This window comes from Nycticebus coucang, chromosome 23 (genome assembly GCF_027406575.1).
Source record: "Nycticebus coucang isolate mNycCou1 chromosome 23, mNycCou1.pri, whole genome shotgun sequence".
NCBI classification, from domain to species: domain Eukaryota; kingdom Metazoa; phylum Chordata; class Mammalia; order Primates; family Lorisidae; genus Nycticebus; species Nycticebus coucang.
The window spans coordinates 36,520,208-37,390,790 of NC_069802.1; the positions used below are offsets into that span (position 1 = coordinate 36,520,208).

Consider the following 870,583-nt stretch of genomic DNA (forward strand, 5'->3'; position numbering starts at 1 on the left):
GAGCCATTGTTCTAGAACAAAGGTAGAAAAACTTCCTCTTAACAGGCCAGCTGTAAATATTTTAGCCTTACTTCTGGTCTCTGCTCTCTAGAACAAAAGCAACCACAGACAGTACCTAAAGGAATGATCATAGTATGTTCCAACAAAACTTTATTTACAAAAAGGCAGCTGGCCCAGGGGTCAGGCTTGCTGACCCTGCACTAGAACCAGGAGCCAGACCACCTGCAGCTGCAGTTAATGTTCTCCAAACTGCTTTTGTGGTCTGGGCATCACTCAGAACTGGCAGCCTCTGGAGTCAACCCAGTGAGGGGGTTAGAGTGGTGTTCGCAAGCATGATTTATGCTCTTTTCAAATCCAAAAATCTTACCTAATCTGGTCTTTATGATTCATGGTGGAAAGTGGATGCAAGCCACCATAACCATTGTTCCCCTGAACCTTTGCCCCTATGGCAGGCTGCTGAAACGTGCAGGAATTTTTCCGCCCACAGGTACCGCATACCTTATTAAGCTTCCACAATTCTGACTTGTCCTCCTTTCTAGGTCGGCCTACTGCAAAGCCATCGATACAATGGATCAGCATGATATTCCACGTAACAACCAGATGATACAGCAGCCGTGGAACCACATTGGTAAGGACAGCATTGTTAGAAAGAACGTGATTCCTGGGGACGAGACCCTGACTACATGCGACTGTCTGCCCCAGGAGAACGCAGCCAGCTTTTGAATCTCTTTTTGGATGGGATTGAAAAGAATAAGTTCACCAGACCAATAGCCATATACCAAGTGGAAGAGGCTATGTCATAATTACCTGCTATAATTATGAAACCACGGTATGTAATAGTTATGATGAGGCTACCAGTTGGTGGAGTTTGCAGGAGCCTGATGGGTATAGGAAATGAGGATAGAGTGGGGACCACCGACCCTATACCCTTAAAACCTTTGAGGGTGGCACTCCAGTGGCACTTACACCAACCACCGCACACAATGTACGGTTATGTACTTACTGTCTTGGTCTGGAGGTTGAGTAATCAAAGGCTTCCCCTTAGCCGTTCTTACTACATAGCTTCTAGTCCACAGTTCAAGGACCCAGGGTGAGAATTCTGCCAGTTACTAGGTGTATCCGTCCTGATTAGCCACAAAGGCAGCAGGAAAATCAACACAGGTGGGTCCGAGAACACAGCAAGGCCCCACGAGACAGCTTTCAGCCAGCACTCTCTTTACCTCTTGGCCTTTCTGTACTCTTTTCGTTGAAAAGCACGTGTGAAGGCTGTTTGACCCCTCCCTCCCCATAGTGTCCTATACACAAATATCTTGAAAAATACGGGTACCTCCCTTTCCCCAGCAAACAGGTGTCTTAATAAGAAGCCATGGGTTCCTATGAGAAAGGGTTAGAAAATAGTGAGTATAGATGCTGGAGAATTGCAGGTTCCTTCTGTTTAACCAATGGTGTGATTCCGGAAATTAGAAAGGAATTCTGGTGTTCCACCAAGACTCCAGGTATCATTCTTAGCAATCCTCTTGATTACACATAAACCTATCAGGGCTTCTATTGGCCGCCCACTACCTCACACCCTGGAACCCTGTCTCTGTCAGCCGTCACCATGGTGAGGCCCCTGGCTATGAACAGGTGGCACAGCCTATTGCCTTTGTCCACGTTGCTGCGTCCACCTCACCTGGGACAGCTGATGCTGCCACCAGGCTCTGCTATTCCTCAAACCCCCCTCCTCTGTGACACTAATCTGCCCAGTTAGTGGGGCAGCCTCCTGTATGGTCAATACTGGCCAGCAGAGGACACTGCTGAGCTCCCTCAAAATGACTAACTGCTTCTCAAAACAAGGATGGCAACCCAGTCAGGCCCAGGGTGAGGGCTCTCCCCGAGTGTTGTCATGCTTTACAAAATGACTTCTTTTCCTTCAGGGAGATACCCAGCAGGGGGGTTGCTGGATTGAGTGATAGGTCTACATTTATTTATTTCAGGAATCTCCAAACTGTTTTGCATGGAGGTTGCACTCAGTTTATCCCCACGTCTCTCTGAAAAGCCTGGAATTGTCCCCACAGCTGACTGTAATTCTGCTCTGCCTCAAGCAACTGAGACATTCCAGACTGACCTTAACTCTTCTGGTCCCCTCTTGACCCTGGTTGCCTTGTCTGTGTCTGTGGAGAAGCAGGGCAGTGGCTTCCTTCAGTCAAATTCACGTCGTCACCTCGTCAAAGCCGCTAGTGGTGTCCCACACCCCCCTGCTGTGCCTCCTAGGGGTAGTCAAGGTCAGGCTGCAGCCAAAGTTCATCTGCAGACAAAATTCCAGATGAACCATGGAAAAAGCCCAAGTGCCCATCGATCCACGAATGGATTAATAAATTGTGGTACATGTACACCATGGAATATTATGCAGCCTTAAAGAAAGATGGAGACTTTACCTCTTTCATGTTTACACGGATGGAACTGGAACATGTTCTTCTTAGTAAAGTATCTCAAGAATGGAAGAAAATGTATCCAATGTACTCAGCCCTACTATGAAACTAATTTATAGATTTCATATGAAAGCTATAACCTATTATAACCTAAGAATATTGGGAAGAGGGAGAGGAAGGAGAGGGGAGGGGAAGGATGGGTGGAGGGAGGGTGATTGGTGGAATCACACCAACAGCGCATTTTACAAGGGTACATGTGAAACTTACTAAATGTAGAATATAAATGTCTTAACACAATAACTAAGAAAATGCCAGGAAGGCTATGTTAACCAGGGTGACAAAAATATGTCAAATGGTCTATAAAACCAGTGTATGGTGCCCCGTGATTGCATTAATGTACACAGCTATGATTTAATAATAAATAAAAAAAATTCCAGATGAACAACACTTTTTTAGAATAAGTAGGCTCTAGATATTAGATGGACACGTTAAACTTAAGAGAAATTGTGCTATTTGTCCAAAAATCAAAGTTAACTGGGCATCTGTATTTTTATTTGCTAAATCTGAAATCTCTATGGAGAGGGCCTTTCACACACAGCTTTGAGGCAAGCAAACCAAAGGTAACAGGTTGCAGTGTGTTGGCTATGATTCCTCCAGATTTGGCATGGAGTTTAACCAGGAAAATACTGCAATAACGACAGCTGCACACACACATACACAGACAGGGAAGTTTAGTTCCCTGTGGCCATAAGAGCTATGAACTTGGAATCGGGGGCAAGAGCCCAGGTATTTATATCCTGATCATATCAGGGTGATCCAGAGAAACAGCCAATAGAATATAGACATTACACATTCATGCTTAGACAGAGATAGGTAAAGAGACTTCTCACAAGAGATTGGCTCTCACAGTTACTGAGGGTAGAAGTTCCTCAGTCTGCTCTCTGCAATCTGGGGTCCCAGGGAAGTCGGTGGTGTGATTCATTCTGAGTTCAAAAGCCTGAGAAGCAGGGGACCCAGTGAGAATAGGAAAGGGCGGAGACCCTCTGCAGGAAGAGAGCAAATTTGCCCTTCCCTTGCCTTTGTGGTCTGTCCCAGGCCCTCCTCAGATTGGTCAATGACTTACTCAGTCTCTTGATCCAGAAATTCCTTCTGAGACCCAGAAATAACACTTTATGTCAAGTTCACATTAAATTAGGCATCACGCTAGTTCTACAACTTGTTGGACACATGACATTGTATACCCTTGCCACCCTGCACCTGTTTCTTCAGCTATAAAGTGAGAATATTAGAAGTTCCCACTTCGTGAACTTGATATAAAGATTAAATGAGTTAATTCACATAACACTTATTGATCAATACCTGGCAGAGTAAAGTCTTAATAAGTAGCAGCTAGTTACTGGTGTTGTTGATGTTCTGCTAGATCTGGAAGCATCTCACCACCTAACTTCTTTTTTTTTTTGAGACAGAGTCTCACTGTGTTGCCCTTGGTAGAGTGCTGTGGTGTCACTGCTCACAGCAACCTCAATCTCTTGGCTTAAGCAATTCTTTTGCCTCAGCGTCTCAAGTAGCTGGGACTACAGGGGCCTGCCACAGTGCCTGGCTATTTTTTGTTGTGGTTGTCATTGTTTAGCTGGTCCGGGCTGGGTTTGAACCCGCCAGCCTCGGTGTATGTGGCTGGCATCAAAACCACTGTGCTACGGGCACTGTGCCTCACCACCTAACTTCTTTCATTTCCTTGCCTCAAATCTCTGTGGGAGAATGGGGCTAATACAGAGTTTATTTCAAAAGTGCTAGTAAATTTTTAATTAACTTCTTTTATTTCTCCCCCATCTGAACTGCAACAAGTAATAGCTAAGATTTGTTATATGCTTAGTGTGACAGGTGCTGTGCTGAAAACCTAACATAGATTGTTACATTAATTCTCACAAAACCTCAGAGGTGACCACCAATATTGTCTCAATGTTACATGCTCCGGGACCAAGCCGCGCACACAGCTGAGACGCATCCAAGCTCCGGCTGGTTCCAGCCCGGTGTTTCTCCATGAGGTTGGGCTCTAGCCAAGACACTATTGGTTGTGCTTACACCATGGCTCGGTCTATTCAAAACCTACCTGACCTCTAAAGTTAAGCTCTACTATTTCAAATAAGCCAGAATGGCCTAAGCGAGGCTATTTCGACCTCTTTGATGTCCTGAGTGGGTTTTTTTTTTTTTTTTTTTCAGCTTAAAATCCTGGGAGATGCTTTTTTTTTTTTTTGAGACAGAGCCTTAAGATGTCACCCTGGTTAGAGTGCTATGGCATCATAGCTCACAGCAGCCTCAAACTCCTGGGCTCAAGCGAGTCTCCTGTCTCTGCCTCCCAAGTAGCTGGGACTACAGGCACCCGCCACAATGCCCGGCTATTTTTTGGTTGCAGCCATCATTGTTGTTTGGCGGGCCGGGCTGGATTCGAACCCGCCAGCTCAGGTGTATGTGGCTGGCGCCTTAGCCGCTTGAGCCACAGGCGCCGAGCCCCTTGGAGATGTTTTTATTTATTAAATGCCATTATTAAAAACACCACTTTCCATTTCTTATGACTTCAAATCCATTTCTCCTGCATCCAAGGTGATTAGCAGAAGGGTCGTGAATTCAGGTAACCTTGCAGAACTCTGAATCCCGAAGAGTGGGAAGTCAGCTTTTCTTCCAGTTATCTTTCCTCTCAACATATCGTTTATTTCTGGAAACATATCTGCCAGAGAAATACAGAGAAACATGCCTCCAGCAAGTGCAAATATAAATTCTGGAGCAAAATTGTTGCCCGTGGAAATACCAAGAGCAAGCCTGACACAGCAGGAACACGCAGAGAGGAAGGCGAGTAACAGGCTTGTGGGGGGCTCCTCCCTGCACACAGTAGGGTCACAAAGTCCCCAACTCTAAGGAGACTCCTCACACAGAGTATCCCGAGCCTTTTCATTTGGAGAATGAAGTTAAAGGGACAAGAAATCAAGGAAGCAAACTGCTTTGTCTCAAAGGAATTTCCTTCCTCCGGGGAATCCAACCCCTGCCATTTCCCACACGTACACACCAGAGGGCAGTGTTCAACGAGCCAAAATAAAGGTCCAGGGCTGCCCTCGCTGGGGGTTCACACAGCCCGCTGGCTCTGAATTGCGCACTGGGCCCTGAGAGCTTCTTGGGGTGCTCTGTAAACTTTGACTATCTTCAGAGGTGCCACCACATTACGGAAGCTGTCCCGAGAACCAGGGGAGACGTGGGTTAACTTTATTTATTTTGTTTGTTTGTTTGTTTTTAGAAATTAGGATTTTTTTTTTATTAAGACGTCAGTTAACTTTATATGAGTAACAGGAAAAGCATCAAATTGGAAAGTCACAACACCAGTAAACTGTGGGCCCACGACCAGAACCCCTATGGCTTAGTGTCACCACATTATACCTCTGTGGACTGAAGGAATTTATTTATTTATTTTTTATTTATTATTTTTTTTTTTGCAGTTTTTGACCAGGGCTGGGTTTGAACCCACCACCTCCAGTATATGGGGCCAGCGCTCTATTCCTTTGAGCCACAGGTGCCGCCCTGAAAGAATTTTAAAGAATATGGGGGTCTTCTTTCAATCTTCCTGTTAGATGAGAAACTCTTGCCCACTGGCCCACTTCTCTGCCCTCCGCTGTGTGATCTGTGTTGATACGATTACCAAAATAACTTGTTCAGAAGGTATATGTGATTTTAAGTTTCAAATCATGTTTGCGTTAGAGTAAAGCAGGCTCTGGTGAGAATTTTATTTAAAAAATCACAGAATTAGGTGTGCTTTCAGGTTGTAACCACTGGGGTGTAAGAAAGTGTACTGCCAAATAGCCTCAAAAATGGGGTTGAGGAAATTGAGGGCAATTAAAGTGAGCGGTGAAATGTACAATGTGTTGGATGAAATACCCACTGATGACGAGTTGTATGTATCCTAAAGTGACAATGAAGGTGAATTTGAAAATCCAGAAGGACATTTATGTTGCGATTTGGCTGATGAAACAGAAGATTTAGAAGGAGCTGCCAAGCACTGTGACAACCAAGTGACAGCATGTGAAAATGATGAATTTGCAGGAAACGCAGAAACTGCTGGGTGTACACCTGTACACCTCACCGGGTGTACAACACAGCTTTTGAATTTTCAGAAGTTGGGGCAAAACATTCATGGAGGAATAACATTACCAGTAGAGGTTTTTGACTGTTTATATCCCTCAGATATTACTGAATATCACAGTGGTAAATGCCAGCATTATCTTCAAGGAGCCAAATTCAGAGGAGGGCATGAATCTCAGAGACTTTCCATGAGCTGTAATTGCAGGACTTGTAGGCTCACGGTTAGGTAAATACAATATCACTCCAAACAGCATGTTCCTCGAGAGAAATGATCAGACAAAGCTGCACATGTGTCTGCTCGGGGGCATCTGGAAGTCGAGCACAGTGCAGGACAGCTAAAACCCACACCACACAAAACCAGTGAGTCAGATGCAGAACTGGACTCTACGAGCAAGAACAAGAACCGTTTTGCTGACTGTCACAAAAAGTGACAACACCAGGCTTCCCAGTGGTTTTGATGTTGAACCACATGCAGAATTAATTAGGTAAAACTATTTTTGCTAAAAAGCTCTGTAAACATATTCCTTAACTATAAATTTAACATTATTAAAATTAAAATGTATAGCATATATAGTGCTTCTATTTTTGGTAATCAAAGTGTTAATCTTTCCCGGCCTCTCACAGGATGAGGACAGTGAAGGGGAAGGCAGCAGGAAGGAGGGGTTTAGTTCACTCAGAAGACATAGCCCACGTAATTTCCCGCGGGAGACGCTCTGTGGCCCGTTCATTCACACTTTGAGATCCAGAAACCATTTGCTGTGAAGCCAGACGGCTGTGGTACGGAATTCCATACACCTTTTCCAGGAATTTTTAAGATGAATATTTCCTTTCCTTAGGATACAGCTGGGACTAAGGTAGTATTGAATTCCCACTTTTGGAGACAGGCACTTTTTTTATTGTTAAATATCACATCTGCAAAAGAGTGGAAGAAGCATTTGTATCATTTAAAAATAGTGACATCATCACAAGCTCAGCAGTGAATGAGTGTGCGGCTATAGGGGACATAGAAGCTTTCTGGAAGCCAGGCCCACAGTCTGAGATTCTGAGAGGCTTGTTCCTGTCAGATAAACCAGGGATGAGAGAGCGTAGAACACTTACCACTTCCAAATTCTAGCCTGAGCTTTGAACCTGGGAGATTCTAACTATGCACTTACTTGCTTCTTCCCGCTGGAGGATGTCTTGGAGAGTCTTCTGTGAACTTCAGTCTTCACTTCTGTGAAGTGAATTGTTTCGGGAAGCCTTTGCTGCCCATGAGGGCCTGCACACACCTTGACAGCACTGTGAGGTAAGGACTTCACCAGCCTAGTTCCATAGGGACTAGGGGTTGCTCTGATGCAGCTGGAAGAGCCAGCTTCCCTGCCCACTGCCCCCAACACCTTCCACCCACCTGCCTGCCCAAGCCCACGAAGCACCTCACTCACTGCAGGCAGGACCCACACTATCTGTTTACTTACTGTGCTGTGGGATTGCAAGATAACTTAACTTACAAAAATTCTATACAGAATTAGTCTTTTCAGTAAAAAACAATAATAGCATCTTTTCATTTTGGGTTTCTCCTTAATTATTTCAAAATGAGTCTAAGTACAAACATAAACAATTTATATTTGCCTATAAGTGTGTATGCCTTCAAGTGACAAAAGGAAATGCCTATTTGAACAGAAAAACAAGAGGCTTGGTGTCACCTGAGGTAGGTTCTCTGATCCCTTTATGTGAAATTGCTACATTAGCATCATGCATTCAGATGAAAGATTAGGAAGAAAAAGAGAAGAGGTCACGTGTGGATTCAAGTACCTCATGCTTTGGATAAGAAAATCCTATGACAAAGATGTGAACAGGATGGTCAAAAGAGCCTGCCATAGTGCTGGAGCACAGGCCTCTGAGTGACACTCCTCCACCCTGGGCTCCAGGCGACTCTACCCAGAATCACTCTGCATGGTATCAACAGCTGTGAACACCCAGGTTCAGGCCAGGCTAGGAAAGACTCAAGCTGCATAACAAGTTACCAGAAACTTAGTGGCTTTAAACAAAGCCTATTTATTGTCTTGTATAAATCAGAAGTCTGGGCAGGGATTAACTGGATATTTTCCTTGGGGTCCCACAAGGTCACAAAGGAAGGTATTGGCTGGGCTGCATTCTCATCTGGAAAATCGACTAGGAAGGGATCCACTTCCACGATCCCCCAAGATTTTGGCAAAATTTATTTCCTTGTGATTGATTAATAAAATCCAAAAAGAATCTCTGCAGATTCTAAGTCCTCAGGGATACCCACAGGACATCTTTTGAAGACCTTCTGACTGGTTATGTCCATCTCGTCCAGGGTCTGCTCCCTTTTAATTAACATAAAGCCAACTGGTTTGTGGCCTTGATAAGCAGAGTTCCTTGCCACATGATGTGTCCTTTCAATGACCCTCATCCCTCATGCATCTCAGAATGTCTCACTCAGGCCATCTTCAATGACTGCTCTTCCTCTTTGTTGTTGTTTTTCTACAGATTGATTTTCTTTAATATATTTCTAGTTCAACTTTATCACTCTGCTACTGAAAATGTAACATTTGCATATATATCAAGGATTTCCTTCAATTACAATTCTAAATTCTCTTCTACAAAACACTTTACAATAACATTCTTTAATGAATATTACAAAGAAAGCATTAAGTAAATATTACAAGGGAAACTAACACAGGCAAAACACAGGTTTTGATGCATCATGAGACATAATTTTATTTATCTATATTTTCACTAATCAACTATACAGCGATACTTTTAAAAATCCATTTACTTTTTACAAAAGAAATACCCTAACACAGTAGAGTCTCATAATGCCTTCGCAAACACCAATTTGATGCCTTAGGGTTGTAATGTGCTTAAAAAGGTTTTGAAGTCAGGCTAGTTTAGAAATGTCTTTGAACATTTGTTTGCATCCTTTGAAAGGGCCAGTTTCAATGACTATAGTAGCTGAAAAAGTCTTCCCATTGATGGCCTCCAGGGTACCTTCGTTGCCTCTGTAACCTCCTTTTAGAACGAGAATTCTTTTTCCTGGTACTGGAATTACTGTCTCCAAATGAGTCTGGTCAAGTTTCATCTTGCCTGAGGAATCAATCATCCTGACAACAGCGGTATACTGATCAATCACTTACTTAACCAGACCCTTTTTCTTATGATATTTCTCAGCAGCGTGTGTGCTTATAATTCTTACAATGATTCCGGGCTGTAGCCAATAATCCCTTTGGGCAGATCTTTTCTTCCCCTCTTCCACCTCCATGATCTCATCCAGGGACGATTTCTTCCTCTTCTTTCCTCTGGGCTGAGCTGAGCTCTGGGAAGCTTATTTTTGCTTCAGTGTTGCCGCCCTCCCTGTCGTTTTCTGTGCGCTTGGTCCCAAAGCACTGGACTTGAAAGACCCAGCTCCAACTGGGCTACCTGCTCCTTTATTCAAATTAAATGAAATTTTTTCTTTGTCATTGGCTCTGCTCAACGCTGTGAAACTCGGGGCCCACTCTTCCTTCCCTTCCACACCTCTTCTCACTTGCTCTTCAATAAATTGGGCTGTTTTCTCTTCGTCATCAAGACCTTCTTCCTCTTTTTTCCCACTCGCAGTTGCTGGCACATGGTTCCTGGGTCCCTATGTACTGAATATATCAGCCTGTGGGTGTCTGGTCCACTCTGCACAAGTCTTCTCTGCCCAGCCACTTGGTGAAATCCGTCAGTTTCCCACCGAGTACCATTCATGTGGATGTGCTCCCACTGGCTGATGAACTCGTTGTAGACAATGTTGTGGACCCATTTGGTGCCGAACCGCCTCACAAGAAGGTCTACGAAGTCGTTTCAGAATTCCTCTGAAAAATAATCCATCAACTGCTGAGGATTTTCCGAAGCCAGCAAGAGCTGTCTCTGAAGAGACTTGGTCGTACAGTGACACTTTTTTTTTTTTTTTTTTTTTTTTTTTTTGTGGTTTTTGGCCGGGGCTGGATTTGAACCCGCCACCTCCGGCATATGGGACCGGCGCCCTACTCCTTGAGCCACAGGCGCCGCCCCGTACAGTGACACTTTTAAAGCCATTCTCGTCGCGGCACTGCTTCTGGCACATCTGGCAATACCCACGCAGCTTCTGAAGCCCCTTGGATTTCATCCTGTTGGCAGCAACCTTCAGGGTGAGAGAATCCACCTTCCCCATGGCGAGCACGGTACCGAACGACCGCCCTCCGCAGCCCGGCGTCCACCAAATCAAGTAGAAGCGTAAAAGGAACCGGGCTGCTGTGGGTGGGCGGGACAAGTAGCGGCTGAGAGGGGGCAGGAGGAGGGGCCTGGTGAGACTGGGCTCCAACCCTCGCGAGACTTCCCTGGGTTAGGCGCCAGGAGGCCAGACCCGGGGAGAAAGCCGGAAGCGGGCGGGGCGCGGAGCGGAGGCTTCTGGGCATGCGCCGTAAGGCCTGTCCCACCGCCCTTCGGCAGGTCGTGTGTCCCCGGGTTCTGGGCCTTTGCCTGGGCCTTGCAGTCGCAGGGAACGAAATCGTGTTTAGATGAAGGCAGTGCTGTCTGATGGATGTTCATAGGGAACTTCCACACGACGGCCCCACCTCAAGACTATCGGCAGAAGTCTGGTGTGGTGCTCAGTGGACGTCCCCGAGCTACGGGAGTGGGCACCTCTTGAACTGACCATCAGAGGACAGACACACTTGGAACTGATGGGCTTATTACAGGTTCCGTTGTTGAATAGGCTGTCATCCTGGCCCTGGAGTAACCTGGGCCGTGTTTGCTGTCTTGTGAGCCAACCCTGGGTGACTCGGGAAAGGAAGCCAACTTTTCTACACACCTTCACTCCCCTGCCAAACTTTGCTGGCGCCTAACCTGAGGGGTCAAGGGAAAGGCAGGCCTTGCACAGCGTCGCTAATGTCATGGAGGGTGCAGCTTCACACCTACGGCTTTGTACTGTAGAATTGAACAGGTGTCTCACTACTCGAGACAGAAGGACTGGCTGGGTGGCTGACTGACTCCCCACCCCACCCCCAGTCTCTGGAGTGTTACCCTCTATTGACCTGGTCCAGGGGAGGGCTTTCAAGGGGTGCGGGATGTTACTAAATGATTAACAGGGGTTCTGTAGATTGTATCTGCATGTGGGAGTTCCCTCCCTGAATGGGCAGGGCTGTCAACCCCTGTGATGAGACATTTTACCGTCCTTCGTATTGGAACAAGTTTATGTGAAGAATGACGTAACTGATTTTGTTGAGATTTTTGGAGTGTGCTGAACCACAAGAGTTCTCACGGCCAGAATCAACATTCACTAGTCCAACAGCACAGGCACAATAGGACACTGTGAGAGGGCTCTGGTCTGTTCAGACTCTAGGCTGACCACATAGAATTATAACAATCCTAGCGGCGGCACGTGTCAATGCCCAGGAACACAGCCTGATGAATCAACTGTGACATCTATGGAGCCACTCACAGCTGGCCCACATCCTCAGGGGTGGGGAAGTGCCCAGGGAATGGGCTTCATTGGGTGCAACTATGAGTGAACTGGGAGGAGGCTAGAGTGAGACCAGAGAATCTTCACCAGTTAAAATATTCATGGGAGAAGAACACTTGCAAAGTAATTCCCAATTTACAAACATCTGGCTTATGCACACCTCACACAACTGGAGGCCTTTACAGTACTGTACAGCAAGGGGTCCCCAACCCCTAGGCAGCAGCCTAAAGCTAAGTAAGGAAATGGGGGAAACTTCTCAAATCTGGCCCCCAAGAACTGGGAAGACAGAGTTTTTAAAGACAGTTTGGTAGGCAGAGGGTTAGGCTATCAGGGTCTGCTAATTGGCTGTTTCTAAGATAGACCCATCAGTCCTTGGGTGTGGGCACTGTGTGGGGATCAGCCAATCCACTAGAATGCAGCTTCTTGGGTGGGGGTCCAAGACCAGTTGAGTCAGTTTCTTGGTCTGAGTGGGTCAGTTGATCCCCTGGAATGCAGGACCTGGAAGGTATCTCAAAAACTACCCCTAGATTCCAAACAGGTTATGTTACTTAATGGAGAAATTATCTAACCCCAGCCCTGCAGTCTGCCTGTGTGTGAGATTGGGAAAATGAAACCCAGAAGGTTCCAGGTTCAGTGGGAAAGCAAAACTTACTGCCTAGGAATAAAAGCCAGGGGTGGCTCCAAGTGCCTAGCACCTTGTGCAGGTTCAGGGTCCCCTTTCCCAGTCCGCCCTGCACGGGGCAGGCAGGAAAGCCTCTCTTTGGACAGAGAAGGCCAGTGCCCCTGCGAGTTGAGGGTGTCCCCAGGGAAGCGCCTGCACCTGCAAGGACGGAGGGGAGGTGGCCCCCGCAGGCTGGTGAAGGGCAGGAGAGGTCTGACACCTTCTGGGGATCGGGAGAGGGGATTGAAGAGGAGCTAAGAGGAGTCAAAACAAGCACAGACCAGGACCTGGGCAGTGACAGCAGCAGGCAGCTCCTCCCTCCATCTTGGAATAGACTCACAGTAGAAGTCGGGTTTTATCTTTTCCCTGGAAAGTTCTTACATTCTCCCTTATCGCTTCTCTTTTGTTTACAAAGTTGCATATGTAAGTTCATAACTAATTTTCTAAGATTTTCCATAATCACCAAAGCTGACACCATCTGTGACAGGGCCTTGAGAATGGGGGGAGTTCTGAGGACCTCTAGAAGGAGCAGGAAAAGGAGAATGCCCGGGCAAGAGCAGTAACAGGGCCAAAGGATAACTTCCCCCTGACACCATCTATGATTTCCAGTCTTCTTCCTGAGAGCAGTGACCTGTGGTTCAGTGAACCTGATTTGTAGTTTGCAGGTTAGTGGGAGAGCACAGGCGCTGAGGGTTGAGTGCCAAAATAGTTGCAGGTGGGTTTCATTCTTTTCTTCTTCCCTACCCTTCCCCTTATATCAAAAGATACTGGTCATTGTTTGGTGTGTGTCCTTCCCAATAGTCTACTCAGAGACAAGTTTGTGTGTATACCTCCCATCCATCCATGCGTGTTGTATCACTTGTCATCTCTTTAGAAACATATCTGACTGTCATACTGGTGTGCTTTTTCTCAGCTCGCATCAGTCTAATTTAGCGATTGCTAGCCCCAGTGATTGCTGTGTGGTATCACATTGTTTGCTGGGTCATAACTGATGAGTTTTACTTGAAGCAAAAGAGGGACATAAAACAAAAATTAAATTTTCTTCTCTGCTAATTTCCTCCTCATACTCAGTCTCACTGTTTTAGCTCTCCTGAGGGATAGCACTACAAAAATAAACATGCAAGTCCATTTCTTGGCTACTTATAAATTATATACCTTCAACTCTATTTCTTGGTTTATCAACTTTAGAAAGACTCTACTGACTCCATGCTGGGAAAGAAACAACCACTCACTCTGTCTTCCCATATGAGTTATGTATTCTTTAAAATTCTTCTCATGGTTAGATTTATGATGTTTAATAATATATCTATATTGGTTATCATCCATGGCTTACCTGGTGTGGGTTGAAGTCTCTGCCTTCATCCCTGCTGGCTCATTTGCTGCTTCTATAAGTATGAAGACCTGATGAATGTTTATTGACATAGCCCTTTTTAGACCAGCTCTGAGTTTATTCGGAAATACAATACTCTAGAAAAGATATCCAGCTTCTGATGGTCTAGTTAACTCCCTATGTCAGTAATTACACCCAGAGATCTTATATTTTCATCCTTTATTCCGACGCACTTCTTACAAATTAATGAAATCTTTTAGTTGATTTGAAATGACAGTCTTGCCTGGCAGGGTATTACCTTCACCTGATCCCTGCAGCAAGGCTAAGTCCCTCTATTTAACTGAGAACCCTTTAGAGTCTATGTTGAGCAAGGCTTTTTTTTTAATTTAATCTTATCATTTTTATTTGTAGTACAGAAGCCAGTGCCTTGTGAGATACAAATTTCTTGACTTTCTTTCTTTTTAAACAATATTTCAAAGTTTAATTATTATGGGTACATAATAGCTGTGTATCTTTAGAGGGCACAGTGATGTTTTGATATAGGCATAAAAAATGAATTAATTAAACCAGGCTAATTGGGCACCTCAGGCATTTAACATTTCTTTGTGTTAGAAACATTCCACTTCCACTCTTTTATAATAATTATTTTAAAGTATACCCTAACTTATTGTTGATTATAGTCACTTGGCTCTGCTGTCAAACATTGTTCATTCTATTACCTATACTTTTGCACTCATTAGCCCTCCCTACTTTATCCTCCTTTCTCTGCTACCCTTCCTATTCTCCAGTAACTGTCATCCTACTCTCTGTCTCCATGAGATCAATTGTTTTTAATATTTAGCTTCCACACATGCCAGGGGTGTCTTTCTGTGCTTGGCTTATTTCACTTAACATAATGTTGTCCAGTTCCATCCATGTTGCAAATGGCTGGATTTCATTCTTTTCTGTGGCTATATAATATTCTATGTATATGTGTACCACAATTTCTTTCTTTCTTTCTTTCTTTTTTTTGAGGGAAAGGAAAGGGAGGTTTATTAATTTGCCAGCAAATGAGGAGGCCATCAGACTCTCATCCTGAAGAACCATTGTCCTCCTTTCAGGCAGAAATACAAAGCTTTTAAAGGGGATTTTCAGTTTCAGGCTGTTGCAGTTTAATCATAGTTGGTGGTTCCTGTGGACCTTATTTCCTGTGAAGATGATCTAATGACCTTTCTCTGGATAATTCTATTGAGCCATCTCCTGTAGTTTAAATACTAGAAAACAAAGAATAAAGAACATATTTCTGCCCCTTCAAATACTGACCTTGGGCAAGGATGCAGGTTTTAATTCCTCAAAAATAGTAAGGGGTTTTAAAGAGACAACTTGCAAAGCATTGTTCCCTCTTTCAGATCCTTACTTCTGTTACATATTCTCACATGAACTTACCTAAAACAGTTTTCTGTGAGACTTACTTCCTCTCAATGATGCATAACCTGAAGACTTAGCATTATCCAAATGTGCTTTATTTTAAAATTACTTCTTCCCAATAATAAACATCAATCAGAGAGGATGAGTTACAGAGCTGTTAAATCTACTGGCCTCATAACACATTTTTCATTAATGCTGCTCTATATTTTGTTAATAGTATCTTTAATATTTTGCAAAGTACCCTCTATTAAATTAATAGCATTGTATAGCCTCATTTATTTGCCTTACTGGCTTTTTAATCACATCAAACTCATGTTTCAAAGATACTGTATTTCAGGCACATTTTTTAGCATTTATATCACTACTACCAAATATTTAATAGAAATATTTGGTGGATGTTAAAATAAAGATTTACAACTATAGTAAAACCAAACATTAGAATAATAAAATAACAATTATCAAAAAAACTCATCAAAATTTTGCTGCACTTGAAAAAAGTGTGCTTTACACAGTATTGGTCAAAGGTGATGGGTATTTCTCTTCAATGAGGCAGTCATATTGCAATGTTGTAAACAAGGTCCACAATACACTTGCTTTAAGAATATGCAATCTTTCTGCTAATTTTTAAAATGTAGGAAGTTCAAATTATTTCAAATTTTGTATATAAAGTGAGAATTTATTGCTATTTTAATATCTCACCATTGAAAATTTGCATGATCCAAAATCTCATAAAATGTAACTATCTTGTTTTTTTTTCCTTTTTTTTACTGTTGGGGATTCATTGAGGGTACAATAAGCCAGGTTACACTGATTGCATTTGTTAGGTAAAGTCCCTCTTGCCATCGCGCCTTGCCCCCAAAAGGTGTGGCACACACCAAGGCCCCAAACTCCTCCCTCCTTCCCTCTCTCTGCTCTCCCTTTCCCCATCCCCACCATGACCTTAATTGTCATTAATTGTCCTTATATCGAAATTCAGTATATAGGATTCATACTTCTCCATTCTTGTGATGCTTTCCTAAGAATAATGTCTTCCACTTCCATCCAGGTTAATATGAAGAATGTAAAGTCTCCATTTTTTTTAATGGCTGAGTAGTATTCCATGGTATACACATACCACAGCTTGTTAATCCATGCCTGGGTTAGTGGGCATTTAGGCTGTTTCCACATTTTGGCGATTGTAAATTGAGCTGCAATAAATAGTCTAGTACAAGTGTCCTTATGATAAAAGGATTTTTTCCCTTCTGGGTAGATGCCCAGTAATGGGATTGCAGGATCAAATGGGAGGTCTAGCTTGAGTGCTTTGAGGTTTCTCCATACTTCCTTCCAGAAAGGTTGTACTAGTTTGCAGTCCCACCAGCAGTGTAAAAGTGTTCCCTTCTCTCCACATCCACGCCAGCATCTGCAATTTTGAGATTTTGTAATGTGGGCCATTCTCGCTGGGGTTAGATGGTATCTCAGGGTGGTTTTGATTTTCATTTCTCTAATAGATAGAGATGATGAACATTTTCTCATATATTTGTTAGCCATTCATCTGTCATCTTTAGAAAAGGTTCTATTCATGTCTCTTGCCCATTGATATATGGGATTGTTGGCTTTTTTCATGTGGATTAATTTGAGTTCTCTATAGATCCTAGTTATCAAGCTTGTGTCTGATTCAAAATATGCAAATATCCTTTCCCATTGTGTAGGTTGTCTATTTGCATTGGTTGTTGTCTCCTTAGCTGTACAGAAGCTTTTCAGTTTAATGAAGTCCCATTTGTTTATTTTTGTTGTTGTTGCAATTGCCATGGCAGTCTTCTTCATGAAGTCTTTCCCCAGACCAATATCTTCCAGTGTTTTTCCTATGCTTTCTTTGAGGATTTTTATTGTTTCATGCCTTAAATTTAAGTCCTTTATCCATCTTGAATTAATTTTTGTGAGTAGGGAAAGGTATGGGTACAGTTTCAGTCTTTTACATGTGGATACCCAGTTCTCCCAACACCATTTATTGAATAGGGAGTCTTTCCCCCAAGGTATGTTCTTGTTTGGTTTATCAAAGATTAGGTTGTTGTAAGATGTTAGTTTCATTTCCTGATTTTCTATTTAATTCCAAGTGTCTATGTCTTTATTTTTGTGCCAGTACCATACTGTCTTGACCACTATGGCTTTGAAGTACAGCCTAAAATCTGGTATGGTGATGCCCCCAGCTTTATTTTTATTACTAAGAACTGCCTTAGCTATACGGGGTTTTTTCCGGTTTCATACAAAACGCAGAATCATTTTTTCCAAATCTTGAAAGTATGATGTTGGTATTTTAATAGGAATGGCATTAAATAGGTAGATTGCTTTGGGAAGTATAGACATTTTAACAATGTTGATTCTTCTTATCCATGAGCATGGTATGTTTTTCCATTTTTTAATATCCTCTGCTATTTCCTTTCTGAGGATTTCATAATTTTCTTTATAGAGGTCCTTCATCTCCTTTGTTAGGTATATTTCTAGGTATTTCATTTTCTTTGAAACTATGGTGAAGGGAGTTGTGTCCTTAATTAGCTTCTCATCTTGACTGTTATTGGTGTACACAAAGGCTACTGACTTGTGGACATTGATTTTATATCCTGAAACATTACTGTATTTTTGGATGACTTCCAGGAGTCTTGCGGTTGAGTGTTTGGGATTCTCTAAGTATAAGATCATGTCGTCAGCAAAGAGGGAGAGTTTGACCTCCTCTGCTCCCATTTGGATTCCCTTTATTTCCTTGTCTTGCCTAATTGTATTGGCTAGAACTTCCAGCACTATGTTGAATAGTAAAGGTGACAGAGGTCAACCTTGTATGGTTCCAGTTCTAAGAAGAAAAGCTTTCAGTTTTACTCCATTCAGTAAAATATTAGTTGTGGGTTTGTCATAGATAGCTTCAATCAGTTTTAGAAATGTGCCATCTATGCCAATCTCTTCAGTGTTCTAATTAGAAAAGGACGCTGGATTTTATCAAATGCTTTTTCTGCATCTATTGAGAGGATCATGTGATCTTTATTTTTGCCTCTGTTAATACGGTGGACAACGTTTATGGACTTGCGTATGTTAAACCAGCCTTGCATCCCTGGGATGAAACCTATTTGATCATGATGTATGACATTTTTTATGATAAGCTGTAATCTATTGGCTAGGATTTTGTTGAGAATATTTGCATCTATAATCATGAGTGAAATTAGTCTGAAATTCTTTTTGGTTGGGTCTTGTCCTGGTTTTGGTATCAGGGTGATATTTGCTTCATAGAACGTGTTGGGGAAGATTCCTTCCTCCTCAATTTTTTGTAATAATTTCTGCAGTGCAAGAATAAGCTCTTCCTTGAAGGTTTGATAGAATTCTGGTGTGAAGCCATGTGGACCAGGGCATTTTTTGGTTGGAAGATTTTTTATTGTTTCTTTAATCTCAGTGATTGAAATTGGTCTGTTCAGGAGCTCTATTTCTTCCTGGCTAAGTCTAGGGAGAGGGTGTGATTCCAAATATTGATCCATTTCCTTCACATTGTCAAATTTCTGGGCATAGAGTTTCTGGTAGTATTCAGAGATGATCTCTTATATCTCTGTGGGATCAGTTGTTATTTCCCCTTTATCATTTCTGATTGAGGTTACTAGAGATTTTACTTTTCTATTTCTAGTTAGTCTGGCCAATGGTTTATCAATTTTTTTTATTTTTTAAAAAAACCAACTCCTTGTTTCATTAATTTTCTGAATGATTCTTTTGTTTTCAATTTCATTGATCTTTGATTTGATTTTGGATATTTCTTTTCTTCTACTGGGTTTAGGCTTAGATTGTTCTTCTTTTTACAATTCCATAAGATGGCTCGTGAGATTGTTGATGCGCTCTCTTTCTGTTTTTTGAATGTAGGCATCTAAAGCGATAAATTTTCCTCTCAAAACTGCTTTTGCAGTATCCCACAGGTTTTGGTAGCTTGTGTCTTCATTGTTGTTATGCTCAAGGAAGTTAATGATTTCCTGTTTTATTTCTTCCTGCACCCATCTGTTATTCAACAGAAGATTGTTTAATTTCCATGCCTTTGTGTGGGGTCAAATGTTTTTGTTAGAGTTGAGTTCCACCTTTAGAGCCTTATGGTCTTAAGAAGATACAAGGTAAAATTTCAATTCTTTTTATTCTGTTGATATTTGTTTTATGTCCCAGGATATGATCAATTTTGGAGAATGTTCCATGGGGTGAAGAGAAGAATGTATATTCTTTATCTTTGGGATGGGGTGTTCTACATGCATCTAACAAGCACAGTTGTTCTAGGTTCTCATTTAAATCTCTTATATCTTTGTTTAATTTCTGTTTAGAGGATCTGTCCAGCTCTGTAAGAGGAGTGTTAAAGTCCCCTGTTATTATGGTATTAGAGGATATCATATTGCTCAGACTGAGTAAGGTCTGTTTCAAGAATCTGGGAGCATTTAAATTGGGTGCATAAATATTTAGAATTGAAACGTCTTCTTCTTGTATTTTTCCCTTGATCAATATAAAGTGACCATCTTTGTCCTTTTTGACTTTAGTTGCTTTAAATACACATGTATCTGAAAATAAGATCGCAACTCCTCTTTTCTTCTGAATTCCATTTGCCTGAAAAATTATCTTCCAACCCTTGACTCAGAGTTTTAATTTGTCTTTTGAAGCCAGGTGTGTTTCCTGCAGACAGAAGATGGATGGCTTGTGTTTTTTAATCCAGTCAGCCAATCTATGTCTCCTCAGTGGGGAATTCAAGCCATTAACATTTATTGAGATAATTGATAAGTGTGGTAGTATTCTATTCATCTTACTTTCTGAGAGTCCATTGCTGAGTTTTATCTTTTGCAACAATGTGGAAGTTAGATTCTGTCCTTTAATTTCTGAGTTCTTAACTTTGCTGCTGATCCATTGTGATGTTCAGTGTGTAGAACAGGTTGAAGTATTTCCCATAGAGCTGGTCTCGTTGTGGCAAATTTCCTCAATGTTTGTATATCTATAAATGATTTGATTTCTCCATCAATTTTAAAGCTTAGCTTAGCAGGGTATAGAATTCTGGGCTGAAAATTGTTCTGTTTAAGTAGATTAAAGGTAGATCACCACTGTCTTCTTGCTTGGAAAGTTTCATTAGAGAAGTCTGCAATCACTCTGATGGATTTGCCCCTATAGGTCAACTGGCGCTTACTCCTGGCAGCTTGCAGAATCTTTTCTTTGGTCTTGACTTTAGACAGGTTCATTCTCCTGTCTTGGAGAGGCTCGGTTAGACTTGAGGTGACCTGGGGTCTGATATCCCTCTGAAAGCAGTGTGTCAGAATCTTTGGTGATATTTGGGAAATTTTCTTTTATAATATTCTCTAGTATGGCTTCCATTCCTCTGGGTAATTCTTCTTCCCCTTTTGGGATTCATATAACTTGTATGTTGGAATGCTTCATAAAGTCCCATAATTCTGACAGTGAATGTTCTGCTTTCTCTCTCTTCTTTTCTGCCTCTTTTACTATCTGAGTTATCTCAAGAACTTTGTCCTCTACCTCTGAAATTCTTTCTTCTGCATGGTCTAACCTGTTGCTGATACTTTCCATTGCGTCTTTAAGTTCCCTAATTGACTGCTTCAGTTTCTTCAGGTCTGCTATATCCTTTCTATATTCTTCATATCGTTCATCTCTGATTTGATTCTGTTTTTGGATTTCCTTTTGGTTATTTTCCACTTTATTAGCAGTTTCCTTCATTGTTTCCATCTTTTCTTTCATTGTTTTCAACATGTGTATTCTAAATTCCCTTTCTGTCATTCCTAACATTTCTTTATAGGTGGAATCCTCTGCAATAGCTACCTCATGGTCCCTTGGAGGGATTGCTCTGGACTGGTTCTTCATGTTGCCAGGAGTTTTCTGCTGATTCTTCTTCATGAGTGATTTCTTTTATCTGTTTCCTTGCCCTAATTTTCCTTTCACTTCCCCTGGCTCTTTAAGTTCCCGTGCCTCTGGACTAAGGTTTTGATGAGTGCTTTTGGTACAGGACCAGAAGGATGAGAAGGTTGAAGAGCAAGAAGGGAGAAAAGAAAGAGAAAGAAAGAAAAGAAAATAGAGAAAGGAGAGGGGGTGGGTAAAAGGGAACACTGACAAAAAGAAGAGAGGCACAGAAAGAGGGAGACAGAGCAGTATAGGTGCATAGTAGGGTACTTTGACACAACCTTTAAAAAACCCCAACCTCTGGGGGTGCCCAATTGGGTGGTTCCCTTGAGGTCAGCAGCTCTTTGCCAACCTGATCGTACACAGTACCCCACCTCCACCAAGTAGAGAGGAAAGACAAAAATGCAAAAATCAACCCCAAACAAGCAAACAGAAAACTTTACGGGATAAAATTGGATGAAAAACCAAATAATAGGGGTAGAAACACTAGCAAAAATGAAGTTCTAATTATTGAAAAAGACAGCAATGGGAAATTGTATTTAAACTAGAAAAATGGAGAAAGAAAAGAAAGACAAAGGAAAAAAATGTGTGCAGAAAAGATTGATACTAAACAAAACAACAACAAGATAAACAACAAACAAACAAACAACAACAACAAAACAACCAAAAACAAAGCAGTATATATATCTTGTTGAATATTGTCTGGGCAACAGGTGGTCTTCTGGGATATGAGATGTTAATCACAATGCTGATACAACTGGAGGCCTCCGCTGATTTCTCAAACCCCACGGGGTGGAGACCCTAAATCTCTCTTCAATCTTCTTAAAAAGGCACTTTAAACTTCTAAACTTGGCTAAGCAGAAGCTTTCCCAGGAAAGTGCTAGTCACTGGGATCACTGCTGAAGTGGCTATCCACTTACCCAGTGTGCCAAGACCGGTCTCACTCTGCCCCTGAGGGTTAAGGCTGTAAGGAGGCACAGTCCCCACCTTTAGGCTGCTCAGTCACTAGGTTACTAGCTCCCGCCCAATCCTTGCTCTGCAATCCTGAGGGCAGAGTTTGCTGGGGCAGTTCTCTCACAATGGCTCCCTGCAGCCCTCAACTGAACACTATTAGCTTCGTCTGGCTCAGCGGCTCAGTGTGGGGCCCTAGACAACACCCAAAGTTCTCCACACTCCTGCTCAAGCTCTACCCAAGGCAGTTCAACTGAGTGCCAAGTCCAAAAACACCAAAACACTTCACAGGTAAGGCTTTTTCGGTTTGCAGTCTCACTGCTGCTATACTTACAGCTGCTGGTGGGATTAGACCGTTCAAACACATGCAACCACTTGCCAGTTTTCCACTGTTTTTGTCCTCCTCTTGGGGTCCAGAAGTCTCTTGCTGACTCCCTGCATCCTCAAAGGGATGATTATAGGCAGATCCCACCAACCAGAGATGCCTGGAGTCTTATCTCCCCAGACTCATGGTGCACAGTTGCAGGGAAGCTGTTACTCGGCCGCCAACTTGCTCTCACTCTGTACCACAATTTCTTTATCCATTGATGGACACTTAGGTTGATTCCATATCTTGGCTATTGTGAGTAGTGCTGCAGTGAACATGATGGTGCAGAGATCATTTTGATATAGTCAATCCCCCAGGATATATGCTGTGTCATAGGGTAGGTCTACTTTTAGTTTTTTGAGGAATCTCCATACTGTTCTCCATTGTCATTACACTAATTTACTTCCCACCAACAGTGTAAGAGGGCTCCCTTTTCTCCAATCCTCACCAGCATATGTTATTGCCTGTCCTGTTGATAAAAAAAACATTTTAACTGTGGTGAAATGATATGTCATTGTAGTTTGATTTGCATTTCTCTGATGACTAATGATGTTGAGCATTTTTTCATGTACCTGTTGGGCCCCAAGAAACAGCAAAGAAGGACAAGGTCCCAGAAACATTTTTAAAGTCCAGGACACATCAGTGCTCAAACCAAACGGGCCGTAGCCAGCAGAGAGCTGGACAACAGCCTCCTTCTCTCTCCCCAGAGTCAGAGGTACCACAGAGAGCCCTCCACCAGCAGCCACATAGGACGTTGCCCATGGAGAAGCACCAGGGAGCTCACCTCTCCTAATGAAGAGAAGTACACAGCCACCTAGCTCCCTTGAAGGTGACAACTGAGGAAAAGGAAAGTAGTGTCCCATGTCACTTTGACCCCCTCATGAGCTGCACTGGATCCAGGTGCCCCCGTAATATGGCATTTGCCAAAACCTGTCCCAGCTCAGAGCCTGACCAGACCCACTAGGTGCCCAAAGTTCTCAGGGAGGAAGAAGAAGAGGCTGGTGAGACCAGACAGGTCCCTATTTGTAGTCATCAGTGAGGCGGCTGCTTGCTGCTTACTTGTTTACTAGCCTGTTCCTCCAGCTGCAAGGCCTCCATGACACTTCACAGGGCTAAAGAGGGCTTGGCTTGCTGGCCCAGAGCAGGTCCTAATTTGTTCACAAAGATCTCTTGGTCATAGCCCAGGTGCTTGGGCATCTCAGGGAGCTCAAGCCAGGCTGGTCCTTGCTGTTTAACCACCTTGAGTTCTCCACAGCCTTCTCTTCCAGGTCCCTGGTCTGAATCATGTCTCCATTAAAGCTGACATCTGGGAAGACAGTTCCTCCTCTTCCTTGGTAAGTTGCCTGTCGTCAGTGTCCCATTAGAACTGGTTTCCATCTCTTCTGTTTCTATTTGAGCCCACTGTGGGGACTCAGCTGCTGGACTGTGTCTGCGTATTTCAGTGTGTTTAAAGTATACTCACAGGAGCTTTTGCCTGGTGACATCATGGCAGTCTTCAGTGCCGGGAGACTCTTGTTTGTCTCTGCACCCTCCATGCAGTTCTGCCGGTCAGCAATGAAAGTGTCTGCACCACGCACATTCCCTGCCAGATCCACCAAAGAGAGCTTGCCATGCATCCTCCCTTTGGCTTGAAGAACAATCTGGAAGCAGGCATAGGAGGAGGAGTTGGAGTTGGAAACATCTGCCCAGAGTTTCTGTAGACACTGTCCATGTTGATCACCTTGGGCGGCGCCTGTGGCTCAAGGAGTAGGGCGCTGGTCCCATATGCCGGAGGTGGTAGGTTCAAACCTACCCTGGCCAAAAACCAAACAAACAAAAAAAAACATTTCCATGTTGATCACCTTGACAGCATCATCAACAGGGTTCACCAGGTGCTCCCACGGCCCCACCGCCTGCACCTGCTGCTTGCCACAAACAGCTTCCCCTTGTAGATCTTAAAAGAATGTCAGCTAGACTTCCAGGCCCAGCTTCTAGTAGCAGGGCTGATTCTTCAACAGTAAGATGCCCCTGGAGGCCATGGTATAGACGTCTTCATATGTGTTCTGAGCTTTCCCAGAAAGGTCTCTGCCCATAGCCTGTGTCTGGCCACTTTCTGTCTGGCCATATGCAAAACAAATTTCTTTTCCACCTTCAAATATTTTCTATACCAGTGGCCTTGCTGTGAACCTGTAGATGACTTTGTTCGAGGCCGTTTCATCAAATGCAAAGTCAATGCAGAACTCTTGGTTCCTCAGATACTTTGTGAGCTTCAGCTACCAAGAGGAGACACTGCTAGGAATGGAAACCACATCAATTTCCTTCTTGGCCAATGCTTGCTTGTTCCACAGGCATTTCCTAAATCCTGAAGATAAGTTCACTATGATGTGTGGATTTATTTCTGGGTTTTCTATTCTGTTTGTGAACTAAAATAAAATCTTGAGGCTTCCCCTATACAGTGACTGACTGGATCCCCTCTTGGCCAAGGGAATACCCTAAAACTGAGTTGCTAAACTGTGATCCTTTTATATAAAAAGTGTTCTATGACAATTTAGGCATTTTGTTTCTTAAGTTTTCACTAAAATTTACAGTTACTTAAAATAAGAATTATAGTTAATACACGTGACCCTATATATAAAGTGTACCAAAGAAGATATGTTTTTAATTAAAAAATTATAAAAGAAGCATAAAATGTGTGTGATACATATTTTTATTTTTATTTATTTATTTAATTTTTTTTTGGTTTTTGGCCAGGGCTGGGTTTGAACCCACCACCTCCAGCATATGGGACCGGCGCCCTACCCCTTGAGCCACAGGCGCTGCCCTATTTTTTTTTTTTTGTAGAGACAGAGTCTCACTGTACCGCCCTCGGGTAGAGTGCCTGGCGTCACACGGCTCACAGCAACCTCTAACTCTTGGGCTTCCACAATTCTCTTGCCTCAGCCTCCCGAGCAGCTGGGACTACAGGCGCCGGCCACAACGCCCGGCTATTTTTCTGTTGCAGTTTGGCAGGGGCTGGGTTTGAACCCGCCACCCTCGGCATATGGGGCCGGCACCCTACTCACTGAGCCACAGGCTCTGCTGTGATACATATTTTTAGATAGTTTTATGTCTGTGCATATTCATTTTTATACTGAGTTATTTCAATCTAGCCAGTTGCAAGCATATTTCTTGGTGTAAATATCTACTATTTTAATGAAATATGTTGGAATATAGAGGACGTTTGGATGGAAAAAATAATCCCTAGTAGTGAACATGAAGATTTGGAGAACTGATCCCTTTGACATGAGGATTTTATTTCTATGCATATTCTGTCTCCTTTCTGTCACAAATATAATCCCTATTTCCTCGGGAACATGATATTTTAATGTTTCCTCCTCTTTCACAACAGAAAGTTATTATTAGTAAACTTGTATTAGTATGACAATACTACGTACAGTGGGTAGCTAAAGTAAAGGGAGATTTTTTTTCTTTTTTTTTTTTGAGAGAGGGTCTCACTTTGTCACCCTCAGTAGAGTGCTATGGCGTCATAGCTCACAGCAACCTCACACTCTTGGGCTCAAGCCATTCTCTTGCCTCAGCCTCCCAAGTAGCTGGGACTACAGACCCTGGCCACAACACCTGGCTATTTTTCATAGAAGGGTTTCTCACTCTTGCTCAGGCTGGTCTCAAACTCAGTGAGCTCAAGCAATCCATCCGCCCTGGCCTCCCAGAGTGCTGGGATTACAGACATGAGCCAAAAGAGATTTTTCTCCAGCACCATTGCAGCAGGGAAGAGGGCTTCAGTAAAAGTGAGCTCAACTCTCAGTTCTCCAGACAGCCAGACAGGTGGGGATTTAAAGCCCAAGCAGAGCGAAGGGGTCCGTGGCTGGACAGTTACTGAGAGGGGAATCAGGGGTAGGAGAATCCTTGCTAAAGGCGGCCAAACGCTTAAGGCATTAAGGTGGTGAGTGGGAAACTTGATCAGTTATCAAGAGTGGGAAACTTGGAGTTCTGGGTGAAACTGGTCGGGGACTAGGGCTAGCCAGAGGGCTACAGGAGCCCCTGGAGTGTTTGGGTTTGTAGAGTGTCTTTGACACCGCAAAAGGAAAAGGCAGAGGAAATTGTTATTTTTAGAAAATCAAATATTACAATCCAAGCTTCCATACTGATGTGTACTTCAAGTTGTAAAGTGCCCGTCCGATCCATAGTATCTGCTTGGCACACTGTCTGAAGCTCGCAGGGCTCCGCCTGACGCTGGACTGGGGGACAGAGTGCAGGGACTCCTAGCCGGGGCCCCCTTCCCCTCCGCCCTGTCCCTTCGCTGGGAGCCCCCTGGGCTCCCGGTATTCCGGAGGAGGAAAGCGGTACTCGGCCTCTCCCGGGCCTCTCCCCGCGCGGCGGGCGAACTCCTCCGGTGGCAGGAGGCAGCCCGGGGCCCGCGGCCCGCGCCCCGCCCGGCGTCTCAGAAGCTCAGCGGCCGCGTGGGAGCGCGCTCCAGGCCCGGCCACCCCGCGCCTGCGCGGCCCCGGCTGCAGGCGCCCCGCGCTGCCGCGGCGGAGACGGTGAGTGCGGCGCCCGCCGCAGGAGGAGCCGGGGTGCGGGGCGGGCCTTGCAGCTTGTGGAGGGTCGCCGAGCTCCGGGTGCGCCCTTGCCCCCAAGAGCCAGGCCGCGGCGAGAGCGCCCCGCGTTGCGACCGTCCTCACGCGGTCCTCCCGCTGTCCTGGTGACACCCGGGGATGGCGAGGGCCCGGGGTTCCTGCTCGCGGCCTTGCCGGCCCCCGCGCATCCCGGCCTGGCACTCACCGACCGCGTGGAGGGACCTGCCCGCGGAGGTCTCGGGACGCGGGTCACCCTGCTCGGTGGCGGCCGCAACGCGGCCCGGCCCTCTGGCTCCTGGGTCTGCGGGGCGCGGCCCTCCGGGAAAAGGGGGGACATAGAGCTGCTTAGGGAAACCTTTTTTTTTTTTCTTTTAAATTTCAGTATAGGAGAACTCAGAAACTCAAGCAAAAGCATTCAAAATCTGCATGTCGGTGTGTATGTTTGTATAAACCTAGAAGCACTTCGTTTGAAACAGAAATACGAATATTACCATCTTTTTCTCCATTTACTTTCAGACTGGTAAGGTGTTGGAATTGCACAGGGCTTAAGCTCCATACATTTTTATGATGTAACCACGCCCTCCCTAGTGAAAAAATAAAATTAATATGTTGAAACCATTTACTTATACAAAGTCATAAAATCAGCTATGTCATTTTAATGGGTGTGAGAGATAATGTGGCTAAGCAGTATTCAGTCGTCTTCTGTGCTCTCTGGGGGTTTTCCCCAATACTATAAACATCGTAGGCTGTTTGGCTCTGTACATGTTAGCATTGTGTCATTCTATGAATCTCTTAAGTAAAATTTCTAGGATAAGGTAAGGGTTTTGATACCTTCTGTCTTATTGCTCCCAGAAAAGCAGCTGTCTAAGTTGACACCTGCAGTGCGAAAGTGCTCCATGTGCCCACATCCCCCAGGGACTCTGGACCTTTAGTGTTGGCTTGAATTCTCTGAAAGGTGCACATGATAGGGTTGTTTACATCTGCATTTTGAACACTAATGGGTTTTCTTCTGCAGTTTGTATTTTGTTTTTTAATTTTGTATTTGGTACACAAACATATGTCTCCTGATCATGCAGAAATGTTATGTGTTCATGTGGTCGGATGTGAGAACCTTCTCTTCATGTTTGGGTCTTTGACAGCTTTTTTAGGAGCCCTTCTGTTCCATGAGATCATAAAAGTGTCCATCTGTAGTTTCTCCTCGTACTTTCATTTTATATTTGAATTTTTATTCTTTTCCAAATGGTAAGCCTTTCTTACAAGTTACGAATAATTAATCCTTTTCTCACTGATGTGAAATGTTTTTTTTTTCCCCTGAATTCTTATGTGTAAATTTTCTTTTGAACCATTGATGTTGGTAGAATTTTGTTCCATGTATCCTTTTTCCTGTCAGGTTATAACATCCATGAGGGCAGTTATCTGTTTTATTTACACCTATGTTTACCCTCACCCCTTGGAATGGTGCCTTATACACCTTGTAGTAAATAATACATCTTGTGAATATCTGCCTATTCAGTAATATTGTGCTCTAATGCAGCTTTATGAATTCTCGTGGGCAAGTTCTCTCTCATCAGTATCCTTTTTAAAAAATCCCTGGCTACTATAGGACACAATTTTAATAATTTTTTCCATAACTAACTTTAAAATATTGTTTCTTGGGTATAACTTGGTTAGCAGTGTGTTAAGGTTTAAAATTAATTTTAAGGAAGTGACTGGTCAAGTGTGGTGGCTGTAATCCTAGCACTCTGGGAGGCCATGGCAGAAGGGTTGCTTGAGGCCAGGTGTCCAAGACCAGCCTGGACAAGACTGCATCTCTAAAAAAATTTTTTTAAACTTAGCCAGGTGTGCTAGTGTGCTCCTATAGTCCCAGCTACTCAGGAAACTGAAACAAAAGATCACTTGAGCCCAGGAATTCCTGGCTGTCGTGAGCCTTGATCTTGCCACAGACCTCACTCCAGCCTGGGCAACAGAGAAGGAACACATTTCTTAAAAAATAAAAAAAATTAAAAAGTGGTATCTTAGAGTATTGAGACATCTAATCCAAGAATACAGCACAACTCTCTGCTCATTGTTATATATTTAAATAACCTTAATAAAACAAATGTAATAAGGAAAAATTGTAGTTTTATTTATATGCCATGCATGTCTCCGTAGTTTATCTGTAGGCATTTTATACTATATCTGTTGCAGGAGTCTTGCTTCTCATGGCCTCTTTCCTTCCCTCAGCTCTGCCTCTGAGCTCTGCCCCTTCCCTAGGGAGGGCCCTGCAGGAAGGAAGAAGACGACAATGGCTGCTGGGCCTCTGCCTGTGGGAGCTCAGGTGAGCTCACTTTCCTCTCTCCAGCCTCTGCCTTACCTCTGTGCTGTGTGGGCTTCACTGCACAGGACAGGCTGCTGAGGTATTAGATATTCGTCACAATGCCTTCCTCGGTGTCCCCCCCACTATCCTCAGCTATTGCTTACTCATTCAGCTCCGTCCCCTGACCTAGTGAGTCCTCAGGGCTCCTCCAGGGTCAGAAAATGAGCACAAATTGTATGAGAGCCGGTCCTAATGCTTGTAGGGCCTATGGACTCTTAGGGATCATAAAAGAGGACATGTCTGTACAGACACAGGGATAATGATTACATGTGAAGGTAGTGAGAACTAGTGTGGGTGGGCTCCTAGATTATCAGTGTTCCAAGGCTGGGGGAAGAGGGCAATCAGGGTGGCAGTCACAGTGGGGAGTGTCACACATCTCAGGGGTGGGAAGGGATAACTGGAAGGGATTTACTGTAATGGAGCCAGAGTGTACACAGTTTAAACCCTGATTCCACCATTTAATAGCTGCTTTGTCTTGGGCAAGTGGCTTGACTTCCCTGAGCATCATCAGTTCTTCATGACCATGACAGAACTTGCAGTATTGTCTTCTGTACACTTAGCGTTATTAAGGGCTGGACATGGTGGCTCATGCATGTAAACCCAGGTACTTGGGAGGCTGAGAAGAGGATCACTTGAGCCCAAGAGGTCAAGACCAGCCTGGGCAACATAGTAAGATTCCATCTCAAAAAAAAAAAAAAATTGCATATGCTCATTTCATTTAATTAATACCTACTTCATAGGTTTTTTTGAAAGCTCAAATAAAATACCTCAAAATCACCCAGCATGGTTCTTGCAGCAGTGAAGTGTTCAGTAATTGGCAGGCATTCCTAGTATCATCCCAGCCCAGAGCTTGGCATTTAGAGTTTTAGAGGTGTGGTAAATGTAGCAGTAACTGGTAGTGAGATGTGCTTGGCTGGAGTAGAGGGAATCAGATACAAAAGTTGGGGCCAAGTTCCAGGAAGGAGAAGTCTGTGTGTCTGATGGGATGGTGGCTGTGGGGGTGGAAGAGGAAGGGATGGTCTGAGGAATTTTGATAAGGGAGTTGGCAGGATCAAAGTTTTTCTAGGAAAAAGCATTGTGCTGATTGAGGACAGCAGGGAGCTGGGGTAGAAGTGGGGATTCCAGGCCTCTGTGAAAAAGAAAATAAGGAATTGGAGGAATTGGCCCTACATCCTTTTTTTTTAAGGTTGAGCACACTTAACCTTGTCTGCAATGCTGAAGGACTTGGTGTTTTCTGTTTTTATAATATCTGTTTGTTTGTTTTTTGAGACAGAGTCTCAGTTTGTCGCCCTCAGTAGAGTGCTGTAGCGTCACAGCTCACAGCAACCTCCAACTCTTGGGCTTAAGCAATTCTCTTGCCTCAGCCTCCCCAGTAGCTGGGACTACAGGCGCCTGCCACAATGTCCCCAGCTATTTTTCGCTGCAGTTTAGCCGGGGCCGGGTTCAACCCTGACACCCTCTGTATATGGGGCCGGTGCTCTACCCACTGAGCCACAGGCGCCGCCCTATAATATCTTTCATTAGGGTTTTCTTGTTTATTAGAATCACTTGTTTATTAAAGAAACAAGTTTAAAGAAAGCTTCATGGAGACAATTACAAACTTGCTGCAATTTCCATCTGTACTACTTTTCATAGTATCATCAAGCCCAGTGATGAAAAGGCAAAATAAATTTTAAAAAATGGTTATGACAGACAGGGAGTTTGTGCAAAGGCCATGCGTTCATGTGGTGGCAGGAATAAGATGTGTGCAGAGGCCAGCTGACCTCTGAAGGAGGGTGGGCAGGGCCTGGGATGCACTGAAGTATATTTGGTCTGATACCATCTTTTTGATATTTATGAGTCTTTGATTTGCTTGTTTGCATTTATGTGGTTTATTTTTGCTTCTCTTTCAACTTCAAACTTTTCTGAGGCCTGTTTTAAGAGTATCCATTATTGATGATCTATAATTAGGTTCAGTTTTTTGACCCAATTTAACAGATATTTATTGAGTTAATTTCAAGGTTTACTTTTTCTTTGTTTCTGACTTTAGTGAGACTTTGAGACTTTTATGTGATTTTTTTTTATTCCCTTTGCCTTTCATGTTAATTTGGAGACACATATTTAGTTTCACCCCACGAATTATTGCTCTTTTAGTTTCAAATAATAGTCTAAATACTGTGTTTCTTAGTTTATATCAGAAATAAAATTCTTTTAATTCCTCTTAAGAAAAAAGAATTAGTGTACTTGTGTTGTATGTGCTATTTCTAGTTCTTATTTCTTTTTGGAAACATTTTCCAGTCTGTTACCATCACATTATTATTTTTTATTACATTAGCTTTTTCTTAATAAATTACATCAGTTTTCATCACTTTATTTTATTACTGATAGTTTACTTTATTCTTAAGTGGATTCAGTGTTTCACTACCTTCTTTTCACACCCACAGCAACTTCTCCATTCAAGTTTATTTTTGTTCAAATTGAATAAATAGTTCAGGAAGGGGCAGCGCCTGTGGCTCAGTGAGTAGGGCACCGGCCCCATATACCAAGGGTGGTGAGTTCAAACCCATCCCTGGCCAAACTGCAATAAAAAATAGCCAGGTGTTCTGGCGGGCGCCTGTAGTCCCAGCTACTTGGGAGGCTGACGCAAGAGAATCACCTAAGCCCAAGAGTTGGAAGTTGCTGTGAGCTGTGATGCCATGGCATTCTACCAATGGTGACAAAGTAAGACTGTGTCTCTAAAAATAATAATTCTGGAATGATTTGGGAGCGTTGTAAGTATTGAACCTTTTGTGCTTACAATGTGTTTTGGTTTTCTCAACACACATATAAAGTGCTGGCCAGGTGGAATGACTCACATCATCTTTCCTCGGTCCTTGCAGACATGGCTTCATTGCCTTTTGGCATCCTGTGTTCCTGGGGAAAATGTCTTTGGATATTTTTTTACATATGTGTCAGTAATCTGTTTTTCTTCTTAATGATAAAGTCTTCAGAACTAAATTTTAAATTAGGTCTAAACTCCATAAAGATATAGTGAATACCTGCTATTAAGTTTTCTGTAGCACAAAAGGATGTTTGAACTTAGAATGGTTAATATTTTCCAGAATACCAAATGCTTTCCTATTCTTCTTCTCATTTGATTTTTGAAATATATATACTAAAGAAGATTTAAAATATATGTACTATTTAACAAAAACCTATGTATCCCTGGCCTTTATAAATATTGACTACTTTTTGTTCTTGTATCGACACTATAACATACGTATCATTTAACAGAGGAGGAAACCGGAGCACAGAGAGGTTACGAAACCTGACAAGGTCACACACCAGTAATGGTGGAGCTCAAATTTGAACCAGGTTACCTACCTTCAGAGTTGTCTTCTTAACCACCAGACCATACTGGTTCTCTTTATAATCCACAGGGACAAAGACAGATAAAGAGTAAAGGAAACAGACACCCAGGCATCAGAACTGAGTAGGAAATGGAGTGTTGCTGGTGTCGTGGGAATCCCTGTGGGTGTCTCCTCTCACCTCTACCCAAGATGTATCCACTATTCTGACTGTGTCATAATTTCTTCCCTTTATAGTTTTGTCATGTCTCAAGGAATTGCTAAACAATGTATTTAGCATTAGTCTAAAACTTTGAGAACTTTAAATAGAATTTTACTATTTTTTGTGCCTTTGCTTAAGTTATTCATAATGATTAATGTTCACTGTTGTCAGTCATTCCATTGTATAAATACTTCACAATTTAGTTATCCATTCTCTCATTGATAGACATGTGGGTTATTTTCAGTGTTTTGCTGTTGTGCACACTGATACTTAAAAATTTTGAGTCCTGATGTAATAAGTCTGCTGCAAGGCAGACTTATCTCTGTACCTAAGAGTGGATTTGCTAAATCGTAATCTATATGCCTACATTTCCAGGTTGTACTAAAACATTTTTCTAATACTTGAACCAACTGGCACACTCATAGTATGTGAAAGTCCCGGTTACCACACACATCTTTCCAAAGTGTAAAGCTATCATCTGCATTTTTACATTTTGTTCCTCTGGTGGACATGGAAATGATAAGGCATTGCTGCCTTCCCCAGGTTACCATGGAGATCAGGCAGCTTTGCTACCGTTTATAGGCCGTTTGTGTTTCCCTTCTCAAGTGCTTGTTCCAAGCTTTGCACATTTTTCTAGTGGGCTTAGTGTTTCAGACATTGTTTTCCATATCTAGGTTCTAGTACTGTGTGGGCCTCGTGTGGTAAACATCTTCTCCAAATTGGTAGCTGGTACTTTTTTTTTTTTTTTTTTTGGTGTTTTTTTTGGCCGGGGCTGGGTTCGAACCCGCCACCTCCGGCATATGGGGCCAGTGCAGCTACTTTTTTAGCTGTATATCTTTTAATGAATGGCTCCACTTCATTATTCTACCTTTTGATTTTTATGCTTTTTTTCTTCTCATTCTCCTGTTTTTATTGTTTTTAAAATGTATCTCCTGAACCTCTACATAATTTCCAAACTTAGTATTTTCTGGGTATCACTTACCTTTGCATAATGGCAGTTCTGTCTGGCCTTTTACTTGTCTACTAGTGTGAAGGATCCTTCTTGGCTTTTAAGCCATCTTGGAACCTTCCCAGTGAGCTTGAGTTGGACAGTGGGTGTGACCACAGTGAGGTGGGACAAGGGACAGCCTCCAACCCTGTGCTGCTGGCTAGTATTTTCACACTGAATTGAGTACTCTCTCTTCGGGGCTCCTTGGTGCTGTGTTTGGATGTGCAGCCTGCTTGACTTGCTGCGTTTTCTTTCCTTTTACGTAGCAGGTGAGGCTGGAGGGAAGCATGGACTCTGGCTTCACAGTAAAGCCTGTGCTCACAGGCTGTGGACTGCTAGTTCACTGTCTGTCTCTACTCTGTTGATTTTGAGCCATAGTCATAAAGCTGATTCTCAGGTTGTAGTTCCTCTCTTCTACGCTTCAGTTGTCTGGGATAAGAAATGGGGCCTGGGAAAATAAAGTCTGAGTGCTACAAAGTCTTCCTTTCAGCCCTTCTCAGGCCGTTCACCAGATGACCCCCTGCCTGTCCCTGCCACCAGCTCTCAGCTCTAAAGAAAGGATGTAGGATAAGGTGGAGCCCTTTAGAACTCTTACCCTGTGAGAAAACTACAGCCTGTTCAAAGTTTAAGAAGAAAAATACTTTTATGTTGTGTCATCCTCCCTCAAGCATTTAAGTTTCAAGTATTTTGTGGTACTTTATGTTCCGGGTAAATATGTTCTCAAAGTGTAGTTGACATACATTATTTTACTTACTCCTGATCAGATTATTGTTATCCTCATTTTGTATGTGAAGGCTCAGGCTGAGAGAGACAAGTACCTAGACAAGATGGTATTGAGAGCCAGGGTTTGAATCCAAGTTTGATGCCAGGTCAGCAGTCTTTTCACTGTGTCATACTGTGATGTTTTATGAATATGAACTTGGTGCAGAATCCTAGGCAGCCTTGCTAGAGGGAGGAAACTGCTGACAAGGCCCTCCAACCTGCCCCTGCCAGTTCCTGCCCTTCTGTCTAGTTTCCCTTAGTGCCACCTTCATTATTTGGCTTGCCCACTGCTGACAGAGCTCACTCTTCTCTGCTTCCCCAGTGGATCTGCCATCCTGTTAACTGTGGGCCAGCTCAATGTTCTTTCCCTCCTTTCCACCTTCTCCAGTTGTAGGGACAACTTTGAAAACTCAGATGTACCCAGTAGTTATTCTAGCTCTGTTCTTATTCCCACCTGATACAGTTTTGTTTCCAGACACAGGAGCAAATGCGTATTTGAATTTTTTTATTTTTTCCAGACTGGGAGACAAGACTTGAAACCAAAGAGTCAACTCCAAAGCCCAACATTACTGAAGATTTGCCTGATGGGGTGATGGAAAGGGAAGGTCTCTGGCATTCTACTTTAAGGAAAAGCTGGAATTCTGATCATTGGTTAGAGAAGCAACAAAAAATCCAAGACAGACATCAGAGCCAGGTGGCACCTACCCATAAGGAAGTCTGCCTTGAGAGGAGGGTATGTGGAGGTAATGAATTTGAAAGGCTTTTCAGTCAGCATTCAATCCATGATATGCAACCACACATTTGTGTGGCAAAAAGGCCCCATCATTGGAATTCACATGAAAAAGATGCCAAAAGAAATTCCGAGTTAACTAAAACTCAAAGAATGTTTGTAGGAAAGAAAGTCTATGAATGTAATGAGTGCAGGAAAACCTTCAGCCAGAGCTCCTCCCTTCTTAAGCACCAGAGGATTCATACTGGAGAGAAACCCTATAAGTGTAATGTGTGTGGGAAGCACTTCATTGAACGCTCCTCCCTTACTGTACATCACAGGATTCACACTGGAGAGAAACCCTACAAATGTAATGAGTGTGGGAAAGCCTTCAGTCAGAGTATGAATCTTACTGTTCATCAAAGAACGCATACTGGAGAGAAACCCTATCAGTGTAAAGAGTGTGGAAAAGCCTTCCGTAAGAATTCATCTCTTATTCAACATGAAAGGATTCATACTGGAGAAAAACCCTACAAATGTAATGAATGTGGGAAAGCTTTTACCCAAAGCATGAATTTGACAGTGCACCAGAGAACTCATACAGGAGAAAAACCCTATGAATGTAACGAATGTGGAAAAGCTTTCAGTCAAAGCATGCACCTTATTGTACATCAGAGAAGTCACACTGGAGAGAAACCCTATGAATGTAGTGAATGTGGAAAAGCCTTTAGTAAGAGCTCAACTCTGACCCTACATCAGCGAAATCACACTGGAGAAAAACCCTACAAATGCAACAAATGTGGGAAATCCTTTAGCCAAAGCACATACCTTATAGAACATCAGAGACTTCATTCTGGAGTAAAACCTTTTGAATGTAATCAGTGTGGAAAAGCTTTCAGTAAGAATTCATCTCTTACTCAGCATCGGAGAATTCACACTGGAGAGAAACCTTATGAGTGCATGGTATGTGGAAAACACTTCACTGGGCGATCATCCCTTACTGTACATCAGGTTATTCACACTGGAGAGAAACCGTATGAATGCAATGAATGTGGAAAGACCTTCAGCCAGAGTGCATACCTCATTGAGCATCAAAGAATTCATACTGGTGAGAAACCATACGAATGTGATCAGTGTGGAAAAGCCTTCATTAAGAATTCATCCCTTACAGTGCATCAGAGAACTCATACAGGAGAGAAGCCCTATCAGTGTAATGTCTGTGGAAAAGCCTTCAGCCGGAGCACAAACCTTACACGTCATCAAAGAACGCACACGTGAGGAAAGACCCCTTCAACACGATTGACTTTCATTAGTAACCAGTTATGTCATTAATACAGAAACCTAATAAATGTAACAATTGTGGGAATCTTTTGGTTGAAATATAGCATACTGTGCCAGACGTATACCACACAGACCACTGCAGAGAAACCATAGAAAAGTGGAAAAGTCTTAATTCAGAAAGGAAAACTTACTTTACATCAGAAGATGGAAGTAGCTAACAGTAAAAACAATGACAATTCATGCCGAAAGGTAAGTTCTGTTATATCCTACTACAGATTCTGCCTTGAATATATTCCAGAGACTTGACCCTGGAGAGAAAATGTGAAGGTGCTTAATGGACAGCTCAAAGACCTGGTATATAGTTCTGGATAAGGCACCTACTTTCACCATATCACAGCTTCTTTATCTGGTAAGACTGACTTGGGATTTAAATGTTTTCAGGATCCGTTTTAGCTCTAAAGTGCTACAAACCTGTAAATATACTGAATGCTAAGAAATGCTTGAACTTTTACTATGTTATATATGTTGTCTAGATGCTTCTGTTCCACAGTCTGGTTTCCTTGAATGTTCTGAGTCAAAATTCTCTACCTCTACCAACTCCTCTATTTCTTTTTTTTCTTTCCTTTTTTTTGAGACAGTGTCATATTTTGTCATTCTTGGTAGAGTGCTGTGGTGTCACAGCTCACAGCAACCTCAAACTTCTGGGCTCAAATGATCCTCTTGCCTCACCCTCCCAAGTAGCTGGGACTACAGGTGCCTGCCACAATGCCTGGCTAGTTTTTAGAGACAGGGTTTCACTCTTGCTCAGGCTGGTCTCAAACTCCTGACCTCAAGCAATCTCGGCCTCTCAGAATGCTAGGATTACATGCCCAGCCCTGCATGTACCAACTCCTATTTCCCTTCCCCTCCTATAGAATAACTGTACAGATCTTAATGTAAGAGCATGCTCTTTTGAGATCTCAATTAATAGTCATTAAACTGTTGTTAAATAAGCTGATTATTTAGAAATATAACAAATATACTCTTAGTACATAGGAATCAAATAAATACATATCTTTGTGTCACATTCTGGCTATTGAAGGAAGAAGAAGAAAGAGTAGGGCTTAACACTAATAGACATGGAAATCTGACATACTCACAAAACACTGCAATTCAAAACATTCAAAACAATCATAGGGAGATTTTATGGATCTATGGTTGTTACAGTATTTGTTTCATTTATTTCACACACATTTACCAAGTCCTAAATATAGTGCTAGACATGATTAGAAAATCAAAATGAATAAAATATTTTTGTTTTCTAGGGCTAAACTAATAAAGTGGCAGTGTGGTGGGAGAGGAAAAGAATTCAAGCAATAATGAGGAAAAAATCTAGGAAACTAGCTAAATAAATATGGCTACTTGAATAAGGAGTCATGGGGGGTGACTTGAATTTCTAATTTGGGTGGATGGGGTGGCAGAACTAAAAACATAAAGTTCATTGATTTTGTGGGCCAATGATGAGTTCAGTTTGGGGGCATTTCAGTGGGGAACAAGAAAGATAATGTGGAAGAAGACTGTGAGTTACAAAGATTGTTAGACACCTGTGTTTCTGAGGATGGTCTCAGTTCAGTATCCTGTTTCCCCTTCTTTTCTCTGTTCTAACTCCAACAGTGTGTGTTTCTGTATAGCCAGGGAGAACCAGGGCCTGCAGGGGTGTCACAAGAGCAGGGGTGTGCATCAGAAGAGTGGGAAGCTCCATGTCACCGATCTGCCCCATCCTCCTCAAGCCTCCAATCTTGGAATAAGAGAAGGGTTGCTGTTTATTTGGGAAACACCTGGGTAGAGTACACAGAGCAAAAGGGTTTGTAAGAAAAGACAAGTGGTGTTATATCCTCTTACTAAGCCCAAGCCCTCACCTCTATGTCCATTCCCAGGTAGAACTGAAGTTTTGGTAGTATTTGAGGAAAGAAGTTTTTTTTGTAATTCGAAATACAATACAGCCAGACCTCAAGGCAAGTGGGGGCCACCAGCAGCCAAGGACGCATGGTGCTGTTCTGCCCCTCTCTCCATCCCTGCTCTCCCCCCTGTTGCTCTCATCCCACCCCTCCCTATGGTGGTATCCTTGCTTACCATTAATGTTGCACCCAAAACATCAGCATCTGCTCTCATATCTGAGAAAGGTCCTATCTAGTGACCTTTCAGCTTCCTTCTGAACTAATTCTGAAGTACCATGAAAGAAACTCAAGTTGGTGCAGATCACCCTTTAAAGGTCTGCTGCAATTGCCTTGTAAGTGGTTTCCTTGTTTCCCTCTAGTCCCACCATAGTCTGCTCTCCCCCCTGCTGACCAGTGATTCCACCGAAATGTGCTCAGTGGCTAGAGTGCCGGCCACATATCCCGAGGCTGGGGGGTTCCAACCCGGCCAGGGCCAGCTATAACAACAATGACAACTGCAACAAAAAAAATAGCCAGGCTTTGTGGTGGGCCCCTGTAGTCCCAGCTGAGGCTGAGGCATGAGAATCGCTTAAGCCCAGGAGTTTGAGGTTGCTATGAGCTGTGACACCACAGCATTCTAACCCCGGGTGACAGCTTGAGACTCTGTCTCAAAAAAAAAAAAAAAAATGTGCTTAGCCATGTGACTCTGGCTTAGACCCTGCCAATGGTTTTGAGAGAAACAGACTGACGCCATTTTGAAGCTCAGCCATTTTGCATTCTGTTGGCCATTTTGTTCAAAGCTGATGAGTCACCATGTGTGGCTGGTTTTCCAACTTGAGTCATCAGCCTCCAATCAGAAACTGCTTTCTGGAGTGGGCCATGTGGCAGGTCCAGTGGCAGCCAATCCAGAAGCAGTCCCTTTGCTTAACGTGTATACGGCCCACTTTACTGTGTTATACTATAAAATAACCCTGTGACAGAGCTCGGGGCTCCTGGCTTGGATCCATTGTAGCAGAAACCCTGGGAGCCCAAGCTCGAGCTTGCAATAAAATGGCCCTTTTGGAATTGGCTCCCTGGTGGTCTTTGGGGACTTCTGATCTGGGCCTAAGTTTCCCATCACAGAGTAAATCCGAAATTTCCATGATGGCCTTCATGGCCCAGTTCGCCCTGCAGCCTCATCTCATGCTCTACCCTGTTCACGATACCCTTCCAGCAATACTGGCCTTGCCACGCTCCTAACTCCTCAAGCCTACTTGCCTCTCTGGACGGCATTTCTGTTCCTTCTCCTTAGAAGACTCTTCCCCAGAGACACCCTTGATTTCCTCACTTCCTGTTTTCAGATCTCTAAGGAGATGTTACCTGCTCAAAAAGAATTTCCCAAAACGCTACTTAAACTAATGCAGCCCCACCCTGACCCTCACACAGCTTCTCTGTGTCAACCCGACCTGATAACCTCCATGAAGGCCGAGTTGTCACAGTGCCTGACACATCTGTGCTCCCTAAGTGGCTACAGAATGAAATCAATGAAACCACAAACGGGATGCTGTAAAGTCGCTGACACTGCTCCCCAAAAGGCGGCCAATAATCCTCTAAGTGACAAACCTCAGGTCACATTCTTCACCAACAACAAAGTTAAAACCCTCTTATTTTTCCTTCCTGATCTCCATGAAAAGCACGTATTCAAAGGCTAGTTAACTATTGCCATCTCATCCTCACCGTCCACTGAAATAAACACCTCTAAATAAACACCACCCGGCTGTCCAACACGGAGGCTGCTTGGCGTCCAGCCCTAGTCCCCACGCCGTCCCCTCGCCGCCGCGCTGGCTCCAGCCCCGGCAGTTCTGTCCCGAGTCGCCGCAGAGGGATGTCCGGGTCCAAATTCCCTACATGACAATAAGCGGAATTACTGTCATGTCTCCGCCGAATCCTGCTCCGGCCCCACAGCCGGCCCTGCCAGAAGCGTCGGTTGCTTCCCGGGGCCACGGGAGCGACCCTGCGCCTTCCCAAGACTTTTCCGCGCGCTTCTCTGTCGAGAAGGCGCCTGGTCAGCTGGTCCCCGATCCGCTCTCGGCAGGAACCAGGCGCCGCTCCCCCGGACTAACCACCTCGCCCCACCGTAAACTTTCTGCCGGTCTTTAACTTCTCAGGCGATAGGGGTGGCGCCTGTGGCTCAGTGAGTAGGGCGCCGGCCCCATATGCCGAGGGTGACGGGTTCAAACCCGGCCCCGGCCAAACTGCAACCAAAAAATAGCCGGGCGTTGTGGCGGGCGCCTGTAGTCCCAGCTGCTCCGGAGGCTGAGGCAAGAGAATCGCGTAAGCCCAAAAGCTTGGAGGTTGCTGTGAGCTGTGTGACGTCATGGCACTCTACCGAGGGCGGTAAAGTGAGACTGTCTCTACAAAAAAAAAAAAAACTTCTCAGGCGATTCAAGGTAGAGGCCGAGTCCGAATATGAACAGCGGAACCGAAACCGCACGAACTGTGAGCGCGCCCGGGGCTACGGAAGTGGAGGGACTGGCGCCCCTGGAAAATGTAGTTCCGACGTCCGCAGCCGCTCTGCGGGAGGGACCGGGGTGCGCAGGCGCACGGCCACAACCCTGTCTGTCCGCCGAGGAGCCCTCTGGGAAGTGGAGTCTGGCAAGTAGAAGCGCGCTGCTCTGAGGCCTGTGGGAGGCCGGCTCTGCGGCGCCCAGGGTAACGCGCACGCGCAGTTCCAGTCCCGGCTGCGGACTCCGCTCATTGTGTCCGGACTGACATGTGGAGGCCGCGTTCTCTCGCTGCCGGCAGGGGCTCCTCCGAGGGCAGCCCAGGGGCGACCAGGCCTAGTGGCCACGCCGCAGGGCGACAGCGGGCGCGGTCGTGGGGCGGCCGGGCCTGGGGAGAAGGGTGGAGGGAAGGCTAGGAGGGCCGGGTCCTGCTGCCTTCTGAAGGACGCTGGTCTGATTTCCCAAACTTCCCGAAATGTGTGTCCAAGGTTCGATTCCAAGCAGAGAGGGGAGGACAGCCGGTGTGGGCATCTCGGGTTTGGGGCGCAGGCCTGTGAGTGCACGTGGAGGAGGAGGGGGTCGGCGCCTCCCGGTGTCTTGGAGCAGATCCGAGAACCCGGTTCACGCTCAGGGGTGGCTCCAAGTCCTGAGTGGGGATCTCGCCGGGGCGGGGGCACCGGCCGTGCAGCCTGCGGCCGCTCAGACTTCTCACCTCCTCGCCCCGACACACAAGTGCGCGCTCCTGGCACACCTCTGACTCCAGGTCACCCACCCTGGGCCCAGGGAACGAGAAGCCTGAGGCCAGAGAAGGGGCTTGCCTGAAAGACTCGGACAGTGAAGATCCTCCTTGTTAGCCCCCTCCCTCCCTCTTCCTCCCCTCGCCGCCTTAGGCAGCGGTTCCAGGAGGAGACACAGTTCTCTTGAGACCTCACAGAGGCCAAGAGTGGGTAGAAAGCGTGAAAATTGGGGCTGGAAAGGGAGGACGTGGAGAATCTAACAGGAAAAAGCAGTCGTGTGGTGAGTTGTCACTCTCCAGTGAAGGCAAGCAGAAGTCCCTCGGCAGCTGGAGAAAGAACTGGGAGCAAAAAGGACCAAAGAATTGCCTGCTAGGGGTACAGGAAACTTCGAGTGTGAATGCCGGCAGTGGCTCAGGACTGCTGCCTGATCTTCTGACCCAGTCCTCTCTCGCAGGTGTGTGGACGCTGCCGGCCTGAGGCATCCTGCAGGTGCTGAGCCCCACACCTCCCTGGCTGCCGGTCCTTCGCCTGTCTGTAAGAGGCGCCTCAGTAGAGAATGGCCGTCAGCCACCTGCCAACCACAGTGCAGGTGAGTGGGGGTTTCTTCCCCCTAAATTTGAAGGGAGGGGGTTTCCCAGAACCAGCAGCTTTCTTCCCAGTCCAGGCTCACCCAGGCACCTGAGCTCAGTTGCCATCCTCCTTCCCTCACCCCTCTGTGTATGGGGCTCATCCTGGTGGTATGGGAGCTCACCAACTTGCGAAAGTAACTTGTTGAAGATCAGGTAAGTGACACAGCTGGGACTGGATCTCAGGTTTGTGTGAAATGAACATCTGCACTCCTTGCGCCAGCAAGTAGATTAGGGGTTTAAAGTGGTTAGGGCATTACTTCTCTTTCCAGTAAATTAGGGGATTTACTGGACTTTTTTTATTATTATTACATTTTGGCTTTTTACCATAGAATATTGGGTACTGGTGTAATTATTCAAAAGACTGCTTGCAAGAAGTTAAGGGTATTCCTAAAGAGCTTTGAACGGTCCTAGCCTCTTTAGAATTAAGTGTGAACTCCACTCTGAAGGGGCAGCATTTGAGTGTATAAATTCTGGTGCATTTGGTAAAATTGTTCTAGTTTCTACACATTTAAACCCTCCCAGGACAGGAGTGCATGGCAGGAATCTTTAGAAGGGATGAGCAGCCAGGTGAGGGGCTAAGTTCAGCACAGCCACCACTCCTCCTAGTCCCCCTCCATGTCTGGGTTTCTAACTTGACCTATCTCAGGCACCCCCACTTGTGTGAAACCTGTCTCCACCCATGATGCCAGTCTACTGTGAGATTTCCCCTCCCTAATCTTTTTCTTCATGGGGGAAGAAATCCTCAGGACCATAACAAAAGTACAGGTGTTTGGGAGACAGGTAGAGAAAGAAAGCAGGCCAGAAACCAAGTTGCATGATTACAGCAACCCCCTTCTCGCGCTCCTGTAAATCCTCATTACCCTGACAAGAGTACAGCCATCCTCGAGGACAGTAATGATAGAAAGCAGGTCAGAGACCAAATGGGATGGTCACAGAAGCTCTCTTCCCACCCTCCTGAAAATGCTTTAAGGCTGGTAGCATCAGAATCTCCTACCCTGGTCCTGGCCCAGCATCCCTCAAAAAAAGAAAAGAAGAATGCCTGCCCTGAGGTCCAGTGGGTAGCTGAATTTAAGGGGGGCAAATATAACAAAAGAATGAGGATAGTGAAATTCACAAGGTATTGTGAATGGGAATGCTGAGTCAGTTTTTTCCTCAGGCAAGTTCGAAGACTGACATTTTTCCAGGTGTTTACCAGTCCTTCGGCCTGATTGTTCATCCTTCCAGGACACAGGAATCACTTAAGTCTTAAAGGAACATTCTAAAAGATAAAGGAGCTGCAGAAATGTAAAGAGAAAGAATTTACATTTTCTTTGGTCTGTTGGGTTCCTCACTGGGTTATGAAAACACATCCACAAGGGTGGCTGGCTGTTGGCCAGAGAAAGAAAGCAGGCGGAGACATTATTGAAAACCCGTGAGGCAACCACTGTTCTATTTTCACTATAAATATGACCATCTTTACACCTGCCATGTATCAGGGCTTGGTGCAGGTAATGGCAACCTGATTCACACTTAGGCAAGAGCAGACGTTTACTGGAAAGACACTGAGGTATTTCCAAGTATAAATGCAAAAGTACAAGTACAACTGGACTTTGGCTACTGGAGTTTGGTTTAGAATAATCCAAAAGTCCATTCCCTCAGGCCTACCAGGTTCTCCTCAGGGCTCCTACATGCCTCTTCCTCAGTGTACACCAGTTCCCATGGCCTCTTGGCCAGCCAGGAAGACCTGTGCTGTAAGAGCTACAGAGTTTTACATGTCAGAGTTCAAGTACTCTGATGGAGATTTTTCTCTCTGTCCCTATCTCAGAGTTTCCAAGGAAGGACCAATCATAGGGAACAAGATTCTGTTGTATGGAACGACCATTTCCATGGAGAGTGTGTGTGTGTGTGTGCACATATGTGTGATACTGGGGTGGGCAGGTGAGCAGCTGAAGAAAAGGGGGGGTCCAAACAACAAACTGTAGGTCTGAGTACATGGGCCCCATTGTAGATGGGAAGATGGGTAGAGAAATGGTCTGCACCTTCTTGGAGTTACCAGTCCAGTGCAGGAGACTGAAAGTAAACCCAAAACCACAAATAAAATGGACAGTACTTTCATGGGCCCCTATAGGTGACTCCAGGAGCCATTAGGGAAGGCTGTGCCAAGGGAGTCATGTCTAAGCTGAGATGGGAGTAGGATTTGGTCCTGGAGGCTAGGGGTAGGGTGGAGGTAGAGCAGCTGGGCAATTAGAGGGAGATGGGAAAGAGTGTTCTGGACAAAATGAACAGTGGTGTGATGTCCCAGTCCTGAGGAACCAGGTCTTCACTACGATATGTGTTTGTTTGTTTTTTCAAAGTGGGAAGCAAAGTCTGGTACAATGCTGGGCCCTCAGGAGACCCCCAAGGAAGTGCTTAACTTGTCAGGGAGCATTAGCTCCCTCTGTGCATCCGGAGTCTCCACGAGCTCCCGGGGGCAGCCGGTCTCAGCCTGCCTCGGGGAACCACGTGCAGGGGCAGGCCCCGCTCAGTGGGAATGGTAACTGTTGCAGGAATCCGTGACCTTCAAGGATGTGGCTGTGCTCTTCACCCGTGAGGAGTGGGGGCACCTGAGCCCCGCCCAGAGGACCCTCTACCGGGATGTGATGCTGGAGAACTACAGCCACTTGGTCTCACTGGGTAAAGTGGGGGCCTCAGAAGCTTCCTCTTCCTTAGGGGGATCTCTTTGGGACCCTTAAACTGATGCCATGTAGAAGATTGGGTTGGAAACAGGCCAGTTGAGGAAGTTATCTTCAAGGCAACGACTTACCTACCCTTAGCATCTGGGGCCCAGCCTTCTAGGAGTCCAAGTACAGATGCCTCAAAAGGGATTAGGGTACAGATCTTACCTGTCTGGCATGGAGAGGAACAGGGAGATAGATTGTGTGAGGGCCAAGCCTTCTTTTCCTCCTGCTGGGAACATATCACCACCCCAAACCTCCTATCAAGTCACCTTTTCTAGGAAGTTCAGAGAACCAGGCCTTATCCATACCTGTGATTTTTATCCCTGGTATGAACACATGTGGTTCATTTTTTTAACTCTCAAAAACAGGACTCTTAGGACCCAAACCAGACATGTTTTCTCAGATGGGAAAAGGAGAAGAATGGATGCCAGAGGATGCCTTGGGAGGCTTCTGTCTTGGTAAGAGTCAGGTGCGTGGGCAGTGCTGGGAGGAGTCACCTGGGGGCAGGCACAGAGGCTCAGCAGATGTGCTGGCCTGTGGCTGGAGAAATGAGTCTTTTTCCCCTTTTGTTCACCTCAGCACCTGTGGCCACATCTGTCAAAGGGCACGCTGCCAAAATGTGGTGCCCCTTTCTTGGAGCGGGTGGTGCCTCCCCTGAGACTCTCCTCTATGACTTTCTCCTCTCACTGTTCCGCATCCATTAATAGTCTTTGGTTTAGAAAAGACCTTACATGCCATCTGGGCGGTTCTGTCCCTCTCCCAAGCATGAGCATCCTGTTGGCATCTGGCAGTGTCATCTCCGCCCTCACCTGTCTTGTGAGGAGCGGTCACTCCGATGACACAGCAGGGCATATTAAAAATGCCTTAGTTTGGTTGTAATACAAGGTATAATTTCAAAGGCTATTCAGAATGCTACTGGAAGTAGTTGAAAGATGTTTTTTCTTAACAGTCCAGCCACCGTGCCAGACTACAGGTGCCATGAGGACCAGGTTTATTGCACATTTTGCTGTAATGTTCATACCTATTACAGTGCTTGCCACCTAGTAAATGGAATAGATGTTGCCTGGGAGTACAGAGACCTTGACAGTTTTGGTCTGTTACTCACCTTTAGATGCCCGGCATGTCTGGTAGCTTAAGGTTAAGGGGTGTGTCTTTTCCCTTTAACCCCCAATATTCAAGAGAGCTTAGTGCCCTCTCCAAGATACTACAGTGTTTCACTCTCAGACAGCATTTGCAGGCTGCAAAATATTTTTACATACCTTTTGTTATTCATTTTTCCAGTAAAGTAGTCAGAAATTTATATATTACGTAAATAACTATATACCTAGAATGTCTAGAATTCAATCTGTTGTAGAATTTAAATATCCTAGGAGCCAGGTGTGAGTTCAGCTACTCAGAAGGCTGAAGCAGGAAAATTACTTAGTTCAGGAGTTCAAGACTAGCCTGGGGCGGCACCTGTAGCTCACTGGGTAGGGCGCCGGCCACATACACTGAGGCTGGCAGGGCTAAACCCAGCCCAGACCAGCTAAACAACAAGGACAACTGCAACAACAACCATAACAAAAAAAAAAAAAATAGCTGGGCCTTGTGGCAAGTGCCTATGGTCCCACCTACTTGGGAGGCAGAAGCAAGAGAATTGCTTAACCCCAAGAGTTTGAGGTTGCTATGAGCTATGACACCATGGTATTCACCCAGGGTGTCTCAAAAAAAAGACCAGGCTGGGGGTGGATCATTTGTGCCCCAATTGTTCAAGGCCAGTCTGGGCAATACAGTAAGACCCCAACTCAAAAAAACCCAAAAAATCTTAATCCCAAAACTGTTAACAAAAACAATCTTTCAACTTATTCCAGTAGCACTCTGAATAGTCTTTGAAATTATATGTGGTATTACAGCCAAACTAAGGCATTTTTTAATATACTATGTTATACACACAGGGTTATAACAAACAAAAAGGAGGGGAAATAAAAGAAATTCATCCATAAAGAAATTTATGCCACTCTGGCAAACAAACTCTTCATATGCGAGTTATTCAGTCATCCGTTCATTCACCATTAACACTAATTCTTCACTGCACTTGTGTTTGAGGAATAGGAAGATGAAGAAGGACTTTTATGCTTAGAGGGATTTTGCAGTCAGGTGTGAGTGATGACCTTGAAGACGCAACTGGCTGTAGTTCAATACCCCAGGTCCCTCCCAGCCTTCTGTTCCAGCGTAGTTAGCCACTCAGACCTAGGAAGAAGTCCTATTTTGTATCTCCCAATAAAATTTTATTCTTTGCCCACATTTCCCATTAAAGTTGTATTTTTTTTTTTTTTAATTTTTTTTGCAGTTTTTGGCTGGGGCTGGGTTTGAACCCGCCACCTCCGGCATACGGGGCTGGCGCCCTACTCCTTTGAGCCACAGGCACTGCCCCTAAAGTTGTATTTTTTTAATAGAACTATCTCTTTTTGATTTTTAATTGGAAATTACTGCTGTAAAGAAATGCATTCCAAATGTTTATTCCCCTCTCATCACTTCCTAATTCATATTCATTCTTAAAATACTTAATGGATTCCTTTTTATTAATAGTTTTTGGTTTTTCTGTTTCATTTCTTTTAATGACTGGCAAAGACTTCAAAGGCTGTATAAAGCAATGATTAGTAGAGGTGGGGGGTTGGTTTTTTGTTTTTTGAGATAGTGTCACTTTGTCACCCTTGGTAGAGTGCCCTGGCCTCATAGCTCACAAAACCCTCAATCTCATGAGCTCAAGAGATCCTCCTGCCTCAGCCTCCCAAGTAGGTGGGACCACATACGCCCACCACCACATCTGGCTAGTTTTTTTGGTTTTGTTTTTTGAAAGAGGAGAAGAGGCATACAAATTTATTAAAGTACAGGAGCAGAAATCACTGAGTGATTACCCCAACTCCCCCAATGGGGTATAAAAGCTCATATAACCTTTTTCACAGGGAAAGGAGGAGATGGGTAATGTAGACAATTATTTGAGGAGCAGTACATGATTATTAGGAACAACCAATAGATCCAGGAGATAGAAATTAACTTGCCAAGAGGCAAGCAGGCAGGCATATCTAGTAGAAAAATCCATCCAGGTGTGGTTGCATTCTTCAGTCTTCTTTGCTGTAGACCTTGAGGTAACAGGGAGCAGAATGAAGGCAACTATGAGTTTTTCGGTAAGAAGCATTCTTGTTCAGACTAGGAAATTCCAGAGAAAGTCCCTCCCTACTTGGTCAGTTTACTTGGCCCTGGTGTACTTTGTGACATCCTTGGTGCCCTCGGACACAGCATGCTTGGCCAGCTCTCCAGGAAGCAGCAGGTGCACGGCTGTCTGAATCACTCTGGAGGTAATAGTCGAGCGTTTGTTGTCATGGGCACCCGCGATGCACTCAAAGTTGTTGTTGACGAAGGAATTCATGATGCCCATGGCTTTAGAGAAGATGCCGGTATCTGGGTGGACCTGCTTCAGCACCTTGTACACACACTGAGTAACTCTCCTTACGGCTGCCCTTGGCTCTTCTTGCCATCCTTATTCTGGGCCTTGGTCACATCTTTCTTGGAGCCCTTCTTCAGAGCAGGAGCAGACACTGCCAGCTCAGGCATGATGAAGAGAAAAAGACAGCCAACGCAGAAACAGCGAGAAGAAAATAACGTCCATCTGGCTAGTTTTTCTGTTTTAGTTGAGATGGGGTCTCTTGCTCAGGCTGGTTTTAAACTCCTGAGCTCAGTCAGTCCACCCACCTCAGCCTCCCAGAGTGCTGGGATCTCAGGCTGAGCCCTCATGCTGAACCCCCATGCCTGGCCTATCTTGTGGTTTTAATTTGCCTGTCCTTCATTATTAGTGAAGTCTTTTCATGTACGTATTGGTAATTTTTGTCCTATGACATATATTTCTATTCTTTGCCCATTTTTTATTCCAGTTTTCTATTCATTCATAGAAGTTCAGTGTATGTTCAGGAATCTGTACTTCAGTACAGATAGAATCTTGTCTCTTTATGAATGAAAATTCTTTTTTTTTTTTTTTTTTGTAGAGACAGAGTCTCACTTTATGACCCTCGGTAGAGTGCCGTGGCCTCACACAGCTCACAGCAACCTCCAACTCCTGGGCTTAAGTGATTCTCTTGCCTCAGCCTCCCAAGTAGCTGGGACTACAGGCGCCCACCACAACGCCCGGCTATTTTTTGGTTTTGCAGTTTAGCCGGGGCCAGGTTTGAACCTGCCACCCTTGGTATATGGGGCCGGCGCCTTACCCACTGAGCCACAGGCGCCGCCCATGAATGAAAATTCTTAAGTAAAACATACCAGCCTTTATCTTCTTTATTCTTAGTGCTTTTTGTGTTCTATCTAAATAATCCTTTCTACCCTTAGACCCATGAGGGAAGGACTTTGTCTTGTTTGCTGTTACAACTCAGCACACAAGATCTCTGTGTGTATTTGTTGAATGACAGAATGAATTTCTGATATTTACTTTTGTCTTTTTCTGTGTGAGTCTTGTCAAAGGTGTGTCTTTTGTGTGTGTTAGACTTTTAAATAAATATTTGACTTTGCTGATCCTTTCTATTTGTTCTTAATTTCCTTTTTATTTACTGTTTCTTTCCTTCAATTTTTTTGAAGTTCATTTTATTTTTTTTCTTTTCAGTATTTATTTTTTATCAAAGTAACACACACATTTAGTTTAACGAAACTGCAAGGTTTCCTATTTCCCCCTTTCCAGAAGTAACCACTATCACTTCTTTCAGCTGATTACTGGGTATATCTGCGTCCGCGTCTCTAATACGTTTGTTGCTACCTCTTGACTTTTCAGTTCTAGACAGTATTTATTGAATTCTTTCTAAACACAGCCACACCACCCCTCCTTATTAACCTTTATCCCCTCTGTAGTGTCCCTTTGATTAGATGAATAATCCATGTTTGCATTCTCACTGCTAGTCGTAACTGAGCCGCGTGCTGCATCACGACAGCTGCTGCTTTCCTGTTCCCAGAGTGCATTGGCTCTTGGCTTATGCACATTGCTCATTTGGTCTTGGCTCTGACTTGTGCGTTATGGAAGGGCAGCCTTCTGTGTCTGATGTCCAGCTGGCATCCTGCAGATCCCCTCCGTCCTGGACTGGGCTCACTGTGTCCTTCCAGCCTTCTCAGTCTGCTCTCTTCTTCTGGGGACACACATCTTCCAGTAGTTTCCTAAGAGAGGGTGCACAGCACTGTAAACTGGCATGTCTGTAAACATCCTTTGTTCTCCCTAACACTTTATGAATCATTTAACTGAATACAATTCAGCATTGAAATCATTTTCTTTCCGAATTTTGACATGTCTCCATTGTTTTCTGGACCTCAGGGTGCTGTTAAGAAATCCAGTTACTCTGATTGTTAAACCATTTGTGACTTTTTTTCCCTCTCTGAAAACTTGCTGGCTTTTCCCATTGACTGTGGTCACCTTAAGTTTCTCAGTGACATACCTTAGTGTGGCTCCATTTTTATCCATCAAGCATTTAGTGAGCATTTCCACCTAAATTCCTGCCCTTTGAATCTAGAACATTTTCTTCTGTTACTGTTTGATTTCCACCTTCAGTTTGCTCTTTCCTCTTTGTGGAATAGATGACAATAATGTTGGACATCCTGGACAGGTCTTCCAATTTTCTTTTTATTAAAACTCCTATCTTGTAGAATATAAATGTCTTAACACAATAACTAAGAAAATGCCATGAAGGCAATGTTAACCAGTTTGATGAAAATATTTCAAATTGTATATAAAACCAGCACATTGTACCCCATGATTGCATTAATGTACACAGCTATGATTTAATTTTAAAAAAAACTCCCATCAGGGTGGCACCTGTGGCTCAAGGAGTATGGTGTCGGTCCCACATGCCAGAGGTGGCGGGTTCAAACCTAGCCCTGGCCAAAAATCACAAAAAAAAAAAAAAAAAAAACCATCATTTATGCTTTTTTGTCATTGTTCTACATTCTGACAGACTCTGTCAATTTTGCCTTCCAACTCATATTGAAGTGTTTTAAGTAATTTTTAATCATCTTCATTTGCAGTATAAATTATATGCAGTAAAAATTGACCAGTTTTAAGTATAAAATTTGATTCGTTTTGACAAATTTATACAATTATGTAACCATTGCCCAATCAAGAAAAATAAATTTTTGTTATCTTCTCTGCAGTTAATTCGCCCCCAGCCCTCACTGATCTACATTCTGTCACCAGGAGCTCACCCTTTCCGGGACTTCATGTGACTGGAATTACAGTATGTGCTCTGGTATCTGAACTCTCCCACTTATCATACATCTTTGAAACTCATCCTGCTGTGTCGCATATCCGCAGCTCCCCACTCCCGCCATTAGCATCCCGCTGTGTGGAGACCCCAATTTCTTCATCCAGCCATCACTAGTGAGCTCTTGAGTTGTTTTCAGTTTGGGGCCCAAGCACCACCATGAACTTTCTCTCAAACAAGTGTTTACATGGATATATTTTCAGTTCATGTTTTTGGCAGGTATGTTTTCATTGGGAGTAGGATTACTGGTTGAATGCTAAGTGTGTGTTTAACTTTATAATAAACTGAGAAATTTTTTTCAAAGTGAACACTCTGTTTTGTATTCTGAGTGCACTGGGCAGGGCCTCTCTAGCACAGTGGTAAATAGCTGGTGTGGGGGCCGTCTTTGCCATGTGCCCTGACTTGGGAGGAGCATTCAGTCTTTCTCCTTTGAGTATGATGCCCTTTATCAGGTTGACGAAGTTTATACCCATTCCTGGTTTGAGGAGTTTTATCATAAATGGATACTAAATTTTGCCAGATGTTTTTCTGAATCCTTAAGATAATGCTATAATTGATATAGTGAATTACATTGATTGGGGAGGTTGGGAGTCTTTTTGAAGACATGTTGCCCAGTCTGGTCTTGAATTCCTGGGCTCAAACGATCCTCCCACCTCAGCCTCCTGAATAGCTGGAGCTATAGGCCTGCTCCCCCATTTGGTTTCAAATGTCAAACCAAATTTGTATTTCTGGGGTAAATCAAATTTAGTCTTGATTTATTATCTTTTATAAATGTTACTGGATTTAATTTGCCAATTATTTGTTAAGGATTTTACATTGGTTTTCATGAGGTGTATTAGTCTGTAGTTTCCTTTCCTTCTAATATCTTTGGAAAGCCTCACAAAATAAATTGGGATGTGTCCCCTATTGTTTTCTGGGGAAATTTGTGTAGTAATGGTGTTATTGCTTCACTTACTTTGGAAAACTAATGAAATCTTCTGGACCAGGAGTAAAAGACTTGTGGGTCAGCTTGTTTCGTTTTATTTTTTTCCTGAGCCCATTCTTCTGCAGAAATGTGGGGCAATTTTAAACTGCAGGTTCAGTGTGTGCAGCTGTCTTATCTTTGTGGCTCATAGACTGTAGCTACCTCTGCCTTCCCAGTGCTGATCTCTGCCCTTGATTCCCTGAGATTACCAGGCTTGTTTTGGTCCTGTGACCTAGAATCTAGGTCTGGGGACTAAGCTGGGGCATCCATCAGTCTCACCTTGTTCTTGTTTGTTTTCTCTCAAGGGTCACCTTCCTTTGTTGCCATTTGTCCATTGCCTAAAAACAGTTGTTCTGCATTTTCTCATTCTTTGAAAGCCTTTGTTCTTATTTTACAGTTATCTTATCTCTAAAGATACCGATTTTCAAAAACAGTTTCTTCTCCCACCATAGGCTCTGTTTTCTCTAATTTTTTGTTTGATTCTTTTGTTCTAATTCTGTTGTAATTCTTATTCTTAACTGTTTTCTAAAGCATTAATCACAGTTTGTTGGGTTTGTTTGTTTGTTTTTAAGAGACAGATTCTCACTTTGTCACCCTCGGTAGAGTGCTGTGGTATCACAGCTCACAATAACCTCCAGCTCTTGGGCTTAGGTGATTCTCTTGCCTCAGCCTCCAAGTAGCTGGGACTACAGGTGCCTGCTACAACGCCTGACTATTTTTGTTGTTGTTGTTGCAGTTTGGCCAGGGAGGGGTTCAAACCTGCCACTTTCCATATATGGGGCCAGTGCCCTACCTACTGAGCCATAGGCGCCACCCAATCACAGTTATTTTAAAATCTATATATGCTAACTCTCTTATCTGGGTCTGTGGTTCTTTCTCTATTGTCTCCTTTTTCTGTTCATACAATGTCTTAGCATTCCTGGTATATTTTGACGATTGCCTGACTTTATTTATGGAGGAGTGCAGAAGCTCTGGGTGTTATTTTCCTCCAGAGAAGATTTGCCTTCTCCTTTGGTAGGTAGCCAGAGTGCAAGCAAACCATCTTCAGCCAGTCAGGGACTGCACCAGGTGGAGGCTGGGTACAGTGTTTGTAAAGCTCTGTCAGCTTTTGTTCACCCTCACAGCCAGGTGGTAGCCCCAGGTGAGAGCTTCACATGTTTGCTATGACCCCTTGGAAAGTCCTGAACTTTCTGGTTCCATGGTAACAAAACACAGTAGACAATTCTGGATTGCAGCGTAACTTTAGTCTTTTGCTCTGCAGAGCTTAAAAATTCAGTAAATTGTTTGAGAGACAAAACACTAAGTGTTGGGATCACCTCTGTATATTTCCCTTTGCTCCCAAATGTTAGATTATTAACTCTGTCTCTGGTAACGTCTCATATCTTCAGATAGATATCCTTTTTTTCCGATTCAGATTTTGTAGTTGTTCTGCAGAAATACTGGTCGGCCACAAGCTACTCTATTTTGGCCAGAAGTCAAAGTTCTTTATGTTTTGAGTTTTGGCAGTACTGGTGTTTAACTTTGATCATCTTTTGTTTTGAGCATGGATGTATTATTCTGAGCTCAACAGGATTTCAGCTTTAAAATATACTTGCTTATCTTTCTTTTCTGTAAGTAATTTAATTATAGTTTTTTGTATAAGATTTTCTAAAGTGAGTGGGAAAGGGAACTGATGAGGAAGGCTTGTTCTTGATAAGATTTCCTACGAACTTCTTTATCATCTTTGTTTAGAATCTAGTCTTCAGTACATGTAGTCCCCAAGGTACAAACATCTGACTTACATACAACTCACACTTACAAGTGGAGGCTATTACAGGTAATAGGTAACCAAACCTGTTCCAATTTTCCTCATGTAGCTCCCACATTATTCGTGTGGGTTTGGAAAAATTGCTTTCTCAGCACAATAGAGGTCCTTATTTTATCACATTAGTAGATTCGAGCATATCACACAGCCTGTCCATCTGAATGCTCACATGAACACATGAAAATGCTGGCTTTAGTAGTTAAAAGTTGAGGGTTTTTCCTATCAAGTGTTGACCTCTGGTTTCTTGATTTCTTAAGGCCACATCTGGGTTGTCTTCAGACCACATGCTTTTTCTCATCTATTAGCAGAGTGTAGTCTGTGTCAGGTTTTTTTATTTGGGGTTTGGAAAGGCAAGTAACATTTCTTATCATACAGCAAATAAGTGTTGTACTCAAGATCCAGCTCCCTGCACTCCACTGCTGCTGAGGGCCTATTTTCACTTCTCTTCCCCCTTCCTTCCTTATTTTCTGCCTTCACTTTAAGACATCTTCGATTGCAAGTACAAGTTGGATCTATCAGGTATAGACCACAAATGTCTTAACACTAATTGGGTAAATGAGGTGAAGGCTATTTTAATTAGTAGGATATAAGCACTCCAATTTGTACAAATAATCAACACATTTAATCACATGATCTATGTACAAATGACTTAATAAAAAATAAATAAAAGAAATCTTCGAAACTGCAACCTCTTTGTTGGGGCCCATCTTGATGTTTCACTTGTATAAACAGACATCTGTATTTTTAATGTCTTTCAGACTGGATGGCTGTGCCTGTGAGTAGGAAATCTTTCAAGGCAGGTATCCCTGAAGAACTGGATCAATGGACACTGAAGGAGAGATTCAGTAGAGGCAGTGACTGGAAATGTGCTGTCCTGCTGGAATGCCAGTGTGGGGACCAGGACACCAGTTTACAACAAGTGTCTCCTACTCTCCAGAGCACCCCATCTGGGCTGAGTAGTCAGAAGTGTGGTGCATCTGGGAAGGGCTGCACCGTGAGCTCCTCTCTCATACAAAGTCAGGGGTTTCAGCCTCACGAAAAAGCCTTTGAGTGTAGTGAGTGTGGAAAAGTCTTCTCTAAGAGTTCAACTCTTGAAAAACATCAGAAAATTCATACTGAACAAAATACAAGTCAGAAAACTCATATTAAAGAGAAACGATATGAGTGTCGAGAATGTGGGAAAGCCTTTCACCAGAGTACACACCTCATTCATCACCAAAGAATTCACACTGGTGAGAAACCCTATGAATGTAAGGAATGTGGGAAGGCCTTTTCGGTGAGCTCCTCACTCACGTACCACCAGAAGATTCATACTGGAGAGAAACCTTTCGAATGCAACTTATGTGGAAAAGCTTTTATCCGAAACATACACCTTGCACATCATCATAGAATACATACTGGAGAAAAACCTTTCAAATGTAATATATGTGAAAAAGCCTTCGTGTGCAGGGCACATCTTACCAAACATCAGAATATTCATAGTGGAGAGAAACCCTATAAATGTAATGAATGTGGGAAAGCCTTTAATCAGAGTACCAGTTTTCTGCAGCATCAGAGAATTCACACTGGAGAGAAACCCTTTGAATGTAATGAATGTGGAAAGGCCTTCAGGGTGAACTCTTCCCTTACTGAACATCAGAGAATTCATACTGGAGAGAAGCCTTACAAATGTAATGAATGTGGGAAAGCCTTCAGGGATAATTCCTCCTTTGCACGACATCGGAAAATTCACACTGGAGAGAAACCTTACAGATGTGGGTTGTGTGAGAAAGCCTTCAGGGACCAATCAGCCCTTGCCCAGCATCAGAGAATTCATACCGGGGAAAAACCTTATATATGTAATATATGTGAAAAAGCCTTCAGCGACCATTCAGCCCTTACCCAACATAAGAGAATTCATACTAGAGAAAAACCTTACAATTGTAAGATCTGTGGGAAAGCCTTTATCCGAAGCACACACCTCACTCAACACCAGAGGATTCACACAGGAGAGAAACCCTATAAATGTAATAAATGTGGGAAGGCTTTTAACCAGACCGCAAACCTCATTCAGCATCAGAGACATCATATTGGAGAGAAGTAATACAAACACAGTTTGGCAGAGCTTCGAGACTGAACATAAGAGAATCCAGGTTAGAGAATGACTGAAAGCTTACACCAAGATAGTCACTTTATTTGATAAGAGTCACATTTCACAGTATTGTGAGTTTGAAAATTTAAGAATGGCAAACACTCAGTCTTTAGTGCTTCCTCCAGTGAATAGCAGTTAAGAGAAACTATAAAATTGTAAAAATTAAGGTTGAATCGTATGCAGAAGAACAAAAAACTAAAAAGGTCAACAAGCATTCCACTGTCCTGGATTCTCACATAAGAGGGTTGCCGCCTTTCATGGAAACCACAGTTCTCACCCACCTCCTGATACGCACTGTAAAAAGAAATGCAGCCACTATGCAGCAGCCAGGAGTTACCTACTGGGCTTCTCACCTTCTACTTCAAACCAGCTTTTGTCAGATCTCTGACCTGTGTGTCCCCTACATACTACCTATATTGTCCTGGGACACTCTTCTGACTCAGCAACTCCTTACTGTTCACACTGGGTCACTTGTGCCGCATTTGCCCTGGAGAGTGTGATGACCTTATCTTAGCATCAACCACCATTCTGGACAGTGTACCCAAACCTAGCTTTCAGGACTTAGGATTTCTGTCTGGGAGACAAAATTGAATGACAATTTTCAAGTTACTCAGTTCCTTTAGGCCTCAGCTTGAGTCTAACCCTGGGATGGCCCCTACCCTGCTGTGGTCTTGCACTGTAATTGGTTCCTCAGTGCACGTCTGTCAGGCTTATCCTGTTGTGTGAGGATCCCACCTGCCTGGTGGGAATTCCAGGACACTTACACCTCTGACTTTTCCTTCTGTGCAGTTGACATGAGGTGAGATCCCCAAGGCCAGCTCTCAAAATGCTTGACCTACTGTTTCCCATTGGCTGTATGGTGCTGCGCTGTGTCCCCTATATGCGAGTTTATATAGTGTGCTTGCTACTCCCAGAACACAGCTACTCCTGCCTGGTCCTTCCCCACTTTAGTCTGGATTTCTTAAGGTATTGATGCTGTGTGCACAGGAGAGCAGTGAGCTTTGGATTTCTGCTTCTGCATTTGAAAGTGGTCATTTCCTCCATCTGGGTATGCTACTACTTACAAGGCTGCTGTTCTGACAGTGGTAAACAACATGTTGAGCAATTCCATGGGTCAAGAAGTGGTTGGTGGGCCGGGCATGGTAGCTCACACCTGTAATCTAGCACTCTGGGAGGCCAGGGGTAGTGGATCACTGAGCTCCAGAGTTCAAGACCACCCTGAGCAAAATAGACCCTATCTCTACTAAAAATAGAAAAATTAGCCCCATGTTGTGCCAGATACCTGTAGTCTCAGCTACTCAAGAGCCTGAGGAAAGAGGATTGCTTGAGCCCAGGAGTCTGAGGTTCCTGTGAGCTACAATGATGCCACAGCACTCAACTGAGGGCAACAGAGTTAGGGGACAGAAACTAGATTTAGGTCACTTTGGCTTCAAAGCTGCTGGAAGCTTCTAACCTAGAGTCCATTGAGTTTAAAGCCCAAGTGACCCAAATCTAGCTTTCATCTTTACTAGATGCCACCAGCATCTCCTGTTAGGTATTAGTAACTCATAGTTATCCCTTATCTCTAAATTAAGAAAAAAAAAAGTGGTCAGTGGCACCATTGACATCTGGCACAGACTGGCCCCTGCCTAAAAGTGTGAGTGATACGCAGGTCCTCAGTGCAGTGTGCTCCCCATCTCTAATCTGCTGTGCCTCAGTGGACACCACAGAAATAAAAGCATCCATGGGCCTGGGCACGCAGCCTGTGGGGGCACTTCCTTCCCCACAGGGATGGCAAGAGTCTGCACCACTGCAACCTGGGACACCACACAGTGAAATTAAGTAAATCACCATTCTTGAAAGCAAAGTAGTGGGTTCCTGGCTTGTGGAAGTGCTGTCCATCAAGTTGGGCAGCCTGCTGGCCTTCAGGGTGCTGCACAAGAAGAGGATATTTCTGTCATGGTAGAACTCAATGGACTCTAGGTTGGCAGCTTCCAGCAGCTTCGAAGCCCAAGTGACCTAAATCTAACTTCCATCTTTACTAGATACTACCAGGATCTCCTGTTAGGTTATTAGTAACTCATACTTTACCCCCCTGTTAACGCTGCTCGTGAACCAGCCTTTGAAGACATTACTTGGGACCATCTGTGCCCAATGTCCACACCCAGTCTCACATGCCTAACAACACCACATTCCACAATAAACTTGAAAAACCATGAAAACCTAGGCTCGCTCTGGTAGACATCTGCCTTCCCCACTATCCATGTAACCTGAAAAGTCCTAATGACTCTCCTTACCATGAATTCCTGAGAAACACTTCAAGGCTGAGTTGGTGGGGGTTTGGGTTGATTTTTGATGAACGTGTAAGAGTTAACACGATTTGGTATGTGGCTGCAGTTGAGCCAAGGCTGCAGGGCCAAGACCTGACATCTTTTGTAGAGTCTCATTCACAGTGACATCTTGAGGCACTGGCCTCCAGAAGAACGACAGCTGTTTGAGGTCAAGCTTTCTGTGCAAGATTATAGCCCCCCTCCTGAGCTCGTGGAACTAGTCCTCTGGGTATCTATTCACTCATCCCTGTCACTGGCTGCTATATATGCCGAGGCCACCTTGAATCCTACTGTGGCCCTCTGCTAGGACAGCCACCTTGCCTGGGAGCTATTCATACTTTCCTGAAGTAGTATGGCTTTGCCCGGCATCACCTATGGATTAACCCCTCAAAAAGAATTTTTGAGAATCCTGAAATTCTCTACTAAAAATGAAAAACTGAGGGAAGAGGATCACTTGAGCCCAAGAATTTGAGGTTGCTGTGAGCTATGATGCCATAGCACTCTATTGAGGGTGAAAAAGTGAGACTGTTTCAAAAAAAAAAAATTCAAATTTCCAAGCTGCAGATAATTTCTATGATATGAATTTTACTAGAACAGAAAAAATGAAAATGTTTCCAATTTCTTTCCTGATTAATTTTCTTTGCTTATTTTTCTTTTTTGATTAATTTTGGGCTTGAGTTTTTTGTTTTTTTGTTTTGGGGGGGTTTTTTGAGACAGAGCCCCAAGCTGTCACCCTTGGTGGAGTGCCGTGGCATCACAGCTCACAGCAACCTCCAACTCCCGGGCTTAAGTGATTCTCTTGCCTCAGCCTCCCAAGTAGCTGGGACTACAGGCGCCCGGCTATTTTTTTCTTTCTTTGGTTGTAGTTGTCATTGTTGTTTGGCAGACCCCGGATGGATTCAAACCGGCCAGCTCTGGTGTATGTGGCTGGCGCCTTAGCCGCTTGAGCTACAGGTGTGGAGCCAGGTTTGAGTTTTTTGTTTTTGTTGTGTTTTATTTGAAAATATAGGCAGTACAAGTGTTTTTTGTAACATGAATAAATTGTATCATGCTGATGTCAGCGCTTTCAGTGTGCCTGTCACCAGGAAATAGTGTACATTTTATTACCCAGCAGGCACTCTTTTGTCCCCCTTTCCCCCTTCTTAGTCTTCAGTGACCATCACATCACTTCATGACCATATACTCCATATGCCTTGTTTAGCTCCACCTTATCAGTGACAACCTGTGGTGTTTGTTTTTCCACTCCTGAGATACATCACTTAGGACAATGGTCTCCAGTCCATCCAAGTCACTGCAAAAGGCATTATTTTGTTCCTTATGATGGTTGAGTAGTACTCCATGCTATATATACACCTCATTTTCTTTATCCACTCATCAGTTTGTGGGCACTTAGGTTGGTTTCTTATCTCTGTAATTGTGAATTGTGCTGCGATGAACTTATGAGTGTAGGTGTCATTTTAATATAATGACTTATTTTCCTTTGGGTAGGTACCTGGTAGTGGGATTGCTGGATTGAAGGGTAGGCCTACTGATAAATGTGAAATAAGCCTCCCACCTAGAATTCCATTTCACTGGAACATATAAAAAAAATTCATCCTGGAAGAGAAATAATTCAAGGACAATAAATGTAAGGAGGCCTTAGGTATAGCTTGGCTCTTATTCAACCATGGTGGCAAAATGCCTTATAAATTCTACAAATCTGAAAAGAACCAAAATCTTTATTCAAGGGCTGAAACTGATGGATTGAACATCAAAGAATTAAAAAATAAGCAAACAAAAAAATGGTAAAACCTTTAGGGAGATGTCTCCACTGAACCAAAGAAATGACCAAAGGAAGACCATATCCCATAGCCACTGAATGTGGAAAAACCCTCCTCTAGAAGTCAGACCTTCAGGGCGGTGCCTGTGGCTCAGTTGGTAAGGCGCCGGCCCCATATACCGAGGGTGGCGGGTTCAAACCCGGCCCCGGCCAAACTGCAAAACCAAAAAATAGCTGGGTGCTGTGGCAGGCGCCTGTAATCCCAGCTACTCGGGAGGCTGAGGCAAGAGAATCGCTTAAGCCCAGGAGTTGGAGGTTGCTGTGAGCTATGTGAGGCCACGGCACTCTACCAAGGGCCATAAAGTGAGACTCTGTCTCTATCAAAAAAAAAAAAAGTCAGACCTTCATATTCATCAGAGAACTCAGACAGGATGGAAACCTCACGATTGCATTAAATATGATAACACCTTTAGTAACAAGCTGTCTCATTGTGCACAAGATGGTTCATGTTGCAGAGAAAACCTACAACTGAACTGAAATATGAGAAATCTCACAGGAGGACAAGAAAAGTTGCCAGGCATCTGAGAATTCCTAGCAGATAGGTAGGAACAAATGTGGGAAGTGTGTGGAAGTCTTCCACAGGAAGCCGGAAAACTCATGCTCCAGAGAAATCCTCTAAATCCAGTCATTGTGGAAATGCCTTTACTAAAAAATCATTCTAACAAGTAGAGAAAACCACAAAAATGTTAAAAATGTGGAAACGCTTTCAACTAGAAGTCAAATGTCATTGTACATCAGAGAATTCATACTAGGAGAAACGCTAAGAAAACAGTAAATGCAGAGAAACCTTCAGAGTTCACTGACTCAAAGGTCCCCCATAAAGAACCCTACAAAAGCACTAATGTGGGGAAGCTTTCAGCAAGAAAACACACCTCATTACACATCAAAGACCCCCCAGAGGAGAGAAGCCCTATGAAATGATGAACTTTGGAAGGCGTTCGGCCGTATGTGAAATTTCATAACTCACACTGTGGAGAAGGCTAGGATTGCAACATATGAGGAGGACCTGTGGTGCAACAGTGGTTCCTAAGAAGCAGCCCTGTTAACTTAAAAACATGGAAACACTTAGTCCCGAGGTCAAAGTTCATTTTGCACCAAAGACTCTGTCTAGGGAAGAGTCTCTGCGTTGTGTAAAGCGTCCTGCACCCTCAAAATTAGCTTCAGACATTACACACTAGAGAATTTATACTGATTTTAAAAACTATCAATTTGACAAATTAAAATTCCACCCCCAGGGGAACAAAACTCCAAGATGAAAGCCACACTTTTTATAAAAAAGATGAATGAGAAAGAACATCCATGATGGTCCAGAATCTCCCTCCCCAGGCCTCATGCTCATCTTTCAAAGTAAACACAACAGATAGTTCTTACAGTCACCCTAAGTTACCCACTTGGAAGTGATCCTCACTGTGCTGCCTCCCCCACATCTGCTCCCAACCTTGGGCTCCTGAACACAACCCCCTACAGGCATCAGAGGGTGGCAAATGCCACCATGCCCCTTTATTCTTACACCACTCACCCGCACAGTTTTATATGAGTGTCTGACTTGTGGAGAGTAAGTTCATGGTGTGTACATGGGGGAGGAAAACAGTTATTTTCCCCCAAGTTCAACCTTCCTCAATCCCAGGGGAAAAGACCTCGGTGTGAGGAGCCTCACAGGGTGCACCCAGGTCCTCGGCTCATGGTCCTGCCTGCTGCTCATGGGGGTCTCACCCAGGGTCTGTCCCTCTGTCAGCACCACACTCTCCCAGCCTGTGTCCGTCCCTAGCAAACCCATAAGTCTCCACTTGTTAACACAAAGGGGGCCTCCTCCAAGCCTTCCTTTCACTCTGGGGTCTGGAGGTTCCGGCACACTGCACAACCCCTGAGTGTGATGGTTGGTCAGGGGGCAGCTCTCACCCGAGCCGGCCGAGGCCGGGCCTGCATCTTAATCACCAAGCTTCAGACCAGAGAGGGTAACCAGTCCTCTCCAGCAGAGGAAGAGGCCTGCAATGGCTGTTTCCCGCCATGGACAGCAAGTTCGGTCTACAGCCAGGAAGGATGATGATGCTAACACGCATAGAAAAGAGGGGTCGGTGCCCCGAAGGCCAGCCCTGTCAGTGCCAGGCACAGTCTTCACAGACACCTGCCTTGACAGCTCTCAGTGGACCTGGCCTCCTCACAGCTCTCGCCGCAAAATGAGAGGGAGAAAAGAAACGAGGAGAAGGGGGCAGCTAGGCCCATCCCTGCCCCACCTGCTACTTGGGGTCTTCTGCGCCCTCGCCCTTGGGGGAAGCTGCCACTGTGGAGGTTGTCTTGAGGCTCCGCTTCCGCTTCTGCACATTCTGCTCCGGATGGAACAGGATGACGTAGGTTTTGGGTATGTACAGCATGCCGAGGGACACCGATGCACTCAGGCTCAAGGACACAGTCAAGGTCATCGTTTGGATGTAGATCTAAGTCGTGGAGAAGGGCAGGGTAGACTCAGCCCTGTTCTCTCCCTCCCCCAGCTCCACAGGGTCCTAGCAACAGAGACTGGAGGGGAAGGGGAACAAACACTTTGAAAAGTTCACTAATGTGAGCAAAGGCCTGGAGACACAAGGAGCTGGGATGAGGAGCCAGAGGGCACCATGTGGCGAGTACAAGTCAGCAATGATGGGGCCATTAACAGTGGCACCTGGGGAGACAGTCCCTACTGTCTGAAGGGGCTAGAGCACATCAATGAGTGAACAAGCACGTTTTCAGATATGCAAATGATGAATGAACGGAATGGAGGGGGCAGTGGACAAGCAAGTGGGTGGCACACATGCACAGACAATTGTCCTGCTGCACACACAGCCCAGTAAGTGGACTGGCAGGCTCACGTCAACTGGTACAAAGCATATGATGAAATCAGAGTCACAAAATGAGAAGGGTGGGAGTTGGGAAGAGTGATTAGAACAGAGGAGGCCCAGGCAGGGGCACAGCAAGTAACAAAGGTGTGGGCGAGCGTTTACGCGCACAAATCAATCAGCCAGCCAAGCCACTATGCCAATAATCACGTGTGCAAATGGGCAGCCGGCCCCAGGAAGAGTGGAGCCCTCCAGGGGACAGCAGGAAACAAGCTGTTACCTTCTCAGCCGACTGGGCAGTGCCAAAGAAGATTGGCACGAAGGCCAGCCAGATGATGCAGGTGGTGTACATGGTGAAGCCGATGGGCTTGGCCTCGTTGAAGGTCTCGGGAACACCACGGGCTTTGATGGCATACACCGTGCACGTGACCATGAGCAGGAGGCTGTAGCCCAGGCAGCCGATCAGGGACAGATCCGACATGTCGCACTTGAGCACCCCGCGGGCCTGCTCTGGGTCCACTGTGCGCTGCTCCTCATAGTCGATCACGCTGTGTGGGGGCTGGGCCCCCAGCCACGCTATCACCCCCACCACCTGCAGGAGCCAGCACCTCCTCAGACACAGAGCCCTGACCCAGGGTGAGCCTCTCCTGCCCCCCAGGTCGCTGGCAGGTTAGGGTCCCTGTGTGAATGCATCACAGATCACAGGCAAGAGAAACAAAGGAGGCGCTCAATGGAAAGTGGAAAAATGTGAGCTGATGCCAGATGGCCTGAGACATCAGAGTCAGAACAGGTCTCTATAGGGAGGAGACAGGGTCTCAATTCCCTCAGAGGGACAGGAGATAAGACCTGGAGCCAGGAGAAGCTGGGAAAGCAGGAACTAAGACACTTGCATAAAGTGGTGGAAGAGCTGCCCCATACTTTCCTACAGCGCCTGATCAGAGGAGAGGGGACTAAAATCTGGCCAGCACTCAGCACCAGGCTGTGCACCTGAAGCAGGGCTGTGTGGTCCCATAGGAGAGGATGCTGGGATCGTCTGTCCATCCAGGAGAAGCACCTCTGTGACTCTCCCACAGGCAGCAGGTCTGCGAAGTGGGAACTAAAAAAGTGAACTCCGTGCACTGTCCAGGAAAGCAGCATGGAAATTCATGTTGGAACATGGCTCTGGATGGGGTGAGTCACTAAAACCCAGGCCATGATGCCCAGCAGCATCCAAAATATGTCCCCACTGAGTCTGCAAGACTGATAAGGAATTCGCCTGCCAAACACCTAATGAACTCCAGCCACACAACAGAAAGTGAACAAGGGACAGGGACAGGCGGGTCCCAGAAGAGGCAGCCCCTCGGGCCAAATGCACCAGTATTAAGTATAGCAGACATTTCATGTCCATAATGCCTTTCTGTAAGATCCATTCCATATGGGGGAAGGCGCAATGTGAGAGCGGGCCAGGTGAAGGATGAATGTAGTCTGAACACCTCCCCAAGTGTGGGGGGGGGCATGGGAGTCTCTTGGGGGGGAAGTGGGAGCACCTTAGGATGCGCTGTGCCCTCGGGATTCTGGCCCTGGGTGGGGAACTCAGGCCCTGTCTCTAGAGGAGGTGGGAGTGCCCTTCAGTCCAAGTCCTTGGGGGCCGGGTGGAGAGAAGAGCTCTCTCAGAGATTGTGCCACCTCCACCTGGTCCTGAGAATATGGCTGGTCTGCAACGTCACACCAAGTCCCGCTGCCTGTGTCCTTGTCCCTTAGAAGCCTTTGCACAGAAGACCTGCAGGCCTCCCAGCCTCAGGAGTCGCCTGTGGTGCTGTAATGTTGCTGTCTCAGGGTAAACCCCAAGCAACCCTGTTTCTGGCGTGCACACAGCACACTGTACTGGCATTTAGTGAAGCAGACACTCTGTTCTACAGTACACTACAGGGCCTGTGCCTCTCACTCACACTACACAATGACCCGGGCAGTGGCCACTCCCTTGTGTAAACGGAGCTCTCTGTCCTCTCCACGAGCCAGGTTGTGCGAAAGCATGTCTGGTTTATGAAAATAATGCCCCATCTTTGTCCCATCTCCCTTCAGGACCTGAACAGGGAAACACCTGCTCCTAGGTGACCTGTCACATGGGACAGAGCCAGGCGTGACCTCCCAGGGCTTTTTTTTTTTTTTTAACACAGGAGCCAAAATAGAAAAGAGAGACTCTCAAAACAGCACTTCTCTGAAAGAGAAGGATGGTACCCCTGACTGCTCTGGCTCCTTGGGAGCCTCCGGACCCACCTGCAGGGAGGTGAGGCTGAAGGTGATGACCAGTTGCGACGTGGGGCTGATGAAGGGTGGGGGTGTGATGGAGCGCTTGCCCTGCTCGAAGATGCGGTAGATGCGGTTGGTCTTGGTGAGCAGGGCAGAGTAGCTGAGGGTGGTACCCAGGCCCAGGAAAAGTCTGCGGGCAGCGCAGACGGTGGCCCCAGGCTCGGCCACCATGAGGAAGGTGATGGCGTAGATGAGGAAGATGCCGGTGAGGAGCACATAGCTGAGCTCACGGCCCGAGGCCCGGACGATGGGCGTGTTGTTGTGCCGCACAAAGGTGGCCACCACAGTGGTGGTGGCCATGATGCCCAGCACGGCCAGGAGGAGGGGCGGGGCCGCCCAGGGGGAGGACCAGGTGAGGCGCACCACGGGTGTGGGGCGGCAGCCGGTGTGGTTGGGCGTGGGCCGCATGTGTCCAGGGCAGGCCTCGCATGTGAACTCGTCCACCTGGAAGCGGTACCCGTCGCAGGCCTCGCAGTGCCAACAGCAGGGCACGCCCTTCACCATCTTCTTGCGCTCCCCTGGCCCACAGGGCAGGCTGCACTGAGAGGAGGGCACCTCATGGGGGCCGCCTGCCCACTGCAGGGCCTCCACCTGGGGAAAGAGAGGAACTCACGCCAGCGACCTCGGCCTCCAGGGCCCCGCCACCCCACACGGGGCACCGTCTGCGCACTCACGTCCAGCCTGAGGGCCTCTGCCCACTGGCCCACTGCCTGGTACCCGCCACTGCTGGCGCTGCCATTGGTGGCCTGGTACTGGAAGATGTCGTAGCGCCCGGGCGCATCTCCATCCTCATTGAACATCACGGGGGTTCCCGCGCTGCCTGCAGGGAGAGCGTGTCACCCAGCTGGTTCTCTGACCCATCAGACCTAGCCTCCTGGGACCTCTGAGGACCAGCTGGAAGAAAGGAACAGCTTAGCAAGCTCGTGAGAAGCTGAGCATCACTAAGTCACCCACACAGTGCTGGTACACCTGCTAGGAAACCAAGATAACCAAGCCATGGGATGTGGAGCGGTGGAACCCTGGCTTACTGCGGAGAGAGTGTGCAAAGGCGTGGCTGCTGTGAACACAGCGTGGCCACACCTTGGAAAATGAACACAGGATCACCATTTGATTAGCCTCTCTCCCTCCTCACCAGGTACACACCGAGAACTGGAAGCGGGTCTCAGAGAGAAGCCCGCACCCATTCAGAGCTGTACTGTGTGCGTCCACCACAAGAGGAAGGAGCCCAAGTGCCCCTCGACAGCTGAGTGGACATTCTGTGGCGTATCCACATATCCACATAGCAGAACATTATTCAACCTCCGGAGGAGGAAATCCCAACACGTGCCACATGCACACGACCCAGAGGACGCTGTGCTGAGTGAAATAAGCCAGTCACAAAAGAACAGGCGCTGTGGGACTCCACTCAGCTGCACCTGGAGTGGACGAACTCAGAGACAGAAAGGAGAAGGTGGGTGAGGGCTGCAGGAGGGGAGTAAGGCGTTCCATGGGTGTGGACTTTGGGTTTTGCAGAATGAAGAGAGTTCTGGAGATGGATGGTGGTGATGGCCACACATTATCAGTGTATTCAATCCAACTGGCTGTACCCCTAAAAATGGCTAAAATGGTTAAAAGGGTACATGTCATGTTATGTGAAAGAAAATGTCACTGTCCAGGCTAGGGGGTAAGTGCACATAGGACAAGGGTCTGAGCAAACAGCTCTGTCTCTTTTAGAAGCCTGTTCTCCTGCCCTACAGAGCTGGTCTGGAGGAATATCGAGCAGAAAGCGTAACAGGGAGAAAGCAATCCGTGAGCATTTGGTGGAAGAAGAGGGTTTTAATTTTATGAAGGATATTAATTGAACGGAAGCATCTCTCTCCCACAAACCAAGGGCACAGCTTGAATCCCTCTGCTCTTTTCTTTTTTTTTTTTTTTTTTTGGAGACAGAGTCTCACTGTCATCCTCGGTAGAGTACCGTGATGTCACAGCTCACAGCAACCTCAAAGTCTTGGGCTTAAGAGATTCTCTTGACTCAGCCTCCCAAGTAGCTGGGACTACAGGCACCCGCCACAATGCCCAGCTATTTTTTTATTGCAGTTGTCATTGTTTAGCTAGCCCAGGTCGGGTTCACATCTGCCAGCCTCAGTGCATGTGCCTGGCGCCATAACCACTGCTCTGCCAGTGCCGGCCCCCTCTGGGTCTTTTCAGAAGACATGATTTTTAGCTCTGACCATGTGCCAGGCCCTCTGCTGGTCCACAGGGACACATCAGACCCCATGCCGTATGCCTAGTGCATGAAAGAGGGGCGGTGTGTCCCTAAGCAGACCCTTTGTGCTGTTGGCACTGTGCCCCACGTGCCCCCAAAGTCCAGGCATCTCTCAGCACTGTGAAGTGGGGAGAGTTGTGTGACCCACTCAGGGTTCCAGGCAGTAGGTCACAGAGAAGATTCCTGAGAGCTAAAATTTGCAAATTGAGACAGGATGCTGACCCCAGGGAGGGGAGTGCTAAAAAGAGAGGACCAGAACTTGGTTCCTGTCTCCACCAAGCCTCTGGTACCCCACGAGACTATCTGCCTCTCTCATCCCTCCCATCCCAAGTCTAGAACCCCCTGCCATCCTGCTGGCTTTCCATCACGGCTATCGGTGCAGACATCACTCACCATTGAAGCGCACAGCTCGAATGTACTGCAGCAGCGTCCGCCCATCAGTGGGCTCCATGGCGGGGCACAGGCCTGTGTGCCCCGGGCACAGCGCCTGGTGCATGCTGTGCAGGGCGTGGGCAATGGCGTACACGGCGTCAATGACAAACTGCACCTTGCCCTCCTGCTCGTAGGTGGAGTCCTGGCCGATGCGTTCCTCTCCTGTCCTAGGGATGCCCAGAGGAAGTGTGCCTGGCCCTCTGCACCCAACCTGGCCTCCCGACTTCTCCCTCAACACCCTGGCCACCCTGGGAAGCTCTCACCTGTGCACTTGCGGGTGGCATCGTCTGACTGGGCACCCGAACTGGTCAGTTTGCAGTTAAAATTCTCTTCCCAGAACTCAGCAAACCAGATGTTCCTGCGGTTGTTCTCCAGGGAGCGAGTCATGAAGTACTGGTCAAACCCTAAAAGGAGGCAAGGAGGGAGGGCAGTGACCAGCTGAGCCAGCCATGGTTCCCATGAGGCCCTTTGCCACTAGCCAGCTTTGCAGCTAGCAGCAGCCATGTGACCAAGTTCTGGCTGGTGAATTCAAAGCCAATGGGAGGTCCTGGGTAGAATTCTCATCCCAATGCAAACTCCAAGCCCCACCACTTGAAAGACTTTTATCCCTGCTTCTTCTTTTCTGGTTAGGATGCTGCTGTGAGGATGTGACGTGTGGGGCTTCAACAGCCATCTTGTGACTAAGAGGCCACAAGCACAAAGACAGGAAGCAACCACAGAGAATGTGGGACAGAAGGATGGACAGAGCCCAAGGCTTCGAGAACATTGTTGCCTGCTGTCTCACCCCTGAAGTCCACTTCTTTCAGACCTCTTCTCTTGTGATAAAATGCCATTATTGCTAAAACCACCTCAGTCCAGTTTGTCACTTGCAACTAAATGCATTTTAACTGAAAAGGTGTGACAGTGTCTACCCCCGACAGGCTGGAAGTCTCTAAGAATCAGGGATCAGACTTTACAAGGGTCTGGGCTTCATGAAATAACTCTGCAAGCACATCATCAAGGCATCTGCAGCTTCAATCCTCCTGCAGAGCGCACCCTCCCTGCTGGAGCCCGCCAGACGCTCACAGGCGGCACTGTGAGGGGGGACTCTGCCAGACGCTCACAGGCGGCATCAGGAGGGGGGCCTCTCCACCTTCATCAACACACGGTGTGTCCCAGTGCTGGGCTCCTCTTCCTCCCAGCCTCACACGAGAGCCTCTTTGGTACAAGCAGAGATGCAGACAGGACATTACAGAACAAGGTCTAGCGATCCTTCTCACTGTGCTGTGAGTGCCTTCCCTCACACTCCGCCTCATTCAAATGCAAAGATGTGTCCACGGCACCAGAGCCACAGACTCGAGGAACTGTGGAAGGGCAGTCACACACACACATGCGCACCCAGGAGGCAGGGGCTGGGGACGCACCGTCGATGGACGCTCTCTTGGGCAGGATGGTGATGGCCCCCACAGCCACGTCCTCCAAGCTCAGGATGGGTGAGGTCTTGGCTCCCCAGCTGTCTGAGCCCACCCATAGGAAGTGTCCTGTCAGGTTGGCCTGGCCTGCGGCCTCCAGGACCCGCCTGGTGGGGGTGGGACAGGGTGAGTGAGGGCCTAGGAGCCTCCTGAAGCTCAGCCCTGGGCTCCATCCACACTCTGCCTGCCCCACTGCACGTCAGGGTACTGAGGACGCCTTCCCTGAGCTTCCCCCTGACCCTGAGCCTGCCACTTGTCCTGCCTACAATGACCTGCTCCACAGGGCTCCTTAGGGTAAACCCAGGCCAGCCAGAAGCCACCCACCCCCACCCCCCACCACACACACACACACACACATACACACACGCCTCCATAGTGTCACACTCAACACCCAGGCTGGAGGGAGCACCCCGCAGCTCCAGGCTGGGGGCCCAGCCAGGTGCAGCCTCTGTACCACCCTTAGGGCACCTTCCGCAAGGGCTCATTTACACACCCAGCTTTGCCCAGGAGTCACTCCCCAACTGTGAACTGCAAAAACAGACTAGTTCTGGGAGTTCCCAGGCTAGGAATCAAGCATCCCTACCCAGACCAGGCCTGATTCATCCTGGGGTCACCAGACCCAGAGGTCGGCAGGAAGAGAGGGTGTGAATGGCTGTGTAGGACCCTCCAGCAGAGCCTCCAAAGAACACGAGACTGAATGAGCCACTACCTACCTGATGTCATCCTCGTTGGCAAAGATAATGATGCCCCTGGCATTGGGTGTCTCCATGAGTCTCCTGATCACCTTGTTGAACTCTCCTGGCCTTGGTTCCCTGGGAATCTTGATGGACTGGGCAATACAGACCCCCCCTGGGTGTCGGGGATGCCAAGGTCAGCTCTTGTCTCACCACCCTCCCCCACCGGGCTGCCACTGCACATGTCTATGTAGCATTACTGAGAGGTCCACAGGCGTGAAATCTGACCTGGTGCCCCTTCCAGGCCACAAGGTGGGCGCTGAGTTCTCCAAGAGAAAGGGGCACCCACCCCACATCCAGGCCCACCAGACCCTGAGGCCTGCCCTGGACCCAAGCCCCCACAGATGGCCCCTGGCCCCTGCCTCTGTAGGCTCCCCAGTGCCCGGAGCCCCCAGCCCCAGCTCACCAGCCTCACGAGAGATTTGCACAAATGCCTCAACCCCGCTCTCGCCATAGTTGCCCTCTGAGGCCAGCGTGGACACGTAGTTCCAGCCCAGTGCTCGCACAATGTCCACCATGGCCTGGGCCTGGTAGGAGTCCGGTGGCACCACCCGGGAGAAGAAGTCATAGCGTGTGGAGTCGCTGAGCTCTGGGGCTGTGGAGGCGTAGCTGATCTGGGGGATCTGCAGGCAGGAGGGACACCTGGGCTGTGGCTGGAGGGTCAGCCACTTGAGGGAGGGAGGGGCAATGGGGGACCAAGACAAAGGGGTAGGGTGCTGGGGACCAGAGCTGAGAGAAAGATGGGGCGTGAAAGGTTTCAGAGGCAACTGGGCACCAGCTGGGGCCATCACATGGAGAAAAGGTCTGCATTTTGTGACGGTCTGGGTGTTCTGTGCATGGTGAGTGTGAGGGCAGCCAGCAGGGCCACCACACACAGCTGTGCCAGCTATGTCTGAAGCCAGGTGCGTGCGGCTGGGAAAGGGACATCCTCATCAGCCCAGAGGAAAACAGTTTTCCTAATTAACAGCAGCGGGCAGTAGGGGTACCCTGGGAGGCGTCAGAGCAGACTGGTGGGCTGAGGGGTCTGACCCAGGCTGTGGAGAAGTGAGGTCTTATGTGTGTGCATCAGATAAGTCCCCACAAGAGAGTGGGGGTGGCCCTTTCTCTTGGAGAACTCAGCGCCCACCTTGTGGCCCTGCGGTCAACAGAGATTGCTGTGCTGGCAGGGGAGGGCAAGGGGCAGGAGCAGGGCGCTGAGCAAGGGCCGAGAACACACAGGAGAAGAGCAGTGGGAGAACACACACCCGATGAAGAGCAGTGGGAGCAGGTGTGAGGCCAGAGAAGGTAATGAAGGAGGGCTGGGCTAAGCGAGAGTTGTTTGAAGCAGGGCAGAAAGAGAACATGGAGCCTGAGTGAGCATCAGAGGGACAGGGGTTTGGGCCCCTGAGTGAGGAACAGAGGGACCGGGGTTTGGACCTCCTGAGTGAGGGACAGGAGGATAGGAGTTTGGACCCCCTGAGTGAGGGACAGAGGGACCAGGGTTTGAATCCCCTGAGTGAGGGACAGAGGAACAGGGGTTCGGATCCCCTGCACTGGAACTAGATGAGAGGCTGGGAGCAGGGTCCAGGCAGGGCCGGGCACACACAGGGTGAAAGGCCACCAGGCAGCCACACAACCTCTCCGGGCATCACACCACTGCCAGCCAGAGGAGGCGGGGTGGGGACCTTAGGCATGCAGATAGCAGAGAGGTCTGGGAGCAGGAGAAACTAGGGGAAAGAAATCCCTTCTGGGTGCAGGTGGGAGCAAGCCTGCCTCCCTCACAGAGGGAACCCCCTCTGTCCCACTGCCCATAGGGAGTGACCACTACAGAAACCCCCAAATAGTGATGCCCAAGGCCGCCTTATCCCTGATCCCCGCCCCTCTCAGAGGACAGTTCCCTGGGAGAGCACAGCTCAGGGCCAGGCCAGCCGGGAACAGGAGACAAGGGCTAGAAGGAAAGGACCCAACCCAGGGGAGCTTCACATAGACATTTTAAAACAAATTTATGATGGATGTGTTACTTAGTTCAATGTAAGCATTTCACATTGTATATCGAAGCCGTACCCTGAACCCTATAAATGCATCAATGTACAAAGTTAAGATTTAATAAAAAATAATAAATAAATAAATAAAACGAATTTAAATGATGATCAGAGGAGACAAGAGCTAGAACTTTCAGGCCTGCCCACCCTCCGGCGCGGCTCGGAGCCCCCTACAAGGCTGTGCAGGGTCCCAGAACAAGGACGGCCGGGCAGGCGGGGGCTGGAGTCCAGGCCGCCCTCCTCCGGCCAGCGCGGTCCAGAGGCGCCCGGTCAGCCTGGACTCGCACCCAGGGCGGTCCCGGGTGGGAACCGATGTGACCCAGGCATCCGTCCGGCCCCGCGGGCAGGGTTTTCTGGACGCCGCGTGAGTTAGAGCGACAAAGTGGGGCTTTCTGGAAAGGGGTAACGGCAGAAGCCATGGGCCACCCCAAAGGCGAGGACAGGAGGGACGAGCTGGGACCCGAGGACACCCCGTGGCCCTCACCGCAAACAGGCGCAGCACGTTGGCGACCATGATGGAGACGGAGCTGGCCGAGGCGCCCACCACGGCCACCACCCGCTCGGGGGGCGCGGCGCGCAGCGGGGGGACGCCCCCAGGGCAGCTTGCGCCCACCTCGTCGCCGTCGCCGCGGCCGCGGATCAGCGCCTGCACGAAGGTCAGCGCCTGCTCCAGCGCGTACGTGTCCCGCGAGCAGGTGTCCAGTAGCCGCGCGCCCAGGCGCACGCCAGGCAGTAGCGCGGGGTCGGCGTTGACGCGGTCCAGGGCGTACAGCATGGCCTCGAGCCGGTGCACGCCCTGCTCCTTCTTCAGCGCCCCGCACGCCCGGCCCGCAGCGCCGCGCGCGTGCACCGGGAACAGGCCGCCCAGCGTGAGGCCGCCGGCCAGGCGCACGGAGCCCGCGGCGCGCGCCAGCCCTGCCTGCGCCAGCCAGGCCAGCAGCGGCGCCAGGAGCAGCGCCATCGGCGGCGGAGGGGCGGCCGACGCCAGGAGCTCCGGCTCGCACGCTGTGGCCCGCGGGGCAGGGGACGCGGGAGCCTTGGGCGAGGGTGGGGACCCCGCGCAGCTGGCCTGACGTCCCGCCGCGCCCTCACACCCTCGGGGGCTGGCCCCGGCACGTCTCCACACCGGCCCTGCGCCCACTTCCCCGGGGGCCGCCCCCTAAATACCCAGGTTCCCTCCGTGGCCACTGTCACCTGCCAGCTGCTGTCGGGCCAAACAGATGCCGGACTGTGACAGATGCCGCTGGAGAGGATTTAAGGATTCTGGGGAGGGGTGAGAGGCTGCCCGAGGGTGGAGACCTCTCTGCATTCCTCCTTCCCCGCCCTCTCAAGGGATGTCCTGCCGTCTGTCTGCCTCGGCCCTTCTCTGTCTCTAGGTCTCCTGTCTCTGGCTTTCTCTCTCTTCTAGGAACTCTCTTCTGCCTGTCCCCGCCCCGCCCCCCCCACTTGGCCGTCCTCTCTTTCCTGGCCACCAGCCCTCCTGACTCCAGCAGCCTAAGATACCCCTAACCTTCTCCTTGCAGCACCCTACCATGTGTGGAGGGGACAGGAGCAGAGGCTGGGTGACCCCTGTGTCCCAGAGCATGAGGCAGGGGAGCTGGGTGGGCAGGAAGGAACCAGGCGGGCAGACCTTCAATATTAGCAAATTGACAACCATCCCACAGATGCAGATAGAGAGATGAAGCCTCAGGGAGCCTGCCCAGGGCACACGCTGGCATGTGTCAGCACCAGGACTCACTCCCAGAGTGCTGTGAAGTCACCAGCCCACACTGCCTTGAGGAGGGAGGGGACAGGGCCAGTCCTCCATAGCTCCAACCCCACGTCCTGCAAGTGGGGCTGGAGCCCTAAGGAGCTGAGTCCACACAGCCTACCCCCACCCTGGGGGCCAAAGTGAGGGGACTTGGCCAAAAGACTCTTTACCAACACACCCATCCGAGGCCCCAGATTTGGCCCTGATGCTTGAGAGAGCAAAGGCATCAGGGAGACAGGTGGTAAGCTCCCAGCCTCAGGGATTAGCAGGCTCCTCGTAAGAAGGCTGAGCCGGCTTGAGCTCCATTAGACTGGTGGATTAGGGTGGCCACAGGGATTTGGGCAAGGCCAGCAGAGGGAGCAAGCCGGAAACATGCCTCCATCCTCTCCCTACCGCTGCCCAGGGCCCCAGTGGTCTCCACTCCTACAGCCTCCTCTCCCTGGGGGAGGCCAGAAGCCGGGAGGCCAGACCAGCTCTGCTTCACCCACTGCACAGTGGGAAGGGCAGGGCCACTCAGCAGGCACCAGGCCCAAGCCTGCCATTGCACAAACAACTTTGGAGGCAGAGGGGCCATGCCACCACCTCAAAGCCCTTCCTCTCAGGATGGGTCCAAAGCTGCCATGACAGAGGCTCCTGAATCACACATCCAGAGCAGCCACTGGCTCTTGACTAGAGGAGGGACCCTCAGGGAGCAGGGACAGAAGCTGGGAGACCTGTGGGAAGCCCTCCCAGGGTGCAGGCAGGGGCGGAGCTCACCTGTGTCTATTCCTCGTTTCTGTAACAGGCCATGGGTGGCAGCTGGTGTTACAGCTGCCTTCTCCTCTCTCCCATTCCATGTTCTGTTTGCCCTCAGCAAACACCTCAGCTTCGTGTGGCTCTTTACCCAGAGGGACACCCAAACCTCCATTCCTGGGGCCTTGGCCGTTATCAGTCCCACCTAGACTGGTTGCTGTGGTTCCCACTGTCACCGTGGGAGTCACAGTGGTGGGCAACCACCACCTGTATGTTTCTGTTAAATCACAGTGAAGTCCAGCTGTGATGAGAAAGCAAGTACTTTATACACACATGCTCTGTCCTTAAGTACAAGCTGTAACTTCCCTTAGGAGGGAGGCAAACTGGAGTCCTGAATTAAGAGCTAGAACGACAGGTGCATCTTGCTCCCCAGTCTCAGCACCAGACTCCGCACACTCACCAGCCGGCCATGGATGCCCAGCTGTACCCAGCTGGCTATTTCTGAACATCAATTCCATTTTCTGTATGTCATTTTCCTTTTTCTGTCCATACATTTTCTCCAAACATGCAGCAGTGACGGGGTCTCTCTGAATTTGCTGTGATTCTGAGGGTTGCTGAATTCATAAATCATTTTTTTTTCCTTGCCCAATTAAACTGTTAACTTTGTCTAAAGTTTTTCTTCTAAAACTTCCAAAACATTTTCCTGACCCCAAGAGAGAACTCCGTATGTACCTGTGAAGCGGTCACTCTCTCGTCCGTCCCCCATCCGGTCCCTGGCAACCGCAGCTCTGCTTTTGTCTCTGGATTTACCTATTTTGAAATTTCATATAAATGAAATCTTACAATATGTTACCTTTGCGTCTGGACTCTTTCACTTAGCATAATGTTTGGAGGTTTTTCCACATTATAATAATCAGTACTTCGCTCCTTTTATAACTGGGTAGTATTCCATTGTGTGTCTACAGCACAATTTGCCGGTCCAGTGTGCACAGCTGGATATTGGGTGGTGTCCAGCTTTTGTCTATTTGAGCATTTGGTTGAGTCCCTGTTTTAAATTATCTTGCATATACACCTAGTTTGGGGGGTCAGAACACACCATTCTGTAATATGGTTATAGGATAGCAGACTATACCACCCCTTTGGAGTATTTTGAGCTGGTTATTCTGAGAAACTGTAGAGGCAGGAGTAGCTCTAAAAAGCTGCTCTTCTGTAAAAGAAATTTACGTCTGTAAAGGAAATCGACACTAGTAAAGCATCCTATCAGGAAGAGAGCTGCTCCAGAAAGTCTTTATGATCTGAGAGACTCTGTCTTTGCACAGACAACCTTCTTCCCCAGGACTTCCTCCCTCCCTCTGGCATAAATTTCCTCCAGGACAACCCCAAGCCCCTCCTCCTTCCCCGTAGCTTAGGTTGCTTATGAGCCTCAGTTGTCCGGCCCTTCCTCTGGCCTCATACTCCATGGGCCTCCATGCATATATTACTAATCAAATAAGGCTTTTCTCTTGTTATCTATCCAATGTCAGTTTAACTTGTAGCCCAGCCGAAGACCCTTGGGAGAATGGAGGAAGCCATTTCCCCTCCCACACACTAGGGATGCTGGTAATTCTCATTTAACTTCTTTTTTTTTTTTTTTTTTTTTTTTTTGGCCGGGGCTGGGTTTGAACCCGCCACCTCCGGCATATGGGACCGGCGCCCTACCCTCTGAGCCACAGGTGCCGCCCCTCATTTAACTTCTTAAGGAACTGTATTCCAAACAATAGTACAGCTGCACAATTGTACATTCCCACAGCAGTGCACAAGAGCTGTGATCTGTCCACATTCTCCCCAGTGCGAAGCAGGTTCACTGGCACTGATTCCAGCTTGTCTGTGTCTGGTGAGATGGAACACCCACACTCAAGGTGACATTAGCAAATTTGTTACTTACAGGGGGGCAGCAAAGGACAAGCTGGTCCTCTAAGGTTCAGAAAGACTGCCCAGGGTGGGCGGAGCTTCCCACTTACAGGGTAGCTGAGGGACCCCAGAAAGCAGCCTACCCTGGAAAGGGGCACGAGGTTTGCAGCGCCAAACGTTGAGAGTGCCCTGTTTCTGTACTGTAGCACAGGAACAAGCCCAGGCTCTTCTGCCAGTCCCTCTTCCCGTGGACGTTGCAGTCCCAGCACATTCTGCAGTTATTTTTGAGAACTACCAAAGAGAAAGTGAGGGAAACTGGGTCAGTCCAACGCCATTCTGAGAACTGGCCTGTAACTAACATTTATTTTCCACGTGTTTGATGATTGCCTTTTTAGTGAATCTTTTAGACCTCACTGCCCCTCTCACGGACACTTCCCTGATGACGGATGACGGTGAGCATCTTTTCAGGTGCTTTGGGCCACCTGTTATGTCTTCTTGGAAGAAATGGCTATTCAAGTTCTTAGACCCTGTTTAAATTGGGTTGTTTGTCTTCTTGTTGAGTTTTAAGACTCTTTAATATATTCTGGATACTATATCCTTATCATTAATAGGTATGTGATTTGGAAATATTTTATCCCATTCGGTGAGTTGTTGTTTCACTCTCTTGAGAATGTGTTTTGATGGACAAAAGTTTTTAAGTCTGAGAAAGTCCAAATCATATATTTTTCTTCTACTGATTGCACTTTTGGTATCATATCTAAGAATCTATTGCCAAACCCAAGGCCATGAATATTTATACCTATGTCTTATTCCAAGATTTCTATAGTTTTAGCTCTCACATGTAGGTCTTTGATCCACACTGAGTTAATTAGTGTGTATGATGTTATCCACCGTGGATGTGCAAATGGACACAGAAGTCCTCTACAGTAGGTAATATTTGGGCAGAGACCTGGGCGAAAAGTGTTGGAAAGCAATGATGATGCCTACTAGGAAGAGGGGACAGCAATTGGGGATCCCAAGTCACAAATGCCACAAAATAGTATTCCTGAAAATGCTCATGTTGCATCCAAAAGCAGATAAAAAATAACTGAGGTATTGAAATAACAGGAATCAAACAGACCACTCAAATCTTAAGAAGGTTTGGAACCGGAACACTAATGAAAACTACAATTCTGGCCACACAGTGCCTGGGCCATGTAATCCCAGCACTCTGGGAGGCCAAGGCGGGTAGATCCCTTGAACTCAGGAGTTCAAGACCAGTCTGAGCAAGAGTGAGACCTGTCCCTACAAAAAACAGAAAAACTAGCCAGGCATTGTGGTAGGCACCTGTAGTCCCAGTTACTCAGGAGGCTGAGGCAGGAGAATGGCTTGAGCCCAAGAGTTTGAGGTTGCTGTGAGCTATGATGACTCAACGGCACTCTACCCAGAGTGAGACTTGGTCTAGAAAGAAAGGAAGTAAGGAAGGAAAGAACAATTCTAACAAAAGATAACAGTAGGGCGGAGCCTGTGGCTCAGTGAATAGGGCGCCTGCCCCACATACCGAGGGTGGCAGGTTCAAACCCGGCCCCAGCCAAACTGCAACAAAAAAATAGCTGGGCGTTGTGATGGGCGCCTGTAGTCCCAGCTGCTCGGGAGGCTGAGGCAAGAGAATCGCCTAAGCCCAGGAGTTGGAGGTTGCTGTAAGCTGTGACACCACGGCACTCTACCGAGGGCAATAAATAAAATGAGACTCTGTCTCTACAAAAAAAAAAAAAAAAAAAAAGATAACAGCAAAGTTAAAGGGGCATGGAAAAATGTCAAATACTAGAGTAAATTGAGAACTTCATCTTCTAAGAAAGACGAAAGCACCTTAGCAAAAAGGACTGAGCTGTGAGGACCACGCAGGGAGTAGGTGGCCACTGATCTGGGAGAGACCCTGGGAGTGGAAGTAGGGCCAGGCGCTGCCTCTGTTCCCCCGTTGTTCTGCTCTGAGCTCGCTGGTTTCTCGTGTTCAGATGCTCTTACTCTGAGAATAAAACGAAGGTGCTGGGGAACCCCATGTGAACCCCGAAACCCCCAGACACCACAAACTAAGCCACGAAACAGAGATGTGTGCTGCAATGAAATATGTTTCTTCACAGAAATTTTCCAAATAGACAGAAATGAGATGATGCATTCCTTGTGTGAGGGTCTTCCTAGTCCGTACAGAAATAAAATTTGCAGGCGGAACTAAGAAGCACAGATACAAGACCACGAGTCCAACATTTCTAAGCTGAAATCCACAAAAATGTCATAACCGAGTCTGGTTTGTCCCAGAAATGGACTTTAGCAGATTAACGATTTAGGATATCTATTAATATAATTCACTGCATTAACGGATTAAAGGAAAAAACATGATTACCTAATGGATGCAGAAAAGACATTTGATAACATCCAATATTCGTTCATGATTTTGAGTTTTGCAATCTAAGGATCTTCTTTTTTTTTTTTTTTTTTTTTTGTAGAGACAGAGTCTCACTTTATGGCCCTCGGTAGAGTGCCGTGGCATCACACAGCTCACAGCAACCTCCAACTCCTGGGCTTAAGCCATTCTCTTGCCTCAGCCTCCTGAGTAGCTGGGACTACAGGCGCCCGCCACAATGCCTGGCTATTTTTTGGTTGCAGTTTGGCCGGGGCCGGGTTTGAACCCACCACCCTTGGTATATGGGGCTGGCGCCCTACCGACTGAGCCACAGGCGCCGCCTCTAAGGATCTTCTTTAAACTGATAAAGTTGTCTACTAAAATGGTTACAGAAAATACTGCACTCAGTGATGCGTTATTTGAAAAATTTATTTCCTTTAAAATCAGAACAAGATGATAATTCCAATTATTACTCCCTCTAGGGGGCATCAGTGAATGCAAGGAAAAAAGAAGCATAATGGGTGGTTTGCAAAACACACAGCTTCCAGCATCTGGAGACGGTATGATTTGCCTACTGTGTTAGCCGGAGGTCTCCAGAGAGAGGGAAATATGTATACACATACAGCCACAAACTCACAAGACCAGGAAAATGCCTAACCCTATCCCCAGCATTACACTACTAACACCTCCGCCCTGGAGGGGGTTATCCACCGTTTCTTTGACGGAGTGATGTATGTGCCCATGTGATTAACAGCACTGCCAGTAGCTCCAGGCTCACCTTGTACAAAGGATTTCCTGTCTCAGTTTTAGAACCTATTTCTCCCGGGAACTGTGGCTCTGTTTATTGGAGAATAGTACAAGACGTGAGCTCCAGGCTCCCTCATTGCTACTGGGTCTTCTTTGCTCTTAGAATGTCTCGCCGACAGAGAAAGCGAATGCATCGACTTGATACATACGCTTTATCTGTAAGTATTTCCACACAGTGATCAGTGCCTACAGTACGCTACACAGGGGTTTATGCTGATGTCTCCAACTGTGATCCATTCCCACATCCACTCCCCATTTCAAGACTCTTAACTGTCACCTCTGCAGAGTCTCTTCTGCCACATAAACTGATGTTCACAGGTCTTGGGATTAGGATGTGAACCTGTTCCAGGGGAATGAACCAGTCTATTACAGCACAAAGTTTGAATTTACATTTCTCTAATGACTCATGATGTTGTGTGAACTTTATGAGCTTATTTGCCGTTATTACTTTTTTTTTTTTTTTTGGACAGTTTTACTGGGTCGCCCTGGGTAGAGTGCTGTGGCCTCACAGCTCACAACAACCTCAAACTCCTGGGCCCAAGTAATCCTCTTGACTCAGCCTCCCAAGGAGCTAGGACTACAGGCACCTGCCATGACACCCAGCTAGTTTTTCTATTTTTAATAGAGATGTGATCTTGCTCTTGTTCAGGCTGGTCTTAAACTCTTGAGCTCAGGCGATCCACCTGCCTCAGCCTCCCAAAGTGCTGGGATTACAGTTGTAAGCCACCATGCCCACCTACGATTATTACATTTTCTTTGGTGAGGTGTCTGATCAAATCTTTTGCCCATATTTAAAATTTGGGACTCATACTTTCTAACTCAGATGCTTTATCTTGTCTTATCCCAATGGCTAGAACTTTCACCAGACTGATGAATAAAAGTGGTGAGAACAGATTTTCCTGCCCTGTTACTGATCTTAGGGCAAAAGCAGAGTTCTTTAACCATTAAGAATACTGTTGTCGGTGGCGCCGGCCCCATATACCAAGGGTGGCAGGTTCAAACCCAGCCGTAGCCAAACTGCAACAAAAAAATAGCCGGGCGTTGTGGCAGGCGCCTGTAGTCCCAGCTACTTGGGAGGCTGAGGCAAGAGAATTGTCTAAGCTCAGGAGTTGGAGGTTGCTGTGAGCTGTGACGCCTCTCAACACTCTACCAAGAGAGATAAAGTGAAACTGTGTTTCTAAAAAAAATACTGTTAGGGCCAGGTGTGGTGGCTCACTCCTGTAATCCTAGCACTCTGGAAGGTTGAGACGGGTGGATTGCCTGAACTCACAGGTTTGGGACCTGCCTGAGTAAGAGCAAGACTCTGTCTCTAAAAATAGCTGGGCATGTGGCAGGCTCCTGTAGTCTCAGCTACTTGGGAGGCTGAGGCAAGAGGACTGTTTGAGCCCAAGAGTTGAGGTTGCTGTGAGCTGTGATGCCATAGCACTCTACCGAGGGCAACATAGTGAGACTGTCTCAAAAAAAAAGAAAAGAAAAGAAAAGAACAGTGCTAGCTGTGAGTTTTCATAGACAAGGTCCTTCTTATTTTTTGTTTAGTGAGAGATTTTTATCAGGAATGTATATTAGGTTTTGCAAATTCCTTTTCTGAGTTTGTAATCCCAGCACTCTGGAAACTGACATGGGTGATTCCCTTGAGCTCAGGTGTTCGAGACCAGCCTGAGCAAGAGCTAGACACCCGTCGCTACTAAAAATAGAAAAATTAGGGCAGCGCTTGTGGCTCAAAGGGTTGGGTGCTGACCCCATATGCTGGAGGTAGTGGGTTCAAGCCCAGCCCTGGCCAAAAACTGAAAAAAAAAAAAAATAGAAAAATTAGCTGGGTGTTGTGGTGGGCATCTATAGTCCCAGCTACTCAGGAAGCTGAGGCAGGAGAATTGTTGGAGCCCAAGAGTTTGAGGTTGCTGTGAGCTAGGACAGCCTGGCACTCTACCCAGGGCGGCAGAGGGAGACTCTGTCACACACACACACACACACACACACACACAAGACAGTAGTGATGAGGAAAGAGAAAATATGATAGATAACATGCTAAGGTTCTCGTCTTATTCAGGTTATAACATAGATAACTTCAGATGTACATTTTTAATGTCTAAAATGTATGTTAAATATTTATAAGACACCCTGGGAAAATAGAAATATGATTGATGATTCTGTAACCAGGCACAGAGTAATATGAAGCTACATTCAATATTCTTACTAATAGTAAAAATATGAAATTAATAAATTCAAACTGATAATACATATTGTCAGCTTTATTTTTTTTGTATTTATTTATTTTTTTTTTTTTTTGAGACAGAGCCTCAAGCTGTTGCCCTGGGTAGAGTGCTGTTGCATCACAGCTCACAGCAACCTCCAACTCCTGGGCTTAAGCAATTCTCTTGCCTCAGCCTCCCAAATAGCTGGGACCACAGGTGCCCGCCACAACGCCCAGCTATTTTTTTGGTTGCAGCCATCATTGTTGTTTGGCAGGCCCGGGCTGGATTTGAACCCGCCAGCTCAGGTGTACGTGGCTGGTGCCTTAGTCACTTGAGCCATAGGCACTGAGCCCTGATATACGTATTGTAGGATAAAGCAAATAAACAGGGGCGGCACCTGTGGCTCAAAGGGGTAGGACGCCAGCCCCATATGCATGCTGGAGGTGGCAGGTTCAAACCCAGCCCCAGCCAAAAACTGCAAAAAAAAAAAGCAAATAAACAATGTCAACAGCAGCTCAGATTTTCAGAATAAGCTAAAAGAAACAGAAATTAAATTTCACAAGTTAAAAGTCTTCTGGGACTACAGGTGTCTCTATTTTTAGTAGAGACAGGGTCTCCATCTTGCTCCTGCTGGTCTCCAACTTCCGAGCTCAGGAGATCCACCCACCTCATCACTTTCTTTGTAATCAATTGGGTTTTTAATCTTCTTATTAATTTTCTTTCATAATATGCTTCAAGAATCATTTTGTCTCTGATAAGTCTTACTTGTTAATTTACTTGGTACTGATTCTTGTAATCCATGGGAGTTTTGCTTTCTTGAGTTCTTTTTTTAATAAATTACATTCATTACTAATTCTCTCAGGGATATCATAGGGCTTAGAATCTATGTAAATACATTCATCCTCCAAATGCCTTTGCTTCACTTACAATTCATGGTGAGACTGGAGGTTACAATATTCTAAATTAGAAATAGTTTCACTTTGAAGTCTGAGGACTGTTCCACACCGTTTTCTAGAAGCCAGGGTTGCTGAGAAGTCTGATGTCAGCTGCATCTTCTTTGGTTTGGCTGGAGTAGTGAACATTCATGGTTACCCCATATCCTCTCCCCTTCCTATGTTCCAAAAATACTTGATTTATTATTACTTTTTTTTACATACCCACATTACCCCCACCTCCTGGAGTGTGGAGTGAAGGAAGAAATCTGGTGTTGATCACATCACAGGACCACTGATGGTGTCACAGCTGCCATCTGCCACCGGGAGTTCTTGGCAGGTCTATTATTTCAGCCAACTTGAGCAGTTTGCTATTTCTTGAAGAAAAAAAAGGCCACTGGTAACCTTTTGTTTCTTTCTTCTTTTCTAGCTGCTTTTAGGGGGATTTCTGTTTATCTTCAGAGTACCAATATTTTATCCAGGATGTATCTTGGGTTTTTTTATAGGCTGTCCCCACCCCACCCTGTCCATTATGCTCTACGCCTTATGTTCCATTTAATCTGAAAACTCACACCTTCCTTAGCTTGAGTTATGTTTTCTGCTATATCTCTATCAATATCTCTTTAGCTAATCTATTTATTTCCTCTCTGCCATTTTCTTTGCTTTCTTCTTCAGAATCTATTAGATGCATTTTGGATTTCAAAGCACATATCTGCTGCTTGTCTTCCAAGACTTTTGCTCAGTTTCTGGTGTTCTGACGGTATTTGTCCATGGGATTTACTCCTTTGAAGATTATATATGTCTGTTTTTGTTGTTCTTTTAAGAAAGATTAAGTGAAAAGGGTAGGTAATCACAGGGACTCAGTCACCACCTTATTCTTACTTTGTAAATCTTGTTGTGTTGTTTTGCCAATAAAGGTCCGTAACTGTCATGTCTGTATTCTTCATTATTTTAAAACAATAATTAAATGTACAATTAACATATAGTCCAAAAGTGGAATTACTGAACCATACATTAGTTTTGTGGTATTTTTTTTTTTATGGCCAGGGCTGGGTTTGAACCCGCAACCTCCGGCATATGGGGCTGGCGCCCTACCCTCTGAGCCACAGGCACTGCCCTGAACCATACATTAGTTTTATATTTAATTTTTTTTGAGAGACTGCCATACTGTTCTCCACGGCAACTGCACCATTGCATCTCCACCATCAACACACAGGGTGTTTTTATAGGTGTTTTTATCTCCAAATCCTCATCAATATTTGTTTCCTGTTATTGTTTTTTTATAGTTCTATAATAGCTGAGTATGACATGATATGTCAATGTAGTTTTGATCCACGTTTCCCTAATCATTAGTGATGTGCATTGTTATTTTTTTATCAACATAAAAAATTTGTCCAATTTAATTAATGGACAAAATTTACTCTTCAAAGGAGGAAATCCCATAGAAATACTGCCCATTTTGTCCAATTTAAGTATTTTTATTTGTAAATGATCTTTGTCTCATTGTAACACAATGATCCCAGATATCTTTTGGGGTTTTTTTGTTTGTTTTTTATTTTCTTTTTTGAGATAGAGTCTCAAGCTGTTGCCCTGGGTAGAGTGCAGTGGCATCATAGCTTACAGCAACCTCAAACTCTTAAGCTCAAGCGATTCTCTTGCCTCAGCCTCCCAAGTAGCTGGGACTACAGGCACCTGCCAACACCCAGATTTTTATTTTTTTTATATTTCTTTATTAAATCATAACTGTGTACATTAACTGGCTACTTTTTTAGAGATGGGGTCTCGCTCTGGCTCAGGCTGGTCTCCAACCTGTGAGCTAAGGTGATCCACCTGCCTGAGCCTCCCAAGTGCTGGGCTTACAGGTGTGAGCCACCGCGCCCAGCATGATCCCAGAATTCTTTTTCATATTTTTTACCTGGCATCTATAGTCTCTTTATTTTCTACCTTCAAGCTGCCTTTGGTTTTAGATTTTGGCTTTAGGTCTATCTTTGTAGATTATGGTGTTTGGTATTTTATTTTATTTTTTTACAACAGAGTCTCAACCTGTCACCTTGTGGAGTCATAGCTCACAGCAGCCTCCAACTCTTGGGCTCAAGAGATCCTCTTGCCTCGGGTTTTTCTATTTTTAGCACAGACAAGTCTCGCTCTTGCTCAGGCTGGTCTCGAACTTGTGAGCTCAGGCGATCCACCGTCTCGGCCCCCCAAGTGCTGGGATGACAGGCTCGAGCCACCGCGCCCGGCCTGGGGTTTGGTATTTTAAACATCAACCCATGCTGAGCACATATTAGGTGGTGTGTCCCGTGCTAGTCGTGAAGACAGTCGATGCTGGACCACAGGCTTTACTTTGATTCAAAGGAGACGTTTCAAAGGAAGTAACGAGTATCAAGAAAAGGGAAATCCTAGATTTGCAATTTCCTTTTTACCAATGTGCCATTCATACATATTTTTTATAGGTTACAACATTTAGATAATTTTTTAAATATACAAAATATGGTAAAAATAGACTAACATTTCTCTCACCACACACGAATAGTCAGCAGCCTCCGCATATTCATACTCAATTTCCCCTATTATTGTTATTGTCATTACCAATAAAGGGCGCACGAAAAGAAGTCGAGAAACCGGCTTCAGAATTCCCGGACTCCAGTCCGCCCGCTTGCCCGGGTCGAGGAGCTCTTGTTCCTTCTCGGATACCGTAGGCGGCGGTGCCGCGGCGACGCCTGGGAAATGTAGTCCGAAGGGCCGAGCGCGACGTTCTGCCGGTGGCCGTGGGCTCTCCCGTGCGCAGGCGCAGTCGCGCCCGGAGGCGTGGCGACGAGAAAGGGTCCCTGAACTGAGTGATTCGCTCGCCTCCTGAGCCGTGCGCGGTTCCGAGCGCCGCCGCGGCGGGCCCGGGCTCAGGTGCGGGTGAGGGCCGGCCCGGGGCGTGCGGCTGCCGTGGCGAGGTCAGAGCGAGGGCTGGCCGCCGCGCCAGTGTCTGTCGAGCCCGGGGAGCCGTGCGGCCTCGGCAGGTGACCTCGGCCGCGGAGGGGGCGTTGCCGGGAAGGCCGCGCCGCAGCCGCGACCCCGGAGAATCGGCCCGGGAGAGTCTGCGAGAGACCGCGAGCCCCGGGGCGATGTTCGACTTTAGTGGCTGTTGGTTTAACCCTCCCTCCTGCACCATTCCCATAAGTTTAAACTTTTAAAAATACTCGGTTTTTTGCCAGCCCTCCTTGTTTAGCATTGTTTTCCTGCAGGCAATCCTACATTGATTTAACCATTTCTTTTTTTTGTTTAGCGTAATTTTGGCCGCTTGCTAAGTTACTTCCCTTTTCTCTAAATGTTAAATTCATTCAGTGATGCTATTCCTCTGGAGCTCTTTTTGGGGCGTGTGTGGGGAGGATGGGTAACAACATTTCCTTGAAAACAACTCTCTGATAAAGGAAGTAGAACTTCTGTGAGTCTTTGGTTGGCTATTCCAGAAAAAGGCATCAATTCTTCAAATGCTGTTTTCCACCTCGAATAATATGAAATCCAGATGTGCGGAACATTTATATTGTTTCTCATTAATCTAACATCTCTGCGGACTTCCCCTGATTGTGCCCTTTACTCTGTTAATGCACATCAGATGGTTTAATCCTTTTGTTTGATTCGTCTTTATTCATAAACCCAGGTTTGGGTCGCCGGTTTGGGCACCGTGCTCCCGTCCCTCTGGCCTGCGCCCTGCCAGCCTCCCTCAGCAGGTGCTCAGCTGTGCAGGTGTCTTACCTGGTGTGGCCGAAGGAGGGCAGGGCGGGAATGCAGCAGGATGAGGAGGCCTCACAGCTTCCTTCTGTGTTCCAGGAGGCCTCTGGGAGAGGGGCAGCAGGAGGGGAGACATAGCCATGGCCAGGAGCTGGCTACCAGCCCAGGCGGAGGTGAGTGAAAGCTGCCATGTTCTAGAGCTGCCTTCAGGGTTCAGAGGCGGTGACCTTGTTTCATCAGTTGTTGAGCTCTTCTTGGCCTTGAAGCCCAAGGAAGGCCCAGAGCACCTGGCAGGTGAGGAGCTCAGGAGAAGGTATCTCTCACCTCAGGGCCAGTCTAGTTGTGAATTCACCAGTGGACGGTTAAGTGTTTGATGACTAGGAATTGAGGGGGGCCCCAATCCACGCCTCTGCACTCCTGGAGCTTTGTGAGGGGTCCTGGTATGTTTTTGCCCTGTGGAGGTCAGCATAATTCCTTCAGAGCACTGGGATTTTAAAGACAAGAGGCACAGTCTTTGCCCTCAGAAACTAAGAAGCAAACAACACATGGGAGAAGTCGTTCTGGGGAGGGACCTCCTATAGGAGGGTGGTCCCACTGGATTATAACAGCTGAAAAATTGCTGTCACCTAGTGATTCATAGCTGTCATAGCACAATTACTTTTAAAAAATGAATTTAGGGGCAGCGCCTGTGGCTCAGTCGGTGGGGCACCGGCCCCATATACCGAGGGTGGCGGGTTCAAGCCACCCTTTTGGTTGCTGAACTGCAACCAAAAAATAGCCGGGCATTGTGGCAGGCGCCTGTAGTCCCAGCTACTCAGGAGGCTGAGGCAGGAGAATCGCTTGAGCCCAGGAGTTGGAGGTTGCTGTGAGCTGTGTGATACCATGGCACTCTACCAAGGGCCGTAAAGTGAGACTCTGTCTCTACAAAAAAAAAAACAAAAACATGAATTTAGTGTAGTCTAAGTGTATGGTGTTTGTAGAGTCTGCAGAAGTCACAGTAATATCCTAGGCCTTCACGTTCACTCACCAGAGCAACTTCCGGTCATGTGCTCTCCATTCACAGTGAGCACCCCATCTGGGTGTACCTTTTTTGTCTTTTTTTTTTTAATCTTTTACATCATGTCTTTACTGTCCCTTTTCTGTGTTCAGATATATATGCCTACACTACTCAGGACAGTAGCATGAGGGACAGGTTTGCAGCCCAGGAACAATAGGCTCCTGGCACCAGGTAGCCCAGGTGTGTAGGCTATTCTGTGTGGGTTTGTGTTAGTACAGCCTGTGATGTTCACACAACAATGAAGTCGCCTGATAGAGCATTTTAAAGGGCACATCTTAATACATGGCTGTATTTCATGGTAAGAGTTGGGGTGATTTTCTAGAAAGATTGAAGAAAGAAACCAGTGAGCAGGTGTGGTCAGGGAAGCACTCTAGCACTATAAGGTTTGGGTTCACGGAGAGGGACCAGGCTTGTGTACCTGGTGAGTGGAAGGCATCCAGAAGAAGTTGAAGCATGGGCAGTAGTTCGGGGGCAGATTTTGGGTAAAGAGCCTTCCCTAAGATGAGAAGTGTCCTAGTCCAAGTGATTTCTTCCTTCTCCAGCCTTTCGTGGCGTGTAACTCTATGTCATTGATGGGTTGTCGGGGAAATATAATTAAAAACATAATCTCCCTAGCCGGGCGTTGTGGCGGGCGCCTGTAGTCCCAGCTACTCGGGAGGATGAGGCAAGAGAATCGCTTAAGCCCAGGAGTTGGAGGTTGCTGTGAGCTGTGTGAGGCCACGGCACTCTACTAAAGGCCATAAAGTGAGACTCTGTCTCTACAAAAAAAAAAAAAACATAATCTCCCAACCTAGAAAACCTCGCTGCTCAGGTAGAGAAAGAAAATAATATTTTTGAGTAAAGATTTAGCCAGGGGTGGTGCGCATCAGAGGCAGTCCACGAGAGAGGGATCAGAGGCTGCTCTTCTGTACAGCTAAGTGGATACAAGCAGTGTATTTAGGTCGGTTTTGCAGTTTGGAGTCAGCGACATGTTAGGCCCATCTTCTCCCAAGAGACTGGACAATTGGCCGTTATCTTTGGGGTTTTTTGTTTGTTATTGTTTTTTTGACAATGTTGCTATGTTAACTATGTTGCCCGGTAGAGTGCCCTGGCGTCACAGCTCACAGCAACCTCAAACTCTTGGGCTTAAGCGATTCTCTTGCCTCAGTCTCCCAAGTAGCTAGGACTTAACAGGCACCTGCAACAACACCCAGCTATTTTTTGGTTGTAGTTGTCTTTGTTGTTTGGCAGGCCCAGGCTGGGTTCGAACCCACCAGCTCCGGTATATATGGCTGGCGCCCTAGCTGCTGAGCTACAGGCACCGAGCTGGCTATTATCTTTGTTAAAAGATAAACTTGGGGACTGGGCGTCGTGGCCCATGCCTATAATCCTAGCACTCTCGGAGACTGAGGCGTGTGGATCCCTTGAGCTCAGAAGTTCGAGACCAACCTGAGCCAGAGCAAGAGCAAGACCCTTTCTCTAAAAATAGCTGGGCACTGTGCTGCGCATCTGTAGTCCCAGCTACTCGGGAGGCTGGGGCAGGAGGATCACTTGAGCCTAGGAGTTTGAGGTCACTATGAGCTGTGGTGCCACAGCACTCTATCAAGGATGACTAACACAAAGAAGCGGGAACAACCTAAATGTCCACAGGTAGTTACTCAAATGAACAAGTTCATCCATGCAGTGAAATGCTGGGCAGCAATAAAGATGTTGAGTAGGACACAGTTATCTGTATAATACAATTTTATCTTTTTTAAATGTGGAACTTGACAAGACACATAGCAAAAAGATAACAAAACTGTCTTTGGTGGTAGAAAGTGAGATCAACATTTCTTATTCTTTCGTATATTCTGCTTTTCTAATTCTCTTCTTTATTCATTTTTTTCTTTTTCCAGTTTTTGGCCATGGCTGGGTTTGAACCCGCCACCTCTGGCATATGGAGCTGGCGCCCTACTCCTTTGAGCCACAGGCGCCACCCTCTAATTCTCTTTTTTAAGGAACTAATTATTTTTTCTTTTTTTTTTTTGGCCGGGGCTGTGTTTGAACCCACCATCTCCGGCATATGGGGTCAGCACCCTACTCCTACAGGTGCCGCCCCAGGAAATAATTCTTAGTAAGAAAAGAAAGGGGGCTTCTAGTTCAGAGTGGTGACTTGTGGTCCAGGGAAACTGGAGAAAAACAAAAGAACAGAGACTTCTGGGGTGGAGAGGCAGAATCCCAACCACAGCCTCTCGTCCAGCCCTTGTTGAAATGTCGTGCGGCCACCACCTGGGCCTCTCCTAGCAGAGTTGCACCTGGGACGTTCTCCGAGCCTTCCCAGCTGTGAATGTCAGGGTTCTCTACCCTAAGACACAGAGGGGGGCTGTGGTGCTGACAGAACGAGGACCCAGTGATTGCCCTTCCAGGCAAGCCAGGTGGTCTCCCGCTACTCCCCCCTAAGTGAGTGTGCCGGAGCCGCCTTCTAAAACTTGACTTTCGTGTCCTCCGTAAGATGAGAGTTTGGTGCCAGTGCAGAGCTCCGTATTTCTCTCCTCACATTGTTTCATGATCACAGCACTATCTTGTCTGGCTGCTGTGTTGAGATCTTCTGAGGGTGACTTGCTCACAGTAGACGCGTGATGAGTGCATGGCCGTGACCGAGAGGCTGTCCAAAAGTACTTGACTTGGGGTGGCGCCTGTGGCTCAAGGAGTAGGGCGCCAGTCCCATATGCCGGAGGTGGTGGGTTCAAACCCAGCCCCGGCCAAAAACCACACAAACAAACAAAAAAAAAAAAACAGCAAAAGTACTTGACTTGCAATACTCAGAACCCTGAGTGGTGACAGGGTTGCTTCTCGGTCATCCCAGGGTGAGGATGGTCCTGGGTGAACAGGAATGGGTTTGCCATTCCAGGAGTCTGTGACATTCAGGGATGTGGCCGTGTTCTTCAGCCAGGATGAGTGGTCGCACCTGGACTCTGCTGAGAGGACCTTGTACCGGGAGGTGATGCTGGACAACTACAGAACCCTGGCCTCCCTGGGTGAGCAGCTTCCCAGGATGCAGAATCTGCCTCGAGACCATTGTGTTTCTCCAGGGAGGACACTGCCAGGGCTCGGGCAGGTTCGGCTTACAGATGGGCTCAGGGAGTGGAGTTTCTCCAAGGAGAACACTGCCAGGGCCCAGGCAGGTTCGGCTTACAGATGGGCTCAGGGAGTGGAGTTTCTCCAAGGAGAACACTGCCAGGGCCCAGGCAGGCTCAGCTTGCAGATGGGCTCAGGGAGTGGCTCTTGCTGTTCCCCTTGGCTCTGCAGAGAGCTCAAGGATTGATAGAGCCAGCGGAGGCATCTTGTCTGTGCTTTTCCTGTCTTCTGCTCCCTGAGCTCTGTCCCCAGGGTCCCACAGGACGTTTCCACTGAGAGGAGTGCATACACAGCCTAACTCCTTTCCCAAAGCCACCCCTGGCCATCCCCCACGAGCCCAGCTTCAAGCCCGCTCAGAGCAAGCCTCCTCCTCACTTGCACTGTCCCTCTGCCCAGGGACTCTTGAGCTGGATCTGTGTGCCAGAATGGCCACTCACATCTTTTTCTTTGTGCACAAACAGGGATTGTGTTTTCCAAGCCAAAAGTCATCTCCCAGTTGGAGCTAGGGGAGGACCCCTGGATGGTGGAAAATGGGATTCCTCCAAGTCCACTTCTGGGTGAGTGCAGAGGGACTGGGAAGTGGACACGAGAGGAGGCTGCCCGTAGGAGACACTGGCCAGGGTCTCCTGGTGCACCAGGCCAGGTGGGGAGTGTAGGGGGCATGTCCTTTCTCTCCGGTTGTTTACTTGATCCTTTGGGTTCTTAGGAGGGTTGAATTCTCCAGTGACGTGTTTGTGAGATGTCTCTTGTAACGTGTAGTGTACGTAATGCAGTGTGTAATGTGTAAAGGTTTGTGATTCTTGTATCTCCCACTTTTTTCCTTGCTTTTACTGGATTATTTTCCTAAATTATATCCCCTTCGTGATTTAGACATACCTTTAGACATACAGTTCATCCCTCATAGCTCCATTTTTGGTTTTTTGGGGGTTTTGCTGTTTTTGGCCAGGGCTGGGTTTGAACCCGCCACCTCTGGCATACGGGGCTAGCGCCCTACTCCTTTGAGCCACAGGCGCTGCCCATAGCTCCATTTTTGGACATTCTTCTGCTTTGACTTTTTTGTCTACAAGTTATTAAACATGGCTCAGTGAAAACAGTATCAGCAAAAACCCAGACAAATGTGTATGTCTGTGTACCCGTGAGACAGGGAACTGGGCACAGCAGTCCGGGGCTCAGCAAATGGTAACAGTTGTGGAATTTAAGCAGAAGGTTCGCAGGTTTTCACCATGCCATTCTTCTAACCCTTCTCTGTGAAAATTTTCAAAATAAAATGTTCCAGGTCCTGGCTTCCAGCCCTGTGGGCTGCTGCGCCCTAAGCTCCTAGGTTCTGTTCCACTAGGAGTGTCTTTCCTCCTGGCTCCACAGGGGGCTCCCTTGAGCTTTGTCACTGTCTGGGTCTGTCGTCCTCTTTGGCTGGACACGGGCTTCTGTGTCAGCTCAAGTCGGTGCTTCCATTCAGGAACTCTGCCATCAGATCCTCATCCTTGGTTTGACTAGAATGTTTTCTTGAGTACGTTTTTCCAGAAAGATTCATACAATATTTCTGTGTGTCTGAAATCAGTTCTTCTGGATCTAGATTTCTGGTGTTGGTTGTGCAGACTTTACCTCCCGCCTTTGAACACTGAGCACTGTTGGTCTGAGTCTGTTTCCTGCAAGGTGACCTGGTTTTTCTTCTCTGACTTCTACCTGGGGTTTTTTGGTTTTGTTTTGTTTTGTTTTGTTTTTTGCTGGTGCTGACCCACCACCTCTGGCATATGGGGCCGGCGCCCCACCCCTTTGAGCCACAGGCGCCGCGCACTCTACCTCGGATCTTATATGTTATCCTCTTTATCTTTGGAATTTAGAAAATTCTCTGCATTGTATCAAGGATTGTTTTTGTTTGAAGGTTCCTTATTTGGCATTCACTGGGCCCTTAGCTTTGAAGACTCAATCCTTCTTGATTTCAGGGATCTTTTGTTTTTACTGCATACTTAAATATATCCTGCCACTTGCTACCAACAATTTGAGGCAAGTGACTGGAAGAATAATGATAGAATAGAAATTCAATCAGAAACCTAGAAAATAAATACATCTGTTGTAGCACCAGAATGGTAGCTATGTATAAGTTTCAAATTTGAGTCTGAGCTTTTTGGTTGGCAAAGAAACCATTAATATCAAATTGTTCTTTTACAAGTATTTTACAAGTTAAGTTTTTTTTTTTTTTTGTAGAGACAGAGTTTCACTTTATTGCCCTCGGTAGAGTGCTGTGGTGTCACACAGCTCACAGCAACCTCCAACTCCTAGGCTTAGGCGATTCTCCTGCCTCAGCCTCCCGAGTAGCTAGGACTATAGGCGCCACAACACTATTGGCTATTTTTTTTGTTGCAGTTTGGCCGGGGCTGGGTTTAAACCCGCCACCCTCGGTATATGGGGCCAGCGCCCTGCTCACTGAGCCACAGGCGCCGCCCACAAGTTAATTATTTTTAATTGGTACAAGTTATACATGCTATTGTGTAAATAAAGAGAAGGTGGAGGAAAAAAAGGAGAGTCCCCTGAAATTTCCCCAGACTGTGGTCACTACTATTGTTAGTGTGCTGTTGACGTGTTCAGACCAAGTGAATATTTGTATGAGTGTGTTTGTGAATCAGAGACAGGCACAGAAAGACACAGAAGGATTGATTCTACTGTACATGTTGTTCCAGACAGAGCCTGGTTTTACTTGACGATGTCCCTCAGTTATTCAGCCTTCAGGAAATAGAGGCTGAATAGCATCTCATTGACAGGGCTTTAGTCACAGCAGTCTACCAAGGGCAACAAAGTGAGCCCTGCTTCATTAGTCTTCCTGTAGGAAATTTAATTTCTAAGTTTCCTATTATTACTATTGCTAACATGGTTATGGAAATACAAAGGTATAACAAAAAGAAAAAAAGCCTTGCTGTGGTGTCCAGCCTGCATCCCATGGGCCACACGCAGATTATTTGAGGATTTATTTTGCTTGTGTGTGGTGCCAGATACGGCAAAGGGTGTGCACGGGCCTTTTCTTTTGCTCATTAGCTTTCATTAGTGTCTATTTTTTTTTTTTTTTGAGACAGAGTCTCACTTTGTTGCCCTTGGTACACTGCTGTGGCGTCACAGCTCACAGCAACCTCAAACTCTTGGGCTTAAGTAATTTTCTTTTCTCAGCCCCCCAAGTAGCTGGGACTACAGGCGCCCACCACAACGCACAGCTATTTTTTTGTTTAAGTTGTCATTGTTGTTTAGCTGGTCTGGGCCGGGTTCCAACCTGCCACCCTCAGTGTATGTGGCTGGCGCCATAACTGCTGTGCTACGGGCGCCAAGCCTGTGTCTGTGTATTTAATGTGTGGCCCAAGACAACTCTTCTTCCAATGTGCAGCTGAGAAGAGTTAATCACTGCAGTATAAAGCCTCGAGTATTATGGTTGAAAAGGCAAGGAAGGAATGTGAATTCAAAATCCACAGAGGATTTTTTGAAACACTGTTCAGCTGAATTAATATCAGTGAAGTTGAAAGCCGTGCGATATCATTCTCTTCTTATTAAATTACCAAGGATAGAGAAGTAAGCACTCAGTGTCATGCTGCTGTCCTGAGCGACAGGCACTATCTGAGTGGGGGTTTTGAGTGGACAGTCCTTCCAGAGGATGACCGTCTTTATTAACAGTTTAGGAATTCCTCAAGAAAATAATTTTCTAAGTGTGAAAAGCTAAAAAATACTGTCAGGCTCGGCGCCTGTGGCTCAAGCAGCTAAGGTGCCAGCCACATACACCTGAGCTGGTGGGTTTAAATCCAGCCCAGGCCTGGCAAACAACAATGACGGCTGCAGCCAAAAAATAGCCGGGTGTTGTGGCAGGCACCTGTAGTCCCAGCTACCTGGGAGGCAGAAGCAGGAGAATTGCTGGAGCCCAAGAGTTGGAGGTTGCTGTGAGCTGTGATGCCACAGCCCTCTAACCAGGGTGACAGCTTGAATCTCTTGTCTCAAAAAATATATATATATATATTCGTTTCTGGCTAAGTGCCCATAGCTCAGTGGTTGTGCCGCCAGCCACATACACCTGGGGTGGTGGTTTCGAACCCAGCCCAGGGCCTGCTAAACAATGACAACTACAACAAAAAAATAGCTGGGCGTTGTGGTGGGCGCTAGTAGTCCCAGCTACTTGGGAGGCTGAGGCAAGAGAATCACTTAAGCCCAAGAGTTTGAGGTTGCTGTGAGCCAGGTGTCCTCAAACTTTTTAAACAGGGGGCCAATTCACTGTCCCTCAGACCGTTGGAGGGCCAGACTATAGTTTAAACAAAGAAACTGTGAACAAATTTCTGTGCACACTGCACATATCTTATTTTGAAGTAAAAAAACAAAACAGGAACAAATACAGTTCACACCACTTCATGTGACCCGCGGGCCGCAGTTTGAGGACGCCTGCTGTGAGCTATGACGTCATGGCACTCTACCGAGGGCAACATAATGAGACTCTGTCTCGTCTCAAAAAAAAAGAATTTATATATATATATTCATTTCTTTTGAAACAGTGATTTCATTTCTTGCATTGTATCCTGAATAAACAAAAAGATGGACAAAAGACTGTCTCCGAGAATATGAGACTGCTCTTCTCCCCGACTCCCAACACTGTGAGGGTGCATAGGGTCCGTTGAGCTTCCGAGCCACCAGCCGGCAGTCACCCTTGAATCCTCTCTGTCACTTTCTCCAAGTGCTCTATTTAGAGGTGAAGATACTTGCCAGCTTTACCTCCCAAAGTTGGTGGTCCATTGTTATACAACAAACAAAAACCCAAGAATCTGTCCTGTGGCCCACAAGGCTCTAAGTAACATGTCCCAGCCACCTCTTTTCCCTGTCTCCCTGTTCACCCTGCTTTAGGCACACTAGACATCTTTATGTTCTGGACACAGAAAAACTTAGGGCCTTGGTATCTGCTGTTCTTTCTTCCTTATTTTTTATTCATTTATTTTTTAAATTTTTATTTATTATTTTTTTTTTTAGAGACAGATGCTCACTTTGACACCCTCAGTAAAGTACTGTGGTGTCACAGCTCACAGCAACCCAACCTCCAGCTCTTGGGCTTAGGTGATTCTCTTGCCTCAGCCTCCTGAGTAGCTGGGACAAGTACCTGCCACAACGCCCAGCTATTTTTTGTCACAGTTTGGCCAGGGCCGGATTTGAACCCGTCACCCTCCGTATATGGGGCCTGCGCCTTACTGAGCCACAGGCACTGCCCTTTTTTATTTTTATTTTTTTTAAATGCCAGGAAGGCTATGTTAACCAGTGTGATGAAAATATTTCAAATTGTGTATAAAACCAGCGCTTGGGGGCGGCGCCTGTGGCTCAGTGAGTGGAGTGCCGGCCCCATATGCCGAGGGTGGCGGGTTCAAACCCAGCCCCGGCCAAAATTGCAACAAAAAAATAGCCGGGCGTTGTGGCAGGCGCCTGTAGTCCCAGCTGCTCGGGAGGCTGAGGCAAGAGAATCGCGTAAGCTCAAGTTAGAGGTTGCTGTGAGCTGTGTGATGCCACGGCACTCTACCTGAGGGCGGTATGTGAGACTCTGTCTCTACAAAAAAAAAAAAAAAAAACCAGCGCTTGGTACCCTATGATTGCATTAATGTACACAGCTATGATTTAATTAAAAATATTTTTTTAGGGCGGTGCCTGTGGCTCAAGGAGTAGGGCGCTGGTCCCATATGCCAGAGGTGGCGGGTTCAAACCCAGCCCTGGCCAAAAACCAAAAAAAATAATATTTTTAATTATATATTTTAATATATAATAATATATATTATATATATTATATATAATATATAATTAATATATAATTAATTAAATATTAATATAATTAATATTTTAATTATATATAAAAATATATTTTTAAAAATATATTTAATTTTTTTTTTTTTTTTTTTAGACAGAGTCTCACGCTGTCACCCTGGGTAGAGTGCTGTGGTGTCATAGTTCACAGCAACCTCCAACTCAGGCTCAAGTGATTCTCTTGCCTCAGTTTTTTCTATTTTTAGTAGAGACGGGGCCTCACTTTTGCTCAGGCTGATCTTGAACTCATGAGCTGAAGCAATCCACCCACCTCAGCCTCCCGGAGTGCTGGGATTACAGGCGTGAGCCACCACGCCCAGCTCAGCAGTTCTTTCTGACTTGAGTCCTCCCTATACATACATTTTTGCCTGACCAGCTCTTATTACTTAGTCCTCATCTCTAATTTCACCTCCTCATGGCCCAGTTTAAAATGCAGCTTATTTGCTTCTGTTTCTGTGTTTCCTTACTTTCATCCTAATCATTCCTGGTACTTCTGTGATGTTGGTCACTTGGCCATTGTCAGCAGCCCACAGCAGGACGTAATCCTTGGCCCTTTTCTGGCTTGTTCCCCAGAAGCCCCAGAGTCTTGACCTTTGCACAAGACTTGTGGGCACTGAGTCTACCGCACTCTTATGAGTGCCAGACCCTGTGTTTCCTGGAGCTCTGCAGAGCCAGTGGTTCTTGTGCGTCCCATTTTTAGCCTCTCTGCAGCTTTCCCTGGTGCGCTTGTAGCAACCTGGCAGGTGAAGCTGAGCCTGACGCAACCATGCTCAGAACTGTCCCTGCCCCAGGGAACTGCGCGTTGTTACCAGGTCAGGCCTGGCTTCTGCTGCTGGAAGAACTTCCCTGTGGGTGTTCAGCCCAGCACACAGGTTTTCTCAGGCCTCCTCCCCAGACACGGCCACCATCCTACTTCCCCCTCTTCCTCCTCCTCTTCTTTTTCTTTTCTTTCCTAAGATTTTATGCCTGCATTTATTAGTCATCTTCATATATTTTGATGTCACTTTTCTTTATTTCTGGTACAGGAGAGGCTGATACACTTTGTTTATTTTAGGATGGGAGAGCTTGTTTGAAACCACAGTCTCTGAAGAAGAAAATCAGGAAGTCATGAAAAAACTCATAGTTGATGGTGCTTTTGACTTCAAGTTGGGAAAAACCTACATAAATGAGCACAAGTCAGAGAAGCAACAAGGCAAAAAGAAACTCTTCAGGAAAGTGTTAGTTACCATCAAAAAAGTCTACATCAAGGAGAGGAGCTTGAAAGGTATTGAGCTTGGGAAAAATCTTGGTCTGAAACCATCACTTATTAGAAAGCCCAGAATTGTTTCTGGAGGAAGAAAACCCCGTTCCCAGCAGTACCCAATTCTCTTTAAACAACTGGGAGTCAACACTGTGCGTAAATGCTACAAGTGTAGTGTCTGTGGAAAGATCTTCCTTCACAGCTCTTCCCTGAGTAAGCACCAGAGGATCCATACGGGAGAAAAGCTCTATAAATGCAGGGAATGCAGGAAAGCCTTCAGCCAAAGCTCCTCCCTCACTCAGCACCTGCGCGTCCACACTGGAGAGAAGCCCTACATATGTCATGAGTGTGGGAAAGCCTTCAGTTTCACCACGTCTCTCATTGGACACCAGAGAATGCACACTGGAGAGAGACCCTATAAGTGCAAAGAATGTGGGAAAACGTTTAAAGGGAGCTCGTCCCTTAATAACCACCAGCGAATCCACACTGGAGAGAAGCCATACAAGTGTACTGAGTGTGGGAGGGCCTTCAGCCAGTGCTCCTCCCTCATCCAGCACCACCGAATTCATACCGGGGAGAAGCCGTATGAGTGCAGTCAGTGTGGAAAGGCCTTCACTTCCATCTCACGGCTGAGCAGACACCACCGGATTCACACTGGAGAGAAGCCTTTTCACTGTAATGAGTGTGGGAAAGTTTTCAGTTACCATTCAGCCCTCATCATCCATCAGAGAATTCACACCGGTGAGAAGCCGTATGCTTGTAAAGAATGTGGTAAAGCCTTTAGCCAAAGCTCAGCTCTTCTCCAGCATCAGCGGATTCACACTGGAGAGAAACCCTACAAGTGCAATGAATGTGGGAAAGCCTTCTCCTGGGTTTCACGGCTTAATATACATCACAGGATCCACACTGGAGAGAAACCTTATCATTGTAAGGAATGTGGAAAAGCCTTCAGTTCCCACTCAGGAGTTAATACTCACCGAAAAATTCACACTGGAGAGAAACCTTATAAATGTAATGATTGTGAAAAAGCCTTCAACCAAAGCTCAGCACTAATTCAGCACCAGAGAATCCACACTGGAGAGAAACCCTATAGCTGTAAGGTCTGTGGGAAAGCCTTCCGACAGAGCTCATCCCTCGTGACCCACACGAGGGTCCACACAGGAGAAAAGCCTTACAAGTGCAGGGCATGTGGGAAATCCTTCAGCCAGAGCTCCTCCCTGACCAACCACCAGAGGACCCACAACTCAGAGGCTCGGGTCAGGAACCCTCAGCTAGGAACCTCCCACAGGGACCACCAAAGAGCTGACCCCAGGGGGAGTGTGAGGAGAGGAGAAATCAGATCTTGTCCCCCGTCGGACACTCAGGATGCAGGGGAACTGGAATATTAGGAAAGCTTCTGGAAAATGTTCACTCGTATGTCCTTAACTTATTACTCTAAGTGTGTTCAGTTATGGGGTTGATAATTATTTTATTTCTAGGATGTGCGATAACAGCCATCAGCTTTCATGAGCGTCACTGGAAACCCTGCTGGTTTATGTGAAAATGCAGCCAAAAAATCCAGACTTCAGATAAATCTAGCAATCTATTTTTTTTGAAACTACATTTAAATGTTACGCAAGCCAGTTGTCCTAGGAAGAACATTTTGGGAAAGAGATACATATAGGTGACCTGTAGCTACCTCACTGTCACTGAAATTTGTTTGTTTGTTTTATGATCCTAAGGCAAATTCTGTTACAGCTTTGAGTTTGTTTGCTTTCTATGCCATTCAGGAGAATGGGGGGTGTGAGGTTTGGGCTAGTGCTGGGAGGCCTGGGGGAGGTGTGGAACGAACCTCACACCCCAAACCTCACATCCCTCTTTAATTATGCAGTTACATTGTCTTTTGGGTTTTCTTTGTGAGGACTTGTTCTAAACTCTGACCTAGATCTGAAGTCACTTTAAGTCATAAAATGCATGGTGTTTCATCTGTTTTCCTCATAAAGTGATTACCTTTGCTGTATTGAATCAAGAAGTAAAGGTCATTCAGACATTTGCTGCTATTACAGATTAATTTACTAATCAGCATTGTTAGAAATTATTTCACGATGTCCCCATGGAGGGCTCAGCTCTTGTCTCCTGAGCTGTGCCTGGTTCTGTGATCTCTGTTACCAGCACCAGGAACAATGTGGAACTCCAGTTGTCACCCTGGGGGTGAGGTGAGCCTCTGGGCCTTCACCCTAAACATCCCGCTTTTTTCATCCTCATCAGTGTAATTCCCTCCCCACACTCTGAGGGGCGCTGGAAGAATATTCAGGCTCCAGACAGTGGACCTAACAGCCTTCAGCAAGTTATTTAGCCCACGGCAGCGTTTCTAAAATGTGAACCATAATATTAGGAAGCTGGAAACGATTACCTCACTAGTGAGACTGGGACTGGTGAGCTCTGTTGAGGCTACCATCACCCAGGTGTCCTGGCTACACAGGAGGCCCATGCACTTGGGTCTGAGATCTGATTTCATGAAGTGCTAGTTTTCTTTCTCTGCCAAGAAGTTTAAAAAATTAAAAACACAAAAATTACAGCTGTAATGTGACATTTGTTTGTGTCTATCATCTGCCCTAGACCCACCCCCGTCCAAGTGGACACATGAGGTGCAGCCAGTGTCTAGCAGGACCCCTGGCTCGGCCCAGCAGAACAGCACTGACCAGGACTGGCCACGTGCCCACCTTTCCACATCTCCCCCAGGCCTCCCAGCACTAGTCCAAACCTCACACCCCCCAGCAGGACCTGGCCACCAGAGCCTACCCATTTACACCCCACCCATGATGAAAAGGTCATTGTGGCGGAGATAGAGAAGGGAGCTGGATAATGCCAGTATCAGAACAGCAGACAATTCTGGGGGCCTGAGAGCTCAGGGAGGGCCCTGAGGGAAGCTACTGCCGTGTGAACTGGTGAGTGCCTGTCCCGGGAATGTGCAAGGCACGCAGCCACCAAGCAGAGGCCAGAGCCCCAAGGCTCACAGGTTCTCACCCAGCTCAGAGGTCCTGTGACTCAGACACTCCCCAGGCTTCTAGGATTTTCTCGTGGGGAATTGGAGAGAGACAGCTGCTGCTTTGTCAAGGGCTGGGGACACCAGGGAGGAGGTGACCTTACGACACCTGAAGAGTGAAGGGAGCTAGACAAGGAAGGAGGGGAGATAAGCATCGCAGGAGAGGGGACAGGCAGGCAGTAACTTCAGGAAAGCAGGCTGGAGCCCGGCAAACAGAGGGGCAGCTGCTAGAGAGACGCCAAGTAAGAGCCTGAGCCATCAGCATCGCTGGCCACTTTCTAGCAGGTGAGAGGGTCCTGGGCAGGCCTCAGGGTGGCTGCTGGGGAGTGCAGACAGACCAAGCCAATGCAGCAACACCTCTGCTGCCAGCCCCGGGGACCCCCAGCCTCTTGCTCGCATTCTGTCCCCTCTGACTGTGAATTTGGGGAAGGGTTCTGAGCCTGCCCATGTTCCATTTCTGACCTGACAGCCCTAGGGAGGTGATCTCTGGCCACTCACCAGCACCTGCCTAGCTGAGCAGGGGGCTTTGTGTGACCAGGCTGGGTGAGTGGAACTTTGGAACATGGGGAGGTGCCTCATGTCAAAGCCAAGTCCTCCAGCCCCAAACAGTTCAGAGGGCCTCTGGGGCTGTGCAGAGTCCCCAGGCTACCCAACAGGGCTTGTCCAAGCCCACCTGGGAAGCTGGGTGGGCCCATGTTAGAGGACATGGTGTCACCTTTGCCTGCACAGCAAGGGCAGGGCCCCTGAGGGAGCAGCTGGGGTGTGGGTGGGAGCAATAAGCTGCTACCTAACCTCTCCTCCCTCAGGCAGCTCTGCCTGGGCAGCAAAACATCTGCCATTCTCTGGGCCTGGAATGGCCTGGGGTGTTCCTGGTTAGTGTGCTGGGGACCCAGGCAGGCTCTGAATAGCCCACCCCTCCAGCCCTGCAGCTGAATCCAGAGAGCTGTAGGAGGACACTGCTGCCGCCCAGCCCTCAGGCTCCCCTCTCAGGCTGCCTGTCCTTGGAGTCTCGCCCTGCTGGTCTGCTCTTCCGGTGGCAGGTGAGCCCAGGTGAGCCTCTGGCTCAGCAATCCCAGTGCCCAGAGGGAAGATTCAACATGGGTGGGCTAGACTGGCTGGGCACATTCAAGACTATTTTGTTCTTACCTATCTGTTGCCTGTATCTTATTTCTCCATCAGTCCAAACAGGTGAGAGAAGGTCCTCCCATACTCACCAGCCTGGCTCCAGGGCAATGGTGTGTCTCCCATGTACTGCCACCCCTCCAGCTGCCTTTGGTGGCTTGGAGTAGCTGTCATAGCTTGGCCACTGTGACTCAGGGAAGCACCAGGTGGCCCCCAGCCAGGTGCCCTGAGAAATGTCATGGCAGGAATCTGTGCCAGGCAGCTCTGGGTCTCACTCCCCCTTTCCAGCTGTGTGACTTGAGCACGTACCTTACCCTCTCTGCGCCTCTGTTTTCCCCTGATAAAGAGTAGTCGCAGAATCTCTGGCAGGGTTGATGAGTATCACCAACACCCATCCCAGTGGCCTGGTTTGACTGCACACAGCAGAGCAGTCCCAACAGAAGGGACAGGCAAGACAGGAGCTCTTTTCTCTCCTAAGTAATAAATCTGGAGGTGACTGATCCAGGGAGGTGTGGCAGCTCCACCACGTCCTCAGGGCCCAGACACCTGCTGCCCAGCTCCTCCTCATCCTCAGTGCACATATATGTACATACTGCTGAGGGTTGGAACTTTTTGACTGTGGATAAAAAAGGGAAGACCAAGCCAGTTGGGCAGCATGGCCATTTGGAATTCTTCTATACTGTAAGCTCCTGGTTGGCAAATAAAGCCCTTCGTGTTATAAACATGGTGTTTGGGTGCTCTTACATACATGTGCACACATGTACATACAGCCGTCTCAGCAGTCTCCAGCCTCAAAGCCCCTCTGGGCCCAAGGGGGCTTCTGGGGTTCCAGCCCTCGAAACCACAGTGTTACAGGAAGACGAGGCCCAGTGGAGATAAAGAGCACCCAAACACCATGTTTATAAGAGGAAGGGCTTTATTTGCCAGCTGGGAGTTTACAGCACAGAATTCCAAATGGCCACGCTCCCCAACTGGCTTGGTCTTTCTCTTTTTATCGACAGTCAAAAAGTTCCAACCCACAGGTACCTTCTCATTGGCCAGTTTGAATCACGTAGGAGATGCTATTCCAACCCCTACAGAACTACAGGATTTCACGTTTACAAATTCCCAAGAGCTGAGTCACCGTGGAGAGGTATCCTCTTGGTACACCTCTTGCATCCTGTGGTCTCCTTGAGAAGACCTGTTCTAGACCTCACCCTTCTCAGGTGTCCTCTCTCAATGGGACCAAGGAGAAAGTAGGAAAAGTGCACCACAGGATCCTCCTGGGCCAAGTTGGCTCTGTGTGTGTGTGTGTGTGTGTGTGTGTGTGTGTGTGTGTGTGTAAAGGCACCGCAGGGTCCTCCTGGGCCGAGTTGGCTGTGTGTGTGTGTGCGCGCGTGTGTGTGTGTGTGTGTGTAAGGGCACCGCAGGGTCCTCCTGGGCCGAGTTGGCTGTGTGTGTGTGTGTGTAAGGGCACCGCAGGGTCCTCCTGGGCCGAGTTGGCTGTGTGTGTGTGCGTGTGTGTGTGTGCGCGTGTGTGTGTGTGTGTGTGTGAGGGCACCGCAGGGTCCTCCTGGGCCGAGTTGGCTCTGTGTGTGTGTGTGTGTGTGGTTTTTGGCCAGGGCTGGGTTTGAACCCACCACCTCCAGCATATGGCACCGGCACCCTACTTCTTGAGCCACAGGCGCTGCCCCCCAGGTTGGCTCTTTTAAGCAGTTTTCCTGGAAGCCTGCTGCAAAACCCCTCCTTTTAACTCATTAGCCAAAACTGCTTTTGGCTTCGCTCAGCTGTTCCAGAGGGAAGCTGGAGACACAGTTTGTTACTCTGACGGGATTTCTCCCCAGCTAGAAGTCTAGGTTCTGTTCCCCAGAGGTTGGGAAGAATGTTGTGCTTGTCCGAGGTGAACCCACAATAAGCAGCCCAGAACCCCCATCACAGCTTCAGTGATGCCAGCGTGCCCAGAGCAGTTGCCACACAGCCTCCTCCAAAGTCTCACCTCACACTTACCTCCCATGGGTGTCCAGCTGGGTGGGGTCCTCAGGTGTGACGGGACAAAGAACACATCCAGAGAGAGAGAACTGGAGGGCCAGGGCTGACCTGAGCAGCCCAGGACAGCACAGGTTGAGTGGCAGGTATCAGTTCCGTACATGAGCATCTCCGGGGTTCCTAGTACCCTGAGAGGTACAGGTGGCAGAGGTGGGGCCAAGTTGTTCCCTCCCTAAGGAGACCCTGACAGGGTTGGCGAAGGCAGTGGAGCCTGCCTCTCCTCCCTCCAAGAAACAGACTGGCCACACCCAGCAGAAGACCCTGAACTTGGATTTCTCCAGAATCCCACCCTTTCCTGACGCCAAAGTGGAAGCAGACCCAGAGCAGGGGCACGGGGCCGGAGGTCTTCCTCCTGCCTCTTCTACTCCCAGGACCTGCCTCCTGCTCATGTCAGCACCTGCGATGTGTCCTATGGGCACCGCAGCAGTGATAGGAGGAGAGCCCTGTCCTAACGGTTGTCCTGTCGCTCGGCCATTCAGACCCTCCTGGAATGTCTGCTTAAACATCAAGCTTTTTCAACATTTTATACTTAAAATTTTGAAGCATACAGAAGTATAGAAAGAATCACTCTGTGAACACCCGCATGCCCTCCACACAGACTGTGGACGCTGGTTTAAACTTGCTTCATCCATCTCTGTCCACTTGCCCACCACTGCACCATCTGTCCACCCATCTTAACTGAGGGCGAGTTTCAGAGTAGGTTGTAGACATCGGGGCACTCAGCATCAGATCATCAGCTGTGTTGACTAGAGCTCCACGTTCCCTCACAGTGGAAATGAAACTCCCCAACAATGACTGTGAGTGCCCAGAGCTGCCACAGCAGGCACCTTAACCACAGCACAGAGGCCTCACAGTTCTGGAGGTGGGAAACCCCAGGTCAAGGTGGGGTCCCTCCTAGGGAGAAGCCCTCGTGGGGGACTGTCCCGGCCTCTCTCCGGCTTCCTTCCATCTCCGGACATCCTTGGCCTCTTTGTCTCCACCTTCCTCTGTGCCTGGCGTTCTCCCTGTCTGTGACCAGATGTCCCCTTTTTATAAAGGCACCAGTCATACTGGCTTAAGGACCATCCTGATGACAACATTTCAATCTGATTCCCTCTGTGAAGTTCTGAGGTACTGGGAGTCAGGACTTCAACACATGAACTTGGGGAGACTCAACATAACCTGCAAATCTCAACTGGGTCACTCAAAGAGCTGACAAACCCATCAGATTAAGACACTGATCCTGAAAGTCCTGAAAGTCGGGCATCCCGACTTTTCTCCCTGTACATCTAAAACTTCACGCAAAGTCAGGCTGTGCTGGCTATGTCTGCTCTCCTGGGCCAGCTGTCGCTGCAGCCCCACATCAGGCCCCAGGCGAAGCATGTTCAGCTACAGACAGGAGCATTAAGTTTCCAGCATGGGCTGCCGGGGGATGCTTTCAAACCATGGCTTTCCCCTCCATTTTAATCCGTGGCTCTGCCCGGCTCCAGTTCTGCCCCTGTACACGAAACAAAGTGCAACTTGTCTCATGTCCAGGGGACCCAGACACACAGCCTTGGGGCCTGTGAGGATTGTCTGTCATGTAGAACCTCAAAACCCCTCCCACACTCCGGGACCCCCAGCATGGAAAGACCCTACCAAACTCAGGGCCCTCTGCCCCAAACCAGGACGGGGCCAGGGGCTATCCTGCCCCCAGACCGGCCTCCCTGGGCAGGTGAGGATTTGATGCCCTCAGGCAGCCGAGCCGCCCCCCGGCCCTGGCATGTGGCTGAGCAGGGATGGTAAAGGGTCTGGGGACAGGTTAGTCACAGTGGCTCTGGGTGAGGGCCCTGCACAGGTGAGAAGCTGGGCCCACAGCCTCAGAGCCCAGAGGGTAGACTCCTCCTGGTCAGGGCTAGGGAAGTCCTTGGCAACAGAGCTGGACGCCCGGTACACCAGGGGGGACTCCAGACCTTGGGATTTGAAACACTTGGATATTTGGAGCAGGAAACTCTCTGGGGGGGCCATCCTGTGCACCCCGTGCCCCACCCACTAGATGTTGGCAGCACTAGTTGTGACAACTAGTTTGTATCCAGATATTCCCAAACCTCCTCTGGCTGAGACCTGATGTTCGGGAGACTAGAATGTCCTCGTCACCATCTCTGACTCCTTCCCTAGTTGGGGACATCTCTTCCACAAGTCCCTGTCTAGTCAACTCTTTATATCCCCAGCATCTGGCATGGGGCTGACCTTGGTGGGGACTCAGCAAAGTTGCCTGTATGAGTTAATGGAGCAATGGACCCCTGGGTGTGAGCATGGGCCATTCATTTCATAGTGGCAGGTGGGAATCCAAGGCCGGCTGCATGCCTGGTGCTGAGTGAGCGCTGCCATGGGTGACTCAGGTGGCCACTGCTAGGAGCTCTGCCAGCCGTCACACAAGTCCTCATCCCAGGAGAACTCGGAGACAGGCTGTCCTGAGGCCTCCTGGGCTCACAGTTACAATCACTTCTCAGGTCTCCCAGCCCTCCCTCCCCTCCACAGCCCCTTTGCTGCCACCAGCTGCTCACACCCCTGGGGCCAGGAGGGCCTGACAAGGGGAGGCAGGTGCAGGGCATCTGGCAAGTGGGACGCAGGTGTTGTGGGGCCTCCCTTTAAAGAAAAGAATATAAACTTACAAAAGCAAAATTAGGTGTGACAGCAAGTATTTATTTAGAATTAGAAAAAATTAAGACAAAAGTTTTTAAAAGCTGACAAATACCACAAACATACGAGATCCAGAAAAGCAACATAATATTAGCAGCCTGATCCGCCTCCAAAACACTTTCGCTTGAATTTTTGGGGGGTTCAAACTGTTCAGTCATGTCATTGCATGATAACTTTATATCATCTTCTATAGAAGGAATACAAATACTTCTCCTCCAGCATCCAGCATGGCTAATTGAAATTTGCTGCTTCTTGGGCGACGCCTCAGTGAGTAGGGCGCCAGCCCCATACACCGAGGATGATGGGTTCCAACCTGGCCCCGGCCAAACTGCAACAAAAAATAGCCGGGCATTATGGCAGGCGCCTGTAGTCCCAGCTACTCTGGAGACTGAGGCAAGAGAATCGCCTAAGCCCAAGAGCTGGAGGTTGCTGTGAGCTGTGATGCCACAGCACTCTACTAAGGATGATAGAGTGAGACCCTGTTTCTAAAAAAAAAAAAGAAAGAAAGAAAGAAAAAGAAATTTGCTGCTTCTTATTTATAGCTGGAACTCATGCCACACTGGCTTCACACGCGACGTACACAGTTTGCAATACGGGTAAAGGTTTCTGCACTCCTGGTAATATGCGTTCTGATCAATTCTATCTGAAAGATTTCCATTTAAAAGAGAAAGCAGGGCCTGGTGCACGTGGATAGGTGTGCACTACTCGTTGCCAGCCTAAGATCGCTTCCTCTGCTTGCAACCATGCCTGGAGGCTGCCAGTGTCCCGACAGCTCCTAGCCCTGTGTGCCCCACTCCTCATCTCCCATCCCCCACCCACAGGAGTGCGGGGCCTGGCAATGCCGGGCTCGTTCACCTCCGAGTAGGTTCTTGCCCATGCCTGCAGGTCCTGATGCCAAAGGGACGACGTGTGCCCAGGCTCAGTCTACAAAGGTGACTGAAAAAAGCACCATTGAAAGGGAGGTTTCCCGAGTGAGGGCCCTGACATGCCCCAGGGCCACAGGGAGGCAAGAGGGAGGAGGGGAGGCCCAGGCCAGACAAAGGGGTTTCCGTGGCAAGGCAAGCCAAGGACAAAATGGTTTAGGGTTGGCTCTTTTGAATAATCACAGTCAGCACAGAGCTGTCCCTAGCTGTCGGGTCCCTGGCCTGGGCTGATTTAGGGCAGGAGGAATACAGGCTTGTCACAGGAGGGTTAGAGAAAGGAAGTGCTTTGCAGGATGGTCTCGGACTCAGGAGTGTACACAACTGGCTGTCAGTTAGTGGATACCTAGCAGGTCAATGTTGAACCTAAGGAACCCCCATGGCCCAAGGAAGGTGTCCTGAGGAGGCCGGTGGAGCTGGGCCCTGGGATGTTTCTTCCTCTGTCTCTTGCCCTCCTGTTCTTCTACCAAAAACCACAGGCATCCTCAGACACCCAGTGAGATTCACACATTACCCAGGTAAGGGTACAAACCGTGTGATGCTGCTCGGTGCCCGTAGCACAGTGGTTATGGTGCCAGCCACATACACTGAGGCTGGTGGGTCTGAACCCGGCCGGGGCCTGCTAAACAACAATGACGACTGCAACAACAACAAAAAAATAGCCGGGCATTGTAGGGGCGCCTGTAGACCCAGCTACTTGGGAGGCTGAAGCAAGAGAATCGCTTAAGCACAACAGAAGTTACTGTGAGCTGTGATGCCACAGCACTCTACCGCGGGTGACATAATGAGACTGTCTCAAAAAAAAACACAAAACACATACACACACACACACACAAATCCACGTGATGCTATCAGAATGCAGAAAAGTGTTTGATACAACTGAATTTCTGCCAGGCTGAGTGGCTCACATCTGTAATCCCAGCACTCTGGAGGCTGAGGCAGATGGATTGCTTGAGCTCAGGAGTTTGAGACCAGCCTGAGCAAGAGGGAGACCTCCCCATCTTTACTAAAAATAGAAAAAGTAGGGTGGCACCTGTGGCTCATTCGGTAAGGCGCCAGCCCCATATACCGAGGGTGGCGGTTCAAACCCGGCCCCGGCTGAACTGCAACCAAAAAATAGCCGGGCGTTGTGGTGGGCGCATGTAGTCCCAGCTACTCGGGAGGCTGAGGCAAGAGAATCGCTTCAGCCCAGGAGTTGGAGGTTGCTGTGAGCTGTGTGATGCCACGGCACTCTACCGAGGGCCATAAAGTGAGACCCTGTCTCTACGAAAAAAAAAAAAAAATAGAAAAAGTAGCAGGGCATTGTGGCGGGTACCTCTAGTACCAGCTACTCAGGCAGCTGAGGCAAGAGGATAACTTGAGCCCAAGAGTTTGAGGTTGCTGTGAGCTATGATACCACAGCACACTACTCAGGGCACAGAGTGAGACTCTGTCTCAAAAAAAACTGAATTTCTGTTCTTAAAAATAACCTTAGCTGTCTAGGCAGAGAGGGCACATTGGTAATCTGATAAGGATCAAATACCAAACACTGCAGAGCCGTGATCACAGTTAATTAGAACACACTGACAGCTCCTGTCTGCGCTTGGCATGGAGACAAAGGTACCCCTTAGTGCCACAGCTATGCAGCGACAGCCTGGCTGTGGCAGGCCATACAGTTGGATAAAGTTTGTACAGAAGGAAACAAAACCATCTTTATTCACAGATAGTATAGTTGTCTGTGCAAGAGTCTAAGAATCCACAGAGAAATTATGAGAATTCATAAGGAGTTCAACAAAATTATTAGATTCAAAGTCCATAAGCAAGATTCAATTTTTTTTTTTTTTTGGCCGGGGCTGGGTTTGAACCCACCACCTCCGGCATATGGGACCGGCACCCTACTCCTTGAGCCACAGGTGCCGCCCACAAGATTCAATTTTATTTCTATGTATTAGCAATAAAGTTTCCCAACAAATATGACAAAAGGACATTCTTTATTATAGCACTAAAATATCAAGAATCTAGGAATAACGTTTAAGACCACTCTGGTGGGTCCAGTGGCTTCCACCTCTAACCCTAGCATCCAGGAAACCAAGGCTCAAGCTCGGGAGTTCCAGACAAGCCTGAGCAAGAGTAAGACCCTGTCTCTACTAAAAATAGAAAAACTAGCCACGGGCAGTGCCTGTGGCCTGTGGGTAGGGCGATGGCCCCATATACTGAGGGTGACAGGTTGGAACCTGGCCCTGGCCAGCAAAACAGCAGTGGCAACTGCAACAAAAATAGCCGGGCACTGTGGTGGGCGCCTGTAGTCCCAGCAACTCGGGAGACTGAGGCAAGAGAATTGCCCTAGCCCAAGAGCTGAGGTTGCTATGAGCTGTGACGCCACGACACTCTACCAAGGGCGACAAAGTGAGACTCTGTCTCAAAAAAAAAAAAAGAAAGAAAGAAAGAAAAGAAAAGAAAAAAGAAAAACTAGCCCAGCACTGTGTTGGGCACCTGTAGTTCCAGCTACTTGGGAGGTCAAAGTGGTGAATTGCCTGAGGTCAGGAGTTTGAGGTTGTGAGCTGTGATGCCACAGTACTCTACCCAGGCAACACGTTGAGATTCTGTCACACAAAAAAAAAAAGAAAAGAAAAAAAAATTAGCCAGACATGGTGGCATGGACCAGCACCCTCCTAGCTACCCTGGAGGGTGAGGCTAAGAATTGCTTGAGCCCAGGAGTTTGAGGTTGCAGTGAGCTATGATGATGCCACTGCACTCTAGCCTGGACAACAGACAGGACTCTAAGGAAAATTATAAAATATTATTAATAGACATGAAAGACGGTCTAAATAGAGATACTACATTTATAGATTAAAAGACATAACATAGATTCTCCCCAAAGTAATTAATTTTTTCAAGTCAATTTATAGAACCAAACAAATTTCTACTGAAATCCCAACCAAGTGTTTGTGGAACTTAAATACTTACTTGAAAATTTATACAGAACTACAAAGTCATTTCTACAAATATTTATTGAACACTTGAGTACTGCTTCTGGTATTTGGAGTGCCTGAGAGAATAACACCCAGAAAGACCCTGCCTGGGGAAGGAACATTCTAGTAGGAGAGACACACACAAGCAATAAACAGTAAACCAGCAAGTCACGGGGGCAGCAGGATGTGATAAATGCTTGACAACAATGCAAACTGCAACAAGGGCAGCAGAGAGGCTGGGGGGCAGGGCGGGGCAGTTTTCCAGAATTAAGAGGATGGTCAGGGTATACTTTGTAGACAGTGACACCTGCATGACACAAGAACGGCTGAGACAACGAAAGGCCCAGGACAGCGCGATCAGGTGTCAGGGCATTAACTTGACCAGGAACTTCACACCTGGCTGGTACAGATGACAAAGTGCCCAGCTGCCTCCACAGCATCTGGAAATCACTGATAGGTAATTAGACTGACAGTGCGATGCTGTGACAGGCAGGCAACATGGAGGGCATCCGAGACTGAGAAGACCATGAGTTGCTCCCACACTCTGCCGGTGGGCACACAGATGGCCTCAGTCGCTTTGGAGAACAGTAGTGAACTATCCATCAAAGCTGAGAAATGCAAACCACAGACCCAGCTGCACCATCACTAGTGCCACAGACAAAACCAGGTCCACTCCCCCAGCGCAGTAGGGCCCAGCGCGAAGCCCAGAGTTGCAACAGGAGAAAGGCACTGTCACTCCAGGGTTCAGGCAAGGAATACCACAGCTGACACAGAGACTGGACTGCACAGTGGCCTGCACCCTGGAGCTGTTACAGGCTGGGGCATGTGTCAGGCAGGTGAGATTGTCAGTCAACACATTGGAGGTTATGCATTGGCCTGGCCCCCGAGGCGAGCTGTCCGAAGTGGGGCCTGCCAGTCAAGGTGGATTCGTCACATAACCATCCCCGTATACAGTCTTCTCCCTAGACTATTAGATCCTTTGGGTTGTTTCTCAGAAATGGTGGAATCTTTGCAGGATGAGGAGGCTGAGATTCTGAAGGCCCTGTGCAGACCTCCCGATGCCGAGACACACCACCCCCCAAAACCTGCCCCCCACACAATCCCAAGGCACTGGCCTCTCCTTCAGAAGCTTACCATATCCCTCAGTTGAAAAGCCAGATTTGGGTGCGGCCCCTGTAGCTCAAGCGGCTAAGGTGCCAGCCACATACACCAGAGCTGGTGGGTTCGAATCCAGCCCGAGCCTGCCAAACAACAATGACAACTACAACCAAAAAAAAAGAAAAGCCAGGGCGGCGCCTGTGGCTCAGTGAGTAGGGCGCCGGCCCCATATGCTGAGGGTGGCGGGTTCAAACCCAGCCCCAGCCAAACTGCAACAAAAAAATAGCCAGGCATTATGGCAGGCGCCTGTAGTCCCAGCTGCTCTGGAGGCTGAGGCAAGAGAATCGCGTAAGCCCAAGAGTAAGAGGTTGCTGTGGGCCGTGTGACGCCACGGCACTCTACCCGAGGGCGGTACAGTGAGACTCTGTCTCTACAAAAAAAAAAAAAAAGAAAAGCCAGATTTGAGGCAGTTTCTCCAACCTTCCACACAGGCCAACTGTGACCCAACTACACCCAGATGTACAAAAAGCGTTTCTGCAGCTCAGAGTCAAGGTGCCAGGCCCTCTGTAACCCCCCCAAAGCTGGAGTTCCCAGAGTATCCACGAACACCCCTCTAGAAACCGCAGCCTCCTGCAAGGTCCCCTCAGGTCAAATCTGTTGGCAGAGTTTCTTCCTTCACCCATTGTGAGAGTCCAGCCACCGGACATCTGTCTGCCCAGTGCCAGAGCCAGATAGTCCACCACTTCTTGCCTCTGGGCTTTTGTTATGCAGGACAATCCCAGCACCAGGGAACACCAGCCAAGGGGTTGTGACAGTAAGGGCTCCTTGCCTGGGGGGCAGCAGTCAATACCCAGGTCAGTGAGGGGATGGGAGGAAACCACCTCAAATCCGCCAGGGGAAGAGTCTGGCTAGGGCTGGGGAGTCTAAGGAGCTTGGAGTGGGTCTGCGTGTAAGTGCAGGATGAAGTCATGGGATGGGGAGACGGGGAAACTGCATTCTCAGGGTGACTGGGTTCCTGGGGGGGGGGTCTTTACACTGGCTAGCGCCAGCTATTCCACTGGAATTTAGGATCTGAAGACATCTTAAGCAAATCTTAAACAAAAGCCACCCTCAAAAAAAGAAAAAAAAAAGAATAAACAAAATCCACCCTAATGCCAGAGATCCCATCTATTAGAACAGCAGGATGCAAGTTAATTCTTGAACAGAAGCCTTCCGACTCTAATGTCAGAGGTCCTGCCTATGGGGACAGTGAGAATGCAACTTTTGGTGACTGAAAGGGGTTCAGTGGTGTACCCAGAGATGGTACCGGAAGAGGTTTAGGCCAAATTTAATGAAAGGGGCCAGAGACCTGCCTAGGCAGAGATAGCATCTGTGCCAAGGGTGGCTGGAGGCCTCTTTTGATCCTGGGTGCAGGGGGAGGAAGATTCCACAGCTTGCTAAAAGGTTCTGGTGGGTTCTGGTTCTTGCTGAAGGTTCTGGGGAACTCTTGGGGAAAGCTAGGTAGGCCTTTTGTTCTAGGAGAGGAGTAAGGGGAGGAGGAAAAAGGATTTAGGACCCCAACAGTGACAAGGAGCAGGGCCAAAGTGCAGCCTGATTAATGCTTAATTATATTTTTGTCCAGAATTCATGTTGACTCTGTGAGGATGAGGACATCAGGGGCCTTGCTAAAGATGTTGTACTCCACTGCACCTCAGCATTTTTAGTTCTTTAATTCTTGCCCCAAACTGTGAATCAACCTTCAAAATATACTCTATCTTCCATCTTGCTATCTTTTGTCCTCTGGTGTATCACAGAATTATATCTACTATTAGGGAGAAGTGCCCCAATGCTGTTCATGATGGTAACCCTGGCTCTCCCTAGATGGCCTGTAGCCATTTATACATTTTACATGCACCCTATTAGACAACAGGGATGACCTTGGAGCAATCCTGGGAGGCAGCCAACTCCCTCTGAGAGAGCAGGAAAGAAGTTAGAAGACTCTGGACTCAGGCAGCACCTGTGGCTCAGTGAGTAGGGCGCCGGCCCCATATGCTGAGGGTGGTGGGTTCAAACCCAGCCCTGGCCAAACTGCAACAAAAAAATAGCCGGGCGTTGTGGCGGGCGCCTGTAGTCCCAGCTGCTCTGGAGACTGAGGCAAGAGAATCGTGTAAGCCCAAGAGTTAGAGGTTGCTGTGAGCCGTGTGACGCCACGGCTCTCTACCGGAGGGCGGTACAGTGAGACTCTGTCTCTACGAAAAAAAAAAAAAGAAGACTCTGGACTCGAGATGACAGAGCTGTACACTGCGTGAGTGGGAAACCCCCTCTTCTTAAGCCTGGTCCAGGATTCACGTCATGTGATGACAGAATCGTTCCTACCAAATGATGACACTTATCAGAATCATTTGCATTTCCTCCTTGGCACATGAGCCCCTGACACCACAGGCTCGGTTAGGTTGTTTTACAACAAATCAATGCACCTGTGACTCTGTGGCAACTACCACAGAAACCACTTAGAAATAAGGTGAGGATGGGCGGCACCTGTGGGTCAAAGGAGTAGGGCGCCAGCCCCATATACCAGAGGTGGCGGTTTCAAACACAGCCCCAGCCAAAAACTGCAAAAAAAAAAGGAAAGAAATTGGGTGAGGAGGTGGTGGGATGAGATGAGTGAGAATTGTTACAGTTGTTCAGACTCCAGTCCCCTGGCTCTGCCACATTCCAGCCTCTGACCTTGGACAAGTGACCCCATCCCTCTGAACCTGAATTTCTTCATCTGTAAAACAGATGTGCCTTCCTTATGGGACACTTCCCAACAGAGTGCCAGATGTCCACCACACTCATTGTACCTGCCCTTCTGACGCCCACCCTTGAGAACAGGAGGCCTCTGTGCTCTGACAGCTGTTAAGCCCAGGAGACTGTGTGACCTTCCTCGAGCCACAAAATGTCACTTTCACTAAAACTAAAACAAAATCTTAAGCCCCACCCCTAGCCAATGGAATGGACCCTGTCTTGGCCAAGGGACCCCCCCCCCCGCCCCCAAAAGACCTTGAAGCTGAGAGCCAGCCACAAGAAGAAGTCCAACATGCCCGGATACACCCGATCTCTTCTGGAGTTATTTTCTGTGACACAAAATCATTAACAAGCTTGAGGCCATGTAAGGCAAAGGTTAAACCCCACCTGCAGGTCATCCCTTTGCCTAACAGAGCACTTGAGTCTGGGTACACGCCCAGTGAGTGTCAGTGGCTTGTGGCTGATTAATAGACTCCTTAACTTAAAACATTCCAAGGCTTTAGCAAAGCTTCATTCTTTAACCAATTGCAAACCAAAGAATCTTTAACATGAGCATCTCTTCTCCTACTCTGAAGGTTGTCTTTCAGCTTCACAGAAGCAGCAGCTTCTAAGCTTGATCAGTTTCCCTTTATTTATTTGTTTGTTTATTTATTTATTTTTGAGACACAGTTTCGGTTTGTTGCTCTCGGTAGACTGCTATGGCCTCACAGCTCACAGCAACCTCAGACTCCTGGGTTCAAGCAATTCTCTTGCCTCAGCCTCTCAAGTAGCTGGGACTACAGGTGCCCGTCACAACACCTGGCTATTTTTAGAGGCGAGGTCTCACTCTAGCTCAAGCAGTTCTGGACTTGGTGAGCTCAGGCAATCTGCCCACCTCAGCTCCCAGAGTGCTGGGATTACAGACGTGAGCCATGGCGCCTGGCCCCTTTACTGATTTTTTTTTTTTTTTTTTGTAGAGACAGAGTCTCACTTTACCACCCTCGGTAGAGTGCCATGACGTCACACAGCTCACAGCAACCTCTAGCTCTTGGGCTTACGCAATTCTCTTGCCTCCGCCTCCCCTTGCTGGGACTACAGGCACCCGCCACAACGCCTGGCTATTTTTTGGTTGCAGTTTGGCCGGGGCTGGGTTTGAACCCACCACCCTCGGTATATGGGCCGGCGCCCTACTCACTGAGCCACAGGCGCTGCCCTACTGATTTTTGTTGATGCTGCCACTGCCAATGGGGTCTTCTTAATAAAATCTTTCCTCAGGCCGATATTGTTTTTTTTTTTTTTTTTTTTTTATTTATTTTTTTGTAGAGACAGAGTTTCACTTTATGGTCCTTGGTAGAGTGCCGTGGCATCATACAGCTCACAGCAACCTCCAACTCCTGGGCTTAAGCGATTCTCTTGCCTCAGCCTCCCAAGTAGCTGGGACTACAGGCGCCCGCCACAATGCCCAGCTATTTTTTGGTTGCAGTTCAGCTGGGGCCAGGTTTGAACCTGCCACCCTTGGTATATGGGGCCGGCGCCTTACCGACTGAGCCACAGGTGCTGCCCTCAGGCCGATATTGTTAAGAGTTTTAAATCTTTTATCTAACATGAGTTAATTTTTTATAAATAGTGAGAGATGAGGGTCTAGTTTCAGCCTCTTACATGTGGCTGGCTAACCAGTTCTCTCAACACTATTTATTAAATAGAATTCTTTTCCCCAGTGTGTATGCACTTTTGCTTGGTTTATTGAAGATCAGATGAGAATATGAGGTTGGTTTTATCTCTAGGTTCTCTATTCCATTGATCTATGTCTCTCTTTTTATGCCAATACCATGCTGTTTTGCTCACTATAGTCTAGTAACATGATTCCTCCAGATTTTTTTTTTTGAGACAGAGTCTTGCTTTGTAGAGTGCCATGGTGTCACAGCTCACAGCAACCTCAAACTCTTGGGCTTATGCAATTCTCATGCCTCAGCCTCCCAAGTAACTGGGATGACAGGCGCCTGCCACAACACCTGGCTATTTATTTTATTATTTTTTATTTATTTTATTTATTATTAAATCATAGCTGTGTACATTAATGCAATCATGGGGCACCATACACTGGTTTTATAGACCATTTGACATATTTTCATCACACTGGTTAACATAGCCTTCCTGGCATTTTCTTAGCTATTGTGTTAAGACATTTATATTCTACATTTAGAGAGTTTCACATGCTGGCTATTTTTAGAGATGGGGTTTCACTCTAGCTCAGGCTGGTCTCAAACCTGTGAGTTCAGGCAATCCACCTAGCTTGGCCTCCCAAGTGCTGGGTTTATAGGCATGAGCCACCGTGCCTGGCCAGATTTGTTTTTATTTCTTAGAATTGTGTTGGCTCGGGTGGTGCCTGTGGCTCAAAGGGGTAGGACACCAGCCCCATATGCCAGAGGTGATGGGTTCAAACCCAGCCCCGGCCAAAAACCACAAAAAAAAAGAATCGTGTTGGCCCTTCAGTTGTTTTTTTTTATTCCATATGAAAAGAAAAACTATTTTTTCAAGTTCTTTAAAATATGACATTTTAATGGGGATTGCGTTAAAACTGTAGATCATTGTGGGCAGTGTACACATTTTAACAATGTTGATTTTTCCTAGCCATGAACATGGTATATTCTTGCATTGGTTAACGTCTTCTGCTATTTCTTTTCTCAGGGTTTCATTGTTCTCTTTGCAGAGCTCCTTGTTAGGTATACTCCAAGGTATTTCATTTTCTCTGACGCTATCATGAAGCTACTGACTGTTGTTGGCACATATGAAGGCTACTGATTTGTGGACTTTGATTTTATATCCCTGCAGCCAGGTGAGGTGAAGAGAGCACCTGAGGAGAAGTACCAGGGGCCAGGGGCCCTAGCAGTGATGGGCATCCCCATTACAGGTGCACACTACATGGCTAGGCTCCAGGCCAGGCTCCTGCCCTGGTGCCCCAACCTCTGCCCCACCTCCTACAGCAGCTACAAATCCCACCTGAGTCTCTCCAAGGCCTGTTCTGGGTCTGAGTATGTAGGAGACATTCACCATCTATGTATTCCTGGGTCCCACTATCAGCAGGGACTTTTTGGCAATTTATTTTTGTGAAGAGACAGCATATTCTAGAACAAGGGAGGAATTCATCATGCATTCATCCATTTATCCACCCACCCATCCATCCATCCTACAGACCTACATTAAGTCCCAGCTCTTTGCCCAACCCTGTGCTGGGTAATAGGAGACAGAGATGTAGGACACCTACATCCACATTCTCAGAGAACACACTTTCCAGGGGAAAGAAGACGTGAACGGAGGAGCAGATGAGAGTGCAAAGAAACGGCCAGTCTGTGGTCCACATCCTATAGGGACAACTGAAGGCCCCAGGACATTGGCCTGACAAAGGTAAGACTGTAACAGCTGGGAGACGAGTGGGAGGACAGAGGGCAGAGAGGCATCACAGTGAGATGGTGGTAGCGGCACTGGAGGAGGCACCTGGAAAGTCAGGAGGTGGTGACTGCTAAGTGGCTGCATGGAGAGGGTCACAGGTATGGTTACCAGCCACAGAGTTGAAGGTGTGGCAGTGAGGGGGAGGGGGGACGCTGGAGTTTGTTACAGTAGTTAGCTTATCCTAATCAATAGGATAAGTGAGTTAAATATTAACAACCAAACAGCTGAGAATGGTTGTACTTCTGGCCAAGATGGAGTAACTGGGACTGAATTTAACCTCTTTCCTGATGCATCTAAACTGGACAACATAAATGAAACAATTGCTCTCAAAATACTAGACACTTGGCTCGGTCTCCATGGCTCAGGGGTTAGGGCGCTGGCCACATACACTGGGGCTGGCGGGCTTGAACCTGGCCCGGGCCCTAGTATATATATATATATATATATATATACTAGACACTAACCAGTGAAGGACAGGAGATCACCTTGACTCCAGGCACTTCAAACTCTTGCTGGACTAATACAGGCTGAAACTTAAAAGTAAGTATAATCCCAGCACTCTGGGAGCCTGAGGCAGGAGGATCAATTGAGGCCGGGAGTTCAGAACCAGCCTGGGCAACATAACAAGATCCTGTCTCTTAAAAAAAAAAAACTTTTCAAGAATTAGTTGTGGTGGTACTACTCTGGGGGCTGAAGTAGGAGGTCCCTTGAGCCCAGGAGTTCCAAGTTGCAGTAAGCTACCCTCCCTTGGAGGACTTTTCAGGGTCATTCTTCAGAAGGTCTCATTCCGTCCCTTCTCGGAGCCCCGAAGCACACTGTTGGTGCCTCCACTCACCCATCTGGGGCGCACTCCTTCCCGTACTCTGCCTACAGGGCACTGCTCCACTCACTGGCCAAGCCCCCAGCAGCAGACTATGCTATATTTTGCTCAACGGATTTACTAAAACATAGCGTGGCAGGGAGACACGACACAGACACACAAGCACCTCTAATACAGAAAGAGCAGGGAGAGGGAGCGTCTGGGACGCAGTGTTGGGTGCAGGTGCTCCCCGGGTTGCCAGCGGCCCTGCGCACCTGGGACCACTGGTGGGGGGCGCCTTCCTCCGTCCCGGGAAGGAGCGGGCTAGGTGGTGCTGAGGTTGCGACAGCACTGACATCTGCACCTCTGAGGGCCACCCACCGCAAGCCGGTAATGAATGACACGCAAGATCCGCCGTCAATGTGAATGAAATAGGAATATTCTCGGGTTCAGCCAGACTGGGCCCTGATTTCTGATCTTTTGCACTTTTCCTGGGAGCGGAGGGGAAAGAGGCCTTCGGTTGCTGTGACTCGGGGTTTGGGTCGTGGCTGCCTCCCTCCTTCCGCACCGCCGCCCGCATCGGTCTAGCTAGCCGGGCGCTAACCCTACACTAACCCTGCCCCGCAGTCGCACCTCCTGGAGGCCGCGGCGCGGTTGCCTAGGTAACGCCACGCGTCTCCACAGGGCTTCCTGGGCCCTGTAGTCCTCCGGCGGGTTCGCCTAGGCCAACCGCGCCCGGCGAGACTACCACTCCCAAGAGCCCGCGCGGCGCTGTGGGGCGGGGCCTGAAGGGCCAGCCCAGCGGTGGGCGGGGCCTCCTCGAGCTACCGCGCGCTGGGCCTCGGGGGCGCAGAGAAAGATGGCGTCGCGGAAGATGCTGGTCGGTGTAGGGGGGCTCCCCGCGCTGCTGCTGTTGTTGCTGCTCGGGCCCTGGCCCGCGGCGAGCCACGGTGGCAAGTACTCGCGGGAGAAGAACCAGCCCGAGCCGCCCTTGAAGCGCGAGACCGGGGAGGAGTTCCGCATGGAGAAGTTGAACCAGCTGTGGGAGAAGGCCCGGCGGGTGAGCGGGGGCGGCCGAGCGGGGGTGGCCGAGAGGAGGCCCAAGGGGCGGGATCCCGCACTGACCGGTGGTGCCAGTCACGGCCCTTCGCTGGGGCTCGGGTCCTCGAGCCCTGCTTGTCCTTGGCACAGCCTCCCCAAGTTTCAGGTGGCGCTCTGACACCACCTGCAGCTGGGACAGGGACTCAGTCGCAAAGGTGATTTGCCCATAGCCGCGGAGACCTCGATGCTAGCGCCCAGAGAGCTGTCGCGCGGCTCAGTGCCCCCGAAGGCAGAGATCCCCAAAGGTTAAGCGTTGCCACTGCCGCGTCTGAGCTAGATCTGAGGTCTCCTGCCTCCCGGGAACAAGAAGAACATGGTGATGGGCGCAAAAGCTCAAGCAGGGACAGCAGAAAGCCTAGAAGCAGACTATTCTTGTTAATTTGGGTGAGGGGCATGTAATCGGTTTAGAACACAAGACTTAGGGTAAGTCCAAGGTCAGGCTTAGAAGAGTATCTAATCTGACCTTTTTAGAGATGTAGATACTGAAGCCCTGAGGGGGAAGGGCATCTCCAAGGTGAACTGGGACTGCAACTTCCTAATTGGAATGTGACCTAGGCTCTCTTCATTAACATGATGAAGGCAAAAGTTTTTGTTTGGTGAACTGTGTATTTGCAAACTATGACCTGCCCCCTCTGGGCCTTAGCATCAACTTCTCTAAAATGACAGGGTCAGATTAGGTTCTGAGTGAAGTGTTCCACTTTTAAATGTCTGAGTCTTTGAGAAGGTGAGTAAATAATTTGTAAAATAAGAACTACACTTTGGAACAAAAAAGAGGAAATACTTTGGGGAGAAAGAAGGGGAGGGAGGGACGGTTGGGAGGAAGAATCTGCAGGGGCAGTGGGGATGGATGGCAGCTCAGCTAGTCCCCTTTATTTCCAAACCTTTATCCTTGGGGACTCTGGGGAGGGCACAGCCTTTGAGCCCCATTGTATGGAGTTTGGCCTGCAGAGGTGGGAGAGAGCCCTGGGGCCTGGAGAGGCAGGGCTGCTTCCTGTAGGAAGAGGCTCTGGAGGGGATAGGGGTTGCTTTGGCAAGTGAGAGCCTCTGAGCAGCAGGAAACAGATATGATTTGGGGCTGGTGTGGTGGGTGTGCCATGCATCTGCTGACTGGGGGTTAAGTCCCCAGCTGGATGAGGAGTTGGGACCAGGAAGAGACAGGTCTGTTTTGGAGGCTGTGTCGAGGAAACACTCTCGGGCACAAGAGCCTGAAACTTCCTTTGCTTTTGGGAACTGGCCCCAAGTCTTCCACCTGCCCTGCTGAGCTGCCCTAATCAGCCTGGCTTTGCCTGTTCAGATGCTGCTTTTCTGGCTGCCTCCTGGGAATGGCCCTCTGTACCTGTCAGCCTCACAGCTTCCTCAGCGCCACTCTGGGGCTCACCTGCCCTCCTCTTACACCTGACCTGATGTCCCTGCTAAATGAATCTCCACTGTCTGTTTGCGGGTAACTCTGCTGGGGTGAGTTGTTCACCTCAAATTTGGGTCAAGGCTTTCCTGGTCCCTTCTAGCTCTGAAGTTCTACGATTTTGTAGTGCAAGTTTGTTTTGCTGAACGTAATGTGAAGTTCTTCCAAAGTGGGGTTATGTTTCAGCATATTTTGTATATCTTCACCACTTTCACAGCACCTTGTACTCTGGTAGGCAGACCAGTGAAGTACTACTGCCTTTCCTTCTAGAATCTAGATAATAGAAGCTTAAAGGGGGTGGTAGGAGCAGGGGTCCAGAGTGACCTGGAGTGTTCGTTGTGAAGATTGTTCATGGTGTTATTATTCTTCTGTGATGGGCTTCATGCTTCTCCTCTTGCTACTGAAGGGGCAGGGTCCTGGGCTGGGCAGGAGGAGGTAGGGGTCATAGACAATCCACAGAGGAGGAGAATTGTTTGTACGGCTTCTTATCTGGCCCCACCAAGGACGGCCTTAAAGTCCCAAGATGGGGTCTCATTGCACAGACCTGAGGGGCAGGTCACAGCCTCTGGTGAATACAGAGTGGCTTTTACAGAGCAGCTTTCATAATGCCACTTGTCACCAGTGCCCTCAGCCTTTTGTAACTTTCTTTCACCAGCTAGGAGGATTTTCTCCTTTTTGTAATTTGCTTGATAGAAACATTAAGCATTTCTTTGTTTTTGAAATACAAAATTGCATTCCTTAGGGATATGTCAGGTTTGGGTAAAAGAGAGTCTGCCTAAGTCTTGGCTGAATCTTTTCCTTCTAGCATGCCTTTGTGGGCCCAGGGACTCAGGTGCCATGGTGGACCTCCGAGAAGACATTGAAACCCTTTCGTTGTGTGAGACAGGACCAGGGAATTATTGCTTCATCTGTGAGGCGTCTAAGTCTTGACTTCTGTTTCATAGGCGTGCTTAGGTGGTGGGGCCTGGGGTTGCTCTGCCCAGTCTGGCAGTGCTGACACATTTCCTCTGTGTGGCAAGGCCTTGAGCAGCGGCAGGAGTCGAGGACTGTCCTTAGAGCTTTGGGCTGGGGGAGCTAAGCAAAGGCTTCTCTTGGGGAGCTTCATGGGCAGCCTCTGTGATCCTTAGGTCTGAGACTTTCTCCCTTTTAGATTTGCTGTGTGTTCTGGTGATACTGAGCAGTCTTTTTTTTTTAGAGACAAGAGTCTCACTCTGTCGCCCTCGGTAGAGTGCTGTGGTGTCACAGCTCACAGCAACCTCCAGCTCCTGGGCTTAGGCGATTCTCTTGCCTCAGCCTCCCGAGTAGCTGGGACTACAGGCGCCTACTACAACACCCGGCTATTTTTTGTTGCAGTTGTCATTGTTTAGCTGGCCTGGGCCCGGCTTGAACCCGCCACCCTTGGTGCATGTGGCTGGCACCGAGCTAAGAGAAGAGCAGTCTTGAGGAGGTCATTGTGGCATGAGCAGGAGGGTGCTTCACCCTTGCCTGGGGCTGTACTGTTCTGTGAGTTCAGAGGGTTTTTTGTTGGTATTTTTTGGTTTTTGGTTTTTTTTTTTTTGAGACAGAGTCTCTCTTGGTCACCCTCGGTAGAGTGCCGGGGTGTCACAGCTCATAGCAACCTCAGACCCTTGGGCTGAGGCGACTCTCTGGCTTCAACCCCCAAGTAGCTGGGATTGTCAGCACCCGCCATAACGACCGGCCATGTGTTGTTGTTGTTGTTGTTGTTGTTGCAGTTGGCATTGTTTTAGCAGTCCCAAACCCTCCAGCCTCGGTGCATGTGGCTGGCACCTTACCCACTGAGCTACAGGCACCACCCTCCGAATTCTTGATGTCCTGAGTGGCACAGGGTCCTCAGGTCCGTGGTTAGCCAGCAGCTAGCACTAGCGCCATTGCTGAGCTCTGGGGCGGGTTGTTTGTTCTGGACAAGCCAGCTTTCTTCCTGTATATTTGAATGCCTCGCTATTTAATGTTTGACAGATTCTTTTCTGCACGTGGTTTCCGTTAAGTAGTTCTGCTAACTTAATGCATTAACATTTAACTTTAAAGAGGTGAAAAAGTCCAGCAATGGGGGCCGATGTTTGCGTGTGGCCTGCTTGTCCTTGTCCTTCAGAGGGGATCTGATGGCTGCTCTGAGTGGCACCTGTCAGCCTTAAGCTTGCAGCAGCTGCATTTTGGAGGAAAGTGAGCAGCAGCTGGAGAGAGAAATAGGATTGCATTTAAACCCCAGAGGCCTGAGACCTTAGAGTTAGTGATTCATAAAGAGGGGAGCATTGACACTTGCCTGGGGGTTCCAGATTGTACCTTTCACAGAGCACCTTCGGCATCACTTGCTTGATTCTCCCAGACCTGGGGGATAGGGGATGGACAGGAGGAAACAACAGGTCAGGTGGCCAAGGGGACAAGGGAAGACCACAGGGCTCTGTCTACAGCCTGAGGTCTTCGGATCTGCTCCCTAGGGGAGCAACATGTGCAGTCAGAGGACACCTGACCAGCACTGACCCTGGAGAAGGAGCCAGAGCACCTGCCTCACAGGTGCTGCCCCTGCTGTGGTGCAGGGCTTGTGCCTAGACAGCAGGCACACCTGGGGCCTCCCTTTCTCTGAGCAGCACAGTGAGAAGATACCCAGTAGGAATCTCCGCAGTAGCAGCAGTCCCGTATGCAGGGGAGTAGGAACAATTTCAGACAAATCTGAAATTGCAGTGGTTTTTTTAAAAAGGACTAGCTGGGCGTTGTGGCGGGCATCTGTATTCCCAGCTACTTGGGAGGCTGAGGCAAGAGAATCACCTAAGCCCAGGAGTTGGAGGTTGCTGTGAGCTGTGTGATGCCATGGCACTCTACCGAGGGCCATCAAGTGAGACTCTGTCTCTACAAAAAAAAAAAAGGACTTTTAGGAATCTGTGCTATTTGCCCTTTGTCTAGGACCATGAGCTGAAGTGTGTGGTGGGTGAGGACAGTGCATCCACATTGACCTGGAGGGTAGGGTGTCCACACCAGCCTTCTGGAGGGCAGGGGGTCCATGCCAGCCTTCTAGAGGGCAGGGCGTCCACGCCAGCCTTCTGGAGGGCAGGGGATCCACGCCAGCCTTCTGGAGGGCAGGGGATCCACGCCAGCCTTCTGGAGGGCAGGGGGTCCACGCGAACCTTCTGGAGGACAGGGGGTCCACGCCAGCCTTCTGGAGGGCAGGGGGTCCACTCCAACCTTCTGGAGGGCAGGGCGTCCACACCAACCTTCTGGAGGGCAGGGGGTCCACACCAGCCTTCTGGAGGGCAGGGGGTCCATGCCAACCTTCTGGAGGGCAGGGGGTCCACGCCAGCCTTCTGGAGGGCAGGGCGTCCATGCCAACCTTCTGGAGGGCAGGGGGTCCACGCCAGCCTTCTGGAGGGCAGGGCGTCCACGCCAGCCTTTTGGAGGGCAGGGGGTCCATGCCAACCTTCTGGAGGGCAGGGTGTCTGGGTCTGTGCTATCTGTGGTTCTGGCCGCCTCAGCAACAGCCACTGTCCTGGGGGCATTGGTTGTGGCTGTGCTTGGTTTTGTTTTTTATTAGATAAAATGAAGAAAACTTATTCGGAAGTTTTCTGTAAATTCAGCCTTCTACCCTCTGGTGGCTTTAGTTTCTCTTCTGTGGTAGTCGAGTCATAGGTGGACAGTGTATCTGGACATATTCGCCCAGCCCCTCGTCTGGGCCCCTGTGTCCTTCCTACCCTGCTTGCCCGAGAGCCAGGTGAATGTCACCAGGGTCAGAGTGGGAAGGGCAAGGTGTCGGGAGTCAGCCCCAGGCAGCTGCCAGGAGGGAAGTGGTACCCTTATGCACCTGGGATTCCAGGTTGTGGCTTTAGATAGGACTGGGAGGTGGCCTTGGTGTGAATTGCCATTTTGGTGTTCTGGGCCGTGAGCATATGAGATTTTTTTAATCCTGTTGTCAGCCTTCCTATTTCTGTTTCCTCCTGGTCTCCTGCGGTCTCCTGGTCATCACTGCCTCAGGTCAGTTTCCCGTGCTGTGTACGGGGCCTGTTCTGCAGCTGGTGGTCACAGACTGTCTCTTCTCACCCGGCAGCTCCATCTTGCTCCTGTGAAGCTGGCTGAGCTCCACGCTGATCTGAAGATGCAGGAAAGGGATGAATTGATCTGGAAGAAACTGAAGGTGGAGGGCTTAGACGAAGACGGGGAAAAGGAGGCGAGACTCCGTCGAAACCTCAATGGTACCCTGTTCCTTACCACAGGCTGAACATCCCTTATCGGAAAAGCCGAGGCCAGAGTGTTTCTGATCGTGGATTTTTTTCAGATTTTGGAATATTTGCATTGTTACACATACTGGTTCAGTGTCCCTAATCCAGAAATCCTAAATGCTTGAGCATTTCCCTCAGGGATAGTGTCAGTGCCCAGAAAATTTTCAGATTAGAGATGCTCGGCCCATGTGCAGGGAAACAGCTGCCTGGCCTCTGTGGTGCTTTTCAGTTCTTGGCAGGATGAGGTGGGGGCCGCAGGGGGTGCCTGTTTGGTGGCATGGCTCCGAGGACAGAGGCACCCTTGTCATTGGCCTCATCTCCTATGTGGTTTCCTGAGTGTTGTTGGCAAACCAGAGGGAGGGCCAGGGCAGCAGAGTGCTCAGCTGCCGGGAGAAGGGGGCAGGCAGGAGCCTGCAGGTTTTGATGTGAAAATAGGTTTCTGATGTCAGAGTAGACTGTGTCGTCATGCAGTGAGAGAACTGCTGGGTCCCGTGGGAATTCAAAAAAGAGGCAGAGCTGCCGTCCGCCAGGTCCCTGGTATGTAGAAGATACATGTGTTCTCAGGCCAAGAGGTTTTTTGTTTGTTTGTTTGGTTGGTTGGTTTTTTCGGGACAGTTTTACTTTGTCACCCTTGGTAGAGTGCTGTGGTGTCATAGCAACCTCAAACTCCTAAGCTCCAGTGATCCTTTTGCCTCAGTTTCTTTCTTTTTTTTGAGACAGAGTCTTACTTTGTCACGCTCTGTAGAGTGCGGTAGTGTCATAGCTCACAGCAACCTCTAACTCTTGGGCTCAAGCAATTCTCTTGCCTCAGCTTCCCAAGTAGCTGGGACTACAGGCGCCTGCCACAATGCCCAGCTATTTTTAGAGATGGGGTCTTGCTCTGGCTCAGGCTGGTCTTGATCCTGTGAGCTCAGACAATCTACCCACCTAGGTTTCCCAGAGTGTTGGGATTTCAGGCATGAGCCACCGTGCCTGGCCCTCAGTTTTTTCTGTTTTTAGTAGAGACAAGGTCTCTCCTTGCTCAGGTTGGTCTCAAACTCCTGAGCTTAGGCAATCTGCCTGCTTCGGCCTTGGAGTGCTAGGATTACAGGCGGAAGCAACAGTGCCTGGCTGGCCAAGAGGTCTTTTAAAGACAAAGTTGTGGCTCAGTGCCCGTAGCACAGTGGTTACGGCACCAGCCACATACACTGAAGGTGGCGAGTTCAAACATGGCCCCAGCCAGCTAAAACAACTGCAACAAAAAAACAGAGGACAGGCGTTGTGGCGGGCGCCTATAGTCCCAGCTACTTGAGAGACTGAGGCAAGAGAATCACTTAAGCCCAAGAGTTTGAGGTTGCTGTGAGCTATGATGCCATGGCACTCTACCAAGGGTAACATACTGTGATTCTGTCTCACAAAAAAAAGACAAAGTTGTGACTTCTTTTCCAGCCCCTCGTCTGCCGTCCTCCCCTGACTCTCAGCCGTCAGGTGGGAGCTGTGTGCACTGCCCTGTGGGGCCTGGGTCAGTGGGACTTTGGGAGCCATCCTCTTGGCTGACGGCCTTCCTCCCATCCGGGTGCTGGAGCACAGAGGAGGCACTGTCAGGTTCTGTCTCAACCCCGTGCCTCCCTGTGGCCCAACCATGGCATCCCTTCATCCCTTGCCCCTTTTGTGACCTGGGTGCACTGTGGGGCCCGTGCCCCATCCCTCCTCCTGGCTTGTGAGACCACGGTTACCGCTGGGGGCTTGTGGTTGTTATTGCTTGAAAGTGGCCATGAAGCCCCCGCCATGCTTGGAGCCTGCTGTGGCCTGACGCTTCCCACACGGTGCCGCAGGCGTCAGCCACCACACCAGGTGATGTAAGTCTAGCACAGTGACACAGGTTGCTGTTTTCAGAGTCCAGGAAGCTAGGTCTGACGACAGGACAGCTATTGCTTAAAACTGAGATGCTGTGATCCCCATTTGAAAGGCTCAGAGAGGCCAAGTAGCTATTTCCACCATCCACCAAATCTTGGGTGGTCATCCATAGAACTGGGTGAAAGGAAACTTCTAGAAAGTGAGAAGCAAGCCTGTCTCAGCCCCTCTAGGAGTGGAGATGTGTTAGCCCCTGTTTCTCAGAGGAAACCGTGTTAATAGCCTCCCTTCTCTCCTAGTCATCTTGGCCAAGTATGGTCTGGACGGAAAGAAAGACACTCTGCACGTGGAAAGCAACTCCCTCACAGACAGCAGCCAGGAAGACATGCTGGATGACCCCAGGCTGGAGAAGCTGTGGCACAAGGTACCTTGGAGTTTCTCCGTAACCTCCAGCAGCTCAGTCTCTGCTGCTGCAGGTCCACCGACCTCTGCTCTATATGGCATCCCAATATTGAGGGCAAGTCTCATAAAAACAGTATTTTTCTGTGATCATTTTCCCTTTCCTGTAAATGTTTTCAGCTTTCCTGTTAAGAATATTCCTTGCTCTTTTTTTTTTTTTTTTCTTTTCTTCCTTTAGCAATTCTCTTGCCCTTTGCCTCCCAAGTCGCTGGGACTGCAGGTGCCTGCCACAACACCTGGCTTTTTTTTTTTTTTTTTTTTTTTTTTGGTAGAGACAGGGTCTCACTCTGGCTCACTCCAACTCATCCTGGTCTCAAACCTCTGAACTCAGGCAGTCCACCTGCCTTGGCCTCCCACAGCACTAGGACTCTAGGCGTGAGCCACCACGTCTGGCCTTTTTTCTTTTTGAGACAGAATCTCACTTTGTTATCCTTGGTAGAGTGCCATGATGTCATAGCTCACAGCAGCCTCCAACTCTTGAGCTCAAGCAATTCTCTTCCCTCAGCCTCCCAAGTAGCTGGCAGTATAGGTGCCCGCCACAATGCCCGGCTAGTTTATAGAGAAGGAGTCTCACTCTTGCTCAGGCTGGTCTTGAACTCCTGAGTTCAGGCAATCCACTTGCCTCAGCTTCCTAGAGTGATAGGATTACACGCGTGAGCCACCACGCCCAGCATTCCTTACTCTTTCAACAAAGAAATTGTATTTGGCTTATGGCTGTTACACCTTCACATATTATGAGTTGTAGAGCAGCCTGGGTGGAGTCTGTTACTTGGTGTCTGCCCCTTAACTGCAGGCGTTTGGCCTTGGACTTGGTTCTGAAATTAGGAGATTTGTCCTTGCCAGGCAGTGTGCCTTGGGGGGCTTTCAGTGGGTGTCTGGGAAGCGATAGTGTAGGGCTTGTCCCAGCCTTTTCTGTGGAGTACAAGCCTCGGGTAGGGCAGGGCTGGGCATTGGGGTGTGGCAAAGGCCTGGTTGACCTGTGGCAAGGATTTGCTCCTTTCAGCCCCCTTTTCTACCAGTTGGTGGTTTAGAAGTTTGTCTGACAGTTACTTGGGAGGCTGAGGCAAGAGAATCGCCTAAGCCCACGAGCTAGAGATTGCTGTGAGCTGTAATGCCATGTCACTCTACCTAGGGTGACAAAGTAAGACTCTGTCTCTTTAAAAAAAAAAAGAAAGAAAGAAAAGAAGTTTGTCTGAATCCCCTTGATGTGGGTCAGAAACTGAATTCTTATGCCAGCCCAATACCAGTTCCCTGTCCTTTGTCAGGAGGGATGTAGCTGGGAAGAGGGGTGAGGAGGTAGGGAGGGGCCTGCAGTGTCCACCTTGTCACTGCATGGTCTGGGAGTCAGGTGGGGTGATGGTGATGTGACTGGCCCAAGGTCTCCCGAGGAAGATAGCCTTGCTGAGCAGGCCTGGGGGACAGCAGGCCACTGCTCCGTTCCTCTCTGGGGTCCTGGGGCTCCCCATATCTGGTGGCCGTATCCCACTGAGCCTGGGCCTGTCCAGGAGGGACTCTGCCCACTGGCCGCTCTCCTCCGTGGTTTGTTTTTTGTTTTCCTGCCACACACAGCCTAGTAGAGGGTCGTAAGTGTCATGTTTGGCCCAGCCAGGCCCAACCCATTATACTGCAAGGGTCCTGCCTGACCATAGGGAATGTTCAGCTGAGGGCCCCTCGGGGCACTGACTCAAGGCCTCCTTTCCTTCCTAGGCGAAGACCTCCGGGAAGTTCTCCAGGGAAGAGCTGGACAGGCTCTGGCGGGAGTTTATGCACCACAAAGAGAAGGTCCAGGAGTACAACCTTCTGCTGGAGACGCTGAGGAGAGCGGAAGGTGCCCTACTGCAAGTGGGGGGAGGGCGGGGGAGCATCGGCCTGTCCTCGGGTTTCCACCCAGTTTGTGGGTGGGTTTCCACGCAGTTGTGCTCACACCCCCACCCCCTGCTCAGGAGAGGCTGTTTGTCATAATGTATTTGGTCAGATGAACCATTTCTTGATTTGGGCAACCTCTGTTGTCACTGGCCCCTGTGTTCCCCGTCACAAATGAGCAGCTGCCACCTTTTGTTTGTTTGAAACAGGTCCTCCCTCTTGCCCAGGCTGGAGTGCAGTGGCCTCATCCCACCTCATCCTCCTTTACCCAGCACTGTGCCCAGCTAATTTTCCTATTTGCAGAGACGAGGTCTCCCCATGTCACACAGACTGGTCTCATACTCCCAGTTTCAAGTGATCCTCTTGCCTTGGCCTCCCGAAGTGATAGGATCACCGGCATGCACCGCTGCGCCCGGCCCGGCTGCTGCCTTTGATTGTCATGGCTTTCTCTGATGGGTCTCTTGTTTTCAACTCGAGGTCCTCCCCAAATATGTGACTTTTGCAGCCTGAGATAGTCAGGGCACACTGGAGGCTGATGACCTGGCAGGGGAAGGCAGTGCCCTGCTGGCGCTCAAGAGTGAGTGTGCTGGCGGCCGACTCTGCCAAGTGTAGCCCTAGGGTGCGTGTGATCCCATGTCTCACCTTTGAAAGGAAAGGACACCAGGGTCACCCCTGTCCAGAGCTACTGGGGCCCAGCGAAGGAGGAAATGCTTTCAGAAAGGAGAGCAAGGTTTTGTCCTCTTTCAGCTATGTGAATTTGAGAGGCGGCCAGGTGGGCTGGGCAGCGCTGGACACCGTAGAGGGGGTGCTCACCTTCACGTTTCTTCCTCTGCAGATGTCCATGAGAACGTGGTCAGCCCCTCAGACCTGAGTGCCATCAAGGGTGAGGTCCTGCACAGCAGGCACGCGGAGCTGAAGGAGCGGATGCGTAGCATCAACCAGGGCCTGGGCCGCCTGCGCCAAGTCAGCCACCAGGGCTACGATGCCCAGGCTGGTGAGCCCATGCCCCAGCTGCCCCAGCCGCCCTGGCCTGGTGCTCCCCAGCTGTCTCTGCTTGTGCTCTGGGCGGGTGTTGGGAGCGACCCCCCCCCCAGCCACACCCACCTGCCTGTCCTCCCCTCTGGGTCCTTGGCATAGCTGTCATTGCCCTCACACCACCTGTCCCATTAGTCAGTCTCCCTTGGCCCTGCACGGTCAGGACCGTCTCTTGCACAAAAATGGGTGGCTGCACCAGCTCGGCACCTAGGGCCACGGTGTCCTCACTTGTGCCACAAGCCCTTGCTGGGCGAGCTGCTTGCCCAGGACCCAGGCCAGGAGACCTGTGCAGTGTTTCCACAGAGTCTGTCAGGTGTCACTTGGCATGGCTCTTAATTGTGTGTATTTGTTCATCTGACAATATGACGGTGCTAGCTGCGTGCCGGGCCCTGCTCTAGACTCAGATGCAGCAGTGGGTGAGGCATGGCCGTGAGGGCAGCTCCTGTGCATGGCACTGGGCAGGTCCACCTCTCTGCAGCACAGCCGCTGCCAACTCCCTTTGGCTACTCTGAGCCCTGCTGTGCTAGTGACCATACCTCCATGTAGGGTTTGCTGGTTACTCCACTGAGGGGATCCAGTGAGCCTGGCCATGGTCAGTGCAATAAATAGCACTCTGACACCCCACCCCACCCCTTGCCCCTGTCTTCTACAGGGCAGCTGCACCAGCCTGCTCCTGGGGTTCCTCCTGCTGGAATGCCAGACAGAACTACCCTGTTTCCCCAAAAATAAGACAGTGTCGTATTTTAAGGTGTGCTCCCAAAGATGCCCTAGGTCTTATTTTCAGGGGACATCTTATCTTTCCTGTAAGTAGGTCTTATTTTCGGGAAAACAGGGTAGATAGGAAGGGGCCAGCGCAGAGGAGGGGACAGACTGCTGTGGGCAGGCCATTTGCTTCCAGTTTCCTCCCAGATGGGGACAGGAGCATGCAAGGCACCTTTCATACGTCCTCTCAGCACCAGTAGAGGCTAAGGAGCAATCTGGGTTTGGTTTGCGTAGGCGCTAGAAGGGAAGCGGCCTGAGGCTCACTCTGGACCTGTCGTTCAGCAGACAGTCCCTCCTCCATAGGTTGCCCCTCCTCCCTTGCCGGTAGCACCAGTCCAGCACACTCTGTGGGCCTCTTGGGCTTAGCTGCGGGCTTCTGTATGTCTGGACACAAAGGACAGGGGGGCCACCCTGCAGCCAGGTCATGTGAGCCGTGGGCTGCCCCACAGCACCCCAGGACAGGTCTCTGGGCACACGCAGCTCACGCGCATTGTGCTCACACCCGCACACGCAGCTCGCTGTTCTCTTGGTGGGGTCGGCCATGTGGTCTTGGTGTGTGCCATGTAGACCACCGAGGCCACTCTGCATCTTCCACAGAGTTCGAGGAGCCCAGAGTGATTGACCTGTGGGACCTGGCCAAGTCAGCCAACTTCACGGAGAAGGAGCTGGAGTCCTTTCGGGTAAGGAAGGTGCAGTTGATACTGTCCCAGCAAAATTATTTGGCAGCTATCCCTTCTGTCAACCCTGGTGATGACAAGAATTCTGCTGTGTTTTCTTAGCTGCACAGTGGGCAAATGCGTGTTGTCCAGACCCTTTGGCCTCTTGCCCTTTGTGTCCCCCTGGTGTCCTGGAGTGGCCTGTGTGGGAGACTGTGTAGCACGCCCCTCCCCAAGCAGGGCTATGGTCTCTTATCTGTAGGGACAGTGGCGCTCGTTGGATGGTCTCGCATGCAGCCTTGGGTGGGTGTGCTGCATGTGTGGGGGGAGAAGGTCAGGAGTTGTCCGCTGGGGGCAACAGGTACTCTGAGGTATTTCTGGGGAGGAGGCGCTGAGACTGTGCTCTGGGGCTATGGCCTGAGGGAAAGGATGCCATGTCTGGGCAGCACCCCCCTGCACATACTCAGTGGGTCCAGGGTCAGGGAAGGGATGGGTCATGCTGGTGGGGATGGAAGGGGGCCTACAGCGTGTGGAGCTCTGGATTGTTCCAACAGCTGAGTGTGGAGCAAGCAGTGGGGCAGGATGGTCTGTGAGCAGCAGGGTGGCTGGAGTTGGAGGAAGCTGGGGGAGTGGGATGCTCTGTGAGCAGCAGGGTGGCTGGAGTTGGAAGTGCAGTGGGGTTGCCGTGTGTCTGCGAGCTCTGGAAGCCTCTGTGCTAGGCGTGTCTTGGGCTGGACCTGCCCTTGGGGAGCCCCAGGAAGGGCCCTCAGCCACCAGGAGGGGTTGAGGCTTCCACTAGGGGCTGGGGACGGGCACTGTGGGGGCTCGGCAGGTGCAATGGGGAGGGTGGGGTTGAGGCCAGCTGTGGGACTGAGGCGGGACACACTCACTCGCTGGCTGGGTGTCCTTGTACCTGCTGTGTGGCCTGCTTGCCACCCTTGTGGGGTGACAGTTTATTGAGGACCCCAGAGTGGCATTGAGAGCAGATGGATGGAAAATCAGATTATTTAAACTTTGTTCCAGGAGGAGCTCAAGCATTTTGAGGCCAAGATTGAGAAGCACAACCACTACCAGAAGCAGCTGGAGATCTCCCACGAGAAGCTGAGGCATGCGGAGAGCACAGGCGACGGGGAGCGCCTCAGCCGCAGCCGCGAGAAGCACGCGCTGCTGGAGGGCAGGACCAAGGAGCTGGGCTACACGGTGGGTCCCACCCTGCACTGCTGGCTCGATGTGCAGGGTGCAGCCCTCCACGCGGTCCTCCCTGTAGAGGCTGAGTCCTGGGTGGTCACAGTTGTGCTGACACCAAAGTTGACGTGTATGGCATGCAGTCTCCCAACCCTCATGGGGAACACGGGTCCTCAGTGGCTGAGGTGGGGCATCACCTGGGGGCCTTGCAGTGGACACTGTGGGGATAGCTTGTGGGGACCCTTCCTGCTGGCACAGGGCAGGGCGAGATGGTGTCGGGAGAGGCAGGACCACAGCCACATGTGTGTGTTGAGAAGAAGCCAGTGGCACAGAAAGCTCTGGAAACTGTGATGCCAGTTGCTTGTGGAGCAGACATGCCTTTTAAATTTCGAGTTGTGGGAATAGATTGTAGATGTAAAAATGAGCAGAATTTAAGAAACAAACTGAGGCAGGATGCTTGAGGAGAGGGTGGGGCAGGTCTGCACCTCTGCCAGGGAATGAGGGAGAGAGGCAGGAAATTGGGTCTAAAACCAACGAGGCAGCCGGAGGGTTTGGGGAGAACTCACCTGTGAGGGCAGAGATACAACGGGAACCTAGTTGGGCTTCACCTGACTGCAGGAGAGATTCAGCATTGGCCAGGAAATCCCTGATAGGGCAAAGTTGGGGGCAGTGGGAGGGCCCTTCAGCAAGCTGCCTGCAGGGGTGGGAGGCAGTGCCAACCAAGTGGGGTTTTGTGAGAATTTGGGACCCAGGTCTGTCTAACGTGGTACCTGCCACGGCAGTGGGACTCTTTCCTCCCATACACCCTCCTGGGATGGGCGGGGAGGGTGCCTTTTCCCAGGGCTCTGTCCTAGTCGTTACGTGAGCTGATAACAGAAAACACCCGTTTCTAGCTGTTTTTAATACTGTTTGGTGGGTAATTAATTGCAGGGTGCCATAAGAGAGCTCCTCAGTGTTCCTTTTTAGATGGAGCATCTCATGATTCCATCTCATGATTGTGAGTCATGATCTCATAGAATGGGATTTGTTCATGTGCTTCCGTCTGCAGGTGAAGAAGCATTTACAAGATCTGTCCAGCAGAATCTCCAGGGCTCGGCACAACGAACTCTGATGCAATGGGGAGTCGGCCTGGCAGGGGGAGGATGCTGTGACTTCTACAGATTCTCCCGAAGGCAGTCCAGGGGGCTTGGGCGGGGGCTGGTCACAGGTGTGACAGGAAGGACTGTTTCAAATGACTGTTCAGCAGCTGCTGACTCCACGTCTTGAATCAGCGTCTGTTCCCGCTGGTTCATGGGCTCCGGTTTTTCTTACGCAAGTGTGGCAAGCACACTCTGGTGAGGACCTTGCTGTCCAGGTCTCTGTCAGTCCTCTGCTACAACAGCAGAGTTTTCATCAAAACCCTTACAGATCTGCCACTGGGAATAGTGTGTACACAGTCCTTAAAAATACATGGCAGTATATCTACGCCGTCCAATACTGAGTGGTCACTCAGTGTCACAGCAGCTCTGGCCGGAGCCACCAGCCCAGTGGAGCAAAGGGCTGAGTGATGCCTCCGTGGCCCTGTGCTGGCTGGGGAGCCCTTCCCTCACTTGTCCTTTTCTGTCCCCCCCTGCCCAGGGCTTTGGCATTAACCTGGTTCAAGGCTGAAAGCTCCCGGGAGTTGAGGTCACGTGGTAAAGACAGCAGGGCAGAGGGTGTGTGGGCTGTAGGGCACAAGGTGGCGTCTGTCTCCTCTCTGCAGCTCCAGGGGCTCAAGAAGACCCTGAGAGCCTGCCAGGCTTCTGTGTCCAGCATAAACAGTCTTAGGAGGAGGCCTGCTTGGCGCCACGGCGACAGCACTACCCAAGTCAGGACCATGAGAGAGCCCTGACTCAGTCAACAGCTGCATCTCAGCCCAGATGAGGCAATCTGCCAAATATGAATATCCACTTAGCCACCAATTTATAAGAAAGCTAAGGTTGAGGGATACATGCTGGTAGTTTGAGTGTCAGGGGTATGGATGTAGCAGGGCTGATGGCGTGGCACACTGCAGGTCACTTTGCAGGTTCCTGTTCTGCATGGACTCCGGGGAAGAGGTAGCTTCTGCTTGGCCCACTGACGTCAGCCTCCTGGCCCAGGAGCCTCACCAAGGCCTCACGTGGTGTCTGCCACTGGGACAGTTGGGATGTGGGTTCACTCAGGCACAGCCCCTGGGCCCAGAGAAGTGCTGGTCTGCTGCACGTTGATCCTGGCAGGGCAAAGAGCTCCAGGGTGGGAACACCAGGACCCTTTGTGCAGAGCAGAGCTCTCAGGGTCTCACAGGTCAGGAAGGGGTGTGAAGCCTGGGATGGGGCTGCCCAGCACAGAGGCAAACATCACCCACTTAGGAGTCAGCAGCAGTGGAGGCTGAGCTTTCAGATGTGGGCGAGAGAAACAGACGACAGATGCTGTGTTACTGTCCTGCCCTCAGGTGGGGGTGGGTCACCTGAACAATCGCATTGGGTGAAGCAGTCTTCCCAGAAAGTGCTGAGATCACTTATGGCTCAGTGGATTGTCCCACAGTAGTGGGTGGAAGCCTCAGCTCTGGTGTTCTAGCCGGACCCGCCCACCCCGTCGTCCCCAGAAGTGCTGGCACACTCGACTCCAGCAGTGTGGCTGCCCTGTGAACGTGGTGGAAAGTTCACAAGTCACATGGGATTGTCTGTGGTGTCTGGCCTCTTGTAATCAGCAGATTGCTGGGATTCAGCCGTGCCGTCTAGCAGAAGTCTGCTTTTTGTTGCTGTGTCACCCTAGACTTTTTTTTTTTTTTTTTTGTAGAGACAGAGTCTCACTTTATGGCCCTCGGTAGAGTGCCGTGGCGTCACACAGCTCACAGCAACGTCCAACTCCTGGGCTTAAGTGATTCTCTTGCCTCAGCCTCCCGAGCAGCTGGGACTACAGGCGCCCGCCACAACGCCCGGCCATTTTTTGGTTGCAGTTCAGCCAGGGCTGGGTTTGAACCCGTCACCCTCGGTATATGGGGCCGGCGCCCGTCACCCTAGACTTTTAATTCCACTTTATTGTGGCGGGTACGTGATAGTGTAACAGTGGTGCAGCTGCAGGAAGCGCACACGTATGCAGTCACATGTTTATAGTGTGCGTGTACATGTGTGCATATATATGACATGTTTGCTGGGTGAGTGCAGCGTGCATATATGTGACGTGTTTGCTGTGTGCATGTATGACGTGCACATATATGTGATGTGTTTGCTGTGTGCACATATATGTGATGTTTGCTGGGTGTGCAGTGTGCATATATATGATGTGTTTGCTGTGTGCGTGCAGTGTGCATGTATGACGTGTGCACATATATGTGACGTGTTTGCTGTGTGCGTGCAGTGCGTGTGTATGTGTGACGTGCATGTTTGCTACATGTCTGCAGTGTGCATGTTTGCTGTTTGCCGTTTGAGTGCACACACCTTGTCCGGCTCCCAGGAGTAACTGGTGGGTCCTGCAGGATTTGCTCAGACACAGCGCAGGCCCACATGGCCTGTTTCTGCAGGGAGGAGGGCAGAGAACATGGGAGATGGCGAGACTTGGTGCTCAGTCTCTAATATGGGCATGCCGGCTTGTTGGTGGCATCAACCACGGAGTCGTTCATTTCTGTCCTTTGTCAGGTTCTTAAGGTGTTGGGGTTTAGGGATGGTGAACATACAAAAGTCCAGACCCCAGGGCTCAGTTCAGAGAGTGTGGGTGTCAAATGCTGTCATGGCGCCACCACCCAAAACAAGATAATTTCCTAAACTCTGTTAAAGCCAGGCCCCACCCACAGGTGCCCCTTTGACTGCTGTTGCCATAGCGTTTGACGAGTGTTGTGCTAGAACATGGCTGTCATCCATGTGGTCATGTCCTCTGGGGGGTGAGAGGGCATCCCAGGCCATGGAAAGGGTCCTCCCAGACACCCTGGGCAGCCTCAGCCTGAGACGCACATCGGGTAGTGGCTGCTGCCTGGGAGCAGGGCACTCTGGTTCAGCTGAGGGAGGGGTCAGCGCTGGGCACCAGCAAGGTGGGGCTGGGCCAGGAGAGGGGACCCCATGGCAAGGTTCTCAGCACCAGAGTGAGCCGTTTGGGCCCTGGGGCCTCAACCTGCACCCCCTCCACTGGAGTCCCTCGGAGCGCCAGCTGTGGGCAGTCCAGCCAGCAGGTGTCACTGTGGGGCCCCCTTACTCCTCTGCTCCAGCTCAGACAGCCGCTCCTCCCGGGCCTGTGCATGCTGGGCCCCCACCCTATGCGCTGTCTGGGTGGCCGTGATGTTGATCCGGGCGTATCGGGAGGTGCTGGCCCCTGAAAGCAGTCCAGGGTGAGCCCCACCTGTCCACTCCCAGCCACACCCTGCTGCACCGCCCTGCACCCAGCCAGTACCTGCTCCTGCAGCCCTCAGAGGGCCCAGGTAGGGACAGTGTGGGGTGACACCCTCAGGGCACATGGCCTGGCCAGGGACAAGTTTGGAAACTTCACCTGCTTGGTACAAGGAAGGACTCCTCTCGAGGGCTGGTGTGCCAGGCTCAGGCCCCAGGGCTATGGGCCCCAGCCCTCCTGTTGCGTCCCAGGTTGGACCCACCTCGGACCCCCAGACTGGTCTCCTGGAGCCCCAGACCTAGGTACTGCAGCTGCTGTCTGGAGTAGGGGCTGATGGGGATGTTCATGTAGGTGGCCAGCTCTCTGCTTGGCCTTTCCAGCCCTGGGCTGCCCATATTCCCCGGCCTGGGGGATCCTGTGGGGAGAGAGGCTGTGAGTGCCCAGGCAGAGGCTGAGAACTTCCCTGAGCCAACTCTTCTCCGCCAGCCCCCTCTTTCCAGCTTCTGCTTCACTCCTCCATTTTCCTGGACTGTCCATCCTTGGCCCAGCACTGCCCCATCCTGAGATCCCATCCACTGTCACCTCTCAGACTGTACCCACCAGACTTCTGGAAAGAGTTGTGCCCCACCCGCTGCACACATCTCTCCTGGAGAGGGGCAGGGCAGAGGAGCGGCCCCTTCTCTTGGGCTGAACTGATGGAAGGCGGTCATTGGGCTCCCAGGAGTGGTTCCAAGTGCCCAGACACCCACAGCCCAGTCCTCAACTCCAGATCTTGTGTCTCTCAGTACAGGTGGGTCTGGGATCTCCAACAAAGAGGCCCTGGGTGCCCAGCACCCCCACCACACCCTGCTGTGGCTCTGCGCCAGACAGAAGGACCCGCAGGAAAGAGAGTCTCACAGTGGGGAGGCAGAGCAGACCCACCGTGCCCTGTTGAGCCTTCCAGTCCCCAGAAAATCTCTGCTCCAAGGCAAGGGGTTCCTGTAAATCCGCGGCATTTGTAACACAGAATCCATCACAGAAAAGACACCTCCCATAAGGTTTCAGCATTGGGTGGAGGGAGAGCAGGGCGCCAGTCTGTGCACACGGTGGGGAAGAGGACGCGGTTGAGGGCAGACAGGAGGCAATGCTGGCGAAGCCAGTGGGTGGAGGTGGGGAGAGGGCCAGGGCCCTGGAGGCTGGATGTGCCTCCTGCGGCTTGGCACTTTGCTTTAGGGTCGGGTCTGTATTTTCCAACATTCTCCGGATGCGTGGGTTGGAGGGGTGAGGGTGGAAGCAGGAAGGACCCTAAGTCCAGAGCACAGGCAGAAGGGATAGAAGGCTTGGGACCACCCAGTACCACCAAGGGTCTCTCGGGTGATAAACGGCACTGGAGGGCAAGAGGGGGTTCTGACGCACATTTCTCCCTCTCTGGCTGAGACCTTCTCTGTCCTGCCCCGGGTTCTCCCTCCAACCACCTGGCCACCTGCCCCTGAGCCCCTCACTGCCCTCTCAGGGCCCTCCTCCTCCCTTAAGTTTTAGCTTATCTTCTTATGAGCATTGCTTTATGCCACCTCAAGTACTTTCTGGAACAAAGCAGAGAACAAGGGAATGCTTCCTCCTGGCCTTTCTGTGTCCTCTCTTCTGGGAGCTCCACCCTGGGCTGAGCTGGATACCACTGGACCCAACAAGGTGAGACCCATCTCTGTCGCCAGCTTGCCCCCAGGTGACCCAGGGCCCCACATCCCAAACAGGTGACACTTGCCTCAGAAGAGGGACTCGGGTTCTGGGGCTCAGCCTGAGGCAGCTCTGAGGTGCAGAGCTGGCCCCTGACCTCACTGCCCTGCCCCAGGCCCACCTCCATGCCTGCAGCCTCTCCCAGCCTTGGTCCACCAGCCTCCACACTGTCAGCTCAGTTTCTCTGAGGAACCCCTGGAGGGACCCCAAGCCTTCTGCTCCCTGCCTGGGCCTTCCTCCCCTCCCGAAACAGAAGATGCCCTAGGTCTATGGCCACTGATGCCCCCGTCCCCACTGAGTGAGTCCCCAGGCCATCCCTCCTGCCACCACAGGCCTCCACTCAGCCTACCCCTGCACTATGGCTCTCTCTGAGCACATCCTCCTCCTCCCAGGTGGGTCCCAGACTTTACCTTGCCCACAAGGTGTGCAGCTCTCCCATGCACAGGTCCAGGCTCTGCTCTTGTGGCCCCACTGCCCCAAGACTGTGTCTCCTGACCCCCTGACCAGTGTCCAGTGGCCCACTGCCACTCCAGCAGGTGCTCCTGACACAGGCCAAACTCAAGTCACTCACTACCCCACTGTACTCACCTCAGCTGGGACTCAGTCCTGCCACCCACTGTTACCTGCCACCCACCTCCACCCCATCCACTGGCTCGTACCACTCACTGCCACCTGCCACCCACCATCCACCGCCACCCCACCATGCAGTCAGCCCGCTGTCCACTGCCACCCGCCATCCACTGCCACCCCACCACCCAGTCACCCCGCTGACTCCCTGGTCAGACCTGGCTGGGACCTCCCAACCTGACTCCCACTCCTCTGTCCTGCAAGGGGACACTGGGCCCCAAAGCCAAGTCCTACCTGAATATGTCATCTTGAGTCCCAGCAGTGAGGCAGCCACTCCCTAGACCAAAGAGACCCCATGTCAGTGCAGCCTTCAGACTTCCTCCTCATCCTGTGCCAGGGGCCCCCAAGAATCAGGGTGCTCAACTCAAGAGTGCCAGGAGAATGAGCCATCCCGGGGAGAGCCCAGCCTGCAGTCCTGGGCTCCTCCTCTGGGCCTTGCCCCCCTGTGCCCCGGTCTCTGGGCTGCCCTCAAGCCCTGACCCCCGACCCTGGCAGTGGTTGCCTGTGACAGTCCAGCCTCAGGAGTCAGGAGGGCATGTTTTGATCAAACCAGGCCGGGTTGGCCCAGAGGAGGGTCTGCAGAGAGGGGAGAGAACAGGGGCAGCCCAGAGGCTGGGGTACATGGGGGCAAGGGCCTGGAGGAGGAGGAGGAGCCGGGGACTGCAGGCTGGACTCCCCCATGGACAGGGCCCACAACCCCACCTGGGAAGACATGGAGGCTGAGCCAGCCTAGGGCTGTAGACACACCAGACTCCTCAGAAAGGGCCCTGGAGCAGGTACCGACAGCCACCCCACCACCCCCGCTAGGTCCAGCCTGGTGCTGGGGCTACCGGGGTGGGGATACTGGGGGAAGGATTGGGAGGCTGGGCATGGGGATCACACTGGACGCTGGTCCAGGCCAGAGTTGAGGGCAGATGGTCACAGGACAGGACAGGGCCCCTCAGGGAAGCTCTCTGCAAGCCCACATCACTTTTTGTAAAAGAGCCCCAGGGGAGCTTGGGGGCTTGGAGCAGGGTGGGGGTCAGCCCCAGGACAAGAAGCTTACACCCCCTGAGCCCATCACACGTACACGCCTCCCAGGGTCTCTCTGGGGCAGACATCAGCCACCTTTCCTGGGAACCCCTCACCCAGCTGCTTCCAGCTGCCCACAGATGGTGCCTGCTGGGATCAGTCCTACCATGTGGGTCAAGGGCGTGGCAGAGCAGAGGGCAGTGAGGTGAGCCAACACAGCCTCCTTGTTCCCCAAACCCAGGCGGGGACAGGGGGGGCTCTTGGAAGTTGGGGGCAAAGAGGGAGCCAGCATCTGCCACTCTGGGTGCCCCAGCCCTGAGCCCCATTGGCTACCCACCCCAGAGGTGGCCCAGGCTGGAGACCCTGGGCTGCTATAGCAGGCAATGGGCAGAGCCAGAGGCCAGACCCCAAAATGGGCACAGCAGGAAAGGAATGAACAGAGGCCAACACCCCTGCTGCATCCCCACAGGGAAGGTCTGTCAGCCCCACTGGGCAAGAAGCCCATGACCCCACTCCATCCGTGGGCCATCATGGGGTCCCACAGGAGATGCCTTGGCCCACAGCAGCCCTCCCCTGCAGACTCCACTCTCTAGTGTAGCCTTCATGTCCCCAGTCCAGCCCCCACCTGCCCCGGTCCTGGCCTCGACCCCAAGGCCCTGGCCACCTGGCTCCAACCTTGTCCTCCTGCCCTGCCTGGGCAGCCACCCTCCAGGCAGCCCTTCCCCTGACGTCCCCACCATCGCTGCAGCAGGAGGCCTGAGACCACAGCTGGGACACTTGCACAGGATGGTGACAGGCAGCACGCCCCTCAGGCCTCCCTGCCTCCATGGGGGGTCACTTCCGAGGTCAGTCTGCTCTTGTGGAAGGGATGCACCCCAACCAGCTGCAGGCAGGGGACTGGGGGAGCAGGGCAGGCTCCCCTGCCCAAGGAGCCACAGCCTCCTCTATTTTGCAACAGACTGACCCTCCCACCTTTGCTGGGGGTGACAGCAGCAGGAAGAACACCGGCACTTGTCTATTGGGCCTGGTACAGATGATGCACCCTCCCAGCATAGCCAGGGAGGCAGGGGCTGTGGTCCCATCTGCAGAAGACGAAACTGAGGCTCAGAGGTCAGAGACCTGCTGAGGCCACCTAGCCAGCGGGTGGTAGACGTGGGCCCCAAAGCCTCCCCGCCATGTGGTGTAGTCTGGAGCCTAACCTGAACTCCCCTAGCAGTCGGGCCCTCAAGGGTGCCCCAGATGTGCAGGAGTGACTGAGGGGGGTTCCTGGGAATGGGCCCTGCACAAGGCACTTGGGCAGGAGGAAACTGCGGCTCAGACTGGCCCTGCGCTGACCTGGAGTGAGTCCACCTGTACCTGGAGGGAGCCTTGTGCCCAAGCCAGAGGGACCACGAGGACATCACTGTGGTCTCCAGGGAACACTCACCAGGCACATGCTCACACAGGTGCAGTGTCACAGGCACACCCCACTCCCTGGGCTGTCCCACCTCCACTGCATTCGGGTGAAAGGCTGACGAGACCAAGGCCTCTCACCACTGTGACCCAAAAGCTGAGGGTCAGGCCCTGGGACTCAACATCCAGCCACAGCCTGGTGGGAGGGCTGGCCAAACGGAAGAGGACACGGCCGTAAGAAAAGACGTTTTATTTCCAGTCTGAGAACGTATCACAAACAGCGTCAAGTCTTAGAATGAAAAAGAACGACGTCGTCAGTCAACAGTAAAGTACGAAGACAGTTACAGAGAGACTGTGGGACCCAGAAAGCAGGACTCAGAGCCGAGCAGTGGGTCCAGCATGGGTGGACATAGGCCAGTGCAGGAGCAGGGGCCGCACACAGACCAAGCTCCAGGCTGGTGACCACGGGCAGGGCCTGGAGCCTCTCCCAAGGCCAGTGCAGTCCTTGGAGCCCGGATGTCTCCCCTCAGTCCTGCCCTCCAGGAGAGTGCCAGGCAGGACCCTCTGGCCACTGACCTGTACGAGCCTGGGTCAGATTGCAGAAGGTGGGTTGCTCTGAGGACACTAAACCCCCAGAGCCCTGCAGGGGCTGCGAGGGGGACCGCCTCCGCCAGTCACAAGCCTCCTGAGCTTTGGTTTCCTCTCCATGGATGGGGACGCTGCACCCTCGTGGGGGCTGGGGCAGGGCAAGTGCACACACAGCCTGGGGTGCTGTGGTGGGGGGTGCGGGTATCCGCAGCTGCCACGGCTGGTTTAGTAATGGATGGGGACGCTTCACCCTCGTGGGGGCTGGCCCAGGGCAAGTGCACACACAGCCTGGGGTGCTGTGGGGTGGGAGGGTGCGGGTGTCTGCAGCTGCCACGGCTGGTTTATTTATGGATGGGGACGCTGCACCCTCGTGGGGGCTGGGCCAGGGCAAATGCACACACAGCCTGGGGTTCTGTGGTGGGTGGGGGCAGGTGTCCGTAGCTGCCACGGCTGGTTTAGTTTTTAGCATGTGGTACAACCATGAACTATGGAGGGGACAGGGAGGGATATGAGAATCAGTTGCCCCCCAAGGGGCTGGGCAGCAGGGCTCCACACATGGCCTGAGCTGGCACTTGATGGTGGGGGGGCTGGGCAGCAGGGCTCCACACATGGCCTGAGCTGGCACTTGATGGTGGGGCACCAGGGGCCCTGCAAGCTGGCTTCGGCCCAGCCCGTGCCTTCCAGAACTCGCTCTCCAAGTTAGCTCCCTACTGGTATCCACAGGTCCACCCCAAGGCTCCCCTCCCAGGGGAGGATGACCCTGGTTGGTCACTCCCAGCCTCAGGCCTGGCCCAGCACATGGAGCACCCTCTGTGAGGAGGCCAGCGCTGCCTCCTCTTCCCTCTGGAGGGACACAGTCCAGCCCCTCACAGCCGCAAGGCCTGGTCTCCGGCTCTCAGGGAGGGGGTTTTACCTTGAGTCCTCCACAAACTGGACATGTCGAAAAGAAAGCTGGAGATGGCCCAGCATGGGGGTCGCTGGCACTCCAGGGATCGCCAGAGGCTGGGCTGGGCAGCACGGCCTCACTGCCTGGGGGGGCCTCTGTCGCCTGTCCCTGCCATCTTGCACCCAGCCAGCCTGAAGGACACCCAGTGGATGTCTGGCTGCCCGAGTCCCTGGCCACAGTGTCGTCGGGGCTGCCCTGGGAGGCCGGACTCTGGTCCCTGGGAGACTGGCGCAGGCTGCGGGGCGTGTCATAGTGAGGCCGCAGTCCCACAGGCACCTGGTACTCGGCTGCCCCAGGTGGGCAGGCACAAAGGCTGGGCTCCAGTACCCCGGCAGCTGGTGGCAAGCTGAGCAGCGAACCGAACTCGTCGCCAGCCCGCCACATGTCCAGGCTGCTGCCTGCGTAGGAGGAGAAGCTGCCAGAGTAGGAGGAGTGGCTGCCTGTAGCGATGCCGCTGTCTGATGAGCTCTGGCGGCCAACCTCCTGCAGTTGCCGTGGCCGGAGCGGTTTGGGGGGTGGCCTAGAGGCGCCCAGCGCAGCTTCTCCTGGCGCCTGGGCAGCCGTCAGCCCCGGCCCCTCCTGCGACGTGCAGGCAGAGGATGAGGACTGCTCCGGCCACGTGGTGAGCCGACTGCTGGCGCTGACGTCTGAGTGGCTGGCCTCTGAGGAAGAACTGGACAGGCTGCGGTCGTCCCCTGGGACAGAGCAGAGAGCTGACGCTATGCAGTGATCAGGGGAAGGCTGACCCCACGGTCCAGCGACAGCTCAGCCCACCCCAGCCCAGCCAGCTCCCCCTTCTCCCCTCCCTCGGAAAAGCCCAGGCCCTGCCCCTGCTCTCTGCCTGGCCATCCCTGCCCCTTCCCCTGCAGCAGGGGTCTTCCTGAAGACTGATGGGACCCTTTTCTTTGCTTTCAGTCCCTCTGTCCACAGGCCTCCAGACCTGGCTCCTGGGCTCCCCTCTTCCCTACACCACTCTGTGTCCCCCTTTCTCAGCAAGGGCCTGGGGCAGCCCACTCTCTGCCCTATCATAGCCCCACACCCAGCTGGAATGATGTCCCTTCCTTGGGGACTTTCTAGGCTCTTTCGTCAGCACCTCAGGCCAATGTTTAGTAAAAATGTGTGGAATTGGAGGCGGAGCAAGATGGCAGCCGAGTAACAGCTTCCTTGCATCTGGGCACCGTGAGTCTGGGGATATAGGACTCCAGGCATCTCTGGCTGGTGGGATCTGCCTATCATCACCCCTGAGAGGATACAGGGAGTCAGTGAGAGACTTCTGGACCCCAAGAGGAGAACTAAAACAGTGGAAAACCAGCAAGTGGTCGCATGTGTTCAATCCGTCTAAACCCGCCCGCAACTTCCACAGGCACGAGAACTTAAAGAGCAAGAGGAAGTGAAAGGAAAATTAGGGCAAGGAAACAGATAAAAGAAATCACCCATGGGGAAGAATCAGCAGAAAACTCCAGGCAACATGAAAAACCAGTCCAGAACAACCCCGCCAAGGGACCATGAGGTAGCTACTGCAGAGGATTCCACCTATACAGAAATGTTAGGAATGACAGAAAGGGAATTTAGAATACACATGTTGAAAACAATGAAAGAAATGATGGAAACGATGAAGGAAACTGCTAATAAAGTGGAAAATAACCAAAAGGAAATCCAAAAACAGAATCAAATCAGAGATGAACGATATGAAGAATATAAAAAGGATATAGCAGAGCTGAAGGAAATGAAACAGTCAATCAGGGAACTTAAAGATGCAATGGAAAGTATCAGCAACAGGTTAGACCATGCAGAAGAAAGAATTTCAGAGGTAGAAGACAAAGTTCTTGAGATAACTCAGATAGTAAAAGAGGCAGAAAAGAAGAGAGAGAAAGCAGAACGTTCACTGTCAGAATTTTGGGACTTTATGAAGCGTTCCAACATATGAGTTATAGGAATTCCAGAAGGGGAAGAAGAATGCCCCAGAGGAATGGAAGCCATACTAGAGAATATTATAAAAGAAAATTTCCCAAATATCACCAAAGATTCTGACACACTGCTTTCAGAGGGCTATCGGACCCCAGGTCGCCTCAACTCTAACCGAGCTTCTCCAAGACACATTGTGATGAACCTGTCCAAAGTCAAGACAAAAGAAAAGATTCTGCAAGCTGCCAGGAGTAAGCGCCAGTTGACCTACAGGGGCAAATCCATCCGAGTGACCGCAGACTTCTCTAATGAAACTTTCCAAGCAAGAAGACAATGGTCATCTACCTTTAATCTACTTAAACAGAACAATTTCCAGCCCAGAATTCTGTACCCTGCTAAGCTAAGCTTCAAAATTGATGGAGAAATCAAATCATTTACGGATATACAAACATTGAGGAAATTCGCCACAACAAGACCAGCTCTACAGGAAATACTTCAACCTGTTCTGCACACTGACCACCACAATGGATCAGCAGCAAAGTAAGAACTCAGAAATTAAAGGACAGAACCAAACCTCCACACTGATGCAAAAGATAAAACTAAGCAATGGACTCTCACCAAATAAGACGAATAGAATACTACCACACTTATCAATTACCTCAATAAATGTTAATGGCTTGAATTCCCCACTGAAGAGACATAGATTGGCTGACTGGATTAAAAAACACAAGCCATCCATTTGCTGTCTGCAAGAAACACACCTGGCTTCAAAAGACAAATTAAAGCTCCGAGTCAAGGGTTGGAAGACAATTTTTCAGGCAAATGGAATTCAGAAGAAAAGAGGAGTCGCAATCTTATTTTCAGATACATGTGGATTTAAAGCAACTAAAGTCAAAAAAGACAAAGATGGTCACTTTATATTAGTCAAGGGAAAAATACAACAAGAAGACATTTCAATTCTAAATATCTATGCACCCAATTTAAATGCTCCCAGATTCTTGAAACAGACCTTACTCAGTCTGAGCAATATGATATCTGATAATACCATAATAACAGGGGACCTTAACACTCCTCTTACAGAGCTAGACAGATCCTCTAAACAGAAATTAAACAAGGATATAAGAGACTTAAATGAGACCCTAGAACAACTGTGCTTGATAGACGCATATAGAACACTCCATCCCAAAGATAAAGAATATACATTCTTCTCATCACCCCATGGAACATTCTCCAAAATTGATCACATCCTGGGACACAAAACAAATATCAACAGAATCAAAAGAATTGAAATTTTACCTTTTATCTTCTCAGACCATAAGGCACTAAAGGTGGAACTCAACTCTAACAAAAATGCTCGACCCCACCCAAAGGCATGGAAACTAAACAATCTTCTGTTGAATAACAGATGGGTGAAGGAAGAAATAAAACAGGAAATCATTAACTTCCTTGAGCATAACAACAATGAAGACACAAGCTACCAAAACCTGTGGGATACTGCAAAAGCAGTTTTGAGAGGAAAATTCATCGCTTTAGATGCCTACATTCGAAAAACAGAAAGAGAGCACATCAACAATCTCACAAGAGATCTTATGGAATTGGAAAAAGAAGAACAATCTAAGCCTAAACTCAGTAGAAGAAAAGAAATATCCAAAATCAAATCAGAGATCAATGAAATTGAAAACAAAAGAATCATTCAGAAAATTAATGAAACAAGGAGTTGGTTTTTTGAAAAAATAAATAAAATAGATAAACCATTGGCCAGACTAACGAGAAATAGAAAAGTAAAATCTCTAGTAACCTCAATCAGAAATGATAAAGGGGAAATAACAACTGATCCCACAGAGATAGAAGAGATCATCTCTGAATACTACCAGAAACTCTATGCCCAGAAATTTGACAATGTGAAAGAAATGGATCAATATTTGGAATCACACCCTCTCCCTAGACTCAGCCAGGAAGAAATAGAGCTCCTGAACAGACCAATTTCAAGCACTGAGATCAAAGAAACAATAAAAAAGCTTCCAACCAAAAAATGCCCTGGTCCAGATGGCTTCACTCCAGAATTCTATCAAACCTTCAAGGAAGAGCTTATTCCTGTACTGCAGAAATTATTCCAAAAAATTGAGGAAGAAGGAATCTTCCCCAACACATTCTATGAAGCAAACATCACCCTGATACCAAAACCAGGAAAAGACCCAAACAAAAAGGAGAATTTCAGACCAATCTCACTCATGAACATAGATGCAAAAATTCTCAACAAAATCCTAGCCAATAGATTACAGCTTATCATCAAAAAAGTCATTCATCATGATCAAGTAGGCTTCATCCCAGGGATGCAAGGCTGGTTTAACATACGCAAGTCTATAAACGTTATCCACCATATTAACAGAGGCAAAAATAAAGATCACATGATCCTCTCAATAGATGCAGAAAAAGCATTTGATAAAATCCAGCATCTTTTCTAATTAGAACACTGAAGAGTATAGGCATAGGTGGCACATTTCTAAAACTGATTGAAGCTATCTATGACAAACCCACAGCCAATATTTTACTGAATGGAGTAAAACTGAAAGCTTTTCCTCTTAGAACTGGAACCAGACAAGGTTGTCCTCTGTCACCTTTACTATTCAACGTAGTGCTGGAAGTTCTAGCCAATACAATTAGGCAAGACAAGGAAATAAAGGGAATCCAAATGGGAGCAGAGGAGGTCAAACTCTCCCTCTTTGCTGACGACATGATCTTATACTTAGAGAACCCCAAAGACTCAACCACAAGACTCCTAGAAGTCATCAAAAAATACAGTAATGTTTCAGGATATAAAATCAATGTCCACAAGTCAGTAGCCTTTGTGTACACCAATAACAGTCAAGATGAGAAGCTAATTAAGGACACAACTCCCTTCACCATTGTCTCAAAGAAAATGAAATACCTAGCAATATACCTAACGAAGGAGGGGAAGGACCTCTATAAAGAAAACTATGAAATCCTCAGAAAGGAAATAGCAGAGGATATTAACAAATGGAAGAACATACCATGCTCATGGATGGGAATAATCAACATTGTTAAAATGTCTATACTTCCCAAAGCAATCTACCTATTCAATGCCATTCCTATCAAAACACCAACATCGTACTTTCAAGATTTGGAAAAAATGATTCTGCGTTTTGTATGGAACCGGAAAAAACCCCATATAGCTAAGGCAGTTCTCCGTAACAAAAATAAAGCTGGGGGCATCAGCATACCAGATTTTAGTCTGTACTACAAAGCCATAGTGCTCAAGACAGCATGGTACTGGCACAAAAACAGAGACATAGACACTTGGAATCGAATTGAAAACCAAGAAATGAAACTAACATTTTACAACCACCTAATCTTTGATAAACCAAACAAGAACATACCTTGGGGGAAAGACTCCCTATTCAATAAATGGTGTTGGGAGAACTGGATGTCTACATGTAAAAGACTGAAACTGGACCCACACCTTTCCCCACTCACAAAAATTGATTCAAGATGGATAAAGGACTTAAACTTAAGGCATGAAACAATAAAAATCCTCCAAGAAAGCATAGGAAAAACACTGGAAGATATTGGCCTGGGGAAAGACTTCATGAAGAAGACTGCCATGGCAATTGCAACAACAACAAAAATAAACAAATGGGACTTCATTAAACTGAAAAGCTTCCGTACAGCTAAGGAGACAATAACCAAAGCAAAGAGACAACCTACACAATGGGAAAGGATATTTGCATATTTTCAATCAGACAAAAGCTTGATAACTAGGATCTATAGAGAACTCAAATTAATCCACATGAAAAAAGCCAACAATCCCTTATATCAATGGGCAAGAGACATGAATAGAACTTTCTCTAAAGAGGACAGACGAATGGCTAACAAACACATGAAAAAATGTTCATCATCTCTATATATTAGAGAAATGCAAATCAAAACAACCCTGAGATATCATCTAACCCCAGTGAGAATGGCCCACATCACAAAATCTCAAAACTGCAGATGCTGGCGTGGATGTGGAGAGAAGGGAACACTTTCACACTGCTGGTGGGACTGCAAACTAGTACAACCTTTCTGGAAGGAAGTATGGAGAAACCTCAAAGCACTCAAGCTAGACCTCCCATTTGATCCTGCAATCCCATTACTGGGCATCTACCCAGAAGGAAAGAAATCCTTTTATCATAAGGACACTTGTACTAGACTGTTTATTGCAGCTCAATTTACAATCGCCAAAATGTGGAAACAGCCTAAATGCCCACCAACCCAGGAATGGATTAACAAGCTGTGGTATATGTATACCATGGAATACTATTCAGCCATTAAAAAAAATGGAGACTTTACATCCTTCGTATTTACCTGGATGGACGTGGAAGACATTATTCTTAGTAAAGCATCACAAGAGTGGAGAAGCATGAATCCTATGTACTCAATTTTGATATGAGGACAATTAATGACAATTATGGTTATGGGGGGGAACAGAAAGAGGGAAGGAGGGAGGTGGGTGGGGCCTTGGTGTGTGTCACACTTTATGGGGGCAAGACATGATTGCAAGAGGGACTTTACCTAACAATTGCAATCAGTGTAACCTGGCTTATTGTACCCTCAATGAATCCCCAACAATAAAAAAAAAAAAAAAATGTGTGGAATCATGAGTGAGAGAGGAAACAATGAATGAACAGGCAGTAAATGGAGTGAATGAATGAATGGGATGAAGAACAAATGAATGAACAGGGAGAAGGAATAAAAAAATAGGAGGGGCAATGAACAAATGAATGAGCAGTAGGGGAAGGAATGAATGACTGGGAGGGGCTGTCCAGGGAGATCGCGGCTATGCCAGGCAGCTGTGGCCCTACCTGCACTGCCTGGCCGGGCTGAGGGCGCCAGCAGACTGAGCCGCTTCTCCAGCTGCAGAGCCTCCAGGGCTTCCTGGGTCACACGTTCCTCCAAGGCTAAGGGCCCCCCAGGGCTTGGGTCTGCGGCAGAGAGAAGGGTCAGCAGAGGTGACCCATGCCCCAGCCCCTGGCTCCTGCTGGCCGGCCAAGACACCATAGAGGGTCCAGTGCTGTGGGGGCCACATGCACCTCAACCCAGCCCTAGCCTGGTGGTCAGGCTCCTCCCCACGCCTCAGCCCCAGCTGCTGGACATCACCCACCTCCAGGCAGGCACCCACCAGCCCAGACTGAGTCCTCATGCCCAGGGACAGCCAGGACACCAGGCTATCCAGACCCTCACCCCCCAGGAAGCTCCCTTGAGACTCCATGCCCATGCTGGCCTGTCCCAGGCACTCGCTGGTGTTGACATTGGGCCAAGGCTGCCTGGCTCCAAACAATAGGACTCTGCTCCCTGGTCCTGCCATGTCCTCTGCACACCCAAAGAGGTTTCCCTGCAGGGAACCACAGGGCACCCCAAAAAAGCAAGCAATGCCTCCCACTCGGAGGCTTCCTCTGGGCCTCCAGGCAATGCCTCAGGGCGGGAGGCTTCCCTGGTTGGCCTGGCTTCCCTGGGCTCCCTGACCAGCTCCTGCTACCATCCGCCCAGGGGCTCCTGCCAGGGTGTGGCCAAAAGCAGGCAGCCCAACCCACTGTCCCCCAAATCTAGGAGAAGTGACAGCATGGAAAGTTCCCACTGAGGGCGGCGCCTGTGGCTCAAAGGAGTAGAGCGCCGGTCCCATGAGGTGGCGGGTTCAAACCCAGCCACAGCCAAAAACCACAAAAAAAAAAAAGAAAAGAAAAGTTCTCACTGAGTCCTGTGGCACACAGGACAGCCCATGGGTTGGGGCACACAAATGGGAGGCTGCAGCCCGCCGGTGTGGGCTGCGGAGAGAAAGCATGAGCTCCTCCCTGCCTCCTAGGGCAACCTGTATCTGGTGAGTCCTCAGCCTGATGGGTCATCATCGGTTGACCCTCATGTCTGCTGGGGCCATCACATCAGCGTCTCACACCAGGAGTACCCTTCCCAGGGTAGGCAAGGTTTCACAGCACTGGGGCCCAGGAGCGTGCCAGAAGGGCCTTGAGCCACCCCCACCTCCATTCTGGCCACCTCAAGGGCACTGCCCAGGACACTGGCCCTGCAGCACAGGGTCTAAAGGACTGCCAGGGACAGGGATCCGGGTGGCACAAGCCTCTTCTGTTGGTTCCTGTGCCTGGGAAAGATGAAAGGCTGTGGTGGCCACGGCCCAGAGCTCCCAGCTCCTCCTGACCAGCAGTCCCACATCCCTGGACACCATCACAGACACACCCTGCTGTGTGACAGGACAACAGGTGCCACTCACTGCACCTCAGCAGCTGAGGGTCCATGCTGCAGGCAGCAAACGCACCTGTGACCCACATCCCTGTGGATGCCCACCCCAGGGTGGGTGCTCTGCAGTTGGTATGGACAGTGGGCCCTGGGTGGCACCAGGGCCAGGACACAGGACATACTCTCCTGGCCATGTCCTGTCCACTGACTGGTGGGTCAATAACATGTGGAGGGACTCCCAGCTCTGCCATACACCCTGGCCTCTCATCCTCCCTGCACACTTTGGGCCAAGGAGGTGACCTTAGAGCAGGGCAGATGTGGGACCTCTGAGCCCTCCCCTCCCATCCTGCCTCTGGGCCTCAGCGTCCACACCTGAAGGCTGAGGGGCTGGACTTGAGTTTCCTGGGCCCCTCCTGAGCCTGAGCACCGTGGAGTTGGAAACAGCAGGCAGCAGAGGCCTGAGGGTGAGGTACCGCCAGCCGAGACATGTAGCCATGGCCCCAGTGGGGTGCCAGCCACGGAGCCTCACTCACCCCAACACTGCTCCAGACCCCGCCCCGTGGGCTGGGACCTCTCGTTCCTCTGGCAGAATGCTGGCCAGCTCAGTGCCCTGCTTGGCTGTCACACCTGGGTGACCTGGGGCCTCACACCTGGGGAGACACTGGGGAGGCAGCACTGCAAACTGAGGCCCTGCAGCTTTTTAAGAGCTCCTAGCTGATGGGGATGGTCTGTGGAGTAGGGTCTGGGGTCTCTGGTCGGCCCACACGCCCCAACCTCAGCAGTGGCTCTAGGCATGAGCAGTTCCCTGCCTGCCGTGGAGCCCATTGAACGTCTGGATGGCCCTGTCCCCAGAATGAGGCTCCCCTAGCAAACCCTGCCCAGTGCTGTGTCCCGGGCACACCTCCGCCTCGCTCAGGAGACAGTGAGGTGCCCTCCCGAGACCCCCTCGCAAAGGTCAGGCCCTGGGGCTGGCTCTACACAGAGAACCAGGACAGGGCTACGCTGCCCTGTGGCCTCTGGGAGCCCCACCCTGCTCCTCCTGGGCCACAGCATTCCTATACACTGGGGCCGCCAGGCAGGAAGATGCCAGCAGGGGGCGTGGCTGCACTATCCAGCAGAGCCTGATGGCAGTGGGGCCCCGACATTGCCTCTGCCTCCCTGAGCCTGTGCAGAGGGTGGGCAGCAAGAGCCAGGAGCTGCAGCCAGAAGGGCGGTCTTGGTGCCTGCTGGGCAGATACTACCTGTCCCTTCAGGTCAGTCCCGCCCACCAGGCCCTGGGTGGGGGGGTTATACAAAGAGCTGCCAGGTGTGAGGTCACTGACTGGTCTCCTGCCTGGACATGAAGACAACTGCTGTCATCAATGGCAAGAGGAGCCAGCAATGGTCCATTGGAGGGGCCCAGACAGGGCCTACTAGAACTGGGGGAGCCCAGCCCTGCCCAGGGTAATGTCCTCCCATCCTGGTCCAGCACCATCCCTTGACCTGGACTCCTGGAGAATGGTGCCCAGGCCACAGCAGGGCAGGGATGGTGCCCATATCCCAGGCCCCATCCACACTAATGCCCATGACTGCTGTCCCCTGCTCCACAAGGCCCTGGGCTTCTCAGCTGTGGGTGAGAAAGGGCAGCCCCTTACTGGGCTGACGAATCAGGAAACTGTGTGGCCCAATGAGGGCACCCTCCCTGCTGCCCGGCCCAGCTGGCCACACTCCTGCACCCACCTGGAAGAACTGGCCGCAGCCCAAAGGGGCCCTTGGTGGGTGAGATGCCTCGGACGATGCAGTCGAACAGAAAGCTAATCTGCTCCCCCTCGGCAGAGGACAAGAAGAAGACTCCGGCCCCTACAGGGGGAGGACAGATGCAGAGGTCAGCCTGGCCTGAGCATGGGCTGGGCACGTAAGAGACATGGGCAAAGTCCAGCCAAGACCTACACAGCCCGTCTGGCCTGGCCCTGTGACACTGAACCCCCAGAGGGCCTGACCCAATCTCTCCTCCCCCACATATCCTGCCATGTCCTTCAAACACACACAGCTTGTCAGGGTGGCTTGGGGTGCGGGCCATGGACCACGCCGAGCCTGTGGGAGCCGCCTTCCCACCTGCCTCCTCCACCCTTGGCAATCTGAGGTGCCATATTGAGTGGCCCCTCGTGTGTTGCCCGGGGAATGGGCAGGAATGCCAGCCAGGCACCCGTCCTCAGCCATGCCACACTGCAGGGACACCATGGTACTGTGTCCGGAGGGGCATTCCATCTGAAGCTGAGCTCAGAGCTCTTCTGGCCACAGCCAGAAGGTGCCCAGCTGCAGGCGCCCCATCCTGGGGCTGGCCTGAGGGCTGCTGGGGGGACATGCAGGCTCTGCTCTGCCACTGGGAAGCTGCGGGGTCAGTCCCTGCCCTCTGAGCCTCAGTTTCCTCATCTCCACTAGGGGACCAGCAGCCCCATTCCATATGGCTATCCTGAGGGTAAGTGAAGCTGCAGATGCCCCAGGAAGCCCAAGGTGGCCCACAGGGGAACAAGAGCTAGGTGGGGTCACGTCCCAGGACAGCTCCTGCATGACCTCAGTCACACTAGATGACCCTCAGCCTCGTTTCTTACCCAGTGCTATGGTGAGGTTTACATTTGCACATCTGTAAATGCATGGTGCAGTGCTCACCCCGCAAATGACCCAACTGTCACTCTTGTGGCCAGAGGCATGTCCTCCCCAACCTGACAGTAACCAGCTCTTCCCCTGATGCAACTCTTGAGGAACTGTGTCAAGCGGCTCCCAGATACTGCTCCCCACCTAGGAGGCAGGACCCACGTGGAGTTGACCACCCCACAAAGCCAGAGTCGGCCTGGGAGCCAGCCCCGCAGCAAGGGCGAATGAAACCCTCTAGGCTGTGTGAATGGGGAGGCCGCTGGCAGCACCCCCCCGACACTGGCCCATGTGGGCCAACACTCGGCCTGGCATCAGCACACAGGAATCCCTCCTGCCCCGGAGTCTCTGCCTGTTGCCCAAAGAAAGGCACACTCACAGGGCAAGCCGGCAGGGGACAGGAAATCTCTACATTGCAGCCTCTGCGCCTGGTCACGCTCCACCCTCACAGAACACAAGGCCATGCATTCCTGGGACTCGGGCCAGCCCTGACAAGTGGTGGTACTGCTGTGGCCCTTGGCGCCACTCTGGGCACGTGAGGGAGTGAGCACCCTGTGGCTGCCAGAGCTTCCTCTACGTAATTTCCCCAAACCAGGCTACATGATGGTGTCATTCCAGCTTTGGAGACAAGGAAACTGAGGCCCAGAGAGGGCAGCCAAGAGGCAGTTTAAGCCCAGTCACTGGGCCACCTGGGCCCTTCCTGGCACCCTGAGCTTCTGGGCCCCCTCTGGCCTCGGGGCTGCTGCTGAGCAGGAGCAGAGATGGATTGATGGGCGCCCCTCGATGCACACAGCAGGTGGGGTGGGTGGCAAGAGGCTCACTGGCCCAGAATGGCCCTAATGGGGTAGGGCCTGCCAGCCGGCTGGGCTGAAGGGGCCTTGTGCCAGGCCTGGGCAGGCAGGCAGGCTCAGGGAGGGCCCGTCATGCCGGCCTTGGTCTGCTGGCACTCTCTGCCCTCACTGCCTCATGTGGAGGAAGGCTCAGCAAGTCCGTCCCCCAACTCTCACAAAGGCCAGGCCTCTAATCCTGAACGTGCAGCAGCTGGCAGAGGCTGTGGGACAGTCAGTCCCCCGACTATAAAAAACACGTTGTGGAAAGGAGCAGAGGCGCCTGCATTCCTCTGGGGCGTCTGCCCAGCATCACAGCCTGGAGGTGTGGTCAGCCACGCCAGACCTGGGAGCACAACCCCCTTCCGCCAGCCCCAGGCTCCCAGTGGCACCACACTGGTCATCCTCATCCACACCAGCAGAGCTGATTCAGGGGCCCTGGAGGAGGATGGACATCTCAGAGGGCTGATCTGCCTGGGCCTCAGGGCGCAGCCTTCCTGCACACAGCATGGCCAGCTGCCTTCTTGCTGCCGCCCCCCCCCCCCCCACAAGGGTCTTGGGAACACCCAGAGCTCCCTGGACATGCAGGGTCCACCTAATATACCTCCACCAGCAGGCCACCACCCCACCCCTTGATACCCCTTGTACCTAGAATTCCTGTTGATGGTTCAAGACTCAGACACCTTTCCTGACCCCTGACCTTCTCAAGAAGCCAAAAGTTCACTCTGCGATGCTCTCATGACTGCATTCTCTGGGCAGCTCCTGTGACAGTAGGCTAGGCAGGCAGGGACCACATCTGACTCCTCTGTGGCCCCCAAAGTCCGACCAAGCACCTGATAACTAGGACACCCCAGAGCTCAGCCACAGGTGGAAAGACCCATGTTCAGAGGCTGCCCAGGTGTTCCATGTTGGGCAGGGGGCGCCTGCAAAATCAGGCACTGGGTTTCCTCCCAGCCCATGAAGGCCGCCCCTCCTTGAGAGGCCAGGTCCGCACCCCTGTCCTGGAATCTGCACCAGCTTGTGACTTGCTCGGGCTAATATACAGTGGCAGAAGGGACACTTCCAATTCCGGGCTGAGGCCATGAGGGGCCCAGAAGCTTCTACTCCCCTGTGGAAGCCATACGCCACCACATTGATCACTCTGGGCTGTCCCCTGAGGAGTGAGGCTTCTCAAGAGAAACTGAGGCATCCCAGCCAGCAGCCAGCACCACGGACATCCTGGGCCTTCTAGCCCAGCCACAGCCATGCCACTGCCCAAGTGACCCCAGTCAACACCTCGTGGAGCAGACACAAGCCATCGCTGCTGAGCTCTCCCAGATCCCAGACTCACAGATGAACACAAAACAGCCACCCCACGTGGGAACATCTGCTACACAGCAAGAAATAACACAGGGACATGCAGAGGAGGGGAAGAGAGAGCTCTGCAGGACACACACAGAAGGCCAGCTGCTGCCTGGGCTCACAGACAACTTTTCTATGGACAGAGGCTATAGGTTGCTGGGGGGGATAAGAACAGCCTCATCCACAGTAAAAATGCAGTTATTTCCTAGGAAAAATGACTCCAGGAAAATGCTGTTGCACTCAACTCAAAGATTTACCATCTGTAAGAAACAAAATACTCTTCCATCCAAATATCCAACCAGCCGTGAGATCTGAGATGACCTCTGTCTGAAATTCAGCCCTAAACGGCCTGGCACTCCCTGAAAGCTGCTTTTGTTGACAAAGCTCACACATTGGAACAGGGACAGAGTCTGGAGGGGTCTGGAGGACTTTCATGCTGAGAAGGTTCTAGAAAGCCTCTGTACAGACAGCACTGACTTGCCTTGCATACACTTTCAATCAGAAAGTTGGCCCTGCTAACCAAGCCCCTGGGTATATTATTTCACACAAGGTTTCCTAACAGTAAAACGTATACTAATTAAAATTTCATTTTAGGCTCGGTGCCTGTGGCTCAAGCAGCTAAAGCGCCAGCCACATACACCTGAGCTGGCGGGTGCAGATCCAGCCTGGGGCCCACCAAACAACGACGGCTGCAACCAAAAAATAGCCAGGTGTTGTGGCGGGCACCTGTAGTCCCAGCTACTTGGGAGGCGGAGGCAGGAGAATCGCTTGAGCCCAGGAATTGGAGGTTGCTGTGAGCTGTGATGCCACGGCACTGTACCCAGGGCGACAGCTTGAGGCTCTGTCTCAAAAATAAAATAAAATAAAGTTTCATTTTCTCTGTGCCCTCATTTTGTTAGAAAGAAGCTAAGTTTATATTTGAAATTAAGTTTTAAATTTCTCGTTTTTTTTTTTTTTTTTGGGGACAGAGTGTCACTTTGTTGTCCTCAGCAGAGTGCTGTGGTGTCACAGCTCACAGCAACCTCAAACTCTTGGGCTTAAACAATTCTCTAGCCTCAGCCTCCCAAGTAGCTGGGACTACAGGCGCCCACCATAACACCCGGCTATTTTCTGGTTGTAGTTGTCATTATTGTTTGGCAGGCCCAGGCTAGATTCGAACCCGCCAGCTCCAGTGTATGTGGCTGGCGCCCTAGCCGCTGAGCTACAGGTGCTGAGCCTAAGTTTTAAATTTCATTAGTACCATGCGCTAACCGATTGCGCCCCTGGAGCACTCTAAGTTTTAAATTTCATCTACCATTTTACATCTACCAAAACAAAGCAAAAACAAAACAAAGGGGTGGTGCCTGTACTCAGTGGGTAGGGCACCATATGCCTCGGCCCTATATGCCGAGGGTGGCGTGTTCAAACCTGGCCCCGGCCAAACTGCAACAAAAAATAGCTGGGCGTTGTGGTGGGCACCTGTAGTCCCAGCTACTGGGAGGCCAAGGCAAAAGAATCACCTAAGCCCAAGAGCTGGAGGTTGCTGTGAGCTGTGACGCCACAGCACTCTATGAAGGGCAACGGAGTGAAACACTGTCTCTAAAAAAAAAAGACAAAAACCAAAAAATAATGGGTGCTAAGGAGAATGTGGATAAACTGGAGCCCTTGTGCCCTGCTGGTGGGAATGTCACATGGGGTAGCTGCTGTGGAGAGCAGTGTGCTGGTTCCTCAAAAAATTAAACCTAAGGCTGGGAATGGTGGCTCACACCTGTAATCCTTCCATTCTGAGAGGCTGAGGGTGGAGGATCACTTAAGCTCAGGAGTTCGAGCTCCAAGATCAGACTGAGCAACCTCAAGACCCTGTTTCTGCTAAAAATCAAAAAACTAGCTAGTCTTTGTGGCAGACGCCTGTAGTCCCAGCTACTCAGGAGGCTGAGGCATGAGGATGGCTTGAGCCCAGGAGTTGGAGGTTGCTATGAATTAGGTTGATGCCATGGCTCAACTCCTAGGCTCAAGAGTGAGACTCTGTCTCAATAAAAGAAAAATTAAACCTAGAACTTTCATTTTTTTCTTTCTTTCTTTTTTTTTATTTTGAGACAGAGTCTTACTTTGTCACCCTCGGTAGAGTGCCATGGTGTCACAGCTCACAACTTAAGCTTGGGCTTAAGTGATTCTCTTGCCTCAGCCTCCCAAGTAGCTGGGACTACCGGCACCTACCACGATGCCCAGATTTTTTTTTTTTTGTAGTTGTCATTGTTATTTGGCAGGCCTGGGCCGGGCTCAAACCCGCCAGCCCCGGTGTATGTGGCCAATGCCCTAACCGCTGAGCTATAGGCACCAAGCCCAGAATTTACATATGATCTGACAAGTCCCCACAGGAACTGGACACTGTGTGCAGATGTTTGCATGCCACACTCGCAGCAACGCCGTGACACGGGCCAGGAAGTGAAGGCTGCCCCTGTCCACTGCCAGCGGCATGGATAAAATGTGGTCTACCTGTACATGGAAGGTTATTCACTTCTGACACGCAAATCCTGTGCAGCTTTACTTTCTGAGGTCAGCGGAGGAGCTGATCCCACAGAGCCAAAAGGTAGGGCAGCGGGTGCCGGGGAGGGGCTGGGACGTCAGTGTCTACTGGGGACGGCAGGTTTGGGAAGACAGAAGAGGTTCGGGACGGCAGGTTTGGGAAGACAGAAGAGGTTCGGACGGCAGGTTTGGGAAGACAGAAGAGGTTCTGCAGATGACAGCGGTGATGGCCACATGGCACTGTGAGCATACTTCATGGCCAGGCCGCCCTTACCAGCTCCAGCCTGGCCTCTCCTACGGCCACCACCATGGGGCAGGACCTATGTGTGACATGGCACCAGTTCTTATGGCCACTCCCCTCTAAATCCCAGGCACATCCCACAATGACTGTGACAAGACTGTACACACATGCACCTCAGTGCTTCCTGAGCAGAGGGTTGCAGTGTTGGCCACACACCAGGCCAGCCACACCGCTGGGCTCTGTCCTCAGACAGGGACAGGGCTCCCCACAGGCAGGCCTGGGCCTTACTTGCTCTGCAGCAGCCATGAAGCACGCGGGCCCTGCTCCAGCCCATCCCCTGCAGTGGAGGAGTGAGCAGCAGGCACAGGCCTGGCGGGAGGTACCCTCTGTGTGCCTGGCTGGGAAGCAGAGCCACCCACAGCAGCCACAGAGGCCTGAGGGTCTGGTCGTTGAGACTTCAGTCCTGCCTGGGGAAGCTGGGACCAGGCGGTGGGAATACGCAAATTCAGGGCCCTTCGAGGGCAGGACCCAGACGCTGTGGCCAGGGGCCCAGCATCCCATAATAGAGACACAAGATCCCCCTGGCACAGATGAGGAAACTGAGACTTAGAGGATGATCAAGGGAGGGAAGCTGGGCCACCCCCCATGCCCAGCCACGGTCACCCCCGATTGCCCTGCTGCTACCACATCTCTGGCCTTCTAAGGAATATGGGGGCCCGTCCCACAGACAGGACCAGGGTCCCCAACAGGTGCCCCCAGTTGGCCCAGGCAATGTCTGCGTTCATCATGCACACACCCTCTCACAGACCTTGGGGGCTACCAGGACCCTTTGGACTCTGGCTATAGCCACCTGCCAGCTCCCAGGGCTGCACCTTCAAACCACAAGCCCAGAAACCACCTGCACCTGGGCTGGGCCTCGCCTCCTGTTTCTCCCTGGCTATGGTCTCTGGGCTTAACATCTGGCCTTCCCATCTGCTACCACAAGGCCCGCTGGGTTTGCTTACAGTGCCTGACACAGAGGATGGGACCCACAGCCCAAACAACCTGTGCTACCCCCACCAGCCATTTGCATGAAGGATGAGGGCCAGGCAGCCAGCATCTGGCAGAACCCGGGCTTTCACCTGCACCTGCGCAGTCCAGACAGCCAGAAGCACTCTCAGAGCCCTGCAGTGTGCTGGGTGGGAGGGGCAGGGCACAGTGCCCCAGTCACTGTGGCCTGACGTGACCCCACCAGGAGCCCAGGGCAGCCAGCACTGACGAGCCACACTCCAGGACACTCGGTCTAGTTTCCATGGTTTCCACACTCGCCTTGGCTGAGATGGGTCACGCGGCCTTTGCACACCTGAAGGACCCAACCCACCTTCCCCCCTGCTCAGCCACCTCACTGGTGACATTAGGGCAGCTCTGGGTGCTCGAGGGGCTGAGGCTGGTATGTTCATGAGGAATTCTTGGCCCACAAAGGCGTTTCTCTCTACAGTTGTCCAGAGCAGGAGCTCATGTTTTTGTTAAATCACCTATTTTTTAGTTTTTCTTTTCACTACATCTCACTGGGAGTGTCTCTGATGCTTGTGGCCTCGGACACAAGGCCATGACCTGTGACATGAGCAGGGCAAACCCAGACACAGCCCAGGGTCCAGATTCTACGCTGAGCCCTGGGTTTTCCCACCAGCAGGTGTGGAGGGGCACAACCCACACTTCAGTGCCAATCAGAGACACCTGCCACCAGTAGCACCAGTGGGGCTGCTGCGAGCCCCCAGCGCCTGAGTACTTACAGTACCCACACCTGGTCCCGCCCTCGAAGATGAATCCGTTGGGCACAGCCCCGTAGCGCCGGAGATCAGACAGCTTCCACTGCCCCGTGACGGTCGGGGGGATGTCCCTGGCCAAGACGAGGACGTCATTGCAGAGGTGCAGGGTGGCTGGGCCGCTCTCCAGCTTGGTGCCTGGCGCCACTGTCACATGAAACCTGTGCACTGAGGGGCCGGGTGGGAGCCAGTGGGCATCGCAGAAGGCAGCAGCTGGGGGGGACCCTGGGGAGCAGCTGGGGGCAGTGGCTGGGAGGACCCTGGTGGGAAGCTGGGGGGACACTGGGGGAAGCTGGAGGCAGCAGTGGGCAGCAGCTGGGTTGGTGGGGGTGGCTGCGGGGCAGCTGGCGGGCAGCTGTGGGGTGGTTGGAGGTGGCAGTAGAGGTCGGCTGGGGGGCAGCTAAGGTGCTAGGGGGTGGCTGGGGTTGGGGGGCAGTTGGGGGGGTAGCTGTGACACAAGAGAAGATGATGCTCCCCACAGCATCCCTGTGGACCACAGCCTAGGTGTGGTGATCTTGCCCAGTGAGGGCCACAGTTACCTCCTCTCTATCCTTCCAGGAACCACCTTTGAACAGGGCCAAGCACATCCCAGAGGGGCCTGACGTTGGCTATGCACCCCCACCCCCACCCCAGCTTGCTAGCAAGGACAGAGGGGAGGCCCTGCACCCTGGGTGGCATTTCACAGATAAGAAAAGTGAGGCTCAGGGAGGCCCAGCCTCCAGCCTGTTTGTATCACAGCCCCAGCCTGGCCACGGGGCACTCACCAAACCCTGGGCCCTCTCTTGCCCATTCACTGTTCTCCCTGACTCCAAGACCACCCAGGGTAGCTGGGTACTGTCTGGGATCCCTGGCCCTGACACAACGTGGCCCTTTGCCCTTGAAGGCCCCTGAAAGGGTGGACCATGCCCTCCTCTCCCTTCTCTCTCCCTAGTTTGCCTCCAATCTCAGGAGGAGGTGTACACCCAGGGAGCCCAGCCTGTGAGCAGAGGGTGACACTACCTGCTTTACCTCCAGCCACAGAGCCAGAGGGATGCTGGTCTCAATCCTGTTCCCAGCAGCAGCCTGGGACACGTCCCTGGGGCAACAGGGATTGGTCAGACCACACCATGATTTCTAGCAAGATAAAGATGCCAGGGCAGTGCCCGGCTGGCTCTGTGTGGTGCACCTGCTCCAGCTGGATTATAAAAAGGGATCCGTGAGCCAGGCTGGGCCAACAGGAATCTCAGCTGCAGAACTTTCTGGAAAGGCATGACTCTCTGTTCTGAAGGTACTTTCCCCTGTGCCTTCTGGCAACACAGTTCATACCACCCCTGGACCAAGCACCAGCTTCTGTCTCAAGGCTAGGGATACGTATTTTGTAATTCAAAGTCCATGAGGAGCAAAATATCAAGTCTTTAAAGATGGGGGGTGGGCTTCTGGTCAGGTGAGGGGAAGTGAAGTGCAGGGCCAGAGCCTGACTCTATTTAAAATTGATATTTCAGGCTCAGCACCTATAGTTCAGTGGCTAGGGCACCAGCCACATACACTGGAGCTGGTGGGTTCGAACCCAGCCCGGGCCTGCCAAACAACAATGACAACTACAACCAAAAAATAGCCGGGCATTGGTGGTGTCTGTGGCTCAGAGGAGTAGGACACCGGCCCCATATGCTGGAGGTGGCAGGTTCAAACCCAGCCCCGGCCAAAGACTGCAAAAAAAATAGCTGGGCATTGTGGTCAGCGCCTCTAGTCCCAGCTACTTGGGAGGCTGAGGCAAAAGAATCGCTTAAGCCAAGAGTTTGAGGTTGCTGTGAGCTGTGATGCTACGGTACTCTACCAAGGGCGACAGCTTGAGACCCTGTCTCAAAAAAAAAAAAAGATATTTCACTAATCATGGGTTTTCTGCATTGATTTTGATGTTTTAGAAAATGTGGCAATGGCAGCACCTGTGGCTCAAAGGGGTAGGGCGCTGGCCCAAAATGCCACTGGTGGCAGATTCAAACCCAGCCCTGGCCAAAAACTGCAAAAAAAAAAAAAAAAAAAAGAAAGAAAGAAAGAAAGAAAAGAAAAGAAAGGGAAAAAAAAGAAAAGGAAAATGTGGCATTATGGTCTTTCTGATGCTGACCCTGGCGGATGGGGTAGGGGGGCGGGACTGCTTCCCTACTCCCTGCTGTCCACTGCTAGGCAGTTGTGCAGCTCTCCCCTCTCAGCACCCTGGCTCTGGGCTCAGCGTCCAGTGTGGGAGGCAAAGGACAGGGCTTAGAAAGGCACCCCCATTAGAAGGCACCACCTTGGGCCTGAGGCTAACTCTGGAGGTCCTAGGGGCTCCCTGGCCCTAAACTTCTTCTGAGCACCCCTCACCCAACCTGAGTTTGGAGCTCAGTAAATGTTTGAAGACCCACTAATGTCCCTCCACATTCCTGGGAGGCCCCTTTGGCCCTGTGGGAGGGAGACCCTTCAACCTGAGACCCCTGCCCCGGTCACTTACCCTCGCCAAGTGCATAGCGGATCCGGGCGTCCCAGGCGCACATGGCCTCTCGGCTGTCAAAGCCCAGCATGACGGCTTGGGACAGGCAGATGATGGCCAGTGTGTGGGGCAGGCCCTCGTAGGGCAGGCCTGGCTCTAGGCCACAGATGTCCTCCAGGGTCAGGCTGCTGCGTTCCCGGAGGCCCTTGGCGCGCTCCGACTTGTCTTTGTAGGCCAGCATGAGCAGGCAGTCTGCAGGGGCAAGGCTACGTCAGGGCGCAGGGCAGCCCTCCCACCAGTTTGAGGCCTTGACCCCCAGCCCTGTCCCAAGGCTGTGGCATGGCTAAAAAGAGACCGAGGCTGGAGGCATGACCCCGAGCCAGCCACTCAAGCCCCCATGTCTTCCTTTCCTCCCATACAAGGTGGCTCCATGTCCTACCCTGCAAGGCCACAGGCCAGGAGAGCAGAAGTGGCCCAGGATGCTCCACGCTGTGCCCACCTGACTCTGACCCACCTGCCCCAGGCCTGGAGCCCAGGCGGCCACACTAGGGGATGTGCATGGACACACATCTCCAAATGGTGCAGGGCAGCTCACCTCTCCAAGAGGACAGGCAGGGTGACACACCGAGAGTCCTGGCCCTCCCATGTGGGTCCAGGACTAACAAACAGGTGTCCTCTCTTCCTGAGGCCCCACAGCAGGGCCAGGATGACCAGTCTTTGGTGAGAGCGCAGGTTTGGGGACTAACACAGACAGGTACACGTGTTCACGTGTGAGTCAGCCCCAGATCCTGCAGGAAGCTCCTGAAACCAAGTCCCTTGAGCCATGCAGGGGAGGACAGAGGAGAGTGCCTGGGGAGGGCTACAGGACATGCTGCTCCTCAGACCACCCAGCAAGCCCAAGTGAGGACCCAATCTCAAACGAACTTGACTCAGACACTGATTTTCCTTGTGGGATCCTGAACAGAGTCAGGCCAGCCCACCACACGGGACCACGGAGTCACAGCCCATGGGAACCAGGGGGCCTGCATGCCATCGGGTCAGCCTGTGGCAGCTTCCTTTCTGAGGGAACAGCAGACAGTTTTAGGCCACAGGTCTCTGTCTGGACTATTTTGTGCTGCTGCCCTCATGAACCCATGGGCGCATTTAGTGCTAATAAAGCTTTATTCACACAGAGGGCCTGTGGGTGGGGCTCTGGGGCTGTCACTGCCTGTTTGAGAATCTCTAGTGTCTGAAAGGTTTATAACTAGAAAAAAGCTAGGGCTTTCAACTTGAGAGAAGAAAAACCCAGAACCCACAGAAATGCATCTGCCCATTTAAGGGTTTCCAGCACAATCTCTCCCAAGAACAGCTGGGAAGAGGCTGTCAGCATAGACGGCTCTTTCCGGAAGCTCCAAAGCAGGAAGCGAGAGGCCTGGCCCAGAGAGGTCAAACACGTCAGCATAACCAGAATTCATTGTAATGAAAAGGTCTCCCCTAAAATGTCACCCGAGCAGCCAAGAAGTGAAAACTTGAGACTGGCCTGAGAATGGGAAGTTTCCGCAGGGCGGGCAGCCTCGCCTGAGAACAGCCCTCTGCCACCCAGACTCTGCCTTGCACCTAGGTCCTCAGCCCTCTGTGGCTGAGACGTGCCACAGGATGGCTGCAGGGGCAGGCCTGGGCCACCTCTGCCTCTGGGGACCACATCCATATGGAAAGCAGCAGGAATACCCACTGAGGATGATTGCATGCCATGTGGCCCCAGCCACACTGAGGGTCCTCCCACGGGGTGAGGCCTGGAGGGAAGCTCTGCCCGGCCCTGCCAGCTGGAGGGGCCCCTGTAGCTCTTGGCTTCAGTTTCCTCGTCTGTGCCATGGGGACAGTCGAAACACCACCTGTGGTGAAGCTGTGAACACCAGGCAAGGCACGTGGAAGGCCCTACACATCACACATCTGCCATGCACCTGCTGGTGCTACTGCCTTGGCTCCCCTGGATCCCACCGCGCAGAGGGGACGGGGCTCCGCAGGACCCGCCCATGGTGCTCTGCAAGGGGCACAAACCTCCCAACCTTTCCCCGCTCGGGCTTCAGCTTTTGTGCTCCCTGGTGGGCTGATCACCCAGGACCCCGACACAGGGACCTTCCCTTCCTGTGGACTGGCTCCCTGGTGTGGTGCCTCAGCCACGCCACACAGATGGCTCCTGCCTCTGCCACCAACCATCCCCAGCTGCTTCCCCTGAAGCTGATCGTGTGGGCCTCAGTTCTGCCCTGGGCACCATTGTCTCTCCCCAAGTGTCACCATAGGGCCAGGTAACCCCATCTCTCTCCTGACTCACAAAAGGCCTTCAGACACATCCACTCCTCCCCTAGACCAGATGCTGGCTCCTGGTCCTTCCCCCTGCTGAGATGCTCTCCAGTCTTCCAGAAAGGGCCCCCACCCCCTTCTTGGGGGCAGTTTCTATGCAGCTGTCTGTCCCTGAGAGAACTCGGGAAGAGCACAGCTGTGCTAACCCCTCGACCTCAGGCCTCTGACTTCCAGAACTGAAGGGATAGATTTCTGTTGTTCGAAGTCCCCAGTGTGGGTGCTCATTCCCACCTCCCGCCTGGCAGCCTCCCTGCCCCTTTGCCCTTCTCCTTCTCCGCGACACCCTGGTGATACCTCGGCCCTGTGTTGCACTTTATATTTTATTTTATATTTTAATTTAATTTTATTTTAATTTTTGAGACAGAGTCTCACTCTGCCACCCTGGGTAGAGTGCAGTGGCATCATCATGGCTCATAGTAACCTCAAACTCCTAGACTCAAGCCATACTCCTGCCTCAGCCTCCCGAGTAGCTGGGACTACAGGCTCCCATTACGCCTGGCTAATTTTTGTATTTTTAGTAGAGACAGGGTCTTGCTCTTGCTCAGGTTAGTCTCTGAACTCCTGAGCTTAAGTGATCCACCTGCCTCGGCCTCCCAGAGTGTAGAATTACAAGTATGAGTCACCTCGCCTGGCATTAGCCCTATTTTTAAAGCCCTTTGGGCCAAGCAGAGCTATCTTGGAAACAGGCAGAGGGGCGAGACCTCCAAGTGGGGCCTGAGATCCTGCAGAGTTAGGAGCAGTGGCACAGAGCCTGGGGACCCAGAGAGAAGACTGCAGGAGCCAGCACCCACTAGCTGGCTGCCCCTTGCCAGGGTCCTAGTCACTTGAGATGGTCTCCTGCCCAGCAACTGAGGAGGCACCGTACATGCTGGGTCACCTCCATGAACGGGAGACTGCTGGGAGACCTTGCTTCCACAGGTGGGAGATGGAGTCACTACAGGGATCTGGGGGGCGGGGTCCTTGCAGGCAGAAAGTGCCGTGAGATGCAATCCAGGCAGGGAGGTCGATATGTGCACGCCAGCTCTCGAGGACACTCGCACTCACAGTCACTGCTAGGGCTGAGTGCGTACCCCAGATTCACAGGGGGAAGCCCTCACCCTCAAAGTGATGGTGTTAGGAGGTGGGGCCTCTGGGAGTCATGGGGGTGGTGTCTCACACATGGGCATCCTGCCTTTATAAAAGAGGCCCCAGAGGGCCCCCTGCCTGGCCACTAGGTGAGGACACAGCATGAGGCACCAACTGTGAACCAAGGAGTGGGGGCCCGGCAGGCCTGGGTCACCTGTCTCAGGCTCACAGCTCTAGAACCGAGAGAGAAATGTCTGCGGTTTAAACGCCCAGGCTGTGGGCTGTTAGAGATAGCCATGGACATGCACACATCCACTCATCCACTCACACCCACACACCACACAGTCATCACACGTGTGTGCCCATTCTTACATGCACACACTTGTACATGAGTGCACACACATGCCCTTGCACTCACTGCCACAGCTGTCTGCAGGGGGTGCCCCGGTGAGGACAGGCTAATCTTGGCTCAAGTCCCACATCTACCCAGCAGATCCATGTCTGGGGATCCATCCTCTCTGAGCTCAGCCTCTCTGAGCTTCTGCTCTCCACCCAAGGATAGACAAGGATGCCCAGCATACAGAGCCCAGCCTGGGCATGCGTCCAGCCCCAGTGAGCACAGCGTGCTGGGTGCAGGGCCCACAGCCCAGCCCTGGGGTGTCGGTGTGGGCCTTGTCGAGTGCCATCTTTAAATACTCAGAGGGATGCAGAGCCAGACAGCAAGCCGCCAGTCCTGCAGCCAGAGGTAGGTGGGGCTGGTGGACCTCAGCGCCAGGCATGGGGATGTGCCCTGAGACAGGGAAAGAAAGGCAAAGACCAGACAGGCAGAGGCCACCACATCAAAGCAAATCCTGCCAGCCCTTTAAGGGCATTAAAAGACCTTCCTGGGCCCCTTAGAGCCTCCTTACCTTCTCTGTTCCAGCTGAACCTGGTGTCCCCCAGTGATGAGCACAAGCTTGTTCTAAAATGCCTACTATGTGTGGACTCTGAGCAGCCTGGGGACAAAGCCAGGCCCCTGTGGAGCTGATCCCAAGAACAGGGATGGTCTGACACAGAGAGAAGCCCACAGACGAGGACAGTGCCCTACAGAAGACCAGAACAAGTGACCTGGTGACAGTGGCTGGGCAGGGACTGCCCATGTGTGGGGGTCGCACTCTCCCAGGAGGGAACTGACCCCTGCCCAGCAGCCCCACAGGGAACAGCATTATGTCAGAGAGAACAGCCAGTGCAAAATCCTAGAGGCAGGGCCACAAGGAGGAGGGAGAATGACCCGAGGTGGAGGCAGCTGGGTCTGGTGGGCCTGGAGAGCAAGGCAGAGAGCTCTGCTCCAAGGCACCAGGGAACCCAGAAGGGCTATAAGCAGAGAGGGCTGGCCAGGCTTTGTTCAGAGCCCACTTTGGCCGCTGTGTGAAGTATGGACCCGGGCAGCAGTCTCAGAGATGCTGCAGCTGTCCCAGGGGGGCGCATGATGCCTGAGGCTGGCTGGATTGAGGAAAGCCTATGGCTGTGGTCTCCAGACTTTCTGCCTGGGTGACCTAGCCCAGATGGCACTAGACACCTGCCCTGGGCCAGCCCTCCCTGCGGGGGCCACGGGACTGCTTCGTGGGTGAGATGTGGGCTGGGGGAAGCAGAGAATCAGACCCCTCAGATTCGTGTGGGAGGTGGGATGGCTGGGGAGGAGACTCTGAGGTGGGGGCTGAGATGGGGTGTCTCTGGGACACATGAGGCTGAGAAGCCCATTAGACTGGGCACGACGATGCACACAGGCAGCTGGACACAGACGCCTGGAGATGTAAAAATAACTGTGGAGTCATGAGCACACGGGAGGCCTTAGAGCCAGGGCACAGCACGCCAGGGCTACAGGAGGGAGAGGCAGTGCCCTGGGCCTCCTTGGGGATGAGGAGGAGGGGATGCTGTGAAAGATGGAACAGAGGCCCAGGGAAGCTGGGGAGGCGGAGGGAGAGTCCACATCCAAAGGAGGCCAGAGCAGTGGCCTTGGGCTTAGTCCTTGGAGTGGCAGTGACCTTGAGGCCATGCTCTCAGCACAGCAGCACGGCCAGAGCCTGAAGAGATCCTGCTTAAGGCGTAGCAGCCTGGGGACCGGCCCAAGCAGCCAGCAGGGCCACTGGTGCCTCCTCAGCCAGGACCAAGTGCACAGCCCAGAAAGGAGACGCGTTTAGAGTGCACCACCTGCCCGACACAGACGGTGGGTGGGGGAGACAGATGATCCTGCCTGCACACACCAACACCACATACTGACACCAAAGGGAGGGCAAAGCTTGGGGTGTGTAGGGCTGGGGTCTGGCTCCCTGCCCACCTCCCTGTCCACCTTTCTGAGGGTCCTGAGAGCAGGCCAGGCAGGGGCCGCTACCAGAGTCCAGCTGAGAATGAGGATGCTTCAAGAGAAGCAATAATCTCAGGCCCACAGCTCACAGGAACAGAGCAGAGTTGGCCCCAGGTGCTCAGATTCCATGTCCTGACAGAGGCTGCGGGAAGCTTGGCCCTATTCTGTGACATTTCCACTGAAGAGGACTGCCTGCCATTGGCACCTTGACTGAAACCAGAGTGGAGACAGCAGCCCCATTCCCAGCTCCAATACCCCACAGCCAGGAGATGCCAACTCAGCAAGGGGCTGGTCTGGCCACCACCTCCTGTAACCCACATCTCCAGCAATTCATCCCATGTTAGCAGGGCTGTTGACTGTGCAGGTCAGTGGCCCCTGGGCACAGCACAGGCTACGAGAGCAGCTCCAGGGCTGACTCACAGGCATGAGGTTCCCCGTGTCTGTGTGTGTGGGTGCAAAGTCTATGCCGTTGCTGTGAGCATGTGACCGGGCACCCCCACAGTCAGGGCTCAATGCCCCCAGGATCTCAGCAGAGGAAGCAAGAGCAGAAGTTGGGGTGGGCACTAAGCTGCTTGTCCCATCAGCCTGAGCAGGCACTGACCCTCCAGTGGCCACAGAGGGCAGGAGACCTGGGCTCTGACCCAACCATTTCATGTCTTTGGGCCAGACCCATCGAGTGTCTGGGCCTCCCCTTCCCTGTTGGCTCTGACACCCCAGCACTTCCTCCAGCCAGCCATTCCTGCAGCTCTGGCTGCTCCCTGACAGTCTCTGAGAACCCAGAGAGTGGGCCACACCCTCTTCAGGGGTCCAAAACGATCCACTCCCACTGACTGGAGCCTTGGCACCCAGGAGGGAGAGAGGGGCTAACACCAGGGCGGGCTTGTCTGGTCACCAGCAAGGAACCCAGGCTGGGACAGGGCCCAGACTGTCCTCTGGCAAGAGGACTCAGACACGAATTCTCCAGTCAGGACAGAGGTTGAAACCCCGAGGAACACAATCTCACTAAAATCCCACACCGAGACAGAGGACCCAGACTTTACTGGCCAGGCTGGGCACTGTGACCCAGTAGGCTTCGCTCTTCACTCCAAGCTTTCCCATCTTCTTCAGGAGCACGATCACCTGTCAGGGAGGTCCAGCGCTCTTCACGTGCGCTGCATGGAAGATGTCCTTCCCCTGCTCACTGAACTCTGCTGAGCGGAGTTAAATGCTAGGGCCTGGGGGCGGCACACGGGGGCAAGCTCACCCTCGCTCCCCCACTCCAACCTCGCACTGTAAAGAGTAAAGATCCTGGATTTCTCACCACAAGAAAACAGGGGCAGCCCTTCCTCCCTCCTGCACACCAGGCTGGAAGGCCCTAAAGAGCCTTCTAAAATCCCCTTCACTCAGGAAGGCAGGACCTGTGCCCACCCCTGGCCCATCCACAGGGAAGGTGATCCCAGGCACTGGGCGAGCTGCAGCCGGGGTGAAGGAGCCTCCACGGGGTTGGCTCAGAAGGGGGTCTGGAGGGTGGGAGAAGCCAGTCAGGGCCTTTGGTCAGGACAGAGTAGGAGCGTGGGGTTGGGATAATACTCCGGCCCAACCTGCTCATCTGACTGGCCTCTGAGCAACCCCACAAGATGTCAGATTCAGTCAGTGGGCTGCTAAAGTGACCAGGACAAAACATGGGTGTCCAAAGCATTGGGTCCCAGGACGGTGGCTACAGGGTTCAGAATGGATGCAGGGACACCTCCCACCCAGACCTCAAACCCACCCTAGAGTCCCCTTTAGGAGAAGGTTCTGTCTCCCCAGACCTCTCCGGTCCCGATTCTGCTGCAAACCCAACCACTCTGCCCCCAGGGCCCTTTGCCTTCTCAGGTGCCCGGTATACACAACGGACACAGGAGATGCCAGGTGGCCACCTGCTTCCCTCACAGACTCACAGTTTCCCTGGTGTGGAAGGCCCATGACAAGTCCCACATAGCAGGGACCATGGGCCCCGCTGCCTTTCAGGAACCACTCTCTGGTGACAAGGGACATGACCACAGCCCCCATGCCGCTGCCCCAGTGCCTGGCCAGGACCTGAGCCCTGGGCCTCTGCACCCCCACGGAGCAGCACAACCACCACCACCTGCCTCCAGCTGCTCTGACCCAAGCCTCTGCCCTCTCCCCTCCCTCAGCCCCCACCCATCTCCTGTATTGGGACCCTGCTGGCTCTGGACAGCACTGCCAGTGCCAGGCACAGGGTCTGGACATGAGCAACTGACTGAGTGGAGAGACGCCCAGGCCCTGGGGGCATTGAGTCCCAGGAGGAAGTGACTTTGTCCAAATGGCACAGCAGAGGTGACAGGGAAAGTGCCCCCTGCCCCCTACAACCCCCATGAGAGCAGACACAGCACCAGCGTCCTGGAGGACACCCAGCCAGTCCTGCAGCCTGAGGCAGTGGCGCCATCAGACACATCCCCACAGGCCCTGCCACCCCAGGCACCTGTTCTCAAGCAGCTGCAGGCAGGGCCCTCCCACCGCCCCAGCGGCCCAGGCTGCCCAACTCCAGCCTCCTCCGCTGGCCGGTCTAGGGGGGCTATCTCCCCCAGTGTGGCTGTCCCCTCTCCCCTCTGCAGAAGCCGACCTCCGCTTCTGCCTGGCAGCCCAGCCTCCACCCTGCCTTGGTGGGGATGGGGCTGGAGAGAGGAGGAGGCCGTCCGCCAATGGAGCACAGTGCTGGGCCCCTGGTCGCCCTGGTCGCTACCTCTCCAGCCCCAAACCGCGCTCTCGGGTTTCGGGCTATGGGCTATTTCAGGCGCTGGCGGCGCTCGCCCGCCGTGTGGCCCAGGGTCGCGCAGGGTCCGCCCGCTCGTGCCCCCATCGCCGCCCGCTCACCTGCCACCGGCGACGGCTTGCGCAGCACCAGCCACCTACTCTTCCACTGCGGGGACAGAGGACAGCCGTGAGCCGCCGCCCGCGCCCGCGCCCGCCCCGCGCCCGCGCCGCGCCCCGACCTTCTTGCCGTCCCGCAGCTTGACCTGGCCCTCCACCAGCGCCGCCTCGGTCATCTTCTGTCATGGTTCCCGCCGCCCCGGGCGCCCGAGCCCAGGGTCACTTTCAAAATAGCTCCGGAGGCTTGGGCCAGCCAGGAGGGCGGGCCGGGGCGGGGCGGGGCGCCAGGGCTCTCCGGCCTCTGCGGCCTGGTGGGGCATCACGTGGCCGCTCCCCTCCCCTGGGGCCGCCGTGGCCACCTGAGACGTCCCACCCTCCGGAGCCCGGCGTAGACGGGGCCTGTGTGCGTTGGACTGGGGCCCCTTCACTCTCAGATGTCTAGAGCCATCCCCCTTCCTGCACACAGGGTCCCCAACTTTAAAGTTGATCTTCAGCCAATTGGATTTATCCTCCCACCACCCCCAGGGTGTCACCAGACACCCATGACAACATGCTGACCCCTGGCAGCTCTGGCCCAGGACACCGTGAGTCATCAGGCCTCCTTGTGGTACACCTGGGGGACCTGCAGGGTCTGCACTGGTGACCTGCCCGCTCATGTTTTTATTAACCCCTGGAGCTCCTGGCTCCATGGATCCAGTACAGTTGGCTCCCTTGTGGGTGACTCGGTGCCCTGGTCTTTCCACCCCCAGCCAGCACAGTTGGATGCAGAGGGCAGTGCTGCCCTATAGAGGTCCCACCAGGCAGCCCATCCCAGGGGCTGGGCTCTGTGAGTTTGACCCTGTGGCTCCAGTCCAGCTGCCTCCACCGTCTGGCCTGGGCTTGAGATGCCAGCCCCAAGTCTATCTGAAGACCTTTCATTCAGGGGCCCTGGCTGGTCTATGCTTTGGGTATCAGCACCTCCCCAGTAAGAGGCTTCCAACACCCAGGACTTCGTGAGCCACTCTGGAGATGAGGGACCAATAAAACAGGCTCCCAGGCAAGCTGTGAGCTCCTCCCACATGCCCTGGCCAAGGCCCATCCCATGGTGGTGGGGGGCAAGGTGAGGCTTATGGGTCAGAATTGAGTGAGTCTTCATTTCATTCCATGCAGTCCCCTAGGTTAGGTACCACCTGCCTTCTTCAGAGGGTACAGAAGCCCAGAGGAGCATGAGGCCCAGTGGCCAGGACTGAACCACATTGCTGTCCCCTCCTGGGCAGGGCTCAGACAGTGAGAGCTCCAGATGTCCCTCCCCATTGCCCTGGGGATCTGCGAGGCCTCAGATGGACCTGAGGGTTGATTTTGATGCTGCAGTGACATCTTGCTGAGGCCTAACTCAAGGAGCCGGACACCAGCCCCAGGAAGCAGCTCTGTGTGTGTCCCTGCCATCCCACTGTCACCTGTGCAGCCACTGGCCTCCTCCCGCAGAACAGTTGCTGGGCCACAGAGCCCCATTCATGCTGCCCAAGCCCCCAAGGGGCTGGCCCAGGACAGCCGGTGTGGAGGCAGTGGCAGTCAGGAGCTGTATCCACCACCCCAGGCGCCTGGCACTTGTTCATCCGGCAGGGAGGGGCAGAGCCCGGCTGCATTCCTGAGTGCTGGCCCTGACCCAGGCTCCTGCACGCCTGCCTGCTGCACCTGCTCCCACCAAGAAAATGCGGCAGCTGCTAGAACAGACAGCTCCTCCCCCCACTCCACAGTGGCTCCAGAGGGCCCCTCTGCAGGTGCCAGGGCTGCTGAAAGGTGGGGACAGCTTCCTGCCGGGAGCAGGAGGTAACCTGGCTCCTACTCCCAGACTGGCCAAAAACCCTATGACCCTGAGGTGGTGCCTACTCCCATGAGTGCCTCAGTTTCCTCAGCTGTTACAGCCCCGTGGAGCATTAGAACCACTAGACAGAGGGAGGCTGGACCCCTGAGTCCCCGTGGGGAGGGACCAGCAACACCCACCCTGCACAAGACTGTGAAGCACACGGGACATCAAACAGAATGAAATCGGAGAAGAAACCCACGTTTGCATGAAGTGCAGCAACAGCCCAGCACAGCCGAGTCAGAAACATTGTAAGGCCGCCTGAGAAAAAATTAATTGCAAAAGAACACTTAGGTGTTAGGCAGATTTCCCAACAGTAGCAATGCAAGCCAGAGACCACTCTTACAGAAAACAACTACCGAGACACAGGAGACTGAATGATAAGAGAACAAATGCCATGAGCAGCTTCCTGGGAATAAATGTAAGAAACCAGGCCAACTAATTCATAAATGTATAACTTCCTATACTCAAGGAAGGCCAGCTCAAGAAGAAATAAAATTCCAAACTAGAATTCAGGACATTGAACCAATACTTACATACTATCCTATCAGTATAGTAAACACCAGGATAGGGAATTTTATTGGCGAATTCCATCAAACTTCATAGCTGTGGAGGCCCCACGTTCATGAGGACGGCTGCCCTTCTGTTCATGGCTTTGGGGCACTGGCACCAGCATCTGCCCCAGTTGCTGCCTGGGGCTATGACCACCTAGTGTCAGGGGCGTGGGTCTTCAGCGGTGGGGGCACTGTTGAGTCTTAGGGCTCTGAGGCCCACACAGCCATTGGGACAGTGGGGAGAAGGGCCTCCCAGTGCCTGTCTCGTCCTCCTTTGCTCAGAACTCGGCTCTGCCTCGGGCTGTGGACTCCCAGCCCCACTGCGACAATCCTGTTCCCTGCATTTCAGCCTCCTTTGCAGCCAGGTGTGGCCCTGTGACCTCTGTCAGGGAGCTGAGACCCACAGGTCCATGTCAGCCAGCAGCCGAACTCCCTGCCACAAGTTTACGCAGCACAAGTCAGGTTTCCCAACCCTGTCCTGAGCAGCAGTGACTGAGGGCGAGGTGTCTGCATGCAGAGCTTATATGCATGCCTGACCATAGAACACTGCCAGGAGGGGATCCCACGGGGCCAGGCCTCCAGGAAAGCCTTCTGGTCACAGAGCATGGAGGGGAGGAGGGGCAGCACAAGAGGGGAACCTGTAGTCCTCAAGATGCCAGCCCTGAGCCCTGACTGCCCAATCCAGTCACTGGCCCTACCTTCTCCCATCCATTCAAAAGAACCAGGGCGGGGGGATAGTCAGCACCAGCAGCAACTCACTAACTGCCTGTGGACACCCCTTCCCTGGCTTAGGCAGCCTCCAGTCCCCTTTTTCTGGAAGGCACAGTGCAGGAGAACTGCTGGTCACAGGCTACCATCTTGAAAGCCAAATATAGCCGCAGGCCATATGGCCTGTCTTTATTGAGCTGTGATATTCTGTACACCCCTTGGCTCGGACCACTGTCCAGGACCTGGTGGCCTATACTTGGGTTCCATTTCCTGCCGTGGGACAACCCAGGTGCCTGGACTCTCGCCACATACCTGCTGGGGGCAGGCCTAGGAGGGGATGTGGGTTGGACACTGCTTGGGCCCTGGGGACTCCCTGGGCTATGGGTGTGGATCCAGGCCCTCCCTGTGGGGTGACAGGTTACCATCTCCACAGAGGAGCTATGCTGGGTCCAGGTCCCCGCCAAGGCCCTGGCCTGGAAGGAAGGCCAGGCAGAGGCAGGGCCTGGACACGTGGGCTGGGTCCTCCAAAACATCTTTATTGTCAGCGGGGCCAGGATGGGGAGCAGAGAAGGTGCCCCTCTGGGCTCTCAGGAGGGAGTCGTAGGCCGCCGGGGAGGCCGCATCCGGTCGTTGAGCCAGTCCACATAGTTGGCCACTCGGGTGTAGACGCCAGGCTTGTTGAGCCGCCCACAGCCATCACCCCAGCTGATGATGCCGTACAGGTAAGCCACACCATCCTTCTCGCAGGCCAGGGGCCCCCCAGAGTCCCCCTGGGGCAGAGACACTGGTTAGAGCCACCTGCCAGCAGCCAGGGGCCTGGCTCAGGGACACCCCAAAGCAGCTCCACTGCCAGCTCCCACCCCAGACTCCTCTCCCCCACCCTAGAAGTAATCCCTATGGGGCGAAGAGCTCTGTAGAGTCTCAGATGCTCCCTGGAAAATACAGAGCCCTCAAGGTGGATTGTCTGATAGGTTGGGGGACAGATGCAAAGGTGTCCTGAGTAAGGGAGCTGGCCCACTTTCCCAAACTTTTTTTTTTCTTGTGACAGAGCCTCAAGCTGTCGCCCTTGGTAGAGTGCTGTGGCGTCATAGCTCACAGCAACCTCCAACTCCTGGGCTCAAGCAATTCTCTTGCCTTCGCCTCCCAAGTAGCTGGGACTATAGGCATTTGCCACAACGCCTGGCTATTTTTTGGTTGCAGCAGTCGTTGTTTTGGTGGGCGCTGGATTTGAACCCGCCAGCTCAGGTGTATGTGGCTGGCACCTTAGCTACTCGAACCACAGGCACCGAGCCCACTTTCCCAAACTTAGACAAAGACATCTCATTTCTGGGGTGCAAGCCTATCTGACCACGTCGCTCCCCTTTCTGAAGCCCTTAGGGCTCCCAGCATGCCCCATGACCACCAGCACCCTCCTGTCCCCCAGAACGCAACTCAGAAATGCTTTCCTTGCCACCCAGAAATCTCCTATGCCACCCTCAGGACAAGCACAAAAACCCCTCCTCCATGAAGCCCCTATGAGGTCCCCCACAGCTCCTTGTTCTGTTGAGCTGTGTGGCCTTGGAAGAGTGAGTTGACCTGTCTGGGGCTCACTTTCCCCACCTGTTAAATGGGGCAAGAAATAGCTACGGTCAGCAGCTGAAACAGGATCAGGCAAGCGGGGCCCTTGATGACCATTACTTGGGGTTGATCAACTGACTGAGAGAACTCTGGGAAAGAGGTTTGGCCTTTGGTGCCTGGGGTCACATGGACATCCATCCCTGACCCCTGGCTGGACAGTTGGGATCTATCTGGGTTCTGTGTGGCCCTGGGCCTCAGTCTCCCTACCTATGTAAGGAGGAGCTTTCTCTGCCCTGCTATGAGGAGCAGGGCACTGGATGGCCTCCAGAAGTAGTGAGCACCTGTCCTGGGGTGCTGGCCACTGAATCGGCAGGCAAGCTCTCTGACCAGGGAGAGAGCAGGGTGGCCTGGCTGGTCACTGCCATGTTGAGGCCTAGTCCGGCTCTGGGCTAGAATTTCTGAGACTCAGTCCAACTGAGCCCCACCTGGTCCTGGGCAGGGCTGGTCTGAGACTCAGTCCGGCTGAGCCCCCCACCCCCACCCCCTGCCCTGGTCCTAGGCAGGGCTGGGCCTGCTAACCTCCAGCTGAGCCCCACCTGGCCCTGCTCACCTGGCAGGCATCGGACTTGCAGTCAAAATAGCCGGCACAGAGCATGTTGGGGCTGAAGTCCGCACCGTACACTTCGGGGCTGCTGCACTTGTGGTCAGCAACGAGGGGGACCAGTGCCTCCCGCAGGGAGCTGGAATAGCTGCTCACATCTGGGGACAAGGCCCAGTCAGGGTAGGCACAGCCTGGGCTGGCTACTTTTCTCCTGGGCATGGCACCAGCCAGCCCCACTCACTCTCATCCATGTGGCCCCAGCCTGCAATCTGGCACTTGTGTCCAGTGGGGAAGGTGCTGCCGGGCTCAGGCAGGCAGATGGGCTGGATGAATTGGGAGCGGACAGCACAGCGGTCCCCCTTCTTCTTCAGCCGGATCAGGACTGCACAAGAGCGAGGTTAGAGGTTAGCCTGGGGCATGAGGGCTGAGAGAGAAGGCTGTCAGGGGCCCATGACAGACAGAGAAGGACCAATGAGTCCCACAGGTGCAGCCTACTGGGCAGAGGGGTGGATGGCCAGGGAGACCAGGAGGGGTGGGCCCCTTGCTGTCCTGCTCTGAAGCCTGGGCACACCTCCAGCCCTGGCCCTGCTGTGTCCTTGTGCTCACCGAGGTCGTGGTCACTGGGGTTGAACACTGAGTACAGGGGGTACGGGATGTACTTCTCAATGCCAAATGTCTGCGTCACGTCCATTGTGCGGTTGAAGAAATGCTGGCCCAGCACCACCAGGACTCTTTCCTTAGGGGGGCTGTGCAAGGGAGGCTGGTGGCCACACGGACTCGGCTCTCCTTTGGCCACTGAGGTCATCTCTCCCCCACCCCTGGCCCAGGTACCCACTGGCCTGCGGCCGAGCGTTGCAGAGGTGGCCCTAGAAGGCCTGAACAGGTAGCCTCGTGGGCTGCGGTTGACAGCAGGAAGCTGGACATCAGGAGGAGTAAGGGCCATGGCTACCCATAATCCCCAGCACATGCGGGTGCTAACGCGTCTGCTATCTCTACCTACATCGATACCTCGTGGGGGGCCTCATGCCAGGCCAGGCAAGGGTCTGCCTTGAGACTGCCCCTGAGTGTGTGGAGACCCAGCCCTGCCTCCTGGGCCAACCCCCAGCTCCTGTCTGGCCCCTGGAGTCCTCAGGTACAGCCTCTCTGTCTCTAATCTGGGTTGCAGTCTCTCCACCTGGTGAGTGGAGGGTCACCCCTACCTACCTCAGCCCTCCTGCCTGTGCCCCATGCTAGCCTCATAGCCCTCACCCTGCTCATTCCATGCTGAGGAGGACCCAGGGTCCCATTTCAGGGGCCCAGGAAGAGCCTGCGGCAGGTCCCCAGTGAACAGTGCAGGGCAGGCTGTGGCCTTGCACGCTGTAGCCTTTGGGGGCGGGGAGTGATTGATAGGGGCACTGGCTGTCCCTGCCCTCCCCTTCCCTAATCCCTAGGGTGCCCTCATCTGGCCAGAGCCCTCCAGGCAGGGAACAGACCCCACCCTCTCACTATGGAAAGGCGAGAAAGGATTGCCCTGGAATTAATGTCAGTCTTAATGTCACTGAGCTGCCCACCTCCCTGGGCATGGGCGTGGGTGGGGTTCACACCTCAAGCTGCCAACCCCAAGGCTGCCCCTTATGCTGGGTGCCAGCTGAGGGGCTGGGCCTAGGTTTCCCTGGCTGTGCTGAGACTCCAGGACTCCAACGCGTTGTCACTGTGCCCCCTGGATCCCTGCCAGGATGGACAATCATGGGACACCAGGGCAGGATAGGCAATGGGACCCTAGCCAGGTCCTGCAAACATCCACTGTCCTGTACCCCACACGCCCTGGCAACTGAGCCAGGCCCTGGGAAGGGAGGAGTCTGTGTGGAGGGCAGGCCCACACCCACTGCCCCTTCTCCCCACGCGTGCCCAGTCCCTCCGCAGGCCTCATAGAAACAGGGGCTCCCTAGACCGCGCCCAGTAAAGGAGGGCTCAGGGACACAGCATCCACCCTCAGAAGGGCTGAGGGGGGGCTTAAGTGGGCACCCGGCCAAGGCAGGTGGGCGAGGATAGACAGGTCGAGGGAAAGACTGACGGTGGGTCCTGGACGCTCTGGTGGCCGGGCTGGCGGGAGCGCACCTGCTAGAGAAGCAGTGGGCGGCGGATACCACCCAGCAGGTGTGGATGAGACTCCCAGCGCAGAAGCTGTCGCCGATGTAGATGGCGGCCAGCCAGGGGTGGGAGCCAGGCAGGGAGGACGAGCCGCCGATGATGCGTGGCCGCAGGAAAGTCCTCTTCTTGTGCCTCTTGCCGCAGGTCCGGCGTCCAGCTGGAGCCGGCTCAGGCAGGGCCACCAAGACCTCGGGGAGCCTCGGCTGGATTCTGGCCAGGGATTCTGGGAGCAGAGGCTCTGTCACACCCCCGAGCTCGGAGGCAGCCCCATGGCACACCCCAGCCCTCAGAGAGGGTGCTAGCTGGGCCCACTGTCCATCCTCCTCAGGATCTCAGGGCTTTGGCCGCCTTCCCCCTGTCCTAGGCAGCTCTTCAGAAGAGGGTGCAGGATCAGGCCCCAGCTCTGCCCCTGGGGGCACATGGCCCACTCTCTGAGCCTCTGTTTTGTCATATGTAGGATTTGGGAACTCTACCCAATCATGGCTTTGTGAGAGCCAGCGTGGCCAGAGTGTTCCTGTCCCTGCAGCAGCTGGGAACTCTGCCAGCCAAGTGCAGGGTGGTCAGAGACCCCTGTAAGAGAGCCTTGGGACATGAGGGCCACAGCACAGGCCGCTTTCTAGGGAGCTGCCACCCCAGGGGTCAGCGGGGCATCTGCATGTCATCAACCCTCCACCCAACCTCCCCTCTCTGGGAGCCTTTGGGCACCACTGGCCAGGGAGGAAGGCACAGCGCAGGCTGTCTCCTGGTGACTGGCCCACTGCAGCAAGCGATTTGCCCCAGGCCCTGGGCACTAACCCGCCATGTGACTCTGGCCCAGCTTGGTCCTGTGAGCCTCAGTTGCCCCATCTCTCAGGTGGGGTAGTGCCCAGGTGTGGGGTGTGGAAGGAGGACTACAAGGAACCTGCTATGACCTCTGTGGGGCCCGAACCAGAGCTCCCCACTGACAGGAGTGCGCACCACAGGCCGCCAGGCGGCAGTACTCCCAGGACAGCGCATTGTCCTTCACCACGTAGCACCAGGGCTTCTCGTCCTTGTCCGGGTTCCTGGAGAGTACGAGAGGGGTGGGAGAGTAGGGGAGTCACACTGCCCCTCAGAGAGGGGTGGGGGTCACACTGCCCCTGCGGGACCACACGGTCCTTAAGAGAGGGGTGGGGGGGTCACACTGCCCCTGGGGGACTACACGGCCCTTAAGAGAGGGGTGGGGGGTCATACTTCCCCGGGGGGGCCACAGGGCCCTTAAGAGAAGGGTGGGGGGGTCACACTGCCCCTGGGGGGAATGAGTGTCATGTTGCCCCTCGAAGAGAACAGTGGGGCAGTGGAGATGGGGGCCACCAGGACACCAAGTAGGGGCTCACTGCACCCTTGTCCATCTGTAATCACCACCCTCCAGCTGGGCAGCCTCCCAGGGCTGGCCCCTGCAGTGTCCTGCGGCTTCAGGGAAAGCCCCACAGAGGGACAGCCCCTGCTGCCCTGCATGAGGTGGCCCAGAGTGACTTCAGGTGCTGACCGGCAAAAGGCGTGGGGGCCCAGGCCGAGCAGGGCCGCAGTGCCCACTGAGTCCACGTGCAGCTCCTGGTAGAGCAGGTCGGAGTTCCAGGCCAGGCAGCCGAGGCCTGAGGCTGAGGTGGCAGCCACGCCACGGTACTCGGTGCCATTTCCCAAGAAGCAGCGCTCAGTGGGCACTGCGGGTGCACAGAGGGCAGTGAGGCCAGCCCTAGGCGGAGTTCACCCGACACACCAGGGCACTCGGCTGCTACCACCGCACTCACCAATGTTGCAGAGCCGCCCGGCAAAGCCTGGTGGGCAGGCACAGACCATGGTCCCGGTGGCCACGATGAGGTGGCAGGTACCCCCGTTTAGGCAGGGGCTGCTCAGGCAAGCTAGGGGAGGGTCAGAGCTGGGCTGGGGCCTCCAGCAACCCCGGGCGGGGAGCGGGGGGGTCAGGGCCATTGCTGCTGGGTGACTTAGGCAGATCCCTTCTATGCAGGTGAGGATGGGGACACCCACTGGGGTTCAGTGACATGCGCCCCCAACCGTGGCGCACCTGTGTGGCGGGTGCCTTCGCACTGGGCCTGGCCCCCTGAGCACTCGCACTGCTCCACGCGGCCCTGGTGCACGCGGGCCCAGCGGTCGCCCACCTCCAGGTATTCGTAACGTGTCTCGTCAAAGCACTTCTCTGAGGGTACACAGTGAGTCCCTGTGCCCTGTCCACTCACTACCCCGTGCAGACCCCGGCAGGCATCTGCTGTCCCATCCTCCCAGGCCTTGCTCCAGTCCGCGACCCCACAGCCCCTCACCTGTTCCGCAGTCCTTGCCCATGAAAGCCCCAAGGCAGCTGCAATGGTAGGACACGGGAGCCTGGGTGTTGGAGCAGGAGCCCCCATTGAGGCAGGGGCTGGAGGCACAGGGGTCAAGGGCAGCTGGGGACATGCAGGAGGGGCTGTGAGTCTGTGACAGCCCCTGCTTGCCTCCATCCGGCCTCCACCTTCAAGCTGCCCCTCAGGGCTCCTCGGGGTCCAAGTCTCTGGGGTTGGGGGGTGGGGTGTACAGGACTCCCCAACCTCCTAGTGTACCCTGCTTGGTACCTGGGCAGGTGGCCCTGGCTCGGCACTTGGCACCCAGAAACCCACACCCACACACTGTCAGGCAGTGGGCCCCTGCCATGTGCCCCTCAAGTACTCCTGTGCCCCTGTCCAGTGCTGTCCTGGCATCTACAAGGGTCCAGCCTCACTACCAGGAGGCACTATCGCCCCAGCAATGGCCACATGGCCAGGTTGACTCCCAAAGGGGCAGAATTCTTCCTGGGAGAGGCTCCTTGGCCCTGCAGTCCCCAGGCTGTTGGCTCTTCTGGCTCCACCCACCCCTGGATACAGTGAGATAAACCCCAGAGTCCCTCCTCCACATACTCTGGGCAGACCCTGCAGGTTAGCTGTCTGTCTTTGGCCCCAGCCAGGCTCTGCACCTTGCCCTGTGCCCCAGCTCCCTCCTGGCCTGGACCTCCCACTGGCCCCACACAGGCCTGCACACACCCCCAGCCCACCTGCAGGGTCTTCTGCAAGTGGGGCAGCCTCTGCGCAGTAGCCCCAGGCTCTGTCCCGGTCATAGTTGTGAGTCGTGGCACACCTGGGGGGGCCATACCTGCTGTGGGCGGGGGGGTCCCAGCCCTGCCACCCCAGAGCTCCTTAGCACCCCTGCCATGCGCTGAACCCCTCCCACATCCCAGGCTCAGAATAGGCTGGAGTAGGGCAGGCAGCAAACCAGACCCCCACTGGGGCCCAACCCTGCCCCCAGGACCCACCACTTCCTGTGGGCACTGCCCTCCAAAGTGCAGGAGTGGAACATGCGTCCCCCATAGCGGAAGGGGAGCCTGCAGGGCTGGCCATCCTCGGTGAGCACTGCTGGGAAGATGGCAGGGTTATCCCTGGTGGCCGCATGCTCCCCCAGCCCACTTGCAGGGCAGTGGGATACTCCCGAGCCCGCCTGACCCACCTTGGCCCTGGAGACTGCTGTTCAAGGGAGCTGCCCTGTGTGGGAACGGGAGCCTGCCACCTTGGGGTCCCTCTGCCTCTGGAGCACTTGGTGCTGGGGTCTCAGAACTCATGGAAGTCACTGGGATCATGGGGATACCGGGGGTCACTGAGGCATTAGGTTCTGGGGGGTCCGTGTGGTTCTAGGAGGAGTCAGCAGAGTGTTGGTGTGGAACAGCCCCTAGGCACTCAGGCTAGACTGGGCTGCTCAGGTCTAGGAACAGGTGGGGGACACCGGACCTTTCTGAGCCTCAGCTGAGCCCACCTCTCCCACCCAGCCCAGGCAGGTGTTTGGTACTTCCTCAGGGCCGCAGCCCAGGCTGAGCACCACTGCTCCTCTAGGGTCCTTTCTAGGGTGGCCTGAGCAGCTGGGAGCCCTCAGAGGCCCCGAACTCCACTTCATCATTCGGACCCAACAGAGGCCCAGAGAGAGGGGGTAGGCCATATCCCCGAAAGCCCAGGCAAGGTCACACGGAGATGAATAGTCCCCTCCCAGGCCCCTCAGAAGGCACCTCTCACTACCTGAGTCCCCCCACATTGGTCTAATCCATGCCCTTGCCTGGGGACCCCCCTCTGACTTCATCCCAGGGACCCCTGGGCACCCTGCAATCGGGGTCAGTGCTCACCCCGCTGGCCTGGGGATGGACCCCATGAGGCAGCAGCAGCATCAGCAGGAGGAGGGGACACAGCTTGGGCGAAGGGCAGGGGCTGGGGACCCAGGCCCAGCGCCCCATGGCTCCTCCTGGGCTGGCGTAAGGGCAGCGGTAACAGTGCGGCCGGGCAGGCGAGGTCAGGGCCTTGTGGGAATGATTAACTCTGGTTGTCTCCTGTGCTGAGCCCACACTGGAACTCCCCAAAGTCTCCAACCCCCACACCTGCTGCCCAGCGTACCTTGCTCCTTCCCCAACGGCTCAGCCTTCCTGCTGGCCTCAGCCTACACCAGTCCTGGTCCTTGACCTGACATTGTGCTCAGGCCTCAGCTTGCAAGACTCCTCCAGGAAGTCTTCCAGGATAACACAGGTTGGGGCCTGGACTCCCTGGCCTGGGCTCTTCTCCCTGCCTGTCACAGAATGGCCACTGTCCATTTATGAACTGTTCATGTGCTAAGCCTGACACAGAGGCCCACTGAATCAAGGTGGGGTGGCATTGCCCGTTACACAAGGGCTCCTGGACGGTGGCCCCACAGTGAGAGGTCGTGCACGAGGCTGTGTCTCCAGTGATGACCCCAGGATGGGGACCCTCATGGCCTGCCCTTTCCACCTGTCCTAACTTTGCGGGTAGTGAGGGCCCCAGCAGCTGCTTGTGATGTTCCCAGTGTCCCCTCCCCCAGGAAGCCCTCCCAAGCCCTGGACTCCACTGCATCCTGGATGTGCTGAGCTGAGCCTGGGTCTGGCTTCATCCCAGGGACCCTTAGTCACCCTGCTAACATGTGGTGCTAGGGGATCTGTGGTGCTGGAGGTCTCTGGGTATCTCTGAGCCCCAGCACAGCCCTGGGCCAGGCACCAAGGAGCCTGGAATGGGGACACCCCTTCTAGGCAGAACTAGATTGTCACCCCATGTGTCCCATGGAATGTGTGACCTTGGGCTGTGGCAGAGCTGCCTTAGAAACCTCTTCTCAATTTCCGAGCAGCCACTATGCCACCTCTGGTGAGCCAGCAGCTCTGCCCTGTGAGCACTGGGGGACAGGGGAGGGGCCCCCAACCTGAGGCCTGGTGATTGGCTTCAGCTGAAGCTGCCTTGCTGTGTACTCCAAACCCTACTATCTGGGCCCCTGTTTTCTCATCTGTGCAGAGGGAAGGAGGGTGGACACTGAGTAACCACCCAGCTTGTAGCAGTGGGGGTGGGGCCTGTGGGTGCTGGGCCCATGGGTGTGGGTGCCTGTGGGTGGTGGGGAGCCTACATGTGCTGGCCGGTCTGTGGGTGTGAGGGCCTGTAGGTGCTGGGAGAGCTGATAGGTGCTGGAGGGGCTGTCGCTGTTGGCAGGCCCCATGGTGGGTGCTGGGCCTGTAGGTGTGCAGCCTCACTCTGGCCTCAGGGCCTCTGCACATGCCTGACACTGTTTCTTAGCCCTTGGCAGTCAGGTTTCAGCTCAGATGCTCCTTCCCAAGAGGTCTTCCCTGGGCGGCTCCTATGGCTCAGTGAGTAGGGCGCCGGCCCCATATACCAAGGGTGACAGGTTCAAACCTGGCCCCGGCCAAATTGCAACCAAGAGGCCTTCCCTGACCATCCCACTAAATGAGGCAGGCATTCGGCTGAGAGCTGCCATCAGCCGTGACCACTGAGCGTGTCTCCCAGGGGAGCCTGCCCCTTCCTACACAGGAGCCTGGGAAGAGGGGGCAGATGCCAAACATCCCTGCGGCAACCTGTAGGGGACGATGCCAAGTAGACCAGATCCAGACACAGGGCCAGGCCCTCTCCTTAGAGTCCCTCGGCCTCCCTACCAAGCCCTGTCCTCTTCCTAGCCCTCTCTGCCTCTTGGAGTGGTCTCTGTGTGCTCAGGGAGACCCACAGGAGTGCGGGCTCCCCAGGGCAACTATGCATCCCCAGCGCCCAGCAAGACGCCTGGTGGGTCCCCAGCAATGTTTTATTGGATGGAGGCTGAGCACCAAGGGGCAGCATGGCTGGGTCTGAGGACCTGAGGCCATCGTGGGAGTGTCTGAGGGCAGTCCATCCAATGTGGTCATCCCCCCCCTCCTGGTTTGGCTCCTGAGGGAGTGGCTGCCAAAGTGGCCCCTCCGAGGGAATGCTCAGGTCACACACACACATGTCCGCATGAGAGTTGGCCAGGCCGGGAAACTTCAAACGAAGGTGGTGTGGAATGTGCTGGCCTTGGACTTGGGAGGCTCCCTTGGGCCAGGTGTGTCTGGTGCCGGGGGCCCACTGGCCCCTAACTGCCTGGGGCCTGCCTGTAGCCCCAGGCCACTGCCACCCGGCCCGAGTGTGGAGTCAGCAACCAGATCCACGTCGATGATTGTGTTGACCAGGAGGCCTCGACTACCACGGGCCCCATCTCCTGTCAAAGGGAAAAGTAAGGAGCTGTCAAGGGCCTGACCCAGCCCTGTGCTCCTGGAGCCCGCCCCACCCAGCCTTGTGCTCCTGGAACGGCCCCCACACCCTGGCCTTGCACAGACCATAGACACTGGCTGGGGGTGCCTTGAAACACCCTGAATCCATCCCACTGGCAGGTCATCCAACCTGTGGCCAGGCCCGTTCCCAGCTTAGTCTGTAGACCCCGCAGCCCACGTGGCAGAGCCCTGGGCAGGCAGCACCAGACACCGTGGGGAGAGTCCAGAGGCCAAGGCAGCTGGGCCAGGAACATCAAGAGGCTGGTCCAGCAGAGTGATGAGGGAGCTCAGGGTGCTGGTGGCTCTGTGCGGGCTGGGAGACCCCAGATGTCCTTTTGGCCCTTGGGTCCCTCCTCTGTCCCAGGATCACCTGGGAGGTGATTAATGTCCATCCTCTGCCTGTACCCCTAACCCAGTCTGTGGAAGGCCCACTCGAGGGGCACTTGAGCCCGGACAGCCTCACTCACCTGGGCACTCCTGACCCCTCTTAGTCCAGCCTCTAGCATTCAGTCACCTTAGCCTAAAGACACGGTTCCCGAACCTGCCTCCACCTCCTCAAGCTTCCAGGTGACACCAAAAGCCTTCCCCATGGGACCCATAGCCCCAGTGACACTGGACTGTTCCGCAGGTCTGGGCAGTGTGCCTAGGGTGGGGTTTGTGACACAGGGACAAGGACAGCAGTGTCCTGCCCAAGGCCCCTGTTTGTCCTAGGTGGGAGCTGGGATGGCAGAGAAACTGGCTGGGTAGGCAGGGTCCAGGACCAGGCCCAGCAATGCAGAGGAATGGAGGGGTTCCTGGCACCCAGACAACCTCCAGGAGAGCAGAGTGGGGGAACTGGCTCTATGAGACCCCTGCACCCTGGCCGCCACTGACTCAGATACCCCCTTGCAGCTCAGCAGGGACAAGGCTGGGCCCCCTATGGGGGTCCCCAGTCAGTGGGTGGCCCAACTTTCCTATATCACCTTAGGGTGGCCCCAACTCTTCCTGAGGGGCCAAGCACTGGGGTGGGGGTAATTCCCAATAACCAAGCCGATCTACCAACAGCCAGGCGGAGCAGGGCTCTGACCCCCTACCCCTACCCCAACCACACCCTCTATCCTGGCCACCTGGCTGTGCACTTGCACGGTCACCTAGGATCCTCACTTTACTCTCACACACCTTGCTCTGGATCTGGGGGCCTCTGTCCCTCTGTACCACTACCTCCAGCCTTTCACAGGCCCTTTGCCCCATCACTCCCCTGCCGCTTCCACCCTGATCCCCCATGGCATCTAGCCCCACCGACAGAGCCCCCTCTTCTGGGATGACCACCTGTCTCTGCCCCCAGCAGTCCTCAGATGTCTGAAATGGCTTTAGAAACTTCTAAAGCCCTCATTGGGCCAGCCCCATCCCCCTGCCATGCCCCCAGACTATTGCTGGCCTAACAGGCAAAGTGTCCATCCTGGGATGGAGTCCCCAGGAACCAACACAGGATGGGCACAGCAGGGACCTGGAGGTGCTCATGGAGTGAGATTCAGTGTAGGATCAGCTCTGGGCCTGCTGATCCCCACTGATGTGGCTCTAGGATGTGGGCAGGATAGTGGGTCAGGGCCCCAGAAGATCTTCTCACTGGAATAGCTCAGACCAGCCCTACCTCCTCAGCAGCTGTTTGAGTCACATAACAGAGAGGGGATTGAGGGCAGGTTCCTGCAGGTTCCTCCCCGGGGTAGGGGTCTAGCCAGTCTCCTCAGTGGGCCTGGACAGAAGACAGCTCCAAGCTTGGCGCCTGTGGCTCAAGTGGCTAAGGCGCCAGCCACATACACCTGAGCTGGCGGGTTCGAATCCAGCCCAGGCCTGCCAAACAACAATGACGGCTGCAACCAAAAAATAGCCGGGCATTGTGGTGGATGCCTGTAGTCCCAGCTACTTGGGAGGTGGAGGCAGGAAAATCGCTTGAGCCCAGAGTTTGAGGTTGCTGTGAGCTGTGATGTCACGGCACTCTACCTAAGGCGACAGCTTGAGGGTCTGTCCCAAAAAAAAAGACAGCTCCACCCATCCCTTGAGTTGCCCTGGGTCCATGAGAACCTGACAGCAACTGCCTCTCCCTGGTCCTCAGTTTCCCCAACTGTAATGGGAAGGCCTCCACAGTCCAGCCCCACCATACCTCCAACCTCACCCCCACACCCAGGCTTCTGGAAGCAGCCTAAGACATCTCTGAGCAAGTCCTGGCTTGTGGGAGAGGTGTGGTGTCCTCTCTCCAACAAGTCAAGGCAGCAAAAGTCCCTTGTCCTGGCCTCCACGACGTCAGCATGGGAAGACCCGTGGTGAAGCCTCCAAGTTGGCCCTCTGGCAGCCCTGGGGTCCACGTGGAGCTCTCCCAGTCAGACCTCTGTCACTACAAATTTTCTGCTGGGGCTAGGGTCTCCAGCTCTAAGCCCCAGGAAAGAAGACAGCTCTACCCATCCCCTTCCTGTCACCAGTCCCCATAGCTCTGAATGCCAGGCTGCCTGGCCTGGAGGTGTGGAAAGAGGCCTAGGTTTGCCCTAGTCTTTGGTTACCGAGGACATTTGCCTAGCATGCCTGTCAGGCTCTGAACATGCCTATGAGACATCCTTGGCTGCAGAGCTGCCCTCTCAGGGACCCTGCCTGTCCCCTGCCAGCACCACATGGGCACGTAGCTCAGGGTCCCTGAGAGAGGAGCTGTGCAGCCAAGGAGACTGCAGCACGAGGGGACTGCGGTGCGGGCCTTCCCTGCCTCGCTCTCCTGCGTATGTAGCAGCTCCAGGCTGTGGCTCAACCCAAGCAGCGGGTGGCCTCATGGCCCAGGTGCTGGGGCTGCCCCGGGAGCATGTCCTGCCAAGGTGACAGGGGGCATCAGTAGGGCTGGAGGCCACCAGCAGGGCCTCCGCCATCTCCAGTGCAGCCTGGCCTCCTGGCCTTGTCTCTATGCAGCTTTGCCTGGGTGCTACCTCACACCTCCAAGGCCCCAGCAAGGGCCCCATTATGAACCTGCCCTCTGCAGCCAGCAAAGTGCCCTGGCTGGCTGAGCCTGGGGTTCCTACTCTCTGAGATCTGGGAGTCCCCCTTTCCCATCAGTGTCACCCACTGCCCCAGATTCATCCACAAATGTTCTCTGCACTGGCTGCTGCTATTGGCTCTGGGCAGGGCCTGGGACAGCAGAGCTCTATTCTCCCGACCACCCATCCTCAAGGCTCCACGTCTAGTGGAGGTCACAGCCAAGTCAGTCCCCTGGCAGGCCAGGGCAGGCCAGGGGCACAGCTTAGCCCCTCAACTTCCCCCGAGGTCTCCTTCAAGACCCAGCCCCCACCCCACCCATCCCACTGTAGCCCCCTCCATAGTGCCCAGGGGCCTGTAAGCACCTAGTGATGGGTCCCCGTGAGGCAAAGCCCACCAGAGTCCTGGTTCTGGCCTGTGCCCCACAAGGTCAGCCCCTCTACAAGAATGCCCAGCTGGGACTGTGACTGTCTGCAGTGGGGGTGTGGCTGGATTAAAGTTCCTCTTTCTGCAAATATTTACTGGGTGCTATTGAGGGGGAGGACACAGCTTGGCAGGATGCATAACATAGAGTGCGGGGAGTGGGCAGTCAAGAGGTGATCCTGGCACAGGCTTGCCCTTGGGCAGATCCCGGTGGGGGGCCACAGGCAGGAGCCCTAGCAGTGTTAGCCCAAGGTGAACATACACAGCCTGTCCCAAGAGATTATGTGTGGGGAATGGGCCAGGTTGTGGTTACTTGCAGGCCTGGGGCTACAATCCCAGGAGGCCTGGCTGGGTCAGGAGGTGGAGTGAGGGCAGCTTATGATGCAAGTTGGGAGGACCAGGAGTTGCAGCCCAGACTGGGTCTGCAGAGGAGGGGCTGGGCCATCTGGTCAGCTCTGGGAAGCCATGGCAAGGAGTGGACTGGGTAGGTGGGGTCTGCAGGCACCAGCAGGAGGTGGGTGCTCAGGTCCCAGATCCACTCAGCAAGCCCCAAGCCCCAAGGTGTGCTGTGCAGAGGGGGCTCTGGAGAGGCCCCTAGCAGATGGTAGAGTGCATCCCCAGCAACTTTGGCCTAAGACCAATGGCTGCTGTGTCCCCGAGAAAGCCAGGCCCCCCAGTCTGCATCAGGATGAGATGTCTGGGCTGCATTTGTGTCTAGGGAGGGCTGGGCCCCTTAATCCCAGAAGGTCCCCCTGTGGGTGCCTGACACACCTCCTCACAGACCTGAGAGGGCCCCAGGCCCCCAGGGACTCTGACTGGACAGACCTGCCGAGGGAGCTCTCTCACAGGTGTCCCTCTGGACAGTGCAGGAAAGGCAGGGCCAGGCTTCCCTGAGCTTCTACAGGAGTGACATTGGCTAGGGTTGGTGGGGGAGCCTGGTGCAGATGGGCTCCCAGGACATCGCACGAGGGTAGTGGTCTGGCCACCTTGGTCCCCAAGGGCACTCGGTCCCCTGAAGCCTCACCTCTGGGCTTGCTCTGGCTGCACTGTGCAGGACTGCAGAACCAAGTGCCCCTGGCTGGAGCCATACTCCAACTCCCTGAGAGGAGCCCTGTGCCCAGACACACCCCTTGGGGACCTTGGCAATTGTGACACTGGGCTAGGAGGCCTCTAGTGAGCTGCCTTGGGGGACCCCAGCCCAGAGGCAGCTGTGGGAGGCCCCCTTTTGAGGGATGCCTGGCACCACCCTGCTGCCTGCCAGTCTGTGGTCTGCTGGGCTCCTCCCACCACTGGGCACTTCTGTCATGGAGGGAGAGGCAGGTAAAGAGTAAAGGCCCCATGTGCCCTCTGGGGTGCCTGCTGGCCCAGCGCTCACTCCAAGGAGCCAAGTGGTTCCCAGTGCAGGGGCTGTCAAAGCTGCAGATCACGGAGAAGGCAGCTCCTCTGTGGCTCTGGACTGAGATCTGCTCACCAGATTCAGTTCCATGAAGGTGTTTTCCTCAAGTGGAAAACATGTCCTCAGGGCCTGGTCCCCAGACCATCCCTGAGCACCAGTACAAGTTCCCGAGGGCGGGAATCTCAGAGCCAGACACACCCACTCCCTGTCCAGCTGGGGTTTTGTTGGAAACTGGGTGGCTCAGGAGTGGAATTCCGTCTGAGCCATCACCAAACCAGGCAAGTCCGGCTTTAGAGCTGGCCCTCCGTGGGCCTGAGCCTTCCTCAGCACCTCTCCTCGCATGCACAGGGATGCAGCGTCTGCTTCACCAGAGACCAAGGCCACACTACAGGCCCTGTGCCAGGGTGTAGGGAACCTGTCTGAACTCCCTACATGTGCCACTTATGTGTTCTGGAGAGTTCCCTCTTCAAGACACAAACACATACAAAATATGCCAGAGACACAAGACACACAGACGAACACCAGGCACATACAATGCCATGTGGACACACACCACACACACGCCACATGGACACACTCCACACACAGGCCAGGTGGACACACACCACACACAGGCCATATGGACACACATACTACACACACGCCACGTGGACACACTCCACACACAGGCCAGGTGGAAACACAACACACACAGGCCACGTGGACACACACTCCACACACAGGCCAGGTGGACACATACCACACACGTGGACACACATACTACACACACGCCACGTGGACACACTCCACACACAGGCCAGGTGGACACACACCACACACAGGCCACGTGGACACACACTCCACACACAGGCCAGGTGGACACACACCACACACAGGCCACGTGGACACACACTCCACACACAGGCCACTCCACACACAGGCCACATGGACACACACTCCACACACAGGTCACGTGGACACACTCCACACACAGGCCACGTGGACACACTCCACACACATGCCACGTGGACACACACCACACACATGCCACGTGGACACACTCCATACACAGGCCACGTGGACACACTCACTCCATACAAAGGCCACGTGGACCCACGTACTACACACACGCCACGTGGACACACATACTACACACATGCCACGAGAACACACACCACACACAGGCCACATGAACACACATACTACACACAGGCCACGTGGACACACACCACACACAGGCCACGTGGACACACATTCTACACACATGCCACGAGGACACATACCACACACAGGCCACGTGGACACACATACTACACACAGGCCACGTGGACACACACCACACACAGGCCATGTGGACACACTCACTCCACACACAGGCCACGTGGACACACATACTACACACAGGCCATGTGGACACACACTCCACCCACAGGCCACGTGGACACACACTCCACACACAGGCCACGTGGACACACACCACACACCGGCCACGTGGACACACTCATTCCACACATAGGCCACGTGGACACACTCATTCCACACACAGGCCACGTGGACACACATACTACACACAGGCCACGTGGACACACACTCCACCCACAGGCCACGTGGACACACACTCCACACACAGGCCACGTGGACACACTCATTCCACACACAGGCCACGTGGACACACTCATTCCACACACAGGCCACATGGACACACAATGCCACGTGGATGTACTACACATGCCACACACAATGCCACGTGGACATACACAATGTCATGTGGACACACACAATATGCCACATGGACACACCACACACAATGCCACGTGGACACACACGCCACATGGACACACTCCAGGGGTGCAGAGACAAATGCCATATACACACACTCCGCCTCCCCCCCCACCTCAGAGTGCCCTGCAGCCTGGAGAAGGGCTTTGCCAAACTTTTCTTTTGATGTCTCCATTTATTTGATATCTCCATTTACACGTGGGTCACGAAGCCACAGAAGGAGAAGGATTAGTACACGGCCTGGGTGGCCCCTCCCAGGGGACAATAGCCACATCCCCATTTGTGCCCCTCCAGAGCGGGGTGGGGTGGGGTGGGGTGGGTGTGTGCTGCAAGGGACTGGCTTCACGAGGTACTTCTTGGGCTGGACAGGGAGGCCATGGCAGCCCAAACTGCTAAGGGGCACTTCACAGCAATCTTTAGAATTTCTGAGGGCGGCTCTGGATGAAACCTAAAGTTTACTCTAAGAAATGTGAGCTGGCTCTTGTTCCAGGCTCCTGGCTGCCTGGGCTGGAAAAGATGCCCAGGACCCTTGGAGGTAGCTCCCCCCCACCTCCTCGCACTGATGCTGCAAGAAAGGCTCCCTCTGGAAGATGCAGTGTGGGTGAGGTTTAATAAAGTGAGGAGCACAAGGGAGTCTCAGTCCCCAGGCCTCCCAGGGAGCAGCCAGACAGGCCCAGAGGTGAGGCTTCAGGAGACCAAGACCTGTGACCTTGGCCAGGTGCTTCTCCTGCTGTGGTCTCCTCCCAGGGCAGGGCCCAAGAGCCAAGGGCTGGGGGCTAGCAGGCCCGTGGAACTGGTCCCGCACAGCCGGCAATACCCTGCCCTCCTGCCGTGAGCTTGTCAGGGAGTCGGCAGAGGCCTCTCAGCATGGCCATGTTGCTGCTAACAGCCCTGCTGGATGGGAGAACTGGGCCCCATGCAGGCACACACAGGGGGGTCTTCTTGGGACAGTCCTACACAGAGCCAGCCCCAGCATCCTGGAGCCAGTGAGGCTGGGGTGGGAGCTGGTGGGTCACAGAGCATAGCAAGTCCAGCCAGCTGCAGCCCCAGTCTACAAGCACAGGGATACAGAAGCACCAGAAGCAGGAGAGCCAGAGGCAGGCACAGGCCAGAGCCTGGATGGCACTGAGGCCCCGCAGGGCGTGTGCCCACCCTCTCCCCACTTGCTATTCTTGCCATGATTGCCGGCTGCCACCCGGCTGTTTAACTGCACGTGGTGGGCACACAGGAAGTGTTCAGTTTTGCTGAGTGAGTGGTATAGTTTTAAAAATTAATACAGCTAAGTAAATTCATTTGATTTCCTAAAAACATGTATTTCCCTTAGGTTAAAGTACTTGTATAGTTTTCTAAAGTGAAAAGAAATTTTGAAATGAAAAAGAAGAGTTTTAAAACAGTCCAGTGATGAGGTCTAGAGTTTATTACTCTCAGAAAAACAGACAGAAAACACAGGTGGGAGTGACGCATGGGCATCTACAGAGGGGAGCAGGCGGGGGACAGGTGAGGGACAGCCGGGGGGCAGAGGCACAGGGCGGCATCCACAACTGGGTCTTGCATCCCAGCGCTGCTCACTGGGAAAGGACCCGGGGCCCCCCACCCAGTAGAAATGTACAGATATACAGGCTGTACACTGAAACATGCCTTCCCTGTCCCCTGTCAAGGTCTGGGCGATAAGTCCGGCAAGAGCTGACCCTGTGGCAGGACAGACTGCACGGGAAGAGCAGGATGATTTTGCACCCCCAATGGCAGATCATAACGTAACGTCCACAGCTGCGAGCGTCTATGACCCATGCCCTGAACACCTGGCTATCACTTGAGAGACAGCCACACAGGCCATAGCACTCGGGGTCCTGGAACCACCTTGCCCTGCTGGCCGCCATTAGTATGTTGGTACTCTCATCTCCATCCCTAGTATCTGCGGGTCATGGGAATATCTCTGCTTCCAGACCACACTTCACCTTCACACACGCTCAATTTCATGCTTCCATTGGGAGACATGCCTGTGACACGTGGAGGTCAGGGCACACCACTGACGTAGCTGGGACTCCCTAATCCACACATCGCCTGGCTCGGGTCCACAAGACATGGTGTCCCTGCACACGGGCCCTACTCCAGAGCCACCTGCTCAGGAGAAATACCACTGTTTTCCGTCTTGGACTTAAGCACTAAAAATTCTGGCTACCCAGGCTTTCAAAGTAACCCCTACAGCTTCTTGCCCACGGGTGTCACTAAACCTGATGCAGGCATTGCCCACGCATCACCCCCATCAGCCCCACGAGGGCGCCAGGGATGTGGCTGTAGCCACCTGAGCCTCTCTGGCTGAGCCTGGTGACTGGCCCTAACATCCTCGGACCCTGCTGCCCCTGAGCAGGCCAAGGAGGCTCTCAATAAATACGGTACGTGAGGAGGGGTGTACGCTGAGGAAGTGCCTTGATGAACGGAAGTGGCGGCTAGAAGGCCACTGAGCACAGCCAACCTGAGTCTTCCTGCTGAAAACTGAGGGGGCCACACTGTGACAGTGGCCGGGGAAGGGCTGGGTACAGGGTCAGAACCCAGAGGTACCTGGTTGTGAAGGTCCGGACGAGTCCTGGGGGGCAGGGGGTGGTGGCAGGAGCGCAGTGTTGGGGCTGCTGATGGGGGCCTCCCCCATCAGGGTCAGGTCAGCTCCCTGCCCATCCTCCACCGTCTGGATGTCCCCGGCCTCCACTTCCCATGGCTGCCCCTTCCAGATCTGTGTGGCACCCTCCTGTGTGAGTGAGTGAGGGGGCTGGCGGGTACAGGGGGGCCCGCTGGGAGGCTTAGGCCCTGATGGGATCGTCCCAGGGGGTTCAGGCGGACTGTGGGCGGAGCCTGGGCTGGTTGAGGGGCTGTCGCTGCTGTCTTGGGAGGACACCCGTCCCTCACTGGGCTGGGACAAGGTCTCCCTGCCGCTGCTCCAGGCGATTCTCCTGCTAATGCCCTGGGCCACGGCTGGGGTGGAGAGGGGGATTTCTGTGGAACCAGGAGGCAAGCGAAGAAACTCCGGCAACACCAGGTCCTCCTTCCTCAGCAGCCCACGTTGGTCATCTGCTCTGTTGCTCTGAGCTTTGGAAATGAGCTCAAAAAACTCTATTGGAAGAAAACCCATATTGACCATGTTTTAGAGTTTCACACTAATGTGTGTCACAGCTGAAAATTCATTCTCTGGTAAGTTCTCACAGTGGTCTGTCCCACGCCCCAAACTATGCTGCCTTCATCCCAGAACTGAAGCAAGAGCTCCCAGGGTCTAAAGCTGCTGTACTTCCCTGAAAATTAAACTGTGTGAAGCTCCGGCTCGAACACACAGCGCCTGGACTCACCCGGCACACTGATGTTAGCAGGTGCAGCTGGGCTTCTTATACAACACGTGGCCCCTTTACACCTGTGTACTGCCCCCTTCTTAGGTTGGGGTAAAAGTGATCGTGAGACTGAGGCCCAGCACAGCCAGAGCCAGCTGCAGGGGACCTCTGAGGGGTGGGGTGTGTGTCGGCAGGAGCACTGCCTCTGGGCAGAGGGTGGTCTTCTGGGACCTGGGTAGAGGAGTTTGCTTGGGCTTCCTACCCACAGGCTGTAGCCCCTCAGGGTCAGGACAGGACCTGCGCTCCTGCTGTCCAGCGTCTGAGGATCCTGTGACAACCTCCAGCCTCTCTGCTGGCCCTGCACAGCTCTTCTCCTCCTCACCTGGCTGGATGTCTTATTGTATCTTAAGTTCACCATTCAAAGTTGATGGTGTCTAAACTGAGCTTTTGTTAGCATTTAAATTGTATTCTTCAAGTTTTTAAATCACTACATAGAGTGTAAAAATCTCAAATTGTGATAGTTCTCAGAAATGCACAAGCTTCAAAAAGGGTGTGTGTTTTACTCCTGCCTGTGGCCAGCAAAAACTGCAGGAGGCGTGTTCTCTGGACCCTACAGCAGGCGTGACAAGTTGGCTGACTGGCCGGGGCGCCTGGGTGGAGGCTCCGGCCTGCCAGCTGCAGTGACTTCTCTCAGCGCTGCTCCTGGTGACAGCTCTCAGAGAGGGAGGGGGAAGCACTTTCAGGAAAGGACTCGTATCTCCTCTCAGTTTCCAGGCTCAACCACCTGCTGTCCCACATAGGGACACACACTTCCCTCGGTGCCTCTAGTGACCAGCAGAGGCCGGCACAAGCTCTGCCCACTGAGGACCCGGACCCTGACTGGGCCTCCTCATTCACGCTGGGCCCAGCTCCATCAGGGCTCAGCTGGGAGGGGCCAGGTGGCACCTTCAGCACCTCCTTGGTGCTCAGAAGGCCTGGCAGTCAATCTGAAGTTGACAAGGCCATAGACTGACCGGGAGAAGCACATCTTGTGTGACAGGGACTGCAGCCGCCCACATGTGGACACGTCAGGGTAGGTTTTAACCACTACACTGGAAACTAAAAGTGCATTTACTGAGAAATGTGGAAGTTTTAAAAGGTGCACATACCCTCTGCTTCGTCCAAATTAATTTTCTGATATTTTTTTTTCCCAATCTTTGCAATAGATTCTTCTCTCTTTGAAAGCCGGGGATCCCTAGCATTTTTTCCATTTTCTCCTTTTATTTTAATAGAATTAGACTTGCCTAGAGTCCTCTCCTCGCCCTGCATTAGAAGGAAAGTCAAGGTTCCACTTACGTGTCAGCATGCGACCACACACAATTCATCAGTCACAGACTAAAAGCTCTGCAAGTACAGACGGCAGCCAGAGGGAAGTCACATGCATTGCGGGCAAACCAGCTGCCATGACAAAGGTCACACAAAAGGAGGGCACCTGGGGCTCAGACCCCACCACAGGAGAAAGGGAAGCCAGAGCTGTGTGATCCCTGGAAGGAGGGAGCTGGCCTGGTGAGGACACAAGAGGATCCCTGGGAGCAGATGGGGCCTGTGGTAGGGCAGGTGGGAGATGGGGAGGGGTCACAGCCAGCCAGGGCAGGAGGGGAGGAGAATTACCGTAGCCGTGTGATTTCTGGAACTGGAATTCACAGCTGTGCTGTGCTGTTTGCCAGGCGTACCTTTCTGCTTATCTGTAGACACCGAGCACAATGGGTGAGCTTTACAGGTGCAGCACTGCCAGACACCTGCGAGGCTCAGCGGAACCCGTTTCTACAGCCTTGGAGGGCAGAGCCACGGAGCAGCTGGGCACGGGCCGCCCTCCCCACAGGCATGGCCCACAGGGCTGAAGGCCTCACCTGCGGCACTAGGGGGACGTCCTGTGGGTGGTGTAGGGGGCAAAGCGGTTTCTCTGGAAACCCAACTGGAGGCTTTTGGAGGAGTAATGTTGGAAAGCTCATTCTGTACACTATTTGGCATGAACATACTTTAGAAAGCATAAGACTCTTACATTGTGACACGTTTTCAAATTGGCCTGTGTCCTGTGTCAAGGCTACAGGCTGACCTCTGCAGTACCTTGGGTCCAAAGCAAACTCTTCTGGCCCAGGTGTGGCCAGAGAGTCCTCAGTCCTGCCCCCATGGCTCTGCAAAATGCTGTGCACCCACCCAGCTTCACCCAGGGACTCGCCTGTGCATAAACACGCCATGGGCCCCACATCCTCAGACCTGGGGTGGGGAAGAGGATCCACCAGTGCAAAGCTGGTGCTGCCCAGACAGCATGATGGGCTCACCCACTTGCCCGGGTGCCAGGCCTGGGGCGACAGGCTCAGGGTTCTCTAGAGCAGAGCAGAGCGGGGGTGGGGAGCTGGGGAGGGGTCTCCCTGTGACAAAGTGGGAGTAAGAACAAGGATTCTGCTTGGAATCCACACTCAGGTGCCAGGTCACCCTTGCCATAGACAGGTAACCGCACCATGCCCTGTAAGACTCTGTAGATGGAGCCTCAGAAACCACCTGGGCCAGGGCCTCACTGGGCTGGTGTCCTGACAGGGAAGGGGCAGCCAAAGGCACCCAAGTGGCTCCATACAAAGTGACCTTCTCTGCCAGAGCCTGTGGGTGGCCTTCCAATAAAACCCCTGCAGGATGGACAATGCCCACTGCCTTCCCTGGGATTGCTCTGAGGAGCAAGCCTCGGCCCTGACCACAGGCCGCCAGCCCCGCATGGCTCCAAGCTGTGTGGGACCAGCGCCCCCAGGGCAGCAGTGTTGTGGTGGGGCGACATGTGGGAGAGAGCTGGGAAACCATCTGACTGGCCACAGTCGAGGAGGAGGAGCCCAGACTCCTGGGGCTGTGGCCTCGGCTCCTGCAGGACACAGAGCCTGCCGTCCTCGCTGCCTGCGTCATGGCCAGAGAGAAGGGCGCCAGCACAGGGGGCACAGTGGTCAGGACCCCCAGGACCCCCTTTGGTGTGGGGGCTCTGAGGCCTCCGGGAAAATGACATCTTCCAGCACTTGCTGGTTAATGTGTGGGGGTGTGTGGGCAGGACCGTGCCCACTTTCACAGCACAGAAGACGCACTCAGAGGGGTCGGGCTCCTCCTGGTCTCAGCCCCTCTGACTCCAGCTTCAAAAATGCACTGAGCATCAAACCCTGTGTCTCTGTTGGCGTCACAGGGTCCTGGTCTGCAGTGGCGGTGGTCAGAGACAGCAGTTAGGGGCCAACAGCCGCTTAGCAGCCCTGGGTGGCCATGCCGGTCACACTCACCTTTCCCCCTAGAAGTGTCCTTCTCCTCCAAGATGACTCGCTGTCCATCCAGACTCGATATGGGGGCACCAAGGTCCAGGGGCTCCTTCTCTCCACTCTGGGGCAAAAAAGGGACACTGAATCCTTTACCCAGACTGGGATTTTTGGCAACAGCTGCATGTGCTCTGGCCACGGACAGCAAATCTCACGTGCTGGCGCCCAAGGAGTCCACGGGGTGGCTCTTCCTGCCACTCCCTCAGGGACAGCTGCAGCCCATACCCAGCCCAAGCGAGGACCCAGGGCAGGGCACACATGGTGAATACTGAAGACACCTTAATCCACAAATTTGTTGTTCTTAAATACGTGAAAAACACTCAAACACTACTTGGAGTCTCAGTGCTGCTCAGAATGGGGTGTTGGTTCACCTGAGCAGCATCTCTGCCCCGCCGGCACTGCCATGAGGCCAGCACAGGAAGCTGCCTGCTCCCACTTGAAAACAAGGAAGCAGAGGCTGCAGCACCAGGCCTAGAAAACCCAAAGGCAGCGCGTATCATAGCCATCTGAGCTCGCTTCTTGGGTGCCACTAGTGTTTAAAAAAAGAAGTGTGAGCTTGTGTGGCCTTTCAGATCTCCTGTCAGGAGAACAACCTAGGTGCAGGGGTGGGGTGTGGCTTCAAGCTGCCAAGAGGGCCAGGTCCAGGCTATGCATGTGGCCCCAGAGAGGAGGAGGAGGGCCCAGGTCCTGCCTCACTCCCGATGGTCCTGGGCCCAGTAGGGCGTGTCCGAGCAAAGGCTCTATCACACGGATGCTCCATAGCCCCGTGTCATGCCCCTGCCTGGTGGGAGCCTTCAGGCAGCTGAGCAAGTGACAGAGCTGGGAACAAGTCCTGACCCAGGCCAGGCCCACCCTGGCAGCCCAAGTGCATGCTACCACGACAACCCCATTCTACAGATGGGGAAATTGACGCCCAGAGGGGTTCTGCCAGTGTATAGGCTCTGGACAGAGGAAGGGGGAGGGGGAGGGCATGCCAGAGGCAGATTTCTGGACTCCAGGATGGAGCCCACATCGGAGCTGTGGCTTTAGGTTACCCTTGGAGCTGGTGCCTGTTAATAACTCAGTAAGTTCCTTTGTTCACTTCAAAGTTCTTGAACAATGTCGAGGCCAGTTTCAGAAAAATTAATATCCCCAAAATATCTGAAATCACAGCCTTGATAAAGCTGACGAGAGAGAAGGCAAGGTGAGTGCTGTTCGAGGCCACAGCATGGCAGCCAGAATCCAGAGTCCACTGTTGGTCCAGAACTACCCTCAGGGGACTAGGACACTCCCAAGGCCTGTTTTCCACCCCAAACAGCCTTGTCTTGTTTTCTCCCTAACCCTACTTCACATGAGGAAGGGGCAGCCCGGAAATGGCTGCAAATGCCAGCTCTGAGCTTCAAGTGCCAAGCGTGGATGAGAGTCAGGAGATGTGCCTGCCCAAAGGTGCCCACAGCCGTTGGCACTCTGTCACCTGACCCGATTTGCAGGTGGTGGGTCCACTTCAGGGGTATGGGTTGGTTGGTTTCTCATTTTGGTTTCCCAGGCCCAAAACCACACCAGGTATGGTATATCAATTGTTTTTAGAATGACCAAGGTACAAAAACTGATGAGGGAGTTTCTACTGCACAGAATAAGAAGTGGCTCAGAGGCCAAGTCCTCCAACCCAGGGGGCCCCCACCAGGCCCTGCTCTGAGCGGTGTGGTTGCCTCCTGCCCAACACTGCTCTGCTCAGGAGACACTCACCAGCCTCACGAGCAAGCTGCTGAGGTCCAGGCCGTACTTGGCCACCACGGGCCGTAGCACCTCTGTGACGGGCTTGGTGGGCTTGGCCTTGAGTCCCACTGAGCGGTTAATAGGAACGAGGTCCAGCCTGGGGGGTGGACATGAAAATATTCACTATAAATACAAGCCCACCCACAGGAAGCTGCCCAGGAGCCCCATGAGCCCATCTGCGCAGCCTCGGACGTGAGGCACTGTCCTTCTTGGGAAGGAACCTGCAGGGCCCCTCTTGAGCTTGAGCAGGGCATGTGGCCGCCCTCCCACAGGGCAGGGCCTGCAGTGCAGCCCTTCCCCACAGTGGTCTCAGGCGGTGTGCCCACGACGGGAAGGAAGGGTCCTTTCTTGCCCCACCCCACCCCCGACGTCCTGTATAGTCCAACAGGGAGCAGCCGAGTCTGCCCTCCCAGCAAAGGCGCAGCTCCCCTATAAGGCCCCCACCTCCCCAGAGCCCACCGTGCCTCTCACCGAAACAGGGTGCGCGTCTCCAAACGCAGGTCCCTCGACTCCAAGATGCTGCTGTCCTGGTGTAGCACCAGAGGCTGTAGAGAAAGAAGCCAAAGTCAGAGCGGGGCCAGAGCCCCTGACATGCAGAACCACACTTGGTGAGCGCAGTGGAAACCCTGCCCACAGGGAGAGTGGCTGGACGCTCCCTGACAGTAGAGAGCAGTGGGAACCCTGCCCAGAGAGAGAGTGGCTGGACACCCCTGACAGCATGGCTGAATCCTGTAACCTGGCCCCCAGTGCAGGACACACACTCATCCCGCAGTCAGACAAAGCCGAGGGGAGAGACAGCAGGCAGGCTGCTGCCAACAAGACCAGCCCTACACCCCGGCCTGCCTGGGAGCCTGGTACCTTGTCCCCGCCCACAAGGAAGAGGTCCACAGCGGCCCCGTTGATGCCATGCCGCTCACAGAGTCCCAACAGGATCTCCTTGATGGAGAAGCCTGCCTTGACGGCCACTACGCAGGATGTCCCGTCTGGGAGGAGGATGCAGCAGTGCTTAGAAGCCTTGTCCTTCTCGGGTGCCAGGGTCCTACAGGCCTCTGACTGGAGCAGGGAGACAAGTGGCCGTGCGTCATGGGAGGCTGGCGCCGTGAGGAGGTCCAGCCAACCCTGGGCCGTGTGTCTTGGGAGGCCAGGAAGCCTGCCTCTGTCCCACCTGTAGTGGCTCGTGTGCAGAATGTCACAGTCAGTCCACGCAGGAGCTTTGCACACAGCCCACTAAACTACCGGGAGAGTGTTTATCTTCCCCCTAACTCTGGGCTCTGCACAGACTTTCAACCTCTTGACCTGAGCATAACCATGCTGCTCAGAAGAGCACGAGCCCTCGACTCTGCTGTGCTCAGGAGGCACATCTGAGCGTCTCCACCTGGAAGCTGAATCCTTCTGTGGGACCCCCTGATGCTGCCTGAGGACGAGCCCTCCTGGGTTCTCTGACTCACATCCTAGCCCCTTCCTTAGCAAACAGCTTCTTTGTTTCATTGTCCTATCTCATTCTGATGGTCTGAAAATCTCTTTCCCCTAATCTTTATTTCAGAAACTAGTCTCCACAACTGTCCCCTTCCTTGTGCCCAAGCTGCCAGTACCCAGCCCTCCTAGGAAGTGGAGCCGCTTGAGCCCCGAGCCTGGCTGACAGGAGCTGGAGCAGCAGCGTGTGTGGCTCCAGGCCTGGGCCCCACAGAGGGCTCTGCATGAAAAAAGCCAAAAGACGGGGGCGGGGTGGTGGTGAGTGGGGTCCCCTAGGACTGCTGGCCCGGCTGCACCAGGCAGGCAGAGAGACACTGGGACAAGGCCAGCCGAGGTCACAGGACCACCCAGCTGACCCCAGATGGACACAATCACAAATGTTTTCTGTCTTAAGCCACTAAGTTTGGGAGGACTGGTAAGGAGACAGTGACAGTCACCTGACTCCTGGCAAACCCTCACAGCCCTAAGTGCCTCTGGGGTAGCTGAAGAAGAATGATGCTCTCCATGAGCTGTGCCTGACACTTCCAATGCCTGGATGCCTGGGTGCTGCAAACAGGACGGCTTTCCAGAATCCAAATCCAACCACAGCTGACAGAGCAGCAAACCCCCCATGCCCGCCCGCCCATATGCCCTCACCCTGCTGGACCTGGGGCCAGACAAGCAGCAAGACAGAGGCTGGGCACTTGAGAGCAGGGAGTTGGGCAGAGGGAGGCCTGGCCTGCGCCTGCTATGCACCCTACAGCTGTGTGGAGCCAGTGCTCGCTCTAAGTGAGGCCAAGCTGCACAGCGTGTGCTTTTCCTGACAGTCCCCTGTGGCCCTTGGGACAGGGGAGGTGGTGACTCACCAGGTCCAGGCTCCCTGAAGAGGATACAGAGCCCTGGGACTCTCGGCGGCATGGGCCTCCATTGGCATTGTGGGAGTCTTGACAGGGGAGACACAGTGACTCAGATGAACTGGAAGTGGAAGCTTCACTTGTCCTCACTTGAAACAGAATCCCATCTGTTGGGTCCCACCTCCTAGCCCTGCCCCCGTCAGGCCGTGCAGATAGACCATGAGCCCCATGGAGATGTGATGCGCCCTCCCAACCTCAGGCTGGCAGGTGCCTCTAGACTAGCACACACACAGGCACATGCCAACCAGGCCTGACCTTCCTCATCCAACCTGGAATTTCTACTGCAAACTGCAGGTTCTGGGACTAAATGAGAACTGACCCCTATGGACAGCAGCAGATGAGCCCAGTGACTGCTGTGCCTTTATCAATGACCCATTCAGGGCCCTTTCCTTCAAAGGTCTCAAATGAGCTAACAATTGCCAACTCTCACTAACATTAACTCTATAATCCTCTTGACCTAATCTAAAAATCATGACAATTCTTACAGAAAGGACTTTTGAAAACAGAACCTACTCTCAAATCATGAATCTGTGAGCAGTCTCTGGGGGCTGTCGGGCCATGGTGGGACTTAACCAGAGGCTCCAGGCACTGCCAGCCTCCTCAACCACCATCCACCTCCTAAAATATTTCCAGGCTCCACCCTAAACCAAAATCAGAACTTTTTGAATTCTGGGGCACCCCCTGCACTCGGGGTTCCAAAAGCCCTCCAGAGGGCTCCCTGAAGCTCTGTGGCCTGTAACAAAGCTTGGTTCTCAGGAGAGACACTCTCAGCCAGCACTCCCACCTCCCGGTGCTCAGCAGGCCCAGCCACACCCTGCAGCAATGCCTGCCCGGGCGGCCCCTCGCCCGCCTCCCACAGGTGCACCTCCTATGCTCACTCGGTCATGGTCACTGCTGACTTCAACCTGGGCACCACAGCTTAGTACCAGCCCCTTGCCTTTAAGTGGGATACTCATTACTGAAAATAATACCTTTCTTGAGAGTCTCTAGAGAAGAAGTCCTTCCCAGCTCTCTCTCATGTGCTCCCCTGTACCCACATAGAATGGCCTCCTCTTCCTCTGTCCTAAGGGTGGGGTGAGCCACTCCCCCTGCCCCGCACCCTCTGCCAGCAGCTGGCCAGGGTCCTGAGGCCTGTCCTCAGCACCACAGGAGCCTTTCTGTCTCACAATATCCATGACACAGAGAATTTCAGTCACATACAATAAAAACAGCATGGGAGAAATATCTTGATTAGGAACCTTTTTTTTGAGACAGCCTCACTCTGTCACCTTGAATAGAATGCCGTGGCATCATGGCTCACAGCAACCTCAAACTCTTGAGCTTGAGCAATCCTCCTACCTCAGCCTTCCCAGCAGCTGTGACTACAGGTGTCCACCACCATACCTGGCTTTTTTTTTTTTTTCTTCCAAAGAAACGGGGTTTTGATCTTGCTCAGGCTGATCTCCAACTCCTACGCTCAAGGGACCCACCTGCTTTGGCCTCTCAGAGTGCTGGGATTACAGGGGTGAGCTACTGGGCCCAGCCTTAAATGGGAAAACTTTAAGATTTACAATAATTAAGAACAGTTTAGGAAATGCTTGGTACCCAAACTCTGGTGTTATTTAAAAAAAAAAAAAATGCCTAAAGCATAAGAACATCCTGAGAAGACAAGAAAAAGCCCAGGCAGGAAAGCCTGGTGCCTCTGGGTGGACAAGAAAATAGCACATTTATACTTTCTCTCTGTGTTTGATTGTTATTTTCTACATTTTCTGCCCCAAACACCTACTACTTTATGGCAAGATGACAGCCAGTGAGTGCCACTGTCATTGGGCCCCCTGCTCTGGGTTGGGGTCTGGTTCTCTCAGAAGCTCCGTCTCCTGCACATGGGGCACAACCCCCCCAAGGACAGCAGCCTGTGACCAGGGGGTAGGGGGGACGTGGCTGACCCAGCCTGGACAGCACGGCCCACGTCGGCCAACACCACAGACCGTTTGCAAGGTCACCGTGCTCCTTCTTCTTCTGGGACCTCCCGGTGCTCCGAGTCCTCGACCAGGAGAAGAAGGCGCCTCTCCGCCTCCTCTCGCTGTCCTCCTCCCCCAGCTCCTCGTTCAAGGACCTTCCTGACTTCGACTTTCCACTTAGCTGCAGCAAATGGAAACCTTGGTTAGAATAAGTTATGACGATGGTGTATCCAGGGAACTGAGCAGCGACCTGTCCTGGAGCACTCTGTGGACAACATCCAGCTAGCAGAAACGTCCTGCACCGCGTCCCAGCCCGAGGCCAGCCTGGATGTCCCTGTCTCTCACCTGGTGCTGGTGAAAGGACATGTGGGCACTGGCCTCTGTCCCCCTCCCTCAGAGCTCTCCACTGATGCAATGCGCCCCACAGTGGCCTGAGGCCAGGCCCAGGGAAGGGCACCTTTTTTGGCGTGGACACGCTGGAGTGGTCCGAGCTGAGGCTGTGCTTGGACGCGGGGCTGCTGGGGGCCTGCTGAGACTCTGGGAGGGCACGGCCTTCCACCTCTGCCAGGATGCATTCCTGGTAAAGCGGGGACTTCAGGAAGCGCGTGTAGCTGTCGAACTTCATCAGGTTGAAAATCTGGGGAATGGGGCAACAGGACACGAGGGCACGGCCTGAAGGGACAAGGCTGTCGGGGACCCACAGCCCGTCCTGGAAGGACCTCACAGCAGCCCATTTCCGCCCGCTGCCTGGAGCTCGTCTGAGTTACTTTTCAGCATCCCGTCACCAGACCAGCACAAACCAGCCTTTAACTGATCACTTTCAAAGTCAGCAAAGTGCAACAACTTCTACACAGACGGTCTTGGAGAACATTAAGAACGAAACCAAAACCAATTGGAAATCTGACAGGGTGAGAGCTGCCCTGAAAATGCCGTCCTCCACGTCTTCTAAGTACACTGCTCTCATGACTCAGCAAGAGTTAGCTCTGAGGCCAGCAAACAGGGCTCTGTGGAGCATTGGGTTATTATTTCCCACCACAGTGACATCCTAACTTTTATTTACTTATTTATTTATTTATTCATTACTTTTTTGGCAGTTTTGGCCAGGGCCAGGATTGAACTCGCCACCTCTGGTATATGGGGCTGGCGCCCTATTCCTTGAGCCACAGATGCCGCACCCATTTTTATTTATTTTTTGAGACAGAGTCTCACTACATCGCCCTTGGTAGAGTGCTGTGGCGTCACAGCTCACAGCAACCTCCAGCTCTTAGGCTTAGATGATTCTCTTGCCTCAGCTTCCCAAGTAACTGGGACCACAGGCACCTGCCACAACACCTGGTTATTTTTTTGTTGCAGTTGTTTAGCTGGCCGGGGCCGGGTTCGAACCCACCACCCTCAGTGGGTAGAGCTGGCATCATAACCACTGTGGTGTCACCAGTGCATGACCTTGTGCACACACACTAAGAAAGTGCAAAGAGCAGGTCACCTGCAGAGTGGCGGGAGCAGGGGAGCACCTCTGGCCTCCAGCCCTGCAGACCCCTGACACTCCGTCTGCTCCCCTGAGATAAGCCCACTGCTGTCTCGGGAGCATGGTCTGGAACGGTGGGTCCTGCTGCTCGGCTCTGCCTAGAGCCCCTCAGACATCAAGACATGGGGATACCTGCAGCTGCTGCTCCTTGAACATGTCCGGATGAGGTGCATTGAGAATGTCGTCCGCCAGCTGCGCCTGGCTGTCAATGTTGACAGGGGTGGTGGCTTTGCTGCACAGAAACTTACTGAAAATCTCCCGGGCCCTGTAGGAAAGCTGACAGGGGAGCACAGCTGAGCAGGCATGGGCAGCAGGCCTCCCCACATGTGTGTTTCTGTGTGTTTTGCTGCTGAATCGCAAGGGCCTGAGCCAGCTCTGGGCAGGGGAGGTGCAATTCCACAGTAATTAACACTACTTGGAATAGATAGGCTGAGACCCCATGGGCCCTTCAAAAGCCAGGGTAAAGCCCGCAGGCGGGCCACCCCTGTACTCCTAACTGAGAAGAAAGGAGTCTGAAGGTGCCCAGTCAGGGGAATGTCCACGTGACTATCCCTGCGTGGAGAAATCAGCAGTGCAGCAGCTGAGACCAGCAACTAGGAGCTCAGGCCAGAGAAGCCGAGGTGTCTGTCTGAGGAGATGAGACTTGCTCCCCCCTTCTCGTTGCACTGTTATCTGGCCTCTTCAGATGTCGCACTATTCTTATGTCCCCGTTTATCCTTTACCCAACCTTCTATAACACAATCTCCCCTCGCTTTCTTAACCTTGACTTCTGACTGCTGTGTGTCCTTGCATGTATAATAAAAAGACTCCAGGAAACAGGACGGAGAGCTGCCACCAGGCACACAGAACACCAGATGCCCTCACAGGCTTCAGTTTGGTGTATAAATCCCATCCTTTCCTTAGCATTATCTCCCTTTCTGGCCACTATCCCAGGCTGCGGTCCACGAGACACCCAACAATTTCTTGCTTGAATAAATAAATGTAAGTACAAGGAAGTAAGCAACTTTACTGAACTGGGTCCTCTATAGTTTTTTAATTGGATACTTTAACCAAAGACTGGGCAACACTACCCCCAGGAGCGCCAGGACGCACCATGGAATTTCTGCATGGTGGTCCCCACCCCGTAAAGCAGGAGTGCATGAGGGCAAAGCCCAAGGGTGCCTAGAGGCCTCAGCTGTGAGTGTGGCCGTTCAGTGGGGAGTAGGGAACAAGGGCCACCGGCTGTGTCCCTCCAGGCTCACCCATCTGGCCCGCATGGCGTGTGAGGAGGCCGTGAGTGTCCTCAGGACACTCTCTGCTCGGTGTTATTTAAGTTCCCCTTTAACACACACTCCTCCCGCTTAATTCCACACACGGATGGGCAGAACACTGCTGGTGAGCACTGCGCGGCTGAAGGCATTTACACCACCACTATGTTTAGGCAAAATTAAATATCATGTATATTTAAAAATTTATTCTGAAAAAGAAATGACATTTTCAAACCACGTGAAAATATTTTTACACCAACTTTTCAAACTGGGCTAGATGTTAATCATATGCTAAACTGACCTATGATGGAACCATCTGCTCTTTAATAATCTAGGCACGAAGAAATTTACCTCTTTTTTGTCATGTGCAGGAACATGATTGAAATATTCACAGGCCTGCCAGAATAAAATGTTTTCTTCACTGAATTCTTTCCTTAGAAAATCCTAAGAAAAACACCATCAATTAACACTGACACACAGCTCAATAAAGTGGGCACTGACTCTAGACGGCCTGTCCTCTGGGTGAGCTCTGATTATTTCTTCATTCCTACTTGTTTCTTATTTTTACCTTCTACACGAGCTTACAAGCTCCTCTCGGTGAGTTACCCAAAGGCTTTCAAAGATAACCCTAAAAGCTGCCCACACTGTGGGGACCACCACCTTGGTGTTCACAGCCATTTCCTCAAAGCTGCACCTTTCTCTCTAACACCCGCAGAGAGATCTCCAGCAAACACAGAGAAGGGCCAAGGGGATTTTCCCCTGGGGGATGGGTGAGCCCAAGCTCCCTGCACCCACTCTCCCTGAGCCCTGTGGGGTGGAAGAGACACTTGACAGGCTGCTCTGGAACTGTGGGGGACCTGCAGGTGGTGCTGTCTTTGGGGCAGGCAACCCATCCCGCTCAGGCGGCCCCAGAGTGCCGACCACCCCGCCGGCCTCAGGGCTCTCCCCACTCACGGAGAAGTAGTGGACACCCAGGGGGTCCTGTAGCAGACGCTCAAACGACACAGCCCAGCTGGCGACCCTTCTCTCACGCAGGCGTCGGCAGCTCTGCACGCTGGGGAGGCTGGCATTGCTGCTCAGGCTGTTGCTGCTCACGCAGTCCTTCAGGTCTGCACCCGTCAGCTCTGTGGGACCAGCACAGATGGCACCTGCACCCCCATGCTCCGGCCACCATCCAACTTTGTGCTCTGGTGCACTGGCCGCACACACGCAGCAGATCTACAGCGGCCAATGCCTTCGTGACATAGAGCCGGCAGCAAACACCACGCATACCCCACACGTGTTCACTTACATGCTCACACAACACCCAAGGCTCACAAAGGCGCACACTTACTTGAGAGTAACAAGCAACGGCCATGGGATCCACAGGAAAGGAATCAACCTTACACAAACACTCGCACACACAATGGTGAGGACCAGCCACCCACTGTAACCACACTCAGTGGTTTTTTTTACATCAAGCAGCACAGCAAAAGCCACTGGACATGGGCCTCTGTGTGACTCCCCTCGCTGCAAGTCCCAGGAGGTGGCCCCGGGAACTAGTGTGCAGAGCCGTGGGGCAGGTGGCTTCTTCTCAAGGGGGGCCCATGGCCTCATGACTTGTGCCCTTCTCTCCACTTCTCAACAGAGTGGCCAGGGCTCGGCGCCCATAGCTCAGTGGTTAAGGCACTGGCCACATACACCGGGACTGGTGGGTTCAAATCAGCCCGGGCCTGCTAAAATACAACAATGACAACTACAACAACAAAAAATAGCCAGGTGTTGTGGTGGGCACCTGTAGTCCCGGGTACTTGGGAGGCTGAGGCAAGAGAATCACTTGAGCCCAAGAGTTAGTAGTTGCTTTGAGCTGTGACACCAGGGCACTCTACTGAGGGAGACATAGTGAGACTCTGTCTCAAAAAAATAAAAATAAAAAAAATAGAGTGTCCAGGCATGATGTCCATACTTGAGCTTTTAGCCACAGTGTCAACGCAACAACTCCTGGGTGGTCCCAATGGAAGGCCAGCTCCTGAGCTGCCCACTAATGAGCCTCTGCTTCCCAGTATCTGCTAAAGAAGCTCCCAAGTAAAGGAGAGGCACCTGGGAAACCCCATTTGTCATCCTTGTCCCGATGTGACCAGTGTTGTGGGACCCCTGCACCCAGGCGGGCGGCCTGGCCACTGAGCCTCAGGGGAAGCACAGCACGTTCATACAGATGCAGCTCTCCGCTGTGGCCCGGTGTCCCACAATGGGCTGTCCCAGAATGAAGGCCACCGGGTGTCCTGCTGACCACAGGTGGTCACTAACAGTGCCATCAGGAGGCCGTGTCTCCAGGTAGCAAAGCCGACTGACAGCATGGCACTGCAGGTTTCCACCAGTCTAACATTGTATCCACCTGCCCCAGTACCAAGCATGGACCCCGCTGCCCCGTGTGGGGCTGAGCCACCCAGCTGGTGACGCTGAGAGGTCAAGGCCACAGGTAACCGCTGTAGGCCAGGACGATCACTCAGACACATTTCCTTATCATGGAGCAGAGATGGAGCAAGATCAGCTCAGGGGCTGGGGAGGCAGCATTGACCCCTGCCCCAGGCCGGAGGCCATGCCACGCTTAGCAGCGAGAGCTGGTCCACAGTCTTGTGGCCTCGATGGGCAGAGGTCTTCCAAGGAGGCCACGAGGCAAAGCTGGGATCTGACCCCAGAGCCTGGGTCACCGGCAGTATGGCAGCCGGAGGCTCTACAGTGGCATGGACCAAAGTTCAGAAGCATTTAGATCAAAAAAAAAAAAAAGAAAGAAAGAAAAAGAGTAATCAAATCATTTAAACTGCTATAGAAAAAAATTAAGACTCAAAAGGAATTATGATAGGACTGGAAAAGCATAATTTTAATGCTTCTTCTTTGAAACCATCAAGCTGTGTATATGCTCTTTTTGAGATGAAATACTCGGGTCACGTTGGCACCAGCACCTACTGGGGTCTGGGGAAGGCTGACAGCTGCTGAGGATGCACATGGAAGGTCTGACTCAGAGCCACTGAGGAAGAGACAGCGCTCGCCACACACCCCAGGCCACACACCACAGCAGGACAGCCAGGGTCTGAGGGCCGCTCAGAACCAAGGATGGCACGGCAGGGGATGGCACGGCAGGGGACAGCACTCATCACACGCCTCAGGCCACACACCACAGCAGGACAGCCATGGTCCGAGGGCCGCTCAGAACCAAGGACGGCACAGCAGGGACAAGGCAAGGCTTCCTCCGAACTTGGCAGCTCTGCCATCAGGTCAACAGAATAGTTTAGAAATGCCTTGCTTAAAGAATGCCACATACGGGTCCCCCTCGTAGGAAGTGCTCCCTTTTGCTCGTATGTGAGCAGAGAGGCACGCTGACATGCACACCCCCACCCCACACTCGCGCAGGCCCCCAGCATCACACCCCCACCCCACACACCCATCCTCCTCCACTCTCCAGGGCAGGGGCCCTTATGCTTAATTTGCATCCAGTAACCAGACTCCAAGGGGCAATCATAGGCAGCTCTCCCCAGATGAGTTCGCCCAGGATCTTTCCCAACAGGTTTTATTAGAACTGGACAAGCTGAGTGTGAGAGTTCACATGGAAAATGATGATGAAAAACTTCATGTGGAAAATGTTGGAAAAACAAAACAAAAAGAGCCACAGGGTGGGCCCCCAGCAGAGCACACCTCACAGAACCCACGGGGGCCCCCAAACAGACACATGGCATCACTGGGACTGAACACAGCGCCCAGAAATGGGCCCCAAATGGTGAATTCATGAGTAAGATGGGGGCAGACTGCATCCAAAGTGACCAGGTCGGCCTTCCTTCCAGCATACACTAACACAAACCCAGAATAGACAGGAGATTGAAATGTAAAACGAAATTAGAGAAATACCCAAGGAAAACGTGGGATATGTTTTTAAAGTATCTGAGTGAGGAAAAGCTTCTAGAAGGAGACACAGGCCCAGAGTCAGGAGGACGGCACGTCTTAAGTGACACATAGAGAGACCTGGGACCATGCCCGTAAATTTCACCAAGGGCAAGAGACCGTGGGAAACACACGTCCCACACCCCAGAGGTGAAGGGCCGGCTCTCCTGCTGTGCAAGAGTACCTATGCGTGGGTGGGAAGGTCCACGAGCAGAGGGAGATGGCAGGGTGGGGACAGCCGCTGCGCAGGGGAGGGCACTGAGAGTCTAAGCTCCAGGCTGCTCAGCAGCCACCTCCCTGGCGAAGGTCACAGCACTGCGAAGGTCTGAGCAGAGGCACCTCAGTGCTGCTGGGAGAGTGAAACTGATCAACCTTCATGGTAACATTCATCGAAATGCAAAATATAAATGCCTGGTGCTCTGGCAGCTCAACTCCAGCTCTTCCCGCTGGAAGGCACTTGCGTAGAAGCCAGAGGGGTGGGCACAAGAGCCCCCACGGTGCTGGGGTAAAGACAAGCCAGTGTGGATGCCGCCAGCAGGGACCTGTATGAAGGGGCGCTGGCACCAGAAGCAGGGCTCAGCAACATCTGGTTCGTCTGAACTCCAGCCCTTATTTACAAACAAAGTCATGTGAAAACCACGTGGCCAGGCTCAGGTGGCATCCAGGCTGGGAGCACGTGACTGGAAGGGGTGTGGCTGGCTCAGGTTGCCTACGTGTAGTGAGGGTAACCAGGTCACCATCCTCACCACATTCTATGCTGATAAACAAGGTTACTATCATAAAATGGAATATCTGTGCCTGAGAACCATAAAGTTTTTCCTCCAGCTTTTTCCCCTGAGGCGATAAAGGCCTTAAACAAAACTGAGGGATAAAGAGAAGTTAACCAACCTTCGGAGGACTTCCACGAAGGCACAGGCACGTGCAAAGGGCATGTGCAAAGACCCCGTGGAGGAGAAACACAGCACATGCTGGTCTTTCTGGCCGGGCTGTGTGGACCTGACCCCAGGAGCAGGGATAGAAGGGCCTGCCTGGCTGCTGGGGGAGAGTGGCCTGGGGCCGCACAGGAGGAGGCCCAGGTGAGGGTGCTGGCAGCTGGACAGAGGCAGGGCAGGCAGAGAGGGAGGCTGACACACCTCAGTCCTAGCTCAGCCCTGCAAAGGGTGCAGAAACTCCTGTTTCTCTAATAAAATGTGTTGGAGCCCAACAACACAAGCACAGTGCTGAGAAGCCTCCACCTGCCTCACCACCAGAGCACGCAGGCTGCTGGGCCTCCTGTGGGACGCACAGACCACCCTGTGCCCAGCAGCTCCCTGGGCTCCCGCCTCCTTCCACTCCCAGGCCAGCTGCCCATGGCGGTATCGCCTTGCTCCCCCAGCACTGGCTGTGGGAGGTGCCATGTATTTTTGGAATGAACGTAGACTGCACATAAATGCGAATTAAAGAGGACCAGTATATTGACTAATCTGGCTATTAACAAGGCTTGGTGAGTACTAATTATTTTCTAAGACTCACACATTAACAAGTGACGTTTTAACATTTTAGAAAAAGCAAGCAGTGACCCACCTGCTGAGTGTCCTCCTCCAGCCCTGGGGTCCTACAGATGTGGAGGCCGAGTGCAGAGAGATGCACGCCAGTGCCGGCGGCAAGGGATGCAGCGGAGGATGCAGCAGGCCTGGGGCTGGGGCTGTGCACAGCCGGCCGGCTCGTGGGTTCTGCCCAGGCTCAGGGACCCACTCAGGCAAGATGCCCAGGAAACGGAAAGGGTCACTTCAGCTGGGTCCCAAGACAGCCAGAGGTCCTGGGTCCCTCACTCTCTTTGGAGCCAGTGGCTGGGGAAGAACGGTCCCCAGGGGCTCCAGCTTCCTTCAGAGGACACACTTGAGACAGACCCCCGTCTATGCGGCTTTGTTTCTGACGTGAAGGACCCGAGTAGCTGCCCCAACCACTGCTCTCTGATGGTGTCAGGCCACGAGGATGGGGCCCAACTGCACCACAAGCCACAGGGGGTGGAGGAAGAGGACAGCCTGGAGGAGAAGCAGAGATGCTGCTCCTGCCCACAGGTCAGGCAGAAAACTCGGCTCCTCAATTTCCCGAGGGCACAGATGGGACGTGGCTGGCACAAGTGCCTTCTGGAGTCCACATCCTCAACCCATTTCGTGCTGAGACAGTCACATCTCCAGGAAACCATGCGCTCTTCAGAGTGGGAAAATGAGGGACAACTGTCGGCTACATAAGAAATGTCACTACAGGATGATTTTAATTACAGGCTCTCTAGGAAAATTTTTATGATTCTATTTGGACAAAGTATGTGCACACGACTTGCAGAAGAGTAAAGAAAGCAGAGGCCCCACCAGGCGGCTGGGCCAGGAGGGCCCAGGGTTCCCATGCCTCAGCGCAGCTCAGCCCTCCTTGGGTACCTCTCCGGTTGAGAATCATGATCACACCTAACATGCTCTGGACGGGCCTTACCACAGGGAACAGAGTGAGCGTTTATGGCAGCTTGCCCCCGCCTGAGATGAAGTTCCTCACAACAGCCCAACGCTGACCACAACCTCAGGGCCAAGGCATGAGATGGACAGAGCAGCATGTCCAAGCTGTCGTCCTGCTCAGAATGACCTGCCTGCCAGGGAAGCTCAGACGATGGGACGCACCACAGGCCACAGAGTGGCTGCTGGTTCCTGTCATCATCCTGCCGTTCTCCCAACTGAGTGGGCAGTCTGCTAGAGAACAGTGCCAGGCCAGGACATTTTAAAGTCTGTTTCGGATTTGCTGAAAACTGGAAAAGCCGGCACATTTGCATTGGTTGGTCAAACATGTAAGCTACATATTACAAATTTCAGTCATACCACAAGATCACAAGCTTGCAGTTAATTCTACAACGCGTGGCCTTAGCACATTTCATCTCTCCAGGACACTGCACCACACCTTCATCTCAGGCCCTCTGAGTCTGGGCCACCCCTCCAAGTCAGGATCCAGTGCAGGGCACCTCACAGGCATGTCTACAGCCCCCCCCCCCCCAGCTGACAGAGACCCTTGAGCAGACATACCTGACCACCATTCACGTCAGACTGCCCGACAACCACCACAAGGTGCACAGACGGGGCGGAGGGGGGCTTTACCTGGGCAGAGCTGATAAGAGCCACTGTGGTGCCACTTAACCAAATACTTCCAACCATTCACCGCAAACCACCCCTCCGAGTCCATACCAGGGTCAGCCCAGGTGGCCCCGGGCAAAGGCTGGGGACCCACACGGGGACATTGTTCCTTAGTGAGCGCTTCCTGGCAGGGCAAATTACTGCAGTCTCCTCAGTGTCCCAGCACACAGTGTGACAAAGGCGGCTCTGCCTGCTGGGGCTGGCAGAGAGGGATCAGCACAGAACATGCATAATTCACCCTGGCCCTGCAGCCTGTTGCCCGCATGTCAATTATTCATACCAGGCAGAGCGCGGCCTCGGTAACCGCACACCGGGAGAGCCTGCAGATGCCATTTGTTCTTCAGTAATCTAGCAGTGGTGAAGAAAAAACAGATACTTTACTGGTGGCGTGTTACAAAATAAGTAGGAGGTTTTTAAACTCATTTCCACACATATCTTAATTTTTTTTAATCTCATAAACACAAAACCTATCTTTTTAATGAGAAAATGATTACCAAAAACTCCATGCTACCGAGAATTTGTACTTAGTTAGGTGATAGCAATCATGCCAAACTGAGCCATGAGGAATGTTTTTACTTCAAAATGAAAGCCAGCTCGCAGGCATTCTGAAAAGCCCTGGGCGTCGGGGACATGGAGCCTCACCCGCCTGGCCGCTGTTCTCACCTGTCTGGGACAATCCTTTCAAGGGTTAGGAAATGTCCCACAAACTCAGGTCAGGGCTTGGCAACCCTCTTCTGCAAAGGGTCAGACGGTACTCCAGGCCACCGCAGCCTGTGGAGGCGACTGTGCCCAGCAACACTGTCATCACTAGAACCACAGTGGGCTGCAGCTGGCTGTGGGTGTCATCTCCTGACTTCTGCTTTTGATTCTGGGAAGGACACTGCTACACAACAATCTTAACTGCATGGCCATTCTAGAAGAAAGGTACTAAATCAATCTCAACATTTTCTTTTTTTTTTTGGCCGGGGCTGGGTTTGAACCCGCCACCTCCGGCATATGGGACCGGCGCCCTACCTGCTGAGCCACAGGTGCCACCCAATCTCAACATTTTCTAAGAAAAAAAAAGAATTCCTGCAAACGCTTTAAAGATGAAACTGAGCCTGGACTGGGCCCACCTTTCTGTCCGAGCTCTCCCACCTCCCACTGCCGCAGCAGTGTCCCCGCAGCAATGCCCAGCCGGCAGCAGAGGGGTAGGGACAGCCAAGCTCCACTCCTTCCTGGGCACACGTCACCTCAGGTAGGCCCCAGTCCCCTCACTGGGCACGCAGGAGCTTGCCGTGCTGCTGTGTGAGCTGCGTGAGTGAAGACGGTGAGTCACTGCGCCCAGCTCCGTCACAGACTGGGGAGACCAAGGCAGGACTGTGCCCGGAAAACCACCCGCGGCTGCACCAACCTCATCCCTTCTCAGGCAACTTGTGCCGTCCTTCTGGGTGGCAACTTTCTATTTTGACATCATTTCAAACTAGCAGAAAAGGCCTAGAGTAGTAAGAGTAACTCCCACACCCGTGTGCCTGGATCCCACAGGTGCAGGCGCCAAGTCCTGCTTGTGCCTCCCCAGCCTGTTGCTTTCTGAACCAGGAAGGCTGACAGTCCAGACTCCAGGTTCAACAACGGCCTCTCAGTCTCCTCTCATCTGGAGCGCCCCCAGCCTTTGTGTCTCCAGATGGTTACAGAGGCCCTGAATTTGGGGCTGCCCCTCAGTCTGGGCTGCCTGATGTCTCCTTGTGATGCTATGTTTGTCACCAGCCTCTTCTTAAGAGGGAGGTGGCGTCACAGCTGATGATGCTGGTGATGTTCGCTCTGACAACGTGGGTCAGGTACTGGGTTTTTCTGCTATAGAATTTCTCGTTTTCCCTGTAACAGTCAGGTTTGTGGGGACGACTCTGCCTTGTCCCTCACCAAGCTGCAGCTGCGGCCTGAGGCACCTGCTGGCGTCCCTCTGCCACCACTGCTCCTCCATGCTCAGCCTCCCCTCTGCTCTGAAGCATTCCCTTGCCCCGTCTCGGGGGCTTTTATTTTAGTCGTTTGTGCCCTACCAATACCTTTTGTCTGGATGCTCAGCCCTTCCCTTTGGCTGGCACCTGTGTCCTGCTGAGTGTCCTCCCTGCCTTCTCTTCTGGTATTAAAAAAACAAAAAGCCCCAGCCTCCTATTCTCCTATTGTGACCTTGTCTTTCCCTGCTGTAGCCTAGGAGTTAGTCGTTCTGCTAAAAGGCATCGGACCCGAGGGCTGCTTGTGCTGCCAGCACTCCCAGCGCACAGAGGTGCCCCCACCCTCACTCTGCATCTCCACAGGGCCTGCTGGCACCTCCACTTCCAGCCCAGCACCCCAACTACATTATCATCTTTCCCTTTTCCATACTGTAGCTCTTTCCCCCACAGTGGGGCACAGGCTCCCATGATTCTTTTGGGGGGGGGGGCAGGATCCCTTTGTCACCCAGGCTGGACTGCAGCAGTACCGTCATAGCTCACTGCAGCCCCCAATCCCTGGCCTCGGCCTCCCAGGCATGGTAGGATTACAGATGTGAGCCACCGCCCTGGGCCCCGTGGCCTTGGATGGGGGTGCTCTTTTACTCAAGGCCAGCAGACACAGAGCAGAGCAAGAACTTCCAGCCCACACTGAGGCTAACACACACCTGTGACTCACTGGGCTCTACTGCTGTGCACCCTAGTCTGTGAAGCCTGCACTTGTTCACCAGAGGGAACATGTTTGCCCTCCACCTCAGCCAGGCCTGTGGACACCGATAAGCTCAGTCCAGCACAAAGTCCAGCTCCAGGGGAAAGCTCAGGTGGAGACTTATGCCTAGGAAGACCCGTCTGTCTCTGGGCAGCAAAAGGTGATGAGACACACAGTCTTGATGGGAGGGGCGGGGCCCCAAAAGGTGGGACAGGCCCAGGTCCCATCTTGGCTTCAGACCTGGGGAGGCCACCAGTGCCTTGCTTCAGCAAGAGCCACCTACTAAGTGCAGAGCCCACTGGAGTCTGGAGCCCTGAAGCCTCAGAACAGACTTCAGAAACCATTAATCTAAGTCAGCCCAATTTATACACAAAGCTGCCCAGGTCTAAAGATGTTGGGACCTGCCCGTGCTGACCCTGGGGACCGAGCTGGGCCCATACTCCCTTTCGGCTCTGCCCATGCTTTCGGGAAGTCTGCCCCCCAGCCTCCAGAGCCCTGGAGAGGGGTGACCACACCTGATAACTCTCACAGAACCCTCAAGGTGTGGTGCCCTTCTAAGAAATGTGGGCCCAAACAGAAAAAATCTAAATTCTGGGTCTTTCCTGGAGTTACTAGGAGACTGACTTATAACCATCCTGGTGGAGCACAGCAAGACACACTTCCCACGTGTGAGCGGATTTGGACTCTGTCTGGAGAGTGAAACGCCAGCAGATGGGTGCGCGCCACAGAGCCCACGGGTGGGCAGGGACAGCGTGGGGGGTGAGGCGGCCAGCAGATGCATGAATCCTGCTACTCGTACCCCAGGATGCTGGGCTAAGTGCTGTCAACCATGTGAGTGACTGGTGGACGAGGGGGCACAGCTGACCACAGAGAGCCCCAGGACTCACCAATAAAAGACACAGGACATTCTTCAAAGATCAGCCCTAACTGAATTGTTTATTATGCCGACTTGAACTGAAAAAAACTTATGTTACTGGGTAATTCCTTTAAGAAAGTCATTTATTTCAACTAACAAAATATTTATAGTCGGGCGGCGCCTGTGGCTCAAGGAGTAGGGCGCTGGTCCCATATGCCGGAGGTGGAGGTTCAAACCCAGCCCTGGCAAAAAACCAAAAAAAAAAAAAAATTTATAGTCTATGATGACATTCCCCTTCTGTTCTCACGTCAATGGCCACACATGATGTTCAGACCTCCCCACGCGGCCCCAGCCCGGGAATGCTGCCCAGTGCAGAAGCTCAAGGACACCAAGTACTGACCTCATGACAAAGACTCAGAAATGGTCTTAGGCTGGGCACGGTGGCTCACGCCTGTGATCCCAGCACTCTGGGAGGCCGAGGCGGGTGGATCCCTTGAGCTCAGGAGTTGGAGACCAGCCTGAGCAAGAGTGAGACACCGTCTCTACTAAAAATAGAAAAACTAGCTGGGTGTTGTGGTGGGCACCTGTAGTCCCAGCTACCTGGGAGGCTGAGGCGAGAGCATCACGTGAACCCTGGAGTCTCAGGTTGCTGTGAGCTATGATGCCACAGTACTCTAGCAAGTGTGACAAAGTGAGACTCTGTCTCAAAAAAAAGAAAAGAAGGTCCCAAACCCTCCCTCAAAGCCAAGGTGGGGCCACCTAGATAGGAAACTAAAGATACAGTCCCTCCCTGACCAGGATCAGGCAGGGTTCCGGGGGTAGGGTGGGGTGGGGGACCTCCTTCAGCAGGGATGGCACTTAATGGGCCAGGTATTCAAGTTGAAAAGAGACCACATGAGACCAAAAAAAGAAGACCTACCTTGTCAGGTGTGAAGTGAGGACATTATTAACTCCAGCAACCATACAGCCTGGCTTTTCTAGAATGGCTATGATTTCACTAATAAAGGTGATGGTCGATGAGAAGGTAAATACAGTGTAGTTCCTGCAGTTTTTATGTGACTGCTGATATAAAACGATTGAACTTAAAACGGCATTTGTCCTAAACTGAGGTTCCCAAACCCTGGTCCCCACACTGGTCCCATGTCCCTGATCCAGAGCCGGCTGCCTTTGACCTGGCTCCCCCTTGTCGTAAGGATCAGCAAGGCCCTGGCTCTTCTATGGAGAGGAGGGGTGGTTTCACTCCACGGCCGGCCCACTGCCTCCATCCTTCTCCTGAAACTGGCAGGGGAAGGCTGTGGTGGGTAAGCAGGACATGGCCAGCACCTGGTTCTCATTAATTCACAGATGCCCAGTGAACGTCCCTCCTTGCCAAGCTCTGTTCTTGGAGCTGCATTCTCCAGCCCAGTCTCAGCTGGGACTCAGTGGGGTTCTCCAGCCCTCAGTGGGGTTCTCGAGCCCCAGCACCCACCTCCTGTGGGGCAGGGTGCTATCTTTCAGTAAGAGCAAGGTAACAGCCGCGTACCAACTCAGCAGGGCTTCTGTGACGTGTCTGCTGGAGTCACAGGGATGTTGTGAGCACTCCCTTACTTACTGAGGAACTTCCCATAAGACCGTGATGAGGAACACTCACCAACATCTGCAGGACAGTACTAGGCACAGAACAGCAGCACCAGCCGAGTGTGAGGGTTGTTTGTCTCAAATACGAGCTGACGAGACAGTACAGCTGAAAGGTATCATCATGTCACGTTTCAATGTGTGCACAATTCTAAAACATTCTCCTTTAGCAAATGTAAACATGAATCTAAAACCCCTGTTGATCTTATTACCTAAAACTCAAGTCCTTTCACCCCTCCCTGAAGATAACCTATCTTATTAATCAGGTGTTGGTTTTTCCAGATGTTTTTTAAACCTCACCAGCACATATGCGCTCCCATAGAAACTGCACGTTGTTTCAAGAAAGCCCCTGGGTGGCGCCTGTGGCTCAGTGAGTAGGGCGCCGGCCCCATATACTGAGGGTGGTGGGTTCAAACCCAGCCCCGGCTGAACTGCAACCAAAAAAATAGCCGGGCGTTGTGGCGGGCGCCTGTAGTCCCAGCTGCTCAGGAGGCTGGGCAGGAGAATCGCGTAAGCCCAAGAGCTGGAGGTTGCTGTTGAGTCCTGTGACACCATGGCACTCTACCGAGGGCAGTAAGGTGAGACTCTGTCTCTACAAAAAAAAAAAAAAAAGAAAAGCCCCTAATGTTTGTCTTGCTGAAATCCATTAGTTCCGAAGGTTATATCTGCCGTTTGCTTTGGGTTTTATAGTTAGATGATAACATCGTTTGTGAATAATGACTATTTGATTTTTTTCTTTCCAAATTTTAAAATGTACTTATTTTCTTGTCTTTCAGTGTTGGCCAGAATCGCAACACAGTGTTAAAGAGCTGCTGAGACAGGGTACATCCTGGTCTCCTTCCTGGCTCTAATAGGGACACTTCAAATATTGGGCTATTAGGCATAATTTGGAAAACACTGAGTATTTTTTATCAGTAGTTTTATCAAATGCTCTTTTGGCCTCTGTTGTGATAATCACATGGATTTGCTCCTTTATTTATTTATTTTTTGAGACAGAGTCTCACTATGTCTCCCTTGGTAGAGTGCTGTGGCGTCACAGCTCACAGCAACCTCAAACTCCTGGGCTTAAGCGATTCTCTTGCCTCAGCCTCCTGAGTAGCTGGGACTATAGGTGCCGGCCACAATGCCCGGCTATTTTTGTTGTTGTTGTTGCAGTTCAGCCAGGGCCGGGTTTGAACCTGCCACCCTTGGTATACGGGGCCGGCACCCTACTCACTGAGCCACAGGTGCCGTCCACGTCTAATATATATTTTAATGCTACAAATCTTTCTCTGAGAACTACTTTGGCTATATTCTACTGGTATTGATAAGTCCATAATTGCAAATAGTTCTAAACTGTTTCTATCTTAATTTTCTCCTTGACTCATGGATTATTTAGAAGTATGATTTTAAACTTTCAAATGTATGGATTCATTTTTGTCATCTTTCTTCTTCTCCTTTTTGTTTCAGAGACAGAGTCTTGCTCTGATGCCCAGGCTAGAGAGCAGTGGCACAATCGTAGCTCACGATAGCCTCAAATTCCTGGGGATTAGAGGTGTGAGTCATGCACCTGGCTCTTTTCTGTTATCTTTTTGGGATTGACTTCAATTTAATTACAATGCTGCTATCAGCAGATATGATCTGTATAGTGTAAACATTGTTTTTAATTTGCAGCAACTGCATTTATGGCAGAGAGTAAGTCATAACTTCAGTAAATGTTCAATGCCCGTTTGAAAAAAGTGTATCGTCTACTGGGTGTAAAGTTCTCCATGTTTCTGTTAGATTTAACTTCTTTATTTTGTCACTCAAATACTTTGTAATCTTTTTTTTTTTTTGTAGAGACAGAGTCTCACTGTACCGCCCTTGGGTAGAGTGCCGTGGCGTCACACGGCTCACAGCAACCTCTAACTCTTGGGCTTACGCGATTCTCTTGCCTCAGCCTCCCAAACAGCTGGGACTACAGGCGCCCGCCACAACGCCCGGCTAAAATACTTTGTAATCTTAATAATTTTTGTAATCAGCTTGATCTCTCTGTTTCTGAAGATGATGTCACACTCTTCCCCAGAGCAGCTGTCCACTGCTGTTGCACGGCTGTGTCGGATTCTGATGGGGCTTCTCTGTAGCTCGCCATCCTCTCTGCTGCACGGCTGCATCGGATTCTGATGAGGCTGTTCTGCGGCTTTCAATTTGTTTTTTCAATTTGTCCTATATTAATCCTTTTTTCTTAACATTGCCTGTTGCATCTTTCTCATTTAATTATTTGTACTTGTCACTTGGCTTGTTTTTCTTTTTTTTTTTTTTACAGACAGGGTCTTGCTGTATTGCTCAAGCTGGCCTCAAACTCCTGGATCCTCCCACGTCAGCCTCTAGAGTAGCTGTGACTATAGGCACCTGCCACCATGCCCAGCTTACAGTCACTTGTTTAAAATCAGATTATTAACAATCTAAATGGAGACTTTTTCTCCTTTGATGCTGTTTCTGTTCTGCTGATATTGTAACCTCCTTCAGGACTCGTCTTGGGCTTTTTTCTCTACCCAGTCCCTTTAGATAATTTTATTCACTTCCAGTGGTTAGTTATACTGGGAATGCAATTAACACATTAGTAACACAGGGGAGGGAAGGCAGCTCCTACTTGTAGCTCCTATGCTGTGCCAGGCATTGCTCTCAGCACCTCTGCTGCCCCTCACAGACAGCGGGACTGAGGCACAGGGTCAGTCACAGCAAGACTGAAAGGCTGGGTCCACAGTCCATCCCTGCCACGTCTTAAAATAGACAGTGTCTCTGGCTGTCTGCAGGTTCCTACTCGTCTCAGAGGTTTGGGCCTACCTTTTCTGCACACTTTAAATGCCCCTGATAGGGTGGCGCCCGTAGCTCAGTGAGTACACCCAGGCTGGCGGGTTCAAACGTAGCCCAGGCCAGCTAAAACAACAACGAGACCTGCAAAAAAAAAAAGGTTGGGTGTTGTGGCGGGCGCCTTTAGTCCCAGCTACTTGGGAGGCTGAGGCAAGAGAATCACTTATGCCCAGGAGTTGGAGGTAGCTGTGAGCTGTGACACGACACTCAAGCAGGGGTGACATAATGAGACTCTGTCTCAAAAAATAAATAAATAAATTTCCCATACATTGATAACAATTTCCCAAATGTATACTTCCAGGCCCAACTACTTTTCTGCATTCCATATTCACTTGGTCCAACTCTCTACATAAGATCTCCACTTGGATTTTGACTAAAAAGCTCAAAAATCACATATTTGAACCAGAACCCTTGGTTATTGCCCCATTATCTGTTTCTCCTGCCGGGCATTCTCATCTCTGCAGACACCGTCATCATCCCCATCAGCTCTGAGGCCTGTCTCACCTCACTCTCCTGCTGTCCCCACACACACACACAGAGACACACACACAGACACACAGACACAGAGAGACACAGACACACACACAGACACACAGACAGAGAGAGACATACTTACACACACACAGAGACACACAGACACACAGACACACAGACAGAGAGAGACATACTTACACACACAGACACACAGACACACACACTCTCCTGGTCCTTCCCAGGCCCCCTGGGGCCATCTCAGCTTCTTTCCAGTCTCCCTATGTTCACAGTGAGGTTCACCTCAACTCACTTTCCAGGTCTCAGCTCCGCTCCGCCCTCCTGATGGGGCTGGACTGGGCCCCACCACCCACACACTCACATGGTCCTCTCTCTCCTGACACAGCATCACCGGTCCATGGCCTGTTTCAGGGACCAGCCCTTCATGCCCAAGACCCCTCAGAGTCTGTGTTATAGCTTCTCCACTCCCACCTCCCCCCCCCCACTTGTGTTTTTCAACAAAAGAATCTCTCAGCTGGGCACCGTAGCTCAGTGGTTAGAGTGCCAGCCCTGCATACCAGGGACGGCAAGTTCAAACCTCACCTGGGCCTGAGTAAGAAAAAAAAAAGGAAAGAAAAAAAAAAAAGAATCTGACAGTGACTTGTTAGCCTGAAATAATCCAAATTAACACTGGGATTTAGACACTTACAGAGGTTGTTTATTTAAAAGAGATAGTTTTTAGTATTTTTATTATTTTTTTTTTTTAGACAGTCTCACTGTGTCACTCTCAGTTGAGTGCTGTAGTATCACAGCTCACAGCAACCTCAAACTCTTGGGCTTAAGCAATTCTCTTGCCTCAGCCTCCCAAGTAGCTGGGACTACAGGCGCCCACCACAACACTCAGCTATTTTTTTGTTGCAGTTGTCATTGTTGTTTAGCTGGCCTGGGCCGGGTTCAAACCTGCCAGCTTAGGTGTATGTGACTTGCACCATAACCACTGTGCTACAGGTGCCAAGCCAAGTAATAGTTTTTTAAAAGGCAAACCAGCACAGATTTAATATCTACCCCCGGGGAGCAGCCTCACGCCTTTGAGTGGGACACAATGAGTGACCACACAGTGGTGATCACAGAAGAACAACAACAGTGAGTCAACAGTCCCAACTGCCTGGACGCAATGACTGGCTGTGGTTTGTGATGACATTCCCAATAAAAGCATCACACACAGACTCTAAAAGCGTAAACCTCAAACAGCTTAGACAGGAGCAAAGGCGACCCTGGAAACCTGTCAGTGACTTAAAAATTGGATCCAAAGCGTATAAGGAAATGCAAGGTCTCACAATGACCAAGGCAGTCTTGAAGACAGAGCGTGGACTAGACCATCTGACAGCCACACACTTACAAAGGGACCGTGATTTCAGCAGGGAGTGCTAATCCAGCGACAGACACAGAGGCCCGAGACAGACACCACACATATGCGATTACCTGATAAAGGTGTGGCTTCGAGTTAGTGCGGAAGGATCGTCCTTCCATTCAGGGAAGCTGGGACACTATTTACCACAAGGCAAAAACTGAATCTTGCCCCTACCTCACACTATACACACAAAAAAAGGTCCACATGGACCAGGAATGTAAATGGAAAAGATAAATCAGTAACGGTTCTACCTTCATGGTTTTGGGAAGGGCAAATCCTGTTCTAAAGGCCACAGGAAGCATCTCCTGGGCCTCGGGGGGGTGGGGGTGGGCACTGGATCATACAGGCATAGCAGAGCTCACCACGTCACATTGGACTGGGGGCCTGTCCACAGAAGCCCCCACCTGCAGGTCCTGCATTCAGATTCAACCACCTCTGCATTGCACGTAGTGTTTACATCATGTTAGGTATTATGAGCAACCTGGAGGTGACTGACTATGCCGGAGGCCAGACACAGGTACCATGCCACCTTACATCAAGGACTCAAGCATCCACAGATTTGGGGGCCTCAGTGGTTCCCAGAACTGATCCCCAATGGATACGAGGTAAGACTGTGCATAAATCCAACACAAAATTATTCCCAGAATATATTTTTAGAATTTGCTACAAAACAATAAGGAAAAGCAAACTAATGGGAAAATAAACAAAAGTCTTGAACGGTTTCTTCAAAAAATAGGATATTCAAAGGGCAAAAAATACTTGAAAAGGTGGTCAATTAACTAGTCATCGGGGGACTGTAAACTGAACTACAACCTGGTGCCCCAGAGAGTGCAGGGTTGGGAGGAGGCGGGACACCCAGCGGCCTCGCACGAGGCAGGGTGTGCAGGCACAATCCCCAGCAGCAATGCACACTGTCGTCCACCTGGAAGACCTGCATGAGCAGGCCGTGCACGCATTAATAGCCAAAGCCAAAACCAACTCTGATGCCATCGAGAGCGGCGCAGACAGACAGCACCGTGTTTATGCGACAGGGCAGACGAGCGGGGAGCACAGACAGCCGCCAAAGCCTGTCCGGGCACAAAACTCACAGCCCAACTAACACAAAAGAGCCAGGCACTAAAGCGTATACTCTGCGTGCATTTTTTAGTAAGTTTAAGAACAGGCGAAACTAACCATGTTGTGGTCGGGTGAGTGTCCCTCTGAGGGGCCCTGGGGCTTCTGGGGTGCTGGTCAGGTTCTGCTTCTTAGTCTGGGTGCTGCCTTCACAGGCGTGTTCATTTTGTGACAATTACTCAACGTGCTCACTGAGAGTGTATGCACTTTGCAGTGTAAGCTATTCTTCAATAGAAAGTTTTCGTTACTTGAAAAACAGTTATAACCAAAATGCATCTGAAATGTTCAAATTAAACAGTATCATGAAATGTGAGCACAACTGCCTTTTTAATTAAACGAGTATCATTTAACATAGATACGTGAAATAAATTTTCTATAGAAATTTGTTATCTACAGTACTTCCTAAATTTGCTGTTAGCATTTCATATATTCAGACTGGTCAACATCCCATTTGGGGGACTTATCACTGGGAAAAAATAAGGACAGCCATGGGAGCATCTGTTCTGTGCTGACGCAGGTGGCACCTGCATGCGCAGGCCAAGCTGATGGAGTGGATGGAGGGGTGGGGTCGTGCACTTCTGCTTCTGTTCTGCCCTCACACCTGGGAAAGTGAGCAAAAAAAGATGTGCGGGACGAGTACCGGACAGGAGGCTGGGAACGGGTGGGCATCTGAGGATGGAGAGGCCAAGTTCAGAGCAAAGCTGGCAGGAGGGGCCACAGGTGCCCTGGGGACCAGGCAGAGGCTGTCTATGCTCCTGCTGCTTCCCAGCCACCAGCAGGACACACACAGAGTTGGCCAGGTCCAGCCTGGGACAGGCACCTTCTGCCCCAAGCCCCACCGTCCCCCGGTGCTTTCTTGAAGAGAAGCCTCGTCTGGCATCAGTGACTTGATTCACGTGGACTATCTCAAAAGGAGGGCTTTCTAAAGCCGGAAACAATAAGTGATGTCAGCACTCTCAGGTTTGGCTGTTCTTGACAAAAGCTTTTGTCACCACAGAACCGCCACAAACGGTAACAGGGCTTTGCTGCTGGGTCTCCAGCTGACCCCCAGAGGCTACCCTCACGCTCATCCTTGGAGCTTTAGAAAGCTCACCAAGCACCGCAGAAGCACAAAGGCAGTCAGAGCTCACAGGAGCAGAGTGAGGCCTCTGTCCCTCACCGTCTGCTGAGCCAGCCTGTGGATGTGCCAGGGATGGGGCCCGCGCATCTCCCTGGGGGTGACAGTAGTCCTTATCCTCCTGCTAACGGGAAATCTTGGCAGCTCATTATTCAAGGAACCGTCACAACCTGAGTGTGGTTCTGCATTTTGTAGACCATCTCCCAATGGAACTGTGCCTGGCCTCAATGGAGTATATGGGACTGTACTACCCCTCCCGCCACAGACAAGGTCAGACAATTAAGTTAGAGAACTCACTGTGGAGTATCTTTACAGTCACATTGGGAAGCTGTGCACGGATGCCAGCACCTAAAGGAATTTCGGAACTCTCTTTCTGGAATGGCCATCAGAGCAGTAGGTGTATGAGGTGGGACAATTAAGGTTGTGAATTTGCCTCTGTGTGTTCACGCTGGTAGCACGGTCCAGACAGTTCATAAGGTTTCATGACCCTGGTGTGTCAGTCCTCACTGCTGTGTCTGTGTCTTACTGAGTAACATTCATTACTGTTGTGTGTTTTTGTGTGCCGTACGACAACTCTGATGGCCATTCTCCGACAGTTCCTTGAATAATGAGCTGCCAAGATTTCCCGAAATTGCATTGCAGGGTGGCACCAGTGCACAGCTTCCCAAGGGGAGCCCTGTGAAGGTGACCGTGATGGCATCAGCAGTGAGGGTATGCAGCAGTTTTCCTAGGATGAGTTCATGAACTTAATTGTCAGACCCTGCAGTACCAGAAAACTAGACAAAATATGGCAAGCAACATTTCTCAAGCATTGGGCCTTAGTCACCAGAAGGCTGAAACTGCTGCTGGAGAAGAAATCGGTGAGGGCCCCGTGATGGCCCCCCATCTGCCAGGAGGCAATTTGGGAGCCACAGTGTGGTGGGGGTGGGTGGATTTACTGAGCTCGGAGACGCATTAGAACCAGGGAGGCCCAGGGGGTCAGGGTGGGGCATCGCTGAGTGGCAGGGGTCTCTGGGAGCCAGAAGAGAGCCAGTGGAGAGAGGGCTGCAGGGAACCCATGGGAGCCTGGAGTCTTGGCTGAATTCTAAGCGGTGTCTACAGCAGGGCCAGGCCCTGTGCAGCTGGCGAGGTGCAGTCAGGGACTCGCAGGCCGGACAACTGCCAGAGCAGGAGGGGTTGGCGGGGGGCTCTAGCCCATCACTGTGGGACACTCAGCCTGCAGATGGGCCCCCGTGTACGAGGTTCACTAGCCCGGGAGCAAGAGCTACTTTAGATTTGCTGTAAAAAGCTACAAAGGGATCAAGCCAGCCCAAAGGCAGCTTCGTGGCCCTACCAAAACTGACCTCTATACTCCTCAAAGGAAGAAAACCAGCATCCAGTCAAAAATCACTGGACAAGTGAAGAGGCAGAAAAAGTGACCCACAACTGGAAGAAAATAAAGGGATCCAGAGTAAGAGATGATGCCAGCGGCATTCAAGGGTTCCCGGGCCTTGTAGTGGAAGGAACGTGCTCTGGGTTTAAGGAAAGCATGAAGAAGTCAGCAGAGAGAAAGAGAAGAGCAAAGGGGACTGCTGAGGTAAGAACAGTCTGTGGAAACAGAGAGTTCCCAAGGTGGAATCAACAATGTGCTTGAGCCCCCAAAATGAACTCCCAGACCAGCAAACACCGCGGAACACAGAGAAAACAGCCCTGCCCACGAGCGGCTCTGCCCGACTGTCACTAGCACCTGAGTGGCAGGAGGCAACAGATGGGTACCTGCAGCTTGGCAAATCCCAAACAGAACACACGGACAGTACCCGAGACTCAGCCAGTTGCTGAAAACCAATAGAGAGAAAAATCTAAAAAGCTCCATCCAGCTGGGTGTGGGGCATTTCCTAAGCGCACACAAGCTACTCAGGTAGACCCTTGAAAGAAGCCGCTGAGCCCTCACCGACCTCTAGACCCTTTTCTTAAATTATTTTGGCCAATTGGATTTTTTCACCCCAACCTACAAACACTTTGTCAGCAACTTTACTATTAGTGTTCAGAACATTTTGAAAGCCCTTAGGTAAAATTCCACAAGTTTAAAACAGTATTATTATTGTAGTAAACTACAAAGGCCTAACACACCCAGGGATGTGCACAAATCAGAAGAGGCCTACCAGCTCCACGATGCTCACATGTGGACGCGCCCATGCAGCCAGCTCCAGATTGAGAAGCAGGAACACGGGTGTCTCCAGGCTCCCTGGAGGTCCCACTCCCTCACCGTGTCCCTGAACAGCACTGGCATCGTTTCTCATTTTCGTGGTTTCGTGAGAGAGGTTGTTGTTTTTTCTTTTCCCCAGGAATCAAACTAATAAACTCCCTTTGAGTGGAAGGGGTCACAGCTGCTCCAGGTGCAGCCACTGGGGAGGGAAGAGTGGATACCAGGGAGCCACGAGCCTTCAGTGTCACTCCGATGCTCCAGAACAGATTCCCAAGCAGACACACCCAAATACCAGCACACCTTAATCCTGTGCAGCCACTGGTTTTATGACTTTTGAACTTCTATCTGCTTGAAAAAAATTTTGACAATATGAATTATTACTCATAAAAACTCTCTCCAAATATCTTGTAGAACTGGAAAGAAAAAAGAACACCAGAAAGCATCTTGGCAGAAATCAAGTCTTCACGCTTCCCAAACCCAAAATCTACAGCCTGACTCATGTTTACAAATACTAATGCAGTATTCCATGCCCCGTAAATACACTGTTATTCTGGGTATAATTTGCAAGTCCAAAAGCAAACCATTAAGAATATGATACATTAAAGTAAAGGGTTCTGGCTAAAAGACTTCTCTCACACAGCTCATTACAAATTAACATTCTGTCTGTGCTATTCAGCAAACATTTTGGAAAAATGTGCAATTAGGCTACATTGTTTTCTGATGAGGAAAATATGAATTTATCAAATAACTCTACATAAATACCTATGCTACCACTCTCGTGCTTTTTACATTTCCCTGTCTCTTTCATAATTTTATAGAACACAAATTCATTTGCCAAAAATATTCACATTATAATATTTTGTATTTTAAAGATGAATGTAGTTTGAGTCCCCCTAGGTTACTGCAGCTGTAGGGCCCCCTCCCCCTTGGGCCCCCTCTGTGAGCGCTCACTCCCTAGGAAGATCCCGTGAGGCCTAGAGCAAAGATGAGGACGCCAGACTAAGGAGGAGAAAACACTTGCCCAGAGTCGGCCTCTGAGCCCTGGAGTCATGAGGAAGACCCGACCCTTCACTGTGGCCAGAGCCGGGGATAGAGGCAGCCAGGCAACTCTGGCCAGTGCATGGGACAGCACAGGAGGGAGCAGAGCCGGTCATCCCCTCCACAGACTCCACCAACCATGTCTGTTTCTGTGTTTTCCACAGTAGGGTCTCACTAAGTCTCTTTGCTTGCTTTTTGATGTTTCCCTATTAAACAGAAAAACGCTGAAAAACACTGTCCTAACCCAAGTCTCACTCCGAGGCTCTGGCTCCTGCCTGCTGACTATCCAGGTGCTGCAACTTGACAGCTCACTCAGCAAACCATCCTCCTGCCAGCCCCTTCGCCCAGCGCTATGGACAGCCCTGCAACACCATGTGGAGGTCACTTTTGGAGGCAGACAGCAACAATACAGATCAATAATTAAAATGTACTCCAACTGATGACTGGATAAAGAAAATATGGGTATAACATGCATATATACCATAGAATACTATTTAGTCATAAAGAGAATAAAATGTCTTTTGAAGCAACTTGGATGGGAGTGGAGGCCACTATCCTAGGCGAGGTAACTCAGGAACAGAAACACACACACGTGCCCTCACTTCTAGCCGCCACTGCTGTGGGTGTGCACAGCAGAGACTCCAAAGGCAGGAGGCGGGGAAGGGAAGGGAAATCACCTACTGGGTGCTGGGAACACTGAAGCCCAGACCTCACCACTATACAAATACCCCTGTCACACATCTGCACTTGTATCCCCAATCCATGAAAATAAAAAAACTAAAATGACAGAACGGTGTCTGCAGAACTGCCAGGAAATTGACAGTGGCCACTAAGAACGAGGACAGTGGTCGGGATGGAAGGGCAGGAACAGCACTGGGCGAACTGCTGCTAGACCTCATGTGCCACGGGACTGCCAGAGGCAGGCATGGTGCAGGCTGAGGATAGTGATGGTGGAGGGGCCTGGCCTGGTGTCCATCAGATGGCTGCAGCTGCCATAGGGCAGGGGTTTAGGTGAAGGGAGTGGGAGAGGCAGGCAGCCACAGGGATGGCACCAAGACAGAGGTCTGCGTGGAGGGACGGGTGAATGGGCCAGCTGAGTGGGCCAGAGCAGGACATAGGGGGGACCTGAGACCTGAGCCCCGAGGGAGACTGGTACAGCTGAAGTGTTCATGGAGTGGCCACCGCGAGGTGGCACATAGACAGACCACGGCCCCCCAAGCCAGAGCCACTTCCTACTGACGTCCCTGTGACCACAGACCCAGATGTGCACAGCTACCCCAAGACAGCCTTTAGTCCTCAACCTCAAAGCACAGTCAGGCACGGCAGAAAACACCCTACCCTTCCGAGGACCCATGAGCACTCACAAAGCTGCTTGGTCAGAGCTTCCAATGTGAGTGAATCATGAGAACGAGCTTTTACTACAAGCCAGCCACACTGTACAAACCCCAGAATCAGAAAACTGGAAGGCTGTTCTTCCTCTAATAATTGGAAGGTCTTACTTTTATTTGTTTCTTAACAATTACACTCTCCCTCCAGACCTCACGTTTGTGTCTGCACTTAGGTCTGACGGTTTCCCGAAGCGACAAGCTGCCGTGTTGGTGCTCTCGTCTCTGACACCAGATCTGCCCTGTCCTCACCCTGGGTCCGCTGCCCCCACACAGACAATGGCTACTCCCTCTTTCACAGACATTACAGGTCCCTTTCCTCCCAAGAAAGTGAAAAAACACCCTCCAAGTTGATAAAGATTACAAAAATAGCATTGTCCAACTTCCTTAAAATAAAGCCACAAAACTATACAGTAAAAACAATGACAGTATAATACATGACATGGAATAAAACATTTAAGTGAGAGCAAATTATCTCACTGGCATGGTTAACTGAACACAAAGTGTTTCTAAGTGAGCATTTATTAATCACCAAAACTAGACTGGATGGCTAAGTGGACATAGCCACCAACCTGCACACAGGGCGCCATCCCGCTGTTCACAAGACTCCTAAGTCCCCAGTAGGACCCGGGCGCATCCCTCCCATTGGAACCGCATGGTGCCAGCGTTCCCAGGCCCCCTCAGTGAGCCTGAACCCACCACTGGCCACAGGCTATAGGAATGTCTCTGTGAAGAAACGCATCTGAGTTTTATGCCAGGACCTTTTCAGCAAGCTCAAGTCACTGATGCAGAGGCTGGGCAGGGACGACCCCTCTTTCCACCTGACGCAGGGGCAAGTGCAACCCCAGAAGCCAGCATCGGAAGTGATGGTGGAAGGCTGGGGAGAAGCAGGGTCCAGGGATGGGGCTGGGGCTCTGCAGAAGAGGGCAGGGAGGACGGATGGACCCCCAGGCCTGAGCCCAGGTGCTCCATCTGTGCCCACGTGACCTTGATCAGTTTCTCCCACACTGCCTCAGTGCCCCTACCTGCAACAATGGCAGAATATAGCACAGACCTAGACTTGCAGTGCACATTAAATGAGGTAACTTTTTGTTTATACTCTTATAAACAGAAAAGAAACTGATGATGGAAAAATAACCTAAAACACACATCTCAGCACACCTGTGCTGCCTGGCACAGGTCCTGAGATTCAAGGTGTCTTGGGAGGCGGCACCTTCTCTCTCCCCCTCCTGCTGTCCTGGGGCTCTCCACAGCGGGAGAGGGCCTGGCCCTAGCGCTCAGGTCTGAACTGGAGGACAAAAGGGGACCAGACAGAGGGAAGTCCCCACAGCTAGGGGAATCCCCACCGCCCAGCCAGGACACCACTTCCTCAGAGGGGTACACGGAGCTGGTGGAACTGGGAGCAGGGACTTCCCACACCTGGGAACTGTAGGTTTTTAAAAACTTATAAAATGGACTACACAGTAAGTCCCCTTGGGGTTCTTTCATCTATTGCTGACAGAAGAAAACCTTTAGAGGTAAACAGGGGTTATTACAGATGATTAAATAAACATATCAAGTAAACCTCTCACACGATACATTCCTGCAGAAATGAATGTCTTCCGTTAGAAAAGAGAAGTCAGAACACAGTAGAAAGGGAGGGTGAGCACGAACAGGATATCAGACAAACCACTCACTTTATCCTGGATTTGGTTACAGGTCCTATTTCTTTTCAGTAAGGAAGGTTTTCCCACTCCCAGCTTAAGACTGATTAAATGACACGATTACCATTGTACACAAACTAGGCAATATGATTCCTTTTACTTAAAAAAATACATCCCAAACATACAAGGATTCCTCCACTCAGCGTCTCAGTCTCAGGTATGAACATGTCTGTCATTCAACGTTTCCTTCTCACACTTCCCACGGGTGACCCGGGCAGCCCCTGGCAGGACAGCTTCCCGCCCCGACTTCCCACCAGGCCCAAGCAGCCCTTTTTCAGGAGAAGGACGGACGCTGGCAGCTGAGGGACAACAGAAGTTTTGAGAAGACTGCACTTGGTCTCTCAGCCCTGACAATCCAGGAGGGCCATATGGGGCCACTGTCCACAGCATGGACCATCACAGAATGTAACGAAAATAAAGTGCAGACGCCTCGTGAGGCGCGTGTAACCCAGATCTCAAAGACAGAGAACGGGACAGAAAGAGGTAAGACAGCAACACCACTGTGACGCCGGACTTCGCAAGCTCTGTGAGGGTGTGGAATGTTTGGAAGAGCCTCTCCAAATCATTCTGGAGAGTTCTTGGTAAGGGTTACATCAGAGAAATCTTACGTGAAATAAGACATTTCTGGTGATTTCCTTTTTGAGTCAGTCTCATGAAAAGAATTTCTGTGCATAAAATTATTCAAAGACAAGAAGTTTTGATTGCTCCTTAGCCCACACTAATTGATCTACCATTCTTCTCCTGAGAAAAGGGAATTCAGTAACCCAGAGTCTCACCCAAATTTCCAGAATTGCTCAAATTCAGCAAGCATTTTGAAGTTTTAACTTGCTGGTTTAAAAGCTGGTTACACAACAAGGCACTAGTACACACACGTTGTAACTTGTCAAACTCAGGATGTGACGGAGGACAGCACCCCAAGCACGTGTCCCCACCCCCAACCCCCGCACGGCCACAGGCACTCTGCATACTCCAGCTCAGGCACAGAGCACTCCATGACGAGCAACTCCCAAACTCAGGCCGGAGCCACCTGGACGTCAACCCCAACTAAAACTCTCTCACAAAGGGACAGGGAAAGGCAAAGAAAACATCTTTTTGAGCAAGTTGATTGGCAAGTACACTTTTACAATTTGAAAACTTTGTTAAAAATAACAAAAATATACATCAGAAATTGTGACTTACCACCATCAGACACAGTTGCAGACTGAAAGAAAAGAGAGAGAGACATGAGTTAATTAAGCCTCATGACAAAACTCAGGAAATACTATGTCCATCTCAGAATGAAAACTGGAAGCTTCTCTGGGAGGCTCCTAGAGAAGCTGTCCAGGTGCAGCCGTCTGAGGAAGCCAGACAGCTCACTGACTCAAGAGTTACAGCTCCCACCTCCAAGCCAACTCCGCCCAAACTGGGTGACACCCAACAGGAGGAAGTCATCGTCATTTTCATCTGGAAAGAACAAATCCCAGCATAAAATCTTAGCAAATTTCAGTAGAGCAGCCTGTGGGTGAAACAGTATCAAGCCCCAGTGCACACCTGATTTAATGTCCCCCAGCATGGAGAAGGCGTGTCTAGTGCCAGAGCTGTCCCGAGGTCACACACACCCCGCCATCACCTCCACCAGACAGGCCCAGGGAGGTGCCATGACCCAGAGGGGCAGCAGAGAAGGCGTCAAGCCCGAGCTGTGCCCAGCCACTTGCCCAAGCGGTGCAAGAATGGCCCCAAGCAGGCAAGTTGGGTAGAAGCTTCCAAGGAGGGGCCTGGGAGAGTGGCAGCGGCTGGCAGGGCAGAGGGTGGCTGGCTTAGAGGCTCTAGGGACAAGAACAGACATGTCACACGGGAGAGCTGCGATCGGCTGAGGCCAGGTGTGACAGACTCTCAGGACGGCAAAAAGCACCTGGTTCTTTGACAGGAAAAGACACACACGGAGAATTTGGAAGAGCTCCTGGGGTGCCCCTGCAGGATGAGCGCCAGGGTCACCAGCTCTGCGAGGGAGGAGAATCAGGGCAGGAGGGGCTGAGGTGGAGAGTGCACCAGGGGCTGACACCTGGAGCCAGAGCAGCTGGGCGCAGAGTGCAGGGCCCTAGCAGAACAGGACAGGCTATGCTGCGAGGGACCCAGAGGCTGCCACGCTGGGCCTGGGCAGGACACTGATGCCCTCGGCCTGGCGGGACATTCCCAGCCCCCAAGGTGAGAGCTAACCTGCGGCTCCTGGTTGGCCACAGATGAGTCTTGGCCTCACCTTCCCAGGCCCCTCCCTGGGCTCTGGCATAGCCAGAAAACAGCACCCTCAGGACTGGACCTGGGAGGGATTTATGCTTCTGTCCTATCTCTTTGCCAAAGGCGCAGGTGGCCACAGGGGCGCTGACCAGAAGGGTGCCATCTCTAGCCAGTCTGCTCACAATGTGAGTAAGGCCTCCCACCAATATCTCTCCCTAAATCCTGGGATGTCCCCAGGAAATGGGGGTAATAGGGGGTTAAGACCCTAAGATCGAAATCCAACTGAGGCCTGAGAGGAAGCCTGTGGCCAGGAGGCGCTGCTGGACCCCCACCTCTGGGGGGACAGTGCATGGGCAGTTCACACTCTGAAACGCATCCCTCAGGGCCAGGCTGAGCTCTGCCTCCAGCCTGCCCGGGAACAGCCCCTCTGCGGATCATGCAGACGTGGTGTGGAAGGGCTCCCCTCCCCGCCCCCACCGGGGTGACCCGCACCTACGGAACGGGGAGAGCCCACCCTCATCCTCCCACAGGGCAGGTCCCCTGACAGTCAAAGGAAGCCTCAGTTGCTGCTTCAAACCATTGTGAATACAAGGTTCAGAAATACAAAACCAGTGTGGGCGTGTCCTGCCACCTCCACACGCTTTCCAATGGTAGAAACACTGCAGTGTGTGCCCAGTTTTTAGCTTGTCTTGTCAGACAGGAAGGTGAAAGACCAGACACCTGGCAAGCAGCTGCGCGACCCTCCCCTGTCTCAGGGGCTGAGGGCAGGACCACCGCCCAGCGACACACTGCACACGGCCTCCACTCTTCCCACGCCCATCTCATCATGGTCTAAATAATGTAAAAAGTAAATTACTCTCTTGAGATTATGACAACAAAATTTGCAAGCCCATACACGGAATCAGAAACATTGTCAATAATGATACCTGAAAAATGAATCATGAAAGGTAAATGTCCTAACACGAAGGCAGTGAGGCATTTCACACCACACACGCGATCAGAACTATATCCTCGAAATTTGGCAGCCTGAAAAAAGTGCAGTTGTAAAATCTCACCACACAACATCTACACAACCCAAATCAGCTGGCTCGAGGACCAGGAGAGAGGAGTCCCCCACAAGCCACAGAGAGACCGGAGGAGGGGGTGGCAGTGGAGCGTGGGGCTAGTGGGCCGGGGACAGGCTGTGCTCTGTGCCTTGGGCAGGCTGCTGGGCCAGAGCTTCTGGGAGGACTCGGAGGCAGGTACACAAGTTACACAAACATGATTTTTCTAAGTACAATTTATCTTTTTGAACAGTTTAAAATTTATTAGAAAAATGTATTTTAGGCTTGGCACTCGTAGCTCAATGGTTAGGGCACTGGCCACATACCCTGGGGCTGGTAGGTTCTAAACCCATTCCTGGGCCTCCTAAAAACAACAACAACAACAAAAATAGCTGGGTATTATGGCAGGCGCCTGTAGTCCCAGCTGCTTGGGAGGCTGAGGCAAGAGAATCGCTAAAACCCAAGAGTTTGAGGTTGCTGTGAGCTGTGAGGCCATGGCACTCTACTAAGGGCAACACAGTGAGACTCAAAAAAAAAATTTTTTTTAAAGACAGCACAGAGACAAACCCGCTATTTAACCCACTGCTGCTCCAGAAAAGTAAAGGGGACTCTCTGAGAGAGACGAGAACAGGACAGGATTATGAGCGGTTCACAATGCCAGCACCACCAGGGCAGGTGCGCCCTCCACAGCACAGTCGTCCACTCCCTCTAAGACTCTCGATTTGGCCACGGCCCTCTGAGGGCAGAGCTGTCCAGGCAGAGAGGCACGGCAAGCAGCACAAATCCTTCTGGGAAGAGAGCAGCCCGACCAAAGCCGAAGCCCCGGAGTTCCAAAAAGTGAACCCACCCAAATATGAGCTCACAATCCAAAATGCAAGGAAAAGGCCCACCATGGGTAGGGGTCAGTAGAAACAACAATTAACAGAATCCCAGACACTAAAAAAATCTAATATAGAATGTTAGGTAACTATGAAATTGCAAAGAAATAAAGGTAGCAATAAAAAAAGAGGACAGTGGCAGGTCTGAAAACCAGCCACACAGAGCGTCTGACAATGAAAAACACAACTGTGAGGTTAAAGAGCACCAGAGAAGCTGAACAGGGTGCAGATTATTGAGGAGAGAATTTGGAAATTAGAACACAGAACTGAAGAAAATCCCCTGACTGCAGCACAGAGAGTAAGCAGGTGCCTGGCAGAGCCCCAGGGGACACGGGGAGCGCAGGGCGCTGGGAGAGGAGCCTCGTTTCCTTTTCCAGAGTGAGAGCAGATGTGAAGACAGCTCATCAGACACAGGCCATCCCTTGAAAAACTTCCCAAGGCTGTCCACCAGGAAGAGGCAGAGGACCCCAGACTTTGAGCTAAGAGGCTTCCTGGTTGTTCCATTTGAGTCTCAATTGCTCAGCAGTTTCCAGGAGGGACTTAAGATCTACAGCTGTGGCTTCATCTGATGCGTGTCCTTCCTGTCCCCAGTTTCAGCAGCCGTTCCCAGAGTACGTTCAAACCCACAACTCTGCAGAAGTTGTAGACATTTGGGAGCTCCAGGCCGGTGCGCTCTGTGCTGACGATTCCTGGAGGCCCAGCAGGGACATGGAGGTCACAGATAACGCCCCATGTCTTCTCAGGGCCCCCAAACTAAATGCAGACTGAGATTGCTCCTAACACACAGAAATGTGAAGCACAGCCATGCCACCTGTTTCCCTCCTAGTTTCCATCACCTCTGCTTGCCACTTTTTTCCTGGCGACTGTTTACATCCCAACTAAACGTTCTAAGAAAGATCAGTGGCAGCGGCAGCTTTAAAGTTGCTGGAATGTGAAGTCATTGTCCTCCTCCAAGTCTGTACGCTTCCAGAGAGATAGTGCTGGCCTCTCCCACTGAGGTTACTTCATTACAAGGAAGTCATTTATACTCACCATTAATACATCTGCTTTTGTTTACTGCCTGACATTTATTCTGCTTATGAGGATGTAGGTGAACATGACAGAGCCCCCTTGAGGCCCCGTCCCCTTCTGATGGGGATTCACTGCAGGCTGAGGACAGTCTCCAGGAGCTGTGGTTCAACAGATGCAGACAGGTGGACCATTAAGTGCCACTGTAGGGGACAGGTGTGGGTAGCAGAGGGGCAGGGTGGAGGCCAAGTTCGAAGAAGGGGAAGGTGGGGGGGAGCCAGGGGTTCAGGGCCAATATGTTGACTGGGCAAGCGCTGGGTGCAGGGCAGGGGCTGAGGGCATCAGGGAGGCAAGCAGCAGAGCTTCTTGCCTGTGTGGTCCAGAGGCTCCCAGGAGCTCCCCAGAGCCGGGAGGAGTGGAGCAGATGCCGGCGAGTAGCGCAAACTCAGGGCGGCGCTGCCACAGGCCTCGCTTGCCCAGTGGAGTAACGGAGGGTGTGGGCCTGAACACAGGCCAGGGCTGTCCTTTCCTGTGGTGCAGGGGACCACACAGGAGTCCAGGTGAGGTGGGGACTCCCGAGCCTGACAGGAGAGAGGGCCCTGATGACATGGATATATGGCTAAGCCTTGGCAGGGACGGCACTGTGCTGGGAAGTCAGGAAGAAGGGACAGGAGAAAGGCAGAGGGGGGGAAAGAGGAAAGTGGGAGAGGGAGGGGGAAGCAGGAAAGAAGGGAGGATGGGAAGGGGACAAGGAGGAAGAGAGACAGGCAGGAAGGGAGAAGGGGAGGGAAGGGTAGGGGATGGCGGTCGGGGGAAAGGGGCTTGGCGGAGGGGGAGGGGTGGTGTGCACCCCCATGAAGGCCTGGAGGGCGGAGAAACTAAGGGCTCATCTGGAGGGGGCTGAGGAAACCGGGCAGGGCTAGCAAGAGGCCCCTGCAGATGCCACCTGCCCTGGGTTCACAGCTGTCTGGGGGTGGGGGGGAGGCACTGGGATGGGGCCGGCAAGAGTAGACGCGAAAGCCTTTTAAAAACTGAGACCACGGCAGGGGAGAGAGGTGCCAGCACTCAGGACAAATTTAATGACAGGAAGATGTGAGAATAGAAATTGGGTAATAGTGTCCCTCAGGCACGCCAGGAGGTCTTCCTACACAGACAAGGCCCCAGCACACGGATCCCACATCAGCCTCAAGGCCCCGCCGGCTAATAGTCTCGGAGAGAGATGAGCTGATGGACAGGGCAGTGTAGGGTGACACCGCCGCCCACATCCACGCAGAGGACAGAAGGCGTCCTCAGCCACACTCCCCGTCCTCCAACTCAGCAGGCCGGGACTGTCACTGCAGGGCCACAAAGGGCTGTGAGCACAGGACAGACATGTGGGAGAAGTGGGAGAGGAAGAGAACTGGGCAGAAAAACCGAAACTCGTCAATGCATACAGTGTCCCAGACACTGGCAAGCTCATCCCAAAGGGTCAGATCCCACCTGGCCATCTCACACATCAGGTCCAGAAGGGCACGGCAGCCCCGCTCCTCTCACCTGCCCACTGCCCCTGCCCCAGCCCCTAACATAACATGGTCTATTCCTCACACAGGAGCCGGGACCCTGCTGGGGCTGGGGTGCTAGCCACCCTGCACAGTCTATGAGAGAAGGATGGAGGGTTCCAGGGCAATGACGTAGGGGCCTGGACACTGGAGCCAGGGTCACCCTCACATGTCTCCAATGGCCCCGACTTCCGGCCACTCTCCCACCTCCCATGCTAGTCTCCCGCCCTGGCTCCTGCAGGCCCTGCCCCTCTCACCCACAAGTGCCCTCTGCAGGCCACCCAGGAAACCTGCCTGCCGTCCTCTCAGGGGACTCGGGCTCAGCACTGCCTATGAAAGAGTGTTTGACAGTTTTTGCTTTTGTTTTTACGGTGCCACCTTGTTTTGTTTTCAGGTATTAAACAGAGCACTGAGGCAAGGAGAAGGGAAGTTCCTTCCCTCATACTCAGTAGCCCAAAGACACCGCCCTGTGCTGACAGACATCAAAACACATCTCCCTTATGCCCAATGCGGTTCTGTGCCTTTCCAGAGGAACCTTCTGCCCAGCATCCAGCTTGGCGGAATTTGTGTTTCATGAACAAGGAAGGACCATTAGAGACGTGGACAGACCGTGCCAGACGGCCCCTCCCATGCAGGCCTGGATGCAACACCATGACCCTGGGCCGCCACAGCAGCGATGCGCCTGGTGTGCTGCCACTGAGGACTCCAGGGTCACATCCCAAGCAAGGACACCACAGGGAAGCCGGTGGCTTGGGCAGCTCCAGCCAACTGTCATGACAGGAACCAGGCACCTAGTCACCTGGCATGGGGACGTACTCCCACAGCTCAGAGGGAGGAAAAACAAAACTGCTGCATAAAATCCTGCCCGAGACTCTGTAGCCGTGACCTACACCCCTACCAGCACCTCAGCACAGTGCTGGGGCTGCCACAGCAGGGAGACCACTGCAGGGGGTGGGGGTGGGGAAGCATGGCCTGCACAGTGGGGAGACCGCTGTGTGGGGGGGAAGCATGGTCTGCACAGCAGGGCACTCTGGAAGAGGGCCCCATCCTGGCAGACTGAGAAGCCACCCCCCACACCCCCCACCATTCCTACTTCTTTAGGGATGTGGGTTTTAATCTGTCCTCACTGAACATGGCTAGTGTCTGGGACTGTGGCACCCCATTTTGATTTGGTTATTGAAATTGCTTTGTTTTGGCAAAGGGGCAAACACATTTTCCAAGTTGACTTAAGACAGGGAGACTGTCGTCAGCTCACCTGGCCAGTGAGAGCCTCTGCTCCCTCCCGGCAGCTGGCCTAAGACAATGGTGCTTTCTGGAAATGTGTTCCTGAGGCAGAGCTTCTGGGGAGCATTGCTGCTGCAGGTGCCCCCACCCCCTCATTTCAGAGATGGACCACCCGAGGCTAAGCAGGCGATGGCCATGCGGCCTCCCTGCACCCTTGCCTGCCCCTGGCAGCTAACCAGCCTCTTCCAGCAGCACCTGCCAGCCTCCCCTGCCAAGCAGGCTCAACACACATCATCCAGAATTCCAACACACTTGTGGGAACAACTTATCTGCCAATTTAGGCATCTTCAAAAGTTTGGGAAGGAATCCACAGCATTCATACAGTGAAGTACAAAGGCACAGTTTTTTTTTTCTTAAAATGGTATTTTTGTAAAGTAAGTGTACGTATTAATTCACTGCCAAGTGCCCTTGATTAAACACTGCTTACAGAGAACACTGAGACCATACTATGCCCAAAACAATGTCTAGTCCATGCAGAAAAGATGAAAATGGTTATTTCATCTCAATTTACAATGGCCCACTATTATTTTATCCCATGCGACAAAGGCACATTTTTAACAGCTTCTTTTACTCAGAATAAACATGAAACTTTTCTAAAACTTGCCTTCATGAGCCAGTGAAGTGAAAGTGTGACCTTCCCATGTGAAACAGCTAACAGATCAGTCGGTTCAGGACATCACAGCTCCAAAATTCATCTTTCCACATGCGTTAGGAAACAGCTCACAAGAGCATCCCTCCAGCACCGGGGCAGCCAGGGCAGCCGCACAGCAGCCAGGACGAAGCTGCTCCCACAGCCCAGACAGGGCTCTCAGAGTGCAGGGACCCAGCCCTTCTGTGAGGCCGGCTCCCTTCCCACCCAGCACACCCACCTTCATTGTCTACTCAACAGGGGTGCAGCTCATTTTCCTGTAATGGATTTTTCTAACATCAATACCAGCCATTTCTGAACTACTAGCTTCTCCTCAGGTCTCTACAGAAGATCCGAATTACACATTAGGAAAAAATGTTAAGATTAAACAAGTCCCATAAAGGAATGGATTTAAAATTGATGTTCAGCAATTAGTGACAGTCTTCTGTACATAATATATTTTTACATTTCCATCAACATGGCATAACCACAAGAGGAAAATAAAAATTATTCTATTGAATCTCAAACCTTTTAAAAACCATTTTACATGTAAGTCCAACTTCGTAAGCTTTACTGTCATCACCAGTAACTATATAAATGTACATGGAGCAAAATAAAATCTGTAATTTTAAAAGGCAAGCTAGAAAGTAATAATTTAAAGAATATGATAATTTTCATATATTTACCTAGTTGAAATTTAATATTTCAACAAACTCTATTCACTCATCCTTAAAATCTATTGGAATTGCTATGGGAAGGAAAAAAAAATAGCATTTGGTGCTTCCTCTAAGTTCCAACTTGAAACCTGGTGGCCTGGGTGTTGGAGGGTTGAGGCTGGCTGAACCACCCCATGCCCAGCCTGGCTGTGGACATGGTGCTACGTCCAAGAGCCTCAGCACTCCCCATAGTCCTCACTTCAGACTCCACACTGCAAACACAAGAAAAGCGCTGTGATGAGCACTCACTGTTCACTGAGCAGCCTGAACATCAGGCAGAAACTGGACATCAACAACTGTTAAATAAGAAACAGCGCAGTAACCTACCTGCTGGCCATTAAGCATGTGCGTTTCATTTGACAGCTCTTTTCCCAGATTCATCTTTAGTCAAGAAAACTTCTGCATCACAACAGGCACCCAAATCTGAAACGTGCCATTTATCGCTGTAGCGCCTGTACACGTCAGGAAACCCTAAGACATTTCAGACAAAGTTCCCTGCCTTCCCTTCCCAGCCCGGAGCCACAGAATACTGCAGGAAGCCCAGCTTTGCCAGGGATTCAGACTCCATCTCAATTGTCTCATACAAAGGGAAAAAATCCATTTACATAAATCATTCTGTGAGATCATTTTCAAAGTATTTCCTCTGCCGAATCAGAAGAAGAATAAACTTTAGATCAGACGATAGGGGTAATTTCTCAGTCAGTACAACAGCTGCGGAGAATTTGGGGTTTTTTTTTTAGCATTGTGGTGCAGTTCGAAACCTTAATTACAGTTGCTGATGGTTCTATTATAAGCCTCCATATGCGCGAGTTTACGTGGTGCCAGCCAGTGGAATCTGGCATATTCCTGAAAGCCCTGTGTATGCTCCGTGCTCCCCTCTGCCTTTCACATATCTGAAACAACCTGAGGGGAGCGAACAATGATGGATCTCAGCTTTAAAAAGGAAGAAGGAAAGAAAAATGAAACTCATTCTAGGATCTGGGTATCACTGTAAAATCACTGGCGATGCAGGGGGAAACTGCTAACCTCCCCCCAAAGTGCTTCCTGTGTCACAAGTCATCCAGGCTTTCATCATCACCCTGAAATGTCAGACAGGGGAGGACCTGGAGAAGCTTCTGGTCCAGCAACTGCAAATTCAACACCCACGGGACCAATAGACTGGGAGCACAGCCCTGGGCCTGGGGTCAGGCAGCCGGGAAGGCGCTAAGCCAGCCTCATTTTTACTTTTCTGTGGGAGCAACAGATGAGCATTCCCATCATGAGTGTGCAGGGACAGAACCTGCAGCTATAGGCACACCTGTGTTTCACACAGAAATGCACGATAGCTGCCTGCACCAGTGAACTTACAGACCCAAATGGGGCTTCAGCTCAGGCATCTTTAGACAGCTTTTCTCAGGGAGATGTAAACTGTAAAGAATGACATGAGTTTGTGAGCAGGAGTGGAGCAGAGGCTCACCTTTGCCACCTCAGCAGCACGACCACTGAGTGCAGGGGGTCTGGGACTGTCTGAGGACACAGGCCCAGAAGGTGCCAAGGCCCAGGTTGGGGACAGCAAGGGGGCTTAGAGAGGAAGGGCAGGGCAGGGGAGTATTACGGACCAGGCACATTCCTGAGACTACACTTCTTCTGTCGGACAAAGCCAGCATCATCCCACCTCCCCTGATACACACTGCCAAACCCTCAAGAGTTGGCCCAAGGCTGAGACGTGGGACCTGGTTGCGCCCCACAGATGAAAGCCATGGCTGGGATGGCCCAACAGACTCCAGATGGGACATAGGGCCAGCTCCCCCATCAGAAATCTTCCCTTCCATTTCCGACTCCCCCCACCCCCAACACGCACACACATGTGCACGAGCACCACACACTAACACAAACACTTTCAGGGGAAACAAACGGGAGGGCTCTGGAAAGGAGCCATCAGTGCTCACAGGTGGCCAGTACAGCCCCAAGACGCCATAGCCTGGGTGCTTCCCTTGCTGATTTCTCTGGGGCCTGCACTAATTTGTAGAGTTTTGCAGGAGTCAATGGCCTCCAGACCAGAGCAGAGGGCACCAGAAGCTGGAGACAGCCACAGAGACCGAGAAGAAACTGTTGTCCCGTCACCAGTGACCAGTCCTTCTGGGTCCTTCTGTCTCTTTGGAGGCTTCCCTCATCTCCTCTTCTGCCATCAGCCTGTCCTTTGGAGCAGGCGAGCTCAGTCTCATAAAGCGGCCCTCCTCTCCAGCCTTGGGTAAAGAGTCCTGGAAGAGATGGGATGGGGGCCGGGGGACACCTGGACAGAACCCTCAGGCCTGTGGCACCTGAGGGCCTGGGCCCTGCAGCTTTGCCCTTCCTGGTGCCCAGCAGCATGTGCACTGGGTAAGGAGACATTAGCTGCCTGCCAGATTCTCGAAGAGCTGCAGGGGCCACTAGCAATGACTGCTCAGAAAGTCCCAGGCATCTGCCTGCCAGCACCATGCCTAGTCTTGCCTCCTTGTCCCCAGCTTGGAGCACTCACTTGACTCAGGGCCAGGGGACGAGGCAGGACCAGACCCTGGGCCTTGGAAGCCCAATGCGACCCCCAAATGCACACCAGGAGCCAGCTCGGGCACATGAAGTAAAACAGGGCTGGCAGCAGGGGAGCCGGCAGTCACAGGCCCAGCCCACCACAGCTATGAGATGCCAGGTTGAGTGGGAAGAGTGCGAGCTCAGAAAGGGCAAATCATCCACAGCCTCCAATTCTAGGCTGCCTGGCTGCCCACACGAGCTACCTGGGGTCCCAGGCAGGAGGAAAAGCTGCCATATGGCCAACTCGGCAAGCAAGCATGTGGGCCTGAAAGCAGCTGCAGCGTGGGGTGCTCAGGCCCTGAATAGCTGATAGCCCCTCGCCACCCCAGGGGTCTGTCCTGAGCTGGGAAATGCAGAGTGGGCACTTGGGAGTACCAGGGATGTGGCCTCAAGGGTCCAGCCAAGGCAGCAGGGCTGGGGGAGGTGAGGTCATCATTAGTGGGAGTTAGGGGCCCTGGGGCAGTGGTACGACCCCATGGGAGGTATGTCCCAAAGACAGCTGGAAAGTTTCAGGGAAGGCAAAGGTGGCTCAATAGGTTGGGATCTCCAGGGCCACCAAGGAGCTGCTCCCTGACCTTCTTGCAGCGTCACCTACCTCCCCAGGCATTTCTCCCTAGTTACACCCGCACCCCACTCCAGCATCGCACAGAGGATACCTCCCTTGATGCCCTGACCTGACCAGGACTCCCTGAGTCTTCCTCCCGCTCCTGGGCACAGCCAGGCCAGAGGAATGGGAACACACACCCAACTAAGGGAGATGTGCACGGAAAGCAGCAGAGACGATAAGCATGGCTACAAGCCCCGCCACGTCCTCCACGAGGACAAGCAGGCAGAACTCAGAGCACTGGTGCCCTCAGCCCAGCCGGGATGTGGGGAGTGGAGGAGACAGGAATTAGAGGAGGACGGCTCTGCTGATGACCCCAGAGAGGGCTGGGAAACATGGCCTCAGATTCAAGAGCAAGCCCTGGGTTCTCCCCCTGCTCTCAACTTCAGGAGGCCTCTGGTGGCCAGGCCAGAGGCCTGGGTTGTAACCCTTCTGTGAAGCCCCCAAGAGAGAACGTGGCGTCCAAACCCTGTGACGGCCCTCAAACCTTCCCCAACTGGGCTTTTCTCCTCCCACCCTCACCCTAAGCAAAGAGACAAGTGGCACAAGGCACCCCTGTGCTACCTGCCTGGCCCAAGCCCCAAACCCTGGCCTGATCCTTGGGGAGCCTAGCCACCTCCTTTCCTTCTCCAGCACTCCCATGGTTCACTCTCCGTACGTCATGAGGCCCTGGCCAGCACCCAAAAGAGGTGACCTCCTCACCAGGCCATGAGTATCACACGTCCACCCCTCACCGTCTGTAACCTGATGGGAATGAGAAAATACTTAAGGCACTGAGGTCTCGTGACCTGCCCAGACTTGATGGGTCTTAGAGAAATTAGCTGACTTCCCACCTGAAGGGTATAAGGAGCAGACTGGTATGTGAAAGACCAAAACAACCAAGTTTCCGAGGTAAATTCCCATGGAAGGGGCAGCAGAGCAAAGGGAAGAAATAAGGTAAAAGAGCTAATTTTGAAATACCCATGCAGGTTTCATTCCCAGGTAAGGTGATGTGCTGGGGATGGTTCCAGAAGAGAGGAGGAGGCTGGAGGAGGCTGGACAGGAATGAGCGCGACCAGCCCCACAGCCACTCTGCGTCCTGTGAAGCCTGAGGTCTAGTTCAGGGCTTCGTCTGCTTTTATCAGGGACTGTAGTTCTGTGACGAGACTCCAGATGGCATTACTGCGACTCACAGGATAAGTGAGGAAGCCGGGTCCTCCCACACCAGGAGCAAACAGGTGGCCTGCGTGCTCCCTGTCACCCAGTGCCTGCCACTGCCGGTCCCTGTGCATCCCGGTGCCTACAGCTGCTGCCCAGCCACAGCCACTCAGGGACACAGGGGTGAAAGATTGGGCTGATACTTCAGATTTTATTCTGAGTGTGACAGAATCTTTGGGTAAATTGACAGGAGGGAGCCAAGAGAGCGATGTCCCAGTATTTGGGATACAGCGTGGAGACCGTGGGGGCTGTTCCCTGTGACCCACTGGAGCCTGCCAGGGTGCTGCAGGAGGAGGCAGGGCATGGGGGCTGGGCAGGGGCCTTGGGCACAGGAGGGTGGACCTTGCACAAGGCCACTGGAATGTAGGTGGCCACTGTCCCAAGCTGCCACATCTCCAGATGACCAGGAGGGATTGGAGGGACTCAAGGATGAGGGATGGTGGCTGCACATTCCCTGGGAGCCGGGCCGGGGCTCAGCAGAGAAGAGTGGGTAGGGGCATGGTCAGGGCTAGCCCGCCGCCTGGGGTGCAGCTGCCTGCAGAAATGCGCCATCTGCTCTGCTGCTCACACTATGGTGGACAATGGTAGCCTGGAGCTGTTGGGATGGCAGGCTGCATGGCCAGCACAGCTGAAAGTACCTTGTCCTGGCCCTTCACAGAGAGAGTTTGTACGTCCTGGTGAGGGCCAACGAGCCACAGTGCAGGGTTTGGTCTTCTGGGAGGCAGGGCCTGCAGGAGGACCCCTGAGAGGCCCAGCACTTGCCCCAAATACTCCAGACTGTTCTAGACCCACCGGCCCACTTGCTCTGCCGGTGCTGTGCTGGTCCTTTTGTTTGAGACAGTGAGGGCCAGCTTCCACCTCCCACAGCGCCCAGCCCCTGACTCAGTCTAGATCTCCCTGGGTATTGCCAGAGGAGTTTACACCCATTTTTGTCCCTGGTCCCAAGAGGGTACCAGGGAGAAGCTGGCTTGGAGTCTCCAGCCCTAGCTGGGTTGTGGGCCTAGCATGGGCAGCCCAGACCCCTCAGAGACCCTCAGACCCACCACACTTGGCAAAACCCCACAGAGAAGGCAGGTTCGGCTGTGACTCCACCTCTGGTCAGGACCACCAATGCCCCAAAGGTCCTCAGCGCCAGGCCAGGCCCTGCCTGGAGATGCAGCCTTTTGTCTCTTCACCATCAGCGTGCACAGGCACCTCGTAGCTGGTGCTGACGATTGCCTGGCTGGATGCAATTTTACCAGGCCCAACATGCCCTCGAGTTGCCAGGAGCCCAAGCTGGCAGGGCCCCCATGTGTCATGACCCCAGCACACCTCTTCTCCTTAAAGAGGGAGAGTCAGGGCAGTCACTGGACAGTGTCTGGCCACACCCTCACCGAGACCCTTCACTGTCAGGAACACTGGCAAAGCTTCATGTGTATCGAGGAGGCAGGTGAGGAAGCTCGAGGTGCTCCCTGCACAGCAGACCACTGAGCAGAGATAGTAGCAGAATGGACCAAAAGCTGTCACATGTTCACAGAGCAAGCCGCTCCTAACGGACCCAGCCAAATGCCTGAACAGACACTACGTGAGTAACCGCGATGCAATGTTTTACGAGTGACAGAATAAGACACACCGTACAGCTGCACCCACACAGCATTTTAAAACACACAAAATGAGACAGTGAAAAGATCAGGGGAGGGAAGCAGGGCTGCAAGGTGGGGCTCAGAGGGGCCCAGGCAGTGACAGGCCTCTGCATGTGCTAAACCAGAGGGACAGAGAGGCGGGAACTGTGTGTGTGCCGTGTGCCTGTGACAATGTGTCTCCACACTGGCACACCATCCGGAACAAGTGTACTGCACAAGAACAGTGGGATGACAGTGTCCAGCTACCAACAGGTGGGTGAGGGCAGAGGGCAGGAGAATGCGCTGTACTTCTTGCTCAAGTTTTCTGCAAACCTAAAACTGCTCTAAAAATAAAATCTACCCTGGGCGGCTCCTGTGGCTCAAACGAGTGGGGCGCCAGCCCCATATGCTGGAGGTGGCAGGTTCAGAACCACCTAAAACTGCAAAAAAAAAATCTACTCATTTTCCTTTCAAAAAAGGACTGTGAATAAAAGAAAAGAGCCACAAAGCAACACTCTACCTATACCTACAACCAATATCACATCTATGATGACAGGACAGTGCCTGATAGAGTGTGTGGGGAATATACAGACTCGTTTCAAATACAGCGTCCGGCACAGAGACACCAACCCTGAAAATACCCCGATGATCACGAACAAGTCGAGGTGGGAAAGGTGCAGAAATACTCGGGAAGGCTGCCCGGGGAAAGCAACACTACCACTCTGGTTGGTGGGGGGGGGGGCGGTGATAAGAAGAAACTAAACTTAAATCACCTCAAGGTCATCCAGGGAGCGAGTGATGCTGAACCTCTTGGACCTTCCGAATGATCTCCGGGTAGAGGGGCGCTGAGACGTTTGAGTGAGTCCGATTCCTCGTCCAAATTTGGACCCCTAAACACGAAGAAACAAAATGGGTCATGTCAGTCTCTCTGGAAGAGGTGTTTAGCGAAGCTGGCCCAGGGTAACGTTTACAGTAAGTACATTTTATATAATAAAACAATTGCAAAATAAAGAAAAAAAAAGTCATCTCTGGGCCTTCAGATATCTGCTTTGCTAACTGTGTGCCCAGCCAAAGCTTCAGTCTCTGTAGTCATCAAACAGGATGGTAAAAAGCCTCCCTCAAAAGGCTGTTACCAAGACAAAGTGACACATGTGAATGCTTTGTAAGCATACAGGATGTATTAACAGTAATAATTATTAACATAAAGGCTGGTTTTCAGCCAAGTTGTGCTTTTACATAATTTTACAAGCATTTAGGAAATGAAAGAACCCCCTAAACATTCAGATGATATCTGAAGACCAGACCAACTCTGATGTATGAAATAACCCGCTATTAAAATACCCCGTACTTCTTTCAGGAAATGACCAGAATTAATTCCATTCACCAAATATCTATTTTGTGCCTATCATTATGCCAGATACTTCCCCAAATGTGATGTTGGTTCCAGCAAATAAGTCACCATATCTTCAAATAAAAGGCATCACAGCTGGCAAGTTCTGATTTCCTGAATACTTGAAACCCTAAGTGACCAACTTCAGACATAAAGGAAGTTTAATGTGTCCATCTAAGATCTCCAGGCAATCTGGACTCTCCTTTCTCTACACCTGTGTGAGAATATTGTACATCTTGTAGCAAAGGATGCCAAACTTCAGCGAGTCCCTGTCCCTCCCTCTGGAACTGTAAGGTGTCATGATACCCTGCCCTCCCCGTTGCCCACACGTCCATATCTGGTCTGACTCTCCACCAGGACCTGCAGTCCCCAGCATCACCTGCCAGCCCCCTGCCCTCACCGCTGGCCCTTGGGCCTTAATGGACCCCCATGCATACCGTGCCCATGGCTGCCTGCCGGCCCCCAACCCCCACCAGCAAACCTGCCTGCTGCATTCCTGACCCCTGTTTACTCTGCTCCTCATCCACCCTGCACCTCCACCCAGCCCTTTCTGACACTAACTGCAGCACAGTGACCGCCATCCCCTCACCCCCCATCTCTCCTCTCCTAACCACCACATCTCTGACGCACCCTCCTCCAGTTAATAACTTGTTTATTTCATTGATGAATGGACATTATCAGGAAAGCACCATGCAACCCACCAGCCAAGCTGTAATGGAGAATGCTCCTCTCACCTGCTCCAGGGCAACAGCCACCTGGGGTCTTTCCACATTGCCCTTAACTGGAGGAGAGAGAACCCTGGCTTTCCCACACCTTTCTCAGGGCCCCCTGTTCCAGCCAGCCTTGACCCTGCCCTTCTATAGTCCTGCTCAGAAGGGCCCCCGTGAGGAGCACCCCTAATCTGAGATGCACTGAAATCTGGAACTTTCTGAGCACTGACACAATGTTCAAAGGAAACGTTCACTGGAGCGTCTGGATTTCAGATCCCTGCTCGAGCGATGGATGACCTGCCAGTAAGTATGATGTGAATATCCAAAATCTGAAAAAGCTCTGAAATAGTCCTAAGCATTTTCAGATAAGGGATACTCAGCCTGGATCACCAAAAGAAATGGGGTCCTCAGGGACAGTAATAAAGCATCCCACGTTTGCTCTCAAATCCTCATATCCCAGCAAGAGTCCAAATAAGAAGCTTTCCACACAGCACCACTGTGAAAGCATTTCTACCTTGTCCTGCACCCACTGACCACAGAGCCGCAGGGGCAGGAGCCAGTCTGTGTGCTAGTGCTCCCCCAGCCAGCGGGAAGGGCAAAAGCATGACACCAAGCATGCTAGGAACACAGACAAGGGGCCAGCCTCTGACTCAGGCAGGGCTTCCAAACCTCGCCTTGCCACATGCCTCTGGCACAGGCAGGGCACCCGGGGGCCAGCACCACAGAGGCAGTGCCCACCTAGGAACCCAGAGGCCTCAGCCAAAGAGGCTGGCATGGAGCTGGACCCTGGGGAAGAGATGACAGAGATGACCCCTCAAGGGAAATCAGGAGGCAGTGGCACCTCTTCCCAGCAGGCAAGAGGCCTGGCGCCCTGTGGATGCAGGCCACCAGGAACATAAGGAGGACGCATGGGGATGAATGCCATAGCTGGGCCTTGGCCAGACCCACAGGAGGGTCTAACACTGTCATCCTGAGAGTTGACAATGGACTACAGAGGGTGTCCACCAATGGAGTGATGGAGAGGCCAGATTAGGAGGTGCTAGGAGTTGGGGGGAGGCCTGGTGCACAGCCACAGCTAGCTCAAGGCCACTCCTCCAAGACTCTGGGGGTGGCCTGCACCTGCCCACTGTTCCTGCCAGGCACTCAGAGGCCAGCCATTGGCCTGCAGTGACAATGTCCAGCTGTCTGTAAATCAACCTGTGAGATAGTCCTGAGGGTTCCAATTCAGACAAAGACACGTCCTCCTCATGTGACTCTGCTCTTGATGACCGAGCCACCTGCCACAGGGGGCATTTCTGTGATAACTGATCAATCATTGCTCACATTATGTTAGGATCTGGCCAAAAGGAATCACATTCTTTCCTGCTTAGGTGGCAGTCTGTGCCCACAGCCTGTGACCCTCTCACCCTCCTCAAGCCCTCTCTATGGTGGCTTGTTTGGTCACCTTATTGGGTTCCTTACCAGCAAACTGATGAATTTGATAGATTCTCAAGAAAAACTTGTCTAAGAAATTTCTTTTTCAAAAAACATGCCCAAGCTGACTCTAGCTAGAGAAAGTATCGGAAACCCAGCAGATCAATTGCTGGCCCCACCAGCCACCAGCCTCCTCATGTTGACCCACCCAGCCTGCCCGTGCCAGCCCTGCTTGGGCTGGGAGGCTTCCATGGGCCCTCTGTGCTGCTAGCCAGGCCTTTGGGGGTTGCTCCTGCACCTGGACTGCCCTGGCTGCCCACCTCATGGCCTTGTGCAGGTTCTTCCCCCATTTTCATAAGATGCCTGTCAGACCCTGTCTGGGTGAGACTACCAGCATCCTCTCTGCTGGCCTTTGGTCTTTTCCTTCCCACACTGCACAGACCAGACTGAGGTCACGGTCAAGTGCTGTCTGCTATGCCCACATCTCCCCCAAGAACTGAGGAAAGCAAGGGACCTGTCTCGCCCACCTGAAAGCTGCTGCCAGTGCAGGCCTGGCACCTGCCACACGCACACATGCTGACTGACTGCGAGAAGGTGCTCAGCAGGCCCACCAGGAACACACTCATCTGTGCAGGTGTCTGGTGCAGGGTCAGTCTGCCACAGGAATGTTTGGCTCTTCCGCCAAAGCGAAGGGCTGAAGCACATATCCAAGATGACCTCGCCATGCACTGACTCTGAATTTGCTACATTTGGGAGGTGGCTCTGCACATCAAGACTTTGTGATGTGAAAGTTGTCAGAATCAAAATAGTCACCAGTGTTAAAAAAATTAACCCTAACAAATAGCGGCAGGGAAGTCCATGCCAGAAGGACCTCATGTCAGCGTGCTGGGGAACAGGAGCCACCACAGAGGACTGTGGAGCCCACAGCTGTGCACAAAAAATGCTCGTGTGAGGATGTCTGTACAGCAACTGCCTGCCCAGCCTCAGCCCCAGACAGCGTCACCCTCATTATCCATCTTTGTAGCCAAGGGTAATTACGTCACAACAATTCCGTGATCCTCAGCTGTCCTGGCCGTCCCCAACACGGTCACAGGGCACCATGACCACGCACTCCCCTTCCAAGGGCCACCTGTAACTCAGTGATAAAAAAGTGTGGCTTGTGGGTGGTGCCCATAGCTCAGTGGTTAGGGCGCTGGCCACATACACCAAGGCTGGAGGGTTCGAACCCGCCGGGCCAGCTAAACAACAATGACAACTGCAACAACAACAAAAAGCCGGGCGTTGTGGGGGGCGCCTGTAGTCCCAGCTACTTGGGAGGCTGGGGCAAGAGAATCACTTAAGCCCAAGAGTTTGAGGTTGCTGTGAGCTGTGATGCCACAGCACCTACCGGGGGTGACATAGTGAGACTCTCTCTCAAAAAAAAAAAAAAAAAGAAAGAAAATTAAAGAGAAAAGAAAGTTTGGCTTGTAAACCTGGGCTGCCTGCCGAGGGCCCGCGCCGGTCTGAACGGCTCCGGGAGCTGGGTCGCGCCGTGACAGCGGGAGTGGCCAAGTCGGACGCCACCACGCGCGACACAGCCACGCGGGACGCACCCGAGCCCGGGAGTCTGAAGAAGGAGAAAGAGCGGGCGGGCGGAAACACTCCCCCCAAGGTCTAAACTCAGGGAATGACCGCAAGTCACTGACGTGACGCCTCCCACCGAGGAGGAACTCGCATCTCCCTCTCGCATTTCTCAAACTGTCGTGCGCTGCCCCCTGGCGAGTCCGGAGAAACCGCTATCCTGCCCCGTAAGGATCCAGGAAACCCCTGGCGAGCGACCCCTGGCGGCCGAAGCAGCCTCCTCCCCGCAGCGAGGGAAAGTAGGCGGGGCCTCGCCTTTCCGCCCGCCCTGCGCCCCGCCCCTTCCGCGCCCCGTCCCGCCCGCCCCGCCCCCCGCGCCCCCACACACAGCCGATGCCTAGCTGCCCAGGGTCCCACGTTTACTGAACAAATAAACTGTAAGCGAGAGACTGTCAGCTTAGAATAGAGACTTGGTCACCTGCAGGTTTAATACAGAGACTTGGGAGAAGCGTAGTCAAGATGCACTCGGGAGAGAGACCACCAGTCGTGTTCGCAGAGGGAGTTCAGTGTAAGAAGCTCGGGAGTCGAAACCAGCCTGAGCCAGAGCGAGACCCCGTCTCTAGAAAAATAGCCGGGCGTGGTGGCGGGCGACTGTAGTCCCAGCTACTGGGGAGGATGAGGTGGCTGTGAGCTGTGACACGACAGCACTCTAGCCTGGCTGACAGAGGGAGACTTGGTGATGACCGAGAGACTTGGTCAGAGAGACTTACATCATGGGGCCATAGCTGTGGTCTTTTTTGTAATCCTCCAGATACTGTTTTCTAATCTCTTTTGAAACTTCCACTAACTGCACTAGAAAAACTGCATAAAATCTGTTTATTAAATCCGGTACACCCCTGACTCCACAGCTGATGAGCCTGTAATTAGCTGTGAACATAAATACACCTATGGTTTCCAATGCCATGTCTCATTTACTTGTTTCCTATTAAAAGAATCAAAAGAAAAATGATTATCTTTTTCTACAAAGGAATTTTTCTTAGTAAATATGTTCATATTCCCATCATTAAAAAACTGAAACAACACAAGATAAAAATTTCCCGGACCCTTCCCACTTTTCATTTACCACCTGAGATTACTGTTACCAGTTTGGAATATTTCCTTTGTATTTTTCCATATATTTACATATATACAGCTGGAAATGTATAGGTTTCTTTAAGGCAGCAGTTCTCAACCTGTGGCTTGTGACCCACGGGAACTCTTAAAAGGGCTGCAGCATTAGGAAGGTCGACTACAGCCTCCTGAGTAGCTGGGACTACAGATGCTTATGCAAAAACAGGACATTTAATATGTGTATTTTTGTCCTGCTTTTCCCGCTTGATATGCCTTGGGGAGCTTTCCACATGAGAAATATACTGACCCACCTTATCGGGCAGACATTGCTCATCATTCCTGCAAAAACCATGCTCCCCTTCCTAAACCCTAAGAGGAATTTTAGGAGGCACGGGGTACATTTTCTAGCCTCCCTCTCACTAAATGCAGCTAGATGACCAGCCCATCCAGTGAGACACAAACAGAGGGATGTGTGTGACTTCCTGGCTATGCCTCCACCTCCCTTGTCCTCTCCCTGCTGGCTAGAGCAAGGAAGGGAAGCTTGGGCTCCTCTCTCAACATCCAGGGTGGTGGCCACACCCAGAGACCACAGCACCACAACAGAAGGCACCAGGGTCCTGAGGTGGGTGGAGCCCCCAAGCCAGCCTCAATGGCTTACCCAAACTTTCCCTCCAGGGAGAACCAGCCCCCTATATTGTCTAAACACTATTATGATAGTTTTCATTGCTGCAGCATTGAAACTCATGTTACTTTTAAATGACTGCATGTATCCGACAGTAAGAAAATACCACGATTTTCTTTACTCCAATATCAATAATCATTTATTTTTTATTTTTTTTGAGAAAGAGTCTTTTATGTCACCCTCGGTAGAGTACTGTGGCGTCACAGCTCACAGCAACCTCCAACTCTTGGGCTTAAGCGATTCTCTTGCCTCAGCCTCCCAAGTAGCAGGGACTACAGGCGCCCGCTGCAACACCCAGCTATTTTTTGGTTGCAGTTGTCATTGCTGTTTAGCAGGCCGGGCAGGGCTTGAACCCACCAGCCTTGGGATATGTGGATGACGCCCTACTCACTGAGCTATGGGCGCTGAGCCAATAATCAGTTTTTAATACAAAAAAATGTATTAAGTGCCTACTAACTGCCAGGCACTATTCTAGGTGCTGTTATTGCTAGTGATGCTATAGGAAGGACCCCGACCATGACTGCCTCTTCATGCCTCTGGAGGATAGAGCTCTGGAGGTGGGATAGGAGGTGGGGGGCGGAAAGAAGGAGGAGCCTGTGCTTCATTCTCTGCCTCTATGTAGGGTTGCCACAGAGAAGAAAGGTGACCCAATCAAATCTCCTGTGAACTCCCTAGCAAAAGACCTCCCGGGAAACACAATCATGGTATTTGCCAGCGGGAGAATCCTTATCTATGGAATGCTTTCAGAAGGATATAACTGGTATGTCTAGGACTGCTCACTGTAAACAGACTTGGAATCCTAGGAGTGTGGGTTATGGCTCCCTGAAAAATGTCACATACGCTAATAGCCCTCAGAGTATAAAATGAGAGATGTTTCACACTCCTGGGCTCAAGTGATCCTCCTACCTCAGCCTCCTGAGTAGCTGAGACTACAGATGCTCACCACCACACCCAGATAGTTTTTTTTTATTTTTAGTAGAGAAGGGGTCTAACTCTTGCTCAGGCTGGTCTCCAACTCCTGAGCTCAAGCGATCCACCTACCTTGAACTCCCAGAGTACTACGGTTATAATTAATATTCATTTTAGAAATCAATTTCCAGGGCGGCACCTATGGCTCAAAGGAATAGGGCACCGGGCCCATTTGCCGGAGGTGGTGGGTTCAAACCCAGCTCCAGCCAAAAACTGCAAAAAAAAAAAAAAAAGAAAGAAAGAAAAAGGAATTGTTTTCCAAGGGCACAGAATTAAATATACTTCAAATTAATTAACATTTTTAATGATATAGATGGCCTTTTTTAGATCCTGGATTCTCTCTTTCACATTAACCCACTTTGTTAGTCATAGATTTCTTTTTTTTTTTTTTGAGACAGAGCCTGGGTAGAGTGCTGTGGCATCACAGCTCACAGCAACCTCCAACTCCTGGGCTCAAGCGATTCTCCTGCCTCTGCCTCCCAAGTAGCTGGGACTACAGGCACCCTCCACAACGCCTGGCTATTTTTTTTTGGTTGCAGCCATCACTGTTGTTTGGCGGGCCCAGGCTGGATTTGAACCCGCCAGCTGAGGCGTATGTGGCTGCTGCCTTAGCTACTTGAGCTACAGGCGTCGAACCTAGTCATAGATTTCAAAAGTCATCTCCATCAGTACCTGCTTCTACTGGTTACAGGCATTAAGCAGAAACAAAAGTAAATTAAACAAAATGGAAAATCACCCATTTATAAACATGATCTAATTCATTTCAAGAATTTCACATACTCAGCTAAGTCCAAGAGTACTCAGCTACCAGGTCTTCCTCCCTCCTCAAAGGGTGAAGAATGCTGAAAACACTGAGTCTGCTCCAGAGCAGCACCTAGCATATTCCAGTGTATTGGGGCAAAGCTTTTGATATTACCAGGAAGAGGTCAAAATGTGGGCGAGGTGGGAGGCTGAGGCAGGTGGATTGCTTTTCAGGAGTTTGAGACCAGCCTGAGCAAGAGCAAGACCCTGTCTCTACTAAAAATAGAAAAATAGTCCAGGTACTGTGATGGTTGCCTGTAGTCCTAGCTACTTGGAAGACTGAGGTAAGAGGACTGCTTGAGCTGAGGAGTTTGAGGTTGCTGTCAGCTATGACACCATGGCACTCTACCTAGGGGACAGAGTGAGACTCTGTCAAAAACAAAACAAAATCAAAACAAAACAAAATGCAACAGGGCTTGGTGGCCCCCACAGCACCGCCAGCCAGCAGGCTGCCAGAGAGCAACCTCGTCCCCCTGGGCTTGCCACCTGCCTCTCGACCCGCAAGGAGCTGGGGTTGCAGGAAGCCGGCTGGGCACAGAGAATGACAGGATTAAGCAGGCAGCGACAAAAGCACTGGTGAAGGAAAGCAGAGGTGATTTTAGTGACAGTTGGGATACAGAACTTGGAGACCAACAGGTGACTACACAATAATCTATTTCTTCTAGTAGTTGGCTTTCTTTTTTGCATACAGAATTAAGAAAGGCTGGTTCCAGTGATTTAAAGGGAATGTTTACTGTAGAGGTGTTAAGTGTTACCGGGAAGCAAAGATAAACCTGTGCAATTATCCTCAGGCAAGGAATGAAGAACACCCTGGTGGAGGTCACAGCGCCTGAGGTCAAGGAACACAGTGAGGCCACCAAGCCAGGTAAGTAGGAGAAAGAGGAGGGAAGGAGATGCCCTCAGGAGGTTCTGGAAAGTTCCAACCTTATCCCTGGAACTTAAGATGGCCCAGAAGGGCCCCATTTGCTCAGGAAAGCCCAGAGGCCCCAACCTCTCATTCCCACCTGTCCTGGAGAGGAAGAGAAAGCTAAGGCAATGTGGCCAGCTGCCGCGCCCCCGCTGAGTGCCACACGCATGTCCCAGAGCATGCAGAGCCTAGGCCAGGGCTGGGAGACTGTTCTGAGCATCTAAGGAAATCTCTGTGTAGTCATTAGCTGACCACTAAGGTAAAGAGATTCTGTGGTCATGTAACAAACAAAGCTTGTTACAGCATCAGATAAGAAGTCACTAAATGAGGAACAGCAATGACAACTCCTGGGACTGTGCTGGAGGGAGAGCGTCCCACTATAGAGGACGCTTGCCCTGGAGTCCCACTTGTCTATTCTACTGTGTACAGAAGAGAGGGCACGTGGATGCCAGTGGCACCCAGGGGTGCTGTGCCAGTCGCCAGGGTATTTCCTCTTAGCGCCCCACTGGCCTCCCTCGCTAGCTTCCAGTCCCAGCACTGGGCCTCACATATTGCTGCTCCCCTGCCTGGTGGCTCCAGAGTGTGCTGGAGGGAGGCATCCAGGTGGGACAGGCGCTGCTCTCGAGGTGGTCAGGTGGACTGGTGTATGATGGTTCCCACATTGCTTCTCCTGGGGACAGCCACTGCAGTCAGCTGCTGCTACCCGCCAGCAAGCTTCTCCACTGCCCCACAGTCCCACCACTGGGGCAGCACCCACCCTCGCCCTGGAGTCCCAGGCTCAGCCTTGCAGGGCCTTCCCTTTGAGGTCCTGCCAAGCACTTTCCATAGTGACCACCTTGGTGCTATCTTTCAGCAGCAAACCATCTTTCCCCCAGTTGATGGTTCTTTTTACTAAATTCTGCCTGTTGGAATTATTGCTGTGCTTCTGTCTCCTGGTCAGGGCCTGACTGAGCCAGCCTGAGTCCACGCCCAGCAAAGAACATGTCACCACTGCGGAGAGCCTGGAGCAACGTGGAGCTGACTCGTGGCCATGCTGCAGCCGCTGGCCCCCTTCTGCCCACTGCCAGCTCCTCTTCCTCCATCCCGCCATGGTAGCCCTGATTGCTGTAGGATGGTCACTGCTACTTTCAAGGCCCAGCAAACCTGCCGGTAGGGATGGTCAAGCCTCATCCTGCTCCACAAAGCTCTGGAAGTTTCTGCTGCTCCAATGGGGAGGCTGCAGGATCAGGCTGAGCTAATATACAGGGACACCCACTCGGCAAACTTAGCAGCCACAGTGAAACCCATGTTACTGCTCATTTCTAGATGAATGGTGTGTCCCATCCCCCAGTAGTCACCCACAGCAGTCCCCCTGTGGGAGGACATGTGGAGCGCGCGGTCTGACTTGCTCTCAGCACTAACTTTCCCCAGACTGTGAGAAAGTCACTTACTCTCCATAAACATGAATCTTGTCAGTAAAATTAGAATAAAGCCACCTGGCCTGGACGACACTGAATTCCTTGACAAAGCTACAACCAACACTGGGGACTGCGGCAGGGTTGGGGGCAAGGGCTCCTACGGTCTGCAGCACAGCAGACATCCTGTGACAATGGACAGTGGCCACAAGGTCAGCCAGAGGAAACTGGCTGGTGAATTTGGCAATAAATGTGTCATTGCATTAGCCCTGGCTAAGTTATAAAGTCAAGCTTATTTGTGCTCAGCAACTGCTAACAGGCTTACCTTTTTGTCTTCTTTAGTCTTTCGAACATTTCGATGGGGACCAAAAATGTTTTGCATTCCAAACGCTTTCCTGGACCAGTCCCTCTTCTGGGAGCCCAGTGGGGGTTGTGCAAAGCTGCCCTCCACTCTGTACCGGTCCGCTGGGATCTTGCTCATAGGAGGGGGCAGCGTGCCACAGTTGACACTGGACCACCCATCCGTGGAATCTGTGTAAGACTCTTGGTCACTGGCATGGCCACACTGCCACTCCTGGAGCACATGGACTGGGAGCCACCGCTGGTTGAAACCTCCGCCAACACCCGCAGCAGCCCTCTTGGAAGGAGGGACGGAGCTCCGCAAGGAGGCTGGGGGGACCTCCACGTGAGAGGCTGGTCCTAAGTGCTTGTTTGAGTCCCAGAATCTGTCAGTCTGGGGAGTGACCTCAAGTGGGGAGCTCCCCTCAGGGTCGTGGCAGAAGGTCCCATTCCAAGGGGCACCCCAGGGCTGGGAGGCCCTCCCACCGGCACCCTCCCACACAGTGATACTACCAGGGCCATGCCTGCTGGAGCTCCCACCCAGGTCAACCACCAGCACCCGACTGCTCTTCTCCTCCTGGTTGAAGTTCCCGATGCCGCTGTCACTGTTGCTGCTGGTGCTGTTGTTCTGGTGGGCGTCAGCGTCCCCATCCAGAAAGGCACGGGCCCGCACACCTTCAATCAGCTCACCCATGTCTCGGTAGAGGACGGAGATGAACTGCAGGACAGGGAGAGAGGATGCAGGGAACTCCAAACAGCCATTGGTGTCAGGGTCGGCTGTGCACTCAAACCCAAACCGCCGAGCGATGCCTTGGTGGATCTTGTGATTAAATAAGTCCGGGTCCACCATAAACACATGGCAGGACGTCCGCAAGGCACCTTCCTCCTCCTGGGCCAGGCTCCCATCATCGCTGGTCTGCATGGTCACCAGCCCAAAAAACCGCCTGTCGTCTGGGCACACGGCACTGAAGGCCAGCTTGTCGGCCGGGTACTCGGCCACCACCCCGGCCTTGTCGGCACACAGCTGTACACAGTCCTGCACGATCTTCATGGTCACCAGGGAATGGATCTTCTGCTCTGCCCGCAGGCGCCGCATGCAGCCACGGATGGCCTGCAGACTGTCGGACTCCAGGCTGGAGCACGTGGAAGGAAGTTCTATAGAACCTAGGTAGCCCACCACCATGGCCACGTTTAAGATACTGGCGTCTAACCCAAAATCGTCATGATTATCTAGTCCAATACTGAAAACGGAATCATCATGAATAACTTGGGGTACTTCCGCCTTAGAGAGCACGTGGGGATTTGGGTTATTTACACTTTCACGTCCAACATCCCATCGACCGGCAGCCGACTCTGAAAGGGATCTCTGTTTCAATTTCAAGGGCTCTGAGCTGCCCTTACAAAGGCTTGGATTTTCAAAAATCATACTGAAAATTCCACCAGACTGCATTTCCTCCACAACTCTCTCTGCTCGATTTATACCTAATGTTTTAGAATCGAGTCTGGGCTTCAACCAGCCCCTGCCTTCATGGAGCGCGCCCTCCTCGTCACTGGAGGACTCCAGGTGGCCCGCGCCCTCGCCGACCACCATGTGCAGGACCCCGGAGCACTTGCCGATCAACTTCACCACGTCCTCGTGAGACGCTTTTCTCACGTTAATGTCATTGACAGCCAGGATCTGGTCTCCAGCACGCAGGCCGACGAGGTCGGCGGGGCTCCCGCGCAGGACGCCGCTGAGTGCGCAGGGCGCCTGGCCGGACAGCGAGAAGCCGTAGCCCGCGCGGCCCCGCGCCAGCTCCACACTGCGCACGCGCGGGGGCCGCCGCTCGCCAGCCCGCTGCATCGCCAGGCGCCGCCCGCGCAGGGCGCATGGTCCAGCCCGCCGCTCCTGGAACGCGGGTGCGGTCCGATTGTGTCTTGAAACGACGCCCTAAAGGAGAAAAGAAAAGACCCTATTAAGGACCCCGTGTTTCTCTGCCCATTCATCATAGAAGCCAGCCCCGAAGTCCTGGGTTCCCCAGGATGGCCAGGCGCAGGGGACACCGAGTCTGCTGAGAAAGCTTCCAAAGCAGAGCGTCTCAGCGACTGCATGGTCGTCAGACTGGGGAGGGTGCGGCGCTCCTGCAGCGAGAGCCCCTTCCTGCCTGAGCTGGGGGCTACACGGGAGCCGGTGGGAGACGCAGACAAGGGCAGCCAAGTGCCATGTACAGGACAGCAGAGTCCGAGCTGGGCAGCAAGGCCTGCGCCTCTGCTGGCACAGGCTGAAACTCCAGATCCGTGCTGCTGGAGACCCCCAAGGCCAACCCTTCTTGAGTCACAGATCCCCTCTACAAAACGTTTTCTGTCAGAAGAGGGGGGTCACCTTATATTCATAGACGTCTCACGTCCCTTTATAATGAATTTATTTTGCACAAAGTACCATGTGGGGAAAATGGATTAGTCTGAAACAATCTCAACCAATACTGCAGTGGTGGACTCAGTAGAAGAGATAAAAACAACCAAAAAAGCAAAGAAATGCAACACTTAATATTACATTATTACAGAGGTATGATTTCAAAATTAAAAATAGTGGCTGGCATTGAAAACAAAGCTGCCCAAGACCACTGCCGGGCCAGTGATTGCAGGGAGGACTCCCAGGACTCAGCACAGGGCAGACCAAGGCTGCTGCAGGGAAAGGATGGGCACACAGACAGCAAAAGGGAAAGGCTCCAAGGCAGGTCCAAAGGAAACCAGGCTCCAGCTTCTGGAATACTCTCCCAATTAAGTGCAGTCCCCAGGGAAGCCCATTGGAGACTCAGCACAGGGTGGCACAGGCACTCTGCCTGGCACATGCCGAAACTTCAGACCCACAGGGGGCCAGCAGGGGATCCTGTAACCTACTGCCCACAAAGGCAGCCGGGCACAGGGGCTGACCCATCAGTGGGGCAGTGGGCCCCTCCCCACACCCCAGGTCTGGACAGAAGCAGGGCCAGCTGCACACGCAGGTCTCTTCAGCACAGTGTGGGCCAGTCCCAGGCCACACATCTCCTCTGCCTGGGACCCTTTACAGCAACACAGTGCGTGATTATGTTGTGAAGGCCCAAAATATACGAGAGCATGTTTCTTTAAAGGGCATATATTTTTTAAGTAATAGTTTTAAAGTTGTTAGGAGAGATTCCTATGTCTGGGACAGTTTTCAATGACAGAATCATAAACAAATTCAAAATAATTTACACACACACAAAAAGCAAAGCACTAAACAAAGTCTATTATTGTATTAGGTGACTCCAAAAGTGGAATCACTTCATCATAACATTGACATACACATAGAGGATGCATATTTAAATAAAAATGTTTCATATGTAAGTGAAAAATGGAGTTTATTTACAAATTACTGTATTATTCACTGACTGGTGCTATATTAATAATTTCAATATTAGTACTGGGTGTTGAACTATTTAATAGTCATCATTAAAAATGTATATGCTGGCCGGGTGTGGAGGCTCATGCCTGTAATACGTGAGGGAGGCTGAGGCGGGTGCATCCCTTGAGCTTAGCAGTTGGAGACCAGCCTGAGCAAGAATGATACCCCATCTCTATTAAAAATAGAAAAACAAGCCGAGCATTGTGGTGGGCACCTGTAGTCCCAACTACTTGGGAGGCTGAGGCAAGAGGACCTCTTGAGTTCAAGAGTTTGAGGTTGCTGTGACCCACAGCACTCTTACCCAGGGTGACAGAGTAAGACTGTCTCAAAGAAAAAAGTATACATTAAAGTTACCCAAGAAACATGTTTAGAATCTTCTTACAGGGTATGATGGGCAAGCTGACAGCCCTTAACACACCCATGTCCTAATCTCCAAACCTGTGGATGTCACCTCCCAGGGCCAAAGAGGCCAACATGGCAGAGGTGGGGAGACTTCCAGCAGGCCTCTGAATGCACAGGGTCAAGTCAGGGGAGAGGGAGGCCTTCAGGCCCAGACCCAGGCCCAGGCCTGTGCACAAGTAAAGGAAACAGATCCTCCCCAGAAGGCCCCTGGAGGGGCCCAGCCCTGCCGACAGCCCGGTCAGGCTCGTCTTGGACATGAGACCTCCCAGACTGCAGGGGAATAAATCTGAGTTGTTTTCGGCCACTTGGCTTGTGGGAACTTGTTTCAGCAGCCACAGAGAACAAGTACTTTATTGGAGATAAAGGAAAAGGCAAGCAGGACACTTCCACGGAACAGCCTCTGGCTTGCAGTAGGTCATTTGCTTGGCTCCCATGGAGCCCTCAAGCTGTGTAGCTTAACACTGACCAGCAGCCATCTGTGAGGTCCCAGTGTCTCTAGTAGACTCCCACTACTGTGCTCCTCTGCTTCTAAAAATTCAATTGTTTCTAATTCATAAAAATACCTATAGTCAGCTCGGCACCTGTGGCTCAAGTGGCTAGGGCACCAGCCACGTACACCTGAGGTGGCAGGTTCGAATCCAGCCTGGGCCCGCCAAACAACAATGATGGCTGCAACCAAAAAAAATAAAAATAAAAAAATACCTATAGTCACATTTTATAAGTCCAGGCTATAGTTTATTTTTTTCTTAAACCATATCAACTAATAGTAAAACTAGAACAGGCAGTGCTATCCAAAAGAGGCTGTGGGGGGCTGGACCCCAACACCAACCTACACTCCTGCCATCAGGGCTGCTGGGGACATGTGGGTCCCGGGCCCTCTCCACCTCCCAGGGACTTGGCTTCCGTAGGTCGCTACACTACAGCCCTGCTTACTTCAGGAGTCACCAGCCCAGTGCTTAGGACCTGAAGTGTTTCAGACTTGGGGTTTTTTTTTCTAATTTTGGAACATCTGCGTATTCATAATGATATGTCTTGGGAACAGGACCCAGGTGTAAGCATGAATTCATTTTTGTTTCATAAATGCCTTATATACATAGCCTGAAGGTAATTTTATACAGTATTTTTAATAGTTTGGTACATGAAACAAATTTTGTGTACAGCTACCTTCTCAGCCACCCGTGTGGTGCCTTGTCGCTGCCCAAAAGGCCTGGCATTTGGAGCATCTGGAATGTGGGCTGTGGAATCCACACTGTCTCCCATCTCTCAGCCGTGGTTCAGAACTAGCCATGACCCCAGAAACAGATCCCGCTGCTCGACACTTTCCTACGCCTTTCCAAAGTTTAAATCTGGTATAAAATCTGATGACTTCCTCCACTCCCACCGAATGGACACCTACCTGTGCCTGCAGCGTTCAGACCTGGGGACACAGGGAAGGGCGAGGCCCTGCCCAGTGCTGGGGAGAAGCCGAGCCCTGCAGCAGAGAGTGTCTCCCATGCCAAGGGGAAGAGGAATGGTCAGTAACAAGGACAAGGCAGTCAGACACTCACAGCCAGGTGTGTGCTCTCCAGGCTTCGTGTGGGCCGCTCAGGACCTGAAACCTCCCTCTGAGGTCGGTGCTATCCTATCACCCCACATTGCAGATGAAGGAAGAGAGGCACAGAGACGTTAAGTAAATGGTCTTCTGTCACATAGCTAACGTAATAGCAGAGGAGGTCGGAACCCCTCTGTTCTTGGCCACGGGCAGCCTGACCCTTCCGGGTGGGACCCACCTACTAGCAGACCCTGCCCGCCCACACCCTGCATCCTCCTTAGACATCAGGTCCAGAAGCCTCCTCCTGACACTGCCCACTGCCCTGCATCTGCCCAGCCCCAGCTCCCCCACACCCACATTGGGCACACACCCTGGAGACCTGCCCTCACCCCACTCAGATGCATCCTCCCCATGTCCTGCCACCTGTAAGACCCTGCTGAGTCTGCCACTCTCCCTTCCCAGTCCCTAGCCCGACTGACCTGGTCCTGCCCTTCCCAACATGACAGTACACACACCACAGGGTAAGGGTAAGCTGGCAGGTTCCCAACTCCCCGGCCACTCCCAGCCACTTCTCTGGACCAACCACTAGTGCCTTCTCCACCTTTCACCCCACTCCAGGGGCAACATCTGTCGGAACAGCCCTTGTCCAAACCTCAGGTCTCGGCTCCTTTACCCACGGCTCCCGCTGGTGGACGCTTCGCCTGCCAATCAGAGGTGTCACCGTGCGCCTACAGTGGGGACGCCACAGGGGTGGGAGGGCCCTACCCACCAGCACAGCAGACGACTCTTCAGCCAGCACCAGACAGGTGCCTAGTATGTGCAACCCCTGCGGCACTCACAGCCACCCCTATATCGGACTACCTGGCCCTGCGGCAGTGCAGTAGGGGCACAATGGCAAGAATGCAGGGCGTGCCCTCGATGCTGCAGCCCCCGCCACTCTCTGCCCAGGAGCCCCCAGATGCCCTACGGGGCCTGGGCTAGAGCACAAACCCATCCAGGAGGGAGGACATCCCTGCTCTCTCAGAATGACTTTTTGGAACTTTGGAAATAAAGAGGACTTTATAAAAGGACTTCTTGTCAAGTATTAGGCTCTGAGTGAAGAATTTAACAGCCCCTCCACTTAAAGAGTTCTGCTAATACAAAGATGGTCTGTCTGCACCATCCCACAGTCCCGAGCGCCCTCCCTATGCCAGGCACTGCCTGGGCATGAGGCCTGGCCTGGGGGAGCCTCCCCAAGGGAGCTCACCTCTAACCACTGAGAGGGAACCCTTGGACTGCAGGCCAGAAGCTGGAGGCCAGCCTGGCCACGTGTCTGACCTTGGCCAAGTTTCTTCACATGGGCTCAGAGGAAACCCAGGACCCATTCCCTGAAGCTGGGGGGATGGGGGGGGTAAACGGTACAACAGGTCAGGCACGCCCCACACTTTAACTGTTGCTGCCATCACTGGTCACACACGACCCATGCCTCTGAGCCATAGGGCCTGTGTGGATGGTGGAGTAACCAAAGCAACCAGCTGAGGGCAAGGAGGTGGCCATTTGCCCGAGGCCCTCACTGCAGCCTCTCTTTGGGGACCTTCTCCACGAACCACCTACTCACAGGAGCTCTGCTATAGGCCCCAGGTGTGGGCACACGGAAAGGGGTGACCACAGGAGGCTTCTGTGTGTCCCACTGCAGGGCACACTCCCCGAGGGAGGACAGACACCCCCATGGGCAGGGCACACTCCCCGAGGGAGGACAGACCCTCCCACGGGCAGGGCATACTCCCTGAGGGAGGACAGACCCCCCACTGCAGGGCACACTCCCCGAGGGAGGACAGACACCCCCACGGGCAGGGCACAGTCCCTGAGGGAGGACAGACCCCCCCACTGCAGGGCACACTCCCTGAGGGAGGACGGATCCCTCCATGGGCAGGGCACACTCCCTGAGGGAGGACGGAACCCCCCCCCACTGCAGGGCACACTCCCTGAGGGAGGACAGAACCCCCACTGCAGGGCACACTCCCCAAGGGAGGACAGACCCCCCCACGGGCAGGGCACACTCCCGAGGGAGGACGGACCCCCCACGGGCACATGCCTGCACAGTGAGTGAAGGGAGAGAGGCCAGCCCAAAGGCTCTTCACTTTCTCTAGGGCTCCCAACTTAAATTATTTCTGCCCATATTTTCTAAATTTTCTGAAAACAATAAACATTACTTTTATAATAAGGAAAACATGTTAATATAGGAGGGTTGGTAAGTTTTTACACATGAGCCACCATAATCATAAATAAAATACCTACTTCCCACTTACAGGAGTCAGTGCGGCCTTCCTCCCAGTCGAGCCAGTCCGCGGGTATCACACACCTGCTGCCCTGTACAGCGGCTCCCCCAGGACAGCTCACCTGCATGTCTCCTCCCCACACCCTCCTCTACACCATCATTGTCAACACACCTCCTGCCAGCCACTGTCCTCTGAGCAACCACCACCTCCCCAGGACTCCAAGCTTCCCAGTGGCTGGCCACTCAAGCACCCCCCCCCACCCCCACCGCTGACAGGCTTGTGACAGCAAGTGAAGACGGGGGTAACTGAAGGTGGAGACAAGAGCCCTTTACAGAAGGTCAGGCTGTGCCTCGCAGCCCCTCTGAAGCCCTCATTCCTGGCCCTTCAGGAGCCCGAGTGGAGGAAGGCTCATCCCAAAGCGAGTTCTGACAGAGGGAACACGCATGAGAGTCACAGGAGGCCCATGACGCTTCTAAGAAAACTGTATCAGCAAAAACACTGCCAGCTTGAACTAAAAGATCAGAGGCTGTACAGAAGGCAAAGTGGGCACTGTACTCCAAAAATCACATCAGCAGGAAGCAGGCTGATAAAATGGCCCAACTGCAAACAGGTGCTAGGGGTGCAGCTCAGACCTCGGGACGGGTGCACAGGTGCCTCAAGAGCTGTCGCTCCCAAATCTTGAAACCTAATCAAGGAAGTGCCAGCGTTTGCCAGGCCAGATTTCAGAACCACTGCACCTGTGACCTCCACCCCGTGGACAGGAAGTCCGCTCACAGTGGTTCTTCCGACTGTTCCACGGCCGTGTCCTGGGGCTGCAGGGTAGGCTGATCATTTGTCTCTTTCCGTTTCATATCAAGACAGATGTCCCCAGGAGCTGTACTCAGGGGCTATAACCGGCGCCTCAGCCAGAGCTGGAGCCCGCACACTGGGAGTGTGAGACCCTGGGCTGGTGCCGGCAGGGAAGACCTGGGAGGGACGTGAATCACGAGAACCAGTGGTGTCCATAAGAAACACCCCCGAGACTGCTCCCCAACACCATCGTGGGTCACCCAGCCCTTGTACGTCCCTCCCCTGGGGGCAGGCTGGACCTAGAGATTTGCTTCCAACACACAATATGGCAAAAGTGATGAGCTGTCACTTGCAAGATTAGTTCACAAAGACCACGGTCTGTGTCCTGCTCAGCCTCTCCCTCCCTCGCTCCGAGATAAGTAGGCTGCCAGGTTGTGAGCAGCCCCCAGCCTCCACCCATGCAGCAAGAACCGGATGTCTCTGGCCCACAGCCAGCGGGACGTGCAGTCTGCCAGCAGCAGTGTCAGTGACTTGTAAGTAGATGGAGGCCACCAACCACCACATGCATGCGTGTGGAAGCAGATTCACCACTGCAGGTGGAAGCCCCAAGACACGGGACCCAACCCAGCCTCACCACGACTCCTGGCCACAGAGGCCCAGATGGCAGCGCCTGCCGTCTGTGCAGCAGGTAACCAGCGCAGTCTATTGGCGATGCACTAGTATTTTAAAAAATGTTTCCTAAAATCTAATCTGTGCTGAGGACATTAAGGAAATCCTGGTGCACACACCAGAGATAAACTGACAGCAGAATGGAAAAATCTGGCTAAAAACAACCACCTACAGATCATCGCCTCACAAGCTAAGCACAATTACCTCACTTTTCAAATGAGGAAAGGGGGACATAGGCACCAGGACTGGGGCTCCCGACACAGCCCAGCCACCTCCCTTTCCCCAGCAACCGCCCTGGCAGTACACGCTTCCCCTCACAAAAAGTACTTACCAATTCTCAAATGGTTTGTCTAAATTCCATGGCAGCTGCAGCTCTCAAATTCAAACATAAATAGCCTAAGTTTTAGGAAGCGGGTCAGTAGCCACCAGAATTATTATATTAGGCAGAATTGTGAATAACTCACTAGGCTAAACTAAAGAGGGCTGTACACACGCTCCAGGGCAGAGCTCTGTCAGCATGCAGAGCTAGTGAGGGCGCTTTTAAAATGTCAATTCTTGCAGTTTTAACATTTCAGGTCCCCCAAAATAAGAGGCCAAGCAAGGGACCCATATGTGAGATGCCTCAGTTCTGGTCAGGAGCAAGGCCCCTTCCCGCTTCTGAGAGCGTCGACTCTGCTAAGCAGCAGCGCATGATCAGGTAGAGAAGAGAATTTACTCCAAAGTACATACAACAGTCCTTAGAATGAGGAGGGACGGCAAATACGAGTAATTAGAAGGTGGAAACAAGGGATGTAAAGAAGAAATTAAAGACGGGCCACTTTAAAGATGCCTCATTTCTTTGACACATGAGAAAATGAATACAAGGGGAATGGGGGAGAGGGAGGAAGGAGGGTGGGCTCACAGGTACGGCCACCTTTTGGGGGCGAGACACACATTCAAGAGGGACATTACCTAACAAATGCAATCAGTGTAACCCTAATTCTTTGTACCCTCAATGAATCCCAAACAATTTTAAAAAGGTAAAAAAAAAATGAATACACACCCAGCAATAGCAAGGAAACAGAATACAGAAAACAAAATAAAGGCGCTAACATCACACTTATCACATAAAGTTAAAACACAGGCACAAGCTTCTCCAGCTCCTTCTTCCTTTTAAGGGGACATATCAGGCGGGTGAGGGGCCCAGGCACGAATTAGCTCAGCTCTTCTTCCCTCCCTCCCTCCTGTGGGACAAGGTCAGGCTGCAGGATGAGAGGGGCTGCGCCCCAGGACAGAAGACCCGGCAGTGTCTTCCGTGCCCAGAGCCCACAGAGCCACGGGCTCCCAGGGACCAGGGTGTGCACACAGGCCGGGGTAACTCAAGGCCACTCCTGGTGCCCTGACCCCAGGCCTCCCAGCAGCATCCGTAACCAGACGCTTTTTCTTTTCATTAATCCACGGGGAAGAAAGTCCAGATTTAGCAGGAAAGATATTACTTTAAATTACAAAGATTTGTTTTGCTGGTTCAAAAACATGAATTTATTACAATCTCTGAGTGATTCTAATCTTTTATAATGTGAAATTACATCACACAAAACCCACAGGCTGACCAACTGAGAGAACAGATGTGTACACGTTCCCCACTCTAGGAGACAGAGAAACGTAAGACCACCAATGATTATAAATGTAGGAAAGGCCCGAAATGTACAACTTCACACTCACGGGGCCACACCACACCAAGCAGGAACAGACGCCTCATGGTGTGGGAAGACAAAGGTCACACGTGCTGCCCTGCGACTTCTGCATCCAGGGAACACCTGCAATCCGGCAGTCCCTGGCCTGAGCCAATGCTCCCTGATGTCACTCCGCATTACTCCCATGTGTTCCACCGGCTGACCTGCGAGCCCTCCTACACATGAAGGAATCCGGCAGACCTGAGACAAACAGAGCCAGGGAAGCTGGGCGGAACTGCTGGCGCTGTAGCCCAGCACTCAGCCCCTGACCCCAGGTCATCGGGCCACCGCCCACCCCACATGGGGGCCACGTCTCCTGCTGGACACCCTGCTGCCTCTCGCTGGCCCTCCCACTCTGCCCTTACATTGCTCTGGCAAACCACAGCCACTAGTAGTTTGCCATCCCTCGCCTCTGCCCAGCTGCATCCCACGGGGTCCAGTCTTCTCCACAGCCCACCTCTCAAGGCCTCCCTCACCAGGTCCCCTCAGTCACCCTTAGTCTCGGGACCCGTGCAGTCAGGATCCACCCGGGGGTTTCTGCAGCAGCACCAAGTAGACAATTAAGAACAGGCCACCAGGACAGCGCCTATGGCTCAGTGAGTAGGGCGCTGGTCCCATATGCCAAGGGTGGCGAGTTCAAACCCAGCCCCGGCCAAACTGCAACAACAACAAAAAAAAAGAACAGGCCACCAGTGATGCCCCAGGGACGCAGTCAGGCCAGTGCACAGCACGCCAGGGTAGGGGCACACGGGAGGTGTCACTTGTGAAGGGAGCCCTCTTCCCGCCAGGCTGCAGCTTGGCTCACATCCCACACCCTCCCTGGGCCCCAGCCCCCACTCTGCCCGATCTGCTGCTGTCCACTCTTGATATAGGGGCGTCTTCTGTGGCCTAGAATGTGGTGCCCCACCTAGATCACAGCCAAAACAGAGCCTGAGGGGTCGCGCTCAGCCCTGGACACCAACCCGACCCCCGGCCTGCCTGGGGACAGCCCAGTGACCACTGACCGTCTCATCTAGGGACCAGTGAGCAGGACGCTCCCCACTCCCAGGAGATGCAACTGTGAAGAGACTCTCAGTTCCAGCATCCCGGGAACACCTGGGGCAAATCAGCTCAGCTATCACTCCCTTCTTCCAGTTTCCCTTTTTATCTCTACTTGGCATTTTCTTCTGTTTGTGGTTTTTAAACCCATACAACATGAGACTGTAAACAGTTGCCACAGGTAGGAAACAAAGGCAGAGCATGCTGGTTAAATCCGAACCTCAGATAGATAGCAGAGAATGTTTAGTGTGAGTGTGTCCCAGATACCGCAGGGCAGCATTTTACCAACCAGCCCAATGATGGAGGCCGCGGCCACGTCCACTGCCCAGCTACACACCAATGCCTATCACAGCCTCCGCATTGGCACCTCAGAAGTCTCCAGCTCCTCTGCCTGGAAACGCCACCTCCATGCCCCCAGCTCCCACCCCACAGGGGTGGGCAAAGTCTGCCCTCTGTCCACCCCAGCCCAGCTTGCCTCTTCTCCTCAGCCCGAAAAACACAGAAAAGGCTGAAGTGCACTTTTTCTCATCCACACTCAGGCCTCCTGTGTGAGCTTCTCCCACCCACCTACACTCGGTCACCCCAGCCCCCAAGTGTCACATCACTGCTTCATGTCCTCACTGAGGCCGAAGGGACCCTTTACTCCCCCACCTGATTCACTCTCCCAAAGACAATGATCTCTGCAAACTACAAAGTCCTGCTCACAGGGCAGCCAGGACACAGCAAGAGAGGGTGGTGGCTAGAGCAGGGTCCTCAGCAAACATTGGCAGGACGCCCCATCCCTGTCATGACCCCAGGGGCACCTCCCCGCGGGTGCGGTGGGATGAACACTAGCCACATGGGCCTCAGGGCCCAGTCCCCAGAATCTGTGAATGTCTTTGTTTCAAAAAACGGGTCTTGATAGATGGGATTCAGTTAAGACTGTGAGATGAGGCAGTGATGCTGGACCACCCAGGAGGGCCCTGAATGCCATCACAACTATCCTTAAAGGAGGGAGGCGGGACACAGACAGAGGCAGGGCTCTCCCTAAAGCCTCGGAGATAGCATGGCCCTGCCGGCCCCTGCGCCCAGAGTTGGGGCTCCAGGGCTGGGAGGACACATTGCTGCTGCAGCAGCACCAAGAACTGACCCCAGTGTGGGCCCGGGGACTCCTCCTCCCTGCCCACCCACGGTGAGTTTGGCAGCTCCAGGGACCCCAGTGCCAGTCGAGGGGGGCTAGGACCCCAGGAGGAGCACGTCTGCCTTACCAGAGCTCCCACACCCAGCCCTACTGAGAGTTCATGGCGACCTTATTCTTAATTAATTAATTCCTTGAATAATGGGTCACAGTTCTATGGCTAGTGGATATACGATTGTGCATCTTGTAATTTAAATTTTACAGTTTTAATTTCTAATAAAGCAAGCATCAATAGATAAAACCCACTTTTAAAAAAAAGCAAAAAGGGCGGCGCCTGTCACTCAAGGAGTAGGGCGCTGGTCTCATATGCCAGAGGTGGTGGGTTCAAACCCAGCCCCGGCCAAAAAAAAAGAAAAGAATTAATTCTCAAACAGAAACCAGACGGGAAAGTCGGTGCACGATGTCAGAATGGACAATAGGGACTGGTGAAGGATAGGACAGGGCGTGACAAGGCAGGAATGGACCTAATGCCTGGTGCTCCTGGGCTAGGCCTGGGATCCAGGGCTCCTCTGCCTCTGCAAAATCAGAGACCAACCCACTGTCCCCATCCGTAAGGTGCCCATGGATGCCCAGGCTCTGCTGTCACAACACCGGTCAGGTGGGTTAACCTATCTGGGAAGTGCGTCTACTTCAGGCTAACACTTAGGATCTGACAGTCAAGTCCCGTGAGGGGAAGAGTTTTCTTTTAGCTGGAGCAGCTCAGTCCCTGACCATCTGACTCCCCAGGTGAGAAACAAGCAAACTGCAAAAGCCCACGGCCTGACTGGTGGTCACAGTGCCAGTGCCAAACCAACTCCCAAGCACAAAACACAACAACCAGTGCTGGAAGGTGCCGGAGAGCTACAGAAAGCAAGCAGGCACTGGAGGGCACAGGTAGCAAGCCATATCCTTTCAGCTTGAAGAGTTGGAACAGAGCTTGGGATGGCAGGGTTGCAGGGTGGCTGGACAGTGAGAGGGACATCTCAGAAATGAGGTAGCTGGGGAGGGAGAAGCCTTGAATTCTGTTCGTAAACTCTGCCAGGGCCCTGGTCAGCCCTCAATTGGGCACAGGGAGACTCCAAGGAGTCCAGCAGAAAGGGGCAGCTGGAAGGTCTGTGGCGCTGAGGAAAGGATGCTGCAGAGATTTTAGTCTGAATACAAATTACCTTTCAGAACAAAACCAATGCTCTTCAGAATCACAACAGCATTCAATGATCCATGATGTCTAGTACACAATCAAGTATCATCAAAGAAACAGGAAGAAGTGACTCGTAGTCAAAAGAAGCTGATAGAAATCCATCCTGGGAGACCCAGGTGTTGAAATCAGAAGCTAAGAATTTTAATATGTATGTTCAAAGATGTAATGAACAGGCTGAGCATCTGTAGCTCAGTGGCTAGGGTGCCAGCCCCATACACCAGAGCCGGCAGGTTCAAATCCAGCCTAGGCCCGCAAAACAACAATGAAACTACAACCTAAAAATAGCTGGACATTGTGTTGGGCGTCTGTAGTCCCAGATACTTGGGAGGCTGAGGCAAGAGAATCACTTAAGCCCAAGAGTTTGAGGTTGCTGTGAGCTATGACGCCACTACACTCTACCCAGGGTGACACCTTGAGACTCTGTCTCAAAAAAATAAATAAATAAATAAAATAAGATGGAATGGACAATATGATCACAATAACAGATAACATATCTTAGTAAAGAAATGAAAACTAAAAAAAAAAAAAAAAAAAAAAAAAAAAAGAAATGAAAACTATAAAAAAGTGGAAATTCTAGGCTTGGAACCTGTTGGAACCTATAGCTCAGCAGCACCAGCCACGTACACAAATTACCTTTCAGAACAAAATCAATGCTCTTCAACTGGTGGGTTCAAACCCAGCCTGGGTCTGCCAAACAGCAATGACAATTACAAAAAAAATAGCCAGGAGTTGTGGTGGGCACCTATAGCCCCAGTTACTTGGGAGGCTGAGGCTAGAGAATCGCTTAAGCCCGAGAGTTTGAGGTTGCTGTGAGCTGTGACGCCAGAACACTCTACCAAGGGGGACATAGTGAGACTCGGTCTCAAAAAAAAAGGTGCAAATTCTAGAAATAAAAACTACTGTAACTGAAATTTTAAAATATACTTAATTTAGCAGACTATAAATAATGAAAGATTATATCTCCAAAGTGTTCAACAAATGTTGAGCAGAATAAATACAAAGAAAACCCTCCTACCCACATCACAGTCAAACAGCTGAAAGCCAAAAATAATGAGAAGAGTTTTGAAAGAGTATCACCCCCCCGCCCCACACACAGTGGCTAATTTGTTAAAAACAGCAAGGGCCAGAAGATACCGGAACAATATAGTCAGAGGGCTGGAGAAAAGGGACTGTCACCAGGCGGGAGGACAGCTTCAGTCACTGCTCACCACAGCCTCAGACTCTCGGGCTCAGGCAATCCTCCTGCCTCAGCCTCCCGATGTGCAGGCGTTACAGGTGTGAGCCACCACACCTGTCTCAAGATTCTATATCCAGCAAAAATATACCTTCAAGGCAAAATAAAAACATTTCAGATTAACAAAAAATGGGAGGATGTGTCATTAACAGGAAAGAAAGGCTGAAGTTTTCAAGCTGAGAAATGATACAAGGAACTCAAATCTCCAGGAAGAAATGACGCACATTAGAAATGACAGACATTGGGTAAACACCGAAAATACAGTTTTTCTTGATTTAGTTAAAATATATAGGAATCTTTAAACCAAAAAATAAAAAATGTACTGTTATGTGATTCGTAACATATGTAGATGTAACATATATGACAACTTGGTACAAAGCAAGAATAAATAAAACTTCCTGGTGTAAAATTCTTATATTTCATGCAGTGTTACAAAATTAACTCTAAACAGACTGTGATAAAGAACATACATCAGATAAGTAAAAGTAGCACAAAGAGGAAAAAGCTAACAGAATTCAGAAAGAATATGAAAAAATCTGTTACGTGTTATACTTCACACACACATACTACCTATACACACTAATTGTTTTGAATATATACATTCAATTAACCCAAACAAGACAGGAAAGAAAAAACGAGCACAGCAACAAAAAAGAACAAACAGAAAACAAAGTGGTAAACATAAATCAGCCATATTAATATTCACATTAAATATAAATAAAGGGCTAAACAATAAGAGGTGAGGAGTGAGAAGTGTGGAAGCAGGACCCCGGGAGCTGTTCAAGCTGAGTGTGAGCTACACACGCCTCCGTGTGGTCTTCTGTTTACTGTGTACACATCCAAATTCTCCACAATGAGCAACTTTTTAAAAATCAAATCTGAGAACATTTCAAATTTTATCTACTTTCCACCCTTCAAACTGCTTTGGCAGAATTGTTTATTGGTGATTTACTGGCTAATAAAAAAGACTTTAATTTGCAGGCTAAACACTAAAAAAAAGTAAATGGCCAAAACATTCACATTAAAAAGCAAAAATTATCAGCCTGAATAAAAGTAAGACCCAAATGCCTCTGTCTATAAGAAGTTCACGTCAAACATAAGGATATAAACAGACTGAGGTCGAAGGATGGGAAAGCCAAAGGCTGGGTCAGTGTCAGATGAAACAGACAAGAAGAAAGCAGCCGAGTGTGACTCTGGGGCTGGTGAAGCCCAAGGTCAATGTCACTCAGGGGACTCAGGCAGAAACAGGCAACCCACAACCACAGGTGCAGATTTCAACTCTTCTCTCTTAACTGTTAAAACAACTGTCTCCCCATCCAAAGTCAGTGATGATATAAATGTAAACACTATATAGCATTCCTTCATGCCAGGCACTATTTTTAAGTGTTTGAATTCAACCTTGAATAATAATGAGGGGGAAAGCTCTGCTCTCTCAGAGGGTACAATCTAGTGAAAAATAGAAAAGAGGAAAATTAAAGAACAGAATCAAATCTAAAATATCCTCACTGATTACCTTCCGAGAGATAAGATCTTGCATTTCTACAAGAAGAATAAGACATTTTGTTAAAGTTGAAAAAAATCAAGAGAAAAAGGAATCCTGGAAAATTAAAAAAGAAAGATAATTAAAACAAAACAATTAATAGAAGGGTTGTAAGACAGTGCAGCTCTCCCGGAGTAGCACAGACATCAGAAATTAGCAAGCAGAGAAAAAGGCTCAGAGTCAGAGGATCAGCCCAGAAGGTCCAACCTCCAAATAAAAGTTCTACAAAAAGAAAACAGCAAAAGTAAAACAAAGAAAATTATTTTAGAAACAATACAAAACCCTTGGTCCTCAGACTGAAGAGCCCCCCAGTGCCAAGCACAGTGAATGGAAAGAGAAGCCATCATCAGATGCCCCAACACTGGAAAAGTAGCCGCCTCAGGCCAGTCAGGGAGATCCCAGGCAAACAAAGGCAAGCAAACTGAAAATAATGCAGTGAAGCAGCATCAACTGGCCCTGAAAAAATCACTGTCTGGAATTCTATACCCAGCTAAACTAAAAGGTAACTGGAGAGTAGAACAAAGCTGTTTTCAAAATCAAGGACAAAAAATGTATGTAATGTCTTTTAGGTGTCAAAAGAGCAAACTCCAGGAAAGAGTGAGCCAAGACAGACACAGGACACAATCGGACCACGCAGAGCACAGGCAGGCATGGTGACGGTGTATAGCAGCTCTCACGGAGACAGGAAAACGGGAGAAGTCTCCCAGCAGTGGCCACAAAAGGGCAGGGGTAGGACGGGCACCAGGAATGAAATGAGGTGGTTTTGACAGAGGCAGAGGCAGAGGCAGCCACAGGCTGGGTGACGAAGGCCTGTGTTCAGGGTCACACAAAGGTGAGCACCGCTGCTGACTTCACTAAAAAAGATGACATTAAGACTGGTCCAAGGGCAGGGAGGTCAGAGGAGCATTGAAGCCTTCCCTATAAGAGCAATCAAACCATCCTCTCTAAAATAAATTTCAAAAGAGCAGCCTCAACAGAACGAGAACTTACTGTCTGATTTTTTTTTTTTTCCTTTTTTTTTTTTTTTTTTTTTTTATTGTTGGGGATTACTGTCTGATTTTCTAATCCTGAGCTCAGCTCTTCCTCTGGCATCCTGCTGGGATGGAATCACTGCTGAGGGACACAAAGAGGATAGGGAGAAACATGTAAGGATACAGGGGCAGTGTCTTAAGTGACCCTATCAACAAGGGAAAGCTGGGGAGGGGACACATCGGGCATTGTCATGATCACAGGGTTGGGGACACAAGTCCAGACCTTAAGAGATATAGGGGAAGGGGACACGAGCTCTTGCCTAAAGCCCATGGCTGGGGGCTCCTTCATGGATGGCCTTGGAGAACTTCTGAGGCGGTGGCTTCCCTGAAAAGTACAGGTACAACTGCAGGAGCATGTCTGCAGGGGGCCACAGCTGGCAGGTTGCCAGCACAGAGGCTGTAACTGCCCCTCCAGAAAAGCAGAGTGAGCTCTCAGTTCCCACCTGCATGCTGAGCAACTCTTGGCTCCTCCCTGGACACCTGTTCCCAGGATAGCTCCAGCCTCTCCCCAAGGGCAGTGAACCCACAAGGTCCTTGCAGAGACAGTGCAGCACGAGCCCCTTTGATGGACCCCACCAAGCAGCCCCTCCTCAGCACATAATGGGAAAAACTGAAGGAATTAAAAAATGAAGCAGAGAGAGGGAAGGAGGGAGGGGGGGTAGGGCCTTGGTGTGTGCCACACCTTCTAGGGGCAAGACATGATTGCAAGAGGGACTTTACCTAACAAATGCAATCAGTGTAACCTGGCTTATTGCACCCTCAATGAATCCCCAACAATAAAAAAAAGAAAAAAGAAAAAAAAAATGAAGCCAGGACATTGTGTAGGGTAAAAAGTGGTCCCCAAAGATATCCGGGCCCTAATCCCTGGGACTGGGAAAGCAGTCATAGATGACAACAGGTGTTCTGTAGATGTGAATTAATTAAGGATCCTGAGATGAGATTACGCCAGATACTTAAATACAAGAGGACAATGATGTGATGCTGAAAGCAGGGTGGTACAGGGCCACTTGGGGCCCTGAGCAAAGGCGCGAGGCCAGACTCCAGGGGGCACAGGGGAGGCAGACGGTTCTGCCCGGAGCCTCTGGAGGAAGCATGGCCAGGCAACACCTTGGTTTCAGCCTACTGATACTGATGACAAGACTTTTGGCCTCCAGAACTGTGAGAAAATAAATTTGTTGTCTTCAGCCACTAAATTTGTGGTACTTTGTTATAGCAGCAGTAGGAACCTCATACAAGTGTAATCAGGAAGCAAATGTTCATAGGAATTCCACCAAATTCAAACTCAAAGTAAAATGCGCAGGGCTTCCCTGCATCTGCCTTGTGGCCCTGTCCACACTGAGTCACGACTAATTCATTGTTTTCTTCCTTCAGCCTATTTTGCTTGGCTTGTTTCAAACAAAAATAGATGTCAAAACAACGGAATCAAAAAACTAACCAGCAGGTCAGAAGCAGAGGCTCACACCTGTAATCCCAGCACTCTGCAAGGCAGAGGTGGGAGGATTCCTCGAGCTCAGGAGTTGGAGACCAGCCTAATAAGAATAAGACCCTGTCTCTAAAAGTAGCTGGGTGCTGTGGAGGACACCTGTAGTCCCAGCTACAAGGGAGGAGGCTGAGACGAGAGGCTCACTTGAACCTAGGAGTTTGAAGTTGCTCTGAACTATGATGATGCCACAGCACTCTAGCCCCGAGCAACACAGACTCTGTCTCAAAACAACAACAACAACAACAACAACAACAAAACAGCCCAGTGCTGGCGGGCAAGGCTGGATCAGAGCCTCCACTTCTCAAAACCTGAGAGCTGGGCCAGGACCACTGCTCAGTCACCCCCACCTACACGCCCTGCCCACCTCATTCTAAGCAGAGGCCCTTGGTCCCCTCCTCTCTGCCTTCCTCCTCACCCACTGGCCCTCCCACGACACTGCCCTTAGGGTAGCCCTACCCTGTCACAGGGCAGAGAAATCTAGCCTGCCTGAGGGCAAGTTCCAGCCTCCAGAGATTTCCAAAATTTGCAGTTTTAAAGAAAAGCCTGCTACTGGCCCCCAGGGATGCAGGCTGACACTCACAGCCCGTGGCTGGACCACAGTCCTCAGCCAATGTGGCCTTCCCCACTTGAACAGCAACTCTGGCACCAACATCCCACATCAGGCCTAGGTATCTGTCACCTCGAAGTCCCCAAAATTATTGGGCAAGGTGGGCATTTTTATACCAAGTTTTCAGGGGAAGAAACTTCACACTATGAAAACTACATTTCTAAAGTACAATTTAAACATATTCCTTCTCACTCAAAATCATTTTTGCCTTCCCCACAGGACCTAGTCTAGGCTCAGGTCTCAAATCCTCCGGGGGGTTGAAGGACTCTTCTGACGGTGGCCTTCCTGTCCTCAGGCATGCTCACCCACTTCTCCTGGACCACCCAGTAGATTCCTGGCTGTGAACTGGAGGGGCGACTGCCTTGCATGTGAAGGCCCCCCAAGGGCCCCGCCTGAGGACTGAGAAGGGCCCCTGACAGCACAGAATGGTGCAGTCACAATACCCGTGTGGACTGCACAGAGGGCTTCTGAGACAGCCACTCATAAGCCTTGCAGCCCCAAAAGCTGGTCCAGTAAGGAAACTGAGGCACAGAGGAGGTGACTGCCTGCCGAGGGCACGTTCCCAGCAAGTGACCAGGCAGTGAGAGGCCAGGTAGTCCACTGTGGGGCTGGCTCCCTTTCTACACACCACAACTCTGAGGCCGGCTCTGTCTACACCCACTTCTCCGTTTACACTCCACAATTCTGGGGCTGGCTCGGTCTACACTCCACAACTCTGGAATCCCCTCTCTTGTCCACACTCCCTTCTCTGTCTTCACAACCTGGAGTCCCCTCTCTGTCTACACTCCATTCTCTGTCTAAACTCCACGACTCCGGCCTGTCTTCCAACCATTCTCGGGGTACACTCCCAGCTCTGGCCCGCTCTCTGTCGCCACCTCGCAATCACCCACACGGTGGCCCCGGATAGTTTGCAGAGTTCCGCCCCCAGAGACAGGCTCAGCTTGAACAATGCGGCAGCCGCTAAGTCCGAAAGGAAGTCCAGGCCCCGCCGCAGCCCGCCCGGCCGCCTTCCCCCAGACCCCGCCGGGCCCCGCGCCCGGCCTGGACGAGCTCGCGGAAAGCGCGGCGAACAAAAGAAAGGCAGGAAGAAAGGAAAGAAGGAGGGACGGGAGGAAGGAAGGGCGGCGGGGCGGCAGCCAGCCCGAGGGGACCGGCCGCGCTGGACCGGGTGGAGACCTGGGGCGGGGGTCGGGGTCCCGCCGGGTGGCCCAGCTGGGGGGCCGCGAGCGCGCCCTGAAGAGAGAGAGAGAGACGGCGCGCCCGGCCCCCCGCGCACCTACCGGGCCGCGCCGCTGGCTCCCGCGCCGGGCGCCCCCGCCCGCACCGGCCCGCTCAGCCCCGCGCCAACCGTCGCCTCGGCAGCCACCGCCACCCCGGCCCGGGGGGCGGGGCCCGATGCGCGGGGCGGGGTTTGGCCGGGGCAGTAGGGAGGGTCAAACCGTGGGGCGGGGGCGGGGCGGCAGGAGATGGGCGTGGCCTGGAGCGAAGCGGAGGGATCCTGGAGGAGTGGGGTGGGAGCTCCGGGAGGGGCGGGGCGCGAGCGTGCGGGCCCGGCCCGGCCCGGCCCGGACCAGGAACTTCAGGAGAGCCGAGTCTGGCAGAAGGGGGGAGGGGCTTCGAGAGGCGGGGCCTGCGGTGGGGCGGGACTTTCGTGCGGTCCCGGCGCTCGCCCCCTGCTGACCGGCGGGTCCGCGGTCCCGGGACTGCTTTCTACCACCCGGTGCTTGTCCCCGGACCCCTGAGGGAGCCGTTCGAGGTCTGGATTCCCTGAGATCCCGGAGGCCCCTTCCAGCGAAAGCCTCCCGTAGATGCGAGAGGCACCTGCAGTCCAGGAGATCCCGCCCTAGGACTGGACCACGCGGGCCGTGCGATGTCTGGAGGGCGCTACCGGGCCCCGGCCCAGACCCCTGCGCCCGCCCGCTCCGCCCTTGCCTCGCGTCCGCCTCCGCCACCTCTGCGACCTCTTTAGACTCCGCTCTCTTCCTGGCCCTTCCCTGTGCCCAGCCGCGCTTTCTACCCTTGCGGGCCGCTGCACACCCTGCCCTAGAGTCTCAGCCCCCTCCACCTGTTTTCTGCCTTTTTGAGGGTTACTTGTCTTGTTTGACTTCAAAATTCCCTCTCCTCCCCTCGCTATGGTTTTTGGCATCTCTGCATCACTGGGTCTTGTATGGTCGCTTTGATCCCTGGAGGAAACAGATGGCATCTCCAATGGAGTGATGTGAGAAGAGTTCAGTAAAGCTCCTATTTACAAGCGGGTCAGGAGTAGGGCAGCCACCAGGGGTGGCACAGGACTGGAACAGGTGACAGTGGGGCAACTGTTGCCACCTCCAAGACAGAGTGGTTAAAGAACCCAGATGGGGAGAAGGAGAGGAGCCACTTAATAGGAACTGGGGCCTGTGGCCAAGGAAGAAGCCCCAGACAGGCTCCACCCTCCTGTCTCTGCCTGTGTCCTGCTGGTGGAACCTTCTGGAGCAGAGTCAACCCAGAAGGAACCAGACCACAGAGCTCAGGGCAAGGGTGAGAGGCACAGACCGTGGCCCTTAAGAGACGGGTGATGCCATGTGCCTCCAGGTACCTCCTGGAGTTGGGTGGTGGGGGAGTAAGGGCAGCCCATCTAGGGGTCCCAGGGCCCATGAAAGGGCACTGACCCCACAGGGCTGGTCTTAGAAGCTGCCCCATGGGAAACATCACACCTGTCTGTCCCTGTGGAAGTCAGGCCTATGGACAGGAACTGTGCCAGACAGAACGTGCCAGATACTGTACTGGGAAGACAAGATGGGGAAACTGAGTTCTGGCTTGAAAAGATAGGTCTTACCCCTCAAGCAGAACTCATCCTGCCCATCAGGAGGGCTGGGCTCCCTCACTCACTCGTGGCAGCACTATTCACAGCAACCCTGATGTGGGATCAGTGCAAGGCCCAGCAGCAGGAGGACAGGCAACAGCAGGCGGTGCCTGCACACAGTGGAACGTTGTTCACCTGCAACCAAGAAAATCCTGTCATCTGTGACAAGGTGGGAGAACCTAGAGGACCTTGAGTCACGTGAAATAAGCCAGGTACAGACAGATAGATACTGCACGATCTCACTCAAATGTGCAATCAAAAGCATGTCCAACTCCTAAAGCACAGGGGCACATGGTGGTCACCAGTGGCTGATGTAGGCGCTGGGGAGATACTGGCCAGAGGGCACGCAAGTTCAGTTCACAGGACCAATAGTCTGGTGCCCTACTGCACAGCATGGTGACTAGCCTTAATCGTGTGTGTACTCGAAAATTATTGCCCAAGCATGGTGGTTCACACCTGTAATCCAGCACTCTGGGAAGCCAAGGCAGGTGGATTGCTTGAGTTCAGAAGTTCAAGATCACTGTGAGCCAGAGGGAGACCCCCTCTCTGCTAAAAATAGAAAAGCCCGGCACTGTGGCAGGTGCCTGTATTCCCAGTTACTTGGGAGGCTGAGACAAGAGGATTGCCTGAGCCCAGGAATTTATGGTTGCTGCGAGCTATGACACCATGGCACTCTACCCAGGGTAGCAGAGTGAGACTCTGGCTCATAAATTAAGAAAAAAAAAAGAATATTGCTAAGAAACATTTTTGTTAACTTTTAAAAGTAAAATAAATTTTAAAATGGTTTACTTGGTAAATTTTATGTTATATGTATTTTACCACAATCAAATTAATTTTTTGTGATTACAAAAATAAATATGTGAAGTGATGGATATGTTAATTAGTTTAATTTAATCATTCCAAAATGAATACATCTATCAAATCATCACATTATACAATTTTTGTTTATTGTTTTTTTTGTTGTTAATATTTTTATCTTTTCTTTTTTTGAGATAGAGTCTCACTTTATTGTCCTGGGTAGAGTGCCGTGATAGCTTACAGCAACCTCAAACTCTTGGGTTCAAGTGATCCTCTTGCCTCAGCCTTCCCAGTAGCTGGGACTATAGGTGCCCACCACAACACCCAGCTATTTTTAGAGACAGGGTCTTCCTCTTGCTTAGGCTGGTCTCGAACCCATGCACTCAGGGAATCCACTCGTCTTGGCCTCCCAGAGTGCTGGGATTACAGGCATGAGCCACCACACTGGCTTTGTTGTTAATATCTTTAAAAAAGATAAATTTTAAAATGGTTTCACTGGTAAATTTTATGTTATGTGTATTTTACCACAATAAAAATAATTTTTTAAACAACACTCTCCGAGGGGAGGGCCATCTTATTTGGAAACTGAGGCTGACCATAGGAGGTGGGGCCTCAGCCATGTGCAGACAAGGAGACCCAGGGGAGAAGTGGACAGGGAAGCAGCCCAGGGCCTTAGCCAGCTCTGTAGTGACGGCAGGGGTGCCCATGGGCCAGCAGAGGCTGCTCTCAGCTCTCAGCTGCTGGGGTAAGAAGCCAGATGGAAGCTGGTGCAAAGGGCCCCTGAGAGCGGGGGTGGGAGGGTGGGGTGGAAGGTCTGAGTCCTTTGCAGGGGGACCTGGAATGCCACAGTAAATCTCCGCAGCAAATATTTTTCTGACCTCTCCCCAGGCCTTGTGGCAAGTTGCCAAGAAGGAAGACTTAGCAAGTTGCCACATTTCTCAGGAGATTTCCCTCTGTGGTGTAAGTGGAGACCACCACTGTCCTGGCTCCAGAGGGCCTCAGGTGACTGACCCAGCCAGATAGGGAAGGAAGAGCATCTTTAAAGAATAGGGCATCTCAACAAACTAGAAATAGAAGGAACATCCCTCAAAACAACAACAACAACAAAAAAAACTATGTAAGACAAACCCACAGCCAACATTGCACTGAATGGGAAAAAGTTAAAAGTATTCCACCTAAGAACTGAAACCAGATAAGGTTGCCTACTGTTACCACTTCTTTTCAACACAGTGCTGGGAGTCCTAGCCAGAGCAAATCAGGCAAGAGAGAGAAACAGCATCCACGTTGGAAAAGAGAGGCCCAAACTATCTCTGTTTGCCATTAATATGATTTTTTTTTTTTTGAGACAGAGTCTCACTATGTCGCCCTCAGTAGAGTGAGTGCTGTGGCGTCATAGCTCACAGCAACCTCAAACTCTTGGGCTTAAGTGATTCTCTTGCCTCAGTGTCCCAAGTAGCTGGTACTAGAGGCACCCACCACAACGCCAGGCTATTTTTTTGTTGTTGTTGTAATTGTCATTGCTGTTTGGCAGGTCCAGCCATGGTGTACATGGCCGGCACCCTAACCGCTGAGCTACAGGTGCTGAGTCCACTGATATGATCTTATACCTAGAAAACCCTAAAAACTCCTAGAATTAATAAATAAATTCAGCAAAGTCTTAGTGTACAAAATCAATGTACAAAAATCAGAAGTATCTCTATATAGTAATAGCGATTAAACTGAGAGTCAAATCAAGAACATAATACCATTTACAATAGCTACAAAGAAAAGAAAATACCTAGAAATGTAACTGACCAAGAAGATGAAAGATCTCTACAAGGAGAAGTACAAGACATAGATGAAAAAATCATAGATGACTCACACCGTAATCCCAGCACTCTCAGAGACCAATTGCCTGAGCTCACCAGTTGAAGACCAGCCTGAGCTAGAGCCAGACCTCATCTTTAAAAATAGCCAGGCGTTGTGGCAGGCACCTGTCGTCCCAGATACTTGAGGCTGAGGCAAGAGAATCACTTGAGCCCAAGAATTTGAGGTGGCTGTGAGCTGTGATGCCATGGCACTCTATCAGGGGCAACAAAGTGAGACTCTTTCTCAAAAAAAAAAAAAAAAATCAGAGATGACACAAACAAATGAAAAAAAAAATCTTATCTTCATGGCCTGGAAGAATCAATATTGTTAAAATGTCCACATTGCCCAAAGAGATTTACAGACGTAACACAATCCCATCAAAATACCAACATAATTTTTCACAGATCTAGAAAAAATAATTCTAAACTACATATGGAACTAAAAAAGAGCCCAAGTAACCTTAAGCGAAAAGAACAAATCTGGAGACATCATATTACCTAACTTCAAATTATACTATAAGGCTATTGTGACCAAAACAACCTGGTACTGGTATAAAGGGAAACAGACCAAAGGAAAAGAATGGACAACACAGAAATAAAGCCAGATAGCTACAACCAACTGATTTTTGACAAAGTGGACAAAAAACACATACAGGGGAAAGGATGCCCTATCAATAAATTGTGCTGGGAAAATCAGAGCCACATACAAGAGAATAAAGCAGGACGGCTCTCGCCCTAACAAAAATCAACTCAGGATTGGCGGCGCCCGTGGCTCAGTGAGCAGGGCGCCGGCCCCATATGCCGAGGGTGGCGGGTTCAAACCCAGCCTCGGCCAAACTGCAACAAAAAAAATAGCCAGGTGTTGTGGTGGACGCCTGTAGTCCCAGCTACTCGGGAGGCTGAGGCAAGAGAATCACGTAAACCCAAGAGCTGGAGGTTGCTGTGAGCCGTGTGACACCACGGCACTCTACTGAGGGCGGTACAGTGAGACTTTGTCTCTATAAAAAAAAAAAAAATCAACTCAGGATTAAACGTTGCTGTCCACTGGGCTTCTAGTTGATGACGCAGAGGCAGCACCACAGACAAAATGAATGATTTTAAAAGGGAAGGCTGGTGCTTGCTCAGGCACATCAGCCATCACGTGTCTTTATTCACTTTCTTATATACCCAAACTCATCAGATAAAAATAATCCAAGAATAAAGAAGACAAAAGGTAATAAAACTGTCATCAAGATTTCTTATCAGCATTAATATAGCAAAGTACGTACACACCTTTCTTTTTTTTTTTTTTTTTTGTAGAGACAGTTTCACTTTATGGCCCTCAGTAGAGTGTTGTGGCATCACACAGCTCACAGCAACCTCCAACTCCTGGGCTTAGGCGATTCTCCTGCCTCAGCCTCCCGAGTAGCTGGGACTGCAGGCGCCCGCCACAACGCCCGGTTTTATTTATTTATTTATTTTTATTTTTATTTTTTTTTCGTACACACCTTTCTTTTTTTTTTTTTGTAGAGACAGTCTCACTTCACTGCCCTCAGTAGAGTGCTGTGACGTCACAGCTCACAGCAACCTCCAGCTCTTGGGCTTACGCGATTCTCTTGCCTCAGCCTCCCGAGCGGCTGCGTACACACCTTTCTAAACTAAGAATGTCTTGTTTGGAGATAAACCACAAAGGTGCTGGGTTGTCTGTTCTGTTTGTCCACTTCCTTATATGACTAACTGAAAGTTATTGTGTAAATAGAGGTAGAGAATTAAGTGCAATTAAGATCATCACCCAGGCAGATGATCTGTCTCCAGCTACGACTTGGTGAGGGCCTTCCGGCACATTCTTTCCTTTAAGGCGTGACTGCCTGCATTTTTCAGTAAAGCCGCTTATGTGAGCTGGGGGAGACTATCCCCCAAAACTCACATCTAGCCCAAGTACCGGAAATGTTCCTTCTCAGAGCCTTGTACCTCAAGGAGCACAAATGAGACTAATTCACCTCACAAGGGTGCAGGGGACTGTGCCCCTTCAATTAAACTCAGGACTAAAGACCTAAATGTAAGACCTGAAACCATAAAAATTTGGAAGAAATAGCCGGGTGTGTGGCAGGCGCCTGTAGTCCCAGCTACTCGGGAGGCTGAGGCAAGAGAATCGCTAAAGCCCAGGAGGGCTTTAGAGGTTGCTGTGAGCTGTATGATGCCATGGCACTCTACCAAGGGCCATAAAGTGAGACTCTGTCTCTACAAAAAAAAAAAAAAATTTTTGGAAGAAATAATAAGAAAAACTCTTTCAGACATTGGCCTAGACAAAGAACTTCTAACTAAGATCTCAAAGGCAAATAGGAAAATCAAAATAAATGAATAAGACTTACTTAAAAAGTTTCTACACAGCAAGGGAAATAATCAGCAGAGTAAATAAACAGCTGAATAGAAGGAAATATTCACAAACTATATGTCTAAAAAAGGCTGATGTCCAAAATGGACAAAGAACTCACATAAATTAGCAAGAAAAAAACAAGTAACCTCATTAAAAAGTTGGGAAAAGATACGAACAGAATTTTTTCAAAAGAAATATACAAATGACAAAAATATTAAAAAATAGAGTGAGAGTCTTTTTTTGTTGTTGTTGTTTTTTGACGCAGAGTCTCACTCGGTCACCCTGGGGTGGAGTGCCGTAGTGTCAATCTAGCTCACAGCAACCTCAAATTCTTGAGCTCAAGCAATCCTCTTGCCTCAGCCTCCCAAGTAGCTGGGGCTATAGGTGCCAGCGACAATTCCTGGCTCTTCTTTAGAGATGGGGTCTTGCTCTTGCTCAGACTGGTTGTGAACTCCTGAGCTCAAATAATTCACCCACCTTGCCCTCCCAGAGTGTTAGGATCATAGGTGTGAGTCCCCCCAAATGGTCATTAAAAAAATAAAAATAGGCTCGATGCCTGTGGCTCAAGTGGCTAAGGCGCCAGCTACATACACCTGAGCTGGTGGGTTCAAATCCAACCCGGGCCCGCCAAACAACAATGATGGCTACAACTAAAAAAAAAAAAAAAAAAAATAGCCAGGCGTTGTGGCGGGTGCCTATAGTCCCAGCTACTTGAGAGGCGGAGATAGGAGACTTGCTTGAGCCCAGGAGTTGGAGGTTGCTATGAGCTGTGATGCCACAGCCCTCTACCCAGGGCGATAGCTTGAGGCTCTGTCTCAAAAAAATAAAATAAAATAAATAAAAATAGGGCGTGCCTATGGCTCAAAGGAGTAGGGTGCCGGCCCCATATGCCAGAGGTAGTGAGTTCAAGCTCAGCCCTGGCCAAAACAAAAAACTGCAAAAAAGACAAAAAATAAAAATAAATAGATGTTGATGTGGATATAGTGAGAAAGAAACACTTATACATTGTTAGTGGGACTGTAAATTACTACAACCTCCATGGAAAACAGTATGGAAATTCCTCAAAGAACTAAAAATAGACCTACCATTCAATTCACGGCAATTCAATTTAGCAGTTCCATTACTGGGTCTCAAACCAAAGGAAAAGAAATCATTTTATAAAAAAGACACCCGCACCTGAATATTAATCACAGTAGCAGAGGTGCGGAATCAACCTAAGAGCCTACCACTGATGAGTGGATAAAGAACATGTCACACACAGACACACACGCACACACTGTGCCAAAAATGCATACACATTTTAAGAAAGGAAAAACTGTATTAGGCGCCTGTGGCTCAAAGGGATAGGGCGCCAGTCCCATATGCTGGAGGTGGCGGGTTCAAACCCAGCCCTGGCCAAAACCCACAAATAAATAAAAATTTAAAAAAAAATTATAATACTGAGGCACAACTGATTTCTGCAATTACAAGAGATACAAGGTACAATATACAAGGTAACAAAAAATTATGAGTGTATATTGAGTATTACAATTTTAAACATTTTTTTTTTTTTTAGAGACAGAGTCTCACTACAGGCGCCCGCCACAACGCCCAGCTATTTTTTTGTTGCAGTTTGGCTGGGGCTGGTTTTGAACCCACCACCCTCGGTTTATGGAGCCGGCACTCTACTCACTGAGCCACAGGCACCGCCCGAGTATTACACTTTTAATAGTTTTTTTCTTTCTTAAAATGTGTATACAGTTTTGGCACCTTCTGTATATACACATATAAACACACACATATACACACACAAATACATTCATTTGTACACACACCATGGCGTACTGCTCAGCCATAGAAAGGAATGAAATAATGTCATTTGCAGCAACTTAGATGGAACCATTATCTTTTTTTTTTTTTTTTTTTTTTTGTAGAGACAGAGTCTCACTGTACCGCCCTCGGTAGAGTGCCGTGGCATCACACAGCTCACAGCAACCTCTAACTCTTGGGCTTACACGATTCTCTTGCCTCAGCCTCCCGAGCAGCTGGGACTACAGGTGCCCGCCACAATGCCTGGCTATTTTTTTGTTGCAGTTTGGCCAGGGCTGGGTTTGAACCACCCTCGACATATGGGGCCGGCACCCTACTCACTGAGCCACAGGTGCCACCTGGAACCATTATCTTAAGTGAAATATCTCAGGAATGGAAAAATAAACACCATGTGTTCTCACTAATAAGTGGGAGCTAAGCAGTGGGTACACATGGTCATAAAATGATGTAAAAGGTATTGGTAACAAAGGCGGGGAGGTCAGGAGGGAGGAGGGGAAGGAGGGGTTACCACTATTCTGGTGACAGGCACACTAAAAGTCTTGCTTTCAACATTATACAATTCATCTGTGTAACAAGAACACAGGTATTGCCTAGTATTTTGAAATTTAAAAAAAAAATTTTTTTTTTTTTTTTTTTGCAGTTTTTGGCCAGGGCCAGCACCCTACTCATTTGAGCTACAGGCACTGCCCTAAAAATTATTTTTTTTAAAAAACTGATTCCTGTAGCTCAAATGGCTAAGGTGACATGCACCAGAGCTGGCAGGTTTGCATCCAGCCCAGGCCTCCCAAACAACAATGACAACTACAACCAAAATATAGCCAGGCATTGTGGTGGACGCCTATGGTCCCAGCTATTTGGGAGGCTGAACAGGAGAATCGCTTGAGCCCAGGAGTTGGAGGTTGCTGTGAGCTGTGATGCCACAGCACTCTACCCAGGACGAAAGCTCAAGGCTCTGTCTAAAAAAAAAAAAAAAAAAAAAAAAACTGATTCAGGAAGAAGACAAAGAAAATTATTCTGTAAAATAAAAGAGACTTTTTTAAAAAAAGGATGGTGAAGGGACTGTCAAATGAGAATTCTATATCTAGTGAACATAACCTTTAAAAAAAAATGAAAGCAAAATAGAGGCATTTTCAGATAAACAAAAGCTGAATGAATCTATTGCCAGCATATTCGCACTATAAGAAATGTTAAAAGAAATTCTTTTTTTTTTTTATTTTGTGGTTTTTGGCCGGGGCTGGGTTTGAACCCGCCACCTCCGGCATATGGGACTGGCCCCTTACTCCTTGAGCTATAGGCGCCGCCCCAAGAAATTCTTTAAGTTGAAGGGAAAATAATGCCAGACGGAATCTCTTTTTTTTTTTTTTTTTTTTTTTTACTTTTTTTGCAGTTTTTGGCTGGGGCTGGGTTTGAACCTACCACCTCCAGCATATGGGGCTGGCGCCCTACTCCTTTGAGCCACAGGTGCTACCCAGATGGAATCTTTTAACAAAAGGAAATAATAAAAATAAGAGTAGAAATCATTGAAATGGAAATCAGCCAAGCCATAGAATAAAACAAGACAGCCAAAAAATAGATTTTTCAAAATGATTAATAAAATGTATCCACCCTTAAAAAACAGGGGGAAAACACAAATTACCAACATCAGGAATATTACCACGAAGCCTGACGATATAAAAAGATGGTAAGAGAGGCTGGGTGCAAGAGGCCAATGCAGGAGGATTGATCACTTGAGCTAGGCAGTTTGAAGTCAGCCTGAGCAAGAGTGAGACCCCGTCTCTACTAGAAATAGAAAAACTAGGGCGGCACCTGTGACTCAGAGGGTTAGGGTGCCGGCCCCATATGCCAGAGGTGGTGGGTTCAAACCCAGCCCTGGCCAAAAACTGCAAAAAATAAAAAAAAATAAAGAAAAACTAACCAAAGGTTGTGCACCTATAGTCCCAGCTACCTGGGAGGCTGAGGCAAGAGGATCACTTGAGCCTAGGAGTTTGAGGTTGCTGTGAGCTACGCTGAGGCCATGGCGCTCTAAGACAGCAAAGTGAGACTCTGTCTCAAAAATAAAGATGTTAACCAGTTTGACGAAAACATTTCAAATTGTATATAAAACCAGCACATTGTACCCCATGATTGCATTAGTGTACACAGCTATGATTTAATAAAATAAATAAATAAATGAATACATTTTGGCTCAGCTATGCAAAAAATAAATAAATAAATAGAGCTTGGCACCTGTAGCTCAAGCGACTAAGGCACCAACCACATACACCAGAGGTGGTGGGTTCGAATCCAGCCTGGGCCTGCCAAACAACGACAACCAAAAAATAGCCAGGTGTTGTGGTGGGCGCCTGTAGTCCCAGCTACTTGGGAGGTTGAGGCAAGAGAATCACTTAAGCCCAGGAGTTGGAGGTTGCTGTGAGCTGTGATGTCGCGGCACTCTACCCAGGGTGATAGCTTGAGGCTATGTCTCAAAAAAAAAAATTTTTTCTTTTTTTTAGGGAAAAGCTAGCATTTTCCACAAAGAAATTTATCCAGATATAAAACTCCAGGACCATGCAATGTTGGAGGATGAAATAACCATTCTCACACAAACTTTTTCAGAAAACAGAGAAAGATAGAACATTCTTGAACTTGTTTTATGACATAACTCTTCCTTTTATTTTATTTCCTTGCTTATTTTTTATTTCTTTGCTTTTTGTTGTTGTTGAGACTGAGTCCCACCCTATGTCCCTGAGCAGAGTGCCATGGCATTGTAAGCTCACTGCAACCTCAGACTTGGGCTGTGGGCATCCCACTGCCTCAGCCTCTGGAAGCCGCTAGGATTGCAGGCACTCACCACGGTGGCTGGCTGGGCCTTTTTGTATTTTCATGAGTTGGGGTCTTACTCTTGCTCAGCCAAGTCACGAATCCTGGGCTCAAGTAATTCTCCTTCCTCAGCCTCCCACAGTTCTGGGATTACAGGTGTGAGCCACTGTGCCCAGCTTTATGACATAACTCATACTAAAATCTGACAAGGACATCATGAGAAAAATAAATTACAGACCAATGTTCTTTGTGAACACAGACACAAAAGTCCTTATCCAGAATATTACTAAATTGAATAACATACATGTACAAGTGCAGCTTATCCCAGGCATGCAAGGTTGGTTTAACATTTGAAAAATAATTCTTTCTTTTTAAATTTATTTAATATTAAATCATAGCTGTGTACATTAATGAAGTCATGGGGCACCATTTTTTTTTTTTGAGACAGAGTCTCACTATGTCACCCACGGTAGAGGGCTGTGGCATCACAGCTCATAGCAACCTCAAACTCTTGGGCTTAAGTGATTCTCTTGCCTCAGCCTCCCAAGTAGCTAGGACTATAGGCGCCCACCACAAGGTCTGGCTATTTTTTGGTTGCAGTTGTCATTGTTTAGCTGGTCAAGGCCAGGCGAACCCACCAGCCTCGGTATATGTGGTTGTGCCATAACCACTGTGCTATGACACCAAACCTAAAAAAGAATTCTTATTATATAAATTACCACATTAACAAAATAACAAAAATCTTGTGGTCTTCTTTAAATGCAGAATTAGCATTTGTAAAACCTCAGCATCTGTTTATGACAAAAATTCCAAACAAACTAAAGTTAGAGGAGAATTTTCTCATTTGATAAAAGGCATCTATAAAAAACCTAAAGCTGACATCATACTCCTTAGTGAATGACTGAGCACTTTCCCCCAAGATCAGAAGTAAGACGGTGCTGCTGCTCTCATAACTTCTTTTCAGTATTTAATGGAGGTTTTGGCCAGAAAAATAAGGCAAGCAAGAGAAATAAAAGGTGCAGGAAGACCAAAGACCCCATTCTTGGCAAGGGAAAGCACCCCCAGAAAAAGAGGAAAATTAAAAAGTAAGCTGTGAGTGAGTTGGAACAAAGAAAATTCAGCTAGTTTACATTTAAGCCGGCCATTGCTAGCCAAGCTTTCTGCCTTTTCTGAAATTCTAGCCTGTTGGGGATACAGCTTACAAACACCCCTGCTGGGTCTGTGAGCACTCTGAGGAAAAATGGCCATAGAAGAGACTATGGTAAGACCTAGAAAGAAACATCAACTGGGTCATCTCCTGCCTAGTAAACAAGCAAAGCAGATACCCACTGTGGAGATTTGCATTTGCCTGGGGCAGAGATCAAGGGAGCAGCTCGAGCCCTCAGATATGGGCAGAAGAGCTTATATCCCTTATCGCAGAGGAAGATCCTCTGTGGTGGTAATGGAAGGAAAATTCCTCCCTCTCACGAATTCCTCAAAGGAGATTAATGCCAGTGGCGTTTTACTCCACAGGAAACTAGTGGAGTTTAACTCCTCCCTAGAAATCCGTCTGTGTGATCTCAAGTGGGAGGCTCTCCCAATACAAGGCTCAGATTTCAGATTTTTCAAGGCTACTCGAACCCTTAAAAATAACAATAGGAGCTGATATGCTCACTCAGAGAAACTGCTGGCCTCTTTGTTCCCTTCCTCATCTACCCTCTGGGCAAATGGACTCCAAGAAAGCAGAGTGGAGCAAACACTCGGTGCCATTGCTGGAATCCCACAAACGGGCAGTGGACCCCCGAGCTCCCGCCTTTAATTCTATTTGTGTCTCATGTCTCGGTCTTTGCCGTTGTTTCTAACTCTGTATTTCTTTAGTCAGTGGTGCCAGTTCCACAGGTCTTAGCGGACCCTGCCCCTGGGACACAGAGACACACGGACAAGAAACTGGCCCTTACTCACAGAAGATGTGATTGTGAACACAGAAAATCTTAAGGAATTCTTTTCTAGAAAAAAAAAAAAAAAGAAAAGGCTCTTTGGACGAATAAGTGAGTTTAGCAGGGTGCAGGTTATAGATACAAAAAGTAATTGTATGTCTCTGTACCAGCAACAATCGGAAAACTAATAAACTGATGAATAAACCTAATAATAAAGGATGCACTAAGTTTCTCCAAATGGACTTATGTTCATAAATTATAAGACTGAATATTTTCATCCTATCAGTTCTCTTCAGGTGGGTCTGTGGATTCTATACCATCTCAACCAAAACTGCAGCAGTTTCTTTGGAGTAGAAGTTGATAAGCTAATCTAAAATTTATATAAAAACACAAAAGACATGAAATAGTTGAAATAACTTTAGAAAAGAAGCACAAGTTTAGAAGACTTAATCCACGTGACCTCAAGACTTTCCATAGTGGCCAAGATGCTGTAGATGTGTAGACCCGTGTACCAAACAGTGTCAGAAACAGACCCGCTCTTGTTCCATGTATTTACTTTTTTTTTTTTGTAGTTTTTTTTTTTTTTTGCCGGGGCTGGGTTTGAACCCGCCACCTCCGGCATATGGGGCCGGTGCCCTACCCCTTTGAGCCACAGGCACCGCCCACCATGGATTTATTTTTGACAAAGCACCAGAAAAATTCCATGGGGAAAGTAAAGACTTCCTAACAAATGGCTCTGGAGCCACAGGAATATCACATGGAAAAAACGGGCCCTGATATGCAGCCATCAGCTGAGATGGATCAGAGCCCTGCAGGTAATCACAGCTTCTAGAATACTCCATGGGAGAGTACTTAATATCCAGAAGCTTTAGCCATAAAAGAAAAATATTTAAAATAGATAGTTTTGATTTAATCAAAAGCAAAATCTTCTGTCCATCAAAGACTGTCAACTTCTACTGTCCCTAGGATGTAGTCACCTCCTCCTCCATTTGCCTTTAAACAACTGGAAAACTGGACTCAATGTAAGAAACAATTGTTTTCAGACCTTGCGCTGTAATCCTTGCAGCAGGAGGAATCCCTTCTGAGCACCCAGACCCCTGCATACCTCAGGACTGCAGCCTTCCTCAGGGCTGCCGAGGCCTGGTGTGGGGTGTGTCCTGGAAAGCCATGGTCAGGAGCCACAGCTCAGTGCCACGAACTGAGGCTGTGGGGCCAGGTGGATCTGGGGCAGATTTGCATTTTTAGGGGGATTTGCTAAACTTGAGGCCCTAAGTATGGGAAGTAGGTGCCCTGCACCTGACTGGGCCAGTACCGGTGCTGAGTGTTGCTTTTCCCCTTAATGGGTAGACACAGAGTGGTGGTCTGGCCAGTGTCCTGCAGCCACCCCCAGGTGCCCCTGCTCCCTGGCATGACTCCCACATGGAGGCCAGCACCCACGCAGAGCCCCTGGCTCCAGACGCTCAGTGGAGCTGCTATTCTTAGCTGTAACCTAAGCAGCTGCCCATTAAAATTCCATTAGTTTTGAAGGCTCAAGCAGCAGTTGATATTTCTAATTATTGTGAAATTAAAATTGTCCCTGTAATTTAATGATAATTGCAGAGATGCCAGCTGGCACCCTGGGGTGCCACACTGTTCCCAGCACAACATGGAAAGTCTCTTGAAAGTTCTTTGAACAGGAAAAGACAAAGGCGTTTTGGAAAGTGAGGGAGGTGGGGGGTCAGGCACAGAGCTGAATCCCAATTTCGCATGTTCGTGGGGTCTGAACTTGAGCCTGTGTGCAGGACAGCCAGGGGCAGGGGATGCACGTGGGCTGCCAGGGTGTGTGGGGCTACAGACCTTCCAGCCCTGAGCTGCAGATAAGGAAAAGAGGGAGGGTCAAAAAATGGGGATTAACGAACTCAGCTGTAACACTGTGAGGAAAGTTCTAGAAGCTGGCAGAAGCCCTTTGTGAGGGGATTCTGGAAGCTGATGGGAGAGGTGCCTGGAGGCCTCCCCCTCCCAGGCAGAGCAAGGCGCCTGGGCTGTCCAGGCTCCCCGGCACCAGCCACCACCGCTGGCCTCCCTTCTCCTGACTTGGGGACCCTCGGCAAGCACAGAGGCTGGGGGTGCGTGGGCTGCTGCAGGTATCCTGTGCATGCCGATGTGACATCCACTGGGCCCTGGGGGTCACCCTCAGTCACTTCTGCCAGTGACAAGCCCTGCAAACTGTTAAGTCCTGGGGCTCTGCAGCAGTGGAGCGTCCTGTGTGCTTGGCACCACTGAAGTGCTACCACCTGGTGACAAGCCCAGGGTTGCTCTCTCTCTTTCTTACTCTTTTGTTTTTCTTTCCTAAGAAGCTTAGAACCAATTTGTTCCACTTTTCAAGCACACGAGTCTGTACTTACAACTCTTCACTTTAGGAATCATGTGGGGGCTCAGCCTCCCCTCACCGGCCCTGACCGCACGTCCTCCACTGTTCTTCACCATCACTGTGGTAGTAGCCTCTCCACTTCCACTTATTCATAAGGATTTTACAGCTTTTCTCACTATTATGAATGGGGTTTTGTCTATTTCAAACTGGTCATTACTAATTTAGAAAAAAAGGAATTTCATGTATTTATTTATGTATTTGCCTCTTAATTCTAGAACATTTAAAAAATACTTTTCTTCTGGGTATTCTGGTTTTATAACATCACTGGGAAATAGAGATCACTGTTGCATGTCTTTTTCTAATACTTACACCAGTCACTGAGTTCCTGTGTGGCTGGACCGAGTGTGGCAATGTGGATGAACAGGACTCCTGTCTCCATCCGTTTCCTGGATGTGCCTGTCTCACTCCACTGCCACGCACAACACCTGCTGAGGGGTGAGTGAATAACCTGTCACATGGCCCCTTCTATCCCTATCACGCCAGAAGCTTTTTCCTACACACATGACCCTGTGGCCCCTTCCCCATTAGTGAATCATGTGTGCCGCTCTCTGACGGTGAGGACCTCGCTCTTCTGGAGAACCCCTCTGTGGTCATGGTGCATTATATTTGCTACTGTTTTATTTAGAATTTTCAATTTTTTTTTTCATTTTTGTACTTTTAAAAAATCAGGTTTGGGTATTAAAGTTTTGGTTCATAACATAACATTTGAGGTAGGTTAGCATCTTGGGAAAGCATTTCAATAATATCTATTAAAATTCTGAATACATCTTCCTTCCTTTTGATCCAGAAATTCTTTTCTTTCTTTTTTTTTTTTTTAGAGACACTCACTTTGTCGCCCTTGGTAGAGTGCTGTGGCATCGCAGCTCACAGCAACCTCCAGCTCTTGGGCTTAGGCGATTCTCTTGCCTCAGCCTCCCAAGTAGCTGGGACTACAGGTGCCTGCCACAATGCCCGGCTATTTTTTTGTTGCAGTTTGGCTGAGGCCAGGTTCGAACCCATCACCCTTGGTATATGGGCTGGTGCCCTAGTCACTGAGCCACAGGCACTGCCCTTGATCCAGAAATTCAACATGCAGGAATTCATACCCCCCCCCAATTTTTTCCTATTAATTCCTTAAAAAATTAATTAGATTTACCACATGATCCAGCAATTCCACTTCTGAGTATACCAAAAAGAATTGAAAGCAGGCCAGGCACAGTGGCTTAATGCCTCTAAATTGCACTCTTAAAAATGGTAAAATTAGCCAGGTGCAGTGGCTTATGCCTATAATCCCAGAGCTCTTGGAGGCCAAGGCAGGTGGATTGCCTGAGCTCAGGAGTTCGAGACCAGCCTGAGCCAGAGCGAGACAAGGAGTTTGAGGTTGCTGTGAGCTACGATGCCACACTGTATCTGGGCAACAGAGTGAGACTCTATCTCAAAAAAAAGGTAAAATTTATATTATGTTTACCATAATTAAAAAAATTATGAGGAAACGCTAAGGACTTAGAATATTCAATTTCTAAAATGAATCATACAGTTCAAAGATTTATTATGTTGGACTGCAAGATGGGTGATGATGAAGACAGTGGGAGAGACATGATCATCAAAGGACAGAGACTCACACATTCACATTCAAGGACTCCAAAGCCCCTGGGTCGTGAAGAGATGTCCTTTTCTGCAGGTGGTGCTGTGACAACAGGTTATCTGCATGAAAAAATCCTGGGCCCTGACCTTATGTGAGCACCACTGTGGCAGGATTTAACTTTTCCTTTTTTGTTCAATGTTCTGTTCCCCTGGAGTTAAGAACTATTTGATGACACAGGAGGGTGTCCACAGCATGGCTATTTATTGAAGAGAAAGCCTGGAACAATACCCATGGTAAGAACCCTGTGAAACTGTGGTGCTGCACACACTGAGTGTGTGTCTGCTACTAACAAAGAGGGGTCTGTCCTCACGCACTGTCCACACGCAGTGACTGCGTGTGCACAGAGCCAACGAAAAGGCTTACGCCTCCCCAGAGCAGCAAGGTCCTGTCTCTGCAGCACAGTGGTGTGGACTAACAGGCCGGTAGGCCAGACACGGGTACCGGACCAGCCCCATTCCTGGCTGCAGGGCACGAGCGGCCTGACGCAAGATGGGCCACGGGACAGCACTAGCTCAGGTCTCCGACAGGATCAGGGCTCAGGCATAGGGGCTCCCAAAGAACTTGCCAAAGGAGCCGTGATTAGCTGCAAAGCTGCTGGGCTGCCTTTGTGGTCTCCGGGTGGGCTGTCCAACATGCAGATGCCACCCCTCCACCCAGCAATGCGAATGCACCAGCGACAGCTGTGAAGTCCTCTAACCCCAAGGAAGCCCCCAAATGTCACGTCTTTTCCTTAGAGCGTGCAGAGAGTGGCCACTCAGCCTCACGGGGAGGGCAGATCATCGTGTGCCCAAACCGAATGCCAGAGCTGCTGGCTCCTCAGTTTCTGGGGTCTCTCTCCTCCCTCCTCTGCCCAGCATGCGTGTGGCTATACTGAGCCCTGCAGTGTACCTGCTCCATTCTGTTCTCCAGGTCTGCTGTGGGGGATAAATATGACACTTACAGATGGTGCAGGGCAGGGGGACAGATGGAACCGGGCCGGCAGCAGCAGGGCTCACAAATGGCAGGGTTGGGACATGTGCTGATGGCCGCTGCATGCAGGGCAGGGGCTTGCCCCAGCACATCAGGCTCACCTGGGGTAGTGGTCACAAAGGGGTCGTGCTTGGTTGGCTAGGAACCCATGTCTGGGGTGTCTTCCCCACATGTGGCAGGTTTGGGTTTCTGTTCTGGAAGATCGGGCAGTCCCAGGACCTTCCAATTAGTTTTTCCTGCTGTGAGATCTTCACCTCCTAGGCCAGGGAGCCAAGTCCCCCAAGGGCCCCACTGAAATGGACCTGGGCAGAAAGAATCCTCCTTCCCCAGGAGCCCCACTCAGCATGACTCTGCGTGGGGACAGGTTGTTGTTGGCACAGAGCTGGCACCCAGAGAGCTGGGCGTTTGTCCAGCCACAGCCCACACTAGAGGCCTATGCCAGTTGGACCGTCCCTGTCCTCGCCCAGACAGGACACGTTTTAAGGACACCTCCCCCCCACCTTGGGGTGCCATGGCTCTGGGAGTTCCTGCCCAGGGCTTCCCAGGCGGTGCTTAGCATTAAGCTGCCACTCTTCCCTTCAGTTTTATTTCCCTCTAAAACGCTTATCTTCTAACAACCTAAATAATTTACTCATTTTGTTTATTGTTGTCTAACCCCACCCCCTCTGGAAACCCTTCAGGACCATAATTTCAGTCTGCTTTACCCCACTGTCCCTCGCATCTAGAATGCAGAAGAGAATCAGTAAACCGGCTGTTGCATGAAGGAAGAAGGGGGCACTTCTGGGCCCTTGGGGGGCACGGTGCACTCGTTGTCCACGCATCGACACCCAGGGCAGTGAGGAAGAACCCCCACGTGGTGGCCCTCCGCGGTCCTCACCGACGGACAGAGGCTGCCAGTATATTCTCTTCCAGTTGCTGTGCACACCCGCTGGAGTTTCTCTACCATAGTGCTTCTCAAATCAGGCCCACAGGCCCTGTTGAGCAGCTTTCACAGTATTCTGAACAACACCATTCAGACCCACTCCCTGACCTTCAACACTGACGGCACAGAAGCAGTGGGGGTCCCAGGGCACGCGTCTAGGGAGCACCAAATTCTGGCCGCCATCCCCATGCTTTGCAGCACACAACTGACCACAGGACAGAAGTGCAGCTGAACTGTGTCCTTGACAAGTACTGACACTAAGAATGATCAACTGTGGGGCGGTGCCTGTGGCTCAAGGAGTAGGGTGCTGGTTCCATATGCTGGAGGTGGTGGGTTCAAACCCAGCCCCGGCCAAAAAAAAAAGAATGATCAACTGTGCGAGATTCTTACACTTGAGTCCATGTCTTTTTTCTTTTTGCAGTTTCTGGCTGGGGCTGGGTTTGAACCCATCACCTCCGGCATATGGGGCTGGCACCCTACCCCTTTGAGCCACAGGCACCACCCGAGTCCATGTCTTTTTAAAACTCTGTGTGAGCACATGGAAAGGTGTGCAGAGCTTCTGTCCTATGCCGAGCTAAGGAGCACGCACAGCAGTTGAGAAGATGCAGTTACCGTTGTAAATAGGTTTTCCTGAAAGAGGAAACCTTGGACTGGACAGAAACCCTGGTTATTCAGCCTCAGGTACCCTTGCCCACATTTTCTTGAAAAAGAACAAAGTGAGCTTGTCCCTTCAGGGGGGCTCACAACCGAACGATAAAATTCAAGCTCTCATGCAAACACCAGAATTTTGAAAAGCTTGTGTCCCTCACCAGGATAGACAATTTCCCAACTTAAAGACTTTTTGGCTAAGATTTATGGTGCTATCACACCATGAATAAAGTGATTTTTAAATAAGGATCAACGAAAGCTGGGTACAAGGGCTTATGCTGTAATCCTAGATACTCAGGAGGCCCAGGCAGGTGCATCACGTGAGCTCAGCAGTTCAAGATCAGGCTGAGCAACAGTGAGACCCCGTGTCTACTAAAAATAGAAAAACTAGCCAGGTGCTCGCTTCGGCAGCACATATACTAAAATTGGAACGATACAGAGAAGATTAGCATGGCCCCTGCGCAAGGATGACACGCAAATTCGTGAAGCGTTCCATATTTTTAAAAAAAAAAAAAAAAAGAAAGAAAAACTAGCCAGGCACGGTGGCAGGCATCTGTAGTCCCAGCTACTTGGGTGGCTGAGGCAGGAGGATCACTTGAGCCCAAGAGCTCAAGGTTGCTGCAAGCTATGATGAGGCTACTACACTCTACCCCGGGTGATAGAGTGAGACTCTGTCTCAAAAAAAAAAAAAAAAGTTTAATGAAGTGTGTCAACATTTGGAAAATCTGCATAACTTGGTGAGTTGAGCCAAGATTTTCTAAGTCCTCAGTGAGCGACATCACAAAAGGATGGAGAAAGAGCAGTTAAAAATGCAAGGTGGGCCAGGGAGACAGTAGGCAAAGCTCACTGACGTGGTTCCAGATTCCATGTCACAGCTAACCCGAAAAAACCACCACTCCCCTGTCAAGTGTCGGTATAAAATCAAGGAGTAACATCCATATGATAATATTTGCAAAAGTTATTAAAATGTTCCTTCCTTTTCCAAACCCGCATCTGTGGGAGCCAGATTGCCCACACCCACTCCTCATGTTACGGTGGAAACACGGCCCACAGTGGCGCACAGGAGCCCCTGTGATCCAGCGGGCTTCTCCTAAGCCAGAGATTTGCACAAGTGTAAAACAACATCGCTTTTATAGCCAAAAAATATATATATATTTTTTTTGTAGTGACAGAGTCTCACTTTATGGCCCTCGGTAGAGTGCCATGGCCTCACACAGCTCACAGCAACCTCCAACTCCTGGGCTTAAGTGATTCTCTTGCCTCAGCCTCCCGAGTAGCTGGGACTACAGGCGCCCGCCACAACGCCCAGCTATTTTTTGGTTGCAGTTCAGCCCGGGCCGGGTTTGAACCCGCCACCCTCGGTATATGGGGCCGGCGCCTTACCAACTGAGCCACAGGCGCCGCCCATAGCCAAAATATTTTTGATTTGGAGAATATTTTTCACACAATTGTTATTTATGTTAACATGATGGGTTTATTACCTTGCAACAAATAGACAGTTTTCAAGTATTGCACGCTCCATGTCTAATAAAGCATTCTGACAGGTATTGGCAACCCTGGAGGCGGAGCCCAGCATCTCTCTGGCTTTGGGAGCTAAGGCCAAATCTCTGTGTGGGTGCCCCTGGCAATTCACACTCTTGCTGGATGCAGGAGTTCCTACTTCTTTCTAGTTTCTATTTTTGGAAATAGTGTACCTTTATTTATGGCATATAAACAAAAACAAAACCTTTCCCCAAAAGGCTACATAAATACGTGACTTCAGGCATCATAAGAAACGTGTTATTATATCTTTTCCTTGATATTAGTTAATTCCAATAAATACTTTGTTGGAATAATTTTCTCCCCACCAGTAATAGTGATGTGATTATAAAAACTGGGAACCCAGGAATGGGAAGGCAGCTCCTGGCTCCATGTGGCCAGACTCTAGTGACCAGCCAGAGTGGTCCCGACCCCTGGCGAGGCGGAGCAGTATCCTCACAGCAACTGGCCTTGGCCCTCACCTGTTGGCCCCATTCTTTTTTCAATGAATTTAAACATAATCTCACCCATTTTGAAACTAAAAATGCAGAGCTATTGAGAGTGTAGTTGGAATTACACGGAAAGAGGGAGGACGTCTCATTGGGGGCTTTCTCTAAGATGCTGTTTTTTGGTGCAAAGCCTGTTCTAGATTTCTCAGTGGGGCTACAGATTTTCATCATGTAGATCCTACGCCTTTCAGGCTAAATTCATTCCTGATATTCCACTGTTTTTAATCACCACTCTGAATGCTGTATTTATTTCTTCATTCTCATTTTTAACATGTTTAGGCTGATTTAAAGGCTCTTGATCTTTTATTTGGTTTTCTGGGAAAAAATACTATCTGAAAACAAAAGCAATTCTCCTTTCTGCATTTCTTCTCTTACTCTGCTTATTTTGTTTATTTATTTTATGCATTAGCTATAAATGTCAAAACAACATTAAATAACTAGTGAAAAGCAGCTATCTTTGCCTGATTCTTGGTTTGAGTTTTCAGTGTTAAAATGTTGTTTTACTGAATCTTATCAAATTTTCTTTACTTTTTTTTTTTGAGACAGAGTCTCAAAGTGTCACCCTCCATAGAGTGCCCTGGCATCACAGCTGACAGCAACCTCAGACTCTTGGGCTTAAGTAATTCTCCTGCCTCAGCCTCCCAAGTAGCTGGGACTACAGGCACCTGCCACAACACCTGGCCATTTTTTGGTTGTAGTTGTCATTGTTGTTTGGCAGGCCCGGGCTGGATTCCAACCTGCCAGCTCTGGTGTATGTGGCCGGCGCCCTAGCCACTGAGCTACAGGCGCACATTTACTTATATAGTCTTCTTTTTCTCCTTAATGGACTAACAACTAAAGAAGAAATCAGAGTTGTTAAGGATACACTGTTTAGGAGAAACCTGCCCCAGTGGACGAGGAGGGCCATGCCCTAGCCCAAGAGGATCGGCAACAGCTGGAAGCTTCGACTTTCAGTCAAAGAGAACCAGGGACCGGAGAGAGACAGAACCAGTCCTAAATGCAACTGTGAAAGCCACACGTGGGGTGTTGTGAGTGACACCCAGCAGTCCCTGATTCTAGGAACACAGAGGTTTAAAGGTGCAGAAATCAGCTACATCGTTAAGAGTTGCAATTGTGTTACCTCTCACTGGGGCTCTGGGCTTAACCATCTTGCTGGGGTCACAATCCAGGTTGGGGCTCAGGCACCAACCAGAGGTGCAACCCTCACGGCTGCTCCATTGGAGACATTGGGCAGCCTCAGTGGTCAGCAGCTGGGAGCAGGTGCATGTGGGCCAGTCACTTGTGTCCACACTGGGTTCCCACCAGGTGGGGTGGCACAGGAGCCCAGCAGGAGTACATGTGTTTGTTAGACAAATGACTCCTGGGTGGTGTCTCTTCTAAAAGGCAGACGGGTACCTAAGCTGGGGATCAGCCAGAACAAGCTCCCAAAAGTCAGGCCCATGACATGGGATACCACATCCTGTCTCTTAGAGCTGCCCACTGCTGCTCAGCAGGGTCTGCAGCTTGCTGGCTTGTAAGAACCAGCTGTGAGCTTGTCTGAGGAGGGACGACACTGCTGGACGTCCCAACCTGGCAGCTGGACACACTTCAGTGGACAACTTGCACCACTGGCACTGGCCAGGGCTCTGTCCCGCCACTGGAGCTGCTTGTTAAGTCACCAGACACTGCCTTGCACCTAAAGCAAGATGGATCGAGTCCACAGCTCACAGACTAGGGAGATCTCTGAGGGGGCTAAGGAGGGGCATGGGAGCAGGGAGAGTTCTGTGTACCCACCTCTGCCTGCTGGGCCGCACAGAACCACCAGCCTCTCCCTCTCACAGGCTGGGCCAGGGCCCCGTTACTCCCCTGCCTGGCTGACTTCAATGTCCCCTGGGGAGTCAGGTGAGCTGGTGCCATCTGGCCAGACCCCAGGCTCCACACCTCTCCTGGCAGCCAGAGGGAGCATTTCTAACCCACGAGTCAAACTGTGCCACCTGCTTGCTGAACACCTGCCACAAAACCTTTTTTGGGGGGGAAGTAACTTGCCTCATCCCAGGGAATAAATCAAACACACCTGGTCCCAGTATCCTTTGCAGCCAGGGCAACCAGTGAGACCCAGGGGGAATTCAGCTGAGTGACTCCTGGAAAGAATTTTCCAGCTGGTGAAAGGACAGGGTGGTGTGGTGAGCTTGTGGCTGCAGCCCTCCCGCAGCAGCTCTGCCCTGTGGATGTCAGACCAGAGCTGTAGCGGTTGAAACGTTCCCAACATGCCGGGCAACAACCACAGCTCCTTGCTGGGCTCTGCACAGCCTTCCGTGGCTGGGCTGCTGGTGGCAGGCCCTCCTTGCTGCCCTTGGGCTTGCTCTGGCAGCCTCCTCCTCTAGGCCTTGCCCTGGCGGTTCTAAGGCTGACCCATTCCTTCCGGCACTTATCACCATCTGTAGTTATTTTCCACTAACTGGCTTGTCTTCCCTGCACGGGAGCAGATGCTCCCTGAAGCCAGGGCCTTTCTCTCATTTACCAGGAATCGCAGAGTCTGGGAAGTTAAACAGGGCAGTGCCTGAGCAGGATTAGCACTTTGATTGGTGTTGTCACTAAGGAGGCAGCGGAAATACCTGAGGTTCCAGATGCAGGTGAGTAACAAGGGTGCTGAAGTGTCTGGGGTTTGCCGGGGATGTGAGAGGTTATTTTAGGGCAGACGCAGAAGCCCTGGGGAAGGAAGACACCGCATCCCCTCAGGAGAGAGCCTCCCATGGCACCATGCCACTCGGCCCTCTTCCACGAGCCTCGTTTTTGGGGTACATCAACCGGTGTCCCCCCACCCTACCCAGCGAAAGCAAACCCTGCTTCCAGGCAATAATGAGAAAAGTACACATTTAATATCAAAAGGCGTTTCAAGTATCACTGATGGTGGCCTTGCTTGAGGCAGATTCGAGGACATCCTGCCAGGAGTACCCTGGAGGCCAGGGCTTGTGTCTGAGGAAGGACTTGAAGGCCAGAGACTTAGGTCTCCTGGTCCAGGGCCTGGGGGCTCCCCACTAGGCCCCTTGAAGGAATGTCTGGCCGGGAGCAGCCCACCGAAGGCCAGGTGGAGGGCGTCCCCTCTTTCCAGGCCCTGCCCTGGAGGATGGGCTGCAGCAGCCCCAGCCGCCGCCCTGCAGGCCTACACACCTGACTTGGCAATCACCCTCTCGAGCAGGCTCATCATACGCTCCTGGAGCTGCAGGCCCTGCAGCTGCAGCACGTGCTGCTGGTCCAGCGCGCGGCGCACCTCGCGGCAGGCCTCCTCCACTGCGCGGCTCAGACGCCGCTGCTCCTCCAGCATGGCCTCCAGCAGACGCAGCTTCTTCTTGTGAAGGTGGCCACTCTGCACCTTGCGCTTCTTCACGGGCCGCTCCTCTGACCTGGAAGGACAGTGCGCTGTGGATGTGCTGGCCACAGAGCTAGGCAGTGGGGCCCCACCTCATGCCCCCCCACCTCATGGGGCAAAGGGGAAGCTGAGGCCCCCGGAGGCAGGTCATGCACTCTGGGTCGCATTGTCCACGTGTGGAGGAGCACCAGAGCCCACTTGCCCATGGCAGTGAGAGAGTAACAGGCCAGGCTCAAGGATGACCTCCACCCGTGGTCTGGAGAGGGCAGATGTTCTGGGCTACAGAGGGCACACCCTGCCATGGAAGCATGCCCAGACCCCCGAGCTGGGCGATTGAGGGGCCACCTCCAGGGAAGAGTGAGGGCTGGGTAGTCTATGCTCATAGGGCCCCTGCCCAGAAGCCAGAGGCCACCAGGCCCAGCCAGCCTAAGGCAGCTGGAGAAACTGAGGTCCCAGAAGGGAAGGCCTGGGACTCCAGCCCCTTTACTTCCCCGCAGCCTAGAGATGGGTCAGCACACTTCGGGGTGGGGAGGCAGGACAGGCACCTGGAGGTGTGGGGCCTGGAGGAGGCCTGGGCTTCTTCCCGGGCCCTGGAGCCAGCCCAACCCTGCACTATCCCTGGGGAACTCTACTGTCAGGTGGTGGCCATCCCCAGTCTAACCAGCCCCCACTGAAGGGCAGGGAGCTGCCACTTTGGTGCCTGCCTACCCCAGCCCATACTCTGTGCTCTGAACACAGCAGGTGACCAGCCAACCTCAGGGGTGCGAGACCGCAGCTTTGGGTTCGAGCAGGGCTGTGGTCCCCTGGTCCCAACACTGCAATGCCTGGGGGAGTACAGTCTGGGAATAGGGCTCAGACCACAAAACATCTGGCCATGACCCTCAGGCCTCACTGCTAACTGGGCCTTGCCTTTCAGCAAAAGTACTCTGTCTGGGGTCTTTATGAGAAATCCACTCCAGGAAGGGGGACCGGGTGACTCAAGCAGCAGCCCCTGGTGTGGTGGATGACAGCTTGGAGGGACCCTCCTCAAAGATGCCTTCATGACCCCCCCCACAATTGGACAGACTTGAACACTGGGACAGGAGAGAAGCTGTGACTCAATTCCACATTCTTCCTGTTCTGTTCTCCAACTAGCCAACTTTTACCTTCAAAGCCCACCCAAAAGTTCCCTCCTCCAAAGCACCTTCTTTAAGCTCCCTGGCCCCCAACCCAGGTGTCTCTCCTGCACGGCACGTGGCCTGGGTCCCAGCTGTTCTGTGAGCATCTTGCTGGCACAGTCATGGCCAATGTATGAAGGCCTGATGTAAAGTGTGGGATGGCTAGCAGAGCAAACGGGACACGCCCCCTGCAAAGGCGATGAGGGCCTCTAGAGGCTCAGCCCAACACCCTCCCCAGTGCTGGGGGCCAGCAGTGCATGTAGGGGCAGGGAGGAGTGGCACTCCTTTGGGTCCAGAGATATGGATGCCCTCTGTGGGGGCCTTCTTCCCTGTGATGTTCCCACCCACCCTCTCAGATCCCACTTTATCGGAAAGAGACTGAGGCCAGAGAGGTCAAGGAACTTTCCACGCAGCTAAGAAGTGATGGAGTTGGAGACAAACCTGGTCTGTCTGTGGACACTCCAGCCCTCGCTGGGCTGGGGCTGGCCTGTCCTTAGAGGCACCTGCATACCACCTCGGCCTCTGCAGCTGCTTCCTCTAGCCATTCCTGGTCACTTTCTCTGGACCCCCATCGGGGGTGGGGAAAGGCAAGTCCCCGGGGTCGGGAGCAGGAAGAGTGATGCACACTACCTGAACTTAAGGGACAGGAAGCTGGAGGAGCTGTCGGAGCGATCGTCCTCAAAGCGGCCTTCGTAGGAGCACTGGTTATACGGGAAGTACAGAGGGGTGGACTTAGCGGGCGGCGACAGGGACGCCTCGGTCTGGGACGTGGAGGGGCCCGGCTGCTGGCCATCCGGCAGTTTGCCATCACAGGACTCAGGGACCTTGGCCAGAATCCTATCAATGGCTAGGTAATAGGGCCAGTCAGGAGGAACAGACTCGCTATCTGTCATGCATTTTAATTTCCTGAAACGAGAGACACAAGAGCCATGGGTGAGAAGCAGAGCTGGCCCTGGCCTGGCCCGCCCGGCCACAGCAGAGGGGCACACAGGGCTCTGGGACCCCAGGGAGAGCCACATGGCGTGGGCAGGAGCCACTCTGGGCCACATGGGCCTCCCCAGGAAAACTGACCAGGCTCCAGGGTCAGGATGATGTGGGACTTAGAAAGAAATTAAGCTTTAGGATCTGCACATGCCCCAAATATTAATGAGGATTGTTTGTAAGTGCTGGGACCTTAGGCTGAGTTCTGTTGTTTTCTCTTTTTCTATAATTTCTAAACTGTCTGCAATGAGCACATATTGCTTTTAAAATAGGTTAACCAGCAATATTAAGGCATTGTGATAAGATATACAAATATAGTCAACGAGATAGTGCAATATAATAACTGTTTCTAGAGAGCACCTCAGGAAGAGGGAGTGTGGGAGAACACGGATCAGTGTCCACAGCTCCGAGTCTGCATTTCACCTCCACCACTTTGCTGTATGACCTTGGGCGGGTTCCTTAACCTCTCTGAGCCTCTATTTTCATGTCAGTAAAAGACAATGATTAAAGTAAGCCCCTCTCACAGCTGTTGGGAGGATTCACTAAAATAGCAAGCTGGGCCCCAAATGTCATTCTTGCCTGAACCTAGAAGGACTCTAACCCTGCACTGTTGCCGTCACTCCTGTTAGCCCGGACAGGAGCCTGGGTCCAGCACAAGAACCCACAGCCTGCCAGAGGCATTGAGGCCGGGCCAGATGGGCCCCTTCTCACACTGCCGGACATCACACCACCAGGCCCCGGGCCAAGCATCCACGCAGTGTAGCTCTGCCCACAGTGGGCCCGAGCTCCTCCCAGGTCTCCTCACAGACAGGTCCTGCTTCCTAGAGAGGGTGGGCATATCCCTGGGCCTGCCCTGGTGCTTCCATCCTCTGGGAGTTGGGGCCGCAAAGACAGCACCTGGCAGCTGCGGCTGCTTCTTGCCACCCCAAGCAGTAGCCCCTTCTCACTGTCTGGCTATGCCTGTTTGTAGGGTGACTCATTCAGGCTCCCAGCACATTCCCAGTTCCCAGTGACCAGCAGCCACACCCAGGCAGGTAGTGCCATGCAGGAGGCAGGAGAGATCCAGCTCTGAGGGTTGGGCCTGGTACTGAGGCCTTAGCCTGGGGGTTCTCTGCAGCTTCAAGGCCTCCCCACATCCTGGGAACACTGCTGGGAGTGTGAGGGAAGCTCTGGGCCTCAGGACACACTAGGCCTGATAAGGCAGAGACCTCCTCCATGTGGCCCCTTGACCAGAGCTGTTGACCAGAGCCTCTCAGACAGAGGCACAGAGGGTGGGGACAGCGCCAGATGCACATCCCAGCCTCCACCTCCCTTAAAGGCCCCTTCCCTGCACTCTCTCCACCCCAGTCAAGCCAGCCCACTCCTGCGACAAATCAGCAAAAGCCTGTCCCTAACACAGGAGGCTCCCAAATTAAAGTCAAACCAGGCTTCAAGTAACCCAGCTACCCACTTGGACACCCTTAACCTGTCAGCCTTGATATATAAAGAGCTCTAACCAGGCTTCATGGAACCCAGTTACCCACTTGGACACCCTTAGCCTGTAGCCTTGATATATAAAGAGCTCTTGTGAAAAAACAAGAAAAGCCTCTGCAGTGTGGGTGCTGGGGGCATAGATAAAAACTAGTCACCCAGTCAGACTAGTTTTATGTGGCCTTGGGCAAGATCCTTTCCCTGTATGGGCCTCAGTTTCCCCCTTGGTGAACAGGCTGATAATGGCAGCTGTGAGGAGCCATGGTGTGCAGCCCTCACCTCGGCCAGGCTGCGGTGCCTGCAGTGGAGGCCCCCCTCTGCTGCACCCTTGACTCCTGGGCCTCCAGGAATGGAGACAGAATCCCTCCCTGGAGACTCTGGAGGAGGCTTTTAGGATAAATAATGAATAACCCAGACAGATGCCAACCAGGGCCGGCTAGGGGGCTGTTGCCCATGAATTCCTGAGTCAGAGGTAGATGGCCATTGCTGCTTCCCACCACCCTCTGAACCCCTTCCTTGGTGCTCCAGGTGCTTGAGTGGGAGCTGGGAAGGCCATGGGGGCCGCAGGGGCCACAGGCAGACGTTTGTCACCACCTGTGCTTCTGCAGATACCCAGACTCACTCTCACCCTTAGGGCCAAGAGCTGGTGGCTCAAATTTATCATCATTACACTAAGCAACGATGATGGCAGCAGACCCCAAGCAGCTGCCTCGGTACTGGCTCCAAGCCTGACAGGGACAAGGCTGGGGGGGTCAAAATGCAGAAACAGGCCATTGGGTAGGCCAGGCTCTGGACCCGCTCCTTCAAGTATCACAGAAAGTCAAATCACCGTATCCCAAAGCAAAGCCTCCATGGCCTGTGGGCTGTCCAGGTCCCTGCTTGAGCCTGGGGGACCAGAGACGTGGGGGCTGGGGCTCCCACTTTGCTGGAGGCCATCTCTCCTATTAGGAGAGTGGGGTCCTCTACCACAATGCATGACTCAGGATCTCACAGGCAAACCTGTAGGGCCATCTGCACCAGCCTCCCTCATTCTCCCCGCCTGAGGGGACCAGGCACCTGAGCTCCCAGCTCCTGCTGCCACCCTCACTCCACGCAAGCCCCTCCCCACCTGAAACCTTTGCCACACCATGACCCAGGCCCACCTGTGTCTCTGTCCAGATGGGCCAGGGCTCCACCTGCTCCCTCCTGGAAGCCAGAACAGCCCCAGACCTGCAGGCGTTTCTCTCGGGCTGCAAGGCAGGGCGGGCAACCCAGGATACTGACGGGCCACAAGATGCCCAGCCTAGGAGTCCCTGGGGCCAAGGTCAGGCTCCACCTCTTCCTCCCACAAGCAAGCCTCCACCTCCATCTGGACACTGTTCCCTCCGGTATGTTTTTTAGACAGGTCTTACTCCATTGCCCAGGCTCAAGTGCAGTGGCAAACATCAGCCCTAAATGCCCCTTTCCCTGACCCTGAGGCTAGCCCGACAGGGGTTCTCAGCAGGGCTCAGCTGATGTTGGAAGTCACAGAACATGAGGACCAGGCAGGCCTGGGAGCCAAGTCTCCTTCTTGCCTCTGGTCTCAGTTTCCCACCTGTATAGCAGGACCCAACGCTCCTACTGAGTGTGGGGCTTGATGGCAGGGAGGGCAGTGGCAGTCTCCCGTCTGGGAGTTGTGCAGGTCAAGGGGTGCACCTCTCTGAGGTGTCTTGGGGCAGTGTCCAGGCCTTGCACTCTTTTTTTTTTTTTTTTTGTAGAGACAGAGTCTCAGTTTATGGCCCTCAGTAGAGTGCCATGGCATCACACAGCTCACAGCAACCTCCAACTCCTGGGCTTAAGCGATTCTCTTGCTTCAGCCTCCCAAGTAGCTGGGACTACAGGCGCCCGCCACAACGCCCAGCTATTTTTTTTTTTTTTTTTTGGTTGCAGTTCAGCCAGGGCCGGGTTTGAACCCGCCACCCTCGGTATATGGGGCCGGCGCCTTACGGACTGAGCCCCAGGCGCCGCCCCAGGCCTTGCACTCTTGCAGCTGTCCGGGCCTTGAGCCTCATAAGCAGCCCCGGGCCCAAAGAATCGCTATCAGCCCAGTCTGCCACCTTCTGCTCTAAACACCTTCCCGTCCTCCTAGGCCGGGCCTGGGTCTCCCACCACTCCCCACCCCCAGAGAAGGCTGCACATGGTCTCAGCCTGTGGGACTCTGTCCACACAAGGGCAAGGGAGCCGGACATGTTGGCCACCGCCCTGGGACCCATGCGCCCTCCCACATGCTTCAGCGCCAGGCCCCGCCCACCTGTACTGGAAGGTCATGTTGGTGATCTTGATCTTGATCTCCTCGCCCAGCCTGCGCTCACCCGTCATCTCGAAAAGCTTGCTGGCCATCTTCTCGTACACTTTGGCGTTCCGCTTGGTTTGCTTGAGCTCATCAAAGAACTCCTCCCAGACGAGCATGAGGCCGCGCATCTCAGCATCCGTCCAGTTGCGGGCCCTCCGATGCTTCTCCGTCTGAGGGGACACCAGGTAGCCGGGCATCTCGGCAGCTGCCATGCTGGGGGTGCCTGGGGGTGAGAGATCGCGCTCAGGCGAGGCCTCGGGCTGGCCCCGCGGACCATGGGCAGGGGGCGCACGGGCTCGCTGGCTCGCTCGAAGGCAGCTCCACGCTCAAAATGGGGCCTAGATCTGACAGGCAGGAATTTAGTTAAAAGCTTTTAAACGGGAAAACGTCATTTTGATGTCACGTTTCCATAGCAACAGAGCAACTGCATAAGCTACAACAACAGAAACCTTTTAACTGAAAGCCCAGGAATCAGGGCTGCACTGACGGGCCATCAATATTGCAGTGAGTGGACCGGTCCAAACCTGGCAGCCCGGTGGATTCTAGGTGTTGCCCCCACCTCCACCTGACCAGGCCTTACAGGCCAATCCAGGAGGTGCGGGAGGTGGATGAGGAGAAAGGAGCAAAGGGGGATGGGGAAGAGGGACAGTGATGGGAACAGGGAGGTGGGGAGGAGGCCTGGGCAAGGTGGTCGCTGGCACTAGCAGGGTTCCCTGGCTGTGTGACTCCCTTCCTCCCTCAGAAGGCTCCTGCCGGGCTTCACTGAGGCTGGCCCTGGGGTTGTGGGGTCTCAGGGTCCCATGGTCCTGCTGGCTCTTTCTTCTCATGTTCTTTTGCCCTAGACGCCCTGGGCAATGCGTGGACACTGGGAGCCCTGCCCGGTGGTGCACGAAGGGGAGAGGGACACAGATCTCTAGCACCTGTCCAGCAGGCAAAGGCACGTCTGTTCAAGAGACAAGGAGAAGTTGGCCTGGTAAACCAGGGGCAGGTAGAAGGTACTTCCTGGAAGCACCAGCTGGCAAGGGCAGCGTGCAGGGCACAGGCTGGAGCCAGTGCAGAGCCGATGGCGTCAGACACACATGATATGCACGGGTGGCAGGGCAGAAAGGGGGGTCAAGGGCCAGGACGGGGAGGACCTCTGCCTCTGCGGGGCTTTGGGACAGAATGTCAGGGAACCCCAGCCTGGCGAGAGCTGAGGACCCTACAGGGAGAAAGTGCTGCCTAAGGATAGTGGTACCCAAAATTAAAAATCTAAAAATCAAGTAAGATTCCACAGGGCCCAAGTCATCTGTGCTGGATGGGCCATGCTGGACACACTGCCCAGCCTGAACCTGGCGTCTGTGAGTCAGTGGTCCTGCCTGGCCCACCAGTGCCCAGGCTCTGGGCCTGCCTAACCTCCTTGGGCCTGACCAAACACAGGAGCCTCAGGTCTGAGCTGCCCCAGGATAGGGGGGCAGGGCCTGCAGGGGGAAGGTGTCTCTGAGCCTCGGCCCACAGCCCCATAAACTCTGAGAAGAGCACCAAGTGTGACCTACAGGAGGAGGACAAAGGCCCAATGGGCTGAGGCTCTCAGGGAAGAAAGAGCAGGGCAGGGCCTCCCTGGGTGCACAGCCCATGATGAGTGCATGGCCTAGGGAGGGCTGGCCTGGGGCTCCCTGGGCCCTGTAGTCAGACTGGGGATGATGCCAGGAGGCCAGCCCCCAAGGTCTGCTGGGAACCCAACGGGGGAAGGGACCCCTCTTCCCCAGGTCCCTTGGTCATGGCCTGGCTGTGCCATCAACTCTAGGCTGAGTCCTCTCCTCTCTAGGCCTCAGGAGACACCGTCCCTCCTGCCTGAGGCTGAGGCATGGGAGGGGGTCCCAGATCTTCCCCACTCACTGCCAGGTCATTCCTTTGTCCCCCTGGCTGGACTGTGGCTCACTGCTGCTCCCTAGTGTCCAGCATAGACACTCAGAGAGCTCTCAGTGTATTTGCAGAATGAATGAGTGACCAGAAGCCCCCCACTTCTCAAGCACAGGGTTTGGCCCTCATAAGTGACATTAGGGACCCCTCCTAGTGCCTTTCCCCCAGCCATGGCTCCTGGTACACAGGCATAGGCGAGGGCTTTGCTGGAACAGCAGGCAGAGTGCAGCTTGTGAACTGAGTCACATCCATCCGCACAGCCTGTTTCCTCATTGTCACTGGGGAACAGCAGGACAGCCTCTCCCAGACCCTTGGGAAGTCACAGGAATGCTATCTGCCAACCCTAGATAAACTGCCTGGGAGCCTAGGGAAAGAGCAAGGCCTGGCCTGCCATGTGGGCTGGAGGGGGTTCTGCTGGTCAGTGGGCATCACTGCTGTGTTCAGGTCCCTATAGCCACATGGCCCTGAACAAGGCACATCTACCCCCATCTGACTGAGCGTCAGGGTCACTGAGAGGCAGAGCCCACCATGCAGGGGTTTCTGAACAGTGGGCTAATGGCTCGAGTCTAACCTTCTCAGCCTGGCATGCCTTGGAAACCCCCAAACTGGGAGCTAAAGCCTTTCACTCACTCTGGGCCTCCCAGGACAAAAAAGAACTAGGTAGGTAGGCAGAGGGCAGGGCCAGCACCCAGCTGCACCACCAGGGGAGCCCCAGGCCTGCCCTTTGTGGGGGGGCTCCATACCTTGGCATAGCTGCATGGCCTGCTGGGACCCCCAGTCACTGTGGTATCAGGAGGTGGAGGCCCAGGGTGGGGCCCAGCAGCACCTGCAGGGAGAAGGTAAGTCCTCAGCAGCAGCCACTGGGAGGCCAGGGGCATGGCCAGGGTCCAGCCTGGCTTTGTGTGACCAGTAAAGCCTATGTTCTCTAGGTCTTGTGTCCCCTCCACATAATAAAGGTGGCCCAAGTGGATACTTCCATTCCACTCAGCTGACAGGCTGGCAGGACACCAGGACTAACCCTGGGTCAGGGTGGCAGGGCCCCCTCCCTGGAAACTGAGTGGAGCCGGACACCCACAACAGGCTGCAGGACCCCCTCCCTGGAAACTGAGTGGAGCCGGGCACCCACAGCAGGCTACAGGCCCCCCTCCCTGGAAACTGAGTGGAGCCAGGCACCCACAGCAGGCTGCAGGGCCCCCTCCCTGGAAACTGAGTGGAGCCGGGCACCCACAGCAGGCTGCAGGGCCCCCTCCCTGGAAACTGAGTGGAGCTGGGCACTCACAGCAGGCTCAGTGGTAACCCCCGGGTTTCGTGGTGGAAGAACTTGGGGTGTGGGCCAAGGCAGGTATGCAGGGAGTGGGGGGTACGGATGCAGCTCCAGCTAGGAGGCTGCAGGGCCCAGGCAGAGGGGCCTGACAACCAGAAGGACTTCCCTAAAACCAGTGGGGACTGTGAGGAGGGGTGCAGGCAGTGCTGGAGCCAGCTGCAGCAGGGTCAGCAGGGTGTGGGCCCCCTGTGGCTGGGCGTTGCCACCTACCTCCTGTGTCAGGCACTATGCAGCCCCTTCCCTCTCAGCCCTTTGCCTCAGTGGGCAGCCCTAACCTGATTCGGCGGCTCCCCAGGGCCCACTGGAGTGAGGGCCTGGCTCAAGGCCTCTTCCCACCCTCTGTGTGGGATGGTAAAAGCCCTGCCCCCACCTGCAGGGCCGCAGAACCCCAAGGCCCCAGAGGACACCCCCACAATGGAGAGGGCCATCTGTGTGGGGACATACTATTGCCCAGACTGGGAGCCAGGCTGCTTGGAACTTACGGATGGCGTTCTGGTGACCCACAGAATTGGGACCCACAGAATTGGGTCCACCTCTGCACTTGTGATTCTGAGACAATGCCCACGGTGGGCCCTGCCGCCAGGCTGTCCTGGGGACACACCCACCCCTGGGAACAGGCCTCCACCTCAGTCCCTCTTGGGATGGCTCCCAAGAAACCTGCAGCCCAGCCGTGGCTACCTGGTACCCACCTCGCCCTGGCTGCTTCCTGCATCTGACGGAGAGTGTTAGCAAGCACCACACACCATGCTTGGGAAGCTACTGCAAAATCCTTATTGGAACAAAGCTGGTTACAGCTAAAAACAAATGCCACCAAAAACACAGAGCACAACCCCCAGTGACGCAGGGATGCAGGGCACCTGCTCTGGTGACGGGAGGCCGGTCTGCTGGGCTCTGGTCCTCTGCCATGGGGCGGCAGGGCAACGGTGGAGACTTGCCACAGACAAGCCACACACGAGGGGGGGGCCACTTCCTCTACTGCATCTTCCTGGAAGGATCAGCCATGCCAGGTGTGCCAAGGATTTGCTGTCCACACCTGGCCCAGGGAGGAAGGAGGCACTCCATTTCCTTGAAGAGAACAGAACTTGGGCAGCTCTGAAGGGCGAATCACTGATGCAAAGACAGATTCTGCTCCCAGCCATTGGGGGAGAAGGGAAGGCGTGCTCTGCTCTGGCTGGGCCTGTCACCAGGTCCGTCTGACCAAGTACTCACTATCCCTGTCCAAAGAGGACCCTGTTCCTTAGGAGACTTGGTGGCACAAGCCGCCACTGAATCTCAGAAGGCCCCACATGCAGACTGGCCCATCTCTCCTGGCACCAACCGCAGAGCCTGCTCCACTGAGGAATGGCAGGAGACTCCCACCAATTAGCTGGAACCAGATGGGACTACAGCAAACATTTACTAAATACCCTGCACAGAGAAATCCAGTCTGGGGTTTTTGTTTCTGTAGGTTGGTGGATAAAATATCTATACCCTAAGATTACTATAACACTGAGCACCAAGGCCACTGGGAGAGGCACCCCCAGAGCGTAGAGTACCCCGTTGAGCTAAATGGACTTCCTAGAGAACATGGCATTTCAGATAAGGAAGAACTTACAAGCCAACATGGACAGAGCCAGGCTCTGCAGACAGCAGCAGCCCAGGCCAGAGCACAGGTGGGAAATAGTCACAGCCTTAGGAGTGGCAGGTGCCGGTGGCCAAGGGGGTGGAAGGGGTTGGTAGGCCCCTGAGGAGACTCAAAAACCAGCTCATGCCCCATGTGGGAATACAGCTCTAGTCCTTGTGTAGGAATTACCACCCCCTGCCTTTGGGCCAAATGTGGAAGCAGAAAGTAAGGGCTCAAAACCTGAGGTTTCCATATAATTAGCTTATAACCATTGCTGAACCAGGAAAGCTTTGGCAGTCCGTGTCTGAAGGGCAGGAGACCACTGTGTTGTGGTTTGTGCTGCCCTTTTGGGAAGCTCCCAGCCAGGCAGGCTGGCTCCAGACGCAGGCCGTGTACCTGCCTGCAGCGGCTTGGCGAGACCCGAATGGTGCCAGACGTCCGCTGGTGGGACAACGCGTGCCCTTCAGAGGAGCGCTCAGGAGACTGTCTCAAGTACCAGCTCAACAGGGTCTAGGTCTCAATAAACAAAGCAAGTTTTGTATAGCAGCAATTCATAGTTTAATTTTTTTCCTTAAATTTGGATGTACAATATTTGCAGCAGTTAAAAAAATTTAAATATACATCTCATGTCAGTCCTTCCCTTTCCTGTTGGAAGCCAATGGCTGGGTCTGAGCAGGGCTCCGGGGCTTGCCCATCACAGCCCTACTGGCTCCCACATGGCCTTCAGCTGTAACACAGGTCTCTGAGCGGGTCCCTCTTTCCCAGCAGTGCCAGGCTCCAGCAAGCGAGTGGCTCCTCCCTGCCCCAGCCATCCCCAGCTCTCCACTGAGCCTGTTCCTCTCCACGTCTTCCTTCTCCTTGGTCCCATACCCAGCCGCACCAGAGAACAACTCCAAGTCCACTCTGGCCCGCAGCCACCACAGAGGGTGCCGAGTGAGGACATTCACTAGGGAGGCTGCTCACAAGTGGCATGAGGAGGCTAATTTCACACCCCTAAACACACAGATTCAAGTTCAGCCTAGCCCCTGAAGCAGTTATTGCTGTGTTTAGGGCTGTGCCCCCGAGCTGAATGGGTGGCGGCAGGGCCTGGGCCAGCTCCATGAGAAGCTGCTTATTCCACTCTGAAATGAGCGGTCAGGGAGGGTGGCCAAGGGCGTCCTTTAGGGCATAGGGCTTCTCTGATGCTATGCTCTGGGTCTTAGGTGTTTCCGCTTCACGCTTTCCTCCTGAAAGGATACATGTGCTGGCAAAAATGAGAGAGAATAGTAATAAAGGGCACTTGGCAGTTGGAAACGTCCCTCATGTACACTGACCCGGACCAGCAGGGGAAGGGAGGCGTGTTTGCTTAAGTGCACTGCCAAACAATTCTACCCTGGTTTCATTAAAATCTTTCTTGATAGTACCAACAGGAAAATAAAAACAACCCCCAAAATCGCCTCAAAAAATCTTAACAACCAAATTAATGACCTTTTCAACAGTTTGGATTGGCAATATGATTGGTACTTGTCATGGATTTCTTGGAACTTGATCAGGGCTTAATCCCTCCTGCAGAGGGGTGCTAAGGTAGACTGCTTTCTCCAGAGGGATTTCAACGAGCAATGAACAACCCTACTTTCAGTGAGTCCCATTCTTAGTCGTGAGGCCTGCATCTGACTTCACGCGGCAGGTCTAGAAAAGGCAACCTCAAAGAAAAGCCGACATGGGCATTCGTAGAGGCCTTGCATATTTGTCTTGAGATGTGTGTGTGTGTGGATATGAATTACAGGTATGTGGGTATGCACACGTGTGAATACTTATGCAGGAGCAGAGTCATGTTGCTCAGAAACTCACGCTCCTCTGGCGCACACAGGCATCTGCTGAACACTGACTACTGAGGTCACATCGTGAACAAAGGTGGCCAGTTAAACTCTGTGCTGAGCCAGCAATATGAACTCTACAGGGAATGACTCCAAATTTTACATTCACAGTGTTACTTCTTACAAATGTAAACAACTAGCCAGGAACATCTGGCCCTACGACACTCCCCTCTCAGAGCTGCTGCAATAACTTGGGTTGGGGCAGCAACAAGTCCTGAGGACTTTTCCACCATCCACAAATATTCTAGCAGGCTTTCAACAGAGAAGCTGGGATGAGAAATGGGAGTCCCACACCAGTAACAGAGAATGGTGACTTTCTTCTCATTACAATTCAGTAGCTTTCCTTACGGTCCTCCTCAAAACTGGGATCCATTTTTACTGTTCTGCAGCAGTGTTCCCCAGCACTAGGGTGAGCTGGTCCTGGCTGTGGGAGGCCTCTGCTGGAGGCTGGCAGGAAAGCCTCACGGGCCTGGCAGAGGGTTCTCTGAGGAAGGGCCCATAGGCTCCCCTCGACTGCTCAGCAGCAGACAGCCTTGCATCCTGGCTGCCTTCTAATTGAAGGGACAGACGGAAGCTCAGGGTTGTCAAAGCAGCACTTACACAGACTTTGGAAAATAGCTCCCAAATTATCTCCATTTAGCACGTTAAATGCCCCAAACATCAATGGCCACAACTGAACCAACCAGCATGATAGTCACCAACCCACCTAGGGCTGCCTCTAGAGGCTGGGGAAGCAGAACACCAGCCCTGTCTTAGGCCAATGGTAAGCAGGACTCCCTGATCCAGCTCCCATGTCAAGGGCCACCTGCTGTCCAGGTCTCACTTCCATTTTAGTGACTTGACTACTTCGGGCCTGGAAACAGGACAGGAAGTGGCTCTGCCAGGCCATGGTGCTGATGCCAGGCTGAGCTGACCAGTCCTCCCTCCCCATGCCATTCTGCCCTCAGAGTGGGCATAGAGCTGCACTTTCCTGACCAGGCAGAAGCCTGGGTGTAGTGTGGGCTGGAAAGGGGCAGGGCTGCTGGGCTCTGGCACTAACAGTGGCCAAGACACCAAGCTTTGCTCTCTTGACTAAGAGGGGCTGGATAAAATGCAATTTAGTGACCCCTGGGGCTGCCAAGGCCAGGCATACCACTCCCAAACCAGCTAGCTAGCTGCTGGGGCAGACCCACCAGCATCTTTGGGCATAACAGAGGCTGCTCCTAGCTGTGAGATAGGGAAGCCCCATCCTTACTAGTGGGTGGAGAATGTGGAGTTTGTGCCTGAGGAGGGGTGGTGGGGGCCATGACTCGAAACACGAGGTGGTGGTGGTGGGCACCCCAGTCCTCCCTCACAGGGGCCCTCAGGAAGACCCTGCTACAGTCACCTGAACACCAACACCTCCCTACCCTCAGGTGCACGCGAATGCATGCATAGAACAGGAACATGTGCTGCAGGAGCTTCAACGGGGATGTGCAGGGCTGTGCGAGTGGCTGCGAGAGGGGCCGTGGCCAGAGGGGCCTGTCCACTTCCACAGACATTATGGCATGCAGCACGGGGCTTGCAATTCACATACTTTACACGGGCATAGAAAGAGTTACATTAAAATTAATCTCTTTACTGATATAATTAAATTTTATATCCTGAGAAGAAAACAGAGACAGGGAGAATGGGGCCGGGTGTGTGATGCTCCAGGCCACTGGCCCAGCATGGACTGCAGCTTCCATGCATTCAGACACGGGGTGTGGCCCACACCCCCTGCCGCGGAGATGCATGGCAATGCTCCCCAAGCCTGCTGATGGAGCCTTCTGCCTGCAGGACAGCAGAGGGGAATCGCGGCCAGCCTGTAGGAGGACTTTTATCCCACAAAGTTAGCTGCAACCTGGTTCCAACCAAAAGGTGAGCATTAGAAGAGGCCAGCACCTGGCACACGGGCACTGCTACCACCGCAGCCTAGGGCTGGCAGCCGGTGGCTCCTGCTCTGTCAGAGGCCTCAGGCTCAACCCACTGCCCAGCTACCTCATCGCCAAGGGCACTTTTGCCATAAGACAAGGACTGGCGCACTGCCTGGCCACCTGTGGCATGAGCGGAAGCCTGTGCTGACCACGCCAGCCCAGTGGAGGCAGGGCACTTGGCACAGGCTCCTGGAGGCTTTGACACCAGGTACCTCTACCTCGCAGCCTCTCCAGCCCTGGCGCTTAGCAGGTGGTGACTTTGTGGACATTTTGCAAACAAGTCAGCAGCCGGTGGTATGGGGTTCCTGGAGCTGCAACCACCTCAAACACAGACTGGAAGGCTCTGCGGTCGAGCTCCTCTTCTATCTGGTGTCTGTAAAAGTCTGTGGCAACCAGGCAGAAAAGGTTCACATCCACCTGCTCCAGTTTGCCCATCCTGCTGATGACGTGAGGAAGGCTGGTGAGGGAGTTAAGGCAGAAGGCCAGAAAGCAAGGAGAAAATAGCCTCCCTTCCTAACTGGGAGCTCCTCTCCTGACACAACAGACAAGTGGGCCCAGGGAGGCTCAAGAGCCACCAGACAGCCCTGGCAGCTCTCCTGCAACCTCACCCATGGATGCCTGCTGAAAGCCGGCAGGCAGAGCTGGCTGAGGATATGGGAGCCCACGGGCAGGGTGCTCGCTTGGCAGCACTTACCCAGCCTGGTTCCCACGTGGCGCTGGCCGGGCTTGTGCTACCCCTGTGAGCCTGCTCCGGCAGCCAGAGCAGAGCTGCAGCCCTGCCTGTCCAGACCCTGCCAGGCACCCTTGGCGGGGCTGCGCTGTCAGCACCAGGACAACTGTGCTGCTTGGAGGCTCTGTGGTGTGCTTGGGGAGGCTGCCAAAAGGGGAAGTCCTGGCAGCCAGCATTTTGGGGGTGGGAACTGGATCTTTACTTACGGCTTTCCCCAGGAGGGTGACTGAGGCACAATGACAAACCTAATGAGAAGCAGTGCCAGGTGAAACCCGGCTGCTCACTGCAGGAGTGGGCGGGGCGTCTGCAGAGACCACGCCTACCTGCACTGCCCCACCTTGTGACCCTCCTGCCACACACCAGCCCCCCTGGTCAGCAAATGGCTGGACATTCATTTTCTGTGTCCCTGTCAACATTTTATTCCCCTGGGCCTGAGGTCTATGTCACTGCGACATCTATGGGGTTTTCTGCAAAGGTTAGGTTTCAAAAACTTTAATGTTAAATATAACAGAAGAATGTGCAAGGGCTAGCGTAAGCAGGGCCCGGCCAGTGCCAGGAACCCAGGGAGGATACATTGCCGCGACCCAGGGGCTGGTGGTTGCGCTGACAAAGAAGCAGGAGAGACTCCATGTGGCCATGGCGACCGGGGTCCTCTGTGTAAAGTTGGAGAGGGACAGCATGACCCAGTCGCGAACCATGGATGACTGTCCGGTGCTGTGCAGTGTCTGAAACACCTGAGAAAAAGCAAGTGCCCAGTCAGGGCTAGAGGGAGGTGGCACGCTGCACTCTTCCTCCTGGGGAGGCTGGGGGTCGGCCCCTATGGACTTCCCTCTCCACCCACCCCACATGCAAACAAACTCACCTTGGACACCACAGTGGCCATGAACTGTGGATAAGGCTGCTGGTTGGACAGAAACTCTCCGATGACCTTGTTCATGACGTCCTGGGCTGGGAAGAAGTCAGCTAGAAACTGAGGCAGGATCCTGGCCACCACTCTGGCTTCACAGGGAGACCCCTTCCTGACCCTAGGAGAAGGGGACATGGGTAGAGCCTCAGCCTGACTCCCCCAGTCTACCCAGGCCTAACCCAGGAGGGCTGAGCCAGGGCTGGAAGTACCCCTGACCTTTAGAGACTGTCCAAGTGGGCTAACTAGAATATAAGTAAACATTTTGAAAATAAAAAGGCACAGTCCTGGCTCCCCCTCTGTCCACCTCACTGATGGCTGGCCGGCTGGGATGGGCCCAGGGCTTCCCATGCTATGTGGAGCTGACAACCAAAAGAGGGCTTGAAAATCAGGCAAAGGAATAAACAGAAATGGTTTATATGGGGACATTATGGGCAGTCCCTGAGTTACAAACATCCAACCGATGTACCATTTGCACTTTTTGAATGGAGGCTATCATGGATAACAGGTAAATGTACCTATTCCAACTTACATACAAATTCAACTTAAGAACAAATGTACAGAACCTAGCTTGTACATAACCTAGGGGTTGCCTGTATATAAGATTTTTAAAGGTCATAACAAAAAACCTTATCATGTTTTTGTTCTTATCCACATTGAAATGCTCCACAAACTTCACCGTAACATGTTCTAACATCCTGTAGCCTTCTGCTCTACCAGAATGCTGTTCTCAAACGTGGACCCCAAGTGTGCTGGCACTGATCCTGCTCCCAGTAGACCCTGGCACGTATCCCTTGAGCAGTACTCTTTTCCATGTCCCACTACCCTGCTGCAAGTGCACGCACGACAGCTCCGTATACCTGAGAGGCATGCACCCCAGAGACAAGCTGGCTCCCTGGCAGGTGTGCCTGGCTCTACCTGCTCCCAGGAAGACACTCAGCTGCACACGCTAGAGCACGGCTTCCCTCCACACTAGACCTTAAGCCCAGGACGGCAGGGACATAGGAGTGGAGCCTCCATGTGCCCCACCACCCGAGCACCCAGCTGCGGTCGTGCTCAGTGAATACATGTGAACTGAAGAATGACACAGAGGCTCATTTTACAATTCTCACTGCTCAGCTGTTCAGAACACCTCATCTGGCCAAATAGCAACACAGGCATGCTCTTTGGGAAAGGCCAAATCGCTTTCCATTGGCTAGCCTGACTGGAAATCACAGGCCAGTGGCGCAAGAAGGCCACAGATTGTCACGTCGCTCAGCCTGAGAGCTAAACACAGGGCCCTGTCGTTGAGAAAAAGCCCACAGAGCCCCTAACCCATTTTCCAGAACAGGCAAACAAAGCCAATTCTGAACAAACACACACACAAGGTAAGGAGGCTGGGAGGCCAACCTGCCAACCACGTGGTCTCTCAAAGATGCATCTGTGTTTTAACCTTTATTCTTCTTGACGCTATTCCCAACACTGCTCACAGATGCCACGTGTTCTCTCCCAAGATCCTTGAAGGAGAGAACAGTCCCCTGCTTAGACTGCAGTCTCCTCTCCTACAGAAGGCCCTTCACCTGGCTCTCCTAGAGCCAAATCTTTCCTGCACCTGTGACAAACTGCCCAAGTACTGGGCACTGTCCCTAAAGCCTTTAGGACAGACAGGCAGGCACTGGGACAGCCTTAGAGTTGTTGAACAAAGACCCATGCAGGCTGCTCTTCTGACCCAAGTTCCAGGACGGTTCCTGACTACAGGGGTGGGCTTCGCATCTTACCTATCAAAAAGGACAGACACTCGCTCCATAGCCACAATCACCGACTCGCTGTCTGGAGCTGTAGGGTTAGGATCTGAGGTTCTACCCGGACTGATTTTTTCCTTTCCTGAAACAGAAGTGTGTGGCGTGAACATCACATAATCGCCCCAAGCGCCTGTGGCACAACGGAGTAGGGTGCCAGCCCCATATGCCGGAGGTGGCAGGTTCACATAATTGCCCCAACAGGCCCTGCAGACAGTGCCATGATCCCTGGAACTGTCCGAAAGCAGGTGATGTGGTCTCTAACTAGCCCAGGACCCAGCCCAGCTCCCCAGTGCTCGCCCACACGGGACAAGTGGCCAGAGGTGCGGCTCTGACACCCATGCACAGTGACACGACTCTGGACAGGCACCTCTGACCTAGCTCTTACATCTCTCTCGCAGGGTGACAGAACTGATAAAAGGCAACACCACAAGGCTGAATCAGAGGGGACCTGGTTGTATGTCCCTCAAGAAAGTGTGCTCCTGTCTCCCCAGGGAAGGAGGAGGGCACCACAGACCATCTTGTCTGCTCACCTGTGTACATGCAGGTGAGCATCAGGCCCAGGGCCGCCATGGCCCGGTGTGGGCTATGCACGTTCACTCTGTCCACGCTCAGCTTGGCCAGGGACTCTGCGTCCAGCCGTGAGAGCTGCTCAGAGAGCAGGAGACGCTCCAGGCCCCTGAGGGCGCAGTGGTAGATTACGGAGGGGGTACACTCCTCGCTTCCAGACAACATTGCCCCACACATCTGGATAAGAAGAAAGGCCTCCGAGTCTCACTCAGTAACACCTTTTCCCCCAAACCAAAACTGACCTACTGGCATAATCCCACAGGGAAGAAGGCCCAGAAGCCCACTCCTGTAACCAGCGCAAGACCAAACAGGGCCCACTCACCTGTATTACTGATGCCGAAAATTCTGGCCCCACATCCAAAGGGTAGTTCTCAACCAAATAGAAGGCAGTGGCACACATCACCAGCACATGCTGCTGACTGTGACTGTTCACGCAGCTGGAAATGGGGACGACAGTCCAGATTAGCCATGTCCAGCAGCCGCTTCCATCCACAGTGGAGACCGGGGCTAGCGTACCTGGACCCACTGAGAGGGCAGAGCTGGGCCTCACCCCACCTGCATGGCTCTTCCAGGCCTACGAGACCTGGCCTGAAGCTTCAGTCTCTACTTGACCCTGACCGCCTCCAGATCGGCCATTACACCTGCTGTGCCCCTCAGGGAGGCTGTGCCCTCCACTCCCTCATGTCTTTGTGACACTGCGTACCACATCAACTGGGGTGAGCCCCTCAGCCCCTGCACACAGTGCCAGATGTCTGTGACCTGGCTAACCTGTGATGGAACAAATAGCCACCCTGGGTAAAAGAGCCACAGACAACCCTTCACCTACATGACACGTACATCAGCCCCTCTGCCCCTGGCCTGGGCCAGCTCCACTTGCCCTCTCTACCCAGACACCAAACGCAATTACTGCTCCAGCCCCCCAGCGTGTCAGCACAGCCAGGCCTTGCCCTGGTCTGACACCCACCCTAGGGCTGCCCTCAGAACTCCATGGCTATATACATACATGTGCCCAATGTGTAGGCCCGTGGCCCCTGTGTGACTCAGCTCTGTGCCAGGCTCTAGCCTGTCTACCCGTCCTGCTAGCATGACACCCAATATCCAGTGAGGACAACAGACAGGAACAACTCAAGCTCCCCAGCGTGGACCCCACCTCCCCCGCCAGAGGAGCCTAGAAGTCAGAAAAGCTGCCTATCGCTGTTCCAAGCCTCTGCAGCCTCAGGAGAGTGGAGGTGGGACCAGCACATCATAGAAGCCCTGTGCTTGCAAGTCAGTGTGGTGAGCCTGCCTTGCTTTCGAGGGACTTCTGCCACCAGTTGTGTTTTATCGGGGCCATATCTGTGCAGACTTACATGTTCAGCTGCTTTTAGCTAAGGTGAAGCTGGGGTCAGAGTGGAAATAAGGGAGGCATGTGCTGGGGGCACCCAGGAGCAGGTGAGGCTAACTTGTAGGAGGTGGCAGAGCTGGACAATCAGAATAGGTTCCAAGGGCTGAGAGTGAGGGTGGCCAGCCCAAGAGGGATCAGGAATGAATGCGCAGAGGAGCATGCAAGGCACACGGGAGTAGTGCAGAGGCGGGAGCTGCTGTCCTGTCACAGGGTACCTGAGGGCTTCCAGAAGGCTCTGTGTCCCTGCACCTCACTGACCTCAGCCACGGCCCTGTGAGAAAGATGCCTATCTGGGTTCCCACTGACACCCCCCAGTCATGCCTGGACAGGGGCCTGGCATGCATTTCGAAGGGTGTGACATTGCTCTCTACTCCAAGCCACCTGGCCAGGCCCCCACTCACTGGGCTGCTCCCTTGAGGTTGGAGAGGAGATAGTCACTGACGACTGGGATCAGCTGCTTTGCCGTGTCATCCAGCAGGTCGCACTCCAGCACGTAGAGGACACCGTGCAGGGCTCCGATCCTGCTGGGCAGGTGGCTGCTCCTGAGCGTGCTTTCTAGCAGGCGACTGACCGGCTCTGCCACAGCCTTGTCCTGGGCACGTGCACACAGACAAAGGCTGCGTGATGAAGACAGTATGTCCCAGTGCCTCACCTCCCGCGCAGCCCAGAGGGCAGACTCATACCCAGGCAGAAGGCCCATGTGCAGAGGAGATGTGTGGCAGGTTCACACTGTGCTGAGGGGGCCTGCGTGCCAGGGGACCTGTAGTATGGGGAGGGCTCTTGCCCCCTGGCTGCCCATGTGGGCAGCAGATTATGGGAGCCCGTGTGTGTCTGCAGTTTTAGCATGTGCCAGGCAGGAGGTACCCATGCCACCCTGGTGCTGCGTCTCCAATGGGCTTCCCTGGGACAGGACTCCAGAAGCTGGAGCCTGGTTTCCTCTGGACCTGTCCCAGTGCCTTTCCCTTTGCTAACTGTCCTTTGTGTACTTGCACTGTGCTAAGGCTCAGTGCGTGTCAGACTACGCTATCTTGGACCACGATGACACAATCTCAGTGCTCTAAACACAACAGGTTTAATTACAGAACCACACACTTCACCCATGCTCTTCACTTAAGTTCACTCCTTAATAGCGAAGAGAAGACCTTCAGAGAAAATAGCCCTCATCCTCCTTCAACCTAAGACCACGGAGACATGGAATTCCCGTGTGGAGGTAGCCTCTTATTTTTGTAGGGCGCTCAACTTGCAGAGGCCCTTCCGTAGGGAAAACGTCCAGGCTCCTGAAGCTGTAGCCACAGGAGAACCCCTCACCCTTCCTTTCCATCTCCACCTCCCCTGGTGCTGCCCCACCCACTCCCACAGGGCTGGATGGCTCCCCGCTGAGCCTCCAGGTCTCACTTCCAAAAGCACAACCAGGATGCTCTGTGGAAAGGATGTAGATTTCACAACAGTAGGCAAATCTCTCAAAAGAAACTCACATGCTTTGGAATGATAGCATCTGCACCAATGCAGTTTTCTTCACAGAAAATGTCATCTTTGAGGAAAAACACTGATGTGCACAGAATGGGGAATCAGTGTCCATGTACCATCCTGCCTTCAGGTCTAAGCTTAAAAATCATTCTCACTCATTTGATTTACTGACAGCACAACTTCTGCCTAGGGGCATCTGGTCCTGAGCACAAAAACACAATTCCTCCCCACAGAGAAAAAAGGACCCCTTAGGAGAGAGCTGCTTTGACACTGCCTGGCAGTACCCAGAGGGTGTCCCTTTGAAGAGCCGTGCTCACACAGGGAAGCCACGGCACTCATTGTTTCTACTCCCTGGGCGGCTTCTAAACCATCAACAGGGCACTGGGCTAAAGGCCACCCACGAGGGGCGGTACCTATTCTAGCACTCCGGATGGGTGAGGACAGACGCTACGGGGAAGCAGTCAGGAGGGGAGAGTCAGACTTGGTCACAGGCCTGGGCTTACCCACCTCTGCCTCTACGTCAGCCTCCCCCGGCTGCCCTGTCAGTCTGTGGACAGAGTCAGCAGGATGCAGGGGGAGGGGACTAGCAAATGCCAGTGCTGCAGCAGCAGCGGCACACGTCATCACTGTCACAACAGCATGGCTGTTCCTGACGATGGCACTGCATGTGAAACAGGGTGACACCACCGTATCACCCTCACCAGTGGTCCCAGTTGCTTGGCACACGGCAGTCTAGAGCAGGTTGTAGAAGAATGTTCCTAATACTATCATAAAAATGAATCCCAGGGGCCATCTGAGTAAGAAACGTCACAATTACTGGATAATGCTACATGACAAAGAGAATCAATGCCAGTTCTGACAGTTTGGGGTCCTTTTTCTATAAAAGCAGTCCTGACATCCTGTTGGGGCCTCGAGGGAACTGTTTTCACTATAGATCTGATGCACGTTTAGCGTAGGCCATGTGGAGGCACCAAGGGCCATGGCGCTGCGCAGCACTGCTGACTCCAATAAACTAGAAGCAGATAAGAAGGAATTCAAGACTGAATGTTGTATCCCCCAAATTCATATGACACCTAATCCCCAATAAGATGGTATTTGGAGTAATTAGGTCAAGAGGGTGGAGCCCTCATGAATGAGATCAGACCCTTATAAAAGAGGGCCTTGTGCCATGTGAGGACACAGCGAGAAGGTGCCACCAATCACGTTGAGAGCAGCCCTGACCAGACATGGAATCTGCTGGTGCACTACTCTTGGACTTTAGCCTCCAGAACTGTGAGAAATAAATTTCGGGTGTTTATCAGAAATTTATCCATCTCAGGTGGCTTGTTATACCAGCCCAGACCCACTAATACAGCCTTCATGCTAAGAATAAACTATAGTGTGCAGGCTCTGGGAGCAGAAATGCAGGGCCACTGTGACAAAACAGTTCCCAGGAGGGAGGCCGTGTAACTGAGAAGCACAGGGGGACAAGGGGGGCAGAAGAATGAGCCATGTCCGCATATCCAGGGAGCCCCAGCACTGTCACACACCTGTGTCCTATGTGGACAGACTACTGTCATGACATAACAAACCAAGGGGTACAACATGCACCAGTGGCCTATGGAGTGGCACTGACAGTAACTGAAACCCTCTCCAGCTGACAATGCTGTGGCTCACGTGTGCTACAGGAAGGACATGGTTGTGTCCAGTACATTTCACCAACACCAGGTTCCAAGGCATAGGGGGCCCAGACAGGGTGGGCACAGGCAGCCTCCATGCCAGCCATCACTTACCATTCCAAGGACAGCAGCCGCCTTACAGGTGGCCGGCACCAAATATTGAACGAGAATCTCGTCCTCTGAAGGATGTACCCGCCGTAGCTCTGTCAGCGTTGAATACATCATCTCAAACTGATTGCGTTCGGTGAACAAGTCTGAGACCACTAGAAGCTAGAGACACGAAGCATTAGGTTAGGAAGGGGAGGATTATGCTGTCGATGCTGGTAACAAGGCATGCTCTAATACTCAGGTGAGAACAGCATACGGAAATTCACAGGAGCCCTGACTGGGAAATCAACAAGAACCTGGCACCTAAATTAAAGGAAAACCATGAAACATGATGAAGGAAAGGCACTCACTGAGTGTTTGTTAAAAAAGTCTCTTCACATACACCTTGCAGATGGGGGGCAAAGTGGGGTCTCAGCTCCCACCTGCCTGGGGACACTTAGCCATACCAGGTACCATAGGGAAGAACTGCATTTATTTGTTTATTTATTTATTTAGACAGAGCCTCACTTTGTTACCCTTGGTAGAGGGCTGTGGTATTACATACAGCTCATAGCAACCTCAAACTCTTGGGCGTAAGCGATTCTCTTGCCTCAGCCTCCCAAGTAGCTGGGACCACAGGTGCCTACTACAATGCCTGGCTATTTTTTGGTTGTAGTTGTCATTGTTGTTTGGCAGGCCCGGGCTGGGTTCGAACCACCAGCTCCAGTGTATGTGGCTGGCCCCCTAGCCTCTGTGGTATAGGCACCGAGCCTATTTATTTATTTAATATATTTTTTATTTATATATATATCTATATATATTTTAATTAATTAATTATTATTATTATTTTTGAGACAGAGCCTCAAGCTGTTGCCCTGGGTACAGCGCTGTGGCATCACAGCTCACAACAACCTCTGACTCCTGGCTCAAGCAATTCTCTTGCCTCAGCCTTCCAAGTAGCTGGGATTACAGGTGCCTGCCACAACGCCCGGCTATTATTGTTATTTTTTTGGTTGTAGTTGTCGTTATTTGGCAGGCCGGGCTGGATTCGAACCCACCAGCTCTAGTGTATGTGGCTGGCACCTTAGCCGCTGGAACTACAGGTGCTGAACCCTACTTATTTATTTTTAAATAGCAATCCCTTCTACAGTGCTTGGGGACAGACCCTCAAAAGCCCTGGCAAGGGCTACATGAAAAAGATGCACAAAAATGTAAAAATAAAGCTGTTCTCACCAGTCTTAAAAAAAAAAATCATCAAGTGGCTCAGTGCCTGTAGCTCAAGCAGCTACAGCGCCAGGTTCGAATCCAGCCCGGGCCTGCCAAACAACAATAACTACAACCTAAAAAAAAAAAAAAAAAAAAAAAGGAAAAAAAAAAAAATAGCCGGGCGCTGTGGCGGGCACCTGTAGGGCCCAGCTACTTGGGAGGCTGAGGCAAGAGAATTGTTTAAGCCCAAGAGTTTGAGGTTGCTGTGAGCTGTGACACAACAGCACTCTACCAAGGGCGATAGCTTGAGACTCTGTCTAAAAAAAAAAGAAAAGAAAGAAAGAAATCATCGTTATTTTCAAATGGATTAATTAGCAACGATTTTTAGAATTTTGTTTTTATTTCTATTCCTATGGAACCTGACAGATAACAACCCATAGAAACAGATGCCTCTGGGGTCCTCAGTGAAGAGTGGCAGGACCCTGGCCCAACAGTCCGGAATGGCTGCTTCTCAGAAGTGGGGCCTGCTTCACCAGGCACAGTAGCTCACATCTGTAACCCGAGCACTCTGGGGGCCTGCGGTAGGAGGATCACTTGAGGTCAGGAACTCAGTTCCAGCCTGAGCAAGAGTGAGACCCTGTCTCCACCAAAAATAGAAAAACATTAGCCAGTGTGATGGCATGTACCTGTATTCCAGTTACTCAGGCAGCAAGAAGATAGCTAGCGCTAAGAGTTCAAGGCTGCAGGGAGCTATGATCACTCCACTGCACTTCAGCCTGGGTAACAGAGCAAGACCCTATCTCAAAAAAACAAACAAACAACAACAACAACAAAACAAACAAGCAAAAAAACCCAGGTGGGGCCCAAGGCTGGAGACCATGCGCTGCAGGCCCTAGGGGACAGAAGAGGACAGGGCCTTCAGAGCTGGCAGCTACGTAGCACACCCAGAATACGTAACCTGCCTTGGACTGGAAGCAGAGGAAACTGTGTCTTTGCTAATTTGGGAAAATCTCATTTATTATCTGGTGCCTGTGGCTTGTAAGAACTGCTCTTACATAAGTCCCAAGAGACTATCAGCTATGTGTGTGGGTGTGGGGCACACAGGAGCATGTGCACGCGTGAGGGAGGACGGGGACGGCAAGGGTTAGGGGGTGGCAAGCCTACCGATCGAACCACTTCACTGATCAGGATGATGGGTGTCCTTCTGGCTGAGCTCGATGGTAGGATCCAGCGACTGTACAACTCAAGTAGGAACTGGGAGCAGGAGTGGATGTCAACTCCAGCCCGGTGCTTCCTGCAAACATGTGAGACAGGAGAGATGAAGGGCACGTTTTAAACAGTGCCCAGCGAACTACATGACTAAGAGGCCAATGGAAAACCTGGAGTTGACTGGAGATGTAGGTGGCGATGACGGTGCAGGGACATCAGCCTCCTCCTCCTCTTCCTCATCCCACTCCTCTTCCCTCAGGGGTGTGATGTTGTTCCCCAGCCACACAGAGTGTATGGACACCTGCCATAGGAACAGGATGCTTGTGTCAGTGCTCAAGGTGAAGGTGGCAAGTCCTTGTGGGCAAGTGCGACCTGGGTCCCCTGGACTGAGCACATCCCCTGCCATGTGAACGGCTCATCCCTCAGCATGGTGCTGTTCAGCCCCAGCAGGTTAGGCACAGAGGTGCCCACAGAGCAGGTGGGGCAGGGGCTGCATTGCTGCCAAACACTCCAGCCTCACAAAGTAGACAGAAGTGGTCAACTTCAGAGAAGGTGAAGAGGCTCTAAGGGACACTCAGCTCCTGTGTGACATCTGAATGAAGTCCTGGCAAAACATGAAATCAGCACAGGGGGTTCTTTTCAACTCTGGTCCCTAACTGGCAGTAGTTTAGTAAACCCCCTTTGCCTGAATTCCTTGCTTTAAAAAGGCTCTAACAAACAGGGCCAGGGGCCGTGGCTCAGGCCTGTAATCCCAGTACTCTGAGAGGCTGGGGCTGGTAGATTGTCTGAGCTCATAGGTTGGAGACCAGTCTGAGCCAGAGTGAGACCTCATCTCTAAAAATAGACGGGCGTTGTGGCGGGCACCTGTAGTCTCAGTACTTGGGAGGCTAAGGCAAGAGAATCACTTGAGCCCAAGAGTTTGATGTTACTGTGAGCTTTGATGACAAGGCACTCACTCTACTGAGGGTGATAGTCAGGCTCTGTCTCAAAAAATAAATAAAGAAAATACAATACGATACAATAAAAAATAAATTAAAAAAATTTTAAAAAGTCTAAATTTTTTTAAAAAGTAAAAAGCCCCCAATGGTTGGGCAGTGGCTCATGCCTGCAATCCTAGCATTCTGGGAGGCTAGGGTGGGAGGACTGCTTGAGCTCAGGAGCTTAAGAGATTGCAATGAGCTGGAACAATACCACTGCACCCTATCTGGAGTGACAGAGATTGTGTCTAAAAATAAAAATAACCCTAGAATGCAAAACACAGGAGGAAGCCCTCAGAACTAACAAGTGTCTCTAAACATTGTCCCGACAGGTATCTTCTGAAACAAAACCAACCATGCACTGCTGACTTCTAAGCAAACAGGTGACACCGTGAGAGAGAGGCAGCACGGGGCAGGGCCAGCCAGCAGGGCCAGCCCTCCCGGGAGTGCTCCTCACACCCTCCACACATGTGCCACCGTGTGCTCCAACACCTCAAGTACAGATCAATGCAACCTGCCAGGAAGGGCCATGCATCCATCTGCCACAGTGCTCCCCTCAAAGCCAGCATAATCTGGCCCAATCTGTGGTCCATCACAGCAGGGTCCATGTGGGGTCCACATCCACACCAGCACCTCAGCTGACACCACCCTGTGTCCTCTCCCTCATGTAGCTCATACCATTTCACTGTCTTTTAGATATCTCTATACATACAGAGGGTACCAGAAAAATGTACACACATTTTATGTAAGGAAAAAACTGAATTATTATACTCAATATATACCAGTAACAAGAGATGAATACAAGTCATGTTAAGCACCTCTTGTAATTAATTGCAGCAGTCAAATGTGACTTGAACATAACAAATTAATAGAGTTTTTTCCTTGCTTAAAATGTGTATACATTTTTTAGGCATCCTCCGTGTATATGAAACATCTTAAGAAACATTTCTGGAATAAAGAATATAAATGAAAACAAAAGTAAAACTTGTTCTACATTTAAGTTTTCTCCCAGATGTGTTAAATGGCCATCTGACAACTAAGGCAGAGGCCAGGACGTGGGGCTGGAGAGACTGACCTGGCCAAGCTTGTAGCTCATGTTCCCCAGCTCCCGCTCAGGGTTGATCTGCAGCAGCAGCTTGTCGTGGCTGATGAGGGCACCTGGGAAGGACAGCACTGTGAGCGCCCCCCGCACAAGGCAGGCCAAGGCCATGTTGAGCCCTGGGGATCTGGGGATTCCGCAAGTCACCGTATAACCCATCAAGTGGCAGGGCTGGTAGGCAAGCGGTACTGTCACTTTCTCTTTGCATTCCTCAGTTCCTGAGGGAACCAGTGGTGGGCTGAGTGGAAAAAGCTTAATAGAGTCAGCACAGCAGATGAGGCAACAGTCCAAGCAGAAAAGCTCTCCGTGAGTCCTGGACAACCATTTTGGTGAACGGTGCCTTTTGGAACCCTGCTTTCGTGCCCAGGTTGTCCAGGCCCAACTGGAAGGGGCAGCATGTGGAGTGATGTCCCCATACCCTCTGTGCCCCAGGCCAAATAACCTCCTTACTTCCTTCTGCTGGCACCCCCAATTCTGGGCCCCCAGCTGAATGTCCTGAGCTAATACTCTCCCAATGGGCCTCTCTGTCTTCCCCCTCCCTGCAGCACCCGCCCCAGGAGCTGTCTGCCTGTGCTCCCCAGAGTCCCTCCTTTTGCCTCCTATGACAGGCAGTTTCTCATTGGTCCTACTGTTCCCTAAGTTCTTTGAGGGCTGGGTCCATGGCCACCCAAGTTCACAGTGCTCAGTTTAAGTCAATACCCCAATAAATGTTTGGGAGCATGTAACACACTGCACTTCCACATAGCTCTTGCAAGTAAAGCATTCAGGTGCTCAAACTCCTAAAAATGAGGGACTCGCAGAAACTGTCCTAAAATACTGTTTGCTTAACAAAAAATGCACAAAAATAAACAAACAGAAGATTCTCTTCTTTTAACCCAGGGCAGACACACTAGCTGGGAGGCCTGGGCAGAGTCCCGCACTTCTCCAGCATGGGGCACGAAGTCCAGGGAAAAGGGAGAGAGATGGGGCATGGGAGCTGACCCAGGAGCACCCCAGTGCCACAGGCTGCCAGCGAGCATAGGCTTGTTCCTGCCTTGCAAGGCTTCTTATGAGAAGCTGGAGACTCAGACTGTTTAGACAAACTGCTCATTTTGTAATGTGAGTGTCTAATTCAGCATTTAAACCTTGTACAGACTGCCAGTCTTAGAGACAGTCTTCTGCTTCTTCCCACCACTAGACTGGTAAGAGACAATGCTTCTAGACATTTCTAGATGTTATTTCAGCAAGACCGAGATTTTCCCAAGCCTGAAAGAGATTCCTGCTTATGCACTGGGCATCACACTCAGCACCAGGCTTGACCTCAAGCCGCCCTCAGGCAGTTCTGCTTGATGGGTGTGGAGGGCCAGTCACACTTGTTCCAGTCTCACCCACAGCCCTTACCCCAGGTACCTGTAGTGGCCGGAGACAGAGAAGGGACAGGATCCCATGCCTGGTACAAATGATGAGTGGCAATGTTCTCTCGCTTTGAAACCATTGCTTGAATCTCCTGCTCAACAATCCCACGGATAATGCTCAGCTTCCTCCCAAACCTAACGTTCAGAACAAAGGTGAAGAGTATCTTGCTTTCTTCAAAATCATACAAGTGACAAACACTGAATTTTCCCTCTGCTTTGTCAAAAGGCACCTGGCACAATGTGAAATGAAACTCGCTTTGTAAGTGATTTTTCTGCCTGTGAATCCCCTGTGGGCATCCTATGGGAGCCTGCCCGGAACACTCAATGACACTAACCCAAGCCCTACGAAGTTCACGTTGCATTTTCAACCTGAGTGGCCATAAACTTACTTTTGGATCAGCACCGCTTGCAGTAAGGCCACCTGCACAGTGCTTTTGTTTTTAATTCTGGCAATAAAGGAGAGGGCCATGTTGAATCTGCTAGTCACTTGAGGGGGACCCTCCCTGTCCCCAGCACTAGCTACACCTTGGAGACACAGGGGACTTAGCAAACCTGGTGTCCAGAGCTTTCAGGGGCTTGTTCCGTGGCTGCTGCTCCAAGCAGCTCACGGCTGGATTGCCGGCCACAGGCACAGTCATCGCACTGAGCACCAGGGAGGTGATGGCTTGCACAGCCAGGACATTAATCTGGGTCCTTTCTGTGTCTTCCTAGAAGGACACCCACATGCGAACAACATGAGCAGCAAGGCCCCAACCACCAACTCTTCCCCTACTTATGTGCAGAACCCTCAGGCCACATGGCCTCGCAAGGAGAAGAGCCCCAAGTGGTCATTTCTCAAGTTCATCCCGCACCTCTGTCAGAGTCCGGGGCTCACGTTCCATGATACCCAGTGGCGCGGGCTTTGCTTTACCACAGCATGGCTGTTATCAACATCACATTTTATTTACGTACATTAACACTTCAATAGGCCTAATAAAATCTCTGGAGAACAATTAAAAAAATAAAACTAGGTACTATGCAAAGTCTTTATAAAGTGCCCTTTCATTTTAATTCAGCCCACACTTTTCTGAATATTGAAAAATAGAACCAAAGAAAAAGGCCCGGTCTTCCTGACCCTAACATCTAATATACCATAACAAAACGCACTCCAGCCCTGGGCAGGCTCAGACCCCAGCCCCCAGGGAGATTTGTCTCTGTTGTACAACATCAGTCAAAGCACAATCTGGCTGTTCTTTGACAATCATAGGCAAGACAGAGGTCGTCAGCCTGTTGCCTCCCTCTGCCTGCCAGCGCAGGCTCAGTTCCCGCCTGCTTGCAGTGAAGACAGGGCTGTGAGGCTCACCTCTGGTGGGCTCTCCTCCTGCTCCATCACAAGGGGCTGGGTCACCAGGACACCAAGGAGGGTGGCCCATGTTTCTTCAAACTGGGTACGACTGGTCCATCCTACAAATACAAATGTTACATCAGACAGAATTTGATGTCTCGGAGTGTCCAGGGAGCATCGATAGCTATGCTGACAGGATATTACCTCTGGAACTGGCACGGCACCAAGGCCACCACAGACGATAAATACTTTAATCCTCATAGCAGTTCTTGGATATAGAGGACAATTCTCCCCATTTTAGTAACAAGAAAACAGAAGCACAATGAAGGGAGCTGTGGGGTTTCAGCCACACAACATGTGGGCAATGCAGAAGAGTCCAACCTGGGCAGCCTGGTCAGCCTAGCTGTGTAGACTCAAAGACAGTGCAGGGACTGCCACACAGGCTACGCTTGAGTAGGGCCAGAGCACACACCAGAGGGACTAACAGTCTTTCTTACACCCAGCCCTGAGATTATATGCACAACCCCCTACTCTGGAGACCACTCTGAGGGTGAACTGTGTGGTATGAGGACTCCCTTCGGAAAGCTGTTAGAATTGAAAAGTCAAAGCAATGGTTTCTCTGACCCTGCCTGGAAGAACAGATCAAAAAAGAATGTGTCAGATAAAAAACAAACATTCGATGTAAGCAGGTCTGACAGACCCTTCTCAAGAACTGTCATCAATGACCTACATTCAAAGTGGTGTTTCATGAATGGTTGTTTCTGAGGGCTGTGCTGAAGGTCCCCACCATAACCCAGGGGGTGGTCGCTGTGTCACTCACGGCAAGCCCAGAGTGACAGGCTGTGGTGCTGAGGATGGGAGGATTAGTGCACTGAACGACAGGGTCTCCTTGGTAAACTGGACACAGAAGGGGGTGGGAGGAGACAGATTTAGATATGAACAGATATACACACTGACAAACAGGTATAATAATTTACATAAAGAAAAATGGGCAAGAGCAAAGGTGAATATCAGGAAAGGACTGTGGACTTGTCTTGGGTTATACGTGTCTGACTGGCAATTCAAACATGAGGATACTGAAGTAAGAAAAGGGGGGAGACCAGAACGCTACCTGGTAATACCTTTAAGGACAGGAAACAAGAGAAGCTCCTGAGGTATGTGGCTTTAAGAGACCTGCTCCGCTAGAACCATCTAGAATCAAAATAAACACAGAATCTGCAAAAGCCTGAGGGATTGGGGTGGACCCAACAGTGGAGTCAGTGCCACGAACACGAACTTTCCAGGCAACACCATGGCAGGGCACAGCCATCGAAGATTTACTGATTCCAATCCCACCACCAGATCGTACCTTTAGTTGTAAAAAGGAGACAAAAAGGGACGACCTGTACTGTTCCTCAGAAAGAAGAATCCTCATGAGAACACTACTAATGCCATTATTTTTTGAGATGCTACGTGCATCTCTTTTTAATTTCTAAATCTGCAACAACTCCAGCTTGGGCACTGGTCACATACACTGATGCTGGGAGGTTCAAACCCAGCCCGGGCCTGCTAAACAATGACAACTGCAACAACAACAACAACAAAATAGCCGGGCGTTATAGCAGGCGCCTGTAGTCCCAACTACTCGGGAGGCAAAAGAATCGCTTAAGCCCAAGAGTTTGAGGTTGCCGTGAGCAGTGGCACTACGGCACTCTACCAAGAGTGACATAGTGAGACTCTGTCTCAAAAAAACAAACAAACAAAAAAACCCCAACAAACTAAATCTGTAACAATTCTATGAAACAGGCATGGCTCCCATTTTATAGACAACAAAACTAAGGTCCTATAGATTCAATGATCTCATTGTTCAGCTAAAGGTTTGCAACAGAGCCAGGGCTATCTGTGCCCCTAGCCGACCTCTGAATTCTACCCTCTGGCTCCCAAGGAAGGTGAGTAACCAGAGACTCGAACTAACATCTGTCCCCATCTGCTCATTCTACATTTTGAGAAGATGGCATCAGGCTGGGAACACAGGAAACATTCCAAGACAATCGCTGCCACTGTTAGCTTAAGTGCCTAACAAGAAGGCAGAAACTGGCTTCCTGTTATCAATTACATGCACACATCCTGACTTCAAACAAGCTCGGCAGAAAAAAAATCCCTGAGATTAAACTCACACAAATTGGAATTTGAACCTAACTTCTGAGTATAATGGGGAGTTTTGGTTTGCTATACACTGCAAAATGGATTCATGTGGGTTTTTATCATTCTCATGCCCCCAAATCATTTTTGGAATCAAAGGAGAAAAGTTCAGCACTGGAGCTCTGGGTTTCTTCAGGGTAGATAAACGAGAAGTCTGGTGTCCCCGCAGGAGAGATTGCAAGAGTACCTAGTGTGTTGATTCGGTAGATGAACTCCTTAAAGACTTCCTTTTCCTGGAGAAACTCCACGGGGATCTCTGGGTATGCTGTGCCAAAATCCCCTCCTGGTTTGGGTGACCACCCAAGCTTCCACACCTGAAAAGATGAAAAAGAAAGAACATTGTGCCAGTTGAGCCAAGACAGCCACACCATGAGGAAACCAAGACAGGCCACTGCTACCTTCCTACCAGGCAGAATCTGCCTCCATGTGACTCCCCAGACATTCCAAGGGACCATGCACCTACCTTCTCCAGAACATGGCTCTGACTCCCTGGCCTGAGTCTGCCCCCTGTCCTTGTGCTGCTCCCTGAGCCACCTGTCTCCAGGTGCTGCCACACAGCCCACTGAGGCAGGCTGCTTGCTGAGGGTGCTAGAGAGGTTGTGGGTAGGAGTTATAGGCAGCACCATGCACCCACAACTGACCGATAGTGTGTGGGGACAAAGGCAAGCCTGAGTCAAGTTTAGCCTTACACATAAGTATTTACTGGCAGCAGGCACAAGAGATCCATGTGTCCCTTTCTGTGAACTCCATGAAGCCCAGTTCCCTGTACATGAGGTGCTCACATAAGCACTGTGCACAGAAGGGTCCCCTGTTCCAGCTGTAGGCTCAGCTGACATCCCTTCCATGAGGTGACAGAGGACCCAAATGGTGCATACAATCCGTCTGTGGGCCAAGGGGCTCTCTCTACATTAATAGTCAGCTGGCCCTCACCTCGCCACAGGAAAGCCTCTCTATCTATCTGTTAATGCTCCCCTGAGCCTCAAAACCCATGGGTGCACGTCCAGAGGGAGGCCTGGCAGTGCCCATCGCAGAGGCCTTTCCCTTTAGGGTACAACTCAGTGATGTGGCTGCAGAGCTCACGGGAGGAATTCTACCTCCAGCACGCGCCTGTGCCAGTGTGTCCTTAGGACGTTCCAGATAGTGTGACCTCTATCTAGACTGTGCCTTACTGCAGGAACTCCCTAAACCCCTCTAGAGAACCAGCGGCTATCTCAGAACCTGCAGTGACCCCTGGCGCTCAGAGAGAAGGGCAGAAAGTGCGGCCCATGCAGCAATGACAACTGCTTCCCCAGTAGCTCCTCGTGCTCCCTTCCCAAAGCTCTGGCTCAGCAACTGATCAAGATAGCCAGCCACTGGGATTTTCCTTGGAACAAGCCCCCATCTGGAATACCTTCATGCCCCATGGCAAAACCTGTCTTATCCCTTAGAGTCAAGCAAACACAACTTCCTGGCTGCAGGCTCCCCAGAGTCTTGCATACGTGCTAGGCACGTTGACAGGCAGAAACAAGCACTTTCCCTGGGGAGTAGGCTTTGTGTTCTGCCAAATTTTCCTACTGATTCAAGCCTTCTGTCCTGCTGGAGGAGGACTCTGGCCAGTAAGGAATACATCCCTCCTCTTAACTTCCACAGGCTGGGGACTAATGTAATTTCATGGGATAGAGGGCAGTCCACCCCCACCAACCTGTACCTTCCTTAAGCTAAGCTCTTTATGCTATCTGAAAACAAGAATCCTGGTAAACACTGCCTATTTTTAATTGATTCTGAACACATTTCAAAAAAGGAATTATAAAAGTGGTTATAGCAAAATGCATGAATAATCTCCAAAGGTGACCACCGTTAGAGGAAGACATGTGAGGGGGTATAACTACTTGTCTGCCATTAAACAAATTGGTCTAGGGGTGGCGCCTGTGGCTCAAAGGAGTAGGGTGCTGGTCCCATATGCCAGAGGTGGCGGGTTCAAACCCAGCCCCGGCCAAAAAAAAAAAAAAATAATAATAATAATAAACAAACTGGTCTAATTACTTTAGAATCTACAGGTGGTAGAGAAAATCTTAGTGATGTAAGACACCTGCCTGAGGGAATCAGACAGGTGTCAAAACCACAGGCCAGGAGACGTCTGGCCACAGCAAGGCAGCATCTGAGTGGAGGAGACTTCCCTCACCACTGCAGCAGGCCCAGCCTGGCCTGGGCGGCCTGTGTACTTCGCTCTGCTTTGGTCTTCTGCAAGGGGACAACAGACTCACCAGGGGAGGCACACGCGTATAGCTGTTGACGAGGGGCAAGCGGGCCAGGCTGATGATGATGTTCTTGAGCACAGGTGTGAGAAACGCTGGCACGCTGCTATTCCTCTTGTGACCCAAGGCTAATACTGACTGCAGAGACTCCACCATTTCTGCTATCATCTCGCAGGCTGAGGTGATGTACTGGGGATCTGAACAAGCACCCGCAGTCAAGAGAGGACTTTCTGTCAGAACATACCCCAAACAGTACAGAAGGTATCACCTCCCCCATTGCTCAAGCCAGTATGTGGATTCTACTTGTCCAAAAGCCTGCGCATCTCACCTCCTGCCTATCGCCCAAAGCATGCGATCCTCTCCATTTCTGCTAGGATTGCTACAATGGTCTTGAACCTTAGCGCTGCCTTAGTCCCCAGCCCTCTTGCCCAGCATCCATGACGCAGCCAGCAGTAGCTTGCTAACACACGAACGCAGCCTGGTGGCCCTCAACTTCAAACACTTCCCTTAGGACACCTAGCCAGCTTCCTCAGGGTCTCCCAGGACTCTGCTTGTCCCTATGGTAATATGCAAAGAAACCACATTGTAACCCCTGTTCACTCTCTCCCCTGGATTGGGGTGATTGATGTGCTGGGGGTTCTGATGGAACTCCTGAGGCAGAATGTTGAGGAAAACTCCATACCCTTAGAAAGAACCAGAGCACTGGCCTGTCAGTGTCTTGAAGGCAGGGACTGTCCTTATTCACTCTGAGTCCCATATTGTATGTTCTAAAAAATTATTTGTTGAGCTGATAAATGTATAGTAGATGGACCATATCCATAGTCCATGAGATTCAACAGTTTAGGCGACTTCCTAATACAGAGAAAGATTCTTATTGGACTTAAGGAATCAAGCCCCAAGCTAAGAGAAATGAGGCTGGCTTTAATAATATTTATTGGCCAACCATTAAAAAGTATCATCCTATTGAGATGATTAAAAAAAACCCCACCAAACTTCTTCCTCAGGCCAGGACTAAATTAAGTGGCCTAAAGACAACCACGAGGAACAAACACAGTCCCATTAGCCCAAATTGGGGGCACTCTGGCTGGCTGGGCTGCCACTGCGACCCAAACGCTGGAAAGGTCTCAGTATTTTAGAGCAAAAAAATTCAAATTGTAACTACAATTCTGGTAACATCTCCTGTGCACTTGTAACAAGACTGGACCTCCCAGGTACTCTAGGTGCTTAATGTCCTGGGTCCTCAAACCAGCCTGTGAGGATGGGGCTGCTCCTGCGCTCATTGCAGGAGCCCAGGAGAAACACCTGGAGCTACCACTCCGCTAGAAAAGGCCATGCGCGTGGGTGCTGTCATGGTCCTCAGGTAGCAACAGAAATCATGAACTCACAAACTAAAGGCTGAGAGAACCTCAAAGGGGCTGCATAAAAACCTGCTGTGTATTGAAAATGCTGATGCTTTTGGGTGACTCTGCAACTACAAAACCTTGAATAGGGAACTGGAAGAAAAAAATATATGCCTAAGACTGAAGACAGGAAAACCCCATCCAAAGTAGGACTGCTCGAAAGCTAGCAAGAAAAGCATTCAGACATTTATGAATAAAAGGCATGCTGAGTATTCCAAGTAAGAACGTTCTATGAAAAGGACAGGGCCACTGGTGAGGTGTCTCCTCATCTTTGTGGGACAGGCTGCAGGTGGCATTCTCAACCAGCAGCCAGAATAAAGGAGTTGAAATGGCCCTAGCAGCCTGGAGGCCCCTGGGAGGATAAGGAGTCATTTGGGCAAAAAAATTTTCCTTCCAACCAGCATACTGACACCATTTCCCTATTTAAATGTCTACTCTAGGGCGGCGCCTGTGGCTCAGTGAGTAGGGCACCGGCCCCATATACCGAGGGTGGCAGGTTCAAACCTGGCCCAGGCCAAACTGCAACAAAAAAACAGGCGGGCATTGTGGCAGATGCCTATAGTCCCAGCTACTTGGGAAGCTGAGGCAAGAGAATCGCCTAAGCCCAAGACCTGGAGGTTGCTGTGAGCTGTGACATCACAGTACTCTACCGAGGGCGACAAAGTGAGACTGTCTCTAAAAATAAAAATAAATAAATAAATAAAATGTCTACTCCTAGAATCAGGAGGAAAGTACAGAAAAAGCTGTAGTACATATGTAGGTCTAAAATTGGTTTAAACAGTTAGGATTTAGGTTTGGCTTTTTTTTTTTTTTTGGAGACAGAATCTCTGTTACCCAAGCTACAGTGCCATGGTGTCATCATAGCTCACAGCAACCTCTGACTCCAGGTTCAAGTGATCCTTCTGCCTCAGCCTCCCAAGTACCTGGGACTACAGGTGCCTGCCACTAACTGGCTAATTTTCCTATTTTTTTGTAGAGATGGAGCTAGATTTTTTTCTGTAAGCAGGAATTTCTTTTAAAAAATCCAATGGCTGGGCACGGAGGCTCACGCCTATAATCATTTCAGGAGTCTAAGACAGGAGGATTGCTTGAGGCCAGGACCAGCCTGGGCAACACAGGGAGACCCCATGTCTACGAAAACATTTAAAAACTAGCTAGGTGTGGTGGAATGCACCTGTTGTCCTAGCTACTCTAGGGCTGAGGCAAGAGGATCTTCTGAGTTTAGCAGCTCCAGGTTGCAATGAGCTATGACTACACTAAGGCCTGGGGAACAGAGTGGGACTCTGTGCCTTTAAAAATAAATTCACTCCCACTTACCGGGCATAATGTAAGTGTATATGGCACACTTTTTAGGTGCAGGACATAAATACAAGAGGGACTCTACCTAACAAATGCAAATATTGTAACCTAGTTGTTTGCACCCTCACATTAATCTGAAATTAAAGAAATCCACCAAAGAGACAGCTGAAACAGACACTCTGTGTACCAACTATTCACGTGAACATTCCTACCAGCTTCAAGTCCCTTAGTGTTTCTATGTATTGATTTATCACTTGATAAACATTTGTTTATCACTTATACAGGCCAAGCATTAACTTCTTTCCCCCACCCCCAAGCATTAATTTCTGAGAACACAAAGAAGAGAAATGCATTCCCGGCCCTCAGGAACTCAGAGTAACCGCCATCATGTGGAAAGTGGCCTTCCAGAAGAAGGGGGCAGACCCTGTCTGAGGGATGAAGCACATCTAGTGGGATTCCCCAGTTGCTTGACACCCCAGCTACCTGCTGGGTCAAGACAGACTCATGGGGACTTCAGCTAAGGGAAGACAGGGACTAAATCCCACTCGGGTTCAGAGAGAAGCAGCAGGATGCAGCTGAGTAGAGCACATTTTCTTGAGCCCACAGTTACCACTTACAAGTTTTTTTTGTGGTGATTTTTAAGACCCCAAAGAAACATAAGTGGGAAAAATGGGTCCTGAGACTCACTCTGTGTGTTGGGATCCACTTCGCCTTCCCCTCTGGCAGCCTTCGGTGCGCTGGGCCTTCTTTCTGGACTAAGAAGCTGCTCTCCAGGCTGCACGGCAACTGTGAGCACAGCAGAACAAACACAAGACCTTCCAACACCCTTATCAGTCCTACTTATTCAAAATTTCACATTTGTGTAGCCTCCCAAATTTCAAAGGGATAGATTATGTTAAATGAGGTCTCCATTTCCTAGAATTGATTTTAGACAAATAGGCAACACCAGACTCAGGTACCAATCTCTGGGGTCATTGTGAATGTATGAGGATTTGTGTGTCTACATTCAGATTCTAATCTTACCACTGGCTACTGTTTGCCCTCTCTTGCCCTGAAGGCTTTTATCAGACTACTCACAATTCATTATTGCTAAAAGCATCATTATAACCCCCAAGAAGTTTGGCTTTTAAAACTTAATCCTTGGATCTTCATTTTCAAGTTGCCTACAAATGCACAGATGGAAACAGTGATAAACATCCAGACACCACACCCTCTAACACATAACTGTAATATCCAGCTTTTTAAAAGTTTTGGCTAATGACCCTTGTTGAGGATCCTGCCCTTGGAAAGAATTAGCCACTTTCGCTTTATAGCATATTACTGTTATGATGCAGTACAGGAAACAGTACATTTCGATGCTAACAGAAAACAAGTCATCTTTTGAATGTGCACTCAACTAAGACCAAGGATCAAAGGGACATAAAATTTGGTAGTATTTTTTATGAAAGATGGAATGCCAAGATCTGTACAACATGACTGGAAAAGCAAATTCAAGTTAAATTCTTGCAGACTCTAAGACACACTTTACTCCCAGTTCCTAACTCAGTACCTTGCAAATAAATGCCACAAAATAAAAATGTTTGAGAACTACATTTGTTGCTGATTACTGGTTCACTTGACCAAGGATAAAATCCACTCATGAACTTGCACTCACTGGCTCCCAGGATGAAGTGCACGCAGTGGATGAGGGAGCAGGCGTGGGTCACGGACTCTGCGGAGGCGACCACACTCCAGAGGCTGGGCAGCTGCAGGGCCAGGCAGCAGCAGTCCAGCCCTGCCTGGAGGTCCAGACTCAGTGGGATCTGCTCGTGGATCAGATGCCACGACAGGGCCTAAAGGGGAAGAGCTGTGTTCAGGAACGCCTCCACACTTACCCTCTGTCATGGGGCCTACAGGGAAGCAGGGGGACTGTCCAGAGCACCTAGAGGCCCTTCCAGCAGGCACACTTTGACCTAGCTGTCCCCACTGCCATCCCAGGCTCCCTTACACTCACTCCTGACCCAGTGATTTCCTAGAGTTCCAGCCCCCTCTCTGCTGGAATGCCCCTCCTGACTCTGGCCCTTCCTTTATCCTTCAGTGTCAGGGGCACTTCTGTTCTAGAAATTGCTCCTGGGCCACATCGCTACCAGGCAAGAGGCTCGTCCTTAGGGCTCTCACAGAACCAGGGTAGCTGCTATCATAAACATGGAGAATGAATTTCAGAGCGTGAGTTCTGGTAACAACAGAACTTAGGTGTTCAAATGCCAGACTGCCGCTTCCCCGCTGAGTGAATTAGGGCAGGTCACTGAACCTCCCTAAACCTTGCTTTCCTCATCTGTAGGATGAGAACAACACATCCCATCTTTCGAGATGATGTGCTTTAGGGGCATCACCCCACACACAGCGGCATAGAGCACAATGGCAGCAATCACCCTGCTCTGTCATCTCACAGCTGCATTCCCGTCCCCTCCTCAAGCTGAAACCTGAATGAAGACAGGGAGGACAGACCGCCTGACTCAACCTGGGCCAGAGCACGTGTTTAATCATTGCCCTATCAACGACCAATGACCTCCCTCCCTCTGGTGTGAAGTGGCAGACAGAGCCCTGCTGGGTCAGCCATGGGGCTGTGCTGAGGGTGAGCGGCACAGCCTGGCTCTTTAGAGATTCAGGCCAGACTCAGGGAATGGCAAGGCACTCCCACCTGTACATGTTTGGGGAGCTAATTGTTAAGTGCTCACACACACAAAAACAAGTGTTCATTTCTCCCATGGCCGAAACATCCAGGTCAATTTAAAACATACAACACTTGCCAGATTATTTTTCAACTCTTTATAAAGAATTAGGATTTGGCTCGGCGCCTGTAGCTCAAGCAAGGCGCCAGCACATACACCAGAGCTGGTGGGTTTGAATCCAGCCCAGGCCTACCAAACAACGATGACAACTACAACCAAAAAAAAAAAAAAAAATAGCTGGGCGTTGTGGTGGGCGCCTGTAGTCCCAGCTACTTGGGAGGCTGAGGCAAAAGAATCGCTTAAGCCAGAGTTGGAAATTTATGTGAGCTGTGATGCCAGGGAACTCTACCCACGGCAACAGCTTGAGGCTCTGTCTAAAAAATTAATTAATTAAAAAAAAAAAGAATGAGGATCCACATGACATTTATAGATAGGGATGAGAAGGGTGTCCTGCAGATCTCCAAAGGTTACTGGGAGCAGCTGTTGGAGGAAGAATGCACATACCCACAAAGGGCACCTTTACAATGACGGGCACTTATTGTCAGGAAGACGAGAGAGGGAACTTGACTGGTCAGAGCTCTTGGTTTTCAAATAAAACTGCTTTATTCTTTCTAGAGCTGGTCACATGTCCCACCCCACAGAGACTGAATTCCTCACTCGCTTTTCTTACCTCAAGGGTCATCACCACAAACTTCACTGTGTCCCTCTCCTTCTCCAGAGGAAGGTGCAGATGACTCGGCAGCTTGGAAACCACCATCAGGTACTGGGCCAGGGCCCGGGCCAGTGTGGTCAGGGACCGATACCACGTGGCATCCCCTGAAACAGAAGGTCTTTGTGGGTGGGTACAGCAATTGGCATGGACCTTTACCTCCAAGAGGTAGGTGAGCAGTCCTTGAGAGTCTGATGGGAGCTCAAGGCATCACTCTTCAGCAGGGCACCCACACACCCACACCACTGTCCAAGTCTATCCTGGCCTTCTGTAAGGGCTCAGAACCCTGCCTATGTCAATGAATAGCAAAGAGGCAAACACACAAGAAGAAATTCAGAGCTTAAGAAGCCTTAGCACTGCGCGGCGCCTGTGGCTCAGTGAGCAGGGCGCCGGCCCCATATGCCGAGGGTGGCAGGTTTAAACCCAGCCCCGGCCAAACTGCAACAAAAAAATAGCCGGGCGTTGTGTCGGGCGCCTGTAGTCCCAGCTACTCGGGAGGCTGAGGCAGGAGAATCGCCTAAGCCCAGGAGTTGGAGGTTGCTGTGAGCTGTGTGATGCCACGGCACTCTACCGAGGGCAATAAAGTGAAACTCTGTCTCTACAAAAAAAAAAAAAGCCTTAGCACTGATTCTTGGTTATCTTCATAAATGCCTTCACTATACCAGATCAACAGCATTTACTATGTATTTCCTTGGTACAAAGTGATGTATTGACCCTGCAACACTTTTTAAAAATAAAAGAAGGTTTTTTTTAAATTACCAAATAGATCACTCAGCTTGCTCCAGTAAGCTGTGGGCCCTGAAGGTAGGCAGGGCTGGAAGACGTGGTGGACAGCAGGAAGCTGCTGAACAAGGCTGGCCACTCGACCCAGAGTCACTTCGCAGGCTGCTTCAAAAAGGGGACTCTCCTGGCCAGCAGAAATCTCACTCATGCCTAGGCTTAAGCATGGAGCTAATAGGCTTAGGTTGAACTCCTGAAATTAGAACATTAAAGGTTAAGCAAATGATGACCGAGATTATAAGTTTTTAAAGGCAATAAAAGAAATACAACAAATAATAATGAAAATGTTTATGAGATAATACAGATTAGTACATCATAAAGAATATCTTTTAAGAATATTCTATTCGGGGCTCGGCACCTGTGGCTCAAGCGGCTAAGGCGCCAGCCACATACACCTGAGCTGGCAGGTCTGAATCCAGCCTGGGCCTGCCAAACAATTACGGCTACAACCAAAAAATAGCTGGGCATTGTGGCAGGCGCCTGTAGTCCCAGCTACTTGAGAGGTGGAGGCAGGAGACTCACTTAAGCCCAGGAGTTGGATGCCACAGCACTCTAACCAGGGCGACATCTTGAGGCTCTGTCTCAAAAAAGAAAGAAAGAAAGAATATTCTATTTGGGTGGTGCCTGTGGCTCAGTGGTAGGGCGCCGGCCCCATATACCAAGGGTGGCGGGTTCAAACCCGGCCCCGGCCAAACTGTAACAACAACAACAAAAAAAGAATATTCTATTCTACATCTGTTATAAATTTTAAGCAATTCTCTTTAACATATGCTCGGAAAAATATATTTCTAGTCTATTTCGGTACTTTAATTTTAAACTAACATTGTCTTATGTTCTTGAATTTGTTTGAAATAGAAACATTAGCATGACAAACTTTTAATCGATGGGAAATCAAAGCTAATATGCCATCCAAGAACTCAGTGACACATCAGACGTTCCTAGAGTTTGAAAAAGATGTTCAAAGCAGCTGAAATAAGTCAAAATAGCCATATAAATGCCAAAATTGGGGTTGGAAAAACAGCATTTCATATAACAATTTCTATTGTGTTTTGCCAACTTTTTTTAAAAGCCATTTAAAGACTTGGGAGGACCAATTTTTCAGGCAGAACATCAATCTTAGTTTAATATTCAGAAAAGCATCATCAGTGCCCCAAATTGAACTTTCTTATTACAGCTAGAACCTTTCAAGCTGTTAAAACCCAGTTAGCAAATTTGAAAAAAATCCAATAAATTGGTTACCAAGCAAATTTATCATTCAGTAAAACAGCTTTCAGTATATAAATCTTAAGACAAACCGAATTTTAACAAATTGAGTTTGGGCAAATTTTCCAGTATAGGTCTTATTTTCAAGCCAATCAACACCACAACTCCAGACCACAGTGCTGCTGCCTTCCCTGTGCTCCTGTGAGTGCCTGGAGTCCAGTCCTTGAGCCACATCATTCCCACGTGGGGCCTACTGAGGCAGAGTCAATACCCCAAGAGGTCCTGTCCGCTCCCTGCCCTAGGAGGTCTGAGAAGGAACCTGGGGCTATGGCTGCACCACCTCTGAGGGAGACCCACCAGAGGGGCAATGACAGAGATGTCGACACTCCGCAAGGCCTCTTTGGCCAGCTCTTCCCAGCATGTCCCCTGATACCTCCTGGGGGTGAGGTAGGGGAAGAGCCTCAGTATTCTAGTGGGGGGTAGAAGGAACCTTGCTACATGCAGGCGTCTACTTTCCTATTGAAGATCAATTTCCAAACACCATGAACAAGTTCTTTACATCACAAAGACCCTGTGTCGAAGCCCATAGCACAAATGCTGCCTCGCTGTCCATCCGTTGTCTGACCTGCTAGTTCAGATGGTCAGTTCCTGTGTCTATTCCTTTGGTTGAGGCCAGAGAGCTCTCACCCAAAACCACAGGGGTTTCCATCTATGTTTTCAAAACTCATGCAGCTTCCTCTCCCCTGCTTCCCTGAGCTTACAACATTTTCCAGCCCAGGCCTCGCTAGAGTGCCCCAGGCCCGCATTTGATCCCTCTGGGGCCTTTTGGTGTGTGGTCTCTGCTGTGTCACGTGTCCCCAGCATCTTATGTGACAACATCTCTAAGTCCATCTTGACCTCCCTAATTATTGAAGGGTGCTCTCCATCTTAAAGGCTCTAAATTAGACACTAATCCAACACCTTTCCTCATTACCATGAAAACAAAAGTGAAAACTGGCTGTAATCTAAGACTACCCACAATTTCTTTAAATACATAAAAGGCTGAGTTAAAAACAACTGTCACTTTTTGGATTGTAAAATGGCTTAAATAACATGTTTTCCCAATTTGGATTAGAGTCACCCCACCTGAGTGAAGAGTCACCCTGTCTTGTTCCCATCTGGGTTAGAGCTCCCCAGGTCTGGCCTGGGCTCCTCCTATGTTAGATCCCCCCACATCCTGGCTGTCCCTGTCTAGAGCTGAGTCTTCCACACATGCTGTTAATAAGAGGGTCACATGATGCTGGAGTGAATCCTCCTGGGAAATAGTAAGTGAAAGCCAGAGACTCCCTGGGCTCCTGCTGACCCCACGCACCGGGTTCATCATGAAGGCACTCATCTCCTGGGAAGGAATCTGATTCACCAGCTCTGCACCTTCCAGCAGCGCAGAATCTGACCTAGTCCAACATTGGGATTTGACAAGATGCATGTACCAGTCCTGGGGAGAAGAAAAAGGTAGATGAGAGGAATGCACTGGGCGACATTCAAGGAGCTTCCCCTGCATGGGACCAGGACTGTGGCTTAGCTGCTCCCGGCTGTGGCTTATCACACCACAGGTCCTTCCTTTCCTCTCAACTGCTGCTACCTGCTTGGATGACCTCCTCTCTGAGCTCCCTTCTCCCCTTTCAGCTGGTGAACTCTAGGAGTCCTTCCAAAATCAGCTGAAGTGCTGCAGGCTAGTGCCCCTTCTCTCTGCCTTTCCCCATCTGATGCTGCACCTGCCACACTCTGCTGGGCCACCTGCTTTGCTCACCTCCCCCAGCATTGAAGGCAGAGGAGATGCTTCACGCACAGAGCCTGAGAAGTCAGGAAAGAACCTTCGCTTTCCTATTCCTGGGCTATTGGTTTTTGAAACCTAAGTTCATATTTAAACATAATTCTATCAGGAAGGTAGAGTACCAAGCTCTACCCTGGCCTCACAGGGTCCATATCCCTGAGTTGTGAGTGTGGAAGTTGAGGACAATATGCTAAGGTCAGTGGCAGTAGAAGCATCAATTCACAGGAAGTCAGAAAGCCAGAAGAATGCAAGGAAAGGGAAGCAGGCCAAACGTGCCATGAGCCTGCAGGCCTCAGCTGCCCATCTCCTGATTCACCCATCGACTACCCACTCCTGCTACCAGGGTCCCACAGCAGCTCTGCCTTTCTCACTAGGACCCTCCATCTCCTTCTCCTCAACTCTGTCTTTCTCACTAGGATCCTCTCCCTCCCACCCTGAACATCTCCACCCCACACCTCAACCAGAGCTGCTAACAACATGGGCCAAGGCCAGAATGTCCTGGGTCTATTGAGCCGGCCCCCACCCCACGAGTCACACACAGTGACACTGCACACTCACCTTGTCTGGACTCACTGTTTCTAGGGACACATGCCCGTCCCCATCCAGCGGGTGGGAAGAGACTGGAGGAGAGGGACTGGGTGAGTCCTGTATGGTGGAAAGACGAAACCTGTCCAGCAGGGAATAGAGCCTTTGGTGTCTGAAAGACACACATACATGAAATTAAGTGCCATTTAGTTGTGTGTGTGGCTTTTTTTTTTTTTTTTTTGGAGACAGAGCCTCAAGCTGTCACCCTGGGTAGAATGCCATTGGCACCACAGTTCACAGCAACCTCCAACTCCTGGGCCCAAGCGATTCTCTTGCCTCAGCCTCCCAAGTAGCTGGGACTTCAGGTGCCTGCCACAATGCCCGCCTATTTTTTGTTGCAGTTGTCATTATTGTCTAGCTGGCCGGGCTGGGTTCGAACCCACCAGCCTCAGTGTATGTGTCTGGTGCTGTAAACACTATGCTATGCATGCCGAGCCAGCACAATTTAGTTTTTAAATATTAGTTTCAACTTTGCAAACCAGGATTCTAGAAATACACAACATAAGGAAGGAATAGTAGTGGTTTCTTAAGGCAAAATGCAAATTATGTAAAATATTTTCTCCAGAGCTATTTTCTCACTAATACTCAAACAGGTCCTCACTTACTTTGAATTAATACAATTTATGCTCCATTGATATTTTTCATAAATTTCACTTATATTCAAATATTTCAATACACAAAACATGGTATATTAGGTAACAAAGGCATTCATAGTAAATGCAAAACAAATAATCTAAGATCCAATTTCATATACCTCTTATCTAATCTTCCAGTAAGGTACAATTTATACAAATTTATGATCCTTTCAAAAAAGAATCCCCTCATTCAGCAAGACAATTACAATCTTTTAATCTTCCTTATCTGGACTAAAGATTAAATCTACAGTCAAAAGTAATAATAATAATGATAGTTTGATTTCCCACCATCTGCTATAAAAGCGACTACTTCAAAATGCAAATTACAACCTAACTGGCCCTACAGACTAAAAAACTGTAACAAATTGCAGGCTGCCCACCAAATTGTGTCCTGTCCAATTTAAAAATACCACCAACAAAGTACTCTTAAGAAATAAAATCAGGGTTCAGCACCCATAGCTCAGTGGTTAGGATGCCGGCCACATGCACCGAGGTTGGCAGGTTTGAACCCGGCCCGGGCCTGCTAAACAACAATGACAACTGCAACAAAAAAATAGCCGGGCATTGTGGCGGGTGCCTATTGTCCGAGCTACTTGGGAGGCTGAGGCAAGAGAATCACTGAAGCACAAGTTTGAAGTTGCTATGAGCTGTGACACCACCTACAGAGGCGACATAGTAAGACTCCGTCGCAATTAAAAAAAAAAGAAAGAAAGAAATGAAATCAGGCCTATAATCGAAGCACTCTGGGAGACCGAGACCCTGTCTCTAAAAAAAATAAAAATAAATAAAAAAAAAAAAAAAAAAAAAAGGAAAGGAAAAGAAAAAAATAGCTGGGTATTGAAGAGGATCTGTTGAGCCCAAGAATTTGAGGTCGCTGTGAGCTATGACATTATAGCACTCTACCAAAGGCAACAGAGGTTAAGACTGTCTCAAAAAACAAATAAAAGACTGAAATCACAAAGACTATATTCATTCTCTCTCTCTCTCACACACACACACACACTTTCCCCTCACAGAATAAAAAAAAAGCTTCTCTTAATCTATTTTGCATTCATGGAAATATACTCACATAAGAAACGTAAGGATTTCTTTTTTTGTTTGTTTATTTTTTTGTCTCCTACTTTGAGAAACTTAGTCCCTGAAGGAAGATATAAGGATTTCTGATAAAGACTTCTAAAAGATTTTTCAAACAAAAGTAAATGACTAAATAGCTATAGAGAGATAAAATTTTGATAAGATGTAATTCCTCCATGCTAAGAATTGGGTAATGTATAATTGGGTTTACCTGCTCTTACTTAGAAATTAGATCACATGCTTTGATTTTGCTGGGGTAGAGCTGATAACCTACATTCTCACTTGTCACACTCCACTCATCCGAGAAGAGAGGTCACATAAATGTCTACTACCCCTCAACTGGCTGATAGGAACAGAAGCAGCCTTCACACACATCACAGACATGGTGTGACAGTCGTTCCCTACTTGTTACACAGTGAGATTCCATTCTTGTGAGTACATGAAGATTTCCTATCATGTCTCTTCTGCAGCAAACCCATCTACAGGGCACATCAACTTCTTGTCCTGTGAATTTATCCCCATACAAATCTATATCCTTTATATCCTAGATGATCTGAAAATGAGGACGGTCTAGCGTTCCCAGAATTACCTCTGGGCCAGCCCACTGCGCTGAAGGTACTCCTGGATTCTGTTGAGTTCTTCCCCTGGCAACTGGGCCATGCTGCTCTATAGTGGACAAGAACATACCAGTGAGTTTAATAATGAACAAACATAACCTCACACTCACTTAAAAAAGGACAAACTGATGTATATGAATTATTCTAGAAACAAGTACAAGCAGCAGACCAGACACACCAGGAATGATATGTGCTTCTGCACACAATAGCTATTCCCACCAGTGGCCACAAGAAAACCAGGCCTCTGGAAAAAAATAGAGAGCGAACTGTTTTGCTTACCCTACTAAGTTTTCAATATAAATCACTATCAAAGTGTATTCCTAGTACCTGTAAATTTGCAGCCAAAAGCATTTCTACCCGGCGACACGCAAGGATGTCCACCATGCGAGCCAGCACACGGAAGTGGGTACACAGTAGCCTGTCTACATACAGTGTGAGCACAGCGCCTGACTGGCTGAGATGGATCCCTTCCAGGCACTGCAGAGTTTTCTTCAGAGTGGTTGGCTGAAGTTGGAGGAAGGAAAGGAACACGAGATGATTACTATGCCAACTGGAAATCAACACTTTAAAAATTCTAATAATCCATTTTTAAGGCAGAGGAAACTGTGACTGCTGACAGCTGGCAGGGTGCAGACTCACAGATGAGAGGTCCTCACACCGTGACTGGATGGCCTGGATGAACAGGCCGCTAGCAGCAGAGTTCCGATGAACAGCGCTAATGAAGTCTTGCACTGGAGGCTCCTGGGACAGGCTAATCAGATCTTGAATGTGATTCACAATGAGCCATGTTAAGTGCTCTGAGTCATGGAGGTTCTGACACTGAGGAAAAATATGGAAAAAGCTTTATTTTCAAGCACACAAGAAGAGAACAGATATTAATGCCACAGAAAGCAACAGAAAGGATAGGAAGGAAAAAACAAATTCTAAATATAAACCTCCCTGAAAAGATGAGCACTTTCTCCCTGAGCACAAGTAACTGAAGAGGCAGGAGACTCAGTTCACAGAGTCCATCACCTCCAGCCCTGCACTGCAGCAGAGGCCTGTGAAGTCAGATCCTGCTGGGGAAGTAGGCTGGCACAGGCCAGTGCACACAGACAAATCTGGCAAACAGCCAAATGTCAGAGGCGGGAGGTGAGCCCAGTGTGATCCTCAGGCAGCAGGGTGGCTTGAGTGGGCAGGGGCCTCCCTCATAGGCTCCTGTCCATGGCCTCCCACCCTCCTGGGGGCTTGCCAGACTCTTCAGCAGTGTCCTCCAGTTACTCTTTCTCCAATTTTGTAACAGTTCAGTGAAAAAAAAAAAAAAAAAAAAAATTCACTATCATTGACATAGTTTCGAAAGAATTCCTGAATCCAAACTGTACGTGGGGCTTGGTGCCCGTAGCTCAGTGAGTAGGGTGTCAGCCACATACACCAAGGCTGGTGGGTTCTAGCCTGGCCCCGGCCTGCTAAACAACAAAGAGACAACTGCAACCAAAAAATAGCCGGGTGTTGTGGTGGGTGCCTGTAGTCTCAGCTACTCAGGAGGCTGAGGCAAGAGAATCACTTAAGCCCAAGAGTTTGAGGTTGCTGTGAGCTGTGACGCCATGGCACTCTACTGAGGAGACATAGTGAGACTCTGTCTCAAAAAAACAAACAAACAAACAAAAAAAAGCAGATTGGCTGCTGCTTAGGCTGGCTGTGTTGGGGAAAGCCATGTTGTTGAAAGAGTGGGATTCGCTCCCGGCGTGCTAGACCGACTTCCAGGTTCTTGCTTCATCTCAGAATTAAAAAAATGGAAGCCCTGCCTGATGTTACTTCTTTTGCAACAAAACTTAAAAACACTCTCATACAGTACCATAGTACTGAAGATGATAAGTGGCGAGTTGCCAAGAAAACAAAACATGTAACAGTTTGGAGAAAACCCTCAGAATTATTTAATGGCTATCTCTACAAAGCTCATGGTGTCATACATGACATTTTCAGTAGTACCATAGACCATACACACCCAGGGCCTTGTCGTTTGGATTGGGACAGCCTAATGACTTCATTGCATATTTTGGAGCACTTTGAAGAGAATTGCGGTGTGATGTGTTATACTACTGCTGGTCAGCTTTGGAATATAATTTCCCCAAGAGAGTTTGTTGATTTCTCCTATACTGTGGGCTATCAAGAAGGGCTTTTATCCTGTGGGATAAGTCTTGACTGGAGTGAAAAAGAGACCAGAATTTGTTAGAGGACATAACCATCCCTGTGGTTGGTTTTGTGTTCCACTCAAAGACAATCCAAGCTAGAGTCTTTTGACCGGCTACATTCAGACAGACCTGCAGGGGATGATTCCTCAGTCTGCGGTAGATACAGCCATGGCAAGCCCTTTAACCAGCTTCTATGGCGACTTACAAAAAGCTTTACAGAAGACATAATATCTTCAAACTTTTAGTACTATGACCCTCTGGATCAGCTCTCTCCTGTGCATAGCCTGTAAAAATCATCGATTCTACTTTCCTGCATAGCCTGTAGAAAAATTTGATATGTTTTTGGTTTAATGACACAATGTTTTATTTTATTCCTATAGTAAATAGCTATCTAAGAGAGAGCATTTCAGTTCTCTTAAACGGTAATTTGCACATTGTTTGGTATGGCAGCGAGGACTATGACAGTAACCCACAAAGAAGTAGGCACAGTTCTTTGACCCAGACCCTTAAGAAATTAAATATTGTTTCAAAATGAATATTTTGGCTGCATGGAGATTAGCAAAATCACAAGCTTTATGCTGTTAGATTAAAATCACTATTTTAGAGCCTTATGAACATTTTATAAAATTTTAATGTTTTTGAAGTTAAATATTAGCATTTTACTTTTGTTATTCTCTGTGAGTTTGGCAATATCTTAAACAAAAGAAAAAGTGCTTCCATCTCTGGAAGTGTGTAGAGAGAAACTTCATTGTCAATTGACTCGCATTCCTGTAAGTTTTGAAAAGACTAGAAATGAGAAGAGAATTGATTATATATAGTTTTATTAAGTTAATTGAAAAAGTCAATCATAGTAACTACGAATACAAGTAACAATTTAGTTTTGATATCTAGGTAGTATATCTAGTATTTTTTTGTATCTTTGAAAACACATTTGTAGATTTATTTTGAGAGTCTTTTTTTTTTTGTGTAGAGACAGTTTCACTTTATTGCCCTCGGTAGAGTGCCGTGGCATCACACAGCTCACAGCAACCTCCAACTCCTGGGCTTAGGCGATTCTCCTGCCTCAGCCTCCCGAGTAGCTGGGACTACAGGTGCCCGCCACAACGCCTGGCTATTTTTTTGTTGCAGTTTGGCCGGGGCTGGGTTTGAACCCACCACCCTTGGCATGTGGGGCCGGCACCCTGCTCACTGAGCCACAGGCACCGCCCTATTTTGAGAGTCTTAAAAACATTTATGCATGAATATGATACTAAAAACTTCTGCCGAATATGCACTGGGAATACCCATTTGTTGAGGAATACTCTGGGTTGTATGAAATGGCTGGTGGTATCCTGTAATCACCAACAGAAAGTCTTCTCTCTAAAAAGTCACACTGAATGTTCTGTATATACCAATTCTATAAGTGTCACTCAACTTACAAAGCATTATAAACTTCATCATGAATGTTTGCGTTTGTGATGTGACTTCAGTCTGGAACTAGAACAAATGCATTCTTACATTCATCCAAATGCCTATTAGATATCAAATGCCTATTAGATGTCATTTTATAACGACTAGAATGACTATAGCAGGTCCCTTGATTCTGTGGCTGCCCTAAGTGAACATTTGTAAGTGATTTTAAGATTCCAAATGATTCTTTGGCTTTTGAACTATCATCTAGTTTACTTCTAAAATGAGAACTTGAGGCAACTCAGTGTGTCCGGGCACGTCTTTGTATGTCTATAAATACATGTACACATCTTGAAACCCGGGGGGTGGGGAACTATGTGGATCCCAAATAATGAATAAACATTAAATGAAAAAAATCAAGTTAAAATTTATAAGGAAATAAAAATATCCATTCTTAAACATGAAGTCTTTCATTTTAATTTAAAATCTTTCTAAATCAACTCCTTGACATCTGATTAATGATAAGTATTTGACAATACAGACTGAGTAACCTATATCCAAAATACTTAGGAGCAGAAACATTCTGAGTTTCAGATTTTGGGATATTTGTGAAGAACTTACTGCTTGAGCATCTCAAGTCCAAAAAAAACCTCCAATGAGTGTTTCCTTTGAGCAACATGTCCATGCTCAAAAAATTTTGGATTTTGGAGCACTGCAGATTTCAAACTTTCAAATTTGGGATGCTTAACCTGCACTCACTGAAATTAGTATCTCTTTTTCTTCCACTTCTGTGAAAACCAGCATTATGTAACTAAATAATTTCTCAAAAATAGAACAAGATAAAAAAAACTGTTTCAAAATCAAGGCTGAAAAGCAAAAAGTGAATATTAATAAATAGCTATCATCGGGCGGCACCTGTGGCTCAAGGAGTAGGGCGCCGGTCCCATATGCCGGAGGTGGCGGGTTCAAACCCAGCCCTGGCCAAAAATCACAAAAAAATAAATAAATAAATAGCTATCATCACAAAAAATCTCTATGATAACAGCTAGCACAGCTGAAGACATCTACTTCCTTTCTGATTCAGAATATTTAATGCCGTCTCACTATGTGACAGCAATATAAAATGCCATGTCTGTAACAAACAAATTTTGTTAGATAGGTATGAAAAAAGTATAAATGCAGACCAAATTGTATTATCAAGTCATCTTTGAGTAATATAATTACAAGAATTTTTTCTTCCGTTTATTTATTTGGTTTTTATAAATTCTCCACAGTAAACATGTAATACTAGTTTTTTGGTTACAAACGCCATGAAAGTTATTTTTTATTTTTATTTTTTTTGTAGAGACAGAGTCTCACTTTATGGCCCTCGGTAGAGTGCCGTGGCCTCACACAGCTCACAGCAACCTCTAACTCATGGGCTTAAGCGATTCTCTTGCCTCAGCCCCCCGAGTAGCTGGGACTACAGGCGCCCACCACAACGCCTGGCTATTTTTTTTGGTTTTTTTGCAGTTTGGCCGGGGCCGGGTTTGAACCCGCCACCCTTGGTATATGCGGCCGGCGCCCTACCGACTGACCCACAGGCGCCGCCCATGAAAGTTATTTTTTAAAAAGGATGCCACTTGGGGCGGCACCTGTTGCTCAGTGAGTAGGGCGCCGGCCCCATATGCTGAGGGTGGCGGGTTCAAACCCAGCCCCGGCCAAACTGCAACAAAAAAAATAGCCGGGTGTTGTGGCGGGCGCCTGTAGTCCCAGCTGTTCGGGAGGCTGAGGCAAGAGAATCACGTAAGCCCAAGAGTTAGAGGTTGCTGTGAGCCCTGTGATGCGACGGCACTCTACCGAGGGCAGTAAAGTGAGACTCTGTCTCTACAAAAAAAAAAAAAAAAAGATGCCACTCAAACAGGTTGAATATTGAATTTTTTTAGTTTGTTTCAGTGAGAAGGTCTCATTATTCTGTCCAGGCTGTAGTGCAGTGACTAGTCACAGGTGCAATCATGACTCACTCTAGTCTCAAAACTCCTGGGTTCAAGTGATCCTCCCACCTCAGACTCCCTGTAGCTGGAAGTGCAGAGCATACCACTGCACCCGACAGAAGTTTCTTTTAAAATGCAGCACTGGGGTGGCACCTGTGGCTCAGTGAGTAGGGCGCCAGCCCCATATACCAAGTATGGTGGGTTCAAGCCTGGCCCCAGCCAAACTGCAACAAAAAATAGCCGGGCGTTGTGGCAGATGCCTATAGTCCCACCTACTTGGAAGGCTGAGGCAAGAGAATCACCTGGGCCCAAGAGCAGGAGGTTGCTGTGAGCTGTGATGTCACAGCACTCTATTGAGGGCAACAGAGTCAGACTGTCTCTAAGGAAAAAAAAATGCAGCACTGAACATCTCACACATTTTCTACAGATTCATTTTTAAAAATCAAAATCCTACTATAGTCAATACACTTAACTTGCTTTTTAAAATTGTTTATTTTTAATTATTACAGGTATATAATATTTACACGTGTATAGGGTACCTCTGATGTTCTGCTACAGAGATACAACGTAAATTGAACAAATCAGGGTTAACTGGAGTATCTATTACCTCAGGCATTTATCATTTCTTTGTGTTACGAATTAGCTTATTTTTAAAATTATTATTCCTTTGTTTCCCTTGAATTAACAGAGATGCCCAGCATTACATATGATACTGAGTAGTTGCTAGTATTTGCTGAATGAGTGACACCTGGATGAACCCTTCACAGAATACAGTCAAGGGTTGGAGGGCCATGTCTGGTTTTGAATTATATCACAGCAAGATCAAACATTAATTAGTATTTGATAATCCCCCCTTTTTTTTTTTTGAGACAGAGTCTCACTTCATCGCCCTGAGGTTGACTACCATGGCGTCATCACAGCTCACAGCAACCCCAAACTCCTGGGCTTGAGCGACCCTTCTGCCTCACCCTCTGGAGTAGCTGGGGCTACAGGAACCCACCAGGACGCCTGGCTAGTTTTTCTATTTTATTTTTATTTTTCAGACGGTCTCACTTTGTCACCCTCAGTAGAGTGCTATGGTGTCATAGCTCACAGCAACCTCCAAATCTTGGGCTGAAGGGATTCTCTTGCCTCAGCCTCCAAGTAGCTGGGACATTAGGTGCCCGCCACATTGCTTAGCTATTTTTAGAGACAGGGTCTCACTCTTGCTCAGACTGGTCTCAAGCTCAGATGATTCACCTGCCTCGGTCTCCCAGATCAGTAGGATTACAGGCATGCACCATTGTGCCCCGCCCGTAGTTTTTCTATTTTAGTAGAGACAGGGTCTTGCTCTTGCTCAGGCTGGTCTCAAATTCCTGAACTGGAACAATCCACCTGCCTCAGCCTCCCACAGTGCTAGGATTACAGGCATGAGCCACCATGCCCGGTTTAATTCAGCATTTTGATTTTGATGATATTGGCAGGGTGCTAGGCAGTCTCGTTCCAGAGTGTCCACACCATGCCCTCTCCACAGGGGGTTCTCTGCCCACACCTCCCATTTCCAGGTACTTCCACACTTACCACATAATCGCAGAAGAGAATAAGAGCCCCTCTTCGCACTATCTCTCTATTGCACACTCCAAGTTTGTCTGCCAAGTCAGAATGCTCCTCTTCTCCAGATATCTGGGGACTAAGTAACTTCGTGCTGGACAGACTGTGTCTTCTAGAAGGAGCAATAGATGCACTGACAACATTTCTGGATGGTACAATGTGTTTATTTGCAAAATACTAAAGATGGTTATGTTTAATTCTAGTTCTGAAACAAATTATTTTAAATATTGCCACATTAAAATAATGCATGCGTAATAGATACTCTCAATTATCTTTTTCTGAGCTACAATAAACCAAAGCTGAAAAATTAAAGAAACTAGAGGATTTAATAGGCAGAAAACAATAATAAATGCTGGACTGAAAGGCAAAATCTACCATAAAGCTGAACATTCAACAAGTACTTTTATTTCACAATTCACACTAGCTGTGTTTGATAACCAAGCAACCGTCTTTGCAAGTCCCCATTTGCCAGAAAGAAACCCTTCATCTTTTGTGTCTCACTGTACATCCCCGCTGCAACATCACTCTGACACGTGCAGTGCATGTACTGTGGAAACTGTGTTGAAAGCGCTTCTTCCCCACTGATGATGGATATTTTACTTCATATTTACCTCCACTCACTTGGTCTTTTTTCTTTTTTAATAGATGGGAATTATAACCTTTGAGAGCCTGACTCCAGTCCACATACCCAAACCAACCCTCTGACTTCTGGGTCTGATCTCAAACAATATCCTTCCGTGGTGGCAAAGAGCCTTAATGGGGAAAGACAGAGGTAATATCAGGGCAAGAATATTCTGAAATATGTCAATTTTTCCTGTAAATTCCTTAGGATTTAGAAGTGGGAGAAGGACATGATTGCAAGAGGGACTTTACCTAACAATTGCAATCAGTGTAACTGGCTTATTGTACCCTCAATGAATCCCCAACAATAAAAAAAAAAAGAAGTGGGAGAAGGGAGTGGAAAAAAAATTCCTACAGATTTATTAAACTACCATTCCTGTTTTTCCACTGGTGACTGGATAGCAACCGTGAGACCCAAACAACAGGATGCCACTCAGCAAGCACAAGGAACAAGCCACTCTTACACATTCATGCAATACATGAATGAATTTTAAATATATTGTGTTCAGTGGCAGAAGCCAAACTCAAAAGGCCATGTACTTTATGATTCCCTCACTACAGCCTTCTGCAATGGGCTAACAGAGAGGCAGGCAGGGCAGGATGGCTCTACTTTATCTACGCTGTGATGTGTGGGGGCTGCCTGACTACACTTACACTGAGCACAAAAGAGTGCACCTCACTATGCTATAGACCATAACGCCAGTTAAAACTAACAAACAGAGCCTGCCCTTTCTCAGTCAGCTGTCCTGCCACCAGCTGCACTATGACTTACATTCAAGCTGTAATTTTACATTTTGTAATAGTACAGCTATAGGGTAAAGAGCTTTGAAATAGAAGAGACATCATTTGTAATTCAAATATTAGCAGTAGACACAGAGACGGTCCAATGCCAATCTGAATTTAGGCCTACTCTATTGTAGCACATACCCCCCCCAAAACCTCAGGCCAGATGCTGGTGGCAAATGAACATCCCCAAATCCAGCTGACTGCACACATCAGCGCTCAGAACATAACTAGCATGTCCTGTGTGGCCACACCATACCCACAAGTGCCATACCCAACAGTCCACCAAAGTAAGACAGACTGAAAGCAAATCATAAATTTGTGGTGACAGGGTCCAGAAAAGGAAGACCAAAGGAGAGCAGAGTCTACACAAGGCCTTCTCCAGCACCCACCTGGCAGAGGCCTGGGTGAGACAAGCATGGGGGCCGAGGAGGGTGGCAGGAGTGTCTGCAACACTGGAGAGAGCAGTCCCCCACTGCTGCGCCCACAAACAAGGTGCTCTATTTTGTATCTCGTACTTCTAGTGGTTCACTCTTACGGAAATAAAACACTCTCAGCCCCTGCCACACACAGCTGAAGAAACAAGATCCTAAGAATAAGGTTTGAACAGGAGCAGTTCTGCTCCCTACGGGGTATTTTGGACATTTCTGAGGGTTTTTTCCTTCTAACACAGGAAGACTTAAAGCACTTATATGTGGCAATACTCAGAATATATTATCTTCTTTATATTACCATTAAGAGGCTATATTCTTATGAAATTTAAGTATAAATAGGTTAAAACCCTATCAATTCTTTATATCAGATAACAGTGGAGGCTTAGAGTAAAGCAAACCGAGTTAGACAGGGTAATCAGCTCCAACGGGGCAAAACCCCTGCATTCACGATGAACTGGAGTTTGTCCCTGACAGCTAAAGGAACACCTGCCAAATTCTAGGCTGTTTTTGCTCCTGGCTTATTTCTTTAAATAATGCCTGTCTAGTTAAGCATTTCTGTTACTCCAATTCAGAGGGCATAACTCACAGATTCAGAGCATTCTGATACAATACCAGAAAGGAGAGATTTGCTGAATCTGAACCTTATGTACCAATGTGATTTATATGCCCATGTAATAGCACTGAGCAGGAGACGCAGATTTCCTGCTCCCTGACTCTCATAGTACGCGGTAGCTGGGAGCATTCTGAATGTGGTCTCAGTCTGTCTCCCCAGCTAAATGGCTGTGGCCCCACTACACAGAGCACAAGGCAGACGCTGATGATGCCCCTGACAGGGTCTTCCCAGTTGAACTTGTGCCTGACACAATCAGGACCCCAGACTCACCTGGCCCCATCTCCTGCTCTGAGCAGAGGCCCTGACAACACCCGCACTTTTCTTTCTGCAACTTGTCTTCCCAGAGTGGGCTCTGAGCCTTCTAAAAGCACTGCACTGAGGACTTAGCTGGGGGCAGAGGGCCATCACAGCTTTTATTTTTACATATGTACAAATGTCTGAATGAGTGACCGGGTAGAAATTGAACTTAAATATGAAAACATTTTGTAAATGGAGGGCCACCCACAACCAGAAACTCAGTAAGTCTTCTGAATGATTAAAAAAAATTATTTCTGGCTCGGAGCCTGTAGCATAGTGGTTATGGCGCCAGCCACATACACCAAGACAGGCGGGTTTGAACCTGGCCCGGGTCTGCTGAACAACAATGACAACTGCAACCAAAAAGAAAATAGCCGGGCATTGTGGTGGGCGCCTATAGACCCAGCTACTCGGGAGGCTGAAGAAGAGAATCACTTAAGCCCAAGAGTTTGAGGTTGCTGTGAACTTTAACACCATGGCACTCTACCCAGGGCAACAAAGTGAGACTCTGTCTCTTAAAAAAAAAACAAAAAAAGAAAGAAAGGTATTTCTAAGCAGTTTTGAAATTTGTAAATAATGACTTCATTATCTGACTATAACCAGAACCACATTTAACTTATAATGAAGTTAAAACACTGCAACATGGCTGGCTACAGAACCAATTTAAAGACTCCAACTTGGCAGGAGGCATACAGCATGACAGGAATGTCCCACAAGATGGAACAGTGTCAAAGGACTTGTCAAAAAAAAAAAATCACATTTAAAAAGCAATTGCTATTCTTCAGAGTTTCCCCCTACGATATAGTGTACGTGAAAGTAAGACTAAAGTGCAACAGAATCCCACAAGCCCCCACGGAAGTGGAAAATGAAGATGCCTTGATAGCGGCCCAGCTTCAGGCTAGCGGGAGCCTCAGAACAGAAGGGGGCAGCCTGGGCGGAGGGCCCCATGGACCTACCTCGGGGTCTGCTGCACCTCTGCCCACCAACGGTGGTCAGTGTGATTGACGAGCAGCAGGATCTGACACCACAGCAGCACCAGGGCCGGGTGTGTGGGGACCATAGTGCGCACCCGCAGGTTTAGGCTCTCCAGGCTATAGAAAGTGCCGTCACAGCCGTCACTAGTGAACAGTCTAGTGGCAGCTGCTGTGATTCTCCGGAACATTCCTAGAACCAAACAAAGTCAGATTGATTAAAGGGAAAAGCCTCTGCTGTTCATCTCAGTCCGAGATGGCACTTAGAAGCTCTCAATTCTGTGAGTGGAAGCAGACAGCTTGTCCACTGGTGTTACAACTCACCCACTGTCCGCCCTGCCACTGGGCGGCACTGTCAAGTCCTCCAGAATCACTAAGCCAAGAGACCTCACTTTGCGCTGCCGAAGTCTGGACACAGCTGCTCAAGAAGGAGGCAGCTGCCACTCAGCACCTCCTGTCACCTCGTATGTTTATCATGACATACGACTCCTTGGCTTGTTAAGAACTGAGGGATGGCAATGCTACAAGAGGCCATGTGGTCCGAGAGAAGACAACAGTACTCAAGCCAGTCCTGGGCTCCCAGGTGTTCTACAGGCTACAGACAGTCCAGAGCCAAGTGGCCTCTGCTTCCGGGGCCATGGATGGAGTACCCTGCAACTGCGCAGACCCCACGTAGGGGGGGGGTCAACCCAATGCCCCAATGCCCATAAGCCAACCACACCCAATGCCCCAATCAGACTCCACCCACAGGCTCCTCCACAGTGTCCTTCCCAAGCTTTGAAAGCTCCCTGCAGGAATTAGGAGTTCATTCTACCCTCATGCCTGCTTCTAGATGAGCGTGAAGTCAGCAGCATGCTTCCCTTGACTCTTGCCCAAGGTCATGGACACATGCATCCCGTGCAGCACAGCGGGGAGGGGGAGAGACACGCAGCACCGAAAGCCTGGCACACCAGTGACTCCTCCTCCACCATTTCTAGTTCTCCTGATATCACTGCTGGAGTCAAAATCTTTTATCTCATCTACGTTTCAACAGATCCCAAATATGAAAGGGTCCCCAGACAAGCCAAAACAAACAGACCACACAGTACGACCTCACAATCCATTGGATGTATATAACCTAGGACAAGGGAAGAGAGTGAGTGAGAGCATGGTGCTGAGAGAACAAAGTCCCAGGGCGGATGAAGAGTTCCAGCACCTACTCTGGCTCCTCTGGCTTCCTGGGCTTCTCTACCCTTGTCCTGTGTTCAGCAATGTCCATGCCAGCCCAGCCAGCACTGGCCTTGTCCTTCCCTCCGCCCTCTATTGCATGGGTTGCCTGTGGGGTCAGCGAGCACATGTGAAGTGGCATGTGCTGCCTGGAAGGAATTCTGGAACCCAGCCATAGAGCAAGTGGAGGGACAAACCAAAGATGTGGCAGTTTGGGGACAGGTACTAGAAAACCACAGTCAGAGTTGTGTTCTAAATGATTGTCACACAGATCCTGAAATCAGAATGCCTGGTTCAGGTCACGTGTTTACCACTCACTACCTGGGTGACCCTAGATGTCCCTTGCCTGATGCCTCAGCTTCCTCATCTGTATAGTGGAACTGAGCATAGCACCTGCTCACAGGGCCTTGCACCAAGGAAATACCACCGCTTGCTGTTGGAACATCAGCAACAACTGAGACGAAAGATGAGAGGACTGGGGGATGGCGCCCCAATAAACAGAGAGGAGGAGGGCAGGCCAGGCTCACTGAGGCAGAGAGAGGAGTGGACCATGAGGCTGGGATTCTGAATATCCCTAAGATAAATGTCAACCCTGGAGAACAACACCTCCTCTTGGGGGCAAGTTCAATTTTAAGCAGAAGTCTGAGGTACTGGCAAGATAGCAAGTCCAAGTCACATGTCCAGAAGCTAATGGAAATGGGAGCCTGTGACGGGAGGCTGAGCAGGTCTACTCATGACTACACAGCTGGAGAACCATCCACACAAGCAATAGCCGAGGGCACAGAGGCAACGTGTCATAAGGAACGGGAGGGACAGAGAGAAACTGAGAGCATGGGTACACCGGCATTGTCTCCGGCATTGTCACACAGGAGAGACGGACACACAGGAGCACACACCACCAGGAGGGCTGCTGGAGCAGACGAGGAAAGTGGCCCAGTGACAAGAGGGCAGTCCCACTGCATCCCGCTGGAGGGCCCCAGAAGAGAAGGACTCCAAAGGGAACACAACTGGCTCTAGGAAGACATTTTGGAGACAGGGAGCAGGAGGCAGATTGCCCTGGAGAGAAGCAAGAGGGAAAACAAACCACTAGCAGGAACAAGAATAAACCTCTCGGGCGGCGCCTGTGGCTCAGTCGGTAAAGGTGCCGGCCCCATATACCGAGGGTGGCGGGTTCAAACCTGGCCCCGGCGGAACTGCAACCAAAAAATAGCTGGGCGTTGTGGCAGGTGCCTGTAGTCCCAGCTACTCGGGAGGCTGAGGCAAGAGAATCACTAAAGCCCAGGAGTTGGAGGTTGCTGTGAGCTGTGTGAGGCCACGGCACTCTACCGAGGGCCATAAAGTGAGACTCTGTCTCTACAAAAAAAAAAAAAAAAAAGAATAAACCTCTCAGACAGTAGGAAAGAGAGGAACAGAGAAAGTGAGCATTTTTAGTTTTAGGCTGAGTTATTAGTATGGTTATTAGCAAAAGAGCAGCTACTGGCTGGGCACAGTGCCTCACCCCTGTACTCCCGGCACTGTGGGAGGTGGAGCTCAGAGACTTGCCTGAGCAAAAAAACAAGATACCCCCTTCCCCCACCCCCAGCAAGAAGGGCAACAGAAAACTGAAAGTGAAGGCTATGGTTCAGTCTGCCCCCAGTGTCTCTAAGAGAAAAACTGCCAAACTAAACAAGGAGCCAGAAGCAGATCTTTGTAACTGTGCCCACATGTATTTGCAAACGGTGGACCAATTAAACAACTTCCAAAGACGCTGGCAGCAGAACCCACGTGCCTTCTCCCTCAGCAGACTGTCTGGCTCCTGCATGCACCTATACCAACACGGAGCACTAGCGACATGAAACTGTTTAATCCCAAGTTAATTTAAATAAAATTAAAAATTTAAGTTGACACTAGTCACACATCAGATACACAATAACCCAGATTGCCACAGGCAACTAAACAGGATGGTGCAGCACAGAAATTCCCCATCTTTGCTGAAAAGTCTATTGGACAACACTTTAAAACAGTAAAAAACATTTTCCTTGTGTTTGAGAGAAGAGGAAGTCAGTACAATGGGACAATGACCACCCTGAGCCGCACAAAGGGGACAACATAGCATGCTCATTCATTAACCCACGGAAGCAGGAGTCATCTCTGGGGATGAAGCCATCTCTTGCTCCTGGATGATACCAGGTCCAAACCAATGGCAAAATAATGAAATGACTGACATACTAAAAATGACCTGTTACTCATAAACAAGGCCTATGTTCTCAAGTTTAAACTTATTATCATGGTCTGTGAAGCATAATCAAAAGATGTTTAAAAAAAAAAAGAAGAAAAGGAAGGCGGCCATCCTAGCACTCTGGGAGGTCGAGCGGGTGGATTGCCTGAGCTAAGGAGTTGGAGACCAGCCTGAGCAAGATTGAGACCATGTCTCTAAAAAACAGCCGGGTGCTGTGGTGGGTACCTATAGTCCCAGCTATGGGGGAGGCTGAGGCAAGAGTCTGAGGTTGCTGTGAGCTGTGTCACCACAGCACTTTATTATGGGTGACAAATGAAACTCTGCTTCAAAAAAAAAAAATCCTTTCAATATTATTAATAGTAAATAAGGTGTTTTAAAACTAGGGCCTATTACCAAAATCAAATTTTAGCCATGTCCTGTGCTGAGAGCAACAGCCACTGAAGAAAGCAGAGACAAAGCAGGCTCTCCAGGGCATCCTGCAGGGTGGCTGCTCTCCCCAGAGGAAGGCAGCTCTCTGCCCTTTGGGCGCAAGCTCAGCAGGGGCCTCAGACATCCTGCTCATGCTGTCACAGCACTGTTTCCTTCATAAGAAACAGCAAGACTTGTGATGGTGGATTTGTGTATCATCCTCCTCACACCTTTTTAAGACTGTTCACACTCTGCTTCGTGTATGTGCCGGGTTTTGCTTGTCTATTCATCCATCGACTGGCACTCCAACTGTCCCCACATTTTAGATGTGAATGATGCTGCTGCGAATGCTGGCAGACAAGTGTATTCCCACCGCTCTGCTTCCCACTCTTTTGGGTCTGTGTCCCGAGTGGCACTGCTGGTCACAGGGTAGAAGGTTTACTCTTATTAACAACAAACATATTCAGCTGGCACACTGAGCAACACAGAGCTTCTATGGGGTGCACTCTGAGCATCTACCACAGGACAGGAAAGGTTGGGACACTCTACAAAGACTGATCTGATTCACCTACCGGACTTGAAGATGTGGATCAGACACATCAGCAGTGTGCCTAGTTCTTGGCAGTAGAAAGTATGTTGCTGCTCACTCATTTCCACCTTGGGCTGTTTTGTAACAATGTCCTCTAAAAGAATACCAACCAGCTGTAACAGAAACCTTCCAAGAAAGGGAAAAAGATGGCAGTGAATCAGGGGACTGCTATGAATTAGGGGACTACAATAAGCACTTATGGCAGGTAAATTGTAAAATACACACAGTAAAGTTAGGTAACATATAAACATAGGTAAGTACAGTAAAGTTAAAGAGAGACGTTTAATTCCAGCATTTTGCACTATCACTTCACCTGTTTGCACATAGCCCTCTCACTTACGCAATGGCAGTACTTGTTCCACCTTGAAAGGACTCATAGGATAAAACAACACGGAGTTTTTTAAGCTTTGTGAACTACAAAGCATTACACAAACACAAGCAGACAACCACAGAAAGGCAAAGCATCGCTAATTTTAGCCACCTGCTTCAGTGTGACAAAGGAGGGCCATAGGGTGCCTGTAACCCTGTTAACCCTGCAAATGGGAAGACGCCCTGCAGGTTCCTGGGTTCTTGTTCACTAATAGCACAGAGGATCTCCACTGACAACAAACTAAGGGACAGGTACCTGGACAGGAGCATCACGCTGAACCCAGCAGAGGCGCACAGACGCTAGTCTATGTACCTAGAATTTGTGAGTGCCCAGACTGTGATCACTGTCCTCAGGGAGTTTCCAAACAATTAATGGGAAAGACAGAGTTTGATAAGTCAGGTATACAGTAGAGGCTGCTCACCATAGCAAGAAGTATTTTATTATTCACAGTATGCAGCACTGCCAGCATATGATAATAATAAATTTAAGACTGACTTTTAGTGGCTTTTCTTAGGTTTTTAAAATTCTGCAGACAATATATCCCCTATTACCAGTCCCCAGGGCAGCTGCCCCCTGCCCTGTCTACAGTGAGTCACTCTTGACTATTTTTAACAAGGACAGGAGACAAAATGTCACAGAACCTTAAGAGAAGTATGAACCCAGGGCCACAGGTAAGGTGACTACATTTAAACAGCACACCAGCACAGGCCACTCTCCCAACTTAGAGCTGAAGCAATACCAGGATTTAATCGCCAATCATGAAACACCATGTGACCTCCCACAAGGCACGGATGTGTCGCAACCTCAGATGGGAAGCATACCTAGAGAATGTTTCTTCTGGCAAGTTCTTCACTTGTGTCCCTTCACTGTGCTCTTCCAGCGCTGAGTTATTCCCGCCGTCTCTTAACCTACTGATCACTGGGCAGGACACTACATGTGGAGAGAAGGAAAGCTCCTGAATTCGAGAGAGGACAATGTCTTCAGTCGACTGAGAAATCAGAACCCGCAAAATGGCTAGGATCCCTGATATCCACAGCTGAACAGTGCTCACAGATGCCTAAAAGGAAGAAAATACATGTGTTATTGCTAAAAATAGAGATTAAAATTTTTTCCTGATTGCCAATTACATGAAAGAAAATCACCTCTACTTTCCCATTCTACCAATAAACATAGCTCTGATTCTTAAAAAGTGTGGTCCCTGAGAAGCAGCGTCAGTATGGCCTGGGAAGTTACTAAAAATGCAAATTCTCAAGCTCCATCCAGAGTGACTGTGTCACTTAGAAGTTACTGGGGTGGTCCCAGCAATCTGGGCTGAACAGAGACACTCACCATTGTGTCTGGGGTTACGAACATACTCCGTAATAGCATGTCCACCGGCCGGAGTGAGGAAGGGGCCAAAATCTCAAATAAAGTATTTAACACGCCAAGGGCTTCATGGGAGTCAATGTGCATCTGTGGAGTTAGCACAAACACCTGCGGGTAAGCCAACAAGCACACAGCTAGACACTCGTCATGCTATGCAGCTCCACAGCAAATGAGGGTAAACATCTTATTACCATCCCCTTGTTTAAAAGCATTTTCAGTTTAGTAGTGAATAAGCAAACATTTCTTAGAACAACACTGTATTAGCTACATTTTTTCCACAATGGCAATTTTTGCATTTAGATTTTCATAAGTAACAACATGCTTTCTAGAAAAGATTCAAATATACAGAGATATGAAACAATACCTAGGACTGCACCACCCTGACCTGACACACCATCTACACGTTGGGGCCAGCCTTCCCACAACTCTCAGGACCAAGCACCCCACTGAGTGGCAGCAGGTGCTAACCGACTGGTCACTCCCTTTCTCAGCCTTGTCTGTGCACGTGCAGAGGTTTTGTTTTAGTTCTTTTGAAAAACAGTATTATAAATGTCTCTGCTTTTCTCACACAACAATACACTGGAGAACACCCAAGGTTAACTAGTTTTAAAATCTAACATTATTTATTTATTTATTTTTTGAGACAGAGCCTCAAGCTGTCGCCCTGGGTAGAGTGCCATAGCATCACAGCTCACAGTAACCACCAACTCCTGGGCTCAAGCGAGTTTCCTGTCTCCATCTCCCAAGTAGCTGGGACTACAGGCACCTGCCACAATGCCCGGCTATTTTTGGGGTGCAGCTGTCATTGTTGTTTGGCAGGCCTGGGCTGGATTCAAACCCGCCAGCTCAGGTGTATGTGGCTGGCACCTTAGCTGCTTGAGCCACAGGTGCCAAGCCAAAATCTAACATTATTTTTAATGATACAAATATCCAACCTAATTTCTATCCCAACATATTCAAGCACTCCCTATAGACAGCCCTGACACAGTGTCCAGCACCAGTCACTCCTGAACAGTATGCAGACCTGGACCTCCACCTTAACAGCAAGGAAATAGCAAGGGCTTCTGTGCCAGGACCCCCCGACTGGGCTGGGCCCAGCTCTGCCCTTTCCAGTTGCTCTGAAGCAGCACAAGCTTGCAGCCAAGACTGCCCGTCATTCCGTCAGCCGATCCTGACCCCACATCTGCTCAGACACCACCACAGAAACTCTGTCTCTCCTGTGCCGTGAACTCTGCCCCCTCCCTATTCACTTTGCCCTGGTGTACACCAGGCCCTGGTGCTGCTGGGTGAACCCCACGGGCCCCTCCTCCTCTGCCTGCTGCTCCGCTTCTCCATACCTTCTCTGAGTACATCTTTAAGTCCTCTCCTCTGTCCTTTCAGGAATATGCTCCCCTGGGGATCTGACACTGTCTACCTCCTAGCTGCTCAGCTGTGCCCTCAGGGAAGCCATACCTGCCCTGGGTTCCCAGAGCTCCTGGCTGACTGCTCCCTCCTCAATGCCAGCTTTTACCTTGGCTTTAGGGACCTACACCTGCCTGCTCCCCTGGCCCAGCACCAGCTATCCCTCCCTTTCTCCTTACGCCCTTGACCTCTGAGCTGGAACTCAGTAGGCCCTGTGCTTGAGCCCCTCCTCGCCAGCTCTGCTGGGTCCATTGCACATGGGCCAGTCTCAGACACAGAGTCTGCCCAGGGTGTCTGGACAACTCCAAGCATGAATATCCCTAAGCCGGCCTCACCTGCAGGGTCTCAACTGCCCATGTCCAGGCCAGCCATCTGTCTTCACCCTGAAATCACCCTTGGGGTCTCTCTCTCCCTCCACATCCCATGTCTAATCCACTAGCAGATGCTGCTGGTTCTGCATCCACACTGTGTCAACCAATGTCCACTTCTGTCTCTACTCCACCATTGGGCCTGGTACAGGTTTCTCTGCTCTGTCCTCACCTCACCGCAGAGTCCATTCTCATCTCAGGAGTAAAAATGATCCATAAAAAAAACAGGTCCCATTGTGTCATTCCTCATACCAGCCCCTCCTGAGGCTTCCCAAGACTTGCAGTCTTGCCCAGGCCTCCCTCCCACAGCTCGGGCACCATGGCAGGCCTTTCCCACTCCTACTTCTGGCTCTGCTCTGCCGGGAGTGCTCTTTCCCTGGGACCTGCCAGGCTCTCACCTTTCCTTCCTTCAAGTCTACTCAGACAAGCCATTTTTTGGTCACCAACTCAACAGCACAGCCCCAGCCTTGATGCCCACTTCTCTTAGATTCTTAAGTTTTCTGCATAGGACTTATTACCACTGACATTTTATAAACTTTAATAATTCATTTTTCTATTGTCTCCTCACCCCCATACCAACAAAACTCTCACTCCAAGAGGGCAGAGTAGTTTTTGTAAACTGTTTTGCTCATGATCTATATGCCGCCAGTACTTAGCACAGCACCTTGAACGTTTCTGAGCATAACATACACCTGTGCTACGCTAGCTGGCAGGCGCTGTGCTAAGCATTTCATAAATATTTTATCATGCAACATCATACCAACAGAAATGGAGTCAGGCATTCAGGCCTTCGATCTCCACCTCCCTCAGATTGTGCATATGAAAAGCAAGAGATTGGGAAGAGTTTCCAAAGCATCACTATATAACTACTTGCCTATAGGTCCAGAGTCCCTGACCACACTGAAATTGCTATCTGTCCATCCCACCAGAAGCCAAAACCACTCCCCCACTGTTTAAATTTGATTTGGAGTAACAATTCCATTATGGAATTAGGATGGGAGTGAAGAGAAGAAGGTCCTAACTATCAAATATGTGTCTTTAAGGTTCTACCAAGTGCCAAGCACCACAAACCACAGCAGTCACAGTAAACAAACATATCTGCTGACACCATTCAGACAAGACAAAAACCATGCCAGGAAGTTCATGGGATTTCCTGCTGGAATTGTCCAGGAGGTCCCTGCCGCCCTTCCCCTTGGGCCCCTCATCCTGGTTACAAATGTGTTGCTGTTAAGGGGTGCACAGCTTCTTGTGACACCTTGACAGCCCAGCGGCACATGTGGCTCAGAAGCCATGGCACAGTCTGCCTCTACCCGATACTTCCTTCTGCTTTTATGGAGGGCTAGTCATATCACTTGATCATTCACATTCTGATTAAATGACGGATAACTGCTAAATGACTTTAGCAGTTATAAATAAACAAAAACCAAACCTAATGATCAAATACAGTGCTTGATTGACCAGCATTAAGGGAAGAATGTAAACTTTGGAGTCTTCGTACTTTAAAGCTGTTAGCCACTGGATAACCTTGACAACCTCTCTGAGCCTTGGTTACCAACCTGAGAGGGTCACTGTGAGAAGAAACGAAAAGTCACTGGCCCTATGACCAGCACTGAGAGTACATCAGTCTTTCACAATCGGAAAAAGAGCCGATCCCAGGCACCCCCTTTCAAAAGGGTCCTAGCCCACTTCCACACTAGTTACAACTACTGCACTACAACGAGCCCACACTGTGCTGACAGACCTGCTGTCTGGCTAACATGGGGAGGATGATGTCTGCTATCTGTCGAGACAGCCGCTTCCACTTGTCTTCGTTCTCCTTGTGACACTGCTGCAAGACGAGAATGAACATCTCCAACACCTGCAAGAACGTTTGTGCACAATTAGAGTCTCCCCCAAGAGGCACCGGTGCATGACTAAGTGGAAGATTCTAGGATCCAAGCAAATGGGATTCCCAGTGAAGATTGAAGAAACTGGCACACACCTCCATGTCACTGTCTGACATGTGAGACGCAGGGAAACCAGAAGAAAGCATGGGGTTCACAGAGCATGTTCTTCCAGGGCACACAAAGGCTGCACACTTGCTCAGGCTAACTTCTTGTCATTATTACTCTACAGAATTTACAACATTGAAAATTAAATGCATATTAATCTTTGGCAAAACTCAATGCAATCTTAACTATTCTGTAGAAGGCTTTTACTTTTGTGAACATTAACTTTAATTCTGTGTTCTTTGCAAAGGTAAACTCCTGCTGAATAGTGGTTACTTTTAAGAGTTATACATGGCTGAGCACAACATTATCAGTGATCATTTCTAAATAGAGGTATTTATAAATTGGCAAAGACCTGTAACAGGGGCAGCTTACCACCTGTTTTTGTAAATTTAAAAGTTTTATTGGAACACAGCCACACCTTCTGTGTACATACTGACTATACTATTACAGTAGAGATGAAGAGTGGGAACTCAATTCTGCCCTTTATTTAATAAACCTTGCAGATCAGCCCACCATTTCCACTCTCTGAAATGCATGTCCAGATCACACTGAATGGGGAGGCCAAAAGCTCCTGCCCAGATAGCCACACTCTCAGCTCTGTTTGCCAGATGCTTATTCCCAAAACACTTTGGGTACACCAAAGTGTACCAAAACACTTTAGAGTACACTTTGTACTCTAAAGTTGTGATTATCTGATTTAATTAGGCATCAAGAATTAACATGGATTAATCAAAACATGAATGCACAAAGGAAGTGTTGCTTTCATGAGAAAAACTTATGCCTTTATAAAGATTCAAAGACAAATAGCTAAAAATAACTGACTAAGTGAGGGCTGGACAACTGTACTAGTTAAAAAAGGTAAGTTATTTTAAAAAGAAGCAATTTCTGCACTTAGACTGCCTCAAAGTATCTTTAAATTCTTTTTTTTTAAATTAAATCATATCGGTGTACATTAATGCAATCATGGGGTACAATGTGCTGGTTTTATATACCATTTGAAATATTTTCATCAAACTGGTTAACATTAGCCTTCACCGCATTTTCTTATTGTGTTAAGACATTTATACTCTACACTTAGTAAATTTAACATGTACCCTTATAAAATGCACCGTAGGTGTGTTCCCACCAATTACCCTCCCTCCATCCATCCTCCCCACTAGTTTCTTTAAATTCTTACTCAACCTTAAGGAAAACACAACCAGAAATCAACTCAAAGAAAAAGGGCTTGACCTGACATCAAAACAAAGCAGAAATATACATGTAGAGTCTTTATATTACTCCAGATTTGAGATTTCGATCACTTTTTAGAATTCTACTATTTTGATTGTTATCAATTAATCAATATCCAGTCTTTTTTTGGCAAAGAAGGCTTCTACTTATTTCCTGTCTCCACTGGCAGGCAGCCTCCAAGGTGGTATGTACTTCAAAGACACATACCCAGCAAATTGCTGATATCACTGGACCTGGGACCCAGCAGCCCAAAGCTGGTACAAAGTAGCACCTGTGACTAACAGACAGTAGGGCCATGTGGTATCTCCTCCCATCTCTGCAAGGATAGTAAAGTGCCCACAACCGTCACCACATGCCCCTCTTACCTGATGGTACTGGATGAGTCTCAGTAACATTGAGACCACTACTTCTTTCTGAGTTTCAAGCTCTTTTCCTGCATCAGCTTTATTTGTCCCTCTTAATACAAAGAGGTCGTGGACAATGGGCTGCAGGGCCGGTATGGCTGTGGATACACAAAAGAACCCTCATAAGGCATTTCGTAAAAAGTACTTTGGAAAGACAGCCCTTAACACCTCCAAAATGTTCTTAAGAAATAAAGAAAACCCTAACCTGCACTCGTTTTATGATAAAGGATGAATTAAGGTTATCAATGAATGTAATGAAATTATCATTATATCATTGTAGAAGGCCAAGGCCTCTGAAGACTGATAATTTTGTGAAGCCTTCTAAAAAAGGAAAATAGGCCAAGCATGGTGGCTCACACCTGTAATCCTAGCACTTCGGGAGGTGGGAGGCCAAGGAGGGTGAGCTGCTTGAGCTCAGGAGTTCCAGACTGAGCAAGAGGGAGACCCCATCTGCACTAAAAATAGAAAAATGAGACAGGTGTGATGGCACCTGTAGTCCCAGCTACCCGGGAGGGAGGCTGAGGCAAGAGGATTGCTTGAGCCCAGGAGTTTGTGGTTGCTGTGAGCTATGACACCACAGCACTCTACCCAAGGTGACAAAGTAAGACTCTGCCTCAAAAAAATAAAAAACAAATACACAAAAATCTAAAAAGCTAGTATATCTGTAATGTAACATCACTTCTGATAAAAAGTGACTCAAATCCAAAATTGAAAATAATATTCCTAATCTCATCCATTATGTACTTGATTTACCCGAAAAGATAAAAACCTCTGCTATTGAATACATTTTGTCATAGTACTAGATTATTATGCTATTTTAAGTAAACTCACTCTTCTTATTAGATAAGGGATTTTCCTTCAGGTTTGTCTGAGTCTAAAATAAAAGTCAAAATAAATTAATTTGCAACTTTCGTATTTACCTGGATGGATCTGAAAAACATTCTCTTAAGTATCTTAAGAATGAGAAAGCAAGTATCCCCTGTACTCAGTACTATGTTGAAACTAGTAGATCAACAATTACAGACCCACACAAAAGAAAAACACAATCGAATTCAAGAAGGGGGGAGGCAATAGGTGAGGGGCTTGGTAAGCTCCCACCTAACACGCACAGCGCCGGGTTTGTGCACACTGCTTGGGCAAAGACACAGGGAAACTCAGACTTCACTTTATCAACAAAAACAGCATAAACTAAACGATTGCATGTGCCCTCATATAAATCCAAAAAAAATTTTAAAAAAAGGAAAGAAAAGAATTAATGGCTCTAACATGGAAAAATTACAAAATAAATGGCACACAGGTACACTCTCAGTGACATGCCTGTGCACACTCGTGCATGTACACACAGACTCTTTGACCCTTAAAGACAGAGACACACACATTCTCTCTGATGTGCACACACATAGGCACACTCTCTCCGGCCCTCAGTGACACACACCCAGACACACTCTCTCCGGCCCTCGTGACACACACACAGACACACTCTCTCTGGCGCTCAGTGACACACACACACACACACACACACACACACACTCTCTCCGGCCCTCAGTGACACACGCACAGACACACTCTCTCCAGCCCTCAGTGACACACAGACACACTCTCTCCGGCCCTCAGTGACACACACACACAGACACACTCTCTGGCGCTCAGTGACACACACGCACAGGCACACTCTCTCTGTCCCTCAGTGACACACACAGAGACATACTCTGTCTGTCCTTCAGTGACACACACACACAGACACTCTCTGGCGCTCAATGACACACACACAGACACACTCTCTCCGTCCCTCAGTGACACACACACACAGACACACTCTCTGGCACTCAGTGACACACACGCACAGGCACACTCTGTCCCTCAGTGACACACACACAGACATACTCTCTGTCCCTCAGTGACACACACACAGACACACTCTCTCTGTCCCTCAGTGACACACACACAGACATACTCTCTGTCCCTCAGTGACACACACACAGACACACTCTCTCTGTCCCTCAGTGACACACACACACAGACATACTCTCTCTGTCCCTCAGTGACACACACACACATACTCTCTCTGTCCCTCAGTGACACACACACACAGACATACTCTCTCTGGCCCTCAGTGACACACACACAGACACTCTCTCTGGCCCTCAGTGACACACATGCACAGGCACACTCTCTGGCGCTCAGTGACACACACGCACAGGCACACTCTCTCTGTCCCTCAGTGACACACAGACAGACACTGTCTCTGGCCCTCAGTGACACACACACAGACACACTCTCTCTGGCCCTCAGTGACACACACACAGACACTCTCTCTCTGGCGCTCAGTGACACACACACATAGACAGACACACTCTCTCCGGCCCTCAATGACACACACACAGACACATTCTCTCCAGCCCTCAGTGACACACACCCAGACACACTCTCTCCGGCCCTCAGTGACACACACCCAGACACACTCTCTCCGGCCCTCAGTGACACACACCCAGACACTCTCTCTCCAGCCCTCAGTGACACACACGCAGACACACTCTCTCTGTCCCTCAGTGACACACACACAGACACACTCTCTCTGGCTCTCAGTGACATACTCACAGACACTCTCTCTGGCCCTGAGTGACACACATACAGACACACACTCTTTGGCCCTCAGTGACAGACACACAGACACACTCTCTCTGGCCCTCAGGGACACACACACACAGGCACACTCTCTCTGGTCCTCAGTGACACACACGAGCATACTCACAGATCCTCTCACAGACCCCTGAACTTGCTAGGAGAAAGAAATGTTTACTTTTCCACTGGTTCTCTACCTAGGTCCTAAGACCCTCCAAGTACAGGAACCCTTAGCCCCTTGTATTTAACATTTAGACTTTCAACTAAATCCAGTGAACAAACATCTCTGCTTTTAATAATCTGTACCTTATTTGTGGCACAAGTCTGTGCGTCTTTGCATGTGAGACCATGACAAGGAATGATGTTCAAGAGCCTATAGATCCTGACAAAGAACCAGAGAGGGGCCAACAGGAACATACTAGCAGATCAGTTTGAAAGATTTACGACTCATTCTTAAGCCACACCACCCACCCCCTACGTGCAAGGGGGCTACTTGAATAGCTTACTATTTTCTGTAGTCCTTATCTAAGCTCTGGTAAAATAATCAGTAAAACAGAAAGCCCTAGATCAAAGTTAAACTATATTTCTAACATCATTGGATGAGAAATCAAAATTTAATTTATGGCAAGTTAAGAGTCAAAAAATTTTTGTTTCATAGAAACAGCAACGTTTATATTCAGAACCTACCTTAGGATATCATACTGGTTTCTATATTTTTACCCTCAGTAGATTATAAGCTCCTGAGAGTAAAGAATGTGCTTTCTACTATTTTTAAACATCTCTAACTGATACATTCATTTACCCACACTTGCACACACACACAGAGGCCGAGCCTAGGTGGCTCAGAGCGGCAGCTCAGAGCTGACTGCCAGGTGTGAGAAGATCACAGTGCCAGTGTGCGACGGCACTGAAGACGACAGTGAAGGCAGCCTCATTACCGTGTGTCACTGCCTTCCTCCCACTGGCCATGATGCCATCGCAGAGCTGAATGATTTTAGGAATTCCAATGATCTGTTTTGAATGATAGCGCTCATAAGACAGTAATACCAGGAAGAAAAAGATGTTAGGAATAATTGCCTCTGATTCCCTGGAAACAAAAACATTCATTTAGACATTTCTTATTAAGAATTAAGATACATAATCAATATAAGCAATATAAAATAACTAATGATTCAACCCTAACAGAGAGCTGCATTGAATTAAGCTGTAGGGGCCTAGGTGATCTAATTTAATCCTATCCTGTCTCTGTGTGCCCATCTGTGTCCATGGGAAGAACCAGACAGGTGGCAGGGCTTAGTGAGAGCAAGGAGAAGGGACTGACAGCACAGGTGCCAGCAGGTGTGAGCCCCTCAGCTCTTTTCTGTCCCTTTTGTCTTGGGGAATTGAGACTCAAAGGAGAAAAAGTGACTGCCCAATATCCCACAAAACACCGAGTAATGAGAATGAATAAATACTGGGTCTCTCAATCCCATGTACTCTCAGACAACTTTCCTTCTGCACTAAGTTTCCCTAACTACAGCATTCACTAAGTACTTCAGAAACTAAAGAATTTTAATTTTCAACCATTATATACTTGTGATGGGCACAGCAATAAGTATTAAAACCTAACGACCAAGGGAAAAAAGCTATAGTTAATGTAAGTAAAGGACATAACAATTACCTTTATTAAAGACAACTTTATCTTAAAAATGCTTTCCCTAAGAAGATTTAAAAAATTAGCACTTCACCGGATAAGATTTCATTTAGCAATTTACTATCATAATTAAATGCTTTGAAATGTGAAATAAAACTGACAACATATGGAATTACCGCATGCAAAAGTACTTCAAAACAAGTCTTGACATATTCATTCATTTTTGAGAAAGGAAAATGCAAGCATGTTGATCAGATTTCCATTTAAAGAAAACAGCAAAAATGCCTAACAGTACTTTAAAGCAAATGTTCATCTTAATAACCTAAAATTATATATAAGTGCACCATAAAGAGAAGAAATCTAACATAACAAAACACTATTACCTGAACTGGCCCACTTCAATGTATTCAAACTGTTTCAAAACAAAGCCAATAAACACCTACAGGAAGGAAAATAGAATTTCCACATCAATAACAGTATTAAAATGTGAAGCCAGATCTCTTTTCTTTTCACTTATCTGTATACATTTTTAACAAGTTTCTTTTCTTTTTTGGGGGGGGTGTGTGGATGGACTGAGTCTGTCACTATGTCGCCCTCGATACAGTGCTATGGCATCACAGCTCACAGCAATCTCAAACTCTCAGGCTCAATCTATCCTCTTGCCTCAGTTTTTTATTTTTAGTAGATACGGAGTCTCACGCTTGCTCAGGCTGGTCAGCTCCTGAGCTCAAGTGAGCCACCTGCCTCAGCCTCCCAGAGTGCCAGGATTACAGGCATGAGCCACTGCATCCAGCCCTTAACAGTTTCTTGACAGCAAATATATTCTGAAGTCAGACTTGATAATCACAGAATACTTCTAGAAATCTCTTTAAAAATAAGTTTATTAAAGACTGAGGTAAAACCATATTGGGAAACAAATAATAAATTCCAGGAGACATGAAGCACCACCCCAAATACATATTGGAGACTCATTTATTCCAGGTAACGGGAGACTAAGGGCCACAGAGTCCCTGGCTCTGGTCTAGAGATCAGATGCCCAGTAAGTCAGCCCCCCACCTCCCCACTCAAAGGTGTCCAGTGTTGGCATCAGTGCCAAGAGGTGCAAAATGGCCCTGAGGAGCAGTGGCAGCATGTTAGGATTGCCCAAGAGCTGGTTTTGTGTGTCACTGGCATACTGTGCAGCTCTCAGCGCCCCCAACCTGGGACTTAGATCCCCACTGTTCTCTCATGGTCCCTGGACCTAATGCACACTCACAGGAGCTGCTGAACACTTCACTGTCTGAATCGAGCTGGATGATTTATTTGTTCTATAATAGTTTTCTATTCTGGTTTGTAAAACTGTCACTGTGTTAAAGCCTAAGAACTCGGAAAAAGGGGACCAACTGATGAAAATCAGTCAGAAAAAGATGAGTCCAGAGCACTCACACAAGCAATGCCTCATACCATACCAGGGTGGCTGGTAATCAGCTTCACTATGGGAAGCAGAGAGTGTGGGGCCCAGAGCAAACACACGCTGAAGGAGGACCTTCAAGCTGTCTCAATGTGTAAGTATTAAGCTGAGATTTTAGGAAAATAAAACCCAGAAACAAAAATTATTCTGTATTTGAGAAAAATCTCTACACAGAATGACTAGAGAAAGAGGGTTTGTTTTGTTTTTTGAGACAGGGTCTTGCTGCTCTGTCCCAGGCTGGAGAGCAGGGGCCTGATCATAGCTCACTGTAGCTTCCAACTCCTGGGCTCAAGTGAGTCTCCTGCCTTGGCCTCCCAGAGTGCTGGGAAATAGATGTGAGCCACCACACCTGGCTTAAGAAAGAATTTGAAAAAACATTCAAGTCTACTTAACAATTCTATGTTAGAGTGGGGGGTTGCTTTTTTTCTTTCATCTACTAAAGACAGTCTCAGAAGAGACCACACTCTGTAACTCCAATATGAGAAAGTCATATGGGTCAGAACTGGGAATCTTTGGAGAAAAGGCAGATTGTAGTCTTCGATGTGTTCTTACTAGAACAGACCAACCTCTCTGCCCTTGCCACAAAGGGCTACAGGCCAGGGCTTCGCCCTACACAGCCTCCTTGTGTCAAAGGAAAGAGAATGAAGTCTCCCAACCAGCACATTCCCCAAAGAGGGAAATGACTCAGTTAGACTGATTTTCTTCTGACAGATTCTGTGAAAGAAGGAAAAGTAAAAGCTTCAGGCCCAGGTGAAGCCCTGCCCCTCGGCTCCTTCATTAGAAGTTGACTCCTCCAACAGTCCCCGCTTCTGCATTTCTCCTAGCAGTTCTCAACGGGAACCCACAGGAACTGTATTAAAGGGCTACGGCATTAGGAAAGTTAGAACCACTGTCCTAGAGGAACAGACCATTTAACTTAAAGTGAATAAAACGGCTGACAGAATCTGGAGGTAAATTTGTATGTCTGGGAGGAAACAGAGAATTGTGGTATTTCTATACCAGAAAGATTCTGTCTCACTTAGGAAAGTAGCCTAAGACAAGACAGTTAAGTTTTGATGACCTACAGGCAGTTTTATCTGTAATGAATTTAATTGGCATGGATCTTGCTAGAAGAGAATCTGTGTCCTGAAGGGACACGATTAGCCCACGACCAGAGCACAAGGCGCCGGGTGGCTGAGGAGACCATAAGAAGACCTATACGAGCTCATACTCCCTCACACAGGAATCCAGCTGGCCTCAGCTGCTTTCCTGTGAGACTACATTTCTTTTTAAAAAGGCAAGATAAGTTTTTAGACTACTTGAAAATATAGACCATAACTGGTATCTGTTTAAGTCTAGGGATTTTTCAGAAATATGCCTCAAAATAATGTATCTTACTTATATCTTAGAATTTAAATTCTAACTTATTTTAGGGGGCTTAGGAGGGTGGGTGAGAAAAACCTTGGTCAAACTTTTTTTTTTAAATTAACAGTAATTCTTTTTTTTTTGTCATTAATATTCTAGTTGTATTTCAATGGCCGTATAATATTGCAATGTTAAATATTCCATAATTTAATCAAACTCTATTTTTCCAATTTTGCTATATTATGAATAAAACTATAAGGAACATACAACTAGAGCTTTTTGCATATCGATGACTTTTTAAATTATTTTATTTATTTTTTTTTTTATTAAATCATAACTGTATACATTGATATGATCATGGGGCATCATACACTCACTTCATAGACCATTTGACACATTTTCATCACAATGGTTAACATAGCCTTCCTGGCATTATCTCAGTTACTGTGCCAAAACATTTACATTCTACATTAAATATTCAGCCATTCTTTTATTTTTTTTTGAGACAGTCTCACTTCGTTACCCTCGGTAGAGTGCTGTGGCATCACAGCTCACAGCAACCTCCAGCTCTTGGGCTTAGGTGATTCTCTTGCCTCAGCCTACCGAGTAGCTTGGGATTACAGGTGCCCGCCACAACACTCGGCTAAGGCCTGCTGTGTTCAGGCCTTTTGCATCAGATAGTCACATGAAATAGTTAAGTATTTTTCCCACTGATGGGGGAAAAATGTCACATTTCTGTAAGGTAGATTTCGGTGTCTTTTTAGGATGATTTTTATTAAATTAGCAACTGTTATTGTGGATAAAAAATAAAAGTGACAAACCTGATCTGAATCCAGAAGACAGTAATTAACCCGTAACTGAACAAGTTGCGCCAGCAAATCTAAAACCTGCTTCTGTAATTGCACGGATGTTGTTGTTGTGTACTGTTTTAAAGCTTTTATAACAAGAGGCTCAAATAAACGAATGTGATTATGAATAGCATTCTATAAAACAGAAAAAAAAAGAGAAAGAATTCATGAGTCTTCAAGCCACCAGCCTGGAAAGTCTCAAACTACATTTTCATATCTAGCATTGAAGGACCCCAAATTCACATGCCATCTCAAGCTGCAGTGCCATTTACCTTATCTGCCCGGTTCTTTGTGACACTCGTGAGATTTGTTTTCAATTGGGTAGATGCTTTCTGGAGTACATCAAACCATCTGCCAAATGGGGGCAAAAGGAAGCAAAAAATATCCTTAATCTCCTCTGCACTCTGCTATAAACCAGTTCAAATTTCTTTCTTTCTTTTTTTTAAGAAACAGTCTCACTTTGTCACCCTTGGTAGAGTGCCATAGCGTCACAGCTCACAGCAACCTCCAGCTCTTGGGCTCAGGCGATTCTCTTGCCTCAGCCTCCTGAGTAGCCGGGACTACAGGTGCCTGCCACAATGCCTGGCTTTTTTTTTGTTGCAGTTTGGCCGAGGCTGGGTTCAAACCCACCACCCTTGGTATATGGGGCCGGCACACTAGTCACTCAGCCACAGATGCTGCCCATAGTTCAAACTGATCTCACGTTCACAAGATCAGAACACGTTAAAGGGAGAAGAACTTGAAAGTCCACTCAATTTAGTAGTATGATGCTCTCGAGATAATAATATTCAATTTAGAGTTGGCAGTTGCCTAATAGCCATCAAATCTTATCACCATCATCTGAGCTTTTTTTCTGTTAAAGAAACTCACTACTCAGCCCAGTCACTAGGAGTACTTGAAAGAAAGGTGAAAGTCATTTGAAAGATTCAGTAATTCAGAAGGCATCAATTTTCTTGGAGGAAAAAAAAAACAACTTTAAGATATATATATACACACACACACACACTTTTTTTTTTGGTAGAGACAGAGTTTTACTTTATGACCCACAATAGAGTGCCGTGGTGTCACACAGCTCACAGCAACAGGATTACAGCAACCTCCAACTCCTGGGCTTAGGCGATTCCCTTGCCTCCACCTCCCGAGTACCTGGGACTACAGGCACCTGCCACAACACCCGGCTATTTCTTTTGTTCCATTTTGGCTGGGGCCGGGTTTGAACCCGTCACCCTCAGTATATGGGGCCGGCGCCCTGCCCACTGAGCCACAGGCGCTGCCCAACTTTAAGATATTTTAAATCAATTATATTCTTTCTTTTTAAGAAACATACATGAAATTAATACACACATATGAATGCATGCACACACACTGGCTTGCTTATTTATACCTCAAATGAAAGTATTTAAACAGACTTACTTCTGAAACTTGGATATACAGTCAGCACATTACCAACATAAAGCCTGAAACATGGGTATTTTTCTTGACTCCTAAGTCTAGAATTTTATTTGTAGCTATGTGATCACTACATTTATAAAAGCAAAAGTTTGGAATTCTATTACTGCTACTACACAGAGTAGAAACTCAAACAATTATGGCCACTTAAAAAGCACCTACTATATTCCAGGCATCAAAGTCACAAACTTAAATTTAAGTGAAAAGAGACTTCTAGCCACAAAGTTCAGAAGATACAAGGTAAGGCAGGTATCCCAGACTCTTTTGTGCCCTTCATGTGCCAGTACTGTGCTGAAGCTGTTCTTTCACCTCAGCTACAGGTGTTGCCTATAAACTAAAAGTGCTACCTACGCCAGTCATATTATTATAAAGGAAAGTGTTGTTTATGAGCATGTGCTGTAAATATATGAGGATATCCATATCGCAGCTCTGGTTTGTTGATACAACATGGAAATCGAAGCTGGCTGCTTCATAGTAGCCCACTCGGTGTTCCCCTCCCTCTATCCCAACCAGCTCCGAGATGGACTAGTCCCCCAGGGCCCCCTCACTCCCTGAACCACACACTTCTTTTATGGCTGGGGCCATCCCTTCATCACCTTTGCATCAGCCTTCTCCCCAGAGTTCTTTGGACAAAGGGCATTATTAGAAGACACTGGTTAACTCATTCTTTTTCATTCATTTATAAAGTATTCCCCACTGCTCTTTTGTGTTTCCACCAACAACAGCATTCTTGCCACAACTGTTACCCCGATGTGTCGTGTTCCTGCTCCGCCTGCACCATGTTCCTCAGGCTGGCATCAGCAAGGGCCTGGGTGAAGTGGGTGTACGGAGCCATGAAGCAGTAGTGGTACAAGCCTGGCCTTGCACTGGAAGAGCCAAGCCGTTGTGCTCGGCCTTGAGACTTGCTGGGGTTGGAAGATGAGCCATCAAACTGGGAGGCCAAGTTTGTCCCAAAGAGAGTCTTCAACAACTAGAGTGAAAAAATTGAAGCCATCAAGAGTTTACTCAATGTGGCATGAGCAACACTTTAAGTATTTCCCATGCAAATATCAAATCCATCTATAAATAACTGAATATGTTAGTGAAAATTCAGGACATGAAATTCTTGCTGTGAATGGCTATTAAAGCATGTGAGTGCTGTTATGAAGTGCTATTTGTACCTGAAATAAGAGTTTCAGGCTTCTCTATGATTCTGAATAAGCCTGGACATAAATAAAAACCCAGAGGGATACAAAGCCAGTGGTTAAAGAGGAAGGGCCAGTGGAGCCTCTGATATCCCTTGCCTTGCACAGTGACAGACCCTGTCTTCAAGGGGGGAGGAGGAGCCCCTCTTGGCCCACTCAAGGAGTGAGCAGAGAGTGACAGGCTGGACTTGGACCTCACAACCCTTTACTCATCAGCCACCAGCCCAACTTTTAAGCAAGTGGCTCTTTGTCCTTGTCCTAGAGGTTTAACAGAAAAGGACAGGAAACAATGCTCTTACCTGTTGGACACAGACAGTTGCCATCATTGGCTCTCGACTAAAGCAGGACTTCAGATACCCCAGGATCTCTTCAACACACTGCAGGGAGAGTGGGGAGATAGTAAGTGACTCAGACGGCCCGTTACCGCTGTGAAGCCTAGACAGAATCAGAGATCCAATATAGCTGCCATTGAACTTGTGCAAAAGCATCAAGAAAATCAGAGGAAGGGCGGCGCCTGTGGTTCAGTGAGTAGGGCGCCGGCCCCATATGCCGAGGGTGGCGGGTTCAGGCCCAGCCCCGGCCAAACTGCAACAACAAAAAAAATAGCCGGGCGTTGTGGCGGGCGCCTGTAGTCCCAGCTACTCGGGAGGCTGAGGCAAGAGAATCGCGTAAGCCCAGGAGTTGGAGGTTGCTGTGAGCTGTGTGAGGCCACGGCACTCTACCGAGGGCCATAAAGTGAGACTCTGTCTCTACAAAAAAATAAAATAAATAAAATAAAATAAAAAAAAAGAAAATCAGAGGAAGGTTTTCAAATTATCATCATGAACAAGAATCAGTAAGCAGCCTAAATCGATTCCTTTGTGCATTTTGATATCGCTTCATACACTCATTCGTAAACACAAAATTTTACAAAGAGGTGGCCAACATGTAGAAGCAGGGGTCCTCAAACTGCGGCCCACGGGCCACATGAGGCGGTGTGATTGTATCTGTTCCCGTTTTGTTTTTTTACTTCAAAATAAGATATGTGCAGTGTGCATAGGAATTTGCTCATAGTTTTTTTTTTAAACTATAGTCCAGCCCTCCAACGGTCTGAGGGACAGTGAACTGGTCCCCTGTTTAAAAAGTTTGAGGACCCCTGATTGTAAAGAATACCTTGTAAAATTCTGTAATGAATATTTTGTACATAAAGGTATATTTAGCTACAATTTCCTGTCTTCCTTATGTATGGCAACTTTAGGGGCTTCCTGTATTTATCGAGTGTCTACTTTCATATATCTCGAGGTGATCAGATACTCCAAATACCCTGACTTGACCCTTACATACTCTATGCACTTAAAAAGCACTCACAGATACCCCATACGTATGTAAAAAGCCTTTCATCATAGAGGAAAACAGGTAGCTCTTGCCTACTATGCATCCAGTACTGTTTTTAAGGCAGGAATACAGAAGTCTGCAAAGGAGTCAAAAGCCCCTGCAGTGAGAAGCCCTGAATATTTTCAATTGAACACAACACATAAAACATTAATGTTTGATTCTTTACACATTAGTCCTAAAAGTGTCTTATAGCAATCTGAAAAAAAAAACGACTAAAATAACTGCCTTAATGTTGCTGTTCTCACAAGGTATTTTTACCACCATCAACAATGAAGTCTCAGGTACATGGTCTCCTTCTGAAGAATCAAGAAGAACGTGGGTCAGGCATGGGGGCTCATGGCTGTAGTCCCAGCATTTTGTGAGGTTGAGACAAGAGGATCACTTTAAGCCCAGGAGATTGAGGTTACAACGAGCTGGGATCCTGCCACACTGCCATGGCATTCTCAGCCTCAGTAATAGAGCAAGACACTATCTCAAAAAACAAAACAACAACAACAAAAAGCCCACAAAATATTCTAAATTCTCAAGACTGTGGACACCAGGCAATGAAGGACAGTGAGAAGAAAGTAAGGTGGGCCCCACAGCCGCCCAAGCTCACTACCTAGAATTTCCAGGTCATGGCACAGGAGGAGGGACAGCAGCAGAGCCGGGGACCCTGGGGCTCTAAAGAGACAGGTAAGTGCAGGTCACAGGACAGAAGGAGCACAAAGAGGACCCTGAGACCGGGAGGGCTCCCCTGATTATGCAGTAGAGAAATGACTAGCACATACGTGAGGAAGACTCCCAGAGGCCAGAGACAGAACACCAGAGAAAATTACAGCTAGGAACAGTGACCAGCCCAATGGGAAAATCTACACTTCACAGGACATCACGAGGCACTCTTGGGAAGGTCTCGCTTCAGTAGCCCCAGACCAAGTACTGCTCCTGTCTATGTGATAAATTATAAAGCAAGACCCCAAAGAGTAAACTGTTTCCATGTAACTTAACTATCTCCCAGAACACAGCTCAAGATGATTTATGGGAATACAAAACTACCCGGTACCCAGTTAAGTAAAATTCACAGCCTTGGGCATCCAATCTAAGCCCAGCAGGCAGTGAGAGGTAGGAAAAAAAACAACCCAAAATGAGTAGCACAGATCAATCAAAACGAGACTGACTAGACTTGGGAAGTAACAGATAAGGACATAAAAACAGTTATCAAAATGGTCTTCAAAAAGTAAAATAGCCAGATGTTGCTGCAGGCACTTGTAGTCCCAGCTACTCGCAAAGCTGAGGCAAGAGAATCGCTTAAGCCCAGGAGTCTGAGGTTGCTGTGAGCTGTGATGCCACTGCACTCTACCCAGGGCGACAGCTTGAGGCTCTGACTCAAAAAAAAAAAAAAAAGCCCCAAATCAAACTTCTAGAGATTGACAACCACAGTGATGAAGAATCCAGTGGCTGGGCTTAACAGATTAGACATTACGGGAGAATCACTAGAGAAGATTAGAAAATTATCAGAAGGTTAGAGAACTTGAAGAACACACAGAATTTTCCTAACTTGCCTACAAGTTTAAGCATTTTCATTATCAAATGAGGGTGGAGAGTGGGAGATTACTGGATACAGAACCAAAGAACATGATTTTTTTTTTTTTTTTTTTGGGAGACAGAGTCTCAAGCTATCGCCCTGGGTAGAGTCCTGTGACGTCACAGCTCACAGCAACCTCAAACTCTTGGGCTTAAATGATTCTCTTGCCTCAGCCTCCCAAGTAGCTGGGACAATAGGTGTCCACCACAATGCCTGGCTATTTTGATGTTGTTGTTGTCATCATTGTTTTAGCTGCCCCACGCCGGGTTGGAACTGCCAGCCTCAGTGTATGTGGCCAGCACCCTACCCACTGAGCTACAGGTGCTGCCAAAGAGCATGCTTTTCCATCCCAGCTCTTTCCATGAGCCATGGAAAGAGCAAGTCACACACCCTGGCAGACTGTTTGGTTTTGCCCCTTTCCACTTGAAAAAGTCAAAATTAAAAAAATAAAGGGCTTTGTAAACATTTTTTTAAACCACCAATTTTCTAAATAAACTGCGTCTAAGCTAATATATGGTAACGAACTGCACATAGGGCACAAACTGAACCCCCCCACAAACTTCCTGTGAAGACATGGGAGGCTATGCTGTCACTTCCTGTGCTGCTGCTGCTTTCTGGACACACGTGGAGAACCAGGCTCCAGCCCAGGTACACTCAGCCCAGGGGTGCACAGCAAGTGTGCCAGCCAGAGCTCAAAGAGGAGTGAGGAGACACAAACCTTCCCAATGTCATGCAGCGTTGCCAGCTCCAGAATCTGAGAGAGAACGTCCAACGCAGAACGCAAGAATCCCCCAAACTTTTCAGTGCTGTTCTGAAGATCCAAGGTAACCTTGGGAAGGTGAGGAGAGAGCACAGCGTTATTGGCACTCTTGTTCAGGCTATGCGCAACAGAGACACAAACGTCTGCCATGACGTGGCGAGAAGCTTCCACTGTGTAGCCTGCATATTCACTGTCCAGGGTGAGTATGTGTTTTAGGCACTAGGAAAATAACTCAAAAAGGAAATTCCAGATAGCTATATAAAAACTTAAATTTCAAAGGCACCCTCCAAGTTATTCATACAACACTACAGAAAGAAATAATTCCGCTCAGTGAGTGGGGTGCCGGCCCCATATGCCGAGGGTGGTGGGTTCGAACCCAGCCCCGGCCAAACTGCAACAAAAAAAAAAATAGCCGGGCGTTGTGGTGGGCGCCTGTAGTCCCAGCTGCTGCGGGAGGCTGAGGCAAGAGAATCACGTAGGCCCAGGAGTGGAGGTTGCTGTGAGCCGTGTGACACCATGGCGCTCTACCCAAGGGCAGTACAGTGAGACTCTGTCTCTACAAAAAAAAAAAAAAAAAGAAATAAATAATTCCTAACCTACTGTCATAATGAGAAAAAATTGTCAAATGTCCATCATAACCAGTATGTATACATGACATGTCAAAAAATATAAAATATAAAGTCCTATTCCATATATATCAAGATCCCTGGGAGAAATCACTATCAAATTCACACACCGTTGTTCAATCTGGGTACAATAAAATATTACATCAGGGTTTTTTTTCTGTTTTTTTGGAAACAGAGTTTCACTATGTCACCCCGGGTAGAGTGCCATGGCATCACAGCTCATAGCAACCTCAAACTCTTGGGCTTAAGCGATTCTCCTGCCTTAGCCTCCCAAGTAGCTGGGACTACAGGCACCCACCACAATGCCTGGCTATTTTGTGGTTGTAGTTGTTATTGTTGTTTCGCAGGCCCGGGGTGGGTTCAAACCCACCAGTTCCAGTGTATATGGCTGGTGCCCTAGCCACTGAGTACAGGTACGGAGCCTATTAAAGCAGTTTTAAAATGCACAAAGAAGGATTCCACGTGGCAGCACATGTAATTCAGTGGGTAGGGTGCCAGCCACATACACAGAGGCTGGCGGGTTCAAATACGGCCTGAGCCAGCTAAAATCAACAATGCCAACTACAAAAAAAAAAAAAAAACAGCCAGGCATTGTGGTCGGCACCTGTAGTTCCAGCCTACCAAGAGCAATATAGGAGGAGGAGGAAGAGGAAGACTAGGAGATGAAGAAGAGGAAAAGGGGGAGGAAGAAGAAGAGGAAGAGGAAGAGGAAGAAGTCCACTTAATTAACTTACACAGCAGTTCTCCTACTTTCCAGCCTCAGAGAATGATCAGGCTCACAGACATAATGTATGAGGACCAAGCTGAGGAGAGACTGATTTATGAAAATAAATGTTGGCAAAAAGTCATGATAGAAAAGAAGGTGCTTGGTGAACTTAATCTTAAGCATCCATGAGGAAGAGAAAAAAACTCTCTAGGCAAAGTCAGGAAGCAGGCAAGAGACAGGCAGGAAATGAAAATGGGAGTGGATCTAAATGCTGTGACCACACTAGGGTCCACCTGTGTGTGCTTTCAACAGACCAGGCAAAGGAAGACAAAGTCCAACATTCAGACCACTGAGGAACCAAGTGACAGAGTAACATGACAGTGTCATGTAGGAACAGGAGTCCGGGGGAAGGGGTCCCCTCTACTGGCACAATAGCCTTTCCTCTCCCAGACAACAGGGGACAGGAGGAGAAAGGAGGCATGGAAAGCTAGTGGGGGGGAGCAGGGGGTAGCTCCTAAATTAAAAGCAGGAGGTCCTGGGGTGAGAAAAAGATTGCCCCAGACTTTTTCGAAGAGCTGCACAAGTTCTATACAGACTAGAAAACTAAAGCAAGAAACCAGGGAAGAGACAAGGGTCATAGAGGGGCGGGAAGGGCTGCACAGAAGTGGGGAGCGTGGAGGCTGAGCAGCTCGGAAGGCTCCAAAGCACTAACAGGTCTAGCAAGACACACCAGCCGCTCCACACACATAGGGAGAACTCTGTGCGGCAGGAGCTGATGAGGGGAGCAAGGTAGCAGGGAAGCAGGAGTCCAAGATATTGGGAAGGCAGAGCTTTAGAACATCCTTGGAGACCAGGATGTTCCAGAAGGAAGGTGACAGAGAGCAGCAGACACCGGGAGCACGCACAGGGCTCCGAATTACAGGTGACCTGAGCTGAAACAGTGGAAATGAGAAGCCTTCTCCATGTGGCATTTTCAACACATGCTCCTCTACTCTGGGAGTTGACATGAGGATCCTGTAGCTAAACAGAAGCTCCAAATCATTTGTAAAATGTGGTTGGAGACTTATCTTTCAGTATCAGTATCAATATCCTTCAGAAAAGAAGCCACATAATGTTTATGAATGGTTTTCCAAAAATGAAAAGTATTTTTAGTAATACGAAAAGATGAACACCTGGGGATGTTTGTCAAGAAATATGTTAATTACAATAAATTATTTTGTAGTGGAAAAAAAAGAAATATGTTAAGATTTTTGTGAAATAACCTTTAAAGTGAAAAATCCTTTAAAGTTTATGTTGTTGTTGTTTTTTCCAGAGACACAGTCTCACTTTGTAGCCCTTGGTAGAGTGCTGTGGCGTCACAGCTCACACCAACCTCCAGCTTTTGGGCTTAGGCGATTCTCTTGCCTCAGCCTCCCGAGTAGCTGGGACTATGAGTGCCCGCCACAATGCCCAGCTACTTTTTTGTTGCAATTTGGCCGGGGCCGGTGCCCTACTCACTGAGCCACAGGTGCTGCCCATAAATTTTATGTTTTTGAAAAACATTTTGAACAAGGAGAAAAGCATTTCACATTCTGGAGAGGCCAACTGAAATTACCTAATTATCTGTGACACCCGTTTTCCCTAAGTTAATCTTCAAATAAGTTTGCTCACATCTAAAAATTAGTAATAAGAATATTCAGAAAATTCTAAAGAAAAATGGAGGATATGATCCCTTCAAAAATATGTCATGACATGGGCGGCGCCTGTGGCTCAGTGGATAGGGCACTTGCCCCATATACAGGGTGGCGGGTTCAAACCCAGCCCCGGCCAAACTGCAACAACAACAAAAAATAGCCGGGCGTTGTGGCGGGCACCTGTAGTCCTAGCTACTCGGGAGGCTGAGGCAAGAGAATCGCCTAAGCTCCAGGAGTTGGAGGTTGCTGTGAGCTGTGACGCCACGCCACTCTACCGAAGGCAATAAAGTGAAACTGTCTCTACAAAAAAGAAAAAAAAATATGTCATGACACTACAGTAATTGGTAAGTCTCGTTCTAATTGATGAACAGACAGATGTGACAAAACAGTAACTGAAGCCACAGCACCATGAAAAAATAGTGTTAGAGAAAGGGAGTAATTCAAACCAATCAGTGCAGAAAAATGAATCATTCAGTAAACAGAGTTGGGTACAATGATTAGGCAACTGAAAAAAAATTGAGACCTACATTTCATATCTAACGAGTTGCAGATATGTAGAAAATTTTAAGTAAAAACAAAGAATAAAAGAACTGAAATACAACTACATAGCAAAGAGTCAACAGAGCAGACTGCTCTCCTTAAGGGGGTGTCTGGTAAACAGTCCCCTACATTGACAGAAACTCCCCCTAACTGAGAAGGGGACTCCCTCTACTAAGAAGGGGGCTCACTGTACCCAGACTATTGGAGACACATGGGATATGCTACCTCATTTCTTCTGCAGGTCTAGACTTTTGTCTCCTTTTGGGCAGAAGGTTTCTGCATGCCTAGACATTGCTGCATTTTCCTGTGCATCCAGTGAGAGGGAGAAGGCAAAGGAAGCCTGTACCCGCATCCTTCCAGAATCCATGGAGACCACTTCCCCGCTAACCTGGCTGTACGTCCTCGCTTCTCACTGTAATGTAGCTTAGCTGGGAGCGCAACTAGTGTCCAGTCCCTCAGGTCCCTCTAGTGAGTCTCTGAACTCAAGCTGTTCTTGGGAAGTCTAGATACAATATCCACAAACCCCCAGAAATTATTTCTGTAATATGAAAATCCAAAATATTTGTATGACAGAAGTTACCATACACAAAACTCAAAGACATACTTGACAAACTAATTATAACTTACGTCTCAAAAGGCTAACTTATATGTGTATACACATGTGAATATGTATGCACATGCCCTAATAAATCCTAAGAAAAACCCCAACAATCTCTTAGGAGTACATGTGCATACATATCTGCAGAAGAGGCAGAGGCCCGTACCTTGTAGTTGGCGTGAGTAGCTTTGAGGACGTCATGCAATTTGAGGTATGAAGGGAGATGGTAGAAACTCCCCAGTGATGAGGATTTGCTTGTTGTCACAGGCCCTGAAGGATCAGATTGTCTGGAGGCTTCAAAAATACACACACAAAAGATAAACTTTTAGGTCAAAAGTAAAACCTTGCCAAGTTTAAAGGAGATTGTTGGAAATAACGATTTATTTTTTTAACGAGCATTCTAGCAGAAAAAATTCAAATCTTTCCTGTGACTTTTTGAACTAGAAGTGATGAGAAGATGACTGACAAACACTAAGTAGGACCTGAGTCCTAAAAACAACAACCTCAGAGCAGCAGCAGCAGCAGCAGCGCGGTGACGCTGTCAGCTTCTGCGGCTGCTTTGTGAGGCAGCAGCCTGACACTCCAGGGAGCAGCTAACTCAAAGACCACTCGCCAATCCCAGGTCCTCTCTGAGTCTAAGGTTCCCTGGGAGAGGCACCAAGGGACTGGCCCCCCTGCCAACTGACTTCAGGAAGTGTTAGGCAATCAGACAGGGATGACAGGAACATGTGTTGAAAGTTGTAACAAATGTTATCATTAAACTGACACTAAGCACTGAAGTGCCAACCAAGATACACAACTATTGTCCAGTTTTAAGCACTTCTGACTCCGAGCCCTTCCATTATTTTTAATTCATCAGAAAGATGACTGCTTACATACTAATAATTTTGCATGTGTAAAGTCCAAAACTTTTAAAACTGATTAATACTCCTGCTGTATTATATCTAATTCTTAGAAAAGAGCATCTTTAAAAAATCTTTAATTAAAAGAAGTAAATAAAAAATAAAAAACCTTAATGTGTTGGTCAAGGATAAAAAATTTCATTTATAGGCAGGAGGAAAGAGTTCAAGGGGATCTACTAAACATGGTGACTACAGTTAATAACAATGTATTATATGCTTGAAAATCACCAAGAGATGTTACGTGTTCTCACAACAAAGAAATGTAAGTATGTGAGGTAATGCACATGCTAATTAGCATTCCACACCGTATACATATTCCAAAACATCACGCTGCATGTATCATAGATACATGTATTATTTAAATTTCTGAATTAAAAATAAATAAGTAAATATCCTTGATATAAACACTATACAAACAGAACGAATGGGAGGAACCATGAAAGTGGGTCGGGGGTATGCACACAAAGGTGTCCAGAACACAAGCAGCAGTGGTCACTACATGCCTGGCTGGGCTCCCTTTTGCCCTCCAGTGTTCGCCAAGAACAATGTGGACGGGTGTCAGTAAACTGCAGCCACCTTGATCCTGGCCCTGTCTGCCCTGGCATGTTCCTACGTGTAAAAGTCCCTCCAGACTCCAGAGTGCAGCAGGCTCCCCCAACTTGGATGACTCATCCCCACCTGCTCTTCCCTTTAGCTCTTCCAAATAAAATATAAACATTCCACTTCCAACATATCAGTCTACTCCTAGCCCCCCAACCCTACCCTAAGAGAGGAGAGCCAGGCCCTTGCTGTGGCTAGGCCTGCAGACTATGGGGACTCCATCTCAGCAATGACACTTGTAGATGTTTAAGAGCACAAGGTGGTCCATGTACATTCAGTAGTAGTCTTTAACACCTCATACCCTACCTGGGGAAACCTTTCCTGATGTCACTGTTATGTTATTTTAGTTCCATAAAATACCAAGTTACCACTCAAACCCTAGGTTACTATGTGATAGATGGTGCGGTCCCGGCTTCCTCCCTGGTGCTGCCTCCTACCTGTGCTGGTCTCGCTGCCTTTCTTGGGACTCAGTGGGACAGATGCCTGTTCTCCCGGTTCTTTCTCCTTTCCCTTTCGCCGGATAGGACTTAGAGAAGGGGGGTTTGTTAGAGAAGGTAAGGCTGCCTAAAACAGAGAATAAAGCATGTGATGGAAGTACACAATTGATACAGAACTGAGAACTAAGAGGTACAGTCTTACCCAAGCAGTTCGTTTCACCCCCGTCACCCACACTTACAGAGCTCGGGTACTCTACACACACTGACTGCTTCACTCCCACAAGTAGGACTCAGGGAGTCGGTCACTGCCCAAGGCCACTGGAGTCTTCCGACCCAACTCCTCCAGGGCATTCTATGTTAGCCATGACACACAAAAGGATAAAAAGCAGCATTTTTTTTTTTTTTTGTAGAGACAGAGTCTCACTTTACCGCCCTTGGTAGAGTGCCATGACGTCACACGGCTCACAGCAACCTCCGGCTTTTGGGCTTACGCGATTCTCTTGCCTCAGCCTCCCGAGCAGCTGGGAATACAGGTGCCCGCCACAATGCCCGGCTATTAAAAAGCAGCATTTTAAAGTCCTTTTTTCAAGTGAGGAAACAGGCTCAGAAACAAAGTGACTTATTTAAGGCCCCAACTAATTAGTAGCAGAGCTAAAACTCAGCAAGCCCAGATGTATCCATAAACCGCAGACTCTCTCCCATACACAACACGTAGAGAACACAGAATGCTCAGCTCCCACTAAGAGGAGGCAGTGGAAAGGGCAGAGTGAGGACAGGGTGAAGAGACGATGACTGAGATGTGGACTTCAAGTCTTAGGTCTGTGAATCACTCACTTCCTGATCTCAGAAAAGTGCTAGCTGAGGTCTCAATGTCTGTCCCTCCCACAGCCACCACCAAATTCATGTGTTGAACCCTAATCCCTAAGGTGCTGGTATTAGGAAGGAGGGTCTTTGGAAAATAACTAAGTCATGAAGTGCAGCCCTTGTGAATGGATTTGTGTTCTTATGAAAGGGAGCCCAAAAGCTCCACTGCCCCTTCCAACACAGGAGGGCACAGCTGCCTTCCAGCTATCCATAAGGAAGCAGCCCCTCACCAGAGACTGAATCTGCTGGCACCCTGACTTAGACTGTCAACCTCCAGAACTGTAAGAAATGATTTCTTTGGAGGAAGGAGCAAGATGGCGGCTGAGTAACAGCTTCCTTGCAACTGGGCACAGTGAGACTGGGGAGAGAAGACTCCAGTTATCTCTTGCTGGAGGGATCTGTCCAGAAACATCCCCTTGGGGACACAGGGAGTCAGCGAGAGACTTCTGGACCCCATGAGGAGGACAAAAGCAGTGGAAAACTGGACTCATCAAAACCCTAGTCCAGGGCGGCGCCTGTGGCTCAGTGAGTAGGGCACCGGCCCCATATGCCGAGGGTGGCGGGTTCAAACCCAGCCCCGGCCAAACTGCAACAAGAAAAAAATAGCCGGGCGTTGTGGCAGGCGCCTGTAGTCCCAGTTACTTGGGAGGCTGAGGCAAGAGAATCACATAAGCCTAAGAGCTGGAGGTTGCTGTGAGCCGTGTGATGCCACGGCACTCTACGGAGGGCAGTAAAGTGAGACTCTGTCTCTACGAAAAAAAAAAAAAACAACCCTAGTCCAGAGGCACGGTAACTTACAGAGCAAGAGGAAGTGAAAGGAAAATTAGGGCAAGGAAACAAATAAAAGAACACTCATGAGGAAGAATCAGCAGAAAAATCCTGGCAATATAAAAAACCAGTCCAGAGCAACACCACCACCACCCCCAAGGGTCTGTAGCTACTGCAGAAGTTCCCACCTATAAAGAAAAGTTAGAAATGACAGAAAGGAAATTTAGAATACAGATGATGAAAACAATGAAGGAAACTGCTGATAAAGTAGAAAATAACCAAAAGGAAATCTAAAAACAGAATCAAATAAGAGATGAACGATATGAAGAATATAGAAAGGATATAGCAGAGCTGAAGGGACTGAAGCAGTCAATTAGGGAAATTAAAGATGCAATAGAAAGTATCAACAACAGATTAGACCACACAGAAAAAATAATTTCAGAGATAGAAGACAAAGTTCTTGAGATATCTCAAATAGTTAAAGAGGCAGAAATGAAGAGAAAGAAAGCAGAACGTTCACTGACAGAATTATGGGACTTTATGAAGCATTCGAACATATGAGTTATAGGCATCCCAGAAGGAGAAGAAGAATGCCCCAGTGGAATGGAAGCCATACTAGAGAATATTATAAATTAAAATTTCCCAAATATCACCAAAGATTCTGACACAGTTCTTTTTTTTTTGGTTTTTGGCCGGGGCTAGGTTTGAACCCCCCACCTCCGGCATATGGGACCGGTGCCCTACTCCTTGAGCCACAGGCACCACCCCTGACACAGTTCTTTCAGAGGGATATCAGACCCCAGGTCGCCTCAACTCTAACCGAGCTTCTCCAAGACACATAGTAATGAACCTGTCCAAAGTCAAGACAAAAGAAAAGATTCTTCAAGCTGCCAGGAGTAAGCGCCAGTTGACCTACAGGGGCAAATCCATCAGGGTGACTGCAGACTTCTCTAATGTAACTTTTCAAGCAAGAAGACAATGGTCATCGACCTTTAATCTACTTAAACAGAACAACTTCCAGTCCAGAATTCTATAGCCTGCTAAGCTAAGCTTTAAAATTGACAGAGAAATCAAATCATTTACTGATATATAAACATTGAGGAAATTCGCCATAACAAGACCAGCTCCACAGGAAATACCTCAACCTGTTCTGCACACTGACCTCCACAAAGGATCAACAGCAAAGTAAGAACTCAGAAATTAAAGGACAGAACCTAACCTCCACAATGATGTGAAAAGATAAAACTAAGCAATGGACTCTCACAAAATAAGATGAATAGAACACTACCACACTTATCAATTACCTCAATAAATGTTAATGGCTTGAATTTCCCACTGAAGAGGCATAGATTGGCTGGCTGGATTAAAAAACACAAGCCATCCATTTGCTGTCTGCAAGAAACACACCTGGCTTCAAAAGACAAATTAAAACACCGAGTTAAGGGTTGGAAGACAATTTTTCAGGCAAACGGAATTCAGAAGAAAAGAGGAGTTGCAATCTTATTTCAGATACATTACAGATACAGTAGTTTTAAAGCAACTAAAGTCAAAAAAGGCAATGATTGTCACTTCATATTGGTCAAGGGAAAAATACAACAAGAAGACATTTCAATTCTAAATATTTACGCACCCAACTTAAATGCTCTTGAAATAGATTCTTGAAACAGCCCTTACTCAATCTGAGCAATATGATATCCTATAACACCTTATAATAGGGGACTTTAACACTCCTCTTACAGAGCTGGACAGATCCTCTAAACAGAAATTAAACAAAGTTATAAGGGACTTAAGTGAGATCCTAGAACAACAGTGCTTGATAGATGCATATAGAACACTCCACCTCAAAGATGAATATACATTTTTCTCCTCACCGCAAGGAACATTCTCCAAAATTGATCAGATCCTGGGACACAAAACAAATATCAACAGAATCAAAAGAATTGAAATTTTACCTTGTATTTTCTCAGACCACAAGGCACTAAAGGTGGAACTCAACTCCCACAAAAACGTTCAACTCCACACAAAGGATTGGAAATTAAACAACCTTCTGTTGAATGACAGTTGGGTGCAGGAAGAAATAAAAGAGGAAATCATTATCTTCCTTGAGCATAACAACAATGAAGACACAAGCTACCAAAACCTGTGGGATACTGCAAAAGCAGTTCTGAGAGGAAAATTTATCACTTTAGATGCCTACATTAGAAACATGGAAAGAGAGCGCATGAACAAACTTATAAGCCATCTTATGGAACTGGAAAAATTCCAAGCCTAAATTCCTAAGCCTAAACCCAGCAGAAGAAAAGAAATCTCCAAAATTAAATCAGAGATCAATGAAATTGAAAACAAAAGAATCATTCAGAAAATTAATGAAACAAAGAGTTGGTTTTTTTGTTTTTTTTTTTGTGGTTTTTGGCCGGGGCTAGGTTTGAACCCGCCACCTCTGGCATATGGGACCGGCGCCCTACTCCTTGAGCCACAGGCACCGCCCAAAGAGTTGGTTTTTTGAAAAAATAAATAAAATAGATAAACCATTGGCCAGACTAACGAGAAATAGAAAAGTAAAATCTCTAGTAACCTCAATCAGAAATGATAAAGGGGAAATAACAACTGATGCCACAGAGGTACAAGAGATCATCTCTGAATACTACCAGAAACTCTATGCCCAGAAATTTGACAATGTGAAGGAAATGGACCAATATTTGGAATCACACCCTCTCCCTAGACTTAGCCAGAAAGAAACAGAGCTCCTGAACAGACCGATTTCAAGATTAAAGAAACAATAAAAAATCTTCCAACAAAAAAATGCCCTGGTCCGGATGGCTTCACACCAGAATCCTATCAAACCTTCAGGGAAGAGCTTATTCCCGTACTGCAGAAATTATTCCAAAAAATTGAGGAAGAAGGAATCTTCCCCAACACATTCTACGAAGCAAACATCACCCTGATACAAAAACCAGGAAAAGACCCAAACAAAAAGGAGAATTTCAGACCAATTTCACTAATGAATATAGATGCAAAAATTCTCAACAAAATCCTAGCCAATAGATTACAGCTTATCATCAAAAAAGTCATTCATCATGATCAAGTAAGTTTCATCCCAGGGATACAAGGCTGGTTTAACATACACAAGTCCATAAATGTTATCAACTGTGTCAACAGAAGCAAAAACAAAAATCATAGGATCCTCTCAATGGATGCAGAAAAAGCATTCAATAAGATCCAGCATCCTTTTCTAATTAGAACACTGAAGAGTACAGGCATAGGTGGTACATTTCTAAAACTGATTGAAGCTATCTATGACAAACCCACAGCTAATATTTTACTGAATGGAGTAAAACTGAAAGCTTTTCCTCTTAGAACTGGAACCAGACAAGGTTGTCCTCTGTGACCATTACTATTCAACATAGTGCTGAAAGTTCTAGCCAATACAATTAAGTAAGACAAGGAAATAAAGGGAATCCAAATGGGAGCAGAGGAGGTCAAACTCTCCCTCTTTGCTGACGATATGATCTTATACTTAGAAAACTCAACCACAAGACTCCTCGAAGTCATCAAAAAATACAGTAGTGTCAAAAAAAAAAATTCCAGTGCATTTATGGGCAGCACCTGTGGCTCAAAGGACTATGGCACCAGCCCCACAGGTCAAGAGGAGGTGGGTTCAAACCCAGCCCCGGCCAAAAAACTGCAAAAAAAAAAAAAAAATATATATATATATATATATATATACACACACACACACATACACACATATATATGTACACACACATATAGTAATGCCTCAGGATATAAAATCAATGTCCACAAGTCAGTAGCCTTTGTATACGGCAATAACAGTCAAGATGAGAGGCTAATTAAGGACACAACTCCCTTCACCATAGCTTCAAAGAAAATGAAATACCTAGGAATATAACTAACAAAAGAGGTGAAGGACCTCTATAAAGAAAATTATGAAATCCTAAGAAAGGAAATAGCAGAGGACTTTAACAAATGGAAGAACAGGGTGGTGCCTGTGGCTCAGTCGGTAAGGCGCCAGCCCCATATACCGAGGGTGGCGGGTTCAAACCCGGCCCCCGCCAAATTGCAACCAAAAAATAGCCGGGCGTGTGGCAGGCGCCTGTAGTCCCAGCTACTCGGGAGGGAGAGTAATAGCTTAAACCCAGGAGTTGGAGGTTGCTGTGAGCTGTGTGATGCCACGGCACTCTACCGAGGGCCATAAAGTGAGACTCTGTCTCTACAAAAAAAAACAAATGGAAGAACATACTATCCTCATGGCTGGGAAGAATCAACATCATTAAAGTGTCTATACTTCCCAAAGCAATCTACCAATACAATGCCATCCCTATTAAAATGCCAACATCATGCTTTCAAGACTTGGAAAAAAAGATGCTGCATTTTTTTTTTTTTTTGTAGTTTTTGGCCGGAGCTGGGTTTGAACCTGCCATCTCCGGCATACGGGGCTGGTGCCTACTCTTCTGAGCCACAGGCGCCACCCATGGATTCTGCATTTTGTATGGAACCAGAAAAAAAACAATATAGCTAAGGTAGTTCTTAGTAATAAAAACAAAGCCGGAGACATCGGCCTACCAGATTTTAGGCTGTACTACAAAGCCATAGTGTTCAAGACAGCATGGTACTGGCACAAAAATAGAGACATAGACATTTGGAATGAATAGAAAACCAGGAAATGAAACTAACATCTTATAACCACCTAATCTTCAATAAACCAAACAAGAACCTACCTTGGGGGAAAGACTCCCTATTCAATAAATGATGCTGGGAGAACTGGATATCCACATGTAAAAGACTGAAACTGGACCCACACCTTTCTCCACTCACAAATAATTGATTCAAGATAGATAAAGGACTTAAATTTAAGGCATGAAACAATAAAATCCTCAAGGAAAGCATAGGAAAAACACTGGAGATATCGGCCTGGGGAAAGACTTTATGAAGAAGACTGCCATGGCAATTGCAATAACAAAAATAAACAAATGGGACTTAACTAAACTGAAAAGCTTCTGTACAGCTAAGGTGACAACCAAAGCACACAGACAACCTACACAAGGGGAAAGGATATTTGCATATTTCGAATCAGACAAAAGCTTAATAACTAGGATCTATAGAGAACTCAAGTTAATCCACATGAAAAAAGTCAACAATCCTATATGTCAATGGGCAAGAGACATAAATAGAACCTTTTCTAAAGAAGACAGATGAATGGCTAACAAACACATGAAAAATATGCTCATCATCCCTAATTATTAATCAAAACCATCCTGAGATACCATCTAACCCCAGCGAGAATGGCCCACATCACAAAATCCCAAAACTGCAGATGCTGGCATGGATGTGGAGAGAAGGGAACACTTGCACACTGCTGGTGGGACTGCAAACTAATACAACATTTTTGGAAGGAAGTATGGAGAACCCTCAAAGAACTCAAGCTTGACCTCCCATTTAATCCTGCAATCAATCCCATTACTGGGCATCTACACAGAAGGAAAAAAATCCTTTTATCATAAGGACACTTGCACTAGACTATTTATTGCAGCTCAATTTACAATCACCAAAATGTGAAAACAGCCTAAATGTCGTCCAACCCAGGAATGGATTAAGCTGTGGTATATGTACGCCGTGGAATACTATTCAGCCATTAAAAAAAGTGGAGACTTTACAGCTTCTGTATTAACCTAGATGGAAGTGGAACACATTATTCTTAGTAAAGCATCACAAGAATGAAGGAGCATGAATCCTATGTACTCAATTTTGATATGAGAATAATTAATGACACAGTGGGGGTGGGAGAAGGGAAGAACAGAGAGAGGGAAAGAGGGATGGGGTGGGGTCTTGGTGTGTGCCACACCTTTTGGGGGCAAACACGATTGTAAGAGGGACTTTACGTAACAAATGCAACCAGTGTAATCTGTTTTCTTATAACCTCAATTAATCCCCAACAATAAAAAAAAATTTAAAAAATTTAAAAAAGAAATTATGTCTTTGATTTAAGCCACACAGGCCATCGTTTTATTTGTTTGTTTGTTTTTGGAGACAAAATCTCACTCTGTTGCCACCGGTTAGAATGCTGTGGCCTCGGCCTTGCTCACAGCAATCTTAAATTCCTGTGCTCAAGCAATTTTCCTATCTCTGCCTCCCATGTAGCTAGACTACAGACACCTACTACTATGATGTCCAGCTAATATTACTATGCTTAGTGGAGATGGGAGTCTCACTCTAAAGCATTCCTCCTGCCTTGGCCTCCTAGAGGGCTGGGATTACAGGTGTGAGCCACCACACCTGGCCATGGTATTTTGCTGTGGTAGCTCAAACTGACTCAAGATGGTTACCTTATACCTCTGAGCCTTGTCTGTAAAATGGCACGAACAGCTACTGGGATAATGGACAGGAAGGCGACAGGTGAGGATGCAGAGAGCATTCTAGAGGCTGCTGCACTGGAGCCTGCTTGGGGAAAGGAGCAAGCTCCCCTCAGGAAACAGGCACAATGGAGGGACACCCATAGAGGCAGGAAGTCGGGCAGTAGCTCCTGTAGCTGGGAGCATGGCAGGTGTGGGGTAAAGGGTACAGGGTTCCTGTTTGGGCCCTGAAATTGATTTTAGTGATGGCTGCACGACTCAGTGGGCATACTACACTCATTGTACACTTTAAATGGGTGGACTGTATAGTAAGGGAATTGCCTCAATAATGCTGTTTCAAAAAAAAAGGCTAATGCAATAAATCGATCTGGACCAGAATGGCAGAGAACACAGAAAAGTATGTGTGTGAGTATGAACTTGTAGCCTAAGGGAGAGTCTGTCTTTTTTTTGAGACAGAGTCTCACTATGTCCCTCTCAGTAGAGTGCTATGGCATCACAGCTCACAGCAACCTCAAACTCTTGAGTTCAAGCGATTCTCTTGCCTTAGCCTCCCAAGTAGCTGGGAGTACAGGCGTTCTCCACAACGGTTGGCTTTTTTTCTGTTGCAGTTAGCTGGCCCGGGCCGGGTTCGAATGGGCCACCTTGGTGTATGTGGCTGGCGCCGTAACCACTGTGCTATAGGTGCAAAGCCAAGAGTCTGTCTTAAAAAAAAAAAAAGAAAAAAATTCCTTGGCTTGGTTGCTGTCAGCTGTGACACCATAGCACTCTAGCAAGGTTGACATAATAAGACTCTGCACCCCCCCCCCCAAAAAAAAAGTACCAACAGATCCAGATGCTCTCATTTCTTTTCATTTCATCTTACACAAGCAAAATCTCTGTGCCGAGGCTATTTAAAGTGACACCTTGAAACAGGTTATAAGTATTGTTAACTACATTCCTATGAATGTGACATGGCATGGCCAGTTTTGTAACCTGCTTTAGTTGAGATGAGGGATTCAGTGTGGATTTGCAGTACCATTCTAACATGTGTCGACTATCATAGAGCAGGTGTTAGCCAAAATTTTATTCCTGCAAGTACAGATAGTTACATTTTATGAAAAAGAGACTAAGCAATGTGAATTATTAAAGGAGGATTTCCTTCAGAATGCAGGATTCCTGTGTGAAACTGTGTCAAATCAAATCAACTTGAATATTTTTTGCAACATAAAACTAAATCTGTGTATGATATACAGCAAAAAAATCCAGGCATTTCAGAAAAGCTTTTTTGTTTTGAACCCAAGACTGAGTCTCAAACTCTGTCGCCCTGGGTAGAGTGCCATGGTGTCATCACAGCTCACAGTAGCCTCAATCTCTTCCGCTCAAGTGATCCTCTTGCCTCAGCTTCCCAAGTAGCTGGGACTATTGCCATGTGCTACTGCACCAGCTAATTTTTCTATTTTCCGTAAAGACAGAGTCTCGTTCTTGTTCAGGCTGGTCTAAAACACCTAAGCTTCTGAAGGGACCCTCCTGCCTCAGCCTCCTACAGTATTAGAATTACAGACATGAGCCATCTCATCTGGCCTAAACTGTCTTTTTTCAAAACACTTCTTCAGCAGAAAATTTCAGTTAGCAATCATTTGAAGAATACGTAAGTATTCTAGACCTATTAATTGGACAAATACAATGAAAGGTTCACTAACTTTGAGAATTGTGACATTAAATCAGCGTTTCAGCCTCACCTAGTTGATATCACCCAGGCACCTGAAGAATTCATTGAACTTTCAGTAGATGATGTTTTAAAGTTATTTTTTTGATGTTTAAGAAAGATTCAATTGAAATATGGAAAAATGCAGTAGAACACCCAGACCTTCAACTACATGCCTGAAAAAAGCTTTCTTGCTTTTCAACCTCTTATTGCTATTAATCTACATTCTCCTACCTAATCCAAATCAAGATATCTTAAGGTCACAAATGATTGTTACCCACTGAGAGGATCCACTGAAACTGCGGACCTCCATGCTGCAACCAAATATTCACACGCTCTCCAACTAAAACTAGACACAACAAGTTTTTAAAAAGCTAGTTAACTTTAAAATTAACATAGTTTTCATTTTCCTTAATTATTAAGTGTGTAGAAGTTTGATTTTTACAAAACAATATATATTTTTAAGTATATCTAGTTGAAGTTTCTTGAATGTGGCCTTATTTGATTACACCTTTTTTTGTGTGTGCTGGGAGAATGAAGGGACATTTTATTGAGCTGTTTTTCTCACTTTTAGTTTGCCAATCTTACTCTCTCTGAGATTCAATTATCACCCAAGACATCAAAAGGCCTGCCCACTCCTCACGGGACGTGGAAGAGACAAATGGGCTATTGCTGTCTTTTACATTTTCCACCTGGAAAAGGAATAAATGTTCTAAGCACTACCTGTGTTCCTGTTAGATGCTACTATCTTTCCTAAGTGCCTTGGCCACAAAAGTGAACGATTACAGCTAAATTAATGCAGCTTCCAGCATGAACAGGTTCCCCAGCCCTGGCCCAAGAGCAGCAGGAGACTACAGGGTGAAGCTGGAGGTACAACTCTCCAGAGACAACTGCACAGAAGGGAGGGACTAAAGCAGAATGGGAAGAGAGAGAGGGGTTTTGTTTGTTTTTTCACTTTTGGTGTTTTTGGTATCTTTTGAGACAGAGTCTCACTCTGTCACCCTGGCTAAGTGTGTAGCGACATCACAGCTCACAGCAATCTCAACCTCCTGGGCTCAAGGGATCCTGCGGCCTCAGCCTCCTCAGTAGGTGAGACTACAGGTGCTCTCTACAACACATGGCTTATTTTTTTATTTTTAACAGAGATGAGGTTTCACTCTTGCTCAGGCTGGTCTCAAACTCCTGACCTCAAGTGATCCTCCTGCCTCACCCTCCCAGAGTGCTGAGATCACAGGTATGAGCCACCGAACTCAGCCAAGAGAAGTTTTTAAAGTAGAAGACACAGCAAAGAGCAATCAGATATAATAACAAGTGAACAGATCTATCTTAAATTCATCATGCAAGTAGTTTAACATTTGTTTCGATGTTGATTTTATTGCTTCATAGAAAAAGCAAAACTGTCAAGATTTAAGGAGAGAGCAGCTGAGGTGCTCAGCCAGGAACTTCAATTTTGAGCTTTCGTGGCTGATGCGGAAAGCCTAAAAATAAACCTAGGTATTTCCCCTTCAGAGGTAACAGGAATAGATAAATAAAGAGCTACAAAACAGATGGTCACATTTTGATGTTAAATTAGTGTCAGAATATGAGCAATTTTGTTCATTTAAAGCAAAAGGGAATCAAAAAGGGATAGATTACTAAACAAAGGTATTAAAACAGCTGCCCCCAAAAAGTAGTTACCTTTATTGCTGGTCCAGGAGCCACATCATCCAAGACATGAGCACAGATATTAATCACCTTCAGCAGGTGGGAGAAGAGCTGCTCCACCATGGGCACCAGGGTCCGGTCACCCAGGGCTGGCCAGACCTCCTCTTGCTTATTGGCTGTTGGGATGACTTCTTCTTCAGAGGTCCATGAACTTCTCAGAGATTTGGGGGCACTGGCTATAATATGGACACACCCCCACAGTGTGGATAAAAGTAAATTTAGAACCATCTGTGTTTAGAGTCTACTGGACCTCCATCCCTGATCAACTAATACCCCAAATGTCAACATGACATTTCCCCCCAAAATCTGTGTTCTCAATTTCCATGAAGGTCACTACCATATTACCCACCCAGGATGTGACATCATCGTGGGCGCTTTCTTGGTCTTCACAATCGAAGTCCAGTTGGTGATCAAGGCCTGCCATTCTGCCTCCTTCATTCTTTTCCATCAGCCTCTTACTTAAAACCCCTAGCCAACATCGTTCAGACTCTCTATCCCTTGCCTTAACTTCAAAACTTGGGCTTCCCTACCTCCTCCTCGAACCCACATTCAAGTCAGCTGAGTGATTTTCCTAAAATACTCATTTGTCAGTTCCTTTCATAAAACTCTCCAGTAGCTTCCCAGAGCAAACAGCACAGGTCCTGGCAATCCCTCCCCTCATGGATCACAATGGACTCTGCCTTTCCTACTGGCCATGTTCTCCGTTCTTATCACTGTCTTCACAGGACAACCAAAATTATTTGCAGTGCTCCAAACATCGCACATTTGCTTGTGCGGCACCCTCTGTCTGTACCCTTTCCTGTTAGCCACTAAATCTGCCCATGGGAAAGTGATTATGGCTACTGTATACTGCCACTACACTTTTGTTTACATATATCCCCCACTAATCTAAAAGCAACTTGAGAACAGAGCCCATATATTATACTTCCTTATAGTCCCAGTGCTTGAGACAGTAACGTGATACTTGGTACCCAGTAAAATGAAATTCAAAACAAGTTAACTCACAATTATCTGAGGGGCTAGACTGGGAAAAGGCTACCTTAGAATACTCAGCACAGAGGAGATGCATGCAAGTAACACCTGAAATTTTGACTATCACTTGGAATGACCTCGAATATTTTTCCTCATATGCTCACCATCTCTCATACCTCACAAAGAAAACAAAAGATAACGTCCCTGTCTCAACTCAGCACCAGTACCTGCAATCAAATTTCCAGCCAAAATCAAAGCATCTTGATGGGCTGAGAGATCCAACGGGAACCAAGCTGATGAAAGCAGGGTAAGAATCACTGTGGCCATCCCAACCGTACAGCTCTTTCTAGAATCATCTGAAGTGTTCAGGGGGGGTACTCTGGAAACAGACATTTGCAAGGTCAAATTACAGAAATTTTCAAGTAAACCAAAGAGGTTGCTTTCTCTTACAAATCCATGAGGAAGGCGTGTCGTGATACATTTTATACCAGCTTAGAAATTGAAATTACTATTGTTAATCAACTAACATCTCTCCTGCAAATCTCCATAAAAATAATTTGAGAAATGAAATAAGACAGTAGATATGGTTAAAATGTTTTTTTTTTGTTGTTGTTGTTTTTGTTTTGAGACACGTCTCATTATGTCGCCCTCAGTAGAGTGCTGTGCTGTCATAGCTCAAAGCAACCTCAAACTCTTGGGCTTAAGAGATTCTCTTGCCTTAGCCTCCCAACTAGCTGGGACAACACCCAGCTATTTTTTTGTTGTTGTTGCCATTGATTAGCAGGCCCAGGCCAGGTTCAAACCCTTCAGCCCCAGTGAGTGTGGCTGGCACCCTAACCACTGAGCACTACAGGCGCTGAGCCCAGAACTGTATGTTTTAATGACCTCTTAACTTTCCTTAAATTTTGACTTATAGCACATCTTACTCCAATGGCAAAGGCGAGTCTAGTGCTGGACCTATGCCTAGAGAGTGCAGTTGCTCAGTATTTGTGGAAAGAAGAAAAATAATCATTCTAGACCAGAGAATGCAATCCACCTCATGCAAATTTCTTGTGCTGATAGACACAAGAAATCCATAGATTTACTTCCAAATGTGATGGGAATCACCAAAATCTCTCTCAATAATTAATACACATAATGAAAGCTTTTTCTTTAATGCTGTAGAAGACTCAAAATCATCTCCTAGATGCTGGTAGTGCCATCTACTGGAGGAAAATCATTTCAAAATGAAAACTGTTAATACAAGTGCAACAGTCCCTAAATCACACCCTTGTAGTGCATCACCACTTTGTACACTAGGTCACACTTGACATCAAGCAAATAAGTGTTTCTAAACTTTTATTTTATTTTTTTATTTTTTTATTTTTTGTAGAGACAGAGTCTCACTTTATGGCCCTCGGTAGAGTGCCATGGCATCACACAGCTCACGGCAACCTCCAACTCCTGGGCTTAAGCGATTCTCTTGCCTCAGCCTCCCAAGTAGCTAGGACTACAGGCGCCTGCCACAACACCCAGCTATTTTTTGGTTGCAGTTCAGCCGGGGCCGGGTTTGAACCCGCCACCCTCGGTATATGGGGCCGGCGCCTTACTGACTGAGCCACAGGTGCCGCCCAGTGTTTCTAAACTTTTAATGTGTAGTGAATAATTGTGGAAAGAAGTCAATTAGAAAAGTCTTTTGCCAGCATATGAAAATTCCCTTAAATGAACCTACAGATCACACCCTCAAGTCTCCAAAAATGCTTACGGATTTGTGACATTTACTGAAGTATAACTACTCCAGTATTTCCTCACCTTCTGAAACTGGTTTTCACACAACTAATAGGGCAAAGGCAAGTATTCTATCAGATACTTTTCCAAAAAGCCAAACTAATAAAAGACTTAGAAAGAAAGGGAAAAAGGCATCCTGGTAACTGTGTTTGTGCCATGCAGTTGCAGACAGTTGTCTACTGAGGAAGATACATACCCACAATGCCAGCCTAAACTCCAAATGCAAACTGGGAAGGCAGTTGAAAGAAGACACAAGGCTTCACAGCATCCAAACTATAGAAGAAAGGAATAATTAAATCACATCCAAACACCACAAAGGATGACGGAGTTAAATCTCCTTTTACCCATTCTAAACGGTACAAAAAACAAAAAAGAAATTGAGATCTATAAATGATAACGTTAGGTATCTGTCCCACCATGGTACAAATTCGTATTCTTTTTTTTTTTTTTTTTGAGACAGAGTCTCACTCTGTCTCACTAAGTCCTCGGTAGAGTGCTGTGACATTACAGCTCACAGCAACCTCCAACTCCTGGGCTTAAGTGATTCTCTTCCCTCAGCCTCCAGAGCAGCTGGGACTACAGGCACCCACCACAATGCCCGGCTATTTCTTATTGCAGTTGCCACTGTTTTAGCTGACTAGGGCTGGGTTTGAACCCAACCCTCAGTATAAGGGGCCTGTACCCTGCCCACTGAGCCACAGGAGCCGCCCCCCCCAAATCTGTACTTTAAAAGATACAGCTGGACAAATGGAATTCATGTTTGGAGAAAAGTTTGATTATATCCCAAGGAAGAGAGGCCCATGGTAGTGAAGCTCCTCATCCCTGGATTGGGGATCACCCCACAACTGTTACTGTCCTGTGTTAACCACTGCCCTGCATTGTTTTTCCTCCCCTACAGTCCAGACCCCTCCCCATTTGCCCCTGGGCATCCTCAAGGTCTCAGCCCCAGGAGATTCCTGTCTCCCTGATCAGAGTGCAGGAGCTGTAAGGGCAGGAAGCCTGCCCGTTTTCACACCTCAAGTCCACAACGTGTGGGCCACAAGAGAAATAAATAAGCAAAGTTCATGATACCTTGAACAAATTAAGGAGAGACCATTCTACAGACATCCCAAACAATGTTTAGATTTGAAAGATATTTATTGCTCAAGACTTAGCCTAAACTTAATTGTGTGAGTTTCTACAATATACAAGTTTTTCTTCTATCACATAAAATAAATGGAAAGGTTTAACTCAGCAATCAGTAAAGTAACACTAATTTTGTATACTCTTTTTTCTGATTATAAAAGTTGTACTTGTTCATTTTAGAAAATTTGGGAATATCTGAAAAATATAAAAAAGAATACAGAAATCATCCAAAATCCTAAAGTTCATGTTGGCGATTTTCTACCAGTCATTTTTCTGAGTATATAAGAAATGTACAGCTGGGCAAGGCGGCTCACGCCTGTAGTCCCAGCGCTGTGGGAGGCCGAGGCGGGTGGATTGCCTGAGCTCAGAGGTTCGAGACCAGTATGAGCAGCAGTGAGCCAGAGTAAGACCCTGTCGCTACTAACATCAAAAACAGCAGGACGTTGTGGTGGGCGTCTGTAATCCCAGCTACTGGGGAGGCAACGGGAAAGAGCATCGCCAGAGGAAGAAGAAAATGAACAAATAGAGAGTACTTCAAACGAAGAATGAACAAGCAAGCTGAAATTAAAAAAATTTAAAAAAAGCTGTTTACATAAGTAAATATTTTTCTTGAGATGCAATTTTACACACTTCCATACAATTTTCATATTCTACTTTTTTTCACTCAATATTATAGCCTAGATTTTATTATATATCTACATATCATTAAAAACTCATAGAAGTATCATATTAACCATATGTTATCATATGTAATCAGCTTAATCATCTTTGGCTTCTTAGACATTAGAGTTCTTATGTAATTTTAGCATCATTAAACAATGATAAAGGTAATTATTCACAAAAATCTCTGCTAGCATTTCTCATTTTTTCCTTTAGTGTGTATCACAAAGTCACTAAGGTCAATTACACATGGATTAAGGGCGGTTTAAACTTCTGATACATTACCGATTCATATTATGGTTATTTTATTTTCTTCTTATGGTAATTTTTATTTCTTCTTAAATTGCCTGGACTTTTTTACAAGCATGTATTACTCCAATAATAAGAAAAAAATATTTTTTTACATTACTGTTGAAATAAGACAAGACTCTGTTCCCAGAAGCACAAGTGCTCAGCAAGTCCCATAAGTAAGAGCTCCAACACAAACACCTCACCACTAACGTGACCAGACAAATAAGGGATCCCACTAACTACCGAAAATTCATCTCCTTGAGATCAACTAAGACACTTACTGTGAGTGCTCTTGTGGTTGATGTGATTAGTTCCTGAGAAACTGCTGCAATAATTCTTGAGAGATTATTTTCCATCGTGACATCTGTTATGCTTGGTAGTAAGTTATAGCCTCTGTATATTCTAGTAAGAAAAATACAGAGACTTAAAAACTATAAGTAAAGCATATGATAATTAAAAACAAATAACATTTAAAAGTTTAAGTTTAAAGGCTAAAAGAAGTTAAACAGTTTTGACTTTTCTGTTAAAGAGAGACTGGACATAAATGTGGTCATTATTCCATACAAAGGCCTGCGTACGTCCCTCCCTTCCTCACTGTCTGCCCAAAACACTTTCCTGCAGCACTGGCTGCGTCCCCTCACAGCCTTCACTGCAGTCTCCACATGGTGAAAGCTATATGGCTTTAAATGCATCTCAAAGCTACTTCCAATTCTAACGAATTCCAAGATCAAATAAATCTATTCCTGCACTACAGAGTTCCCAGCATAATTTTTCTGTCTTCCATTCATGGCATATGTCAATTTCTGCCCCGTCAAGAGTGAGACGCAAATTCTGACTTCCCAGCTGTTCAGTTAAAACCAATGTGGGGTGCAGGGTCGTGTTTGATTCACATTTATTTTCCTCACAGTGTCTAGTCCCCAGAGACATTTAACAATGAGAGTAACGAGAGGATGATTTTATCTTCTCATATAAATGCTAACAGTCTGTAGCTAAGCAGCAAAATGTAGCTGCATAAATTGGCAATTGTGTTTATCATCCAAGAACCAAGTTAAGACAGCTGAATGTCAGTCGAAAGGCTAGCTCAAGTTTGGAACCGGGAAACTTTCTGAAGTAGTAGTTAGTAACCAGTTCTAATGAAATATACTCATCTCCGGCCGGGCACAGTGGCCCACGCCTGTCATCCCAGCACTCTGGGAGGCCAAGATGGGTAGACTGCCTGAGCTTATGAGTTTGAGACCAGCCTGATCTCTAAAAATAGCCAGGTGTTATGGTGGGTGTCTGAAGTCACAGCTACTTGGGAAGCTGAGGCAAGAGAATCACTCGAGCCTAAGAGTTTGAAGTTGCTGTGAGCTATGACGCCACAGCACTCTACTAGGGCAACAAGGTCTGAAGAAGAAAAAAAAAAAATAACAAATACACTCATCTCAGTTGGCATCCAAATATTCATCATAATGGCATTCAGAAACAGCAATTTATTCTAAGACTGTCAAATCCCTGAGAATGAAGCACTTTCACACTGCTTCTACTTATCTTAAGGGAATATTTATCCTGAATCTTTTTGGAGAGGAAAAAAATGCCAGTTCTAAGGTTAAACAAAGGAAATTCTCTGAGAGGAAAATATTAAGGTGGCCAAGAAATTACCTCCACGTGTTTTTAAGCAGTCTTTACATGAGAAAAGATGACATTTAGGAATGATGATTTCAAAATTATTGATAAGCTGAGTTCCAAATTCAGGAAAAAAAGCAACAAGTCATCATTTAAGCTTAAAAGTCATTTAGAACAATTGTTTTTAAAATATTTTCAGGCAGCAGAAAGGAGAGTATCTCATAAAGTAACATTTAAAAGCCAGTTTAAAAGCCCAATAGTCTTAGCACTTCTGGAATCTTCTTTACAAAGAACATCGTAACGTCATGAGAGCACCCCTGCTCTACTCACAGGTGAGTATGGGATACGAGCAGCCACTTGACACTATATTCAAAAGCTCTCAATACAAATGGGAACAATAATCATTGGAAATTGCTGAACTGACGGATGGATTCCTTAACTAGCACTGATTTTAAATAGCCCCCTCACTTAAAAACCAATGGGCATGATACAAAACCATTGTCTTTGGAGATAATATAAATAAAGTGAAAATTTTTACTGGATCAGTTTTCAGGTAATATGTAAGCACCACACACAAAGACACAATGGTCAGCATGTGGAATGCTGTGACCTCATTAAAGAACGTACAACGTAACCGCCGTGTGGCCGCAGTAAGGCTCAAAGACAGAGGTGGTACAGCAACACTAAAAACCACAAATCTCCTCTCAGGAAGATGACCTCCTCAAACATCCTGAGCTAAAGCTTTTTTTCTAGAAAATAAGCGATTTAAGACCTAAAGAAAAACATGAGGAAAGGGCAAATTTTCCAACAACGTCGAGGACGCTGAGTCAGCGTACCTGGTTACCGTGCTGACAGAGAAGTGAGATGGAGGCTGTGTCTCGTGCATGAGAAGTTTCAGGTGAACACTGCTTTGATCTCTTGCCACGGCCACTACTGGATCAGCTTGTCCTTGGTCACCTTTATAAAATAGCTTTGGGACAAGCCTGACACAAAAAGAAGGTTGGCTTACCTAACAAAGTATATGAAGTTCACACCCTTCTCCCCGCAGCTGGCTAGGACTGAGCCCGTTTACCATGAGACGCCACTTCCCTCACCGCTTCTCAGAGGTGGTGTTCTTCAAGCACACGAGAACTCGTGCCCACCCACCCCCTCTGAAATAACATGGTGTTGTGCTTTTTATCTGTCACTGAATTAAAGTACCTTTCTTTTTTTTGTAGAGACAGAGTCTCACTTTACTGCCCTCGGAAGAGTGCCATGATGTCACAGGATTCACAGCAATCTCCAGCTCCTGGGCTTCTGCGATTCTCCTGCCTCAACCTCAGTGCTTTTATTAAAAATCAACCTTAACCATCTCAACAAAAAAATAGAAAAATTAGCCAGGAATGGTGATGGGATTCTCTAGTCCCAGCTACTTGGGAAGCTGAGGCAGGAGGATTGTTTGAGCCCAGGTGTTTGAGTTTCCTGTAAGCTACGATGACATCACTGTCTAGCCAAGGCAACGGGACGACCTTCTCTCAAATAATAAAACTAACCCAAGAAAGTGCTCTTTTAAAACTTTGGCACAGCATCAGCAGACAATACTGAGCAAAAAGCAGAAAGCCAGCTTTATGCCTTAAGCATTTTTGCAATTTTTGTCTGCAAAATCATCTCACACTCCCGCAAAGAAAAGCTCCAACTGAGATTCCTAAAAAATCTAAACTGAACTCAAATGCAGAGCACAGGGAACATTTCCCTGAAGGAAAAGAAGGGCTTCATATCTGCAGTCAGTACACTCACTGTATGTTTTAACTCTGGGTACACGTGCTGTTGGAAACAATGCACTATTCTTTCACATGTGTTTGCAAATCCCAGTATCTATGAAGTCTCTTTCCTCTATGGAGACTTGGTCATGAGTACAATTCCTTCTACGGTATAAGCAGCTGCTATCATTTGCATAAAATAGTAAAGCTATAAAATCTCCAATTGGGCAAGTCATGCAAACCCCTTAAGTAAAGGAAAAAGCATATCTCCCAAGTAATCAAAGAAACGCAAATTACAACGATGAAAACTAAAAGGGCTTGGCTGCTGTAGCACATTGGTTCCGGCGCCAGCCACATACACTGAGGCTGGCAGGTTTGAACCTGGCCGGTGTCTGCTACACAACAATGACAAGCACAGCAAAACATAGCCGGGCACTGTGGTAGGCACTTGTAGCCCCAGCTGCTTGGGACGCTCAGGCAAGAGAATCACTTAAGCCCAAGAGTTTGAGGCTGCCGTGAGCTATGATGCCACAGAACTCTACCAAGGGCAACATAGTGAGACTGTGTCTCAAGAGAAAAATGTTGTATTTTTATTTTTATATATACATGTGTTAATTAGGTTTCCATTTTTTTTTTGCCTTCACAAAATTAAAAAGACTTAAAATTTAACAACAATAACAATGTTTAAGAAAAGGATTAGAAACAAAAACCTTGTAAAGAACGAACAAACATAAATACATTCAGAAAAGGAATCAGACAATTGCTACATTGAAATATTAAGCAATAATAATAATAACGCAAAGAAAGTAACATTCACATTGTCAAATAAGAGTATGTCTATCACAGAATGCTTTGACTCTGAGATTCAGTACGGAGTCATCAGTTAACTTCTTATTATTTTTTAAGTATCAATAGACAACTAATATTTATAAAAAAAAGCAAAAGATAATTTAAAAAAACAGATCATGCTAAATCTTATAGACAATAGAAAAAGAAGAAATACATCAAAATCATTCTACTTGATCTGGGTACCTCTATATTTCAAAATTTTGATAATGAAAGTACATTATTTTTATAATGGAAGGTATTTTGTTGTTTTTTACATTATTATTTTAGGAAAAATATTTTTAAATAAATTATCATTTCAGATTCATGAAATATTAATTTGAAATAAAAAATAAATAAGTACATAATGTTAACAGTGATTATTGCCAGTCGGTAGATTGAAGGTGATTTTCATTTTCTTCTTAGTGCTATTCTCTATATTTCAAAATTTTGATAATGAAAGTACATTATTTTATATGGAAGATTAGTATTTTGTTGTTTTTTACATTATTATTTTATTTTAAATAAATTTCATTTCAGATTCATGATAACAGACAATGGCTAAAATAAGCTCAAAAGATTCGGGGACACTGCCCTATATCGTCTGCATTCTTTATGCTCTTCCTATCCTCACACCTTTTAGTACTTCAACCAAAAAGTGAAAAAGGGATAAAGTATTGGTGTACCTCATTAATGAGGCTGCAGCCACGTGTCGCACTCTGGGGTCTTCATCCCCCAGCAAATCGAGGACGACATTATTGAGCACTCGTTCTTGCAGTTTTAAAAGCTTGAAAGAGAAGTATAATAAAAACGAGTATTAACCTTTGTATCTGACCAAACTTTTGGGAAGCTAGTGAAGAAGAACTCAAGATGACTAGCCTTAAATTCATACCACATAATCACAACTTTCATGACATAAACACACTCGTCTGAGACACCGTGAATGTGTTCAGAGAAGCTCTGCGCTGCAAGGAAAGCCCTGCTTCATGCAGAGATGCTTACCCCTGTGTAATGATGAGCCCCTCTGTGCAAGTTTTCTGCTTTTGCCTCCAAAAAGCTCACCAGCCTAACAAAAAAACATATTTAACGATGAAATCTCATAGTTACCAGCACACATTCACCATAACCTGATCATCTGAGAGCTGGAAACCTGAAGAAGGCTGGCTCCGGAGCGGCTCACCCAAGCACGCAAGAAGGCTCTCAGGCAGCACTTACAAGGCAAAAGAGACTAATGGCTTCAAATAAATAAAATTTATATTCCTCTCACAATTCCAGATGCAGTAAGATAGTACTCAGTAAATTGCTGTTCTCCAAAATAAACACCTACTCTTTTGAAAGACTCTAGTGTCCTCACAGGAGGGTTAGGGAAGCCGCATCCAGGGCTCGGTGCTCAGGCACCTACCCAGTGGCCCCATTTGTGAATGGAGGTGAGGACAGACCCTAAGTCACACAGATGTTCTGAGAATGAAATAAGAGTTCAAGGGTCTCTATAAATGGTAACCTAAAAAAACCTGAATAGGGCAGCACCTGTACCTGAGCAGGTAAGGCACCAGCTACATACACGGAGGCTGGCGGGTTCGAACCCAGCCCAGGCCAGCTAAAACAACAATGACAACTGCAACAACAACCAAAAAAATAGCCAGGCGGATGCTATTGTGGTGGACACCTGTGGTGTACTTGGGAGGCTGAGGCAAGAGAATCACTTAACGCACAAGAGTTGGAGGTTGCTGTGAGCTGTGACACCATGGCACCTATAGAGGGCGACATAGTGAGACTCTGTCTCAACAAAAGAAAAAAAAAGTAGTATTGAAAGAAAATATCGGGTGGCGCCTGTGGCTCAAGGAGTAGGGCGCCTAGGGCGCCGGTCCCATATGCTGGAGGTGGCAGGTTCAAACCTAGCCCGGGCCAAAAACCAAAAAAAAAAAAAAAAAAAGAAAGAAAATATCTCCAATCAAAACTTAGTCTTAGAAAATGAAAGCTATGACACATCGAAAAGTTTAACTGAACAAAATACAAACCAGCTGTCTTACCTAAATTTAGTATATTGATGAGTATATTATTTTTAAAATAAGCAGAATATAAGCTACATTCTTTGTTACAAAGTTCAAGAAAAAGGTTAAAAAAAAAAAAAAAAACGCTAAGCATTTTTATTCCCACCTTCCAGGACGCTTAAGTGACTAAGACGACCAAAAAAATCCACTCCTAGATTTCAAAATTCCAAGCATATGGTGAAATTCAGCTAACGGCCACTGGGAAGGAGAAAATCATTACCATTTACCTAACCAGCAGTCCCCAACCTTTTTGGTACCAGGGACCAGTTTCCTGGAAGACAATTTTTCCATGACTTGGGGCTTGGGGGGTGGGGGGGACATTAGATTCTCATGAGGAACATACAACCCAGATCCCTCGCACACCCAGTTTATAGTAGGGCTCACACTCCTAGAGAATCTAATGCTGCTCACTGATCTAACAGGAGGCCTATCTCAGGCAAGGATGTCAGTGATGGGGAGTAACTGTAAATACAGATGAAGGCTCACCTCCTGTACCTCAGCTGGTTCCTAACAGGTCACAGACTGGTTATTGGTCTGAAGCCCAGGAGTTGATGGCCACAGACCTAAACCACTTAGATTCTGAAGGACAGGATACCTGACATCATCATTAACTGCAAAAAGTTGCTCTGGGACTTCCAATTCTTAGTTCAAACTTCTGAGCTTTATTTCATTGAACCAAATGAACTTAATTCACTTACCTAAAGTCAATCTCTGCAAGAGTTTCCAAAAGCTCTGTCCTCACCAGCCAGTAGGAGCTATTCCTCAGGGCCAGCAAATCGATGATCAGCTGTAACCCTAATTCGCTGTAGCTACTACTACACAGACTCATAACACAATGCTGAAAAACAGGGGCAGGAGGCAGCAAATTTAACCTCACTTAGCAGCTGTGTCTTAATAGTTTTGTTTGTTTGTTTGTTTGTTTTGAGACAGAGGCTCACTATGTAGCCCTGGGTGGAGTGCCGTGGAGTCACAGCTCACAGCAACCTCAAACTCTTGGGCTTAAGTGATTCTCTTGCCTCAGCCTCCCAAGTAGCTGGGACCACAAGCGCCCGCAACAATGCCAAGCCATATTTTGGTTGCAGTTGTTGTTTGGCAGGCCCGGGCTGGATTTGAACCTGCCAGCTCCGGTGTATGTGGCTGGTGCACTGGCTGCTGAGCTACTGGCTCTGAGCCCGTGTCTTGATAGTTTTAAGACATCACTCCTACACACACACTTGTTTTGTGTTTTTAAGATGGTAACAGGGATACTACACTTTTTCCACATCTCTCAGAAATTTTAATGTATGGGGGGATTAAAGGAATAAATTGAAAATCCTGGCCGAGAGCAGTGGCTCATGCCTGTAATTCTAGCATTCTGGGAGGCAAAGGCAGGTAGATTGCCCTGAGCTCACAGGTTCAAGACCAGCCTAAGCCAGAGCGAGACCATGTCTCTAAAAATAGCTGAGTATTGTGGGGGTGGGGGGCGCCTGTAGTCCCAGCTACTTGGGAGGCCGAGGCAAGAGAACACTTGAGCCCAAGAGTTTGAGGTTCCTGTGAGCTACGATGCCACAGCACTCTACTGAGGGTGACGAAGTGAGACTCTATCTCAAAAAAAAAAAAGAAAAAAGAAATTTTGATGTATGCTGTTTCTCAGTACACACAAGTTTAAAGGTAAATGTGTCCCTTTAACATAACTTAGTTTCTTTCTTACTCCTATTTCTTTCTGCCTACCTCACGACCAACTGCATGACCATTGTTCGGTGGTAAGGAGAGAAACCTGCAACTCATTCCTACCACCATGTCCAAAACAAAGCTCAGACCCAGGGGAAGAAAAGGAACCCAGACCACGGACCAGCCATGGATGCTACTGTCCACTTCAATGCAGAGAGGAACAAGACTAGTGTCTACTGCCGCACCCCTTCCCTGCAGCCACAGGCCACGGGTGACACCCTCACACACGCGGCTCGGCCTGCAGCATCACTGTCTGTTAGCACATTTTCTTTTGCTCAAGACAAGACTGACTGAAATTTGTAAAACTCCAGAACTAAAGAAAAATTACTCCTAAGCCATGAAATTTTAAAAAGTAAGGTATCCCACAAATTTGACAATTGTAGGGGGGTTTTGTTGTTTTCATTTTTACTGTTGTTGACTGGCCAATTGTGATTTTATGAGCCAGCTGATAAATAAGGTTCAACATGCTCTCACTAAAAACAACCGAGATTGTTTTTGTTACCAGTTATTCCACTTGGTACAAAAACAGAAGTTGATTAAATATCCTTCAGGCTCACTTGAACTCTTAATAAATTCTATGAGGGTTAATACAGTATTTTTCTTCCAACCACTATTTTACGTAATGATAGTAAAGTATATTTCTAGATAAACACTTCAGGAAAAGGTATATTTCAAAAAAAAAAAATTGGAAGAATTAAAGCCTAAAAGTTTACTAAGCTTTATCTTAGAATAACATTTTTTTTCTAAAGTTAAGTGATGGATATATAGATGTTTATTATTGCTTAAAACTTTAGAACACGGGGAAACATTGCATATTAAGCTCCAATTTTAATTGTAACAGTGGTAAAATGTCCACTAATTGAAGGAACAGTTTCAACAAAAGATTATGCTCACCCTCACAGCTGTACAAGCCAACTTGCAAGTAACAGAAGACTCATCCTTCAAAGTTTTCTGCAACAAAGGAATGCAGTCCACCAGAGAAAATGTATTTCCTAGCCAGAAGATAAGCAACAGACATCTTCATGTAAACTTAGTAATTTGAAATGATATCTAGAAAAGACATTACTGATAAACTGGTCATTACCTGTTAGAGTTCTAATGGTGCCCATCCAGTCTCCCACGTGGAAGCGGGATCTGCCGAGGATGGAGCAGATGAGGGTCCCACAGAGGATGGCAGTGGCTCCTCGGACCTGTGGGTCTCCATGATCAATGTAGGTCAGGATGTCTGAGACATACTGCTCCTCTGTGGGGACAAGTTGCCCAGCCACTGTACAATTCCCTACCATCAACTTTCCAGTTTAAAAGCAATTTTAATTCTCAAGAAACAGAAAAAGAGGTAGAGAGAACTCAAATCTACAAAGGACTTGGCTATAATAATACTAAGTAGTAAAAAAAAGTCTGGGGTTTAAGGATTCTAATTCATCATATTGCTAGTATCTCCTCAATATAACATATTTTTCTGGACTGTAATTCTAGGTTAGCAGATAATAATCAAAATTCTAAGATTTCATTTCTAAAAAACATAAAAAGGCTAGAAAAACTCAAACTACTATACACTTACATAAAGTAAACTCAAAAGGACAAGTTTGCCCTCTCACCCAAAGAAAGATTAAGCAGGAGGATTAATTCTCACTGCATTATGAAGCAGGGCACAAGGAGGAGGGTCCGCTCCTTCAGCCTGGCCTGACCAAGTGCCATGCCCATCAATTCTGTGCATGATCTATTCCTTAGGTATAAATCCAGTATGTATGGAAACTGGCTCTTACCTTCCCAGATTTCTATTTATCCTTTGTGTGTTTCATCTAAGAGGAATCTATTTACATGTTTTATGGAGAGTTACAATGCAGGGTCAAATCTCACAAACGTACTCTAACACTTATGGTTCTAAAACTCAAATAGTCAAGACTGAAATTATTCTTATTAATATAATAATGAATGAAACTAAGGAAAAAGATGTGCTCCTTTAACATACCAGGGTATTCCATGGTGTCAAGAGGTACTTTATACAGTTTGCTGAAGAAAGATTCTGGATGAAGGGCTACGGCTGCCCCGATACAGCTGAGGGCCAGGGCCTTGACACTGACCCTCACATCCCTGTCCGGAACAAGCACTGCAAAAAAAACTACCCAGTCACTTTCAGCCTTAAAGTAGCAGGCATTTATTTTTCAGATGAACAAAACTAGACCCAATAAATTACCACCTCATCATGTTCTCCCTTGCCCCCTCAGGCAATGACTCTAAACTCACCCCTCTATTCTCCCTCTGCAATAACATGAGGAAAATCCAGTCACTAAGTTGAACTCTAAAACCTACAGCCACTTCCTTCAACTCTATACCCACCTTCTGTACTTACCATTCTTTTCTCCCATTAGCAAAAATGAAGCAGATAAAAGGCGGACACAATAGATAAGAGGCGCAGAATCATTATCAGCAGGCTGTCCTATGTCACCTTTGATGCGGCAAGGCTAGAACAAAGAAACTGACATTTATCAAAGAACCAATACATTCAACAAATATTTGGAGGGAAGCAATTACGGTGCATGCTGGGGATACAGATGCATGTCTGCCCATTTGTATGCCTGACCTCAGAGACCATGGCTGAGCAGAAACAGACAAGTCAGAGGCAGCATGACACAGAGTCACAGGACTATCAGGGGACAGGCTCAGCACACAAAGAGGACTTGTTAGATATGAAGGCAGTCGAGACCAGGTATTCAGAAAAGGCCACTCTGGGAATCAAAGTGTGAGCTATATTGTCTAGGACAAGCAAAAACTATTCAGGTAAAGGAAAGAGCCTGGGGAAGCTCAAAGGTAGGAGGAAGTAGGAGATCTGGAACGAACTGCTGAAGGCTGCAATTCTGATTGACGGAACTAACCGTGAAATGCTATTCTTATCATAGAGTAATTTTAAATGAACTAGGAAGACAGCACATTTTCATGTAAAAGAGTAAATAATACAGGCTCGGCACAGTGGTTACGGCGCCAGCCATATGCACCACTTGAATCCAAGGCTGGCAGGTTTAAGTCTGGCCTAGGCCAGCTAAACAACAATGACAACTGCAACAAGAAAACAGCCAGGCTTTGTGGCAGGCGCCTATAGTCCCAGCTACTTGGGAGGCTGAGCAAGAGAAGTGCTTAAGCCCAAGAGTTTGAGGTTGCTGTGAACTGTGACACCACAGCACTCTACCAAGGGCTACATAGTGAGACTCTGCCTCAAAAAAAAAAAAAAAAGTAAATAATATAAAGAGAGACTTTTAAACAGTTCAATAGAACAAAAATTAGAAAAGTCGCAAGGCCAAGTACAACCAACAAATGTGAATGGTCCAAGAAATCAAGCAGGGCAGCATTTGGCACAGAACAGATCTGTAAGGGGCTCTCAAAGGAGATGGGATTCAGGGAATTCTTAGGGATATGGATTAGGGTGAGGACCCAGAGAGGCAGAAAAGGGGAATCCTGGGAAGAGGTCAATATTCAAAGAGGAAATAAAAAAACTCAGAGATGGGAAAGGAGTGCAAAGCAGCAAGGGTGATTTTAAAACCTGTCATGAGCTCAGAGATGCTGAGGTATCTCAGGACTACATCCCTCACCTTGTTTTCTTGATCACCTGGTTCAGCAGCTTCATCTCTTGACACAAATTTTTCTATACTGCTGTCAGAAGGCTGCCTGCTGTGACCCATGTTTTTCAATAAATGTGCTTGTTGAAGGGCTTCAAAAATAAAGAAATCAAGATTATGTGACAAGTTTCCAATTAAAACATAAATACACATATTTACACAGTGATAACTCAGGAGCACAGAATTTAGATTGTTTTAAAAAGTATGATTGGCCAGGCAAGGTGGCTCCTGACCTTGACCACTTGAGGCCAGAAGTATGAGGTTGCAGTAGACTATGATAACACTGTACTCTAGCCCAGGCAATAGAGCAAGGCTCTGTCTCCAAAAAAGAAAAAGTATAATCATCCCCCCAGTTGGTCATTTTCATCTGCTATTTGTAACTCAGAAGATGAAGATATAAAAAGGTATCTTCTGGAAGCAAAAATAAAATTAAGATGACCAGAATTAAAAATGAGACCATTTTGTGGTGCATCACCTGACTTTAACATACCCATCGAAGAGTTTCTGAAAGCATCCGAGGCTTCAGCAGGAAGAACACTGCCAGCTTCCTCATCTTCCTCCGGGGGCTGTCCGATCTGCATGCCCAAATATTGGCTGTCAGCACCATCTAACACCTGAGTGATTCAAGGGTGCGTGTGAGAATTCTTAAATGTGGCCACAAAAAGACAAACTCTCCAACATGGAATGGCAAAGGCAAAAGCCACCAATACCATGGAACATATTCCACATACAACCCATAGGTCATTTTCTCAAATGCACAGAAATGCAGGCACAGAAATTGCAAAGAGCTTACATATCACATACCATTACCACACGATGAAGAGTTTTACAGCTCTAGAAGTCCCAAAGCAATTCCGATTTAGAAATCTTTTTGATATAAAAAAGAAAAAACTCAAACAAAAATCTTTGCCTTTATAAATGAGGACAATACTTTTAGACAAAGACAAAAAAAAAAAACAATAGTTTATCTCCTAAACTTCTAGGACTGTGTCCAGTAAAATCTGGGAATAGGGCTTGCTATGTTTAGCCATAAACTTGGGTCAAATTCCACGTCACAAATGTTTCACTAACCTGCTTCAATCTACTTTCTAGCATAATTTACCTGAAAAACTGAGTGATGGACTCTCAAATCACTAATAAATTATTATTGAAATACTTTTTATTGGCGGCACCCATAGCTCAGTGGGTAGGGCACCAGCCAAACACACTGCTGGCGGGTTGGAACCCAGCCCGAGCCAACTAAAACAACAATGACAACTGCAACAACAACGAAACAAATAGCTAGGTGTTGTGGCAGGCTAGGTGTTGTGGATGGCTTACACCCTTGAATCACTCAGGTGTAAGCCATCTACTTAGGAGGCTAAGGCAAGAGAATCGCTTAAGCCCAAGAGTTTGAGGTTGCTGTGAGCTGTGATAGCACAGCACTCTACCCAGGGCGACAGCTTGAGACTCTGTTTCAAAAAATAAAAAAAAGGCTCAGCGCCTATGGCTCAAGCAGCTAAGGCGCCAGCCACATACACCTGAGCTGGCACGTTCAAATCCAGCCCAGGCCTGCCAAACAACAATGACAGCTGCAACCAAAAAATAGCTGGGCATTGTGACAGGTGCCTGTAGTCCCAGCTACTTGGGAGGTGGAGGCAGAATCGCTTAAGCCAAGGAGTTGGAGGTAGCTGTGAGGGGCAACAGCTACCTCCAACAGCTACCCAGGGCAACAGCTTGAGGCTCTGTCTCAAAAAAAAAAAATAATAATTTTTATTAAGTTGGTTAACTACTATACTATTAAGCAAAACACTAGTAGTATAAATTGCTTCAATTAAAATTGGAATATAAAAGCAATTCCACTTCTGGGTACACAGTCAAAAAAAATCAAAAGCAGAGTCTCCAAGAGATATTTATATACCCATGCTTGTACTGTGGATAGCATTATTCACAACAGCTAAAATGTGGAAGAAACCCACATCTATTTACAGATGAATGGATAAGCAAAGGTAGTATATATCCATACAACAGAATATTATTTGAACCTAAAAAATTAGAAAATCTTGATACATGCTACAACATAGATGAACCTTGGGGACCTTATGCTAAGTGACATCAGCCGATCACAAAAAGGAAATACTGTAATGATTCCACCTAGAAGACCTACTAGACTGGCTCCCTAAGGATTTTTAAAAATAATTATTTATTATTATTTATTACTTAGCCAAGACCTAATAATAAGGCCTTAAAGAATGTAAAATGCACTCAATTTTAGCAGAGTTCATAATGAACTGATTTTTGACCTCCATATTCAACATAAAAGACTGTTTCCTTTACTGAAGGTACCAAATAATTTGTCCTGGGGACCTCTGCACTATCATCAGTGGGTTAGAAAGGAAGAGAAGCAGTGGCAGGTCTGGGCTCCAGGGAAGAGCTCAGAAAGATGGCACAGCCCTCTGCAGAAGACTGGGGTGGCCCTCAACCCACTTACAATTTCAGAACTATCTGAAGGGGTCACAGCTGAATCGGGCCCTTCAGTGGTGGTCTGGGAGCTATCGCTGATGGGTGAAGAGGCCTGGGTTCCATCGTTGAGATCCATGGCAGGGTCAGATGGGACAGCGCTGACCTGGCTGGAGCTGTGGCTCAGGATGTCCTCCTCATCCCCATCAGTGGCAGCACTCGTCAAGTCACAGCTGGCCAGATCTACCGAGTCTGCCTGCAGCGTGTGCTGTGACCGTGGCTGTTCAGTGATGATGTCATAGCCAGTTGACCCCGGAGTGGAGACCCCTGAAGAAGCTGCCAGCTCTCCACCGATCTCATCCTTCACAGAGGCTAAAAATACAGAAAACTCATTCATGAAATGGCTGGGGAAAACATTCAATAGGGAATAAAAGGCTTGCAAAGTAACAAAAAGTTTACTGCCATCAAATGTTTTAGACAAAATATCCTGAAATAGTGAAAATATAAACGAGTAAGGGCGCAACAACAATGCATCCGTCTAACATTATTCAAACTGCCTTTTACTACAGTACTCACTAAAATAAGGATAATCAACAGGTATTTTTAAAATACTATGAAAATCTTCAAATTGTGTGTTTCACCATAAAAACTGAAGTTCAAGTTATCAATATTAACCAATGTCTTCAGCCTTAACAGGAGAAACACATTAACAATGCTTGTAATTAAGAGGCAGCCTAGTCAGGGCCTGAGGCCAAGTGGCCCCGTATGCCTGGCTCCGCCAAGCAAACAACAGTCAAAAACCACTGTAAATCCATCCTTTGTGGGAGGGCTTGCCTTTTCCCCTATTCAAAATATCTCATTCAATCCTATTCTCCTGTAGGATAAATTTATGCCCTATTTTCCTAGTTTAGTTTTTTTTTTTTTTTCTGAGACAGAGTCTCATTATATGAGTCACCCTCGGTAGAATGCTGTGGCATCATAGCTCACAGCAACCTCCAACTCTTGGGCTTAAGCCGTTCTCTTGTCTCAGCCTCGAAGTAGCTGGGACTCCAGACGTCCGCCACAATGCCCGGCTATTTTTTTGTTGTTTTTGCAGTTGTCATTGTTGTTGAGCAGGCCCGGGCTGGGTTCAAACCCGCCAGCCTCGATGTATGTGGCTGGCGCCGTAACCACTGTGCGAACGGCACCAAGCCCCTAGTTCAGTTTTTAAAGTCCCATTTAAAAACAAAAAACACTACAGAAAAACCACAACAGAAAGATTCACACCAAGATGAGAGCAATGGCCACTCTTGGCAGGGGTGGGGGGCTATGTCAGTATCTGAGATTTGCTGCTATTCCAGATAGCTGTAATTTATTGTGTATTAACTTCTCAATTTTTGTAAACAGGAACAAACTCCCATGTTTAGTTTATAAACTAAATGTATAAATAAATATCACTGGAATCATTCAGTGATATTTTGAGATTTTCATTTCTCAAATATTTGAGATTTTCATTTCATTTGAGATTTTCCTTCTCAAATATTTAAACTTTATTTTTGCTTACCTAAAAATATTCTTTTGGATAGAATCATACAACAAAACTGTCTTTCTTTAATCTAATAATTGTGCCTTAAATTAATTGTATTTTATAAAGTACATGAAGAATTTATTAGAAAACCCATCTGTCAGCTGGGTGCAGTGGCTCACACACCTGTAATCCTAGCACTCTAGGAGGCCAAGGGTGGGTAGACTGCTTGAGCTCAGGAGTCTGAGACCAGCCTGAGCAAGAGTGGACCCTGTCTCTACTAAAAATAGAAAAAGAGGGAGGGGGAAGGGGGAGGGGGGCAGAGGGAGGAGGATTGGTGGGATTACACCTGCGGTGCATCTTACAAGGGTATATGTGAAACTTAGTAGATGTGGAATGTAAATGTCTTAGCACAATAACTAAGAAAATGCCAGGAAGGCTATGTTAACCAGTGTGATGAAAATGTGTCAAATGGTCTATGAAACTAGTATATGGTGCCCCATGATCACATTAATGTACATAGCTATGATTTAATAAAAAAAATAAAAAATAAAAATAGAAAAAGACCAGCCTAAGCAAGAATGGACCCTATCTCTACTAAAAATAGAAAAACTAGGCCGGGCGCAGTGGCTAATTCCTGTAATCCCAGCACTTTAGGAGGCTGAGGTAACTAGATCGCTTGAGCTCAAGAGTTCAAGACCAGCCTGAGCAACAGTAAGACTCCATGTCTAAAGAATAGCTGCACATTGTGGTAGGTGTCTGTAGCCCCAGCTACTTGGAAGGCTGAGGCAAAAGGATTGCTTGAGTTTGAGGTTGCTGTGAGCTATGATGCCTTGGCACACTACCGTGGGCAACCAAGTTAAGACTCTGTCTCAAAAATAAAGAAAAACTATCCAGGCATAGTTGCTAATGCCTATTGTCCCAGCTACTCGAGAGGATGAAGCAAGATGATTGCTCAAGCCCAAAAGTTTGAGGTTGCTGTGAGCTGTGGCATCACCACTCTACCCAGGGTGACAGACCGAGACTATCGCCAAAAAAAAAAAAAAAAAAGAAAGAAAGAAAGCAAATGTAGATCCTTTCAAGTTAATTATCCAAAGGCAAATTTTCACTCCAATTTCCCAGGCAGGGAACCATTAGATCCAGAAGACATCTCTACGAGCCCCCTCCCAAAGCCTTACAGTCAGGGGGAACAAATCCAACTTTACAACAGCCCGGACCAAGGGCAGCAGCAGCTCATGATGCAAACACACAGACATACACCCTCAAAGTCACCATTGCAAAAGAAGCCCCAGTTATCCACCACTTGAGCTAGCTGGCTCCACAGCTACCCTAGGAGGGTTCTCGGCACAGTGAGGGTGCTGGAAGAGGGTCAGTACATAAAAGGTCTGCATAAGCACCCACCAACTGAAACTACCTGCAAAGGCGGAGCTGCTGGTATCTGACCTCGATTCAGAGTCGTCTTCCAAGGCTGCTTCTTCATTTAAGAGCGCTCTGCCTAGTAAATAATGCAGCAAAATTCTTTTAAAGTCTGCTAAAAATAAGTACTTTAAAAATTAAATAAATGCATAGTCTGAACCAAAAATCATAAGCATATTTAATTTACTCTCATATAGTTTCATCATACATAAGAATTTTTATACCTCAAGAGTGTTAAACTCAAAGAATGCAGAGATATTAAGTTTAGAATACTATAAAAACCAGTTAACCCAGTAAGAAGAAAAACTGAAGGCACTGATTCTCAAACTACATCACAAAGTATTTTAATAATAAATACTGATTTGAATTGTTAAACAATTTACAGTATTATTTAATCTTAAAAATGTTAAGTTATGACCCAAAAGATTCAATTCTATTGGTCCTTGGAACAGTTATTTCACATCTTTAATGGCACATCAGAATTAATATATAAAACCCTAATATCTATTAATAAAAGTCACTTTCATCTTATCATTTAGTAATTTCCTCAACTCTGGGTAACAATCAGAACTCAAACACTATATGATCTGAAGGATGAAGTAATTATTACTTTTGTAAAGTTCTAATAAATTATATTTATTGGGAAAAAAAGTCTTTTTTTTTTTTTTAGAGTCTCAATCAACTGTAGTTTTTATTTTTCTGGGGGGTTGTAGTTGTTATTGTTGTTTGGCAGGCCCAGGCTGGATTCAAACCCACCAGCTCTGGTGTATATGGCTGGCGCCCTAGCAGCTGAGCTACAAGTGCAGAGGCCAAACAAAGTCTTAATATGATTTAACTGATTATGATTTAATATATATAATTATATATTACATAATATGTAATTAATTTAATAATACATAATATAACTAAATTAATTTAATACTACATAACTTAATATGATTTAGCTCATTAAATCATTAGGACTATGTTACAAACAAACGACATTAAATGATGCTATCTATAAATAATTATTGTAAATTTTTATTTTACTGTTCTCCAATGAATAGGTCAGAAGTGTGGTAAGTTAAACAACAATGACAACTATAACAAAAAAATAGCTGGGTATTGTAGCGGGTGCCTATAGTCCCAGCTACTTGGGAGGCTGGAGCAAGAGAATCACTTAACCCCAAGAGTTTGAGGTTGTTTTGAGCTGTGATGCCATAGCACTCTACTGAGGGAGACATAGTTGAGACTCTGTCTCAAAAAAAAAAAAAAAAAAATTGAGCAAAGGAAATCCAAAATCCAGACGAAATTAACATAGCAACTTGAAAAATTAAACAAAATGCCAAAATGATGAATTCAGATGTTAATGAAAGGAATCTCTATCCTTCAAATAAGGAATTTGCATGTTCCACAGAGCCCTGTGCAAGGTAACTTCCTCGAAGGCATAAGATCAGGGCTACTACCAGAAGACAGGCTTCAGGACACCCCACAACCCTCACCCTAACCCTACATCCAATACAGATCAATTTTTAACTAGCTTATATATTGGCAGACTTCACTTAGAAAAAGATTCTGTAACTACAACAAAAACATTTGAAAACCACTACTTGAAATGCGGGGGGGGGCCTGTGGCTCAGTGAGCAGGGCGCTGGCTCCATATATCAAGGGTGGTGGGTTCAAACCCGGCCCCGGCCAAACTGCAACAACAACAACAACAAAAATAGCCCAGTGTTGTGGCAGGTGCCTGTACTCTCAGCTACTCAGGAGGCTGAGGCAAGAGAATCGCCTAAGCCCAGGAGTTGGAGGATGCTGTGAGCTGTGACACCACAGCATTCTACCTTTGTAGGGTGACAAAGTAAGACTCTGTCTCTAAAAAAAAATGAAAGAAAGAAAGAAATTGGGGGTAAGGGGACACTGAAAAAATTAAAGAGGCAGGATATATCCCACATCCCAGCCCAATGAGGACAAAAACAATCCATCTCCACAATGTGAGGCAGTCACCTTCACTGTCACTGGAAAAAGTGACTGAGAAACAAGTATCAGAGTAACTTAGTTGCATGTCCAAAATGTCTCCTAATTCAAGAATGTAAAGATTAACTTTTCCTAGAATCTTTTCAGCTTTTAAACAATATCAATTTTTCACGAATACCTCCAACCTGATTAAGTATCCAACACTACAATGGCCCAAATATTGATTCCAAATTATAGGAAATGGTTAATTTAATGAAGGCTAGAATATAATTCCTGTTAAGATCCCATTCAAAACTGCCAATAATATAGGGGTTAGGCTCTTAATTAAACACTCAAATCGTGACACAAAAAAAGGATTCGTCTTTTTAAAGATTTCAAAATAGAAAATAATAGCAATTCTGTCCTATGCAAATCCACACTGAAAAGGAAAATAATTGGTGCTGCAAAGTGATAATGTGTACCAAAACTAGATTCTATCAAAAACTTTGACCTAGTAGAAATAAATTACATCAGATTATTTTGATATGTACAAAGTTCAATATGGATGAAAAATGATAACCAGGTCCAGATAAAAACAACTGACCAAACGAAAGGCGCTATTTAATAATATTCCTAACACTAGACAAAATTCACTGGAAAGGTAAGCTGCCTTTATAAAATACAGTCATACATCCCTTAAAGCAGGCATCTGCTTCTGTAAGTAAGATGTTATTGGAAAAAAGCCAGCCTGTGGCTCTATACACTCTACTGTGATTTTCCTGTCACAAAGCAGAGGTAAATGGCCGCAACACGGACCCTAAGGCCCATAAGGCTAAAATGCCTACTCACTGACCCCTTATCTAATGCATTCAAAATTTATGACAAAGCAATTCTAATAAAAAAGCAATTTATAAAAGCTGCACTACAGAACTACTAAGGACTGTTTTTCAGATTCCAGCAACATATGTATATACAGTCACTCTACCGAGAAGACATACAAACACAGACTCCAATGCATTATGGAAATACAGAGAAAGCAGTGAGACAGTAAGATCCAACATAAGATTCCAATTTCTGAAACAATCACCTTTTTGTTTTCTTGAAAGGACAGGGCTGCATGAGGAACCCCCTCCAGCTGCAGAAAATAACAGATAAAGTAAGGTAACAATCTGCAATCATCTAGAAGACACTTGAAAATCTTCAAAAAGCTTGATTCAACTTTAAAACTAGGGAAGATGTAAACATAATTCCAGAGGAAGTGCTGAAACAATACAGTTCAACACTTCAATTCCAATATGAAAATTATATTAACATTCCAATATGTAATTCTAAAGAATATAACCTAAAAAATGAAAAGAACTAAAATAAATTGCACCTAAAAAGCCCAATTAAAAAAATTAAAAATCTTGTATAAATTTTATTAGAAATGAATATTACAAATAATATTTTCACTAATTATTTGTAAGGCATGCATTCCATAGAGAAAGATTCTTCAATGCAAAGGACAGTGAATGAGTTATGTTAACATTTCCTATTCATGGTTCAAGGAGATATTTATAGTCACATGAGTTAGCGATTAGACTTCGGCCAAATTCTCTTAGTTTGTGGAAGCTGTGAAGCCTTGCTCCACACACACTGCACTAAGGTTGACCACATATGCAGTGGCCTAAAAGAAAATACAGTCAGCAAAAGATTTTAAGTCTGTGCGTGTGGGCGGCGCCTGTGGCTCAGTGAGTAGGGTGCCAGCACCACATACGGAGGGTGGCGGGTTCAAACCTGGCCCCAGCTAAACTGCAACAAAAAATAGCGAGGCGTTGTGGTGGGGGCCTGTAGTCCCAGCTACTTGGGAGGCTGAGGCAAGAGAATCACCAAAGCCCAGGAGTTGGAGTTTGCTGTGAGCTGTGACACAATGGCACTCTACCAAAGATGACAAAGTGAGACTCTCTTAAAAAAAAAGCCGGCATGTGCCAGGCCTAGATATAAAGGCTGGGACTCGGAGATTCCCATCTATTCCGACTCCTAAGGGCAATTCTCTCCTCAGAAGGGCCCAATGAACTCACTGCTTGCTCCAGGGCAGCCACCAATGGTAGCCCAATCCGCCCAGAGCATGAAAAAGAAGAGCTGGCTGGGAAGTGGTGGTGGATGCAGATCCCTCCTGACCTGGAGATGCTATCTGGCAAATGAACACAAGGACCCTGGAACTGCTTTCCCCAGTGTGTTTATCTCATGGCACTGGAAATGATACAGAAGGCTGCCGAGTTGGAGAGCCAGGAGGCTGGGCCTTACATGTGTGGTCACGTAGCCTTTTTAAACTTTAGTTCTACCTGTCAAATAAAGATACTACCTAAATTAGGGGTTCTGGCAAGGAATTCACTGCAGGGTCCATAATGCAAAAGAGGGTGCTGAGAATCACTGCACAGTTAATTACAAGAGGACCTTGCTACTAACTTACTTATAAGCTCCACAATACTCCCACTACGACTTCGCCCACTAGACTCCTCTTTGGCCACAGTGAGCTGCCCCAGGCCGCCTGGCGTAGTCAGAGCCTGCAGGAGCTCAGGTGGGGGAGTTCTGAAGAGCTGCTGCAGGAGTTCCAGGGCTCCAGTCACGACATTGTGGTCTTGGTGCTGCGTGTGGTGCAAGGTCAGTTCATACACCTAGAAACAGAGAAGCAGAGGTGTTTTGTTCAGTTTTTAAACTTTGTCCTAGGTTTCCTGTTTTGTTTTTTAACAGTACTTTGTTGACAAAGTTTATACCTTAATTTCTCTCTCTTCTACCAGTGTGATCATTAGCTTCCATGTTACTTTCCAAATTCCCATGTTTTTTTCATGATTATATTAATTCCTTAAAAATAAAGAAAGCGGCAAGGGCATGGTGGCTCACACCTATGATCCCAGAACTCTGGAAGGCTGAGGCAGATGGACTGCTGGAACACAGAAGTTCAAGACCAACCTGAGCAAGAGCAAGACCCCATCTTTAAAAAATAGCTAGGGGGCGGCACCTGTGGCTCAGTGAGTAGGGCGTCAGTCCCATATACCGAGGGTGGTGGGTTCAAACCTGGCCCTGGCCAAAATGCAACAACAACAAAAAATAAATAATTAAATTAAATTAAAAATAGCTGGGCACTGGCTTGGTGCCTGTAGCATAGTGGTTATGGCACCAGCCACGTACACTGAGGGTGGTGGGTTCGAACCTGGCCCAGGCCAGCTAAACAACTGCAACAAAAAAATAGTTGGGTGTTGTAGCAGGGCCTGTAGTCCCAGCTACTTGGGAGACTAAAGCAAGAGAATCGCTTAAGCGAAAGAGTTGGAGGTTGCTGTAAGCTGTAACTCCATGGCACTCTACCCAGGGTGACTAGTTGAGACTCTGTCTCAAAAAAAAAAAAAAAAAAAAAATAGCCGGGCATTGTGGCATGTACTACAGTAGCTAGCCTGTAGTCCTAGCTACTACGGTGTCTGAAGCAAGATGATTGCTTGAGCCCAGAAGTTTGAGGTTGCTGTGAGCCATGAAAATGCTACAGCACTCTTCTGAGGGCAACAAAGTGAGACTCTGTCTCAAAAAAACATTAAATAAGGGTGGCGCCTGTGGCTCAAGGAGTAGGGCGCCGGTTCCATATGCCGGAGGTGGCGGGTTCAAACCCAGCCCCGGCCAAAAAAAAAACAAAACATTAAATAAATAAAGGTTGTCCACTAGAGCAGTGGCATGCTGAGAGCTTCATTTCATGAAACTAGTGACCAGTTAAGGGAAAGGACAGCTCAACATACACTGAGTGATGAATCAGCAAGACACACATTTAAAAATCAAAAAACTCAACTCAGCGGCTAGGGCACCAGCCACACACACAGGAACTGGTGGGTTCAAATCCAGCCAGAGCATGCCAAACAACAATGACAACTATAACCAAAAAATAGCCAGGCATTGTGGCAGGCGCCTGTAGTCCCAGCTACTTGGGAGGCTGAGGTAAGAGAATCACTTAAGCCCAAGAGTTTGGGGTTGCTATGAGCTGTAACGCCACAGCACTCTATCCAGGGTAACAGCTTGAGACTCTGTCTCTTTCATGAGCACCACTGAGGAAGAACTGCCAAAAAACTGTAAAGGTATTATGTTAAATTTTATTAGTGTTTTTGATACAGTATCACTTTATGTGAACATAATGAAATTATTCTTTTACTCCAGAGTTGCCAGGTAAAACATCAGGCACTGAGTTAAATTTGCATTTCAGACAAACAAATAACTTGGTAGTATAAGTATGTCCATGCAGTATGGAATATATCCTTATATTATAAAATTATTCATTATTTACCTGAAATTTAAATTTCACTAGCATCTTATATCTTTATTTGCTGAATTTGCCAACCCTACCTTTAATAATATAAAATACATGTTTCTTCTATAAAAAATCAACAGTGTGTAGAAGAATATAAAACAGAAAGTCTCACTTTCAGTTCTTCTAATGGTAATCTCCATAACTCTAAATCATAGTCATCAGATCACAGTCCGCAGGTCATCAGGCCTGCATCTGCTTCTGTACATGCTGTTTCATCAGGGGCAGGCATGGCCAGGCCTGCAATCCCAGCACTTTGGAGCCCAAGGCAGGAGGAGTGGGTTAGGCCAGCAGTTAAGAGAGCAGCCTGGGCACATAGTGAGACCCCATCTCTACAGAAAGTAAGAAAACTTAGCCAGGTATGGTAGAATGAGCCTGCAGTCCCAGCTAGTTAGGAGGCTGAAGTAGGTTATATTGATTGAGCTCAGGAGTCTAAGGCTACAGTGAACTATGATAACACCACTGCACTCCAGCCCGACAAACAGAGCAAGACTCTGCCTCAAAAAAAGTTTCATAAGAACATTGCCACATATGTGGACTGTCTGTGACTGCTTTCAGGCTACAATTGGCAGTGTTGAGAAGTTGCAACAGAAATGGTGGGGCCTGTGAATCTTAAAATATTTATTATCTAGGCTTCTATAGAAAATATTTGTGGACCCCTGCTCTAGGTAATCTACTTATACCTAGATTTCTTTAGCCATCCATTTTGAAAAAAGAATCTCATTCCTCACGACACAATGAGGAAACCAACACTCACATTTCCTTTATCCCATTTGGCCCCTACTAAATTCTGTTTGCAACAGCACTACTTTTACATTGTTAAGATTTACATTTACATGTTACTGTGTAAACTATTCAAATCTCCTGCTGTCTGCCTAGAAGCTTAATTAAAAACAAACAGTATATATCTTATCGTGTGTACATATTATTTACTACAAAGACTATTAATGTGACTACCACTCAAGGCTTGGCACCTGTGGCTCAAGCAGCTAAGGCGCCAGTCACATACACCTGAGCTGGTGGGTTCGAATCCAGCCCAGGCCCGCCAAACAACAATGACTGCTGCAACCAAAAAAATAGCCGGGCGTTGTGGCGGGTGCCTGTAGTCCCAGCTACTTGGGAGGTGGAGACAGGAGACTCGCCTGAGTCCAGGAGTTGGAGGTTGCTGTGAGCTGTGATGCCACAGCACTCTACCCAGGGCAACAGCTTGAGGCTCTGTCTCAAAAAAATGTGACTACACTCAAAAGAAATATTTAGTTATTATCATGTGTTGCTTGAGAGGGAATGTCCCAAGTTTAATGGTCAAATGAGTTATATTTCATTATAATCTATTACTTGCTTAAAACTATTCTACATGCTATTTTGCTTCATGATTTGGTCCCACATTTCTTTCACAAGTTTCCAAGCAATCCAGCACCAGAGTCCACACTCTTGACCCATGGTTCTGCCATTTCTCTTCCAAATTAACTGCTTTTCTGAATGCCAATGCTCATGTGTAGGCCCACAGGAAACCCTGCAGTCATACCTGGACCAGCTGCTCTGCAGAGGGAGAGACTTCCATCTCTTTCTGTGTTACCCCGAAGCTGCCTTTGAGGCTTGTGTCTTTGACCTGCTGCTGCAGCAAGGGCACCAAATACCTCAGTGTGAGCAGCACACCCAGAATCAGGAGGGTGGAATGTTCATCTTCAACAGGAACTAGCAAACCTATAAAGGCAGAAATAAAATCCCTTGACATCTAACTTGCTGCTTGGAGCCTCATGGCTTAGTTAAGAGACCCTAAGGGACAGAGGGTGATGGCACAAGCGTTACTGAAAGAATACACCACACAGCCCAAATCCACACCCTAGGCTCAGCAAGGCCCTTTGCAGTGGGTTCTACCAAATGTGAAAGGCAGGCAGTCACTTCATGCCACACATCCACACACTCACTCTAACACCTGTTATAGCCCTGATTTCCTCAGTTAACCAGACTACAGGAAAAATCGTAAACTGACCTAAGGGGACCTGTGGGGACCTGAGGCACAGTCTCAAGCCTTGTGGACTCACTGTAGTCAAGAGGCAGCACAGACAGAGGGCCAGGGCCAAGAAGGCAGCTATATGACCCTGGGCACAGCTGCATCTGCACTGTCACGGGACCCATGCAGGCTCACAGCCACTCCAACGCAGTTGACATTCACCAGTCAGCCAGTGACAATGGCCTGGTCCAAAAGCCAGGAGAACCATCTGATCTCAAAGATCTTCAAAGGTCTATCTTGAGTAAATGCTGGAGGCTCCACCCCCTACCCCCCCACCTTACCTAAGAGCACATTCAGTAGCCAGCTATAAAAGTATTGTGTTCTTCGTGAGTGCTGACAGATGCTCACGGCTGACCCAGCTGCTGTCCGCCGGATGGTAGGAGAACTGGATTTCAGATTCGCTATGAAAGCCTTTAACAGAACCTAAGGAAGCAAAATTCCAAGAGATAAAGACGAAGTTCCTGTGAAGCTTATCATGTATTTTATAAAACTTAATTTGAATCAGAAGTTCCAAATCCATGTTTATAATTCCAAATTATAAACAGTTTGGGGCTCTACTACAGATGCATGTAAGTATCCCAAGTATGGGACATTTGACAGCTACTTATAAATACACAGTCCATTTACGTTTTCATAACCTTCACTGGAGGACCTGCTCAGCATCCATCTCCTCTGTGAGGGCAGAGTCTCAACTTCTAGATACAGCGTACCCACAGTGTTTGGGGACAGTTAGTAATATTATACTATATAAAATAAACACAGTAAAGAAAAAAAATGACAAATAACTAAGTTAAGGAGAAAAGAATACTACCCAACTATAGTAATATAGCCTACGTCTAAGAAACAACATGTAGAAGTGCTGCTAATGTCACTAAGCTTGTCAGGAGTGAAATATCTACCATTGGCAACATTTGCAACTTAAGAGGATATGACAGCAAACCACTCAGAGTTCTCAAGAAATGAGAGAGTAAAAAAAAAGAGAGAAAGAAAGAAAGAAAGAAAAGAAAATGAAATGAAAGAGTGAGATTTTCTCACTGGACATCAGAATAATCCAAAGAGGAAAGTGATATAATTCTAATGATGGCAAGTAAAGTCTTAACAAAAATGTCCAAAGAAGGAAAAGGGTGACCATCTAGTGGCATCAGTTTGTGACTATGTCACCTAGGACCATTGTGACTATGTTACCTAGGACCATCTATTTCCCATTATTTAACTGTGCTCTGAGCCATGATTTGATCCCTACCATTGCCGAATGTCCACTGAGCAATTGCTATGCAGCAGGGACTCTGCTCTGGCTATGCTTAGACAAAGGAGCATATGGTTTATAAATAAGTTTCTCCTCCAGAGTGTGGTTAGCATAAACTGGTTCTTAGAGGCTTTTCAACTTTCAGTGAGTGTACAGACTAGACCTCTAGACATTGTGAGGCAGAGGAGCAGACCAGGCAACAGGATTCCCCTGGTGACAAGTTGCCTCCAGCTTCATGTTGAGACACTACCTGGAAAACCCAGTCAACTTATATGTGACAAACATTTTTAGCTACAAGAAAAAATATTAGCATCTTAAAGAACTCCTTTGATTGGCCTAGGGTGGTGGCCCACATTTGTAATCCCAGCGCTTTGGGAGGCCAAGGCAGGAGTCACCAGGAGTTTGAGGTTATAGTAAACTATCATCCTGCCATTGCACTTGGGCCTGGGCAACAGAGCAAAACCCTGTCTTTAAAAGAATAAAACAAAACCAAAAAAACCCTACGTTGATTTAAAATACACACAAATTACCATTGAAAAAGTACATTAAGAATCATTCTATAGGGTGGTGCCTGTGGCTCAAGGAATAGGGTGCCAGCCCCGTATACCAGAGATGGTGTGGTTTTTTGCATTACTTCTTTCTATATTAGTACAAACTTATAAGCTCAATGAAAGTTAAGCATCATTATGAAGAATCAGCCCATGATGAAGTTAAATACAGGTGGTCTCCCAGTTACAGATATGTTCCTAAGAATGTCTTTAGGTCATACTTGTGTGTAACTCAGATTCCTAACGGACAGTGCTTATATTGTACTAATAATAACAATACTATAATGGCTCATATATGGTAATAATACCACATAATAATATACTGATAATAATAAAAATACCCCTGTGCTAGTAAGTAGTAGAAACTATTGTGCTTTTTCTTCCTTTTTTTTTTTTTTCAAGACAGTCTCACTATGTCACCCTCAATAGAGGGCCATGGAGTCACAGCTCACAGGAACCTCAAACTCTTGGGCTGCAGCCTCCCAAGTAGCTGAACTACAGGCGCCTGCCACAAACACCCCGCTATTTTGCTGTTGTTGTTGTCACTGTTGCTTAGCAGGCCTGGGCTGGGTTCAAACTCACTGAGACACGGGTGCCAAGCCAATCGTGCTATTTCTCATAATTCCAAAATGCCTCTAAAAAGCAGGCTGACCACCCATCACTTTAGGAAGTCCACCAGAGGACAAGCCCTGCCTGACGTGTACTTCCAATAAGCTTCTCAGTGTCTCACTCAGATCAACATGGCCATCCTCATAAAAAGGAAAGACCAGGAAGGGAAAATCTACAATAGTAGGACCATAGCTATTAGGAGCTTGTGATCTATTGCACAAGCAGATGCTGAGAGATGAAAATCTGTGTGGTATCTCAGTTTATTTTCTGTTATCATAACAGAATACCAGAGACAAGGTAATTTATAAAGAAAATAAGTTTATTTTGGCTTATGGTTCTGGAGGCCGGGAAGTCCAAGGACATGGCTGTAACCTCTGACAAGGGCTTTCATTATTAGTTATAACATGACTCAGAAGCAGAAGGGAAAGGGGGTATGTTTTGAAGGAACAAAATATGAGAGGTAGCCTTGCTTTACAACAACCTGCTCTTGGGTAAGGAATCCAGTTTCTGGAGTTTGGGAATTTACTCACTACTGCCAGAATTAACCCAATCTCAAGAGACCAGCATAAATCCCTCTTAATGACCTAATCCCCCTTTTTTTTTTTTTTTTTGCAATTTTTGGCCAAGGCTGGGTTTGAACCCGCCACCTCCGGCACATCGGGCCAGTGCCCCACCCCTTTGAGCCACAGGTGCCGCTCCCAACCTAATCCCCTCTTAAAGCCCTTTCCCTGCTAACACGATCATGCCAGGGAACACCTTTTCAACACAAGAAACCTGATGGACACACTCAAATCATGGAAGCTGGTTAAAGGAAATGCACAGTCCATGTCTTTATAATCTAAGGAAATAGCATAAGACTCATGAAGGTACCTGGTGAAGTAATAAACTTTAATCAATAAATGCAATCAATAAATTAAACTCTTTGTGAATTCCTTAAAAAAAAAAAAAAGAGAAAGACCAGAATAAACAGAATGGAGGAATTCAGAGCAAACAGAGGTTAAAAAAAGGTATCAGGAAAACTACAATGAACATCCTGAGAAAGATAAGATAGTAGAGCAAGTGTTGGGGCTCACACCTGTAATCCTAGTATTTTGGAAGTCCAAGCTGGAAAATCACTTGAGACCAGGAGTTCATGATATACCTGAGCAACAGAGCAACACCCCTTCTTGACAAAAAAAAAGAAAAATTAGCTGGGTGTGGTGGGACACAGGCCTGCAATCTGCAATTCAAGAGGCTGACACAGGAGGATCACTTGAGCCTGAAGCAACTTATGATGACACCATTGCACTCCAGCTCAGGCAACAGAGCTAGACCCTCTGCCAAAATAAACAAGTAACAGCAGCATCTGTTGCTGTGTACTGAGGACAGTGACTTATCTATTACACTACATTCTTTAGATTCATTATCTCCCTTCACCATTCCAAAACTCCATGAAATTGGTTTCATTATCTCCTTAGTATTTACTATAAAACTTTGAAACTCAGATTCCCCAGGTCACACAGCTGACATAAGTAGCAGCTCACGTGTATGTGTACCCCGGGGCCACGCCACACTGCTCAGACGCATTCACTGACTCTCAGAACAGCCCTACATGATGTCATTAATATCCCATTTTTTAGAATCGAAAGGAAACAAGCTATTGGGTAAAGAGGACAGAATTCTACTCCACGTCCATCTGATTCAAAACAGAGTGCTCTAACCACAGTGCCACACACCCCCGGCTACTCGGACAGCTACTCAGGCTGAAACCCAGGCCTGACCCATAAGAAAGGAGAAGACCAAGACCCTATAATCTGCAGAATAGGAGGCACAGTCACAATTTCTGGACATTGTAAATAAAACACTAAAGTAAGTCTGAAGGTAGCAGACCAGGAAGCCATGTGGTTCTGGGACAGTGAGACATTCATACCCACAAGGCCACATCAGTGAGCTTCCTCCCATCAGCAGTCCTGGTACAGTCAGCTCATCTAGCACACCAATGCCAGTCTGCTCTGGAAAGGTGCCTTTTGGATTTGCATCTATAAACCACCTCCCTATTCAACTCTTTACCCCACAATAAGAAAGCAAAAGTGGAGAGAAGCTCTTGGGGTACCTCAAAATAACATAGATGATGGTAGTCCAAATTATGACACACACCATAACCCAAGAAGTACTCTCGGATGACTGCCCGTCCAAAAGTCCTAACTCTGAATAAGACTCATTCACAGTATCATTCAAATGTCTGTGATCTGAGGTAACAATCATACCTTAATTTCGTTGTCATTTGCAAAATTGCCAAAAGAAGCCATAATTTTGGGCACAGCTGCAGCCAAAGTCTCCTGGACTGATTCCTCAGGTCTCTTGCTTGTTCGAGTCAGGCATGGCAGAAGGTTCACCAGGTAAGGCCTGTGTGTACAAAAGGAACATTGTCACTCTTCCACATCTCAAGGAGAAATACAAGCAATTCATTCGGTGTTAGACAGTTTTATATGCAGAATAGTCCTTAATGGATACTAGACAATGCTCAACTAAAAGAACAGGACAAAAAATGCGAATGAAGTTCAAATGTTGGAAGACATGTCCTTCATTTCTCTTATGATTGCAGAGGGCTCTATAAAAACTGTGTACAGCAAATTATAAAACAGGTGTCCCAAAAGTTGCCATACATAGGGAACTGGGAAACTGTAGCCAAATGTACCATTTTTTTTAACAAAATATTCATTACAAAATTTTACAAAGAGGTGATGAACATGTAGAGAATATTTTGTAAAATTTTGTAATGAATCAATGAATCTCCAACAATAAAAAAAAAAAGAGAAAAAAAATTTTGTAATGAATATTTTATAAATAAAAGTTCATTTAGGTATAATTTCCCATTTCCCTATTTTGGCAACTTTTGAGACAGCCTGCAGTTACTAAAATGCTTATTTTTAATTGGAAAATAATATTTAATATAAGATAACACCATTTGAAAGACAAAAATTAAGAAATGAAAATAAAGCTTTCTTGAAAAAGGAACATTATAAAACAAGGGGGAGAGGGGGAGGGCATGCAAACTAAATTGAGGCCTTAGAGATAGGACTGGGTCCCCTAAAGAGAAAAAGCAGAATGTGTAGGACATGACAGAGAAGAGTCGCAGGACAGACAGGCTGAGACCACGCGCGTTCACTGCACAAATCTCTGGTGCCTGAGGCAGCACGGCCTCTGCCCTTCTCTGGCAGAGACAGGTAACTCGCAGGGCCACAAGGATGAACCCACATAGGAACCTAGGGCAGACTAGGTAAGGAGCCTCAGGGGCTTCTCCAAGGTGACTTTTTTGCAGCCATCTGGAGGAAGAAAAACCTGGCTTGCTTAAAGAACTAAAATCAGGCCAATGAGTCAATAGACGGTGTCTGACATGACAGAGGCAGCAGGGGTCATGGCGTAGGCCTCAGTAAGCAGTCTGGATTCTATCTGGACAACACCGGAGAGTAAAAGTTTAAGTAAGGGAATGAGAGGACCCAAGTTATATTCTTTAAGGTCATTTTGGCTGCTATATGGAGAATGTGGGATGTATTGCTTCAGAAATGTAACAAATTTTTCCAAACAAGGATGGTAAAAGAAAAATGTTATATAAAAAAGAAATTTGCTTAAATTGTAGCTGTGCAGCCATATAAGATTCTTACTGAAACTCAACCTCAGTGGAATAAATCATTGTTTCATACTAACAGTGAAGGTTTAGGCCATTCTACCACTTCCTCAGGGATGGAGCCAAGGGTCCAGGGGACATCAGCACGTTTTGCTGGTTAAGGAAAGAAGGAAGGAACTGATGAAAAGTGGTCCTGCTTTTGTCTACTTTTGTTTCTCAATCCATTAAGATAGAACTGTTTCAACTAGTCAAAACCTTAGTCAGAATTCAACACTAATTTTTTTAATCCATGCAGTAGACCCACTGTTTTCTATAACTCCTTTTGTCCGTAATCCTCAACAATTTTACAGGTATCTTTTTAGCAAATACTAGGTGCAGACACTGTCACTGGTTCTGGCCAGCAGAGAATAAGATAGCAAGATCACACCTCATAAGTCTCCTGAGGCAAACGGGATAGAACATGAACAAGCAGTCTAGGAAAGCATACAAGGTGGTTTCTGACAGGGATTAGTGCTACAAGAGAAATACTAACAGAGCAAGGCCCACTGCAATTTAGAGTGGATGAAGTGAATTTTTTTTTTTGAGACAAGAGTCTCACTATATTGTCCTCAGTAGAGTGCCGTGGTGTCACAGCTCACAGCAACCTCAAACTTTCGGGCTTAAGCGATTCTCTTGCCTCAGCCTCCCAAGTAGATGGGACGACAGGCACCCAGCTATTTTTTTTGTTGCAACTGTCCTTGTTGTTTAGCTGGCCCGGGCTGGGTTCGAACCTGCCAGCCTCACTGTATGTGGCTGGTGCCGTAACCACTGTGCTATGGGCACCGAGCCGTGAATTTTATTTTTTGAAGGGACATTTAAGCTCAGACACAAAGGATCAATATAGTTGGCCCACCAAAAATCATCATCATCCAGAGTGTACAACTCACCTGCATTTCTGAGGCCGAACCAAGTGAGCCAGCTCGGCAAACCTCCACAGGGCAGCTCGCAAACTTCGAGGGGCACCGTTCTGAGTGGTAAAATGAGTGACATGTCACATTTAAGGGTCACATGACATGCACTAGTGATGAAAAAAGATGTATACAAACAAAAGCACTTTCTTTCTTGGTTCATTTCTATTGAAGATTAAAGATGGCGGCCGAGTAACAGCTTCCCTGCAACTGGGAACAGCGAGTCTGGGGAGACAAGACTCCAGGCAACTCTGGCCAGTGGGATCTGCCTATCATCCCTTTGAGGATACAGGGAGCCAGCAAGGGACTTCTGGACCCCAAGAGGAGGACAAAAACAGTGGAAAACTGACAAGTGGTTGCGTGTGTTCGATCGACCTAATCACGCCGGCAACCATAAGTACAAGCAGCAGTGAGACTGCAAACCAGAAAGGCCTTACCTGTCAACTGTTTCGGTGTTTTTGGACTTGGCACTCAGTTGAACTGCCTTGGGGAGAGCTTGAGCAGGAGTGTGGAGAACTTTGGGCATTGCCTGGGGCCCCTGACTGAGCCACTGAGCTGGGCACAGGAAGCCATTGTGAAAGAACTGTCCCAGCAAGCTCTGCCCTCAGGGTCTCAGAGCAAGGATTGGGCGGGTCAAAGTAACCTACTGACTGAGTAGCCTAAAGGCGAGGACTGAGCTGCCTTATAGCCTTAATCCTTAGGGGCAGAGTGAGACAGTTTTGGCACACTGGAGCCTTGGGCTGTTGCCCTGGGTAGAGTGCCGTGACGTCACAGCTCATAGCAACCTCAAACTCCAGGGCTTGGCGCCACTCAGACCTCCACAAGACCTGTGCAGCGACCCCAGACAGGTGACCCGCACCCAGCGGGCCTCCACATTCCCTGACCAGGAACTGCGGGAGCCACACAACCCTGCGTCCTGCCTCCTGTGTCCTCCCAGCTTCCATACTAGCCCGTTCATCTGGACAGGGACTCTGGTAGCTGCGTGACCTTTGGAGCCCTCCCTGCCTCTGCGCAGAGCTCTTCTCCTGGCCAGAGACTGCTGGAGCCTTGGGCTCTCTGTGCCAAAGTCACTGGGCGCCTGACACTCCCAGAACCGTGCGCACCACCCCCAGCCCTGTTGCTGAATCCGAGTGTGTCACAGACCGGAGCTGCTTCCACAACCAGAACTCCCTAGCTAGAGCAGCCCCAGAGGAACTACACAGGGTCACTCCCTACAAAGATCCAGCAACAATAGTGATCCTGCAGGGGTCTAATCTTGGAGAGACACCTCCCCAACTCTGAGGACAGCCAGAGGCAACGGTGAAAAACAATCATGAGGGGAAATCAACAGAAAAACTCTGGCAATATGAATAATTAGAATAGATCACCTCAATAATCAGAGTAGAAACAGCACAAGACACCATGCACAAACAAATAGCTGAGATGTCAAAAATTGAATTCAGGATCTGGATAATAGCAAATAAGATGGAATTAGAATTCCAAAAGTTATCTCAAGAATTCAACGGATTCAAAGACCAAATGACCAAAGATTTCGACACATTGAGACAAGAAGCTGCATCCCACAAAGATCTGAGAAACACAGTAGAATCCCTCAGTAACAGAATGGAGCAAGCAGAAGAAAGGATTTCTGACATTGAAGACAAAGCTTTCGAACGCTCCCAAACCCTCAAAGAAGAAGAGAAATGGAGAACAAAAACAGACCACTCTCTCAGAGAGCTCTCAGATAATTTGAAGAAAAGCAATATTCGTCTTATAGGGATCCCCGAAAGTGACAAAGTGGTTTCACATGGCACAGAGTCTCTTCTCCATGAGATTATGAAGGAGAACTTTCCAGACATGCCAAGAGATTCCGAAATTCAGATAGCAGACAGTTTCAGAACTCCAGCACGACTCAACCCAAATAAGACATCCCCCAGACACATCATAATCAATTTCACTAAAGTTAATATGAAGGAGAAAATTCTGAAAGCTGCCAGACGAAAGAAAACCACAAGGGGAAGAATATCAGAATAACTGCAGATCTCTCTGCCGAAACCTTTCAAGCTAGAAGAGGATGGTCATCGACATTTAATCTCCTAAAACAAAATAACTTTCAACCCAGGGTCCTGTACCCAGCTAAACTGAGCATCATTTATGACGGAGAAATTAAATACTTCAACGACATTCACATGTTGAAGAAATTTGCGATAAGTAAACCAGCTCTCCAGGATACTCTCAGACCTATCCTCCATAAAGACCAGCATAATCCTCCACCACAAAAGTAAACTCACCCAGAAAATTTTGATCAAATTCCAACTTCCACAGTTGCAAAAGGATTAAAAATGTCCACCGGACTCTCCAAAGGCTTATCAATACTCTCAATTAATGTGAATGGTTTAAACTGTCCTCTAAAGAGGCACAGGTTGGCCGACTGGATACAAAAACTCAAACCAGATATCTGTTGCCTACAAAAATCGCATCTTACATTAAAAGACAAATATAGACTCAAGGTGAAGGGATGGTCATCTATATTCCAGGCAAATGGAAAGCAGAAAAAAGCAGGCATTGCAATCCTGCAATCGCAGACACAATAGGCTTTAAACCAACCGAAATAATTAAGGATAAGGATGGACACTTCATATTTGCTAAAGGTAATACTCAATATGACGAGATCTCTATTATTAATATTTATGCACCCAACCACAATGCACCTCAATTTATAAGAGAAACTCTAACAGACATGAGCAACTCAATTTCCTCCACTTCCATAGTAGTTGGAGATTTTAACACCCCTTTAGCAGTCCTGGATAGATCCTCGAAAAAGAAGCTAAGCAAAGAAATTTTAGATTTAAACTCAACCATTCAACATCTGGACTTAACGGACATCTACAGAACATTTCATCCCAACAAAACTGAATACACATTCTTCTCATCAGCCCACGGAACATACTCCAAAATCGACCACATCCTAGGCCACAAATCTAACCTCAGCAAATTTTAAAAAATAGAAATTATTCCTTGCATCTTCTCAGACCATGATGGAATAAAAGTTGAACTCAATAACAACAGGAATCTGCATACCCATACAAGAACATGGAAGCTAAACAACCTTATGCTGAAGGATAGATGGGTTATAGACGAGATTAAGAAGGAAATCACCAAACTTTTGGACTAAACAACAATCAAGACACAAATTACCAGAACCTCTGGGATACTGCAAAGGCAGTACTAAGAGGTAAATTTATAGCACTGCAAGCCTTCCTCAAGAAAACAGAAAGAGAGGAAGTTCATAACTTAATGGGACATCTCAAGCAACTGGAGAAGGAAGAACACTCCAACCCCAAACCCAGCAGAAATAAACAAAATCAGAGCAGAACTACAGTAAATTGAAAACAAAAGAACTATACAACAGATCAACAAATCCAAAAGTTGGTTTTTTGAAAAGATCAATAAAATAGATAAACCTTTGGCCAACCTAACCAGGAAAAAAAAAGAGTAAAATCTCTAACATCATCAATCAGAAATGGTAACGATGAAATAACAACAGACCATTCAGAAATTCAAAAAAATCCTTAATGAATACTACAAGAAACTCTACTCTCAGAAATATGAAAATCTGAAAGAAATCGACCAATACCTGGAAGCACGCCACCTACCAAGACTTAGCCAGAACGAAGTGGAAATGTTGGACAGGCCTATATCAAGTTCTGAAATAGCATGAACTATACAAAAATCTCCCTAAAAAGAAAAGCCCAGGACCAGATGGCTTTACGTCAGAATTCTACCAAACATTTAAAGAAGAACTAGTACCTATATTACTAAACCTCTTCCAAAATATAGAAAAAGAAGGAATATTACCCAGCACATTCTACAAAGCAAACATCACCTTGATCCCCAAACCAGGGAAAGACCCAACAAGAAAAGAAAACTATAAACCAATATCACTAATGAATATAGATGCTAAAATACTCAATAAGATCCTAACAAACAGAATCCAACAACACATCAAAAAAATTATACACCATGACCAAGTCTGATTTATCCCAGGGTCTCAAGGCTGGTTCAATATACGTAAATCTATAAATGTAATTCAACACATAAACAAACTTAAAAATACAGACCATATGATTCTTTCAATTGATGCAGAAAAAGCTTTTGATAATATCCAGCATCCCTTCATGATCAAAACACTTAAGAAAATTGGTATAGAAGGGACATTTCTTAAACTAACAGAGGCCATCTACAGCAAACCCACAGCCAATATCGTATTGCATGGAGTGAAACTGAAATCATTTCCACTTCGATCAGGAACCAGGCAAGGTTGCCCATTGTCTCCATTGCTCTTTAACACTATAATGGAAGTTTTAGCCATTGCAATTAGGGAAGAAAAGGCGATCAAGGGTATCCACATAGGGTCAGAAGAGACCAAACTTTCACTCTTTGCAGATGATATGATCGTATATCTGGAAAACACTAGGGATTCTACTACAAAACTTTTAGAAGTGATCAAGGAATATAGCAATGTCTCAGGCTACAAATTCAACACCCATAAATCTGTAGCCTTTATATATACCAATAATAACCAAGCCGAACAAACAGTCAAGGACTCTATTCCTTTCACAGTAGTGCCAAAGAAGATGAAATATTTGGGAGTATACCTAACAAAGGACGTGAAAGATCTCTACAAAGAGAACCATGAAACTCTAAGAAAAGAAATAGCCGAAGATGTTAACAGATGGAAAAACATACCATGCTCATGGCTGGGAAGAATCAACATTGTTAAAATGTCCACACTGCCCAAAGCAATATATCATTTTAATGCAATACCTATTAAAGCTCCATTGTCATACTTTAAAGATCTTGAAAAAATAATACTTCGTTTTATATGGAATCAGAAAAAACCTCGAATAGCCAAAACATTACTGAGCAATAAAAACAAAGCAGAAGGAATCACGCTACCAGACCTGAGACTGTACTATAAATCAATAGTGATCAAAACAGCATGGTACTGGCACAAAAGCAGAGAAGTAGATGTCTGGAACAGAATAGAGAACCAAGAGATGGATCCAGCTACTTACCGTTATTTGATCTTTGACAAGCCAATTAAAAACATTCAGTGAGGCAGCGCCTGTGGCTCAGTGAGTAGGGCGCCGGCCCCATATGCCACAGGTGGCGGGTTCAAACCCAGCCCCGGCCAAACTGCAACAACAACAACAAAATAACCGGGCGTTGTGGCGGGCGCCTGTAGTCCCAGCTGCTCAGGAGGCTGAGGCAAGAGAATCGCGTAAGCCCAAGAGTTAGAGGTTGCTGTGAGCCGTGTGACGCCACGGCACTCTACCGGAGGGCGGTACAGTGAGACTCTGTCTCTACAAAAAAAAAAAAAAAAACATTCAGTGGGGAAAAGATTCCCTATTTAACAAATGGTGCTGGGTAAACTGGCTGGCAACCTGTAGAAGATTGAAACTGGACCCACACCTTTCACCATTAACTAAGATACACTCTCACTGGATTAAAGATTTAAACTTAAGACATGAAACTATAAAAATACTTGAAGAAAGTGCAGGGAAAACTCTTGAAGGAAACGGCCTGGGTGAATATTTTATGAGGAGGACCCCCCCAGGCAATTGAAGCAGTATCAAAAATACACTACTGGGACCTGATCAAACTAAAAAGCTTCTGCACAGCCAAGAACATAGTAAGTAAAGCAAGCAGACAGCCCTCAGAATGGGAGAAAATATTTGCAGGTTATACCTCCGATAAAGGTCTAATAACCAGAATCCACAGAGAACTCAAACGTATTAACAAGAAAAGAACACGTGACCCATCTCAGGGTGGGCAAGGGACTTGAAGAGAAACTTCTCTAAAGAAGACCGACGCAAGATCTACAAACACATGAAAAAAAGCTCATCATCCTTAATCATCAGAGAAATGCAAATCAAAACTACTCTGAGATATCACCTAACCCCAGTAAGAGTAGGCCACATAACAAAATCCCAAAACCAGAAATGTTGGCGTGGATGTGGAGGAAAGGGCACACTTCTACACTGTTGGTGGGAATGCCCACTAATATGTTCCTTCTGGAAGGATGTTTGGAGAACACCTAGAGACCTAAAAATAGACCTGCCATTCGATCCTATAATTCCTTTACTAGGTTTATACCCAGAAGACCAAAAGTCACAATATAACAAAGACATCTGTACCAGAATGTTTATAGCAGCCCAATTCATAATTGCTAAGTCATGGAAGAAGCCCAAGTGCCCATCGACCCACGAATGGACTAGCAAATTGTGGTACATGTATACCATGGAACACTATGCAGCCTTAAAGAAAGATGGAGACTTTACCTCTTTCATGTTTACATGGATGAAGCTGGAACATATTCTTCTTCGCAAAGTATCTCAGGAATGGAAGAAAAAGTATCCAATGTACTCAGCCCTACTATGAAGCTAAATTATAGCTTTCACATGAAGACTATAACCCAAGTATAGCAGAAGACTATGGGGAAAGGGCCAAGGAAGGGGAAGGGAGGGGGGAGGTTTTGGTGGAGGGAGGGTAATGGGTGGGGCCGCATCTGTGGTGCATCTTAGAATGGGTACAGGCAATTGCACTAATGTACACAGCTATGATTTAACAATAAAAAAGAAAAGAAAAAAAATAAAATTGAAAAAAAAAATTGTAAAAAATAAATAAATAAATAAAAATTTTCTATTTTCAGAGAAAAGGATAACTAAATGAGGAAAACATCCATTAACTACTTTAGAAATTTTTAAAATCTAGTAGGTTTCAATTATAAATTTAAGTGACCATGTTAAATTCCCATCTCAACTAACAAAAACACAAGAGTAACCTTTTGAATAAAAGTTAAAAAATAGTCTATTTTTAACAACTTAATGGGACATCTCAAGCAACTGGAAAAGGAAGGACATTCCAACCCCAAACCCAGTAGAAGAAAAGAAATAACCAAAATTAGAGCAGAATTAAATGAAATTGAAAACAAAAGAATACAACAACAGATCAATAAATCAAAAAGCTGGTTTTTCAAAAAGGTCAATAAAATAGATAAACCTTTGGCCAACCGAATCAGGAAAAAAAAAGAGTAAAATCTCTAATCTCATCCATCAGAAACAACAAAGACGAAATAACAACAGACTCCTCAGAAATCCAAAAAATCCTTAATGAATATTACAAGAAACTTTATTCTCAGAAATATGAAAATCTGAAGGAAATTGACCAATACTTGGAAGCACGTCACCTTCCAAGACTTAGCCAGAATCAAGTGGAAATGTTGAACAGGCCCATATCAAGTTCGGAAATAGCATCAACCATACAAAACCTCCCTAAAAAGAAAAGCCCAGGACCAGATGGTTTCACGTCAGAATTCTACCAATCTAAAAATTCCTTTAAAGAGGAACTAGTACCTATATTACTCAACCTGTTCCAAAAGGTAGAAAAAGAAGGAAGACTACCCAACACGTTCTATGAAGCAAACATCACCCTGACCCCCAAACCAGGAAAAGACCCAACAAGAAAAGAAAATTATAGACTGATATCACTGATGAATATAGATGAAAAAATATTCAACAAGGTCCTAACAAACAGAATCCAGCAACACATCAAACACATTATACATCATGACAAAGTTGGTTTTATCCCAGGGTCTCAAGGCTGGTTCAATATACGTAAATCTATAAATGTAATCCAGCACATAAACAAATTAAAAAACAAAGACCATATGATTCTCTCAATAGATGCAGAAAAAGCTTTTGTTGTTTTTTTTTTTTTTGTTGTTGTTGTTCTTTTTGTAGAGGCAGAGTCTTACTTTATCACCCTCGGTAGAGTGCCGTGGCATCACACAGCTCACAGCAACCTCCAACTCCTGGGCCCAGGCAATTCTCCTGCCTCAGCCTCCCGAGTAGCTGGGACTACAGGCGTCCACCACAACACCCGGCTATTTTTTTGTTGCAGTTTGGCCGGGGCTGGGCTTGAACCCACCACCCTCAGTATATGGGGCCAGCGCCCTATCCACTGAGCCACAGGCGCCGCCCGCAGAAAAAGCTTTTGATAATATCCAGCATCCCTTCATGATCAGAACACTTAAGAAAATCGGTATAGAAGGGACATTTCTTAAACTGATAGAGACCATCTACAGCAAACCCACAGCCAATATCGTATTGAATGGAGTTAAATTGGAATCATTTCCACTCAGATCAGGAACCAGACAAGGCTGCCCATTGTCTCCATTGCTTTTTAACATTGTAATGGAAGTTTTAGCCACCGCAATTAGGGAAGAAAAGGCGATCAAGGGTATCCATATAGGGTCAGAAGAGATCAAACTTTCGCTCTTCGCAGATGATATGATAGTATATCTGGAAAACACTAGGGACTCTACTACAAAACTCTTAGAAGTGATCAAGGAATACAGCAGCGTCTCAGGTTACAAAATCAGCATTCATAAATCGGTAGCCTTTATATATACCAACAATAGTCAAGTTGAAAAAACAGTTAAGGACTCTATCCCATTCACAGTAGTGCCAAAGAAGATGGAATATTTGGGAATTTATCTAACAAAGGACGTGAAAGATCTCTATAAAGAGAACTATGAAACTTTAAGAAAAGAAATAGCTGAAAATATTAACAAATGGAAAAACATACCATGCTCATGGCTGGGAAGAATCAACATGGTTAAAATGTCCATACTACCGAAAGCAATATATAATTTCAATGCAATCCCTATTAAAGCTCCACTGTCATACTTTAAAGATTTTGAAAAAACAATACTTCGTTTTATATGGAATCAGAAAAAACCTCGAATAGCCAAGACATTACTCAGAAATAAAAACAAAGCAGGAGGAATTACACTACCAGACCTCAGACTATACTACAAATAGATAGTGATCAAAACAGCATGGTATTGGCACAAGAACAGAGAAGTAGATGTCTGGAACAGAATAGAGAACCAAGAGATGAACCCAGCTACTTACCGTTATTTAATCTTTGACAAGCCAATTAAAAACATTCAGTGGGGAAAAGATTCCCTATTTAATAAATGGTGCTGAGTGAACTGGCTGGCAACCTGCAGAAGACTGAAACTGGACCCACACCTTTCACCATTAACTAAGATAATCTCTCACTGGATTAAAGATTTAAACTTAAGACATGAAACTATAAAAATACTAGAAGAGAGTGCAGGGAAAACCCTTGAAGAAATTGGTCTGGGTGAGTATTTTATGAGGAGGACCCCCCGGGCAATTGAAGCAGCTGCAAAAATACACTACTGGGACTTGATCAAACTAAAAAGCTTCTGCACAGCCAAGAACACAGTAAGTAAAGCAAGCAAACGGCCCTCAGAATGGGAGAAAATATTTGCAGGTTATGTCTCCAACAAAGGTTTAATAACCAGAATCCACAGAGAACTCAAACGCATTAGCAAGAATAGAACAAGGGATCCCATTGCAGGCTGGGCAAGGGACTTGAAGAGAAACTTGTCTGAAGAAGACAGGCGCACGGCCTACAGACATATGAAAAAATGCTCATCATCTTTAATCATCAGAGAAATGCAAATCAAAACTACTTTGAGATACCATCTAACTCCAGTGAGACTAGCCTATATCACAAAATCCCAAGACCAGAGATGTTGGCACGGATATAGAGAAAAGGGAACACTTTTGCACTGCTGGTGGGAATGCAAATTAATACATTCCTCTTGGAAAGAGATATGGAGAACACTTAGAGATCTAAAAATAGATCTGCCATTCAATCCTGTAATCCCTCTACGGGGCATATACCCAGAAGACCAAAAATCACATCATAACAAAGATATTTGTACCAGAATGTTTATTGCAGCCCAATTCATAATTGCTAAGTCATGGAAAAAGCCCAAGTGCCCATTGATCCACGAATGGATTAATAAATAGTGGTATATGTACACCATGGAATATTATGCAGCCTTAAAAAAGATGGAGACTTTACCTCTTTCATGTTTACATGGATGGAGCTGGAACATATTCTTCTTAGTAAAGTATCTCAAGAATGGAAGAAAAAGTATCCAATGTACTCAGCCCTACTATGAAGCTAAGAATAGGGAGAAGGGGGAAAGGGAGGCAAGGGAGGAGGAAGGTGGGTAGAGGGAAGGGGATTGGTGGGATTACACCAGCTGTGCATCTTACAAGGGTATATGTGAAACTTGGTAAATGTGGAATGTAAGTGTCTTGGCACAGTAACTGAGAGAATGCCAGGAAGGCTATGTTAACCAGTGTGATGAAAGTGTGTCAAACGGTCTGTAAAGCTAGTGAATGATGCCCCATGATCATATCAATGTACATAGCTATGATTTAATAAAAAAAATAAAAATAAATAAAAAATAGTCTATTTTACCAAGTCTATTTTACCAGCATTTCCTTCTAACTTTCTCACTCAATGACGAAAAGATAAAAATCTACACATACTATTCAATATAGTGAAACATTTTCAACAAAGGAAAACAAAGGCCTACCTTTTTAATTTCCTTATAGAGCTCAAGCTGTAATCTTGGAAGATTGGAATCCATCAAAGCCTACAAGAAAATAGAACAAATTTGTTTATGGAAGACACATTCCCCGGGGCTTCTAAAGAAAGTTAAAGGCAACTAAATTTCAATTTTGGAACAAAGCAAAATATACTAAGAATTAAATTCATTACTTATTCATTAAAAAAGAAAGCAAATACATGAAGAAGTTACTGAATAAATTAGATACAAGTCATTTAGTTGAACAAAAAAATGGAAAGAAAAAGAATTTAATTTTTGTTATAACCAAATACTATGTAGTATCAAAATCCGAGTAGCTAGTTCAAATAAATTCCAAAGCCCCTATAGTAAACTTTTCCCTTCCTCAAGCAAGAGGTTCAGCTGGATGATGCTGGCTCACATCATGCTCTGGAAGCCTGCTGGCGCCAGGAACTCTAACTGTGCTTGCAAGATCAAAGCCCTCATTCTGGCTGGGAGCACTTCTTAAAGCAGAGTCCCACGTCCTTTCTACAAGTCTGGTCCCTCCTCACTGGCAGGGTACCCAGAGCCCCACATCTGTGACCCAGAGCCCACTGCCAGTTAGAAGCCCCACCTTCCTCAGAGCACATGTCCGGGCCCACCCTATCCACTTGGCAGAGCTAAACCAGGAATAACATCCACATGACCAACTTCAACCTGGTAACAGTGGCTAATGATAGAAAGTCCACATTGGAGAAGGGCTTCTCAACTTGGAAAAAAGGGAGAGGAAAAACTTTGGTGCCACTCTCGCCCCTGAGAACCTTCTCTTCCAAAATGGTATTGCAAATGCCTACCTGCCCAGCAGAAGGAAACTGGCCCAAGACTCAGTCAAAAAGCCCCTTTCACCATATGGCAATTGATACCCATGAACTGAGCTGGTCGTAGTAAAACTCATGTGGGCTCACCTACCAGGTCAGCAAGCTTGAAACTTAAAAGCTCGGTCACATTTCGGGAGATTCTTGAAGTACAGTAATGTCTCAGAAATTTGTAAATTCTGATTTTGCTACTGCAGGCTGTATTTTGTAGGTCCTTAAATGAGTAAACCAAACGGGATAAATATATATTAAAACACTACTTTTTAAATTAAGACCCAAAGCATTATCAATATTTGATTCAGCTTTATAAATGTGTTGTAAACAAATAACTTATTTTAGGCTCGACGCGTATAGCTCAGCAGCTAGGGCGCCAGCCACATGTATGGGTGCTGGTGGGTTCGAACCCAGCCCAGGCCGCCAAACAACAAATAGCCAGGTGTCATGGCGGGCGCCTGAGATCCCAGCTTCTTGGGAGGCTGAGGCAAGAGAATCGCTTAAGCCCAGGAGTTTGAGGTTGTTGTGAGCTGTGACGCCACAGCACTCTACCCAGGGCAACAGCTTGAGACTCTGTCTCAAAACAAACAAACAAACAAATAATAACTTATTTTATAAAAAGAGGAAACTAAAACAACCTCTCAGAAGAACAAGTAATCGCTCTTATAATAAGCCAGTTGCTCAGTGATGGCAGTATGCCAAATGCCTACTCCAGAGACACGCACACTCCAAACCCACCATATGGCCCACCACTGCCCCTCACTCACAGCCAATGCCACTGTCCTGGTTCGAGACCCCACTCTCTCTTTTGAGATTCTCTACCACAGGTCCTTCTCCACTCCAAGTCAGCTATGTTTCCTTGCCAGGTCATTCTTCTAACCAGTCACAAAGCTCCAAGAGCTCCTTATTCTCCACCAAATAAAGTACAAACCTCTCGAGCTGACCCTCAAGGCACCCAATCCTCCAGAAACCTAAGATGGTCCTGGGCTCCTCTCTGAGTCTCTACTGACTTCCTGGTGGCCCTCAAGGCAGAAGGCTGTGGTGGTTACATGCTCTCTAATCTCTGTCTTCACTTACGGCTATCACCTCCAGGACCTTGCAGAACTCACACTTCACATCGCATATTGAGTTACTTCTACACATACATATTTCATCACCTAAGGCTAATTACTTAACAGGCAGGAGCATGCTGCTAGGCTGTGTCAGATCCCCAGTGCATATTTCTACATAAATAGCAAACAAAATGTGCCCTGCTGTCTTGCGAACTGTCCTCATTATATTCACATTGCCATACTCAAGAGAAGACAAAAGTGCAGGCCTGACTGCTAAATGACTATCCCTTACACCTAGCCTGGGCACCCCTATCCTCCCAAGCCTGCCCCTCTCTGCCACGATAAGGGCAAATCTAGCCAGACCTGGGCCACTCACAGCCTGCTGAACCTGATGACACCACCATCCAAAGAAGCAGGTACCTAAGAGCAGCCAAACACCATCATCCCCAACTTCAGATAGAAAAGAGTGTGGAAGAATGACTTCATCTTCTGTACAGGGACATGACAAGAGAATTGAGAATCACCACACTTAGAGACTGGAAACAAAGAGGAAATAGGAAAGAAGAATGGAGATAGCCAGGAAGAGAACTTGGAACTTAAAGCTACAACCTAGGGCACATGGCCCACAACTTTCAAAATACACACCCAGCTACTGGGTCCAGCAATTCTTAGAAAGAGGACTCTAAAGAAGACAGGATTAAAACCAGAACGATACTCTCATGTAAAATGACCAATAGCAAACCACTCTACCCTTCTTAATCCTCAGCTTGCCATGAAACAAACCACCCTGTGGTGGCCCTTTTTTATAGGTTCTCTGACAGTGAAGATCAAAGATCAAGAATTAAAATATCAGGCCAGGTGTGGTGGCTCACGCCTATAATCTTAGCACTCTGGGAGGCCGAGGCAGATAGACTGTCTGAACTCAGGAATTTGAGACCAGCCTGAGCAACAGCAAGACCCCGTCTCTAAAAACTAGCCAGGCACTGTGGCAGGCACCTATAGTCCAAGCTAGTCAGGAGGCTGAGGCAAGAGGATCACTTGAGCCCAAGAGTTTGAGGTTGCTGTGAGCTGCAACTCCACGGCACTGTACCTAGGGTGACAAAGTGAGATTCTGTCTGTCTCAAAAAAAAAAAAAAAAAAAAAAATCAGAGAAAGCCCAGCCTGTGCCTGCAGTAGAAGAAAAAAAGGAAGCAAAGATATTGCGGAAGCAAGCTTACCTGAAAGCAGGCCCTTTGCAAACACACTGGGGATGACATCCACACGCAAGTGTCACCACTGACCACCCAGCACAAAGAACAAGGGGAAACTGACACTGCCGTAACATCATCACGGGAGGTGAGATACAAACATAAGCGTGAGGCGCAGGCAGAGGGAGAACAGAGGGATTCCCAGAGGCTGCTCGCAACAGAGAGCTAGAATCTGTGGCTCCCAAGAAGCCAGCATCCCGATCACAGAAAGCAAGGCTGGCCAAGAAACAATGCACTAGCCAAATGGGAAAGATTCCCCGGGCAACAGAATTCCAACACTCTCATGTGCCATGTCCATAAATCTTGCCAGGTAAGAATTTTATTGTTAATAAGAATACGGGCTCTTTTCACCATCTTGGGGCCTGTGGAGGTCTGCTGGGACTTCTAAAAGGCGAATATGTCTGGAAGACTATGGTCCAAGGCCATTTTTGCTGGCTTTAAGAGAGGTCTCTGGAACCAAAGAGAGCACACAGCCCTTCTTAAAATTGAAGGTGTTTATGCCCGAGATGAAACTGAATTTTATTTGGGCAAGAGATGTGCTTATGTATACAAAGCAAAGAACAACACAGTGACTCCTGGCGGCAAACCAAACAAAACCAGAGTAATCTGGGGAAAGATAACTCGAGCCCATGGAAACAGTGGAATGGTTCATGCCAAATTCTGAAGCCACCTTCCTGCTAAGACCATTGGACACAGAATCCGTGTGATGCTGTACCTCTCAAGGATTTAAAGTCCTTCCTGCTAAGGCCATTGGACACAGAATAAATGTGATGCTGTACCCCTCAAGGATTTAAAGTGATGAAAAGTAAATAAAAGTGGATTTGTGCTGTTGTAAAAAAAAAAAAAAATACGGGGCAGGTGTAGTGGCTCATGCCTGTAATCTCAGTACTTTGGGAGGCAGACAGAAGTTTCACTTAAGATCAGAGTCCTAGACCAGCCTGGGCAACCTAGTGAGACACTGTCTGTACAAAAAAATTTTTTCAAATTTAAAAGCCAGCCATGGTGATTTTTTTAGCTAGCTGAGTAGTCCTAGCTACTTGGGAGGCTGAAGGAGGAGGATCACTTGAGCCCCTTAGTTGAAAGATACAGATAAGCTATGATCACTTCCCCCCAGGGAGAACAAGGGGGGAGGATGGTTTAAAGCCGGGAGTTTGAGACTACAGTGAGCTATGACTGTGCCACTGCACTCAGACAGATAGAGCAAGACAAAAAACAACAAAAAACAAAAAACATTGTTTTTTGGAGAAAGCATCAAGAACTGTATCAGAGAAACTTCTTTGATCTGGTCACCCTGCAGTGGGAGAATGTCAACTTTGAATACCCAATTCAAAAGGCCCACTCACAAACCAGGCTGAGTTGGGGAGTCACACTAGGAGAAGAGCACAATGATTAAAATGAGGATAGTTTTACAATGTATTATGAATTAGTGAATGGAAGCAGGACTTTTCTGTGGCAGCAGCAGAATAAAGTGCTATGGTGATCTTGGCACAACTGCATCAAGAAGCAAGAACAGAACAAGGCTGGTGTCCCTGGCTCTCTCCTCACCTCATCTGTCACTGCTACCCAAATTCTGTGACTTCTGGCCCCACTATCCTTGTCTGGGATCTCCTTTCTCAGCATTCATGTTGCACAAGCTCAAACTAACCAACTAACTGTAATAGTCACATCTTTACCTGTAAACAGCACTATCCGACCCAGGCCTGGGGAAGAGGCAGGTAAGAAGCCAAAGACAGCATAAGATACCACAGCCAGATTTTGTTTACCCATCCCCCTTTCCAAGGGCTTCCATATTTCTCTGCATGATACCCAAAAAAAACTGGCACCCTGACATTTTTCCCAGGAGCACCCAGCAGCCATCCTTGTGCCCTGCACTGACCTATGCACTACACAGGTACAAGGGTAAGCACAGCTCCTCCTGCAGCAGGTGTGGCAAGCACAAGGCAGATGCCAGAGCACCTCCAAACCACACACCAAAAATGAACACTGCAGACATCCTCAGAAACTCTGCTGCTTAAAACAGAAGGCCACTAAACAATGGCTTCATCTCTTAGCCTGTAATGATTACAGGTCTGAGAAGAACATTGTCCACATAGCTCTTACTTTTATAACTTTGTTGAGGCACTCATCAGCCACCATCCTGACATCTGACTCCGCATCATCACTGCACAGCAGAAAAAGTTCCATAGCGATGCCCAGAAGTTTCTGAAATTCTGGAGAATTTCTAAGTGAAAAAAGAAGAAAAACTGTCAAAAGGAGCCTAAGGTGACATGACAACAAAATATAATAAGGTATCGGGTATCCTGGATGGATTCTAGAACCAAAAAAAAGCACTTATATATAAATTAAGAAAACCTGAGTGAAGTCTAGACTTTAGTTAACAGTATATCAGTATGGATTCATTAACTGGAAAGGTACCACACTAACGTAAGGTACACACAATCGGGGCAACTGGATGGGAGAATACGGGAGTTCCCTATACTATCTGTGCACATATTGTATAAACCTAAAACTATTCCAAAACAAAGTTTATTATCAAAAAAAGAAGAGACTGAACTTGCAAGAGAAATATCATTTTCTCAAGTTTTAGTTTAGAAACTAAGAAAAACACTGCTTTGGATACTTCAATCCCAGACAGCTAACTGCTTTCTACCTAAAAAGTTACTTTTACTTAACAATGTTTTTGGACCTTGAAAATTAGTATAACAACCTATCTTTTATTCCTTTTTAATCTTGTTTTCAATATGTCCCAAAGTATAACCATATTTTACCTTAAGATGCCACATTGCTTTTGTTGCCCTCGACAGACTATCACAGTGTCACAAAAACTGGAGTTTGTGTACTGTTTATGAACTATTTAAAATGTTTAATAAGTGAGCCTGTTTAGGCTACTATGATCCGACTGGCTAAACATAGCCGAGTATAAGAGAAGCTGATGGGCCACGTATATGAAACTGATTTCACAGCATTCTACGTGTCATCAACCAGTAATACAAGGGATGTTCTTGAGGTAATCCCAAGAATAGCAAATCCCAATAATACAGGGGATGTGCTATTTTTGAAACATCAAAATCAGATTGCTGTTTCATGATCTCAATCTAAAACACTCTGAAACGGAATCCCCATTCCTCTTTGTCTCTAGGTAACAATTCCTATCAATAGAAAATAGCCACGCACCTAAGAGAAAGCAAAAGATCACATCAGTAATGACCAGCAAGCTTACAAGAGACCTCCTCTATATGGAAGACCACCATGAACAAAGGGCCAAGGAGGAAAGGCTCCTAAACATGGGATGTAGGGCAGCATTCAAACACTGCTCCAAAGCAGTACTAGTCAACAGAAAGATCATGTGAGCTACATGTGGAATTTTGCATTTCCTTGTCAACACATAAAAATTAAAAAGAAACAGTCAAGACTTAACAATATTTCATTTAAACCAATATATCAAAAATAGTATTTCAACATATAATTAACTTGAAGAAATCACTGAAATATATAACAATATTTTTTACAGCACATCTCAATTCACATACAAAACTCTGGTCAGAAACAGTTTACCTCTTAGACTTCATAAAATTCACAGTTGAAAAGTAAGCTTATATACCATTTCCAGCTATACTTAAAAGTTCCCCAGTTGCTAAACGAAATATTGACTTTTAGATTTATATTTAATAGACAAAGGGCTAATCCGGTCATATATTTCTTCTTGAGAGAGCTCTGGGAGTTTGTGTCAGGGAACGTACCCTCATCTATGTTGTCAAATGTACTGGCATAAAGCTGTTCATAAAAAAAAAAAACAAAAAAAAAGCTGTTCATACTACTCCCATATAATCCTCTAATATTTATAGAATCTACACCAATGCCATCTCCTTCATTCCGATATTGATAATCTGTGACTTCATTCCTTTTTTCTAATCAGTCGTACCAATTTATTGATGTTCTCAAAAAAAATATTTTGGGCTCGGTGCCTGTAACTCAAGTGGCTAAGGCGCAAGCCACACACACCAGAGGTGGCGGGTTCGAATCCAGCCTGGGCCAGCCAAATAACAATGACAACTACAACCAAAAAACAGCCAGCTACTTGGGAGGCTGAGGCAAGAGAATCACTTAAACCCAGGAGTTGGAGGTTGCTGTGATCTGTGATGCCACGGCACTCTACCCAGGGCGATAGCTTGAGGCTCTGTTGCTCTGTCTCAAAAAAAAAAAACAAAAAACATATTTTGGTTTTATTGATTTTCTATATATTTTTTCCTATTTTATTGACTTTTTTTTTTTTTTTTTGCAGAGACAGAGTCCAACCTCCAGCTCTTGGGCTTAAATGATTCTCTTGCCTCAGCCTCCGAGCAGCTGGGACTATAGGCGCCTGCCACAATGCCCGGCTATTTTTTTGTTGCAGTTTGGCCGGGGCTGGGTTTGAACCCACCACCCTCGGTATATGGGGCCGGCACCCTACTCATTGAGCCACAGGCACCACCCTATGCCCATTCTTCTGACAACTTTGGATTGCATTTTCACATTTCCTCAGGTAGAAGCTAAGGTCACTTATTCGAGATCTTTCTATTCAAAAATAAGCATTTCATGTATATGTTCCATTAACGTGCTACAGCAGCACCCACACATTTAGAAAAGTATTGTTTTTATCCTCAATTTAAAAAATTTTCAAATTTCCCTTCTGATTTCTATGACCCACAGGCCATGTGGAAATGTATTTTTCCATATATTCAGAGATCTTCCAGATAATCTTCCTGTAACAGATTCCAATTTAGCAATACTAAGGTCAGAAAACACTCTGGATGATCTGAATCCTTTAAATTTAGACTTGTGCTACGGCCCAGCATTTGATCCACCTTGCCAGACATTCTCTGAGCAATTGAGAACAGTGTATCTTCTGAGAGTGTTGGATGGAATGTCCTATTAATGTCAATCAGATCAGGGCGGTGCCTGTGGCTCAAAGGGTTAGGGCGCCGGCTCCATATGCTGGAGGTGGCGGGTTCAAACCCACCCCGGCCAAAAACTGCAAAAAAAAAAAAAAAAAAAAATGTCAATCAGATCGCACTGCAGACAGAGCTGTTCAAGATCAGATATACACACTGTAGATCACCGAGAGAGGCTGCTGAAATTTCAGACCTTTCCACTTGTAGTTCTCTTAGGTTTTGCTTTGTGTATTTGCAGTCAGGTACATAAATATTTAGGGCTATTATGCCACCTGAGGAGCTGATTCCCTTCATCATTATGAAATGACCTCCTTATCCCTGGTAACAGACTTTAAAATCCACCTTGTCTGGTATTTATACAGCCACTCCAGCTTTACATTTGACTTGTTAGTATGATGAACCCCCTGCATTCTTTCTCTTTTAACCTATTTTTTCCATTATATTTAAAATGACTTTCTTATTATGCAGCCTTAAAGAAAGATGGAGATTTTACCTCTTTCATGTTTACATGGATGGAGCTGGAACATATTCTTCTTAGTAAAGTATTTCAAGAATAGAAGAAAAAGTATCCAATGTACTCAGCCCTACTATGAAACTAATTTATAGCTTTCATATGAAAGCTATAACCCAACTATAACCTAAGAATATGGGGAAGAGGAAGAGGGAGAGGAGGGGAGGGGGGAGGATGGGCGGAAGGAGGGTGATTGGTGGGACCACACCTACCGTGCATCTTACAAGGGTACATGTGAAACTTACTAAATGTAGAATATAAATGTCTTAACACAATAACTAAGAAAAAGCCAGGAAGGCTATGTTAACCAGGGTGATGAAAATTTGTCAAATGGTATATAAAACCAGTGTATGGTGAAAAAAAAAAAAAAGTTTCTTGTGGGCAGAAAGAGTGTGTTTGAGAAGAAGGGTAGTAAGGTATCTTCATTACTTTTATTTTTAACAAATTTCCTGTTGATTTTGATGCTCATCCATGTTTAGGGACCAATAGCTTAGACCACCCAGTTGACAGCTGCAGTAAATACATACTCACAATATATATGAAGTTTTAAATGACTTTCCACATTAAAAATTTCAGAAGGAACCATTTAAATCTCATTAGAGACAAAATCAATATACCACAGAAGCTATTAAAAAGTTCCAAAGTTCTAGCAGAGATAACAGGAAATATCAAACATCACTAAGTTTCCATTAAAAGTATTTTTATAAAATATCCACTTCAGCTATATACTTCAAAATCCTGGCAAAGTATATGGAGATTATCCAAAAACAAACTTGTTCTTGATCTAGTAAGACCAAGGACAACCTCTCTGGCTCTATTAATATGTTCCTTTGTAGAACAAGAAGTACGATGAACACCTAGCATTATTTCACAAAAACACAAGAGACAAATGTAAAAACTATTAACAGCCATTATTACAATTAAATACAGCAAACAGAACCAAAAATAAACCAAGTATCTCCACCTACTTTACTAATAGTGAATCTGAGGCAATACTCCATAAATTACCTTGAGAATTCTGGGGGAAAAAAAATTATAAGAATAAAGCATGAAGCATTAGATTGAAAGCCACCTGGTTTTCTGGGTTAATAAGCTTTCAGAGAGACCTGGATGGCGGAGATCAGATGAGCAAAGCTGTGCTATAGCCATAGTACATCAAATGTCTGCCAAGTATTTAAAATCATTTCACATAAAAATAATGATAATGTCTGACTTTAGATGACATGCATCACAATGGAATGTACTTCCTAATCTAAGATAACTAATGAGCACATCTATGTAGCTACAGCTTCACAATGTCTTAAACATGTCATCTGATCTCCACCCAGAACTCTGTAAATACAGGTTATACATTGTAAGTTAGGCAACAGAGGCTCAAAGACATTAAAACTTATCTAAAGTCAAGCCAAGGTAGGAGGATTGCTCAACCTCAGGACTTTGAGACCAGCCTGAGCAAGAGCAAGATCCCCATCCCTACTAAAGGTAGTAAATATTAACGAGCATGGTGGCACGTGTCTGTAATTCTAGCCACTTAGGAGGCTGAGGCAGGAGAATCATTTGAGCCCAAGAGTTTGATGTTGCAGTGAGCTAAGCTGACAGCCCTGTACTCTAGTCCTGGCAATAGAGGGAGATTCTGTCTCAAAAAAAGAAAACAAAAACTTACTTAAAGCCACCCACCCAGCTTATATAGGCAGTAGAAATTGAATAGAATTCAAACTCTTTTCTTCTACTATCATGTTGCTCTCTACAATAGCACACTACTGTAAAATTTTTATATTTTTATTTTCAAGACATATTCTCATTTATTATTTCATTTTCTTCACACATATTTTTCTTTCTTACTTTTTTTTTGGATACAGGGTTTTACTCTGTTGCCCTGACTATGGTGCTGTGGCCTCATCATAGCTCACTGTAACCTCAAACTACTAGGCTCAAGCAATCCTCCTGCCTCAGCCTCCTAAGTAACTGGAACTATAGACATGAGCCACCATTCAAGGTGGCATTAAATATAAGCAGATCACGGCTCGACACCTGTACCTCGAGCGGCTAAGGCACCAGCCACATACACCAGAGCTGGTGGGTTCGAATCCAGTCCAGGCCTGCCAGACAATAATGACAACTACAACCAAAAAATAGCCGGGCGTTCTGGCAGGCACCTGTAGTCCCAGCTACTTGGGAGGCCGAGGCAAGAGAATCACTTAAGCCCAGGAGTTGAAGGTTGCTGTGAGCTGTGATGCCATGGCACTCTACTCAGGGTGACAGCTTGAGGCTCCGTCTAAAAAATATATGTGTGTGTGTGTGTGTGTGTGTGTGTGTGTCCTACAAGTGTAGACTCCACTTATTGAGGGCTCTGGAGCAGTCAAACTCACAGACAGAAGGTAGAATGGTAGGTGCTAAGGCTGGGGAGACATGGGAAGGGGGGAGTTATTGTTTAATGGGAACAGTTTCAATTTTGACAGATAATCAGAGTTCTGAGGATGGATGGCAGTGACAGTTGCAAAACATTATGAATGTACTGAACTGAACACTTAAGATTATTTTTCTCAAAGTTTTCTCTAACAGATTATAGAGAACTCTTTCCAGTTTTCAGCAGGAAAACGACATGAATTATTTATTCCAAGGGAAAAAAGCAAGGAGAGTATTTCACACATGCCCATCTGGTAACAGAATGCAGAAATCATAGAATGCATATGTCTCCTACTCAGCCATTGGGAACAGGTCTAAAATATTTACAATCTATGGTTACTAGTCAGAAAGATAGACTGTCAAATGCAAAGAGAAAAAGGAGAATTTGCAAAGAAGCTACAAAAGAAGGTGCTGACCCAGTGCAGTGGCTCAGGCCTATAATCCCAGTACTTTGGGAGGCTAAGGTGGGAAGACAGCTTGAACCCAGGAGTTTTAGACCAGCCTAGGCAACATAGTGAGACCCTAGCGCTACAAAAAAATATTGTATTTTAAGTTAGCCAGGCATAGTGGTGTGTGCCTATAGTCCCAGCTACTTGGGAGGCAATAACAGGAGGATTGTTTGAATCCAGTAGTTTAAGGCTACAATGAGCTATGATCACACCACTGCATTCTACCCTGGGTGACAGAGCAAAATCCTATCTCTAAAAAAAGGTGCTGGGTGACGCCTGTGCCTCAAAGTAGGGTGCCAGCCCCATATACCAGAGGTGGTAGTTCAAACCCAGCCCCAGCCAAAAAAATAATAATAAAAATAAAATAAATAAATAAAAATACAAACAAAGTGCTATTAGTTTACCCCAATAAGAAAGATGAGGCCAGGGGCGGCACCTGTGGCTCAGTGGGTAGGGAGCTGGCCCCATATACCGAGGGTGGCGGGTTCAAACACGGCCCCGGGCAAACTGCAACCAAAAAATAGCCAGGTGTTGTGGTGGGCACCTGTAGTCCCAGCTACTCTGGAGGCTGAGGCAAGAGAATCGCTTAAGCCCAGGAGTTGGAGGTTGCTGTGAGCTGTGTGATGCCACGGCACTCAACCGAGGGCCATAAAGTGAGACTCTGTCTCTACAAAAAAAAAAAAAAAAAGATGAGGCCAAGCATGGTGGCTCACACCTATAATCCTAGCACTCTGTATGGCCGAGGCAGGTGGACTGCCCTGGTTCGAGAGCAGCCTGAGCAAGAGGGAGACCCCCATCACTAAAAAAATAGCTGGACGTTGCGGTGGGCGCCTGGAGTCCCAGCTACTCAGGAGGCTGAGGCAAGAGAATCTCTTGAGCCCAAGAGTTTGAGATGGCTGTGAGCACCACAACACTCTACTGAGGGTACAAAGTAAGACTCTATCTCAACATAAATAAATAAATAAGAACGATGAAGCAAGGGAAGCCGACCTACGGTCAACTGCCCATAACCCCAGTAATCCCAAAGCACAGAAAAGCAGGTAACAGCCACTGCTCAGAGCTCAGGCCCCACCACAGGGACAAAACAACAGCAGCAAACTGTCAAAGAAAAGCAGATAAAAGAGATGACAAATTGGACAGTCTCAAGCTGTTCCAACTACAATAACTACAAACATATCAAACCAAAGATGATTTTTAAAATAATTATAGTTACCAAGGATGCTAATTAAATATAAACATGCTGTTCAATTATCCTAATGGTTACAATTATTGTATAAAAGATTATAAAAAAGAAACATTAATCATTATAGTGTCCAGATAGCCAAGGTCCCAGAAATATAGGAAAAGGATTATTTCAAATGAATTTCTTTTTTTTTTTTTTAAGACAGAGTCTCATTTTGTCGTCCCGGGTAGAGTACTGTGGCATCACAACTCACAGCATCCTTAAACTCTTGGGCTCATGCAATTCTCTTGCCTCAGCCTCCCGAGTAGCTGAGAGTACAGGTACCCACAATGCCCAGCTACTTTTTCAGGGTCTCATTTTTGCTCAGGCTGGTCTCGAACTCCTGAGCTCAAGCGATCCACCTGCCTCGAACTCACAGAGTACTGGGATTATAGGCATGAACCACCGCACCCGGCCTTCAAATGGATTTCTTTCTTTTTCTTTTTCTTTTTTTTTTTTTGTAGAGACAGAGTCTCACTTTATTGCCCTCAGTAGAATGCCGTGGCATCACAGCTCACAGCAACTTCCAGCTCTTGGGCTCAGGTGATTCTCTTGCCTCAGCCTCCAAGTAGCTGGGACTACAGGCGCCTGCCACAACACCGGGCTATTTTTTGGTTACAGTTCAGCGGGGGCCGGGTTTGAACCCACCACCCTCGGTATATGCGGCCGGCGCCCTACTCACTGAGCTACAGATGCCGCCCTCAAATGGATTCTTAAAGGTTTTCAGTCAACCAGGACACAAAGAATACTCCAGCTCATTAAGACTGAAAACAAATAAAGTTTATTTTTTTCTAGAAAAGTTTAAAATGCAATTACCTGAGAGATTGTGCCACTATGTTTTCACATATTGTCAGACAATGATTCACTCGGTCTTTCTTGGTGGCTGAAAGTTCTTTCTTTCTAAAAATAAAAAAAGGAAGAGAAAAGAAAATAAACACAGTTGAATTATCCACTCTACCCATTTCTACACATCATTTGTTTCATTCACCTAGTCTTTTTTTTTCTTTTTTGAGATAGATTCTCACTTTCTTGCCCTGATAGAGGGCCGTGACATCATAGCTCACAGCAACCTCAAACTCTTGGGCTCAAGTGATCTCCTTGCCCGCTTGCTCAGCCTTCCAAGTAGCTGGGACTACAGGTGCCTACCACAACACTCGGCTAATTTTTAGAGACAGAGTCTCACACTTGCTTAGGCTGGTCTCAAACTCATGAGCTCAAGAAATCCCACCACCTAGTACTTCTCGGAGTAAACCACTGTACTCCAGCTGGTGGCAGGGTGGAATCAGGACAGTGAGGCAGGAAAGAGCTCAACAAACAGCCAGCTTCCTGACTACTCTGCTCCACATAAGAGTCGGGTGATGTCACTAAAATGGCTTATTTTTCCCCTTTAGAAAGAAGAAACTAAAGTGCCAACAGTGACTTACCCAAGATCTCACAGACAAACAGCCAGCCTTTAAACTCAGGTCCTCTGGCTTTAAATCTACCTGTATATCAACAATTTACATACAATTTCACATTTTTTTCACATTTTAACATCACTGAAACTGAAATGCATCTTACAACCAATGGCATGTTATAGTTTAATCAGCAACTTTTTTTCTTTCTCAACAGTACAGAAAGAGACAGTACGGATTACAACAATGGGAGAAATACAACATGATAATATAATATCTACTCTGTATACCAAGCTGCCACCGTTTCTCAAAATCACATTGTTAACTGACTGCAGTCAACATACCACATGGACCTCAATATGGTATAAACAATGGCTAAGGCTGCCTTTGTCTCCAAACCATTGGGAATAAACGTCCTACTGAGATTTTTCAGCCAGGGGCAGCGCCTCACACCTTTAACCTTTTGATACAAACAACTAGGCTTCAAGTAAGATGTTCTTTGGTACAAACATTCAATAAAAGATGTTCCATTTGGTGTTTATGATGCCTGTAGGCGTTGTTCATTTTGCAAACAAAAACTTGAGGACGCATGTTTCTGTTATACTACCTGACTTGAGTCTGTAAGCATCATACACTTTGGTCTCAATATTTTTCACAGTTGTGCCTGAAATAATGTGTACAAATGGTGGATTCTTGTGGGAGTATATATAAATATGGAGTATGACAAATTCTAAGAGTGGTCAAGTTTGTTGGATTATGCATCCAACCATATTGAGTTGTACCATACAAAGAAGAATTATCAAATTTTTATTGATATGGAAAAGCTTTATCATTTCAGATTAAATTTTTCTGTTTGCATATTACTTTTTTTTATAAATATAAGACATTGACACTGAAACCAACTTGGGTGAATTACTTGGATCAGTAAGAAACCAAAGAACATGCAGTGGTGCCATGTGTCCTAACAGTTGTCATTGCTGCAAGAGGTTTGGTTTCTGAGCACTCTGCAAAGGGTCAATCCCAGCACATCGGGAGGCCAAGATAGGAGTATCGCTTGAGAGCAAGTATTCAAGACCAGCCTGGCCAACACAGCAAGATTCCCTCTCTACAAAAAATTTAAAAAACTTGCTGGTAATCCTACCACACACCAGTAGTCCTAGCTACTCAAGAGGCTAAGGTGAGAAGATTGCTTGAGCCCAGATGTGCAAGGCTGCAGTGAGCTACAATCACACCGATGCACTCCAGCCTAAGCAACAGAGTGAAACCCTAGAGGAGGGAAGGAGGAGGAGAGGGAGGAGAAGGAGATTTCTCAGCCAAGCAGAAGGAGATAAACAGACTGGTGGAGAAAATAAGACTAAAGGTGCCTCCTTCCCATCCACACCTGTGGCTTCAGATGTCTTCAACCATAAGGTAGAGAGAGATGATCCAAACATGCTACCAACCAGAAACAACTAAACCAAAAGGCTTAAGTTTTTGAGTCTATTCAGTAAGAAAGACTGTGGCTAGAAGGATTCCATAGAATTAAAAAAAAAAAAAAAAGGGAGGAGGAGGAAGAAAGGAAGGAAGAAGAAGAAAAAAACATATATACAGATATAAAGACTGCCCTGCTACATGACTAGGGAAGGCGGTCTCCTAAACAAGATAATTCCCAAGATCCTCCAGGTTATTATAAATTTATCGGCAAGGCATAGGGTTCACACCTGTATCTCAGCTCTCAGAAGGCCGAGGAAGGAAGATCACTTAAGGACAGGAGTTCAAGGCCAGCCTGAGCAACACAGCAAGATCTCTTTCTCTACAAAAGAATTAAAACTAAAAAAAAAACTAACTAGGCATTGTGGCACACACCTGTAGTTGTCCTACCTACTGAAGAGGCTATGGCAGGAAGACCACTTAAACCCAAGAGTTCGAGTCTGCAGTGGGCCATGACTGCACCACTACTTCAGCCTGGGTGACAGAACAAAACCAAATCTCTTAAAATAAAAAAAGAAAAAGTGGGCTGGGCACAGTGGCTCAAGCCTATAACCCTAGTACTCTGGGAGGTTCAGGCAGGTGAACTGCTTGAGCTCAGGAGTCCGAGACTAGCATGAGCAAGAATGAGACCTCGTCGCTACAAAAAAACAGAAAAATTAGCTGGGTATTGCAGCTAAAAATTAGCTGGCATCGCAGCAGGCACCTTTAATCCCAGCTACCTAGGATGCTAAGGCAGAAGAATCACCTGAACCCAGGAGGGAGGGAGGGTCGGAAGGAAGGAAAGGAAAAGGAGGAAGGGGAGGAAGGAAGGGAAGGAAGGAAAGAAAGGCGAGCTACTTGGAAGGGCTGAGGCAAGAGAATCACTTAAACCCAAGAGTTTGAGGTTGCTGTGAGCTGTAATGCCACAGCACTCTATGAAGGGCAACATACCAAGACTCTGTTGAGGGAGGGAGGGAAGGAGGAAGGAAGGAAAAAGTTTATGAAGCACAAAATGCTCCCTGGATAACAAGATAGCCTCAATTGCCTCTTGCATTGACAAAAGTAGCACATCAATATACCAATTATCTGTGATTAAAAATTAAAATGTAGGGCGGCGCCTGTGGCTCAGCGGGTAGGGCGCCGGCCCCACATGCCGAGGGTGGTGGGTTCAAACCCAGCCCCGGCCAAACTGCAACAAAAAAATAGCCGGGCGTTGTGGCCGGCGCCTGTAATCCCAGCTACTTGGGAGGCTGAGGCAAGAGAATCGCCTAAGCCTAGGAGTTGGAGGTTGCTGTGAGCTGTGTGACGCCACGGCACTCTACCAAGGGTGATAAAGTGAGACTCTGTCTCTACAAAAAAAAAAAAAATTAAAATGTAGAATTACGATGGGCATATCAATAAGTAGAGCCAGCAAAGGTAAAAGGAAAAAAAAAAAAAAATCAACAGCTTCACACTAATTACCCACATGCCTTACAAAGAACCGGCCAGGCCAATGAAAACATTCATCTATCTACTCATAAGTGCAGAAGAGAAAGATACAAATAAGCTTTTAAAATCTTTGTCTGGTCCAAGCGGTAACCCAAACTGGATGAACTGTCAGAACTGTGTTATGGGTTTACTCTTAATGTGAATGTACAGGAAAGCCTGAAGGAACATGCATATATAATAACACCCAGTATCAGATGTGTGTGCCCTAAGTGGGCCTGCTGCTGGCTACAATCCTTCTGAACCCCCCACCCCCAGCAGACTGATTTTGCTATGGGGTACACTGATTTTCCTAGAAAGACAATAACATGAATTATAACAAAAGGAATACCTAAGCGAGTATTGTTAACTTTTGATGCATGACAAGTTTTTAATAATGTAACATTTGAGGGAGCATGCAAGAATCCATCTTGGGAAAGATAATAAAGAGATAAGTAGATATGCCATAGGTTAGGCACCTGTGCAGGATGTATGTACTGGCCTTGTATAGTTTGGGCCACATGGATTAATCCCAATGACAGAAATCCATTACATCTAATAAAAGGGAAAGCTCCTTCACCTGTAAAAAATAAAAATAATAAAATAAAATAAAATGTTTGTCTGGGCTGGATGCAGTGGCTCACATCTGTGATCTTAACAATCCAGGAGTCCAAGACAGGACTGCTAAGCTCAGGAGTTTGAGACCAGCCTGAGCAAGAGCAACACCTCATCTCTACTAAAATTAGAAAAACTAGCCAGGCATTGTGGTGGGCACCTCTAGTCCCAACCACTCAGGAGGTTGAGGTAGGAGGATCACTTGAGCCCAGAAGTGTGAGGTTGCTGTGCTCTAGCCTGGGCAAAAGAGACTTTGGGCCTGAGACTCTGTCTCTAAAAAAAAAAAATAATAAATAAATAAATAAAAGTTTGTCTCCTCATATATGAGATAAAGGAATACAGTTAGCAATAAAAATACAGCATCAGCTCCAGAGTGCTCTAGCCTGGGCAAAAGAGACTTTGGGCCTGAGACTCTGTCTCAAAAATAAATAAACAAATAAATAAAAGTTTGTCTCCTCATATATGAGATAAAGGAATACAGTTAGCAATAAAAATACAGCATCAGCTCCAGAGCCTACCTCCCTGGACTTATTTCACAAGACTTACTTAGTAAAAGCTGATCAAACTACAACTGATAAAGACAGAATATATTGCTCTTACCCAACAAAATAAAATTACATTATTATGTTGTCTAGCCTTTCCTCTGAGCACCGTGAGGGAACTCTGCCTTATTTACCAACAGCCCCTCCAGCGCCTGGCAATATCTTCACTGCACACTCTTTATCAACAGCTGCTTCAACTCCCTTCCGAGGGATGACAGGCAGCCCAGAGCAAGAACCACATCCCATCTCTAGCACCAGTGACTAGCACAACACCTACACTTCCCAGCATGCCATAAAGAGGCTCATATGCCATCAAACTGACTCAATCATTAAGTCAGTCTTATAGAATTCAGAAGATTAACACCAAAGACTCCTTACTTCAAACTTGAGATTCTAAAACCAAAAGATGAAAGAAAAATAAAAACAGTAAAGCTTACAAAAGAAAACAACTGTGGAGCAACTCAAATGAACTCAGAATCTATGTACTGAGGAATCACTCTGTGATTCAGACCATCAGTTCCTGGTCCTAAATTTCAAACCTTCAGTGACTCTTACTATGAAGAATGCACTTATCAAAAGAGGACAGCACAAGTTCTATAGTGGTCAGCTACAAAGAAAGCACAGATTTTAAGGTCTTCCTCTTACCTCAAGCAGAATCATTTTCCAACAATCCAAACTGTTTTGAGGAAAAAAAAATTCTGGCATAATATATTGAAATTTAATCTTTCTGACACTCAATTGATGGTCCTACAATCATAGAATTCTGCCAGTAAAGTTACCAATGGTTGCTAGTCTTACTATTAAAATTCAAACAATTAAGTACATACGCATGAGAATCATAAAAACAACACACCTACTTGCTACCAAAATACTTTGATTTTGTTCCATTTTTCTGAAATCCACTGGTATTGCTAACATGGCTAAACATGTGTATACAATTTTCCTCTGTTAGAGTCAAACTCTCAAAATACCAGCTTAAAAAATGCAAGCAAGTACAACCAAAATCTCTAAAAAACATCTCTTTTATCACACTCAAGAATACCCTCATTTTGGCTTGGCACCTATGGCTCAAGCGGCTAAGGGGCCAGCCACATACACCTGAGCTGGCGGGTTTGAATCCAGCCTGGGCCCGCCAAACAGATGGCTGCAACCAAAAAATAGCTGGGCATTGTGGCAGGCGGCTGTAGTTCCAGCTACTTAGGAGGCAGAGGCAGGAGAATCGCTTGAGCCCAGGAGTTGGAGGTTGCTGTGAGCTGTGATGCCATAGCACTCTACCCAGGGCAACAGCTTGAGGCTCTGTCTCAAAAAATAAAATAAAATAAAAAGAATACCCTCATTTTAAAGTGTGAGGTTCAGACTTTATTCTCAAACACCCCAATGAAGAGAACATTAACCAAAAATATCAAAAAATGAAAAACAAAACAGTTTGATACTACCCACTGAAAGATACACCATATATGGGTCATTATGAAAGTTTTTTTTTTGTAGTTGAGATTTTATTGGTTGTGTTGATCATCAGTATAGACATGTCAATTTGTACATAATTCTTAACATACATACCCAAAGTCTAAAAAGCCATTTATTATAATTCTTTTTTAAACAGTTATATCAGTGACTTTCCAGATTACAATTTGTAGATAAATTTTCCTTAAAAGGACATCAACTACTAGTATCTTCAAATGTTGATAAGCTGGTAGGTAAGTCCCACCAATTCACATTTTATTACCATGTATGCTACATACTCAAATTTTCAGTCCTTTACAGCACAGTAACAAAATTATTAGGAAAACAGGAGCACCACAACCAAAGATGTTACAGAGCCCACACAATTCTGACAGGGAGAGCCATGATCACAAGAGTGGTTTTCTTTTTTTTTTTTGTAGAAACAGAGTCTCGCCTTATCACCCTCGGTAGAGTGCCGTGGCGTCACACAGCTCACAGCAACCTCCAAATCCTTGGGCTTAGGCGATTGTCTTGACTCAGCCTCCCGAGTAGCTGGGACTACAGGCGCCCACCACAACGCCCGGCTATTTTTTTGTTGCAGTTTGGCTGGGGCTGGGTTTGAACCCGCCACCCTTGGCATGTGGGGCCGGCACCCTACTGGCTGAGCCACAGGCACCGCCCAGGAGTGGTTTTTCTTTAGGAAACAATTCTGCTCAAAGGGATAGGGCACCGGCCCCATGGGAGGTGGTGGGTTCAAACCCAGCCCAGGCCAAAAACTGCAAAAAAAAAAGGAAACAATTCTACTAAAACACAACATGGAAATATAAGTAATTTAAAATGTTCAAGACATGAAATGCAGGACTGGGACTCCATATTGCCATTTAGTAAGCTTTATATTACAGTAAATAATAACAATAATAAAAACTAGCCCCTCATCTATGAAATGTTAAGCTGACACCCAAGACAGTCACAGCCTCCCATAAATCAACATCCCACACTATTTTCTGATTGTATCAATAAAATAAACAACCAGCGAATGCTTTCACCCTTAAAAAAAAGCATTTACACTTTAACAAAATAGCTGATAAAAATACTCGTCTAGATTGTGCAAGATGGGAGACAGGGACCACTGACAGACTTGGTACATACTATTAATCAGACTTGGCTTCTTTCTCTCCTGCTTCATCAGTGGCTGGACCAGTGGTTTGCACCCTTCCTAATGCCGTGACCCTTTAATACAGTTCCTTTGGGTCGTGACCCACAGGCTGAGAACCGCTGGGCTAGTCTCTCCTCAGTTTTCGGTTTCTCATTTTCTGCGGGTAAATCTTTAGTTTCTTGGTTAGCCACTTAGGCCTGCTTTCGCTTTGCTCCTCTTCTCTCCCTTTCGGTTGCACTTTTTTGCCTGAAGATTTATCCTTTGCTGCTGCCTTTTTTGACTTCATTTCCACTGTTGCAGGAGCAGGTTCAGCTGACAAACGTGCCATCTCTTCTTAGGCTCTCCCTTCCCTTTGCCTTCGGCACGGCTGACCTTCTCTTGGGCATCTTGGCGGTGGGCAGGGTACGTGGCCACCTCGGGTGCCTATGGGCCTCTGCCACTCCTCCCACCGCCTGAGCTGCTGAGACCCAAGGCGGGGGCAATGGGAGAACCGGATGGTACCAGATTCCCAAAGTTTTGAGATAAATAAAAATCAAGAACCACAAAATCCATGTGGACAAAGACAAATGAAGCCCTGCCAGCAACACTGAGATGAAACTTGCACAGGAGAATCAGAAAGGACTGTTGACTGTGTTTCTTGGAAGTGAAGTAATGAACCCTAATATCTGTCTCAAAACTTTGCTCATGACCTACATACAAGGGCGGAAAGGCAATGAGTAAATACAATAAGCCACTACACACAGCCCAAACTTCCCAATTTAACAGGACCTATGACAATTTGGCCCCAGGCTACCTTTCCAACCTCAGTCCTCATTCCATAATCTGCAACTTTCAGAGAACTCTGGCCACTCAGAAACTCTCAGATGTTTTGGTCACACATCCTCATATACTCAGTTCTCATGCATTCTGTGGTCCCCATCAGAAATACCACCTACTATCTCATTATGTCCAACGAACAAACTTGGTAGTTTAAGAAAACAGTAACTAGGGCGGCGCCTGTGGCTCAGTGAGTAGGGCGCCAGCCCCATATGCCGAGGGTGGTGAGTTCAAACCCAGCCCCGGCCAAACTGCAACAAAAAAATAGCCGGGCGTTGTGGCGGGCGCCTGTAGTCCCAGCTGCTCGGGAGGCTGAGGCAAGAGAATCGCGTAAGCCCAAGAGTTAGAGGTTGCTGTGAGCCATGTGACGCCAGGGCACTCTACCCGAGGGCGGTACAGTGAGACTCTGTCTCTACAAAAAAAAAAAAAAAAAAGAAAAAAGAAGACAGTAACTATTTCTCTCTCCCACGGAATTTAATTAGATGAAAAGTAAGTATGGAAATTAAAGTGAAAAAAGAAGCGCCTTGCCCTGGGCAACAAGTGGATAAACAGGATAAGAACAATTCTAGCTCTTCAACTATTTCTGGTGAATGTAGTCATAATAACTTCACTTTCAAATTTAATACAAACACCAGTCAGCCTCCTCTAACTGTGTAATGAGGCCATGTGCACAAGCACACAACTGTGAAGAGAGACATATAAAAAGCAAAGACTTCATGGGATATTATAATCACATTTCATAAATTCTTAAAGAACTAATTCTAAAAATGTGAATTCAAGTCCTCTCATCCAAATTCTCATCCTTAGATTAATTTTAAGATTAGGCCAAGCATGGTAGCTCACATCTGTAATCTCAGCACTCTGGGAGGAACAGGTGGTTGGATTGCTTGAGCTCAGGAGTTTGAGCCCAGCCTGAACAAGAGTGAGACCCCATGTCTTTACTAAAAATAGAAAAACTAGCCAGGCATTGCAGGGGGTACCTATAGTCCCAGCTACTGGGGAAGCTGAGGCAAGAGGATCACTCAAACCCAAGATTTTGAGGTTGCTGTGAACTATGATGCCATAGCACTCTACACAGGGGTAACAGAGTGAGACTGTCAAAAAAACAAAAAGGGTCTCGGTGCCTGTAGCTCAGTGACTAGGGCACCAGCCACATACACTGGAGCTGGCGGGTTCGAATTCAGCCCAGGCCTGCCAAACAACGACAACTACAACCAAAAAATAGCTGGGCATTATGGCAGGCACCTGTAGTCCCAGCTACTTGGGAGGCTGAGGCAAAAAGAATCCCTTAAGCCCAAAAATTGGAGGTTGCTGTGAGCTGTGACGCCACAGCACTCTACCCAGGGTGACATAGTGAGACTCTGTCTCCAAAAAAAAAAAAAAAAGGAGGGGGGGGCTCGGCACCTGTAGCGCAGTGGTTACAGAGTCAGCTACATACACTGAGGCTGGCGGGTTTAAATACCAACCCAGGCCAGCTAAACAACAATGACAACTGCAACAAAAAATAGCCGGGCATTGTGGCGGGTGCCTGTAGTCCCAGCTGCTTGGGAGGCAGATGTAAGAGAATCACTTAAGCCCAAGGGTTGAAGGTTGCTGTGACCTGTGACGCCACAGCACTCTAGCAAGGGCAACATAGTGAGACTCTGTCTCAAAAAAAAAAAAAAAGTTATATTATTATTATTATTTTAATATTATGCATCAAAAATGCCATTCCAGATTGGGGAATGACCCAGGAATCTGAAAACACACTCTCGTGTTGGTCTTGGTCACACCCCTGGCATGGATACCTACACATCCAAAACGTGCACAGCACCAGGGATATGAAGAATGCTCTACTGGCAGGCACAGGGCTGTGGGGGCAAGGCAGGGTCCAGAGCACCAACTCAGCAGCAGCTCTCTACCTCTTGCCAAGTACTGTACTCACACAAGAGCATTCCTAGACAATTAGGACTTTTTTAGAAAAATTGTATTAAGAAGGAATGACCCACCAATTCGTCAATGTACTAAAAATAAAAACCCTTACATTGTAGACTTACATTACTTCACTTGATGGTATGTGAATTATAATCTCAATTTTTTTTAATTATTTTGTTTTTTGAGACAGAGTCTTACTTTGTCACCCTCAGTAGAGTGCCGTGATATCATAGCTCAAACTCTTGGGCTCAAGTGATCCTTTTGCTTCAGCCTTTCAAGTAGCTAAGACTACAGGCGCCCGCCAAAACACCCGGCTACTTTTAGAGACAGGGTCTCGCTCGTGAGCTCAAGCCATCTGGCAGCCTCAGCCTTTCAGAGTGCTGGGATTATAGGTGTGAGCCACCTCGCCCAGCCTTATAATCTCAATTTTTTTTTTTTTTTTTTTTGTAGAGACAGAGTCTCTCTTTACTGCCCTCAGTAGAGTGCCGTGGCGTCACACGGCTCACAGCAACCTCCAGCTCTTGGGCTTATGTGATTCTCTTGCCTCAGCCTCCCGAGCAGCTGGGACTATAGGCGCCCGCCACAACGCCCAGCTATTTTTTGTTGCAGTTTGGCCGGGGCCGGGTTTGAACCCATTACCCTCAGCATATGGGGCCGGCACCCTACTCACTGAGCCACAGGCGCCGCCCTATAATCTCAATTTTTAAAACACCTGTCTGCAAATTCTGTCAACTCTTTCTGTGAGAGATCCAGAATCTGACTACTTCTCACCACCAATGCTGCTGCTACCAGCCACAGGGTACCAGCATCTCCATCTCTTATTCCATGAACACCTCCCAGTGGTCTCCCTCCCTGTAGAGAAGGGGATTCACATGCAATTGCAACAAATAATAGAAAGCCAGTGTACACTTTACCCAAGTTCCCAATGGTGACATTTTGCAAAATTATATCACAACCAGAATACTGACAATGAAACAATCAACTGATTTTAAGAGTTCCAAACTCTACTCGGGAGGCTGAGGCAAGAGAATCCCTTAAGCCCAGGAGTTGGAGGTTGCTGTGAGCTGTGTGAAGCCACAGCACTCTATTGAGGGCCATAAAGTGAGACTCTGTCTCTACAAAAAAAAAAAAGAGTTCCAAACTTACTTTTGATCATTGTGTATTTAGTTCTTTTTTTTTTTTTTTTTTTTTTAAGAGTTGGGGTCTTGGGCGGCGCCTGTGGCTCAGTTGGTAAGGCGCCGGCCCCATATACCGAGGGTGGCGGGTTCAAACCCGGCCCTGGCTGAACTGCAACCAAAAAATAGCTGGGTGTTGTGGCGGGCGCCTGTCGTCCCAGCTACTCGGGAGGCTGAGGCAAGAGAATCGCTTAAGCCCAGGAGTTGGAGGTTGCTGTGAGCTGTGTGATGCCACGGCACTCTACCGAGGGCCATAAAGTGAGACTCTGTCTCTACAAAAAAAAAAAAAAAAAAAAAAGAGTTGGGGTCTTGCTCTGTCACCCAGGAGAATTGCTTGAGCTCAGGAGTTTGAGACTTGTCTGAGAGAGAATGAGACCCTGACTCATTAAAAAAATGAATAATCCAGCCAGGTGCCGCAAGAGTGCCTATAATCCCGGCGGCTTCCAGAGGCTAAGGCAGCAGGATGCCCACATCCCAAGTCTGAGGTTGCAGTGAGCTATGACGCCATTGCACTCTGCTCAGGGCATAGGGTGGGGCTCCGTCTCAACAACAACAAAACAAAAAAAAAGAAAAGAAAGAAAGAAAAGAAAAGGAAATATAAAGAAAATAAAATTAAGAATAAATAAAATATAGCTGGGCGTTGTGGCGGGTGCCTGTAGTCCCAGCTACTCGGGAGGCTGAGGCAAGAGAATCGCTTAAGCCCAGGAGTTGGAGGCTGCTGTGAGCTGTGTGAGGCCACAGCACTCTACCGAGGGCCATAAAGTGAAACTCTGTCTCTACAAAAAAAAAGAATAAAATAAAGGCATAAAAGAAACCACTGGTTTTACTGAACAAACTGGTGCACAAGGCCCTATAGATGAATGACCCTTACTCTAACTTCCTGCCTCTCCAATATCACTTCCAATTTCTGCCCCTCATTTTCCTTTAGCCACTGGCCTTCTTCCTTCTATCCCCTCTCAGTCCACATCCATATGGCTTGCACCTTCCTTCCACTCAAGTGTTACCTTCTCAGTGCAGCTTTCCCTCCTACCCTAAATAAGATGAAGTAAGACTGTGCACCCCCACCCCCTTCATTTCTCCATCACTGATGGAGTTCACTCCTATAACCAACCACAGGGCCCAGGACCCTGCCTGGCACACAGTAGGCATTTGAGTAAAAGGGATCCTTCCAGTTTACCTCAGATCACCTGTCGCAGCTACCAAATGCCCAATGTCCATGGCAAGTTACATCGTCTCAGCTACACCCAGACAACAACAAGCAACACAGGTCTTCCCGCCCAAGTGGTTCCATTATTACAGCACCAAGCAACAGCAAGGATAAGGCCTGTGCACCCATTGTAGAGCGTCTCAGGCTAGAATGTTCATGTAAATCACTGGCTGAATATGTTCAAATGTAGACTTCAATATGGTAGGTCTTAGTAGGGCAGGGACTATACTTCTCCAAGCTCCCAAATGATACCGAACTGCTAGCCCTGAGACAACACTGTGACGGAAAGGACCTCCATCTACAGGTCTCCAGCATTTACTCTAACACACAAGCTAATCCAATCCAACACAGTATTAAATAGTGCCTTAAAGGTGTTTTATTTTTTCTTCTTGTCTGAATAACAACGTTTTGAATATGAACCCATTCAAAGGTAGTTTACCAAGTAGCTGGCTCACCTGGAGGGAATGGAGGTGAAAGAACAGTCACTAGCACATCCCAAAGGCAGGCCTATGTCAGACCTCTGCCTTTGGATCTCCAAAAGTCCTCTTTTAAAAAGATATGCTACAGGCTCAGCGCCTGAAGCTCAGCAGCCAGCCACATACATGGGAGCTGGCAGGTTCAAACTCAGCCGGGGGCCTGCCAAACAATGACAACTACAACCAAAAAATAACCGGGTGTTGTGGCAGGTGCCTATAGTCCCAGCTGCTTGGGAGGCTGAGACAAGAGAATTGCTTAAGCCCAGGGTTTTGAGGTTGCTTTGAGCTGTGGTGCCATGGCACTCAACCAAGGGTGACATGATGAGACTCTGTCTCAAAATATATATATTATATAGCAATTAATAGAAAGTAAAAGTATAGTGCTGCTATGGAACAATGTCTATGACATGTTGCTAAGGGAAAAAATATATATGTGGTGTGATCTCAGTTATGCAAACAAGAAGGACACATTTAAATTCTTGGACATGCATTTAATAATCCAGGAAGACGACACAGAAATAACTTTGTATTTAGGGAGTGAGACTAAGAGATTAAACTGAGAAAAGGGTTTTGTTTCCCATCATCTGTGCTAACTGAAGATGTTTTTATGATGTATATGTTTAACTTTCATAATTTTTTATTTTTTACTTTTTTTTTTTGAGACAGAGCCTCAAGCTGTTGCCCTGGTAGAGTGCTGTAGCGTCATAGCTCACAGCAACCTCAAACTCCTGGGCTCAAGCAATTCTTTTTTTTTTTTTTGTAGAGACAGAGTTTCACTTTATGGCCCTCGGTAGAGTGCCATGGCATCACACAGCTCACAGCAACCTCCAACTCCTGGGCTTAAGCGATTCTCTTGCCTCTCTCAGCCTCCCGAGTAGCTGGGACTACAGGCGCCCGCCACAACGCCCGGCTATTTCTTTGCTGCAGTTGGTTAGCTGGCCCAGGCCGGGTTCAAACCTGCCACCCTCAGTGTATGTGGCTGGTGCTGTAACCACTGTGCTACGAGCGCCAAGCCAACTTCCATAATTTTTTAATACAGCTAATAAAAGAGCTGCCAAAAAAGAAATGCTTCCCAAAGGTGGCCCTATTGTATTTTAATTTATATTAAAATAGCCTGCCTGTTTTTGCTCAGTTTACAAGAAGTATGTTTGTTTTTTTTTTAATTTCAGTTTGCTTGTTCATTCTTGTTTGTTTGAAGTACTCCTTCTTTTTTGTTCATTTTCTTCTTCCTCTGGCGGTGCTGGCTGTTTTTGATGTTGTTAGTAGAGACGGGGCCTTACTCTGGCTCACTGCTGCTCATACTGGTCTTGAACCTCTGAGCTCAGACAATCCACCTGCCTCGGCCTCCCACAGTGCTGGGACTACAGGCATGAGCCACCACGCCCGGCCAAGAAGTATGTTTTTAAATGGTTGATCAAAAAGAAAATCAAAGAATATTTCATGACATATGAAAATTTCATTCTCTTTAATAAAATTTTATTTGAACACAGCCACACTTCTTCATTTACATATTGTTTATGGCTGCCTCTGTGCCACAATGGCAGGGCTGAATAGCTGCACCAGAGACTTTGTGCCTACAAAGCCTGAACTCTTTACTATCTGACCACTTACATAAAAAGTCTGTCAATGTTCATGGATGAAAGACTTGATATTGTTAAGATGGCAATACTCTCTAAGTTGATTCACAGCTTCATCAAGGTCCCTATTAGAATTCAATCTGACTTCTCTGTAGAAATTGACAAGTTGATCCTACAATTCATATAGAAATGCAAGGAACCAAAAAGACATGCACAGCCAAATCAATCTTGAAAAAGAACAAAGTTGGAGAATTCACATTTCATGAAATGAAACTGGGATACAAACTTCAATAATCAAGACCGTATAGTACTGGCATAGAATAGACATGCAGACCAATGGGACAGAATTCAGAGTTCAGAAATAAATCTAAACTTTTATGAAAAATTCATTCTCAACAAGAGTACAAGACAATACAATGGGGAAAAAAATAGTCTCTTCAACACATAATGCTGGGACAACTGTATATCCAAATGTAAAAGAATGAAGTTGGACCTCTATCTCAACCATATACAAAAATTAACTCCAGATGGATCAGGCTTAAATGCAAGTAAAATTCTAAAATTCTTAGAAGGAAACATAGGAGTAAATCTTTGTAACTTTGGATTAAGTAATGGTTTCTTAGATATGACACCTAAAGCACAGCAGCCAAAGACAAAACAGATAATCATCAAAATCAAAATTTAAAACTTTTGTGCTGGGCGGTGCCTGTGGCTCAGTGGGTAGGGCACTGGCCCCATATACTGAGGGCAGGTTTGAACCCAGCCCCAGCCAAACTGCGACAAAAAAATACCCAGGCGTTGTGGCAGGTGCCTGTAGTCCCAGCTACTTGGGAGGCTGAGGCAAGAGAATCGCCTAAGCCCAGGAGTTGGAGGTTGCTGTGAGCTGTGACGCCACGGCACTATACCGAAGGCAATAAAGTGAGACTCTGTCTCTAAAAAAAAAAAAATAATAATAATAAAAACTTTTGTGTTTCAGGGTGGCGCCCGTAGCTCAGTGGGTAGGGAACCAGCTACATACACGGAAGCTGGCAGGTTCAAACCCAGCCCAGGCCAGCTAAACAACGACGACAACTGCAACAAAAAAAATAGCTGGACATCGTGGCGGGCACCTGGTAGTCCCAGCTACTTGGGAGGCTGAGACAAGAGAATCACTTGAGCCCAAGAGTTTGAGGTTGCTGTGAGCTGTGACACCACAGCACTCTACCCAGGGCGACAGGCTGAGAGTCTGTCTCAGAAAAAAAAAAAAAAAAAGAAAGAAAAAGAAAAATTCTGTGCTTCAAAGGACACACTATCAAGAAAGTGAAAAAATTATCCACATAAAGGGAGAAAGTTTCTGCAAATCATCTGATAATAATCTAGTATCCAGAATACACAAAGAAGTGTTACAATTCAACAATAAAAATACAAGTAACTAAAAACTGGTAAAGAATGAGGACAATGGAGCAGCGCCTGTGGCTCAGTGAGTAGGGTGCCGGCACCGTATGCTGAGGGTGGCGGGTTCAAACCTAGCCCCGGCCAAACTGCAACAAAAAAATAGCCGGGCGTTGTGCAGGGCGCCCGTAGTCCCAGCTACTTGGGAGGATGAGGCAAGAGAATCGCGTAAGCCCAAGAGTTAGAGGTTGCTGTGAGCCGTGTGACACCACGGCACTCTACCGGAGGGTGGTACAGTGAGACTCTGTCTCTACAAAAAAAAAAAAAAAAAAAAAAGAATGAGGACAATGGGTGTCTTGTGCTGATACCCGTAACCCTACAACTCTAGGATGCCCAGGTAGGAGGATTTCTTGAGGTGAGGAATGGGAGACCAGCCTGAGCAAAAAAAGTGAGACCCCAGTCAACACAAAAAATAGAAAAATTAGCCAGGCATAGTGGTCCAATGCATGCAGTTCTGCTACTGGGAGGCTGAGGCAGGAGGATCGCTTGAGCCCAGGAGTTTCAGGTTCCAGTGAGCTATGATGATGCCACAGCATTCTAGCCAGAGCAGGAGAGTAAGACTCTGCCTCAAAAAAAAAAAAAAAAAAGAGGACAAGAGCTTATAAGCTAAGTGTAAGAAAGATCCTGGGTCTCTCATCTTATTGCTGAACTTCTTCAGACTCATTTTTGTCTTCTAATAAACTCTTAAACTGTTTAAGCTATTCTAACAGGATTTTCTGTTATTTGCAGCTGAATACAATCCTAACTAATAACACCAACTACTGCTAAATTACACTATGCTCAGCAGAGATCAACAAAGACTGTCGGTTCTACCTTAAAAATCCAATCATCCCTTACCTTGCCCACTGCCAACACTCTAACAGAATCTATCATCCTCTCATCTAAGCAGTGCAACAGCTTCCTAACAGGTTTCCTGGCTCTGCCATGTACCACTTCACTATTTTCAAAGTTATTTTTAGATTTTTTTTTTTTTTTAATGAGGTCTTGCTCTGTCATCCAGCCCGGAGTACACTGATGGGATCACAGCTCATGACAGCTTTGAACACTGGGCTCAGGCAATCCTCCTACGTCATCCTCCCAAATAGGTGAGATTACAGGCATGTATCATGACACCTAGCCAAAGTTCATTTTAAAATGGAATTTGCTAATGCTACTTCTCTGCTTTAACCCTCCAATGACATTCCATCTCCCTCAAATAAATGCCAGTGTCTTTATGCTACCTTCAAGGCAAGCAGTGTTGATCTGACTTGGCATTCCCTTGACCTGTCTGACCCTCTCTCTTACTACAAGTCTTCCCCTCAATTCACACATCCAAAATGATATCCTTGCAAACAGGGGGACTTTGTACCTGTTCTCTCTGCCTGAACACCCCTTCTCTATACACCTCATACTAGACCCTTAACTTTCTTCAGGTTTTATCAAAAGAGATGATTTCAGGAACCCTTCCCTGGACACCTATCTAAAATGTCAACAATTATTAACCCTGACATATTCTAGTACCCTTATCTGCTTAGCTGTTCCTCCTTCACCTATTTTAAAGTTTACACACACAGCACTGACCTCCTTTACTTAATAACATACTGTAGGGCGGTGCCTGTGGCTCAGTCGGTAAAGCGCCGGCCCCATATACCGAGGGTGGCGGGTTCAAACCCGGCCCCGGCTGAACTGCAACCAAAAAATAGCCGGGCGTTGTGGTGGGCGCCTGTAGTTCCAGCTACTCGGGAGGCTGAGGCAAGAGAATCGCTTAAGCCCAGGAGTTGGAGGTTGCTGTGAGCTGTGTGATGCCATAGCACTCTACCGAGGGCCATAAAGTAAGACTCTGTCTCTACAAAAAAAAAAATAATAAATAACATACTGTATATCTTACTTATCTTGCTTAGTGTTTGTGTCCCTCATTAGGATAAAAGCTTCATGAGGGTATAACTTTGTTCACTGATGAGCCTTGAACCTGGAACAGTGCCAGGCACAAAGTAGATGTTCAGTAAATATTCACTGATAAATAGTTAAAAGTTAGACAATAACACCAGTGCACTCTAACCCCAGGTTGACAGAAAAACCCTGTTTCCAAAAAAAAAAATCAAGAAAAACTAGGTAGGAATCTGAAGGCAAACATCAACTGCCTCACAGCAACTGTTGGACCCTTCCAGGCATGCCAGTCTCACTGAGACTGCAGCCAACCCCACACAGAACAACAGTTGACATCCTGAACAGAATGCAGTCACTCATGCCTAAAGTGAACCCTGTAGACACCACCATTGCACACAAGAACCATAAAAACAGAACAGATAACTTTCTAAACTGTCTTGGCCAATCTTACTTTGGGAAAAGCACTTTTCAGTTGAAGCATATGAAGAATAACACCAAGATTCAAACTTGTTAGCAGTGAGTTACTCAAAATTAATGAATACCTGCTTTCTCAACAGCAAAATACACAGACATGTATGTATGAATTTTATTTAAAATAACTAGAATTGAGGCCGGGCACCTATAGCTCAGTGAACAGGGCACCAGACACATAGACCCAGGCTGGCGGGTTTTGGGCCTGGATGCCGGTAGTTCCAGCTACTTGGGAGGCTGAAGCAAGAGAATCGCTTAAGCCCAAGAGTTGGAGGTTGCTGTAAGCTGAGACGCCATAGCACTCTACCAAGGGGAACATAGTGAAACTCTTATCTCAAAAAAATAAAATAAAATAACTACAATTGAGCGGCACCTGTGGCTCAACTAGGGTGCCGGCACCTGTGGCTCAATTAGGGTGCCGGCCCCCTATACTGAGGGTGGCGGGTTCAAACTTGGCCACGGCCAAACTGCAACAAAAAAATAGCCAGGCATTGTGGTGGGCGCCTGTGGTCCCAGCTACTCAGGAGGCTTGAGGCAAGAGAATCTCCTAAGCCCAGGAGTTGGAGGTTGTTGTGAGCTGTGTGATGCCACGGCACTCTACAAAGGGTGATAAAGTGAGACTCTGTCTCTACAAAGAAATAAAAGTAAAAATAACTACAATTAAGCCTAATGCAGTTGATTTTAGAGCATGCCAAGAATCTTTAAAAGTTACTAAACTGTTACTGTTTTAAAATAATCTTAAATCTATCTTAATATAGGCATAGATTCTATCTGAAAGGACACACGAGGAAGTAGAACAGTGCTGCTTCAGGAGACAAAGTTAGGTACTCAGAAGGGAGGGGTGAGAGGGAGATATTTTAGTTATTATTAGGCTTTTGAAATTTTGGAATTGTGTCCTGTTAATATATTTCTTAAGCAAAAATAACACATTAAAATTTTTAATAAGGTACTCATGCATTACCTTCAAGTAATGAAACAAAACCTATTTACTTTGTCAAGACTGCAAAGGAAATTTTGATACTCATATTCCAAAGATTAGCAAATTCAAATGTTTAGAACGATTAAGTGTCTCAAGCTGCCCAACAGTAACATCCTCCTTCTCACTTAGAGCCCTGCTTAGTGTTTTTACAGGAAACAAGCAATGTGTGAACTTCTATGACACCCACCTCCTGCAGAGACACTATAACAAAACTCTGGAATGATTAGAATGTACCTGCTGCAGAGATATGTCAAATTGTTTAAAAACTCCTGTCAGTATCCAACAGGTTTTTCACCTTTTAGAAGAAAATTTTATTCTAAGTTGTTTTTTTTTTTGTAGAGACAGAGTCTCACTTTATGGCCCTCGGTAGAGTGCTGTGGCCTCACACAGCTCACAGCAACCTCCAACTCCTGGGCTTAAGAGATTCTCTTGCCTCAGCCTCCCGAGCAGCTGGGACTACAGGCGCCCACCACAACGCCCGGCTATTTTTTGGTTGCAGTTTGGCCGGGGCCGGGTTTGAACCCGCCACCCTCGGTATATGGGGCCAGCGCCTTACCGACTGAGCCACAGGTGCCGCCCTTATTCTAAGTTTTATTCTAACAAAGAAGCCATTAATTCCCCCCAAATCCTCATTTCCTAATAAAACTCTAAGGACAGAGCAAGGATCATAACCGAAACAAAGAACAAGAAACATGACTAAAAATGAATCAGTCTTAACCCACTAAGATTCTTTGAGGGGCTGTTTCCTGAAAACTGTCCTTATCAAAGGCCATGCATACACACCCAGACCATCGGTGAGAGAAAGGTGAGAGAAGGGCCCCCCCAACAGCACAGCACTCCTGACCTCCACCTAGCACTCGGCATACAAAGATTTACCGGGAAAGCCCTGGGGCCTGCTAGAAGATGTTATTAGCATCTCTTTCCTGTTCAAAAACTCTCCCAAGCACAAGGCAGCAGAGACCCCAGCTTCCAAAAAGTAACCGATGCCTGCAAGGAAGCAAACAGAAGCGCTTGTACACACCTGAGATGTCGCTTGTACACACCTGAGATGTCGCTTGTACACAACTGAGATGTCCGTGGAGCCTGCGGACATCCCAAGTTCCAGCAATCTTCACGTCAGTACTGGCAAAAGTACAGCTCATTTATCCCCATGCCCTCAATAAACTCTGGTCACCTCTTACTAATATTCAAGTCAACGTAATTACTTCTTCCTTGTCAATACTCTCCATCTAAGCAGCTCACCGCTTACTTGGCAACCAACCACAACTCATTCAAATTCCTGCAGACCGACTTCAGCTCACCAGTCGCAGGGGATGCTTCAAATTTGGTTACTACCACTTCCATCTTTAACTACATGACATGCCCTGAGAATAAAGAAAAAAGTGCCACTTGGCGAAAGAACTCTCCCATTGGCCGCGTCCTCGCTCCCGCCGCGGCGTCCTAAACGCATTATGTCATCCCTATCCCGCATCTCCCCGCTCCCGTCCCGCCTCCTCCCCCTCGGGCACAGCCCCGGGACGCGCCTCGGCTCCAAGTTCTCCGACAGTTAAGAGCCCCTCCCGCCTCGGCGTCTCCCTAACTCTTCGCACCCCGGGACGAAAGGGCTAGGGCTGTGCCTCCCGCGCTGAGCTCGGGACAGGCCCGAACCAGGCTCGGCGGAAGGACCGCGACCCAGGCGACAGGGCTGCCGTTAGTAGGGGGAGGGCGCCGCAGGCAGGCACGAGTGTCTCCTCCCGGGCTCGGGGTGCGGCGTCACCCGGAGGCCGCGGGACCCGGGACTAGCATCGCCCCCGCCCCCGCCAGCGCTGGAGTCCCCCCCAGGCGAGGAGCTGCAGCGAGCCCGGACTCACGGTCGGTGCAGCGGCTCCTCAGACACCGCCGGGCCCGGCGGCAGCGGGGGCGGCTGGGGCGGCGGCGGTTGTGCCTGCGGCGGCGGCTGAGGAAGCTGAGGTGGCGGCGGTGGCGGTGGCGGCTGCTGCTGCTGCTGCTGCTGCTGCTGTTGCTGTTGCTGAAAAGACTTAAGAGACTCAAAGGCCTTCATCAGCTTCTCCAGGGTCGCCATGGCTGCCTCCTGCCCCGCAGGGCGTCCCCAAAGTCCTCGAGCCGGCTGGCGGCGCCGCTCAACAGAGCGGCAATGAATGGGGCTCGCGGCCGCAGACAGCAGCGGAACCGAGGCGCCCGGCCATCTTAGACAGGCCCGGCAGCCCCCGCGGCGCCGTGCGTCCTGCGTCGCTGCGCGGTAGAGGCGGGGCCAAGTCGGGTCGGCGGGATTGACAGGCCGACGTAACGGCTCTGCCAGTGGCCAACCTAGCAGTCGGCCCGCCCGTCGTTATTTAATCCCACAGAGCCCCCGCAGCGGCTGTGATCGCCGTGCCCGTCTCTGGTGTAGGGGCGGGGCTCCGCAGGAGGGGCGGGGCTCCATGGTTAAGGGCGGGGAAGGGGCGGGCAGGGAGAGGAGGGTGCGGGAGCCCGGGAGGGGTGCAGGAACTGGACAGAGACGGGAACGAGTGGGACAGGGAGGGGTGCAGGAGAGGGCAGTGGGGAGGGGCTGGTCAGAGAGGGACAGTGACCAGGAAGGCTGGGGCAGACCGGAGCCCCGACACGAAGTCGAAAGTCGAAGGGGAGCAACAGCCGTAGGCAGGGGCTTGCATCTGGAGATGCTGCTTGTTTGCTCACTAGCTTGGCGGGGGCCTAGGTGGGGATCTCATACACACAGCCCTACAGGGAGCATATGGGAGGGCGCCGGAGGAGAGGGGACGTGAATGAGCTTCTGCAAAGAGGTCCCTGTAGGGCGACCCTCTAGGAAGGAGGCAGGAGGATCTGGGGCAGGCTCGGTGGTCAATGCCTGCCTCCTTGGGCCGTGGTTAGTGCTGTGAAAAGAGCTTTGCACAGACACATCTCCCTCATAGGGGCATGGACACCAAGGGAGAGCGCCCTGCTCTGTCCTTTGGGGGCACACCTACATGACGCCCTCAGCAAAGGTCTGTGGGGGCCTCCTCATGGCCAGGGACTACAGGCTGGCGCTGGCATGAGCAGCAAAGAGGGACAGGGACTGTGGGGGCACCAGCTGCCCCATCAGCTCCAGTCTGCAGGAAGTGGGGTGATACCAGTGGTGACAAACCTACAAAAGCCAACTCAAGGCCAGCCACACCTGCCACTCAGTCTCCTGCACTGAAGAGGTCAGGTAAAGAGAGGCCCAGTGTTGTCCCCAAGGGGGACTGGCAGAACTCTTCCTTTCTTAGGAGGACAGCAGAGGAACACCCTCTAATTCCCACTCCCTGTTAATAAAGGCCCTGGCAAGGCAAGTGCAGGCTCCCACACAGGCAGGCATGAAAGTGAGCTCAAGGCTAGACCACTTGTAAGATGGCCCCAGTGATCCCTTTCCCCTGGCATCTAGGCCTTGGTGTGACCCCCACACTTGAGTGTACGCTGCATCTAGTGGGAGTGGGGAACCTGTGGTCTTCCTGGTCCTTAAGTGCAGTCTTTTGACTAAATCCAAATTGTACAGAATACATCCTTTCATTAAAAGGGGTGCAGCAGATGAAGCTTTTCTTTCCTCCTTTGATGCTTAAAAAAGAACAATCTTGAAATGAGAAGGCCCCAGATTCCCTACTTTTGGATTCGGCAAATGTGATGGAATGTCACTCCATGATCAGGTCACAAAAGAGTCTGACTTCAGTCTTGCTGGCACACTATCGCCTTCTTGGTTTGCACACTTTGATGAAGCAGGCTACCATGCTAGAGAGACACACATGTTGAGGAAGTAAGGGTACCTCTGGGCAACAGTCAGTGAGAACTGAGGTTCTTAATCCCACAGCCGACAAAGAACTGAATTCTGCCAAACCAGGTGAGTGTGAGTGTGGGTGTGGACCCTTCCCCAGTGGAGCTTTCAGGTGAGACATAGCTGGGATCTGAGTGCACCTAGTCAGAGGCAGGGAGCAGCGGACCCAGATTCCTGACCCGCAGACACTGTGCGGGTCATGTGTGTTGTGGTGATTTCTAACACATCAACAGGTAAGTGTGTTAGTTTGCTTGGGCTGGCTGCTCTAAGTACTATAGACTGTGTGGCTTAAACAATTGTATGGTCCTGGACTAAGTGGTTGCAGGGTTGGTGTCTTGGAAGGCCTCTCTCCTTGGGTTGCAGGTGGCGTCTTCTCCCTGTGTCTTCCCTCTTTGTGTCTGTCCTAATCTCTTCTTTTTACAAGGACAGGACACCACTCATATCGGACAGAGGTCCACCTGAGTGGCGTCATTTTACCTTACTTACCTCTTTAAAGAAATTGTCTCCAAATATAGTCACATTCTGAGGTTCTGGGGGTTAAAGCTCAATATGAATCTTAAGAGGATGCAACTCATCCTGTACAATAAGTAATACAGTTGCATCCTGACAGCCGTGCTGACCTTTTGTTTTCTTTTTTCTCACTCTGTCACCCACACTGGAGTGCAATAATGTTATCGTAGCTCACTACAGCCTCAAACTTGTAGTTCCAACCCATTCTCCCTCCTCAGGCTCTCAAGTAGCTGGGACTACAAGCACACTCCACCATGCCTAGATAATGTTTCTATTTTTTATAGAGAGACAAGAGTCTCACTATGTTGCCTAGGCTGGTCTCAAACTCCTGTCCTCAAGTGATCCTCTGCCTCAGCCTCCGAAGTGCTCGGATTACAAGAGTGCACCATCACACCAGCCTGACCTTCCTCTTTAGTAATAATACTTTGATTTTTGTTTTTGTTTTTCAGGAGTCATAACAGTAGAAAGATCTTAATTTTTATATGAGCAATTTGCCACTTATTTAGAAGACTACATTTTCTGTCTTTCCTTTAAGTTAGCTATGGCGATGTGACTAAATAAGTTCTGGCCAATGAGATGCCAGCAGAGGTAATGAATGTTATCTCTAGAAAGTCTGTTGGTTCAGAGTTAGATAACTCCTCATTGTAAACAAACTGTAACTGCCCAGAGCAGCTCCTATAAATCAGCCTAACATTAAAAAAAAAAAAAAAGTCTGTTTAAAAGAAAGGGGCACTGGCTCAGCGCCTATAGCTCAGTGGCTAGGGCACCAGCCACATACACCAGAGCTGGCGGGTTCAAACCCAGCCCAGGCCTGCCCAACAACAATGACAACTACAACCAAAAAAAAAGGGGGGAGGGGGGCCGGCACCTGTGGCTCAGTGGGCAGGGTGACTGGCCCCAAATACCGAGGGTGGTGGGTTTAAACCCGGCCCCAGCCAAACTACAACAAAAAAATAGCCAGGCATTGTAGCGGGTGCCTGTTAGTCCCAGCTGCTTGGGAGGCTGAGGCTAGGGAATCACCTAAGCCCAGGAATTGGAGGTTGCTATGAGCTGTGTGACACCATGGCATCTATCCTGGGCGATAAAGTGAAACTCTGTCTCTACAAAAAAAAAAAAAATAGCCGGGCATTATGGCAGGCGCCCATAGTCCCAGCTACTTGGGAGACTGAGGCAAGAGAATCTCTTAAGCCCAAGAGTTTGAGGTTGCTGCGAGCTGTTATAACAGGGCACTCTACCAAGGGTGACATAGTGAAACTGTCTCAAAAAGGGGGGTGAGGCACCTTCTACCTGCTACTTGGAATGGGATGTGTTGGTTGATGCTTGAGCAGCCATTTTGGGTCATGAGAATAAAAGCAACATCCCCAGGGGAAGGAGCCAGGAGGAAGAGGGGCCCACATGACTGTGTAGAACTGTCATTTCAGCCTAGCCTGACCATCTGTGGACTTCTTTCATCTGTAATAGAGTAATACGCTTCTTTTTTTTTTCTTTTCTGTCTGAACCATGGTGATTTGGGGTTTTCTATGCTCCTAAACCAAATTCTAACCAGCCCAAGGTGGTTATGGGGGTGGTGCCTATGGCTCAAGGAGTAGGGCGCTGGTCCCATATACCGAGGGTGGCAGGTTCGAATGTAACCCTGGTCAAAACTGCAAAAAAAATACAAGGTGGTTATGGGTCACTGGGACCACATATGGCCACAACAGATCATAACTGCCTTGGCCATACTTAGAAGAAACTATAATCCTGGCAAGAAAACTAATAAGAAAGACTTTTAGAGTTCAGGGGAAAGTTTGGCATAGTCCCAAGATGAACACAGTGGGTAATTGGGCATCATGTCTCCAAAGCCTTAAAAATGGGTACAGTTGGGCAGCACCTGTGGCTCAGTAGTGGGGTGCTGGCCCCGTATACCAAGGGCAGGTTCGAGCCTGGCCCCGGCCAAACTGCAACAAAGGAATGGCTGGGCGTTGTGGCAGGCACCTGTAGTCCCAGCTACTCGGGAGGCTGAGGCAAGAGAATCACCTAAGACCAGTGAGCTGTGATGCCACGGCACTCTACCGAGGCGATGAAGTGAGACTCAGTCTCAAAAAAAAAAAAAGAAATTCTATCTACGAGGACAGAGGAAGGGATAGAAGGGCTCAATGTGAACACATAGTGGGATAAAGGTGACTTTTTTCTTCTTCTTTTTGGAGACAGTTTTGCTCTGTCCCCCAGGCTAAAAGTGCCTTGGTGTCACCCTAGCTCACAGCAACCACAAACTCAAGGGATCCGCCTGCCTCAGCCTCTTGAGCAGCTGTGACTATAGACGCCTGCCCTGCCCTGATACTCAGCTAATTTTTCTATTTTTAGTAGAGAGGGGGTTTAGTAGAGACAGGGTCTCACTCTTGCTTAAGCTGGTCTCAAACTCCTGAGCTCAAAGGGATCCTCCTGCCTCGGCCTCCCAGAGTGCTGGGACTACAGGTGTGAGCCACCACACCTGACCTGCTTTTTATTTATACTTTCCTGTAATTTTTACCATGAGCATGTATTTCTCAACAATTATTAACATCCACAAAGACAACAACCTCAGAAAAGTAGGAATCCTGGTGAGGCACGAGGCGCATATTCTAGCCACCAGGAGACACAGCCAGAAGGTCAATGGGCTCAGCCTTTCTGATACCCAAAGCCCAGGGTGAAGGTGGGCGCAGCCTCCTTCTCTTCCGGGAACCTGGGGCATGGGGCAGGACACTGCACCACTCGTCCCCAAGCCTCCCCCTCCTCTCTCTGGGACTTCATGCCCCAGCACACCAGATATCTGCACTTGGAAGTTTCTGGGTACCACAGTGGTACTCTCAGGGCTTTTCCTTCCATCCAGCTTTGGTGGAAAAGCAACCCGGGTGTTAATGTGGAAGAATCTGTAAACTCCTGTGGCACGTTTTAAACTGTGATGTTTATTACAATTCAGGGCCAGGTGGTACACCATGGGAGCTCCCTCCTGGTGCCAGGTCTGCAGCTGCGGTGGGGTACTGGTACTGCGTGGGCTCCAGGTCCTGCTCACTGCGGCCAGGGGTCAGGCAGCCCTGCAAGACAGAGCTGCCTCAGGTGCATTGCCAGCACAGGCTGTCTCTCCCTTCCTTAAATGTAGACAGAAGCTAAAAAGCTGCTGGGGCGATGCTAATTAAGGCATGCAAAGACCTTACATATTTTCTCCTTATCCAAGATATGAAGTCAGCTTAACCCACATACATAAAATATGCTCCAGGAAGTCTTGTTCCTGGCATTGACTGCTGCAAACTTAAACAATTCACACTGTCTGTGGCTGAGTACATGAAAGCTCCCACCGGCCCCTCCACTAGGAAAGGCTGCGTCACCACACAACTCTGTCCTGTCACCAACAAGTTTGCCTGCACAGTAGGAACGCTTCCAAGAGGGACTCACAGCACACAGAGGCAGGGAGGATAATTTGGTTAGTTCTCAGAGAAATGTGGTCACCACCAAGTGCCACTTTGAGAAGTTCTAACCACCTGAGGCTTGCTTTTTATACTGAGAAAAAGATGGATTAGGATGTTAGTAAATAGACAACCTCTGAACAAACTCCTCAAGAATCTGCAAGGCACAAGGAAAGGATAATCTACTAATCCAAGTGGAAAAACTCTGCTTGAGAAACATTTTTCTAAATTTAATGCTACTACAGAAAGTCTCTCCAAACTATGCCATGTCCAGAAAGGAATCGGCTTTCACTGTGCAGGTGGACTATGACAGCAGCTTTAAGAATCAGAAGGTGTCACCAGGCAGAATTGTTTAAAAAACCAGAACATGTACAGATTTAAATGATGTGTGTTGTTTGATCATTTACAAGATGCCAATTTCTGAGCCTCGCTTAAAACATTCCCCTTAGCGCAGGACCCTGTTGTGAATGCTGCTTGGCCACTTTGCTTGGGCTTAGAACAGACTTCATGCAGGCTGGGCTCTACACAGCTCCACATGCTCTGGAGCAATGGGAAGTCCTTATATGAAACATTGCAAAAGAAAAGAAAGTACTATGTTTCACCTTAGCAAAACATTTTTTCTGACACATGACAGGGTTTTTTAGGGTTTTTTACCCCACGCCTGAAGAGTCGATAGAAGAAGCCTCTCTTTGGTTTGGGGACCTGGACAAGCTGCTTCTCTTCTAGATCTGACTGCAAATTTTCATCACTTCCACTTTCACTGATGTCCTTGAAACATCCAGACTCGATCATCTGCACATACAGATCAGCAGGATAGGGAAGGCATGGAGGGACATCGCAGGGTCAGTCAGTGTCTTCCAACATCATCACTCCAATTCGGGCCCCAGGCTCCAGCTGGTGCCTTGGAGTGCCCAGGCCCTGCTGACCTTGGCTCTCCCTTCCTGCATGCCTACGTCTCTGGCCCTGACCGTGTCCTAGGGTAAGTGGTATGGTCTCCTCTGCCCCATCTCTAAGCATAGCCCCAGAGCAGTGAACTATGTGGGAACTGTGGCTGCCACCAGCCCTGCTTAGGGACCAGGACTCAGGGGTAGCTGGCAGGCCCCCACAGGCCCAGGGGTCCACCTCCTGTCCACTTCCAGTCTGGGACCAGCGGCAGCCAGACTTCTGCCCAGTTGTGGACCTGGCCCTTGGCTTGGCCTAGTTCCATGGTCGAACTCTTGCGTAATTTTACCTCCTCCTCCACACAGAGTCTTTCCCTCCTCATTGTTGGAACAGAAACCTGCTATGCTGGGAAGGCTAATACCTCATTCTGCCAGGGGATGGAGACACACCCCGTAACAAACTGAGCATAGAAGTTCTTGTCTGTGGTGTCCAGGTAGACTCCTCTGACCGTGGAGAAATGCCCAATGTCCAAGACATCCTTACAGTACACTGCTTTGGGCTGCCAACAAGAACAGAGAGATGACCACCTGTGAGCTGACAAATCTGGGGTCCCACAGTTATGAAGAGCAAAATGCCGGTGACATCAGTGCACACTTTGTTTCTCTGCTGAGCCCCTCATTTGAATGGTGTCCTAATTCACAGAGCACATCCTCTAACAAGGCAGCTTTCAGCTCTTCCTCTGCCCCCTAAGACCCTGTGTGCCCCGGCTTCTGCTGCACACACACTCCCTTCTCTGTCTCACACACACCCTTGCCCCTCTGAGGACCACACCCTTCTCTCTTCTATAGTGGCAAAAGGATTACAAACAAGGAGGGTGGGGTGAGCCACTCTTATCAGAAGATGCAGCACAGACTGAAGAGCAGTGCTGGGGGGAAGGCCACTGCTGTGCGACTTCTGGTAACCCCTGCCTCCCACCCCGGCGTCTGAGTGGCAGCTGCTCATCCACTCCCTGCTGGCTCATCTTATGAGGCAGGGCCAAACCCTGGGCTCCAGGCCCACAGTCCCCAGTTGGGACAGGAGCCCAGGTCCATGTTCCTCAGGCCAAGGGTAAGGCTAGTGGCCAGGGAGAGCTGAGGGGTCACCAAGGCTGGGCCGCCACCCCTGCCGGTGCAGCTGCTTGCACTTCGGGGGTGAAGGAACAAAAAGCACAGAGCTCCAGGGCTCATCTGCTCCTGCGAGAGGCGGCCTGCATTTCTGGGAAAGCATCTTACCCATGGCCAGAGCCTGCACACCACAGTAAGTGCTGTAATCAAGGCAGTGAGGCCCTGTGGGTCCCCAGTTGGCTCTGAGAGTGGCTGCTAGCCATTCATACAGCTTTGAAAGGCAAGGAGTAGAAGTGAGCTGGCAGAGGACAGTCCAGGGGAAGGAATCCCAATATTTCACTCCAGGTCAAAGGCCCAAACTCCATGCTGTCCCACAACCAAGATACTTAATTCTACAAAGGAATCCCACTGTGTTGCTGAGAGCCCCCTGAGGACTGGCTCTAGGGCTCATGAGATCTCTCAAAGGAGGACATGCACAAGTGTCTGAGGTGGCCTGCCCCAGAGCCCCTGCCCCTTAGCAGGGTCTGCTACGTGGAGCTCAGCTCAGGGACTGCCAGGGCCTACCTTCCCTGTTCCTGACCCAGCAGCGCCAGGCCTGGTCCTGCACTCCCTGCGCCCTGTCAGTCAGTCTTACTGCACATCCCCGAAGACTGGGACAGCTGCCCCAGCAGGGACTTTGTTCGTCTTTTCTCCCTGTGGCCTTAACGCCTAGAGTTATGTTTGGCAGGTAGAAGGCACTCAGAAAATACCCAAAAAAAATTTTTTTTTCAAGAAGTAGAAGAAAATACCCAAATTTTGAGAGGCAGCAGTTACTGCTATAATATAAAACAAGCCTAACAAGTCCTGAACAAGACACACATCTGAAAACGTTTTGATTGTACATCCATCTTAATTCCATCCTGTTCTTCAAAATGACCTCGCTCTCCTGTATGTAGGGCGCACCTGAAGCCAACTGTGGAAGACGAGCCCAGAGCACGGTTTGCACTCACACACCCTTACCAGCTGAGGGTCGACCGTCCACAGGCACCCCAGGCCCTGACAGTGCCAGGCCTGGTGTAAGCACTTTGGAGACATAACCTTGTTTGATCCCCACAGCACACTCTGGAGGAGGCACAGTGACCACTCCACAGTCCTTAGTGTGGGCCAGACACAGTCTCAGGAGCTCATAACAAGCAAAGCCAGACAAGCATTCCACACAGACTGGACAGGTGTGTCCAGGGTTGAAAGGTGAGCACCAGGAGAGAGGAGAAGCCAGCCCGAAGACCAAAAGAGGGAAACTGGACATGCAGGGCCCTGGGAATGGCGGCCGAGGCCCCAGGGCAGTGCTGGGGCTCCTGAGGAGGGCAGTGGTTCCAGCACTAAGGGCAGACAGTGACTCCAGCCCCAGGAGCCAGAGCATTGCCGGGAAGGTCTGTGCTGGTTCTGCAGTGGCTGTGGGCAGCTGGGGGTGATGAGAGAGGGAGAAAGAACCAGCTATGATAAGACAGTACAGGCCCCAGGTGATTCTGTACCTGCTTTAAAGCAACTGTGTTGCAAGGACACTATTCCTGGGGACCCTGCTACTCTGGCAGCACACTCACGTCAGGACAGAAGGGAGGGTCCAGCATGTTTGCTTCCAGCCTCCTGAAGTTGATGTCCTTGAACACAGGATGCTGCTTCACTCCAGCTGCTCCGTCACCCTTGCAGCCCAGCCGTTCGTGTGGGTTCTTGGTGAGTAACTATGCAAGAGGCGGGCATGGGATAAAGTTTAGCTCCTGGGACAAAAATGAAGCTCAAACCCCCTCCAAAATAATAACCAGGATTAGGGATGGCAGAGAACATACACATCTAAACAAACACTAAGACCTCAAAGTGTCAACCATGCCATGTTAATTCAGATTTTATGACTTACCTGGTACTTCACAATAAATAAGGGGCTGGCTACGTTAATCTTTAAGTAAAATGATTTTTAATCATGTAAAAATCAAGGAATTCTTTTTTCTGAGACAGAGTCTCACTTTGTCACCCTTGGTAGAATGCTATAGCCTCATAGCTCATAGCAACCTCAAACTCTTGGACTCAAGAGATCCTCCTGTTTCAGCTTCCTGACTAGCTCAAACTACAGGTGCTTGCCACAATGCCCATCTAGTTTTTCTGTTTTTAGTAGCGACAGGGTCTTACTCTCTTGTTCAGGTTGGTCTCAAACTCCTGAACTCAGGCAATCTACTGCCTTGGCCTCCCAGAGTGCTAGAACTATAGGTGTGAGCCACTGTGCCTGGCCAAAATTAGGAAATTTTTTTTTTTTTTTTTTTTTTTTTTTTAATTTGGCCGGGGCTGGGTTTGAACCCGCCACCTCCGGCATATGGGACCGGCGCCCTACCCGCTGAGCCACAGGCGCCGCCCCAAAATTAGGAAATTTTTAAAGGAACTATAAACTGTTGAGAATTTCAGAAATACTATTTTGATATGAAAGTATATTTATAACCAGAAACGATTTTATTTTATTATTTATTTATTTAATTTTATTTTTGAGGTAGAGTCTCAAGCTATCGCCCTGGGTAGAGTGCCGTGGCATCATAGCTCATAGCAACCTACAACTCTTGGACTCAAGCAATCCTCTTGCCTCAGTTTTTCTATTTTTAGTAGAGAAGGGGTCTTGCTTTTGCTCAGACTGGTCTCGAACGCATGAGCTCAGCCAATCCACCTGCCTTGGCTTCCCAGAGTGCTAGGATTACAGGAGTGAGCCACTTCGCCCAGCCCAGAAACCATTTTAACCTGTTCATTCAGTTGCTTACCAATGGAGAAGTCAGGGAATGACCCCACTGTGTATATTTGTCTGTGCAGGGAGTTGTGGTTTCACTGTTTATGACTTTTATTGTTAAGACTCTTACCCACCTGTCCATGACACTTTTGCATGTCAGCAAGCACTCTCAAATCATTATTTCCTCTTCTTCTTCTTTTTTTTTTTTTTTTGAGACAGTCTCACTCTGTCACCCTGGGTAGAGTGCTGTGGCATCCCAGCTCAACCTCAAATTCCTGGGCTCAAGAGATCCTCCTGCGTCAGCCTCTGGAGTACCTGGGACTACAGGTATGCTTTATAAGGCCTAGCTAGTTTTTCAATTTTTAGTAGAGATGGGGTCTCACTCTTGCTCAGGCTGGTCTCATACTCCCGTGCTTAGGTGATACATCTGCCTAAGCCTCCCACAGTGTTGGGATTACAAGCATGAGTCATCATGTCCAGCCACATCAGTAGTTCTTGACGGTTTTCTTTTCTTTTTTTTTTTTGAAGACAGAGTTTCACTATGTCACCCTTGGTAGAGTGCCATGGCGTCAGAGCAACCTCAAACTCTTCAGCTCAAGTGATTCTCTTGTCTCTACTTCCCAAGTAGCTGGGACTACAGGCGCCTGCCACAACACCCGGCTATTTTTTTTGGTTGCAGTTGTCATTGTTGTTCAGCAGGCCCTGGGCTAGGCTCAAACCCACCAGACTCGGTGTATGTGGCCGGGGCCCTACTCACTGAGCTATGGGTGCAAAGCCACTTGACAGTTTTCTTACCATTGGTGACAAATTTCAGTCTTTTTTCCAGGAAAGGCCATATTCTCTTTTTTTCTAAGTGTTTTCATATTGAAGTTAGTAAGCAATGTATTTATGTTTGGTGACAATTAAGGTATGTATGATTGCAAATATAGAATATCTGATAATTGTGTAAATCCATTTATGTCAAGCAATGACTTGTTTCCCCATGATACAGACACACATATGGTGAAGATGCAATGTAATTTGTCAGTAGCTGAGATAGAGGAAGAACTGAGAGTATCTGATTTTGAAGGAAATGAGGATATTTTCACTAGTTCAGTGAACAAGAATTTGTAGAGGTGAAACGTGAAATTTTTCACTCTGAGTGAAGAGGAAGAAGATGAGGATGATGCAGAAAAAGAAATGAAAATATGGAGCCCAAGAGAAGACCAGGCCCAGCTCAGGTGGTGGTGGAATGCCAACAATCAGCTGGTATTATGAAGACTCGAGCAAGAGTACGATCAAGAATAGAACCCAAAACGCCATTGGATGCTTTCCAACAATCTATTGATAATGAAACTGTGGGTGTAATTATCAAGTTCACAAACCAAACTACATGTAGTCAAAGAGTTACATAAGGACGTATTCATTCAAAATTCTGTCAATTTCGTAAAAGAAGAAATATTCACCTGTCCCTGCAGATGCTCCCCAGCCCCACCCCTGCATCCGCATTTATATCAGCTCTGCCATTCAGCAGCCTCTTTGCCCATCCCTGTTGGTGGGATTGAGCCCACTCTTTAAGAGTTAATTGCTTCTCCTCTTAGTAGTTAAGGACTACGTGTTACTAAACACTTCCCATGAATTAGTTCATTTTATCTTCCCACCAATCCTATACAGCAGAAGTTAATTCTGACCCACATTTCATAAATGGGAAACTGGGGCTTAGAGGAGTCAGCTGAGACCCCCTGTGCCCTGACAGCAAAACCAGGGCCTCTGCTCACATGCCGCCCTCTTCCCTGTCGTCTCCAATGCCCAAGGATTTCTTCATCCTCAAAACCCTCAGGCCCTTGTTTCTGTCCATTTGTGACACCCTTCACATTTTGCTTTTTTTATTGGTCATTTTTATGTTTGAGACCTTAGATCAAGCTGTGAGCTGCTTAGAGCAGGCACCATTACTAATAAACATCTCTTACATTCCTGCAGTCCTGTCACAGAGTCCTATGTGGCAACTCTCAGTCGATGGCCTCAGAATGAGTGTGGCTAGCAGTTAGGCCCAAATGCTATTAAACACTGCCCATTCCAAGCAGAATGACCCAGCTAGGAGAAAAGCCAGGCTGATGCCCTAGCTCAGTGACAAGCTCCAACACTCGCTGCTTCATTTATGAAAACACAAGAAAGGGAATGCAGGTGGGGTGTGGTGGCTCACAACTGTAATCCCAGCACTCTGGAGGCAGAAATTGAGCCTCCCAACTTCCACAACCCAACCTACCATTCTGCAGATGGATCTGGTAGCTTCTGAGAACTTCTCAGAGTATTCCTCAGTGTCCTTCCTGACTCTCCGATCGACCTCCTCTCGCCGGACTTTCTCCTTCAATTTTCTGAATGGTGTATGCCCCTGAATCATTTCATATATAAGACAGCCAAGTCCCCACCAGTCAGGACTAAATGTGTAGTGTTCATTGTTGATAACTTCAGGGGCTATATTGATAAATAAATTTAAATTAAATTATATTTTGGTTTTAAATTTTCTTGGAATTAATTCCAAATAATACATTATAAATTCAGTATTTGTTACAACACAGATGAACCTTAAAAACATCATGTTAACTGAAAGAAGCCAGACACAAAGAATCGAATATTGTGATTTTGTTGACAAGAAATAGAATAGACCAGTCCACAGTGCCAGGATGTCAGTTACGGGCCATCAGGGCTGTGGGCTGAGGGTAAGGGATGGGCGATGGCTAATAGGTCTAGGCTTTCTTTTCTCAGGTGATAAAAATGCTATGAAAAGCCGGGCGTTGTGGCGGGCGCCTGTAATCCCAGCTGCTTGGGAGGCTGAGGCAGGAGAATCGCGGAAGCCCAAGAGCTAGAGGTTGCTGTGAGTCCTGTGTACATCATGGCACTCTACTGAAGGCGGTAAGGTGAGACTCTGTCTCTACAAAAAAAAAATTTAAAAAAAAATAAAAAAAAAATAAAAAAAAAAATGCTATGAAATTAGACAGTGGTAATGGTCGTGCAAACTCTGTAAACATACAAAAATCCACTGAATTAAACACTTTAAACTGGTGGCCTTTATGGTATGTAAATTATATTTATTACATTAAAAATAAAAGTGTTTTTTTTTTAATGTTTATATTCTTCATATAGGATGAACTGGATATCCACAGGGTGACATTAACATGGGAGATAGTAGTCCAGGGAAGACTCCACCTCCAGGAAGTGCTCCCTCTAAATGCAGAGCCATGCCCACGGTGCCTCCAGTGCATTGCCATATTTTCCTATGTCAGTCAAGACCCCCAGAAGCTGGGGAGAGCAGAAATGGCCAGGCATGGGGTCTTCCTACAGGACTCCTTCTAGCCTTCCCTCAGAGGCCGCTCATGGGGCTCAACCTGGCACTGCCCTCGGACCTTTGGAACAATCCCCTTTGGAACATACTGAGAGGATGGTTTCTCAAGGAGTCTGCAAGGCTGCTGTGCACAGGACAGACATTGGCAATGTGGGCGACCTGTGGCCTCATCCTGATTCTGCCCTCCCCTAGCTGAGTGACCTCAGAACTTAGAGCTTCACTCTTCATCTTTAAAAAAAAAAAAGAGCAGACTAGCAGGCAGACTTCCAAACCTCACTCTACCATCAACCAATATGGTCAAACAGAGCTTTAGGTCCATTGGTGTTGAGATTTCCCTATGTTCTGAGGCCCTTGGGCATCCAGACAGAAAGGACAAGGACCACCCAAATGCTCCCCCGCATACCCATGTAGCCAATTGTTCCAACACGTCCTCGAATCGTCTGCCCTTCTGGGATCTCCACAGCTAAGCCAAGGTCTGAAATCCGGATGTGTCCTGCATGTGTTTAAACACATCACACAAGTCATAGGACATACAATGACATTTTAACAACAGTGAAAACTGGGAAAAAATAATCTTAACTACTGTGGATAGAAAAATAGCATTTCAGGCTTGGTGCCTGCAGCTCAAGCGGCTAGGGCACCAACCACATATACCAGAGCTGGCGAGTTTGAATCCAGTCCAGGCCTGCCAAACAACAATGACAACTACAACCAAAAAATAGCATTGTGGTGGGCTCCTGTAGTCCCGGCTACTTGGGATGCTGAGGCAACAGAATTGTTTAAGCCCAAGAGTTTGAGGTTGCTGTGAGCTGTGATGCGACGGCACTCTACCCAGGGCGACATAGTAGCTACAACAGCGCTACAACACCTGGCTATTTTCTTGTTGCAGTTGTCATTGTTATTTAGCAGGCCTGGGCCAGGTTCAAACCCGCCAGCCTCAGTGCATGTGGCCAGCGCTCTACCCCTTGAACTACAGGCACCACTCACTGAAGTCACTTTAAAACAGCCTCCATTATGCTTCCAACAGAAGAATCAACCTGTGGCCCAGCTGGCTGCCAGAGAGGCCCACTCGGGGAAGCAGGCCGTGGCGTTGAAATACTACCGTTTCCCCGAAAATAAGACAGTGTCTTATTTTAAGGTGTGCTCCCAAAGATGCGCTAGGTCTTATTTTCAGGGAACGTCTTATCTTTCCTGTAAGTAGGTCTTATTTTCGGAGTATGTCTTATTTTCGGGAAACCGGGGTAATTCCCACCTAGCAAACTGACAAAACTCCTAAAAGCTGAGAATGTGGTCTCTGGCAAAGCTGTAGGGCAACAGGCAGAAATTCAGACTAGGACCACAGCCCAGTGGGGTTTGGCAACCCTGCATGCGGACATCCCCCTCCAGGAATCTGTTGGAAGATCACTAGAAGAAACAGGAGATGGCGCCAGCTGAAGTAGTAAAGGAGTGAAACCACCCAAGGCTCAGCGAGGACTGGGCGCACACAGCAGGCTCACCTGCAGGCAGCTGCAGCAGAGGTAAGGGAGAACTCCACTGAGTGTGGTAGCAAAATCTCTGTTATATACTAAGTGGAAAAGCAAATCAGAGGCTGGGCATGGTGGTTCATGCCTGTAATCCCAGCACTTCGGGAGGCTACAGTGGGAAGACTGTTTGAGCCTAGGAGTTTGAAAATAGCCTGGCAACATGATGAGACCCCATCTCTACAAAAATCTATAAACAGCTAGTCAGGCATGGTGATTCACTTCTGCAGTCTCAGCTACTTGGATTGAGGTGGGAAGATTGCTTGACCCCAGGAGTTGAAGGCCAACCTGGGCAACATAGTAAGAACCACATATCAAAAAAGAAAAGAAAGGAATGAGGAATGGCTATTACAACAACACATATGTTGTTTGTAAGTGAAAGAATTTTTTTAAATGAGCTAAAATGATTAGTTGGGGGTCGACAGGGAATCTAGGCATCTCTGAACATGCTCACTTCTTTCAGTCTTCTCTTTGGAACCACATAAATGTTTCACATAATCATAAAATTTTAAAAATTAGATCACTAAAAATTAAAAATAGGCTCAGCACCCATAGCACAGAGGTTACGGCACCAGCCACACACACCCAGGCTGGCAGGTTCAAACCCAGCCTGGGCCAGCTAAAAAACAATGACAACTGCAACAAAAAAAATAGCCAGGCATTGTGGTGGGTGCCTGTAGTCCCAGCTACTTGGGAGGCTGAGACAAGAGAATCGCTTAAGCTCAAGATTGAGGTTGCTGTGAGCTGTGATGCCACAATACTCTACCGAGGGCGACATAATGAAACTCTGTCTCAAAGAAAAAAAAAAAAATTAAGGACATAAACCTAATGATTGTACCCTCTTTTACCATCTGTAACAGGTGCATTTTGCCCAAAGTTTTGAGGAAAAAATAAGGAAAAATAAGCATTATTCATGGGTAGTACTAATTCCATACCTATCTAGATTTTTTTTTTTTTTGAGACAGCACTCTCAAAGTCTATGACTCAAGCAATCCTCTTGCCTCAGCCTCCAAAGTAGCTGAGACTACAGGTGCCCGCCACAACGCCCGGCTATTTTTAGAGACGAGGTCTCGCTCTGGCTCAAGCTGGTCTTGAACCTGTGAGCTCAGGTGATCCATCTGCCTCAGCCTCCCAGACTGCTAGGATTACGGGCATGAGCCACCACACCCAGCCCTCTATATAGATGTTTTTAATTATTTTATTTATGCTTATGAATTAAAAATGTAACTCTAGAAAACAATATCTGCATGCAAAATAATACAGTGACACAGAGGACTCGGCTTTCTATGGACTTGTAAACACCATAAATTTTGTTACTGGTACATAAACCATTTTGGTACATACTGAGCATTACAATTTTGATACAGGTTTCTGCTTTCCTCTAATGGGTATACATTTTTTCAGCACTGTCTGAATATAAGCAAACATAAACGTACATTACTAATTCTCTCCTTTTGCACAGCAGGTAGTGTACTACACACACTACAGCTTTTTCCCAATTCACAGCATACCTTGGAGACTGCTCTGCTCCCATTCAGAGCACGTCCTTCCCTTTTTAAGCCACTTCAATGCCACTTCTGTTGGCAGCAAGGCACCACACGTGAATCACAGGCTGAGAGCCAAAAGCTGTGACATAGCTTGGGGGCAAGTTGACTTCCCAAATCTTGGTAACACCTTCCATAAGATGAGAATTCCAGTACTTTCCTCCCATACAGGGTGGGAGTTCCAGGCACAAGTTAAATTAAAAAGTGCACGTTGGGCAGAGGTGCACAGGGAGCCGGGCATTCAGAGTGCTCCGTGCCTGCCCTCAGGACTCGGCCTTGGACACCTGTTCTCTTCTCCCTCTCAGAAGCCCCTGTGGCCACATCTCAGCCTCTCCACGGTGCTAAGACCCTTCCCAACCCAGAAGAATCACTGAGAGAAGCCCCCTCCCAAACCGCTGTGGGTTCTGGGAGAGCATAGCCAGCCATCCCACAGTGGCACCCTTGACTGCGTTTCAGGCAGGACTGTCACCCTGGGACACCAGGGCTGAGTGGGCACCCATGCTGTTGGCCCACAGCCACAGGGTCCCTAAGCAGACATCTGGAGCCCTGCTCTGTGACACATGCTCTGTGACAAGCAGGCAGTACGAAGGGCAGCATGACAATGTTTAGGGGGCACGGAGATAAAACCAAAGGAATAAAGCCAGACGATGGTCAACTGCCAGAAAGAGGAGAGGGGAAAGTTCTCACTTTGAGTTTACTCTAATACGCTTCTACAACTCAACCTTAACTGAAGATTAGACCATGTCTGCTTCTTGCCTACATGTGGGGGAATGACATTGTCTCTATTTTACTTTTTTAAAGAACACATACTGAAGAGTTTCTCTTTTTTGTTGTTGTTTCTATTCTGTATTAACTGGCTAAGTCCACGTAAACTTTCTGTCTCCAAGTCCCTCTAACAGTCTATGCGTTAGACGTCAAAGGCTTGCACTTACCACGATCATCGAGGAGAATATTCTCAGGCTTTAAGTCTCTACAAGGAAAGAAACAGCAACAAAAAGTGCAATTATTCAGAGGCTGACACCATGATTCCTGAGTACTCAGCAGAAATAACTGCAGCTGTCTCTGTGGTGATGAGCCACAGCCAGAACGACAGGAAACAAGACCACCTTTGTGGGCAGCACCTGTGGCTCAAAGGAGTAGGGCACAGGCCCCATATATCGGAGGTGGCAGGTTCAAACCCGGCCCCAGCCCAAAACTGCAAAAAAAGACCACCCTCGTGAGCCCTGCGCAGGCACAGTCCTTAGCTGTCAAAGGGCAGGACCAGACTTCTACAAAATTCATCTCAACAGACAACGTTTATATGACAGTGTAACATGAACTGCTTTGCATAGCTACACAGATCTGAAAACATTGCAGTGACTGCAGACCATGACAAGAAAAGTCTTTAAATAAACTAAGGGTTTGTGAACCTTTAATGAACTTGGCTCGATTTCTCTTATCACTAATATATTATTAAGAATTTCAACAACTGGGCTGAGCACCTGTAGCTCAGTGGCTAGGGCGCCAGCCACATACACGGAAGCTGGTGGGTTGGAACCCAGCCCGGGCCTGCCAAACAACGACAACTGCAACCAAAAATAGCAGGGTGTTGTGGTGGGCACCTGTGGTCCCAGCTACTTGGGAGCCTGAAGCAAGAGAATCGCTTAAGCCCAAGAGTTAGAGGTTGCTGTGAGCTGTGATGCCATAGCACTCTACCAAAGGTGACATAGTAAAACTCTGTCTCAAAAAAAAAAAGAAAGAAAAGAATTTCAACAACTGAAAATTTCCCTTATTAGGAGGCCTCAGTTTGGGGATCTGACAGACGTGGATTCCAGCCTTGGCTCTGCCACTTAGCCAGCTAGTCTCAACCTCTGGAGCCTGTGTCCTCACCTGTGAAATGAGCGGTCACCACCCAGCTGCCTGCAGGGGGCATTGCAGGGCAGGATGAGACCACGTCCTACAGCAGGAAGTATGAGATACAGAGCAGTTACCACTATTCCTAGTTCATTGTAGGTAGAGGATACTGCAAACTGCTAATAGATATAAATCACAAAAACTAAGATTTTTTTTTTTTTTTGCAGATTTTGGTCAGGGCTGGGTTTGAACCCACCACCTCTGGCATATGGAGCCTGTGCCCTACCCCTTTGAGCCACAGGCACCACCCAAAACTAAGATATCTTAAAGTAATATCTCAAATGATCGATTCATTTTTCCCCTTTGAGAGAAAAAAAGTTATTTTCAAAGAATTTGTATTTATTTTTATTTATTTGTTTATTTTGAGACAGAGTCTCAAGCTATTGCCCTGGGTAGAGTGCTGTGGCATCACATCTCACAGCAAACCTCAAACTCTTGGGCTTAAGTGATTCTCTTGCCTTAGCCTCCCAAGTAGCAGGGACTACAGGCACCTGTCACAATGCCTGGCTATTTTTGTTTTGTTGCAGTTGTCATTGTTGTTTTTTAGCTGGCCCAGGCCAGGTTGGAACCCGCCAGCCTTTGTGTATGTGGCTGGCACCTTACCCACTGAGCTATGAGCGCCGCCCAAAGAATTTGTATTTAACTCGATTTCACATTTGCCCTATCACAACCCAGCTTCCCTGAGTGTCCCCTGTGGATTCATTGCTAGAACCCAAGAGGAGGGTCTGAAACGAATAGAGTGGAACAAGAATGCTGGAAGTGATTTAAGAGCAATGGGGGATGGGGATAGAGGACTATCCAGGGAAAGGTCCAGCAGAACAAAAGTGGGCCCTGCCAGCATTGAGACTCAGTCAGAAACCACATCCCCAGGACAACAGGAGGAATCGTCCTAAGACCTGAGGGCTCGCACCACTGAGTCGTCTAGGAAGAAGCCCATGGGCGAGGGACCCCCGAGGGATGGCTGGGGCCCTGGCAGAGGCACCTGCCTTCTGTGCTGTGCTCATGCTGTGCATGATCTGGGGGGGTGGGAAGATGAACATTTTCATATTTTCCTTTATTCTTTTGTGTACTAAAACAAGTCCTAATAAATGTTGTTAAAGAATAAGCAACCCTCCTTAGTTATGCAGGCTTACACACAACATCAGCAGGACACACAGACTCCCATCTTATTATAAACATCTCATAGACGATCTGAATCCTCTGCGCTCTGAGTGTGGTCTGGCATTGGTTACAACACAAACCCCAGGACCACACAAGGCCTCCAGGCTCCACGCCTGCACTGCCCATCAGCGTGAGACCCTGCTGTCAGCACCAACTTCAAGTACCCTTGCTCTGAAAAGAAGCATGTCATGGGCGACGCCTGTGGCTCAGTGAATAGGGCGCCGGCCCCATATACCGAGGGTGGTGGGTTCAAACCCAGCCCTTGCCAAATTGCAACAAAAAAAATAGCCAGGCATTGTGGCGGGCGCCTATAGTCCCAGCTACTTGGGAGGCTGAGGCAAGAGAAGCATGTAAGCCCAAGAGCTGGAGGTTGCTGTGAGCTGTGTGACACCATGGCACTCTACTGAGGGCGGTAAAGTGAGACTCTGTCTCTACAAAAAAAAAAAAAAAAAAGAAGCATGTCATATATATTTCAAAAAATAACAATAGTAGCGGTAACATCAGCTGACTCTTACTGAGTATGCACTATACACCAAGACTCGTGGATTTTATATACCCCATTGCCTCTGATTCTCACAAAGATGCTGCAGAGTAGGTACAGGCAATGTCCTTGAGTTGTAGTGAAGCTAACTGGGTCCCACAGACGTCAAATGACAAGCTAGGACAAACCCCAAGGCTCATACCTACAACCACTCGTGCTGTAGACTGCACCGTTAGTGCAAGAGCAGCACAGCTTTGGGCTGCAGAATGTCATTTCTTGAACTTTCCCTCAAAAACCTTATTTCTCCACCAGTTACAGATTCTTTTGCTCTTTCTCCACTCCCATTGCTTCACTTGACTAGCCTAAAATAAATAAATAAATAAATAAACCTTATTTCTCCAGGTTTTTAAAAATTTGTTAGATGCAGGGTCTCACTCTGTTGCCCAGGCTGGAGTGCAGTAATCTGGGCTCAATGTTCCTCAGCCCCCTGAGTAGCTGGGACTACAAGTGCATGCCACCATACCCCGCTAGTTTTTGTACTTCTTGCAGAGCTGGGGTCTTGCGCTTACCCAGGCTGGTCTCAAATAGCTTTTGCTCTAATCAAAAGGCATCAAGAGCACTGGGGAAGTGGGGAGAGGGAAGCAGATAGTAAGAGGCAAAAATTCCTAGTCTGGAAGAATGCGGTTCATGTACTGATTACCAGTCCTTATAAACACTGAAACCTTCCATTCTTTGTTTAATTTTAAAGGTTTCAGAAAAGGGAGAAAACAAAAGAGCCCACCCTTCCAAGCACATTCCATACTGTCACTGCACTCTTGTTTCCATGTTCCCTGCACACCCTGCTTCTCCTCTAGGTTCTAAGCCTCCTCAGGGCAGGAAGGCTGCTCAGTTCCATAGGGTGTGTCTCCAGTTCACAGCTCCGGACCGGGTATTCATCTCCGTGAATCTTTCAGTTTTGATAACCCAACCATGGCAGCAGCCATCCAGAGTGTCTAACTGCCCATAGAACCCAGGTCGCTACAGAAAAACAGACAGGCCCAAATGGTTCCCCTTGCTCCTTTTTTTTTTTTTTGAGACAGTCTCTCTCTGTTACCCAGGCTAGAGTGCCGTGGCCTCAGCCTTGCTCACAGCAACCTCAAACTCCTGGGCCCAAATGACCCTTCCTGCCTCAGCCTCCCGAATAGTTGGACTACAGGCTCCTACCACAACATCCAGCTAGTTTTTTCTTTTTTTCTTTTAGTAGAGATGGGGTCTTTCTCGTGCTCAGGCTGGTCTCAAGCTCCTGAGCTCAAGCGACCCTCCTACCCAGGCCTCCCAGAGTGCTGGATTACAGGTGGGAGCTGCCACGCCCAGCCCTCTTCTCCATATTACTCTGTCTTACACCAAAGTCCCTTCTTGCAGTGGGGAGATGTCATTTGTTTTTCAAGCCACAATTCACTCACTAGAAAAAGCAATCAAGTGCACAGCTAAACATCCATGTCCCTTTGTTAGATTTCTAATATTTTCTCCTAGTAATCTCCAATTGTAGCATTCCAGATGAGTGAAAATTTCATGAGTCAAGTTTTTTTGGAAAGAAAACACTGCAATGAAACTGGCAATGAGGGCAGCGCCTGTGGCTCAGTGGGTAGGGAGCCGGCCTCATATACCAAGGGTGGCAGGTTCACACCCGGCCCCGGCCAAACTGCAAAAAAAACAAAACAAACAAACAAACAAAAAAACTGGCAATGAAGAGCTGAGGCACCTGTTTGCCCAGACGACAACAGAACACAGACTTCTTTGTGCACTGTACACACCCCTGTCTCTCTGGTCTGTACAATGACATGATCCTTACTTCACAAGACTGTTGGGAAGATAAAATGACAGTGCATTTGAAAGCACGCTGAAAATGTCACAAGTTCTACAAATGAATTTCAACAATTGTTTTGACCGTCTCTGGCAGCATTTTTGCTACTAACATCACAGTGGTACCTGGAGACAAAGCAGAAGGCTGCTCTCTCCATAAAGTCACTCTCACAGGACTATTTCTACATAATAGCAATGAACCATCCAAAAATGAAATTACGAAACAACTGCATTTGAAATCATATGAAAAGAATAAAACACTTGGGGATACATTTAGCCAAAACAGTGCCAGACTTACTCAGAAAACTCTAAGACGATGCTGAGAGAAACAAAAGAAGATCTAAATCAGTGTTTTGGGGAACTTTTTTTATCTCATGGCACACTTAAATTATGTTGATAAATAAAAAAGAGTGAAAAAAGAATATATTTGCTGAGCTTTGAACTTCTCTTGAAAATTAATTAACAACCTCTAAAAATTTTCAAGGCACACCTAAGATCCTGTCACGGCGTACCAGTGTGCCAGGGCACACAGGTTGAAAATCACTGCTCCTAGAAAAACAAAAAAAGAAAAGAAAAGAAAATCACTGCTCTAAATAAATGGAGGCCCTGTGTTGACAGGTCAAAAGAGTCACCATCACCTAGACAGATCTATACATTCAAAGCAATGCTTAGAAGGCATTTTTTTCAGAAACTGACAAGCTGATTCTAGCATTTGTTGAAAACACAAAGATGAAATATCCAAGATTGGGCAGCGCCTATGGCTCAGTGGGTGGGGCACCAGCCCCATATACCGAGGGTTGTGGGTTCAAACCCAGCCCTGGCCAAATTGCAACTACAACAAAAAATAGCCGGGCGTTGTGGGGGGCGCCTGTGGTCCCAGCTACCGGGGAGGCTGAGGCAAGAGAATCGCCTAAGCCCAGGAGTTGGAGGTTGCTGCGAGCTGTGACACCACAGCACTCTGCCAAGGGCAATAAAGTGAGACTCTGTCTCTACAAAAAAAAAAAAAGAAAAGAAATATCCAAGATGATCTTGGAAAAAGAAGAACAAACTTGGAGGGCTCACACTTCCCGATTTCAAAACTTACTACAAAGCCACAGTAATCAACTCAGTATGGTACTGGCATAAGAATAGACATAAGAGGGCCGTGCCTGTGGCTCAAGGGAGTAGGGCGCTGGCCCCATATGCCGGAGGTAGTGGGTTCAAGCCTACCCCCGGCCAAAAACTGCAAAAAAAAATAAATAAATAAAAGAATAGACATAGAGGCTTGGCGTCTGTGCTCAGTGGTTAGGGCGCTGGTCACATACACCAAGGTTGCTGGGTTTGAACCTGCCTCAAGCCAGCTGAACAACAATGACAACTACAAAAAAAAAAAAAAAAAAAAGAAAAAAATAGCTGGACGTTGTGGTGGGCGCCTGTAGTCCCAGCTACTCAAGAGGCTGAAGCATGAGAATCACCTAAGCCCAAGAGCTGGAGGTTGCTGTGAGCCGTGATGCCAAGGCACTCTACCAAGGGCAACATAATGAGACTCTGTCTCAAAAAGAAAAGAAAAAAAAGAAAAACTAGCCAATTGTTTTTTTTTTTTTTTTGGCTGGGGCTGGGTTTGAACCCACCACCTCCAGCATATAGGGCCGGCGCCCTACTCCTTTGAGCCACAACGCCACCCCCCAAACTAGCCAAGTGTTGTGGTGGTGGCCACCTGTAATCCCAGCTAGTTGGGAGACGGATGCCACGGCACTCCACCCAGGGCAATCAAATAAAACTCTGTCTCAAAAAAAAAAAAACAAAGGTAAACATAAATTTTCTGTACAACCAATAAGTTCTACTTTCAGGTATTCATCTAAGAGAATTGGAATCACATGTTCAGGTAAAGACTTATACACAAATGTTGATAGCAGCATTATCTTTAATAGCTAAAAAATGGAAATTATCCAGCTGTCCACCAAGAGTCACACACATATGGCGCTGACATAATCATCCAGTGCTATTTAATAAGGAATCGGTTCTTCCTGCATAATATTCAGACAGTGTTACGGCACTCACAGGTCTCTTCCTAGTTAAAGTAAAGTACCTTCATTAATTTGATTTTACAGAAACTATGTTCCTAAGGTAATTAAAAAATTTTTTGAAATCCCATGAACAACAGTTTCTTTTTAGACTTTTGAATAATAAACATGTAAGAGAAATGTCACATAAGAGTTTGAAACAAAAGTTTATTTACCTGGACTTAACCCCTCCATACACACACATACTTTGTTTTGTTTCAAATGCAAGGTTGACTTCTTAGATCAAGAAATAGTTTTACCCTCATATTAATATGAAATTTTAAAAACGGTTATGCTCTGAGAAGTACAACACTTCTCTTTTCTCAAGACTCTTCCCCCTCTTCCCAAGCCGCAGGTAAGACCTAGCTCCTCCAGGAAGTCTTCTGCGGTCAGCCTGGGCCTGTTCCAGCACGAATCCTAGAGAGACTCTGGAACTGCCTCCAGGCCCCACCTGGGTACCACACCCCAGTGCAGCTGAGCCTCTGGGGGAGGATGCCCCTGAGGATCCCAATTCTGACATTTGGTTCCCTTGAATTCTTGCCCAAGTGCCTCAAACAGAAGTTGTTCTTCTTTTTTCTTTCTTTCTTTCTTTTTTTTTTTTTGAGGCAGAGTCTCACTATGTTGCCCTTAGTAGAGTGCCGTGGCATCACAGCTCACAGCAACCTCCAACTCTTGGCTTAAGCAATTCTCTTGACTCAGCCTCCCAAGTAGCTTGGACTACAAGCACCCACCACAATGCCCGGCTATTTTTTTTTTTTTTTTGTAGTTTTCATTGTAGTTTAGCAGGCTGGGGCCAGGTTCAAACCCACCAGGCCCAGTGCATGTAGCCATACCCCAACCACTGAGCTACGGGCGCCAAGCCAGAAGTTGCTCTTCTTTTCTGACTTTTAGATTGCTGAAAAATTAACATACTTTTATGTGGACCGTTTCTTTGTGGAGGAGGGCATCTTTCTGGCACCTAGTTTGATAAAAAGGGTCAAGTGGCAATACTGAAAACAGGAAAAAACAGGAATGGCAAACTGGAGTGGAGAAGAGAATCTTCTGGCCCACCCAGAGGTGCATTCTGAGACTGGAGACAAACACGGCTGCTCGCGGCATCACCTGCAAAGCATGACTTCCTCTGGGAATGACCTAAGAACCAAGCCCCCTGCAGGTGTGCTGTACCTTCCAGTGCCACCACACTTCACATTGAAATGATGTCACAAGGCACCCTTGGTTCAGATGACTAGTTGTGAACCTAGAGAAGTCACTGCCAGGGCAGTCTTCCACCCCTAACACGATGTGCAAGGTGAGCCTCAGTCTTGGGTTAGCCCCACCGTCAGGCCTGGCCTCTGGTCCTGAAGAGGTACTGAACTTGGCTGTGGAGTATGTAAGATGGAGAGAAGCTGAAGGGCCATCAGAGGAGGCAGGAGCAGGACTCCTAAGTAGCTCTGTCTGGTGCCACCATGGGGCACTGAGGGTGCAGGGAGGGGGCACACTTTGTGCTTCAGGAAGGATGGATGTCCTTGGGCCAACTCTGGACAGGTGAGCGAGAGCTTCTCAGAGGAGAAAGCTGCAGTGGGGAGAGGTGCCAGCACAGGAGCAGCACACACCAAGGCAGAAGGGCCTGAGGCAGAGGGGCCCTGAGTGGTTATGTGCTGGTGTGAGGGAGCAGAGGGCACTCATCAGGAGCAGCAGGCCCTGAGGCTGGAGGAGTCATGGGGACCCCCCCCCAGGGAAGCACCATCCTAAGTGTCAGCCTGGCTTATGAAGTCAGAAGGAAGGTGCCATGGGATCCCATGCCAGGGGACACATCATGGAGCAGGGACTGGGCAGGGCTGGTATGGGGGAGACCAGCACACCTACTTCCAGGTGACCTAAGGAGGACACACTGAGCCAGTCACCCTAGAACATAAAGTGATGCGGAAGGTACTCAGGAGTCATTCCACCTGGTGACCACCTGGGTGGAAAACAGGAGCACAAGAGATGTACAGGCCCTTCCAGAATTTAGGAAAAAGAACAAGTCTAGAAAACCTATGGGAAGGGATTTGCACATGCTGCTGTCCCTCAGAATTCACAGGGGATTGTCTTCAGGTCTTTCCCTCATGGATACAAAAATCCAAGGATGCTCAAGTCCCTGGACTAAAATGGCAGTGTCGGGCAGCACCTGTGGCTCAGTGGATAGGGTGCCAGCCCCATATACCAAGGGTGGTGGGTTCAAATCTGGCCCCAGCCAAACTGCAATAAAAAAATAGCTGGGCGTTGTGGCAGGCACCCATAGTCCCAGCTACTCGGGAGGCTGAGGCATGAGAATCACCTAAGCCCAAAGAGCTGGAGGTAGCTGTGAGCTATGATGCCACGGCACTCTACCGAGGGCATTAAAGTGAGACTCTGTCTCTATAAAAAAAAAAAAAAAGGCAGTGTCTGCATATAACCTACGCAATCCTCCTGGGTACTAAAGACACCCCCAGATTACTTATAATGCCTAACACAACATAAATGCAAGTAAATAGTCATCATACTGTATTGTGAATAGTGACAAGGGAAAACAGTCTGTACCTGGTCAGTACAGACACAACCATCTTTTTCTTACCCTAAATATTTTGAATCCATGGTTGGTCAAACCCATGATGTGGAACCCACAGGGACAAGGTCCACTGTGAGTGGTGAGTGACCACAGAAGGGAGCATGTAGGGACAAGTAGAAGGACTGTTAGGACTGTGTTTTCTAAAACTAAATAGACTGACCATATTAAAGTTAACCATTGGGTCTAATTTTCTTTTTCTCACTGAATTATAAGATGCAAAATAAATAAAATATTATTTTAAGACATTTAATTATATTCTTCTGGTGGGACATAATCTTTATTGTTATCAGAACTGTCAAAATATCTAAGAATCTTGGAAATGGACTCTCTCATGCGCATGTGACTAGCACTACCTTTATTTTATCATCCTAACAAGTAAAAAGCAGGCTGGGCATGGTAGCTCAAACCTGTAGTTCTAGCACTCTGAGAGGCCAAGGTGGGAGGGTTACTTGAGCTCAGGAGTTCAAGACCAGCTTGAGCAAGAGCAAGACCCTGTCTCTACTAAGAAAAAAAATAGAAAAAAAAACTAGCTTGACATTGTGGCAAGAACCTGTAATCCCAGCTAAGGCAGGAGTATCACTTGAGTCCAGGAGTTTGAGGTTGCTGTGAGCTATGACACCACAGCACTCCACCTAGGGCAACAGAGTGAGACTGTGTCTCAAAAAAAAAATGAAAAAGAAAATTTCTGGAAACAGCCTAAATGCCCACCAACCCAGGAATGGATTAACAAGCTGTGGTATATGTATACCATGGAATACTATTCAGCCATTAAAAAAATGGAGACTTTACATCCTTCGTATTAACCTGGATGGAAGTGGAAGACATTATTCTTAGTAAAGCATCACAAAAATGGAGAAGCATGAATCCTATGTACTCAATCTTGATATGAGGACATTTAATGACAATTAAGGTTATGGGGGGGGGAGCAGAAAGAGGGATGGAGGGAGGAGGGTGGGGCCTTAGTGTGTGTCACACTTTATGGGGGCAAGACATGATTGCAAGAGGGACTTTACCTAACAATTGCAATCAGTGTAACTGGCTTATTGTACCCTCAATGAATCCCCAACAATAAAAAAAAAAAAAAAAAAGAAAATTTCTGCTTCAAATTTAGAGAAATCAAAAAGCAAACCAGGGCCCACTTCTGATTGCTCATATTCCCAGTAGTGTGAGGGACACCCTTAGAAGTCACCATCCAGGGGCCCCAGCTGTTCCCCTGCCCCTGCAGGCAGCTGGTGGGGGCAGGAAGAGCCTGGGCTGGGGAAAGGCGGGCGTAAGGCTCGTGAGTTCCAGCAGGTGGTACCATTCTTACCTGTATGCAATTCTCTCCTTCTGCAAATCTTCCAAGCCACAGCAAACCTCTGCAGCATAGAAAACAGCTCTCTGCTCATCAAATCCAGGATTGCCCAGGTTGTAAATGTGAAACTTCAAATCCCCTCCATTCATGATGGTGAGTACCAAGCACAAGGTATCTTTGGTTTCATAAGTGTAGGCTAAACTAACCTAAAGATAGTGACATCATAAGAACAAAATAAAAAACTCATTCATTGGTGATTTATTCTATTTTGCTACCAGTATTCAAATAATCCATGTTAGATTTAGAATTAGACCACCTGAATAGTATAAGCTTCAGAGAAAAGTATACCAAGCATCTCATGCCTCCTGGTTCTCTACCTGCTGAAGGCGTGACTAAGCTCCAAGCAAAAAGAGAGGGCCTTTTGCTTTTAGATGGAGTCTCCTTCCGTCACCCCGGGTGGAGTGCAGCGGTATCATCATAGCTCATTGCAACTCAAACTCCTGGGCTCAAGTGATCCTCCTTAAACAGCTGGGACTACAGGCACCCACAACTACACCTGGCTAGTTTTTCTATTTTTAGTGGAGACAGGGTCTTGCTCTTGCTCAGGATGGTCTGGAACTCCTGAGCTCAAGTAATCTACCCACTTTAGCCTCCCAAAGTGCTGGGATTACAGGCGTGAGCCATGTGGTCTCATATTGTGGTTTTAATTTGCATTTCTCTATATACAAAAATATTGGGGACACTTCTCATACCTTTTCATAAACTTACTTGTCATTTGGATCTTCTTTTGTGAAATGCCTATTCAAGGTTTTTGCCCACTTTTCTGTTGGTTTGTATGTCAACTCACACACATACTCTACTAGGATTTTTTTTTTTTTTTTTTTGTAGAGACAGAGTCTCGCTTTATGGCCCTCGGTAGAGTGCCGTGGACTCTACTAGGATTTTGACTGGGACTGCATTTAATTCATTAACTATAAGGATTGATTGAGGAGAACTGGCATCTTCATGAAACCAATGCTTTCAATCCAGGAACAGTCTGTCCCCATTTATTTAGGCCTTTTTTAATTTCTTATAATAGCATTTTATAGTTTCCAGTGCAGAAATTTTGCACATTTTTGTCAGACCCTTGCCTAGATTTTTTTTTTTAAGAGATGGGGTCTCCTAGACTAAGCAAGAGTGAAATCCTATATCTACCAAAACAGAACAAATTAGCCAAGTGTGACTGAGGATGCCTGTAGTCCCAGCTATTCAGGATGCTGAGGCAGGAGGATCGCTTGAACCCAGGAGTTTGCGGTTCTAGTGAGCTACGATGACACCACTACACTCTAGCCTGGGTGACAGAGTGAAACTCCACCCAAAAAAAAAAAGGCAATGGGGGTCTTGCTATGTTGCTCAAGCTGACTTCTTTTTTTTTTTTTTTTTTTTGTAGCAACAGAGTCTCACTTTATGGCCCTCGGTAGAGTGCCGTGGCCTCACACAGCTCACAGCAACCTCCAGCTCCTGGGCTTAAGTGATTCTCTTGCCTCAGCCTCCCGAGTAGCTGGGACTACAGGCGCCCGCCACAACACCCGGCTATTTTTTGGTTGCAGTTTGGCCGGGGCCGGGTTTGAACCCGCCACCGACTGAGCCACAGGCGCCGCCCTCAAGCTGACTTCTAACTCTTAAGCTCAAGCCATTCTCTCACCTTGGCCTCTGAGTAGCTGGGACTACACGTATATACCACCTCACCTGGCTTTTGCTTAGATTTTGATGTTTCTTGATGTTATTACAAATGGTATCAATAAAATTTTCATTTTCCAATTGTTTGTGGCTGGTTCACATCTAATCACTTGGCTAAATTCTTATAGGTTATCTAGAAAGCCTGTGACTGCCTCCATATATAATGATGTTTAAAAATAATGAATTCTTTTTTTTTTTTTTGTAGAGACAGAGTCTCACTTTATGGCCCTCGGTAGAGTGCTGTGGCCTCACACAGCTCACAGCAACCTTCAACTCCTGGGCTTAAGCGATTCTCTTGCCTCAGCCTCCCGAGCAGCTGGGACTACAGGCGCCTGCCACAATGCCCGGCTATTTTTTGGCTGCAGTTTGGCCGGGGCCGGGTTTGAACCCGCCACCCTCGGCATATGGGGCTGGCGCCCTACCGACTGAGCCACAGGTGCCGCCTAAAATAATGAATTCTTTACCTCTTTCTTTCCTTTTCTCTGACCTTAATCCCTTTCACCTTTCCTCATATTTTATGGCACTGGCTGGAAGCTCCGATATTAGAGATGGTCAGCAGGTACCCTAGTCGCATCCAGATCTCATGGGGAGCTTTCCATATTCGCATAGTAAGTATTATGTTCTAGAGAGCTTCTCAAAGAAGCTCCTTTCTATACCTAATTTGCTTGGAGTTTTTAATCATTATTGGATATTGAATTTTACCAAAAACTTTCTTGCAGCTATTGAGATGACCATATGTTTTTTTCCTTTTATTCTAGTAATATGATAAATTATATAAATTCATTCCTGGAATAAATCCAACTTGGTCTTGATGTATTAAAGTAGCAAAGAGAAAGTGCCATTTGCTGGTAGAGGGGAGACAATGCTGAGAGTGGAGGACAGAAGGGGATGGTGTCCACGGAGGTCTCACACTGCCCACTGTGGTCACTAGCTGGCATGCAACAGACCCAGAATTAAACCACAAGAACTCTCACTATCCTTCCCTTGGGTTAACAAGGATCCCTGACTTTCTCTCCTCTTGTAAACATTCATTCAATATTCACTCAATACATATGAAAATAATATCGAGAACTTCTATCCCGGCAGGTTTGTTCTAGTGTAGTGTGGGGGAGGCTTCGGCAGGTACAAAATGACAAATGAAGGAGAGGCAGGTGACTGACACAGAAATGCCCAAAGGACATGAGTTCCAAGGGCAAGAGGGCGAGGCAGCAGTGCTCTGAGCTGATGGTGGCCAGGGCCTGGGCCTGACGCAGTAGAGCTTGGGATAAGACAGGGTGACTGAACCTGCAGGAGCCAGGTCCCTCAGTTCCTGAAAGACCAGAGCTGAGGAGAACTTTATTCTTAGTATGACAGGTGCCATAGGAGTGTTTTAATCAGAAAGTGTGCAAATACTTGAACTCTTCCACAGACAGCCCAGAAGGCTCCACGGAGAGCAGACCAGGGGGGAGGGTGCAGGCTGAGGCAGGGAGCTCAAGAGGGAGGAGCTGAGAAGGCAGTGGGGACAGATGTGACACAAGGACAAGTCAGGACCTGCAATCAACTGGAACAGGGAGAAAAGACAGTCATAGATGAAGGAAATATTTCCAGGTTCCTTGGAAGAGGCCAGCAATGTAGAAACCAAAGTACATAAGTAGAATGTAGAACTACCTCTGTCTCTCTCAGAAAGAGAGCCTGTGGGTGTCTGTCTCAGGGTTGCTGTGCTAACATGCTCCCTGCAGCTCCAAGACAAGCCCATTTGATGAGAGAAATCCTGCGACTACATGTGAGACTAACAAGGTCACATATACAAACTGGGGAACATTTGTCCTCCAGCACATACCAGTTGACCTCAGTGGTAAGAAATAAATGGGTTTGGCTGGGTGCCTATCTCTCAGTGGTTAAGGCGCTAGTCACATGCACAAGGGTTGGTGGGTTCAAACCCAGCCCAGGCCTGTTAAAACAAACAAAAAAATAGCCAGGCATTGTGGCAGGCGCCCATAGTCCCAGCTACTAGAGAGGCTGAGGTAAGAGAATCACTTCAGCCCAAGAGTTTGAGGTTGCTGTGAGCTATGACGCCATGGCATTCTACCCAGGTTAACAAAGTGAGAACCTGTCTCAATTAAAAAAGGAAAGAAAGGGGCCGCGCCTGTGGCTCAGTGAGTAGGGCGCCGGCCCCATATGCCAAGGATGGCGGGTTCAGACCCAGCCCCAGCCAAACTGCAACAGAAAAATAGCCAGGCGTTGTGGCGCGCACCTATAGTCCCAGCTGCTCGGGAGGCTGAGGCAAGAGAATCGTGTAAGCCCAAGAGTTAGAGGTTGCTGTGAGCCGTGTGACGCCACGGCACTCTACCCGAGGGCGGTACAGTGAGACTCTGTCTCTACAAAAAAAAAAGGAAAGAAAGAAAGAAATAACCCCAACGTGGCAACCAGCCAGCCCTGTGCTACTTGGCTGTCACGGAAGACCTGGGTGTGGGCAGAACAGGCCTGGAAATGAGACATCACTGAGGCCGGCCCGCAGCTCCTCCCAACTCCCTCAGGCCTTCTCACATGGTCTGCCCTGCAATGAGTTCAAGGCTTCACAGAAGTGCTGTATACAAGGTGAGGCGCTGGCAGGAAACTTTTTAGGTGTTGGAAAAAAGAGAAAAGATGGAAAACAGGTTGAGGCCAAGAAGAAGAATGCCCATATGAGAAGAGGCCTAGAGAAAGTTTCCTCAAACACATCCAGGTCACAGAGTAGCTGACTGAAGGCGACAGCACACTGAGATGAGCTCAGACACTGCTAGGGAAAGGAGAGGGTACTTACCCAGGGAGCAGAACAGGACAAGGCTTTGTGAGCTGGAAGGAGGTGTCAAAAGTAATGGACAGAATGGGAGATGATGACAGCAGATGACAGCAAACAGGCAAAAAATCTTATGCCTCTAAGATGTGAATAAAGAGGAGTCCTGGCACTGCCCACTGTTAGTGGCCAGAGCAGCCAGACAGCAGGTAAACTAAGCTGAGGGACACATCAGCGCTCCCCTGCTGCTGGCCTGGCTGCCAGCCAGGAAGGTGAAGTCAAAGGAAGCACTTACCACAAATCTGCTGTGCACTTTCTCTAGGATTCTCTTCTCATTTAGAGCCATAGCTTCGCCTTTCCTCTTCTTTATCCGTTTTTTCTCCAGCTTTTTACAGGCATACATTTTTCCTGTGGCTCGTACTTGACAGGCACACACCTATAAATAAAAGAGGCGTCTGGTCTGTACACCTGACGTTTCTTAGGCCACACAAAGAAAACTGCCTTTTCTCTAAGAACCTGTGGTAGAAACCAGCAGCTGCCTGAAAAGGGCCAAGGCCACTGGGGTTGTAGATGTGCATCTGTGAGCACAGCATGCTGACAGGTATGCAAGCGGAGCTGCTGCCTATGTGATCAGGGCATATCTGCTTAACTGAAATAGGTCCCCAAGTTAAAAAGGTCTATGGCCATACCGCCCTGAAAGCACCCAATCTCGTCTGAAATAGTTCCCCATACGTTTATTTTTCACAAAAGAGCAAAAGTTTTAAAATCTGACATTAAAAAGATTCTTGATTTTATAATTAAAAAGTTCAACAATATAAGAGAATATATTTCATAGTATTCACAGATTTCATAACCTTTATTCCATTTAGTTCATTCTTAAATTAATACTTATACATTACGTGATGATAATTTTCAAACATACAAAAGTGTCCAGCACAGTACAGTGAGACCTTGGGTACCAGTCCCCAGTTTCTGGGCAGTCAAAGTATGGCCCCCGTGACTCCCACCCACTGCTGACCACAGACACCCCACACACACCCCCAGAGATACCCTCCATATCCCACACAGAGGGTTACTTTAAAAGCAAAATATGATAATTTTATCTACCAATAAAATAATTTTGATGGTAACAGTCATATAAAATTCATTGTAGAAAATAAAGGAGTAGGGCGGCGCCTGTGGCTCAAAAGGAATAGGACTCTGGCCCCATATGCTAGAGGTGGCTGGTTCAAACCCAGCCCCGGCCAAAAAAAAAACAAGAAAAGAAAAGAAAGGAGTAAAGACAATAATAAAAGCTCACCTGTAATCCCAGAATAACTCAGCTAACATTGTGCCCTATGGGCTCTAAGTCCACCTTTGTGCATATTCATGCAGGGGCAGGGGCAGGGGCAGGTCCACTGGGCAAGCTGCTGCCAGCCAAGCAAGACACAGTGAAGACACCAGCACAGGACTACACATCTGTGTACTGTGAAATTTTTCTAGGACTCTTTGTTCCTTCTTTTCTAAATACATTCCAGAGACAGGAATGGATCAGTCTCCATGAGTAGAGAAAGACCTTTCTTTTTTTATTTAGAATGAAAATGCTCCTCCTACCCTGGCGTTTTAGGGCAAAATTGGGCTCATCTTATAGAATAGGTGATATTTCATAACCTCCCTTTAAAAATCTTACAATGTGAGCCCAGGCATGGTGGCTCACGCCTATAATCCCAGCACTCTGGGAGGCTGAGGCAGGTGGATCGCCTGAGCTCACAAGTTCAAAACCAGTCTGAGCCAAAGCAAGACTCCATCTCTAAAAATAGCTGGGCATTGGGGCTGGTGCCTGTAGTCCTCGCTATCTGGAGGCTGAGACAAGAGAATTGCTTGAGCCCAAGAGTCTGAGGTTGGTGAGAGCTGTGACGCCATGGCACTCTACCAGGGGCGACAAAGTGAGACTCTGTCTCCAAAAAAAAATAAAAATCTTACAGTGTGACTATATTCCCATCCTTAAACCTTCTCTTAAGGCTTGACGCCTGTAGCTTAGTGGCTAGGGTGCCAGCCACATACACCAGAGCTGGCAGGTTCGAATCCAGCCCGGGCCCACCAAACAACAATGATAACTACAACCAAAAAATTGCCAGGTGTTGTGGCAGGTGCCTGTAGTCCTAGCTATTTGGGAGGCTGAGGCAAGAGAATCACTGAAGCCCAAGGAGTTTGAGGTTGCTGTGAGCTGTGATGCCACAGCACTCTACCCAGGGCAACAGCTTTAGGCTCTGTCTCAAAAAAAAAAGAATAAATAATAAAAATAAACATTCTCCTAAAATGACTACTTCAAAATTTGTTCATTTTCCTTCCATTAAGTCTTCCTTTCTCTTTATCATTAATTTAAAATAAATACTTTTAAGTAGAATTGCCAAATCAGAGAAAGGGAAGCGAAAGCAGCTAAGTGGTGGACAGGGATATAGGAAAGCTCCTTTGCCCCTAACCACCCACCGAGCAGGGATTACTCTTCCCCTGCTGAGGGTGAAGTCAGGTGATAAACACAAGGCCACACAGCTGGAAGTGATGGACAGGAACCTGACTCAGGTCTGCCCAATTCTGATACTCTCTGCTGCCTCCAAAACCACAAAAGCAGCCATGTCTGCCCAATGCCCTTCCATTGTGCTTGCCTCAGGACCCTAAAAGTTGATTTTGGAGGACTTCAAGTACAGCACTTCCAGAACTACTGTTGACAAAATAAGACCAATTATGCTTGCCCCTTCAATTTGAAGTTGTTAGCATTTGGAAAAAGAAAGTGCGCAATTAGAATCTGACTGGAAAGGGCACAGAGGCTGTCCCTGTACTAGAGGTCAATGGGGCCCCCTCTGACAGTAGAAACAGTAGAAATGGACCGATGTTCACTGCTCCCTGGGCCTGACTCAGAGTATAACACAACCCAGAACAAGCCTATTGAAAACCACTATAGTATTTATCTAATCATTTGTTTGGAAACCCAAGGAAATGTGTTCCAAAGTAATCTATAAAATCATAAATATGCTGAGTCTTTCACAAAAGCTAACACATCCCTACTGAGTCCTGGTAGGACTGACAAATTTTTAAAACATATACGTGGCTATAATTAGAATTTCATTTTGTAAAGACAGGACCTATGTTCCAGAAATGTCTTTTCCTTCTTTCTTTGACAAAATCTGACTCTTTATACTTGGAGATGACAAAAGGCAGAACAGCAAGCACTGAAGAGAGAAAATGTCCCATTCTAGAACATATATATATATATTTTTTTTTTTTGAGACTATGTTGCCCTCCGTAGAGTTCCGTGGTATCACAGCTCACAGCAACCTCAAACTCCTGGGCTTAAGCGAATCTCTTGCGTCAGCCTCCCAAGTAGCTGGGACTACAGGCACCTGCCACAACGCCCAGCTATTTTTGTTGTTATTGTAGTTGTCATTGTTGTTTGGCAGGCCAGGGCTGGGTTCAAACCCACCAGCCCTGGTGCATGTGGCTGGCACCCTAGCTGCTGAGCTACAGGCTGCGAATTATTAGGACATATTTGAATACAGGATGGAATTCTTATAGAAATACCCATCATGAAGGGGTTATAAAACAAGCATTCAGTTAAATTAGATAAAGTGTTCTTAGAGATCTTTAGAATTTTATCAGTAGAACAATACTGTAATTCTCTAAAGTAATGACTATGTCAATCAATTCTTTACCCTGTTGGCCTGCAAATATATGACAGATCTTACTTGCAATGTGATGCCTCTTGGGTCAGCTTTCTAATTAACTTTAAAGCAATGCTTGAGGCTTTGGCTTTTAATTGTAATATGGGAACGGGCATGATTTAAATCACTTCCAGGCAGTCTAAGCTGCTTCTGAGTTTTAAATATACAGTGTTAGTTGCCCAACAGCTCTCCTGGTTCTTGGAGATGATTTTTTAAATCTCCAGACCAGGACAGCATGTTAATCTCCCTCCAGCTACACAGTGGTCTCTATCAAAGAGGCCATCATCTTCAAAGGGCATCTCCCAAAGTCTGTAAGTAGTTTACTTAGGATTTTGGCAAACTCAGGTAAGTGTGAGATACATATGTAGGTCACTATGATAGTTTTGAGACAGACTGTGTTATGGTCCATTATTTCACTTCCAAGAAATCCAGTCAATAATGGATTGGGACCATCATATTTGGTGTAGGTCCGAGGTATATATGTGTTCAAACAGAGTTGGGTTTAAAAAGCGTATTTAATAATGTGCTCTGCTTCACATGAATTTCAGAGCTGGTCTTAAATCATGGAAATGGAATAATGGAAGTGCCACAGGATGGAAATGGAGTAACCTTTCAATCTGGACAAAGAGACTGAGCCTGAGCATTAGCATGGGGAATCAGCTTCTATCAGAACTGCCAAGAGGAAAGTGAAGGATTTTTTTTGAAAAACTTGTAGCCAAGTACTTTTACTCTCAAAATTCCATCTTAATGCTCACAGTCAGCTAAAATTATTCCCAAAATGCATAGTAAGAAAATTAATACACCAGCTAAGTTGATACATTACCTGAAGCCCATTTCTTTCAATGACCTTGCTGCCTCCCTAGCTAGAAGTACCTCTCTTAACCGTGGCACATTACTCACCTCTCCAAATCCGCCTTTTCCTAGAACTCTGTAATGCCTAAACGTGTTCTTTGTGACTGGTTGCCTAATCAATTAAAAAAAAAAGTTTCAGGTTTCACATTGCATTATTATTTTAAAACAGAAAAGCTTGCCCATCATCTTAGCCCTCTTTATTGAACCCTTGCTCAAAAGGAATGCCCAGGACACAGGGTGTCCAGTGCTCAGGGCCTGTGGCTCCCTCTACTACACTAAGAACGATTAATTAACCTTCAGATTTATGGAAAACACCCGAAGTAAGAGGCAGTAACTAAAGACAGGTCTGCAAACAGCCCATACCAGGAAATATTTATGTTTATAAATCATTGCATAGTCGGGGGTATACCTCTTTGAGCCTGTCAGAAAGCTGTTGTGGGAAATGATATATATAATACAGAGTCCTTCGAAGTTCTACAGAACCTCAAAGATGTCTATATAGCTTTAATATCACAAAAGAAACATTTACAGGTTAGAACAGGAAATTAATCCATCAGCAATGATGGTAATAACAGTAATGGTAACAACACTATCAGTAGCTGACACTTTTGACCACTTATTTCATAGATGTCCCAGGTGACCCCATAAAGTAGATTCCATGTATATATAGACTATTGTGGTCACCATTGTGAAAAAAAAGGAAAAAAAGGAAGATTCTATAATTACCTTGAATTTACAAAACAAGGACCTAGGGCCTGTGCAGGCTGAGTTACTTGCCTGAGGCTTCACGGCCAGCAAGAGACTGAGCAGGGACTTAGATGTAAACTCTCACCTACAGCATCACATTGTATTACAGAAAACCTAAGACAGGTTGTATCTCTTTTATTTTCTTTCTTTTTTTTTGAGACAGAGTCTCACTTTGTCACCCTTGGTAGAGTGCGATGGTGTCATAGCTCACAGCAACCTCAAAAGCCTGGGCTCAAGTGATCCTCTTCCCTCAGCCTCCTCAGTAGCTGGGACTACAGGCGCCCAACACAGTGCCCAGCTATTTTTAGAGAAGGGGTCTTGCTCTTGCTAAGGCTGGTCTTGAACTCCTGAGCTCAGGCAATCCACCTGCCTTGGCCTCCCAGAGTGCTAGGATTACAGGCGTGAGCCACTGCACCCAGCCTTACAGGTTGTATTTCTAACCATTGCACCAACAAGGTAACTGCCTTTTGTCATCTCCAAGTATAACAGAGACAATTACATCAGAAGAAATTGTACAATGCCTACTAATAATTTCTGTGCAAAAACACCTTATTTAAGTTAAGATTTCTAATAGTATCTGACAGATGAAAAAGTGCACCTCAAAGAGTCTACATTATGAGAAGCTACTACTTGTTTTATTGAAGTTGTTTTTTTTAAAGATGAAGTCTCGCTATGCTGCCCAGGCTAAAGTGCAGTGGATATTCACAGCTCACTGCAGCCTCAAACTTCCAGCCTCAAGTGATTCTCCTGCCTCAGCCTTGAGAGAAGCTGGATCTACAGGTACGAGCCACTGCTCCCAGCTTTCAGTGAGTTTTGAAACAGAACATACCTTTCCAGCAGTTTCCACTGTAAAAAGTGAGAAAAATATGAGCTTTCTTGGTATTCTTCAAATGGTTTCCCACTTAAATAGTTACGGACAACTCTAGAAAAAGATTTTATGGAATTACATACATTTGTTGTATTACAATGTGTAAACAACTGTGTTTTAGTGTATTAATAAGCACTGAATATGGGAAAGTCAATCTTTACATACAATTCAATACATTTGCAATTATATAATAGAAGTCTGCACTAGGTTTTAATGATATTGGTGAAAACAATCCTGGAATAGCAGTGATATATGATGAATGAAAATGTGAAAATAAGGCTGGGTGCAGTGGCTCACGCCTGTAATCCTAGCACTCTGGGAGGCCGAGGCAGGTTGATTGCCTGAGCTCACAGGTTCCAGACCAGCCTGAGCAAGAGCAAGACCCTATCTCTAAGAATAGCCAAGCGTGTGGCAGGCGCCTGTAGTCCCAGCTACTTGGGAGGCTGAGGCAAGAGAATTGCTTGACCCCAAGAGTTTAAGGTTGCTGTGAGCTATGACGCCATGCACTGGGTGACAAAGTGAGACTCTGTCTCCAAAAAAAAAAAAAAAAAGAAAGAAAGAAAAAGTGAAAATAGCGCTGGTCCCCTTCTTGTGATGTGAGGGTGCCAGTGCTCTGTCATCAATGTGCCTCCCACGTGCAAGCTGGAGCACAGGGTCACTGGAAGGGAGCAGAGAGGTCAAGGGCACTCACTGGCTGAGGTACCTGAGGTAAGGTACCCAACCTCTATGGCCTCTGTTTCTCCTGTAAAACGGGGACAATAACCACACCTGCCTCCTGGGGTTACTTTACATACATGATTGTTATGTACAGATTGAGCAGCAAGTGATTAACTCTTTCACACATGCATTACTGTCAAGTTTCATTCAGCACAGGCAAGAAAGTTTGGGGCACACCCAGGTCAGGGATTGTGAAACAAAGATCTGGGCTGAAAGACTGGCCACACGGGAGCCCCTCCTGGATTCTCCGACGTCCCAGATGAAGGAAGGAGGAATTGTGATTCTTAACACAATTCCCCAAAACTAGTAACCAGAGATCCAAGGCCATGCCTGTCTTGTTTCCCACACCAGAGAAGCTATCAAATAGAGCTAGCATCTTTCTGCACAGGAAGTTAAAATCACAAACACTAGAATTCCATTAATGAATATCCAATAAGAACAAACAAAACATGACTGGAAATTGAAAACATTTTCTCTAATCCGTTTTCAGAGAGGGAGGCTGGGGGCACAGGGAAGGATTCTCGTCCAGGGCTACACACCTGACTAGGAGAAAGCTGAGGCGCAGACCATTTATCTGCGGGATGTAGCTGCTCATTGAATGTCCCACTGAAGGGAGCAGGCATCTAAGCCCCTCAGCTCCTAGGGTGCGGGGTCCTATTCCTCAAGAGGAAGCCATGGAGAGAAAGAAAGCCTTGGTTTGTATTTTAAATGTAGCCAAGTTATTAAAGTATCACAAGTCCCAGCCCCAGCACCACCACACTCCAGCTGCAGAGTCCTGGGCAAGCTACACGCACACTGCGTGAAGATGGGAAATGTTCATTATACTCGCTGATGTATCCAAGTGCCCAGGACAGTGCCCAGCACATAAGGACCCTTAATAAATTATTAATATTTTGAACTCCCTATTATCTGGACTCCCACTGAAAATATCAAGATAAATCTAAGATGAGGTTATACATTTATTTATTTATTAGAAAGGTGGGGGGGGGGCTTGCTATGTTGGCCAGGCTGATCTCAAACTCCTGACCTCAAGTTATCCTTTTGCCTCAGCCTCCCAAAGGGCTGGGATTATAGTATGAGCCCCCACACCTGGCCTTATTCATTTATTTACTTATTATTCTTTTTTAGAGACAGAGTCTCTCTCTCTGCCACACCTGGCTAATTAAAAAAATTTTTTTGTAGAGACAGACCCTCGCTATGTTGCACAGGCTGGTCTTGAACTCCTAGGCTCATGTGATCCTCTCTCCTTGGCCTCTTGAAGTGGTGAGAGCCCCCTAAAACAAGGTTGTAAAATCTTTTTTTTTTTTTTGTGATTTTTGGCCGGGCTGGTTTTGAACCCACCACCTCCGGCATATGGGACTGGCACCCTACTCCTTGAGCCACAGGTGCCGCCCAAATCTTTTTTTTTTTTTTTTTTTTGAGACAGAGTCTCACTTTGTCACCCTCAGTAGAGTACTGTGACGTCACAGCTCACAGCAACCTCCAACTCTTGGGCTTAAGCAATTCTCTTGCCTCAGCCTCCCAAGTAGCTGGGACTACAGGCGCCCGGCACAACGCCCAGCTTTTGTTGTTGTTGTTGCAGTTGTCATTCATTGCTGTTTTAGCTGACCAGAGCCAGGTTCGAACCTACCCCCCTTGGTATATGGGGCTGGTGTCCTACCCACTGAGACACAGGCACCACCCCCAAGAAAGAGCTTTAAACGTGTTAGCACATGAGTCAAAAATGCAATTCTGGGTGGGCCTAGTGGGTCACACCTGTAATCCCAACCCTTTGAGAAGTCAAAGCCAGAGGATTCCTGAAGCCCAGGAGTTTAAGACCAGCTTGGGCAACATAGTGAGACACCATATCTACCAAAAAAAAAATGTGTCAGGCATGCTGGTAGCATCTGTAGTCCCAGCTGCTGAGGAGGCTGAGGCAGGAGGACTGCTTGAGCCCAGGAGTTCAAGGCTGTGGTGAGCTATAATGACACCACTGCACTCTAGCCCAGGTGACAGAGTGAGACTCTGCCTCTAAACCCCTGCCCCCCCCACACACAATAAGTATGTCCCTTTAATTGCTCTCAGAGTAAAGGACAAACTTGTCCTTGGGTCTCAGTTTCCTCATCTGTGAAGTCTGTGAGTGACTATATAAATACACAGAACATGACATATGTGGAGCACCCTTCCTTGTGGTGTACACAGGAGTCTTCATTCAAAGTGCTTTGCCTTAAAACAGCCGTTCTCCACCTGTGGGTCACGACCAATGAAAATACATCCTGCATATCAGATATTTACATTACAATTCATAACAGTATATTCATTACAGCTATGAAGTAGCAACGAAAATAATTTTATGGTTGGGGGTCATCACAACATAAGAGGAACTATATTAAAGGGTCACGGCATTAGGAAAGTTGAGAACGCTACCTAAAATTTTCCTCCACACTGCAAAGGTACAAAGAAAAGATATTTTCAGTGAGTGCCTAGGTCTAAAAAAAATTGGGGGAGGCTTGGCGCCTGTGGTTCAAGCGGCTAAGGCTCCACCCACATACACCTGAGCTGGCAGGTTCGAATCCAGCTCTGGCTGCCAAACAACAATGATGGCTGCAACAACAACAACAAAGCCAGGTGTTGTGGTGGTGCCTGTAGTCCTAGCTACTTGGGAGGCAGAGGCAGGAGAATCGTTTAAGCCCAGGAGCTTGAGGTTGCTGTGAGCTATTATGCCACAGCACTCTACCCAGGGTGACAGCTTGAGGCTCTGTCTCAAAAAAAAAAAAAAAAAAAAAGGGGGGAATCCTTTCAACCTAGACAAGCATTTTAGAAGCTGAGTAGAGAAGGCCTGGGACTATCACAGGGACACTGCATACTGGGGCCCAATAGTGTGGCCTGTCTCAGATGCCGTTTACACAGAAGTAGTATTCTTCATTCATCTCTTCCTAGAGAACACAATAGTTTTAATGTGAAAAGTATAGTTGACCTTTAAAAAATATGAATTTGAGCTGTGTGAGTTCACTATTAGAGGGGTTTTCTTCCACCACTGAGATGGCAAAACCAAGCCCTTCCTTTTCCTCCTCCTCAGTCTATTCAACATGAAAATGATGAGGATAAAGACCTTTATAATGATCTGCTTCCATTTAATGAATAGTGAATATATTGTCTTCCTTGTGAGTTTCTTAATAATTTTTTATTGTCTCTTATCATAAGAATACAGTATATAATACATATGTGTTAATCAACACAGTAATAATTACAGTATATAATCATGTGTGTTTATGCTGTTGATAAGGCTTCTGGTCAATTGTAGACTATTAGTAATTAAATTTGGGGAGAGTCAAAAATTATAAAGTCATACACAGATTTTTCATTCCCGAGTAGCAAAGACTACAGATGCCCTGACTCTCACATTGTTCAAGGGTCAATGGTACCCGGGTTAGAACCTCTCTCATGCAGAGAAACTTCTATAAGGCCCATCTTGGGGTTAGCTCTGGATAACACATGCAGGGCTGGGCCTGAGCCCCTTACCTGGTGAGTTCCTCAAAAACTGTCTTGGAAGGGTCCTTCAGCAGCTGCGCCCTGCACTCTCTCACCACGTGGGGAGTTACCTCTGGTAAGAGGACTGCATTCTTTTAATACAGTACAAACCGAATAGCCACAATCAGTTATTTCATAATCTGCTAATCACAAACAGAACCTAATGCTTAATGTAAAAAAATAAAAACATCCAGTTTATAAAAGAAAAATCAAAGTGCCACCTGCACCTCTAGCCCAGCCCCATCCTCAGAGTTCAGCACTGCTCCTGTAGGTGTCAGAACAGACACAGAATGGGAAGCAGGGCCTCCAAAAGTATGTGTATGCCTGTGTCCACTGCAGAGGTGTCCATGGGTGGGTGAATGAAGAAAATGCAGCACCTGTACAGCGGGATATGATTCAGCCTCAGGAAGGAAGGAAGCCCTGCCACACTCTCTAGCACAGAGGAGCCGGCAGACGCTGCACTGAGCAGACAAGCTGGTCACAGGGCCCAGACCCTGCAAGATTCCACTCACAAGGCCCCTGGAGGAGTCACATTCACAGAGACAGAGAGTGGAATGGTGTCCCGGGGGTTGGAGAAAGGGAGCTGAGGAGCTGCTGTTTAATGGGCATAGGGTTTCAGTTTTGTGAGATGAAAAAGTTCTAGAAATCAGCTGTATGATGATGTCAACAACCTTCATAGCACTGAGCTCAGAGATGGTGAGGGTGATACATTTTTACTATATATATATACATACATATATATATTTTCATTTTATTATTATTTTTGAGACAGTGTCTCATTTGGTTGCCCTGGGTAGAGTGCCATGGTGTCATAGCTCACAGCAACCTCAAACTCTTGAGCTCAAGTGATCCTCTGGCCTCAGCCTCCAGAGTAGCTGGGACTACAGGCACCAACCGCAACACCTGGTTGCTTTTTCTATTTTTAGTAGAGACAGGGTCTCACTGTTGCTCAAGCTGGTCTCAAACTGTTCTCAACCTCCTGAGCTCAAGTAATTCACCTGCCTTGGCCTCCCAGAGTGCTGGGCCTAGAGGCATGAGCCACCATGCCCAGCCTACCATATGCGGTTTTAAAATCACAATTAAAAATTAAAAATCACACACTTATACACACACATATACCCCTCTCCCAGGAACACACTTTCTTTTCCCCCATGAGTGGGAAAAAGTACATGTATGGTTTTGTAATCATGTGCTAACACTTAAGGAGAAGCCACATTGCTAATGGCTGCCTGGATTTCCAGAATTTGGGTTTACCTGCCCCAGTGAACATTCTGGTAGCCAATCTTCCCACAGCAAACAACCTGCTGTGGACACCTTGGTATACTGTCTTCCTAAATGGTAGATTCCTAAAAATATAATTACTAGCTCAAAGGATATGTGCATTTTTAGTGTTAATATTCATTGTGAAACTGCCCTCCAAAGAGGTTCTGCCACTTTGCATTCCCACTCACAGTGCCCTGATACCTGCTCCCACTCTCTTTAACCCTGATCCAGAGGATTCTGGAAAAAGAAAATGCATGACAAAACCCATTGTCCAGATTCAAGGAAAAAAATAAAGACCTAGAATATATTCCGCTATTCACTTAACTTGTAATTAGAAACAAGAAATGCATTGCAGAATGATTTTTTTTTTTTTTTGAGACAGAGTCTCACTATGTCGCTCTGGGTAGAGTGCTGTGGCATCACAGCTCACAGCAACCTCAACTCTTGGTTGTAAGCGATTCTCTTGCCTCAGCCGCCCATATAGCTGGGACTAGAGGCACCCTCCACAACATTCAGTTATTTTTTTGTTGCCATTGTCTAGTTGGCTGGGGCCAAGTTCAAACCCACAACCCTTGGTGTATATGGTTGGCACCGTAACCACTGCACTACTGGCGCTGAGCCGGTGCCTTCTTTTTAGACACAGGATAGTCCAGTAGTGATGAGGGAGTGAAGGGTAGCTCTTCAAGAAATTTGCTTATTTAAAAAAATGCATTTACTTTCCTATTTTAAAAAAGGGGGGGGTCTGTCTTTTTATTGTAGAGTTATAAGAGCTTTTTATACATTCTGGTTAGACCTTTACCAGGTATTTCACTTGCAAATATTTTTTCCCATTCTGTACATTATCTTTTCACTTTTTTTTTTTTTTTCTTATACAGTGTCTCACTATGTTGCCCTCAGCCGAGTGCTATGGTGTCACAGCTCTCAGCAACCTCCAACTCCTGTGCTTAAGCAATTCTCTTGCCTCAGCCTCCTAAGCAGCTGGGACCACAACACCCGGCTATTTTTTTTTTTTTTTTTGGTTGCAGTTGTTATTGTTGTTTAGCAGGCCTAGGCCAGCTCGAACTCACCAGCTTTGGTGTATGTGGCCAGCGCCCTACTCACTGACCTACAGGCTCCGAGCCCCCCCCCTTTTTTCTTTCTCTCTTTTTTTTGAGACAGAGTGTCACTCAGTCGCCCTGGGGTTGAGTGCCATGGCATTGTAGCTCAGAGCAACCTCAAACTCTTGGGCTTAAATGATCTTCTTGCTCAGCCTCCTGAGTAGCTGGGACTATAGGTGCCTAACACAACACTTGGCTATTATTTATTTATCTATTTATTTATTTTTGGAGACGGAGTCTTACTTTAATCACCCTCGGTAGAGTGCTGTGGCGTCACAGCTCACAACAACCTCCAACTTCTGGGCTTAGGCAATTCTCCTGCCTCAGCCTCCTGAGTAGCTGGGACTACAGGCGCCTGCCACAATGCCCGGCTATTTTTTTGTTGCAGTTTGGTCGGGCCCAGCCAGGTTTGAACCCGCCACCCTAAGTATATGGGGCCAGCACCCTACCCACTGAGCCATAGGCGCCACCCAAAGCTTGGCTATTTTTTTAGAGAAGGGGTCTCATTCTTGCTCAGGCTGGTCTTGAACTCCAGAGCTCAAGCAATATGCCTGCGTCAGCCTCTCAGAGTGCTAGGATTGTAGGCATGAGCCACCATACCCGGCCTCTTTTCACTTTCTTGATGGTGGTGTTTGAAGCACAGTTTTTTGTTTTTTTTTTTTTGTAGAGACAGAGTCTCACTTTATGGCCCTCGGTAGAGTGCCATGGCATCACACAGCTCACAGCAACTTCCAACTCCTGGGCTTAAGCGATTCTCTTACCTCAGCCTCCCAAGTAGCTGGGACTACAGGCACCCACCACAACGCCCAGCTATTTTTTGGTTGCAGTTCAGCAGGGGCCGGGTTTGAACCCGCCACCCTCGGTATATGGGGCCGGCGCCCTACCGACTGAGCCATAGGCACCGCCCTTGAAGCACAGTTTTAAGTTTTGAAGTCCGGAATGGCGCCGTGGCTCACATCTGTAATCCTAGTACTGCACTGGAGCTCAGAAATTTGAGACTAGCCTGAGCAAGAGCGGGACCCTGTCTTTACTAAAAATAGAAAAAATCTAGGGCGGCGCCTGTGACTCAAAGGAGAAAGGCGCTGGTCCCATATGCCGGAGGTGGCGGGTTCAAACCCAGACCTGGCCAAAAACTGCAAAAAAAAAAAAAAAAAAAAAAGAAAAGAAAAGAAAAAACCTAGCTGGGTATTAGCACAGCGTTGTGAGGGGTGCCTATCATCCCAGTTACTCCGGAGGCTTTAGCAGTAAGGATCACTTGAGCCCAAGAGTTTGAGGTTGCTGTGAGCTATGACTCCACAGCATTCTACCAAGGGTGACAAAGTGAGACTGTCTCAAAAAAAAAGTTTTGGGCGCAGCGCCCATAGCACAGTGGTTACAGCGCCAGCCAAAAACACCGAGGCTGACGGGTTTGAAACTGGCCCAGGGCCAGCTAAACAATGACAACTGCAACAAAAAATAGCCAGGGGCAGCGCCTGTGGCTCAGTGAGTAGGTTGTGGACCCCATATACCAAGGGTGGCGGGTTTGAACCTGGCCCCAGCCAAACTGCAACAAAAAAAACAGCAGGGTGTTGTGACGGGCACCTGTAGTCCCAACTACTTGGGAGGCTGAGGCAAAAGAATCGCCTAAGCCCAAGAGCTGGAGGTTGCTGTGAGCTATGACACTATAGCACTCTACAGACGGCAGCAAAGTGAGATTCTGTCTCTAAAAAAAAAAGCCATTATGGCAGGTGCCTGTAGTCCCAGCTATTGAGAGGCTAAGGAAAGACAATCACTTAAGCCCAAGAGTTGGAGGTTGCTGTGAGCTGTAACACTCAGTGAGGCACTCTACTGAGGGCAACATAGTAAGACTCTGTCTCAAAAAAAAAGTTTTGAAGTCAAATTTATCTATTTTTTCCTTTTGCTGCTTGTGCCTCAGGTGTCATATCTAAGAAATCACTGCCTAATTTCAAGGTATTGAGGAGTTACACCTGTGCTTTCCTGTAAACTAGTTTTGGCTGCTACATGTAGATCTCCATATGTTTGGCATTTTTTGTTCATGGTGTGAGGCGGGTGTTTGATTCTTTGCATGTGGATATACAGCTATTCCAGCATCTTTTGTTGAAAAGACTATTCTTTCACCTATCAAAAATCAATTGACAGTAAGCATGCTATGGTCTTGATACTGTAGCTTTGCAGTAAATTTTGATATTGAGAAGTGTTGAGGGAAATGATCTTAGCAATAGTTAAGTCTTTTTATCCATGAATAAGGGATGTCTTCCCTTTCATTTAGGTCTTCTTTAATTTTTTAAATACTTTCTAGTTTTCAGAGTATAAGTGTTGCCTTTCTTTTATCACATTTATTCTTAAGTATTTCAAAAGTATGTAAATAGAGTTGCTTTCTTGATTTCTTTTTTTGAAGTTTAATTGCTAGTACATAGGAATACAACTGAATTTTGTATAGTGATTTAGAATTGAAACTTTGCTGAACTTGTTCTAACAGTTTTTTCTTTGTGTGTATTCCTTAGGATTTTCTATATAGAAGATGTCATCTGCAAATAGAGTTTTACTTATTGCTTTCCAATCTGAACAACTTTTATTTCTTTTTCTTGCCTAGATGCTCTATCTAGAACTTCCGGTCAAACCTCCAGTTGACAGAAGCGGTGAGAGCAGACAACCTCATCTTATTCTTTTTTTCATTGAGACAGAATCTTACTATGTTGCCCTTGGTAGAGTGCCGTGGAGTCACAGCTCAGAGTGCCGTGGAGTCACAGCTCACAGCAACCTCCAACTCTTAGGCTAAGCAATTCTTTGCCTCAGCCTCCCAAGTAGCTGGTACTACAGGCACCCGCCACAATGTCCAGCTATTTTTTTGTTGCAGGCATCACTGTTTAGCAGGCCCGGGCCGGGTTTGAACCCATTGGCACCCTACCCACTGAGCTATGGGCACAGCCCCTTGTCTTTTTCTTAATCTTGGAGGAAAGCATCCAGTATTTAAAGCATCTTTAAATTTAAGAATGATCTTAGCTGTGGGTATTTCACAGATAACCTTTATCAGGCTGAACAAGTTTCTTTCCACCCCAGTTTGTTAGTGCCTTTACTATGAAGGAGTATAAATTTTGTCAAATGCTTTTTGTCTATAATCATGTGGTTTTGTGTCCTTTATTTTATTGATATGATATCTTATATTAATTGATTTTCAGCTATAGAACCAATTTTGCATTTCTGGGAAAACTGCCACTTGGTTTTGGTTATGGTTATTTTATTTATTTTTGAACAGGGTTTTGCTGTCACCAGGAATAGAGTGCAGTGGTGCAAGCATAGCTCACTGTAACCCCAAACTCCTGGGTTCAAGTGATCCTCCTGCCTGAGCCTCCCAAGTAGTGGGAACTACAGGCACACACCACTACACCCCCCTAATTTTTAAATTTTTTTAAAGAGATGGGGTTTTGCTATTTCTCAGGCTGGTCTGCAACTCCTGGACTCAAGCAATCCTCCTGCCTTGGCCTCCCAAAGTGCTAGATTATAGGCAAGAACCACTGTGATTGTCAATACAAATTTGACTATATTTTATTTTATTTTATTTATTTATATATATATATATTTTTTGTGGTTTTTGGCCGGGGCTGGGTTTGAACCCGCCACCTCCGGCATATGGGACCGGTGCCCTACTCCTTGAGCCACAGGCGCCACCCTATTTTTATTTATTTTTGAGAGTCTCACTCTGTCACCCTCGGTAGAGTGCTGTGGCGTCATAACTCACAGCAACCTCAGACTCTTGGGCTTAAGTGATTCTCTTGCCTCAGCCTCCCAACTAGCTGGGATTATAGGTCCCTGCCACAATGCCCAGCTGTTTTTTTGTTGTTGTTGCCATTGTTGTTTAGCAGGCCCAGGCCAAGCTCGAATCTGCCAGCCCTGGTGGATGTGGCTGGCACCCTAACCATTGTGCTATGGGTGCCAAGCCCTGGCTATATTTTAATATTTGGGAATCCTGAGAGGAAAACTAAGAAGGTCTGAGTGACAGGATCAAGAAGTCCAAGAGTGAACACACACAGTCTTGCCTCACTTTTAGCTACTTTGGACATTCTGGGTTGTTGAAATCTGAGTAAGTGTCTTTGAGGAGTTCTCTTAAGTGCTATGAAAAAGAAAGAGTTTTGTTGCTGCTTTTAAGGAAAAGATAATAAGAAAAACTACAATGATGATGTGAATCTTTATTTTATTTATTTATTTTTTTTACAGACAGTCTCACTTTGTCACCCTCAGTAGAGTGCCGTGCTGTCACAGCTCACAGCAACCTCCAGTTCTTGGGCTTAGGTGATTCTCTTGCCTCAGCCTCCCGAGTAGCTGGGACTACAGGCACCTGCTGCAAAGCCCAGCTATTTTTTTGTTGCCATTTGGCCGGGCTTGAACCCCCCCACCCTCAGTATATGGGGCCGGTGCCCTACTCAGAGCCACAGGCGCCACCTTCTTTCTTTATTTATTTATTTTAGGAATGCACAAGGACAGGGCAATCAGGTAGAGAAAAGTGGCACACAGCTGACAATAAGAAAAAAAACAAGCTTTCCAGATACACCTCCAGCTAGCCCACAAATACCTCTATTATCAAGGGCTCTGGTGTGATATCTATCCTCTCCAAAGCTCATGTTGAAATTTAATTGCCATTGTGAGAATACTAGAAACACCTTTGAAAGGTATTTAGGAGGCTCTGTCCTGTGAAGGGACTAATGCCTGTATCCTGTTGTCTTGGGAGTGGGCTCACCCCCTCGGCAGGCAGGGGCATGCACACACGCACTCTCTTCTCTCTCTCCACCCTTCCACAGCATGATGATACAGCAAGAAGGCTTTGCCAGAAACTGGCACTGGGAAAGAAGAGCTTTTCATATCAGGAATGTGAACCCAGAAAGGTGTACAACAGCATGGCTCGGCACCCGTAGCTCAGCTGGCTACATACACCAGGGCTGGCAGTTTGAACTCATCCTGGGCCTGCTCAACAATAATGACAATAACAACAACAACAACAACAAATAGCTGGGCATGTGGCAGGCACCTGTAGTCCCAACTACTTGGGAGGCTAAGGCAAGACAATTGCTTAAACCCAAGAGTTTGAGGTTGGGGCAGCGCCTGTGGCTCAGTGAGCAGGGCGCCGGCCCCATATACCGAGGGTGGCGGGTTCAAACCCAGCCCCGGCCAAACTGCAACAACAAAAAAAATAGCCGGGCATTGTGGCGGGCGCCTGTAATCCCAGCTACTCGGGAGGCTGAGGCAGGAGAATCGCCTAAGCCCAGGAGTTGGAGGTTGCTGTGAGCTGTGTGACGCCACGGCACTCTACCGAGGGCAATAAAGTGAAACTCTGTCTCTACAAAAAAAAAAAAAAAAAAAAAAAAAAAAAAGAGTTTGAGGTTGCTGTGAGAGGTGAGTCCATGGCACTCTACCGAGGGTGACATAGTGAGACTCTGCCGCAAAATAAATAAATAAATAAATAAAAACAATAGCAGAGCCGGGAAAGGTGGCTCACGCCTGTAATCCTAGCACTCTGGGAGGTTGAGGCCGGTGGATTGCTCTGAGCTTACAGATTCGAGACCAGCCTGAGCAAGAGCGAGACCCAGTCTCTAAAAAAAAAAATAGCTGGGCATTGTGGAGGGCGCTTATAGACCCAGCTACTCAGGAGGCTAAGTCAAGAGAATTGCTTGAGCTCAAGAGTTTGAGGATGCTGTGAGCTATGATGCCACAGCACTCTACCATGGATGACAAAGTATGACTCTGTCTCAAAAAAATAAATAAATAGAGTGGTGCCTGTGGCTCAATGGAGTAGGGCGCCAGCCCCATATGCCAGAGGTGGCGGGTTCAAACCCAGCTCCGGCCAAAAATAAATAAATAAATAAATAAATAAAATAAATACAACAGCAGTCACGTCTCACTCCCCCTTGAACTAAATAATTACCTCCTGAAGCCACTTTCTGTGTGAACTGTAGACTAAGGCCAATAGCCACAAAATGCCACATGCTGGACACCATACCTCATACCCTATAGTTCAACAATGAATAGCCAATCACCAATGTTATCTCCCCATGAACGACTTTGTGTTAGCCTATTGCTTGTTCCCTTTGCCTTTAAAAAACTCTGTGGCCAGGCATGGTGGCTCACACCTCTAATCCCAGCACTCTGGGAGGCCAAGGTGGGAGGATTACTTGAAGCCAGGAGTTTGAGATCAGCCTGGGCCTCACAGCAAGACCCCATCTCTACAAAAAACTTAAAAATTAGCTGGGCATGGTGACATGCACCAAATAAAAAAAAACCTGCTTGCAATGAAGGCTGGTGGAGCAAAGCACTCTCCAAGAAACTTAAAAGCGTATCCCCAGCTTAACTCTGATTACATAAACTGTTTATATTTGATTTTGTGCCTTGGAGTCTTCCTGTTAGGTGGACAGCACCTTGAGCTGGACTTCCTCGTCTGCCGCACTGTGAGCCCATGAGCTCTTGTTCACTGGGAGTTAGCCGGCCTGTAACACTGTGCTCTGGCAACACAAAGCAGAGCTTGACGCCAGCCACAGACGCACCCTGCATCCCTCCCTCCACTGTATCTGCTGTACCCACCATCATCAATTTTTAAATTATGTCTTTCTTTCTTTGTTTTTTTCTTTAAAAGACAGAGTTTCACTCTGTCACCCTTGGTAGAGTGCCATGGCCTCACAGCTCACAGCAACCTCCAGCTTTTGGGCTTAAGGTGATTCTCTTGCCTCAGTCTCCCGAGTAACAGGCGCCTGCCACAACACCCAGCTATTTTTTTTTTTTCCAGTTTTGGTCAGGGCCAGGTTCGAACCCACCCTCAGTATATGGGGCTGGCACCCTACACACTGAGCCACAGGCGCCACCCCTATATCTTTCTTTTTAATGACCTCCCTTGCTATGTACATATTTCTTTAGGAGAGGTAAAGAAAAAAGGAAGAGAGGGCGGCGCCTGTGGCTCCGTGGGTAGGGTGCCGGCCCCATATATTGAGGGTAGCAGGTTTAAGCCTGGCCCCAGCCAAACTGCAACAAAAAATAGCCAGGTGTTGTGGTGGGTGCCTGTAGTTCCAGCTACTCGGGAGGCTTAGGCAAGAGAATTGCCTAAGCCCGGGAGTTGGAGGTTGCTGTGAGCTGAGACGCACAGCACTCTATTGAGGGCGATAAAGTGAGACTCTGTCTCTACAAAAAAAAAAGACAAGAGAACTTGATAAATGAAACTTCTCTTCTACTCATCCCAAATAGTGTCCCCGAGTGACTGAGAAGAATGATCTGTGAGACTGGGAAGGATGTAGCTTTAGAGTCAAAATCCATGTGGGTCTGAGTCCCACCTCTGCCAGCCACTGCTGGACAGCCCCATTCCATTTGCACAAGGAGCTGCCCCTAACTTGACAGTTTAAAATCTGACTGTTGGGTGGCGCCTGTGGCTCAAACAAGTAGGGCGCCGGCCCCAAATACCAGAGGTGGTGGGTTCAAACCCAGCCCCAGCCAAAATAAATAAATAAATGAAATCTGACTGTTCTGGACTCATTCTCAGAATACTATTCTCTAATTCTATTCCTTTTGGATTTCTGGGTCAGACAGGTACTAGCTGTGTAACTTTGCGTGAGTCACTTAATCACTGAGAACAGACATAGTAATCCTAGTAATCACAGGTTTGTTGTGAAAATTAAATAATTTATTACAGGCAGGGCATAGTAGCTCAAGCTTATAATCCTAGCACTTTGGGAGTCCAAGGTGGGAAGACTGCTTGAGGCTAGGAATCTGAGACCAATCTGAGCCATATAGAGACAAAAAATAAAAAAATTATTTGGGGGTGGTGGCACATGCCTATAATCCCAACTACTAAGGAGGCTGAGGCAAAAGGATCACTTGAACCCAGGAGTTTGAGGTTGCTGTGAGCTAGACCAATGCCAGCATCCTTGTGCCCAGGCAACAGAGAGACACCTTGTCTCCAAATAAGTACTGCATGTTAGAACAGAATTCATAAATGTGAGTTCTCATCCTGGTTATTGTTCTTCCCTCATCCCTATAGGGGCCTACTCAAAATTTAGGACTTTTTCTTTTTTGAGACAGAGTCTCAAGCTGTCATCCTGGCTGGAGTGCTGTGGTGTCATAGCTCACAGCAACCTCGAACTCCTGGGTTTAAGCAATTATCTTGCCTTAGCCTCCCAAGTAACTGGGACTACAGGCGTCTACCATAATGCCCAGCTATTTTTTTGTTGTTGTTGCAGCTGTCATTGTTGTTTTAGCTGGCCCTAGCCGGGTTCAAACCCGCCAGCCTCAGTATACGTGGCCAGTGCCCCACCCACTGAACTATGGACACCACCACAATTTAGGACTTCTAATGGCCTGCTAAACAAGGCACATGAAAGGAAGCTGGTCACAACTATAATTTCAGACATAACTAAACTGCAAGAACCCAGTGAGTCCAAAAGCATAAAAAGGGCAGCACCTATGGCTCAGTGAGTAGGGCGCTGGCCACATATACTGAAGGTGGTGGGTTTGAACCCAGCTCTGGCGAAACTGCAACAAAAAATAGCCAGGCATTGTAGCGGGCATCTATAGTCCCAGCTATTCAGAGGCAGAGACAAGAGAATCACCTAAGCCCAAGAGTGGAGGCTGCTGTGAGCTGTGAGGCCACGGCACTCTACCGAGGGCAACAAAGTGAGACTTTGTCTCTAAAATAAATAAATAAATAAATAAATAAAAAGATCCACTAAAGCTTTTAGGGAAAAATGTTATTTTAGTCCAAGAGACAAATAAAATTCTCTTCTATATTCTGCTTGAGGAAACAAAGAAAGTTTAAAATTATTTGAGACAATTTTTTAAGAGATTTAACTGTTAATTTCCTCACAGAATTAAAGAAAAAGGCAGCAACAGAACATTTATGATAAATTAAAGCGTTTAATGTGTTGTATCTTATCCAACAAAGTAAAATGGTTGTGCACTCTAATTATTTGAGTAAGTTATTTACAAATCTTTATTCTAAAGAAGAAAACATACCTCTTTGCTGAAGAATTTATTTAAGACTGACAGTCCACAATCACTTTGGTCCTCCTCCTCAGCAACTTCATATTCTGCCTGATTGGAAAGGTGGGAGAAAAGAAAAATGTAGTTAAGTCAGGTGTGGTGGTACACACCCACTATCCCAGCTGCTCAGGAGGCGGAAGTAGGAGGGTCACTTGAGCCCAGGAATTTAGGGGTGCAGTAAGCTACAATCTTGCCACTGCACTCCAGCCTGGGCATCAGAGTGAGACTATGTCTTTATAAAAAGAAAAAATGTTGGGCGGCGCCTGGCTCAGTGAGTAAGGCACTGGCCCCATATACTGAAGGTGGCAGATTTGAACCTGGCCCTGGCCAAACTGCAACAAAAAAATAGCCAGGCGTTGTGGCAGGTGCCCATAGTCCCACTAGTCGGGAGGCTGAGGCAAGAGAATTGCCTAAGCCCAGGAGTTGGAGGTTGCTGTGAGCTGTATGATTGTCATTGCACTCTACTGAGGGCAACAAAGTTGGGAGGGGAGGGGAGGAGAGGGGAGGGAAGGGGAGGGGAGGGGAGGGAAGGGGACAGGAGAGGAGAGAAGAGAAAGAAAAGAAAAGAAAGAAAAGAGAAAGAAAGAAAGAAAGAAAGAAAGAAAGAAAGAAAGAAAGAAAGAAAGAAAGAAAGAAAGAAAGAAAGAAAGAAAGAAAGAAAGCTAAGTTTCTTCATCAATAATGTTTCATAATGTTAAATCTCTAGACTTATGGAATTGACTCTTTACCATCAAAACCACAGTCCTTGGTCTATTCATCAAATATCCATAGCTCTTGTTTGGGATACTAAGGGCTATGAGAGGGTAAAAAGGCAGTTTGTAAAAGGAAGTGGATAGATAGTAAGGCGTGCCACCCTGTAGACTCTCTACATCATATTATATGTTTGGCCATTAAATATGGCCAAATAAAATAGAATAAAATAAGTAGGTGAGCCTGTTCCAGGCAACGGCAATTTAGAAATGTCCAAGAGGTCCTTGAAACTTAGTCCAGAGCTCCCAAGGGGGAAGAGAGGGTTGGTGATACTGAAGCAGGGTACCACAGGAGTCAGGGGATTGGCCTTAGGAGTGGAGACCTTAACCTGGCCAGAAAACAGAGGGTCCAGAGCACAACTTGACTGACACCTGAACATCTGCAGGGGACAGGTCAGGAAGAAGAGCTGGAAAAGGAATAAGAGAAAAAGAAAACCTAAGGAGAAATCACAAAAGCCTAGATAAGAGAATTTCAAGAAACTAAATATATATATATATATACACACACATACATATATATAATATATAAAATATATATATGGTATATGATATAAATATATTTTATATTTAAAATATAAATAAATGTATTTTTAAATATTTTAGAAAGCTATGTCAGAGAACGAAGTGAATATAGATCGGATGATTCACAACATGAATCATGACGTGCATGATGTCCTTGCACATCATAAGTGCTCAGAAAATACCTACTGACAGAGCTAGACAGGCCAAAGCAGAGATAGGAAGGATGGTGTCCTTGTTATGATAACACAAATAAGTAAGAGAGCTTTCATGCTAAATTCCAATTTCCTACAGTTCACTTGCTTCTGAATTTCAGTTTTGGAATTCCAGGCTTGCCAGTGGTATCCACAAAAATTTAGAAACACAAAACTTCTTTACTTATAGGGAAAACATAGTAAATCTCACACAGGATACAAAGAATGTCAGAAACTTCATGGAGCAAAGTAAATTCCACCCAATGTGGCCATTCTTCTCACACTAACCTTACCCCTTCCGGGAATAAAGTTTATGATTCTAGAATGAAAGTGTTTTACGTCCCTAGCATCTGCCAGCTGAGAGCAGGAAGGATACTTTTCAGGTGGTTGAACAAGTGCATCGTTTTAATTAACCCGTCTATGTTCATACAATCGAAGCAGCATGTTTCAAGGTCATCTAATAACTGCATGTGCTTCTCCAACACATGAGGTATAATTCTATTTATTTATTTGTTTGTTTGTTTGTTTGAGTCAGAGTCTTACTTTGTTGCCCTGCATAGAGTGTCATGGCATCACAGCTCACAGCAACCTCAAACTCTTGGACTCAAGCAATTCTCTTATCTCAGCCTCCTGAGTAGCTGGGACTACAGAAATTCCACTTTTACACTAAAGAGATTTCTGAACTAAGAAGAGAATATGACCCCAAGACAACTAGTCTACCTACTCATATGCCAGTGCCCAGGTCTAGTTTTTAATTTTGAAAAGCCCAAGACTGTGTGTGCAGTTCACCACTGAGATGGATCACTCACCACTGCGTCTAAGAATTCAATGCACTTCTTTAGCTTAGGCTTTGTGTCACAGAATTGTCTGAAGAGAAGTCTTCCTATGGGCTGCTTGTCACAAAGACTGCAGTAATCCTTTTCTGGGTGGAGAAAGGGGATAAGAAGTAAACAAATATAATCTTTACGATCCACCAAATGCTGTTCTGAACCTTATTTGCTGTTTTCACTTGATACAAAAGCAGTAAACAGGATTATTTTTTAAACTACTGTTTTGTTTACTAATTTAGACTGGGTTTATTATAAACAATTAATGTATACAGGCAGAAGCAAAAATAGTTGGAAGAACTCATAAGGACATGTGAAACTTTACTTGAAATGGCCTGCTGGTCTCCAAAAGGGAACATACAGGGGCTGTGATTCTGGAAGGAGCTGCACAGGTGAGGCCACAGCCGAGGGAGGACAGACAGCACAGAGCTCTGAGCCTGTCTTTCCAGTACCCTACCCCCATGTAAGCACAAATTGCATATATGGGCAGTATACTGCAGAAATGCACTAAATTAGGCTTTAAAAGTCTTCCGTTTTGCTACCTTTCTTTTCTTTTCTTTTCTTTTTTTTTGAGACACAGACTTACTACGTCACCCTCGGTAGAGTGCTATGGCGTCACAGCTTACAGCAACCTCAAACTCTTGGGCTCAAGCGATTCTCTTGCCTCAGCCTCCCAAGTAACTGGAACTATAGGTGCCCACCACAACACCTGGGTATTTTTTTTTTTTTTTTTTTTGTAGAGACAGAGTCTCACTTTATGGCCCTCCGGTAGAGTGCTGTGGCCTCACATGGCTCACAGCAACCTCCAACTCCTGGGTTTAAGCGATTCTCTTGCCTCAGCCTCCCGAGCAGCTGGGACTACAGGCGCCCGCCACAACGCCCGGCTATTTTTTTGTTGCAGTTTGGCCGGGGCTGGGTTTGAACCCGCCACCCTCGGTATATGGGGCCGGCGCCCTACTCACTGAGCCACAGGCGCCGCCGTACCTGGGTATTTTTTAAAGACTAGGTCTCACTCTGGCTCAGGCTGGTCTCAAACCCTTGAGCTTAGGGCAACCTACCCATCTTGGCCTCTCAGCATGCTAGTATTACAGGGGTGAGCCACCAGGCCTGGCCTGTTATTTTTAAAATTTAATGAGGTTAGAACACCAGGGTAGCTCTTTGAGGGAAAATACTGACCTCCCTCTTTACATCATCTGAAACTAATTTTGATAATTAAAATATTTAAACTTTAAAAAAAGAAACTATAATAGTACTAAAGAAAAGATGCATTGGTTTGTAAAAATAATCTTAATATAAAGGTGTCCTTCCTAAGAAGGACAGAGCTCTAAAGTTATGAAGAAAAAGACTGATAACCATAATTTTACAAAAAATTAGAACCACTGTATGGCAAAAATTCCATAAGGCAAAAAGCAAAAAGCAGAATTATATGACATGTTCACAATGAATATATTATGAAATCTAACACTTTTCAGATATAAAGAGCTTTTACAAACGAATTTGAAAAAAGCAAAATTGAAAAAATCCAATGGAAATGTTCAACCCATCCATAATTAAAAGAAGAAATCATTTTTCACGTTAAAGTTTAGCAAAGATTGGCTCAGTGTCTGTAGTACAGTGGTTACGGCGCCAGCCACATACATGGAGGCTGGTGGGTTCGAACCTGGTTTGGACCAGCTAAACAACAATGACAACTGACGGCTGGGCGCCTGTGGCTCAAGCGGTTAAGGCGCCAGCCACATACACCTGAGCTGGTGGGTTCAAATCCAGCCCGGGCCCGCCAAACAACAATGATGGCTGCAACCAAAAAACAGCCAGGCATTGTGGCAGGTGCCTGTAGTCCCAGCTACTTGGGAGGATGAGACAGGAACATCACTTGAGTGCAGGAGTTGGAGGTTGCTGTGAGTTGTGAAGCCACGGCATACTACTCAGGGCGATAGCTTGAGGCTCTGTCTCAAAAAAAAAACAATGACACTGAAACAGAAAATAGCTGGGTATTTGGGCAGCGCCTGTGTCTCAGTGAGTAGGGCACCGGCTCCATATACTGAGGGTGTATATAGAGTTGGCCAGCCAAACTGCAACAACAACAAAAAAATAGCTGGGCATTGTGGCGGGTGCCTGTAGTCCCAGCTACTTAGGAGGCTGAGGCAAGAGAATTGCCTAAGCCCAAGAGCTGGAGGTTGCTGTGAGTTGTGATGCCATGGTACTCAACCAAGGGTGATAGAGTGAGACTCTGTCTCTAAAAAAAAAAAAGAGAGCGAAAGAAAATAGCTGGGTGTTGTGGTGGGCTCCTATAGTCCTAGATACTTGGGAGGCGGAGGCAAGAGAATTGCTTAAGCCCAAGAGTTGGAGGTTGCTGTGAGCTATATTGCCATAGCACTCAACAAAGGGCAACATAGTGAGACTCTGTCTCAAAAAAAAAGAAAAAAAGTTTAGCAAAGATTAAAAATACCTACAACATCCAATATTAGCAATGCCACAGATGAAGAAAATTTGTCATATATTGCTGGCAAGATAGCAATTCAAACAACCTTTTTGGGCAGTGAATTGTCAACAGTAAAAAGATTTTTTTTTTTTTTTTTTAGACAGTTGCCCTCGGGAGAGTGCTGAGGCATCACAAATCACAACAACCTTAAACTCTTGAGCTTAAGTGATTCTCTTGCCTCAGCCTCCCAAGTAGCTGGGACTATAGGCACCTGCCATAATGCCCAGGTATTTTTAGAGTAGGGTGTCTCACGCTTGTTCAAGTTAGTCTCGAACTGGTGAGCTTAGGCAATCCACCCACTTCGGCCTCCCAAGTGTTGGGATTACAGGCATGAGCCACCAGCCTGGCCCTCAACATTAAAATTTTTAATGCAGGCTGGGTGTGGTGGCTCCCACCTGTAATCCCAGCACTTGGGGAGCCTGTGGCTCAAAGGTGGATTGCTTGAGCTGAATAGTTTGAGACCAGCCTGACCAAGAGTGAAACCCATCTTTACTAAAAATAGGGAAACTAGCCAGGCGTGGTGGTGGGTGCCTATAATCCCAGCTACTGGGGAGGCTAAGGCAAGAGGATCACTTGAGCCCAGGAGTTTGAGCTTTGCTCCATGTTTTTTTGTTTTGAGACAGTCTTATGATGTTGCCCTCGGTAGAGTGCTGTGACGTCACAGTTCACAGCAACCTCAAAGTCTTGGGCTTATGAGATTCTCTTGCCTCAGCCTCCCAAGTAGCTGGGCCTACAGGCGCCTGCCACAATGCCCAGCCATTTTTTGTTGCAGTTATCATCATTGTTTAGCTGGCCCGGGGCCAGGTTCAAACCTGTCAGCCTCAGTGTATGTGGCCAGCGCCATAACCTGTGCTACAGGTGCTGAGCCTCATAAAATTTTTTAAACAAGGAATAATAACATCTAACCAATGGTACAAGGCTGAACATAAACTCCAGGCGCGAGCAGGAGTTTGAGTCTACTCACCGATAGAGTATCGGAGCTCCTTGCACTGGCTGACGAGAGGCAGCTTCAGCATTTCCCTCCATTTCTTACTACGACCATTTTTTTCCCCATATCCTCCTAAAGTTGAAAGAAAAAAAAATATTTGCTTAGCAGTCAGAAATATCCAATTATAGCAACTATTTCTACTACTGTATCTTCCATTTCTGTCTGAGAAGTTTGAGTACGTATAATGAGTAAATATCCATGCTCACAGTATTCTGTCTTGTCTGGAGGTGGCTGGATGAAGCATAAACTGCTGACATGATCTGGTCAGTGACTGGCTCTGTCATTCAAAGACCGTGCTGAGCCTCAATTTCCAAATTTGTGAGCCAGACATAAAGTGATGTATTATTTAGGGCTGCTTATAGACTTCTGGTCAACAAATGTTTATTGGACACCCACTACATACCAAATACCTTCAAATCACTGGGAATACAACTGTAAAAAGACCAAGTCCTTCTCCTGCATTTAAATGAGGGAGAGATATTAAGAAATAAGATAATGATAAGTGATTAGAAAAAAATTAGCCATTCACATAGCGATAGATGGTATGAATGTAAATCAAGCAGGGTAAGGGTGTAAGTTGTATTTGGCTAAGGTAGGATCAGAGAAGATCTTCCTGCAAGGGCACATTTAGCCAAAGATTTGAAGTAAGGGAAAGAGTTGTGGGAAGATCTGGGAGGAAAGCATCTCATGGTACACACAAAGATGGAAAAGGCTATGCTATAATATTTCATGAAGATCTTTTTATTTGTTTATTATAATTATTATTTTGTAGAGACAGGATCTCACTATGTTGCCCAAGCTGGTTTTGAATTGTTGGCCTCAAGTGATCTTCCTGCCTCAGCTTCCTGAATGGCTGTGATTAGCTGGGTGCAGTGGCTCACACCTGTAATCCCAGCACTCTGGGAGGCCAAGGCAAGTGGATCGCTTGAGCTCAGAAGTTCAAGACCAGCTTGAGCAAAAGCGAGACCCCCATCTCTACAAAACAGAAAACTTAGCCAGGCATAGTCATGCCTGACTAGTCCCAGCTACTCAGGAGGCTGAGGCAGGAGGACTGCTTGAGCCCAGGACTTTGAGGTTGCTGTGAGCTATCATGACAACGCAGCACTCTAGCCTGTCTCAAAGAAAAAAAAAGTGTTGGTATTCCAGGTGTGAGCCATTGTGCCCAGCCAGATTTTAAATAAGCACCTTTTTTCCTCCTTTAATTTAACTGAGAGAAATCAGAAACTTCAGCCTCAAACATTCTGGGCAGCTAAAATTTTACTGAATTTTATCCAAGAGAACAAAATGGCTTAGGCTGATGACTAAGACTCCAAGACTCTTTGGAAGCATAGGGCAACTAGGAGGAAAGACCCATTTTCTTGGGAGATAATAAGCTGCTGTCTTCACCATGGTGAGTGCGAAGAACCTTAAGAGGCAGATGTCTAGAGATGAGTAGAGTGGGACAAGCTGAGACAAGGCTCAGTTAGAGATGCTGATTTGCAGGTCATCTGCCGGAAAGGTATCGGTCAAAGTTCCGAGAGCTTCTTCCCCAGCCCTTGTTGTACTCCTGTACTCCCTCCACACCCCATTTCTCAACTGAGATCGTGCACTCTGGACCTAGTTCCCACTGTCAGATGTTCAGAGCACCTCACAGTCAGTACTTTGCAATTAGACTCACTATCCTCCCTCCAAATCCTGTCACTGGCTTTTTTTTTCTTTCTTTTTGAGATAAGGTCTCATTCTGTTGCCTATCCCAATTATTTACTACCTGAATAACTAACAAGAAAATGGCAGTATGGCTGCTGTGACCCTCCCTTCCTCAGCTGGACACTGTGGCAGACCTGAAAAACAGTGCTTATGCTCTTGCAGATGCTGGAGTGGTGAGACGGGTGGGGCCTCAAGGAGGGTCAGGTTCCCTAACTGCACTGAGTTTGCATTCACAGGGATGGGGCACTGACAGTGGGGCAGGGTAGGAATAAGAAATGGCTGAATGCGTCACCCAGGACTAGCATGTCAGGAAGAGGTGAGTCTGGGCTCACCCTCACAGGCCCACCCAAGGAAGATGAGGCTGCCAGTGTGTCTCTGTATCTGCTCTCGGTGGTGGTTTGGATGATGGCACCTTCCTTGAGCTCTCAGCACCTCACGGACTGTTGTGGAGATTAAGTGAGATAACTTGTGTAGAAAGGTACCAGGCCTGTGAGAAGGGTTCAATATTCCTTCTTTTCCCCACCAGTGTGTGGTTTCCCACATCTGTGGCAGAGTGTCACCAAATGTCAGGTCCCAGGTTCACTGCCTGGATGAGTGTCATGAGTTAAGGTGCCAGGCTTTTCTATGAATTCTGGCTCCTGCCACTCCCAGTTAGCACTAGGCAGTGAGAGCTCTGAGGAGGCCGAGTGACTGTGGTGTCCCTGTCCTTTCTCCATAGCATGAGTCCTGGCTAACAAACCTTTAAGTGCCTCCATGTCCTATGTGCCACATACTGTCCAAGCTTAGGACACTCGCTGCGGGTTCAAGGCAGCTGGTCCCTGCCGTTGAAGGACTTACATCCCTTCTCCTTCCTTCCTTCCACCACTTTCAATCACTGCTCTTCTCAGCCTCTTCCTCACTGGCCTTCCTCCCTCCCGTCTTCCCTCCACCCTGTCTTCCAGACACCTTCCTAAAATGCAAACAGCTTCACAAACCCCCTTCTCTGCACTTACAGTTCCTGAAAGGCCCCCAGCCTGGGGATGAGGGGACAATGGAGTGCAGCCCACCCGACCTTGCCAAACAGGCACCTGACGCTGAAGACACACTGTTTACAAAACTCACAAGCATGGAGACCGGCACTCCGCTCAGTAACCCAGGCAAGGCCCCACTCGGCCCCAACAGAAAGCCTTCTGTCAGCCTTGTCTTGCTTTCCTGGGCAGACACCAGCCCTCCTATCTCTTTAAGCCCTCTTCATCTTGAAAAAGTGGTCCCCACCTAAACTACTGCTCAAAAGGAAACCAATACATGGGGACCGCACAGTATCACAGGACACAAGTGAGAAGAGGGGAGAAATTTCTCAAATACGTCCCCCCAAGTATTTTGGGGGCCTCCTGGCAGAAGGGCTGGCCCACCCGATGCTTTCATGTTGATAAAAGGTGAGTTCTTACCAGCTTGTCCATCTGTCACCACGTGTGCTACAGTGCACTTTACCTGCCACAGACCTCCCCTCAAACCTCAAAACCCAGCAGCTACGTTAGGCTAACAGAGTCTGGGCCACTGGGAGAAGGCTCTCACTCGACAGTTTCCAGGCTACTCCCGTAAAAGCACCTTCTTTTCTTGGCGTCCTCCCTGACGGACAGGTGGGTTACCCAACACCAACAAGACACTGCCCCCTGTGGAATCGACACTGCGACCGAGGTCACACGTAGAGGCAGGAATAGGAAACAGGGTCGCACCAGGAGCAGAGCGCAATCAGCCTCCGCCTGGCCTGGGAGGCCCCGGCGCAGCTCCGCGGGAGGAGCTGGAGGCGGCCCAAGCTGACCACTCGCTGACCGATCTCAGAGCCGGGCTGCAGTGTCAGCGGGCTGCCCGGGGCGGTGGAATCCCCGAGGGGTCGGGGGGCTCCGCGCACTCACGGAGGCGCGCTTTCAGCAGCATCGCGTTGGCCATGACGTTCTCCATCTCCATGGTCCGGCGCCGGCGCCGCCGCCGGCGGCGGGTTCTGCGTGCTCGGAGAGGCGGGGGCGGCGGGACAGTAGCCGCCGCCGCCACCGCCTCACAGCATTGCACGCCGGGCTCCACCGGCTCGTCGGGCCCGAGATCGGGCCCCCAGAGGCTGCGCTGCCACGGCCGCCGCCGCCGCCGTCGCCTCCGCCGCTGTCGGCGAAGCCACCACCGCCACCAGGGGCCCCGCCGCCGCCGCGGCCGCCGGGATCGGCCTGGGGGGGCCTCGCCGTGGTCCCCAGCGGGGGAGCGGTGGGGGCGATGTGGGCGATGGGGACGAGAGGGACGGGCAGCCCTGCCGCCGCGAGTCTCGGCTGTCACCTCCGCCGAGAGGTGTCTCGGGCTCCTCTTCGCCCCATCGCTCTCGCCCAGCGCGGCAACCACCTCCTCAGGGCCGGGACCCGGGGCAGCTGAGTCACCGCCGAGCCACACCCCAGGGAGGGACTCACTGGTAGGGGCCCCGACCCCGGCGGCGACGGCTGCTGCAGCCGCCGCCGCCGCCGCCGCCGCCGCCGCAGCCCGCCACGCGCGCTTGGGCCGGTTCCGCGCTAACGGCTTTCCAGAAGAGGGCGCACAAGCGCTCCTCTCGCCGCCGCGTCTAAGATGGCTGCGGCGCTTCGCTGACACTGCAGTTCCCAGAAGGCCCCGCGCCGGGAGGGCGCGTCAGGATTCTGCGGCGTGGCCTGCTGGGAGTTGTAGTCGATCAGCCCGCTCTTGAGCGGGAGCTTGTCGGTACTGCAATTCCCGGACCTGTCTATTCTCGCGATCTCCGGGGGCGGGGGCAGCTGGAGCAGTTATCGCGAGATGACGATGGGAGGCGGGACACGTGTTTCCAAGGTGACGAGCTCTGCCACGGTGGTCCTCCTCCGCGGTGATCGGCCGGCTCACGTGTCTGCTCTGCTTCTGGGAGGTCTGAGGGCGCCAGCGCCTAGAGCTGCGGCGGAGTGTGCGCCATGGGGAAGGTCAAGGCAGCCGGGGCGCGAAGGACGGCCTCGAGGGCGCGAGGAGGCCAGGCGACGGCCTGCCCCAATCCGTTCGAAGTGAAAGTCAACAGGCAGAAGTTCCAGATCCTGGGCAGGAAGACGCGCCACGACGTGGGGCTGCCCGGCGTGTCCCGCGCGCGGGCCATCAGGAAGGTAGGCGGGCCGCCTCCCCACGTTTTGAACTTAAGGTAGCGCCCGCTGCCGGGATCGGTGCCGCGCTGGCTGCCTGCCGGCCTTGGGCCAGCGGCGTGCTTCCCTGTGCCTCGGTTTCCTCGTCTGCAAAATGGAGACCATGGTAGTTAGATAGCACCGACTTTTAGAATTTCATGCCTCTCCTTTTCTATGAGCTGGAATGACTTTATCCTGGAAAACGATTGTCCCTCCTTGACACCCTGCACACGCGATTTGGAGACCTCCAGCTGAGCTGCCATGATGTCCCGTACTTATTCTTACCCTTCCTCATTTAGATTTTGAGCCAGTACTGCCTATCAAGGAACCATGGACAGGGTTTACCTGGGGTACTTCAGAGATACTTGGAGAATGTGTGTCTCCCCCGAGACACATCACCTTGTCCCTTGAGGGGTAACTGAAGTGGCATCTCTGTGGAAAGTTTCAGTGCTTCCTTTGGTCTTTTGTTTATGGTCCAGTCCCGGAATATTATTTACCTGCTTTTCAAATTCAGTTCATTAAATGGCATCCTATATGCAACTTAGGAGACAATGGTCATTTTTTTAAAAAGTATATTTATCATTACTAGGGGAGATAGAGTAGAAGGATGGTGGAGAAGTAAAGACCCAGAAAGGACAAGTAGATTCCCTAAAGTCACACAACTGAGAAAGCTGGGGCATTCCTTCAGATCTCAGTGTCTGCAAAGCCTTTGTGCTACACGAAGTGCTTGCTTTTAAGCAGTGTTTTAGCTAATGGGACATAAATAAAACCTGGCTTATGCCTTCAGGAGGTCATATTGTCACATAGTGTGCAATACAGATGACCTTGGACTCAAATCATCTATCATCCTTATTTCTAGGAGATGACGGCATGTACAATGGGCAACTTAAAACTGACTTTATTCCTCACCCTAGACCAGAGTGAAGAGTAGTCTGGTCTCTAGAGCAGACACATTTGCCTTCACTTAAACTTCTGTTTTCTTTCTTTCTTCGTCTTTTTTTTTTTTTGTATAAAACCGCATCTTTTTTTTTTTGAGACAGAGTCTCGCTATGTCACCTTCAGTAGAGTGCCATCACAGCTCACAGCAACCTCTAACTCTTGGGCTTAAGCATTTCTCTTGCCTCAGCTTCCCAAGTAGCTGGGACTATAGGTGCCTGTCAAAACGCCCGGCTATTTTTTTGTTGCAGTTGTCATTGTTGTTCAGCTGGCCCTGGCTGGGTTCGAACCCACCAGCCTCATTGTACATGGCTGACGCCTTAACCACTGTACTACAGGTGTAAACCATGCATCTTCTTTATTTTGCATTTCTATTTAATTTTTTTTTTTTTTTTTTTTTTGTAGTTTTTGGCTGAGGCTGGGTTTGAACCTGGCACCTCCGGCATAAGGGGCCAGTGCCCTACCCCTTTGAGCCACAGGCGCCTTATTTTGCATTTCTAAAGAGGAAATAATATACATCTAACTCTGATGGTAGTTTATGAGAATTAAATGCTATTATCTGTTGACGGGCTGAAAACTAGACAGTGCTGTGTGAGTTGGTGCAAGAGCCATGAGTTATTGGCCAAGATTTTCAGTTAAGATTTTTCTTTTTTGAAGGCAGTTAGCTAATTCCAGGGGGTGGAGTAAGGAGAATGAGGGAGAGGGGAGGAGGGATGGGATGTGGCACACTTTTGGGGGCAGGACACAATTATAAGAGGGACTTTATTATTTTTTTTTTTTTACTATTTTGTTTTTGAGACAGTTTCACTATGACGCCCTTGGTAGAGTGCTGTGGCGTACAGCTCACAGCAACCTCAACCTCTTAGGCTTAAGCGATTCTCTTGTCTCAGCCTCCGAAGTAGCTGGGACTACAGGTGCCTGCCACAATGCTCGGCTGTTTTTGTTGTTGTTGTTGTAGTTGTTTAGCAGGCCTGGGCTGGGCTCAAACCCGCCACCCTCGGTGTATGTGGTTGGCACCGCAACCACTGTGCTACAGATGCTGAGCCTATAAGAGGGACTTCATCTAACAAATGCAATCAGTGTAATCCAATTTTTTGTACCCTCAGTGAATCCCAAGCAATCAAAAAAGTTTTTTCTTCACCTGTGGCTCAGTCGGTAAGGCGCTGGCCCCATATACCGAGGGTGGTGGGTTCAAACCCGGCCCCGGCCAAATTGCAACCAAAAAATAGCCGGGCGTTGTGGCAGGCGCCTGTAGTCCTGGCTACTCGGGAGGCTGAGGCAAGAGAATCGCTTAAGCCCAGGAGTTGGAGGTTGCTGTGAGCTGTGTGAGGCCACGGCACTCTACCGAGGGCCATAAAGTGAGACTCTGTCTCTACAAAAAAAAAAAAGTTTTTTCTTTTTCTTTATCAATGTTTACTTGTTCTACTATGCCTCACGTAGTCACCCAATGCTTTGACACATAATTTGATGGACTTTTGCAATGTTTTCCTCAGTTCTACTCGTTACTGGCCACTCTGACTTCTCTTCATCAGTGACACTTTCTCCTTAGAAAAATGTTTAATCCATTTGTACACTGTGGTTTTCCTCATGGCATTATCCCCATCAACTTGGACTAACAGGTCTCTAATTTCACTTCCACTCTTCCCAAGTTTAACAATAAATTTAATGTTCGTTCATTGCTGTAATTTTTTTTTATGCTGCAATAGCTCCATTTTATTTTCCTTTTTTTTATTAAGTCATCTACACATAGATCATGAATACATTTATGCATACGTGGGGTACAATGTGTTGTTTTTTAATACAATCTTGACGTGCTTACATCAAACCAACATAGTTTTTGCCTCATTTACTTGATTATTGTGTTAAGACATTTATGTTCTGCACTTGACAGTATGACTTGTACCCTTGCAATATGCTCCATTGGTGTGGTCCCATTGCTGTAATTTAAGCACCAGCATTCTCAGGATGGCACACAAAAACACAACAATAATGAATGCCACTCAGCAAAACACTGCCATAGTTCAACAAGAACACAGCTGTGAGACAATGATGCACCACAGTTATGAATCCTTACCAAGCTGTCTGTACAGTGCCACAAACAGAAGCTCATATGGGGCAAGTTCGAGAACTGAATTGTCAGACCTCATATTCCACTTTTCCAAATAAGTCCAGCCTAAAGTACTCGCTTGATTAAAATAAGGCAGCTACCACAGCTAGAAGAACAGTTCGCGTCTTTAGCTTTACTAGTATGCTTTTTGCTCATCCTTTCTTTCAGCACTGACAAACTCTAAGTAGAGGAAAATAAAGTGCTTACCCCGTTATCGTTGAGAGTAAATTGGTTTTCTCTCAAAATTCTATCCCTAATAGGGAATATTTGTCATAGGTTAAAGCAGATTCTGTGTGAACTTTGACATCACAGTGTATAGCTCTTGAACTTAAAATGTGCACTATTCAGCGCGCTGGCTGAGGCCTGTAATTCCAGCACTTTGGGAGGCCAAGGTGGGAGGATCCCTTGAGGACAAGAATTTGAGACCAGCCTGAGTAAGAGCAAGACACCTCTCTACAAAATATAGAAAGTTTAGCTGGGTGTAGTGGCACATGACTGTAGTCCCAGCTATTCACTTAAGCCCAGGAATTTGGGGTTGTAGTGAATTGTGATGACAGCATGGTTCTCTAGCCTGAGCAGCAGAGTGAGACCCTGCCTCTCAAACACAAAAAAACAAAAAACCACACACCATTCTGATGTCCCCTTTGGAGGAAATTGCAAGAATTTTTTGTGAGATTGTTTTATGATCTGTTTTTCAGCGTACACAGACGTTACTAAAGGAGTACAAAGAAAGGGATAAGTCCAATGTATTTAAAGATAAACGCTTTGGGGAGTACAATAGCAACATAAGTCCAGAGGAAAAGATGATGAAGAGGTTTGCTCTGGAGCAACAGGTATGAAACAAAATTGGAGGAGGGTGTTTGCTATACGTTGTCCACAGAAGTCGAGCCCAAAGTGAGGCTGCTTCTCCCCTTTGTTTACTTCCGTGCCCATGGGCACTTGCCCCCCAGGTGCAGTATATATCCCTGGAATCCTCTACCTTCCTGTACTTTTTCATGCTAGGCCAAAGGGGAAGCAACATTCTGAAACTATGAGTTGTCTGGATGAATATCTCAGCCAGGGCATACTGGGGTTCTTACCTGTTGCCTCCCGCTCTGTTGAGTGGAGAGCCTCTGGGCTAAGGGGCACCGCTGGGGGGTAACACTGTGCGACTTACAGTAGCCTACCTGGTCAGTTGACATGTTTAAGAATTTTCTTCTGTGAGCTCTGTTCATGTCTCAGTGATTGCTCAGATGACTTAGAACACTCTTTAAGCCTGCGTAGGCCACATTGTCACCTTCACATATGACTGAATAATAATCGTTTTGGCTATGAAATGAATATGGTAATTAGGGAAACTGGGTTTCTTTTTCCCTCTCTGTCAGCGACATCACGAGAAAAAAAGTATCTACAACCTAAACGAAGATGAAGAACTGACTCATTATGGCCAATCCCTCGCAGACATTGAGAAACATAACGACATTGTGGACAGTGACAGCGATGCCGAGGAGCGAGGGACGCTGTCTGGTGAGGCTGGGCTCCCTCACACGGGCCAGGCTGCAGCCAGGACAGTCTGCTTACTGTCAGACTTGCCCCTCTGCAAAAAGTTGTTACATGAAAGTTTCACTGAGCATTAACTTCTTGATAAATTCCACACGTGATAGGTTTTGGCTTTTTAAAAATTTCAGAACTTGTAGATGCTTTTACAAGCTGAAAAAGCACATTAATATCCATTTTCTTATTTGAACCTCACAATAGCTTCTGTTACCCCATGAGCACAGAGAAAGATGTTTGTCCAATCTAAGAGCCAGATAAAACCAACCACATCACCACCCCTAAGCAGCTCTTCTACACTGACCTGCTTTGTTATGGATTCTGACCTGTGTGGTTTCAGCAGGGTTTATGTCGTTCTGTCTTTACTAGGAAACCACTTGTGGCAGTTTTGTGAGGCAGATAATAATGAGCCTCATATCAGTAGGTAATGACATGAAACATGGAATTTTGGCTTTAGTGCATAAGGCCATCTTTGGCCTTATGTATAGAGTTCATTGTGTCATTAGTTTACATTCCTTTAGAGTAGGTCCTATTTTCCAGAAATAAGCTACACAAAACAAAAATTGATCTTCAAAGCTTTTGTCTTAGTGTGTGCAGAGCTAAAGTATTCAAGCCCAGGACTAGCTTTTGGTATCTGGATGATCCAGAATGGGGACAGAAGTTTAGGTCCAAGGCAGCTTGTGGTGTAGAGCCCACTGTTGGGTGACAGCACCAGGCCTGTGGCTGCTGGGACTTTGTGCTTGTCAACAGGTAGCCAGTAATTTATCCTCTGTGCCTTTGTCTTTGCACTTTTCATTGCTGCATCGTTCTCGTCACCAATAGGACCGTGGTATTAGATGACCAGAAGGAACGAGGGTTCTGTTTCTTCCAGGTAACAGAATCCTGGGAATTCAGTGATTTATTTGAAATTTCCTATCCTTTGATTTTGATTATGAGCTCATCAAAACCTAGGTAATTTATAAAACAAAAGCCTCTTACTTTTTTTTTGTTTTTTTGGAGACAGAGTCTCACTATGTCGCCCTTGGTAGAGTGCTGTAGCGTCACAGCTCACAGCAACCTCAAACTCTTGGGCTTAAGGGATTATCTTGCCTCAGCCTCCCAAGTAGCTGTGACTACAGGCGCCGGCCACAATACCTGGCTAGTTTTGTTGTTGTAGTTGTCATTGTTGTTTTTACGAGGCCCAGGCTGGGTTTGAACCCACCAGCTCTGGTGTATGTGGCTGGTGCCCTAGCCACTGAGCTATAGGCACTGAGCCAGGTTTTTTTTTCTTAGATGTGGAATTCTCCAGACTGCTTTTGGGGAAATGTTGGCAGAGTACTAAAAAGAATGCTTCCCAGTACAGGCCTGGGCTTCACAGTGGCGTCTTTTGTGTTTTTTTCTGCAGCTCAGCTGACCGCTGCACACTTTGGAGGTGGCAGCAGGCTCCATGTGAAGACCTCTGAAGAGGCGGGCGAGGAGAGGGGAAAACCAAAGTCACGGAAAGAACTCATTGAAGAGCTCATTGCAAAGTCAAAACAGGAGAAGGTGGGTTAGTTAGTATTCTCTGTCATAGATGTGGTCACCAAAGTATGTTTGAGCTTTCTTCCTTATATATTTTTGGCTTGTATTTAATATTTTATATTAGTTCAACAAAAGAATTCATTTTGAACAGGAACATTTTAAATCTCTTCAAGAGCATGCCTCTTACGAGTTTTTGTTGTTCTGGTGGGTTCTAGTACTTGACGTATATCAGGGTTTACAACATACGCTGTTTCTCACGGACTTGTGATGGACTGCTGAGAGGGTCTGAGAGAACCGTTTATAAGCAGGAAATTACTTCTGTCTAATAAGATTTTGTAACTTTGCCTTTGAAGTCCTCATTTCTCTTGGTCTCTTTTCTGTTGAAACGTGTGGTGCTGACCACGGGTGGTTACTGTGCGTGTCCTGGGCAGTGAGCAGTGACGTGTGTGGTGTGTCTCATGTCTGTCCAGAGGGAGAGACAGGCTCAGCGGGAAGACGCCCTGGAGCTCACCGAGAAGCTCGACCAGGACTGGAAGGAAATCCAGACTCTGCTGTCACACAGACCCCCCAAGTCAGAGAACAGAGACAAAAAAGAGAAGCCCAAGGTAGGAGTGGGGTGACTGAGACCCTGAACTTCATTCAGACTCTTCTGTGGAGAAAAGGCTGCAGCTGGGAATCTCTTCTGGCCTTTTCCTGTTAGCACAGGGTTTCTCTTGGGTGTTGATGTGGAATTGCCTGAGGAGGTACAATGTCGGGGTGGGAGTGGGTCCAAAATTACTTCAAAGTAGTATATCCAGGGATAGGTGGACTTCAGGGTGGAGACTTTAGGTGTTTGAACTTTCCTGTAATACGTTTGCATATTGATGTATGTATATTTAATATACATTTATTTATTTTTCCTTTATACTATATTTTATTCCTGCATCATTTTTTTTTTTTTAATTTAAATTGTTGAGAAATGCTGCATTTGCTTAAGTTAGCTAGATTTTGGGGGGAAATCTAGGATTTCACCAGATGACACCGTCATATGGCCGTCTGGGCATCTCTGTGAGTCCCCTTTACTGCTGCTTTTGCAGCTTAGGGTTTAATGCTTAGATGACCAGTGCTTATATTTGTTAAAGCAGATATATTCTGGGGAGAATTTTCTAGGAGTAAAAAGTTCTGTGTGATGAAGTGTCCACTGAGTTCCCAGTCCGTTTTCTCTAAAAGAAAAGATGTAGGTGTGGCCTAGCTTCTTCCTTAGCAGTGTCCAGCTTTATCAGAGTGGAAAATTTCCCCTTACCACTTTAGCCCGATGCATATGACTTGATGGTTCGTGAGCTTGGCTTTGAAATGAAGGCACAACCCTCTAACAGGATGAGAACAGAAGAGGAGCTGGCACGTGAGGAGCAAGAGCGGCTCCAGAGGCTGGAGGTAGGGGGGCCGGTGCCTGCCCAGGAAGACAGCTGGGGGGCTGTTTGAACCCAAGCACATCATGGGCCTCTTCCTGCCCGCTGTGTGTTTGCAGATGGCGGGGATGGTGGGGGGCTTGCTCAGGGCGTCTTTATTCTCATTTATCATCAGGTGATAAATGATGGTCAGGTTGGCCAGCAGAATTTCGCTACAAAGACTAAGAGTAACAGATTTTCCTTCCTTGTGAATGGAGAGTATTTCTGCCACAAAGTTTGTTGCAGTATGTTTTGTTAAGTAAGAAAGTCTTCCTGGTAATGTTCACCAAGTGTTTTCAATTGAGGACCACAGCAGAAGCAAGCCAGGCACCAGCGTCAGAGCTGAGAGGACGGTGGACTGGGGTGTGGGCCCACTGGCTGCCCAGGAGAGGGACAGAGTGCCAAAGTGCCTCCTTGTTGTTGTGTGTCCAGGGAACACAGATGTGACTTCTCTTTCCTTCCTATTCAGGCTGAAAGACTGCGGAGGATGCTAGGAAAAGATGAGGATGAAAATACCAGGAAACCAAAACATATTTCAGCGGATGATTTAAATGATGGCTTTGTACTAGATAAAGATGATAGACGTTTGCTTTCTTACAAAGTAAGATGTTTGGCTTTGTTTTCTTTCTTTCTTTTTTTTTTACTTTAAAAGCGTATTTTCTGGTATTCAGGGGTTTAACCAGTTTCTGTAAAGTCGTATCTCCAGGTGTTTACAGTATTTCAGATAACAACCTTCACAGAGCAGACTGTAGTGGTGGTGCTGCCTCCTCAGCAGAAGGCCCAGGTAACAGAATTAGACTCGGTGTGCTGCTTACCCAGCTGTCAGCATCAGCTGCTTTTGTTTTTGTCTGCAAGATTACATCTGCACAACCTCTGCACAGTAGTGAGGGTGTTAAGGTTAAAGTTCTGAGTATTTCTGAGTGACACGATTGAGTTTCCAAGACTGGTTGTCTTGTTTCTGAACAGTGCAGTGGCATAATCACAGCTCGCGGCAACCTTCAGCGCCTGGGCTGGTCTTCCTGACTCAGCCTCCCGAAGCAGTACAGGCATGCGCCACCACATCTGGCTAATTTTAAAAAAATGCTATTTTTGTTAGACATGAGGTCCTGTTGTGTTGTCCGGGCTGGTCTTGCGTTCCTGACCTCAAGCAGTCCTCTCACCTCAGCCTCCCATGGATTGTAGATGTGAGCCACTGCACCCGGCTCTGGTACATTTTTAAATTGTGAATCTTACAAGGTCTGTACCTTCACCTGGTAAAGTGTATCATTGGGGTTCAAGGAAGGAAGGCAGGCCAGGGTTTGAGCAGAAAGCTAGATACAGCAAAAACACTGGGTTATCTGCCTCCTGGTGTGGCCCCCAAACCTGTGGTGGGTGCTGCGGATAGTGCTGCTGTGACCCCTGTGCTGCCTGCTGGGTGAAGCTTCTCCCGAGCCCCGTATCCTGGCAGCAGGGCTGTCTGTGAGCCTCTGGCACCTGTGGCTCTGGGGATGCCCTGGAAGGAGCAGAACATCTAGCAGGTGGGAGCACCAGCATTGTGGGTACAGGATCCTGGCACAGGTGCGGGACCTCTGTGGTGACGTTCTAGGGCTATCACACTTTTTTTTTTTTTTAATTAAATCATAACTTTGCGCATTGATGTATTTCTGGGGTTCAGTGTACTGCTTTGATATGCAATGTGAAATGTTTACATTGAACTAAGTAACATATCCATCACAATTATAGTCATTTCTTCATAGTTTTGAAATGTACCACTGCATCATGCACATTAGGTGAGATCTCCCCAAATACCTTCCCTCCTCCCGTATCCCCCCGCCCGTCCCCTCTCTCTCCTCTTCCTTTCTACTTTCTGGACTATAGTTTTGTTTTGCCATTCATATGAGTATGTAGGTGATGATATAATGATTTCATAGTAGTGTTGAGTACATTGAATACTTTTTTTTTCCATTCTTGAGATACTTTAGTAAGAAGAATATGTTCCAGCTCCATTCAGGTAAATGTAAAAGATGTGAAGTCTCCATCTTTTTTATGGCTGCATAGTATTCCATGGTGTACATATACTACAATTTGTTAATCCATTCATGTGTTGATGGGCACTTGGGCTGTTTCCATGTCTTGGCTATTAAGAATTGGGCTACAGTAAACATTCTGGTGCAAATGTCTTTGTTGTAAAATAATTATTGATCATCTGGGTATATACCTAGTAGAGGAATTGCAGGATTGAACAGTAGGTCTACTTTTAGTTCCTTGAGTGTTCTCCAGACTTCTTTCCAAAAAGGTCGTATTAGCTTGCCTTCCCACCAGCAGTGTAGAAGCGTTCCCTTCTCTCCACATCCACACCAACATCTGTAGTTTGGGGATTTTGTGATGTGGGCTAATCTTACTGGAGTTAGATGAAATCTCAAAATGGTTTTGATTTGCATTTCTCTGATGATTAAGGAAGATGAGCACTTTTTCATGTGTTTATAGGCCATACCATACACCTGTCTTCATCAGAGAAGTTTCTGTTCAAGTTTCTTGCCCACTAGAAATGGGGTTATTTGTTCTTTTCTTATTGATTAGTTTGAGTTCTCTGCAGATTCTAGTTACCAGGCCTTTGTCAGAAGCATAACCTGCAAAAATCTTCTCCCATTCTGAAGGTTGTCTGTTTGCTTTACTTACTGTGCTCTTGGCTGTACAAAAGCTTTTTAGTTTGATCTATCATGCTCTTTTCCCAGGATGGAAAGATGAATGTGGAGGAAGATGTCCAAGACGAGCAAAGCCAGGAAGCCAGTGGGGATGAGGGTGAGGAGGATGCGGGCGAAGGCTGCAGTGGGGAGGACCTGGAGGAGAGCGATGGCCCAGAGAGCCACTCGGACCTGGAATCTGATGTAGAGAGTGAGGAAGAAAGTGAGACTCTGAAGAAAGAGACTCAGAGTCCTGGGGAAGGAGTGAGAACCGGTGGCCAAAGGGCTGGAAAAGCTGCCAGAACTCAGCTGCCCTTCACGTTTGCAGGTATAGGAACAGCCAGGTTTTCTTTGGTTTCTCGATGACCTTTGTACATGTTTGTCTCCCTCCCTAGGGCTGCATTTGTAGAGTAGGGACCACGCGTGCCCCTCGAGTGTGTGGGCACAGTCCTGTGTGTGCCCCTTGTCGTGTGGGCAGGTTCTGTCCTCCTCCTCAGTGTCGGCTCACTCAGGTCTTAGTGTGTGACTGTGGGGACGGTCCTGTGGGTCAGCACCCAGATGAGCCACCTGTGCTTTGCCTTGGCAGTGACTTCACACTCCTGTGTGCAGTGTCAGCCTGTGTGTTGGCCAGCAGGGCCAGAGAGACATGATACTTATGGGAGGGCTCCCTACGTTTGTCCCAGGCGCTCTAGCCACATAACCCCTTAGGGTGTACACAGAGAAAGTCACCCTGAAGTGTCCTGTGATGGAAGGTTGTATCTAGGTAGGATAAAGCCTGCCTCTGGGGGTGTGCCTCCTGTGGGTGAGAGTCTCAGAAGGTGGTGGTGCTCAGTCCTGTGGTCCCCAACCCCTGGGCCGTGGACTGGTATCAGCAGGAGGTGAGCAGGGGGCAGTGAAGCTCCATCTGTGTTTACAGCTGCCCTTTGTTGGCACCTCCTGTCAGATCGGTGGCAACACAGGAGTCTCCCTGAGAATCTGTTGTAAACTGCGCATGCAGGGATCAACCTCAGGGCTCCCACTGGGCTCAGAGTGAGTTGTGTAATTATTTCATTATAGGTAAAAAGGTGATAATAACAAAGTGCACAATAAACGAAATGCGCTTGAATCGTCCCCAAACCATCCCCTTCTCCTCCTAGTCTATAGAAAAATTGTTTTCTGTAAAACTGGTCCCTGGTGCCAAAAAGGTTGGGAATCCCTGGATTAGCTCATTCTAAACAGTCTGGGCATGAAAACCAGCAGCTGTTCAAGTGGATGCCTGACAGAGGGAAGGTGGGAACCCCACAGCTCCCTGGGGCTGTTCTGGGCACTGTCCTCTTGGACAGCCCTGTTCAGGCCAATCGCAGTCTCCTCGGCCCATTGGGATGCAGTTGTGGTGACTAGGAGATACACATCTATGTAAAATGTGTGTTAAGGTCTCTATCTTGTTAAAGTAAAAGAACTGACTTACTGACGTTGTGTTTAGTTTTTAACCTATGTGAGCAGAAACATAATTCTCAGTGCCGGTATTAAATGCATGTACTTTGTGTTTTTTTACAGCTCCTGAGTCCTGTGAGGAACTGAGGTCTTTACTGTCGGGAAGATCGATGGAAGAGCAGCTTTTGGTGGTGGAGAGAATTCAGAAGTGCAACCATCCAAGTCTCGCAGCAGGAAACAAAGCAAAGCTAGAAGTATGCGGTGAACATGCATGTTGAGTACTGGGAGTGTGAGCAGGACCCCTGGTCCCTGTGAACATGGCCTTGCCTAGAGTGACAAAGTGGGCCTCAGCCTGTCACTTGGTGTTGTCTGGGTGGTGACTCAGTGCAAGCAGGCAGAGCCACCCTTGGTGTTTTACCCCTCCTTGGCCTGTAGCGGGTACCGGGGCCTTTGTTTCACTGAGGCCTGCGGAGTGGGCCGGACTTTAGGGAAACAGGTAGCTGTGAATGTGCCTTGTTCTCTGTTAGTGAATGTTATGTTTTTTACTGTAGATAAGCTAGTCTGGGTGTGTTCCTGGTTCTGTTTCCATAACATGTAGTGCCTGTCATTCTATACAAGGCACACCTAATCCTTAGCTTCCTTTTCTGTTCTGTTTTTTTTTTTTTTTTGGAGACAGACTCTCACTCTGTCACCCTGAGTAGTGTGTCATGGCCTTATAGTTCACAGCAACCTCAAACTCTTGGGTCCAAGCCATTCTCTTGCCTCACCGTCCCAAGTCACTGGGGCTACAGGCATCTGTCACAACGCCTGGATAATTTTTCTATTTTTAGTAGAGATGAGGTTTCATTCTTGCTCAGCCTGGTGTCAAACTCCTGAGCTCAAGTGTTCTACCCGCCTCTGCTTCCCAGAGTGCTGGGATCACAGGTGTGAGCCTCCACGCGGGGCCCTTACCTTTCTTTCCTGTGCGTCGCCCGCTGTTGGACGGGCTGGAGCAATGTCTTTGGTTGTGCTGTGGAATTCTCATGCCAGGGCCCCTGGTTGTCCGCCCACCCGCTTGTCCCAGAGTGTAGTGACATAGAGTTAGATGCTGTGGTTTTGCTCTTGGTGCTAAGCACTGAGCTTTCTCCACCTCATGTCCCTGCAGAAACTATTTGGCTTTCTTTTGGAATATGTCGGCGATTTGGCTACAAATGATCCTCCAGACCTCAGAGTAATCGACAAGCTGGTTGTGTAAGTGAAAGTAGCATGTTGTCTAGTAGGGGAAGCCGAACAATTTTTGTCCTGTTTAGAATTATAAACATGCTTTCTACAGTCATTACTAAGGTAGACAAAATGGGGCATCAGCAGGCCAGACCCATGGACTCCCCTCAGGGCTGTGGAGAGGCCTCACGGGTAGGCCTCTGGCCGGAGTTTGATGACAACATCTTGCTTTACCATTTACTGCTCTGGTCACTTTTAACCACAAACGAGTTGATGTTAAGACAGTTGAACCCCTTCACACTTACACTATGCTATGGCTTATTTTTTGATTCATGCACCAACAAAGTATGAGGCCCTAGATGGGTTGAGGAGTATTTGGAATTTGTGCTGGATGTGCCCCCTTGTCACACTGGGGACCTGCTCCTTCAAGTCCACACCTCAGTAGCACCTGCTGGCTGTGTTTAAGTCTGAGAGCTCTGCTAAGGGAGCACGTGACTCGAGTGGTGGCTGCTGGCCTGGAGGAGCATGGGAGGGAGACGTGTGCTGGATGGAGTCTGGCATTGGTGAGGAGGTTGCCTAGAGGTGCCCTGTGGGGCTGGCCTGCCAGTGCCTCACAACCAGCCTGGGTCTCAGCTTGTGTGTGCACTAGCGACATTGCTTCGGCAGGACCTGTGAGGAGTAAATGAGCTAATATGGAAAGTACCTTAGAGCTGTCAGCCAGCACTGGCACTCAGAATGTTCTCAAAGGGAGCTACTTCTACTACCACCCGGGGAGGGCCAGGTGTTTAGGGTATGGCGGGAATGAGTGTAAACTGTTACAGATACTATGAGAAAAATTATCTGAATCCCAGGGAGGCCAGCCAGGTTGTAAGAGGAAAAGTGGGTTTGTCCAGGGGCTACCAGTTCTAATTTGCTCAGACACAGGTGACGTCATGGGAAAGTGGTTACTGGCGTTTTTTCTTGTATTTTTGTTACATGGAATCATGCTGTCCTCACTTACATTTTTGCTTAACAGGCAGTTATATAATCTTTGCCAGATGTTTCCTGAATCTGCAAGTGACTCTATGAAATTTGTCCTCCGAGATGCTATGCATGAGATGGAAGAAATGATTGAGACCAAGGGCCGGGCAGCGTTGCCAGGGCTGGACCTGGTAAGCAGAGGTGGCTTCAGTCAAGTCTCTCCCATGGCCAGCACAGGTCAGGCTCTGTTCAGAACAGAGGGCTGATGGGGACAGTGCATGTGGCTGGGAGAGCCTGCAGCGATCTGGACAGAGGACTGCAGCGTCCAACCCTACCAGCAGTGCATGTGTTGCTATGGGATTCTGGCTGGATTCACACAATGGTGTGGTGTTTGGTCAGATGCCGCAGAAGCACTGGCTTGTCCCTCAGGCCCAGGGCTGGGGCTGGCTTCTCTGTTAATTCTTGGTTTTTCTGTTTATTCAAAGGTTGAGAGGCATATGGACTGCTCTGAGATTTTTTTTTTTTTTTTTTGAGCTAGAATCTCACTATGTTGCCCTCAGTAGAGTGCTATGGCATCACAGCCCACAGCAACCTCAGACTCTTGGGCTTAAGCGATTCTCTTGCCTCAGCCTCCCAAGTAGCTGGGGCTACAGGTGCCCACAACAATGCTGGGCTGCTTTTTGTTGCAGTTGTTATTGTTGTCTGGCAGGCCCGGGTCGGGTTCGTACCTGCCAACCCAGATGTATGTGGCTGGCACTCTAGCCACTAAGCTATAGGTGCCCAGCCTACTCTGAGACTTTTAATGTATTTTTTCCACCCCAAGAAAATTCTACTTTTTTTCTACACTCTCATGTTTTCATTTTTGTCACTTAGGCCTGATGCTAGCTCTGAAATTAGGAAGCTAAACTGAATAGGGTGGGGGAAGCCCTCTGGTAGCCACGGTAACAGTGGTGACAAAAACTCCATGAAGGCGTGTAGCATCCCCAAGCCACCTGCCCAGCCCCTTCATCTGTTTTACAGCAGCCTCCTAGAGAAGTGTAAAAATACAGGGTTTTTAGTGGTGAGAGTCCCTGTCCTGCAGGGAGTGGATCGGGGTCACTGTGAAGACTGGTGTCCACGGCTGCCCCACCATCTGTCCCCAGGACCTTTACTACCGGTTTCACTTCTGAGCCTTTTTTATAGGTATTATTTCAAATTTTATTTTATTTTATTTAATCTTTATATTACTTTCTTTCTAGCTCATTTATTTCAAAATTGTAGGGCTGCTGTTTCCAACGTCAGACTTCTGGCACCCAGTCGTCACCCCTGCCCTGGTGTGCATGAGCCAGCTGCTTACTAAGGTGAGTCCTCCTTGAGACTGCCCACCCGCAGGCCACATCTCCTCAGGGCTATGGCACTTAAGAGTGTCTCACATTAAGGGTCAGGGAGATAGACTCCTGAGGTCAAGCATAAGAAAGCTTATCCCCAGGCCCTGTGGAGGAGTCTGGGTCAGAAAGCCTGGCCACCAGCCAGAGTGCCCAGCTTGAACAGCCCCAGGCAGGGTGAGGGGGACTGATTGAAGAGAGTGACCCCACAAAACAGCCTTTAAGTTAGTGGTGGAGGTGTCAAGTGTGATGCGGGCTTTAGTTTCCCTTTTGGCTTAATAAAGTTTACAAGTTTCTTTTCCTTTTGTGGGCATGTGATGGGTGTGCTCATGCGGAGTCTCGTCTGAGGGAGAAAGTCACAGTCATTGCAGCTGGGAGGCCCTTTATCTTGCCGAGCTCACTTGATCCCTCAGCATCGCTGTGAGGTCCAGGTGAAGCTCAGTGGGTGCCCTGTTGGGAACATTCTAGAACGTCACTCCAGAGCAGAGACCGAGCCCATGTGCCTTTGCAGTGCCCTGTCCTGTCCCTCCCAGACGTGGTGAAAGGCCTGTTTGTGTGCTGCTTGTTCCTGGAGTTCGTGTCCTTGTCTCAGAGGTTTATACCTGAGCTCATGAATTATCTTCTTGGGATCCTTTACATAGGAATTCCAAACAAACAAAGCCCAGGTGAGTCGATATGAGTAGCTGGTTTCAAGTATTTTGTACTTTAGAATTTTTTAAAAGTGATTTGTATTCGTTGTAGGGAGTTTAGAACAGGGAAAAGTAGAGAAGTGGCAAGAACCCCTTGGGTCCTGCCATCCAGAGCACCACCCTCTTTATCCCCTGGGCGCACATCTGAGTGTTGATGCCTCAGCAGGGTCACTTACCACATGCACCAGGTCCAAACTGAGACGGGCCCTGAATGTGAAATGCACTCAGACAGCCAAGACCCCATGCCACGTAGGCACGTGTATATGTGTATGAAAAGATACCTTGGATTAGATAAAGGTTTTCTTAAAATTAATCTTACTTTTTCCTTCTTACTTATGTGACAATAGGAAAATTTTATATCAGCCAGGCACAGTGGCTTACACTTGTAATCCCAGCACTCTGGGAGGCTCAGACAAGAGGATCACTTGAGCTCAGGAGTTAAGAGACCAGCCTGAGCAAAAGCAAGACCCTGTCTCTACTAAAAATAGAAAAATTGGCTGGGCACTGTGGCAGGTGTCTGTAGTCCCAGCTACTCAGGAGTCTGAGGCAGGAGGTTTGCTTGAGGGAACCCAGTAGTTTGAGGTTGCTGTGAGCAAAGTTAGGCTATGGCGCTCTAGCCAGGGTAACAGATTCTGGTAACAGATTTCTGATTCTGGCTCAGAAAAAAAAAATTTTTTTTTTTTTTGGAAACACTTGTGTGGCTCACATGGACAGCTCTGCTCTGCATAGCTTCTGTAATGCTACGAATGTAGGAAGGGGAGACAAAAGCCATGTTTTTTTTTTTTTTTTTGAGATAGTCTCACTATGTCACCCTTGGTAGAGTACTACGACATCATAGCTCACGGCAACCTCAAACTCCAGGGCTCAAGTGATCCTCTTGCCTCAGCCTCCCCAGTTGCTTGGACTACAGGCACCCACTACAACACCTGGCTAGTTTCTCTATGTTTAGTAGAGACGAGGTCTCCCTTTTGCTCACTCAGGCTGCTCTCAAACTTGTGAGCTCATGCAAACCACCCACCTCAGCCTCCCGGAGTACCAGGATTGCAGCCTGGCTACTTCCCTCTTAAGACTGCTGAGAGGCATGGTCTTTTTCCCAAACTCCCACATCTGTGGGCCCCTTTCCAGCCCTGATCCCCTGTTTGCAGCGCTGGGCTAGGTGTCCCTTCACACTGTCAGCGGTGTCCTCTGAAGAGGTATCTAGGGTCCCTGGGCCAGTTCTCACAGGCTGCTGCCTGTCTCTTTGGCTCCTCCTCCTGCTGTGAATTTCCTGCCTGGCTGTCCCCATTGCTGACTACATTGACTCCTGGGACACAGCTTGCCCCTCTGTCACCCATTCCTCCACCTGGCCCCTGCCCAGGATCCATCCTTGTTCAGGTCATTGCCATGTAGCAGGCACACACCACAGGGGAAAGCACTGGCCATCTCAGCCTGCTTGGAGGGGTGGGACAGGCAGACCCTCCTCATCCCCTCCTGCTCAGGCCGCTCCCTTGGCCTCAAGTGCTGTCATCAGCCATGCTGGTTTTAACTCCTGCATGTCATCTGGATCACTGCTGATGTCCACCCTCAGAGAGGCTGTCTCTGACCAGCTCAAGCCCTGTCCTCTGCCTGCCTCCGTCACCCATCCGCTTTCTTGTGCTTTGTTGGGTTTGTTTCCATGAGTGCAAATCACTGCCTTGACCTCTCCAAGGGCCTGAACTTCAGTTTGTTCTTGGATGGGGCCTACGCACCCATGGCCACATGTAGTATTCAGTCAGCCCACAGGAAGTTGTGTGGCAAGCCTGCCTCCCGGGCGGGTCAGGTGCTGGGCTATGACCACCCCTGCGGGAGCTTCCACCCCACTCTGTCCCTTTCAAAACCCTCTGTGTCTGGTGACTGTCAGCATGTGTCTGTGAGGATGAGCACCAGTGACATGGTGCTGCAGTACTGCCTGCCAGCCAGTAAGGTTCAGGCCTCTGTCCCATCGCACTTGGCATTCAGGTTGTGCTCTGGTGCGCCCCTTCAGAGAACGTGGGAAGAACTCCCAGTTGCTCCTGGTCTCTAAGAGAGAGGATGCAGCCACATGGCAGAGGAGCAGCCTTTCCCTCTGCTGGGCGAGTGGACTGAGAGCCCAGACAGCCACTGAGGCCAATCACATCAGGTATGTGCGGGGTGGACTCCCAGGGCAGGTGGGGCCCACTTTCCTTCTTCTTGCAGAAGAAACCACGGAGGCTTTTTGATTGGCCAGAATTTCCTTTTTTCCCCTGACCAGTTGATTTTACACTAGGTAAAGCCTTTCTGAGGCATGCTGCCCTGATAGCTGTTTCTTCCCCCATCCTAAACTATTTTCAAAATAGATTTGCTTGATTTCCCAAATAGTGATTTGGAAACTAAAATGAAGCTGCCTATTTCAAGTTGTTACTGCATCTCCCATAGCCCTCCTTCCTGTTCAGGGAAGTGTGGTGACACTTCTGTCCAGTGCCCTGTAGGCCTAGGTGCTGAGCCCTGGCCTGAGGTGGCTCCAAGTTGATTATTTAACCTGATGGGGGAGGGGTCATTTTCGCCAGGGTCATTGGTTTGTCAGTGACTGACGCAGCATGAGCTTGCCCCTCCCTGCCTCCTGCCCTCATAGGCTTTCCTGCCTGGCCGTGGGTCTGTCCCTCCTGCAGCGCTGTGTGCGGCTGTATGGCACCCTGCCATCCTTCCACGCCATAGCCAGTCCTCTCCACGCCCTCCTGACGGAGCACCTGGCTGACTGCAGCCACCCCTATGAGCTCCAGGTGAGGCTCCCTATACACTAAGATGCTCTGCCCAGCTCGGATGTGTCCCTGAGCTAGGACCAGACTAGTTGGCCTTTTTGTTACTGAGGTGGTAGCTCTAAATGTCAGTGACACCATCTGTGCAAAATCCTTGGCATGAATGGGAAATAAAATTGTAACAGTGTGTGGTGACTTGCACCTGCTGCAGGCTGCTGCAGCAGAGCCTAGGTCCTGCCTCACCTGGGAGCCACAACATTGTTAGGCACCACCTCTGGGGACTGAGCGGAAAGTCCACCAGGGCCTGGACATTTGGCTGTGGGCCACATGGGCACTTGAGCTCTGCAGTTGCCTGATGAGATTTCCCAAGGAGAGACCTCTTCAGCTGGACCCAGACTCCCTGTGTATGTAAAAAACAAGTTCTGCCCTCCGGGCATGTCCCGAAGGTGCCTTCAGCCATTCTGAGCTGCCTGCTTCCCACCTGCCCTCATGTCACCACACAGCTCCCAGTGTCCTTAGAGCAGGAGGTGCCGGTGCTGCCTCTCTGACCCTCACCCCCAGTGGCACCCCGGATTTTTCAGAAAGTCCAGACCACTGTCTCTGCTCTACTGGGATGAGAGCCCCGGGAGGACAGCAGCTCAGCTGTCCTGCTCCTGGTACATACACAGACCAGTCCACTGCCCAGTGGAGTCACCATGCCTGGTCTAGGGATGCAGATGAGACAGCAGCTCCTGCATCCACTCCCCCACATGAGGCTATGGCTTGTCTTTCGTTTAAGGGACAGAGTGGCTCTCTGGTCCTAAAGAGTTTGGACTGGCTGAAGGAGAACAACAGGTTCATGGATTGGGGCTAGTTGGGTTGGCCTCGCCCTTGCACTGAGTCCCCATGGAGAAGAGGCATGGAGGTACTTGAAGCTAACAGCTCACCCCAACAAGCTGAGCAGTGGCTGTGCCCAAGAGTACAGGGGGCCAGGTGGCCTGAGTTCTGGGATACCTGTGCATAGGGAAAGGGGTAGGACCAATATTAGTGGGCTAATTTCTGAAAGATTCCTCAGAAGCCAACTCTTCCAGAATCTAGGCATTAAGTGAATGTATGCCTTACCCATCTGGCTCTGGAAGAGAGGAAAATAAGATCACATCACCCAGACTGGTAAGAGACCCCCTTCTGGCCCTGGCTTCTTGCTCCGCACACCCAGACTCTGCGTGTCCATGTCACCATCACAGGGAGTTGGTTCTCCAGGTGCCTCCACAGAGAGTGGGTCCCTGCACCTGTCTTGCCAAGGTCCTCTACAGGAGAGGGCTTCTGTTTGTTTTCTGGATGCAAGAAGCACAGACTACTATGACTTCTCACTACCTGCATGGACCCTGATTTCTGAGGGTCACAGTGCTCAGAAGGATACGCACTGTCCTATCCAGAAGATGGCCGCATCCAAGCCCCTGTAGCCCTTTACTTAACCTCTGGGATGGGGAGCAGGGGGGCCGTGGCTGCGAGAGGTCTGAGGGGACACTGTCCTGCTGTCCTCACCATCTCATATAAGCTTGTCTTGTATTCTAGGAGCTGTGTCGGAGTATTCTGACGGAAATGGGCAGCCAGAAGCAGCTCTACCGGCCACTGACCTGTGAGAAGAGCAAGCCTATCCCGCTGAAGCTATTCACCCCCCGTCTGGTCAAAGTGTGGGTGTCAGCAGCATCTCTTGGGGACGAGGCCTGGGCTTGTCCTGCCTATTGTGCAGTTGAATCTGCCCATTGTGCAGCGAATGAAAGGAGCAGGGTCGGGCACACCCTTGCCAGGCCCTGGCTGACTCTTGCCTCTTCAACTTGCCTTCCTGGTTTAGCCTTGAGTTTGGACGGAAACTGGGCAGCAGTAAGGAAGAACAAGAAAGGAAGAGGCTGATCCACAAACACAAGCGGGAATTTAAAGGTGCTGTCCGGGAAATCCGAAAGGACAATCAGTTCCTGGCGAGGATGCAGCTCTCAGAGATCATGGAACGGTGAGTAGGACACACTTGGGGACAGCCGTGGTGTGATTGCAGCACTAGCAGTCCACGCCCAGCGTCGGCCCCAGCACGCTCAGCCTTGGCAGGGGCTGCAGGCTGGGGCTGGGCGGACTTTTCTCCCTTCGCTTCCCTCCCTTTGTCCTGGGTGTGGTAGCTGCCAGCCATCCTGGTTCTGTGAAAGGGAGGAGACTTCCTCCAAAAGCTAACCCAAGATGGTGTTTGCTTTTTTTGTTTTTAGGGATGCGGAAAGAAAGCGAAAAGTGAAACAGCTTTTTAACAGCCTGGCTACTCAGGAAGGTGAATGGAAGGCTCTGAAGAGGAAAAAGTTCAAAAAATAAAATTGTTTGGCAAGGAACTTTTGTACATTAAAAGTAATATTAAAATATAAAAAGGCTAGGCGCAGTGGCTCATGCCTGTAATCCTAGCACTCTGAGAGGCAAAGAGGGTGGATTGCCTGAGCTCACGGTTTAGGACCAGCCTAAGCAAGAGCTAGTCCCCGTCTCTAAAAATAGCCGGGTGTTGTGGCAGGTGCCTAAGTGCCAGCTACTTGGGAGGCTGAGGCAAGAGAATCACTTGAGCCCAGAAGTTTGAGGTTGCTGTGAGCTACGACTCCATAGCACTCTACCGAGGGCAACAAAGTAAGACTGTCTCAAAAAAAAAAGTATTATTAAAATATAAACAAACAGGCTAGAAGCCTGTGGCACTTTGTGAGTATGGGAGGCTGGTTTGAGGCCAGGAGTTTGAGACCACCTTGGGTATATAGTAAGACCCCTGTCTCTCCAAAACGTAAAAGCATTTGGTGGCACATGGTTGTAGTCCTGGCAGTTCAGAAGGTGGAGGCAGGCGGGTCTGCTGAGCCCATGGTTTATAACACCTCATGTACTTCAGATGTCTAAACTAAGTCCAGTATCTGTGTGGTGACAGCCCTGGAGTGGGGACCACTGGGTTGCCTAAGAAGGGGTGAACTGGAGCAAGGTGGAAACACCAGGTAAAAATTTCTGTGCCCATTGGTAGTGGGGTCACGCCTGTGGACAGCTACTGCACTCCATCCTGGGCAACATGGTGAGACCCATCTTCAGAAAAAATGAAAATGAAAAACAATTTTTGGGGGGGGGGGACAGGGCTGGGTTTGAATCCATCACTTCTGGCATATGGGGCCAACGCCTTATTCCTTTGAGCCACAGGCGCCGCCTGAAAAGCAATTTTTTAAAGTAAAAGTAACAGGATGCTATAATGTCAGTGTAATTTTTTTCCCCCTGTGCTTTAGGGTTTTTTTTGTTGTTGTTTTTTTAGAGACAGAGTCTCACTTTATCGCCCTCAGTAGAGTGCTGTGGTGTCTCAGCTCACAGAAACCTCCAACTCCAGGGCTTAGGCGATTCTTTTGCCTCAGCCTCCCGAGTAGCTGGGACTACAGGAACCTGCCACAGCGCCCGGCTATTTTTTTTTTGTTGCAGCTTGGCCAGGGCTGGGTTTGAACCCGCCACCCTCGGTATATGGGGCCAGCGCCCTACCCACTGAGCCACAGGTACCACCCTGTGCTTTAGTTTTAACATCTCTTGGTGAAATAGAGAGTGAATTCTCAAGTACAGTTTTGGAACTAGAATGAGCACATAGTAATAAGTACGAATACCTGGTTCATTTTGTCCAGGGAAGCCTTCATTGATCACACCAGTTTGGAACTCAGATTCTGGCCCAAGTGGGTGTTTTGTCAGGCAGACATTTGCCTTCACATACAGAATTTAGTGTTACATAATAACATTACTCAAGAGGATCTGTCCGTTCTGTTGGTTCCTTTACATGTGCCTGGTTGTGCCCGCACCCTAGCTCCAGTTCCCCCTGGAGGGGAGACTTGGGCGTGGGGTGAGGAGAGTGCACTTGTGCATCTGCAGGTGGCCAGGGTCTGGGGAGGGGGGTCACAGCAGCTGAGAGCTGCAGGCCTCTAAGCCAAGGCTGCAGCACTGGCTGGTCACTCAAGTTGCCTGATCTCTCAGTTTTCTGGAGATGCCTTCCTATGGATAGTATGTTACATACATGTATCTTCAATCATAAATGAAACAAGGTTGCAGATAGTTTGGAAATTAAAGAAAAAAAGTCCTAATTCAATCTGTTGATGTGTCTGGCCACAGTATTATGAGATTGGGCTGCCTCTCCACTGACCTGGATTGCAGTCTAAGATTTGGGTCAGAATAAGTTGGAAGATGTGGAAATGACGGATAAGGCAAGAAGGGGGTGGCACCTGTGGCTCAAAGGGGTAGGGTGCTGGCCCCATATGCTGGAGATGCCAGGTTCAAACCCAGCGCCGGCCAAAAACTGCAAAATAAATAAATATAAAAAATCAAAGGGGATAAGGCAATAAGCATGTTAAACAGCAGTGTTACTGGTCTGCCTCTCTACAGGGTGTGAACCCTGCCGCGCCCAGCGCCTCCTGAGGGAGGTTCTGAAGTGGAAAGTCCATGTGCTCCCTGGTGACTGCCCTGCAGCTCCACATGCCAGGGCAAGTGCCAAGCCTGTCCTCAGCCAGCAGCTCCCGGGAGGTGCCCAACATAAGTGTAGTTCACACCACATGGGATCACACTGTGACCAGGAGCTCCTCCAGCCCGGGCTGGGACAAGCTCCCCAAGCGACAGCACCAGTTCCTCCGCTGACCAGGCCCGGCCGCAGGAGAGGGGCCAGGCCCCAACCTGACCCCTGCAGCTTGACCCCTACTCCACTCAAGTCTCTTGTCCTCCCCAGCCCTGACCCGGGGCGCCTGAAAGCAGCGTGCCCAGAAACGTACTGAACCGAGGCCGCGCGGTCCAGCCAGGGGCTGTCCCCACGGGTGACCGCCGGGGCAGGAGGCGCCCACGTGTCGTGTTGGGACTGGGGGCAAGCAGGGTCCACCAGGGGTGGCGCACGCAGGCTGCAGGAGAAGAGGCCGTGGCTTGTCGCTCACCCAGGGCCCCAGCCGCCCAGCCCAAGGCCGGAAGAGGCGGTGCCGTGATGTCACTTTCGGGGCGGTCGTGCCGGTCCCTAGCGTAGCACGCCCGGGTGTGTCCCACGTCCGTCTGCGGTCTGTCTGGAGCGCGCGGCCGCGGCAGGTGCGGGATAGGGCGGGCCCCGACGGGGGCGCGCGGCGTGGAGGTCGCTCTCGCGTCCGGCGCACGCCCCACGATCCCTCCGGGCGGGGTCTGGTCCCCTGCCTCAGTTTCCCTGCATGCCCTGTTGCGGGGACGTGGGCCGCCATGCCCTCCCCGGGCCCTCGGCGGGCAGCCTCGCGGTGCGGGTTCTGGTGCAGCGCCGGACCCGGGGCGTCCTGCAGGCTGGGGCGGGCGCCCAGCTCCGGGCAGGGCTGGGCTCGCCAGCTGTGGGGCGGGCGCGTGGCGGGAGCTGGGCTGGGGCATCCTGAGGTGTCCTTACCGGCCCGCCACTCCCCTAGCCAGGCCGGGTTGGAGCGGCCCACCATGGGATGGGGAGGCGGTGGCGGCTGCACTCCGCGCCCACCCATCCGCCAGCAGCCGGCGCCAGAGCGCCGCGTGGTCACCGTGGTCTTCCTGGGCCTCCTGCTGGACCTTCTGGCCTTCACTCTGCTGCTGCCCCTGCTGCCTGGGCTGTTGGAGAGCCACGGCCATGCCCACGTGAGAGCCTCCTCTGCCCAAGGGCCCCTCTCCCCAAACCTGGTGCCAACCTCCCCAGCACCCCTCTTGCCTCTTTGCCCCCCAGGATCCACTCTACAGCTCATGGCAGCGTGGGGTGGACTGGTTTGCCACAGCCATTGGGATGCCAGTGGAGAAGAGGTACAACAGCGTCCTGTTCGGAGGTACCGTCCAGCCCCAGGCTGGGGCTCTCTAGGGTCCCTCCCCCTCAATCCCTGCCTCCCATCCGTCTGCATACCTTGCCCACACTTGTGCTCCGGGGCATCATCTGCCAAGTCTGGTGCCTCTTCTTGCCTCTGGTTGGGTCCAATGTGGCTCAAGGTCCGTGGCCTGTGAAGGTAGGACCCAGTGTGATTGGACCTTCAGGGACCGCTGGCCCTGTGGACCCTCAGACCACAGCTCGGGGCCCAAGGCAGTCCCCTCCCCTGAAGGTGATTTCTTGTCTCCCAGGTCTCATTGGTTCAGCCTTCTCCATTCTGCAGTTTCTCTCGGCACCAATCACTGGGGCCATCTCTGACCACCTGGGGCGGCGCCCAGCGATGCTGCTGTCCCTGGTACCTCTGCACCTGGGAGCCCAGGGGGCAGAAACATGTAGCCTCCCCGGACCAGCAGCCCAGTGGGGTTGGGCTGGGCACTGGGGAGAGTGAATGACTGGGTTGCTCATGGCCACGGGTTGGCCCTTGTCACTTCCCCAGCGGGTTGGGGTATCTGAGTGACCAGTGGCTCCTGCTGCAGTGCAGCTGCTTCTGGCCACCCAGGGGTTGGTGGAAGTGGGAACACAAGTGGCCCTTGGATGCTTCAGAATAAGGCAGGGTCCAAGGGTGTTGCCTGAGTTTGCCAAGCGCCACTCTGAGCCCTTTTTGGCCTTAAGTGACCTGCCTTTTGTCCCCTGCCCCTGGGCAGACGGGTCTGGCTGCCTCGTATGCCGTGTGGGCCACGTCTCGGAGCTTCATGGCCTTCCTGGTCTCCAGGATGATTGGGGGCATCAGCAAGGGTAACGTGAGCCTCTCTACAGCCATCGTTGCTGACCTGGGCTCCCCTCCAGCCCGCAGCCAAGGCATGGTGAGTGCATGGCTGGAAGATGTGAGGTCCAGGTGGGGACTTCTGGGCCTGGTCTGCCGGCCCCGCTCAGACAGCCTTTTCCCTAGGCGGTTATCGGGGTAGCCTTCTCTCTGGGCTTCACACTGGGCCCCATGCTTGGTGCCTCACTGCCTGTGGAGGCGGCACCCTGGCTCGCCCTGCTCTTTGCAGTGTGTGACCTGCTATTCATCTTCTGCTTCCTGCCAGAGACGCTGCCCCCGGATAAGCGGGTAGGCTTGGGGCATGGGGAATGGTTCCATGGGACTGTAGGATGTCCCATGCACTGGACCCAGATGCTGGACAGGGCAGGCTGTCCTTTCTTGGGCCACAGTGTTTGAAGCCCTGTCGGCTGCCAGGCCAGCAGCTCCCCCTGCCTCCTGGCAGCCTCAACAGTCCATCCCCACAGGCACCCTCTATTGCCCTGGGATTCCGAGATGCCACTGATCTGCTCAGCCCCCTGGCTCTGCTGCGCTTCTCAGCTATAGCCCGTGGCCAGGACCCACCCACTGGAGACAGTAAGGAGCTGGCACTCAGCAGCCACAGCCTGGCCAGGCTCCCTGTGGCCCGGGCCCTCACCGCCCCCCTTGCTCCCCAGGGCTCAGCAGCCTGCGCCGCCTGGGCCTGGTTTACTTCCTCTACCTCTTCCTGTTCTCGGGCCTAGAGTACTCGCTGAGCTTCCTGGCACACCAGCGCTTCCAGTTCAGCAGGTGGGTCCCAACCCCTCCCCAAGAAGCCCTGGGCTGCGCCACCCTCAAGGCTGGGTACTGACATCCCCCCAACCCCACTCTTGGCAGCCTGCAACAGGGGAAGATGTTTTTCTTCATCGGCCTCACCATGGCCACCATCCAGGGTGCCTACACCCGGCGGATCAGCCCTGGCAGGGAAGTCAAGGCTGTGAAACAGGTAGGGAGACTCCCCCTTATGTGGGTGGCTCAGAAACAGAGGTGGTCCTGAGGCCGCCATGCCCCGCCCCACAGGCCATCCTGCTGCTGGTGCCCGCCTTCCTCCTTGTTGGCTGGGGACACACACTGCCCATGCTGGGCCTAGGACTGCTGCTCTACTCCTTTGGTGAGTGGGAGAACCCAGTGGGGGCTGGTGCTGGGTTACACCCCTCTTCTAGGCTGACAGGTGCCTCTCCAATGCCCCCCTCCAGCTGCTGCTGTTGTGGTGCCTTGCCTGTCCTCTGTGGTCGCTGGCTATGGTGAGAGCCTTTCCCTTGACTGGGACAACCAGGGTGGAAGGGGCCGACAAGCATCTGACCTGGCCGCTCCCCACAGGCTCACCAGGGCAGAAGGGCACGGTCATGGGTACACTGAGGAGCCTAGGTGCTCTGGCCAGGGCTGCAGGGCCCATGGTAGCTGCCTCAGGTAAGGGTGTGGGACATCACACAGGGGTGCACTGTGTACCCATGGGCCCAGCTCCCTGCATTTCCCCTCCCAGGCCCAGACCCTTAAGGCCATTGCTCAGTGCTGCCATTTGGGGGCCACCTGCTGTCTCTCCACAGTGTACTGGCTGGCCGGGGCCCAGGTCTGCTTTTCCGTGTGCTCTGGGCTCTTCCTGCTCCCCTTCTTCCTTCTGAGGACACTGGGGCATCTGGAGGGTCCAGCGCATATGCTCAAGGCCGAGTAGCTGAGTACCTTCACCCCATGGGGCCCAAGGAGGCCAGGTGGCTCGCTGCAACCTGGCCTCTTCTCACTCCTCTAATGACTCCAAGGCTTTCAAGATTTCTGTCCACTTGTTTTTAAATCAGTGGCACAGGCCATCCAGGTTTCTGAGTGACAAAATAAAGCAGCTATTTTGTACCAAGTGCCTTGCTCACTTGTGCCTCACCACCCCCCAGGAGGCAGGGGCAGCTTAGCAGCTTCTGCTCACTGGCCGGAAGAACACGAGGCTCGCACAAGGCCCCCCATGTCCCTTGTCCACAGTGGTGTGGTGGGGATCAGATGCGGGGCCCTCCCAGGCTGGGGTTCTTCTTTTCCAATTGAGGTTTGGCCTGGGCCCTTCTAGACATGGGCACCCTGTTGTCTGCTGAGCAGCTTAAGGAGAACACTCAGGGGTCTGCTAGACTGGTGGGTGACAAGGAGTGTCAGGACACCTTTCTGTGCTTTACGACCCAGCCCAGCAGCTCCTGGACGCCCTCAGGAGGACAACAGGGGTGCTGGGCTAGAACATCCTGCTCAGCCCACAGACTGGGATCTTCTCCTGAAACATGAGAAAAAATAGAAATCCTATGAAAAGTTAACAAAAAAAAAACCTGTTTCCCAGATTTAGACAAGGAAATTGCTTAAAGAATTTTATTTGTGAGTAAAACATGTTACAATGAAGAAAGGACATTCAGGACCTGCCCTCCCAAGTCTGTCCATATATGCAACTTTAGTTCATGTAATACAAAGAGTTAAACTACAAAAGTGAAAATTAAAAGCCATTGCATATGTGGGATAGAGGGAAGGATGAGAGGAGGGGACAGACAAAGAGCCCACAGAGAAAGCACATCAACGCCACCTTGGCAGCAACAGCACACAGGAAAGCAGCTCAGGTGCCAGAGCAGCAAGCCCTGCAGGGTCACGGAAGCTTAAGGTGCTATCAGCACCATGCAGCTAGCCCCAGGTACTGCTTGGGGGCCAAGTCAGTGGGATCCCAAGTGGCTCAACCCAGAACCTGAGCCGACATCTGGGACTGTGTCCGCCAAGGGCTTGGTGGGGCCTGTCTGGGCCCCAGCACGTTGGCCTGCGCCCAGTCAGGCTGGCACCGGGCAGCTCCTGGGATGGGTCACCCTTGGGGACTCCATCTGGCCAGTCCCCACCAACCAGCTTCAGGCCCTTTTCTAGGGAGTTAAGTGAAAACTGACAACAGTCTTGATGGAGGAGAGCGAGTTACAGGCTTTATAACTGATGCATAGTCATCTGCCTCAAGTCACTTTCCACCAGACCAGGGCATCTCTCAGGCTGAGTTAAGGTGAGGAAATATCTCCTGAAACCTCTCCCAACCAGGTGAGCAGTGCTCTGCTACAGTCTGCTACAGGCTCTAGAAAACAAATGAAAGAAGTGGCTTGTTCGTGTTCACAGTCAAAAATGTAGGCTGAATTGTAAACATGCTAAAAGACAATTCTAAAAAGGACTCTTCCCCCTCCTGATACACCTTCCAACTATGACAGGAATACAGAGACCCGAGTGAATAGGAAACCGTGAGCTCCTGAACCTGTTTCTGGCTGAGGGGACAAGAGAGGCCACACATAGTGAGCCGCTGGGGTCTCTGCCCAGTGCCAGCCCAGACCCACCTCTTCAAGGCAGCGTGGTGCCCTGGACTGCTAGTGAGCACACAAGTGTTTTCACAGGACTGAGGCTTTGTGTACAGAAAGAGAGACCACTGAGCAGACGATGCCAGCAGGAAGCCTAGAGTCTGATTCAGTCACCTGAGACACTGCGGGGGGCAAGAAGCTGAGTGGAGGCAGAATATGCCCCTATAGGGCAGAGGGTGAGAGGAGGTTGGGGCTCAAGCGGGTGATACGCACAGCCGGAGCTGGCAGAAGCCTCTACTACCTCCCGGCCAGGACTGTGGTTTAGTGACCCATCCCTACTGTGGGGAGGGCATGTCCCAGAGGAGCAGGTAGAGCCCAAGCCGCCCCCAGAACCTGAGTCCCACGGGCCGGGCAGGGGCTGCAGGGCACAGTCACTAGCACCGGGCTGCATGGGCTGTCGAGTGAGGGGAGCTCTAGCTACACGGAGGGCTTGGCTTTTTGCATTCCATTACACAAAAAGACAGGGTGCAGACATAATCAGGGACTCTGGAGGAGCCAGGGTCACTTCAGACACGACAGTGTGGGTACAGGGCAGGCCTTCAGGAGTCACTCTTCTTCTTGCTCTTCTTCAGAAAGGAAGGGGTGCGGAACTTTTTCTTCTTTTTGGATGGGGACTTGCCTGGAGACCCATCGCTGCCAGGGTCTACGGCAGCCCCCTCCTCGGCAGCTGGAGAGGCAGCTTCTTCAGCCACGGGGGCTGGGGGGGCCACGGTGTGGAGCTTGGTGGGGCCTGGGAGTCCACAGGCTTCCCCCTCTTCCTCTAATGTTGGGAAGCCAAGCGCTTCTGAAGGCTCATCAGGGGACAAGTCAGGGAGGGTTGGCTTGAAGGTGGCAGCATCACTGTCGTCTCCAGAAGTCAGCTCCTGTGGAAGGTCTGGCGGGGGTGGAGTGAGAGGGAAGGGGTTAAGGCCTCCCACCCGGACCACAAGGGACAGTATGGGATAGGAGAGCCCAGCATGGGGAGCTGCCATTTTATCTTATGCTCCTTATGTTACGGGTTTTTTAACCATGTTCTGCTCTACTTTAAGGCTGCATGGAGCCAACATCATAGGACACAGTGCAGTCTCAAGCAGTTTTAGCCCCTTCTCATGGACGGCATGCTGACAGACCAGACTTTCACAGGGCTTCACCCCAGCCCTAAAGGCAGATGACATCAAGGCCAGTGGTGCTGGGTGGTTCAGCTTTCTGTGCTCAACACCTGAGAAGGTGGATGGACACTTGCTCTACACCCCTAAGGGCGTATTAGTAGTCCTGAAATTAAACCTAAATTTGAGTCCACAACACCTGGTCTCCCCCAAAACAGCCAGTAGAAAACTTTGAGTTTTCTACTCATGTGTGACATCAACATCCAACAGAATAAAGCCATGTAGGCAGGGCGGTTATTTAAGAGAAAAGAGACAGACTACGCGACAAGGAGTAGGGCATAAAATCAATTCATCTTAACTCCGGAACAGCAAAGGGGTCAAAACATCACTCCTGCAGAATCCTCCTGGGGTCTGATTCTGGTCTACTTGCCGTGGGGGCTTTGAACACTGCCCCGGGGGAAACCAGTTTTGTGGAGCCCTTAAGAGCCTACGGAGTTACAAGCAACTGGCATGTTAGGAGGCAACAAACCATTTAGTACTTGCACATCAAGCTGCACACAGGACGTGTGAGGAGCCTGGCTGAGCACAGGGCAGGAGCACAGAGAAGGCTCTGAGGCCTGACACCTGGGAGGCTGGAAGCACCCCAGCCCCCACCCACCAGCTGCCTTCTGCTGCAGAACTCAAGGCCACACTTCAGGGGCGGGAGTGGGGCTGGTGCTGAGACAGAGGCTGCCTGGATGTGTTCAGGAGAACTGTCATCATTTGACCATATGTCACATTTTTTAAAAGTGATCAATACTGCTTCTCTGGCTGCCTCAAATTACCAGTCCCAGTTTAAGCAAAGGTCCAAACAGCCTGACTCCACGCACCAGCTGGCAGAGTGCCACTCTGCCTGAACCTAGTCTGGATTTGTCTAATTCAACAAAACAAAACCTTCCCACTGACCAATCAAAAGAGATTCTCAAAGTCTCTGACTGGCAGGGTGCAAAAGCCCCCAGGGAGGCTATTCTTGTCCTGGGCAGGCTGCCCACCGCACAGTGACAAGGTGACCAAGCAACTTCCAGGAAGGCTACTAAGGGACTAGGTACAAAAAAGGGGCCTCCTGTTTTTATTATGAATGAACTGAAAACAGAATTCAATAAACAACAAAGAAGCAAGAGAATGAGGCAAAGCAGAGGGATCCTGGTGGCGAGCAAGGGCCAGGCACGGTACTTACTACGGCAACAGGTACTCTCTAGCACATCCGTCTCCTGTGTGCAGGGCAGCCACAAGAAGAGAAAAGCACAAGTAGAGAATCTCTGCATTCAGTCACAGCCACCAGGTTATACAAGAAAGGCCGAGCCATTCTTACAGAACACAGGACAGGGGTGGGGGAGCCACAGGCTTTACGGGAGACATGAGTGTACGAGACTGAGGGATGGATTGTCCAGGGTCACACACCACAGACAAGCAGTGGCCTGAGGCATGTAGAGTGGAGCTTTTGGCAGACAGACCGCAACCAGCAGGAGCGCTGCAGCTCAGACACGTGGAGGCGCCTCCGCGGCGTGACCGCAGAGCAGCGCAGGGAGAAGGTGCAAGCGATGGGTAGGCTGACATCAGAGAGGACTGTGGGCTTCACACCTGCACTCTGCCTTCCTACCTGGTCACACAGCTCACTGAGAAACCAGTTTTGCCTCAAGTTACTCAGGAGAAGAGGCCAGGAGCTCTCAGTGTGGTGTCAGGCACTAGTTTCAGTGCAAATGCACTTTCTCATGAGTGTGCACAGAACTACTGCCACACACGGTCACACTCCTCCAGGGCACCCAGGCAGGCACCTGCCTCCACCCCAGAGCTCACCTTCTTCAAGCTTGATGGGAGTGCTGGGGGGAGTGTGGGGAGCAGCAGGCTGGTCTGGAGGGCTCTGCTCTTTCTGTTCTCTCGTCTCGTCCAGATTCTCTGCAGAGGCACACAACACATGGAGAGAGCAGTTCAAAGTGCTGATGCTGTGAGCCTCCCTCATCAACAGAAGCCTGCTCACCCTCCTGGGCCTTCCAGGGCACACTCCAAGAAAGCAGGAGTGTGCTTTCGTCAAACAGGACGATGGGAGGTGACTATGACTGGGCTGATCACAGCCCCAAGGGTTAACGTGTTTGAATCCGAATTTCAGAATAATTTAACCAATTCTAGATGTAAATGTAATTTCTTTTTATATTCCAAGGACAATGTGCCAAAGCTGACCCCACAGCGGACTGTGACTGGTGACCTCAGTGACCCGTGGCCTGCCCTGTCCCCTGTGAGGGAGGAGTGGCTCCCTCTCTGCCCAGCCACTCCTTGATAAGCACCCCAAAGGACCCAAGACCCTCACCCTACTCAACCCCCTCAGTGGCCATAACCTTACCATCATGTTTGTTTTAATCTCTGAGGTGGGGAGCTTCCTACCAATAATTTAAACTTGGCAAGCTGACATTTATTTTTATTTTCTAGAGTGAAAAATGCTGCTATGAACCAGAGGAAAAAATGCAAGCACCAGCCAGGCATGGTGGCTCATGCCTATAGTCCCGGCTACTTGAGAAGTTGAGGCAGGAGGATCACCTGAGCCCCAAAGTTTGAGGCTGCTGCTGATGACACCCCAGCACTCTACCAAGGGCACAAAGTGAGACTCTTACCTCAAAAAAAAAAAAAAAAGGCAGAATTAGGACCTTAGATCCAGAAAATTCCAAATTTACTTCTCATTTAGGGAAAAATACGGATCAGTATTATACCAATTCCTTAAATATCCTTCTTTCATTTAAAATTTTCCTAACAGGCCAAGTGTGGTGGCTCACGCCTGTAATCCTAACACTCTGGGAGGCCGAGTTCAAGACCCACGAGTTCAAGACCCACCTGATCAAAATCGAGACTCCTGTCTCTACTAAAAACAGAAAAACTGAGGCAAGAAGATCACTTGACCCCGAGTTGGAGGTTACTGTGAGCTATGATGCCACAGCACTCTATCCAGGGCAACAGCTTAAGACTCTGTCTCAAAAAAATAAAAATAAAAATAAAATTTTCCTAATAGCTTACCATCATTCATCCCATATTCTAGAAAAACAGCTATAATTACCCTTCTAAACTCACCAGGCTGAGTTTAGAAGTTTAGAAGATTCCACTCTAATGGGCGACCTGCCTTCCTAGCAGCCCTGAGTTGGCCGCTACCTGCCTGAAACCAAGTGTCTATGGAAAACCACTGTCATGTCTACCTGTGTGAACAAATGGCCTTAGCTAGGAAAAGGAGCTGACCTTGAACAAGACAGCCTGACTTTTACCTACCAGAGCAGCTGCCTGCTGACTCCAAGGCTGACACTCCATGGTGAAGGTGACATACTCCTGACCAAGCCAGGACTTGGTCAGGAGCCCGTTACCTTCTGAGCGTGTTACACAAAATCTTGTGCCTGGGGAGCTGCTCAGTCTGGGAGCCCTGCTCCACCTAGTGGGCACAGGCATGCCCACTGTGTGCATGCACAGCCCCCCCCATACAATGTCACAGCTTGGCAATGATGAGTGTTGATGAACCACCCAAATCTCTTCTCAAGGACACTTTCACAGAAATACTGAATATGTAAGAGAGATACATTCCTGTTAAAAATAACAGACCCAGGTACAGTAGCACATGCCTATAATGGTAGCTCTCTCAGAGGCCAAAGTGGGAGGATTGCTTGAGGCCAGAAGTTAGAGACCAGCCTGAGCAAAAGCGAGACACCCCCACCCCACCCCAATCTCTACAAAAAATAGAAAAATTAGCCAGGCATCATGGCAGGTGCCTGTAGGCTCAGCTACTCAGGAGGCTGAAGCAGGAGGATTGCCTGAGCCCAGGAATTTGAGGTTGCTCTGAGTTATGATGATACCACTGCACTCTAGCCAGGGCGACATGACAAAAGACTGTCTTTTTTTAAAAAGAATTCAGGCTGACTTTCCCAGTAACTAATCCAAATTCGTGAATCCTTCTGTGAATGTTCTAATCACTCCATGTGGACAGAAAGCTGCTGACAGGAGGACCAGTGTCCGTCCCTACAACCCAAGCCCTGTGGGTGCCATGAAAGCCCCTCCCTCTGTCCATTCAGCAGCCTTCACTGCAGCAGCTGGGAAGCGTCCCTGACTGAGCACATGTTCCTGTCCCCCCAAGTCTTACTACAGTACACAGATGCCTGGGAGCCCTGTTGTCACCTACTACACACGTCCCTCTGGCTCTTGCCCGAATGACTAAGTTGAGGATGTGCACTAACATGCTGGTCTTAAGTAAATATGAGGTTTGTCTTTGACACACATGGGCTAGCGCCTAGACCACAGAGAAGTCCCTGACCATTTTTTCTTGCCTTGTGGAGTTGCCCCGTGCCCAGGACTCTGGAGCACTGACCTTCAGAGCCCTTCTGCTTCCGCTCCACCTCCTTGCGGTACTCCTCTAGCTCACGGTCTGTGAGCGTGTTGAAGGGATTGGGACCCGCAGTGCTCACGATGGCATGGGGCTGGTACTCCTTCTCAATGATGGCCTTGGAGGCTGTCACCAGCTCCCCCTGTGGGGAAAGAGATGCATGGTCAGCAGGAGCTCGGCCAGAGGGTACTCTCCCTCCTCGTGGGCAGGCTTCGGGAAGGGGGTTGGAGGCTTCCCAGGAGCATACAGACACCCTGAGACTGCACCAGGGGCCGAGGGCATGGGCCGAGCAGCCCCCAGTGGTGGAAGATGTGGAAACACTGACAGATGCTACAAATCAGATGTAACAAAATGAATCCTACAAAGTCCTTCAGGGTTCAGAAACAAAGGCCCCCAAGCGCAGACTCTGAAGCACAGAGCACATAGGGGCTTGCCGTTCTCACTGCCAGACAGGGATGGAAGAGGCCCTTCCTGCTAGTGTTCAAAAGTCACTTTCTACACCAGGCACCGTGACTCATGCCTATAATCCTAGCACTGTGGGAGGCCTAGGCAAGTGAATCACCTGAGCTCAGGAGTTCAAGACCAGCTTGAACAAGAGCAAGACCCCACCTCTAAAAAAAAATAGCTGGGTATTGTGCTGGGCACCTGTAGTCTCAGCTACTTGGGAGGCTGAGACAAGAGGATCACTTGAGCTCAAGTTTGAGGTTGCTATGAACTATGATACCACACAGTACTCTAGCCAAAGTAACAAAGTGAGACTCTATCTCAAAAATAATAATAATATTAATTAATTTTAAAAGTCACTTTTTCTATAGAACCAATGTATGGTGCCCCATGATTGCCTTAATGTACACAGGTATGATTTAATAAAAAAAAAGAAAGAAATGTGGTACTCACACTAGTGTATTAGTTCAGATTATTATTATTTTTGGTTCCAATATTTGAAAATGTACACTGTAATAAAAATACTTCATACTTAAAAAAATAATAATAATTAAAAAATAAAAAGTCACTTTCCCTCATGACGTGGGGAAAACATCACACATTGCATTTAGAGTAAGGCATGCTTGGAGGTTTGTTCACATTCTAAGCACATAGGTATGTTCTGTTCTTTTGACTATGCATTTAATTTATATATGTGTAGCTCCTAGAAGTTATCCCAAACCCCCCCAAGAAAACCACTATGTCCTGAGACACCAGTATGTGCCTGAGGAATTTGAAAAACTGTGAGAATTTGCATTGCAGAAAAAACAGGAAAGAAAGCAAAGCAAAAGCACAAAGGCGGCTCCCAGTCTCATGGGAAGAGTCAGAACAGGGCGGGGGCCGTGGGGGGGCAGGGAGGGCACTCCGGTGGGCAGCACAGTGGGCTGGGCAGACCTCGGAGGAGCCAGGTGAGCAGCCCTGGGGTGCAGCTCACCCATACCCACCTACCCCAACATAGCTCTGTGCCCCATGGCTCAGCCAGGTTGGGGTTGGGGTAGGAAAAGTCCTCAAAAAGCTCTTAGGTCCACTTTCAGGAAAGTTAACCAGAACTCATGCACACTACTTAATGACAGCTTCCAAAAACACATGAAAGCTGGAGAACCCAAATCCCTGATGCCAGGTCTGGTCCTTCGGTGCTCACTGAAGTGACACCAGAGGCAGAGAGTGACCTGGGGAAATCAGTTCACATGGGCCAACTTGTTCCTTAGGCAGAGGTGGGAAACTGAGCTGAGCAACTGCCCAGCACAGTGGATTCAGGGTGCCAAGAGCACTCCACAACTCCCAGTGACACAGAACCCCAGATAGAAAATAAGCAGCTATTCTTCCCTCAATGGCGAGAGGAGTTCTAAGGATACAGACCTCTCTACTTGGTCAAAGGAGAAATTCCACTTCCCCACAAGCGGCCCGGTGTCCCGGAGGGAGCCCTGCTGTCTGCTCTCTGAGGCCCACACCACAGGAAGTAGACCGGCAGCCCCAGGGCAGCCATCAAGCCAAGCACATTCACATGTGGGACATGCGAGTTGGGGTGGAGTGAAGAGGCAGAGTGCAAATGTGAACTTGAGAAATAAGGAGATGGAGAAAAAGAAAAGGCCAGAACAAGAATTTATGTGCAGGGGTCAACATCTCTCCATCTGGGGTGAAGTACAGCAGCTGCTCAGCTTTCTACACATGACACCAGGGAGCAGGGTGTTGACTGTGGGGTCATGAAGCACCCACATGTGACACCTGCATGTGAATACCCCTGGGACAGAGGAGGGAAAGTTGTAGTTGGATGATTGAACACAGCTCAGCAGGTTACATTCTGGATGGTCCTTTAAAAAATGCAAATGAAATCCTTTGACTCCACCAGAACCCCAGAGACATGGCACAGCAGTGACTCGGCCTTGTGACGCTGGAGGGCTGTGCCCGCACACCAGCTCCCCTGGCCAGCCACCTGGGCTCACAGCCTGCATGTGCCCGCACACATCTGAGATGCAGAATGATTGACTAACAGGGTGGCAATGGCTTATGGCCCTAAGCACCAAAACATGAAAAACAAGCTGACGGGGACAGTCTATCTTTCTTTTTTGCTCTGAGAAGTTCCTCCATGAATGGTAGCCGGAAATGAATTTTAAATACATAGAAAATGAGGCCTGTAGGATTAATACATAAATATGCAAAATAATATTATTGGCTGGCATTCCAGACAGGAATATAGACTCTTTGGTAAAAATCTGCTTCTCTCTGTCAACTGGGACATATCTGAAGTGACACTTGCATCTCACCGAGGGTATGTTAACTGAAGGAGACAGTCCTGGAAACTTCCTCTGCACAGGGGCAGACATTACGGCTAAGACTCTACATGCAGCCTACCACTTTCTGTCCTGGGCAACAAGTTCTGTGCACTGGTAGCCTACATCCTCAGGAAGGATCCTTCTGTGTGATAGGTACATGGCCCAGAGAGGAAGTCTCTTCAACGTAACATTAAAAAAAATTATCTAGGTTCTTTAAGGTAAATATAAATGTATTTATCAACCAGGTCTCACAAAGACTGTCTTACTTCCCCTTCCTCTGAAATGACATCTTTCAGTGACGTGACCTCCCACGCTATAGTCACTACATTTATGGTCAGAGCTGAATGAGTAGAGGTAGAGGGCACCTGATTGAGGGGGTGGGGGAAGCAGCCCTGCAGGCTGCATTGCATTTGCTGAAACCCAAAACATGCACCAGTCGGAGCCACATGCCGGAGTACAGAAATGCAGCCTCCATTTAGACTGGTCCTTCCTCATCAACTAAGAGTGCTAGAAATTATTAAAATACACACCGAATTTTTAATTATAGAATACAGGAAGCAGAATAGAACCTTCTGTAGAATCTTACAAATAATTTAAAGATTGAGGCTGGACACAGTAGCTCACACTTGTAATCCCAGCACTTGAGAGGCTGAGGCAGGTGAGTTGCCTAAGCTCACAAGTTCGAGATCAGACTGAGCAAGAGTAAGACCCCGTCTCTAAAAACAGCCGGGCAATGTAGTGGGTGCCTACATTCCTAGCTATTGGAAAGGCTGAGGCAAGAGAATCACTTGAGCCCAAGAGTTTGAGGTTGCCCTGAGCTGTGACGCCACAGCACTCTACCGAGGGTGATCAAGTAAGACTGTCTCAAAAAAAAAAACTATAGATCGATTTCAAGCTACTTCCTGAAGAGAGAAAATGGGAGGGCGGGAGGGGCAGTTCGGACTGACAGGGGTCAGGGACAGGGCAGTGAGTACCTTTCTAACAGAGAGAGATCTAGCAGGACTAAAGGTCTGCTCTGTGAGCTCGAGCCCTTCGATAGTCTCCGTACAGTCAGAGAGGGGCGCATCCTGCAACAGCAAACCCAGTCACCAGAGCGACCAGCCCCGCCTGCGCCATGTCCACCAAGAACACAGGAGGGAGCCAGCTAATCACATGCAGCATGGACACTGTTGACTGTAGTGATGAGTGGTACATGCAGACGCTGAGCACAAAGCAGAACCGTAGCTGGCCAGTCAGAAAATGCAGTGACTGCCTCTGCCCTGCAGAGTTGGGCTGCAGCCTCCAGAGGTAGCTCCTTACACCACTATCTCCACGTGCCGCTGGGCACTAAGTTCATAGGCACGTTTACAGCACCCGCCCTCCGCAACCCAAGAGGCACTTTGCAGCAAGACAGCAACCAAAGTACCAACACAGAAGTCCCTTAAGCCCACCCTCTTCCAGCACCTTACAAAGGACACTGCCAAACCAGGTGAACCCAGGGCCCCAGGTTGATGGCATGTGTGCCACCCTCACGTATACATGCACTACACGGAGCAGGGATCCAAGGGGTGGGTGCAGCTTTTGGCATGCTTACGTTCGTTTAGAACTCAAGGAAAAGCACCTAGATTGTTTCTTATCATGAAGATTTTTAACAAACTAGTTCCTCGAATACGTACCTCATCAAAGTCATTCTCTCTCCATTTAAGAACAACTTGGGAGCAGACAGCCATACCGCCACCACCCACTGTGTCAGACTCTTGGAGCTCTCACCTGGACAAGGCTCCTGTCCATCACTACACCACACAGAACCTGGGACTGAGGGCCAGCCGTCTTGATGTCCTGTAAGTTCTGCTCTCGGATCTGAGGACAGGAAGGAGAAACACACATCAACTTCCTGAGAAGCCACACTGTGACTGGAGTGGTGCCATCTACGCACCTGGCCAGCCACACTGCAGCTCTGCCCCACCACGTGCAGGCAGGATGGCCCAGCCCACCGTGAGCGACCATAGGTCTGTTTGATGGCCCTGTGCAATCTGCTCAGGAGGGCTTGGTCTGAGGGATAGAGGGACTATTCCTTTCTCTGGCAGAGCAGAGACCTCTCCCTCCACTCACTAATGTGGGAGGTTTCCTGTGGGCCTATCTTCTGGTGACACTGTGAGCATCCATGACCTCCCATTCTGATATACCAAACTCTTTGGATGAACCCTGAAAGGCAGGGACAGCTGTCTATTCTTGCTAGGAATAGGCTTTGCAGCTTCCAGTTCTGACCTGTAAGCCAACAACAGTTCAAGAATTAACGGGGCCCAAAAACTTGTCTGCTGCTCACAAGCCACACTATTAGTGCAATTGCAGCACTGTAAAGCAATTACTTCAGCTGCAAAAGTGGTGACAGCACATGTCTTCTGCTAGGAACAAGCACACCCACTGTCCCTGAAGTAGACAGCATCCCTTCCAACCCTATTCCCAGGCTCCCACAGAGTGCTGATGGCAAGACCCACCTTGTTCCTCATCTCCTGGACCTCTTTGGGGTTAGTGTTCAATGGAACAAACAGGTTAGGGACAGCAGAGGTGGAGGTTCTATGTCCATCCTCTTTAGTCCACTGTAATATCAAGAACAGTTGAAAAGTCAGGATTATGACAATAAGTGACACCACAGCATCCAATCTGTCCAATTGATCTCACATCTCGCATGCACTGAACATCAGAGAGGGCTGAACCAAGGCTGTACCTCCCACCACTCAACAGAGTCGCCAGGGGAGTAGGACGAGGCCACATGAAAACCAGTTAATGGTGGAAGTCAAATCATGACTGGTGGAAAAGGACCATCTAGAAAGCCCAGCTGGACTCTGGACCACAGTGTGGGCTGACGACAGAGCTAAGCCCATAACCCCCTCGGACCAGCCGGGAGGTCCTCAGAGACCATTGGTTCACCGCTCTGAGAGTCGTCCAACACCAAAGCCAACTGGAAGCATGAGATGACAGGGTCATGAGAAGCAATGTGATGCTGCTATACCCAGGGTGGGACAGAGTCTGTACTGTGAGGCAAGAGTGGGCATTACCAAAGTTCTGCATTAAAATAAACGACAGCATCGGAATGCACCATTTGCGTGACTATTTCCACTCACAGAAATATGAACACATACGCAGTAGCCACCTGGAAGAAGAGTTTGGTGATGTCGAATATTTTATATAACTTAATATTTTTGAATGTTACAAAAATATCTAGAACAAACTTGAAGCGCTTCATGAGTCCTTGGTTAAGGGCTGTTTTAGGTATCAGTGCATGTCGCCAACACACTGTGCCTTCCACTTAACGCAAATTTTTTTGGTCCCCAATCGAATGTGAAATTTTTAACCAAATTCTAATTCTTAGGCATAAGTAGGCACTGACCATTAAAACAAGTCCATCTTTGAGAGCAAATGTTAAGCTTTTCAGAGTGTTTTGAGAGGCGGTGAGGGAGCATAAATCGTACAACGCTACGGAAGCAGCGAGGGCGGCAGGGGCCTCACAATGGAGGCTGTGGGATGGGCGTGGGCTGTGCGTACTCACTGAGGGCCTCTTCTCAGCTAAAACAATGCAGCGTCTCATTGAAAATAATTATTAGTCAACACAGTTCAACAATAACCTCCCAAGCTTTAACATTTGAAAATTTAACAACAATCATTATAAATTAAAATATACCAACCTGGAACACCGCATGGAATTTGTATTACTCCAGAACGATACAGAATAAACTTAAGTGTTGAACAAGGTCTCTCCTTCAATGTTCACATGATCTAAAATGCCTAAAGTGATTTAAATTGCTTTCAAGCCAATAGTAAATAAAGCTCAAAGTGGCTGCTGCACAGGCATTTTGGAGAAATTCATCACAGCAGTTAAGCACTATGTATTCCCATCAGCAGCAGAAATCTTTTTTTTTTTTAAGGCCAACTCCCTTTAACAAGTAAAGCAAATAAAAATAAACTAGTGGAATTTTTTAAAAAGGGAGACAGGGAGAGAAGGTGAAAAGGAGTCAGAGAGACAGAAGGAAGGAGAGCCGTGCTCCAACCCAGCCCCACAGCCAGGTCCCTGCACATAGGACACAGCTGCTCAGGAACTTGGAGGCATCCCACCAACTGTGCCTCAGGAAAACAGCAGAACCACCGGGGGAAGACAAAACTTAAAAAAAATCTATAAAGTAAAAGCACTGTCATGGGGGAAAAAAAGCTGTGCTTTGCTTATGTGCTGCCCATGGTTTCAGGAACATCTAACCTAACATCAAATGGATCTGTACAGAACTGGTCACAACACAGGTGAGTCTGCCCCACCAGTCTCCTCACAAAAGACTCCAATTCAGGAGCTTTTGAAAACAGACTTCTCCTATATTCTACAACAGGATCTGGGCAGACGGTCAAAAGTTACAGAAGCAGTAAAGACTCATCTTCAGAGGAATGTTTCAGCACCAGGATCCCGGAGCATCTTTCAGGAAAATGGTAACTTTGAGCAGTGTTAATGCTGAAACGAAGCACCCCTTGCAGCGTCTGTCGCTGGTGCCTGCAGACGGCCTGCGCTGCACTTGGGTCATGCCGCACCCAGCAGGAGTCGAAGACTCCCCACTATGTTGTCTGCTCACATGCAACGGTACATGCAAAGGGCAGCTGGCTGCGTGCATTCGGAGGCTTTGGGATAGAAGCAGGATAACAACGCTAAGAAGAAGGGACAAGGGTCAGCAGAGAACACATTAGTAAAAGCCAAGAGAGAAAACTGCTTAAGAAAACACTATAGACCTAAGGAAAAGACTTCAGGGACTCGATGGAACCACTGGGAGTTCACAACACTAAATATCAGGTTCATGACAGAACTATCTTTGTGCATCAAGTATTGAGAGTCCCTGAATCCAATTTGAATTAGAGATCCCCTACTTTTAGGTTAAAGCATGTAAACTGTTTAGTATTTGGCTATGTATGGTGTCAGGTTACCCTGGGTTACTGAGGAGTATACTTTATCTTAAGCAGTTTCAAGCAGACGGTGTTACTGGAATCTTAGCTAGTATGTGAAGCAGATTTTGGTCTCGACTGAGAGAAAGTGAATGAGGAAGGCTGGCTTTATATCCAGGATAGAAGGGATGGATTCCCAAAGCCTCCGAAGCCCCAGCTGCCCATTACTTGCTCTACGTCATCTAACTATGAACAGTAAGGTAGGCACAGACCAAGCAGTTGGTAATACAGCTTGGCACGCAGACACCGGACGAGAGAGACTGCAGCAAGGGTTTCACGTGATCGTGTGTAATGCTCGTCCACACCTTAGTCTTCGACTTGGGACTGCTCCCATCCTGCCCCTCCTCGGAAGCTTCATCGCCCCGGCCAGAGTTCAGCCATCTTGTCTTCTCTCGCTGCTGCTTCTGAAAACTGTGTCTGAGAGGGGAGCAAGTGCCCGAATCACCGTCACTAGCAAAGGAGTAACCTGTGACACTAGCAGGAACCTCCACATCGCTGTATTTTTTAGATTTCTCTCTCAGAGCAGGGTATCGATAAGGGTAGCCAGTTCTGTAGCCCTAGGGTCCAAAGAGAGTGAAAAGCAGTCAATATTTCAGACCTCAAAACAGGGTTTCATTTTGGAAATATCTACAAGAGCTGAATATATATCCATGCCCACAATCCAGTAATTCAACTCCTTTATGCCCAAGAGAAACACACATGTTCAGCAAAATACAGGGAATAAATTTGTTGACAGCAGCACTAGTCCCGACAGACCAAAACTGCCTACACCTAGAGGTCCTTCGATAGCAGCAGGAATAATCTGCGAGCCTGTAAGGCCTGGGGTACAACAACGAGAATAAATACTCCCTTTACAAAATGCAACAATGTGGGTGACTGTCACCAGTATTATGCTAAGTGAAATCAGTTGCTAGAAAAGAACACACACTATACAATACCACTTCTAAAAGGGGCAGAAGCGGGCTGGGTGAGGAGGCTCACACCTGTAATTTTAGCACTCTGGGAAGCCGAGGAGGGTGGATGGCCCAGAGCTCATAGTTCTGAGACCAGCCTGAGCCACAGAGAGACCTTGTCTCTAAAAATACCTAGGCACTGTGGCAGTCACCTATAGTCCCAGCTACTTGGGAGGCAGAGGCGAGAGAATCTCTTGAGCCCAAGAGTTTGAGGTTGCAGGGAGCTATGATGCCATGGCACTCTACCAAAGGTGACAAAGTGAGAATAAAATAGGGAGGGGAGGGAGGGGAGAGGGAGGTGGAGGGAGGGGGATTAATGGGATTACACCTGCGGTGCATCTTACAAGGGTATATGTGAATCCTAGTAAATGTGGAATGTAAAGGTCTTAGCAAAATAACTAAGAAAATGCTACAAAAGCTATGTTAACTAGTGTGATGAAAATGTGTCAAATGATCTATGAACCAAGTGTATGGTGCCCCATGATCATACTAACGTACACAGCTATGATTTAATAAAAATAAATAAATAAATAAATAAAATAACATAAAATAAAATAAAATAAAATGTGCAGAAGAGGCAAAGCCAGTCTGCTGTTAGAGACAGGACAGTGGTCACTACTGGGATGGAGCATGGGACCCTGGGGTGCTGGGGCATTCGGAGGTGCTGCTATTGTCATCATCAGAGTGTTGCTTACATAGAGGGTTCAGTTTTTTAAAAATTCAGCAAGCTGGACACCCACAGTATGTGCACTCTCCCATTCAGGGATTGGATTTCAACAAAAGTAAAAACTGAAAACACAAACAGGGTGACTACGTGGCCAGCTACTGTGCAGTTCGTATTCAGCAACCTACTTGATGTTTTCTTGCCTTTTAAACCAGCTTAAATACTGTGACAATCTTCAGGTAAGGTAAACAGTGTACCTCCTGACAACCAGTTCTTAGCAAAATCACTACATTTGAATATAACATTTACTTTCAAGCTTGGCGCTGCCTCCTGATCATCTGCTATGCTTTAAACGATGGGCTCTCCACCTGATTCACACTTCTGCTGGACCAACGTCTCCCAGAGACAGTATCTCCAAGGGCAAGGACAGCATCTTTCTGGTCACTTTATCTAGTGCTTGTCATTTGGTAGATGTGACAGACTTTATGGGGTTCCCACTTCCTGTAAGCTCCCCTTTGAATGGGGGTAGACCTTAGACTTACTTCTAGCCAGTAGAATTCAGAAGAGGTGATAGCTGTAGTATATAAGTGCAGTCTCTCCCCCCACAGCTGGCTCTGAAGAAGCGAGCTTGGATACCACAGCCATAAAACACCCTGCCCCCAGCCTGAGGGGACTGGGAAGTAGGCCCTCCCAAGTGGAGCTTTCAGATAAGACCTAACACACCCTGAGGCAGCCACAGTGACACCCTAAGGCTGACCTGAGTTCAGCTGTGACTCAACTCCTGACCCACAGACACCATGGAACAAGAAACAAATGTTGTTTTAAGTCTAATACAGCTCTGGGAATTGAGTCTTTAATGAGCCTGGCACAGCACAAGGACCCGAAAGCTGTACCTTACAGACAGTGTTCTCATCTCCCCGTGCTGTGCTGGCTGTGGCACTGTCCACCGCAGCTGCCCTTCTCTCAGCTCACTGTGTGATCCTACCTACTCTCTGAAGTCATTCCCAAGGGCCATCTTGTACACAAAGTTTTCTCTCCAATCCTTGCAAAGGATGAATTCCCTTACTGAAAAGCCCAACACAGAACACATCTAAGTGCAGTCATATCACTGTATAGCCGCACTTCATTACCCTGGACCATGGTGGACTCTGTCCCTGCAGTAAGCAGCTCAGGGTCTCCCCGCATGGACAGGCAGCAGACATCCATGGAACACAGTAACCAGGCCTCAAACAGCTGGAACTGACTAGTCTAGACACAGGACTTATTGATCTAGAAAGTCCCACCCTTTCCATGCCTGTGAGAGGAGGCACTGAGCTGCTTCTCTAGTCATTATTCTTTGCACCCCTTCCCCAACTTCAAACACAAAATAATACAAGAAACCTCCATAAACAAAATAATACAAGAAACCTCCATATTTTCTCATAATTTAGCTCAGAAGTTAAATAATAACTCTACTGCTTCCTTGTGATTTTTGAAGGTAAAAGCATTTACATAGCAATTTCATTTTCTTTTTTTTGTTTGTAGAGACAGAGTCTCACTTTATCGCCCTTGGTAGAGTGCTGTGGTGTCACACAACTCACAGCAACCTCCAACTCCTGGGCTTAAGCGATTCTCTTGTCTCAGCCTCCCAAGTAGCTGGGACTACAGGCACCCGCCACAACACCCGGCTATTGTTTTTGTTGCAGTTTGGCTGGAGCTGGGTTTGAACCTGCCACTCTCGGCATATGGGGTCAGAGCCCTACTCACTGAGCCACAGGCGCTGCCCAGCAATTTCATTTTCTAAAACATTAGTGCCTTCAGAACAAAAGCTTTACCACCGAGTGATGTCACAGTCCTTACCAGGTTATCAAGCATCCTCATGAGGGCTTCAAATTCCTGCTCACCAATCTGCCACTTAGGAGGCGACCCAGTGCCTTCCCCTTTCGGAGACCCAGGGGAACGGGATCTGGCTTTGTACTTCTCAGGATCTAGCAGGACTAAGTTGTCGGGTCCTCCAGCACTGGCCAGAGTCCGAACCTTTTCAAAACAAGCACACACCAAGGCGTGAGTCCCTTACTGAGAGAGATTACTTGAAAAAGAATGCAGGTTTCAACAGAAAACAAATCACTAAGAGTTCAAGAATAAAAGACAGATGGACAATGATAAGTTGATCACAAGATTATTTTCAGAAGTTTTCTTTAGCATGACAAAAATGTTGGGCACTGACAGTTGTCAGAGAAATGAGAAAACAGGACACTTCTTAGGGTCCTATGAAAGACTTGGGCTCTCACTACCCATAGCCATAAGTTAGAAAGCAGTGGGGAAAATATGAACTTGGGGCTAAACAGACCTGACACAGGGGCACCCACCTGCCACAAGGAGCACTGATGAGGGCCACACGACATGATGTGCAGGACGACAAATGCCAGGCACCGATGCCAGACCTAGCCCAACTAGCTCTCCAGAAATGGCAGGGACTCATGTATTTGAAAAACTACATGTTAGTTATGAAAAGCCTAGTAATCTTTTGCCAAGTTAAATCAGAATGGCATTTATCAATCTGATCAATTTCCAAATCCATGAGCTCATCTTTGGGAAAGAAATGCTCTAGGAGGCCAAGGTGGGTGGAATGCTTGACCTCAGGATCTTGAGACCAGCCTGAGCAAGACCAAGACCACATCGCCACTAAAAACAGAAAAACTAGCTGGGCATTGTGGCAGGCGCCTGTAGTCCCAGATACTCGTGAGGCTGAGGCAAGAGAGTCATTTGAGCCCAAGAGTTTGAGGTTGAGCTCTGATGCCACGGCACTCTACCCAGGGGACAGAGTGAGACATTGTCTCAAAAAAAAAAAAAAAAAAAAAAATGGGGAAGTGACAGTCTCATCAAGGGTAAAAACTGAGCCCGAGAACCAAGAAGTCCATCCTCAGAGAGCAAGTGGGTCTCTTCTCCAGTTGCTGAGGAGCCAGCTAGAGGTCCAGCATACTCCCACCTCACCCCCAATGTCATGTGATGGTCCCCAGCACCCCACTGGCCTCACTACCCCTCTTGAATTAAAGAAGATTGGCGACCAGCTCTTTTTTTGAGGAATGACTTTTCTCCTTGTGTTGGCCAAGGAAGTGGGGACAGTGTGGTATTTCTCAGTGATTTCCCTCCTTAAGGTTGGGAGGCAATAACAACCAACCCAGGAATTCTCAATGAACTTTTATTACTTAAAAAATATAAATATCCATGTGGATCCCAGAAACATTTAAATACGCTGACAGACTGGAATTGCCCCTGCCTACCTGGATCTCACAGGCAACCACGAGGTTATGGATGTAATAGAAGGCCTCCTCAACACTCTCTCCCACTGACACGAGCCCATGATTCCGGAGAATAAGGACCTAGGGGGAAGCAGGAAGGCACTAAGGAGTGGGACAAGATGGACACTTTCCCTTTTTTCTTCTCCCCGCTATAATTTAAACATCAGATTAGATGCCTACTGACCTTGCATTTAGGCCCTAAATTTTTCTGAATCAAAACTTTTTCCTCTTCATCAACCAGAATGCCATGATAGTCATGATAAGCCACTTCTCCAAGGGAAAGCGCCTCTGGGGAGATTGGTAAGAGGCCACATTTCATCGCAGAGACCTGGAGACCAAGTGGTCACCATGAGGGAAGGAAAAGCCAGAGTTACATAGCAACCGATGACAGGGAAAATGCTTTCCTCTGAGAAATAGAAACGGGGGTGGGGAGCATGTTTTGTTCTACACTTGAAAATAAACGAACTCATGAAGTTAAGATAAATTCAACTTCTGCAGCTCATTAGTAATTCGCTATTAAAAATAAAAACTGTCACTACTAAGCTGGGATAGACTCAAAGAAAATCCACATCTTTCTGGATTTTTTCTCTGCTAATTATAAATGCTATGTAAACTTGGATTTAATGACACAATGAGCACTGGTCCAGTGCAAGAAGGGGACAGCAGACTCCTCTGAGGAGTCTATGCATTTCAAAAGGGTTTCCAGCCAGGCACAGGGCCTCTACCAGTAGTGCCAGCTAATCAGGAGGCTGAGACGGGAGGATCACTTGAGCCAAGGACTTTGAGGTTACAGTGAGCCATGGTAATGCCAGTGCTCTAGCCTCAGAACAGAATGAGACTCTGTCTCAAAAAGTAAAAAAAAGGAGAGAAAAGGGCGGCGCCTGTGGCTCAAGGAGTAGGGCGCCAGTCCCATATGCCAGAGGTGGCGGGTTCAAACCTAGCCCTGGCCAAAATCCAAAATAAAAAAAAAGAGAGAGAGAAAAAATTTATAAAAGCTTACAACAATTATACTATACAATTTCTCTATATTTAAGTAAAATTGAGTCCCAATATAAAAAAAACTAAGTGTTCATATAGACCTTAAATTTCCTGAAATTCCTCAAAGTGGCCTTACAATATGCTAATTTTGAAGGTCATCTATAGATAGCAGCATTATGACCCCAGATGAACAGGCTCCAAAGAATCAAATACCATCTACAGCATGCACCACAGTTTCACAGAAAAAAGGTCCATCAAGAAAGACAATCCCAAATTAACTCCTTTTATAGTCTCAGCGCTCACATAAGAAATTTTCTTACCAAGAAAAGTTATTCTGATGATTTTTAAAACATACATTGTGATACCTGCTCATAACCATCTTCTCAAAGGGGAGTCTAACGGTTCCTAGAGACCTAGGGTCATTTCAGTGGCTGGAATGGCATGCATTCTTTTCAGGAAAAAATTACATCATTCAGAGGATGATACATCTAATAAAACTCTGTTGACATCAAGAACCATATGTTCAAAGTGAGACAAAGCAGAGCTAATATTCATCCAAATGACCCAACATGCGTGACATGAGAGATTATATACAGCACCACCATATCAATGAGGTCACTTGTCACATGTAAGCCCAAAAAGCCCTTAATGTAAAATTGGTGATAAAAAAGCTAGTTCTAGAGTATTTATTTCACTTTCACATGACTTTACACTGACAGTCAGAACGTGCACTTTCATACTGGGGGATCTGGGGCTTTGTTTGGCTGGGCCCCTCACCCCAGAAGGGACCGAACTTGGTGAGAGGCCAGCACAAGTTCCTGGAAAGCTGTGAGCAGGGAGGCCAGGCCTCCTGTCTGCGCCTCTCCTCCCCCATCACAACCCAGCCTGAGTCCTGCTGGCTGCAGGAAGCACATTGTCGGAGCTGGGCCGATGGTTTCCAAGCTGCTCCCTCTCCCCCAACTCCTTCCCCAGTCTATAAACATGCTCAAGTCTCAGGTCCAAGTGCCTTTCCTTCAGCCCACAGTGCCCTCTGACCCCCACACCGACTTGCCCACCACATTTTTCCATTCTTCTTCTCAAAATGAGGCATCTACTTCCTGCTGTCCTCACAGTCTTCAACACACTAAATCCTGACTCCCCCATGATGTTCTAATTGTTAGATCTGATAGATATTTCCAGAATTATTATAGGTTTTACAAATTAGATCATATATGATACCTTAAGAGGAAAAAAAATTCTTTCAAGACAGTCAAACTTAGCTGTAAAAATTTTTTTTAATCTAATAAGATTAGGTTTACTGACTTGTTACAGTAATGGGGGGCAACTAAACAATTCAGAGGAAATGTTTAGTTCCTCTGAGGGAAAAGCTTTAAAACTTCAGGCGCTGCTGGGACAGCACACTCACCGCGGCCCCCGCTGGTGTGTGAATGTGCACGATACACTTCACGTCTGGTCGGGCAGCGTAAATGGCAGAGTGTAACGTGAAGCCCGCTTGGTTTACTCCTAGATTAGTGCTTCCGCGATCTACTATGTCTCCTTGTAGATTGATTTTAACCTGAAAATAAAGAAACCAAAATTGAAAATGTCAAGAAGACTTCAGTTACCCCCAATAGAAACTATTTAAACCCAAGTATCAAGTGTTTATAACTTATTTCTACTGTTTTTCTCAAACTGAACTCATCATATAAAACATTGACTCTTTGCTATTTCTGTTTTGTAAGTGTGACTGGATTTGAGAGTGTTTAATGGTCTGACATGACCCACATACAGGCTACCAAATAACAGGGCAGGGCATTCTTACCAAACTAGACGCGGTCACTTCACTGTAGAGCAGCCCAAAAGGTACAATAAGAAAATGTTCCAGCTCGGAGCTCACTCTGGACTGTGGGGAGAATGGCTGAGTTAACACAAAAACCCAGTGCAAACACCTACACCTCTTCTAGGCCACAAATGTGTGTGACTGGTGAGAGCAGCAGGTGAGCTCTGCAGGGAAGCACATCAGCAGGGCCTGCCGCACACGGGACACTTTCTATTACCACACAGTAATAACTACATTAATCAAGTGCATCAAGTGCTGCTTGGTCACACTCATGGTAAGCGACTTTACAAAGGGAAAATGGTTCCGCACTAGCTGTCTAGCAAGTTAGTAACTTACGCTGCGTTACTTTATTGCACTTTCCAGTGGCTACCAAATAAGCACAAAAAGGGGTCACTCTTCTGGGACAAAATAATAAAACCAAAACTTATTTTTAAGATGTGAATTGGAATTCTCTGAATACTAAAAACCTGTAGGATGATGGAGAATCCTAAGAACCACACATGAGAGCAGTCTCTTCCTGCTGCATGGCCAGCCTTTGAAGTCTCCATTCCCCACGACACACCATTCTCTCCACACAAGTTCACTCAGTGCAGACTGGCCCACACTGCACACCAAAGACATGCAGCTGCCAGGAACAGAGCAGTGAGAAGGAAGAGCAGGGACCCCCAAAAGTTCAATCCATTTTTTATGATCATCTTGGGGTAGACTCAGCTGAACACACTAACTACTGGGTTAAGAAATCCAGAATCCTACGTTGGGTCAGACAGGTGGATTCAGTATTTGTTGGGAAGGACTTAAAGTATCTAGGGCAACGCCCTGAGGAGTGCAATAACTTCTGTGGTGTCCCAAACAGAAATACATCTGGACCTGCAGGGTATAATTCTGCAGACAGGGCTTTATTTCTTCACTAAGCAGAAGAGTGCTGAGAACCCATCATGTCCCCCATACTGCCGTGCTGTGAATAATGAACAGAAGCTGGACACCTAACAGTGAACACTCACTTTCTCACATTAGCAGGAGTCTGCCTTCCTGTGTCGTTACCACACAGAACAAGTTCTACCTCCCTGCTGCCATTTAAAATTCTCAGATATCTGAAACAATCCTAATCTCCCCTTATGTCACCTTTCTGCTAAATTCACCTGATTGCTCCAGTATTGTATAACAGGGTTAAGAGAATAACACCCAAAGTCAGATAAGACTCAAGTTCAAATCCTAACTCTGCAAGAATTAATTTGCTAAGCTGCTTTTGGCACCCTGAGCTCCTGTGCTACTTATCCATTAAGTGATGACAAGGGCTTGTCCTATAAAACTCCCAGTAAGTGGCATCTCCCATTATTACTACCTTTAATGTCAGTAGGAGAAGTAACGGTAAATTACCATTAATGAATTTATCTTCTGTACATTCATCCCTATTATATCCAGCCTCTATAAATCCCTATCACCCACTTCTCTGCTCTCTTTCAGGTATTTCAAAAATATGCACTTTCTACCTTCTCCCAAAACATCTTCCCATCACTGCCGACTTAGCTTTGCTTTTTATTCCCTGAACTCAGCTCTTTTATCTTAAAAAGCATGCTGAACTCTTTTCTTTTTTTTGAGACAGAGTCTCACTTTCTTGCCCCCCATCCAGTGCCGTAGCATCATAACTCACAGCAACAACAAACTCATAAGCTCAAGCAATCCTCTTGCCTCAGCTTCCCAAGTAGCTGGGACTACAAACACCCACCACAACGCCTAGCCATTTTTTAGAGACAGGGTCTCGCTCTTGCTCAGGCTGGTCTTCAACTCGTGAATTCAAGTGATCAACCCACCTCAGCCTCCCAAAGTGCTAGGATTACAGGCGTAAACCACCTTATGCTGCCCTTTTAACTATCTAATGCAAAACCAGGCAACTGCTCTAAATCCCCAAGTTGGGGTCAAAAAAACATAAAAAACATAGAATTTGTGTATATATTGTCTGGAATGAAGAAACAGAGGAAATAAGAAAAACTAAATGGCAGATTTGGGGGCTTATTTTATAAGGCTTTTTTTTTTTTTTTTTTTGCAGCTTTTGGCCAGGGTCAGGTTTGAACCCACCACCTCTGGTACATGAGGCCTGCGCCCTACTCCTTTGAGCTACAGGAACCGCCCTATTTTACAAGTTTTTATTTTGAAAACATACACACAAAACAGTACTTAGAATGTGGCCCTAGGCTAAACATCTAGTTCATAGTCAGAGATTACTGAATGTTTAAAAACTTTTACCTTGGGTGGTGCCTGTGGCTCAAAGGGGTAGGGCGCTGGCCCCGTACCCCAGAGGTGGTGGGTTCAAACCCAGCCCTGGCCAAAAACTAAATAAAATAAAAAAAATAAATAAAATAAATAAATAAAAAATAAAAACTTTCACCTTGCCGGCTTGACGCCCATAGCACAGTGGTTGCAGTGCCAGCCATATATACATGGAAGTTGGTGGGTTCGAACCTGGCCTGGGCCTGCTAAGCAACAATGACAACTGCAACAAAAAAAATAGACAGGCATTGTGGCGGGCGCCTGGAGTCCCAGCTAAAGCAAGAGAATTGCTTGAGTCCAAGAGTTTGAGGTTGCTATGAGCTATGACGTCATGGCACTCTACCTAGGGTGACAAAGTGAAACTATTTAAAAAAAAAAAAAAAAGAGTACTTAAAAGATATATGACAATAAATTCTAATATCCCACCAGCTCTATCCCAAAAGTAACCACTATCCTGAATTATGTATTAAGCACTCCCTTTCTCTCTTTTTTTTTTTTTTTTGTTTTTTTTGAGACAGAGTCTCAATTTGTTGCCCTCAGTTAACAAAGGACATCTTTGGACTACAGGCACCTGCCACCACACTTGGATAGTTTTTCTATTTTTAGTAGAGACAGGGTCTCAACTATGGTCTCAAACTCCTGAGCTCAAGCTGTCTACCTCCCTGGGCCTCCCAGAGTGCTGCAATCACAGGCATGAGCTACGGCGCCCACCCAAAGTGTGATTTTTCAGTCTTAGTGTTCCAGCACCAACTGCTGCCTAGTCTGTCCCTCTCTGCTGATGGTCAAGGCCCACTCTCTGTGTGTCTAATTTTGATGCATGCAGACCTGGTCTGGGGCTTCATCTTCTGTCCCACTGGTCTATCTGTCTCTTCCTTTGCCCAAAGCATATTATGTTAATTACCATCACTTTATATTAAATTTCATATTTGAGAGGAAAAATCTCCTTGCCTAGCTCTTCAGGAGTGTCTCCTCTATTCTTGGCCTTTTGCTCCTCACCATAGATTTTAGATGCATGCTGTTGGATTCCATATTTAAAAAAAAAAATTATATAGCCATGTTTATTTAATCACTTCTTTTTTCATTATACAATATGTTTCATATAGCTACAAATATTACATATTTCAGGCCAGGCTTGGTTCACACCTATAATCCCAGTGCCTTGGAAGGCCTAGGTGGAAGGGACTGCTTGAGGCCAGAAGATCGAGATCAGCCTGGGTAACATAGTGAGACAGCATCTCTTTAAAAATAAAACATTTAAAAATTAGGTGGGCCTGTACACTAACAGTCCCAGCTGCTTGGGAGGCTGAGGAAGGAGGATCACTTGAGCCCAGGAGTTTGGAGCTACAGTGAGCTGTACTCCAGTCTGACAGTAGTGAGACTCTGTCTCCTTCAAAAAAAAAAAAAAAAAAGTATACATTTCATATTTTCTCATTTCTAATAATGAGTTTATTTTAAGTAGTATTTTTATTTAGTTATTTTCTCTTTTTTGAGATAGAATCTCAAGCTGTCACCCTGGGTAGAGTGCCGTGATGTCACAGCTCACAGCAACCTCCAACTCTTGGGTTCAAGTGATTCTCTTGCCTCAGTTTTTCTATTTGTAATAGAGACAGGGTCTCACACTGGCTTAGGCTGGTCTCAAACTCATAAGCACAGGTAGCCCCCCAAAGTGCTAGGATTATAGGCATGAGCCACCATGACCTGCCTATTTAGTTATTTTCATTAGTATTTTCTTTTTGTTTTTTTTGTCCCTTTAAAAATCTCTTTTCTTTTTTAGTATTTATTTATTTTTATTTTTATTTAGACAGAGTCTATGTTGCCCTCAGTAGAGTGCCGTGGCATCACAGCTGATAGGAACATCAAACTCTTGAGCTTAAGCAATTCTCTTGCCTCAGCCTCCCAAATAGCTAGGACTACAGGCACCCGCCACAATGCCTGGCTATTTTTTTGGTTGCAGCCGTCATTATTGTTTGCTGGGCCCAGGCTGGATTCGCCAGCTCAGGTGTATGTGGCAGGCACCTTAGCCGATTGAGCCACAGGCGCTTAGCCTATTTTTTTTTTTTTTAATTGCAGTTTGGCTGGGGCCAGGTTCGAACCTGCCACCCTCGGTATATGGGGCTGGCGCCCTACTCACTGAGCCACAAAGCCACCGCCCATGTTTTCTTCTTTGACTTATTTCCTTAAGAGATATTTTAACTATGAACTTAACAGATCTACATATTTTAATTTAAAAAGCTTAAAATATTAAAATTCTCTGAATCTGAAGCAAAAGGGAGAACATTCAAAAGTGTAGACATCAAGCAAAAAGGCAGGAGGACATTTCAGAGGGGTTCCCTCAGCAGTGGGCCTCTCCACAGCCCGCACTGTTCTCCTGGAGTCTCTTCCCACACAACCCTGTTATAGATCTTCAGGTCACTCGTTGAGACCTCTAGCAGGTATCATTATCAAGTCCCTGAATACAGCACCTGGGTCACAAGTGCAACCTCCAGGGGGTCTGCAGGTGTTGGGCATTAACAGTGGTCCACTGACATCAGGATGGAAAAGCCCAGCAATCAGCCACACACCACCAGGAGAGGAGGCCCTGCCCATTGTGCTAACTGGGCCACCCAGTCTGTGCCCATCTCCCTACAAAGACTTCTCTAAATCCAAAGCAATCTTAAAGATCTAATTCAGACAATCATCTTCAATATTCTAATACCTGTTAGCACTTTAAAATCCCTTTAGCAGAAAATCTCTATGACCCTCTTTCAAAGAAAGGACAGAATGACCTGTTAGCACTTTTTTACTGCATGGAGACTATTAATATTTACTTTTCTGTTAAATGTCTACAGATAACACCTGAACTGTAAACAAAAAATTGATGCCATAGTATTAAATAAACAAGTAAACAGAACCTTCCTTCATCACAGAGTCTCTAGTTCCAGTTTATAAGATGGAAAAAATATTTTTGGTAACCTGCATTTCTTTTTACCCAATATTAAGCATTTACAGAAGACTAAACTAATTTTAATCCTGCCAATTCCTAAATAATTAGAGGTAAGACAACCAATTCAAACATATTTAAATAGCATTCATAAGAAGACTAGTGGCAAATAGCATTTTAAAACCTGCGAAGAATGTGAAGCTGTTATCAAAGCCAGGGGTTTCATTTCCTATGACAGCTGCAACAATGTCATGGAACTAATTTCTAGATAGTCATTTAGCATTAAATCTCCACTTCTACATATGTCAAGCAGAATTAGTTGAGAGGACAGCAATTTTCCTGCAAGCACCAGGAACAGAGCTGGCACTTGTGCTAGGCTAAATGAACCCACTGATCAAATATCCAAAGGAGGGTGGGCATGGTGGGCAACACCTGCAACCCCAGCACTTTGGGAGGTTGAAGGCAATGGATCACTTGAGGCCAGGAGCTTAAGACCAGCCTGGGCAGCATAGTGAGATCTCACCTTTACAAATATTTTTAAATGCTGGATGTGGAAGAGGGCTCCTGTACTCCCAGCTACTTGGGATACTGAGACAAGAGGATCACTTGAGCCCAGGAGTTAGAGGCTGCTGTGAGCTATGATCACTCCACTGCACTCTAGCCTGGGTGAAAGAGTAACAGTTTCCCTGCTTGAAACAAAACAAAACAAAACAAAACCCCAAAATACCCAATGGCCCCAGTGAGCTCTTGCTCACAATTTTACTGGTAAAATTGTGGTGATTTCAGGTTTTTTGTGGTAATTAAGGTAATTTCAGCTCAGCCATCTACTAGACATGAGTTTATCACATGCCCACTATATGCCAGGCACAGCTCCTGGTCCCAGAGCCACAGCAGGGACTACAACTGAGATTCTCCTTATGGAGCTTATATTCCTGTGTGCAGAGATGGAGTGAACGTACGGAATGGGTGATCCTACCTGCCACGGGGAAACCAAGCAGGGTAACATTCTACACAGCAAGAGAGCGCTGAGCACACACAAGCATGTCACGTTCAGGCTCAAACATGAAAAGTTCCTGGAAGTGGACCCATGGCAAACAAGTGGTCAAAGTTGGAAAACATCTTCATTCTTAGGTTTTAAGCATAAAAAGAATTTTAGGAAACTGCCTATAATGAACACTCATTTATTAGCTTAGCATGCAAGAAAAACGAAGTTTTAAAGAACTAATGTTTTTATAACTTTTAAGCCAGATTGGCTAATTCTCAGATTATTATGCTCTGCAGTCAGGAACCACAAGAGGTTTTCTAAGATTTACTGAAGCTCAGCTTGATAAATGGAAAGAGGCAGAGCTAGACACATGACATTTCATGTCATTCAGTTACCATTTAATACTCACTGTGATGTGATTGTAGATAAGCTGAGACCACCCAAAGAGATCCGCCAGTCTATAAAATGCTGCCAATTTACACCGCAATAACTTCTCCCCTTTGTCATACGCAATTGAATCAGATCCTCTAAGGTCATTCACAGGAGTCACCATACCAAGACCTAAAAGAAAGAAAAACAAAATTCAGCTGGGTACACTAGCATGTGCCTATAGCCCCACCTACTCAGGATGCCAAGGTGGGAGGATCACTTGGGGCCAGGAATTCAAGGCTGTGGTGCACCATGATTGTACCCATGAATGGACAACATAGCAAAACCCCATTCTCTGTCTTTTTTAAAAAAGCCTCAGGCTGGGTGTAATGCCTCATGCCTAAAATTCCAGTACTTTGGGAGGCCGAGCTGGGAGAATCACTTGAAGCCAGGAGTTTAACACCAGCCTAGACAACATAGTGAGACCCTGTTTCTACTAAACTTTTTTTTTTTAATTATCTGGGAGTGGAGGCACATGCCTGTAGTCCCAGCCACTTGGGAGGCTGAGGTGGAGGAATGTGTGTGCCCAGGAGTTTAATACAACAGAGAGCTGTGATGGTGCCACTCCAGCCTAGGCAACAGAGCAAGACCCTGTCTCTAAAAAAAAATAATAATAATAATGATAGCCTCCATATTTCTTATCAAATGTAAATCAAATTATATTGGTCCTGAAATAGTCATCTTCTACATTCTACATCTTCTCCAACCTTAATATAATTAATTTAGAAATCAACAACTAAAATGTAACCAACTACTTGAGAGACTGAGGCAAGAAAATCACTTATGCCCAAGAGTTTGAGGTTGCTGTGAGCTGTGACACCACTGCACTCTACTGGGGATGACATATTGAGACTCTGTCTCAAAAAAAAAAAAGTAGCCAAATTTGTGGAATGCAGCACAGCATGCATAGGAGGAAATTTACAACATTAAACGCATATATTAGAAAAGGAGAAAGATTTTATAAGGTTTTTGAATTTTTTCTTTTTCTTGAGACAGAGCCTTAAGCTGTCGCCATAACATTACAGCTCACAGCAACCTCCAACTCCTGGACTTAAGCAATTCTCTTGCCTCTACCTCCCAAGTAGCTGGGACTACAGGCAACTGCCCCAACGCCCGGCTATTTTTTGGTTGTAGTCGTCTTGTTGTTTGGCAGGTCTGGGATGGATTCAAGCCCGAAAGCTCTGGTGTATGTGGCTGGCGCCTAAGCCACTTGAGCTACAGGTGCCGAGCTGGTTTTTTTATTTTTTAAATGAAAGGTGGTTCTTTAAGATTAATAATAAAGTTAAAAATAAATTTAAATAATAAAATAAAATAATCCTTTATCTAGACTAATCAGCAAAAGAGAGGAGATAGAAATAATTCATATGAAGAAGTGAAGAGAGGATGTCGCTACATGCTCTACAGACAGTGTAAGAATAATAAAGGGTTGACACCAAGACCCAGGCTAGGAGGAGACAGGCCATAAGATAGGGGCCTGGGCTGGGTGCTGCAGGGGACATGGAGATGGGACATATCCCTGCCCTCATGGAGCCCACATTCTAGACTGGGAAACACACACAGAAACAGATAACCCTAACCCAGAATGGGATGGAACTTCAGCCAGAGACACAAAGAACGACAGTCACCACTGATTGCTGAGCCCCTGCTGTGTGAGAGAGGCACTGCACTGCTGTCTATGTGAAGCAGCTTAGTTTAGCCTAACAACCTCGGAGGCAGGGGTTATTATTCCCATTTCATTGATGACAAATGGCTTAGAGAAGCTACGTGACTTCCAAAAGATCAGACTGCCTTTGAATAATAAAACTGAGATTTGAATTAGGATCTATCTGACTTTTTGTAAAAAATAAAGGGCTGACACCAACAACTATGCCAACCAACTCTTCAGCACAGAAGAAAAAAATTCTTTGAAAGATACTAAGATACTGGGCGGCGCCTGTGGTTCAGTGAGTAGGCCGCCGGCCCCATATGCTGAGGGTGGCGGGTTCAAACGCAGCCCCGGCCAAACTGCAACAAAAAAATAGCCGGGCATTGTGGCAGGCGCCTGTAGTCCCAGCTGCTTGGGAGGCTGAGGCAAGAGAATCGTGTAAGCCCAAGAGAGGTTGCTGTGAGCCGTGTGACGCCACGGCACTCTACCCGAGGGCGGTACAGTGAGACTCTGTCTCTACAAAAAAAAAAAAGATACTAAGATACCAAAGTTCACTCCAGAAGAACAGATCCTGAACAGCCCTATTTCTATTAAGCTAAATTTATAGATAACAAAACTCCCACAAAGAACATTCTAGGCCCAAATAACTTCACTGTTAATTCTGCCAAATATTTAAGAAAGAAATAATACCAACTTTATATAAATTCTTCCAGAAAATTATATGTAGTCTTTCAGAACACTTTCTCTTTCTATAAGTCCAGGATTACCTTGATATTAAAACCACACAAAGATATTCCATCACAAGACATTACAAGAAGAAGCTGGGCATGGTGGCTCACACCTGTAATCCTAGCATTCTGGGAGGCGAAGGCAGGTAGACTGCTTGAGCTCAAGACTTTTAGACCATCCTAAGAAAGACCAAGACCACATCACTACTAAAAAATAGAACAATTAGCTGGGCATTGTGGTGGGTATCTGTAGTCCCAGCTATATGAGGCAAGAGAATCACTTGAGCCCAGGAGTTTGAAGTTGCTATGAGCTATGATGCCACAGCACTCTAATCTGGGGCAACAAAGTGAGACTCTAGCTCAAAAAAAACAGAACAGGGCGGCGCCTGTGGCTCAGAAGAGTAGGGCACCAGCCCTATATGCTGGAGGTGGCGGGTTCAAGCCCAGCCCCGGCCAAAAACAAAAAAAAAACAACAGAACAAAAGACATTACAAGAAAAAACAGACTGTATCTCCCATGAACATAGTCTAAAAATTAATGAAATTTTAACAAATAGCCCAGCAATATATGTATTAAAAAGTAACATACCATGACAACAGGAAGTATCTCAAGAATGCAAGGTTAGTTCAGCATTCACACTTGGTCTTGGCCAAAAGGCCAAGAAGCAATATAGTTCAGCATTCAAAAACCAATCAACATAACTCATCATATCAAATGAAAGAAAAAAAAACTCATGGGATCATTTTAATAGATGAAGAAGCATTTCATTAAATTCAGTATCCATTCAGGAAGAAAGCTCTAAATAGATTAGGAATAGATGGGAACATCTCAACTTGATAAACAATATTTCAAAAAATCTACCACTAACATCAAGCATAATGATGAAAAACCAAATGTTTTCCTCTAAGACTAAGAACAATGCAAGGATGCATACTCTTGTACCCTTACTGAATATTGCACTGAGGTAATTCTAGCCAATGCAATAAGGCAAGAAAAAATAACACAGGAAAAGGAAGAAAAAGTGTTTAAGACGATGACCTCAGGGCGGCACCTGTGGCTCAGTCGGTAGGGTGCCGGCCCCATATACCGAGGGTGGCAGGCTCAAACTGGGCCCCAGCAGAACTGCAACAACAAAAAATTAGCCGGGTGTTGTGGCGGGTGCCTGTAGTCCCAGCTACTCGGGAGGCTGAGGCAAGAGAATCACTTAAGCCCAGGGGTTGGAGGTTGCTGTGAGCTGTGTGATGCCACGGCACTCTACCGAGGGCCATAAAGTGAAACTCTGTCTCTACCAAAAAAAAAAAAGAGGATGACCTCAATGGGGTCTTTATGTATTGCTACATTTGATTCTTTCTTTCTTTCTTCATTTTGGAGGCAGAGTCTCTCTCTGCTGCCCAGTTGGAATGCAGTGACATGATCACAGCTCACTGCAACCTGAACTCCTGGGCTCACATGATCCTCCTGCCTCAGCCTCCTGAGTAGGTAGGACTACAAATGTGGGCCATCGCACTCAGCTAACTTAAATTTGTAGAGATAGAGTCTCACTATATATATATATATATTTTTTTTTTTTTTGTAGAGACAGAGTCTCACTTTATGGCCCTCGACAGAGTGCCGTGGCCTCACACAGCTCACAGCAACCTCCAACTCCTGGGCTTAAGCGATTCTCCTGCCTCAGCCTCCCGAGCAGCTGGGACCACAGGCGCCCGCCACAACGCCGGCTATTTTTTGGTTTTGCAGTTTGGCCGGGACCGGGCTTGAACCCGCCACCCTCAGCATATGGGGCCGGCGCCCTACCAACTGAGCCACAGGCGCCACCCAGAGTCTCACTATATTGAGTCTGGTCTCCAACTCCTGGCCTCAAGTGATCTTTTCACTTCAGCCTTCAAAGTGCTAGGATTATAAGAGTCAGCCACCATGGCTTGCCCATATTTTTAAACTGCAAAAATTGTTTTTTAGAAAATTATCAGAAGATGGTAGTAGTGACAGCATAGTTTTTACTTCTTCCTAAATCCCTCTCCCAACCTTAATAAAAAAATAACTAGAAGCCAGGTGCAGTAATTTGTTTCTGTAATCCCAGCTATTTGGAAGGCGCAGGTAGACAGCTTGCTGGAGTCCAGGAGTTCAACGGTACAGGGTGCTACAACCAGCCTATAGTCAGTACACTGCAGCCTGAGGGACGTGGCAAGAATCAATCTCTAAAAAAAAAAGTAGGGGGCATTTTAAGAAATCAAAATGTTGTGGTTTTAACTAAACCAAAAACCCAAGGATGATACCTATAATACACTAAGTATCCAGGTAGACCCACAAAACTGAGAACATAGTGGGTAGAGGTAACAATGACTAAGCACCATTACCATCCGTGTAGCGGACACTGAGAAAGGCCAGACTCGAGAGTCTCCAGAGAACCAACAAGAACTCAATGGAAAGCTGAGAGGGTCAACCTGAGAACAGGAGCTGAAACCAAGAAGAGGTCTGTACACTTTCTTTCTTTCTTTCTTTTTTTTTTGAGACAGTCTCACTTTATCACCCTCTGTAGAGTGCTAGGGCATCACAGCTCACAGCAACCTCCAACTCCTCGGCTTAGGTGATTCCTTGCCTCAGCCTCCCGAGTAGTTGGGACTAGAGGAGCCCGCCACAACATCCAGCTATTTTTTGTTGCAGTTTGGTCAGGGCCGGGTTTGAACCCGCCACCTTCGGTATATGGGGCCGGCGTCCTACCCACTGTGCCACAGACACCGCCTAGTTCTGTATACTTTAATCCTTACAAATTCTCCACACTAGCCAGAACTCCCTTCAGTGCAGTCCCACACAGAGAACTTGTGGAAATTAGAACCTAAACCGAGTAGCACAAGAATACCAAGAAAAGGAAAGAAGAGGTCCAGATAAAAGCCGAAGAACAGAAACAGATTTCTAATAAGATGCCATATTTTTTTTATCACTTCAAAAAAACAACAGACAAGGGTACTCTAGAAAAGCTAGAATATTAGAAAAGCTTATATTTCTAAATATTAGAAAAGCTTTCCTGAACAAGCCTCCTTCAGGGAAACTAGTTTCATGTAAAAAAGAACAGAAAAGATCATGACCAAATAGCATCCAAATTTATTATAAGAAAAAAAGAAAATGAGCAGAATAACATCTCTACAGATAACAAAAGCAGCAAAGAAAGACAAATCCACAAAACAGATGAAAACTATAACCTATTATTTCATGACAACTTTTTCTTTTTTCAAAGTAGCTAAGTGTATCAGTCATATTTCACGACAACCTAAAGGCATTAACAAAATAAGATATGAAAAAACATTATATATTAGCAAAATTCAGAAATGATGTGCTAGAACATGAAAGTAAATTAGATGCTTAAGGTGGCATATGCCTATATTCCCAGTATTTTGGGAAGCTGAGGCAGGGGGATCCCTTGAAGCCAGGAATCCAAGGCTACAGTTAGCTGAGATAGAACCACTGCACCCCCAGGCTAGGTGGCAAAAGTGATACCCTGTCTCAAAAAATAAAAATAAAAAATAGAAAACTAGAAGCTATATGTGTAACAAGATAAAAACACACAGATAATATCTAAAAGAAAGTAAAATATGGCTCGGCACCCGTAGCATAGTGGTTATGGTGCCAGCCAATGCAACGAGGCTGGTGGGTTCGAACTCGGCCCAAGCCAGCTGAAAAAAAAAAAAAAAAAAACAAAGACAATTGCAACAAAAAACAGCCAAGCGTTGTGGCAGGTGCCTATAGTCCCAGCTACTTGGGAGGCTGAGGCAAGAGAATCGCTTAAGCCCAAGCATTAGAGGTTGCTGTGAGCTGTGACGCCACGACATTCCACCGAGGGCAACATAGTGAGACTCTGTCTTGAAAAAATAAAATAAATAAAACAAAATAAAGTGCAAAGGAAGAAAAAAAAATTTTTTTTAGACAGAGTCTGACTTTGTTGCCCTTGGTAGAGTGCCATGGCATCACAGTGCACAACAACCTCAAACTCGTGGGCTCCAGTGGATTTTCCTGCCTCAGCCTCCCACGTAGCTGGGACTATAGGTGCCCGCCACAACACCCGGCTATTTTTAGAGACAAGGTCTCCTACTTGTTCAGGCTGGTCTCGAACCCATGACCTCAGGCAATCCACCTGCCTTGGCCTCCCAGAGTGCTAAGATTACAGGCATCATTACGCCCAGCCAGAAGAAAAATTTTTTTAAATCATAAAGAAATAGGCAGGCCATAGTAGCTCACATCTGTAACCCTAGCACTCTGGGAGGCCAAGATGGGCGGACTGCTTGAGCTCAGGCTAGTTGGTCTTGAACTCCTCCTTGAGGGTGCCGTAAGCTATGGTACCACAGCACTCTACCAAGGGTGACAAAGTGAGACTCTGTCTAAAACAACAACAACAAAAAGAAAGACCTTCCTTTATCTCTGATTAGAAGACAAGGTACCAGTGAAACACATTCTTTTATTATCTACCTCATATCAAATGGCACTGAAATCCATTAAGAATCCATGTGAACACTTGAAAACCTTACTGGCAGCCATTTGATTTCAGGATAATGGTTTGAGCTAGTAAATTAAATGTGACTCTTAATACTCTGGAGACATTAATTACATATCACGTCTGATGAATGTCAGTCAGCTTTTAAGGAAAAGAAAGGAAAACAGAAAATGTCAGGTGACCTAACAGAAGCCAGTACCTTATATTGGTCAGTCAGCTCTGACTATTCAACAAGACCCTGAGAGAGTGACAAGGACACGAGCAACAGGGCAGACCAGATGATGTTCCAGTCTCTCTAGGCTCAGGGAGACACTTACGAGCTTGACAGCCATGGCAAACCTCCAAGCTCACCATTCTTGGTACATTTCAAAACTATTAAGAAATGAGTATAATTATGATGGATGTGTTACTTACTTCAATGTAAGCATTTCACATTGTATATTGAAGCATTACCCTGAACCCCATAAATTCATCAATGTACAAAGTTATGATTTAATAAAAAACAATTAAAAAAAAAAAGCTCACCATTCCTTTCTCACGTTCACCTACCCAATATTTTCCCTCTGGCTTTTCTTTGGGAATTTTTCTGTTTCTCACTGGTTTCCAGGCAGCAATGAAGAATGGTAGGTAAGAAATGTTGGTGGATATGAAATGTTGGCCCAGCTGAAATGAATTCAGGCAAAATTGCCGTGCTACTCCACAAGCATTATTTCTGATTAGTTTATTTAATTCGCAACAGGTCTAAGAAGCCACATAAAGTTATCTGCCCTGAAAATGATGGTGTCACACTGGCTTATAAAAACAGACACGACAGGGCGACGCCTGTGGCTCAGTGAGTAGGGCGCCGGCCCCATATGCCGAGGGTGGCGGGTTCAAAACCAGCCCCGGCAAAACTGCAACAAAAAAATAGCCGGGCGTTGTGGCAGGCACCTGTAGTCCCAGCTGCTCGGGAGGCTGAGGCAAGAGAATCACATAAGCCCAAGAGTTAGAGGTTGCTGTGAGCCGTGTGACGCCACGGCACTCTACCCGAGGGCAGTACAGTGAGACTCTGTCTCTACACAAAAAAAAAAAAAACAAAAAAAAACCAGACACGACAGTTTTAGGTATACAGACTATCTTTTACTATAACTAACTAAAACATTCGCCTCCAAAACACTCAACTCTATGTAATACATAGCTGCATGCCCATCTATTAGATATGAGCAAGCTTTAGGAAATGTTATCTGGACCATTTCAGAACATATATAAAAAGTCAGGAGCTACTCACTCATGTTTAAGGCAGCCATCCCTCCTTGTGGGGCTGCTGGATAGACGTTTGGGACATTCGTAGTCATGAAATCTGCAATCTGCTGTAATGCCAACAGGCCTGTGGGATTCTTCCCCTTCTTAAATTGTTCCTGTATCATTGACTCCAACTCTTCACAGAAAGCCTAACAAAAGGCATAAGACAGCTAGATATCATTTCTTTTCTGTTCCTTGGGATGTTAGGGGACAGAGGAAGCTATTACAAAGACCAAGTTTTTGTTTTCAGCCAGTGTTGAACAGGCAAGTGGATATTCTCATGCATTACTACCAGAAGTATAAACTGGTACATCCTTTCCTGGAAAGTAATTTAACAATGTAAGTGCTGTAAAATATTAACAAGTATTCTATTCCTAGGAATTTATTTTAAGGAGATAACCAGAATATGCTAAAAGATTATTCATTAGGATGTGTGTTCTAGCATTACTGATAAAATGAAAAAGCATCCTATATTTCATACAATAGAGGATTAATTAAATACACTAGTAATTCTATGCACATTCAACATGAAAAACCAAAAAAGAAAAACCAAGAGCACACAATTGCTCTTGATATGTTTTTTAATAAAAACTGTTATAAAGCAATATAGCCAGTTTTTTCTAAGAGTGAATACATACCTAAACATAAAAAAAAATACTAAAAGTAAATACATCAAGATACTAATTGTAATTTTCAGCGACTGAAATATTAGTAACTTTCATATTTTAATTTGTGCTTTTCAGTATTTTCTTCTCTCTCCTCCAACCTCCTACACGACTCCCTTTCTCAGCAGATGACTCCACTTGCCATTTCACTGTGAACAGAGAACTGATCAAAAAAAACTTTCCCAAGTTCAGGAGTCTCTCACACTCTCCCTTCTAACATGAGCTAATCAAGTTCCACAAGGCCCTCTCTGCTCTCTGTGGGGCAAAGAGGAACGCAGCCCTGAGCAGGGCTTTCCACCAGGTTCTGTCAGAGTCAGACAGGGCCCTCAACAGAGAGGGGAGGACTCCACTCCGTCACACTGCCTTGTTTTCTATCATTCGGCCTTGTCACACTGTTCTCTAAAGAGTGAGAGATGAAACTCAGAGGCCTGCAGAACTTAACCTTTTAGTCTGAAACACATTTCAAGCACCTGGCCAGTGCTAGGTCCTGAGCTGAGTGCAAGGGACACTGACAGACGACACGCCAGCTAGCATGGAGGGTCTGCTCACACCAGGTTTACGTGGACCTAATGAACCTTAAAGTTCAGGGACCCTCAGTTCAAGAGGCTCCTGGAAAAGCAGGGAATTGTTGAGAATCACAGAGTGCTCCAGATGGAAAAAAGATACCAGCTTAAGATCAGCAAACAATTCTGTGTAAGCATTTTTAACAAATAGCCAAAAAAACAAAAAGGACAGCAATAACTTTCCCAAGTTCCCTCTCCCTCTCCAGAGTCTGCCTTCCCTGCAGTGGAAGCATCCGTGCTCCTACCCCCTGATCAATCCCTCCACCTGTGCACTGGATCCTACCCCCCTCCCACCTACACAGGGACTTGATGCCAACTATCTTCCCTCATTCTGGGCCATCTGATTTTCTCTCTATTGGATATTTCCCTTAGCATGCAAAGATAAACTATCATTTCACTTATCTTACAAGAAAAATAATATTTTTAATCCTACATCTCCCTCCAGCTACTGCCTCACTTGCACAAAAGGGAATCCTCTCTTCATATTCTCTTCTGAACCCACTGAATCTGCCTTTTCCCCCATTTGTCATGATTCAAAATCACCAAAGCTCCACACGCTGTTAAATCCAACAACTAGTCTTCACTTTCTGGGCCTCTCAGTACCACTTGACACAGCCGGCTTCTTCCTCCTTTGGAAAGACTTTCTTCACTTGGCTTCTCTGGACTATCTTCCCCCGTCGGCTGCTCCTTCTCAGGCTTCGCTAGTTCCTGCTCCTCTCTGGAAGTTTAAATGTCTCACTGTCCCAGAGCAGAGTCCTCTTCTCTAACAACACTCCTTTGGCGACTCATCTCCACACATGGATGTGCTCAAGATTCCCAAGCTGAGATCTTTACCTAGATAGATCTCTCAGTAAATTCTAAACAAAGAAATCCACCTTTTATGAAACATCTCCAATTGGAGAATGCTAAAACTGGACATGCTGAGGTTCCCTCCCCCAAACCTGCTCCTCCCTGCTCTCCCACATTTCCTCATAAATGCTAACTTGTTTCCACTTGCTCAGGACCAAAGACTCAAGAGTGTTCTCTAAGGCCCCTCCCCCTCTCCCTCCACTCTACCCAACCTAAAGTGAAAAGAATTAAAATTAACATATTGGACTCGCTATGCTCCAGAGGCTATTCTGCTATTCTTTCTTTCTTTCCTTCTTTTTTTGTACAGAGTCTCACTCTGTCACCCAGTGCCACTCACTTGATCCTCATAACAACACTAAGAGGTAGGAAGTACTATTACCACCCCTATGTTTTGAAACTGAGGCATGGAGAAGTTTGGAAACTTGACCAAAGTCACAGAGCTGTTGAAGCCCAAGCAGCCCGCTTGTAGGCACTAAAAACCATGCCATCTTTCTTTCTCCTAATCTAGCAACAAAATTGATGGCAGAAAACCCTAATGCCAGTGTTTTAAAAATGTTTCTCTGTCTTCTGTAATACTTTATCTGTAGTGTTCAGAACAGTGCTTGGTATCAATGCTTGGTATTAACACAAGGATCTTAACTATTTGATGAGTGAGTAAGATAAAGAAGCTGCACCTTCTTTATCTGTAAAGCAGTGTCATATCACCTATGCTTAGAGAGGAATAAGATAAAGAAGGCTAATAAATGACTTAGCAAGTGTTTGGGACAGAAAATGAGCCTGTTACGTACAAGTGACATCAACAGGGCACAGAAGGAAGTGATTACTTCCATTTAGGGACAACTTCACAGGAAATGTTGAAGGGCTCTGAGGAATCAAAAAGAACATACCCAGGAATGGGGACAGGACGGGGGTTAGTGAGACAGAGGCAGAGGAAGGGCATGGTGAGGGGAAGAGATGCAAATGCAGACGTTACAAACCACAGGGCAAGCAGTGAGCTAGAAGCCCAGTGGTGTTATTAGTAGAGAACTGCTCCAAAGAAATAGTAAGAAAAGGGATTGTAAAGGCAAACAAAACACGTGTTTGCTGCCAATTTTATGTTGTTAAAGTGATGTTCAAAACCAGCCTCTAGTAAGCATAAAATATTTTTGCATGTATGAATGTATGTATCTAAAGAGATAAGGTCTTATTCTGTCACCCAAGCAGGTTACAGTAAGCAGCATGCTCATAGCTCACAAGCCTGAACTCTCAGGCTCAAGCAATCCTCCTGCCTCAGCCTCCCAAGTAGTTGGGACTAGAGGCACACACAACCTCATTCTATTTTTAGTTTTCAAAACAGTATTACTTTTAATTTTTTTCTTTTTTTACACAGACAGCAGGAATAAAAAGTAAAAATAATCTGCCCAGGTTTCAGTGTAACAAAGAGAAATTTTATTTAAGAAGAACAAAGAGAAAGGGTACATGTGAAATTTGCTAAATGTAGAATACAAATGTCTTAACACAATAACTAAGAAAATGCCGTGAAAGCTATGTTAATCTTTGATGAAAATATTTCAAGTTGTATATAAAACCAGCACATTGCACCCCACAATTGCATTAATGTACACAGCTATGATTTAATTTAAAAAAAAAAAAAAGAAGAAGAACAAAGAGAAAGTTTAGAGCACTTCCAAAAAGAGCTGGAAGGGGCCCCTCTCCTGATGAGAGAAGAGGTTAGAGAGACCCAGAATGACCTCCGAGGCAAAACTTCAATGACTAAGGACGGTAATGGAAGTAGTGGCCCTGACATTCAGTAGCTGGGTTATTTACTCTGAGTACCAGGTTCCTCATTTGAAAGGTAAGTAACAGTCCTAACTCCTGTCAAGATTGCCCAGGCAACACCTGCTCCACGATGCTGCTATGGAACCATTCTGGGCCCTCATGTACCAAAAGAACCAACCCACGTGAAGCTGGTATGCACTTCCCTTGCAGTACCAGCAACTGTTTTTTCAAATAAACTTTTTATTTTGGAATAGTTCTAGATGTACAGAAAAGTGGCATATATGAACCCAGAATGCCAGTTTCCTTTCCTGTTAACACCCCATGTTACCATGGTACATCCATCAAAACTAAAAACCAACACTGGTATGTTACTACTACTACCGACATTCCAGACGTTACTTGGATTGTGCCAGTCTTTCCAACAACATCCTTCTCTATCCCAGGATCCCAAGCTGCACTTCGGCTGGTAACCTTCAGGTGCCTACTGCTTACTGTGTTCTAAATGACTGGGGAGCAGAGGCTTCTCTCTCTTGGCATCCTCAGGGCCCAGCACAGCATCTGTCTGGTACACACTTGGTACTGGAAGTTTAATTTCCTAACGCTGTCTCCAGTCATTTTATTTAGTTTCTTGTTGCTTTTCTGTAGGAAAATGGCTCCAGCCAGAAGTCTGGATGTCCACCTGATTTTTTTCTCTCTCTTCTTCCACCCTGTGCATCAGCAAGTCCTATTCATGTGACCGACAAAATGAAAGTCAAGGGAGCACCTCTCCCCACTCGACCCCCACACCTGGCCAAGATGCCAATTTCCTCGTGTTTGGAAGACAGCTCTATATCAAACCAAAGCGATTCTCTTAAAGCTCTATGAAGTCCTTCAGTGTCTGCAAAATGTAGTATGACTCCTGATCTCTGCCTACGCAGCCTTCAGGACCTACTGCCTCCTCTTTCTCCCTCTGTCACCTCCCAGGCTCAACCACACTGGCTGCCTCCTTTTGACTCCTTGGGCTCATCAAGCTCATCTCTATTCTTGGAATTTCGTGTTAGCTGGTCCGTCAACCTGAAATGCTTCTCTTCCTGATTGCTGCATGGCCAGCTCCTTCCTGTCATTCAGAGTTCAGATTAATCTTCCCTCCTAGGAGAGGTCTTTTCTGAGTAGTTACATTCGATCATCCCACTGCTTTATGTACTGCACCTCTACCAGCTGTTTACTTTTATCTCCTTCAACTAGAACGTAATGAGACTTGATCTGGGTTGTTACAGAGGTGTCAAAATTCCCCAAACTAGACACTTAAGATGTGCATACTTTATTTCAGTAAGTTAGATCTCAATAAATAACAACCAAACAACATCTATTACAGTTAGGGCCTTATAGATACTGTTCACTGCTAAATCCACAGTTCCTTGAAGAGCTCATAAGAGCCAGCCAGCATTTCTTTAAAAAAAAATAAATAGCTGGGCAGCGCCTGTGTCTCAAAGGAGTAGGGCACTGGCCCCATATGCTGGAGGTGGAGGGTTCAAACCCAGCCCCAGCCAAAAACTGCAAAAAATAAAAAAATAAATAGCTAAACATCTGCCAAATGACAATCAAAAAAAAAAACATGGCAGGGAAAAAAAAAAAAAGAGTAAAGCTCACCCAAGGGCAGCAGCATCCACGAGAGAACATGCACAGAGGGGCGATTCTACCTAAAGACGCCACTCAGAAGACTCTCAGCTAGACACAACCACAGCTCAAAATGCTGACCGTAACTCAAAGCAGCCATCATCGGTCAGGTCCTGTAAGGCCCACTACATGTCCGGCACTGACGGAAGGGTTTCAGAGCAAACAGTAATTGCTAAAGGGTCTCAGGAACTCAGAAAAGCGGCCTACAAGATGAAATCTGAGAAGCTAAGCTGGTCTGCCCAGCCCACATTCTGTCCCCACACACCTTCCATGATTATCTGCTTAGGGTTTCACCTTGATTGTGAGGATGTTTATCTCCAAAGACACCAGAGGACACAGTAACATTCAGACAAGAAGCATTGTTACATTGTTAGAGTAAAGGGTACTTTTCTGTTGTTTTCTTTGATGATTCTTTTAGATAAAGTTAAAATTTTCTAGGTCTGTTTCCTTGTATCCCATTATAAAAATTATTAGAATTGTAACTGTGGCAGAACACTCTTAGAGAGGCTACTCTTGACTGTTCTCCAGAATTGTTGGCCTTCTGATAATAAAGCTTGGTGGACCTGTCTCTGTGTATTGGCTCCTGATTGGACAGTGACAGGCAGCCAGACCTCTTTATCCACTAAGACCAGTATATAAATACCCTCTGGAGAAGTAATAAGAGTTAAAAGTTAAAATAAATGTCTTCTATCCTTTATGACATTGAGGATTTTCCATGTATTAGGCCTGATGTCTATAACATGACATAAACTTAATTCTGTCAACCACACACATATACACAAAGCATCGATTTTTCTGTGCAAACATAAACTGACCATGCCACTCACACAACAGGAAGTAAGACCTGAAGTATCAAAACAATTGTAGACTACAACATGGGGTCAGGAAAAAGGCATCTATTCTTACAGGGCTCTGCAGAATCATGGACACCCTCTTCTTTTGCTCCATCATATTGAAGTCCTGGCGAAGGTCTGGTGCCATGTTCCTCTCCCGCAAGTATTCCGGATTATTCTCATCCACCCTGTCGAAGTATCTCTCCTTGTGAGGGGCTGTGGTCGGGGGTGGTGAGGTCACCACTGCAGCCCGAGTATCACCATTCATTGTACAATCTTTCTAAGCTCCTACAGAAACAAATAAAAGAAATTATTGTTTTTAAATCAGTGTCAAATAGTGTTTCATAATGAGCACATCTCCTGATAAATACCATCTTCACCAGGAGGACACTCTGACAGACCGACAGGAGGAGCCAGGACCTGTGGCCTCAGAAGCACACGACCAATCAGCCATCTCCTGCCCTTCCACTAACCAACAGCACATTTTGTCCTGGCACTGTTCTTCAGAAGACAACAACAGAACGATCTAATAAAGCAATCAACCCTCTGCCAACTTCAAGAATTATCAGCACTTGATAGTTGAAAGCCATGATATGTTCTACACAGGATCTGCTAACAGCAGCACACTTTGTTTTGGAAGAAATTTGATGTCCGATATTTTTCCCCAAAAGTATCAGTAGTGGTTTTACAAAGGATTCCCCAAACAGATCAACAGAAGAACAACTACTGACATTATTGTACTCATAGAAATGAGAAAGGCAGCTCAGCACACGTAGCTCAGTGGTTACAGTGCCAGCCACATACACGGGGGATGGCAGATTTGAATCCAGCCTGGGCCTGCTAAGCAACAATGACAACTATAACAACAAAAAAATAGCCGGGCATTGCGGAGGGCACCTGTAGTCCCAGGTACTTGGGAGGGTGAGGCAAGAGAATCACTTAAGCCCAACAGTTTGAGGTTGCTGTGAGCTGTGAGGCCACGGCACTCTACCAAGGGCAACATAGTGAGACTCTGTCACAAAAAAAAAAGAGAGAGAGAGAGAAATGCTCTCTAGTAACATTATCTTTTTGGTTCAAAGACCAACAGGAGATACCAGATGTTAGTACGCACCAGCTTATGAATAATAGAAAAAAGATGCCAAGATGGCTCAAATTTAAGTCTGCTAATATGGCAGTTGACTTTACCTTCTTTTTTTTTTAGAGACAGAGTCTCACTTTATTGCCCTCCGTAGAGTACTGTGGCATGACAGATCACAGCAACCTCCAGCTCTTAGGCTAGGTGATTCTCTTGCCTCAGCCTCCCAAATAGCTGGAACTACAAGTGCCCGCCACAACACCTGCTATTTTTTTGTTGCAGTTTGGCTGGGGCAGGGTTTGAACCCACCATCCTCGGTATATGGGGCTGGCGCCCTAGCACTGAGCCCTAGGTGCCACCTGACTTTACCTTCTTTTTAATCTCAATCTTCTTTTGCAAGAAACAATGTTCAAATGCACTAAATTATGTTCATCTTTAACTACTAAATCTCTAGGCAGTACCTTTACTAATCATACGAAGTGTAAGAATGGTCATGTTTACAGTGAAATAATAGAAAAATCATTCACTCATAGTTTTTCTTTTTTGTTTTTAAAGTCATAGCTTTAATCAGGACTAAAATCTCTCTTCTGCTTTCTTTCTCTTGACAGCCCCCCCCCCCCCCCGTTAATTTGTTTTCTCTACCTGCTTTCACATGAGCATATTTCGGCATGTTTTTTCAGACTGATACTACTGATGTCGTAGTGAAACACTATTTAAAGATTAACGTACAGGTTGGGCTGGGAGCTCACATCAGTAATCCCAGCACTTTGGGAGGCCAGGATAATTGCTTGAGGCCAGAAGTTGGAAATCAGCCTGAACAACATAGTGAGACCTCATCTCTACAAAAAAAAAAATGGCAGGCGCTTGTAGTCACCAGCCCCTGAGGAAGGTGAGGCAGGGGGATCACCTGAGGCCAGCAGTCTGAAGATGCTATGAGCTATCATGATGCCACTGCACTCTAACCTGGGCAACAGAGCAAGACTTTGTTACTAAAAAAGATTAACATACCTTTTCTAGTGTTCCAGAGCATACCATTCTGACTAGTACACTGTTTATTGACCCAGCAATAATAAAGGTTGCACTAGAATATTTCTTCTTAAGAAAGGTAAGCCAGTCCCAGGAAGATCCATCCTCATTAACCAAACCTCAAATCAGAAACCAGACAAATCTGCAATTCTCTCTCTCTCTCTTAATGAGCTAATTCTAAAGCTTTTGGACACATTCAATTATTTCTTGGCATCTCCCTTTTGGCACAGACATTTCTGCTAATGAGTAACTACTATTCCTGGTATTCACATAACTTACTTTTGGGTTTTTTGTTGTCATTGTTGTTCTTTTTGGACAGTCTTGCTCTGCTGCCCTGGCTAGAATTCAGTGGTGTCAGCCTAGATTACAGCAACCTCAAACTCTTGGACCCAAGAAATCCTCCTGCCTCAGCCTCCTCAGTAGCTGGGACCACAGGCGCCTGCCACAATGCCTGGCTTTTTTGTTGTAGTTTGGCTGGGGCCAGGTTTGAACCCGCCACCCTCGGTATACGGGCCGGCACACTGCCCACTGAGCCACAGGCACCGCCCGGTCTTGTCAATTTTTAAATGTTCTTAAATACTCCTCAGAAAGCATGACGAATATCAAGCAACAATGAATTATTGCCCAATGGAAGAAAAGTCAGGAGGGTATCAAGTATGCTCTTGTGATAATAAAAATGGTATCCATCACTGGCCTTTGGAGTTGTCAACCGGAAAACAAGAGAGGTGATCTCTGCAGTATCTTCCCCTATTTCTATTCATTCTTGGAGCTTAAATATCTCCACTAGAGATACTTTCCATGTTATGTGCAAGGTACTAGAGATACGAAGATACAGATGACTAGGAGATGATAAATGAAACATTCCTGCTATGACAGAAATCCCACAGTAGTACATTCAGCAGGGGAAAGCCCCAGTGATGAGAGGTAGAAAGAACAGAGGGAGTTATGGGTTGTACCGTGTCCTGCCAGAGTGCATGTTGACGTCCTAACCCCCAGTGCCCCAGAATGTGACCTTATTTGGATAAAGGGCCATACCAGATGTAATTAGCTATGGGGTCACACTGGAGTAAGGGGGCCCCTGGTCCAACATGACTGGTGTCCTCATAAAAGGGGAAATCTGGACACAGAGGTGCAGAGGAAGAACACCACATGGAGAAGGAAGCAGAGGCCAGAGTGAGGCTTCTGTAGGCCACAGACACCAAGGGTTCCCAGCAAACACGAGCGTCTGGAAGAGAAACTGGAATAGACTCTCCCAAAGGGCCTCAGAGGGGCACAGCCTGCTCACACCCCAATTTCAGATTTCTGGCCTCCCAAACTGTGGAACAATACATTCCTGTTTGTGGTACTTCATTATGGTAGCCCTATGAAACTAACAGGTATGTAAGGAAGGCAGTCAGGGAAGTCTCAAAGAAGAGATGCTTTTACAGTTAAATAGGTATTTGCCAGGTATCTTCTGCCTTAAAGAAAGCAATGGCAGACAGTAAATGAACATCCACTAAGTTTTAAAGGAGAGCAGCACAGTACTCCGATTTTATACTAATGCCTGGCACCCAGCAGATGCTCAAGGAGTTTAATGACCTCACTGAACTAGTCTCTCTCTTTCAAACCTTTCAGCCTCCACTCATCCTAAAGCCCCAACTCAAACATTTCCTGCTCTGTGAAGGTTCCCCCAAGCCCCCAAGCCTGGCAATTTGCCTCCTGTATGCCAAGACACTTCATTCTCCCCTCATTTACAGCCTTTTTCCAATAGAACCCAATTATTTGTGTATGTTTGCTCCCTCACCAGCCTGTCCCTGTCCATGAAGCACAGGGATGATTCAATTCTGAGGCATTTCTGTAAATGAACCCTGGGAGAGCATTTCGTACACAGCAGGAATTCAGTTGGGACTCTGTCCTTAAAGGAGGACATGTGCTAGGAGTACCCTAACTTTAGATGAAGAGCTCCCTGAGGTCTGGATCCAAGATGAAATGGGCCTCTGCTGGGCAGAGCAACAAAATTTTAAACACACTTAGGAGACCCAATATTGCTGGCTAAGCCTAGACAAAGGGCTGGGAGGAGCGCAGTACAGTCAGCACATACCCTGGCTGGCACCTTAAATGGAAGAGAACATGGAAGCCGGACCAGAAGTTACTTATAATTCTCAGAAAGCTGCAATTTGGCAAAGGTGCTGCGGCAGCCAATGAAAAGGGGCTCCCTAGTATCCACTGACAGGAGGGAGCAGACACCTAGCATCCTCTCCCAAATAAAACAGCACAGCACAGAAGTCATCATCCCTCACTGTTTCCCAGCCTCACAATGAGGTTCTCCACTTCCCCTCAAAGAGAAACACCCACCTTACCTTGAAGGTCCTTTTTCACAGCCCCAGGCTGCACCCAGGAGGGCCCGCGTGTGCCCTGTTTGGGACCTCAGAGCTCAGTAAAAGCCTTTAATTACTCTGATCGGATCATGTCTATTCCTGTGTCTCCAGATGTTCTCTTGCAGATGAAACTATTCAAAAGACACCTTTAAAATAATCACAGCTAAAATGATCACAGCTTACCATACACCAAGTCCTGATTTAAAACTCATTTTTATGTGTATTAACTCAGATTTCTGTTTTTTCTGTGGGTAAGGCACAGAGCAGCTAGGAAGTCAGCAGTGGGACTGCTGAGTGTAAACTCAGGCTGCTGGGCTCCACCGCCACTCTCCACTCCACTGCACGTTACCTCTCATCACAGCATCTCTGCACAGTGCCAATCAGAGTGGAAAACAAGCATTAAAGAATGAAAACGAATCACAGCAACACCCCAGCCTTGCCTTCCATGCTGACCGCCTCTGAAGTAAGACATGACTGTCTAAGTGTGTCCTCCTGCTTTCTCTTTCCTTCATGACAGGCAGTTAACAGCTTCCCAACCTAAATCTTCCACATTTTAAGTTTTTGCATACAGTTACATAGCTGGTATTGTTCTTCTTTTAACTACAGCATTAGTCAAACCTATGGCATATTATTAGAAATATCTCAATTGCTTGCTTAAGGTTGAATCAGCAGTAAGTGGAGAAGAATTTCAAATTAAGAAAATGATTTGGAAACTGCTGTTCATTAAACTGTCTCCTTGGGCAGTGCCTATGGCTCAGTGAGTAGGGTGCTGGCCCCACATACCAAGGGGGTGGGTTCAAACCCCGCCCCGGCCAAACTGCAACAAAAAATAGCCCGGCGTTGTGGTGAGTACCTACAGTCCCAACTACTCAAGAGACTGAGGCAAGAGAATCGCCTAAGCCCCAGAGCTGGAGGTTGCTATGAGCTGTGATGCCATGGCACTCTACCAAGGGCGACAAAGTGAGATTCTGTCCCTTAAAAAAAAAAAATTGTCTCCTGTTGCCCATGACAGGACTATCCAGTCCAAGGGTCAGCACAAGGCCAGCAGTCAGTGGTTACTCCTGCTCATACAACCACAAAACTCCAACATGTATAAAGTTTCCCACCTATAAAGTAAAAATATCTCCCCAACTAATGATTAAATAAGACAATGCAGCTGAGAATACCCTGGGGAAAAAAATCATAAAATAGGATAGAGGCATAATCATCATCTTCATGACTCCCAAACTATAGACCTAAATTTTTCCAAACGTAGTCAAGGAAATGCAACTAGCAAAGAGTTAAGGCCGGACGCAGTGGCTCACGCCTGTAATCCCAGCACTCTGGGAGGCCGAGGCAGGTGATAGCTTGAGCTCACAGGTTCGAGACCAGCCTGAGCGAGAGCAAGACCCTGTCTCTAAAAATAGCTGGGATTTGTGGCAGGTACCAGCAGTCCCAGCTACTCGGGAGGCTAAGGCAAGAGAATCACTTGAGCCCAAGAGTTTGAGGTTGCTGTGAGCTGTGACATCACAGCACTCTACCAAGGGCGACAAAGTGAGACTCTGTCTCAAAAAAAAAAAGAAAGAAAAAGAAAAAAAGAGGGACCTAAACTTGTACGGTGGAAGAACAGGGTAAAGAGACTAAAGAGAATAACCGGAGAGAATAACGTTTCCACACGCTAGTTCACTCAAACAACACAGCAAGAACCCTCCCTTTGCAACAACAAATGGCTGTTTCAGAACCCAAACCAGAGACCCCTCACAGGGAAAGGACAGTAGGTATCCTGAAGCTCTTCTGTCCCCTTCCATGGATCTGTTAAAAAAATGAATGATAGGGCAGCGCCTGTGGCTCAAAGGAGTAGAGCACCAGCCCAATATACCAGAGGTGGTGGATTCAAACCCGGCCCCGGCCAAAAACTGAAAAAAAAAAAAAAAAAAAAAAAAATTGAAATGAATGATAAAGGAACACAAAATCATTCTGCATTACTGATTTTCATAAAACTGCTTTCAACCAACAAAAAACCCTATTTGAAGTGACATCCAGCACCTTCAGATGGCTGAGAATACAAGTACTAATCAGTATACTCTTAAACAAGTGCTTTCAAGAAAGAATTCCACAGTAAGCATTTCACATTGCATATCAAATCAGTACAATGAACCCCATAAATGCATCAGTGTACAGAGTTATGATTTAATAAAAACAAAGATCTAAACCAAAAAAAAATAAAATAAAATAATTCCACAAAGCAGACCATAATTATGATTTCAGGAGAGGAATCTAGGAGAAGTAATGTCATATATGATTATAATTAACACAGCCCAAGAGGGTCTTGTAATCTTTTAAACTATATTTTTGATGAAGTTATGCAGCCTTTTAAAATTTACTATTTACTGAAACAGAATTTTCCCTGAATTTCATTCCATGAGGGTGGTTTGCTAAGTAATGGTCTGAGGTGCATTTTTATTTATTTTCCTGGGGGTAGGCAGGGAGCTGGACAAGGCTGGCCGGATTGCAGGTAAGGAAGATTAAAATACTGACCATAAAAAACAAACAGGCAGTTTTTATAGAATTTAATGGCCAGCAACTAAATGTCCTAGTTGTGAAGTAATTGGTTCCTGTATAAAGCAAACAATAAAAAGAAGCTTTGAAAATAATAGTCAGTGAGGGCTAATACGCTAAAAACACAACAGCTGAGGTTGCTGAGAATATGCGTGTATTCTGTACACGCAAACGATGAAACATGAGCTACTTTATTAACTTGAAACATTTGAAGACGGTGCCAGGATTTCCTTTTTAGAGCTAGGCAGGAAGCATTTAAAATCACAAAAACAAGTCAAAGAAAGACTCCGCCAAAGGTAGGCTTACTGAAAAGTTAATTATGCCGGCTGATGGAAGTTTAAAAGTCTTTTTTTTTTTTTTTTTTGTAGAGACAGAGTCTCACCTTACCGCCTTCAGTAGAGTGCCATGATGTACACAGGACTCACAGCAACCTTTAGCTCTTGGGCTTCCGCGATTCTCCTGCCTCAGCCTCCCATGCAGCTGGGATTACAGGCGCTCGCCACAACGCCCGGCTATTTTTTGGTTGCAGTTCAGCCAGGGCTGGGTTTGAACCCGCCACCCTCGGTATATGGGGCTGGCGCCCTACTCACTGAGCCACAGGCACCACCCGGAAGTTTAAAAGTCTTTATGCTACCAAGCATACCAAAAATTCTAGATGGTCTGGTTTTCATAAAAACAAGGAGACACTGTCAAATAAAAACACGACAGCAGTGTACATATGGTATCTTTTGGGGGAGGGGAAGGAGAGGATTAAGAAAAATATTCTTATTTACTTACATTTACATAAAGAAATGCAGAAATATATAAGAAATTTAAAATGCAGATGATCTAATACACAGCCACATAAGAGAAAAACTCAATTCACAGTGGGGAGGAGAGTAAGTGGGGGGGGAGGGGAGGGAATGGGCACAGTTTTAAGGTACATAGCACACTTCTTGGGGGAAGGACACAATTATTAGAAAGACTACCTAACAAATGCAAACACTGTAACCTAATTCTTTGTACCCTTTAACCCGTAACAGAAGAGAAGAGAAGAAAAGGGTAAAGAAAAGAAAAATATAAAATGGTGGTTTAGAGACTGAAGGGAGGCTCACATCTGTAATCCCAACACTCTGGGAGGATGAGGTGGGTGGACTGTTCCAGCTCAGGCTTTTGAGACCAGACTGAGCAACTAGCTGGGTGTTGTGGTGGGAGCCGGTAGCCCCAGCTACTTGGGAGGCTCAGGCAGCAGGATTTCTTGAGCCCAAGAGTTTGAGGTTACTGTGAGCCATGACGCCATAGCACTCTACCCAGGGCACAAACTGAGATTCTGTCATTCATAAATAAGTAAGTAAAAAGGTAGTTTACTTCTAGGAAGTTAAGAGGAAGCTAAGTAGACAAAGGAAAAAGAAGACCAGGAGATATACTTTTCAAAGTTTGACTTTTTAAAAGTAAATTTCTTTTTTTTTTTTTTTTTTTGAGACAGAGTCTCACTATGTTGCCCTTGGTAGAGTGCTGTGGCGTCACAGTTCACAGCAACCTCCAACTCTTGGGCTTAAGTGATTCTCTCGCATCAGCCTCCCAAGTAACTGAGACTACAGGTGCCTGCCACAACGCCCAGCTATTTTTTGTTGCAGTTGTCACTGCTGTTTAGCTGGCCTGAACTGGATTTGAACCCACCAGCCCCGGTGTATGTAGCTGGTGCCATAACCACTGTGCTACGGGCACCAAGCCTAAAAAGTAAATTTCTAAGAAAATAAAATTTAAAAAACACCATTAAGAACATAATAAAACAAGATTAGGTGGTTGTAAGATGTTAGTTTCATTTCTTGGTTTTCTATTCGATTCCAAGTGTCTATGTCTCTATTTTTGGGCCAGTACCATGCTATCTTGACCACTATGGCTTTGTAGTACAGACTAAAATCTGGTATGCTGATGCCCCCAGCTTTATTTTTATTACTAAGAACTGCCTTAGCTATACAGAGTTTTTTCTGGTTCCATACAAAACACAGAATCATTTTTTCCAAATCTTGAAAGTACGATGTTGGTGTTTTGATAGGAATGGCATTCAATAGGTAGATTGCTTTGGGAAGTACAGACATTTTAACAATGTTGATTCTGCCCATCCATGAGCATGGTGTGTTCCTCCATTTGTTAAAATCCTCTGCTATTTCCTTTCTGAGGATTTCATAATTTTCTTTATAGAGGTCCTTCACCTCCTTCGTTAGGTATATTCCTAGGTATTTCATTTTCTTTGAAACTATGGAGAAGGGAGTTGTGTCCTTAATTAGTTTCTCATCTTGGCTGTTACTGGCATATACAAAGGCTACTGACTTGTGGACATTGATTTTATATCCTGAAACATTACTGTATTTTTTTTTTTTTTTTTTGTAGAGACAGAGTCTCACTTTATCGCCCTCGGTAGAGTGCCATGGCATCACACAGCTCACAGCAACCTCCAACTCCTGGGCTGAAGCGATTCTCTTGCCTCAGCCTCCCGAGTACCTGGGACTACAGGCGTCCGCCACAACACCCGGCTATTTTTTTGGTTGCAGTTCAGCCGGGGCCGGGCTTGAACCCACCACCCTCGGTATATGGGGCCGGCACCCTACCAACTGAGCCACAGGCGCCGCCCCACATTACTGTATTTTTTGATGACTTCTAGGAGTCTTGTGGTTGAGTCTTTGGGATTCTTTAAGTATAAGATCATGTCATCAGCAAACAGGGAGAGTTTGACCTCCTCTGCTCCCATTTGGATTCCCTTTATTTCCCTGTCTTGCCTAATTGTATTGGCTAGAACTTCCAGCACTACGTTGAATAGTAAAGGTGACAGAGGACAACCTTGTCTGGTCCCAGTTTTAAGAGGAAAAGCTTTCAGTTTTACTCCATTCAGAAAAATATTAGCTGTGGGTTTGTCATAGATATCTTCAATCAGTTTTAGAAATGTGCCACCTATGCCTATACTCTTCAGTGCTCTAATTAGAAAAGGATGCTGGATTTTATCAAATGCTTTTTCTGCATCTATTGAGAGTATCATATGATCTTTATTTTTGCCTCTGTTAATATGGTGGATAACGTTTATGGACTTGAGTATGTTAAACCAGCCTTGCATCCCTGGGATGAAACCTACTTGATCATGATGTGTGACTTTTTTGATGATAAGCTGTAATCTATTGGCTAGGATTTTGTTGAGAATTTTTGCATCTATATTCATGAGATTGGTCTGAAATTCTCCTTTTTGGTTGGGTCTTTTCCTGGTTTTGGTATCAGGGTGATGTTTGCTTCATAGAATGTGTTGGGGAAGATTCCTTCTTCCTCAATTTTTTGGAATAATTTCTGCAGTACAGAATAAGCTCTTCCTTGAAGGTTTGATAGAATTCTGTTGTGAAGCGATCTGGACCAGGGCATTTTTTGGTTGGAGATTTTTTTATTGTTTAACATACCTGGGGGAAAGACTCCCTATTCAATAAATGGTGTTGGGAGAACTGGATGTCTACATGTAAAAGACTGAAACTGGACCCGCATCTTTCCCCACTCACAAAAATTGATTCAAGATGGATAAAGGTCTTACATTTAAGGCATGAAACAATAAAAATCCTCAAAGAAAGCATAGGAAAAACACTGGAAGATATTGGGCTGGGGAAAGACTTCATGAAGAAGACTGTCAGGGCAATTGCAACAACAACAAAAATAAACAAATGGGACTTCATTAAACTGAAAAGCTTCTGTACAGCCAAGGAGACAATAACCAAAGCAAAGAGACAACCTACACAATGGGAAAAGATATTTGCATATTTTGAATCAGATAAAAGTTTGATAACTAGGATCTATAGAGAACTCAAATTAATCCACATGAAAAAAGCCAACAATCCCATATATCAATGGGCAAGAGACATGAATAGAACCTTCTCCAAAGAAGACAGATGAATGGCTAACAAACATATGAAAAAATGTTCATCATTCCTACATATTAGAGAAATGCAAATCAAAACCATCCTGATTTACCATCTAACCCCAGTGAGAATGGCCCACATCACAAAATCTCAAAACTGCAGATGCTGGTATGGATGTGGAGAGAAGGGAACACTTTAACATTGCTGGTGGGACTGCAAACTAGTACAACCTTTCTGGAAGGAAGTATGGAGAAACCTCAAAGCAGTCAAGCTAGACCTCCCATTTGATCCTACAATCTCATTACTGGGCATCTACCCAGAAGGAAAAAAAGCCTTTTATCATAAAGACACTTGTACTAGACTGTTTACTGCAGCTCAATTTATAATCGCCAAAATGTGGAAACAGCCTAAATGCCCACCAACCCAGGAATGGATTAACAAGCTGTGGTATATGTATACCATGGAATACTATTCAGCTATTTAAAAAAATGGAGACTTTACATCCTTCGTATTAACCTGGATGGAAGTGGAAGACATTATTCTTAGTAAAGCATCACAAGAATGGAGAAGCATGAATCCTATGTACTCAATTTTGATACGAGGACAATTAATGACAATTAAGGTCATGGGGGGGGAGGAAAAGCAGAGAGAGGGAAGGAGGGAGAAGGGTGGGGCCTTGGTGTGTGCCACACCTTCTGGGGTCAAGACATGATTGCAAGAGGGACTTTACCTAACAAATGTAATCAGCGTAACCTGGCTTATTGTGCCCTCAATGAATCCCCAACAATAAAAAAAAAAAAAAAAAAGACCATAATAAAACAATAAGCATCTCTGGCTCGGTGCCTATAGCTCAGCGGAGGGCGCCAACCACATACACTGGAGCTGGCAGGTTCAAACCCAGCCTGGGACTGCCAAACAACAATGACAACTACAACCAAAAAATACCCAGGCATTATGGTGGGCGCCTATAGTCCTAGCTACTTGGGAGGCTGAGGCAAGAGAATCGCTTAAGCCCAGGAGTTTGAGGTTGCTGTGAGCTGTGACACCACAGCACTGTACCGATGGTGTCAATCAAACATTGACACAAACACATCTGTGAGAAACCAATATACCATGGTTATAACCTTACTGGGTTGCCAATGGAAGTGCACAATGGCAAGTTCACAAACTTAAATTATCAGACCTTATATGTCCCTTCAAAAAGCATGGATTGGAAACTTAACGCCCAATGCAACAGCACCAAATTGCTTCTTGCTAACATGACTTTCATTATCAATGACAAATAACTGAGAAGTTCGGATCCCTGTCAAAACTACAACTGATTTAGAAAACGGGGTCTAATGAGAGGTGATCAGGCCCTGAGCAATATGCCCTCTTGAATGGATTACTGCCATTACAGGGGAGTGTGCACCTTACAGTAGATTTGAGTTCAGCTCTCCCTGTCTCTCTCTCTCCTCCTCTCCCCCTCTCTCCTCCCCTTCTCACCTTCCCACCATGGGATGACTGAACTAGGAGGCCATCAACAGATGCCAGTGCCTTGATCTTGAACTTGTCGCAGCTTCCAGAACCATGAGCCAAACTTCTGTTCACTATAAATTATGCAGTCTCACCTTTTTGTTACAACAAAGGGCCTGCTCATTGTCTGTGGTGAACATAACTTGCTCTGTAAACCAGTATCTTGCTCTTGCTCTACAAACCTATCTTTCTCTTCCTCAATAAACTTCGTGTCACACGTGAAATACGTTAACAAACAAATGAACAAATCATGCAGTCTCACGCACAAGCCACCGCACCAGGCCTCAGTAATGGCAATATTGAGAGACAGAAGAATCAAAAATGCCATTTGGAAAACATTTAGCAGAGTGTTTGGCTGACAGTAGACGCTAAGGATGGCTAAAATTACAGGACAAACCTAGGTCTCAGGTATCCCGGCTTCCAAGCCTATGGACTTTCCACAGCACCAAACTGCTCTTGCTAACATGACTTTTATTGTCAGTGGCAAATAACTGACAATTTCTCATCCCTGTCAAAACTACAATTGGTTTCAAAAATATATGAGGACTGTCCAGAAAGTATCCAAGCACACGTGTCCCTATTTTTCATATTACATGGCTGAATACCGTCCAGACCACTCTCATAATTTGTTTCTGTCACCACCACTTCCCCACATTAATATACAAATAATTTCTTAAAAAGTTCTAAATGATATTTGAAAGGAAAAATCATAAAAATCTTAAAAGCCACAAAGGGGGGAGGGGAAATGGCCAAAAAGAAGCTGAGTGTTTTTTGGAGGCCCAGCAGGAGGCTGAGGCAGGAGGATTACTTGAGCCTAGGAGTTCAAAGCTGCAGTGAGCTATGATCATGTCACTGCACTCCAGTCTGAACAGCAAAGCAAGACCCCATTTCTTTGAAGAAAAAAACGGCCAAAGGCCAGGTGCAGCGGCTCACACCTATAATCCTAGCACCCTGGGAGGCTGAGGCGAGTGGATTGCCTGAGCTTATGGGTTCAAGACCAGACTGAGCAAGAGCAAGACCCCATCCCTAAAAATAGCCAGATATTGTGGCAGACACCTGTAGTCCCAGCCACTTGGGAGGCTGAGGCAAGAGAATCACTTGAGCCCAAGAGTTTGAGGTTGCTGTGAGTTATGACACCACAGCACTCTACCCAGGTGACAAAGTGAGACTCTGTCTCAAAAACAAAATAAAATAATAGCTAGGTGCTGTGTTGGGCACCTGTAGTCCCAGTTAATTGGGAGGCTGAGGAAAGAGGATTACTTAAGCACAAGAGTTTGAGGTTGCTGTGAGCTGTGATGCCATGGCACTCTACCAAGGGCAAGAAGTGAGATTCTGTCTCAAAAAAAAAAAAAGAAAGAAAGAAAGAAAGTGGGGCAGCGCCTATGGCTCAAAGGAGTAAGGTGCCAGCCCCATATACTGGAGGTGGTGGGTTCAAACATGGCCCTGGCTAAAAAACTGCAAAAAATTTTAAAAAATTAAGAAAGTGGCCAAAACTGAATTTAGACAAAGGAAAACTATGACTGAAACTGTATATATTTTTAGTTTTCCCTTATATGGCACCAAAATGGTACTCTTTCAATAGACATGCCTCTACTAAGGTAGAGAGGAGAATCAAACTCTAGATGTCTCCAGAGCTAGGCCATGGAGAGAACGGACAGATCCCACGCAACTTCTGAATCCAACTAATATATCCCCAAAAGACAATTATCTATTGTCAGGTATTTTCACTGAATCAACATTCCTGTCATCAAGTATTTATTGAGCACCTAACTATGAGGCTACTACAGGCCAGGCACTGTTCAGCAATCCAGATGCTTAGAAGACATCATTGAACAAAACTAAGATTTCTGGTATTTTAGCAGAGGGGCCACTCAGTAAACACGATAAACAAGCCAATCCCACAGCACTCTAGAAGGTGACAGGACACGGGGAGGAAAGTCACATCACTAAGTAGGAAGGGCAGAGGTAGGTTCCCAGGGAAGGTGACAGCTGAAGAACAACTCACAGATGCACAGGTGGCGGGGGTGTCAGGCCAGATGGACATATATCCTGAAAGATTCCAGGCAGAGAAACAGTTACAGCCACGGAGTGAGAACTGGCTGTTTGGGAGTGGGGGAGGGGAATTAAGCTAAGTCTGTTCATCATCTTCTTTAAACATTGAAATATTTCATTTACATTTGATAAAAATACAAAGAGGCTAAGAAAAGGTACAAGCATCTTGTTTAATTTTACACAGAAAACTAATGCCAAAAGTAGGATTAAAAGCCACAGCCCCTAAAACTCTGATCTGACCCTCTCAGACTCACTGCCTCTGTCAAAGCCAGTGTCCAACCCTCCAGCCATGTCCACTGTGCCGCTCTCAGCAGCGCCTGGCACTGCTACCCCCTCCTCGAGGGCACTACCCTCTTCAGGTTTTCAGATACCAGTTTCTGGTTTTCCCCCTACCTCTCTAGCAAATCCTGTGAATCTTCCTCCCAGGACTCTGAGCTGTCTCTCAGGGAAGATTTCTTAACTTCTCTGGCCAGTTTCCACATTTGAAACGGGGATAACAATGGTATTGACCTAATAAATTAATGGAGTGCCTGACTCACGGGAAGCACTTGAGGGTTAGCAATTAGGATTACTATCAGAAATTCCCTGCCTCCCCTTCTAGAATGTAACCCCCAAAGGGGAAAAAATTGGTCTCTTTCATTTACCAGTGTATTCTCAGGGCTATCACATAATGGGTCCTCAATTAATATATAATATTAATATGTTAGAGAACAAATACACTTCCAGGTCTACCACTTGAGACTCACAATGCTAATCTATGTTTGGATTCCAGAGGCTTCTGACTGTAGAAAAAGCCCTCACTTAGCCGGGCGTTGTGGCGGGCGCCTGTAGTCCCAGCTACTCGGGAGGCTGAGGCAGGAGAATCGCCTAAGCCCAGGAGTTGGAGGTTGCTGTGAGCCGTGTGACGCCACGGCACTCTGCCCAGGGCAATAAAGTGAAACTCTGTCTCTACAAAAAAAAAAAAAAAAAAAAAAGAAAGAAAAAGCCATCACTTTGCTACATTTAGTCACAACGTCAGTGACTAGGGATGAATTTAGGTTTGCCACTCACAAGGAAATTCCAGACTACAAATGGACAATCTGTATATCAAATTGGGTTGTCTCTGAGTTAACCACGTTTTATGTTTCAAGAATTAACGTCAATTCCCAAAGTTGATACACAAAGTGAAAGAGGTTTATCTGCTTCTAGCTGACCAGATTGGAGACTCAAACACATGTAACTCCCAGAGGTAGGACAATAAAAAAAATTAGAAGGATTGTTCTAGACCTCTGTGAAGAGGTCTAAGCATGCAAGGCACTACAGAGAAGACAGTGAAGACTAAAGGAAGACCCAGCTAAGCCAGGAAGCACAGGTTAAACAGGCACATAAAGACAAAAAAATTCTATGTAGATTTATTAAGGAAGAAAAAACCCACTATCCTTTACAATCTAATTAAACACATTAGGAGAGACTAACAGCACTAGGCTAAGATTAGAATGTTTCCCTGAAAAAAATATGGAGCAGTATCAGGATAATTCGTTTAATAATACAAAATAGTAAGATGGGGCCATGTGCAGTGGCTCACACCTGTACTCCCACACTTTCGGAGTATCACTTGAGCCCAGGAGTTCAAGACCAGAGCAACACAGCAAGACCCTGTTTCTACAAAAAAATAATTTTATTTAAATTAGCTGGGTGTGGTGGAGTGCCCCTATAGTCACAGCTACTCAAGAGGCTGAGGTGGGAAAATTGCTTGAGCCCAGGAGTTTAACGTCACAGTGAGCTATGATTGTGTCACCACACTCTAGCCTAGGTGACAGAGGAAGACCCCATCTCTAAAACAACCAAAACAGTTAAGACAGGAAAGTATTTCATCATAAAAATGATCATAAAGGCAGTAGCACCTGTAGCTCAGTCAGCAAGGGCGCCGGCCACATACACCTAGGGTGGTGGGTTCGAACCCAGCCCAGGTTTGCTGAACAATGACAACTCCAACAAAAAAACAGCCGGACGTTGTGGCGGGCGCCTATAGTCCCAGCTACTTGGGAGGCTGAGGCAAGAGAATCGCTTAAGCCTGAGAGCTGGAGGTTGCTGTGAGCTGTGACGCCATGGCACTTTACCCAGGGTGACAGCTTGAGACTCTGTCTCAAAAAAAAAAAATAATAAATCACAAAAATGAATATGTAGGATATGGTCAATAATTTAAGTTGTTAAAATAGCATATATAAAATTGCATTGCAGCCATATTACAAGGCCAACAGTGACAGAGGCCCACATGTGCTGAGCAGCAGCTTTTGTCAACTGCCCCTGCTACTCCAGGATCTGTTTATCTGCCTCTGAAATAAGAATATGCTGCCTGCTTGGCTCACATACTCTAAAATGAAAGCAGAGGGTATCACTGAATTTCCCTGCTTTGATAGATGGGAAATGTCTGCTTCGCTTGCCATTTCTCTGATTAGTGAGTGAGGCTGAATTTCTTTCACGTTTTTATTTAGATTTGAAATTTCCCATACAGTCTATTTCCTTTCTCTACCCATCTTTTGAGATCTTGATGTATTTATTTCTAGAAACCTGAAAAATGATAAAAACTACTGATTATTATCCTCTACCATCTAATAAATTATAAATAAATTTTTAATGAGCATATATTAACATTTTGCTCTGCAAACCTTTGCCTTTGTGATTTCTTCTGCTTTTGAAAAGAAAGTTATAGAACTACCCTATGACCCAGTAATCCCACTATAGGGAATATACATCTGTCAAACATCTGTTTAACTTAAGTGAACTTTAATGCATACTGTCAAGTTTATATTTCCAAAATCTGTCTGGTATCATTGGTACAGAAAAGAATCTTCTCCCCAAGAAGGGGAACTTAGTATATGGAAAAGATCTCTGCATATTCCTGTTCACTGCAGCACTATTCACAATAGCCAAGAATTGGAATCAACCTAAATGTCCGTTGAGCACTATTCACAATAGCCAAGAATTGGAATCAATCTAAATCTCCAACAACGGCTGAACAGATAAAGAAATCGTGGTACATATACACAATGGATTATATAGTCATAAAAAAGAATAAAATCCTGTCATCTGCAACAAGTACTGGAGAACAGTAAGGAAATAAGCCAAGCACAGATAGCTCTTGCAGGCTCTCACTCACATGGGGGAGCTAAATACTACAACAATGGATCTAAAGACATGGAATGATGGTTACCAGAGACTGGGAAGGATATTGGGCAAGAGTGGATAAAGTAGGGATGGCTAATGGGTGCAAAAGTATAATTAGGTAAGAATGAACAATATTTGATTGCACAGCGAAGTGACTATAATCAACAGTAAGTTAGAATATACTAAAAAGAGCAGAACTGGAATGTTCCTAACACAAAAAAGACTAATGCTTGAGGTGATGGATACCCCAATTACCTTGACTTCATTAATACACATTGTATGTCTGTACCAACACATCACATGTACCCTATAAATACATATAACTATTATGTACCCATAATAATCAAAAATAAACATTTTTTTTAAGTTATCATTCCTTCACAGGCACATGTCTAATAAAAACTGCCAAAGAGTATTAAGGTGTTGTCTCTGATAAACATTTTATTTTTCAGGTGATGCCTGTGGCTCAAAGGAGTAGGACCCATATACCAGAGGTGGTGGGTCCCAGCTAAAAACTGCAAAAAAAAAAAAAAAAAATTTTTTTTATTTTGCCTTTTCTCCACAGCATCTCTATAATTTTAAACACTTCTCTTTAATCACCTGGAATTTATTCCGATGAATGTTTCCAGTTATCTCATCACCAACAAGTCCTTCTCCCCACAGAGACATGTTTCTTCACTCCCACCAGGACACCCTGACACGAATTTCAATTCTGCGCCAGGCATTCCACCTCAGAATCTATTCTCTGGCCTTGGAAGCTGCATCATCTGTTTTCTCATTTGTGATAAAATACACTTAATCATATGTTTTACATAACAAATGTGAAATATCTAACACAGTATCTGACACTTAGTACATGACCTATCAAGACTAAATATTTTAATCATTCTAGTATCTAACTAAAATGTAACATGCTAAAAAATTCATTTTAAAAACTTCGAGAACATTAGTTTAACAAATTAAAGTTAAAATCCATAATTTTAATTAAAAATGATATCTACTATAAACTCATCTTATTTCACCTTTTCTTTTTTTTTTTGTAGAGACAGAGTCTCACTTTACTGCCCTCGGTAGAGTGCCATGGCGTCACACGGCTCACAGCAACCTCCAGCTCTTAGGCTTATGTGATTCTCTTGCCTCAGCCTCCCGAGCAGCTAGGACTACAGGCGCCCGCCATAACGCCCGGCTATTTTTTTGTTGTTGCAATTTGGCCGGGGCTGGGTTTGAACCCACCACCCTTGGCATGTGGGGCAGGCGCCCTACTCACTGAGCCACAGGCGCTGCCCCATTCACCTTTTCATATTTTAACTAAGACTTGCTGTGTCCTACCTCAACACATGCACCAATAATTATTTAGTGAGATTTCTCACTTTAATTGAATCTGTAAACCAATATTCTTGAAAAAGACTTACGTGTGGTTTTTAAAAACAACTCCGGGTAAGGCAACTAAAGATAAGACAAACATTTATTTAACTTAAGTGAACTTTAATGCGTCCTATCCTATTTCTATTTCCAAAATCTGTCTGGTATCATTGGTGCAGAAAAGAATCTTCCGTGGGTCTTCGTTGAAATTTCATTAGCTTCTCACTGATTTATAAATGTGCTTGATTTACATGTACAGTTTAGACACAGGCCAGACCACCTGACTTCTGACCCCAGTTCACCATTTACTAGCTGTGGAACCTAAGGCACATTTCTTCATCTCTCTCTCTCTCTGCTTCAGTTTCTTCATCTGTAAAATAAGAATGTTAGCACTATATACTTCCTTGGTTTAAGAATAAATGAGTTAATTTATGTCAAATGCATCACACAGTGCACATAGTAAACATTCAGTGTTATCTTTAAAGACTGACAGAATCTCTTTAAAAAGGACACCGCCGGGAGGCGCCTGTGCCCAGTCGGTAAGGCGCCGGCCCCATATACCAAGGGTGGCGGATTCAAACCTGGCCCCAACTGCAACCAAAAAATAGCTGGGCGTTGTGGCGGGCACCTGTAGTCCCAGCTACTTGGGAGGCTGAGGCAAGAGAATCGCTTAAGCCCAGGAGTTGGAGGTTGCTGTGAGCTGTGTGATGCTACAGCACTCTACAGAGGGCCATAAAGTGAGACTCTGTCTCTACAAAAAAAAAAAAAAAAAAGACACCGCCTATGGCTCAAAGGAGTAAGGTGCCGGGCCCGATATGCCAGAGGTGGCAGGTTCAAACCCAGCCCAGCCAAAAAAAAAAAAATGCAAAAATAAATAAATAAATAAATAATAAAAAATAAAAAGGACAACGGAAGAAGATTCTATAATAGATACTAATTAACTGTCCGTCTTGGTACATGCACAGGGACACATCACTACCACTTTAATGATTAGAGTTCCCTCTTGCAGATTGTATCACTGTTATGTATCATCAATTTTCTTTTTCTTTTTTGAGACAGAGTCTCTGTTGCCCCTGGTAGAGTGCTATGGCGTCACAGCTCACAGTGACCTCAAACTCTTGGGCTCAAGAGATTCTCTTGCCTCAGTCTCCCAAGGAACTGGGACTACAGACGCCCGCCACAACGCCCGGATATTTTTAGAGACAAGGTCTCACTCTGGCTCAGGCTGGTCTCAAACTTGTGAGATCAGGCAACCCATCTGCCTCAGGCTCCCAAGTGCTTGTATTACAGACATGAGCCACCTTTATCATCAATTTTTTTAAGAGACAAGGTCTTGCTCTATTGCCCAGGTTGAAGTACAGTGGCATGATCACAGCTCACTGCAGCCTTGAACTCTTGTGCCCAAATGATCCTCATGTTTCCGCCTCCTAAGTAGCTGGGACTTTAGGCACGTGCCACCAAGTCCAGGTAATTTTTCTTATCTTTTTTTAGAGACAGGGTCTCAACCATGTTGCTCAGGCTGGTATCCAACTCCAATCAAATCACTGTAACATAAGTATTTGCCTTGCATGGAAAATGCTACAATTCTGTTAAATTTCTCCAACTCTTCCTATATAAATAAAACCTTAACTTCCCCACTTTGGAGCACTGACTCCATTCTTATGGAGGGTCTGTTTACCTGGGTGGCCATCCCCTAGATGTGTGCTAAGATAAACTCTATACTTAATCCTATTTTCTGAAACTCATTATTTAGGGTTGAAAAATTCAACAGGAAGATGACAATTATACTGTTATATATAAAACAGTGAGGTCAGATGTGGTGGCTCACACTTGTAATCCTAGCACTCTGGGAGGCCAAGGCAGATGGATAACCTGAGCTCAGGAGTCAGAGACCAGCCTGAGCAAGAGCAAGACTCTGTCTCTACCAAAAATAGAAAAACTAACCAGGCACTGTGGTGGGGACCTGCAGTCCCAGTTACCTGGGAGGCTGAGACAGGAGGATTGCTTGACCCCAAGAGTTTGAGGTTGCTGTGAGCTACGACATCATAGCACTCTACCCAGGGTGAACAAGTGAGACTCTGTCTCAAAAAAGTAAATAAATAAAAATAAAATAAAATAAAGTACTAACATATATGAAGCAAAAATTGCTAGAACTTGCAGAGAAACTGAAAAATTTACCCTAATAATGGGAGATTACCATAGTGTTCATTTATGGCCAAGGCAGTTAAAAAATCAGTAGACAATAAACAGAAAATAAGAACAATGCAATCAATAATTTAGATCATTAGATGTATACAGAATCTTGCACTTCCCTGCTTTCTAAAACAAAGAATAATATTTTTTAGAACACAGAAGTGTTTATGAACATTCACTTACTATCTGGCAGTAAAGATCTCAATCCCAGGAAAGCAGCACAGAAGTCACATACAAGCCATTCCTCTGTTCACAATGCAATTAAAACATAAGCCAGTAACAGATTAAAAACAAGTTTAAAACCATATATTTGGAAATTTAAAAGCATGCTTTTACATAATTTATGGGCCAAAGAAGGAATCACAATGAAAATTCAAACATACTAATACGAATATTACATTTGAAAACTCTCAGCTTCACTAAAAAGATACTTGTAGTGAACAAGGGTACACGTGAAACTTACTAAATGTAGAATACAAATGTTTTAACACAGTAACTAAGAAAAAGCCAGAAAGGCTATGTTAACCAGTGTGATGAAAATTTCAAATTGTATATAAAACCAGTGCATGGTACCCCATGATTGCATTAATGTACACAGCTATGATTTATTTAAAAAAAAAAAGATACTTGTAGTGAAATATATAGCCTTAAACACTTACATTAAGAAAAGAGTAAGTGACCAACTTCTAAGAATTTAGAAAAAGAATAAACCTGAAACCATTTAGCAATACTCATTATGCTTTATATACTATAAATAATTTCTAAACCTTAAAACAACTCTTAAACAATCTATCTGAAGGATAGATTACAATTGTTTCCTGGTTACCTGAGTTTCAAAGCCCCTTTTGGGGGGTAGGAGGTAAAGTGGGGAGTGTCTATCGAACAAGATGTTACTCTTGTATCTGCCCTTGCAAATACCATGAAACCTCAATTTTTACTGAGGATAATTTTTTTTTTAATAGCACAGTGAAATCTGGGGTCAATGGGTTCAAGGGATGACATAATGTACAAATAAGTCATTTTATGAAAAAGGTACTGGCAACCTTCTATAGTTGTAGTCAGCAAAATCTGCACCATCTTCAGGAAGATTCTACTTCACCAGAGTGGCATTCAAAACAGAGATTACCCACCAAGATATATTTTAAGAGTATCACTAGCTTGGTTTTTATAAAATAGAAATAATAAAAATAGCTATGAATGACTAATATTCAACATCTCAATGACCTCATCTTACAGGGATCCTCTGCCCTCAGGGATTCCTGAAACCTAACCAGTCAGGAGCCCTTTGATGCAGCATCTCCATTTTTGCTAATTTTTTTTTTTTTTTTGTAGAGACAGAGTCTCACTGTACCACCCTCAGTAGAGTGCCGTGGCATCACACGGCTCACAGCAACCTCTAACTCTTGGGCTTACACGATTCTCTTGCCTCAGCCTCCCTCAGCTGGGAGGCGCCCGCCACAAAGCCCGGCTATTTTCTTTGTTGTTGCAGTTTGGCCAGGGCTGGGTTTGAATCTGCCACCCTCGGCATATGGGGCCGGCACCCTACTCACTGAGCCACAGGTGCCGTCCCATTTTTGCTATTTTTGATTCTTCAACACCCAGTACAGTGCCTGGTACATATTAGGCTTTTTAAAAAGTTAAATGAATCAATATGTCTCCTAAATGCCACTATTTCCACTTAGAAACTAGAGATAAAAATAATTTATGCCCTCATTACTTGACTAAAAGGTGGAAAAGAAATGTTTACCCAAAGATGTTTTCTGCTTTATGAAACAATCTGTAGAAAACAGAACACATTCAGTGCTGCAGATACCCTCGGTGAGTGACATTGCTGATGCTTCTGCTTTCCTTCCTGGTGGTATTCTGTGCTTCAGCCCCGTGATGATGCTCAAAACTGGCATAAAAGTCCCTGGACGGTGACAGTCATCTAGTTGCTCTAAAGATGGGGAGATTAGCATCGCATCCCTTCCTACTGAAGTAAATGCTCAGTCCAAAAGGAACTTATTCCACGAGAGTCAAAAACCATCCCTAATGCTCCTTCTTGCCTAAAGCCCTATACAGGGTCTTGATTAACATTATCATCTGGGGCGCGCCTGTGGCTCAGTGAGTAGGGCGCCAGCCCCATATGCCGAGGGTGGCGGGTTCAAACCCAGCCCCGGCCAAACTGCAACCAAAAAATAAGCCGGGCGTTGTGGCGGGCGCCTGTAGTCCCAGCTGCTCGGGAGGCTGAGGCAAGAGAATCACGTAAGCCCAAGAGTTAAGAGGTTGCTGTGAGCCGTGTGATGCCACGGCACTCTACCCGAGGGCGGTACAGTGAGACTCTGTCTCTACAAAAAAAAAAAAAAAAAAAATTATCATCTGGAAAAGCACATCCTAACCCCAAAGTTCCTGCTACATGCCAACATGTGTAGCTCTATCAAACAAAACACCTCTGCGAGGGAAAAGAGACACAGAGAGAAGTTAGTAAACAGGGCTCTCTGCTGCCTTTCCTCTGCCTTTCCCTCTCTGTGTCCGCTTCTCTCTCCACTAAATACTGGAAAAGCAACAAAGGACAGGAAACACTGACAGCACCCTATGTACTACACACATTTCAAAGTCCACTCAGCCCCACAACGCTTCCAGTTTGACACAGTTGTTAATACATCTTTCCACAGATGAGAAAATCAGTACCGAGAATTCCACCCACTTGATCAAAGGCTACATATTTTGAGTGACAATGCTGTTACATGCACCCTAACGCTGTATCCCTAACACCAGCACTATACCAATGACAACTGACTGACTTCAGTAAGAACAAAACTCCTAATCTAGCCTTTCTTTCTTTTCTGAGACAATCTTACTCTGTCATCTAGGCTAGAGTGCAGTGGCATCGGCCTAGCTCACAGAAACCTCAACTCCTGGATTTAAGCAATCCTCTTGCCTCAGCCTCCTAAGCAGCTGGGACTACAGGCACCCCCCATAAAACCTAATTTTTCTATTTTTAGTAGGGATGGGGTCTTCTTCTTGCTCAGGTTAGTCTCAAACTCCTGAGCTCAAGCGATAAGCGATCCTCCTGCCTCTCAGTGTGCTGGCATTATAGGCAGGAGCAACCACGCCTGAACCCCAAACCTCTGCTCTTCTCTGCTCTTCAGGTATACCAGGTATACCATCCTGTCTGCACGTATGCCCCGATTTATAGTACTTTCTTCCCAAATAAAATATTTTAATTTCTGAAATTCATTTCTATATTTTATTTCACATTGATAATTCACATACCATAAAATTCACCCATTTGAAGGATATAGTTTAGTGGGTTTTAGTATATTCAGAATTGTGCAACCATCATCACAATCTAATTTTATAATATTTTCAACACCCAAAAAAGAAACCCTGTACACATTAGCAGTCACTCCTCATTTCTACTGTGCCGGCTACAGCCCTCAGCAACTGCTAATCTACTTTCTGTCTCTGTCGATTTGCCTGTCCAGGGCCCTTCACATAAGTAAAATCACACAACACATGACCTTTTGTGACTAGCTTCTTTCTTTTAGCATATTTTCATACCTCACCCATGTTGTAGCATGTGCCAGGGCTTCAGTCCTTTTCATTGCTAACTGTTATGCCACTGTTTAGGCAGACAACATTTTATTTACTCACTCATCAGCTAAGGGCAATTTGGGGTGTTTCCACTTTTTGGCTATTAAAAATAATACTGTTTGGGCGGCGCCTGTGGCTCAGTCGGTAAGGCGCGGGCCCCATATACGGAGGGTGGCGGGTTCAAACCCAGCCCCAGCTGAACTGCAACCAAAAAATAGCTGGGCGTTGTGGTGGGCGCCTGTAGTCCCAGCTACTCAGGAGGCTGAGTCAAGAGAATTGCTTAAGCCCAGGAGTTGGAGGTTGCTGTGAGCTGTGTGATGCCACGGCACTCTACCGAGGGCCATAAAGTGAGACTCTGTCTCTACAAAAAAATAAAAAATAAATACTGCTGCCAGGTGTGGTGGCTCACGCCCATAATCCCAGCATTGTGGGAGGCTGAGGAGGGAGACTTGCTTGAGTTCAGGAGTTCGAGACTTGCCTGAGCGAGAGTAAGACCCCGACTCCTAAAAAAATGATAAAACCAGCCAGGCCGTGGCCGAGCTCCTGTAATCCCAAAGGCTTCCAGAGGCTGAGGCAATGAGTCTGAGGTTGCAGTTAGCTATGATGCCACTGCACTCTGCTCAGGGCACAGGGTGGAACTCTGCCTCAACAACAACAAAGCAAAGAAATAAAAATAAAAAATATGCAAGGAAATAAAAAAATACTGCTATGAATATTCACATGCAAATTTATGTGTGAATGTATGCTTTCATTATGCACTTGCATTTTCAAAGTGTTTTTACAATACACCCTCCTTTGCATCTTATATAACTACTCAATTTTACATAGGAGCAAACTGAGGCTTGCAGCAGTTTAGTGACTGTATCACCCACTGCTAGCTCTTACTGCTTGACTTTATAAAAGCTGAAAAAAGAATGTGTCCCTGTAGGTATTTCCTGCTTTACAAAACCCATTCCATAATACCACATTGCTTATGGTTATAGCTTTTTTCCTCTAAAACAACTATCAAGCACCAGTGTGCAGATGAGGAAAATTGTTCTTCAGGTAAGGAGTTCCCTAAGCATTCTCAATAAGTTGGTTGGTCCATGAGGCAAATTTAAATTAACCCTTTTATAGTAATCAAAGGGGAGAAGGAAAAGTATGGGACAGGATATTCTCAAGGTCCCTCCCAAATGATGACGTTCTCCACCCACTAGAAACAGCCAAAACTACTATTCAGGGCGCAGAGGCACACATTACATCCACTGTGCCCTAAGAGCAACCCTTCCTATCTTAAGTCAAGATAGGAAGGGCTGTGGGTTCTGTCCTCTAACCTCAGCCCCAGCTGAAAGACTCCTCTGGCCCCCAAGGCCTCCAGGCAGAGCTCATTTGTTCTGATACAGGTAACAGTATTTTGGAGGCACACATTGCTATTGTCAACTATATAAACTCCCTTTCCCAACATCCTGAAGCTCTGCCGGCTCTTATATTTCTAGTAATAAAGTTCAGAGGAAATGATTAATTATCAGTAATATATAAAAGTAATTTACTGTCAGCTCATTAGCTATCTTTTTGCATTGACTTCATTTAATCTTCCCAATAAAGATATGTGTTATCATTGCCTTAGCACAGTGGTTCCCAACCTTCCTAACGCTGCAGCCCTTTAATACAGTTCCTGTGGGTCACGACCCACAGGTTAAGAAACACTGCCATGTAAGTACTTTATTATATGAGAAAAATATACAGATGCTGGGAGAATAAATTGACAGCACTTTCTGCAAGGGTTTTGAAAATATCTATGGAAACTAAAAGTGGGGCGGCACCTGTGGCTCAAGGAGTAGGGCGCCGGTCCCATATGCCGGAGGTGGCGGGTTCAAACCTAGCCCCGGCCAAAAACCAAAAAAAAAGGAAACTAAAAGTGCAAATATTCTTTGACATGGCAATTTCACTTCTGAGTCCGCATCTACATAGATACTTTGTAAGTGCCCAAAAATGGAGACATAAGAACAGTAACTGGAGCACTATTTATGACAGTGAAACCTGGAAACAAAGGTTTTTATCGCCAACACCCCAATAATTTCCCTGTTTTTAAGTAGAAAAAGAAACTATCCCACAGTTTGAATATGGGCTAGAATTTAGATTCACATCACCCCGTGAGTCTCTGTAAGACTAAAACCTGCACACACCACAAGCAGTAAACTAACATCACTGTAAACCACATCAAAACTCTAAAACACAGGCTAGGTGGCGGCTCATACCTGTAATCCCAACACTCTGGGAGGCAGAGGTAGGAAGATCCCTTGAGCTCAGGAGTTGGAGACCAGAGTGAACAAGAGTGAGACCCCATCTCTACTAAACACAGAAAAATTGGGCACTGTGCTGTGCGCCTTGTAGTCCCAGCTACTTGGGAGGCTGAGACAAGAGGATCACTTGAGCCAAGGAGTTTGAAGTTGTAGTGAGCTATGATGACTGGGCACCAGAGTAAGATGGTCTCAAAAAAAAAAAAAAAAACTAAACGTCTTAAAAAAAAAAACAAAAAACTTCTGGGCACCAGAGTAAGATTGTCTCAAAAAAAAAACTAAACGTTTTTAAAAAAAAAAAAAAAAACTTCTGGGTACCAGAGTAAGATTGTCTCAAAAAAAGACTTAACATCTTAAAAAAAAAAACTTCTAAAATACAGTTCTGACTGCTAAACTGTCCACTTCCTTAAATAACTACTTTTCTAACCTCCCCCACAGCCAGAATCAAAAGAGTACTTTATAATCTACATAGCCCAGGTATTTATCCATTAAAGACTCCAGTTTTTACAATCTCACACTCATACCCTCTGCCTCTCCTCTCTAATGCCCGTTGAACTCCTACTCATCCAGTCCCAGCTTGTTTTCATTGAGGGCCTCAACTCATGTTGTGCAGAAGAGAAAGAGCAAACCTTTCAGCGTTCTATTTCTTACGCTCCTTAAAATTCAATCATTTTCACCCATAAAAAAAATCTTTCTGTAACTTACCAGCAAATGTATACAGCTGGCAGCTATGCTTTTGGTCTTTGGAGATATGACAAATGCTTTTAGTCATTTTAAGTATAAAATCATACTGTCAAACAGCAGTTTGAGGTGAAACTAAATATTTATTTCAAGGTAGATATCATAAAGTGGATACAAATCACTTACCAAATATTTTGAACCAAGAATTACAAAAGCAAGAATAAAAGTAACCGTTATTGGTTACTTTTATTACAGGGTTACGGCCTGTAATCCCGGGGGCTGGTGGACGGCCTGAGCTCGCGGCTTCGAAACCAGACTGAACCAGAGACCTGTCTCTAAAAATAGCTGGGCGTTGTGGGGGGCGCCTGTAGTCCCGGCTACTTGGGAGGCTGAGGCAAGAGAATCGCTTGAGCCCAAGAGTTTGAGGTTGCTGTGAGCTGTGATGGTACAGCACTCTACTGAGGGCAACAAAGTGAGACTCTGTCTCAAAAAAAAAAAAAAAAAAAAAAGAACCGTTAATGGGAGAGGGCCTCTGACGGATCCCAAAAAATAATAAACTAAAATAAAGAGAGGGAGGACACAGATAACCAAACTCCCGTCTGTAATGAAGTTCCAGGACATGAGGCCCATTCGGCTTCTCTCTTTCGACAGAAGACGTCGTTTTTAAAAATAAGAGCCGACAAGGAAGATCCAGACGCGTCTGTACACAAACCCCGCACCGCGAGCTCCGGAACACAGGCACGACGGCGACCCGAGGTCCGGCCGGGAAAGTCCGCACAGAAGCCCACGTCCCGGACCCGGCGCTGGCAGGGGACCCTCCCGGACGCCCTCGGCGCCGCCGCGGCCTCCCCGCGCCGCCCCCGCCCTCCGCGCCTTCGGGGCGCGCCGCAGGCCCCGAGGCCGACGCCCGCCCGCAGCCTCGACCCAGCCCCCCGCGCCGCTCGCCCCGCGGCCCGCCCGCCGCGACCCCAGCCCGGCTCGGAGGCCCCGGCCGCTGCACTAGACCCCCGCGCCCCTGCCGCCGCCCGCGCCCTCCGGCCTCACCTTGCAAGCCGGTCGTGCGCAGCGCGGGGTTCCAGGGTCCGAGCGCGGCCGCCGCCCGTCCGCTCCGGCTAGGACTCCAGCTCCAGCTCCGCCCCCTGTCCGCGGAGCACACCCGGCCCGCAGTCCCCGCCCGCCCGGCCTCTCCGCCCCCTCAACGCTCCGCTCTCTCCTCAGCCGCCTGAGCTGGGTGCGGCCTGAGGCACCGCAGCCCAACAACGCGCCGCCCCATAGGCCTGGCGCGCGCAAAGGCTGAGCAACGGGCCCTGCGATTGGCCGGATCTCGGGGGCGGGACTTCCGGCAGGGGCGGGGCCTCCTGCCTTCCGGGCTGCGGGACCGGCCTCAGGGCGCCAGTGACCGCGACAGCAAGAGGGCGGGGTATGATGGGCCCGCTGGGTCGCAGTCCCAGCGCGGTGGGTCGTGGGCATTTAGGCCTCGTCACTGGCGGAACCGCTCGATACTCTTTGGTTGTGGCTGGTGGCGCTGCTGTCGAAGCGCCGGGATGAGCAGGAAGGCGTACCGGACGGCCGGTTCTAGGCCAGTTCTCGGCCAGAAAGGGCAGGCCGAGTCGGGGTCAGTAAGAGGCAAGAGCACACAGGTCTACAGCCCAGAGGCCGAACTCGCATTGTCCGCCTTGCCCATTCCTCGAGAGGATACCCCGACCCCGTGTGGGTTACAGGTCCCCAGGCGGAGCTGAGGTCCGGGCCGGGTGGGGTAAGAACAGCCGGGCCTGTGGGGCCAGATAAGGCTGTGCAGACAAATGACTGCCTGGCACCTGGGGCCCGCCCTCTGATGCTGAATGAACCAGCACCAGCCAGACCCCCAGACACGGGCTGAAAACTACTTCTCTGATCCAAACCCCCTGCCCCCTGCCCTTTAAGATTTTACAGGAAAGGAAACCAGCCATGGTGGGGAGCAGATGCCTCCCAGAGGGTCTCCAAGCAAGTTCAAGTTAGGCCAAAGAATTCTGATTGCAGGAAGGAGAAGTAGCTGGTTCTCCAGAGGTAGTTCAAAACACCAGAAGCTCTCTGTGTTGGGCGGCATCTGTAACTCAAAGGAGTAGGACGCTGGCCCCATATACCGGAGGTGGACAGGTTCAAACCTGGCCCCGGCCAAAACTGCAAAAAAAAAAATAAAAGCTCTCCCAAGCTCGCCCTAGTGCACTGACCCCTTCCCTGGGCAGGCTGAAAAGGAAACCCCTACAGTGATGGTCTTGGACACCTGGTTCCTGGAAGCAGATGGCTACTGTCCTCTGAAAGGTGTACAGTCCCACATCCTACAGCCAGCCACACCCACTGACTCGCCTCCTCATCCCCCTTCCTCCTGTAAGCCACAGATTCCCAGACTGCACCCTTGGGGAGAGGCTGATGGGCTCAAGTACTGTCCTCAGTTAGGGTTTCCCCAACATAAAATGTAGTGAAAAGCACAACAATCCTGGTATTCCCCCTACCCCCAGCTGAGTCTATTTTCATTAAAAATCCAGCCTGGACTGCTGTGCTAGGGAGAGGGACCTGTAATTTCCCGGCAAAAACTAAAGGGTCCATTCAGGCCTGGGCCTAAGCTGGGTAGCTGGGTATTGCTTGAAGGACTTGGACGTCTAGGTTCCACTGACCCTACCCGCCCTTGGCCTACTCAGGGCCCATTCTTCCTGCCACCACTACAGCTGTGACTTCCTCCAAGAAGTCTTCCTGGAGCCCCCGGCTAGGTCCAGCTCCTCACCCCTGCATACTCAACTATCCTCACGCTAGGCTGTGAGCTCCAGCAGGCCAACAGCCTGCTCACCGCACATGCCTAGCCCTGGCACCAGTCCAGGCACACAGGAAGTGCTCAATAACCCTTTATTAATGCAATGAATGAACCAATTGTGGACACAGGGTGTTAGCTCTGCAGCCCCATTGGCCTGGGCCTGCCCTGTGGCAGCAGAATGGGAGCTTGGAGCATGGGCTCAGAGCCCAGACTGCCCAGGTTTAGGTCCTTATCTGCAACTCACTGTGCAAGTAGGTCAGCTGCCCATGCCCTGGAAGATAGGGCAGCCACCTGTAGGGTCCCTGTGAGCTGCTGCAGTCAGTATCTGAGCATCAGCATGGGCGCTCAGTGAAGCTGGTCCCCCTCCTTCCTAATCAAGGTTGGACACCCAGGCAGAGATCATCTCTGCTTTATTAGGAAGCAACAGCCCCAACTGGAGCCTGCATCTCAGTACTCCCACCCAGCATAGCTGGTCCTTGGCCAGCCCCTGCCCCACCCGACCGCCTTAGCCCAGGGCATGGTAGGTGTGCCAGAGGGACCAGACTCTTGTCCTGAAAGTCCAGGTTGGGTCCTGGGTTCCTGGAGGATGAGGCCAGGTGATGCAAAAGTCCACTGGCCCTCTGGAACCTGGGGCCTGGTCCAGCTGTGGGGACTTAGCCTGCTACATGAGGCCCAGTACATTCCATAAACTGTCCGTTGGAGAGGCCTTGGGGCAAGCCCTCACTCCTACTAATCCTTCCATGCAGACCCATTGCCATCTGCATGGCCTGATGTCATAGCCCCCGTGACTGTCTCTGCCTGGCAGCCACATGGGGCAGGCGTCACCTGGGCCCAGTGTAGCCATAGGGGCGCCTCAGCAGCAGGCTCTGGTGGCTGGGCAGCACGTGGGTGTGGTAGTGCTCCACCAGACTGCCCACACTAACAAACAGGACCTCACCCTCCAGGTAGAACTTCGAGTCCTGTTGGGGGAGAGGGGGTGTGGGTCAGTGGAGCCAGGCCAGTCTATTGCAACTAGCCTCAGTCTCCCTGCACTATAAAATGGATGGTCAGCAATAATGGTGATACAGTCAGACCTGCCTCTGGCTGCCCTGTCCCGCCCCTGTTCGCCTCCACACCATGCCTGTGCTCCCCGTGTTCCCACCTCACATTCCTCCCTACTGAGTGGCACACGGCCTGCACCCAGGGAACTATAGGCAAGGTCTAGACATAAGCCCAGGGTCTAAGGCTGACCCATCATCCTCTCCAGGGTCAGCTGAAGACAAAGCTAGCAGAGAAGGAGGGGGAAGGTAGGAACAAGTGAGGGAGAACAAGGGGAAGGTAGGATTATGGCCCACCTGCTACCTACATCCTATCAACGCTATGCTACCAAACCCCAGGGCCAGGGTCTCCGTCCCACCCCAAGCTCCCAGACCAAGCCCAGCCCTCTCACCTTCTCAAAGATGCGATAATTCCTCACTTTGTTGGAGGTCTCGTCCCACACAACCAGAACCTACCAGGAAGGAAGGAGAAGCCAATGGCTCAGCTGAGAGGACAGACCACCAGGAAGACCAACCCTGGGAGGGACCAAGGGAGGCAGGTGGCAGCACTGAGGCTGTGTTCTGTGCCCCTGAGAGCAAGGTAGTAGGTTCTCCAAGCCACCTACATGGCAACAGCAGGGACCACCCCTCACCCCTAGGGCTCCTTCTGCCTCTGAAGGGCCTTGAGCAACAGCAACAGGTGCCTGTTCCCCTGGAACTATGTCTGCTCCACATGGGGAAACATGGCTCAAGGAGGTGACACACTTCACACTTACAGGGACACTGCAGACCTCCCACCATTGCCAGTGTCCACATGTCCCCCCCCCCCCGCATGGACCCCCACCCCTACCCGAGAGTCCCAGGGGCCCCAGCCCTTTCCTCCCTTCTTGTGCCTTGCTGGGAAGTGACTGTCCTTGACGGGCAGGAGGATGGAACACAACGGACATGCCAAGTAAGACACTGCATGAACCAACATCCTGAGCCCACAGGTGGCCTATTGTGGGAACATGCAGAGAACCCACTATGACACAGCAGCCGCCAGCACATCTTCCAGGCTACCTACCTTCCCCGACTTGGTGGAGGAGTTCCGAATGCAGTAGAGTCCATCCGGCGGTTCTCCCCGGGGGCTTGTGGTTTTGAATAGCCTAAAACAAGCCAGTTGTGCTGAGCCAGCTCTCACGGGCCCCTCTGCCCACTCCAAAGTCTTGACCACATGGGAGTGACTTGGGAGCAGGACGGAGCTGACAGGTCCACCCTTGCCCAGTTTCCCTACACTCAAGGCCAAGTATTTGTGCCAACGACCACCCAACACTGTAGTAAGGGGACACAGAAGGAGGAAGGTGGGGCGCAGCAGAGGACCCAGCCCTTCAAGGGCTCAGAGCTGACCTTTCCACTTCGCAGGATTCTGTGGTGTTGATGAAGACTGAGCTAGGCAGTGGCACCTGTAAGAAGCTGACATGGTCAGTGTCAGGGTCCCAGTGACCCACTCAAACCACCACCCCCAATGGCCACCCCTGCACCAGGATCCAGGGCTGCATGGTTTTCTGTGCCCCTCCAGTTCTTGTTCTGGGCTTCTTGCTTAGGATGGGCCACCATGGCCTATGGCCCCCACCACCTGCCCACCCAGGCCAGGGCTCACCACCAGCCTTGCCTTCTCATAGTCTGGGTCCAAGTCCTCCTCGCCCAGGTCAGCCTGTGAGGGTTGCCGGGGCTTTTCAAAGGAGAAGTTTCTGAAACTCTGCCCATCAGGGGGCGATCGCCTGGGTGGGAAGCAAGGAAGGTGAGACCACACACTGTCAGACACCGTCACCCTTCATGTACCCTACTCCACCGTGTCTCCCTGCTGCTGTCCCTGTGACCATCAAGGCCAGGACAACAGGACTCTGAGTGCCTGAGCTGACTACCGTGGGCTAGGAGAATGGGCCTGAGGCCTGGAAGTCCAAGTCAGGGGTCAGAGCTGCCCTGGATGCTGGCAAGGCGGGGTCCACGCCCAGGGGCCATCACACAGTAGACCAATCCACTCGATGCTCTCTGGGAAGAGGGCCTCAGCCTAGGCTCTGCTGCTGACTGGCCTTGTCTTTGACTTTGGCCAAGTCACACCCCTCTCAGAGCCATGGGGTGGGGGGAGGAAGAATGTGAATGGGATGGACAATGTGATCTGACCCCAAGGGACACCCACAAGGACAGCTCTGTGTGCCTCACGTGCGTGGTCAGGTGGCCCTGCTCAGCCAAACCTTCAGAGCATTGGGAGGATGATGGAGGCTCACACAGCAGGAGGCCATGCTGGGACAGGCGCTAGCCTGTGGGTAAGGCTAGGCCTGCACCGCACCTCCCTGCACACATGGTTCCCCGTACACATGGCCCCCTGCACACACAGCTCTGTGGCTGGCAGATTCAGACCCCACGCAGGGGAAAATGATCGACTCCCAACCATCTGCACTTTGGGGACCCTTGTGAACTGGAATTGCCAGTGTGGCCAAGGCTCTCCTTGTCACGTCCCTGTAGGCAGCAGAGGTCTCAGAGCCTTAATGGTGGTCTTACTGGAGCCCCAGGGGGAAGGATGCCACAGTCAAGGGCATTTGGGGAAACATGCCTCTTTGAGGGAACCATACCTCTTTGAGCAATCCAACCCAACACTCCCAGAGCCTTCAACCTGCCAAGCAAGGCACAAAGCCCACCTCCTGTCCCAGACACCTTTGACCACAGGCCATTGATGTGGGCAAACGTGGGGGTAGGGGATATACTTGTTTCCCTGCACTTCCCAGCAATAAAGCAGAAAGTATCTCAAGCCAGTCCTGGACATGCTCCATGTCCCCAGTCAGGGAGGCATACAGGTCGCGTTGGTGGCTTCAAAGCAGGAATCACCTAGAGCCCCAGGCAGCACTGGCCCTGGCTCCTTTGTCAGGAGGACTGGCCGAGGCACACAGGCACAGGGTGGCCCACAGCCTGAGGCCCTCACCTGACCCTGGAGCGCCTTCACACTGCCCAATGACCCTGAGTTGGCTGGCCAATGGCTCCAGGCCCACTTCCCTCAGGCTAGACATTTCTCCAGGACAGGGTTGGACACTACCCGCACCCCTGGGAGAGGCTTCCTGACCACTCTCCCAACCAGATGAGCTGCTCCCCTAGGCCAGCTGGAGTGATCAGGAAACCTCCCTACTCCTGCACCCATGGACAAGGGGGGTCCTGTGGCTGGGAGGCAGGGCACAGCTAAGACACAGACTCACTGGAGATGGGGGAGGGGTGGCTTCTCGGGCCTGGGCAGGACTGAGGGCCGAGCTATGGTCTCAGGCATGGGCAGCTTCAAAGCAGGAAGCCTGGGGGCAACAGGGGGCACAAAGAGTCCAGGCCTTGCTATGTCCCGTAGGGGGTCTTCTTCAGTTGTCTTCAGAAACTTGGGCTTGTTGGCTGGCACAGGTGGGGGCTCAGATGTGGGTAGCCCCCGGGGAGACAGGTGGAAACACTTGAGTTTGTCACAGTTCCTAGAGGTGGCAACAGCCATGGTGGCAGAACTGGAGGCAGAGTTAACCCCGTGGCCAGGGTTCCAGGGCTCCAGGCTGGGGCTGACATTCTCTCGGACGCAAGGGGGCTTCCGAAAGCCAGGAGTAGCTGGCACACTGCCCAGTGGGGGGTCGCTCATCCTTCGGGAGGTCACAGGCACCCTGAGTGCAGGCTCAGCCCGCCTCAGGCCCAGCGGGTCCCTCTTGGAGTCCTCAGGGGCCAGGCTGGCATCTGGGAGGCCGTGCTTAGGGGGTACAGGTGGCAGCAAGGGGCTGGGGCCCTTAGAGGTGAAGGAGTGGGCACGTGGCATGTCAGAGAAGGCCGGCTTCCTTGGCACAGGCACGGGGGGTGGTGGGTAGGCTGGTGGGTGGGTCAGGGCATCTGCAAACAGAGAGACTGGTGTTGAAACCACCTGCTATATGTTGGACCAACTCCACCTTTTGTCAGAGCTCGGCCAAGCAGGTATGTGGACTGTCACAGCCCCCACGGCCTACCCACTCCCCACCCAGCCTTCCCTGGGTCCACCACCTGGCCCTCCCCTCCATCCTCCACACAACAGCCTGAGAAAGGTTCCTGAAACCTAGATGTCACACAAGGAGCCATGGGGTTGCCAGCAGTGGAAGTGGAAGAGGCAGCAGAGTCAAGGGTGCCCAAGGGAGGAGACAGGCAGTCAGGAGGAAGATGAAGGTCTACACTTGTTCACAGCAAGTTTAAAGTGCTGTGAGATACCCAGGGGATGTCCCATGGACCGTCAGGGTTCAAAGGTCCTGACTGGACATGTGAGTCAGTCAGCAGCCCACAGATGACCCTAAAGGTCACCCAGAGAGTGTGGCAGAGGAGGCCTGAGCCCCAGGGTGTCCCTGGTCCTTTGGCGGGTGTCCCTCAAGGGATCAGCACAAGGGTAGAAGCAGTGAGGTGCCTGGAGCTGGGCAGGTGAGGGCCACGCCAGGGACCCCTCAGGTGCTACTCATAGGATTTGGGAGAGGGGAGGCCACTGGGACCCTGGGTGAGGGATGTTTAGGGACAGGATGGGAAGAAGGCCAGACTAGAAGGCTCTGGAGAGAGGGTGGTGGACAGTATCGCAGGTAGGGCTGGAGCGTGGGCAGTGCTCCCCAGGGCCAGGTGAGAGGTGGAAGCCCATGCAGGCCAGGAGCAGATGTGGCAGGCACTGGCAAGATGGTGGTGAGGGGCGGGGGGGGGGGTTCTGCAAGGGAAGGAAACTGAGGCAAATGGCCCACAGGTCCTGGTGGGCTAAAGGGCTATTGGCACTGGGGCTCCAGAGTGAGGGAGCAGCAAGAGAAGAGGGGCTGGACATAGGCCTTGCAACTGGGAGGGGATAGGCAGTGGAGAATAGGACGTGGGGAGTGGGCTAAGGTAGGCAGAGGCAGGTCAGTGATGACAGGAAGCTGAGGATCGGGGGCCAGGGAGAGGAGGAAGGGAAGACAAACTGGGGATCATCCCAGACATGGTGAAATGGACAAGATGAGAAGGCCAAAGATACCCAGGAGGGAGGGGACAGATGGGGACAGTGTCATACCTACATCACGTCGCCCTGCACTTTCCTATCACCTGCGTGTGACTGCCATGCTGCCATGGGCAGATGCCAGGGCCTCAAGGGCAGGTGGGCTGCCGCTGTCTCCACAGAGAGGTGGCACACAGGGACGTGGCCTAGCCTGGCCACACCCACTCCTCAGTGCTCCTGCTCTCCACCTCCACTCGCACCCCCAAGTACCCTGGCTTCACCCACCGGCATCTTCCCACGCCTCCCCTCTACCTGGGAGTTGGGGGAGCACACGAGCAGAGCTGGCCAGTGCCTGCCTCTTTTTGGATCCGCCAAATACCCAGGCTGCAGCAGGAAAACTGAGGCCACCCAAACCAGTGACCAGGTAGGCGCCCCCCAGCCAGGGAGGGGCTGCCCACCTACCAAGAGCTTCCAGGTCTCCTGGGTCCCCACCACTTACCCTCAGGCTCTGGGGGCTCTGGAGAGTCAGGTTCCATGTAGGAGTCGTCCTCATCATCATGCTCATAGTCTGTCTCAGAGGAACAAATGGAGAGACTCAAGGAGGCCCAGGCCCAGCTGCACACAGGGCAGGACAGAGGGGCCTCGGAACAATGAGCCAGTCACAGGGCTGAGAGTCCAGGAGGGATGGCGCCAAGGACAAGGCCACCAGGATGTGAACCCTGAACCAGGCTCCCAGAGGCCAGAGCCTGGGGAAGCCATCATCACTCTGCCAAAGCGACTGAGCAAGAGCACAGCTGAGCGAAACTCCTCTCCCTGCCACAGCCCCCAAGAACTGGGCCTGTCACTCAGCAGCCAGGAAAGGAGCAGCGGAGGGGCAGCAGGTGTGGAGAAAGGCCTCACCTTCATTGTCTGTTGGGTATGGAGAGAGGCTGATGTCCACAGGCCGCTCAACTGCACCATAGAAGCTATCTGTGTCAGAGCTGGAGTCGCTGCAACGCAGGGGCAGGCACTGAGCACCAGGCCTGGGAGACCCCTTGACACGCACACACACGGCTACTCTGACACACAGAGAGACAGACACAAGGACGCACATGGTAAAAATGGAGACACACGCACACACAAGCACAGACACACACAGAACAGCACACGGACACACCACACGGTGTGAGGACAGACTGGTGCCTCCTTCCTTCCCCACTATGGTTCTGGCCACAAGTGTGGTCCTGGACTGGCCAGAAGCCTCAGAGTAGGGCCCAGGTCGCCACCTGCTCCTGTCCGAAGGGGCTCAGTTAGCTCTGTGCTGGTGTCAGGACAGCAGCTGGATGGAGGGCCAGGAGCTCTGGGGCTCAGGTGGGGACCTGCAGGCAGACTTGGGTGTGCCCAGCCCTCTCTGAGCCTCAGGTTCCTCATCTATAAAAGGACAGAACAGTGTGTCCCGTCCCAGGGACAGTCAGCTCCACCCCAGGGAGCCCTCACGCATGAGGACACTAAGACACAGACCAACTGAGACAGAGACCCAGGGGTCCTGGCCTCATCCCAGAGCGAGCCAGGCGGACAGAAGGGCCTGGGAAGCCAAAGCTCTGAGCTGCTGTGTATGCTGGGCCTCCTGGGTGGCGGAGGTAAAGACACTGGGACACCCCCTAAGACAGGAACTACCAATCCCCATGACACAGAACACATGTGCTGGAGAGGACAGACACCAACAGAGAGACGGTGCACACACATCTCGCACATGCAGTCTTGCACGTCTCACACATGTAGTTACACACGCACATATCACACGCACGTCTCACACATCTCACACGTGTCTCACACATGTAGTTACGCACGCACGTCTCACACACACGTCTCACACACACGTCTCACACACACGTCTCACACATCTCACACGCGTCTCACACATGCAGTCCCACACGTACATTTCAGTCTCACACATGCACGTCCCATACACGCAGTCTTGCACGTCTCACACACGTCTCTACATGTAGTCTCACACACGTCACACACGCATGTCTCACACATGCAGCATGCCTGGCACTAGAAAAACCTTTTGAGGGTGGATCTGGACCAAGCCCTGGAGCTGGGAGGCACACACCTGTGTCCAGCCCAGGAGCCCTAGGGGCCACGCCCAGCCGCCACACCCCTGGGCCCACCTGGTGTCCAGGAGCACCTCTTTCTTCTCATGGAAGTGGCCAATCTCCCTGCGCAGCATGGCCATCCAGCTCTGTGGGCCAGCAGGGCGGCAGTGGGCATGGTGCTGCCAGGGCAGCCCCTTCATGCCTCATCCCTCACTGCCTGCGTGCTCTGCAGTGACCAGCAAAGCTGGGGGATGATGACCCTCTGGGTCCCGCTCAGGCAGTGTGGCTCAGTGTGGCCTGGCCCTACTGGGGCTACAGCTCTCCCTCAGCCATCGGGGCCTCTGAGCACATTCTGTGTGGCCTTAGTGTGAGAAGGGGCTAAGGGCTAGCACTGCCCAGCTGCCCACGGCCAGCTACATCCCCTGTGCCCCTCCACCTTGCGCTCATCCTCAGAGGAGGCTGAGAAGAACCACGTGCGGTGCTTCTTGCTGATGTGGATGATCTTGAAGGGGAAAACATTGTTGGACGTTGTCTCCTCAGCTGCCCGCATCACCCTGAAGGCACAGCACCGCCAGTCACTGCCTGATCCACAGCCACAGGGACGGCCTCACCCGGTCCCTCCCTGGACAGCTCTAGGCACCCAGCACCACACCCCTAGGGATGTGGGAACATATGGACAGGCCGTGGGAGTACAGCCTCATGCCCAAGCAGACAGGAGAATCTGGGTGCAGAAGGAGCAGACCGAGCAGACTGAGGGGAGCTGGGCTCTGAGAGGGGTTCCTGGGAACAGCAGTGTGTTAGGAGACGAGGACACGTGACCCTCAATGCCCACCAGTGCCTCTTGACATGGACAATGCCCTCCCACCTCCAGCTCCACCTGGCCCCTAGCTTGGCTGTTGGGGGCCCTCCCAGGGGTCTGAGCCCTCTGTGCAGCGGCAGCCCCGCACACATACTGCGTCTGCTCTGTGGCCTGCTCGTCCTTCTAGGATGTGGGGTTTGCATAGAGACCACCAAGTTTACCATGGGGACAATGCCACCTGCCAGGTGCCCTGGCATGCCCATGACAGGCCCAGCAGCTCTCACAAGCCAATTACTTGGGGCACAGCTGCATCTGCCAGGGGGCCTGCCCAATGTCCCCAGTATAGCTGGCACATGCTAGAGGCTGGCTGACAGGGAGTGTGTCTGGGGAAATGGAATGACCCTCCCAAGGGACCCCAGAGCTTTAATGGACCAGTGCCTGCCTGCCACCCACAGGGCTCTCAGGACTCCTCCCTGCTATATGCCAGTGCCCTGGGCCAGCCTGGGGGCCTGGCACTAGGCTGGGTGATTTGGCAAGGCTGCCCTACCAAGGCTGTGGCCAGGGAGCAAGTCAGGTCCTAGAGTATCTGCAAAGGTGCCAGTCCCACTGCTAATACCGTGTGCCCCTTGGTTCCTCACAGACAGAAGAGGCTGGGCCCTGAAGCGTGCATAAGAGGCAGACTAACGCTGCAGGGGGCAGGGCCCAGGGACAAGACCTAGAACCACAGCCCAGGAGCCAGCACTTAACTCTGCTCTACCCCCACAGGCCCACCTGCACCAGCATGCCATATCCCACCCAGAAGGCTCAGGCCATGGCTCACCTGCCCCTTAGTCCCAAAGACCCTCAAGGGCAGGCTCATGCCCCTCAGCAGATGGAGGGGGGCCCACAGTATATGTGAAGCAGGGAAGGTGCCCAGCCTGGGAGGGCCCTGGAGCCAAAGGGTAGGGCCAAGTTTAGGACAGGGCTAGGTTGGCTGGGCTCTTGCCTCCCTGGAAGGAGGCCATGGTGAGTGAAGGGACTGGGCAGAGAAAGAGGAGGGGCGCAGAAGTCACCCGTCTGTAGCTGAGTGGAGACTGAAGACCAGGCCCTGGGGACCTGTCCATGAAGCCACAGGAAGCCCCCAGGCCCACCTCCAGGTCCTTAGCAAAAGCTTGAGTGCAGAAAGTGAGGAGAGGGTGATGCCTCATGGAGGTCAGGCCAGTGGCGTGGCAGAGGCAGCAGAGCCAGGAGTCGGCAACCAAGACCATCTTGGAAAGCCTCAACTGTCCTTAGGTGGGAACGGGGGTAGACCCAGCCAGAGCTGTCAGGCAAGATGGCTGGATGACTATGAGGCCAGGTCAGCAGGTCAAATGGGCACTTACCGGTTATAGCCGCTCAGTGAGAAGGCGCCCTGCGGGGAGGCAGACGTGCTGCTCTTGAAGTAATAGACGCACCGCTTGTGGATGATGACAAAGCGCAGGGGCCCTGTGCAAGGGAAGCAGGGTGGGGCTGAGCTGCCAGGGCCAGCAGGCAGATCCCGCTCCAAGGATCCACCCCCAAAGGCCCTGGCAACTTAAAGCCAGGCCTCCTACCTCTGAGCCCTGTGGACACAAAAACAGAGCTGGGCTGGTTGCCCCTCTATAGGAGTCCACTTTGGGGCCAAATACAGACAAATTCACAGGTCTGCTGGCCAAACAGAACACACCCCAGGGCAGGCCTGGCTACCCTCAGGTTTGGGGGGATGTGTGGAAGAAGGACAGAGCCAGACCCTGGGCCAGACCTGGGCCCAGGGATGCCACAGCTGCCTTACTGAGTTCTATGGGGCACCAGGACATCCCTGGCAGAGGGCATGGCTGTTGGCCAGGCGTGGTGCTCTTTGGCCATCAGTGTCTCCACACTTGGCATCTCCAGGGAGCACCCTCTCTCTTCCAGCCTGCTGCCCAGGGGGCCAGAGCCTGGGTCTCACACAGCCCCAGAGACCCATGGCTGACCACCTAACTCACTGAACACTCATAGACAAGGCAAGGGCAGCACCAGGGGCCAGATCCAGTAGGCCACCCAAGGTCCCCTAGTCCTGGTGCAGGCTAAAGATCCTGTGGCCAGCTGGCAGCACCGTGTACCAAATGCCCATCCTATTTCATTGCCAATTTGTACCACTCTGGACCTTGCTAGTCCTGGAGGCTGGAGAGGCCAACCTCAAATCCCCTAAGTGGGGAAAAGAAGCCCGGAGCCCCCTGTGTGAGGAAGAGGGGATCAGAGGGATGCTCACTGCCCAAGGAAGCCCAGCAGGGAAGTAAGGAGGCAAGAAAGGGGCAGCTCTACCCCTATGTCCTCCCACTGTGTCCCCCACCACACAAGGGACTTACATTTAAGCAGCTGCAGCTGGGTACCACCCTTCTTATGCAGGTAGCCAGCCTTGGCCACACCCCCAGGCATGGTGAGCAGGTTCTGGGCACCAATGGCCTTCATGGGAACAGGCCAGTGCATCTCCTCAGCCGCCATAAAGCTGTGATGAAAGAGGAAGGGACATGGCTCAGCCAGAGGCAGGGAATAGGAAATGGCTTAGTTGGGATGCTTGGGGGAACACTGCCAGAATCCAAGAGACGGCATAGAGGTAAGGCAACCAGGGATGAGAAAACTCCTTTTCTGAAGGCCTGAGGCTTCCAGGTGGAGCCTAGGAGAGAGGCCCACCTGGTCCACTCAGCCAGACCCTGGTTCATGCAGCCACACACCCGACCTCCACGGAGCTCAAGTGCCTAATCCTCTGCCCCTCAGTGTGTCCTTTATCATCACTGGTTCATATTCAGCATATACCTACTTGACCACAAGGCCCTGTAGGGGCTACCCTGAGCCCCAGGATCAGGTGAGCCTGCCCTGGACAGGGAGCCGGAAAGCAATAGCCAAGAGCCCCCAGCTCCCACCTGGCTTGGCTCTGTGGAAGGCCTTGGCAGCTGGAGGACAGGTGGACATAGCCCAGCTCATAGCACACTCTCCTCAGCAGAGGCTGGGGTGACTGTTTGGTTGGGTGGTCTGGTATCCACCTCATTAGCCTGGGGCATTACTCACTTATCCAGCCCAAGCCCCAGCAGGGACGACGCGCCCACAGTCACTGATGACCGCCTCAGGGTTGACCCAGACCCACAGGACTCAACATCCCAGGTCCTGGCATAGGGCCCTGCCCTCTACTCATGTTCAGCTGTTCTCCTCAAAAATCCCCCAGGCTGTTCCATATTTCTACCTCTGCTTTGCGGGAGAGGCTGGGGTACAATGATGACCTCTACCCCTCCCCAGGCAGAAGACCCTTACTCACCCTTCAAGACCCAGATGAAGAGTCCCCTCTTCTGTAAACACCCCCAAGTGCTCAGTTACAGTGTCCCCCTACCCATGGTCTTGCTGGGCAGTACCCCCACCCTGCCCTGTTCTGACAGAACAGGACGGGGGGATGGGGGGGTACCCTGGGCAAGTCCTGAAACTGCCCTTACAAACTGGTAAAGGGGTACATGGCAAAAACTAGAGTAAGGGCCCTAAAACTCTGTAAAGGATCAGGCTTAGCTAAAAATTATGACATTAATTAGCCACTATACCCCTATCTGCTATCTGGAGTCACATACTTGGTGCCATAAAGGTTCTTAACTTTGTCCACAAACAGTATCACCCTTTTGAAACTTAAGGCTAGTTTTGTTTTTGTTTTTGAGACAGAGTCTCACTCTGTCACCCTGAGTTGAATGCTATGGTGTCACAGCAACTTCAAACTTCCAGTCTCAAGAGATCCTCCTGCCTCAGCCTTCCGAGTAGCTGGGACTACAGGTGCCCAGTACAACACTCCACTAGTCTTTCTACTATTTTAACACCTTTTTTTTTTTTTTTTTGCAGTTTTTGGCCAGGGCCGGGTTTGAACCTGCAGTCTCCGGCATATGGGGCCGGCGCCCTACTCCTTGAGTCACAAGTGCCGCCCCCTAGTCTTCCCATTTTTAGTAGAGATGGGGTCTTGCTCTTCCTCAGGCTGGCCTCAAACCCCTGAGCTCTGGCAATTCACCGATCTCGGCCCCCAAAGTGCTAGGACTAGAGGACTGTGAGCCACCACACACAGCCCTACTAAGGCTAGTTTTTGAGATATTTTCCAGGTTTTGCATTCAGATAGGTGGATAGATTGGCTTACCCATCCCGGCAGGGGGAGAGCCCAGACAATTAACAAACACTGAGTGCCTAATCCTCTGCCCTTCAAACTGTCCTTAATGTTCAGGGAGGTGGATTTGAGAAATTCCTCCCATCTGCCCACTTGGTGCTATGCAGAATACTCTGCTGTGAACCCTGTCTCTGGGCACGGGCGTCCTCATGGGCAGCCAGCATAAGAACCTGGGTGGGTGACAACAGCCCACCTGGGGCCCAGTTGGAAGTGGGCAGGGAGCAGGTAGGGTCAGACCCGGAGGGCCAGTCCGTTTGGTACTGTCCCACTGCAGCTCCAGCCCCAAACACATAAAGAAATACTGCTCTCTGCTCTGAGCAAACGGGCGTCTTCCACCAAATATCCAAGAGGCGAGTCACCGCCGGGGAGGACGCAGGCTGCCTTCTGCCCAGCCCTACCTGCCTCAACCCCCAGCGACCCATCTGCCTGAGCACAAAGCCACTTCTCCCTGGAGAGGAGGAAAACCACGTCCCAGTGCAGGGTCCCCAACAATAGGCCTGGGCTTGGAACAAAGGCGCGGACACACCCCCGCGCCTGCCCTACCCGGCCCAGCCCGACAGAGCCCCGCGCTGTAGGGAGCGGGTGCCCGGCGCCCACGCCCAGCCGCAGGAGGTGCTGGCAGAGGGACAGGCCCTACACCCGGCCCGCAGCTCCCAGAAGCGCCCGCCTTTGTTCCCGCAGGAAGCGCGAAGGCGCGCGAAGAGCTCCCAGGGCTCACGGTCGGGTCCCGGGTCGCAGTCCAGCGGCTTACGACCCGGTCTCCCCCCGGGGCCGGGGCCCGGGGTCTGGGCGGTACTCACGGCGTCCACGCGGCAGGCACCGCCGGCTTCCCGGGGGCTGCCCGCGCCCGCCTCCCCTGCGCGCACCGACACAGTCCCGGGCCGCCGCCTCCGGCCGCCGCCTCATCCTCTGCGCCCGCGTCCGGATGGCCCCAGCCGCGCGCCCGAGACCCGGGGCCCGCCATGCCCGCCTCGCCCCGCGCCCCGCGCCCCGGTCCCCGCGGCCGCCGGCTCCGCCCCTCGCGGGCGAAGGCGGGCAGGTGAGGACCCTGGGCCCGCCCCCCGTTGCGTCACCCCGCGCCGCGCACCCCTTCCAGGCCTCAGTGTCCCCAGCCGCAGCACGGTCTATCAGCGCAACCCAGAATCAAGGAGGGTCTTGGCATCACCCAAACATCTGAGTCCAGGTCCCAACGCCCCCAGGCACCCTGCGAAGGCTCCCTGGAGAGGTGGGTTTCCCTCTCTGAGCCTCCGGGGATATGGCATCCTGCCTCTGACGGCTGTGTCGTGTGGAAGGGCTCTGGATGGCCCAATGCCGGCGCCTCGGCTCCCCCATAAACTCCCGCTCCGCTTTGCCTGTGTGACTCGTAGACCTCCAACACCGGATTCTCCAAGTAGCCAAGGGTCTGGTCCTTGCCAGCTTCCACTTGCTTGCCCATGCGCAGGCACCTCTCCCAAAAGAGTCCGCCAGGCTGGCCCTAAGCTGGTGGAGGCTCCCTGACCTCCAGGCACCTGCCTCCTCCATCTCCCCACCTGCATAGGGCTGCTACTGAGAGGAGCCACCTGGGGCAGGGGGCAGCAAGAGGCCCCCGTAGTCCTTTAAGTGGTAGCGCTGACAGTGCCCAACCAGCTGTCCATACTGGGTGCCTCAGGCCAGCTCTCTGGGCCTCCTCCAGCATTGAGCTTTCAAGTCTCTTTGCAGCCTCCCCTCACCAAGGCTCCATCCCACCTCTCCTCTGTGCTCTTATTCCCACTACACTTGCCAATCCCTCCCCTGTATCTACCCCACCCTCCAACTTCCAGCCAGGCTACCCATCCTCCTACCCACCATTTCCCCTCCTCTGGCCCCCCTGCCTCCAGGGTCTCTCCTCCAGCAGACCCGCAACATGCACCCCAGTCCCATCACTGCTCTGCAAGGAGCCTCCAGGACCATCTCATGCCTCCCTGACCCTTCCTGATGCCGTGGACTCTTCTCACAGCCTCTCCCCCTGCCCTCCACCTTCTGTGCACCTTGCCAGCCAGACCTCATGGCTCCATGACCCAAATCCACCACACACCCACCTCCAGGCTGCAGTCCCTGCTGTGTCCGCAGCCTGCAACTTAACTAACTCAGCCTTTAAGAGTTGGTTTGAGGCTGGGCACAGTGGCTCATGCCTGTAATCCCAGCACCTGGGAGGCCAAGGCAGGTGGACTGCTTGAGCTCACAAGTATGAGACCAGCCTGAACAAAAAAAGCAAGACTCTTGGGTGGCGCCTGTAGCTCAGTGAGTAGGACGCCGGCCCCATATACCGAGGGTGGCGGGTTCAAACCCAGCCCCAGCTGAACTGCAACCAAAAAATAGCCGGGCGTTGTGGCGGGCGCCTGTAGTCCCAGCTGCTCGGGAGGCTGAGGCAGGAGAATCGCTGAAGCCCAAGAGCTAGAGGTTGCTGTGAGTCCTGTGACATCATGGCACTCTACTGAAGGCAGTAAAGTGAGACTCTGTCTCTACAAAAAAAAAAAAAAAGCAAGACCCCTGTCTCTACTAAAAATAGAAAAACTGAGGCAAAAGGATCACTTGAACCCAAGTGTTGGAGGTTGCTGTGTATACCATGGCATTCTACCCAGGGCGACAGCTTGAGACTCTGTCTCAAAAAAAAAAAAAAAAAAAAAAAAGAGTTGGTAGCCAGGCATTGTGGTGGGCACCTGTAGTCCAAACTACTTGGGAGGCTGAGGAAAGAGAATCGCTTAAGTCCAAGAGTTGGAGGTTGCTGTGAGTTATGATGCCACGGCACTCTACTGAGGGCAACATAGTAAGGCTCTTGTCTAAAAAAAAAAAAAAGTTGGTTTGAAAGAACACAAATCCTGGGCGGCACCTGTGGCTCAAAGGAGTAGGGCACTGGCCCCATATGCTGGAGGTGGCAGGTTCATACCCAGCCGGGGCTAAAAACTTCAAAAAAAAAGACCAATCCTTCACAAACTCTTCAAGAAAATAAAAGAGGAGGGAACTCATTTTGTAAGGTCAGCGTTATCCCAATACCAAAACCAAAGACATCACAAGAAAAGAAAAATACCAATATCCCTTATTGATATAGATATAAACATCCTCAACAAACTACTAGTAAACTGAATCCAGCGACATGTAAAAAGGATTCTATACCAATACCAAATGGGATTTATCCAGGAATGCAAGGCTGGTTTAATATTCAAAACTCTATTATTGTAAAACACCAAATCAGGCCAGGCACAGTGGCTCACGCCTGTAATCCTAGTACTCTGGGAGGCTAAAGCGGGTGGATCACCTAACTTCAGGAGTTTAAAACTAGACTGAGCAAGATCGAGACCCTGTCTCTAATAAAAATAGAATAACTAGGGTGGCGCCTGTGGCTCAAAGGAGTAGGGCACCGGCCCCATATGTGGGAGGTGGTGGGTTCAAACCCAGCCCAAGCCAAAAACTACAAAAAAAAAAAGAAAAAATAGAATAACTAGCCAGACATTTTGGTGGGTGCCTATAGTCTCAGCTACTCGGCAGGCTGAGCAGAAGGATCACTTGAGCCCAGGGGTCTGAGGTTGCTGTGAACTATCGTGACGCCACCGCACTCCAGCCTGGGCAACAGAGCAAGACCCTGTCTCACAAGACACAAAACACCATTATCAATAGAATAAAGGACAAAGCTATGTGGTCATCTTAATAAATGAAGAAAAAGCATTTGACAAAATTCAACAATGCCTCATGGTAAGAACAACACTGGACAAACCAAGCATAGAAGGGAACTTTCAACCTGATTGATAAACAGCACCTATGAAAACCCCACAGTTAACATCACCTCATAAAAGACTGAAAGCCTCTTGCCCAAGAACAGGAACAAGGCAAGGATGTTGCTCTTGCCATGCCTGTTCATTATGCTGGAGATGCTGGCCAGGGTAATTAGGCAATAAAAGAAATAAGAGGTATCCAGATAGAAAAGAAAGAAGTAAACTATTCACTGATTAGATGACAATTCTCACTGTACCGCCCGCCACAACGCCCGGCTATTTTTTTTGTTGCAGTTTGGCCGGGGCTGGGTTTGAACCCGCCACCCTCGGCATATGGGGCCGGCACCCTACTCACTGAGCCACAGGCGCCACCCGATGATTTTTTTTTTTTTGACAGTCCCACTCTGTTGCCCAGACTAGAATGCAGTGGTGTCAGCCCAGCTCACAACAACCTCAAATTCCTGGGCTCAAGCCATCCTCTTGCCTCAGCCTCCCAAGTAGCTGGACTACAGGCGCCCACTATAACACCTGCTAATTTTTTCTAATATATTTTTTTAATTTTTTATTTTTTTTTTGAGACAGAGTCTTATTTTGTCGCCCTCAGTAGAGTGCCATAGCGTCATAGCTCACAGCAACCTCAAACTCTTGGGCTTAAAGTAGTCCTCTTGCCTTAGCCTCCTGAGTAGCTGGGACTACAGGCACCCACCACAAGGCCTGGCCCAGCTGTGTTTCAAGATGGGGTCTCACTCTTGCTCAGGCTGGTCTTGAACTGGAACCTGTAAGCTCAAGCAATCCACCCACCTTGGCCTCCCAGAGTGTTTTTCTAGTTTTAGTAGACTTGGGATCTTGCTCTTGCTCAAGTGATCCTCTGGTCTCAGTCTCCCAGAGTGCTAGGATTACAGGTGTAAGTCTCCATGCCCAACCTAGATAATGATTTTATATACAGAAAATTCCATAGAATCCACTTAAAAAGTATTAGAACTAATAGAAAGTTCAGCAAGGTGGGAGGGTACAAGATCAACATATGAAAACTGATTATATTTCTAGGGACAATCCAAAAGTGAGGGGAAGAGTCAGTTCAAGTGTCCCTTCTTCCAGGCCGTCTCCCATGGCCTCTGGAAGGGAGGACCTGTGTCTCTCCACCTCACACTAGCCATACTAGGTTGTCATTGTCCCCCATCCTCTCCAGCTCAGGCCCAGCCCAGAAGTGGTACCCACGGAACCCCTAAAAAGGATGGAGCATTCACCCCACTTGGTGTTGGGGATGGTGAGTTGCCTGGAAGGCACAGGAAGCTGAAATGGTCCCCCCACCCTGGTGTACTAAATCTCTCTCCCAGCTGTGGGGAGACCTGGTGTGTGTGTCCAGGTGGGAGGGGTTTGTGTGAGAATAGATGGAGCCGGCACTTCCTCCTGGCTCTACCTCTGGGCAAGGCTCAGCAGGTTACAGCCCTACCTTGTTTCAGCCACAGCACCAGGTACCCGATGGTCCGATTCTATCCATCCCAGGGCTCCACAAGCCTTCCTGCCAGCTCTCTAGGAGGCCTCAGTCCTCTCCTCTGCAAAGGCAGGCACCCCTGTGGGGACCTGTCACCAGGTAGCTGTTCAAATCCTGTTCAGGCCCCTTCCTCTGCTGAACTCCCACTTCCTCTAGCATAAAGTGAGTATGAAGGGTCCACTCCTCAGAAGCCCCCCAAACCCCAGCACTGCTGGGGCAGCTGCCATCTGGGAGGACTCTGGAGACACAGGTCAATGTGTGTGGGAGGTGGAACTGGTGTTGGCTGCTGAGCTTTGTGAGCCCTTCCAGAAGGTGTGTGATCTTTGTGTGTGTGCACATGCGTGAACATGCAGTTGAGCCTGCATGCTTGTGTGGGTGTTCATGTGTGTGCATGCGAGGGGCAGCAGGCAGCCGGGCTCCATCTCTGTGCTCTCCTCCTCACCTTCTCTCAAAAGTGGCCTAGGCTGGGCAGCGCCTGTGGCTCAAAGGAGTAGGGCACCGGCCTCATATGCTGGAGGTGGCGGGTTCAAACACAGCCTTGGCCAAAAAAAAAAGTGGCCTAGGCTGAGGCTGCTGGGGTGGGGGCAGGGCAAGCAGGTGAAAACCACTGTCCCACAGAGACAGCCCTGAAGAGCTCAACTAGGTGCAGGCTGTGTGGCTCCTACCACCCTGGGCCTGTGAGCTATGAGGGCTGCACAGTCGTCGCCTGTAGCCCACACGTGCCCTGTGACTTCACTTACCCAGTTAATGTCACTGACGGTGCACTCACACAGGACGTGCACCTGAGCTGCATGGCTCTTGTGTGGGAGGTTATGTGTGCACGTGTGTGCACAGGCATGACCCTTGCATAAGAGGCAGTGGGGACCCAAGATGACTGAGCTCCCACAGGCTCTGGCCTGGCACCCACAGACATGGCTGAGGTGAGAAGCCAGCACCCCATGTGACCACAGTGCAGGGACTTAGTGTGAACAGGCCAGCTCTGTTTGTGGGAGCTGGAGGGCGAGGTAGGGTGAGGTAGGGCTGAGACAGAGAAAATGCCAGATCCCCCAACACATTCACTCACCCACTCAAACATATGCACACTCTCACTACACACAGGTGTGTGCAGGCACGCACACCTACACAGAACTCAGACATGTACTTGTCACTCTCACGTGTTCTCATATGCACATCCATGCACTCAGACTCATTCACACAGTCACACACACACACATACAGCCTCCATGGGCCCATGAGACATGTTGTGGGTGGGCCCTGGTGCTCTGGGCAGGCACCTTGGGCACAGCCAGAACACACATCACCACCCCAGCCCTGCCTGGGCTCAGTGCCAGGCTCTGCCTGACAGCTCACCAGGTCTCATGGGCACACACGAGCTTGGCACTTTCCTCACAGTTTACAGATGAGGACATGGAGGCTGGAAGAGGCCAGGACTAGTGCTAAGTGCTCTGTGCTTCTCCATTAGCATCCCATGCCAACACCCTAACAACAGCCTGGGGTTCAGACCAGTCATTCCCACATCACTGATGAAGACACCAAGGGTCAAAGAGGCTGAGCAACCTGCCACAAGACAGACAAACGCCCACCCCACAACAGCCACTTCCCCAGCCTGGCCCACGGTGGTGACTGATGACGGCGGCGGCATGAACAGGCAGGGCGGCTCCCAGAGCCCTCCCTGCCCTGCCTCGAAAAACACGTCTGTTCTCCCCTTTCAGTTTCCCCTCCTCTTCTTCCTCTTCCTAAAATCTTTCTCTGTGAGAGAATCAAAATCAAAATGCTCGGGCGGCGCCTGTGGCTCAGTGAGTAGGGTCCGGCCCCATATACGAGGGTGGTGGGTTCAAACCCAGCCCCGGCCAAACTGCAACAACAAAATAGCCGGGCGTTGTGGCGGGCACCTGTAGTCCCAGCTGAGGGAGGCTGAGGCAAGAGAATCGCATAAGCCCAAGAGCTGGAGGTTGCTGTGAGCTGTGTGACGTCATGGCACTCTACCGAGGGCGGTAAAGTGAGACTCTGTCTCTACAAAAATAAAAATAAAAAATTTCAAAAAAAACCCAAAATGCTCCTACAAAGGCCCCACCACTGGCCCCGCTAGAGAACCTGCTGCCGGCCAGGGGCAGGGCTTCGCGAGGAGAGCCCCCCACCTCGCAGGTCTGTGATGCACTTGCCAGGTGGGCGGCAGAGACCTCACACAGCTCTCTGGCCCCAGCACATGGACACACACTCAGGCACAAGGTGTGTGCACACAGGACTCGAACACCAGGCCACCCCCGGCAGGAGATATAATGGGGAGGCTCACCAGCTCCCCTGCCCAGGCAGGACATAGAATGGGAGGCTCACCAGCTCCCCTGCCAGGGCAGGACATAGAATGGGAGTCTCACCCAGCTCCCCTGCCAGGGCAGGGGTGTCTCTCGCAGCAACAGGGGCCTCCTGGGCATGCTGTGCTTGTCCAGTTCTGAGAGCTCTCAAGCCAGACAAGGTTACTCTACTCTCTCAGAGCCTCTTGCATCTCACAAACCATGGCCCAGTTCCTGCAGGCCCCTACTGCTGGCCTTGAAGAGGCCATGGCTCTCATGTGGGCCCCCCAGCAGTGCTAGGACAGTGCTGCCTCCTGACTCCCAATCCCAGGACCACCCCACTGACCTGATGGCATTGACCCAGCACATGGCTCTCCTCCTCCCTGGTGGCCAGCTGGGCACAGGTGTCCTGGGTCCCAGAGAGGCCATGCAGCTCAGGGGCCATGGGCCAGGGCCTCAACCTTCATCTTCCAGACAGGGGAGGCTCCCTGTACTGCCCGGCTCGATATGCCCACAGCTCACTCCTGCTTCATCTGGGGCCTGTCACTGCCAGGGCTTCCTCCCTCCTGGACTTCCTGTTGCTGGCTCCCTGGGAGGTCTCAAAAGCTGCTCCCATCCGGGCTACTCAGGCCGCTGGGTTTTGGCCCCACCCACCCCCACTGCGGTCAGACCATGGTTCTCTGGGCTACAGAGCAGGGCTAGCTGTGCCCCTTGGGAGGAAGCTCCCCGCTGCCCCACCTCTCACCCCCACCCCACTGCATACTTGGCTGCTTCCTAGCAAACCACGAAGCCCCCCTCACACCCTAGGGTGTTGTCAATCCCAGATGAAACCAGCACTCACACACCACACGGGGAGCTCACAGACTCCCCAGCATGTCTCTGCCACCAAGAGAGACAGAAGGTCACTTCTGTGGCCTGTGAAACCAAGGCACTGATGTACCAGGCCTGAACCCAGCTCAGATATTTCTCAATCACTCTCCCCACAGGCCTTTTTGTCCCCCCTCCCGACCCACCCCCACCAGCTCTGCTAACATCCTGCTTGCTAAAGCACACTGTGGCCTGAGTAGGCACCTGTCACTTGCAGCCCCTCAGATTCCTACTCCTCCCAGGCCTGCTCTACCCCCACCAAGTCCAGCTACTTCCCTGTCAGGTGGGGAGTAGAGATTCCAACCCAAGCTGTGGGGTACTCAGCCTCCTGCACTCTTCCCCTAAACTCAAGACTTGAGGTCAGAACTCCTCTGGGGACAGGACCCTTGGGAGGAGGCAAATGCAGAAAGGAACTTTCTGGGGCCAGGGGTCACCCTCATGGAAGGATTTGTGGGTGACAGAGGCCACAGACCACAGGGCCACAGGGCCCCTGGGAGCTGAAGTAGCCTCATCTTTCACACCAGATCTCCACTCCACGCTCCCCCCTCTACCTATGGCTCTGAGCCAATAGGCCCTGGACACCAGGCCCTGAGGCCTGGCCATGCAGGCACCTAGCCAGCCCCCAGGCCCAGGGTTAGGGAACCTGAAGAGGGCACTCACAGGCTGAGGGGGCCTCTGCCTCTCAGCTGTGTCTGCTGCCCCACACCTGCTGCCAGGTCCCCATGCCACCTAGAGGCCTGTTTAGGCTGTGGAGCAGGAGCACCCACTATCTCCTAGAGGGTGGGGAGCTTGAGCTTTTGTGTCTGGGGACACCTTAGGGTGGGCACAGCCACCCTGGCCTCCCCCAGGCTATGCCAGCTGAGGGCAAGCCATGTCTTCAGCAGAAAGCTGGCCCCAACAGACAGACAGACAGCTGGAGGGGAAGGATCAGAGTGGGCCTCTTTGCAGTCTCACAGTAGGGTTAACATAAAAATAGCAAGTGAGGGACCCCTGGGCCACAGAGCAGCCATGACAAGAAGGGCAGGCCATAAGGACCTATGGGGTCCAGAGGATGTGCCAGGCCCAGAGGGTGCAGGGTCAGGGAGACTCCCAGAGGAGGAACCCAGCTTTGACGAAGAAGAAGAGTCTGCTGGAACGGCAGCAGGGTGTGGGCTGGATCCCACAGGCAGTGAGGTGGCCAAGGCCTGGAGAGGTTAGGAGGGCAGATCTAGGGACAAGAACATACCAGGGTAAAAGCTGAGACCTGTCATCCCTCACTGGACAGACAAATGAGACCTGGGTAGACACTGAATCCAGACTCGCCCCTGCCCCTACCCTACCAAGGGAGTGTCCGTGCAGCAGAGGGGGAAGAGCAGAGGCTCAGGCCCAGACTCCTAGGCCTCACTCAGGCCCAGGCCCAGGCCCGCCCTCACAACCGCAGGCCCAGGGCCCCCAGCCATAGCCCCAGGCCCAGGCCCACCCCCACTCCAACCTCAGGCCCAGGTCCAGGTCTGAGAGGCTCCAGCCCAGGGGAGAGAAACAGGCTGCACAGGGCCCCAGTGGAGCAGACACACACTGCCTCTCAATCCCGGCTTCCCAGAAGGCCCCTGCCCTCTGGGCCTTGGCTTCCCCAAGGGCACTGGCATCTCCTGGTCAGCATTCCTGCCTCAAATAACACTGCCATTCACACTACTGAGACAGAGGATATTCAGGCCTCCTCACTCGGTAATGGCAACAACCCCAAGACCTTCTTCCTGCTGGCAACCATAGAGATGACCCTACTCAGGTACCGCACAGGGAGACGCATTTGGCCAGGGTGTGGCTGGAGTCGCCTCAGGGAGATGCACTTGGCCAGGGTGTGGCCGGAGTGGTCTCAGGGAGATGCACTTGGCCAGGGTGTGGCCGGAGTGGTCTCAGGGAGATGCACTTGGCCAGGGTGTGGCCGGAGTGGTCTCAGGGAGATGCACTTGGCCAGGGTGTGGCCGGAGTGGTCTCAGGGAGATGCACTTGGCCAGGGTGTGGCTGGAGTGGTCTCAGGAGATGCACTTGGCCAGGGTGTGGCTGGAGTCTCTCAGGGAGATGCACTTGGCTAGGGTGTGGCTGGAGTCTCTCAGGGAGATGCACTTGGCTAGGGTGTGGCTGGAGTGATCTCAGGGAGATGCACTTGGCCAGGGTGTGGCTGGAGTGGTCTCCTACTCCATCCTCCTCTGTCCAGGGCCTTTGCCTCTCTACCTGCCAAGCCTGGGACCTCCCACCATCCAGACACGGGACACTTACCCGGGTGGGTGGAGCCAGCCAGTGGGGCTGGGCAGGGGGGCCAGGAGTCAGTCTGAAAAAGAAAAGGGAGAGAGAGCTTTCACTGGGTTCTGCTCAGGAACAAGGCAAGGCCCAGCACAGTAGCTGATATCTGCAGCCAGCTGCCCCCACCCTGGCACTTGACACCTCACAGCCTCATCTCAATGCTCACAGCCCAAGAGGCTGGTCCTGCCCTCATCTGCACTTGACCGGCAAGGAGACTGAAGTTCAGAGGGGAGGGATCAGTGGATGGGGACTACAACCTGCTTCCCTGACACCCTGGACCCCCATGCCCAGCCTGGTGCTTGCTTGCCACCTTCAGGGGCCAAGGAGTGTTGGCCAGGTGCTGAACCAAGGCACAGGTGGGCGGGCACACCCACTGGGGAAGATCTCCAGTTGTTAAAATAAGGTGCTTTGTATCAGCCCTTCCCATAGGGCCTGGGTCCATCCCCCAGCCAGCCCTGGGACCCACCCTCCTGGTTCTCCCTGACCAGGATCCCCCAGCCCCACTGGTCTTATATAGGTCTCTGTATGATGAAGTGAGCTGCAAGGATTCCCAGGGGCTCAGTACTGGGCACTGTTTAGTCGGGCACAAGGAGTGGGTGGCCTAGAAGGCAGGACCTTGCTCAGTGTCACATGATATACGTCCACATCCAAATCCCTTGAAAACATGAATATGACCTTATTTTAAAAAAGGGTCTAAGGATATTATTAACTTCAGGGGTTCATCCTGCATTAGCCAGGAGGGCCCTCAATCCAGTGACAAATATCCTCCTAAGAGATAGAAAAGAGAAGACACACCCTGGAAAACGCCACATAAAGATGAAGAAGAGGCTGGTGCAGTGGCTCAAGCCTGTAATCCCAGCACTTCGGAGTTCAAGGCAGGTGGATGGCTTAGCCTAGGAGTTCAAGACCAACCCGAGCAAGAGCAAGACCCCATCACTATTAAAAATAGAATAACTAGCCAGGCGTTGTAGTGGGCTCTTGTAGTCCCAGCTACTTGAGAGGCTGAGGCAGGAGGATCCCCAAAGAGTTTGAGGTTGCTGTGAGCTATGATGGCATAGCCCTCTACCCAGAGGAAAACTCCATCTCAAAAAAAAAAAAAAAAAAAAGATGGAGCAGAGATTGGAGTGATATGTGCACAAGGAGAGGGGGCCAGAGACTGCCCAGCCACCCAGAAGCTGCAAAAGGCAAGGGAGGACCTCCCTAGAGCCTCTGGAGTCAGGGACACCTGGACTTTGGACTTCTGGCCTCCAAAACTGTGTGAAAGTACATTTTGGCTGTTTTTAGTCCCCCAGTGCATGAAACTTTGCTAGGGAAGCCCCAGGAAAGAATCCACAAGGGACTCATCCAAGTGCTTGGGAGGAGCCATGCTTTAGTCTGATCACAAGGGCTGGCCATTCCCCACTGGAGAGCAGCCAGCTCTGCGAGGCCACATCCAGCTGGACAGGGCGTCCCTGAGCTGGCTGCCCAGTGTGTCCACAGCCTCTTGCAAGCCTGGCTCACCACCTCCCGCCCTCCCACTCACAGGACCCACCAGTCTGGTATGCCAACCTGGCCCATGCCCACCAGGCTTGCTGGCTTCTCATTCTTGCTTCTTGTTCACCCCACTTGCCTGCCCTTCCCCAGCCCTGTCAGGCCACTTCCATCATGGCGCAGAGGCCAATCTGGTTCCTCAGCTGAGTGGATAGGTTGTGGCCCCTGCTTGCCTTTCTGGACCTGTCACACAGGACCATTGTGCCCCATCCCAGGACCTCCAATTTCCCCCCACCCCACAGAATCTAAATGCTCCCTCATGCTTTTCTGTTTGGGGCTTGTTTTTTTCACCCTAGACAGACTCTTGCTGTCATCTGGCTGTAGTGCAGTGGTGCTATCATAGCTCACTGCAGCCTTGAACTCCTAGGCTCAGATGATCCTTCTGTTTCAACCTCCCATGTAGCTGGGACTACAGGCACATACCCATGTCCAGCTACTTTTTTTTTTTTTTTTTGAAACAGAGTCTCACTTCACCCCCTGGGTAGAGTGCCATGGCATCACAGCTCACAGCAATCTCAAACTCTTGGGCTCAAGTAATTCTCTTGCCTCAGCCTCCCAAGTAGCTGGGACAACAGACACCTGCTATTAACACCTGGCTATGTTTTGAGACGGGGTCTCACTCTGACTCAGGCTGGTCTCAAACCTGTGAGCTCAGGCAGTCCACCTGCCTTGACCTCCTAGAGGGCCAGGATTACAGAGCCACCGCACCCGGCCTACATCCAACTACTTTTTAAAATTTTTTTTTATTTATTTTTTATTGTTGGGGATTCATTGAGGGTACAATAAGCCAGGTTACACTGATTGCAATTGTTAGGTAAAGTCCCTCTTGCAGTCATGTCTTGCCCCCATAAAGTGTGACACACACCAAGGCCCCACCCCCCTCCCTCCGTCTCTCTTTACTTTTTAAATTTTTTATAGAGAGGGGGTCTCATTATGCTGTTCACACTGGTCTGAAACTCCTCACCTCAAGTGATCCTCTGTGTGTGTGTGTGTGTGTGTGACAGAGCCAATTTATTTCAGCAAGAGAGTGTTAGGATATAGGTATCAGCCACTTCACTCAGCCTCCCTCATATTTTGAGGATGGAACCACCTGGAACCTTGTCTCCTTCTCTGAAATCACTAAGTCAATGGCATAGCTCTGCCTACCAGTGTCACCACAAGTGCCCACTACAACACCTGTGGCCCATTCTGAGCTTCAGTGTCCCCTGCACTGCTCACAGGCCCCTATCCCGCTGAATCCTCAGAGTCCAGGTAGGTGCCCAGACCAAGTCAGGGCCTGAGAGATGAACAGACAAACAAGGGTTCAGTGTCACATCCACACCCAAGGCCAGACCCCCGACATGGCTGTAACCAGCACGTCCCTTGGAGCTCAGTGAAGAATTCCTAACTTAGAGCTAACCTGACCCTCAACAAAGAGGTGATCAAAGAATTGATATACAGCATGGTGGACCTCTGCCTAGTGAAACCAGCTACCAGTCAGCACTGGGTGTGCATGCAAGGCTGCTCACTGCAAAGTGAAGAAAGGCCAGGGCATTGGGGTCAGCCAGTGTCCCCAGAAGACATGATATGATAGAGGGGCTGTCCAGGGTAGAGGGAAAAGGCAGTCTGTGTCCAAAGGGCAAAGACAATTAAGGGATGTGCAGAAAGAGGCCATACATGTGACTGCCCACGTGGGGCCTGGATTTCCAAAGGCAAGGCCACACTGGGCCAGGGTGGGTTTTCTGCTCTCAGATCCACACGCCACTGCACATCCCTGGGGCCGTCCTCTCCCAGGCCTGATGTCTCTGTCCCAGGAAGCATTCCCCAGCGTCAAGGTTGCTGGTGGTCCCCACACCTGGTGCAAAGCCTGGCCTGACCAGGAAGGGGCAACCTGTCGACTAAAGGGAGGAGGGCAGGGCAGGGGTTCCTGGAAGGGTAGGGACACTCAGCTGTGGTGAGGTGGGTAGGGCTGGGGGCAGTGACGCAGCTGAGTTGTAGAGGAGCTCAACTGGAGCCAGCAGAGGCGTTCAGGATTCACACTTCAGTTCACTATAAACACTGACAAGTTTCCACCTTTTAATCCTGCCCCAGCTCCTGGCACCCCACCCAAGGCTGTAGCCCCTCACCTCCCACCTAGCCTGGGCACCGGAGGCCCCAGGTCTTGCCAGAGGGGCTCAGGCCTGCCTGATCAGTGGCTCCTGTGGAGAGGGTCGCCCAAGGGTCACCGCCAGGGGCACTCAGCAGGCATAATTATGTACTAGTTAGAGCATAGGCTTGGGGGTGACCAGCCTGGCTCAATCCCCTCTTCCTAGCCTGTGGTTCATTCTGAGCTTCAGTTTCCTCACCTAAGGAGGGCTGACAGGACCCCCTGACATGGCAGGTGGGGCTCCTGGTCACTGGGGTTCCACTGGCCACACTGAGATCACAGTCACATGGGGAGGATGAGAAACACCCAAGGACAGTGAGCTCAAAAGTCCTGGGCACAGTCCGGTGCTGCACCCCATGCACCAGAGTCCTGGCCCCACGTGCTCCACTCTCCTTGCCCTCAGCCCCTCTCCTGCCCTCAGTCCCTCACCCCCCGGCCTCCAGACTGGACCCCCACCTGCAGAGCCTGGGCATGTATTCCACTCCTCAGAGGCAGCCCGCCCGCCCATCGTGCCCCCCCCACCTCATGGTGTCGCCGTCTTCCAGCCACCTGCCCCTCTCCTGGCATCAGCTCTGGGAGCAGAGACTCCAAGTGTCCATCCTGCGCGTCCCTAGAGCCTGTGCAGTGCCCACATGATGCGGGTTCCACACATGTTCTGTTCCTGTAGCGTGAACAGATTTTATCCACACTCCCACGAGCTGGATTCCCCTATTCTTCATTTGTCGAATGAAACCACCATCCAGCCCCAAGCACCCCCACTTCTTCATTCCAGGGGGCCCCAGCCATGTGAGGGATTGCCTCACAGGGGCTCTGCACCATGCAGCAGGACATGCCCCCGGGTGGCTGCTACAGCCTCAGTGTCCTTGCCACAAAGGGTGGAGCAAGCCCTCCCCCCACCTGGCATAACCTTGCTGCTGACCTCCAAGGACCAAAGGGACATGGCCAGGTGGGAAATCTTCTGGGCACCTGTGCTAGGATGGTTAGGAGGGGACGGGCAGTCTCATCTGAGGTCAGAGTCAAGCAGGCTCCCTGCTGGACAGGAGACTACAGAGGGCAGCACTTCCCCAAGTCCAGTCTGCTCCACCTCCCCCTTCCCAGTGGCCACTGCACTAACGGCTGTGATCACACCATGTTTGCTCCTTCAGCACACACACACACTCACACACACACAGACACACACACTCGCACACACACACACGCGCGTGTGCGCTGTGCATCCACCCTGCTGGGCCTGAGAAGGCTCTGGGCAGCGTGCTGGGGGCCCTCTGGCATTTGGTGCTGGGCGCCAGGCCTGCCTCTCAGCCAGACACGACCTACTCCCTGTCACCAGCCCCAGGCCGGCCCCTCAGGAGCAGACAATTGCCACCAGCCAGACCTTCCTGGGACACCTCGTTACAAGCACACCCTGGGGCACAGACTCCCCACTTGCTTAGGCCAAGGCACAAGGATCATAAAGGTTAGGGGTGCTTTCCTGCCTGCAATCACCTCTTATAATAGAAGGGCTAGGCCACTGGGCCAGGTGAAGGGCAGGGAACCCAGCAGGGAATAGCCACCAAGCATCAAATGCTTTAGCTTCCCAACCCACTGTCCAGGTGAACATCTGCTCTCCCTGTGGGGACACTGAGGATGAGTGGGCTGTAACCCACAGCCACCCACCCAACATGGCCAATGTCACCCTGAGCCTGGGGCTACCTTGCCCACAGCACACAGCTTGGGCACCCCCAAAAACCTGATGGCCTTCTACCATGTATGTCCTGCCAAGCCTGGCTCTGCAGGGGGGAAGAAGAAAGGGCCCACTCTCAAAGGATCCTGGATCCCACCTGGACAGAAAATCTACCAACACACAGGACAGTGCAGGTGTGCCCAGCCTCTGCAGAGGGGACGGGCTCTGACATGGGTGGGACATACCACGTGGAGGTGTGGGGAGGATCCCACTACAGGGCTTGGCCTCCAGCCTGCACTTGAGAATTTAGGGCATGCCTCTGTTTCCAACTGACCTCAACTGAGCCCAAGGGGAGGCTGGTCAGGAAGCCCTGCCAACCACACCTGCACCCTGGGTCCCACTCACCAGGGAAGCTTCCTTGCAGGGGTCTGGTGCTTATCACCAAAAAAGCCCTAGCAGAGAAGCAGAACCCCAGTCCTCAGTCTCCCCATCAGTAACTGGGCCTGTCCCAGGAACTGTCAGCCTTGGTGCTGAGGCCTCGTAGGCAGAGGATCCCCACCTCCACTGCACCTTCCACAAGGGCCCCTGACAAAGGGGCACCCTGCAGGGCTATTTTCGAACCCCACTGGGCAGCTGAGAAACCTGTGAGCAGGAAAGTCCAGAGAATGGTGGAAGATAGCCCACCCCCATGGCTGGGCTCAGCTAGTGTCACAGTGGGGGGTGGCCAGACAAACCTCCTGAATGGTATCACCCAACCCAGAGACAGAGGAGGCAGTTAGGGTTCTGCTGCCAGCAGGCAGATACCACATCCTGCACCCTGAGATCCACGCCACTGTCACTCTCCATCTGGGGCTCCCAATCTGCTGGAGAGGCCACTGGCTCTGACTCACACCCTTGTGACATTGTTCCGCCCAGACTTGTTGACATGTTAGCCAGCGTCCTGGGGGCAATCCTCTCCATGTGTCAGCCAAGCAGGAGCCTCCATGAAGAGCGGCTCAGCCAGGGAAGAGCTTGGGCACAGGTCCTGCATCGGGACAAGAGAAGTCACACACCTCAGACACAGGGATGGAGGTGGGTCCCCGTTAGGACCACTTGCCCAGCTGAGGCAGACAGTATGTCAGATCTCCCCTGGGCGGAGCTCACGGGTCCAGCCAGGCACCACTCACTCCAGAGCTCTCATCCCAGCTCCGTGCCCTGGCACTGGGGATTGGGCACCTGCCACTTCACTCTTTTTTTTTTGTAGAGACAGAGTCTAACTTTACGGTAGAGTGCCGTGGCCTCACACAGCTCACAGCAACCTCCAACTCCTGGGCTTAAGCCATTCTCTTGCCTGAGCCTCCCGAGTAGCTGGGACTACAGGAGCCCGCCACAACACCCTGCCATTTTTTGGCTGCAGTTTAGCCGAGGCCGGGCTTGAACCCGCCACCCTCGGTATATGAGGCCGGCGCCCCACCGACTGAGCCACAGGCGCTGCCCCTTTTTTTCACTTTTCATTCCTTAGTAAATTTTGGGTTGGGTTCAAGAGGTATCATGGTAATTACCCTTAGTAAATTTTGGGTTGGGTTCAAGGGCAGTCTAGGCGAGGACTGCCCACGGGCTAGCAGAGGTGGGCCCGAGGGGCAGCCAGCCCCTCTGCCCGGGGCCAGGGTAAGCAAGGGAGCCAGGGGAGCTGGCCGCTCCCAGGCCAGGTCTCTGGCTGGACAGAGGCAGGGACAGGCCCAGAAGGGAGGGAGCCGGGGGAGACACGAAAAGAGGCCCTGACAAAGGGGCGAAAAGGAAAAAGCAAGCCAGACCTCAGCTGGGGGAACTGAGAGCAGCCTGTTCCTCTTTGCCCTGGGAACCCTGGGGCCTCCAGGCTGGGCTGGTGGACAGGGTAACACGGCCACTGGCTCCTGTCCTCACCCCTCACCACATGCCCAGACGTGGCCTGGCTAACTGAATGTTCCTGGGTCCTTACACTGTTCCACTGTTCAGAAGCCCAGTGAAGACAAAGGTCTGGCGGTGGGCCCGGGCTAGCAGGAAGGGCCGCAGCCCCAGGCTCCCTGCCCACTCCCAGTGCAGTCTGGCCCCAGTTCCTAGCAGTCAGGACAGGAGGAACAAGGGGCAGGGGTCTCCATCCCACCCTTCCCAAGACCAGGCCTCTATGCCTAGACTCTCGGTGCTCTGAGCAGCCTATTGCAGCCTGGCAGAGAGGTGGCACTCAAAGACAGTTGTGCTGAGCTGGGGGTTCAAGGCCCTTGCCTGCCACTTTCACACAGGACTCATCTCAGGCCATCACCGGCCCTCCTCATGCCTTTCCCCACCCATGGGCACCTTCTGCCCCAGCTCAGGTCACCCCAAGACATCTCCTGAAGCCCAGTCCTACTAAGACCCCAAAGGACAGAATTCCAGAGATTCCCACCTCTGTGGCCCCACCCTGGAGCAGTTCCCCTTATACAGGAAGGAGTTGGCACTGGGGGTCCCTGCCCTAGCACACTCCAGGCAGCAAAGTGTCAGGGTGAGGACCCCTGAGCAGTGTACCCTCCCCGCTAGGAAGTGGAGGAACCAGGAATAGATGGTGGTGGGAGGATTCATGGGGAGGGGTGGCCAGTCACAGTGGGCGTGGGGTGGCAAGCGGCAGTAACTCCTGCTGGAGGCCAGCTCTGGAGGCTCTGTGTCCAGCTCCTGGTGAGTCACTACCAGCAGCCAGGTGGGCACCCCCCTACCCTCATAGACCCATGAGGCTAGACTTCCTGTCCCCATCCTCCCCATGTCACACAGCCTGGCCTGGTGGAGTCATCTGAGCCCACACAGCACCAGACCCTGGGCTCCAAAAGGTTTCACGCCACAGAGGCCACAGAAAGGGATGGTAATAGGAAGTTGCTTCCTGTCCCAGGTCAAGAGGCAGGGGACACAGCCACTCATTCTCCACTCGCAAGTTCAAACCCACCTCGCTGACTGTTGACCTGCCTGCCAGGACCACGCCCCCAGCACTGTCTGCCCAGCCACTTACCACTAGGGACAGCAACTGGCCTTTCTGGCCTTAAGTAGGAGGAAGTGGCTGGGGTCAGGGAGGGACATTTTTCAAGTGACACGATGAATGCTGAGTTCCTGGTCTGCTTCCTCGGGCTCCGAGCTGGTCCTAGCTCAGGCCTGTATTCACCTGTCCACTCAGGGCTCCCAGGCCAGAGATCCTGGCTCTTTCTCCATCACCCCTAACAGCTGCAAATCTGACTTTTTGTGGGATCTGGTTTGGGTATTGGCTCTTTGGGACCCCAAGCCCAGGAGGACCCCTCTGGGGCAGGAAGCTCAGGGCAAGCCAAACTGACTCCAATCTTAGCCCAACATATCTTTAGACAGGAATGGCCATGGAGAGAGAAAATGGTTCAGTTTCAGGTGAGGACATACAGATACCTCAGTGCTTTGGCAGTTGTTTTTGCCCAGTCTCCCCATCTGTACCATTGCTGGGGCCACTGAGACCAGGCCCATGAGTGGCTAAGCTACTGTGGCCCATGGTGACTGTTCAGGTGGAGCCACAGCATGACAACTTGCCATTATCTGATTGGAAACTCTGCCAACCATGCAACAGCTTCCAGGATGATAGACACATCCGCCTCCCATGCTCAGTGGAGAATTTCTTTTCTTTTTCTATTTTTCTTTTTTTTTTTTTTTGTAGAGACAGAGTCTCACTGTACCGCCCTCGGGTAGAGTGCCCTGGCGTCACACGGCTCACAGCAACCTCTAACTCTTGGGCTTACGCGATTCTCTTGCCTCAGCCTCCTGAAGAGCTGGGACTACAGGCGCCCGCCACAACGCCCAGCTATTTTTTTTGTTGTTGCAGTTTGGCCAGGGTTGGGTTTGAACCCGCCACCCTCGGCATATGGGGCCGGCGCCCTACTCACTGAGCCACAGGCACTGCCCATCTTTTTCTATTTTTCTTTTCTTTCTTTTTTTTTTTTTTTTTTTTTTTTTGAGACAGAGCCTCAAGCTGTTGCCCTGGGTAGAGTGCTCTGGTATCACAGCTCACAGCAACCTCCAACTCCTGAGCTTAAGCTATTCTCTTGCCTCAGCCTCCCAAGTAGCTGGGACTACAGGCACCTGCCACAACGCCTGGCTATTTTTTGGTTGTAGTTGTCATTGTTGTTTGACAGGCCTGGGCTGGATTAGAACCTGCCAGCTCTAGTGTATGTGGCTGGTTGCCCTAGCCGCTGAGCTACAGGCACCAGAGTCTGCTCAGTGGAGAATTAAACACAGGCGGGGAGAGCAACAAGCCAACCTCAAAGAGCCCACCAGAGCCCACCCACCTCCCCTTCACTTCCTGGCCTGGGAATGAGGGGCTGGAGAGTGCAACTCCCTTCACTCCCAGGGCCAAGTGCACGCGGGCACTGCCAGGCAGGGCACTCACGTGTTGCCTGTGCTTTGGGAGTTCCAGGCAGCAGGGGCAGGGCAGACGGGTCAACATACAGGGTGGCCATGAACCAGAGAAGGCACTAAGCTCGGGGTGGAGGGAGGGTGGCCAGAGAGGATACTCAGATCCGAGTGGGACCAACACTTACGTTTTTAAGAAAAATTGCTTCTGGTGGCACCCATAGTTCAGTGGGTGGGGTGCCGGACATATACACCTAGGCTGGCAGGTTCAAACCCGGCCCGGGCCAGCTGAACAGCAATGATAACTGCAACAACAACAAAAAATAGCCATGCGTTGTGGCGGCATGGTGGGCGCCTGCAGTCCCAGCTACTCGGGAGGCTGAGGCAAAAGAATCCCCTAAGCCCAAGAGTTTGAGTTCGCTGTGAGCTGTGATGCCACAGCCACTCTACTGAGGGCAACATAGTGAAACTCTGTCTCCAAAAAAAAAAAAAAATTGCTTCTGAGGGAGCGTGGCAAGGGGGCAAGACAGGCTGAGCTGCTGCCTGTGAGCACTGGCAGCAGGTCCCATCCTCCACCCTGCAGCTTGCCAACTCTTGTGGCCCAAGTCTGGCCAGGGCCTGGTATACAGGCACCCAGCATGTATGGACGGACACAGGCCTGGGGGCAGAGCTTTCTGAAAAGGACCCATCACTGCCCCAGAGACAGGGGGGAGGTGGGGAGGCAAAATCCTGGCCCCTCAGCCAGGGTCCAAGTGGACAGTGGGTGCTACTCTGAACTCTCAAGGCTTCAGCACAAAAATGAAGAACCACCCCAGCATTCCAGGCCTCCAAACTGGCCCCTGACCTCTTCCTACCCTGGGTAGGAGGGGCCAGCAATGCAGGCTGAGGACCAAGAAGATTCCTTTGCCTGGCTCAGGACAGTGGCAGGGCTGCAGGGACAGTCCAGGGTATGAGGACACATGGCCTTCTAATGTCACACAACAGTGTCACTAGATTGTAACAGCCCTCTGCTGAGGATGAAGGGGCTCCCCAAACTAGAGCTGCCCACCCATGAGGGTTCAAGGGCAGAGAGGCCCTAGCTCAGGTCTGGGGATACAGCCCCTATAGCCCTGGTGCCCACAGTGAGGTCCTGGGCAGTGAGAGCTCATTTCACAGCGGGGAACTTAAGCCCCGAGACAGGCTGCTCCGGCTGGAGCTCATCCTTTGGGTCCCTGTGCTCTCCATGGTGCCGCCTCTGAGAAGCCCCTGGGACGCCAGCTTGGGTGGCCTCAGCCCATTCTATTGTGGCCCGCATTTGCCATCTCAGGGTTACTGCCTGCCAGCCTGGCAGATCCTGGGACAGGGACCTGGCCTCTGTCTGCAGGCCTGCGCAGGCAGGCCTGCCACACCCCACCAGCCGCCTGGAGCAGGCCCAGTAAACATCTGATTCACAAGGAAGCAAAGGGCACTTCTCGGAATCAGAGCCTGGCTGCAGGGGATGGGGCGTGGATAACACAAGGGTGCCCTGCCAACCTCTCAGGACGCCTCTGACCTCCCCAGGCCATTGCCCAGCTCAGACCCCTCAGATGCCAGTTGGTAAAGATCAGTCAGATATGCCTGGAACCTGCTGTAGCCAGCCCATGTGGACTAAGGGTCAGTCACCTCAGGATCCTGCGGCCAGCAGCTCCAGCCTGGTCTGTGACCTGCAGGGAGGCAAGCAGGGTTGACCACTCTGACACTCTGACAACCTGGGAAGTTACAGTGCCCGGGGGGAAGGAAAGAGGTGGGGAGGTGGGGTAGGACAACTGGGGCACTTCTGTCCCCACCTGGGAGCTCATGCCAACTCTCATGAGCACCGTGAGACCCCCTGCCCTGAATTCCTGCCTAAAACCCATGTCCCAACCTGCCCTTGAGCCTGGGCTTACACTTCACTCACATTGACCCTGGAGTTTGGGTGTAGTCAGGAGCCTGGCACTAAACCTGAACCCAGCAGTGCGGCCCATGGCCAGGGGCTGACTTCACATCACCCTGTTTTATAGACCAGGGTGCTAAGGGTCAGGACGGATGACCTAGGTTGGATCTACCAACCCAAGGCTTGGAGGCATTTGTCTTACTCTGGCACCATCCTCTCTGGCCCTTCCAGCACAGGCCGAGGGGGAGTGAGGAAGGGCCGGTGTCCCAGAAGGGGGCGGGGCAGTGAGCTGGAAATACTTCCCATCACCACCTCTGGGATGTAGGCAGCCCACACATGGGACTGTGCCCAACCCTTAGGGTGCCTTAGGGTCACTCACTAGAGAGATCCAGAGATTCTCTGGGGAGAGGTCATCTAACCTGGGAGGATTTCCAGGGTCCAATGGGCCACCTGCTCCTGCCTCCTAGGCCCCTCCATACCCCACTCCGCCCAATCCCCTCACCGTAGCTGGTGCACACCACCCAGGATCCTCTGGTCAAACTGGTCCCTTGGCCAGCATTTGGCTCTGTCTGTCCTTGTCCTCACAGTCACCAACCACAGCCCACATGCAACCCACCTCCCTCAGCCAGCCCACCTTGGTCCTCAGCTGCCCAGGCTGGCCAGTGCTGGCCAAGCCACCTGGGGTTCTTAAAGAAGCATATGTATGTGCCCAGGGTTTGTCAAGGCCACCCACCAGCCAGCCAGTGAGAGAAGGGCAGGGCCACCATAGTCACCAACCTTTGGTGACCCCATGGGGAACTTTGAGGAACCAGGTGATTCCCAAAACTGGCTGCTCCTTAGCCCAGAGGAGCAAGGCTAAGGGTCAGTCACCTCTGGATCAAAGGTAGGCAGGAACCTAGGAGGCTGCCCTTTGCCCCGGGCCTCTTCAGGCCTGGCCCTGCCCCCACCCCAACCTAAGCAGAGGTGGCCCTTTGTCCCTGCTGTCCCACCAGGACACACGGCATCCCTGAGGGCCAGTGAATACGTCAGTCTCTGAATACCAACCATGTCCCCTCACTATACCTAGGCCCTTCAACCACCCTCTAGCTAGAAAGGAGCTCCCACCCCTCCCTCTATGGATGAGGACATGGAGACTCGCCACATGAAGCCTCCCAGCCACAATGACACAGTTGGCAAATGGTGGCATCTGAATTCAAACCTGGGACCCCAGACGGAAAGGATGCCTTCCTCTCAGCCCCTGTGCAACCAGGGCTGGCCACCGCATCTCTTAGGCCCCCTCAGGCTTCCCGTCTGCAGGCTCACAAGTGTGCGTGCATCCCTGTGGCTGTGGCTGGGGGGGCTGACTCAGCAGGCCGCTTCCTCTGTCCATGTGAACAGGAAGGGCTAGGCAGGCCTAGAGCCTGCCCTTCTTCCCTCTGTCTCTCCCAGGCCAGCCTCCTTGGTGGGTTCCTCTGCAACCCTGCAGGCCTCAGGGGACTCCCCAAAAAGGCCCTTGCCAGTGCCACTCTTGCCAGATAGCCCCAGCTCTTGCCACATGGCTCCTGGACTGTGCCTACCTGTCCTACCTGCCCCCTCTGCCAGGGTGTGCCCCAACAAGAGGCCCAGAGCCAAGTAACAGTGAGGCAGGTGGAGGGCAGGTAAAGGCAGTCCTCACTCTCCAGAGTCCTCATCTCAGGCCCCTCACCCCATCCTGCCATGAGTGGAGCACTAGATGTGGGGGTCTACGGCTGGGATCCCAGGGGGGGCCCCCCTCCAAGTGTGTCTGGGCAAAGGCCACACTGGGAAGAGGTAGGAGGGGTGAGGCCCAGCCCTTCCTCTGCTCTGTGGGGCTTAACCCAGGGAGGGCAGTGGCTCCCACAGGCTCACCCAGGTCACACAGAGTCAATGCTGGGCTGACCTGAGGCCAGGGTCCTGCTCCCAGTCCAGGAAGACGGCCTTGGCCCTGCCTTTAAGACTGTTGTGAAAAAAATTCTACATACTTCATCATCATCATCACCGCAGGTGACATTTCCTGGGTCCTTCATGCTGAGGTCTGCTCTGTACACTGCCTGCAAGACCCAGGTATGTCGCTCATGTGGCAACAGCAGGGGGTCCACTTGTCCCAGGCATGGACACCCGACTGGAAGGTACCACTGTCACCAGTGTGGACTATGAGCAAACCGAGGCTCACACCAGCCCCAGGCCCTCTCAACACCCCCAGAAGGAGAGGCCCAGAGCCCCACAGTAGAGTTGGGCTGTCAGGGCCCGGACCCACGTGTGAAAGGGCCACCCCCCAATCCCACTTCCCCCATCCCCTCTGCCATCTATTATGAGACTCATTGCCCCCCATATAAGTCGCGGACTCCACAGAGCCATATGGCTCAGTCTGTCACACTTGAGTATGAATCAGACCAACCAGCAAGTAAAGTTTGGATTCCCGGGATGAGGAGGGAGCAAATGGCCCAGCCCGTGAAGGCCTGGCTGGGTCGGATGTGTACTGGGATCCAGCCGTGTTGCCACTGGGGCTGGAGGGACGCAGGACCGGCGCTTCGCACCGCCCCCAGCCCTAGGCCTCCAGCACCAAACGCTCCCCCTCCACCCCCAACTCGCGCTTCCTCCAGGAGCGCCCCTGGCCCGCGGCGGCGACACTGAGGCCGGGGGACCCGCGCGCCCACCCCGCCCGTCCACGCCCATCCACACCCGGCCTGGACTTACTCGCGGAGCTCCGCTGCGCTCCCAGCTGCCCGGGTGCGGGCGCGGCTCAGGTTGAAGCCAAGCACCCCGCTCCGCGCGGCCCCACCCACAGCCCTAGGCCCCGCCCACAGCCCGCCAGTCCGGGCCACGTCCCCGCCCACGGCGCCCAGTCCTGCCTCCTGGCCCCACCGCAGCCCCGCCCCGAGAGCCCAGCTCTCCGCTACCCAGTCAAGGGACTGCAGGGCGAGGACGTCTCTGTAATACCTGGGCGCCTGGGAGGAGCAGGCGGGCATTGGCTGCGGACTTGGACGCAGGGTCCGCGCCCACAACCACTAGGTACTCAGTAGATGTGGGTAAGCGAGCAACCGAGCAGCGTGACTGTGTCCTGGTGGAAAGGCGCGCCAGCCCCCCAACCCCGTCATCTCGATCCTGGGTGTGGAGGCGCGTCCCTCGCCGACCCCCTCCCCAACCCCCGGCCCACTGGGTTTGATTCGGGCCGGAGAGCAAGTCAGAGGCACGAGGTTATCCGGGCTGGCAAAGGAAGCCTGCTGGACCGCCAGGACCTGGTCGGGGTCTCCAGACAGCCTCCAGGGCACTTTTCAAACACCTCCAAAGGAGCGTGGCCCCTTGGACCAGGTCTGCATCCCCACGACACAGGGGTGGAGCTCCAAAGCTGCGAGGTCCAGAAAACAGGGTACCTTTTACCTTGCCTGCTTTGCTGCTGGTGATCCACCACAGCCAAGCCCTCTTCGTACAGCCACCTGGTTGGAACCGGGGCCACAAACGCAGCTTTGAGCTCAGACTACTCTGTTTAAGGGGCAGGCAGGGAAAGAGGCTTTCTGGGAGAGCCCTTAGGGCCAAGTAGGCATGTAAGTTAGGAAGAGTGGATGTTCTAGCGGGGCAGACCCAGGCCACACTGAGTGCAGCCTTCCAACTGCTTGAGGCATGGCAGGGGGACTCCTGCCCCTGAGGGGTGGGGTGGGCAGGACACTGAGCAGAGGAAGGATCTCACTGGGGGTGGAGGTAGCTGGGGGTAGCTGGGGGTGGCTGGGGAGGCTGTGCCCTGTCCTGGTGGAAGGCCAAGGTCTGCCCTTCCATGTTGTGCTGGGCAAGAAGGGCCAGAGGCCAGCAAAGGAGCAATGACAGAGTCTGGACTGGCTGTTCCAAACCAGGCAGAGGCAAGGGCAGCGGCATCCAGGACTGACCCTGGCAACAGGAGGACTGGGTTTGAGTCAGTCAGGCAAGACTCTAGAGGGCCTCCGGGGAACAGCCACCCTGAGAAAGTCCCTAGAGTTGCTGCTGAGCCAAGCATGGGCCACGTCACTGTCCACTGTCCCAGAGCTGCTCAGGAGCAAGACCCATCACCCAGAAAGGGGGGTCTTCATCTGCGGTAGCACCCTCCCTGCTGGTGAGACAGGGAGGCTAATAGAGCTGGGGGCGGGACCAGAAAACTAGATGGCCCTTGAGCCCAGGCATGGGGGGCCCTATGCCTACCATGAAGAGCCTAGGACCAAGGCAGATCACTGGAGAGGAAGGGACAGAGCCAGGGTGCTGGCAGGGGTAGGTGAGGATATGGGAGAGCCTTCAGCCCATAAGGCCTCCATTTCCCCATCTGCTGGGAAAATGACAGAAGTCTGGGGGAGGATGAGAGTGAGCAGGATCACCTGGCCCAGGGCTATCTCCAGGGCTCACAGCCCACTCACCCATAGCCCAGCTCTCAGGGCTGAACTTGGACCCCAGAGATGGAGGAGGTGGGTGTTGGCTGGCTAGGGTGCTCACCCTCTGGGGTGCCTGCCTGCATCCCCACCCATAGGTCTCCTGGGCTTGGCTGCCCAGGTCTCAACTCTGTTCACCCCAGGCTTGGGTCACCTGTGACACTTCTGCACACCTCCCACCCTGGCCATTCGCCTTCTCCAAGTGGGGGGAGAAAGGTAGGACCCACAGCAGGACTTCCCCACGTGCCGGGCGCTGGGTCCTGGGTTGTCTTGCCAGGAAGCCTCCCAGCCCATTGAAGCCACTGTGGAAGTGGAAGGCTCAGCCCCCTCCTGTGCCCAATGTTGCCACTTGTGCCCCCTATAGGGTTCCATGTGGAGGCTCAGTGCTGCTTGGTGGGGGCTCCTGACCACTCACAGCCTCAGGCTGAACACTGTGAAGTCTCTGATATCCAGTTCAGCTAAATAAGTGCCCAGCCCCCTCATCAGGCCCTGGGGGCCCCAAGATGATACAGGGACTCCCCACCCTTGTAGCTCCCAATAGAGGGCAGATGCGCCCATGAATAGACACCCTCGGGTCACAGTGAGTGTCCAGTTCTCCACAGGGTAGCTGGGGAGGGAGACAGAGACCCAGAGGGGAGAGAAGCAAAGCCAGACATCAGTGCCACCCGCCAGAGCATGATTCCAAGGGGTAGGGGGGCAAGGGCTGGCTTCAGATACCAAGCTTGGAGGTGAGAGACACCGGAGTAAGGTCACTGCACTGTGTGGACAGACCTGTTGTCCAGAGAATGATCAGCCAGAAACCCCAGAAACACAAATCCACCTTAAGGTGCAGGGTGCCTCCCACATGACTCCCCTCCTCCCCGGCATTCTGACCCTGAGCCCTGTGGGGGTTGGAGCCTGGGGCAGCTCCCCCTAGCTGGTCCAAGCAAGGAGCAGCATGAGGCTGAGGCATCCAGGGGTGGCATGTGGAGGAAGAAAACCTCCCTTGTGGGAGAGCACGTGAAGGGCTGCAGGAGAGAAGGGGTACAGCAAAGACCACTGACTGGCCAGGGAGCAGGCCTCTGCAGGGCAGGTCCATGGCAAAGACACACAAGTGATGCCCAAACCACACCCACAGGATGATGGCCAAAGAGCAGGGGCAGAGCCTAGCATGTCACTGGTGTGCTGCTGATTTGGTGGCTGCACCAGGACCCAGAATGTGCAGAGGCAGCTGCAGTGGGGCAGGGGGGACCCTGCTGAGGGCCAGGCTGGTGGTCAGGCTGGGGAGGGCAAGGTCTCCTGCCAGCCCTGGGTCCCAGCCCCGGGCCTTGTGTGCTGACCACCAAGGAACTCTGCTGGTCTCTCCCTGGGTGTCATTCCCCAGACTTCCACTCAGGCCGGGCAGCTTTTACCTCCTAGAACAGTGGTTCTCAACCTTCCTAACGTTAGCCTCTAATGCCCCTACCCTTCAATACAGTTCCTCATGTTGTGGTGACCCCAACCATAAAATTATTTTCATTGCTACTTCATAACTGTAATTTTGCTACTGTTATGAATCGTAATGTAAATATCTGATATGCAGGATGTATTTTCATTCTTATAAAGGGGTCGCGACCCATAGGTTGAGAACCGCTGTCCTAGAGTTCCAGCCCGCAGCCCCAGGACCATCTGACGCCTGTCCTCTCACCTGTCCCCCTGAAAGTCTCTAGGTTCTTCCTGTAAAGTCTCTCTGGAACCCTCCCTTTCAGCACCACCCCCCCAATTTTCTCTCACCTGGTCTCTCCTCCCGCCCTCACCTGGCAGTGTCCATTGTCACACCAGAGGGATCTGCTCACAACAAGGTGGTCAGGTCACGTCACTTCTCCACTTGTACCCTCCCAGAGCTCCCGTCTTCCCCAGACCAAATGCCTAGTAGCTTGTATGGGCATAGCCCGTGCCATCCAGTGGTTCCCACCCTGCTGTCTGCCACACTGGCCTCCCTGCCCCAGCATTACGTAGCCCCCAGTTCTCTCCATCTAGGTCTTGCTTTACTCTCACCTGATTAGAAACTTCTTCCTGGGCTGGGCGTGGTGGCACCTGTTGACCCAGCTACTGGGACTGGAGGCGGGCAGGAGGATCACTTGAGCCTGGGAGTTGAGCCTGAAGTGAGCTACAATCACACCACTGTGCTCACTCTAGCCTGGGGATGGAGAGAGAGATCTGTCTCTAAGGGAGAAAAAGGAAATTTCTTTCCTCACCTTTCTCTTCAAAGCTACCTGTTTGCCTCACGTTCCCTCTCCTCTGTCCTCCTCTAAACCCTTGTCTATTTGTGTTTGTGTGGTCAGGTCCCTCCAGAACATTGTCTCACAGGGGCAGAGCCCTGGCTGCCTGGGTCAGTGCTGTACCCCCAGGGTCTTGGCACCTTTCTGGGACATATCAAGTGCTCAATAAGTGGTTGGTGCATAGAAAGAAGCCTCTGTGGGCAGCCCCAGCCCCAGGAGCGGCCTGTGGACACAGGATCCCACCTGGGCAGAGCTATTCTTGGTAGGACCAAGACTATAGGCTGCTTGCCCCTGCTTACTTGGGGATAGTAGAGGACAGGACACCCTACCACCCCACCCCCTATCTCCTAGGGGAGGCTGGTAGGAGCTGTCCTGGGTAGTCCCCCAGTCACACAACCCAGCAGGAAGGGGAGGTGCTGTGAGGCTGAGAGGGTCTTTGAGGAGGACAAGGCTCAGAGGCCAATTCCAGCTATGAAGAGGGGTCTGGGAAGGTGGGCAAGGCCTTTCTATGCAAGCCTCAGGCGGGTGAGGCCGGGGTCTAGGCTGGGAGAGACTGGATGACAGCACCGCCTTTACCAGGGAGAGCAGGGTGTGTGGGAGCTGCCCTCGGGGCTCCAGGCCCTCTGTGGACCCCAAGCCTGGCCTCGGGGGCTCTCTCGCAGCGACCTTGGCTTGGGCGGGAGGTGGGTGTTTTCTGCTTTGCTAGAACGAGGGAGGGACCAGGGGCTCTAGGGTGAGCAATGAGGTGGACCACGAGATGCTCGTATGCCAGGCTGGGGTAGGAGCAGTGAGAGACAGCACAGGGCTCGGCCAGACTCCAGGCCAGAGTTCCTGCGGGCCGGGTCCCCTCTGCCTGCCCAGCCCTCCTGCACGGCCCCGGGGAAAGCCAACTCCTTATCACTCTGCAGGAGGCTTCCCTGGACCCCTTAGTCAAGCCCAGATGCCCACCTTTGCCCCAGGCCTCACCCATTGCATAGAACTTGAGGGGCTTCCTTGCCACCCCCAGGCTGGGGCTCCTTGAGGACAGGACTTGTGTCTGGCTTGCCAGTGCCCCGCGTGACTAGGACAGGCCTGGCTCCTGAGGGCAGTGCACGTGGATGAAGTAGGAGAAAGCAGGTAGCACCTGTGGCTCAAATGAGTAGGGCTCCGGCCCCATATGCCGGAGGTGGTGGGTTCAAACCCAGCCCCGGCCAAAAACTGCAAAAAAAAAAATGAAGTAGGAGAAAGCTGGGCCCCAGTGACCTGGGAGGGCACTCCTGGCAGAGGTCATCGCCTTGGACCCAGCATAGCCCTGGAGGACAGAGGAGGACAAATTGAGTCAGAGCTCATGCCAGACCCTCCCCCATGTCCACAAGTCACACTCCCAGCCCAGGTCAGCTGCTGGCTTTGCCCTCTGAGAGGTTAGTCTGGGCCAATTTTCTACATAAACTAACAGTGTCAAGCAGGCCCCACAAGAAATTCTGGTTTGTCACATCAGCCTGTGGGTGGAGGACCCACAGGCCATGCACTCGCTAGCTTTTCTATTTTTACATCCAAATGCTCCAGCTCTCAGCCCCCAGAGCCCGATTTAGAACTAGAAAGCCACACATTCTATTCTGGGTCCTGTTACTGGTCCTGGTGGTGTAAGAGGTGGGTGGGTGTTTGTACACACGGAGATTCTGCCACCCTCCACCCTCCAAACCCCTTATCCCCTGGCGCCTCCTCTCCCCTGCCAGTCATGTGACCTCCAGGAAAGTGCTGGGGTCTGGAAGGGGAAGCCCGTGTGGAACTCAGCAAGAGGAAGCTGTGGCCTTCAACAGTGGTGAGGTCCCCATATTACCCCAGGGGGCCCCACTATCACCCCAGCTCAGGGTCAGGAGGGGCAGCCGTCCTTCTCCAGCCAGCACTGGACACTGAGAAAAGACTCCTGAGACATAAGGGTACAAGGTGGCCCCTCCATGACCAGAGCTAGGAGGAATGGGGAAGGAGGCAAGCCTGGGTGGGCTCCCAGAATGGGGACCTCAGGAGACCCTTGAGGGCTGCTCCCGCCTTGACCCCCCAGGCCACCCTCAGGCTGCTGGCAGGATCAGGCTGCCTTGGCAAGAGTGAATGACTGAGTCACCCCAGCAGGCTCCCAGACCTCCCCAGCTCACCTGGCCACATGTGGGCTCTGGGTAGGTCCTGCCAGACTTACAGTGACCTGTCCGGCTCAGGGCCCCAGAGAACTACTCCCTTACCCCTTCCACTTTTCTGCCAAACAATGCTGGCCAGCCCTAAGCACACCACTTCAAATTGTGCCACCTCTGGCCAATCAAATGGACTCTTGTGATTGAACCACAGTACCAGCTGCCCCGCCAGGCCCATCCACACCCAGGCTGAGTGGGAGCCCTGTGCCTGCCTGGCATCCAACATGGTTACTCAAAACAGCTTAGTCCTGCCCTGCCTATCCTCCCAACCTCCAACAGTGGATGGGGCTGGAAAAGATGAACCCACTCCCCAGTCCAGAGCTGGTATGAGGATAGGAGGGACCCAGGACCCAAAGGGTAAAGGCTTTCCTGCCCACAAGTAAGCTGGGACTCATGTACGGAAGGGCAGCAGCAGAGTAAAAAGGGGCTTGATGGAGGTGGAGCTAATCCAGGCCTGGCCTGTGATCGTGTGGGGCCCGATGGCATACACACACACACACACACACAGAGTCTTCCCTGGGTGCCTGCTGCACCAGGTACATGGCCAGGTGCTTTTCCTATCCCTTACTCCATCTCATTCCTAAAGCCACTATTATAAGAAAAACTTAAGACAAATTAAATTTAGGCTGGGGTCAGTGGCTCACACCTATAATCCTAGCAATTTGGGAGGCCAATGCAGGAGGATTGCTTGAGCCCAGGAGTTTGAGGCTGCAGTGAGCTGTGATAGCACCACTACTCCAGCCTGGGAGACAGAGAAACCCATCTCTATAAATAAATGAATATGTAAATAAATTTAAAAAAAAGCAGAGCTCATTTGAACAACAAAAAAAAATGATTACTGAAACAGACAGCTCTCTGAATTGGTAAAGGTTCAGAGAGCTCTACACAGCAACTTGAGCAAGCAGTATTATAGCCAGAAGAAGGAAGTGCTGCTGTACAGAAATGGCCCAAATGGCCCAAGAATCTGCCATATAAAGACTTTTCTGGGCAGTTTGTAGCCTGCAATTGGCTGAAAGTTCGGCTGCTAATGATTGGCTCAGATGCATTACTTCTTAGAAGAATACACTGTCAAGTTAAATCCCGCATCAAGTTGTGGTGGAGTTCGCTGCCTGTGGAGGCAGTGTGAGGCAATCCAATTTCATTTAACATTCCTCACTTTTGGTCTTTCGATTTTTATTTATTTATTTATTTATTTTAAGGATTTGATTTTAATTTTTTTTTTTTTGGCCGGGGCTGGGTTTGAACTCTCCCAGAGTGCTAGGATTATGGCCTTAGCATTTGGTTTGGTTTAGCACCGTACACAAGTCTCCAACGTGGGCAAAGGGGAGATGAAAAGCTGCAAGGCTGGCTGGGTGTGGTGGCTCATGCACTCTGGGAGGCCGAGGCAGGTGGATTGCTTGGGCTCAGGATTTTGAGGTTGCTGTGAGCTATGACACCACAGGTACTCTAGCCTGGGGCAGCAGAGTGAGACTCTGTCTCAAACAAAAAAGAAAAAAAAAAAAAGCCATTCATCCCTTTGACCTGCCAGAAGACTAAGAGTAATAGGGACCAGGGGAATGCCATCATGTTTGTAACCCCTTAATTAACTACTTTGCAATTTGTCCAGTAAAATGAGTGCCTCTATCACTGGAGATTTCTCTGGTAAGTAATGTTCCTTAAGGGAAACACATTTTCTTTTTTTCCTTTTTCTTTTTTTTTATACTAATAAGCCAAGAGCTTTATCGATGCAGCAGGCACTTTACAACGAGCCCAAGAGTGCCCGCCTTCTCTGAGAAGTCGGGATATCTGTACAAACTCTTGGGATTTTATCCACTTCAAAAAAGAAAACAAAACAAAAAAGAAAAAACAAGCTCTCCCCTTTACCACAGCCCTTGGATCTGCACCTGCCCAAATCATCCCTCCCCCAGGGCACACAGGTACACCTGACCACTGCTGGCCAGCCACTCTGGTAAACAGTCACAATGTCAGTTCTGCATTACTCGTAGACAAAGGCATAGACTATCAGATCCTGCAAAGGATTTAGGAAACAGTAAAATGATTTCTCCCTCCACCCTGAAAATAAAATACATTTCAGGGATAGACGTCCTAAAATAGTTTAGTTGGGAGTTCCCAGGAAGATGGTCCATTGTTAGTCCCTTCTTCACTAGCCTGGGCATCCCAATTTATTCTCAAGGTAACATGAGTCTTTCTTTTTTTTTTTTAAACAGTCTTTCTTGCTGTAAGAACTCTTATAATGGAGCCTAGTCCTCCTACTGCTAAGGCCTTTTCGTGCCACTGGAGTAACACTGCGTTGCTATTTTCTGTGGGCTTCTCAAACCCTTTATAAATGTACTTCATTAACAAGTCAACACCATTTCTGTTCAGTGACTGTACAGCCTGCTCAATTTCACTGCTCTTGAAGTTTGTGAGTACTTTTAGCACCACATTCTGGGCTCGCTCCTTCACGGCTTGATTCTTGGTGTTGACAGGGGAGTTTTGCGAGGCTGCATGAAATGTCCGAAGCATGTCCCCTTGCTGCAGGAGCCCGTCCACCTCACTAGGATCTGGACCTGGCTCTTCCGCTGTCGCCGCCGCCTCCTCCTGCTAGTCCACAAATTTGTTCTCATCAACTAGTTGATGTCCACCTGACGGAAGCGCGAGGACAGTGTGTTCTGGGCCATGGCTGGAGCTCAGCACCCACCCAGCCGGCTCTGCTCCAGGCCCGACCTCGGCTCTGCTCCACTAAGCACCGGCTCCAGCTCCAATTTATTATTTTCACTTGAACCATTTTGAGATATCTGGCATATCTTGGATCCTTGGCTACAGTTCAGATATTTTCTGCTGAAACTTCACTTTCCTGTGGTCCAGAGTCTTGTGTACTGTTCTGCTGTGATTGCTCTGAAAGTGGCTTCAGAGTGTGGTCCATTTGTGACACTAGTGACCCTTATAGGAGATACTTCAACTGTGACATCATCTAGGCCTGGGATAGATAACAACTTTGCATCTAAAATATTGAGAGTTGTTTCAATTTGTTGGATACGAAGAGAAAGGCCTGCTAGTTTCTCCTCACAAACTGTAGAAAAGCGGTTGAGGAACTGCACAGTGTGCACCACAAATTGGTTTAGAAAAGCCACCGTTTTTTTCTGTTGAATAGCCGGTACCTTGGTCAGGTCTATGCCTGACCCCATGAGAGGCAGCCTGTCCTCATCCATCTCCTCGGCAGGGGGGGGATGCAGGACTCCCCCATAAACTCCTCCCCGATGGGACCCGCCCAACCCAGTAAGCCTGTTTTCATCACTTCCCCACAGGCCCGCCCCCCCCCCCGTGCCCTTTTTTTTTCCTTTTTCTTGAGACAGAGTCTCACTCTGTCACCCAGGCTAGAGTGCTGAGGCATTGCCTCATAGCTCACAGCAACCTCAAACTCCTGGGTTCAAGCAGTCCTCCTGCTGCAAACTCCTGAGTAGCTTGGACTACAGGGGCCTGCCACAACACTGATAATTTTTGTATTTTTAGTAGAGACAGTGTCTCGGTCTTGCTCGGGCTGGTCTCGAACTTCTGAGTTCAAGTGATCCTCTGGCCTGGGCCTCCCAGGGGACTGGGACTATAGGCTGGAGCCACCATGCCTGTCCAGTGTGTATGTTGTGGAAAACCACAAGTTATTATCTAACATCCTAATGGGGCATAGAAGCTTAAACACCATCATGAAGTTATAGAAAGAGCAGGAGCTCAAAGAGTTGGCCAAAACAGGTTATAGTGATAATTTAGGTTATAGGACAAGACAGGTTATGGGAGGGAGAGAAAGATATTCCTATTAGGCAATGAAACTGCACAAGTGGGCAGCGCCTGTGGCTCAGTGAGTAGGGCGCTGGCCCCATATACTGGGGGTGGTGGGTTCAAACCCAGCCCCTGCCAAACTGCAACAACAAAAAAAAAAATAGCCAGGCGTTGTAGTGGGCGCCTGTAGTCCCAGCTGCTCGGGAGGCTGAGGCAGGAGAATCACGTAAGCCCAAGAGCTGGAGGTTGCTATGAGTCCTGTGACGTCATGGCACTCTACCCGAGGGTGGTAAAGTGAGACTCTGTCTCTACAAAAAAAAAAAGAAAGAAAGAAACTGCACAAGTAGTAGCCCTCAAGGAGAACAGACCTGTTTTGTAGACATTTAAAGGTGTCATGGGCGGTGCCTGTGGCTAAAAGGGGTAGGGCGCTGGCCCCATATGCCGGAGGTGGTGGGTTCAAACCCAGCCCTGGCCAAAAACTGCAAAAAATAAAAAAATAAAGGTGTCATTCTCTCAGTTAATCTTTCCTAGATCCACAAGGCCTGGCTGCAGCAACACGGATTCTCTGGAGATGGAATGTCCCCTATGAAAGGCAGCTTTGCGGGGCTACATATGTTTGTTGGCTCTCTGCACAGCCATCTCAAAACATGTCAAAGAAATACATTTTGGGATAAAATGTTTTTATTTCCTCCTCTTCCTTAGAGCCGTGGAAGCTCCTGGACGGGGCACGCCCACTCCCTAACCTGGTGGACGAAGCAGGTCGGGTCTCTCCAGCTCAGAGGCACTGAGGGTCTGTGCCCAGGAACAGCCAGACCTTGGAGTGTGGGGCACCAGGCATTAGGCAAGAGGGGACTGGGTGCCCGACACCACAGGTTCACACACACTCCAGCTGTCACTAGAGCTCTTGTCCCCAAGCTGGGGTCCACATCGCCCTCTTGTGGAACTTTCAGGAAGGGCCTATTCCTGAGGGCGGAGGTCCAGCTGGTGACACCACCTGCTTCAAGAATGGCCCAAGGCACCTACCCAACCCAACCGCACCCCACCAAGTCTCCTCTGCTCTGCCTGGGCCTTGGTGTCAGACGACCTGAGCTTTGCCCAGTGCCAAGACACTTGAAGGGCCCACAATCACCCACAACTGAATACATGTCCTACAGAATGAGAATTTTGGCCATTCAGTCAACAATGATTCTGGACGCATGTCAGGGGTCTTCCTCCAGAGAGCTAAGGGTGGGCACAGGGAGGCTACTTTGGCAGTGTTGCCAAAAGGCCTTTCCAGGGCCAGCCCCACCCTGAGGGTTCTGTACCTGTCGCTCCTCAGGGTTCTGGCCCTCTACTTGGGGGAAGAGCAGGTGTTCTGCCCTGGGAGGGGAAGAAGTGTGGATCTAGGGGAAGGTTCCCCCCAAAAGAACAGCAGGGTTGCCCAGGCTGGGGCTGTATTGCCTGAATACTACCTCAAAGAGCCTGGGCCTGCCTGGAGCCCACCTTGAGCTCAAGTCTCAGACTCTTAAATGAGAAATAAGTTCCAGGATTTATTTTCTCTCTCTCTCTCTTTCTCTCTCTCTCTCTCTCTCTCCATGGCATCATCACAGCTCACAGCATCCTTAAACTCCTGGATTCAAGTGGTCCTCCCACCTCAGCCACCTGAGTAGCTGGGACTAGAGGAACTTGCCACAATACCCAGCTAGTTTTTCTATTTTTAGTAGAGACAGGGTCTCACTCTTGCTTGGGTTGGTCTCCTAAGCTTAAGTGATCCACCTGCCTCAGCCTCCCAGAGTGCTAAGATTACAGGCATGAGCCACTGCGCCCAGCCGGGTTCCAGGATTTTCTCTGCCTTGTCTGTCTTTCAGGAGCAAATGTGATGGTGGTAGCTGCAAACTGCCCAAACACCCCATTGGGACCATCTCCATTTTCTTCCCACACTTGTCTATTTCCCAAGGGTCCTACAAGGCAAGTAGGTTAGCTGCATAACCAGGACCAGGAGCAGAGTGGTTCCTTAGCTCCACTGCACCAGAGGGAGGACAGTGGGCAGTGCCTGAGCCATGCCCCTGTGTGCGCGGGAGCCAGGCCTGGTCTTGTAGGTCCCTTCTGTGTCCCTGGGATGGTCCTGGCAATAGGGACCGCTTGGTTCAATATGTCCTGTCCCTCTCGTGGCCTCCATGGCTTGCTCCACTCTGGTGGCCCTGACTCCTCAAAGCTTCTCTATCTGGCCGTCACATGCTCCCTGGGGCTCTGTCTTTGCTAGTCCTCCACCTTGAAGGCTCTTTACCCAGATACCTGTATGGCTTCCTCTGGTGTCCACATGCAGGTGCCTGTCTTTCTTGACGTCCCTGGATGAAAGCCAGGAAGAGGGGCATGGTCTGAGCTGGCGATTCCTGAGGGTCAGAGAAGGCAATGGGAGGGAGAGAAGATGAGAAAGGGTGAGTCAGGTGGGGGGCTCTTCCCTTTCCTCACCTCACACCCCCTGCCTGCTTCCTGCTGAGTTAGAGCTTAGGGAGCTGGAAGGTAAGGGTGTTCCAGGTAGGAGCCCCTCGGAGGCTGTGGGGACACACACAGGTGATGGTGGGGTAAACAGTTTGGCAGCCCTGCATTTGAGACACCAGTTCTGGGAGGGACCTGCTGGGCAGCTCAGGGCCTCTGTTTGGTAACTGACCCAGTGGTCTGCTCTGTGACCACCTTGGCACCCATGTCCAGTTCCTTTTTTTATTTTTTTTTATTTTTTTTTTGTAGAGACAGAGTCTCACTTTATAGCCCTCGGTAGAGTGCTGTGGCATCACACAGCTCACAGCAACCTCCAACTCCTGGGCTTAAGCGATTCTCTTGCCTCAGCCTCCTGAGTAGCTGGGACTACAGGCGCCTGCCACAACGCCCAGCTATTTCTTGGTTGCAGTTCAGCTGAGGCCGGGTTTGAACCCGCCACCCTTGGTATATGGGGCCGGCGCCTTACCGACTGAGCCACAGGCGCCGCCCCCCTTTTTTTTTTTTTTTTTTGAGACCGAGTCTCATTATGTCACCCTCAGTAGAGTGCCATGACGTCACAGGTCATAGGATCCAACAACTCTTGGGTTTAGGCGATTCTCTTGCCTAAGCCTCCCAAGTAGTTGGGACTACAGATGCCAGCCACAACGCCTGGCTATTTTGTTGTTGTTGTTGTCATTATTGTTTAGCAGGCCCTGGCCAGGTTCAAACCTGCCAGCCTTGGGTGTATGTGGCTGACACCATAACCACTGTGCTACAGGCATGGAGCCTCATGTCCAGTGCTTGACACAGTTCCCATCTGTAAGCCTCACCTCCAGGAGGCTGTTTGTTGGAAGGAAAAGGCACTGGGAACAGCAGATGCAAAGTCCTGAGGCAGGAAAGGACTTGGTGCTGCAAAGAGTTCTCTCAGAATGCTGGTCCTCAGCGAGCCTGCCGAGAAGGGTGCAGATGTGTCTGAGAACAGGTGGGGCTAGGCTGACAGCACAGGGCTCAGATATGCTCCACCTTCCCACACCGGATCGGGAGCTACCCAGGGCAGGCTCTTTTAGGGGCCATAGTGGATGGCAGAAGCACATGACCCGTCTAGGGCCTTGTCCTGCAAGATCCCTGCTGACATCTGCTGCCCCCAGCATTGAGTGGGCAGGGAGGCAGACATGGTCTGCTCCAGTGCAGGCACCCAAAGTCCTGGTGGCTAAAGGATGTGACTAGAGGTGGTGAAAAGCTGGGAGCAATATTCATCCGCCACAATAAATAATACACATTCACTGCAAAAGATCCTTTTTGGGGGATCCCCAAGAAAGCCCTCAGGTTTAGGAATTCACTAGAAGGACCCATAGAACTCAGAGAAGTGGTTACACTCACAATTATGATTTATTACAGCAAAAAAACACAGATGAAAATCAGCCAAGGAAAAAGCCACAAGGTAAGATGACAGCTGGACACGGGGGCTAATGCCTATAACCCCAGCACTCTGGGAGGCCGAGGAGGGTGGATTGCTTGAGTTCAGGTGTTTGAGACCAGCCTGAGCAAGGGCAAGACCCCATTTCTACTAAAAAATAAAAAAAGAAGAAAGAAAAAATAGCCATGCATAGTGGTGGCACACACCTGTAGTCCTAGATGCTTGGGAGACAGAGGCAGGAGGATCACTTGAGCCAAGAGTCTGAGGTTGCTGTGAACTAAGATGATTCCACCCACTCTACCCAGGGCAGTGGAGTGATACTCTATCTTCCAAATACATAAATAAATAAATATAAAAATGCAAGAGGGCAAAGCAGTAGACATGATGTCTTTTGTGACCTAGTTGCAGAAGTCACCTGCCGGCATTTCTGCAATATTCTACTGGTTACAAAGGTCAGGCTCATCCAATGCATTGGCCGAGACTACACATGAGTGTGGGTGTTGGAAGGAGTGAGTCCTTTAGGGAGGCGCCTACCCCAATTATATGTATCTATCTGAAACCCGACAGTGCCCGTTTCCAAACACTTCTGGCCTGGAGGGTCTGGGATGAGAGACTAAGGTTGCATGACGCCTGTTTTACAGCTGAGGGACCAGGCTCCGGGCACTGAAGACTCCAGGCTCCATGTACAGCAATCACAGTGACAACTCACCCTCCCTCCAACAGCGGTGGGCCCCGTGCTATTTCATGCCTTCCACCCCTGCCCCTGCCAATCAGCGAGCACCGTTCATAACCACAGCCATGGGGAATGCGTGCTTGCTGCGGGTACTGTGCCGGGCAAGCGTGTCATGGACACTCCACCCTTCAGACCCAACCTACGGGGACCTACTCGACCTTTTTTCTGCTGAGGGGAAGCCTTGGCTTTGATGGGTAACAAGAAGCTTTCCATGGTAGAGCCAGGTCTGCTCAGCCCAATGTCCAGCCACAAACACTCGCTGGGTCTGGCTTTGCTTATAGACTTGTTCGATTCTACCAGCGCATGGGGCCAGAGGAGGTGACGAGTGCTCACACACAGGGACGAGACCACACCGGATCCTGAGCAGGCGACCTCTGAAAGACCCCAGGTGCTCGGGCTTCACTGCAGGGGATATGGAGTTTGTGCTGGACGTTGGGGGAAGGGCCAACTCCCTGCTGCGTGTGCTGTAAGAGAGGAGCGTAAAGGGGTCTGGGTCCTGCTCTGGACCACGGCCATGTGGTCCGGGTGGATGGGGCACCTTTCTGGACTCAGTGTCCCCGGGAGCCCCGGAGAGGGGCGGGGGCATGGCGGGACGTGGCGGGACCGGCTCCGGAGTGGGCGGAGCGGGGCGAGGTGGAAGGGGCGGGGCGGGGAGAGGTTCCGGGAAGGCCGGCGGTTGCCGGGCGGGGCGCAAAAGCTGCCCCGGACGCGCGCCTCCTCGGGAGTCATGTCGTACCCTGACGCGGGGTCTGGCGGACCGGAGGGGACCCCGCGCGTGGCCGCCGAGCTCTGCGGTCTGTACCATGAGGCGGAGCAGCGGCTGCAGCGCCTGCAGGACCAGCTGGCGGCTCGCGACGCCCTCATCGCGCGCCTCCGTGCCCGCCTGGCGGCGCTCGAGGGGGACGCGGCGCCGTCGCTCGTGGACGCGCTCCTGGAGCAGGTGGCGCGCTTCCGGGAGCAGCTGGGGCTGCGGGACCGCGGCGCCGCCGAGACCCCGATGCGCCAGGTGCGGGGGTGTCGGGGCGCTGGGCTCGGAGGGTGCGCGGGGTCTGGTCGGGTTCTCGGCGCTCTGAGGGGTGTTCAGGCTCCTGCTTGTGTGTTCTCCGCTGGGGTCCTGGGGTCCCTTTCAATCCTCACTGGCAGCGCCTCACCTTCCTGCGGGCGAGCACTGCGGTGTCTGATGACGGAGATCCTTTCTCCTCGACGTCCTGTCACTGACCTTATGACCTCCGTTTTTAAACAGTATTTTGTATACCGGCTGTCTGTAAGTGCCTCAAACAGTGGGTGACTCTGGCATCTGCTATTCCATGTGGACCATTGGCTATTGTCCCTGGTCTCCCAGGGCAGAAACCCAGCCTGCAAAGCCTGTAAAAGTTTTTGTTTCCCACAGCCAAAAAAGAGAAAAAAGAAACATGCCTTCTTTTCTGATTATAAGAGTGATTTTGAATACCTGAAAAACAAAAATACCGAGTAAAATAGCCATCTTGTCTCACAATGCATGACTAACTAGTGTTATCTGTGTTCCTGGGGGTATCCCTTACCCTCGGCTTGGCTGAGCTGGTGCTGTCTGTGTGGTTTTACTCAATGTTATGTTGTCAGTATCTGCAGCAGCCTTCAGCGACAGTCTCCCCCATTCCAGCTCGCTCCCTCTTTCTGCAGGGTGCATCATGACTTGTCAAGAGTAGGAGGGAAATTTAGTGGTTACCTTGTCCATGCCAACAGATTTTAGTGTTGCCACCAGGAGCCACAGATGAGTACAGAGCAGGAACCCAAAGGGACCATCTAGAATTCACTGCCAGAATGTCTATGGGAAGGTAGGGGGCTGTGGGCACCTCACAACCAGAGCAGCATTATACTTGCAGCCTGCTGGCCGTCAGAGTTCAGCTCACCTGTGTTCCCAGTGTCCTGGGTATCTGTGGCGACTAACCAGGAGTTCATCACTGCTGCTTTCTGGCTCCAGATAAAACCAGTCTGTGGGCCCAGTGTTACTCTCCTCTCATGTTTGACACGTAGGTTTTGTTTAGGGATCTTTAATTAAAGAGCAGTTTCATGATCTGGTATCTTATGCAATTATTGTTTATTGCTCATTCCAACATTCAATCTGAGGTCAATCACAGAACCTGTGAAAGTACAGAGAGGTTTATCACCACCTAGAGCAGTGGTTCTCAACCTTCCTAATGCCGTGATGTATTTTCATTGTTACAAAGGGGTCACGACCCACAGGTTGAGAACCGCTGACTTAGAGGGTGGGTGCACTGAGGTAGCAGTGCAGAGTTAAAGCCACAGGGAGGTGGGATGGGGGAACCATCAGCAGCTTGCTCTCTCTATTGCCGTGTCAATCAGCCCATTAGGAACAGGGGCCGTGGCCCAGTAGGGACTGAGAGCTCCCGAGAGAATGCTAAGGCTCACAGGGATGGATGAACTGACCACTGCCTCAGTGGCCAAGTTGTGGTTAGCGAGTGATGGCTAGCCAGATCTAGCATGGAAATTGTGGCCCTCACTGTGGCCATAACGGGCCTCATGTCTTCATCTATAATACAAGGACTGGTTGGATAACTGCAAAGGTTCTCCAATTAAGACTTTCTAGAATAATGTTACTATTTCACTGTGTAGCTCATTACTGCTCAACCCCATCACCTCACTACCTGGGGACTAGCCCCACAGGCCTTGCCTGGTCCTGGCATATCAGCACCCTTCCAATTTTCCTTTCCCTGTTTTGACACACCCTTTACAATGGCCTTAGTAGTTTTCATCCTGCTGTTTGCCTTGCTTCTCTACCAAGTTCTTCCAGGGTGAGGAAGGATCTTGCTGTTTCGTCCCCACTTCCCAAAGGCACAGGCACATCTTAATTTGCTTCACGCGTGCAATCTAGGGCTCAGCATACTGGCCTGTCTTAGAATTCCTGTCCTCCTATTCTCTCACAGTTCCATCAGCTCCTGGTACAGGGACAGCCATGAACTGGGCCACACCCTCCACATAGGTACCCCATGGGGCCTGCCTGGGAAGGAGAGAGAAAGAGAATTCGACTGTGTCTCCCCACATTCAGGTCCATCTGCAACCTTATTTGGAAACAGGATCTTTGCAGGTGTAGTAAATTAAAATCAGGTCATATTGATTTAGGGTATCTCTTAATCAAATGAATGATGTATAAAATGTCCCTGTGGAAAAAAAAAAAAAAAGAAAGACTGGACACAGAAAAGGAAAGTGTCCCCTACTAGAAATCACTTAAAAAAAAAAAAAAAGTCCCTGTGAAGACACAAGGAGGAGAAAGTCATGTGAAGACAGAGACAGATGCTGGGCACCTGTAGCTCAGTGGTTAGGGCGCTGGCCACATGCTCTTGGGCTGGTGGGTTTGAACCTGGCTCGGGCCTGCTAAACAAAAGAAAAATAGCTGGGTGTTGTGATAGGAGCCTGTAGTCCCAGCTACTAGGGAGGCTGAGGAATCGCTTGAGCCCAAGAGTGTGAGGTTGCTGGGAGTTATGATGCCACGGGACTCTACCGAAGATGATAAAGCGAGACTCTGTCTCAATAATAAAAAAAGAAGACAGAGGCAGAAATTGCAGCAATGTGTCTACAAGCCAAGGAATGCTGGTAACCACCAGGAACTGAAAGAAACAAGGAAGGGTTCTCTCCTAGGGCCCTGGAGGGAACGGCCCTGCAACACTTGGCTTCTAGAACTGTGTGAGAGTAAGTTTCTGCTAAGACACCTGGTTTGTGGTACCTTGTTACAGAAGTCCTAGCAAACTCATCAGGAGGTGAAGGATGACAGGCTGTATGTAACTCCTTATTTTTAAGTCTGATCCACAAAACTCATTAACACTTTATGTTTGGAGCATGGAACCATGACGTGGGTTCCCATAGTGGACTGCATGGCAGGAGCCTGTAGTCGCAGCTACTAGGCTTTGTTGAGAGCAGAGCTGTGTCGTGCCTGTCATACAAAGCTGCCCACTCAAGCACATACCTCGCTTTCTTTCTTTCTTTTTTGAGACAGAGTCTCACTTTGTCGTCCTCAGTAGAGTGCTGTGGTGTCGCAGCTCACAGCAACCTCAATCTCTTGGGCTTAAGTGATTCTTTTGGCTCAGCCTCCCCAGTAGCTGGGCCTATGGGCGCCTGCCTGGCTTTTTTTTTTTTTTTTTTAAGCGATGAGGTCTTGCTCTGGCTAGTCTCAAACTCCTGAGCTCAGGCAGTCCGAGCGCCTTGGCCTCCCAGAGTGCTAGGATTACAGGTGTGAGCCACCACGCTTGGCCGAAAGCTGATTTAAAAAAAAAAAATAGAAAATAAAAACAATAAATAAATAAATAGAGACAGGGTTTCACTGTATTGTCTAGGCCAGCTTCGGACTTCTGGGTTCAAGAGATCTTCCCATCTCAGGTGGGACTAAGGGCTCATGATGCCAAGCCCAGCTGAAAGCTGATTTTGAGACCAAACACAAAGACTAGCAAATCCTTCAGAATTACCCATCCCCCGCCTACAGCAATTTGTGTGTTTTCTGTATCTGTCTTGAGACCTGATTGAGAAGACAGCCTGGGTCCTGATCTGCCTTTGGATGGCCCAGGCTTATTCCTAGATGCAGTGCCAAGGACTGGAGTGTGGAGGCAAGAGGGGGCTATACTCTTGGGGACACTCCTGGAGTTTGTGGGCACACCACTTCTGTCTGTGCTCTTACTGTCTCCTTTTGACTGGCACTGGAGGCTTAGAAATCAGGTTTTGCTGGAAGTTCTCTAGCCCTGAAGAGGGCTTGAGGGAGCTACCGTCATGGAAATATTGCGGCCAGGGCATTGTGTGCCACTGCCTCTCACTCCATTGTTCCAGCAGCTGCTTTGGCCCCTTTAGCCTCAGTTTACCAATCTGTAGAGTGGAAAAAATAGAAATGATGGTCACTTCCATAGGGCATGTGATGATCACATAGTTGGTACAGGGTGAGGGCTCAGAAAGCATTAGCTGTTCCTGCCAGAGCAGCGGTGGCTGTCGTAGGAACTTAGACATTTGTTGAACTTACAATTCCGTGGGAGACTGGCCTTCACTGATGCTGCTTATAGAATTCCTGTCTATATTCATGTTATATGTATTTGCATATAAATTGACATCTTTGTTTTATGTGTAGATATATGCTTGCCCTGAATAAACTTTAGTATCAGATAGAGACCAAGGATGGAGACATTTCTCTGTTCTACTGCTGAAAATCATAGCTTTTGAGTTGAATAATTTTATTTATTTATTGAGACAGAGTCTCACTGTGTTGCCCCCAGTAGAGTGCTGTGACGTCACAGCTCATAGGAACCTCAGACTCTTGGGCTTAAGCGATTATCTTGCCTCAGCCTCCCAAGTAGCTGGGACTACAGGAGCCCACCACAACATCTGGCTATTTGTTACTGCAGTTGTCATTCTTTTTTTTTTTTTTGTAGAGTCAGAGTCTCACTTTATGGCCCTTGGTAGAGTGCCGTGGCCTCACACAGCTCACAACAACCTCCAACTCCTGGGCTTAAGCAATTCTCTTGCCTCAGCCTCCCGAGCAGCTGGGACTACAGGCGCCCGCCACAACGCCCGGCTATTTTTTTTTTTTTTTTTGGTTGCAGTTTGGCCGGGGCCGGGTTTGAACCCACCACCCTCGGTATATGGGGCCGGCGCCCTACTCACTGAGCCACAGGCGCTGCCCCAGTTGTCATTCTTGTTTAGCTGGACCAGGCTGGGTTCAAAACCGCCGGCCTTGGTGTATGTGCTATGGGCACTGAGCCTTTATTTTTTATTATTTTTTTTGTTGAGACAGGGTCCCACCCTATTCCCCTGAGCAGAGTGCAGTGGCGTGGTAGCTCACCACAACCTCAGACTCGGGCTGCGGGAACCCCGCTGCCTCAGCCTCCGGAAGCCTCTAGGATTACAGGTGCTCGCCGCAGCGCCTGGCTGGGTTTTCCATTTTTTTCATGAGTTGAGGTCTCACTGTCGCTCAGGCAAGTCACGAACTCTTGAGTTCAAGCGATTCTCCCTCCTCAGCCTCCCACAGTGCTGGGATTACAGGCGTGAGCCACTGCGCCCGGCTGAGCCTTTATTTATTTTTGTGACCGTCTCATTATGTCGCCCTCAGTAGAGTGCTGTGGTGTCACAGCTCACAGCAACCTCAAACTCTTGGACTTAAGCGATTCTCTTGCCTCAGCCTCCTGAGTAGCTGGGACTACTGTGGCACCGCCACAACATCCACCTATTTTTTGTTGTTGTTGCAGTTGTCATTGTTGTTTTGACAGGCCCGGGCCGGGTTTGAACCTGCCAGCCTCTGTGTATGTGGCTGGTATCCTACTCACTGAGCTATGGGCACCGCCCAGGCCCTGCTATTTTTTTGTCACTGTTGTCGTTGTTTAGCTGGCCGGGACCAGGTTCGAACCTGCCAGCCTCGGTATATGTGGCTGACGCTGTAACCAGTGTGCTACGGGAGCTGAGCCCTGGCTGTTTTATTTGTTGTAGTTGTCATTGTTGTTTGGCAGGCCTGGGCCGGGTTCAAACATGCCAGCCCCGGTGCCCTAGCCACTGAGCTACAGGCGCTGAGCCTTGAGTTAAATAATTTTTTTTTTTTTTTTTTTTTTGAGACAAAGTCACACTTTATCGCCCTCGGTAGAGTACTGTGGCGTCACAGCTCACAGCAACCTCTAACTCCTGGGCTTAGGCGATTCTCTTGCCTCAGCCTCCCAAGTAGCTGGGACTACAGGCGCCTGCCACAATGCCCAGCTATTTTTTGTTGCAGTTTGGCTGGGGCCAGGTTTGAACCTGCCACCCTTGGTATATGGGGCCGGCACCCTATCCACTGGGCCACAGGTGCTGCCCTGAGTTGAATAATTTTAAAATTTAATAAAAGTTCTGAGTGTAGGGTGGTGCCTGTGGCTCAAAGGCAGGGCGCCGGCCCCATATGTCAGAGGTGGCGGGTTCAAACCCAACCCTGGCCAAAAACCGCAAAAAAAAAAAAAGTTCTGAGTGTAGACCTCTCTTCACAATCTGTGTTGGCTCCATATACACTTTTCTTTCTTTTCTTTTTTTTTTTTTTTTTTTGTGAGAAAGGGTCTGACTCTGTTGCCCAGGTTAGAATGCAGTGGCATCATGATAGCTCACTGCCACCTCAGACTCCTAGACTTAGCTTCCTGGGTAGCTGGAGCCATAGGTGCGCCCTCCACACCTGGCTAATTTTTCTATTTTTTGTAGAGATGGGGTCTTATTCTTGCTTAGGCTCATCTTTAACTCCTGTCCTTAAGAATCCCCTTGCCTCAGCCTCCTAGAGTGCTAAGATTACAGATGTGCGCCACTGTGCCAGCCTCCCTACACTGTTGAGAGTAACTATATCTAGCTTAGGAGAGTGTGGCAAAGAATGGTCACTGTTTGAGGGCACTTCCCATCTGCCACCAGTGAAAAGCTATGGTGTTGGCTGAAGGAAAACAAAGCCAGGGGAGGGGTGGGCCATGGCCCTGCCTGGCGAGGGGTCTATAGCACTTCAGAGGGGAAATCAAGGGTGGCTGCTGTGAACTGTGCAAAGTAGGAACAGGAGGGCAAAGCCCCAGAACAGCTGGTGCCAAATCACTTCGCCTGGATGCTTCAAAATGGCCTTCAAAATTGGTCAGTTTTAAAAGAAATAAACTCAAGGCCAGTAAACTAGCCTGTTTGTAGTTCAGGTTCAGTAGCTTGGAAGCAGCAGTGAGAACTGGAGCCACTTCTGGGTCTAGCGTTCTTTTTCTTGCTCGTCGTACCCACAGCTGGATATCACTGGGATGAGAGTTTTGCTGCCCTGCGTGTGTCCTCACACGTGGCAGTGTCTGGCAAAGTGGTCTGACATCAGCTGGCAGCCTGCAGCGGTGTAGAGATGGTCATGGGTGATGGCCCCGAGTGAATGAACTGTGCTTGGCCTGCAGCAAGAACCAGGCCTCCAGGCCTCTCCTGCCTCCCAGTCCTGGAGCATCGTCCTGGTCCTGTAAGGACGTTTGCCAAGAGGAGGTGCTGCTGACTGACTGTTTAGAGCAGGCGTCCTCAAACTTTTTAAACAGGGGGCCAATTCACTGTCTCTCAGACCGTTGGAGGGCCAGACTATACTTTAAAAAAAAAAAACAAACTATGAACAGATTCCTATGCACACTGCACATACCTTATTTTGAAGTAAAAAACAAAACGGGAACAAATACAATTCACACCGCTTCATGTGGCCCGCGGGCCGCAGTTTGAGGACCCCTGGTTTAGAGCGATCTCTCTTTTCCTCCTTCAGTACAGAAAGGCCTGGTCTCTGCTCAGGGGTAAGTCCTGAGGGTCACGAGCAGATAGATGAAAGTAATGGCCTCCTAAGAATGGATCTCACCTGGCCCACAAATGGCACACCACACTCTTGAGGTTCCTGATGTCTGCAAAGTCAGAAGGGCACGCAGCTGAGGCGGGGGTGTGATGCAGGTGCTGAGTGATGCGGAAGCCCTAGTTTGCAGGCTCGTCCCCAGTGAGGTGTTCTGGCTTTCATTTGTACACCTGTTGCCAGTCCTGATTTTTCTTCATCTGATCATCATAACTAGAGATTTTCTTCTTTTCTTTCTTTCTCTTTGCCTCTAGAATGAAGTCCAAGGAAAGTGGGAAGGAAAGGACTCTTAAAAGTGCCCTGAATTGGTCAGGCACAATGGCTCACACTTGTAATCCCAGCACTTAGGGAGGCTGAGGTAGGAGGGTCACTTGAAGCCAAGAGTTCAAGACCAGCCTGGGAAACATAGGGAGACCTCATATCTACAAACATTTTTTAAAATTAGCTGGGTGTGGTGGCTCATGTCTGTAGTCTCAGCTACTTGGGAGGCTGAGGTAGGAGTATCACTTAAGCCCAGGAATTTGAGGCCGTGGTAAACTGAACTGTAATAGGGCCAGGGCACTCCAGCCTGGGCCACAGAGTGAGACTTCATCTCTCTCTTTTTTTTGAGACAGAGTCTCACTTTTGTTGCCCTTGGTAGAGTGCCTTGGCATTATAGCTACTGCAACCTCAAACTCTTAGGCTCAAATGATCCACTTGCCTCAGCCTCCTGAGTAGCTGGCACTACAGGTACCTGCCACCACGCCTGACTATTTTTTTAGAGACAGGGTCTCTTGAGCTCTTGCTCAAGCTGGTCTCAAACTCCTGAGCTCAAGCAATCCACCTGCCTCAGCCTCCCAGAGTACTAGGATCACAGGGTTAAGCCACTGTGCCCAGCCTTAGAGACTTCATCTCTTAAAAAAAAGAGAAAATAGGGCGGCGCCTGTGGCTCAGTCGGTAAGGCGCCGGCTCCATATACTGAGGGTGGCGGGTTCAAACCCGGCTCCGGCCAAACTGCAACCAAAAAATAGCCGGGCGTTGTGGCGGGCGCCTGTAGTCCCAGCTACTCAGGAGGCTGAGGCAAGAGAATCGCTTAAGCCCAGGAGTTGGAGGTTGCTGTGAGCTGTGTGAGGCCACGGCACTCTACCGAGGGCCATAAAGTGAGACTCTGTCTCTACGACAAAAAAAAAAAAAGAGAGAGAAAATAAGAGAAAGAAAAAAAGTTCTCAGAGAGTTCCAGAATGTCCAAGAGTCACTTGGTTAGAGTGATGCACACGCCAGGCTTATTCATGCACACGCCAGGCTATCGTGGGTATCACAGAGTTTGAGTGGAGACGTGTCAGGAGATGAGATGAGGCCTGGTGTCTGGCTGTGTTCCTGAATTCTACTGGTTATTTCTTTAGTCTTAAAACAATACTAGCCATGCTACTTCTGGGCATTTTCCCCTTTGATACATTTGTGCACAAGTACAAGGAAACAGATGAGTGTTTGTTATTTGAAAGCATGTTACATAAATCTGGAATCTGTCTTGGTGTTCCAGGTCAGAGTGACAAGGAATGAGGCAGCTTTCTCCATGCTGCTGTGGAGGAAGGCAGATTAGTAGGGAGGGAAAAAGATGTGGAGAAAGTGTAGTCCCTGTGTGGTCCCTTTGCCTAAAAATAAGAGTGTGGGGAACGGGGAAGAATTTTTTAATTTTATTTACTTCTGTATGTTTGATTTTTAACAGTGTACATGTTGTTTTTATGATTTAAAAAAGCTAGTAAAGAGAACAATGATTCAGGATTCCCTTGGCAATGTTGTGGTTGGGGGGTTCTAGGTTCCTGGTGTCTGTTCCTCCCGTTGTGCAGCTGGTGAGTGAGCAGAGGCTGGATCCTTCTGCCACTTCCTCCTCGGGGACACTCAGGCTCGTCCCTGACTTTTCTGAAACTGTCTCTCCATCTCTGGGATGGGATGTTGGGCCTGCTTCACCTCCCTCATGTTCTGTTGGAAGGTTCTTTGAAAATGGAAAAGCGCAAGTTTAAGGTCAGATACTAAAAAATTGTAACTGAGGGGTCGGTGCTTGTAGCTCAAGCGGCTAAGGCGCCAGCCACATACACAAGAGCTGGTGGGTTTGAATCCGGCCCGGGCCTGCCAAACAATGACAACTACAACCAAAAAATAGCTGGGCATTGTGGCGGGCGCCTGTAGTCCCAGCTACTTGGGAGGCTGAGGCAAGAGAATCGCTTAAGCCCAGGAGTTGGAGGTTGCTGTGAGCTGTGACAGCATGGCACTCTACCCAGGGCAATAGCTTGAGGCTGTGTCTCTAAATAAATAAATAAATAAATAAATACAATGAAAAATTGTAACTGGGGTTGAGTATGTTAGTTATGTCACTCTGCTCTGTCTTTTTTGTATCCGTCAAATTTCTCTCTTCTTATGAGGACATCAGTTCCATCCTAATTCACATTAACGGTTATGTCTGCAGAGACCCTATTTCTAAATAAGTTCCCATTCCCAGGTACTAGGGTCAGGGTGTGTGAATTAATATTCGCTTAACTAGCTTTTTTTAAAATCATAAAAACAACATATGCACTGTTAAAAAAAGAAAACATACAAAAAAATTAAAAAATAAAAAAAAAACATACAGAAGTAAATAAAATAAAAAAATTCTTCCCCCTTCTCTACACCCTTCTCGGTGCTTCCCTCTCCAGAACTTTAGAAGCGTGTGCAGCAAGATGTATTTTTACACAGAGGGACCACACAGCAACACTGCTCTTCACATCACCTTCCCTCCCTACTAATCTGCCTTCCTCCACAGCAGCATTCTTTGGGGGGCTACCCTCTACAGGGGAATTTCTACCCTCCCTAGGAAAGGGGTGTTTGGAATTGCCACTTTTAATAATTTTATGATGCAAATGTAAAATTATAAACTTGTGTGTGAAAATGCAATTGTTTTTTTGAGACAGAGTCTCACTATGTCACCCTCGGTAGATTGCCATGGTGGCACGGCAACCTCCAACTCTTGGGCTTAAGCGATTCTCTTGCCTCAGCCTCCCAAGTAGATGGGATGACAGACACCTGCCACAACGCCTGGCTATTTTTTTTGTTGTTGTTGTTGTAGTTGTAGCAGGCCCCAGGCCGGGTTTGAACCTGTCAGCCTTGGAGTATGTGGCTGGCGCCCTAACCACTGAGCTGTGGGCACCAAGCCCAAAATGGAATTTTAAATGAAATTTCAGGAGAGAACTTTGTTGGCTGTAGGCTGCAGGCCTGCTTTCCCCATGAGCTCTGCGTTGTCTGGTAACGGGGCCTCCCCAGTGGATCTGCTTTTGCTCTACCAACACTTGGTTCTGGCCTTGCTTCTGCCAGTCACATCAACGGTGTCTTTAAATTTTCCACTTAGGAAATTGAGAGACTTACTAAGCGAATAGAAGAAAAAGAGAAGGAGGTCCAGCAGCTTTTGAGCCAGCCACAACACGAGCGAGAAAAGGAGCTTGTCTTGCTGAGGAGGAGCGTGGCCGAGGAGGGGCGGGCCCGGGCCGCCAGTGATGTTCTGTGCCGCTCCTTGGCCAAGGAGACCCACCAGCTGCGGAGGACACTGGCTGCCACTGCACACATGTGCCAGCATCTGGCCAAGTGTCTGGATGAACGACAGCATACACCAGGGGATGTTGGGGAGAAAAGTCCTGACAAGGTGGGTCACAGTGTAACCCAAGGTGACAAAGACCCCGGTATGGCAGGAAGCATTGCCTACAGACCCCCAGGATCCCTTAGCAGTCACAGAGGTCGGGGGTGTCCCAGAGCCCACTTGTTCCCTCAGTGGTGAGAGTCAGCTGATGGGCAAAGCTTGCACATCCAGGGGCTTCTTTTAGAGTGATGGGATATGCGAGATGTGGCAGGGAGGTGGGACTGCTTGCCTCACCAGCCCCAGCACCAGGCCTGTAGTTGACCTGTACTCAGCTAGGGAGGTGGCACTGTGGTCTCATCTCAAGCTGGGGATGGGCAGGAAGAGCTGCCCTGAGGAAGTGCTGTTGCCTGTGTGTGTGTGTGTGTGGGGGGGGGTAGATGAGGAAACTGAGGCATAGTCAGAAGTACTTACTACTGGAAGGGGCAGCATGTAGGGTCCAGGCTGGACCCCTCAGAGCACCTATGAGTGCCAGCCTCCTGCAGGCTCCATGGGTTTGAGTGGGCCAGAGCTGGCACTGGTGTGGCCTTGTGAAAATCCAGACTGCCATCTCCAGAGCTGGCTCTGTTCTTGACAACAGCACAGCCTGCCACAGCCTACGGGACCTGGCTGTTTTCAGGGCTGCAGCTGCCTTGTCATCAAAGCAAGGGCCATGGGGGTGGGGGGGAGGCAGGTGACAGTGGGGGCCTAGGAAGGGCTTAGTGGGCTTCCTGGACAGGCTGGACCTGGGTTGTGTGTAGGATCTGGTCTGGTGGGGGAGAGAGGGACTGTGAGGGTTTCAGCATCAGGAAGCACTTAAGGCTGTAGAGGTTGTGGGCACACTAGAAAACCAGGGGTCCCCTAGGCAGAGGAGCAGGGGAGCAAAGGGGCTGAGGCTGCTGCTCCAGGCGCTGTGACCAGGGGTGGGGGGTCCCATCTATGTGAAACAGACAGGGAAACAGAAACACATGGTACACACCTTGCCCAGGTAATGTGTGGGCCAGCCATAGGCTGCATCTTGCCTGCAGTGCTGGGCACAGGGCCTCTCACTCTGTCCCTTCTGGGCAGTTCTCTGGGGCAGCAACAAGATTGAGGCAGAAACACCTGCTTTGAGGAGTTCTGGGGCAGGCGGGACATCCAGTCCCTGTGAGCAGCTTTAGCAAAGACCTGTTGGGCAGAACTTGATCTGAGAACCACTTACCTCAGTTGGGTGGGTCCTGCAAAAAGGGAACCTTAGAAGAACACAACTGTATTTCAGAAACCAAAAGAAAATTTGTCATTTGGAAGGAGGTGGGGTGTTCTTGTCCAATTATGAATCATTTCCCTCTGGGGATTTGAAAGGAGCCACAAACAGTGGTCAGCCTGAGGTGGGTATGGGGCTGATCGGCAGGGGGTGGGGTGGGGTGCAGTGGGTAGGGTTGGGGGAATAGGACTGGCACCTCATCACAATCTCTAAATACATGTTACTTCTCAGCCCTACACTTGGCTGAGTCACCCGGGGCTTCCCGGTGTAGGCTGGATTAAGACATGTACTTCCTTTGTCCTTTTAGGGGAATCTCAGAAATAATGTCCCTGATAAACAGTCCCCTCCACTGTTCAATGCATGGAATTTCTGAGGTACAAATGGGCATTTCATGAGACTTTCCAGTTAAGTTGCCATCTGTTGTTAGGGTTTAGTTTGGGTGGTGTCTTCCACAACTGAGTCTCCCGACCCTGCATGGGACTCAGGTTAGATCACCACATCTAGAAAGCCTACACTGGACCTGACTGTAGACAAGACAGTGTCACAGACTCTGAAAGTGGTAAGCTGGGCACACAGGAGGCCCACCTGGGGCTTCTCTGGGGTACAACTGGATTGCGCTTGCTGCCCTCCCGGGGTACAACTGGATTACACTTGCTGCCCTCCTTACTCCCTGTGATGATGAGAAGATTTTACTGTATCTGGTATGCTAATCTGTCTAGACTTTATTTTTTTTGAGATAGTCTCACTCTGTTTCCCTGAGTGAAGTGCCGTGGCGTCATAGCTCACAGCAACCTCAAACACTTGGTCTCAAGCCATCCTCTTGCCTCAGCCTCCTGAGTAACTGGGAATACAGGTGCCCAACATGTCGGGCTCATTTTTTCTATTTTTAGTAGAGATGGGGTCTCGCTCTAGCTCAGGCTGGTCTCCAACTCCTGAGCTCAAGCAATCCTCCTTGGCCTCCCAGAGTGCTAGGATCACAGCTATGAGCCACCATGACCGGCCTAAATCCCAAATATTTAAAAGAAACAGCTAAAGCTGGCAGGTAGGATGGAATAACAGTGAACAGGATGATGTGGTGTGGAGGCCCTCTGCTCAGGCTGTAGCCTGTCGCCAGTTGGGGGTGGGCCTGGCAGGGATAGCATAGTTCCTCCCCCTCAATGAGTTCCCTCAGAGGACAGCTGGAATCAGCAAGTCCTTTCTGTCTTTGCTTCTCTGTCAAATGAACCCTGCTGCCTTGTGGGATGTGGTGATCAGCTGAGGCCTCAGCCTCCAGGTCCGCTTTCTCCCTCGTACATGTAGTGACACGATGTCTTCTCCCTGTCCCTCCCTTATGCAGCCAGAGCATACAGGCAGGGACACCTCTGTCCAGAATGTTATTGAGGAGTTACGGGAGGAAAATCGCCTGTTGAAACAGAAGGTGCTTCACGTGAGTTGCTTCCACCCTGTGGCCACTTTGTATTTTCTTTCTTTTTTTTGTGTGTTTTTTTTTTTTTTTTTTGGCCGGGGCTGGGTTTGAACCCGCCACCTCCGGCATATGGGACCGGCACCCTACTCCTTGAGCCACAGGCGCCGCCCTCTTTTTTTTTTTTTTTTGAGACAGAGTCTGACTTTGTCATCCTTTGTAGAATGCCATGGCGTCACAGCTCTCAGCAACCTCAAACTTTTGGGTTCCAGCGATTCTTTTGCCTCAGCCTCCCAAGTATCTGGGACTACAGGTGCCCACCACAACACCCGGCTATTTTTTTGTTTTTTCTTAGAGATGGGCTCTTGCTCTGGCTCAGGCTGGTCTTGAACTCCCGCCTCGGCCTCCCAGAGTGCTGGGATCACAGGTGTGAGCCACGATACCCTGCCCTGTGGCCACTTTGGCTTGATACCCACAGTCCCCAGGGATCTTACCTTCTTGCCTAAGGTGGTGATAGGACGTGTCCTGTCCTTCCTTTATCCCCATAAAATTGATTCACAAGTCAATAAAGAAAGTATAAGAATTACTATCAGAAGTCTGGTTTTTTTTTTTTTGAGACAGAATCTCATTTTGTCACCGTTGGTAGAGTGCTGTGGCATCACAGCTCACAGCAACAACCTCAAACTCTTGGGTTTAAGTGATTCTTTTGCCTCAGCCTCTCAAGTAGCGAGGACTACAGGTGCTTGCCACAACACCCAGCTATTTTTTGTTGTTGTTGCGGTTGTCATTGTTGTTTAACAGTCCCAGGCTGGGTTTGAACCCACTAGCCTCAGTGTATGTGGCTGGCGCTGTAACCATTATGCTACAGGCGCTGAGCCAGAAGTCTGGTTTTTAAGGCAGGAACATGACACTAAGCTATGATGTCTTGGGATCCTCTGGGGGCTTAGTGTCCCCTCTGCACGGAACTATGGGAGGCAGCTTCCAGTGGAGAGGAGCCCTCACTCAGGGAGTGGCTAGTGATGAGCAGATTTCTACCACCCCCAGGTGGAAGACCTCAATGCCAAGTGGCAGCGTTACGACGCCAGCAGGGACGAGTATGTGAGGGGGATCCACGCGCAGCTGCGGGAGCTGCAGGCCCCCCAAGAGCCTGAGCTGATGAGGAAGGAGATCTTCCGGCTCAACAGACATCTGGAGGAGAAAATAAACGCCTGTACGGAAGTGAGGCGGGAGCTGGCGGCTGTGCGGACGGCCCGGGATGCTGCTCTGGAGCGGGTGCAGATGCTGGAGCAGCAGGTGTCTGCCCCTTGGGGTCTGGGCAGCACTGACTAGATGTCTGCCCGGCAATGGCTGTGGTCTTGGGATAAGCTGGGCTGCAGGCTCAGGGTGGGCAGTGGTCATGGGCAGATGGCAGAAGTCCCATGGGAACTTTCTCCTTCCTTGAGCAGAAATATGTCTCTCTTTAGATTCTTGCTTACAAGGATGACTTCCTGTCAGAGAGGGCAGATCGGGAGCGGGCTCAAAGTAGGATTCAAGAGCTGGAGGAAAAGGTCATCTGTCTGCTGCACCAGGTAAGGGCATTTCTCTTTCTTGCTTAGGGTTAGTGTCTTTATTTTTCATGAATTTTAAGCCCTTCTGTGTCTGTCTGATCAGACGGAGCCCTGATCTGGGAGGAAGAGCTGATGGGCCTTTCCCAGTTTGGCAGAGCCGCCTTGCCCAGCACCCAGTGCTTGGTTGTGGAGAAGCTCCCCGTCGTGCTGTGTTCAGCGTGGAGAGGCTGCCGTGGCAGCCTGGGTGCACAGGTGGCTGTCCTCAGGGCCTGTCCTGCCTGTTTGTCACCTTCATGCAACCTGACAGTGTATCCTGGGCCTTAGACGCCCTGAGGGGTGTTTCACACATGTCCCATCCCTGTGGTGAAGCAGGAACCCTGGTTCTCTGTCACGTAGATGTGATGGCTCTGGGTGTCTAGTAAGATCCCTCAGCTCAGACTGACACGTGGAGCTGGGCCTGGTAGGCTGGCAGCCCCCTGGCTCAGTGCTGTCCCCACCAGGGTGGTGCCTCAAGGGAATCCTTGGGTGAGTCAGAACCAGTGAGGTTCCTCCCTGTGTGACCGTGCACGTCCCTCCCTTCCCTGGAGGGGAGCAGGGGGATCCTGGTGGATGCCTTCTCTTCCACACCGTGGGACTTAAGTCCACAGCACGGGGTTGGGTAATTGTTTCTACTCATGGATGAAGAAAGGGATCATGGTGGGGCCTCCGTCCCCCCAAGTCCACAGGCTGACCAGGAAGCTCTGGATGACTTCACCAGCCACAGCAGGACCTGCCCCAAGTCCCCGCACAGGCCCCATAGCCTTCTTGGCATCACACGATGGAGTGGGCTCCCTATCCCCCAACTCTCCGTTCTCCTAAGGTCCTGGGACAGCAGGTAGCCTTGGGCAGAATGGGGATGTCTTCCAACATGACAATGTGTGGGTTTTCCTGAGACTGGGTTCTGCCTGTGGTTTTCTGGCTTCCATGAAGGGGAGGGGACGTATGATCTGGACTGAAGGGCTGCTGTTGCTGATGGTGCAGTTGTGAGGATGGGGCCTCAGGAACTGGTTCCAGACCCTTAAGTCTAGATTCTCCTAGGAATTCCCATCTAGTGCCAAGGGCAAAATTCCTATTGGGGACTGTGTGCTCTGTGGCCTCTGCATCCCTTCACCGGCAGCCTCTGGCCTGCTGAGCTGTCCTGCAGTCCGTGTGGCACACCTGAGGATGTGGTCCTGAAGGCACAGGTCATCTTGCTGAGGAAAATACAAATTTAGATTCAAAGTGGGAGCATCAAGGCCTACTAGAATGAAAGGTCCCAAACAAGGATGACAGGCACTGCAGGGCACAGCGCTTCAGAGTGGGTGTGTGCCAGGCTGTGCCAGGTGACTTGGGAGGCCCAGCCAGGGACACCCCCTGCTGCTACTGGGTCCTAGAGCCCTCAGCACCCTGCACCACAGACAAGGTGCACAGTGGGATTGGGACTCAGTTTGCCTGGGAGTGCCACCCTGAGCTCTGCCATCCCCACCTGTGGCACTGGAGGAAAGTGGCTTCCAGAGCTGTCTTCTTAGGTCTTCTGGGCCAGTAGGTCAGGTCAGCCCTGTGCTGAGGCCTGTCCTGCTGAGTGTGTGAGTGTGTGATCTACTGTGGTTTGCTGGTCTGGGTTCTGGCATACGGCAGGGAGGGACCTGAGGGGTTTAAGTGGCACTTGCTGTTGGCCTTCAGCACAGCCCATGTGAATAGACCTTTGCCTTTTCTCCAGGACTCCCAAGAGCCAGACCCCGGCCGGATGCAAACTGGGAACAAAGCTGCCAAGTACTTGGAAGCTGATGCACTGGAGCGTGTGGTGCCCAGTGGCTGGAGGCCTGGGCCTGGGTCCCAGCAGCTAGAAGCCTCTGCAGAGGGCAGACACCCCAGCGCAGTGCAGAGAGGCCAGGGGGACCTGCAGTGCCCTCACTGCCTGCAGAGCTTCTGTGATGAGCAGGGTGAGGAACTTCTCAGGCACATAGCCGAATGCTTCCAGTAGCTGCAACCCAGGCAGCCACCCCAGAGACAGCCCAGACGCAGTGGGCTGAGCTCTCCTGAGATCAAAGCCCCTTGAACAGGTGGGTCAGAGAAAGCTGCCAGCAGGGCTAGGGGTGGAGGCAGAGACCCGGTCAGGAGCACCATGGGGGTGATGCAACAGACTCATGTCTTTGTCATGCTGAAGCCAGAATGATCATCTGCTGTTGGCCCCACCTCAGCCTGCACCTGGGGTGCTGCAGCTTGTGAGAAAGGCGCAGCTGCCACACATGGAGTCACATGTGCGGTATCCAGGGTAGAAACCTCATCTTCTTCTTTAGCGTAAAGTATCCCCTCCTTGCCTTGGATCAGGAGGTTTGTGGAATATCCACTGCAGTTGCACACCCACAGGGAGCCCCAGCCATGGCAGAGCAACGTGTCTGCATTGAAATTTGAATGGGGACACACACATCTGCCACAGATTCTGAATTGAAATGGAAACTGTTGCTTTCCACTAGCATTTATCATGTATCCATAAGTTAAAACACACTATTTTATATTCATTTATTTTTATAATAAATGTACTTGTTACTGTGACTGCTCTGAGAATTTGTTATTATTGTTGTTGTTTTTTGAGACCAAGTCTCATTTTGTGCCATGGGTAGAGTGCTGTGATGTCATAGCTCACAGCAACCTCAAACTCTTGGGCTCAAGTGATCCTCCTGCCTCAGCCCCCCGAGTAGCTATGGCTACAGGTGCCCACCACACCCAGATGGTTTTGTTAACTTTTAGTAGAGACAGGGTCTCACTTTTGTTCAGGCTGGTCTCGAACTCCTGAGCCCAAGGGATCTTCCTGCGTCAGCCTCCCAGAGTCCTGGGACTACAGCCTCCCACTGTGCCTGGCCTGCTCTGAGAATGTTTGAGCAATATTTGTCAGCAGTATTCCCGTTGTGTAGGAGTTAGACCAGCTGGCAGGAGATACCCCCACTTTTTGCCACCTGCTGGGGAACTAAACAAGGGGGTGATGGGGTCTCACCAGCCCTGCCTGTTGGGGACCGTGTGGGCAGATGGCTGCCTTAGGATTTTGTTTTTTTGAGACAGAGTCTCACTTTTGTCACCCTCAGTAGAACCTCACTCAAACTCTTGGGCTTGAGTGATTCTCTTGTCTCAGTGTCCCAAGTAGCTGGGACTACAGGCACCCGCCCAATGCCCAACTATTTTTAGAGACAGGATCTCACTCTGCTCAGGCTGGTCTGGAACCTGTGAGCTCAGGCAGTCCAGCTGCCTCAGCCTCCCAGAATGCCAGGATTACAGGTGTGAGCCACCGCACTGTGCCTGTGCCCTAGGATTTGTGGGGCTGGAGGGCTTTCATTTTAGGCTTTTTACTTTAGCAACCTCACAAAGCCAGATAAGCTCCTGACCTTTACTCTGGGCTACGTGGAGAAATTCTTGGGGCTTGTGTACTGAGGTTTACTAGGTGGGGACTTGATGTTTAAGGGAGGTTAGTCACTGGGGAGAGGTCATCCATTGTTAGGAGCAAGTCATTGAGTTTGGAGCTCCACTGTTACCCAAATTCTTTCAGGCAGGATTCAGGCATAGACCACTGGGGTGGAGATGGAGTCGTGAGCTACTCAGAGCTGATCAGGAACCATTCCAGTGTTCCACCCTTGGCTTGCTTCAACTGTAGCCCAGGAGAAGAAGACAAAGAAGTGGGGATGGAGTAAGAGGAAGTAGGCATCTGCTGAGAGCTTGTTAGAACTCTGCAGAGAGAGGTGCATGTTGGTGGGTTGGTGTGAAGGCCTGCCTAGGCAACAGATAAATAAATAACTGTAAATTAATCCCAAAGAAAATAACAAACTAACAGAAATTAATGAAAATAGAAAGCAAGGGGTGGTGCCTGTGGCTCAGTGAGTAGGGCGCCGGCCCCATATGCCAAGGGTGGCGGGTTCAAACCCAGCCCCGGCCAAACTGCAACAAAAAAATAGCCGGGCGTTGTGGCAGGCGCCTGTGGTCCCAGCTGCTTGGGAGGCTGAGGCAGGAGAATCGCGTAAGCCCAAGAGTTAGAGGTTGCTGTGAGCCGTGTGACGCCACGGCACTCTACCGAGGGCGGTACAGTGAGACTCTGTCTCTACAAAAAAAAAAAGAAAGAAAATAGAAAGCAAGAAAGTCAATACTGTCAAGAATTAGTTCTTTTAAATAGTAATAAAACTGATAAGCCTCCAGCAGGGCTGATTAAGAAAAAAGAGAAAAGACATTGCTAAAATAAGGAACGAAAGGGGAAATCCCCACCATGTCCTAGATGTTTAGAAGGTAAGAGGACACTGCAAACAGCTTTATGCTGATAAACTTAGACGAACCGGATAAAATCCTTGAAAAATAAATCTTGCAAAAACTGGCACAAGAATAAATAGAAAGGTTACTAGATCTATATCCATTAAACCAAATCTGTAATTAAAAATCCTTTCACAAAGACAATTGCCCAGATGATTTCACTGGTGAATTCTTTCAGACTTCTAAAAAAGAGGTAGGGCAGACCCTGTGGCTTAAGGAGTAGGGCACCGGCCCCATATACTGGAGGTGGCAGGTTTGAACCCAGCCCTGGCCAAAAACTGCAAAAAAAACCCAAAACAGTAATACCACTTTTATATACACTCCGGAAACATGGGAAATGGTTCCCCAAAGCACTTTGTGACACCAAAACCTGAGAGAGAAAAATCCTAACAAAATATTAATAAATTGAACTCACCAATATCAAAAGAAGACATCTTAACAAGTGGAATTTTTTTTTTACAGGAATACAAGACTAATTGACATTTAAAAAAATATCACATGGTGGCAGGTGTAATCCCAACTACTTGGGAGGCTGGGGCAGGAGGATCGCTTGAGCCCAGGAGTTTGCGGTTGCAGTGAGCTATGGACTCACCACTGTACTCTAGCCCAGGCAACAGAGTCAGACCCTGTCTCAAAAAATATACAAATAAAATCAATAAATGTAATTTACTAGTAATAAAATAACAAAAACTGTATGATCATTTCAATAGAAGCTAAAGAAGCTTATGACAACATACAATATCCACTTGTGATAAAAACCCTCAGCAAATGAGAAGTAAAAGGAATTTCCTCAATCCGATGAAGGTTTATGTTTGAAAAACCTACAGCTAACCTTATACTTGATGAGATACTGAGTGCTGGCCCTGCAGAGGACCAGCATCATACAGGAGGTCTTAGCTGGTGCAGCAACTCAATAACGGACGGAAAGATTAGGAAGGAAGAAATAAAACTATCTATTCTAGATGATATGTAGAAAATTGTAAGGGGGGTGGCGCCTGTGGCTCAAGGAGTAGGGCACTGGTCCCATATGCCGGAGGTGGCAGGTTCATACCCAGCCCCGGCCAAAAACCACAAAAAAAAAAAGAAAATTGTAAGGGGCTGCTCGGTGCCTGTGGCTCAAGTGGCTAAGACGCCAGCCACATACATCTGAGCTGGCAGATTCGAATCCAGCCCAGGCCACCAAACAACAATGACGGCTGGGGCGACACCTGTGGCTCAACGGAGTAGGGCGCTGGCCCCATATGCCGGAGATGGCTGGTTCAAACCCAGCCCCGGCCAAAAACTGCAAAAAACAAAAAATGATGGCTGCAACCAAAAAATAGCCAGGCATTGTGGCGGGCGCCTGTGGTCCCAGCTACTTGGGAGGCTGAGGCAAGAGAATCGCTTGGGCCCAGGAGTTGGAGATTGCTGTGAGCTGTGATGTCACAGCACTCTACCCAGGGTGACAGCTTGAGGCTCTGTCTCAAAAAAAAAAAAAAAAAAGAAAAGAAAATTGTAAGGAGAGCGGCGCGTGTGGCTCAGTGAGTAGGGCACCAGCCCCATATACCGAGGGTGGCGGGTTCAAATCTGGCCCAGGCCAAACCACACCAAAAAAATAGCTGGGCGTTGTGGTGGGCACCTGTAGTCCCAGCCACTTGGGAAGCTGAGGCAAGAGAATTGCCTAAGCCCAAGAGCTGGAGGTTACTGTGAGCTGTGACGCCCTGGCACTGTACCATGGGTGATAAAGTGAGATTCTGTCCCTTAAAAAAAAAAATTGTAAGGGATCTAGAAAAACCCCCTTAGACATAATAAGTCAATGTGACAATCTCAGGACACAAAGCCAACACATGGAAAATACTGTTTCCTATACAGTTTTAGGAAAATGAGATTCCTACATATTTACAGTCAATTGGAAAATGAAATTTAAAAGATTATGTTGACCAAAAGATAGTTGAAATCCTAAAGCCCCAATACCTGTGAATGTGACCTCACCTGGAAATACGATCTTTGCAGATATAATCAAGTTGAGATGACGGCTGAGCATGTCGGCTCACACTCTGGGAGGCCGAGGCGGGAGGATCTCTTGAGCTCAGGAGTTGGAGACCAGCCTCAGCAAGAGCGAGACCTCGTCTCTACTAAAAACAGAATAACTAGCCAGGCATAATGGTGGGCACCTTTAGTCCCAATTACTTGGGAGGCTGAGATAAGAGGATCACTTGAGCCCAGGAGCTTGGTTTTGCTGTGAGCTATGACACCACGGTACTCTACCGAAGGTGGCAAAGTGAGACTCTGTCTCAAAAAAAAGTTAACATGTGATCATGCTGGGTTAGAGTGGACCCTAAATCACATGCCTGGAGCCCTTGTAAGGAGGTGAGAGACGAGGATCATGCTGGGTTAGAGTGGGCCCTGAATCAAGTGCCTGAAGTCTCTGTAAGGAGGTGAGAGACAAGGATCATGCTGGGTTAGAGTAGGCCCTAAATCAGATGCCTGGACTCCTTGCAAGGAGGTGAGAGTTAAGAGACTAGAGTGACGGGGCGGCGCCTGTGGCTCAGCGGGTAGGGCGCCGGCCCCACATGCCGAGGGTGGTGGGTTCAAACCCGGCCCCGGCCAAACTGCAACAAAAAAATAGCCGGGCGTTGTGGCGGGCGCCTGTAATCCCAGCTACTTGGGAGGCTGAGGCAAGAGAATCGCCTAAGCCTCGGAGTTGGAGGTTGCTGTGAGCTGTGTGACGCCACGGCACTCTACCAAGGGTGATAAAGTGAGACTCTGTCTCTACAAAAAAAAAAAAAAAAAAAAAAAGAGACTAGAGTGACACACTGTAAACCAGGGAGAGCCCTGGATTGCCAGTGACACCAGAAGCAAGGACAGAGGTGTGGGAACACTGTTCCTTGGAGCATCTAGAGGGAATAAGTCAGGTTGAAATCTGGATTTTTTTTTTTTTTTTTTGTAGAGACAGAGTCTCACTTTATGGCCCTCGGTAGAGTGCCATGGCATCAAACAGCTCACAGCAACCTCCAACTCCTGGGCTTAAGCGTTTCTCTTGCCTTAGCCTCCCAAGTAGCTGGGACTACAGGCGACCGCCACAACGCCCAGCTATTTTTTTTTTTTTGGTTGCAGTTCAGCCGGGGCCGGGTTTGAACCCACCACCCTTGGTATATGGGGCCGGTGCTTACTGACTGAGCCACAGGCGCTGCCCAAAATCTGGATTTTGGATCTATAGTCTCCAAAGCTGAGGGGGAATACATTTTCTCAGCTCATGGTACTGCGTTATGGGAGCCCCATCTTGCAGCTGCAGTAGCTGGGAGGGTGGAAAACGCTCTTTTGGCCTCCACCGGTGCCGGCAGGAGACGAAGCCACAGCAGTCCAGTGTGGGGTCTGACCCTGCTGTGCTGGGGTGGGAGGAGAAATCCGGGGTCTCAGGTCATAGGCTCTTGTGTTCCTTACAACTTTGTGAGTGTGTCTTTGAACAAACGTGTCTTCATTTACTGGTTGCATTTAGGGCCATTTCCAGAGGTTTAAATATTTTATTTTTTGCAGTTTTTTTTTTGGCCGGGGCCGGGTTTGAACCCACCACCTCTGGTATATGGGGCCGGCGCCCTACTCCTTTGAGCCACAGGCGCCAGCCGACTACTTTAAAAAGAGTTTTCACCAGGGAGCAGGAGAGCGGAGCTCTTTACATTGTCAGCCAGAAGTCAGTCTTCCCACATTCAATTTTTGGAAGTTACTTCACTAGATTCTATGAATCTGAGGTTGACAGGTCCCCCTGTGCACTTTTCAGGACTTTAAATATCACTTGCTGTCTTCTCTGGCTTGCATAATTTATTTTTCCTTCTTTTTTTTTTTTTTTTGCAGTTTTTGGCTGGGGGCTGGGTTTGAACCCGCCACCTCCAGCATATGGGGCCGGCGCCCTACTCCTTTGAGCCACAGGCGCCGCCTATTTTTTATTCTTTATAGAGATGAAGTCTCACTGTGTTGCTCAGGCTGGTCTTGAACTCTTGAGCTTAAGCGATCCTCACCTTGGGTCCCAGAGTGCTGGGATTACAGGCCTGAGCCACCACACTCAGCCTTAGCTTTAGACTTTATGCTAATGCTAGTTTAAACCCACTATTAAGGTGACGCCTTTCTGATAACACCCCATGCCCTGTGTGTTACAACGTCTTCCTACCCTGACCAGTAGAGATACAAACTATAGCAGAACCTCTGTGAGTGACCACCAATGGGACTGGAACACACTGGTCAGCACACAGAGGTGCTCAGCATAAGGAACTAGGCCTGCTGTACTGAAGTGTGCATGTGGTGCATGGCCAATCTATGAAAATTAGGTCACGTTGGGGAGGTGGGCTGCTATGGACAGTCTACTATGCCTCGGCCCTACTGCCTTCTGGAGACTCGTTCCCTGGATTGATGGGATCTATATGACCTGCATGGATCAGTACTCAGCCAAAGATCTGAGGGGACTCTCTCCAGGCCTCATTTCTGCAGCTCTGTGCAGCCCTTCTGTCTGAACTCTGCCCACAAGTCCCAGCAAATAGTCCCTAGGCAGGAAACTGGGCACTCAGGGCTCACTCTGTTTCCTTTCCTTCTCTCAGGGATTACTGCCATGTGCTGCCTGGATTCTAGTATCTGAAAACAGTGTTCAACAGATAGCCTCCATTTTGGCTTGGTGCCTGAAGCACAGTGGTTATGGTGCCAGCCACATACACTGAGGGTGGTGGGTTCGAACCTGGCCCAGACCAGCTTAACAACTGCAACAAAAAAATAGCTGGGGGGGCGGCACCTGTGGCTCAGTGAGTAGGGCGCCAACCCCATATACTGAGGGTGGTGGGTTCGAACCCGACCTCGGCCAAACTGCAACAAAAAATAACTGGGTGTTGTGGTGGGCGCCTGTGGTCCCAGCTACTGGGGAGGCTGAGGCAAGAGAATTGCCTAAGCCCAAGAGCTGGAGGTTGCTGTGAGCTGTGATGGCATAGCACTCTACCAAGGGCGATAAAGTGAGACTCTGTCTCTACAAAAAAAAAAAAATAGCCGGGTGTTGTGGTGGGTGTCTGTAGCCCCGGCTATTTAGAAGGCTGAGGCAAGAGAATCACTTAAGCTCAAGAATTTGAGGTTGCTGTGAGCTGTGATGCCTACTGAGGGCGACATAGTGAGACTCTGTCTCAAAAAAAAAAAAAAAAAAAAAGCCTCCATTTTATTAATTGTTTATGTTAAGAGGACAGTTCTTTTTATTTTTTATTTTTTTGAGACAGTCTCACTTTGTCATCCTTGGTACAGTGCTATGGCATCATAGCTCACAGTAACCTCAAACTCTTGGGCTCAAGTGATTCTCTTGCCTCAGCCTCTGAAGTAAGTGAGACTACAGGTGCCCACCACAATACCTGGCTATTGTTTTTTTTTTGTTGTTATTTTTTGTTTGTTTGTTTGTTTAGCAGGCCTGGGCTGGGTTTGAACTCACCAGCCCCAGAGCATGTAGCTGGCACCCTAGCCACTGAGCTATGGGCTTCCCCCAAATCTGTTTTTTTTTTTTTAAAGAGATAGAATCTGGCTGTGCTGTCAAGGAGGGAGTGCAGTGGACACAGCTCCCTGCAGCCTCAAACTTCTGGGCTCAAGTTAATTGAGCCTCCCGCTTCAACCTCAAGACTAACTGGAACTACAGGCTCAGGCCATCACGCCCAGCTAGTTTTACTATTTTTTGTAGAAATGGGGTCTCACTGTTGTTGAGGCTGGTCTCCTCCTGGCACCACCAGCTTCCCAAAGTGCTGGGAGGGGAGGCAGGAACCACCGCACCTCGGCTTTTCCTTGCATTTTGATAGTGGAAGCTTACCTTCTGTGACCGAAAAGATGACCCTCAGCTCAAGTTATTGTCATTCTGTGTGATGACTTAGAGGTTTTGTGTTTAATACAGTGAAACAATGGGAACGTAAATTTTTTTTTCTATTTTTAAAAATATATTAATGATCCTGGTATTAGAAGGCCAAGGTGGGGCGGCGCCTGTGGCTCAAGGAGTAGGGCGCCGGTCCCATATGTTGGAGGTGGCGGGTTCAAACCTAGCCCCAGCCAAAAACCAAAAAAAAAGAAGTTAGAAGGCCAAGGTGGGAGGACTGCTTGAGGCCAGGAGTTTGAAACCAACCTATCAATATAACAACATTCCATCTCTCAAAACACAACACACGCAACTAACCAACCACAAAGACATGCAACTAAATAACCACACATGCAACTAACCACACACACAACCACACATGACTAACCAACCACATACACAACTAACCAACCCCACACACACAACTGATCAACCACACACGCAACTAACCAACCCCACACACACAACTGATCAACCACACACACAAATGATCAACCACACACACAACTAACCAACCACACATGGAACTAACCCACACACATACACGCAACTAAATAACCACACACTCAACTAACCAACCACACACGCAACTAACCAACCACACACACACACAACTGATCAACCACACATGCAACTAACCCCCCACACACACTCACACACCACTAACCAACCACACACACACACACACAACTAACTAAACACACAACTAACCAAACACACACACACACACACACACACGCAGGAATGGGGTGAAGCAGCATTAACTCTTGACTTTGGTACCACAATATTCCCTTTGCTTTTAGTGTTTTTTTTTTTTTTTTTGTTGTTGTTGTTTGTTTTTGGCCTGGGCCGGGTTTGAACCTGCCATCTCTGGTATATAGGGCTGGTACCCAACTCCTTTGAGCCACAGGCGCAGCCCTGCTTTTAGTGTTTTTAATGTCTTTCTACCTATTGTTATTTCATCACTATTACAGTTTGAGTGTCCCTAATTTGAAATGCTCCAAAATTCAAAACTTAACTGCCAATATACTACTCAACCGCTAAGTCTAATGCAAATATTCCCAAATCCAAAAAAATCAAAAAAGTGAAACATTTTTGGTCCCGAGCATTTCAAGTAAGAGATAGTAACCTGTAACCCCAAGTGACAGAGGCAACATTCAAATGTGATCTGCTCCTGAGTCAATGCCTGAGGCCCCCCAGGGCTGCTTCCTCCCACCAAGGAAGTGATCTCAGGAGGAACGGGTGGTGCTGCAGGGGGGCCCATCCCTCAGGCCCAGGCTCCAGGGAAGTCAGGGGTGCCCATGGGACATGCAGAGTGACCAGGCTCTCCAGGACAAAGGTGGTGGGGTGTTCGGGTATCCTCAGGAGACCGCACCACCATTTCCTCTTTGTTCCTGAGGGCAAATGTAAAGCAATGCCCCATTGAAGAAGGATGGAGAAACTTCCAGGCTGTGTCTGAAGGGCAGGTGGTAACATGGGAAAGTTATTTCTGTCCAAAGGATGACAAAAACAAAGGCTGGGAGTCTGTGGCAACAAACTGCAGGCCACAGGGCAGAGAGGCTGGACCTGAGTATGCCAAGCAGGGCTGGGGAGGGCCCCATGTAGCCCTGTGGAGCAGGCGTCTGAGGTACCCTGGGCTCTGGGCCTCCGTGTGCTGCACAATGTTGGGGCACCCTGCATCCCCACCATCACTAGTGGCCCTGACAGACTGGGCTGGGGGCCTGCAGCTCTTCTCACAGCCTGGGCAGGTGAGAAAGTTGAGGCCCAGAGGCAGGGCCAGCCCCAGCACAGCTTCAAGACCACCCACAGGGAGGACAGGCCAATGGCCAACCCACCTCTCTTTGCTGAGTCATCCTAGCAAAGGGATGTGCTGTTCTTCCTACCTGAACAAAACACAGGAAACTCCTCAACCTGCTCCTCCTCTGGCTGACCCCCCACTTCCTGCTCCCTGGGGCAGCCAGGACCTGCAGCTTCTTTCTCTCCACAGATGGCTCCCAGGGCCTGTCTCAGCCCTGCTTTCCTTCCTGGGGCAGCAGCCCAGGTCCAGGGTGGGACCCTGTGCTGTCCTTCCTCCTGCATGGCCCATATATGAGGGGCCCCCTGCGAGGCTTTCTGTAGCTGTAACCAAGTCCAGCATCTCAGCTACTGTACAGTGGGTACCCAACATTCTCAGTCTACTCTCAGGGTGCACTGTGCCATCCTCCCCTCCCCACCTGCACCCTGTCCTTCAGGAAATCCTGTGCCTTCACTGACAGGGAATTTCCAGAAGCTGGCTCGGCCCCCCTCTCCCCAGCTAAGAGCCCAGCTGTGCCCTTCCCTCCTCAGTCAGGGAGAAAACATACTTACAGAGTGCACAGAGCCAGGTTAACTGCGAGGCTAGGAGCAGCAGGAGCTGTGGAGTGTTTTAGGAGGTAAGTGGAGCCTAGATGCCAAGAGGCAGATCTGAGTAAGCTTTCTACACATTGCCAAAAGAGGTCTCAGAAGGGACCAGGCTGGGATTAATTTTTTTGTTTTTGAGACAGAATCTCACTCTGTCACCCTGGGTAGAGTCCCGTGGTGTCATAGCTCACAGCAACCTCAAACTCCTGGGCTCGGGCGGTGCCTGTGGCTCAAGGAGTAGGGTGCTGGTCCCATATACCGGAGGTGGTGGGTTCAAACCCGGCCCCAGCCAAAAAAACAAAAACAAGAGCAAAAAAACTCCTGGGCTCAAGTGATCATCTTGTCTCAGCCTCCTCAGTAGCTGGAACTATAGGTGTCTGCCACAACGCCTGGCTAGTTTTTCTATTTTTACTAGAGATGGGGTTTTGCTTTTGCTCAGGCTGGTCTCCAAATCCTGAGTTTAAGCAATCCACCTGTCTCAGCCTCCTAGAGTGCTGGGACTATAAGTGTGAGCCATTGCACCCAGCATGGGATTATTATTATTATTTTTTTTTCCTGAGGCAGAGTCCCACTTTGTCACACTCTGTAGAGTGCTATAGTATCACAGTTCACAGCAACCTCAAACTCTTGGGTTTAAGTGATCCTTTTGCCTCATCCTACCGAGTAGCTGGGACTGCAAGTGTCTGCCACAATGCCAGGCCAATTTTTCTATTTTTAGTAGAGATGGGTCTTGATCTTGCTCAGGCTGGCCTTTTTTCATTTTAAATACTATTCACTTTGTTCCTAATTCAAATCGATATCTGACTCTTTCATCTGCACAAATGTCATTACCTGGCTTACTCTGTGTTTAGAAAAAGGGTCTATGTTGCCCAGAATAGTCTCAAACTCCTGGTCTAAAGCCTCAGCCTCCCAGGGCCCCAAACTGAGCAACAATTCTTTTTCTCTTTTAGAGAAAGGGTCTTGCTCTGTCACCCAGGCTGGAATGCAGTGATTTATCATCTTACTGTAGCTCACATGGCCCCCAGTGTGGAAGGGCTCCTGCCTACTGAGGTTGGAGCTGACCCTTCTCCTCACCTTTATGCTGCAGGGGCCTCCTGGCCTTCTTTAAACAGGTATGTCCTCATCAGATGTCCTCGGCCCAGGGTATCCCCTGGGCACCTCATTGGAAACTGTCCCTGCTGCCCCACAGCACTCAGCACTATGCACGCAGACTCTGATGACTCGCCTAGCCACTGTCGCCTGCTCTGCCTCAGTGTGCAGACCTGCCAGGCACAGATGATGGGGGCACCAGGTATGGCTTCAAGGGCAGTGGCCCGGGGCTCCCCAAGGGGGGCATATCACCAACTTGCCCCTTCCCACCATGCCCCATCACCCCAGCAGAAAGAACCAGCCGAGGTCTCCTGCTGTACTAATGTATTCCATCTTTCAAAAAGAAAGACATGATTTTAATATTACTTAACAATATGTTAAAAAAGTAGCCAGGCAGGCCTCCGTGTTAACACAGTCGCACACTCTATAACGGACTTGATGGTGTGAGCACTGGGTGGGTTTCTTGTTTTTCAACTTTCTTGTCTGCAGGGATCTTACACAAGCTGGCTACAAGTCAGGGGGTCAAACACAGACAGCGCGACGTGTACACTCTGACGGCAGATTGTGGAGTGCGAAGGAGGCCTGCCCCGCCCAGCCCTCCTCAGGTGGATGCAGGGGCACACGAGAGCTGAGTGATGGCCAACACCCGGTGGGACAGATGACAGGACAGGGTGTGATGCAGAGGCGACGGCACCATGTGGAAGATGCAAACTCCTATCTGGCCACAGCCCAGACCTCCGAGGCCGTGGTGGTGGGAGGACTTGGCAGGAACTACTGTTGCAATCCGACAGCACAGAGCTACAATCGAGGGGTCTCACGCACAGACTACACGCACACGAGCTAACAGCGTGGGCCGGGCAGCAAGTTCTTGGTCTAGGGTCTCAGACGGTGGTGCCCGCCCCACGCAGGCCTGGGTGAGCTCCGTGGCTGGGGAGGTCAGCAATGGGCTCAGCTCTGGGGTGGCACAGCCTGGCCTGCCTCCCACACGTCCCTCTCCAGGCCGGCCTCCTTCAGTGGGCAGCAAAGGTGGCTTTTTTCAAGCTAAAATTGGACCAGTTGATGGACAGTCTTTGTCGGGTCTGTCTGGCAGAATCCAAGCAGAACCTGCAGAGACAAAAAGCCAAACGGTCACTGAAGGAAAGGTACTCCTAAGCCAGGGCTCTGAGAGCCCACCATCCTCCTGCTGTTTGCTAGAAACTCCGGGGTGGTCACTGAGGGGGTTGGGGTCAGTCCCCTCCAGGCCTCCCCACTGGCCACATCTGAGGAAGGGAAAGCACCCTTGGGAGGGAGGCAATCCTGAGAAAGAAAAGAAATGTTTAATCTGAGGAACATGAGCCCTCTAAGTCGCCTGGCCCAGGGAGACAGGGACCTGCGGCAGCATCACGTGCCCCCCACCCACCCTGAGCTAAGGGATCACTCTGAAGTCACCTGCTTGGAGGGCTGCAGACTGAGTGCTGCACCCAAGGCTACACAGTTACTGGACACTGTAACTCACACCCTGTAGTTCAACAACAGCCACCACCACTGTGATTCACACAAAGCACTGTGAATTCCTGACGAACCACATTTGTGAAACTCCCTCCGATTCCTCCTTTTTGCTTTAGAAACTTCGCTCTTCACTGTTCTCCGGGCACATCTCAAAGTGTCCAGGTGCAGTCCTCCACCTTGTACCTCACAAGGTCAACAGGCTTGGTCGCAGGATGCTGGCACGTGCCCTGTGTTCTCTGGTGCTGAGTCATCGCTTCCTACCCTGAGCATCAGGGAATGAGCTTGGCTGAGGTTCCAAGAAGAAAAGCAACATGGGTAGGGGCACCAGATTGGGAATATAGGCTTCCACCCCCCAAGGCAAGTTGTGACAGAATCGAAATTGCCCTGTCTGGGCTGGGTGCAGTGGCTCATGCCTGTAATCCCAGTACTCTGGGAGGCCGAGGCAAGTGGATTGCCTGAGCTCACAGGTTTGAGACCAGGCTGAGCCAGAGCAAGATCTTGTTTCTAAAAATAGCTGGGTGTTAAGGCGGGCACCTGTAGTCCCAGCTATTTGGGAGGCTGAGGCAAGAGAATTACTTGAGCCCAAGAGTTTGAGGTTGCTGTGGAGTATAATGCCATAGCACTCTACCAAGGGGGACAAAGTGAGACTCTGTCTCAAAGGAAAAAAACCCACCCAAACCAAAAGTGTCTGGCTGGGCCCTGCCAGTGGCCACCACCCTGAACATCTTTATGTGCCTGTCCAGGTAGTAAAGGGTACCTTATTCAGGCAGTAAAGGACTGTGGCTGATGGCAGAGGGGGCAAGACCCGAGTGGCTCTGCAGACATAGACAGGGCCCATAGGGCAAAATGCTGCCCAATGTATGAGGAAGGAGGGCCACTGCAGCCTAGTAGCCAAGCAGGGCCCTGGGACAAGTCTTGGAGAACCACATGGAACCCGGCAACTCCCTTCTTGCACCCTGTGTAAGCCACAACTGGGAAGGCAGAACCACAATATAGAAGAAAATTGGACCTGAGCTTGGCTCAGCCTGGGGGGCTATTACGGGGATGGCTGCCAAGCTGAGGCTGTGTGGGCTGCAACTAACCAGCAGGTGTTACATCGGAGTCACAGGAAATAGCAGCCCTCCAGGGTCTCTTGCACCAGCTCAACTTACAAAAGCAGCCCAGAAAACACATCAGCACATCTATGTTCTAATGAAACTTTACGTACAGTGAAATATTAAGTTTATATAGTTTTCATGTGTTGTGAAATAGTTTCTCCCCCAACTACTTAAATGTAAAAATTATTTTATCTCTTGAGTTACATACTAGCAGGGGGTTGACTGGGTCTGAGCTGCAGCTTGTGGCAGTCTCAGTACTAAACATGAGACTTCAGCTGGGCAAGGTGGAACACTTGTGATCTTAGCACTCTGGGAGGCCAAGGTAGATTCTTTGAGCTCAGGAGTTCAAGACCAGCTTGAGCAAGAGCGAGAGCTCATCTCTACTGAAAATAGTAAAGTTAGCTGGGCATGGTGGAGGGCACTTGTAGCTACTCGAGAGGCTGAGGCAGGAGGATCGCTTGAGCTTAGGAGTTTGAGGTTGCTGTGAGCTATGATACTACGGCACTCTACTGAGGGGGACAAAGTGACTCTGTCAAAAAAAAAAGTGGGGTGTGTGTGTGTGCCTGTAGCTCAGTGGATAGGGCGCTGGCCACATACACTGAGGCTGGCGGGTTTGAACTTTGCCTGGGCCAGCTAAAACAACAATGATAACTGCAACAACAAGAACAGTTGGGCGTTATAGTGGGCACCTGTAGTCCCAGTACTTAGGAGGCTGAGGCAAGAGAATCGCTTAAGCTCAGAAGTTTGAGGTTGCTGTGAGCTGTGATGCCACGTCATTCTACCCGGGGTGACAGCTTGAAGCTGTCTTAAAAAAAAAAAAAAAAGAAAAAAAGATGAGTCATTAGTCCATGTTAATCACTGAGATTTCAGCCCATCCTAACTTATTTCAGGATTCACGAGCAAGTGTGACTGAAAGTAGAATTTATCCTGGTGAGAAGGCGATAGTCCCTCTTCTCAGGAGCAAGCCACCTGAGCACACGGGCCCACAGGTCTCCCAGGCCAGCTGCCAGCCTCTCAACTCACAGTCTGGGCCTCCAGATCACAACCTCACTGCACACTAAAAAGCTTTTGAAAAAATTACACTTTTGCGCTGCTCCCCAGGCAACAATGACTGATTTTTGCATTAAAATGAACATTTTCTTTCAAACACCTTTCCTTTGGCCAGGTGCGGTGGCTCATGCCTGTAATTCCAGCACTTTTAGAGGCCGAGGCAAGACGATCACTTGAGGCAGGAGTTTGAGACCAGTCTAGGACAAATAGCAAAACCGGGTCTTGACAAATGCATCTTGGTGGGTGCCTGTAGTCTCAGCTATTGGGGATGCTGAGGCAGAAGGATCTCTTGAGCCCAGGAGTTTCAGACCAGTCTGGGAAACATAGTAAAACCTGGTCTTCACCAAAACAAAACAAACCTAGTTGGGCATGGTGGTGGGCTCGTGCCTGTAGTCCCAGCTACTGGGGAGGCTGAGGAAGGAGGATTGCTTGAGGTTGCTATGAGCTGTGATGATGCATCTTGTCTGCCTTGGGCCACAGAGTGAGACTCTGTCTCCAAACCGCCACTCCTCCAAAGCCCCCTACATTTTCCACAATTTCTGAAGCCTTCATCATTTCGGATCTAATCTGTATAAGCAGAAATTTGATTGAAATGTGAAAAGATTATTGCTGTCACTCATCCATTAGGTAAAGTGGTTTAATTTGCTTATCTTTACAATAAGTGATATCGAGCATTTTTTCATGTTTCTTGGCCATTATTATTATTTTTTATTTTGCAGAAAAAAAAAAAAAGTGTCTCAGCAACCTCCAACTTCTGGGCTGAAGCAATTCTCAATTCTCTTTCCTCAGCCTCCCGAGTAGCTGGGACTACAGGCACCCACCACCACGTCCAGCTATTTTTTTTTTTTTTTTTTTTGTAGAGACAGAGTCTCACTGTACCGCCCTCGGTAGAGTGCCATGGCGTCACACGGCTCACAGCAACCTCTAACTCCTGGGCTTACGCGATTCTCTTGCCTCAGCCTCCCGAGCAGCTGGGACTACAGGCGCCCGCCACAACGCCCGGCTATTTTTTTCTTGCAGTTTGGCCGGGGCTGGGTTTGAACCCGCCACCCTCGGCATATGGGGCCAGCGCCCTACTCACTGAGCCACAGGCGCCGCCCTACGTCCAGCTATTTTTAAGAGATGGGGTCTTGCTTTTGCTCGGGCTGGTCTCAAACTCCTGAGTTCAAGCAATCCATGCACCTCAGCCTCCAGAGTGCTAGGATTACGGGTGTGAGCCACCACACTCATCTATGACTTTTCTCTTTTGAGACAATCTTCCTTTGTTACCTTGGGAAGGTGCTATGCGGTCACAGCTCACAACAACCTCAAACTCTTGGGCTCAAGTGGTCCTCCTGCCTCAGCCTCTTAAGTGGCTGGGACTACAGGTGCCCTTCATGATACCAGTTTTTTTTATTTTTAGTAGAGACAGTTTAGTAGAAACTAGCTCTTGCTCAGGCTAGTTTTGAACTCCTGAGCTCAAAGGATCCTCCCAGCTCTGAGCTTGTGGGACTACAGGTGTGAGCCATTAAGCCCAGTCCCCCTTTTTTTTTGAGACAAGAGTCTCAGTCATGCTGGGTATAGTGCACAGTGCAGTGACATCATTGTAGCTCAATGCAGCCTCAGACTCCTGGGCCCCAGTGATGCTCTTGCCTCAGCTTCCTGAACAGCTGGGTAGTTATAGGCACCTGCCACCACATCCGGCTATTTTTAGTAGAGATATGGTCTTGCTCTTGCTCAGGCTGTTCTCAACCTCAAGTGATCCTCCCAGAGTAATGGCATTATAGGTGTGAGCCACCATGCCCAGTCCTTTAATAAAGCTTTTGTTTTCTTGTTTGAGTTCCTTACAGCTTCTAGATACTAGGCCTCTGTCAGATGTACAGCTTGCAAAATTCTCTCCTGTTCCATTGGCTACTCTGTTGATTATACCTTTTGCTGTGTAAAAGCTTTTTAGTTAAGTCTCATTTATTCTTGTTTTTGCTGCATTTGCTTCTTGGGTCTTAGTCATAAATTCTGTGTCCATGTTGAAGATAGTTTTTCTTAGGTTTTCTTCTACTATTTTGAGGGTTTCAGATCTTACATTTAAATCTTGAATCCATTTGGAGGTAATTTTTTTTTTAGAGACAGAGTCTCATCTTGTTGCCCTTGGTAGAGTGCCGTGGTGTCACAGCTCACAGCAATCTCCAGCTCTTGGGCTTAGGCGATGCTCTTGTCTCAGCCTCCCGATGCCTGCCACAGCGCCCGGCTATGGAGGTAATCTTTTTGGGTATGAGACAAAGATCTAGTTTCATTCTTTTTATGAGGTTATCTAATACCAGGTATGGAACAGGGTGTCCTTTCCTCAGTGTGTGCTCGGTCTGCTCGGTTACAGGCCAGTCAGCTGCAGGTGTTTGACTTTATTTCTGGGTTCTCAATTCTGTCCCATTGGGTTCTGTGTCTACCTTTGCACCAGTACTATCCTGTTTTAGTTAACATTTCCTGACAGCACAATTTGAAAGTGGCCAAACTAACTCCTCCTTTTTCTTGTTTTTTTTTTTTTTGTAGAGACAGAGTCTCACTGTACCGCCCTCGGGTAGAGTGCCGTGGGGTCACACGGCTCACAGCAACCTCTAACTCTTGGGCTTACGCGATTCTCTTGCCTCAGCCTCCCGAGCAGCTGCCAAACTTTTTCTTGTTTTTTGATTGCTTTAGTTATTTGTACTCTGTTTCATATGAATTTTAGGGTTGTTTTCTCTAATACCATGAAAATGACATTGACGTATATTTTTTTAAAGAGACAGTGTCTTTCTCGCCCTCGGTAGATGCCGTGGCATCACAGCTCACAGCAACCTCCAACTCCTGGGCTTACGCGATTCTCTTGCCTGAGCCTCCTGAGTAGCTGGGACTACAGGCATTGGCCACAACGCCCAGCTATTTTTTGCTGCAGTTTGGCCGGAGCTGGGTTCAAACCTGCCACCCTCGGTATATGGAGCTGGCACCCTACCCACTGAGCCACAGGTATTGCCCATGACATTGATATTTTGATAGGAATTATACTGAATCTTTAGATTACCTTGGGCAGTTATGGATTCTTTTTTTTTTTTGAGACAGAGTTTCACTCAGTCTCCCTGGGGTAGAGTGCCGTGGCATCATAGCTTAGAGCAATCTCAAACTCCTAGGCTCAAGCAATTCCTCCCGTCTCAGCCTCCTGAGTAGCTAGGACTACAGGAGCCCATCACAATGCCTGGCTAGTTTTTTTTTTTTTGTAGAGACAGAGTCTCACTTTATGGCCCTCGGGTAGAGTGCCGTGGCATCATACAGCTCACAGCAACCTCCAACTCCTGGGCTTAAGCGATTCTCTTGCCTCAGCCTCCCGAGTAGCTGGGACTACAGGCGCCTGCCACAACGCCCAGCTATTTTTTGGTTGCAGTTCAGCCGGGGCCGGGTTTGAACCCGCCACCCTCGGTATATGGGGCCGGCGCCTTACCGACTGAGCCACAGGCGCCGCCCGCCTGGCTAGTTTTTCTATTTTTTTGAGACAAAGTCTCACTCTGTCACCCTTAGTAGAGTGCCTTGGCATCACAGGTCACAGCAACCTCAAAGTCTTGGGCTTAAGTGATTCTCTTGCCTCAGCCTCCCAAGTAGCTGGGACTACAGGCGCCCACCACAATGCCTGGTTGTTTTTTTTGTTGCAGTTGTCATTGTTTTTTTTTTTTTAATTATTATTAAATCATAGCTGTGTACATTAATGTGATCATGGGGCACCATATGCTGGTTTTATAGAAAAATATGGAACGCTTCACGAATTTGTGTGTCAAGTTGCGCAAGAAGCCATGCTAATCTCTTTATCGTTCCAATTTTAGTATTATGTGCTGCCGAAGTGAGCACATCATTGTTGTTTTAGCTGACTGGGGCTGGCTTTGAACCCGCCAGCCCTGGTGTAGGTGGCCAGCGCCCTAATCATTGAGCTACAGGTGCCCAAGTTACTTCGAAAGAGCTGTCTTCTAGCTCTGAAATTTCTTCTGTTTGGTCAGTCTATTCTTAAAACTTTTCACTATGTATTGTATTTCTCCAAATGAAATGTTCATTTCCAGATGTTCTATTTCTTTTTTAAACATCTCTTCAATTTTTTCCATTTATTCCTGAATTATTTTTCTGGTTTGAGTTGGTTTTCCATTTTCTCTTAGATCTTACAAACCATATTTGGAATTTGTTATCTGTCATTTCAGTAACCCAACGCTCCTTTCCCCATAAATTTCAATACATCTAGTGCTTACTCCTCATCTGGAGAAGCTATCATTTTTTTTTTTTTTTTTTGAGACAGAGCCTCAAGCTGTCACCCTGGGTAGAGTGCCGTGGCATCACAGCTCACAGCAACCTCCAACTCCTGGGCTCAAGCAATTCTCCTGCCTCCACCTCCCAAGTTGCTGGGACTATAGGCACCCACCACAAACGCACAACTATTATTATTTTTTTTTTTGGTTGTAGCTATCATTGTTGTTTGACGGGCCTGGGCTGGATTCGAACCCTCCAGCTCAGGTATATGTGGCTGGCGCCTTAGCTGCTTGAGCCACAGACGCCGAGCCAAGAAGGTATTACTTCTTGACTTTGAATTTTCTTTTGCTTAGATGGGACTCTCCCTTTTAAACAATTTTTTCTTTTTTTTTTGTAGAGACAGAGTCTCACTTTATGGCCCTCGGTAGAGTGCCATGGCATCGCACAGCTCACAGCAACCTCCATCTCCTGGGCTTAAGCAATTCTCTTGCCTCAGCCTCCCAAGTAGCTGGGACTACAGGCGCCCGCCACAACACCCGGCTATTTTTTGGTTGCAGTTTGGCCGGGTCCGGGCTTGAACCCGCCACCCTCAGTATATGGGGCCGGTGCCCCACTGACGGAGCCACAGGCGCCACCCACAATTTTCTCTTTTATTTTTTCTTTTTTATTCCCTCGCCTTTTTTGTTGTTGAGACAGAGTCCCATCCTATGCCCTGAGCAGAGTGCAATGGCGTCATAGCTCACCGTAACCTCAGACTTGGGCTGTGGGCAAAGTGCCTCAGCCTCTGGAAACCGCTCGGATTACAGATGCTTGCCACAGAGCCTGGCTGGGTTTTTCACTCTTTTGAGTCAGGGTCTCACTTTCTCTCAGACAAGTCTCAAACTCCTCAGCTCAAGCAATTCTCCTGCCCCAGCCTCCTGGTGTCGGGATTACAGGCGTGAGCCACGGCACCCGGTGACCCTCCTTAAGTTTGGGTAAGGATTTGCTTGGGGAGTACTTGCCTCCCTAGGGAAGCCCTACATTGCCAACAAACACCTTGGGTGTAGACAGTCTTATTTTGGTGGCTTTGTCAACCATTAGTGATTTGCAGGCTGCAGTGACAGGGTACTACGTGTGAGAATATTCCCTGCCTCTTATCAAGGGAAGATGGAGGTCTGTGGTATCTTTTCTCTTTCCCCAGCCCCAGGTACTTCTAAATAGTATGAATCGTACTGGGATATCCAGTTTAATCTCCAAGTCAGTACGTGGTCAAACCCTGTGACTGAAATCAGCAAATGCTGTCATGTCATAGGCTGTACAAGTTGATCTCTCTGCCATCAGGTGGTACTTTCAGTACAGAGCCCACAGTGCTGGTGTTTTAGGGGCCTGTGTCTGGCTCGTCAATGAGAAGAAGCACTCAGACGTCCCAGGTGGAGTTCCCATGTCATTCCTTCTCATGTTCTACCACAGCACAAGAGGCAGATGGGGGCATGAGACAGGGCTGGGCTGGGCCTGAGAGCCTGCATTCCCTGCACTCAGGCTCCATAGAGGTGGCCACAGGAGCTGTCTCGGCAGGGGTTGGCTCCCAGTCCGCTGGGGAAAGACACCAGGGAGGGGCTGGGGCAGCACACCAAGCCAGGAAGTCTGCTTGAGGGGAGGAGCAGTCTGGAATTCCCCATCCAGCTGTGCAAGTGGGCTTCTCTCCTGCCTCTTCCCTTATCCAGCAGATCTTCAGCAGCAGAAATGAGCTGAGTTCAGCCACAGACTGCACTCTTTTTTTCAGGGTGCCCAGCAGGCTCCTGCCCCTCTTTAGAGAAGTTCACAAATCTTTCCTCCATGCCCATGAATGACAGGATTGAGTCCTGGGCATACAAGATCAGGATTCTGATCCCTCAAGTTTTAGACTGACTGTGACAGGTAGGGATGTGCCGGTCACGAACTGCCCGTGAAGTGCCAGTGCAGGGTGTGCCCCTTTGGGGCCCACTCAGCTCTGCTGCAGAGGCGAGGTGGGTAGTGCTGATGAAGGCCAACAGGAGGGTGCTTATGATCTGAGCACCAACTGGTCTGCTGCAGTTTTCTAAGGGGAATGTTGTGAGCCCCACTCTCCACAGAAGCCTGGGAGTGCTGGGCACACAGAGTGAAAGCAGCCCCCACCTGCATCAGCAGGGGAAGGCAGCCTGCTCTGGGTTTACACAATTCCCCCAGGATCCAATCAATACCTCCCCCTACTGCAGTCCAGGCGAGCACTGGGGAATGTGGAATGTCAGTGACAAGGTAACTGAAGTGTGGAAGCTCCCTGGGGAGGACAAAGGCACTCAACAGTGGGTGGAAAAGCAGTTGTGCTATTCTTAGGAGGCTCCCAGATCACTGACAGCAGCAAAGGGTGGACTTGAGAGAGAAGAGAGGCTTCTGACAGCTCAGGAACCTACAGCCTGTCAGATGTGTGAGGGGAAAATAAACACCCCCACCTACCCTTTTTACCGAGCTCCAATTCCTCAAGGGTCCATCTCTGCCAAAATCTTGTTCCTTCTTGTTGGGCTCTGCAACTTCTCCCTGGGACATCTGGTGGGTTCTAGCATTCTCCTTGCAGGATGATACTTGTACTATGTTTTTTTCTCTTGAAACTTTTTTCTTCTGAGATAATGGGTGACTGATGCCATCTTACCTCCCTCCCAAATTCTTTTTTTTGAGACAGAGTTTCACTATGTTGCCCTCGGTAGAGTGCTGTGACATCACAGCTCACAGCAACCTCAAACTCTTGGGCTTAAGCGATTCTCTTGCCTCAGCCTCCCAACTAGCTGGGACTACAGGTGCCCGCCACAATGCCCAGCTATCAAATTCTTGATTTTAAAGTGATATATCAGGTCAGGCATGGTGGCACACACCTGTAATCCTAGCACTTTGGATCGCTGAGCAGGAGGATTGCTTGAGGTCAGAAGTGGAGACCAGCCTGGGGAACATAGCAAGACCCTGTCTCTATAAAAAAATACAAACATGGCGGCGCCTGTGGCTCAGTCGGTAAGGCGCCGGCCCCATATACCGAGGGTGGCGGGTTCAAACCCGGCCTTGGCTGAACTGCAACCAAAAAATAGCCAGGCGTTGTGGCGGGCGCCGGTAGTCCCAGCTACTCGGGAGGCTGAGGCAAGAGAATCGCTTAAGCCCAGGAGTTGGAGGTTGCTGTGAGCTGTGTGATGCCATGGCACTCTACCGAGGGCCATAAAGTGAGACTCTATCTCTACAAAAAAAAAAAATAATAATAAAAAAAATCCAAACATTAGCTGGGCATGGTGGTGTGTAGTACTTTTATTGCCAGCTGCTTGGGAGGCTGAGGCAGGAGAATCACTTGAGCCCACGAGTCTAAGGCTGCAGTGAGCTATTATGATTCCACTGCACTCCAGTCTGGGCAACAAAGAGAGACCCTGCCAAAAAAAAAAAAAAAGAAAAAAAGTAACATCAAAAAAAATTTTTTTTTTTTTTGAGACCGAGTCTCATTTTATCACCCTCGGTAGAGTGCCGTAGTGGCATAGCTCACAGCAACCTCCAATTCCTGGGCTTAGGCGATTCTCTTGCCTCAGCCTCTGGAGGAGCTGGGACTACAGGTGCCTGCCACAACGCCCGGCTGTATTTTTGTTTTGCAGTTTGTCCGGGCTGGGTTTGGACCCACCACCCTTGGTACATGGGGCTGGCGCCCTACCCACTGAGCTACAGGCACCGCCATACATATCAATTTTTTATTTTCCAGTTTGGAATTTAAGAAATCTTGCCCTAGTAGGAGGTCAGAAAGATATTCAACTTTATTTTTATCCAAATTAAAAGGTTTCCTTTTAACATGTCAAATTTAACCTACTAAGAATTGACCTCTGAGTGTGGCAAGGTGAAGATCCAATTTTGGTTTTTCTCATTTAGATAACTAAAACCACAGTTCTCTTTATGAATACTCTTTCAAATTTCCACAGTCATCTGCCAGTCCTCCCGCCGTCAGATACCAAAGTCCTGTATGCGTCTCTGGGTGCCATACTCTGACCCAGTACTATAGTATTTTAATAACCATGACTTAAGTAGTCTTCCCTGTTGTTTTCATTCTTCTAGGAGAATCTTTTTTTTTTTTTTTTTTTTTGTAGAGACAGAGTCTCACTTTATGGCCCTCGGTAGAGTGCCGTGGCATCACACAGCTCACAGCAACCTCCAACTCCTGGGCTTAAGCGATTCTCTTGCCTCAGCCTCCCAAGTAGCTGGGACTACAGGCGCCTGCCACAACGCCCGGCTATTTTTTTGGTTGCAGTTTGGCCGGGGCCGGGTTTGAACCCACCACCCTCGGTATATGGGGCCGGCGCCCTACTCACTGAGCCACAGGCGCCGCCCACTAGGAGAATCTTTTTTTATTATTTATTTTTGTTGTTGTTGCAGTTTTGGCTGGGGCCACATTCGAACCTGTCACCCTCAGTATATGGGACTGGTGCCTACTCCCTGAGCCACAGGCGCCACCCCTTTTAGGAGAATCTTGACAACATTTTTGTTCTTGTGGTATAATGTACAACACATCTAAGAAGGATGAAGGAAATAAATGTGTAACATAAATAATGATGATGCAAATACTGTGTATCACCAGAGTCAAACCGGGCCACAGGTGGCATGTCCCTGCCTTCTGCATATGGAGCCGCCCCCGCCCCCCCTAAGTAGTCACCTGCTGGGCTTTTGATGGTAATGACTTTTTTTCTTTATGTTATTAACATGTATGTACATAGCTATGAACAGTAAAGATCTTAAAATCTACTGCATTATGATTTATATACAATAAATTAACAGTTAGTGTGGAGCTCATAAAAGCTGACAAATGTATACATCCCAGTAATCGTCACCTCAATCAAGACGGAGAACTGTTCCACAAAATCCCCACATTTCTTCTTGCCTTTGCTATGAATCCCCTTCCTGGCTTGGCAAACAATGCTATTTTAGATGTTGTACAGATAATCTGTATTCTCTAGAATTTCATGTAAACAGAAGTACACAGTCTGTACTTTGGAGGACCTGGCCCGTCACTGGGAAGGCTGCTCCTCAGACTCTCCTGTGGTGCTGTCAGCAGCAGACTCTTCACTGTAGAGCAGTGAACACATGGACCAGTCTGTCTACCCCTTCATCAATTGGGGCTGTTCCCAGCTTTTGTCTATTACAGCTCCTTTTTTCTTTTTTAAGAGAGAGATCATGTTATCACCCAAGCTAGAACGCAGCTGTACATTCACAACTCACTGCAGCCCAGACTCCTTGACTCAAGTGATCCTTCTATCTCGGCTTCCTGAGTAGCTGGGACTATAAATACCTAGAACCATGCCCAGCTGAGACATATGTGAATGTTTTTAGAGATGGGGTCTTGTTAGGTTGCTCAAGCTGGACTAGAATATTTGGACTCAGGGAATTATCCTGCCTTGATGCCCAAAGTGCTGGGACTATAGACATGAGTCACCATGCCTCATCTCTAATTCTTCAATTTATTAATGCAGCAAATAGTGTATTTTATTTATTTTTTTGAGACAAGAGTCTCACTATGTTGCCCTCGATAGAATGACATGTCAGAGCTCACAGCAACCTCAACCTTTTGGGCTTAAGTGATTCTTCTGCCTTAGCCTCCCAAGTAGCTGGGACTACAGGCGCCTGCCACAGCACCCAGCTATTTTTTTTTGTTGTAGTTGTCACTGCTGTGTATCAGGCCTGGGCTGGGTTTGATGTATGTGGCTGGTACCCTAACCACTGAGCTATGGGCACGGAACCTCTTTTTTTTTTGAGATAGTGTCTCACTTTGTTGCCCTCGGTAGAGTGCTGTAATGTTACAGCTCACAGCAACCTCAAACTCCTGGACCTAAGTGATTCTCTTGCCTCAGCCTCCTGAGTAGCTGGGAGGTGCCACCACACCTATTTTCATTTTTATTTACTTGTTTATGTTCGAGCAAGAGTTTTATTCTGTCACCCTCGGTAGAGTGCTGTGGCACCACAGCTCACAGCAACCTCAAACTCCTAGGCTCAAGAGGTCCTCTTTTTTTTTTTTTTTTTGGCCGGGGCTGGGTTTGAACCCGCCACCTCCAGCATATGGGACCGGTGCCCTACCACTTGAGCCACAGGCGCCACCCAAATGTTTATTTTTTTATTTTTATTTTTTTTTTTTTAAGAGATGGAGTCTCACTTTGTCACCCTCAGTAGAGTGATGTGGCGTCACAGCTACAGCAACCTCCAGCTCGTAGGGTTAGGTGATTCTCTTGCCTCAGTCTCCTGAGTAGCTGGGACTACAGGCACCTGCCACAATGCCTGGCTATTTTTTTGCTGCAGTTTGGCCGGGGCCGGGTTTGAACTCGCCACCCTTGGTATATGGGGCCGGTGTCCTACTCACTGAGCCACAGGCGCCACCCAAGAGGTCCTCTTAACTCAGTCTCCTAAGTAGGTGGGAATACAGGCGCCCGCCACAATGGCTGGCTATTTTTTTTTGTTACAGCTGTCATTGTTGATTTTAGCTGACCTGGGCTGGGTTTGGACCTGCCAGGCTCTGTGTATGTGGCCAACGGCCTACCCACGGAGCTACGGGCGCCACCTAGTTTGTCTATTTTTATTGGAGATGAGATCTTGCTCTTGCTCAGGCTGGTCTCAAATTCCTAACCTGAAGCAATCCTCCTTTTTAGGCCTCCAGAGTGCTCGGCGTAAGCCACCGAGACCAGCCTAGACTGACAATTTTCTCTGACCGGTTTGTAAATGTTGCTCCAGTGTCTTCTGTTTTGGGGTTTTAAATGCTACATCAAAGAATGGATTTTTGTTTATCCTGTTGGCAAGTTTTATGGTTTCTTTTCTTTTTTTTTTGAGACAGTCTCACTAGGTCACCCTGGGTACAGTGCCGTGGCGTCATAGTTCTCGGCAACCTCAAACTCTTGGGCTTAAATGATTCTCTTCCCTCAGCCTCCCAAGCAGCTGGGACTACAGGTGCCCACTGCAATGCCCGGCTTTTCGTTGTTGTTGCAGTTGTCATTGTTTAGCTGGCCTGGGCCAGGTTTGAACCCGACAGCCTTGGTGCATGTGGCTGGTGCCATAACCACTGTGCTATGGCCACCAAGCCAGTTTTATGTTTTTTACTTTCTTTCTTTTTTTTTGAGACAGAGTCTCATTTATTGGTAGAGTGCTGTGGTGTCATAGCTTACAGCAACCTCCAACTCCTGGGGTTAGGTGATTCTCTTGCCTCAGCCTCCAGAGTAGCTGGGACTACAGGCGCCTGCCACAATGCCCAGCTATTTTTTGTTGCAGTTTGGCTAGAGCTGGGTTTGAACTCGCCATATTCGGTATATGGGGCTGGTGCCCTACCCACCGAGACACAGGCACCGCCCCAGTTTTATGGTTTTTTAATTGTAGATTCACATGTCTCAGTTTCATAAAATCCTCAGGTGCTATCTCTGTTTTGTTTTGAGATAAACCCTCACTCTGTCACCCCGGGTAGAGTGCCATGGTGTCATGGCTCACAGCAACCTCAAACTCTTGGGCCCAAGAATCCTTGTGCCTCAGCCTCCTGAGTAGCTGGGACTACAGGCACCTGCCACGACGCCTGGCTAGTTTTTCTATTTTCAGTAGAGACAGGGTCTCAATCTTGCTCAGGCTGGTCTCAAACTCCTAAACTCAAGCCATTTACCGTCCTTGGCCTCCCAGAGTGCTGGGATTATAGGTGTGAGCCACCACACCATCTCTTTAAATACTGCCTTTTCCCACGTTCTCTTACAGGCAGCTCCAATCAAATGTGTTAGACCTCTCTCTCATATTTTCTGGAAGACCTGTTCCTCCCTCTCTTAACCTCTCTTTCATATTTTCTATTTTCCTGATATCTCAGTACATTCTGAGTACATTTTTCTTTTTTTTGTGGTTTTTGGCCAGGGCTGGGTTTGAACCTGCCACCTCCGGCATATGGGACCGGCGCCCTACTGCTTGAGCCACAGGCGCCGCCCTCTGGGTACATTTTTCAAACATATTCTCCAGTTAACTAATTTCTTCTTCAAGAGTAATTAACCTATCATTTATCTATTAAAGTCTTGATTTTAACAATTATTTTTCATTTCCAGATGTTCCATTGTTTTCCATCAATCTTGGGTTTTTAAATTTTTTTCTGTGAAAACAAGCATGCTTTTACAGAATGAGAGTCCTACATACCTGACTGGGAAAAGTTTCCCTGCAGAGTTCTACCTGCTTCTAAGAAGCACCCTGACTCGGGCCTTTGCCCTTGGAACCCAGCTTCAGAGTGAGCCTCCTCTCCCTGCCACTTGAGCTGCAGCTATGTCCTGACATCTGTCTTTAAGTATTCCTGGCCAAATACCAGAGTATTCCCACTGCAACTGTAGGAAACCTAGGCTCTTGGCTGTCCCAACCCCTACCCCACCTAATCTCAGCTCAGTTCTTGTCTGTTTCTTTGGGGAGGAGACAGGTACTTCCTGCAGACCTCTCCTGCTTGTTGTAAGATCACAGATACCTTAAGGAGTAGAAGGGCGTGGATCAGCGTGTGTGCGTGAGAACAAGGCATCCCTTCAGACCCATGAAATGAGAAGTAGAATCCAAGGTACTGCCTTTGTATCCAATTACCTTACTATTACCTTTTAATAGTTCAGGTAATTTACCTATATGTTCTTCTAGATTTTGGACAAACACATTCATATCATGTAAGAATAATGACAATTTTATTTCTTCCTTCTAAAACTTACCCATTTGTTTCCCTTTATAGCTTTATAAACAGCAGTTGTGGTAACAGGTACCCTTAATCTCAAGAGACAACTCTTAATTTCTCAACGTTAAATATGACATTTGCTGGAAGTTTGTGGTTGCTTTATTTTTAAGACAAAGTCTTGCTGTTTCCCTGGATAGAATGCAGTGGTGTCATAGTAGCTCACTGCAAACACAGACTTCTGGGCTCCTGACTTAGCCTTCTGAATAGCTGGGACTACAAGTGCCACCACACATAGATAATTTGTGTATTTTTGTACAGACAAACATCTATGTTTCTCAGGCTGGTCTCAAACTCCTGGCAGCCTCAAGTGATCCTCCTATCTCAGTCTCCTGAATTATAGGTGTGAGCTGCTGTGCCTAGCCTGACTGAAGAGTTAAGGATACCTTTACCCTTTATTATGTTAAGGATGTACCCTTTTAGTCCAGGTTTGTTAACAGTTTTTGTTATGGGCTCGGTGCCCATAGATCAGTGGTTAGGGCGTTGGCCACATGCACCAGGGCTGGTGGGTTCAAACCTGGCCAGGGCCTGCTAACCAACAATGACAACAATAACAAAAAAATAGCTGAGTGTTGTGGTGGGTGCTTGTAGTCCCAGCTACTTGGGAGGCTGAGGCAAAAGAATCACTTAAGCCCAAGAGTTTGAGATTGCCGTCAGCTGTGATGCCACGACACTCTACCAAGGGCGACATAGCGAGACTCTGTCTCAAAAAAAAAAGTTTTTATGAAAAAAATGTTTAACTTTAGTAAATGTTTTATTTCACCTACATATATATGTATGTATACATAAATTATATTGAAATAGATATAATTTCCAGAAACATTTAGAGTTTTACAAGGTTTCAGACACAATTTAATGAATGTTTGCATTGCACATTGTTCCTTTTATGTGCATTATTTGAAACAAAGAGGTTAAAGTGTTTCCACAGAAAAAACAAGGTGTATTCATTTACTTTTTTAGAGATGGAGTCTCACTCTGTTACTCAGGCTGAGATGCAGCAGCATAATCATAAATCTCAAACTCCTGACTTCAAACCATCTACTTGTTTCAGCTTCCTAAACAGCTGAGGTCTACAGGCACGCACCATTCTGCTCTGCTAATTCTTCTTCTTCTTTTTTTTTTTTTTTGGTGAGATAAGAGTCTCACTTTGTCACCCTGGGTAGAGTGCTGTGGCATCACAGCTCACAGCAACCTCAAACTCTTGGGGCTTAAGTGATTCTCTTGCCTCAGCCTCCCAAGTAGCTGGGACTGCAAGCACCCACAACAATACCTGGCTATTTTCTGTTGTTGTTTGGCAGGCCTGGGCTGGATTCAAACCCACCAGCTCCGGTGTATGTGACTGATGCCCTAGCCACCAAGCTACAGGCAGCAAGCCTGCTCTCCTAATTTTTAATTATTTTGTAGAGATGGTGTCTCACTATGTTGCCTAGGCTGGTATCTAACTCCTGGCTTCAAGTGATCCTTCTACATCAGCCTCCCAAGGTGCTGAGATTATAGGCATGAGCCACTATGCCTGGCCCAAGGAGCTTACAAATAAATTTTTGTTGCCATAATTTGCAAAGTACATGAAATATTATTATTATTATTATTCTGACATAAGAGTGTCAATATATTACCCTGGGTATAATGCCATGGTGTCATCATAGCTCACAGCAACCTCAACTCCTGGGCTCAAACAATCCTCCTGAGTAGCTGAGATTATAGATGTCTGTCTGCCACCATGCCTGGCTAATTTAAAACTTTTTTTGTAGAGATAGGGTCCCTTAAAGCTGATCTCAGACTCCTGGCCTCAAGTGATCCTCCTACTTCAGCCTCCAGAAGTGCTGGGATTACAGCGTGAGCTGCCTCACCCAGCCTACACGACACAATATTGAACATGGTCCTGATTAAAGCCTGCCCATCAGGAAAACTGAGAATATATCTAAACTGTTACTTTTTTGGCCAGGTGTGGTGGCTCACATCTATAATCCCAGCACTGTGGAAGGCTGAGGAGGGAGGATCCCTTGAGTTCACGATTTCAAGACCAACCTGAGTAAGAGCCAGACTCCGTCTTTGCTAAAATAAAAGACATAAAATGCTACTTTTATCCTTAAAGCATGGCACGTCTGCATGCTGCAACATCAGCACACATCTGGGTCACCTGTCAGAACACCCGTGATGTCCCTCAGTGGGATTCAGCCTGTTAAGTCAGGGAGTGTGTCGCTGCCAGTCCAGGACCACCCCCACAGCCCCAGCCACCACCTATTCTTTGAGTATGTGGGGAGGGAGAAGTGACTGAGCACAACTGAGTGCAACTGAGCTGCCGGTGCAAGCGAAACATGTGGCAGGCCCATGCCACTAGCAGGGTATTCAGGGCCAGGCTGTGAGGATTGCTAAAGGGACAGACGTCCCAGACCAGGGGCAGGGACACAGAGAAAACCCACCACGTCCGGCAACCACACCATCACCACTGCCTCCACGCGCAGGCCTCACGTTTACCTTTTGAAATACTCCACTTCCCTCTCTGTCTCATCCATATCCACACTGTCTAGGTCGATGTCTTTGGGCAGAAAGACATCATCTGCAAAATGAAAGAGAAGAGGCAGTCAAGTCACAGCAGGCTGTTGCACTGGAACAGGACGAGTCATTTGGCTTCAAATAGTTTAAACTTCATAATTTGCAAAAGTTTTTCTAAAACGAGGTTTTATGGAAGACCAAAGGAGGGCAGGCCTCTGTGGTGTACTTACGAACATCCAGGTCCAACTGAACATATGGAACTCACATTTTTGCTAAGCAGAGCAACCACCACTGCAGTCCCATAAGATCCCTTTGCTGGAACCTGGACTCCAGAAGTGACTGGCCATTAAATGATGGCTGGCCCTTCAGAGAGCCCTTCAGAAGGTTTCCAGAAACCTAAGATAACTTGAGCCTGGGGGCTTTCCTAGTAAGCTCTTGCTGGAAGGGAGGAGGCACAGACATTGGCAGTCACTGCCCAGGGCAGCCTTGTGGCAAGGGAAACGCAATCCCTTGAGAGCGGCACTGATAGGGAGAACCCAGAGGACCCATACAGGAGAGCGGCCCTTCTGGGCTCTGGTCTCACACACAACATCTAGGTCATTCCAAACAGAAGCCAGGAACATTTCACTTTCCACTTAAATAACCCTCTTAGGAAACTGGCAGGATACCAGGGAGAATATTGATTCAGGGTTACTAGATTCTCTAGCATCTGAACAAGTGAGAATTTCAGTTTCTCTCTTCTGCTCTGCCCAACCATCTGAGTCAATGACGAGCGCCTTCTGTGTTCTGGGTTTGAGCCCCAAGTGTGTCTGCTGGAAGCGGGCAGTGGGTACACAGTGTCTGGCCCCATCAACATGGACAATGATGGCAGAGACCACTGACATTTCTTTATCAAAGGAGAGTCTCCATTTCACCCTTGACCTTTCAGAATACTCAATAAAGAAAGCCCCCCGCTGCGGCACCTGTGGCTCAGTGAGTAGGGTGCCAACCCCATATACCGAGGGTGGTGGGTTCAAACCCAGCCCCAGCCAAACTGCAACAAAAAATAGCCAGGTGTTGTGGCGGGCACCTGTGGTCCTAGTTACTGGGGAGGCTGAGGCAAGAGAATCGCCTAAGCCCAGGAGCTGGAGGTTGCTGTGAGCTGTGATGGCACAGCACTCTACCAAGGGCATAAAGTGAGACTCTTGTCTCTACAAAAAAAAAAAAAAAGAAAACCCCCATTTCTTCCTATACCTGGGGCATTTCCATAGCAGCAGGAAAAGGTGCATTTTACCTGCATAACAGCAGTTAACATTTTCACACACTCACCAGGTGAAGGGCTTTTGCATCTACCAGCCGCAGAAATGTCGCTTAGGCGTTTTCCTCTAAGGACCCGCTCTGTGACAGCTTTGCTAGGATCAAAGACTGGGCAGGCGGGGTGTGTTCCCATGCTCTGGGAACACACCAGGGGAGGGTAGCACAAGGCCTGCGAGAGCTGATGTCTCAGCTCCGGAAGGTTCAAGGAAATGCAGCCAAATGGACAGCGGTGTACAGGGACAGATGTGACTGAGGAGGAGGACAGGCCCGGCCATCATGGCAGGCTTCACAAACCTGCATACACAGGTGCTTGAGGGCTTGGGCAGGCATCCTGAGTCTTAAGACTCAAGCAGAAGGAAAAAAATGCAAAAGAACACTGGCCACTGATCAAGGAAATTCTCAAGGGTGAGATGGGGCAAGGGCATTACAGATGCAAAGTCTAAGAAAGCACAATCTCAATGGCCATTCTGTATACAGTTCTAGAAAAGGGAAAGCTCTAACCATACAAGGAAAGACAGCTGGCACGTCTGCTGGAACTGCCATCATGATGACATCTCTAACATTCTTCTGTCCTGATTAGAACTAATAATCACATTATAAAATCCTGGTGTAAGAATAAAATGGAGGCCAGGCAAGGTGGCCCTCCAGCTACTTGGGAGGCTAAGGCAGGAAGATCCTTGAGCCCAGGAGTTGGAGGCTCTTAGGAGCTCTGACTGCGGCTCTGCACTCCAGCCCAGGAGATAGATTGAGGTCTCCAAAGGAAAAAACAAACAAACACAACTTTAACTACATTCAGTATCAGAAAGACATGTTTTACACACTGTATTAATCAGGGTAGAATCCAAGAATTTCATATCCAACCAAGCTGTTGACCTCTTTGTTTACTGTCGACGGGACAGGAAACTTATGGTGCCAGATGGCAGAGCGTCCACAGCCCTCCTCCAGGCAGCGCCCGGGGACCCCGGGAACACTCAGCAGGAGAGGAGCACGGCTGAATCTCTGACAGCCATGTGCTCTGACAGAGTAGAACTGACACAAGTGAAAACTGGAAGAAGAGGAGACCAGAGCAGCACAGCAGACAGATGGGAATTACCCTGCTCTTGCTGGGGAGGCAAGAATGGCTGGCTGGAGGACCCTGAGATGCTGACGGTGGGCTGGGAGCAAACATGAGGGGGGCCCTGGCCAGGAGCACTCAGGGCTAGGTAAATCAAAATTATTTTTTTTAGAAATAAAAGAACAAGAAACACATTATACAGAAAAAGAAACAAGAAATATAAGATACAAAATTTATAAAGTAATGTCAGGGTTGAGGCCAACCGTACAGTTGTATCTATAAATGTTGAGTGAATTTAACTCACCAAAGATAAGATTCCGAATGTGGCTCAGAAAGCAAGATTCAGGCCTACTATGCATGAGAGATGGCCTCAAACCCAGGCACTCTAGAAATAGGGTGAGGACAAAGCTGCCTCACCAGTTAGCTGGACACAAGTTGCTCAGAGGCACCACCATCCTAGACAAAGCAGAACTCAAGCCCAAAGCACAAAACACAACAAAAAGGAGGACATTTAAAAAGACTGAAGGCGGGGCGGCACCTGTGGCTCAAAGGAGTAGGGCACCTGCTCCATATGTCGGCGGTGGCAGGTTCAAACCCGGGCCTGCCTCCCCCCCCCCCCAAAAAAAGACTGAAGCCATGTTTCACTAAGAACGTGTAATAGGAGCGTGTACCAACTAACACAGGAACCGCCTGAGTAGAGGCAAAACACAGGAGATGCGAGAAAACAGAGACACTGAGGACACCGAAGACCTCAGCAGGACAATCAACCAGCGTACCATGGACGTACACTGAACTCCACAGCAAGGAGAGAGGAAACACACTTCTGTCTCCACTGCAACTGGAATAGTCACAGAAGTTCACATACTTGATCTCAAAATATTACAAATAGTATCTGTGATCACAATGTAACAAACCTAGAAACTGTTAATAAAAAAAAGGCTTTCCAACCTGGTAATTTAAAAGCTGCTATTATATTATTGGGTGCAATAGGAAAAACCACATGGGGGAAATTATAGAATTTCTAAAAAACACAACAAAAAACCCCACAAAAAAAACAAAAAAACCCAACTAATGTAAAAACTACCAGACTCTATGAGATAAATTTAAAAATGATAAGAAAATGCAAAGCTTTTAGCCACACTTTTATCAATAAAAGGGAAAGAATGAAAATCACTAAACTTATTTTTTTTTCCAGTTTTTGGCCGGGGCTGGGCTTGAACCCACTACCTCCGGCATATGGGGTCAGCACCCAACCCTTTGAGCCACAGGGGCTGCCCAAAAAAATCACTAAACTTCTAAATCAAAAAACTAGGGAAAAAAAAGTAAAACAAAATAAAACACAGGGAGAAAATAGAAAAAATAGAAGAAAACAGAAGAAATGATATGGGGAAGATAATCACCGAAAAGATAATTTTTTTAATTGTGAGATTACTTGAAGTGTGAAAATCTAGTTGAAAAGGATAATTTACTGTGGAATACAGTTCACCAAAATTAACCTCATTCGAGATAGGAATATTGCATCAACATCCACAGAGGAATGAGAAAACGCCAGTATGAACCTACCTCGCAACAAACACCAGGCACAACGGGCGTCACAGGCTTTCTATCAAATCGTCAGATCCTAGGATAGGATAGTCTTGGCACAGTTTGAAATATTTCATAACATTGAAAATGGAAAAAACCAAAAAACACTTCCTAATTCTTTTTATGAGGCAAGTACAATATTGATACCCAAAGCTAATACAGAACAAAAAAAAGAAGCAGTAACAAATCCATCTCTCGACCATAGATATGAAAATGTCTGCAAAGAAAACCCTAAACCAAAGAACTAATATAGCCCAGTGGGCTTTCTTTTAGGAATTCAAGGTTGGTTCAATATTTTTTAAAAAATAAAGAAATAGAGCGGTGCCTGTGGCTCAACGAGTAGGGCCCCGGCCCCATATGCCGGAGGTGCTGGGTTCAAACCCAGCCCTGGCCAAAAAACTGCAACCAAAAAAAAAAAAGGTAAAAAATCAAGAAATATACTGTAATTAAAATGTCTAAGAAGAAATGTCATGATTTTCTTCACAGATGCCAGAAAACCTCTGATAAAATTTCAGTACCTGTGCCTGATAAAAACACTCAAGAAATTTAAGAAACACTAGATACTTTCTGAACATGATAAACTGTATAAACTTTGTCCTAAAGGCAGCATCTTACTTAATGTGAAGATACCAGAGGCATTTCTATTAGAATCAAGCAAGAAGTCAGTTAAATAAGAGGCAAAAGCTAGAAGCTTAAGAACTGGAAAAATAGAATTAAAACTTTTTCTATTTGTAAATATATGATAGAACACCTGTAAAACTCCAGGACATTATTAGTAAGACCAAACAATAAAATAATTCAATAGAGTAGGTGATATAAAGGTTAACATACAGAAACCAACAGCTTTTATACACATAACCAGTCAAAGCAACACTAGCCAATAAAAATATAATCTGAGCCACAAGCGTAATTTTAGATTCTTTTAAAAACATTTAGAATATGTGAAATTAATTTTAGTAATATATTTATTGAAGTAAATATATCATTTCAACCTATAATTAATATGAAAGAGAGTTCACATTCTTTTTTCATGCTAGGTTTTCTTTCTTCCTTTTTTGAAACAGAGGCTCACTTTGTTACTCTTGGTAGAGCGGCTGTGGTGTCATGGCTCACAGCAACCTCAAAATCCTGGGTTCAAGTGATTCTCTTGCCCCAGCCTCCCTCCCTAGTAGCTGGGACTACAGGTGCCTGCCACAATACCTGGCTATTTTTAGAGACCAGGTCTCGCACTCCTGAGTTTAGGCAATCCACTAGCCTCAGCCTCCCACAGTGCTGGGATTATAGGCCTGAGCCACTGTGCCACCTCTCAATTTGGGCTGGTCACATTTCAAGGGCTCACTACTGACATGTGACTAGAGGCTATTGTACAGGACAGCTCAGATAATGGTAGAGGATATCTCACTTAAATGAAAAGCAGAGATGATTAAATACTTAGTAATAAACTTAGTAAATTTGAAAAACCTGAGACAAAATTTAAAACATTCCTGAAAGACTCAAAAGTAGACATGAACAAAGGGAAAAACCACAATACCCCTTATTCTTGGAAAGGATGACCAACATCATAAAGATATTAATTCTTCCTAAATTAATTTATAAATTTAATGTAATCCCAATAAAGGTACAAGTTTTTTTTTTTTTAAATGAAACTAGGCACACAGATAATAAAGTTTATATGGAAATACAAACATAAATAGCCAGGAAAACACCCAACCAGAAAAGCTATGAGGAGATTAACCCTTTGATACTAAAACTATGTAGAGCCTCTAAAAATAATTAACTCAATACAGTAATGTAACATGAGTAAACAGGGAGGAATAGAACAGAAATTCCAAAAACAGACCCAAGTCTATATGGAAATTTACTGTAGGACAAGGGTGGCATTTTTTATCAGTGGGACAGGATGAACTTTTTAATAATGGGTATTGGGACAAATAGCTTGAAAGAAGATAAACTTGGCTCCATACCTCATACCATACACAGGAATAAGTTCCAAATGTATCAAGAATTTAAAAATAATGAAGAAAAGAAATCACACAAATACTAGAAAGAAACATGGGTACATTCCACTTTAACTTTAGTATTAGGGTAAAGCTTTCTAACAAGTTATTCAAAATCTGAGAAGGCTGGGCATAGTGGCTCATGCCTATAATCCCAGCATTTTGGGAGGCAAAGGAGGGAGGACTGCTTAAGTTCAGGAGTTCAAGACTACCCAGGGCAACATAGTGAAACCCTATCTCTACAAAAAAATAAATAAAATATGCTAGGCATAGTGGCATGTGCCTATAGTCCAAGTTACTCACTCGTGTGGGTAAGGTGAGAGGAATGCTTGAGTGCAGGAGTACGAGGTTACAGTTAGCCATGACTAAGTCACTACACTCTAGCCTGGGCAAAAGAGCAAGATTCCGTCTCCTTAAAATTAAAAAACAAAAAGCAAAACACTAGAGGCAATAGTCAATAAACTGACCACATAGAACCATGAAAAGAAAATTCCCACATGGCTAACTAGCATCATAAAGTCAAAGACAACTTATAAACCAGGAGAAAATCTTTGCAGCAAAGGATATCCCTAATGTATAAAAAAATTCTTAAAAATACAAGAAAAAAAATCCTAGCCCTCTGAGAGGCCAAGGCAGATAGATTGCTTAAACTCAAGAGTTCAGACCAGCCTGAGCAAGAGTGAGACCCCATCTCTAGAAAATAGCCAGGAATTGTGGTGGGCGCCTGTAGTCCCAGTTACTTGGGAGGCGGAGGCAAGAGGATCGCTTGAGCCCAAGAGTTTGAGGTTGCTGTGAGCTATGACGCCACAGCAGTCTACTAGGGGCAAGAAAGTGAGACTCTGTCTCAAACAAACAAACGAACAAAAAAACTAAGAAAAGGCAAAAAAAACCTAACAAAAATGAGAAAAAGGTATGAATAGAAAGTTCACAAAAATGATACAGAAACAGCCCTCACAATTATATTGATCTTGGCTGGGGATGGTGGATCACACCTGTAATCCTAGCACTTGGGGGGACAGGAAGATCTCATGAGGCCAAGACTTTGAGACCAGCCTGAACAACATAGTATGACCCATCTCTATTAAAAAAAACTAAAAGTTGGGACAGCGCCTGTGGCTCAAAGGGGTAGGGCACTGGCCCCATATGCTGGAGGTGGCGGGTTCAAACCCAGCCCCAGCCAAAAACTGCAAAAAAACCCCAAACAAACAAAAAAAAATAAAAGTTAGCTAGTGTGGTGGTGGGTACCTGCAGACCCAGCTGCTCAGGAGACTGAGGAAGGGGGATTGCTTGAGCTTGAGGGATTAGAGGCTGCTGTGAACTATGATGATGCCCTGTACTCAAATAGATTCTCTTTAAAAAAAAAAAAAAAAGAAAGAAAGAAAGAAAAAAAAATAAATGTACTTACAGAAAAATGCAAATGAAAGCTATACTGAGGAATTATCTCGGCTAATGGATGGGGCAAAAGACAAAAAAGCCTGACAACATATCCTGCCAGCAAGGCTGTGCACAAAGCAGCACTCAAGAGTAGAAGGTCCGGGCAGCATCTGGATGCAGGCACCAACTGCAGACATGCTTACCTTCTGACACGGCATTCTCTCTCCTGGAATCTGCTCTGAAGACAAACCTCCCAGCAACGTGAAAACACATAATGCACAACAGTGTGCATGGCAGCACCGTGTGTAACCAGAAAAATACGGGACAGCCTGAATGCATGTGTGAGGACAACAGCTGGAAAAACCATGCACACTTCAGAGGGAATAAAAGAACCGGTTGTAAGAGGACTAGTGAGGACTTGACACAGAATGATTCCCACACATACTCAGTGGAAGAAAAGAGCAAAAGTCAAGATGTCTACGGTAAAGGAGATGTCTATGTAAAGGAGAAAAACAAATCAGAGGCTGGTCAGTTACCAGGGAACCAGCTTGAAAATAATGGGGGTGGTGAGAAAGACAACAAAATGTAACACAGACGAAAACCAATCATATGTGTCTGAAATGAACAAAATGACTATACTATAGGGGAAAAAAAACTAATTCAAGATTTTTTTTTTTTGCAGTTTTTGGCTGGGGCCGGGTTTGAAATCACCACCCTCGGTATGTGAGGCCGGCGCCCTACTCCTTGGGCCATAGACACCACACAATTCAAGATGTTTTTAAACACGGTTACTGTCACATACCCTCAGACTAAAGACAAAATAACTGAAATCGTGTTCCAAGCTTTCCCGTGGTCAGGGAGGGTGGCTTGGGAACTACTTTCCCTGTGTTCTAGGAGACCTGTGACCAGGTCAGGAGATGCGCTGTGGCCAGGTCCAGGCACTCAGTGTCAGGGCAGGAGTGAGTGTGAAGGGGACGGGAAGAACTGAACTCATGGCCTGTGATGCTGAAATTCGGTGAAGAAGAGGATTTAGACCATCTATGTAGTTCTTTCTCTTTAGTAGTTTTTTTTATAAATGACATTAATAGTCTACAGCATCAAATAAAAATTCATAAATTTACCTCGATATAAACAATTAACTGAATGAAAAAGATACATGAGGGAGAAGGAAAGCTGCTCCTCCCACAGGCTGCCTGCTGGCAAAGCTGGAGGAGGAGTCACCACTAGGCAATCTACACAGCAACAACCATTTGGGCAAGAATCATTAACGGATGCTACAACCAGAGGGTGAATGTTTGACATGCATCTCCTTTAGTAGTCAGCAAGTGAGAGGTGTTAACTTGACAGTGACCACCCCATGCCTGGGGACCTGCTTGTTCGGATTGCTACCAAAGGCGCGCCATCTGAACGTGACTGTGAAGAAATGGCACTCCTCACCCTGGCAGGTAAATACAAGTCCCAATATATTTTACTAGTGTGACGGAGCAAATGGCTTGCTACCCAACAACGTAATTGAAGAATACTAAAAAATAAACGTGCTGAACTCTGCAAAAATGTTTCAAGGTCATGAAAAACAAAGAAAAATTGAGGAAGTGGTCCAAATTAAAGGAAATGAGAGCTATGACATGATCCTAGCTTAGAGCCTGTGCCAGAAGCAACAAGAAACTCTTTCTCTGCTGCAAAGGATGTAAAGGGGCAATGGAGGAGCACACGGAAGGTTCCCAACTAGATGGAGTGTGCAAACGTCTTGATTTTGACCACTGTACTATGGTCTATGTGTACTATGTACTATGATTTTGACCACTTTTAGAAGACAGTGTCCTTGTTTTGATGAAATATACACTGAAGTGTTTAAAGGGAAAGGGAAAGCATGTCTCAAACTACTTGAATTTGGTTCAGAAAAACAATGAGGGCTGGCGGGGGCTAGAGAATGACGAAGGAAACATGATACTGTGTTGGGAAACTGAAATATTCTTTTTGTAGCTTTTTGGTAAGTCTAAAATTATTTCAAAATAATAAGCTATTACAATGGATATTTGTCCCTCATTGGTGGTGGAAAAAAAACCACAGAAAGCACAAAGCCACGAATAGATAAGGCAGCATCCAGTCCACAGGAGGGGACGGAGTGCAGTGCCCTCCTCACACTACACAGCGCACACGGGAAATTAAAAGTCACAGGTTACAAACACTTTTCCCTCTGCTCTGTATTTACCAATCGAATTGCTGACTCTGTCTCCTTTCTTCTTCTTATTTTTCTTGTTCTTGCTTTTGGGCTGAGGGGAGTCTGCCAGCAGCTTGTTGCTCTGTGGCAGCTCGCTCGGAGAGACAGGCTCAGCAGGGGCTGCATTTGACTTTTCCTCCTTGACATGGTTCAGCTGCTTTTTGTTGTTGTTATTACTGTTGACTTTTCTCTCCTCTCTTTTCTGCTCTGTGAGGGAAGTTAGATCAACCATTTTAGCCTTTGCCTCAGTCTGGGCCCGGAGTTTGGGCTGCCCCTCTGTGGCTCTGGGGGGCTCTGTGGGTTTCCGCGCTGGCTCGCTGCTGGCCTTACTCGTCTGCTTCAGCTTCTGTTTGCCATTCCCCTCTTTATGATGATGCATTATGTCCAAGAAAAAAGACAGTGGCTCATGCTGCTTCCCAGTGATCTCTTTGGGGAGGAGAGGTTTGGAGTCTCTGGCGTCAACAGGGTTTGCAGCGACCCTGTCGGCTCCTGGCCCGGGCTCTGTGTGGTTCATGTGTCTGGAAGGGGAGTGAGAGGTGGTTTCTGGTCCTTCAGTTTGCTCCAGGGAGCCATTGTGGGTCTTTTCAGAGCTAGGAGGAGACTCTGTTGCTACATGGAGACTCCCAGAAAGCATGTCCAACTTGGGGCAGTCTTTACTGGGTCTCTCCTTCTTCTTCTTTTTTACAGCTCTTAGCTTCTGAAGCTCCTGAAGCCGCTGAAATTCCTCCTTAAAACGCTGGTCCTCCTCCTCCTCCTCCTCCTCTTCCTCCTCTTCTTCCTGACGCCTCTGCTCCTCCTGGAGGTGCAGGTGCTCCCGGGCCCTGGCCTTAGCTTCCAGGCGAGCTTTCTCCTCCAGCTGCCATTGTAAAAGGAGAAGGCAACTTAAAACAGTGGTGAGTATGTTAAAAATTGAGACCCACAGAAAACTAAGATAATCTCAATGAAACACATATGGAATATAAACTGTGAAAGGGGCTAAATAACTAAAAATTTGAAATACACCTGCCTTCAATCGTTTTATTCTACAGAACTATTAGATTTCATCCATCTACCAAGGCATATGCTGACTTTATTTTGGGGTGGGAGCTAGTTAACAAAAAAATCCCTTATAGTTTTTGACCCGGTGCCAGGCACACAACCAGAGGTGGTCACAGCAGTATGCTCATGTCCAGGGAACTGGCTACTCGCCAGTACACGCAGCAAGGAGCCCCATGGACAGGCCTGGTGGACAGTGCAACTGATGACAGAGGGCCTGCAGCAGGGCAGGCTGCACATTCAGGGTCAGAGCTCTGCACACACCTTTCCAGGTGAAGCTGACGGGGATGCGTTCATCTGCATCAATAGGGCATGCAAGAAACATGCAGTAAAAAAACTGGGGACTCCTCACCCTGGCAGATAAATATAAGCCCCAATATATTTCACTAGTGTGACAGAGCAAATGGCTTGCTGCCCAACTTGACTAAAAATTAATTTTCATCTCAAGTAAAGATTGCATTTTCACAAAGATACATGTTCTAGGAGCGAAAATGGAAACTACTCCTTCTGTTTAGGAAACAAATGTAAGTCATCAGTTAGAATTGTGGCTAGTTATATCCTTGGATTCAAAAAAAGCTACTGCTTTTCAGAAACTTTGGCAAAAGCATTTTGCCTGGAAAATGTAACATCCTGCCCTTGTTTATTTTTCATGACATTTTAAAAAGACAAATTTACTTGTCTTTTGAAAAACTTAAAAATTATAGTAAAAATTTAACAATGACTTTTTTAAAAAAAATTTGAAGCTGGGTGTGGTAGCTCACACCTGTAATCCCAGCACTCTGGGAGGCCAGGAGGTGGGTGGATGGCTTGAGCTCAGGAGTACAAGATCAGTCTCAGCAAAAGTGAGACTCTGTCTCTACTAAAAACAGAAAAAAACTAGCTGGGCATCATGGCAGGCACTGGTAGTCCCAGCTACTCAGAAGGCTGAGGCAAGAGGATTGCTCAAGCCCAGAAATTAAAGGTTGCTGTGAGCTACAATGATGCCATGGGCATTCTACCCTAGGGTAACAGAGTGAGACTCTGTCTCAAAATAAATAAATACATACATAAATAAAATTTGGTAATTCAAGTAAAAATTATTTAAAATCCTTGTCCATATACTTTTTTTTTTTTTTGAGACAGTGTCTCACTTTGTCGCCCTTAGTGGAATGCCATGGCATCATAGCTCACAGCAACCTCAAATTCTTAGGCTGAAGTGATTCTCTTGCCTTGGCCTCCCAAGCAGCTGGGACTACATACAGGCGCCTGCCACAATGCCTAGCTATTTTTAGAGACAAGGTTGCTCTTGCTCAGGCTGGTCTCAAACATGTGAGCTCAGGCAATCCACCCACCGAGGCCTCCGAGAGTGCTAGGATTATAGGCGTGAGCTATCCGGCCTGGCCTTTCCTTCTCCATATGTAAAAAGGGAAAACTTTTCTGAGGGTAGCCCCCAACAGGCAACTCTTACAGGGCCCTCAGGTGGGCCAGTATCCATGGTGGCTACAGGGCTGTGCCAGAGGGAAAACCGACTTTGTTACTATACTCAACAGCTCAGGCCAGCTGGTGTCCTCTCGGAGATGACTACAATCTGGTATGAGCCTGTCACACCAGGGACTGGTGAGGACACCTACTGTGCTCAGGTGCCTTGGCTTCCTGCAGAGAGGCATCTGGGGGAGGGGGAATTTGCTACAGGACAGAGTCCCCGGGGGGCTACTTCACATCTACAACCAGCCTTGGCCGACAGGCCTCACTGCGCACCAGAGGGAGGCCCCAGGACATGGGGTCTGAGAGAGAGCACCAGGAGTGGGAGAGTCCATGAGGCGCGAGAGGCGCTGACTTGCCATCTGGACGGCACGGCCTGCAAGGTCAGAGGGCAGACGAGTGGAGTGGAGAGGCCCCAGAGGTCTCCAGTGAGTCCCAATGGGAGGTCTTCAGCCTCAGACCACCATGGGGCCCCCTGATGCCAGAGCATACCATGTACTCCCCATTCTAGGGGACTCAGCAAAACCAGATTTTCTGGGGCACAGAACAAGCTTCTCCCCTAAAGCCTCTTAGATCCAATGGCCAGTCCAAACCTACATTAGGACTGAGAGGTGTAACAGAGATCTCAAGTGGACACCAGGAGGGTCTTTGTGCTGCTCTAGTATGGAGGTGCTATAGAAAATCCTTCAGGAGAAAGTTCTGCCAGGGGTGGAGGAGCCCCACACAAGTCATGGAGTTAAACTATTCCCAGTAGCACCAGCATCAATGAATGCCGAGTTAAAACACAATTTCCTGCCTATTAGCAGACAGTCTCAAGTCTGCTCAAAACCCCTGACTGGGCCAAGTAGATGTTTGCTTTCTGTGACACAGCACGCCCTCTGGTGAGGTAGGGACTGCCCAAGTCTTCCCACAAAGGCTGGTCACCTTATTCTTCCACATCACTGCCATGTACTGACCCTCATCTGGAATGGCCAGAGGGACAGGAGGAACATGGACCTGTGTCCAAAAGACTTTGCTGTGCCAAGTGCCCTTCCCAAGTCCCACATCCAAGTCCCTTCTTCACCCACAGGCTCCAAAAGCCTCCAGGGGCCCCACTTTCACTCCCTCCCCACCTCTCTGGGCAGGAAGGTTCTCACAAAGGTGGGTCAGCTACTGCCCCTGAGATGCAGCCCAAGAACCTGAAAGCTCATGTGTGAGATCCTCTGACAAAGCCAATACACAGGGGCCATGGTTTCTTGAAAGTGTAAAGTAAGGCTTATAACATAACTGGCTTCCATTTTAGGCCACCAGAGACAGATGGGAACAAGTCCACCTGCTCTAGCCCTGACCATGCAGCTCCACCTGGGGCTGGAGAGCGGCACCCCCAGACCCACGCCCGCCACCTGCCTTTCTCTGCTTGTGCCTTGCTCGCTTGGCTGCTCGAGTGCTGCTGACTGGTTTGGTCTCTGAGCTGTTTATAAACTGTAACAAATCCTCCACCCTTCGATGGTCGACAACACTCTCCCTTTCCGAGATCTGATCCATTTTTTTAGGCTGCTCTTCTTTCCTCTTGGTCAGCCGTAAACGAAGCTTCTCTCTCATTTCTGCATAATTTCTACTTGTTGGTGCAGCTGGAGGCTGAGACAAATAATATAATTAAATCAAACCTCAAGTTTTGATTGAATGGAACAAATTTCAGAGAACACCTCTAAAAATAAACTACTTTATTATTCAAGTAGTACATGTTCATTGTGAAAAATAATGAAATGAGGTAAGCTGGCAGTAAAAAGAAAAAAACCTACCACCAAGTTATCGTAGAAGTTGCATTCTGGCACCTACCCCTCAAGTTTTTTTTTTTTTTTTTTTTTGTGGTTTTTGGCTGGGGCTGGGTTTGAACCCGCCACCTCCGGCATATGGGACCGGTGCCCTACTCCTTGAGCCACAGGCGCCACCCCACTGCCCCTCAAGTTTTATACATTCACAAAAATTTGGTGATGTACAACTATGGACATAAACGCTTTTGTAAAGCTGAACCAATTACACATACTGATGAACCTCCTTGTAATTTAGTACAGCGTGAACCTCTTTTCATGTCAATAAATGTACCTGTAGCATCTTTCCATCCATTTGTAGATTTTGTTTTAGTGCCCAAAATGAGAAAATGTTGCCTTTCATCCTGCCGAATTTCTTACTATTAAAAATAGAACTTAGCCAGGTATAGTGACTCATGTCTATAATCTCAGCACTCTAGGAGGCTAAGGTGGATGGATTGCCTGAGCTCAAGTGTTTGAGACCAGCCTGAGCAAGAGTGAGACCTCATTTTGAAAAATAGCCAGGAGCCTGTAGTCATAACTACTTGGGGGGCTGAGGCAAAAGGATTGCTTGAGCCCAAGAGTTTGAATTTGCTGTGAGCTATGATGCCACAGCACTCTACCCAGGGTGACGAAATGAGCCTTTATCTCAAAACAAACAAAAAAACCCCCAACTAAACAGAAAAAGACAATGATAAGCTCCAGCTTTTCCTACCACTCATCCCTCATAAGTCATGAGCGATTACTGCTTATACAAATTCACCGCTGCTCTAGGAAAATGTACAAGTAGCATGGGCACCAACATCCCTCATATTCAAATGAGAAATCAAAGTGTGAAAGTCCGACGCTGCTGAGCCCAGCTCACACACCCCATATGTGGCTGTAACGCCCTGCTGCCGTGTTCTGTGGATGCCCCCACTTCAACAACTATTCAAAAGCCATAAAAATAAGAAGGCAGTAATAAAGTCCTCACAAGTAAACACTTTTTATCATTTCTTTAGGTAAGTACAACCTCAGAAGTAGAACGCTGTTGCAGACCATACTTTTTTTTTTTTTTTTTTTAAGGCAGAGCCTCAAGCTGTCACCCTGGGTAGAGTGCTATGGCATTACAGCTCACAGCAACCTCCAACTCCTGGGCTTAAACGATTCTCTTGCCTCAGCCTCCCAAGTAGCTGGGACTACAGGCGCCTGCCACAATGCCTGGCTATTTTTTTTTTGGTTGTAGTTGTCATTGTTGTTTGGCAGGCCTGGGCTGGATTCGAACCTGCCAGCTCTGGTGTATATGGCTGGCGCCTTAGCTGCTTGAGCTACAGGCACCGAGTCCAGACCATATTTTGATTTATAACTCTGCTGCAAATGAAGCTTTATATACAATGTAACAACAGCCTGAATTCAGTTTAGGGTACCTCTCTTCTGAAAGAGGCTGTGTGCTGCACACTCTCCCGTGCCACAGGCTGGCCACACACTTACCCCGCCATGCCCGAAGAACTCGCAGTAGCAGCAGTCACAGTACTTGCCCTCCTTCTGGGTGGTGGAGGTGGAGGTGCTGGAACTGTGCTCAGAGCAGCTGTCCTCATCCCCGCTTTCATCTCCATCATCTTGCTGTGGGTCGTAGACGCCGTTCTCACAGCGGTGTCCTTCACAGTCAGGGTCGCTGCAAAACCGCAAAGGATGTTCAGTGAGTGGTCTCCTCCTCTCACCCACCTGCTGCTCTGCTCACTTCACAGATGAGAGGCAGCACAGAGGGGGCATGTCCCAGGGTCATAGGAGTCACATGTAGTTAGCACAGGTGGTGACAGGTGGCTTAGGCAGGAGGCACAGTGTGCACGCAGATGGTCACCCATGGTACCCACAAAGCGCCATGGAGCAGGAACACACAGTCTCTCTGATGTCTCCTTCTGCAACTGTCCCTGCCACCTGCTTCCACACTGAACAGGAGGGTGGGGTGGCTTCAAACAGGTGAGTTCAAAGATAACAGACACCCGTCCTAAAAAACCCCATTGTCTGTTGCATTGTGCTTCACTATAGACATTGTACACAATTTCCTTTTGATTCTACCCAATATATAACAAATACAACTTAGAAACCAAACACAGGACATCCCTGATGTTGCCCATGGTTAAGGGCACTGTGCCCACTGGCCCAGAGTGGCCGCCCATTTCCCAAAGTGCTCCAGTCTACCCTGCCCCCAATTCTGCTCACCTGCAGACACTTGGAGGGGCACTGATGGAGCCGTCTGTGGTGGGGGGCAGAGGAGCAGGACAGAAGTTCTTGCGGGTGTCCACAAACCCAGGCGCTGTGGTTGCAGCTTTGGGAAATGATGGGGCTGTGATATTTGCAAGGTGAGGGGTGGAGGCAGGTGACAGCACAGCCGGAGAGAGTGCTGGGAGCGGGGCCAGTCCTGTGGGGCTGTTCCTCGGGGCTGTTGGCGCTGAGTGTCTGTGGTCCTCCTTGCTGAGGCCATGAAAGACATCGCCTACATCGAGAGACCGAGAGTCATGGCCAATGGCTGAAGAAGAAACAGACATGTTTCCCTTAATCATAATTTCTTCACCAATTTTTTGTTTGAAAATATTTGAACCTATAAGAAATTTGAATTAATAACGCAAAGAATACCCCTTTATCCCTCACCTTGATTCACAATGATTTAACATTTTGTCCTATTTGTCTTATTTTATTATTTTGAGACAGAGTCTAACCCACAGCAACCTCAAACTCTTGAACTTAAGTGATTCTCTTGCCTCAGCCTCCCAGTATCTGGGACTACAGGCTCTAGCCACAAAGCGCAGCTATTTTTTTGTTGTAGTTGTCATTGTTGTTTAGCCCAGGCCAGGTTTGAACCCAACTTAGGTCTATGTGACTGGCACCATAACCACTGTGCTGTGGGAGCTGAGCCTTTACCTTATTTCATAAATGCACACATACTTTTAGGCTTAACACCTAGAAGTTGCTGTATGCCCACTATACCATTATCCCACAGTAGGTCCTTTATTGCTCCCCCTGCACAGCCTCTACCAAGAAGTTTCTCAGCAAGACAGCTGTCTGCCAGTCTGGACTTATCTCGTCTCAGCATATGTGGGTGAAATGTTTTCCACAGAATCCTGCGACAGGTATGCTGGATCCTTCCCATCCTTGGCAGTGGAAAACACCTAATGTTCCCCCGTTCCTGACAGTGAGCAGAGGGCTGCCTGCCGGATTCCTCCAGAGTAAGGTACCCACTATCCCTCTGCAACCTCTCAGGTCCTTATGGGTACTGTACTGCTTTGGGACAGCGAAACACTCTGACCCCAACCTGCCACACAGCATTCTAAAGGTCCATGGACAAAGCAACAGACTATGTAGGGCACTGCCATGCCACCTTCCTACTGGAGCAGCAGCGAGATTCTGTGGGACTGAGTTGCCCTGTATTCCCTTTCAGGGTATCCCTGCAGACTTGAGGCTGCATTTGTGTGGCACTACCCACTTTACGATTCTTTCTGATGCTCAGTCTGTCCTAACTTGGCTGGCGAGGCCCTGTCAAGCCACTCCCAAGTTCTGTGTTAGTGTCTGATCACTTCCAGGACCCCTTTTCACTGTGAGCCAGGGGATTAACCTGAGTGACAACAGGGGCTATGCCCTACGCTAGGTGACAGGCAGTCTTGCCAGGTCTTCTTTGCTCAGTGTTTCCCTAATGCAGCTTCTGAGGAACCCTACCACATGCTCAGAAAGCAATGTCCTCTTCCCATCACAAAACAATGGGGTGCAGACTAAAGCTGAGAGTTGGTGCAGAGAAGCCTGCTGAAATTCTCATCAGAGTCCGACAAGCCACACTCTTTGTAGGGGAGCATTTTGGGGCATGAATTCCATTTACCTAGTCTCTGGTGAGGATGAGTGACAGGCAGTTACAAGGATGAGGAAGAGTAAGCAAGCAAAGCATTTATGAAGATCCTCAAGGGCTAGCAGGACTTACCTATGGAAGGAGGTCTCTTGGATGATACTTTGAACTGGCTATTGCTCGACTGCACTGTGGTAGCTGTGCAGGACACAGAGGACGTAGCTGAGGAGGTGGCCATGACAACTTTGTTTGCTTCCATAAAAGCATCTTGAAAATTATACAAACATTTCTTTTTTGCAGCATTTTTTTTCTCTTTATCCAAAACCGCAGGAGTTTCACTGCTGGCCGGAGGTGGAAGGGCTTCGGGTCTTGTTTCTGAGAGTGGAGGCCCTAATATATCACTCCCTTCAGAGAAGAACAGGAACATTAAGGCTTCTAACAGAAACAGTGCTTAGCTATCTCACACAAGACATGCTGATGACTGAAACATGTAACACTGGGGCTGTGCTGCACAGGCCTACACTGGGCTGAGCTGAGGCTGGTCAGCTAGTCTTTATCTAAGAGAGTATCTTTATTGAGCACCTACTATGTGCCGGTTCCTGTGCACAGTACTTCCCAAAGTCATTTAATGTTTTAAAACTACTTTCTGAGGCTACTACTATTACCACCATCCTAAGAAGATGAAGAAGCTGAGGCTCAGAGAGGCTAAGCAACTTGCCCAAGGTCACACAGCTAGAAATCCTTCCCAAGCACAGATCAGGACATCCAGTTTAGCTTGTTCTGAGCGCATGCAGGGGCCGGGTATGGGGCTACCAGGAGCTCTGGCCACATAAAGACAGAGATGAGGCACAGCTACTGGCCCCACCTTAGGTGTCCCAGGCCCTGCAAGTGAAGGAATAGCTGAGCCTCAGCAGCTGAGGTCACTGGGAAGGAAGGTGCTTATTAGAGGGGATGGATCCCATGTAGGGCCAATATAGAAATCAGAGAAAAGAACTGTAAGTCACGGCATTCAAGTTGACCGTGGCACTGTCTTCCTGCCCCTCTGTGCTGGGGCTGAGGTCTGGCTGTCACCACTGTTCAAGAATCAAAGGTTGGACATCAAACCGTGCAGACTAGACCTGGGCTGACAAGCCCAGAACCAGAGCCTCACTCACTCTGCTCCATCAATGCAGGGGGCTGACTGGTGGCAGATAGGAAGGATGGAGCAGGGGGTCAGCTCCCAAGGACACCCAAGATGGAGGTGAGGGAGAACAGCTGTGTATAGCCGCACCAGGACCGCTACAGGAAGCCACAGCAAAGTGTCAATCGACTCAGCTTGGGTTACTTGAAAACTTTAAGAAAGTTTTAACAGATTCCTTACCAGAAATTGTATCTGGCAAGAAAGTGCCAGGATTCCAGTTCTTATCATTCATCACTTCTGATCCCCAAAGACTTATAAATTTAGAACTATTCCACTCTGGAGTATTCCCAAAACAGCTTGGATAAATATGGTCTTGAAGAGATGCATTGAATACCTGATGCTTATTTGTGTGATTCTGAACAGGTGCTGGTGGTAAAGCCTACAAAAAAAAATTTTCTAATCACATATCAAAATTAATATTCTGTTTACACCTAAGTAGTTAAACTATAGACAGACATATCATCACTGACAACCTTGTGGGAGGTGCACCCGGGAGCTGCTGTCCCTCGTGCAGCACATCTCACAAAGCACTTATTTGATTTACTTACAAGACTATGCACAATAGGTCAAATTTCAACCAAATGTAGATTTTTAAAAGCAACTGATGCCTCAAGGAAAAATATGAACAAACTTCTGACAACTCAGTAGGTGCTCACATTCCTGCCTCGTCACACTGAATGTGGTTTGTGTGCACAAAGCCCCTGTAACTTACTCTCATCTAGCATTTTAATGATCATGGCAAACAAGTCAACTTTGGAATCCCTGATGGAAATGGGAAAAGCCCTTACACTGTTCTCTCACACTCAGCAAAGTTCAGCAGTTAAGTATGAAGAACTGCAGGGATTTCACATTGTGCTCAGAGGCTCAGGGTGCTCTCCAAGGAGCTGCCTCCCAGGCCATTCTAGCCATGAGGTCCAGGGGATAGTGACTAGGGTGTGGCCGGCAGCCACAAAGTTACTGGGTGACCAGCCAGATGGCTGTACCCACCTATGCCTTCCCTCTGCTGAGCCCACATCCAGGCCCCAGGCCCTGTCTGATGACCTCAGGAGCTCCTGAGTGGCCGTGTTCTCAAAGAGGCACAGCTGTGAGGGCCTCCACACTTGCACCGGGGCCTTTCCAGTCCTTTTCCTCACAGCAGCCAGAGTGACCTTTTCTGAATGTAAATATCAGTATGTCACTCCCCTGCTCACAACACGACAATGGCTTCCCAGCGTCCTGGCCCCGTAAGACCCAAGGGACTGGGGTTGCCTGCCCATACCCTTCCTCTCACCAAGCCCAGGACAGACATGCAGGCCTCCCATACTCCTACCTGACCCTGAGTGTGTGTGTCCATGCTCTAGACTACGCTAGCCTCAGCTCACTGCCTTGCTCACGCACACTCGTGCTCAGGCTGAGAAGCTGCCACTGTCTTTGCTGTCACCACCCAGGACCCACCACCTGAAATGAAGTCAGCCTTCCTATGGAACACGCTAAAACCTACTACTTTCCCTCTTAGCACTCACCACAGTGATAATCCAAGACTTACTTGTAGCCTATTGGCTGAATGTCTGCCTTCCCCCAATTATGTGTGCTCCATGAGGGGACACCTACAGCCTGTCCCTATTGTCGCCAGGTCTTGTCACATGGTTTCCCCTCAGCAGGACTGAGGAACTGCGGGAATGAGCATCAAAGGACAGGTCTTGCCCTAGAGAAGCTACACCTGGTGATCACACTCCCAGGATGCAGAAATAAGCCCTGAATTCTGTGAACACAAATAGGAGGGTTCCTGAGAGCAGGTGATGGTCTAGAGCAGTGGTTCTCAACCCGTGGGCAATCCCTTTTGAACAATGAAAATACACTGCAGCATTAGGAAGGTTGAGAACCACTGCCCTAGAGGAATCTTGAGGCCCTGGCTGGGGCAAAGGGGTAAGAGCACAGTGGTGGCCCACATGTAAGGATAACAGCATGGCACCTCAAAAGGTACAAGGACGGAGCAGCAGCCTGATCAGAGGCTGCTCTGTAAGATTTTCTCCTGAAGGGGCCAGGGAGCCAGAGAGGGTTTTAAGCAGCAGAGTGAGACGAACTGGTCAGTTTACAAGGCCAATCTGCAGCAATGCTGTGGACAGAGGGGGAAGACGACACTGAGGCAGGCAGTTAGGGACGAGGATGAAGCAATGGCAGTGAGGGTAGAGAGGCAAGGAGCGGCCCTGGAGCTATCAAGACAACAACTGTGACTGAGCTTCCGGGTCAGGGACTGCCCTTCTAGGAGGCAGCTGGATCTGAACTGAGGGTCAGTCTCGACCCTGGGTCCACAGTCTGATGGGCTTAGATGCCAGCTCTCCCTTTTACTAGCTGTGTGACCTCAGGCAAATCACTCCATCTTTCTGTGCTTTATAGTTTTCTTGCCTGTAATCTAGAAATACCTACCTCTGGGGTGGTAGTAAGAACTCAGCACACTGCTCGGCCCATAACAGCATTCAGTGAGTGTGAATGTGGATAATTTTCCTTTTCTAAGACTACAATCCCAAGACACCAAACCACCCAACTGGCCAGAGCTACCATGAGCCCGTCCTCCCACAGGGCTCTGGAACAGAGAGGCATGGGAAGGAACTGGCCCTGGTCCAGTGGGGCGAGGGTAGGGGCTGGAGCAGACCCACCCCCCGCCTTTTTTTTTTTTTTTTTTTTTTGTAGAGACAGAGTTTCACTGTACCGCCCTCAGATAGAGTGCGGTGGCGTCACACGGCTCACAGCAACCTCTAACTCTTGGGCTTAGGCAATTCTCTTGCCTCAGCCTCCCGAGCAGCTGAGACTACAGGAGCCCGCCACAATGCCCAGCTATTTTTTTGCTGCAGTTTGGCCGGGGCTGGGTTTGAACCTGCCACCCTCGGCATATGGGGCCGGCGCCCTAATCACTGAGCCACAGGCGGTGCCCTCACCCCCCTTTTTTTTTTTTTTTTGACAGAGTCTCGAGCTGTCGCCCTGGGTTCAGTGCCGTGGCATCATTGTGGCTCAAACTCTTGGGCTCAAGTGATCCTCATGCCTCAGTTTTTTTTTTTTGTATCTTTAGTAGAGGCAGGGTCTCACTCTTGCTCAGGCTAGTCTCGAATTGGTGAGCTCAAGCAATCCACCTGCCTTGGCCTCCCAGAGTGCAAGGATTACAGGTGTGAGCCACCCTGCCCAGCCCAGATGCTCACATCTTGACAGAGGATGAGCAGTCCATGTGGGATGGGCATCCGTGTTTAAGCGAGGGCTGCAGGTAACTGTTTTGGCAGTGGATGGGGGAGGAGGGGACAGAGAGTAAGGAAAATGAGAAAACATATTTCCAAGGACAGCAGTTTTTACAAAATAGTGGTAAGCTAAGAGCTGCTTTGTTGAGATTTACCTGATAAAAAATAACAAGTAGAAAATTAAGAAGGTTTCTCAGCCTTGGGGACATTCTGCTAAGGTGTGAACCAGCCAGCTTTCTCACACTGCACACCCCTGGCTGTGAGAAGTAGACCCAACCTTGCTCTCCCAGCTGGTGACCTCTGAACAGCAATAACACCTTATGGGCTCTAAGCCTAGGTAAGAACTTCCAGGACTCTGAGACGAGACTGGGAGCCTCCTGCTCACCCCCTGCTCCAGAAGCTGTTCGTCTGCAACACCAGCCTGCATGTGCAGCCTTCCCTGGTGTACTTTTCTACTACCCGTCTCAAGTATGAGGCAGCAGCGGATGCCTTGCTCTGATGATGTGTCTGTCTTCTCTTTAGACTGTGAGTTCTGTGCAAACAGGCACCAAGACTACCTGATTTCTGTTTTCCTAGAATGTAGCACAGGGCCTGGCACATACTGGGTGTTCAATAAATGTTTGGTGAAAACTAGTCAGCTCAGAGGAATAAGGAAATGCATCTCTGAAGGTATAATCATGGAAACACAAGAACAATTCTATACATTCAGTTATACACTCTTCAGAAACCCACCTACTCAAAAAAGGAGGCCCCGCTGTAGAGACAAAAGGCAAAAGTAGGAAAAAGCAAGGGGGATCAGTCATTTTAAAGAACTGTATTTTTCAGTGTTTTTGCAAAAGATCCCTTCTGATCTTAACAGCTTAAGAGTTTTCTTTAGAAAAAAATATAGGCAGCTGTCACATAGACCATTTCTGGGCAATGCCTCGATAAGTCCACCAATGATTTAACCACAAATTAAGTCTAACAATGTGGATAATGCTATTCAATTATAATACTGACTTCAGTCTTTATATAAATCCAGAAGGCTTCAACTAATAAGTTTTGAATTGTTCTTCACTAGTAATCCACAGGAAAGACTTTGCTTTAAATGAAAGCTCTGACATAAACATAAACATACAAGAAACTCTTCTTCCTAAGCCCAAATTCTGAGTTTAACACAGCACTAGGCAACTTCTTTTGTCCTCTACACTGCATGTGAGCACAGAAAGTGAGATAAGAGAGCACAGGACCGAACCATCACATCGGTGCTTGAAACAGCTCCAAACGACGAGGGGTCCAGGTGCACCCCAGGTGACAAGGTTAAAGTCACTGACTCTATTCTTTTTTTTTGCAGTTTTTGGCCGGGGCCAGCGCCCTTCCCCTTTGAGACACAGGCGCTGCCCCACTGACTCTATTCTGTATTTCTACTTACGTGAGGTTTCTTAGCATTTCTCCCAGAGATGGGAGAGGGGCAGAAGAGCTACTTTTGTTTTGGCCTTGCTAGCACTCAGCCTGGAAGAATCAAATACTACTTCCAAAATAAAATACAGAGTAAAGGTCACAATATTGTTCTCAAACTGCAATCTATTTATAATCCTGTTTTCCACATAGCTCTTCCTGCCTCCTGATGCCAGTCTGAACTTAAAACTTGTATCACATTTTTTTGATCCTGCAATCCCATTACTAGGCATCTACCCAGACGAAAAACATTCCTTTTATCATAATAAAGGACATGTGCACTAGACTGTTTATTGCAGCTCAATTTACAAGTGCCAAAATGTGGAAAGAGCCTAAATGCCCACCAACCCAGGAATGGATTAACAAGTTGTGGTACATGTACACCATGGAATACTATTCAGCCATTAAAAGAGATGGAGACTTTACATCTTTTTTATCAACCTGGATGAAGGTGGAACACATTCTTCTTAGTAAAGTATCACAAGAATGGAGAAGCAAGAATCCAATGTAAAAAAAAAAAAAAAAGAATCCAATGTACTCAATTCTAATACAAAGGCAGTAGATGATCTAATAAAAGTTGGGGGTAGGGGAATGAGGTATGGGGACAGAGAAAGGATAGGGAATGGGGGGGTCACAGTGTATGGCACACCTCTTGGGGGCGGGACACAATTATAAGAAGGACTTGATCTAACAAATGCAATTGGTGTAACCTAATTCTTTGTACCCTCAATGAATCCCAAACAATAAAAGAAAAAAAAACCTCCCAAAAAACTTGTACCACATTTTAATTGTATTAAATACTTTTGCAGTAGTTGTACTTACTTCTCACAGTAACCTACAGAGGGAGGTTTAAAGACACACTCCAGCCCCAGATCTAACAAGGGGGTGAGTCCAACTCCCCCCCCGCAGCACCAGGCTCTACTCAATGCACTGAAGTCACCGAGGGCCAGAACCCGTCAATCACCACCAACACTTCCCCTGCTAGGGGAGAAGTCAAGGCGTCTTCTACTTCTTTACTAGGCTCTTTCCTAGTAGGGTGAAGGCTGCATAACACATTTTCTGTGTTGGATAAAAGGGACACAGGATTGAAAATTGAATGCCTTGGGTTCCAATATAAATTCTGGAACCTACCACTTTGAGGCCACGTGGATGCTGGGTGGGAAACTGCTGTGTGAAGGAGCAGGAAAGCACAGTCCCCACCGGCTTGCCTTTACTCTTGTCTGAAAGGCTATACTTTCCTCCTTGACCTGGGCTTTGTCAGGTAAGTGGGGCTACAGAGCTCCAGATCAAAGGGAAAAACACTAAACACATCAGTACCAAATAGCAACTGACAAAGGTAAAGGATGAAAAGAAGGGATACAGCGTGGTGGCTGAGCCTGTAATCCTAGCACTCTGGGAGGACAAGGTGGGTGGACTGCCTGAAGGCAGGAGTTCAAGACCAACCTGAGCAAGAGCAAGACCCTGTCTCTAAAAATAGCCAGGTGTTGCGGCACACGCGGTAGTCCCAGCTACTTGAGAGGCTGAGGCACTTGAGCCCCCAAATTTGAGGCTGCTGTGAGCTATGATGTTGCAGCACTCTACTAAGGGCGAAAAAGTGAGACACTGTCTTAAAAAAAAAAAAAAGCTAACTGTTTTACATGTGTTACACTTAGAAATGTATATTGTAAACTCCAGAACAAATACAAATATTTTCCTTTAAATAAACTGAAACAATGAGAAGAGATAATATAATTGTAAAATGTGAAGAAAATGGTAAAAGAACTCTCTGGTAATAAATAAAAAACAGTTATTAACATAGTTGACATTAATCCAAATACATTAAAAAATAGCTTTATGAATAGTCTAAATATACCAATGAAAACACAGTATTAGAGTATATGAAAAACAAAGCCAGGCAAAGTGGCTCACATCTATAATTCCAGCGGTCCAGGAGGTCGAGGTGGGAGGACTGCTTGAGGCCAGGAGTTTGAGACCAGCCTAACCAAGAGCAAGACCCTGTTTGTACAAAAAATAGAAAAATTAGCTCAGTGTAGTCCCAGCTTCTTAGGAGGCTAAGACAGGAAGATCACTCAAGTCCAGAAGTTTGAGGTGGCTGTGAGCTACGATGATGCCACTGCACTCCAGCCTGGGCAACAGACAGAGATCATACCTGAAAACAAAGTCAAAACCAAACCAAAACAAAACCCAACTATATATGTCTTTAAAAACCTACCGTAAAAATAAAGACCTCAATAAGTTAAAAGTTAAGGGATGAAAACAACCAACAAATCAAAGGAGAAATCACAATGGAAGTTAGAACCTGCACAGCTGACATCTCCCACACTGTACACTAGAAACTGCATGGCTGACACTTCCTCACATTGTACACTAGAACCTGCATGGCTGACACCTCCCACACTGTACACTAGAACCTGCACGGATGACACCTCCCACACTGTAGAGTAGAACCTGCACGGTGACACCTCCCAACTGTACGCTAGAACCTGCACGGCTGACACCTCCCACACTGTACACTAGAACCTGCACGGCTGACACTTCCTCACACTGTACATTAGAACCTGCAAGGCTGACACTTCCCACACTGTAGAATAGAACCTGCACAGCTGACACCTCCCACACTGTAGAGTAGAACCTGCACGGCTGACACCTCCCACACTGTACAGTAGAACCTGCACGGCTGACACCTCCCACACTGTACAGTAGAACCTGCACGGCTGACACCTCCCACACTGTACAGTAGAACCAGCACAGTGACACCTCCCACAATGTACACTAGAACCTGCACGGTGACACCTCCCACACTGTACAGTAGAACCTGCACGGTGACACCTCCCACACTGTACACTAGAACCTGCACGGCTGACACTTCCTCACACTGTACATTAGAACCTGCAAGGCTGACACTTCCCACACTGTAGAATAGAACCTGCACAGCTGACACCTCCCACACTGTACAGTAGAACCTGCACGGCTGACACCTCCCACACTGTACAGTAGAACCTGCACAGCTGACACCTCCCACACTGTACAGTAGAACCAGCACAGTGACACCTCCCACACTATACAGTAGAACCTGCACGGTGACACCTCCCACGCTGTAGAGTAGAACCTGCACGGTGACACCTCCCACGCTGTATAGTAGAACCTGCACGGTGACACCTCCCACGCTGTAGAGTAGAACCTGCACGGCTGACACCTCCCACACTGTACACTAGAACCTGCATGGCTGACACCTCCCACACTGTACAGTAGAACCTGCACGGTGACACCTCCCACAATGTACAGTAGAACCTGCACAGCTGACACCTCCCACAATGTACAGTAGAACCTGCACAGTGACACCTCCCACAATGTACACTAGAACCTGCACGGCTGACACCTCCCACACTGTACAGTAGAACCTGCACGGTGACACCTCCCACACTGTACACTAGAACCTGCACAGCTGACACCTCCCACACTGTACAGTAGAACCAGCGCAGTGACACCTCCCACGCTGTAGAGTAGAACCTGCACGGCTGACACCTCCCACACTGTACAGTAGAACCTGCACGGTGACAACTCCCACAATGTACACTAGAACCTGCACGGCTGACACCTCCCATGCTGTAGAGTAGAACCTGCACGGCTGACACCTCCCACACTGTACAGTAGAACCTGCACGGTGACACCTCCCACACTGTACAGTAGAACCAACACAGTGACACCTCCCACACTGTACAGTAGAACCTGCACGGTGACACCTCCCATACTGTACAGTAGAACCAGCACAGTGACAACTCCCACAATGTACACTAGAACCTGCACGGCTGACACCTCCCAACTGTACACTAGAACCTGCACGGTGACACCTCCCACACTGTACAGCAGAACCAGCATAGTGACACCTCCCACACTGTACACTAAAACCTGCACAGCTGACACCTCCCACACTGTACAGCAGAACCAGCATAGTGACACCTCCCACACTGTACACTAAAACCTGCACAGCTGACACCTCCCACACTGTACAGCAGAACCAGCATAGTGACACCTCCCACACTGTACAGTAGAACCAGCATAGTGACACCTCCCATACTGTACACTAGAACCTGCACGGCTGACACCTCCCACACTGTATAGTAGAACCTGCACGGCTGACACCTCCCACACTGTAGAGTAGAACCCGCATGGCTGACACCTCCCAACTGTACAGTAGAACCAGCATAGTGACACCTCCCACACTGTACAGTAGAACCTGCACGGCTGACACCTCCCACACTGTACAGTAGAACCTGCATAGTGACACCTCCCACACTGTACACTAGAACCTGCACAGCTGACACCTCCCACACTGTACAGTAGAACCAGCATAGTGACACCTCCCATACTGTACACTAGAACCTGCACGGCTGACACCTCCCACACTGTACAGTAGAACCTGCACGGCTGACACCTCCCAACTGTACAGTAGAACCTGCACGGCTGACACCTCCCAACTGTACAGTAGAACCTGCACGGTGACACCTCCCACACTGTACAGTAGAACCTGCACAGTGACATCTCCCACACTGTACACTAGAACCTGCACAGCTGACACCTCCCACACTGTACAGTAGAACCAGCATAGTGACACCTCCCACACTGTACACTAGAAGCTGCACGGCTGACACCTCCCACACTGTAGAATAGAACCTGCACGGCTGACACCTCCCAACTGTACAGTAGAACCTGCATGGTGACACCTCCCACACTGTACAGTAGAACCTGCACGGCTGACCACTGCTGTACGATCTCCTTAACTTGACCTAATTTTTACGGACCAACATGCAGCACATGTTCCTTATGTTGACAACTTCTATGTGAAGCAATTTGCTACAGTCCCTTGGGTGGTCATCTTACAGATTTTACTGTAGTTATAAATGCTTCCATTAAAAAATACAAAAGATCTTAAATCAATAACTTAACTTTACAACTTAAAGGATTAGGAAAAAACCATACTAAACCCAAAGCTAGCAGAAAGAAGGGACTATAATAGATTAGAGTGGAGACTGATGAAAACAGAAGATAAAGAAACAAAACAAAACAAAAAAAATCAATGAAAACCAAAAGATGGTTCTTTGAAAAGATCAACAAAACTGATGAATCTTTAGTGAAACTGACAAAGAAAAAAGGAGAGAAGACTCAATAGAAACTAACTGACATTAATACTAAATTGTACAGAAATAAAAGGTATTACCAGAAAATATTTTGAAGAATTGCACACCAACACACTAGATAACATACAAAAAATGAAAAAAATCCAAAAACCTTAAAACCCAGCAAGACTAAAAAATGAAGAAACAGAAAAATCAGAACAGACCTATAACTAGTAAGGAGAATGAATTGGTAATAAAAAGTACCCCAGAAAGAAAAGAAAAAATTTTTGTAGAGAGAGAGTTTCACTTTATGGCCCTGGGTAGAGTGCCGTGGCATCACACAGCTCACAGCAACCTCCAACTCCTGGGCTTAAGCGATTCTCTTGCCTCAGCCTCCCGAGCAGCTGGGACTACAGGTGCCCGCCACAATGCCCGGCTATTTTTTTTGTTGCAGTTCGGCCGGGGTTGGGTTTGAACCCGCCACCCTTGGTATATAGGGCTGGCGCCTTACCAACTGAGCCACAGGTGCCGCCCAGAAAAAAAAATTTTTTTTAAGAGATAGAGTCTCACTTGGTCGCCTTGGGTAGAGTGTCGTTGATATCCTAGCTCACAGCATCCTCAAACTCTGGGGTTCAAGCGACACTTTTGCCTCAGCCTCAGTCCCAGCCTGAGTAGCTGGGACTACAACCACCCTCTACAACACCCAGCTAGTTTGTAGAGACAGGTATCGCTCTTGCTCAAGCAGTCCACCTGCCTCAGCCTCCAAGAGTACTAGGATTACAGGCATGAGTCACCACCACACTTCAAAGAAGTCTTAAATCTGATGGCTTCTTTGGTCATTCTCCAAATATTTAAAGAATTAATATCAATCCCTTTCAAGCTTTCCCCCAAATTGAAGGGGGTGGTAGCTCACACCTATAATCCCAGCACTTTGGGAAGCTGAAGTGAGTGGACTACTTGAGCTCAGGAGTTTGAGATCAGCTTGAGCAAGAGCAAGAGCCTGTTCTCTACTGAAAATAGAGCAATTGGCTGGGTGCTGTGGCAGGTGCCCATACTCCATGCTACTTGGGAGGCTGAGGCAAGAGGATTGCTGTGTCTAAGAGATTGAGGTTGCTGTGAGCTACGAAGACACCGTGGCACTCAACCCAGGGTAACAGAGTGAAACTGTCTCCAGAAAATAAATAAATAAATAAATAGATAGATACATACATACATATATACATAAAATGGAGAGGAAGGAACACTTTTCAGCTCAATTTTACAAGGCCAAAAAATAGTTTGATACCATAGCCAAAGACACTACAAGAAAACTCCAGACCGATACCACTTACAATATTTGATGCAAAAATCCTCATCAAAATACTAGCAAACTTAATTCAGCAGGATATTCAAAGGGTTACTACGCACCACGACCAAGTGGGATTTATTCTTGAAATGCAAAGATGGTTCAAAATCAACTCAACAGGCCGAAGGGAAAAGCCACATGACGACTACAGCTGATGCAGAGAAGGCACATGATGACATCCAAAACCCTCTTATGACAAAAAAAAAAACAAAAAACACTCAACAAACTAGTACGAAAAGTACCTCAACATGATAAAAGCCATATGTGAAAACCCACAGCAAATACTGTACTCGAGAGTGAATGAATAAAAGCTTTCCCCTGAAAATCAGGAATGAGGCAAGGAGGCCTGCTTTATCACTTCTATTTAACTTAGCACTGGAAGTTCTAGCCAGAGCAGAAAGAAAGAAAAAGAAATCTAAGGCATCACCATTGGAAAGGAGGAAATAAAACTATTTCTGTTCCCAGATGGTATGTTTTTATATGTAGAAAACCCTAAAGATTACACACACACACACACACACACACACACACAAACTGTTAGAATAAATTCAGCCAAGTAGCAAGATACAAAGACCACATTCAAAAACCAGGTGCAGGCTCAGCACCGTACCTCAGTGGTTACAGCACCGGCCACATACACTGGGTCTGATGGGTTTGAACCCTGCCTGGGCTGGCTAAACAACAGTGACAACTACAATTAACAACTACACACACACACACAAAAAAAATAGCCGGGCATTGGGGTGGGCATCTGTAGTCCCAGCTGCTTAAGAGGCTGAGGCAGGAGAATCGCTTAAGCTCTAGAGTTTGAAGTGCTGTGGGCTGTGACGCCATAGCACTTTACCGAGGGTGACACAGTAGGACTCTGTCTCAAAAAAATAAAAATAAAAATAAAATTGGGCTATCTTTAAAAAAAAAAAAATCAAGTGCATTTCTATACACCAACAATAAACAATTCAAAAAGGAAATTATGAAAACAATGTCCTTCACAATATCATCAAAAAAGAACAAAATACTGAGGAATTAACTTAAAGAAGTGAAAGATTTGTACAATGAAAACTACAAAACACTGCTGAAAGAAATTAAAGATACAATAACCTCCAACTCCTGGGCTTAGGAGATTCTCTTGCCTCAGCCTCTCGAGTAGCCGGGAATACAGGCACCCACCACAACACCCAGCTATTTTTTTGTTGCAGTTTGTCCGGGGCTGGGTTTGAACCTGCCACCCTTGGTATATGGGGCCGGTGCCCTACCCACTGAGCCACAGGCACTGCCCAAACTCAAAAGTTTTTAAAGTGTCCATATTACCCAAAATGATCTAGAGATTCAATTTAATCTCTATTAAAGTCCCAACGATGTCTCTTGCAGAAATAGAAAACCCACCCTAAATTCACACAGAACCTCAGAGAACCCTGAATAGCCAAAATAATCTTGAAAAAGAACAACGGTGGGAAGTCACACTTCCTGATTTCAGAACAAAGCTGCAGAAATCAAGATAGTGTGGTCCTGACATAAAGATAGACACACAGAGTAAGGGAGCAGGACAGACAGGCTGGACAAACCTTTGCATGTCATATATGGCCAAGTTATTTTTTGACCAAGGTGCCAGGACCATACATTAGGGAGAGGACAGTCTTTTCAAAAAAGGTGCTGGGAAAACTGGACAACCACATGCCAAAGAATGATTTTGGACCTTCACCTAATACAACATGTAAAAATTAACCCAGAATGGATCAAAGATCTAAATGAAAGCTCTCGAACCAAAACAAACAGAAAACCTTCACAACACTGGATTTAGTAATGGATGTGACCACAAAGGTACAGGCAACAAAATAAAAAACAGACAAACTGACCTCATGAAAACAAAAATGCTGTGCATCAAAAGATACCATCAATGGCAGTCCAAAGAATGGGAGAAAATATTTGCAAATCACGTATCTGATAAAGGACAAATATCCAAAATACAGTATATAGAGAACTCCTAAAACATGGTAACAAAAAAGAAGTAACTTGATTCAAAAATGGGCAAAGGATCTGAGTAGACATCCTCCAATAAGATTACTAATGGCCAATAAGCACACGAAAAGCTGTGCAACACCGTTCAACATGAGGGAAATGCAAAACAAAATTACAGAGCGGCACCACCTCACTCTCATTAGATGGCTGCTATAGCCCAAAAAACAAACACACAAAAAATAACAGAGGAGGGGCATGATGGCTCATGCCTGTAATCAGGAGGCTAAGGAGGGAGGACAGTTGAGGCCAGCCTGGGCAGCATGGGAAGACCCCATCTCTACAAAGAAAATAAGAAAAATTAGCCAGGCATGGTGATGCATGCTGTCATCCCAGCTACTCGAGAGGCTGACGCGGGAGGATCACTTGAGGCCAGGAAAAGCTACTCCAGTTCTCTGTAATTTCAAGCAAATAAATTTTTCATAGTAATCATCCTAAGTATTTTAGGTACCAAATATTTACCCACAATAGACAAAGTGTGAATTAAAAGAAGAATTACAACCAATAGTGACATAACGTCTTAAAGGCAACAAGAGAAACTTCTCCAGGCCCCAGCAACATGGACACATGCAGCACCAAAGCAGGGCCAGGTCATCGCCTGGAGCACCACCCCCTCGACCACCTCTGAGAACGTGCTCAATGCAGCTCAAGCCAAGCCTGCGCTATTCTGATAGGGCTCAGTACTCCCTGGAAGGCACCTCTAGCAATCCCCACAGGGTGATTAAAGCACTATACATTATGTGATTCAAGCTTGTTTAGAGAAACAAACATTTCCATACCAGGTATAAATATTTTGCCAAGTGCATTTTATTCTTCCAAATAAAAATGAACTCTTAACTAAAGTATTTTGAAAGATTTGGTGAATGGTCTTGACCTCGCTGAAGTGGTTGAAATGGGCTTAACGACACACTCTACTACACTTGGCTTGACCTCCATATTTGACTTTCTACCCACTAATCTTTCAATTCTGCCACAGGATTAAAGTCCAACAGGTGTCAAAAGAACAGATATTATAAATGATGCTCCTAAAATATGCTTTTCTTTGCCTTTTACTCTTATAAAGAGTACTTCTGGCTTCCTGAGAAGAGGCCAAAAGTCAGAAAAAGAATGTTTTTAACTACAGTGTCTCAGTAGACTTTGGAGAATTATCAATTTCACTACTTTACTTGAATATTTGTAGAAACTATTCTTGAATAGCTTCCACCAGCACAAATATGTAACAGAACATTCTATAATCTTTTCTTTCAACTAGGGAACAGTTTATTCATTTAATTAGAGGGAGTTGGAAACTTCCTAAATTTACACATTTGCCAAGGAATATAGGCACAAACCAGGCAGATGGTCAGAACGGTATGGCTTTGACTATATACTGAAAAATGTTACTTAAAAGCACTTTATTAATAAAGGCATCATTAAATGTTCAAACTGAGTAGTATTCAATCTAACAAAAATTTAAGCATGTACTTAGAAGTCATGCCAGGTGTAATAATCAGAATGTGACAAACTTACTCAACTCTATTCTAAACCCACGGCTGTCAATCCCCTACCGGTGTCCTCCATAGCAAACACACAACAAAGGACACCCCTGCACAGGGCCTCTGGGAGTAGGGAGACCACAAGCGTGGTCCAGAAAGGCCCTTCCATATATGTCCTCCCTTCCTCTTCCAGTTAAGAGTCACTTTTATTATTTTATTTTATTTATTTATTTTTTTTGTAGAGACAGAGTCTCACTTTATGGCCCTTGGTAGAGTGCCGTGGCCTCATACAGCTCTCACAGCAACCTCCAACTCCTGGGGCTTAAGCGATCCTCTTGCCTCAGCCTCCCGAGTAGCTGGGACTACAGGCGCCCGCCACCACACCCGGCTATTTTTTGGTTGCAGTTTGGCCGGGGCCGGGTTTGAACATGGGGCCGGCGCCTTACCGACTGAGCCACAGGCGCCGCCCAAGAGTCACTATTTTAAATAAGTAAATTACTAGAGTTTGGGGAAAATTCTATTTTTGGTTGATTACAGCTAACCTTGAACAAGAATAACTTGCATAAAAAAAAAGAATCAGAATTACAGGTGAGTCAACAAAAGTAACTTCACAAATAGCTAGAGAGGCACAGCTGAAGGCCAAAGAATGAAATAAACCTAAAATTTCACTGCAATGTCTAAGATACTAAATACATGCATGGGATTCTCTGAGAAGAAATTAAAAAAAAAAAAAAAAAAAATCAATGTTTTTCCTGCTTCTCACTCCATTTCCTAAACAGGCTCTTAGCACACCTGGCTTCTGGAAGCCTCTCCCATCTGCCCGCTGGCTGCCTCTCCAGACCTGTAGGGACCTATGACCTGCAATGGGTCTGCAGTGGGCACTCAAGAGTTCCTTTTTTAGGCTTGTGTATTTCTACAAGGTGTTAATTTTCATGCTGAAGAAGCATAATCATAGATCCTTTACAGCCCAGTCAATGTTAGATGTTGTGCTATATTCAAATTATTTTACTCATCACTGGAAGAAGATGAGCCAGCTCTCAGAAGGCCATGGGTAATTTTGAATTTCTGTAGAAGTATCCTTGAGTTTAACCTATCAGCAACATTATCTGAAAAACTGTTTTTTGGTAGTTAATTCTGAATGAATTAAACCATGACTTTCATGACTGTATTGAATGATTGTTTTTACAACTGTAAAGGTTCAAAATTCTAAGTGTTTAAGAGACTCATGGGGAAAGGGAACATTTGCAGACCTTCCTATCAAGAGCAAATGCTGTCCTATGCAAGTCACCAATTTACTGATTTCTTTTTGTTTAAATATGCACTCTTGTGAGATCTTAGTGATGAGTGAGCTTTCAGGTTCCTTCTCCTCAACTTACCTTACTGTGTGTGAAGGGGGGTGCTGCATACAAGGTAGGGTGGATGAGGGGGCGTGGCAGGTGTGGGACAGTGTGCAGCGGCACATGCCCATGGATGTGGGGGTAAAGATGCAGTGCAGGGTGTGCAGGCTTCTCTGGGGTCACGAACTGGTGACCAAGAGGAAGGGCTCCAGCTGTCATTGCAGATGGTGTCAGTCCAGAAGCTTCTTGTTTACAAACATGACACTCACAAGTGTTTGGAGCTTGTTCAGCCTAAGAAGAAAGAGAAAAAACACTAAATTATTCACAATTATTCACTAAACAGAGAGTAGAATGAAGTAAATTAAAGTCAGTCACATTCTGCTGAGCAATTACAAAGTGAATGTCAAGGTAACAGGGACTTGCCCAGATAGCCTGTGGTGACCAGCACCCTCCCTTGAGAGAAAGGAGGGAGCCCAAGAGCCCAGGACTGCAGACGCTGCAGAGAAGAGGTGCATCTGATGCCTCCATATGGTATTCACTCATGTTGAAGCCACCGGATCTGTGTCCTGTGCCTGATGGGGCAAGTTTCACTTCCCAAATCTGACCAGGACAAGGGACCTGGTGGTGCTCGACAAGTAGACAGGGAGCTCGAAACGGGGAGAACAGAGCCATCAGTCGGCTATCTTCCACAGGGCTCATGCTGCTGAATATATGGTCACACGGGGATTCTCTGACATGCAGCAGAGATGGGACTTCAGCCTAAGGCAGAAGGAAGAGGTCAGGGGCTTCTTTGCCTCAACTCTCAAAGGCAACCATTTTGAGGCTCCGGAAATCAACCAAAGGAAAGCACTGAGAAGCATTTATTCACATAAATCAGTTAGAACTTCAGGGAGGAAAGCAGGACTCTAGCCCTCTTGACTGAGAGCCTTGCCACTGCCCATACCCTGCATTCCACCCCCAGACTCAGTACAGAGTAGGTACAGGAGTTCCAAGAGCAGGGATGCCAGTGAGAACCAGCCCTGCTGCCAAGAAGAGCAGCTTGGTGCTAGGCAGAGGGTGAAGAAATAAGCAATGCCCACACACTCTGTCAGCCTGAGACTGGGTCTTGGCTGGTGTGAGCCGTATAAGGATGGAAATCCAATAGGGAGACCCTAGAGGTGAGAGAGCCCTGCAGGCTCCATAAGCTGCTCTCACTGGCGAGACACACCACAATGCACACACAGGAGAGTCCTCAGAAGCCAGAGGAAGAGGCCGCCAAAGCCAATCTGAGCACTGGCTGAGTGCTGAGCCCTGAACACATGAGTAAAGGGCAGGGCCCCTATGGGTTAAAGGGGCACAGGCAATCTCTGCTCAGACCATCAGTGACCAGTAAGTTAGGCAGCCAACCTCTAAAAGTTAAGCCAAAACCCCCCAAAATAATAAAAAGGTGAACTGGGACATCTGCAGCCACATGATGTGAGGGGATAAATATTCCAAAAATTAAGCCCAGGAAGATAACTAAAAATAAACAAAAACCCCAAACAAACATGATAACCCTCAAAGGGGAAAAATCAGAATGCAAAGTTGCAATATTACTTAAAAATGTTCAGCTTTCAACAAAAAATTGTGAGAACATGCAAAGAAAAAGTGTGACCCATGTGCAAAAAAAAAAGTTAAATAGTCGGGTGGCGCCTGTGGCTCAGTGAGTAGGGCGCCGGCCCCATATACCGAGGGTTGTGGGTTCAAACCCAGCCCAGGCCAAACTGCAACCAAAAAATAGCCGGGCGTTGTGGCGGGAGCCTGTAGTCCCAGCTGCTCGGGAGGCTGAGGCAAGAGAATCACGTAAGCCCAGGAGCTGGACGTTGCTGTGAGCCGTGTGACGCCACGGCACTCTACGAGGGCAGTAAAGTGAGACTCTGTCTCTACAAAAAAAAAAAAAAAAAAAGTTAAATAGTCAAAACTGGTTCTATATGGTCCAGATACTAAATTAGAACAAAAAATGTCAAAGCTGCTACTGTAACATATTTAGAGACTTAAAGAGAAAACAAAAACAAAGATCCAATTCAACAACAAAGAAAGAGAAACTACAAAAGGGAATGAAATAAAATTCTAGACGCAAAAAGTACAATATTTAAAATGAAAATTTCACTAAAGGGGCGTAAAGGCAGATCTGAGATGGAAGAAAAAGAATTTGAGAACTTTAAGACAAAGCAACAGAAATCACTGTATTTTGCTGTATACTATGTATGTGCATTTGCCCAAATTTTTGAGGAAAAAATAAAGATGTGAATTATATGCAGGTAATACTAATTCTGTATCTACAGGAATCATTTTAATTTATGCTTATGCATTAAAAGTGTAACTTTAGAAAGCAATGACATCCATATATAAAATAATACCCTGGAATACGTAACTGGTTGTGATGAACTTAGGATGAATTTGCAACAAAAGCATTTCTGGCCAATGACGATGACATATTTTCATACACTTTAGGCAGGAGCTATCAATCTAGCTGATATTTTTACAAAAATTATTGGAAAATGAGGGACTTTACCTAACAAACGCAATCAGTGCAACTTGGTTTCTTGTACCCTCAATGAATTCCCAACAATAAAAAAACAAATTTTTTTTAAAAGTAGCAAAATCATCCCAGAAGTCACACACACAAAAAAATTACTGGAAAATGCAGAAATAGTTTTTGTACACTGCAGGCTTTAGCCTAATGGTTATTAAATATGGTAAAAAGCTCAGCAACAGAGCTGCCAAGAGGCAGTGTGCACCCCTCACAGAGGGTGTCATAGACTGTGGGGCAGCAGGAAAGAAGCTTCTTTAGTTGCCAAGACAGAAAAAGGGAGTGGAGGGAAACCTCCAAAGTGTCCAGAGGTGGCACAGGAAGTGAAGACCTGGATTCTGGAGCAGCATCAAACTGGGATCTCTCTTTCTATGAAGATGATACAAGAAAAGGGTAAAAGGACTGTCTGAGAAAAAACACTGATGATTTTTCGGGGACACCTACGTGCTGCTTTAATTTTATGGAGAAGGTTTAGGTATGAGGACAGAAACAAAACTTGCCCCCAAACTTCGAGCAGCCTATGAGAATCAAGTTTTAGAATTTCATTCTTATGTTATCAATCTTTGAAAAACTTGTAACTTTAAGGTGTCTTAAATCACCCGTATAAATAAGGTTGCACTCATGTGGAATGCACTACCCAACAGAACTGTGGATGTCAGAGGAGCAAAAATTGGGGCTGTTACAACTAGTGGACACGAGAAAACACATTTCCCTATTGTTCTAGCCTATTATGCAGATGGAACAAAAGCTACCACCTACGATTATCTTTACTGTATTTGACACTGTATCTCAAAAAGAAAAAAGAGAAAAGAAAAATGTTTTTGAAAGATAGATTTCAGGTGAGGCTTGGTGCCTATGGCTCAAGTGGCTAAGGCGCCAGCCACATACACCTGACCTGGCGGATTCGAATCCAGCCTGGGCCCGCCAAACAATGATGGCTGCAACCAAAAAACAGCCTGGCGTTGTGGCGGGTGCCTGTAGTCTCAGCTACCTGGGAGGCTGAGGCAGGAGAATCACTTGAGCCCAGGAGTTGGAGGTTGCTGTGAGCTATGATGCCACAGTACTCTATCCAGGGCAACAGCTTGAGGCTCTGTCTCCAAAAAAAAAAAAAAAAATAGAAAGAAAGATTTCAGGTGGAGTTATTGTCCACATGCATGAAAAAGGAGAGATGGGCGGCGCCTGTGGCTCAGTGAGTAGGGCGCCGGCCCCATATGCCGAGGGTGGCGGGTTCAAACCCAGCCCCGGCCAAACTGCAACAAAAAAATAGCCGGGCGTTGTGGCAGGCGCCTGTAGTCCCAGCTGCTTGGGAGGCTGAGGCAAGAGAATCGTGTAAGCCCAAGAGTTAGAGGTTGCTGTGAGCCGTGTGACGCCACGGCACTCTACGGAGGGCGGTACAGTGAGAGACTGTCTCTACCAAAAGAAAAAGGAGAGATGAATGAAGAAGGCACCAAAATCTGGTTTAACAAAGCTTGGTCATGAATGCCTGGAGGATTACTTAAAAGACCAGCTTTGCTTGTTTTTGATCATTTCAAAGCCCATGTTACACAAACACCAAAAATAATCACAGCAGACTTGAAACCCAACTTGCTGTGATACCTGGTGGGCCAACCAGCCAACTGCAGCCTCTTGATGTATCAGTAAACCAGCCCTTTGAGGCCCTAATGAAAAAATAGTGGACATCCTGGATGTAGTCAGCTGGTAATGATTTAATACCTATAGGCAGAATCAAGAAAGCATCCATTGCCCAGGTTTTTGATCTGATCCTAAGTTTGTACAACAGTGTGTATAAGAAAGTGGTTGTGGAGGCCGGGAGCAGTGGCTCACACCTGTAATCCTAGCACTCTGGTGAGGCTGACGCAGGTGGATCGCCTAAGCTCACAGGTTTGAGACCAGTCTGAGCAAGAGTGAGACCCCGTGTCTAAAAGTAGCTGGGCGTTGTGGTGGGCACCTGTAGTCCCAGCTACTGGGGAAGCTGAGAGAAGAGAATTGTTTGAGCCTAAGAGTTTGAGGTTGCTGTGAGCTGTGATATCATAGCACTCTACTGAGGGCAATAAAGTAAGACTCTGTCTCAAAAAAAAACAAACCAAAAAAAAAAATACCCCCCAAAACTTGGGCCAAAAGTGTGGGCGTACATTATACATGAGAGTATATGATACAAAATATGGTATCTAGCCGAAGAACAGAGAAGAAAAGAGGTGAATGAAAAATACACAGTCTGTGTATGGTAGCAATGCCTATAATCCTACCACTCTGGAAGGTAGGAGGTCAAGGCAGGAAGACTGCTTAAGACCAGGAGTTTCAGACCAGCCAGCCTGAGCAAGAGCAAGACCTCCCTCTCTACAAAAAAAGAAAAATCAGCCAGGTGTGTCAGTGCATGCCTGTACTCTTAGATACTCAGGAGGCTGGAGCAGAGGATTCCTTGAGCCCAGGAGTTTGAGGCTGCAGTGAGCTGTGATGACACCACCGCTCTCCAGCCTGAGTGAGAAAGCAAGACTACTGTCTCAATATGAGAAGAAAAAAAACTAAAGAAGAAAGAAACCCCAATCCTACTAAAATTAGTAAATGAATTTAGCAAAGCTACTTGAATACAAGATCATTACATAACCACTATGTTTCTTCATATTGCCAAATTCAATTGGAAATCAAAATCAGAAAATACCATTTACAGGTAGTCCCCACCTTACAAAGGTCCCCTGATGTAGGATTCACACTTATGAAGAAGGGCTACTATAGGTAATAGGTAAATGTACCTGTTCCAACTTGGACACAAATTCAACTTAAGAGCAAACCTACAGAGCCTACTCATTCACAACCTGGGGACTGCCAGTATTACAGGATCAAAGATCATCTAATACTTTAGAATAAATTTAAGAAATATGTTTAAGACCCACAGACTGGAGATTTTTAAAATCTGCTGAGAGAAATGAAAGATAATTTAAATAAATGGAAAGATACATAATGTTTAGAATGAAAGATTCAATTCTGTGAGGACTATATTCTCTCCAAACTTATCTGTATTATTCCCATAAAGCAAAGATAATGTCTAGAGGATTTCACTGGTGAACTCTAAAATATATTCAGGAATTCAATGAAATCCTCTTTGGAATCCAAACAGGCTTTTTGGTAGAAGCTGACAAGTTGACCCTAAAATTGATATGGGAATGCAAAAGATTTTCAACAGCCTAAATAATTTTGGAAAAGGTCCACCAAGCTGGAGGGCAGACCCCAATTTCCAAACTGACCACAAGCAACAGTCAAGTTGCTAGGGGGGTAAGGACAGAGATCAAATGAACAGAATGGACAGGCCAGACACAAACCCTTGCGTTTATACTCCACTGACTTTCAACAAATGGTCAAGCCAGTTCAACAGGGAAAGGAGGGTTTTCTTTTGACAAACAATTAAGTACTGAGACAAAGAGATGATCACATGTGCAGAAAGGCGAATTTATACCCTGACCTCACACTGTAAGCAGACAGTAAGTCAAATGAACCACAAAACTTGAGTAAGAAATGAAATTATAAATCTTCTCAAGGAAAATAGTTCTGTGGCAGGCTGAGTTTTCTTGGATGGGACATCAAAAGCATGATTAATAAAAGAAAAAAATTGGAAAACAGAAATGCATCAAAATTAAAAATCTTTGCTTTTTAAGAGACACCAATAAAAAACAGATAGGCTGGAGACTGTGAGAACATATAACAAATCATGTATTTTTAATAAAGGACTTATATCTAATATATAAAGAACTCTTATGACCCAATAATAAGATAAAAAAGGAAATAAACAGCCCTGAAATATGTGAAAGGATGCTCAATTCTACACATTAAAAAGTGAAATGAGAACTGGAAACACAGGGGGTTCCACTTCTTATCTACTAACCTGTGACACCACTCTCTTCTGGGGTCTAAGGCAGGCCTTCGTGGCATAATCCAACCCCACTCCCAGGAACTCTGACCCAGGAAACCCACTGCTGGTGACCAAGCTGGGGATCTATCAGCTCTGTTCAGAATGCCAGATGTACACACTGAACAGTTTATAATGGCCCCCAGACTAGGGTGGGGGGATTAACAGAAGTACTCATCAACATGGGACTGAAAAGAAAAAACAAAACCTCGGTATGTCTACATAATGGATCTGATACAAGAAGGCAGGCTGGCAGTACACTCTGTGTAGACAGATACACTGCTAAGTGAAAAAGCAAGGCACAGAATCATGTGTATTAGTGTCATCAATTTTCATAAAATAAAAAAATAAATATTTTACTGCATTTAAATTGAATAAGACTAATTATTGGGACTAGGGACTGGGGATGCATGGATGCTGAGGAAGGGGGTGGAGCAAGGCCTTTTGGTGCACATCTTTCAATGTCACCCTTACTGCTGTGTCACCTATTAAAATGAATCAATTAGCCAAGTGCCCTGACCTTCACTTGTTCTCTCTTTCATTTCAAAACTGCTTACTGAGCAAGTGTTTGTTATAAAACTCTGAGTCTTTTAAAAAAACAAACAAACTAATGATCTAATAAGGCAACCTCAACTTCAGTTAACAGAAATATAGATATTAAACCAATTAAAAAGTCCACTTACAAAAAAAAACTTCTTTTAAAATTTTAACATTCCATTATATTTTAAACTCTCTCTTTGCTTCTATACAGACAAGAAAACTCCATGTCACCTAAACATGTGGAGCTACTATGAGGTGTCACAAAATTAAGACTGACAGTTGAATTCAGTCAAAAGGAATAAGACTGGCTGGGCAAGGTGGCTCACGCCTGTAATTCTAGCACTCTGGGAGGCCGAGGCAGGTGGATTGCCTGAGCTCATAGGTTTGAGACCAGCCTTAACAAGAGTGAGACCCTGTCGCTAAAATAGCTGGGCGTTGTGGTGGGCGTCTGTAGTCCCAGCTACTTGGGAGACTGAGGCAAGAGAATCACTTGGGCCCAAGAGTTGGAGGCTGCTGTGAGCTATGATGCCAGGGCATTCTACCAAGGGTAACATATAATGAGACTCTGTCTCAAAAAAAAAAAAAGAAGAAGAAATAAGATTTAAATGGGGTTGTGGTTGTCCGTAAGAATGCCTTGATTCTCCCTATTTCTAACCTTCAGAAATCACTGGGAACAGAACAACCTTGTACTCAGTAATGCTCATGTTATAAAGGGACCCTTGACAAAATAGAAACTCTGAAAGCATAAAATCCCACCTGCTGTGTCGGATGAGATGTGGGAGGACTGTCCACCTTACTCCCCTCCTCCTTGGAGCTCCTGCTTCCTGGGGCCCCATCTTCATGTAGGGCTCCTGGGGGCTCCCCGCTACTTTCCCCATCTGCATCTTCATCGTCAGCTTCTGAAGAGCTACTGCTGGTGCTGCTCACCTGTGGGGACTTCAAAGATAGCCTGGTGTAACTTCCACTTTTCAAAACAAGAACCCAAAGAATCACAATGTCAGACTGTCCCGTGCCGCCTACTGTCACTGCTACATACCTCCTCCTTCAGGGCCGCACCTTCCCCACCGCTGTGTGCCTCGCCGTGGATCCCGTTCATGCTGGCCGCCACCTCAGCATCATCATAGCTACTCAGCGGGTAAATGTCAGCAAATTTAGCTGACAAAGGTGCCACATCATCATCGTCACTGCAGCTGAGATAAGCAAAGAGGGTCACCACAAGGTGGAGGTGAGCAGGGGCAGCCAAGGAACCAACCCTAAGCACAGACATTCCCTTTACACGCCACTGTCTTTGTTTACAACAATATAAGGGTAGGCATCACACACACTGCTAAACGGCTCTTTGCAGGGACAAACGCCTGGAAGACAAATATTTGCACTGTTTGGTAGAGTGACAAAACCTTCTACAAGAAGAAATGTCAAGGAAACCACAAAAATTTAGTCAGACTAATTGATACTATAAATCCACTTGACCCAAAGCTTTGTGTTAGCCCCTCTGTTACTCTCAAGCACATAAAATTTTTGACTAAAATTAAAGTGGTAAGATGCCCACCTCAGGTCATCAATATTTGCTTTTCTAACCATCGAAATTTCAGAAATAGCCAGGTGAACAAAACTTTAAGACACTTATAAGACAAAATATTTTTTTTTTTTGGCTACAAGGCCAGTCAGGGTCTAGTCGGTCATAATATTAATTAAATATCAGTTTTACTAGACCTCTAAGCAATAGGTAAATGGAATATTTACTAAAAAAAACTTTAACAGGTATCAGGGCTTTCACCTAAACGTTTGATTCTCTGGAGTATACAGAGAGCTGCCAAGACAGGTGCAGTGGTTCACACCTATAACCCAAGCACTATGAGGCTTGCCTCAGGCAAGAGGATCACTGGAGGCCAAGGGTCTGAGACCAGCCTTGTCAACATAGCAAGACCCCCATCTCTACAAAAATTAATTAGCTGGTATGGTGGTGTACACATGTTGTTCCAACTGTTCAGGAGGCTGAGGCAAGAGAATGGCTTGAGTTTAAGGCTGCAGTGAACTATGATAGCACCACTACATTCCTGCCTGGGTGACAAAGTGAGACCCTACTTTGTGAGGTCTCACTCATGCACACTGAACTGTGTAATCTTTTTACACAGACCTCATAGTTCTGCGGATGGTCCAGAGTCCATGAAAACATGCCACTGTGTCTGTCTTTAGCCTGAGTGCACAATGACATCTGGAAAGTAACCATCCTAAGAACTGGATGTTACCTTTTTAGGAGGGAGTGTCCAGGACTACCAAACTACAATGTCTTTTCCATTTTCAAGAAAGCAAGATTCAACCTGCTACAAGGTGGTACAATCTGGAGCTTGCAAGAGGGAAGCTCCAAGAGCACTCAGCAGGCAAAGGGTGCTCAGGTCTCCCAAGGCCCACAGCAGCTGAGGTGATGGAACGTGCTCCCTCAGTTAGCACTCACACCTGCTCCTGAGGTTTCACCATGGCCACGATGTGCAGATGAGGAAACTGAGGTTCTAAAATGCAATAACTCAACCATTTGCCTCACCAATACAAACCTATGTTTACAAGAGTAACTACATGTATCCATGTGCAAACCCTTCCAGAAATTATCAGGTAACTAACACTTCCACAAGTAACACAGTCACAACTCTGAGGAAATCAGAGACCAACCACCTATCACAGGAATTGATGATGGCTGTTCAGCCATCTTCCTAATACAAAATGTACTTCTTTTTTTTTTTTTTTTTGGTAGAAACAGAGTTTCACTTTATCGCCCTCGGTAGAGTGCTGTGGTGTCACACAGCTCACAGCAACCTCCAACTCCTGGGCTTCAGCGATTCTCCTGCCTCAGTCTCCCGAGTAGTTGGGACTACAGGCGCCTGCCACAACGCCCGGCTATTTTTTTGTTGCAGTTTGGCCGGGGCTGGGTTTGAACCCGCCACCTTTGGTATATGGGGCTGGCGCCCTGCTCACTGAGCCACAGGCGCCGCCCCAAAATGTACTTCTAATCATGCAAGCACATGGAAAACAGAAACTTTCAGCTGCTTGCTAAAGTAATCCTGTGAGTTCTCAGCAAGACATGGAGCAAGCTTAATCACTAAGCTGACAGTGAGGCAGCACAGATAGCAGGCTGCCACCCTCCAGGAAAATGAGGAGACGCGAACCCATAATAAGACACTGCCCAGCATACCAACACGCTTCTTTACTGGCATTTAATATATGAGTTTTTTTTTTTCGAGACAAGGTCTCAATCTATAACCCAGGCAGGAGTGCAGGGGAGCAATCATAGCTCACTGCAGCCTCACACTCCCAGGCTCCTGCGTCAGCCTCCTGAGTAGGTGGGACTAACAGCATGCACCCCCACAGTTGGCTAGGTTTACTTATTTGTTGTTGAGATGGGGTCTTACTGGTCAACAGTAAGGCTGGTCTCAAACTGCTGGCCTCAAGTGATTCTCCTGCCTCAGCCTCCCAAAGTGCTGGGACTACAGGTGTGAGCCACTGTACATGGTTGGGCATCTAATAATTTATCGTATTTTTTTTAGGTGATGAAACTGTTAAAGTTTGAATTTATGATTTCATTTTTAAAAGCTGCTTAAAAAATGCTAGAGGTCTTTTTTTTTTTCCCCCGAAGAGAGTCTCAAGCTGTCGCCAGGGGTAGAGTGCCGTGGCGTCAACAGCTCACAGCAACCTCCAACTCTTGGGCTTAAGCGATTCTCTTGCCTCAGACTCCCAAGTTATCTGGGACTACAGGCTCCTGCCACAATGCCCAGGTATTTTTTTGTAGTTGCCATTGTTGTTTGGCAGGCCTGGGCCGGGTTCGAACCTGTCAGCCCTGGTATATGTGGCTGGTGCCCTAACCACTGAGCTACGGGCACCGAGCCAGGTCTTTTTTTAGGAAAAGCACGATACTGGCATTCATAAATTCTTTAGATGTTACTGTCTATTTCTCATTACTGGGCTACTTAAATTTCTGAAACTGTATTACAAAGTCACAACTTACAAAGCTGGTGCAGAGCCACTGTCTGTTCGGATGAGCCTGGGGTGCTGCTGAACTGTGATGGGCGAGCTGGAAGCTGAGCCTGAGCTTGCGGATGACACGCTCGGTGGGCGCATCTCTGGGAGGTAGTCGGGAGCAGAGTCTGCCTGGAGTGGCAGCTGGTGAGTGTGGACATCATCAGTGACAGGAGGATCCATGATCCCACAAGTGAGGATGTGTGAAAGGCTGCAGTCATCACAAGCACATCTGATGGGGCATTAAGGACAGTTACCAGGACGGCCAACAGAGTGATCAGCTCGTGCTCTCCAGAGGTCTGGCTGGACCTCTGCTTGGTTCACAGAAGGCCCCACAGACTTGTGGCCACCACACCCTCCCCCAGGCTCACCTCCTTCTGTAGTTGCAGTTGGGGCAGTCAGGCACAGTCAGCCGGGAGGACAGCATGTGCCTCATGCTGTCTGTAAAGTTATTCTCACCAGTCACTGCTTTCTTATTAGATAACTAGAGAAAATGATAAAATAATACCTTAAATTTGCAAGATACTCTCGCCATTATGTGGTTCATATTTCTCAGTAATTATGGTAACGTGGTTCATGCTTATCTAGGAACTGATGGGGAGAGCTTCAAGTATGACAGAACCAGGGACAGCAGACCTGGAGCCTGCATCAGCCAGGGGCTGACAAAAGGCTCGGTACCAGGAGTCCCCAAATGCTCGTCTTTGGCAAATACAACTGTAAGGCACCCTCCCAAGAGACACCCACCTTGTGTCTGCCATGTGCTTGGTAATTCCTGTACACCAGGAACAGAGCTATAGGGACAAGAGGTGTGCATGGAGGAGAAGGGGTGAATGTGGGTGCTAGCAGGGAAGTGACACCTAAACTTCTAGTCAATGAGGTGAGCATCTGGATTCCCAAGGAGAAGGAACTCTGGACCAACTGTGGCAATGGAACAGGTAGCATCAGGGGCCACTCAACAGGACAGGACACATGCGGAACAGGGGCAAGCAATGAGCTAAAATATGGTGCCACCTATGTACCTGTGGCACCTGGAGGAGACCACAGAAGCTGAAATGTGGAGGCAGCTGCCAGGCCAAAGCAAGGCCACCACATATACTTAAAGAAAAGCCAAGGGCGGAGCCTGCAAAGGAGACTGAGAGCACATCAGAGAGGCAGGAAAAGGTACGGTGCCACAGGTGGACAGGAGATCAACGGGCGCAAGTTTCTAAATGAAGCTGAGTGCCTTGAGACCAACCACGGGAAGGTCACCAGCAGAGGGGGAGAGGGCGAGCCTGCCTGGAGGGGGCGTACCGGGAAGAGGAGGGGGCGGAGGTGCCGCAGCCACGCTGAAGGCCGATGCCAACACTGCTGGAGGTCTGAGCCTCTGTCCACAGAGGTTGGGCCCTAATCCCAGCTCTGTGACACAAAGCAACAGTCCTCACTTCACACGCTTCTTGTGTGTAACCTGGAAGTAGCACCACCTGCCTCGCCGGGGATCGTGGGGACTTGGAAATCTCGTCTCCAAGTACCCAGGGACCCTGTGGGCTAGAGAGGTCACGCAATAAGCATGTGCTGTCCTTGAAGAGTGTACGGAAGTGAACAGGTAGAGAAAATCAGCTTATCTTGAGGTTAAAACATTGTCTAGTGCAGTGTTTTAACACAGGCAGACCTGGCGTGTAGTCCTCCAATGTCGTCCTAGCAGAGTGCTGCCGTGTGCAGGAGCCACCTGCTCTGTATCGAAGGACCTCTTTGCTTCACACGCCCCTGTGATGAGCTTACCTGCTCTTCCATGAATCTTCTTTGTTTAAAAAGCTCCCAGTCTTCTGTTAATATGCGCTGTTTGGTTTTCATTGCCATCTAGTAAGGGGACATAAAAAAATAAAACCCCTAACACCTCAGCAGCAACAACTACACAAGATATTTTTTAAAATGACATATGAGAAACATCATCTGCAAACCAAAGACACAACACTGCAAACATCTGAACGGTTTCTACTTCACCACTGTACTCATCTCACTAACAAGCATCACAAGTACTTTTATTTCTTTCCTTCTTTCTTTTCCTTGAAGAGATAGGGTCTCATTCTGTTACACAGGCTGCAGTGCAGTGGCATTGCCACAACTCACCACAGCTTCCAACTGAGCCCTAAAAGAATCTTCCTGCCTCAGCTTCCCAAACAGCTGCACCTAAAGGCATGTAGCACAACACTATAGAGACAGGGCCAGGCAAGGCTGCTGGCCTTCTTTTAAAGGTAATGGTGGTATATGGAGTAAGAAAGGATAAATGATAGAATTTTGTATTATATTTTTGAGATTATTTTTAGGGAAATAGAACCTGGGCTCTGGCTTAAGATGTGTGCTGGTGCCACACGGACCCTGCTGTGCCTTTGTCAGCGCTCTCTGTTGGTGCTAGGAGAGGTGGGAGAAGGATAGGATGGAGCATGACCTTGCCTGGCCCTCCGATAGGTGTGAAGCAGGCAGGTGGGCAGGGTGGGGACCAGGGCGCTGCCTCCAAGACCTGCTCTGATGGGCACTGGGTCCCCGGTGCACCTTTGCTTCAGGCCCATTTCCAACAGGTGCACCTTCCATCTGTTCCCTCCATGCTGTGAGCCACCGGCCACCTTGTGCATGTCTGCACTCCCTTTCTAGACAGTTGGGTACACAGAGAGAATGGGCCCTGAATGGCACAGTGCTCAGTAAGTGGTCTTGGAATTACAAAACAACCACATGGGGACAGAGAGCCTGGAGAGCAGCCTGTGCAAGTCACAGTGGTGCACCCAGGCTGAGGTGGACTGGCCACCTGCTGCCACCACAACCCTCAGCACAGCTGGGCAGAAGCTGCCAGTACAGCACAGTTTTCCTGTCCCCTCTGGAAAATCAGCCACTGACACAGAGTCGACCCGCATGCACTGGGCCTCTGCCAGGAACCCACAGCAGCACAGTGGCACGCTGCCTTCAGAGCGGCGTCCCCAGAAGGCGTGCACTGCACTGGCTCCCAAAGGGAGACGCACCTGCTCATCCACATAGGCGTCAATTCTCTTCTGGCACTCCAGCCACTCCTCGGCAACGCCTCGCAGCTCCTCCTCTGAGCGCTGGTACCGCTGCAACAGGGTGCTGTAGGTATCCTCACTGCATGTGTCATGTGTGGTGGTCCCTAGCCTATGAGAGGGGAGGTCTCATCACACAGTATAGTGCCAAAGGCTCTGAACCAGACACAGGCAAAGCGCTCCTGCTGCTGTCGTGGTGTTGTGTCAGCTCAGGTCCCCAGGGAAATGGGGACACTATACACCTGCAGCAGGGTGCTGGGAGGGATTAAAAATCACACATGTGGGGCACCCAGAAGAGATTCTGGGTGTGAAGAGGATACTCAGAAGTAACAGCTCCTCAGAAACAGTAGTGACAAGCCAGCTCTGCTCTGGATCATGGCCCGGTGACTGTTAAATGTGGGCTGGAAACAGGCTCACCTTGCTGAAACACACTACCCCACAGCAAGAAAATCCCCTGATCAGAAATAAAATTTATGCCTACTTTTCAGATATAGTAAAACATAAAATCCAATTACTTGAAGAAACACTTTCATGTACTCTCTTTATACCCTATTGTCCTTCCAGGGTGGACCTGGGCAGGAACAGCTGCCTCTTCTCCCACCATCTCCAACTTCACAGGAAATACACGGAGGCGTGGACAGGGGAGCTGGCGGGCATGGCCCTGCTTGCTGAAGCCGAAGCTGCCCACACACGAGGGCACAAGGAGCAGAGGTGTGAGGTAGTCCAGAGAAGGAAGGAAATGCACTGGGCACGTGCTGACTGCTACAGCTGCTCTTCTAAGGTAGTTTCTGCCTCTCGGGAAACAAGACTCAAGACACAGATTCCAGTGAGGCTATAGGTGAGGCTAAGGGCGAGCCTCCAGGCCCTGAAGAAAACAGTCTTGTGCTTACCATGCGACAGCCAAGGATGTGGCTTTTCTCCCCTTCTGCTGGCCCTGGTCTTCACACGACTGACTTCCATTCCTCAAGCAAAAGCCAATTTCTTTAGTTTGAAGATTTTTTTTTTTTTTTTTTAGACAGAGTTTTATTTTTTCACCCTCGGTAAAGTGCTGTGGTGTCACAGCTCATAGCAACCTCACTCTTGGGCTTAAGTGAGTCTCTTGCCTCAGTCTCCCAAGTAGCTGGGACTATAGGCACCCGCCACAACGCCCAGCTACCTTTTTTTTTTAAGAGATGAGGTCTCGCTCTGGCTCAGGCTGTCTGAAACTCAGAAGCTCAGGCAAATCCACTTGCTTCAGACTCCAAGAGTGCTAGGATTAGAGGCATGAGCTACCGTGCCGGGCCCAGAATCCAATTTCTATGTCATCCCATCCCACACCCCTGTACCACCTGGAAAGCAGGAAGACTAGGAACACCAGTGCTACACTGCATCCTGTGCTCCCCATCCCCATTGCTCCCAGAAGTACAAACTTCTCTCTTCCAAGTTACAGAATACAGATAATTTTGAGCTAAGAAAGAACAAAGCCAGTGGAGGGGAGGAGGTCCTGGAGCTACCTGTGGTGGAAGAGCTGGAGAAGCACCTGTAGGCACAGAGCCTATGTGCGAGCAAAGCTGTGCTGGAATCAGAGAGGCGCGGGGAACACCCCACGGCTGAACAAACTCAGTGGTTCAGTGAACACGTTTCTATCTAAATATCAGTTTCAAATACAAGACAGTGCCATGGAAATATTCCCACTATAATGCTACCAGTGTGTATGTGACATAATATTATTATTGAAAAAGAGAAAGAAGTAACATCAGTTTGAGTAAGTTTTCTTCCGAGCCTAATTAATATCATATATTTAAAATGGAGACCAATCAGGCAAGAGCTACTAAGGTCCCTAGTAACAGGCAAGCGCGTGCAGCAAGCCTCCTGCATGAACAGAGACTTGAGTAGACTCTGCTCCAGCCTCGAGATCCTGCCAGCGATTCTTAGGCAGGACAGGACCAAGGGCCTGCCAGACTACTCCATGCACACGCTCATACAGGGTCTAAAGCAGGTACCGAGGATAAAACACACCAATTCTTTTTTTTTTTTTTCAGTCTTAATTTTTATTACTCAAAAAAAAAAAAAAAACTTCATTTTCTCATTTAGCTTTCTGACTCTGTGCTTGTGCCTTCAACACTTTCACAACGATTGTCTGCTCCTCAGAAAGGAAAGCACACTTGATCCTGTCACGAGCACATTTAGCACACACGGAACCATCATAGGCCCTGCTGACATGTTTTTTTATTTTAGACAACCTCATAAGAACTTTAGGTCTCACAGTGCAAACCCCTCGAAGTCTGCTTGGGCACATGCCACATGCAGATTTTGGTGCTTTCCCAACCTTCTTGGTATAAAGGTAAACAATTCTGTTACCAGAGGTTCGGGACAGCCTGGTTTTGTTAGAGACTGTATTGTAGGAAACCCTATGACGGTATATCAACTGCTGCACCATTCTGAGTGCCTCTAAACAGCGTCCCCGGAAGAGGGGGAAAAAAAGCAAACACACCAATTCTTTAACAGATAAAATGTAGAGAAGGGGACATGTAGAGGGCAACCTGCTGAGAAAGACTCTCAATACACATGGAAAAAAAAGGAGGGGCGAAGAAAAAGTTTTGAAAATACATAATGGTAATGGTTGTAAATTCTGTGAACATGGGCCAGGCATGGTGGCTCACACCTGTAATCCTCATATTCTGGGAGAATGACGGGGGTGGATTGCTTGAGCTCAGGAGTTTGAGACCAGCCTGAGCAAGAGTGAGACCATCTCTACTAAAGGCAGGAAAACTAGCTGGGTGCTGTGGCAGGCGCCTGTAATCCCAGCTACTCAGGAGGCTGAGGCAAGAGCATCGCTTGAGTCCAAGAGTTTGATGCTGCTACAGGCTATGATGACACTATGGCACTCTACCCAGGGTGACATAGTGAGACTGTTTCAGAAAAAAAAAAAAAAATCCCATTCTCAAGGCACATGTCTTCTGATACAAAGTGCTTCTGATGAACTGAACGTCACCAGTAAGGACAAAAGCACACGCTGCACTTCAAACTCACGACTGAAAGCTCTCCTGTTTCCTTCTATGAGGTTTGCTGTTAGGACATTCAAATCCCGGGGCACCCACCGTGGGATGTAAAGGACCATTTTAAGACAGTGGACCGAAAAGACCAAGGATGGCTGGGAAGCAGGCCGTGACAGAGGGGTATAGGAAGGATCAGGCACCAACTGTGAGCCAAAGCAGGCCCCACCCCGGTGAGCCGGCCACTCCTACAACACTGTGTTCTGAAGTCTCCTTCCTCAATTTCCTTTTACCTATTTTTGAGGTTACTCTTTCCTGAGAGGAAAGGTTGTGAAATGGGGATTGTCAGGACCCCTCAAACAGTATTTGGGAATATAAGAAACAAAGGCTGGGTTAACACATGAATGTCAAGAGCAAAAAAAAACAGCAACTGGCATATAAGTCAACTAGAACAATAATTTATTTACTTAAAAATGGTTCCCCTTCTTTGTGAATCTAGTCTAGCTCTATGTATGTGTATGTGTGTGTGTATATATATATATATGTATATATATATATTTTTTAAGAGACAGAGTCTCACTCTGTTGCCCTTGGTAGAGTGCCATTGCATCACAGATCGCAGCAACCTCCAGCTCTTGGGCTTAGGCGATTCTCTTGCCTCAGCCTCCCGAGTAGCTGGGACTACAGGCGCCTGCCACCAATGCCCGGCTATTTTTTGTTGCAGTTTGGCTGGGGCCAGGTTTGAACCCGTCACCCTTGGTATATGGGGCCGGCGGCCTACTCACTGAACCATGGGTGCCGCCCTAGTCTAGCTATATTTTAATATGGTCAAATAAAGATGCTGTAATAATGTGTCTACAACGTGGTCATGTGCATGTAAACAGCCAAGAACAAAGTCACCCACTGTAGACTTGGGGCAGCTTATGCAGGACACAGTGCAGGCAACACCATTCTGCTGAGTGACATCAGATCAGGAGGAACTCGCCTCCTAATGAACACAGTGACTGCGGGGCAAACACACACACAGCCCACATCTCTCCTACACCCCATGCAAATGGCCCATGAGTGAGCTCAGTTGCTTTGTCTGTACACCTGCCCTGGAGAAGTACAGAATCCAGTCTCTTAAATGTGAAGAAGCCACATGGATATTCTTGACCAGAAGACAAAGATGGGACATGTAGGCCATCAAGGAGATGACTGAGAAAGATGCCAGGTTGTGTCTTACAGCCCCTGGGGACCCACAGCTGTGGCCCTTCTCTCTCATAGCTCTTCCCCTGCATGCCCACCTGAGCATAAGTCCTGTCAGGGTAATGCTGCATCTACTGCAGGCTCTTCTGAATTTGTATTAAATCTTAGTAGCATTTATGTAGGTCCATTATTTCAAAGTTTAATGTATTACTCCTCAGGTTTTGAGGTTTTTGCCCAAACTGTCCTTTTCTCTAAGACCTGCTGTTTTTCCTCCAAGACTCTCAGTCCCAGGTACACATACGCCACATCACAGGAGGGAGGACTGTGCTTTCCCACCACACCAACATTCCGGGGGGAGGGCAAGTACCTGATCTGAGATACCAGTGCCGGCAAGTTGCTCTGGAGAAGTGGCTCTGAAAAGACCAGATTTTCAAATAGGTGTTTATTATGCAGTTCCCACGTCACCCGGAACTTTTTCAAGTGTTCATTTTCCTAGTTAAAAAAAAAAAAAAAAAAAGGAAATGAGAAGATATAGTGAATTGATGAAGGCTTGGGAATTCCCAAGATTTCCTTTACCTTCTCCTCCCAATGGCAACACCCTCTACGTGGCCCCAGAACATTCTACTTATGAAGAGCTACTGTTGTGACCCAAAGCACACACTGAGCCAGAACTCTGACCACCTGGGTCTACACCCAGCCTCCCAGCTAAAACCTGTACACAACAGAGGGTAGCCGGGGCACCGCAGAGAAAGAGGGGACAGAGAAATCAATAAATAATTGCCTGTATTTGATGGTTGTTTTTCACAATAAGGCTTTCAGATTACAACGGAAGCCCTAAATTTCAAACATTTTAAATATATACGAATTCTTTCATGGCAAAGGACAATTTTTCTTGCCTATCTTGAGAAATTTCCTTTTCTGTCAAACACAAACACTTGTGACACCCTCGTCAAAGGTTAAGTCTTTTGTTTTCCTAATAAACAGAGGCAAAGTGATCATTACTTTAAATGACACCCTGAAAATACTTTGGGAGCATCTTAGTGAAGTCATCAGAGATTTACCACCACCCCTCAACACACAGTCACTAGGGTTGGCGGCATTAATACCTTTCCGAAGGTAATTTTCACATGTGATAAGCCCTGTCATAGCCACTCAGTGTGAATCCATACTTGGACACTGTTTGTGTTCACATCATGTTTCATTTGAGGGTAAAAGTTCCTTAACTGCCACTTCTGGAAACTGCTTATCATTGTATCAGTACTCCAAGTCTCCTTCAAACTGAGTTGCTCACACTGACTGGGTTTAGGAGTCTATTCTTTATTTATAAAACAGCCAAACTGAGCAGATAGAGATGTTAGCAAATCAAATACCCAAAAAGATTCCATTATTTTGTTACCTGATAATCCCAGTTGGTACATAGGCTGAGAGAACAAATTATAATGATCAACTTCTGCTCTTGAAAATAAACATCTGTAAGATAATGCAGAGAGCGGACAGGCTGGGCCTTCAGCCAGCTGAGGGTGGACCCAGGGAATGTTTCCCAGGAGAGCCAAGGTCTTGCCTAGTGTGTCCCCATAAGCCTTTGGGACAGAAATCCCTGCCTGCCAGCTATGAGCAACCCTGCTGACTGAGCATTAGACCTGCAGGAATGGAATCATTGCTTAACGTGGCTTTCTAGGCTCACGTTAACTAATGGTAACTGAATAAAGACTGATTTATGAGATGTCTAGCATTTTTTATAAAATCTAAAATTATACTTCTAGGTAGAGCATGCAAGATCAACAGCAGTTTCCAAACTTACTTCACAATCTGACATCACCTGGAGTTTACTAAAGTAACAATGCATGCTAACACCTGAGTGCTTACAGACACTCACTGTTCTTAGCACTTAACTTTTTTCTTTTTTTTGGTGACATAGTCTCAAGCTGTCCCCCTTGTTAGAGTGCCACGGCATCACAGCTCACAGCAACCTCAAACTATTGGGCTTAAGCAATTCTCTTGCCTCACCCTCCCAAGTAGCTAGGCCTGCAGGTGCCTGCCACAACGCCTGGCTATTTTTTTGCTGTTATTATTGTTGTTCTTAGCTGGCCGGGGCCGGGTTCGAACCCACCAGCCTTGGTGTATGTAGCCGGTGTTCTACCCACTGAGCAACAGGTGCCCAGCACTTAACTCATTAATGCCTCGAGTTTCCAGTGACCTTGGTGCTGTCTAGCCTGTGCCCTTGTTTACAGGCATAGAAACGTACAGAGCACACAGGAGCTGAGGTCTGTGACACGCCTGCCACAGATCCTACCAGAGGGAAGGACAGGGAGGACTGCTCAGTAGGAGGCAGAAAGGAAAAAGCTGTCAGTATAGGTTTTGCCACGTAATTGTTCTCGCTTCCCACTGTAAAAAACTTCAGGGGAATTGAAAGAAGCAAGAGAAAGTATTTAGAATAAAGTTCTACAATAGCCAGTGAGAAGAAATGAATGTTCAGAGATTGTTCTGTCTTTGTGGATGGAAATTCAGATCCAATATTATAGCCCAGGAAGCATTTCCCAGATGACTGGAAGGATGACTGAAGTCTAGTCCCAATTTTATTTTAATATTTTAAAGAAGAAAAAAATGTGATGTATTATCCTGTCTGATCCCTTAGGCAGTGTGGAATAAATCCCACAAGTGCATTTTCCAGTTAAGTCACATTGTAAGACTACCCATCTATGTCTGAGTTGCATTCAGTGGGTTCAGAAGAAACAGTATAACAGGGGTGCCATTCAGAGGAACAGAGTCAGTGCAGAAGGAGCTGGCAGGGTTTGCGCAGCAGGTTAACCTATTGTTTTAAGGAAGACAAGTGACATCGTGAAATCTGAGCTTTTAAGCAAAAATCAAAACTTGGGAAAACTTACATCTGCCACCCCGAGCCTGACAGTGTCTCCACATTTAAAGACGTTTCTGATGAGATCAGTAATGTAGTAACACTAACAAATGCCCTTCTGTGATATGGCATACACCCTGCATCAATGTCAGGAAGACCCGCATAACTCAAGGGAACTAACACCAGCCAAGAGACTGACGTGTGATGATGTAGCAAAGACCCACACAGCGCAGTCTCAGATCAGGGAATTCTAGCGAAGCAGAGTTCGGTGAGATGGTTTCAGAATCCACATTGCAACCACTCACTAAGGAACTCTCACACTTTGGTGTGCTCTTAAAGACCTGAAAGGAAGGCAACTCTGAGCTCAGAGGCTCGAGACCAGCCTGAGCCAGAGCAAGACCCCCACCTCTACAAAAAATAGCCGGGCATTGTGGCAGGTGCCTATAGCCCCAGCTACTTGGGAGGCTGAGGCAAGAGAATCGCTTAAGCCCAAGAGTTGGAGGTTGCAGTGAGCTGTGATGCCATAGCACTCTACCGAGGGCCACCAAGTGAGACTGTGTCTCCATAAAAAAATTAAAAAAGAATTTCTCAGCTTGAATTTAAATACAGTATATAAACAAAAGCTCTTTGGGGTCCTTACTTTTTAAGCAAAAAAGAGCTACTTCTCTGCTACACTCAAATTATCTTAACTCACCCCTGTAAATACTTCACGCCGCATAGATCACTGGGTGGCAGTATAATGATGTTTTAATCTGTGAAGTTTGTTGGGTCTGGTTTAAACACTCCAACCATAAAAAGAGATTTTTTAGACAACTGGAAAATCTCTATATGGACTAGTAGTAGTCAATAATAGGGAAGCACTGTCAGTTTTCATGGGTGTGACAGTGGTACTGTCACTAGGATAATGTATACCTATTTTTGGAGATGCAAACTTGGAATATTCTAAGACAAAAGGTGTCATTATCTGGAACTTGCATATAGAAACTGTATCAGAGAGGGTGGGAAGCAGCATAATGAACTGGTAACATGCTGGTAACTGTGAGTCTGTGAATATTCACTGCTGGTCTGTACTTTGAATCCAGAATTACACTATTATAGCATCTTACAAACACTCCTAAATAAATTCCTGTATCCTCAGAACTCTTTTTCTTTTTGATGCTCTCTAGCTGTCACTACACTGTATTCAGGTAAGGACTTTAAAGTATATTTTATTTGGGAACTTTGATAGGCGTCCTTGACTGAACACCGATACCTTTCAGTAACCAATCACCTCCCTCCTTGTTCTCCTTCTCCCAGAAGCCAGACTTCCTCACTGCAGCCATCACCACGCTCAGCCTCTCATGTGCCCACTTCCTTGCCTCTCTAACCTACATTCTGTAGAATTCCTTCCTTTACTTCTTCCTTCCAACTCATCAATTTTCTTTTGTTGTTTATTCTGCTTAATTTATCCATTAAGCTTTTTAAAAGATTTTTTCATTATTTTTATTTCTAATTTTGTGCGATTTTTCAAAATTGAATGACCATTCTTTAGAGTGTTAATCTTTAACTCCTAGTTTCAAACTGTTTTTTAAATCTTCAACCTAACTACATTTTATATCCTTTATGTGAAAACTAAATTATCTTTGGTATGTCATTCTGTCTGTTGCTTTTGGCTGGATCTTAATTATATAGCCTTGAATCTTGTACTTTATAAAAATTTTTTTCCTAACTGTGAGCAGCTCATTTTTGTGGGTTTTGCCTATGCAAATTCATTGAGCTCAGACTGAAGGCCAAGCCTTCCAGAGGCTACATGTTGCCCCATTTACCCAGCAACTCTGGAGCGCTGTAAAGTAACGTCCAGGCTTGAACCATTTCACACCACACCAACAGCATTTGTTCAGAGTACAACCTAAGGAATACCTGGCTCTGGTTCCAAAATCTCTGGGAGTCTGTGCTCCATGGTCAAGATAGGTGCAGATCCTTGCTGTCTGTTCCTGTGCTTGGAGTCTCTCTATCATTCTCACACTCAGATTATAACCATCTGAGGTCCCAGCTCCATGTGCCAGCCCTGTCCTCAGCTAAAACTGAGGCTGCATCTCAGGGGTCCTCAAGCTGCGGCCTGCAGGCCACATGAGGCGGTGCAATTATATTTGTTCCCGTTTTGTTTTTTTACTTCAAAATAAGATATGTGCAGTATGCATAGGAATTTGTTCATAGGTTTTGTTTTTTTTTAAACTATAGTCCGGCCCTCCAACAGTCTGAGGGACAGTGAACTGGCCCCTGTTTAAAAAGTGTGAGGACCCCTGCTGTATCTCCTGTCTCCCAGAATCAGAAGAAATCTTTAAAGTGAATGTTAGCCTTCAGTACATGTATTTCTCAGGATTCCAGCTTTTAACTGGTTTTCACACAGTAGAAATTATTCCTTTTCATGTCATTGCAGTCTGATGTTTCAAAAGATTTTATCTTATTTTATGTTAGCTAGTAAATTTGTTTCCTTTGGAGGAAAGACTAGGTTTAGGATATCCAGTCTGCCATATAACTGGAAATGAAAAGTAAAGAAAGTAAAATCAAACAGCCATGTTTTATGTTTCAGAATTTTTTTTTAAACCACAAGAAAATATTTCTATGTAAATTCCTAAAAATTTGCTCCAATAAACATGGCTCAAATTAATTTCTGTTAACGGTGTTCAACCCTCACCATCTGCAGAGGACCTAGACTTCAGCAACACCTCTCTTCACTACCAGACTGTGTACATGGGGTTCAGGCAGACAGGCAGTGTCTTTATTATCCTGGGCCACTGCTCTCTCTCCTAGGAGATGGGGGAAGAAGGTTCAAGGTGCTTAACAGGGGCATGGCTCTGGAGCTGGACATGTGGAGAGCAGGCAGACTCTAAGTCGAGGTGGGAGAGACAGTGCTGCACAAGGTGCCGAGGAAGGAATACCAGACGGGGCCTGGGCTGCTCCATGGGTTTAGGCCTTCACGCAGGGTAACCGCTGCCCCTCACCTCACCTTGCTTGCCTAGCTGCCTCTTCTCATAACCAACCTATGCCTCCCTGCAGCTTGGTACAGGGAAGCTTGGGGAAGTCTATGAACCCCTAAAATGACTTACAAAATTGTATGTGTGAAGTTTTTCTAAGAGGGTCCATCAACTTTACAATCAGATAAATTATGCTTAAAATTTTAGAAACCACTGGTTACTACAATTGTTTCAAAATGTAATTTAACCACTAAGAAAACACCTAAAACTAGCCCAATGAAATATTATTTAGTAATAAAATTTAAGTGATGATTAGTAAAGGGGTAGATCTGTGACAGTCCAGAAAATCTGAGCAGCTTGTCCTTGGAACAGCATAGTTTTCTGCCCAGTAGGTGTGCTCAGCAGGGACCAGATTTCTCCTCCATGCCTCTTCCCACCACCATGGTGACTGCCAGAAGCACCTGCGTGTCTCCTAAAGTAGGACTGCAAGGCCCTTTCAGGTGACGACAGGGACAAGGTGGGACTTGCGTGGATACATGAAAGAACAGGACTTGGAGCCAGCTTCCCTTTCGCCTCCATGCTCTTCCCTCTGTGCTCACCAGAGCCTCCTCGTTAGTGTGCACTGTCCTCAGCCCACCCATCTGTGCTGAGTCCCCTCGGGCTCAGGCCCCCACACAGGGTCTCTATGAGGTGAGCATCCACTCAATGCTTTTTCTTTCACCCAGCAGCACAGTCCAGAGAGAAGAGAAGTGGGCTCTCTCTCATGCCTTGCACCCAGCCTCACAGAGGGACAGTGAAGGCGGTGCACACGCCTCGCAGCTAGTCCAGCCGCATGTTTGCTCTTTTCCGTGACAGAAAGAGAATGCTACCTTTCTTACCAGAGTGCCAAGGAAGGAGCTGATGGAGCGCGCTGCCTGACACAGAGCGCCATACTCCTCCAGCAGCAGGGAGATGAACTGGTGTGCCTGCGGTGGGCCCTGCAGGCCGGACGGTGCCTTCACCTTGGCGGCAGCTGACAGCTGCCGGAGCAGCCGCACCTTCATCTCCAGCACGTACTCTCGGGCTTGCTGTTCTAGGCGCTGGTACAGCTGGTAGGGGTCCCTCTCACAGAGCCTGCACAAAGAAATGGTCACCACTCACCCATGGCCCACACACATGGGCCCCAGGACTGAGAGGGACCATTTATCAATGACAACTACCATCACCTTCTTGACAAGGACCTGTGTGAGGCAATACCAGCCCACCTAATGGACGGGTACCTGGGGCACAGAGAGCACTGCCAGCAAACTGAAAGGAAAACAGACACTCACTGAGTGCCTTCTCTGGGCAGCCTTGGCCCATACAGGCTAGCGGAGCTGTTGGAACTCACACAGTGGACAGGTAGCAGAGCTGCCATCACACCTCAGCGGTAGCCAGATGCACACTGCATGTAGGCAATACGGAGCTAAGTGTGAAGGCTCACACGTTCACAGGTGAGAGCACGGAGCCCAGCAGGCAACACCTGGCTGCAGGCCCTCTCCTTTCTAGGAACTTAGTATACAATCCATGTGGATTTCTATTATTTTTATAATTTTTTTAAATTAGCACCTCCCCCAAAGCAATGAAAGTATATAAAATAAAATTTGTAAGCTGATGAGTAGGGAAAAAATTAAAACACGGCCTCACCACAAGGCCACAGTAGAAATGAACATTTTCTCAAATTTCTTTCCAAACTTGATAATCTACTTTATTTGATACAAACATTTGTATGATAGTCCACTTTTAAAAACATGTTCTATGGTATTTAGCATGACTATTGCTAAATTTCACAGTTCTTTTAACTGTGCACCTGTGAGGAGCCTCTAGACCAGGGGTCCTCAAACTGTGGCCTGCGGGCCACATGAGGCGGTGTGATTGTATTTGTTCCTGTTTTGTTTTTTTACTTCAAAATAAGATATGTGCACTGTGCATAGGAATTTGTTCATAGTTTTTTTTTTTTTAAACTATAGTCCGGCCCTCCAACGCTCTGAGGGACAGTCAATTGGCCCCCTGTTTGAAAAGTTTGAGGACACCTGCTCTAGACCATGGAGGCTGTAACATTCGTCCATGACCCACTACCAGGAGGAACCAGTTTGAGTTCAACATTTGATTAGAACTAAGTTATAAAATATATTAAGCTACATCTTTTGGATTTTACATGATAGATCTTTTCACCTTCTGGATGCCACGTTAGGCTAAAAGAGAAAAAAGTTAAGTTGTTACCTGCTCTATTTTTAAATTACCAGATCACCCAGGTTATAAAAAACAAGAGCCTTCTCTGAGTAGGACAGGTTAAAAAAAAAAAAAAAGACAAAAGCTAAGTAAAATCTTGCAAAGAATATGTGAAGCCTTGTCATATGGTTAAATAGTGTAAATTAATGAGGTTCCATTAATACATTTCAGACAGATATGTTAATTTTTTAGCATGACAATTATAGTTTTAATTACTGATACAATAAACTATCCTCTGAAACCAAATGTATTTTACCCATTAAAGGTAAAAATGTATTTTCCCAACAGAAGACTATAATTTTGACACAAGGACAATCAAACTTACAAGTAGACCAGACACCTCCTCCTTAGTTCGCTTAGCATGGTGGAGTTAGATGTATTTTATTTCTTTGTCCATTTCTGTATTTTATAAATGTAAGGAAATAACCATGTGGTACTTTCACAAACAGATTTTTAAAAAGTTATATGAAAAGGAGGCAGGAATATGTTGAAGATACTGTGGAAGTCCATTCACTCACTCACTAACTCTTATGTACATTCAGCCAACAAGGCACATTTAACTGTGTGCCAGATGCTGTTCTAAGATGTGGAAGAGGCAGCAGTGAAGCCACGGCTCCTAATAGTCACTACGAAACCTAATTTCTAAAATAGGCACATACTATCCAGAACCACCTCATCAAATACCAGTGGTTCACAGGACAAATCCTGAGCTGGCTGAATTTATCCAGGATAAAATCTATTGCATAGCAAACATCAGTGTATAAAACTCCCAGAGGCGCTGCAGTCAAAATGTGAAAGAGATGAAACTCAAGTGATATTCAATCCATGAAATAAATGTCCAGCTCAAACGTGCTGCTTCTATTTGGAATATTTCAAAAAACATAAAAACACGTTATATTCAAACCATAAGGAAGAATTAAAATTACTGCCACCTCAAGTTCTGTGCTGTCACTGGGCACAAGATACATGCTAAAGAGAACAGCTGTGTGCCAGGAGCCACTCACATGAGAGAAGCAGCCGCAGACAGTGCATGTACACACTGCCTAACCCCATGAAGCTTCAGTTTTCTCATCATGTAAATGGGGTAACTCTGCCTTTCCCCTTGGGCTGAGAAAGGCAAGAGTGCTTGTGAAAGTACTTAGCAGCATCCCTGGCACAATAAGTAGGTATTCCATCAGTATTAATGTGAAGAAATATTTCATTTTTTCATCACATAGGCAATAAGTGTTTCATTAAAATCTCAATCTTTGAATCTTTTTTACCCAGAAGGCTCACACTTGCAGTCTGCCTGCAGCAGGTGTGACCCTCACCTAGGCCTGGACGCTCCCAGTGAAGCTCTACCCAAGTCCCACGAGGACAGCCAACCTGAGTGGAGGGCTGCAAGGGCAGCCAGAGAGCGTGGGGGCTCAGACGGGGACACAACAGCAAGGGGTGACGTGTACCTATCCACGAGTTCCTTCACTCCCTCTTTGTCAGGGACCAGAGACTGGTCCTGGTCATCTGCCAGTGGGGTGCCTGCCTGACGGTATATGCAGCGGACCATGTAGCGCACTTCTGACCAGTAGTTCTGCAGCTGCTGGGGCTCCCGCTCCGTCTCTGCCGAAATCTCTCTGGGAGACAACACAGGAGCCGAGAAAGTAAGTTAGACAGGTCAACACAACCTGCTTCACTTGCTCACGCCGACAGTGCCCACAGAGGAAGCTGTCTCACAGCAGGGAAAAGTGGGAATGGCCAGCACCTCCCAGCCTCTTCCTCCTTGCCCAGCTCCCAAGAGCTGGCCCCAGTCACTGTCTCTGTAGGGGGCTGTGCTGGGGTCTTTCTGTTGTTCAGTCCCTGAGACCTTCATGTCCTTGGACGACAGGAGTGTCTTCCATTGTTGTCCCCGGTGGGGACGGTGATGCTCCTATACCTATCTGACCTTCCCTGTGCAGGTGCCCATCAGGCAGCTCTCGCTGCACACTGAGTCTCTTGCCCCTGCTGGGCCCCATCTGGCTACACAAGATTCGTTCCCTGTGCAGGTGTGGAGCCAGTTCAGACGTGGTCCTGTGCTCTTGTCCCCTCAGTCACCTGGCAGCTGCTCCATCGCAAGCTGTCCCATCCCGTTTACTGCCACTGACCTTAGGTTCCAGTCATTTATGTAGGTCTCCTCCACCTTTCTGAGGACTAGCTTCAAAAGGAGACTGTCTTATTCCCCTGGTTCTTTCTCACATCAGCCATGCTACTACCTTACGTTCAGGAGGGGCTCAAATTCTAGTTGCTATTTGTCACGACAGCCCAATTCACTGGTCCAGCTCCAACACACACCTATGTGTCATCACAGACAGGCATGAGCAGCGTGGCACACACACCACATACCTGCGCTCACTGCAGGCCTCGCACGAGCATGTGGTGTCCGAAGGCAATGTCTGTGTGCCCAGAGCTAGCCTCCCCCCACTGCTGGCCTCTGGCTGGGAATTACCCAGAGGGGAGTGAAGAAGAAAATCTTGGCCCTGCTTTAAAAAGAGAACATAATAGATCAGTTATGTTCAAATGTTCACGGCATCAATTTTTCTATTAACTGTCCAGGAAAATGCTGTTTACAAAAACTTTAAAACCTAGACATTGAAATGAAAATATCCTAACTTCTATTATGTAGGAAACAATCTCTCTCTGAAATTCAAGAATTCTGTTTGGAGCCAATGACCTTCTACCTTCTCACAGATCATTATCACATGAGGACACTTAATGAATTTTTTTTAATTCTTTAAAAAAAGAAGGATTGTACTCCCAGCACCCTAATTAGCACGAGGTGACCGTCCCAGTGGGTACCTCTGAGAAGTTAGCAGAAACCCGGCAGCCACCTGAAAACCTGAACCACCCGCTCTGACTGAAGGAAGAGAACACTTTGGGCAGAGATGACTGGGTGAAGCAAGATCAGACCTCACTGCCCACATCCAGCAGTACCAAAAAGGGCACTGTAGGGACACTGAAGACGAAGGGGTGTCTCTCTAGGCACTTGTGCTTTCTTGTCTTGCCCCTGTCTCCGAGTCAGTACCCATCATTGCTGTGAGAAAGCCTGGGACCCATGTTTTCCAACGCTTAGCCCTGGCCTGCAGTGCCTCTGAGAACCTCTCTGCTACCCCACGGATCCCGACCACACGCTCTCCAAGCCTGTGCTTTCCTTGAGTCTTTTCCCTGAGCCTCATGGCTCATGACTGCTCCCTAGATCTGTCATACTCATATGCTTTAGAGTTTGCTTCACAGATCCGGGTACCTGATTCGTTACTTGTTAAGTATGCTTTATGTTAAAATGCACCTGTTCTAATAACTGGTTGGTCCCCATCTCCTGACTGAGTCTGGTTGGCATATCAGCCTCAACACTCCAATTAGTCATTTCCAATGTAACTGTTACCAGAAATCCTAGTGTTCTACTGGTCTTGTTTCTTATCTTTCTTCAACATGGGAATGCTAGCTCTACAAGAACAAGAAACTTTCTGCCCACTCACTATGGTACACCAGTACCTATGACAATGACTGACACAGTATACCCAAAACCTCTACCAAGAACGTGAAAGTAACACTTCTTGTTGATGAGAGATGAAAGAGGCTGAGCCCAGTGGCTCAAACCTATAATCCTAGCACTCTAGGAAGCTAAGGAAGGTGAATCCCTTGAGCTTAGGAGTTCGAGACCAGGCTGAGCAAGAGCAAGATCCTCTACTAAAAACAGAAAAACTAGCTGGGTGTAAGAGTGCATGTCTGTAAACGCAGCTACTCAGGAGGCCCAGGTGGGTGGATTGCTTGAGCTTAGGAGTTCGAGACCAGCCTGAGCAAGAACAAGACCCACGGGCGGCGCCTGTGGCTCAAGGAGTAGGGTGCTGGTCCCATATGCTGGAGGTGGCGGGTTCAAACCCAGCCCCGCCCCCCCCCACAAAAAAAAAAAAAAAAAGAACAAGACCCTATCTCTAAAATTAGCTAGGTGTTGTGGTGGGCATCTGTAGTAGTAGTCCCAAGCTACTCAGGAGGCAAGAAAATTACACTTGATCTTAGCCATAAAGGCCGAGAAGCGATAGGAGGCAAGAAAATTGCTTGAGCCCAAGAGTTTGAGGTTTCTGTCATCTATGACGCCACAGCACCCTACCCAGGGTGACAAAGTGAGACTATCTCAAAAACAAAAACAAAAATAAAACAAACCACACACACAACAACAAAATTCAACACTCAATAATACAAAATTCACCACATCCAGGGTCCAATAATAAAACCAAAGCAGGAAAATAGAACCTATAATAAGCAAGAAAAGCCAATTAATGAAAACAGACCCCCAAATGACAGAGATGATACAACTAATAGTTAAGAATCTGAACTTGGCAATCATAAACAAAATCCGTATGTTCAAGAAAGTACAGGAAAACAAACACAATGAGGAGGGGAACTGAAGATGTTAAAACAGTAGTTCTCAACCTGTGGGTCCCAACCTGTGGGTCTCCCTTTGTAACAATGAAAATACATTGCAGTACTAGGAAAGTTGAGAACCACTGTATTAAAACAATAAGCAAATGAAAGGTCCAGAAGTGAAAAGTAAAATATCATAAAGGGAAAAAAATACACTAGTAGTCTTAAGAGCAGAATATCGATAAGCCTGAAGATAAGCAACAAAAATAATCCAAAATGCATGAAGAGAAATAAGACAGAAAAAATGAACTAAGTACTTATAAGACAAAATCAAAATGTCTAATACATGGGTCATGGCATTCCAGAAAAAGAGGGGCTATGTGAAACAATAGCAAAGTATTTCCAAATTTGATTAAACTATAAAACTCATAAATCTTTGAAGCTCCATTAATACCAAGCATAATAAACACAGAGCAAACCACACCCAGGCACATCACTGTCAGATCCTGAAAACCAGCGACAAAGCATCCATCAGATGTGAACTAGGGAGGCCGGGAAAGACCTAAACAGCAACTGAGAATTACAAACAGAAACAGCTTTTAAAAACAAAGGCAAAATAAAAGCTTCCCTACATGTGAGAAAAGGGCAGAAGGAAAATGACAGCAGATGAAAACGTGGCCTACACAAAGAAGCAAAGAGTAGCAGCATAATAAAAACATGGGCCCAGCCTTTCTGTTCACTGATGGGAGTCTTTTTAAAGAAAAATAACTATTTAAAGCAAAAATAATAAAAATACATGCTGAGGTTTATGATCCATATGGAAAATTATACACTTTTATAAGCAACAAAAATGGTGGTGCTCACAGTACACCACTACTGTACACACAGCGGCATACTGTTCTTTGAAAGCACAGGTTGAAAAACTGAAGATACACATACTGTAAACTCTAGAAAACCTCAAACAGTGAGATATGCAGGCAATAAGGCCAATAGGAAGCAGAATAGAATCCTAAAAAATATTAATCTAAAGGAAAAGAAGTAAAAAGTAATAACAAATGGGCAAAATGGGGGTGGGGAGAAAGATGGTAGAGATAAAACCAAATACATCAATAACAGCATTAAATGGAAACAGTGTAAAATTATAAGTATCTAGTCGGGTGTTGGGGCGGGCGCCTGTAGTCCCAGCTACTCGGGAGGCTGAGGCAAGAGAATCACCTAAGCCCAGGAGTTGGAGGTTGCTGTGAGCTATGTGATGCCATGGCACTCTACTGAGGGCCATAAAGTGAGACTCGGTCTCTACATAAAAAAAAAAAAATTATAAGTATCAGCAGAGATGGTCAGACTAGATTTCAAAAAGCAAGAACTACTATGCCACAAGAAAGACAAAAATAGTGGCTCGGCGCCCATAGCTCAGTGCTTCGTTAGAGCACTGGCCACATGCCCTGGGGCTGGTGGGTTCAAACCCAGCCTGGGCCTCCCCTAAACAAAAACAAAAACAAACAAAAAGATAAGAAGAAGAATAAAAATTCGGAAGAGATTCCATGCAAACACTAATCAAAAAAGACTGAGCAGGCTGGGCATAATGGCTCACACCTGTAATCCCAGCACTCTGGGAGGCCGAGGCAGATGGATCACCTGAGCTCAGAAGTTCAAGATGAGCCTGAGCAACAGAAGAACCGTCTCTAATAAAACAGCCAGGCATTGTGGTGGGCACCTGTAGTCCCAGCAACTTGGGAGGCTGAGGCAGGAGGATTGCTTGTGCCCAAGAGTTGGAGGTTGCTGTGATCTATGATGCCATTTCACTCTTCTACACAGGGTAACAGAGTAAAACTCTTGTCTCAGATTAAAAAATAAAAAACATAGCCGGGCGTTGTGGCGGGCGCCTATAGTCCCAGCTACTCGGGAGGCTGAGGCAGGAGAATCACCTAAGCCCAGGAGTTGGAGGTTGCTGTGAGCTGTGTGATGCCATGGCACTCTACCGAGGGCAATAAAGTAAAACTCTGTCTCTACAGAAAAAAACAACAAAAAACAAACAAAAAAAGAACACATTTGAGTAGCTTTCTCAGTTTCAGACAAAGTTTGGTTCAGAACAAGTAATATGAATACAATGAAGGGGGAGATGATGTTGACAATGACGTGAAGGCTTGCCTTCAACAAGAAGTGTGAAAAGTGGGCGGTGCCTGTGGCTCAGTGAGTAGGGTGCCGGCCCCATATACCGAGGGTGGCAGGTTCAAACCCGACCCCAGCCAAACTGCAACAAAAAAATAGCTGGGCATTGTGGCAGGTGCCTGTAGTCCCAGCTGCTCGGAAGGCTGAGGCAAGAGAATCACGTAAGCCCAAGAGCTGGAGGTTGCTGTGAGCCGTGTGACGTCATGGCACTCTACTGAGGGCGGTAAAATGAGACTCTGTCTCTAAAAAAAAAAGTTAAGTGTGAAAAGCAATGCAAAGTGGGAAGGCACTCTACCAGAGCTCAAAACACACAAACAGAAACCAAGGAAATAAATAATCCACAGTTTCATCTAGAAATGTGAATACTCCTCGTAGGTGAACCAGACGAAAACATGAACCGCGTATAGATGTCAATGTTGCCATCACTCAAACTGATCTGACATCCACAGTATACTACTCCCAAAAAAAAAGCAAAATGCAAATTATTTTCAAATACATGTGGAATACTAATGAAAATTAGCTGTAAAATAAATGTTTTTTAATAAAATTCTTAAAATTACATCATATAAAGAATGTTCTCTGGCTCAGCACCCACAGCTCAGGGGTTAGGGCACCGGCCACATAGGGCTGGCAGGTTCTAACTCGGCCCGGGTCTGCTAAAGAACAACGACAACAAAAACAACAAAATGGCTGGATGTTGTGGCAGGCACCTGTTGTCCCAGCTACTTGGGAGGCTGAAGCAAGAGAATCGCTTAACCCCAAGAGTTGGAGTTTACTATGAGCTGTGATGCCACGGCACTCTCTAGCAAGGGCGACATACTGAGACTGTCCCAAAAAAAAAGAATGTTCTCTGATTATAACAAGATCAAGATACTAATTAATAACAAAAGAGTTACCTGAAAAATAACCCCCAAATTTGAAAATTTAAAAACACTTCTAGGGCAGCGCCTGTGGCTCAGAGGAGTAGGGCACTGGTCCCATATACCAGAGGTGGTGGGTTCAAACCCAGCCCCAGCCAAAAACTACCAAAAAAACATAAAAACAAAACAACAATAACAAAAAACCCAACCCCCCCCCCACTTTTAAACAATCAATGGGTCAAAGGCTAAATCATCATGGAGGCAACTATAAAATATTTTGAACAGAATAAAAAATACAATCTATCAAAATTTGTGGGATACAAAGCTGCAGATGCTGGCGTAGATATGGAGAGAGGAGCACCCTTAACACTGTTGGTGGGACCACAAACTAATATAGCCTCTTTGGAAAGAAGTAGGAGAATTCTCAACGAAATTAGACTTTCCATTTGATCCCACAATACCATTACTAGGCATCTACCTAGAAGAAAAAAAATACCATTTTATTATAAGGACATTTACACTGGATTGTTTATTGCAGCAGCTCAATTTACAATTGCTAAGATATGGAACAACCTAATGCTCACCAACCCAGGAATGGATTAACAAATTGTGGTACAGTATACCATGGAATACTATTCAGCCAGGAAAAAGACAGAGACTTTGTATCTTTTGTATTAACCTGGATGGAGTTTAAATTAGTAAAGTATCACAAGAATGGAAAAGCCAGAATCCAATGTACTTAACACTAATATGAAGCCAGTAAACAATCTAATACAGGCCCACATTAGAGAAAAACTCAAGTCAAGTTGGGGGAAGGGGAAAGAGGGTAGGAGGAGCGGGATAGGTATGCTCCCACTTAGTGGGCACAATGCAAGGGTATACGGCACTCTACCTAACAAATGTGAACGCTGTAGCCTAACTGTACTCTCTTCTTTGTACATTAATCTGAAATTAAAAAAAAAATTTGTGGGGCACAGTTAAAGGAGTGATTAGGCAGAACTTTATAGAATTAAACACTCATATCTGAAAAGAAGAAAGATCGCAAATCAATAATGTAAATTTCAACCTTGAGAAACCAAAAGTGTCTGGGCATGGTGGCCACGACCACAATCCCAGTACTTTGGGAGGCCTGAGGAAGGAGGACTGCCTGAGGCCAAGAGTTCAAGACCAGCCTGAAAAAGAGCAACACCCTGTTCTCTATAGAACACAGAAAAGTTAGCTGGGTATGATAGCACATGCTTGTAGTCCCAGCTACTCAGAAGGCTGAGGCGGGAAAATTACCTGAACCCAGGAGTTCAAGACCAGTCTGAGGAAGAGCAAGACCCCATCTCCACAAAACCAGAAAAATTAGCAGGGTATGGTTGCGTGCAGAGGTAGGAGGATTGCCTGAGCCCAGGAGCTAGAGACTGCAGTCAGCTATGATGAGGGCACTGCACTCTAGCCCGAGCAACACAGCAAGATCCTGTCTCCAAAAAAAAAAAAACAAAAACAAAACAAAACCCAATAAAATAAAATACACAGTATGTTGGAAATAAGTGCTAGGGAAGAGAAATAAAGCAAGGAAGAGGGCATGCGGGGAGGGGTGGGAGGGGGAAGAGTGAGAAAAATCTATTTCAATTTGGATAAACAATGAGACCCAAAGGTCAGCTATTAAAGCACTACTCCAGAAACTGGCACTGATTGGGGGCACTGTCTTCAGGAGTCACTGGCTTAGTGGCTGGTAGAGGACAGCAAGCAGGCGGACACCTACACCGCACCACAGCAAAAGGCTGCAGGGCTAGCCCAGAAGCAGTCCCATATTCAGAAAACAGAGCAGCAGTGAATGTTCATGCTACTGGCTGTGTGCAGCAAGGTGAAGAGAAGAGCCCCACGGGCCTAAAATAGCTGCAAAAGCCAATTCCTTCTAGAACCCAAATAGTAGATTTGAAAGCCTTTTTAAATGTTTTTGTTTTTTTGAAACAGAGTCTCACTCCGTCATCCTGGCTTACAGTGCAGTAGTACCGTCACAGTTCACTGCAACTTCAAACTCCTGGGCTCAAGCAATCCCCCCTAACCCAGCCTCAGTAGCTGGGAGTACAGGCGGTCACTAGGGTGCCCAGCTAATTTTTCTATTTTTAGTAAAGACAGGGTCTTGTTCTTGCTCAGGCTGGTCTCAAAGTTCCTAACCTCCCAGAGAGCTAGGATTACAGGCATGAGTCACCATGCCTGGCCTAATTTTTTTATTATCATTATTATTTTTCTTTCTTTACTTACTCCTATACTAACAAGTCTTTTTGGAATAAAGCCCAGTTAGCATTGGTAAGATCAAAGATCAGATTAAAGGTGTGGTCCTCCCAGCCAAGCCTGATGACCTTAAGGTTGAGTCTGTTCAGAAGAGGCATGGAATCAAGGAAAGGGGGGATAGCCAGCCTTCAGAATTTTATCAGAGAAAGAATATTAGGTGAGTTATTTGCACAAGGAATTGTCTAGAACTAAACACTCAAAAAGCCTGTTAGCTTTTTAGGAAACTGCATCACTAAAGAAATCCTAAACCCAGTCTAAAAAAGCTGAAAACACTCTTTGGGTCCTCACGAGTTGGTGATCAAGTATTTTCAGGCAGGGGGAGGGGGCAGATACCCTACCACCTATTGCAGGTGTGGCTGGGAAGACTAAGAAAACCATCCAAGAGGATGGGACATAGGCCAGAAGATGGTACCAGAGCACGTGCTCCCTGAAGGCAAATGCAGATCAGTTTCTCCCACTGCTAGGAGGCCTGCTACCCACAGAAGGAGAAGCCAGAGAGCCAGCACTGCCTGTGCTGGCTGCCACTCACCACCGGCTGGTCAAGGCTGCTGTGCCTGTCCTCCTTCTCCACGGTCCTACGGCAGTCTGGGCACACCCAGAGTGGCAGGTGCAGTACGCTGTTGCCCTTGGGAGCCATGGAAAGGGCCAGTTTGCTTGCGGTCTTAATTCCACTCTCTAAGAATGAAGAATCTTTCCGTTCACTTCTGCATAGAAGGCAGTAATCCCCAGCAGGGTAGGGTGGTGTCCTATGATTCATGCCAAAACTAAAAGGAGCCTGGAATAGAAAAAAAAAAAAAATTCTATTTTCAAAATCTAATCCACACAGCCGGGATTCCTAAAAAACATATAGTTCTAAATTTAAAATGCACATGTATGTTTATAGAGAAACAAAATAGGAAACTTGTTGAATAAAACTGAACTACTTATAATACTTCAAATGAAACAGTAATACCATCAAGAAAACGTTGTAGGAGTTACCAAACTGTCCAATTAAACCCTTCACCTTGACTTCTGCATTACCTCTCCTCAGGTGCTGTTAAGTGCCAAATTTCAGACTATGAGAAAGCACCAGAACTATTCATCATCAACGAAGTCTGAAGCCACCATTCTAGAGGCGTCTGCACCCAGGGCTCAGGACACAGGCGGCAATTCTGGGTGGAGTGTGTCTGCTGACCCACACCGTTGGGGGGAGGGGAGGAACGCATCCGAACTCCAGATTCCACCTCAGCAGGGACCCTCCCTGGGCAGCCTATGCCCAAGACCCAGCCTCCCCTCCAGGCTCAGCAAAGATGCTACTAAATTCATCTCTGGCTACCAATTTCAATATATGCTTCTTCCAAAAGGCTCTAAACTGTGGGATGAGAATGGGAACCCATCCTATCAGAAAAGTTGAATTAGCATTAAAAACGCACAAACACAGAAAAAGAAACCAAGGTTCTCAGGTCTAGAAACAGGACTCAAGGACCCTGGCCAGCAAGTAGGGAGGCCAAGATTTTAACCCAAATCAACAGGCTCCCAAGACAGGCCCATCCTGTAGTGCTGCCTCTGCACCATTGAGGACCCACCGAGAAAAGACTTAAGAGCACAACACCTGGCCAACAAGCAAGCAGGGAGGCTGGCACAGCCTTCCAGGGCTGGAGGCTGCCGCTGCTCTGCTCATGCTCACAGCCAGGGCATACTGTGGGGTTGAGGCAACAGATACCAGGGTCTCTAATGTGATAGGAGTGCAAATGCCCTGTGTATACTGAGTGGGTGAGCTAAGCTAGGGTGTCCAGCTCCCCCTGGGCTCTTCCAGGGCCCAGCCAGACTTGGGCTGGAGATCTCTCCCCAGCCTGCCACTCTTGCTCCCCAACTATTGAGAAAACACCCCAGACTGGCCCCAAGTCCCACTGAGAGCTCTCACATGGATCCTAGGCCCAATTTCTGAAGTTCCCCTGGCCAGCAGGTACTTAAATGGGAGCTGAATGAATACATGAACAGACCAGTGATTGAAAGAGTAGATGACAACACTGCTGAGATTCAGTGTGTCCTCCTGTCATGTGGATAAGGGCTCTCTGGTTCTACTTACACCCAGCTCAGCAGCCATCTGTATGTTCAGGTACTAGGGAAGAGAACGGGCACCAGCGCCCTGTGCTACCCTAGAAAGTTCTAGACTGCTCCTCAAACCACCAAATACCATGAGGATCCATGTCTTTTTCCTCATCAACAGATCCCAAAAATCTAAATTACGACCATTAAAAAAAATTCATACTGTGAAGCCACCTTCTTGTCAAGGCAGGCATCAGACCCTACTTTCGTTACATCACTCGAGGACTATTTCACTGACTCTGTCCTCTCTTTTATGTCATTGGTTTCCCTCTTTCCTGCATCATTACCATTAGGATCCAAGCATGCTGGATTCCTGTGTTGAAGAAACTAAACATCGCCTCTCACAGTACCACTTGCACTCTAGCTACTTACTGCCCATCTTTTCCTGACACTTCAACAAAACCCTTCAGAGCTGTCCCCTCAGCTCTTCCTAAGAGAAATACAATGCAAAATTATATAATTAAAACACAGATGAAAACAAGATACTACAACATGCCTGTTAGAATAGCCAAAATCCTGAACACTGACAGAGAAAAGTGTGGACCACTAGTGTGGACTCAGAAGCAGGGCAGCTGGGTTTATTTAGCAAAAGACAGAGGCAAGGACGGCAACCCAACATCCCTTTTAAATCAGTTCCTATGGTCCAGCTACGTTCTTGCCATTAATTGTGAAATCAACTTTTGCTTGCTTGAGCAAGTTCAAGTTTCTGTTAACTTGATGCCAAGGGCCCTCAACAAGTAAGTCTAAGGAAAGACTAAATTTAAAGTGTGGTTTTGGGCTTTCAGGTCACAGAAGCCAGGGTGCAACTTCTGGCTCACATTTACTAGGAGACTCATGGCAATGACTCTCTGTTCACTTAGTGCTTCATGCCCCACCTCTGTAGCTGCTGAAAGACTTTTGGGTTAGACATGTTCACAAAACTGTTTAGAAAAGGGAAGTCATAAGACTGAACAGACACTAAAACTCCATCTACGGGGTGGAAGAGCTGCAAACAAAATACATGAAATGTTACACTACTGTAGTCTCCCAGGAAGAGGGAGAAGGATGAAATTAGAATTCATTTTATTCAGTGTTTTCTGTTTAACTAAAAATTTCTCTCTCTTTTTTTTTTTTTTCTTCAGTTTTTGGCCAGGGCTGGGTTTGAACCCACCACTTCCGGCATATGGGGCTGGTGCCCTACCCCTTTGAGCCACAGGCGCTGCCCTAACTGAAAATTTCTCAATGTGCATACATTACTTTTATCATCAGAAAAGCAAACTTTCCTAAAAAGATAATTTCTGGAATTTGAAGGGTAGGCCAGCTGGTAGTGTGTAGGAGCTCTTGAATTCAGTGCTCTCTCAGCAGAGAAGGACGTCCCTTAAAGTCTCAGGGTCCCCAGCACCCAGCCCTGCAGCCGTGCCTGCCTCTACTTCACAGCCCTGTGTGGACCACAGCACTAATCAGACACTCCAGGGCTGACAGGGAACTCTTCTGTCCATCTTCTACCTCAGGGATCTGCTAATAAACTTTTTAAACTTTACCAAGAGGCTGGGTGCGGTGGCTCACACCTGTAATCTCAGCAATCTGGGAAGCTGAGGCAGGTAGATTGACTGAGCTCACAGGTTCAAGACCAGCCTGAGCCAGAGCGAGACCCCATCTCTAAAAACAGCCGGGTGTTATGGAAGGCACCTGTAGTCCCAGCTACGTGGAAGGCTCAGGCAAGAGCATTGCTTGAGCCCAGAGTTGGATGTTGCTGTGAGCTGTGAAGGTCTCAAAACAAAAAAACTTCACCAAGAGAAGTAACTATTGCAAAAGACCATCAGATAAGGGATGGTAAACCAACCTCACCCTAGGCAAGACAATTCACTGCACAGTTAGAAACTTTACCTGTGTTTGAGAATAGTAAAGTTAGGCCCTAAGGGCACAAAAATTCTTGTGTTTATACTGAAAACCACTTAACTGTATTATCAGAATTTCCGGAAACATGCTATATTTCCTTTTCAGTATTTTTATAACTGTAATCTCACATTTTGATTAAAAAACAAAGACTAAGGCTGGGTGTGGTGGCTCATGCCTGTAATCCTAGCAGGAAGAGGCCAAGGCAGGTGGATTGCCCTGAGCTCATAGGTTCGAGACTAGCTTGATCAAGAGCGAGACCCCGTCTCTAAAAATAGGCAGGCACTGTGGTGGGAGCCTGTAGTCCCAGCTACTTGGGAGGCTGAGGCAAGAAAATCAATTGAGCCCACAAGTTTCAGGTTGCTGTGAGGTGTGACACCACAGCACTCTACTGAGGGTGACAAAGTGAGGCTCTGTCTCCAAAAAAAAAAAAATTAAAATAAATAAAATAAAATCCTGCCTTTAAACTAAAAAAAGAAAAAGAAAAAAAAGACTATACTTTCTATGAAAATGCCTAAACATGGGCGGCACCTGTGGCTCAGTGAGTAGGGCGCCGGCCCCATATGCCGAGGGTGGCGGGTTCAAACCCAGCCCCGGCCAAACTGCAACAACAAAAAAAATAGCCGGGCGTTGTGGCGGGCGCCTGTAGTCCCAGCTGCTTGGGAGGTTGAGGCAAGAGAATCATGTAAGCCCAAGAGTTGGAGGTTGCTGTGAGCTGTGTGACGCCACGGCACTCTACCCGAGGGCGGTACAGTGAGACTCTGTCTCTACAAAAAAAAAAAAGAAAATGCCTAAACATTTTTTTCTGGCATTGAACATGGGATATATAAAGTTATATATCAAATAGTGACTGTAATATACAATGCTCATTACTATGTATGAACATTAAAAATCTAACAAAAATCCATACCAAACAGCTTCTGAAATCTGTATTTTTAACCCTGCAATCGTACTTCAATATTACTAATTAAGAACAGCCTGAATCAAAAAACGCAAAGGCACAGTAGTGCACACCTATAGACCCAGGTAATCAGGAGGCTGAACTGAAAGGATCATGTGAGTCCAGGAGTTTGAGGCTACAGTAACACTATCATCATGACTATAAGCCTGGGCAACACAGAAAGATCACTTAAAAAAAAAAAAGAACAAAATCAAAAGAAATCTTAGCTATAATAGCTATAAGCTTACCCCCAAAGTCTAACTGAGTCTGTTAAGACTCTAACACAAGACCAGAGCTCCACAATCTGGTAGGTACTAGTCACATGTGGGTATTGAGCACTTGAAATGTGGCAAGTCCAAGTTGAGAAGTGCCTGAGTATAAAATACACACCAGATTTCAAAGACTTAGTAAGAAAAAGGAAAAAAAAAATTTTTTTTTTTTTGAGATGAGATCTCGCTCTGTGAGGACAAATTCTAGTAAGGCTGATCAAAGAAAAAAGGGGAAAGGACAAAAAAAACAAAAGCAAGGTCAAAAGGAAAAAATCATTACAGATTGAATAGTCATTTAAAATAATACAGGCTTGGCGCCTGTAGCTTAGCAGTTAGGGGGCCAGCCATGTACACCCAAGCAGGAGGTTCAAACCTGGCCTGGGCCTGCTAAACAACAATGACAACTACAACAAAAAAAACAGCTGGGTGTTGTGGTGGGGCGCCTGTAGTCCCAGCTACTCGGGAGGCTAAGGCAAAAGAATCACCTAAGCCCAGGAGTTGGAGAGTGCTGTGAGCCTTGACACCACAGCACTCTACCAAGGGCCACAAAGTGAGACTCTGTCTCTAAAAAAAAAATTAGAAAAATAAATAAATAAAAATAAAATAATACAGACTATGTCCACATCTATAGGTCAAGCTTTAGGTTAAAGGTTTTTTGTTTCTTTTTTCACTTCCTTAATGGAAGGGAATAGGCAAAATACTAATTGGGCACAGTAGTGTACACCGGTAGACCCAGGTGTACTCAAATTATTTTTTGAGACTGAGTCTCCTCTGTTACCCTTGGGTAGAGTGCTGTGGCTTCGGCATAGTTCACAGCAACCTCAAACTCCCGAACTCAAAGGATCCTCCTGTCTTGGCCTCCCAGAGTGCTACGATTACAGGCAGGAGCCACTGCACTCAGCCAATATCTTGATAACTAAATATAACTCAACCAGGCTGGGCATCATGGCTCATGCCTATAATCCAAGCACTCTGGGAGCTGAAGTGGAAGGATTGCTTGAGACCAGTCTGAGCAAGAGCAAGACTCCTGTCAATATGAAAAAATACAAAAATTAGCCAAGCATGGTGGCACCCTGTAGTCCCAGCTACTAGGGAGGCTGAGGCAGGAGGATTGCTTGAGCCCAGGAGTTTGAGGTTACTGTAAGCTAGGCTGATGCCACAGCACTCTAGCCTGGGCAACAGAGCAAGGCTCTGTCTCCAAAAGAAAAAAAAAAAAAATCACTGGGTTTGGAGCCAAGAATCATCAACTGGCACCTTCCCTGCTCACACTCCCATATGCCGCCTCCCAGATCCACATGTATGCTTTCTGCTTACTCAATGAAAATGGAGCGGGTCCTTGTAAATAATTCTCCTTTGCCACCAATAGGATATCAAGCTTTGTCAGTAGAGGAAGCTGGAGGAACAATGTAGGAGGAAAGGGCTTCCCTTCCTGGTTCTGCAATGACCCAGAAGACTGTACTTCTTTTACCTCCTGTTTCTCCAATTCTAGGTGTCTGCAGGACACAGCTTCTCTAGGACTTGGCAGTGAGTGCTTTCCCCAACTCTGGACTTAGGAAACAGCAGCATAGCCAGGAGCCTCCAGAGAACATGGACCTGCACCCCAACCATACTCTCTCCTCAGCCTCATCCATGCCTCCACCCATCAGGGGTCCTGCAGGACTTGGCTACCCAACCTTCATCCCACACAGTAGCCTGGAGCTTCCCACACCCAAGCCATAAACAGAGTATGTAAGTTCCCACAGGGGGAACTGCTGCTCTAACTGACTCAGCTGTGGTGCCATCAACCTTAGTTTACTGGAGCCCTCAAGGCTGTTTCCTACGGCCTTCCCACCAAACAACACACACCCCAGACTTCACACCTAGAACAGCCTGACTGCCACTGCACATCCACCCACCTGTCTCATCTCCTCTACACCTGACTGACCATTTGGTGACTGTGGGCCAGCTCTGGCCCAGGCAACCCAGCCAACCGGTCAGTTGCAACCACATCTTGTCCACAGGGTCTGAACTCCAGCGTTCCAAATGTGTGGGAAGGCCACAGGAAAAAGGTTGGACACTACAACACTACCTTCAGAGCATTAATGTCCAAACTTTTCTCTGCTGCACTCTGGAAGAATTAAGAGTTATCTTGGGCTACACATTAAATACACAAACAGTTATAGCTGATTAGCAAAAAAGAGGTTCGTGCGTACCTTCCATGATACCCGAAACCACAGATAAGCAAAAAGTCTTCACAAAATCAGCATGTGGCCTGCAGGCTGGCCACCCCTCCTAGAATTCTCTTTCTAGTTTATAGTTACCCTCCTATCAGGCTTAATAATTCTTTAATGTATTATATTAAACTTTCCTTTTTAAAATTACTGTGTGGTTTTGTCTCCCAATGGGACCCACAATGTTTGTTCCTCAATGTCACCACCTATGGACTTTCTGGAAGCCTGTTAAGACACAACAGACCAAGGAGTTTGTTTTATGATAAAGTGACATAATGGGCTCGTGATCACAGGATTTGTTCATTTGGTGACGTATCTTGTAAAGCAGAGGCAATTAACTGGCTATAGAGAATGGTGGGCTGGCCCACTGGGAACCCACAGCACCAGACAGAGACCTTTGGTGCCCCAAAGCCTCACTCCACAAGTGCAGTACACATTCTGCACCAATGACTGGTGTACGACACTGCCCTCTATGAAAGAGGGTCTAAGTGAGCGTAACATCTTCGTTACACCTAAAGACCAGTAAAGGAAAATTTCCTCCCCATCCATGACTTTGAGTTCTGACATTTTACAAGTCTTAGTATCCAAGAAACAGCTGCACCAGGTGTTTCAATATACAAGAAGTTGAGCCTGACAATCCAAACTCATGCCTCTGAGCCAACAGGTAAAAACCAAGTTTAGTGTCAACTGGAATGACTTACATAATAGAATACAGCAACCTCAAAGAGGCAGAATCACTAGGAACTGGATGTTTGGGAATACAATTCTGGAGGTTATCCCACCAGGTTTAAAAAACCAAGCAACCAAAACTTAACAGAGATGCTAATGGTCAAGGATAAAGACAATAAAGAACAGATAGAAGAATCCCAAAAAGTGTATCACAAAAAAGATGTATTTCTGGGGCAGCGCCGGTGGCTCAGTGAGTAGGGCGCCAGCCCCATATGCTGAGGGTGGCGGGTTCAAACCCAGCCCCAGCCAAACTGCAAAAAAAAATAGCCGAGTGTTGTGGCGGGCGCCTGTAGTCCCAGCCGCTTGGGAGGCTGAGGCAAGAGAATCATGTAAGCCCAAGAGTTACAGGTTGCTGTGAGCTGTGTGATGTCATGGCACTCTACCCGAGGGCGGTACAGTGAGACTCTGTCTCTACAAAAAAAAAAAAAAAAAAAGATGTATTTCTAAACTAAGTTTCCTCCCAAAATGTTGACCTGTCTTCTTCTAAGAATAGCAGTATTAATACTGATAAATTTTTCCAGTCATCTGAAGCATCTGAATTTATTACACTCCGCAAAACAGAATGAAGAAAAAAACAACAAAACATTACCCCAGAACTGTATATCCCTCTCCAAACAAAATTTAGTCAGCAATGATTTTGTTTTTATACCTACACATGCTTCTAAATTAAGTATGGCTAAAAAATCAAGACCAAATTAGAAAAAATTAAAGGAGGCAAAACAGCCAAACGCTTTTCAAGTTTCAACTGCATACTCCCCCTCAGGGTAGACTAACACAAACCGCAGAATGCCACTCTGGGACTTGGGGGCCAGAAGGCCTGGACTTGAATGCCAATTCCATCTCCTAAGAAACTACATACATTTGAGAAGCCTCTTAACCTTTACACTTTCTTCTGAGAAAAAGAGATACCTCATAAGGTGCTGAAAACACTGTTGATTTTTAAAAGCAATACTGAACCCCATGGCTGCTTAGAAAACATTTATAGTTAACCCCAGAACAACACACATTTTAAGCACGTGTGTCTGCTTTTATGTGGATTTCTTTCGATGAAAATTACATGAAGCAGCCTGCATCTCCTGTGTCCCCTTCTACCTCCTCTACCTCTTGCCACTCCTCAGAGGGAAACACCAACCTCCTCTCATTTTCCTCTTCCTCCACGTCATGAAGACGTCGGTGATAACCCACTTCCACCTCCTTAACAGTAAATGTATTTCCTTCTTTCTGTTACCCTGGGTAAAGTGCTGTAGTGTCATCGTAGCTCAGAGCAACCTCAAACTCTTAGACTCAGGTGATCCTCTTGCCTCAGCCTCCTGAGTACCTTAATAACACTTTCTTGTCTCTAGCTTACTTTATTGTAAGAATACAGTACATCAAAAAAAAAAAAAAGAATACAGTACATGATACACATAACACACAAAATACAACTAACAAAATGTTAGCTGACAGTCTACGTCATTGATGAGTTAAGTCTTTTGGTCAACAGTAGCATAGTGACAGTTAAGTTTTAGGGGAGTTAAAAGTTTCAGCACCTGTAGCTCAAGCGGCTGAGGTGCCTTGAGCTGGTAGGTTCAAATCCAGCCCAGGCCCGCCAAAAAACAATGACGCTGCAGCCAAAAAATAGCCCGGTGTTGTTCCAGGTTCCTGTAGTCCCAGCTACTTGGGAGGCAGAGGCAGGAGAATTGCTTGAGCCCAGGAGTTGGAGGTTGCTATGAGCTGTGATGCCACAGCACTCTACCCAGGGCGACAGCTTGAGGCTCTGTCTCAGAAAAAAAAAAAAAAAAAAAAAAAGAAAGAAAAAGAAAAGTTTCATGCCCAGGCACAGTTATTCATGTGTGCAATCCCAGCTACTCAGGAGGTTGAGCAGGAGGGAGCCCTGGAGCCCAAGAGCTTGAGGCTGTAGTGAGCTAGATTGCACCACTGCACTCCAGCCTGGGTGACAGAGCAAGACACTGTCGCTTAAAAAACAAGGATAAATTGTACTGAAAATAGTCATCAGTGTTTACCCTAGAACAAGTAATTAACCCCTCCCAAGCCTCAGTTCCCTTATTTAAAAATGATGGAAGATTAAAGAAATAAAAAAAAGCCTACTCAGAGCACAGAATCAAATGAGATAATTACAGGGATCCTCCTGCCTCCATCTCCCAAGCAGCTGGGAGACTACAGACTACAACTCCTGGCTAATTTTTTCTGTTTTTAGTAGAGATGAGGTCTTACACTTACTCAGGCTGGTCTCACACTCCTAAGCTCAAACAATTCTCAGCTGCCCGAAGTGCTGAGATTACAGGCATGAGTCACCATGCCCACCCCTAAACGGCAAAATTTTAAACACAGGCTATATAAAGCAGGTAAATGCAAAGAAAATGAAGCAGAGGTAGCAATATTAAAATCAGAAAAAATATTATTAACAAAGATTACTTTGTTAAGTACATACTCACATATAATTTTTATGAAAACATGAAAGTCTTCACCTTAATATGTAGTACACAAATGAACAGGTCCAAATATATAATACAAAACAATTTATTCCATATAAAAATAAATAGAATTTCCCAGTGGTCAAACAGAGCACCTATCCTTCTAGAACAAAGTAGATATATTCTTATAAGGCCTAACTGCTGCCTATACATCAAGCTTTAAACTACAGTGGATGCAGCTTTTGTCAAGCTCTGTCAAACACCAAAAAACCAAAAAACTTACATTTTAAAAGGCATAAATTATAAAGGCCATATTAACTAACAACAACGAAATGTAAGATTGGTGAAACAAACTACAGATTTCAAAATTCAACTCATTCAATATTCAAAGCTCTCTTTTACATAAATGTTATAACAAAAAAGTTATAAATCAGCAAATACAGTCCCACCAATATTTAGTATTAGAAGACAGGAACAGTCATTAAATTCTTAGTACCTACTATAGCAACTAACACATAGTACGAACTGATGGATGTTTGCTGAATGAACAGATTCAGAAAGACAACATGAGAACACTGGACAGTAAAACAAAACTTTACATGTCTAGTCAATACTATCCTTAAAATTAACTTCAAAGCCCTAACTGCTAGTGTTATTTTGAGAGAAGAAAAAACAAACAAAAACCCCTCAAATCCCAGTGACTGGAGAGGCTGAAATAGGAGGATCACCTGATGCCAGCCATCTGGGACCACTAAGCAACGCAGCACCCCAACTCTTAAAAAAAAAAAAAAAATGGCCAGGCATTATAGCCCATGCCTAGAATCCCAGCCTTTGGGAAGCTGAGACAGGATGACTTGAGGCCAGGAGTTCGAAACCAGCCTGGGCAATACAGCAAGACCCCATCTCTACAAAAATAAAAATAATTAGCTGGGTACGGTGGTGCTCGCCTGTAGTCGCAGCCACTCAGAAGGCTGAGGTGAAAGGATCACTTGAGCCTTTGAGGTTACAACAAACTATGATCACACTGTTTCACTCCTGCCTTGGGGCCAGGAGTTTGAGACCAGTCTGAGCAATAGTACTAGCTATTTGGGAACCTAAGGCAGGAGGTTCAACAGGAGCCTAGGAGTTTAAAGTTGCAGTGAGCTACGATGACCCCATAGCACTCTAGCCTGGGTGACAGAGCAAGAATTCAGACTCAAACCCCACCCCCACCCCCCACCCCCAGGGCGGCGCCTGTGGCTCAATCGGTAAGACGCCGGCCCCATATATCGAGGGTGGCGGGTTTAAACTTGGCCCCGGCCAAACTGCAACCAAAAATAGCCGGGCGTTGTGGCGGGTGCCTGTAGTCCTAGCTACTGGGGAGGCTGAGGCAAGAGAATCACTTAAGCCCAGGAGTTGGAGGTTGCTGTGAGCTGTGTGAGGCCACGGCACTCTACTGAGGGCCAAAAAGTGAGACTGTCTCTACAAAAAAAAAAAACAAAAAAACCCCAACAAACAAAGAAGCCATGTGTTGGCAAAATTGAGAGTAGCATGCAACCAATTAGTTATATCAAAAACAATGAACATCTAGAATAAATATCACATGGACCCTCACAACATTCTCAAAACACTGGAGGTATTTTAGTCCTATGTCAAATAAAAACCTTAGGTAATGGGGCTCTCAGAAGAGGAACATCTGTATGAAAAGTCTAAGAAAACCAAATGACAACATTAAGCCTTCAAAAAATGTTTTGTGTTGGTGGCGTCTGTGGCTCAGTGAGTAGGGCGCCGACCCCATATACCGAGGGTAACAGGTTCGAACCCAGCCCCAGCCAATCTGCAAAAAATAGCCGGGTGTTGTGGTGGGCACCTGTAGTCCCAGCTGCTTAGGAGGCTGAGGCAAGAGCTGGAGGATGCTGTGAGCTGTGACACCACAGCACTCTACCAAGGGTGACAAAAGTGAGACTCTGTCTCTTAAAAAAAAAAAAAAAAATTTTGGCTCTGCGCCTGTGGCTCAAGCGGCTAAGGTGCCAGCCACATACACCTGAGCTGGCAGGTTCGAATCCAGCCCGGGCCTGCAAAACAATAACAGCTGCAACCAAAAAATAGCCGGGTGTTGTGGTGAGCGCCTGTAGTCCCAGCTACTTGGGAGGCGGAGACAGGAGACTCACTTGAGCCCAGGAGTTGGAGGTTGCTGTGAGCTGTGGTGCTACGGCACTCTACCCAGGGCGATAGCTTGAGGCTCTGTGTCAAAAAAAAAAAAAAATTTTTTTTTGTGAATACTTGTGTGTCATGGAAATTACCCTCTGAACTACAAAGACTGGTCAGTGGACCAGCACATCACATTTCAGCTGGTTCTACACCCATTAAGGCATCTCGGTGAGCTCCTTAAGCCCAAAGTGTGTGTACTGCCAGCTCTGGTATCACCATCATAGCGGTCCTTTGGCCTTGAGTAAGGCCTTAGCCTTTCTGTGCTCATTACCTCAGAATAAAATCTGGATAATAAAAGCACCTATCACTCCAAATTACCTTGAGGACTAAAAGGACACACACATATAAATGTTTAGAACACTTTCTGAAAAGTGTCAGCTAATGTTAATATACATTAACAACTGGGTGTGGGGCAGGGCTATGCAGTAATTACAGTCTGTGTCATTAATTAATGACAAAAGAACTATATAAACTAATCTGACCTCTCTTCTATTACAGTCCTGGAACCTCACTGTTCTTCAATTCACCTGAAACAAAAGCCTCTTGAGGGCAGAGACCACATGTCACATCCTTGTAACCTGACCATGCCAAGCAACAAACAGGAACATTTATGGAAGATGGACAATGTCCACAGATGAAGGGCAAAGAAAGCAGCAGATGGCCACCTTTAAGGGTGATAATGTCCACAGGTGAAGGGCAAGGAACATAGATCTTTCCAATGTCACAATCCCAATGCCTATCATGTACTCAACACATTTAAATACTCAGTAAGTGCTCAATAAATTGTGTCTTCATAAATGTCTGAGGTGATGGATAACTTAATTTCCCCAATTTGATTAGTTCACATTGTATACCTGTTTAAAAATCACATGTATAGGGCGGCACCTGTGGCTCAAAGGGGTAGGGCGCTGGCCCCATATGCCAGAGGTGGTGGGTTCAAACCCAGCCCTGGCCAAAAAAAAAAAAAAAACACATGTATAAATACATACAACTATTATGTAAATATACAAATAAATATATACCCATAAAAACTAACAAACTACAACATCAAAACTATTTCCACACTAAGTCCAAGCTCCCAACGCTCCTTTGTGCATCTGGCCCTGACTTAGCTCTAATACTCCTGCTCCCAAATATCCTTTGGTCATGGTGAGTCTCCAGAGGCACCACAAATTTGCACACACTGCCACTGCAGTCTCCTCTTCCACCCCTTACTACCTGGCCCAACTCTACACTTTCTTGTGGCATCCACTCCCAGTGCCTCTCAGGGGTAAGCATCCTCAGCCACCTCTATCCTGAAGCTTTCTGCACTCTCTTTCTGGCCTGCTCGGTCCTGCCCCGTTTCTGATGCAGGGCCTCAGCACAGGACTAGGCAATGGCAGCAGGATCTCTGTGACTGACCACCCAAAGGACCGTAACAAGCCACTTAGCACATGGAGGGGGCCAGCATAAGGAACCAGGCCTGCTGTACTGATATGTACATGTGATACAGGTCCAGTCTGTGAAAACAGGTCATCTTGAGGAGGTGGTCAGTGAGGTAGGCAGCTGTAGAGGGTCCACTGTATTCGTGGGTGGGAGAGGAGGGGGAAGGAGGTTGGAGTGTTGACCAGCAGGGCAGGAACGGGTGGGAAGATTCTATGTGGGTTTTTATTTCATTTAGCTTTTCAATGCCTCCAATAGGGTAAAAGGCCAAAACTAACCTATGATTAAATGTTTCTGAAGAAATGCTAAAAGCTAACATTTTTTATGCTTGTTTTTAATTGATGAAAAATGATTAATTCATATAATAAAAATGCCCTCCATGTAATATTCATTGAAAATGCCCCTGTTCCAATTTATTTAAGGCACTTTAGATATAAGCATTGATACTACAAGAGGTGCAGTGCTAGAAAGCTTTGGAACATTAGAACCTCCAGGCTCCATTCTTGTCCTCTTTTCACTCCACACTCTTACCCACTGGCCATACCCCTTGCCACCAACATACTCTTGATGCTCAGAAGCCGGTTTTAGGGCTCAAATATCTATGGTGCAATGTCTCAAAGGCATTTTGAAACCAACATGTTCCAAACCATTTATGTATGGAAGCAACTGTGACAGCAGAGAACTAGGGAGGATCACTTGTGACCAGGAGTTTGAGACTAGCCTGGGCAATACAGCCAGACCTTGTCTCTACAAAAGATAACAAAGACAAAGAAAAATTAGCAGGGCGTGGTGGTGCAAGCCTCTAGCTCCAGCTACTTGGGAGGCTCGCTCAACCCAGGAGTTAGTTCAAGGTTACAGTATACTATGATTGTGCCACTGTATTCCAGCCTGGGCAACAAAAGAAACTGTCACTAAATAAATTGTAAAAAAAGAAAATGGAAAGCGAGCAGATGTGGCAGTCCTGCTTCTGAACTTCCATCTGGGCCCCACCTCCACACCCATAGCAGACACACAGTATGCAGCCCACGCTCATCACATGCCCAGCCCACACCTGACACCACGCCTCTAACTGGTCTCCCTGCTCCAGCCTCTGCCCCTCACACCCACAAATCATCTGGAGCAGCTCTTGTAGAACCTACATCATAGCACATCACTCTTCTGCTCAAAATCCTCAAAACCCTCCCGGGTTCCCAACTTAGCACAACAAAAACAAAGCTGTTAGTGTCCCAAAAGGCTCTCCATATCTGTCCCCTTGGCCTGACTCATTCTGTTCCAGTCACACGGGTCTCTTTGTTACCTGGACACTTAAGGGTGTTCCCAGGCAAGTCCCCTGTGATGGTTTTCTCCCTCTGCCTAGGAACATCTCAGATTAAACACACACACACACACCACCTCCCTCAGATACATCCAAATACCTCACCACACAGGTGAGGGCCTCCATCTAGTTAACAGAGCCTGGCAGCAAGCAGTGGACAGACGATGGTGGAGTGAAGAAAGGACATGCAGGGCAGCAACCCTGACTGCCCTCAGTCAGAGTCACAGAGCAGGACTTTTGCCCATGAAGACATGCCACCCAGGGCTTTGTGAGACACAGATCCCTACGGGTCCAGCTACACACGCCTGTCGGAGTAAAGGATGTTCAGAAGGAAAGGGACAAGAAACGAACATAAGAGGGAAGTGGGAAAAGAAGGGAAGAAGAGAAAAAGGGACTTCTATTTACCTGGTATTAACAGTACCATGGACTCAGAGCCCAGGTCCAAAACAAACATGACTAACAAAATGTACCACCTACTCCCCAGTCCAGCCCTTCCTCAGTATTCCCTCCCCTAAGGGGAAACGGTTTCTGAAGTCAGAATCCTAAGCGTTAGCTTTGACCTTCCCACATGGAGTCATTCGTATCTCTTCAATGTGGCCCATTCTCTCCATCTCCATTGCCACAGTCACCTGGATTACTGAAGTGCCTTCTACCTGTCTCCCCCTATCTACTGCTATCCTGAAACCATTAACCTCACTGCAGCCAGAAGACTTTAAAAACAACTACCCTTTTCTGCTCAAAGCTCTTTAGCAGGTTCCAACTGTGCTTAATCTAAAGACCGGCACCACAACAGCCCTCCAGGTCCCTCCTTCAATTCCAGCTGCCACCACTGCAAGCCCTCCACACCAGGCTGCGGCACAGGGCTTCCACCCAGCCGGGCTCTAACTGTAGCTGACAACGCAACCCACCCACAGCCCGCGGCCTGGCCAAGTCTACAACCTTTAATCTCACTTCAACCATCGCTTTACAAACCAGAGGGGGTCATCTACTCTGGTCACACAGTGTATTTGCAGCAAGGCTAGAAAAACGCTTAAGTCCCCGGTGTAGCCAGTGCTGTGAAGCCACAATCTCAGACAATTGGGTTTTCATTTAGGAACCATACAGGACCTAATTTCCGGGGAAAGGGACATTATAAAGAAAGCCTAAAATCATACTTTGGACTTAACTTTTAGTTGAAAGTTAGGTCTTAATGATCTATCTTGAGGTGTCCTAACCAAGATTTAGAAAGTGGCCAACAAAAAAGTTCTGTTCTAGACTTTCACTCTATTTATGTCCCTCAAAACCCCTTTCTGCCAAATCATCTTTGAATAAAATCAGGTCTTCCACCTCAGAAGTCCATCGCTTCTGGCTGAATGCTGTGGCTCACACCTGTAATCCCAGCACTTTAGGAGGTCGAGGCAGGAGGATCACTTGAGGCCAGGAGTTTGAGACCAGCCTAGGCAACATAGCCAGACCCCATCACAACAAAAAGTTTAAAAAATTAGCCAGGTATGGTGGTGTCTGCTTGTATTCCCAGCTACGCAGGAGACTGAGGCAGGAAGATCCCCTGAGCCCAGGAGTTCACTTGCTTCAACAAGCTCTGATTAAGCCACTGAACTCCAGCCTGAGTGATAAAGCAAGACTCCGTTTCTAAAACAAAAAATGAAAAAAAAAAAAAAAAAAAAAGACTTACTTCCAAATCCCTAGAACAAAAATAAATTTTTTATACACAACCAGGCAGAAGTTAACTACCTCAACAGGTGTCAGTCTTCCAGCTGCCTGGAAGGTGGTATGACTGCCTTGTATCCCAGAACCTGTTCAGAATGGATAGCTAACCCACAGGAGCTCTGCTCCTCAGGAAGTCACAACGAGGCCTGGCATAAAATACAATTTGGTCCACTTCTAAAAAAGGTGAACTAAAAATACAAGGCGACATCAGCCCAAAATCAATCACTGGATGCTACCAGGAGGAAAAGCTCGGGCCTTGGCAAGCAGAGTTAGGAAAGAGCAGAATTGATAGGTAGTCAAGTAAAGCACCCTGCAGGACAGACAGCTACAGCTCCCCTCAATAGAGATACTGAGTGTGAATACAAGGGAAAGTGAGAAACAGGAGGTGAGAGGCCAGACACCTGTGACCCCAGGGAAAGGGAGACTTTAAAGGAGGTGTAAGGTTAGAGGCCTGTGATCCCAGGGAAAGGGAGAAATGGGAGGTACAGGCCAGATGCCTGTGATCCCAGCACTCTGGGAGGCAGCGGAGGGAGAGCCGCTTAAGCTCAGGAGTTGGAGACTAGCCTGAGCAAGAGTGAGACCCCATCTCTACTAATAGAAAAAAATTAGCTGGGCATGGTGGTGGGCGCCTGTAGTTCCAGCTAGTTAGGAGGCTGAGGCAAGAAGATCACTTTGGCCCACAAGTTTCAGGTTGCTGTCAGCTAGACTGACGTCAGGGCATGCTAGCCTAGGTAACAGAGTAAGACTCTGTCTCAAAAAAATAAAAGAAAGAAAGAAAAATATATTGAGGTGTGAACACCTCCAGAAATATTCGGCATACCCTGCATCTAATTCTAAATGTGTGGCTCCAATTTTCAAAAGCATCAGAATCAGATGAAATCAAATTCTGATCACCCTGAAAATATGCCATCCTAAAGTTTTATAGATGAGTATATGAATCTCAGGACCATCTAGAAATTTGGAACTTTGTGAACAAATTCTAGATAATATTATGAAAACACATATACATCTTTTCTTCAGACAAAGTCTGGCTTTGTTGCCCAGGTTAGAGTGCAGTGGCGCCATCATAGCTTTGCTCCCTTGTTGCTGCTGGACAGCTAGTCAGTGCTATCTCCTCAGGAAGGCCTCCAGGACTCCTGGCCTACCCCTTGCTCCTCCTACAGCATTGCTCACCATCCCAGCACTCTCCTAATCTATCTCTTTCCACAAGAGGGGGCAGGACACCTTTGTCTGTTTTGTTCACAGATGTATCCTCAGTATCAACAATGGATCCTGACACAGAACAGAAGCTCTTAATAAATGATGAATGACGGCTCGACACCCGCAGCTCAGTGGTTAGGGCACCGGCCACATACACCAAGGCAGGCGGGTTTGAACCCACCCCAGGCCTGCTAAACAACAATGATAACTGCAACAAAAAAATAGCTGTGCATCATGGTAGCGCCTGTAGTTCCAGCTACTTGGGAGGCTGAGGCAAGAGAATTACTTAAGCCCAAGAGTTTGAGGTTGCTGTAAGCTGTGACACCATAGCATTCCACTGGGGCAACATAGAGAGACTCTATCAAAAAAAATATACATAATAATAATAAAAAATGATGAATTAATCAGAGATTTAATGAAGCCAGATTTCAGGGACTGAAAATTATTATTATTATTTTTTTTGCAGTTTTTGGCCAGGGCTGGATTTAAACCCACCACCTCCGGTATATGGGGCTGGCGCCCTACTCCTTTGAGCCACAGGTGCCACCCCTGGGATTGAATTTTTACCACAGCTCTCAAGAGAATGTCAGGATATTAAATACCAGAATTCTTACTGTTGAAACTGACAGGCTGGGGCTCAAGCGGCTAAGGCACCAGCTATATACACCTGAGCTGGCAGGTTCGAATCCAGCCCAGGCCCGCAAAACAACAATGACGGCTGCAACCAAAAACAGCCGGGCGTTGTGGTGAGCGCCTGTAGTCTCAGCTACCTGGGAGGCGGAGGCAGGAGAATTGCTTGAGCCCAGGAGTTGGAGGTTGCTGTGAGCTGTGATGCCATAGCACTCTACCCAGGGCGACAGCTTGAGGCTCTGTCTCAAAAAAAAAAGAAACTGACAAATAGTGCTAAGCTCATATCTGCAAGAGTATGTTTCAATATGACTAAATAACTAAACTATCTTTGGACTGCTTTTGTATTACTGCTGAATAAAATTTAATTTTTAGGAAGTTGTATTTCACCATTGTTAGCAACAGAATTTCCAACCCATACACAGGTTTCTGATCAGCTGGCTCTATACAAGAATCTGGATGCCTGAACACGTGAGTTTTTCAAAAAATAACCAGGACAGTACTGAAACAAATTCTAACTTCTGGATATAAAGACTTAATCCTACCCAGTCATGAGGTTTTAAGCCATATGCCACAGGAAAAGGAACAGAATGGTCTTAACAGAATCCTTCTGTAATCTAGCATCGAAATTATCCAAACCTGGAATCAACTTTGCTGTACTTACACACTCAAGTAATCATCTCCTAAGATCGAAGTTGTAATTCTCCCTGGCTAGAGTGCAGTGACATCATCACAGCTCACTGCAACCTCAAACTCTTGGGCCCCTGCATCAGCCTGCTGAGTCCACCTGGGACTACAGGTGTGTGTCACCATGCCTGGCTAATTTTTTTTTTTTTTCTATTTTTTGGTAGAGACAGGGGTCTCATTCTTGTTCATGGTCATCTCGAACTCTCAAGCACAAGGGGATCCTCTGCCCTCAGAGCCTTTCGGAGTGCTGGGATTACTGGTGTGAGGCCCCCAAGCCGCTCCCTCTTTTTTCACATAATTCCGCTCTTGAAGGCTGGCCTAGAATGTTTTACTATATTATGCCTTTCAGTTTAGAATATTTGAAAATTAGACTAAATTGGCTGGACCGGTAAAAACGTTCTACACAACAAATGGGACATTAAAATTTCTAGCCAACTTTTAAAAAATCCCTACTCCTGGTGGCACTTGTGGCTCAAGGAGTAGGGCGCCGGTCCCATATGCCGGAGGTGGCGGGTTCAAACCCAGCCCCAGCCAAAAAAAAACACACGAAAAAGAAAAAAAATCAGGGATGCAAGGCTGGTTTAACATACGCAAGTCTATAAACGTTATCCACCATATTAACAGAGGCAAAAATAAAGATCACATGATCCTCTCAATAGATGCAGAAAAAGCATTTGATAAAATCCAGCATCCTTTTCTAATTAGAACACTGAAGAATATAGGCATAGGTGGCACATTTCTAAAACTGATTGAAGCTATCTATGACAAACCCACAGCCAATATTTTACTGAATGGAGTAAAACTGAAAGCTTTTCCTCTTAGAACTGGAACCAGACAAGGTTGTCCTCTGTCACCTTTACTATTCAACGTAGTGCTGGAAGTTCTAGCCAATACAATTAGGCAAGACAAGGAAATAAAGGGAATCCAAATGGGAGCAGAGGAGGTCAAACTCTCCCTCTTTGCTGACGACATGATCTTATACTTAGAGAACCCCAAAGACTCAACCACAAGACTCTTAGAAGTCATCAAAAAATACAGTAATGTTTCAGGATATAAAATCAATGTCCACAAGTCAGTAGCCTTTGTGTACACCAATAACAGTCAAGATGAGAAGCTAATTAAGGACACAACTCCCTTCACCATAGTTTCAAAGAAAATGAAATACCTAGCAATATACCTAACAAAGGAGGTGAAGGACCTCTACAAAGAAAACTATGAAATCCTCAGAAAGGAAATAGCAGAGGATATTAACAAATGGAAGAACATACCATGCTCATGGATGGGAAGAATCAACATTGTTAAAATGTCTATACTTCCCAAAGCAATCTACCTATTCAATGCCATTCCTATCAAAATACCAACATCGTACTTTCAAGATTTGGAAAAAATGATTCTGCGTTTTGTATGGAACCGGAAAAAACCCTGTATAGCTAAGGCAGTTCTCTGTAACAAAAATAAAGCTGGGGGCATCAGCATACCAGATTTTAGTCTGTACTACAAAGCCATAGTGCTCAAGACAGCATGGTACTGGCACAAAAACAGAGACATAGACACTTGGAATTGAATTGAAAACCAAGAAATGAAACTAACATTTTACAACCACCTAATCTTTGATAAACCAAACAAGAACATACCTTGGGGGAAAGACTCCCTGTTCAATAAATGGTGTTGGGAGAACGGGATGTCTACATGTAAAACACTGAAACTGGACCCACACCTTTCCCCACTCACAAAAATTGATTCAAGATGAATAAAGGACTTAAATTTAAGGCATGAAACAATAAAAATCCTCCAAGAAAGCATAGGAAAAACACTGGAAGATATTGACCTGGGGAAAGACTTCATGAAGAAGACTGCCATGGCAATTGCAACAACAACAAAAATAAACAAATGGGACTTCATTAAACTGAAAAGCTTCTGTACAGCTAAGGAGACAATAACCAAAGCAAAGAGACAACCTACACAATGGGAAAGGATATTTGCATATTTTCAATCAGACAAAAGCTTGATAACTAGGATCTATAGAGAACTCAAATAAATCCACATGAAAAAAGCCAACAATCCCTTATATCAATGGGCAAGAGAATGAATAGAACTTTCTCTAAAGATGACAGACGAATGGCTAACAAACACATGAAAAAATGTTCATCATCTCTATATATTAGAGAAATGCAAATCAAAACAACCCTGAGATATCATCTAACCCCAGTAAGAATGGCCCACATCACAAAATCTCAAAACTGCAGATGCTGGCGTGGATGTGGAGAGAAGGGAACACTTTTACACTGCTGGTGGGGCTGCAAACTAGTACAATCTTTCTGGAAGGAAGTATGGAGAAACCTCAAAGCACTCAAGCTAGACCTCCCATTTGATCCTGCAATCCCATTACTGGGCATCTACCCAGAAGGAAAGAAATCCTTTTATCATAAGGACACTTGTACTAGACTGTTTATTGCAGCTCAATTTACAATCGCCAAAATGTGGAAACAGCCTAAATGCCCACCAACCCAGGAATGGATTAACAAACTGTGGTATATGTATACCATGGAATACTATTCAGCCATTAAAAATAATGGAGACTTTACATCCTTCGTATTAACCTGGATGGACGTGGAAGACATTATTCTTAGTAAAGCATCACAAGAATGGAGAAGCATGAATCCTATGTACTCAATTTTGATATGAGGACAATTAATGACAATTATGGTTATGGGGGGGAAACAGAAAGAGGGAAGGAGGGAGGTGGGTGCGGCCTTGGTGTGTGTCACACTTTATGGGGGCAAGACATGATTGCAAGAGGGACTTTACCTAACAATTGCAATCAGTGTAACCTGGCTTATTGTACCCTCAACGAATCCCCAACAATAAAAAAAAAAAAGTCACAAAGCTAATTAATGTCAGAAGTGGAACTAGAATCCAGGGGGTCTGTCTGCTTCTACATCTGAAGCTCTGGCTACATAAATATGCGTATATACTATCTACTTCAAAAAAAAAAAAAAAAGAAAAAGAAAAAAATCCCTATTCCACATCTCATTTGAGGTATTCAACAAACAGTGGTATGAACAAGGCCCTATGCCTTAAATTTTTTCTACATTTAATAAATTTCTGCCAGACTCAGTGGGTCACGCCTGTAATCCCAATCCTCATTGAGGCTGCGGCAGGTGGATTGTTTGAGCTCAGGAATGCGAGACCAGCCCTAGCAAGAGAGAGAGAGACCCCATCTCTACACGGGCATAGAGGTGGGTGTCTGTAGTCCTGGTGGGTGGGTGGGTGGGGTGCTAAGGCAAGAGGATGACTTTAGCCCAGGAGTTTGAGGTTGCCATGAGCTATGACCCCCACAGCACTCTACCCCGGGCAATAGAGTAAGACTGTCTCAAAAAAATAAACAAAAGAGGCCGAGGTGGGTGGATAGCTTGAGCTAAGTGGTTCGAGACCAGTCTGAGCAAAAAAGTGAGACCTTGTCTCTACTAGAAATAGAAAAACTGAGGCAAGAGGTTCACTTGAGCCCAAGAGATGGAGGTTGCTGTGAGATATGACACCATGGCACTCTACCCAGGGCAACAGCTTGAGACTCTATCTCAAAAAAAAAAAAAAGTCAAAAAGCATCTGATAAAATGCAACAACATCCATTAATAGAACTCTCAGCAACTAGAAATAGAAACTTCCATAACCTGATAATGGGCATCTACAAAAAAATCTTCCAGGGGTGGCGCCTGTGGTTCAGTGGGTAGGGTGCTGGCCCCATATACCAAGGGTCACAGGTTCGAACCCAGCCTCGGCCAGCTAAAACAGCACTGGCAACTGCAACAAAAATAGCCGGGCACTGTGGTGGGCACCTGTAGTCCCAGCAACTCGGGAGGCTGAGGCAAGAGAATCACCCTAGCCTAAGAGCTGGAGGTTGCTGTGAGCTGTGACGTCACAGCAGTCTACTGAGGGCGACAAAGTGAGACTATCTCAAAAAAAAAAAAAAAAAAAAAAAAAAAAAAAAAATCTATGAGGAACATCATACTTAATGGTATGAGAGTGAAGACCTTCCCCCAAAGATCAGAAAAAAGTGACAAGGTCTACTCTCATTACTCCTACTGGACACTGTACTCTCACCCACTCTAGCTGACCCTAGTGTTATAATAAAAGCCTCAGCCAGTACATCATGATAAGAAAAATAAAAGGCACACAGAATAGAAAATAATGGGGAGGGTGGCGCCTGTGGCTCAGTGAGTAGGGCGCCAGCCCCATATGCCGAGGGTGGTGGGTTCAAACCCAGCCCCGGCCAAACTGAAACCAAAAAATAGCCGGGCGTTGTGGCGGGCGCCTGTAGTCCCAGCTACTCGGGAGGCTGAGGCAAGAGAATCGCGTAAGCCCAAGAGTTAGAGGTTGCTGTGAGCCGTGTGATGCCACGGCACTCTACCCGAGGGCGGTACAGTGAGACTCTGTCTCTACAAAAAAAAAAAAAAAAAAAGAAAATAATGGGGAAAGGGTGGCGCCTGTGGCTCAGTGAGTAGGGTGCAGGCCCCACATACAGAGGGGTGGTGGGTTCAAACTCAGCCCCGGCTGAACTGCAACAAAAAAATAGCCAAGGCATTGCAGTGGGCACCTGTAGTCCCAGCTACTTGGGAAGCTGAGGCAGGAGAATCACCTACGCCCAGATGTCGGAGGTGCTGTCAGCTGTGACACACGGCACTCTACCAAGGGCGACATAATGAGACTCTGTCCCTACAAAAAAAAAAAAAAAAAGAAAAGAACAGGGAGAAAAGTCCTACTCAGAGACAGCAAGATGGTTTAATTCAGAAAATCCAAATGAATCTACAAAAAATTCCCAGAATACATGATTTTTGCAAGATCAAAGGCTAGATGGAGAGCATAAAAAATCAATTATATTTCTAGGTTAGCAATAAATAACTGGAAACTGAAATTTTTTAAAACACCATTTAGGCCAGGCATGGTAGCTCACACTCACAATCCTAGCACTGTGGGAGGCCCACACTGGAAAGGTAGAAAGGTAACTTGAGGTCCAGAGTTCAAGACCAGCCTGAGCAAGAGTGAGACCCAACCCTGTCTCTATCAAAAATAAAAAAATTAGCCATCGTGGTGGTGAGCACCTGTAGTCCCAGCTACTTGGGAGACTGAAGCAGGAGGATCGCTTGACCCCAGAAGTCTGAGGTTGCTGTGAGCTAGGCTGAGGTTATGGCATTCTAGCATGGGTAATAAAGTAAGATTCTAATAAACAAAACAAAACATCACATACCATTTATAACCTTAAAAAATGAAATATTTCAAGCCCGGCATGGTGCTCATGCCTGTCGTAGCACCGTGGGAGGCTGAGGTAGGCAGACTGCCTGAGCTTAGGAGTTAGAAAAGAACAACCTGAGTAAGAATGAGACACCCATCTCTTAAAAACAGCTGGGCATTGTGGCACCCACAGTCTCACCTACTTGAGAAGCTGAGGCAGGAAGATCACTTGAGCCCAAGAGTTTGACAAGGTTGCTGTGAGTTATGAAGCCAGAGCACTCTACCAAGGGTGACTAAGTAAGACTCTGTCTCAAAAAAAAAAGAAAAAAGAAATATTTCAAATAATTTTAAAAATGAAGTTATGTAGAAATCTAACAAAATATATATAAAATCTGTATGCTGAAATCTATAAAACATTAATGAAAGAAATAAAAGATGACCAATAAATACAAGAAATACTGTGTTCATTTTACTGGAAGACTCAAAACATAGTAAATACGTCAATTCTCCACAGACTGATCCATAGATTTAAGCTATTCCAATCAAATCAAATGAAACAGAAGAACTACTTATAGTTTTACGCAAGTTGATTCTACATAAATAGAAAGGCAAAAAATAAAATAACCAAAATATTTTTTATTTTTTAAAAAAGTAGAAGAAATCACCTTACCCTACTTTAAGATACGGTGGTATTAGTAATGCAATAGACCCACAGATCAATGGAACAGAATACAGAATACAGAAATATTCTATACAAATAAAACCAACTGATTTTTGACAAAGAAAGGATGCTCTTTCAACAAATGGGTTTAAGAATCTGACTTCCACAGGCAAAACAAAACAAAAAACCTACCTAAACTTCATACCTGATAGAAAATTAACTCAAAATCAATCACAAATTTAAATGTAAAAACTATAAAATTTTAAGAAAACAGGAGGGAAAAATCTTTAAAACAAAGAGTTTTTAGACTTAACACCAAAACCATGATCCATAAAAGAAAACAAGTGGCAAGGTGAACTTCATCCATATTAAATTTTTCTGAGAAAACAAAACAAAACAATTAATGTAATAAAAAAGCTAGAGTGAAAGAAAATGTCTGTAAATCACATACACGACAAAGAAGTTGGATCAGAATTATAAAGAACTTTCAAAACTCAAAAGTAATCAGGCATGATGGCTCATGTTTGTAAACCCAGCAACTGTGGGAGGCAGAGGCAGGAAGATCTCCTGAGGCCAGGAGTTCAAGACCAGCCTGGGCAACATAGCAAAACCCCTACCTCTAAAAAAAAAAAAAAATTCTTTTTAATTAGCTGGATGTGGTTGTACAGTCCCAGTTACACAGGAGGCTGAGTTAGGAGGATCACCTGAACCTGGGAGTTGGAGGTTACAGTGACACAGTTTGGGCAAAAGAACAAGACCTGTCTCTTAAAACAAACAAACAAACAGGGCTTAGCACCTGTAGCTCAGTGGCTTGGGCACCAGCCACATACACCAGAGCTGGCAGGTTTGAACCCAGCCTGGGCCTGCCAAACAACAATGACAATTACAACAAAAAAATAGCCGGGTGTTGTGGTGGGCGCCTGTAGTCCCAGCTACTGGGAGGCTGAGGCAAGAGAATCACTTAAGCCCAAGAGTTTGAGGTTGCTGTGATGCCACGGAACTCGACAAAGGGCGACATAGTGAGAAACAAAAGCAAACAAAAAACACTCAATAGTAAAATCAGGGCTGGGCCTGGTGGCTCACACCTATAATCCCAGCACTCTAGCAGGCTGAGACGGGTGGACCGCCTGAGTTCACGGGTTCAAAACCAGCCTGAGCCAAAGCAAGACTCCATCTCTGAAAATAGCCATGCGTTGTGGTGAGTGCTTATAGTCCCAGCTAATCGGGAGGCAGAGGCAAGAGAATCCCTTGAGCCCAAGAGTCTGAGGTTACTGTGAGCTATGATGCTACAGCACTCTACTGAGGGTGACAAAGTGAGACCCTTGTCTCAAAAAAAAAAAAAAAGTAAAATCGGCCTGTTTCCCCTGCAGTTTGGGAGGCTGAGGCAAGAGGACTGCTTGAAGCCAGGAGTTCTGGGCAGCACATGCCTACAGTCCCAACTACTCAGGAAGCTATGACAGAAGGATCACTTGAGGCCCAGAGTTGGAGGCTGCATCAAGCTATGATGATGCCACTACACCTTAGCCTGGGCAACAGAGAGAGACCTTGTTTCTTTTAAAAAAAGCAAAAATTAGGAAAAGCCTTGAAAAACACTTCTCCCAAGAGGATACAGGAATGGCAAATAAACACATCAGAAGTGTTCAATGTCATTAGTTACTAAGGAAATGCAAATTACAACCATGATACCACTACAAACCATTCTGACACATTGTATGCCTGTATCAAAATATCACATGTACCCTATAAATACACACAATTTTTTTTTTTTTTTTTGAGACAGAGTAGAGACTCTCATCCTGGGTAGAGTGCAGTGGCATCACAGCTCACAGCAACCTCCAACTCTTGGGCTCACGCAATCCTCTTGCCTGGTTGTCATTTTTAGTAGAGACGGGGTCTCTTTTGCTCAAGCTGGCCTCAAACTCATGAGCTCAAGCAATCCACTCACCTCAGCCTCAATATACCCAATTATTATGTACCCATGATAATTAAAAACTTAAAAAATAACTACTGAAAATCCCAAGAATGCAAAGCAACCGGAACTCTCAGACTGATTGCTCTAAGGCAGGCAGAACAGTACAGCCACTCTGGAAAACACCCAGCTGATACTTCTTGGTATTTACTTTGGAGAATTGAAAATTTTACTTTCACACAAAAATCTGTATACTATGTTACAGTAACTCCCTTTATAATCACGAAAACCTGGAAACCATTCTAACATCCACATGGGAAAATAGACAAACTGTCACACAACTAGACAAGTGAATACCACTTGGCGGTAAAGAGCAAGCTACTGACACACACAGCAATCTGGGTGAATCTCAAACAGCCTCAAAAGGTTACAGACGTATGATTCCACTTACGACTTCTCCAAAAGATAAAATTAAATTAATGGTGTTAATTAAGGGGGTCAGGGAGAATGAATGCAGGGAGACAGCATGAGGGACCTTCCTTGAGAAATGAAACTGCTACATCCTGGCTGTGGTAGTGGTTGAATCTATACATTTGTTACAATTAAAATAACTGAATAACTGTATGTTAAGGTATCGATTTTGCTATATGGTAATTTCTAACAATTAGCACACAGCAGTACCACTTAGGAAAACTGTGTGGCAGTATCTACTAAAGTCAAACCGTATGTAAACCCAGCAATTCTACTTCCAGATATGAACCCAACTCGAGTGGTCGTGTCCACCAAAAGCCATGTAGAGAAACATGCTTATCAACTTGATTCTTATCAGGCATAAAACCCCCACATTTCTATTGATATTAGAATGGTTAAATAAATTATGGAATAGTCACACAATAGAAAACTTACATACCATGAAAATAAACAACTGCTACATTAACAACACAGATGCATTTCAAGTATGACATTGAGCCAAAGAGCCCTAGCACAAAACATCATTTGATACATAAATTCAAAAACAGGCAACACCAATGTAAAGAATATAGATCAGATGAGAACGGTTAGTGGCAATGACTATGGAAGGGGAACTGGAGCATTCTGGGACACTGGGAATGTTCTTTCTCTCTGTACGTACAAATGTGCATGTACATATATATATATATATATTTTTTTTTTTTTTTAGACAGAAACTCTGTTCTTGGTAGAGTGCTGTGGTGTCATAGCTCATAGCAACCTCAACCTTAAACTCCTGGGATCAAGCAATCCTCTTGCCTCAGCCTTCCAAGTAGCTGGGACTACAGGTGCCTGCCATCATGCCTGGCTAACTTTTCTATATTTTGTAGAGACAAGGTCTAACTTTGCTCAGGCCGGTCTTGAACTCCTGACCTCAGCTGATCCTCCCTCCTGGGTCTCTCAAATGCTATGATTACAGGTGTGAGCCACCACAGCTGGCTGACAACTATATTCCTTATCTTGATATCATGTGGATTTGTTTCAACAGTGTACATGTACATAAAACACTGAATCACAGAGATGCTTCTACACCTACACCATTTCTAAAGTTTGTATGACCTTAAAGTGTTTTAAGTTAAATTGCTAATCTGAAATTAAGTGCTGGCTGCAAGCTCATCTTCATTCAACCTACTTCCTCAGGTCATTAAGGCAAATGTGAACTAGAGAGTTATGACTGAACCTCATTTCATCATTACTACAACACATGGAACGCCTCTAAGTGCACCCTGCTGTGCCCCCCAAAACCATAATCACACCAGGGCTATAAATACAACGGTCACACGTGTCTAACCACAGGATACATTTTATGGTGGCCTTTAACTCCTTCTCTGGCTACCTTTTCTGCCATGAGAAAGGAATTATTATTACAAATGTAAATGTCCCTTATATTAAAAATGTTTCTCCGATTTTAAAATTTTAATATCAATTTGAAAACACTCTGACCCTCTACCCCAAATGACATGTATGAGTGCAGTCATATGTAATGTGATATTCTAACACAGTGGTTCTCAACCTTCCTAATGCCACAACCCTTAAATACAGTTCTCATGGGTAGAGACCCAAACAGCTAATGACACAAGTCAATTTCCACAATAGAAGAATTCTGAGTTTTGTAAATAATACATATGGCTTAATTTGTACACTTATTCAGAAAACAGAATTCTGATGACATAAATTATTTTTATTTTGTAGATACCTAACTGTTTAACTGTTAAAAGTTACAAAAAGTCAAAATTAGTTTTATTTGGAAAATGTTAGCAATATCAGGTTGTAAAAGTATCATTCACTTTTCTGTTGCATAAACAATGTTCACTGTAGAGAAGTCTTAAAGTTTGAGACATGCAAAAGGGAAAAAAATCAGCAGAATATTATTTTGATGTAATAACCCTTATTAGACTTTCCTATGCAAATATATATACACAGATACTACATAAAAATAGGTCCATAATAAAAATACTATTTTATAAGCTTCTTTTTTCACTTAATATATCATGAACATTACGAAAATTACATTTTTTAAAAATAGAAATGCAAGCCAGGTGGGGTGGCTCACATCTGTAACCCCAGCTCTTCGGGAGGCTGAGATGGGAGAATCTCTTTAGCTCAGGAGTTTGAGACCAGTCTGAACAAGAACAAGACCCTGTCTCTACTAAAAACACACAAATTAAGCTGGCATTGAGGCGGGTACCTATAATCCCAGCTACTGGGGAGGCTAAGGCAGGAGGATCACTTCAGCCCAGGAGTCTAAGGGTACAGTGAGCTACGCTGACACCACAGCACTCTAGCCTGGGCAGCAGCAGAGTGAGACTCTGTCAAAAAAAAAAAAAAAAGAGAAAGAGAGAGAGAAATAAAATAGAAATGCAAAACAATTAAATATGGTAACATTATCACTCATTTGTCAACTTCTCATCTCAAGACCAACCCCTTATTGTCAGGTTAGAGCAGACTAACACACAAGGCTGATAGAGCAGGCCTTGCCCAAGATTTGTGTTCAACATTTTAAAACATGTGCACTGTTTTCCCATTTTACAAGTGGAAAAAGCTGATCAACAGCATCCTGCAGCAGAGTCCCTAATAAAGTCCAGTCCAGCTCCTAAGAAACAGATCAGGAGCGCAACACTTTAACTGTGTGCCACCAGGCATTGTTTAAGCATTCTCTCTACATTTGCTTACTGAATTTCTGCAATAATTCTAGGAGCTGGGTGTCCCATCATTTAGAAAACTGAGGCAGAACAAGGTTGATACTTTGCCCAAGTGACAGCACCTATCAAATGTGTTCCCTCCCGCCCCCCCGCCAGCTTTGTATACCAGAATTCTGGTTTGGACCAAAGCCTCCAACCGTAAGCTATATTTTCCTACTTCTACCCTAGCCCCTTATTCTTTGCTGCAACTATCCACATGCATTTTCTCTGGCTTATCAGCCACCTTGATGAAGATGGTCCTAGGTAACCCACTGTGCTGTGTCCAGCAAGCAGGGCAGTGGAGCTCTGACCCTTCTGAGAATCAGAAAGTTCTTCCATTCCAACTTTTCTCTTATCTACCTTCTGGCCTGGTGACCACCTAAGGTGTGGAGAAGATACTCCCCAAGACTCAGAAAGCCTCTATGGGAAACAGGATAGGGACCCACTTGAGTTCTTGTTAATATTTTTTTTGTGCCTGTGTCACACCATACAAAGTACCCCAAACAGCTCATCATCTGCAGGGAAACAATTTACAGGCTTCAGAACTCCATTAGGACCATTTGTGATCCTTATCAATAACATTTTTAGTGCGATTACCATAAAGAATACCTTTAATTCACAATTACTAAAACAGTTGTGAAATCTAAAAACTAAAGGCCTAGCTTTAAAAGTCAGTGTTTTTCAAGATGCAGATCATAACTCAATAACACATAGTGAAATAATTTGGTGAACTATAACCAGCATTTTATTTATTTATTTATTTGAGACAGTGTCTCATTATGTCACTCTCAATAGAGTGCTATGGCATCACAGCTCACAGCAACCTCAAACTCTTGGGCTTAAAGATTCTCTTGCCTTGGCCTTCCAAGGAGCTGCGACTACAGGCACCTGCCACAACACCCGGCTTTTGTTGTTATTGTTGCTGTTGTTATCACTGCTGTTTAGCAGGCCCAGGCTGTGTTCAAACCCATCAGCCCCAGCGTAAGTGGATGGCACTCTAACCACTGAGCAACTGGTGCTGAGCCAAATCAGCGTCTTATTAATGAATAAAATAGAAAAGATCTTGGCTTGGCACCCATAGCACAGAGGTTATGGCACCAGCCACATACACTGAGTGGGTGGTGGGTTTGAACCTGGTCCAGGCTAGCTAAACGACAACTGCAACAAAAACTAGATGGGCGTTGTGGTGGGCGCCTGTACTCCCAGCTACTTGAGAGGCTGAGGCAAGAAAATCACTTAAGCCCAAGCTGTGAGCTGTGATGCCACAGCACTCTACCAAGGGCAACATAGTGAGACTCTGTCTCAAAAAAAAAAATAATAATAATAACAATAATACTGGAGGGGGATCAGGTTCATGGCTGATACATGCAATCCTAGTAGCACTTTGGGAGGCAGGGGCAGAAGATTTAGGAGTTTAAGACCAACTAGAGCAACACAGTGACACCTTGTCTCTACAAAAAACCAGAAAACTTAGCCCAGCATGGTGGTACATGCCTGTAGTCCCAGCATTTAAGGCAAGAGGAATCATCTGAGCCCAGGAGTTAGAAGGTGTGATGACACCACCACACCCTAAGCCAGGATCCTGTCTTTAAAAACAACAAAAACTAGGCACACAAATATATCTACTTTTGAACAATGTGACTAAAATAATACATACTACAAATAAATGTGAATTACTAAAACCTGAAATGATATGAAAGGTTAGAGTAAGGATTTTATTGTGCCAACAGTTAGTTTTTATTGAGTCAACAGAAATGGGTATGTTTTACATCCAGCTACAGCAAACAAACGTTTTCGTAAAGGATTTGTCTGGGCAGACCTCTTACCCTCTTCGCCCCAGTAGCACCAAACAATGCCCTTACAAGTCAGATACTCAAAGCCCCATTCTTGCTCCTGGATATTAGGGTGGTAGTGGATAAGGAAAACCTCTGGAGACTTAGTCCAGCACCCAGGACCAAATTTAACAGTATAATGTAAAATAAGCTCCAACTGCATTTATCATATCACAAAGAACACTCAAAGTGCTTTAAACTGAAACATACATTATTGTATTTTCAAGTTATGGCATCAAAAAGCCATGCCTTGTGCAATGATTTCTTTCTTACTTGCTCTTACTACATACTTTCCAACGTAGTATTTGGAATCTCTCATAAATTTGTCTCATGCTTTGGCACACAAATGCTTTTTCTGTTTTGCTTTTTAATTGCAAATGTCTTTAAAATAATGTAGGAGTTCTAACAATGTTGTAAGTACAACTTTTGAAAAAAATACACTTTCAGGAGCCAATCCAGTGACTGGAAATGACCAATGCAATTGCACATCCTCGCACAATTATTGTCTTCTGCAGTGTGAGAACCACGAGCAGGATAAAAGTGGCAGCAATCCATAATTTGTAGATGCAAAATGTGTTAGTTGCCTTCTTAAACAAAACTAAAAAAAATGGTCATCAAATGCCTCAAGTTCAAACGCTAAACACATGCCTCAGTTACAGACCACTAATTACCCCTAAAAACTTAAGAATGCGGGGAATGAAGGACCAGGGCTCCCAACTCCAGATGGCTGTCAGGTAGTTTCCAAATGAGCACGGTGGAAAAGCAAAAGAAAACTTCTAGGCGGCACTTTGGGGCATAAAGGAGGTGGACAGCAAGAAACATTTCAAAGCCCTGGGAATTACAAAGGAAAACCCAGCCCGTCTCTTAAATCACAGTTATTCGGAGCTGCAGCACCGGGGTGAGATGCTGCGACAGAAGACAGTACCCGAGTCCCTAGGGGCATCACCCAGAGGGACCAGAGGAATCTGAAGGGCCGCGCGCAAGAGCTTCGCCTAGGAGGCGTCCCCTGCTCTGCACGGCTCGAATCCGGGGCCACGGACGGCGCCCAGTCCTCCGAGGCCAGGTGTCGCCTCCCACCGCCTTGCTCACGTTTTTCTCCAGAGAATGCTGCCAGACCGCTACACCCCGGCGCCCTGCCGGGACCCGCAAGCGCATCCCGCAGACGCCCGCGCGGCCGCCGCAGGACCCGTTATCCGCCCGGCCGCAGCATCCCCGCCCAGCCCAGGCGCGAGCCCGAGCCCAGCAGTGCGCGAGGGGGCGGTGGCCGAGTCCCGCCGGCCGGACCCCAGCCGGCCGCAGCTTACCTCGAAGTAGCCTCCGGGAGCGGCACCGCCCGCGCCCACGCCGAGGGGCCCGTTGGCCGCCGCCGCGCCGCCCAGCAGGCCCAACGCGCTGCCCGGGGCCGCCAGGGCCGCGGCCTGGGAGCCGCGCAGCGCCGCTGCCGGGCCGGCCTTACCGCCGCTCGCGCCACCGTTACCTCCGCCCGAACCGCCGCCGCCGCCCCGCTTATTCTTCCGGCGCTTGGCCCCGCGCTTGGCGTCGGCCGGGCTCATGGCGGGCTGGCGGGCGGACAGGAGAGGGGCGTTCAGCGGGTGCCGGGCCGCGGGCGGCGGTGGAGGGCGGGGAGGGCGGGGAGGCTGAGGCGGCGGCGGCGGACGCTCTGGCCGGCTGGGGCAGGGGGCGCGGCGCGGGGTCTCCTCCCAGGAGGGGAGGGCAGGGCCTGGCGGCAGCTGCGGAGAACACCGCTGGGCGGGAGGAACGGCGAGTCCACCGGCCTGGCGCCGCCGCTGACCAGAGTTAGAGTCCAATATGGCGGACACAAGGGGAAAGGGATCCCAGTTTACGTCGGGGGAGGGGGAAGGTGCGGCGGGGAGGGGGAGGGGAGTGGGCGCCCTCCCCCCCCACCGCCTTACTCCGCCCTCCCGGGTGCCGCTTCCTCTTCTGCCTCGCCCTCCCCCTCCTGCCGTTAACGTGCGCCCAGCGCGCATGGCACGCCGGGAGTGGAAGTCCGTGCCGCCGCACCGCCGCCCGGGGCGCCCGGGGGAGGACCACGACTCCCGTCAGGCCGTGCGGGCCAGAGGGGCCGGGCGAGAGGAAGGCGAACGCGGGGGTGGGGGTTGGGGGAACGAGCGTGGAGGGGGAAGGGCGGTGGCGTCACTGCTGCGCTTGCCTCGACCCCGCCTCCAGCGCGGGGCCTTCTGGGAGTTGTAGTCTGGCGGAGGGCCGGGCCTGTGGGAGACCGCGTAGCCTCCGGTAGGCGAACTACGCGTATGAAAGGAGAGCAGTTCCGCGAAGTTGCGGCCCGCGGTGCTTCAGACCGGCCCGGTTGGCGGGGTGCACTAGGACAGCAGTCCCTGGGTCTGCTTGGTGCGGCCCCACGACCTTGGCTCCCGCTAGGTTTGAGTCCACTTTTACCGCCTTCTAGCCCAGTGACCTTGGCTGGCCGCGCAGCTGATTCTCGATGACTCAATGCAGACGACAGGTTGCCTCAGGCGGGTGAGGCGCGGGATCTGTCGGTATCAGGTCCGTCTGGACGCGGACACCGCCCGCAGTCCCGGGGCCCAAAGAAGCATGGCCCCGGTCGGGATCGGACGGACCTGCGCGATCCACGGAAGCCCTTGACCCGAAGGCCGCCCCCGGTGGTTCTGGTGCTGTCACAGACCTCGGGCCACCAGTGCTCCTGGCCCCACGGGACCTCAGCTTCCAGGTCGGAAAGACGGGCCTCTGCGCAGATCCTCCTCCCTGGGCCTTGAGGGCGTCATCAAGCCCAGGTACCGGCCGGGCGGCCCTTAGGCTAGAGGGGCCCTGCTGGGGTCCTGCCCGGGCGCTGGAGGTCCCCCACTCACCGCAAACACGGAAACAGGAAAGACACGTTTTCCCCTTTTGGGTTCCTTGGGGGATCACAGGGCCGAGATGCGCAGAATCCCGCCCTGAATCGACGTTACGCCGGTCTCCGTGTACGCCCTTTACTGGGCTCCACAGCTGCAGCCTCAGCCTCCTGCAGCCTCCTAATCCTCTGCCCGGTTCGTGACACAACCATAATGAGCTAATGTGATCGAACCAAACTTCTGCTTAATGCCCTTGAGACCACCATCTTATCAACAGGATAACACCACCCTAACAGAAGATCTTGGATGAGCCTACCCCTGAATTTGGAGTTTGAGAGAGGTGGCAGGGAGGCCTGTTTGGCCGCTGCCTCCAACATTCCTCTGGGTAAGCAACGTCTTAGGGTACCCCGACCCCCAACACCTTCCCACAGGGATTGAGTCATGGTTCCCTTTGTCATAGCACATTGATTGGGATTCATGGTGACACCAGTATCTCCAAAGAACAAACAGTCTGGGGGTAAGAGAGAAGAGGGGAACGCCTGCCTCACACTTCTGAGTCCCCACTCCTGCCAAGCAAGGGCCTGGACACACAGCACTGTAGTATGTGCTGAATCAATGAATGATGTAATAATGGCCATTTGCCCTGAATCATCAACCAACCACTCTGCCTCTATGTCTCATCTAATCCACACAGCCACCCTCAAGATAGCCCTAGTTATAGATGGGAAACTGAGGTTCAAAGATGTTAAGGGATTTGCCCAGAGCCACCCCAATAGCAGAGGTAGAGTGCAGATTCCCGTTCAGTGCCACTCACATGCGACTTGGGTACCAACAGAGCGTTGGGTGATACAATGAAAGAGGTCTGGGGACAGGGAAGGCCTCCCTGAGGTGCTGCTGATCTCAGCCAGTGTCATTCACTCAGAGCAAAGGACTCACAGAAACTCAAGAATCTGGGGCAGGAAAAAGCTCAGCATGTCCCAAGAACCCACAAAAGCCACATGGCTAGAGCAAGTGAAAATGACAGGACCTATGGCCTCCAGAAGGTGCTTAGGTTTTATTTCCAGCATCTGGGAGCTGTGGAGGGTTTTGAACAAGGGGTGTCATGGTCAGATGAATATTTTCCAGAGAACTCTGGCTACTGTGTAGAGAATAGATGGCAGAGGAGCCAGAGTGGGGGTCAGGAGATAGTGACAAAGCCTCACAGGGCTGGAGGTGTTCCTGGTAGAGAACTGATGGAACAGAAGATAAAGCAGTGCTTCTCAGCCTTTTTCATTTTCTTCCCTGCTGGGATCTGAATGCTTGTGTCCCCCCAAATTTATGTGTTGAAACCTAGTCACCAATGTGATGGTATTAGGGGGTGGTGAGGCTGTTATGATTATGTCATGGCAGAACCCTCCTAAGTGAATTAGTGCCCTTATTTTTATTTATTTACTTAGAGTCTCTAGTTGCCCAGGCTAGAGTACTGTAACATCACAGCTCACAGCAACCTTAAACAAGAATGAAGATAAAATAATATTTTTTAATTTTTCAGATTAACAAAAAAGAATTTATTCCCATTAGGAACTCACTAAAAGTATTAAGAGTTCCTTAGGCATTGGGCAGCACCTGTAGGTCAAAGAAATAGGGCACTGACCCCATGTACCAGAGGTGGCAGGTTCAAACCCAGCCCCAGCAAAAAAAAAAAAAAAAAAGAATTCCTTAGGCAGAATGAACATTTTTACAGATGTAAATGAAGAGAGGATTAAAGACCAAAAGAAAAGGTATGTAGGTAAAAGTACAATAATATTGACCATAGAAAACAATTTCCGGGTGGCGCCTGTGGCTCAGTGAGTAGGGTGCCAGCACCATATACTGAGGATGGCGGGTTTGAACCCAGCCCCAGCCAAACTGAAGGAAAAAACAGCTGGGCATTGTGGCAGGCGCCTGTAGTCCCAGCTACTCTAGAGGCCAAGGCAAGAGAATCGTCTAAGCCCAAGAACTGGAGGTTGCTGTGAGCTGTGATGTCACTGGGCTCTCTAAAAAAGAAAAAGATAACAATAATTTCCTTGGACAGACACAGTGGCTCATGCCTATAATGTAATCCCCTGTAATCAAATCCCAGCACTCTAGGAGGCCAAGACAGGTGGATCGCTTCAGCCCAGGAGTTAAGACCAACCTGGGCAATGTAGTGAGATCCCATCTCAGCAAAAAATTTGAAAATTAGCAATTTGTGGTGGTATGAGTCTGTAGTTCCAGCTACTTGGGAGGCTGAGGTAGGAGGATCCTTTCAGCCCAAGAGTTCAAGGCTTGACAGCTATCATGAGCTGAGTGTGCTGCTGCACTTCACCCTAGGCAACAGAGCCAGACCCTGTCTCTAAAAGAAAATAATAGAAGATCAGGTCCAGTGGCTCGTTTTCGTAATCTCGCCACTTTGGGAAACACAAGGAGACCTTGTCTTTTCAAAAAATAAATCATCCTGGCTACTTGAGAGGCTGAGGAAGGAGGATTGCTTGAGCCCAGAAGTAAATAATAATAATAATAATTTCCTGAGGTTTACAGTTTATGCGAAATTAAAATGGAAGGCAACTCTAATGAAAAAGGAAGTAGCAAATGGAGTTAAATTTTTAGGTTTTTACGTTCTCAGGGAAGTAATAAAAGTATTGTTACTAGTTAAGTCAAGGATGCATGTTATAAATTCAAGAATAACCGCTAAAAGATTAACAACAACAACAAAAAAAACCTAAATACATTTCCAATATAGGAAGAAAAGGGAAAATGAATTTTGTATGATCTTGCAAGACAGAAAACAAACCCCCACAAAACAGGTGTGTGTCAAAGAGACAATAGAGATGAATCTAAATATATTAGATAATTCTACAGAACTATAAATAACATGCCAAATTAAAAGGAAAAAAGATAAGATTGTCCAAAGGGATTCTGAAAAGCAAACCAATGCTACTTACAATAGACACAACCTAAGGACACAGAAAATTTGAAAGTAAAAGGATAGAAAACATATACCAGAGAAACATTACCACAAAAAGATGACTTGTAGGCAAGAGTCATATGAGCTCCTGCTAGAGAAGGGTGGTTGGCTACTAGTGGTGCTGGGAGCCAAGTAGACAGAAGCTAGAGCAGCGAACGTTCACTCTGCTTTCACCACTTACCTCCTAGTCCCAGTAGTATCTGAAGCCTTCAGGATGTTCAACAGCGTCAAAGCAACCCCCTCTGCAGAGATCACACCTCCAGACTGTTGATGGGGTGGTGGAATTGGTGTTTGGCAGAATGAAACGCTGAGAACCCAGACTCTGCTTCTCAAGGGAGTTCACCCAATCTTTGTTATTTTATTGTTCCCTTCAGTTCAAGATTTATCTTGTACTGCCAATTCTTGAAGTTCTGACTACTCTATAGAATTAACTGGGGCCAGGCACAGTGGCTCACACCTGCAATCACAGCAATTTGACAGGCCAAGATGGGAGGATCCCTCCTGAGGCCAGGAATTCAAGACCAGCTGGGGTAACATAGCAAGATCATCTCTGCAAAAATTTTCAAAAATTTAACTATTGAGGCCAGATGAGGTGCGTCACACTTGTAATCCTAACACTCTGGGAGGGTGAGGCAGATGGTTTACTTGAGCTGAGGTGTTTAAGACCAGCCTGATCAAGAGTGAGACCTCATCACTACTAAAAACAGAAAACTAGGCATGGCACCTGTAGCACAGTGGTTATGGCACCAGCCACATACACCGGGGGTGGTGGGTTAGAACCCGGCCTAAGCCAGCAAAACAACAACAACTGCAACAACAAAAATAGCCAGGTGTTGTGGTGGGTGCCTGTAGACCCAACTACTTGGGAGGCTGAGGCAAGAGAATCGCTTAAGTCCAAGAGTTTGAGGTTGCTTGCTGTGACGCCACGGCACTCTACCCAGGACAAGAGGGAGAGGCTATCTCAAAAAAATAAAACAAAATAAAAGCTGGGGTGGGTTTTATGAGAGGGAGTAAAACTAAATGTGTATTCAAATTACCAATTTAACCGAGAACTCTTAAAACTTACGTAAGCCAAAGCAGTCGTGTTTTCCTACATTATAGCTTAATGCAGTTCTAAATAATACACAAAACTACAAAGCAAGCAAGTGTGAAAATGAAAATGTAAGTAATGCTGACATGTACTTCTCTCCACAGAGTTACTGTGACAGTGCGCCCCAATATGATGCAATGGGAAGTACACAGTGTCATCTAGAGATTATTCGACACATAACCAAGCAATCAGACTATCAGGAAAATGCAGATCAAACCACAACTGGCTACCAGCGCACCTGCAATTAGAAGGGGTAATATCAGAAACTCAAAAAGTAACAAATGCTGGTGAAGATAATGGAGAAAGAGGAACCCTTACACTCTGGGGGTAGAATACATACTCATACAACCAGTATGTAAAATAGTGTGGAGTTCCTTCAAAAAATTAAAAATAGGGCCTGGACTTGGGGTCTCTTTTGCTAGAGAACTCCCTGGACCTTGGCAACTCTAAATCCCTTCCTCAGGGAAATACTCCCAGACAGGCTCAACTTCCTTTGGCTCTCCTGATTCCTACTGCCACTTTTGATTTCCTATTGGCCCAGGGGACGGAGTCCCTCAGTAATAAACATGCTCCAGGAGGGCAGCAATGCAGCTGAGTGTCTAGATAGCCACCAGAGCCAAGTATACCTCCAGGAGGCTGGGGAACAAACCATCTCCATCGGAAGGTAGATCCTGATCCCCAGGCACCCAGCAAGCTGGCTGTTCCAACGGTCCCTGGGACTGCCGACTGGGCATGGGGTGAATACAGGGAGGGCAGAGCACTGCACAGCCGGGTTTCCTGCTCAGTACCGCCTTCCAGTGTGGCTTCCACACCACACAGATAGCCCCTCTGTTCTCTCAGAGAGTCTAGGGCCTGCTGTTGCCCTGCTCTAAGAACAGCATCTCCCACACTGGCTTCTGGATACGTGGCTGTCCCCAATACACTGATGCACATCACACCAAGAGCGAGGCAGATGAGACCCACATACCTCAGCAATGGAGAAGCTGGCAGGGGTGGGAGGAAATTTTTGATTCCAAAGAGCGAATGAATGCATGAAAAGGAGATTTTGTTCAAATTAATGGTTTTATTTCCATCTTTAACACTAGCAGGTGAGTCCAAAACAGACTGATGTCCATCAACATAGTTTAAATGTAACAAAAGAGCTGAACTATGTACATTGAGGATGGGAAAGGGATTATTTTCATACCAACCTTTTCCTAGTTTACAGTTTCTGAATAGCAGCAGAAACTAATCCCATGTCTTACCAATTTAATTTAGGATGAAGTAATATAAGTTGTATGATCAACTACTTAAGTTGTCTTTGAGAATAAAATTTAAAGAAACTTGAGAATGGATGTTACCATGTTTTTTAGTGGACTGCATGGTCACCTTGGTGCCTGAAACCTGGGAGTCATCAGAATGGAACAAGAGCATTTCCATGAAGCCCAGAAGGAACTTAATGGTAATGAAGTCCACACAAAGGGCAGACACATCATATCCCGCAATGACAAGCGCTGACGCCCCTGCCCTCTTCAACTCCAAGTAGAAAATTATTACGTTCATTCATACTAACTGGAAATGAGCCAAACAGTTAAGTTAAAAAGTCAGAAAGAATAAAACTATTTTCTTTTCACATAGAGGAAGGACACTCCTTCAGCCCCATTTAAAGTGAATTCTGTGCTGAGTCCCTGCTCCTTCAGAAGAGTAAACTGAAGGTCAGTTATTGCTAGCAAAGCCAGAAGTGGCCCCTTTCCCGCTCTGAAGATGTTTTAAACGAAAAGGCTGTTGGTTTGGCATGAAGCCCTCTGAGAAAGGAGTATGGAAGTGGAGGCAGTCTGGTGCCACAGACCTCTCTCCTGTCAGCCACCCCCATGCCCTGTGCTGTCAGGGGCAGCTCAGGCCACTTTGCTGCCTCTCAGAGAACTTGTGGCTCCAACACACTTGTGCAGTGGAGCAGAGGTTACTACCTGGGCCCTTGGGAAGAATAAGTCGGCGTGTTTTCCCAAAAAAAAAAACCCAAAAAAACTATGGAATAGCCAAAAGCCCAGCTGGGCAGAAGAGCAGCTTCTGAAACATGCTGGGAGCGGGGGAATGGGATGTGGATGAAAAAGCCACGTCAGTACCAAGTCAGGTAGGCCAAGTTTTTTAAACATAGAGCAACAGTGACTTGGGCAAAAGCATGGAAGTGAGTGGCTGTTAAGGCCACGACTATTGCCACTGCCTCCCACGCACACGCTGGGCCAGCATCAGGCAGGGGAACCGAGGAGCTGAGGACTGGAGGGTACATGGCAAACACAGGCTGGATCTTATCAGAAAGAGTGAGGACACCCAAATGCAAGTCTGCCCTATTTACCTTCCATGTCCTGGGTAAGGTTCCTGAGAACAGTTAGTGAACAGGAATGGGGTAGGATGGGCACTGCTCCAGGAGCCATCAGGCCTCTGGAGGGAACGCTAACACGCTACATCTCCTGGGCGGGCAGCTGCAAGAAGGAGGTGAAGAACGGGCTTTATTGCACTTTTTCGTTCTTAGGAAACAGGGATTGCCCTGCAGAGGTTCTCCTGATTTGCAGAAATTGCTGCATATTAATACTAAGGTACAGGCAGAATCATGGGTGACCTCCAACTCTCATGGGAAGAAGAAATAGTCCAGTGGTTGGTCTTTCCAGGGCCTCAAGGCCACTCTGCACCTGGGATCCTTGAGCTGGGGGGACTGTATCTGGCTTGGTCAATGTGTGGCAGGCACACTGGTCGACTGGGACGAAGGTGGCGTGCTGGGAGAGCTGGGGCAAACTTTCCAAACAGGGAAAACTTCTTGGCAAACGTG

At 48.4% G+C, this 870,583-nt stretch overlaps 18 protein-coding genes, 2 long non-coding RNA genes, 3 other non-coding genes and 5 pseudogenes across 88 annotated transcripts; 11 read left to right on the forward strand and 17 right to left on the reverse strand.

Moving 5' to 3' along the window:
* Positions 1–9,417: 9,417 nt before the first annotated feature.
* LOC128575864 (DNA/RNA-binding protein KIN17-like) lies at positions 9,418–10,710 on the reverse strand (annotated as a pseudogene).
* An 11,698-nt stretch (positions 10,711–22,408) lies between these two features.
* LOC128575884 (kinesin-like protein KIF2C) lies at positions 22,409–26,760 on the reverse strand (annotated as a pseudogene).
* Positions 26,761–26,920: 160 nt separating this feature from the next.
* ZFP2 (ZFP2 zinc finger protein) lies at positions 26,921–37,267 on the forward strand. 5 transcript variants are annotated; one of them, XM_053577606.1, is made up of 3 exons: positions 26,921–27,116; positions 29,376–29,469; positions 35,305–37,267. In XM_053577606.1, the coding sequence occupies exon 3, from the start codon at positions 35,379–35,381 to the stop codon at positions 36,771–36,773; it is 1,395 nt and encodes a 464-aa protein (XP_053433581.1). In that variant the 5' UTR covers positions 26,921–27,116; positions 29,376–29,469; positions 35,305–35,378; the 3' UTR covers positions 36,774–37,267. The 5 variants fall into 5 exon arrangements, with proteins under 5 accessions (XP_053433581.1, XP_053433585.1, XP_053433582.1 ...); XM_053577607.1 differs by lacking the exon at positions 26,921–27,116 and adding an exon at positions 27,363–27,584; XM_053577608.1 differs by lacking the exon at positions 26,921–27,116 and adding an exon at positions 27,607–27,672.
* A 4,096-nt stretch (positions 37,268–41,363) lies between these two features.
* ZNF454 (zinc finger protein 454) lies at positions 41,364–58,139 on the forward strand. Of its 5 annotated transcripts, none has more exons than XM_053577603.1 (5): positions 41,364–41,383; positions 42,367–42,501; positions 45,067–45,193; positions 45,606–45,695; positions 55,033–58,139. In XM_053577603.1, the coding sequence occupies exons 2-5, from the start codon at positions 42,469–42,471 to the stop codon at positions 56,355–56,357; spliced, it is 1,575 nt and encodes a 524-aa protein (XP_053433578.1). In that variant the 5' UTR covers positions 41,364–41,383; positions 42,367–42,468; the 3' UTR covers positions 56,358–58,139. The 5 variants fall into 5 exon arrangements, with proteins under 5 accessions (XP_053433578.1, XP_053433577.1, XP_053433576.1 ...); XM_053577602.1 differs by lacking the exon at positions 41,364–41,383 and adding an exon at positions 41,404–41,663; XM_053577601.1 differs by lacking the exon at positions 41,364–41,383 and having other exon boundaries at positions 41,404–42,501.
* Positions 58,140–61,036: 2,897 nt separating this feature from the next.
* On the reverse strand, positions 61,037–86,361 carry GRM6 (glutamate metabotropic receptor 6). The gene is made up of 13 exons (XM_053577651.1): positions 85,788–86,361; positions 77,031–77,087; positions 76,761–76,867; positions 73,000–73,674; positions 70,901–71,117; positions 70,474–70,609; positions 69,713–69,867; positions 68,573–68,713; positions 68,271–68,471; positions 66,307–66,452; positions 65,600–66,223; positions 63,624–63,935; positions 61,037–62,968 (listed from the first exon to the last, which is right to left on the reverse strand). Exons 1-13 carry the CDS (start codon positions 86,359–86,361, stop codon positions 62,771–62,773), a joined length of 3,543 nt encoding a protein of 1,180 aa, XP_053433626.1. The 3' UTR covers positions 61,037–62,770.
* Positions 86,011–100,665, forward strand: ZNF879 (zinc finger protein 879). 3 transcript variants are annotated; one of them, XM_053578087.1, is made up of 6 exons: positions 86,058–86,099; positions 86,851–86,936; positions 87,021–87,094; positions 90,848–90,974; positions 91,536–91,631; positions 97,931–100,665. In XM_053578087.1, the coding sequence occupies exons 3-6, from the start codon at positions 87,062–87,064 to the stop codon at positions 99,502–99,504; spliced, it is 1,830 nt and encodes a 609-aa protein (XP_053434062.1). In that variant the 5' UTR covers positions 86,058–86,099; positions 86,851–86,936; positions 87,021–87,061; the 3' UTR covers positions 99,505–100,665. The 3 variants fall into 3 exon arrangements, with proteins under 3 accessions (XP_053434061.1, XP_053434063.1, XP_053434062.1); XM_053578086.1 differs by lacking the exon at positions 86,851–86,936 and having other exon boundaries at positions 86,011–86,099; XM_053578088.1 differs by lacking the exon at positions 86,851–86,936 and having other exon boundaries at positions 86,041–86,099; positions 90,886–90,974.
* A 19,074-nt stretch (positions 100,666–119,739) lies between these two features.
* LRPAP1 (LDL receptor related protein associated protein 1) lies at positions 119,740–134,914 on the forward strand. Its single transcript, XM_053577546.1, has 8 exons — positions 119,740–119,972; positions 125,470–125,614; positions 127,774–127,898; positions 129,641–129,761; positions 130,632–130,790; positions 132,191–132,273; positions 133,273–133,449; positions 134,483–134,914. Exons 1-8 carry the CDS (start codon positions 119,772–119,774, stop codon positions 134,543–134,545), a joined length of 1,074 nt encoding a protein of 357 aa, XP_053433521.1. The 5' UTR covers positions 119,740–119,771; the 3' UTR covers positions 134,546–134,914.
* A 7,821-nt stretch (positions 134,915–142,735) lies between these two features.
* Positions 142,736–172,991, reverse strand: DOK7 (docking protein 7). 5 transcript variants are annotated; one of them, XR_008377181.1, is made up of 9 exons: positions 172,697–172,808; positions 172,578–172,623; positions 170,762–170,908; positions 163,994–164,224; positions 161,497–161,697; positions 153,899–154,018; positions 150,796–150,915; positions 143,723–144,723; positions 142,736–143,669 (listed from the first exon to the last, which is right to left on the reverse strand). XR_008377181.1 is itself a non-coding variant. In XM_053577547.1 (7 exons), the coding sequence occupies exons 1-7, from the start codon at positions 172,748–172,750 to the stop codon at positions 143,978–143,980; spliced, it is 1,518 nt and encodes a 505-aa protein (XP_053433522.1). In that variant the 5' UTR covers positions 172,751–172,991; the 3' UTR covers positions 143,676–143,977. The 5 variants fall into 5 exon arrangements, 1 of the variants encoding a protein (XP_053433522.1); XR_008377180.1 differs by lacking the exon at positions 170,762–170,908 and having other exon boundaries at positions 172,697–172,991; XR_008377182.1 differs by lacking the exons at positions 172,578–172,623; positions 172,697–172,808 and adding an exon at positions 172,186–172,566.
* A 2,028-nt stretch (positions 172,992–175,019) lies between these two features.
* Positions 175,020–184,314, reverse strand: HGFAC (HGF activator). Of its 3 annotated transcripts, none has more exons than XM_053578089.1 (14): positions 184,121–184,313; positions 183,457–183,637; positions 183,266–183,362; positions 183,008–183,090; positions 182,265–182,387; positions 182,012–182,143; positions 181,737–181,847; positions 181,475–181,649; positions 180,925–181,010; positions 179,935–180,190; positions 178,444–178,733; positions 178,079–178,219; positions 177,847–177,995; positions 175,022–176,449 (listed from the first exon to the last, which is right to left on the reverse strand). In XM_053578089.1, exons 1-14 carry the CDS (start codon positions 184,226–184,228, stop codon positions 176,267–176,269), a joined length of 2,115 nt encoding a protein of 704 aa, XP_053434064.1. In that variant the 5' UTR covers positions 184,229–184,313; the 3' UTR covers positions 175,022–176,266. The 3 variants fall into 3 exon arrangements, with proteins under 3 accessions (XP_053434065.1, XP_053434064.1, XP_053434066.1); XM_053578091.1 differs by having other exon boundaries at positions 175,025–176,449; positions 178,444–178,583; positions 184,121–184,309; XM_053578090.1 differs by lacking the exon at positions 182,012–182,143 and having other exon boundaries at positions 175,020–176,449; positions 184,121–184,314.
* Positions 184,315–186,074: 1,760 nt separating this feature from the next.
* On the reverse strand, positions 186,075–282,037 carry RGS12 (regulator of G protein signaling 12). Of its 7 annotated transcripts, none has more exons than XM_053577925.1 (18): positions 281,933–282,037; positions 260,588–262,531; positions 250,100–250,216; positions 235,248–235,269; positions 209,552–209,721; positions 208,949–209,041; positions 207,483–207,626; positions 206,283–206,462; positions 205,853–206,006; positions 203,838–203,914; positions 202,378–202,572; positions 201,991–202,064; positions 201,490–201,616; positions 199,732–199,828; positions 198,092–198,165; positions 197,590–197,743; positions 195,687–196,232; positions 186,075–186,507 (listed from the first exon to the last, which is right to left on the reverse strand). In XM_053577925.1, exons 2-18 carry the CDS (start codon positions 262,442–262,444, stop codon positions 186,293–186,295), a joined length of 4,296 nt encoding a protein of 1,431 aa, XP_053433900.1. In that variant the 5' UTR covers positions 262,445–262,531; positions 281,933–282,037; the 3' UTR covers positions 186,075–186,292. The 7 variants fall into 7 exon arrangements, 6 of the variants coding, with proteins under 6 accessions (XP_053433900.1, XP_053433904.1, XP_053433906.1 ...); XM_053577926.1 differs by lacking the exon at positions 186,075–186,507 and adding an exon at positions 194,522–195,245; XR_008377223.1 differs by lacking the exons at positions 186,075–186,507; positions 197,590–197,743 and adding an exon at positions 197,777–197,878 and having other exon boundaries at positions 196,108–196,232.
* Positions 220,096–223,730, reverse strand: LOC128576023 (uncharacterized). Its single transcript, XR_008377224.1, has 3 exons — positions 223,619–223,730; positions 220,830–220,922; positions 220,096–220,261 (listed from the first exon to the last, which is right to left on the reverse strand). It is a non-coding gene; the product is annotated as an uncharacterized LOC128576023 (long non-coding RNA).
* LOC128576149 (small nucleolar RNA SNORA20) lies at positions 242,492–242,621 on the reverse strand. The gene has a single exon (XR_008377263.1). It is a non-coding gene; the product is annotated as a small nucleolar RNA SNORA20 (small nucleolar RNA).
* Positions 282,038–301,987: 19,950 nt separating the features above from the next.
* LOC128576177 (U6 spliceosomal RNA) lies at positions 301,988–302,094 on the forward strand. The gene has a single exon (XR_008377282.1). It is a non-coding gene; the product is annotated as a U6 spliceosomal RNA (small nuclear RNA).
* Positions 302,095–306,482: 4,388 nt separating this feature from the next.
* Positions 306,483–315,850, reverse strand: MSANTD1 (Myb/SANT DNA binding domain containing 1). Its single transcript, XM_053577932.1, has 4 exons — positions 315,533–315,850; positions 312,846–313,110; positions 308,756–309,031; positions 306,483–307,002 (listed from the first exon to the last, which is right to left on the reverse strand). Exons 1-4 carry the CDS (start codon positions 315,546–315,548, stop codon positions 306,762–306,764), a joined length of 798 nt encoding a protein of 265 aa, XP_053433907.1. The 5' UTR covers positions 315,549–315,850; the 3' UTR covers positions 306,483–306,761.
* A 2,393-nt stretch (positions 315,851–318,243) lies between these two features.
* On the reverse strand, positions 318,244–490,862 carry HTT (huntingtin). 4 transcript variants are annotated; one of them, XM_053577933.1, is made up of 68 exons: positions 490,526–490,862; positions 469,517–469,600; positions 461,282–461,402; positions 456,044–456,103; positions 445,552–445,631; positions 443,265–443,403; positions 438,897–439,038; positions 438,127–438,305; positions 434,730–434,934; positions 433,365–433,412; positions 430,344–430,424; positions 427,457–427,797; positions 425,477–425,600; positions 424,960–425,078; positions 423,726–423,837; positions 423,345–423,482; positions 422,457–422,615; positions 422,267–422,364; positions 420,361–420,500; positions 418,614–418,677; positions 418,298–418,398; positions 415,884–416,030; positions 413,724–413,844; positions 411,563–411,639; positions 409,827–409,978; positions 408,601–408,803; positions 397,237–397,363; positions 395,464–395,591; positions 391,113–391,223; positions 387,756–387,833; positions 387,019–387,242; positions 385,096–385,174; positions 384,797–384,958; positions 381,565–381,620; positions 380,487–380,635; positions 376,888–377,024; positions 375,043–375,159; positions 371,497–371,619; positions 370,989–371,224; positions 369,781–369,923; positions 365,362–365,569; positions 361,628–361,769; positions 355,174–355,353; positions 354,862–355,038; positions 354,507–354,583; positions 352,182–352,320; positions 351,162–351,284; positions 348,587–348,800; positions 347,789–347,934; positions 346,062–346,239; positions 345,095–345,193; positions 341,718–341,905; positions 339,662–339,788; positions 337,312–337,412; positions 336,522–336,676; positions 336,359–336,415; positions 335,965–336,104; positions 334,552–334,634; positions 332,670–332,800; positions 332,455–332,584; positions 330,112–330,267; positions 327,274–327,464; positions 325,811–325,925; positions 325,452–325,665; positions 324,898–325,003; positions 323,099–323,261; positions 322,810–322,970; positions 318,244–321,963 (listed from the first exon to the last, which is right to left on the reverse strand). In XM_053577933.1, the coding sequence occupies exons 1-68, from the start codon at positions 490,735–490,737 to the stop codon at positions 321,750–321,752; spliced, it is 9,432 nt and encodes a 3,143-aa protein (XP_053433908.1). In that variant the 5' UTR covers positions 490,738–490,862; the 3' UTR covers positions 318,244–321,749. The 4 variants fall into 4 exon arrangements, 3 of the variants coding, with proteins under 3 accessions (XP_053433908.1, XP_053433909.1, XP_053433910.1); XM_053577934.1 differs by lacking the exon at positions 336,359–336,415; XR_008377225.1 differs by lacking the exons at positions 318,244–321,963; positions 322,810–322,970; positions 323,099–323,261 and having other exon boundaries at positions 324,899–325,003; positions 325,452–325,597.
* On the forward strand, positions 356,299–356,933 carry LOC128576033 (stAR-related lipid transfer protein 4-like; annotated as a pseudogene).
* On the forward strand, positions 459,579–459,911 carry LOC128576036 (60S ribosomal protein L35a-like; annotated as a pseudogene). The gene has a single exon (XR_008377228.1). The product of XR_008377228.1 is annotated as a 60S ribosomal protein L35a-like (transcript).
* A 5,008-nt stretch (positions 490,863–495,870) lies between the features above and the next one.
* On the reverse strand, positions 495,871–555,022 carry GRK4 (G protein-coupled receptor kinase 4). 13 transcript variants are annotated; one of them, XM_053577961.1, is made up of 16 exons: positions 554,357–555,020; positions 550,752–550,847; positions 547,288–547,400; positions 544,990–545,067; positions 533,636–533,736; positions 529,379–529,471; positions 527,851–527,914; positions 523,548–523,688; positions 518,794–518,984; positions 508,432–508,469; positions 504,839–504,928; positions 503,359–503,567; positions 499,954–500,091; positions 497,692–497,829; positions 497,043–497,180; positions 495,871–496,019 (listed from the first exon to the last, which is right to left on the reverse strand). In XM_053577961.1, the coding sequence occupies exons 1-16, from the start codon at positions 554,406–554,408 to the stop codon at positions 495,894–495,896; spliced, it is 1,806 nt and encodes a 601-aa protein (XP_053433936.1). In that variant the 5' UTR covers positions 554,409–555,020; the 3' UTR covers positions 495,871–495,893. The 13 variants fall into 13 exon arrangements, with proteins under 13 accessions (XP_053433936.1, XP_053433942.1, XP_053433941.1 ...); XM_053577967.1 differs by lacking the exon at positions 554,357–555,020 and adding an exon at positions 554,049–554,336; XM_053577966.1 differs by lacking the exon at positions 554,357–555,020 and adding an exon at positions 554,016–554,336.
* Positions 555,023–555,251: 229 nt separating this feature from the next.
* On the forward strand, positions 555,252–576,606 carry NOP14 (NOP14 nucleolar protein). The gene is made up of 18 exons (XM_053577947.1): positions 555,252–555,580; positions 559,337–559,471; positions 560,003–560,144; positions 561,556–561,695; positions 562,142–562,276; positions 562,962–563,084; positions 563,568–563,699; positions 565,813–566,089; positions 567,298–567,428; positions 568,319–568,404; positions 569,390–569,525; positions 570,573–570,674; positions 571,210–571,363; positions 573,365–573,524; positions 573,996–574,143; positions 575,674–575,792; positions 575,954–576,109; positions 576,354–576,606. The coding sequence occupies exons 1-18, from the start codon at positions 555,398–555,400 to the stop codon at positions 576,451–576,453; spliced, it is 2,559 nt and encodes an 852-aa protein (XP_053433922.1). The 5' UTR covers positions 555,252–555,397; the 3' UTR covers positions 576,454–576,606.
* Positions 576,607–578,701: 2,095 nt separating this feature from the next.
* MFSD10 (major facilitator superfamily domain containing 10) lies at positions 578,702–582,633 on the forward strand. Of its 2 annotated transcripts, none has more exons than XM_053577978.1 (13): positions 578,702–579,192; positions 579,535–579,729; positions 579,815–579,911; positions 580,198–580,301; positions 580,651–580,809; positions 580,896–581,057; positions 581,234–581,342; positions 581,423–581,534; positions 581,622–581,730; positions 581,805–581,895; positions 581,981–582,028; positions 582,105–582,194; positions 582,332–582,633. In XM_053577978.1, the coding sequence occupies exons 2-13, from the start codon at positions 579,556–579,558 to the stop codon at positions 582,454–582,456; spliced, it is 1,380 nt and encodes a 459-aa protein (XP_053433953.1). In that variant the 5' UTR covers positions 578,702–579,192; positions 579,535–579,555; the 3' UTR covers positions 582,457–582,633. The 2 variants fall into 2 exon arrangements, with proteins under 2 accessions (XP_053433953.1, XP_053433952.1); XM_053577977.1 differs by having other exon boundaries at positions 578,705–579,192; positions 579,531–579,729.
* Positions 582,634–583,093: 460 nt separating this feature from the next.
* Positions 583,094–654,922, reverse strand: ADD1 (adducin 1). 11 transcript variants are annotated; one of them, XM_053577959.1, is made up of 17 exons: positions 654,785–654,922; positions 626,141–626,355; positions 619,730–619,892; positions 611,587–611,738; positions 604,987–605,067; positions 604,591–604,740; positions 602,392–602,535; positions 602,190–602,288; positions 600,766–600,942; positions 597,615–597,866; positions 594,831–594,932; positions 594,103–594,192; positions 593,328–593,420; positions 589,583–589,739; positions 587,047–587,145; positions 586,427–586,460; positions 583,094–584,999 (listed from the first exon to the last, which is right to left on the reverse strand). In XM_053577959.1, coding segments are annotated over exons 2-17 (1,989 nt in total). In that variant the 5' UTR covers positions 626,336–626,355; positions 654,785–654,922; the 3' UTR covers positions 583,094–584,998. The 11 variants fall into 11 exon arrangements, with proteins under 11 accessions (XP_053433934.1, XP_053433931.1, XP_053433927.1 ...); XM_053577956.1 differs by having other exon boundaries at positions 597,522–597,866; XM_053577952.1 differs by lacking the exon at positions 586,427–586,460 and adding an exon at positions 647,388–647,450 and having other exon boundaries at positions 597,522–597,866; positions 654,785–654,846.
* LOC128576038 (uncharacterized) lies at positions 585,009–589,573 on the forward strand. 3 transcript variants are annotated; one of them, XR_008377230.1, is made up of 4 exons: positions 586,467–586,794; positions 587,141–587,296; positions 587,408–587,842; positions 587,996–589,573. It is a non-coding gene; the product is annotated as an uncharacterized LOC128576038 (long non-coding RNA). The 3 variants fall into 3 exon arrangements; XR_008377231.1 differs by lacking the exon at positions 586,467–586,794 and adding an exon at positions 585,009–586,437 and having other exon boundaries at positions 587,141–587,842; XR_008377229.1 differs by having other exon boundaries at positions 587,141–587,842.
* A 2,412-nt stretch (positions 654,923–657,334) lies between the features above and the next one.
* Positions 657,335–677,684, reverse strand: SH3BP2 (SH3 domain binding protein 2). Of its 2 annotated transcripts, none has more exons than XM_053577976.1 (13): positions 677,410–677,684; positions 667,730–667,869; positions 666,746–666,848; positions 665,022–665,139; positions 664,661–664,731; positions 663,408–663,496; positions 663,007–663,075; positions 660,772–661,426; positions 659,196–659,304; positions 658,931–658,986; positions 658,608–658,689; positions 657,958–658,017; positions 657,335–657,487 (listed from the first exon to the last, which is right to left on the reverse strand). In XM_053577976.1, exons 1-13 carry the CDS (start codon positions 677,490–677,492, stop codon positions 657,350–657,352), a joined length of 1,773 nt encoding a protein of 590 aa, XP_053433951.1. In that variant the 5' UTR covers positions 677,493–677,684; the 3' UTR covers positions 657,335–657,349. The 2 variants fall into 2 exon arrangements, with proteins under 2 accessions (XP_053433951.1, XP_053433950.1); XM_053577975.1 differs by lacking the exon at positions 677,410–677,684 and adding an exon at positions 670,350–670,736.
* A 24,581-nt stretch (positions 677,685–702,265) lies between these two features.
* Positions 702,266–703,219, reverse strand: LOC128576035 (actin-related protein 2/3 complex subunit 5-like protein; annotated as a pseudogene). Its single transcript, XR_008377227.1, has one exon. The product of XR_008377227.1 is annotated as an actin-related protein 2/3 complex subunit 5-like protein (transcript).
* A 6,365-nt stretch (positions 703,220–709,584) lies between these two features.
* TNIP2 (TNFAIP3 interacting protein 2) lies at positions 709,585–727,617 on the forward strand. 3 transcript variants are annotated; one of them, XM_053577980.1, is made up of 6 exons: positions 709,585–709,925; positions 720,589–720,879; positions 723,429–723,518; positions 724,539–724,787; positions 724,958–725,062; positions 726,780–727,617. In XM_053577980.1, exons 1-6 carry the CDS (start codon positions 709,647–709,649, stop codon positions 727,041–727,043), a joined length of 1,278 nt encoding a protein of 425 aa, XP_053433955.1. In that variant the 5' UTR covers positions 709,585–709,646; the 3' UTR covers positions 727,044–727,617. The 3 variants fall into 3 exon arrangements, with proteins under 3 accessions (XP_053433955.1, XP_053433956.1, XP_053433957.1); XM_053577981.1 differs by having other exon boundaries at positions 723,429–723,509; XM_053577982.1 differs by lacking the exon at positions 723,429–723,518.
* Positions 727,618–738,965: 11,348 nt separating this feature from the next.
* On the reverse strand, positions 738,966–862,731 carry FAM193A (family with sequence similarity 193 member A). Of its 11 annotated transcripts, XR_008377226.1 has the most exons (23): positions 862,202–862,727; positions 828,932–829,177; positions 821,075–821,211; positions 820,162–820,329; positions 817,348–817,582; positions 811,026–811,150; positions 806,460–806,607; positions 805,228–805,305; positions 803,841–803,953; positions 803,459–803,701; positions 800,498–800,651; positions 800,218–800,397; positions 792,509–792,760; positions 776,720–776,918; positions 775,495–775,764; positions 773,748–774,054; positions 773,016–773,199; positions 771,142–771,372; positions 767,251–768,115; positions 757,716–757,797; positions 749,389–749,479; positions 740,219–740,430; positions 739,637–739,760 (listed from the first exon to the last, which is right to left on the reverse strand). XR_008377226.1 is itself a non-coding variant. In XM_053577937.1 (22 exons), the coding sequence occupies exons 1-22, from the start codon at positions 862,448–862,450 to the stop codon at positions 739,698–739,700; spliced, it is 4,617 nt and encodes a 1,538-aa protein (XP_053433912.1). In that variant the 5' UTR covers positions 862,451–862,727; the 3' UTR covers positions 738,966–739,697. The 11 variants fall into 11 exon arrangements, 10 of the variants coding, with proteins under 10 accessions (XP_053433912.1, XP_053433915.1, XP_053433911.1 ...); XM_053577937.1 differs by lacking the exon at positions 740,219–740,430 and having other exon boundaries at positions 738,966–739,760; positions 821,075–821,208; XM_053577940.1 differs by lacking the exon at positions 740,219–740,430 and having other exon boundaries at positions 738,966–739,760; positions 773,748–774,021.
* Positions 746,033–746,137, reverse strand: LOC128576140 (U6 spliceosomal RNA). Its single transcript, XR_008377254.1, has one exon. It is a non-coding gene; the product is annotated as a U6 spliceosomal RNA (small nuclear RNA).
* Positions 806,624–811,018, reverse strand: LOC128576034 (60S ribosomal protein L34-like). The gene has a single exon (XM_053577983.1). The coding sequence runs from the start codon at positions 809,125–809,127 to the stop codon at positions 808,561–808,563; it is 567 nt and encodes a 188-aa protein (XP_053433958.1). The 5' UTR covers positions 809,128–811,018; the 3' UTR covers positions 806,624–808,560.
* Positions 862,732–870,583: the final 7,852 nt, after the last annotated feature.

Coding starts and splice junctions, on each gene's coding strand:
- MSANTD1 (XM_053577932.1), bottom strand. Junction 309,032..312,845: donor AACATGACCTTCCAGTACAG/GTGGGCGGGGCC, acceptor CTCTCGTTTCAG/GAAATTAAAATGCATGACAG. Junction 307,003..308,755: donor TTCCTGTCCCTTAAGTTCAG/GTAGTGTGCATC, acceptor CTGTCCTTCCAG/GTCAGAGGAGCGGCCCGTGA.
- HTT (XM_053577933.1), bottom strand. CDS start 490,737: ATGGCGACCCTGGAGAAGCTGATGAAGGCCTTTGAGTCTCTTAAGTCT. Junction 456,104..461,281: donor GCCTCAACAAAGTTATAAAA/GTAAGAGCTATG, acceptor ATTTTCTTGTAG/GCTTTGATGGATTCCAATCT. Junction 322,971..323,098: donor TGGCCACTGTGGTGTCCAAG/GTGAGTTTGTTT, acceptor GCTTTTTCTCAG/GTGTTTCAGACACTGCACAG.
- RGS12 (XM_053577925.1), bottom strand. CDS start 262,444: ATGCAGCGGGCTGGCGAGCGGCGGCCCCCGCGCGTGCGCAGTGTGGAG. Junction 202,573..203,837: donor CTTCAGGGAGCCTGGACCTG/GTGAGTCACCAC, acceptor TCCCTGCTCCAG/TCAGAGGCCTGTAGGACCCT. Junction 196,233..197,589: donor TAATTTGGACGAAGCAGAGG/GTATGTGCACCT, acceptor TTCTTCCAATAG/AGTTTTTTGAGCTCATTTCC.
- GRM6 (XM_053577651.1), bottom strand. CDS start 86,361: ATGGTGCAGGAGGGAGGGTTAAACCAACAGCCACTAAAGTCGAACATC. Junction 73,675..76,760: donor GAATGTACAATTGTGCAGCT/GTACTATTGTTT, acceptor CTGGGTATTTAG/GGGGCGGCCCCCGGGGAAGT. Junction 71,118..72,999: donor ACGTGCTGCGCCTGTTTGCG/GTGAGGGCCACG, acceptor TCCTGCCTGCAG/ATCCCCCAGATCAGCTACGC.
- ZFP2 (XM_053577606.1), top strand. CDS start 35,379: ATGGAAAGGGAAGGTCTCTGGCATTCTACTTTAAGGAAAAGCTGGAAT.
- ADD1 (XM_053577949.1), bottom strand. CDS start 626,335: ATGAATGGTGATACTCGGGCTGCAGTGGTGACCTCACCACCCCCGACC. Junction 594,933..597,521: donor GCTGTATTACCAACTGCTTG/GTCTGTGCCTAC, acceptor TTGATATTACAG/TGGACTAAAGAGGATGGACA. Junction 594,193..594,830: donor TCCAGGAGATGAGGAACAAG/GTGGGTCTTGCC, acceptor TCCTGTCCTCAG/ATCCGAGAGCAGAACTTACA.
- SH3BP2 (XM_053577975.1), bottom strand. CDS start 670,513: ATGGCGGGCCCCGGGTCTCGGGCGCGCGGCTGGGGCCATCCGGACGCG. Junction 661,427..663,006: donor AGAGCCCCCAGAGCCTGAGG/GTAAGTGGTGGG, acceptor CTCTGTTTGCAG/ATGCCCTGACCCACCCACCA. Junction 658,987..659,195: donor TGGACCCAGACTATGAGAAG/GCAAGGCTGGTG, acceptor AGCTTCTTACAG/GTGCCACTGCCTAGCTCAGT.
- MFSD10 (XM_053577978.1), top strand. CDS start 579,556: ATGGGATGGGGAGGCGGTGGCGGCTGCACTCCGCGCCCACCCATCCGC. Junction 580,810..580,895: donor CAGCCCGCAGCCAAGGCATG/GTGAGTGCATGG, acceptor CCTTTTCCCTAG/GCGGTTATCGGGGTAGCCTT. Junction 581,535..581,621: donor CAGCGCTTCCAGTTCAGCAG/GTGGGTCCCAAC, acceptor CACTCTTGGCAG/CCTGCAACAGGGGAAGATGT.
- NOP14 (XM_053577947.1), top strand. CDS start 555,398: ATGGGGAAGGTCAAGGCAGCCGGGGCGCGAAGGACGGCCTCGAGGGCG. Junction 560,145..561,555: donor GGAGCGAGGGACGCTGTCTG/GTGAGGCTGGGC, acceptor TTTTTTCTGCAG/CTCAGCTGACCGCTGCACAC. Junction 561,696..562,141: donor CAAAGTCAAAACAGGAGAAG/GTGGGTTAGTTA, acceptor ATGTCTGTCCAG/AGGGAGAGACAGGCTCAGCG.
- TNIP2 (XM_053577980.1), top strand. CDS start 709,647: ATGTCGTACCCTGACGCGGGGTCTGGCGGACCGGAGGGGACCCCGCGC. Junction 709,926..720,588: donor CCGAGACCCCGATGCGCCAG/GTGCGGGGGTGT, acceptor TTTTCCACTTAG/GAAATTGAGAGACTTACTAA. Junction 720,880..723,428: donor GGGAGAAAAGTCCTGACAAG/GTGGGTCACAGT, acceptor TCCCTTATGCAG/CCAGAGCATACAGGCAGGGA.
- DOK7 (XM_053577547.1), bottom strand. CDS start 172,750: ATGACCGAGGCGGCGCTGGTGGAGGGCCAGGTCAAGCTGCGGGACGGC. Junction 154,019..161,496: donor CGGGACCAGGTGTGGGTACT/GTAAGTACTCAG, acceptor CTCCCCCTGTAG/GGGCCGGAGTCTTCTTCTTG. Junction 144,724..150,795: donor AGCCCGGCCAGGCAGTGCAG/GTAGGGCCACAG, acceptor GCTCTGTCCCAG/GGGACGACCGCAGCCTGTCC.
- LRPAP1 (XM_053577546.1), top strand. CDS start 119,772: ATGGCGTCGCGGAAGATGCTGGTCGGTGTAGGGGGGCTCCCCGCGCTG. Junction 129,762..130,631: donor GACGCTGAGGAGAGCGGAAG/GTGCCCTACTGC, acceptor CTTCCTCTGCAG/ATGTCCATGAGAACGTGGTC. Junction 130,791..132,190: donor GGGCTACGATGCCCAGGCTG/GTGAGCCCATGC, acceptor CATCTTCCACAG/AGTTCGAGGAGCCCAGAGTG.
- GRK4 (XM_053577961.1), bottom strand. CDS start 554,408: ATGGAGATGGAGAACGTCATGGCCAACGCGATGCTGCTGAAAGCGCGC. Junction 545,068..547,287: donor TTGAATTCTTAGACGCAGTG/GTGAGTGATCCA, acceptor CTTTCCAATCAG/GCAGAATATGAAGTTGCTGA. Junction 508,470..518,793: donor AAGGAGAGAATTGCATACAG/GTAAGAATGGTA, acceptor CTTTCCTTGTAG/AGACTTAAAGCCTGAGAATA.
- HGFAC (XM_053578089.1), bottom strand. CDS start 184,228: ATGGGGCGCTGGGCCTGGGTCCCCAGCCCCTGCCCTTCGCCCAAGCTG. Junction 182,144..182,264: donor GGGCAAGGACTGCGGAACAG/GTGAGGGGCTGT, acceptor GTGTACCCTCAG/AGAAGTGCTTTGACGAGACA. Junction 181,011..181,474: donor GGCCCCCACGCCTTTTGCCG/GTCAGCACCTGA, acceptor CGTACTCTCCAG/GAACCCGGACAAGGACGAGA.
- FAM193A (XM_053577936.1), bottom strand. CDS start 862,450: ATGAGCCCGGCCGACGCCAAGCGCGGGGCCAAGCGCCGGAAGAATAAG. Junction 820,330..821,074: donor GAGGCCTGCAGTGAGCGCAG/GTATGTGGTGTG, acceptor GTTGTCTCCCAG/AGAGATTTCGGCAGAGACGG. Junction 771,373..773,015: donor AGTTCTTCGGGCATGGCGGG/GTAAGTGTGTGG, acceptor TATTTGTCTCAG/CCTCCAGCTGCACCAACAAG.
- ZNF879 (XM_053578086.1), top strand. CDS start 87,062: ATGGCCAGGAGCTGGCTACCAGCCCAGGCGGAG. Junction 90,975..91,535: donor CAGAACCCTGGCCTCCCTGG/GTGAGCAGCTTC, acceptor GTGCACAAACAG/GGATTGTGTTTTCCAAGCCA. Junction 91,632..97,930: donor TCCTCCAAGTCCACTTCTGG/GTGAGTGCAGAG, acceptor TGTTTATTTTAG/GATGGGAGAGCTTGTTTGAA.
- LOC128576034 (XM_053577983.1), bottom strand. CDS start 809,127: ATGCCTGGCCCATGTTCACAGAATTTACAACCATTACCATTATGTATT.
- ZNF454 (XM_053577603.1), top strand. CDS start 42,469: ATGGCCGTCAGCCACCTGCCAACCACAGTGCAG. Junction 42,502..45,066: donor ACCTGCCAACCACAGTGCAG/GTGAGTGGGGGT, acceptor TAACTGTTGCAG/GAATCCGTGACCTTCAAGGA. Junction 45,696..55,032: donor CTTGGGAGGCTTCTGTCTTG/GTAAGAGTCAGG, acceptor AATGTCTTTCAG/ACTGGATGGCTGTGCCTGTG.